The 1153433-nt window shown below is 42.3% G+C and overlaps 12 protein-coding genes and 8 long non-coding RNA genes across 74 annotated transcripts; 12 read left to right on the forward strand and 8 right to left on the reverse strand.

Moving 5' to 3' along the window:
* Positions 1-2982: 2982 nt before the first annotated feature.
* Positions 2983-10468, reverse strand: LOC124214659 (uncharacterized). Of its 2 annotated transcripts, XR_006882177.2 has the most exons (5): positions 10021-10468; positions 7421-7552; positions 6374-6522; positions 4505-5644; positions 2983-3252 (listed from the first exon to the last, which is right to left on the reverse strand). It is a non-coding gene; the product is annotated as an uncharacterized lncRNA (long non-coding RNA). The 2 variants fall into 2 exon arrangements; XR_011176635.1 differs by lacking the exon at positions 7421-7552.
* Positions 9573-32136, forward strand: Sam-S (S-adenosylmethionine Synthetase). 3 transcript variants are annotated; one of them, XM_046617162.2, is made up of 10 exons: positions 9573-9590; positions 15654-15991; positions 17917-17994; positions 18378-18500; positions 22121-22233; positions 23766-23909; positions 24240-24458; positions 24786-24968; positions 25151-25284; positions 26396-32136. In XM_046617162.2, the coding sequence occupies exons 2-10, from the start codon at positions 15877-15879 to the stop codon at positions 26499-26501; spliced, it is 1215 nt and encodes a 404-aa protein (XP_046473118.1). In that variant the 5' UTR covers positions 9573-9590; positions 15654-15876; the 3' UTR covers positions 26502-32136. The 3 variants fall into 3 exon arrangements, with proteins under 3 accessions (XP_046473118.1, XP_046473116.1, XP_046473115.1); XM_046617160.2 differs by lacking the exons at positions 9573-9590; positions 22121-22233 and adding exons at positions 13153-13332; positions 20182-20294; XM_046617159.2 differs by lacking the exon at positions 9573-9590 and adding an exon at positions 13153-13332.
* Positions 30965-165304, reverse strand: LOC124214657 (uncharacterized). Of its 8 annotated transcripts, XM_069134419.1 has the most exons (7): positions 134194-136163; positions 106696-106785; positions 83789-83848; positions 67497-67523; positions 43112-43205; positions 35022-35292; positions 30965-32811 (listed from the first exon to the last, which is right to left on the reverse strand). In XM_069134419.1, the coding sequence occupies exons 2-7, from the start codon at positions 106733-106735 to the stop codon at positions 32644-32646; spliced, it is 660 nt and encodes a 219-aa protein (XP_068990520.1). In that variant the 5' UTR covers positions 106736-106785; positions 134194-136163; the 3' UTR covers positions 30965-32643. The 8 variants fall into 8 exon arrangements, with proteins under 8 accessions (XP_068990520.1, XP_046473119.1, XP_046473121.1 ...); XM_046617163.2 differs by lacking the exons at positions 106696-106785; positions 134194-136163 and adding an exon at positions 163534-165304; XM_046617165.2 differs by lacking the exon at positions 106696-106785.
* LOC124214658 (uncharacterized) lies at positions 143300-152940 on the forward strand. Of its 6 annotated transcripts, XR_006882176.2 has the most exons (5): positions 143300-143420; positions 143752-143809; positions 146020-146160; positions 147966-148167; positions 151879-152940. It is a non-coding gene; the product is annotated as an uncharacterized lncRNA (long non-coding RNA). The 6 variants fall into 6 exon arrangements; XR_006882174.2 differs by lacking the exon at positions 143752-143809; XR_006882172.2 differs by lacking the exons at positions 143752-143809; positions 146020-146160.
* Positions 165305-175411: 10107 nt separating the features above from the next.
* On the forward strand, positions 175412-178371 carry LOC124214661 (uncharacterized). The gene is made up of 3 exons (XR_006882180.2): positions 175412-175575; positions 175724-175966; positions 177123-178371. It is a non-coding gene; the product is annotated as an uncharacterized lncRNA (long non-coding RNA).
* Positions 178372-182588: 4217 nt separating this feature from the next.
* On the reverse strand, positions 182589-194569 carry LOC124214655 (anoctamin-5-like). 6 transcript variants are annotated; one of them, XM_069134418.1, is made up of 14 exons: positions 189072-190813; positions 188820-188915; positions 187457-187580; positions 187047-187229; positions 186575-186789; positions 186157-186295; positions 185846-186047; positions 185421-185764; positions 185090-185329; positions 184684-184901; positions 184371-184588; positions 183955-184196; positions 183559-183846; positions 182589-183225 (listed from the first exon to the last, which is right to left on the reverse strand). In XM_069134418.1, exons 3-14 carry the CDS (start codon positions 187565-187567, stop codon positions 182992-182994), a joined length of 2634 nt encoding a protein of 877 aa, XP_068990519.1. In that variant the 5' UTR covers positions 187568-187580; positions 188820-188915; positions 189072-190813; the 3' UTR covers positions 182589-182991. The 6 variants fall into 6 exon arrangements, 3 of the variants coding, with proteins under 3 accessions (XP_068990519.1, XP_046473114.1, XP_068990518.1); XM_046617158.2 differs by lacking the exon at positions 188820-188915 and having other exon boundaries at positions 189052-190813; XM_069134417.1 differs by lacking the exon at positions 188820-188915 and having other exon boundaries at positions 189072-189804.
* Positions 194570-253076: 58507 nt separating this feature from the next.
* Positions 253077-790150, forward strand: bru3 (bruno 3). 18 transcript variants are annotated; one of them, XM_069134114.1, is made up of 17 exons: positions 253077-254173; positions 296132-296214; positions 400179-400356; positions 417539-417607; positions 473816-473874; positions 515171-515219; positions 720625-720673; positions 731204-731329; positions 759975-760054; positions 770617-770760; positions 771090-771222; positions 772645-772800; positions 773310-773414; positions 776180-776257; positions 780896-781054; positions 783254-783438; positions 784190-790150. In XM_069134114.1, the coding sequence occupies exons 7-16, from the start codon at positions 720625-720627 to the stop codon at positions 783379-783381; spliced, it is 1158 nt and encodes a 385-aa protein (XP_068990215.1). In that variant the 5' UTR covers positions 253077-254173; positions 296132-296214; positions 400179-400356; positions 417539-417607; positions 473816-473874; positions 515171-515219; the 3' UTR covers positions 783382-783438; positions 784190-790150. The 18 variants fall into 18 exon arrangements, with proteins under 18 accessions (XP_068990215.1, XP_068990218.1, XP_046471129.1 ...); XM_069134117.1 differs by lacking the exons at positions 253077-254173; positions 296132-296214; positions 400179-400356; ... (1 more) ...; positions 473816-473874; positions 515171-515219 and adding exons at positions 404637-404778; positions 405087-405318; positions 728095-728166; XM_069134118.1 differs by lacking the exons at positions 253077-254173; positions 296132-296214; positions 400179-400356; ... (1 more) ...; positions 473816-473874; positions 515171-515219 and adding exons at positions 565389-565651; positions 566428-566663; positions 728018-728166.
* On the forward strand, positions 391364-394386 carry LOC124213663 (major royal jelly protein 1). The gene is made up of 3 exons (XM_046615180.2): positions 391364-391884; positions 393028-393434; positions 393628-394386. Exons 1-3 carry the CDS (start codon positions 391525-391527, stop codon positions 394109-394111), a joined length of 1251 nt encoding a protein of 416 aa, XP_046471136.1. The 5' UTR covers positions 391364-391524; the 3' UTR covers positions 394112-394386.
* A 12326-nt stretch (positions 790151-802476) lies between the features above and the next one.
* LOC124213666 (uncharacterized) lies at positions 802477-803817 on the reverse strand. The gene is made up of 2 exons (XR_006881925.2): positions 803672-803817; positions 802477-803568 (listed from the first exon to the last, which is right to left on the reverse strand). It is a non-coding gene; the product is annotated as an uncharacterized lncRNA (long non-coding RNA).
* Positions 803818-803899: 82 nt separating this feature from the next.
* On the reverse strand, positions 803900-805345 carry LOC124214407 (protein lifeguard 2). The gene is made up of 6 exons (XM_046616678.1): positions 805290-805345; positions 805032-805170; positions 804674-804921; positions 804351-804404; positions 804163-804253; positions 803900-804031 (listed from the first exon to the last, which is right to left on the reverse strand). Exons 1-6 carry the CDS (start codon positions 805343-805345, stop codon positions 803900-803902), a joined length of 720 nt encoding a protein of 239 aa, XP_046472634.1.
* Positions 805346-810551: 5206 nt separating this feature from the next.
* On the forward strand, positions 810552-825008 carry LOC124213767 (fatty acid synthase-like). 2 transcript variants are annotated; one of them, XM_046615377.2, is made up of 16 exons: positions 810552-810918; positions 811077-811327; positions 812129-812360; positions 812603-813021; positions 813390-813683; positions 814129-814339; positions 814504-814664; positions 814810-815127; positions 815264-816071; positions 816171-816569; positions 817184-819153; positions 820393-821224; positions 821333-821811; positions 821904-822158; positions 822360-822614; positions 822773-825008. In XM_046615377.2, the coding sequence occupies exons 1-16, from the start codon at positions 810735-810737 to the stop codon at positions 822917-822919; spliced, it is 7215 nt and encodes a 2404-aa protein (XP_046471333.1). In that variant the 5' UTR covers positions 810552-810734; the 3' UTR covers positions 822920-825008. The 2 variants fall into 2 exon arrangements, with proteins under 2 accessions (XP_046471333.1, XP_068990579.1); XM_069134478.1 differs by lacking the exons at positions 810552-810918; positions 811077-811327; positions 812129-812360 and having other exon boundaries at positions 812911-812960.
* Positions 825009-826824: 1816 nt separating this feature from the next.
* On the forward strand, positions 826825-840412 carry LOC124213768 (fatty acid synthase-like). Of its 7 annotated transcripts, none has more exons than XM_046615380.2 (17): positions 826825-827140; positions 827266-827516; positions 827707-827938; positions 828679-829097; positions 829319-829612; positions 830010-830220; positions 830377-830537; positions 830687-831004; positions 831150-831960; positions 832061-832459; positions 832564-834533; positions 835792-836623; positions 836731-837203; positions 837297-837551; positions 837703-837957; positions 838119-838307; positions 840022-840412. In XM_046615380.2, the coding sequence occupies exons 1-16, from the start codon at positions 826957-826959 to the stop codon at positions 838257-838259; spliced, it is 7206 nt and encodes a 2401-aa protein (XP_046471336.1). In that variant the 5' UTR covers positions 826825-826956; the 3' UTR covers positions 838260-838307; positions 840022-840412. The 7 variants fall into 7 exon arrangements, with proteins under 7 accessions (XP_046471336.1, XP_068990361.1, XP_046471337.1 ...); XM_069134260.1 differs by lacking the exon at positions 840022-840412 and adding an exon at positions 839891-839913; XM_046615381.2 differs by lacking the exon at positions 840022-840412 and adding an exon at positions 839250-839879.
* A 131-nt stretch (positions 840413-840543) lies between these two features.
* LOC124213770 (fatty acid synthase-like) lies at positions 840544-852870 on the forward strand. 3 transcript variants are annotated; one of them, XM_046615386.2, is made up of 16 exons: positions 840544-840923; positions 842469-842719; positions 842947-843178; positions 843576-843994; positions 844561-844854; positions 845086-845296; positions 845500-845660; positions 845818-846135; positions 846265-847075; positions 847348-847746; positions 847821-849790; positions 849951-850779; positions 850990-851462; positions 851570-851821; positions 852114-852368; positions 852623-852870. In XM_046615386.2, exons 1-16 carry the CDS (start codon positions 840758-840760, stop codon positions 852746-852748), a joined length of 7167 nt encoding a protein of 2388 aa, XP_046471342.1. In that variant the 5' UTR covers positions 840544-840757; the 3' UTR covers positions 852749-852870. The 3 variants fall into 3 exon arrangements, with proteins under 3 accessions (XP_046471342.1, XP_046471343.1, XP_046471344.1); XM_046615387.2 differs by lacking the exon at positions 840544-840923 and adding an exon at positions 841266-841486; XM_046615388.2 differs by lacking the exon at positions 840544-840923 and adding an exon at positions 841803-842004.
* A 2099-nt stretch (positions 852871-854969) lies between these two features.
* LOC138190639 (uncharacterized) lies at positions 854970-858428 on the forward strand. Of its 2 annotated transcripts, XR_011176637.1 has the most exons (6): positions 854970-855530; positions 855947-856043; positions 856471-856584; positions 856825-856958; positions 857701-857927; positions 858169-858428. It is a non-coding gene; the product is annotated as an uncharacterized lncRNA (long non-coding RNA). The 2 variants fall into 2 exon arrangements; XR_011176638.1 differs by lacking the exon at positions 857701-857927.
* Positions 858429-867432: 9004 nt separating this feature from the next.
* On the reverse strand, positions 867433-870850 carry LOC138190646 (uncharacterized). The gene is made up of 7 exons (XR_011176648.1): positions 870674-870850; positions 870331-870438; positions 869818-869914; positions 869277-869390; positions 868903-869036; positions 867934-868160; positions 867433-867692 (listed from the first exon to the last, which is right to left on the reverse strand). It is a non-coding gene; the product is annotated as an uncharacterized lncRNA (long non-coding RNA).
* A 2911-nt stretch (positions 870851-873761) lies between these two features.
* Positions 873762-874741, forward strand: LOC124214468 (coiled-coil domain-containing protein 86). The gene is made up of 3 exons (XM_046616744.2): positions 873762-874049; positions 874249-874453; positions 874570-874741. Exons 1-3 carry the CDS (start codon positions 873874-873876, stop codon positions 874648-874650), a joined length of 462 nt encoding a protein of 153 aa, XP_046472700.1. The 5' UTR covers positions 873762-873873; the 3' UTR covers positions 874651-874741.
* LOC124214467 (Fanconi anemia group J protein homolog) lies at positions 874333-945621 on the reverse strand. The gene is made up of 16 exons (XM_046616743.2): positions 945420-945621; positions 941675-942506; positions 941403-941514; positions 888482-888559; positions 880027-880119; positions 879637-879784; positions 878993-879085; positions 878712-878805; positions 878398-878622; positions 877672-877905; positions 876991-877305; positions 876604-876885; positions 875967-876299; positions 875644-875840; positions 875485-875536; positions 874333-875405 (listed from the first exon to the last, which is right to left on the reverse strand). The coding sequence occupies exons 1-16, from the start codon at positions 945509-945511 to the stop codon at positions 875286-875288; spliced, it is 3300 nt and encodes a 1099-aa protein (XP_046472699.1). The 5' UTR covers positions 945512-945621; the 3' UTR covers positions 874333-875285.
* Positions 945622-994198: 48577 nt separating this feature from the next.
* bi (T-box transcription factor bifid) lies at positions 994199-1082498 on the reverse strand. Of its 8 annotated transcripts, none has more exons than XM_046616214.2 (8): positions 1080045-1082498; positions 1077443-1077508; positions 1072725-1073055; positions 1044950-1045063; positions 1042588-1042741; positions 1009838-1009984; positions 1007980-1008056; positions 994199-1000021 (listed from the first exon to the last, which is right to left on the reverse strand). In XM_046616214.2, the coding sequence occupies exons 1-8, from the start codon at positions 1080730-1080732 to the stop codon at positions 999214-999216; spliced, it is 2385 nt and encodes a 794-aa protein (XP_046472170.1). In that variant the 5' UTR covers positions 1080733-1082498; the 3' UTR covers positions 994199-999213. The 8 variants fall into 8 exon arrangements, with proteins under 8 accessions (XP_046472170.1, XP_046472169.1, XP_046472168.1 ...); XM_046616213.2 differs by having other exon boundaries at positions 994199-1000018; positions 1042579-1042741; XM_046616212.2 differs by having other exon boundaries at positions 1042579-1042741.
* Positions 1082499-1133350: 50852 nt separating this feature from the next.
* Positions 1133351-1138389, forward strand: LOC124213823 (uncharacterized). Its single transcript, XR_006881990.2, has 3 exons — positions 1133351-1133514; positions 1133816-1134092; positions 1136978-1138389. It is a non-coding gene; the product is annotated as an uncharacterized lncRNA (long non-coding RNA).
* A 1328-nt stretch (positions 1138390-1139717) lies between these two features.
* On the forward strand, positions 1139718-1141190 carry LOC124213822 (uncharacterized). The gene is made up of 4 exons (XR_006881989.2): positions 1139718-1139781; positions 1139930-1140020; positions 1140758-1140964; positions 1141077-1141190. It is a non-coding gene; the product is annotated as an uncharacterized lncRNA (long non-coding RNA).
* Positions 1141191-1153433: the final 12243 nt, after the last annotated feature.

Raw genomic sequence — 1153433 nt, forward strand, 5'->3', positions numbered from 1 at the left:
ATTTCAGATGAAATATGATTACAATTGCCATCAAATATTATAAGAATTTTAATTTATTAATTGATATTATAATAAATTGTATAAGATTATTCATAGTTACTGAATATGTGCTTGCACGAAAAATGAATTGAAATAATTTATTGTAAACGTGACAAGTTTGTAATATTTCAGATGAAATATAATTACAATTGCCATCAAATATTATAAAAGTGTTTTACTCACCCAGCACAAATCCTCGTCATCCTGGTCCTGAATCACCGAGATTACCCGCAACCACCCCTAACTACCTCCAACGAAAACCGCCAACCACCTCGAGTTATACCTCGAATACTAATAAATATTTTCAGCGTGAGAACAAATCAAAAATAATGTGTAAGGTTTGATATAATTTTTTTATCGACATATTTTACCAAAAAGATTATGAGAAGATTATAAAGTTATAGAAATTTTATTAGCGGACTGACAGCTACCGAATTTGGGGTTGCGCGAAAAACGAATTGAAATAATTTATTGTAAACATGAACCAGGAACCACGGAGCGCTTATCCTGGAAGTCGAGAAATTTTATTAGCGTACTGACAGCTACCGAATTTGGGGTTGCGCGAAAAACGAATTGAAATAATTTATTGTAAACATGAACCAGGAACCACGGAGCGCTTATCCTGGAAGTCGAGAAATTTTATTAGCGTACTGACAGCTACCGAATTTGGGGTTGCGCGAAAAACGAATTGAAATAATTTATTGTAAACATGAACCAGGAACCACGGAGCGCTTATCCTGGAAGTCGAGAAATTTTATTAGCGTACTGACAGATACCGAATTTGGGGTTGCGCGAAAAACGAATTGAAATAATTTATTGTAAACATGAACCAGGAACCACGGAGCGCTTATCCTGGAAGTCGAGAAATTTTATTAGCGTACTGACAGCTACCGAATTTGGGGTTGCGCGAAAAACGAATTGAAATAATTTATTGTAAACATGAACCAGGAACCACGGAGCGCTTATCCTGGAAGTCGAGAAATTTTATTAGCGTACTGACAGCTACCGAATTTGGGGTTGCGCGAAAAACGAATTGAAATAATTTATTGTAAACATGAACCAGGAACCACGGAGCGCTTATCCTGGAAGTCGAGAAATTTTATTAGCGTACTGACAGCTACCGAATTTGGGGTTGCGCGAAAAACGAATTGAAATAATTTATTGTAAACATGAACCAGGAACCACGGAGCGCTTATCCTGGAAGTCGAGAAATTTTATTAGCGGACTGACAGCTACCGAATTTGGGGTTGCGCGAAAAACGAATTGAAATAATTTATTGTAAACATGAACCAGGAACCACGGAGCGCTTATCCTGGAAGTCGAGAAATTTTATTAGCGGACTGACAGCTACCGAATTTGGGGTTGCGCGAAAAACGAATTGAAATAATTTATTGTAAACATGAACCAGGAACCACGGAGCGCTTATCCTGGAAGTCGAGAAATTTTATTAGCGTACTGACAGCTACCGAATTTGGGGTTGCGCGAAAAACGAATTGAAATAATTTATTGTAAACATGAACCAGGAACCACGGAGCGCTTATCCTGGAAGTCGAGAAATTTTATTAGCGTACTGACAGCTACCGAATTTGGGGTTGCGCGAAAAACGAATTGAAATAATTTATTGTAAACATGAACCAGGAACCACGGAGCGCTTATCCTGGAAGTCGAGTTTCACCGCGTAGCGGAGCCGGAGCGCGGAATCCGGGAGGTTGAGAACCCGGTACTCGAAATTTGCGGAGCGCGACTCTCATACGTCCGCTCTACTGCGCGGTTGTTTCCCGACTGAGGAATTCGGCTAGCTGATTTTGAATTGGTGACGTCACTTTCTGAACATCCGACATCCAAACTATGGTTTCGAACTTTGATACTATGTATGATGATGTATGATGTATGATGTATGATGTATGATGTATGATGTATGATGTATGATTTCTGATGTATGATGAGTTTAGGTTTCACATTTCACACAAGAAATACGCACTTTATCTCTCCTGCCGATTTCAGACTCAAGCGGCCAGGCCCTTCGATGGTCAGCCGTTGACTGAAGATGTATACTTCAGTGAACGGATCGGCTAATAACGCTGCCGTTCTGCGACAGTTGGATAACGAAAAATTTCGCTCGTATCTTTCAAATGTGTGTTAAAATACACTCGAAGTGTTGAGAAGCGTCGTTCTTTCTCTCCCTATCACCTTTCTAGGTCTTTAAATCACTACGCAGTGTTAAATACTGTCTTATATACGAAGCATCCATTTCATCTCGTTCAGAATTAGCGCATCCGTTATGTGTTGCAGTTACTCTGAATTTTTTTCCATCCGAATACTTTTCGAAAAACAATTCCGCTCCTCCACCCAACGCAGATGCTTTACTTGCGACCAGCTAAAACAGCGTTTCGATTCTATGCCTATGAAAATTCAAGATCGAGAGAGCAAATGAAAAGTTGTTGGAATAATTATGAATACTGATGTTATGGAATACATCGAGCGGGCGTCGAATAGAATCCCATTTCGAAATGAATAATTCTTCTCTTTTCATATCATAGCTAATCTAGTAATATAGGTAAATAGGATGGTTGGAGGTGTTCGGAAATGGTAGGAAATTTCAAAAGTTAAAGTCGACGATGATCCGGTGCATCAATTTTATCGTTACAGATTTTCTTTTCCCATGAGCCATAAAGTATTCAACAAAGATAATGCAGTCCTTAAAATTCATCATTCATCTCTGTCTGGAAAGCTAATTCGCAAGGCGTGGTATTCTATTCTATTTGCATTATTAGAAAAATACCCGTACTCTACATACACTGTTTCTAAACTTTTGCTACAGTTGGTTTAATCCCCATGCTTCCACAGCACGAATAGTCGGAAATGTTTTTGATTATCCATAATAAAATAAAAGAAGTAACAAAGCTTAAATTTATTGTCAAAGCTCTAATGAATACATCAAACTGCGGTCGAATCAATTCATTTATTATTTGCACATGACCTCTGTATATTTGATAAATTATTCCTAAATACATTGAAACATATGTATTTATAATGAAATATCATGCAATGGGCTGTGTAAACTATAAACTATAATTTCTATCGAATAGCTGCCTTTATGTCAACAGGGCTTTCAGACTCAGTTCAGTTCGTCCTCCTCCACGTTCACCTCCGACCACCTCCAACAATCGCCAACCACCTCGAACAACCACCGATAACCACCTCGGGTTGTACCTGGAATAGCGATAAATATTTTCAGTATAAGAACACATCAAAAACATTACGTAAGGATTCATATAATCACAGGTTTTGTTTTTTGGCTGTAACTTTCGATGCGTTGATCGCAGCGTATTGGGACTGCGCCCAATCGATTTCTCTCGCAAAATTACGTCGGAATAGTGAGTGAAAGAATCTATTCCGGCACTTTTCAAAATCGCGAAAATTTTCATCAAAAATGCGAAGGGGTCAGCCTCACCATTGGACGAAGAATATAAAGACAGTTGCCCTCATGGGCTTAGATGTGACAACCGAAAATTGCTCCGTGATATATTTCAATGGTAGAGTCGAGAACTTATCGCAGAACATCAGAGCGTTTCCGATTTCGACATGATGCTAGCTGCATTCGCCTTCTGAGTAACACAGTCTTTGCAATGGTAAGCCCAAGCCAGTACTTGGCCTGAGTGTACTTACCGACTTGACGGCGATACAAGAAATTAATAATGAGAATAAATATCTTTCAAAACTCATAGCAAAACAGTGATTTAATTAAAGTATAGGTACCCGAGAGAAGAATGTATACATAGATCATGAATAAAAATAGACGAGATGTAATAATGATGCAGAGACCAAAAAGTATAAACGTATATGCGGTCCATGTACGACATTGATATATATATGATTCATTTATGATTAATACGTGATGCAAACTATAAATTTTATAATTTTCTAGAAAACATACTAGATTATCCACTATAATCGACGGTAGGGTAGGGTAGGGTAGGGTAGGGTACTAGTGACACAGCAAGAACTAACTCACTGAGGCAAGTAAAGTGGAGGAAAGGGAAAGCTGACCGAGGCGCGACAGTCTGGCCGAGATGGTCAACGCCATGTCGTGGTAAGCGGGAGAGAGAGGCCAAGAGAACGGTCGGCCACAGGGACGAAGTGCAGTAATGCGAGTGCGGGTCCGCTCCGTACTGGCCGAGGAGCGGTGGAGGGGTTTTAGCCGGTAAGAATCCGGCACTATCCGACGACATCCAAGAACATCCGGATGTCTTTCGAAGATTTCCCCTTCACCGCTAAAAAAAAAAAAAAAGATAGGGTAGGGCCTATTCCTATTTCTACTCCTACTCCTACTCCTGATTTTACTCCTACTCCTACTCCTGGTTCTACTCCTACTCCCACTCCTGATTCTACTCCTCATACTACTCCTGATCCTACTCACACTCCAACTCCTACTCTATTCAATACTTTAGAATGACATACTCACAGTGCACAAATCCTCGTCCTCCTCGTCCACCTTGTTCTCCTCGTCTTCCTCGTTATCCTCCTCGTCCACCTCCGAACACCTCCAACCACCGCCAACCACCTCCAACGACCACCGCTAACCACCTCGGGTTATGTCTTGAATACAAATAAATATTTTTAGTATTAGAACACGTCAAAAATATTGTGTAAGTATTAATATAATTTTTTTATCGACACATTTTACCAAGAATTTTATGAGAAAATTATAAGAAATTATAGAAATTTCATTAGCGCATTGATATCTCCTGAATTTGTGCTTGAGTGAAAAATGAATTGAAATAATTTATTATCAACATGACAAGTTTAACCAGAACTACGGAAAATTAGTTCCGACGGTCAAAAGTCACTAGGTCAAGGACCTGGACAGCCAGAACCACTGAGCGCTTGTCCCTGAAGTCGAGTGTCACCAGGTAGCGGACGTGCAGCGCAGGAACCACGGAGTGCTAGTCCTGAAAGTCAAATTTCACCAGGTAGCGGACCTGGAGCATAGAAACTACGGAGCGCTTGTCCCGGAACTCGAGTTTCTCCAGGTAGCGTACCTGCTTCGCACGAACCACGAAGCGCTTGTCCTGATAGATCAGATTCACCAGGTAGCGGACCTTAAGCGCAGGATCCAGGAAGTACAGATCCCGTTACTCAAAATCTGCGGAGCGCGGTTCACATCCGTCCGCTGTACTCCGCGATCGTTTCCAGACTGAGGAATTTGGCTAGCTGATTACTGTAGATCGATGACGTCAAGAGAAAAAAAATTTTGGGTCACGTCATTTTCTGAACACCCAAACTTTGGTTTCGAACTTTAATACTATGTATGATGATGTATGATGTATGATGTATGATATATGGTGATATGATATGATGTGTAATTATTTAGTCTTCAGATTTCAGACAAGAAATACGCAGCATATCTCTCCTGCCGATTGCAGACTGAAGCGGCTCGGCCCTCCGACGGTCAGCCGTTGACCAAAGATATATTCTTCAGTTAACGGGTCAGCTAATAACGCTGCCGTTCTGCGACAGTTGGATGAAAACAATTTTTGCTCGTACCTTTCAAGTTTTAGTTAAAATACACTCGTAGTTTTACGAAGCTGATTTCCATCTCTCCCTGTCAAAAAAAAAATCGCCGACAATCACCTTTTTTGGTCTTTAAATCAGGACATTGTGTTAAATACTGTCTCATATACGGAGCATCCATTTCATCTCGATGAAAATTAGTTCATCCGTGATGTATTACAGTTACTCTGAATTTTTTTTCCATACGAGCACTTTTCGAAAAACAATTCTGCTTCTCTACCCAGCGTAGAAACTTCACTTGCGACCAGCTCAAACAGCGTTTTAATTCCATGACTACGATAATTTCAGTTCGAGAGAGCAAATGAAAAGTTGTTGGAATTATTATGAATATTGAAGTCATAGAATACGTGGACGAGCAGGGGGACATGAGGACGATGGTGGTCGGTGGTGGATGGAGGTATTCGAAAATGGTAGGAGGTGGCAGGAGGCGGTAGAAGGTGGTCGAAGATGGCTGGTGCCAGCAAGGGGTGGTGGGCGGCGGACGGCGGCGCTGGGAGGTGGTTGGAGTGGGTTGGCGGCGATCAGCGGCGGTCGCGGAGGACGCGGACGATGACGTCGACAAGGGTGCGGAGGAGGAGGAGGAAGTAGCGCCGGAGGAGGGGGACGAGGTGGACGAATGTGGTCGTTGGTGGGAGGAGGTGGTTGTGGTTTTTGGCGGTGGACGCGGTTACGCGTCTTCTCACGGAGATGATGGAGCTGTTTTGCATTTCTAAGTCGCAATCGACAAGTAGTTCTACGTACGCATTTTGTACCGACTTACAATTAATCTCAAGCTTCCATACCGACGCTACTTTGGCTGCTACTCCGTGGCGGCTGCATGCTCGTTACGTAGAGTCGATAAAGCAGAACCCTCCTATGCTCCCAGGCCCACCAGAAAAAGGTATCCGTCGTTATATTCTTCAGTCAACGCTACAACGAAAGTAGCAATAATCATTTTGCCAATTTCGCATTCTCAAGAGTTGGTAAACATATGGTAAACGTCAACTAAGATCTAATGTCAAGTTTAAATCATTCGAAGAAATGTACTGCAATATTATGCAGAAATGCAAATCGAGTTTCCTTTACTCGATTACACATACAAAAAGAAAAAGAAAAATACTGATGTGTCCAATATTTCTATTTTACTTCCGGCAGCACTCTATCAAGTGCAGTATACATGCAATATGTGTAATTTTGTCAAAAATTCATCTCAGTCCGTACAATTGTTTAACCCGCTGAAATTATGTTGCATATGAAACGTTACAGATTCGGTTCTAATTATATCTCGGAGCTTGAACTAGAGATAAGGCGGGAAATTCTTAGAATGAAAGTTAAATCTTGTAATCTCTATCTTCTCTTCTTCTCTTTCCAATCCCTGTCTCTTCTTCTTTTCTACGTTATAAAACTCAACGTCTCTTTGTCCGTCTGTTCGTATGTTCGTTTATAATTCCGGAACTACTAAACTGATGTTGATTTTCCTTTTTTTTCAGATACATACAACGTCTGGCCAGGTTTTAGGCTGTTTGTCGTTACAACCAGATCAAAAATTCTGGTAATATAACTATGTTTGTAAGCCAAGTGGGAATGGGACGACAGTTGAAGGATAAAAAGCGCGTGTACGCAATTGCATTAAATTCTTTGCAAGTTTGACATCCGTCTTGAGGTATTTGCAATTTCACTAGTAAATCGACTTAGAAATAACATCTACCACTATGCAAAATGATTATGATTTACCATAAAATGAATAAATAAAAGAGATCATCAAAACAAAGCAGTCGACGAAACGAGTGATCCAAATCGTATTCAATGGAATAACTATCGCATATACCTTTACCATATTGGCCAGAGTAACTGACAATTATAAGTATCATGCACAACTCTGAGCTGGACTCGTGGAAGCATGATGCGAATTGTCCGTGTTTTCTTTCTCCGCCTTTCATCGTTCAGCATCAGCATTTTCCTATAAGCATTTGAGAAAAACTTATCATCCATGAATACAATTTTACGCATATTTGTCTACAATAAATTTTCTGATCCTAGTATTTGAATAACTGGAGTACCGATTTTTGCACATGTGATGTGTCACAGCCTCGGTTTTCACTTACTCTGCGGGGGGGAGGGTTCTCTGCCGAAAATGTTCGTGTGATAAATCATAAGATATCATGACTGAGATCAACATGTAATTTATAACATGATTTATCTTGTAAATTCAAGAAAAATGTATAAAAAATTACGTAATAAATTGGAAAAGAACCGAATCATTAAATATACTGGATCAAAAATCATGTATGTTTGTTGAGCTAGGATATCTGATGATTCGTGTCTTTTTGATTCATTGCGTGACCTTTTAAATGTTTTTCTCAAATTTATAAGGTAAATCATGTTATAAATTGCACGTCGAGATCGGTCATAACATTACATGACTTAGGACGTGGTCATTTTCAGTAGGGTTTGTAGTTGCGAGGAAACACAAGTAAGATAACATCTGTCAAACGGTGGTATCAGGCAAGGATAAAGTGACATTTGACCACGAAAGAAACTTGAGCAATACGTCAATTTAATCGTGATACCGCTGCATGTTTCGCATGTACCAATTGTCAGAAGTCATCGTAAATGTGGGCTTGCCTGTCATTTGACTTTGAATGTTACACAAGATTTGCAAAAGTGGGGAAACTTCGCTACGAAATTCGGCCGATACTTATAATTATAAATAGCTTGCGACGTTATCACGCTAACCTCTGACTTGTTGTTCTATACTCGACCCCACGTTTTCTCGTCAAATATTGTTTTTATTACCCGTCAAATTTTATTTTCTCCGCGTGTTACGTAGGTAGATATTGATTTTCACGTGACATGATGTGTCGCGCATCATTGTCCAAGATAAAATGCAATGTCTCTGCGAAGAGGTAATCGGCCCGATTATTGGGGGTAGACAATTAGGTATTCCTGTAGCTGGCATTCATGCACAAGGTCAAATAACTATCAAGTGAACGTATTTCAGTTCGACAATTGTTATCGGTCTATTCCTTCTTCTAGTGTCGAGTCCTTTTCGCCAATTCATTTACTGGCTCATCAGAAGCTACACCCTCGCCTCGATCGACGAATTCGGAATTAAGAAATTTCCTGCTTCTCGCTATAGACTGTAATGATTACAGCTTGATTAACTGTAGAAGAAGTTATAACGGAAATTGATAAATCTTGAAAACCGAGATTTGACAAGCTTGGGAGCGACGCAACCTTGACCTCCGGGCCCCTTCCATCCAATCTTACGCTGACAAAAAGCTTCATCTCCTAATCGATACATAGAGCCTGCCCCTGGAAATAGAAACCTGGTGGTGCGATACTCGACCTCTTAAAAGCTTTTTACCAACGCCATGTAAAACTACGATCCACACCTAACAGAAGGATTCACCCCTACAGCTATACAACTGATGGTGTGGTGATTTTCTCCTTAGGGTGATTACAACATGGATACAATCGATACTCAAAGCATTTAGGAATGCTAATTTTCTCCCAATGCCGAAGAAACTTAGGTTCGCATCACTTAGGAGGAGGACAGGAAGCTTAAAGAGAAGAGAAGATAAATTATTATACGTGAAGCTGAATGAAGGGGAGGATGAGATGCGTCACGCTATCAAGACGGCACGGCTGCTAATGAAGGAATACGAAAACATCTGCAGTTATTCCATGTTTACGCGTCGGTAGTTGATTACTGGGAAAACTGCAGTTCTGCCAACAAATGTTCGCTGCGTAATTCCAAAGGTTTTCCTTCGCGGTGAGAAATTGTCACTTGAGCATTTTCACAGCTAGTACACAGAAGTAACTGTAAAATGTGATTTCGGTTGACATGTGTAATAAATAACTCGCTGTCAGACGATAATAATAACTATGGAAATGAAAAAATGTAGGAAACGGAAAGCCGGAAGTGAAGAAAATAATTATTGGCATGTAAGAACGAGAGTAACACTGTTACACTTGTAGCCTTCAAATTAATCGCGGTAAGTACATTATATTTCAAACAAGGTAATTCAATTTCCAACAACTTGGCATGTCGTTGAAAAAAAAGGAAGTTTTGATGCTGGCGGCAATTGTATGCATACGTACTATATATGTATATTATAACGACCTTGCTTCACAAATAGTACAACGCGTGTTGTTCGAATCGATGTGTAAACGAATTTCGAAGTGACAAAACGGAAAAAATCCAAATCTCATTATCGTCGAATAAATAACTTTATAGTCGTCGTAATCAGGATAAAAACGAACATAAGAAATTGATTAAAAATAATCAAAATATTGAAAACAAAATATATCAACCGCGTTGCATAATCATCATTAATCTCAGTATTTGGCAATGAACATAATTGGTCATGCAAACTATTCTTGTAAAATATCATACTTGATCTGTATGACGTAATTATAAATTACCTTGAGATTATCTCTACCCCGTGCGAATGCGAATTCGATTCAGCGATTGCGACACGTGATCCACACCAATTGCATAACGTATCGCAGCGATCATGTATATTTTACAACCGACGCTCCTGTGATCCGCAGTTTTTCAAAAACCTTATTTGACCTCTTTCAAGCTTACACACAAGTATCGAAGCGGCGGATTTTTTCGGCTCGAAGAAAGCTTGGTAGTAGTTTGATGTCACGATTTTAAACACAAAACGCGCTTAATCCGTTATAATAATAACACATCCCGACTGTAAAATCTGCAAGCGAGTTCTAGGCGTGATTTTTATCGTCTTTTTTACTACATCTGGACCTTAGCAAATACGACAAACATTGCAAATTACATGGCGTAATGAAGTCTAGGCTTCGTATCATCTTGCAGTCAATTCGATAGTTAAATACTCTCTGTACAGCCGCATTAAGGTCATCGGATCAAAAGTCATTTTAGAACTCATATTATGAATTTTGCGATGAATGCTGGCTACGAGGTGAAATTATGAAATACTATGTTGAGATTGAAAATTTCCGTATCGCGATCATCCGTTGCGCCATACTCAGCATGATGACATAGCCTCGGAATACGGTTGAAATTTTTATCCATATTATCCATTAGCTGTAATCTAATATTAAACAAAACAACACACAAACATTTTTGCAATACACCAATGCCTTGTACAACGGTATAAACGTAAGTTGAGCGCTAAGAACAGCTTTTTTCACTTATCACCATTCATTTAGCCACTTATTTTCGATCGCCGTTTTGCCACGAGTAAAAATACTCTCACACCACTCTCTTATTCCTGTTCAAGTTCAGAAGATCATGCGTCAAAGATCGAGCAAGGCCACCTAAAGAAGGGACACATTTACGTATGTGTACATATTATACATACAAATGGATAACGTTGTCAAAAATAGACTAATGATTGTTGCGGCATGATGTTAGAATCTATTATTCGTATCCGGACTCGGCTTCTGAATAATATATCATAAAGCATTACGTACTTTTTTACAACAAAAAGCGTTATGATAATTTGACCTCAGCATAGACCCGCTGCGGGGGTTATAACAACAACTCGCAAGCACGCGCGAACAACAAAGTCAATTTTTATTCAAACAACTCTCGCGAATAGAGATGATTCTCCTCATTTCTATACATCTACGAATCTGAATATGCCGCTTATCACCGACGACCGTGAACTTCACACGGAATCTGTCTAATTGTAAGTCAAAGAAGAATTTTAGTACACAATTGAAGATCTGTAACCTCATATCCGAAGGTCTATAATGCGCATATAATAAATGGCAAATATCTAATTAAAATTTCATCATCTTTACGCAATTTTGATGAAATATTCGAGCGATGATGAAGCGGTTTCTTTTCAGTACTTATCTCTAGCTCTCGCTCTCTCTGCCTCTCTTTCTCTCTCTTATTTCGCACATTGCAAGAAGAGATTAGAAGAAAAAAAAAAAAAACCAAGAAGTTTGTTGACATCGCGAATTAAAGTCGATAATATGTATATTTATGAAAATATAAGAAAATCACATCAGCTCAAGATTGCTTGAAAGGAAAAAATGTATCGACGTAAATCGTAGCAACGTTTGGGTATTCAATTTATTGTTAGTCAACGTCAAGATAAATCCGACTGTTCGTATTACCCACAATCCAGTATTCTTGCACATCTATCTATGTATATACGCTTATAATTTATGTCCTTAGCAGCTATACGGGGATCTTTGGGTTATGGGTAGACGATCAGATTAATTTTAATCACCTGTAGAGGTCAACACATCCACTTCACGCATATAATTTGATTATGATGTAGCTTACATGCTCGATATATTATTAGATTGCAAATCTAATTTCTAGTGTTGTAACAATTACACAATATTTGTATCCACAGAAATAAGCTGCAGTATCGATTTGACAATTATATCGTAATGAACTGGACAAGCCATTCGCGAGAACTTGAGTGGTTCACCGGTCTCGCTGTTGAAGTAAATAACGAAATGAATATAATCATAGTAAAATGGAAAATATCAAGAAAATACCGAGGGATTTTCCCTCAAGTTTGAGCGTGGCTGGTCTTCGTTTCATTAGTCCACATGGATAATTCCACGGTGTAATTAATACTGGAGACTATAGTATATCATTCGACTCAACGTACTATGCATGCGCTATAAGTATGTGGATGTCGGATTTCGTAAGACTTACGATCATGCAATGTGGTGAGTTATGCTTTTGATGATAATTAATCGGAATCAAAGTATACATAATATGGATTACGTACGTTAGTAAGACCATTGATAAGTTCAGTTTAATGTTATTAGAAAATATGTGAGATTGAGCGAGATATGGGAAATAAAGGGACTCCATTCCCTCCACATTTGCAACAATGCGTTTTGTAGGTCCATGAAAAAGTCGTGTTACAGTTATGGTGAACTGAGTTGACATCACAAACAAACCATACTGCAATTATCTTAAAAATCTAAAGCATATCGTGAAAAAGTTTCTAATTGATATTTTAAACAAAACACGAGGAATATAAATGTCATTTCTTTGTTATAATATCGTATATCATTGATAAAATCTCGTGCTTACATCTCGTGACCAAACGGTATTTACAAAAATACAAACACCCAGCTTTTTCCACCCTAATTATCAAGTGGTCCGATATGCGTGTGTAGCGTAGAATGGATCCATGAATAACATTTAGCTTGAATAACCGAACAGTATCGTAGACAAATGAAGCAAATAAGATTATAGAGTGATGAAACTTTAGTCAAATCTGCATGTGAACAGAAATTGAAAACATCTTATCTCTTTTCATTGGTGATCTAAAATTTTGAACAATCAAATGAATGAAAATTAATTTACTAAATATTTTTATTGTTTCACAAATTTAAAAAAAAAAGCACGATATGTTCTATTCCCATGATATCTTTATGTGATCGAATAAAATATGTGACAAGCAACCCTGGATGTGAATTGTTTCTTATCCCACAATAGCCCTGCTCTTGGTTCTCCCTCTTTCTTTTCCGGTGATGGCTATATGGATTGGGAAAGCATAAAATAGCCGCGCATCGGCACGGGACGCTCAGTATTTATTCAATCGTCAAACTTTTAAAGTGTTGGTGGGGGTTTCAAGCCGGTTCCAAATATCGCAGAAACATTTGATACAACAATTTTTACTCTAAATTCACTAACACCACTCTCGCTTGAAATATATATTGTACACATCGAGAATCAAGGATTAATTAGTGACGGGCTGCAGGTGGAAAGAGGTAAACGAAGCCCAGACAATTTCTTTTCTTTTAACTCTATTAAATCAAATTATGAGTGTCAGCTGTGCAGATTTTGCCCTCTATTTGGCGATGTGCCGAAAAAAATATACAAAAACATGTACAGAGAAATGTAAACCATCCCCCTTTCAAAACCAAAAGGCATATGAAATAAAACTTACGCATGGGGCTTTCCACCCTAACGCAGTAAACAGTTGAACACGGCATATTGTAAATTCATCAAGAATTTTTTTTTTATGTTAGGCGACCGCTGAGCACCTTTCTGAAGTATATGGAATATAATTAATTCGAGTAAAAAAAAAAAATATTATTTTTCATTGCAATTATTTTCAATTCCAATGTTATGTCGTTGCACCGAGATGAGTTTCTTGGTCTCACTTCTGTCACTTACTACTTATACGAATCCCGAATGATGCTCCATTTATCTTGCATTGCATACTTACATTCAACGGTATGCAAAAAGAAACTAATCTAATTGTTCGAATTAAACACAGAGACGTGGTTTGTACGATATTCCTCACCACGAGCATTTATTTATGGATTTTGCTGCATTTATAGGCGTCCAGCAATTTGATCCAATTGATTTTGATCGTCATACGTAAACTTCAAAGTTAGAATCGCCTGCAAGCCCGTAACAATGATTACTCAACTTTCAGGATCGAGACGGTCATGATAAGCAATTAGTTTAAGATATGGCGCAAACAAACGCATCGTTACTCGACACTGTTAACACCGTTTCATTTAACTATAAGTGGTAATGAGTGTAAAGTAGTCCTGATTTTTCAGTATAAATCTATCTTGAATTCATACAATTCATCATCCTGTACGTCCATATTATCTGGACTAAGTTACGTACACTTTACGCACATTGGGTCGCGGAAAATTTATGTTTCACAAGTTGGGAAATACCTATTGAAGCATTATTTACCAGCAATCGCTCATACTTATCATACTACGTAACTTGACAGTTGAAAAATACTGGATTTAATACAATCGAATGCGTTTGTGCAGTGATGTATTTACCCGTTGACACACTATAGTTATTATTGTCATACTCATATTTTTGGTCGTTATCGTTTTGTCCAGAGAAAAAGTTCATAGTTCATTCGAACGATGACGTAAAGATAAACAAAAATAGATTCTTAGAAAGAAAGGAACAAGTGGAAACAGACGTCGTTATTCAAACGTACCAATAGGCTATCACTTATAATGATAAGAATTAACGACGTAGTTCAATATTTTTACGAGAGATATAAAATACCTTGTATATCCTGTGCAAATTATTAAAACGTAACTGAATACATGCTATCTTCTTTTATCGCATAATGTGGACATAACGCTACTTCCCTCGATTATAACATGGAATTTGAATATTTCCTCACTTAATAAAATCTCAAGTATACAGGCGCGAATTCGTAACACGCGATTGCAATATGAACCGCAAACCTGCGCATGCGTATATAAGTTTACTTCTAATGAAGGTTAAGTGCGTCATTCAGCGAGCTTGACATTTACAGGTTTGATACTTGAAAAATTGGATAATTGAAATACTACAAAAAAGCGACGAATTGACGGTATCTTGTAAGGTCATATTTCAATTCAATTACAGGATATACGCAAAGCTTTAAAATTGAAAGAGTATCTCTCGCACGCGTAACTTTCGATTTGATACAGCTACCGAATGCTCAGATCGCGGCATTGATTCTGTAACCACGTGGTCATTCGATCACCAATCAGCGTTGCAAGCTTTCTGTCACATCTCCGCTTTAAGGCCAATACCGAAACAAATGTAATGGAAGGATTCCTTAGGACAAATCTCGCGCCTATTACCGGTGTTGGATGTCCGTCGAACGATCCTGTTCCATTGGTCCATAATCACGGATCATAACCCATCATCGCTGTAATATTCGATACGGTTGGAGCGATGTTCGTAGGTATGTAAGACGAAAGATGCGAGTGATCGCGATCTTGAAATCGATTGCCGAGCGCTCGGCGAACGCACGGAAGTACCGTCTATCGGCAGTGGCCGAGGACCGTGAATAAGTGACGTAAGAGTGAAAAACGCCGGCGTAGTCTGAACAGTCCGGTATTAGATCACGCAATCACGTGACAACTTGGCAGCCAACGAACGCTGCGCGTTTTTCGGCACGTTGCCGCCTGTCAGCCAATAACGAATCGTCGAGAATACGAAGAATCGTTGACCAAATTTCGCGCCGATTATCGGTGTTGGGTGTCCGTCGAACGATCCTGTTCCATTGGTTCAACGAACACTAGGTAATAATAGATCTTGGTTGAATTTTCAGGACGGTCAAAGAGGGACTTGATAAGGTGGAAGGTGCGAGTGAACGCCGTCGTTAAATCGAGCGCTGGCCATCGTCTCCCGTGGCAACGACTAGACCACGTGACCTTACCCGAGGTTACATATAGAAGGCGCCGCGGTGCGGGGAGCCTCTTTTCTTCCACAGTGCGTTGTGGTTGTGTGTAGTGCGATACCGGACCTGGGTTGACGCGGAAAACAGCAGCAAAATGCCCGAAACATCTTACCATATGAACGGCTACGCCAACGGCCACATGCCGCCGGAGCTACAGCAGGGAACCAGCTTCCTTTTCACCTCAGAATCGGTCGGGGAGGGCCATCCAGGTGCGATAATATATTATTTGCCATTTATTCCATCCCACTGGTATTCGCCAGTTATCGGCAGTCCGGTGCCGCCATGGAAAGTCGAGTCTCGACTTGCGCGGCGAGATGCGCGATCTATTCACGTCATTGATCTCATCCTTTTAGGCATGGTTCTTCAAGGAAAACAAAACACGAACGACTATTCGATCGTTTACGAATAATCACCGCATGGAATGACCGACCATTGTTTTACATTCGCTCAGATTTTCGAATCGTCGACGCACTTAACCCCAAGTAACCGACGGCCAGGCAACGTGAGTCAGTGCTGGGCTCTTATTCATCGCCATGTGCTCGGCGTCTCGCAACTTCCACTCATTTTTTTGCAAAAAAATATTCAACGGTGTATAATGTTGGAAAATTAACAAGTTTTCACAAAACTGGGTTAAATTCTCTGCTAACGAAACGTCTTGAGACTGTAAAGTCGGTCTTTTTCAACCTTTTTCCCTCTTTAATTCTCCAAATACTATCATTACTGTTATTATGATTTTCATTTTCATTCCTAAACGTGAAACTACACTTAATCAGTATTAACTTCTTTACTGAATTCTCTGACGAGTAAATTTACAGGAACTCCCAATATCCGTTATTACATACTTTTTTCTACTAAACGAGTAAACGTGTTTTTTTTTTTTATGTTTCTTTCAAAGGCCGCAGCTTGCCAAATTCAGCTCGTGTGTACTACAATGTGTTATTTTTATTGACCATAAACAGCTATTTCGCTTCGAATTGCAATTAAATTTCTCAATTCAATCGTCCAATTCGTTCGTAATCAAACAACAATTTTACAAAACTGTCGTTTGGCATTTCCCACTGGCTCCCACCATGCTACACCGTTGTTCGATTCTGAATTCATCGCCTCAGAGCAATTTCAGGTTATGCAAATGGTATCAGTTTGAACACGTGGTTTCTTGTGTCCAGAAGCTTATTGATTTACCTAATACTGTAACAGCGCGCAGTATCATGTCTGAAGAATTATCGATTCTATGGGATGTATTATAATACAGATGTGGATTATCATTTTGAGTTTCATACGTTGCACAGATCTGAGTAATGTAGTGGGCTAATAGATGTAATTAGAAGTTTCAGATGCAGCGACGATCCGTAGCTTTATCCAAGCGACATATGTTCCACACAGCCACAACTTTGGAATAATCTGAAATTGTATCACAATAATGTAATGATGCAGCTAATTGGAAAACATTATATGTCTAGAGTTTCGATCACTACCACCTAACTCATTGTTAAAAAATAGACTGCTCCCTTGCCTTTGGTTTAAAAGACTTGAATTAACAATTAACAGAGAATTATGCACAGACGGATATTATTATCGTGCAAAGTATACAATTTACCATTGTTCTTCATGTTGCTGTTGTTATTATTATTATTATTAGTATAAAATTTCTGTCTAAACGTATGTGTAACTAATTTTTCACTACCTCGTGACATTTCTATGGTTGGTGTTGAAAGTACCGGAGAGCATAGAATGTTGTTTTGAGCAGCTTGCAATATTTTTATTACTTTTTCTTTCTGTGTTTGTTTCCTCAGTACATCTGTTTCTCTCAAATTCAAGGTCTCTCTTACAGATCTACATGTATATTGTATTTTTGCGATTACTTTAGAGTAACGCTTTGCAACTTCTCGCTAGGGGTAGTAACTTTGAAATCTTAAATGTGTATTTCTTGAGATATTTTGATGTCTCAAGATAAAAAACTCACCCTGTATATTTGATGGAATTATGAGTGTTATTATAAAACTAGGTGTTTGATCTGGAAAACTTGAGAAACGACTACTTTGGTTGAATTCTTAATGTATTTTTTGATATACCATCATTTTATTTAGCCGAACGATTTTCGGTTCCATTGAATTGCATCTGTTTTATTCTCCAGACAAAATGTGCGATCAAATCAGCGATGCCATCTTGGATGCTCATCTGAAACAAGACCCAAATGCTATGGTTGCTTGTGGTTAGTATTCACTGTACTTATTTTCTTTGTAACGCGCTCAAATTTATTTATTTACTATTTATAAACTGTCTAGACTGGCCTTGAGCTAGTTACTGTAGACTCTGATCATTGTATTGAAAAGATTAGAAAGAAAGTGAAGATCTTTTGTATCATTCAACTCGGAAATTATAAGAGAAAAATTGATTCCAATTACTTCTTTCTGTAAATTTTCATTGTTATCGTAAAACTTAGATACAGTTTCGCGATAATCTGAGGAAAAATTTACTCAGCCTGCTGTACCATACAATATTCATATGTAACGAACAGATTTAATATTCTGTCCAATTTGAATAAGCCATTTTACTTTATAATTCATTTGACAAGATGCATTTTTCACCGTTTAGAAACCGTTACAAAGACTGGAATGATTTTACTGTGTGGAGAAATTACCTCTAAGGCAGTCGTGGACTACCAGAAAATCGTCAGGGACACAGTAAAGCACATTGGATACGATGATTCGTCTAAAGGTAAGAATTGAACTTCGTTTCTCAGTTTTAGATGTTTTTCCAACCTAATATTGCCTGGAAGGCAACTGTCTTCGGGCAGTAGTCTGATCTGTATTTTTTTCGTGTATGTATAATTATGAATTGTAGATTCTGTGTGATTATTGATTTCGGAATGTTAAGCTAATGATTTTAGAAAATTAACGTGACGACAACACTCTAATTATTATATCTGAATTATGCAGGTGCGAATTTATGCAAAAAAAAAAAAACAGGTCAATCAACATATCCACCTTTACTACTAATCAGTATTTTGCAATGATTTGCTCATCATATGTAAGATTTTTCGTTTAACAAATTTTTTTACTTAATTGAAGCTCTTGTCGTTTTGGTAAAGGTCAATGTTTCTGATGCTCTTCTTATCGAGTGACATAATTGGGCAAGCAATGTTTACTTCAAACACTTTCAAGTCCCTAATTCTCTTCAACTCTTAACTTTAAGTTCACTCGGGATATGGAAAACTTTCAGGACTTTACGTTTGTAGAGAATAGTGAATATTAGTATAACGAGCCGTAGGTTTCGCATCTTTGACTCTGGGATTCTTGATTTTAAACATTACATATTAACCAATATATGTAATATGTATATACGTCATATACATATAACCATCTGTATATATATGATACACATTACACATACATGCAAATTCATATTGAAGCTAATTCTCACTTATAGCAATGATGATATCTCAGTATAAATGTTATGTAAACCTGATAGCGATTAACGTCATTGTTTTTTGTTACTATTTTTCTATGTTTGCTGATCAAGCTTAATTGTATCAGCCAAGAAACAAATCGTTAGACTTGAAATCTTAACTATTCTTTGAAAGAACAGTACTTATATTTTCTTTGTTGTTAAAAAGCCAGGATTGTTGTTCCTCATAAAAATTTGGAATTATTTATTCTTTGTTATTAAGAAATTTCAATCTAAAAATCCACTGAAATGTTCTACTGTTCAGATAAAAAATAACTGATCCACAAATTTTGTATTTCCATACACATTGTATAACGTTTTACATGTATATTTAAAAATAAATGATTAAGTCTGTCTTCAACTGGCACTCCGGTCCACTGTTTATCATACAAATTTACGGATTCTTTTACAAGCTTATGTAATATTATGATCGTTCACTATCGCAGTAAATTGATCTGATTTTTATTATGCATATATGTGTAGCAGAGACTCGGGCAAAATATGTGCCAAAACGTATCTGAGAGAAAAAAAATTGCCTTTTACTTGTAGTAAAACTAATATCCATTTATAATTAAATTTTATTTGGCCAACGCTTATGTTGTTCTGGTCTCTTCTACAAAAGTTTGGGAAAACGAAATTATTTCTATTATATTGAAAAAGGATTTCAATGTGTAGGTCTATTCATGTGTAAATTCTTATTTCAAGTGGTAAATTTACTCTCATTACACGACGTGTTTATTCGTTTGTTTGACAACTAAAAATGTATGTAATTTTTTTTCTTTTTTTTATATCTTGTCAACATGTGATTGCAAGAATTTCATCTCGATGTAACCATAAAAGCGTGTTTGTACATATTTACTGAAGAAGTTGAATATAATAGAAAGTCGGCATGGAAAATGTAATGAAATAACAATTTATACGTGGGTAACAAGTATTGTAATGGTCGTGGCAGGGTTTGATTGGCGTACGTTGAATCTTTTGGTGGCTATCGAACAACAATCGCCAAATATTGCTGGTGGTGTCCATCTGAACCGTGAAGAGCTGGAGGTGGGCGCAGGCGACCAGGTAGATATAATATTTACAGCCCGTGCCCGCAGAGCAGCCAAACATAGATAAATTGCCACTTTATGTTTCTCTCTATACCTATCTCCTTGCAGGTATTGTATGTGTTGGAAATTACTGCGTGCTAATTGTGTTAATGTGAGAAAAAAAAGAAATGAAAGAAAAATATGTGTCGTTTTCAAAATTTTTATGCTCTCTACAAACTAATCGCATCACCGATTACTTTCTATTATGCCACTGTATGTCAATCAAGTTGTGACAATTTGACAAATGCTAACAACAAATAACCGTCTCCATTGCTCATTGGTTTCTTTCACTATTCTTCAATCCTTAAAATAATGCCCTTACTTTTGTTACACTCTGAACTGTTGACAGTATTGTTTTAGTGAAATTGACAGTCTGTTCTGTGAACAAGAAAACTTGCAGGTTTATTGGAATGTTGTTGGCATTTCGATATTCGCAGTAAATGTAGTTTGACTTTAAAATATCTTTTAAGAAATCTTGTATCATTCAGGTGAATTAGTCTGTATCAGTCCAGGTACATGTACCAGCTGGCCACCTCAAGTGTATCTCACTATAACTTTCGAGAGTTTTTTTTTTACATTAATCAGTCATGAACTTCTGCGTAAGCGGAGTGATTATTTATCGACAGAATGGCCCATTGTCCGCTATGGTTTTTATGTGTGCTACAATCTGACAGAAGTTGTTTGCCAAGGTGACAAACCGTTATGAACGAAACCTCCAAAATTTTGTCACTGGCATATATATATATATCAAGTGTAATCTTCACGTTATTAGAGGTACTTACTACTAATTGTTGGTAAATACTCACCTCGGTTTTGAATGCTGTGCAATGTGCCACGTCTTATACCAGTGTAAGAATTTACTTCATAAACTCTCCCCTTTGAAAACAGGGTGCGTCTTATATTCAGAGGAGTCAGGGGTCGTATTATTGTGTAAATACGGTATATCTTGCATCATCTTCAACACTAAATTTCATGAGTTTCATTCAGTGTCCCAAGTTCCATGTTCTCCTGAAGACATGTCGGTTCATACTCAAATACTAATGTTGTGATGGGTTTCTGAAAGGCAGAAGTCCTTTTACCAGTAATTTTAATTAGAAAAAATAAAACCATTTTATATTGTGTAAAACCTTTAATGGCATAAAGATTTCACTTTTCATTCAAGAACTACATTTTATACATGTTTAAAACCAAGATTTCATTTGCCGTGGATTTTACGGATTAAATTTATAATACTTAGATAGTTCTTTGTTGCATATTAGTATTATGATTAGTAGGTCGACAGAGTTCCTTCAGTAATAGAATAATAATTTGCCACTATGGCTGTTTGCCGGACTCTGATACATACGAAGCGACGATAGATAGTATCTCACCACGATCACATTGCATAAAAAAAAATATCTCTTACAGGGCTGTTAAAAAAATTGTTGAAAGTTATCGAAAGAGAAAAATCAGTAATATTCTATTTAGATTTGAAAGTGCGATGTATCCGTCTGTCAAGACAATTCATATTTAGGTAACGTAAATGAAATGTTATTCATGTGCAGAGTTAAGACATAGTATAAAACAAGGTGTTGACCCTAAAGATTGTCATTTGCAGGACAAAAAGCATTAGATTTAACGTAATTTAGTTATTTTTCGGTATCGTAGGTAAATAATATGGGACGTGTCTTCAGTGTCTCCAAGCAACTGCTCGTTACTCGAATATTTTTTACATATATATAAATTTTTATTTTTTGTTTGTTTTTCATTGCAAGGTCCAAAATCATAGGAAATATCCATAGCTTACTCCTATAATTTCTGCAGGTTTTGACTACAAACTGTGCAATGTGCTATTGGCGCTTGACGCCCAATCGCCAAATATTGCTGCAGGGGTTCACGAGAATCGCACTGACGAGGAGGTCGGCGCCGGCGATCAGGTCACACGACATTCATCAATAAAATTCTTCTGTTCTTCCTTTTTCTTGTCGTCTGTCTAATCAAGCCAAGCCTGTGTTAGCCTAATCACAATTGTTGTAGCCTTCTTCTCTGTTAGCAAATAGAATTTTCAATTCTGTACATAGTTTTCTTCGTTTGTTATAATCTTCCAATAGTTTTCTTATAGAGTTTTTCGTTTAACATTTTCCTTGTTAATGTACGCACTAAGGGTACACAATCACGATTCACTTGAGTTAATCGTAACTGTCATGATGATAATGATTTAAGTGATTACACACCAATCCAAATGACGAAATCTCAAATTATTTGTAAATGATTTTGGTTCTCTTGTTGCAGAAAGATTTCCAGATTTTTCTCTTCGCTCTTCATCTTTATATCCTTGTGCGTTCATTCTGTGTATAACTTTTGTTTGCCGGTGGTGGTTTTATCGTACTTATTATGTCATTGTCTAATTTTTCTACGTATTTCACGAAATTTCAATTTATTCCGTAGTTCAAGGCTGCCTAATCATCAACTTTTATATCTGTAGTTTGGATCATATTTTATTTCTGATTTATTTGAAATATTCTGAATCCCGGAATTAGTTTTTACTCACACTTCCCTTTGCATTATTATGTAAGAACTATCATTTGTTAGATGCACAGCTGTACCCAAAACTATGCTTCCGTATACTTTGATTTCAGCATTCTGATCTATTCTACGACTTCTTCGTTGATACAGAAAAACGAACTTTGGTTCTACTTCATCAACCTCTGTATATATTATACCACAGTCTGCGAAGAATTTAAGCAAAACGCTATCATTGCATCTCATTCAGAAACCTAAAGATGCTCATGTACAGGTATCTCTGAACATGATATTAATAGCCAAAAAACAAAGAGCGATAAACTTCGTATGTATGCTGTTACGGATATGCTGGTCCTATGTTAACCGATTTGTAATTCGATGTAGAAACTTATTTCAGCGTAGCGATGAATCAAATGCTACTGTTCCGTTATTATATTATAGTTTTTAAACACTTTTTATCCAAGTAAACGCAGTTTGACACCATATACCCTGTAATTAATTCCCCAATCACTGCTCTGCTCTGTTAGGCACTTTTCTTTATTATGCATGGTTTTTGGTTTATTTGCTTGTATTTTTCTGCTCATATTTACTGTTACTCGCTTTGATACCGAGGTAATATAATACTTGGATTTATTCAAACACTGACTCATGGAATTGATATTAATTTGAGTTTGACATATCTTTTTTTCTATTTTATCATATTTTCAAATATTTTGTTATGACATTGAACACTTTTTCAATCAATATTCATCTTATCAAAGCATAAAATGTATTTAAATAATAAATTCTTATCACGTCGCGACATCACTTTACTTGCAAAAGTAGAAAAAAATTAGTGCCTCAATTATAATTCATGTAAAGTAAAATAAAATCACAAAGTTTTCAATTTGCTTTGATAGTTTTATTCAATAAATCATTTGGATAATATTTACTCTGCGTTAAATAGGGCTTGATGTTCGGTTATGCCACCGATGAAACAGAGGAATGTATGCCACTTACAGTCGTGCTTGCGCATAGGCTGAACCAGAAAATTGCAGAACTCAGACGCAGCGAAGAACTGTGGTGGGCTCGCCCAGATTCAAAGACACAGGTACAGTTTCCAGATTGTACTTTAACTGTTTCTACTAGAAGAAAGAAAAAAATTATAGTGCAAAAAACATTTATGTATCAAATTGTGTATCGAATGATGTCCAATGATGTTTTTCTTATGTATTTGCTACTCTTGAGTGCCATGATGATAATTGCAATTCTGAGGACCTTCATTCACTTAGTTATTATTTTATTAGTATAATTTAACAATCCAGCCTTTCAACACGAGTAAAAATATCTTCTCTTCTTGGTGAATTGGTTCTTTTGATTCTACGACTTGGATCATGGGTTATGTCAGTAATTATTTCATGTGCGTTTTGATTAATTACAGGTGACCTGTGAATACATAATGGATCATGGAGCCTGCGTGCCTAGTCGAGTGCACACAGTCGTCGTATCTTTACAGCACAGTGAAAAAATTAGCCTGGATGAACTACGAAAGGCAGTGATGGAAAAAGTGATCAAAAATGTTATCCCTGCTAAATACCTTGACGAAAGAACAGTTTTCCACGTCAATCCATGCGGCCTTTTCATTATTGGTGGTCCACAAGTACGTACCAAAAAGACAGCCAGGTCACATTTTTATTCTTATTATATATATGAAAACAAATCTTGAAGTAATATAACACTGTTTCAGGCTGTTCAATGATTTTTTTCTCATACTATTTGCTACTTTTGAGTGCCGTGATACGAAACACGTTTATGAGAACAGCAATATTTCTTTCAATTCTTTTCAATTTTTCAAATTTTATGCATGAAATGCTTCTGACTATAGTAATAATATAGATCAATAATTAAATTTCCAATCTCACTTTAATTGCATTATTGGTTTTTTGAAGAGCCACAATTGTTATTAAATTTTCTTGTGTATCAACAGAGTGACGCCGGTCTCACGGGCCGCAAAATTATCGTAGACACGTACGGTGGTTGGGGGGCGCACGGAGGAGGTGCATTCTCTGGTAAAGACTTTACAAAAGTTGATCGCTCTGCTGCCTATGCTGCAAGATGGGTTGCTAAATCTCTCGTCAAAGCTGGTCTATGCAGGCGCTGCTTAGTACAGGTAAACTTGAGTGGCAGTAAAAGCCAGTATGAATACATACGTTTATGTTAAAAATTGAGAATATTAAAACACTCACCAGTATTGCGATTAATAATTATTATAAGGCACGTAGCAAATGAATTAGAAAACAACAGTTCACTAGATTTGAATAAATTGTCACATTACATTCTCTTTTATCGTAGGTTTCATATGCAATTGGTGTTGCTGAGCCGCTTTCGATCACGGTATTCGACTATGGCACATCCAAGTTATCACAGAGTAAACTGTTAGACATTGTGAACAAAAACTTCGACCTACGCCCTGGTAAAATAGTAAAGTAAGTTTGACCTTATTTTTTTTTATTGATATAGAACTTTCACGTTAAACTGTACACTGGAAGTGTTCCGGACGGTGTAAATAAGGAGCAAGAGGAAGTACGAAAGTTCCGGGCAACTTGTCATTCCGGGTGTTAGTGCTAAACTGATCTCTCGCACCCCAGTTTTCAGCTCGATCGCTTCGATTGCTTGTAGCGCCACCTGCCCGCGAATCAGATTTTCCACGCGCTTACCACATTTGATGGTGTATGTACGCGAGCGTATTATTCCGGCATACCCATGGAAGTAACCTCGAGCTTTGAATGCGAGTACTTGAGTTAGACGGGCTTCTTTGCGCTGTCTTTCAGAAGCACCCGTTACACCTTGCGTTCACTACTTGCGCCGCGCCTTCGGGGTTTTTTACTTGAACCAATCAAATCTTCGGTCCCCCTCCAGAGGGGAGACCCCCGATGTCTCGGGGGTACATTCTTTCCATTTTCCGAGTAATCTTGATTCATAATTAATTCATAATTAAATCGTCTTTATGACCGCTCTCGTACAATGGTGTTAACGATAGTCGCAATATCGACCGAATGGTTTGTGGCAACGCCAAATCGGAGGTGGTAAGATTAAAAAATAAATTGTCTTGTCCTACGGGCTCGGTAACCGAGCATTTGACTATAGGAAGATATATACGATTACCATCATCATCTCGGTCATTATGTTAGTGGTGAAACACCGAAGACGTGTACTTCATAAATATACCTATGTGGTGTAATTTGGCTAACCTTATAATCTAAAGAATCTTTGCTTCAAAAAATTTTGAGTACAACATTAGGAAACAATTAGTATCTTACTGGTAAATTATTCGATCAAATCTTGCAAAACATTTCATTGTTCCGTTTACATTTTTATGTATTCGCAGATCAAAAGACCTTAGTCTTCTAATTGTCAATAAGAGGAAATATTTATCGTAAACTTCTAAAGTAATTGATTTGAAATAAGATTTTTTTGACGGTAGAATGAATCACAAATATAAAATTGTGCGACTGATCTTGATAATAGTTCGTTAACAACTTCAAATTTTTATCCAAAAGTCATTGACAATTCCTTATTATTGAAATCTGTTTACAGGGAGCTAAATCTTCGCAAGCCAATATATCAACAGACAAGTACATACGGACACTTTGGTAGAGACGGATTCAGCTGGGAACAACCAAAGACCCTAATTCTCGATTGAACAGTAATTGATGAAATCGATACAGTTTCTTAACTTAAAACCATTAAACTTAGTAGGTTACGCTATGTCTTCTAGCCCCTGAACATTATTTTCCCCCAATTTGACAAGTGAAATTTATTAACAGGGTTTTATCTTCCTTATTTATTTATTTTAAAGCCCATGTATTGTGTGAGCCAAGTTGCATCGTCCTAATCAAAAATTATACAGACTAGAAAACTCCAGACCCGGGTTTGATCTAAGGTGACAAATACCTAATTTTAATGTCATGGTTGAAAGCCCGTCTGTATTTCCATAGTTTTTTTTTTTTTTTTTCACAATAGTTGACAGCAATCTTCTGTAATTTTTTTTTATCTTGAATGAGATATTAAATACATGTATATATATTTTTTTTTAATTAAAACATGTGCGTCTTGACCATTAAATACGTTACTCTAGTTTTGAAACCTACTTTTATTGAATGGGTTTCAGTACGATTAAAATCAGTAGTTGTTCAGTTCGAAAAAACAAAAAGCAACGCGATGTACACGGAAATTGTAACTTGAAAATTTTACGCAACTGATAATAGCAACAATATAGGTAAAAATTGAGCCCACGCATATATGGTACAAATACAAGGAAGTACAAACTATTCATAATACATAGAAGACAGCAACTTGGCAAAGTTTTTGCCATTGGAGAAGATTCAGTTACATTTTATTTGTAGACATCTACATAAATTGCTTGCAAATCTACGTATTATAGTTTCGTGGTAAGATTAAAATAAATTTTCAAGCTGTGAAGGAACAGAGAAAGATCTTCGAGGCAAGTGAAACCCTATAGTGTAACACATAAAACACAGTACATCTGGAAAATATTCGTGTCATCACCGAAAACAAAACCAAACCTACAAGTAACATTGAAATGAGTAACTATATACATAAGTCTGTATATATTGGCAGTGAAATGTCACATCCCTAGCTCTTAGGTAATACTTAAGGACATGGTATGAGAAGGGGCACCCAAAAAGCAGAATGACATTATTAAGTAGAACGGTAATGATTGCTTTAATCGCGATGCTACACTCAGGTGCTAGAAAATTAATGAAACGGTGGGACAGAGACTGTCTGCTACACGCGATGTCATCTTAACGTCACAATCGATTTTTGGTAAAATAAGACGGTAACTGTAATAAACTAAATTCAAAACAAAACCACCATTTCTTTGATCCGTAAACGGGATATTTCAACTTGAATGGCAGTGAGGAACACAAATAGTACCATACTATACACGATGACTTTTCGACTCAAATTTAGTGTTTTTGGATTTGAAATCATGAATACATAGAAGCAGCGTGATTGAATTATCACGGGTGCAAGATGCATGCCTGGCTACTATTTCTTTAAGTGTTTCTGTTTAGTGATTCTTCGTGATCTAATAGTTTGTAAGTTTACATGAATTTATCCCATAATCATGACCGAAATATTGTATGTGACTTAATGTAGAGGCTCCTAACTCGTCCCCAAGTTAGACACTAAGTGAATCGTTCGTTCGTACCTATTTTATTATTGGATGATACAATAATCTCTTGAATGAGGATTATGCTGGTATCATTCCTCGAGAAGCAGAGAAAAAATTTTAATTCGATTTCTTTAATCATACTTCCTCGTAGATGGAGCTGCATCGTTGTGCCGATTTTACCACTTTATAATTAAGAGCGGCCTCATAAGACACTATTATGTGTAAACACGAATGTGAGGCGAAGTGTATGAATTCAGCATTTTTTGCACAACGACACCCGTCAGAAGGTCTCAATACAAATGATAGTTACTCAGGCACCAAAATTGTACGACAAAGCTTGAAACGTTACTCAGAAAAGAAAGAAGAGTTTATCATTGTCAGGCACTGTGGAACCAATTATAGTCAAAATAATGACAACATTTTTTTTGTCATGATATCTGATTTTTTGTAAGCATGACTAAATTCGTCATCTGAATGCAGAAAATGCATAATAAAAAATAATTTTTTAATGAACAGATTTCTTTTAATTCGTTTTAAAGAATAGCTATTGAAGGTGCATTGAAAAACAATAAAAATCTTCAAAAAATTGATAGTTCTATCGTATATACTCCTGTATTACTAACCAATTTTAATAATATTTTATCATTTCTGGTGCTCACGAAGAAATCAGACACACGATGCTGATGCCTGAATACTTTTTTTTTACAGATACCGTATATGCCTATGCTGTATACTGTAATACTGGCCATCGAATTCTACTGTAGAAAAATTATTCTTTCCTCATCTATTTCCCATGTTTCACCATAGCCGGAGTTTTGAATTACATAGCCTTTAAAAATTTGAAGGTTGAGACGAAGGTAGATCAACATTTTGTTCATCCGGCCTCCTTTGACATTTGAATACAGATTGCAATTGAGTAAACGAATCGAAGCAACAATTCTATCTTCCAGTTAAATATGAAAAGTATTTAACGTGTAATTTCACATTTGACAAGGATGCAGGACACGAGCTGTATCGCTGCGAGGCAGTATCACGAGTAACAACATATAGGTTTGTGTTTGTGGTTAAATGAAAAAGAGCCTACGATCCGCGCTTATCACGTTTACAGTAATGAGATCGCCTTAAGTTTGTTCTGCGTGCCTAGTACAACTTGCCGATCAAACATTCAGTGGCTCTTGACGTCATTTATCCTCTTCACAACTGTGTTATAGATTGAAGTGATTTGAAGTAATTTATAGGAGTAACTAATGGAAACGTATAGTATAAGTAAATAATTGATTCACGGGACTTAAAAGTTGTTTCAGTTATTGTTGTCTCTTTGTTATAACAGATAGTGACCTTATTTAGTAAAAATTGATTATTGTGTCATTTCTAGACTATTCCTAAGAAGAATTATTCGGCACAGCGTATTGTACAAAAGCACAATTGAGAAAAAATTGTAATTTTAAAGTTTTAAAATGCTGCAGTCGTGTTGATGTGATTAGTATTCTATTGTAAGATGTTCTTTATCTTTGGGTTTCTATCTCTTTATATCAAGTGACGATGTGTAAGTGAGAATTCTGTATTTAGAAACTAACTAGTAACATTGTTAAACCCTCGTTATAAATATGATCTATATGCAATAAAGTAATTGGCACTCGTCAGCTAACGAAAGAGAAGACATGCTATAATCGCTTGACCTATACGCCCTAGCATGAAGTTAGTATCGATTTAAATTGAAATGCAATTTAATAAAGCGTAGAAAGTGCACTTTTTATCAATTCCGTACAGCATTTTATACTAATAATATGTAGTCCGGATCGTATACCCTGGAACTGTTCTATGGTTTATGATATTGAACATCTTTATCGCAGATTCAATTAGTGGTAGAATTTCTTGCGTACTTGGTGCCCAGGTACCACGAAATCGTAACAAAAGGATTAATTAGTCGGAAATTTTGGATTCCGCCTGACTCCGATTATTGTAACTGCAATGCGACCCGAGAGATTCGAGAACTCATTTCGTGTAAAACAGAAAAGACAACTTAATTTGTTCTTGGTTAATAAATGTACCAACTGCTTACCTCTATGAATGCATGTACAAGTAGAATCACAGCGCTTCGCATCACAAATTCAAATTCAGGTTTTATCGGTAACTGTAGAAATTGCTTGAACCATTAACAAGGGTAAACAAACTATTACGGTCGAAGATGATCAATTAGTCTTAATTGATGTTTGATGTGTGAACTAACCTGCGAATGGTCACTTCCTGGAGAAAGTGATTGCAGATCGACCAATTTTGTATGCCTGAGGGTCCAATTCGTGGAGAAAGGGATCTACAAATTGATTCTTAGGCTAAAAATTTTTGACTCCACATGGTGGCTACTGGTCAGAGAAAGCAACCGTTTAAAAACAATTTTTCTTGACGCGTTCGGTTCCATGACCATTCAATAGATCATGAAGGCATTTTTGAATACCGATTGATTCGGAGCTTTATTTATTAGATATTCAAATTAGCACTATTCGTTCGAATTTTAGTCAACGAAGAATTATAACTTGATCAGAAATAATTCAGGGAATTTGTTGGATTATTTTTAGTGGCCACCACGCTTCAGACCTTTCATTTTTATGTATTACGTATAATATTCTTCAATTGTATTATTGTTTGTTGTAAAGTTTTCAATACCATATATACGAACTATACATAACTTAGCCGCCTTAGTTGTTACACACTATAATTCTTATTCCAAGAGTCTGCATCAAGTGTGTCACTGTTGCAATTTTCCTATCCGAAATGCAAATTCGCTCAGGCGCTAAGTAGTTTCATGAGTCCATGTGAAATATGTAACCCGGTAAAGCTCCGGTATGAAGTTTCAATTGGTGTTGACCAAGTAGATTTCCCTTTCGCAGTTTCTTGGAGCTGTAGTGAATAAAGTATAGATTAGAAGATTGGTTTCACAGGATGACGAGAAGAAGATTAATAAGTCATTATCTGTTTCGAACATTTTATTTGATATTGTTGTATTCTGATATTCGATAGTTAACAAGCTGCGTAGAATTTCTCTAATACTAGGATTTCCGACAATATAAACAAGTGACTAGGTCATGAGCACGCAGCTCATGCTGTTGTTAGAATTACAAAATTGCCTTATTAAGAAGGTATACACGTCGGGACATTATTGGTTCTGTATGGTCTCTTATGCCTTACTAGCATTATGCGAATTACGAGTTTTAGAGAATTCAAAATAAAGGTTACGTGGAGCGTGCTGGGACGAGGGGACTCGTTTAATAAAATATCGGCAGAGAAGAGAAAAACCAAAAGCCTTGATTGTCAAAACATTCGCTGCATCCGATAAGAAGTTGCTTAATAATGGAGTTAAAATTGAAAAGATCTGCAAGTCGGTTAATGCAGCGAATCGTCTAGCTGCGTGATTTTTTCTCATATGAGCATTTATATCGATGTATATTAGGTATACGCAATAATGCTCGCATTGGATAAGAGTGCTTGTAAATTTGCGTGTATACGTATACAGAAACAAAAATACATTCGAACGATCAACTTATAATAAGTAAAATAGAGATATCAGACAAAACAACAATTTAACTAAAACACCGTGGTAGTTATTCATTCTAAATTATAGGCTCAATATGAGCCGTCGTAATAGTTATAATAGTCTTAAATCGTTCTATGGTACAAATTATATAGTAAAATGCTACACTGTTTAATCCAGGGCAAGGAAGTTCTAAACATGCTACCTAGAGACCGCTTACCCCAAGCAATTCGTTAATTAGTTAATCACTCGAATGATCAATCGAGTAATTAATTAGTTTCGTAATACGTGTACACGCGACATTCTTACACCAATATTGGGAACATCAGCGTTTCATTAAAAACTATAATTATTGCTTTATACATTTATTTACATAAGTAATAGCGCTGCTCGGCCTCAGAACGGCATGGGCAGGTCGCATTCAGAATAATACTATACATACATAGTGATTTCAATTTTTTATTGTGTAAAAACGTACTCAAAAGCTACGGGGTACAACCCTCGTTTTGTCGTCGTACACTTTACGTTTCAGTCTCGTCAAGTCCATCGCGCCATTCTGTCTCCTGAACATCTTTTGTGCTTCTACGAGTGCATATAAAGGTGAAAATTTGTCCGTTTCAAAAAGGCACTTTTATTGATAACTCTATATCTCAAGTTGATTAATAAATAACTCGAATGGAAGTTTTTACACGGATATAGAGTACCGAGATGTTCGCCAATTGCTGCCATCGTTATTCTAGATCTGAGAAATTGTTGTTTTTGTACAAATTCATTTCTTGATCACCTTTCGTTCCAGACTTCAAGTCTCGACTCACTCTAGAACGATGCTAGCTTTGGGCTGGTTACAAGGACATAAGACACTTCGTGGTATGTGTGCTGCTACGTGGGCTTCATTGCCCACATCTCCCATTGACGCCTCTCTTGTCTTTCAAAATACGTACATATTTTTCTTAAATCTTTGTCTTTTGGCCGAGGTTTGACCTGAGCCTCGTTGCGCTTTGTTCCCGGGCATACCGACCCTTCCTTCGTCGAGATGCGGTATGAAGTATGAACTATCTTACGATATGGGAAAGCATTAATTACTGAATGGAAGTAATATCAAGGAAGGTCTCGAGGTCAATAGACGTAGATGGTCTTAAGCTGATCCTTGAGTTCTGGCGGAATGGAGCATGTTTCCATCTCGGGTTTTCTCTTCACTAAGCGTCGCCAGCGACCGCCAAGGTTCTTACGAAAACCTTTCGCAAAGCCGGCCCTCTCCGAAGGTAGTGCGTGTACGAGTGTGTCCTGGAATGAGAAAAAAGAGATTTCGCCGTTAACATACCGCCACTTTCGTCGATCGCGTATTTGGGGAAAAAATTACGAGGGTAAAGGGTTCTTACGCAGTCACCCGATTTCGCAAGCCTCGTGGCAACGCAGCCCGCCGCAACATCCGTTGAAATCAAACGAGCGCGTAAAAGTCTACTAAAATATACCTGTATATTGTTGTAGAAAGAATATCAAGAGAGGAAACATTCCTAGGGATTGTCGACGATGTAATTTTTGTCACTGAATCGTCAGTCCGCGGCGTGTCGCGTTTTGTAACCAGATTTGTACTCCCCCGCGCTATAACCGGAGTCAAGCGTATAGAAATACCAACTCGCGTGCCTAAACATAGCATATGTTGCCTGTTGGTGAAAGAGAACTGGCCGCGTCGACCGGCCAGCCACTCGCCGTTTCATTTTGACGGAGTTTGCAGCCAGGTAGACGAGGTCTAGACTCTCGGACCGTTACGAAACAGCTTATACGTTTCGGATTTATACACGCTACGCGTTTCTCTGACGACTCTCTTACGAACGTAAGTAACGATTCCTCGAAGCTGCCAAGGGAATGCAGGCAGGCAAGCGAACGGATCCGACCGGCGCGGCGGAATCATTTTATATTCTCTCGGTGGGGGTTGACAGCTGCGCGAAGTCTGGCAGAATATCGAATTGCCGCACACACTCTAAATTTAAATTTCAACCGTTGGCCGTCAGCCCGAACAGCCTGGAGAATATTATAAAATGTTGCCCTACAATCGCTATCAAGGAAATTTACCGAGGTGCAGCCGGGTTGGAAAGGGTGACTGAATGAACTCAAGAAATTTTTTCCGTCTCATTTCGTAATACGGTTAGTAGTGAGCGTCTACGAGTAGACTGCTTGGAATTTTTAAAATGACATTCCAGCCACGACCTCTCACGATATCTAAATAACTCGCGCACGCGCCAGCGTCATTGTCCTTGGTGAACAAAGTCGATAGCGCCACCAACTCATTATATTGACCGTTAAATTATAATCTCACTACAGCAGGATAATCAGGCAGCGGTGTGTATTTTTTTTTCTTCTTCGTCTCTCTCTTGCTTTACTTCGTTTCAACTTTATGTCTTCACAAGACACGATATAACGGAGGAAATGAGAAAATGTGTTACGAGCAAATACACCGAGCAATGTTGTAATTCTCGATGATGTTTGAGAACTTTATCGTCGTGATACAAAATTATTCGAGAGTTACTACCACGCGCGTCCAACGTAGATCATTTATTAATATGCGGTAGTGTTATTTCATGAGAAACAGACGTACCTGCGCAACGTGTTATACAAGGTGTACAAGAGACCGTGTGTCTAGACGATACGCATTCTAAGGCTACGTTTCGTATCTTTTTTACCTTTTGAACGATTCGTCACATACAGCTTTCAATGTACGGGCGACAGTCGCATTCTTTGGGAATAACCGGATATCCCCAGTCGTGAAATCAGGCGCTGAAATACTGTTGCGAACGTGAAACCGCGTGCGTCTATACAAGCCACCGAGGAATTTCCGGACCGACGGATTTTAATGTGTAAACACAGCGACTACGATGATTATTTTTTCACCTGATCTCCTTCATCGTTCAAAGATATACATGCCACGTTCTACTTTTGTCCGGCAGGCGGTCTCTGTCTTACTTACTTCTCGTCCACTCTTCCTTTCTTTTTTTTTTTTTTTTTTGTTATAAATTTAAAGACGGCATTATTTTCTATTGTATGAAAACGAGGTCGTCACAGTGGCGCCGGCTCGAGTATTCGGGCATTTCGAACGAAGCTGAGTTGCGCAGATTGCGCAAATAGGGCGCCGCTGTAACGGTGCGCCAATTCAAAAAACGAATCGCGGACGAACAAGATATCGTTATGTGACTGCAAATGTACCCAATTGACAGAGCAAGAAGAGAGAGAGAGAGAGAGAGAAAGAGAGAGAGAGAGAGAGAGAAGCTAGACCACGTCCGGTACGAGTAACGCTACTTCGAAATTCCCCACCTCGTGAAGTCCGAACCGCATTAGAGATAAGTTCGGTAGGGACTTGCGAGCTTTCGTATCAATACAAGTGGATACCAGCACTTTCCATTTTCTGGGGTAATCAGGGAGTTAGGGATGTAGTATTACAGGGCAATAAGGAACTCGGAGGTTTCTCGGGGTAAAATTTGAATCGTTCGAAGGCTTACCTGGTCGTTACTGTACAGCGAGTACTGGGGCGGCGGTGTGTGCGGTGGAGGGTACGGTGGTGGAAATTGCCATACAAATTGACCGGCGTAGGTGAGTTCCGGGTCGGCGGAAGATCCGAGGTCCGTGCAGTGCGGCGGCATTGCGTCGCAGGACTGAAGGGCTCCGTTCGCCGTCGGCGATGCGGATGCAGGAACGGGCGCAGCCGCAGTTTGTACAACGGCTGGTTCGGGATGCACGGTGTTCGAGTGATCCTCTCGTTTCCGCAATTTACTGCGAACAAGACGTATTGCAAGCATCGTCCCGTTGCTCCCTACCATTTTATATTTAAGGTAGAGCTTCGTGAGTTTCTTCGGAATGTTGGAAGGAATTTTTTGGCCGGTATGGCGAACCCTCGAACAAGTCGAGAATTCTTACTTTTAATATAGGAAATGAAACAACAACAGCAACGACGGAGAGAAAATCTTTGATTTTTCCCTAATACTCCCAAACAGTCTTTCGACGATTCGTTTTTTCTTCTTTTACGCAAACTCTTTAGCCGAAGGTTTACGCTTTCTGATTTACTCAACTATGTCTTATGACTTTGGGTTGACGTTTGCACAGTGGTTTACTTCGGACGATGTAACAAGTACAATGTTATAATGTTTTTCTGTTATTGTTTCGATCTTATTCCCGTTTTGCAAAGACTAAATTGCCTTACTCTGTTCACAACACACAATGGCGTAGACGATGATCAAAATCGGGACAACGATTTGAAACGATTTTCAAGCACTGAACTTTCAATTCTTACACACGAAGGAGTATGATCGTAGAACATTGGTCGATTACGGTGGGCGTTAATAAATATACTAAATTAAATACACTCTGTACAACATTCGCTAATATTTCACTTTAAGTTACAATACACACATGTTAATGAATTGACTAGTTTTATATATCCTTGGTTTTTCGGTGTTGTTATTATTATTTGTTGGTTTGTTTTTTTTTCTAAACCTTAGGTTTAAAGTTAACTTTTAGCTGTCGGGCGAGTGATATACTCGAACGAGAACTGCCTCGCCGCGCTCATTTCAAAGCTAGTCTGAGGTCTGAGCGAATTCCCAGCGCGCGCGCGCTTATAAAGCTCAACGTGACGTCACTCCCCACCGATTTCCGATTGGTCCGCATAAGCCTCGGCCCGCCAATCGGAGCGAGCCTGTGCTGATTTAAACAGCATATTATGATTCTACGGTTCTCCCCAGGCCTGCGTGGCCGTCGACAGCCGCAGACAGTCCTCCACTCCGCAAACGCGCAACTACCAACTGTCACCTTTCGGGAATATTTAAACTTTCGTAGAATCGGGTATGACGAAACAATACGAAGAATATGCCTGTATGGAAATCTTAATTTTCTCAACCGGGAAAAATATCATCGCGACATGTATTTCTGTCGCATTAATACGGTTTCTAAGTATGCAACAGCTCAGTTTTCCACACCTTCACACATGGGAGAAATAAAGAGAAATGGACAATTAGTTGTTTAGTTTACCGTTGAGTTTCGCACATATTTGCTGTGCGGCAACCGAACTAAAATTTTCATTCGTGATTCGTGATTCCTCTTTGTTCGTCTTGAGAGTCGACGGATGAACCGCAACGTTGACGGTACCGAGTGACCGCGGTAATAATCTGCGTTAAAGTCGGTGCTCGCCGCGTGGCTTTGATTTTACGATTGGTACACGGAAAATGAATGGAAAGATACGAACGGCTAAAAAATCGAAATTAATGATTTCCATCGCCCGTTTTCGTCTTGCTTATTCTGCGCGTAACGTGGTTGAGCGATTGTCCCCAGTCTATCCATTTCTTGCGAATGTCGAAACTCCCTTGAGAAACACTCCCATGAACGAGGAAAACTGAGCTGTAAGTTTTTGACAAACATGGCCGCAAAGAGCGTATATCGTTAAACACGTGAAATTTATTTATTCTTACACTGTATCATCTTTCTCTTTTTCCCCTCCCATCATGTTAACGGGAAAGCTGTTCTGCCCGTCGGAGACATACGGGTTATATACCTAGTCTATTTTCAATCCTGGGTAATTGAATTCGTCTACTTTTGTGTCTAGCGTGGGTGGCGCCCTGGCCCTGCGTTCTCATGGGCAACCCTTCGTCGTCGGCTTGTACCTGGAAACAGCACGCTCACACGGCCTGTAACCCACCCTCGTTGCCCGTGACCAATCTAGTATTCCATTATTTTCTCTATTTCACTTATGTGTATACCCGTCGCAGCGAAGGTTACCCATTGCTCGGACCCCCATATCTACCTGAGTACAATTTAGGTATGAGCAAACCATAAAGATTAGGCATTATGGTTAGCCACCCGTCCGAGGTTGGACGGAGTGCTCGGTTCGAACCCGAAGTATCCGTATTTGTCTAACATCCACTTTCTAAGAGCCCGTGAGTCAATTGTCTTTAAAACGGTACTTAATTTTCGCAAGGAAAGTAGTGTCTATAGTTAGTGTAACCCAACCACACTCACAAAATTGTACTTAATCTTCGAAAACGATATACCGTTAAGATTAGCAAAATAAGATCATCCGCAGAGTCAACAAAGGTACATATCGAGTACCTGAAACTCGTATCGGACCATTGATCATGAGCTATCGATAATAGTCGTGGAGTAATGACCGAATTAACAGTATCTATAAGCCGGATGACGCAATTTTCGTAAGTCTAGAGATTGATAGTTTATCGTATTAGTGTCTGGACTTGCTGGTTAAAATATTCCTCTCAGTGAAAAGGTATTATTCTTAAAATCTGGCTAACAAGTGCAAACGGTTACGAACAAACGTCCCTCGGATAATGACACGGTGACTGGGAACGCCGGGAGCAATCTAATAGATGAATGTAATTTGGGATCTACGTTCAGGAACTCCGATGTGACAAAATGATTATGCGAAACACTGAAACGAGATTATTTTACAGAGTCGATCAAGCTGAGTAAGTATCGGAAGCCTGACGGTTCGTTTCACTAATTATACAAGAACCGTTCCGAGCGCGACTCTTTGGCAAGCCTGCAGCTTATAGATAACGTTACAACCGAACGTGCCACGTGTTCGATACTCGCTGGGGGTTATTTGGGGTCATTTATAGGGTCGGTCTTCAGTCACCACGCATCGAACGCTGTTCTAACCCCCTTCAATTTGTAGCAACTGCAATGGCGCCTGTAGTATCGTCCAGCTGTACAGTTTGATGCATTATTTTTAGACGCGTAAGTTTTACGCGTGCATCGATTGCACTCGGCGCAGTTTGTTTAATTCCCCAATAACGATGCATAAGCGGCGTTAAACGCGACCAGGTTTTTTCATGTGCCCGATAATAAAGAAGACACAATTTTAAAACCAACGACTTGGCGTACAATTCGTATACGTGTTGTATTTCTACACACCGATATGTATTGATAATTCATTGTTCTTCTAGCTGAGTTTACCTCACACTTGATGAGTGTACCACCCGTGACACGTCAACATGTTATAGCAGCCAGTCGCGACACTTTGACTATCTTTCTATTATTGTTTTGCAGATGGCGACATACGTCAGTGGATAACTTGTATACCCAATGTTTGACGACATTCATTCGGTAGATAAACTCTAAAATCGGTATTATTCCACACTTATCCCCTCCGAATTAATTCCGTTCGCTTCTCCTATATACGGGAAGCCAGTTCGCAAGATAAGCGAACGCGTGTGTCTCGATGGTAATTCGCTATGCCTATCAGATTTAGAAAATAGCATTCAACCTTACTTATGGTATTATAATAATTTCGGTTTTTTAACACTGTATCCGAGTTAGACGATTAAAATGAAATGCAAATTCATAAATTGAACCGCAGAGCAAATATCCCTGAAAAAGTATTCGCACGCGCAGTTTTATCAGAGTTTATGTGATAGGAGGAAAGAAACGGTCTCTATTCGTTACGCGAAGCTTGGATAATTTTGAATGGAATTTTTTTGTAATACCGGAGGAACAACCGTCGCATTGGAAACTATTCAACGATTTAATCTTCATGCGAATTTTTTCAGCATAGTCTCCTGAGCGTCGGGAGCACTTAGTTTCAATGGCAACTGTCGTATTTGCCAGATCTCTCTATAAGGATACTGAATTTGTAATTTCGATGTTTACCGTAAAGAATGAAGTCTCGTCGCTTTCACGTTCTTCTTACATTATTACGAAGTATTGTCATGTGCGGTGTATCGTAGGTGATCTATAATCACAATATCTATAGCCAAATTATTGATTCTATTATTAGGTGCACAGTCATATCGTAAAAACGTGCAGGGTGCTTATTTTATTGACTGGTACCCGCTTCAAGGAATAATGAATTTTTCGCACAATTTCATCTCCGTAAATCGGAGTCAACTGACCAATTAATGAACCCTAAAATATCGCGATAAAAATATTATTAATCAGACATATTTGCGCAATGATCCAGCGTGAGCTACATTGATGAAAAATTTCCGTTTACTCGTTTAGTGTACAAAATTGTTCATGACGTAAATTATCTAAAAACTTATTAATTTCGTTTCATAAGAATGGAAAAAAAATTTTCGACCGAGGTTAATTCGGTGTAGTGGATAATTAATATGATACAAAAATGTATAAGCGAGTAGAATTTCCTGGAATACACTAACGGTGACGTGGTAAAATTCAGCGGGAAGAACTATTTATTATGTTTGTGTTACGAAGGCCTTCGCACGAAGAGTTCCCAGGCTACTAATATAGCTGCTCGCGCCTGCAACTCGTTTGTGGACAACGGTGCGAATCTAGCTGGCAAATTAGCTGCGATATGTGCCAATTGCGAAGTAGCGCAAAATAATTATTCTATACTTTTGAGAGCACTACCGGGCGTTTCGTTCGGCTGGGGTTTGTTTGAGATTGCAATCAACAGCCCGCTCCAATGTCTACTCGCATTAACTTTAATAACGGAGGGATGAGAGAAATGCGCAAAAGCAACCGATTAAATATTACGTGAACATGAAAATGGTTTCAAATGAGCAACGATTATATATATAATAATAATAATACGACTAGAATTTAATACACGCAGGCGGAGTAGACATCACATCGTTCAAAATGCGTCATGGTCTGAAAACTGTTAAACAAACCATCAGAGGTGGATATTCTTTCGATAGATTGTTTTCTTACTTGAATCAGTGCAGTATGAGATTAACGCGATTTTGTTGCAAAAGTTTGATTTATTTTTCTTCCACCCAAAACGTCTGAACCTGGCAGTTTGTGAATTCTTGAAAACTGTCCGAGAAGTTTTTACGAAATATGTTTTATTTCTCCCCATCCTTGCGCAAATTGTTCCAAGACATAGATTTGGCAATTACAGCTGCGAACAACGGAGAAGAAATAAAGTTACACGCAGTTGAAATTTGTGCGTAGATTCAGATAATCAAAATTAGTTTTCTTCTGTTTTTGGACAAAATTTAGAAAGGATTTAACCAGCGCGGACGTAATTACTTACTCCGAGTACATAATCTTAACACTCTGGATCAATTGCGAATCGACATATTTGTTCGCACGCAATCAGTGTATTATATAATATGCTCAATTGGCCAGATGAATTCGCACTTCGCGTATGAACGTATTATACATAGCGAGATATCAGGGACTGTGAATGTGAGCTACGAAAGTTGCGAAAAATAACGATCACCGACATTTTATCTTACGTTTTTCATTTGCTTTTTTTCATGCTTTTGTACAAGCGTGACATGACCTTGCCGTGTTATTGTATTTGCGCAAATATGAACAAATGACGCTGTACAAATATGTTGCAGCAATAAAATGATCATCCAAAATAATGTGAAATTAACCCCGCAACATGCGACTAACTGCAGTAATAGCCGCAGAGATCACGACGCACGAGCCTAAGCAAAAAGTCAAAGAAAAGAAAGAAGCGGTAAACGAGCTTGACGTAAACGATTTTGAAACGCGCTATATTCGCGGAGAGTAAGTCGGGTGCATTCGAATAACGGTTTAACGAAGAAGCGAAATGAATCACGAGTAGTACGTTTACTCATGTTAATTGCACTCGTCGGAATTGACAAATTTTTTAGCTCAAGGTGAGGCCGGTAAATTCCACGAGGATAAATTAATCCAAGATTCATGCGTGTATGCATGATCAATAGCGATTATATCATTCAAACTGGGTGCATATCACTTATCCCGCAGAGCTCGTCACTCGTCACGCGTTCTACGTTATGCGAGGAAAATTTTATTTCAACCGTCTTGCACGTGATGGAGAAACTCCAAGTGAATCCATACGTCGGTTTGCAACCGTGGTCACGCGTATACTTGCGTCTACGTATACGGTAGATGTGTGCACACCGACTACCCAGCAACCCCTGCAGCGAGACGAGTGCGGTGTCCTCTGCATCGACATCGACGCGTTTACTTGTGCAACCGAAACATGTGTCGCAATTAATTGTCAATTTGTGTAGACGCGCGATCTCTCATGCACTGCCCTTAATTGATCTTAACCCACTTATTGACCCACAAACCAATTCAAACCCGTCCGGCGTATTGTTCTCCATTATTGCTATCTAGACGCGAATTATTATTACACATATGAATAGAGAGTCCACTTCTGCGCTGTCATCTTCCTTGATTTGACTATTTGAGTCAACCTACCGCTTCGCATTCGAAAGGAAAGAAAGAAGTGAGTAAATGATATAAGAAAAGAAAAAAGAAACCGACGGTTATCACGTGCGCGTATGAATTTCTTGGGGATATACGAATGCGCGACTCGGTGTCAGGTTTCCGCGTTCAAATGACACGCCTATCGTTAATGCGTCTGGGGTCTACCGCATCTTCTCGGCCATGGCACTGGCAATACGGAGAAATGGGATGGTGATATGGCTATCAGGCTATGCATGTATGTGAAATCAATTCCAGTATGAATTATTATTTTTCTTATCTACCGAGAAGCAGATTAAAGAAAAAGGATGTTTCGATTTCTTCACTCATTGTTAACCGTAAGTATGACATGTTAATTGTGACGTAAGTATTTTTCAGGAAAGTGGGAAAATTTATAAGGGTAGTCAATAAAATCGATAACGTAGTAGTGGGAAATCTACTGCAATATATTGCCGACGAGGTTCGATACGTATATCTCCTCTTTTAGTCAAAGACAAATGATTATCCACGACCGAGGATGCATAGAGTTTGTGAAATGGAGCCGAATTGCAGTGATTTAAGTATATAATACAGCGCTCTTATCAGCTATTAGTAAACCACCATGTGCGCTATTGACGTCAGTACCAGTATCTGTTGATTTACAACTCTCGTTTCACCATATCGATATGAGTAGTTTAGATGCTCGGCTATTTGGGTATTAAGTGTTTTAGAATTTTCGTCTCACGAAGCTCATCGCATGCGTATGATAATACTGTACAACGTGATAGTTTGAGAAAAGTATTATGAAACGTTTGAGATAAGGGTAAGAAGTCGTAGCTACTTTATCATATTTTTGCTCAACTCGTACGAAGCGCGTATATATGTTTCAACTCTCTGGAAGAGAAGGCACTGAATCATGCTCCTCATCTCGTAACATTTCACAAGACTGTTATCGCACAAAATATACGGCCATATCACGAATTGTTTTACTATCAGCTGCAGCTACAATAGCCTGTCGTGTCCTCCTATCTCCCGGTAATACCACGAGCTACTTGCCACGGAGCTTTTTCCGTGAAGTCAATCGTGAATGGACTGGCAACGAGAGGCAGGAAAAAGAATCGAACAATTTTCGAAATAAGAATGTTGCCTACACGCATAACGGCTACTCCATGTTCCTGGAATAACTTGACTTTCAAATATACACAGATAAACCATAAATCTAGATTTGACACGCGAGTAAAATTTTTTACGCACGTATGTACCTATATTCATAACGTGAACCACACATCGTTCACGTATCTCCGCTTTGGTAAACTCGTTTCCTCTTTTCTTTGCTGGCACAGTGCCACCAGGTGTTCGTTGCGTTAGCTGATAGCCAAACAATCATCGTACTTATCGTAGTTAGAAGAGCACATCGTTATTACACCGCGGATGGACTTACCTGATCGTCACGGCGAGCAATACGATGATAGCCCCGACCAGGACCATGGCGATCAGAACTCCGCATATCATGTACACGCTGTCCACCGTTGGATCTGAAACAACCAGAAATATTCCTCAATTAAACACTGCGAATTGTGCACATTTCGATAAATAGTTCTCGTCACCTAGCTGGTGAAATTTGCGCAGGCATTTCACGATCTGGAACAATGCAGCGTTAACCTCGACGAATGTTACAAGTTCGATGCAGTGCGCGAACTGCGTGGTCGTGGAAAGTGGGCTGACTAGATTGAATTCTGCAGAGCTATAAGAACAAGTCACATGTAACGCGCATAGGCTTGCCTAGTTCAACCAGAAGTGTCGAGCCAAACCGTTCTTTGTGAACAATAATTATTACCAACGAATATACACGAGTCGTGACGTTCGTTCAATGCGCGGCAAATATTTAAATAATTAAATATTGACCAAACAGAAATCACAGGAAACGTGCAAGGATAAGTATAACAGGCGGTGAAGGATGCAGTCCATTCTCGACGGTCAAACTCACGATGTTAATCGTGAAGTGTCAAATACGTCTAAAATTCGCTCCCAACATCGTGACTATCAAAGCATTGCGGTATGTTATAATTTCAAGTCAAAGTGAACGAAGAAGAAACGAAACAGATGTACGATCCACGACTATATATAGGATTGATGATGGATAATTCATTTCGAGTGATCGAGATGACGTTGCTTCGAGAATTCCATTGAACGTCGATACGTTTGGATTATTTTCTAACGTCACTGTAGATAAGGAACATTTCTACCAACCGATTTATCTTCCGCGGCAGGATATTTTACATATCTCGACGAACAATCGCACATGTTTCAATCTTGAGTGTCTGTTGGTACACACGTAACCAGGTATTGAAGAATAAGCGAAATATACTAGTAAATGAGTCTTGAATACGTATTAATTATATTTTTAGGACAATATCAGCGAGGCTAGCATTATACCGTATGTGTGTCACACAAACGCATGATCCACGCACACCAGTCGTGATCTCTCGCTTCTAGATGGATTATACCTGACCGGTCGAACGGTTCCAGGATCTCGGATCACGTGCCTGTGGCGTGTAGGCGAAATCTCGATCGTGCCTCGAGATCGCAGAATTCGAGGCTCGCGATCAGCCGGCTCTCTCCGCGTAGCCGAGAGAACCTCACGGATCGGGCACTCGTGCGAATTTTTATCAATTTCCTCTTTCAGTCGCTCTCCGTGAAATCTAGCCGCCTTTTGCGCATCCGCAAGCGCACCGTTCGCGGTGAGACGATCGGCTCACCGTCTGGTCCGATCCAGTCGTCCGTGTCCCACATCGAGTCTCGGCTATTGGCCAGGGTTAGAGAGACGAGGAAAGTTTCGCCGCTATTCTCACCTTTTCTTTTTTTTCGCCTTTCTTCTTTTTTAGCATGACTAGATCGGCCAAGGTTTTGGCCGTCGGCTTTGTGCGAACTGTAATCGATTCGCGGACTTTATTTTCGCCGTTATGTTAGCCTCGACTCGACCGAAATCTCGTTTCGACGCTGAACCACGGTCTCTTCTGAAATTTTCCGTCCCGTATCGCAAAACCGATCCGGGAAGTCGGAGGTCGAAAAAACGTGGTACTTATCAACCCGACGTGTGATCTCCACCCGGCACTCGAGTCTTACGGCGTAATATTCCACGTATGGAAAAGCTGCGGGAAAAGCGACACCCTTTGATATATTCCATGTGACTTTAGCGTGTCGGGCACGCGCTTGCGAGAGAGTGAGAGCAAAATTTACACGTGTAGGTCTCGCTATCCAAACAAAGACCAGATGCCACCGCAGCTCGGCCCATGTGAGTAATGTAAGATCCCCGGTTCCCGGTTCACCGCTGTACGAATAAGCTTTGCGGAAGGAAATTAGAATATAATAGAAGAATTGTATATACACGGCAGACGATCGTTACCATAGCTACAGATCCCGCGAACCGAGGATCTTTGTTGCGCAACAAGAGTAAAATAAAGTTGCAGGAATAGCTTGATCGAGGACGAATTATTACGATCAATCGAGATTTCCTGCAAATCTTCCTTTTAGCCTTAAGCTACAATTAGCACGGGCGAGTATAACTACTCAGCTTCGTTAAAAATTTATTATGCCAAATATCCACGGCCGTTGATTTTTACTCGCGTTAAGTTGTATTTTACATTACACATGCATCTGTATAAAATACTCCTTTCATTGGAAATAACACTTGTGCGATAAAAGTTTTACTACGTCAAGTCATGCATGGGACGGAGGTTTTTTTTTTTTTTTTTCTCTTTTTCGCGACGATAGCTTCCCGTGAACGTTTTAATCAGTTGAATGAATACGATAATTTTTTTTTCATACTACACATATAGGAATCGAGCTTACCAATCTCTACATGTTAGCTGAATTTTTTTCTTCGTTTCTTACGTCGTCGTGATAAAGTATTTAATTCTTCATAATTTTGCTTTATTTTCAATCTTTAACAGTTTGCGAAATTATTTTAATCGCGGCAAGACGCCTCGATTCATAATCATTACGCAAACGACATCATTTTCGGTATTTCTTAATTTTGTTTGCTTGCGTGAAAAAGTAAATTCTGCAACAATGTTTCAATCTTCAATGGAACTAAAAGATGCAGCTTAGCCAAAGGTTGGCAATTTTTTAAAATTAAATTCCAATGCGGCTGCTGATCACTATAAAAGTGTTAAGAAATTTCGGAAATTTCTTATATTGAAAGTATTACATTAACACAGGAAACTGATCGGGATTTTCTCCGACTCTGTTAAAACCGGTTTACATTTCATTGACTTGCAAACGAGTGACTGGTAGTGACATAAAATATGATCATGCCTTGTCACAAACATTGGTCAACAGACACTTTTCCTGAAATTTCGGCATCTCATTTATTTCGGGCTTCCTAGTCTCGACAAAGTATTGCGATGAGTTGAAAAAAAATGTTCCGAGCCAATATCTCTCGAGAAGCGATGCAGGAGTCTTGTGATCTGAAGGACTTGACGCGACTCGTTAAAAGTGAGGCATCTCCTGTGGTCTCGCAGACATTTCTTACTACGTGACTATTTTTACGTAGGTGGGTATACAAGGAGTCCTTCGTAGTCCTAGAAGGGCCCTATTTGAATGTTTTTCCATGTAGCGCTAGCGTGAAATTCTACTTATTTATCGAAAGAGCATTCCAACTGGCTTAATATTTTGTAGAATACAGTATTAACAAAATCTTCAAGCCCCTTGTCATGATAGACTTACGGTAAGTTCACAATCTATATAGATTGCGTAAGATTTTTTTATCTCGTTTTCACCTTTAATTTGCGTCTTATAATCGACGTTCGTAATAACTTGTTCATTTATACCGACGTATATAAACATATTCGCTGTCTATACATTACGATTGTCTTATTACTTCCAAAGTATAGACAAGTGCCAATGAAATGCGTAGTAAAAATTTCTACATACGCAGCGAAGTAACTATGAAGAGAAAGATACAAAAAGCACAGTTAACTTTTTCCTGCACAGCCTCCTTACAGTTTGAGACAGAGACGTGATATCAAGTTTTCAAAATGAAATTCGACGAGGTTGTTTTTTACTTCAAAAATACTCGCCCGGTCAGATTCGCAACGCGCGTACGGCTTATTACGAGTGTAAAGGCGAAGTCTGAAGCAATTCGCAAGATACAAGACCGAGATGTAAACAAGCGCAGGTCGAATCAAGATGTGCAATTATTCGAGCGTTGATAAAAAGGAGCCTGCAACGAAGGATCGGCGTGGGTGGCGCGCTGGAAGTTTCTATATAGTCGAGTCCGCCGCATAAAAGTTTACTTTGACGATATAGCGTAGGTGTGACAAGAGGTGAGATACGAGATCCGACCCTCTTCGCCTCGAGACTCCGGCCAATTCTATCGTCGCGTCGACGTGCAGGGTGCACTGGCCCCAAGTCAAGAGACTTTAAGCCACGTCGACGGCGTTACTCGTCTGCTTATATTCTTATTTCCCTGATACGACGGCGAAGGAACTACGACGCACTTTCGCTAATTATAAACTAGCAGTTCGAATCGCAACCGCAATATCAGTTGCAGTGTCCGTAACGGACGTTTATTCGCACGTTTAGCCGACTGTCCTATCGCCCCTGAGGCGATATAAATAGGCCGATGTACAGAAATTATGAATGAGCCGTGCGAAAGTTTTATGCCTAGGTAACTGGAATCGATTCAATTTCGCGAATAGTACGCGAGTTGATACGCACGTCGGGTCGAGGTCGATACGCGTATTGCTGCATGCATCGGCTACCTGTATACGTATACATGCGCATATATTCACGCATATCCGTACAGGTTGGCGAAATTGTTTACCTGTCCGTAACCCTGACTGCGGAGACAGAGATCGATAGATTTTTAATCAGTCTCGTAGGTAATTGCGAATTGTTCGTTATACGTACACCGTGAGAGACCGGAAGGCATGAATTTGCCTCCACGTATATATAACAATTCTGCTGCTGCTATACTTTGCGAACGGGGTCGTTGAATCCGCAAGGCGTCAAGTATTGTTTGCGGCTAACGAAAGTTGTGTGCGCAGCTTGATTTCCGCCTTTTAAACCGATTAAATTATACCGCAACTTGAGTCATTACTTGTTTCATTTCGCAGGCACGCGTCCTCGGCTCGCTCTCATTACCGGATCTAGATTCGGCTCACGCTATCTAATATCCCCGACTTAAGCCCCGTGCTTTTTTTCCTTGTTCGATTTATACACAGGTACGTGTATAAATAGGCAGGCTATTGTGATAATGGACGAGGAAAAAAAAATAATAATAACAACAAAGGAAACGACCAATCATCAATTTATCTTCATCCACACTAGTCGCGACCGAGTTGATGGATCACCTACGATAATCGTATTGAACGTTGCGCTAAAATACTAATTGCACGGTATCTGTTGACGGACAAAAGAGCCCGCACTATCCCGAAATAAGCGGCCCGAGGATTGAACTTTTTTCCTCCAAATTCCATTTCTGGTATACCCGCAACTGGTTGGGACCAGCTCGCGCCAGCTGCTGCTCTTCGCGATTTCGAGATGCGCGGATCGTCGTTCCTGGTATCGTTTTACAGACAATTTTCCCCTGAGCAACGACGGCGCGGGACAATGCAAGTGAGAAAGTTCAAGAAAAAACTTTCTGTCATGAGAGGATGATATCTTTGTGCTCTGCTCCTTTCGGCACGCTCAACTTCAGTTTGCTTCCGAAAAATTATCCACGTTACGACGGTTGAATGCGCTCTATATCAATTAAGGATATTAGTTGACCAAAAATCAATACCTACTGTTTATTAATTTCATTAATGGATTGTCGCAAATGATGTATTATATTTCTCTTCGAAAATACACAAAAGTATCGGAAATACTGGAATTTTAAACAAAAACTTAGATATCCATGCTGCTTCTGAAATCTCTTCAAAATATTGAAAAATCCGCAGTAAATTTCGTTCGACTTAATTCGACGGTGGCTCATTTTATTCACACGACTGTCTTTCTACTGAAATATTTTTCTTTTATCTTGATTGTATCGTTAAATATTTAATCGAAAAATAATCCAGCAGTATTTCCACAGTACAGGTGTTGATCATGATCGACAATTGGCAGTATCGAATTGATTACTGGAAAGAAATCTATTTCAGTGACTTTGTAGAAAACAATAGTGAACTTGAACAATGCGAGAGCGATTTAAATGTCTAGTCAAGCATTGGACTTCAATGTTCACATGACGAGCCTCGGGGCAATGCAACTGACAGTGCGATGCTCGACGCGCGTTGAAAAATATTTATATATTGTTCTTATTCGTCAGTAGCTTGTAGAAAACGAGTGTATGACTCAGCTACTCTGGAGTTACGTTGCGAAATTTTGGCGTACCTGTAATAAGTATATACACGTATGTGCGAAGTTTGAACCAGCTATTGACTTACGCATCGAACGCAATCGCGTTTGACATTTTATCTTCAATACTTGCTTCAACTCTATTTCCGTCACCAATTTATTGCCCTCCAATCGCATTGCATACAACAGAGAAGATTAGGTAAATGCAACATCCGCACGTGTAGCACGCAGATATTTAGAATATATAGCGTATATATATATACTGCAGTTTACCGGCTACAAAAGTATTCATAAGCCCGCAAGTGTTCGATTTGCGTCACATATTATGACGTTTTGTGTTTGGAAAAGTGAGTTGAAAAATAAGTGATACTATTTTTTGATATGCGTGACCTGAGGCGATGCGCAATTTTTCATTACACAGGTAGGATTGAGAACTGCGAACGATCCTCCGAAACGGTTAAACATCGCACATGGCGTATAAGCAGTTTGTTCCATTCCCGGTATGTTTAACCACTAATTAGTTTCCAGCAGGTACTCATATGCATACGTATTTATCAAGATAAATCTCAGTATTAATAGCTCCGAGGTAACTTCTTGGTACTCTCTTATATTTCCTTCTTGGTTTACGTAGAATAACCACTTGAATTTGTCAAAATAACATCATCGCAAGAAACACGTTGCTCGATGGTGGGTAATTTAATAAATTTTGCTCACCGTGATGTGTAAACATCTAAAATCGCACACGATTGCCGGATAAATTTGTAAAATTTGGCGACAAGGACCGGACACAATATCCCGGAATGCGCAATTGGGATAAAATTGTACAAATCATTATTTACATTAGCCGACTCTTCGATCAATGACTGGAGCGACGAGTGCGTCTTTATTGTTAGCTAATCGCTTTCCGAGCTTTTGGCCTTGGGTTTACAAATTTTACTGCAAACACGTTGAAAATTTTTGTGACGTACAAAAGATTGTTTCAGAGAATCGTTGGTATCGTTTCGCGTCTGTAAACTTGAGCAAGAAAACCTTTATTCTCGCACTTGATCGAGAAAAGCTCAAGAAATATCTCAAGTGTTTAATGAGATACGGAGTATGATTCAGATAGCTATCTTCGTTGATAGCGGTGATTACTTATTATCTATATTATTATTAGAACCTTATGACGATTATCTTGCATGTCCAATCTATTTCCAGCCTAAGTGAACACTTGATAATCATGCAGAGTCTTCGTTCAGCAGCTGCTTCGTATTGGAGAAACTCTTTACTCTGACTCTAATCATTTACACGGTGATATGTACTATCAATCTCTCATTAATCGGGTTCCGCTTAGTCATGCCGAAGTGAAGTTAAATCCCGGTACGCAAAAGTGAATATTTAGTTTTTATACGTCGTGCTTGTAGCTGAGAGCAGAGACGTATAACCGAAGAAGTTTCCGCCTGACCAGGAAAAGTATCGCGCAACTGCGTATTGAAAGGAAATTGGTTTCTGAACCTCTTCGGCGTAAAAAACTTGTATTTATCCTGGTTCTGAACCAATTTGCAAAACACGCAATATCACATTTTAAACTTGGCGTGAAGAATTTATCCCCCAACTTTCTACCACCAACCGTAGTTTGAATTGGACGGTAAGCAGCTAGAAAGTTGAACTGATTCTGCGTATACCGATACAAATAAATTCGAACCGATATTATTATACCGTCGAAATTTCTCGTATACAAATCGCCTACCGCGAATCGACCATCTACCTTAATGTATACGGACGCGTAAGCAGATACGACGAAATGAAAATCAGGCTGGATCGTGCGACATGTAGACACTGCGTGTAAAAATAATCTTCCAAGAAAATCCAGTCGATCTTTATCCGGGTGGGCGATACAGCGGAACGGTCTGGAATTAATCGAAATAGGGTTTATCGTTAAGTTCTTGTTTATGTACTTGAAGATAATTATATTGTGGTTCAGTTCTGTTCGCATTGCCTGGATTGAGTGCCAGGATCCATGTCGAGTCCTGCAACGGGTTCGTTCGACGGTGTTCAGCCATCCGAGTTCAGTAAGCTTTGAATTTTGAATGAGGGGAATAACGAACGAGGGCTATTCTCGCGGCAGACGCAGACATCCCAGCAATTCCGAAACGCTATTTAGATGGGCGGAATAATTTTTTTTTTTTTTTCACTCGTTCGAATATCTCGGCATTCGACTTCAGCTTCACTGCTACAATTAGAACGCGACTTTGAGGTCCGAGGTTGAATCTGTTTTCCTTGGCCCGCAAACCCACCATGCACGTTTCAAATTATCGCTAATCGGCCCATGTTTGTTATACCACGAAATCGCATCTCAGCACATGACGTTATACACAGGCTTAGGTAATCGCTGGAAATAATAGCACAGATGTTTACCGGCGGTCATTAGACCAAATTTAAGATAATCAACGTGACCGGTATATGAGATAACTTTGACAAACCGGAAGAATACAAATTAAGCCACGTAATTAAGATTGTTTTTGAGTTATTATACTTACAAGTTTTTAGACCAAAGTACTACTTTACCTTATTTGATGATCGGAATTTTTATGCATTGTGTATAATTGATGAACATATTATCAATTTTTGCTAAATCGTGTCATCTCCATATCTAGAGTTTATCAGTTTCTGTCTGTTTCTTGGAATTTTTGGAATTCTAAACGTGGCAGTTGAAACTGAAATTTTCGTAAGAAAATCCGTTCGTCCATAAAATTACTAAATCTGATCCCGTTGAAAAATGTCAACGTACGTACTCGATCTACTAATTCCTATCCACTCCGTGTATGGAATTTATCAGTACATAATATCAAAAGGCCTATAACCCCGTTGGTATAATATATGCCACGCGCTGGCCTTCTGATAATTGAGTCTTGAACGATTTGACGGTGATTAGCACAGGCGCCAGAAATCGAAATTTGCATATATTTCGGGTGGTTCGAGGTAATAATTACGGTTTTACGTCACGATTTAAGCGTGGTCGACACACGTACGAGAAAATCTGACTAATACCGGCGTAGGGCAAAGAATTTTCTTGGTCTACTCGAAATAGGTCCATTGGATATATACGTTGTACGACCATATGCACAGCCAAGGTTCGGCTCCGGCTGGCGCTCTTCTAAATCTCATCCTTTTTAGTACAGCTTGTCGTCTGTCGTCCGTCTGAACGTCGGGACGTCGTTTTGTACCCTCTTTTCAACCCGGAGACATCGCCCGAGGGAGAGGAGTTCAACCGAGAACGAACGGGCTCAGGACCGTCTGGTGGTTTACTTTCTCCCGGGCACTTTTACAGTAGGTACCGGAAATGCGTTCGGTTCTTTTGCAATAATTCATTCATTTTCTTAAATTCTCCAATGGAATGATGTATTCTACAATAGATGAAGACTTGAGTATGACGCGCAACTAAAAAATCAGTCGCAGTATTAGTTCACAAGTACAAGGTAATCGGTTCTTTTCTCAGAGCTTGTTGAAACTTGAGTGTGACCAGGAGCCGGAAGACGAATTCATCGTTGGTTGAAAAGCTCTTAAGACCAATTGTAATCGCCATTTCAATTATTGTATAACTCGCCACGTAGAGAAAAATTTTATTCCAAGAATATCCTGCAGGAGTGAAGGGTACCTCATATCTGAAAATCGTTTCCAGCGAGTAACGTGAGTTCCAGGGAAGCTGGAAGCTGCAGCTTGGCACCGAGCAGGTGAAGAGAGTTTAAAAATTGTAAGTGCATTCTATTTGCAGACAAGACTCATTTCGCCTACGGACCTGGCTTCTTCAGCGGCCCTTACCCTGCACCGTCGCTAAGCAACGCCCAAGCCCATTTCCCAGCCCCATAGGCTTTTACAAAGCTGCAACAACTGCACGATGTGAAAAATGTTTGCTCGGAATGGCCGCCGCTCGTCTGTCGCTTGAGATTTACAGTGGTGCCGACGGATTTTCTTAAGAGCCAAGGTAACAGCCAGGTTAGGGCTGTGCAAAGGTGAAGACCTACGAGTTGTGGATACAAAGGATCCTAAAAATTTCACGGTCGGAAGGAAATACCGGTGTTTGAGAATCGGGGATGTATCGGGCGGCGTCGGATGAAATCGTGGAACATCGTTGAACAGGTGAAACAGACTAGAGAGGTTGTTGGCTTGGGCGGAGCGGTTTCGATCCGTCGGTCGTCGGGGTAAAACCAGACTGGGAAGCGGCCACATACCCGACCCTGTCTCTGGCCATTCCCGGTAACCGGGAGATCGATCAGGTCTGCATTACCCCTCGTTGAATTTACTCAGCTGCGGCTAGGTTGGATTTCGAGAGGCCTGCATCGATGCAATTCACCTTGTACGTCAGCCATAGGTCGCCTGACCTTTTCTCTCACCGACAATCGTTCGTCCTGTGATATTGTACCCGTTAAAATCGGATGCCAGACACACTTGACGCCGGTTCATCAATATCCTTTTTAAGCAGTTCAAAGTTATTTCGAAGGACCATGGGCGTGTTCGGAAATTGACTGAAAGTACTGTCAGTACTGAAAATGGTATAGTCCAAGTGACATATACTGTAGATTTTCAGTACTGACAGTACTTTCGGTCAATTTGCGAACACGCCCCATATACAGTGTCGACGGTCTCCGCACACCGTGAATCAGATGTGAATGCCCGGTATCGTGTAAGTCGTATCCTTTGTTGGTAAGAGATCCGATGAATATTGGCTGTCACGATTTCTCGCGTAAGTGTGCACAACGAACGGTGGCAATGTCCCGTGTTGCGGGTGTGCGGCGGATTCTATAAAAATTCCACTCAACGAAACGGACTTGTCGTTGTAGGATAGGGGCCGGATTTTATATACGGTATACCAACGTACCATTACGTTTAATGAGAATAAACGGGACTCGAGAGACCATTTCTTCATTTGCACTGACGTTCGCTGCAGAGAGGATCGAGAAAATATATTCATCCAAGAGAATATTCCACGTCTTACGGAAGAAGTTGGAGTAAATTGACAACAAGCGTATCGTATCGTTTCGATACACTTGTACGACAAAATTCTTAGGATAATTCTGTTTGTACGAAACATTTACCAAGGTCTCCAGACGGACTTCCGTCGATCCTGCGTTCAAGGTCTTAACAGCACCCTATTCCGACGAGGCAAAGAACGAACTGCCCCTTGTCTCTGTCGCTCTCCTCTCTGCAGTCTGCCACGGTTTCCATTGGGCGCCATGTCAGCGGGCCAGGGATGGCTATGGCTATGGCTATGGCTATAGTTAAACGCCGTTCCCCGAGGCTTGGGATCGGTGCAGGGTTCAACCGTCCGACTTTGTCTGACTATGTGCGATCACGTGGGCAACCAGTGGCGCTCGTTACGAAATTTTCTTCCCACGAAGTCTATACACGCAGGTTGGGTTTTTCTCACTGCCTTTACGAGTCTTTATCTAGCCCAGTGCTGGAGCTTTAAATATAACTCAGGGCTTCGCGTTCGGCGTTTCGTCATTTTCAGTTATCACAACCATGATTTTCTCCTCTTACGTTATAAACATACATACATATGTATGTATATATGTATACCACTCGGAGATGTCGTCCTAAGATTACGTGCCTTAGAATTACGGTCAAGGAAATATTTCGCGATTGTCAATACAGTATCTATTTTCCGGGTATAATATTAGACTCCACCTGTCAATTAACGTCAATACACACACGTATGCTATATCACGATCGTGGGCGAAGAGTCGAGTCCGACCAAATTTCGTGTACGCGACCTCGATCTTCCACGTGTAACCGTATTAGTCATAAGTCCATTGTGAAAAAAGCTCGGAAAGTTGTATAATGTAAAACTCGTATAAAGGCTTCGCAAAGCTGGGGTGCAACTTAACGAATCGACGAGAAACTCTTATTACACGGAAGAAAAACCCGAGCGAAAATCAACGGTGTATGCATATATGGAGCTCCGTTGCGTATACAGGCAGTGACGTGTTTTTTCGTTATGATCGTGATTTCTCAAGGACTTCGAGAACGATTACAAGGGTGAGCTCACTTCTTGTCAGCACGTTCGTTCGTACAGTCAGTTATAAACTGGTATCACGTGTTTACTGGAATGAGATATACGAGTATACCACGTTACATGTATAATTTCCAAAAGTAATTGAAACAACCATTCGAGTAATTAAGCCGATTATATTCGCATTACGCGTTTGTGTATTAAGCTCGATAATAATGTATAAAAAAAAAGAACAAAAAAAAAAAAACTGCAGTTACCGTCTAATTACATACATTTTCAGCCAGACGGTAGGACCTTGAAATTTGAAGGTTAAAAGTTCCGTCGAAAAGCGCAGAATGCATGTTGCAAACATTTCATTTGTGACGAAATCTCTACGACGTCGAAAAGTGATGATTTTCACGGTGGTGATTCGCAATCAAAAACCACCGACACGTTTGACATTTGCATCGAAACTGGAACAATTATTAGCTCACTAGATTTTACGATTCGATTCGCCATTATTTTCGACATGTGTGGGCAGTCGAACGATCATACGTATTTCTAACGCGCTTATTGTTACAGTCGCACGTGTAATTTTCTCGTGCCAAACCTGTGTGCAAAATTTACTCAGTCAAGCAGGTCATACATGCCGCTTTAATTCATACTGAAATAAAAGCTTGTAATATTTTGTGGATGTTTATTAATTCCGGGTATATTCAGTTGCAATTACGGATCGTTCGCCGAAAACGCTGGATAACGAGTTCAAACTCGATCGTGAATATACCTCGCAATATAATATTCCTGTCGCAGGAGGTGAATGACGATAATTGATGAAAATAATCAGGCACCGTGATGTTAACGGCGTGAAAACGGCGATAAAAACGTCGAGAGATCACCCCGAATGCGTCAGCCGCTGAGGCTACGTCAGGGGATAAAAATTGTTCGAAAAAGTTCGACGGCCTATTTATAAGCACGTGTTAATGTCCGGAAAACTTTTCGGAACGGATATTTTCCAAGAGTATCAAATAAAGTTTGAGGAATCATGCGTCGTGACATCATCTCAGATACGGAGCACGTACAACACAGTATATTCTAATGGAAGTCTGGGAACCAGTTTTGGATGAATAAATTTTTTTGTTTCTCCACGTACGATTTATACTCCATGTACGATTCTTTCCTGCATCGATCAAAAGATTCAAGGAAAATTGTAATCTCAGTCATTACTTGATAATTGTGAGGAAAAGTTGGACGTTTCTCAAGAAACATAAGCGGAAAATACGTGGGTGAACAGATGACCCGAAGATCAAAGTCGTATTGGGATCGAAAGTGTGTTTTGAATTCGAGTCCGAGCGTGATCGTAATTACTGTCCCGATTAAAATTCGTAATATCGAAGTAGGTCAAATAGAGAATGAAGCGTCCTTTTGTCAGATGAGAAAATCTATTTCCGTTCATCTGCAATAATTTATAGCAATAAAACTTGGCGTGGTGTAGAATTAAAATTGCGATACTCTATTTCTGTGACACGGATTAATATTCTGTAACGATTACGGCCGACCATCCAATGACCTAATTGATCATACATCGAGCTATAATTTGAAAGCTGAACCCAATTCCACCGTCAACATGACGACTATTCCACTTCCGTCTCTGCAGGCGAAAAGTCGAGGTCAACCATTCCGTTGAATAAATACGTTAGGTTCGATTCAAGCCAGCCGAGAATACAGTGTATGATCAATTTTTTATTTTCAATAGTGAATGCGATGCGAATAACCGTGGGCCAGTACCTTTTGGTACGCTGCCATAAGCGATGACTGCGTCCGAACGATTTTTACGATCGTAAAAGCAACGTAACGCAAAGTTCTTCGGAGATTAAAAAGTTGGGGAAATTAAGATCGTCCGGGATTATGTGCGGTAGATATATAAGTATAAATTAGGGCGAGTCGCAGAAGCGGGGAGCTCTGCATTTGAACCGGGTTCATGGCTCTGACTGTACCGGGAGTAACTTATAGGTTTATTTATAGAATGCCATCCGTGGAGGATTGACCGTAATACTGGATCACGTGCGTAGAAATAACCTGCTGCATGAGATGCTGGGAGGAGACTCGACGCCGCCCCCCGATATAATATAATATCTGCTGCAGAAAAGGGGCGAGAGAGTTAATTACCCTACTTGAAGGATGCAAGGTGGTTGAGGGGGAATCCCCGGCCTGGGAAAAACATCGATGGTGAATTGTACGAACGGTTCTGCATAAGGCGTAACCGGTAAATCGTCAGGTGAACTTCCAGACGTGTTTAATTCTTGACCACTTTTTACCCCCGCGTTCCGTTTACGCTCGATCTATTAACGGGCTCTGTATCGGCAAAGCACTCTTGGTACGTTTTATGACAGCTACACCTGAAGACTTGCTTCTGTGTTTTGCTGCAATTTGCAGCACGCAGCTAGCGGAAAATAAAAAAAAAAAAAAACCAATCACTTGGAACATCCCGCGATAGAGTCCATTTATGAAACGTGTTGTATAATGTGTGCAGGTGGATAATTGCTTGGATAAAATCGAAGGTAAATAATTTTAAGCCGTAATTACATGTCCGTGGTGGCAAATGCAGTGTATATTGAAACGGCACGTCGCAATGGACCGTGAAGAAAGTCTCTTTAGATATTTCTCAACGAAGTTATACGAGGAGAAATTCGCGCGTGCGTGTTGTATACACGCAATATACACAAATACAGAGGTACCTATCTACGTTTACTAACCGTGATTCACAATCAGAGAGAAAAAGTTTCGGGCAAATGGTGATCTTAACGTATGGAAGTTAAGCGAAATAACGGTACACTTCACAATGCGCTAATGAGGTATTGCAATTTATCGGCTTGGTTTCCAACCCCAAGGCGGTAACTCGTCTGTAACTATGTACTAGGGATCACCGTATGATGATTTGCGCACATCGGTTCGTAAGAATAGACAAGTATTGGAACGAAATTGAAAATGTTATAACCGATTCTCAAAACGTCAGTCCGAGAATAGACCGAGGCGATGTGACGTAGAAAACGACGACCGTTCACTTTCAACGATTGCGTTTTTATTTTATACTCTTCAACCTCTCATCGTATATATATATATATGCGAACGTCACGGCAGACGGCAGCCTTCTGCCGTGTATAATAATCCTTGCAGGAGTGTTTTTGTTAAATATAGTCGACTCGAGGTTTGGGACTTCCTTGAGCACTCCTTCTGCGTATACAAAAATTCCTCACGTACGAAGATTGTAACCGGTCCAGCAGTTCCCGCATTATTACGTCACGACGGCAATCTCTGATAGAGACATGCGTAACTGATTTGAATATAACGATAATCAATAAATCCATAACAACGTACATATTTTCATTCTGAGGATTACATCTATTTATACATATAGCCTGAAATCCCGACGACGTTTCAACCGGGTAATTCCCATTCCGGACCACGTTTCAGGGTCTATTTCTCGGACCTACTACCAGTATAATATGTGAAATATGTGACTGTGAGGGAAATCCCAAAAATTGTAACAATGTAATTTAGGACACGTGCAAAAATTCGCTTCAATATCGCAAACTTTCATCACGTATAGACACGGTTTGCATAAGTTCCCTTCTTCCGTCGTTGCAACTGCACGTAAGGTTATTTTACAGATTTGACAAACCTCTGGAAGACCTCTGTTAGCACGTTTTTTTTTTTTTGTTACGACGTCTACAAGCCATTTTTCATGATTTTTTGCGCCATGTCTGCTGGCTGTACTCTTTGTATTGACATTAATTCGATTGAAGAAGCGAATACTGTTTGCTTATTAAAGTGTCAAATATTTGTTTCTCACGTATATTTAGTATTATAAATCGTTATGATACCGTGCTCGCCGTGAATAAATTGTAACCGTTGCCACCAAGTCAAAATTACCACTCGATCGGAATTTACCAGGATCTTATTTATTTTCTTAAAAACAAATATTACTGATGTAGAAAAACTGTACAGATTATTTAACGATTTTGAATATTTTTCGAGGAATGTCTAGGTTATTTTTCAAACAACGCTTTTCTCCATGTTATTACAGTAACTTTGCACTAATGGTTTTTATTTACTTCTCCTTGAAAATAATCATATGAAACGCGGTTGGGAATTGTTTACCATTTTATGAAATTTGTTCAGACGGGCATAACATTTCTCTCTTGTATAAAAAAACTTTGAATTTTTACCTGCACTGGCAACGAATCGATGAGAAGAATTGTCTAGAATCGAGTTAAAAGTTCCAAACTGATCGGAGATTCGAAAAAACCAGAAAAATGTTTGCATACAGTATATCGAATACGATATTTGGGGTATGAAGTAGGGTGAGAAGAGAGGTACAAAACACAAAAAAAAAAAAAACAATATAAACTCAACTGGCAAATTATTTAACAAGTCCAGAAAGTTCTTTTCACCATTAGTCATTCGTACAATTCATTGACAAATATTTAACCTATGCGTTTGTTTTTAGGGCTTAGACGCGTCGCACTTTCATGAAAAATTCAGCAATTAGTATACATTATAGAGTAAGCGTAATGTACGTACTATGCAAAGCAATTACACCTGAGACACCTGAGCTCGTGACTCCGACTGTGAGAATTTCGTCTCTTTTTGCGTACAATGAATTCGTGTCCGCCAAGGCCACCGCGAACTAGAAGCACGTATTAGGAAATAAATACCTATAGGTAATATCCACGCTGCTTAAACAGGCAGATGGCAATGTGGATTGATGGACTTCATTGAGAACTATAGAGCAAGAAATCAAGCGGTTCAACAATCAATTGTCATTGCGTGAATTTTACTTATTGTTAGACCTTTTCTCGCGCCGAGGCTTCTACGTCAGATGGTGAATTACTCGTGTGGCTACTTGACTCTTTACAGTGTCAGCTATTTCCAGCCTCTCTTATTGCGAAATTCAATCCAACCTCGATTTGCGCCTACATCGATTAAATCATGCAATTATCTGCGCGGTGATGAGAATCAATATTGTACGGATAATATTGACAGTTATTATTATAAAATCATGCTGATCCGACGGCGGTGCGTCGGACTTTGGAAAAGCTGGTTTATCAATTTTTCTTTCCAGTGTATAATACGGTCGATAGTACGTTGTTGAAATAAGCAGCTTATAATAAACTTTAGAGAGAGAGAGAGAGGGAGCGCGGAGTCTGCTCACGTTCAACATCTTTATACAGGTAAATATTTTGCCAGCAGTTCAAGAAATGGTTGGATATATTATCCGGCAGTTCGGTTAGAATAACGAACGACGATTTTCAGAAATCGGTTAGTTAATTTTCATCAGCACATCGTGGACAAATTTACCTAGTGAAAACCTCTGATCCTGTTTATAGGTATAAGCGGAATGGCGAGTCGGTCGATAAACTGGATGATCTTAGATTTGGGTATCTTGTCCGAGTAACAAAGTGACCAATCGAATTCACGACCTGCCTCTGTTCGGCTGTTTGAAAGGTCAGTAGACACAAGGCGACCGTCAACTCCATACCTACATGCTCTTTTCTCGTCAGCCTCGGACTTTTACTCACAGATTTGCACGATTGGAATTCAGGAACCAGAGAACTGAATGCACGCTCTGCCAGCTGTTAGAAGATCCCTGTATATTTTAATTCTCTGTGAGACGTTTGAATACCACCACACGTGAACGAGCGTGCACACTCAGCGTTGCTTCCAGATATAAATTGTTTCTCATGGGATTTTCGAATAGCAAATTCGCGCTAGGGAATAAATCTTACCAACGCTGCTGAAAATAGGCTACTGGTGACTGTGGCATGGAGCGCAGACGCGCGGCTAGACGTTCGACCGCTGTGTTCTTGGGGACGCCCCCGCGATATAGGGAATAAGAAATCGTCTAGGCGTACAATAAAACCATAGACAATCACACGGGCAACCTTTCGAGGAAAGGCCACTCTGATTAATAATCAACATAACAGCGGGCGTCGAGCTATTACCACATTACCACAATTCGCAACATTTCGTGAGGTATACAGCTTCGACGAGGAGTCTTTCGAGTTGGCGTTGCTACAAGGAAATACCAAATCATGGCCATTGGCATATAGACGAATGAGAGGAGCAGCGATACAGGGAAAGCCAACTTTAGGCGAAGGTTACTGCTGGCTAAAGATAACTTATCTTGACCGGTGTGCATGTGGTCAGCATGTGATTATTTTTAGTGTATGAACAGTAAGAAAGTATCACAAGCTAGTCATATTTTCTTAGCAAACTGTTACGTTTTTTTCCTTGATCCCCCAGTTTCCGACTATTACGCGCTCCAGTTATAAATCGCATCATGAAACAAGGATCAGCGGTATCTCGGTAATTTATTCATAGATTATTCATCCACGGACAGAGAGCCGAGCTGCATATCTGCGAGAGTGTAAGAAGCCGCTGGGACAAAAAAATTGAGAGTCGGAATTCAGTGAATGAAATGCGAAGAGTAAGATGAGTCAAGGTTGTTAACTACGCATGCATTTGCAAAATAGCTTATAATTCTGTTGCATTATTTAAACGAGTGCACGCAACTTTCTACGGCCTGCACAAACAAGTACGTTTGAAAGTCACAATTTCTGAAATATTTCCCGCAAAAGCATGTAAATTCGTTATTCAGACTTAATTCAAGGATATTTTACAGCCGAGCTCGAGATAAATTCGTTTGCAAGACAGGATTTGAGTGTTGAATTATGAAAAAAAAAAAAAAAATGAATGAAAGAAATGTGAAGGAAATGAAGAGAACCACCGGTATATGGCGAACTGTGGTTAAACGCGAATTGAGAACAGTGTCGGATGTACAAAGACGTGCGTGAAAGAAATCAGGCATTATGATGCATGCGAAGCATGAGTGATAGAACGGGTCTCTTTCTGCCACGTTAAAATATTAAGCGATAACCTAAAGCTGATTCGAATATCCACTTGTATGCCGAGATAATTTTATAATCCATTGTTTGCGAATGAAAAAGATATTTCGTCGAAATGCTGCGCAAAATCTTCTGATGTCAGTGAGCGTTAGTTTGATAGCGTAGGCTTAAAACAGACTTGCCGCGATCGGTACCATTTTCCGCTCCCAATGGACTTTGTCGTGAGGCAATTCGTATATTTCTGGATTAGGTATATTCAACTATACTTTAGGGCTCACAAATTGAACGCTCTATGTTTGTGACGGGTATTCAATTATTGGATGAGCCCATAGCATTCCCATAACTTATCGATAACACGAGAATGTTTTTCAAGCTTAAAACAGGAAACGGAACTGTGCATATGCGACGAGTCTACTATGTTAATGTGATCGCTAATAGGAATGTCACGCCATGTGTTTCAGGTGTCACAAGACGACCGGTATCCAGTGTTTCTTTGACCGGAAACCGTGTCCCCGGCATTATTCCAACGGCATTATATCGGAGAGTTCAAGAGCTATTGTTGTTGTTGCTGTTATTTATTTATTTAGTTGTGTTTTTTTTTTTTGTGCATACGGCAGAAAAGTAGAGGTCTCTGTTCAAACTTTTATCGACTCTATTATAATAACTCTCCAAGAACTTTGTTCAATCCTCTGTTTCTTTATTGCCACGATATTAACCGGTGAACATCATGTTATGCCATATACTGTTTTCATTCCGGCCAGAATCAGGAATGATTTACTGAAAATTATGGATATTTACTGTTTTTGTACATTGCTGTGGTACATATTACTCCAAGACCATTTTATACAGGTAATACGTTCGATGATAGGTCGTAGGAGTTCTAAACATCATAATTTACTGGTTGGTGTTCTGGCAATGAAATAGTCTCACGCCTACAAAGAGAAAAGATTCGACGAAACTTGTCGACACACCGGCACCGACCGATAAATATATAAACAAATTCCGGGATATCTGTACGGAAAAATTACGGTTTAGAATATGAACATTCAAGTAAACAGTTCCGTTAAAAAAAAGTACTCAGGTAAAGTAGAAAATACGAGAAGCTAATTAGAATTGAGATGATAATTGCTTCGCCAAGTATCGCCGTAACTCCAGACTTGGTGAATCATCGGAATGAATTATTCTGTTCGAATAAGTAATTCTTGTAAACAATTCATCATGCGGAAACGTTCAAAACATTTCGGGAAACTTTTTAGCGGATTTAACTCGTCGTGACAAATGAAAATTTCATTTACTCAAGAGTAATTCATTTTCTTCTTGCAAACATGAGCCAATGGTACAAAAATCAATTAGTGTAGGATTTTGTAACTGTAATTACAGTTTCATCGTAAAAAGAATACATAATTTTCTTCTTTCAAGCGCGCATGACAGGATCGAGTTTTTTTCCATTTCCGTGACGGAATCACGTGTTACCACCTGACACAATAAGGTCTCCATTGGTGGTTCGGATATCACCGTGGTTTCGAATGCAGTGAATACTTCGCTAACGACCGAGAACAGGCAATTTCCGGTGTAGGTTTTTCCACTAATCATAAGCACGAACGGTTCGCTATGGAATAAAACTTCCCGTCGATTTGTCAGCGATTGTAGAAAATTCATAAATATAGCAGGTGAGTAATTGGGTACGCAATTAAGGCGATCATTCTCAAGTTGTTGTTCACATATTTTCTAGAGGGGAAATATTGGCCCTCTGACAGAATGAGTCAATGCTTACAGTGATTTAGCACTTGAAGCGAGACGCAGTGGCTTATCACTTTTTCAGTAGTCAGGTAATTAATGCACGAAAAAAGACGAGTAGCGTTCTGATACCCTGTAGGATTCAACTTTGATCTTCTCTGGCGATAGTTATAATACGGACAATAGACATTGTTCGGAACACTCTTTGCGGTACGATCGAATTATGTTAATTGATTGCGATAACCAAACAGAGGTCAGTTCCTCTGTTATTTTACAGGAAATATTTTACGTAGACTGACCAAGATCTGTTTGCTGTTATTTCTAAATATATGAGTGTGAATATTGTGAACAACGAAAATCCGACTACAAATTTCATATCTCATCATCATTTTCAATTCCTTATTTTACTTGTTGAAAATATGACAACTTCATCGATTTCTTCGTCGAATGGAAACTGAAAAGAGCGAAATTTTGTGACAGGAAAATATCCTACCGAACGACAGATGTAAACGCAACGAGTTCGCAACCGAGCCGTAGATTATGACAATACGCAAACACACATATGCAGCTACTTAAACTTCAACAAACATTGTATAATTGTTGTTTGCGTCACAGCCGTTTGACACGCTGATCACAATTTGTTCAATTACGTTGTCAGGATGAAAAGAGTAAAATGACTGCAAAAACAAGAGATACTCAAGGGTTCGTAGACAAAAATAAAGTGTGCTTGAATATTTTCATGGTGACATTGACGTTATCGAAGGCTTTTTGAAAAGCTTTAATTAATATTTCAATGCAACGAAATAAGGTTAAACTGCAGGTTGCACAAGACACAAGACTCGCTAGCGTTCGTAAAATATTATACCTAAATCTTTCGTTCAAATTACCAAATGCGCTTTGCTCAGCGGTTTATTCCACGACCTCAAAGGACGGCACGTGTCCGCGCGTGGGCCTTGGGGCCCGATACGCCTAGTACTTCGCAAGCCTGCACAGACAGCAGGTATTCAATTACTTGGCGTGTGCTCATCACGCTGACTTATATGCATAGCAACGGTTATCGGATCTAGGCAAGAGTCAGCGTCTGTAATGCATCTGCGACACATTGCACGTGTTCAGAGCTTGCGGGTAGTTTCAAAGGCGTGGATGATCTACGATGTGAAATTCGAACGAGACGTTTTGCGAGAATAAAGTATTTCGCCAATCACTGCAACGTCCGTAATGTTATTGTCTTTACATTTCACGAAGGTTATTGCACTCTGAAAATTCTGGTTTCAAAGTTCTTCTTCTTGTCTCGCGAGGCACGTTCTCAATTATGATTCTAAATGGCTGGCTCCGCTGCGTTGTAATACCGAGATCGCTATTTTGCTTCGTGTTTTCATCCCCATCGTCCTCACCGTTCCGAGCAGGATGGTGCTTGGCTACATGAATCGCGGGCATATTGTATGCAATCGTGCGTAATACGAGAACGGAAGAAAAAAAATGAGATTACGCTTGTCGAGTGTAATGAACGGTGATTAGCGGTAGAAAGAAAGAACCATATTCTTTGTCCGAAAGCCAACAAACTAGTGTCTTCTTCGAAGCTATTCAACGTCGCGTAATGCACTGTATTGTAATACATGTGTTACCTTTCCGAGGCTTGAATCTGTAAGTACCTGTAACGCAATTGTTTAGTTTAAAAACTTATTCCCATTGATGATTCATGTATTAACGTAAGTGACGAATAGTCTGTTTACCTGTGTGCAAAGTCGAAATTGACGCAGTGGGTAACATAATGCTCCTTAGAGAATAGAACGATGATGAATGGATGTTTGAAACTGGAAGTAGATTGTATACAACTGCAGTGTAACCAAAGGCGTTAGTCATTTTCTAAGGCGTTAATTTGCTTTTTTTCCTTCAATATTTTCATCGTTACATCTCATTATACGTATATTGCAAACTCGAACGACATTTGGCAAAAATAGCGGTCACTTCAGCAAATGAATCACCGACGATTACAGTTAGTTATGTGGCGCATGATAGTAAAAGGTGAAGTGGGTCATGATGCGACAACGAACTGTGAAATCACTGGAATTGAGTCTGAATAATTGCGAAGTGTTTACTGGATGAATCGAAACTTCTGAATGTTTTTTTTTCAGATTTTTCGTCGCCAATATGCAAAAATAAAAGAATCGCGTTGAACGAGTACCAATTTAATTTCATAACAGTTTAAAGCAAAGTTCAGTTAGATATCTACTATTCTATATTGTACACGGGACCTTACAAGAGACTTATCATTTCTCCTATGGCGCTGCATGCCAACATTTTCAAGCACACAAAATGTAGGAATACCGTATAAACATCGTTAGCACTAATTTTGCATCAACGCAACGGTCAAAAGTAGAAATTGCATAAAATATTGGCCACAAACTTTAGTCCAAGTTTCGCTTAGAACAAGCCAAAGACCGAAAGGGTTCAACCGGAAATTGCGTGATGATGACACAGCGAAGAATCAGCGTTGGCTTGCTGCTGCGTCGCAGAATCTATGAATTGAAATCAGACAATTAAATGTTCGGCGGTTGAGAGCACGGACAATACAGATGAGTGTACCAATTTAAAAGGTTCGCTCTCCAACGATGCGACATTTTACTGTCTGAGCGACTGCCGTGTCTGCATGAATAATCGTTGATGCGTGTCCTAGAGATAGGCGTGGTGTGGTGTGTATGTGGTATATATGCATAGCCACGCGTAGATATATATGCAGTACACATACATAATGCATACATGTCACCGTTTGCAGCAGGTAAAATTCTTACCGAGCCGTAAAGGCACCGGGTTCGTTCGTTGGTCGTAACTTATCTGCAATCTACCTGCGTCAGAAACTCGAAGTACATAGGTGACTATACTGACCTGACACGACTAGCTATCAACGAAAGTTTGTTTTGTATTCCGTAATACCTTTCCATATAGGTAGAAAGTTCGCGGGGATTTGAAGGTTAATTCAGCTTGCCTGACAGTCAGTCCGACTACATTCAATCTGCGAAGTCTATTCAACTTTTAACCTTCGGCGACTCTGCGATGGTCATATTACCAGGGAGTTTTCCATCGGTCCGTTGTAATCATTCTTCTGGAACCTTGCAGTGCGCTATGACGTCTATTTCGAATGACATACAAACTTTAATAGATGTCGGATGTATACCTACGTTAGATGAGAATAACACAAAATTACCTTAGGATTTGAGCAAGGGGGATTACGAAATCGGATTAAATGGGATCTCGATATAACTGTCTCGGGTGAAAGTAAGATTTGAGTTGAATTTCAAAGCTGTATTATACGGACAAGGCGCAAAATGTATCCGACTATACCTGTTAACGAAATGTGGCGAGCACTAGATAAGCGTATGAAGATTCTCCTCCGAAATCGTCATCAATGCTCAACGTTTGCCTTGGAAAATGAAAGCCACCGAAGGTTCCAAAACTACATCCTGAATCTGTCGCCTGAGCGAAAAACTTCTTTTGGAACAATATCGACGAACTTACAATCGTGCCAGGGGATTGAATGGCGCGTACCTTACAACATTGTTTAGCGTTCACATCACTGATGCGTAGCTTTGCGTAATGTGACAGGCTGACAACGCACGGGATACACTCCTTAATTTGTCGAGCACCATCACTCACAATAAATACAACGCTTCAGTGCCCATGCCTGTCTAAACAACCCAAATGTTATTGCTTGTACAAGGTTAGAAAACAATAATACACCTTCCATTTTTAGTGACGTTTACTAAGAACGAGTATTAGTACCATCTCCGACCCACGGATATTGTTAAAATTTTGATGGGTCTCGGACCCTCATGCCGTTAAGAAAAACGTGCTGGGTTTTAATAAAGACTCACCGAGTTGTGAAAACAATTGCAAGGAATCTGAAACAAGAAAATGAAATGGTTAAAAATATCGCCGTCGGAAGTCAAACGCACTCTGCACATAGATCGGTATCATCAAATGTTCTCTCTGCCTCGATGCTGCATTTGGTCCTGCCAATTGTACTTGGGGACAATTCGTGCGATGTGTCTAACTTTCGAATAAACGAATACTCACCCCTGCGGCATAGGCGCGCAGACATGTTCGTTAAAAAATTTGAGCATCGATTAAACCAACTTGTCCAAGAAGTCAGCATGGACTCGAAATTACCTGAATAGACGGGGCAACTTTATGAAAAACGCTACAGCCTGACAGTTCTCAGAAGGATTTCGAAACTAGCGTATACGTTCCACTATTTAATGTGTTCGGCAAATTTTTCTGGTTTCTGGAGCAGGTTTAGCATTACAAGATTCTCTTCGCTGCCAATATTGTATTTTATCGTCAGCACCTGGCAGCTATATAAACCGACTATAGATGAGGAACTAACGCCAATCGATATACGTACCTACGTAAACTCTCGGCGACTGTATTTTAACGGTCAGTGGGCTAGCCGGGGATCGGTAAGTTTGAATTATTTACCAACAAATCAAGGAATAACCTGTTCGTTTCATACATTTCTTACAGCCAGAAGTATTGGCGGATAAATTTCTCAGTGGTAATCCGATTGCCTTGAAAATTGTACAAATATACGTCCAAATTATTCCAACATTGGTGAATCATTTACTCGTTTGGCGATACTTACGATTGATTTTGGGTGAACGAAATCGTAGAGACAATTTAGGAATTTACGAAGGAGTATGTTTGAGGGAATACATTCAAGTATTTTGTAACAGCTAAATACTAATGCCTCAATTTTACATTGACGGGAAATATTATTTTGCTAGTTTCACATCCAGTCATTCAAATTTAAGCTATACCAAGTTTGGTCTTTCACTTAAGAGTAGAAATTCGCGAGTCCGTTCCCATTATGAAATTTGACGCGCACACAGCCAAGCTGTTCCGCTTTTCGTATACATATACTTTGATTATTTTCTCGACAGCTCTTAAGAAATCCGCATTACTTCAACTGGTTGGTCGTCTGTACATTATAGTTCCCTTTAATGAAGAGACAAAAAAAAAAAAGGAAGTTGTTAACTCGTGAGATATATTAATTGCAGCTACTTTCACGCCACCTTACAAGCTCAAAGAGCACGAAGTTTCTTTTGATGGCCGTGTGCGGGCGGAAGTGAAGAGATTTGTAAGCAGCGTTGCGCATCACTTTTACACTCAAGAACCCGGAGAAATAGTGAAAGAAAATGAAAGGAAGGCAGAGAAAAAAAAAATACGTGGAATAAACCAGGAATAGTGGATCAGTTTCACATGGATCTTGATCTCCGTATAAGAATTCTCGTGAAACTGGAGTCGATAGACGAATTTACACGCAATTTTATGGTAGACGTTGAAATAATTATTTAACGAAAACATAAACGAGTAATGTTTGCTCAAAGTTAAAAAAGTGACTCGGATCACCGGCTGCTGTTTGTACCAATGCCTGACATTAGAAGAAGAAACAAGAGAGCATTCTCAGTTTGATCGCGGATCACAGCACCGAAATAATACGACCCACCCGATCGTTGTAAATGCGTTCGCACTTTAAGTACCTATTTTTAAAATCACCAACACCATAAACAAGTACCGCTGATCTCACGCTGTTCTTTTAGCAGATCGAACAGATGACAGAGGCATACATTTGACCACGAGGAAAGGAATAAGCATTTTCGAGTAAACGGTTAGGTGGACCGATATAACAATATGGGTATGAGAAAATGCTCCTGCGATGCGAACGATGGTTCGATCGAACGGAAGGGATGTACTCGACTTGATCTGCGTTTCGGCTGCGTTTCTAAACGCGGCGCGTGGCTTCGTGCGTCAGTGCAGCACATATCTTGCAGCCGGAATAGATTACACCTAAATATGCGTGCCGACGCTATTTCCGAACGGCCTGGATCGAGGCTTTCGTGATCTAGCATGGCGCTGATGACACGGCTACACTTCATTATTTTTGGCTTCACTCGACTATTTATACCGCCGGCAGGGTGCGCTATGCGTGCGCACTATCTTATACAATATCAGCAGAGACACTGATGATACCTACGTCGACGCACCGTCTTATTCAACACCAATGGCGTGATTTCGCATAATTCAGGTTCACGGATGTCGCAGGGAACGCAGTACTCCCCTTACCGTCGAAACTGCGAAAGCAAGGATCGAATGCGAACGGTTCGTTAGACTAACGACAGGAGTGCCATGTATTAATGGCCAATAATGATGGTACCGCGTATCAATTAGTGAACTTTCATTTTTCAATGGTGCTTCGCAGCGTGAGCGTGTGCAGGCACCGATCGTTAGTAGACTTTGATCCGTGAATGGTTACTCAAGCAATAGCGGCACTGTCCGCAAATTGATATTGTTTGTTCAAGGATTGTTACTATTGACAAAGAATGGCGACACCCATCGTTGTCAAAAGCAACCGTTTCGAACAGACCGAACTCCTATTCACCAGTTCTGCGAACGTTTTAAGTGGTTTCCAAGTTAATTCCTTACGACAAATTACAATCGTGTCACTCGAAAATAAAAAGACGCCACGTGATTCGACAACCTTTCTGTACAGACACTTATGTTCTTTCCGCTCAAGGATTGCCGAAGCGAGATAACTTCAAGCGAAGTCCAATCAATCGGTAACGTGTTCTGGCCTGTCTAACGATGCCTGACACCAATACCCATCAGCCATTTTATTTCTAGCAATCTTCGATTTGATATCGAGCTGGTTTCATCACGGTTTCAATATGTCGAACTGGCGAGGAGCCCTTGGCCTCTCTATGCGACCGTCGTCCGACAACATACGTGAAATAAATCATCGTTCCGCGATGTTCCGATACGGCTGGATGACTCTCGGGGCGCCAGGCGAAGTGGCAGCATTCCTTGGAGACCTTTAACTTGGTTCGAGTTGCCTCGCTTCCCGTCCCGGTCGATCGAGGTGGTGTCGTCACGTCAGTAATGACCAATTATCGGAGCGATTAACTTTATTGGTTCTGCATAGAAAATCGAGAAGCTGGCCAATCGCCAGCAAATGACTTCAGGCTTCTAACGGTTCGAGCCTCCGGTGCCTCCAGTTTGCAGCTTTGGGTCTCGTTTCAGTGAATCTTTACTCCGACCCGACGGGGTCTCTGTCCGATCGGTCGAACCTTGGTTCATGGCCAGGCGTGTACACCTCGGCGCGTCCGAGGAACGTGAAGAACACGCTTTGCTCGTATTTGGTTCGCCGATCGTCCATTTTGCTGCGAGCATCTGCTACACATATACCCAATCCTACTAGGCATTGTGGTTGAAATATGTGAATTTATCTGACACTTAGATGTGATTTTCAAAATTCATACCAGCTCTTTCATGCCAGCTGTCGACTGGAAGCATAAACTCCTCTTCGCAATTACACTGTATTTCGCTCTGTGGTCAAACCATCATATTCCGAACTTGAAGCGTGTTACAAAGATAAGAGGTTTGAGTTTTGAATCGACCGTGCCTAAGAGGTCTGGAAATTTATGAACTCCACTGACGCAAGCTTATGTGTTGAAGAAAAAATTTCTAACAGATGCAACATTAAGCCGCTCGCATCATTGTAGCTTCACCGACAATTCGTTCAATGGAAAGTGATGAAATCAGTGTGTTTCATGTTTGAACAACTGATGCGGTCATTCTTTTCTTCAATTGATACAATTGCGTGAAAACTTGTTGAGTTTGAACGAAAATAAATCAAACACTTGCAGGACATTTTAGAAATTAGCAGAGCATCGCACTTTTGTTACATGAATTTGTTATACATGTAAAGTTCAGAATATTTGGTAATTTTTTTAAAAAATCCAGAGAATTTCATGAATTTTTGAACAAACGTTTGCATATAATTGCGAAGAAGTCAAAAAATATTTTATGGATTTTTTAAGCCACATTTTTGTTGAATAATGTACGTTATAGGGAAATTTCTTCGATTTCTTTTCGGTTCTTCGAATATCCATAAGAATATATCTAGAAGTGTGTGCGGCGTTCTGTAGAGAAATTTTGTTGACTTGAGCAGAGAAATATTTTATTCCGAGTTCCAAGTGTTATATTTCCCTTTATAAATTAGTTTCCGACCCAGTACCGTACTATAAATACGTAAGCGTTATGGTTTGCAGAAAATACGTATATTTGTTCTGTTTTTGGCGAGTAGTGCTTTACTTTCAAGTCTTCAATGTTTTTAATTTATTCGGCTGCTCTTATTGGCGCAGTACTTGATACGCGTCACTAGTGACAACACTGTAAAAAGAAATTGAACTTTCACTCGCCGCCATTATATAGGAGTAAAAAAAACAATTGTAATGCTTACGAACACAATGAATTTGTTCATGCCGACTAGTTTTTGCACGGACCGAGATCACGCGTCTGTTCGAATATTATTTGCAACGCAATATTTATGAAACAAAAAGGCACACATTTTGTGTGTCCGAAATAGTATATTTCGGAGCAGCATCACTCTGCCGATATGTTTTAATTCAATTCACTGATTGTTTGAATTTGCAAACAATAGTTTAAACTGTCTAAATGCATAGAAGATGGCGGGCAGGCGACATTATATTTACGACTATTTGCATAGTTTTCTTTTCACTTAATGACACAACTGTGCATCTCTCTATCTGAAAGTATGTACAAATCGACATTTCGGTTTCTATATATAATATATCTAGTAGATATGCGTGCGTAGATGCATACAAGTGTGCCACGTAATCGATACCGCGGTTTCTTTGCGAACTTTGCTAAGTATGTGCAATTCTCATTCCGCAATGAATTTTTTCACGATTAGACGTTACACGCTTCGTTAGGTAAGAGCGTTAAATGTCAGTTCTGCAGTTTGCACGAATCAAGGACGCTTCAAACATTGTACCAGATTATATCTACAAATATACAGTGCATGTGAGAAGGTGACGCTGACTAATCGCAATCCTCGAGTTCACTAGTGCCCTCAGACTTACGAACACGTAACGTTTTCGTCCTATTCAGTCGAAATTGATGTTGTGCATGCTCACGTATGTTTTGAGCAGTAAGCTTATGACGACGATGTCTAATCGACAAGCGTAGTTCTGAGATTACTAGGATTTATTTCAACGTCAATTTGAATCGATGAAATCTCCATCTCCCGTCTCAATGGATGAATATCTGAGATCTGACAATCAAAATTTCAGGTGTGTTTAAAAATGAGCGATATGACAGGCAAAAGTCATTCAAAATCTGAATGATACAGGTACATATATGCTTGAATATATGTGAACACAGGGACCGTTCGGATTTGATGTGATTGATTCAATTGATTCAGACCGGGAATGAACCGATTTCATCACTCGATAGGTCTTGAGTTTTGATCGACGAATGATAAAAGTGTACATATGCAGGTTACTTTAACAGAAACATAATCGATCCGCGGTTCATCAGCAAGGAAGTGATTTATACAGCAAAAGTTGTGCATCATTTTTGACATTCCGCGATGATCCTGAACCAATTTGGGAGACACGAGGAAATGTAAGAAGATGCGGTAGAATATTGTGAACAAAATATCGATTGGTCTCGTTCCAAATATAAATGTCAACGAGACAACTGGGTCACGTTTTACAAACCATCATCTATGCGTTGACTGGTATATAGATAGCTGTATAGATATTCGTAGATAACGGTCAATCGTGCGAACAAAGCTGACCCAAAAACTCTGAAGCGCAGGGAATTCTGTATCGTCAAATGCCCAAATGAAGGGATACAGGAATAACCGTAAGCGTAATATTTCTCAATTTATGATCTTCGTTTTCCGGTAGTTACATTTTTCGTTTGTATCGCGGGTCATCCCCTCTCTTTTATTGGCAGAAATAACAGACGATGATACATCGAGTCAAAGTGAGTCTGGCGTAACGTGCTGCACCTACGGACACATAACCATTCATCTACGTCTATTCTGATATAACCATTGGTTTCAATGTCGCATCGTCAATTGGTCTTATCGCATTGATCTCATAGTGTCCAAGTTGTGGATGAATTAAAGATTGATGGTGGTGAACTAGATGAGTGATCCACATTCGTAGGATCTTCCGTAATCTGTACAATGATGTCTAGAAATATTACAAAATTCCAGAGTCTGACTATAAGGGTGTTTCCCAGTCTTACGGTAAACGTTCCAAAAGTTAACGTAAGGTAAAAGAGCATTGCCAACGAGATTGTAATGACGTAACAACCTTGCACATCATAATATTTTTCTGGGAAAAAATTAATTTCCCCAGCTGATCAAGCAACCGGATTTCAGCTCATAGCCGATATTGATCATCGAAGGATTAGCGCGAAGCTGCCCTCTTTGTGTTGCCGTCAATAGTTTAATATTTAAATATTATGATTAAAGTCGCTGAGCCTGCCGTGGCCAGTTTGTTCGCATATATTATTATACCGACGTTCCCGGTATTAACCGCACTTATCTGGCGTTACATTGCCATAATTTGCCGTAAGCTCTACCTGCGCAGTTGCGATATCGCGATGTAATGCAAAATTTCCGACCTCGCGATTTCTAGACAGGGATTTTCATAACGAAAGTTTATGACTGGTAAGCTGTATTGGCGGTGAATAGCAGCTTATTGCTTTGTAATTTTCCCGCGACACAGAATGATTTAGTCCGTACAGATTACATATCGTAAAAATAATTAATTACAATTTCGACAATGATAACCAGGTGAGAAATCGAACTGATATCGATCAACGAGCTACCGCGATATTATTAGTATCACATAAATAATACAAATTTTACAAATCAATGAAATTATTGCGTTCACCTGTTTTTCTATTGGAAGCTGTTTCTGTCATTTTTCAGAGCATGCACCTCAAGTGGCGAATATCAAACCGTGAACTCTGACAATGAACGGCAAATCGAGTCACCTCAGCCGGTTAAAGGGATTCGGGATTTTTATCCGATTGCGATCAGCTCGCGAAGGTCAGGCGGCGACGCAATTATTACAAACCATATCCTGTTTATTCTTAATCCCGGTTCAGCAACGGTTTCTGACAGACAAATCATGCAACCGCAAATCTTTCGAGAGAGAAAGTAAATACAATATAATTCCAGGAAAAATATCTCTGGGAATACTCTGGTGGCGAACGACTCTCACAATTTAGTATTACACAATAACTGACGATACGCCTTCAACTATATATATATATAATGCACGTGGTCGAGTTCTGATTTCGCAAAAGTGTGCAGGCAGGGATAAACGGTCAGATTGTGGAAGCAACACGAAAGCATCCGCATGCTTGGGCATGGATTCTATTCTCTAGTATTTTCCAGAATACATCTAAACGATCTTACGTGATCTCAGAAGGACATTTGGTTCATTGTCACAGAAATACGTCACATTTTATCGCTGCAACGCCTTGACAGCTGGAACAAGGTGCTCTCCAGATCATTCGACGTTTTTGTCTGATCCAGATGCCTTTTTTTCTCAAATCCAACCCAAATGCTTAAACAGCACAGGTACAAGTGTGTAAAAGTCCAAAGAACACTAGTTGAAACATTTGCTTCATCAAGGTCGCAGAACGCGCTGTTCGTACCAGACAGCAATGGCGACTGACTGAGGTGATCACGCCGTTACGTCACAAGCAATCGTGCAAACGGAGGTTATATGCTTCAGAGGATAGATTATCTTTGTATACAGGCAGGTGTCAGACTGCGTGAAATCCTTAAATTCATTTCATATGAGGGGACTCGATCAACGCAGATATCAGTAGGAGCTCTTTTCAATTTCACGCCTAAGAGAAGTCCGTCCTGTTCTGGATTTTGGTCCGAAGTTGAGCAATGTTCAAACATCTAATTTCGTTCAATCGAACCGCACAGTTATCAGGATGCCGCTGATTGACATATCTAGTCGTCGGATCTTATCGAAACCACATTGGAGTACCGGAAGTGTCGATAAAAAACACGAAGGTTGATTTTCAGATGAAACGAAGGAGTAACCCCGGAACTCGGTCTTGGAAGAACCAAATCCTTCCTGAGCGAGCGTCGCGACGCAACAGATCTTGTCGTGTTTCTTCACTGCGTAACTAGCTGAGCAACGGGTCGGATGGGAGTAAGTTTTCTTGCTGGAGTAGCTATTATGTTCGTTGGCTTCGGCATGGTTCGTCCATTATTAATACTTCATTACCTTGGGCGCGAAAAAACCCGGTGCATTCACCTTTGGCGATTGAGGTGAAATCAATGAAGGCTTCGGGAATCCACCGTTCGCTCCTCCTCCTACCGGGAACGGATCCCAAGATTTTTTCTCCGTCTGGTCCAGATGAAACTCGTCGACAGTTGTCTGTCTACTCATTGCCAGGCATGAAATTGGAATAGCGGACAAAGAGTATAACCTTGCTCGTTTCACAACCAGCCGCCGCGCAGCGTGATACTAATAACGCCTGGGATTGTTGGTCATTTTTTACCGAGCAATTGTATTTAGGAATCGTACAGCGCGGCGGGATGAGACAATCATTGAAGCAAGGTATTCTGAAATCACGATGTTGCGATACCTTGGCAATGCGGCAAATTACGTCACTACCAAATAGTGAAATTTCGTTGAATGTTTTCTTTACGACGCGCCCCCACTTTTCACGTGTAAATAATAAAAAAGCCCCCATGCACTAAAAGGTTTAACGATCAACAGAGGTTTCGTTATCTGCGAGAAGCTGGTTCTATGAAATGAGCTCGCATTATCGGAGTTGAAGGACTCTCGCGTTGCACTCGCATATTTCGTCTCGTTTCGTTTATATTTTATGAGGCTGCAGAAAAAGAACGACGTGGCTACAGTCAAAACAAAGTGCCCTGCAACTTGTTGTCTTCTTAATTGCTGCAGTTAAAATAAGACTGTTGACCGGTTGCATGTTGGAATTGCGACTGATTGTTGGCGTTCAAAAGTTACGCGTACGTACGTTTCATACTTAAAAAGGTATATAAGAAAGCGCAGACAATGTTTGCCTAAAATCTGATTCGTCTCCGAATAAGTGAAACCAAGTGAATGAAAAAAAAAAAAAAATAATTACATAATAAAAAAAAGTGAGTAAATCAATAAACAACTTCTCTCGTCTCGCTTTCGTGAGTACCTGATTCAAATTATGAATGTCGAAGGAACCGACAACGAGAATGAATCGCGCGAGTTGTAAAAATTCTACATTACGAAAATGGTTGCAAAGTACGCGCAGAGGCTTACACGCAGGTTTTCTTTTCGTTTTTTTTTTTTTTTTTCAAATGACACTGAGCATACGAAAATTGACAAAAAGAAAAAAAAAAAAAAACTAGAAGAGCAAAACAAAAAATCACATTCTCTAGTATCATTTATGCTGGGTAAATTACCGTAGGAAGACAGTCGGGTATAAAGATCGAGCAACAACGAATTAGCATTCCTTGTAAGCCATGCATATGTTATACCGTATCTCTAGAGCTTGATAAGTACGACCATAGCGGTAGCGTAATGTCGTTGTATTTGTTTTCGTTGGTTATTACCGTACAGTACATGTAATTGCGAACATATTACGTCCTTGGGCCTGCCAGCCTGTCCTCCTCTGTTTCAAATTTCATTCGCTGCCGCGTAATAAAAGGTTCACCAAAATATCCATCTCGTGCAAGCTTCTTCTCCGGAAGCTACAACGACATTCCGCATTACTCTCGAAGGGCTCACGATCTCGGCTAGTAAAGTGCCATACGTGCGTAGCTGTGTACGGTTTTGCTCAATGACGTTTCTAGGCAAGACAATATACGGGGAGTACGTCTGACTTGCTGCGCAATTGTTTAAGACCATTTGCAAATTTCCGACCCTAATTGTTATTGGTGATGTTGGCATGGAATACATGGCACGTAGTAAACGGTTCTTGTGATGCAATTACGAGAGAGGGACCTCCTGATCAACGGGTAAGATAAAATTCGCGTAGGTGGTTGTAAATTTTAATTTGCCCCTCGACATATACGATCGTTAGGCATAATAGCTACTCATATTTTTAACTTTCTAAGCTAACCAGGCCACTTTTTCTACTTCATGGTCACGGATTTTTATGTACAATCCTACGTACCCAACATGAAATTCAAGTATATGTATACACGTAGACACAACGCGTTCGAGAAAACTGATCGTTAGAGATCTGTATACCTAAAATAGTTAACAGGTTCCGCTGGTTGTTCATTTTCGTTCGGTCAAGTAAGTGGAACTGACTTCAGGCGGTTCGTTTTGTAAACAGGATCATATAGTTTCAGGAGTCACGTTCAAGAGAATATGATCCAATTGTTGAAAAAGAGTACGATGCAAATTTGAACTTGAAATTACAATAACCGAAAGATTCCGGACTTGTGAAAACGGAGCCATTCTTACTGTCTGTCACTACTGCCCGTGTGACAATCTCAAATTGGACGCTTAGGTTTCGTTGTGCGATTTTCACCGCGGGAATATTAAACTCTTCGCGTCTCCGGACGGCGTGCAGTTTGGTAAAATACAGACAGACAAGCGGCGTATAAAATATTTCGATTTAATTTTGGCTAGCCGTGAATACGATGATTTTAGATAGCGACAGGCGTCGATCATGCGCGTGTGAGAACGTGTAGGTATCACCTTCCTTGACCGAGCGGCATTCAATGTCAACGTTCAGAGAGGATCGGGGGCATGTAACCATACGTACCACATACACATACATATAGGTACGTACGTTCGCCGTTCGATAACGTCGCAAATACAGATGATTGTCGTTAACTCTTCAGCCTTTGACGATTGTTGTAAGAGCGCGGTTTTCCGGCTCTACTCTTTGTTCTTAAATTACCAACATGTATATGGCGAACACGCAACTCCAATTACCAGGGCAACAGCTACACGTCTGTTTAGAGCATAAATGCGTGCGCCCTCCGTGGTTGTTGCTTGGAGCAATAAGACGGTTGTGTCACCAAATTGAGCGAGAAACATATGGCCTTTGAACAGAAATTTTCATTGGCTTTTGGAATTGCTATTGGGTCATCGTGTTGTACGCCAGTGTAACCTTGGAGGTGAAACTTCAAAATTTCACCTTTATACGTAGGTACATACATAAAGGAAATATTGCAGTCAGGAAAGTAAAACTCTCCTACAGCCTTGGGTTCGATTTGTGCGACTCGGACATTTCTCTTTAGTCTTTACCTGTCGGCTCGTTATCGGACCTCCCGCTATGGAGACGGACGTTATTAAATTCTAGAACCGCACTTAGGTGTGACCTTTAAGAAATCTTGAATGTGGGAATTGTTTGCTCGAACTTTTTAGCCCGTCAAGAGTTGAACAAATGTTGACCAATTAATGCCTTTCGTCCGTTTCCCAATGACAATGAATACGTATGTTCAAATCTCATCCTCGAGTCAAGTTGAGGCGATCTCAGCACTTATTTTCTTTTCGAACAATATAATTGTCGAAAACATAATTTCCTAAAACGGACGAAGCAATCCGTCCGATATTATTAGATGAGAATATTTAGACCCCAGCTATGACCAGTGGTCACAACTGTGTACGAAAATTGTATGTTCCTCGTCTCAAGGTGCGTAACCTGAACCGTCTATTCTAAAAATGACAAGGTCACTGAGTTGAGAGAACTTTAACCGAGAGCCCTTGTGTTTTAAATATCAAGATATCTGAGCGTAGGATCGAGCGTTCCTGCTTGGTTGATAATCATTGGCTTTCACGGAGGTCAACTCTTGTCCAAAGAATGGATAACCGTATAGAAGCTACACCTTTCGGTGGAGGACATTGGCCAGAATCGCCAAACTTGTTGCCAAGCGGTCGAGGCCGCCCGTTATAGTCAAATATCTGTTCTACGTGCCCCATAGGCTGCAGGCTCCTTGTATGCATGCGGCTCTTTGTAAATGCTGGCCGGGCCAAAGCTACTCAAATTTACAACAGGTTATATACCCGATTCTGTCCGCGCTTGCCAAGAGACTGAAAGTTATTGTCGGCAGGTGAGCGCTTAGCCGAAATATCAAACGTAATAAAATTTCGTCCGTTTCTTTTTTCTCTTACGTTTACCCCTGCACTTGAAATAAATAATTATGTCATAAGTTTATAATAGTTTATTTCGGGTATTAGTTTCGGGTACGGGTCTAGAATATATATTCCACTTATAATCGTGTAATCCCGTAGCAATTTTTTTTTTTTTTACTACAGCCGACTAAATTCAGGATCAACATTGATTTGACCGTTCGTTCGTACACGACGAACGCATGTATAATTGACGTATTATGTTCGTTACTAGAATTACAGCGATAATTGTTTGAAGCATATTTCGGGCACTCCGCCGAAACGGAAATGACGCGGACGCGACTTTTCGTTTAATTATTTTAAATTGAGATTAGTCCGCACCGTGGTCGACCATGTGAAAACCCATCGCACTTGCACGTTAATTATGCAACCATAAGTTAGGCTGTATTTTTCAATGTTATCATATTGTCGTTGGTATATAAAGTCGCGACACGTGTGATGATCGTGTTCATTAGGTCGTAACTACGTAATTCTATGACAGAAAAACTATTCCTGCAGACGAAATACTTAACAAATGTATGCTGGAGATAACTTTGCCGTATATTTTCGTGGTTTTGACAGGTGAAAAAGAATGAACAAAAATAAATAAACTAAAAACATTAACGACAGCAGTTAACTCAAAAGCGGTAAACTGTGTTAATTCAACGCCATTGGCAGATCACACTCTGTGTTATTGTTTTGTTCTGTTATCGAAATAGTAAAAAAAAAATAAAAAATCAACAGCACAACTGAAAGATAAGTGTATCGATTTTGAGAAACGACGCGATAAGTTATTTCAAAGAACTAATCTATGTTTAATACAGTGATTAAGATATTGGATTTGATGGTCCCGAACAAAGTAATTAAAAGTCTCGCCTTGCGCTGCAATTTTTCAGCGGTTTATTACACCGCGTGAACATGGCCGGTTTTACGAGAAACGGATTGAATAAAAAAAAAAAAATTGCACACCCGTCGTTGACGGTATCATCGCTAGCCAAAGCTCGTTTAGTGAGCGTGTAAAACCTGTTACGTTAACAGTCGTCACGTAATTCAATTACGCTACTTGTCACACAAAATATATATACGTGTTTACGTTTACACATCGATCAATAGCATTAGGTGACGAAAGAAAAATACATGCAAAGAGCCTGAGGATATACGTATATATTTAATCAGAAAAATAGAGGGAGGTAATAATGGAAAGCTCGGTTTTATCGGCGGTAACAGGATTTGCACGGACATGAAGAATCGTACTTCCTATAGATACATGCCTGCGTACGTACTGCAAAACAGCGAATGATCGGAATCGATAGACGATTTATCGGCGTAAGGACATAAGTCACAAGGCATTCCGTATTTTCGATCAATTATCGTTTTCTCTGGTGCGTATTGTTTTTCAACATCAAACAATCATTCAACCAGGTTGAGTACAGTTGAATATTTTCAATGCACAGGTGTCGTTGGTGATCATTCAGACGAGAATAATGAAAATAATTTCACTTGTTATTCCGCTCATCGTCCGAGCCACGTTGTGTGTTTATAATCGATCATCCGCTAGGTGTGATCAACGCCGCGTTATTTATCGTAATCGAGAGTATGCGAATGTAATTCGTCTGTAGGTGATGCCTAGAAAAATCGAAGCCGGAAATTGTTTGATAATTCTTTGAATTGTTCGTGACGAATGAAGAGCTGTGAAGACTTCCGAGTTATATATCACGCTGCAGGCCCTGATACGCAGACTAAATAATTTGGTTAATATTGATGTACGTTAAACCTGCGAAATTTTGACTAACTCTACCCAAAACCTTGAGCGGACTTGGCTCGTTTCGCAAATAACTATTGTCTCGTACATGGCCACGTGCTTCTCGAATGCCCCTAAGGAGGAAGCAGCTGCCCGTGATGTGACTAAACTAATGTTGATTGCCGTTTCAAAGAAAAGGTCAACTGACACTTGAACTTCTAGCAGTTAATATTGATATTAGAGAACGATAATGTACTCCGAATGGCTGCCGCAGTACAAAGCGTCGATCCGTCCGTCAGCAAGCAGCGTCCATTTGTGATCGACGTATAAAAAGCCGATTAATTCATCACTCGACCGAAATTTCTAAATGTTCTCTAATCGCCACCACAATCGGCAGGCCGCAATTCCGTTCCCAATAATTGAAATCACATCAGTTATCATTTGAGTTGTGAATTCGCGATCTATCGACGCGATAGATCGTTGGATCTCGGCAAATTCGTACAGATTCAGGTACGCCCAGTCGGTATTATCGCACGCGATACGCCGGTAAGTGTGATTTGTCCTGCGAGGCTTGAGCTGCACAGGTTATGAGGCGGCCGAGTGACAGGTGATAAATTAACCTGCATCAACAAATCTAGCGTGTTATCGACGCACGAAGCGTCGTCTCGTCGGTAACAAATCCTGCGACACACACATCCATATACGGTACGGTATTTTTACAGTACTGCAGAGCTCTACTTTACAGACGGCGAGTCATACTCTTGCTAACTGCACAATTTGTACGGCGAGTAAACGAGCGAGTGTAAAGTGTGGTGTTAACACATCATTCTAAGGAATAAAGACCGACTGGAGGTGATTAGTCTGCACCTGTGCATGATGAGTTTTGAAAACAGCGGCTGATAAAGATGTCGAGATTCAAATATGCGAGCACCAAGTTATTCCTTCAATTTTTCGTTTCAATCAATTAATTGACGCGGATAACGGACAACCAGGATTAAGGACTTTGAATTAGTTTTTAACATTTTTTCAGGAATTCGAATGTCCAAAACGCATCTCAATTGAATAACCATTCTTATTGCTTGTGATGTCAGGTTTTACCGAAGAAAATTTTGTAACGATGACTGCGCCTTATTTTTTTCATACTTCGATAGTATGTATAATACAGTCTCTATTAAACAGGATTTACCTTCAAATTTATACGAATGACGTGGTGGATTAATGTCGATTTAAAAGTCTGCAGTGCGTCAGTAAGGATGAACGAGCATGACGACCTCGAAAAATTATCCGAAAATTACCACAAATTATACAAACCGTAAAATAAATTTAAAAAAGTGTGCATCCTAGTATAAAATAAATAACTTTAACATATTTCAAATGTCAACGTATGGCAACGAATAATTTTTCAACAGCGTATGAATCAGAAGGTAATTACGGAGAGCTTGCATAGCATAACGTAATTAAATTACTACGTATATCGTATACGAGGTATTATAATGTCACGCGCACATCCGGACGAACAAGGCTGTCAAACACGCGTGCATCCGGTGTTACGCTGTCTTACGTACGGTCTGCTCTGTGTTTAAATTTTCGCGCCATTTTCATGCCAGAATGCAAACAGCAATGAATGAATCAGTAGAGATCTTGGTGCCGGTGAACTTAATGTTATTCTGATACAGAAGAGTCACTTTATTCACGTATGATATTAAACCTGGACAAAGCGAATTTTCGATACTAACAATAACGATAAGTCCGTTCCGCGGAGGTGAAATTGGTGTACCATCATCGTCGAGGAGGGGAAAAAAAGTATTTTTGGAACGCCTTGTGACAAGTATCTCGCTTTGCATAATAATCGCGTGTTGTATCGACACTGGCCTCTATTTTGCCGTGCGAGCTTCTTATTTCGATAAGAACGACGACATTCCTTATTATACTTGAACAAAACACTTCCTTCGCTCCACGCATACATGTGCGATAAGTATAACGTGTTGAATTCACGTATGAGTATCATCATAAGCGTCCACTAGGCGTTATATTCCATCAAGCTGCTGGACAAGCAATTATTATCAAGAATAAATAACGATTTATTAAAACAGCGACATTTTGCCAGTTCTTCTCATCCGCAGAAGGCACGGATACCTACGGTATAATATTTTGCAAACTATTTGCGATTTTCGCATCAAAGGTTACCGAACAGACGCCAATCAGGTTTTTTTTTCACTTTTCAATTCATTCGTAATATATTAATAAATAATGGTAATGCGGTGGTGATGGGAAGATGGTTTAAAAAGTAAATTCAATCCTTCAATCTACGATAATTTTCGTTATTTGGGACATGTATTTTGCCCCTCGCGATTTAGGGTGTGGAACTGTTACTTTTTTTTGTATTCCGACTTGTATCGATGCATATAATTATACGGTTGTAAATAAATAAATAAATGCTCACCGGTATCGTTATCCCGTCCTTGAGTTCCATCACCACCGTCATCGGCAGCTGTTGATGGTGCTGCAAATGGAACGAACAGGTTAATATATCATAATACCAACGTATACACAACACGTGCAATTATTTATTGAAAATGATTGAGTAAACAAAAAAAAAGGGGGGGAGAAAAAAAATCAGATTGTATATTTGTATTGAATTTATACCACGATACGTTCGCAGAAATGAATATTTACGAGTTTGAGTTTTATATTGACAATGTACTTCCGAGATGTTCATTAGTATTGAATAAACTCCCTCCGCGTAATTCATAAATATTCAGATATTTGTTTTGCTCTCTGAGTATTACATTATATGCGGCTGCACGGTAAGCTTGGTAATAAACGCGAGGTTTTTGATTACGATTAACTTTATACTGTCCATCTCTGTACTATAAAGTGTGCAAATTGTTGGTATCTTTAGCGGTACAAAAATCGAGTCTTGCTGATTTTCGTCCATATAGATCGATGACATCACGAGAAAAAAAATTTTTGGTGACGTCACTTTCTGAATATCCGACATCCGACATCCAAAATTTCGTTTCAAACTTTAATGCTATGTATGATATGATGTATGATATGATGCACTATATGATGTATGGTTTCGGATGTCGAAAAAGTAACTCCTGAATTATTTCCAGATTATTTTTGCCACTGATTAAAAAGTTGTCTTATTCTCGTGCCAATTTACATCCCAACATCCGTCAGTCGTGTGTAAAAAATCATTAATGCGAAAACTCCTCGCGATGACGTGAAATGGACGGATATATTTTTTGCCGAGTTTTTGGCGACTTGGTATATTTTTTTGCAAAAATAGTCTCAAATCGCGATTTTCATGGTGTTGGCTACCTTCGATTTTCGTGAAATTTTTACCATAAATTCCTTGTGAAAATACAAAACTTTTTAGACTGCCGAATACGGAGACATCTTCCGTTTAGAAGTTTTAACAAAATGAATGTCGTACCTAAGCTAAATGTCTGCGGAAATGAGTTAAGCCTTAAAAATGAAATTATAAAAATCAAATTAAATATTCATTTATTTGGTAAAGAAAAAGCCGGGAGGTATACGTATAATAAATTACACCAATATGATGTTCAATCTATCACCTAACGAATATCTCTGATGCGTACGGTAAAACAATTTTTCTGCATTTTTATCATGTACAATTGTTTATAGCCATGTGTAAAATAATATGATTATAGGCGCGATGGTTTTCAAATTGCTGTATTAAATTCGTAGCAATATGCTGCTCTGCAGGGTTTATCCGGAGATTGCGCTACACTTATTCAATCAAACGGGGAAAGTACGTAATGCACGTGCGTATCATACGCGTATCGTACGTAAATAATCTCACATTTATTGTCCTGCAAAATCCCTGTTATACATAGCTAGGTACCTACGTAATTTTTAACACCTTGTATAAAAGTATAAGCGATAAGATATCCTATCGAAGGAAATAAATTACTACTTGAATCCTCCTTGCGACGCTAGTTGACAACGCGGCTTAATTTTATGTCTCCCTCCTGCCGCCTTGCGATACCGAAAACGTGAGGCTTGCGAAAATTTTCGCTAACCAACAATTTGCTCCAAATGGTCAGTGATCGATCAAGATTATTGCTTTTCGCGATGTATAACCTGATCCTTCGATTCGTGCGAGAATCCAGTTACGGAGAGAAGGAATCTGGTTCGAATATCGCGTATAACAGTATCTTCGAAAAACCTGTACTTTCACGCATGATTATTTTTCAAGTTTTTTTTTTTTTTGCTAATCATTTTGAACTCTGACGCGTGTACGATAATCTAAAATTAATTCAGTTAGTCTTGACTGAACGGTGAGCGTGAGAAAATACACGACGTAAATAGTTAGATACGTGTCGAGTTTCAATAAACTAATTCACAGACGTTGTCAATCTTACATTTTGTTATTCATTCGAGAATCAGCGGATAAATTCGTTCTAATCATGTCTCGGAGATCGCATCGTGATTGTCGAATCATTGGTATTTTTCAGTTCTGCCTGAATGAGAAACAACAATGTAAAGCAACACGTGCGTAACAATGCAATATTTTTGAATACGCATTGCCGTCATCGGAATATAATTTAATCGATGTACGTAAAACTTTCCCAAGCAACGTATCTTATCGCTCTCGGGCGCACATTTGTCATTTCAGTTCAAATGCGACATACCTATCTAGATTAAAATGCTTACGATCGAGCATTGAAGAGAGTTAATTAAAGGATCTCAGAAGCATTGGTCAAGTCTATCTGTACCTAATTTAATACGCATATTACGTGAAGTTGAAATTCTGAAACAAGGTGAAGTAATCGAGTAAGATAATCATCCCTAGGTGATTCTTGTACAGAAATTCACTTCCCATTCTCTGTCACGTTTAAGTAAATTCTGCACAAACCTAGAATGAAGCATGTGCTTATCATTGTTTGAGTAGGTATAAGTTATAGCAAGCGTTGAATATAATAGCTCGTGTTGTGAATTTATTGATAATGCTATGCCGTTGTAATATATTGCCTGCAGTATGTTTAAAGTCAGGTTCATTTATCACTGGTCAACGTTGAATAATGTTTAATCACTATGTAGATTAATGCGCAGAGTAATTATGTACCGGCAAATAACAAAGCTTCGCATATTTTCACCTCAATAAGTAAATGTTCAGTCGCGTGATTTCTAAACAAAATGTAATTTAAGTGCTGATATATATTGTGATCGGTATATTCAAGTGTTTTGTCAATAATCTATCCGAAATGATGCCGGACTGGTTCGATCGCATTCAAAGAGACACCTGCAGGGTATCCGTCATATGAATAGTCGGTTAAAGTAAAGAACAAAAAAAAGAACGCACGTGCTGACAATAATAAGGGGCATTAAAAAATGCTGATAAAACGATCATTGTCAAGTGCCTGTACTTGGTATTTCCGAGTCGTCGATATAATATCTAGTCTACAAGATAACCTGCAGTCTGACTAAAATAGTTTCCATAATTGCAAAATTTTGTTGCAAATATGACGAGTACTTAATAATCCGCATAATTCTCACCCGAGACTTTCTCCATATCAACAGAGGGCAATAAATTATCGTTGGATGATCGGTAATCGCGGCGATCGAAAGTAATCCAGGGATTTCGATAAGCAGACTATTATAATTCATATACGCCAGTGTGTATTTCTCTAATCGACAATCTATAATGGGCCATATAATATACATCTCGCGATATCATCGGATGAAAAAAGAAAAATTGCACACCTATTAGCAGTTACAATTACGTTCATTGACTTTTATATTATTTATTTTTCTCCAAAAGAAGGGCCTGAACTCACCGACTTTCTCATGCTGTGCAGGTAGCATCGTGAAGAACCCCGAGGTAAATGCGACTCAAATACAGACCGTTTCAGGAAGAAACAGCGTAGAAATAAACCGCGTACGAGGAAAGATAATTCCAAATTGGCGTGTTATATATTCCTTCTGACATAAGATAAACACCTCTCGCATTAGATCAGAGGGAGGGAAAAAAAAAAAAAAACAACTATCAAACGCGAGTATTTCTACATTATTTGACGCACTGTCCGTAGGGTGGATTCAGATCGTCGAGATGCATTTGACGTTTTATGCACTTACACCCCCGCACTGAACGCAGCAGCATGTACACCCCGCACTTCAGAAGCCGATGGAATTTAAAAACGATCGATCCTGCTCAGCGCGGCTGTAAATTCGCGAGAGGATCGAATCGAATCGGCCCGAAGAAAGATCGTCACCGCACTGCCGCCCAGCCTGAGAACGTACTTCCCTTATAAAGACTTAACGTCCGAGATACAAGCGATAAGATAATTATCGACGAGTAGTCTGCTTCCTCGCGACGATCTTAAATGATAAAGGATTATTTATTTATCTTTTTTTTTTTAAACGCTTCTCGACGCTCTTGGATTATACATCACCATCCACGAACAAAGACGGCGTCAACGATTTTTCACCGCCGTTAAGTCAGCTGTTTTAGATCCTCCGGAGTTTCACTCGCCGTGGTTCAATTTCGCAATAAAACAGCTCGTATTAATATTAGCGTAAATGAACGGACGGATGTATTGTAAACTGCTGTGTTCAAGCGCCTTTCGATTACTACTGGCTCGTTCGAAAACATTCCAAGCAATAATATGTCAAAGCTAAGAATGATAAGAGTACCCTCGTTTCCAAAAGTTTGTAACGGAGCTTCTCATTCGCTTATTGCGCTGACTGTATTCGTGTACGCAACTCAAGAGGCCAGATACTAGCTAATTATTGCATTATTCATTCAGATCTTCATCGCGGGCAGTAATAATCGTGCTCAAAATTGTGGACGGAATGTCTTATTCCGAGGATCGGATTCTTTATTGGACGGTACTCGTCCTGGGTAGACAACATTCTCCACATTCTTTCTTCCTCAACGTTTTGGTTAAATGGTCAATTCATGCGCTCGTGCAATTTGTGACAATGCCCAAATGGTATGTGACATATGTTGAGACAAATAGCGTACAAATTATTCTTTTTTGCGAATAAATGACCGTCATTCAAATTCCATTATGTATATCAGTAAACCAATTGGGCGTTCGCATTTTCACATTTGAATATGAATAGATGTTTTTTTCTTTCTTGAAAAGTACAGAAGTCTTCGAATAATCGGAATCACGCTGATATTTGCGATAGAAAATTTGTTAGATCAGTTTCCGTGTGATTTACGATAGCCTCGGATAACGTAAATCATATAAATCAACACGAACCACTGAGCGTTAAATTTTTGCTACATTCGTATCACTTTATATTACTTGATAAAAAAAGATAAGGAGGCAAAAATATGCATCAACAAGGTAAACTGTATATCACCGTGCCAATTATAAATATTTACACGATAAGCCAGCAAATCGTTGTGTTATACAGTGATTAAATTGCGTATAGTGGAACAGACTACAATTCTGATTGGCACGAGCACGTGACACAATAAAATGTGTATCTAGAGTGCAGTGTAAGGTAATACATAGTCCTGTTACGTTTGACACTGGTGTCGTTGGTGTGCATTGGTGTCTCTTCGTCGTGTAAAATTCACAACATCTAACTAGGTATCGTATATTTTTGCGATTCACTAACAATCACTGCAAGTTTGAATTATTCATTCTCATGCCATCGCGTCTCTAAACAGAGAATTATGATTATTACCGTTGAAAATAGCATATACAGTAACCCGAGTTGAAAATTTCGTGACGAGACTATCGGCGATTCGTGACCGGTGGCTATAGACTGACAGGATAAAGTGTAACCATGAGAGGAGAGAAAAGGTGAGGGCTACGACTGGCCCATCAGATTACGAGGAGTTCTGCAGTCATAAGTTGGTCCCATGGTCGTCTGCTAATTAAGTTCAATTTACGTAACAGAGTGCAGACTTGACTGTTTCTTAAATTTGCGGCATAAAACCGCTTCTCTTAATCTCTGTTGCATATACGCCCTTTTTGTACGCCAGTGAAATCATTAAATGCCGAAAAACGATGGGATCCGCCATTTTTGCTTATTTCGTAGCATAAGAATAACGTAGTATATGCTTATAATAATAGGTCCGGATATGGGATGACTTAAGAGACACGCGATATATCGTAATACTGTACGCGTTTGCCAAATATGTTTGAGTATGCGAAAAATACCGTATGTCGCGCGATCGTTTGAACGTGTTCAAAATCGAAATCGCCCATACCAGTTAATACCAGATCTTATATGCGGCACGTGATCCGTTTATTGCATCAGCAATAATCCGCACGAGATGCTCAAAGCTGGCTAATGCGCTCGCTTGTCTTTCGAATCTTTCGATCTTTCTCAATTCGGCGATAATCACTTTCTGCTTGAACGCTGAATCGCAGGTGTTTGTCACTGTGCATTCGAATCGTTTTGATCACCCTCGTTGCACACAAAAAGTGTAAGAAAGTCGTGAAGTTCGAGTGATTTTATTACAGGCACTTATATCGCGTTAGCCGGATTTAAAGCAGCATACGATGTTATTTCGGCCAGTCACCGCTAGTTGTTTCATGCGATAACGACTCGGCAACCATTATTATATTACGTCGGCAAACCGACCTTTGTTTTGTTTGCTCTTTCGGCCTGCTGTATTCTGTGAAAAAACAGCCCAATGTTCTAAGTTGTGCGTCTTTGCGATGAGATTTCGTGTGACAAGCTATGAACCAGGGTGTAAATGAAAATTGTGACGCACATCGGTATGAAATCATCCAAGCAATTCTTGACACACGTGTATGAAAAATTTCGTAGCAAAAGTTACGCCGATAACCGCGATAATATGCTTCCAAGAAATTCTTTCCAATCGCGTAATTTTTACTCAGGAAATGAGAAAGTAAGTTTTTACTACCGGTTCAAGTTTCCTCAAAGTATACGTTCTGTTAATTGATATCCGAGCAGCTAATACGATGCTATAAATTCACAGACGTCGCTTTCAGGCTTAATCTTCCGTTACAAGTAAGATGGAAAATTTTCCACGGATTAAGTTTCCCAAGGCGAACAAGATAAGAAGCGCAGCTGCATCGCCGTCAAATATCCGAAGAATCACTGGTCAGACCGGTATTCGGTAAGAAAACGACTTGTCTCGTATCTTTCCGAATCATTGATGCCGGATGAATATTGTACATTGATATATTCTGGCTAAAATTGTTCGCCGAATGGAGATTTTTAAACTTCAAGGAAGTGGGAGGAACGAATACTCGTGACCCAGGTGACGTAACGATAAGCTTGGAATTCGCGTGCCTGGTGATCGCAATAGACTCGACGACGAAGATTTCCGTATAATCTTGAGACACTCATCGGCATTACCGAAATAAAAAGTTTGTTAGTAGGTACGTACTGTTGGAGCAAATAAAAAAACCTGCAACGCCCTGAATTTATCAACGGTTCGATTTTTAATCAGCCAGCAGATCGTTGATTCATTAACGGTACCGCCATTCGCGAAAAAGTGTACAAGCTTTAATTACATGTTTACTCTTTCACCGATGAAGATCGAGTCTATTATATGGTCGTGGCGTCATAATTATTTGAATTTTTATATACATTGACTCAGAGTGTAAGGTGGGTATAAAGTATGGGTATACGTTTTTGGCTCGGATTCTCACCGCGTCATTGTATGCTAATTGTAAGTAATCAAAATGTGTACATGTTGTTTCGTTGGATAAAAATTTTCATTCGTTGATATACTCCGACTGAACGAAATTACAGTTGCGGTAGAAATATAATTCGCAAAGAAATGTGTGAGAAAGATACAATCGTCACATGTGAATAACGGTGCAGCAAACTTGTTATTTTCCAGAATTTGAAATGCATATAATTAAGGTAATCGTTTGTAATAATTAGCACCCTATGCCTTGTATGAGAGGGACAAAAGAACGAGAGATATTTTTTTCGCCAAACGAGGTCTAATCGTCTTCGAATTCAAATAATTACCAGCTGTGCATACCACATTATAAGCGGGGAACGTTCTTGGATTATGCGCGTGTACCATAATAAAATATCTGACGATATCTTTCATTGCTTGTACTTCCGATCGTAAGTGTTGGGTTATTATTTACACGTTATGACGACGCGCGACGCCTCAATCGTGAATACCTTCAACATGTGTCATTAAAGTCCTATGATTTATTTGTTTCATATTGAAGAATGAGTAAAAACTACCGTAATTTTCGTCACGTGTACTTTGTATTATATATTTAATTTTTTTTTAATAAAGTGATACCATGTCTGTGATTTTCGGAATATTGCGGTATCTTGTAATAAATTTTATTCGAGCTCAAACTTCTGGAGTAAATGTAGCCGCTTGAAGATATCAAGATGTCATTGGCCCCTTTCAGTCGCTTATTTCTTGGGAATCAAGGTGTAGGTCATGTTTAATCTTTTGCGGTAGACGTTAAAAATTTATAGTCTCAGGGTTAATTGTAATTTTATCTCAAACTTACGACTGCAATGTATACACGTTTCAAAGAAAAACAAAAAATAGAACACTCGCAATTTTAATTTAACCGTAAATATAATCATATATATACATACAATAACGACGAATTCAAAGGTATCTTCCGTACAAAGAATTTCGCCACGCTGCTTCCTTCGCATTATACTTTCGCAAGTTTGAGCTTTCTCTCTATCAACGACGTTGTCTACTTGCACAGCCATGAGTATTGTTAGCCTCTCAGCCCTCGTTTGCATTATCCTATCCGCGAGTGCACTTGACGCAGCAGGAAACGCTTTGACAATTAACGTTGAAGTACAGTCAGACAAGTCATATCCATATACGTAGGTGTTAATGCATGTCGACGAAACAGGAAATTGGAAACCGAAAGTCGATGTAGCTGCGAAGAATTTGTTCCTGTGAGTTACGGAGTCTCGCATCGGTATACTTTTCAAATAATTTCAATTTTATCGTGCCATTCATCTAGATTAGGTATCTGTTTATTTACCGATCATTGTTATATCTTCGCGGATAATGATCATCCTTGTACTAATTGTAAAAGGCGCGTAGTGCAGGTAAATCCCATGACGATCACACTTGTCACGTTTATTAACCATCGGAGAAACAGGGGAACAAGTGGACTGATCCGCGAGTTCAATTTAACCTTATTACGAATATTTTCTTTACAAGTACAACTTGTCGATAATTGATTGAAAAAAGTAGTGCGTAATCAAACTTCGTTAATAAATTGTCCGCCACTTTCATGACTTGTACGTAATTGATTTTGAATTAACCATAGATTGTTTTTTCAATAATTCATGAAATCACAGGTTTAATCTTATAAATCGTAAGAAAAAAAGGAAAAAAAATTATTGAGTAATCCATCGACCAATTGATATCTAAACGTTTTATTGATAACACATTAAGTCGCTTCGAGAATGAGCAAAGTTTACATGTAATATATTCACGCCCGCATGTTTTTCTCATGCTCGTTTCACTTTGTTCCTCCTGCAGCTGTTATCAATTGTACGATGCTTATTTACCACTTAAAGACAAATATTTTTGAACGCGTTAAGCTTTCGAAATAATATTATTTCGTTCTGGTTTTATTTGGAAATTTGAACAGCCTGTTTCCGCCGCAATCGTACAACCGCCATGCTTGCTCTGGCCAAAGTGCTTTGATTTCCAGGCTGTCAGATGAAAAGCATATTACAGTGACGACGTATAGCGTATGCGAGCCTATCTTAGACGGATGAAACGCGAACTTGAAGCGCAGACTGACGACAATTATTTTTTTCTTCTTCTTCATTTTACCAACAAACTCTGTCCTCGTGAATTACGTATCTAACAATAAATTCCGACACTTGACGCATTGTGTTGCAACGTGATTCCTACCACTCGTATAACACGGACAATTGATGTTCTCATTTAGCCGAGGTCATGCTCACTCAGAAGACGAAAAAATGCGTAAGTAGGCGGAGAAGAGACCATCGTCAGACGGAAGATTCGGCGTTAAGGGGTCATGTCGGGTCATGGATCTAAAGAACGGACAAATATTGGGACAAATCCTTTCCTCCGGTTGATTATTTTTTCAAACAATTGAGACTGCGAGTCATATGATTTGTCTGTTTTTTTTCTTTTCAATACTACACATGAGTAAAAAAAATATTTGGCACAATACTGCCAAGTATCAATGAGAGATTATGTTATTAAGTATCAGCGTCTTGATTACGTGTAACATGTCAGCAACGTGACCGATTAATGATCGCTTTGAGACTAACGGTACAGAGCTCACGTTGATTTTTCTGTATTTCTCTCGAGACGTTTCAGATTTTTGAACAGTGTCGACAAACATAATTAAAAACCGGTTGAATAACATGTTTAGACGGCTAGATTCACGTGCGAATAATAAGTCGGGACAAACGACCGTTGTCACTTGTACACAAATTGGTGTGGGATTTTTAAATTTAATAATTAACAACGTCGAGAGCGTTTTAAAATGGAACGTACGACTGACTCTCGGAATATCGCACCGCAGATGTTTGTTGGTTGGCCTATAAAACTTAAGTTTAGACAGGTTATCTTGTCTAGTCTTTCCTTGAAATTCCAACTCCAGATTAAACACATTTTTTCTTTCCATTATTTTTCTCACAATCAAACGCCTCTGGGGTTATCATCGTAGGTAAGCGAGATATCCGAATATCTAATATCTTGTAGTTCTAATCAGGCTTCACCCCAGAATTCCAACTCTCTTTTTGTCTCACCTATTTGCCTCTTCTTATCTCGACATTATTTCCACTAGTGTAGGACCATAAAAAATGACACGATCATAACCAAACGATACGAGCTGATCAGCAGTAAATAACAATCTGCACGTAATACGATGACCTATAAATAAAGCCCGATTGATAATAAGAAATACTCTAAAAAATATGCACATATATTTTCGACCAGATACGTAAGACTGCGCGAAAAGTTGGAAAAAAAAAAAAAAAATAAACTCATACTCAAGACGCAAACGTGTCAGTAAGGTCTTGGAAATCAACACTGGAATTTCGTGTATAATATTTATCAAGCTATTCGGTCTACGAAAATCGTTATCAATTTTCCATCAACCGCTATATATGTGATAAAAAGTAAGGTGTTAGGTAGACGCCGAGATTTTCGTGAGATAATTTCGCAGCTTATTTACGCTGTACGAAAACCCTGGGCGTCGTTTAGATCGGAGATACTACAGTCACGTATCTACGTGTTTATGTAAAAGAATCTGTTTCAGAATCTGTGACCTTATAGAAAAAGCTTCAACCTATTGAAGCGATAAAAATATTAGGATCCTGCCGGGATTTGACCAACTAAAAAAGCGAAAATGACCCGATTTTTAGCCGTTCCAAATTATTTGGTGCATATTTCGGTTTTCAACCATAAATCGTCTCGGGTTCAAGGACAGTACCGAACATGGAGTTCAACGAATTTATGAAGTTATCTGGATCCAGTGTCGCGTGGGCGAAGACGTCTATTTGCTCGATAGACGACGTCGTTGGCATCATTCCCAGCATCATTATTGGGACCCCGCAAGTTCGCGACCTTTGCTCATTTCCACGAAACTGTGCAACGCTTAACACCAAGATGCGCGATTCTCGTGCCAAATGCGCTACAACTTTACACATTTATTTATCTTTCCGATGCCAACATTTTTTTCGTGTTCATGTCATTATGTCACAAGCGGAAGAGAGAATACTCTTCATGGTCTGCAAGCTCTGGTAAGTACGCAAAATTTTTCAATCGAAGCAGCAAAACGATTTTTCGATACTTGGGAGGTTTTTGTCCCATGGTGGACGTTTTACTCACGCATATAATCGATGATCAATATTATCGTTTTCACAGATCAGCGAATCTTTTTTTTTTCACCCGGTAATGTAATACCCGATGCCGTGTTCGAATCGAGCTTATCAATTCGAACCTTGAACACACGACCAATATTCCGTTATTGCAGATGAAATCTGTAAAGTATTTCGCCGCTGCAAGAGATAAATCGCGGTATTGCCGAGATTAAACGTTTTTTAATGAGACAGATAACACCAAATGATTCTCGCGAATATCATTGGAACCGAAACAAAACGAGTTCCGATACAGATTTGGGGTAGAGATTAAGCTCACTGCCAGAAATGGGCGTCTCTCTAAAATCGAGATCTTGAATTAGTGTTCGTTACACTTTCATAGAGTAATGCGACCTACATTATATCTTGATACGTCGTAATTTTCACGCGACGAGGAACTTTGCACGCTATATATTTATAATCGGGTCTGCGATCACCTAACGTCAGCGAATTGTTGTAAAAACATCTCAAACGGTAGAATTTTTGCGAAAACTGTGTCAGTTTTTTGAAAAATATCGTTTCCTTTCCTCGTTTCACTGTTCGTCTGTTATTTTATCATCTCAGACGTTGAGTTTTTCAGAGTTAAATATGCAGTTAATACGTAATACGAGGCCATATTTGCATCATCATTTGTCGAGTGAATTCGTACGATATTTGTCTTAGAGCCCAATGGCGATTTATTATCAGCCGAAAATGAATCGTGGTAATGCAAATTCCCGATGAGCGAATGGAGGAGTTTTGGTCATCCTGACAGAGACGAATCTGATAAGAACTACGCTATCACCTGGTCAGGATCAAACTTGCATACGTGAAAATGAGGTATCCTGGTATATTCTTACACCGAATGGCGATGTAAGATTTGTGAGATGAGTTTATTTGCCGTGTGAACTTCCGCTTTCGAAGTACATAATCATTTTCTGTTAAATAATAAATAATCCAAATATTCAGTTGCGTTTGAACGGACTAAAAACAAACTTTATATTCAACCTTCACGGCGATTGTCGTGATAACGTTTCCATTGTGAATCAACGTTTTTGCATCAGCACAAGAATGCTTATCCTCAAATCCTCCACAGTTCTCAGCCTCAATGACCTTAATTCTCGTCGTATTAGTACAGCTTCGATTTTTAATTAAATTTAATTAACGCCTGAGGCACGAAGTCTTATCTAATTACCAAAACGTTGAATCTTTATACCGCAGCATATTTGTTTTGTCGAGCAAGATTTCAAGCGCCGACTGATGCCTTCGGGAAATAATAAAAATTCCAACAGATCTATTTCTAGATATTTTCATAAAGAGCTCTTGTTCTACCTGCGGCGCCAAAAACCTATCATCGTTGCGGCCGAAAAGAAGACTGTGTGCCGGTTTATGCGAGACACGCGGCTGTGTAACGCGTATAGTTTTAAGTAGTTTTTAGGAAGCGTGTATTTTTTGGCAAGCTTGCGTGAGAAGCTTATAGCTAATGAGTATGCAGAGCAGTCGTTGTTCCATAATTCCAAAATCAATCTTCGCCATCCGTACCGTCGGTTATTTATCGAGGATACGTTATTCGAAAAGAAAAATTCCTCCTGAATTCCATTTTATCTCGTTCAATAACATTGGTCATATTTTATCAGTCTGCAGCGCAGATTTAGTTTTTGAAAACACGATTCCTCGAGATGCGTGATTTGGCATTTACAAAAGCAAACGATTATATCGCGCTAAAATTATAGCAATTTTTTCACCCGCTGCAAGATTTCTACAACATGTTGAGAAGTAGGTGTAATGCTGGATAAATAATTTTCTTCTGTTCTTACTGTATTATATATTTAGTGCAGTTCTGAATTGTACGCCTACTGGGTCTAAAAAGTCGTTATTTGTTCATTGCACATTGTGAAAATGGCTTTGAGCCAAAATTTTCAGATTTACGGTGGCAGACAAAGTCTCATAAATAACAAAACAAAACAGTGCATTTTAGAATATATTTTATACCTAGCTATACACAATTTTTTTCCATTTTTATTTCTAACTACGTATGAACAGAGCACGGGCTTGTAACAAAGTTTAATTACTGGAATTTTCCATTTCTAAAGATCCCCGGTATACAGAAATTCATCTCTCCATTCCCACGCAATTTTACGAATAATGACTACACGCACAAAATAGAGATAGAAATAAAATAACTCAGGAATGATTATAGGTTATAAGATTGGAAAAAAATGCCAGGAACTGGATAATATTTTGTAAATCATGACGAAAATAGAATCGTTATAGTTGACCCACGATTTAAAGTAAAACGCGTTAAGAAATAGAGAAGCTAAATCTGTGAAATTACCGATCACCATCTCATATTGCAATCCCTGAATTTTCAAATCGTTTAAATCATCTCAAATTACTGAAAATCACGAGAATCCAATTAAGTAATTAGAATCATTATGCATCCCCATTAATCGTAAGCTCTAGAATTCTACCGTTTTCAACGTCCTGGTTCTTCAAGTTTACGAATCGTCGCTGGTTTTATCGATTATTTACATGCTCTCTAAATTTGTATCAGTGAAAATTCACTGATTCCCAGTTATAAGTATACGACTGGAAAAAAACAGTGCATACGCACCGACGATGCAGAGACTTTTCACTGATATCTCACTGATTTCCAGTGTATATGTACTGATTTTCTTCAGTGGTATACTTATATAACTGATTCACATTTAGAGAATGGGCTTGATATCGTAAAATATGAGAGTCGCTGCTATCGCCGATCCTAAAAGTTCAGCGGATGCAGTTTCGAAACTTATACTAATGAAAACTGGCTAATATTCGACCATAAAAAAAAGAAACAGACCGTTTACACAGTATCACAAATTTGCTGACCACCGACGCTGATCAGCCCAAAAATAGCAAACGCAGTTGGCAGTTTTTCACGACCAAACTTAATGGCAAAAGTCTCAAGCTCACGCGATGAAACGACACAAAGATGTCACGAATGTGACGCAGTGAAAATTGGAGGAACGTGGAGTTTTTTTTTTTCCGTCGACGTCACCGACGCCCTTTCTTCGTCCGTCGCTGCGACTGCGCATCTTTTAATGTTGACAGAGACGACGTCAAGTCTTTCGGAGGACTTCGAAAATAGCCAATGGCTGTTGGCAACTTACTTGCCTGTACGGATATCGTGCAACGTTCGCTGCCGTCCAAGATTCTTGGCTATTAACTCGCCGCGGACACAAGGTCCGTTTTATAAACAACTCGCGGTGTGCTTTTTCTTTCGCTCGGTTTCGATATCGTCGAATTTTCTCGATCTCGAGACTCGCTCCAACAAATACAAATTTTATTCACCACCCACCTATTGAGAACAGTGTTCTCACAGTTTTACGCAAAACTGCAAGTTTCCATCTACATTCGTGCAAAATCAAGATTATCATCCTTATCGTAACATCTCGTTTCGATCGCCGCCGACTACTTGGTCCTGATTAACATGGTCGAAGCTTGAAATAGTGTTAGAAAATATTTACGAAGAGTCAAATACGGGGTCACTGAACTAGAACAAGAAAAAAAAAACAACATTTCATCGAGTTCCTCACGATTGACATAACGATCAACTACGTAATTATTTTTCCTGTCACACGTGAAATTTTCTTAAAAAACAAAATTCTTATTGGCTCGTAGATTTGACGACTCCCGAAAGCTGTGTTTGCCTATTTTTACCAGCGTTTATGCTTAGCCGATTATTTTCAACAGAAATAGCGAGGACTTCCGTCTTTACTGCGCAGTGTTAAATTTTTTATCTCTATGATGGAAAAATCCAGTCTGCATGACGAGAGTTTGGATATAACAGTTATTTCAATTACGAAAGAATAAAACAAAAACAGCAACAATGAAAGAAGAATCGCATTGCAGATAATAACCACGGGAATTGATTAGAATAATTCAACAGTCATGCGAACGATGCAGGTTAATTCAAGAGAACGAGAAAAAAGGGAAGTATCCAGGATTACCTTAATAACAAATCGCCAATGTACGTATCAATGCCGATGTTCGATAGTATTGCGTCATTATTGTTTTTACGGCCGGATCTATAATATCTCACGCGTGTATCATCGATTATAATAAAATCTTCAGATAATGCTGATCGTTAAATACTGTTCGCGCTTAAATAATTCCGTACGGTCATTATCATTTGTATGACGTCGGTAGGATGGTATTAAACGTGATTTTTTTAATGGAATTATGTATTATATAAAAATTCGATGTATCTAAATTACTCGCACAGACAGGTCTTGCGTGATAAATAAATGATAAAAAAAAAAAAAAAAAAAAAAAAAAAAACGGGAATGAAGTTTATTATATCTATGTTTTTTCATTCATTCTATTAATTCAAATTGAACTGAAAACAAGAATAGGAAAAAAATAAGCATTGCGGTCGGAATGAGGTCCCCGGAAACGCGCTCGTTTTACGGAATAACAATAGGAAACACGATCGGGAGTGCTAATTTGCCGCGAAGGACGATAAGCCTACTGGCACGAAAGACCCACAATTCGTTTGACTGCAGAAACGATCTGATTACGATGCCCTCGATGCACATTTTGTTTCAACGATTTTTATTGGTATAGAATGAATGGAGGTAAAAAATATCAAAATATCAGTAAATAAAAGGGTCACAATATCTGTTTCATAAAAGTTTGAAATGTCTAAATGTAACTTGAAGAAAACCAAAATTAGAAACATCAGAATAAACGAGAACATAATAAGCCAAATATAAAATCGTTAGAATTATAAACTTTTGATTTTCTGTAGCCTACCTTTCTATACTTTAACTTCTGTATGTTTCAACTTTCTACCTTTAAGAATCATCCATTAAACAGATTTACGCACAACGATTTACAGGTATACGCACAACTGATTCATATTTAGAGATTATTTTCTAATCTTTCTACGTTCATAACCCCATCCAAGAGACGAAGTGACCATGTTTTTAGTACTACCGATAACCCCGCGGCATGACGCGACCGAATTTCGCACATGATCCCTGATTATCATTCTTGAGCTCGTATTGAAATTGACCGCTGTCAAAATTGGCGATCAACCAGGTTATTGTACGGGACGTATATCGTGTTTGAAGAGAGTGTGTTCGACTTGACAGGCGACTTTACGGATGGCGGATTAAGTAAGCTGACAGCTCAAGCGCCTATTCGCGAGTGATAGCATATCGCGATATCGCGATGTAGCAGGCACTTCACTTTCGGTAGATTCTCATCTCAAGATACAGTCACTACGAAGTGAAAAGTTCGATGGCCCGGAATATTGGAAAGATTTTAGTATTTCCTTCCATCACAGTGACTCGCGAAGCTGCAAAAAACAAATGCAGTTTGTCCGAGTCTGGGATAACGAAGCCGTGATTTTTATAAATAAATATAATCAGTGAGAGCGTGACACGATTATCACTAAATTGAAAGCTAGTCTCGCGATTTGTCCACTGGAAGCTCGTATCGAAGACCTTCTATAAATCAATAAATCTCAATTGGCACGTATGTATAAACGGCGGTATTATTTCATCCCACAAAACTAACGCGACAGTCGTGCGATAATATTCACTGTCAACAAAAACTTATCTCTCTGCTCGACAATACACGTGACGAGTGAGAATGAAGCTTTACAATACAAGTTGGACCAACTAAGTACCGAGCAGTAAGCTATAAAAGCTGTAAACATTGAACGGCAAACAATTTACTGTACACCTCGTGATTAACTTATATGCATGTATAATACCTGACACCTTTTATTTTCGCAAAATATTTTCACACCCGTGTACAATGGCAAATCTTTACAAGTATAAGACAAGTGCTATCGCATTTTAGACTTATATATAGCATCCAATAAAATGTTATTATCTTAGAAAAAATTACCGAGGCATTCCCCGCATGTAAAAAATTTGCGTATAGGTACATATATACAGTAAAACGATAAGAATTTACGGTGATGGAGTCTATTTTTTACCATCCGTTTAACGTTCGCACTTTTAACTGATGACACGTGACGTAGATTTTTGCGAAGTATAATAGAAACACGTGAGTAGATGTATCGTCTTCGATTGACCAAAACCCGATCACGAAACTTGACCCACAATCAGGGACACGGACTACGACTTTTACTCCGAGTCCGCTAATATAAACGGATGAAAAACACAAAGAAAAGAGAACATGGCGACAACGCGATGTATGTCGACGATGTAGACGGATGTACATTCTGCGCTACTCGTAGGTATTATGCAGGTGGCGAACGGGCGAGAAAGTCTTTCACCGTGAGTCTCGCGTCTAGACATAATTGTGCGTGCAGGTGAGATTATCGTGTAGTTTTCAAAGGTGTGCACCGTGATGACGTATAGATTATACGCGTTATTCTACGCAGTCTGAAATCACTTTCATTTGCGTAGGGTCCGATCGCCAATGACGTTCTTGCAATCGATGTAAAAGAATAACTGTTCACCTTGCTTTTTGGATAGGAAGAAGCGAAGGCGGTTGCGGGACTCGGTCTTTGAAAGAAAAAAAAAATCGATTAATCCTTGCGGGAACGACCGCAGAAGCGTGAATATATAATGCTTGTGGTGAATAATTCCGATAAGGAGACAATTATTGGCAACAAATTGGTTTCATATAAGTATCTGATACAAGAAGGATGCCTAATAAATATTTCCGAGATGAAACCTGTAACACTTTTAACTTCTCAGCGAAAAATTTAATCAGTTCAATGTACAAAAAAATTACTATACTATTTTGCTTTTCGACCAGTGAGAACTGAACAAACAATTGTCTTGGACAATATTTTGTCGAAAAAATTAGAAAAGAAAAAATAAATCTCCAGACTACCAGGTATATTGCTTTTGGCGAAAGGTCGTAGAATTTTGTTAAATTCGCATACCGTGCGAAAAGCAACTGACTGGAAAATCGATAGCATGTATATGTAAGTATTATCATGAAGGTGACTTGGGATGGATTAAGTATAGAAGCACCGGATAGCTTAAGCCACTTAATCTCAAGCAGTCGTGTATTGTCCACAGTGCACAGAAAGCAAAATATTATGGATATTACGTCTCCTATCGTGAATATATGGACGCCACTTTTTTCAACTTAAATATAGAACAATTATGCCAAGATTTAGAAATCCGATAACAAAAGTTACACAACTAAAGAGTTGCATTATGGTTAAATAGATCCACCACGATTGATGTAGATTTGACTCCAACAAAGTGTTATCCATATATCCACCACAAAAGATGCAAAAACTACGCACTTACATTTTTTTCCGTATGACATTCCAGGTTCAATTTGTAAAGAAGCTGTGATAAATTTCCACAGCGATTTTCCAACCTGGACAATAAATTGTTATAAAATGCTGCGTACGTTTTATGAAAAGAAATGTAATCTATCAGTACGACTCCGAGTCGATTGTCATGTGACGTGAGTCAATGCTCGATTTCATTTTCAAAACTTATGTGTTTACCAAGATTTCTTCGCGATAAGCAGAGGAATGCGGCTAACAGACGATAGGAATGAACTGAGATACACAGTGAAGATTCGAATTGCATTCGTAGATTAATCACCACAATGTTTCGTATCGCATTGTCATATTGAATAAAAAGAAAGTTGATTATTCATGCGAATAAAGTTTTATTTTGTGCAATAATGCTTTTTCTTCAAGGTACGCTTTCGTATTGAATTTTACGAATTTGAACGTTTCGATGAAAACTTTCATGATTCGATATAACGTAAGGTTAGAAAAAAACACTGCCAAAACCGAATAAAATCACGACCGACATGGATGAATCTTCGGATTGACGGTGCAAGCATTTCATGTGAAATCATTTCCTTAGCTTCGATTCCGCACGTGTGGCTAAAATAATTATTGCGAGTCCATAATCAAAGCTTATAATATTATATATACAGCTTGAGCCTGTGCATATAGAGTCACGGTTACCGTCTATAGAATTTAAACAGCGGATAATTTGACCATGACAAGCGTTCGCCAATGTCAAGTAGCCAGCCGGTCGAGGCTGACGGATATAATAAGTTTTGGAAATCGGTGGTATGCATATTACATATATGTAATAAGTACATAAACCTCTATGTAAGTGATTTTAAGTGTATACGGAATTTCTTTCGCGATTCGGTAATAAAAATACGAAAGTTTTTACTTCGGTTGAACGAGCTGTCGTTGAAATATATATGTACACGTGCACATTCTATTCACATCACGAGCACCAATTTATCCTGTATTTAAATGCCTTTCAGTCACGTTATACTTTCATCGCTGATCTTGATATTAACGTTGAAATTCTTCTGTTGAAAAATTACGTACTGGCGTTCTTCGATCTTCAATTTCGTTCATCGAGGTTTGGTACGCATTTATATATCCAAAACCAAAAACTCTGACAAACGTATATATACATATATACATGTATACATTGGTGTAATAAATTTGCGGTTAGGCGTTTATACCGTACACATTTAGCATGAGACAAATTACGTGTACGGTTTATTCTCAAACGATGCATATGATTCGTATAACAAAAGACGAAAATAGAGTTCACGTTTGGACGTTAAAAGATGAATAGACCGTCCGACGTTCTAGACCAGGCGGAGAGAAAGGTTGTGAAAAGTAATGTACAGGTGTAACAGCTCAAATCGAACCGCAATAAATTCGCGCGTACGTTTGTATGAACCTGAGAGCCAAATTCGCGCAGCCAAAAAGAACAAGAAAAAAAGAAAACCGCGACGCATGTTTCTTCGATCTAAAATTACAATCGTCTAGCAAGCTGACAGGGTGCTAACTGCTGCCGACCGGCGAGTTGTGGGTGCGGTCTTTTCGCCCTAATTTTAACGATTGCTAACTGACCGTCGCGTCGGAGGAAAAGAGAGAGTGGAATAGGGAACCAGGGGACGGAAAAAAAGTTGCAGACGATTTATTAATTTGCCGTTTTCAAATTGTTCTATGATTGCAATTAGTTGAACGCGAGCGGTGGTTTAACTACTCGTGGATAATTGAGCGTGTCTCCTCAGTCATGACATTGAAAAATTTGTCTACATAAAAGATACATCTGCTTCCTAACCCAAAGAGCTATTTTTCGGCACGGACAGTTTAACGTTATTACACGGGCAAGGTGAGCGAAGCGGTTCGAAGCATATTGCAGCGGTATTTACTTGTATCCGACGTTAACGTAATTAAAAATTCACGCACGCGTGTATATCTGCGATACTTTGACAGGGAAGTTCTCTCTAACAATAAACTCCACGTCTGTGCACCAGCTGGTTTAGACCTGAAAATCATTATAGAATGACGAAAAGCGTTCGAGCGCATCGCGTTCCGGCAAAATGCGAAATTATCTTTCAATCTTTCAACGTATTCTAAAACGTAGCTATTAACCGACCGGTTCACCTTGTCGACTAAAAATCACGTTATGCAACTGGACGTTGGGGAATAAACTAGATACGGCCGGTTGTTTATTTATGCGCTGGAAAATATCAGTGTAGTAGACGAACCTGGGTTAAATAAGGACGTGAATAATCGACAGTGAGAAAAAATATCGTCAAATAGCGCCAGGCGCCTTGGAGACTCGACTTATACACAGATTCGTTGTTCGGAATTTGGTTTACGGCCAAGTCTGCGTCGTCTCGCCGTTTCATCTCAGGCACGTGACTTGAAAAGGTGAAGATACGTCACTGCGTTACACGCAACGTTTACTCTGTCAGCCGCGTTGCGTTACGGTTAATTTGGTATAAAAAAACAACTAAGTCCGTAGCACTTCGTCTGCCATGCCCGCTCACATATTTGCAATTTTTTCAAACATCGCGGATATTAAGTGTCGATGTATAAAACTTTTGTTTCGTCATACGAAACATAGCCACCGAAGGATATGAGGATATCTCAGTTTGGAAATTCCCGAAAATAGCCTTTTTTCGAAATTTCAACGTCGATGAGGTAGCGGTATAAAAAATTTTCAGCCCAGCCCAGCCCTTTTGCGTCAGCTATTTACTAGAGAAAAAGTTCAAGAATTTCGAAGAAGAGCGAAATCTAATAAAAGACCCTCTTCTGAACCGCCCTAATATGCAATATACAAAGTATGTATCAATCAGCCGATAAAATTGTATAAAACAAAACGTTATCACCTGCAATCACATGTAATTTGATTACAAATATACTCACAATCACTTTGAATACGGAACAACAAATATATAATAGCAATAGTAATAATAATAAAAATAATTCTCGAAACGTTATTCCGCGAATCTCAATCGCCTTAGGGTATTTTTATATTTCAATTTATTGTCAGCCATTGCTGCTGCAGGCTAGCTTTGATCACTATTTAGAGACACCGAAGCTGCTCTCGCTTCGTCTACTAAATACGGCTGCAGTGATCACCGCTCATCCGTGAGCTTTTCACTCTCAACTTTTCACCGAAGGCGTTGAAGCCAAGTTTTTTTTTCCCACTAAATTTTCCTTAAGATTGATAAGCTGCGGTTTGTGAAATTCGAAATCTTTAAAGCATCATTTTTTATTTGCAAATGCCAAATCTTTCATACGTAAAAACTAAAGCAGAAAAAACATTTTGTGTTGTCATCAATTATACTGCTAAATTCAACTTGACGCATTGAACGCACGTTTTTTTTTTGGAATATAAATTTGGCGATGGACAAAAAGAAAGGCGAGTTATTCAACTACTGATTAAATTTAGTAAATTCATACGATGGACAAGAGTAATTAGATCCATGTAGGTATGTATAATTCCCCGTTCCTTGGAACGTGCGGTGCGGATAAAATCAGGTCTACCTGACGCAAAGTTTGTGGCAGGGATGAAATTTGAGGCGGAGGATTTCAGTAACGTGGCGCCATCTCTACCAGACTTTGAGGACGGTAAAATTGGATCTAGATTATACCTACCTTTGGGAAATAGGCATAACTCGGCTGAACGAAAATGGAATTTATTTTTTTACCACTTTCCAATTACTATATCATTTATTGGCGTAAATGGCACCTGCGCTTTTTGAGATTCTCATTCAGAATTCAATGCAGTCTATAGTGTACGCACGAATTAGTGAACATGATTGAAAGAAATTCGACTTGCAACTTGAATATTGCTGCATGAAATTGTGTGTGCAGTGTCTCCTTCAATTCGCTTCATTATCGTTTAATGACATTATGCCAGTCGCATTTTATACTGTCGTAAAAATTTCAACTTCAAGTAAGTGTACCATTTATTGACCATGTCCCAAATTATTGACCTTTTTTGGTTTTATCTGTTTCATCCTTAGTTCTAAAATTACCAAAAAAATTAATTTGTATCGTCTAACTCTCTAGCAATTGGTTTTTCGTCGTCAAATAATTCACTATTTGCGATGTAATTTATAATTTTGGAAAATAAAAGGGTGAATAATTGTGACTAAACATGTTGATAGGTGGTATACTCTTGACTTAACAATGACACGTCACAGACGGATATAACCCCAATGCCAATTACCATCGATTTCAGAAGGTCTAATAATTTACCATGAACTTACGTGCGATTGCTTTTACAGACCGTGCTCCCATTTTAGGCATTCAAATCTACCCTCGCGCTCTTGAAAATTTAATAACTGATGATTCCTTACCTGAAACAAAAATGACGAAAAAAAACTCATGAGTACAAAGCGATGGAAAAGAAATCGGTATATCTTCAATGTAGGCAAATAGTTTTGGCGTGAAAAAAGTGCGTTGTTAAACATTCTATTGAACGGTGAATTCTTATCTGATTGGCATAAGACGTACAGAAATTTTTGTCTATGAACTGCCCATGGACTTCTTTAATTGTACAGTGCAAGGCCGCAATTTAGTGTCAATCCGATACGTCGTCGAAACAAAATTTACATGTACGCATAGGCATGTAGTTGCATAACTACCTACAAGGTCGCGGTGGCTTCCAGAGTCGCAAGCAGTTTTTATTACAGATCTTATTCACTCTTTCGGGCTCAATTAATATATGAGGTGAAACTTTTGCACGAGATTTATGAGAGAAAAACAGCGTGGGAAAAAACTACTATAAAATAGAACAATAAACACAATGCAAAACATCTGCTCGATAGTTTCGTGGCGAAATATCGCCCGTACTTCCGAACCCACGAAATTGCTCGATCCCTTTCAAATTTCACGTAAAACACGACCATTGTTGAGTGGAATTCTTTGTGTCCAGACAGGCGCGCTGTCAATTGACGGATAAAGCTCACCTTGCATTCCTGTCACACATCACGCAATTACAAATATCCATTCTTGTACAATTTTTTACCGCGTATCAAATCGAACGAATTAAAAATATGACAAAACCGTCCTTACGTACGTTTTTTACTTGAAATTATCACAAAACAGTAGACAAACGACGATGTCAGAGTCGAGCTATCGAACAAGTTTCACAGTTTATCATATCATTGTAAAAGATGGATTAGCAAACAAATAAATGGTTCTCCTCCGATTTGGAAAGAACAAAAGATCGGAATGAAATTGCGTCACTTAACGTCCTGAGGTTTTTGCTCTCACACATGTAGGCGGATTTGCACAAACACGTACGATACGAGCAAGATCCAGAACCTGGTACAACGTGTTAGCGAGCTTGAGGTATTGAGGTTGTCAGTGTCAGAAGATACGGATCTCCATAAAGATGATATAGATAGATACGGCGATAGCGAAGAGATACGACTTCGCCGACTGAGGCCGCGTATTCTTAACGACACTGCATGTACAACGGCTAATTTCCCGTATCAGATTAAGGTATGTAATCGGAGATATGGGAGTGTCGATAATTCGCAATTCGCCGCGTATGACCGAACACGCGTGAAAGATGAGCAGCAAACTTCTCGCTTCAAAGTCGACCGAGTTATTATTATGCAAGCACTCATCGTCTCGCGAAGGCGTGTAAAGTTATCTTTCCTTATTGACGTTTATCGCCCACGTGCAGCCCATTAAATTTCTCAAGCGGTGGACTTGCTTTTATTTACACCGCGAGGTACCTTCAATGCATCTCATCCAGCTTCTTTCCATAAATTCTCATGACCGTCTCACGCGGTAACGTGATTCGAGACCGAAGTTGTTACAAATCGTTACTCACTTCGGCTTTATATACCGTGCAGAACCGAACGTGTCGTTGATTGAAAATTATTTGACAGGTGCATGTTTCGCGTATAATCCATATTATGCACGATGTTTTTGATAGGCAGAAGTAATTATTATGGGTTGGGTGTAATCAGCGCGACGAGACTCAACCCTGGCACGGAATCCTCGAGTAAATCTATTCGCCACACCTCGTGATTCAACAGCTAATATTTCGGGCAGGAAAACGTGAATCGAATTTTATTGCAAGCATGCTGAGGCGTCACTACAATGTACAACGTAGTAGCTTCGATATTGCCCTGATTCTGCTATGCACCTACCGCCGTTAAAATAACTAGAATAACGCGATAATCGAACAATTTTAAACATCAAATGGTGAAATATGCCATATCTTGGATCAACTTTACGTATCCGCCGATACACCTTTCAATGAAAATCATGTCATGTTTTCTACCTTTTCAATACAATTTACCAAAAAAGGTTGCGAGCCGACGAAGAGAAATCAATTCAACGTTAAGTGCGTATACAGTATGTGTATAATAAATTGATTACCGCAAGAGATCTGTGCCATGCGTGAGAGTTGATGATACAGTTTTGGAAAGTGAAACACAGCTCAGCGTTTGTCGCAACACGTTTCAATTCGTACGGCATAAATCTCCTGGAGCGATAAACGACGCGGCGAGTAAACCGAATGGCCAGCCACATGGTTCAAGATAGATAGGTATACAATTACTTCTACAACGTATATGATGATAATTAGATGCCGAATTTCGATTAGCCGTATGTCAACGGACAGTTGACAGCATCTCCTTCATCGTTCAAGCAATAAATAACCCGACGATGGTTATCTCGAGATTGCGTCCCTTTTGCCGACTTGCCAATGTGACGACGTTTCAAAACATTTTTCACACTGTTCGTTTTGTTGGCTCGTAGTTACGTGGCGTCGCAGCAATAATGCATCAACACTTTCAACGAGGTAGAAGTTTAGTAACGTTATCGTAACGAAACATTGGGGAAAAAAATCATCATTTTCTAAATTTTACAATGATTCGGAAGGAACCAAGATTTGGAAATACGAGTGTGATATGTTCCAAAATCGCTAAATAACGGTTTCTCCTCAGCATGAATCGTTACGATAACGTTACTAACTTCAGTATGATCATTTTCACAGACACTATTCGGCCTATGTTTAAAGTATACGTGTAACCGATGATCAAAGCTTGTCAAGGCTGTAACTCTAAGAGCTTTTCTGTACCAATCTGTGAGAAAAAGCTCACCGCAGGAGGGTAAAGCTATTTACAATCGTAGAGTTATCGATTGAACCAATGTACGACAAGTTATCTATCGTTTCATCAATTTGCTGGTATCGGTCTTCGTCAATAATGTAAAAACGAACTGATTTCCTATTTCCGCTCGGTGTATAACGCGTTATAAATGCCAAATAGCTGTTCGTTGTTAAGATATTCATATTCATGTAATGTTCTGACGCACCTCTGTTGAATGAATAATTATCTGGGAAATCCCGCGGTAATGAAAGGTCATCACAACAAGTTCTGGATGCCGTGAAATTTGTTGATTTTTTTCTCACGAATTATTTTTACCGAGATTAATCGCAGAGAAAATGCCGTTTATTATACGCTGTGCCTCGGTGAGGTCTTGATCGGAACTCAAGATGGGTAGAGCCGTATTTGCGCATCGCAGATGGCCGTGCTAGTCTGCCTGTTGAATAACCAACTAACTAACTAACCATAGTACCTGAAACTAAACGTATTCATAATCGTCTTCTTCAGGCAATGACACCGCGCAAAGTTCAGAATGAAGACTTCGAGGCTGGCGAGAAAAAAAAAAAAAAAAAGAGAAGAGAATCCCCGTCACCATGAGTATACAGGCACATTTTTGCCGTTTCGTACAGACGATGACCACTTGCGAATTGCTCACGGTGTGAAGTCTTAAATCTTACATCGGTGTATATTTATTCAGCAATTAGAATTTTAATACAGGAATATATTTGGTTATTAGAATTTCATTATCCCTCGTCGGTTAAATTTATAAATCTGGTCAAAACAAAACGTGATTATATACCAGTAAGTGATATGCATATGCGAACGCCTGGAGTGACTGTATGCATAAAATTGAAGTATACGGATAAGGTTTAAACGCGCGTATATTCCTCTCTCGAATAGTGCCGAGACAAATATTATTTCATGACTTACGATGGGAATAACCGTAATCCAAGGTTCAAAAGGTCGAGAAAAGCAAATACGTATAGGTATGCAGCCTAGGAACCAACCTCATCGTTATCCTTATATTGATTTACGACATATCCAAACACCCGCGTGTACTAGCTTTAGAATTCACGATGGATTTACCCTCGCCGATCGCTATTGTCTTAAAGGGTATACCTACCTATTAGCTAGAAGCGTTATTCCTTCACATTAGCACGGAATGTAGATGTAGAAATCCGATTGCCGCTGCTAACATGTATTATAAATTTGCACTCCGGAGGATCGGGGACTGACGATGACGCGATTCAATTTATAAAAATGTGTAAGAATAAGTTTCAGCAAAGGACCCAACTTATTTCAATTGTCTGTGAAGTTAGATTGAATTTCACATCGTCGTGATTCTGCTTGGTACAGCTCCAGGTTCAATGATCGATACGCGCTCAATATGTGATTCTCAGTGTTGACCAGACCCGGCAGCCTTCTATTTAAATTCATAAAGATGAATGCCAAGGGTAAAATCACCGCATAGACTGCACGTTCATCCCGCGATCTATAGGGTATCATCAAATCGCTTTCGACCATAAACTGATAATCCGAGTAATGGTCAGCTAACGGGTATTCGCTCTAGTTAATGGGTCGTTTCATTAAGCCACTTAAGGATCCGTCGACTTACATGAGTTGGCGGCGCGTTGTCTGATCCAGTTTTGATACCGAGACTGCTTTGAGTTCACGTGTACGTTGATGCGAATTGGCGATAAAATGAATTGTAATGGTAAAACTGACGGCGACGGTAAACACTAAGAAAAGCTGATCAAAAACGAGCTAAACAAATATCGTGTTCTTCTGGAAATTATTCGTGATTCGTGACAGATTCGTGATTATATCCAGTTTCGATGCGTAGGACAGACGTAACGCGTTGTAATAATCAAACGAACCCTGGAACTGCAAAAGTCCCTGCATTCATCATAAATTCCGCACACGGTTGGTTGTTCCTTGGTTCTATTACTTATCTCCATTATCAACATTAATTGAACTGCAAGCCTTATGGCAAAACTCACGAATCGTGCTTCACCGACCTCTCGGTGTAAATGAAGCGGTATGAAAACTAGTCACGTACGAATATCGTTAACATTGCTAGTCACCCGGGGGTCTAGAGAGGTCGTTAAATCAATCAATCATTTGTTACGAGCTTATAACACAAATTCGTATTTCTCTAACGGTTATAAGACTTATAAGTTTATACGTACTATCGATTACTTACGTTATTTTATCGATATGTCACACCGGTGGAGTTACACGTGAACAATGTAGATTCGCAGGGCGATCGACCCATAAAGTGGCCAGATCCGAACTGTCACCGCATAGTTTGAAAGTCGGATCTGATCGAGTAGGTGATAAATCGACTTTGCACGAATGGAAATGGTGCGATTATCAGTCAGTTCCGCAAATGACAATGGCAATGGCTCTGAAGGGAATTTCGGCAACGCCTAACCTTCGTCGATTCGTGTCCTCGTATGCTGTGTCAAGAGGCGGAGAATTCCGCAGCTGCAGATATGTATGAGTGAATGCAGCGTGTGTGATTGGGGGATGGAGGAAGATGAATATCGTGCTTATTATATACAGCAGACGGACATTACTGTGAGTTTATTTTTATCATTAGCTGCGTTCTTCCTGCGCACATTAATCCTTGACATTATTACAGCGAGATAATTTTGACCATTTCTTGCGTACCCTTTCAATCTCACTGATACGAATCGAAAATTCGTAAAAATCGTTCGATTCTTGACTACATAGACTCAGAAAAGCGAGTAAGTATTCTGTGGCACATTATATATTGCGCAGCACCGCATGTGGCTCTGGGGTTTAGATTTTCCTACTGCACTGACTCACTAGAACATCATTCTAATCTGCAGTTCATTTATTTAAAATGAGTAAGTTGTTATTGCCCACACAGCTCACGATTAGGTTCAAGAACATTCAAATCAGTCAGAATGATAACATTTGTAGTTAAAACGACATTGTATTTTCGGTTAACATTGATAGCATTACAAACACACAATTTTTACTGTTCCATTTTGTATAGATTATATATGAGACATTCCACCTCAAACAGACCTACGTCTGACCCTCACTATCAGCATTATTTTTTTTGGTTAAGTATGGCGTGGAGTGTTTAAAAAAACATGATTCGCCGAGTTTTAGATCTTTCTGATCACAGGTTTGATTTTTAATGAAGGATTATGAAGGATTAGATATCTTGACCATATATCTATTGCAACTAACAATGCATATAAACAATCAAGGGAAAGTTTACCTTGTATAAGAAGAGAATAAACTCTAGTCAGGTATCATAAAATTCAAACAGGAGGGAGATAGTTCTTTGGATTAGGTGACCGAAGACCATTGACAGCTGCTCCAATCGATAAACAATGTAGATATGTAAGATTTTAACACTTAATAAATAAATTAACAGTGTGATATTCCGTGAAGCACAAGTCATAAAGTTAAAAAAGTTAAAAAAGTTAAAAAGACGCCGACCACTATAGTATTGGCATCCTCGTCTCCCAGTTCTCCGTATCAAAAACAATTCAGTCGACCGTTGAACGCAACTAGCAAACAACGACTCCTGGGAAAATCACCAGTAACCCCGAGTGAAGGCAAACAGGGATAGCATGAAGTAGGAACAATAGCAGAGTGGGAAACTCAAATTATGTACCACTTATTGTTAGAGCTAGACAAAGTGTGACATGTGGTCAGTAATAAGGGGTTTGTAGACATTGCTCAGGTGTTCGACATCTTGTCTAAGGTTAACAGAATTTTGAATGTCCTACAATGTTGCACATTTCTAATAATAGGCGTTTGTAGTAATTAGGTTCTTCACAGAGGATGTTTACATTGTCATAATTAAAAGAATGATCATTGTTGATTTTTAATGCTCTCAAAAACAGGAAAACCCGATCGATGGGCTTAAAATTTTTCTCCCTTTTGCGCTTTTGGTTTAGAAGCTACAGGTGAAACAAGTAATTGAAGAGTGAGACAAATATGATTAAACATAAAATTGTATTTTTTAAATGTAAATTTAATTCGATTTTTTCGCCGTTCAATTACTTCTTTCGCCTGTAACTTTTAAATCAAAGCTTGCTCGCTTCGATTTTGGTCTCAAAATTTTTGTTTTTTAACAATGAATTCATAAGAAAAAGTTCTGAATTCAATCGATTGGGTCTATTCATTCGAAAATTGGATTTTCGTGTTTTCGGGAGCAGTAAAAACCAAACCCGTGGTGAAAAAAATCGTAAACTCGGCAACCGATGATTTTTCTTCGCTCTACGCCATACTTAAAAATTAAAAAAATTGTCAGTGGTGAGGTTCGGACGTAGGTTGGTTTGGGACGAAATACCCCATGTATAACATATATACGGTCGGTCGACTGTTAATTACAATTTCATCATACTTGTGGATAAAAATAAATCTCATCCTGATCGTGATTAACGCAATAAATGACGCAGATTTATTTAATGAATCAGTTTCTTTACCACGTGACATGGATACAGACGGCGGCCTGGAAAGCTTAGAGATTCGTGATATACATATCGCAATACTGTCTAGTCCCGCGCTGCAGGCGTGCAATATCACATGATTCGGTTATGTAGCAGAGGACCACGTGCGGCGTTCGAGTCACGTGAAATAAATTATTGCTAAACATTCGACGAGGAGAGATATGGATGGTGTCACCAAAGTTGGCTGACTAACGAGGGGGTCAACGTGCTCGACTACTGATCCCACTTGAGTTGCGTGGGTGGATTAAAAATGTAATTCTCGCTGTGTACGCGAGCCTTTTTCTTTCTTTCCCATTGATTTTTGAAGTAATTATTTTTCAATATCCCTTCCGACAGTCATTTTAATCCATTGATAATTAATCAGCAACTCGAGACGGTTGTATCGCGACGATCGAAAAATGACAATTCTTCAGGTGGAATGAATCTGTTTTTTTTTTTTTTTTTTTTCTCTACAATAATCGAGTCAATAATAAATTAGTAACAAGAGAATATTATCATAAGATACACAAATAAAATTTATCTACCGATTAAACCGGACGCGACGGAAATTTTTTATTCAGTGAAACAAGTTTCTGTTTTTGAAGTGCGGTAATAAAATTTTTTTTTTTATTTGTCCGAAATTCGTCGCGTTTTGCGTCTCCGTGAGATCGAAAGATAAGTTGACATTAGTATTGCAAATGTTGAGACAGTTTTTATACTGGAAGTAAGAGAAAAATATTTCTTTGCAAAACAAATGAACGGATATATAATCAAGGTATTTTGATCCTTGGCAGGGATTGTCTATTCAAAGCACTGCTGTATCGTCTTTTCAATTCATAAAAGAAGCACGTGAAGGTTCCATCATAAATTATTACATACGTCACATGTTACTGGAAAGAATTTGGAGGCTAAATCATAGGTGATGTGACGAATCACATGAAATACCAATGAAATCAAGTATATGCTATGCGTATCCATAAAATCGGCAATATGAAATCGTAACACTCAATTGCCTAAACATAAATGCAAAAAGTGGCTGTGCAGCAACCTAAAAGCTGGAATAAGTCAACATAGGTTTCTGGTAATATACAAGGGAACTCAAAAAAATCGTAAGGGGTGACATTTGGTAAGTTCCGGTCCTTCAAAGGAGGTGCGAGCGTTTGATAATCATTTACGTTGAACAAGTCCGCAAAAATAGAAAAAAAAAAATGTTTGCTCTTCGTTTCTTCTGTACAACTATGTATATATCACGGAGAATCCCTGGAAGTGAATGAGAAATTGAATCGAGATTCGGTAAATTCGAAAGTTGATATGCAATAACGAGTGATATTTTTTGTCTGTCGAAAGAATAAATTATTTTCCAAGAAACGATTATAAAACCCGATTGATTCTGAATTATTCCGCACTTTCTGAAGGCTGACATTATACCTAATATATGTAACGCTCCTCTTCTCAATAGGATCTGTTTACGTATGATTATTAAAAAATATGACGCACTAGATGTACTATAGTTATTATCTCCGTGTACAATTATTGACATAATATTGGATTTTCAACTGGCAATAATTGTTGAAACTCCATAAATTGTTATTTGACAAATAATTGTTTACGACATAGCTTACAGATCAGAATCAGATAGCGTATAACATGTGTGCCAGAACCACACTTGACTCGTGACGATGGTATGCTGACAAACCAGTTTTATTTCAGTAGAAGCAAACTGTTGATACACGTTACATAAAATGCCTTCGTTTCCAACGAATGTTTTCTGCCGCTTCGCAACGCAATGGGCACAATAGCGTGCTGGCCGGGGTTTCTGTATGAATGCTTGTGGTACACATATACACTTACAGAATTTAGAACGAAGTTGAGTGTCTACCTCAAAGGCAAAGGTTTTCGTTTCTTCTTTTTTCACGAAACTTCTTGGGATTGTTTCAAGGTCCAACCGTGACGACTCGGTTTTACGATTTTCATAACGATCAGGTTTTTTTGATTCTTCACCATCAAGGAAGTTGATAAACATCACACCGCGATAAAAGTTCATGCACGCACCTAGTTTTCGTTGAAAATTTTTTTTTCTACATTCGCACCTACGAGTAATATTGGTATATGTTCATAGATTACGACAAAGTGATCGAAACCGTGTGCAGTACGAAATATAGTGAAATTTTCAGAATCAGTGCTTAAGGTATTTACTGCCGATGCAAATGTCTCGTAGTTTCGTCGCCATCTCCGAAAACTCACCATATTTATCGTTTGGAAGCTCAATTAATTTTTCTCGTGCCGTTTCTAACGAATTGAAAGAATAAAAAATTACGTTTCCGCAATCGAAAAATGGAAACAATGTGCGCTTTCTGCAGATGAGAGTTACATTTGAATCGATAAAACAGCTCTCACAAATACAACTCCTGAAAAGAGAAAAATTCCTCTAAAACGTGGGAAATTAAGACTAGCACGAAAAAGAAAGAGAATTATAAAAATTATGGCGCGAGATACCTGCGAAGGATGGTGCGATTTACTGCGGTATTTGCAACAAGACTTCGTTGAAATTTATTACCAGCCGCTGCAGCCATCGCCAATGCGAGGGGAGAGTAAGAGGGAGAAAGAGAAAGAGAGAAGGAGAGGAAGAGAGAGTACGAGGGTCAGTGGACTTGGTCCAGAGCATCCGAGGCACGCACTGTGCAGAAGAGAAAATTGGGATTCAGGGTTTCGGCGCATTGCCAACGGATCGATCTTCGCGAAGACTAATTCGCAAGGTATAACGAGGCGAATTAAACGGAATTTGATTTGGGCGAGTTCGAATAGAGTCCATAATGCGTCAATGTAACTGCATTGATGATCGAAAGAGTTGCACTCCATGAATCAAACCGGAGGTGGCCTTGTTTGTTGCGATTTTATGAGGTTATCGGGTTGGATTTGCCGGCACGAAGTGTCGATACTCGGACCTCGTCCCAATACGAGAATTCCTTAGGCGAAGTGGTATAAGCATCGATCACGCGGCGGATTCGCGTTAAACTGTTAACTGAACTTTACACGACAGACGCAAGAACTTTGCTGATTGGCCTTTTCAAGGTAAGCCATAGGTGACTAGATACGAGAAGTTTAAACTGGAAAAGAAGTATACGGGGAATTCCACGCAAGCCCAACCAACGTCTGCCCATAACCGTTTTTTATTTTGTTAAAATTTTTTTTTTTTTTTTTTTGCATTTGGCCCAACTCTGAAACAGTACCCAGAATTTTTGGAGATTTCTTCAGTCTAGTAGTTAATTATTTATAAAAATTCTCACAGGCTGTATTTTTTTTCAAACATCCGAAGACGACACGGAAAAAAATGTAACGTAGATTTTACACATGATCTGGTGAATATATGGACAGCACTTTTTTGAATTCAAATCTACATCAATTTTGGTAGATCTACCTAATTGTAAGCATATTGTTACTCTTACTATTGGTTTTGTAACTCTTATTATCGGATTTGTAAATCTTGGCACAATTGCTCTACATTGATCTCCAAAAAAGTGATGTCCGTACATTCATCTCAAGAGATGTAAAATCTGTAATATTTTTCTTTCCCTTGATGGGTCGATTGTTTTTTTTTTTTATGGCACATTAAATTTTTTTGATTAACCAAATCATCGTTTAAATGGTTTGAAAATTTCAATAGAAAATACAATTTCTGAGAAGTTTTCAAGACCTATGAAAAAGGTCCTTTTCAGAATCACATTAAATATTTATAAATGATTGAGCAGTTGAATGAAAAATCTGAAAAAATTCAGGGCACTGTTTCTGATTTGGGACAATTGTACGAAAAAATGTTGAAAAAAATCAGAAATGGTGTGGGTCAGACGTTGGTTGGGTTCGCACGGTATTCCCCATATATAGTCGCGAATTCCCCGCATCAGGTTTCGGTCGCTCTAATAGCTGCGCATGGGGAGCGTGCTCCAGTAAAAAATTCGACATAGTTGAGCAATTTGACAAGTGGTGGAGACAGAAAACGAAAAATAACGGTACAAAGAAATGCCGAACTCTCGATATAATACCGCAGACACGGTAACAGAAGACGGTATAAATTCGGGGTTGCTGTTAAATATTTTAAATCGCTAGGGGGTCTGTATAACATTCTTCTCGTCAACTTTTCAATCCAATAATAACATCGTCATTTCTTCGTAATGACTCGAAAGTACGTGTCGTATAATTAAAAAAAAAAATAAAAATTCATTTCTTGTTCAATGTTGAACTACATAAATCGTAGAATTATATCTAAAATCTGCAAACATAAGTAACAATAATTACAACAAACATTTCATTTGAATTCATTATTATTCCATAGTAGATTCTATCGTTGTAGTTGACGACCTGCCTATGCTCTCTGGATATGAATTGTTTAGACCGATTGTATTTCACTTATTTGGAATTAATGTCGTAAATTAATTCTACGTATGCTCGATGTAAGTATTCAAGACTATTGTATTCTCATTTTATTATTCGTCGCGTCAATGTTGAAAATATTTTCGGTAATGTATTCTGACCGTAAATAAATGCATTACAGTTCTCAGGAGGGCCTCCTTCAACGTACCGGAACGTAAACTGAAACTTGTTGTTTCTACATATATACCGACCCTTGGCACCGAAAAAACTCTTTCTGTATATCCCTGGAGGTCAAGAACCCTTTCACACATTATTCCGTAGCGTAAAATCCTTTCGTATGTTTTCACCATGCGCAACTGTAATGATCAATCGTTCATACTTACCTATAATTATCTACACCAACAACTTCGAAATTTATTAATAAAAATTTTTCTTGCGGGATACGAGTCAACGTCTCTATACGGTTATATCAAATGATACCATACATTTTTTTCTTTCGCCCCCCTTTTTTTTTTATCTAATTTTTTTCTTTTTTTTGCGACTGAATAAAAATCTGCGAATGCTTAAACCGCTTACGTTATATGCCTTGGCAAACAAGTTTTCTGTGAAATCAGAGAGGAATAATTTGCAAAACGAAATGTCGATAATTCGTTAAACGAATAGCAGCACGGCTTTCTACTTTGGCTGGATCAGGGATTTCAATATCCGTCTCATGCACAAGCCGGTACGCATAACCGTCTTCCTTGTTCAACCGACACCTTGAGTCGTGGGTTGATTCAAGCTTGAATAAAATCATGGCAATGGGCGGGAAACGTTATACGCGTAAGGCGATGCACTCCGAAACACCTAATCATTTTTCAAGTACGGATTCCTTTTGTGAGAACGGTCTATTCATACGGCATTCATGCGCAGTACGGTGCCGTCGTTAGTACGTGACGTGTTCAACCTACAGAGAAGATCGGCATTTGAATCATGTTATTTTTCGAAATATGCAAATACACTGTACACGTATACCTTACACAAACGGACGACTTCTCGCTGTTTTACATTCAAATTTGACGCGTCTCGTATGCCGTGACAATTCGGTGAGGTGGTTCCCTGACACTTATGGCGGGGGCAAAGCTCCAGAAGTTGGTGCAAAGCATGAAATTTCTGTTGAATCGCCCAAACAGCCCGTTTCACAAAATCCTCAACACAATAAATTTATACAATGGAAGTGAATAACATATTCGTAAGACGGTAGATTATCTTGATCGATACATAATTACCGGGAAGAAATTTTCAGATAAAAGAGAAAAAGTTTATCCGTACAGATGTAATTTACTCTTAGATTTCTTGCAGGATATGGAAGTTTATAAAACGAGGAATAAAAATTATACCGCACATTCACGTGTAGGTGCAGACTTGTTTACTCAAGATCAATTTATTCACAGCATAATATCCACCTAGTTACGGAGAGTGGAATAACATTGTGGAAGAGTGTGATGCATCGGCAGCTGTGCTTGTAAAATATTGTGAGAATAAAAACGTGCAATAAGTAAAGAATAAGTCATTAAGCGGTCAATTAAGGATTCAGAGCAACGAGTACATGTGTATGTATGATATTAGCATGCATTAGCGGCATAATCAAATGAGAGTAATGAATACAAACAATCGCGAATAATACCCCTTCTCTTGTGTCCTGGAAAAGGAGCAAAAGGCCAACGAACGCTATGAAATTTGTATAAAAAATATGAAAAGTATAATGAAAGAAGCTACCTGGCGATTACTGTTTCTCAAGCAAAGTGCGTAACGCGCAATAAAGCTAAGAATAGACAGCTACACGGTCGACTATTCTTCTCTTATCGCTCATGCATGAAAACTAGATTAATCCCGTCAAGTGTTCAAATATTTGTTCTCATAACACGCCCCTTCATTTGAGCCGATTGAAATTCACCTCGGGGCCAGCTTGAATGAAAACAACACTCAGGTAAAACCAAAAGCTGTTCATATATTGTACAAGCAGACGAAAAACTACCAACTTGACTGAAATAGCGTTTTTTACTATCGTAATCAGAAAATTCAGACAGTAGAAAAGGTTGTCTGTTAGGACTTATCTTCTCAGAATATAAAAACCGTTACATTTGAAAATCTGGTATCGTTAATTATTCTGAAATTTGATTTCTCTTTTCTTAATTCATTCTTCTCTTCGAAGATCAGACAGCGGATTACTGTGCTGGCGAAAGGGAAGAAATATCAGTGAAGCACCAGTTAAAAATTTGAAAAGTTTAAATTTTTATAAGCAGCGACAGTTGCGATATCACCGCCACTTCAAATACAAAAAAACAAACAATGTTGTACATTCAGCTGGGGTGATTCGTTTGTATTGTTAATTAGGGTGAATCGAAATTCGTTGAAAAAAATGTCATCTCTCTGTAATCAAACCATTCGTACCGCTTTGTCTTGACAATTATTGCCGGGACTTAATTTATAAGACCGACATGATTTGTAGTCATGAATATTAGATGCAAAGTTAGATGATCTGATGCCTGACTATTAAGGTGTTCTGCAATGTGCAACGGAGTTAAAATTCATGATATTCACAGTCTTCAACGTCATCTCTTGTCGCATATACTGCTTTTTTTATTTTGCGTTGATGCAGGTACGCGCTATTACGCAATTATGCAACTTATAGTTACTTCTCTCTTTCTCACTTCATCGTCACGCCATGCGTGTTCTTTTTATTTGCATTTCATTCGGCATCACCAGTCGATTTATTTTTCAATCAACTGAATATCTCTGTTGCCGATGAATGGAGAAGGAAGACGAGTTGTAAAATATCTTGTAGAATAAAAATAAATAAAATGGAACTCAAAGATTATTTCTGAATTCGTCAAATTAACATAATTTTTACGAAATACTTCTCGGATTATTATTTATTTCATAATTTAATCATACAGGAAGATATAAAAAGTGTTAAAATACTAAAATACGTACAATTCATGCAAATATCGAGATTTTTTTATTCTGACCAGACTAATCAACGTCTGGCTCCCGAATCTGATACAAATGTATGTTCACATGACTTGGTTGAGTACGGTAATACCAAAAAGTCGAAAGCAATTGGATCGTTTGGTTTCTCGTCCCAAAATTTCCCCTACACGGAAAGATAATGGTTCAGCCAATCTCCGAAACAAGCGTACTAGACTGGATATAGTTTCTCAGTTCCTGTCACGCGTCCATTTTAGCATGATCATAAATTCCATAGAAAAATTACGTATCCTCGTGGCTACCGCATGATAATTTTTGATAGCTATTTATATATATATATATATAAACTTACGTTGGAATAAAAAATAATGTAAGCTACCAATTATTCAATCATTTTGCGGATGTGGGCGTTAAAGTAATAAAAGTAACAGTTGCCAAGAATCTATCGTAGACCCCCTCACAGGAAGCTAAAAGCGCGATGGTGACTGATAATTTACGTTGTTATATACGTATATTGTACACACATGCACATAATACAATGTACCTACTCCTTGTCTAAAACGGCTATTCAACAGCTTGTGGAAAAATTGGTCTGGCGGCACGTTATCGTTGTGCCTGTCTCCCCGATCCTGCATAAAATAATTTATACTGGCTATAAAATAAGTTAACACACAAGGTGAATCATGTGACTGTTAATACAAAGAAGAAATTGATTTCTCAACCGTTATCCTTCACTTCAGAACATCACGTCGATCAATTTCACTGAGTGGGGATTTTTCCACTGAATATCCCTGATACCAAAACTGATACCTAAACGTGTTTGACTCCGCGTCAAAGAGAATATAGAGCGGAAAGAACCCGGTCACGTTCGTCAACTTGTACCGTGTTTTCATTTCTACTTTCTTCTTCATTCCTTTCTCCAACCTCTCTTTCGCTCTCTCTCTCTCTCTCTCTCTCTCTCTCTCTCTATGTCTTTTCCAAGATCAAAAATTTTCTACAAACAATTTCAATATTTAGGAATAAACCCTGAGTGCACTTGATTCATGGTTCAATTTTCTCCGAATATTCGCAAAAAAATTCCAAGGGTATTTTCACAGAAAATTGTTAGTCGATAGAAAAACGTCTGGTATATGGATATTACATATTTATGACAATCCGTTATAGCAGTGTAAGCCGTGCGTTAAAAAGAACCGACTTGTGTATAGATAAATTTCTTCCACGGTTCAACAAGCGTACTGAATCGATCTCGCCGTGCAGTTAAACAGAAGGTCTCTCCCGATCACCGGAATAAGTGTAGTACCAACACAGGTAGATGACAATAAAATTAATTCAGCACCTGGAGGAAAGACCTTGCGTGAAATGGAGCGCGCGTTTACAATATCAAAGGAGTTTTAAATGTACAACAAGCCTCCTTCTTGCAGTGTCGGATTTCTGCCCGCGGTGTGATGTTGTATTAAAAGCAGTTTGCAACGGTTGAATGTATCCCTCAGCGAGTACACCTCTACACTTGTTCGGAAAAGTTAAAGTGCCGCAATACAGATGGGAACAAGGGATAAGTGTAGGTACGAGTAATTAGAATGGCTATTTAGTCGATGGCTTAAGGTCGCTGCGGGTAATATGAAAACGAGGGCATAAAGCTCTCACATACAATGCACGATACGATTTTTACAGGTGTTCGGCGTAGGTATGTTAAGGTACTCGAAGTCAACACGACCGCGTTACAGTGCCTATGACAATTAACGACTTAGTAGACCGTTACGTGTCAATGTCTCTAGCGGACCGGTGGAGTGGGTATTTTTACGAAATTACCTCAAGGTTCCCACCTCGAAACATAATTGATTGTCGCTATATTGTCGAGTATAAGCTAGTACAATATCGGCAAACCTGCGGTCGGACAATCAATCCACTATCCTCGAAGGGATCGACGTCCCGACGTTAATTCTAAGTGACATTTCACTGCAGTTACATAGGTGTAATAAATTTCACCGGCTTAAGTTGGGAAAATATTACGTGTGTTTAATTTCCACTCAAATATTTCTACGAAACAACAATTGACGTTACAAATTTTTTATCATGCGAAAATAACCGAGTTCAAAGAAGAAGCAACGTGGTAAACAGGAAAGATGTCTTCCGCCTCCGGTTGCGCGTGTCTACAATACTGACAGGCGTATTATGGTATAACCTTACACGCTCGAAACGGAAACATTATATGTCTTAGAACACAACTGCGTTACACCATGGCTCGGAAGAATTTTGTCGTAAAAATATTTTATTAGGGGAGAATACCAGGCCTTCCGAGTGTGGGTATAAATAAATGATCAGGTGAAAGTAAACATCTTTGGAACGTCGAGTCTCGTAGTTTGTACCTGACGCGGACAAAGTAAAAGTGATTCCGAGTCGTGAGGTCTACGGGACCGCGTATATGTTGCCCGTGGAAGTATTATGGAATTACGTAATTTTTTACTGATTTAACAATGCCGCACCGTGCGTAGGACTCTCGTCGTGTGGTTTTGAAAAAATATCCACGCCATGTTTCAAACCATTCGATACTTGCCGAGAAAGACAGACTCTCAGAAAATTGTCGTGACTATTCACCACCAGGTTTTGTTTCAACGAACGATGAGAACTGCGGAAAACTGCTGTACGATCTGACTGATCGATTGATTTATCTAAAGTTCGATCGGGATAGATCGAAAACTGACGAAATAAGATCTTGAAGACTCAATGACACTTATCCACATTCCTTGATCAGAATTTAGAGAAAGTGAAAATTTGAATTTGCTATAACGTGTGATTGATCGAAACTTCGGACGCTTTTCGCGATTTCCAAAAAATTGAGATCCAACGCTTCGACGACGAGACAAAACAATCAAGACCAAGGTGGCTAACAGCGTAATTCTGAAAATAACACCGTCACTCTCGGAGCGGAGTGGCGTCCTAATAACAAACGACCCGGACCGTATGAGGTCACAATGAAAGGGGAATGAAAGGGGAATGAAAGGAACGCTAACGCGGTTGGAAGCATGAGAACTCGGAGGAGCCGTACTGGCTAGATGCACACAAGAGGGGAAACGTAGACACGCGGTCGGTGTTCAAAGGTAACAGGTGGTCTCACGGCTCGGTTAGAAGAGGCGACGGGACAGGCAGGAGCCAGGTAGCCAGGCGTAAGGTGAGAAGGGAGAAGGAGGAAGGTAGACGCACCGCTGAGCGCAACGACCTTGAACTTGCACCGATGACCGTGGTTACCACTTTGCTAACGGTCGGAGCCATGCTTCCCAGTGCCGATCACGCTCTTGTCGTTGGACCACAATTCGTCAGCGTACAGAGGGAATTTTTGACTGATTACTCTCAAAAAAATTTAGTAAATGTTGCTCTCTTGTGCAGGACGAAGGACTTGTTACGGAAATGTAGGAGAATGTCGAAGGATTCCCATACCCCACACAATGCGGATCGATAAATAAGACATGATTGCTCAGAGATTGTACGAGAGACCATAATTGTCAGCATAGTACGCATTGCCGTGGCATAATGACGTGCGAAGGCAGTATAAGTCGGTTTAACAGTCGACAGCTATCAGGATAATCATAGAGTATCACGTAATCACTCGATCACATGTAGGCTGAAATAGACTAATGAATGAATGCCGCTGTCTCTCCTACACCCCTTTTTGCCGATCGCTATAATAAAATTGTCTATTACAACAAGACTTGAATTTTTAATGTCTGATTACAAGTCTTTTGATTGTTCAATTAAAGGAGTAAGTAAGTTGCTGACGATTGTTCGTAGCGGAGTCGTAAAAAAACCGGTTTATTGTTGAGGAGAATAAAACTTGGCGTGATCAGCAAAAGAAGACGCATCGACCGTAGGCTGAGGTATTTACTGTGCCCAGTAAGTACTTACTGCCTTGGCATAGCAAAGGAAGTGCTTTGGCAGACAGATTTTATCGAAGACCAATTGCTAAGCGACTTTCGCTACCATGGTAGTGGGGGGCTTAGACACAGCCGTACGAGACTGATTCTCATACTGATCAGTAGTAACTGCCAGGTATTTCATAACCATTCTTCAAGAGATGCGAGATAGTTAAAATCTGAATTATTTTAATGATATTCATAACTGATGTACCGCGTAAGCGATCATTTCGTATGTCGAATATGTAAAGTAATATCTTGTTTAGCTTACAATTAGTATAAAATGTCATGAGTCTACGAAACATAAGCGTGTAAAGTCATTTTCTACATAAGTAATAAATATTCCCGTATCTAATGAAAATTTATTCTTGTATCATCATCAGCAATAAATATGTTTATTGCAACATCGCTCATACCTACTTGGAAATAAGTAGATCGTACTATACTACTTTTAACACTGATTGGCATGAAATTAAAGATTTCTCCGCGACGCAGGATCATTCGGCAGTAGTATAGTAAAAAGTTACATTGACCTCGAAAATTTCAGCTTCCTGGACTTCGAACCCCTACAAGAGTTGCTCTATCGGGTGATCAACGAAAGTGGAAAAGTGTCGTTTACATTCCAGCGAAAATACCTCGACACAACTACCATTGCACTAACAATCCGTGATTAGTCATCGTCATTAAAGCGATCGAAGTTGAGCTTCTGGAATAGCGGACTATAGTTGACATGTCTACTCCTTGAATTCAACACGAGGGTGAAGTTCGTGACATTATTGTAATGATGAATTTTTATCAAAACCAAGTCGTTATTTTGCAACTTAACAATTGCCCGAAATTCAGTAAATCGTATAAATAAAGCAGCAAAGAAATTTATATTTTGCCAATACAACTGCTTCAGTTCTATTATATTTTGGAATTAAAGAATAGTGATTTATATTTCAATTTAAATTAACTCACTGTAAAATTAATTCGAGTACAGTCGTTGCCTTGTCATTCTTATGCAACGAAGAAAAAATAACACTCTTTCGTTCATATCAATCTCAACGTAAATTTCAGTGAAATTTCCTACGAAACGAAGGAAAAAAAGATGGTAATGAAAATTTAAGTATAATAATACATATCTTAACGATCTTCATCGGTTTATCGTTATGTCACGAGAATGAGAGAACCAGACGTAACTTGTTTGTCGCGTACTATTACCTATAGTCTTAAGTCCGCGCAGAATTGTCACTCACAACCGAAGAAGTATGATAATGCGTGCGCCATTAAAACCCCGTGTTTACACATACAGCTGAACTAACCGAGCAAAATAACAACCATTACGCCCGTATGACGTATACCCGTAAATTTCAACCATTCGACTGTAAGTTCTAATGTCAGACCAAGGAGATTAGACTGTTTCAAAGGTTACCGCTGCGCGGTTGAGGATGAGATATCCACTTGACTCAAAGATCTCTCTATACTTTACCAACTCTAATGGATTACTGCCCAGACCTACATTTATACAGTATGCTGCTAACAAAGGTATTATTTCTTTCGCAGAAGACCTTTGTTTGATATTTCTAAACCGTACCTAATGTCCAGCAGTAAACACACATAGATCATAATTGTTACAAGTTGAAGGAATGAAGTAAGAAGGTTCAGTGATTCGCGTTGCACGCTGCAGCTGACATAGTTTAGAAAAGAGAAGAAAATAATCGGGTACGTTGTAATTCGCATGGAACGCGGCCACGTGGAGCCAATAATCTCCACCAAGGATATAATTACATACGTTATAATGAAAATGCATTTCTGTTCTTTTTATCCTCGCGCAGCGCAGGATTATTTAATAACTTACAATTAAAACGCCGTGAGAACTTCGTCTGAACTGGCTTGAGAACTTTTCTGTACACGACTTGTAGTCAGAAATCCACGACCGATTGCTTTTCTGATATTTCACCTTTTCTGACCAAGTTTTTATACATATCGTAAAAAAATTCTGAATTTCTCCAATCGAAATTGGAACATACTCACTTATCGCTGAGCCGTGAGACGAATATGAGCAATGAACGAACCACCCTGAAATAAGTGACATATAACTTGGTGTGGTCAGTCCGATTCCATCTGCGGCGATTCATTGTGTAGTTATGTGGACCAGTCATTGCAGTGGCTACAGTTTTCAATTTGAGGTCTGGTTATAAATATCCGATGGCACGCGCAGAGAAATGCGCAGCGTCTTGATCAACGATATCGCAATTTCGCGAAATTCTTGGAGATAAAACTGAGAACGTTCATATAATCCTTTACACACATGTCGCACGTCTCGTTTACGTTTTCACTTGCGTATGAGAATTATGTCTATGGGTGCAAGTAAAAAACTTGAAATATTGCGTAAGATACGTGAAGGTAATTTTTTCTCTACAGGAAACTACGGCGACCACGACCTTCAGTTATAAACCATTATGCTGAAAGATATTTTTGACGCTCACTTGTATGGATTATTTGGTCAGTGACACGGTGAAGTGAATTCCTAACGACTGCATGGTCCGTCGTCTGTTGAAACTTGATGCGCACGCGCTAAAATTCGTGAGCAGCAATTTGCCAGGACGACCAACCCTCAAAAATGTAGATGACAGATTGCCGCGATGTACGCACCTCAAAAATATTGACAGTTGTCGGTAGAGTTGTGCTTAATTCACAAATGTCAAAATTTTGTGGTTAGGGACAGCTGGTCGCTCTGGAAAACAGTTACTCTCGGATTGCAGTCGTTGCGAATTCACTCTGTATATATCCGAAGGTAAGTAAAGATCGGCAGAAGATGAATGAATTTTTAGTTTTTGTTCACCGAGAGAAACCGGTCAGAGCCGATCCGAGGAACGAAGGTCAAGCCGAGCCTTTTCAACAATTACGATATTTTGTTCAAGGCAATTCTCGGCAATATCTGACAATTTGGAGTGTCACGCGTCGGCGTGGCGCCAAAAATAACTGATAGCAATTGGGATAATTGACGGAACGTGTGTTACATATGATATCAAAGGAAGCGCGTTGTCTTAATGCGCGTTCCTTTTGGGACCTCGGAGTGGGTCCGAAGATTTTGTGTATGATATTACGAGATGGAAGAGTGTGATGGCAGAGAGGCAGAGAAGAGGCAAGAGTGATGGTAGACATCCGTTTGCTGTTCGGTTATTTCGATGCTTCTAGAAGTCGGCGGTTCGTTATTTTTTACACGGCGATATGTTGTTTAGTTCGGTTATCGCTGTATGTTCGGCCTATACGTTAATTATTATTAACCATATTACCGCGTTTGGCGAGTCCGCGACGTAATAATAACAAGTATCATAATGCCTAGAGAACGTGGCATCGACTGGGTGAAAAGAAAGAAAAAACAATCGCGTATAATGCCAATCCAAGCATTACGGCTTAAGGCCATAGCTAGCTAATTGTAAGATAAAAATAAACAACGAGTGAGCAGTCGTTCATATGTGCCAGAGTTGAGAGATAATTACGGACAATTCTAATATGAGCTAAATTTATCCGTACTTTACGTATGTATATTTATTAAAAACAGCCTGCAGCTTCCACGATTATCATGTAATCGTGGAAAAATATAGCTGGATATGAAAGTTGCGAAATTGTCAATTGAAATGAAAACTTGTTTACAAATTTTCCACGATGAATTTATATTATGAAAAAATAGGAATGAGTGAAAATCCTAACCGCTGTAGCGTCCTCGCGATCTAACAAAAATTATAGTCGTCTTTGGTAATGGAATATTAACAAAAAGGTGTCATTATGCTGCTATGCACCTAATATAGCTTGAGTAATCGATGCTGTATTTAAAGATGCCTGTAATAAGTCAAATTTGAATTGAAATTGCCTTTTATTCGGATCCATATGTGGCTACAAAGAATCAGTCACGATCGAAGAAGTGATGCTTCCTTCTTCATTTCCTTTTTCAAGTTCAATCCATAAACTTTGTTCTCAAAATTAGTCGATCATCAATCACACTGATATGCAGACAACTTTTTTTTTGTCCTTCTCATTATTATGTGTAGTTATAATGGATATGATGCTCTTAAATCAAGACATAGTAACGAAAAATATCTACCACGTATACTTTCCATGTGATATTTTTTTTATAAAACGCTATTTTTGCTATAAGATTACAATAAAACATTACTGATAGCAACAATATTTATAAAAAAAATATATCTACCAGTATAATTCTAGTTATTTTGTAGTCTTTCTTTTCATATCATCGATCGGAGTTTCACGGCGGTTTCTTCTCTTTCTAATTTTTTCATTTTAATTCCTCCTTTAAATTCTCTTTCTATCAGTTCGAACTGGTTTTATATGTACAGACACTATTTAAATAGATGAAAATTATCTAAACGCAAAAAAAAAATACAACAAATTCTGAATTTTAAAGAATAAGAAAAAAAAAAAAAAATTACATCACGTAATATATACGTGACAACAAACAATGAAAAGCAGATATAGATTTGGCTCAATAAAACCATCACATCTATAATATTTTTTTTGAAAGACGATTCCGTTGCAGCCTGTGTCATTATCTCAAGTATTACATGTGCCATTACATATTACTGATACATTGTATTTCAACAGACAAGTAACAGCATAATTATACTCCAACATTCTTAAACAAATATCGTTCCGAGCTGACAAAAAAAAAACATTAATGATCACAGGTGAGGCTAATTACAACGAAACGAAAAGTAAAGGGAATACAAATTATCTACACGTGTGTAAGAAGTGACAAATGGCGACAAATAACTGGGTGTTATTTGATACAACAGGCCTGCAGAAAAGCAACGCCGCGCAGAAAATTATACACGCATTTATAAACTACAGATATTAAACTTGAGTTTCGGGTTAACGAGCAATTAAAGCTGCAACACCGGAGGCAATTCATTCGACGGCTGCAAATTGCGTTACGCTTGAGTCAAAATACAATTTCAGGTTGATTGCTGTACCTGAAACGGTGGTGAAAAATTTGGGTCAAGTTCACCGCACTCGGCCAACGTCTGCCGATTCCGGGTTTCGCCCGCCGAACCATGAAGACGGTAATTTTGTCGATTATTCAATCGTCTGTGATCTATTACGCATTTGATATATAATAATGATTGCCGGAAATTGAATCTGCGCTTTCGGCTCCGCGTAATATTCGTGCGTATCCATTCGTGTCGGGCTTACATCGCGCACGGAAAAGGCCGATGCATCGGAAGAGTCGACGCGATGCAAAGGACGTGTCTGGATTTCAATTCGAAGAGATCCGCGTCGTCACGGCCATATTTAACCGACTGCATAAGTCAAGTATACATGTATGCGATACGTATAGCTACGCACATTCGAGATGCTTCGCTGTGCAACTTATACCTTAAATGCGCAACGTATAACGCATCAGATTTTAGGTATAGTTCACGGCTGGTCTGCTCTTGCGCACTGTCCAGAATACGCTTAATCTCGAGACACGGTATATTTATTGGCAAATGCACAGCGCCATCTCATCTCAGTACGATGTTCTGGATCTTATTAATTACAACAAAATACTTTGGTTTTCGTTAATGGATTTTCCCCTAAGAACATATTTCATCAATTACAGCTGGAATCCAAATGATTTTTTAAATACCTAGGTGTTTTTTACGAAGTAAAAAATTTGTGTCAACTATGCAAGAAATCGACGGAATCTCAACCGAAGAAAAGAATTCTATAAGGTAACATGATGGTTTTAAATGAGAAGAAATTCTTTAAAAACTGACGATAAGTCTGTTTGCACTGTACACGTGGAAAAGTTTAATTTCTTTGTCTGAAAATAAGAACACCGTAACTAACGTAAGAACTAACGTAAGCGTGATAATATTTGCGAGCGTTATTAGCAGCAGGCTGGAATATTTTGCGATCTGCATGCAGTGAGATAAAATTAATACATAATTGCAAAACAAAACTAATAAAAACTGTGACGTTGATTATTAATGTCAAGTAATTTTTATCCCGTTTCCATCACCCAACGCCGCGATAAGATTGTAGAATATTGTAATGATCGTTTGCGCAGCTTTACGAACGCGATTTGAATACAGAAAAAATCCAGAAGTCAGCTGTTATAACTTCTGTTTTAAAAATTCATTGATGCAAATTTGAGCGGACGGTATTTTTTGAACAATTGGTCATATAATGGTTGGTGAAAACCAAAGACGATTTTTTCATTAATATATGGTGCTTCAATCAACATCGAATTATACCCAGTACAGGTGGATGTACGTTTTTATCGCCATTATCTTTGCACGCTGCTTATATATACTACCAGTGGAATAAACGAATTAGAAGAAAGCGAAAGGTTTCTAATCTCCGAATACAATGCGCAACGCGTATAATAAACACCCTCAGATACACGACGGCCGGATAAGGTATCGTGAGGTTTTCAGGTATCCCGCACCATGTAACCTGTAATGCGAGATTGTCGAAATGAGACCCGAAATTTGCGAGGTATGAATTTTAAAATAATGAAATATCAGCGTAACTTCATCCCTTCGCCCTTCCCTTTTGCCCTTCGTAGTCTTATACATTCTCAAAAAAAAAAAAAAAATGCCGATTGAATTTATTTGTACATATTTGTGTTCCCAATTTTCGTTTTTCTACAAGACAAATTTTCGTATTTACAGTCTGTCTACGTTTTTAACTTCGTCTCGTTGACTTTTTGATCTTTCGCATTTTTTTACCCCACTCTAGAGAACACGTGCGATATAGAACACCAGACAACGGATTATCGCCTTAGCAAAATTACGGACAAAGTGACCTCTGTCCTTCCTAATATGTGTGTTTAAATACTTATAAAGATGCGTCAAATGTCCGCTAAACCTGACAGTTTGCTCAACAATTTGTACCCTGCTTTAATAAGCAGCTCACGAGTTGTATGCTAAGAGACGAAACAGCTGTTCTGCAGGCCGCTTATAATACCGGCTCGGTTCGAGACATCGCTGAACGCTAATGCAGCGCTGACCGTTTTCGAACGTTTATAAAATTGTAAAATACGATCTGCTAAAAATACACCGACTCTCTGTTGAAAATAGCCCTAGGTCTAAACTGAGCGTGAAATTGAACGCGTGGCCCATTTCAAAAATTTTCCCAACATACAATGTTACGCTTGCCCGACTTAGACTTCACAAAGGCTTCCCGCTTTTCGAGGGTTATATATTCCAAATAAAATTTCTGAGCACCAGAGAAAAATTAAATTTTCATTGACAAAACTTTGTCCGGCGTAGGGTACTGAGCTTTGAATATTCTGATGATACGAATGAGCCGATGATAATCGAATCAGTGGTTTTTTTTCCGCATCACCTGTGCAAATGGTTAAACTAAAAATATAACGGACATCTGCAAGTGTTTCATTAAGTTGGTTTAAATTCTTCTTCGCGAAATATACGCAAATTTTGATGAAAACACGTCGATATATTATATGTACTTTGCGCACACATGTGAACATGGCGATATGTGGTAAGGTAAAAATACGCAATAACGCTAAGTTATTGAACAAATTTCAAGCGAAAATATACCGATCGATAACTTGGGTGGAATAAGAAATTCCCGAGGAATTTGGAGAGAGAGAGAGAGCTTGTATTCTGCACTCAGCGACGAAAGTGGTTTAATTAGGAAAGAATGCCAAAATGCATTAGTTAATTGCGATCGCGGTTGGCGACCGGCGAAACGGCGTTTTGGCCTGAAGGCCGGGGAATGCCTCAGGCTAGATTACGAGGTACCTACTGAAGGGTCCGCGTTCGGGTTCGTATAATTTTGGGAGCGGTTTCTGCCGGTCAATTATCAGGCCCTCAACCCCGGCTCGAGACGCGGATCTTAGATCGTTTCGATCTCGGTTTCGCTTTCAAGAAGAGTTTAACCTCCTACCGAGTAACATAGGTATCTTGTTCAAAATTTTTTGGATCGAGAGTAATGATCCTTATTTTGTATAGACTGTATCTTTGAATGCAGTTCAAGTTTCGTAACACAAAGTGGAGTCAAGTTACTTGAACCTGCAGTCTTTCGTAGTACTACAATTATTATAATTACGAATATTTAGATCATTAAAAACTTGGCCTCTGATTATTGCCTCAGGTTAATTCAAGTCGAAGTAAAAGGTCCGATTGGTCGAGGCCGAACCGGATGGATTTATAGTTGAATTTGAACATTTTTTTAGAACCAAAAATTAGTTTTTCGGAAGGGAGCTTTCTTGAGATGTGCGGGACATTAATTTTGTGAACATTTGAAAATAAATCTGGTTATAAAGTTATCTTGGTGCAGAAAATATTGTCATATATCTAAATTCTGTAATTACTTCTACAGCAAGCGAAAATCCTATCGTTAGATTTTATACAAACAAAGTCATTTTCCTCAACGTAAAAAAAGTAAAAGCATTTGTCTAACAACAAAGATGTCTGAATTTTGATAAGTAAAATTTGAAAATGGTTAAAAAGAAAAAGGTGGCTGGTTAAAAATAATTGTATACATAATAAAATCTGTGCAGAATCTTCCCTATTACGCGATACAAGATTTTTGTTCGCTGCAGCCCCATCGATTGAACAAATGATGCTTCAACGTGAACATGGGCAGTAGGATGATCACGTATTCTGGACGATTGCAGATTGACGCGTGTGTCGATCGCTATACGCTAGTGTGGGAGTTACAGTTATAAGGTGTGTCGTGGGCGAGGAGAGAAATGTTTAAATTACTGCATTTCTTTCTTTTATTTTAAAGACGCCAGTGCACTGTATAGTAATGCAATTTTAAGCCGAGACTAAATGCACCGTGGGCCGATAAACGATTACGAGAAAAATAACGTGAAATAATAGTAGCTGCCAAGAAAGATCCACCACGGTAATTGACGGTGGTCATAGTGTCGTTATGGAAATCGGACTTACCCTTGACGACGTAATGATCCTTGGTATCCATGCCCGATATTTCAGTGGCGTCGATGATAATGTGAACATTCATTCTACCCTCACTAGAACAGTCACAATCCGTTTCCCGTTTCCCGATTCCCGTTTGTCGTACAATTGCACTATATCGTTAAAACGGTGGAATTGCCGCGGGTATTAAACCGTAAAAGCCACACCGCACCGCGAGACGGCGAACCACTTCACCACACAGTTACGTCTCGAAAGAAATCCCACCGAGAAACGATTTTATTTATTGCACGTTCAACCTAGTATAATTTACCCGTGTTATATAATTTACACTTTATCACAGCTAATCACTTACGCACACAAAGCAAGAAGCATCAGCCGACGTCTGTTCGAGACGCGTTCTTGATTTATATATTTCTCCACCTAATCACACAACATCACCGACTCTCATCTCTCACCTTGTCCGCAGATACATACACGTCAAAAACACAAACAATTCACTAGACTTTTCGGAAATTATTATCCTGTAGCACCAATTTACTTTCTTTACACCTCAAATATGTACACCTATACAATATATACATGTGTACATATATACGTATATACAAACTTCAAACGGTCACCGTCGCCTTACGTCAGAGGATACGTTACAAGTGCCTGTCGACTAAAGTCACCCAGTAACATTCGCAAGACTGATTTAACACAAGAGTTGAACACCGTCGTCAGAATCAAAAAAATGGATTTCGACGAAAACCAAACGAAAAGGAAAGAAAGGAAAAAAAAAGAAAATTGCACCTTATCACGAGTAACTCAAAGTCACGCTGCGGCGGTCCGTTCGAGCCTCTTCTCACGCCTCCCTCGGAGGCTGAAAGCTGCAGCCTGATCGCGACGTTCAGCCGGTTCAAGTAGTCACGAGGGGTGCTCGACGAATACTGCGTTCATGTTGTCAAATATCATATTTATGCTTCGGTAGAGTGGCGAAGGTACAATATGTTATGGCCCGGCGTCTCACGCCTCGCGAGTAATCGTCGTTCTTCCGCCGTTGGCACTTGTATCGCTTAGCGTAGCACTCGAATTGCCGGGGTGGTGGTGGGCAGCGACGCTCGTCGAGGTAAGAGGTGGGGGTGGGGGTGGGGGTGGGGGGCGAACCCCCGTCGAGTACAGGCAGGAGGTTTCCCGCGGATCACCGACACCGAGGCACCGCGCACTTCTCTCCGTACGTCTACCTTGACTACTTGCCGCTGTCTGATCACAGCCGACCTTTACTACTGCGAATCTTTCGCGCTGCGCGCTGCTCGCTGTTTGGCGGTTACGATTCTATCACAGTATCAGCGTTTCCGAGACAGCTCTCTTCGATTATCAGAGACTACTTGTTCGTGTCTCGTGGTTTGTACGGAAAGACGGGTGTCCGAATAGTCGCAGGTATAATGTTAGGTAGCGCAATTTTTCATAATTCTTTTCGACGCTCGACTCACTTCCGATGTTCATTCGTCTCTTTGTTATTTGAAAATTGGCTTCTCGTTTATTTACTCATGTATACTAGGATCTTTCGATTCACGCCTATCGAATTTATGTTTCGATCGTTGATTTTTCTCCGTTTACCGATTGCGTTCGGTTCTCTCGATCGAACTCAATCGAGCTCTCTCGACCTTTTCGACCGTGGGTTGTATCGTTGGTAGGGGGAGTTGTTGATAAACTTAATCGTAATCGCACCGAAACGCGCGCGCGCGCGTTCCTCTCACTCGCAGTTCGTTCGACGGATTGCACTCCTCCTGGGAATGCGGAGGGTCATCTCCGGCGCTGCCCCTTCCACCGTCGGTTTTCCTACTCGATGAGCAGCGACGCGACGCAGGAATCAAGGAAGCAGGCAGGCCCGAAGAGCGATCGGGGCGAAATCGGACCGCGATCGAGTTGGGCTCCGTTCGGCCCGAGCTCGACGTACGAAACGGGTACGAACCGACACCCGGGAACCTCGGGGAAACCGTCGTAGCAATCCACGACGCGGCGGCCGCCGATCTGAGCCCAACGACAGGTGGGTCGAGGTTGTGCTCGTGGTACGAAAGGCGGCCCGAGATCGTGGTGGGGCGACACGCAGGTAAAAAGCTGCGCAGGTATCGTTCGACAGGCGGTTAGCTCCTCTGCATTCTCTGTATACGTGTGTGTTTGCATAGACGCCTCAAAGTTAGAAGACGTCTCTCCGTTCGTTATCGGATATATTTAGGTACATCGAGTAGGTATGAATACAATTCTGCCGACACCTGTACCTACACTTTTACTACCAAAATTTATTTATATTCTTTCTGTGCTCGTTCTATTAATTTTTATGTATATATTGTGATACGTTAAGATGTGTCGCGGTATTTATTCTCCCGATCGTTCGTCGACGACGAACGACGACAGCTTGTCAGCTTGCGCATGTTACGCCTACCTTGGGTATGTGTTCTGGCTAAGGGCCTGTTAAGAAAGGAACACTCTATCTGGTTGTGACCTTCTAGCGCTTCCTTCGACTTCGTCTCCTATACCATACAGGTACACGGTCGATCGATCTCGCGTTCCTGTGTGGTTTTTGTTTTCTTCCCCAAAGGTACAATTTCCGTCGACGAACTGTAGCTGGTGATTTTTTTCATGGTACCGTTTTTGCAATCTCTAATACATGACAGTTTATCCTTTTTTGATGCAGTGAAAGGATGAAGTGCGTAATATTTATACTCTCACAATTTAGGATATTGTAAGTCTTCCGTTATAAAATTTTTTGAAACCAAGAAAAAGAGAATAAAAAAAAAAGGAAATGGAAAGATGAATTACCCCAAATGGAGAGGTCGAGACACCTTCACATTTTGAGGTCCGGAGAATCGCCCCCCATAATTTTCAGTTTGTGTGCGATCTGTGATAAATTCTTTGCCCGATGATATCCTGAGAACGGGTAAACGCATTTGTATTTTGATCTCATTCGACGGGGCTTTTCTTAGCTTATACCGCTTGAACCTTGGAGTCGATGGGTCCAGTAGTTTTCGTATCGTTTAAATAACTCCATGAAGAAAAACATATTCATTTGTTAAGGATTTATGAGCTCGAAACGCATCTAAGCGAAAAGTTTTTAGGCTCGCCAATGAAGGTCAACCATGTTAACTACTTACTTTGTGTCAAGATCATTCTATTTTTTCTTTTCCACTTTTGCAATACCGTTGTTTCATGCAAGTGAACGCTGACATTTTCGTCTGCAGTTTAATAAATAACACCTACGCTTTAGCAGATTCGTAAAGTTCACTCTTCAGTGAATTTCTACATAAAACTGCGGCCAAAAGAAAAAGCGGCGCATCGTCGAAATCAGCTGAATTTGCTGATAACGGTTGTAACGATTCATTTTTTCTAAATAAATGTGGTTCCAATAAAAATCGGACGGTTATCTTCATTCCCAAAACAATTGTAACGATGAATCTGTAAATCTTTTCTTTTCAACATTTTGACGTAATACAATTACAATGCATATCATAACGTATTATTGAATTGCGTACAGCTCATTTACTGATTACCCAGGTTTAAGTTTGCCAGAAAAAGAATGTCTTAAAAATAATGTCGATATCGTGTTTTAAGTCGATATCAACAAAACGAATTTTTTTTTAAAATTACCTCATTATGAGTGAACGTTAATAAAAATTTTATTACAGAAATCACTGTTACATGATGTAATCATTTATTTTATAAATACCGTGGATAAATGACGACTAGAACGCTCAATAAATTGACATTAGTGGTCAACTGTGTCTAAATCAATTAGAAAATGTTATCGACGTGCTTACCACATTTCCAAAAATTTTTAATTATGATCAAAATAGGTATAATAAGAATATTTTATAATTAATTTTCATTCTATTGTGAGTTTGAAAATCAGATACGATTCAAATTAAGAATCTCATTAATTCCGGGTGCATAAATGGCCATCAAAAATAAAAGTTTCTTCACAGTCCTTGATACGTTTCATCGAAGTCATAACATCCAGAGAATAACAGACTGGTGCTATAATCGTCCGAATATGATAGACAAAACACTCGACGCCCGTAGCAGGTAAATTTCCAAAGAGTATTGATTCCGGAATCGTCATTACTTGTCGTTCGCAGGGAATTGAAACCGCAACGCGTAAATTATCATCACGTCAGTGCTAGATAATTTATAAACTGCACGAATGAACAATACCGAATCAGCTGGAGTGAAAGAAATGGTGAAGAATCGGTCAACAAGTCGAGAATAACTCCGTTCTATTCAAATTCACAGTCATGGTCACGGCCACGATGCAAACGGTTACGTAAAGATCCGTCCTTTTGACGTGACCAACTTACATTTTTCCGCCTCAAAGCCCATGGTTATACTTTGCACGTGTCCTGGTAATTCTAATTTTCTGCAAAACACATTCATACCACCTGCATTTATTTATTTATTTATTTTTTTTACCTTCAACACTGAAGGGAGTACTTTTTTGAATTGTATTTATTGTTTCTTCTTTTGTGAACAAAGAAAACTTACAAACGCCTATAAAACCTAACTAGGATACTCGACAGTTCAAGTCAGTGGAAGATTAGCCTTGATGAGACAACAAATAACGTCACCTAGAAATCATTTTAAGCCTGTCAAGTTATATTTCCTCTAAATTCTAAAGGGACCAGCTCTACCATGAATAATTCAAATCAGATCGTGTCCGATAATCCAACCTAATTATTTCGTATCAAGTTTTTTCTTCTTTCACCTCAAGCTTACGATTAGAGCCCAGTTTTTTTTTTCTTCAGCTTTGAGCGATACTTCCTCATGTCTATTTCGAGAAACTTATGCCAGTAAATTATTATCGCCAAACAGTAGTTTTTGTACATACAGAACAGCTACACCGACACTCTCTAAGCATAGAGGTTCAACTATGATAACTTATATATTTTGAAGTCCTATTACCTGTAGGCATAAACTTGTGGAAAACCCAAATCCATGGGATTTGTTGGGAAGAATTGAATTTATGCAGCTCAACGTACGCGACAAAGTGTCACAATATAGTTACTAATATAATCGATGGGATTCCCCGTGTTTATTAATTAAATTAAAAGATATTTCACAATCTTGTTGATGAAATTCCTGTACCTCGTAAGTTAATTATTGCCTAATATTCTATGCCAGTGTTGATTTCTATAATCGTTTCCCAAGAGAATCGACAATTGAAGATTTCCGTTGACCATAAAACATCCCCGAAAGCTACACAACCGTTTTGCTTGAGTCGGAACGAGCGCAGCAATTTTCGCATCAGAAATCTTTTTGATGATATACAGAGTCCGACTTTATTGCCCAGCCAATGTAGAATGTAGACGGTTGTATAATCTGTGAGTAAAGTAAGCGTAATGTTTTGCGAGATGAAGGGATGAGTGCAAAAAAAACTTTTCACTCCGGAAAAAAATCCTACGGAATTAGTCCGTTTGCCAGATATTTATATATATATATATATTTTTTTGTTTTTATTGTTGTTGTGGCAATGATAGGTTAACAACTTGTTTGGTATTTGCGTTGCTCAATTTCAGCATAAGTCACTCAAATATCCCTATTATCTAGGCTTTTTCCGTACTCCAGGTATTTAAAGTCATGGCAAATACTTGAATATGGAATAATAATTTGCTAATCAACTCGCACGACACGCAGTGCTCTTATCTACAGGAGAATCTTCGTTTGCCCTTCAGAAGCGTTAGACACGCTGCACAGGTAGGTAACATACGTATATTAAACATCTGGAAAGACCTTCTCGCCTGATTTGACCTCTCCGCACCTGTAACCCCTGACCTTTGCTTTGCCGCAGGCAAAATATAGTTTTCGCGTCGATAAATGGGTGTGCCATTTCTCCACCACGAAAAGTTTCGTCGACCACTCGTCCAGACGACACACACACGCACAGTTTGCTTCGGTACATCTAAAAATAACCCCCGGCAGTAATCTCTTATCGTCGAATTAGACGACCCAATTTCATCAAATCTCCACATCCGGATACTGCAGGTTGTAATGAAATTTCAGAAACGGTTGGAGGAAGTTTCACAACTCAACTTTGAAATGATCAGTTCTGCGGTAGAATTCGATTGTGGCAGCAAGATTACACGACCCAAAAATATCAACTTTATACAGTTCACCGCCAATTATTTCCCAACGATTTAAAAAATAAGTGTGTTGATCAACTTATTTTTCCTAGCTTTGTATTGGCTGTAGATGGGTTTACATGTTGCAACCGAATTCACTCTTATGTTAGGCATGAAGAAATCTACACACACACGTACAATCGCATCTCGCCTATATCAATATCTGTAACGTTTATACATTTTACGTCGAGGCTGGAAAACGTTTCTTTATTTTTTTTTGTTTTTTCTTTTCAAGAAATCTCAAGGTAGATCCCGGGATTGTAAATTATCCAAACCCACCGCGAGAGCAATTGCGAATTACGTAGTGTTGCAGTTGGCGTTACATGCCATCAGCATTGCGCAATTCATGTCAGGCGGGGCTAGTCAAAGACTCGATACGCATCTGCATTCAGTGCGACGCTGCAATCCGCTTCCTGCAACATTCCGAATAATCTAATCGGGGGCGAAATAAAGATCGAGGCATACGTAGCTTCATTAGTCTGTGCAACACGTCGCTAATCACGGAAATGCTTTTCAGTTCACCAGGGTACGAAGTGCTCGGATATAAAGAACATTCCGATGAAGCATTCTCTTGATATTTTGCGCTACACCCGCGACTTGACAAAAATCAGACAAAATTGGCAAAACTGATGCCTAAATACTTGAAAATTTTTCCACGTGCGGTGACTTTTTCTTTTTCTTTTTTTTTTCAACGACTTGATTTGATCATTGCTAAGTAAAATTGCTTTGGTCCGGTTGCTGGCAGACGGTTGAAAACAAGTTGCAAAACGTTGCATGCAATTTGTGTCTCGCGGTATAAAAGTTGCGTTAAGTTTACCGTTCTATATATTTCTACAAGCGGTAAAAAGATTAGTTTTGTTTTATGACCAGCAACCTTATCTCTCGACTCTGGCGAAACCTTGGCTGTAATTCTACAAACGATTTGTCTGAGGTTCACGGACAACGAGGCCTGTTATACAAAACATGTACTAGACTCTTTACACTCGATTTTCATTTAGCGCGGAATATTTTCACTTGTCAATTGACATACACGGTAAAGTAACGGGGCGGGTTCGGCCCGTGGAATAATGACAAACTGATCATTACGCAGATCACAGAACGGTAAAAATTTACGGTCGAAAAGATTATTGTATACCAGTCGAGTGGAGTGAGCGAAACAAGTCAATATTCTTGGGGTAGGTTTGATTAATTGCTGATCTAAATTTTGAGTACCCTCGCAATAAACGATTGAAAAATATGAAAGGAACGAAGCATCAAGCTGCTGGTGAGACGTATCACCAGCATTATCAGTCTACGAACGCATCATTCTTTGTTACCAAAATGCAGAATAGTTAAACGAATTGTGACGTGAATCGAATCACTGTTTCGCAGACGATCTGCACGTCCAATTAACGTTAATTCTGACTTTCTAAAATAATTCTTCGTACAACACCGTATGCAAATATACAACCGACTGTATGTACGTCATGACGAACGAATGCAATGTGGAGACGTTACTTGAAATACGAAATGCTTCTCCGTGACGCTTTTGTAACACACACATTCTGGGACGAACGTATCGTTGTACAGCACGAGCAAGTACAATCCATACCTAATAGTAGAGTTTTACAAACACATTCGGTCAAGTCAATCGTGACGTGAAATAAATATTAGGATTCGCGAAGCGCGTTTTCACGCACATACGCACCATACAGACAAAATTGTCCATTAGTCACGAATGTAATTGCAATACTCCATTGCTGCCCGCAGCTTAAACGATGAAATAATGTTATTTTGGAGGTGCGCTGATAACTCGCTGCATCATGTTCGAAAGCACCTTATTGTCAGGGGTAAATGGGATGTCTTTCAGAAACGGGGAAATGACGTAAGAAGGAAAGAGGCGTTCTTACAGCTTGTTTTCCCAAGTGCGAAATGAACGAATCTGCTCAGAAGCAGACCGATCGAAATCGCAATTATGCTGCAATTGACACGCTCTCCGCTACAGCACGACGTATTACATACGCAGGTGGCTATTTACCGATTGAAACAGTTCCTTTGGCAGGGAGTCGGCGAGCGGGTATTTTGAAGAAAAAAATACCTGTCGCCGCACAATGTCAGCGGTATATACAATATAGGTATGTACAGTTATCGCTGGAACTAAACTTAAAATTCGCGACCTTGCCTCCACGTTGCGTTACCTGCACACCCGTGTCTCTGTAAACACCAGCTAGGTACGACAATTTACTCGCATACCATGCGCAATTTACACGTAATATTGTGGCAGCGATCTTTGGACCGATAATAATCGAAGAACAATACTTGCAGAATAAATAATAAATCACATCGGCGCGGTGATATAACAACTTGATTAACTGAAACATTAAAAAAAGGCATGCAACATTCCAATTAAGTCACGATAGCGCATGATTCGTCAGACTCTTGCTTTCCTCGAGTCTCGTTGAAATTCAACAGTCTTATCTGATGAGCACTCAACGTTTCACATCGCATAACGTACAGTCGAAACTACGATATGCTGGATCATTATATTACCATATAAAATGTTCCAAGACGTATTTAAGTTTCAAACTAATCAGCTACGTTCTTCACGTCATGTATTTCGCGAATTTGCATCTTAAAGAAGTGAGCCTTGCAAATTCTATCGCGTGTCGCGCATGCAAATTTTCTGATCTAAAGTTTCTTAGTTGTAAAAATCGTCAATAAAAATTAACAAATTTACGAATCAGCCGAGTTTCAGGTGAACGGGTAACTTTTCCTATGGTCGAGGGTTAATTGGATCCTTCGTGCTGAGTAGATCGGATGCGACTCGTTGTCAAACTAAGAATCTACAACGATCGCTAGGGATAGAATAAGAAAATGAAAAATTACCAGTCCGACAATGGCACACCATCAATCTTCGTCTCTATCATGAACGCGTAATAAACAGCCCACCAATAGACATGGGCATTCATTCCAAGTGCGCACCACGGTTATGAGAATGCGGAGGAGCGACGATCCGGTGTTAAACGTCTTTGGCACTTGGTATGCGTATACAGTAAATTATATTTTGCTCAGTCGCACGGACGGAGACTCGTGGATGTGCATGTTCGTGTGAGTACAAAAATCCAGAGTCAACGCTCCTTCTGTCCCGAGGGTATCCTCTGCCCTATTTTGTTTATTACGTACGTACGAACTTTTACTCGTGGGCCAACTGACAGTGAGTTTTCTCACGCAATTTAAAAACGTCGGTCTTGGAATTGTTACCATTTAATCATCTCATAGCCTGATTGGCTTTAGGTTAATTAATTCTTTCGACTTCGGTTCACTTTGACTTACTACTCGTGCACCGCTTGGCAAGATCTCGCGTTACAACTATATACCTAAGCTTTTGCTGTTGAAGGTGTTTTAAACTAATTCTTTGTTTCTTTCTCTCCACGTTTAGTAAAATATTTGGAGCAATATTGAGAGAATTTCTGCTAAGCAATATGATCCAACGACTGGTAAATATGGACGATTATAAGTGATGCGAATCGTGAGCAGAAAATATTCGCTTAGCGTAGTTACGTTAATGTCACGGTAAATTTGTTTCGTTTGCGGTTTCGGTGTCAGGATTATGTCAATTGCGATTCGGACTGATAATTTACTCCGTATACATGCAAAGATATGCGTAGAATCGCGACGTTTCAAATACACTTTGCAGAAATAGAATTTCACTTACCTTATGCCACGACCCTGCAGCCTACTGTAGCACCGTTCAACGTATTTGCTCCCGTAATTTGGTTCATGGCTTTACTGAATATCAGATGAATATGTCGTTTTCATTTATAATGCCGGGTAGACGACAGAACATCTTACAGCCTCGTCACTCCATCAAATTGCTTCATCCATTTTTAGCGTGGGCCCACAATTCATTGCTCGAGTCTTCTCGATGTGTATGATTCACTTGTTATGCAATTGTCTTTGCCTGATTATAACCCCAGACCTTCTGCACGAAATTGATGATTCGCAATGACCCAAAATCAAACGTGCGAACCCATATAAGGTCTCGTGGTCAACGAGTACGTAATTTATGCTCGGACAAATGATAAATTTATTCATCATCGGGATGAAAATATTCGCGAATCCATGTATCAGATGCTACTCCCTTACTTCAGATGTTTTAACGGCTGTTCTCAAATGCGTGAAGCATAAGTTGCTGAAAATGTCACCGTTGTTTTTTTTTTCATGTGTCCTACGTATAGAGGCTTTTATCATCTTTAACATCTAATTTGCATTTTCATGAAAGGATTGAAATTACATATTTTTTGTTTCTTAAATTGAAATTATGAGTGTGGCAACAAGATTGATGTCAATTTTGCGACACCTCTAAAGTAAAACTTGATCGCAATTCTCGTTTTTATTCTGCACAGTTTGCATAAGCATCGCAAAAGAAATAATCACTGAATGCGCAAAACTGGGTTGAATAAATACGACAGTTGTATTTTTTGTGGAAAATCCAATGAGTTTGATTTCAAACATCATCCCGCATCTTCAAAAGTAGGTATAACGAGATTCATTTATTCCAATAGTCATATCACCCACAGCCGAATTGTTTACATGTCAGGGGCATTAACACCGGGCTTCTGATGAGCCTTAACAATCTCTCTATAACGATGCTGTCTGCGAATCAATTTTACACTCGGCACGGTTCCTAAATCTGAAGGCTAAATTTAATACCTACGGAATAGCGCTGCCATGCCGTCATTAAAATCAGGGTATTCCAAGGGCAAACATATAGGTTGTAAATATGTGAAAACCTGAAGGATATGTCTTTATTGATAAGTTTTGCGACATTGAGTGTGTTCGACGGATATTTCGACATTCATTGTACGTGTAATACGATAACGAACTGGTCATCGCGAGTTATTTTCCAAACGTGTAAAATAATGAAGTTGACTGCGTTTAAACTTGCGAGAATTGCACGTGCTGTTGATCCTGACAGAAAGTCGTTATACATATTCATCTATCGTATCATCAAATGGCAATGGGAAGCAGGCACGAGTGACGCGTAAGCCGGATCGGATCTTAAAAACCTGTTTCAATAGAAAACAAGATGGTTCGTTGATGATGAGAATTAGCCACTCATCCAGTCCGTATAAAATCCCACGCAGTTTCCGCTCGTCATTCAATTCCCATGGGGATCGGTGGATTCGTGTACACGAAACAAAAGCGTAATAAAGTAAGGTCCTCATCGTCTTGCGAATTCTATTATACACAGTGGCGGGTGATTTGGCCAAGGTCACTGGTCATTCCGTGACGAAGGAGAGTTCCGGGTGGGAGGAAAATGGTATGTCGTGCAAATGCTCGATCTCCCGTATCTATAATGCGCATACAGCTCGGTATCACCGCGATCAACGCTGTTTACTGCATCGTAAAGTCAGAGCACAACAGGATTGCCGTTAAAGAGTAGCAGAAGTTGCTCAAGTACACGTGTAGTTACGCTCACACCTTGACGTTTGAGAATAATCAATCAATTCCGCGGAAGATGAAGATAAATTTCTGATACGATGCATACTTTTATCACTGTCTGCGTCCCCGGTTCGCGTCTCTTGCTAGTGGTAAACGATTTTTACACCGGCTAGCCTGGACAGCTTCAATATGTCCTCGCCGCGATTCTTCACGGTCCAAAAAATTTCAAAATGATAATGAGGAATCATCTTTTTTACCGCAGCAAGGTAGCAAGCCAAACAATAAATTGTCCAAATCTGGTGGAGACGATCCTATCCTACATTCAGCCGAATAGATAAGAGAGTCAGACTGGAGAACTTTTTCAGACTCATGGTGAACTTACCACATCGGCAGAAATTATCAGGTGGAGAGAAATCGCAATACGCCTGCATAGGTGGTTAGCTTGATTAGCATTTGTTCGATTGTGACATAGAATCTTTCTTTGATCACGCTGCATAACTGCAGAGGCTTACTTGCACTTGCTTACGTCATCAAACACTAGATTATGTATTTTTACACGTGCTAACACGCGCCACACGGTGAAATAGACTGACAACGAGCCCGCGTGTATGTGCAAAACCGATGACATGTGACAGCGTGGTAGTAGAAGCGGTGCAAACTCGACCTCCACCTTGTAGGTAGACATATACTTACCGAATTCGTCGGACTTGACGGAACGCAAAGTAGCGGAGTCGAATGAATCGACAGTCTAATGAATTGTCGTAACTGACTTCTACTTCCGATAAAGTGTAACAGCTAATTCACGCGTATAGATCATGCATAATAAGTAGAGACACGTGCACCATAGGGTTGCGCGGAAGTGTTAAAAACTGATTAAAACCAGTGGCGATTCAGCCGCAGCGAATGCGATATTAATTCATGTCACCGGATACGGAAGTTCTTGGACTAAGTACGAAGTGTTTTTTTTTTTTTTTTAATATAGTCTAATTGTTTTTCATCTTTTTTCATTCGTCAAGTCCTGAACTGCTCATTATTTAATTCGCCACACCTCATTCCGTCAATGATTTTTAATATAGCGAACATTGCGCGATACGTAAGTACTTAAACAAAACACGGCGTGTTTGGTCTGTTGCTGGTCAAATACAACAAGTCAAGTTGACTTGCGGTACTGTCTCCTGAACTCATTAACAATCATTCCATATCGCTAAAAGCAGCTTCGTTATTGCTTGAAATGGGGCATTTCTCAAACCGCTCGTCAGTCGGGAACTTGTTAGTTTCTTAATTCACTGGCAATCTTTCACTGAAAATAGTTAAAACAGATGAAACTGGAAGACGTTATTCACATTAGCTCATCTAAACGTTCAGCTTTTGTTTCGATTAAGCTCAGGAACTTGCGGAACTTTGTTGGGGAAGAATTTTCCGCTTGGTTTCAGTCACGGAATCTGATTACATAGCCACATCAACTATCAATTTAGCGAAATCCTGATACAACTGGGTATTTTGGGCCGACGTAGAGACTCGAGTAGCGATTTATATCTGCAATATAAGCACTAGGTGTATAGGTATCGGATAATAGCTATTGTGGGAAACGCCAAGGACATTTCGGAGCTGCCACTCGCCGATCGAAGCGCGGAACATATAGCGTGTTAACTCAGGCGTAAAAGTAATTTAGATGCTGCTCCAAGAAGCCGTGCACACGCGTACACATTCGACTGCACGTGATTGTGTACGTGCAGATTTTTCGGTTCGGATGAAATTATTTACGCGATGCAGGTATGTATAGAGAAGAGGCTCGTTACGTAATTTCACGAGCAAATAACTAGACGGACGAGGTATCGTTAGCCGTTTACTGGAAATACAGTCGATGTAAGTGAAACTTGAGATAATCCTGACATTATCAAGTGATTTACGGCAGTCGAAGCAGCCAAACCTCCGCACAAGTTTCTCCACGTTGAAATATGCGGCAATGCGTGTGTTCCAGTGTGTTTTTTTAATTACGCGCAACACCGTCAGGGAGTGGGACGTAATTGATATGCAAAATACTCGCAAGTAGGTATCAGAGAAATGTTTATCTCATATTCTTTCATCGCATTCCAACATCAGGACAGTGCGTTAGAATCCACGGTCGTTATAAATTTACCTACATCATCGTACTTGAATAATCAATTTGCTCCCAGGAATTAATAAAAAGTCAATTTTTACATTCAGGAATGTGCGGCTAACGCGTCACGATGATTTGCAGACTGCGTCAAATCGATCGGAAACACTCAGACCTCGCTGCACGTCAACACGTAATATGCATCACTCGTGCTTGGAAGAGGCTCAACCCAATAAGCGTCACAGTTGCTTCTAAGGGAATGACAGAAAGGGCGACGTACACACGATTCGTATGCAAGTCGCGTGACTCGAGGTACGTTTTCCATTAGAGAATCCCGAAGGTGTACGCACACAAACACTCGACGCCGCGTCGTAGGATCATTCGCGATCAGTCGAGGTTAGCAATTGGCAGTTTGAACGTGAAGCATCTTATCGGTATAAGTGTAGGTACATACGTATATACGGATAGCGTGTCAGGGCCGGTTCTTAACTTTTGCTCACGTGTTTACGATGGACCCGTTCCAAGCCCTCCATCTTGATTGCCGTGTATCGCAAACTTCTCCCTTTTCTTCATTCCTGGTTGCACCGAGCTATTATTCCACTTACCAACTGTATATAATTACGCTCTTAACGCGGCGCAATTAACTGTTGCAGTGCACGAGCTGCTCACCCGCCTGGCCAATGAATGCATTGAAGGTATACGGTTAAATGAGAAATTCTCGTAATAATTCCTGCACGCGTGTACCCGAGCGGCAGAAGTTTTCGATCCGTGAAGCACGGGTATTTGATGTGCTATTGTAGTAACACGCGCCTGAAACTACCTATCAAGTACAAGGTCAGTGTCGTTTCTTACGGCTATTTCTTCTCGTTCACGCGTGTACCGCAGTTGGACAAAAGGATAAGAGCTGGTTAATCTGGGGAAAGTAAGAGCTCCGATCGAGTCTCCACCGTGTCGAATCAGTTCCGTTCCGTGATTTGCAATTCTATCAGAGACGCGAGCACGAGGCTCGCTCAAAAACTATACGCGACAACCAACGATATGGGTTTATCAACGAACCACTTTGACGCACACCGTCCCTGCATCAGCGTGATTGTCTCGATTGGATTCAATGGACAACGGTGCGCCGTCGGTTAAATCGTAGCCCTCGTCAACCTTCCACCGAGGCGACCCGACCTCGACGATAACCCAGCACGGAACAGCCACGTTTTTAATATTTCAATCTAATTATCCCTCCGTTCGTCTTCCTCGTTTCTCGGTGCGTCGGCAGAGTATTCCGATGCCATTAACCCCGGTGCACATTGTGGGCGGCGCGTTAAATGAATACTACAAAATTCGGGGCAAGTTAATGTTCGCCGAGAATTCATCGGCATGGAAAATTCAGCACGCTGCGTTCTATTGACCAAACTTTTCGGCCTTGCACTGAGCGGCGTGTTTCTTCTTCCCTTTGTTTCACCCGGTATATTAATGCCAGTTCAACATTTATGAAGCAAATCATACGGTGCAATTGTGCTGTCTGGTTGAGGGAGCCTTATGGCTACGTGAAGGTTATCAACGTTTGATTGTCTGATTGTGGACATGTCCGTCTCTTCTCTTTGTAGCGTATAGCTCACCTTCGGCGACCGCCGGAAGTGCCGGAGGAACGAGGCGAGGCACTCTGAAATGATATCTTTTCAAACGTCCTGATTATATCTCCGGGCTTCGGGAACAAATTGCTCGAACAACTTCGAGTCACAACTTCGACAAGATCTCGGTCACGTGAAAAGAATTAACACCTGAACGTTCGCGCAAACGATAACCGTATCAAATTCGGCACGGTTCAAGAAGAATGATTCAAGTACGTCTTCGCGAGGAGACTCTTTCGTCCAACTGACTACAAAGAGGAAAATGTATCCCATTTGCGAAATATGCGGTCTGTTTTGTTTGATAACTTCGGAAATTCCGTGCATATGTAAATTCGTATCTTTGTACATTCAGGTGCAGTATAACGTTTGAATACGTTATTCGCACGTGGAGAGTCCCCGATGCTGTATTTCACAACGCTGACTGCAGACGCAATTAGTCTTACATAACAAACCCATTGTAACTCGTCATAATCTCAAGGTTCGCTAATTAACATTGACCCTCAAACGATCCGCTGAGAATCTTTGTTGCGTCATCAATTTATTAGATCAAGTCACAGTGGAATCGTGCCGTAATCCCAGTCAGCCTTTCACTTCTTCCGTTGTTGGCTTTCGAGTGTTCTAGAAACAATCTTCAACTTTCATCTTGAGGTGCCTTTGTACAAAGTCGTGTGGAACATGCAGGGCTTCGACCACGCACAATTCCAAATTAACAAAATACCGAGTGACGATGGCTGGATTTCATCTGTTTTCGGACTCGATGGACAAGCGTAGCTAGCTCGTATGATTCGTTCTGACTATTCATACGCTCACGAGCACCAATCGCCTAGTTTATAGTTATTCTTGTATCACCCGGAAACATTTCTTGCTACGTCTTCTTACATCATTCAAGAAAACACTGCATTAGACCACTTACTGTCAATAAAACGCAAAATTTTGTAACACACGTGAATTGTGCTAACTGGGTCGACACTAACGATGCTAAAGGCAGGGGACTCGTGCTAGAACCATGCTAATACAACGGCCCGAAAAAGGATCACATATTATCACCGTCAAAATCTGTTTATTCCAACTTTTATCGTATCTGTAACCACGCTATGACATACGTGTCTACTTTTGCCCATACAACTGCTGCCTGTGGTGAAAATATATTTCCGTCGGGTACATAGAACGCAGCTACTGGAGCATCTAAACAGAAATGTCAAGAGCTGACATTTTGGAGTCCGTCAGGTGTTATGTGCAACTTTATTTCCTTATGTACACTGTACCGGTACGCCTTTGCCGTGTGATTCTCACCACTAAATCGAAGCGCTAAATCGAAGATCGAGAATTGGAATTATGGAAGGTATTACGCAGGAGTGTCATCGGTATAGTTCTGATAATACTGATCGAACTACATCATTATACAGCTCCCTGGTGCTGTGTTTTGATCAATTAACGATTCTCAAAACTGGATAGAACATGAGTTACCGCTCGAGGAATCTCGTCAACAAGTGGTTAGTGCTGTTACGTCTTGTGTTTACAGATGTAACACGCGTGTAGGATCCGGGTAAATGGCTCGATGTGAATAGGGTCACGTAAATGGCTACAGCCTTGTGATAAAATACGGCCGTGATAAAGGCCGTCGGTCAACAGCGGTCAACAAAACCTGAGATTGGGCCTGTTGTTCAAACGAACGTCGGAGTTTGCAGTCGACGATAATAAAATAACTTACGACAGGAGTGCACATCTTTCTCCAAAATAAAATGAAATTCAACGATCGATATCCCTCCACACGATTCGAGATTCATAATTCAACAACTCACGACTGAAAAAGTGTGCAGGTACCTTTAAACACAGTTTAGGAGCTTCTCGGTTGTTCGAAACACAATAATCGTCTCAATTTCAAGGTCTGTAAACGGTTCCCTATTTCAATGTTCTTTGAAAATCGGAAAAAAATATATTACGCTTATTATTTATAGAAACTTTGAGAATACTGCCGAAAACAATTACTCGGCGTCTAGCCGCATTTGATATGTTTTGTCACCGATTAGGACAGAACCTTAGGCTATGGTTATTGAAGTGATTAGCCATGACTAAAAATTACGACATCTGACGATTGATCGATCTCGAGTGGAAAAATACGTGTCAAGTTTAACAAACGGGAAAAATATATTGCACGATTATTTTCTGAAAAGCAAATTACTCCCGATCAGTAGTGGTTCATTTTCTAGTTTACGGTTTTTCGAATGTCAACTGTCAGGCTGGCTAGTCTCTTCGTAGGTCTGCGTTAAGATTTTCATCCGCCCAGTTATTTCAAACTAAGCATGATTTTGACATCGAATTATATGTTTCATATTGGAATATCTTTGCTAACACAATTTTTCACCTAAATTTTCTCTTTTCACGCAAAATGTGTTTTCAGAAAACAAGTTCTTCAGCTTGTCCGAGTCTCCGTCTTTCCCACTGCTGATCCACTCAACGAAGGGATATCTCCGTCTGCTGACAGGATTACTAATTCATGGTCTTCCCGAAGCACCATAGATTTTTAAAATTACAAGGATAGCAAGTGACAGCGATCGGGTCAGGGCGTAACGATCCTCCCAAAAAGGTGGAGAAACATTGAACAGAAATAGAATAATCGATGGCTTCTGAGAAATGGTGTTACCGCTGCGTCAAATATGGAAGTACACGAGGACACATTTTGCATGAAATTTTCTGCAGACGCTCCACGGTTAAGGAGTTATTTCGGTCATTTGTTGAATCCCTCTGTGCGTGCCGCCCGATGCTCCCACTTTAATTAAGTCTCCTGTGGTTCCTGCGGCTGGCCTGGCATTGAGACGGGAAGAACAAGGCTACGAATCTCTGCCCTCGCATCTGCACTAAGAATCAAGATTCGATCCGTTTTTCCTCACGACCAGCATACCGCTCGGCAACCTCAGTCAGTCCGAAATGTGTCACCTCATTTCGCAGGAGAACGTCATAATATATTATAACAAATGTTATAAAAATACACGGTCTCGCTGGGAATAAATTCCGTCAATTACGAGTGAAAATAAATAATCCCAATATATGAGTAACATAGAAAACTTTTTACTTCGTACCGAAAATAAACCAGGGCGTCCAGCATTACTTGAAGTCTTGAGAGTTCCAGAAACATGTACGGCAAAACTTCGTGTGAAAATTTCATGTTCTACTCATGCCATGAAAAGTTTTTAAATGATTTTGTAATAATTTTTCACCCTTTTACGTACCTACGCATTAAAGGAAGCAAGTATAACTTCTAATTCCAATTACTTAAAACTTGTGAAGAAGAATGATGTAGAATAAAAATCATATTTCGTTAAACAGTATTACTTTAATCATCAAGTATCTATAACTCGGTACCGAAGTCAAGGAAGCTGTGCGATAAAAAAGATTAAAAAAACGTGTTTCTATCAGTATGGTATAGTAAAAATTAGTATAGTATAAAAAAAAGTAATGTAGAGCTTGTAAAATAAATATATAAAAAAAATCTTGTTGTTATAATATAAATAGCCCTGACAACAAACTTCTTCCTAGTATAATCTACGGGGACATCTGCGGAAATTGTACAGCAAGAGAACAATGGATTTAATACCAGGCGTATCAAGGTTATTTATGCACTATGCCTTAGTTCTGATTGTGCACTGCGCAGTGTTATAATCGAATAAAAATTTTCTAATTGCTTCTAGTACATACCCTTGATACTTTTCACATTACGGCAAAGTGCAGAATCAAAGATTCTCTTCTTATCTGCACATTGTCACTTCCTTTGATACGAAAACAATACAATAAGTCCGTTTTAAATACTCGATTCGCGTACTCGTCGCGACGAGCATGTAACGTCACGTCTTCGCGGTTTCGAACGAGTGTCCGTTTGATTGTTTAATGAATTTATCGCGGCAAACCAATCAGTTATGTGCGGCGACTGGTATTATGGCTGAGATATCCTCGACGCATTGTTACAACAAAGCGGAAGTGTTCTACTAACTAACAGGTAGTCGGTGATCCAGTCTGCATACCTTAACGCAAGCTACTTCCTGCAAAATATACCCAACACCGTCTGTTTATCACGTGCAATTACTACTCCAGTTTTGCAATAAATTTGTAACGCGCGCATCCCGTCGATGAAATTCCATTCAAGCGATAAGCCATTGTTTCATTACGCAACTAGTTCGCGTTACAGAGATCGTCATTGTTACCAATTATTTCTAATCCAAGAATAGCCGTACAACACAACTTGCGCTTCGTTCGCACTGGTATAATATCTTACATCGATTGCAAAATAGATATACATCGATCATAATACTACACACATTCCGAGCTATGATTTCAGTCTCGAATGTTTCTGCTGAAAGCTCTCTATTGCGTTCTGCAGCTGACAGCGGTTTTCTATCATCATAGTTTAGAAAGTCTCCACCTGCAGCGGAGACGCGACAATAGCCTCACTTGCAGTTAGGCAGTGCGAAAAAATTCAAGATTACTCACGACTGTAGAGTTTGTTCAATCCTCAGCTTTCCCTGTACTGAAATATATTGCATCGGTATAACGGGGATCGGTTTAGTTTTCTCCTTTCGTTTAATGATTGGCAGACAATATAGATTCCATTCTCACATTCCGTCGAAATGCGGCGTCAAGTGAGTTGACAACCATTCCGAATTTCATTTTTCACAATTGTCAGTCAACTCAATGCGCAGAAGAAACATCTCGCGCTGCATAGCTGCATCATTAGGCTTGCAGACTGATCTCATTTGGTACCAAGATCCACACAACATTAACACGTGACGATGCGATTGCGCAAGAAAACATCTTGTCGCGGTTTGACATGAGTCATCCTAATGTTTTCCCGCCCAGCCTTCGAATACCTGTAATTTACTTAGTAAAGTAACCGGGAAAGACTAATACGCCGTAAGTGCTCGTAAATGACACGAGAAAGTCGTGTGGTGGTTACCATGAACGGAACAGTCCGTAATATGCCGGCAAGTAAACGGGAGAGTCAAGGTTTGAAACCTACAGAGTTTAACCGGAAGTGAAGAGACAAAAATTGTGCGAATCCGCTCGGAGGATTCTACAGACGATGACTACCAACAGTTTCCAACTCTCGAAGCAGACCGGGCACGTGATTGGATAATATTCTTGGCAAGAGATGATTCGGCCAAAGTGGTAGGTGTGTTAATAAAATTGTGGAAGGAAGCGGCGTTTATTGCCATTTGAAGTATAACTGTGCACGGTGTGTGGCGTGTGGGGCGCGAGTTTGATTAAACAGCTTCGCGCAGGGTCGAACATAGTTCTCCAGGGTCAATTCAGTTGAATTCACTTAACCAATACACGTATGTCGTATCTTATTCGTGTGGTATCAATCTTTGTTTTTGAATGAAATTATATCCCGTAGGTACACTCGGCGAGTTTTATTCCGCCTGTCATGATTATGGTTTTACAACGCGGTTAGTTCGCGCGTTTAGGCATACGATCAATGTATCATTAGCGTTATGCAAGCGAGCTACGATCGCGGTTGGCTTAAGCACCTCTAAAATGATGCATCGACCGGTCGTAAGCCACAATCTTATGACGAATCAAGATTTTTCTCAAACACGTGCCGCGTCACGCATCACCGCATAATATACTAACGTGTGTCTGTTCGTGACACGCGGCTGTTGTTATCGGGACACGTAGACACAGCCATCGATGGACAGACGACACTGAACTCTCGTGCCGGTGATACGGAGAGATACGCAAATGCCTGTATTCGAAAAATAAATATGTGGGTATGGACGGGACGCACTATGGCAACAAATATTTGCGGGTTGTCAGCATTCCTATATGCGATGAGAGAAGAATTCGTCTCGAGATCTGACTTTAAATTTATACCAAAGGACAGTCTCGTTAAAGAGCTGCTAAGACAGGAATATGGTATAACGAAGGATCGAACGTGCAACTGAAGTTGATCGAGTTGAATCCAGTTCGAATGATATTCCCTCAAAAGAGAAAAATTTTTAAAATAAGCGAATGAATAAACGAATTTCAGTTACAAAGCATAGTTATTGATGACTCGGAAGAGATCGCATTATTGAATCAGTTCTAGAATAAAAGAGTCGTATCGTTTGGCCAATTTGAATTAACTAGAACTGATTTTGTTATTAAATACAAACAAGGAAAATCATATCTTCTAGCTTGTGCCTCGCAAACAGTCGGTCAAAAACCATGATCAGTGAAATCATTATAAGTCATCAATAGTCAGCCGATGCCTTATTGGAAAATAATCTATCGCTATCCGAAATCTTACTTTACGGATTTGTAAATAATTTGGTTGCAAACAAAATGAATCCTAGCTTATTGAAATTGAACAAGCGATGCGATGTTTTTCGTTGTACAAATAATTCAATAATGTTATCTCTTCAAAGTTTTCAATAATAGTGCTATTGGAGCTCAGAACTTATGTTATTTAATTGTTTTTCCTCTTTGCAGTAAGAAAATATTGTTTCAACTAAATACAACTCAATCAGCTTCATATCAGTTGCACCTTCGAAGCTTTGCTATATTATATTTCTGTTTTCATAGCTCTGTGACTGGACAGTACGCATGGTACATATTTAACAGAAAAATAGACATGTCCAAACGAGTATGTAAAGCGAAGCGCCGCGTATCAACACGAGTTAACGATTATTTACAGTTAACAAAATCCGATAAGAGCCCCTACAGCCAAATTATATTCCCAGAAATCAGCTGAACAGTTACTTCGTCGTTAATTTTTTCGAAATTTCGTAATTTGCAGACTTCACCGACTTCGAAAACAAGTTGTGGTGCATAATAACGATCAGTAATATTTTTCTCATCAAAATTGTCCTCCAAGATTTCCGGTTTTTGTTTCTTTTTTATCGCCAAAAATCAAATAAATTTGCACAATCGCTATAAATTTCAGTTTCTGGGTTTACCGTTCGATTATTCGCAGCTACTCGACGCCATGCTTTGACAGTTCGCAGAAAAATTCTCATCTCATCCATTAGCGCGTTTTTTCGAAAAGAATCATGGAAGAATCAAGAACTTTTGCCATTGCAAAAATTTTTAACAAGCGAATTATCAATCTATTTGCGAGCATCGATCGCGGTACGTTACAGCTGAAATCTATACATTAATAAATAATTAATAAAGGACAATGATTATATACCTGCTATATTAATGACTGTGCACCTGCAAAAAACGTGCAAACATTATTCATCGCCGATCACAAACCCAATTAATTGTCATGACAAATGCGTTGTCTTCGCAAAAGCAGACACGAGATGCGTGTGGTTGGAATAACAAAAAACCAGTCCAGATGTTCATACCTCGCATTACAACAATGTGTGCAATATTTTTCTCGTAATTTCATACTTTGAAATGGTTTGGAATTCTCACAATTTTCCCGGCTCTCTACGATGCTCGGCGAAACAGCAAAGCGAGTTTTTCAATGTTTTTCTTTACTTCGTTCATCTGATAAGTTATTCACCTTGAGAAAGTCTACGGGAGAAATATAATTGCATGTGAATAGAAGATGCATGAGAATAACAACCTGTTGATGAGTCTAACAATCGATATACAAGTCATCCTGCGAAATCTATGGTACACCTCTAGGATCCCCGGCTCTTACAGTAAGCAAAGAAGAAGAAACAACAACAGGCAGTGAAATCGAACAGCGAAAAAGCAGTCGTAGCTATAACTGCCCGAACAATTTTTTCGGTGCGCAAAAAGCAGACGAAAAGCAATTTACAGCATGATCAAACCCATCCACCTCGGATCTCGAGTCAAGGTATTTTTTTCCATCTTTGGTTCTGTTCCTGTCATTCATTTGTATTTTTTATTTTTTTTTTGTAATCATTGAACAAAAGCCGCCATTGAGAAGCGAAGGCGTGCTGGAATTCTTTATTCCGCAAGTCAAGAATGGAATTTAATACGTACTATTGAATAAAGTGTGTGAAATAAGTGGCTGTACGTAAGAAATCACGGTCGATATCGTCGGTGCAATTACAAGGTACCAGTAGGCATCGATAACACACCGTTGTAACAACTGCCTGCATAAAGCGATGTAATTATACCGGTATAATGCTCTTATCGCATGATTGGAACTTTTTTCAATTCAATTTTCGCCAATAAACACCTCGCTCAATAATCGTCAATCATTCCATACGCTGTGTGAATTAGGGCTGAGCGAATAATCGATTAATTGATCGATTGTGGAGTGGATGATGTACACAATCATTATACATACGTGGAAACCGATCGAGGTGTTTGAAGTTTTTTTCACTTCAATCGATGCAAAATGAGCTTTAACGTAGAAATTTAAATGCGCAGGGTGTAAAATTGGCAAAAGTGAAAGCAGGTACATCAACATAAATATCCCACTATCCCAACGTCGCAGATCTCCACAGAGCCATAGAATTAATCACGTAGTTTTCAACCGATTTTAAATCGGAATACGACGCTACAATTACACCAGGACCGAGGGACCGTTTGGTGGGTATTTGATACGTCAATGGCACACTGTGGCCGGACGGTAAATGTTTCTAGGATAATACTAAATTCCATCCACATCCAGCAGTTCGTGGTTATCTATGTCAAGGCCTCAGCTAGATGGGCAGAAAGCCGTATATTTTATAGACGCAGGCATGGACGCATACGGTATATGTACTTGTCTGAAACTTATACCTCTGTATACTCGCGTCTGATGCCTCAGTGAGGAAAAGGTGCCTCCTTTCAAGTCATTGGCATTTCTAGATGCTACGACAATTTGCTTTTGCTGACAGATGGTTGAGGTAAAACCCTAGAGATAATCGTGGGAATTCTTATCAATGCCTACGACCCACAGAGAAGAAATTATCTAACAGACAACTAGCTACACCTGAACGGAAGATTTTTCTTTGCATAAATATAAAAAGACTCGACTGTAGGGAGGAATTTGAAATCGGATTCAGAATGCAAGTTATCGAAGGTAGATAACGAAATACCGCTGATGCTATAAACCAGCGAAATTTAAAAGTTCCAGCTCAACATTTTAAAATGATACTACGTCCTCGGTGTTGGGATCGAAACGGTGATAGCAGATCATTATAAATCTCTTCCTGCAGAGTCTTGACCCGCCCAATTCCGACCCATTTACATATCCGGCAAAGATTTGCTCTCCTTTTCACGGACAGTTTATTGAATAATATGATTGAATAACGACTCGTTAAGTATCCAGTCACGAGTGGCAAGTATCGCTGTCTGATCGGCAACAGGTCGTTTTATCGGGGATTAAAATTGTGTGTAATGATCTTTGACATTTCCATGCTTTCGATAGCTAGTCATGGTGTAAGTTACACATCTACAGATGTAATTATCAGTTTCTAATGCGCAGATCGACAGAGATCTACATTCGGGACATAAGTCTAATGGACACTCCCGATGGCCTACTCCCAAACACCGTACGTATAATAGTATCCATTCAATTGACAAAAAGACACCGCGATTCAAGGTTCTGTGCACAAAATCCGCCCGTTAATAAAATGACGTTGCAACATCGTCTGCGGTGGGCCTGTTGACGAGAGTGAAGCAGATTTACTGTCCGCTGCGCGACAGTGCCGGAGGGTTCAAGTTCTTGGGACGTAATATTTATTAGGTAAGAACAACCGACAGAACTCTGCCAACCGCTATTGTATAAGTTCCCAACTGCTCGGTTCCTCTGAGACAATTAACGCCCATTAAACTTTTGGCATTCGCCGCAAGGGTTCCCGTCTACCCTATGGCAAAATACAGAGCTTCGGGCAAACGGTTTCACCATACCAGGTCACGGCAGGTATTCACATCCTATTAGAAACGAGGCTGGTACACTTGACGACTTTTGTCTTTCAGGATATTTATGAAGTTGTTTCAAAAAGTGGATCGAAATTTAAAGCAACACTTTCAAACATGCAAATACGTCAATGTACGCTTAATTGAAATACTACTGAAACATGGAAGTTAATTTAACAGTAAAAAAAAAAAACTGTTATTCATAGATGAAAATTGTGGTTCTCTGGTATAATAAGCAGTGAAATTCACTACAATGAGATTGTGCGAAACTCTGACGTGTGTTCATTAATAGGCTGGTAATCAAATGTCTCAAGTATCGATGCGAGGCATTAATACTGTCCGATCGGGATTAAACGCGAATTTAAATTTAGGAATAAAATTTTGTTCGTCGACGTATAAAGTACAGGTTGCTATAAATTGGCAAATCAAGCAGCTCACTTCAGTTGCGCGGAGATGTTTGAATTCCAAAACCTGTTTCCATATACCGTCGCGACGAGTGGCAAGTATTTAAATTCGGTGCATGTGACACTTGCCGAATTCTCAACCCCCCCACATATAAAAATACGCATATTTGTATGCAAATTAAATACGTCGCCTTCGCGGATTTTTCGAGAAATGAAAAGATTCAAATTTTAAGCAGCGAGTACGTAGGCAGATATTAAACGTACCCACACCGTCCGACGCGAGTAATCGACAATCTAATAAACCTGCGGACAGATATTATTATGGGCGTAAGGAAATAGGTCAATTTGCAGTATAGATGTAACCGTCAGCGTCTACAAATGTGCGTGCATGCTCACATGCGTGTGTATGTGTGTATACAGCTGCCGAGCGGCAGTGGTAAGGCCTTCTGGAAGGCTGTTTTGAGTGAAATCATTGAGAATTCTGAAAAGCGACCGAGACCAGAGAGCACTGTGCTCGGCCGGCGAATAACCCAATCTTACGCCAAACCGCTGCCCGAGGCGTGAACGACCCGAGCCTATCAGCCCGGATTACCATACTATTACGTGAAATCCACGAGACTGGTATGTAAGAATTACGCCTAGATATACACACGGGATCACGGATACGTTGAGCGAATAATTGGCACCTGGTCCATTGCGAAACGAGCTCTTGACGAAAGACACGTGAGTAAATGGTAAATAAATCATTGCAGGTAATGCAAGGCGGAAAAATAAACACCGGGACGACTGGAGTCAGCGTCTTGAATGACAACCGTGGACGGAAAATCTGTTTTATACTCTCGGAGGTTAAAATTGAATTGCAACTGCTGTGCGAGAATACCACGTGGGCGGCGGCCGGTGTCAGAAGCTTGATACCGCGGTACGTGATCGATGGAATAAGTCGAATCGAAAGCCGATGTCCAGTGATCAGGTAGCATTGGCCTTGGATGGCATTCGACTCCAAGGCGAGAGGCTAATACACGCGGCTGGATGCGACCGAAACTTAAACGAGAATAATAACACGTGCTAGTTTTACTTAGCAAGGAAGCTGTGACCGCGGGTCTGACCCGAAGTGCTTAAAGCGATTTGCAAATCCGAGGACGCGGTCAGAGGAACAATTTATTCGTACAGCGTATCGGGAATATTATATTCGTCCCGCCAGTGACACCGAACGTCGTTGCGTTGACTCAAAGACAATATTAGGTACGCATAATCGTTCCTGGAGACCTGACATCTTTATGGTTAGAACCGATCGAATGGGTTCCGTTGTTTCTACGATCGTTCTGCAGTGGTCGCAGGGTCCTTGGCCGATAATTCAATTGACGACTGTTTCTAGTTGATCAGGTGATCCGCCGCACAGAGAGAGTGTGAGTTCCGACGAAAGCTATCGAGGATCGCTATTTACTCGACTCGTGATGAACACATTTGCAGTAGAAGCGACTGCCCAGTTGGTCTCACATCCGTGAATTAGGATTCGGTTGATTTCGACAACTCGATGTTACCGAATGGAAAAAATTCTATAACGTGTCTTTAGTGTCAGTGATAGGGTCGGAAGATCGATGTACCTACTTCGTAGCTGTGCAAACCATACCGTTGGAAACGTATTAACGAGCTGATCAGTGAAACGCAAGTGAAACTATATCATGCCTGGTTACTGAGAAAAAAGTGAATCGTAAAAGTGAGTGAAGAACGCCGATTTCAAACTCTTTAAAGGTCATACGGGACGACTTTCGATCTATACGATACCAACACTCCATGTCATTGTCGCAATTTCTGAATACAGTGAATTAATTCACCGCTTCCGAACCACGCTGAAATCAAATTCTCCCAAGGTCTTTTTTAAGTTCGGCAATTCATTGTTAAATTATTTTATTACTTCTCCTCGCATGGAACAAAAAAAATGATCGGCGAGTTTCAGAAGTAAGTCAAGTTGAACTGCAATGTCTCATTGTAGAAATTTGCGCAATATGTATGGATGCAGGGATACTCCTGAAACTTCTCGATATTTTTACAGTTACGTGAGCCGGGGTGATCACATTGCAATTATGTGGATTATTACAGTCATCAGGCACCGCAGATGTTGGAGCTAGGATTATTCTCTGTTCGGTTACCGCATGCCTCGTCGTTGGATAAGAAACAAAAGCTTATTAAGTCATTACTCGTGAATGCAGCGGCTATTTAATGCCGCATAAATGATTTCAACGAGTTTTGCGGTTTACTAAAAACGTAGGTATAAGAGTTCTGTGATTGGACATAACCGACCACCGATCACATCGACCACTCTGGCAACACTGAAATTAATGCAAGTATGCTGAAAAAGCCAGCAATCTGATGCAGATCCAGTGCCGTGATTAATGATATTGTAATTATGTATATTTTCCACGTGTCAAATGTCGTAATGACAATTTTTATTCATCCAAGGCTGCTCTGGGCTCGCAGCAAGAAAATGTATTGACACCAATTACGCAATTATAACTACAACAAGGTATGCGGATGAAACGTATTATTACACTTAGAAATTGCTGGGGCATGTGTATTTGCGTTTGGCACATACTCGCGAATTTTTGGCAGATGCGATTTCCAACTTTCAAGATGATATATGTGACTCCTCTCGTGGCCGCGGGGCAATGCCTCGCTGCACGATACGCGAAGTATTATAATAATAAGAATAAGGTGTCCGAAATGATAGCAACCTTCGTGCCTCGTTCGTCACGATTGTATTTGTACAGTGAACCTACACAACCGATCATGGGACCACCAGAGGCCGTCATTGATATAGATGTAATTATCGGTACAACAAGCAATTGACTTCAACCGCACAAAATTGATTCTCGTGCCGTGATCGGCGATCCAGATAAAAATTCCTGAATTGTTTGGATTTAAGCTATCACATGGAGACCGAGTGGAGAACCTTGTCGTCCATATTACATAACGTTTTCGCAAATTAAATTATCACTCGGTTTGTAAGTTGCGAATGAATTCCACATGTCGTGATGGGTGAAATTATTTTAATAACGTAGAACGAGTGGGAAAGCAGGGGTATGATTACAGGTTGCAAATAAGAAGAGACAACTCCAGTTCTGTACACAATGTCGGTTTTTTACATTTACTATTTTCTGCATTTTAATTATGCGAAAAGCAAGTTTGTCAGCAGCGTGAGACTGGCATACGTCAAGCTCTCGTGAAATTGAGCTTGACTACATGCCTACAATAACGTATCGCGAATTTCTCTTCTGAAATGAAACGTGGCCAATTATACACGCGCCGCAGCTGCGAGGCTTCTCGACGAACCTTCGGTTCAAAAGCCAAACGAATATCCTATCCGAATCCGCGATGTTCAGGTTCACCCGCATCGTTCAAAAGGAGTATAACAACCCGAATACATAGCGATGTAAGTAATTTAGCATTACGCACAGTGGTTCGCAATTGTTTAATTGCATTACTTGTCCTTCTATTGAATTGCCAATTACACGCGAGTCGTTGCCAAGATGCCATTGCTGTTCTCAATTCCGCTTTATCTGGCTCAGAGCATAAATTTCCGACCAGGAAATTCATTGCCGTAGTCAATTAACGCTCCTATGCATTATAAATCGATACGCCCGTAAGAGTGTAAAATCCAAACACTGTTCCGTAATATCTCTACATTATCATACAGAGTTGCAAATCCTGATCACGTCTCCGAGACAACAAGGAACGAACATGCCACTGCCACGCGAAGAGAGAGATTCCTCAAATCATTTTCCAAGAGCACAGGAATGGAAACAAAAAATGACAAAGCCGATTCGTAAGTAGGGAATGAAAAGCGGACTCACCATCGTGATCATATTCCGGAGGTAGATGAGGCTGCAGCTGGTGTAAATGTGCGTAGTAGTGGTGATGGTGCAGGATGCACTCGAGGTCCGTACAGTTGAGCATTTTTCCAATATGTGTTTTTGCGGCTGTCCTTCGAAGGTGCGATCAGCAGGATCGCCGGGCGGTCCTTCCTCAAAAAAATTTTCCTTCCTCCTCTTACCGAATCACAGCGCGCGAATAAGCGATCGGTTATACAGCGTCGTATTTGATCAACCGGTTCACCGAATTAAACAGGCTGTATATTATGCGCGCATGTGTTACACGCGTATGTATTATACACACATGAGCATGCACGGTAGGCACGAATACATCGACACACCGAAGCAGGGAAGGAGGAGGCTCGTTTGTCGGACGACGCGTAGTCGGCTTAGCGAGGCGTTGCGAGAAAATGTGCGGACAAGAGAAGAAAAAAGGAAAAGAAAAATGGTTATAAAAAAAGATATAAAACGGAAAACCGGCGCGACAAAGGCGTCGAGCTCTGTATGTATACCATCCGTATCACGCGTGTACGTGCTAAAGGTGTTTCATCTCGCTAATCTCGGATTAAAAATACCGCACGGCCTGTGCTAATTAGCCTTCGTCGTCGAGTTGCGGTGCAGGTGACTGCGATGGTGACGGCGATGGCGATGGTGGGACACGCCGTACTTGTTCCTGCGGATGGAATGTCTCGATTCAAGGGCGCGCAGAGGTGCGAAACGATAGTCAACCCATCTTTGAGACTTTATTTCGGAGCACTGCTGTTCTGCGCTGAGTTAACCAAACGATAACTTCGAAGTTTAGAAAGTAGCTGAATTATACGCGGCGTCCTGGAATTCGCACATCGATCGGGGGAGCCTCGCGGTACGAGCACTCGATCGCTTCCAGAAGCAATCAATACATTAATATTTTAGCGCGCGTGTGTCTGTGTTCGCGCGTAAGTATATCTTCTTGTCTTTCTTTGGTTTTCTTTCTTGAGTTTTATTCTTTGATCTTGTTTAGCGGAAGAGTACGAATCCTGGTCCCCGATCGTCTCAGCTAAGAAAACCAATGTTATACACGTCAACCCGGCAAATATTTGACATTCTGAAATTAGCACCGCACGGTATCAGCATCGAAGTTATACTGAAGGTATCGCGGGGGGGAGTGAATGCAGGTATAGTTTGCGAATGAGAGGGAGGCACGGATGATCCGCGAGGTCCCTCCAGCGATGTGGCCGGTTCGCGGTGTGCTTAGGCTTTCTAAATTGGACCCGTAAAGGTGTCGGTCGCGACGCGGTGTCGAGGATCGGGCGCCCAAGGAACAGCGTAACGTCAGCGGCGAAGAAGAAGAACCGAGTCCATCATATCGATGCGAGAGAGTGAATTCTCATAAATCGGTTGAACACACATCGGGGAGACACGGTTGTTGGTTTCGCTTGTTACCCGAGAGCCGCCCGATGTTTACAGGCAAGTTAAATGTTTCACACTTCGCGAATCGGTCATGCAGGCACGAACTACTTGAAACTGTACGATAAGCTTCGGCGCGAGAGGCTTCGGTTCCTCTCAGGATCAGCTCTCTTATTTATCTCCTCTCTCGTGTCGTCCTCTCCGCTTCTCGGTTCCCCGGGATTTTTCGAATCTTCAACCACGGGGACCAATTTCAACGGGACCGCGGGCTCAGCAGTGGTCACGAGGTCCCGAGCAGCACCACTGAGCAAGCGCACTTTAACACTGCCGGTGATTTAGACTTATCCTACCGTGCTTACCGATTGTAGAGAACGGTATGTGACGTTGACTCTGTGTGTGGGTCACTCAGTCACTAGCGGGCAGTTTACTTTCCCGTCGCCATCTTGCCGCGGACCTCCCTCCCGCCCTCTTTCTCTCTCCCTCTCTCTCTCTCTCTATCTCTCTTTCTTTCTCTCTCTCCGTCCCTCGTGCTATCCTTTTCCATCGCGATCCCGTCTCCCCCTTCCTCTCTCTGTCTCTCGCAATGCAGACACTCCGATCCCCGCGAGCAAAACCTGCGAGAGCACACACGCACGCCTCTGGAATCGACACGTCGATACACGATGGCAAAATACTTTCAGCCGTGTAGGTGCACCATTCACCTCATCGAGGACGACCGAGGCCTTCCACCTTGGCGATCACCCCCTGCATCCGGTCCTCGATCAGCTTATCTACCTACTTCCTCATTCTGGACGCGGTGTTGCATGCATAGATCGAGGAAATGGTCTAATTTTAAGTTTGGCAAATAATGTGTATTAGCCGATGATAATTATGCGACAAGTTCAAAATTTATACGCCGGGCAGTTCTCGAGACGGTCGGAGGGAATAGGAAATGCCACGTTTTGCAGATCGAGCCTTTTCGCCGAGGGCGGGTTTTACCCTTGGGGATGAAACGTCGAGCACACCTGGCACTCCCGTGTCGCTCGACAATGATCGCTGCACCTCGCCGCTCGGACACGCCCGGAAATTAATACATTTTATGGCTCACCTCGACCTTCCTTCGATCCGGATAACGAGACGAGGGCGCGTTTGTTGGTGAAAAAATTTGCAAAAAAATGCGACAAAGCTTGAAAAAAATGATGAAAAAAAAACTGTTGCAAGAGCGATCGCGAAATATCGTACAAATCTACTCACGATATTATACAATACGCAACGGAGAGAGGCGGCATAATAATTTTCGAATCTTATAAATAATGTTGGGCAGGCAGTGATGCGCGCCGGCAATGGCAATGAAACCGAGGAAATTGCTCCTTCTTTTTATGCTTTTTATTAAGGCTCGTACGATCGGAGCGAATCGTGGTGTTCTCGACGTAGGTTACGTACGTACATGTATACTTTACGTCGACATCAAAGAGTTCCGCACAACCGACTGAATTGGCAACTTCCCGCGCAGGAAAGAATCGGTTTCGGACTGCAGACCTCGGAATCGTTCGAATCAAAGCCAGTTTAATTTTATTCGTAGAGTTTGAAACGTGTAGGTATGTATATAAGACAACGTCGGTAATCGAGCGTCGCGCTTTTTGCTGGGTGAAACACGAGTACAAACATCGGTTTTTTACCACCAATCGAAGGTGGTTCGATCGTGAGGATTAATTAATCAAATAGTAATCAGGCCAAGTCATTGTCTAGAAGTAACCGAGCAGTTTGTATAACAAACCTGATCGCGATAGTTTGTCTATAATTATAAGTATATATGTAATATATGTATATGCCTAGGTATAGATCAGAACGTGATCTTGAAATATTCAGTCATCGTACGAAAGTTGGCCAATGAGACCGCGAACAGTAGTTTTAATTTATCGGTTTTTTCGTACCTCACGCCCCAGTAATTTTTAATTATGGTAACGTTCACCACCCACAGGACGGTAACGACCGTGTTCGTTGTTCGTTACGTCTAGACTGCACAACGGCGATATAAGTCTATGGCATGGCAAATGGTAATCTGACCGTTGACGGGGAAACTATCATATTTTCGTAAAACAATTGTGTTCATTTGTTGAAGATCGAGGGTGAATGAGAAATGGAATATCGAGATTGAGTTAAAAAAAAATGCGCCATGATGAAATCGCTTGAATCTAAGAAGTGTATCGATTTAAGTGATGAAAAAATTATCGTTCAAAGTGATAAAAAGTTCGTTGAGAATAATAAAAGTTTCGTGTATAAATGAAACATTTGTCTTTGCAGTTACCTGCGAATAGATATTTCTCCGGTTGGGTCAATATTTCTACCTGTAAGTATAATATGTGCAAATGTATGAAAACAGGAATTCCAATCTGTGAGAAGAATTAGAAATTCCATGAAACGGCCGGTTCGCGACCTTGAGTAGTCTCAAATCAACATAATGTCATTTTGTTAATATCCTGTTGATTTGCTGTTAATTCTGGCATGAGCTCACCGTTTATCTTATCTTCAGCCTTGTAAAAGCTGCACATATAGGGTGTATAAGTATCGCGATGAGTATAATATCGAGTACACGGTGCATAATACGTGCGGAGCGGTTGGTTTTAATTGTATACGAAGGCGTAATCGAGATGTAACCTAGTGAAATTTAATATCCGACTTTCTAGATCCCGTCGCAGCGTATAATAATTCTAAACTGTAACAAGTCGGTCTGCATCAGAGTTTACCACGAGGTGACTGTGGCGAGCCGAAGGTCTCGAGTTATAGAAAAAATGATTTATATAGTGGAACAGGTGCCACTGCAATAATATGGTGCAGGCGACGTGAAAAACCACAGGCCGACTCTGCAGGCATGAGAAACGCCGATAAGGTGCAAAAAAGTCTCATATTTACAATACACCTGTACCTACATGACGCGCGTGTCTCCTTGCACACGCGGTACGTACGCCACTCTTAATTTTCCTGAATATTCACGCCCTTTTGATAAACGGAAACGGAGAAGGGTGACCGAGTATAATCCCAGTTCGATAAGGTGAACAGTGACGCGCAGGTTAATCATGGTATCGTAATCGGAGGCTGCGCTCCTCGTTGAAACGCGAAACTGGACGTCCTCGAAGAGAGAAGTAAACCTGCGTGATTTGCTTCGCTACCTGGCGCAGGAGAGCTGGCTACATCTATACCTTATACCTACTCGCTTTCGTCTCTTCGACCGATGCTGTTGTTGTTATATCGACTCCGATCCTGACGTTGATCGTCGCCCCGCGAATTAGCTTTCAGTAATGTAGGGACTCGAAGTATAATATACCCATCCAACATCGCGGACGTATAACACGGAATTTCCAAAAAAGCAAGGTTAATCGTATACATACGTCTGGTTGCGAAGACTGTTATACCTACTCCTCCGGTTGGGATGATTGATTTCTGACGGCGGGAATGACTGTGCATTATTACAGGCGATAGGTATCGCCGTTATCGGTGTTGCTTCGGAGATCTCTTCGATCTTCAGCCTCTAGATAACTTTATGAATGAGGTAAGAACCGGTGCTATGATGGACAGTACGCGTATGAAATACGAAACTGCAGATCCGTATGGACGAGGTCAAAGATGAGATATTTTACGAGTCAGTCAATATCGTCTCCATGACTGCGGTTGAATTACTCTTAAGAATGCTAAAGGAAGCATCGTATTTTTCGAGTTCTTGTTAGGTGTCGAATGTGAGTTATTCATAATTTTGTCGGGAATTTCATTAGAGTTTTAGAGAATTCATAGAATGCCGGTTTCTGTGAAATATAACTAAATATCAATTAATATTGACTTTACTAGGTTTACCTTGTTAGAGGAAATATAGATAGCCATCCTGTTTCTTGTTGCAAGCTAGTATTTCCTTATAAGTTTGTAACATGTACAAAAATGTAAGAGGGGACTTGAGTTTTAATATTATGTAGTTGTAATTTCTAAGATCCTAATCTTAGCTTAATGGTACTTCTGTAAATTACTAACCCACCATAACAAAATATACTTACGTTATGAAAAAAAAAACTTTCTATTTCCCACTTGAATTCCGCAGCTTACGCAATGTAGGTATAAGATTCCGTGAAAAGTTTGGATAAACCGAGACTCGTAGTTTCAAGAAAAAAGAGTTTACTCGGAATCGAGAATCGAAAGGTTGTGAAACTCCATACGTCAACGTCTCGTTCCAGTAATATAGAAAAGCTACCTGTCGGAAAAAAATGTGATTCTAAAACTTCAATTGTCGTAGTTTCAATCTGAGTCTATAATACGGTTACGGATATGTACAATAAGCGAGAATCGTAATTAGTGAAAATTATTTACACGAAGATTGAAGAACAACACCCGGGTGTGACATAAGACTGGAGAGTTGGGAAACTTACTTTTGGTAAAAATTAATTTCCGAGTAGTCGCGTGAAGTTGGTACCGCGAACTTTGTACCTTTCTCGATTTCGAATCTCATAATCCTTGAAATTTGTCATACGAATCCTGCACAGAACTGTATAAATAAGCTCAAAAATTGTTAATCGAATAAAAAAAACTAAATCCCGGAATTTCCCGCTGAGTAACGTTACGGGGTCAATTCTATCTAACAACGAGAAGAAGAATGACAGATCTAGACTCTCTGCTGGGGCACTTTTCTGTCAAAATAAACGGCTTGAATAAACGGAGACTTCAATTAGGACTGTCCAGGTATTGGAACGAACTCACGTCTGATTGCCGAGGAAAGTGGCCTAATATGGAAACGACTCCTGATGAGAAGAGATCTGACGTCTGGGCGTGGTGCATGACCATGCCGCAGTCAATTAGTACAGCCCTGAGTGTTCACCATGTCAATGGTAGCTACTCGCTAGAAATGTCACGACCAGAAACTATTCTCGACAATGTCTAGGAATACTGTGAACTTGGTATAAATATCTACGACATGCGTTGTTCGTGTGTTTTGTTAATGTTTTTATCCTAAGTGAGAAAGCAAAAGCGAGGTACCAAATACCGGAATCCTACTTCGTACGTTTGGTCGGAAAAAGGAAAAAATTCGAAAAGTCACAGCGACGAGTGATTAAAGTCCCTTAATTTTTCATCACGGATTTTGTTTGCACTTACGCATATAGTAATTAGCATATAGGTGAAAAAATGTGGACCAAAAGGGTCCACGTCGCCAGAGTTATACTTTTCTTCGATTCGTCTATATCTCTGTTCGAAAGTAGACTTCGATTCGGTAGGTTGTAATTTATATTATTTATGCTCTTTAGAGAACAAAAATGTCTCCCCATACAAGGATACTTTCCGCCACGATCATGCAAGTGTGCGTGCGAATAAACAAGCGGAATCAGAAACGTCACGTGTATTAGAAGCGGAGCGTATAATGGGCTGTATGTAAGTTTGCGGCATGCGAGGCACAGTTATTCGTCTGCAGGTTGGATCATTCCTTACTTCGACACTACAGATATGTAGTACATAAGCAGCTTGTGTAGCCAACCAGATAGAGACCTCGAAGATAATTAAGATAATTGCTTTCCATATTGATCCATAGCTGCAGGCGTGCGTATCTAGGCAGGTGAGCTCGCACAAGATGCTATACGTCGATTCTTCGATGTCCACATAATAAAACATCATTCGATCTTCACGTGACACTCTACAGTTTTCGCCTATATGATCTACGAACGACACGGCACAGTGCTTGGAATAGAAAATTGCCTCACTTTAAATTTGCGTCTGTGCACGCTCGAAGGAAGACAGCGATTTGTTGAAACTAATTTCAATAGCGTGTAGATTTCCTGCGATTGGCTCTATTATCCATAGACAATGCGGCATAATCATCTGCCAATTTTTAACAGAATCAAAACTGAGGCGACTTGTTATTACTGCATACGTAAGGACCTGTGGCAATCTATGTGTTGGAGAGATGAATGGCCTCAGGTGCGGTCGCAAAATTCGAAGTAGGCTAGGTAGTGTTTGTCTTATTACGAAGGTGGAACGATGACATCATCGGAGCTTAAAAACCGGTGCGAAAACAATTTATGCCATAGGTTTATGTGCATATTAAAAAAAAGGCAATAATGATGATAAAAAAATTTCGCAATCATTATACAGCAAAGTAACGGTACGCTTGGAAACGGATGACTACATACATGTAGAATGTTAATCTAGGAGAAACAAACATGTTTGCGTTTGTTTAAATATATCCATCTAGGGGTCGTGCCCCCGTTTTTTTCTTTCCGGCTGTAACATGCACATGGAGATATAATATTCGCTCTGAAATATCCGTTTGCTAAATTTTTAATGACACTGTACGATTGATCAAGTGTAAATTTCCGTTCGGTATACACAATGATGTGTGAGCAGCTATTATACGTGTATCACTCCCGAGATGACAGCTTACGATACGGTCGCAGCTGTCTTATTGAAATGCGGCAGCATTAACAACCGTCGGATCATCGTCAAAGGTGAAAAAATTTTGCGCAATATCAATCGGCTTGTAACATGTCTATGTTGGACTGGTCCAGAAAAGACTATTTGTTTTTAGTCACACGTTTAATAGTTCTAGGGAGAGGCAACAAGACGCCTATGAAAATTTGAACCCTTAATGTTGACATTTGGTGGTTCCCGGACGCCATTTTCCATTTTCCATTCGAATAATACGAGAAAATAGTTTTAGTTTTATTCTGAATTTTGTTACTCAGTAATGAGGCAATCTACATGAATGTCCGATACATATTTTTGTAAGGAATTCAACGCTCTACAACAAAGGTCTGTTATAATTTTTTGACAGCTCAACTCTTTCAAAAGTTATTCAAGGTTACAGTTGGAATCATGTAAAAATCCACTTTTTTCGAGATTAATAACGAAAATCCAGACTTATCACAAAAGAGTGTGGGTTTCTTTTGTGAAGTATTTCAACCGCTATAAAATCATAATAATTAGAAAATGAATTTGCTCACGTTGAGCATTAATTGAATGACGTGATTGTAATATTAAGTTTCCAGTTGATGTTTGAGAAGTGGATCCAACGACTTTTGCCATTATTAATTCAATCTCATAAAATAGTTATAATTTAATATGAACTTTTAATTTAGAATAATAAGATTCCCTGTTGATATATTGTTGGGTTATGGATCGTGATATTTGGACTGAATACAAACGTCACGAAGTAAATAATAATTCAAGTGCTACAACGTGTTTTTTTACAAATAAAAAAAAAGCGAACAATCAAATGTGCGCGATCTTCCATATAACGTAGATCGTTCATCTTTTCACGGAATCTTTCTTTTAACCCAAACTAACTTTTTGAGTGATGCCACGGTGGAAAATCGTGAATGATTTTTTTCTGAAACACTTGAATAAATACGTATCATTACTTGAAAGTTTGCAACCGCATGGCCAATCGACCACGCACTAAAGCACGCGTGCCAGACTATTTCGTTATGAAACGTTTAAGGCCATAAACAGTAGGACTTTACTGCTTCACGATACACGTGGTCGCAAAATTTGTGGATTCTCCAGATTGTTCGTCCGAGGATAATTCCAACGAGAGATTATCCATCAGCTCAGTTCAGGCTTGCACACATGTCCGACGGGGCCTAAATCGTAACGCACCTTTCACCACGCCCTGAAAGTCCCTGGGCTGTGTTCTATACGAAATCCCGCTTCGTGACGAAACGAGAAAAATCCGATCCGCATGTTAAGAAGTCCCGTCGTTTCGTCTTACGTAACTATAAAATGACCGTTTATGTAACTCTGGGTCAGTTTCTTCTGCGTCCCTCGGATGATAGCGGCGAAAAGCGTTTGCAACTGCTCAATCACGATATCGGAAAAATTTCATCGACGATATCAGTAGTGTAATTAAGATTGTAAAAAAAATAGTACGTATTTTTGATCGGAGTATGAAGACGTAATGGGAAACGTGTAGCGGCCAATTTCACAGTCAATTATTGAAATTCTTAAAAGTTTTACGGAATTTGGAATAATTTCGACATTGTCGCAGTTTTGAGCTGCGCATTTAGTTACAGAGACATGGACTTGTCATGCAAATCTATGAGTCACCGAAGAACACTTTCTAGGAGAATTGTACGCGTCGTCACAGTCGTTAGGAAAATAACCATACTAATTTAGACTTGGTTTGGTAAGTGGATCGTCGCATACTTGACTAGGCATTCGGCTACCTGGCTTGAATATTTATTTCCCCCACGTGTTACATACGGTGTGTAAAAGAATTCATATTTTTCGAAGTTTACAATAGTAATATTCAGAACGTCACTTTCAAAAGTCGAAAACATGCACGTGAATTTCTTCTATTGCACTAATCCTATCTCCTCACTCGAGTTCATCTTGTTGAATTCTAATTCTGTGTTCTCGAAGTCAATAACAATTAGTTAATTTTATTTAACCATTGAACCTTTACTCGATTTTATGAAGTTTATGTTTCAATTAACGACAAGTAACCAACTGCAGCATCCAGCTCTTTAACCGATAAAAAATTACTCTCTTGACCTTTGTTCAAGTCAAACGCAGAAGCGAATTACAGTTTTAAGCAAAAGTGTTTCGTCAGATCATTCAAGAATTAATCTACGACAATAATCTGAGATTTGCGATATACTGGAATTCATTGAACGATTAATCATATTCTGCTAGGTGACAAAGCCGCCCGATTTATTTTTAGGCAATAAACGAACGATGTTGTAAGGTCTGTATAAATATTAAATAATCGCGGGTTTTGCATTCAAATTTTGCCGAACCGTAAAAACTTCGGACACATTACATGCAAGTGGCGAAACAAATGAGTTTCAATAACTGGTATAATTAATGTCTGCGATAAACACAGCGGGTCGATGGCAGTTAAATTGATGCACCATTGAATTACGGGCGATTTTGAAACAACGACGCGTTATTCGCGAGGTTTAACCAAACGGTGATTTCCGAGGCATGCGATAATCGGTGCCGCGTGCATTTCAGGTTCGAAACGCGATATCGAGCGGCGTAAAATAGTCTGAAAAACAAGGGGCAGTTAGTCAGTCACGTGGGAGTTATTAGCGAAATGCTAATTGATCGAAATATATACGCTGGGTGGGTGGTCGTTTCTTATTTCCGTATACCTATTAGCCGGGGTAAAGCAAACGGAAGGCCTTGCTTTCGACAATGACCCAGTTCTGCAATAAGGTACCTGCGACTGCCCATAAAGATCAGGTGCAAAACGCGGTGCGCAACGACCCGCCTATGTCGTTCCGCACACCGACATCGGATGCTGGTTTGGCCGTCCGCTCTCTCCGGATTTCGATCCCCGACTCTCTCACGCTCTCACTCTCCCGTTCATCTCACGTCTCGATCCGAGCCGGTCCTGGTTCCACCGACGACGCCGAGATCGGTTCCTTTCCAGTCCCCGACGTGCAAGCAGACTCTTCGTCGCCGGTGGACCGGCTAGCTGTCGTCTCATCGCGAGCAGACAGCCCGCAAAGAAATGGTCTTGACGAAGAGTTTCGTTTCCTCCTGTACGTTACAGCCGCCGGTTTGGTACTTCAGAGGGCGTTTCAGGGCAAATATTTGTCATAAACGCAAACTGGCCGGCTAACTAAGTACCATTTTGGTAGCGTTTACAGTAAACAGTTGCCGATTAGCATCGCTACCATAACGATCCGGAGTTGAAACCGTTCAATTTCACAGCGATCAATGGCCGAAGAGATACCGAACAGTTTGTAACACTTGATGAATTAGTTTCTATTCGTTTTTTATTTTCGTTTTATTTTTGGATTTCTTTGCTTTGGAGTTTGGTTATCTGGTCACTTTGCAAGTAAGTGTCGATATGCTGTAATCACATGTAGTGTTTTAGTTTGATTGTATTTAGACGGAGGCGTATTATAGTGGTAGATTTGAGAGGAGCCTTCGCAGCTGTGATGATACAGTGCTTATAACTCGTACCTCGACACAAAGTGGATACATAGAAACGTTACAGTTCTTGCTCGAAAGGAGGTTTCATCGCTTACCACTTTCGTGAGGTATTGAGATGAAAGATTTATAATTTATATACACACGAGTTTAGTGAAATACTAACTTAGGAATCCTTCCACGAAGGATACGAGAAGAAGAAATGAAATGACGGGATATATGTATCAGCTTGGAACATTCTGCAGATATTTTACTATTCAGAATTTACAACAATCTGTGTCTGCATGGTATCAACGAAATAAATACACGTCTGTGTTTGAAAAAAATAATGACTGGTCTTAACTTGTGTAGACTTATACCCAAGTCTGTGAACAATATATCGTATAGGAGTAGTACTGAAGTCAGTCGCTATAATGAAAACGTTCTTCGTGGATGAAAATCTATGCATCTATGCATTTGGAAACCATTTCTTAATCGTTTTTACAAGTAACTACGCCAGTATCGTATAAATAATATAGTTCAATTTATAACCATCGCATCGTCATTATATCCCTGACAAGAAATACAACATTCTTATTTTCAGACTGGATGAAATTCGCCTTCGAGTATTGTTCAGATTCCACGCCCTTAGTCGGTCTATTGACGGTAATATAAATTGTCAAAAGTAAAAGCAGCAACAAAATATTTCCACGCAAGCCTGGTTAACCGAAGTTGTAATATACTACAATACTCATGAACGGATGATCACGTGTGAGTTTCAAAGTTTTCGAACTATGTAACGTATACTTTATATTAACTCGATCGCTTGTTATAACTGCATAAGTGAAATATGAACGCATGCATATGAAGATTGTGCATGATGATGAATTCTTCAGTTAAATTTTTAACCGACTTCCAGACCTGCATTCTGCTGTACTGGCAACATTGTTTACCAACAAATTCCGATAAAATACTTTTCTTCTGACATACTAATGGATTTCTGCGACATGACAAATGCTTCACGATCAGTGTATGTAAAAACTTTGCAGCAGCAAAGAATGGAGTTTCTCCAAGAAATACGTATGCATTCACACGTAAACAACGAGCACATGCGAGGCTGAATCGCCTGACAAGTGATAGCCGACATGTGTGAAGGCATATGGTGAGTAATCTACGAATATGTCACACGTAGTAGAGAGCTTGACAGAAGGTGAGACTTTCTGGCCAGTGAACACTGCGTACGCAGATTGCATGCACGTGACTTAATGCCGAGATCGGTATATTATAATGTGCAAAGTTGAAAATTTTCTCAGAGGAATCACCGCGCCGTGTTTATTAAGCATTAGGTACATATGTATCCGTTAGTTTTTCTTCAGCACGCTGCTTAGCCTGATTACACGACACGTTCATTCTTCGCTCGTCACATGTTATGTCATAAAAGCGATAAACATTTAACATATGCACATACAGATGATAGAACGAATAATGCCGATACCTTGACGATTGGAAACGGCCGTTATGATATCTGGCGACACAGTCGGAGGATTAATGTCTCGATTACTAGCCCAGACAGTCGGTAAAAGATGTACGTAATACGCGGTCGTGAGGAAATTTTTTATAAGCTATCCATGTGTTGCTTTGTCGGTACCTATGAGCATGATGCACGGTGCGTGTTTCTTTTTTTTTCACACTGTAAAACGATGACCCGTAAGTGACACGCGGGTCGCTAAATCATTGTTTGACGGGAGATCGAATAATCGGACCACTTGAAAATGAATTTGAAAATCGGCACTGCGAATCACGAGACAGAGAAAGGAAGACTGAATGTTAATCACATTGACCTGCAAACTTTTAAGCAGTAAAATAACGCGAACCGATTAAAAACGAAGTATTTAAATGCGATTAGAGACATATGAAATCACTCGCTTGCAGGGGTTAAATCATTATGCTACAAATGTGGCTGCGGCTGGTTGGATTCTGCACAGATACAGGTAGGACGTGGGTTGCGGTACGCGCAGGTTAGTGTGCATAATTAAGCTAATGCAACATGTATGCGCCGCTGATTATCAGTGGGCGATCCGAAACCGTTGAAACAAGCCGTGCAGGGTAACCTTTGCCTCGCATGCACGCGTCATATACCGGACTAAAGCTTGTCAGATTTCGCAAGTACCGTTCGACACGAATTTCGCAAGAGTACGCGTAAAAATAAATTGCTTTCTAGATACCGAGAGTATCGTGTAATGATTGACGGTAAACTGGGAGAGAGAGAAAGAGAGAGAGAGGGAACAATGTTTTAAAATGTTTCTATTCTGTTGCAGTGATCCAAAACTGGAACAGGAATTCGGTGATTGGAGTACGAGATACGAGGGCTGCAGGTTAATTGCATGTCTTTTACGACCGCATCCGGAATCTCCGCAGGCTGTTGAAACTGGAGCAATCATCATCAGTTATACTGTTAAGGGCAATGCGGAATATTGGGAACGAATTTCAAATTTGGGGCGTACAAAAGACGGATGTAAAGTTTAGTCGATGGTTTTAGTATCATAGAATTTTGTTGTTACGAAGTTCAGGGTAGGCTGCATTATGCGTTACCTTCGTTGAAATTAAACAAAAATAATTAATAATTCACTCATACATTTAAACTTACGAATTGATAACCAGTTCAGTTTCTAAATTTGCAAACAAGATTGCGATTGTGAAGAAGAGTAATCGAGTACTCGTAACGTTGTTATTACATTTTTGAAAAAAATGAACGCTCATTCGTCAGATCGCCAGTAGTCGTGTCTCATTTCGTTCGTAATTTCATTACACGTCGTCTGAGGTAAATAAGTCTTCGAAATCAAATTTTTTACTTCTGCTGTAAGAGTTCCCATAAATTTCGCGTAGTGTGCATGTTACATAGCGACAATATCCTGCATCTTAAATGCCAAAAGCAGAGCCGTGAAGTTTGTGAAATAGGTTTGTCATTGAAAAATAATAAATTATATATATATATGTTAAGGTTGACATGTGGAGTACGGGTAAAAAAAATTTTTTTCTCCAATTAGACCGTCACTCAATCTAAATTTATGCAAGGTGAATTGGGAATGAAAATATTGGCCCTTGTAGGTAGATGCATACCCTGAATACGAGAGATCTATCTTTGTATAGCAGAATTTGTGTCTACGGAACTCGCCAAGTGGGTTGTGCGTCACGTTTGACCCTCGACAATAGTCGTGCCTTGATCTTTATCTCAAAGTTGACATCTGCGTGAGACACAAGATGCGGTAATTTCTGGCTGTAAGCCCCTTAGGCGCTTGCCCTTAATCTAAATTCTGCGCTCATATCTATTTCTCAAGCAAGTACGTGTCAACATTCAATGCCCTGTGCTACCTTTCTGCATGTTACGTTTTTCCCTTAAGGGAGGGGGAGAGAAGGGGCGTAAGCGTAGTCGATTTCGACGCTGTCGTATATATATCGAATTATCCAAGCCGCGTATCTGAAACATAAATAAGGGCATGACAGTCTCGTTATACGTAGAATTCTGAACAAAACCACTCCAATCTATTTTTATTCAACGCAAATGTAAAGAAATGACGTGATGTTTGCGAAATCGCGATAGTAAATTCGTAAAAATCATGCCATTTCTTCATTTTTACGTTAAATGAAATTACGTTGCAGTGGTTTTGTTCAGAACTGCACGTAGAATGAGGCTGTTGTGCTCTTTTTTGCGTTTCAGATACGTGGACTTGGATAATTCGAGATATATACGACGGCGTTGAAATCGACTAGGGCACCCCCTTAAGTACATCGTAAAAAATCACGCAAATCTTAAGTACACGACTGGTTATACTAACCACGAGTTTCGCAATCAACGGCCTACGAGTCCATGCGAATTCCAGTGGAAAATTTACGAGCCAATAATTTCTACTTTAAATTCGTATAGACAGAGGAAAATATGACATTATTATGCGGGCGACGTTATTTATTCCATGCCTTTGCGGAGTACGGAAACTAGTAGAGGTGTCTTTAAAATTCTGACAAATAATAGAGTTTCAACACTTTGCAGATAAATACCGAACGTTTGGTACGTAAGTTTGCAGCTTGAAATTAAAGTTAATTACACAAACGATAATTACTGATTTATCGCTTCGCTATCAAATATTGTGCGGTAATTGGAGGAATATTGATACATGTACAGTTACGTGTTATCTTTAATGATTTTGCCAACGTCAGAAGAGCAGTGCTTCGGTAAAAAATGATATTATACGCGGGTCAATCCGTTCAAACTCGTGGAATCGCTTTTATCACACGATGAAAATAAATTATGACGATGCTTCCGAATTTTGAAATTAACAGATCAGAGGTTAATTGATAGTACCGAATAAAATGTTTTACATTTCTTCTTCCTCGAAATTCACGTTCTTAATTAGGTACTTCGTAAGTTTCTCTATGACTGATTCTGCTTCACCTAACTTCGCAAATATCATCAAATTACAATAATTCTTCAAGTTCACAGATTAGGGCAAATTGGTCTGGATTGACGTTATGGATCACGATAAGACTCGTCGTCCCAACCTCTCCGCTACTTTATCCTTTCTAACGAGTATTGGATACCGACTGAAAATGTTCAAAAAATTTCAAGTCACACGGAGTAACTAGATGAAACAACGAGAAAAGTCATCCAGTCCCAGTTAAAACTCTGTGTTCATTGTTATTTAGCAAAATCATCTTTGAACTGTTAAAAAAAATTGTAGAAAATGCGTTGTAATATTATTCAACAACTTATCATCACTGTTCACCAAAATAGAGTTTCTATATCATTTCAGACACGTGAATTTTCGACAAAACTAGAATTTCACTACTTGAAAGCATAAAACGCTTCGTCAGTTTGTAATTCCAGCCATTCAACTGCAGATTTTCTCGAAACCTTGAGTTATCGCGGGGCCCATTGTTATACGATAATTAGCAGATATTTTCAATGGTTAAATGTAGAATCTACGAATTGTCTTCGATTTTTTTTTTTTTTTTTTCATATACATTGAATCGAGGTACTCGTTCGTCGTTTCACAAAGCAATCAAAGTAACATTGTTTCAACGCACATATGTCGTGCCGATGACGACAGAGACGAGAAATTTTTGCCGTCAACTAAAGAATAATAAACATATATTTACGAAAAACACAGGTGTGAAATTGTATTTTTAAAACACGTGTATGTATATATTTTTACAGCGAAGAACGCACGTGCTAGCTTCTCAATGTTAAAAGTGAAGGATGTGCTAAAATATCAACAACTATACGATACATACAAATGCGAGATGGATAATTTCAAGAATCACAATTAGCGTCGACGTGTTTTTCATTCATCAGGATCATCAATTATAACGGGCTAAATCCTTGCACAAACTCCGACACACGAATGACCCTATTCGCGTCCGTATCGTCAATTTTTTCTTACTGCAAATTTTCAATCCCCACTTATCAGATCGCGTTGACACTCGAAGTTTATCGAATTCTTCGCCAATGTAAATTGGGCCCGATCCCACGGTACGCAACAAGGATTTACTCCGCAGCGTGGGCCGATTTACGGTTTGACCATGCCCTCCGGTCATTTTCGGTAAAATTATCATACTCGCGATGATCGGTCCAAGGTTGCCGATTCACACCACGACCCGGGTGCCCTTGACCGGGCTGATCCTGTTCTTTGATGATGATACCGCTTTTGTTGTTCTTCGCCCGACAAATATCACCGGTAAGATTGTAATAGGTACACGTGATACGTGTATGTATACCTGTTCTGCATGTATCGTGCGATTCGCCCGCGAAACGCAAAACGAGGCGACCTCCGCGTAAGCTTCTCGTTGCCAATTGTCGACAAAACTCGAATTTTCACTTGCTGGAAATTTAGTTTTGGTGAAATTTTCCGCCACCCGTGTATTGCGGGATATTCATCACTTCAATGACGTCGTAATAAAGATGGAGGTGGAAAAGTAAGTTTTGATAGTGTGCAACAGAAGACTTATATGCGTTTAAACGAGGCGCTAGAAAAAAAACTTCCCAAAACTATGACTCCTTACTTCTTTTAATAGTAAAAAAAACTTTCAGAGCAAATCGGGGTTCACCTATTGAATTATTCAGTTTAAAATATAATTCATTCTGATAGTGCTGAAAATGCAAAAGGTAAGCAACAAAATCGCACTTGTCGTAGTTGATACGAATCTGTAATTAACTCATATCCATAACTTGTGCGTATGTACATCGTACACATAATCGCAGCAGACACATTGACGTGACGCAATACGATGCACATGAAAAATTCTACCTCTAGCTGCGAGTGTCTGGTGTTATTAAGGAATTGATATACCATCTACAAAAGCCTGCATAAGATCTCCGTTTTCATATAAGATTATGTAACACAATCTTGATCTGCTTCAGCTATCCTGACTACGGAAAGTTAAAACGAATCAGGACTCGAGAATTGCGTGCTTGAAACTAATCTCTGCAAGATCAAGGAAGCTTGCGGTTTTACATTGTGAAATACGGAACGGACAGACTTACGAAAATTAAAAACTACAAACAATCGTCACGCCTCAATGTAACATATTACCAATCGCCAATGGTGACGGAGATTCCACACCGTACTGATCCAACGGAGGTGACAGGAGTGAGGCAGGCAACCTCAATATCGGCTCTATTGTGTTCAAAGAGAAACGAGGCAAGGACACGCGGAAGCCCAACTTGTGTATATCAAGATGAAAAAATCTCCACCTCAACGTGCGTCCATTGTTACAATGTACACGATGCATACTGCGAGTAAAAGGCAATTAAAAAATAGTAATTATTCCATTTTTTCTATTCACCCGCGCATGAAAGCATAAATCACTTCATCGAAATCAGGAGACATCGTATCATCGTTTACTCTGAGACGTGTTGTTCGAAACATATGGTGCCCAAGCCAAAGAGGAAGCTCGGATTACTTCTGAACCGATAGCAATTGACGATACTAAGGACATCCAAATGATTGAAACTGTGTCAAAATTAATGATGGACAGGAGCATAACAAATCTAAGAGTTGAAGGTGATCAACAAAAAAAATTTTATCAGTATATTGTGCATTCTTTCGCATTCGTTTAACTTCACCGATTTATCTATAGGTACCTATTTAAACGTCTTTTGCACCCATTTGCTTTTGTCCGGCTGCTTAGCCAAACACGTTTCATGAATATACATGAATTTATGATACACGAACGATAATTTGAGTATATTCACATCAGATGTATTACTGGAATTAAAATTATCTTTATAATAGTTTCAACTCTGAGAACCGGATGTTCTGAAGCTACAAATCTATTTTGTTCATACGAAAGACGATAATTATCGAAAACGAAAAATCGTTTCAGAAGTTAATGATCGCATGTCATCATCACAGTACAGGTTTAAAACATTTTTTTCATTTTATTATTTATAAATAATAACTTGTTCGGGCCACTGAAAAAAATCGCCAACCAATACTTATTACGACCGCGAAGAGAGATTAAGACTGCCGAGATTTACTAAAATATAATATTGGTCAATCAAGAATCTCAAAGTGCATTCGTGAATCTTCCACGACCTTTCAGATTCGGTATGAAAAAAAAAAACCAGTTCAAAGTCTGGTCAATGTATTTCTATTAACACGAATGATATCACAGAATGTTAATTAAAGGCATCGTCCAACCCGCCACTTCAGATCTCGAACCTTTTACGCGGTGCAATTACCACAGATCGAAATTAGTTGGAATTACTAGAGCAATAAAAATACAAGTTCCGTACTTAAAGAGTATTATAAAAATTCAGATCGTACACACGGTATAAGTATAATATAGGTACAAATTTACTAATTTAAGCCTAATTAGTTCGATTAAAAAATTTGTGAAATGTATTTTGAGCACTTCGGCACCAAACTGTAATGACTCGCCAATCATTGCTGAGAAAAAATGTACTAGTATGAATATTTCATTTGTAAATAGTTCGAATATATAGCTTCGCGGGTTCAATACTGTGACCTGTGAAATGTGAAGCTACATGGTAAGTTTGTTGAAAATAAGGTCATTTAATGGAAAGATGTCTATTACTTGCCAAATAAAGAGCCGATTCTGTTGTTCATTCCGAAAAGAGATCAAGTCAAGGTACGGGATCGGGAAATTTGAGTGTGCGAATGGTTACAGTCAGTTTTCTGTTATATACGGCCTTCTTTGAATTGCATTGCTGTTGTTGTCGCCATGCATAGAATCCGATTGATTGAGTTGCTGTCCCTCGAGATAATCCCTCGCACGTGCAGCTTCTCTTTTAATGATTAGCTCCTCCGCCAGAAACGCTTCACGTTTTATACGCGCACGTAATTTTCGGGGTGTGCCAGACAGGCACCATTGCACGGTCATCGTCAGCAAACCGACAACGTTCTATCGCAACACAATAATGAAAAATTGCATGTATTTATAACCCATAATTGGAGGATCACTCTCTGTTCGATGGTAACAAAATAAATGGCATTCAAAGCGGTACGTTTTTTAGTCGATAATTACGACGATTTCATTTGTAAGAATAATAGTTTTCTCGAAATTTTGAAATTACTGTTCAAATTACGAAAGCGAGTCGGTTGAGGTTTGGGGGAAAGAAACGTATGGAATTCTTGCCAAAGGTGAGCTGCTTCGAGAATAAAAAAAAAAAAAAAAGCGGAATTTGCAGTGAGCAAAATGGGCAATTTTTAATGGAGTCGTCTTGTTTATAATTACCTGAAAGACGACGACAAATGCTAATCTTGCAGCCAGAATATGCCAGTAGATTGGAGGCCGTTTGTAGGACAGAACACCGAGCCCGTAAGGATTTCTGTACTCCGCATATCTGCATACAGTGATATTTTCGAACTTGCTTTCCAATGGAGCAGTTTCATTAATAAAATCCGCTGTTCTGAAGTACGCAAGAGTATGGTTCAAGAATCCGTGGTCAGTCTTGTCCTCACTAACAACCATCATGTACACGAATCGCGGTATGTAATTTGACGAAAATGCGATTATAAATGCCTGTAACAATCACCCATAACTGAACAGTATTCGGGATTTATTGTTGAATATAGTTAAATAAAATAGGAACAAGGGATCCAAATATGCAAAAAAAATGATTATACGTACGTTAGTAGTAACTGAAATGCGTGCAAGGGCGTCCAGAATACGAGCCCAAATTCCAATATCACGTACACGTCGAGGTACTGGCCGTCTGTAATGTCGGAGAAATTTTGTTGCGTCTAAACGCATTTCGAGAACGTTATTAGCCAAAGCAAAAAACGGCGCCAGCGGAAACGCTGTGACGAAGATGGTTATGAACCCAAACTGGATTACCATTTCCAAATATTCGTCGTACAGGCCTCTTGAACCTGATAAAAACGAACGGTTAACAGAAATTCGTCAATCAAATAGTGGTTCCAGTCATAATATTATTATTGTTAGTCAAATATATTCTGATTTTCGCTTAATTCCCTACGAGGGTAAATAGTATGTATTTTTTCACAGTCGAAATAATATAAAATATGAATGACTAGGGCACGTACCCCAATTAAGGAGTTTGAAGTCTCGAATCCATTGGTTCTTAGTAGGAATGGGATCCTTTTGTTTCAGACCCGTGTGGATTCGGAATAAGGCCCACGATTTCATTATTACTGGCAAAATCATCTCTATTGCAGTAGACAGCGCCTGTTTTCCAACCATTATAATTGCCAGCTGTATACTGAGCTCCATAAGACATCCTCCCGGGCTGCATTCTTCCTGTCTGATTTAGTATTTGGGTATATACAACTTCACAACGGTATGCAAAATTCAGGGGAATAGGCTGTCTGAATGATATTTAAAAATTCAAACACGTACCTGTATCCTAATATTCGATTATACTTCTTGGGATATCCAACAAACTTGCCTTTCATAAAAGCTATGTAAAATATGGAAGCGTAGTAGTTGACAAATTGAAACAGGTATACTTTCAGTGTTAAGCTATCGTCAAATTCTGCTTGAGTTCGTAAGAATTCCATTTCCGTTAGGTACACTGCTAGCCAATCGTATATGTAATTCAGTGCTAGAATGCACACCTGTAGAATAATATTAAAACTAGATAGATTTGGACCTTCGAAAAAAGTAGGACCATATAATAAAAGGTTTAAATATTATGAATTTTTGCAACAATCTCAGTCACATATAGATAAATAGAACTCCAAACATTTACTTTCGCAATACTGATTTGTATATTTTCTCTCAAGTATGAGAATGAATAAATTACCAAATTGAGAACAGCTGCGACGGCTGGCAGAGCAAGGGTCTTGTAGCTCGCGGAATCTACTTCATGGCCGAAGAGTGAGTTGCTCGTAATCATTGACATGCGGTACAAAACTACTGCGAAAACAGCGGCAACGGCAGTACAAGTCAGCAGAAGAACAACAGAAAAGCTGAAGAAGGTTGCTGGGACTCGTACCTTCCAGTAACTCACATGAGGCTCTATTTGACGCGTAACTGCATTCACCTAAGAAACAATGGAAAGGAAATGTCTGAAATGTGCAATAGGTTTGATAAATTTTGTACATTTCTATGAAGTACTCGAACACTAGAGATACTTTTTGTTTTATTCTGAAGAATGTTGCTTTGGCAAGGAGAGACAGATATCCTGGTCGAGGGTGTTCCGACGATCGATCCCATTCTATTAATCCCCAGCGATGGCTTAGTTCTGCGGATCTTCGCTTCCACAATTCAAGGTACAAGGTAGTCCAAAATGACATAAAAACCGCAAATACTGGAGTAGCCGGATTATCAAACAAGTAAGTTACTTTCGTTAGCAAACACGTCTCGTTCAGTCTCCAATAGTCACATGTTTTGTCACACTGAGGACACATCACAATCTCACTGGCAGTTTTATCACAAGCTTCGTTTGCCAACTGATTCGAATTTAAAGTAATCAATCCTGCATAAATATAACACCGAATTTTAGAACTAAGAATAAACATTGAACTTACAAGAAACTAAGAAAAAGAATTAATCTTACCATAAAAGAAACATAATAATCCTGCTATACTAGCAGGAATAAGCATGTACGTATAAAAGCCGAGCCACGCAAAGTATATCGCGAAATTTACTCCAAAATAATCCGCGATGGCGTCCAGGGGCTGCAGTTTTACCCATTTACGGGTGGAGCCCCATTCCTGGTAGAGCAGTGATCTTTTGGATCCAGATTGCTTATAGGTACCCTGGCGAAACATATTGATAATATTATTAATTGTAATTTATGCAGTTGCAGCAAACTTTATTTCAATAGTTATTATCGACGGTTCGAATTCATTCTGCAATTATACTTACATCATGCAATGGATAAGCTGCTGAGTAAACTCCATCGATCAATAGAGATTCAATACCCTCAGCTTGTCTGGCAAGAATAAAATCAACTACCATACATCGTACGCTCCAAGGAAAAAAGTTTTCGGCATCGACGTCAAATCTTAACAAACAGAAGAAATCATGGAAAGTTAATAATGAAACTCGACTTCTAGACTTCTTTCACCGATGCAGTGATTCTGGTATACCAGACTCAATTTCAATTACTTTAGCTTCACTCGCATAAAGTATCATTGAAATTTTCTCGTGTCGATCATCATTTCGAACAAAGAATCTCCGGGATATGAAAACAGCAGTGATTGACTAGGCACGCTAGTTTCCATAAATATGAAAGTTGCTGAAAGAAATTAATATTAATATTGAACAGGATATAGCTACTTACAGGTAAATTTTATCTTTAGAAAATTCAGTAGACAACTGATACTTCCGGGTAGGGAATTTAGCAGGATCCAATGTTGCGAAATGAAAAACTTGTGCAAACCAAGTACGTGCATCGTCGAATATGTCGGAAGGTTCTTGACTGCAAGCTCTTTCTTCAGGTGATAGTTTTATCGGCATACGGAGTTTCATAATGTCAGCATATCTGCAGAGCACCTCCTGTTACAAGGTTTAGAATATAATTTTTGAACTGTATTTGTTTACTTCACTAATTTACTGCTGTATAACAAATGATGTGGAAATAGAAATAATAGATGCTTGCGTATTAGCAATAGTGACTCACAACTCAAAGCCAGGTGTTAACAACTAGATCCTTGAATTTCTTAAATATAGGTGTAGCAAGTCACGCAAAGTAGTAGCTATACTACATGAGTTAAATTGATATATGTCGTGAATAAATCAGCTTTTGAAAATACCTGAGTAGTAAAAATCTTGATAAAACTTAAATTGTGCTCGTGCTCATATTCTAGGCGTAGACCTTGATCTCGCAAATGCTGCTCAAAGATTTCTCTTCGCTGAGCATGAGATGTGTCCTTATCCACATAAGTGAGCACAAAGTCAGGAACTTCTTTTCTATCATTATTTGGCGAATCAATTTCCTGCAAGCATAATAACGAACTGCGACTCAATCTTACCCTTAATTAGAGCAGTTTTTAAAACCTTTCAATACAAAATGATTTTATTTATAGGTGAAAGTGAACCTTGTGAAACTATGTTGATATTAAACTCTTTTGTAAATATATGGACTCAAAAAAAAGTTTGGCGTGTTTCAGTACTGTAACGTTTTACAAGTTTTCTTATCATTAAAGACGATATTATAACTCACCAATGGTACGGAGCGGTTTTGTTGCTCGAGCGCAATCATTTTTTGGCTCGCATCCCATCCAACTTCATCCATCCCCTGGTATGGGGACTGGCCATTGCGGCATAGGTCCATATTTTTGACAATTCTAGGAAGTGATATATACGGTTGGAAACAAGGAAAAAGAAGAGGGAAACACATGACATGTAACATTAAATTAATGAAATGAACAATAAGAATAATATTTATGGTGATATTCAAGGAAAATTTTGATGGGATAGAAAATATGATACACAATTTTGTTGGCACTGATAATATCTGTATTTCAGTATACAGTTCTTGGACTTTGAATATTGGACCTTCTGCTGGCAAATATGGACTTTGGGTGTGAATAAAAATATTTTAGTATACCGAAGATATCAGATGTTCAATTATTACCAATTAATTTGAAATGACGCTGAAACTAGCAGATAATACTCAGCAGGTAATATACGCCGAAGGGTTCCAGGGTATGATGAAACGAAGAAACTTGTTAGGATTATTCAGGGAACTATTTCGAATATATTCTGTGATATCTTAACGTTTGCTCACTCCCTGAAAGCCTTGCTGTCATATTACCTGCTGAATATTATCTGCTAGTTGCAGTGTCATGGATTTTAAATGTGAATCCAACGTTTCAATATAATTTGATTGAGAATCTGTTCATAATTCTATATGCTAGTTGTCAGGCTAGCGAATATTTACTACGTATATACACTTTATTATATTTTCTCTTTGCTCGTAGAAATTCCAGAATGTTGTGCACATTCAGGATATCTAGTAGAAATTGCGCTCCAATATTTCCAGACAACAGGTTTTGTATATAAGAATTGTGTTTTTTTTTTGATTGCAAGATTTGAATAGCTTTTAGTAATGAAAACCACTTTCTTAGAACAATTGGATACTGTTTTACTGAATGGTACAAATTATTTCCAACTATTTTTTTTTTTTGTTTTTGGAATCTGGCACAAACAAAGCGGTCGAATTGATTTCTGCAGCCAAAACTACACTGCGGCCATGAGACAACAAAAAGCATTATTGATGGAACAAAGCAATGTCACATTGAAGATAAATAAAATGTATGTTAGTTTTGTAATTAGTAAAGCCAAAAATTAAAATACAGCTCATTCAATCCAGCAACTCCCTGGCAATCTTGGTTTCCCAGTTTTGTCTAACAACTAGATATTCCAGCACTAAACTTGATGACAAAAAGTTAAATGTATCGCTTATAACATAATCCCACAGATATTCAGATTGAAAAAAATAAATGTTATGTAATCTACACTAAAATGTATCATAATGTGTGAACAGCAATACCACTGATTAATATAAATGAAATGCGACTAACCATTAAGAAATCTAAATGACTCATGTCAATATCCAGCAAAGCAGCGGCAGCGAATGACATTGAAACAGACGACTGATCCTGTACGTCCTTATATTTCTAGGTTAGAAAGATCAGTCACAGCCCAACCCAGGAAGCGATTTATATGCAATTTAAAAATATTAAAGTTAGAGTTTAGACAGCAAATGAAAGATATAAATATGAAAATACAAACCAGTTTATGCATAAGGCTTACATTAAATCTATTGTACTCACGAATTAATAATTTGGTCGTTTATTAGGTATAACTGGTATTAGTGACTAGACATTTGGTTAAACGTGATTTAATCCACACTATCACATATTTGTCACTTGCTCGTATCACATGTTCGGCTCCTGCCGAATGGGTTTCTGTTCCTTTCTACCCGTCAACGACTCCTTGATAATATATCCACATCCCACGAACACGAGCCCGTCGGCAACTGATTTAAACTAACAGTAATCAAATTTTCCAACCACAACTCGCCGAGTGACTGCGGCCGAGAATGCGTCACCGACAGCTACGGTCGCGACGTGATGACGTCGGTACGATTAATCTGTTCGAAATTGTTGCCGGGCGACTCGAACGAGCATATACCTATATATCCCTGAGGAAGTCCTCCTGAGAGTAGTAATAGTAATTAGACAACATAGCGCGTCATACGGCTGAGTCGTTATCCGATCACATTCATATTTCGCAACGACCCGACCTCCGATCTTGGTGTGATATATCAATTCCTCGTGTATGGACAGAGCAGCGCGGTCACGTGACTCAAAACAGCTGTGGAAGCTGTGGAAGGGGAGCCGTGATTCACAATCGAAATCACTTGAAATCATGATCATCGAGCTTAGATAGATCGTTGACTGAAGACGCTTTTTCCAAAACAGCGTTGTGATTAAGGAGAAATATTTCGAACGATTTCATTTTCATCATTCCTTAAAATTTTCCAGATTAGCTGGTTAATAAATGTTTTGAAACAAAATACGACGCTTTTTTTACGAGTACACCAATGCGCGGGACGAAAGATATTCGAATCTACCGCTAACGAATTTTACGATAAACGTAGGTAAAAATCAAATGGTTATCGGATAATTGATCGGCAATTAGCGTACTTAGATATTTAAATATTCCGAAAAGCTGATTAATGTACAATAATTGTCCCGTATATTCTTATTACAAAGACAAGCCAACCCTTTACACGGAGATATAATTTGGCTTGATGTATTTTCAACGAACGTAGAGATGATTGACTTTATTATCAGTATAGATATAAACTATTTCAAAATAGTTACAATTTCCAATAAAAACATTAGCTTATTGTTAAATGATAAATGTATCATACCATACATATGATACGACAATTATACAATATGTTGTAAATACGTATAAATATAAACTGCATTTGTACTGCAGCTTATGAAGAATCAATAAAATATTGAAAAAATCAAGAACTTACAAGCTATTCTATTGAAAAATGAAATAAAAAGATTGCGCAAGTCGCATTCTTTCCAAGATTTTGATGTTCAAATAGTATCCAGCTAGTTTTAATTAAAAAGAATGTTATCGCTCGATTCATTTCTGTTTACGTTACAAAATTACAATAAACTACGTCCTATAAATATCGGCATTACTCAATCTATCTATTACAATTCATTTCCTAGAGCCAATACAAGATTTGGATCAGAGGTACTTTGATTTACATAGGCGTATAAAATAAAAAATATTTCCTGATTGGCTCTACTGGTTTTAATATTCAAATCAGGTAGCCTCAAACAAACTAATACCACTATTAAGTGTACATGATATTCTAGAGATAATATTACACTATCGAAAATAATCAGTTTATGGAAATACGCGTCTCAGAGTTCGACTTACCGAATAACATATACATATACTATTATGAAACTACCTTCGATTCACGGCAAGCTTAGACAGTAAGAAAATACTCGCAGTCCTTGTTTATTTCCGAGCATCGTTATTGCTGTGCTTGGCCCATTTTATACACATCGTGATAAGCATTACGTATTAACGCATATGGGAAACAGCTCTCCAATAAATCCATGGTTAGAAAGGGTGATTCTTGAACGATCTGATCGAGGAGAAGGTACACAGATTCTCTATTCTTTGTTGCCTCTTTGTCTGCCTCCTGCCCTAATCTCAAAAGACTGGATGATGCCAGTGCCAAGAACTCCTTCATTCTGTCTTCAATGTCGTTTTGACCACATATCGTGAACAGTGCACCGAATATATTGTTTATGGCAGTGGCCATGCAATGTATATTGTTAGAATGCCCCTCCAATGAAGCCCTATAGAACGAGTTTTCGTTGCGAGCTAATTTCGGAATGGAAACAGCGACGAATACCATTAACAAACAGACTAAAAGATGCTCGTCCTCATCTGCTTCAGCTTTTTGACTCCTCAAAGCTGCTGCTAGGGTTGGATCAACTTTGCACGTCAGCCCCGCAGCAGATGTCATTTCGGAAACAATTCTCATCGGATCGCCCGAAGGCAAGTGGTGCCGAAAGTCTAATATAGAGCTGAGCAAAAATGGAATCCGCTCCTCCAAAACGTCGACCAAAGCTGCCTGGGCTAATTGTCTGAAGCTCAAAATCACCCCAACTATTGTAACCCTTTGGAGAACATTGTCGACTTGCTGTAGCCTTTTGAATTGTTCCTTCATCACTTCAGGCTTATCAAAATTCGTTCTCAATGCAACTAAGACGTCCTTATTACCAGCTACTAATTTTTTCAGTTCTTGCACCTGACTCGCGATGTGCCACATCAGTGTTTCGTTCAACATTTTCATTCCGTAAGGTCCAATCAGTTCGGCAAGAGCCCTGAGTTCGTTGATATCAGAAAATTCCTCAGCGTTGAAGGGAATCGCACTCTCGGCTGTGAGGCTGACGAATGCTCTTTGATTTCCTGAATAGCAAATGTTCCCTGCGCTTACTCGTCTCAACAATACTTCGGAGTACCACTGCATGTACAACGAAGCTATAGTTTTGTCCCCGTGGCTATCGAGCTGTTGAGTTTGTTGCAACAAAGCATTATTAAAAACTCTAGTTATATCGATGTGAACGTAGTTTTCAACAGTTTGCAATACATTCATGTAAGCTCTAACGCTGACAAATAACTCTGATGGTTTAGCAATGACGCTAGTATCCGGATTGAACATCACCATACCAACTAAAGCTTTGGCAAATCGTGTTTCCAAGTGTTGATGTAAGTACTCCCTAGGAGCAAATGTATATTCCCACACATTGATGGTGGGGCAAGAATTTATTGCGAAACACAATTCTGTTAGAGCCATGTGAAGTTTGTCCATTGTCGTAAGGTCTTCTCGCGTTTTTCTGTAGCTTTCAATACCGGGTTTATGAATCTCGTACATATTTTTCTTGTTCTTATCTTTTTTCTTGCGATTCACTACTTGAGATATTTGCGCTGCACAGTGCTTAGGCAAAAGCTTATCTGACATTGTACACTGCTCGTCGCAAATTATGGTTATTATATTTTTAGCCTCTTTGGCCATTTCGTCCAAAAACATGTTAACAACAGACAGACTTCTTTCTCTGATATGATGACGTTCTTCGGGGCAAAGTTCATGCGTACAGCTTTGAAAATGGCTACACATCAATGGAAAAGCAACAATGTATCGATTCTGGGCAGGAAATTCTAAACACATGTGAAATTGATCTTCGAATATCTTGCTGTAAAAGCAAAATATCGAGAGATCGGAAGTTTCCACCAACATCTCGTCTAAATTGTCAACCATTTTGGTGTGAAAAATAATACCGTCCATAAACGAAGCCAATTCCCTGTTATCCGCGAGATTCATATTGCACTTTGCAACCGACATATAAGCCTGCAATCTAAACCAGTCAAGCCTGAATGCACGAAAATCAAACAACTCGTTATCCTCGACCTGTTTTACTGTTAAACTCGCAATTGAAGAGCACATGTCGCTCAGAATGGCTCCTTCATCCTCAGGACACACAGGCAAATTTTGTATCATTTGATGCAGAGCTGGTGCGTCAAATCCAGCCAAAAATTGGACGTAATATCGTTGCAGGACTTGGGAATACTTTCTAACAAGAGCGCGCAATTCCTCGCAGTGAAACAAGAGTTCAGGGAGCTGCCTGTCGACGAGGTCATCGCCTCCACGACCCTTTCCTTTTCCCTGAATAGGTGGATTGTCACCGTGTCTCAAGAGCCACAGCACCTCGTCTCGGGCATGAGATAATCCCATGAACACTAGCAGAGCTTTTGGGCCCAAGAGCCCTGGATGATCGGACAATATCAGCCCCAACTCCTTCAGGGCTGTTCTCAAAAATTTTCGCCTTTCTCGATGCCTGTGTCCAGCTTTCTGAATGGCTTGACTGTAGCAGTCCTTCACTTCAGATACTCTCTTGCTGTACCCTTTCATGCTTTCAAAAAACGACTGAATGTATTGGTGAATATATATGACTTCGTCTCTAAACAGAGCTAAAACCCATCCTGATTCGAGGGCGGTGGTCCATAGTTTACTGGGTTGCTCCTGGTTGAGGACCGTGTGACAAAGAGTGAAACCGAGGACAACCCATCTTTCTAATCTATCTAAGCTCAACGTTTCACAGGACATCGTGTCCGTAACGGCAGCTTTAAGCAGCTGCCCTGGACTACCGACGAGGCTAAGTTTCTTGTCGGCTCTCCATGTGTCTGCCGATAAATTTCTTCCAGGGTAAATTGGCCACAGCGACATCAGCGCATTTATCAGTAATTTACCATGCGGCACAAACTCTTCGGACAATTTCTTGAGCGGCGCATCGTAGTCCATGATCATCTGGCCTAGTCTCGGAAAGCTGGGATCTGACTGGCTGTGGACCATTTCGTGGGCCGCGTTGAACAGGCCTAAGACAGCTTTTCGATCCTCGACTCTGGACAGAAGTATCATCAGGCTTACGTAGGTGATTACCAGGTCCAGGTAGCCCTTTGTCACGTCAAAATTTATCGTTATGTCCATGTGAACTCCGCAAGCGTCCATCGTAGTCAGCAGTTCACAGACGTTGTCCTTGAAGTCAAGAAGGTCAACAAAGGTGTAGTAGTAGAGGGACAGAGACTTGATAATCTCGGTGCGAAGGTTCGTTATCGCAGCCAGTCCCTTGATGTCGATATTGGGAAATCTTCGGATTATGTATTTAATCGCAGACTCCAACGTTTTGTCGGACAGAAACGCAGGCTTGGATTTGGCATCGCCGCATGCTTTTTTTATGTTGTAAATACGAGTAAGCATACCGGTGCCTCTGTCGTTCAATATAGCCAGTTTCTCAGCCAGCTTCTGCTGGCTAGGAATAATTGGTCGCGCCATATTCGTGGCCTGCTTGTCAATGAACGGCGGTGAATCAGTAGAATCGCCTCATAATTTATTGAACCAAGTGTCAACTGTGTTTCCGGATGACAGGAGACCCCACCCAGGGGTAGCTTGTAGGCTTGACAGGATTTCCAACGTAATTTCGGCGCACAGCGATTTCTGAAATATAACTGATCGATTATACTAACTCGAGTGAGCTTTTTTGACGGTTGTACAACGAAGTGAAATGTTTTCTTACCAAATTTATCATTTCATTGCAACATTGTCACAAAATTATTAACACCCACTACACATCGATGTGTAAACTTACTCACCACTTTAAGTTATCAGTCCTTAAACTCAGCTGCGGCGCTCTCTTGTTCACTGCATCCAACTGCTGTGTGGGGAAATATTCCTCACTAGGTTCCTCAATCTCGCGCAGGCAGTCGGTATGAATCGCCTTTACCAACCGAGAGAAGGGGCAAACCATATGACCATACCGAATACGTTAATGAGAGTATTTTGAAGACAAAATCCATCACGCGTCAAAAGTGCACAGTGCAATTCCATATTACGGCGTATCACAGAGTATTGTTATGTAACCGTGGATATGCTACATCTTTACGTATTTTTCCGCCTTATGAACTCGCAGTGAAATAGTATCCGCCTGGGCACAGGCAATTCGCATTACTTCCATAAGTTCGCAATCAGAAGTTTGTCCTGTAACTCGATTCGAGTCCATGCGTTCTCAACAAAGCTTGTAATTATTAATTGTTTACTTTCGCACACAAATATTGAGCGGGTTTAAGTTTCCATTGTACACATAGCACTACTGTTGTTCACTGACTCGTTTCTAACTGGTCTTTAAAGCTTGGTCGATGTGGTCAGTTGCCTGTACACAAGAGGATCTTCTATCCCGTTGTTCCGCCACGCCGCACGCTGGCTTTAAGATTTCAGTAGCTGCTGTGAAAAAAGTGAATAATATTTTATGGCAATAATAAAAAAAAAAATCAAAAATTCACCAGAATGTTCATACCAAAATGTGATTGAAATACTCGGACATAAAATAGAAACGAATCGAGGAAAGGGTTTTTAGGAATCACAAAAACATCCATTGAAAAATCTTATTGGCATTGTTATGTAAAAAAATTAGATGAATGAATCTTTATACAAAGATGTGAAGAATGAAAAGCTTGAGAAAAAAATATACGCACTCCATTGAGGTGAAATTATTTTTGCTATTTCCCTAATTGTATTCACAGCATTGTTGCCCACAGACAACAGAAACGTGTCACGAATGTCCCAAAAACGTTACCAATTATGTTTGAAAATGATGATACCAATTATGAACTGTGGACGTAGGTACACTTCACCATCATTTAGATGTTTCCCAAACGTTGCAGGCATGTCGTAAGTCCTGATTTGAAACGTCCATAAAACGCGCTGCCATATACATCCATGATGACTATTCAATATCTCTATTGGAAAATTATTTTAACTGAAACGATGTTTAGCTGAAAAGCTAGTCGTTTATTTACTAGACCTTTACTTTAACATATTACTAACAGAGATACAATGAATTTCGGGAAGAAGACTTTTGATAAATGTGTTTTAAACACATTACATTTTCTTATCACCATTCAGCATGTGTCCAATGGACATTTTTTGGACTTGGTTTTGCCATGATCTGATTGTGACTTTCTCTGTACATTTTGTTCAGACACGAAAAAGATGTTGAAGTAAAACCCTTCTGGCAACGTACAGGTCCGTCATATGTGTTGTGATGGTGCTGAGAGAATACTGGTTGCAGAAATAAATATTATTATTCATGAGCAGCAAGATCGATTTCTAAGCCTACTGCAATAAATCTGAATATAGTTTCCATGCAAGTTCTGCGTTATAGGGATGGGTTCTCAGCTGCCGGGCCTTAGCGTGTTGAAGTTTCAAGCCACAGCTCCATGCACCTTACGCTACGGTATTACCGTACATTAAGAACCTCTACAAAAATTACCTACGTATATCCGTATATAGGCGCTGGCTTCCCTATGGCCTCGTTCATCGAATATCGACGTGCCAGAAACCTATTAAAACCGGCAGAAATATATTACAATCCGTTCACTACTCCCTAACCAACCAGCAATCGAGAGACGTACGAGTACAGTAACAACGATCGCTGCCGCACGTTTAAATCGTTGGAACTATATCGTATGTTCTATACTTGAAATTTTCCGCGCAAGTGTGGACATATGAAATTGCAAGACATATTGCGGTTACTGACTTCGATTTTATTACCAGAAGTACGATTTATGGTAACGATCGAGCGAGATTGATTGGCTGCGGTATTTAAAAATTATTATAGCAATTTTGCTTTCTCGTTAATCAGTTTTTTTTCTTTCCTGACGATGTTTCAATTACTCTAAATTACTTTGCACTACTCATTTTTTCCCATAAGTACACATTCCATCGTACATGTATACTAATTTAGTGTAAATTTTTCCGCATCTCTAGTTTCCTGTTTAATCCATGTTGACGTGACTCGGACAGGTAGATTTTCATTCGGAGCAATCACAAAATTCACGGAGCATTAACCTTGGCTAGGGGGGAAGATAGGAGAATGAGGGGAAAGGGTGAGGGATGTTAAGGGTTCGTAGTTGCCGGCTGGAGGAGGATAGGAAGAGTGGAGGATAGGCGGAGAGGAGGAGAGGTTGCACTATCTGCAGATCCATGCTATTTGCGCAAAGTGGCCTCCACCCTGAAACCACCTACGTTTAGGTGGTTGGGAGGGTAATACATTGTTTGCTCTTCGTTCACTAAACTAAACCGCATTCGGAATTAATTGCACGTTAGGAGGCCGCGGGATAATTAAACCCGTTTGCTTACCCGTTTCCCGGCTGCATCCTATCTGGTTTGTTGCATTTTTCAACCGGACATCTTGTCCCGAAAAATCTGATCCAACACGCTTTACTTCTAATTAGGAGCAACGGCCAGATGCAGTTGTATGCAGCGTAGGATTTCCATAAGTTTTACCGTGTGAAATAGAATTTCATTCTTTGAATCATGCGATGTATCAAATAATTATTTGCTGCATCAGTAATTCCGATAATGAGCGTTCTGTGAAGAAAAAATATACCACGCGGTTCAGGGACATTTATAAAATGTAAAAGTTTTCACCCTTGCAGTTCACTGGACCCTGGATCTTATACAGTATAGAAAACGGTTGAACGGTTTTCGCGTTATAGCGTCGATGACATCGTAGTCGGATAATCTTCGCCCAGAGCGAAGTTGCAGTCTGAAGGGTTGGCTTTCCGACAGCAATGATCGGGGGATTATTACAGAACCCGATGTAGGAAGCTGCGACACAGATTTCGATTTCATGACGTTCCGTCTGGTTGTTAGGGCAGCGGACACAGTCAAAGAGTCGGATATCGATGCATCGATCTTGAACGGTGCGGCTTCGGGATGGCTGGTGCGGACTAGGCAAGAGAGGATCCAAGAGGGTGATGGGGCTCAGGAAGGGGTGGTCCCGACGCGTCAGCACTTTAGTCTCGTTAATGACGTCATTTACCAGTCTCGGGGCGCCGACCGGCGAGCGTAAAGGAGATGTCCAGTGTCGGCTATCTCTTCTCCTATACGGTATACGTATATAGTTATTCGCTGTTTTTTTCAACCCCCGTTCGCAGCTCCTCCTCTTCTTCTTTCTCTTCGCAGGAGAGAATCACCCTTTGGCCATTTGGCCGCTTCGTTCCACGGCACATACGTATTTGTAAAAGCTTCACCCCTACCTTCTTTATGCAGCAGTCCATGGCCCGTACTCGGCCACAGTCCATAGGATATTGCCTGTATATACGCCGTCCGTAGATGGGTGTCATGGTAGTTCGGCTCCGCGACGGACGCCCTTGCAACAGTTACCCGACCATTTCCCATTTGGCAGGCACACCAGACCCAGCACTTTTGGTGCCAACCGATAATTGGACGAATCGTAGACACTCGGCTTGCGCCCGATTACGAGCGAAGGTTTCAACCCCAAAGGCAGATCAGGGTCCTGCTGCGGGTCCCGAGTTGAGGCCGAAGGGTTGTACCTACATCGGCCGATATAACGGCGTCCGGATTAAAGGCTCTCCAAAGTCCCTCATTCCGCCCAAAGGTTACCACCAAATATCCTACCTCGCTATCTCGACTCTACTTACTTCTCGCGGTTATCTGCGAGGCAAGAGATATAGGCGTCGTGGCCAAGGCATTATCCTCTCGCCGACGAGCAAAACTGACCAGCAATTCTGTTTAATTATAATCGTTAATTTACTTTTGCGAACGTATAGTTTGAAAGCCTCATCATAAATGGTTTCAAGTCATTGATCTAACTTTTGTCACCATTTTCAACCATTAATTGCATAGGTCTGTGCTTTTTTTCTCAAAGTTTTTTTACTGGAGTGTGTCAATAATTCGCGAAAGTAGTCCTGACTGTAATATAAAACGACATTCACATGATATACACCACGTCACATTACTTCACGTATATCTGCAGTAGGGTGAATATTGAGTCAGAAGCGTAATAACAGACACTTATTGGGAATAACGTTTGGAAAATAAGAGGCAAATGGATGAAAGTATTCATTGAGCGAATGAAAGAAAAACTGTGAAACGATAATTTATACGTATAATGCTTATGACTTTTTATTAACGTACAGTAAAACACAGGAGTCGAGACTAATATGAGATCGCATTCCACTCGTTCTTGAATCCATGAAATTATGGCATCGGTTACAAAGAACGTGACAAATAGTCTATCGGTAGGATATACCAATACGGCTGGAAATAATCCAGCTGATTACTCATCTCCCAATTTACTTCTATTCCCTGATTACCGATACTTAGGTGAGGCGGCGATTGTTAAAAAAAAAGATTAAAAATCTTCCCAACCGTAACGAAACGAGAATGGTTCATTTTTTGACTCGTGTTTTTGAATCCCGCATTTAAATCACGTAACTCTCTCCGGCTGTAGGATCGTTTGATATTTTTGGCAACAGAATGTGATTTCAGCTATCGCGAAATTGATAATCGTGCAATTGCCGTTAATGCCTCGTCGAGCCAAGTCCAGTAAGAGAATCGCCGGCCGCATCGGCGGGCAGTCTGTAACGCGTTTGGTTCGTACTCAATAATTCTCTCAGAACACGGAGCATCAAATCCTCGGGAACACAGTCGCCAACAAGTACGTGAAGCTATATTAACTCGTGAGCGAGGCTCCACGCATAGGCGCACAGCTACGGGTATGAATATCTGCATACCATCCCACAAATTACGTCCCGTGTGGTATACGGCCGTCTGTAAGTACGGTTGCCGAACATTTCATGCAGTTATGATCACAGGCCTTCCGTATGCACGCAGGTACCGCAGCGATCATTGTTCCGGACAATCGTCATCGCTCCGGCGTTATGCAAAGCTATACGCGTATGCACGTGTGTGTATGCGATGTACGTATGCATACCTGTGTGAATAAAATCCGTCTCCCTGTACCTTCGAGCATCGCGTTTGATCGTCCAGACTCCTCTTTCTTTGATGTTGTTAACCGTTGCTTTTAGCTTCAACTCGCAGAGTGCCCATCTCTCGCTGTTGGTTGCAGGGAAAAACTTGAACCGGTCCAGAAGCCAGAGGCGTACGTCCACAGGCACCTGGATGCTGCAACCAATTACCGCTGAATTCTACGTCGGTTTATTTATTTTTCATTCGTTTCCCCAATTTTGTCCTATGTTTAACTAGCTTGGACTTTTGACGTCGTATACCTCCACTCCGAGGTCGTTTAATTGGCAAAGTGCGTCTGGAACCACCAGCCAACGAGCCGTGCTTTACTAGTTTGATAACGTTGCGAAAGAATGCGGGGGAATAATAAATGAAAAAAATCTCGGTATTGGTAAAAATTCCGAACTATAATCAAGAATTACATCGATCGTTACATCGACTTTCACTAATTCCGAATTCTGGTGGTTACACGTTTAAACAGTAAAAATTTCGAATGATTCTGATTGATTACACAAAATTTGCACAAGGCAATACATGCGACTGGGATCCGTCCCTAAGATTATGCAAATTAGAACGACTGTAAATTCTGACTTTCCAGATATTCTAATATTCGGAGTTTCGACTCTTGAGTTCGATAAGATTTGACTTTTTTTTTCACGTCTATCAATGCAAGACGTGTCGGTGCAGCGAGAAAAGGTCGTTTGACTTCCCTCGAAATTTCCACCCCCCTGCCAGCCAGCTGCCATTGCACCCCTGACTCACCCATAAATACGACAAGACGGTGTGTGCTTTTCTTACCGATGAACGGTCACCGAGCAGAAAGTTGGAACCAAGGAGGGTGGGTGGCGTATATGGGAACGGTTTTAGGGCAGAACGGCGCACGCCATGCTGCGACACACGGTTCCGATAACGTAGCCGTCGCCGTACTACGTACGGTATATACGTATATACGTGGGTGTTTTACGATTCTCCATCGCAATCCGTCTTTTATATCAATTTCATTTCCTTAAAAGTATTTTTATCGGTCGGTGAAGCTGCCGCGTTAGAAACGTATAGCGAACGGGTCCAGTAATCGCGCGTGCAATTCGTAAAGCCCGTTGACTCCGAGCGATATGGCTTATGTGGAGGTCCTAAATATGTCACGAGGGGCGCCTCTATGATTAAGTGAATGGCACGTAAATCAGTTGGCCACTCGTCCCCGATAACTAACCTCTCGGTCGTATCTTTGGAAAGGGATTTTTATCGCCAGTCGCGCCGCAGATGCGAGCTTTGAATTTCTTGTTATTTCGCTACCTGTGAGACGCGTGTGCTCGCCTCGAGAAAATAATCCCGTGATAGGGTGAAAAGGGGGTGGGGAAACCGCGTCTATACCTTCGCAAACACGTACACACAATCTTCCGCAATATCGAAGGAAATTACGTTCCCTGTTTACCGCGAGTCGTTACCCTGCACGACGGCAAGCTATACGTCTTGGGAATGTAGAAAAGGCGGCGTAAGCATTCAGAGCCGGGGGATAGAATCCCGGTCGAGTTTCTGCCCCCGGCTTTCCCTGGGGTGCGAAAAGGCTACGTTGTTCCAGACAGACGAAGCGAAGCAGTCCGGCTTTTCGAATGAAAATTCAATTTTATTTTCACTGTAGCTGAGTACAAAGTGATTTGCGATCGATGAATCGACGGAACACTGCATAGCTCTTTTTCTTCCTCTTTCTCTTATTCTTCCGTTTCTTCTTATAGTACGCGTAAAGTGGAAAATGCGATGAATCGAGATGCCTCAGGCTCAATTTTATCTCTCGACCAATGTCCATGTATAATCCAGCGATGAATTATTTTTCATTACCCAATTGAAATTACCAAGGATTTGAATCACGATCGTAGAATACTCTTGGAATTGAGCAATTTACGAGACCGATGCGGATAGCGTTACGGAATCGTCGGTGATCAAGGCACCCCCGAGTGACGTAGAGCGAGGAGTTTCAGAGCCGACACCGGAGCGCTCAGTGTTTGTGTTTTTAATTTTCCCGAGCCGTTTTGTATGCAGATATCAAGCGTAATTTATCCGGACGGGTGGAGGAAGGAGAAAAGAGATTGGAGGTAGGGGATAAAGCTATACCGTATACGTGTGGCGGGTCGTGTCTCTTTCGCTGTGCGTTTGCACCAGCCATCGCTGTACGCACACTTTCAATTTCAAATGAACAGAGGAACAGAAGGAGCGAGATGAGGAAGGGTAGCGGAAGAAAAAGTAAACGAAGAAGACGAAGAGGGGGGACGCGAATTACCAATTCTATTACCGCGGCTGCAGAGCTTGTTTCGCACAAAAGTCGCGATCTCCTCGACTATTTTGCAGTCCGTTTTATTCTGTTGGTTAATATCGACGCGCGGTGTTGGAAACCCTTAGGTGGATATCAGATCTCGGTGATTGATTTTTCCAGACTTTCGTGAGAGTAACAAATACGGCTTCATAGGTCAGGAGAACTAGAACGATAGTTTTTTGCCATTAGTTACGTTATTCGCATCAGTTGAGTCGTAAATTATTGTTATACGCATAAGGTGGATGCAATTTTTCTTCAAGATGAATTCTGATCAGAGTATATAATGTATACATTATACAAGCTCCTAAATACCTTGGAATATCGTTGAAACTATCCACCTAAGCTATGTAGAAGCCTTACAAAATTAGACGGAATCGGTGACCTTGTCTAGAAAAACAAAAGCAAAAAAATTAAAAATCTCTGTTCAGTGATCGTATTTAGTTCGCGAATTCTATCCTAAACGTACCCGTTTTTTATTTCAAAGTCAACAAGATCAGAGAGTAAGGTATATTATTCTGATTTAATTGGTTCAGAATTACGGATTTCGAACAGTAATAATTTACACTAAATAAAATAGCCAGACGGTTAAAAAAGCTTTGTTCTTTTGCAATAAGAATGACCGTATTATTACGTTTCGAGTTCTCAATAGCTCAGTGCATTTCTAAAGATGATCGAACAGAAAATTCGGGACAAATTGTCGTACACCAAAAAATTGTGAGTGGTAAACGATACCGAAAGAGAAACGGATGTTATGGATTCTTTTGAAGTTTGGATTGCCGTCATTTTGTAACGGGTGGTAGGTAAACCTTCAAAAAAATAGCGTCATATTTCCATTGAATAATTAGTTTTTTCCCAAAACTTCTATAAGTTCATTTGACAGTTTGTTCGAAATATATACGAGTATATTCAGGATACGCGTCACTGAAAGTAGTAGAAGTTTCAAAGTTTTCGTACGGTAACTCTACCGAATACTTGATGTATCCACAAAATTTCGTTCAAATTGATCGAGCCGTTACTTTATAATTTAGGATACACGAAATAAGTATCGAAAAGTTGAAAAATTTGCTATTTCACAACCAAGAATGGTAGAAGATTTTTCCAGAATTCAGGATACATATTTTCTGTGTACACACACACGCAGTCAACAGACATACACAAGTGTTGGAAAATATTATTAATAATAATAAAAAAAAAAAGAATAAATGATTGGGCGAGTGATGAAACGTGTTTCCAAGTGAAAGAGAATTTTCGTTTCGAGGCGACATTTTTTACGCTGACAAATATGGCAGGTATTCCATTTTACGATCGTGCCTTTTGGGAATATGACGCCCTTATTTTGTGTTGGTGTTGGGTCGGATAGATAATTCTTGATTGCGGTCGGTGCGCGATAGTTCAACTATTTATGAAAAAAGTTTCATCCAAGTATTATATATGCAAACAAACATGATATCTTTTCTCATACGGGAGGTTCGTATAATATACTTTGTCTTTTTTACTTTTATTATTTTTGAAAAATACAGTTTGAACAAAATTATCCGGCTGTTTTGTCGCCGGTCAAAAAGTTCCGCTGAAGTATATAAATCGACTAGGTACCTACTTGAGTAGCCTAAGAATCGAAAATCGAAAATAACCGTGCAGCGATTGTACAGGCGTAATAACCGAGTCGAAAAACGAGCCTTTTTATATCTTCCATCAAGATCGATCGTGGGATGTGCTTTGGGGACACGATTAACCGGACTGCAGCAGATTCGTATACCATCGACGAGGAATAGGGATATATACCAATCAGCTAGTACAGAGAGACGGAGAGATATACGGGCGAAATTTTTCTACTTTTATTGGTGGTAAAGAAGCCAGGGGGAGGACAAGGCAACCAGACTCTTCGCCCTTTTTCGTTCCTCTCTTTCGAATGGAGGAAGAGCGGAGAATGGAATCGCGGAAGGGAAAACTGCCTAGCCGAGATTCGACTGAAAGTTGTTTACCACCGCGAAGGAGGTACTTCCGTGGTACAGCTACCTCACCCTCTGCCCTCCGCTATTCCCGGCGTTCTTGGTTCTGCCCCGGCAGGCCGTGAAATCGCAGCGCATCGAGTCGAGTGCGATGCAAATGAAATTGTGAAATTGGTTCGGGAGATTTATCCATTTATCCATTTAGACTCCAGGACGGTGCAGGTTCGCTGCTGGATGCTGTTTAAAGAGCAAAAGGCAACTTTCGAGGAATAAAAAAGCGCAAGCTAAAAAGCACCAAGTATAGAAGTTCGAGCTGGAGTGAGAAGTGCTTACTGCTTCTGCACGAGCTTCTCGTGCTCCGGGCCGTACATATACATATACATATAATACATTATACACAGCCAGCTTTCATAGGAAAATATGATAATACCCCGGCGACGACGGTAAGATTAATTGCCTATCCGCAATTCTAGCCGCTGGTTACACTCGCGGTTTAGTTGCGGATTAATGATTTCCTCATCACGTTCCCCTGCTCTTTGCTTCTACTCTTCTATTATTTTACTCTCAGTTTTTTCACCCTCATGTATTCTTCTTATACTCGTATATCAGTCTGCGGATCCACGGTCTCAAGCTGATCAAAGTTGTTTCATTTACAAGCACTCGAACTACCGAACAATTCTTTCCCTCTCGACGTGTGTAATCGTCGAATTTTCAACAGCATCGCTTCCAGATGAAAGAGATGAAGAAATAAAAAGCAACGCAATTTACGACGAACGGTTCTGCATATACTCGCACGGTACCTGGCTGACCCGTTTTAAAAGGTTTACGGGGTAATCGCCTAACTTAATTTCGTTCATCTGGTATTAGGGTCAATGAAAATATAGCCACACAGGTATACGCACCTACGTTAGCTACATACACATCTCCACAGGGCTATCGATACTCTCTATATTCAAGATCACAACAGTTTGGTCAGAATTATACCCATGCACACGACTTGACATTGCAATCGGATGTGTACTCTGTAAAAATGAATATTACGGTGAGCGGTGAGTTCGAAGGCGGGGAAAAGTCACCGGAAAGTTTTCGGTAACCGTACGGAAGGTTTGGGGAAACGATGGTGTCCGAGGGGGAGGGGGGAGGTATAGGGCCACGATAGTGCACGAAGCTCAGTCGTACGGAAACCGAATTGCTGACCCGACAGCGTCGTCGCGGGGTTTCAATTAGTCTCCCCCTCATCCCCGCCTGACCCAGCCCCCCTTCTTCCTCCGCTCTGCTCCTCGCCCTCCGTACCCCTCGCGACCCCTTATTCACTCATTGCTTTCCCGGCCCGCCCGGCACCGCGCTTACAACCCCTTCATCCAGATTGCCTAAGCTTATAGCGGGGCTCCTCGTCGCCGGATCCAATTATATCGCTGTTAATGACTTTTCCATTTTACCGTTGGACTGTTGGACGGCTTTAGAGGTGGCAGACTTCAAAATAATATTTGACAAATTTCTACCTCCGAACCAGCTCCTTATAAACGATAGAGAGAGAGAGAGAGAGAGAGAGAGAGAGAAAGAGAGAGAGAGAGAGAAAGAGAGAGAGAGAAAGAGAGAGAGAGAGAGAGAGAAAGAGTGAGAGACATTGTTGTGACGCTTCCACTCGAACTGCGAATGCAACGTTTTGTTACACGAGAATTAAAGATAACGTGAATTACAGACATTACAGCCGAGTTGTGCCAGTTTGTGAATATACTCGGTTCACATTCGATAAGGAGAAATTTATGGCGACGGAATTGATTGGAAGAGTTCGAATGATCGAATTAAAAATAAGGGATAACCGATATTGGGCTCAGCGTTTGGAGCTCTTTGCTATGCCTGTTATTGTTCTGTCGAAAAGTTTTATTATCGTATGTAATTCAGGAATGACAGACGAACTTATTGTTTATTTGAAAATGTTGCAGGTGATTTGCTAATTGACCTCAAAGCTGGAAATCAAGTGAAAAGCTGGCTTTTTATTTTCTGGCTGATTTTGATAACCTTCCCTGCTTTCTGAAAATAAAGGTAGTGCACGGAAGTGGGCAAAATGTATCTCAAGATTCAGAAATATTGAAATATACATTACTTGTGATCGGCATTTGTACACTGAGAGAAATTTTTAGTTCCGATTACCACTCAGTCCTTAATTATTTTCATTTTTCACCACAATCGAAAAATACAGTTCTAGGTAGAAAATGAAAATTAATTTTGTAGCTGTTACCAGAAAGTCTAGTATCCGTTACTATTCTTTTTCATTACGATCACTGTTACTATATTTTCTTGTAACCGTTGCGAAAATTCAATGCTTGTGCAACAATAAATTGTCGTTAAGCCTTATTTAACTAAAAAAGTACGGTAAACCGAACAAACTGATTTTGCATTGCAACTACCAAAAAAGGAACGACAATAGCGCAAAATGGTTACGTGTACCTGGTATTTTGCAATTCCAACAATATTCAAACAGTTTTTTTAACGATACCTGCTTTACTGAATTCTTCTAGTTACTATAACAAATGAAATTTTTCTCAGTGTAGGTATAGGTATGGTTTCTAGATACGTTTTGGTGCATGCCCAATACATCTAACAGTATGATTACGTCCCTGATATTCTCATGATAACATCGTTTTCGAAGATTATAAAAGAAGTCATGGGTTCTTTATCTGCGTGAACAATTTTCCTGGAGTCTGCAACACTTATGTGTAGGCCATTTGCACTGCAGGTTTAAATACTGTCGAAATATTGAGTGACATCTGATACCATGTAGATATACTCGTCCAATTTCGGTCTGCGGTTTTGACCATCTGATAAAAACAGCTCCAACTATGATTTCGGCCCGTTTTGCGAGAACTGGTGGCTTTTGTTTTAAATATTGAAAAAATGATAGTGTACGGGCAGAATACCCGTATACATGTTAACGCAGGACTTGTGAACGAAAAATTCCACATCGATGCCCATGCATGTACCGATTTGTGTACCGAAATTACGCAAATCCTGCACTGCGATGTACCTGTAGTTATAAAATGGGTTCGCGTATCGGGCTGTACATGTGTAATGTACTTACCCGCACGCGTATAACACACAAACGATTCTGTGGGCTAGACAATGAACGGTGAACGAAAAACAGGGCGTCGCGGCTGTCCGGAGCTCGTCATTATCCTCGCTTCGTGTAATCGATAGTCGCGATGACCCAATATACGAATTTTCCTCCCTCGAGGTCTGGATCGGTCACAACTGCGATCGAATTAGTCAATCCTGCTGTGCAGGAATAGTTTGAAAATATCTTACGGATCAGTTGTCAGCGGTTCGTAGAATCGAATGTTGAAATTACTTTGATACTAATATGTTGACACAGTTATTGCTTGCGCACTGTTGAACGGCTTGTTAATAGAACTGAATATTTTCTATCATTGATCGGTTTTAAGCTGTTGAGTTACATTAATTGATAAACTCTACCGTGAATTGATTTGCATAATTTTTTGCAAAGAATAGTTCAATTGAAAATGATGCTTGTTCAAAATTCATATATAATTCTACTTAAGGCGTAGATTATGACAATTCGTACGAAAAGAATTTGGCTAAGACCGTTTGGCCGTTTGTGCTGATAGTTTATTACCCAGATGGCTGAGTAATCATTTCACTTTTATGGATCGAAGCGAATGAGTTCTTCTTTCCCAACGGGAAAGGTAATAAAGTGGCTGACCATGCGGAGAAAAAATGAAGTGAAAATGTCATGATTTACCTATACGAATCGTCGAAATGTGATAAATATTCATTCATCCTTCGTTATAACTGAAAATATGGATACCAATAACTGTTTTCGATTCAGCGATCGTTATACGACCAATTCTATATGATTCTAACCGATGTTCAGCATTCAACGGCATTCGGGAGCAAGAACATCCATCTGCAAGACCAGCAAATAGTTTCACAAAGGTCTCTGAATTGCTGTAGACAAAGATAGGTTCGCATCCAAGCCAGAGGCAGTAGAAGGAGATGTTATTATATTCATTAGAGCTCATCCGGCCAGATAAAAGTTACTCGACGCAAAAGGGTTTGAGGTTATTAATGATCCCGGGTAATATCCGTTTTTCCTTGTCTATTCCTACGCCTCCCTCTATCTTCATGCTCACTTTTGCTACCGTTCTACGTAGATGTATATAATACATATAAGTATATCGCGCTCGTATTTTGGCTAGGCCCGAAATACGTTTTACTATGGTAAATCAACCCGACACAACGCACGATTATCCTTCACGAGACTGACGCGATTTGTACATGCTAGTTTTGATCAAACCGAATGATTTTTCTCTGAATACACTTTGTCTCGCATGAATACAGCTTTATCCATGGGAGCTGGATCGATTTGCATAAGATGAACACGCAATGATGCATCGTTGAAAAAGTAAAATACCATTATAAAATACTCTCTTTCAAGTACCATAGGATCAGACAGTTTTCCACGTCCCGCATAAGCATCGATTCCTCAAGTAAAGTAGTTCATCGTGAAGGGTGAATCTTGCTTGAAGTCAGGTGTAAATTGAGCGATAAGTCTTTTCAATCTTAACGTCATTTAAACTTACTTGAAATCAAGGAAACACTGGAGGTCTTTCTTCTATCTTGTTGCTTCTGTATTGCTGGTGGACATTTTGACAAAGCTGAGTTGCGAGTGAGAAATGTAGAAGGTGTAAGCAAGGACCGAGGAAAGAATGAGGAAAAGTAGGAAAAGTGAGGAAAGGAAAACGAAAGATCTGGTCGGCGGAGGGATGACCTTTCTCGCTCAGGCTTCACCTCTCCCCCCCTCATCGCTCGCTCTGTCTTTTTGAGTTCCACGAGCAACGTTGTTAAACTCTTTACGACAGCCATTCGTCGCTACAATGGCCGCCCATATAGGCTCCACTCGGTATGGCGGGTATTCCATTTTCACAGCCTGCAAACTGGGGACTCCAATGCAATCACGCGGACTTTCGGCAGCGAGACCCGATATTGCGAGGTATTCAACTTTTCATTCCTCTGGGGGGCGAAAAATCCATTGCGTAAAAACAGACCTGGGTGGGCCCGATAAGAAAGCGCACCAACTTTCTTCGCTATTTACCAGTCCTACACTTTCTTACTTCCACATACCTAACCACTGTTTCCCGACTTTGCCTTTGCAGCACGAGAACATTCGAAAAAAAGTATATGAATTTTCATTTTATTTAAAAAGCAATGTGAAAAGTTCTATTCGAAAGAGTGAATAACTGGATTAGCGTATCAGATCGATTGATTTTTTCGCTAAGAAATCCGTAATCATTTTCAAACATCAGTAAAGTCGAAGCTTTTTACCGAACAAAAATCACGCTCTCAAATGATTATAACTACCAACGTTTCAGTGTTCAGTTGAGACCCAAAGTATCGTCTCTGTGGTTGGTTCCGTTCATGGGACGACGCGAGTGTCTCGCTCCCGTCGCATACCGGTGACTTCAATTGATCTCTATAAGCTGTAACCTACTTTTTGAAAAAGGAGCTGACAGTGACTGAGTATTAATTGTTAAGATCTCGTATATACCGTAGAGTAACTAGAAATGAAAATTTATCTGGCTTGGCGGACCGTACGTGCAGGTTCGTTTGCCAACCCACCGCCGACCCCAGGTGACCTGCCGCTTCGGCGTGTACCTGTACCAACGGTAAAGCTGTCCCCGTAAGATAACTCTCGAGCCGAGCATGGCACCCCGCAGCACTCGGGAACACAGACACATTCGTATTACTTAACCCGACGATAAACTCCCCTCCTCCTCTTCCCCCGGGGTTCCAGCCTCACGCGCATACACACCCTGCACTCTTTTCGGAAAGTTTGCTGAATTTTCGCCGGTATTAAACTTGATTTGTCGCACGTACAGCTCCTCGTATATGCGGGAAGTTTATCGCCACCTACCCATCACACGTCACAGTCCTGAGACGTAAGGTTATCCGTCCAAACGCAAAGATTCGACCAAAGTGCAGGAGGGTGTGAGTGGCCGGCGTATAGTTTTTCATTTTTGACGAGATCAGAGCCCTGTGTGTAACTCGCGGTTGATCGATATTCCGAGCAAATTGTGGATGGTAACTGTTTTCCAGTGTTAAGGGTACTTAATCGAGGGATTCGAACCGGCGTTTCGTCAATTTACGGGTAAAAACCGACCCGCGGTATGACGGCGGCAACTCGCGTGACGAGCTTTGCCCAACAAGCTCGTCGAATAACCAGTTTTATAGCTGGGCTAGGCTATCGGAGCTGCAGGGACGCTGATGCTCGATTCATGTTTCGGTACACTACCATTACCGGGTTTCAAACTTTTATACCGATTCTCGATCGAGTGGGCAAACTGCGCACACCGGCTATCTTCAAACATTTACGAAACGTGTGCTTTCGTTCCCGACTCGCTTCAGGATAAGACTGCAGGAGTATTTTCACCAGGTGGGTTGGATATTTTGGTCAGGATATTGTTTGGCTTGTACAATAATCATTCACAATAGTCAACTATCACGCTGATTGATAGAAAATATTTCAAAAACCAAACTTGAAAGGTAACAGGATTTAGTGGTATTACGTATTATGAAATGGATGGTCAAGAAAGTTGGAACTGAAGTTGCTGAAGTCATGACCGTTCTCTCAAAAATCCGTTTTCTATCGCTTTTTGGGTAGGGTATTTTCAAAAGGGTTGACGATGAATAACCACCCCTTCACACTCGGTGAAGTGAATTTTCCACATGCCCTGAGTGCATGTGAGAAGACTATCCACGCCTCTCTTCAAAGCTCTCGATTGAGACCATTTTTCCCGTTTTATGGCTCGTAGCTGAGCGCTGATCGAGCTTGCCCTTCGAACCCTGGTTACATTATTTTAAAACTACTTGACAATTGCCCTTATATGCTAAGACGGAGAGAAGGCTTTACTCGGCAAAGGCGTTTGTAAGAGGCAACAGTGTGCAGTATAATTTCGTGCATTCTCGTTACGTGCTCTCCGATGCACCAGACGCATTTGTCGTTGGCTATCAGCCCCGCATAATACTCGCCAAGTTTATCCGAAATGTACGTGCATATAACCGTTCTTTCGTGACGGGGCGAATTGCTCTGTTGATGATTGGTATGTATCATATGTTTGGATGAAGCAAATATTTCTGGCTCGTGAACGTCGGGCTTAGCGATCCGGTGACGAATGGCTTCGTAGGATAAGTGGATTTTTCATGCTACTTTAACACGAACTAGGGAATTTTCAACCTCTCTTCAATGATCGCACGCGGATTAATTCCTCGCTCGGATTAATTCTACTTTACGACCTTGTTTTTACGCCGCTCGTTTATCTTTCTAAAAAGGTGTTTTTCCGGAGATCGGGAATATTTGACGGGAACTTCATATCGTTTCAATACATAATAATTCCTTCGGGTACGAACAGCGGGCAGTTTTCATCGGTGATATATTGCCCATCAAATTTCGGTACAATCATGCTAAAAGCAGCAGCTGCGAATATATAGATTTCCAAGGACTCGCGAATAATGATCTACAGAAACTGTGATATCGATAAAAAGTTCAAGCCCTCCAATTCGTTCGTGATCGAGGATCCACCCCGTCAAGATGTTCGCACCCCCGCGAAACGTGGAAATCGAAAGCGACGCGAGTCGGCGGTGAATTCTCCAATGAGCCAGTTCATTAGATACTAACGCATGTAGGTACCCGATGCTAATGCGACATCAATTATGCACCAATAACATAACAATACCTAACACCGTTGCATTGCTTGCATAACAATGGGAGGTAATATCCTTCCATTACGTGCGCGGCCGACGTCGAGTACATAACTGAATGTAAACCGTAATGCGGGGAGTAATTTCATTACATCATGAAAGAACCCGAGTCCCCGAACCACCTTTCAACCTTTCCATGTCGTTTGTTGCAGTTTCGTACGTCTATATATAGTTATTGCAAGCTCTCCGCTTCCCGCAAATCGATACGGCAATTCAATTAGGTCTCGGTAATTGGACGTTTTCCTTTCGGAACGGTTTACTCTTCGCTTACTCAACCTGTGGACCACTCCCGTGTCTTGGTCAGCTGGGCAAGGGCTTCCAGCTCCTCCTACGCCACACTCAGGTACAAGTGTAGGGAAAATAAAATTCTTTTTACCGGGTATTCGGTATAGCTAAGTCATTGCCTAATGGCATTGCGCCGTTGGCCCGCATTTTCAGCTCCAGTATTGCACATATCACCAATTATTTTCTCGTTGTTCACCGTTTTTAATGTATGCGGAGAGGCGCCGTGAGGTTCTTTTTTCAAAATATATTCTCAACTGGGTCAGCAGCGCGTACTTGAATGCTCAAGGAAATATTCATCTGCAGGTATAAAAATTTAATTGTCCAATCAGAAGGTGCAGTAATATCACAATCGTAAATTGCTGGTTGTAAGAATCGATTTTAATCTGAGGTGGTGCAATTATTAATGAGAGGTGATCACAGCCACCCCTTATACTCCAAAGGGGCTCCGATAATTGCGGAGAATTTTTCATGCCGATTTCGAATTATCGAAGTTCTAGGATAGCTCGTTGAACGTATCGGAATATGGATATTACCTGCTTGAATTCGAATTGCCGTAAGTAGCGTCGGAAGAATTTTTACCCCAACACCTGTTTCTAGAAATATTTTAATATCACCTCGGTAGGATATTTTTCAAAGTAAAAGTACTTAATTGAAAATCGGACGCTGTTATATGCGCGCTGATAAAACTGGTTTTCGTATACGGCATATGTATAGGTAGTAAAATATCGTTTGTTACTGCAAATGTATAACGATTTTACCTCCGTTGGATTATACGTATTGACGTATGCTAAGGTGAAAGTTTTCGTCGTTCGAATCAAATTTCGGTAGAACTAACATGATCTTAGGGTTGACGTTGTATATATGGATGACGAACCGAGCTTTCTGCTGAAACAGCGAAAAACTTTTCCTTCTTGATTTTCTTCCCAAGACAAACAATCCACGTGGGTCGCGTTGTCATCATCGAGATTGTTCGGATCAATTCACTTTTCAGCACACATAGAGACAGGATCAGTTTGCAAAGAATAATGCTGCTGATCTTGAGTTGATGTTGAATAAGTGAGAAGAAGAGGCTGTAATCCACTTTCCAAGGCGCTGATTAGTTTCCGTGAGCATTGCTTTTGAAACGAGTTATCAGCTGAAAGTTTGTTGAAAGCAATTATCTAAGCGATTATCTTGATATTATTATGAATCAAACATGTTTTTTTGCTGTACGTAAGCCGCGCGATGCCGTAATTCAAGTCGATCGAACGCATGATTCATTCATTTTATAAGTGCTTTTTCAAGGACCTCAGGATTTTCACTTGAATCGCATCGTTTTCATGATGTCTTCAACGCATAATCTCGAGAGAAAAAATGATATGAAAAAATAGCCTGATGTTGCGAGTGGCGTAATCTGCGTGAATCCCTAACTGGTATTCCGTGTTGGGCCATATCACTTCGCAACTCTAGTACGGAAGATAACCCTCTTGGCCCCGTGCTCATCCTAGTTTATAAAACTTGCGCGTTCATTCGTCTGGCGGGTGGTAACTTCTTCGAAACTCTCGCCGCTGTGAAATCGTGTAACTTCTTTGGGTTGTTGGGAATGGCAGGGGCTGTAGGTCTGTGGGGTAGGTATAAGGTGAGGCTGGAGGCGGTCGGACGGGCGGTTAGTTGATAAGAAGAAGGGTCGGAGGAAATTTTTCGTTTGTTTTAAATTAGCTCGGTTGTCTTCGCCGCGAGGGGTGACTTGACGTACAGTAAAGTCCGGGGCGAAAGAAGAAGAAGAAAAAGAAACAGAGAGTGAGAGAGAGAGAGAGAGCGCACGAACGCAGAAGTAAAAGAGATGAAAAAGTGAAAATATTGAAAATACGAATATTACTTTTCCCGGGGGATGGGGTGACGTGTTTTCGTATTGGATAAGGGTGCAGTGCTCCCCGTCTCCTCTCCCCCGTCTCTCTTTCCTCCCACCCGCACTACCTACCTACCTACCTACCACTCCGCGTCTATCGATATCTCTCCGGGTAATTCGCCTTTCTGTCGAATTCTATCGTGTGCCTGGCAAAACGAGATAACGGCTGTAACAAAGTACATATCTACGTTATATGTATATACATAACTATACGTGCAAGGTATAAGGTACCCAGAAACGTGTAGGTATATATTTGTTTCACGAGGTCCCATTCATTTACTCCCGGAGTATTTCACACCGTTGGAAATCTCATACTGAGGAATCTCTTCCTTTCAAATATGCACTGCGAATACCTCCCCCACCACCTTGTACATATGAAATTGCGTCAGTTCTTTCCGTCTCTCGATCCTCGAGGTTGTTCTGTCGGGTCAGGCGACTTGACTGTCGGATACCGTAGCGTTCAATGACTCTCTCTCTCTCTCTCTCTCTCTATCTCTCTTTCTCTTTGCGAGGAGGTAGCGCCGCCGCCCTCGTAAACTACCACAAATCGGTAAAATATTCTAGCGATCTCTCAGAGGATAATCTGGCTTAGGCGTGGCCCACGTATAACCCATCGGAGCAGCTAGGGTTGCGGGTTTCAGGGGAGAAACTGAGTAGTATGGAGTGCGGAGGTGATGCTGGCGGCGGTGGTTGCTGGTTCGTGGTGGTTCGTCGTGGTCGGCGGTGGTTGCCGGTGGTGACGCTGCATGCGAGCCGCTGAACTCTGCCTAATGATTATTTGTCGTCGCGGTAAGTGCCGCGCTTAAAATAACATTACTGAGCCGCAAGCCATGCTGGACCGTCCCATCCTCGTCCCTGCATCTCCCATATTTTAAAGGGCAAGATTCTTTTTCATTTATCTCTCGCCGCCTACGCCGCGCGCGTTAACCCTCAACATTATTCATCGCAGGCGTGCGATAAAACAATTTTAAAAAAAAAAAATTTTTAAAGATGCACGAGCAGTTCTCAATCTAATCGCTTTTCTATCTCCTTAAATTTTCGAAATGGTCTCTAAACGATGCCTTACTACTCGCTATTGACGTTTAACAAAATGATCATCGGTCAAAGACATTTTTTTTGCGGTAGAAAAACGAATCACAGAACATCTTTAACACGTTTTATGTTTATTCCACGTCTTGCGGTTTTTATCATGTGATCTTCCGCTTCTCGCCGTTAATTTGCCTCGATTCGTTGGTTAATGACTGATTGAGAACTATAAAGCACGTCGATTGCTTCCGGCAATCCTCGCTAGAACAGCGTGAAAAACTTGCAGCGCTTCATTCGCGGTCCCAATGGTCAATCCCATAAAATATATCGATATTGTTGCGGCAACGAGCTGTAGTTTTGACGATGGTGGATGATGGAGGTAATATCATTTGAAAATTGGTCGAGTAAATCGAAATTCAACAGCGGGGTGTGCAGCAGGCCGGTGCTTCCCTGGATATCATTTCACCGTCGTCGTAACGCCGCGTGTCCTGCGACCGCAGTATAACCGAATTCATAGCGCGGCGCAGTCTGTAATCGGGTATACGTAGGTATACCTTCATATCCGTGCACGGCGAGGCTCCCCTTGGAGCATTCTATCCGGCCCTATTCACTGTTTACGGCTCGGAGCATTAACAGAGAGAATCGTATTATTGTCTCTGCTCCGGCCCCCGCGGCCCATTTCGCCCCTGTTCACCCGCCGTAGCAATATAGGCCATTATTTTTCTCTCGCTTAATCCGGGTATTGCACTCAGCCGCCCCGATTCACCCTGCAGGATAACCTATCCCGACTATCCCGACTATCCCGGAACCTGCAGGACCTGCTACACCATCTACCTTCCTACCTACATGTCTGCACTGAGATACGTACGTGCAGCGCCGAGGTGCAGTTGGTAGAATACCCGGAGTTAATACAGTGTTAATAGTCGACGATAATATATCGGAGCGGAATATTAAGGGATTATTGCCTAGCTTGCGCAAGATGCAAAATGGCGCCAATGGATACCTACGCGTACAATTCCCACGATTCCTTTACGTGTATGTATATGCAGTGCACACACTGTGGAAGGTACGGTCTTTCAGCGTCTAATTGTAAGCGTCAGTCTTCGCATTACTTGTTCGGAACCCTGTCTCTGTGGATCAGAAACGATTACACGGTTTGGAAGTAAGCGCTGTTCCCCAAAAGCTCGTCTGAATTAAGCTGTCAACGAGAGAAGAAGGCAAGGCTTGTACTTTGCAGCAAAAATTCTACGGTGTGGAATTAATAATCTCTAGGGTGAGATCGAGAAAAATATGTTTCGATTATGATTAGTATCGATGACTCCGACCAAAACCCAAGCACCTAACCCTGATGATATTAAGCGCAATATTTGCAATTTCACTTGGAAAATATTGAGCTTTTTCATAGTATATTTATTCACCATGTTACTCGTGAAGCCTGTGCACGCGGATGTAAATTTCGAACCAAGTGAAAACCGTGTGAATAACTTGTAAGTCATGGATTTGCCGTTGAATTGGCGGTACAAAATTGAAGCTATATACCAATTACCAGAAGCTCTCACCGAACGTCGGGTTCCCATTAGTTATTCGATTAATTACAGATGCGTGTGTTTTATATTACGCTTACCGGTCGGCGCTTATACGGCGCAGCGGTTGCACGATTCAATAATCCTATGTGCTCCGCTCCATACGTTTAGTTCCCGGTGTTCTGAACTCGGCTCGAACTCGGTTTTAATGCTACTCGAATGTTGTTTGTCACGAAATACAAGCCAAATCCAGCGGCGGTTTGTTTAGTCTATTAAACAAAACGTAACGACGTCAGCTGGTGTTCATTAACGAACGCTGCACGGACGCTTCATGGCGATTCATTTAACACCCGATCGCATCGTTAGCCAGTAATCGTCCGGCAGCATTTTATGCACTCTCGATACCTATAAGCTGAGTGCAAGCTCGACGCGTTTACTTCACAGTTACTTGTCAGATTTATTCGCAATAAAAATGTTCAAGGAAGCGTCGCACATTCAATTGAATCCTGTAATTATTGTCAACCGATCGCGGATTAGACCCATCGAAATAAATTTTTCAATCAACTCGACTGTGTTGCTTCCATGCTGGCTTGTTTGATGTTGATCGACTAAACGCTTCTCGAGTGAAGGAGTTGCTTTGAATGATTCATTTTGATTAACATGGAAAACGAATCGACAGAATCAAAAGAATATAAAGCACACTCATTCACTGGAGTATATTGTCAGATGGTATGATGATTGTCGGTTTTTAATGCATAATTGAACAAAAATGGCACATGCCGTATTAAAAATTTGTCAATTACTCGTATATTTCAAGTTACACTTTTTTACAGCAGATTTTAATTTCTAGTCAAGTCAGATCATGAGAGAATTGATTCATTTGGCTGATCGAAAACTAGTTCGAGTGCATTTCGATCATCTGAGTTTGGTATTTTGTGATGAACGAATGGGATGAGGTTTGAAAAATTCATCCAACCCTAAAAATTACAAGGCAGATTCAGATAAAATCGTGATAGAAAACTCCACGTATCCTTACGGGGATACAAGCAAAATGCATATAACTGAAAACAAGGATGCAGCCTTACGTATATATTCCAACCATTCGCTCAATTAATTAATTCGTAATTGATAAATCGGTATCACCAACAGACGGCTTCGTTCCAACGTAAATAATATTTGTGTGGATATTTTCATCGCGTATCGTAAGGTTGTTCATGAATAATATTCTCGACAGAGTGTTTGAATTGATATTTTCGAGCAAATGCTGCGGCTCGGCGAGAGGCTCTCGAGGTGCGCATGCAGCCGGGCCTTTCAAAAAGCCAATGCACGTGCCGTATACATATACATATCTCTTGAACAATCTGCGGAAATAAAGTCCGGCTCGATAGACAAATTAATGAAAGCGTATAGATTTTTGTTATTGAGGGCCTCCGCCCACCCTTACCACGGTGCATCCCAATGTTCGGGGATGCAGGTTGCTGGCCGCACTCGTCGCTCGTTGCAGGTCTGATAGGATGCTGCACACCGATGTGGAGAGAATATACCTGCATGCCTACTCCGCCCGCCACGCAATCTGCAATAACAACCCTCGCTCTGCACATTCGCTTCTTCTATCTTCTTCCCTCGTTTTAACCTCTCGCTTTTGATGCCCCGACCTCCAACCCCTCGCCCCTCACCCCTCGACCACTGCCCACCGGTCTATGCAGATTCCACGCCTGTTCGCGTTAAATGTTGTAGGTACGTATTCTGCAGCGCGGACCGACCGACACTGCAACAATATCCAACTATGCTGCAGTCTCTTCGCCCTGGGCTCCGGTGTCGTTCTATTCCGCATATTTAAATGATGACTATTTATATGTATGTACTCGTTCGGCTGCGGTTCCGCAATGGCACCGAAAACTCGCATGAAACTTTGATGGAGGGGTTTGTAGGCACTCTCGGTATCCATCTATGAAATTGTCCCCACTATTGATCATCAACGACTGTGCAGTTGGAATCATTCAACGACTATGCAATTCGCAGGCTTCCAAAGTTGATCCTACCGAGGGGTTTGAATATTGCAGTCGCACTAAGAACAAATTTTAACAGACACCAGGGGGGGGGGGGGGGGGGTCCTCGTTATTCTTTTCTGTTTTATTTGGGTGACATTTATGAGAAATTCGAAAGAAGACACATGCTTCTGCTAATCGTTTAAGAATTTCGTTAAACGACGAAAGCCAAGTGAAAATTGGACCTCGGAATTCAAAACAATCAGTATCATTAATTGACGTCGAAGCGAATCACCCGTTAAGATTTGGACAATCCATAATTAATTAACGATGGTTATTTTAAAGCGTAATGAGAATTCGAAACTATCCGAGACTGTTGGTTATGTTTATATGGTATAAACTCGAATAAATGTTAGCATGGCAAATAGAACGTAGAATGTACGGCGTCCCTGTAGCCAGGTTGAAAAATACTGGTTCATATTTCGGAAGAATAAAATAGAAGAGGAATGAAAATCGTACCGCAAAAAGCGTACACCTCGTTCAACAGTCAACTGCATTGATTATATGTACCTGTATATGACCACACCGAAAGCTGCAGTACGCGGTGAAGAGTTGGTCTTTTCAGTTCGCGGGGAACTGCACCGGCAGCAGCATCGGTAACACCGGCAGGCGAATGCTTGGGTTATTTCCAAAGCAAACCAAAACCGGGCGACTAAATGCCGAATCAATCACAACCCCAGCTTCGGATGTTCGAAATGCTGACCGCAGGTGCAGGGCGCAAATGTAAACGTATAGAAACCGGGCCGAGAGCATCGTTGCGGTTACCGGCATTCCGCGATTCATGCATAATAAAGGACTTTGTTGCACGGAACAGAGAACCAAGCGACATCAAATTTCAGATGATCCCGCATCAATTCTCCGGTCTACCAGCTAAAGCTGTTCCTTTATAAATCGAGTACAATAATGATGATTTTTTTTTTATCTGCAGGGCGCGGAGTGAAATATTTCGCGACGAGCGATTATTGGGGCGGTTGACAAAATATCGATGTCATTTTTACTCGCTAGCAATAAAAGCACGCCTATAACGTATCGTCGATAAGAGTGCAGATCGGATTTAGCAACTCCGATAGTAAAATCAGTAAAATGTAGTTGTGCATGTTACGGGGCTGTCCTCGCGTTCAGCTATCGCCATTAAATGAGCCATACATTGAATATCGAGAAATTTGATTGCCCGCGTGATAACATCCACGGGTAAAAATACCCTTTGATGAAACGCTTGTCATTCGCTGAAGAGAGTTTGCGCGAGGCACGCGGCTCGAAATTATGTCGTTGAATACGGGTAAAAGTTTATCATTTGGTAGAAGCGAAGCGAGATGACGAAGAAAATAATTCAGTTAACGGAGAAAATTGTCGTCGTGATAAAATACGTTTGCTTTAATTAAATTTGAACATTAAGCCGTAATTGAATTCCGTATGTACACAACGTGTGTCAGCCATCTGAAACCCGTATCACGTGATGGCAAAGACCGAACTTGGGTCACCTAAGTAAACCAAAAGTGGCCTAAACTAATAACCCAACCGTCCGAAGCAAGTGGCGGCGAGTATTAAGTTTGAAATAGAGCCGTGCTCCTATTACGTTACTACACTGTCAGTTCACGACCAGCCGAACAAAACCTCAAAGAAACATCTTCGTTTATCTCTCGTTTGGTCTCACGACTGCTTCGTCAATTCGATAAAACTTGTAAGTAACCTCGAGTCCTGCATACGTATGATGGGGTCGGCTTTTCTATTTGGTTACAGAAGAACATGGCAACCAACTAGATTGCACATAACTTTTTATGCAGTAAAAAAAAGAAACTTTGTTTTTGTCATTCGTCTCTGATTCGACGCATGAATGGTCATCTTGGATCGTGGATAGGCTAACCGCTAAAACCTTATTCGTAATTACTGTTGTCTCGTTGTGTAAGGCTGATTCCCTTGAACGGGCATGCAATAGTCGGTACGGTATGCAGCAAACAGTGGAACGGTTGAAAGCTTTTGTGTGGTTGCATTTAACCGTTCATTGCGCGGAGGCTGCAGACCTTCGCGAGGCATTTCGTGAAACACTTGTGCATTTTTAACCACTTGCCTATGGATGACGTCTCGACTTCGTGTCTCACTGACATCGTTGTGTTTCCACAGACGCGTATGTCAACCCGCTCCGGAGAATGGTGAGTGGTCTCGTTAACCTCGAAGTTTTGGATTCATCCCTGGAGCAGAGAAGCTGCAATTATACAACTGCGGTGTATACATTCCTGCGGATACACTGCACTATGCATGAGAGCGAATTTATCCATTCGAAAGTAAGAATTTTTCTTCAACTGATGCGACGACGTATTGTATAAGTTGGGAAAACTAAAAGGCACTGGTCGAGGGAGTCCTTCCCTCAGCTCGCATTTGCATCGCTTATACCTACCTACTGCTGGTGAGAGGGAGGGAGGGAGCACGCTCAAGTTTCTTCTTGGTAAAATTAACCACCAGGGGGTTCGCGTCGAATTCCAGATAAAAGAAAAAGTCAAGGGGGGAGGGCTATTATAAAAGAGAAAAACAACTCGGGAGATAGTTGCGTTACGAGCGACCAGGGACGCGTAACAATCCCTATATACCCACTGACTTCGCTTGAGTTTGTCTTCCATGTCACTTTTTCATTAGCGATTTGAACGCAGGGTTGGTACTCGTTGAATCCCGGACTAAAATTCTAGATCCAAAGTTACATAATAATTAATAAGAAATGTGCACGTTCGTTGTTTATACACGTTTCAAAAAATTTGTACGCTGAGAAAAAATTTTTGCACATAACATCCGTCAGGTTCTGTTTCAGCGCTGTAATCATTGATCACTAAATTTTGACGGAATAAATGTGGTTGATTGTTTTTTAACTAAATGCATCGTTACAGAAAATTTCGCATAATTACGAAATGCTTGGAATTCACTGATGGTGTATCATATAACATACTTCTTCAACAGCCAAGTCAAAGCAGCTACCGAATAGTTCTTCAAAGAATTGAATTATTCATTCCGAAATGAAACGGGCATTTCCTTTTTCTCGAGCCTTCTTTCGTCACAGGTATACATGAGATGGTTTCACGTTTTTAATAACTCGTCGTTATATATCACAAATGTATATCGCATGCATAGTACGGCGAATGAAAAAAAGAAGGAAAAACGAAATTCATCCGCTGTCTCGACGTTATGACGTCACGACGTCGCGTCAGGGCGTCATGGCTGGTGGTGCGGATATTGTTGGACATTCCTCGGGCCACACGAATGCGGTCATCCGAATGCCAAGCGCGTAAGCCACGCCGAATGGTCCCTCCGCCCTTTCGCCCCTTTGCAACCACCCCCGCCGCTGGGGTGGCTGCGCTATCGTAGGGCTCAGCACGCGTGTTCGTGTCACGGGAGCCGCTCCTCTGGCTCGCCCGAGTCGCATAGCTATGCTACCAAATCGCCTTCGCGTTATTTTAATTGATCGACGTGAGAGGACTGCATAAATACTTAAATACATACTTTTAGGGGAAAGCCGGAGTAATTGTTTACCCGACGCGACGGGGTAAAAGGACGGGTGGATCGGTTTACCTTCACTACGGTATCGACTATAGCAAAGGGGTTGCCGCACCGCGAGCCCGGGAAACCCTGGAAATACTGAAAATTTTTAGGAATTCAGAATCTGTTGGTGAGAACGGGAAAATTTCGGGGAATCTTTGTATACTGGAATCTTGTGGTTTCAGCTATTCTGGCTGGTTATTCCACGAATGAACGCCCTGCAACCAACTTTGTTTTACAATTTACGATTTCTGGGTCGATTACTTCCACGTTGTACCACCTGCGGTGAGCAAATATTTTCCTCATCGATAGCGAGGTGCTGGAAGTATACAGAATTATTCGATGAGGCGAGTTATCAACGATTTGCAAACATAGATGGATAAGTTGCAGCGATGTAACGAACGATAGGTTATATTTCGCCACCAACTCCAATGCACGCAACAAACTCATTCCGGAAAGTGTCGACATATTTTGACGCGATGTGTTTGAAACCGGTTTCAGCGATAGTGGCGGAATCTCCGTTATCAATGTGCAAGGTGGGTGTGACTTTTTTTCGAACGATTCGATCCAGATCTTGTCTTGTTAACGAAAAATCATGAAATACGTCGAGTAGCATGAACTGAAATTGGGAGAAAAAGTAACCAGAAACCGATTGATCGACGTAAAAATGAAATAGTTGATAAAATAGAGTTCCTCCGATACTCTGGTATACATCTTAAAAACAAAATCGTATTTTATTCCAGTGTAAAGAAGACTAGTGAATCATTTATTTGAATCACTCGATACAAAGAGTTCTTTTTACTCGATTTTGCTTTTCATGCTGCGTCTTGACTAATCGTGCCTAGCAAATTTCACCCCGTCCATTGACGACTGAACAATATAGAATATATAACATTTCTAAACACATCAATTGCACTCCTCCAGCTTCGGTAATAGCGAACCAAAGGCATTTAAAGTCTATCGATTAATCCCACGAGGCCCGAAACGAGGGGCAAAGAGGCAGAGCAAAAGGATCCGCAGGCTGTATCGCATTGCGGAGCTGTTAACTCGACTATCGCTAGAGCGCGGAAAAGCGACGGACGAAGGGCGTGGGGAGGGTGTAACAGTGGTTGCCGGGTATGACAGGGTACGTTTCGCGAGCGTCAATTGAAAAATACGCGAGGATAAAACACGCGTGCGGGAGCAGTTTGCGGGACGTAAAAAATCCACGGGGGACACAGCACGCGGTGCTGGGACGCAGTAAACGCGGAGTTTGCGCGGAACCGGAGGTCGCGTGTCGAGATACGTGCCCGGACCATCAACCCTCGCAGGCTTCAATCATGCAATTCACCCCCGGCGACTGTTTGCTTCATTCGACGGAGTAGACGCGTAGTTCGCACTTTTATTCCGGTTTAATTGCACGTTCGTAGATATTTTTCTGTTCCGAGAACCGCAGCTTTCACGACGCGGGCACGGCAAGGAGTAAAAGAGAAACCGGAAGTTGAGTCCGACGATTTGGGCTATGTATTCACCGTTGTTGAAAAATTCTTTCTCCCTCGAGACTACCGGAAGTTATCTCTGTTTCCGAATGTATGGAAGAGAGTCCTTCACTTTCCTTCCCCAGAAATTTGTCTCGTATTCCATTCGGCGGACGACCGCCACCGCCACCGCGATTCAAAACCCCGCAGAACCGAGCGACAGGGAATTGTACACCTACGGATCTCTCCCTCGGCTCTGCGTCCCTCTACGCTGTTCTACAGGGTCGGTATGCGTGCGTGAGCCTATGACGCAGGGTTGGGGGTGGCGGGATTCGCGAGGCCCTGCCTCTGGCGGGTCGAAACAACCCTGCAAGTCGTAAACAACGCTGGAGCCGTCTCGCGGTGCAGATATATGACGTAATATTTTTGTGCGTGACAGATCCTGCCGGTCTGTGTACGTTCCCCTCATTGATCGGACACGCATCGCCACATACGCGTTCCGTCTGGTCCGGCATTCTGGCCCGGAACGCTTCATGATTGGCTCCGATTTCACGCGACTTGGGAGTTTTTTTCTTCTGTCTTTTTTATTTACTATATTTCGCAAAACTTGTCGGCTTTTTTCCCGAATATGTTTTTACAAGGTATGGCGGAAGGAACTGGAGACAGTGACAACGATCACTGGGAGTTTCTCCCGAAATGTCCCTGGAAGCATAACGATGACAGTGTGAGAATATACGAACGTGTGAAAATCACTGAACGAAGTTTTGAGGAAGCGCCTGATCCTCAATCAAGTAAAAAAGGAAAAGACTACGCTTTGTCTCGCTCGGGGATAGATTACCCTCTTAATAGGATCCATGTCGAACTTTTTTTGCGTCAGCCTTTTCCCTTCATTTTGACCTTCTCCGATGGACTTTGAGTAACACGGTTAGTTCTATTCTTCTTCTCCTTTTTTGGGACATCAAGCCGAACCTGCCGTTGGCCAAAAGCAAACTGGGACGTATGAAAAACTTCCGGGAAATAGGGACATTCGATCAACGCATTAATTCCATCGGCAGACTTTTGCTGACGTTTGATTTTTTCCAGCAAAATAAAATGCCTCAATGACCAAGTCTTCGTTTTGACAAAATTTTACTTTACGACGAAAATGTGGACAAATTCTAGTCATTTTCAAGCTAGTGTGACAATATCGCACGTACGTTAGATCAATTCTGATTGGATAATGGTTCGTTTCTGTATCGAGAGCAACTTATCTTCGTTGTGGAACGAGCCTCATGTGCTGTGAGGTGCAGGCAAGCAATAGAGAAAGAATGAAACGCGGGGAACGAAAGGGTGCGCAACGGTTCCGAGAGAGTAAATAGGAGATGGCCGGCGCCGCGACGGTATATACGTCGGTAACAAGATATTGACACTGGCCGATAATGGTTCTTGGCCCGCGTCTGACCGCCGATGCCCGAAAAAAGCGACAGCTTGGGAAAATAGAGGTGAAATCGTTGGTCGAGGATCGCTCGCGATGGGGTGGAATTGCGGTGGTAGCCAGCCAAGGCACCCTCTGCACCTCTATATCCGCCGAACGGTTTTAACAGTCCGAAAAATGTTTTCTTCTATTCTTTTACCGCCGCGCGACCTCTGGGACTGCAAGCTCAGTTCTTATTACTGCAGACGTTAAAAGTTGATTCGGTTATCGATATAAACCGCCTCGTGAATATCGTGGCTTCGAGGATCAGCGGCGGTCGGAATGCAACTGTTACCAAGGGGCGATATTCATCTTGGTCTCCACGGTATCCGCGGTGTATGATTTATACTCGGCGATATTGGCTCGAAGATGGCGAAGTAGGTGATGGATCGAAGCATCGGGCCTACGTCGAGTCGTCCATATTCATACGGTGCAGAATCACTCGGTGAACCTCGGTTCTCTCCTTATAATATTATCGGTATGTGTTTGGTATCGAAAATTGAGGGAATGCCAAGATCGAACTGTAACTCGGATAGGTGATGCATCGGGCAGCTTTGTATATCGCCGGCAAAAACGCAGCTGACATGACTCGAGGATCTTGAACGAGCAAACTTAATAATACGCTAGCAGCATTTCGAAACAAATTACAGCGGGGAGATCGTTTGTTATTTTTATCACTACGATTCTTCAGCTGATGATCAAACACCGTTGAGGTGAAGTTTTTATCAGCCCCCCCAGTAGCGTGGATACACCCATAACAGAATCATTCCAGATTTATGGTTGTGCAAAAAGTTGCAATTTATCCTCGGAAATTGGTCCAACTGATGCAATATAAAAGTTTTGGAAACTTGGTACTAGAAAATAATGATTCTTCGTTTCTTTCAGGGATTTGTCAGTGTTCCACGAATCGGTGGCCCCGAATCTTTACCTCGGAGTATCTTTGACTTGAGAATTAATGCTGTCACTGCAGTCACAGTTTCAGGCTCTTTTGCCCGGCTGAAAAATATCATTACATCGGACTATTCCCATATTCTGCGGCGCTAATCATTTTTCATGCTGGCAAAAAATTCCGGGGCCGTTATTTTTGTGTTGTTGACAAAACTCATTTTATATACCGGCATGCCGAGGCTGCTCATTAATATTTGTATGTTCCACATGATGTTCTTTCGTTTATTCCGTACTACCTTCGTCGGGATTTTCGTGCGTCGGATAATGTCTGCTGCCAGCTTATAGCAAGACGAAACCATTAGAATCGCGCGAAGTACGCGAAACAGAACTTCCTCAGGAATTCACTTACATCTAGGAAGACGAACCGACTTAATATTTTTCGCTTTATTTTCCACTTTACTCTGCGTTTGACGGAGACATAAAACATTTTAATGCTCCATCACTTTGGTCAGTTTTTGCTCATTGACCCAATTCAACCACAGGATGGAAGCATAAATTTAATCCCAGTCTCCACGAAAGTACGAAGATTCGTATATGTGATAGAAAGGGCGATATAGTGTGATCGTTTCTGTTGAAGAAAATTTATCAACGCTGACAAGAAAATATGAAGCAACGACAATTCAATTTTGCTTGTAATCAAATGAAGGCAGGTATTTCAAAACAAGTACAATTAGTGTCAAAGTACACGTGATTCGCAAGTTTGCACGGTAAAGAAGAATAATATTTTTCCGTGCGACTTTTCTTTCTCAAAGCTCGTTGTCAGAACTGTCTTGCTTTGTTTTGAGCTATATATCGATCCTTGCAATTATCAAATATCCACCATAAATAGTCATAGTAAGCATTAGGGTGAAAAGTTATACGGTGAACCAAAGTAGAAATGCTGCACCCTGCAGCGCACCGGCTGTATCAGTTTAATGCAACCAAGGCATTAGCATTAATTCGGGTTAATTTGAGTCGCTGTTTATTTATAATACGTTGATATTAATTTACGGATAGACTAGCGCTAGAGCTAGCCTGGCTAAAAGCATTGTTCCGGTCGGTGCTTTGTCGTTGAATTTGCATTTTGGCGTGAATACATTACAGCTGGTTATTATTAATACCGCAAGTCTCGCGCATTTCGGAAGCACGAGAGTAGAATACAAATGAAGAACAAAAATTATTTCTGGAAATAAAATTCCGGCTATCGATAATCCTAAAGACGTCATTTGATTCCAAAACTCTTTTCTGCGGGGAAAAACCGCCGTTGGCAATTTTACGATGGTTTTTTTCTCCGAAAATAAATCAAAAAATTACTTCAAAATACGTGTGACGTATGAATATGTTCGGCCACGTCATGCATTAAATATATTCTCTGATGTCAATTCGTAAGCTAACGTATGAACGTACACATATTTTGTAAGAAAGGAAATTTGTTTCCACTTCGATTCACCCGGTTATTTTTCTTCTTTCCATGCATAAAATGTGATGGGCTCAAGTTTTTTTGGAGGAAGATCTCGTCTCTCTAAATCATGTTAATTTTTTTGCCCATTTCTTTTGTTGTATTCAGCCAAACAGTCTGAACATGATCTACGGGAATCGTATTTCCCGCATCCCAAGCTACCATGCGAACTATAATATTCAAACGAGAATATGCGATGTCGCTATGGTATCCAGATTGAAGCTCGTGACGCATCGGTATCATATGTATAGACTTAGTAGATATATTTTACTCGTCACGAAATGCATATATCGAACGCACAAGACACGTTCATGGAATACAAAGCAGACGCGTAACAACGGTAGCGCAATCAATGTATCGAGTATAGATGCGCGCAAATCAAATAGGTCATATCGCGAATCTGCAAATACTACTTCAGCGTCACGCTTGGAATGAACGCCTATTTCACGGGACTTCGGCGAGATAACGTTTTTAAACAATAAGTTTTCACTCACGTTGGAAATAGCTTAAAGTCTGAAGCGCCGTTGCGTAGAACTCTTGTCGGACATTCGGTGTTGCAAGGCGTATTCCCCGGCCATTTTTCGCTTCGGATATTTTGAGAGCCCCGCGGCAAAACGTGAAGTAGTACCAGTGTTTTCTGCGTATATTTGCGTGGTCACGGGTCCGTTGAGCAACTACGCGAAGCAAGTGCATACATTGAATAAATTAGCACAGGATAAACAAGGGTCTGGGTTCTCTTGCGTACCCCAAGCAGTCCGGAACTGCAACGAGTTTGCTCGATTGCAAGACCCGGCTTTTGTTTCACGGTGTTGTGCCGCTACCGGAAATTATGGGCTTCCTGTTTATTTTACTTGGCGTGAAAAGTAGCTTATATTAATCATTTTAAGTTTCTCGATATGAGCTAAAAAATCCTTTACACTAAAAAAGAATTACGCAGTTTTTGTCAATGAAAATCACTGTCTTGATCAATTTTTTAAGCCATCCACGATCGCTGTTCACTTGTCTATGTATTAATAACGCTCGATCAATCGCAACATCTTTAAACTGGAACAATGACTAAAGTCACAGGAGCAGTTACTTGTCAGTACTGGTATCGCTTAAACGAATTATAGCGAACCATGTATCGGAAACAATCATCGACGAAAAGTGCAATCGTCTGGTACATTGAGCGAGAGATACGTAAAGAGATTACTAATGATTCTTAAGATCATTCCGCTACTCTATACCGACGATCCGAGTGAAGATCTTGATCGGTAAGGGTAGGTCATGACAGTACTTAAAATCGTCGCTTCAATGAATAGGTGTACGTTGACTGGGGTCCGTGATATTTGGAGTGCACACTAACCTGTTTCAGTTTCGCGGGGGCTCGTGGAGCGGGGCAAGAAGGGGAGCAATGTAATTAATAGGGAACACAATGGCTGGCTTGCGGGGGCAAAAGGGGCTGCTGGCGTTGCGGCCGGGTCTGGGATAAAAGCGGGGATGAAAGCGGAGGGAAATCTGCCGGAGGCCATGACTAGAGGCAGCCGAGAGTATCGCAAGAGGGAGGTAATGTGCCCTGACGGATGCCGACTGAGAAAAGCAGTGCCATCGTCTCCGAGATACCCGTCTCCGTACCTCGACTTCTAGGTCACACAATAGCCCCGCTTGTACTTTTTCCTTGGCAGGGGTGCATCTCCCCTGTTTTCAAATTTTCACTACTACTACACCCTTCTTCACCCTAGCCATCGAGCCACGGTCTGATCAAACTTTTTGACGCAACAATTTTGCTTCATTCATGCAAATAACACCGTGAAGGAATACCAAAAAATTGTTCAGAGCCGGTATCCGACAACGAGTATAATTGCCGGATACTAGAACACGTGTGATTCTCAACGCATTCGGAACGCTTTGGCAACGAATTTCTTGGAATGCTGTTCCCTTAACCGTCTTAACTTTTTTTTATAACGTATCGTGGTTTTCCCTTCCTTGAGTTGTGTTCGAAACCATAGGTAACTATGATACGTATCAAGTGGCAAGTTTATAGTGACGTTGGAAAAGGCTGACATAATTGTGTTTACAACGCTAAGATAACGCAGCGTAATAGAATATCTCACTCAAAACTTTGGGTACTTATACTTTGGTCGATTTCAAACATTGATGCTACGATTTTAACCGTGTCCCGAAACGTGCGGTAACAGTTGTGCGAGGAACCCACAAATTAGGGAAGAAGCGAGCAGTTCGGGAGAGTATGGGAAATGGAACCGCGAGGTTTTCGTACAACCGGAGGTGTAATTCTGATGCCGTCAGTGATTATCATCTGCATTAGTGATGCGAGGAGTTAGCAATACGGTGTTCCTCGAAACGCTCTTCGCGTCCCTGGGGATTAGCTCTGGCTCCGGTAGCTCTTGGGCTGTTGGAGAACTTGAAGTTGGGTGGCGAACGACCGACCATCTCACTTTTCGTCTCGACGCTGCTTTTCTACACCGCGGCCTGCGCTTGGCCCTGGCAAAACATGCATGGCTGAGCATGGATAAATGATTCAGAGTTTCGAAAATATGGAAAGTGAAGTAGTATGTGCCCATCGAGAAGGGAGAGCCGGAGCTGAGAGGAGGGAGAATGGAAGTAGGGACGATGGAAGGATCTACACGATTTCAAGAGGGTTCTTCAGGCTTCAAGACACCTTGAGACTACTGTCGTGAATCCGTCCCAAATATATTCGTACGGCATACATATATTGAAAGAAAGACAGTGGTGATCAAACTGGATAGAAATAGACAATGTGGGTTTTTTTTTTTTTTTTAGGGTTGGTGCGTGGGAAGGTTTTTATCAGCCATTTCTATCACTACTTTTCACCTTTTTATTAAGAAAGTCTTGATGTAATGTGACTAAATAATGTCCACAATAATGTAATTTACTGAAATAGCTATCCGGTCAAAAGAATCTAGCCTGAATAGTAAAATTAGGGGCTTGACTATCAATTCTCCTATATCTATATTAGGAAGATTTTTGACACTGTCATTCCCTCGCAGAGATTGAAGATAAAAATAATCGTCATGTGTGAAATTTTAGAATTCTTTGGCTAAGATAACTTTTGTAGTCCTTAGTAATTTTCCGAAGTTATAAAACGTCTACGAGGAATGAAATTTAAATATAGTGCAAGTAGAGAAAAATCGATTTTATTCATATACATACCAACAGTTGTGGGTGTAAGATGGCCGTAAGGTCTGCTACCAGCTTCTGCTCCCATTTCGTTATTGCTACACGCTACGAATGAAAACTTCGGCTCAGCGACCGAGTACAGCCCACGCATTTTGCTAGTTGCATAAACCCGCGAATACATAGTAGATGAATAAGGAAGCTTTCGACGTTAAATGCTCATTGGCACGTTCAGAGTTCACAGCCGGCAGAGTTCGACGACTGCACAAATGCACCACAGGCTTGAACCTCAGCAGCAGCATTATAATCCCGTTGTTCGGCGCGACGGTAACTTGTGAAGAGAATGGGATTGAGAAAAAGCATAATTCGTATAGGAAAATAATTAGGTGTTCCAGAACTTGTGCTATGTTTCAATTCGTAGTTGACGTCCGGCTGGTTAAATTTGGTACAACCGATTTGAACGAGACTCGTCAGGCATTTGAGAAATGTAACACTGTTCGAAGAACCGAGTGTAAGACGTGTGTCGATACGAGTATATTTCTCAATTCATTTACGTTCAAAACTTTTTTCATCGACGCGCTTGTGAGGCTCACCGACCAGCGTATATAGGTTCACCGACGTTTCGCAACAAATGCCGTTGAAATACTTTACCCGTCAAGACGCCAGAGGCAACCGGGAGCGGCAAGGCGCACCCTGATCGTAAAGCACGGTGTGGGTTATACGCTTGCATCCCTATATCGGTTACACGAGTGGGTATGCGATGTAGGAATTGCCCGAGCGCACGAGACTTTGGGATTACAACCAATCAATTACCCCGTTTGGCTGCTGTATTTTTCGCAACGGCGGAAATTATTGTGTGCCGGGAGTAATGAGTATGTTTCTCCCGGCGCCGCCGACGGGAGATAAACATCGCCGAAACACGCACGCTCACTTTTCACCCCGTAACCTGTACGTGCGTACCGAGGGATTCTAGGTGTTTACGCCAGTACATGGAATTCTGCTGTTTCCCTATTCGGATGATGAGGTGGACTCGAAATTCAACCAACACTTCATAAATATGTGGGTACCTGCTACCTACTGCCTACCTGCGCTGAAAGCCACGCCGAATCTCCATAGATCTTACTCTATATTGAATGTCCACGGTACGTGAAGAATTGTTCAACCATTGCTTACGGAAAATATTTTTCCGTATACTTCAAGTCAAACCCACGAGTTATTTTTTCAGATTTGACAAATGATGTTGTTGAATTGAACAGAGAGGTGATGATTCTTTTTCAGTTGATGCAAGGGCTTTGACTTGACCAGAGATATTATCTCGTAGTTTTTCTAGTATGTTTAACAAGAACTTCGAATTCGGTTTCCCGTTACAAGAAAATCGAAGATTCTACGAAAGGAAGGAGCCTAGTAGGTAGTAAAATGTCCACCACTGACTGTAAGCATCAAGTTTCACCCAAGTTTCCGTCATAGAGAATAGATGATTCGCAAATCCCGTGCAGCAACAACCGTATTGTGTTGTTTCGAAATATCGAAATCCAGATGAAAGCGCAAACTGGATCTCGCAAAATTATGCAAACCTGTATATTGTGCACTTGTACGCTATTTTATACTCTCTGTTCGGCGGTGCAGGAGTTGACGTATAATTAACCCTGCAGCCTATTGTCAACGTCACTTACAACGCTGTTTGACTGCGCAAATCCAACCGGTTCGACCAAATTTTGTCGAGTTATACCGTGCTTATTATACTTTCATTACCGGCTGTTGGTGGGTGACCAATGGGCAGTCCGTTGCTCCTCTGAATAATATTTAAACAGGGTTGATATTGGCTTGGGTAATTGATCATGTGTCAATTATCACAGTCAGACCGGCAGACCGTAAAGCGACACCTCTCCGTACTCCACGTTCCGCTTATCGTAAAATGGTGTTTCTAATACGCACAACGGTAAAATATCCGTAAAAATAAAGTCGCGAACGAGTTTCCTCGGAATTGGAAATTAGAGATGAAACATCTCCTCGCCACGATTCGCGCGACGTAGGATTTGCAAAAATCCATCCATGAGCCGTCATTGTTTCACCTGGACTTATCACGTCCGCGTTAACGCTCGCCGTTGTTGGCAGCGAAACATCATTAATCGTGCAGGTATATTTGTGTGCGTGTATGTGTGCCTGGGAGGAGAGGGGAACCAACGCTATGAGTCAAATGTGTGTACGAGCGGGCCCGTTTCTGCGCTCGGAAATGCAGTTTTTGATCTACGACAACATTTTTCTCTGACCTGTCCGCCCAGGGTGTTCGGCTGGTGCAGAACTCGAGTTGCCACGTGACTCTACCGAGTTATATTTAAAACCCGCAGTCTTATCTCACGTGGAACAAACGAAAGCCCTCGCTCCGACTCTCGCTTTCTCCCTCAGAGTTGCGTGACGAATTTCATTATTTTTGGCCAATCTCCTGAACTTTTTGTTTGTTTATTTTTTTTTCTTCACGCTGAGTACGTTGATACGATACACGCTTTTGACAGCTTGAAAAACGCTTCAGTAATTGTTGAAGTGGTCCGGTTATTCACTCGTCAAGTTTTCAGGATTGTTAATTGATCTGTTTAGTAGGTATTCAAGTTAATCAGTGATTGTAAACGGGAAGGCTCTATTACTATACTCACTGCGTGTTCGATTCGGACGGTCTTTCGAATCTCAATTTTTATCTGAAATGCAGGTGACCGTGAGCCGTCGATAGTATGTGCGAAAAACTTCAAATCCATAGTAAAAAATGCGACGTGTAACGGAACGAAAAGAAACTATGTCCCAGTTGGTGTAATAATTTGGAGTAATAGCGAAGCAGGCACGCCGTGGAACAGCGGGTACCGTTGCGACATAAGGTAGGAGGGAGCGGTGGAAAGGAGGCGAGGACGTTTTGAGAGAACGCAAATTTCTCTCCATGAGCTTGCGACGGCGACGTCGGTGGGTAGGATAAGTAACAAATAATTTTGGGTGGGTAGAAGCGTTGAAACGGCGAGCATCTTGCAGCGTTCTGCTAATTCTCGTCGCTAATCCGGGAAATCCCAAGTCGACGAACGTTAAAGTAGTCATTGCCTAACAAGGTAACGCTTGGCGACGCTCTCGCTAATATGCACGCGCGCTTCCCTTGGCCAAAGTTCAACGGCGTTATATTAAGTTGCGCGTTGTCTACCCCTTACACAATACTCGAGGAGTAGCGGAGGCTAGGTGGTGAGTAGCTGGTGTGTGCAGGGTGCGGCTATGGGTCTATACCGTGTCCCAGGCATCCGTGTACGATGCGCATGTATAGGCGGAGGTAACGGTAAAGGGGTAACACATGCTTAATAATTTACGTCGCGCAAGTGGCCTGGAACTTACGATGAGTTATATCGTGCTTCCACACACTTGCGGGACGATACATTCATTCATACGGGGAAGAGGAATCGCTAAGGTAAAAGCATCCTCCCCCATCCCCCCGGTTGAATTATTGCCGGCAACATTTCTGGGGTTGTGTGCAAGATATGAAGTCGCTTTTTTGCCAACGGGGGATGGGGGAGCCTCCGGGAAATGAACCAACGTGAAATCAAGCCTTTCGCCCTCCGAGTATTACGGCACAAGTTTCGAGGGAAAGTTATCCTACCCTTACGGGACGAGAGCGGGGGGACTATACTATATATATATATATATTGTTACAAAGGGTGAAATCACCCGTTTTGCCCCCTCTTTAATGATCTAGTAGTCAGCATAGATAAAAGACGTTTATAAACCTCTTATGTCTTTAAAAAGAATAAGGTTGCTGCGCCAACCGATATTATTGTAAAAACAGTCTTGTTTCAGACTTTAAACAAGAAACACGTATATTGCATTAAAAGCATTTATCACGATATTTTTGTTCACGCCTTTGATTTGATAATAAGTAAACTCGCGGATCCATATTTTATTAACGTAACGCCTAAATCGTTACAATTGGTGTCAGAAGCGGGATCTTGAGTTCTTATTAATTGAGTTAATTCAGTGCGCGAACTTTAATTATGAGTAGCAGTCGTTTGACGCGCTCACGACGAAGAGAAAGTAGCGGAGAAGAACCTTTTGTTATGGAGAATCCGCGGGTCCCTGAAACAATTCCATCACCTTCAGTGGACCCTCTTCCAATTCCTTCGACAATCTCTCAAATTGATCTGCTGAAGATCATGTCTCAACAGCAAGAGGCTGCTGAGCGCCAACAACAGCAACTTCTTCAGCTGCTTCTTGATCAACAAGAGCAGCGAAAAAGAGAACAAGAACAACAGTTGGAACAGCGAAAAAGAGAACAAGAACAACAGTTGGAACAGCGAAGAAGAGAACAGGAACAACAGCTGGAACAGCGCAGGCTTGATAGAGAAGCACAAGAACGATCCGAAACTAGTCTACACGAACTGTTCCGGACGACTGTGGCAGCTCTTCAGGCTGTTCATCAGGTGAATGGCTCAGGAGAACCGGCTGTCACCCCACGAGGTTCCAGAGTCGTTACGCCGCTTCCCTCTCCTGTTTCTTCTCCTGTTCCCGTTCCCGCTGTTCGACAGGTCCAACATCCAGGACAGTTCCAGGATGTACGAGACTGAAGGTCTGTGCCTTTTACTAGGGGAGTAGTTGAATCCCCAATTGGTAGAGTAACGGTTAATAATGAGGTTGGCTTTTCCGAGCCTTTGCCTCAAGCTCGACCTCGATGTTCTCATTTTAATCAATTAAATAATTCAAGATTTCCTGAGGTTGCTTCTCAGATTAATGAGAAACCTCTTTATCCTTTAAAACCGCCAATTTTTGACGGAAAAATACCATGGGCAGATTATGAACGCCAGTTTAATACAATTGCTAAACATAATCAGTGGGACTCCGCCATGAGGGCCCACAGTCTTGCCTCCTGTCTTCGAACGCCGGCTTTGAATGTTTTAACGGCGTTGTCTGAGGAAGAAATCTCTGATTATGAAAAACTTAGTTCTGCATTAAAGTTGAGGTATGGAAATGACCACTTAACGAAACTGTACACGGCACAGTTACAGACAAGAAGACAAGGACGAGACGAAGACCTCGCGTCTCTTAGTCAGGACATTGAACGGCTTTCTCGTATAGCTTTGCCGGATCACGAGCCGTCTCGTAATTTATTAGCAACGCAAGCTTTTTTGAATGCGATTAATGATCCAGAGATTAAAATGGCCGTTGGAACGTCAGGCCTCACTTCTCTGCGGGAGGCAACAGCCAAAGCCCTCGAGGTGGAGGCAATGAGAAAGCAATATTTTGGGCTGAACAAGCTTCGTCGGATTGAGGTGTCCGAAAACACCTCAGAAAGACGAAGCTTTGAACACTCGGAGGAATCAAAACCTCAAAATTATAGAAATAAAAATAATAACAAGTATTATAATCGTGTAAATCGTGGTTCTCTTCAGAATCACAGTAACAAACACGAAATTAGAGGCGCAGTTATGACAGATCAAAATGTAGTAACGTGTTTATTTTGTCATAAAATAGGACATGATGCTAATCATTGCTTTTTACTTAAAAAGAATAGTAGAGAAATGATACAAAACTCGCATTCAGACTCCTATAATTGGCGAAGAAGAGATAAAGAGGTTGGGGAAGAAAATCCTCAATCCTCAAACTAACTCTTCTTCTGAGGCTGGTTTGAGGAACTAGTTTCAGACGTTTTTATATAAAATTATCATTGGAGTTAACCTCTTTCTTTGAATTATTTTGGTTATGCGTGACAGGCATTCCCAACCTATTTTATTGCCTGTCAGGGAAATGATGCTCGTCGAAGGTTAGGTAAATTTTCGCGACTTCAAGTCTCATTTATTGATGAAAAATTTCGATCTTCTCATTCGCTCGTCTGAGCTCAGAGTAGATTTGATTGTTCATTTGCGAGTTTCCCCAGAAACTTCTTCCGTTCTCGTGAGGAGGAATCGAGCATTTCTTTAGAGCTACTCAGAACTATTCATGAGGTTCATGAGGATTGGCTAGTAAATCAAACCTTTTCTTCTTTATCAGCTGCCGTTTTGGTTATAATTGTAGAAACTACAGCCAACCAAGTTTTTCTAAAACCTTTTTCTTCAGAATCGAGTTTTTGTGTCGGATAGGCTTTGGTTTATTAATGTGAAAAGAGCCACGATTATTTTTCGAGGTCGATGAGCGATTGCTTGATTTTCACATTTTATTAACCTTAAGTGTCAGTTTTTGTGAGTACTTTTTCAGGTTACTTGACACAGCCTTTTCCCATCCAATCTTTCCCCGATTCCTGAGGATGACTGGTGGTCTTATTTTGAAGAAGAATGCAGAAATAATTCAGATAAGATCGTTTCTTTTCTTTTGAATACATATTCAATTTATTTTATTCAAGTATTCTCCCAAATTCACTTAGTGAATTTGAATTGTTATACCATCACTCACATTTGTCCTTCCAAAACTCTAGGGTGAACTATTCCTAAAGAAGTCACCCCACGATTTCCTTATTTCATATGAAGAGAAGTCTGTTTTCGTCTTATTTGGCCCTGGAATTGTCGGTTCCCGTTTCGATGTTTTCATCCGAACCTGTTTCGGAGGGATCCTTCATGAAGAAAATCGAATTTCTTCCCGACATCAATCTGGGCCGTTGCGGATAACTTTGAATTCATGAAGCCACATAACACTTAATAACACTAACCTTTATAAAACATGGCACATAAATTTTTGAGATTATTTAACGCTCAACTATCTGCTCAAGGTTTTCTGTGGTTTACCTTGAGACTGTGGGCAAATGCCAGATAGTAAAAAAGGGAGTTCTTAAATTTTAGAGCCACAGCTCCAACTCACCTTTGAGCACTGACTACTAGAATACTTTTATAATTGTTTTATCTTTGCCGAGTCGGGACGACTCTTTTCCTCGGGGGGGAGTAGTGTTACAAAGGGTGAAATCACCCGTTTTGCCCCCTCTTTAATGATCTAGTAGTCAGCATAGATAAAAGACGTTTATAAACCTCTTATGTCTTTAAAAAGAATAAGGTTGCTGCGCCAACCGATATTATTGTAAAAACAGTCTTGTTTCAGACTTTAAACAAGAAACACGTATATTGCATTAAAAGCATTTATCACGATATTTTTGTTCACGCCTTTGATTTGATAATAAGTAAACTCGCGGATCCATATTTTATTAACGTAACGCCTAAATCGTTACAATATATATATATATATATATATATATATATATATATATATAAGGACCGGGGGCTGCCCAAGGAGCGAAATTACTGCAACCCTTCAACGGATTTTGTAATCACCGCGACTTCGCAGTGCTTTGTTACAAGTATGTATACCTTTCATCGATGCCTTGGGTCAGACCTGAAACAGAATCCATTACAGAAACGTGGATTCGATGTAATATACTGTTAAAATGACGGGGAAGAAATACAGCGAGAAGCGATGTAGCGGGTGATCACTTTCAGCGTCACACGTCGTTTTAGTATCACACATCAGTATGGCAAAAGCGGATTCATGCATCAGTCCGACTGTCGGAAAATGTTATCACTCATTCCCCTAATCCTCCCTCTCCAATTAGAGTAAACGCGTGGGTTAATTAAAAACGTAATTGCGAGCAATCGGCGTACAATGGTAAAAAATGAAAATCTCTCAGTGTCAATTATTAACACGCGTTTTAATCCGAGTATCGCGCGCGCGCGCGTGTGTGTGTGCTTCTCTACCTGTACTTCATGCACGTCGTTCAAAATTCCACACGAATGATTTTATCACCACTGAGTGCTAAAATTCAGGGATATTTCAGCGGCTTGGTTACCCTTCGTTTCACACATGTTCGCTTGCTTTTTCCTGAAGTGTGTCAACGATCACCAACTAGCGTCGTTAGACGTGAGTATCAAGTTTCACGAAACGAAGGGTCGCAGAGGTATGGGAATGGGCAATCACGCGGTGTTTAATGACGTGCGCAGGGCTTTAATCTTGGATTCTCAAGGGACAAGCAAGGGTTGGATGGTCGGTCACACCCTTCGTGACAGGGTCAACCGTGACGAGGTCGAGCAGTAATTCCAAGTTCCGAACGATTATTCGTATGGCTGTGCCAGATCGAAGGTTCCAAGTTCCGACGCAGAATCGTAAAATATCAACTTCCGAGGTGGGTTAAATCCTGTTATGAATAATTTATTTAGACATTTTCCCTGGATTCTGAAGCTCATTTAATTTCAGTTTCAGTCAAGCTAGAGTCGGTCGTGTTTACGAAGACGATGAATTGCAGGCTGTCCATTGACTTGGTAATCAAGATAAATGTCTCGATGTTAATCACGGTTCAAAATCAACGTGTCGGAATCGAAACAACACCGAAAATGCTTATGTACAAGAGAGGAAACGGAGAGATAAGGTAAAATGTTCCTAATGGAGCCGAAACGTTATTCATGAGAAAATGCCGAACAGAAGTTATTTATGCAAGGATGTCAGTGTCGTATGATCGACGGGAGTGATCCTCGCACGGACTGGTTTTAGAGAGAAAAGAGAGCACAAGAAATTGACGGTAAGCGATTCTACCGGGAAAGTAAAAAGAAAGGAAATTTTTTAGCAAAACACATTCGGAGACGCACCAATGAAAATGAAACAACAGCAATGATCGTAAAAGCCGTAATATCAATAAAACGGAGTGTAGAGATTAATTCCGTTCCACACGGGAAGACAGAGAGAGAAAGAAACGCAGACACACACTCGCACAGGGTTTTAGACTCTTTAAACGTGTTTAACGGCTTTTGGCCGAGCGTCGCGGATCTTATCTACAGCCGTCGAAGACTCCGCTTGAGGAACTCGGGGTTACCTTTTCCTTTGTTAGTCGGGGCGTGAGAGACGTCACGTGTGCGTGCGAATCACGAAAGAATTTGTACAACCATATCGACCGGAACCAATCACCTTGCTAACATCAAGATTGCATAATCTATTCGAGGGAATTGCAGTGTTTCAGAAATCCATTGCAAGATAAACCTATTTGTGATTGGAAATAAAAAAAATTAAAGAGAGAGGGAAAATTACACTCACGGCAAGTTTGAGGGATTAGGCAACGTTATCTTGGTAGAAGCTGGTTATGCGCATGTTTGATCAGATTAAACACATTATTTCAGTATTGAAATTGGAAAAAAATTTGGTCGTGATGACGAAATTTCAGGGTTAATAGACTAGAATTCGACTAGACATTATTTTCATACTGCCAAAAAGTTAAGTTGATTTTATAGTGCGCGGAAAACAAAACGTTTAAGTTATATCTCAAGAAAAGTTTTGTAGAATTAAGACGTAACGTATTTTTTGATGGCAGTAATCAATTAGTAGCTCTCGTGATTACTCGTGATTTCGTAAATTTTTCTAATCTTTATCCACCCAACCTTTAACAGGCGATACGAAGCGATTTAGTTGAATCTACCACAGCCTATTTAATATTTTGGTAATACCATGAAAAAAGTATTATTTCATTAAATTGACTAACGACAAATTAAAATCGAGGTTTCGTATTTATAAGTATATTTTATTTAATTACATTTTCTGCAAATTTTGAAACAATTGTTTCATTAACTTTGGTATTTACAACAAGATATTGTGTTCCCAAGAGAAAAGTTTCTGCAAAATGTGTCTTCTAATTAATTTTATCAAAAAAGCAAACGGTTTTCTCTGAGTTTACTTTTCAGCTTCTGTCTAATTAATCAACTGGAAAAATTGAACTCGTTTTTGTTTGATGGAATCATCATTGTAAAAATTCGATGACCAATGTCAATACAACAGTCACGTCTTACCTGGAAGCAAAAGGTAATGATACTACCGGTTTTACTGAACTGGCAATATTGATCCACCAAATATTCAGTGAGATCCGCTATTTGAGTCTAACGTCCTAATCGTACGAAAAAATTAAAGTTCAGGCCCTGGATGCAGTGAACGACTCTACCCCGATTAAACCTGGAATTACGAACACTGGAAGTGAATCATAAAAAGAGAAAAAAGGGTTTTACAAAACATTCTATACTATCGTATACCGCATTTCATTAGATTTTGTAGAAGGACACCTCGAAGCTGTGAATTTCGTATAACCTTCGATTCAGCTTATAACTCTATATCTTGCGTCCAGTGCAGCGTTGTCTAGCAATAAAAACGTAAGAGAGAAAATAACGTGCAAGTGAAACAACATTATTAAAGCAAAAGTATATGCGATGTGCTCGCACCCCAAGTTCGCCGTTGCTTTTTCCACCCTTACCTATATCAACGTAGGCTTGCAGGCAGGGAGGCACGAGAAGCTCGTAAGAAGTTGACTGCCGATCGATAGGCATGGAGCCAGACCATATGTTGAAACAAAATTACGGGCTAAATTGCTACATGCCGCGTGTGCATAAGGGGCCGATTAATAATAAACTCTCCAACGTACTACAGCGTCTTTGCACGTAATATCTGCAGGGGTGTGCGTGGCGGTTGCAGTTGCTTGTTGCCGGTCTTACCCTCGAGATTAACCAAGTTTCTGATTCGTAAGGTACGTGTCAGGATATCCGCGGGTTATTCCGTATTCCATGCTACACTGCAATCCTCGCTCGGGGAACTAAATAATTTCTAGGATTCCCCAAAGTTTTTCCATCAATCGACTTATCCTCTCGAAGGATTCTGTATCATCTTGGTCTCTAGACTCAGTTCGGAATTATATATCAAAATTGATTACGGCCGTCGAAACGCCGAGTTAATCTACACGGGCATGTTCCGTTTACACGAAATGTGAATCAGTGGAATTTAAATCTGTAATTAAACCTTGATTCAGTCAAGTAATAACGTTGCGAGGGTCTTTTATAAATTTTCGAATGGTTGTCGAAATTTCAAATCTGCTCTTAAAAATTTGTCACGATATGGCAAAACTTTGGTCTGATTTTCAGCCTGTCTTTAAAAGAACGTTTTACGCTTGCATTTTCGATATCTCTTCTCCAACTTCTCGCTCCTTTTTTCTTGGAGAAAACACAAAGAGGGTGCGTGCGTGTTGTTAATTACAGAATCCCGTAGAACTGTAGAAGTGCTATGTATCATTGCGATTTTACCCCTTAGAACTGTGGGTCATTGGGCCATCCCGTTCTTTCACAAATTCAGGAACTTGGCGTGCCAGACACTTAAAACAAGGTCTTTTTACTTTCAGAACGATACTTTTAATCGGTATCAGGGCCATTCATTCTCAACAATTTATTCAACATTATTTCAAATCAAGATTGTACAAAAGTAGGCACAAAAAATAACAACCGTTGAGTATTTGTTTCCGAGTGTAGGTTACGAATAAAAATCAAATCCATAGAGCAGTATTTTTCAGCAGCATACATACGAGCTAGATTCAAGCTTCGTTTAAAATTTCCGTCATTCGACGTTTGCTACCGACAAAGACTGTTAACGAACGTTGAAAATTGATTTTCGTGCCAACTAAAATTGAATTTGTTAATAGATCAAAAATTTATGTTCGCCCGCTCTCTGCACCCAGATTCGGATGACGCGTCATAAAAGTGGCCAGTATCATATCCGATGATTTTCACTCATCGGCCCGCATTCTCCCGTTGAGTAAGTTGTCGCTATACGCGATGCATTCCGGTTAAATCGGAGCACTCGAAACGACTGTGTTGCATCAGTGGGCGCAGTGGTCGTGGTGCTGACATCGGATAACACTTGCCCTCCTAAAAGGGCTCCGAACCAACACATAATGATCCCTCATCCGGTAGGTAGCTCTATACGCATCGGGCTGTACGCTACAGGCTTTACCTACTGCTGCATGCAGCCTGGCTGAGTCATCGTGTCGTGTGATACTCGATAGCGTCATACCTACCGCACACATGCGCTCTCCTCCTCGAAGTCCCCGTCATCCCCGCGGACCCTTCTTCCCCATTCGGCACCCCTTACGTTCGGAACTCTCTTCACCCTCTTGCAGCCCGTCTAAGCCCCCCACCGTCGAGGCATGAACGTGAGAGCCCTTCAATCTGCAATGCCACCCCCCCACATCCCCACACCCCCACACCCCCGCAGCGCAGCGGGGATCCATTCGCGCACTGCGCACGCTACGTCAGAAGTAATTCTTATTGTTAGGGTAGGTATCAACTTGTTTCCTTTCGGCTACGGGGAACATCTTTTACCTCTTGTTGGTGTTCAATTTTTTGTTTTTTCAACTTGTCCCCCAGAGTGAATTCCGCGGTAATGGGACGGAGGCGCGGTGGCTTGCTTTCCGGGTATTACTCAGGATCGTCCTTCAATCTTACAGTTCGTTGCGAGCTTTAATTTTTTCCTTTGGCATTGAATTACGCCCTCGCAATAGCCGCCGGCTGGCTTTGCGGTCTTTTCTTTGTTTCGAGAATGATTAAACACCGAGAAGGGAACCAACGTATCCCTGTCTCTTTTCCCTCTTGCTTCTAACTCGAAACCTGTTTCAGTTTCTTGTTTTCTTTTTTTTTCGCATTCTTTCCTTAAAATTCCTCCCTCTTCACTTTGCCCGCAAGCTAATTGTACCTCGTTTCGCTTGGAATAATTTCACAAATCCGTCGTTCCGACCTGCGTAAATTAAACCGAACCTATTATCAGGCCAATGGGGTAACTTTGCAAATCGATATCTCTCCTCTTCACCCTTCCCATTAATCCGATCCGAGGAGTCGGCTAATGAATCCGTCGCGGACGCTGATCACTCGTGAACCAAATTATAAGCAACCCAAGACTCCCCGGAGGTGGTTTTTCTAGGTGGATACGAGGAGCCGGCGGATGCTGGGATGAAAGAAAGACACCCCGTGCCCTCGTGTTCGGCCCAGCAGGAGTGCCCGTATATTGAGATGGGGCGACGCTGTGACGGGGTCAGGGAGAGGGTGTAATTTCCCGGTGGGCGGCGGCGTCGGGGCGCGTGGTGCGGATCGGGGCGAGGGTTGATCAACCAGTGTCGTCTCGTCCTCGTGATCGTGAACGTGAACGTGAACGTGTGCTGTATTTGTGGTCGTTAGATTAGTTTTTAACTCGCTCCAGCGCCAAGCCAGAGCCACTTTTCTTTGCGTCAACCTTGTCAATTTTAGTTAAAACATTAAAAGCAGTCCCGCCAAGCTATAAAGCTACGTGACAAACCGTTAACAAAGAACGATCAAGCTTGTAAATAGGATAGCCTGCATCTCGTTTCTCGGCATCACTGTTGAAAATATTCCACTTACTCTAATCGTAATTATTTTTATTCAACGTTACGTCGCACATTGGTGTTCTTCTTGTAGTGACGTGCATGTTAGGAATACCTGTTTTGGAAATAAAAGCACGTGTTTTGTGGGTCTTGAGCGCAGCAGAAATTTGCACGTTTTGTTGAACGTGAATCAACGGTACTTAGATAATAGTGCGAAGTGTGTTTTACGGTGATGTTCTTTTGTAAGAGATAGTTGAGTGAAAGTTGGAAATAAATAGCGTGCGATCAGTGCCTGGGTATAAATTTCAAGTGGACTTCGCGTTGTTTACACCTGCGTAAAACCGACGATTCGGGGAAAAGCCGCGCATCTCAGCAACTGGTGTTCATATCATTGTACCTGAGCGTTGGTTTGTTTTTCAAAGAGAAATATTTATGTTTTGAGACTGTGTTGGATGTGCAATAATTTGTGTTAAGTGAAAAACAGCAGGTTGGCTTAATCACTCGTTTTCAATCAAGGATCGTAGCCTTTTCACGTTGTTGTCGGTGACGCGGTAATATCAGGAAAATTATAAGACTGACAAATACTGTGATGGCTGGAATAATGCAAATCTTATCATAGTGAACGTAACGGATCAATGTGTGAATTCTAGATTTTATTTTTGAGGAGATTTTAAACACGAGCAGAACAGTAAAGTTTCCGAATTTAACTAGTGACGTATATGAATGTGATTTGGAAAAAAGGTGTCCGGCAATCGACTCACGGATAAAAGGACGTGAATTCAGAGCCGGGGTCGTTATCAGACATTTCGTAAATCGGTATTCGAAATATGCTGATTCCCACTTCCGTGTCACCGACCTCGAGTAACGAGGATGGGGTGGTAAAGCTTTTCGTCGGACAAATACCGCGGCATTTGGAAGAGGAAGCTCTGCGTCCCATGTTCGAAGAATTTGGCAAAATCTACGAGTTCACCGTGCTCAAGGATAAGTACACCGGCATGCACAAGGGTGAGTCGAGAAAAATCATTGACGAGAAACTTTCGCTTTTGATACCGAATATCGATCATTCCTCAGCCGCTGCTGCACTGACTAATAAATAGCGAGATAAAAATGGTTCGGAGGGTGAAGAACCGAGCGGAACAAGGGTGGTCGGAGGGGATGATGGGGGGCTGTGGCTGATCGCAGTGGTCCGTGGGGGGCGGAAGGGGGTTCGAGGGTGCGCGCGCACCACGTGCGACGAAACCACACCGGCAATACAACGTGGCTGCCTCCCTCGGCCTGATCGGCGGGCTGAGAGATTAGTCAGGATTTATTCTTTTGTCCTCGGTTAAGCTCGTGAAACAATAAATTTAGCCGGCATTCATGTCCGTCGGAGTCGGATGACCCGATACAGAGCCGTTCAGCCATGATCCCCATAGGCCGGCGTTATCCGGTTTCTTCCTTCTTGGCGGACCGCGGAGCGTTGATCGAAAACTGGTTGAAGAAATACGCCGCAGCGACCTTTTCTAATTCGTTGATAATCTAATCGCTAATCCGAATATACTCAGTTCAATTATTCGCGGTTTTATCGCGTCGCGAAATCCCGGGGCTAACGTGAGTCAGTCGATTTTCCGAGAGGCGAAGAAAAATGTTGAACAATCAATTACGAACATGGGGAAAGATCGTGGGCTCGCTAAGATTGAATTAAGTTGATGGATTTATCTCACCTTCGCGATCTTACGATGCTGTCGATAAGTTATGCTTCATTTCCGGCACGTTGACTTGTATGAATGAACTTTTATTGACGCTTGCTTTCGTTTCGAACCAACCCAGCTCGCCTGACTTTGCCGAGATAATCTGTCGGCCTGCAGGGTGGGCGGATGCAGATATTCTACAATAAATATCCGGCCGATAAGCCGCACGATTTTAATGCGGGGTGACCCGCTGCCTGCCTGATTTTTATTTTGCAGATCCGAAATATTTATTACTAACAAGTCTCCGTTACTCGTTTTCCTGTGTGTGAGTCGAGTTACGTATGTGCATTAATTTAACCTCCGGAAATAGTAAAATATTCAATGAGCAAAATGTAAGCTGCTACTCATTATAGTTTGACGTTATTAATGAACGACGAAGAAAAAAACAAACGGCAATATTGGCGCTCCATTTTTGCAGGTTGGCTACGGAAAATCCGAGGCCAATTTTCAATCCTGCGTTTGTTATTTTCGTACACTTTTACTCAGTATTGATGAATCGTGTTTTTTGACGATGTTCGAATCAATTAAAGGGTATAATTACGAGGTCGCATGAATAAAATGTTGTTAATAGAAGGGCGGCATAACGAAGCTGAATACTCGTTTCGTCGGGACACTTTAAGATTGCTTAAAATTCCGATTCGTTTTGTAATGTAGATCATCCAACGTGGCTCGCGTTTTAGGACAACTTCATAAATCGTGAAGACGATGATCCTGCTAATGAGTTTTTATGAATATTAATACATCGCGAAAGTAAAGGATCGGCTCAAATTTCTCACGCATAATATGTATTCGGATATTCGAGAATTAATGTCGCGGTACAGACTAACTTTTGTCGCTTGAAATATGCGACGGTGGTACAAGGTATAAAGAACAGGCAAAGCGGGATCGGCGGGGCAGGGAGAGACAGAGAAAGAGAGAGAGAGAGAGAGAGAGAGAGAGAAAGAGAGAGAGAGAGACGTGGAGGAGTTACTACTAGCACAGAAATCTCGTAGTTTCGAAACAACTCTTCAATTTTAATGAGACACGGTCTATTCCGCAACTCCGTCTTCCCGTCACAGCCTTTGTGTAATTATATTTTGACTCGACGCGCTGCCTCCGCATCTGCACTTGTACATTATATAATCTACGATCTGAAATCTTCAATCTGGACTTGTACATGCACAGAGACACAACAGGGTAGGTATATCGCACACGTACATGCCGCGTTTATACTTATACGCGACTATAACCCACCCCTCCATCTTTGTCTCTTTATCTCGCCCCGGTTCTCTATATCTACGATGGCGGATGCTTGTTGCGAATGCTAATACCTCCATCCCCCCCCTCCCCCCCCACCCGCCACCCCCCTGGCTTTCCAGCACCCCTTGCAGAAGCGCCGAACGCTCCGGGTAACTCGGCTCCCATCCCAACGGTTCTTGCAGATTGAGTTACAATCCAACACAAATAGAAAACTACCTCAACCTTCTTACTTTGCATTTACATTATTTCAATTTCACCCCATTGACCCCTCCCTCTCCCACCCCCACCCCACCATCGCGCTTACCTTCTACCCGACAATAATTACCAAGTACCGTTGGTTCGCGTGCTTTCACCCAAGTGGCAGACGGGCTTGAGGTACGGAAAACGGTTCGGGGTACGCGGCTCGCCTTGAATAAAAGCGGCGAAACTCGGTCATTACCATTGCATTGCCTCGGAGGTGATAAGTGTCTAATAAGGCGGGCTGTGCAGACACTCGCGGATTTTATCGCGGGCATGAGATTCGCTGATTTCATTCTATACCTGTTCCTTTCAATAATGAAAGTATCGGGACGGGGTCGTCGAGACGAGTTTACCAGGGTATTTTTCATCCCGACTTCTTTCGTGTCTCTTATTTCTTCTTGTTCTTCCTCTCTAATTGCGTTTTTCCGTTCCACGCGACCCCGCGGGTTCGATTATAAGCTCGTGATACTTTTAACGTCACACTCTATAATACTGCTGTTTTGTTATACCGGTTAAAAGAGTGAAGGATCGCGTTTGTTCCTTCAGGCAGGCAGGCTATTCGAGTTCACGCGAGAAAGAGAACGTTTGCCGCGCATGTTTAGATTCTGCTTTCAGGAAACGATTACTTGTTGCACTCAAATCCGCGTACATGCCACACGTTACCGCGAACCGCACTCTCCATTAATTATGTCTGTTATCTCGGTCACGATCCACCGTCTTCTAGCCGTTATCGCGTTTAACGCAACGAATCGGTCAGATTTTGTTTTCAATGGGTAAAAGTGTGGAACTTACGTGAATCGAGAATTTGGCGCACAATTGCAGCCTTTACTCGATTTCTTTCTGCAAATCTGTCAGGTCTCAAACCACTATTCAAACAGTTTCAACTTTGACATGATCCAAAGGGATTGAAAACAAAGGATGGGTGATGATTTTTTTTAAATTTCTGTATGATTTTCGACTAAATAGAAAGTTTTTTATGCTCTAGATTGTTTTGTCGTTCCTCAACAAATCTAGATTAGAATCCTGGGAGTTTTTCTTAGCGGTTTTCGGCCGGCAGTTGGCTCCAAAAAATCCTCCCGACAAGCGGCGAGATAATAACATCTCCCTGCAACACGTTCGTATACGCCGGCTGAATGTCCGTCGGTCGTTTTGCCGAGCATCTTCCACGGAGGATCAATCTATCAAAAACGCCTGGCTGCCGAGTGGCCCATTTTTCAGTTCGTCGCAAAATAAGGGAGGAACTCGCTCGACTCGGCGTAACCGTAGCTTCCGTTTTTTTTCCCTCATCGTTTTTCTCCGTTTCTTCCTTAGTTTTTTCCCTTTCCTTCTTTTTTTCACTTTTCAGTCGTAAAAAATGGCGGCTGGTGGATCCGTCACGTTCGTATACCTGTAGCGATGGGTTCGTAGCTTTTGCTGTAATTTGGCGCAGCTATGTGCCGGCTAAAGGAGGTAGGTATACCGCTCCTAATGGCAGTCGTTGAGTGCTCGTACATTGTCCGCGACAAAGTCTGCGTTTTTATTAATATAACGCTATATTGTCCCGGTAACCGTTACTTTTTTCTATCCTGTTTTCTTCGATATTTTCATCAACAATTGTTTCGTGACCAAATGCAATCACTCCACGCTACGCGTCGCGCTAGTGAATTCTATCTTGTACATCAGCAATGTTTCGCTTAAGCGTAACGCGATTCCGTAACGCAGCGGCAGCTGATTACCCGGCATTAGGAAGGAAATAATTTGTCCTCTTGTCATTACTCGGCTCATTTCCCCCTTTTTTTCAGCATTCAATTTATGGTGCAAACACGTTGTGGCTCTGAGCGCATACTCTTGTCCATTTTGTTACACGTACAGGCAGTACACTTACTTCGAAATACACGCATGACCTCCGCTCCGGCAGCGGGTTATGTCGCATTCGCGTGAATTGTTGCACGTATTACTCGCGTCATAATTTACCATATAAACGCCGTAAGCCCTATACCGGCCACCTTCCTACTCGCCCTCACCCGTTCCCTAGAATAACTCGGATGAAAATTTAATTAAACATGAAAATACAGTGACTATTTGTACGCAAGCTATCGCTGCAGAACTCGCTCGTGATCGCTTCACTGTTGCAGACTGCAGGAGAGCTCGTTGAAAGTATAAAGCAAAAATTACTCTAATGCTATTAAACTACGTTGCCATCATGCGTTGGTGCCCCACTGCAGTAACAACCACCAGCCGATGAAACGCAACGCCGTAATTCGTTTTCAAAAGTTTTCTAGATAATAAATTCACCGCATCGAAGCTGTTTTGTTCGAATCGCGAGTCCACGCTTTGTTCAAGAATAGGTTGAACGAGCAATTGTTCCGACATCACAGACCCAATGAAGTGGTAGGAACACTTCGTTTTGCGCACAGTGTATTATATCTGCTGCGGGACCGCGCGATATATTCAAAGCCGAGGACCCAGTCTCTGCAGCAACGGTAACTCTGCTGCGGTATGCATGGGAAAAATATATTTTCCGTCGAGATGAAAACGGAAGAAAAGAAGCCGAGCATGAGGCAGAAGTATACACGTAGCGGAAGTCACTTGGGAAATATGATAGAAACGAAGAGCTTTGTTTCAGCGTTGAAGAGACCAGAAAATGCTATGGGAAAACGGTATCGTTCTCATTATGCCGTGCTTGAAATAGATTTTCCTCGGGCTGCTTCTAGTACCTGAAGCGGAGCTATCCCATGTTCCAAGTCCGTCGCACTGATATATTCCCCCCGCAGAGTTTCCGCGATTCTTTGCGTCCGTACAGCAAAAGGAGTCGCCTCTGAACGCTGACTTTACCTGCACGGCGGTTAGTTCGTTATCCTGGATATTGGATATTAAGGATATTAACCGGCGTCCGGTTGCTGCCTGCAAAATCGCTCGGTATCTGGCGCACGGAATACGTTAGCATGTTCACCCCTTTCCTCACCCTCGTCCTCGACGCTTCATCGTCGTCCCGGCGGCGTTCCGTTTCGTCGATGGAGGAAGGCTCGTTCTACGGCCTAATGTCTTAATCTACCGAGTGATAAGAGAGAGTTTTGCCGAGGGTTGAGCCGAGTCGTTTGCCTCGGACACAGGGATCGTTATTAACTATTAATATGCGCGGGTTTTTTCACCTCGTAAGACTAACTCACAAGTGTTTGCGCACCATTCGGTCGAAGCGAGTCACTGCAGTTAGAGATAACGGATATTGGGACGATTAGGCGAAGTAATTAAAACTGCTATGCGGATTATGTGGACGTTTCTAAGGCATTCTTAGTTGGTACAATGCTCTTCGAGCGGCTGTGTGTAGAACTTGCTACGCTCATCAACGGGCTGCAGGTCGGTCGAGCAATTTCTACAACGGCGATATTAATTATCATAATAATGGTAGAGTAGAATTCTCTTCGCGGATTCATTCAACGATGAATAGCCCGTGAACTCAGGTCGATTCAAATAACTTTTCGCTTCTTTTTACCCTTATTTTTTTCCTTTACTCGCTCTTTCCCTTTCAAAACTGTCGTTTTAAATGGCTACTCTTGTAATAATTTTATTGCGCACATTTCGCCGAGCCTCTGTTGGGTGATAATTTCTTGATGGTTTCATAGCCTTACCCGGTGATTACTTCTCTTTTTCCATTGTAACTAGAACTTCAATTTTCTTTCTTTTATTCTGGCTCAGAAATTTTCTGCGAACATTCAGGCGCTGATCAAAAGATTTGAGAGTGTTGGGTTCGCCGGAATTAATCAAGGGTGCAGATTCAAGTATTTTGTTTCTTCTACGACATCTCTTTTGGAAAATGTGCTAACAATCTCGGAATCTTTAAAACAGAATCAAACAGTTGTTAGGTATTATGCAACGCTTACGGCTAACAAACTTTAGGCGAAAGAGACATAAAAGATGCGTGAAGAGATATCAGGGCATGCACGTTTATTCATTTATTATATCTTTGAAACTTTATAAAATCATGTTATTTTCCCGGGTTTGGAAAAACAAATTTTCGACAAGGCTCGTTGGAAAAAAGGTTAAGCTGTGTAATCGATCATAAAAAAAATACAAAATTTGCGACGTAACGTAAGCGATTTTTGAGCAATTTTTATCGCTCATGTTTACTGTTCGTTGAATTTTTCATGACATAATAGGGGGCCATTTAATCATACTGAATAATGGCTGAGAATGCCTCTGAGAATTCTTAACACGTGAGATGGTCCATAAACCGTTCTGCCAATTAAGTATACGATCTTCGAGAGGTTGAAGTTCAGCGTAGTCAGGTGGAAGGAGTGTCTAAGCCCATGCATAATACAGGCGTACGTGTCAGAGTGAACCTGTCTACGTAACTCGGATCGCTTTGGCCAGGTCAGGAAGTTCCAGGGTTTCAAGAGGTTCAGAAGCGGCATCGCCGATAAGGCCCTGCTAGATTATCATCGTTAACGAGTATGGAAATTGACGGGTCTATTTATTCATGGCACAGGTAGCCGCCGCGAGTAGGCTATGAAGACATCGGCCCGGCTCAGGTGCGATTTGTGAATGAATTAAAGGAAATTGCACCGATGAGGTAATCGCAGACTGGCAGGAAGGGCGGCAGTGTCACGGAGAGTCTCTGCAAATCACTAAAACGTCGTGACTCGATGGGTCGGGGATGAGCTTTCGGCTGCTGCTGCTGATGATGCTGGTCTGCCATCCTCGCGACACACTAACAAATGGCTGGGTCCTATATCGGCGTGGCTAAATCACCGGTTGCACGATTGAACGCTCGGCGTTAGGCTGACGTTAACAATTGACAGCTCGACGCGATCGATCAGCCCCTTTCACCCCCAGGAGACGTCGTATGTCCGGATGACGTAAGCGAGCGCGAAGACTGGAATGCATGACCGCGGCATGATACGGTGAGCGGAATCGATGATCCGATTCGCTGACGAAAAAGTCACGGTGATACTTTTATGCCCAAGTCGTTCCCCGTCTGTTATAGCTGAATTGGGTTCGAGGGGGTCCCACGATTTTCAAGTTAGCGATTGAGAGCGGCAGTAGGACCGGGCGAACGACACAAACACCTCCTTTCACCGACGCGAAGGGCGGAGGTGATGGTGCGGGGGTGGCGGCGTCGGCTGCGGGGCCGGAGGTGGGGGTGGGGCTGGGGAGTCGTTCTCGCTTGGGAATGAGAGGATGCACGAGAGACTGCTCCAGACCGTGGAGGAGAGTGGCGAGGGGGAGACGCGGGGGAGGTGCTGCCTTGGGGTTCATTATTCAGGGCTATTGATTTCCATCCGACTCCTACCACGCCACTAGCACCGGCACCAGCAACCGGAGAGAGATTGACGGCGGCGAGGTCTCTCCCCGCTTCCTCTCTTCTTCCCCCTTTCGTCATCCACCGCATCAACCCGCATACCACTGGACCCCGGGGTACGCGCACTTATCCGGGGCATGCATGTACCTACCCGTGTTTACAACCACGCGATTTCAGGCCGTGGTCGTCGCACCCATCCGCACATTCCATCCCTCCGATCGGGGGGAGCTGGAGGAAATGCAGCCGAGGTCGAAGAGGATTTCTCGACGCAAGAAAAGCCTCGGGGATGAAGATTAGCCGGCTCTGAGGGGGCGAAGATTTGACCGTGGAAAACACGCTTCACCTTGCTTCGGCTCGATAATTCCAAACGAGCCGAAATGCGCCACACGACGCGTTGTTCGACGGGACGAAATTCAATTTCGTCAGGGAAACGACGGGAGGGAAAAAGGCAAAGGGAGAGGGATGAGGGGTCCGAAAGGGACGATGGAAGCCTCGAGTCGAGGAAGACGGAGGCCGCGGCTGACAAATTCGCAACTTTGGAATACCCGCACTGTCAAATAAATGCGGTTTTCACTTCGACAACTGCAATGTGGCGTCAGTATAACACTATCTGATGTTGAATTTCGGTATCGACTACTAAACTTAGTCTGTCGTCGTCTGATTTTGGTCAATTTTGACAGGACACGCGTTCATACGTACACTGCACCCCGAGATTCGAAGAGCGTGGGTCCATCCGATCCGGTTCAACAGCAGAAAAGGACAAGGGTGTCTGCGAATAAAAGGGATTTTCTGGACTCGGCATGTGCCGGTAAGAGGAAAGGGCCCTCCATCCAAGGTGTTGTACGCAGACCGTTAATATGGGAGTGTAAGTACTATCCTAGGTCTGTAGGTACCGCGCGCGGACGACGGTTCAGCGGTTCGTTGGTTCCGAGGGCGCGTATCGAAGTGAGGACGATAAGCGCCGGCGCGAACAGCCGCGTGGTGGGCTCGTGACGTCAGCTATCCTCAGTGTGCGGAGAACGACCGCAGTGTTCACCAATCTCCGTGTCGTCCGACCTTGCAGTTGTTCTTAGGCGTTCTCGGGTGTTTTTCGAACCTGGGGGAGTTCGCCCTTCCGGTAAATAACTATCCCAATCAACGGCCAATCGGCGTGTGAGCAAGACTGACGGAGGAATTGAGAGGATCAAATTCGAGTATAATCAACCGCAGCTGTAGGGGGTGATTGTGTTTTAGCGAGAACGAGAAACTTCACCAGTGAGAAGCCACGCGGTCGACAGACCTGAATCGGTTTCGGACTCGCACCGACCCTTGATACCAAGGTTATCGTTATAAGTGGCCGAGCGACGATATCACCAAGAAGCGAGGACAATTTTTTCTCACGGTACCTCTCTGATCTCTGCTCGGAGGATCGACGCTGAATACCTGCAAAAGCGAAAGCTCAGACTGCGAGAAGCATACCGATTGAGTTGTACCGGTTTCGTTGACGCACAATGGAGAGATTAACGCCAGGTATCAAGTTGACAGCGGAATTGTTAGTGTGTAAAAAGTATAAGTTGTAGTTGCCTTAAAAAAATAACAAAATTGAAAAGCAAACACCGTATACACAGTTAGCATTAAATAGAAGCAGTACGAAACTTTTCTTCTAAAAAAAATCTCGACGGGTTCAATTTTGTACGAAAATAATTATTCGAGTATAACGGTGTACGACGTGAGCGAGGAGTTGTTAAACGTTAATAATTTCTTATCTTCGAAGTTGTAAACGACGGGTGATGGTTGTCGAAAGTTGGTTTAAAATTTGGTAATAAGAAATTTTGAAATAAAGTGGTAACCTTACGTGTAATTAATAACGTGATACCTGCGTGCCAAGTAATTAGGATTATAAATTATACGAGCGTCGACACAGACGCCTAACTGTAAAGAAACAAAAAAATATGAGAATAGTAGAGTCTCGACGACGACCCAATAATATCGTCAGAAAGTGAGAGTGAGATTAGCGTCCGTCCACCGATAGAGCTCCAAAGGAATTCTTCGAGGGTTCGAAAGATCCGCAGACACGCGGACTAACTCAGGCAGCGTGGAGCGCTCAGGGAGTGCGTGGCCGCGCGCCGCGGAACTTTGCTTCTATCAGCCAGGTTTGCCCCTACCTTTCATCATCTACCGTTTACCATTACCATCGACCATTAACGATCCCATGCCCGACCTCCGGCGCTGCCTGCCTCAAATTATATTTCGAGCCAGTCGATGGTATAGCTAGAGTCCCAGAGGATGTTGCTTGGTACGGTTAAATTGGGCTGGTGCGATGAACGGATACGAAACTTACACCGGCCTAAACTTCTTCCAAATATCTTCACTCCTGAATAATTCCGTTTTCATTTGCGGTTCGCGGCGAGTGCGGAGTTTCCCCGGATCGACCATGTACCTTGCTGCCACGTTACTTTCAAATATGTGGGTTACAAGTGCCAAGGTGAAAGTGTTCGCCGAGAGCTGCGTGAGCCACCCTCACTCCTCCCTCCCTCCGACACTTTAAAGCTTACTTACAAATCGCACTGCGTATATTATACGTGCGTGTATACACTCTGGTTTGTTAGTAGATTTCCGCGCGTACCCACAGGCGTCCGCTTTTTGCACCGAAGCGTTGCCACCAATTTCATTCAGGTTGGTTTTCAGCCCGCGCGCAGATCTTCCATCGTCACGCACACGTCGTTCGAGACGAGGGCCTCGCGAGGAAACTTTACGTATACGTAGTTTCACGTCGTTCCATCTAAATGCTCGGCGAGGTCGAAGTTTCGTAATTGCCAGAGGGGACGAGTTTTTACGGGAATTGAAACGCTTAAGGTCCTGCGGCATTCGACCGAGAGAAGGAGGATCGCCGCTCCGCGCCAGAACGAGGGTGCCGGAGGATCATTCTCCGGAGTGACTCGAGGTTTGCTTTTGGCAGACCTTCTAAGAGTTGTGTTTCTCCGTATTTGTAATCGAAGCAGGGAGCAGCCTGACCCGAATCCTCAAGCACGTTGTCGGCCCGACACGGCACGTATAGTGACCGCCCCACCGACGCAACGCCAGGCGGTGCCAGGACCATCCCCGAGTTTTCGTCCTTTCCATCCTTTCATTCACCCTCGATTGACGCGTCGCACCGTTGTTCTTTCGGCATTGTACCTTTCCTAAGCTCCTCATCGACCAGCTTGCGGTGATAATTCCTACCGCGGGAAATCGGAAGACAAAAGGAACGGAAGCTTGATAAGTCGTTACAGTCCTTACAACGACCTGCGAGCTGGTCGATCACGCGCATACGCATCGTGGTTATGTATGGCAAAACGATTAGCGGACGGTTGAATTGGCTTGAAAGAAATTTATGCCAAAAGTTGGATAGCGAAGATCGTACCGTTCGATATCGGCCGCACGCTGATTCCGGACCGTCGGACCGGGGGAGGCGGCCGCTCGACTCACCGGGGAATAAAACCTGATTTAGGACTGCGGTCCTGGAATTCTCCGGGGGACCGGCCACTGCACACTCTCGTTTGCCGTCGTGGCGTCCGAGCCAAGCCATCCTCTTCCTCCCACTGTCCAGGTCCCCCGACGCCAACAAGTGCGACTCTTTACCAACAGCGTGTTGGAAATGCGAGTAGAATACTAATGCCAAAGGCGGCATGACACCGATGCTTGTAGCCGACGGTTAACCGTGTTCCTATTCGTTTTCGGTACCAGCAATCGTCCCACTAACGCAACCCTTACATGTCGTCGGAAAACTTCTTTGGGCCACCGTTGCGTAATTGAATTATTCTTTTTTCTTTCTCTGAAAAGTACCGCACGTCTCGTATTAAAGCGATGTGTCTACGGTGGAATGACAGATATGACTTTTGCTATCAACTTTCATATGCTTTTTACGAGTTACGTTGAAAGATTTTTCTTTTCGACGAACTTGAACATTACGAATTTATAATGCGTGTAATGTAACAAATATTCTTTAGCCACGATTCTGACAGACTTTCGAAATGGTGAAATTTTAACGAAGTAGATCTTTCTATGACGCGTCGCGTATTTCCAACAAGTGCCCAAGATCTGCTGGCTCCGTTGCCGTTGACACTATCTCAAACATTGCGCGATGAAATGTATGCAACGATTTGCTATCGCCACGCCCATAAACGTAGATCATGGCCAACAATGGTCCACCGGTAAGCGTATTGAGATTTTATACTTCAATTGCTGACTAGCTGCTCGCGGAAAAGCGTTACTCAAACAGCAACAGTCACGGAGCTGGAAGCATGGAAGTAGACAAAAAATAAAAAGCGTCGAAGAGGGACGCGCAGATATACACGGATACGTGAAGTCCTGTGCTTGGCATCGAGTCGTGGTCCACTTATCATGCATATACCAGTTTTGTACTTGATACGAAACCACTGCATCCCAGATGGAACGGTACGGATATTCGTGAAGAGAACGAGCACGAGGAGAGTGCTTGTGCACATCTACAGAATACGTAGATGCGTATACAACAAAGGGAAGAGGAGAGGCTGGGAAGTGATGACAATGGAAAATAAACGTAGCGATGATGCTACGAGTTTGAAACAATTAACATAACAAAGCGAGGGGTTGAGGAAGTAAGAGAAAGCGAAGTACAGTGGGAAGCTGCACGCGATACGGGGAAGGGAAGGGACGCCGGCAGCCAAGAGAACGATGAAGGGTACGTCGCTGAGAGAACTAGAGATGCGGATAACGGGGTTGGATTAGAGGGAGAAGCCCGCTCCTCGAGAGATCTTGGCATCGCTTCTACGTTGCAACGGCCTATTCTTCCGACTTGCGGGATTTCTAAACATTTTGTCTCGCTACGTCATAAGTCATACAGAAAAATCATAAAATCGTCGAAAGTTTCGACGGTACATACATATGCGACAAATCGCCATTCCATTGCTTGCTTTACCCCACCCCGATCCCTTCCCTCATCCCGCTTCGCATCCCGCCTCGTTACCCTTTCCACCCTTTTCACTTGCGCTGCCTTTTTTAATCTCCGGACCGCCCGAGGGCGAGCTTCAACTACCGCAAGTACCTGTACCTACTGCAGAAATTTTCAAAAAATACTTCCACTCAGCGTTCAAACGGTCTCTGTAAGAGGATCGCATTCATTCGTAAATAGACAGTTTCCGCGGTTTTATCTCCGGGTGAAATTACGTTCTTTCCGATCGACTGAGCCGATCGAGTTCACCGAGAATACGTGAAGGAGAGAAAGATAGGGTCAGAGATAATGGATCGTCGTATTTCGGGGTAATTTATACACCGTCCAACATTGGCCTATCATTAGTAAAATTCGGACACGGGCAAAGGGCAAAAAGTCTAAATTAAAGGTTGAAAATGTCGAGGGTAAGAAATTTTTCGTAGGGGTAGGTTTTGAGCGCCCTTTCCGCGCACGGTCAAAGGTAACGATTACGGTGCAGGAATTAACGCGCCCCGGGGAGTACGTGAAGAGTGATGAGGTACCGAGTTTCTGCGTAATTTCCGTTGCCAAGGCTGCACTGCACTCCGCGCGTAACGTGATTTGCGTCGTGACGCAAGGCTCTGCGCTACCGAAACAGGATTTGATTGGCGGCAGACGAATGCGCTCGTTTGAAACAGGTTTTCAAAGACATTAGGACGATACAGCGATTTGTCGGGATTAATTGTCTCGATCGCAATGCGTAGAAACGGAGCAACCGTGTTTAATGGACATTTTCACGTTATGACAACAGTTTTCACGCAGTGAATTATGAAACGAGAGAAAAGTTTGAAAAATATGGAATGCGCAATTGAGGCTATAACTTTTTTTTTTCCTTGCTTGTATAGTTAGAATTGGAGATTGCTCTTTCAAACTTCGTGCAGAGGTACAGGAAATATATTTCTTTTTAGCGGTAACTGCCATGAAGTTCGATGCACATCTTTTCTCTAGTTCAAGCAGAAAACTTTGTTGCCAGTACTTTCGATGTACCTTAATATTTTCTAGTCTATTGGAGACATTTCTCACAACGGTGGTATTACGTTTTTAAAATCAAGCAGGAAACTCCCCCGATTCAAGTGCTCAATCCACGTTCAAATCTCAGCCCGCGGTTTCGAAGCTACGTAGGTGCGCGCGATATACGCATTGAATAAAGTAGCCAATTTGTGTGCGCTGCACCGTGAAAGTATTTTCCTACCACGTTTGCTTTTTAAACTTTTACAATACATCACTTGCCTTGAAACTCGGGGCTATATCCAACTCTATCCATTTATGAACGCGTCAAATTGTTTATCCACTCGTTTATTCATCCACTGTTCTTTTACCGGGTACAAAAATCCCGTAATGAATGAACGGGAGTTTGCCTTTTAATCGTTACCACGTATTCAAAATAAAATGTACGTATCGTGCTAGTTGCGGTAGAACGGTATCTCATTGCGTAATCTAATATCTTCCGTCCATCGGATACGACATTTATTTGTCTCATGAGATGTAGAAATCGAACTATGATCATTGCGATATATCGTGCCGAGTGGTTAATTACTGTACAAGAACTCTGGACAAGCTGTGCTTATACCCGTGACTATGCGATCAATAATTCCTTGAAATTTCAACTAATTGCGAAGGTCGCTTCTCTGGCTGATTCGCAGACTGTGAGAGACGTCACGTTTTCTTTTAACCCTAAGTTGAGACTTACAGTTTTTTTTATATTCTCGATGTCTTATCTGGTTCATTTGTTGAAAATTTAAAAAACTCCTTCGGCGAGATACGTACTTGAGATAAACTATTTACACACTACTTCTTTCTATCTTTCGTTCACGTATATACGAATATAGTAATAACGTGATAGAGGAGGGTGAAAAATCAATCGGGCCATGAATACCTTATCGAGGCACCGTCTGAATTTTTTAGAAACAGCCATCTTTCGGGATAAGACGAACCGCGGGTGTTGTATCTTTTTGAAAACTGTTTCTACAGTTTTCAGATTTTTGCTGCTTCATTTATGTGTGTCGTTATACAGTAGCTGATGACCTCAGATTATCAAGAATATCTTCCGTTGTCGAGAAAAAGCAGTGATAAAGCTTCGTGATGAAGGTATCAGTCACACGACCGAAAAAATGGTGGGTAAATAATTGCAGCTAGCATTCCGAGTTGGAGGTTCAAAGTTGGCTGGAGCTTGCGTGTTCAGGCAGCCACTTTCATTGCCAACACGCCGCAAAAATTAACAGTTAAACAATGGAATCCCGTTATATAGCCATTACTCGCAAGCCGAGGTAGAAATAATTAGGAAGTGAGGCCCTGCGCCTCACTTTTTCAACCCCTTCACCCCCCACTTCACCCTTGCCCTCGTCCCAGACCCAGTGAACATGAAAGGAACGGTTGTGCTTTCCCAGCACTCCATATACTCATACTTCCTCACACTTTGCGCATGGTAACACGGAGGAAGGCTTTCCACTGTTACGGCCAGCCTCTGCTAGTTGCTAGATGCTGCTAGTTTCGCGCTGGTTCTACCAGTGGATACATACACTGTCAGAGACTGACTCTTTATGGTCTTCTAATTAGAACCACTTTGTCGAGTGAGGACGGTAAAGCGGGAGAGGATAGGAAAGGTTAGAGAAGAAATGTTTCAAAAAGTTTTTTAACTCGTTTGTACGGGTATATTCACTTAGACCCGTCAAACACTCGTGAAACGGAACCAACTGCAGGAGTCTCTATGTTCATTGTTTCATTTGAAACCATACTAAATCATCTTGTGTTCGCTATTGTGGCTGTATTTTCAGTTTTGAATTCGCGAATGTGGGTTTGATAGCGTGATAAGTAGTTTTTTGCGACTCGTAGAGTTTCAACGAACTATTTCCTAATGCATCACTTCGCAGTTGGTATTAATGTTAAGTGAAATCTGGTTACGGGTGTTAGGACTGGTAAGAGATTTGTGTACAGTAACTTTTCACCGTTTTAACAGAAAAAAATCCTCTCTATACTGATTAGAAATGAATTTGCTCCACTGAAAATATCATTTATCGTAAGCACCACGGCCAGCTATGGAAACCATAGTTTTATCGGTGTTTGAGTACACGTCCCGTGCAAGGAGAGAAGGTGGGGTGAAAATCAATAATCACCACTGACAGTTGACAGATGTGCCCATTAGTATCCACCGTCGCGATACGAGGACCAAATTTTTGTTTGGCTTAACTCGAAATAATACGCGGACAGCTTGGTCCTCGTGTTTGGCTAATCAGCGGCTGATTACACGTGTACCACGCCACTATGATGGCGGGGCGGAAAGGGTAGCAGACGATGCGTAGGGACCAGGGGGGGGGGGGGGGCGATGATAAAGCCCATGGATCGCCGAGCCAGAATACCAGGGTGGCCTCATGGCCACAGCCTGCCTAGCGTCCCTAATCCGGTGGTCGGTGGTGGCTAGCCAGCCACTCTTCAGCTATTCAAAATCAATAGATAATTCAGCCGGCCTTCGTATATTTATAGACTGCACTCGTGTAACATTCCGAGCAAGCAGTTAAGCCGTGCTTGAGACGTTCGTCGCAGGATCGCACTTCGAAGTGTTTCTAAGTAGGCCCTTCATGATCAGAGGCTGAAGAGTTTGATAACGGCGACCTTCGACTTGGTTACTTCATCCGCGCTGTCAATTTAAGGTAGAATGAATTTAGAACGAGGTATTTTCTCCTCGCGCCCTGGGGAGCTTTGCTAATCCAGCTGCAAACTCCCACCGAATGGCGCAAGCACCCGTTCACAGATCCTCGGGAAATACAATTATGACTCTGTATATGCTTTAACGTAGGAACTTGGATCCTTTTGTGAATACGGGTATATGTTCAGGCAGTTCGTTGATTCTGTAACAAACGTAAGCCTGCTCCTTTGTACGCATTTCATCAAGTTGTTCTAGGTTCAACCAATCTCTTGTGGTTCACCGACGATAATATCCTCCTCATCAGCAGCTTCCTCATCATCAAATAGACATTTCAACTTTTTCATTACCTATCGAAGAGTTTCATAACTGCAATTGATATGTCGGGCCAGTTCAATACTGTTCGAAGATTAATAATGAATGACGATTTTCCTCGTCACGATTTCCGGGGCTCCAACATTGTGTGCTTGAAGTTAAAGCCGTATCAGCAAGGCTATCACTTCAGATTCTTTGTGGGGATCCTATCCGGAAGTAACTAAAGGTGAGATTATTATATCAACTTATCTGAAGTTGACTCTCTAATTTCAGTCGGACCGAAATTTTTAGTTAACTCAGACTTCTCTATTCAATTATGACATCAATTTGCAATCTCTTGCCACGACATGTCTTATAAAATATGGCAGTAAATGTGCGATGTTACATCCAATTACTTTCACGTCTTTCCTCTAGTATTTTATGACAAAATGTGTACATACCGTCGATGGTACAGGCTCATGAGGAGGGTAAATGAAAACTCGTTTTACGAAAACTATCAAAAATTATACCGCTGAGAAACCGGCTCCTTGGTAAGCATAAAAGAGGCGCTGCGCGCAAGCTTTGCATTTCTCGGTCAACACCCTTGGTGTAAATTACATGCTATTGAGCATACAAAACCAATAGAGGGGGCTTTTTTTTAGTGCAGTAATAAAAATGAATCCACCAGCATTTCACACGGCCAAAAAGCATTAATTTGTAATTCCAACTCTTTTTTTTTAAATCTGCTCGTGGCGTTTGGTCGGGTTGACGAAGAAAGACCGGTAATGACCGTTGCGTGTAGTAATAACACCGCTGATGTTGGTCTGCGTCGGCACAAGACTGAAGAGAGTCAACGGCCTGCGCAATCCAGCGGCGACTGACCAGGGATCGATGGTCAGTCCAAAACTCCGCAGCCTTGTGCCATCAGCACTTATCTTCAACGACAACGACTATCGTCGCGATATGGCTGAGATAGAGGTTTTACGTATACCTCAGTATTTTGATAGCATGTCGTAAAATTGTTGGGTCATCTGCGCGACCTGAGAACTAGGGAATAGAGGGAGAAAAATCTCCGACAGCGATCCGGTAATATTTATTGAATCGAGCCGAAGGATGAGTCCAGATTTTCTGTTTATATTTTTTGCCAATGCAGTTCAAATTGCAGTTGAAGAATTCGTGAAAGTTACTCAAGGTGAATTTCAAATTCAGAATATATCAGCCGCAGCTATCGTTTAGTAACGCTTCGATGTCATTGGAAGTGTTCTATGGTTTCGAAATATACGAAAACTCCCCTCGGCCACTTTTTCTCTTCCAAGATTTATGCGTAACAAAATATTCCGTATATTGTTCGCGAGACGTGGCAAGAAGTTTCAGATTCAGCAACGTAAGGAGCAGCTGGCATATAGGGACGAAAAGAGAAAAAGGGAGAAAAAATACACATAAATAACAACAAAACATAAATAAAAATAAATGTGGGTTGTATAAAAGTTAACCGCCTCTTTTCACATCACGTGTGTAACATTGTATACGTTATACATACATTCTCCTAGTGTTCTATTGATTTTGAAACAACGTTGAAGGAGGGTATTTCTCAAATCAGACAGCCCAACATCGCATTGGACGGATAAGAAAACCACCCTCAATCAACTTTGAATAAAAATTTTCATGCGTTCCATTTTTACCTTTTGAGATATGGAACACTAAAAAGTAAACGATTATCCTCTAGCTTTTGTGACACACACATTTCCAAATAAGTGACTGACAGACATTGTTTGCATTGGAAGGATCGCAACGGTGGCTGGTCAACAGTAATTCGTAATATCGTTAACCAGTCGGCAGCGATTTCCTGCATCTGACGTTTTATTCCCTGGTTATTTTCTCTCTCTGGCCTAGAATGTATATATATATATAATATATAATAATAATATATATATATACATATAGGTATAATATACATAAGACTCATAATTCCCTCTTTGTCTTATAAATAAAAGTTCTCTCTCTCTCCTAAGCGTTATTTTATTTCCCCTATTGTTTCCACTGTTCTCGCCCTCAGAGCCTAGTAGGCCTCCAAACCATCCCGCTTTCCCCGGTCCTCCTTTTCACCCCTTCTCTATCTCATTTTCCAGAAACGCGTCTACACTGACACGCACACTGCTCCATTCCTGAGCTTACGTCGCCCGCACTAACACAGAACCACGGGGGGCGGATGCTCGCATATACTGTACTCTCCGGTCCATTCGCTTCCGTATTATTTTGCCCAGTGGTCCCTTTGTTCCGGTTATTTTCTTTTTTTACCTTTCCTTTTCTCTGCGCTCCTTTTTTTTATACTCTTCCCCCCGCCTATTGAACTGCAAGCGAGATAATACGCCCTATAAACTCTTGTCGGCGCGACACCTTTGGCGCGAATCCCTCTTTGTCTTAGTCGGATTATTTATTTCTCATCGCTAGCAGAGCGACCGCACGTGACTGCGCTGTTCTTCGGAATTACACACGAATTGGGAAGGTTCAACAGCGAATAAATGACCAGCCACTGTACCGACTCCCATATTTCACGCCGGGAGATTATCTCGGGGTCCACGTATTCGCCGATAATTTAAAACGCCCCGTCCGACTCTACGGGAATTCCGACTGATCGTGAGAAGGAGGCGGGCGGGTAGGATAATATTGTGCCGAGCTGACATCTTCGGTGTTATCCTACCCACCCGTTACCCTATACCGCTACCAGCTTCTGCACTCCGCTGGTCGAGGGTAAGCAACGTCGATAGTCAGCGGAGATCCTGCGGTCACCCTTCGCAGCAAAGCCCAAAGGCTTTCCCACCCCCTGCCTCCCGGTCCTCTTTGCGCTACCGATCCGTGAGCTGACCCGCCCTCGTCCTCGTCCTCGCCCTCGACCCACCCCCTTCTGTGCCCTTTCCTAGTTCAACCGTACCATTCCCAGGCGTTCTATTAGACTTTGCACTTTACCACTGCGATAGGTCAGCTACTGCGCGCTACGAGAGCTCTCGAACGAATGTGCAGCCCGGTTTTTAGGGTAGAAATGTTCCATTCACTTCCATTGTCCGAGGTGTGATCGAGCCGCAATTCCGTCTTTCGGTTTAGCGGTTTTTTAAGAGGGCTCGAAGGCCTGGGGCTGGTGAAAGAAACATTTTTGGAGTGAAATGTTAGATGTTGGAGCGGTGAAGTGTGCAACGTCGATGAGTTGCATCGTCTTCCTCATCGAGTAACGCCAAAAATTTATTTGGGGTATAAAATTCATTCGTACTTTGACTCCGCTAGCTTATCATTCTGACTCTTTCAATTTGTCGTAATATTTATACCTGTTGTATCAGAAGATGATATCAAAATTTCACTCCCCTTTTTCCTTGCAGTATTTTACTGTCGCTTCGAATCAATTTACAATGTCATTTCTGGTCGACGTAACGCGAGGCGTCGTGAGCGAAAACTCAATCTTTCATATTTGACGACGCTTTACCACGAGTCTTCAGACCTTGACTTATTCTTCGCAAAACTAACGTGCAGCAAGAAATTGTGATCAGAATCAATATAGGATTGAAAATACCCTTGGAAAAATGTCATTACTACTGAAAAATGATCGATAACACCATTTCTGTGCGATGTGTCACGAATCAAGAATTTGGGTATTTTATCATAGGAACGAAATGAACTCGGGCTAAAAGAAGATTGACAAAGCGTTTGCAGTATTCGTAGTACTTGATGCAGAATGGACTATACACAAGTACTTACAAACATCGTGTGTCACAACACACTGCGTTATCTGCATCGCGCATCTCTGGGTAATTCCTTAAGCTCACGAAACGTCATCTCCAGACTGGTAGACAGGCTTCCTTGGCACAAATTTGCTAGACTCGTCGTTATCTCCGGTATAATGTTTGCTCGTCAGCGAGGCGATGCGGCAATGGTTGCCTGTCGGAGAATGTTCAATTCAATGAATTACCAGTGATCGTTGAAATTCCGAGGTCATCACGGAGTCAAGCACCGCAGTAATCCTTGAAGACTTTTCCCAAAGATTCCAAAAATGATTAGAGGTCCGCTCAGGATTTCCGTCTTCCTTTCGCCTTTCTTTGTCACCGCTACGGGCCATCAGGCTACCTTTTCACCGACCAAGGCTCGCCTTCTATTCTCGGTTCCCGGCTTTTTCTCCTCTCCTCAATTCCCGCCACCCCTTCTCCTCCTTTTCCTCGCTACCTCGTATATATTTTAATGCTACTCCCTACCTATCTCCGAGAATGCAGTCAAAACTGTTATTACGGTTTTAATTAAACGAAAATTATATCATTTCTCATACATCCTTGATGCGGGCAGGCGAAAAGCCTAGCGTTGCTCCATGGCTGCAGGGTATAGGTATACATACGTACAGGAGAAACATTGCGGGCGCCACAATTGCACTGTGGCGACTGTTTTAAACGTTTCGCATTGAAGACGGTTCAAACGACGTAAGCCCTTGGTGCTTCCGCTAGTTACATTTTGATAGTAGTCGGTTTTTCTGCAGGCATTTTCCCCCGACACTTTACGTGCTTGCACTTATCCATACACGAGAAACTTTTGTCGTGTGTAAATTTTTCAGTTCAGATATCTGGCTAATCCTTAGCCTGAAGCAGCCACGACTCCGAGACGTTGGTCATTCACCTTTTTCGACGCGCTGCCATATTTCATGAAAAGGTACACGGAGGAGTGACACGTTCCTTCGTACCGGATTTCAGTTTCTAAAGCCTTCCTGAATGTGTGGAGCAATATCTGAGCTACCTGATGATGGCGCCTTGAACGCTCACGGCTTCTAGTGGGCTCTTTAGCCGCTTCACCCCTTTCAGTAAAGCCAGGGCTATGAGCAAGGTGCGCACATCAAAAGCAATTTATGCAATTATATGCATCGCACGCCTTCAATGCACCTTAATCAAATAAGCCAAGCGTTCAATGCCGGCAGACAGTCGTGTTGATGCTACCCGATGTATTTCAAAAATGCAACAGTCCATTGAAATAGGACAACGAGAACACACGGGGGGCACAGAAAGGATATTCTTCCTTGGAGGAAAATAACGATCTCGAGCATTTATTGTAGAAGGGATCCTGTTTAGTGGCCATAATATGAAGGAGATACTCACACTTTATACGTACAAGATACCCAGGAGGGGAATTCGGCATTCAGAGGGAACCTTCATCCTTGTACAATATTGATTTATTTATTTTCTCATCTTCTCCGATCATTCAAAGTCCCTCGATTCGAGGTGTATCGTCTATTCAACCAGCTATTTTCGCTTATACGTGCTCGAAATCGCGTTACCGGCGCAGTAGGCTCGCTACTGAATTACCAAGTTGAAGATTGGCATTCTGGAAACGTTCGATTCCCGTATACTCGGTACGTCTACTAGAAAAGTCTGAGCCGTTCGACAGGGACGGCGCAGGGTACATCAGGGATCCCTGCCTCACTTTGAGCCAGAGAAACTTTGCAATTTCTGAGGCGCGCTTCGTCGTCACAGTTGCCTGTACACGGCCGGTGGCGACTAGCTTTTTTCCGAGAGGGAGGATCTCTCCTATGCCTTACCTGAAAGCGCTGCTTCTCCACGTAACAAATAGCTTCGACGTTCGATCGATTAATTCCCTCTGAAGGCTTCTCGTCATTGAGGTTTCAGGAATCTGGAGAGGGTTTTATTTAATCCTTCTCTTTCCTCCCCTGGATTATTTCGAGGAACGGCAACGCACCCAGCCGCTGCGTTTGGAGCTTCCGCTTCGATGAAGAATCACTCGCGCGTTTTTCTCCCGGTCTGTGGTGCTCCTCGGCCTATGTACTCTAATTCCGGAAGAAAACGGAAGGCTATGTAAAGCAGACAGAGACGAGGCTGAGATCGTATGCGCATTGGTTCGAATCAGAGAAGAATCTGTAGCGAGATGGGAACGAACGGGAATAAAAGGAGAGGAAGGGAAGAAAGGCAAGGAAAGGAAAGGATCATGTTGCGCGTAAGATTGGGAGTGTGCTGCTGCTGCTGCTGCTGTTTCTGCTTCTGCCACTGCTATAGCTAGGGTAGAGTAGGCCGTTCCTGTATTGATCAAGATGCGGGATGGAGTCTCCATCCGCTTGTAGTTTCTCTTTCCAAAAGAGAGAGCTTTAACTTCCAGTCTTAGCGCAACCACCAGGAGAGTGGAAGTCCTACGATTCGTCGAATGGCAACTTTTCATGGTTTTAGTCATTTTCAGCTTTGTTTCGATACAACAAACAGCGTGTGTCACACATCTGCAAGATCGTTACAAGCTCGTCATCATATACGATGAAACACCTGAGACACGGTAGAGGTGAAATTAATAAATGTCAGGATCTTCCGCGCTTTACGCTTTACTGATAATGAGAGTGAGAGAGATTATACTCGTCAACTACAAAGTGAGCATCGATACAGCATTAATTTTCTTGTCTTGGTTTCGCTTGTTTCATACTTAAAATGCAATTCATTCGAGTTTTCGCTATTGTTTTTTTTTATCACAATGCGAACACTCAATTCAACTCGTTTAACGTACATCTGCAACTAGATTAGCTAATTAGGGGACATCAATCCATGAACCTTGTCTGAAATAGTCAATTCACGAGAGAGCGACGAACGAAATATAAGATACTATATTCTTGTTCAAATATGATTATATATATTTTATACCACGCTCTTGTGAGGGGGGGGGGGTACGTTTCACGAGGCAGACCATTAACTTGAAACCCGTTTAATTGCCGACTCGCTATTAAATTCTGACAAGCGAAGTTCCTCACATCTTCCCATATTCACGTCCGCATAATTGTAAAATATGCGCTCTTGGTTAGGGACATACATATATACATTTTATATACGTATATATACATAATATATATTTCGCAGGGCAGATTTTCAGGGGAGAAACGAGAGGTGGAGTAGGATATATAGTCAAAGATTCAGAGAGGGTGGTTTGCGCGGTATAAGGGGGAGGAGCGAAAGATGGTGGAAAAGAGGCTGGGTACAGGGAGAGGATCACCTACCGAGGCTGGAGACCATTTTACGCTCAGCTGCTCTGTCGTATCTCATTTTTCCATGAGCTTCGTCGCTCGTTCGTCGCTTTCCTCGTTTCACGTCCGCTCCTTTAGCCGAGAAATTCCGTGTACCTACCCTCTATATTCGCTTTGCAGGCGTCAAGAACCACACTACAGGTTCAACGCAGTTACTTGAATTCGTATATCGGCGAAGATTTCCCACCGCATGATCGTTATTTGACTTTTACTTTCGTAAAGGATTTCCTATGAATAAATCTGTGTAATGGAGACGCCAAGAGTGCTGAAAACTTGACTTCAAAATTCGTATAACGTCCGAACAGTGAGTAGAACTTCACGCTTTTGCGGATTCGTTAGAAACGAAATCACTGCCGTGTTACAACGGCTACTTCAAAAACGGTCTCCTCGTGAAATTATCGCAACAGAGCTAACTCGCGGGTTCAATCAAACAGCCGCAATGGCGGGAATAGAGTCATTCGGATTTATCAACTTATTCGTGCGTTGGTCGTTGAAGAGGGTGCGTAGTGGGTGGTATATTTATTCGATGCATTACGTATTCGGGTAAATGACACGTGACTTGATTTACTTCGTCTGTCAGCGGAACGAAATGGGAATGGACAGATATATCTGCGCTGTCTATACGAGTGATTCCCAAATTCCGGAAATTTGAGTCGCTACCAGAATTCAGCTGCTATATTATTTCATGTACGAACGTGTTTCTTTCCATCTTCACAAAATCGTGTGCTCTCTGCTGTCCCAAGACAAGACTGATTTATTCAAACTTGTTTCATTCCAACGCGTCCCCGGCCGACGTATTTAAGAACGTGCAGCCTCGGAGGAAAGACAGAGACGTACGAGAATTGAATATATTTCGAATGTCAATTTTCGCAAACCAGTGACAGGGATACGTGCACGGCCAGTAAGTCGATAGCGTAAAACTTCAAGTACGTGACAGGTTAATACTTTCGTTACGATACCAGAGAAATTTTGATCTGTCGAAATCTTGTTTGTGATAATCAATGCCTGCAATGGACAGCACCTAATTGATTGCCAAATCAACTTTCAATTATCACTGAAATGCTAATTAGAGCAGTGAATTGGTTCAATTAACCCTGACCAATACTAGAACACAAACCCCACAGCTATTTTCCATGTCATTATGCAAATTTCAAACGCTTTTAATCGATATGCATCGACTCGTTCGTGTCCATCCTTCGACTTTACGTCAGCTTCGTTTCACCCTTTTCATCCCTTCGCACTCCTTGCGTATCCTTTTCAAGATCAGCTCGGAATTCCTCTCGCCCTCTTTGCCGTAGCCTGCACGTTTGACTTTTCGCCACCCCAGCGTTTAATTGATGCGCTATTTATCGAACTACGCACGCCTCGAGTCTTGGCTGCCTCGTTATTCATTCAAGCACTTTTCCGTACGCAGGCCTTGAAAGAAACCGCATCATTTAAACGAGCCTACCGCCGCTCACACGTACACACAGGTGCACCCTCGCTTCTACCGGGTAACGAGGTATACGCAGGCCGGGACACCAAGCCACCCTGCATACTTAAAGGAATCAATACTGCGTACTAAAGTGGCCGAGTTTAGTGTGAAATATATCGCTTACCTCGTGTGAATACCGCAGTTCACTTTATTTCACTGCAATGATACAGGAAAAGGGTGTGTCTAAAAAACACTGACAAAGATAAAAGAAAAAACAGTCGCCACAGCTGCCCGTTCGGGAAAATGAAAAGTTCAACGAGTTATTGCAGCCACACTCAATGTTAATTGAGTTCCGTTTTGGAGTCAATTCGGAAAATAGAAATATGGTGGTGCGTTTAATTTTTGTTTTGAATTTCAGTTCCGATTACTATAGAATTCAGAATACAAGTACTCGTAAGTTTGCCGGTTGAGGAACAAACTTGAGTGTGAACAGCCAATCAATATTGAGGCGAGAAATGTGCCAGTACAACTGTACAATGTGCATTCTCTGTATTCTCAAGTGTTTCGTCATTGTTCGGCACATGGTGTACCGTATATCTATACGATATTTGGCGCGATGATAGCGAGGCAGATCGAAATCGTCGATACATTCGAGGTAAAATACACAGAGCGAAGGGGATAGAGAGAAAGGGCGGTGGAGGGGGAGGTGGAGGGGGAGGAGGAACATGGGCGAAATGAAGATAGAGGTGAGCTTGGCGACTGTTGCTCGCCAAGACCAAACCAGAGGCCAAAGATAGTAAGATAGAAGCTCCTTGAGTGGAGTGCCAAGCTCCTCGCGGCCTAAGTAAATGCACTCCAGCTGTTTCTCCGGTTTAGTTTAGTCTTTATACGATCCGGTTGGCAAAGTACGAACCGTTCCAGATTCCAAAAATCATCGCGAATAATCAACTGATTGTGAGCATGCGGAAAGAGGGCAGCTTCCATTTTCGCATGTTACGGGTTCCAGATATTCAGTTAGTTGAATATTGCATCGGACCTGAAAAATTCAGATTGGAATACCGGCAACAGTGCAAAGTTCGAGACAATTGAAACAACCTCCGGATTCGTGGTACACGCTGTCAGATTATTTCAATAAATATTGACTAAATGTAATTTTCAAAATGATCGGAATTCCCCTGTGTTACGTTAATACTGTACGATAAATTCCCGTTTCATTACTCATCGATTCGATACACTCTGCTCACCGTGCATTATGAAAGAAAGAACAAGAATTATAGAGGAGTAAAAACATTTTAAGCAATTCCATTTATTTCGCTTTACTCGTTGTGGCTAAGTCAATCATCGTACGACGTTTAATAGCTTCTTCGTTAATAGATGATCAGTACCTTCAAGTGCATTATAATTAATTATCCACGGATCGCATAGATAACTGCGTAAGTACCGTTACGACATGCTATAAATTTGCCCCAAATTATACGTAAGTTGATTGTTTCACGTATGCCAAATTCAAAATTTTAAATATAAAAAATAATATATTGACGCTGTAAACAAAACTGTTTACCTACCTTGGTTGGTAAAATTCTTCATTCTTTCCAATCTGCAGGTGTGTCATGCTACTTTTCTTCAGTTATGGATATTCCATACCTGGCGTACATCAAGTATGGATTGCTCCATACCGATCATACCGAAGTCGCCGGCGATGCGTTACTTGCGCAACGGCAATTCGGCGCAGAAATGACGATGGAGTTGTTCCAGCGATCCGAAGACCTTGTCTCCATAGTCGAGGCGCAGCTGCCGTAGTTTTAATATTGTTCCACCGGAGTTAAAATATGAGGTTGTGCCTCCTCCTAGGTTCGGCTGGCCTCGCCGGTTAGTTTTACGGCCGAACCTTCTTCTTATATAAAGTCGAAAGCTGGCTGTGCCGAAGTTCATAATAGCTCGAAACCACTTTAAAATGCCAGTGGTGGCTTGAATTACAAGCAGGGCAGAAACGTATTCATCATCCGGCCGGGTTGAGCGTTGTTCTTCGGGGCGCTGCGCATGTGATCGCTCAACGGGTCGAAGGACCCGCCACGTCTATTCCCACTACCGGCGTCCATCTTTCAACGAGTTTGACGGATTTCCCTAGCGACGTGGACGGAGTGCCAGCCGAACAGTTAGCGGTCGAGAGGAAGCCCGCATCCTCTCGGGCGGATGTTCCAACACCTGCAAGGATAGATTTATCTCCTTTGTATTTATCGACGATAATAATTTTTAAAGGGAAACGAGAGACGGCGCAGCAACTTCTTCCGCAGCCAATTTTCTTCTCGCCGACATCGAACCTTCGGTACAAAATGTACCACGAATGTAACTGAGATACGATTCATCGATTGCTGCGGCACTCACACCCAGGTCCCCTTGCAGCGAACGTCAAGCAGCTCGATGAATTTGTCCCGAAGCACGTGTTACTTTTGCGCGATACTGAATTTCCCACCGCGGGATGAGAAATATCACCCCGTGTAACACTCTGAATCATTCCAGAGAGACAAGGGAAACTCTCGAGCATTGCGGAGCAAGCCACCCTCTCGCTCTGACCAACCGAGGCTCACTGTTGCCCTGTAAACAGTCGGCTCACGAACGCCCCTCGTTTGTTTCCATACGTCACTGTCGCCATCCTGCACGGGATATCGATATGTTATTTATCCAAATTGCGCCGTTGGACGAGCACACCGGGTACTCGGTCACCGCCACCGCCAACACCGACACCGTGCCTCCCTCGACTTTTCTGCGAGCTACATCACACAGAGAGAGAGAGAGAGAGAGAGAGAGAGAGAAAGAGAGAGAGAGACACCCCGACTACTCTTCGGATTTCCGTTTCGGATTTGTTTGGCTGGAAAGTTTTGTGTACCTTCCACCACTGCGTCAACTAGGCTGGAGCAACCGTTGCGTTTTAGTTATTGCCCACCTACTACCTCTCCCGCCTTCCCAACTTTTTAAACATGCAGTTTTCCAAACAACACCCGAGTATCTGCACCGACAGGATTCGACGCGCGTTCCATTAACGTCTCTACCTTGCCACGCGTTCCGCTGCTGAGAGTAATCCGCAATGCGGAACGAAGAAATTTCTTCTACGCTGAGTTTTACTCCGCGTAGCGACAAACGCATAGACCGTAAACGTTTGCACGTTCACTTCCCTCACGTGAATGATTTTTTTTTTCTTTTTTTTTTCTGAACGTTGCGAGCAATCCCAGTCGTTTTTAAAGAGCCATCAATCACCCGGAACCCAATTATTCTGTCAGCAACGGTGAACGTTCTTCTTCACAAATCGCACGAGCTGAACGGAGCACAGTTTTTCAGACAGTTTGTCGAGTCAGTCAACGCGTTTTGTGGACTTTGCGACAACGTGTATACAGAGACGACATGCAGATTTGAGGATAGCAAAACAGCATCCACTTGCGCGCTTTGCTCTTTTTCTCTCTGTCTCTCTCTCCTCCCTCCCTCCCTCCCTCATCATTTCTGGCTTTGGTTAGCGCACGACACCTCTTGATATACGCCGAAAAGTTGGTGCGATAATTCCAAACTTTAGCCAGAAAATGGGTAGCTGGAGTTTGGTCGGGTCTAGCCCTGCATATGTGGCTCCCGCAGGACCGAGAGTAATATTCGGCAATTTATTAGTAATATTTTATCCGGTATCGTGGAAATAATCGCGGCGGGACAACACGTCGGATTGACCGGCTTCAATGTCAAAATTCAATGAGGCTGTCCGCTCGCGGCGTCATCGGCGCAGCCCGTGTAATACTCGTGGATGCTCGCAGGTATGCACCGCGGTGATGTAGCGCAGGAATTGCTGCAGGACGTCGGGGAGGAGAGAGGACGGCCGTAATAAAATGCGCTATGCAAAATATTTCGCATTTCGTTGACGTACAAACGAAATGCAAATCGGAGCTTGCGCTATGCGCCACAGACGTTTGGCAACACTGTTTGGGTTTCACTCCAGGATTGTGTGGACGGGGTTTCAGCCAGGCGGCAACCCCGGTGGTGTTGGGTCGTTGGCCCCCCGCCCCTCCCGCCGTCAGTCTATCCGTCCGTCCGTCAACACCTCTTCGCCCTCGGACGACCGAAACTATAAAACACACGTGACACCCTCGAGTCCCCTGACTCACCCCTTCGTCTCTCGGTGCATCGCCCTGCCTTCAGGTTAGACCTCGGAGTCCGGGGTCTCAACCTTGGCGAAAGCACAAACCGGAATGCCGGGCAGGATCGCAAGCTCGACCTCTGATCGGATCAGCCTCTAGCGTGTTCTCCTTCCTCCCTTTATTTGATTTCTGCAAAGTTTAACAACGACGAGGTTCGAGCAAATTGGGGTAACTTTGGGCCGCTCCTTTTTGTTTTTGCGTTTATTTTCTCGCCCACTCGACGGATACCGACAATTACCCAAAGATTCTTAGTCACTCTTAGAACGACGTGTGCGGGATGAGTGAACTGTTCTTATCCTCGGGGGATGCATGTTTGTGCGTGTTCGCAGAATCGAGTATAGCAGAGACAGGGTGGCGGAGTCAGGAGGGTGTCGCGAATTCCAGAGGCTCTACGGGGCGAGGGGGGGGGGGGGGGGGAGAGCGTACGACCTTATAAATGATGGGTTCATGGTAATGTGAACGACGCGCGCGGACGAGAGTCCTGGGACAGCGAGAGGAGAAAATGGAGAGAGTGCGGAGCGTGTGTTTTGCGCACTGTGTAAATCCCTGTGTCTCTGCGTATTTGTCGTTTAATTTAGACATTTGCTATACCTTCTTGTACCAACGGCAACGACTTCCTACTCCGCTCTGTAACCCCGTCCATTATAACGTACCGCGTCCATCTGCACCGTGGAGAGTTTTACTTTGCACCTTAAGTTTGGTAAACCGAATCTTGCAGTCATTGTCATATCACCTAGCATTATACGTCGTCCTCGGATGATTCGAAGAGCGATCATGACTCTTGCGTTATCTCAAGTTTCCAAATGTACCTCGTGACTGGTAGTTATGCCGTATTTATTTTCGACTACGACAATTAATGGTCGAACCATTGAACTTATCGTAAAAAATACAATACGGATGTTATCAATACTGTATACAGTTATTCAGGCATACCTATACGTGTCGTTGAATTTTTCGCGATAGCGAATTTCCGGTACCATTTGACTCTTTGAATTCCATATTGCTCCTAGCCTCCACTTGTTGTTCATGTATTAAATACACGTTATTATCGTGGACTTATTATTAGTACAAGATGACGATGAAGTGCATTTCTAACACTTTCTTCACTTGGTCACTTGTACTCACCAACGTGAAGTTATCCAACACTCTTCTTTTCCGATTGTATGGCGCGTCGTGTCGTAACCTCAGCGCCAATTCTTTCGGTTTCAATGTGCAATAAAGCTAATGCAGGTACAACCGATTAACAAGCGACCCTTGCTTGTGTGTCAGCGGTATAGAGACGAACGGTTTCAACCACGCACGTACGTGACGATATAGTAGGTATACGGGGGTTATAGAACGGTGGCACAATCAGGCTTGATGCCAAACAGTCCTCGCCCTTCCTCGTTGGTCTCACCCATGGGATTGGTTGGCAATTACAAGATGCGCGATAATCCGCAGACTTGGCACCCGCCGCTACTTGCGTTAACCCACCAAGATTAACACTTGACTGTACGTAACTCTTGGCCTGGCTTCGGCATCCCCAAAACTTATATCACCTCGATATTATTAAAGTTACCAACTATACCCAGCGAAAAGGCAAATAAGAAAATAAGCCCCCACTTGATCGGTGACAGCAAAATTCATCCTTCGCAACTTTATGGTGAAGTTGTTTGCAAAACTGGGGGAAACAACAAGAAAAAAAAAGATGAAATATCTCAAAGAATACGAAAGTTACGTGTAGCCTCGTGAACTTCGTTTAAAATTTTTTTCAAGCAGCGCCTTTCCTGTTTCTTCAACTAAGTTCCTTTTTCGTCTTTGCCGACAACGTTACTGCTTCGGCATCACCGCACGGTTCATCTCGCTCAATAGACTTTCAGTCGAACGTAATGGCCTTGAGAACATGGCTAAACTACGAGACCGAGAGTGGTTAAAGGACATGAATAATGCAGCCGGCTGCCGTACCGAAACGCATTAAAAATACGATTAAGAGAAAATCGAAACTGGGCGCAAAAGAAGGACTGTGAGCTTTCACTTTCCGTAGCTTGTCCTCAAAACCTCACCTCGAGGAGATCAGATTTTCTCCGCAAAAAAGGTGAATAACGAAATCGACGGTTCGTAATCTCTTTATCCTATTTGAACTGTTTTACTTGCGGCAAAGAACAGTCGAAATTCAAATTCCAGGCAGTTTGAGATTACGACTTTTAAATAGGAAATTCCGTTACGTGCAGCCCTCTTGAAGATCAGCGCGAATCCTGCAGCGGACGCAAGTTGGCGGATAACTTTTCTCGTGTTTGTATACCGCAATCGGTTATTTTCCGCCGCTTCGCCCCGTCCTTCTTGGCATCCTTTACGGCACGGAAGGTGATAGAAACGTAAAAACCGCTTTATCACGGCTGGTAATCAATCGGTTTAGTTAACCAGGGGTGGGAGAAAGGGGCTGCCCGTTGCTTGTTGCATGACTCGTGCTTCGTCACGGCTTCCATGCTTAATCATAATCCATTTCGTATTTTCTCTCTTTTCCTTCTATCTCGCTCTTTCTGGACACGGATGAATGCGTCGAATCCGTTCATTTTTTTTTCTCACTACCCTCGCCGTGGTCTCTCATATTTTTTGCACCGTAAAACATAAAGTAATACAGTCGATTCGGTTAATTAATCAGCACTGCGGGAGAGACGCGAGTAAAACATTACTCTGTTCGTATACTCACATATGAATCCGATTATTAATGCACATACATTTCAAAACTGATTCGGTCCGGGATTATGACGTAAATATTTAATTATTCACCCTCGCCTTCGCGTACGATGACTATAAACTATAAGGTGGTGCAAAGTGGTGAGTAGGACATGAGGATATTATTTTTTACGGTAAATGTAACGATTGATTTCAGCAAGCCGAAATAATCCGAATTGGTTGATTTTGTTGTTATCTAACAGTATCTTTTAAATTTCATAAGGCCTTCACAGCTACCTTACATCATGAAAAATAACCACTAAATAATAAACCTTCGGTTTGTTTGTCTTACGTTTCCTGCCAACAAGGTGATTACTTACCATGCAATCGTTAGCATAACAGTTTTTTACTTGACTTTATGTAATTCTTTTCTGCAGAAATAGATAAAGTTGCACGACGATGACAGTCAAGTAGTCTAGTAGTAGAATAAAGGGAAATACTATTCTATCGTTGGGTTCATCAACCCATTTGTCGAGTAATGAAGAATATCGCCAAACCGGTGTAGACTGGCGTTAGTCTTTTTTTGGGAACATCGCGAGTGCACAGTCGGCCAAAGAACTCCAAGACGGCATTCCGGTCTGAATATTCAACCGTATAGTGCTGCCAAGTAAGGTCTCATTACAGATCCTTTGATTTCAATCTCTCTACCGAATTCATCGTACTTCAATACATTTTTCTTTACAATACATGGTAAAAATCGTGTTTTCCAAAGTAAAAATAGACTATCTACGTGTGTTCGATTTTAGTATTGCGAATAGTTACAACTGCAGACAGCTGAAGAAAATACCGATGGAATAAAAAGCTTGAGGCCCTTTCATACTTATAGCTACAACCTCTTCATTAGATGCGTGGTAGGTCGTTCACCTCACCAAATGCAAGGAATGTATAAACGCTCGTGCTAAATACTTGCGTCCCTCTTTTAAAACCACGTCACGTTTCGCGCACCACGTAGGCAGGTATGTACCGATCAATTACTTCAGCCCTGTTAACATTGCTAATGCGATAATAGCGTTATCTTATCCTGCACCGTCGCATATCTTGACACGAACTGTTTACAGAGCAACGTTTTATCCCAAAGTCATTCTATATTGCAAAACAGAGTTTAATGGTTATATTGAAGTGTTCATCGCAATACAATGCATTTGGCTATTTCGTGAGGTTCGAGTCAAGTTCCGTACTAATCGGCGAGAATTTTTTCAAGTGGTCGTAAATGCGCGTATCTTATTCGATAAATCACTGTCATTTGAACCGGTTTACGATAAATTACGAACGGTATATCCTTCAACGTTGGAAAAATTCCCACGTCACTGATGACATCATTTCGAATTTGGTGCAAATCAAAGTACGTTTAGTATTAAAAATTGACCTAATTCCTCAAAATGTTTTCGATTGCAACAAGGCGCCGTCAAATGTTGTACAAAATTGACATTCGTCGAAATGGCTTGCTGCTCGACAGCTTTCCACTTTCCCAGCTTTTCCCACACCTTCCAACGGTATAAGAGAACCAACTGACAAAATGCAACTGACACAAGTGTGATTTGTAGAATGGCGAAAGCGAAATCTGCCGAGAGAGAGAGAGAGAGAGAGAGAAAGATCAATCAGGATTGCCCGTGCAAACATTAATGAGCTCATGATCACTTACGCGATTGCTTCAACGCACGGTGCGTATACGACGCACGTGCCATCGTAAGACAGCGATGGCCGGTGCAGGGTAATTCCTGATTTAAAGCCAGCTCCGTCGTTCGCCCGATTAAGCTCGTTGACCCTCGAGTCACGTCCGATGCGTACAACTGCGACGGTCCGAAGATCGATACTAGTTCGGAGAAGACACCGTTTCGAGGGATGTGAAATCGATAACCGCGCCGAGATGGAAAATTTTTGCTCTATACACTTATCCAAGGACGCAATCTTCTCGCTGAGGATTATCCGTGCCGAAGGTTTATGCGCGAAGAGCTATTACGGGCGTGAAGTACCGTTTAACCGGGCAGACGGGGCCGTGTTCTATCGCGTACAAGTCTATTGAATTCTTTTTTAATTTTTTTCTATCTTTCCCCATACTCTTCAATTTTCCTATTTTATTTTCACACTACACTCTCACTCGTATACCTTCTCGAGTCTCGGCCGTAAAGTAAATAAGTTTGATAGCTGTATCTCGTCACCGCGTCGCCCGTGCTCTATCTTTCGTCTGGCTCATCCACACCTGCCGCAGGCGTGTCTGTCACATCCCTCGCAGAACGGACGAGGGAGTAATTGTTTTGATTATTAATTTATCGCGGGTGAAGCGATTAAAAAGTTTGAAACGAGGTTATGTTATACCGGTTTTCACAGGTGTGTGAAGATAAGAGTTGAATCAATGAAAGATCGTCGGATGCGCATCTGGAAGCGGTAAGCAGCTTCGGGTATGAAAATTAAGATCAAAAATTCTCGCGTGCGAATCCGACACGATACGTTTCTGGTCATGTATTTATATATAATACGTAAAAGTTTTGTCATCGTGCGGTGTAGCCTAAAGATACGCAGCTGACGTAGACTCTCGGAATGTGTAAGTGTACGCGTGTATTAATTGAGGAAGCGTACGCGGCTTCTGCGAAATTCAGTCGATTGCCGTGAGCCGCTTTCACGCAAGTCACTCGGTTGAAATTTGCGCCATTCGCCTGCGGCCTTTTGGACTCTCAGCCCCTCCGCGATGACAGCCTGACGCTTACGGTTATTAAACTTTCCTCAAGATCCAGCAACGTGAGCCAGGAGCACCAAGTCGCTCGCCCCCCACGTCTGACTGGCGTAGGGAGTTTCGTGTCACCGCGAAATTACCACCGAGGTAAGAGTCTGACGCGAAGGACCGGCGAAGTATCATATTCCATTAAAATGCCATTTTATTAATAATCGAGGAGCCTCCGGGGGATGCGGCACGGTGACAAGTGCCGCAGTAACGTTAGCGCCCAGAGAAACGTTCTACGCAGGCACAACGTGCGTGAGGAATGCCAGTTATAGCGGGTCCCGGGGTTTTTGACGCAGTAAATGTTCGTATACGGGTATAATGTGCGGGTACGTTGAGTGTCGTCGAGCTCAGGAATTTGAAATAACGTATTCAAGTCGTTCACGAGCTTTGATATCGATCAAGTTGGGCAAAGTTTATCCCTCCGATATATATATATATATATATATAGTGACAAAATTACCGCTTATCGTAAACATGCAAAAGTTTTAACCTGAAGTAATTACAGTTGTACGTCAGGTGTGGTGTGCAGACGGGTGTCATTAACGTTTGAAAAATAACTCGACGAAAGTTTTTAAACACTTTGAATTCACTTCTTGTAGATGCATGAGACGTTCAGTCGTTTCATTTCATAACGTCAAAGCTCGAAGTATCGCGGTTTTGAAGCAATGCTGCGACGCAAAATGCCGGGGGTTTGGGCTGTGCCTGTCTGTAATCACGTTGATTCGGTAGGACTGTGATTGATATGTTTGGCCTGCGAGATTTGAGAGATCGAATCACGATTGAGAAAGCGGTAAATTTGAAGAACCTGATTTGGCTACTTAAAGCAACGACTGTCTGGAATATAAGAGTAGGTACGTAACTTGTTGCTGTTCCTCGTACTCCACCGTTGCACAGTACCAGTGGAATTCGATGGTTTATTGGCTTTTCTTGGACGTGGTAGCATAAGGGAACTGCCGGGTCGCGGAGAAGCTAGGAGGAGGACTCTCCCGCGATATAGACCACGGCACCGGCTTGTTTATGGCGGTACGAACGCGCACCATGTGCTGAAAAATACTCGTTTTAAATTTAAACGTCCACGACGAGGACTGCGACAATATCCTGCGCCAGTAGGTACCTCGCGAGTCCTCTGAGCTGGTCACCTCAACCTGTCACCAGGTTCCAGGGGATGTCAAATTCCCCGAAGGAATGTAACCGATCGGTTCTAGCCATAGCGAAGGAACGAATGGATTCTCTTCTGTGACTTTTGGCAAGATTTTTTTGTCGTTAAAAAAACTCAGCGGTGAAGTGAGTAGTGTTCGCACAAGTAAGCTTAGCCGGTGCAGCATAGAGAACAAGTACCCTGTACCGGTAAAAAACTGAGCTCTAGCAATTAAGCGCGTTAACTCGGCGTCGTCACAATGTTGTGCCTCTCAACCCCTTCCGCGCAGCTGGTCTCCTCAAAGGAACTTAACTACACCCAAGAAACTACGGAGCAAGGAGAGCGACTGAAGTGCCACGCGCCCCGAGTCACCCGGAAACAAAGATGTCGCCGGTCACACCAGCCCCAGAAACACACGGACGGCTCGTGCGGAAGGGCCGCGAGGTGCGACTGGAGCCTGGCTGCACAATGCTGCAGTTAGGCTTACAAGCCGCTCTTGTCGAGCTGCCAACTCTCTTTCTCTCCTCGTCTCTCTTGCTCTGCCTCTCGCTCTTTCCTAGTCGCTTTGCTTTGTCCACCGCGTGACAAACGCTGTGACTGACTACAAAGCCCTTGACGAGTCGCGAACGGTTACGTTTTACCCTGAGCTTGCCCCTTTGCCCGTTGACACCCACGTGCAATTGTCGCTGGATGCGAATCTTTGCCAAGAAATTGGTAGGGCTCTTTGAATTCTCTCATCGACCCAGAATCATTTCTCATCTCTTACCGATGAACATTTCCGGGATTAATCGAACACCACCGAATTCCCGGATGTCGTTGACTGTTTCATCCGCAGATTATACAGAAAACCAGCCGGTCAATCGAATTTTTGCCAAGCGATAGGTGCCGCCTACGTGACCTCTGAACCTTCGAGGAGTCGATACAACGTTTCGAGATATTTCTTTGCATCGGTGGGTCTATTAGAGTCCGTTTGGGTCGAGTTGCACAATGTAGGTGAATGAATATGGGTATACCTGTATATGTACGGTCGAGACGGTTAACTCGGATTACACTTGCAGGGAATACGAGTTTTCAGAAAGCAGGGCACGTACGGCAAGGGAATCGAGGCTCTGGGCAGGTTGGCAATGATCGCCAGCCGGTGACTCTGCTGGCCATTAACGAACACATGTCTCTATCTGGACTGTATCCTGGAGAGTGGTGGAAGAGGTCCGGTGAACTCGAGACGCGGGACTTTCGACCCTGTTCGAAGACGAAAAGATTAATCGGTCCTCCCTTCAATATCGCGCGTTCATCCGTCCTCGAAGCGAATACCGATTCGGAACTTCACCAGCGAATTATCAAGCACGAACTTGGAATTGGAATTGTACCAGAAAGACGTGACGTTTGGCAATATGACGTTTGGTCGGTGTAATATATTCGGGTTACGCACAAATCGTGCAACTCGTCTGAGACTTTTGCTGCTGTAGTCAAGATCACCGAAATACTTACTCAGTGACCAGAAGAAGCTTAGTGAAATATTCTAACTGTAAATGTATGAAAATTTATGAATGTTTCATGTATTTCCTGTCACCGCTATAAATTTCTCATCAAAAATACCTGTAGAACTTGCGATTTAATTTTGAGAAATCCCGTGGGGTATTCAGCGTCAAATCGAACGGTCGGTTTCCCTGATCCATCTCAACCTGATTGACCTTTCTTTCACATAATCAAAGTGCATATGAAAGGATGCGCTTTGAATTTTTTCAGAATTTTCTGACACATGGTTTCTTCACAACTCGTTCGATAAATTGATTTCGACAATGTGTTGATTTTTCGCGTCTACGTAGCTTAAAATTGGATGACATATAAAGTTTTTTCACAAAAATTTTAGGTTTTCTTGTAAACTTTTTAAGAGGTTTTTATTTTTTGGATTTTTCATACCTCGTTTCAGTGTAGTTTTGATACAAAATCGCGAAATTTATTCGTAACTGAAAACTGCCGTGATCGAATGGGCTGCAATTTATATACAACGTGCCTTCTTCAATGCGAAAGGTTGCCTGAAAATTTCATAGTGGGTGGTGCAGTGGTTCGGAAGATATATCGACAAATATTCACACAGTGGCGTGAATTCTGTTCAAACTTCGCAGCGCGGCAAGCAAGTTTTTTACTCTGCGCGTGGCGCTGCTGTGCACTCGAGAGCGATCTTCAATTGTTACGCGGGTTGTTTATAACAGTTGACGACTTTTTCTTGCGGAGTTTACTTCAGTCGATCGCTTATCACAATTCCTGACATGATAAGTGAGTTTCGTACTGCCGGACAATATTTGTGAAGCGTATTCATCCAAGGTAAGAATTTAACGAACTGTTGCGTATCGTAATACCGATTGTATAACTTTTACCGTTCATACCGCCGCATTACAGTGCGTATGGATGTCAAATTTCACAGTTCCATGGAAACTATTGTTTGTAACTTTTGAACTACTTTTCCGCCCACTACGAAATATACAATCTTCGGTATTGAAAAAGAATCCCTCGTATACATACGTATAATATGCCATCGACAAAATTATCGTTTAGTTGACGTAACACATTCTGGAAGCAGCACATCTTTATTCGAATAATCGAGCTGCTCAAATCCATCAGTGTTTTGATGGGTTATCACTCTTCACATTTTGGCATTGAATCGATTAATAATTGGATGATGGATTCTCAAAGTTTTCCTGTTGCTGATACACAAAATATTTTTACTTTCAGACTTGTTAGTCACAAGATGACGAGCTTGTCAATTTTTCTTAGCGTCAAGCTCGCCTCTTTTAACCATTTCATGGAAAAATCGTATCAACGTCAGAACGTTAGTAAAACAATAAAAGCGTCAAAGGGTAATTATTTTTAAGCCATTAACCGTCGGAAATTAAAAATTTAGTTTCGAAAAGCTGAAATTCTTGTTAGAAAACAAGGAAACGTTATTTTCGTTATTCGCGTAATCATTCGAACGTTAGCGAGTTTCTTAGAATTAGACGAGTCCGTCATCCAGTCATTAGCCGAGGTCTTTCCTACTGGATTGAAGATGTCAGACGCTAGTCGGCTTAACATTTGGATATAAGTTAATTCGCTAAGCCGATTAGAGGTACGAAACAGTAACTACACGCGGAGGTAAAACATCTCGGATGGATTTACCCCTGCAGCACACGCACTCGGTCTGGTTGATTAACAATGTAATGTTAGCGGTAAGGTAATCCTGTAATGGTTCAGTCATGTTTGCCGGTAAATAATATATCCATGTACAACGCGTATACCCCGGCCTCTGCACCCTTTGCACACGTATGTTCGAAATGATTACCGCGACAACGTGTTCGAGTATTATTCATACTACAAATATGGCTGGGGGTGCCGGTCGATTTTATATATTGGTAAATAATATCGCCGTTTGTTTTAACGTGTACTTGGGGTGCGATACGGTTTGTCAATAGTTTGATAGCGTCGTCGAATCTACCGCGTCTGCTGTTTCGGTAATTAAAACGCGATCGTTTGAAATCCGGAAATGTGTCATTTTACGGTGAATAAACAATCTGCGACTTCGACTTGATAGCTGAATAACCATTATCATCTTGTTGTTCAGCGCGCCGCTGATAATTGGGATCAGCCATTCGAAAACGGATGTTTCAGTTTTTTTTTGCACGTTCGGAATGTCTGTCTCACAATCCTGCGGGACATGCTTTCACCTATGAACGTGAATTAAAGCTTTCCGGCAATATATTTCGTATTGTTATGTAAAAGTTAAAGCTTGCATCCCTCGTCGAGCAATTCAGCACTCAGTTAAACACAATGGGCTTTGGACAGTCGACAATACAAAATATGTAAATGCGATGAACGCTAGTCGTCCGACGAAAACAATGAACGAGACCAGTGCGCACTACGCGTTAGAGTTTTCCAGTTTTCATACGCTTATGAATCTATAAAACTCCCTGGTGGACACTGGCATAAATAGAAAAACTATGTTCCATTATTCTACTACGTTAGTATTCGGCTTAACTTTCTTTCTCGCTTTTTCATCACCGAATACATTTCTTCTTTAAATATGTATACACATGAATGTATTCGGAGCTATTGACGACTTTGCATTCTACCATGACCTTGCGGAAAAAATGCATATCCATGTGCATTTTCTAGTGACTGATTTATTCTTAGTGATTTATTGAGACAAATTTCGATTTTGCTGAATTGCTATCATATTAATCGCAATTGTATACTGTCTACATTTTGAATACAATGTTGATTAACTCTTCTCGCATTGATTTTCGGTTTAGCTAACTTCAATTTCACTGTCAATCGATCAGGTTCTGCCGGGGTATCATATCTATTTTATCAAACAGTTCCTACCGCAGTATGGAGTGAGTTTGAATTAAAATGACGTCAAAGTTTGACTTGATTTTGATTGCCTATCGAGAAGATTTACAAATAGAAATACGAAACGCCGAGAAATATCGTCGTGATTAATAACGGATAACTGACTGCCTGTAGAAGCTATTCCTCATAGCCTAGGGCCCGATTCCATCTGAGGAAGCAAGTGTGAAGAATAGCCCCGCGTCGTTAACCCAGTTCGGCGGGCGAAAACTGTTGCTGAAATATACATACAGAACGCGGTTTTATGCACGCACAGAAACCGCGACAAGGACTCCCGATCATTGTCAGAATCGTGCACCCTGAGTGACACGATTCCCCAAGTGTCTTCACCTGTTTTCCAGTTAGTTGTAAATATGAGCGGTCCGTCATCCAGACAGTGACATATAGCTCCCGTAACTACTTTCCCTCGAATGCCCGTCCACCCTCTGGTTCTTACGGCACGGCACAGTTCCCTGGAGGAGCTTCCATTTCCGTCCAGAGACCCGGAGCATCCCTTCAGCAATCAACATCCGCGGTGTCGAGACGTTGGCTCTGCCACTTTTACGCAATGTCATAAAGGGCTCGTCTTACGAGCAACAATGGATGTAAAACGCCGTAACTTTTCTCCCCCTGAATATTTTCCACACCGTACTCCCGCTATTCATCGGCATATATACGTATACATGTATATATACCATTGTATACGTGTAGACATGTATAACCACTGTGTATTCTTTCCCTCCTCTTTTGGCAAAAATCAGGGGCTCGACTTCTTCGAGGTACCGCGTCGCAAAGTTATCTCTGTAAGAGACAAAGAAAGAGAAACAAAAACGTCAGAAGGCACTACGTACCGCATGGAAACTACTTTTCACCTTTTATTACGTTGACTCAGATTTTTTCTTTTTATGTTCTCGTAAAATTTTCTCAGTAGTTGTGCATTGCTGAAAAAAAAAGTTTTCCATTATACCTCGAATTACTTTGTTACTTGCTCATATACAAATATATTTCGGGCTGCAGCAATATATTTCCCAATTCAGCCTTCTTGAATTTGAAATAAGGAAGCAAGCTTACCCATGGAAAGTACAAACCTGCGGTTTAAAATTTGACAGCAAGTTTATTTTCGTCATCAAAAATGCTGTCATCTGGAACTAACATAAAACAAAGGATAAAACTAGCTTACATGCGGTCAGAAAATTTGGAAAAATCTTCCTGACGTTGTATTCGACGTGTACCGAAAAACACGAATTGAATTTTCCGCGTATTCCCCTGATGAGGTGGTATGGGTGGATGTAATCTGATCGATAGCCCGCCGAAAGCGGAAATACAAAACCTTAAACAGACAGGATGATTGGCGAAATTGACGTGTTTCTTTATTGGAACGTCCAGATACACGGTCGGAATCGGAGAACCGTAGGTGAGGGGTCGAGCTTTTCGTGTTAGTAGGACATTAACGGATTCGAACCGGTCACTTTTGTAGTCCACTCATCCTCTTTCCGGCATAGGTATCTGACACTTCCGTCAACCGTCGCAGACATGCCACCGTATTTAACAAATAATGTACGGAGGTCTTTCGTGGGTCGCACAATAATTTTGTGGTTGGCGACAGTTCGTATATTCACAGGGCCGGGTCTGTCCCGTAGGGAGCTTCCTGCCGCTCTCTGCCGCTCTCCGGCGCTCGCTTCCTCCGAAAGGGTTCGCATCAATTCACTCCTGGGCACCCTTCCACTCGGCCAAGGTTGGGCGCAAATTCGGCGCACTCTCGCCAATTTGCATCCATATGAATACCGACGTGGGAATTACGGGATCGGAATAAATTCAGTCAGTCAAGTTGAGCCTCTGTTGGGACGACGACAAGCCACACAACCCGGCAATCATCGCATTCTAAGCTCTACCTCAGATGTTATAAATTGACTTCGTTTGCCTCTGAAGTTCAACTTGGCTAACCCAAAGGGCCTTGGGTATGTTTCTCTTACATGATTAAAAGATGAACCAATTTGCAAGTCTCGTTTGTCGTGCGAGGTATCATTTCGCGTGTAAAAAACTCCGCTGATCACAAGGCTCTAATCTCAATACTCACCACGGCCAAGTTAGACCAAATTTTGAGGGCTGAAAAGACTCAACTCGCGTAAATGACGTTGAAGGAATCGACTAAAGGTAATTGGCGAGTTCAGGATACTCGAAGGATCTCAGGGCAAGTGTTGCCGCTTTGATACTCTGAGTCTCTAGTCATGTCCCGCCCAGCAGACAGAAGAAACAGATTTCCACCAATTAGAGGCTTAAATTTCTGGTTCTCAATTTGCCTAAATTAAACACCGGAAAATTAACTCGGCAGCTAATTTCGCTGGTGGGAGTAAGAGCCAGTCTGTAGTGCTTATAGAGAAGACCTTTGGGTTGGGGCTATATCTAGGTAGGTACACGAGAAACGGCAGTGAGACGGAGAGACGAAAACGTCTGGGGAAATGAACCCGACCCGCTCCCCCGCATCCACTGCGCCCATACTGCTCCATTGCGTTTCATCTCCGCGCAAATAATTTAATCTAGACTAAGTACATATTTGGGTATAGTTACGTAGTCAGTTGTCGGATTCGGCTTTTGGCGAAATGCCGGCATGACGAAAATTTTGTGTCTCCACCGTTACATCCGACCGGAAAGTGCAGACGGCTGCTGAGAAAAAAATTAAGCTACGTCGAGTAGGCAGTTGCAAATATGATAAATCGCAAAAGATTACCACATGCACATTGACGTATCTTTCAAATTATAATAGTTTACAGATATACATGAATAATGTAAACGGTACATTTAAAAAGAGGAAATGTTCAGGGTTGAAACTTTGTATGTCTCAACAGACCGTATCGTTAGTTTCTTTTTGAATTTCAGATCTTCGCTTTTCGGTACGATTCAAGTCCGAGTTACATGCTAGACCGATTTGACGGTGGCTTCACGTGAGCAATTTCCATTCAACACCACGATTGGTGCAGCTGACACGGAGAAGACGGGGATAAGATTTAAAGTTTCATAAATTGTGCCGGATTTTTATAGTTCTGCTAAAGACACAGCTAAATGGAATAAATTGCGTGCAGAAGGCGCGTTCTTGATGCAATTCTTAACGAATCGTTCCTACACGCGAAGAATCCAACTGTGTAATATCTTTATGTCAGGCAGCACAGATAGTCCGCAACGTGAATCGCAGGGTGAGGATACCACATTTGATCTTGTCACCGTGTTGGTATATTCGAATGCTGCAACGTTGAATGAAAACTTTTTCCGATCGATCACACCCGAGGTTCTTCTCAATACAATATTTGACGTTCGGACGAAGCCTGGGGCACCTGCATCCGGACTAGGATTTGGAGAAAAATACCGTGACGTGACCCTTCCTTCGAAGAAAAGTTGGAAAAGTTATTCCCCTCGGTGAAGGGACCCAGAGGCTCGCGAATAGCTGAGAATGATGAAAACGGGCAGGCTTGCAGAGGAGCCGGGGGAGGAGACGCGGGATATCGCGGCCTTTGCTCCGGTTCACTCAAAGCGTCGAGCTTACGGAAAAGCAGCGCTATATTTATGAAAGCAGATTAGAGCTAGACGAAGCGCCTCGTGGGATCGGGACTAAGATACAAGATACGAGATACAAGGGTGAATTTACGAGAACGCCGTGTCACGCGCGCGTCCCGTGACCTCACCGGTCTTCCGTGAGTCAAGACCCGTCCGTTAAAAGGCAGCTTGGCTTCTTGCAGTCGTAGTCACGGCTCAAAGTTCCCGTGAACAATACGGCTGGGCCAAAAATTTACGGTAATGACGAAAATTTCGTCACTAGTTCCAGCGAGAGGTGAAAACATTGAACTCTGTAACTGCAAACTTACACCCGGTTCGTAATTGATCGACAATCAACCGTCGGAACGATCCCAGTAGAAATCTTCGGTGCATTATAATAATCTATTATTTTCTGAGTCTCGAAGAACAAAAAAACTGATAAATATTTGATGCCGCGATTTCCGATTGAATCGCGGTGGAAGCGAGTGTGACCCGTTCTAATTGACCCCGTTACTGCTATTAATATACCCACCTCATCCCCTGGCTCATTCCCCGCCCGCTTTTACCTCCTTTCGCAAAGCTCCGGTACTAAACTAAAGCGCGCCATTGAGGGTGATTTTTATTCAAGAGACACCGCCCAGCTCGTGCACTCTTGGGGACTCTAAGGGGTGGCCAGCCCCGGCTTTAACTTAGATGTATGTCGAAAGTTTAGCCCAGAATTTTTAATGTCCCCGGGAAGAAATATATAAAAATACTCTTTCCAAACTTTTCCTGTTGACACTCAACTCCAAATTGATGAAGCGTCGTTCCACCATCTTTTTGAAGCCTTGGCTCTGTAATCTCAAGTAAAAGTTACAGTAGTTTGTCGAGCAACGCGCGTGGGTTCAGTTACCTACCGGAGGTGGTGAATTCTTGCGATTCAATTCTGTCAAGCATCTATTAATCCCTTCTCGAAGCATGAACACAAATTTCGGGGTATGACTCGCCATCGAATCGCATCTTCGTAATTTCACACACCATGGTAGACTATGCAAGCCTCCCTTTCGCAGCATGACGTTCCTGTCACTCTTCGTAGCGGCTCCAGCTCGGTTCGGAAATACCAATATAAGCTGCAGCCACAATCCTACCCTTCAAAGTGTCGAGTAACGTGATGTAATTTGAGCTGAATAAGATTCCGACGCAGTAACACCAAGACGTTGTATTAACGCCAGGTGGACTGATGTTGATCGTTAAAAGCCAGAAAAAATTCACGGTGTGCAGGGGTGGATACTTTTTTCCGATTGAACCAGTGATAGAGGATACTCGTATTGCATGCAGTCACCCGACTCAACGTGTCTGTTTAATTTCCGGAGGATGAATTTTTTCCCCTGGTGAAATATAGCCGACAGTGCATTAGCGAATTGCAACGGCGAAGCAAAAGTTGAGCTATGCGGCATACATCTTTCCGTAGAAGAATGCAGTCGCGAAAATATATAATAAAAAGCGTCCGGGGCACATCGCCACCTTTGGCCGCAGAATGGAAAATTTGCATTTCTGTAAGAGCCCGAGTGCCTGCGTCAGTGGAACGCGGAGTACAATGGACGCCAAAAAGTGTCCGCGAAATGGAATTCATAATACGAAGATGGCTTCTCACCGCTCTCCTCCACAAAAGGATACTACGAACGTTGCTAGGCATAAAGACATATAGCGTGGGTACGATATGACTGCATCGCACGGGCGTTACTCAGTCTGCGTATATGCACCTACGTAGACACGGGAACGAGGAATTTGTCGCGGCGATGGCCTGCAAGCCCGGCTGTGGTAGTTGGTGCGAATAAGGCGTTTCTACCTCTTGTGCAAACGTACGCGTCATTGATGCACCCCTACGTAAACAGCGTGTGAGTGTATGTTATACGGCGCAGTGTTACGCGGGGGAAATTGAAATATGCAAACAACACTGCAGTCGCGGCGTCACCTCGCCAGTGACTCGTTTTGAATATATTCCGTTTCCGAAATTTTCGCAGATTAAACTACGAAGGGTAACTGTAGTTGGAAACGGAGGTGAATTTTTCAGAGGACATGTCGGGACCATGATGTGCAACGTTGGACTCGAGAGTCGGGACTTTTGGGATGATTGTACAGACTCACTCTCTGCCTAACGGTACCCTTATAGAATCACCTACGTAGTGGGAAACACCAGAGAACGCACGAAAGCATATACTTTTCATGCTAAGCAAGCATTACCCTGACAACAGCGCCTGTCCTTTGCGTATTATAATGATAAAGACCAGTCACCAATGGCAGGCTTCACAGTGCTCAATAATCAGGTAATTTTATGGGAAATAGGGCAAAGTTTTGTGAAAATAGGGGATTATTACGGTTCCAATATTTTTGATTGTACTTACCAAATAGAGCGAAATTAGATACACACTGGGGTGTCCGTTATGATGGTCGTTTTGGCACCACAAAAATATGTTCATATTACAGAGAAAAAGTTCCCTGTAAATACAAAAATGTTTGGATAACATTAATACGTGCTAGGGGGAGATCGAAATTTTGCATGTAAAATACATTAGCATTTTGAACCGAAAACATCAATTTAATGCTTGAAAACAATGTTTATAGTTCCACCTAAATGTAGAAACGAAATAATTTTGGCTGGGCACACGTGTTCCTTAGAGAACAACACTCAAATAACTAACTTGACTGTCTTACGGGCTTCGCATCAGAAGCGTAAGATTCCAAAATGTAAACACACTTACAGACATTCTTACAGTTGTGCTCTAGAGGAAGAACACTTTATATTCACACATACAACAGTACAAGAAAACAAATTTGAACTAACTCTCCGGCTCCGTCGTTAATTTTTCAAATTTACCAGTTTTTCAAATTTATATCTTCAACACGCAACTAAACCGTAAAAATTAGGGTTCTGTAAAATATCAGAGAGTTTTAAGATTAACCGAATTTTTTTCATTCTTCAGTCAAGTTGGAAGTATAAACATTGATCTCAAGCATCAAATTGATTTTTCCAGTCCATTTTAATTTATGAAACAAAAACAAATTTCTGGTAAAAATATGGGGGGCTTATAGGGGGAAATTGACTGCTTTAGGGTATATATAGGGGAAACCTTCGGCTTGAGAGTTCTTACAGAGGAATAAAAAAATAGGATACTTTTAGGGAAAAAGGGGGCCCACTATCCACGGCCTGCGATGATGTCGAATAACTTATTCAAAAACAAAATGTGAACGTTGTCACGTTTCGAAATACGTACCTCAGCCTGGATATTATATCCCTCGTAGAGTCCCGACTCAAGGTATATTGAAGTGAGGTTAGGCGTTGGCTGGATGTTTCTATCAATAAAGCAGCGTTGATAATCAAGTGACAAACGTGTGATGCTCTGCAGTCGTGGACTCGGCGGCGTATAGGAGTAAATCGGAGCGAGGTGGGTTAAGCCGAGGGAAAAGCGACGGAGGAGAACGGGACGGACAACGACCAGGGACGTTGAAAAGAGGGAGAGATCTCGTTGTATCGATCGCCATCGTAAAATCCGTTTTATGACTTGGACGCTGTCCAGTGACTGGTGTATTAGCCGTCGCATTGCCTCGCAAATAAAACGGTCTTCTCCCCCCTCCGCCCCCACGACGCAGCATCACTTCGATGCTTCGTTCGTTTGTCCATCCGTCTGTACGTACCTCCGTGCCACCCGCATCAACTTTCTCCTCGACGGCATCTCTCGTCGGCGACGGGAAGTTTATAGGCAAAAACCCTTACGAGCCTCCCGTTCCATCGGGCGCCCCCTCGCTACCAAGTATTCTTATACGTCCTCCATCCTCCACTTTATACCCATCGCCGTCCTCGTCGCCCGTCCACCCTCCACCCCTATCTTCGCCCCGCCAACTGCACGGAGAAGAATTACTTTTATAATAGGATTCGAGCCAACCAAGAGTTACGACGATACGACACTGCAATATCGCGTGCAATATCTATTGTTTCGACAGATACGTACGTGGGCACACCGTCCCCCAAGCCCAGCCTAGCCCAGCCCAGCCCAGCCCTCGGATCATCCTTCTCCAGCTCTCGATCCTGCAGGCTTTGGTTATCCCCCGCAGGAATATCTCGTCCTGTGGGATTCTCTACCGCGATTGCCAGATGTCAAAAAATGCGAGATCGCCGCGCCGGTTTCACTCCAATGAATTCTCTCGCTATTTTCGAAAACCCCCGTTTCTCTACCCCAGAAAATCACCCGTACCCGTCTTCCCGGCCCGCCGAAACTACGCGGTCTTCGGGCCGATCGCGTGCCTGGAGAGATTGGGCCTCCGCCTTCGATCGAGCGGGTCCGACTCCTCCTCGGGTGTCCCGGGGGCAGCTATCGCCGGCGGGATCGCCTTATCAATCACCGGCCACCATCGAGGCCCACCGGCTCGCTACTCCCGCGTTAATGTTCTCTCGTTTAGTTTCGCCTCTTATCTGCCTTAGGGACTGTTTCGAAAATTTATAATATTCTCCCGGACTTATCTAGTGTCGGGAGCACCGAGGTTTGGGGGGGGGGGGGGGTTGAGGGGGGGGGGGAGGGGTTCAAGTAAGGGGACTTTAAAGTCTCGAGGAGGCGACGGCGGACGCAAGCGTGCTGCGCCGTGCTTTGCTATCTCGCGGGACGGTCACGCTTTCCTCTTATCACTGGTTGAAGGGCAAGCCCCTAACTTCTCTGGAGCGTCTGGAAGCCGTAGGAGAAACACAAAAAAAAAAGAAGAAAAAAATACCACCGTGTATCGGCTTATACTCTCAACGAGCCAAACGACCTGTAAACACGTACAGTCGACGATGAGACTGGATGCAAACCCATCAGCGATTAGCATCGGTCTTATACCTCACTCGTTTTCTCATCTTCTTTCCCGCTTTATCAAGATCGAGAACCGATACTTTTTACTCACTTTGCTTTGCTTTCGTTGCTTCTTATTCAGAACTCGACTGCAGGTCGGTCTTTGACTCCGATATACTCACTCGCGATATTCGGAAATTACACGTCCCTGTAAACGGATTTAACTTGCGGTTGTTTACGCCAGTACGAAGATTTCTACGTACCGCTGAGTGTACCTTGGTTTAGTCTGATGTTACAGATATCGCATGGAGGAAGAGTGAGAAATTTATGGTCGAATCAAAGTATGAGACCGAAATAAACGAAGGATTGAATGTCGATAAAAGTAACAAGAAATTGATCGAGCTCTACAGGTACACAAAGTGGGATGGAACTACACCTACATTTGTCATCGTTCGTGCAAATCACCACCCAATTCACTTGTTATTAACTTATTATTTATAGTATGATAAAAATGTCCCAGGTTCGTAGCAGTGATCGATTCGGCTTCCCCGCAGACACGTCGCAGGGTGAAACCGGAGGTCAGATTGAATCGGTTTCGTGGATTTTTTTACGTTCCAAGAAAAGGAAGAAAAAGAACAAACGACGTCAACAAATTTGTCACGTTATCGTGTATTTGACCCACGCCATTCGTGTCGCGTGAGATTCTGGATGGGATTTTCCTCCTCCCTGATCTACACGCATTGCATTCATGCTCAGGTAGGCCGATCGCACGCTTCGCGGGGGTTCGTTGTACGTGTATCAAAATTTATAAAAGTCTTTCAGGGGTCGGCGAATGCGGTCGTCGCGTCAGATAATATTAAACACCTACCTGCCAGGCGACAGCGACCTCGAGTTAATTCGGCACCGCAAGTGTCGCACGCAAATCTACTCTTGTCACGCCTTGAATAAAAAATATATCCAAGTCAGTCGCTGTTTGGACAGGTTGGATTTACCGAGAGATCTGGACAGGAAAGTTTCGAGCCGTCCTTTTAAAAGTTTAATTCCGCTTTATAGTAGAGTGAAACTGCACCTGCAGATAAGGGGCGAACTCTTCGGGTAATTTATTGTCCCTGGGTTACACGGGTAGGTAAATTCACTTCAAACTCGTTGTCGTTATCACTTTATATCAATATTCTCGTCCTGGGTTGAAAAAAGTTTTTCACCCAAATCCAAACGTGCCATAAACCTTAAATACGTTTACAATGGCTTTCGATTCCCGAAATATTGATATTCGACGACTGTATTTTTGCGGAACCGATACTCGAAGGATCCCCGAAAGTTCACACAGCCGCCTATCCCTTCGATGTATGGATTCACTAAGCTAGGAATAAATGTTGGATGTCGAGTTGTTACGAAACTGTGTCAGGATCGATGAAACGAACCATCTGTTCAGTATTCCTAACTCTTCGACGGTATATTTTCAGCGCTTTTTCACCTCGGTTGTCATTTTTTATTTCTATTATTTTTATCCGGACTTCGCGCTGATAATTTCTGTCTCGGTATTGTTTTTCTCCCCAAAATCTACGCCAAAATTTGCAAATACCCAATTCGTATGGTCGCAAGAATTTGCATCATGCTCGCCGTCTGCGAAAGCGTGCAATACTACGTCACAAAAATTTATCACGCAGACACTATTGCCAGAGGTTTCCGGTCGATTTCAATCGGTACCTGCACGTACGAACCGACCAGAAGCCTTATGACGTCGTTAAGGTTAGAGCAATGATAATTAACCTCTGAATCTAAGCGGGAGCCAGAGTCTGACCATTATCGGCTGTATTCACTGCGGTCGTTCGATCGCTCCATCCTTGTTCCACTTACGCCCAGCCTCGTCGTCTTCGAGATTTATTTAAAGGGCTCACCTATATCTGATCGCCATTTGGTTATCTTGCCGCAACAAGACGAATGATCCTTGGCACGCGCGCATCTCTTTCGGGTAGGTTCGCAGTCGGAGTTGAACTTTGAAAACGATCTTGTCGTTAGCAGTTGATCACCCGCACTTTGAAGACTTCATTCCGCTTACACTTCTCTTTTACTCGGGACTAGATTTCACTTGGCATTGAACCCAATTTTTTCCCTCATACGACACAAGTAATTGTCAGCTCTGTAATTTCGGAAGCCTTCATTTTTCGGTACTGCCCGATGTGATAAACGGTATTGGCTCAGCTGTTTATCGAATTTCCGGCGAGTTTCATAATTAAAATAGAGAAGAGTGTAAAAAATGCTCTCGTCTTTTCTTTGCTTCCAGCCAGTTCAGCGTACAATCTTCACGCTGATGAGGTTGAATTTATTTTTCCAACGACGTTCCAGACAGAAGCGTACTTCCCGCATGTGTCTACCTGCGTGCAGAGTTTCTGTTTTCTTCTTTTTCCTTTGCTTTTTATCTTAAAAAATTCCCAGACGGCACTTGGGCGACTTTTACGACGGCCAGTGTGCCGTGTAGTTATCGATGAAATTACCAAGGGTTTCAAAGACGCGTCGTCGTGATCGTGCAGGAGGGCGTACTTTGCGCGATGCAACTCTGGTGCTTGTGCGAACGATTAAAGCTTCATGCATAATAATGGCGAGGCCACGCCACCTTTTACTTTCACATACATGTATACATATATGTATATGATGTATGTATATATACATCTATGTATATGTATTTGTTTTATAGAAATGGTGTACGTGTCGTGTGCCGCGAGTTGAACACAAGCGAAATGATTTAAAACTTGATATTAATTTTCAGAAACAAGGCTCATCTATAAAAATATTCAGAGGTCAAATTACTAGGCTTTTGAAAAGAGATTAGCTACACTAGTCAAAATTCAATACAGATCCAATTAAGTTAGAAAACATAATTTCAGACATAAAATGGTGGCGAAACCGTTGGAGACTGTACTCAGCTGTTTGCAATCTTATAAGTGCAGAAGCTCTGATAATTTGCGATAACAGCAGATGTGACGAGTTTGTTCATTCATCTTATTTTTCAGACGCGTATATAGTTTTAGGTACTGCCGATCCATTGTACAAATTTGCTTTTTACGTAGGAAGTTGCCAAAGTGGTCATTTAACTATTTAAGTATAAAAATACAGCACCGGATTTCATTTATCTTCCTATTGAATCTATCATCCGTCATTGTGGATCGTTAACAGCACCTCTTTTGATTCTTCAGAATGTTACTAACAGAATTAGTATGCAAGTAACATTCTTAAGAGTGTGATTTATCGAATGGATAAATCGTTTATTAACAGCGATTTTTCTGTGTTATTACAGGGTGCGCTTTCCTGACCTACTACAGCCGAGACAGCGCGATCAGCGCCCAGGACGCTCTACATGAAAAGCGGACTTTACCAGGGGTGAGTTTTTTATTTCCCCATTTGCTTTATTCTGTGATTTGAAGTGGTCCAATTGAAGATATTATACCGAGTAACCTTGCTACAGTTTAAAGTACCCATCGGTAGTAGCAATGAAAGTTACAACGCAATTATTCAAAAAACATCTTTCCAATCATAAGAAAGGAAGCTGCTGTATATTAAAAAAGTCACTAGCACATATACTGGTTATTATATTGCAGCAATAACAAAAATGATGGAACAAGCTTGATGATTGTTCAAAGTGTAAAGTCAACGCAAAACGTGCATCCTCGGCATTTTTTTTACATCCGGGTTTTAAACCTCACGTGGTATTTTAAACATTGTTTGATCTATTCTTGCGACAAAGTTCGGTTGAGAAACGATGTTATGCCTTTTTTCAGTATTTTAAACTTGAATTGTCATTAAAAAAGCTGACATGTTAGGGATTCCTGACAACCATGTTTCGACCTCGCATTTAAAAATTCGCAAGGTATGCTTGATCTGATAACATGGAACATCATTCAGCAGCTCGTATAACTTAGGTTGAAAATGTGCAGCTACTTACGCTCGTACATTAAAGGTGCAATGCGACGGCTTCGCAATACGTAAATACAATGGCAGGGTAGATAAAGTCCAGAATCTTAACGCAGCATCATTCCTCGTCTCAAGCTATAAGCGTCTAATTTTATTGAATCTCACCGTTGCAATTTTGCTCGTAAGCCGAGGTAGGGTACACGTCTAGTGTGCTAATCTCTTGCTTAATATTTACTAGAAACGCAACGAGCCCCATGTAGTCGGAGTTTAGCCAAGGGCTGCAATGCATCATTGGATAACTACCACTGGAAGTGCCGTGTCTCTCGTCCCGCTTTTAGTGTTGAGGGTTGACGATACAATCGGTACCTATTTATTTTTACCGACATAATACCACCGACTTAGATTCTATCGAGGAATATCACCGAGCGTACCTTTCGTTATGGCAAATGAAATGAAACGAAGTCATAAAATAAGGGATTTATCACAACTTGAGATATTACTGTAAGTTTTCAAAGATCCGTATATCCTGTCAACTTTGCGTTTTACTCAGAGAATCGTCTCGTAAACACACGTTAAGTATACGTTTAAGAAACCTGTCACTGATTGTGAGTATAAGACTGTTAATTTTTTTGCATAAAAAAAAAATTCATTCTAGTTTTGTAAAGCTCGTATTTCTTTATTATTTATCGAAGATCCAAAGCGGGTTTTTAGCCAAAGAAATTGAAATCCCGACAGCCGGTAACAAATTTTCATCGAATTTTCAGCGAGCTAAAAATATTCACTCGGCACTCTGACATCGTTCCCAATTTGCATGCCAGGTTGCGGCATACGTTGGCGTGCCATTCGCATCATAGTCCTGGCACTTCCAACCGTGCACTTCCAGGACTTTCCGTAGGCAGGAACGGGAGTTGCAGTTACGTTTCGTTAATCTATCCCCGAAACAACACCGAAGCGGTCTTGGCACTGTTGCCAGAGGAAATCGTTTTAAATGTTATGCTGAGAGACGGGGTGGAGGCCTCGCTCAGAGTTATGACTTTATGAAGATAGATACACGCACGAGCCTCAGGCGTCGACCAGCAAAGGGAATAAATTACTCTGGAAAAATTAACAAATTGATTTCGAACCGTCCGGAGATCGTGCCTCGTGAATTTTTCAACAGTTTTCAGTTGTTTGTTCGTTCGGATTTGTTCAATTTTCGCTAACTGGTTAGCGTTTCTCAGTTTTTGCAGCCCCGCCATATTTTTTTATTTCTTATCCGTGATACACTACGCCTCGTTTAACGAACGTGAACCACTGAGCGCTACGTTGTTCTGCTTCGTTGATTGAAAGTTTGTTGAAACAAGTAAAGCTGTTCGACAACACGATTCACAATGCGCGTAAATCGAAAGTATTTTATGCGAAAAATTTTCCATCGCGAACCACATGGTATAGAAAACGGAGGATATAACTTTCAGTCGATGTTCGCCTGCAAAGCGCAGCGCGGGAGCAACGAGTACGTTATGTAAAAATGCACTCTGCGAGCAATTGAATCAAATGGATAGTTACGGCGTCGGTGAAAAACATCTGGAAGCTCTTTTGGTCCGAAAAGCAGACGCCTCTGGTTAGAACCAACTTTGCATAATTCAACGTAGCACCGATTATTCAGAAGCGCAGGAAGCTATTGCATAGCTCAGGTGGCGCCAATTTTTCCGACAAAATTTGGCTCCATAACTTGAATTCTCGCAAGCATACTTTTTAGAAATGTAATTTTTTGCGCGACGCTTACGCCAGCAATAACTCAGTCAATAGATATTCATGGTCAGGTAAAATTTGACGGATGAGGACGTTTTAAATTTGAAATGACAATTTCTGCTAAGCCGCTATTAGTCGCAAAAGACAGATACATAATTAAACAACGTCGAAGTTTCTCTTCGCAGTGAAAATGCTTCGAAAAACGTTTTGTCTCTTAAGTAGTAGCCGAAGTTGAGTACCTCCGTTAATCTGATTTAATTCGAAAGTTCTTGTCCAATCTGTCAAGCTCTGCTAAACGTTTGTGAGCATGTTTCGATATCGTGATTTTGGCAAAAACCAAGCTCACCGGTGCTGTAATTTAACAGAGCATGAACGAGGCTGTGATTTACTTGGACGATTGACTAACGAACGCGAAACCTGCTTTGAAACTGAGCGATAGAACCTGGTCTAAAAGGATCGTGCAGGCAGAGCTTCTATACTTAGCTTTCGATTGTTATAAGTTTTTGGTTCCGTCAGTGTGCATGACCCCGGTGAAAGAAAGAGTGTTAAGCGTGAAGAATGGCAAAACAGTGCTGAAGCCTGAGAGCAACGAATTGCTTCCGCTTCCGGTTGGCGAAAGTCGTTCTGGAAAATCGATCTTGCCACTCAGTTTTTAAGCTCACTACAATACATCATTCTTACAGAAATGACAACGCTTAGACATCGATTTTGAGCCACGTTTACATCGTTCCGAGTTCGAAATCGAAACCGATTGTTTGCCCTGTCAAAAATAATCTAACAATAAATTGTAAATTTTAACGATCTTGGAATTAGAGTTGTTTTCCTGTTTCGAATTTAAGGGATCGTCTCAGTGTGACCCTCCGAAAAATCACTGATTTTCGCGAATTTTTTTTTTAATGTTCAAATAAACTAATCGGTCCGGTTTTTTTTTATAAATAAATACGTTTATGAAGAATACAAAATGATTTTTTTAAAGTTTATTTATTGAGTGCATCATTGTTGTATAAATTGTTGTAATTTCACGTGAAAAAAAAAGGTGCTGCACGGTTTCCACGATGACGGCCGCAATTTTGATCTGAAAAAAAAATTTCAAAAAGATTATTGATCTATAGGAAAGTCGCTATCGCGCTATGGAGGGGTTTTTTTTTTTCAAATTTGACAAAATGGCGGCGGTTTGAACAAAAAGTGTCAAAAGTGTCGAATGTGGCCCGTTTTCGACAGTTTTTCGTAAAAAAAAATAGGAAGTTTTCAAAAAAAAAAAAAAGCTTCCATAGCGCGATAAAGAATGACGTTTAAAATGTTCTCCCGAAATTGGAACTAGATATCTTTAAAACTCTTCCTTTGAGAGTGGAAACCGTTTTGAAAAACACCATTCTGAGAAAAACGCGTTTAAAGATTGAAATTGGAAAAGTTTAGATAAATCGTTTACTTACGATCAATCGGCGATGCCAGGTCTTGATTTTTTTCTTGTGGGTTTCTCTCGTACGTCTATCCGTGGTGGATGTCAAAAACGAACTGAAATGCTTGGACAGTTTATTCTGCAAGGTTATAGAACCTAAGCACCTTAGTACACGCGCAGGTAGAAAAACCGTTCCCTTTCTACAAGAAACGCTGTAGCGACCGTAATAATTTGAATTTCGATTTAAAAATTTGAGAGAATGTTTAGAACAGTGTATACTATACGATAATGCAAAAAAAAAAAAAACAATGTTTTGAAAATTTCACACTGAGACGATCCCTTAAGTCGATTCTCTTGAAATACTCCGTCAAACGGTAAATTTTCAATTGAATTAAAGTTACTCACAGTTATCGGAATATTCAAAGATTTTCAATATATTATTTTTAGTTTATAATAAAACAAATAAAACAAAACAAAAAAAAAAAAAAAAACAATCTCGTAGGTTTTCCATAATAATGAAGAGAATCTGACGATACTTATCATAGCGTATTACTCAACACTATACGAAGTGACCATACATTTTTTACGAAGAGGACTCGCAGATTTTCACGTTACGCAGCGTGCGGTTGTTAGAAGTAAAAAGCTGCGATCATTATTTCAAACATGTCTGAGAGATTCTTTCGCAGATTAAAATCCCGCATTCCCGTTTGTCGCCGGAGTGAGGGATTGCACAGGTTGGAAATGCATACACGTCTCACGTAACCGCGGTAAATATGTATCTTTGAATCTGACAGCTGAAACGGTGATATAGGACGTGTTTCGGTAAAGAAACGAACGGAGAGACGTATTTCACCGCCGTTAATCCATGCATGAGAGAATAATTTCTGCAAGTGTAAAATGCGACCGATAGCCGCCCCGAGAAATGCGAAAAGAAACGGACGCGCGGAGATCTCCCCTTCAGGTTGATATCGTCGAGTGCAGGGCTTCGATCCGTCACCGCCATCTCGAATTCTCCGCATTCTTTCCTAACGAATTTTTTGCACCTTCTTCGTGCACCTGCGATTCACCTTCGTCACGTCGTTCGCGACCCGCTTGGATGTTTGGACGTTCATTTCGCAGCTACTCAATTTTACCGGACTTCGTGATTTACCGATGACGTAGCCTGAATACACGCCTTGTGTGAACGAGTATTTCTGGATTTATTATACACATACAATGCTAAGTTTCCTGGAAAATTTTCAGCTCTTCAAATTCGGTTTTGCCCTATTTCTTTTGTGAAAACACTCACGTTACGGAATTAAAGTCGAAACGGATCTAATTTGAGAAAATTGTTCTATTTAAGTCGCTGAGTTAAAGACGAATCATTATTGAATCTTTCCCACTTTCGATATCCGCAAAAATTCTCATACGAGTTGTAGATTTAATCTTGAATTCATCACAGAGGTGGAAATTTTAGAGTTGAGAGCAATTTTATTTCGGACTATAGTGAAATATTCCCAGCTCGTGCGCAAGTCAAATATAGTGTCATGGCTGAGACTATAAACACAGTTACAAATACCTACTAAATTTTGTGAGATATGCAATGGATTATATCCTACAAATTCTCGACGCTGACGGAATTTGAAACAGTTTATTTGCATACGAAATTTCATCTCATCTATTCACGATGGTTTACTGAAAATTTTCTGATGGACTTATTGGTTTTTCATCGTATTCTTCTGCCTTGATTTATATTTTTTCTATTAACGAACTGGATCATAGAAATGTTTAAGGCATCTTTTGAGTCATCCGTCAGCATCTCAGATGCCGTTTCTCAAAATTTAAGGATATTAACAAAACATAATTCTCGACCGCAGGTAATATCAGTCTAGTTTGCTTACGCAGCAAAACTCAGCGCGATGATTTACAGCATCTGCGATACACATACATACGTACGTACACGCCCGGTGTAGCTAATCAAACCTAATTATGTAAATAGTCATAAATTTAGCTTGCTCACCACACGTATACATGAGCGAGCAGTAAACAAGGACGTTCTTCAATTTTGGTTACGAAATGAGCATTGAGTAACGCCGGCTCCTGAATAAATTTAAACATCACCAAATCGCAGTAGCCGGGTATGAAGCTTCTCCCTCTTCGATTCCAAACTTATTCCCCGATTGAAGAAGAGGATCGTAGAGTGGAAGATTCGAGAGCAGTCGATTTTTCGACGTCTATCCACCTCTTCGAGGGCGGCGGCTCCCCTCCTTCCACCATTTTACCGCAGACTTGAGATATTTTCACGTTGATAAACTGTCTACTTTGATCCTGCCTTTTTACCCTTTTTTTCTTAATTATCCACTTTTCGAGCACTCCGCTAATCAATTTTTTCTCCAGTATCCGCAATTACAGCGACATCGTCTCTCATCAGAAGAGTCGACGAGGGATCAAGTTGCGATTCATTATCAAGAGTTCGATAATATGCTTTTTCAACCGGATCAACATCCACAAAATGTGTAAGCGATTCTTTAATCGACCAGAAAATATTCTCGCATAAAAGTTCTGCCGTTTTACCTGCGTATAGTTTTTGTGATTCGAATCAGGGGAATAAACGTGGGTTTTCTATCATGAAAGTTTAAGAGGGGAGGGTCATAATTTAACCGTGTGTAAATACGTAAATCAATCGTCGATGCCAAGGAAGAGAAAAAAAATTGTAACCATCTTTCCTCGCGAATGTTGTAATTCGAGCGGATCCGCTTATGGTCGAATGGGGAGTGTAAAAAAATTGATCCATTTTCTACACCACACGTGAAATTCTGATAAACCGCAGGAACATCTGGCGATCTGTTAATGTTAGGCTACAGTCGGCTACGCCAGACTAACATCGCCGACCAACACAGGAACGAAACCTCCGGGCGGAGGCTTGGCAGACGCGGCAAGGTAAATAAACAGGAATTAAATATGGAAAGCTCTATACGCGAAGTAACGGCTTAAGCCGCGGTCGAAACTTCCGAAATTTCGAACCGGACCTCGCGGCCTGCACGGAATCGTTGTAGAATCGAATTGCCTCAATGGCGGAACTGAGCTACGCGAAATAAATTCGCATTTCTAGAGATCGCAGCTGCTCTTTCGAGTAGGTGCTAAAAGTGATCGACCGTGTGACAAAAGTCCGTAAGACAATGAAGTCCGTTTCGCTCTAACAGCGAGCAAGAGGGCGAAGATTGCGATGGCTATTTTCAGATTTTAGGTACACGGACGACGTGACAGGAGATACGCGATGGGAGATGAACGCGGGGCGGTCATCCCCGAAATTCATCACATCTGAGTAAACTACTTGATCGCGTGATCGCTCGTCGGTTCTTATCGCGATGTCGGATCCACCTAAGATCCACGCTTGTTTGATACAGCATTCGCGTGGTTGATGGTATGCAGCGGCGTCGAAGCTGAAAATTTTTACGAGCCGCACAGAATATTCGGACGGAGCAAGAATTCAAGGGGCAGGCTGACCTGGGTCGGTGAATCGGGGGAACACCGAGTGGCTTAAAGGTTTGGATAAATTACTCAATCGCGTGGGTGTCTCCGTGGGACTAAAAAATCCAGTTGTTCGTGACAAGGGTATCTGTATCTGCCCATCTCCACCGCCCTCTTATTCGTTCACGTGTACCTTTCCCTCCTCCCCATACGATGTTAAGGGAATTTATGGGTGTTGTCCAAATTTCAATTGCGGTTTGGGACGCGAAGTCGCCGAGTCGCGTGAATTTGACGATTACAGGAGGAACCTGCGTTCAGTTTTTAATTAAGGCTGGGCTTCTTAGCCGCCCCACAGCAGCTCGATTCGACGAGGCGCTACGTTCTATTCCAAAGAATATTAACGACGCTGCATAGCCTTAACGGTTCAACGCTAGAACTATAAATAATCCAAGAGAATGCGGCCGTTGCTTCGCAGTCTTTCTGCGTAAGTATAATCAATATCCTTTGTCGCAACAGATACGAGCGGAGCGTTGAGAAGACTCCTTTTTTTTTTCTTAGCACGATGACACGACGAGAGGTTGGGATGCGGTGATTGTCGCATTTTTTTTATACCCGCTTTTCGCTGACGATGAGCGTACTCATTTTGTATTCGCATTTTATGCCCTTGCTTTGAACTAGGTTCTTCAGACTCTCATTTTTTTTTTTTTTTCATCTACGTATATTCACAATGTCAAAATACGGTATACACTTGAGACGTCTGTACTTGAGTGGACTGTATAATCGGCCCAAATTTATGCGGCAAAGTAAAGAAATGACTTATTTATAAATTGATGTATATATACAGACAATCTTAGCTCTCTGCTCCAGGCGAAATACATCACAGTGTACATCGCCTACGAGTATCTAGCCTGAATGCTGAATTTACGTAACATACCTATTTGTATACGCTGGAACATCGGTTTTTTTTCTTCTTTTCACTATATCTCATACAGTAAACGTTCAATGGGATGTTTAATAATTTAGTAGAAGTCTAGAAACAGCGTTTAACGGGAGAACAAGATATTCAGGGAAGATCGGTGAAGGGCCAAGTTACCACGAATTTTTCGGTGGTAAATCTTAAAGTGAAAAATCAGATTTTGACGAAACATCAAAGTTTCGAATGCTCGGAAACCTGACGCTCAAAGTTCCGGAAGGGCGTGACACCGACAACTCAAGGATCCGAAAGTGCGAGAATGAGAAAATTCAGAAATGTGTATCATCGAAATTCTGAATGATCCAAGATTTTCAGTACTGTGAATTTTTATCTTGACGAAATTCATCTCTTTGATCTTTCATTGTTTTGGACTTTCGATACTTTGACGTTCGAAGCCTTGGTCATTCTGATTTTTGCTTTTTCTAATTTCTTACACCCACTCGTTGAGTAAACTAAGCTGTGTGAGCATATTTTAATTTTCGCAATTTTACTCCATAGAAACTTTATTTTTCGGATTTTTGCTCTATCGGAACTTTGTTCTATCGTAACTTGAATTTTCGGAATCTTGCATTTCGGAACTTTGAGCAGTCGGGTTTCCGAAAATTCGAAACTTTGTTGTTTCGTAAGTTTTATTCCTCTACTTGAAATTTCACTACCAATTAATTCTGCATCAGGCACTTTGGGAACTTTTCAAATTTGGAACTTCAGCCCCACCCTGTCGATGATTACAGTCACCCGATGATGAAATTACCTAATTTACAGACTTGTGCGAGGTTAAAATTTTCGATCTTAGATAATCTGGTTTGGTCGCATATCGTTTTCATATGGTGTAAACTAGGAATTATCACTGGTGAGAGGTGATAAGATTCAATTCTCACTTTCGATGTTCCGGTAAACAGCTGTAAGATACTGATCATAATTTTTTCGTAATAACCGTTTTCCTAACGCCGGGAAAATTCATCCGATCTACAACACATTTCTTTTCCCCTAATTTCCAAGCGGTGCTTTCACCTTCGCAATAAGCGGTACAAAAACTGAGAGAATCAGAATTCGCGGAAACAGTCCGATTGCCAGTATAACAACGTTAAAAACCCCGCGGAGGAGCGGCGGATTGATTTCGCGCAGGAATGGAAAGGACCGCATATGTTTCATCGGTACCTTCGTGAGGTAGGCAAGGCGCGACGGGGTTGGGGGATCCTTATCGCCTCGCGTCCGGTTGGCATTATACAGACGTGGCTCTGCTTGGATAATAACGTACGCAGTGCGGGGCGAGGGGCGAGGGACGGCGGGCGTCGCGGCGCGGCCAGAGGCGTGCAGGCGGCGACGCCTGAGTGACCGAGCTCGCTCTCCTGTTCTCCGGTTTCCTCCCTCAGCTCCGCAGCTTCGCCGTGCTTTCGCCCGCCGCCGATAGACGTAGTCAGAGGGCTCCGTGTCCGCTCGCACCCCTCGCGACGCCGCGCGTCGCGGCGCCGCACCGATCAGCACCGAACCCCGACGAGTATCTCCGAACAAGCGCCTCCACCCTCGTGCGCGCCTCGTGGACTCGCGGGCGGCAGCTTCCTTCCACCGTTTCCAACGCTTCCAACGCTTTCCACCGCCTCTCCTCCTCCGCCTCCGTCTCTGCTTCCGCCGCCGCCGCCGCGGAGAAAATCCTGCCTTGGCTCTGGGCTGCGTCGCAGTTTCGCGCGGCCCTTTCTGCCCTTACCCGGCGTTGTCCTTTCGTCGTTAAATCACGAGCTTGCGCGCCCCGCGACTCGCATACTCTGCCATCGCATCTCGCCGCATCCTCCGACTGCATATCACTTTTCATCCGCGGCTATCCTGCACAATACAGCCGACCTTTGGCGATAACTCTTCGTGTATGACGCGGATTTGGTATCGAACGGAGTTTTGCGCGGGAAAAATTAACGGCTCACTATTACGTGCCGGGTTTCGTACTTGAGTTGATTTTTTAACACAAAGAAGAATCTGGAACAGTAGTTCTCTTTTTCTGCTCCAACTAATTCGTGACATTTCGGGTAATTGGTGTTGTTTGGAAAGTTGTCGGGCTGCGGTGATTGTACTCTGCTGAAAAGCTCATCACGTGTCGCGTGTGTACAGTGAGGGTGTGTATTTCTCCGTGTTCCTTGTGCTGTGCAAATTAACGGGGGTCAAATTTCTTGGCATGTAGAAACGTCCGTGTACTTGAAAGTGGCTAAAAAAGAGTTTCACGCTCGTCAATGTTTACTCTGTAAATATAGCCCGAAAGGTTATTTTTTACATCCTTCTCTTCTCTTTCCTTTTTTTTTCCACCCAAAGAATGAGTATTACATAAATGAAATCACCCGTTGCTACCGCGGTTGGCGCGTTTCAATATTAAATTGGTGGTGCTATAAGGTGTCACCAGCTGTTGACTGTACGCGATAAAAATATCATCATCAGTGATAGTCGAAGTAGTGAAATGAAAGTGTCGAAACAGTCACCGGTGGTTCGATCGCTTCAGTCAACGATATATCAATCGGTACGCGAGAATTCGGGAGGAAACGCGTGTCTAACAATTTTCAACCTTCCGAGCGCGAAGTGAACTTGCGCAGAAGCGTACAGCTGATAGCTGCGCAATAAAAGCCACGCTCAATTCGAAGCGCAGTGAGAAAGTGTAACGAGGAACGTGCGGCACGTGGCGTCGCGTTAAATTCAGTACACACACGTACCTAGATTATAGAGTCTCGAGCTCTAATTAACGTTAATCAAATGTTCCTAGTCGATCCGTATTCGTGATACATCGTCAAGTCGTTGCACGAAATTTAATTTTGACTCAAGAAAAAGCTGTTACTAATTGTCTTTGACAAGTGGTGCCTTGTGTTTACGAAGTTGCTCCAATTATACCTGCAGTTGTAACAGAGCAGAGTGGAATTTATTCAGTGAATTGTCTATATTGTGATCAAGAAATAATAACATACGCCAGAAGGCGAAGACGTCATCATGGTTGACTTCATTACTTATCCGGAAATCTCGTACCTTTACGGCGATCTTATGGTGAGAGCAGATTACACTTGGTGATTTTACATCTACTATTCTTGGATTTTGTTTTTTTACTAGAAAACTACAGGTTATATTGAACGTGATTTGATCAGTTATTAGAAATAGTATCGACGCCTGCCAAACTCATCCAGGATAGAACTGAACTATTTTCTATCCATTCGAAAAGAATTTTTAGTTTAATTAAAATTTCACATAATTTAGTTTCACGCGACGCGTGCTTGAATAGAACGCCATCGCCGTTTGTACTCTGTTTTCGATCCGTGTCGGAGATGCTGAATATCGTATCTAAATACAATTTAAAAATAGATGGATTTTTACTCACTTTCTTTGTGAGGGTTGACGTCGATTACTTCACAGCCAGCTGCTACTTCTTCGTTAGATTTAGCCTTGAGATCGAATTGTGCTTGATTAACTTACTTTGATTTTCATAGCATGCTTAGCTCGGAGTATCAAAGTCAAAATTTTCGAAGATCTTGATTGAGAAAATTACGTTTCTCAATCCCCACCGAGGATGCAAAGTTGTCCATTATTACTCCAAATGAAAAAATCGGTCAAGCAACAATTTTAATTAAGTAATTTCGATAGTTTTTAGAATAACTGATATCAGCGTTAATTTATGAAATCGATTCGAAAAAAATATGTAATAAATTATTGCCATAAATCTATTGAAGCTCGCGAAATGCTGGAGTCTGTTTTTATACAGTAATCTGACAAACTTATAAGGTTTCAATTTCAAACTTTGCGAATTTCATTAGTAATTGTTTCTAGAAGTGAATCTGATAGCTCGAAGTTTGTATAACGTAGCGTAAATTTACCTGAGGGTAATTATTATATTTGATCTGTCTTTGAGATGTGGATTTGATTTATCGTTGAACGAGTGATAACAGCTGGAAGGATGTCGCAGTGGTTGATTTACGCGTGATAAATTTTGACTTGAAGTATGGACGAAAAAAGTGCGAAATGGAACGGAAAGGAAGAGCGAAGATGCGGCGAATTGGAACAGAGTCTCTTCAACTTTTCAATCGCTCCGCTTCTTCCTAATTCCCGCTTCGAAGTGCTCTTGCCTCCAATTCACGAGTTAATACCGCAGCTTGATCGGGTTGGCTTTAGGTATGATTTGCATGAGAATCGTCTCGTCGTCCGAAGATTCGGGACGCTCTGCCGTTCTTTGTCCACTCTATACGCGCTTGAGACGAGATTTCTGCGACGCCGAGTAAATTTAAGAAAGCTAATTAAAATCGGTCTAGATTTCCCGACAGACCGTGAGTTCGCCTTTCCCTAGGCGCTGGATCAAAGCGATGCTCACCCGAAGCGCCCCTCGTGTCGTAACTTCCACAAAACTAACCCTCTCAGTATGCCATTATCCCTGCAACCTCGCGCGAACTATCAAAGCTCGGCAGCCGCATGCCGTGATCCCTGCCTTTTGCAGGTATACTGATGCGGAAGAGAAATTTCGTTTTATCAAAAATCATATGGTGAGATTGAACACGGAATTCCTGAGATAAAGATAACTGCAAATTTCATATCAATTTCATTTATTACGGCACTTGTGGCGATGACCGCGCAAACCAATCAGATTTTAGGATAGTGTAGTTTCTTCGTGCTACAACAAAGAAGATGACGCGACGAAAGCTGTACGTATTTTCACGTTATTACCACGCTTTCGAGCACGAATCGTCGATGGCGAAGGGGAAATTGGAGAACCGAGAACCGTACCGTGTTTGCGAGTTTGAGAAAAGCACCGTGAAGGTAGAAAACAGAAATGCTGGAAGAAAATGTAACGGCTGCCAGTCAGAAGAACGGTGAACGGCGAACGGGCTGCGCCCCCAGTGGCTAGTCTAGCAAGAAACTTATTTCCTCTGTGCGAATGGCGGTGGGTTGGGCTGGCAGGCCAGAGCCTTAGTGGGTAGTAAAACGTTTTCGAGAAACAGGGGTGGAGTGAAAAAAGGAGGACATGAATTGCAGGCCAGGTGGTTTCGCCCTCGCAAGATTTAGACAACCTCCGCGGTCCGCAGCCGTTCGGCAGCTGCGGGCGAAGGTAATTTCTCGGTGCAATTCTCGGTGCCCATTGACCCGGAGATTTGTCACTATTTCCGCAAATTGCAGCGTCGTCGATCCGCACGCACGCGCAAAGAATTACACGCACAAATCACGCCCGTGTCTAGAAAGAGATAGGCCGGTCTAAACTTTGCAATTAATTTCCGCGCAATTAGCGGAGAGGTTCTGTGAGCCGAAAATTAATCCTAGGGTCAGAGTTGGCGGGTGTGGCTTTGGACCAGGCAAAGAAGTACATTCGGGCGTCGCGTCGCGTCGGGAGAAACGCGCTATGTACGAAAATCCATCCCTCACGCCTCCATTCTCCGCGTTTTATCTCCCCGTTTCTTTCAACGAATTAACCAGCTGCTCTCACCTTTTTTCCCTTCCTATTCCGAATACATTTTTTACCAACTTTGGCACCGACCCCGCGTTCGCTCTCGCTTCCTTCCTGCCTAATAGATATAGGTACGAGGACAGGGCGATTAAAGCTGAGGGTGAAGCAATGAGCAGCGCCCGAAATGGGGAAAAAATCACATGGAAACATGTTCAGCAGTGTCATTCTGAAGCAGTATAGAGGTTCTTTAAAAGGCACGCGAGTAGAACGAAAGTTCGGCTATTTTCGCTACAACTGTTTTTTCGAAAATCACATATGACAGGGTGAGTAATAAAATGGCACACCTATCTCAAATTTCTGCGCGATGACTCATTGACGTTAGCGCGAAGAACCAGCTAACGTACAAAATATGATATTGCTCATACCGTGACAAAAATTTTCGTTAGTTTTTGACAGGCGGGAAGGAAAGAGGTGCCCCGTCGAGTCAGTGACCTCAATCGTCTTTCGCGCCAGCCCCAGGCGCGTAAATATTTAGATTAGGAATATACAAAGAGGGCTCGGAAAGAAATAATTTGAATAAACGCCCTCCGCTGCCGCTGTCAGAATTCTCTGCATCTTCGTATTTCAAACTCCGCCAAACCGAGAGAGCGCAGAATCTGCCGCGTGACTGGCACAACCAAGATTACGCATCCACCGTGCCTGAACTTTCGAGTGGTAATAGCCGATGATGGTTTATCATGCTTGCGGTGCTCGGTTGGAAAAACAGTGCAACATATGCGGTTGAAGCGTGGTTGTTGAATTTTCGAGTGTCGGCAGCAGCAACCAGCCAGCTCACTAGTCGAGATAGCCCCTCGCGTATTTTTGGTGGCGCACTTGAGATTGGGAATTTAACCATTACACGCATTCCACCGAGTATTTTTAATCATTCATATACTCGCGGCTTTGAGAGGCTGTTTCGGAAGGAAAAATAAAACGCGGAGGGAACTTGTCGAAGTATCCGTACGCTGCACTATTTCGGGAAATAGAGACCCATGCATTGACGACCGGTTTGTGGATCGATAGATTCGGTTGGTTGGAAAAACATATCCTCATGATTTGTGAAACTTCTGAATAACAGAGTTGTAAACTATTTATCAGGAATCACGACCATCTTGCATACGCATAACCGTTCCCCGTATTTTAAGTAAGAAAGCAAACACGAGGGGAAATCGCGGACTGTGTTACATTTTATACTTTAATATCCTCGATATATTTTCTCCACCCGTATATAGGTCGTAATTTTAATTTCTCGCCAAACCCACGTGTGCGGCTGGACAAATTAACACTCAACACACAGTTTAACGTCGGTCGAGATATTATCGCGAAGCTTTACACCCGAGAAATTCACCACCCGACAACTGTACGGGACTGAACAAAGCTTGTAGGATCAAAATAATGTCTCCGGGAGAACGAAAGTACAAATATACCAGGATAACGACGCCTCGATATATTTTCCGATTTTAATGTAGTTGTTGAAATCGAAAGCTCGACTGTGTAAAATCAGAGATACAGCTCCGGTGAGCGGACGAAAGAAATGTAGTTTTTATTCTATTTACTTTCCTGAACGCTCTACTTGACTAAAAATACGAACAGCAAAATTGAATTCGCTGAACTATTCGTTTGTCTTCGGTGAAAAATAAATTTAGTAACGGATTGTTATCGTATTCGATAAAATATTTTCTTCGCTCTGACACCTGTGAACCCAATATTAACATGCAAATTTCAAAATATTTCAAACGTTCTTCAGAAAATATTCACTGTCCCCTTTTGTTTCATCCTTGCTCTGCTAAACTTGTGCATTTCACTCGAGGAGTCTGTGTTCAGATATTCTGTCATGTCGCCGATGTGAAAAAGATCAGTTATTGGAGCTTGAAACAACGACGACCAGTAAAATGACCGAAATTTAAAATCCGTTCGTTAAAACAAAATTGTCACCAAACCATTTTTCCGAGTCACGGTAAAAAACATATTTTTCAGTTTCACGGTATTGTGACATTGATATTGCTGTTTTTGAAAGAAACTTACGTCAACGTCAGCTAGAGCTTTTCCTAAATGAGTGATGGGTATTCGTCTAAGGTGTGTCCGTACAAGGCCTCGGCTGTAACAAACACACGGAACACGTGAAGAGAAATATACCCAACGAGTTCGTGGTTCGGACTGGTGTGTGCACCGCGTGACAGTGACAGACAATCCCACTGAAAATCCTTTCTGATCCGAGAGCATCTAGCGCTTCGATTGTTGCCCTTCCCTCCCGCCCGAATCCCCGGCACTTTAGCACCCCTGGCACACCCTCCAGCCCACCACGCCGACCTACTTCAGCTTGACTGGATGGCTGCAGTAACTTTGAGCCTAAATCTCGTGAAATATTAATGTCCACTGGGTCCGAAGGGTGGTGTGGCAAAAATTCAGGCTCAACGATGCACGTGTGTTGAGCCCGGGGCCGCGGGCTCGCCGGGTCTTCTTCGCGGTTTTACCCGGCCGAGGTTCAGGGCGCCTATAGAACTACGTGCATGCGGGTATTTTTAACCCACGTTACGTTACAACAGAAGGTGTATTGTATCGCGACGCCCTTTGCAAAAGCGGGCTGTCGGCGCGCTCAGAACCCGTATATGCGGTACGTTAACTGGAGGAGAAGCACAAAGCTTGTTTCGGGTTGATCCAGAAGGGGTGGGGGGACCCTGGGGCCCATGGGCCCTGTTCGGGGCAAGGAGATGGGATTACGGAAACTATCGCGCTTTCCCTCGTCGCTAGTTTCGGCTGCTTTGGGAGGGCGCGGGTTGCGGTCTCCTTGTTGATTAAGCCCGCAATTTGCCTTCTTGACAACTGCACACCTTGCCCTGGTGGTACTTTCTTGGATGATACTCTGCGGGGATGAATTTGAACCCGGCCGTTCGGAGTTAACAGTCGGGTCGGAGTAGCTCGTACCAAGGTATATCCTGTAATGGCTGGAGTGCAGAAAACAAAAATGGGACCCGTCCAAAGTTGCTGCAGGCGCTGCAGGTGAAATTATATAATTCTAAGCTGAGAGGCTTGAGCCGCGCGTGATTGCGAGGTTGAAATTATTTGATGCAGTAGTGTTATAACTTGATAAATTTGCAAAATGGAAAACTAGGGCAGAAACTTGAAAGTTTACGCTCGGCAAAGCCTCGCCGAGATAGTGGCAGCGGCATAATTTTAACAGAGGGGCTCTGATGAGCCAAGCTGGCCAACTCCGCTGCAGCACGAGCCTCGGCTGGAGCACGAGACACACCCTCAAAGACACTCTTGCTAATTTAACGATCCTCCGGCACTTTCCGCTCCCAGACTCGCGCTGATTCTCTTCGGTCTACGTTCGCAAGTGGATAATATCCCCAGAAGACGTACCACTCTTTTTTACAGACTCCGAGGGCAGGCAGCCTAGCTATGACAAAAACAACCCGTCTCGACTCTGGGGAGTGACGAATCCGCCCCCGTTTTGATGACGAAGATACTTTCGTGCAGTCCGGCCAGAGGGGACAATTTCTTCTCATTACACTCTGCGCCCCAGACGTGATCCGCAATTTATCATTGACGCACGCTTTCGCGATAATTACTATAAAATCAGCAGTCTTGTTTACCGCAAACACGCGGTCAGTCTCTGTTTAAATCCGGTAAGGTGATGCTGAAACGGTAGACAAATCCTTCACTTACAATCTCCTGAAACTACCTTGAGATCGGACTTTCAACTTGTAGCATACATATAAGCCAACGTAGTATGACTCGTATTAGGTATACGCCGAATGTTTGAGGGTGAACGAGAGGTAATTCTATGAAAAAAATACTTACCGCACGATCACCTTCGTAGACCGACATTCATCTGAACGAATGTCAGGTGAAATAAGGACGTCGACCGCAGTTCGAGCTTTACCGTTGAATTTGGGCAGCTCTGCGTGAGTTATAAAACTTTAGAGCTGTTCACCTTACCGACGTCAGCTCACTTATACGACTTTCAGGGTGCCTATAGAACTGTGCAAAGATCCGCGTATACTTCATAGCTATACCCGCCGGCGTCAAACTCGTTGCACGCACCGTATACCTATGCGGAGCTCGTTCCAACGTCGGTTTAATTTAGGACGCCATTCGTTTTGGGTTCGTACGTGGGGATTACAGGAACGGTGATGAGTTTCTCGAGGGTCACCGGCCAGCGGAAGAGTTGGAACTGGAAGCCTTTAGTGGGATGAAGTTAGCGGACGTCGAGAATTCGGACCGGAGCTGGGTCAGCGTCACCGGAGTGTATAATTGCCTTGATTGCCCGAGTCTAATCTGGTCCTCGTGTTCCCGTCGTACCGTTCCAGCGTGCGCCACGTACGCTCACCCCATCCGCCGAAGAGGACGACCCTCGGCCGAACGAACGAATCTACGGGCGAAGTAGCGAAGACCCGCGAAGAGCGAAGAAAGAAGGGAAGAACCGGCCCGCCCATCGACACGGGGAGCTGCCTTTTGCTTCTCTTAACTAGGCTAATGCGGGACCCCGTATAACGAGACCATTCCCACTTTCCTTCCTCAAAGTCTTCAAACTCTTCATCAAGGAAGTACTTTCACTTAAGCGAGGCATTCTCCGGGATTATGGAATATCTTAACACCTCTATAGTATACCAACATTTACGGTCTAAGGCAAGTAAATTTTCACGAAAATTTTGCACAATGAATTGACGTACCTAGTTAATGGAACTCATTCAAACTCTTGAAATTCTCATGAATGTGCGTGCAAATTAATTGATCTTTTATAGTATATATAAAAGTTGTCAGTTACGAAATGCAACTTTCCATGGTGTCGGTATGATTTTCTAAATCGAGAAATCATTTTCTAAACATATTACATTCGCAATTATGCGATTACAGATATTCGTCATAAAAAAAAATTTCCCTTTAGTTTGAGAATGACGTTATTCGTGTGAACATCATTTCATGTTCATGATTCATTATACATACAATCTTGTGCAGCTGATTCTTACGCGTTATTCCGTAAATTTTTTACGCGATGGCACAACATTTCACGCGGCACGTTCAGAATATTCTCGAGCCCGTAAAACATTCTGCTTTTTGCTTTTTACGAGGGAACGTATAAGAGATGGCCTGTAAAAAAGCAACGTGCTTTTTGACAAGCTGTATACTACCTGACCGCACAAAAGAAAAACAAAGTTCTATTTTCAAACCACCAGGGACTTCTAATGGAAATTGCAGTTTCGCGGATAAAATGACGTGCAATCGTCTAACTACGATTAGTAGTTCTCTGAAATCAACTGCATTCGCAAGTCATTAAATGCACAAAGTTTCAGTTCTATGTGTGCAATGTTTATATTCAAAAAACGGCTGTTTCAATTTTTCTCACGGAATATCAATCATCCATTTTCGTTTATTGAGAGTTCAATGAACAGTGGTGACGGTAGATTTGTTTTTTTTGTGAATTGGTTGTTCGAGGTGTAGTTGCGGATTTGTGCTAACGCGAGCGAATTCTATGTCTCAAGAAGAAGCTGTGGTTTCATCATCGCGCCCCATCGACGATAAATGGTTGCAATAAAAGCACGAGCTGTGCGGATAACAGGGGTTAGTAGTCGGCAGTATAACCTGCGGCTGATATAAATGCTTAGTTGTTACGTTGACGGTGGTATGGATTTTGTAGAGGGGGGGATGCGGGATAACTGACTCAGGCTAAATTACGTGACGTTGGATGTTCGGAGCATCATGCGTCAGTGTAACGACGTGTTTCCGGACAGATTGGTATAATGCAGGACACATCGAGAAACGAGAACACCGGCACAATGGAAAACGTATCACGAAAACCGGTAATCCAAAAATATGGTCTTGCCTAAAAACAATTTTACTGGCAAAATTCCCCTGGCTAAAATTAAATACTGAATCCCAGAAAAATTTGCTGGCAGCTTTTTACCTCAATAGAAGGACAAAGTACCTACGAATAATTGAATTTTAATTGCACGGAAGGAAGCATCAGGAGAAGAGAAAAAGAAAGTTAAAGAGACAGAGAAGGGAAGAACTGGACTTGCGTGGAAAACAACGGGGGACGATTAGACTTGCAAAACGTGGATCTTGTTTTTGACTTTCAGATTGAATTATTTTTCGATTTTCTGTACAATTAACACTCTGAAAGCTGCAACAAGCTCAAGTCGTTATCTTTGACGTTCATCCACTGGTGGAAGAATCGAATAATCCCCGTACCTTATAGCTCCTACTGACGGCTTGAGTTTTCGTTTGAACCAAGCGCCGAGGCTTGAGCGCAGACGTTTCTTTTTTCATTCGCGCAGATTCTTGCTTTCATTTATTCTCTCACAATCGGCTCCGTAACGTTCCAACAACCAAGCCTGGCCTTTGTGTGACCGGAGTCGTCAACAGCGCAGCAATTAATTACATTGAAATCGGAAAATAAATTAAAGACTTAATTGGCCCTCGTGAAGCAGAGTATGGATATTCAAATTGAGGTGTACTACACAAGTATACACCTGGAAGGAGAAATTTTGAAAGAAGAACAAATGCATATCAGGCGTTCCGCTACGTTACAGCGATGGCCGGTTAATCGCGTCATGTGTGCCTGATGGTAGTGACCGATCCATACACGTATGCGCACGTCAAAATATACCGAAGATTAATGCGAGTCATTTAGCATTTGAAACGCACAAAAAGTTTCGGCCAAATGACGACGCGCGACGAGGGCTCAGCAGCGCCGTGAGGTGGCGGCTCATCAATTACATTGTAGTTAGAGCACGAAGGCTACATCGACCTGCACACCTAGTCAAGTATATAGCTACGGATCTGAGGAAAATTAATTTCAATCGCCACTAACGAATCCGCCCCTCACTCCACACCCCCGGTCGTCCCCGATCTTCGTCCCGACGGTCGACGGCTTCAAGAGGCGAATCTCGAGTTTGCCAGGCAGATGTCTATCACCTCGCGAAGAATAATTTTCCTTTCTCTATCCCTGATACCATCCAGGTGAAATCTAATTACCGTCCAAACTCCACAAGTGCATTTGTTTCTATCCTAGGTTCCGCATCCGGAATAATTATAGTTTTTCGGGGCGGATTAGTCTCGAGACGACGAGCGCTTCGTTTGTTATGGCGATTCTTCTTCAACCGGATTAGCAGCCCTCCCAGCTTGAACCGGGTGAAAATGAATTCACTCTTGCAAGTGGATAAGAATATTAACACGGTTTCATGTCTCGTTAATTTCAATTAAAACTATCCAATGCAGTTCTCGATCTTCGTATGAAGGAGGAAATTAGATTTACCGTATAAACGCAAAATTATAACCAGATCTGCCTATCAATTTAACATTTGTCATTGACTCAATTGGACATTCATAATCTGTTCGACTCGTAGTTGTATGCAAGTCCAGCATGCTCATTTCAGAGAGTACCGATCTTCGGCGGAACGTCAGATACTTGCACTCCACGTGTCATGGCTAACTGCATCACATTAGAAAATTAAGCTGGTCCAGGAGTAATATGTGGGTGGCCAATGGCCGTGGATCTTTGGCCAAAGTTAAGGTTCCTGATTGCCCTGAAGACAAGATCTTGGAAAACCGTTCAACGATTTTTAGGCATCGGCGACGGAAGTCTTGGAAAATATAGTCTGAGCTAATCATCGGCACGTGGAGGGGGTTCAACGTTTATCGCGAACGAGCCACGCCTGTCACCATCAACGCCTCGACGATTAAGCATGCCGTAGCTATACGCGGTTTCTTAGATCAATAACGGTGTCTCGGCTATTCTCGTTATCTCAGAGCGCGTTAGAGCCCGGCAGCTTACTGCACTGAGTAAAAACAGGGAACGTCTCGTTGGCCTTTGCACCCGGCGTGCAACGTGGTCGAAATGGAAACGTAGCACCGTACAGGCCGAACGAACGAAGCGCAGGAGTGCGAGGGTGGCAAATAGAAACGCGGTAGAGCATGGAGCGCGGAACGTAGAATACCGAGGGGAAGGAAACAGAGGGAAATAGAGGGGGAGACAGAGAGAGAGGGAGAGGAATGGCGCGGGCGAGGTGAGCGGCGCAGAGAGAGGCATAATGTTCGCGGTACACCGCGCCACTTCCGAATTACTCCGGCAGAATCTCATCCTCTCTTCCTCTTTCCCCCGCATCCCACTATCCCTTCCGTATTTGCAGCCTCCATTGGCGAAGACGGACAGAAATTAATTGTCTACTTGCTCCTCGTGCAGCAAACAACTACAATGAACTGCGATCGTTTCTCTTCTCCGTACAGTTGCATGTTGTCTTCTCCTCGAAGAGATCTCTTCTGTACCGATAATTAACTTAACAGATAAGCCATTCCGTGACGCGGTTCTGCTTCCGGATCTTTTTTTTTTCTTATAACTACTGTTACAAATTATTTCGCCAGTAAAACATCTCACGCAAAATAAAAAGGATCGTCGGTCAAATGACTGGTGTTTATTTTAAAACGTCGCCAACTGTGCAGGCACCGTGAGTAGGAAACTGTTCGACTGATTCCGGAAGAGTGCGTTGCACCGACACATCGTAGGGTTGTTTGTACATACATGCCTATTTACTGTAGCGAGGAGGAAGCCAGACGCCGTGAATCGTTAACACCGGATAACATGGGACTGCAAGTCTTTACGGTTCGTTGTTACTCACTGGCACTTTTGAAAGGAGAAAATAGCTAATATGTTCAAGTTATTACTTGCCTGCGTTTCTGTCGGACCTGCAGCTTACATATGTATATTCTCCACTTATAGCCACAATGTTGTAACAGGATTTGAAGAAAATGTTCTTTTTTCCAAGATTGAACTGGTCGAGTATTTTTTATTCTATATTCGTACAAGCAGAACTTTGATATTGCTAATCAAAGCTAATCGCTAATTGCAACACACTGTAAAAAAACGGAAAAAAATTAACATCGGTATCAGAGTTAGTGGATAAATTTTTGGAGAATGAGTAATTTTATCAACGATTGTTTTTGTGTCAAAGAATTTCACTTGAATACGAACCAATCCAATTTCCGTCTTGCGGATAAATTTTCTACTCGCTATTCATATTCGGGACGCAATTGTTTTTCTTCAAACTGTATGTAGAGGCCTTGGCGTCTAGACTACCACAGTCTGAATACCAGAATAGCGAAGTGCAGCAGCCAAAGCCAAATATCACGAACGGTAACACCGCCGTTTCCATCTGCCGCACCTTGTTCTCCGGCGTGGTAAGAGATATCCTGGATGCATCGTAACGCTGTGGGTAGCAAGTCTAATGATACCCGCAAAAAGTACGTGTGGTGTTGCGACGCTCGGCGTCCTTCGGAGTGGCGAGCTTGCGGGGGGCGCACGTTTCCGGTCTTGCGGCGTCTACTTCCGCCGACGCGAGCGTGCTTCTGGCGCACGTGTGTACCCGGTACTCTGGGTTTCGAGGAACCGCTGTTATCCTCGTCATCGGTTTTTGTTCACGGATGGAGTTGTGACTAGATAGGGCTATGAATAAAGCATCCTAATTTTTACAATGGCATTAAAGTTTGGCAGACGAAGGGAAACGATCATCGTGAATGTGGATGAACGTGGAGGGAGATACGAGAAAAATTTATCGTACTCACGTCGCCTACGATGCGACGGTTATAAAACATCGGTGTAACGTATAACCGTTAATATCATAAATAAATTTTATCTTCCACGATAAAATGACAAATTGAGTTCGTTTTTTTTCTGTTTGTTTTCTTTTTTTTTTTTTTTGTAGCTCATCTCTATATACACGTAGTATCGCGATAGCGTAGCGGACCGGCTTGACGATAGGCTTGGGAACAAACTCCCTCGATGTATTAAACATGCCTCTCTTCTCCTCCATTCCCCATTTCATTCCCTTACTCCCCCCTTCCCCCGGTATGGTTGGTCGGTAGCCCAGGCAGCGTCGTCCTTGTGCCGGAGAACTCCTTCAACTTTACTAATGGGGAATATGGAAATTCACCTCTTTCGAAAGGATTTCCTCTTCTACGTAATTATTTAATTAATGGAGATGACGGATTCATATTTGCAGACTACGATGACGTGGAAATGCACAAGCTGTCGCTATTTGTTACACGTCCAAGTAGATTTTTCATTCCGAACTCTCCATTGGTCTACAAATTTAACGCAATGCTCCATTGAAGTAACGTACCATCATACTTTCGCTCGCATAACGAGACTCCTAACGCTTAAACATTTCAATGACTTGTTCAAGCTTGGCGACACCTTGAAGACAGCCGGTCATTTTCCTGCAGTCAATTCTGAATCGTGGAAAAATCTAACGCATTCCAGAACACATGGTGCTGCATCTAGAAAGTTGGTATGTTCTTCTACGGAGGAAGAAAAAACTCGCCGACCTGATCAAGTGGCGTCTACAGTAAATACGTGAAGAACAGTTGTGTTAATTCAGCCAGGATCTTAAAGTTACGAAAGTGTTTAAAACCAGTCGTAACTCAGCTGTCTTGGAATTCAGAGTGCACCAAAATTTGATACTCAATGTCAATATAAGGCTATCATTCGGGTAGAACCATCAGTAATGGAATGAAATCCAGAGAGACGATGTTACGTTAATTCAGTGTTTCGCTGGTCGTAACATAAACTCGACAAAGGTAGAACACACAACGTCGTACCGAATCGAGGTGTCTGCCACTCTCTGGTTTTGGCTCGGTTCTATCCTCCTGTATAATAAAGCCCTCGGAGCACAGCACGACGTCCTTTTTACTCTCCGTTTCTGTCGGTACAGTATTGTGCCCATGAATCATTGGCGAAGAGGTGAAGGAATCACGTTTTATCCATACGAATGACTGTGATCCAGAATCTGGGACGGGGTGAGTGGTGAAAAGGTTCATTCGACATGGAGTTGTGTTGTTTTTACGTAATTAAATCCGAGGGCCGGACGGATGTCGAGAGTCTGATAAATGAACGGGGACGGCAGTCCTGTGATTGAGAGAGAGCATCGGAGCCCGGGACATATCCGAATATTGAAGCCTGCACCCTCGCTTCTGTCATTCCTCTCCGTCCAACCACGTTGTCAGCCTACGGCTCAACATTTCTGGTAGCGTAAACCCCGATTCCTGCAGCCCCCTGACACCTCGACTGTTTATTTGAACTTCGTTGCTGGAAGCCAACGTGTTTTACGGAGCTAAAAAGTTTGGATAAATTCCTGCGGCCTTCTACCTGCTCGCTCAAAAACTCGGATGATATCAGGAACTTAGAGCCAGACCGCTATAACGCGGCTATCAGATCTGGTGGATTTGTTAGATTGCAGTGGATTCGGTGCAGGGTATCGAATAGTACGGTTGCATTCGAAGCCCAGGGACACACGGTGTAGACACGTGTTTAACAGATCCTTTGGGATTAAAGGACGACCGAGCGAGAGAATCGATGTTGAAATAGGTGAATCCTGATACAGGCATGAGGCGCTCGGGACCTATTGGCAAAGATGAAAGGTTACGCAGGGGCTTGTATACCGAAATTAGTATTGCCGATTCCATCGGAATTGACGAAAAAATTAATGAACCTACAGTTTTGTTCACATCCTCAGCAACGTCGAGTACCGAAACTGGTACTGAAACTACTCGTCGATACACGCTCGCTATATCTTATATCAACTGTAGATTATTTACTCAAAGCTTATGTCATCTACCGTCGACAGCCTCTATTTAATTAGTAGTCAGTTTTCACCGGTGATTAATTGGATTCCCTTCGGTTCATTCCCACTCCTGGTTCTAACACAAACCAACGTGGGACTAGGTATTATGACGTGCCAATGTTGAAGGCACTGCATGTCTCACAGTGTGCGGAGTGGTCCCTATAATTATTTATTGTTGTTATCTTCACATACTGGCGACAAAGTTGACTGTCGTAAAATATTAATTTACAGTCCGATAAATATACCCTGTAATGCAGTGTATGTTTAAAATCTCGAGAGTTGATTAATTTCATTGAAACTTGTCACGTGATGGCTGCATGTACTCGGTTTGCTACCACGGTCTAAAAACAGGGAAACCTTAGTTGTTTCTTTTTATGCTTTGTACACCGTACTTAGACCCACTTACAGTCTGCTGATTAGCAATAATTATTCACTCAATTTACCTGGATTATAATGTTACACAGTGTCGTAATTTTCTTATCAAAATTGTATCGAGCATCTAGAACGTATCGCTGTACGGCGTTTGTATCAACATTTTGCTTTTCTCCTTGATTAATTGATTTCGGGCAGAGTTATAGGTATTAACCGTGTACAAAGGATAGCATGTGCATATATGCATGGGCACATCGAGTAGCATAGCAAGAAGCAATATATTCTCGGCAAGGCGAAGATTTTGCAATCTGGCAGGGAGTAATCTTTGCAGTTGTGTATGGTGAAAGCAATAATAACAGTACAACTCTCGCCACATGACCATACATCATCAGTTTCTCACCCCTCGAGCAGAGCGCAAATCTCTCATTCCTATCGAATCAGCTGCTCCGCTTTGTATTTAGCGCCGATGTTTGGTTTGACGAAACGAAATCGCCTTGCCTCGCTTCGACTCGACTCGAGTCAACTCAACTCGCCTCGCCTCGCCTCGTCAGGGTGACGGTGGAGCTTCGTGTTTGAACTATAGTAATTTGAGGCAAGCTAATGAAAGTGCTGCGCAAACAGCGTCGCGACGGCCGACGTCAAAGCCAAAACCCCCGCCCACTTGCGCTACGTTACGGACCGAACCCGAGACCGTCGCCGTCGACCGAAACTCTTTTGCGGTATTGGATATTTAGGATCGACTCACTAAACAGATATAGGTTACCGTGCCTTTCTATCGTCGAGATTCAGTAACCAGTTTCATTTTCATCAGCATTCAATTTCGTCTTATCTTATTGCGTTGCCTTTGCAAATCACGAATAGAATTCACCTCTTAACTCTCGGAAACGCATTTTGTCTTTTAATTTATTACTTGAAATATTCGAAAATATTTAAATTGCCAGTGATTGAGAGAGTTTTCTTAGGGATAAGTATTATTTAAATAATAAAATAAAATTTTGAAAAATTCAGATGAAACTGCTTACTAACTTTGATTGTTGATGATTTTATGCTGATTTCTTTTACGTGATTTGAATACTTGTAGAGGCTTGATAAAGGAATGAGAAATCTTGGGTGTGAAAATTTTATAATTTTTCCAAGTTATTAACGTTGACGTAAAGAGAAACGTTGAGAGAAAAATTGCTATTCAGCAGCTTTGAAGTAACTGAAGTTGAATTTACAAAATCTGAGTTCGTCAATGTTGTACTACAGTTTACTGAATTTCAGGTAATTCTGAAGTTGCAAATTAACGAATTTTTCTGAAAATTCATTATTATAATAACGTAATAAACTTCAGTGTGATTTCACGATCAAAGGTTATAAATTATGTATATGAATTGCCAAGAATAAAATCGTACCTACCAATGTAGAAAATAAAAAATTACCGTTTATCAAACTTCATTTCTGAAAATTGGAATAATTCGTTGAAAAATGTCTATGATTGGAATGTTTCCTTGAGCCTATTCAGTTCGAGTTATCATGCTGTGTCTTGATACCATTTATTAGTTATCGCTGATATAAGACCATTGATAAATTTTTATTCAATCGTATTATATTCCGTCAGATTTATCTTGAACCTTCAAAATTCGCTCGCGTCATGATGAAATGATCCATAGTCCAATTCTCACTGTGTAGAAAGCGCCAAACAGAACCTTTCTCAACGGTGAGGTCAACGTTCGTTTTCAGACCGCACAAGAGTGCTGTGAGCGCAAGAAAATGGTGAATTTATTTTGACGTGCAAGGTACACAACACAACAGGATGCCGTACACCGGGTAAAATTCAGAGAGTTCGATTTATTATCGTATGTATAGTGAGTTAAATTTAGGCTTCTACTGATGCTGGAGGGGCGGCTACGGCGGGTTATTTGTGCCCAGGGCAGGTTCAATCGGAACAATCTAAACTTCAGAAACACCAACATTATCCGCACTCAACTGCTCACATACCCAACGGCAAACCGCTAAACCAACTTAATCAAAACATAGGTACACCGATATACCAATACGCGTCACGATTGCAGTCTATTTCGAGCTTTCACGAGTCAGTTCCCAGTTCCGATCTCGCGTTCTCGGAAAACTGATTTCAATGGCAACGTAACCTCTTCCACTCTCCGTGAAGTTACAGCTGCATCTTCACGGTGCACACATTCTAGGTACTGTTATACTCATTATATTATCAGCACTACAACTATATTATAAGTTTCCGGATGATCCGAGGTTCGAGTATGAGGATCCGGTTGAGTTTTACTTCGGGTCAGTTACCTTCGGGATGTCACGTATTGTTTGGAGTTTCAATTCTTACACTCTAGTCACAGGGACATTACTAAACGAACGTGCAGGCAATTTCTATGATAGCTGAAATAATTCATACTAGGCACTTAATGCTTCGGTGTACATTAATTCTGGACCTTAACGAATTAGTGTCTATGTGATCTCCAGCATCGGTCTTTGACTAATACCTTGCCACTCACTACGATTTTTTCCGAATTGGCGATAATTTATTGCTGTGACTACCTTTTTTTGTCGAAGGGTAAAGAAAGGAATGATCGATACAAAGTCGATAAAATATAATGAAAAATTGTCACGCATTTTGAAAACGAAAAGAATCGTATTTGTATCGATTCAGGATGTATCCTAATTCTTTCGCATCATCTGACAAAAGGAAATATGGTTGTAAGTTGAGCTTTTCGGTCTGACATGTCAAGTCGCATTAACTGTGTCACCATTTCCTGAAGTGCCAAACATGCAATTGGAGCGTAACTTTTTCACATGCGTTTTCTACCTTAAAACACGAAATACATATTTACTCTGATCTGCGTGCCGTATGTGGAATGGAGTTCCGGTATCATACCCGTGTGAATTTTAGGTGGATTTTAAGGTACTCGAGGTGAATCGGTGAATAAATCGAGGAGAAGCTATTTTTCAGACGAGTAAACGTGGTATACGGTAGAGCGACGGTGTCGGTGGTGGTGGTGGAAGAGCCTGAATTTTCCACCCTTCGGCAGTGGCGTTGGTATCTGATGTATGAAGAGCCCGGATAATCCGTGGATAGTGTGCTAATGCAAGTTTTGGCAGGAACGCAAATACTTCTTCATTTTTCCCGAGGCGTATATAGGAGCCGCCTAGCTCCTTCACCGTATACCGACTTATCGCGGGGACGAGAGAATCCACGAGGCGGGGGCGTTAATCTTAAGAAATATTTTGCCGGGTAACTATAATCTAATAAGAGGGCCTTCTCTGCTTTCCTAGCCTTGCTCCGTCGCGTCGCCTTGCTCTTACCATCCTAAGGGTATACACCCTTCCTTACGCCGTGCCTCTTGCGCTAGTTGCTCGAGTTTGCCAAGTGGTAATTTCAGCTGATGTCGGCAGAGTGTTGAGTATTTCTATTAAACATACATCTATATATATATATATATATATATATATATATGTATATAAACGAGTAGTATTTATTTATTTTAATCTTGTTTATTTTTTGTACTTGTGTTGTATATACATACTAAATATATATATCTCGGGTGGTGCGGAATTTATACATCGCCCTGGTAGCAGCAGCTAGCGTGCGAGGGCGGACTAAACTCCGGCTAAAAGCTTAGAATAATTACGTTATACGAATATTTGCTGCGAGATTTTAACACCGGTACTTCACTCACTTTTCCTACCCGTGATGCGATGCGATGAGATGAGATGCGATGTTATCCCCGACGCTTTCAAACACTCGAGTCTCGATATAGACTCGGTAAACTTGACTCGTCGACGATGCGCTTCATCGTTCGGTCTTCGTTTATCCATCGTTTTTAATGTCCCGGGTGTCTATGTCGACGGATGAAAGGATGTAGGCCAACGAAAGGCATCTCATATCGCAGCATTATCGAGCAGATAAGCCTGACAGAAGCCTGGCATTCGCCATATGGCCGCATATGCTCGCTTTCACTTCACCTCATCGCCACGGGATTGACCTCGTGTGGTGGAAGACGCTGCTACAGAGTATCGAAAGACTTAGTTAAAGTGGTAGATGGTAGTTAAAATTTCACTTTATTTTCTCATCCTACTTAATACAGTGCTATTGGTGAACACATTTCAGAAAATAATCAACTCTCTTAAGTGGTTCAAAAAAGTACACGTATATTTTTGTCGTTAAACCCCACAACACATTTACTCTGAATAAGTCAAGAACGGCGAATTGTCGAAGAAGTTTTAATTGACCTTGATGTGTTTTCTACGACAAAGTAGTAGAGCAGGATCGAAGATTCCACAGCAAAACGGATAATCGAATCACACAATCTTTTTTTCGTATGGTGACACACCACGTATCATAATTAAAGATATAATAAGAGTTTGATTTTCTGTCGAGTGCGTGTACAGGTCAATTACGAAAACTAGGTTTGTGATGGCTGAATCTGATAGTTTTTAAAGACACTTTAAACTGCGGTACTATAATATACGCGAGTCAAGTGAAAAACAAAGGCAGCGTTTCACTCCTGAGACTGAGTAAGAGTGCAGCAAGACCACTCACGAACGAGCGATATCTCACAAAGAAGTAGAGATAATTAAAGAACCAGTCGCGTGCGAGAATAACATTTAACTCAAAGATAAGAAAAATTGAAACACCCCCTGAGGAGTAGTAAGTGTATATTCCGGTACTCAAGGCCTTGCACCAAATCTCGGCGTTTTCTTTTTTTCGGGTTCTTTATTTTTGCATTTTTTGTCCTCTTGTCCATCCATCTCTGCCTCCATATACTCACGAAGAGTATTTTGATAGAATACCATTACTACCTTTACGCTGTATACCAGAGGCGACGATTATAATTTCACGCGATTTCATCGCGGTTTACTCCAGCTTATCTCTTCACTCTTATCCGCGCCGATCCGCAGCTGGGTTTTACCGCTAATACGAGAACTGCGAAACACCCTCGGCACGAAATTCCGATGCGTCACTCGGCCGTGCGAATCCACGTATCAGCCTGTTTTTCTTGATTCTTTTACTATTTTTGTTCCGCACGTCTCGAAATTTATTGCCCGTAATCACAATATTAAACTTTCAGTTTCCCGGAGTAATTGCCGACTCGGGTTGTACACATGAAATAGCACCGATTGCGCCATGAGTGTATTGCGTGACACACGATCCACTGGAACCCGACAAGTTCCATTATACATTCGCCGTTTAACGTCCCGTAGATAGATAGATACACCCTCCATACGGTACGTAACTATAGCGCTAATACAAGTGCGCTCAAACGAACACGTGGACACACTTACCCGTAAACATTTTCCATTGGGAAAACAAGTTTCGATCTACTCGTTGCCGTCACGTTTATTTCATTGTTGGGAGTAGTGCATCTGAATGTTTACGGGCAAGCATGAAAAGAGATGAAAGTATAAACTGTTGAAAATATTGCAATAACGTAAAGCTGTATGAACAAATTCGTGCCTTGTTGCGAGGTCATCGCCCTGTTTCTCGTGTCCCTTGCCTAATTTCGCAACTCAATTTCTCAGATATGTTCCTCAGTTTGGCGAACACTGCAGCATTGCAGTCACGAGGTAATTTGCCAGCAGACCACGTATTACCGAAACGCTCGAGGTTCCAACCATTTTTAGTTGTACTACCCACCCATAAAGATTCCCTCAGCTGATAATCATGCAGGCAAAATTGTGAACCTTTATCAGCGCGAGTTGTGCCGCAGGAAACGCTAAAGGCTATGCTCAAGTTAGTGAACTGATTGTGAGCCGGTTCATGTTTCGCGACAGCCCCAATCACGATCTCATTTCTTTTTGATCGATAAGCTTAAAATCAGCAGAATGTCAGTCAACCTGAATGCTTTTCAATTGAAGAAGCATCGAATTACCCAAACCGCGTTGATTGCAGGCCATCTCTCATCAGATACTACGTTTCACCATTTTTCAGCTCAGGGTTGACCCTAATGATAGAGCGACGGTGAAAGAGCGAGCAAACCTGCGCCATACAGAAGAGTTCTGTCAATTTGATCTACCGGCTTCCAGTTCCAACGTCACCGAGCCTCGGAAACGCGTGTAGCTTATTTGCCATCCAAATTACATCTGCATAATAGGTGCGCTGGCTGGGCGTCCTATCGATCCGAACCGTCCCTTCGTTGGTAAGTTCTGCTCGTATCACAATTCACAAACGTCCAAAGGCGCACTCGATATTAAATCTTCCGTTGTTCTTCCCAACTCTCGGGACCGAGTGAGAATGAGAGAATTCTCGAAAGCGAGAGGGACTTTTCGAGGGTCGCAAGTGGAGTGAAAAGGGAGTGAGAGGTGAGGGAAGGGATTTAATTTGTACAAACCGTCGGTGGGTTCCAATAAGTTTGCGTGCGTGCTAGTTTCGGCTATAGCGAAGATCCTTTGCGTTTCTTAATGATTCGTGGCTCTCATCCTCGCCTCCTTAGACGATATCTAGTGGTGGCCGACGGCGCCGAGTGGCGAACCGGAAATGAATGAGAACCAAACTGACCCAATTTCGATATAAATTCGGAACGGGCCTCCCTCGACGCATCTGGAAGCACGCAACGCCCGACTTACGTTCTCGATTGAGGCTCAACTCCTTCCTTTATCCGGAATAATATTTATTCCCACGAAGCTCGTAGATTTGGTGGTTTCAACCACGAAAAAGGGGTTGTAGGGGGCCGTCGTGGGTAGGTAATACGTTAACAAGCCCTATTTATCAATACGGAGGTGTGGCAGTCTGTCTGTGCACGCAACTCGTCGACACGCATTCCCTGCTCGTGAATTAGCGTTGATATATTTGCGGTATCGTGTAGCACGTGCATTTCTCGATACGGAAGATACGTAATGGTCGTTCACTCCGTTTAATTATAGATTCTACCGAATAAGCTGACTCACGATCGTTGGATGAGGACAATTTAACCAAGATTTTTTTATTCCCAAACACGTAATACTTACAAAATTTAGAATACCTGCACCGATTCGGATAGTAGTGGTGAATTGCATGATTGAAGAGATAAAAAGTTGAATTAAGAAATACAGCATTTCATCAAGTTAGCAACAAATGGCACAGTGACTACAAATGGCGCATTAAGCCTAATGCAAAGGTGAATGAACACGGACTGAAATCTCTAAATCTACAGTGGCACCGAAGAAGCGATAATGCAGGACGAGGCACCTGCCCCACTGATTCACGGGGCACAATCCAATAATCCAGGATCGAACAACGTTATAATTAGATCGTTTCACCCGCGCCTGACATTGATCACGCCCAGCCGTACCTCGGCGGCGGACTGACTGCAGGCTATCAATATCTATCAATTCTGTGTGGCCAGGAGGAAATGTCATTCGCATGACTCACGAACGGTCCGCGCTGACCAACAAATCGACGCGCCCGGAGCAGACGCCTGCAGGAGAGCTAGTTAATATCTCGACGTCGACGAGACCCCAAACGTATATATCGTCATCTCGTCATCCCTTATCTGGAGGCGCAAACGTGTGTCCGCTTCCATCGATTCGCCGTGTAGATGAGACTTTTTATCAACACGCCATTAAATTTTCTGGCGAAATATGAAGTCTGCTTGTTATTCACTCAGATGAAGAATCTGGTCAGATATGCGAAACGGCAACTAATAAAGAAAAAATGACCGCTCCTCTTGTCAGGTCAGAAAGTTTCCTTTTTTGGCTTGATGCAGCCCCGATGTAAATTGTCTTTTTCAACTTGGAGATTGACGAGGCCTCGCGTCGTTTAAAGGTCCAGTTGTAGGTGAGGGGGTTATTTATCGCGAATTGCTGATGTGGGTATACCCTTTGGCCAAGATTCACCCGCTTACATTAGCGTGCCAACGAAGTTGTCGATCTACATTGCCCAACGATACAAGCCCGTTTAAAAAAACACACGCTCATGAAAATTGCGCTTTAGACTCGTCACGTTTCAAAGTTCAACTTTTACTTCTACAGCGGACGAAGTTTGATGACGAAAAGCGGTATGGCGATTGTCACGCGCTAGGTTAGAGAGAGGGTGCACCAGTTGTTCGAGCAATTTTATCCGCAGGTGGTGACGTATACGCTTTCCAAAATACACTGGAAATTCAGCCACTGCGAATCAGTTAGCCAGAACAAGAGAATTGTGTATGAAAATTTTGTTACGAAATCAGAAACTGAAGTTGGTCCGTTGAATTCGCAATCGGTGAAAATTATTGCTTTTCGGGGGGCGAAGCAGCGTTGGACAGGATTCTACGACATAATCATTCATCACGTCGTGATTGTTGTATTCATTGGTGATTAGGCATGACTCGTTCCCGAAACAACCAGGGACTAACGACCCGTGTCGTACCGAATGAACCGGCCGTGTGTGGACGAGGCTCGTCTCGCTTTACCCGTCTCTCCCTGCTTGTTTGATGTTCTATTACACGTGTCTCCATCCAGTTGCCGGTTTGAACAGGACTATGCTATGACGATACATCGTGTGAGTGCTGCCGTATCCGTAAGTAAATGTTATTTCAAAAATCGACGCCGAATATCGTTTTCATTTCACTTTTCACCGATACTGCTGAACATTCTACTGAAATGACTATCATGTAGTCATTTCTTAAAATCAGTAGTCATCTTTGACATGACGCATTCAGTTACCATGGACCATAATAGTCGATATACTCTGCACATTCTTCCCTACCAATTGACAGCGTTATATAATCTCAGTCTTGCGATACCATGACATTCCATTCATTGTGTGTAAGACGGTGAATTTCATGGAGAAATAAGCAAGGTTTGAAATTTTTGCTGATCGGTATGCATGATCTGACGTCTTCACAGCTCTGAGCATGGTTAGATATTTTTGTTGTCTTCCTTCTTTTTTCTCAAGTACTTACAAACTTTATTTTCACGGGTCTCAGGGTGAGTATACACGTATATATATTGCTACCTGCTTTCCACGGGGAATGTCTTCAGACTTACGAGTTCCAAGTATTAGCGTAGAAGTTTCAAGTGTCTCTAGAAAGACGGGACGCAGTGGCGTTCTCTTTTTTCGATGTCCATTTGAGTTGTGGGGAAAATTGTGTTCTTTGCATGAGGTGACAAATGGAAAGTGAACTATAAAACATACCTTCTCCCCCTTTTTGGCAACTACGCTCTATTTGTCACTGTCCACCCTCCAACTAGATTTCAGAATCATTCCTCACCGGCTGTCACCACTCGAGTGCCTCTGCTACTGTAAGACTGCAGTTATGTTGTAATGAGAATAGGTTCGTATCTTTTGTCCAATGCTTTTTGCCATTGCGTTGAGATCACGATTCCTAGAAAGTGAGATAGCATTCCCTCTCGTCTTCAGGTAGGAAACCACAAAACGCTACAATAACGAATACGAGGAATACTTGTAAAGCTTTCTTTTTCGGGGCACGCGTCCTTATTTATTTTATCTCTTTACATTTGAATTCAAAACACGCTTATCCACGTTACTTTTCTTTTTTCATCATGATCAAGTAGAATCAAAAAATGAGAATACGGCTTCTGAGGGTGAAAATAAGTGCATTTTCATGAGCATTAAGCACTTGACGCAAGACTCTGCAAGTTACGAGGCACAGAAAAATGTCGAGTGCCCATCGAATGGCAAGGGAAACACCCGTCAACCCTTTGTTACGTGTATAATTCAGCTTTTGAGATCTACCAACTGATTAGCCAGAAGAGAAGTGTTACAGGCATTTGCAAAGTATAGTCGTGTGCTTTCTGACTTCTCAAGTGCGAATGCCACCAAGCATTATTCGACGCACCCTCCTTTCTGATTGTAAGTAGGGCTTGTAGTGTCGGTAGTGGTATATGACTTCCTGAAGTAATGGGAAGTGATCGGAGAGACTATGACAAGCAACGGAAATTCTGAAAATGAAAAAGGAAACCACGTACAGTTAACGTAGTGGTTGAGCCTGAGTACCCAGTTACATGTCTTGATAAAATCTCCATAATGGCCACGTTCAGAGGAAAATTACTAACGTGCTTTCTATTTTCCGAGAAATCAAGGAGCCAAGTGTGAGGCTGCTGGGAGGACACAAGTGCGCAAAAGAGCAAAGAGGTGGCCATTCCGTAATTATGCCGAGTCCAGCTTGATGCGAGCCAAATGCTCGTGAAAACGCTCGGGGCAGCATGGGGACGGCTGGAGAGGGTAGAGTGTCCAAGAAACGTGCAATATGCTGCGGGGCCGGTATGAGAAATGTGCAGAAGGATCCACGCTCCTAACGAGCGGACCGTTTGGTGAAAGTACGCAATTTGACATCATGACTTTATATTCTCACAGCGTAGGCCCGAGAATCACATGTTCGGGGTTTTGTAAGGATGTTATGCTTCTATGATATATACTTGAATTGATATCGCGTTGGTGTTTAACAAAATAGTCCCTCCGAACTGATTGTTCAGAATATTTCACAAGTGATTGGCCAGTAAGTTTCTGATCTTGTTCAAATCCAGTAGTTCGAGATTTGTCATTTAAGAGTTACTTTGGTGACGTTGACGTAACATCTAGGTATCACAGATGATGTGTTGTATAAATTGGTATCCGTACACAGCCACTGATGTAAAGGGATATTTGGAAAGCTTCGTGAAGCATGAAACGTATACAGTCATCATCCAATACGCAGCCAGTTCTCTTGGTAGGATTAAACCAGCCGGGTGACCGTTTGATGCATGTTAATCTTTGGTATGGGTAGAGAAAGATGACCTTGAACGCACCCTCGAGAGCCAATTCAATGTGGCAAGGTGGCTTATCGATCCTTGTTCACAGGAGAATAGGTGCACGAGGTGGTGAATCCAGAAGTCGAGACAGCAAGAGACTTGAATTTCTGCACACAGACTTTGGGTAACCAGGTAAAGTGTCATTCGCCGGAGCGGTCTGCCAACTGCGATCGACGCCAGGCGTCCCTGGCGTCCAGTTATGAGTTTCGGGGCTGCTGGCGTACCTTATAGCGAGAGCGGTACCGGTTAATTGCTCGTTTATGTTAAGCGTAGTAAAACAACGAGCTCTGCACACTTGATGGAGAGAGAGAAGGAGAGACACACACCGAGTTATCTTGGGTTTTGCTCGAGGCTAGAACCAAATCTAGCCCCCAGGGGAGAGCAGCCGGCGTTTAATAAGCCAGCAGAAATGAAATCCGAACTCAATTAGGTTTTTTCTCGGGGTTGTGAGACCCTTCGAGCCCCACAGAAGCCTGTCGTATACTTTAACCACTGTAAGTTTCGAAGGGACAAATTGCCATGGGGTTACATCGATGGTAATTATTGACCTGAACCTGAATATGTAGATCAAGTGATCTTTGATAATTTTGGGAATAATTGAGCACTTCGGTTGAGAACTTACGTTACATATTCCAGTCGATGTTCCTGGCGTCCGAGTCGGTCATGCCACCATGCAGCACTTGATCGCAGGACCAGTGAGCATGTAGGTGTTCAAGTTCGGGAAACAGAAATTATATTGTGTCGAGATATTGAGCTGGCATTATTTGCAGCGAGTACCTACTTATCACCCGACGTAAGCCGGGGAAGTCTTCATGAAAGAGGTGAACCCTCGGGTCGGCGTAAGCCAAGTAACAAGCCAGTAACTCATTCGCCAATAAATTCTCAAAGAACATCGATCACAATGTTCTATTTTGCTCATTGGTGTTTTTGCCGGCGGCGTTCGATTCAATTCGAGGATGCGGTGAGTCGATATATCTCTCTGGGTGTCATGCGCCGCCAGTAATGGATGGTGGCCGTGCCCTAGGAGAGAGCGTGCCAAGAACTGCCCCCACCATTTCTCCTTCCACCCCTCAGCACCGCGATCCTATAGCCTGCAGCTACAACGTTACCGACTCCAAAATCTTGATCCTCCCCGCTTCTCCCGTCCGCTAAATCGAGCCTGCCAATGGCACGGTCACTTTTTGCAACATTAGACTGCACGTGCACATTGGGAACGATAATGTTGTATTCTCGTTGTACAAATGAACACACACGTTGAACGATGCATCTGAAGCGGAGCATTTTTCACCTCGTAGACTGTGACGTAGTATTTTAACTAAGTATAAGGGTGCATCAGGGTTTCTTGGTTTTGATAATGATCGAATGTCGAACTGAGAAGAAAAGTACTCGAGCTACACCTTACCGATCTTTTTCTTTTGTCATACGTTACAGCATATAGAGAGATATTGGACATATCTCGAAAAATCAATTTTTTGAAAGTTCACGGTAATAACGTGAAATTCTTTTGTTATACCAATTGGATATTATTTACTATCAACACGTCGTGATAAGTGCAGGATTTTCACCTTTAGGGGCTGCAATCCTAATTTTTAGGGTTAAACTTGAGGAACAATTTTTACAGCTTGACAAGCTGAATTAGCCCGTGAAAAAAATACGCCTTCATTTTTGTTTACGCACCATTGCCTATCACAGAATGAAAAAAATCGGTGAGGTACGTCTCGGGTCGGTACTTCCCTTCTGAGTTGTTTTACGAGTATATTACTATTCCTAATGAAATATGTGATGTATAGAAGAGAGTTTTCTGAACAACACTTTAAAGCACATGTTTCTTATCGTACCTACACTTACGATTACAAGAGGTATTTGTCACAATTGATTTTTAATTTTTCATATAATTCATGTGCACGAAAAATGATACACTGAGAGTTCTTGGATCTTGTTTGGGAATACAATGTCATTTTTTAGAACGAAAATGATGTCGTGAGAAATTGAAAATGTATGTGTCACGATTCTGACGATTCAAAGAGTTTAAAAATGATATTTCGATAAACTCACTTGATACGCTAATCAGTGATCATCAAACTTGTAGAAAATCTCTTAGAATTGATACTAAAATATTTGCGGAAAACACGGAAAATCACGAACGGAGAAAGGTGTATCAGTAATGATATATTAGCTTGTACTTAAAAATGACAAGCTGGAGTCTCGCAGTCGTATTATCTTGAACAATAATAAAAATTAGTCATTAAATTCATTAGAAGGAAAAATATCCTTGCGTGGTACATGAAAATCATTAATAAATAACGACTATAATTGTACACGTAATTTGATTATTGTGTAGACCGATTTGTCGAGTGAAGTAAATGCGAGTGAGAAAGGTGATTGGTTTGATGTTACGGTAGACCACCAAGAATATTTTGGCGGTGCGGATTTCGTCGGCTGCTGCCGCTGCATCGCGGTTTCAGTTAATTAATTCTATACCGACGCGTGGGTGGAGACGGGAGGTAGGATGAACGCGTTTATAAATCCGCCGTTTGGTAGGGGAAAGAGGACTGGGTGCGATCTGAATACAAGACAAACGCCCGTGTAGCGGATTTATACCGTGTTGGCCGCGGCACAGAGCCGCTAATACGGCTTCCCGACAACAGACGCTCCCGCACCAAACCCGCGCGGTGGCGAACCAACAGCAACGCTCATCCCGACTCGAACGTTCGCGGGAATGAAACTTTCGCTTGCAATCTAGTTCCGGATAATCCCGATATTACAACGCCCACCCGCACCGTCTCCCGCGAGAGACTTCCGCCAGCGTTCAGACGTCCTTTTGAAGACGCCGCTGCCTCCCGTGTCCCGATCGACGGCGATACAGACCCTCGTACCCTCATAATCCTAGTCTGGGAAAGGATTTGTATGACCGATCACGAGCGAGTTAGCCGAACCGGAAATTGAAGCCCGTAGTATCGCCTCCGCGGATTTTAGGACTGATCGCAACCCCGGGCGCGAAATGACGGAGGATCGCGAAAAGGCGCAACCCTGACGCCTTGTTTGTCTGAAATTACGTTTTGAGAAACACGCCGAGGACTCCTCTCACGTAATTGATACCGAAGCAATCTTATCTCAGTTCGGTGAACGCCACAGCGTCACCTGCAGCCTTGCTCCTCCGTTCTTCCCTCAGCAGGCAGCCTCCGCGATACCGGGGAACAACTATTTCCACGGAGTGAATAGTTAATTTCCTAAAGTTTCAGCCCGGGCGCCTGAATGCGGCATTGATTGGTACTCCAATCAGTTTGAGGGTGAGACCTGCCGGGAGGTGACGGGTGTCGGGTCGCCGCCCCACCGTCGGCTGGATGCACCATCCCGGCAGCCAACCTTCTACGCAAATCTGGCCTACCTCCGACACCGGGGACAAAATTGAGTCGTTCGGAGGTGATTATCATTCGGTGGAAGCGGGGATGGAGGCGGGCGCGGGTAGGACGAGTCGAACTATTCTTTTTCTGCAACGACGGCCCGCCAAGATTGCTTTTATGAAAGCTATTTTTAATAACGCCAGGGTAATCTCGATTCGACCTCGCCGTGTCGCGAGGAAACCGAGCAAGCCTTGCGATTTGTAGACGCGTGTAATGAAATTCTTAAATGCGAACTGCTGATATTCTTCTCAGGGGTTGGTCGGTTCTGGGAGCTTTTGTAGAGTCGTCACGTGACACGCGTGACACGCATGATAAGCTTTCGGCAATATTTGAATATCTTTTTTCTCCGACGGACTGCGAAGCGTAGTAGCCCATTAGTATGCATCTGACGCTTCTTGCATTTTTAACCTCAACATCGTTTGTCTGTCTACGTTCTACAGATGACAATGTCAAACTTTTATTTGAATAGATATCCGTCTCGAGAAAAATTTAACCTATCGTACTTCAAAAAGTTCTACGCTACAGACGAAGGTCCTATATATCGATGCTGAACCTCGTTAATTAACCGTTGCTTCGTCAATTCAACTCCGAAGTTTTGATTATATGCGCACATAGTCAGATGACTGTCAAGAAATTTCGAGTCCTTAATTATAAACGACTCAGTTCTATATCCTTCAGAATCCTCACCTACATCTAATTCTGGCGATCTTCAAATACATCACTGAAGCTATAATAATCGCACGCGTATCGTGAAGGTGCTAGGTTATGCTGAATAAATTACACCGTGATACCAGGCTGCACCCTAATCAATCTTCGCAGCAGTCGTTCCGAAACTTCCATCCGAAAGCGCCTGCGCTCTTAACCGGTACGAAATTAGTGATTCAGGTTTCCTTGCATTAGTTTGATCACGTGCCAAAATTTCGTATCAAACCATCCTAGTTAAGGGTTATCACACGAATACGTGAACGGCGTGGCGTATCGAAACGTCAGTGGTACTTTCATGGAAGAATCGGTTTTGGTCTCGCGAAGAATGTCGGCTCGGCGATAAACCGCTGTTGGCGGCTGACGCTATCCGGTGCTATCTCTTCTCGGCAGTAGGAACAACTCCGCGGAGGAGGCTCAGGGCATTGCGCCAAACCAGTTTTAAATGCACTCTTAAATTTCCCCTGGCTTCAACCCCCGTAAACCATCTCGGTGACTCGACCGCGCATCATCCTCCAATCGATGCCAGGGAGGGATGCATCTCTATCTGGCCCCCAACCGCGAGCCCGAATACTCAGCTAACTGGTACCGAACACGCTCGAATAGACTTCCGCTATTAGAGCACTGGTTTACTTCTTCCCTTATGCCCGGAGATAATGGACATTATTACCTTAACGAGGCCCCAGACTCTTAGTCGGTAATTGCTTAGAGATATCCAGAAGTCGGTGTCTGGTACCCTGCACCCTGCAGACCAGACGACGTTACTACCGACGGGCTAGTTGCTCGTTCCCGACCTGTTATTGTTATGTTTTGCTGCATTAAGATGTACCCTGGATGCTAAACGAATGCGCGCATACGTGCAATATCCATTCGCACACAACCGTGAACCGGTTGGAGAGTGGACGCTGGGCATAGGCGATATTATAGGTCTGCACCATGTCGATGCCTGCACTTCGAACCGTTTTACGATGGGTTTAACTCGAGCGGTGATTCCGTCACTTTGTCGTATAAGGGAAATTCCGTCACCTCGTTGGCGTTCTGCAAGATCAAATCTCAGCGACGAGAATGAGTTCCGGGTCACGGATCATTGAGGCTGAATTATACGACTCCATTATCGACGAATTGTCGTAACCGTCTCGACTCGCCGGATGTAGAACCTTTGCGCGAAGTACATGAGTCACGATCAGGGCCTGAACGATAAGAGAGAATCAGAGTTCAATGGGCTGGACAAAACGAAAGCGTCGTGAAAGGAAACGAAGCCATCTGAAGTAATTATATGAAGAGTTTTATCTGACCCGAAGTAACGCGGCCGGGCAAAACGCGCTGACTTGAGGCCGCGCGTGTAGCGCATTCCTATTTATATATTTATGCATTTATGTAAGTATCGTGGCACTGTCGCTCCGGACTGCATCGAACCCGGCATCACCGGCTCTGTTTCCGCCCCGTCAAAGCAGATTGCCTGCGGTTTCTAGTGATTTGCGTAGGGCACACATCGGATGTGGGGGGCGTGGAGTATTCGTGGTGCACTTTACGAGGTAATCAAATAAGTGGAGTTGAATAGATTATACGAGCGTCTGGAAGTGGAGCAGAAGCCACAACGCCGTGTCAGTCAGACTGCTTCACCGAAGACGAATGACGGGGGGTGGTCGCCAAAACGACGAGCATTAACGCCAAATGCCATCTTGTCTGGCAATTTGACCAAACGGAAGGACCGAGTTCTCCTCGGTACCCGCCTGGATCATCAGGCCGCACTTTTAATCAGCGAAATGACGGTGTGGATGCCATGCAATATCGGGGTCGTCGAAGGCAGTATCGGCGATCGAACCCCAATAGAAGGAGCGAGGGAGAGGAAGGAAGGGAGAAGAGAGCAAGGACTCCCCGGGAGGGCCGCTCTCGGTTGATAGCTGGTGGCTGGCGACTGGCTGTTGCTGTTGCACGACCGCGGCATTACCTCCGCGCCATTAACCCGCGAAACTTTCCGCTTGAATCTTGTTCTCGACTCGACGATCCTTCGCCTCTCTTCATACACGAGCGAGGAGATCCCCATACTTTGCAAGCGGCACCACCGTAGCGGGAGCCAGAATTGAGTACATCGAAGTCCGTTTGGAAGTTATCAGGGTCCATATACGGACACATAGCAGCTTTATAAACGGAACACTGACCGGATGTCCATGACAATCCTTGCCAAGTCCTTTGAGGGTGCCGCTCGGCTCCATCGAACGGCATTTTTTCCGACCCATTCCTCGCCCTTGGTTAGGGTTGGTTAACTGCGGATCGATCGGGTCCGCATCCTCTGCCCTTCTCTCGACTCCCGAGAAGGTCGAAGATCGCGCTGCGGCGATTTACCGCAAAGAAAGGAGGGATCGACGTTTTTGGAGCGGGTGAACAGGGGGACGGGCGAACCTTTTGGGATCGAGGAACTCGAGGAAAAGTTTTCGAAAGTTCCCGCATATCTGCGAGCGCAACTGTGACGCACGCCTATATCTATAAGCAGTGACGGTAATGGTGCTGCAGGCGGCCGACGACGGGCTGTTGGTGAAGTCGGCGTCGCAAATAAACTGCCGTCTCATTTGGCCTGCCGCGCAATCGATAGTGCCTTCGGGTCTCGATGGGGTCCCCCGGGGGCCCTGCGACTCCCTATCGGGAGCTTTTCGTCCCAGGGCTAGGACAGACATTCGGCATGCTTCGAGATACTCCTGCTCCTTCCGTATTTCCCCTTTCTCTCGCCCCTGAGCCAGTCTCTCCGACACTCGCTTATCGAGGTGCCTCTCCACGGTCCTTCTAATCCCTTCTCCCTCCCCCCTGCCCTTGTCCCTTCTCTCTATTCCTCTCATCCCTGCCCTCCCACCCTCACCCGGGGTCTCTGTTTATATCTTATCCCGAGTAGGCCTAAGGCGGGGAATACCGAAGGAGGGCTGCAGCCCGACCAGGGTTAATCAACCATATGGAACCTGATTGCATTAGCGGTATTTTATCGAGTTTTCTTGCTAACAGGGTTACCCACCCTACGGACGAAACTCTAGTCCTTAGACTAGCTATTTTTGCGCACTCTTCAAATCACACGTTTTGCCGTCTTCAATCTTGCCGCTGCCCGATGTGCTCTAGATGATTATTGTTTTACATCGAATGAAAATTGATGTGTAGCCAGAAAAAAGTATTTTTATACTCGAGGCACAGATTCGTGAATCAGACATGTTATCCAAAATATCGTTCTAGTTTTTACAAAATCCAACTTCATCTAATAAAACTATACCTTCTTTTATAAGTTACGTGAAAGAATTCAAAATTTTACATCTACAACCCGGACTCAAATTTCGTGTTGACTGCTGTAATTTATGTGTGACAATATTGTATTTCAGTCTGTAATGAATTCTTATTAAGCTTTACAAGATACATTATACATACAGTATAATGTTTTTCCAAATTTAATTCTTTACTTAGGGTTGAAAAAAAAAACAAACAGTACCAATATATAATTATGCGCATAGCAAATGTAAATATTAATATTCTAAATGTATGAAACCGTTGTCAAACATGGAGGATTCCTAATTTAGGTCTAAGATTCAGCTCAATACATCTATTAAACAGCAACCGTAGATCAAACATAACAATAATTCAGCTATAGTTGAGTTTGTATCGATAACGTAATTTTATAAAACAATGGACGATGTTCTGATTTTAATAACGTAATTTTCCTAAACAAACCGTTATAATTCATTAGAAAATATCCGACTACTCCGCAAAGTGAGAACATTCAATTTCTGATTCAGCCATAATTTTTTAAGTGAAAGCAGTACCATGTAATTCATATTTCACATTGAGCACAGAAGTTGCAGGAAATCAGTCACAATCTTACTTTTTTCCGCGTGCACGTCGTAATTTGGAAACTGTGTGTGACGATGTAGCGAATGAAATTCAATTTCCTGCAAGTATCGAGTGAAATTGTGCAAGCAATCCAGAATGCGGTTACCCGTATCGTTCAATTCGTTTCTTTTCAAAGCGGAGAGAGATGAAAAAGGGGCTGTACCGAACGTACCTGCAGTCGACAAAAAGTAGAGAGAGTGAAAAGATCGTACATTACCGAGGGAACGTCCTTAGTGAAAATGGTCGTCAATCTGGTCGAGATGCTGATAGGGAGTTCGAGGCTCAGACCCTGTAATTTTCAACTCCAATTTGGGCAAAGATTTTCCAATTCGGCAGCAACGCCTCGCCGCATGGATGTAGCGGAAAGGCTGCAGCAGGCCGGGGGTTTCGCAGGTTGGAGAATAAAAATTCGATGGAGTTAGTAGACAGACAAAGCAGCCTTTGACCACGTTTTCCGGTTCGCTTCGCTTCGATCTTTATCTCTTTACTTCTTCATCCGTCTCGGCTCGTCGAGGCATTCAAGAGGAGGAGGGTACAGACGGGATATGCAGGAAACTTGGACGTTTTCATGCGAAGAGTGGCATCGAGTATTATTACTCTGCGTAGGTACAAGCTGACTGTCCGCTTTCGGTGCTTCTTCCTCATTCACGTACATTATGCGATTTCTAATTAATTTACGGACTGAAAATGTTTTGCTCTCGCTGCCGGCAGGCATAAAACGAGCGCACTAGCCAATTAGCGATGCGAACATGATACCGGGCCGAAAACACAAGGCTAGAACCGTCGCTGCGGCGGGGCGAAAGCCTGCGGGGTATTCAAATTCCATTATTCATAATGCATGAAGGCTTTTTATACCGAACTTTCCTCGAAATTAAACAAACGCAGGACGGTGGATTTTCATTCTCTTTTCTTTCATTGTCTGCATTTATTTTTTTTCTTTTTTATCCTCGAGGAACGAGCTTGACTAAAATATTTCCTCCCTGTGTACAGAGGAAACGTCAAAGCTTATCACTGTCAACCCGACGAAGCCACCACGTTATCGTTATAAAATATTAAAATTAGCGACACCAGCTGACTTTATTATTCGTTATGGTTGAGGGTCGAATTGTTTTGAAAATAACGAACCACCTGAAATTGAAATCCCACCACCCCTTCTTCTCTCGCTCCGTTAAGTGTCGGGGCTTTTTTACCGTTAATTGTACGCAATGGTGGAAAAACTTTGCGTTGAGGTACGGTAAAAACAGTCACATTTAACTTGGTGTACTGCTCGATAAAAAGTATATTAAAATCAGTCGACTGACAATTTTTATTTGCAGTGAGAATGTAACTGACAAAACATGATTAAATTCAACATTGACCTGCAGTGTGAGCGGACCAATTCCAACATTTCAGGTTCATTGACGTATATTTAGGTTCAGCTGCGTCGAAATCTGTATCCTATCACTCGAGGGACGCACAACGATTTTATTGCTATTTGAAAATATTGTTCGTTCCGGTGTGGCTATTTAGCTTTGAGAGCAGCTTGTTCTCAGTAGTGATTTTAACGAGTTAATCAAGCGGCGACATTCTGTTTAACGGTTTATTAATTCTGGCTGAAAAAACCTTCTTGCTTTATTTATTCACCGCATCATATAGATTCTTCATCTGAGCTGAGTTCAAGTACAAGTAAAGAAAAATATTGTCACATCAACTCACTATATTCAAATATAGCGAGAGTAATCGATAACGATTTATTGAAGTCTTTCGAACTTTCGAATTTATTGCATCAACGTGTCTGGCAAGTCAGCCTAATTTTTATTTGACAAAACAACACATCACTTCTCCGGAATGGTTGTTCAATTGCTTTTTGACTTACAATTAATCAATTTAGCATTCGAAAATGTGGGGTGATTGTGCAAATGAATGAATGACTCAATGCAATATTAATCATTTGGCAGCTTGCGCAAATTTGTATATTTTGATTAAAATTTCACGAAAACTTGGTTTACAGAACTAATAATTTGGTTGGATTTGAATTTGTTGTAAATCCAACTTACGAAATGTCAGTCGTCAAGATGTTTGACTTTACTTTTGTCAAATTTGAAACCGAACAAATAATTTAACAATAAGCTTCACCACCAGCTACTGTAATAGTAGAAATTTTGATCTTGAATTTGATTTTCCCTGACACTATAAAATAAATGTTTACGATGTTGTAACTCGTTCAATTTTCCAAATGACCAAAGTTGTCATAATTTTGTTAAAATTTTTGTGTTCTAGGTAAGTGATGCGGCGTATCTATGATACTTATATACGTAAAAAATCCATGACCAGAACCACTCCTGACGTAAGTAAATGCGCTTTTAAAATTTAGATAAAGCCATAGACGCTTGTAAAGCTCTCTTGAAATAAAATATACGGTGTAATTGTTATTCCGGTATTTCCGTATAAGAATGTCAAATGTACCGCACACTGCTTGTTCAATCCAGGGAAAATATATGCAAATGGGTGTCCGGAATGGTTGCACCCGAAAGAAAGACGCGGGCATTATGCGGGGGGGGGGGGCGATTATCGCGTCGTTATCTGAATTCTTCAGGAGCAAGAACCGACCTAACTATCGAAATAACATCGGGCCATTACGACCAATGAGAACCCGACGCTATTTATACCCGATATTATTTTGTAAAAGCGAATCACTTCGCTTTCACACCCGATATCTGCCTTTCGTATGGCATCATGTGACGTTCGAGGGGCTGGCCGTGTGAAATATTACGTGATTGCGCAAGGTTTTTCATACAGGGTCGCTGTGATATATCCGTAATGACCGTGAATTAAATCACGTGAATATACGGGCCCTCGGTGTGATATCTTCTCCCCTCCAAATGCTGCACATCTGACCCCAACATAAAAAATAATTTTTACTTCCGTAAGCCATTGGAAAGGTATATTGTTTGCCAGGGGTGAGAGAGGAAGGGTTGGTTCTCCCTGACCCTATAAATTAGCGTTGTCAAGCATGAATTCGAACAAAGCGAAAGCCTCGGAACGTTATTCATTTTCGCTGATGCCCTTTACGTGGATGAAAATTCTAAACATCGTTCGAGTTTGATTTTTATTCATCTTCCTCGTCAGCTTCTTCTCCATCATTTCCGTCGACTGAATAATCACGTAAGTTGGGTAAGTTAGTCCCGCAGGATTCACCTCGCAATCGATACAGAGGGTTGAAAAAATGTTAAACTGATTTAGATTCATATTGGTGGGGGTGACTAAGCAGCCGAGTAAAAGTTTTCGTGTTGCACGGACGGAAAGAAAACTTTCTAAGCCGATTCAGCACGTGCGCAAGTTTTGTTCTCCAATTACGAATTAATAAAGACTAACAGCTTTATTGTTCGACCATATGTATACCTTTATGTACACATAGTCCCATGCAGCGGATAGAATATGGGAAGGAGGTAAATGGATGATACTTCAGAGAAGTTAATTAGCAAAAGCAATTGAAATATCATACACATACGTACGTCTCTTATCCGAACCGCTCACTATTCTTTATTTTTATCCTATGGATGGAGCATTCTACAAATGGATAGAGATATTGCGAATGCGATCGACGTGCAGGTGAGGTATCCCAGCACTTATCGTTGAACCAATATTCCCAACTAATACACAATGCGTCCGTTTTGTCGAATGACATGTGTACGTAGGTGTCCAAAACGCGTTGATTGACAGCCATCCGTATAATGTATACATTCACACGGATAATCGCAATTTCAATTAGACGTACCTTCGGATGATAATACGTCAATTGCGACAGGTCATTTGCAGAGCATTGCCGGTACGGAGTAATTATTTGTACGGCCTTAATTGAACGCTAGAATATCAATTAACCTTCCGAAGTGTGGAATTTTCATACTTTTCGATCTCTTTTTTCACTAGACACATACATCATGGTTATTCAGTTCGTTGGCAGAACTTATGTTTAACCAAATAGATTCACTGGAGTATTTATTCCGCTACGAATAGACAGGCATTCATACCGATGCGGTTATAGAGATCATCCTTTGGGAAGTGAAATCAATGAATACGGGGACCCTGTGACCCGGTGTTAGGTGATTCGGTTATTCCCCCATTAAGTTGACTTTACAGCAGCAAAACTTTTAATTGCGAATTGTGGGGGCGTCGAAGCTCATTTCCCAACGGAGATTTCAGTGTATACACAAATTCAGGGTATTCTGGAAATACAGGAAATCCGCGTCCCACAGCGCAGTCTCTACGCGTAGTACGTACTCATATCACGCCCCCGATCATTTGCGCAGCTGTATTCTGTGTCGAGAAATTTCATCTAATCAACTTTGCTCACCGGCATTTATACCTCAGCGGTGTAATTTGACCAGGAAGCAATTTGCATCGATTTTCCGATAAAACGGAAGAACGGAAGTTATCGGAATCTGGAAACAGCCGCGTTGCACGGAGAAAAGCTGCATCGCTTCGAACGCGGTGAATTCTCGAAGGCAGCCTAGAGCGTGCATCGCGATGGCTGTGCGCCTGCAGCGAGAGGGATTACCGAACAGAACTAGGCGATATGAAACACACCGAATGGGAAAAATATCTCGACTATTTCATACCTGAAGAGCAATCGCAAAAGGTCGAAAAGAAAATAAAATTTCGCAATAACTCCGTTCACGTGTATTATAGAACGGCGGAGAGACCCTCTAGCGAAATTTTCCTGCAAGTAGCTCCGCGCCCCGTGTCACACACAATCGCAATATCACTTGATACACGGCTGCAGCACAATTGGCTAAAGGTAAATAAGACAGTGCCTCGACAAAAGGCCTGTCTGTCTGTCTGTCTGTCTGCCTGCTGGATTGCTTGCCTCTCTTACGTCTGGCTCAGGGTATAGGTACGCGAATTCGCGGGCTGACGGTCTGGTGCGATGCCTCCGGCAACGTCTGTACTGTATCTCGTTCCAAGTTGAACGCACGGATAGCCTCGCAGCTATATATATATGTTGAATAAATATAACTACTGTGTGCACAGATATTCCTCCTGGTCATAGCATGTACATATACGAATATGATAAAAAGGATACGGTTCGTTCGCGAAATTTTGGAAAATTGAAAGTTTTACTAACCCTACTACTCGTTATCGAATGAAATTGAAGGTGATCGTAAAAAGGTTAGTTTGGCTTAAGTTCATTTACGAATCTTCGCAATGGAATATCGCATGCAGTATTGAAAGACAAGGTGATTTATCTGGGTGAAACGGAGAGCGTTTGAAAGAGAACAGAACATCTTCTTCCTGGCAGTGATATTTTATTCTGCGTTTTCTTACGATCTTAGGGTGAACAGGATTTGAGTATTTTCATGCGCTGCGTAATGCGGCGAGTGAAATTCCATCAGTTCTGTAAAATCACGGGGCGGCTTCTCGTCATGTGCGGTGGATTTTAAACCAAACGATATATAGAGCTCTGGAGGCGGAGAAGAAGAAGCTGAGAAGAAATCCTCGATGCCGGAATAATCCGGCTTTGAAAATATTGGGTTACTTGTGAGCCCTCGGTAACGGGCGGGCGGAGAAAAGGAATGGAGAGGATGGAATATTGGTAAACACTGAGCACTCTGCCCCCCTTCCCCATTCTCTTCGTCTCCAACCAGGATGATTCCATAATCCAAATACTATAAATACCTGGTTGGCTTCTGACTGCCTCTTGGCTGAAATACTACGTTCCCGGTTCATCCGCCGAGGTAAGAGGTTTGAATAAATGCAGATTCAAATGCGAACTGAGGGTTGAATTACTTATATCTTGTTCACCATCTCTCTTATGCAAAATATCCATTGGACGTAGTATTATCGTAATTATCTCACGTTTCGAGGCTGGAAAATGGCACGTAAGCTAAGATACGCGCTCAATTATCAACCAGATTGAGAAATCGTTCAAAAAACGGAGTTTGTCAAATTTGCTGAAAGCTTGAATCGACGTAAGAAACGGGTTTTGTGAAAGAATTTTCAATTCGCAGATATTGTTAAGTACGATTCTACAGATACGAAAACGAGGTGCGATTAAAAAGGCATGATTCTTGAGCACAGTCGGGCTGCTGTTATATACGGGATAAAAACTTCCCCGTATACCGAGAATGAAATATACGTATACACCGGTAAAAGTGCGCTTTAAATAATGTCATGCCAGTGTATATAAGGGGGATAGTTGCCAAGAGCTCGGCCGAGTATATATCATGCCGTGCCTATATTACACGTTGGTTCTTGGGAAATAATGATCATAATAACAATAAAAACGATAACATTTCCGCGTGTACCATTGAATGAACCTTACGACATTGAGGAAGAGGTCGGTGGGAAGCGAAAAAGAATACGAAACAGGATCGCAAGTACTGGGTCCTTCAAAATACTCCTGGCTATTTGTCTAAAATATTTATTGCCAGATTTTTTCTCCCCCGTTGGGATTTAACTTGGAGAGTTCGTTCAGGAGGGAGAAATCCCAGAACAGTGAAGCTCGACCGGAATTTCAATGATTCGTGATGCTGCTTGACCAAAGCTAAAACCATCGATAAAACTGAATCGCCCTATCGCTCCGCAGATTTACGTTGATCCGGTAGGTACAAAATCTCGACGCTTCCGTAACAAATAAATAAAATGAACCCTGAAGTTGGCGAAGAATTGTTTAACTTAAGTTGGACTTAAAATGTCAACTTGAAGAAACGATGTCCTATACAATACCGACCTTCCTCTCAATATTGATAAATGATAAGAACGTAGAGCCTGTCATAAATTGAGTCAAAATCTCGCTTCTTTGTATCGTATTAGATCTATTTTAATCCCAGTAACTGAGTGTATCGAATGATACTGACGCTTCGATAAATTCACCTTGTTATTGAGGCTGTCCTCGCCTCAGCAGCTGATCGGTATCCGAGTTCGCGTGTGTTGCCACGAGAAGAAATACCGCAGCTTAAGTAATCGAATGCGAAAAAATGTTGGCGCTACTATTATTGTTATTTTTATGATTATTGTTATTATTATCATTGTTATCGTTATTTTTACTTGGTCGGAACGGTTACGCCGAAGACTAGAAATCGATACAATAAAGACGGAGTATACGATTGTGCGCGCGATATTTCAAGATGAATGGAAGGCTAGAAAAAATACCATTTCTATTCGTACCGGTAAAAGACTTGAGCGGTGGTGGGCACATCTGTCAAACGAAAGATGATGCAGCGATTTTATTTAAAATACTCAAATTTAGTCACCGAGATATCATTTCAGGGCGGGAGAAATAACTACGAGCCAACGTCGAATATGAATGCAATTTTTTTTTTTTTTTCACTTTTCTCTTCCGCGTTTCATCGTGACTCGAAAACCCGATATTTAATGCCCGATAACATCGGGTGATGTGGCGTTGTGGCGTACGAGGAAAGGTGGTTAACGCTAACGAACGCTGCACGAAGGACGAACCTATACGGTGGATAAATGCGGGAGGTGTGACGCAGGGATTTTGAAATGCATTTATGAAATATATGTATATTCTTTCACCACCAATATTGCGTCCGATGCCGCTGGTAGCTTGACGCTGAAATAGTGAAACGGAATGAAACCAAACGACATGTTAACGAGGATGCACGGAGAAAATAAAAGTCTTCTTATCGCCGGGGTGAGTATGTAAAGTTTAATTATAAGTTATCGCCGCTCGTATATTATTCCATGTATCAGAACCCGCAGTGAAATATTTGTTTCGCGGTTTGTCAATACCAACCGTCCCACTTTAATTACCGTGAATTATTATGATCGATGACGTACCGCTGTCATACGTTTCTGTTACCAGTCCGTGTCACGGACCATTGATTCCGCATCGGAGGACTCAAAACGAAACCCATCGATTGAAAGCTCCCGGACACTGCGAGCCCGCCATTCTCTTCGTTTCAATGATTGGCATGCATGCACACTGGCGTACGAAGCTCGTCCATTTCGCGGAAATTCTCTCTGATTGCGTTGATTATACGTTGTACTTTTGTGAAATTCGTTTAAACCAAATTCGAGCCAAGGAAGCAATCTTCATGAACAATGGGGTAGAAAGGACCGTCCACACCGCACGTTTCGGTAATCTAAACACGTCTGGAAGTCCTGAGAGACTTCAGCGATTTCGTTTCACTATTGATACGGAAAATGCATGGATGCAAAATTTCCCGGTGTTTCAGAGTGACAAGTTTGGGGATTTTTGAATCGATCAAGGTTGTAAGGTTTCGGAATGTCACGAGTTGGGCAAATCGTGGAACTCGCGTAACGGATTGACCTCAAGCTTCCGTTCACCGCACTGCAGGCGATGACGGGAATTCAGTAGGGTGGTATGTGCTGCGGACCGGAAATCGAATTCATTCAAATTCAAACGACAAGGTCTTATTTCAGCCCGAAGTAACTCTTTTAGCGGTCCGACTCCGGTAGCCGCATCGCATCGCCTGCGAAGAGCGTCCGATGCGGTATACCTTCCACACCTTCCGCACCATCTAACGGAATACTCCAGCTCGAGTGGAGTGCAGGCAGAGAAAATCCAATTGGCAAATTCCTGGGCGTCACTGGACCGCGAAATGGCTCGTCGAGCAGGCGGCTACTTCCATCCCTTTTCGTGGCGGAGGTGTGAGGCTGGATGAGAGTGGGGCTTGGGGTTGGGGGTGGAGATCGGAGCTTATAAATTGCATACGATAGCACATACTAGCCATGCGCCAGATTAAGATTGCATCTCGGCCGTCCCAATTGATTTCGTTTAATCCCTCCTCGTGGTACAGAGTTTTTCTAATAACTATCTGAAATGGAATTCAATCACTGCCTGAAATCATGGGTAAGAGCTGCGGGTCGTTGTATTGGATTGTGGAAGTCCGTCGAGACCAAACCCCTTCAGTTACGATAAATGAGTTTACGGTACAAAGAGTGTACGCCTAGCCATGTTTGTTTCATTCGATCTTCCGAACTCCCAACAACGTTGTCGCGGTGCCAGTATACACTTAATACCAGACCATAGTTGTTTGTCTTTCCCAACAATAAGCGAAACGGAACGAGGTCAGCCTTCTTCGAACAATCGACAAACTCTCCTGACAGTCCAATGAAAACACCCCTCCTCAACATTTTGTCTCCAGTACCTACGGAACACGACCAAGTACTAAACTTCGTTCAGAGACTCACTGTGGTGGGAGTTATCTGTTGGATCATATAAACTGTTCACGGCTGCTCACTGTGTCTTCGAAACGATTGCTCTTCCAGGTTTCAACCTTTCGTTTCAACGAATGATTACGAAACTGGTAGCAGCAAAACGATTTTTCGCATGCTCACATGGTGATTAATTTGCGAAAATGAAATCGTACCTGCTGATATTGCTTGTACCTTATAAATTTGGAATTTTTTCGCGAATGGTAAGCAGTTTTTAGCGGCGGCTGCGAAAATGGAATCTACACGAACAGGTCAGTTCGCTCTGCATGCGTAAATATATAGCCAGGTGTATCACCAAGTACGAGTGTGTTTGATGACCTGTTTGAGGTTTCATGAAGTGTGCCGCGTAGAGTATGCATATATAATGGTTAATCTAGTCGGTCGGTCGTTACATTTTTAAACTTTTGGTGAGTTGGGAATGCGGGAAAAAAATTGAGGTGAATTTCTGTCGAATCTAGGAAATAAATCATTGTTTCAGGTTCGGAACGAATAATCGACTAGTCGCTGTAGGAGGAGCGAGACAAAGGGGGGCGAGAAATTACTGCGAAAAGGTCGTTCGATGCCAGCAGAAGGCTTGCAGCGGCATGTTACTCGTCCTCCTTTCTTTCTCCTCGTAAAGTCCACTGGATCCGTTCATAATTTGATTCGAGCTCCACCGTAATGGGTTTATGATGTTCTATCAATTTCGCGCGAGCTCCGACCCCTTCTGCTTCAATCTCTCACCCACATACCCATTCCCAAGTCGAAGCTGCCGGTGGAGAACGACTTCAGGGCAAAGAGAAACCGGTCGAGCTTCCCTCGCGAGATATTGCGCTTTCGATTCTCCCCTTTTCGCCCTACTCTTCTTATTACTTTATTTATGAAGCGTTATACCCAACGCTTTCCAAACCCCTGTTTTAACACCGGATTCTTCAACATTAATATGCCCATGATAATATCGTATTAACAGCCCATCTCCAAAACCCGTTCATTCGTCATTGGATATTTGGTGAAACGGTCGAATTCATTCACTCATCAGATATCATGTTTTATACAAAACTCTGTACTGGCTATTGTTTCCAAATATATATTTGGCGTCAGATTCCGTCATGGTTCAGATAACTGTGCGGTGAACTAAACTAGTTTTTGAGCTGATCTATCGTTCATTTTATTATTCGTAAAAGGTGATAAATTTTGAATGCAAGTGGTGAATGGCTAGACGAAGCGGAGAACGATAAACTCATTTTGAATTTAATCCTCACAGGTAATAATTTTAATAACTTATATTTTTCGCTTTCATACACTCGAGGCACGTGGTATATTTTTTTAAGCCACAGAGTAAGAGTACATTTTCTGCGGATTAACTTCACCCCATCCAAATTAATTTTAAGGGTTACATGTTCAACGAAAAAAATAATGATTGTAGGGCTTGTGCAGCGCGTCGTTACGGCCTCGGGTAAAAAAAATTCATCGAATTTAATTCATTCAATAAAAATCTCCGGCGAGAGAAATTGAACTGGAAAATTGTTCCGACAAGCGGGTTTCAGTGTTGCTTGAAATGAAAGCTTGATATCTCGTCACGGCAACCTCACATACCTATAAACAGATATGACGTGTACCATATTTTTACTTTTACGAGATATTACGCCAGATGTTCCCCAAAAGTGTGCATTGAAGTACTGCCGATAAATCTGACGCTGCACGAAGGGTTGGAATAAAAATTTAGAACGATTTTCAGAATTGAGCGTGCAATAATATAACTCAACAAATATCCAATTTGAGTCTAATCGTTTTTCAGGAATTTCAGTCACGCCAATACTTCTACGATACGAGCGGAACGTCATTTTCTTGAAGAATAAAATATTTCCGTCTATCTACGGACGAAGAAAAAGCGCTCCATTGGTTTTTTTTTCGAAACAGAGAGAGATCCGACCTAAATTATTATAGACAATCGCCGAAGTGAGGGACTCAAGTGGCTTCCCAAAACCTTCTACACAAGCGCTTTATGCAGCGTCTTAGGCTTCCTTTCTAGACTCCTCTGTTCGAGCTTCCGAATTTCAAAGGAGAGAGGCTGGTGACGGAGACTGGAAGAATGGGTAACCAGTAATTGTAGGTTGGCAGGGATTCAATGTAGGTAAATACGCGATCCGCCGCCGCAAGGCTTGGCGACACCGGCGTGCGGCGGCCCCTTTCTCTCCTCCACGGACTCTTTCCTGCGCTGAAGACTCTCCTCCCACCGGCCTTCGCTTCTTGATTCTTGGCTCTCGCCTCTCCTCTCAGGCTCTCTTGCTCCTTTGGTAGGAGGCCAAGAAACCCCAATCTGTGCACCGGCTTCTTTTTTTCTGTTCAGGTCTGTTTCGGATGGACCAAACTTGCGCACAATCTTGAGGGAGATGAGATCTAAACTCAACATTTTATTGCTGCGCCTCGTGGCAGGCGAGGCTCCCTTTTCATACAGGCTTATTTCAACTTTTCATCGGCTTTTCCAAACTCCTTACCTAAACCTAAGCTTTCAAGTCTGCGGTAACTTTTCATTTATTTCGGACGAGGAAGATTTCATGTAACAATTTTATAAATTTACACCTATGTAACGTCTTAAAAATCAAATGTCATCCAGGGTTTCGGAAACAAGCACGATAAACGCGAAATAACGATCTGCAGAATTTATATTCAGAAAGGAAATTAGCCGGAAAATCATTATTATCGACTTCCAGGCAGACATTCCGAATCTGATAATGTGTGCTGCTCAAATTAACATGGCTTTAAAGACATTCAAAGAAGCGCAACGAGTTCATGAAATGATTTTGATCTACTTGCCGCTGGCGGCAAATATGTGAGAAATTATAACCGATATACTAGCACGGATTAACCCGTATGTTAATTCTATTTTCTACTTGCTCTTGAAGAGGAAATATATGTAAATCGGCATCGTCGAGTAAATTTATGGATCCTAAAACGGCCGTCATACCTCGAAAACAGATCGTCGATTCTTTATTTTTCGCACGATTTACCGGATTGTTGGTATTTGTCAGCAGCCGCTGAAACGTAACTATGCGTCAGGCCCACCCCTAGTTGAAAGCGGCTTTATGCTAAAAAGCTGGAACAGTTTTGCAGGCGTCTAACGCGAGTGCCTTCAGTGTGAAATGTACTTCTTTGCCGCAAAGAATTTTTCTGGCTTCTTTTCCACTAAATTTATCTTGTTTTTAGCAGTGATAATGTTATTTCGCTCGAAAACCGCGTTAAGAACAGGGAGAAGATGCTCGTTCGTCACGTGAATTTGAATTTTTCAAACTGTAAATCTAAATTTATCGTGCCCTAAAATGTTCAAAAAAATAACTCTGACTCTTGTGACTTACGAAAACAAATAGCATATTATTGTGATATATAGATGAACGATCAAATTGTATGATCAAAAAAGAAAACTGAAGGGAAATGAGATTTGCAGAGAACGCAAAAGTATTCAAACAATCTTCTCAATGGTTATACATATATTGCTAATATTATGCATAATAGATTGTTCATCTTCTGACGCGATAAAATTTGTAATCGAAAAGCTGTCCTACCCATTAGAACAAGGCGAGATGTATAAAGTATCGCTTCTTGATGGCACAAATCCCGGTGGAATGTAAGAAAATCAATTCGACAACGAAGATCGGGCCGTGAGAGAGTTGCTGAAACGAAAATAAAAAGTGTGAATTTCTTTCTCGTGAGCTAGCAATACAACCGTGTGACTATCGGCTAGAATAATATAGTAAGTTTTTACGGAAGTTGTCATTCGGACAAGGCACTAAATGTATAACAATGAATAGCTGACAGTGAATTCATCTGCAGATACCGGTAATTTAGTAAAGTTGTCATGCGTACCGACACGTGTGTAAGCGAAACGTGACAATATTACGAAACTACGAAGCTGCAATCGGTTGACAAGTAGCAAAGTTTTTCAGGTAGGTATATATCTATCAACAAATCGGAAGGAACGATTCAATTTTCCCCGATTCACTTTTGGATATTTATCACCGTAGGTAATAACTTGAACGTCCGCTGGAGATGAAATCTGCCAGACATCCCTCGCAATCAGCTTTCAAGTCGCGCCTTGTTGGTTATTGGTACTTTCAGCCAGACGTCTGGATACATTCCGTCCGGTGACGTCGTCGAGCTGTATCATTATTTACCCACTTCTCGTCCTGTGCTCACAGAATGTTGTTCTTATTCTAACCGTGACGCATCTGAAGCAACAGTTTATAAGTACCGCGCGATAAGAGGACACAATAAGCATCATCAATTCTTGACAGCTTATCCGGAGTGGGGAATTTTCTGCCCATCATCCGCAGGTGGACAAATAAGAAATCACATTCGATATAAAAAATAGAAACGTGCAAGGTATTAATAATTTTTTAAGGGGTGACGGAAAAATGTAAAACTATGGTCACACGATTTGCGTTTCGTTTCAAAAACGCACGCTTCGTTTTATTCTCCGCCGTGCAAAAGCTATAATCTTCCTTCGGTGTATGAAGAAGTTGGCCTGGGCGACCTAGTTCGAGTTTGCAGTCTTTCATGCATGTGTAGTTTGGAGATCGAGGGCAGGATCAGAGGCCTCGCGGTAAGCAAAAGACGCGATTTATTTGGTAAAATCCAGAGCGACGTGTACAAAGCCGAGCTTCGCTTCCGGGGCTTCGCAGGAACAACAAGGCGGCCCTGGGACTTTGTGCCTGACAGACGCAAACAGACGCAAATGGAAGAGGGTGTTCTAGTCGGCGGTCGTATTTATGGGCCGTTTCCGAATTCACCTCGATGTGTGCAAAGCTTCGCCGAGCAAAAGTGTGGATAAAATAAAATATAAATAACAAACGAACGAACGCTAAACCGGCTCGGCTGATACGCGGGCAATAAGGCGAAATCGAAACCCTAAGACTTATTACGTTTTTTGCGACGAAGGGCCGCGGGTGCTAGCGATGGGCGACGAGGGGGGGTCTATTAGAATGTATTATGCATGCGCAATGGCGCGGTCTCCTCCAAATCACTGAAGCCACCGTCCCCGGATGAAGGGGTTTGTGGTGACGATGTGGAAACGTGGAAGTCTGCCAACCTTCGGTTGGTGGTCTTTTGGCGGCTTACGATCCGCTCCAATAGAAGCTTAAATTCAAGAAGATAAATTGCCCTCCTGGGTTTTCACGCGTACGCCTTGCCCGGAATAAGTAAAACCCCGTGTCTCCCGTATACATACATATCTGATCGGCCCCACGACGGCTTGAGAAAAAATTTATCCCTAATTCTGCCATCATTCGTAGAGCGGTAAACCGCCCTGATTATCCAGGATTTACGTTTCGTCAGTTATTATTTCAGATGTCAAAAGCAGGATTTTGATCGTACATAACTGTAACTGTTGATATAAAATCAATAATTCAAAACCACCAGTTTGTTGCACTAACAAAGTCGCTCAGACAAATACTTGAGACAGATTCATGAGTAGGTGAGTTATAAGCCCAATGGAATTGAGCAAAGTCATTCTGTGAGTACATTCTATTTTAATGAACATAATTCATGAAAGATTATGTCGAAATTCACAGGGAATAAACCGACCGCAGACCAGGCGACGTGAGACTAATTGTAACCAGACAGTTCTAACAAATTAAATTTTAAATATCGCCCGTTTTGTTTTAATGGATTAATATGATTTTCGAATTGTCACTCTGTTTAATTGTCGAATCAATGAAGCGTATGATGAATGCGCATAATGAGAAATTGTAATTACAACGTGATTAAAAAAGAGATTTGCTCCAGTGACTACGAAATTTTTTTTACCGTTGAAACTCAGTAATCCTGTTGTAAATTTTAATGGATCCGACAACTGTCCTTGAATATGTCTTTCTGTTTTCTTTTTCTTTTAATTTTCCGACATAGTTGTCACGTATTTCAGAATTTTTATCAAATCACGAGGAGGAAGAGTCCAATTTTTGTTTAATCACGCTTCCAACGTTACGCTTGGCCCATAATGCTGCAAATTAGTTTCACCGTTCCCCAATACAAACGAAGTACGTTCAAATACGTACAGTGCAGAGGTAAATGTATAATATGTATATGCATGTCTCTTTTCGTACGCGGACAGGGATCGTGAGAGCTCCTAGTTGCTCCCAAAGGCAGCTCCCAGCAGCATCCCAAGGTTAATAGCAGGCTTCTCTTAGGCGAATGACCCCACGTGACCCTGAGGCTTGCACCAGAGGAAGAATTTTGCGGGTGTAGTGGTATGGTTGACTTACCCGTTGAACACGCGCGCGTCCCCCGAGGACCGACAGAAATGCGGCCGCAGGGCTGGAGCCGGAGCAGGTATCCCTGGGGAATCCTTGAAATTTAATATAGAGTCAATTGGAGAACCTAATAAAATTGCTTTCGCCGAAGGCGCAGGCGTGCGACAAATGGCGTAAAGCTCTAGCCACAGGCTGGATCATCCTTGAACGAATCTAGAAATCGTCAATCGATCTGCATGGGACGAGAACCGGCGAGCGTTGAATTCCCGGGGCGTGAAAATATTCCGCGAACCACACAGGCCTGCAGGACTAATTATCATTCCGTTCTTCGAACCGTAGTGCACCACTTCAAAACTGGGGTGATGAAGCCAAGGTGAAACGGCCAGGAGGGCCTAATGGAACTCACCCACCGAATAATGAAACTGCTTAGCATTTTTCACGGAGGGGATGAAGATAAAATAATTAAAAACCACCGAACATGCAGAGCCTCCCTCGGAGGGGCGAAGGAACTGTGCCAAGGGGACGAGTAATGGTCGTTTGTAATTGGTAATAGGATGGAAAATATCACGAAGGAGATTGTTCCTCATTTCGAAGACGATGGCTTCTGGCTCCCGGATCGCCTTGGCTTCTTTTATTGCGTTCTCAAACTCTGTATGATTTCCGGAACAAGTTTGAAAAAAGAAGAGAAGCTCAGTCTCTCGTAGAAGTGGATTTCCAGATATTCATTTGCTCCAACGTCCAACGAAGTTGACCACAGTGAACGTCCCGAGTTTTCTTACCAGCGAAACTTGAGTTTAATTTGTATTATTTGCGACAAGAATGATCGTCCTGGAGCAAGGACTTGGCAACCTCCTCCGTACCAAGATCCAAAAAGACACCATGCTGCCCAAGATCCTCGGTACTATATATGACGCACGGGTATGTCTTCTTTACTTCACAGTTGGAGGTATTTGCGATAACTTCCCTAAGCATCGTGCACCTCTTGAGGATTATTTATTTTCCAAGCTTCCGTTGAACTCCTTTTTCCGGTATACTGCCGGAAACAGCTCGCGGTAATGCGCAGCACTGACTGGCGCGTCGACTTCCCTATACGTTAAGAAAAAGAGGCAGGTCCGTCGATAGTAGACAAAAAATAAATCTGCGAAATTTGGAATACAATCGAGTAGTTTGGACGAAAATGTCTTGCTGACCTCACTTATCATTGGCAAAGAAGTAATTGTGCATGAGCGTTTTCAACTTATTTCTTGAAAAACGTGAGGGAACGATATTGGATAAAACATTCAATGATAGATGCATTTTTTCCGCATTATGGTTATCAATGTGATACGAATCAATCAGGTTGAGCATAAATTCAGTTGTTAGTTAGGTCAGTTATCGTCTTCCAACCAGCAACTTTCTTCTTGATTGACATAAACTTTTACGTGTTTTGACCAAAATCGAGACATCCTTGCGGATAAAATTTATGTAAAAATTGCCACTGTTCATCTGGCGAAAACTTCTTTTCTGACTAGTTAGAAACTCCAGTCCTTGGACTCACATAAACTCGAATAAACTGAAACGAGTTTCTCTGTATAGCTTGAACATTCGCGTATGACACAAACTTTTCCTATGTTGTTCGAAAAACTGAGACTTCTTGGAAATATAATTATAACCTGACTGAATCTGTATTCTAGATGGGAACAGAGAACAGGAAAGACTTTTTCAACTTTTAATATAACAGGATAACAGCTGTCATCGCAAGCGAAGGTATATCTATTCTCAAATGTTATTGCATACGGTGCGAAATTTCATATTTCTAGAAGTTTTCATCAAAGTGCGAATTGCAAGTGGAGTATATCTACCTACAGCTGCTTGACCGTGTGAAACGTACATGCACGAAGATGAAGGCTCGACCGAGTGAACGAGTTAAATTTAGAATGTAGCACACGGTACCTACTTTAATTGATTTCGCCTGGCCGACTTCGACGTTGTTACATAAATGTTGAATACTGTCAGTATTCCGCCATCGCGTATCGTAGGTTGTCTATTATTGTATGCATGCGATAACGCGTGTGTTGGTACGCGGGTATCGATAATGTGTGTAACAATTTCCACTCAAATCGTAAATGTAAAGTCTACCTGGACGTGTCATGTAGCATCATGAAATGAATATCACGTTTGCATGTACTTACCCACCTATATCATTCCTCAGCGGAGTATAATATGCAGATCGAGTAATAAATTGCAATACTAGAGCAGCACTGTGTTTAGCTCACAAGTGGCAATATAAATCAATGAGCTGGCCTTTAATTGCTGGCTGAATATTAATCCCGGAATCAATTTGAAATATTTCTATCGCTACATGCCTGTTCTATTAAATACACTAACAATAAAATTAGGTTATTTCACTATCCCGAAAGATTAACCGTTCGTATCTAATTGGTGTCGATGTATTGAATTCAAACGTATAAAACACGCTTGATGCGGTGACCGCGAATTTTTTTTCAACTAGTGTTACTTCTTGAGTCAAAAATCGTTCATTCCAAATGCAATATTTCACCGAATGTCAAAAATCAAAAGCCAGCTGATAGCATCGGCGAGTAACGTATCGATTCTCTTGTCAGTACACGAATGTTTATGAACACATGAATACGGGCTGGCTGGCGAGACGAGATATATTTCGCAATTAAGTCGGGGAATATTGCGGAATATCATGCAGGAGTTTGCGGTGGCGGGCATTGCTCTATTAACAAAAAGCTATATAACAGGTTTTATGTAAACCTGGATAAAATCGCGCTAACATGAATCTATGGTAACGCATTTAATGCATTTTGCCTCGAGTACCGGCGCCCAGTAACATGCACCGATTCCAAATTAGCTTGGGTATGACGCTGCTGCGTTAGCTGCAGTAAGTAAAGGCAATTACACGAGCCAACTACTCCTTGCAAAGGTTCGATCTATCGGAGTAATCGTGAGTCCCGCAGTATCGAAATATACGTGGCTAATTACGGCACCATGCCGCACGTTTACGTGAGTTAGAATTATTCCGCAAGTAAATGCGTAACTTCGAGAGCCATTACTACGCCTGTAGATAAGCCCCCGACAGTTTATGCGAAGAGAATAAAAAACGTAACATACGCAGTCTCAGCCGGGGTTGTTCGTATCGGTACCACGGATGCAAGTAAAACGCGCGAGGCGTGCACGAAGACAGGGGTCGACCGCGACGTTGTATAGCTGCATGATAATTACGTCGATGACCGCGCGATAGGGTGTCTGTTTTGCATAATGGTTAGAAAACGGTAAATAAGCAGGGTATATGGAATCAGGAGAGTGATAAGAATAGAGTGGAAATTCGTAATCTTGGATACCCGTGGAATCGATTGACCTTTACCGTCCTTTTAATTAATCAGCCGTATTAATATTCTGCCCGCGCACAGTATTTTTCTTATTTTCCAACGTTAGAGGGTGTTTCTGAGGGCTTGGTTAGACGCTGACGAAAAAGAGCCGACCTAACTCGGGGAGACGCGTCGTGCACGCAATGCGTCGAGGCGGAATAGACACGCAGAGATTGCTGCATACACGCACCCTGATCGATCAACGCCTCTTGTAATCCGCTAAACTGTTTTCCGGACTGCCGAAGTGATGTCCGTCAATCGAGATCCGGACTCTCGAAAAGTATTCATAGAACTCGGAACAGGTTGGATGTGCTTGCGTGAACAAAAAGAAAAAAAAAAAGAAGAAAAGTATCATGTAAAAATTATGCCGATATCTATCCACTGGTTATTTTTTCACCCATCTCTATACGAATGTTAAGCCAGTATTGAAAAGTTTGCATCACCGCTATAGTTTAGGTGAAATATTGAACTGAAATTTTTAAACATCCGTCAAAATAAATTCACGTAACGTAAACGTATTTGTTATTCTCTTTGCATCAACTCTCCCACTCGCTAGGCGGATGAAAATAAATTTTTAGATCTCGGTTGAGACCGTGCGATTACCACTTTGTAATTCCGAGTCAGGTTTCGGTGCGCGAGAAAAGCCGGTCGATAAGGGTTTCAGTTTCGGGTCCATTTATGGTCTAATCCGATGATAAGTCACCCCGGATAATAGGGATACAGCAGTGTACCAATGACGCGGGGCTCCAGGGGCTTGGTCACGTGGATAAAGCTAAACGAACGTACAGTGTCCAGCGGTTCTCTCTTTTTCCCCGAAAGCTCCACACGTCCGTCTGATTATTTCGCCGAAATTCACGACTCTCGTAGCTTGTAAAACGTTGGCTGGCAAAGGCAGAAAGAAGTGGTAAGTCAAGTGCGGTATAGCAGGATTACTTTTTCTCTTCAACTCGGTTGATTATTGGTTATACGTATAACCATTGGCGAATTGGCACAGGAATGACGTGGCCAGACATGTAATAGTGAATTGCACGAGGGATCCAAGGTGTGTACGTAGATGCAAGGGGTTAATCCTAGATCGTTCAATCATAATTAAAAGCAATCCAAAGAGCATACAGTGTGGTTATATTGCCGGTTACATACGGCAGCTGTGGTTCATTCAAATTACGTGTCAGTATCTAGGCATAACGAATGAATAAAACAGACGTCGATGCGTTTGCATTGCGTGTATTTGGTTGCGTGTGTAGATGGCGTGGCGCCCAGCTGCCGGGATAATGAGTGTAATCACAATCAGCCCACAAACTATACACCTTTGGCTTTGCGCAGTAAGCGGACTGTGTATGCGAGCGTGGAGGATCTTATTTAACACTACGTATGATTAGAAAAGCATGGACTACATTGCGGCTAATTCACGTCCTGCAGAGACTATATTCAGAAGTTACTAGTACTCGCCCTCATGTCGATAAAGCATGCATACAGGAAGTGCATTAATTGCGGGAGAACTAATTGCCGGATTCATTGATTAAATCATTTCCGTTCTCATGCATTGGACTGGTATGTATTTTTTGCCAACTGTTCGAAAGCTTCTGTGATCGATTTAGATGGATCTGAAGGTGACGCTATTTTCTCGGTTTTTTTTCTATTTTTTTTGTTTTTTTTTTTTTTTGCTGACAATGATCGAATGGAAAGCCTGCAATTTATCTTGGGCGCGATAGTAAGTCATTACCATTTTCTTGAAATCCATAGTATATGGAAAATTGTACCCAAGTAGTTTCATCAACGGTATACTCCAGAGATACGGACATATTTGCATGTTGGTTATTAAAATAATTGACTTCTTGTGTACCGATTAGTTACATCAGATCCACAGCACGCAATCTTGTTACGCGGTAAAAGCGATCGAGTGAACAGTATGAGCGACAGTGCCGTTTCTTCTGATCAGTATACAAAAAACTGTGTATATTCTTACGGGTTTCTCAAAGAAATAATCGCAGCATCAGTCAACTTTGTGTAATAATTTGACAAGGTTCTTACCTCACCGCTTGAATAAACGTATTATAGTTAATCGGGGAAACGTGGCCAACGAGCGAGTTTTTTCTTATTTGAATCTTATTTCTTTTCTTTGTACCAATTTCGTAAATTTCTTTTTCACGCTTAGAAGTCTTATCCTAACCCCCTCACTTTCGTACCTTTATTTCCACCTCCTCATTCCCTTTCTTCTTACGGTCTCATCCTGACGCTCCCATTTTCCTTCAACCCTCGTTATCTCAGCCAAGTCGGGCTGATCTTCAGCGTTCACCCCGCCGTCATTGTAGAAAATAAAGTTTCCGTACTGGCTCCGGGTTCTGATTAAAAGTTGGCCGATATTAAGAGATGATGTAGAGACTGAGGCTGCTCACCCGTGCGAGGAAAATGTATAGCTGGGAATATATTTTAGAACATCGGTGCAGACGGCGAAGGGGATAAGTGCTCGCTTTAAATGCATGGCGGCACCAATTCCGAATTTCTAGGATTACCTTCTCGCGATGCAGGGACATGAAAATTTTCTTCCTTCTCGACGCAGTGATGCCTCAGTACCAACCATTTTCAACCATTCATCTGAGACACGTTACAACACGTGATTACAATAAAGTAATTGCATAAATACATGAGCAAACTTGAAACTTTTTATTACTATTCTTCTTCAATACACACGTTTGAGTATGGATCTAGAGTTTTCGAAATTACAGATATCTCTTATTGACAGTGAATAGCGATGGCGTTTATTGGTGTAAGATGATTTTTAGTCATTTGTACGCTCTGAGCTAGATATTCTTACGCTTAGAAAATTTTGAATGGAATTTATTGAGTAAAAAAACATGAGCATTGCTAATAAGTTTCTTTTACTTTTGTTTCAGGTAAGTATTGAATAAAGCCTGTGAGATTTCGAGAGAATTCAGGTTACTAGATCGAGAATTCGTAAGTGAAAGTTAAAATTTTTGATACCTTGTACCGTAGATTGATAAAAACTAAATATCACACATTGGTGTATGTACAGTATACCAACCGGGAAGACTTCCGCTCGTGCATCAGTCTCTGCAGTACAATACGTATTAGACCGGCAATTGAGTCGAACAAAAGGTAAGCAGGTATAACAATGCTTGCAAACAGATAAACGACTGCCATCGACACACACCGTAATCGCTAACTGGCGACAACCGTTATCAACAGCCCATTTTTGAATTTCCCACACCCGTCATCATTCTGTCAACACGTTCTTCATTATTGTGGTAAATTTCTTAAACAGGTGTGTTCGAGAATCGAAAACAATTTAACTTCAAATTCTCAGTGAAAGCTTAATCGACACTGCGGCTAATGTATTTTGAGAATACCCAACGGATAATCGAGCCATCATCCGATAGAAGAACGAATCACGTAATCATTCCGAATTTGCGTCAGGATTGCGGTGCGAATCTGGGCTTGCAATTAAACCCTTCCGTGTCTTACCTTTAAAGGCACGTACGAGTAGGATAGCTTAAGAAGAAAAGAAAAGCGAGGGTGAAAGTACGAATGAAAAAGGGTTGAGAAAATCGACATTTTCGCATCGCGTCCACCGCAGTTCTAACGGGATATTTCCTTTTTACACAAACACGTAACCAGTGTCGTCGTGGTCCAATACCTCGCTGCGTCGCGAACCGCATCTGCATACCGTCTATGTACATTACACCCACCATCGTACGTACATCTAGATACAAACGCATTCCTAGCTGTGTGCAGAGGAGCGAACGAACGGAGGCGAAGCGCTATGCAGAGACTCTAATGCAACGTCGATAGCTGGGCAGGTGGAGCGTAAGTGCGGGCCCACCTACGTAGCCGGGAGAAAGTAAAGTATATTAAGCTCATCGGCATGCGGAGACCGTTCGTTGGGGCAGCTTAATACGGGGCCGGCACCCCCTATCTTGTGCGAATCGCGCACCGGGGCTCCGCGACGGAAGGGCACGCGGCACGACGGGTGCGGCCCGGGATACAATAATTCTCTAGGGAAACCGTATCTCTTTCCGTAACACAACGCCGCGAAAAAGCGCCAGTTTCACCCTGCGAATATTAATGAACCTTGCACACTCGAGTGCAATGCGCCACTCCTCGCCGCTTTGCGCCCTTCGAAACCACGCGGGATCTCTTCCAACGGGAGGCACCATCAACCAGAATCTCTGACTCCGTTCAGAGAAGGACAACATGATGAGGATTGTTGTTTCGAAGATTTCGTGCACGTGGTCATGGCCAGTGGATTTTATTACTTCACAACGATGGATTGATTACTCGTATCGGTTCTTTCCTGGATACCAATTCTGTGAGTAACTGTGACACTGTCTACACCTAGCGTACACGATCATGTACGTGATTCAGTTCACAATTTATTCCCGATCTTTGCGTCTGTCATTCGGTGGGTGAAATGAAGAAAAAATGTATCCTCGATGGTAGTTTGCAGCTCATACTGGGCTCAATGGTTTAATAGAATTTACTTAACCACGATTTACGAGACATAAAGCAACCCTGGGCTCAAGTCTGTCCAGTAGCGAGGTAAGGCACTTCAACAGCTTGGATATCATTTTACTGAGGCTCATTTTCTCCCGTAAAAAACTCTCGTGATTACCAGGGAGCTGGGAAATACGTCGTTAATAAATGACTCGTAACGTGATATGAAATCATTCATGACTCGATGGTTCTTTTTCGTCGTTCCATGAATGATGTTCGATTCTAATTCTTCCAATTTGATCTTAATCGTACAAAATTTCTAAGGCGACAGCCGTCACTTAAGAAAGAATTCTTAAAGAAATCTTTGCTCCTGCCTGACATTCTCTTTCTCGAATTAGTGCCATCACTACATTGGATAATCAATCTCGATCAAGGCAGTAGAAAATAGACATTGGTGTCGTGGAACGTCTTATGATGATTTATAATTGGAGAAAGCAGTATCAGGATCGAAAAGATCAAGACTTCTCATTTCTTGGCGAAGCTCAACGGTTCAGGGAGCCTCTGAGCTCTAGCTCTTACAGTGACTCTCTCGTTCTCTCTCGTCTATTGTCCCTCCTTCGTAAGCTGGGGGCCAGTCCCATTCTTTTTTTCGCGACAGTTGCCGAGTCCTCTTCATAATGTCTCCGGCGTTTCCAACGCCTGGTACGTATAGTCCTCAAGCACGTCCTTCTGGCGGTAGACGCGTATTTTCATTTCTCTTTTTTTACTGTCGTAAATTAATTGCCACTCCATTTTTATCGCCGCTTATTTATGTTGGCAGTTGCCGCCTCGTTCATTGTCTCTCTTGCAGATATTTGCCAAGTTCATGTGCTTGACAGGGGTTAATCCGCGTCTTTTTTTTTAGTATCTCAATATCAAGTCATTTCCCCGAGTCGCAAGAGTCTCGGATTAACGTCATGGTTCTTTCAGTCTGCGGTAAAAGATATAGCGAAGAAAGAAAACGATATGATACGGTTAGTGCGTTGTTTTCACTCCCGATGGCTTGATCATTGTTTTTATTTTAGATTGGAATCTTCGAGACCACCTTATAATCAACACGTTCACGAAAAATCCTGTCTAAAGACTATTTATCATATCGTATGCATGTAAGTTATACGCATCGTCGTATCATGGGGGTCGTCAAACCGCGCGGAGAATTACAAGTCGGCAAAAAAATGCAAGCACGACGAGACGATGTAACAATAAACTTTTGTCGGGATGGAATTTCGATTAAAAAATTCCTGAAATGCATCGAAGCGTAACTCGATCTAGCCACAGACATCTTCAGCCCCGATAGATAACTCTTCCCTATCCATTCTCTATCTAACTTTAGCATTTCTCTTAAAACTTTCCGGGGAAGCGAAACTTTCGGTTCGCCATCTTTCATGGATTGACAGGCAACACATCACATAGGCACAGGGCTAGGTATATTTTGGCTCAGGATTCAGACTTCGCCTATACATATACAACGGTACATTTATATAGGTATCTTGTGGATCTGTGTATGTTTCATGGAAGCCACGTATAGTTCTGGCATCGCGTTACGTCTGCTCTGGTATAAACAGTCTGCGCCGGCGCCATTGTGAGCACCTCGTACCAACGTGACGCTGCTAACTCATGATGCATGCCATAGAACCCTGAGCATTCTGGTTGCCTTCTTATTAACGACAATCCGAACCCTGGCGCTAATTATGCACGCGCGTAAAAAGCCCCGTGAACAGCGCATAAAATTCTGCACACATGTTTCTAAACGGAAATACGTGTGTTGTTAATATTCCGTGCTGTGATAAGCTCTGTCGTATACGAGGAAATAAGTTTGCATGAGTAAATGTATACCAGCTGGTGGCATAGGTATTTTTCTTCGTGAAAAATAAAGAGAGAAATGGACGGTGCATACTGTTCGTCGCAAATTTATGTAAAGCACAAATTAATATTTATCAAATACCGTACGTGTTATTCCGCTCGACTGTTATACATTCATCGCGTTATCACCGATTTTCTTGAAGTCTTAAGAGACTAACATTTCACAGACGATGCCATGCTTTCTAGAATTGTAAATACATTCTTCTAAATCCTACACAATCACGGGGTGGAAAATAAATGCTTAGTTTTGTAAAATAGGTGTACCACCGTGTCATTAAACTAACATTAACTTTCTAAGGTACCACTTGGAAAGTGATTTGAAATTTGTTGCGTAGATTTTGTTGGCCATAGTGTTCCATCAGTCTATTTTTCGAATGTATCAGTCAATTATCGAGGTGGCTAATAACCAGCACTTCTTCAACTATTACAACACCGAGTATTACTGGAAAGTAATTTTTGTATACATAATCGATACGGCAAGTAAGGTAAAGTCGTTTACCCAACGACTTTCCTGCTTTGCTTTGCTTATCTCGTACCCAACCTTTAGTGCCATTAACCACTGCAGCCAGACAGCCAGTCAGTCACTCAGCCATCGGGCGCTGTGTTGCGTGTTCCTTGTTTGCGCATTCATCCCCTTTCGTTTCTTTCTCGCTCTGTTTGGTTTATGATTTCAAGGTTATAGGCTCGGATAACGACTCTCGAATACTGCACTTTCGGGGTCGGTCATTTTCTCTTACTAATACACGCGCGGTTTCACGTCTGGAGGATGAGTCGTAAACAGGTGAATTTTGAAGCTACGGGAAATTGAAGTTCCCCGAGAGTCCCTCAACGTATATCGGAAGTTTCATTCCCAAGGGCTAACGCGGCGGACCCACCATAGCCGCACACTGCTAATATACCCAACGCGGAACACGTACCTGGTGAAATTTACGCAGCAACTGCAGTTACCTGGGTCCAGAAACCGGCCTTGTCCTCAGCTCTCGCACATTGGGCCACGGGACTCGCGCCGCTGGTTGCTGAATATCGTTCTCCGCGTGTACGGCACAACTTTGTGCTTTCATTGCTCCATTAAAACGACAACTTTATGTAAGCACGACGCGGATGTCGCGTTATGACTGTCCCTGCACCGAGCTCGTTCCCGTTTCCCGTTGGCGAGGAAAAACACGATCTTTGTCTTCTGAGAGTTGATTACACACGCGTGCAAATGGATGTGCCTCCGTGCCGAGGAGCCGTGTATACTGGCTGGCCTCCGGCTGCTTTTACCGTCGTTGTCAAGCACGCGTGAATTTTGAAAGTAAGAGTATACGTGTCTGCACAGATCTGGAACGGTGAAACCTTGCAGAGGGAAGACGTCTTCGGCGGTTGTTTACCGGGTCCCACGGATTTGTTCAGAGCTGAACAAAGTGGTCGTAATGGGGCAAAAACAAGCTCTACGTACACTTTTCGCAGTTCGAACTTTCGCAAAAGTTACACCGCCGCGTTGTGCCGAGGAATAGAGGGTGCGGGTGCATCGCAGACATTTGTCACCTTTCTTCGAGGAGTCGTAGATGCGAAGAGACGCCCGAATGCCGCTTCTGCCTCCTCCTTGCTTATGCAAACGTATAGCCTCGACTGATGTTTACTTCTTTGCAAACCTAATTTCACTTCACCGGGATTCGGGAAAGGGATTTCTCATTCTCTCCCTTAGCTCGTGATATGGAGGCGTTGCCCGTTTTTCCTGACAAATACGTTTCGCGGGGTTGAAGGTGCGAATTACCGGAGCGAAGTAATGGGTATGATATTAATGATCGCGTGGGTGTAGTTTTGTCGTTTATCAATAAGCCTGGAGAAATGCCGATAATGAAAAGTACACTGGCACAGCTGTGGTTCGCGTTGTTTTTCCCTTTCGCTCTAATTGCGCTGCACCCTTGCTGCTATGTTCGCCCTATAGATGCTCGAGAAACTTTACCTTCCTCTCAGTTCCATGTTGCCTAAATTATGCATCTCTATATACTACACAGAAAATGCGATGCATCGCTGCATTTCTTACCTTCTCGGTCTTGGAGTTTCATTGTTACGTGCGCGAACTCGTCTCGACTCTATACCTTCTACTCGTCTTTATAATCCGTAAATTCCAACTGTTGGGTCCGAAAAGCACTGCCTCTTTCGTTTTACTACTCCAGGCGCTGCAACCGCTGCAGCCTGCATTTTATTAGCACCCTCCACATTCATTTCACTCTTCGTTTTCGTTTTTCTTATCCGCTCCTCGCCACCCCAGACAAAAAACCCGACTTTTTCTCGTTTCTCGGTCTTCTTGGTACCGTGTCTCGTCACTTCTCAGCACTTCCTCCGCAGCCGCTAAAATTCACTCAACTTAGTTCTTCTCTCGTTTGATAATAATGAAGTAGTGATTAGTTACATTCTAGCGATCTGACAGCGGAAAATCGTCTTTCGGATAATCGCATTGGTACCAACAATCAAGGCCATGACCAAATCAATCACTAACGAGTGCTGTAGTGTTTTCTGCTTACTCGTAAAAATTACAATCAAATGCTGATGTAGAAAAATTCAGGTATTGAGTCGTCAATGAATTGAATTCGATCTGAACTGTAGCTGCAAAGGCCAACTCTTCATCAAATTGCAGCGAGTTTGAAACAGTTGACAAGATTCAAATTTTGACAATTCAACTTGACCTGGATGGAGGACTAGTTCATTCGTCGTACTGTTTGAACAGCCTAATTTCACAAATGACGTCTATGATCTCCCATGATTGGCCCTCTGATGATTAACACAATTTCTGTGTCCTTTGACTGGAGCCCCAGCTACCTGTCGACCCGTACTTTAACCCGTTTAGCCAACCTCTTTGGCACTCATGATGCAGAAGCTTTGAGCCCGGCACCCGTGGCAAGTAGTACTTCTCTCGGTCGTATTGGAGAAAATTTGACTGGGTTACAGGCGAAGAAACAAAATCGAACGCTCGATTTTATACCATCGATTTTCATCGGATGATCTAATGACCGACGAAATGGAATTGAGAATGCCATTTTCCGAAAGTTGGGTAAACATGGCATAGATTTCCAGCGGCGTATGAGGTAGACATTTTATCTGCTCTAGCCAGCCCTCCGTGGTACGGGGTAATGTGCAGACAGAAATACTGGCCAGAGAAATTAAGCGGCGGGAGCTGGATAGCCGCCTCAGAAGTTTTTAACGAATGCTACAATTATTATTCTTCCGACTCGAATCTTGGCGGTGCACCGCGGTGGGTAGTTCCGCATGGCTCAGACACTGCGAGCCGTGTTCGCGGTTGTTCGAGAGTTGTTTCGCGAAATCTGTACTCGCCTGAGTAACCAAGGGTAACTCGGTTCCGTCAGGTATGGTAAATGCGCATGGTAAGCTGTCATTAAAACGTTCCGCAAGATCGACTCCGCAGCAGGCTGCGGTCTGCGCCGATGGTAGTGCTTCACGGATCCGGGGGCGACTGAAAGAGGACGAGGGAGGTTCGGTTGACGGACGTCGCATTGTGCTCGTAATGACGCATTCTACTTTTGTAATTCGCCGGGTTGGGGCGAAGCCGGGGGTGGCCGTGGTTACGCGAGTCTCGGAGAAGGAAAGGCACCTTTACATAAATAAGAACCACACGCCGACTGCATGTATTTCATCGTCATCGGGAAGAATCGCTCGCTGTGAGGGTGAGAATACAGGAGAGAAAAGACCGAGTGAAATCTCCGTCCGTGCAGGTTGACAGCCGATAGCTCACCGCTTGACAGCCGCAATTTCCCGTCTGGTCAACGAAATAAGTAATTTTTCTTCCATTTACTCGCCCTTCTTGCAGCGCTTCCGTCTGTTCCGTTTCCGGGAGTCCCGCGGTTGATTCAACGACCGCTTATCTGTCCCGGTTATAAACTCAGTCGAGGAAACTTATTTCCTTCCTCCTCTACGAGCCGAAGTAAACTTACCAACAGCAATTTGCGGTGAAACAATCGCCTTGACTTATATATATATGTATATATGTATACACATACATACACACTCGTCAAAGAAATCCGATCTAGATATCAAGTTTTCGCGTCGGAATCACCGCTCTTTTTGCTCGCTCACGGAAAAGCGGCAGCCTGGGTTTTCACGACAGGCTCACCCAGGGGGAAACGACCTTTCCTCGACATAAACCGCGGAGGTTGCTGTATAGTCACGGCGAGAGCGGTGCGAATGGGGCAAGGCTCGCCTGGCGAACCGCGTCAGGGGATGGATGGACGTGGGAAAGGAGAAGTGATAAAGGTGGAAGAGCACCGACGGAAACAAGGTCTGGGCACCGGGGGTGGTGGGAGCGACGGTCAAAGCAAGCGAGGTCGTCAAGTGGCTGCCACCACCTTCCGCCCAACGGCCGTCCATTTTATTAGAGCATCTTTCTACCACGGCGAATCTTATATCGCTTGTCCACCAAAGCCATTCAGCCCGCTCGTATTCCCTTCCTCGAACCTGTGCGGTCGGTGCTTGGCTGCTTCCCTCCTCGTTCCCTATTTCTCGTCTTCTTCGTCGCCTCTTTCCGTTCTCTTCGACGACCGTCCTCTCCTCGAGTACGCCAGAAAAGTCTCGCTCTCTCAAGCTTGGACGATGGTTCTCTTGATGCGGCGATTCCGCCACCGAAATGACGTCGACCGTCTAGGTCTGTCCTCGTTCAAGGTATATACGTCAAACTTCGGTATACCCGATCTTGCAGCTACTTTGTTGCTGGTGCGCAGTGCACCGGCCGCTTCGGAATTGCATCGCAATTTTCTGTCCGGAACCCTCCGTTCCGTTACCAAGAAATTGCGTCCGTCGCTACGGATTATCTCACTCCGACAAGATTTCGTTTCAACCCGCGGCGCTTCAAAGTACGAGTATCGTTTCACGGTGCGAACCTGAAAGCCGTGCATTTCGACTTTGGTCGGTCACGTTTCGCGTGTGCGGAAGTCAGGCCGCAGGCCGACGCGTCGACTGACGAAGAATTTACATAGGTACCGCTAAGAAATAGCCGATGTAAACTTGCGTACTTAACTCGACGATTAGAGTCTACAATCTCGTCCGTACCTAAGTATAATCGGTTAGTATACGCGGTGAAAATCCGGTATAATTTTGACGCTGCTAGACCGTGGCGTTTATTGCGAATTTATGCAATGTTTAGCCGCATGACCAATTAGGGCTGGAGCTGCCTCATCCCTGGTCGGCAAGCTCTGGCTATACACCCCATGCTTCTGGTGGAAAAATTATGCTTATGCATAACCGCACCGGGTTTATGGTAATGTTGTGGTCTGTGCTCGAATCTTGCACGCGCTTGCGGCCGGGATACACGCCTATGCGCCAACCGGTGCCTCGTTCCGCGACGCGTTTGCAAATAGGCGTTGCACGAGTGCAGTTATATACCTATGGCGCGGGGTACACAGGCGTATGAATAGCAGTAGCCAACTCGGAAACGGGGATAATGAAACACGTCCGCCGTCCGTCGATACGGTAAAAACTGAATTCAAGAGCTTCTCGGGGCGATGAATATTTCGTCACGATTATACGTAGGTACGTTGCGGTGTAACCGAGAGCCTTGAAATTCGTACGGTCATAGGTTCCATGTGGAAAAAGGAGCACTCGTGACCCAATTGTCGAAAGGAGTGCGTCGTCTAGTTCTTTCAGCCTCGCCGTCAACCCCATGCAGAGTGATTCTATTTACAAGAGATATAAAGTTGCCGCCGACTGGGTCTGTACACTTTGTGAAAAGAAGTGCGCGTCGGGTGAGCGGAGGGTTAACTAATTAAGACACAGACGTTCAACGTTCGGGAGAGCACGAGTGGGATGAACGCCAAAAACAGAAGCGACCCACCGTCAGTCGTTCATGGTTCACGCATACGTTACGCACACGTACGAATCGTAAGCATCATCCGTCACTCAGCGGTTGCTGGGTCGCTTTGTCCGCAACGTTTTTTCCATTCGCTTGTCCGGTACCCGTTTTGAGTCGCGCGGCATTCCGAGGCTGAGTACTCGAAAATAAATGAAATTAAAATTAATTCAAATGGGACGTAAATGTCGCCGGAGGCTCGGGGACTCGAGTACTCCTGGCGACCCGGCCGTCCCATCGTTTTCATACCCCCGTCGGAATTACGAGTGTATCAGGTGGGCGAAACGTGACTGTATGTTTCGGACGTCGGTTTTTCCATTAGTTTCACCTACCCCTGGATTTACTTCTGCTGGGCAGCTGCAGCATGGCTTCCGCAACATTTTTACGCTCGCTTTTACGAAGTAACGAACGGTACGCTTCAACCACGGTATTTTAATTATTCGATCGAAAAAATGTCATGGAATTTTATAACGCTGCCTGGATAGTTGCATAATCTGCGCGTGTGACTATATTTTTTATGCAAAACACAAAAAATGATCGCATTCGGTTAACGCATAACGTATTAAATTCTTCTAACATGGCGAGACTAATTGAATTATGTTACGCTGAAACTCACTTTCAATCGAGTATCAGTATTTATCGATTTTAATATACATTTTGTGAACTTTTTGGTGTCAGTTTTAGCTCAAGTTTTTCCCACGTTATATCTAAATACTTATACGGCATATACGATACTTCTTTCTCGAGCTACATAGGTAATTGTGAGAGCTCGGAATAACAGCTTACTATAGGTTTCATGTTTCTGGAAATAAACCGACGTACGTGGCGTGGAAGCGGGCGAGGGAGGGATGACTCGATAAGAGTGACTACGTGGGAAAAGGCAAACCGTTTGTTCGATTTTCGATGGAAAAAAATCTGCTTCTGCTCAATTCAAACCATTGCATTTTATTTACAAGTTCAAAAATTCACCGCGAAATCTAGAGAGAAAAAACATTTTTCTTCGGTGGCTGCTTTGCTTTGATTTCCATCACTGCGAAACTCACATACCCATAGCAGATGTTACATGGAAATTGGTTATATTAGAATTTGCAATTCTAAAAACGTAAATCAACGATCATCATAAACAAATATCATGTAGAACCGTCCAGCTGGTCTTCTGATTGCGTAAGATATATTAAATCAAGTTTGACAGAAGAAAGACTGGTGTATTTCGACTTGGATTTCCTAGTGCAGCTGTAAGCTTCTTCAAGATCTTCAAACGCAGCCTTGATTCAGAATAACTCGCTGTTAATATATCGTCGACTACCTTGGGCGATCCAAGTCGAATGAATTATTGCTATCGAATTATGAATGACACGGCAGTGTCACCCATTCACAGCGTTGCCGTTAACTAATGGTCTACGGTAGAAAACCAGTGATGGCCATTCAGTTGAATGGTGCGCCTTATACTTGGCCACGTCCATTGGTCATCGGCATTTCGCGTATTGAACGAAATTACTCTTGGTACCGAGGTAAATACGCTATCTGTGAAGCGGTCTTTTTTGGGAAATGCGAGGTTCTTCACCAACTGGTAATAGGCTTTTCCCGTACAAGTAATCTTCAATTATTGCACAAAATGAGATTGGACATATTACAGAAATAGCGCAATTGTAGCACATCAATGTAGCTACTGAAAAGAATGGAATCTAGAAACTGTCCATTTTATTTTTAGATGTCCATGGAGTACAATTTTATTCTTAAAGCAATGTGCCGTGTTTGAATGTCCACGTATAGTGTATTGTTTACTGCTTATTGGCAAATGGATTCGAATCGCGAGTGGTAACTACCGCGCAGCATTCGAATTTGCTTTGGCAATAGAGCATCCATTGCGATTGTTAGTTTGGTGGTAGTGAAGGAATGAAGTATATCAACGGGAATGGAACGGCATTTTTTCTCCTACGGGAGTTGATTTCGTTGACCGACGAGACTCGCCGTGTCGAGGGTTGGAGTCCGAAAATCACTGCTGGTCGAAAACACTCAATTAACAACGAATCTGCCGAGATGGGTTCAATACTCCCCGTACCGAGTGCATTGAGTTCAATAGTGGAACAACTACGCGGCGAAATACTGCACTTGATGTAAAAGCAGCGTCCTGCAGCTGGTACGCGTCGAACATAAAAAAAATATTAACGACCGTGGTAGCGGCAGGTGTATATAACCTATACAGAGTGAGAGAGAGAGAGAGAGGAGGAAAGAGAGAAAGAGAGATCTACGTACGTTGGCGAGGTGCGGCAGAATATCGGATAGTACGCCCCGGTTCGTAACAGAGGAAATGAAATACCCCCGGACGCGGTGGAATTACGCGGAACTTTGTACAGCTGTCACGTGTATCGTACATTTTTGGGGCTGTTATATTTTTTGAATTATTGAGACTCCCCTTGCGGCTCGCGTAAATATCGTACACAGCGAACACTCGCAGCATCGTTAGGCGAGAATGGCAAACGCTGCATGAGAAAGTCTGGGCACAAGATATGGGAAATAGTTTTTGAAAAAGTTTAAAAGAAAGCAATTTTTAGTGCTGTGACACGGTGACTCTTGGTATTCCATTGAATGGCTCGAGTGTGCGGATGCTTTGGTACCTCGTTTATGAGTTGGCGACCTTCCCTCTTGAAAAAACCCAAAGAATATGCCCCTAATTACAGTAAAACAGCACGCTTTCCAAGTGCAGCCTGCATCAACGATACCCTGGAAAATGGGATGGCACCTTCACATTAATCATCCCGTAAAATAAATGTTTCGTGGTTCCGGTGTTGCTCATCGCATACCCGGCACTGCTGTGACTGTTACAGCTTGAAAAAAACGTATTGCAGCCGGACATTTTTCAAACTACTGAATAATTCTTAATCCATTTGAGTTGGTTCTCCTAAATCATGTTTACGTGTATACGGTACAAGCCACCAAAGCAATTTTATTTTTTCGTACGAAACATTTTACCATGCACACTTGCACCGTATAGACTAAAAATTTTTCAGAATATTCATCGCCTCCTCCGCGGGGCAACAATAATGCAAAACAGTTGGAACCCAATGGACACTCACTGATCAACTTCAACGTTGCATGGTTGTTAAACTATGCTGACAAATTGCTAATTCTAGTATGATGAAATGTACACCGGGGTTGTCGTTTTGTGCATTTGTATTTTTAATTTTAATGTGGTTACACAACTGTCTGCGTAAGTATGCAGTAAACTAATTCTATTCCATTTCATATAAAAATATTGGAAATTAGTAATTGATCGAATCGGTTCGCGTTACATATGATTGCTCACTAAAATCGAAGAACTTTAAAATCGGCGGAAGGGTATTTTTCGGATGTGAACCTTTATTATATGAGTTTCAATTTTTTGCCCCATTTTTTCCCCCTCTCTTTTACTCCTCTCGTCCGCAAGCATTCATTAAACGGGCTTTCTTCAGCGATGTCTAACTTTTTTCTCAAGTTCATTAGGTGCTCCATTTTTCTCTGCCCCTCACTCCGTTCCTCCGTTCCATCTCCTTCCTTTTCACTCCGGCTTTCCCGGCGGTCCTTTTCGCCCCTTCGCCACGTTGCCTTACTCGCGTCACTAGTGTCTACTTTTTTCTTTACCGCCAGAGCACGTCGCCCGCATCGTGCTCCTCTGCATCTCTTCGCTCCCTTTTAACCATCTCACTCCTCTATCTTTGTCTCTTTTCGTAAGGGCAACCGAAAACGCGTGTTCTGACGCTGGCCCTTTTTTCAAGCCTTCTTTTCTGTCTTCGATGTCTTATCTTGGCTTGATAGATCTTGCCTAATGGTCACACTGCTATATACGTTATTATATGTATATACACTAGCCACCGACTCCTAACGTCAGGGCAAACAAAACTTTAGGAACTGGACTCCTTCGCCGTTGGCAAATCAACTTTGTTTTCCCTCGAATTCTGTCATCTATTTCAAGTATACTGAAATGTAAGAATAGTACACTATGCAACAAGGGAATAAAGTCAACTTTCATTTGTTTTATAAGGTTTTTTGTTTATTGCGAAAGGTTATATTCTATAATGATATACGTTATATACACAATTGAGAAAAGTAATATAGAATTTATTATAGACAAGAGCTCTCCGAGGTGGAATAATCAATAGAAAATGCGAATGTGTATAAGATTTCTTATTTCCATGGGATCAAGATATTCATTTATGCGCGAACGATGCATTAATATTAAATTATTACAGATAAGATGGATAATTATGTTGCGAAATATTTCAGTATATAACTTGGACAAAAAGAAATAGTGTGAATTTAAAAGTGTATAAAGACGAACAACAATAAGAGAAAATTAACAAAGAAATATGGGATATGATAACAGGTATAGCAGTGCAATCTGACTTATAATTTCGTAGAACATTCGTTCATAATGACTAATAGCAGTAACAAAGAAATAGGCGACACGGTAAAATTTGCATCGACAAAATTTGGTTTACAGCTCCGTAGAAATTTCTTCGCAATAACTTATATAGCTTTAATACACATCGGAAAGAATTTTTTTTAGGTTGCAATAAATAAAAGTTTCTTGAACTCACTTCATAGATCGAATATAAAATATTGTACGACAATATAGTTGAAACATGCGGCAAGCTGCTAGCTGCAATAATCGTCCCACTCCGTGGAACAACGTAAGAGAGCAGATTGCGGTATATAAATCTTCATCCCCAAAATGCCGAATCAAAAGGAGGCAAGATCAGCGAAACGAACAGAACGCTAATTGTAATGAAACAAAAAGAAACAGATGTCAAAAGCAACGCAAATTGTACAGAAGATATACAAAAGTGAACTTACCCCTTTTTGGGCTAGATAAGTGGTGTGAACCAATAATTACGACGTGTGGATTAGAACGATACATGGAAGTATAGATATATAAAGATTAACAAGTTGTATGCTGCGTTATCAAATCACATTTATTATTTTGAAACAGTTGCAATGCGAAAGATTCGAAGAGACCCGGAAGAAAGCATGAAAAATCATTGAATTGAGATTTAGGATTCTGGAAGCTCTCAGTAAATTGGATTTCGCGAATTTTACTGTCAGGTTTTTAGTACCTTGTTGAGTAGGGAATTTTGAATGTTCCTGGGCGATCGGAAAGGCGTAAAAAATGTAGCAAATTATTTAATTTTAGTAACCATGATAATTTCTTCTAACACTGGAAAGTTACATTTGACGGTCGGAACGTGAGGCCCTAGAGGCTTTAATTAACCAGACTTGAAGAAGAATTAACGTCGTTCAGGCCGTAGCACCTAGCCTACTTGACGTCGCAAATTCGCAACGACGTTTCCGGAGTTTTCTTTGATATTTCTTACAAGAAGCCTTATTTCAGTCAGAAGTGGACGTCCTCTTGAATGTATAAAAGAACCACTCAGAACAATTATCTAATTCGTCGAGATCTTTTTGAGCTTGGCTCACCGATACTTCCATCTCATTTCATGCCCACGCTCTATCTTCCTTCCACCGATCTTTCAAAAAACAACGGCTGAAAACAATTAGCTAGTTGAACCTGAGTAACATATTTCTGAGTAGTTCGTAATTGGATTCGAATTGTGTAAAATCAGTTACAGGCGATTGCTCATCAGTCGGTCGGCGAATTCACTTTTCTTCTGTTTTTCAATCTTAATAAGTTAGGTCCAGACTGCAATCAAGTTGAAACAATCGATTTTTTAAGTCAACTTGAAGTAATTGAGCTGTAAAGTTTTCTGGCCAGGCGATCGTGAAACAATGGGTAGAAGTTAAAATTAAAGCGAAAGGGAAGATTATCAAAGAGGTGCTGGATGGATATAAATCATTGTGTCAGAAACGGCAATAAATACGAACTAATTGAATTCGCGTTTGCCTACCGAAACTCGCCCAGCGCCTTTGCAGGCGTTGAATTATTATTCCGCTTTGTACGTACATCCGCGAATATTAATATTCCAACTCTTGAGTTAATTGCACAGAATGGATTTTAGACGCCCCGCGAGTTTCTCTGCAGGAGCTGCAGATTGGGGCCGACGCAAATTTCTTTTGTCCGCAGGGCGTCTTTCTGACAATGCCACCGATTCGCTCAGCGCCTCTAAACCCCTTCGGTATCTCTAGCGCGAACTTTTCGAATTGTGTCAACGAATGAACGAGAATCGAGTATTTGTGCAAACGAGTGCTTCGAAGTTCGAGCCTCATGCTGGAATTACCGCATCACTTACACATACGCTGTAAGATATGAATTTGACCTTGTTTTTTGATCTCGTATCATATTCCAATTTGCAAATTATCATTTTGTCTTACTAGTATCAGCAGCCACGATGAAAATAATATAAGAGCTTCGTGAGTTACACTTTCGGTAGATTTTAGTATGCAAAGTAAAGAGATGTATACCTTATGCTAGAAGGTCTTTGGTCCGAAACGGAATTGGCACGTTAATGCTTGTGAAGTAACTTGCCAAGATTGTCGAATAACTGATATAGAGTTTGATCTGCATAAATTTTGCTTGGTAATAAGTATCCCTGGCATGCATAATCAATCGCCAAATACGTAAGCTATCGCGAGCGAGTTACTCATACCTACCCCAATTCGTTCCATTCCTCCACCGAGAATGTAAAGTACCTCCTGGATTCCAATTTAAATGTCCCAGGGGGCTCGCTCGAGCGTGAGGAAAGGCAGTAATATCGAGGCCCGGGATAGTGTTGTTTGTTCGTCATAATCGCCGTCTAATGTCTTTATTTCGTTCACTGCAGGTAATCATCTCTGTACTTTGAGCACGTGCTAACGGTTAGAGGGGTAATTTCGGTGCGGACGTTCTACCTACAGGTATACGCTCCGGCATAACGGAAAATGAATTCAGAATGTCCCTCAAATGGGATACTTCAGCCTCCGGCCCCCCCCCAACTTGCCTTGTTTGATTCTGCTGTATAAGGGAAGCGGTCTTTCGCGATTCGGCCTGAAGCGCAACATGTTGAGAGACGTACTGGATAACCAAGTGCGACTAAAATTAATCAGATTATACACTCAGTACTCCCCGAGGTGCATGGCAATTGGAGGGAATGGTAATTTCTAGTTCTCTGAATATCACTCCTCACAAGTTCTGAACATAAACTCGTGGCTCTAGTCAAACGAACATCCATCATTCGCCTGAACAGCCGAATGAAAACGTCTTCGAACGTAACAAGATTGCGTAATGGAATGTGAGAAGAGGGCAAAGCTTTCAGCAGGAAATGGAAAAATTGCACACGAATTTGAACAACCCTCGGGAGTAATGGCAAATGACCCCGTGGCCATCGAGCAGTCGTTCTCGGACCGGTCGATACCCAATTTCCTCCTCCAAGGATGTCACAATTTCTCATTATACAAGTTATCCCAAGAGGCATTCGCCGTTTCGAGGTCACGTCAGCAAGTCACCGGGATATACCCACTCTCGCGTATATATTAGGGCGTTAATGCTCGTATTGCAGCTGCACGTATGTTCCATAGATAGTTGGTTCAAGACATTTCCGTAAATTCATCGGCTACTATAGCTTCCATCTGCTGGCAGACTTTTATTGCAGAAATAAAACGTAATGTCGAGCCATCATCTACAGCAGATCACCGTCCGATATACTTTACCGATGGTCTTGGTTGGTTCGACTGCCCGTACCTATAACGGAATTATCTTAATCTGGCAGATCGATTGACAGCTCGCGAATGACGTAACTTTCGACAAGGAGGTGAATCTGCAGAATTTCAACCTCGATTCTACGGATACGTTGTTTTGGAACGGAGGGACTGCTGGGCGCTTGGTAAACCTATTTCTGACCAACGTATTGACTAGAAAAACTACGGTTCTCGGCATCGGAGATGTGGCAGAAATTTCGATAACCAGTGATCCGACGTTCCGAGCATTCCTCTGTAACGTCTTGTGGAAAAATCTTCGAAATGAGTAACTGCTGTCATAAAATAGCGTATTCAATCTTTCAAAGAGACTTGTTCCAACTTTGAAGTGCGCTGCTCAAGTTCAAAAGAAAACGTTTCGCGAAAGAAATATCATTATGGAATTGCCAGTGATTTAAAAATACCGAAATACGGGTGCAGTACTACTCGTAATGGTGGTAGACGGCATTCTTTGAACACGTTTGTTTACGAAACTGCGGACGGACTGTCGAAGCTTCGAAAGCACGAAACTCTCAACTTTCGGTAGAGTCCACTAGAAAACTCTAGTCTTCAGTCGAAGGTTTCTGCAAAGTACTTGAGACTAGCCTAACATAATTAGCAGACCGCTCTCCGACGAAACGCGATACGTACCAACCTTCTCTCGGCAGTTCCCTTTCCGTCACCGCTTTTCTCCTCCACTCTTCAATTAAAGTTTCGGCTCTCTCCCTGTCTTCGGTAAAGTGTTTCTTTTGAGTTCAATATCCAGCGGTAGGAGTTTGTGATATTCGAAACGCCCTGCTACGCCCTTGCCACCTTACCACATCGGTATTGAATTCGCGAGATTAGCTAACGTGCACGCTTTAAAATGAATGCGGGACAAGATGGAAAGCTGAGTTAAGAAGCGTCGTTCTAATTTTAAGATAGTCGAAACTAGTTAGTGAAAGTTCTGCTTATAGACCATCAACGAATTACTCCTGCGTGTCGAGGTGTAAGCGCGTGGCACGAAAGTTCAACACGGAGAGCTTAACTTGCGGCCCGGTAGAGTGAAACCGTAACTAGCATATGGTTGGTTTTAATAAAGTACAAAACGTGGCAGATAACTGCACCAGACTTTACCCTCTCGCAAAATATTCCTTGATATTAAAAATTTCCGTCCGCATGTTCGAATAAGCTGTACCCCTAACGAGGGAAAATCCGCGTCGGCAGGGACGAAATAAGGCTGCGTACCATGTTCTAATATGGATTATACGACCTTATTTCAATGTTAAAAGCGAATAAGCTCCGCGTCTGTTATACAATATGGCTTGTATAGTCAAGTATAAATGTATGAAGCAAGCAGAAGGTAATTCAGTTCACTTCATACGCATATTGCGAGTATAATGTCGTATTGTTTATCGTCTCCTCATCTAACCACAGTCGCTAATCAAATCAGTACAATATCAAACGACGAAGATCAGCCCGGCTCAGAATTATTGATTATTACGAAAGACGTGAAAGTGAATACAGTTATTATGCAATATCGTTTTCATATCCTGCTAATTTATCAGACAGTAAAAGTATTTCAAACGTTTCGTAATGCACGTACACGCGTATCTACGTAACTCCAACTGTGAACTAAAAGAGGGTAAAACTTGAAATACCAAATCCATACTCGTTTTCTCACGTTTCAAGTCTGCAGCTACATACATGCACTAAGCTTTTAAAAGAAAAATGTATAAACTTGAATATGATTGAAGGTGAAAAAGTCTGATATAACCGAATGACATGGCGGCATGATTAAGAGTTAGAGCTGAACCTTACTCAAACTTACCGAGTCTTACAGTCTCGTGTCCACATGTCCATTACTCTTAGACATTTGGGCTGACAATGAGGAGAGTTTTGAGCAAGTATGCAAAATTTTTCACGTCATTGGACGCGGTGAATCTGTGAGAATTATGCGCTGGTTTTATACAACTGCGTAAAGTTCGCCAGTAGAGGCCCTGAAAACACGGCTGATTGTGACTTTTGCTAATTGACTTTACCCCCCAGCTCCATTGTCAGAATCGTATTGTTACTATTGTCCACTAGCACCCTGCATGGTCTGCGAGTGTCAGCACCGTATTCGCAGCCCATGGCTTTACCGTTGATGTATGGGACCGGGTATATATAGGGTGTTGAATAAAAAGAGCAGGGATATTTTTTGCCGTTGTTTTCGTCGGGAGTATATATAATCAGGACGCGTTATATACAGAAAGAGACTCTTTTGTTTCGGGGTACGGCGGTTCCCTTCTCACTGTATTTATCTAATAGAACGCCCTCTCTCCGCACAGGCCGCGACCTTGTACTTCTCCCTTTTCCTCCCTGAGCCGTTGCGCGCACTTTGCGCCACCATTATACGGGCAGTTTCCTCCCCGCCCTAGCATGTCCTCGAAATAATTAAGAGTTCATTAACACAAGATTGATTGCTGTGTTTAGAGCCAGCTACCGCTGCATTCACCCAGCTCCGCAACCACACAACGAGAATCCATGAATAGAGCTCGTTGTTTATCGTTCCTTGCGTATTTTTAGGCGCAAGACATACGAGAACGGGTAATGGCTCTGAGACAATAGTCCGCGATTTATGCTTTGAAAGATAGCACCTCCTTTCCTCACCCTCCACCCCTCCGCCCGCGATAATAACGATCAGGGTTCGCGGCGTGTAAGCGTTTACGTACGACGCGAACACGTGCAAACACGCGGCGCTGTATGGCTCGTGCGAATTTCAAACGGAGAAACTTTTTTCCACTTGCCAACAGACGTAAGAGAAACATATTTTCTCGAGACCGTTCCTGTATCTTTTACGGTCTACTGCAGGCAGTGAATATTTTAGCCTAATCTTTCTTCGTGAATCGGAATTATTCAAGCTAAATTTAACGAATATATTATATCGGAATCGCAAAATCTCCAACGTGAAACCGGCTGTATTTCACGAACAAGATATCCAGCAAGGATCAATGAACTTTACCACACATGGATCTGTTCCTGAATCCCAGTTAAAAAATTCATGGAGCAATATGCCCGAAAATATATATATAATAGATGGGAATGGATGTTCCGGGAATTGCTAATCTACGATGCATTTTCACGCCACGTAGGTTCGAAGCTAAATTGATCGTGCTACCAAAAATTTGAATTGCCTGTTTTAGAACCTGTCTATATTGATCACAAAGTCTGTTTCTATCCTACGAATACCTATTTATAATTATTTAATTTTTTCCCCCTGTTTTTCGGGGAATAGTGATAATAAAAATTCATTTAGTACATACCATAAATTAATATCTTAAGTGTGAATCAATTTTAGTAAACCCGTCACAGTGGTATCACATAGGAGATATTTCAAGTTGTTTCAGAAAAAGTATCTCTCAAATACCTGCATATTTCAACAATTCCAATTATTATTATATGATGACATATTCTGTGTATTTTCAAACATGTATATTAGCTGTATAGACTCGCTGGCCTTGGACTGGAGAATGGCTCGTATGCAAAAGTTCGGAACACCGCATTGGATATAAATTGACTTTCGCCTCCCGCGAATAATGCTCGTTCTGCTGTAGATAAGTATAAAAAACAGGTTGGGTAAATTCATCTGTTATTGTACGAAAGGTGTTATCATCGTGTAGGCTGACTTATGGGGTAAAAAACGGATCTTAGGCGCCTTACCAAGTGTAATTGCACATGAATATTAAGCTCCGCGCCTCACGTTTACGAATATGTACGAGTATATATCCAGGATATCAGGCGCACTAGTGCCGGAGAAATGGCTACCGGGTAGTAAGCAAAACTTTGCATAGCCACGCGAAACTTCGTTCCGTGAACTCGCGTAATAATGGGACATTATTCGCGTGCCTAGATCTCTAACGTAAATAGGAGAAGACGTATGCGCAACGGATATTCTAAAAGCTCCGCAAGTTTGAGAGGTCGCGTATATTTGAATAATGAGGTTTTATCTTCCCGTCTAGCGTGGGGCGTATACATATTATACAATAGTGGATGTATACGTCTCTGTCTATATGCGAGGTTCTATAGGCAGGCTACGTGCGAGCTGATATTCCGCGGACTTACGTAAGCATACACATGTACATATTCACACTGCATACTCCGTGTGTTAGTTTTGAATGCATGGAATATATTGAACAGCTCTGCAGTATTGCATTTTTATTTTTATTCATCGCGAAATCCTTTTTTTTTTACGCTGCGAAACTCATGCCAGACGAGATTAAAGAATTTTTCTTTTATGTATAGACGGAAGCGGTGTAAACACGAAAAAATACATCTTACTAATTGGCGTGAAATTAGAACTCACTGTTACATCATAATTTCACTCTGTAGATCATTTCAACCCTCAGAAATAATGCCAATATTGGCTCTGAAGGTAACGAGGGGTCTTTTACGCTCGAAAAATTACGAATTTACGGAAACAACAGAAGAGGAAATTGTGACGATCATTATTGTTTGCGTATAAAATTTTCTTCGCCAGTTCCTCGAATTGATTATTCGCTGTGCGAGGAGTTAAATAAAGCCGTGGTTCAACTTCTCGAGATTTTATTCGTGGTTGGATTTCCCTCATACTTTTAAGGAGGAGCTGAGCCTGGGGAAGGTGCGAGTTAATTAGGCCAATCCTCTTGAGAAAAAACTTTATCCCTTGTTGGTGTTCTCCGAAAAAGTTAGCTCATTTTCACCGGGACCTGCCGCAGACGTTTTTTTCGGTTTTTTTCTCCTGCCACATCCCAACCTTCTCTTATTTATCATTATATTAAAGTGACTAGAAAAGAAAATCTTTGCGGTGAACTGTAAACGGCTTTTCATACAAGCTGGACAAGTTTAATTGGTTGTGCGAACAAATGTTTCCCAACATATTTTTCACCTCCACGTTTTACCTCAAGACTTCTTGCGATATAATCACATTTACCATCTTCACTCCATATCACATGCAAGGTGAAATGTATATTATATATGCTTCATACATGACATGCACACGCGTAAGAGTTCAGACTACCAGAATCTCCCTAGAGGGATCGAGTTTTATGCCGGAAGCGAGTTTGAGCGCATTTCTAAAGAGTTCCGTAAAGGTTTGATAAAGCAGGCTCATGAAATTTTCCATAATTAACGACGTGGGTAGTCCCCATTCGAATAATCATGCGCATTATCGCTCGATCTTGAGTCGCATTCAAAGTGTCACGCTTGCGTTGTTGAGCGACGGATACGTAGCGACTGGCTTACTAATAGTGATCGCGCGTTGACAATTAGTGCCTTTGCTGAGTATATTCTGAAATGGTGTAATGCAGGTGTAGAAGTAAGAAAAATAAATTGAAAAATTTTCCCGTGGCGGAGCAGGCATAACGACTCTGATAAAGGGTCGCTCGCCCGAGCAAACATTGCAGTAGAAGAAGAGGAAGAAGAAGAAGAAGAAAAAAAGGGGCAGAAAGAAAAGAACAAGAAAAGGAAAACCGCGTACCTTCAGGGGGAAAATGATCCACGAAGGATCGCAGGAGCCCCTCTGTAAGCTTGATCCCATTAAGTTTATTACACGGCATCCTGGAGAGTAACAAGAACTGGTGGATTAGGCCAAATCACCGCGGTGATCCGCCTAGCAATCAAGGAAGCCTTTTTTTCCTATCATTTCTGACGATTCCGTCTATACTCACACACAAGCCTGGGAGTCAAACACGTACACGTCGTTATACATATTATCGGGGTCTGCGACCGAGGAGACGAGGCCATTGATCCCTGTCTGTAAAGAACTTAAAATTGACGATTGGATTGGGGAGGATCGAGATGAAGTGACCGTCTAGACCTACATCCACGTCTTACGATCAGATCTTCTCTGCTATCGCAGGACTCAAGACGATTCGTTATACGATATAGCAGAGTGTGCACAATTGGTGAAAATATCCGCGAGCTCGCAATTACAGATCGACCGATGAATACGAAGCAATCCATTCTTTGAAATGTGTAGAATCTTGTTGAGCGGAAATAGCATCGAATTCCAATTGCTGGATATTAAATGCAAGCAATTTTTCCGCTAATTGTATCGTTGTAACGTCGAATGGATGCCGCAACGGAACTCGGGAAAAAGATGCGTCTCCGATGGTGCGGGGAAGCTCTTAGAAATAAAGTGAGTTTGGTAAACCCGTGGTACAAGTCAAAGTTAGCTGGTGGCGGCAGGGCGACGGAGGCGCCGTAAAAGTTGGAGAAGTCAATTTTGCAGCTGGAGTTGGTAATGCGATTTGTGCGGGAATAAATAGTTCGACAGAGGAGCTCCATGCCCGACTTCTCTATCTTTCTCTCTCTCTCTCTCTTTCTCTCGTCCTTGCTGATGGTTCAAAATCGCAACGCGTCGAGGATCCCGCGGCTGTTTCACGGGTAAAACGTCGCCGGCACGTCTGCCGTCAGAGCTACCGGACGTGACGTCGTTTCTCTCAGATGTTTTAGGCGACTTAAGTCACGCGTCAACTGGAATATAAAGGGGAATTTCACCGTCAGAATCGCCGTCGCGTTGCTCAGTTTTCAGCCAATTCTTAGGCCAAGGGCGCGGAACGGAACGGTGTAAACGCCCGGCGTAGAGCCACCGAAATTGAAAATGTCTGCTCGGAAAGGGACAGATGAAGGAGGTGAAAGCGGAACACAGACGAAGAAGCGGTGGTACGAATTTTAAGTTCAAACCGCTCCAGTCTCTGATAGATCAGGCGTGAGAAACCATTCGGAAATGTGTAATTTTTTTCATTCGATGCGGGAGAACAATATTGCTACAATTGCACGTGCAGTTTTCCATCGAAACACACCTTGCCAACTAGACTCATTTGCGAGTAATTTTCACGGGTTCGCTGAACAGTCCTTGAGTACGTAATAAGCATTGCGTATGTGCGGATATAGCAGGGAGAATAATCTTTTGAATTAAAATTTACGTTATCTAAACCGCTAATGGCAACGGCGTAGAGGTATCCTTAATTATTATTGTGGTTGCCTAATCCAGGGAAAACGTTACGCGCATTTGCCTCCACTAACGACTTTCTTATTTTGCTTGCTGTTTAATACCCAGGAGTTTATGCGACGTATATCCTTTTACACATTTGTGTATAATACGCTAATAAGGACAAGCGCATCCCTGGTGAAGAATTACAGTTTACGTAAATTGAAATCATTCGAAAAAAACAGGGGTCAAATACCACTTGTGTTAAAATTTAAAACAAAATTGTACTTGAAATTCGAAATTTTTGTATAGTTGAATGGATGTTTCGATGTGGTGAAAGTTCAACAAGAGCTTCTTATTTTCTCGCGTCTGTTAGCGCCGTCAATTAGATCTAATACATCAAATGGTCATCGATTCTTCAGCGTTTGAATAGTTCCTTAATGTCTCGTGATTAATACAAGTGTGGAATATCTCGATTTTCAGCTTCTGGCAGAAGAACGAAAATAAAGAAATATGGTTGGATGTAGGAAAACATGAAGGAAGGGAAAAATGAGGGTGAAGTGAGTTAGAGAAAGAGTGATGAGGATTACGATCAACTTGGTCACATGATCTAACATTTACACGATAAGAAAAACCGACACAGCGCTGCAGCGGCCAATTTGAGTGCAGACTCTATAATTCATAGGTGGAGCGGAGATTCTGCGTGGATCGCGAACGTTCGGCATATCGTTTATTCTTCCGTGCCGTTGGTGAAAAAAGCTGAAACATGTGTGGATTTAAATAACGAAACGGATACATGAATTGATAAACGAATCAATAAGCTTGTTCTCGTCAAAAAAAAGGATTTGATTTTCGCGTACCTGAAGTCGACCAAATCAGATAGAGAGAGGAATTTTTCAAACCGTCATTCGATCCATCCGCCGCTCCGAGCAAAACTCCGATGCAAGTTTTGCACGAATATAAAAGAGGACCAACACCCCTACTTTCGGGTGTATTTTTGCACTGTAGGCAAACAAATTTGAATAATGCAATTGAATAAGTTTCGAAAGTGCATTAGAATATGGCATCTGTGCGAGGGTGCGAACAACGCTAGGAAGATAGAAAGAACGAACGAAAAAGTCGGGTGCAATGCTGACAGGCTGCAGGAGACGTGCAAAACGAGATGCAGTGGCTCTGTCAAATAACAGCCCCTCCACCCTGCACTTCCGCAGCGAAACTCCTTCCCGTCAGTACTCCTTGTTCGCTAAAAGAGTGGAAACGTGACCCAACAATACCGCGTTGTCCAGTCGCCGAGTTTTCTCTCTCGACACTGGGCATCGCAGTCGCTACATAAAACCTTTCTCGGTGGAGCCTGCAGTTGTAACACACCCGTGCATCATGCCCTGCACTGCTGCATGCAAACGCGCCTATTTCATCACACACTTGGATGCCGCGGGTGGTCCAGAAGCGGTTCATGACTGCTCAACGTGCAGCTTGTATTGAAAATCGTTATTGCCTGAGAGAGGGTGAGAGATAAAATGGTTGGATGAGAGAGAGGCGGAGGATAAAAAGTAAAATCAGCCTATTGATGCGGCTTCGCCTCTGTCCTGTCCCATTACACCGATCTTGAATACGTCGATGGTGTCGATGCGGTTTCGCGCCATTCGCCAAATAAATTATGCTGTAAGTTATATCAGCTGTGAGAATAAGCAAACATGACAGCCTGTGAGAGTTGCATTTATGTATGCTGTGTGAAAGGCGGCGAATAATTTAATAAACAGAATTCTCCCGCATATTGACAACATATGGGTAAATATGTGAAATATAAACGTGTACATATGCTGCATGTACGTTTTTTCAAGTTATGTAAAGCGATTGACCTAAATACTTATCCCTCCTGGACACTTGGTAAGCCTTTTTTAATCGTAGTTGATATGGTAATTAGTTATAACCGACGAACATTTTTTCGTATATTCCTTTTCTTTCTTTCTCTCTTTCTCTCTCTCTCTCTCTCTCTCTCTCTTGTCAAATTAAATCCTGTATGATTTATTCAACGGTTACACGACCTGGATATAAGTCGTTAATTAGAATGGTCGCATTTAAATCTGCAGTAAGCAAATAAATGAGTGCTTTTATGCCGGTAGATTTATATCCCGCTCATTGAATTCCGTGGAAAATGTAACCCGTTAGTAACGGTGAGGATTTAACTATTTGATGAATAGGTAAAAATACGACCAGAGGCTCACAATCTCCAATAGTTAACCGAAGTTTCAGAACGCTATTTGAATTAGGATAGAAAAAATAAACTCTGAGTGCGGTGAAGCGCGAGAAACAAAGCTCTGTTACTCAGCAAAAATTCTTGCATGCTAGAGAAAATTTCTTTTATAGTTCAGCTCACAGGCTTTTATGTATCAGAAAAGCTTCGCGGTAAAATTATAAAATTTTTGCTAGTCAAAGCTGCTTTTTTAAAAAAGTTGTCGTCTGCGTTTAAATAACGTTCTTTTTTTGCATAGCTTAGAATCTGTTCTTTTAACGAACAAGTAAAGTCAGGCATACCATTTGGCAGGTTTAATGAACAACACTTGTAACTGAAATAAGACCTTGCGGTCACTAATGCAATTACAGTTCAGCGAATTTACCCGTATTTAATACCGATTGATTTTTCATCCTTGATTGAAAGTACGGCTTGCCAAATTTTGTGTCTTTACATGCCGAAAGAAAAGTATCATTATCCAAACGAATAATTATCCTTGACATTATCTTTCCATATCGCTCCGACCTACATCTTGCATTCTACGGTGTGAGTTCGATAACTTAGCTACCATACTCGATCAGAAAGCAGTCAAGCAGGTAATAAATGCGTTCAGGCATCGCACTTTGGCCTATGATACAAACGAGAATAGAACCACATCTAGCCAACTCTTCAACGATTTTCTATGCTGGGGATATTCTTTCCGATTTTGAGTCCATCAATCGACGCTGACACGTGAGATAGATAGAGAGATAGATAGAAAGTCAGCGATACTAGAATTCAGGTAATAGAATTATCTTTAACCATCGAGGTTAATAAAATCAACGTAAGAAAAGCATTAATTACTGGTTGACTATCGTGTTTTTGCGCAAAGATCTGCCCCGATTTGCACCACACGTATTTGCTAGTACCAGAGGGATCTCTCGCTTTATCCCTACGTAACAGTTCATATAGTAAATACTACGTTGAAGAGATTCATTCAGATAGACATTGCCTTGTTTTTCCGAATAAAAAATTTCACTGACGGGTAAGTTCTTCTCAGAGAGTTTCATCTCTATGATAAGATCACGTGTTCGACAAAATTTCAGTTGAACAATCAAAGACCTAGTAGAGCGTGTTAGGAAGATAAACTGATCTTACCACGAATAATCACATGTGCACATCACACGGTAATCAATATTTTATGAAGAGGTGAAAAGCAGTAGTAACCATACCAAGTATTTGCAACTAAAACGCCCGAAGGCAGGCAGCATTGAAGAAAACGTACAGAAAAAGGATAAAAGACAGAGTGACGGTAGTAGTAGCAGCGGGTACTCACACAGCGAGAGAGAGAGAGAGAGACAGAGAGAGAGAGAGAGACATGATTTAATATTACAAAATTTTGTATAATTTTTGAATTTCAAATTACTCTATAAGCTTCCATATTAAGCATTATACAATGGATTGCGATAAGTAACAAATACAATACACTAGTCGAGAGCATGACCGTTTCACAATGTCACTATCAAACGTAGTTAGACAGTAACGAGACACTTGATACACACTTGGATTTATTTAGCCATAATAAAATTTTTCAGACACTAAAATAAACAGCTATGACTAGCGACCTCAGAAATCAATGGAATTAAAATAAAGTATATAGATCAAGATCAAGAGAAACAAAATAATATACCATAGTATCGGTTGACAGGCCTCTGACTTATGGCAATGATCTCAAGTTCCAGTAGATGCGAGTAGCGCCACGCCTAGAAAAGTTTAATGCAGAAAGCTGACACTACTGTCAGGGGAAGAGAGGGTTAGAAGTAGACTGATGATAGAGATACAGAGAGAGAAAGAGATTGAGAGAAGGGCGAAAGAGGGAGAGAGACAGCAATTTCAATATGCACTATCAGCCTGTGGCTAGATTGGAATCTTGGTGCAGGTTCTCGGCCAACAAGACTGACTGACCAAACTTTGATGTTGGGATTAAGCGCGTTGTTGGACCTTGCAGGTGATGAATTCGCCTTCCTGGAAGACAGGTCCAATTAACGCGAAGGTTATTCATGAAATTGTTACCCTTGAGAGCCTTGTGGTAATCGTGGTTCAGTTCGACCGAACATGTAATGGTCAGTTTTGAACCGCGAATTCAATCGATTGCACACCACTGCGCAACAGCGTAGCAGGAAATTTTTGCATTGCTAGTAGTTGCAAGCTCAATGAAACCAAAAACATTTCAAAAGGAATTGAAAACGACGCAGCACTTGCTGATTCTTAGTATGAACCATCTAGTTATTCCAGATCAAGAGAGTTCGAAACATCAAATGTTGACTCAGATTTCGTTTTGAGAAAACGTTGGGACCAAGATGCGCGGTGGTTGAATTATGCCAGATGGGGTTATTTTTCCAAATGATGCACAGCGACTCTGGATTGGATGGTAAAATCTTTCGCAAGTCCCGAGTTTTGTCAGTCTTTCGTACGATTCCTTGACGTTGGCAGTGTTTATGTTTCTGTAGGCGGATATACTTCCTGGAGTAACTCTTCTGGACAGAACTTGAATTCTTAGGTATTCAGCGCTTTATGACATCAGTGGTAGTTTCTACAAAGCAAAAGCGAAACAAACACGAGTGTAGACATTTTATTCAGAAATTACATGTTTCGAGACAACTGATGTCATGCATGGCATTCATTGATTGCTATATTTCTAAACTTTCTCCTGAAATTGCATAGCTTCAAATCTTACTTTCATGATTTTCTTGATTTTCCGTAACTCTGAGCAGAAATTGCCACTAACCATTTAACTGACTGAGTGCCTCACCTACAATTCAGTCGATTTAGGCAATGAATTGTGCCGTAAAAAATACAAACTCTCCTCCATTTTTACGATCCCGTCTAGTTTCGACAAAGCTTTGCTTTTTACGCCAATTGGTTGCGAGTAAATTGAAAATTCATTTCGATTACTGTTGAGTTCATTAGAAGTAGTCTTGCAAAGACAAGAGTCATGTTCAATAGGTAGACTAATGACCAAAGTCAAACGATGTGAGCGACTTTGAAGTGGGGATTACGGCTTACATTGCAGAACACGAGTTTCCAAATTGGAATGAATCGAAGGCTCGAGGCGAATCTTGAATACTGACCGCCACACGATATCCCCACCGCCTTTAGCGACCTCCTGTGCACCTCTCACTTCACACTCGAGTATCCTATCCGGTGATCGAAATGCTTGTGCGTAAGTCTCAGTCCAGTGGTACGCACAACTCGTGTGACAGTCGACGTTAATAGAACGGTAACTGAGTCTTCGATAAATGACACCAAGCTAAAGAATCGCAACACGATAAACGAAAGAGGAACAGCACGCGCAATGGATATCAGTATTTGGTTTGTCTCGGCAGTTGTACTGCTGACATCGGTGGCAGGAAACGCCGGAGCAACGGGGTTGGAAATCGTTTATCAATGGAAATACCTGGACTGGGTACCGCCGAGTGTTCAATTGGTCGGGAATAACTTCACACTTGGAAACGCGTTTACCCAAGATGTCGACATCGATAGGAAGGGTCGTGTGTTTGTGACAAGTCCAAAGTGGCCGGAAGGTGTGCCAATAGTATTGTCAACTATCACCGACGTGAACGGACCAGGAGGTCCTCTGCTGGAACCTTATCCCGATTGGACGTGGCACAGATTCACCGACTGTAACAGTATTGTCACGGCTTACAGAATCGCGGTAAATATCGTAGTCGAAGCGTTCTTAGCGACTCGCTACCGAAGCTCGATAATTTCCACTAATGATGTACTTTTATGCTGGTTCCACGTTAGGATTATTAATCATAGATATGCATCTTCCAGGAGGGCGTATGAACAAGAAATGTTCAAGGCTTTTGCAAATTATTCTAATAGATTTACTGTTAATAATTACCAGAGTAAAAGCCTTGGCTGGTTTTTTTCTCACACTACTCAATGTCTCTCATAGATTTCCGTATTTAAAATTGACGAGGTGTAACTTGTTGATTAATTTGCTCTGAAAGAATTCTTGTGCACGAAACGTAAGCATTAAAAATGATCTTGAATGGATCAATAATTTGACGGAGTATTACAATGCAGTATACATTTGTACACTGTTATTGATAATGCACGAGTATGTCGTTAAAATTTCTACTCATGCTTTCGCGATCAGAAGCGTTGAGAAAAATATTAAATCTCACAGTGACGTAATAACCTCACGGTAGATTTCAAGGTAGTGAGAGGTAGTCCATTCATTTGTGATACTTACGATCTTGACACAGTTTTTTCTTATAAATCACCCACCGCAATTTCTTGTTCATTCGTTATTTACTAGTTACATAATGAAAATACACTTTTAATTGACGCTCCATTATAATCGTTTCACAGCGTATTCCAACTGACATTGGATAACCATTAATATTCATAGAGTTCATTGCAGAAAACTAAAGTATTTTTCATGTTACAAAAGAGAAACAATTTATGCAAATTGCAAAATTATGTTTGTACAATCATAAAAAATTTAAGATTCAAGGATTTCCAATTTGTTTTCACTTTGATTCTGTCTAAAGTTTGTTCTGTTCGTGTTACTTATTTACAATTATAATAATTTCTGATAAAAATCGATATTTCTGGAAGCTCAGAGGACCAAATATCAATAGATAGTGAACCAAAATTTTTTTTCATCACTGATTTTTTCCATGTAAGAACTCAAGTTTGAGAATAGTTTTCATAGAAGAAAAAACACAAACAACCTTCCAATTCGATCGAAGCAGTGCAATTGCACCCTGACGTTGGGCCAGTACAGTTTTCACATCGCATTTGTCAAGTCTCACAAAGAATTACGATTATATACCCTGCAATTCAGATCGATGAGTACAATCGACTGTGGGTGACAGACATCGGTAGAATCGGTGCGGAACGAGTATGCCCAACCAAGATCCTCGTGTTCGATCTGTTTACTGATCAGCTGATACACAAGTACGTGATCCCAGATGAACATACGTTGAATGGAGCTGCAGCTCTTGTGACGCCCATTGTTGACATCGGAGATAGTCCCATCGATACTTTTCTGTACATGGCGGATGTAGATGCAAATGGGATTGTGGTTTATGATTTCAAAAGCGATTATTCCTGGAGAATCAACAACACCCAAAATAATGCATTCGGCCCGGATGACGAGGCTATGGAGATAACTATCGTTGATGATACTTTCAATTTGACTGACGGCACTTTGGGTATGTCACTATCACCTAAGGGATTTTGGAGCACCAGGTATGCCATGTTGAATTCAGTATTTTATCTTCTATTGATGTAATTTTCAAATCGAATATTCAGCTTCAATTTTTAGTTAGTAGTAAAACAAACAAGATCCCATTTTGCTTCCGAGCGGACAGAAAAACTCTACAGTACTAGACTGGTATTATTTACGATGGGAAACAATTGAGACGTGTTTTAAAATTTATAGATACCTTTACTTCAATTCATTGGCAAGCTACTATCAAAAGTTTACGGATACGGATTCATTGAAACGAGCACAATACGAGGAACCTATCATTTTTCAATCGAAGAAACGGCGCCAAAGCCAAGCCGGTCCTCAGGCGACCTCGAGGAGAGGAATTTTATTCTTCCAGCTTGTACAACACACGGCACTCGCCTGCTGGAACATAGAGAAACCGTTCAAACCAGAGAACGTAGTTGTTTTAGCCCAGGACGAAGTGGCCTTGCAGTATATAAGCGGCATCAAGGTTATTGTCAACCACATTGGCGAAGAGGAGGTCTGGTTCAACACGAACAGGCTTCAAAAAACGATAAACAACAATCGTAACCCTGCCGAGACGAATTACAGAATAATAAAAGGAAAAGTTGACGACCTCGTCAGAGGTACGAATTGCGAATCGTCCGGTCCCCACACAAATTACCTGGATATATCATCTTGGCGTCGCATTTAATTCGCGTCCAGTTTATGCCTCGTATTTGTTCACGTCATCTCACAATATTACTATTGCCCATCAAACCCAGTAGAAAGTATTCTCTGACGTAAACTTGGGAGGAAGAATAAGCAGTGTTCAATGTTTGGCTGATTGCGAATTAAATGCCGAATTCCGCCAGTAATAGACGTAAGCTTTTACAATTGTATAAATACGAACGTCGTACATCATTTGACCAACTAAGTCACTATGTTTAATTACATATTTGTGCTACATATTATATTATGTTTATCCAACGCAAACTCATGTGTGCTTCGTAATCCCCATCATTCAGATTGCTCGTCGATCTTAAAGGCGTTGACACGTACCTAAATCCAGTCGGTTTGCGGTACAAGATCGTCGAGAAGTGTAAAACTGAATTGGATGTTTCTCAGAAAGCCTCCTCGAATTGAGATCACTGTCAACTACTGTATTCCTTTTGGTTAGACCCTTGAATTTTCTTACCGTAGACTTGTAGGTCAAGAGTTGCGAGGTATTACGTTGATTGTGGCCCAAAAGGAGACTAATGTAACACAACTCGGCTCAAGGTTTGGCAGATCAATTTTTCCACGCCTAATATGTACGTTCGGACCGTTAAAGGGGTGAAAGAATTATTGGCGAGAGGGCAGCAGAGGCGGGGGAGGGATGCGCGTTAAATAAGCTCTCACGATCGTTCGTGGGTTGCATTTTAAAAAATCATTGTACTCGCAACAAAGAGAAACGAAGAAAAATCCGAGGATAAAGCTGCCTTTGCAGCAGGGTGAAGGGCTGGAACTTGCCTGCCATTTTAACGTTCCTAACGCTGTGCCACTTATTTTTTCAGCCGTGATCAGAGGTGATGATATTTTCCACGTTTTCTCCGTAAGGGGTAAGCGCTGGCAGTGACAGGTAACATGTAGCTAGCAGTTTAGTTAACCGTTTCATTGCAGCCTTTCGAAACGTAACGATGAAGCCTGGAGTTGACAGGCGTATTATGTCGACTGGGAATGTTTTGGCTCTTCTAGATATACACATATACAGTTTCAGAAACTTTGAATCGAGAACAATTTGAGAGTTTCACGAACCTCCTTGTTACGGAGTTATTGAAGTCAGCCAGCCTCTGAAAACAGGTAGGCAGCGATCTCGGGCGTTTATTTCAGCAAAATTATACCGAGCTGTTTCTTATTTCCACCCAATTCCGCGTGTGAGTAACGGCACCGGCACATTCATAGCCGACCCTCCCAAATCTGCCAGTTAACCTTAGCCATCCTTAGGGTCTTGGTGAAATACTACACCCAGCCTTAAATTTGCCCCCCCCCCCCCCCCCCATGTAATATCTAGGAATTGTCGTTAAAATAACTCTAGGCATAAAGTACACCCTAGCACTAATTGTAAGTGATACTGCTAGGTATGGGTTGCCGAGGGACGATGACATCCGAAACCCAGAACTGCGAACTGGCATGTTACATAACGTTTTACTCATCTTCCCCGGGTCAATTGCTTACCCTCGTCGATTCTCCCTATTCTCATTACGTTTTGCGGGACTATAATCCGTCCATGCGGACTACGCAATGGCCTAGGCAGCGGGTATTAGCCCGAAGGTATGTTAATTACATCAGCGTGGATGAAACGGTTCAAGGGCTCACGATGGGTCCACGCTCTCTGTCTTACCCTCCGCCCATTTAGTCCCTTCCCTTTCTTCCTACTCGGCCCTTCGAACCCTTTTGCCGAGTTCAGCCTCGTATGTTATTATTACACTCGCTGTTTTTAATCTGAGTTAATAGAGGGAATTCCGCGGAACGGTCCGGGTGTATTTTATGGGCTGTAGAGGGCTGCCGAGGGGACGAGAAAACCGTAAAGGGTGGAGGGGATCGCTCGTCTGGAATTTAGATTTTTCACTTTACGCAGACGAAACGACTGAGCGTTGGTATATTAATCCCTGACGTATAATCCGAAACATAGATTTTATCCGAAACCTGAGAATAAGGTGTGCTTGCAGAGACTCTTGCTCTTCTTGCGATACGGCGAGCGATGCAACATTGTTCTTAGGCAGTTGCTCCCTTCAAGATTCGAACTGCAGCGCGCACATACTTTATACTAGTGACCATAAAGAAGAGTTCGTATATCTTTTCTTCCGGAAGGCAGTGTATACCAAAATCCCTCTGTACAGCCAGACCGCAGTAGTGACTGTACTACCGGCTGGGTATCAGTGCCAAACACTGGTAGTTATGTATATTAGGGGCAGTAAAACTGATGCAAATTTATTTCAAAATTCCACGCGGTTCTCGTAAAGTTGTTTTAAAACTACCCTCGTAAAACGATTTGAGATCTTTTCATGGGGGCAGCCGCGCAGGACGATACTTGAATTGTATAACCTCATTTTGTTTCCGAACCTGAAAAGGATATCTTACTGCCTGGCAAAAAATTAATGGAATGCAAATTTTGTCCCAAAAAACTCCCAGAATCATCTATTTCTGGTATCTAGAGGTACTAATCTGCGGGAGAATGTTTTGCTCGCAGTCAATATTTGACAAGATAGTCTGAAACTACAAACCTACATAACTGGTGTCAGCAGCAGGTATTGTGAAATAAGAAACTTTCTAACTATCACATGCTCGGAGAAGTATATTTGCCTAATTACCACCACCACAGTATCTTGGTGTTCATAGATCGAGTATCACTTCGGTATTGAAACATGTGTTAACCGGTTGAACTGAAACATTCATGCTATCCATTTAATCGTTCATTCTGATCCCAGTATTCACGGCCGTATGCGGCTTTATACGTTTCTGCTCGTATAGTAAAACTGACTGGCATAATACATCCGTTGTGGCTGGTACTCGAGGCGATTTGAACTGACGATCAGTATAAGCGCTTGTGAGGGTAATTCGGTGGTAAAGCGACACCCGGGTATAGCGAGAGCAGCCTTGCTAATCCAACACAATGCTGGGAAATTGATATTCCGAGGCTGAGGTTCAAGCCCGTCCTCGAAACCGTGACAACTGACCGCTCTTGACCGCTCTCGACCATGCAGTCCCACTCGAAAGTTCTTGATAGATATCTTCCCGCGTCTGTAGTCGTCGGAATTTCACTGTTTCCTCGCCGAGTACCGGTCAGACAAACGGACGTCCGATTGGGTCCAGCATGCAATCGACCTGCACCGAAGATCCCCTACGGATCGGCTGATCTCTGCTGGCTCGATTTTCAGGCATACGCGTACATGCGGCAATGATCGGCCTGGTCGCCACCCTACCATTACCACTGCTGCTGTAACCGCACCACTGGCCCTCTCGCCATCCGCAGCCACTACGCATAGCTAGTGAAATAGCCAGTTGGTTAGACCAGGTAGATTACCCATTGACTCGGCCTGACAACTGCGCTGCGTGCAGTCCTGCAGGTGACAACATACGATTACAGTCGTACCGTATCTGCGTTACGTCTCTCTCTCTCTCTCTCTCTCTCTCTCTCTCTCTCTCTCTCTCTCTCTCTCTCTCTCTCTCTCTCTCTCTCTCTCTCTCTCTGTTACTCTATTTTATTTCCTTCTTTTATAATCGGATGGTTATATCATGGTATCATTGAATATCTGTGGAATGTAACCAATGCTGAGACATTAAATACCGATTTCGTTCGGCTAGGTGATGGAAATTATACCATCACTTGCGATCACGATGTGTAAATTTTACATAAATTTAGCTGGAATCAATGTTATTCTATCCTTTTGAGCTTTCTCCGGATATGGTTCAGACATATTAAAATCATTAGGCATTGACGAGTTTAAAGTAGCCTTGGCCAATACTTGAGTTACATAAAATTCAATATACAGTCTTATACTGCATTTGTTACGAAACGTGTTAAAAATTGGTTTCGAATCTCGCTGTGAAGTTTCAATAAGTACTTTGAGATGCAGATGTGAAAGCAATAAAACAGCGCAAGGCGATTATCGAGAGTGAAAGCAAGCACCTTGTTTACCGATAAGGTTTGTTTAAACGGAACCGCTGACAAACATGGCTTGCGATGTAAGTTGGCGTCTCTGATTCACGGAGGGATTTCGAAATATACCGAAGACTTGGAAATCCCTGGTGAAGTATTAACGACTGGTAATATCAACTGCAATAAAGTTTCCTCGTATAGAAACTCGCTCGATCTTAAACCAAACTAAAAGTTGAATTCTCCGAAAGTCCATACACGTATAGGTATCAATATCAGCGAAAACAAATTTGATATTCATAGATACGATTTCTTACTTGATCCATCGACCTGAATATTATGCGGACTGGTATTAGCGGTTACATCATCGGGCACGTCTAGTTTCCTAGCGGTAGGTCTAATCTAGGCTCTGGTCCCGTCTCACTTTGGTGTTATTAAAATCATCGGTTCTGTTTCTCCATCAGACTTCGTATAGTGAAATGAATAGCGCAGAGTTGTATTACTTCAGAGGCGTGGTGGGAAAATAAGGCTGGACCGGCAAGCAGTAGCTGGCAAATGCATGGAAATGAATAGGCGTAAATATTACGTGTAGGTACCCGGTACGCCGAGTATTATGAAGTTCACTTTGTATGCAGGTCTTGTCGACTGAGCGGGAAAGTTGCAACCGCCTTCCCGCCTTTTCCACCCCTGCTAACACCCACACACGCCCACCGCCTACTTATACCCACTTTACTTTTCTTCCCGAACCGTTAAGCCAACGAAAATTCCAAAAAAATTCCAAATTCCAAGTGCATTTCAAGTGTACGTAATAACTACGAGTTTTGCTTAAAACGATACTCGAATCCCCCATCTTGTGTCTTCGAAATATTTCTGCGATCGCTTAAATTTACTGCCCTTCTGCGGGGGGGCTTTAATTGCTGGAAATCAGAAAATTTTGTTTTAAATCCAAAACCATTTTGGGACGAATAGAAAAAAATGCTGTAATGGCTACTTTACCAATGGTGAATATATACATATATTTGTTTTTTTTCTTTGAAAAGCATAATATGCATTTACAATTAATGGTAAGTATTATGTTAGAATGTAATCGAACCCTGAAAATTATTGCGTGAAATTACATTAATTTTTGTGGCTGGCCTGGTCTGGACGCAGACATGTAGAAATATTTTTCAACCAGAGGGTTCTGCTCAAATATTATCTTCAAGTATTACAGTACGCAATTGGGTGTGTTACAAGTGGTAAAAACATCTGTTTACCCTCTTTGTGTAAACCGATCTGGATTACGCGGTATGTGTGTTCGGGAAGAGTCAGAGGATGGGAAGACACACAAGTAATACCGTTTATCATCACTCTGATTACACTCAACCCTTGCCTTCGAAACCCAACATTCCGTTACAACGGAATTTTTCATTATCTCGACAAAGCATCACTCGAATGAGTTTAACTAAATTTTTCTTGTAACAGTAAGTTATCGTACCAACCATATTGTGAGCTGTAAAGATAAAGAAATGTGACAAATCCGTAACGAAAGAGTAATTGAAGGGTGCAGTGTGACTTCGGCCAATTAACAAAACATGTGACACTTTCGAGGCAAACAGCTGTTGCCTAGCAGAGAAAACAGCTGTTTATATTAGCACGAGGTGGAAAATGCTTTTAGGTTAAACAAACGTTACTTTATCTTTTCCCGGGTAGCACGTGTTGCCTTTCCCAGGCACTTGGCTTTCACGCCGTTCGGATTTCTGCAGGGGGGAATAAATCTAGCCTATGTATATGCCGAGAAGTCGAATGTCGAGTGGGCGCCGGAGGGAGAGAGGGATCACGGGTGGGACGGAGGGTGGTCAGGAGAGCGGGAGAGCGGGAGAGAGGGAGAGAGGGAGACACTAATTCGCTAATTGCACGAGGGACGAAGTAGCTGCGTGCCTCTCGACCCAACGACCCATCGACCCATCGACCGAATTCGCTCGCTCCCTCTCCATGCTCCGTATATCTCACGCTCTCCCCGTCGCCCCCTTCACCCTCTCGCCGAATCTCCTCCCTGCCTCGGGGCTAACTTTCCCTCTTAGATTATTGCAGGGCGTAACTATTGGAGGGCAGCTCAAGATCCCTCTGACGGGAACGGTGTGACGATGTTGTTTTGTTTCAGGGTGTGATGAGCGACCGGCTGGCCGGGGGCGCCGCACACCTCCTCGGTCTGTTCTTCTTCTTGCCGTGTCCGCAACGCGAAATGTAACAACAACCAACTACCAACAACGAACTACCAACTATCTACCATTCTACTACTACCGAATACTACCTACTATCTACTGCTACCACTAAATGTGGTACGTCACTACTCTACCCTCCCTAGTCGGAGTATCTGGCAATGTTCCTTGTTCAATTTTTGTTTATTTACGTTTATTATATTGTTATATACTGTCACGCTGTTCTTAGAGTCATCGTTGTCGATGTTATGTACAGCTGTAACGTCACGATCATACCCACATATACCTGCAAATTGTTTATTTAATTTTCTCTTCTCATCATTTTTCATTTGTTTGTTGGAAAATTCTATACATTGGGCACACGGATCAAATGGCGTATCGAAGTTACGTTGCTTGCTCAGGAAACATTATCTTACATGTATTTACAATCGCTTTATGTTACAAAAATGTTCCATGACATATACTGCAGTCTAGGTATGTGAAGGCAAATTTGGACGCAGTTGTGTTCGAATTCACTGGGCAGGCATCGCATTAAAACTGTTGAAACTTTCCAATGTTTCACTCTCAAGTTCCTTATCCGATTCTGATCTTTTATCATATGTTAACGGTTCACTTTCGCGATCTTGTTCGACACTTTCTGCTAATCATCAATCGCCCGATAAAAATCAGTATTGTATGTACCGTATTTCCGTGTGCTCTCGTAACACGATTACGTATCATTCACGTTTGTATAAATAATTATTTTTATATGTATACGATAATGCAATCTGTACTATATAATCGTTATTGTTATTACTCTTAATATTATTATACTGTTTCAACTATCTACCTCAGTCTTCGCTGACTAAGTTCTGTTGTATATATATATAACAATGTGACGTTTGTCGTTGGTTTAGTACGTTGGTTTATCGGTGTTCGATGTTGGCTGCTGTTGTTGGTTGTTGGGTGTTTAGTGGTCACTCTGTGTTGGTGCAGTTCCTACTTTTGTTTCCCTCCTTGAACCTGGCGGTCCTCTCACACCTCACATCTCATACCTCAGACCTTCTCCGTCTTCAGCACCTATAACAAATGCCTCAGCAACCTCATTTGTGATTGTTATTTATAGAAGTTGTGCGATCAAATATTGTTTCCAATATTACGAACCCATGCATTGACAGACGTCGGAGAATTACTTCGAAATTCCGGCTTCCCACGCTTCGCAAGACTCGAAGCGAATACGCGTAGGTAGGTACACAATTATACATACGCATGAGTTACATGTGCCAATTAAACTCAATACGCGGATTAAATGCAGTGCCTTTTTCAACGTCACACAGCTGTTACGCGCTTGTTAAAATTTCACATTCGAAACGTCACGTAATAACAAACACGTGTACACAGACAACGTTTCGTTGCAGGGTTTAATTAATTAGCAAGTCAACTGATTCCGCTGTTTATGAATCCGTAAAACAGAGCTCCGCCTCGCGAGACTGTATTTAATTATCATGAAATACTCGATAAAACTTGTAATGAAAAAGGTAAAACAAATCCCCCGCCGTTACACTCATTTAGCAGGTATACATGCACAGACAATCGGTGTTAATGAGTTCGCGTTCCGCGGGCGTTGTTGTTGTTGTTCCGGCGCGATGCCAGTTTGCGCTTGAAACTTGGGTGGAAGGAAAAAAATTTTTACTCTCCGAGTATCGATATTGTTATGCAGGGGTCGTTCACACCGCGGTATCTTTGCACGTTCTCTCCCCGGAGAGGCAACATCACGTTTCGGGGTTTTTGGGGCTTAGACCGCCATTTGATTAGAGGGTCGCGCGGCGAATCATTCCCCTGCCAACTTCGTTATATCCCGTCTTTGTTCCCCCTATCTTTTTATCTTTCGTATACATATACATTATGTGTGTGTAAAACGTATATACTATACATACAGAACCGCTTTATACGCCGCGGAAAACGAGTATAATTCCCGAGAGCGAATTGCCGCGAGATAAGATAGTAACTTCCGAAATTCTATCACTCCGAATTCCGGCTCTCATTGTTTTATCACAATGAGAATTTTGAACAAAATTACACAAGGATCATTCAACCGCGCGGACTCGAACTTTTTCACCCTGCTGTCTCTCGCCTCGGACGGCATATACGTACATATATATATATATATATATACCTAAGGTGCAACGTAAGCTGGATATTGGAAATGCTTCTGCTCACCTGAGCTGTATTATTCGTTTCATTAGCATGGTAATGATAATTGCAACGGAAATCGATACCACTTTCCTATCCACCCTGCAATGGCGTGTAACGACACCCACGTGGGATGTTACACCCGAGCGTCGCGACGTCGCGAGCGTCTAAAGATGCGTTCAGAACGTTCGCATTCCAAGACTCCTGTACGTATAGAATAACTGGAATAGAAAGTGAAACAAAAAAGGAGCCGCGAATAAAAATTGATGCTATTGCTATCCTGAACACGTACGCAGCTATTTTTCTCTCTGTCGAATTCCGAGCTTTCGGGATTTTCAGTGTGTTTCCTAAGCTTCGCCGGAGCTTTTTCACCCGATGGTTTTCAAACGGCTGACCTCACCGCGGCAGTCGTAACCGCGACTTTACACGTTCGTTCGTTCATGTTCACGCTTGCCTCCCTCCCTCGATCACCTTCAACAATTTGCTCCTCTCTCACCCCCGCAGTGACGTCCTCTTACCCTTGCATCCACGGCACGACTCACCCCTCCACGAACATTTATACGCACAGCTACTCCGTTTCGCCTCCGAACAATATTAAAAAGTAATTGGATTTCGATCTCGTTGTTGCCGGTTCGGTAAACTGATGGCACATGCTTCGTATGCTTCGTCGCAAACCGGAATAACGGAATGTCGTTAAAGTTAATTGTCACATAATTACCAGGGTGCTGTTGATAAAAAGTATCTCCGCTCCGGCCAATTGCCAATGACTGGTGTACCTACGTATATGTATATATCTATATAAATCCCGTTTCACTTTGATAAGCTTCGATCGTCAAGATATTGTGCAAGTTGAATAAAAAGTTTCGTGTGACAATTATGTAAAAAGAGAAGTCATAAGAATGATTGAGTATTAGATCTGCCAAACTTGGTAAATAACTTACGCGTCCGAATTTTGTATTCATTCAAATCAGACATTTATTCAGATTGTCGGATACACGCGACGATGTCCTCGATCAGCTTTCCGAAAAGCTATACATATAGATCTGTGCGAATCGACATAACCAGTGAATGATAACCGTATAGAAGAGACGGAGGAAGGACGAATGTCATTACGACTATCGTAATGTAAAATCGAGCGATTCACGTGGAGTCTGTGTTAGTTATCGCTATTTAGTCCGTTCCGTTCTCCGTCCTTAATTAATTAACGCCGGCTGAATAATAATTATCGAAATGAAAGATGGTATCTGTAGCTTATTTATTGGATCAGTGATATCGGGTAGGTAGCCTGTTCGAGTTCGCTTCCTCGCTCGTTCGCCGGTTCGTCCGCGTGCCCGAGCAGCGATAGCATATCTAAACGCGACTCCCTAATTGATTCATAAATTAATTTGCTCTACGTTGCGAATATTTACGGGTTTTAATTACACTTTGCCATTATCTGGTTTTATGTCTCCCCCGTGGTGCAAACGCAAATGTGACCCCATGGGCGCGATGGGCGCGGTTCCAGGGCATCGCTGATGTCTTCCTGCTTCACGGCCTGAGCGCATTTTCTAACCGACATCACGCGCGCCGCCATTAGCGATTGACGGCGATCCGACCCTAGGTAGATCCTAATCTCTTCCCTGGACGTCTCTTTCGACTCGGGTTCTACTACAGCGGGCAGTTACGAATTCATTCTTAGTACCTGGTCGAGCGAGCGGAAGTACAGATGATTAAATTCATAAATCTACATGATATAATGCGCTGAATATCGGTGCTTTGAACTGTTGCTACCGAAATTTTGTTTCCACACACTTCAGATTTCGAACCGATCCACAATCTTCGTCAAACTGTTTGACGAAATATTTGTACACGCAATTTTTTTGTAAGAAGCGTCATGTCATGGGGAAACAGAATCTCGATGTCTGTACGTTCCAGAAAAGTCGAATGAATTTTCCAAACGTTAAAATTTTCGGTTTTCGAACTAATTGCGTGTCACGATCTGAACCGAGACCTTCAATGAGACACGAAGGATTAGATTATCTGTATAAAGATTCGTTTATGAAATCTTCATACACTCTGCCATCAATATTGAGCATAAACATACACACTGTAAGTAACTAAGACATCAGGCACACTGAGCCCGTGTTATTCCGCCTTATCGTGGCGAAAATATTTTGATCTTGCGATCGTTACCGGTGAACTCTAGCTGCCTGGATGTCAGTCTGTGTCTGGAAACGGGGCGGGATGCTCTCTGCGAGTGATTTATTATCGCGAAGTATCCGTATAATACGCATATTACGCAGGTGCGATTCGTGAGAATGGTTTATCAGATACAGTGATGCAGTTTCGTGCGTGACAGTGACGTCGTGCTGAGATAGTTAATCAAAATAGGTGTGATCATGTGAATGTGCTAGTCTGAATTACAGAAGCAAATCACTATTTTACGAAGCCGAAGCTAGCAGCAGAGTTAGCAGCCAAACGTGTTAAACTTTTTGGAAATAGAAAAATGCAGTTCAGATTTACTCTCGTAATTCTAGTAATATCACAAAATATTGATTTGTGGACTTCGTTACCTTATTTCGAATGAATGTTAGAACGTTTGGCTGCTAATTCCGGCTGCTACTTTTAGCCTTGTCACTATTTTGCACATCGGATTGTGATTTTGATCAATAATCGATTCAACATTTGTTTATTGATAGTTTCATTGGAATTCTTCTCGCGTACCATATTGTGTCTTTGATTCGAAATTTGAATTTTTTTACTGATTCACTTGATCGTTTCTCAAGATTGTCACGGTATATTTCCAATAAATTGTGATTATTCAAGCCCAGTGATAGTGCATGTGGTTTACAATAGACTGAATGAGATAGATTTCATCGTACGACACTCAACTTCTCACCTACGCTACGATGGAGCACGGATCTTTTCGAGGTAAAATACAACTTGTAATATTTAATTTGTTATTTAATCCTCAATAATTTAGCGGGAATAGATTTATCACAGAAAATGACGCGTCGTTTACTGCATTACTTGTAAATAGTAATGTATCAATATTGTCCGCATTGGAAGCGAGGAGAATTTCAAGCACAAGCGTTTATTTTAGTAACTTTCTGGGCACTTTATTGTTCATTTGTCATTATTTATCCCTGTGATCGGTTTACCTCATGCGGTTGAAATTATTATTAAATGTTTTGGATCCATGTGAAAGATTGCTCGTCAAATACATGGCTGTGTATATTTGTAGATCAATCATTGAGATGATTTATACATACGTACATGTAGTACGAAAAAAACAGCGAACAGGACATTGTTTTTTCGTCAGAGGATGATCGCTGGTTATGTTGTATCTGTTTACCGGTTAGCTGCAATCTGGGTAGGGAGTTTATCCAAAAGTTTACGCGATATTTATTATATCCGAGTTCGTGAGAAGAGTATAAGGGCCACGCATACTGAGTAATTCGGCGCGAAGCCAAGAGAAAAAAAGTACGATAATTTATTAATTTGCCGGGTGCGTTTTTGGGTCAGAATCATATCCAGGCAGAATACTCGCTGGCAAGGTTCCCAAATGAATGGAAAAAAGAGAGGAAAAATGACGGAAGAAAAAAAGAGAATATCATGTTTCTGCAAGCTCAGCAGTTTGAGGAAGCTAGTACCCTTCTAGGGATGATATGACGTAAACAAATAAATAAAACGAGCCATAAGTGAGTCAGACGTATAATATATGTACATGAAACATTCAAGCATCACGTGAAGGGTGAAATATTTTAAGTATATTTTGACCCGCGCATGATGCGGAGGCGAAATGATTCACCGTAACAGACATATAATCCGTGGATAAAAGCTCGCGCTTGTGTAACGTAGGTGTAGAAAAACCGTTGCCCTATCCACCCGCCGCCGTCACAGACTGGGAAACGAGTTTCAGTTGAAAATGCATTATGCTATTGGCAAAGCCGGCCGGCACTTTGGCAAGCCGATCTGTTTAAACATGTATTTCCTCGGATATCTGCGTATATTTTTGACAAAATATTCAGCGTCTATGTAAACGGCTTGTTCGGAGGGATTCGATTTGGGTGTATAAAATTCTGCGCGATTTATTCGACTTCAAAGTCTAGAAACTTGAAAGTTTTATCGCTCCAATCCCGAAGTTCCGTAAAGTTATTCAACGTTTACCATCTAATAAGGTAATGGTTCGCCTAATTCATTGATATCACGGAGCCGAACGTGAGCAAATGGAATTAAAACGTAGCGCACAAACATTCTCGCGCATGCAGCACTGCTGCAGCTTCGACGATTCCGGGGAAAATAAGCTAGTATTCGTTATTTCGATAATCCGATTTTCAAACTTCTGCTCTGCAGCGAAAGTTCGCCGAATTCCTTGAAAAAACACACCTCCGTCTAAACTCTTACGATTTTCAGTCCGAAATGGCACTCAGTAGGGACGCGAATGCAAATCGAATATGACGAATATCTAGGCTGTAACACACGTACCGAGTTGTAGTCGGTACCTGCACAGTAGCTGCTGTAAAATTTAATATACCCCGTATTCAGCTTTCCAGCTATGCACATCTATGCATTCATGTGCCTTTATATATCCGAGCCTTATTGGTTATTGAATTTTCATGCTTCGCCGTCGATGTACATATTCGCATATAATATGTACAGGTATATGCATGCAGTGCGCCGGAGCGTTGGTGCAGGCGAGATATCCGAGGATCTAGGCTATCAACGATATGTTTAAATCATAGGGACACACGTCTGACTATTGTGATTCGGAATACACAATCCTCCTGTTATATCATACCGGCAGAGTACGTTATAACGCAGGGCATCGTATCGTGCGAAAAATGTAAACAAAATTGCGCGTGATCGTATTCATTCAATTATCCGAAATGACCGGGAGCGAAGAAACAACGGTTGTAAAAACGATTATACAGCATCGAACAATGCGTTGGTCGAAGGGACGGGTCAGAAGAAATTTGTACCGGAATTGGAAGGCGTGGGAGAGAACATGAGGGAAGGGAGTGACGGAACGAAACTGAGCGTATAATGTTAGGGAAAAAGTGATTCCTTAACAAATATTGATGAGGGGAAAACTGTTACGATGATTCAATTCCAGCGTGGGAGTCCTTTTCGTTTCGGGTATAAGATTAATGACTCGGGATAAAGGGAATCGAAGGAAAATTTTTCCATCGCGGCCTGTTAAATCGAGCGAAAAAATAAGAATACATTTGATAGAAATCTACCCTGGCTGCCTGCTCGAAGAGGGCGATGTATTATGTATACGGGATGAAATGGAATATAGAGAAGGAAGGAAAGCCTTCGCATATCGGGGCCTCTGAACCAATAGGGCGGCGTAATAGTTTCGTCGAACTCGCCCGATGCTGTCGGACAGTGATCTATGCCTCGAAAAAACCAAAATTCCTCAATTTCTTTCTCCAATTACACGTTATATGTATAATCTCATCAGAGGGTAGTGCATGCGAATATTGCCAATGGCAACAGGAAATAATTAGCTACTCGATGATTATATCCGAAATCGTATCGAATCGCGTACCCGCGCATGATGACGATTCAAAATTCAAATTGTTTTTGCCTGCGGCATCTTTTCGTTTTTAGTTTAATTGTGAATTCGAAATTTTCAAACCTGCATACACTTAACCCCCAGTTTCAACTTCCCATGGTAGTGAATTTCGCCAAGGGGGAATCAGGCAAAATTGTTATCCCTGCCTTCTGGCATTGATTTCGCGGTATCGCCACTTGCACAAAATCCGTAAATTTTGAGTAGGTACGTGCTCACGATAAATGCCAATTCATGCATATAACGGAAACTTATCGCTATTGCGGTGCAACCCGGCTACATACATGCTAATTTGAACTAGCAGAGTTGCACTGCATTGTGAGCATTATAAATTCTACCAGCCTCGGGCCTCTCTAGGCATAATTATTTCGGAAATGAAAATCACTATTGTCTGTGTATGTGTTTGTTAAATATCGTATACTGGATACACATTTCATTTTTTAGGGATCTCGAACATTCGATTTTTACAAAAAAAAAAAATAAATAAAAATATACGATTTATTTGCAATTGTCTTATTTATTGAATAGAATAGAACGAGTTAAAAATCATTGCGTATATAACCACATATAATGCGATATATGTTTACGTCCTCACATACATATGGCCATGTAGCTGCTTGATATCGGATATTTAGACTGATCGAACACGAATGTGAATGAAAATTGACTAAATTCCTGGGGAAATTCTTGATCTCCATAAATGGAATACCGATAATGTATGCGACGGAATATAATCCCATTGAATGCGGTGAAATGCAATGATTCGCCAGTGAAATCACATGACTGCTTTTGCTCCCCGCACACAGACACTTTGTGCAAGGCTATAATTACTTTATACGTTTATGGATCTCTACGTTCTTCGGTCTACACGTTCGCATTCATCTCTGCATTCGTATCCGCCACACCAACGCTTCTTCACCTACACCGCGTTACATTATACATATACGTATATCATATGAATTTGACTACGAATTGTTTGGAAATGGCGGACGTAATTGCAATACGACGCAGCTATGAAGTACGTTTAATTATACCGGAAACTAGCGTCAGACACATTAGGAAGAAGACTGGTTCAATCGCTCATGTACCGAAATATCTATTTCTTATCGTGTTTAAAATAATGAACATACGTTTGTTTGACACAAGCTTTTTTCTGAAATCCGAAAAATTGACTTTGAATTATCTGCAGTGTATATTTCACTGTCACAGTTATAAACCAATTTTACAGTTTTGAACAGTTCTATTGTAGCAGAAAATTTTTGACAGCACTGTCAACTTATTCAATTCCGCACACAACTGCTGACGTTGCAATGAACATAAGTATATCGTAATATTTACTCGTTTCACTGACTAATCAAGTATGCATGGCAATTTGGAGAAACTGCTTTCACTCGGCATGTTCCTTGTCAGATCGACATGGAAGTGGGTCAGCCGCGCAGAGCTTTTTTTCACGTGTGTATGCGAGTGTGTAAGAGCTTCATCCTTGAAGTGGCCAAATGGAATGACAAACGAGCCTGCGCCAAGGGGGGGGCTTCAGGCAATCTCGTATCCTACTTTACAACCCGATGCAATTCCGAAAATAGTGCCGTGGTGGAGATGAGGAAACGCCCGGGCAGAATCTGCGCCGTTTATCGGGGTAACGACGAAAACGAGGCGCGGGTTAACGTGTCGCGAGTTTAGCCGGCAGGACACAAAACGCCGATCCGAGTTCGGTTCGTTCGAGCAAAGCCATTGGCTTAAATCGAATTCTGGGGTATACTGTAGGAGCTGAAACGGCGATGGCGGAAAGATTCGAAGCCAAGTTACACAATAACGCCAATATTTGACACACGTAATGCGAGTGTATATTGAACGGCGATGGCACAAATGCATCGCTCACGCGAGCATCGCGAATTACCGGAAATACGGTTCGTGAATCGATAACGCGATAGGTGGATGGCGTGGCTGCTCTGCTTCTGCATTTCGGTATTGCTGCTGTCTCTCTCTCTCTCTCTCTCTCTCAACTGAACAATGAAATTTAAGTACCTACCACCCAAATTTTGTTGCGCCCGTATGAGAAACGTTGCAAGAGTCAACTCATTATACCCACACTTACCCGAAAAACATCATCTTGCACACAAACCTGCAAAAACAATTTATTCACTGGAAATAACAATTTATTGTGTTGAAATAAATTTTGTTCGAATAACATTTTTTTTTCATCGTTTACACCAATATATTTCGTTTTCTACATAACGATTTAGCACGCATCTTTACGATTCTTAGCGTGTTAACTTCGATGAGGTACGAGGTGGAAGTTAGTCACGTTAATATAAGAATATTATTGGTGAACCGTTACTATTTTCAAAATAATCCATGACTATTAAGGTGAGTCGAATCTGCAAAACGTGCGCATGATTGATTGCTTCGTCACAATGAATCACAGAATCCTAAAGATAATTCTGAAATTTCACAATACGATTTTTGTCCTACATGAATATGATTGAAATGCACGTTCTGAACTTTAACCTCACGATGATTAGCAAGAGATTTTCTTCGTTACATGAATTAATAAGTTATACCCAGTGTACTAATCATGTGAATCCTGTAAATAAAAAATCACTGAGAAGATCATTACAGAGTACGAATTGGAAAGGAACGATGGTTGAAAATTATTCGCGAATGAGGGACGTAGGAAAGGGTAAGAGGAGAAAACAAAGAGGGGAGAAAGGAGGAACGGGGAATGCAGAGGATAGAGGGGTGTAAATGACGTCGACGAGGATATGGATAATTAATTTCCTTTGTCGAGGCAGCCGAGAGATGCGAGATGCGTGCCACTGACAGGACCGACGACCTCGCGACTACTGCACAATAATTTTGCCCGCTGGAGGCGGCGGCGTGGCAGCCGGGAGTATAAAGCAGGACCGTCGCGAACAGAAACGCGTGCTTGCGCAATGAACGAAGAATCGCGTCATCGAAGTTGCGGGGATCTTGTCGATGAGGAGAATCGCGTGAAAATCGCTCCTTGAAACCCCTTTCGTTTTTAAGCCATGCAGCGCCGAGCCGAACTTGATCGGATATAATATAATTGTGCCAAGTTACACGGGATCTTTGGCTCGAGCGCAGCTTTTACTGCGGCAAAACTTTTGAATAACTTTTCTTCAAAATTGACTCTACCTTGCGCTTCGGCAAGAGTTTCTGTACCTGTAAACGCGCGGGGGAAACTTTTCGCCCGGCTTTCAATCTAGACGCTCCAATTCAATGCCCAGCTTTTCTTCAATTCTTTACGTCTTTGTTGATCAGGTTATATTGGTATAATTGGTAATATAATGCTCACTCAGCCCTGTGGAATATGGCTTGAGATCTAAGGCGGATCGCGAAGAATTATAAAGAGATTGGTTTCCGGGAAACGGTCAAGCCACTTATCACCGAATCGTAGAATTTATTGACTTGAAACGTAATTTGCATGTGCATCACGGGTTGATGAACAGTCAAGACGATTCGTTCGCGAATATTCTGATGAAGCATGCGGACACATCGCAAGAAAGTATACCGAGAAATTATATAGCATGGGTACAGTGTGAACGATCAAATTAAAATCAACAAATCATTTAAAGCTACAAATATTTTGCACTTAAAGTAAATTGATTGTAACTGAAATACAGTAAAAATAGAATTTATAATATTTGCCAATAAAGTTCACGTAATGCCACATTGATTTTTATTTGCTAACAATAGTTCTAAGCGTATAGATTTTGCGTGTCATGATCTGGTTTAAAATTTGTTCAACTTATTCCGTTACTTAGTGTAAAATTTTTTCACGAATCGTGTGATTTGCTAATACAAATTTTCTCGAGGACGTTGGCCCTTTTACAAGTATGGCGTATAACTAATGCAATCCAGTGTCTTTTTTCGTTGAAATTTTCCCGTTGAATTCTTTGTCGGGTTGATGACTAAACAACGAAAAGACGGGTAAATGGCTTAGAAGTGGATGTCCTGCAAGATGCAAGAGGATGGGCAATGATCGCCAAGACGATTTTAGTGGGTGGTTTTCGTGTTTTCGGATAAAAAGAAATTTCCTGTTCAAACCGAAGACTGGAATCCTTGATATCAGTTACTGATATCTCAACCAGTTAGGAATAGTTCCGATGAAAAACGAGCATAGACCAAAACTATGTAATCGGGAATCGAACTTGCGTCGTAATTTAGAAAATCAATTACATTCGAGCTTCTGATTCGTACTACCAAACTTTATACATCTAAATGATTTATCCTGGATGCACAAAGCTGCTTCATCTTTGTGAAAAAAAAAAAAAAAAAAAATGGCCGCATAATATGTAAAGCCACAGCGAGAACTGGGTGCGTCGAAAATTTAATTATTATATTTCATTCATCATACGAGTGTGCCTGATAAAAAATGACCTACTCAAATGCATGCAGGGGAATGCGGTACTTTCAAAACATTTTTATACGGAAGTGAAAAACCAGATTTCTGAAATACTTGATCACGTCATTGTTCCAAAATATTTTCGGCGATCCAGTTAGGATGCACATGTTTCTGATATCCATTTAACATTCTAAATTAAGCGAATGTAAAATTTACCGATTCATAGTGAAAATCCGAGATGCAGTTTTCAACGGAAAGATTGCTGGCTCGTACTTCTTTTCATAATACTGACGCGTCTGAATGAGATGTATCGTACTTTTATTTTTCATAATCGTCTTTTTATTCCGTGCACCGTCTGGCAATTTCAATCTACCTTCCGATTATTTTATGCCCTGTGAAAGTTCGGTTTCGCGTAGTTTTCTCAGCGAGTTTGAATGCAACACCGCCGGGAGCTTATTGCGAATCGTATACAGGAACGAGCCTGTGATGAGATTCCACTATACATGTAATCCTCCAGGGTGAGAATAAAGCGGGATACTTGTTGTTTGCTCCGGCAAATTCTTTTGTACGTTGCTGTTGAAACCAATTGAAATATGGTTCAGCTGAGAAAATTAGCAAAGAAAAGAGAGAAGAGAGACGGGTATATGTAAACGAGCGAATAAGAAGCATCGGCGGAATTGTCGTTAACGAAAGTCATTGTGTTAAGAGACTGCTCTGCGCCACAGCAGCGTGTACTTTTCTTTTCCACTTCCGTGCGGCCAATCTCTCGCTTTCTCCTCTCTCCTCTCTCCTCTCTCCTGATAACCTCGATCCCGTTGAATGCGTGTCGCGGTCCAGACGGTAGGGATATGCCACGGAGATGGAGATGGAGATTGGGATGAAGATGGAAGCAGAGTGTAAGAAGCGGTCGAAACGGGAAAAGAATTTCGAAGATGCAGAGAGTTAGGAAGGACGCGGATGGGAAACGAGCGGCCATGTAAACCGGAATGAATCTCACAGCGGCACGTGGCTTGGCCAGGATCCACACCCCCTCCTCACCCCAGTGCAACCCCAACCCCAGGTCGAACCGCCCTCCCTCGCGTTCTGCAAGCTTTTTATGTTGAGAATTTAAATTAGATACAACCACTCTCCATCCACAGCCACTGAAACCCACCGTGCCTACTGAATCAGCCCTGCAGCAGGAATACCTACCTACTTCCTTATTTTACAGAGGTTTACTTAATAGCGTTATTTTCTTTGTCTCCTACCTCGGATAAGAAATTTAATATTTATGCATTATTCAGAGCGTGCCAGCGCCCTTTGGAATATATATTTACGCAAATTTCTTGTTTGGATTGTTCGCGTTAATGACGCTGCGAGCTAGTTATTCTTATATATATATACTATATATATATATATAGGTAAGGCCAATGAGTTGATCCTTGGGAATAACAATTAAGTCGCTTTGAAGATCTGACTTTCTTTCTCTCGTCTGAATAATCCCTAGGGGTGAAACTTGTCGTTACATTGCAGCCTTCGTCCTATTACCGCAAACAATATCAATCCCGCAATGGGTTCTCAGCCACGAGGAGGAAGTTCGTGAAAACAAGTTATTCCCTCATTGTTAGTGATTTGCAATGGCTCATTATCCAGGCAATTAGTAGTTTGTGTAATGAATTTAAGTGTTTCCGCTCGGAATTAGCATGCTAACTGCTCTGTCTCTATCTCTCACTCTCGTCCTCGCTCTCTCACACTACCTCACCCTGTCTCCGCCCCCAAACTCTGCACCCTGCACGGCGTTGGGGAAGCGTTGCAATTCACGCCACGCTAAACTAGGTTCAAGCGTAGCCCGCTTGCATTCAGAGCAGCTCTCAAATAATTGATTTCATACGAGCCTCGTCGTTAGTCAAACGAGAAATCGGGTAGCTAGAGTGGAGAAAGTTATTCATCTTCCACAATCAAGCATACGGTTACCCACACTTTGAAGTCTCGAATCTTTGATTTCACGAGTGGTGAAAAAATAATTTAGCCGAAAGGAAGCTGGGAAATTCGGTGTCTAAAAGACAGAAAAAAGTTCTGTTGATATAACTAATCGTATCTATCAGTTGTGCGAAAAGTGATACATGTAACAGGGCCGAAAGGCGTTGGCTAACACAAATTTGTTACACTCTCGGAGCATTTTTTAATGCATCACAAAACCAGCGAGTTGGAAAACGTTCATACTTCAATTCTGCGATACCTAGCTGCAGGCTAACTTACAAATAATTTTTCAAACATCCGTAAGCCGATCAGTAATAAAGAAGAAGAAAAAAAAAAAAACTGTCAAGGCGAGTTTTATCTCGAGTTGATATTATACAGCGAGTCGCCCAACAGCCGTATAAGAGTTTTGATCTCCTCCGAGATTTATGAGCCTCTATTTGAAAGGTGTTTCCAAAAACGAGACGATAGCACACATTTTCGTGTACATAAAGGATCGAGGGGTAGAGGAGGAGAAGAAGGATAGTAAAAAAATTCTAAATAACGGTAAATTCCAGACGGTACACAATATCTCGCTGATATTCCGATATATTGGTGCCCGTATCGATGTTTGCCAAAGCGAGAGGCAGTCCGGGGTGGGGGTGAGGTGCAAACAAGAAAGGAGAATACCTCGCGCCACGCCATGATTCCATACCATACCATGGCATGCCATGCCCAAGAACCAGGGAGACCCGATTCTCGGATGGAGAGTGGAGGGTGCAGGGTGCTAAGGGTGGAGTGTGCACAGCGGAACATACACACTAGCTAGTCGATGTGATTGGCCTTGTGCCAGAGACCTCTAACGACGCTTTCCGAAGGAGGGGAATCCGACTCCGACTTCGTCGCCCGCCGTCGCCGTTAGACGTCGACCTCGAACAGCCGCCTAGCCGTGGAAGATACGTTGGGACTCCCCGGAACTTCGGGAACCTCCAGCGAGTGACGTGGTGAAGCAATGTTCCCGCTATCACATTTTGGCGCTCCTTCCACCCTTCGCCATCCACTATCGCTATCACTCCTCTCATCGACGTCGCTCTCTGATCTTTGCCTTACTTTACTCGCTTTCGCTAATGAAACGTAATAATAGCTAACAGGACTTACTTGTTGTGACACTGAATGAGCTGAGGCAAAGGTCTTGGATTACGGTGCGAGAATTTTCTTACATGAATTCACGTAGAGCGTGTGATCTATGTGTCGAACAACCTCAATGTAGAATCACTCGGGATTGGTGAATTCTCCAATTTCCTTGCAGTATATTCTACCAATCGACTTTCAGCGATGTACTTCTGTTATCCAAAGGGACCGTGACAGTGTTACATTGTCAAGTGTGTACTACAGGGCTCTGTCCTCTATCCGGCAACCATGATCGAGTACTTTTTATGAACCGTAATTAACATGGAAGATATTTTCTAGCACCACTTGTAAAACACATGAATCCTCAATCCAGATATTTTTGGACTTTTCTCACGTATGTTATACCGGTTTATCTTCTCTTCTGATACACTCACGCCTTAGCACGATGAACTCAAAGATTACACCAAAGAAGAGGTACTGCTGTGTTGTAATGGTACTGGTACAGACTAATGAATTATTCAATCTTGGAAGGTGAGCAATGAATTTTGAGGCGGAATGAAGATGTTTCACAATCGGCAAGAACTCGCTGTGTGTAAAAAGTTTCCAAATTTACTCCTCATTTCGTTGCATTAACCGAGGTGTTTTCTGTACAGCAACCGTTTAGCGTTCGTCTATATCGTTTCAATTCACGGTGTACCTAAAACGGGAAATGCTCTCCCAACTACCAGGAGTAAGCACGTTCGTTTATCCTTGCCAACGTCGGCACCAACTCACCCCAGAAACGGAAAGGCCCTCTTTGCGATGCGTCGAGCGTTTTGGCACATAAAGCTCGTTAAATCCACCAGCCACGTAAAAGGGGGAAATTAGTATTGAGAAGAGCGGATGCTGCCGGATTCGACCGGCGAGTATTTTTGTAATTAATACGACAAAGTTTGAGGGACTTTTTGCGAGGCATGAGTCGTCCCGTTTCCTCACTTCTCACTTCCCTTTCCACCGTAAATAGTCCTCACTTCCTCCCTCTTGTTTTCTCGTATATTCCACTCTCTCTCTCTCTCGCGAGGATACCGCCTTGAATTCTGATGATCAAGATGTTTCTCGATACATTGCATCACGGTAAAAAGTTTTAAAACCAAGGCAAGTCACGCGAGGATATTAATCCGGGAAAGTCTTCACCGTTGCACGTTAATAATACTTATGGGGCGACTGATTGTATTGAAAGGGAGAGAAAAAAAATATTACAACCTCCGTCACGTCTCGATGTTCGGAGATTCCATGATACTGAAGGCGATGCTGCGAATCGACGTGGCTGGGCCAGACATCTTTTATTGGAACTATAACACAGCCCCTCGCGTCTGCCTATTGTTCGAACTCTTTCACCAGCCGGCGCTCTCATTTAATATTTTTTTTCTGCCTCCGTAAATCATCCCCGTATGATATTTGGGGTGGGATAAATTAATCGCCAAAAAGTTATCCAAGCATTGATCTCTGGATGGTTGTCATCTTTTCGGGACAAATCTAATCACAATTATTCGATACCAAAGATCAATTTGTCCAGATTGCAAGTCTGGGATTCAAAATTAACAATTTTTGATCCAATTACAAAAGTGGCAACCGAATGATCGGAAGAAAATCGAAATACGAGAGCCAATCATCTGACTGTCGTCAAATTCTTCTCGCACTTTACAGAAGAATTCAACTTGCCAATAAAAATCATAAATCAGTCTTGCAGATTTGTCTTTATCGACAATCAAAGAACGGAGCGAAATATCATTACTCTGTCGGAGAATAGAGTAAGCGAGAAATGTAGTCAGAGTGAGGAAGAAATACAGAGAGGATGAGAAGAGATTGGTAAATTGCTTGCAAGGGGATGGGAGGGACGATCGTTACTTTTTATGTTGATGTTATACCAAATTTATGTATGATCCAAAAGGACTGTAAATTTTTACGAGAATGTTTTTCCACAAAGAATTATAATCGTTGTCGTTTGCAGCTTGGAGCCCCCCTCCCCCCTCCCCTTCTTCGCCAACCTCTCCTTTCTACTCGTCTCGTCGCTACATGTGTGCTGCAGTTATGTAAATTTCGAACCAGTCGCATCATCATATTCCTATTCGCCCTAACTCTCTTGTGTTTTCTGCTTTCAGGTAAGTCGACCTGAGATTTAACTTGAATTGAGTGTCTCCGAAGCTTCAACAAGGTGTAACCATATGTGTGTAAGTTTTTTTACCTTTAACTACGACGAACAATTACGTTGAGAAATAAGTTCCCCGGTCTGAAAGTGAAACGCGTGCCGTACGGCACGCGATTCGATAAAAGCTAGTCGAGGAATATCTCGGTAACGGGTTCCTAAATGGAGATCAAGAAAATCCGCCCATTAATACCAAAGTCAACGGTCACATTTGCGTCTTTTCCCATAAGAAGAAACGACTTCAGCGTCAACGCGTTCTAACTTGAATCCGTTTAACATCAGCGTCAGCTGTGAGTCGGCACCCCAAATCTCCCCCGGTTTTATTAACTTGATTCGCGGGGCGGTCGGTTTAGCCAAACAGACGATATACGCGGATAAATAGGCACCGGATTGCCAGAAATTGACGCCGTATCCAGCGATCCGCGCTCGCCTGCAGAGGGCTAATGCCGCCCCTGGAAACCCGGTCACGTATTCTGCTGCCGTCGTTCCCTAAGCCCCGACGGACTCCCGATGACCCCCTGACCCCAGGCCCTCTTGGGCCACAGTCAACGTGCATGGCTGATCGCCGCTTTCGCGAACGCACACGTCGAGGGCGCGTGAAAAAGCTCAGCCCTTGTGGCTATCCGTGGCTGTAACCTTGGACCGTGGCGCACGGGACCTCTTAGACTCAATCAACTATTTATCTAGGAGGCGATATCCAGGAGGAAGACGCAGCTGCACCGGATTCCAGTTGAGTGAGAGAATTGCGCTCCGGATCCCCGCACGTACTTACAGCTACCAAAGCTTCTTTTCCATTTTACACCGATGTACGTTTATGTAAAGGCCGTTATATAGGTGGGCGATACGTAAAGGCGATACATGTGCGATACTGCTGAAGGAATCGAGATTATCGACCCGGAGCTTGCTCGCGTATACAAAGCCCACAAAAGCCCTTCGGTGCAAAGGCCATTGTGTCTATTGCTGCATCGACTGTCGGGCCGGAATCAGAAATAAAAACGCGTATCAGATCACAAAATATACCCATAAATTCTACCCGATTTGATATTCCACTTTATTGCTTGGACGATTGAAGCCTCGAAACATATCACCGTGATTTCGTGAGAACAATTTTATATCGTTGAACGGGGTATTGTGAGATCGGTCGAAAAACGTGAGAGAAGAGAATTCTGAGAACAGTCGAAAACGAAATATCCATTGGTTGCGATCCAATAATCAGAAACCGTGGCAATATAATTACGAGAGATCTCGTAACACTTAGAGATCGTGTGCTTGTGTTATAACTCTTGGACCTTGATACTTGGAAGTAGTAATTTTTTTCGTTATAAGACTATGCTAAATGAACGTTATGCAGTACGGAAGCAATTACGTCAAAGAAAGAAACAAAAAGCTTCCTCACCGCAGCTTAGTTGACTAAGCCTCTTCAGTTTTCTGGAATAAAACGAACGTGAATACAATATGAGTTGTAACCAACATGACCTCCGATGGTGTAAATACAAACTATCGAACGATTTGCTGTAATAATGAGATATTGAAAATAAATTATTGAGATGTTCAGCTACTCACGACTAATGTACTGCAGCGAAACATTTTTACGTTTAAACAATTAACACGATTTAGACTTTGAAGCCTTCTTTTCTTTGTTGAACCCTAATGGCGCAAGTACATAAGAGGTGCACCACTTCTCCACTCTGTGAACAAAGAAGAAAGAAAAAGTGTCTGGACGAGAGGAGGAGAATTTTTCGCTTTGTGAAAAGGGAATTTATATAAAGTTAGAGTACACGTTTCCACACTCGCTTACGTATATACATATAAAATGTTACGTGGACGCGTGATGGTATAAATCGCCCTTATAAGGGTCAGACCTATTTGGCAAACCGGTAAAAACCGACGAAAAAGGAAGCGTCTGCTCCTGGAATTTCATCACGGCGTTATTACAAGATATAATTACTTGCTACGTAGGAAATCAAGGATTCTGATAAACCCAATTATCCCACGTACCTCTCTTGAAGCACGCTATTTTCATACAGATAGGAATTCCGGAGATGATGCTAGTTGTTTGAATCTTAGGATTTTTAGGATTCTTCCTGAAATCATCCTTTACAGACTTACAGCACTTCTAGTCTTTTCCTAGTGAAGATAGCAGCCCCAATTATATTATTGATCATTTGACACAGTATACCATACTTCAATATGATAGTGCTCGTCAAAATATTTTAAAACATAGTTTCCAATAATATGCACAATTTTCGTTGCAAAATGTGAGTTAAACAGAATATCAATCTTGTACTCAAAAATTCAATTAATAAAATTCTTGATATTTTTTAATATAAACATTTCAAAGAAAAAACGTCAAACAACGATAATTCTTATTTCATCTCAGAGAATTTTTACGTTTGCTCAACATCTTGCGTACTTCTTAGATTCATGAAGTCATTTCAACTATTCTCAAGCAATCAGGAGTTGGAGTATCCGTATTACGAGCTCATTTTCAGATAAATCAATGAAAGGCGAAAGTAGTATAGGCGTAGATTTAATCCCTATAATGACTAAATAATTGCGAGGGCCCTCTAATTGTTCACCGGCACGACGACGTGTGGATACTTGAAACTGGTACCTCAGCTCGGATGTCCCAATTATGAAAGGTTGAATTAAACCGGGCCGCGGAACGGCAAGGGCCGGGCTACTTGTTACATTACGGTGGCCCTAACGCTTCAGGTTTCCGTTGAAATCCTCAGGGTTTTATATCCGCCAGTTTTTCCACCGAGACTCACTCGAAAGCTGCAATTTTGTAGCAAAATAGTGTTCTAAAAGCGGATTAACGGGGGCATGAATAATGCATTCCCGGCCGTCTTGCTCTTACCGCTGATAATTATGTTTTACACCGGCGTTATACCGTGTTTCGTTAACCAGCTACGAGGGTATGACCGAGTTACGGTCGCCGGTCGTGGTGAATATGGCCTGCAGACCGCCGCACCTTTTCCCCGCCACTTCCCGACTCATGCATTACCGCCGGCATATTCATTACATATCGTTAAGGTATGACTTCAACTGCAAAACTTCATTTTTCAAAGTAGCTCCCGAAATTACCTGTCGTTAAAATAGTTATTCCCGAGCACCGGCTCTCTATCGTTGCTCTGCACATTTATTATTTACTTCGCCCTTGTAAAATCAGATTTCGATCGGTTCTGAATAAGTAAAACAATTGAATCAAAAAAAAAAAAAAAAATAGTATAAGAAGACCAAGAACAATAAGTAGAGGGAAAAAAATTCACTCGTTTCAACTTTCCAGACTTGAAAACTCCTTCGTAGTTTTATTGTTCAGGTATGTATACGTACATACCTACCGGGTGAAGATTACTTTATACATACCAAGTCTTTCAAATCGTTTGAATCGAACGATTTTAAATAAAAATTAAATATGACAAGTACTCCTAATACTCTCAAGGGAAATTATGCAGTCCTCTGAGAAACCACTGCATCCGGTTCAAAAACGGGTAATTAGCGTTCGACTTGAAACATCGGAGCGTTTGATGTAAGCCTGATCGTGGGTCATGTGCGACAAGTGCTGCCGATAATTTCAACTTGGTAGTGTAAACTGCATCTACAGTAGATCAACACTGTGACGAATATGGCTTTCCACCCCTTTCCTCATCGTTTGAGGAAATTAATTGAGACATGAATGTGAAGGATGTGGATGCGAGTATGAAGGGTGAACAGACGGATCGGGGCGGGGGAGAGGCGGTGAGTAAACAAGTCCGAGTATTATGCTATCTAAATCTATCAGACCCGACAGCTTAGTTCATTAGTCTACACCCAACGCTGAGACAACACGAGCTTGCGTACATACTACGTATGGATAGCAAGTATAAACCTCACCGTAATGAAATCATGTTGATGGTAGTTCGATATTTCATTCGTTTGATGTCGCCGAGACTTTTGAACATCTTCTTTTCGAGGCTTGAAAAGAGTTCGAGGCGTGGGTTGGGTCTTTTGATGGATGGGTAAAAGATCAGAGATCGGTTGCACCACCGGCATCATCGCTTCAAAATAGTGACCTAAATCTGATATCAGGCTTTTCGAAGTACTATTCGATGGATTTTCCGTACATCCTTCAATATTTACCTGCAATATTAAACTCGAATTTACAGCTGCTGTATCGAGTTTCGATGGATCAGTTACACGTTTCAGAAGAGATTGGGAATGCCGACCGCGTTAACGCAGTGACCAATGCAAACGGCAGAATGTACCTTGCATCATTTCTCTGATTATCAATATTGATCCCCTTATGGGTATAAATTGATTCCTTAGAAATCTCTGCTCGTCTGCCATAGGCATAGACGTTTAAATGTCTAAAAGTGAAACGGCGAACTAATCGGTGACGTTTGATCAGCCTCTGGGAAAGTCATTCGCCATGCCTCTGGGTATGTACAACTCCTCTCTCTGTTACTCGCCCGAAATTTATCGCTCGTTCAGTTGCTCGTTGACGGACGGGACTCAGCCAATTTCTACACCCCTATTCTCGGAACGAAGAGAGAAAGAGAGATACTTTTCCGGGACCATCTTCACGTAATCGCTTCACTTGGAGTGAGTGGTTTCTTCCCGGATCGCGTCGGCTAACAGACACAGCAGCCGGCACATGCGCTCGTATAAACGGCAAGTACATGTGTGTACGGACGTATCTATTCGTATATATGTGTCATACACGTACGTGTGTATGCACTGTGTATGTATCGTACGATAGCGAGAAGCAACGGGGGCGCGAACGAGTTGTCGTCAAGAGCATTTTCGCATTGTCTGGTAATGAAGAGTGATGACGGAACCTTCGGAGCGGAGGAGTAGGCGTGAACGAACTGTGACAAGAAACTCGGGGCGTTTATTAGGCGTCATTCACGATAAGCCTCACTCTTTGTTTACGCGACAGGTTGCCGTGAATTAATGAACTAACACGCCTGAGGTGGTTTGAGATCGGTGAGAGAATGGACAGGTTAACAAAGTACACCCGATCGTACCCGAGATACACGCGGCTGCAACACCGACGGTATGTCTAGAGCAAACCACGCTAGTTATCTCTCGAGCTAGTCACTCCCTGTCATACTATGGACTCATTAATATCTAGCCCTAACGATGTAAATTAGGGGAATCTCTTTGGCTCACGGCACGCTTAGTTGGTTGAACAAAATGATAGTCAACACTGTTATAGATCTTGTAAAATTTTGTTGCTGCTGAAAATCATTATACCTACAATTTCGTTGAAAATGGTGTCTCAAATATTCTTGCCGTCAGCAATACCAGAAAGTGTGGAATTAATTCAAGATTCAGTAACGTAACGTATTGTTTTCTGATAAGTCATTGACGAAAAGAATCGGTCAGCATTCCATGATTATTGTACCAATACTGATAAGAAATTATTTATTTTGTCCCTGTCCCATTTTTGAAACTTTTTTGGTTGTATCTGTTTGATCCTTAGTTCGTAAATTACAAAGAAATAAATTTGTAGTGTCTCATCCTCTAGCAATTGCTTGTAGGTCATCGAGAAATTCACAATTTGTGCCGCCAATTTGTAATTTTGGATAATAAATGGGTCAATAATTGAGTCTAAGCGTGTCAATAACTGGTACATTTACGTTGTACCTATGATATCGATAGCGACCATGAAGACGTTTTTCGGAGGGAATAGCTAATGCAGATTCTCGTCTCGTTATTTAGTACCGCGAGTCCAACCCTCCAACTTTGAATCGCATATATCTTTTACCTTCCATCTTGTGACGAGCTGGGAGCTGTTCCTGCAGCACGCTTGATGGCTCGCTTTGGCTGGCGTGCGCTCAGCGCGATGGAGAAAATTTATCTTCGTCTTCGGCGAAAACGTGTTTCTCGAACAATAATCCCCATTATCGCGTTCTTCAAGTCGGAGAGCTCCACGGCTCTTCCATTCGCGCAAGGAATTCACATTTTCAGCTTTGAAATAATACGGCTGCAAGAACGGTAGGAAAGAAAACTTTTTCCCAGCTGCGTCGGATTACAAAGAAATAAGTAGAAGAAAAGAAGACTTTTATTCGATTGAAGAAAAAACAACATTTCAACTCCCGTTATGCGTACGCGTTTTTAATTTTCGAAGAAAAACCCTCATCTCGAAAAGTTTGAATGGAATTACGGCGCTTCGTGAGTGGGAGAAAATCGATCAATCTGACCTTATGAAAATTTCTTTTATTCTTTCTCAGAATTTTCTTTATTAAGAAAAAATATACACTCGTTATTTTCCAAATAACGAATATCAAAGCACAGTTCTAATTCGTTCACGCGTATACGAACGTAGTACAAAACGATCGTCGAGAGTGTTTTAAGAATCGTCCTTTCGGACTGGCCGTAAACCAAATACGTACCGCATTTTTTTCTGTGTCTTTTTTTTTCTTAAATTCTCAGTTTTCCTCTTTATATTTCCACTGAGATGCGTCTCGAGACTCGGAGCCTTTTCCAGTTCACAAAACCCCGGATCGAATAGCGTATAACCTAGCAAATAGTACACAGCTTCAGTATTGGCTTTACATTTTACCCCTAAAGCGGCTTTATTGAGCACTGGATGCCTGTACGCGAGACAAAACCTGTCTTTTCTAAAATCACAAGAAATTGTTCTTGAATTCAAATGCAAAAAATTCGCGCATAGTAAAACTCACGAGAATCTATACAGCTTAGAATTTCTACCTCGGCAGGTTTTTTTGCTGTCTTATTTTACGGTTTACGCGGCGCAATGGCCGAGACTTCATTAGCATAAAATTGAAATGGTAGCGAAGTTTTGCGCGTAAATAGTCAGCTGCAGAGTTGCTCAAGTTTCGTCGACTTCGAACGAACTGTTGGTGGCTATGTCAGAAAGTAAAGACAAGTGTATAAAGAAGTGTATCTGCCTTCGTTTAAGCTATGAACCATTTCGTGTCTACACGGCTGAATCTGTATCTGTACAGATCCGAGCTGCAGCACGGTATAGATAAATGGTTCCAGACGCATCGCAAGATCGTAGATTTTCTCCGCAAACCACCTATTTGCATGCGATGCTCCCGGGTACCGGCTGCGAGTATCAAAATTCTATCCACCTAGCTTCCCATGACAGAAACTTTGAGAAATCTGCGATTATCCCAGCACGTGATACGGCGACCATCGCGTGCCTCGTCGCACTACAACCTCCACGGTGTAAGAGTCACATTTATTCTCTTGAATCGTTGGTACATTTTTTTTCTTCGCATTTCTGCGTTTTTCGAAGATTTTATAAGGTGTCTTATTTGTTGTGATAATAATAATAATGCATTGCGGAATACGAAATTTATTAGAGACAAGACTGAACAGGTGTGGGGTAATAGAAAGAGAAGAGGTGAATAGAATAAGATTTCTAATCGAGGTTATTGATTTTACAATAGATTGGAAACATTGATTTATACATTCATCAGGCGATTTGTGTAAAAGAATTCATTCGATTTTTGGATAATATTATCGAAAATGGTTACAAATTCACAATAAGACAACCATAATATTTCGAGATCAAAACAGAATTTAATATTAATTATACGTTTACCATACGGATCATATGCAAGAGTGACGAAAAAGTTTTAAGCTTAACATTGTAGAAATACAGTTTAATCGAGGCAAAAGCAGATATGATTAAAAGACACTTAAAATTGTATAAACACGATACCAGTAAGACTAACATATAACCTTGAGAACGAGGCAAAAGTAATATTTGTTGCAGGTGAAATTGATGTAATAATCACAAAAAAAAGGTGCGGAACAGGTATAATACAAAAGATCCAGCACGTGGTTAATCGGTGCCTTGGCCGTTTCACCTGAAACTAATTTGCTACTTTGATTTCTGAATTATGAATAAAACTCATAACGATGTCTGCTCACCATTTTCCTGTGATGCTGAGTACTCCTGATTTGAATTTTTGTGATTTCTTACTATTTGCAAAACATACCATCTACTGCATGGATTACAATGGGAAATTTGATGGTTGAAAACTTATTTACCGGGAAACAAAACATTTTAATTTTATAAATTTGAAAATATAATTACGAATATACGGTAAATTACGAATTATACGAAAACGTACTCAGTAAAGTATTATTATAACCAGAGAAACGTTCAACTTAGAATCAATATACGACGTTACCGGGGTGTTTCGATAGGAAGAAGCAATATTTTTCCAAATAGTGGTGACCGATAAACTGAAACTTTTGAAAGGCCACATCTTCCATTGATATTGTTAATTGTAATTTCGTTAGTCAAAGAGTACTATTATGCGATTAATCAATTAATCGGTAGCTTCTATCGATCATTTCTCGATTACTCGTTTTTCTGATTAATCGATTAATCGATCAACCGAACCAACGATCAATTGAAACTATACTCAGAAGTCAAATTCTCCAGTAATTCAATTCAATGTACAATTAAATATTCATTGTATCAGAGTTCTGAAATTCGCACGTACCTACCGTAAGGATTGTTGAGCTGCTGGACCATTATTCGTGGATGATGGCACGGCGATAGCTTCGAGCTCGAGCCTTCCGCGAGGTCTATTAATTCTAGAGGGCAGAGACTTCTTCGGGGCAAAGAGAGGAAAACGGGTGATAGAGGTTTGCGAGGCTTCGCCAGTCATCGCTTGGTTATTATTTTCTCGACTCGGGGTTACCGGCGGTTGTATCGCAGCAGGGGATGAGATGTATGCAACCAGCTGTGCGTGGCGCGTACCCCTCTACCAGTTCCCAACCCCTTGCCGCTATCGCTGGCGACGATGCGACCCTGAACTTGCTCCGACGCAAGGATCGATATCAGGTTCACTGTCCTGCCTTCTTGTCTCCGTCTTGCGGACCACGCCATTAAATTCCTCTCCATTATCCTGCAACTCTTTCGCCTTTGGGATACAAAATCATTATTCTCCTCCGAGACTTTTCTTGAAATGTCCTCAAGCATCCAACTGCACCGAGCATAACGTAGGTACGTATAATACTTAAGATGTTTGCTTTTCGCTATGTAGTATTTGCCGTGAGATTCGAAACTCCATGTACGGTCAATATTTTGAATCCTATTTTAACCTCTGATTACCGAAGAAGTCAGATCTTGTGAGAAATCACAAACATTGAATAACAATCTTCTCCAACTTGAGTTTAAAGACCTCAAACCTCACCTGGTTTGCCGGAATTGAGATGTCTGAATAGTTGAAGAAATGATGAAACTTCAACAGCGCTCCGACTTGAACGTTCTCTTATGCAACTTAGGTAACGTTTTCGATAGATGTTCAGTGGCTTAGAAGGTGTAAAGTTTTTAGGCGTCACGTGCCGGTAACTACCGGCGTTTCTTAATCCGGCAATAAATCGGCTTCGGTAATAACGCCTTGTGGAATTAGCGATAACTGCGATCACGCGTTGCCCAAACTCTCAGTTATTTTTTGCCCCGGACGTGCTGGATATCTTAACCCAAAGTTGGCGCACCCTTAGGCTTCGGCGTTCATTTCCCTGAAAGACGTTAGCAGACGGGACGGGGAGTGGGACGATGACAGATGTCGCTAATTGATGGTCTTTGCGAGACCTGCCTCCCGCTAACGTCATTAGATGTCATTAGCCGTCATTATATCACCCTAATGTGTCTCTAACGGAAGCATCTGCACATATCAGGATCGAGTCTTTGTGACATAATATGCCATGACGAAATTGAAAGCAGCCGCCCAACCTTACTTCTTTCGCGCTGATGACGGACTTGCTTTTCACTTGCACGATATTTGTGCACAGCGGTTTACTTGAAGAGTGAATAGAAAAAAACAAATCTACACCTCGAATTGTGGGATGAGTTTGGATAATTAGGCATTTGATTACGCATTTTTCATCAATCCTAACTTGTTCTGAAGTTTTTAAGTGACATTCAGGAAAGGAACAATAATAGCTTACAACAAAGAATGCACACAATTGAATGAAGAAAGGCCCGTTAATGTTGTATTTTTACTATGTTCCGCGCTTTCTCGTACGACTTTAAATTTTTCGAATGTGATATTTCAATCGTTGCATCACCCTCACCCATCGGACCGTTATTGATTGACTGGTTTTGATTGCTTATTCATCTGAACGTTGCGGCGGCAGCCGGTAGGTACATACATTCTGGAAATAAATGTGACTCGTAGCTCTCCAAGCACCAATTAAAAACTGTTAACGTTTAATTAAAACATTTCGGCGCCTCCCCTGGGTCTGCAGAATGGTCCTGCCTTCACATAGACGACCTACATGCGCGGAAGGGTTTGACACATAGGCTGTCCCATTTAAAAGTGCAACTGGCCATGTTTACCTGCCGTTGTTGAATCCCGCCCTGTTTCTAATCCCTTCTTGCTTCAACGCGCCTAATGAACAACTTTCGAGGTATGCGCACACCTGCCTCTGATGTGTTTCAAGCTCTCGAAATGGTGCTTTGGGCAAAAGTTCTCCTTTCGCACTGAGACTGGTGAGCGACTTTTAATATAACTCAATGCGCGATACGGACCAGCGAACGAATTTTCTACTTGTCTCGAGCAATGGAAACTGTGCAAGCATTGTTGGGAACGTTAAAAAATAAAATCGAAAAATCGCACATAGACTATAAGAAGCATAAATCGATACGTGTATAATTGTGGAACCTCTCATCACCATTGATAAACGTCACAATGTCACTAAAATTAACCCTGAATCCTTTTATGAATTGGGTTTTTGATTTGAAAATTTTTTTCGATCAAGTATTGCGAAATTCCATAGTAATTTTATGATTTCGGATAGTCTATCGTGACTGGACGCCTTGTAAGAGCTTTGTGGGACGGCATTAGTGTGTATTATATTCAGCTTCTGGGCTTACGAGTCCGTTCGCGATGACACTAAGCTCCGCGTTGGTGCTTGCGCCGGCTTGAGACCTGGATATATACGTTCTTAGGCCATTACCTGCACCCTAGAAGCCCCAAAAGCACGAAAAGCTCCGCACGAGCTGTGCGACTCAATGGAACTACTTCGTGTGACACGGGTTTTACATTAGTTTTGCGCTAGATTTATCACACGTGCCTGCAAGACTCTCCGTTATTTGTCAACTTTGCTCGACACTCTTCAACACTGTTTTCCGATTCGTAGTCACAACCTTCAATGGTGTTCTTACTCGTTGCGAGCCCTTTATCCTTATCATTCGACAAACATTCTCTTCAAATGTCACCGCAGAATTTGTTTTAAAAGTTATAACACATCGGTATTGTTGGTGAAATTAGTTTAAAATATTTTAATTTCGAAATTGTAGATTATTTCCTATCGCCGCATCGATGTTGGTTTAATCCGGACTGAGAATCACAGTCGTAATTCAACTGCTAGAAAACCATCGTCAACAGAGCTCGAAATAGTTTTAGGAGAGGGATCAGAAAGGATCCGTCTGTATCTGACTGTTTCAAGTGAAAGTGGTGAGATCCTGACTGTATAGTTGCGCAAATTAATAAAGTTTTAGATCCATCTTAATTCGAACAAGGCAGATTTATTTTTAAAACAAATATAAATCACTAATAACTCACGCCATGCTTTTTTTTGGTTAATGCGATCGCATATTCTGGTATTCTGATTTATTAATAAAAAAAAGCAATCGATCGGATTCTTTGAGGGTCTAATAAAACGTGGCTTGAAATAAGAAATGAAATTCACCCTCGAGACGCGGTGGAATGTGAGAATTATAAGCGAATTAAAAAGTCAGCCCAGTATTTTAATTAAAGAAATATCTCCCAGGCTTCCAACTACGTGGACCATCTTCTCCTTTATTTTTCTTTTTCTCCTTCTTCTTCTTCCTCTTCTTCATCTTTCTCTTTTGCAAATGACAATAGCTGACTTCACCTCCATCCTTTATTCGAAATGACGATGACGATAATGGTGATACAAAAAACTTGCGATGCCGTAGATAAAATTGAATTTCACACGTTCCGACAGTGATCTATATCCCGGCTGTTTGTTCCGCAGTACTCATAACATTTGTGCTCGTATATACCCGATGATCGTGTACATGTATGTATAGGCTCTTGATTTTTAAAGCTCACGTAACGAAATTAATTACATGCAAATTATGCGAATTTTCAACGAATTTTCCCTATTACGGGTCCCATGACTGAGGCACGGTGGAGAAATTGCGCATACAGATACACGCGCGTATATATTTCGCGCGAATAATATCGCGAGCGGAACCGCGCAAACAATTTGTGCCCTACGGACAGCCCGGTGGTACACACATATATATTTCAATGTCATTTTAATTTGCACACTCGGAATATTTTACCATCGTATATTTGCATTTGCATTTACATTACAGTGTGCTGCAATGTAATCTCGTCGATATTTTGTTATACGTTATAACTTCTCCCAGCGCAAAGCGTAGGTACGATACATCTCGTTATTTTAATTATTCAAATTTGAATATGGAAATGTGTCCAGGTAAAGTCCTTTTCGAGGATACATTTTTCCACCGAGACTGCTTAATTCTCGCCTTCAATCCCGCGGAGAGTCTCGCCTTTCCTTTACAGTGCAACTGCACCATTTTGCGTCCAAAAGTATAGATGGCTTCGCTCGATTCTATCTTTTGATTGCTCCGTCTTGAGAATTTAGATTAATTACCCTCATCCGGTTCTGCAGCAGATAAGCCGTGGGATTCTACCACGAGGCTGAAAAAGATCCGCATCAATCGCACAATTACAGTCCGACAACGTTCGCATCATCACGGAGATGAGTGAAACCAATCTACTCTACACACGCTGCTGAGTTACGAGATGACCAATCTCTGGCTAATGCATGATACTTTGCATAATGTAGGCCTTCAGAAAAGAGGACGTACGTTCATAGGATGCCGCCAGCTGTGAGGCTCAGAGTTTGCAACTAGTTATAAATTCTCTTTGATACCAGTCGCCTCGATGAAAATAAGGCGAGGGGAGAAAAAATAAAAATACGGAAAGGAGAACATTTTTTTTTTTAACGCGTCCCGCAGCGCGCCTGTGAAATTAGCCGGGGTGTATGGAAAATTATTTTCCAGGCTTAGCTTATGGTTGAGCTTTCCTCACTTTCGCATGAACGTCGCGTGTATAGCTGCAAGCTCCTGCGGTACGGCGCTCGCAACCTGTAATAGTATTACTGTTGGGCAAAGGGTGGAAGGAAGACGGCACGGGTTAGTGTATTTCTCTGGTTTACAGCGCAACTTTGTGACGGTCGCCGCAAACACGCCAGCCAACGGAAGTGGGACTCGCTACCGACATTATACCTAACGATCCTCACCTCATTAAGCCAAGACATGGCCCTATAGTTTTCATTTACACGCACTGCAGAATGACGCACCCTATTAATTTCACACCCAAGCGAATTGCTCGCGAAACTATTTAAATCTGAGCACTAAATATTCTCAAACGTTCGTCGTAAAACGTTAACCATTAATCTCACCGTTGTGTAGGTTGTGTTTTTTCTATTTTCATCGGTCTAGGTTCAATGCTTCACCCAATTACCCCGAATCCCTGTACTCGATCTCCTGAAGTGATCTCGAATATTTATTACCCTTCTTCTATCCGTTCTAGGTCATGCGTAACATGATTCATTTCACGCTCCACGCGCCTACCTGATAATTTTACCATTCATTCAAAAACTCATCATGCTTAATCGGGTGAGCTTTATAGGTAGGGGTTGACGTGATATTGTCTGTTCCATGGTCCATTATAACGTTGGATATGTTTTTCAAAGTCTTCCATTGGATTTACCAGCAGCTTGACTTCTCATTTGGAAACGATGTAAATCTCGGATATCAAGTTCGCATGATCGATATAGTTTCCGAACAAGTGACAATACTCGAGATATCGAAAAGAATTCTTTCAAAGCATAAGTAACGAGGCGTCGTCGGGCGGTTCTTGGGGTGTAAGAATATCTGTCGAGAGCGTTGTTTGCCGGTGAAAGTTACTTATGTTCGGCAAAAGCTTTGACGCGAAGAAGTCAGTTTGAATATTTGCACCAACGTGCCTACGTCTTATACAGAATTTTGCGCCGCTCTCGCCCTCGAGGGAAAGAAGCAGGCTACATAGATGCGGCAACGTTACATACGTAGCTGGTGTGCACGTATAAAGAAGAGGTCGCGATCCAACCGAGGAGTTCAGTTTGCTCTCGAGTCTTCGTAGACCCGAGGGATGGGGTTGGGTTTGGGGGGGGGGGGTAAGGGAGGCAGAGGTGGGCAAAGATTCGCGCGAGTCGACGCGGGCTCACTGACTTCTGATTTGTTGCACAAACATTTCAACTCATCCGCGACAGCGCTATCCGTATCCGTTGGTAACTTTATAGAGAAAATTGCTGTGATCTTTGAGCACTCCCGCGTGTGTGCCGGGACTCGGTTCGTTGCCGCGAAAAGATTTCTAGGCAAACGAGAGACGCCCGGATTACCGAGGGAAAAGCTCCACCGCGATTTAGCTACGTGCCTTCGAGGAGGTGGTTTCCAAACGTTCCTTGGTTAACATTTTCTTTGAACCGTACGATTTTAATTCAAATCTCCTTCACCTTTGCGTCTACACCCTTTACCGCAACTCTCAGCTATTCAGCTACAGCTTCACCGCCATACCTCACCTTATACACCGAGGGGCTCTAAGTGCTTCGTCGCGTCATGCTTAAAGATGTATGTGGGACGGAATTCAATCGGTGCTACCTCGTTGGGTTCTGCCATCTTCGCATTCCTTTTTCACCACTTTCTGAATCTGGAATACTTTCGCTTCCTGGATCACTAGCGTGTTCCAAACTTGATTATGGTCAAGACGAGACTTTACCGAGAGTTTACTATTCGTGACTATTCCTCGTATTACGTGGACGATTCTTCCACGTACGGGGGACTGTAACGAAATGGGTAAAAGGTTTTTGAGCAAAAAGTATTTTGATATTTTTTATCGAAGACGGGGTTTCACCTGAAAAATTGTCCCCAATTTATAATTATCATCGAAAACTCTAGAAATTATTTACGTACCGTAGCTCAATTACTTTTTTTTGTTTTATATTCGTCAAATTATATCTACATCTTCCATATTTATCTCACCATCAATATGTCAATTTTTTTTTTTTTTTGTCAGAGAATACGCAATATTTGATTTTTGCCCCAACTTTGAAAATAGTGCGTCTAGCATATTTGTGCGTTCTATAATATCATGGTGTTGGTGATTTTGTATACGAGAGTAAATCGTACACCGTACACGTCAATCGAAATTTATCTTACACAAATTTTATGCCTCACTCGATATTTTTATCTCGTTCTCTTTGACTTGTTTTCAACCATCGTCTCCTTTGTCGAAACTTACCAGGTACACGATGAGATTACCTGACTCCTCGACGTCTTTCTCTCAAATTACCGAAACGTGATTATCGGAGCAGCCCTGTTGATTACCAATCGCATTCGTGTCTGCACCGATGCAAATTCATTAAAATAACTGACAACGAAAATATTTCGAGTGAAAAACTGGAATATTCTCGAAATTCCATATCATCTAGCTAGATTACGATGCGCCTAAAGTTGAGTATACGTGCTCTACCCGGCGTGGCGCTTCAATTTCACTTTGTATTCGATCCCGTCGTAGTCTGCCGCCTAAAAGGCTAAAGGGTGGAAGGGGGGTGGGGGTGCAAACTGCAACTGCACGGGCCGAACGTTGCACAACGTGTAGGAATAGCTAGATGGCGGGGGAGGGTGGAGATGGGTTGTCATTAATATAACTTGCCGCTGCCACGGCATGGCCCATGAATATGTAAACCTGTTTTGTGACGAGAGGAACTCGAGCCTCTGAGAGGCGGCCTAACGTCATTTGACGGGGGCGCCTAGCTTCGTGCACGTCGTCTTCGCGCATGCGCCTTCCACCTTCCGTGCTTTTCCTTCGCCCTCAGATCCCTCCCGCGGTGCGTCCTTCATGCAGGATACAAGATTACCCATTATCAAGGCCCAAGCAGCACCCGGCATCCTTGCCCTTCCTTCGCTCCGTCGTCCCTCAGCCAACGCCCAACAGGCCGACAACTATGCGCCGCCAAATCTAATCTACTTTTTGTCACGGGGAAACGTGATCCATCTAGTCGGGGCTGCGGGTTTCGCGTTTCCGTCGAAAGGGGGCGAAAAATCCATTCACAGGATCCGCGACTTGTTAAGGCCCAACTTTCGGGACCTCAGGCAGTTATCTCGCGTTTTGCGGCTATCGTTTCCTACTTATCTCACGTCGGATTTGCCCCCATTTCTGCGTAATTACCTAGCAGAGCAGTGTCTGCGGGGTCGAATAACGCTCGGAGCTTATACATCGCGGTCACTGCGCCGCGAAGAGAAAACTGCAGCAGCGCGTTTTGAGCGAGGGGTGAAAAAAAGATCCGCGTCTCGCGGGGCGATGATTGAAACGAAATTGAACCGAGGGAAAGAAACGAGAGCCGGTCTTGCACCGGTGGGGAAAGATTTATGATTCTACCAGCTATATGCGAGCGTCAGACGTATCAGTGTCGGGATACTTGAAATATTGGAAGGAACCGCCGCGGCCATTGCCTTTCTGATCACGTTCCCGCAATATTGAATCACCCAATTAGCCTCGGTATAAAAGCGAAAAATTAGGATGACACACTCGTTAGACGCGGCGCGTGCGGTGGAAACACAGGGTCGAGTTGGAGGACCGGGATAGGGGGATGAATGAAACGCCCCGAAACCGAAATCGTGAACCCTGCATACCCTGATACATCCACGCGTCTTGCTTCACCGCGGCACGAATAACGATGCGGCTGCGGTGGCGGCCAGAATTATGAAAAGTTTTATAAACCGCGGCTCAGAGCTCCTCTATTTTCAACCACGGAAATATTATACAAGGGCTGCTGCCAAAAATTCCGTGCCGCAGTATCGGCGCAGACCACATCGTGTTACGGTTGCATGCGTGCCCAGCCAGGCTTACATTCCCGTCTCCGCAAGATAGCTTTGCTTCAGCGATCGATCGATCGCTTCGCTAATGTATCTTTTTTCAGCCTCTCTTTCTCTTTCTGTTCCATTTCTTTTTTATTCCATCCCTCTCAGCCCCTCCAGCCAGTTTCGTTTTTCTCCTCTTTCTTACGTACCCGCGAGAAAATTTATACAGTTCTAGCCCAGAGACACGTTGTAAAACCTTGGCCTATACGGTGATAATCTATGCCAACATGATGAAATCGTATACCCATTACCGAACACTGCGCACAGGGTGGAAGCGTAATTATACTGAAAACCAGTTTCGATTTTCTTATTCGATCGATCAAGCTGTGTTTCGCAGTGAAAATCACACTCAGGGTCCAAGCTATTAGCTTCCATTTCGTCCGAATGCACTTACGACTGCCACTGTGCCCGGGGCTCAGGATGCCTGGTTTTTACTCCCGACTACTCCATTTGTGAGGCACTGCAATTTTTACGACAATAAAATCCTGTAATCTCACCACTTGATAAAATGGCTTTGAAAGCTTTGAAATAAACGACCAATTGTATTGAATGCCGGTAATCAAATCTATGAAATCGAGTTCAATTCATCGGCTGTATTATATTGACATATAGTGGCTCAAGTCGTGTAGCTGAAAACCTAGAAAGAAATTTGAACCGTATAGAATTCGCTACTTTTTTCATGTTATAATTGTACTCCATTTTTTTGCGTTTATTTCTTCAAGTGTTTTCATCTATAAAGCCACATTGATTGTTAAGAACGTTTAATACGCCATTCGGAGTTTCGTAACTGAATCAAGTTGTTTCAAATCTGGTTCAAGAGAGAGTCTCGAAGAAACTTTGCCATAAATCCGTGACGGCTCCAGCGAATTTTCGCGTCGATTCTCCAACACGAAATACCTATACCCGTGTTTCTTTCGCCTAGGTTCTCGAAGTTGTCAGAATTTTTTCTTATTTATCGGATAGGCTGAAAAACGGAGCACGCATGGGGATGACCGGTCATCAATTATCCCTGTATGAAATGTTGGACGAAGGTGCTTCTGGATGTTCCGTGAAATAAAGGGGTCTCAATACGCGTAGGTATGTATACACATATACCTACACGCGCGCACGTATAATATATTCCGATACAGGAGAATTGGTGAATAAATAACCGTTTGTAATAAATTCGATAGTGGCCGTTTTCCTGCATAAAATATTCGCCAATTTATTTCACGTAGCGCACATAATTAAAGCACCACGTGTGCAGGAGCTCCACCATAAATCTCTGGGATCAGCAATAACGGGCTGTGAGACTCGAAGCCAGGCGGGTGTCGTCTGCGCCTCCAGGTTCTGCCTACAATTCGTCGACCACGTGGTGAGGAACGACCCGGTGTCAAGTCACCCGCGAGAAATTATGCGAACCTTATCTTCCCGCCCGACACCCAGGAATCGTCTTGTCGTGTAACCACGTCGTCGAAGACGAGGAGAGAATCCTTGAGCAACGAGGGAAGAGGAGAAGGAAAGAGAACTGCAGAAGCTCTTATACCCTGACTAGACTCGGTTCGCTTGGCTCGTCGCAACTCTCCTGCATTCGAACCGATTTGCCTGGATTCTCGCTTCGCAAGAAAGTCGCTGTTACGCCAACTGTGGATTTATATCCCTAATCTTCTCAATTGTTTTTATCTCCGGGATAAGAAAATACTCCTCAAGCTATTTGAAGATCATTGGCACGTTAACTTCGTTGTCGGTTTCACTTTGCACCTTTTACAGCTATAGCCATTCAGACTCCGTACTCTTCGTCTAAGTTGTTGAAGGGGTTTGTGGAATTGGCGCTATTTTTGTATCGAGACTTGTGCTTGGCGTACAAAGGGGCCTTTAAAATACATCTTTGAATTCAATTATTTTCGTAGCGTCCATAAGAGAAATTTTTGCTCATTCTAGTTTTCACGCAACCCAAAATTTTCTCAAACCCCAAGACCCTTACATTCGAAATCCTATTTCACGAAATTGTATTTGAAACCCGTCGAAATCGATTCTAAACAAATACCGATAGGAAGCTAAATTTTAATGTGTACTCGCAGATGATGTGCGTTAATTGTAATACACTACGTGTCATTCAATCTTGTGCGCACCTTTACTTTTATAAGTCTCAAGTACGCGAATAGTTGGTGCACAAAGTACGCCGAGATTAATGCAATTGAGAAATGGCGGCGGAGGAAAGATTCCGAGGGAATAAAGGACAGGGGTGTAAAGGGGTTGGGGGAGGGGGTGACGGGGGTTTAGACGATGATTATACAGCAACATTGCGCTCGTTTGTCATTCCGGCTGCGCCAAGTGACAGCGATGCTATCTGTCTTTTCGTGGTAAGTTGCCCAACCCTTATTCGCCAGCATAGCCAGCAACCATGGAGACTCCGGGACTGGCTGCGCCCGCATCTGGACCGCCTCCAAGAGACCAAGACACCCGAGGAACCTGGAATCGCGGAGCGCACCTAGATTATAGGGCCAACTTCATAAATTCCCCAAACCCTCGCTGGCGGAGGCTCGTAACTGTTTCTAACCAATTATTATAAATAAAATGTGGGCAACCGTAATGACAAACGGCAGCGGGGCTCTACGGCTTTGGGTTCTCCGCAGCATTGGGCCTGCAGCCAGTGGCTTTGGGTGCTCATCTCTCCCCGTCCTCTTTTCGTCGAACTGCGCCACTGCCGCACGCATTTCATCTCCCTTTGTGCGTTCAAACACCGTTTTATCTCTTGTTTCCTTCTTTATTCTTCTCCCTCCTCCCCTCCCCGCGTGTAACCGCGGTATCTTGTACGTTCCGTCGTTGTGTACGTTATCGCATAAGAATGACAAATTTTGTAGGTAATGTTATACATACTTTCAAAGTGTGATAAATATGAATTTTCTTCATATTATCATTCGCAACTACGTATACTTTTATCCGTATGTATATACGATTTAGCCGGCTTCATGGTGATGAAGTTCTGCGTATTATACTATCCTTGCTGCACTAATCTTATTAGATCGGTTGCTGCTGCAGCGGCATTACCTTGTGCCAGCGAAGCCTGCCAGAATGAAACATCTGGTAGATCGCATATATAGGTTTGTGTGTGTGTGTGTATATATATATATGGCTATATATGGCGGGTATATATGTACGTACTAAATAATAACGCGTTCTCGCCTTGACAAATGTAATATGGCTTTAATCGAGATATAAGCTGTAAAGCGTAGACGTTTATTTATATCTTGTTTGCTGCCAACTATCACCCGAATCTCATGAGCAATTTCGCGTGTTTTTAACCAGTGGCTTATATACGCCTGTAATATGGATGTAGAGCGATTATTTTCTGCTTTGTAAACACGTGCCGCCGAAAATTATTCCGCAATCGTGTCGATCTGTGTATAACAAAAACATAATTGCTGTTAGTCGGAGATAATATTTGCAGATTATGAATATATCGTCGATAACTTTTTTCCACTCTATTCTCTCTTCAGCAGTATCGAAGTCTGACCTCACTTTTTTCACGGTAGAACTAACAACCCTGTTCTTAACGGACCTAAATCAGGCTGATCATAAATTCTTTTGCAATGGAAGAAAATGAAGTCCTGCGATAAAACGTTATCGCATTGGGAGAGACCACGTGGTATGGCGCATATGTAGTATGGTGTAAAGTGATGCAGATGATTCAAGGTACTGCACAATGGGTGCGTGCCAGATAGAGGCGGTTCTACAGACCCACAAAGAAATCGCGGTTTCTTAATGATTCACCCCCTTCTCTCTCTGAATTACATACGTGACGTTCGCGGATACGCCCACCCTATTGTGGGTATTGTGTGGATGAATTTACTCCGCCACCCGGTGCCGTCGGCCGAAGGCAAAACGGAAGGACGGGAAAGAGAAATGCGGTGGGTATGTATAGGCGAGAGAGGACGTTATATCAACGCGTATTTTTGCGACTCTCGTATGTAATACGTGTATTCGCCGGTAGTACTTCCCCTTTTATTCTGTTTTTTTTTATTTTATTTTTTTCTTCTCTAACCCTGTTTTTTACCCTCCTGCTCTATTCCCCTCGCGAAATTACAGCTGAAAGTACTTCCTTTCAGCTTTAGTTACAGTCAGATCGTTCCAGTTTCTACCGACGCACATACTTTACGCGATTTCAGCGAGGAAATTGACAATGACACTCGTCATAAAAATTCGCGTCGCGCGAAGGACGTACCTACTTGGAAATCTCACTTCTGAAATATACGTTCGGTTCATACGCTTTCCGTATAGTCTGAAGGGCGGGTATAATATAGGAGATTTGTTTTAAGGAAGATCGTGTTGCATTTGCAGGATCTTGCCTCCGAATAAAATAACTAAACGAATCAGCGGGTTGGTTCTTTCTTTTTTTATTCGAAATCCTGAGAGTCTCGAAGGTAACAAGATCCTCGAAAAGATTATAGCCCCGATATCTGGAAAAAAATGTGTACGAAGGCTATGAGCGTAAAATGAAATTCACCCCTGCTGTTTTCACAATTTTCGTCTCAAATTGGAACTCGAGCCTTTCACCGTGCCGTTTGCAAAACTCTCGGGTAGAAAATGAACGCAATTCATTTCTCCCTGAAATTTAAACAAAATTTCCCATCTCGTCACGAATTCTTTCTTTTCTCTCGCTCTATTCGTTTTTTGTTACACAAGTTGGGATTGGCGCCTCGCGAATTTAGACAGTACCTGCACACACATCGCAGCACGTAGAGTTAACAAAGTAACAATAGTTGTGGAAACGAGGGCACGTGCGCCTCGGTTAGCCCGGGTCGCGGTGTACTTTTCCGATACAAAGGAAAACAGTCGGTGGGAGGGGTGTATACAGGGAAAACGCGCCATCGTAAACCCCTTTACTTTATCCCAAAGGACTGGAAGGTGTGCGCGCTCTGATCGTTAATTTCACTTGGGGAGAAATAGCGAGGTCGTTCCTGCAAAAACCACAACGATTCGGTTTCCACTGAGCGCCTGTAGAGCTTTGGGAAACTCGGCCAACTTATTTTCTCCTAGTTTCTGATCTCCCCTCAATTCCAGCAAATGGAAGCTTCAAATCAGATCTTTTTTTACCTCGCAGGCTCGACGATCCGGCGATGGTCTCATCGAAAGTGAAATTTCTGATCCCTCAGGAATGTTCGGTTCACTGAATCGATCGTACGGCGCGGCGTATGGATTGATATGCGTATTTACATTTCCCTTTATACCGCTTTAACGCGACAAAGAGTCAAAATTCGAATGTCGAGAATTTCTGAAACTGTTTTCCATCGATAATTTCTTCGCAACTTTGCGAAGTAATTTACGAATCACTTCGAATCTCTATCGCATTACATTTTTGTAAACACGTTATTCAACTTGGAATTTTCGAAATTGTTTTTACGATTAAAAGACTGGATAGAAAAGTAACTTCAAGGTAGTAGTCCGCGAAGTTGGAGGTGAGCAAAAAATAGTGAAACGAACGGTGGCGGTGTTCGAAAATCTTGCGCGTCGTTTTAATTTCAAATCGACGAACAATTTCAGTTTGCTATTTCCGCTGAACTCTCTCACACTCTTTCCCGGTCTCTTTACACACGATACGTAATGCGCGTTCGTTGTACTGTAGCCGCTTCATTTCATTTAACAAACTGATCGGGCGACCACCGTTTGTTATCCTCCTGGTCGATCGGAGTTTGCTCGTTTTTAGCCGGGTTTATTGCTGATGACTAAAAAATTGATGTTGACTCATTAATGAACTTTCGCCACAACTGCAGTGTCACCTATCAGACGATCAATTTATACAGTGTCAACGAATCAAACAAAATCACACCGTGCGTGATGTTGATTATTTAAAACGAGTTTGTACTTTGTACTGCACCAGTGCGTGCTTGTCCTTGTTAGATGTACCGATTTAACTCTAATTCATAAAATTTTTCAGTAAACGTTTACTCTGCAAGCACTGTTCCAATCGAGGACTAAACGTTACCTACGTAACTCTATCCAATTCAATCACGTATAGTATACATGAGGTGATATAATTTTCTGAAATACAGACACGCGATAATTATCGGTTTCAATCAACGCTCCGATGCGAACAAAGAGGTTAGTGATTCTGTAAGAGTGAAAGTAAAATTTTTTATTCTTCGTGTATGCTGTAGAGTGACCTTAAAAGCCGGGAAATCATCAAATAGAATGGTGCGATTTATTCGAGGTGCATGCAGCGGGTGAGAAATAAAGAATTTTGCAGATTCATGTGGAAGCCACAAATCGACTGTACGAGGTTTGAAAAAGAAACAGTCCACGTAAGTTGGTGTATAAAACTGCAGATTACACACGTTTGACTGCATTGTGATGCCGTCAACCACAATAATGGCACCTCGCCACCGCCGCTGCCACTGCCACTACCGAACCTCGCGATTCAGCGAACCTCGAATTTGCAAGAGCAAACATTTCCCTAATGCACGCTAACCTGACCGCAACCGGTCACCCGTACGAGACCCAGCCACGGAAATAACGAAGTATCTATACCCTGTCTCTCTGCAGGGCGGGCCGTCCGATTCGGAGGGCGCGGGGATTCCCGGTCACGCCGCTCGCAGCCAGGGTGAATATTTCATCCCCCGGAAATGTACCGTAACAACTTCCATACTCCGACGCTGTTCAGAAATTTTAGGGCCACGGGAAACTAACGGCAGGATAAAACGATCGGGGGGGAAGCGATATCATCTTCGTTTCAAATTATACTCAGCTTTAGATTTCATTCCACGCTGCAATAATTGCTTGATCGTATATTCATTGGCGATATGTACGCCTGCGTTTTTATGAAATTCACAGTTTTTCACGACGCATCTGTGCGTGAGCAGGACTCGACTAATTGTTTAACTAACTTTACATTTCAAGATATCTATTATGTTTTGCTGTAAACTTGAAACACAGCATTCTGAATAACGACTATTTGACACATTTCTGATGCTGTATGCTGACTTATACAGAGTAAAGTGGAGACAAGTTTATGGTTTTGTTGAATTTTTACGATTTAATGAATTCTTCTGTAGAGCAAGTATATTGGGTTTATCGAAACATATCTCAGAGAACATAAATTTTTACAAACGAAGTCATAAGAAAAACGCGTGAACATAATTTTAGCTGTTGATTGATAATTTTTTATTTTAAATCACGACGTCTAATATTTTGTAAAAATATTCAAAGGATTTGTATAAACTCCATGGGCGAGACCGGGCACGTTTCCAAGATAACAATAACCCGTGAAACGCGATAAGTTAACTAAACAATTCGCGCGTCGTAGCCGGAGACAGTATATTTCTCTTGATTTGAAATCCGTCGGTAAATTTCTACTCAGAAATTCCGCGTGTTTGCCGGAGGGCACAAATCAGGGTTGTCTAATAAGGTCGTCGGGGTGTAAGCCTGAGCGATGAGCTTTTGGGGAAGGTTGGGCAACTGGATATAGCCTCGTCGTCCTGGCGCTTGTGACTGAGGGATGGGAGCCGGGAAAGAGCTTTCGGAGGACGGAAAAAGGGGGGGACGAAGCTCTGGGGACGTCGCAGAGTGCAGAACACGCGGGAGTCAATCCACTTATTGGAATGTCCTCCCGTCTCGTTTTCGCGTTGCTATCGCCTTCCAAGTTCGGAGCTTATTCCGTTCGATTTGTATTGTCGTCGAGAGTATCGCGCTGCCCTGCTACCGAGATTTTCCTGCCATGAGAAGCTGAACGGGCCGCCGCGTCTCTGCATTCTTGGCTTGGCCAATTCATTCTTGCTGCACTGTCCAATTTACAAACGCGCATTACCTGGCCCCTCGACCATTGTCAAGTGAGACTAGTTACCTCCGGTCTCGCAGGTATCTTATTCGATCGCCGACGCGAAGATCCACGGACTGCACGGTACGTTTGCGGACGTGGATTTGACCTTTTCGCTTAACTCCTCTTCTTTCATTTTCTTTTATTTTCAGTTTTATCGGTTATCGTATTTCTTTTTCCTCCACCCTGCTGCTTTCCAGTTCTGCAGAGCGTCCTGCGTTGATCTCACTTGAACGAACTTGAAAGCTCCAGATCGCAGTTCCTTTGGGTCGAGAAAAACTTTGCCGAGTATCGGGGAAAGCTGCCGGATAGTGGCGGGAAAGTTTCAAGTGAGATAGGTGAAAATCAATGGATGTGAAATATTTCTGACACTGCCCGTGCCACTTCAATCTCACGTAAAAAGAATCGTGACGTCCCGTTCGACCCACTGACAATAAATGGTAAATGGGTAATTTTATTTTTTCACCTGAACCGAAACTGAACCCACCCACTGTGTATAGGTATACAGAAAGAACCGTGCTAACGTATTGCGTAAATTCCCTGTCCCTACGGCATCGATTGGGTCTCATAAATTTCATGTATCGCGTAAATATTTGCTCATAATCTCTACTATGCACGTAACTTTTACGTCAGCCGCTTATGGATGTAGATACGGACAGCGGGGCGTCACGTGAACGATGAAACAGTTGCGTCAATATTCCTTCAAGAAAACTCTACATAAAAGCACACCAACGATGAGAAATGAAACGGAGGTATGCGTGGTGTGCGCGTCGTTTTCAATCATTTCAAAGTGATCACGTGTTTCCGCATTCTGAGCTTTCCAACGAAGACAATTGTGCCGCAGTTATCGGTAACCATAAAACGGCGCCATGTTATTGTGAAGGATAAATACGTTAGAATCGTGGGAGTTGGTTGAAGAGAAAACGCCGCCTGCCGGGCTTATTTTCATAGTTCCGTATTATTATATTTCACTTTGGAAGAATTACGACCGTGGCATCTAGGCGCAGTAGAGACTTTGTGTTCCCCATGGTATCTCTCGGAGAGGTACTCGAAGAACCTAGGCGAATTAAAAAATATCGCGAGAGCTCTTAAAGTGAGTGACGATAAAAAGTAATGAAAGTAGTAAAAGCTCCGCTAGGCTCCGGGGGACACTTTAACGCTTCTATAGAGGGAACGTCACCCCGGGGCTTGACCAGGGAGATTGAACCCTCTTTTCTCGGCAGGCGTTCGTTCCCTATGTGACGATAGTACAGTGGCCAGCGGTATAGACGTGGCACCGGCGACAGTAGCAGTTTCCTACCTTGTAGACACAACCACCAACGACTTTATCTCGCGCACAATGTAATAACCATTTCTGAGAAAAGCAAAGAAATCACCGGGGACAAACGATTGCAACGACGACTCCACCGGCGTTCCCGGTAAAATAAAATCCTTCTGGGGCTCTTTCTTTTTTACAGTGTAATCTACGCCTGAACGAGTCTTGAGTGGTTCAGGATATATCATTCTGAATTTTCGATCTGGCTGTGATATTTTTCCGGGAACATGTAGAGTTCAGCCGGAAGACAAGTCAATATATTATCGATATTACGTTTCGTTACTCGGTTATACGTACAAACCTGTGGCCTGCGATGGAAGTCCATCTGCCTAACCAATATCAAAGCCTGTGATGCATCCATTTTACTAATTTTCAATACAGGATATGCCAAATTTCGTGAAAATAATGGTGAGCTCTGTAGGACCAATCATTAAGACCATTAGAAAAATGAAATCGTTACTCGGAATTGACATCGCTGTACCTCCTCTGTTTGTACAATTTAACCGTGTAGTGAAAAAGGGGATTTGAATAAACTTTTTATTCGTTCGGGGTGCGATAAGTACCTTGCTCAACGTTCGGCCAACTGCAGAGCTTCGTTGATAATTCTTCGACTAATTTAACTGGCGTGTGTAGTGCGGCGGTGCCGAGAGTGAGGAAAAAAAAAGTAACAAAGCGACGGCTCGCTCGCACATATATTCCCGGTAAAAACTATCGCAGCATAAAGCGGATGCGGACGCGGATACGGAGGCGGAGGCCGAGAGACCACCAGGGGTGGTAATCTTCCGGCTGGTATTTTATGTGTGTCCTGTGACCGAGGATCCCTCCGTGTCACAGGAGTATCTACCAGGATTTCACGCAGCCCTCTGCAGACTAGACAAAAAGAACCGGACCTTTACTTGCTTTCGCGTTTTCATGCGAATAACTTTTGTCGTCCATTCGTTTCACTTCGCTAAGGTTAAGGTTAATTACTATTCCCCATCAACGGATACGTGGCAGCACGATGAGATGGATGAATAAGTAATTGAAGATTACATAGAACTTCCGCAGCATCGAATTACTTACCAACCTCACTGCAGAACAGTTTTTGATTTTTTTGTAAATTGTAGAATGTTAAATTGATTTTGATAAATTGATTTAATCAATTTAAATTGATGATGAACGAAGGTTGTTTGAGGTATGAATGGTGCGAGATTGCCGGGTTCATTTTTCGTTACTTCTCGAAACTCATTATCAGCTCAGCCGATCGGATGATTCAAACTGTTACTATCCTCTCCAGTATACTTCTTTAGTCCTCAATAAATACAATTTGGCACCACCAATAATAAGAATGATCGAAGCTAACGTTAAAGATATCAACTCTCAGGAAATTCCAAATAGTTTCAATATAACAGGTATGAGCTATCGTTGCGTTTAGCGTCGACGCCCGAGGCTCGCGTTGAGTTATGTACGTCTTTGCGTTCGCAACCTGGTGTTCTATGGCACTGCTCACCGCTGCAGGCTCGAACCCTCCAGCTTTCCGTTTATCTATTCAAATAATTACACTCCGTATTAGCACTAATAAACTAGCTATTCGCATATACATGCTTACGCGTATAGTTGTATAGGTACGTGCGCATATTTAGCACAATCCTGCTGCACCTGGGTAGGTACATAACTATACTGGTGTTTAGCGATAAATTAACGTTTGCTCACGTGCAAGTAGCCGAAGATGCGCGGGCAATGTACATATGTTATAGGGAAAACAGACTAGCGCGTATTACATATCGTCATGATGCCGAGATGCATAATACTTTACGTGGAATTGCGTGACTCGTTATCATTTCACCAGCATTTGTCGTTAAGTTTTTAGATTTAATTTGTTTATTTATTTTTATTGTGCGAAGAGTGGATCAATATCTGACCATCGGATGATATCTAACTTTTGTTTCAATATGTACTTGCTTATTACGCGTGCATGTACATACTTACGTGAAGTAATACTCTTTTTCGCAATTTGCATTCGTGACCTCGCGTGGCGCTTCATGAAACGAACCTCGAACAATATTTGCAAACGGATGGTAAACATGTTGAAACAAACGACGAAAGATCGATATCTTCAACTGGGGCAGATTTCGTTGTATCAGATCAATCGATAGGGTGAAATATTTACACTGACAGAACACAACTCGTTATCGGTAAATCTCTACTGTAAAAAAAAAAAAAAAGAAATCTGAACAGCACGAAGGATAATATTCTTGAAAAGCTCATCACGAAAGTTGATATCGATCAAATCTACCTGTATGCCGTGGGAAAAAATGAATATATCAAAAGCTTTTTAATAATTTAACTTGGGAATTTTTAAACTTATCATTAACCTGCAGGACAGCCATGCTGCCTTTAGTTGTGACTCTGTGACGTTTCATCACGCTTAGCTTCTTCCAATTCTTCGTGGCGGAAGTGTAGGTACACGTAAAAACCAAGCAGATGCACGTATAAATTGTATGGGTGGGTTTGGAGTCCAGATAGTGACTAACGTTTCAACGAAGCAATTGGAAATGTTTGCTGTTTTTAGGGTGGGCAGGGTGCATGTAACTCGTTTCTCCGTGCCAAGCATACAAAGTTATCGAATTTTATATCAAACGAACGGTGGGATGCGGGATCGCCGTTGCGTTGAGCATTTGCTGCGTGATATGCCAAATTTATGTCCATTGCGATACATGAACGTTTTATTAGCTTCTTACACGTGGATTGGTTATGTCTTGCGCCACCTCTTCTCGTTAATCTTTCGAGTATCGTGAGGATAGAGTTTGTAGTTGCTAGACGAGCAGAGGTGAGCCTGCAGTGTATACAACGTTGGCACGCGACGGCCTATCTACCCCATGTTTTAGCTTTCAGCCTTCAGGCCTGACACTTTCTTTCTTTCTTGCCTTTCTTTCCACTTTCCATCCTTGACTCATTCTTGCGAACGTTTCTCCCATTATTCGCGTGTCCCCCGAGTCTTGCGCCTTTTACTCTCTCATCCTTCTCTTTCTTCGTCACGTTTTTTGTCTCTCAAACATCTTGGAAAAAAATGAAGAACCAGTAAAGAATTTAAGCTCGAATAAATGGTAAAAGTCGCCTCTAGACAGTCGCCACTGACTCTCATTTTGACACCTTTACCAATTCGTAATAAAGGTCATATTAAGGGGTCACTGCGGTTTGTCTACTGGTGTTACCTCTTTGCATTTCCACGCATCTATTCTAGTCTATTCTTTATACCTATAGTTTTTCGAAAATCTCTAAATATTTGCTTTTGAAATCCTAGAACCATTCGAGAATCGAACATTTTGGGCAATGCTAGCGACGAAATGGCTAGTCTGCGAAGAGGTTTGATGATATTTTCACATAACTCCATCTTGGAAAGGTGAAGATCGCTCGGTGCTTGCACCATCAATTTATTTTTTCATAACTTCCCTGGAACGTGGAAAAACGTGACGGAACTTCTTCGCTCGATTTACCTTGTTTTTGTTGTCTTGGAAATTCGTTCGGCGTTTCCCTTCTCAGCGATCCTCTTTGGGCTGCTGGCATCAAGTTCTCAAGCAATTCCGAGCTCCGATAATCCCCGTCAGCATTCCGCAGTTCCAAACTCCATGGGTCGTAGATAGTTATTTGCTTATTTATGCGCTGTGCACTGGCTATTCCCTTTGCACAACGACGCTTATAACTTGTTTGTTTACACGTTTTCGTGTCTAGCTTTCACCGTGAAATATGTAGGTGACAAAGTGATGAAAGTTCTAATACTCGTTGGCTTTCCTCTGGTATCGTGAAAATGAGTGGCTTGTGTGCCTAGATATTCTCTCTTACTCGTGGTTTCGACCGTACGCGTAGAAGCGTCACTTCGGATGTATGCACAGATTCGGACTGCTTTATTCAGTGAGTTCTTTATATTGATCTTGCTTGTTATGATATACCTATGCAGATAGTGGGAACTTTTTGTAATCCAACCGTTGAATATTCAATATTTCTTGCGGTCACTTTTTGATATTTCACGGTGATTTGTCGTCGGTACATTCTCTGGGCACACGATTATCTCGGATATATTTGCTCGTATCGTGTCAGGTGCCGGTCAAAGTTCCGAATGTTCAAAGTTCAGACAGACTATTAAACCAAATAATCAAAACTCTGAACGTTACCGACCTCCGCATATGCCATGAAACATTTATCGTATTTGCCGTGAAGCTTTCACCGCGTGCGTGTGTGAGAATGTTGTTAGCGTTCCGAGTTTTGGCTATTTAAAATTTTTACCCTTCGGAATTTTAAGCCTTCGTTGTTTTGACCATTTGGAATTTTGATCATTTCGGGCTTTGACCATTCGGGACTTTGATCTGCACCCTTAGATATCATATGTGTGCAATGTTATGCTTCTATGAAATGGTAATCACGATCATTTATTCTTCATAAATTTCTTTTTATTTAATATCTCAAAGCATTTTCACGATATTAACCTTCCACGCCTTACAATTATATGTCTACCTTACACTGAATATACGCATCAAGGTAGGGTGGTGGGCGTATATTATGTCATATCGCAGGCCTCGAACTATTTCGCGCGCTGCTCTCGACAAGATGGCACGATACGTTAGTGCTTAGCCAGCAACAAAGGGAGAGCTTTGATATCTGTATGCCATTTCACTCCGTTATAATGAATTTATGTGCTCTGTTCGAGAGTTGCAGGATTTCTGAACCATCTCGTGGGACAACAACGTCTATAGTATGCATGGTATACTCTCGAATACATAAATTCAGTGCGAATGGTGCGTCTCAATCTATTGATTTTTTTTCTCTTCGGTCATACGTGGTTTCACTGTATAGAGAGACTCAGTTGGGACCGGGTGACTGGATCGAGTTACGTTCAAAAACCGGAAGCGGGAGAAGAAGAAAAAAAAACGCAAATGGCGTGAATCGAATGGAATCGAGGGAGCAGACTAGACGATGCGTTTACGCGAACACGGACCGAATGTTGGGCACTGTGAGTGTGGAAGCTCGTATCGATCTAAACCTACTTTAAACTGGATTTCGGAAAGCCATCAGCGAGACGACAGCGCTATGATGGATTTAGTCGACCTTCTACCCGCCGTGAGCCATGCTGCTGTACCAAGCCCCAGTATCTATAACAGCCGAATCCATTTTAGTATTAGATTTCTTTGCATTGCGTTGGGCCACGCCACTGGCGGCCTTACGTCCATGATACATCTAGGGATGAGAATTGGATGAGAAGACGAGGTGCTCTGTTTATTTTTTAAATCATACCTGTCCTGACATAAAAATACTTCAGGACACTGAGTTCTAACTATCGACTGCGGAGTCCAAAAAATTTTCTCAAGCGACAACACGACTCGTATAAACACGAGCAGCTGTGCTGCAGAAGAGGGTGAAAGGTACTGCCGTCAAAAAAAGAAATGTTGCCGACGATGAGTCCACGCGAAGCGGAATGGAGGAAATCGCTGAACGATCAATCAACGCTGGGCATTAGATGATGCGGAATGAACGTAGTGTGAGGGATTTTAGCAAGATGACTGACTTCTTTGTGCTCCACTCAGACACAGATATAAAACCTTTACCGAACCGAGGATCGACCCTGATTGAATTCTCTTGACAATCACCGATGACCAACACACGTGTAATCTTCTGACGGTGTGGAAATGAGGAAACGTCTCTTCACGTTCGGTTGCGAGATATTTATCGTCCCGTATGACAGTCGACTTGTCTAGTAACAAGGGAAAACTCCCTCGAGAGCTGAAAAATCAAGGAGAATCGTGACGAGTGTAGCGTAAAATATTTACACGCCGACGACAATCCATCAGCCACCTCCCCCAACGTATCCGAGAACTACCCGACCTACCCAACCTCCGCTCGCTTCACGCCTCTGCAACCTTCACACCTCGTAGAACAGAGTGGAGTGCTCTTCATTTCTTGCCACCCACCACAAACATGTACCACCTACGGCTGAGTCTCTGGTATAACGCCGTCAAACAGTCGTCGTGGATTACAGATGTTGATGCACTGCCGTGTGAATGAGCTTGTGTCGAGAGTATTCCATGATGCATCATCAGCTAAATTTTCTATACCTTCTGCTTTCGAAGCCGGGTCAACGCGGCAGAAACGTAGTCTCGAAACTTTTTCTTTTTTCTTAAAAAAAGCTCGAGCATACAGAAAACTCCTTAATCCCCGTGGAGTGTTTCCTGTTCCCTTTTTTCCTTTTTTTGTTTTTGCTTTTCGTCGAATCGTCGTCGTTCTGACTTCTGCACCTGACGAAAAAGCGTCGTGTAGTTGTCTCTGGATTATTTAAAATATTTAGGCTCCTACTGCAACGTGATATTTCAGCCCCAGGCTAGAAACTAGCGTTGGATGGCACTGCAGGCTCCCCTAGGAGTTGAACAACTTCCTACTCATGTCTACCTTTAGTCGTTCATAATTCCTATCTGGACATGGATCTCCGGTATTAGATACGTGCAGCTGATTTTAATCGAAGCGTTCTAATAATCCATGATCGCGGGCACCGTGTTCCGCTTTAACTGCAGCGGTGATCGGAATCTAAGTAATCCGGACAGGTGAACCTGCAGCTCAACTGAATGAAGCCGTTCGTTCTAGGCGCTCACCAATCCGACAATGCTTAATTGCGAAAGTACACGTAGAACGCAGAACGTTATACCGGCGGTGCACGATGAACGCAGCGCTTTATATCCTGCTGTATCAAGTTGCGCAGTCTTCCACATTCATTTCTCGTCACAACCGATAAGCCGCAGCAGGCACCTTCATGTCGTAATATACCCGTAAACGTGTTCAACGTGAGATGTGAAAACGCGATGGTGTGTTCAGTAATGAGAAGTGTAGTTGAAGTCCTGACGGAGTAATTTTCGGCACTAACCAGACGGATTTGATATCGAGAACATCTTCAGCACTCACGCGCGACTTCCAAAATCACGTATTTCTTCGGAATACCTTTTATCGTAAGACTCACCATGTCACCGTTTCGCAAAAAATCGCTATAACGTTCTTCTACCGGTCCTGCATGGTTCCGTTACTGTCGGGTTCAATCACCTTTGAATGGTAGGTTTGTACATGGTCCATGGTGTATACGCTGCTTTTAGGGCCTCGTGGCGCTACCTGTTGGCCCGTCGGAACGTTGTCGATTGATTTATGATGGCCAAGCTACGTCTAGACGTCAGAAACGCCCTCGACGCCTGGTCCTGTCAGACTGTGTCACGGATATTGGTGGTACAATACCGCTTTGCATATTATGCGAAACCCAGTATGTACAGCTAATTCCCATCTCGCGCTAATTCCGCCGCACGGTACTGAAAAAGTATTTCTGTACCCGGGGTCACCGAAAGCTGACATTTTTCAAGGGAGAGGTAATTACGCAGGGGAAATGTTTACGCCTACAGACCACAGGGTAACAATGGTAATTTCGTATGATGGGTGTCGTAAATTTTGATCCCCTTTCACAGTCCGACCAAGTCCACGTGGCTTGATCGTTATGATTACATCCAGCAATTACTATTGTAACCAATGTTTCGATGGAATAATTTGAATTTATATGTAAATTGAATATAATGGCCGGCGCGCAGAAGTACAGATAGCTCTGTGACCAGCCGGTACCCGGATCCCTCTCTCCGACAACATGATTAACGAGCATCCCCGGTAATAATTTCAAGTTCCCACGAAGTGCAGGCCGCGGGGAAGCTTTCGAATCGGACGCTGTAATCGCCGCAGTCTCGCCTTCATGGTTCAACTCACTGACGAGCCGCAGTACGAAAAGCGCAGAGCTTCAATAGCGCCCCTTTGGAGTGCTGCAATCGATCGCTGCATTTTTTACTGACGTGATTTAAACTGACGAAAATATGACGTTATGCATGCACACGCAACTCATCCGACCGGCTTCCACAATGAGGTTTAAAATCATAAATGGAAACGAATTTATCGAGACTTTGTGTATTCGTGGTTGTACTCTGGTATGCACGCTTTTGTCGAACATCACTGAACCATCTATAGTTTCGTTACATTATACGAGTATACGCGGTGATACGTGAAAGTATAAATTAGTGATATTGCAGGGATGGTAACATCAGAATCTCGAATTTTGTGAAGGGTCTTAATTTTCATGGATTTATAATTTTTTCTTTACTCGTGGACAGTACATGATATACCTATTCCTAAACTACTCAGAGTTGGGTACACCGCATCACAGTCTTACCTAGAAGTATTAATTTCACGTTAGTTTTGACGTCACTCGAAGATTCTATTACACCGGGTAAACATTAGCTGCTAAAAATTTCGTGTCAAATTTGTAACTGAGACCTTCGATCCACATTTTGTGTCCACGTCATGAAAATTGTAATTCGCGAAGGGATATAACTATGTGAAATTGTATAACCGCGATGTGATACTAGGACCTGAGAAAATGATTAATTGAATTCTGAACCCATTAAGTTCGTTCCTTTGAAATAAACATCGCCATTCATGACTTGGAGTGACATTTGGTCTATCTCTGTAACTGGACGTGACCTGCTTCCCCCACTGAATTCAGCAAAGCCGAGACTGTGCTGCGCTGCCCGTTGGTCAGGGATCTATCTTGTTTCGTCGCCCGTCTGAATTCATCTCGGTGAGGTTGAGCAACGGCAAAGCCAGGGGAGCAAAGTCCTGCCCAGATGGTGATGGGTTGTCAACCCGAACGAGCTGCACCACGTTAGGCTCAACGCTCTCGGATGTGGGTGTATTCGTGGCGATGCCACGAGCTAGACGTAGGTGGGTACCGACTACGTGCGGGCACTAGAGGGCATGTGGAAGGGGGTTGCCGCGGCCTGGTTAATTACTCACTCCCGTCCAGCTTCTGTCCTATCCCGGTTGCCCTCGGGCCTCTCCCGTCCGAGCCTGATGGATCACCCGGTTCACCCGCCACCCACAGAATGGCCAACAATAGGTTTTTGTTTCTTTTTTACTCCGCCTTTTTTTATTGGGAATAGTCGGGCCGCCGGATAGGAGGTCGGCCAGAACAGAACGTTTGGCGCTACAGCGGAGCGCGCGGGGCGCAGAAGCACCTTGAACCGCTTCCCTCGAAGCGTCCTTTCTTCTCCCTCATTTCGTTTGATTTCATTCGTCCCATTGTCATCCGGTTGTTCTTCACCTGTCAGGTTCTCTAACCCACTGTATAAAAAGAATGGGAACGTCAAGTTGGAGTGGTGCGTGTTCATGACGATTTTGACAATTACTTGCGCTGCGGTATCGTCGCTGATTCCATCCCCTTGGGGCATTGACTTCATATGCTTATGTCAACACCCGATTTCTCTATCGTGGAACATCATTTTTTTTTTGGTCCGTTGATACATAGAACAAGAAGTATCGGCGGGAACGGGGTGAGAGAGAGAGAGAGAGAGAGAGAGAGAGAGAGAGAGAGAGAGAGAGAGAGAGAGAGAGAGAGAGAGAGAGAGAGAGAGAGAGAGAGAGAGAGAGAGAGAGAGAGAGAGAGAGAGAGAGAGAGAGAGAGAGAGAGAGAGAGAGATAAAGAGAAAAACTTTTGAAACCGTTCCCTGAGGAAATCAATATGGTAATGCGCAGCCTTAAGTAATGAGAGCCCTTCTAAGCAAAGATGCCATTGCCGGATAAAGAGAGAATCGGCGTTAGAGACAACGAACAAGACAGCAGGAGCTGGTTGTGATGGAGGCCGAGGGTGATCAATCTTAGACACGAAGCGCTCGGGTCCCGGTGTTCGGCCCATTGTACGCCTTACCTATCCTCCCCCGACCCGAGACCCATCCACCGCATCATTCTTCGCCCCTGTATATAGTGACAAGATCACCGGTTCAACTCCTCCAGGCTCAAGCGGAAGAGTGTCGCTTCGTCTTGGGAATTCTGGAAACTCGATCTTATTGATCTTCAGCACGGCGCCACCGTGAAGACTCTTCGAGGAGGCTATCAACCGTAACCGTAAAAATCGTCAGGAATGAAGCAGAGTAGACAGAAGAGTTCATCGTGGTCGGGCCTCGGATCTTCTGTGAAACAAATGGCGGCGATTTGGTAAATCACGTTCCAATTGGTACCAACTTTAGACCTCCGCTGTAGTGGGATACAGCAGCAAACTTGTCGCTTAAATCATAATTGAATTTATCTCTTGGACTTGGATGGTTACTGCTAGACGTGAGTTGCTAATAGTACGCAGGGTACCTTGTTGCCGTGATGGCGAGCTCGCGGTAGTTTCGGGCTGTCTCGTAAGACCAAGGGGTCTCGCTTATTATAATGGGCACAAAATTTACATAATGAATACATATGCAAGCAACTAGCAAGCAAGAGGCTGCTCGACCTGGCCGTACTCTTGAGAGTTAGTTTCTGAACTCCCGGGCATCTTCGTTGTTAGTTGTTCCATGCTTGCAGGATCTAAGCCAGTGTCGCGGTATAACTGGACTTGAAATTATTCTCTGCTGCATGTTCTTCAGTGTCCACGTCTCCACCAGTTGACTGTAGGGCAAGAAACCACCGGCGAAGTGTATTTTCCCGTATTCTAGAATGTCAGTCAGCTGCAGTTTTTCGTGAAAAATTCATTCACAGGTACTACTGAAACATGTCTACCAGTTCCGACTATAGCCGTCATCAAATTCGCAGTATCACCAAGAAATTTTGAGGTGGTGCCATACGTTTTTTGAATGAATCGAGACGTTTTTTTTTATACTATATAAACGAAAAAAAAAATTGTTCGATTTACATGTACGAGTTTTCTCGCGGTATAATTACCTCGATGGTAATCATTGAAAAGCTCAAAGAATATTCACAAATTTAATCTCAACATGATGATAAATAATTCTCACTGTAATGTAAATATTTGCAAATGTTATAAACGCTAGCTTTATAACTATCAGCGACAATTATAAGCTTGCTACTTGTGGTCAGAGTGATGAATTCTCTGAGAAACAATACAAACACACCATTAATCGTACAAAGATTCGGACTGTTCTGCCTTTGTTAACGGCATAATTATTGCTAAGAAATTAATGTGAACAGTCAAGTTGCATTAAAAATACTTTGTTTATCATGCTTAAAGTTGTAAAATCGATATTCTTTGAGGACTTCATCAACAGCGTCAAGTTATCATCACGGAAATGGTTCAAACGGTGTTTTAGTCGATTCACGAGTTTGTTCCTCAAGTTTTTCGCCCAACAAAATCCCATTTCTTATGTTCACAGGGAAAAGGGAATCCGTTGAGCGTGATACTCACTTGAAACGCTTCAAGGATAGAGTGACGTGGCCTCGGAAAAGTTAGGGCGTATAAAATGAAAATGGCTTTAACGAAGCGGTGTTAGTTTAATTGTCAGAATTTCTTTCTTTGCACTAAGTTCATTATAGCGTGACTACACTGAATGCTAATCGGCGAAAGGTGAGTTCTATTGTAAAAATTGCGTGTTCGATGAAGATCTTAATTTCAAAGTTAACGATGTCTAGCAATGCTTTTGAATTAATACGAGCTTCTAAGAACGGAGAATATCAGATTTTATCGAGGCTAGATTGGTTTTTTTTGTTCGTTCTTGTCTTTTCAAACTCTGCTGTAGATTTTTATGATACTCTTTGGTTGTACCGACATATTCCATTTGTCCACAAATCTTGCTCACCTCGTCCACTTCTAAGAGCTGAAATCTCTATGCTCCGGCTTTCCAATTATCACGTGTACTCGTTCAAAGCTACGCGAATGGCCTTCATTTACTTGCGTTTGGTTGAGTTGACAAAGTGAGGGCTTAACGAGCAGAATGAATGAGGGGCTGAGAGTTAACGAATTGAATAAGAGTCAAGGCAGATTTTCACCATTTCGTTAAAATCGCTTTCGAAATCCTTTGATACTCTCGGCACCATTTACCTTCGATTCTAAAATACGATCCTTTGACGAGGGGTGTATTTACAATCGGTGAAATTATCGTTTCATGTACCACCTCTCAAATTATCTACTCTCACGACGCTTCGCGAGGGCTATAACTATTCGTGAAGTAGAATGACAGTGTACATTGCCGTTTCAGTCGAAAGTGTCTCCATTTCTAATCGAACGAACCCTTGCATACGCACTTTATTTCACAATATTAGTAAAAGTGACACAGTAGATTGTCGAAAGGCAGCAAAAATACTGTGCTTGGGTTGAAAATACTGTGCTCGGGTTGAATCTTCTGCTCGTGGGTCCAACAAGGCCTGATTCGTTTCATTTACAAAAGTATACGAAACGATGTTGCCTAAAGAAGAAAAGTTTGTCACAATGCGAGCTGATGTTACTCGAGTTCGAGGCTTACATTAACGACATTGTGGTTTTAACGGAAACTCTGAGGTGTCTTTCCCGCGAAACTATCCCCAGAGAAATGGCAGTCGTCTCGTTGGTGTAATCGTGCTCCGGAGCAAATACGAGAAAGTTTTCGTCCCAGAAAGTGAGTAAGTTAGTAACCATTTGGGATAAACTTTGCAGGCACGTACACCATTGCGAAATAGTAAATTACTCGTGTCACATACTCGGTTCCCGTTCATTACGTCCAATCCAGCGAGAAGGAAGAAAGGATACTATCCGCTTCATGTGTCACCGGTTTCGTACTCACCTTGTTTTATCCCTATTAGACCAGTGGCATTCGCACCTGTGTATTTTATCAGTAAAGATACGCTAAACTCGGAAGACACGGTACCATGTGCACTATTGTTTCACTATCTCGCTCATCTTATCCTGTAAAGTTTTGAACCACAACATTTTAGGAGGGCTTAGAAGATACTGCCCAACAACAGGCTCGCATTGCCGAGCGTAAGCAGAGGCTCCATTCTGGCGCAACACAGTGTGACGTCCATTGTGCCGAAGTTAGCATTGGTGGATTGTTCGGTGTGGCATTTCCATGCAAAGCCATTCTGCGGACGGAGGAACCTGCAGACGGAGAAACGAACCCACTAGCGTTATCCCGCAGGCCACAAGGCTCGTTCTGTGTCCTGATCGCTTGTAACTGCTCCATTTTACGTCTCATTCCTTCCGCATCCGCAAGCGCATAGCGTGCCCGCGAGATTCATGCACTTGTATGCAAACCCACTTGTCTACATCTGTACAAGGAAATAGCCGCGAGTATTATAGCCTGCACATCCTCTGTAGTCTTCGCTGTTGCGACGTTGTTTCCAGTATGCGTCATAGCATTAATGCGGTATTTTAATAATCTTGGAATGGATAAATGGATTTATGACATCTATCATTCTGAAGACATCGACCTTTGTTGGCGCTGGTGAAGTACAGAGTGCAGAAAGACAAACGAGTTATCGTAAATCTGTGGTTAAGCACCGGGGGAAAAATGATGGGAAGATCGGTGTATCGTCTTGGCTTTTTCTGGTTTATTAAAATATCGGTGCCGATGGGAAAATTGCACCTCACCAGTGGGAGTACCATGTCGCATAACGTATAACTTCATGTGCCATATCTCTTTCGAGGACCGTGTACGCGTGCTGGTATAGGTAATGCATGGCATTGTATTTTGCGATTGCATTTTCAGGAACGCTCGGCTGCGCTTTGAATATAAAGTGCTTCTGGTCTGTCGGGTCTTCAGGACTCTCCGGGAGTTCCTCTGCACTCCGAACGAGCCACCCCCGATTACGCTAGGCAATAGAACCGATGACAGACTGCTGCTGCGGCTACCTGCAGCGTAGGTACTTGCCACGTACGAAAACGACCCTGTGAAGCCAGGAACCACTTTGTCGCATCCATCGCATGTTCGAACTCCTGGTTTTATTGGAATGCCAACTTGAAATTGCAGCAGGAGTCGAACAGTAGAAAAAAAACCTCTTTCGTATGAGAAGAATTATTTTCTACTCAGAATCAGATAGTGAAGTCACGCTGACAATTATGATAGAAGAAATTCCGTTTTATTATATTATAGTCACTAGGGTATTGTAGTAAAATGAATATCATGTGACATCAACGCTTAGGTCGTGTATTACTAAAAATAGTAGTGCACGTATAAACTATTTGTCGTGTGATTATATGTAGTTGTCAATACTACAATTGAGGTTTTGATCATATTATTGAATACCTCGCGTTTTATCTAGCTCAAATTTTTTTATATTCTCAACAGTTCCGCCTCAATTCGATCTCTTGAACTTTTAATGCGAAATAACTGCATATGCTGCTTGAATGCGATCACGAGTGTGATAACTACTTGACAATTAGTGTTCGGTGAATTACTTATGGAGATGCGACGACAACGCGCCAGAATCGTCCGGAGTGCATGTCCACTGTATTGTTGGTAACTACAACGTTGGCAACAGCGAAGTAGAGCTGAGATTGCACGTCGGCGTGGATTGCCATGTGGAAAATGATCCAGTGCATGCGTGAATGCGGTAGTTTTCCGTACGGAGTCGATCAGAGGGGGAAATAAGTACTTTGATTTCCAACAAATCACTCTGGCAAGTGAACTTTCATCGTCTCATATTTTTTTATTATTATTCCTCTCTTTCTCGTTTTTCAAGCCGATTCTCCTGGCTCTCGCTACACACAGTGATAAATTAATCGCCGATTTCCGACTATTACAATTTGGTATGCTTCCAAATCGTCGGGACACTTTTTGCGGCTGTGAATTTTAGCCAGGCGCATTTTTCATCCGTGCACCGTTGCCATGCCCCTCAAAAAGAGAATATTCATCTTCCCTGGAGGCGCTCGGTCCCCGCGATTGGCTCGCTTCCAAAAATATTATAAAATTCCCAATTACGCGGCATGGATTGCCCAGGCAAATTGCTCTCGTAGGCGCGGCCTCTGCTGCCTTCACGCTACTACTCTTGCGCTGCAAGGTCCCCGTTTCATGCTTTCGAGTTCGAGACCAACGCAACGAAACGCTACGCGACGCGGCCGTCTCGTGCGGGCAGGACGCAACGCGTCGATCCCAGAGAGTTTCTCCGGTAATCCATTAGCGGAATGCTATTGGGTAATTGCAGGTGAGGGGGCTATCTAGAGACGTCGACCACCTAGAGACCCTGCGCCCTTTAACCCTCTCGCCCTTTCGCCCTCTCGTTCGCAGTCTCGAGCCAGCTAACGGGTCGATATCCCCTCTAATTAAGCACTGGGGGTACAATGACAAACCTATCTTGTAGCCGTGGGGAGGCAGGAGAGAGTAATTCGGTTAATCTAAGGCGGTCGTTGCGGCGTGACGCTCCACTAAATCACTCATTCGTGAATCGAGCTAGAAAGGCTGAAGGCCTGTCTGCCTGCCTGCCGCCTGGAAGTTCCGAGTTCGCTCAAGATTATACGGCCTCCCGTCATCCCGAGTGCTGTAAAAGTTGGGCGAAAACCGTCCTCATGGATACGACACTCGGAGTACGCGCCAAGAAGCATAGCATTTCATGACCGCGATATATTTGAAGGATAATTCGGAGGGTAACAGCGTCGGATGTTGTCGGACTACAATACGGGATAAAAAGGATTCCCCCGCAATTTCGGTGTGAATAATATCGTTTTTTACATATGTACCTACTCATTTTCTTTCAATCATTCAAAAGCACGATTATCAGTGTGGCGACGTACGAAGAATGGGAAAGAGTGAAAACGTGAAAAGACGTATGAAGCATATATCCATAAAAATATACGTAGAAAAGGTGTATAGCCACCTGGAAAAGTATATATGTGCAAAAAATATACAAGCATATGTATTTTTTTTTTTTTTTTATTCTTCATAAATGTTATGTATACAGCATATACTTTTCCATGCGGGATACAATGAATACCAGAATACAATCGATAATTGTGATATGAAAACGTATAAATTTCATGGATATAATACAGAACATTAAAATTGATCCTTAACGAGCGAATTAATTAAATGCAAACTTTTTCGGATTACTCATCGACTTTGTTAGATGATTGAAATATTTTTAATTGAGACGTCGATCGGTAACTTGAATAATTGCACCTTGATACAGTGTCTAATGGTTAATTTATGAGGTATTAATAACCAGTATATCTGAAAAGTGATTAATGACGTAAAGTTTATTCTGACCCGGACAAATGTAGGCTTTATTTGATGTGTAACAAAGGATGAATTAACATCTGCGTCACGGAAGTAGAATGAGTTTTGAACGCCGTACAAAAATCAATAGCTCCATCTTTTCGGAGTTACTGATGAGAACGAACACGGTGAGAATTCCCACGGTGTTGGGAAAAAAATATTTTAATTACATTTAAACCGATAACAAGTGGTGTATTTGTGTGAATAAAGTGTTCGTTGAGTGGCATCATTAAAAAGACATTTCCAAAATATATTGATTTTTTGTCTTTATGATTTATGCCGGACTTGTCTTGTGGCTAATTAATAACCAGAACGTCTAGTTGGCATTCCTATGTGAATAAGCATTCTGCAAGTGCGACTCTGTTATTGGTTGGAAGATACGCATGCAGCGGTGAAATTTCCGTTGCTAATCTCGCTAAGACAACAAAGCGTGACGCGGTTCGTTTAGTTGCCCGAAATATTGAACCGGATTTGCGCTGTTTCGCATCTAAGCTCGGCCGCCATTGTACGGTATCATTACTCCGTAGACGGCTGACAACCGGTACAAGGCTCGAGGGGGTGTCAGGCACGTGTTGTAGATACATTACCGCATGCCTAGCATTGTGGGCATTGATGAATCTCCGGGTAATCAAGGACTGCTGTACGTCGTCTCCTCCTTCTCGGTCTCAGATGGGCTTATCATTGTGACCACCTACATCCGCGCACTTAATTAGTGGTAGTATCTATCGATGACAGGATGATCACTCTACAAATTGCTTCTCGCATCTGTGTCACTGCACGCTTATACAAGATTTGTGTCACATGTATGATTTATCTATGTATAATACGAGAGGATACTTATCAGTGTCGTAATCTTTGTAATTTCCTGCACATCTACAAGTTAATGTTTAACAGTTTTAAGCGATTCTGTAAAGAAGGAACTATTTTATACGTGCAAAGTAGAGTAAAATAATTTCTAAATTGAGGGGGTATCTAAGCCAAATATACGGACGACGAAAGGTGAAACATAGTCTTCGCTGTTAATGTTTTATTATACTGTACATGCAAATTTAACGAATGACGTATTGGCATTCATGTGCCGTTCAGTTTATTGAAGAATTCTGTGTTCGAGCCTTGAAAATATAAGAATGGAAGTGTTGAATGGGTAAAGATACAGGTGAAGAGATTTTGAACTGACGCCAAGCTGTACAGCCATACGTTCCGCATCTCGAACAATTGGCAATTTTTTTTTTCTTTTCTTTCCTCATCCTCTTCCACCTCTTTTTCCTTTCCGACACCGTACGATTCAAAGCCTATTCCCGTCCCCTGAAATCTACGGTTGAAGTAACTTGATAACGGCGCGTCGCTTATAAAGAATTAAGGTGACCGTTCGAGCGAGTAGGACGATTGAATCCTCGAACGCGAGCGGTGCAGGCCTCACGTGACACAAGGAGGCCCCTTCTGCTGTCCTTTCGTCCGCCTCAGTGAACTGAGAAATAGAAGGAGAGCGGAGGAACGGTGAAAAAGGAGGGAAAAAGAAAAATGGGAAAAGAGAAAGAGAAAAAGAGAAAGGGTGGGGTTGGGGTGGAAAGGGGTAGAGAAAATGGTCAGCGCCTCTGTATTGACCCTGCCATGTCGGGGGGTCGCGCACGAATGCTCTGCTCGTCCGGTCGGATCGAAGGGGCCGATTAAGGCTAGAAGATACCTTGGGTGGAAGTGTTATAAACGATTCTCATCAACCTTTTCATAGGCCTCGCTTATTGAAATTTGCCTCTTACTCGGTGGATTTCTTTTTTTTTCTTCTTTTCGCCTCCATTTCTCTTTCTTCCAATAAAACCATGCTCAGCCTTGAGTGCCCAAGCGATTAGTTCTGAACTTCCACTCAGCCTCCAGTCCCTTTGAAGTCTACGTTTTTCACGTGAATTTTTCACAATCACCTGTGTGCATAATGCATGTATAATTCAGACGGAGATTCATTTGCCATTTCCAAAGAACAATCTCTGCACGTCGTCGTATAAAAACCTTCGAAAACTAAAACATCTGCGAATCTCATATAGCTGTGCACATCTGCAATATACTTACCTGGGTATCAAAGAGCCGCGTTTCCAGATGTAGAAATATCGGCGAGGGAGCTGAGGGATAACAAGCAGCAGGAAGGAAAACAGGAAGGCACCAGGCGCCGCTTTTACTTCAATATATTATGGATATTCGTAAATCTTTAAACGATCTCGAGACCTCGAGTCACGTCCCTCCCCACGTGGCATTTGCCGTAGTGACTATTTTGGCCTCTTTAGTTCCTGAAAATTTGAACAACCATCATTGATTTTTTCACAGGCGTGTATATGTGCTCTTGCCTCACTTCTGACCTACGATTATGTGCTAGCTGATCGAAGGTAGTCGAATAACGTTGCCTAATGCAGCGAATAGACTGATGGTACCGACATACGATTTTTTATCAAGATAAGGTATTCTTCACAATATAACAACGCGCAACGTCCGTTACACCTGCAACGGAAAGATACATACGTGAGACTCCCATAAAAGGAATCTGCACGGTTATTTTTTACACAGCGAAATGAATCCTCCTCTAAACCCGGTGCAAATACGAACTAGCTTCTAGGAAAGCCAGAGCAAGATAGATACTCTCTACAAAATTTGCATCGAAGTACCATTTGCCACCTCAGCCGAGCCCTCGAAGACGAGGATGTACAGCACGTTGTCGTTTTCGCGTCTAGGTGAATTTCCGCGACTGAATCTATTCGTCAGTAGCCGTTTCGCGGGATTGAAATATGCCGTGGACAAATTTTGTGGCTGAAAACCTTGCATATTTCATAGTCTATACCCACCATCGATGAAAAATTTGGGGGTTTTCCAAACAGCGGCATGCAAGCGGCGTTATCTCGCGTCGTATAACGTTAAAGATGTCTGGGATTCCCTGGATACTTTCTACGTGTTTACGAGTTCCAGAACAATAGCCGAACTTCGGTTTCGTTTTGGAACTTTGAAGGTTATGGGATGCTGAATACATATCGCGAATGCATCCGCTGCACGCGGCTTTTCGCGTGTGTTTTCTCAAAAAGTCGATAGACTTTAGGCTGCTGATACGAGCAAGCTTTATGCGCGGTTTTTGTACGTTTAGGATGCGTGTTGCGTAATACTGAAAGTCCTTTGGCTTCATATTCTGCGGTTAAATATTCAGTAAGTTTGCTTTGTAAATTCTCATTGGTTCGGGAATATGTGCAACTTCGTTATTCGCACGATTGCTGCTAATACTGTAATGGCTGCTGGTTAAAGGTGGTAGAAATTATCGCAACCCGGCGATCCGACCGGCATCGCGGCACCTAGTATTCACGCCATGCGAATGGGGGTGAGAAGAACGTTAATATAATCTCAAAAAACTACCCTGTAATTTTTTTTATCCGTAACCCTTTATTATTTTCATAGATTTTTTCCGCCATTCACCCTTATTTGTTTGGCTATATATGAATCGCCTCGGATTTTCTCATCCCCCTGAATTACACCCACACGAAATTATTTACTCCGGATTGGCCGAATAAGTCGGTGTCACGCTTCACGATCGTATATCCGTAGCGTGTCTTTTTCTCGTTTGGAATTTTCTGCAATAAAATGGAACAGGAAAATAAATAAAAAAATAAATGAATGACAGAACATGGTGGGAACTTTCTTCGTTCACAGGCAAAGATAGGCCAATATTCATTTGAGAAAAACTTCCTTGATCATCGAATATACTGTATAATTATAGGCTTAATTAAGATTAAGAAAATACTGTTCACAGTAGGGAAAGGTAATGCACCTAGAGTTACGGTCTGAAAGAATTTACATTTCATGAGCTAAATTGAAAAACGTCAATTACTCCCGGTAAGTAATTCATAGAATGCAGCGAATGATAATCCCGAAATATCAAGCAGGTTGAGCCCATGTATCACCTTTTGAAAGCACAAAAAAAGTGCCGACATGTTCAATGCAGTCCTCAACTGTCAAAAAAGAGAAGAAAAAAAGACATGAAAATAACGATATTAAGATAAAACGGGGTCAATTGAATTATTCATTAAAACGGGATGAGGTAAAAGTTGACCGAAGTGGAGGATAATAAAAATTAAAAGGTGTTGGTATATCGAGCGCCAAGCGCTTCTCTGCTAACATGCATTAACGTCACTTGCCCGACGAAAAATATATTCGCGCTTAGGTAACCGCGTATTGTTTTACCGTAGCGGAATTTAAATTTCACTGTAAATGAAATTTTAGCTCGTAAAAATTGCCAAAGAGTTCTTTAAACCGCATTTAGATTATGATATCAAGTATGAATCTACTGTTATTCTTCTGCCAAATGACTAAATTCCTAATTGCCAAAGTTATTTTATTCGATGAAACGCATTCAATATGATAGGAAAAATCCACCCGGAAAAGAGAGCGTTCTGTTGAACCGTTTTTCTCGAACTGCACGTAGCTGTGTATAATCGTAAAATTCCTTCAAGTTCGCGTGGCGGCGATTCATTGCCAGTCATTTTTAGGCATGAAATCTTGAGCGGTGCATCGCTGCAAGCTTAGCAATATCTACACACCGTATTTCCGCGTGCTGTTAAATACTTTCTATAGGACTAAATAGCCATTGTGCTACTCCGGAAATACCATTGTCGAAGCAACAGGTGCTGCGGGGGGGTAATTATGAGACAGTGTGGGCACATAATGATCTTTCTATAAGTTTAAACCCTGAGGGTAGCCCTGGTTGTACAACTTTTGAATGGCCAGGCGTATTTCCGTAGAAAAACGCTCGCCTGCGTCGCAGCTGCGGCAAATAAAAAACCAGTTTATTCGGTAATAATGAGAAATTATTGCGACAATCTAATCTTGCATTTTTTGCTACCAACCAACCCCGGTGACGAATAAAAAGGCTTGTGTGGTATATTTTTACTCGTGAATCAGTACCTGCACCCCGTGACGGTCGTGTTCGTATGGAGAGTGAAAGAAGAAAATAAGGTGATAATAAAAAGTGGAAATTCGCATACTTTGAACAAATGCACTACCTCATTTCTTTCCTTCAACGGTGAAAGGTTCCAATCTTCGAGAGTGAAGAGTGCTCAATCCAGCTGAGAAAGCTGAAGAAAAATGTCAAGACACCTTAGGAAAGGAAGCTACGCTATCTTTTAAACACAGACTTCATATAAATATTTTACGACTAGCCGTAAAGATAGGAGAGCAGCCATGGTTTTTCGTGCAGCTGCAGAGAGTGGCTGTAATAATGTACGAGTATATCGCTCCTGAGATACTACGATGCTTTTATAAAGATTTTTCCCTACCGAAAATATTGTAAATTTTCCTGGGTGCAGCGGCTGGCTGGCTCTGTACAGCAGAGCCACCCCTCGAGGTATATGACCTACCCCTCGACGTTATTATCATACGCGCTATGAGGCGTCGTACGAATTTTCATATTATACCTCCGCGATCGTGAATTTTTTTGTTGCGAACTGAGTTCCTCGGACGATCAGCATCCAAATGTTAACTTCGTCGAGGTCGTCAGCCGCGTGGAAAGCTTCGTCTAGCCGTGTATCAGGCGAAACTGCAGGTCTCTGCGAATGCCATTCTCCCTCTATCGATCCGCAAGCTTTACGCGATTGGTGCCTCCCTCTGAAAGTTTCGGCAGAAACCAACGTTGCCAGAGGTGCCCATCCAAAGCTTGATACTTTGATATAAAATTCCGGATTGTAAATTGCAGATCACAAAGCTCCGTTTCTTTCGGTCCCGTAACTCGACATTAATTAACCGAGCCTTTTCTTGATTACAACAATTACGTTCTAGTGAAAAAGAACCGATAGGTGAGATCTATAACAAACTGTAGTCATGAATCACTTTATATTGAAAATTTACAAATTCAATCGCATGGCCATTTAAAATAAAAGCATATTCACAGCATTAAAGAATTTTGCAATAATTTTTACTGTGGTAAGAATTGGCAAGTTCATGCAAAAAAGTAATACTGAAACGGACATATAATGCAGCAGGGTGGGTGGAAGCGAGGGGAGGTATTTTTGATAGCGATCCGCAAGTTGGGAATCCCTGGGTAATGCAAGTTGAGAGCTTTTCTGTCGGATGGCGCCAGTGACAAGCCCGAAAGCTTGAACCGACCGTCGAGGGATGCTGCCGTCTGTCGGATACCCGCAACCCCCTTCGAGGTTATACCAACCCGGCGGAGGAGCGTTGGTTAACAATCACCAATGTTTCCGGGTCGATGATAGACGTTACCTACAGACAAATAAATCAACCCTGGTAAGCGCTGTTGATGCGTATAGCATGAAATTTATGTGCCAGTTATTTAATATGGCGGCGAATCGCATAAGAAGAGAATTATCTCTATTAAACTATTTTACATAAGCCGTGCATATAGAATATATTATACAATAATTCAACCCATCGGTAGATGATTCTTATTTCTATCGTCATTTCAATCAGCTGCTTATTCTTATGCTGATACGTCACCTGATGCCGTTCCTGGCAAATAATCTACTGACAAATTATACCAGAATAATAATCATACGAAGTGACATGGCTTTGGTGATGGCTTGTTCAAATAAACTGTAAAATCATCTTCACTGATAAATGCACGGTGGTATCCAGACTAGCTTCTATTTTTCTGTTGAACGCTTCCAGTTCGTAATGTAAAGCATAATTCAAGGCACCTACGGGGGTAGAAAAGCAGCGTTTCGGGTGACAGTGGAGAGGGCTGGGCGGAAGTATTGAAATTTTTGTCCAATTAATAATTGAATGAATCAATTTGCCCGCCTCTTCTTGCTCGAGCTCCAATAAACCAGAGGCATGCTTCTCAGACCTCCCATTGGTCTTGAGAAGAGCGTTGCAGTCGTTGCCGCTACGCATTCAACGGAAGGATAAGCGTCAAAGGGTTCGGCAAGACGCCCTTGTCAATCCAAGGCCCACAGATGGCGAGAGTCGTTCGAACGGGAGGGCAAAGATTTATTCGCATTTATTCCCTGTACGATCGCACTGATCTCACGCTTCAGAAGTCTCCGGCCTCCGCAGCGGACGCTTTGCAATTATAAAAAGGGGGGAGGTTTTTGCGCCCTGGGAATGAAAACCGGGAACGTGAACCAGGGAGGCAATGAATCGAGGAGAGATGTATAGCGAGAGAGTGGGGACGGCGAGTGGCGAGCAAAATGAGGTGGAGGGGAAAATGGCGAGTGAAAGAGTGAGGGCGAAAACCTGGGGAAAGAGAGGCCCAGCTAGGAAACCGGAGAAAGAAGAGACGACTAAGGTGTCCGCCATTTCAGCATCCACCTTATCTGTTTGGCCTGTTGCGCAAGGTTTTTAATTACACGGCCGACTAATGAGTTAAATTCTGCCGTCTTGCGAAGAACCTCGAAACAGAGTGCAGAATTTTCAGAGGCCGGGATATTCGGATAAATGTGGAGACGTCTTGTGGCTGGGAACCCTTTAGAGCTGTTTAAACCGTGACTTATTGTGCCTGCATCAGCTGGCAAACTCGCTCCGCAATTACTCGTTTTTATTGTTTTTTTTTTCTCCTGGCTTCGCCTATGCACATACCCTAATACATTTATTGTGCCCACCTCAGGTAAATTAACAGTTGTTGTTAGAGGTCAAGAAAACGAACGACGTGACAACGATGACAATGCAGAGCTCTCAACTCGTTTTCGGAAGTCCTCACGCAATGTTGCACATGTTAGTATGCATCTGGCACAGAGATTCATGGTCGGTCTAACTTTGTCGTGATAATCATCCACCTACAACAAAACTAGCGGGCAGCACTGACAGCTTGAAAAAATGTTTGCACAAACGTGTTTACTTGCATGTATGCAAATTTTTTTTTATTTCATTGTTTGCCCACTGATGTACCTACCTTGATGAAACAATGTTCATGGAAAGCTTTACGGAGTATTGAACTGGTACGAAAATGGAAAAAACCGTTACGAATAAATAGCTAGTGCTCTATATAAGGTTTCAATTAACGCCTTTCACCAAGTCCATCGTGTTGTGTACAGATACAATTAAAATTCCAACCGCTAATGGTGTTAAATACAATCCACGCAATGTTGTGGAAAAGTATCAAATTGTGGCGTCAAATTTACAACTCGATTTAATCTGTATTTCACGTCAGTGTTAATGTTGATGGAAATAGAAAATGATCTGCAGACGATCGAAGTAACATCGTTTCATCGTTTTAAATTAATACGCAGACACCACCTTGTGTACTTTGAAGGTTAGTTTGTCGTCGATGTTACGGAACACCATCGCAGTCATCACACACCGACCGCGTCACGGATAAAATACTTGACCGGTGAAGTTCAGAGGTCCGTATAAACTCTAATAGAAAGTGGAAACTTAATTAATTACATCCCTAGTCTGACTCTACTCTCTTCGTTTTTCGTTGACTCGTACAAACTGAAAGCATCCCTTCCCTCACTCCCTTTCCTTTTTTCCGTTCCTCCTTGTCGATCGTAAGAGAGTGGAAATTCCAATATAGCGCAAAGCTGATCCTTCGTCTTATATAAGCTCTTTAGGGCAGCGAACACGTATTTGAAATCGAACTTTTCTCCTTCATAAGGTAGGAAGTTGATCCACCATGAAATTCACCGTGTTGTTTTTACATAGAAAAATTGATTCGGATTCTATCTTAGGTATCGAGACCCAAAGCGAATTGCGTTTCGCGGTGAGTCGAGCTCCGTTACCTGAAAATCTATGTGGAAATAGAACTCAACGTAATACGATTTCCGTTGGTCGTTCCTCATAATACGCATATCAATGAAAATTTCTGAACTCGCAGCGATTTGTGGTCGCCATGTGATCGCCCACGGAAAAGGCGACCGGGTCTTAGGGCAAACGACGCATTCAATTGCTCGCGATCAAAGTACCCGCGTCACGTGGGCCACAGGTTCGGCGGTGGGGTGGATGGTTGGCGCGGGGCGGGGAGGAGGGCCGTTCAAAGCATAAAACGAACGCCACTAATTCCGCTGCAATCCGCTTACACCCCCGAACGAACGAGCGTGGGCCTCCACGCTATGATGGCTGACTGCGAACCAAAGGGAGGTCGTCGGCAAAGACTCGGGGCAAGGGGCGGGGGGCAGTGGACCCGTGTCCGATCACTTGATTGGCTACCTTCCTCAAAAGCTCTCCCAAAGCTCTCCCGGGTCCTTGACGACGGGTAATAATGCCGGCTAGGCTCTGTATCGTCACTGAAGTAGTTTCGCAGTTTTGATGGTCACGTGTTCTCTCATTCGCTGACGTCGTTGGCATGTTACTGTGCCTTCGCAGAGAACCGGCGTGAATGCGCTATGCCGTCGCCGGTACCCCGAGCTTTTGACACTCGGCAACCGTTCTTTGTCGTGGATTTCTTAGCAGGTATCGCGAGTTTCGTATTCGCGGTAACATAGAGTCGAAGTAAAAGCTCTCGAAACTCAATGCGGATGCACGTGCATGGTAAAGGGGTTCGAATGACATCGCGCGAACTTCCTGGTCACCATCTATTCTCCTTTGATGCATGCGCCACTTCCTCGTTCCAATACCATATTCCTCGACGTATTTCTTCCAAGTTTTATGAGGACATGGATGCGGCAGAGAGATGTGCTACGTGCAGAGGTTTTACGGTATGTAAATCCAAGCGCTCCCTGCAGTTATATGTTGGGTTTATTCACCTTCTTTTTTTACTTTTTTTTTTTTTTTGTACACATCTACTTTTCCACTAGTATGGTTTTGATCATTCGATTGCGGCTCGTCGAGGAGACTCACGTCTCTCCACCCTCCTATCAAATCGCGGGAAATCAGATTATTCCGCAGACGCGCAATGGCTGATGTATCGCAATATCTAGCCTCGGTAATCAAAAACCGTATATCTTTATCGCATCGACAATTTCGTGTCTTAGGTACTCTGAGATACGTCAAAAGTCTAGGGACTTTTCAGCCTCTTTTATAATTGTTGAATTTTTCGCTAGTTGTTCCTCGTAAATTACATACGTTTTGATCCGATCGTTTGTATTAGCTGCCTCAGGTGTCTCAACATAAATTATTCCAGGTTACGTGATAACCCTGGGTCATTTTTATAGATGACAGGGTTAAAGGGCCGTTCATACTTGTACACGTATCGGCCGTTACCCCGGTTTGAAATTAACCTTGATAATAGTTACCCTTGCAACTAATTGCCAGTAGGTACGTAATTCGTTGAAGTAAAATGGCATAGGTAGGTATTATACTATGCTGCTACACCGTCGGAGAAATTAATTGTACGAAATCTAAGATTAAAGAGGAATGTTCCAAAGGTAGATTACTTAATTAAAAAGCACTTTCCGTACCGAAAATTACTAAATTTATCCAAACTTTTCGCAGGACGAGAGCGGACACATACCACTAACCGTTCCGTTAACTGTATTTCATCACTGTAGCCTTACAACTTCCGTTTTGTAAATTCAGGCCGTTTGATATTACCCTTGGAACTCTGTAACGAGTAAAGCGTAATCTGATCTTGAATTCATTCCAGCAGGGATATCTTGTTGTTATATATAACTGTACAGCAAATCCCCCTTTTTGATTCAACGGAATTTCTCATCTTCCCAAATCTACAATTACTGTCAAAAGTTTCGTAAGCAAATCCTTTTCGTTCCACTAATCGTTGGAGAGTATTATTTTCAAGAACTTCTGATAAAAACGCGGGCTCCGGTCGACCCGAAGGATCCCCAGCTTCCGTTTTCCAATGGCTGCGGCACCTTCACTTCGTTGCATAAGGCTCTTTATATTTGCATTGTTTTAACCCAGCTTAGCGTAACTCAAGGGCTGAACGAAGGCGTGAGCGACGCGGAGGGTCGAGCCGGCGGAGGCGGGTCGAGGATTCGGGACGCGGAGGAAAATATCTAAGCGCTTCGGCGGTTGCGAGTCCGCGTCCGGGCTAAATGCCATTTTGAAAAGGGAAGTGTGAGACGAGTCGGAGAGAGGCAAAGGCGGGTGGGGGATGAACGTAGAGAAAGTGGTGCGAGGGATACAGACGGAGTGAAAACAGCGAGAATACCCAGAGTATTTTAACAAATTTCTCAGAATCTATAGCCTTGCTCGTGATCAGCATACGACAGATTCCGCTCGAGTATTTAATTAATTATTAATAATTGAAACGACGGTAACCAGCGAAGGTGTGGGTGTGGGTGGGGGGGGGGGGGGGTGAAAACCGCAACGTTTGAATGCTCGGAGAACCAAGTAACTTCGCTAATTACCTAGCTCGGTGTAACGTAGACACGGGGAGAGAAACCCCCACACATCTACAGGGCGGGGGGTTGAAAGGAGGGCGGCGAGTCTTACGCAACCGCAAATCAGCGTCTATGTACGCAATAATAATACCATACGTAAACACGTACGTGCCCACGTGGACAGGTACGCAAGGTTGACAAAAAGCGATTCGCACACATATATACGCCAGGCATAACGAAGCGCCGATTCTGTGCGGGTGCGCGTTTCGGCGAAAGCTCGACACTTGCAGCGCCCGATGTGTGCGTGACGGGTTACAGGTGTGTATGGTGACGTGCACACAACAGCTGCCGGTAGATGATCGATAGATCTGTTGGTGTGTTATCGTCTCCCGCCTGTTCCCACCTTGGCCGTCCCGTGCAGGACGTCCTCCCGGCAAGCCGAACAACCGAGAGAGCGGTGGCTTCGTTCGGCCTCGAGCGCCAACCCCGCGTTTCCATAGCGATAGGTAAATGGAATCCGTAGCGAAGCCGTTGCCATGGCTACTCACTTCCCAGCCTCACCTCGCTCACCGCTCGCGTCTCACCTGCTTCGGGACTGATCAAAACGCCATCCACCTCCATCCGGCTTCATCCAGATTCATCGCGGTTCACCCCCTGGATTCACTCCGCAACGATTTACCCTCGCCCCCATTCCCCCGACCCTAGTCACCAATCCGCGATGATTAGTGTATTCGTATCTTTCATTGTTTTCACCTTGACATCCTGCTCATTTCTTACCACTGCCGTTGTTCTTACGCGAATCACGACGCTCTCCCACATGGCACATCTCCTTTAAACGTCGAGCTTGAACAACCCTTTGGAAGAGTGGGACTTTCGTTTTCTATTTTGTCGAGGTGTTTTTTTTTCTTCCTTTTTTTTTCATTCTCCTTATTTTCTCTACTCCTATTTTCACTTTCTTTTCTTCTTAGACATCCTGGATACGTTTGACAGCTCGACACGTACGGCACACAAAGGAAAAAAAGATGTTACGAGACATATTTGTATGGAAATCGCACGCCTATATTGCCGTACGGAGTCTTTTGAAAATTTGAACGTTGAAAGTGAAAAATAAAGATCAATGCTGCGCGAACGCGTATTATGTATATAGCTTCTTTGTCCCGGGGTAGTACCTGTCTCGATTGAATTTTACCTACCCTGCTTCGGATATTTCTATGACGTTGAAATTATTTCCATTAAAATCTAATCCTAGCTGCCACAATGGCGAAACTGTGCAAATTTACACTCTGTGGTAATTTACAACAGGATCCACTTGACTAACGGTTGAGGTGGGGCTCCTGCCAACTTTACTCATTATCCATAATTCGATTTGGAACTCAATTAACCATTAAACAATGTCTACATGATAGAGCGAATAGACAATTATAATCAATTTTACAACCATATTCCGTGGAATTGAACCGTCCGCGTCCCGCTGAAATTCCGAATTCTCATGCATTTCTATTTTGACTTTATGTAATCGCGTACCGCCATCTCCTCGTTTATCCAGATAGTTGGAATATTTTCAGCGTCGTTAAGACGAGCGAATATCACGACGTTCGTATTCTCTCGAGGTCTGTATTCTAAATTTATGATGTGTAATCACAGCTGCTTATCCATATCCATACTTACCCTAGTCGTCATATCGTAAGGCATCACCGTTCAGCATTTTTCCTCGCTGAGTTCAAACTCTAATGCAGTCATCTTCTCGAGTCTAGTGCCTAGATTTTACATCCGTGTACCTTGCATGTAAGCGGTTACCTGTCGAAGTTAGTCTCAGGTTCATTACAATGCTTTGATTAACGTCTGCCCTTGAGCACGGCACAGCTTCGAGTCTGTGAGAACGATCAAAGGGAACTCGGTCTCATGCTCCGGGTATGTCGAGTCCTTGCCACGTCTACCCGAAGTACAGCCGCTTATCCTCATTATCCATTATCAATATAGAATAATGATTAATAGCTCTCTGAGGAGTGGAACCGTACGCTCGAACGCCCCAGCGATCGTAACAGCCGAGGGCTTAAATTTATCCCAATGTCTAGGCTCCGGATGACGAGTGCCCTGGATTTTACATGATAGACATGGCCAAATCTTTTTACGATCAAAAAACACGGCTCCTTTCCATTTAAAAAGCTTTCGGTCCGTTGGAGAATCTTTCACTGTTTTTTATTTCGGTATCAAATGATTTGCTTCGCATTATGTAACTCGTAGATCGGTTTTTTGTTTCCAACGAAAACCGGTATTTCACGTGATAAATGACACTCAAAAAAGGCAAATACTGTGTCTCAGAGTAATTTGGGAAGTTGAAAACTTTTTTTTCCCCCTCATTTTCAATTCTGTTTCCACTCAAACTGACTGAACTTCTAGCTATTGCTGGGTGAAATAATCATTCGAAAAGTGGAAGCGGGTCGTTCCGTTGATTCGAAGCTCAACATGTACTTGGATTATTATACCTGGGTGAAAACTCAGAGACTCGATGCCGGGACTTTGATCGTCGTCGGGCGGCAAGACCCGCTGAGCCGAGAACGAACGGGGCGAACGAGCGAGCTTCGGAGTGGCATGGCTGTACGAAGAGGGGCTACGTGCTAATCAAAGCGTTAATGAGCTGCCGAGGCGTGATTAACATCTCACCTTTCTGCCTTCCATTTTCTACGTTCGAACGCCCCGCCTCGCCCGTTTTATACGCGACAATGGATATTAATGAACTTTATATTAAAGATTTTTACTATCCAAGGTTCTCGGGTGCACCGCTTCTCCGCGCATATACCTGCACACACCCACATTCGTATTTCGTTAGAAGCCCTGCAGAAGGTACCTAAAACTTTTCACCCTTATTTTCAACGAACGGTATAGTATCTTGATTACAATATTTCTCTTAAACGTTACGACAAAATTTCATCCAACTATGTTACCTGTTGTATCTGATTCCTTTCTTCTCGATTGTTTCAGGTGAGTGTTTTTAACCTGTGAGGATTGCCTGCTAGTGAAAAATAATCCTACCTGCGTTTGTGAGTATTCGTATGACGTGTGTTCGCCAATTACCGACTTGCGAGTGTTTTACTGTTTTTTTTTATTTACCTCACGTTGATTCAGTTATTAAGTTATGGAACTAGGGATTACAACCCGAGTGGACTATACCTTTTTCAACGTTTTACCTCAATTTCTGAAGCAGAAGATGCACTTTCATTACGTCTCTGTTTTTCTTCAGTTTCCATACCATGTTTCATCTCGTATCATGAGATCAAGAATGTGCAATTTAGGCACTCCTAAGCTTCTACCAACTATTTTTATCTAATGAATAAGTAACTAGGATAACTGTAATACTACGTATGAGTAAACTCAAAATTAGCGGCTATGTGTAACGTATTCGACAACGCGAAAGCTCTCGTGCTGCTGTTTCTCTTGAGTGAAATTAAAATGAAATTAAATTTTGATCATAAGTAAGCTTTAGAGTTGTTTTATACTCTCCGTAGAATTGATATCTTCCTCTTACAAAAGGAGCGTGAAGAAATGATAAGAACGATGACGAAACATGTACTACAGAAATTTCTTTTTACAACCAACAGATCCTTACGACGGATTCCACATTGAATTCAGTCAAGTCAATCAGTGTTTTATAATTTTTCACGCTTTCTCTGTCATGATCGTAATCTTTTTCTTCTACGCAACAACTCACCATCTATACGACGTCAGTTCACAGGACTGTGTGTCTTTTCAATTGAGTCGCATTATATGTCACAGATAGTGACATTAGATGGAAAATAAATTCACACCCAAAATTTAGGACTTGCTGCTTATGCGAGTGTACATCAATGATCAATTTACTCAATGTTTTCAGCATAATATTGTAAATTTCAATTTACTCAGGAATGATACTGACCGTAACTTGTGCGACCTAACCGAACAGAAAAATTTGTACAATGTGGAGGTGTGATAAAATTTCTGAGGAAATCATTTTCCCTGATTGAAACGAAGTTCTTTCAACCGTCCGATGCAATTTGGTTAATTTCCAATTCACGATTAGATTCGAGAGTGTCATGTAATCGTCAGCCCGTGAGCAATTTGATAATAAGTATATACGATTGTTCGGAATTTGAAGAGCTAAATTTACCTAACAAATGAAATTCGGAGACGTAGTTTCCATGTTAAAATCAACGGAATGTCCAACTGAAATTGATGCTCAATCCCATCATCGTGAATAGATATATTTTTCGAATGACCGACCTGTCGCAAGAAAATTTGTCATTCTTATGCAATTGATAGCTTCATTAAAACTCAGAGTCAAAGTAGGGCATTGTAAGTTTATCAATTCGCCGACAAATGTTGTTATTCTCACAATTATTCACCTTATCAAACTTCAAAGGTTGTAGGTATCTCATACTACAGCCACTCGGCTTGAACGGTATTTTAAATTGTGAAAGACAATCTTTCGCAGAGCTTGGCTTTTGATAAATTATAACCCAGAGAACCATCGGCTGATGTAGACAAATCTTGTTACCGAAAATTCATTTTCGGAGCCATCAGTATCCCAGGATATCCCTTTGATGTGACGATTTTAAGCCGTTACAGTGTACTTTCATCAATTTTTCATTCAATGTTATCAGTATAATGTGGCTGCTCATTCACCGGACATAAACCGTTCTTGCATAAGGCGGCCTGGCGAAAGCACGCTCTCAGGGGGCTGCTGATTTATACACATTACTTTGAAAGACGGGTTCAATATAACGCTTCCGATATCTCGCTGCTGCACTCTTCTCAACGGTGAATATAACCGCGAGCTTATGCCTCAGATTAATTGACCTAATCGTACGATATATGTATTTTTTTACATACAAAGCCACTCCGGCCATTTTTTTTCGATAGAGCAGTGTCGAGTAAGTGTGAGTTGGTAGACGTGTATCTGTTTACCTATTACAAGTAGCCGAGCACGTCTGCTCTCTTTTGCACTTATTCGTATCGCGGAGAGCAGAATAAGACGTGACCTTTGCGGGACAAGTCTGACAACTTTCGAGGAAATCCCAATTTCCAGCGTTACCGTAGACTTTGGTTGCAATCCGGGCAAGGATCGACGGTGGCTTCTGCACTAAGACTACCCTCAGCGACTAACTTTATAAAGTGCCGTGAAACTTGTAATGCTGTAATCTGAAACTGTCATTATATTAGAGCGTTCGCCGAGCTGCTCGACAAGTTGTATCGTTTCCTCTACGTGGGGTCAGATCGTCACCAGGACCGTAAAACATGGCGTACGAACAACCGTGAATCCAATGGCTTGTTCAACCACTGTTATTGATGCTCGATTTATTTTCAGCGTTGAAAATCGTTAAAAAAAAAGGAAAAACGTATCGAATAAAGGTCAGCATCACAAACTCATCCCGCGTTATTTGCACGCGTGTACTCGTGGGCAGTTATTCGCAAGGTAATCTTCGCTCACGGACACCGAATTTTCCTATACCAGTGCACGGTCACGCGTACGCATGAAAGAGTCGAGAATATATCGATTTCACGATGTCCGAGTTATCTTGCGGAGTTGGGGGGCTGGAACCAGGGATGGTGATGGAGCTGGGGAGGGTGGAAACGGAGGCGAGCGAAGGGCGTCGGACGGCACCCCAGGTTAACGTGTCACCACTTTAATTACGTTCATCCTGTATCCTGGCTGCTCTACAAACATCCCTATCCGAGGATCGACTATACGCTGTACTTTCATGGCAAGCCGACGCGACGGTTCGGCTTGTGAAATTTAATAACCTTAAAACCATATTATGATATTAATAAAGCGGACAAATGCATGGAAAAGAATACCCATGCTCGGAGTAACGCGGAAAGGCGATGTATCTACGTATGAAGTATAAATTATCAGGATGTACGCGAAGTCATTGAATGCGCATCGGATTGGAAGATTGGTATTCTGTCGGGTATGTTGATAAATATGTGGAAATATACTACGCATAAGACTTTTACCCGGCTTTATTGTCCGGAGGGTAAAAATATGTGAAATTAAATTAACGGAACCAGACCATTCGTCGAGGGTTGCACGGATTGCATATTGTTTATACCGATTGTGAGCAAATAATGGATGACCCAAATGACCAATCAGGTGGCTGATGGAAATAACACGTCTAAATGAGATTGACGACAAACGAATTGATTGAGATTATACCTGGTCGTATACTGTGCTTGTTCCTGTGGAAAACGGGTTAGGTAAATAATTCAAATGTTGCAAATGGATCACGTGAGGTCACTTGCTTTGGATATTGCACATGCACACGAGGCCAACAGTTCCGATTCTCTCTTTCCACAGTACGTATTATTTACGAACAATTTGAAATTGGAGGCCGATGTTTTCCACGTATACGTGAATCTACGTTGCGTGATTTCCCTGCTTACACAAAATTCAACTAATAGGCTATAAAAGTAAAGATCGACCTGTACGCACAGCTGGCAAAAAAAAAAAAATAACTTGAAATTCAATTCGCTACACGGACCTTAGGCTTACACATTTCCCGAGCGCTGCTATGTACACGAAACCACTGCGTCAGATAGAAGCTAGTGAAACTGAATTATCGTTGAAGCCCTTCGATGCGATCGAATCTCGAAACATCGACTTTTACGCGATATGCGACTGCGAAATTGCCCTCGCAGCGACCAGCTATCCACCGACGAGAATGGCGTCCATTTCTGTACTGCTGTCTATCAGAGCCAATCAACGTAAAAATTTAAAAAATTCAAGGACACTGAAAACACCGTGGCTTACCCGTGTTCATAGCTACCCCGTCGCCGAAATGTCACATATGTATGCGCTGCTCAACAGGATTATGGCAATTCATATGAACTGTTCGGAGAAATAGGAAAAATACAGTTCTGATGCGTACTTACGGTCATTTTACGGACAAAAAACTTCACCGGCTAACCGAGAAAGTTGGTCCTTGCAAATTAAGGTTCAGGTTTTTTCGAAACTCATTTTATAGTTTGAATGATCATCGTCAATTGATGCAGATAGCTGTATATATGAAGTACCTAATACAAATGAATCTTCATTTCTCCGCAAACTGCAAAATCTCTATATTAGAATTTCCGCGATCCTATCACAAAGCATTTTTTCGACAAGTTGTGTTCGGTACTGCGTTCCCAAATATTCTATTTTATAGTTTTATTCCATAGGTTGAAATAATTTCCGACGAAATGACTAGGCTGGCAAATGGGAATTTCTACACAACTGTAAGGGAGGAAAGGTCCAGGCGTGAATTTTGACACTGCTTTCTCGGACAGGCAATCGCACCACATTTGGCCAGACAATAACCGCGCTTTCTAGCAATAATACAACAGTCGAAGAGTAGCCCCCGAACGCTGATGCGGGTTTTTACCCAGGACATTTTGAAATACATTCAAATTACATCTTATTTCGGTTCACCCATTAGAAACTATCTGCTGCTAATTGTAAAGCTTAAGCTAGTTTCAGAATGTCTGAACCTTCTTTCACACTACTGAATGTTCGTCAATAATCTAACAAACTTAATAGCTTCAAGAATGATCAGAATTAAATTGAAACGTAGTTGACTCATCAAGATTTCTTGCGTACTTAAGATGCAATCTTTGGATATTCCGTATTCAAATACCTGTTAGAAGTCTGAATTCGCGTGAGAATCCGAAGCTGCGTATCTTCGATACAGTTCCAGATGTTACAACCCGTTGAACAACTCACGGTTCTTCTCTCAGAAGTTCAGACGTTGTCGGACTGATCGAACGGCAAATTAACACGACTTGGGACGTTGTTAGTGAAACTTAGATGCAGGTAATCAGTATTACGTCGGTCGGTCCATACAACTGTCGCTTTGAATTCATCTGCATCGCATGGAATGACCGTCTTGTCCTAGCTTGGATTCAAACATGGCCACACGCGCATAACGGGTAACCCTTTTCATGACATAATTGAGTGTCACTTGGAGTCGTAACAAATGAAGGTGTGCGTACCTCGGTGGGTAGCCAGGGCTGAGCAGTCTGGCTGAAGGTACTCATATAGCTTGCAGCGTCGCCTGGTTCCGACCCCCGGCCTCGAGCGCTTGGGGTCAAGTTACCAGTGACGTCACTGATTAATGGTTCGACTTGTTTAACAAGAGAGGTCGCACGGGTGACCGTGTCCATGCTTCGTCCGCTAAATACTTGTGCTAATGCTTGAACCGAAGCATCAGTCACACCGACCCCAGCCACCCCGGCGGGACTCCCTCTTCTCCTTGGGGACCATTCACACGCCATCGACCGAAGGAACACGAGCTACAACTTGGCAGGAGCTGACGCGCTACCACCCGCAGTTTGTACCATGACTCCTGTATGGGTCTCAAACAAACGCGCAATCAAGATTCAACTCCTTAATCGTGCACGTTGGATCCCGTGACCACCGTTGCTTTATCGCAAGGATTCGCGTCACCATCTAATCATTCACCTCGTCTTTTTCGCGTGGTATAACTTAAGACCAGCCCAAAGTCAATGGTTGCTTGGCACGAAAAATGTCATTCGACGACGCGATGAAGTCTGAAAATACAATCTTCAACCGTCACAGTATAAGTTAGTAAGAACAGTAATCGCGGTGCTTGTTAATGTGTACAGGTTTTAACAACCTTGAAATCGGTATTTTTTATCGAAAAAATTTCCAGAGAGTTGGTTACTCTCGGAGCCGCATACCCGCATGTGAAATCTTAACAATTTTGCGAAGCGATGAAGAAACGCATTCATCGGTAAGTACAGGGTGAGAGGTTGAGGCTACGGGTGAGAAGCCTTTATTGTTTGCAACGGCAAATCTCGTAGTCCAAAGGTTCGCGTGTCTCCCATCTACTTAAATAAACTTTTAAAGATTCTCCGAGGCATCGACCCATGAAAGATGTTAATAAGGCAAGTTTTAACGAGCGACAGCCTGCTTTGCGGACCGAAGGCAATATTCCTCTACCCGCTTGGCACCGCCGCGCCGACCACCTCGCTCTGACGGATCTTTATTAATTGAGCGAGTTGCTCCCGAGGTGTCCCAGCTCCTTGCAGACCGGATTCCTTTTCCTCCATACCTACCAGGAACGCACAGCCCGCCAATTACGAAAGTTTAATTATGCACTGTGACTGGTGAACAAGCTACAGAACTTTCCACAACTCACTCGTATGACGCAACGCAATGTGCAGTCAGCGTGTGTTTCCATAAACAAATTAGAATCACTCGCTCGCCGTAGCGGGTTATTTTCTCTCCCTCAGGGTTATAAGTACTGTCACGATTATGCCAATCCCCATTGCGCGTTAGAGCTTTGTTGCAAACGTAACGCGAGACTCGAGCCGTGACTTGGAAGAAGTCCTATAGGTACGTTCCACCATTCCATTGGCTATCTTCGTCAAAGGAAGGATATTATCGCATTATCCGTTCAAACAAGCTGCCGCGGAGTTGAGAAGGTTGGAGGTGAACCGACTTCGTTGCAGTCGAAGTCGATAATAGTTGGCAAAGGGGTGCGGAGTGTGGGGTGTGGGGTGTGGGGAATGGGGGTGATAAAGTCGTTATACGGGCGACACCTGCCTACCCTCACCAGTCTCATTCCCTGTTTTCTCCCCTCCAGAATCTTCTTCTTTCTCATCTCTTCATCCTCCCTATTACGCGCACAATGTTAAAGGGACTCCTGCGAGATTGAATTTGCTAACGGAAAACGCGAGTGAGTGAAACGTATTTGCTTTTTGTCCCTCACTACATTGAGAATTTCTTCGGCTCCCCACTCTGTCGATCTGGAACCCCTTCACCGCTCCTGCGTGACTACCCTTCCGTCCCAGATTTCATCCTTGCAAATCGACTCCGCCGCACGAACCGGCACCACGGTCTACATACATTCGAAGTATACGACGTTGAGAAGATTTTCATTTGGAAAGCCAGAGGGTAAGGTCAATGTTACGCCTGCAATAAGATTACTGTTAGGATTCATTGGTATAGATCATTTGAAGGTGAAATTCATCCCTTTTGGTGATGGGGACTTTGAAAAATGACGGAGCATTGATTGATTCCAGTGCGAGTACCACATACGCCACCTAGAACCCTTGTTTCCTCTTTCGCTCACGACCAAATCGAATCAATTTCCGTTTTCCCGAGTTGTTTTGGATGCAAGAAACTTTTCCAAGACGTGCAAATCTCTCGAACATGCTGCAGCGACGTACTTCCTCAATGACCGGACATTAAACTTACTCCAGATGATGGCTCAAGCAGCGTAAACAGACGGATGCACAACGCGTGCTTGCCTGCAGTTACACCCATCCTGTTCCCTGCTCCAGTGTATAGTCTGAGATCGTGAAACTAAATTACTCTCTTCGTACATGCGTCATGCCGGTTTCATGAAACCTGGAGTTTACGGCCTTCCGTACACGCTGTGAAGTGCGTAACATGGGTACTTCCATGTAGTCACTCCACGCCTCGTTTATGCGGCCACATCAAGTCGCGATACACGCGTCTCGAACGAGCCTTTTGCAGTGGTATTTTAATCTGTCCAAGCCTCTTAAGGTCATCCTCGAGTGGAAAACATCGCTCAGATGAGACACAGTAATTATTTCATTTAATACGCCTTTCGTTGGCGTACTCGAAAGCATCAACCTCTATCTCAGAGGAGAATAAGAAAAAGGTGCCAACTGATATCAGGTTGTGGAATTGCTGTCTGTATACCGTGAATTGAAACAACCTCGAGCATGAAAAACTTATACGAGACAGTATAAAGTAACGCGTGATTGATTGCATTGTGAATATAACGTGGCAGTCGAATAACGCTTTCTTCTGCTAGCTTTTGCAGCACCCGAGATGACAGCGGAATCGAACTGCGAATTGATTTCCAAAGCCGGGCTCAGTTACACCGTGAAATCTCCTCGAGCTGAAATGTATATATATCAAATTTTACTAAGGGCTCCATCTGAAGACTCTATACTTACGATATGTTCGCGTCATCGTACTGTAGTTTGTCAGGAGAACGTTTCGAGATCTCCTGAAACTGTTAGTTCCAAGTGAATTGCAGTCAGCTTCAATATTTGTAATTTTTACTATCCGCGTTCATCTTCCTCAAGCTTTACGCAATTTCAACAACTGACATTTTCTTTTTTTCGTACTGACGTGTCTGAATGAACGACTAATCATCCGATGGAGTTTGCTCATCACAGTGATTTGATAGACCTATAAGTGATTTGATTAACCCAAGCGGTAAGTGACTATTTAATGATTCCCCGTACAGAGAATACCCGTCTGAATTCTGCATAAGTGCTTTCGAAATTCATCCTCCATGGGTCAACACTGCAACTTCGTCGACACGCTGCGCAGCAAGTGACGTGCGAACACGCCCGATGCTGTCCTCGTGCCGGTGCATTCTCTTAAGGCTTCGCATGCGTCAAGGGACACCCCTTGCCTTCGCACCCCGTCGAGAGGACCGTATCGCCAACAAGTCGATAACAAACTGGGTCAGCCGACGGCCTCACGGTACCTATACCTACCTTTCATATTAATGCAACGTATTTATAGAGGATATCGCGTATCGCGTCTCCCTCGGGGAAAGGGAGACGCGAAGCAAAAGTATTTGCAACGGCGAAAAGAGAAAAAAGGAATGCGAAATTTTTGCGACAATAACGATAAAGTGAGTGAAAGCGGTTCGGTTTATTGAAGAAAAGTTCGTCCAACGCGGATGCAGGTTGGCTCCGCCCAATATGCACTCATTGGCGACCGTTCGCGTCGGCCTAGTACCCTGGCCTATGCCCGACCGGGTTACATCGGAGCTTGCGACCCGCCGCGATGACTGGTTCTGGCATCCTGCCGCGTCGTCGCATTCATTCCAGCTTATTACGGGAACAGTTATTTGTTGCGGCGGGACGAATCTGACGATCCCAGGAGGACGGAGAAACGGGCGCCCACCCGACGACGTAACCTTGACAACCCTCTTCTCTCACCTTTCGATATACGTCACGCGTCTCAGCCCCCGTCCACTTTTCGTCTTAATCGCGAACTTCCCTCGCTAAAAATATCGTTACACTTTGTGCATGCGAGGTGTGGGCGCAGTCAGCTTCCAAGCTCACGTGCCCCTATAAACTTCAGCTTATAAAACGGTTACCCGATCATGCGTCGGTCGTGCCAACTACGTGCCTTTGCATCTAATGCACGAGCTTGAAAGCTCGAACGACGCATCACGCCTGCATGCAGGGCGGTATTTCGCCCGCCTCTATTACCGTCGATTTGTCAGCTGGCTGCAGACGATAACGCATTTCCTCCCACAGCTCCCTACCAGAGCTGCTTCCAGTTTCGACCCTCTACCTCCTATCCCTCACAAATCTGCTGCTGCTCTATACGTCCGGTTCTCTTCTGTCTCTTTCTTTTTTTTTCTGTTTGGTTGTTTCTTTTTTTACATTCACCCCTTAAGAATTTTATTACCAGGCCTTTTATGGATTCTATACTGTTTTCAGGAACGCATCAACCTGTGCTGGTGAAAAAAAATATGTCCCCTGAATTTACGTCCGATATTCGTTTCTTCAATAATTAATTTTACCATAGCATTCAAACGAATATTAAAAGTTGCGGTACTTGAGAGATTTTTATCTTCGTTACGCATAACTTTGACTTCAGAGTTTTTCCTTTTTTTTTTTTTCTTACTAGAAATCGGAGATATAATCGTCTATACTTAAAAGAAAATAATATATTACGTGGAAAATGAGGAAAGTAAAAATGAAATGGTGTCAAAAATACTAAGGTGATGAAGAAACTGTCGCTCAAGACTATACGTCTTATATTGTAGTAAAGTGACACTACTAGAATCGGTGGCTCTGTAGCTGATTTCTCTTTTTCATTTCTATGCATAACATGGTGTCAAGTGAAAATTGAAGTAAAATGAGGTATCTCTATAATAAAATATGAATAGACACAAAGCTGGACCTGTGCATCGAATATCGGTATATCGTACGCATCGCCAATAATAATCAAGCAGAGCAAAATTGTCTGGCAGCTACATGCAGGCAACGGCTACCGGTATCGTCCGGATAGAGGAACACCCCCGTTTAATTACGGAGCGAATAGTCACCCGGATGATTTTCAATACGTTACGAAATGAAGGCGTCGGTTTTTTGAACTCTCACTATACGCGGAATTCAATGGACCTCTATCAGGAAGCCCTGTGCCGTGAATTCGCAACCAGAACGTGCGTATACGTCGAATAGATCGCGTCACCGCGGATGTTGCCAAGGGTTCATAATTGAAACGAGCGAATGGAAGACAGGGGGTGCATTCGTGCAACGCGTATCGTGTTTCATCGCCGTCGCGATTTATTTGACGTTGCACGAAAAACATGAAATCGTAAAACTTGCCTACGCCTCCGTTGTTGCTCCAAGATGAGACGCGAGGTTTCGATAACTTTGGCCCCCTCTTAACGTCATACTGCAGTGTTGAATTGGAGCGAGGGCACGGAGTGGTTCTGAAGATGACAACGGCTGTCTCCGGACGTTTGCTAAGCTTTAATAAGCCGCGTATGCCGCGTGAAATAGATTCTTCGGCGCAGAGTCTTGTCGCCGGTGCTACCGAGCTCTATTCCCCGTTAGGTACACATAAAGCGCCCTAAAGACGAGGGCGCAGTAAATCAGTTTATACTACTTCCTCTGGAAACTACACCGATTTCCCCGGCATTGTTTGGCAAACAGTAATTCATTATACGATATGACTCCATGAGACTTGAAACCCTCCAGCTCCACTCCGTGCCCTGCACTTCGTTTTATTCCTTCTTCGTCCCGTGGTAGGTACCCGATACTTCAACTGCAAAATCTCCGGGTGCGTCATGAAAATCTTTGCCCTCTGTAAAAAGTGGGTTGATTCTACTCAATGGAAGCCCTAATGACTTGATAAGAAAGTTTAAAGGTCATAGATTGTACTCCGAAGCTGAACAACACGGAGGCTGCGTTCTATAAGTTTCGCGCGCAACACAGAATTGATGGATCAGACAGCTCGTCAGTTTCAAAGAGTGCATGCAAAAGAGTCGATTTGAAACTTCGATGAATTCAGAGATAATTAGACCCTATCAAACAATTTACTCTTTAAGAATCTTGCAAAAATTCGTCTTAAGCCAGTGAAAGTATGATGGGTCTTTTATTAAAAAAAATGTTTCGTACCGTAACTTTGACTCAGATCGTAGATTTTCAATTAACATACAATTACATGAAGTTTGCGAACTCAATAACGGTCCAAAATTGAAATCAAAGACGTCAATCTCTTTGAAAGATTTGAATTGGATAATGAATCTTCATTAGATGGCGTTGGCACCAGGCAGCCTGTCCTGGTCCAATTACATCTGGTACAATGAGTACCTATTCGCTCGCTTCTCTCCGCGCTTTCTTTTTCTTTGTCTCTATCTCTCCGAGTATCTCCCTCGTGCGACCCTTACTGCCTTCTCTTCTATTTCCCTTCGGTCGTCTGATACTCTTCGCGCTTGACTACGAGAGATGATTGTGCCCCGAGCAATATGTTTTATTTATGCCACATCTCGTTGTCTCACGCCCGTCTGCCCTCGAGGAGTCTCTTTTGGTTAGTAATCAAAGGGACGATATAACCACGCTACATCACTTCTGATAGTCAAAGTGAAAGACGAGTGGAAAAAGGAGAAGAAATCAATCGCAAATTTATTGAAATATGTATCTTGAAATTACCATCTAACCATTATATTCTTACAATTACTATTTCAGCCTGCGCATGTGGATAGGTAAGAATAGAAAATACTAGAAAATTCAGTAAGATACCAAAGTAATTATCACTACGTGACACTTTCGAAATCATTTTCGATCGTTTTTCACTCAACGTCGCAGAGGTTAGCACGAAAAATTGAAACGCAGCCACGCTAATCGCTGGTGCGAGGTCATGGTGAACCGAATCTGATCCGCATTAACAATAAGCGGCCATCCGCGTGGCTAGACGAGTAACGAAAGTTTCTAACGAACCCGGCTCTTCCAAAGTGAAAAAGCCTGTAAGCGCGCCCTTCTACTTCACCTTGCCCTACCCCCTACCCCTCCCCCCCCCCCCCCCCCCCAGCTCCATGAACGTCGGCGTTCTTCCTTCGCCTCCGCCTTTTTCGTCTTCTTCTTCAAAGATATTACGTGCCCGCGATTCGCGCGGATTCAACTTTCTTCGGTTATTTATTAGAGCGTCGGAAAGGAAGTTAATATTCATTACATCAAGGCGATGGTAGCGCGGGTGTGTTGTTCGTGGCTTGTTTCTACCTACCCCTTACCCCTTACCTCTTAGCCCTTATCCTCTGCTCCGCCCGATGACGTATTATTTATTTGCATCCATTACTCAGTACTTGGCCCTGATTATACCTGGCTCTCAGTGGTCCATGTGGGTGATCGCGTCTTAAGGCGAGCCAGAATACCGCGAACGACCCGAGAGGTCGGCAAACACAATTAAAACCTAAGCACAATACGGATTGGACTTGGCGATTAGGTACGCCGCTGTAATCTCTGATGACTAATGCGCGAGAAGAGCAATCTGTAATGCCTGTAAAAGGGATGAAATCGAGACACTCGCACGAGTGAGTAAAGCTTTTGTACGCTTCTTATGTATTAGCAGGGAGAAATGCACTCTTGCGAAAAAAAAATCCCGTCAACTTTTGTTTCGCAAAATTCTTAGTGTCCCGTTCATAGGAATAGCGATTGCTTGAACGGTTGAACTCGTTGCGTCGGACATCCGTTAGGAAGGGAGGAATTTGCTTCTTATTAGAATCGCATCATATTTCTCGGATTTTCATTTCTCCGCGCCAAGCCTTCTTCTTTCTTTTATCTCCCTTATATACCTAGAACTCTGGCATCTATGGTATCCGGAAACAAAGTACTCGTAGGTATAAATGGCCTTCTTATTTTCGAGTGTGCTCAAAGCCGTAATTATGAACTACCACCTCAAGCGTAAGGCTGGCGAAGGCGAGAATTCTAAGACGTCGCAGCAGCGCTTGTGCTATAAAGCAGCTGAAAGCAACTTCCCTCGAGAGGAGGAGGGTAGGTAGGTAGGAATAAGATGGGTAGGCAGGCAGGTTCTGCGCTATAGCGTTCAGGTCTAGTTAGACAGGGACGGGGAAAATCTGTGCATGGTAAAGTGCAACGAGGTAGCAACGGATGGTAATGGCAAAGTGGGGCTGCAGGAGGAGGAGGAAGGGGGGGGGGGGGGGGGGGGGCAGGATGGCCCGGGATGCGCCAGGGAGTTTGTAGGAAGTTGTTGAAAAGATTATATTCGCATCGCTCATCGGGTGGATGCTGATGGGCGTATTTATCGCCTGCACCCTTTTTCCAACTTTTTTCCCTTCCACTTTCCAATGCAGCCAGTCGTATGCATATGAAAACGCTTTGGTGATGATGTTGGGCTATGATCAAGCGAGGATCACAAATTTCATCGTCCTCAATCACCCTAATGACGTCACGTTAGACCACCGTAAATTTTCTCAACTTGGAACAATTTATCATTCATAGACAGAATTAATTTTTTCCAACCGTAATTTATCGTGCTTTCAAAGCTTCTGTGTGTAAAAGGGCTTTACATTTACAGTATGTTTTTCAAGCGAGCCCTACGAGTGAAGCAGTCGCTGCCGTTACCGAGATAATCCGAACTGTATATATGTATATGTATCTCTATTTAGAAAATTGAAAAACTTGGAGTGTTACGTTGGAAAATGAGTGCAGCGAGAAAGACTGAATAAAGCGTGGGGGGATAAAGAGGATGAGCTGGTAAGCGCGTGATCATCGAGGAGAGGGATAATGCAAAATATGCAAATGAAAATGAGACGCGATGCTTTGTTAGATAATATTGTGATTGTCCACGTAGCCATGGCGAGGAAGAGCCGGTTTTCGGTACCTTGGGTAGTTGGAGAACATTTCTATGCACCTGCTGTACAGCCTTAGGTGGTTCACACTCTCTCAATTTGCCTCTTAGCGCACTCCTGCTAAATTTTTTTTCGTCTACGTAGACATCTGCTTCGCGTTAGTTCTACGCAAACGGGATTCGTGAATCTCCGTACCGGATTGGTCAGCATGAGTCATACCAGGTGCGTCAATGGACGTATAGATTGAGTCGTAATTTTGATGTGAAATCAATGTCGCTCTCGAGCGCATCTCGGACGGTCGCGTGTACGACTAGGGTGCCGCTAACCAGCTCGATCGAAGACGAACAAAGAGAGGCGAACGCCGGAGCAAGGGCTAAGGTAAAGGTAAAGGGTATGAGCTATTTTGAGATCAGGGGCGAGTGACGCGTCGGAAAGACTTGCTTTAATGCTGAAAGTTTAACGGAACATCACGTCACCGAGTTCCTACATCCTCTTCCGCGATACAGGCCCTTGACAAGTGGGGCCCTTTGCAGCCGCTTTGACTTCAATCATGTCAAGACACCCTTATCGGAAGTGGTCAGAGCGTAATCAGTTCTGAAGAGCTAAACAAAGACCCCGAGTACCCGAGTTTCCTAATTATAATCATTTCACTTACAGCAACATATAGTATATACGGTTATCTGGCGGAAAAGTGCTCTAAGATATTGACGGTGAAAAAGTGTTTACATCATTTTTTTTTTTAGCTACATGGAAGACGTCCTAAGACACCTTTGAGAAATATTGAACAAAATTTTGCTGGTGAAGGTAATGCTGGGACGCAATATTTTTCGTCGATGGGATATATTGTCGGTGGAAAATTATTAGTTTGGGCAAAATGCCAAGGTAAAGGGTTTCGGAGCTATAACCTTTAGTTGTTTGTCCTTTCCTGATTCATCGAGAGTCGCGAAATTTTATCGTAAATAGTTGACCCAACTATTTTGCGTGAGCATCCCTTTCTGCCGTTGGCTGTTCTACTTAATTCTCCCTGGTGTGACGTCAATAAACATGCTAATCAGAAATGCTGAATTCTTCGTCCCCTACAAATTCTTTCTCTCTTTCACTCTCTCATACACTCTCACTCACCACCCCGACTGCCCATTATGCATATACGGCGAAACATTCTGAGCCACACTCACCCCAACCATCTATGTAGCCCTTTATCGTTCCACCCTTTCTGGCATTCCAAAATTAATTATGTTATAAATGAATCCTAGCGATTTGATCGCAAAAATTTCACACATCGAAGTAATATTCACGCTTTTCCAAAGCCGCGCAACAACGTCATCGCCTTGCAAATCTGTAATAATGTACAATAATGCTAAGAGTGGAAAAGCGCAGTGAATGTACACAAACCCTTCGAAGATGGTAACCGCAGCTTTGATGGTGATTGATAGGAGGTACCAATTTGCCTACCTTTGACAGGACTTACATCCATGCTAAATATACGTGAAGCAATATTTTGTACCTATTCGCGTAAACTCATATACGGTAAACTCCTTGGTTGGCGGCTACCCTTATAACCTACTAACTATATCCCAAGAGTTATCTGAAAATTTCCTTTACGATGGGAGAGTTAATAAAGGTAAATATTAGCTGTGGGAGTGGTTTGACGGAAACTAGCAGGGAGCCTGGTTGAAGCCGACTTGTAACGGCGGAGCCACGAGAAAGGGAAGCAGGATGCCCGCAACTTTTCGTTCGTTATATCTGGTGCCAATGGAGTCTCGAGGTGGATTGTGAGAAACTAACTTCACAAACAACATACCCTTCGAGTTTTAGTACTACCCGCAGTCGATTCAACCATCCTGAGAACCTGCACTGCTGGAAAAAACATGCCTGGGAAATTCAACACCTACACAAATTGACTACATTTTTATCTTCGTTATAGTTAATGGATTTACTTTCGTAAATTCACTACTTAAACGATCTACTTGCCAGCCACAAGCGTAATCCTTTGTCTTTCATCCCGATCGATAGGTCAGCATCCTGGAATGCGGGGTACATCTAGTATTACGTAATTATGAAACATTGGTCGTCTGGGGCCATGTGCCAAACAAGTATCTCGAATATTTCATGCATCTAACCAGAGTAGAAGACAAACCGTGTGCTGAAGCCGTCCCCAGTTATAAATTAAATGTAAATACGCACGAGACGGAAAATGGATAGCAAATACCAGTCTGCCGTCCCGAAACAACAATGCGGCTTAGAGGATAGGCTCTCTGTGAAAAGGAGGTAAACGGAACGAACCTATATGTAGGTGGGCATGGGACAGGAAGGCACGTAGAACGGAAAGAAATCGGATGACGCCCTACATAAAACGAGATAAAATCAATATATACGTAGCCCAACCCATTTTCTGAACAAACACATATACATGCATGCCCATCAAGCACACAAATAATACGTATGTACTGCGAATGACGATAAATGAATTGATCTTGCAAAAGCGAGGAAACTTGTCACTGAATTCGCAAACACGACAGCATTAACTAATCATCGTTTAAAAAATTTTAACGCACAAATGTCCAATCCAGAATCTTGGACAATCAGACAACTCGAAGTGGCTATTTCTTTCGCGTTTCGATTTTAAATGACTTGGCTGCCAATCGCTTATTTCGATCGAGTTTTATAGGTAGGTGGTTAAGTTTGTAGGCGTGGGTCTAGATGCAGGGTGACAAGAGCAGCTGACCGAGTTACCCACCTGGAAATGACCCGTCATCCGCAGCCTTGAGCTCCTGAATTAGATATCCCGAATCCTGAAACCCGAATCTCAAACGCCGAAAGTATTTTCCAATGGCCATTTTCCCAACGCTATAATCAAACTTGGCAAGTTATTTCCGTGAATAGACATGCTTTGGTGGGATTATTACACCGCGAAAGGTGATTTGATGAAAAATTCAAAGTGCTACTTGTAGGATCCGAAAAGGCTCGATCGTCCAGCCTTCGTGAATATTAATGGAGGTGAATTGTAACGAAAATGTTTCGATTCAGTATGTAATCGATTTCTACCGAAAACTCTCCCGATCTTGAATGACCTCTTAATTTCTTCAAAGTGTAGATAATTATCGAAATTTTCCAACCTTCTGCCTACATTTACCACTACCGCTCCGCAATTATTTTCACAGTGAGTGAACTTGCACGACGAATAGAAGCTCTGGAACTAGCTTTCGATTAAAAGAGAATCTTGTATCAAAATGGACCGCTGTCCATGCTAGTGTGAATTCGACAGACCTGTAATGTAAACGTGTTTTTGTAGTCCTTGAACTATTTGCAGAAGCGAAAAAGTAAATTGACTTCACATCATATACCGACGGCGAGGAGCATGAAACGACAAGCGCGCGTGAGCTCACTTCGTGACATTGCAGCGAATCATTCGAGTGCAACGCGTCGCATGGCCGCAATCTCGTGACTGCAGGTGCAAATATAAGCTCGAATTTTTCCTATCCAGCGTCAACTAAGAGCGTGTGAGCGTATGTTACCGTAGCGACCCGTAATTGGGGATGCGCTCCACACCAAATTGAACTTTTTCATCAACGACATGTTATTCCAGTCAACTGACAATGCGACCTCGTATATCCATGGAAACTTAGTCGAACGGCTTATCATAATTTTATCAAATTGTGTATCTGAAACGAGATAAAGTTAGATATATTCGAACGCCGACGGCATTTTTTCATTACAATTTTGTTTCCTCGACCGTGGCCCTTCGCGTTGAAGGATATGGAGCGGCACGAGCCGTTGAACCTCCCAAATGGAAAACCATTGAAAAACAACGGTGTGCCATCCCTGGGATCGAGGTGCGGATACGCCGGGCTGCTCGTGGGTAAAGGTGGCTGGGTTTAGAGCGCGGGTGGAAAACAGTTTACCGCTCACGGTCCATTAGTCAAAAATGTCCACTGACACTACTTGCTGTCGATGCAGTGCAGCGCAACGACCGAATAAGAGAGATTCGCCGAGTTTTATAAAGTTACCTACTGTGTTTCAATGTACGCGATAATATGCAAAAATACAATGTTGCGAGGGTGGCGTCGGTGCGCGTATCCGATGGACTCGTTGCCTTACACACGTGTGGCAAATGTATATCACTGATACATGGGCAAAGATATACCCGGTTGATAACGCTTCCATGGCTTAGACGGCGAGCCGTTTACTTGTGTTCTCTTGATAGCTGATAGCTACAGCTTCTGATCTGGCAAAGCTTTTTGGCAGATTGAGCTTTTGTTCTATTGAGTAGGACCTGAAATACCGGTTCACGAAGGCGTTACTTCAGCGCGTTTCTTCTCCCCCTTTCCTCATTCATCTACGGAGACGTTAAATTCTTTCCTGAGTGATTTGTTTATTAACGTTTGCATCCTCTTCTTGACAACGGCTATCCAATACTGTTCGATCAAATCGACGCTTCCAAAGAAGGTCGCAAATATCACAATGGGTTATGCTTTATAGATATTTATCGCAACATCGTCACGAAGGTTGATCAGTGTGGGGATTTTAAAAGCAATGAGATTATTCTCGTAGTATAAATACCTCGCGAACGGCGATTATCAATCGAAAAGAAAACATTCACCCTAAAATTTTCGCCTCCTACCGATCAGCGCCTGAAGAAATTATTCATATTTCTCAGCAAATTTTTTATGTTCCATCTCACCCTTCGACATTCTTGACACGGAAATACTTTCGAAACCAGGTCAACCAACCGTCCAATACTAAACTTCGATCAGTACTTTTCCGTTGTTTTTCATTCGCAGAATTTTCATCATAGCATCGCAAGGGTGGAGTAAAAATATAAGAAACTTTTTTTAGTGACTTAGAAGTAAGACGGTCGGAGGTTGAAAGCGTATCGGTAACACAGAGTATACTATATATGATCGCTCCGACAGTAAAGTCCATTTTGCAAGGGTGGTTGGCGACTAGATGCGGTGAGACCGGAGGAAGAGGTTCTCCTCTCATTGTAGATTCCGGAGTAACAAATGTTTGCCGTCATCCGTCGGCCACCCCACCCTTCCTCCGTCGCATCCCCGATCTGCTCTCTCTTTCTCTTTCCCACTAGCGTCAAGTGCTTCATCCCTCTCGGAGATATGCCGTCTGTCTCCTTTCCTCTAATTATCCCTTATCTATATCTCGGCCCATTTAGTTTGCAATGACGTTATCTCGCTCCTTCGGACGAAGTAGACGCCTTGGCTATCTTATTACTCAAAGTGTCGGGTGTACTGCTGACGCTGTACAGCCTAGCCCTCTGTGCTGGGAATCTGTCAAAGGACGCTGCAGTGTTGCCACCACCCCCTCTGATCCCCCTAACCCCTTCTCTTGAGCCTGTATAAGTATACCCATGTCGTGTTTTTACCACTCTCTCGTGATTCGGCGGCGTAAAACAAAAGAGTTTGAACCGGTGCTCGTTTGAACTCTGGCAGCTTTTCACGTAGCTGAGAAAGGAACTTTGGTAGAACTGCGCTTTCCTCCCGATGGATGAACGTTAAGAATGAAGGAAGTTCGAAAAGAAAAATAAAGAAAAAAATGAGAACAGGTGGAGGAAAAGGGATACAAGGGTGGATGTAAAAATTGAGCATATAAACTACGAAGACGCGGCGGGCCACCTTGGCTCTCGTACTCCTCGCTGTCGCCCTCGTAAGGGTATAGCCTCCGGGGAGAGACCCGTGCAGCTAATGGTCTCGGAGCGACTATCCGAGACTATACGGAAACTCCGTTATTTGCGGTGAGCTTTCCTCCCGCCGTAGCTTACTACCACACTATACTAGGCCCACGTGTCGAATAAATAAAACTTGCATTAAGTATTCGAGAATCCTGGAGGACTTCGCAACGATTTGGGACGGTCTGTGACTAGCTGTCGACGACTTTCCTTCGAACCCCACGGAGCGATTCAAAATTTGTCTTCCACTCTATCCCTCTTCTCTTTCGTTGTCGTTGTCATAGTTTTCAACTACACGTCGACGGCGTTGTATCGTGCGTTGGTAAACTACTCGGGATGCTTGCGTGATTTCTCAGTGTCTGAACAAGGAAAACCTCCGCCAGGGGTGAGCATATTTTGTACCTTGGCGTTAGTCCTAGGGAAGAGAACAGTTTGCATTCCATTCCTCTGACGTCTGACGGGGTATGTTTCTGGTATGCCTATTACGTTTTTACCCTCCGAATTCTATTATCTTTCACTGGAATGAACGGCTTGCTAGATCGAAAAATTTTAGTCAAATTAATGGGACGCTAATGCTGGACATAGTTCAGGGGTAACGGAGCACGACGGAATAGTAGGGTCCTATTTTTCAACCGCGTTCTCATCTCACGCTGTACGAACTTGCCCGCCTTCTCTCGCGAAGATTGACTCTTTTTCGTCAAACTGAACCTGAGGTTTACCCGGAGATTTGACCTCGGTGTCACACGACGAACGGAGATTTACCCGCTTATTTCATCGAGTACCTTAATTAAATCTGTGAAAACGTTCAAACGCCAAACGGTAGTATGGATCGAAAAATTTACTCGCCGATTTTCCACTTTCCGTGAATTAACAAATGATGGAAGACACCTTGCGATTCCTTCCACCTCTCGGGTGACTTTCTATGGCGGAAAGGTTCCACGACGAGTTATGAATCGCTTATACGTGGTCTATTAATATAGCTGGGAACGGGGGCGTTGAAATCATGTGAGGCCAAACAAGGAGTGAAGCATGTGGTGAAAGGGTACAATAGCAGCGCTGCCCTCTTCGAAGGCATGACAGTCCCGTATAAACAGCCACGTACGTATCGCGTGACCCTGCATCTCATTGTCACAGAAGTTCCGAGAAAGAGTTCAGGAGGAATTACACCGCGCACACGCACGCGCGATTTGCGTTTTCCGTCTCAACGCGCTTTTGCAGACCCGTATTACAGATCGCTCGGTGCCTGTTGGTGTTGGTATCGCCCATGGTGGATAAGCACGCCCAAGTGTGTCAAAGATACTTGTTTATCTTTCACCCCTTGCCATCGCGACATTGGGGCGCACGTCTTCCTCGCATAGGAGTAAGCGTAACGTCAAGATGCGGCGGGGATATGCAGCGCAGTTTTCAACGCTGACTGCGTCATGCGCCAGGTCGTCGCCATGTCCTTCCACCGATCGTATCTCTTGCTGTTCATCCGCGTACCGATCTTAGGTAAGTGCTAGGAGCGGTGCGTCCTGAATGTTGTGTACTGCAATATCGATATGTCAATACACCGTTCGAGGAAAGCCAGGGTGTATGGAGAGAGTGGAATCCGGGATAGGGGAGGATCACGGGTGCACCCGGGCTCCCGGAGATATGAACTTTCTCGGATGCAATAAAGTGACAATCATTGCGTGGCGTTGGTTGTACGGTTGACGTTCCTCTCCCCGTTATCGTTCTCTCACCTATATCTGTATATCTGCCGCTTGTTTTATAGTTTCTTGCATCGGTTTTCGCCTCGGCGCCTCGCCTCGTTTCATTCGATGAAATTCAATTCCTTCGATTTTGTTTCACCCACGACTGCAGGGCGCGCCTTGACGGGATGAGGGAGCCGGCTATTCGTCCTTGCGGGGATTCAACCCCGTGGCCAAAGGCACATTGTAGATTATCCCAATGTGGTGGTAGAAGGACCTGGAGACCAACTTGACGCGAAGTGGAAGCGGTTGAACGTGCGCCCAGCTAGCGAGTACACATATCTCCGAAGTTACTTGCAACCAGCCAGGAATTAACTTAACGTAATAAAATCGAACTGTTGGCTGATTAGTAGGAAGGAGGCTGCTGCGATGGCACACGGTGTTTGGAAACGTTATCATCGCCACTTGCTCTCCATTTAATTTTGTTTCTACAATATTCGGGGGAGAAAAACTCTCGTCCTACGCCCCCGTCCTCCATCCTTACGAGAACTTCGGTTAAACTTCCTTCTCGGTAACCTCCTCTTCGGTCGCACACAATATTACACCCTGTACCATCAGTGTTGTACGCGTGTAAATATATATTATATATACGTAGGCGAATTCTCGCGTTAACGTGTCGTGCCGGCTTCTATCTCCCATCCACCTTTAGGATCGAGGCACGCCCCTTGTATTTTTCAGGAATTTTATATCGCCTTCTATATCGCCGGCAAGTCAAATTGGATAGAACTAAGCTCAGCGTTCTTTCTTTATGGCACGTTGCTGTCTTTCCGTGTGTGTATGTGTGTCGGCGCAAACGACGTTTGCCGCTTAGCGCACGCTTCGCGATATCCGCGCAAATACGACTTTGGCGAATAGATACACAGGTACTATTTTCCGTAGGATTTCTAATCTATACAACCCTTCTCCCGACGGATAAGCCAACCGCACACGTGGCGTAAGCAGTCCAGTTTTTACTGTTCTTTGGGTAGGTAGCGCTATCCGTGGCGTAAGTGATACGGCTTTTTTTGCTTCACTCGTATACATCAGGTACTGTGGTACTGACTATCTTGGCACCGGATTCAGTAATACAAGCAAACATGCGACAAGAACGGCACGGAGACGACGAACACGAACCGCGTGCGATAGACTAACAAAAGTCAGGAAGTCACGACTGCGATATCTTGAAGTCGGGGAATTAGGTATCGGAACGCATTCAATGCATGCGGTGATTAGAGCGCAATTGGAAAACCGAAATCTCATTATTGCTTTTCAAAAAATTATTTTATTACCTACACATGAGACAAATGAACGTGTATAACTCAATACGGAATCTCAATATTTGCAAATATCACGATTACGAACTTTGCATACCATGGAGTAAAGCGGCACCAGACATAAGCGGCGGCCCTTTGATTGGAGTTTGAACGTAGATCGTTCAAGTACGGATTTCCTTTAAACTTTGAACGAGAGATCAAGTACTGCAGTTTTATTCTATTTCTACTCTTTGCTATATTGTACCTTATACCCTGTACGCTGTACCCATTTGTCTGTATAAAACGCCACGCCGATTTGTTCTTGTTGGTAGAAAGTTTTCTCTTGTTGTAGTTGATCGAGCCTGAGAAGCGGTCTATGCATGAATATTTATGGTAATTGCCTCGGAGAGTAATATCGGAGCCGTTCATCCGTATATTACTTACATAATTTTAATATTCGCATTTCGTTATCGATCAAGCTTATGCTTGTCGTGAATACCTGTAAAATGGTTAAGAGATAAGGTATTTCATTTATTTATGATATAAAACCAGTTTATTCCAGCGTCTCCGTTAAAAAAAGGCATGTTTTTTCTTCATCTCATAAATACATGCATGTGTATATATACAGCAAACACAGTGTATCTAACAGAAACCCTGAGTTATAAAGCTAGTTTCGTTAGATATCGTCAAAGTAACTGTGTTATTTATTTTATTCAAAGGTATGGAAAAATGTATCCGCGGTCGGTCCTCAAACAGCTATCAAATGGTGTGAGTGAATACAGATACAACAAATTTTGTGGAATTAAATGTATAAGGAAAGATGTCAAATACAACGAAATATGCTTTGATGCAAATTTTTAATGCCTGCATTTTTTAACCATAGTCCTATGTCTCTAAAAAATCAGTTCATCACCTGTTATATAATGCACAAGAGTAACGACCATCGAAATAATCGATGTTTATCGCGGCTGGTTGAATAGCGGTTTCGATGATGCGCAAAAATAAAATATCAAAGCCTTGGCGAATATCTGTACCAGTATACCTGTATGTAACCCTGCACCCTTGTAACTCTCGTACATAGACACATGCGAATTCGAGCACTCTGCGGAATAGACAGCGAGTGCACTGGTTGACCGCAAAACCGCGTTCATTCACCCGGAGGAAAACTAATATTCGATGATTATCAATTCAAAACTCAGCCTGCGGCACGGATTTGCGTTGGTTCCTACTGGTTGCGTATCAAGTTTTCTTTTTTACAATCCCCTTTTGGAATATAATATTCGTCCATTTTACATTTTTCTCGTCAAATGTGGAGTAAACGGCCTTTGAAGAGGTAGAGATACATGAAACCTGATACCGTATAGAACAGACCCGCGTATCGGTAACGCCATGGCTAACAGCCGTGAGATCAAATAACGTTCAAGTAGGTTTAAAGGATCCTGGCCAGGTTTTCAATCCCATTGTGCTGATAATATACACATGTTGTCACTGTGCGCTGAAGTTCACGTTTCAAAAAAATTACAAACATCGGGATAAGCTTCGAGTAATGAACCACTGTAATGTACCACGGAGATACTTTTTCCATATCCACATTATGTGTCCGTCGCATATGTTGATGCACAAACACTGAGCATTGCGTGGTGATCCATAAATCACGGCTGCACTGACAGACTATAACTCTGTAATATAGTTTGCGAACGCATACTTGAAGCTTACAAGGCTTTTCGTTAAACAATAAGAGAAAACGGAATTGTCTGTCGTTGAAATATAGTCCAGGATTCCGGAGAGACCCTGGTAAAACAGTGATACAACCCCTGGGAGCGAACTTTCCGAAACTGTTTCATGCCTTCGTCTTATATTAGACAAACGATCTACGTAATACCCGTTCGCGACAATTTTGAAACTTTGTCTCCGGTGTCAGTTCAGTACTCAGAGGCTTTCAATAACTTACACGGAGAAATATGATACCGATGGAAGAAATTACTCATCCAAAAATAATACTCGCGCTTACGGTGGAATACTGATAAAACAGAGATTATGATTATTGTTGGCCGACGAAGATTTATGCATATTACGATGAAACGAAGAGTTTAATACTCCGGGAAAGGATGTCGGAATGTGATAATTTCAACATCTAGTAAATAAATAAAGCTTACTCCAGCTCCAAATACATTCATATACGCAAATATAATTTTCATTCCCCCCGAACCGTCTGCTTAAACTTGAAGACGCGGAAAGAAATCGTTTCGTAATTGCAAACTCGAATTTGACGAGGCAATATAAAGACTTTTAATTAGCGCGAACCCCTGCTCACGAACCAACCCACCTCAATCTTGAGGGTGAAATTCGTTGCCGGGAATTTCAACTGGTTTTTCACCGTGCTGAAACCGGAGTGGCAATTTGAATTACTCTCGCTTTACGAAAAATTTAGACGGTATCTCAAACGAACTGTAATCAGAGGTTCTTGATGAGTGACCAGTGGAACGGTTCTGATAATTGTGCGAACGTGAGATCTAGAGAATGTTCCATTCGTTATTGGAACAACAATGAACAGATAACAGAATAGAAAGTGAGTTTTGATCAAATTTCACTCCGTATTAGGTTGATTTTTTCTATATACCGATATGAAAAGAATATGTGTTTCATTGCGCATTTAGTACACATATTATTGAGCTTTAAGGACCTACGTGTGAACATCTGAGGCCACTTGTTTTCTGTCATATGAAAAATCTTCAGTTTTCGACTTATCGTTCATGATATTGGCTTAAAATTAGCTAGTTTAGCAAGGACCGCAGAGTCTTTTTTCCCCAAAAATCATAAATTGACCATACATGGTTCCCTGCTCTTTCTCCAATCATTCGTTGCCTTTGCCACTCGGAATGTCAAAACCGTTGTTACCTTTCCCTTAGCTTAATCCTTTAACCTGTTACATAGATCACAAACAATTCGTTGTTATTTTTCAATCCGTATTTTATCGATCGAGGTACAATTTGCAGTACTTACACGTGAATAATTATATATGTTTGCATGGTAAAAAAGGAAATTGGTGAATAACATAATTATTAGACTGAAAATTGCATGCTGGAAATGATTTCAAACTCACCTTTACGTTTCATTCTCATTTTGTTTATTGCATCAAGGGCAATTAAAAACTAATGGGTGCTCCGATATATCCAGATCAGTTTATGCCAGCTAACTAAATTTTAATTCGGTAAACAGAATATACGAATGTATGTATTTGTAAATCCACGTACAGTTCTGATCGCAAAATATAAGCTCGATTCAATGAATTTCAGCAGGCATGCCGGAACAAACAAATAACGCACAAGCCGTCTGACTCTGTCCCTCGATATTTTCAAATAATAAATATCCGGGTAATTGAAACTATATAAACACTGATATAAAAACCATTTTCCTCGTTGATAACCATTCCCCCCTTCCATCATATGTATGTATGATGTACATCATAAATTATTATACATGGACGAAACAGCAAATACTGCGATATTCCGAAGTTTTGAAAAAAACTTGCCTGATAATTCAAAATAGAAATTAGTGGAGCTTTTTTCACCAATCTGATTTCACGTAAGGAACTTTTATCAACAAGCATTGTATGAAAAATTCTTTCAAAATGAATTCTCTTAGTTTTGAAAATTCAGATTGAAACCACCCCTTAGCACAAAGCGATACTGATCAGCTCTGCATTTTAATTCTTCAAGTTGTTACGCTGTCACTGCATTGTGATTAGCTGTGATTCTTCTGTACAACATACCACAAAACGACTCGCTGACCTTTGCACGCTTTCTGCATGTGCCTTACCATTTTCGTTTAAGCATTGTAACATTCAAAACGAATTAGTTGTTTACATATTTATCTCGAATTTCTGCCATACTTAAAGTTTACTTCAAGTGACAAAAGATTGATCCAAGCTTAGTAGTTTGTCAGATGTGTGAGATGTTCCGTATGTTTACGTGCAAGCGTATATTTTGTGCTCAATACGGTGAAATACCAACTAATCTTGAGATTGGATGATTTCTGTCTCGGGAAATATATGTATATCAGGTGCGTGATAGGCGATAATTTCTGTGTTGAAGATAAGGACGCACATGAGATGTTTTCGAAGGAGCATAACATTACGGGCAGTCGGGGTTTCGGTGTCGGTGGCGTTGCTGCTAGATATCGAAACTTAATTAGAGAGATCTCGGTTTATTAGTCGAAGTATGCGACTAGGGAGTAGTTATGGCGGAGGTGGGTTTGGCCCAGGATGAGTCGAGGGTGAACCGTGGGTGAACTCGAGCCAAAGTGGATGGGGGCAAAAAGGAGGGGAGATGCGGGGGTTGAAAAGGGAATTCGAAATTCTAACTAGAGACACTTGGTGGAGAGAAGTTTGCCAAGGAGGTGTTTACGTGAAGTTGCCCTACCAGCCTCTCAGCCACCGGGAGCATCGAGGCGCTAGGCCTCAGGGCGCTGTTAAACAACCCCTAAATGTTGTCACTGTATTAAAATAGTGAGTAGCTGATTGTAACTACCAGCCCAAGTTTCCGCGGATTATAGATGTGGGCCCAAACTCTGAAAGAATGTACATTTTCCTGACGTTTCAATCAGGAAACACACGAGTTTGGTTGCTCGTTGAAGGCAGACGGTGAATCGTACTCCGTTAGACGTTAAGAAATATACGAATCTTAAATTCTAATTGGAATGAATCCCGCAGAAGCGACGTTCCCTTTACTGCCGATCGATTCCAGTAATTAATTATCAAAAGTAATAAATTCCTGGAAGGGCAGCGGGGCTTGAGATAATAGTGGGTATAAGGCACTGCTACTGCTACCTTTCTCCATCTATTTATATCTTTCTCTCTCTCTCTCTCTCTCTCTTTCTCTCTCTCTCTCTATCTCCTCCTTGAATAATCTGCATGCTTTTCTTCCCCTTGGCTATGTCGCGGTAAGGAATCCTCTTATTAAATCGTTATTTATTGCTGTAAATTCGTAATTTCTCTCGGTGCGAATAATTGAATCGAATTGCGAACTGGTATAAATGGAAATTAGTCGAATGCATACAACTATACAACTCAACAAATTCATCAAAAATTCCTAATCAAAGAAATGGGTATCGATCCAACCGAATGAAAGTGCATCGTGGGACTCTCGGATAACCGTCAGAGGCGAGGATAGGACGTTGAATGCCACGATCAAAATAAAAACCACCCCCTCATCCCCGATTGCATCGAATACGTCGAGGGAGATCAAGGGGTGGAATATACAGACCAACGGCCACGTTCACGTCGTCCCGTTCTTCGCATGTAGCATACATTTATCTTACTTGAAAGGCGTCTGGTTCAATCCACGATTTCAAGAAGAGGTTCCGGTATCCAGTGTGAAAAACTTACCCAGTGATTTTAATACGTCAGGAGCATGGATAAGATTTTCCTGAATAGTATAGAAAGAAAAGTAAGGGATGTGCGAAGAAGCGACATAAAATCAAGAGGATCGTACCTCAAATTGAATACACGCTTATCGATGCTCCCTCTATGTCTATTAGGATCTGAATCAAAGACGTTACGCGTATCCAGAGGAAGAACGGTATTCTTGAGAGAGAATAAAGCCGACTGGCAGCAAAAGGGGATTGGATCGCTGTGAGCTGTATCTCGCAGAATCTCGCCGGAAATTGTGAGCAGAATGATAGTTCAGCGATCGGATATTCTTCAATGTTTTTGTAACCATCCAGCTTCCGTAGCTTACAGCAAAAAATTTAAACAATAACTCGCTCAATGCGTTGTTTGGTTTACCCTGAGGAGATCACTTTTGCATACCGCTGGAAACATTTGTGCGAGTATGATTGCTCTCACATCCGGTACGAATATCGGATTACGGTAATAAGAAAGAGATACATGATTCAACTGTTCAACTAAAATCATCCACTTCTTCGGACTTCATATAAAACGAGTTCGCATGGAATAAATGATGAGCTGAGCGTCAAAGACGTCGGAATCGGAACGTCGATTTTGTATCGAAATTTTTTTATTTTAATTTTTTTGCCAAGTCTCCGAATCTCACCCTCACCGGGAGCTTCCATCGATTTTCCCAGCAATAACTCAATCCCCTTTTGGAGAAATGTTAACGCTAATTGCCCCCTTTAATCTTCCCGCTAACACCGAGGTAAAAGTGGAGGATTATAAGCGAGTGTTGAGCGTCATTTGACGCTATCCCTGACCCCAGAGTCCACTTGTTTCGTCAAAACACCCTTTTACAACTTGCCGCGAGGTTTTGATGAAACACTTCTTTTCACAGGAGATAACCGCTCGCTTTTCACTGATGGCAGGTATACAACGTCTATTACTGTTATATGCTATGTGGGAATATCATACTCAGGCCAAAATTCGTCCATTTGATTTGACGTCTTCCCGTCTTCAACAGTCGTCACTTTGTCAACTGTATTATAGGTGGCATATCAAAGAAAGTATTACGAGTTCTATTCATGCTCTTTATAGAAGCGATAGAGTCTGGTCTAGTTCGTGAAATCCGTGGTGGCACAGTTCAACGTTCGTACTCACTTTCTTCGTCGAAAAGGATCATTGGAGATGGTAGACGCAAGTCTACGCCGTGACACTGTGCATTAATGAATCGGCTTTTGCCGGAAATTGTTCTGATCCGTCACAGAAAGGAACAGAGGGTGGAGAGGGATGGGCACGAGAGGAACGAAACTACCGATTGGAGAAGATAGTGAATGTTGTAACTCAGGTAGTGGACGACCGGCAGAGAGAAGGACACAAAAAAATACTTCGTGCATAATGATAAAGATCCTGCGTAGTGTGTACATCGTGGAAAAGTTTGGTATAATGGAAACTTGACATCATGATGCTGCAGAGTATAAATTTACATTAGGTACGTCGTACACGAAGAGGTATTTTTCACTTAACTCAGAAATGGAATAATATCCCACATGCGAACTTACTAAAGTATGGAGGTCGCTGGCATAATGCAAATCGTATTACCCCCTTTCATATGTGTTGAAAATATCATGTACGAGAATATAAATCAACATCTGCTCTCCTTTTGGGAAGGAGTTCGGGTAAAACGGAAGCATTCACTCGTTTGAATTGAAGACATCTATATTGGCGTAACTGCGAAGAGCGTGGAAAATCCGAACGAGACGAGTCCAATTGAAAAGTTGTAACTACACCGTACTCTATTCTACTTCTCGACATGCTCGCTTGCAGTTGAAAATCTTTTGAATAAGTGCTTCCTGATTTTACCCTTTTATTGTTACTTTCTTTTTCCTTGCAGTAAAAACCATGCCATGAATAGAGCAAAGTTCTTCTACGCCGATGCGAGAACGATATTCGAAGGACTGACTGAAACGTGACGAACACATTCAAAATTCACTGTACGCTGACTCGATACAAGAACCGCGAAAAAATGTCAACTCCAAAGCTAGTCCGGTGTGCGCATACAGTATCGATATGTATGCCCATAGTTTGGAGGACATCAAAGCGACTGTCAAATCCCCATTGCAATTTCGATTTGGTGGGTTCTGTGTGTACCAGTCGGCGGTTCCTTTGTTACCTGCAGCCCATTGACGCCACGCTCCTGCGAACCCTCGGCTTGACCATCTGAGGTCCAGTGGTCCGAGTTACTCGAAAGAGGTGAAAGTAAGACTCGTCGATTCTGCGGGAAGTGGAGAGTTCGGCCAAGTCTCTCGAGCAGAGGTTGCAGGCGCGGTTAGTCTCGGTAGTCTGGTTCTGGTTCGCACTGGCTCTGACCACATCAAAGTAGGTGTTGGCCTTGCTTTGAGCACAAAACGCTCGGTGCCCTGCCTAGCTTTGTGACACCGCAGCCAATATACTCCATCCGTTATTACCTAGCCCCCATTCAATATCCTTAATTAAATTCGGAAGCTTATTCACTGAGGTTAATTAGAGTTTCGTTCTGCTGCCGGACCGCGTCTCATTGATGTCACTAAATAAGCTCGCGAGCTCTGGATTACTTAGTGGATGATTGCTACTCCCGGTGCGAAACGTAGGCTTTCAGATTATCCAAAGCCATAATCATTTTTCCTCTCGTGGTAACATGTATAAAGTGAAAGTACATTCATAGCAACTATAACGAAACGACTTATTGATATTTTATGAAAAAGCAAATAAATAAAAAAAAAAACAACACGTCAGCACCAATGAACGGTGAGTTTGATCCAAGCTTTCGGCATTCAAACAAATGTTTCCGGTCGTCTCCTGATTTTGATTTACTCTAAAGCGTGAGACGAACTGGGTTGCATGATTACGGCTGATTGTGGAATTGATTGAGAAATGATGAAAGTTCGTCTATTATTGGAGAGCAAATTGTAACATCGATCCGTCCAGCTAATCCAAAACGAAAAGTCTCGAGGCGTTACCATATTCACTTTCTGCGCAGCATGAGAACGAGCTGAAGACTGGATTCCTTAATCGAACAGATGAGATCTGGTCGTTGAGTAATTTCCTTTCCCCTGCACAGTTTTGCACTCGTTTTTCTCAAAATCCCAATTACCTATACCCGCCGGTGGGGAATAGATGAAAGACGAGAGGGAGGTTGAAGTGAGGGGGGATAGTGATGGCGAGAGAAGGAACAGAGGCTGCGTTACATTTCCTCCTAGGATTACCGGATGCCTGCTCGTCGCTTTGTCTCTGGTTCCTGCTTCCTAGGACGAGGAGTGTTCGCCTGAGATTTGAAGGAGGAAATGAACTGGCGGTATCAACAACCTTCCTAATGACGGGGCCGTCGCGTCTGACTCTATCTTCGAAGCTCATTCCTTCTGCCGTTCTCAAACAATAGTCTTACTTGAAGCCGCGAGAGCCCGTCGCATCTAATGATAGTTTGGACAGGTTGCTAAATGAGATGCTTTACGTTTCAAAAATTCTACATTCGCTCTTGATCCCTGATGCGAAAACGTACAATTACAGTTCTGCTGGTTGTTCAAAGACTCATTTGTAGATTTTCACCCAGTACCTTATTGCTAGGCACCGAGCGTTGGTACGCTACAGCTTATCTTCAGAAAACTTTCGATACTACGTGAATTCAAAAGTGCAATATCATAGAATGGCTAGGGGACAAACAAGGCAATCGCGTGAATAGTAATCGCCTTTGAGTGGGACTTAACCTTCTTCGTTGAATCGTAGATGCAGTTGCTAACACGTAGAAAAACGTACGCGATGGTTCGCTACTAAGCCGTTTAACAAAACTCGGTCTACATTTGCGAGAACATCTACAGCCAGTTTTCCGCCAGGCATTATAAGTGCACTTGAAAATAAAGCTTCGCATTAGGTTCCATTTCGATGGAACCGAGATGATACTCCTGTCAGGAAACGTGCACCTGTACGTGCCCTCTTGTTCGTGTAAGGCAAGCCGCTTAAATTCACGGTGGCTCAGCAAGCTCCTGCAGTCGAATACAGCAGTTTAGAGCTCGACCATCCTGATAATCTGTAATCCCATGATTGTTCCTGGGTGGAAATCACACACAAAGAAAGACTTGTTGTACTACGGCTTCCAGCTAAATAATTGCTTGGCTGAAGACATATGGTTTGGCATGGCAGACTACGAATTCGACAACGTTGATGATAACGCCGACTAACGTCCGAGTCGACGACGGCGGCATACTGGGTATAATAATAAATGTGCGAAGGAGTTTGGTCTTTAGTACCTATATGAATTTTCTCTCGTTTGTTCAGCGAGATTCACCGAGCGTGTATACCTATAGTAACGTGCCAAACTTTGTTCGTTTCCGAGGCAAAGCTCCGAGCACGAAAACCTCATTTCATTTTCATACGCCGGTTGACACTTTTGTGTACACCGAGTTTTACCCTCCCACACGGCACGTTGTATATCTGCACACATATCACGCAGAACCGAATGCCATTCGATTCGACTAAAAGCAGGATCAAAATACCGAGCTGTGTCAGCTGGGTTTCCTATTACGCGACATTGCCAATTAGTCGAATGTTATACGAAACTTTCGGCAATGTTTGTATGGTATACCTTTCTGCGCGGCGAAGCAATCGATTATTATTGTACAACGGTAGCGTAACGAAGGTGGAAAGGTGAATTGCAGCGGCTCAGTCGTGTTCAACCCGAGGGAAAAATCAGGTAAAAAAAAAATCCCATTGTTTCTCTGATGAAAGTAGTGAGGTTTTTTATAAAATAACTAATACACCGCGGTATATAACCTGCATCAGATGATCAAAATTCCAGGAATTTTTGCGAAGTAACAGATTGAACGAAGTTTCCGAGAGGGAGATATGCTCAAATAGAAAAATAATCTCAACAGTGAGATAAAAGAAAATGAAAAAAACCTCAGTATGGTACAGCAGACGTAAAACAGGGGCTGCTTTGAATGGCGGGTACTTACTTAGGCAAATGTCTGCAATTCGGATTAAGTATTTGTTCTAAAAGCTAGGGGGGGAAAGCAGTAAAGGCCACCTCTCTCCGGGAGGCGATAGGGTAGAGCTCGTCAGAATTTTGTTACCTTCGCCCTAGCGGAGCGACGGAAATGCCGGTGGACCGCGCGCTTCCGAGTCTAATAGAATACGTACCTGGGATAAGAGATTATTGCTAAAGACACAGGGTAAGTGGGTGGCCTTCAAATACAATGGTTCGAATGTTTTCAGGCAAGCTAATCAGACTTGAACGACCGTTTTACCACAGAGCTTTCGTCGATTCGTAAGAACATTAGCGAGAATATTGTGAACACTATACTACTCAGCTTATCGAGTTTCCGCTTCCACGCATGTGCTGGGAAGGCTTATTATATTTATTCGATAGCCGATATAGTGCTCGCGGGCCATTGCAGTTTACGAACTGAGAATAAACTTGGCAGTAGTGCCTATAACTATCCCGCATCGATGGATATACCGAATAATAGAATTACCTTGTGCTTTCAACGAGATTAACAATCGATGCTTCACTCTTTGTACTTCCTGGCGCAAGACGTTCGCGCAAACAACGCCAGCCAGGCCTCCACCTTAACGTTTTCCAAGTGGGACCAGTACATTTGTCAATTAAGAATCGTTCCAGCACGGTTTTGACGAAAAGAGAACAAAGTTCGTTTTGGGAAAGAATTTGAGGAAGTGAACGGTATTAAATACATCCGAATATAGATCATCCGATGATCGGGGTAGCAGACGACCTACGGCAATACAAAAGCAATACGGCGAAAATCTCATATAAAGCACTCTGACGAAACTCAGATTGCAAGATCGTAAGTCTGTACCCACTCCTTGCCTTTTATTAGATCATACATCGCTTCCAATTTGATTGCTTGAAATCTGATCTCAGCCGGTGGCCGCGGGTGGGGGTGGACGGATATATACGGCGCAGTAGAATCAAGCGCGTAGAGGGTCGCTGAAGGAAAGGCACGAGCTATCAGTGCTCTCGTCTCTTCCTCGAGTTCTTTTCAAACTACGCAATTTCTCGAGGTTTTTCTTTGCCGACAACTTGACGAGAACATGAGAATTCGTGTTCGAAGTTTTGAGCGAAACTTTACGAATTCTGATCATTCTCCTGCCAATGAGAAATGAGCCCAAAAAAATAGAGTAAATAAAGAAGAACGAGAACGAGTAACGGAGAAAAAAAGTAAGAAGAAAAAAGTCGAACCATCATGTTCGCGAAGCGAAGTATGACTTTGATTAGCTTGGCCGAATCGTTATCAAAGCATCCGCATCCGTGTATACTAAGAATCCATTTTTACGATGATAGGGAAAGTTTGTCGAAAATCAAGTTGATTGCATGCATCTTGAGTAGACTATACATATATAATATAATGTATCAAAGTATACGCAGACCCCCTTTCGACGCCGGAATAACTTACCTCCCTTTCGTGGAATTAAATGTAACTCGAACATGAGATAAGAATCTGTCAGATTTTCACGAGGAGACATCAATGAGAAGGATCGGCAAATCACGAAGCAAGTTGTTGCTTCTCCCTGACGGTCGTGTTTCACCCGTTTCGAGGCACAGAATTTCCTCCAGTCATCACCCTGCTCGCGGTAAGCTTGAGCCGTGGTTAGAAAAGTGCTGAAATAGGCGTCACTCCCTTCAGTCCCTCTTCTCCTTGGTCCCCTTTTCGCCCTTTCGTACCTTCTCGCAGCCGGCCAGCGAGGGGAAATAAAATTTTTCTCTTTGAAAGTGACCGCACCGGAATAGCGGTTCCAGTTACCGCAAACACTTTCGCCCGCTATCAATCGGCTTTTCCCCCTTCACTCCTCTCGGCTCAATCGTCGGCCGTCGTCGTCCCGTCTCGGTGCCATCAGGTCCAAGTAAGCCTTTCATACGAAACCGCTTTTACTGCCGCGGGAGCCCACAAAAGTGGGCGGGTATTCCAAATGAAGGCATTTGTAGGGACTTTATGAGATTTCAATGGGTCCTTAATCTAAAAGTGCTGACAAACCCCGCACAAAAGTTTCCTGCGGTGAACAAACACGAAAATAAATTGATGCCCCGGCGAAGCTGATCGAAGTCACGTTCAACCTTACCGTACTTATTAAACCTGCACCAAATTATTGCTGCGTGATGCACTTTTCAATTTTTACCGTACGAGCAGGCGATAACGCATATTTTCCGCATGCGGAGCGCCGCGGTTCTCTGCATATCGTGTTTGACGTGGTTTCCATCAATGCACGGTATTTCATGCCTCTCGCCCGGCAAATTAACGGAAGTATGTCGAGTAGCGTAGCAAAGTAACTTCGGTATCAAATAGCTAACAATTTGGATCCTCAGCGTACCCGCTCCGGGAGTTTGGTCATGATAAAACAAATTAAAAAAAAATGTCTGTATTAATCAAAGGCCGCGGTAATACGAGAGGAGAAATTCCAGGGTGAGTGCGGGACGGGGGATCGTGTGTTCCAGCAATAACGGCAAATTTCATTAATTGGACCTAATTGTCGGCATATTTCGCGCGCATATTGTTTCCATCCACGTATCCTGCGCCACGCCGAGGGCTCCGCACGTTCCAAAGCTCGGTTAATTCAGTCTAATTTATTCGCAGTTAGATTGGAGTGCGGCTACGAATTATTCAGAGGTTCAAATTGTTCGCGGTTTCGGTACGGAGTCCGCGAAACGGAGGCACACACGCTCGCCGGCAACAACAGGTACACGATTTCCGGCATTTCCGTACATCGGTGCACCAGCGCGGCATACAGCCACCAAACTCAATTCACACGTAACCGTATTATTATATCCTAAACAGCCAAACTATGAGATTGCGGGGGCGGGCAGGGGGGCAGAAGTGCGGAAGAGCGAAGGTCGCGGGTCTCACGCGGTTAATTTCTAGCATAAAGCTGCATGCTGAATTATTTCCGACCGCAGATTTTACCCTCAGCTCGTGATTAAATCGGCCTCAACAGCCTCGGAAAATTCTAGCTACGCCGGCAACGGCGGCGATTCATAGAAGGCACGCTAATTGATCACCACTTATTTTCAACGCCCTCCGATCGATACTTCAAAGAGCCATTCTGTACGGAGGATTTTAAATTGGCGCGCACCTACGTCCAGGACAAACTGTCTCGCCAAGAGTTGCAACGAACTTACGAATGACACTTGCATTTATCGGAGGCGCGAGGCAGATGCGCCGATAAGAGTTAAACCGTGAAACTAGCCGTTCGACCCAGGCGGTATTTCTTCCTCTCCGACTCCACTGCGGGCAATGGCACGCGGTTATTTGAAAGCGAGTGAACCACGTCGTATCGGATCGATTTTCGACACAGGTTCCAGGATCCTGCAGGGCGTACTTTCGCGTTCCGGTTGGGAACTGCAGCCTTCCTCAAGGCACGTGCTCCGAGGCGCTATTTCAACGCTCCCTTTTCACACCTCCGCATATCTGTGAACAGTGAAATACCCGCGATGCACTATTTCGCACACTCGTGGATCCTCGAAGCTTTCGAGCCTGCGATTTCTCCGCATCTTGAGAGCCGCGTCGCTCGTTTCAATACTCCGCGAAAGCCTCTCCAAGTCAGCCCGGCATGACGCTTCTTGCAAATGTTCGGAGGCCTGGCAGCCTCGATTCCAACCCCCGTAACCAATCATAGCCGGGCGGCAAGGTGCTTCTCCTCTCCTGGTGGATCCGAACTGCACGGAACAACTAAGCGTACTCCGTTAGATTTCCCGGAATTCGGCTTCTGCGGGTTTGCTTCTGAACTTCCTCCACTTTGACTGCAAGGACCGAGCTTGCGAAGCTCCGTACTTCGTCTACTCGCAAAACTGCGAGTACGTATGCACGCTGCAGCCAGCTTCTCTGACTGCTGCACACATGCAGTGTGCCCCGTTTTACTCGACACCTACATCGCGTACCCTCTGGTACGTTTTCCATCAAGTGTATGTATATAACAGTCTGGAGTACCTGAGCTACCGGCGATGTTTCGTAATTAATATAATTATGGAAGATTCCCGCTACACCCGGGCCATGATTCACCGGGTGATGAGTCGGAAAGTATATATACGCAATCAATTTGAGGTGAAACTTTTGTTCGCGAAGCGTAGGATAACCAATTATTCTCTTTCTCTCTCACACCCATCGTCTACGGTATCTAAATATATCTAGTTTCCAATTTCTTCGATGCGCTCTTTAATCTAGATTGTTTTTCAATAACTGAAATTCAAGGAAACGATGGCAAGAGATGATCAATCGATTTCACGAGGTTCGCGTTGCCCGAGATGGAACTCATAAGCAGCTGCGATGTGTAAGGTACCCGAAGTAGATTTTCCGACGCTACCGGCATCAATCAATCTTAAGACGTGCTTTTTCACGTTCTAGTGCGCTCTCTTTGCCGTTGAAAGTTAATCAACGATCGCCCATAATTATAATCTACGCGGATTCAAATTACATCGTAGAAACAAATAGACGAAGAGAGCAGCTAAACAGACACGGTTAAAATTGAGCGGGAGTTCATCTTTAATACCAGGATAAAATTACACTCGCTCCGTGTCCAGCCTTATATTACGAAGTTCATAGTTTCTACTCATATTAAATATTTCGCAGTCCGATCGATTTTTCCCTCTCACTCGCAATAAGTGTCTCTGTACTCTGTATATGGAAGACCTTCTTCCTCGCGCCACCCTTCATCCCTCCGACCATTTCCACACCCCGTCCAACGAGACACGCGAAGGGCGACCTCAGACTTCACTCCCTGCTCCAGCACCCCTGGCAAACGGCCGACCTAGACACGCGACAGGCGCGCCGTCCTCTGTGATGAATGCCGGCAAACTTTGCGCGAAAAGTCGTTTATAACGCGGCGCTATGCTGTTGCCTGTACGACGAACCCACTGTATGGGCTATACGCGAAGGATATACCCAGGGCTCATAACTCCCCCGTGACTCCCGCCCCTCGGCTCCTGCACCGCGAGCATCGTGCCTCTCGGTCTCTGTCTCGTTCGCAGAATGCTGGGTGAAAGTTCCCGGAGATCGGTGGATCTCGGTTCGTTGTTTGTTGCCTGTTGTGAAATTCATCCCCGGAATGAATTTGTCACTTTCGTCGTCGGATGAAAAGTGAGGAGACATTAGGACTCTGCAGACATTTGAAAAACACTCTACCTCCAATTATTGCTGGATCCGAGTGCTGATTTTTTACTGTCTCTGGAAACAAATTAGCCTTTACCATTTCGCATTAAAGGACATGCAAACCTGCGAGTAACTTTTTACCGTCATTTCGAGGGTATCCTCATGTACTCTTGTTCCGGGTTTATCGAGTAAAATTAACTTGCAATCATGCGAAACGATAATTCAACGTAACAGCCGTCAACTTTGCAACTTCAACTTTGTTTCATTTCATTATACATCTGAATTAGGATTTTCTAATTGAATTCCTGCAAGCATTCGATCAGAAATTATTTCGTACCGACACGAAGTACCAAAGCCAGGAGCGCCTGGATAAGTAGAATAGAAATACTGTGATGGTTACTAAAATTCCAAAATATTTCATTACAAACTAGACACCGATCTGACAACGAATTGACAACTTGGTAATATAAAAGTCCACCGCTGGAAGCCAATCACGTAGTTGAACTTGAATATCGTTTTCATCACCCTAATCATCGGAGTTCAAACGTGTCTTTCATATTTGCCGGAGGCCCTTGCTGGCACAGATCAGGTCCAAGAAGACCCGAAGAGTGAACGTAGGCAACAATAGAAACCCATAGCAGACAGCCATTTGAAAGGCAGCGTGTGAAAGATTAAGAGTCAAACCGAGGAAATCCTTTGTCGTCATCTGCCGTTTTCGGTGGCTAGGTTCGTTGGTCCAGAAGACCAAAGCTGCAAAACGGTCAGAAGGTTGGAAAGCTGAAGGTGACAACGAGTGCTGCAAAACCGTCGTACGGGTTTCCAGGGCAGCTTTCCTCTGTGGGCGGAAAAAAAGGGTCCCACGCCCCACGCTGCACCAACTTTCTTCTTCGCCACGTCTCGGTCGACCCCTTTTCCAGCCTGTCATCGTAAACTATGGGGCTGATAAGAAAAGCGGCTTACCGTATTTCTAATTTTCCCGCTCGTTCGGCAAATATTATGCATACACCGTGAATCTATGTCTCCGTGCGTTGTGAAATATTGCCGACCTCGACCGCTGCTCAAACTTCAACTGAGCTGCGGAGAGGAGGAAGAAGCTGAAGCTGATGCTGAAGAAGAGGAACACGAAGGAAAAGAGGAAGGCGAAGAGGAAGAGGAAGAGTGGAGGGCGCGAGGGCCGTATCCGGTGGTGCAGGAGAAAACGGCGAATTTTCTCCTCCCCCCTCCTCCTCCTACTCCTCCTCCGCTCGTATCTTTCGAGAGTGCTGACGCAAGGAAAATCCGGCTATACACTTATCTCGAGATCGTCCCGGAATGGAAAAAGTGTACCGCTCGTAATTGCCCCGCAGTATATATAGCAGCTGTGTAATAACATTCCCGCCTATAGCTGTCCCAGTTTCGCGTCTCGCGTTCTTATCTCGTCCGGTATATAGCGAAATCAATCATTACAGCACGAGAGAAGCAGATCTGACCCTGCTAGTAAGAAAATACAAAAACAAACAACCCAGCAAACCCGCAAGATATATCACTACGGGTGGAGGTGACTCGATTGCAATATTTTTCGATTCGCGGAGGATTGCCGAATTGCAGGGGAGAGGGTGACGGAAGCGGGGATGCCGCGAATACTGGCATCGGACAAACCCCCCTCCCCCTTGTAATTATGAAATGATATGCCCGGAGGGAAAGGCTCCGTGTATCGACGCCAAACGTCGACACGCCGATCGGCCTGCAGCAGGTCCTGTCCGCGGGGGTTGCGGCGACGGCGAACCGACCACAACAACACAAATGCAAATTTACAGTTATTCAATTACTCAATTTCTATCCGCTCTATCAGCCCCGACATTAATCCGATATGGCAATGTCGCAGTTTGCACTGCGTCCCGCGACCCGGTGGTCATCTCTCGAGCTCTGAGGCCGCCCACGGTGCTCCGGAATCGAAACTTGTAATTATCCCATGCGGCCAGGTGTGACGATCGCGGGAGAGGGCCTTGACTCTTCTTCCGACGTGGCGTACGGGCCACCTAATTAGTAAGCCAAACTCAATTACAAAAGCAACGCTCGGCGCGGGAGTCTCCATATTTGATCTATTCCGGCTTGCATGGAGCTCGTTAACTGCTAACAAACATGTACACCGCTAGATATTACTTGTTTTCTAATTAAATTTTACCCGTTGAATTTTCCTCTCTCTCGCTCTCTGTTTTTCAGTTTTTCAGTTTTAGTTTTAGTTCTATTAATTTATGCATAAGCGCGATCTACATTGTCAAAATTTTTATAATTTGTTACGTTATTTTTATTTACTACTTCCGTCTTGTTAACTATTTGCCCCATAGTTAAACTAGGGCATTAATAAATACCAATCAATCAATCAATATCTCTCTTTCTCTCCTACTCTCCCAATCTCATCCTCCACGATCTCGTTTCCGTTTCTTACTCTCACGCGCGCGCACATTTCATGAAACTCGCGTATTACGTGTATATTCCTAGTTCATATCTTATTCTCGTGTAGCAAAGTGCCCACGGTCCTACGCGCACCGTGGCTGATATATATTTTCCAAAACAATATCATTCTACTCATGGCTTATTCCTGCTCATTCAAATATTATATCTTATTTTTGCCAAGGAACAAGCAGTCCAATTTCACACCGGTGTACGTACACTTTTCTTATTTTTTGACATCATCAATTCTTCTTACTTTGTCGCAGTGGCGGGCGAGTTCCTCGACTCGCGGAGCTGGGATGGCTTCATTTATAATCATTTCCTGGGGATATATCTCCCATTTCATACCCGGCTACGGGGACGAGGGGCGAGCGCCCGAACCGTCAGTCCGTCAGTGTCACCCCCTTTTACCCTCTTCTACCCCCCCGCCCCCGCCCCCGTTCCTCTGTGGCAGTCATGCCTGTCAATCTTATACATATATCATTCATTGGCCTCCAGCTATAATTTTTTTATTTTACACGAGCTGCTTGCTGCAGTCAAGTATCTTTTTTTTTTTGAATCAATAATTCAAGGGAAGACGAGCGTAATTGTTTTTCAGCGTTCGTCCGAAATGATTAATGGCATTGAGAATTTCAGGAGCGGAAATTAGGTACACGAAGAGAGAAAAAAAAAAATTATCATTAAATCCATACGCACATTATAATTTTTATTCAAGGAGAAATTTCTTCTTTATTGTGAAAAGCTTGTATTTTTATAATCACACGAATATCCTGTATATGTAACCATCTGCTTTTCATCGCATGTGACAAGATTGAACGAATTTCATAATCGATTCATTGAATTGAATTTACACTGTTCTAATTATTGTGCTCGTTTTCTTTTTCCAGGTAAGTTGCAGCACTGACGAGTACCTTATGTATCACCTTCAGAAATTGGGTATGTAGCTATGATCTCCATTTGACCAGAACTTATAAGGTCATATAGATCATTTCTACCGAAGTTGATAAATCGAGGATGTATCTGTGTAGATCGTACTATAAATTCGAGAGAGAAAAAAATTGGCGGTCATAATCAACAGATCAAACGAACATATCCTAATTTTAAATGAAGTTCGATCTTAATCGTATGAACCGAGTAGTTTAAGAACCAAAGCACAGCAGGATTTGGATCGATTGCCTATCCGAACAACAGCTTCGAGTAGCCGTCGCAGCATATGATAAATTATTATACTAATTCGTTTACATGCATTTATTAACAGGCCGCCAACCGTGACAAGATCTGGATTTTTACTTGACTCTCGATTCACATCATCTCTCGTAAAGACGCACAGTTAGCTTATCTTGTTCCAAATTTGGTCCGAGATTCGGAGCATCCGCATGTTCACCTGTGCAGCGAGCATAAACGAAGAGAAATTTGGGTGTGCCCAAAGCGGTCCGCAGCCCGTGGAACAGTAGCATTCGTTAAATGCACGAGGCTGTTGAGTATCGCGTTGACTTGGAAATCAGCCCCCGGAGACTCGTACCTTGTCACTGTGCTCGAACGCGATTTCCTGTAATCCTTGATGCAGGCACAAATGCGTGCACATTCGCTTTGTGTTCCCGAATCGATTCACTCAAGTGTGTTTGGTGGAGCGAACCGGAGCTAAACGAGCTTGCGGAATTTCGTCCGGGAAATATTATCGAAAAGCCAGCTACTCGGAGATGAAAAATTCGAAGTCTTGATCGTTAAGCCGTGTAGACGAACTTTCGTGCGATTGCACGCGCTGATAAGGTTTTTAGACGCTAATTTAACACCTCGTGGCACTTCTACGATCTGCGATAACGGCTGGCAGGCTTTGAATTTCGAATAACAGGGCGTGCTCGATTTCGGTCCAATTAAAACGGGCGTATAGGCATTTTATCGAATTATTCGTGGATTCTGTTAAGCTCGCAGCAGCGCGTCGAAGCATCGATAATCTTCTTAGCCGGCCGCCCGTGTTCCATCGAATGCGCTATCATTTGGTTCGTAAAATCCCGGGCCAAAGCTCCAAATACAACAGCTTCGCGTCATAAGCACGCAAAATGTGTCTGACTTTGCTTCTGCCAACAAGCGGATTTTGTTCATCGATTTATTAACGAGTGCGGAAAGGCAACTGTTCACCGCAGCTGCCTGCTGCTGATACACTTCACATAGTTACCGATGCTCTTTATTTTTCCAAATAATATCGTAATTTCCAATGTCAATTTAACTGTGTAACACTTCGTATACCTACCGTAGATTCTTATGTTTCAAACGTCGATGAAACACTCTGCAATGAGTCATACATCTCCTGCGTTTCCATATCATTTTTAATACCTCACTTGATGTCTGGACCAGCTTCATCAACTGCCTTGATGAGTAAGTTCTCACCTTTCGACAGTAAAAATGACTAGCCCAAAAATTTGTCCCAAATCGGACCAAATGTTGCAAAACTATTTTCTTGTATACTAAAGTATCATCTTGTACAGAATCAAATCAATTATCAAGCAAGTTTTGGAGCAGTATCGAAACTGATATACTTGAGAAAAATAGCTGAAATTTTATATTTTAATTGAGGTTTTGGTGCAGGCCCAAGTCGATTTATTAAGTCGTCTACCTACCTCTTGCCTTGGTAAATCGTTTTTATTAACTGTTTTTCCGACCTTTTCGAGTCACTCGAATGCGAAAATACCACATGACATGTTATTGTCTCTTGAAAACGATCCATTTCTCGAGATACGCTTATGAGCGTAACTAACAGTTGGTTTCATTTTACGGTTTATAGGCATCGAGCGTATGATTAAAAAATACAGGTAAGTCAAACTCGACGGTTAAATGGAATATGAGCTCAAGAGCTAGTTGTAGAATAGTTTTGAAACACGCAAGGGCTTTGTGGCTAGCAGCTGGGTAGTCATTACCTTCAGTCTCTCGCGGCCCCTTCCGTCAAGGTGCAAACGACCAGCTGCAACGTTCGGACAAAGTCAGAACAAAAAAATACCACCCCCATACGTCTATGAAAATGCGCAGAGTAGAATCGCATAGCGTTGGATGAAATTACTCTTTTCCAAGAAGGTGTATAAACCAGGGACCGCCTCGCGGTGCTTAATTTGACGAGGAGAGAGAGCTAGCCGCGATGTAATATAACTTTTCGTTCTCGGATCGGAACGAGTATTTTTTTTTTTTTTTATGAAGTTCTTGATTGACACCGCTGAAATTCTGCTACCGAGAAAGTTACGCGAGAGAGTAAAGAGCGAGACGGAGCTGTAGGACAGAGTGAGAGAACGATGTGACGTAATCGTGGAATTCACAGCTCCTGAAACATGGTTCAAAGTAAATATATCGGAATGTTTGACACGTGTCGTCCACCGCCAAGGGTCACGCTACGTTACTACAAGGTTGAAGAATTTCCAGTCTTCAAATGTCCTTTGCAGTCGAAGGTATCCATTCCGCCGAATCAATCAATATATGAACTTCCAACATATTTTCGGCGGAAACTCACCTTCCGTTTGATTGAACTTTTTCCACATGTTATTCGCTGGTGAACCGTCTGATCAATCTGTGGATCCTGCGAGACTAACATGGCATATCAGGACACTGTCTATAATTTGGCATTTTTCCCTTAATTTCATGGTCGAGGGCTTCTCTTTCACCGCAAGTCAGCCGAACTTGCGTTCCTCAAACTTGTGATCTTTGGATCCAAGATACCTTATTACCTATGCGAGTCCCTTCGACTACAGGACAGGCGAAGTGGAACTTGGCCCTTGACGTCCTCGTCCCTCGTACCCGATCCTTCGGTTCGCCGACGTCGCTGTCGAGCTCGGGGCTCCTCTCTGTTCTTCTTGTTCTACTTTGCTGTCGAATTTCGTAATGCATGCATGATTGGGCAACTCTCCTAGCGAGTGAGATACCAGCGTGACCAGTCGGCCGTCGGCCAGCGCGTGCTTCTGAGAGTGCATTGCCAGAAATGCTTTAGTTCGGGACTCGAGGGAAATCATGTATGAAGTCCTGCGCTGTACCTTTTGCTCGACCCATCTCCCTTCCATCTCTTTCGCTCTGTTTTATTTTCTACAACCACCGTTGTCACACCCTTGTACGACTTAAGAGTAATTTTATCTCGTCTTTACTTTATTCCAAGTAATACGTCGGTTATCCTCGGAGTGTGAATTATCAAAAGGTTAGGAGTTACATAGGAGAAATAGCCTCGATTACCCGATTGAGACAATGGAAAAATGGTAATTGCATCAAGTTGTATTTGCTCATGGTAAACGACAAGCTTTCTTTTTAGGCTGGAAAAAAAAGTCAATGATGTTTTGACGTCATTTAGATCATTAGCAATGAATGACAGCTATCCGTATAAAATTAAACAGGCAGTCATTTTTTCGCGAAGAAACTCTGTTGCCTGTAGCGTATTGAGTTTCCGTCGGATTACGATGATCGGAATCTTGTTTGCGGATACGAAGCTACGGTCACAATTTTGCTGATGCATTCTGAAATCACAACTCCAAAATTTGCGCTTTTTCACAATTATTTTATGAAAATAATATTTAAAAAAAGTTGAGGAATATTTCGGCAGTTCTCAAGTAATTCCCTTTAAATTCTGTTGACGAGCATCCGAAACTAAACTTCAGAAATAAGTTTGTACCATCCTGCACGCCTGACATTTGTGACTTTCAAAAAAAATGATATTGCCAAGTTTATTAGCGGTTTATTCGGATCTATATTTCTCCGACACGTTAAATTGAACTCATATCAATTTCCCTGAAACTGATTAACAATAAATCTACTCGCTCGTTCTTCTGAAATTCTGTTGAATATGTTGAACCAAGAACCGGCTCGAGCTCATATTCATGATATGAGGAACCGATGAAAATATAAAGTTGAGTAATACGTTTTAAACCCTGAAATCACCGATTCGACAGCAGCTTAGCCAAGTTGTTTTCCTCGACGTTCATTGTCATATTTTTCCTTCCTTCATCGTGGAAGCAGAGAAACGGTTCGTACGGAAAATGATGATTCGAGAAAACGAGCAGAATTTGCGACCCTCTGCCTAGGCGAGGAAGTGAAATTACAACTTTGTTACGGGCTGTAAAGGCTGTGGAGAGGTATTCGAAATTGTTTTAATTTATTCCCAACTAAATGCGAACGTAATAAAACTCGTAGTTTTAACACGCTGAGTGGATTACGGTGGTTACTCCTTGTAACTCGTATCAAATTACCCTGCATCAACCGGCCCGGCAATCTGTGCTTAATGCTTCGCGTTCGATTACCCGGTACGGCGTAAGCTCGAAAATCCACCGCGTTGAGCCATCGTTTAGTTTATGATCTTAAAACGTATCAAGTTACAACAAGCTGATCCGGCAGTGAAAATTGTCCGCATTACATTCTCCCACAATTTTCGAATAGCAGCAAGAAAAGCCGTTCATTTCACACGCGATGCAAGCGGAACTTGAATATTGAGCCTTCTCCGAGCAGGATCGAAAGACGGATAATTTTCCGAAAAAATTTCTATTATTCTCAATCGAGTAAATCATTCATCTGGGATCACTGATTACGATTAGCCTGCACCTGAATCACGTTGTTTGACTAGCCGGGTATAAGATGACGTCTAGCTGGCTGTGAGACGAGTAGGAGGCATTGTCCGTGTTTGTCAAGATGATCGGACGGACCCTGGTGTCCATCTTTCATTGTTATCGCTAATGGAGGAACTTTTGCCTCTTCCTCTCTATTCTACCGGCACTCACTCGTGGTTCTCTCTTCCGTAAGAGAGGGACGCGACTTTTCCAAGAGTTTGGAATCAGAAGATGTGGATTCAGCTACTGCCTATCTTTCATCTAAACCACATTTTTAAACTGGAAACTTTGACGATCCGCACTAGCCAGACTTTTCACCTATCGGATATTTGCTGATAGTGATTTTCAACGCGACTGATTCGTGCACCAAGCTTTTTCAGGCTTTGCGTTCAATTCCATTTCTCTCGATATTATTCCTCTCATCAGTGTGTCTCACTGTACATTCCCGCCCGAATAACGGTGAAATATAAGGGTGAAAGACACTTAAGATTTTCAAATTTATTTCGGTGCTCTGGTCATCTCGTGCACGATTCCCTGACAGAACTTTGAGAAAAACGTGATAAGGTCTAACTCAGGTTCTTTTATTCGACTCTCTTCCGAGGGATTGAACGAGACAGGAAATTAACAGTGAACACAGCTCGTCAACGTAGTTCAGCGTTTAAATAGAACAACGAATATTTCTACAGTTTCTTTATCTTTTTCTTTTCTGTGAGTGGTCAACTGGATCCATCGATTTTCGCACTCGGAATCATATGTGACTTACTGCCTCGATCTGCCTAAAATCAGACTACTCAAAAGCGCTTTATTTTGTCATGATCAGTCGCATGGTTCGTATTTGGTGGTTTTTAGCCTGTTCACTGGACTAAGAAAACGAGACGGGATCCGCTGTACAGCGAGGGGAGTCATTGTTGTTCTTATTTTTATTAGCGTTCGAGTCGAGCCGCGGAAACAGTTTGAATGTACCTTCGGCTTAACGGAATTCGCTCGTGCTTTCACCCTAATTGACGAACGAATCGACGCGAATCCCAATTCCGATTCGGATTCAGCGTTGAAATCTCTCGCTACGGTTGCTCTCGCCTGCTATATAACCCCTCCACTACCGTTTCGGATGAATAAAACCGGCCCTCTCATTTAAGTATGACTGAAACATCCCTCAATAAAATGGCCAATTTGTAGAGGCGCCCGGAGGGCTTCGATCCTCAGGCAGCTCGTTAAAATAGGCTCACGAATTCGTAAGCCTGTCGTGGATGGCTGGATTTCGGCTGGGTTCACAAGAATGTTTCGAAGTTGACTTTTCCACTATTTCGCCCTCACGGTCTTCCGGCCCGTCGAATATAAAATCAGTTTCCGTTGACGCGTGTGTTTTTATACGGTTGTTAATCCGTATTTGGGCGGAAAAAGAGTTGAAAAAAAAAACACAACAACACAGCTTATACCTTACTGTCGTTAAATTCAGTACTTCACATTGAATTGAATTGCAATTATTTTAAGACCCTCGCTCATTGCCAGTGTAGACGGCGGTCTTAAGTCTTATGTCCCGGGAATAAAGGCTTCAATCACTTTCTCGTGCTTAGTTACGCAACGACAGTATCAAACCCGGCAATTAAACTTTTGAAAATTTGATGGTCCTATTTCGACATCGGTGCGCAGGATGCTTCTCAATATATTACTTCTGTAAGGATTGTTATTGAGGGTGCCGTTAAATATTATACGTCCGACATGTTGTAGGACCATTTGCTTAGCGTGAAATTCTTAGTTGACTCTTCGAGTAAGGAAGGGTCGTTACTCTTTATAGATCTTCGACAGAGGAACCCTTAGGGCGTAATATCTTTTATTAAACTCTCAATGAAATGTTCAAATTTAAAACCAATTCCGTCTCGCAAAGACGAGGGTGAGGAATACAGAGCTGCTGCTCTTCCGCTGCACACTTGCACAAGCCTGGATCTCACTTTTGACTGCTACAATAAAGGCCCCGATTCAAACAGACGGTCAAACTTACGCTGCGGGAAAAACTTTGAATCTGTAGGGTGGATCTGATATTTTTTTAACGACGCGAAGTGTTTTAAAAATTGACGTAGAGTTCGGCTCAAAATACATAAACTGAATTACTCATTCTTTTTCATTCGGTCAGCTTCGCCAAACTTTTTTTACTCAGCGTGTTTCTCTCAGTCTTCGTAGCTGACTAATTCAGACCACGTCATTGGTATAATTTCAAAATCTATGTCCAGATGATTCTTCAATATTGTTACAAAAAGTATCAAATTAATTCTGTCGGCCAGGAAATGTATGAAGTGTAAAGCTCGTATCAGTTTTCATGTGATAGGGACACTTTGTGTCTTGGTAATACCTTGTGGGCGGTGATTTACAGAAATTCTTCAAGTGTAGGTTTCCCACACGAGGTATGTAATATTATTCAGACCATATACCAAGAATCCACCCTGAGGTGCTTTCAAGTTTTGATTCCGAGATAAGAGGAGGTATTTAATCATTCAAAAAAACGCTGTACACATTCATTCCCGAGTATTTCGATACCGCAATAATTTAGGACTGGTAAATTTCCATCAGTTTGACGAGACCGTAAATCAAACGCATCAGAATAATTAAGCCTTAGTTTATATCTGCGAGACATTCGGGCACATAGGCATTGACATGCACACATACACGGGCGTGCGGACGTATATGTTGCTAACGTAAGACAGAGCGGCACGGAGAAGGACTGATAAATAGAGGATGAGAAACGTCAGGTGAATCGAGGGGGGGTAGTAATAACGGTAATACCTCCACAGCAACTTAGGACGTTGCCGAAGTCTGTGTACTGCAGGGTCGGAGGGTGGGTGGTAAGCTCCACCTTGCCGGCTCCGAACCATCCTTCATCTTTCGTTCGAAACCTTCGACTACTCAACCACATCCTTAGCACGTAAACATATCAGAGACATGTCTGTATTATTAATCTGCCTCCGGCGGTCTCGACGGCGCCCGCCGCCCATACAATGCCATTGGCAACACTCCACCGATTCTGAGAGCCCACCTGAAAGAATATTATACCAATTAACGTAATTAGTTAGATTACGGGTTTGAGGTTGCCTCTTCAAGAGATGGCTTAAACTCGTACTTGATAAGAAAAATCTTACTTTTCAATCGCTTATTGCGCTCTACTAATACTCGAAGTTTCACTGATTGTGAATCAGAATTAGGATCAGCGTTACAGTTTTTGCCGAGGCTTGGAAGCAGGCCCAACTCCTTGGCCGAAATGCCCCGGTAATGAGAAGTGTTTGAAGATGGGTCTTGAGCTGGACAATGACTGACCTCCAGACGCGACCATTTCACCTTGATATTTGAAGAAGAGTCTCGCGGATTGAGAATCAGTGTGTATACCTCACCGTGAGCGTAGGAGGCTCACCTATCTCCTTGGCTTGACTTAGCTGCTAGCAGAGAGGAGTGGAGAGGAGAGTGGAGGACCGAAGGTACCTCTCTGTCTGTCATTCTCTCTCTCTCTCTCTCTCTCTCTCTCTCTCTCTCTCTCTCTCTCTGCTCATAGGGTACTCAAGATGCTAGGGCACGTCGAGCCCCTTCATATAGCTTCCATAATCAACTGCATACCACAGTGTTACCAAGCAGGCACGCTGCTACGGTCGCCTCCGGCATATGAATGCCGTTTGCAGACTCGAGTCGTGCCCGATATTACCAACGTCCTGCCGCGAATGGTCACTTTTTTTTATTCTTCCTCTTCTCCTCTCAACCTGATCAGACAGCCACGGACGCCTCTCTAAGATGATTTCCCCGGGGGTCAAATTTCACTACCGTCACTTGGCACCGCGGCCCGCGTCGCGGATCGTCGCAACCCGCTGCGCCGGGCGGAATCGACGTTGACTCCTACTCCTCAGCCTGAATTTACTTCGATGCACTGTCATCGGCAGTGAAGCGAGTTCGTGGGGGCGCGACGGAAAATGACACCGATATACTGTCAACTCATTTTCGCGAACACCCGCAATTCCTATACGGGCTATTCCGCGTCAACCGGATCAGTCATCTCTCAGATATTTTTTTAATTTGGCATGTGGATTGTGTGGGACGAGTTAGATTTTTGTGTCAAAGCGCGAATCTCATAATGCAAAATTCGATTTTTTATTAACAATAACAAATTAGACTCCCATTTTTTTCAAAAATTCATAACTTCGGCAAAAAATTAGATACAATATATTTTTTTTTTTCAAATTACGCGGAAAGCTCCATAGAATTTAAAAAAAAATACGAAATGGTAAAAACAAGTTGTTATCAATTGTTTATTTAACAATTAATTTTTCAAAGATTTTCAAAACAGTGACTGACACGATCAAAAAATTTTTTTAAAATTCTGACATGTTCCTTGAACTGTACTACAACCTGTGAATTAATTCCAGAGGGGTGTTTTTCTTCGTTTTCGAGTAAAAAATCATTAAAGGTGTCGATGCGCATGAAATTGCGGCCCGCCGAGTCTCTACGTAATGGCGGGCGGCCGGTTGCCGTCCACCGCTACACCGCGGTGGCGTCGCAGCGTTATTTTAGAGTCATTTTCACGATGTAGGACATGATTGAAGAATCTGAAAAAAATACTGTACCTTCACAAGGCCTGCTCAAAGCGATAAGTGAAGTTTCAAGAATGTGTTTTTATTTTAAAATAAGTAGCAAGTTATGTAATTATTATCATTTATGTGCACTCTCATGGTGTGTAACCGTTATTTTGAATCTCTGTAATAAAAAAACGGTGAAAAACACATTCCTGAAACTTCACTTATCGCTTTGAGCAGGCCTTGTGAAGGTACAGTATTTTTTTCAGATTCTTCAATCATGTCCTACATCGTGAAAATGACTCTAAAATAACGCTGCGACGCCACCGCGGTGTAGCGGTGGACGGCAACCGGCCGCCCGCCATTACGTAGAGACTCGGCGGGCCGCAATTTCATGCGCATCGACACCTTTAATGATTTTTTACTCGAAAACGAAGAAAAACACCCCTCTGGAATTAATTCACAGGTTGTAGTACAGTTCAAGGAACATGTCAGAATTTTAAAAAAATTTTTTGATCGTGTCAGTCACTGTTTTGAAAATCTTTGAAAAATTAATTGTTAAATAAACAATTGATAACAACTTGTTTTTACCATTTCGTATTTTTTTTTAAATTCTATGGAGCTTTCCGCGTAATTTGAAAAAAAAAAATATATTGTATCTAATTTTTTGCCGAAGTTATGAATTTTTGAAAAAAATGGGAGTCTAATTTGTTATTGTTAATAAAAAATCGAATTTTGCATTATGAGATTCGCGCTTTGGCACAAAAATCTAACTCGTCCCACACAATCCACATGCCAAATTAAAAAAATATCTGAGAGATGACTGATCCGGTTGACGCGGAATAGCCCATACCTATGTTCACAATGCTTGAACGCAAAAGGGTCGGCCACCCGCAAGTAGTTGTCAGTTGAAGCTCGAATCTTACCCTCAGGACTGAATTGAATCGAGATGTCGTCGAATTGGTGAAAACATTTTGTCACATTCTCCCGGAATATTGGTTCCTACCCGTTATTGACGCGGGACGACGTTTCTTTTCTACACGCGACGTATGTCAGTTTGAAATTTTTTCTATACCGCGAAACTTATCCTTACGGTTCAACCTATCGAGTATATAGTTTAAAATATGCATTGGATTCAATTTGAGGAAAAAATTTCCGTATATGTGACAATGCATTTTATAAAATTACGCTAAAGCTACAGCTCGCGTTTCTTGTTGCAACTTCAAAGTGATCCTCGTTTACTCAGATATTCTAACGACTCATAATCAGCAATTTGACAAGCGAATCAGCACGCTCTTATAAGAGTACCCAAGTTTCAAATACTTGAAAGGCAGCCAGTCGCAAATTCGGTCCCACTTCGGAGATAATAAATGAATTCTGAACCAGAAATTATTACCAACGTTTCTCTGAATAAGCACTCGCTAAATGGATCAACGAAGTGCAGAAGGAGTGCGACACGTAAATCCACAAGACTTTGAGTGTCGACAAGATATATCCGTACTTTGAGACAAGAGGTTCCCAACCGTCTCCAACATCTTCCCTGTCCTGCCAACATTTCAATGTCCTCGGGAATTCGTGCCTTGATTCGATCAGCACTGAAAGCGTAATCAATCTGTTCAAACGGTTGCCGATTCGTTGCCTTCGCGATCAACATAATTATTCAGAATCTTTACGGAGTAGGAGTAACGGGAATCCCTGGGGTCTCTCTTGCGTTCACGTGTATCCATGTGCATGTATTTTTGCATTAGTATTGCTCGCGCCTGTGTAGTTCGCTGTGCGGAATGAGTTTATTTTGTAGCTGACGGATCCACGCCAGCAGCCTCCGAAGCCCTCGCTCTCCACTCTCCCGAGAGGTTCCATCGAATGACGCTTTTGCTTTGAGATTATTCCGCCACGAGTACATGGTAGGTACATACGGTCGCAGCGCCGCACTCTTTGCACGGTGGTTTCGCGGCGTTTCAGATCTTATCCAATCTATATTCCGACAAATTGACGTACCTGTACACATCTCGTGAACACGTGGCTATACATATATGCTACTCTCATTTCCTCAAAAAGTGGATTGCGATCATTGGTTACAAGCACAAGTTGTGAATAGGACATATTTACCGCATAATTCCCATAAAAATGGATACCTTGCATACAACACCACGTGTCAGAATTATTCAAATTTTCTCACAATAATCTCGAATCGTATTTATTACAGATAGAGAATACATAATTTAGCTATCGAATGAAATAGTTTATGATACATTTCCGTTATTCCAACACCCGTATGTGTGCACGCGGACAGAACAGAATCAGAGATACCTTTCGAAGATATCTTGCGTTTAAACATAAATTTGAAAGCCGTTACTTGCCGCAGAAACACGCATCACGCTACACTGCAAATAATGTTTTAATAACATCTCTGCAAAATGAAAAACTTTCAAGCGAATTACATCGTGGCTTTTATCTCATTTAATATCGTGCGTCATATTATAATTATAGAAGTTAAGAAAATGCGCGAGTAAGTTATAACAATGTGTCGTTTGGACACCGCCTCTAACAGTTAGTATTATTGGAGCCAATTTTTTCTGGTCAAAAGGTGAATTATATTCGTCGACGATTATTTTGCGACAGAGAAAATTCATTATTTGAAATCGAACACCTTCCGCTGAATTATTGTGTTGAACCAAATTGTAAATTTAGATCGCTGTCTCTCTGATTTCCCGGCAGAAACGACGATTGCACGGTAGATATAGTTTCAGCAATGGCGGTAGACGCTGACGGCGATTGGAACCACGGATCCCCCTTTTTGAGTATACAATTTCACTTATCTCCGTCACAGGGTCTCGGATCGTCGTGAGAATTGTTTTAGGGTCGGATCCGTATAATGTGTGGGCGAGTCGCGGTCCTGCCACCTGGCGGCGCTAATTAGTGTAGTGGGTCTATGTTCTACGAGAGGACAAGCGAACAAATGACTGCGGTTACCCGGGTGTCCCTTCCGGTCATTATCATTCGTCACCTCCGTGCCCCGCCGCCACGAGAATGATGTCGCGTAAGAGAGAGGGTTAATGATTAATAAGAGGTGATCTTTCGAGGAGGGCCGGGTATCCCGCCGGAGACTTGCAATATTCATGCTTACGTAAGCAGCCCGGTCTCTAATTGTATTACAGGTAATTTACAGACGGTACCGAAGTCACCGGATATGCGGAGCGCGTTGACGTCGTTTAGAAATGTGATCCTACCTTCGAGGAAAGGGGAGGATGAACAAAAAAGTATCGATCTCCACGCGATCCTGCGGGCTCATTCAGATTTTCTCTGACCTCTGATTCGGTAATAGCACGCGCTCACTGACAGGGTAGCAGACATTCCGAAAACTCAGAGGGGATACAATTCTTCCGGCTAAACATTATTTCTTGTGTTTGTACGATGAAAAACAAAATTTCTCGTTCACATTCTAAGCGAATGATTTCGACCAATTGAAGCTTATTTAAAAATACACAGTCAATAGCTTACCTTCATCAGGGTTTTGATGGGACCTCTGAAGTATAATCAATTTGAGCGAAAGCATGAGTTTTTATTTAAGAAATATGATGATTTGAACGAACAATTTGCAACCAAAACCGTAAAAGTCCAACAAGAAAAGTATCGGACCTCCGTATCACGGATTCTGTTGAGTCTTGTAGAGATGTTTTTTTTTTGCCTAAAATATGGATCTTCTGAATAGATAGTTCCATCTATTGTAAGGAATAATTATTCTGATTTCGTAATGCCATTAAAGGTGGAATATTCATTGGTCGCAACTTCTAATCACGCAATTGGAATTTCAAAAGAGCAAAAATTTGCGAACGAAAAATTTTCTTCAAATACCACTACACGTGTACCTGACACTGATTGTCGTCGTAGTACGGATTTCCATTATTTCCGTCCGAATCGATGCGATTACCTCAAACATACAACGAAGTTGATCTTGATTGTAATTGATCAAGCTATTCCTGAATCATTTGCAGAAATGAATATTGTTTCATTCCATATTATACGCACCCAAAAACAGATAGATTAGTACTTCAATTTGGTCCGTCGGATTATCCTGACTCAACTTCGAATTGATTTTGAGCCAAATTTACCCAGTAATCTGTGAATTATTGGTGAACATAACGGGAATATCGGCACGTACTAAGATAGGATGGCTTCTTTCAAGCCGATCGATAAATCCTTATTTAACTTGTATGAAAAACAACTGCCTCGGTCTGAAAATTATGAACCATTCGAGCATGAATGAAAGAGTACTGTTGAAATATTCGCAGCGAGCATATGGGTTATGAATTTAGGCTTAGGTACGCGTACTGGGTAGTGAACGAGCGGAAGCGTCAAATTATTTGTCCGGAGTCCAATTAGGCAAATTGAGTCTTAAAGCTTCTTAAATTTCGCAGCGGACCGAGCCCTCAGTTTTTAGCGAATCAATACGCGGGGAACTCGCTCGAGCTTCTCATAAGCACGACACGAGGACTTCGGCTCCATTATATTCTGCTAGGCAAGCGAGCGCGGAGCTTTAGCGCAAGACGTGATTGGTAATTGATTTTCAGGCTTCGATACGGAGCTTACTTGGCCCTGCTCCGCTATTATACGCCGTCGCGACGTTGAAATACATGTATATAACATGTACCGCCGGCGGAATTGTAAATATGTATAATAATACTTTAATAATAAGCCCATGCGGCGATTCAAACGACTTTCTATATCACTCCTGTTTGCTAAGCTTCCACTAACGATTGGGAGCTCGTGGAAATTCTCGGCTTAAGCTTCGAGTTTAATTAGTTATTAACCAAATCCTTGAACCGCTTGTGCCATGTTTGGTTCGCCTCTCTGACTTGATGCGATTTAATCTCACTTAGAAATCAGGATCGATATAACGAGGCGAGTATATGTATATTGCATGATTTGCCATCAGGGGATAATAATTACAAATCAGCTACTCACTATTCACGTAACGGGAATTCTTACTTTTCTTTGATAATTGTGATTTTTTTTCACCTTTGATTGGAATATCTGCAGATCTATGCTGTTGAATCTATCGACTGACAGTGATTATTTGACGATCAACAGTAACGAGTTTTTAATATGATTTGTAAATTTTTGTGAGAATGGTATTTTCGCCATCGAGTATCAAGCCGTGGGTCCATTTCGACAGCTTTATCGTGAATTCCATTTTTTATATTTTTTCATTAGAATAAACAAAATTTTCAGCTTACGTAATAAGCGCTGAATAGGAATCCTAGCCAATATTGGAGTAAAATCCAATTTCGCGGCATGCGTAAACACAGGATGTAGACTCGGTTCGCTTGATTTTCGGTAAAAAAAAAAAGCTACCTCCCAATATTGATAGAGAATACCATCCGCAACACACACGAGCTGCCGGATGCGCCCACCATCTTGTTTCCGATCCCACCACACCCTGGGTACGAGTAATGTTGGCAGAGACCTAACTAAATTTTCCGGAGGATGCTGTTGTGAAATTAAGTTGATCATTTCGGATGTTTGCTCTAACGATTATGCACGTTACACACTCGTTTATTGTTCCGTCCCGTGCACCCATGAAAATCGCGGCTGATATATGACGGTGAGTGGAAATACGCAGCAAAAAAAAAAAAATCGCACCCAGGCCATAAAGAAGAGGCGGCTAATATTTCAAACTTCGTGTCAATGACTTCAAAGAGCAATCATTCTATTCAACGTACAGAAAAGCCCCGTTTCGCAACCCTTTGCATTCCATGCAGTGGAATCACGGGAGTCGAGAGTGACCTACTTGTTCCTCAATTCGATTCACGATATTACGTTTCACTCGCCGTCAAGCAATGATTGACTTACTTACTCGGTGTCCTCCGCTATCCCGACTTCACAGGGGCGGAGTGGAATTCGAAGCGAAGGTACGTCTCGCCAATTTTCGGTTTTTTCACTGTGTATTTCACGACTTGGTCGGTGGCCGCTATTTGCGTTAGTGAATCGGATTACTTTCGGAGCTGCGATACGCGACACGTGATGCATTATTCAGAAGATCGGCAAACCTTCGTTTTGCCGAGTAACGGAAACAAAAAATTGTCCCGTAAAACCTACGAACTTCCGTAGTAAAATCTATCAAATATAATAGTTCAATTATAACCGCTTAGTTGTATTAAATCGAAACCCCGTATTGAGTAAAGGTCGGTCGTGAATGTCTCAGTGCGCCAGATTAAATTGATCGAAGCTTATCCATTGAATCTGGAATCGAGTTCAAATAATAGGGACCGTCAATTTGGCTTCTGCCTTAAAAGCCGTACTATTTTATGAATGTCACGATCAAGTTTAACACACAGTTTCCACCTCTAAATTCAGAGTAGTCCGTCTTTTATCAGCGTCGTATGAGGAATAAATTGGAATTGATTTAAACCCATAAAAGGTTTGATTCAATCGCTCATGTCGATCTGTTGAATGACACTTGCACGGTAAAGACAATTGAAAATAATTCGACGCCGTATTGCGGTAATTTAAGAACTGATAAATTTAAAAAATTTGAAATTTATCTAGATTATCATCGACTGATACTGGCGTGCGTGAAAACGCTTTTTCCGTGTATCATGGACACGTAGATGCCCATAATTATCCAGTGGTAAACATGCGGACGGCGCGTATATTCACACCGACTAATGCCAAGTCGGTAAACAGCCGGTGCAGAGGCGATTAAATGTTCGATCTATATCAATATTTGCTCGCACTATCGCACCGCGTCTTTCAAGATGGAGGCTAGACTTCATCCGACGTGTTTGCCCTCGCTTCCGTCGATGTAGGCGGGCGGAATTCTCCTGGGACGAGGCGACGTGCTGCAGGCTCGCTTAGCAGGCTTACCACCCAAATATCTTCTAACTCCCGGATAGTTTTGCCGACTAAAACGGTCAGGCACATTAAACGACCGTCGAATTACGATAACCGGATTTTCTCGTTTTCGTTCGCGAACAGAAAAGGCGCTTACACGCGAGGCTGCAGAATTGTGTATACCTGATGTAATGAAAGGTGAAAGAGATTTCAGAGGAGTTTTGCCTGGCGTGTAATGTCACGGATTGTAAAATGTACGTGGAATTACGCGAAACTCGGTATAACTTTAAGGTACAGGTATACATTTCAAAGCGACATCGTGCAACCAATGTGGAACGAGGTGAAGCTAATGGGAACGAGAACGCACCTATGCAGGGAAGCGAGGAGGAAAGCTGACGAAAAAACGACAACTCCGAAACTCGGTTAACACTGAGAGAAAGAGAGAATGAGAGAGAGAGAGAGAGAGAGTGGGCAGTTTTTCAATGGCTCCGCCCGAGCCTGAATTCTCGTTAATTTTTACTTTCTCTCGCCATCCGCTACGGGGTTCACCATTGTCCACGGTTTCGCCTCGAGCCCCTACAACGATAACACAGAAAACGCAGCGAACCGAGTATACGCCCAACAGCGGGGCTGTCGATAGCAACACTCTCCAATAAAGCGGCTTCACCAACAACGAGCCGCTCTTGTTCTCTATAGTTCCTCTTTCCTCTATACGTCGTTCTCTGTACGTCCCCCGTTAACGCAATTTCGACTTTCTATAGTATCCTATTTTTTGTTTCATATTTCCTCACGTCTGCAACACGCCACTTCTACCCCTTCCCACCCTTTCCTCCTACAAGGACGCGAGCGGCGAACGCACTGCGATGGCTCGGATCACTTCACCGAATCTGGTGAATGGACCATCATGTCGGTATATCTTCAAAATTTTCCAGAAAATCGTACAATTTCACATCCCTCGTATAATGCTTCTGAAGTTCCGATTAGTCTCACTGCTATCAGGATTTTTGCTGTAACCAAGCGGAATTCTTCGGTATAATATGACCTTAAACTTTCAAGCTTGATTTACATTGTTCTAAAACTTCTTTATGGCCAATAGTCTCAACAGAGGGAGGATTTTTTTAACTATCATGATAGCTGGCTCGGATGAACGGAATAAAATTTAATCTTTACTGAACGTTTAATTGCACAGTTTTGACAGGATTTCGAATGCCCAACTCCGTTCTATGTTCGTCTGATTGTGAGTTATGGGACCAGACACTCGAGGCTTATACTAAAAACTTTGATCCATCCCAAACGCGAAGCACCACCGTAAAACGGCATCGCGAATACGTACCTGCGATTTGATTATTGCGACGGTGAATTTCCCAGGCCACAAATTTTGTGAGAAATCTGAATATCCCGAGAAAAACGCAGGAGGTCGGAACGTGTCCTTAATTATCCGAAAAGAAGAAAAGAAATTGACTGAAGTAAGCTCAAGTAAGTTTTACCTAAGCAATCTAGTCATGGATGAATTTTACGTAAAGCATTGCAGGTTCTATAATTCTCGTATTAATGTTCGACGAGTACATCAATCACATTGTAATGAATAATGCGATCATCTGCGGGTACTTTTTACGTAACAAATTATAATTTGTCCCCGAACGCAGAGCTACTGTCGATTTTTTTAATGGCAAAAGTGAGTGATTGACGTTAGTGTGCAGGAAAGTGGGAAACTGCGAAAACAGAACTTGACTAAGCTTGACCGAACAAAATGTTCGCAGTGGGTGAAGTCACGAGGAACACGGCGTGCTATCGGGTTCGCTGCCTGTCGCATGCACAGGCATTGATTGCTGGTGCTGACCACACCATCACACCCTTTTCTCATCCCCGTTTGCCGCATCGACCCTTTCCCATTACTCTCCGACAGCCTTTGGCAGGCTATCTGACGATAGAACGAAGAACAATCCCCCAGCTAAACTCCCTGATCGTTACAACATTTTCAATCCTTGGTTTTCAAACTTGTACACCCAAGGTGGGAAAATTGACAACCAAGAGCTTTCGGTTTTTTCGCGCGTATTATCGTCGTCACATGATTTTCGAGCACTGGAGTTTGGCTGAGCTCTGAAAAAAGTGTTCGTCGAAATTCGCTGATTTTGCAACCTGTGAAACAGAAATAATATTAAAAAATCGTGCCCGCAGCATTTCAACGTTTTCGCAAAAGTATTGAAACTTCTGCTCCGCTCTGACAGCAGAAATAGTGTATACATTTATCTATGAACATTTTTTTCGAATCTTTGAATGAAATATTTATTTCATGAAGAATTCAGATACTCGTTGAATCTTTCGTCGTCTATGTAAAACGTAGCAGCCGACCACATTTATTCACTGTTCAATACGACCGGTGAATTACAATATTAATCTGTATAATATTTATTTGAATAGGAGTACGTTGTTCTAGGGTATATAATAATGTATGACGATCACACGCCTTTGTGTAATTGCTGCGTATAAAAAATGAACTAATTGGCCTGTCAGTTTCCTGCTTTTTTATAGCCATATTATTTCGCTCGAGGACCGGTGTTACGAGAGAATAGTAATATTAGAGGTTCACAGAAATATTTTGCAACGTATTTTCATTAATTCTTCTGACAGGTTTCTATTTCAAAATTGATAAATTTATACAAGAATAAGCCCAGTAGCGAAAGAATTTTTTCCCGTTCAGTTACGATGCACATTTTAGAATAACCACCACGTACGCACAATGTACCTGCACACGAATGTGTTTCTGATGCCTAACTAAAATACAACGTGTGCTTTATAAGCTGCGAACGGTACAAACTTTTGTTCAAAATTATCACGGGTCATATAAGCGAATATCGTAGGTACTCGCGCCTTCGTGAGACATTCGACGTGTACGTATTAAAAGTTTGTACATGGTTATATATTATATACCCTCACGTTATACATAACGTTATACGGGAGGATCGGCAAAGTTGGGGGTGATTAAACACATGCGCGGACAACCTTTTTCAAACAAATCACCCTTTTGATACGTGATTTCGTTAAATTTCAAACCGAAGGACAGATCAAGGACAGATTGCCGGATTGTTTTTTTGTCATTCTCTCTCTCTCTCTCTCTCTCTCTCTCTCTCTCTCTCTTTATCATCCTCAATCAGTATTTCTCCTTTCTTCTGCGATAACTTGCTAAGCAATGGGAGGCGAAACTACGTTGAGTAATCGTTGACGATTTTGAAAGCAATGTAGATATGTTAATGAATTCTTTTCAACCTTGCACTGCGTGGGTACCGATATTAAGGGTACGCAGCAGCCGAGGAGAAAGAGCAAGAGAGAGAGACAGAGAATGGAAAAAACTGTATGCAAGCGATATCGTTGCTTTGGCAGAGAAGATATTAGAGGCCGTATAAGACACATGTATGGGAATTTATGAGACTATTTCGTATGTAGGCGTACTAAGCAGGTGTGGCTACACATAAATTTCGCATCCTCGGGCATATTTCAGTGGTACGCTTCTCCTTCGTTTTCTGGCTGCTGGTGTGAGGTAACTTACCAGAAGTTACCTGTCTGCCTGCCTGTTCCTAGCCCCTTTTGCTCTCGCTCTCCCTTGCTCTTCCGCGCCTCTATCCCTTTTTCCCGCTCGCCGAGTCTCCGCTGTTAACCACCCTCCTGCACCTCGACCTCTGTCTCTCCCTCTCTTTCCATCCCACGGATAAATTCTTCCCCAGAAACTGTATTCCTAAATCACCCCGACCTCTACGTAGCTCTTCTAATTGCTCTACGCTACGTTTAAATTACTTAACCCCAAATTTGTTTCGGATACTTGAAAAGAATGACGCATTATCCAATGAATGTAAAGAACACAGTAGGAGTATTATCCTGCATCTCCACGGAGGGTAGAGAGGAAGAGTTGCTAGCTTGCTCCCACCAAGGGAATACTAATTTACTAATTCGTTAATTTACGGCGAATTCATTTGGCTCGAAGCTCGAGTAAGAATTTATCCTAAACCGGCAAAGGTCTCGGTCTACGCGCAATTTAAAGTCGTTATCATGGACTCGATACCCTTCGCCACCTTCGAGGCTTTCGTATCACGATCAGCAGCTAGCGTGCGCGCATCGTGTTAGCCGATTTTCTCATCCCGTTTTCCCCCCCGCCTCTCGTGCTTCCTCATCTTAGGCTTTTTCCGTGAGGAGTAGAAACTTTCCGGCTGTAGCCGAGGTGAAATAATGCGACACCTCAACGCTGGACAGGGGAGACTAAAGACGCTGGAAAACCTGCGGCCACTACGTGTGGTGTTTGAATTTTGCAAATTAACAGACTTGCCAACTAGCCCGGGCATCAATCATACAAACGGAGGGTGCTCCGTGTCCAATGGAGAACTTCCAGACGAAGGGTGGCTCAAGGGCTCACGGTCATTAATTTTATTTTCATCAGACTTCCAGTCTCTGTTAACAAGTTAGCCACGTCAAGGGTGGAATATTAGATGACCAAACGGAGTCAACTCTTCAACCTATCCCGGAAACCGTATCAGCTTTGCCAAACCGAAGCCTGGGATAACTGGAAATTCGAGTTACATGCGCTCTCTGCGAATATCAGAATAGTTATTCGCTCTCTTCAATTAGTGAAAGGCATGCGGCTTTTTGCATTGCCGAATCACGCTCAAACGCCAGATCGTGGTTGATTACTCGTCAAATAATGAAGAGTAAAATATACCCGGTAAAATATTCAACAGTTGGACAGAAGCTTAGGCTGGTTAACAATTTTGAAATATAACTCGTCTAATCTTCGAGTAATGAATCGAATACTGAAAAAATCTCAAAGAAATTATTACTGTCCATTGAAAACATATTTATCTAATACACAGAGACCGTGTGTGCTTTATTCTGAAAATTAGTACGATATGATGGATTTCGTCCTACGCTCTAAAAATCCATTACAATTTCCGAAGCTTATCGCAGTAACCGGTTGACTGTCATTTGGTTGAGTGAAACAGGTTTTACCGTACAATTCTAGTCACAATGGTATTACATTTTACCACTCACATATTCTCATTCAATTTTGTTATTGCTGCTCCAACATTTAAACTAAGCTTTGCCTTCTGAGGTACGAGTCTTATACGCTTTCGATAACTAGTTAAATGGCTCCAGTGGATGGCAGGTGCACAGTCACACACGAAGTAAAACTACAAAACGTGTTACAAACTCATTCTCGTGGTCGGAGAGGAATTTGGCGATGGAAGTCGGGACATACTCCATGATTTTTAGGAGGGGTATCGCGGAGAGAGGGTGGAGGAGGGGGGGGGGGGGGTATAAAACTCAAGGTAGGCACTCCTCTGGGAAAGGGGTAGCGGGATCCGGAAACGTGGATCCGCAGTGAATCTTCGCCCATGGTATTTCAACGAGGACCGCAACGGTGGACCGCGTCCGGCTTTCCACCGCAAGTTTAGTTAATAATTTCTCGCGGTACTTTGAACCTCGCCTACCTATGACTCTGCAAGAGGTACTCTATAGGTCTGAGAGCTGATGTGAAATGACGTGGATTTACCGTGGAAGGCCTTGGCGATGTGCGTTTCTTCCGATATCATAAGATACACCTGTAGGTGTGTACTGTAAATGGAGCCCAGATCAAGACAATAGCTTATTCAGATAGTTGATGTGCAAAAGGCCAAAGTACATGTACTATGGACTGCGGTATGAAAGATCGTGGTGACGAAATCGAGCCGGGACAAAGCAAAAGCCCTACCTACTGAAGTGAGTCTGCGACGAGGCGTCATCCAGCGTTTTTGGGCTACTTTTGTCTCCCCTGATTGTACTAGAGGTCGCCCTTATGTGTGCGAAGCTATTCCTGTCAAATAGTTAATGATTGGTTTGGTATTTTGAAAAATTGACTATTGCTAGATCGGATCGTTACTTCAATTACACAAGCTCTTGTTATTGTTGAAGAAAATCAAGATGTACTTTTAACTACTCGAACTTAAATAATTGCATCATGAAAACCACACGGTATAAAATAATCCGCTGGAAATCAGTATTTTTTGCAGAAGAAAAATTTGCACTTGTAAGGGTTTCAACTACCCAGAACTCCCAGCAACCGGAGGAAAAGAAAAGTGAAACCAGGAGCATAGTTCTGGCTCCGTAGAAGTGACATTGTACTCCCGGAAATCAAACGTTCCATTTCCAACGAACAGCTACCAGCGGGTCTTCGTGTTTCATAAGTCGACCATAACGCAACCATGTACCGAACCTCAGACCACAGAATCCCAACTGGTACGAATAACGTCCCTGCCACCCTCGGGACTTAAGGGCTCGGGGGTGTTGTATTATGATTCACACTTCAGCATGGGTCAGACCACGTCAGTCCCGCAGAATTAGTGGAAAATTAAGGAGTTTTGCGTGGACGTGGGAAAATGTGGTTTTAGGCACTGACGATTCGCGCCGGTAAATGCTGTTGCTCTACGCAGCAGTAATAGTCCGTCTAATGAAACCGGAGAGGTTGTTATTTCATTTTGCTTGACTACCCAAGCATTTTCCATTCGTACAGTAGCTTGGAATACCCTTTTAGCCACCATTGTTTTCAACATGCGATGCTCCGATCAGGATATTTAAATTGAATCCTCTGCAACAGGCATAATGTATCATTCAACGATCAATACTTAATGTAAAGCTCTCTTTATGAAGCTCTGTCTGTAACAAAGTTTACTGATTTTTTTCCGTGAGAAAATAATTTGCGTATAATGTACGTGACTGAGAGGTAAGATGTTGTTCGTAGCTTGATGAATTGAGTAATAACCGTCCACGTACGTCAGTTAGTTCACGGACGAGTCAGGCGAAGGTTTTGGATAGTTCAACACATAGAAAACGTACAGCCGGCAAAACATGTATGAATCCTCGTTAAAAACGATAGGGGTGAATTATTTCTCGATGCGTAGAAAATATCTTATTTAGCAAATAGAACGTTGCTTCCAGTGCAGACGATATTTAATCCCGTTATGAGGATAAGTAAGGCCTCATCGGAGCATTTTAACCGATGCACGTAGGCAGCCGACCGCTTCGTTGAGTTTCCTTTACATATTCATACCGACCTTCAAATTTGCATCCATGGTAGAAGTGACAGACGGACGATTTGGGAAGGGTTCGCTAGTGTCTTCATCTATTTCCGTCACCCGTTCATCTCTGCCCCTCATCCCAAACCCCGGTCTCCTCGCTCACTTTCTCCTTCGCCATGTTTAGCCTGCTCTCCCGGGACACTTCTGATGGCATAATCGAGTTCTGGCTGGCGAGAAACGCGCCATCTCACAAGCGCGGTATTCTAAGTTAAATGGGAAACGGGTACACCACAAGTGTCGCAATCGTAACCGCAATTATATTTTCTCTTTACCGAGGCTACATCCGTGGGGATTAATTTCGCCGTTTCATGACCTACCCTTCTCACATTATGCGAACTGGATAAAAAAAAAACTGTCAATATGGTGAAATTTCACTTTTCTTTATGTATTACAGATCCTTGATCTTGAAATTGCATCTGAAAGCTTTTTTCGACGTTAGCTTTTACTATTCTGAAACGTTTCAGCTACACTACCATCCAACTCATTATCAAATGAACAGTATTTTCCATATGATAGTCGCTACGATCCTCCACAGTCTAGGTCTGTGTTTAAGTTCACCACTGTCGCTACTTCTCTCTTCTAGACAACCCGCAACAAGAAATGTCACGAACAGGGCCTAACATCCCGTGGGTTATTAGATTTTATGGAGGAATTCTCATCACTCGATAATCACGTCAAAGTGGCAGTAGTTGCATTTCGGTACAAGAATTTATTTTATTTATTAGACGTCTGTCCTGCGCCGTCGTTCCTCCGTTTCGGGTCCCTGACATGCCGGATGCTCGAGGCGCCAAAGAGGAACGGGCAGGAAGGTCGCTCCCTCTCGTGGGACCTTGGCGTCTCATTAGACGCGATTCAGTGCCACGCTGGCAGATCCCTGCCTTCCAAATTGTTCCATTTTCCTTCATACATATTTAAATTATTGAAATTGCAGCATTACCATATTCCATTGATTTATCGATGCTTTCTCTCGAGCGACTCACACCCAAAGTGTTTGCTCGAGTGTAAGTAAGAAAGTGAGGGGCGGGACCAACCTTTTGTCAAAAATACACTGATCACGTTTTGAATAAGTCCTAAAATACATGCATCGCGAACGCGGTTACGTAGTCTGCCACTGATCATCGATGAGATTAGCCTCGGCATGGATTGTGTAAGCGATTATGAAAACCGGAGACACCTTTCCAGCTGGTGCAAGTGCGATCACTATTCTACAACGCAATTCAGTCTTCACTGCTGACTATTACTGCAGAGGACGATAATAACTGTAAGCAGTAACTGAAGCATACCACCTGCTTCGTGCAATGTTCCAAACCAAAGTGACTTCAGATGAAAATTGAGCTCGGCTCTTAGCACCAAATCAGATGTGTTCACATAAATCAACCAATCGACTTCGCGTGATGTATTTCCAATACTAATTGATCATTGTGAACGATATTCAGCTGGGATACGCCGAGGCCATGCAATCTTCTTGTTATGATCCAACCCCTAGCCTAGTATAGGTATTCCACGGTACGGAATTTGCAGTTTTATTGCCAGCTTAAGCCCCAGCGTGTAGAAGAGAAGCTATAGCCAATTTGACGGCTTTACATTTGTACGATCACTCATTATAAAACATCCGTGGAAACGTGAATTCGAACCGCAAGGATTAGTCGATCAAACAGAGTTACACTTGTTTCATGAAGTTCTATATTGTAACTAGACGCGTGATAGGGGATGTCGTTATACGGTTGAAATACCGCAGGGAAACGTGTCGTCCCTTTTTAAGACGTGCCATTCGCAGTGGCATATGTGTACATGTATTCACGCGTATGCTTGAGTGCCTGGCGAAATACTTTGAAGCCCCTGAAGAGTGAGGGTCTAGTTTTTGTTTTACTTTTCTCATCTTTTCCTCTCTTTCTTTTCACGGCTCATACACCGCCCCGCAAATTTCAATGGTGAAAACTCAAGTCAACTTTTTTGTGGATGAAAGTTTTCTCGACGAAAGTCATGCGCACACCTGTGTAATGCAGGTCCTAGTCTGTGGTATCTAGTATCGCCGGCTTTATTCGTGATAAAAGCTTTCTCCTATCGACTCAGAATGTACAGCCCCTGAACGTGTATTTAACTGCTTCGGCAGACGTGCCCCAGGTGCCTGGCGCGCACCATCATCGTCCAGTGGTAGAGACTTTACTACCAATAAACCCAATGACAGGATTCGTGTGCAGTCCCATGCGTAAATTGTACATTTACTGCGCTATTCCTGCAGTGCAGTGGCCTTGCGATCAACACAGCAAATGTTATGTGGTCAATCGTACACACGTGAACGTTTGTCTCCGGCAAATACTAATCTGAGTTTTAGAAATGGCGAATCGATGATTTGAACGTCGTTCACGAAAACTCTGATTATTTTAATTCCTTAAAGCATCGCCAATTGCTAACATACTTTTGAAACGAGTTTCGGATAACACCAGCCCTCCAAATTTGCAAATTCGTTGAGATTGCGTAGGTTATTTGTTTTCGGTTGGCACGGCAGCCCCAGGCTGTGGAATTGAATCTAGAATTCGTGTTTAGAAGTCAGCCAGAACGTTGCAGATATTTGGGAACACATCTCCCGCCTCAGACCGCACAGCTCGCAATTAAATCCTGAAGTAAGTAACCGTGGCAAGTCGTGCCGAGGCAAACCAAACATTTACACTAAATTTGAACGGATTGAATGCCACCACATCTAAGTGTGTATCACTGAACAGAACTAACCCGTATGCAACGCGGAATTCGGACTCGTGATATCGAAGATTAACCGATGTAAACAGTGCGCTCAAAGCTCAATCCATTTTCTGGTAAATATCCCCTGAATTCAAAGATATCAATATCGATAATGCACTATGCACTCCACTCATCCGCAAGCTGGTAGTAAAAGCACAGTTTTTCTAGTCAGACTTTTATATCCGCGCACTGACCTTTTATAGCTCTTGCAATAAAACGAAAGTGCTAACATGTGGTACTTGAAGTGATAAACTATCAGATGAGAAAAGGAAGAATGGGTTTTAATATGTGAAACTGATCGTGTACCTATATTATTCAGTAAACAATTCATCGATGTGAACGAGATCGAGCTTTCATCGATTTTCCTTCACTACGCATGTACGCTACGATTGCACACATTGGTTAGAAATCTACTTCGTATCTTACGTTCACATAATTATCTATATCTGTCTGTCGCTGTTCAATGGAGCTACTCAATTGACTTTTTTCCGGGTTTGTGTACCTGCGGCAAGTTGCAACTGGTTCAAACAGCAATCATGCGGAGCAAAGGATTATTCATTTGAAAACTCCGTGTCTAAGGTTCAATATGGCACATTTTTTATCCTTGTGCATTCATGGAGTGTACCTGTTGAAGCAAGATAAATGTCACTGGTACCAATCTATAGCCATATGTGGATAGAATAAGATATATATCCTAAGGGTCTGCGCAGTTTCAAAGACCGTTTGCCTCAAACCGTTCAAAGCGATGAAAGTTATTTCCAATTGAACAAAGGAAACACGTTACCACCAAACAGTGCCAATTTATGGGTGAATAATTCTATTCTGATACGAAGTGGAGAGAGTGGTGGAGCAACGGTTTGGCTTCTCACTCCACTCGCCCGCGAACCTGACTCGGTATATACGAAAGCTGGAAAAATTCTACTCGAAGCACGTGCGTATATTGCTCTGAGTGTGAGTCTGGGGCCGGTAGATATACAGAGTGAAAAATGTGAATTACTGCCCCTACATATCGCCCCCGCTTGACGTCCGGCACACTACATTTCTCTCATTCTACACCCTCCCTTTGTTGTCCGGTTTTCTTCTTTCCCAACGAACTGTCCAATCGAATAAAAGTTTCAGTAGAAAGTTTATTCCGTTATTAACATTTCTCATTACCCGTCTGTCATTATGAGCCTTGATATCCTTTTGACAATCTTTCAAATATTTGTCCATCAGGGTCAAGAAAAGATCGACCTAATTTTCCAACTACTGTTGTCGTAGGTATTGAGATAGGAACGAATTGTATATATATTCAACAAGTAACGGGAACCTTGATTACAAATTTTCATTTCACATCAAAGTGTTGTAGAAACATCAATAATAATCAATTGTCCGTGTTGAGGGTCCGAAAAGCTATATTTACATGATCTGGTTTATTAGAAGCGAACAAAAAAATATAGGAATGGAAAATCGATTTAAAAAACGAGATAAAACAGAAAAAAGGGGCAAAAACTGAAACCAATTCACCGGGCACACGTCGACCAGGCAGTCATATATACCGCATTTGCGTTTGCCGTACCGTACAACACGTAGAAAGCTGGACATGACGGCCCACTAGAACCACCACGAGTCTGCAGGGTGTAGCGGTGCTGTACTCCGGGTCGTAAAATGCATCTGCTCTGGCGCTTCACCAGCGATGCTTTTTATTGTGTTGCATCCCATCTCTGCTCCGCTTCGTTCCGGTTCCACCCCCTACAGCCACCCCCACTTACGACTCGATTCCCGCTTTCTCATTCCCTGCATCCTGCACCGCGATCCTGCGTTAGCGCAATGAAAACCGAAAAAATAAACGAATTAAAAAACAGCAACTGATTTATTAGCTCTGTACTTTTTCACCCGCAGCCCGTTTCACCCTACGCTCGTTAAACTGATTCGATAGATTTTATTATGCCTACAGATAGGTAAATTATTTCACCTCTATGTGTGTTTGAACCTTTGTCACGCGGCGGTTACTCTTTACTCAGAAAATCTTTCTGCGACTTTTCAGCACCACGTGCATTTGACATGCAACCCCCAGCTGCACGAGACCGTGGTCCGCCTGGTCGTTGCGAAATAATCAGCAAATTGGTAACACGTGCGCTTTTCTTGTGGCCAATGGCACCGAGTAACAATAATGGCTTCTCGTAGCGTTTGAGAATTATTTTCACAAGTATGAAAGTAGAAGGACTTATTAGTACCCATTATGCTAACGAGTTTGGATATTTGTGCTGCACAATTATCTTCGTATTGTGCACGAATCCTCCGGAATTAAGGTTCCTGTAAATCATTGGTTGAGCACGTTACCCGTAAGAATAATTTTTTTTTAATTTTCGAAAATCCGCAGCAATATATCCACAATTTACCTGAATACGACAGGAAGAGATTTTCCAAGCTTTTCCACAACAATCTTTGTTACACTGAGAAAAAGGCCAGTCGATTTATACTGATATTATAAAAACCTTATGGCGGTGTATTAATTTTTTAGTGTAAAGAAAAATTACTGTTCCGAATGCAAGATGCAAACAAGTTTTGTGGTTGTAACTGAAAAATCCAGTATCCATATGTGACTATCAGTTCTGGGAACGGTAACGCCTCCTCGTCACTGTTACCATAATTAAATGTTAGTACAACAGTGAAGTGATGTTAAAATGTCATCGAAATAACATGAACGTAGTAGACTGAAAAATCGACTCACGAAAATCGTTACGTTGATAGCTATAATCACACACAAGAGTTACTTGTATCTTATTTTCTTGTCATCCTAACAATATTTCAACGTTATTTTCCCACTTTACGTGCAAAGCGTTTACAGTTTCGTATGTTCAATCGTGACGAATGAATGTCGTGTCTTTAAACCAGCTTAGCATTGAAAATTCTCATATATATGACGTGATATACTCGTACTGAAAATTCAACATCGCTGAAGGTGTTTTGTCGGTTTCAATTCAATTTGAGACGATGCTTTACGTTCCCGATAGTATCACTGGACTATTTGGACAAATCTGTGTCCGTCGACGTAACTTGATGGTTCTTGCACGCTATTGGTCAAGAGAAGACGATTGGGATTACGACTTGGAAATGGTTGCCAATCGTGACCCAATGGGACGTGTTATCGAGAGCTGTAGGGACAGCTCATATTAGAATTTAATTGCTTGCGTAACGATTCGAATTAACTGATCCCGCCGTTGAAGCACGGAGCAATGCATATAACTTGACGTTACGCGACCAGGTGAAGGGTAAAGCGATGCCGAAAGGCTCGGATCTCGGCATAACTCGACAAACTGAGAGGGTTAGGTAAGAGTTTTTTATAGTACAAACGTGGAGCGATTAGGTTCGACAATCGTATATCTCCTCGGTGATGCGACGAAAGTGGTATAACGTTACACCGCCGCACCCGCGTCGCAGCCTTTGTGCCCCCTCCGCAGGTACATCCTTTGTATCTCTTAGCCGGCGGCCTTTCGTCGCCGTATCCCTTTTTCCCATCGAAGAGGCTAAAGGCACGCACTTGCCTTGTTTTGTTATTCATTATACCCAAGAGGGTTATCAGCGGTAACGCTGCGCCCCTTTCCGCGCAAAATAAAAGGCGTTGAAGCCACGTTGAAGGGCATACGAGAGTGCTTCACGTTAGAGAGAACAATAAGAGCATGTCTGCTGCTATGAAGGCTCCCTCGCGTGCGCCCCGCTTCGGCCACTTTTCCTGCCTCGAGCTGTTCGAGCCCATCTCCACCCCCCACATCTTCACCCCCTCTCACATCATTTCGATAAAGTAACCGCAAAGCGCGGCTTTCTTGCGCCCTCTCGCTCCTCAATACCGTCCCTTAACCTCCGTAGTCACGCCGCTACGAGAGGAAAATCGATCTTCGATAATTGTGAAAATTTGTGTAGAAAACAGTTCGTGATCTCGTTGGCGCTCTGGAATGCGTTGCAAGGTTCAGGTGAACGGAATTAAATATAATTCACGACTTGTAAGAATTAAGTTGCGCGTTAAGTTGCCTCGGGAGAGAAAAGTTTGGAACTAAATTGCCGTTCTACGGCACTGAGAACTTGTTGCAGAAATTAGAATTACGAAAATTATAACGGATGTATTTGTACGTGTTGTGTGTAAGCTTCTGGCGAAGCTGTGATACGTGCCGGAAATGTTAGGTAATCAAGCAGAAAATTGCATTATTTTCATGCTAAGGGTGCGAGTAGAGCTGGTGGGGATCTTACTATTTTTTAAATTAGGACTCACGTTTGCCTTGCTCTACTTACGAATCTCCTGAGTTCAGCGTCTCCACCGTCATGGTTATCTCTCGGCGAAGAGTGTCGTAAACCGTAGCGCATAAAATGCAGAGCTGTTATAATACAATTTCAGGAATATGAAAGAAATAACCTGGAATTTGATGCTCCAGAAATTACAGAACCTCATTGCCTCATCTTCGCCGCAAAATTTCAACCGTTGGAATTATTATTATTAATATTATGTATTTACTATTTCCGAAATGAAAATACCTTTCAACTAATGACTAGGATCTTCCATTTCGCTGTCTGTAACTTCAAAACAAGCAACCACTCGAATACCTTGCCAAAAATACACATTCCTAATTCAAACTAAGTTTTACCATGGAAACCAATAGCTATGCAAGTTTAACTAACAGAGTGACTCTATATCCTCTACATTGAATTAGGCAATTCTTTTATGAGTTGGGTGCTCTGATTGAAATCAATCAAAACTGAACGTGTTATGGGCACAATAGAAATACGACGATTTAATTGTATTCCGCTATATTGCATGTTTGATAATGTACGTAAAAAAAATATATATAATTTAATCTTTATTTTTCTCACTTTCAGGTAAGTGGATTCGAATACATCGATATAACACCATTGCATGTCGTAAGTTACAATCTAAATGATTTTCAATACTCATGTTTTCACACGGGAATTCCAAGTTACAAAATTTCCATGCCGTCAGTAATGTAAGACTTATAAATATAAAACCTTGTCTTACAAGGTGAGTATCAGATCTCCACATCACGATTCTGCTAAAACTTCTAAGGCTATTTCTTTGGCCGAATATATGAAACCTGTGATGTATAGTTCCATCGATTGGGCATCTCTTCACTTCGATCAAAATTTATCATATCAGCAGTCGATTGAGTAAAATGCTGTAGTAAAGAAAACCCATTGTGTATTTCTACCTCAAATATTAATTCTCATCATACTCTCATGAAGTTTCCATGGTAAGCTCTCGTATAGATTCAAGTGTAAACTGATGAATTATTATTTCTGAGCCATAATGCGAGACAAAGTACAAATTTTTAACAACCCGATTTACTGTGAATTGAGGAAAGAAAGGCCCATGGAATGAAACTACGCGCAAAAAGCTTCATATTTTGGGCCAAAGAAGCACCCTCAGAGGTTTTGACAGAATCCATTATCTGTAGTCTGTTACTTTCCTTGTTAGTAATGTAATATTTCCGCGTGACCAATGTACGTTTCAAGTTACAAACTACTGACGGACATTTAATGTGTATAAGTAATTGTTGGACGATGATCTAACCGTGAAATGCTTCATCTGCAAAACTGCCCTCGACCTCAGGCATTTGTTTTAACGTGATATTATTGTCAGGTAGACATTTGTAAAGAAAGAACGACCCAAGTCGTATTACATCTGTAACTATGAGTTAATTACGGACTACTCCATGTAACTTTAGCAGCATTAGTTAGTTACCGTCCTACCAAGAGCGTCTAACTGCATCACGGATGGCATAGTACAGCATAAATATTTGAAAGAGTATAAAATGGTGGCAACCTGCATGAAACGCGACGGTGATCTAATTGATAAATGATGAATCGAATCCACTGCAACATTATACAACTCCTTTCGGGGATGATAATTATCGGGGAGAAATGTAATGCGACGTACCTACGCTTCGACAAATTATCCCAGCTGAAATAAAAGGAACCTTGGAGCGCCTCGATTTCGCATTAATGTCATTGAAGAGTTATACGGTCCTTGGGTCAATGTGGTCATAAATTCGTGGGGCTGATTTGGAGTGGGTAAGAGGACGAGAGTTTGGTAAGGAAAGGCTAACTATAGGGGAGGTTTTGAAAAGAAGGAGGTAGAAGAAAGAGCTATAACTGATTTGTAGAGAAACTGGCAGCGAGTATCGCTATCGGCAATATACATCAGATGACAAGTTCGTTGAAGTAAACTGTGGTTACAGTCGGTGGTTATGACGACTAAGCAGCATATATACCCCCGTGTAAGTTATCACACTCTGTCATTTTCATGTGAAACTGAAGGCAGCTGAGGTACTCGATACAGTAGATTCAAAGTAATTGCATCGCCATAAATGCAGAATAGAAAGTCCATAGTATCGATTCGGAATAGTTATGAGAAATCTCTTGGGCGTTTGAAAGATGGTGAAAATTTCAATTTTCTAGATATTCAACAAGGCCGAGAAATTTTAACGCTGATCATTGGTTGGTCGTGTCCCGGTCGTGAACCTAGCGATTAACAATAAATCAAACAGACGGATTATAAACAAGTGTGGTAAATATAACGACTACTGAATGTCTGGATGTCAACGACAGGACGTACTTTGGCTCAGAGAAATTATTTTCATTAATTGCTCTCGGCAATTTACGGTAAAATTCCAATACTCACATGGCTTTTAAATCCCTGTCACATTGGACTCGACACTTTCGCAGAAACACGCGGTCCAATTGCGTACCCCATAATTCCCCATTTTCTTTCGCTCCTCGCCACTGCCTTGCTCAGGCATGCCAACGAAATGTCAAAAGCAAAAATCTCTCCTGCCAGTTCGTTTATTTTTCACTGTTTTTCACTCAGCGTCATACATCTACATCCAAAAGCGGACTGGTATCTGTTGTAACACTTTACGCCGAAAACGTTCAATCTTAACGCTTCGACTCTGCAGCTGCACAAAATTTATGTTCAACTTCACTCTGGATACTCAATATTCAATAGATTCTATCGAAAGCGGTTTCAATTTCGTTCCACCGCCACTGCCTTTGGTCTCCGCGGCTTCAAGTCGATCGAGGTATTTGTGATTGCCAGCAATTTGAATATTTCGGCGACAAAATATAAGGAAAAAGTTTCTTTTATCGAAAGTTACGACGACGAGTGATATCGAGCTCTGATGTGCCGTCTCGAAGTAGAGTTTTTTAGACCTTCAAGTCAACCCGAATCCATCGATATATTGAGAACTTACGAACCACGCTACAATTTTTTATTCATGATTAGTTTTTGCGTCATGATTCAATTTGCTAAAATTCACAAAAAATATCATCTTAACCGTGCACATAGCGCTTCTGACAATTTATCCTCCTTGTATGCCTGAGACGTTTCAATTTGTTGCGGCCTTAAAATGCATCGCTATCTTTGCAGACGGCTCACAGCCTGTAAATATATCGCGTGTGGGATGGGCGATGAATAATGAAACGAGGAAGCGTTTCGAATTAATTAGTGCAACATTACTCTTGCACCCCGGAACTTTAAATCACAATGTATTATAGGTAAAATACATTAATTATGAACGTTGATTTTCCAGAACGGTTCATAATGCAACTACAGGGTACTGAACTAATCTGATAATTTCATCATATTTTATCCATCAACCATGGTCCATGTTTAACATCAAACCTTGACGGGTAGCTCGTGGTTTGATAATTGCTTTACAAGGCGGCGTATTAAAGAGCCCCTTCTTTTTATAACAGCTATTTTCGATGCGGCGGTAATCAAAAATTGTTAATTTAATCACTGCAGATTCGGCTATTTTGACCCTATAGATCCTTCCGATAGAGTTGTAACTTACAAGCTGTAAATTTAAATACAAAAATTAGTTTTCCAACCTCTGTCTTACGGTCTTTGATTACAGGGACCAGACACTCACTTCCGTTCTCTTGTTCCGTGTCAATCTTGATTAACTTCCCACAGCAGTTTGACGGGTAGTGTGAAATTTTCGAATGATGTCACCCGCGCATATCGCACACTTCCTCGCGTTCAAGATTCGGTTTTTCAACGCGTTCCGTCAACGGACATTGAACCAATTTTCATATTGCGACACGGTGATCGCGTGCTTCTTCGACGATACCCGGGGTAGAACGGTGACGGTCGAGGGGTGAGAAGCGGCGGATCTCTGTGTTGGGGTTCTGGGATTCCAGGAGGTGCAGAATGTCGACGGTGTCGCGTGAGCGCGTCCCGCGCTTGGATGGTATGTCACCCCTGATCAATACATTCTTGTACGCCTCGCCGACTTCGTCCGTTTTCCGTAGGTAGCAGGTCTCAACCTCGTAGGCCCTTTCTACACCTCTAGGCTTGATTCAACTAAGGAATAGCCAACCGGTGACTAACGTCATGGAAAACGGTGGCTGGTATCGAGGCTTGCCTATCTGATTGCGAATAGAGACAATCAGGACCGGTTTATACCGCAAGCGAAATACCGTATCTACTCGACGCTGCGGGGGTTTTGTTGCATGCTCTTGGCGGAAGCAAATCCGACCTGGGACATTGATTACACAGGTCTGCAAAGGTATCCTCCTTCAGAAAAATAAATAAATAAAAATATATATATGTATATATTATAGATATGAAGGTTTTAATGTACCAAATCTATATCCGCTTTCCATTTTTTATTGTCACGTACATATATATGATTTTTTTTACTGTCCAAAATTCAGAACTTGTGTTTCCTTTTTGCATTTACACCACTTTAATCTTTTTAAATTGTATCTGTACATACAAAACCAATTTGAACCGATAAAAAGAGAATATGAAGGAGAAATTAGAAAGATAGGAGATCCGCCGTGAAACTCCAATCGATGGTATTGAAAGAACGAAAACTACAAAAATAACTGTAATTATACTGGTATATAGATTTTCTGACGATTTGATTGCTTAAACTTGTTAATTTTATAACTTTTTTTTTATAAATATTGTTGCTATCATCAGTGTTTGCTTATAATTTGTGAGCAAAAATAGCGTTTTATTTGAAAAAAAAAACGTTACACGAAAAGTGTACGTGGTACATGTTTTTTATTATTATATTTCGATTCAAAAGCATCGTGAAATCTATTATAATTACAAATAATAATAACAAGGAGAAAAAAAAACTTTCTTTGCAGGCCAGTGTTATTGAGCCTTGAGATAGAATAGCAGCTCTGCTGCCACGATCTGTAACATTTCTGATTAACTGAGATGAGAAATGTTGAAATTTTTCGAAACAAAGTGCTTTGCCCTATTGGGTTGATAATTTCACCTACATCATCATCTTGTCATCTTATGATCCATTGATCATATACTCATAGTTGGATTATGCGTGTAGGAAAGATGCGTACGAAAAAGCAGTGCGTAACGCCACTGCTTGAGGAGGAATCATTAGTAAAACTCAACAAACAAAGCACCGCACTGGACCAACCGTGGGAGAACGTGTGCTTGACGGGCATTAGCGGTCCGTGACCACACATACGTAACCTACCCGTCTATTGAAAGCATATCCATTGAAAAATGCTCGACGGGAGATTTTTAACATAATGAATCATGAGCTGTGTACTGTCATGTGAGAGCTGCGGCTTAAGAGATTAGCACGCTGTACAGAATTACATCTCTGCCCCTTCGAACTCTTGCAGTCATTTTGAATATCGTTACAAAAAGATAGATCGATTCGCGACTTTCGGATTAAAACCAATCGAACGAGTGAATGAACCGGTATCGAACTTCCTGTCGAGGTACTGATACATCCTGATATTGTTATAAAAACAATGTATTATGTTGTGAGTTTTAGAATTCGTTATTCCTGCCGTATAGTAAGCATATCAATCAGGCAGTCGAAATCATGCTAATGTTGTTGAGGGTAATATCTGACATGGGATTTTGAAAATCATGAATTGCCGCGGGATTGTGATTTGGGTTCTTGCCTAAGAGTGGTCAAGCAAAACAAAACGCCGATAACTCGCACTTGTGCGTGAACGTGACCCGAAAAAGGAATCAATGTCAGCCCATGACTAGACGAGAGGTGGAAATAACCGGTTCGCGAAGGCACGTTCGTTTCGCCCCATAAAGATTCATGAATTTCATAAATTTTGACAAAGCGAGTCAAGCACCCCCCGCCCCTCACCCCTCGGTGTGATGAACTTGGTGCGCGTTAGAAATTGGCCCAGATTACACTAAATCCAAAGGGCGGAGACGAAAGTCGACCACGGTTGGAGCGACTAGAGCCGAGCGCAGGGGTTGACGGATGGGGAGACCGCGAACCGTTAAATTAGTCACTACATCCTACACTTCGAAACCGAGTCTTGAACGTACCTCGAACATCTCGCGCGAAACAACGCAGATGGCGAATCTGGATGTTCGGCGAAACTGCGAGATATTAACCAGTGGAGAAGAAAGGAACGACGAAGGCGGAAAGTGAAATGTGGGGAAAAAAAAGAGCAATTGTGCAATTGATAATATTCTGTGGGAGAATACTTTTGGGTATTGTGTGGTAGGCAAGGGTTCATATTATTATGCGTATGCAAATGTGCATAACGCATTTTTACTCTGAACATCGCATTCGACATCCATCATCGACGTCATGTTCGAACGCATTGAACCACAAGTATATATGAATTTAGTCATGAACATAATTAAATACACAGGATATCAATTTCTCTGCTGACGGTCGGTTAATTGAATTTACCGATTAAACCCCAGCTTTCATGCAACGATATTCTGTTTGTCAGTATAATTGCAAAATTTCGGATCTCGTGACAGTCTATTAACGTACCTTTTTGTATTTTAATTTAAAACCATCGTTACATTTAATAAAAGTTGAAAACCACTGGTAATTTTTTAATTTCTTATTTTTTTTTTGATTGCTTTGTTTCGAAATTTACTAATTTCATGAGAATATAAACAATTTGTAAAGTCATGCTATCAAAACTCAAGCTGCAGAATGCAGATCACCGTCAAAGTCACCCTCTCAAACCTTCTGTTGTTGTTGGCTCCTACACTAGCGCTTTTTTCTTGGAATATTTTATACGTACTTTAAATTACTAAACGATTATTGTCGATATTTCCGATTCGAGCAAAACTTTCGCCCTTGTTTTACATTCAATAAAGTCGGCGAATAACTGCAGTAGCGTGAAATAGCTTCGTGGGTGATGTTTGCGAGATTTTGCAAGCGTGATTGAAGACATGGATGCAAAGTTGCGGATAGGAAAAGTCGTCGGAGATCGGTCGGCACATATTGCACGTGTGTGTTCTTCCAGCAAGCTTATAGCGTGTTTGTGCGTAAGCTTAGGGCTAAGTCCCCCGATGTAATAACATGCATGCACGTCCCTAGCTAAACTTTGTAACGAGCGCTTTATACAGGCCGTTTTCCTTTCCCTTATACCTTCCCCCCCGCCAACTCGCACCCTTGGTGTTATCCGCTGCCGCTACTCCTGTCGGCAGAATCCAGCCATGGCAGGACCAAGCCTAACCCACCGTCCCCCGACGAGGCGAGAAAACTTCGCGCCTGCACCTTAACTCAGCATCCATGGTGTTGTACCATGTACATATACCGAGAACGGTGCAGACGAAAAGTGTCCGAAATGTTAGTGCTATCACTTTTCACCACCGACTCAAAGAACGGATGGCAACTTTTATCCAAATCAATTACGCGTCCTTGGAAATGATCTTCTCGAATTTTACGGGAGTGTGCCAAAAATGGAGCGACGCGATCCCACTGCGTCTATGTACTGGCGTGACGTGGAGGAAAATAAAAGATTTGAGTAAAAACACACTGAGGATCATGACGACGAGGAGTAGCGGATTGACGGATAGACGATTGGTGGGTCGGATCGACGGACGGATTCGGGTGAGGCGAGAGTGGAGGAGGACGAGAGAACGTGCCGGGAGTGACAGGTCATTTTCCGGAGCAACGCACCGCCATCCCTATACATACTCTTCGGTCCTCCTCCGCCTACCGGGCCCTCTCGCCCCCTCGGCCCCTCACCCTCGCCCTCCTCTTTGCTGGATCACGGATAGTCCACCCTCCCCTGAAGCAATGCTCAATACTCCGAGACCGATTTCACGCCGTAATAATGCGCCCATTCCGATACCTTATTCGATCTCTCTAACGCCCCTGTAGATCCTAGGGATCTGTTTTAGGAATCACGTTAGCCAAACTTCGGCTGCAACACGTGAGGGAATTGATTAGGTGCTTATAGTTTTCGTTGAATGTACTTTTCTGCTGATAAACTTTCATAAGGATAAAACGCAGTCAGTAATTTTACTGCCATTGGCACGATTGAGTTACAAACTTTATTTCGTGCCGATCGAATTGATTTATTTTTTTAGATCAGTGTATGCGTGTGTAAGTCCATCGCGGACAGCAGTTACGTTAACACGAATACCAGCTTGGTGGTATGAGTCAGGTTTATACAGATCGAGATACACCATGATTGCTGGATTTAGCAGAAACTTCCGAAAATCCCTGGGCTCTAGGCGTCACGGTTCCTCGCATAGTGAAACTGCGTTTCACTCACGGGGGGAACAAGGAAACATGGCGGAGGCGCGTTTGAGGGATGAGCGAAATTCATCAACCTTCATCGGGGAATGAAAGCTTATACTCCTTACTTTTTTCCTCCATCTTAGTCCTCGCTCCGTTCACCTACTCCCCGGCTTCCCTGCCGTATGAATATTACCAATAATGTTCTATTCACTTCGCAATTTCGACCCCCTCATTCCGCGCATGATTGACAAAATATCACCAGAATACCTATCCGCCCGGCTTGGAGGGGTTATAGTACACCGATGTCTAAGCTTAGGAGATGCGCTCGAGTTCCGTCTAAGCGGAAATAGCTGTTCATCAATTTTACGCGAAATAACGCGCACTGCAGGATCAGACAAGGAGATCCTCTCCACATTCGTATATACCTTTACGGCTGTACCCACCTGAAGTAACGAAATCGCAAAGGATCCGCTAACGCAACCCGCCAATATTATATATGAAGGTTAGATAATCCGTTAAAGGAACCACTCCTGAGCCTAACCACTCGTGATACGTTCTCTCGTTTCTTACAAGTTCCACAGCAATATCCGTACTTTGACGAAATCTTCGGAGTCGTAATAAAAGTACCCTCAGATTTTCCGCATCAAATCTCTCAGATCAGTTCAAAAGATTTTCGAAAAACCTGCACGTGTACGATATCAAATCTGATTCGTCAACGTCAAATTCTAGCTGTTTTCTGGAACAACCTAAGTTCAAGTCTTCCGGGCATCGAATTGCGCAACCACCGATGCTGACTAAACTGCGATACCTATCCTATGGTTGCCTGTCACACATACCCATCGAGCTCGAAACAATATTCGTATCATTTCCAGTCCATCCTTGGTTATTAGTTTTAATTCACCCCAAGATTTAGCGTGCCTCGATCGCTTCCCCGCAAGTGTTGTAGAAACTCGACAGTTCTGCGCACGTCTTTCGCAAGATACTGGGATGGACCACCATCATCGGCAGAGAGCACAACCTTGCCGTGTTTATGGCTCTGTTTACTCGCATTGATGCTGTCCAAACAGTGGCCAGACACGTACGGGGCTCCTTTGGATCCTCTCACGGTAAACAAAATATCGTTTTCAACGAACTACACCTCTTGTACCAGGCTGATTTCCCCGCCGTCTCCTGCAAAGCTAACCGTGTGACCGCGGTTGCAGCTACAGCTCGGAATACATGTTTCGTAGCCTGCATTTTATACTCGTTCACCCAAAGAATGGTGTTAAAAAATTCAATACTCCATCCGACGTTCGTTTACCACTCATTACTTCGTGGCATGAACCACTGCACTCTTCGTTCGAGGAATATCAGTCAATCGTAACGTATGGTAAGTGGGCAATGAAAAAACCGATACACACTTGCTTCGAGCCACGTATCAAAGGATACCTCCGATCGATGTAATTGGCGACTCGTACGGTGCATGCATCACCGTCAGGCAAAAGCAATACTGCATGATAAAATTACTGCGCGTATGTGAGTGTTTTTCCCCGCAAGCCTCAGAGGGTAAACATCTCACCTTGACCCCCGCTCCTCCCGTTATTGCCGTGTTGCGAGGTGTACACGTTGTATCGGTCTTTGCGGGATAATAACGTTATAATGGGGTCAATATATTAGTCTTCGTTCCGCGACGGGAATGAAACGAACTAAGCGAGAACCTGTGCCGAAGCGCCGGGGTGAACGACGGAAGGGATGAGGAAAATTATAAGATGCGGCGGCATGCCGGCATCACTCACTCCGACAAGCGAGACCCGGCCCGAGTAAACATCTTTCGCGGGAATACGCCGAGTAAAAAACGTGTCACTGATTCTCCTCCCTCTCTTCTCCCGCTTCTCCCGTCCCGCTTTTCCTCTTACTCTTTTTAGAAGGGAGGATTTTCGCCTGAGCTAGGAGACTCTGACTCAATTGGGATTTCATTGCATCGGATCCGTAAATTTTTCGAATAGATTTCCTCACGTACCGAAGTGTAATCCTTCCCCAGAATATTCTCGCGGCGGGAGGTCCGTAAAAATCATGTGATCGATGGGGGAGGACGTGATGTATACAGTTACTAACTTCGCATTACTCGCTACCGAATCACGAATTACCTGAGCCTGCAGTCGTAAGGAAGCAATCCTTAGTTAAAAATGATATTATTATACCCGATAGTATTGTGCTTGCAGAAATATAGTAGAATATATTTCAGCATCTAATGCAGGCGTGTAAAGATCCTGAGACTTACTTGGTTTCCGATTTTCCCTGCTAGCATGGCTTGTAAATTTACGAGACATTCAATTCTTGTTATTGTAAATATCTTGTACAGTGAGCGTAAAGATTTTCGACGAGCAAATTTACATGAAGATGCATGCGGACGAGCTGAGCAGTTGAATGCAGCTTCCGCCGTCTGAGGTATGTCAGGATGGGTATACACTGCTAAAGTTGTGCGAAAACTTGTGTATCTAACGGCAGCCAATATGTATACGCATACATGGATATATTGTACATGTATTACATAGGTGTATGTACACATTGGTTCCCATTAGATCAGCCCTCACTTATCACGTCTAATATTTCCTCGAGAGCAATAAAAACTTGAGGTTATATACAGGTACAGTGTAACTTGTCCAGGGGATCATAATTTGTCACTTTCTCTCCATCCTCGAAACTTTTCTCGTCCATGACAGCTCTACGTGACGGACAGACGCAGTTATAACGCTCGGTAGAGGGCCGATGTAATTTGCGAGCGAAGTTTCAACAGCCCTAATATTACATATCTCGTGTGGAATTAATTTCACCATTATTTGTTGAAATGCGTTGGGAGCATCCCTTGCACAGACGGATCCATTTCGCTCAATCTCCTCTCATATATTTCGTATAAAAACAGATTTGCTCTTGCGGTGGGACCGGAGTTGCGGGTTGAGGAGGGGGGATTATACGTGACACACACATGCGCGTCCACGTTCCACCTTACGTTTCCACACACGTGAGCGTACGCACACGTGGAGATCCCTTCTCTCGTATCCGAACTCCGGCTGTATCTCCGAGACACGTTATTCAATTAGAGACTAAGAGGTTCAGCGCTGACGGTGGGCGGAAGGCGGAAGGCAAAGGAACTCACCCTGCTCCTTCGCCCTCTCGGCAGCGCTCCGAGATGGAGTCATAGAAAGACAAAACCTCCCTCTGGATCGGGATTCTATACGGAGGGTGGCGGACGCGTGGCCGAGGTTCGAGCCGGGGGATGGGATGGGGGTTCGGTGTATTGAATTATAGACTGCGTGGATCTGATTGAGAGCGACTTCGGGCCACGGATTACGCGGTAACTACCGCTAAAAGGATCCTCCGCCTTGCCAAACTTGAGACTGAGGAATCCACGCTTTGTTTATTCTCATGCAACAGCACCGACCAAAGTCCCGTGACGCACTGATCTGTGGCGCCAAATTTGGAGGAGAAGATTCACGAGTTAGTGATTCCCGAGCATTTCTGCAGCAGCGCCTCATGTCGAACGCTTGGATTACCGTTCCGGTCAGGATACGGATACCCCTTTTCTCGTTTCAATTAGGAAAATTTCCACTAGCGTGCACAAGTTAAGAGGTCTGACCTGCACCGACGGAAAGAATTCCGGCAACGGAAAGGAAGGCGAGAAATGAAAAACAGGGAAGCTTGCATTTTACGACCCCCTTTGAATTTGAGGTAACTGTGTTATTTTCTTAGTTTTATTTACATTCTGCATAGATAAACAGATACTTTTGAACCATTCGAATTTCCCTTGAGGCTCGAGAAAAGCGGGACTCGACATCAAGCACCACCTTCGCCTCATCCGCCGCATTTGGATTTCTGAATTAACGCCAATGTCACTTCGCTGACTCTGTATTCACGTATTTATGGGGTAACACAGTTGATAAGGACCTCGAGCTGCTGATGCGACTGTTACGCTGTGATCGATATACTCTGAGAATGCGAGTATAAACATCGAACCCATTGAGTTTGGGTGGAAAAAATCATCCGATTCGTTCGATCACATACCCTTGTGGAGTATATCGATACTTGCACACCTTTCCAAAGGAAGATGTGTGAAAATAAAGCTGCATCGACCTGCCAAGAGTTTTGAGTGGCAAGTTTCAAGATCACCCGATCGGACGAGTCCACCGTTATTACATTCACACCTTGATTCCAGTCTCTACACAGATATATGTATATGTGTATGTACAGCATGATGTGGAATGGCTCCTCCCTCTCTGGTTTTACTGGCCATACCGCTATTCCATCGGCTCGTTGAGCGTGAGTGGCTAAAATGACGAAGTTTCCTCGACGGAAGAGATACTACCGTCACTTATCCATCTACTCACTCTGGAATATACTTACATACTTTTTTCACTTTTATTTTCACCACCTCTGGTTCATACCTCATCTTTCTTCGACTTGATCACCGTAACTGGTCATTCCAAGATGTTTACCTAACGACGTTACGTAACGAGAGCCTGTCTCGCCCTCAAACATTAATCGAGTAGACACGACGACATGTGGAATTATATGATATAACTGCATAATTAACGTCCCTGTGCTATGCGCGTGCCGTGCTTTCGGAACGCGATTCGTTTCAATTTGCTCTTCCCCGAGAGATCCTGTCTAGGAACTTCGAAGTGAAACTAAACAAAATAAATGAAGAAATAATAATAGCAGGATCAACTGGGATTTTAAGAATGCGACAAGTGCGAGGCGCCATTCGAATAATACCACTTCGAGCCCGTGCTTTCTCGGGCACTGCAGGGCGTGGAATTATCTCGTCATTGTATAAATGCATAACAACAGGTTGGGCACTTTGTTGGTTGACGTCCTTACCTTGAATATGGGGGTTTCACTAACTGCTCCTGGAGTAAGGAGTGAAGGGGGCATCAGGAGCGTCTTGCATATTGTGAAGGTATTGCATAAATGCATATATATTCATGTACCACTACTCGAGGCTTTCGGGCGCGAAATTTTCACCCGCCCCTGCAAACCAGTTATGTAAACCACGATGCAAAATTTATTAGTTGTGTAACACGCAAGTGTTTATTGCTCCCCAGTTTATGGAATTCGTTTCGTAAGCTCTCTGCCGACCTGCACGGTTCGATCGTTGCGTAACTGCTTGGATGTATCCATTGAATTTCATACACAATCACTGTGGTAGACTGTACAACAAAAGCTCCGTAAATGCAATTCACAAACCCATAGCCTGGTGACGTAACGCGTATACGGAGACATGGAACCGAAAACGCGGTGAAGACAACCAACGGCAATAAGTGAATGGTATTTTTCGAACGAATATAATTTAAAAGAAAAACAAAGTGAATCCAGGAAATTGCTAAAAATGAAACAGTTTTCAAATATAGGCGCTGGTTGATACATATGCGTTTGCAAATCTTTCGTTACAAAGTTTTTCGCAATTTCTACGGATTGTAGCTGGGCACCCTATCGTCAAGTTAGCTTGTCTTTGGCACCTTATTACGATCGATCATAACTCGATTCCAATCTATCGACCCAGCGAGAACAGGAGAGTTTTCTGCTCCAATAATTAGACTGTGCAATGATAATGAGAAAAAGTTCATACAGAGTATATAGATGTATAGCACAAGTTATCATCATTAAAATGGAATTGAAAGTGTTAAGTGACGCTTCACTTATCTCTTCGGCGAGAGGTAAAACGGAGGCTTCTTTTCTTGAAATAAGGTTTAGTTCTTGAATACAACGCTTCAATCTTCGATCCATCTACGAAGTTGCAGCCAGAAATAAAATAGGTAGGATAGGACTTGCAGGGAGTGGGCAAGAAAACGAAGTAGAAATGGTATAGTCTGGAAACTTTATCCACTTTGCATGCTGATGGTCGGCGATTCGGAAGACAAAATGGCGCGTGGAGCATCAATGCGGATCGCGATTCCCTCGAATCGATTCCCTTTGTGCCTGGGCGTTCGAAACTTTGTAGCCGATTTACGAGCGTTGAAGTCACCGACCTCTACAGAGTCCACGGTAATCCAACTGCGTTGAAAGATTATAAGGGACTCGTTAGGCGACATCCTGGAGTCTTGATACCAACAATGCCAAGGTCAGTGCAAAAGTCATGTGAATTTTATTCCACCGTCAGCATTCGAAGAAATCGCAGCAACCCAGCAGGGCCGGTCTATATTTAGGATTCGTCTTAAAACGATGTTATTCACTTGAAAAACATCACGGTCTAGCGCAGCACGCCCCGGGTTCACGGGGGTTCTCGGTGTGTCGATGCCGAACGAGGGTAGAGAGGTAGCTTGGGAATCGTTAGGGAGACTGGTTGAAAGGGGTAAGAAGCCAAATGCTCATAAAGAAGGTCAAATGGGTCGTAAACGCCTAGGAAATACCGAAAGCCCGGAAGACCGACGGCCCATAGGACCTGCGGTAAAGCCAGTCTGGAACGAAAACCCGGATGAATATCCCCCGCGACTTTTCGCCTCCAGGTTGTACCAGCTGCATGAGAAAGCTCTTCTACATCCCATGCATAGCTGTGGATAATGTTAAATGTACCCCGCGGATCAGTGTTCTGTAATGAACTGCACAATGGTACCTTCTAGTTGTCATACTTGTGGTGGTTGATGCGATTTAGGATTCATCTTGATAAGTTTTACCCACGAAATCCAACACGTTGATAATTTTGTCACACGAGAACCTTATTTTCCTGCCATGATATGCTGTCTTTTAGTCATAAATTTATTTATTTTTTTTACAGAACAAAACTACTTTTAAGATAACCTCTCAAGTAGCGTTCATAACGAAGAATAAGACAGGAAATGTGCTGGTACCTTGGGGAGTGTATTTGTAGAACGCGGTAGATAAAGGCCATGGACAAGTTACGCAGCGGCTTACCGTGAGTAATATGCATGCTGTGGGGGGAAGTGGGACAAATACTTCCCGTCAGTCGAACTACGTGTAAGGAAGATGAGCGACCTGTTATGCGTACAGCTAATTGTAAGACATTCGGCGCTTGGGTTTCTAGCTCAGCTCGAAACTAACCCGACCGATGCGAGCTAGATTAGTAAATACTAATTACATTAATTAAATTTCTCCAAGCCGTCGGCAGCTTCTTATTCTACGCCACTTGTACAGGGAGTATCGCAACCAATTTCGCGTCGCACCGCACCAGGTGGATGATTCTCAGCTGTTTCATAATTTTCGAAATCAAATATTTCATGTGTAATTCTCCAAGCCCATGTTGAATTACTTTACCCAAACTCCACGTCACAATGGATGAGAAAAACATTTATCAATCACCCGAATCAATACTGGATTTTTCATGTCATTTAAGTCAAAAAATTAAGGTCTTTCAATTATTAACGGTAACTAAGGTGTATTTAAATACTTTGATTTTGTCATATTAATATACACCTCGATGATCTCCGGCAGTTCATCGATTCAACGAGCACGTATTTGGATGCTTTGGGCCGATGGTTTTGTCCAGCGATAGATGAAAACCGAAATTGTTACTGAGAAGTTCGACAAAAGCACGGACTAATGCCGGGTTCTAGGAAAATTCCTCGGACATATAACGCTCAACCAGCGACATCTGCCCCGCGGCTGCACGCGTGTACGCATGAAGGTTTTCGCAAATCGTATCAGCCTAATTCATATTCAAAGAACAGATCGTATTTGCGAATGAAGAAACGAGAGAGCGAATAACGGTTTAGGTGAATGGAGTCGAATGGAGGCAAGCCTCTCTCTGATTTCGTCTCATTACGTAACACACTGGGCTGAATTTTCCATAATCTACATCAAAGATATTAGAATTGAATTTGGCATAGCGTATTGCATCGCTTTTCTTCATAAGTATATGTATTTCAAAATGATTTTTAGTCGAGTTCGGCCAAGAGAAAAGACTTATCTCCATAACCCAGCCATTACTTACTCTGTACCTTTTTTGCTAAAATCATTGATCCACTTTATACTTCTGCTCCATAAATCTTGTCAGAGTATAATGAAAAATCTAATCCAGTCCGATTTCTCAGATGAGCTATAAACGAACGAGTTTGCCATTCGCACGAACTCCAATGCGTCCATCTCTGGTGATAAGTTCTCTACTTGAGAACGTTTACTGATGACAATGATTTTTCTACTCTTCCACTCCACTTGGAATTGAAAATCGGACCCTCATTGTTTCTTCTTTGCACATTCGTAATAACGACTGCGTGTAAAACAATGGAAATGCTTGTAGCGTAATACGTGCATCAATGCAGAAACTTTGTGACAGTAAACGTTAAAAAACAAACGTGGTAAAGTAGGTACTCGAAGTCTCGTGTTCAAGTATTGTGTACAGGAATACGTACTAGGCACACTTGAGGGTTTTGTTAACTTAGAGAAAATCTCCGGCAATTGCGGTAAATATTCATTTGGCGTCCCGCACCTTACTTCGACGGAATGAAAGGCCTGAAATAATCGGCTCAAGTGTACCGCAGGGTTGGGGTGAAGGACTACTTTTGTTGGTACACGTGCCTCTTGAACTTTGCAAGCCGCCGTTTTCCCCGCTCCCACGATCCCCGTCCTCGCTGCTGGTATTTCAGCCTTTGAGGCAAGCAGATCAGTTTCTATGGAAGCAAATAGCGAGCCGCTTGCCTCGATGTCTATGTCCATACCTACACAGGTACGCGATTCATCGCGGTGTCTAAGGGGGCGATATTCCATCCTTAATTGGTGCGTATCAAGACGCCGACGAATCGTAAGACGAGCCAGCTATTTTGGACTCTGGACCTCGTTCTCGTACCGAGTCTTACTTCTGTCCCCCTACCCCAGCTCCGTTGCGCCGCCACTCGTCTCCGGATCTATCCAACCTCCTGGAGAATGCTGGGTAACGAAGGTACGCGACGTAAACATAATTAGGTCGAGTATTCCCATTGGATTCTGCAAAATATTCCCCACTTGTCACAAGAGGCGGAAGATTAAGTTTCAGATCCCCGAATTGAAGTGGTACTCATTCAATCTGTACGTTGGTTGTTGCTCAGTTGTTAAGAGTATTTTGTTATCGTTTTTTTTTTTTTTTAATTCCTTGGTTTTTTTTTCTCTTATTTTGTACATTTCACAACCGATCAGCCAAGTAATTGCACGGTTGGTACGAAAAACACGCGCGCGAGAAATATTCGACGAATAAATAAATTGGGCAGTTTGTTTGCCCGTTTCTCTACTGCAGTGTTATTGGTTGATTGATCGCTGTTGCTTCGCGTCAATTATCGAATCAAACTGATAAACGAACGCTCGATATATCAGCATCATTTTTCAAACGCACAGCCACTCATATAATCGTGAAATATCACAAGTGATAGAAAATCGTATTAATTAGAGAAGGTAGGCATTTCGCAAAATTATGGCGGTACTCAAAAGTAACGCGATGTGTTGCAATATTTCCACGAATTATCTAAATGGCGATATTCAAATATCGATGACGCTTCAAAACGGCGTTTTCAATCGCTTTATTGAATCGGTATTATTTCGAAACAGTAGCTGGTTTTGCAATGAGTGAAAATAATTCATGTTCTCTGTGATAACCAGCGTCAGCCTGCATTATTTCAAATGCGTACTTGAAGTAAGGTACCTACGACGATAGTATGCGATTTTACGCTGCCGCTTTTATTACGTTCAAGAGCAGACATTCGACTTTGATGATTTATTTCATAAAGGTTTTGTGCAATCAAATTTATGCAATGATTTTTAGACCACTAGATACTCAGATTAATTGTTTGCCGGTCTATGATTTTAAAACCTTTTTTCAAATAACATTTCCTTCACATCCGTATCGACAAATCATTGAGAAGTCATGAATCTCATTCTGCCAGTAAGACAAATAGGTATTTCCGTACTTAAATGTCTTTCTCAGTACTAACCTAATATTACGATTAACAAAATGTAAAATAATCACATCAAATAGTACTTAGACTAAAACAGTATAAATTCATGGGATTAAAGAAAATTCTTCTTGTATAGCCTAAAGATGGCCGGCAGGCGCCGGCAGAAACGTAGTTTTGTTAATAAAACACACAAATACCAACTGATTTTTCGCAAAAAAATGTCCTCTCGACTTTGTAATAACGAAAATTGAAGCGTGAAATAATAATTTTAACGGGATTTCCAATCATTGGGACAAATAATTATTTTTAGAGTCAAGATTTTCGGTGCGTACGCGATTCGATCTTCATTAATTGATTAATCCGATCGCTATAAAAGTACCACAACAAGAAAAATAAGATCATCGAGAACATGACAGTAGTATAAGTATAATAGTAGATATTTATCCAAATCGCAATTATTCGAAATTTGGGCGGTGCTACGTGGTCTGTCACAGAGCTCGGTAACAGAAACCCGTCATTATTACGTCAAGGGTGTTGTGCAGCATTATCCAAAGTGGCGAATGCTGATCACGAAGTGCGATGGGCGGGGATTGCGGCTTTGGGGAACACGTAACACGCGAAAAATTCGTAACAGGGTTCGTGTGATTTTGTTGCGGTTAACTCAACCCTTCGAATACCTACCACGAGTCACCGACACGCGAATCACACTATAACAAAATAACTTTACGTCAGCATTGTTTCCGGATTTTGCCGGGATACCATAAATGCTTGTCAAAGCCCGCATTTTCATCCACTCGACGCATTATCCACGCGTCATTTTTATTCACGTAACACGGGAAGATTGACGCTACTGTTTTAAAGAGTAGGTTTCACAACTTTTACTGGTGTGTCTTTACAAACGATCCGGTAGTAAGAAAATTCTGTCTATACAGATGTTCGACGAATCCTGGAAGAGACTACGATAGGCTCTGATGGGTGTATTGATTTTCGCGAACATGATCCGCAGCTTATGCGCGCTAATTAGTTACAATATCAAGCCTGTAAAGAAGTTTTAATTGCCTGCAACTTGATCCTGGAAAGCACTCGGTTGTTTTGGCGCTCTTCTAGAATATCACAAAACAAGTTCGTTTCCTATCCCTGTAAGGGCTGAGCGTGGGATGGAGGTGAAATCTCGGAATCATGTTTCACCGGGTTTCTAATCGATTTCAACTCAAACATGCGATAAAATTGAAACGCAGTATGACCCGTAGCAGTCAACATGGTGTCACACGATCGCAGCTTGAACACACGTATACAATATTATATCTCCGACATCGTCGTATCTTTCGCTGATCGGGAACCATTCGGGTTGTCATTGCACAATCGAAACGGATACCTGCCGAGAAACCGTTGGAGAAGGCTTGTTTTTGAGCGCGGTTACCCCGGCAACGCGTTTTGCTGCTCCGCGTGGCTTCGCGTCCGTCCTCCACCCCCGCGGCCCCTTCGGCTGCAGAGAGATCCCTCATCCCCGGTGGCCGTAGAGAGCGATCGAGAGAGGGAGAGGGAGAGGGAGAGAGAACGAGAGTATAAGCGAGGTGGGGTGTTACGCGTGGGTTAGCGAAGTCGCGGCCGTCGAAAGAGGCAGGGGGGGTGGAGGCAGGGGTAGGTTTCGCGAACAGTCACTATGACGACGGTGACAAGCGAGGTGTTAGTGCGCATCCGTGACCACGCCTACGTCACGCAAAGTGACGTCAGTCCGGCGACGGTGGCTCCGGGGCGAACGCTAACGTGGGGCGGCCGCCCCCGGAACTAAACGACGGCGGCGGTGGCGGCGGCGGCCGCCTGTTGCTGAACTCCGAGTAGTCCCGAGTTTCCGAGGCGCGCCACCCCCGGCCCCCAGCCTCGCTTTGCCGCCCCCGAAGCCCCGACAGCCCCGCGCCGTCAAGCGCCGAGCGGGAGTCGTCCACCCGCCGCCAGTCAGCCAGCCGACTCGCCGCAACGCCGCGCGCCTGTTTCTACCGCAGCGCATCGCAACGCTATTCCGTTTCGTATATTAAATAGGACACGTGTGAAACGGTGAACGCGAGATATCGACAGTATAACAAGCACGTTCAGGGAGAGTTTCTCCGTGTACCTTTATCTGCAGTACGGCTAGAAGCATTTCCCAAGTTTTTTTTTCCCTCGCGTCAACGAATCAACGGCACGCGTTCCGTCTCCACGTTGGAAACGCTCCTTCCATGGATCATAGGTTAGCATCAGGTGCCCACGTATGTCTTTCCGTACGCACGCATACGCCTCCCTGCGGCTGTATGTGTGCATACGTGAATCTATGTTTTGAAAAAACCGAAAAACGGAGTAACATAACAAACAAACCAAAAAAAAAAAAACTCGTTTTTCCCCCCTGACGAAGTGACACGCGTTCCTTTCGCGCGTTTAATAACGCCCCATTCAGGGATGAACGATGCGAAATTACAGAGCCGCAGATATCACCCCCCGGAAATTCGCTTGTGCCGTGCGGATTGCTCCGTGAGCGTATCAGTGAACCTTACTCCCCTGATCACGTCCCCTTTATACGTGCGTGTTGTTATCCTCGTTCTTCCTCGTTCCTGTCAGCCTTCCACCCTTTTCCTCCCCACGCCCTCCCCTTCGTACGAGTTCGTTCGCAGAGGGTGGCGTTACTCAATTGCCAATTTCTGGATGACGGTATTTTTTTCTCTTTCTCTCTCTCTCTCTCTTTCTCTCTGGATAATCGGCCATCAGGTTGAAAATCAACGAACTCATTTTCCGAGTGAATTACATTCTATGTATGAAAATTGCTGAAATACTTTCCTTCGCGCAATCACCCCGTGCTTGTGGAACGCGTGCAATTCGCGTATACAGCACGCATAACGAGTGCGCGCGCAAATTCGCGACGTGTCCATTTGGAACAGCTTGTCACTTTGATTATAGGGGTTAGCCTCATGCTTGAACTTGAAAACGTAACGTAATCGGCAGAATGAACATATTTATCGATCATTCGATCAGCTGTTGACCGCACCGACCCTCGTTTTTGGAGCCAACCACGGTTAGAGAAGGTTGGGGGTGGCGGAATCGTCGGAAGGAGGAGAAAACGCCATTTGGCGCCCACTGTCGTAGCGGTTCTTCGTCAGTACTCTACGATCTACACCTGGGCAGGCTAGCCGCAGTCGATCTCACCCTCAGTCCGATCAACTCAGCATCGAAGCCGTCCGAACCACTTCTATGACAGCCGCACCTTGCAGGTAAAAGTCACAGCCAGTTTTATTTCATTTTCCGAAAATCATTTCCGGTCCAATCTTCCATGCCGAATCACCGTCTCGCGCCAAATTTTTACATTTCCTGCACCGCGGTGCATACCGTGATTTCAGCTTCCGACTCTAAAAAAAAATTCATGCTTATCTTCTTTTTTATGTTGCATTTTTAGTCTCCATTCCCCGACAAATATTTACATTCGTTGTACCTAGAGGATGTAAAATTTTGTCCCGATCGATCAGGTGCGATGAAAGAAAAAGGAAAAAAGACACAAAAAATTCTCTCCGCTGAAACGTGATACATGGTTCGTCACGTTTGACAATTACCCACACGTATATGGTATTTTTCATTGTTCTTTGACGTTTCATTTGTGCGAAGGGCTGACTGCCGGTGGGCGATGGGTTATACAATCAAACTCCCCAGTTTGTTTCCGTAACCTAGTTAAGAATTCGTCTTGCTCAAGCAATTTTCCCAGAAGAGTTGAAGGTCGCGAAGAGTAGGTATGGTCGCAAGCTGTGTCACCTAACTACGTCACACCGGTCGTTCGAGCCAGGCACTGTCATTTGCATATCATCGGATTCATTCATTCGATAAATGTGCTGAATACATTGATAATGAATTTAATAAGCAAAACTAAATTCATGATTATTCATGAGGCAATTATTATCCCTTACTTGAGCAGTCGGTGTAGTCGCGTTCGGTTCCAAGGCTAGCTGAAATACAAAATGAACAAAAGTTAGTACGTTCGTTATGCAAGAAACGGCAAGGATTAAAAGGGGATGGATTTCGAGGGACGATTGCACCTCATATAGGTTAAACAATGCTGTATAGCGTTCATGGTGTAATGAATATGAAATAGTTGTCCAATTTACATGCTGATTATGGAATTTGAATAAGAATTCAAGGAAAATATTTGGACGGGTTGATTTTGTCGCTTAGAGGGCACACGGCAAATAGAATTTCCAACATCTGCAGTGCGTGAGGATAAATTATAGCTGAGGAAATTTTTCCACGAGACAAATCGATACTGTTTCAAATCAAATTTCAAGGAATAAGAAAACTCAAAACTTAATTGAAAAGATTTGTAACGAAATGCCTTACATTTATACCCTAGTATAATGCATGGCTACGTTCATTTCTCTGTGATCTAACGAAAGCTGCCTTCTCAGAAAACAACGATGTATGTAAAATAAGGCCACGCTGCGAAATAATACCTCCCCGCCCCTACTAAATATGCGCATTTCGTAAAGGCGTGTTCTTTGAAAACAAACCGCTTTCAAAGCTCGATAGTGATCTCCGGTTCGCCCGTGCTTTCAATGGTTACACCGGCATATAAATCCAAATTTTGCCTAAAATTATATCTCTTGCTCAGGTTGAAATATCAAACATTGCGGCTGCGCCCATTCAACGTAAGATTAATATTATTCCTGATAACCATTTGAATACTTTTCAAATCTTCAGGGTTCAAAAATTCATATTCAATTCCATATTCATTTTTTTCAGTGACGAGCCGCAGTTAGAGTCCATTATTAGACAGCTATCGTGAACGAATGTGATTGAAATTCAGAGATTGTTTGTAATTACAGCGACAAGGTGTGAGGATTATATTGTGATAGATCTTGAACTTGATCATTCGATCTAATCATTCTACTAGCTAATCCTTGGATAGCAGCGAAACCGGCAGAGGCCATTCTCGTGCATGATCTCAACAATAATCCTTATTTGAATTGCATTTTCTTTGTTTCGTTATATTCTTTCGATCATTTTTTAAGACGAACAACGCACACGGTGAATGTATAAAGTAACTAATTACAATTCTAGACTCACATGAATAGTTTAGAACAACCTGCATTTCCTTACGTGTTACAGATTTTGTATTTTCCATTTTTTTTAGCAGATGGTAGGGTAAGGAGAATGCTTTTCACTGAGTTAAATGACGAGTAAATCGGATTCAACTGACGATTGAAGATTACTTGCAGATTTGTTGACGATCCTGAAATTCACACGGAATGATCTTAGACCGAGTTTTAGAAATTATTCGATGTTCCTTATTTTTTATAGCCATGTCGTGAAAAATATAATCGCATATGCTCTGTTCAAAATGATGCCGGGCCTAGATTGTTCCGAGTCCGTCATAAAAGCTCTGAGGGTGAGTTCCAGCTGTTCGTTCTATTGTTTTGTTCCGGTCGTTAAACGAATTAACGATAGTTACAGAAAAAGGTTGCATTATGAGTTTTCTTTTCTGTCGCTAGCAAGAAACTACAACAAGAATTCATAGAATTTTTTATTTCCACACCGCTATACAACTTTTACGACTACTTGCGAACAACTGCGCTCGTCGTAAATGACCACTCAGGATCACAACTTTCTATTCCCAACCACCAAAACATCGAACACACTCCGGCGTGTCTTAGAATTCCTTGTCGATCTTCCCAGATCCGGAGCGAGAATTTTCAATCGGAATACTCGTGGCAGGTTCGGTATAGTCACGCGACTCATGGCTCGGTTAGGCAGACCAGAACTAAACTCCCGTGAAGCAATTTGACGGGGCTATAATGTACTCCCGGCTGGTTTACCGGCTGTATGCCTATGTCATGCAGAGAGGCGAGAAGGCCCATCAACCTAATACCACAGCTAAGAATAATTAATCATTCCGCTCTCGGCAACGCTGACTACTAAACGTCATCGCTCTCGGTGGTTTACTCCCGTTCCACAGCGACGATGTGGCACAGGGGTGGCAGACTCGCAATGAGCTGCATGGTGGCGACTCCACCTTATCGCCTAGTGTTTGGCGTTTCACGAACACGCGTAGCTACACGCTTAATCCGCGGCGTTGGACCTCGCGACACGACTCGGTCATCCCTGGAACTCCCGTGTACGGCCGCGTTAATGCCCGGCGTGATATTTCAAGCTCCTCGTAAAGTGTCGTCGGGCAAGTGGGGGGAAATTATTATGACTTTTCCGCCCGTTTTACAACCTCCGAAATATTATCGCTTTCACGAACCGAGATGAGGAACGTCGAGTCAAAAATGGCGCTCACCTTCGTACCGGATGGCCACAAATTCAATATTGTCAAGAGTTGTTAACTCGATTGGCAATGAGGGCAGTGGTTAAAAGCCAATTCGTTCAACCCCTAGTTCGGGGTTGACAAGCCGCACTGTAACACCGTTAAAGTACCTATATTAGACGCAAATCAATACTAATCTGTAGGACGAGAAAAACAGGTAAGAAATATAACCCGAAATCTTTTCGATTCGAGTCAACCGCCGTGGCAAAGATATATCGTATTCCACGTCGTGACACCGCCTATAATACCTACCCTTCTCAGCAGTTCTCACCACGTATACCACTTTCCATTGTAATTCCGTGCTCCACCATCCACTTGTCCTGGTCTCCGTCTAATATTGCCGCTAAGCTAAAACTAATGTACTTATACTTTCACTAGAGGTACAAGTAAACTCGCTCAAAATATCCGACTCAATTTATACTAGCTCGATGACTGCTTTCTTCTTTTGATATTCAAATAAGCATGTTTTGTCCGTGAATATTTTTCGTTGTTGTGTGAGGTGAGATTTGAAAGTATCTGTCTATTCGTACTTCATTTCCCCGAAGTTTAATCAAATCGGAAATTATCTCAGACGTAGTGGACGATTTTCATAAAAGTTCTTGCTGTTGTCTCGTTTGAGATCACCATCGGTTCAAGTTTGTACTGCGACATTTTCGAACGATCGACCTGGAAGCAGAAGGAATACGTTGACCCTAGGATTTTTGCCGCGTTGAGAGTGTGGAGGGTACGAATAAAATAGAAGGTGAGACGAACACAAGTTTATACCTGGTTAGAGGGGCTAAATCTTCCCTACAAAACCTGAGTCGCCCGCGATGCTCGCGGCGTTGGTGAAGGCGTCGATGAAACACGAGATGGCATCCGGAGGTATAGAACACAATGGATGGAATTACTTGAACTTGAGACACGGGCTGCAGCTCAGCTCTAAAGTTTATATAGCAAAAAATAATTAATGACTCAACGCGTTTGCGAGGATTTTATTTCACTGTAAGATGCAATGCGTAACTGGTAATTCCTCGATCTATTTTCCGTCCAAAAGATTCCACACCCTCAGGAATTTCATGCCCATTCAAAAGTCAACTCGAAGCATTTTGGAAACCAATCTAGCCTAGTGGCGTTAGTCATTTCAGGCAAATAGATGCGCAGTGATCAGGTAAAGGTAGGCAATCAGGCATCTATTGGCCCGTCAATTCCAACATCCTGCTGGTCTCTCATGTATTATACTGTACGATAGCAAGCTGCATATCTGAACGGTTCACCTTTATAAAACAAAGTGGACAAGTACAAAGTTCACATGCCCAAAATGTAGCTGATACATTGAATTCTATAGACCAAACGGCCGATGGCTTCTCTGGCGGTATTGAAGGTAAATTATGAGGTACTGAGCATCGATGTGGCCCAAAATCAAAGTCCTTTTCTGTCGTCTTTACGTCGAGTTCAGCTTTTTTCACTATTTAGCTTACGGATGTGTCATGGAGTGACTGGTTTACTGGGATGTCTGGATTTCTCGAACGTGTTACAGTCACCGACATTAAAATGTTTCCTTACCTGTCCAATTGATTCGTTTCTTACGTAGAAGTGCTACCGACTATGAAGTGGACCCAGAACGTTCAAATGTTCATTGATTATTTGTTTTCCAGTTCGATCACCTTTCTAAGTGAAAAGTTGAATGTGCCAAAAACTTTACTGTATTGTTACTCAGATATGTTTTATCAAAGTAACGTAGACTTTGACGTATTTCCAGGACGAGGTTTAAAAAGCTTGTGCTTTTGTTTTTCCAATGTAGAAATTGCAGAACCGCCTGTACTAGACTCAGTACTGAGACTGTTCAAGATTTAGAATCTGCACAAACTGATATTTCACGCATCTTCACGACCAGACTTTCCTTCGGTGAATATTTTTCATGGTATCGGTAATTGAGGTTCACGAGCAGAGCGAAGTGGCTGGGCAGGAACCACGGGTACCCTATACTGTTGTGAATAAATTTTGAACCGCTCCTCTATGAATCTTCTCCGCATCGTTTACCACTATATATAGGCTGAATCGGTATCGCAATATTGAAATCCGCATATGTCGGTCCTCTTCACGCTGTGCGGAGCCGTGAAATCTTTAGAAAGTCACAAGTGAGTTACTGACGACGTCAGGTTACAGTGATTATATGGAACTTTGATGTAATCGTTTACGACACAAGTTATTTTATACATGATTTACTAAACGTATTACTTCACTGTGTATTCTCGTATCGATTCGATATCGATTGAACGATGAGTAACAAACTATATAACATGCAACTTCCAATACTTCAATGCCATAAGCAAAGTTCGCAGTAAAACTTCATCAAAGTTAACAAAAGAATTACAGAAGCGCCGGCGCGATGGATCTGGTTTGGTTACAAAGGGAATTGAAACGAGATATCCGGTTGTATGATTGGAACACGTTTCGAATTTCTCATTTCGTGACACCAGCGCAGTCGTTGAATTGAACGTGGCAATATACCCGGAATAGGGAATTTACTGCAATCCCTAAAATAGTTTTTTCTTTCTCTCTCTGTCTCAGGTAAGTGTTTTCAAATGGATCCGAGCAGCCGTATAAAGTATGTGATCCCGGTAACGAACTATACGTAAGTAATAAAGAATTCCCTGAAAATGTATTTTCGTCCCATGCGAGCTGTTTCCCGCGGACCAAATCCTGGTCCAATTTGTAATAAAAATGGAAATTAGCGCGCGCTACGTGAACTGAATACTCGGGGACTTCCGCAGCGTCGAATGACGAGATGTTGAATAAGGAAGACGACCGTCCTCTGCCATTCGCCGTCTCCATCGGTTGTGCGAAGCCAAAGGGCACTGTTATGATTGCTAATGGAAAACTATCCAATTCAAAGAACAAAGAGAAGTAATGAGTTGCCGTTCTTCTTGCGGGGAGAGACGGGTAACACAGTGGTAGCGATACCGGGAGGATTGTAGCCCACGGATGGAAAAGGTTGTTAACATTAGGGTCAGAGGGAAAGGTAACCGTCGGGAAGCGAACGGCCATCTTTAACAAGAGCTGAAAATCAGCTATGAGAAGATGATGCCGATGAGAAATTTCATTACTCTTTGCCTCTGATTCTTAAATCTAACTACATAATTACTCTTACTTATCCTTAACTTCAAAGCACTGAATCAGCTGCTCTGCCAATTACTTGACAAGAAATAATGACGCGTTTCAGAGTTTTCCTGAATCAAGAGGGCCAATCGCGGCTCATGAGATATTATACGTCGTGTCCCAACTTCGCGGATTAGATTTGCAATTATCCCACGGTTAGTGGTTCCAGCTGTCTGACCCGCGTACACAGGTTTTTCGCCTGTTTCTTCCGCCTGGAGGCTGGCACCTTTTTGCCATCATGTCCGGGGTTAATTTAAAATTCAAAATTTCAATCTGGCTTGCAAATCTCCGGTCCGCCACCTGGTCGTCTCAGGCGCTTGTAGATTGATCTGATACCGCGTCGCGAGTCTTTGAGGTTGCAACGGTTTGTTCCTTTTCACAATCGTCTTGAATAATACTCGAAGAACATTCGGCATCACACCTGTGAAATGTACGATGTAATTTCAGTCTGAAATTTTAAATGATCATTGCCATTCCAGATGCACGAATGATCGTTCCATCACCGATTTGACAGAGCGAATTATCGATAGATTTAAGTGTGCCATTATCGTAGCCATTCTGCAGAGCGCAAAATTCGTCGTCGCGTGTTACGGTTACGAGTATGACTCACAAAGACGCTCGTGACAAATAAGTCAACTTTTCCGGCGTCTTTTTCCAAGTTTCCTGCCAGACGTCACTATAATTATTTTATGCGGACATCAGAGGTCTGCGACGACGAGTTGCGCGGCCCTGGAAACTTTTAATTCTTTTCGTCAAAAAACTTTAGCTACTCGTTACGGTATCCCAAGTGCATCTGCAGGAACTTCACGGCCTGGAGCTGTGAGACAAATTAAAATTCATGTCGCGTGCCTTTTCTCGGCCTTAGTCCCACGGGACCTCCCGAATGTCCTCCTCGACAGCGTCGTTCAGGATGGCTACACTCGACCAGACGAGGGTGGCTCCCGTTTCGCCTTTGCGTCTTGCGTTCACATTGCGTCTAACCGAATTTGCAAATCAAATTCGAATCCTGGTCTATGTGCGCAGTTGCGCTTATGCGGTGCCATTTCGGGATCAAATCTCACTTTCTTGACTGTAAGCACAGCTCTAGTTTGGTGCCTAGCAATATTAATCATTCGCTTAATAAAACGATGACAATTTTTCATTCGCATATCAACGATTGTGTATAGCGTAAACGCTGGAGCAAAAATTGTGTAGAAAATTACTATCGAAGGGTACGAATATAGCGGGTCATTTGGACGTATCATCATACGCCGAGCAGACATCACCATATCACTCGATATTCCATCGTGCAGCTTGTGTTTATTTTGTGAGTAAAATTTGTGAATACCCCTGGGACGAGCGGAACGAATCAGACCGTTGATATCGCCCATGCGTGAAGCTCTCGGCATGCTTATACAGTGGATATTAATAAAGCTACGCGAAACTTGGGAATTGAAAGTTTTTAACTTCTACTTATTCGATCCTTATCTTAGCGTATATCTCAGTCTCTTTCTCTCTTCTTCCGCTCTAAGGGATTCAAAAACCGCCCCTGGATCAAGTATCTGGCGACAGAACAGTGCGGCTTGTTATTTCGCGAGGCAAGACAGCAAACTGCGACCCCACGCAGGGTTGTAGTTTTGTCCCCGCGTATTTGTCGCCTACGTCAACATCCCTGTAAATCCCACGGGACTTCAGTTGTCTCATAGCATGATCTTGACCGATGCAAATGCCGCGGGACTTACGCCTCTCGAATATCGATCTCAAGCACAGATTTTTGATCCAGGTACTTGCTTGAGACGCTATATTCTCCTTGATCTGAACTCCAAGGCCTGCGGTGCTGCTTTCTGTCGCGTATAGATATACGGATCTTATACCGGTGTCGTGAAATTATTCTATATACTGCGGTAGTGCTGCCAGTAATTTCCGCCTCGAGATTAGCTTCCGGTAAAATTGTCAGGATCACACAGGTATCACGAGCTCCCCTCTGTTCAGTTCACCATAACAGATTTGTGTAATGACCGAAATCCCGGTAATAAACGGGTTTTGTGATTATACACGTAAGCCTTGTCTGTACATAACAGCCAGAAACGTAAAAATCAGATCCTTGTGTTCTTCTGCTTTTTCGAGGAAAGTTCTGAAACTCTCGTTACCCAACATCGCAAATCTTGCCTGTATTGATGTGATCTATAGCCTTCTAAAAGTCTTACTGTAATGGTAGGAATTTTCATTTGACACCAAATCTTGTAGGTGTTAGGTTCAATGATTTTGACAGTTTTATCATCGGTTTATTTCTATTCGCGAAATTTAAATTTGAACAAAAACATTTGTCCCAACAAGTCGTGATGAGGAACGATTTCAAAAGATAGAGATTCACGAAAGTCTTGCCAGATCTTCTTAGGATGGATTATTATTTCAACGAAATAATTATTAAAAATGATTTTTTTCTAGTTTAACCGGTTTTTTAAGAATTACACAGAGATAATTGGTGGATTTGATAAACTTTATTTTACGAATTTAGAATCCAAATACTTCTGTACTTGTTTGAAACTCCTTTTTATCTAACCTCTATTTTCTAAACAGTAAAAAAAAAAGCATTCAAACATCACTAAATTGTCTTTTTAGAGAAATTTTGAAACGTTAAATTAATTGCATAATCTGTCGCTTCGGTCGGTAAATATAATGTAATCTATAAAGCTCTAAATCGAACGTCACTCCTTTGGTCGTGAAGAAATCTTTACTTTGAGAAACAAACATTCGTCCGAGAAATAATAATAAGAAATTGCCAAGAATCAAATCAAGAAACAGTAAGAAATAGAAATCAAGAAAACCGAATTCATAAAATTACTCTATCCCCCACGTTATGAAATCACATTACAAATAAGTCACTATAAATATAACGTATTACATACTTTTCCAACCACTTGTTATTTCATGAAATTGCGCACCGAAATTTTTCCTCACTACAAGTATAAATAAATACTTATTGACGCACGGGCGACGAGACGAGGTTTGTACTCACCGGAATGCCACGAAGACGACGGTTGTGCCCGTCCTGCGTCCGCCCTGTCCTACCTCGGTCAGTATTAAGTTGGTTGGATTAGGCCAAGCAGAGGATAAACTTGCCCCGCAAGATTAACCTATTCTAGGGCTTTATAGAAACTCCGCAAACCGGGATTACTCTTCACCTAATCCCTTTGGTCGCTGTAACTCGCCGCAGACATATAGAATCCCAAACAGATGTTTCTGTTTACACCGTTGCTCGACTCTTGCGCCATGGCCGTCCTTCCCTGCCTTATTTAATTCTTTCTTGCTTTTTCCACTTATCCTCAGCGCAGTTTTCTCTTCGTCGGCCTGTAGTCATCGAGGCTCTTGGCCGACCGCCGCATGTCCCACGTGCTCTCGATACTTTCATTATTTCAACGATGATTGATTGACGTTTGCGTGAGTCAGCAAAAGCTCCGGAACTACCTGTGGTGTTGAGGGGATCCCAGTCAGTGAGGGCAGTGAACCGTTTGAAAAACGATCAGTATCCGATATCTCTCAGGATCGTTTGTTAGACAATATTGCTCACGGATGATGTTTTATTACATCGGTTATTTCTTGCTGATTGACCTTATTCTTAGTTGAAAAGAAGCATGAGAATGGCATTCGTTTAAAAAGTTCCTTTTCGCTTCGTCTCTAAAAAGTTTACAAATTGTTCTGTGATTGTGGAAGAGAATTTTTCTGATAGCTTCAAGTGATCAACAAACGTGTCCGCTTCTGTAAACTTATATTCTTATTCACTGTTGATTAAAATGTATACTTGTAAGTAGTTAAAAAAAATACATCGCGACCTGCAACGTGTTGTCAAGCAGATTACGCGGGACAGTTTCTCAGGAGCGGTGTAAGGTACAAGGATTCGTATATAAATTCATATTGAATTTCCTCAAGTTGAAAATATTTAACTGCATATCTGAGAAAATTTGTGAATTCTTCTTGTCCAACGGGTGGGCGAGGAATTTTCGTATAATTTTCGTACGGCGAGCGTGAAAGGCTGACGGGAGATTGACGAGCCGCCAGAGAGAGGCGGGTGGTGCGCTCCCCTGGAAACGAGATTGGCTCGCAAAGCCAGGCGGCGCTTGTCCATCTGTTGCCAAGTTAAAGAAAATTGACAAAATTAGATCAGAAATTACGTGGGCCAGCTAATATTACTAAAGTCGGCATGTACATGAGGACTGGTTGCAATTTTTCTGAAAAAAAAAATCCGACAATTGATGCCGCGAAACTTACAAAGGTTGAGTTGAGTGAAATTTTAAATTCCTGATGCCTCAGAGGTACTTGAAAACATTTCGTGAATGTGCAGTATCAAATACGGAAAAATTATCATAGTTACCCGTATAAGTCGATTATATCTCATCTTCCGAATAGTAAAAGAATTGAACAGAACCTGATGTCATGATCGGAAATTTGGACAGCTACCGTGTAACGCGCGTGTTTTAGGTTAGAGAGAGAAGTGCCTCGCTGTTCACTTTCCAATTCTACCATCGTACTGCAAAAGCGAGCCCGGAAACCCTCTTATTTAACTTCCAAGAGGCGCGAGGGCGAGGGCGAAGCTCTGCATAGATAAACTCGCGGCCCGAAAAAGACACTGGGACGTCAGAGCTAAGTGACGTTATTGAGATATAAATTGAGATATAGGAAGGGGTGGAGGATCAGCCGAGACTGTTAGTCTTGATTACACGGACAACCGGCTGCGGGTCTCGAAAAGAACGCTGTGCCGAGCTGATATCCCTTCGCGGGGTGCAGCACCATGCCAATATTAACATCACGAAAAGACGCATCGCCCGATCCTCACCCTTTAGTAGCGCATCCGTTGCCGAGTATTGAGACGCTCGAACGTTTCTCGTTTCCACTAATACTCGAACTCTCATTCGTTTCGAATGTCGTCTGAAGTGGCGCCTCGCGTTTACTTTTCTTGCGTCGAAAAACGTGGTCAAACTTCGGTTGCGGAAAAGCTGGGCCGGACGAATAGATCGGTGAATGAGGCGATGACTGTGCGAAGAGACGGAGAGGAGCGAAGAGGAGGAGGCGGGAATGGGAATGCCTAGAGGTGGCGCAGACCACCTTTATATAAACTCGAGAGACAAATGGTGCGAGGTCGCTCGAGGGCGAAGCTGGAGACGGTGGAAAGACGCCGAGGAGACGCGGTCGGAGACGCCGGGCGTCCTGACGCCGTAGGGGGCGGGAGCAGGTGTATCGCCGAATACATACTGCGAGCGAATGGGCGACCGGTAATTAAAATGTCTCCTTCAGGAGAAACTTAACTCCGCGTAGAAGCCCCGACCTCCTGTTTTACAGTCTCGCCCCCGCTTCTCGCTAACTGTAAAGCTCCGCAAAGTATGATAAATTGTCGGCTGCAGCACCCTCTGCAGATTTGTTTACACTTAATCGAAACTGTTCGAGACGAATATGAAACCGGATCATCCCAAACCTGATACTCCATCTATCCGGACTTGTTGCAACTGATATTTTGTTGTTGAAGCTTACGCGGAGTATAAATGTTGGTGAAAATTGAGTGGCAGTTATAGGTACGTATTCTATCAGAGTCCGAGAAAGTGGTGGAAGTTTTTTCCTATAACTTTTCTTCGAACGCTACTGAGTTTTATTCTTATCAGTCGAACCTCGGATAAAACGAAGTTTCAATGAATATCAGATTTTTCCGATCGAACGGATTTCTGCAAGAAGTTTCCTACGATTCTCCCACTCATCGAACCTCCAAGGATTAGACGTTATACCTGGCATGGATAAAACCTCGGGAAAGAGAAGCGATGGAAAATGCGGGGAGAGAAAGCTGATTCGCGAGCAGTCGTGAGGTGAGTTTCTACCCTGGGCTCGCAGGGAATCGATCACGACTTTCAGCAGTTAATTAAACTCAAAGTTATTAAATCCGCAAAAACTGAACGATCGATGCTATATACGTACAATATCTATATATCCGCACGTTCGCCGCTCCGTACTTCTGCACCCCATCCTCACCAATCCCCGTTCCTTCATCTCCTTTGCCTACCTCTCATTTTCTACTCAACGTTCATCTTGTGCGAATTGCTCGAGGCTTCAGACGCAAGCGTTGCCTCGTCTCCGCCCTAAGTATAGCTACATGTGAAAATAATCCGCGCCAGGTAAAGGTGTCTTCAAAGATCTCAAACCCAACTCCGAAACAAAGGGTCACGGAATTTACCAAGCTTACGTAGGTACATTAATGCGTTCAGCCTACGAAACCCTGGTAACTGATGTACACGATTCTGTTTCATTATGATTGCGAATAGGGAAGACCGAGTCGCAATTAGATATAATAATTCGTATGGGTGAGTAATTTGGGCCCGTTCAATATCTCTAAATCTCATTGTAGAAGGATGACAATACACCTGAATTTCGGTACATACGATTACTCTCGGAGCAATTACATGCCACCGATTCACAATGCTTTCCGGTCCAACTAAACTATGAATGACTATTACGCGATGAAAGGTGAATATTCTTTTGTCAACTAGATTGGCGTGTCGTGCGATTTTACATGCGTGTGATATAATGTATTTCTCATATCTTCAATAGTGCAATGCTATCCTCGAATGTGAAAGAAAAGGTTATTCCGATGTTTTCTATGTGAAATGTGGAAGCGTGTAAAGTGTCCGAACAACGTCGCCTTCGGGAGATTTACATCCCACGCGATTTGTGAGTCAAATAACTATATAAACAGAATCGGAAAATTTTGAAGATACTTTACTGTTCTTCTGTTCCAAACTACTTTCAAGATTAATAAAATATACGAACATTCGTCATTTCTATTGCCACGATAAGTCTTCGGATAATCGTAATTATTGGTCGTCTACCAACTTGAACCTTAATTCAATAAAGTCGGATACGTATAATACATAGATATATTTCCAAATGTAAATAAATTTGTTCAACTTTCCATCCGCGGACTGTATTAAAAAATACAGAATAAGTCTTCAGAGTTTGTACGAGTAGACAGAGATTTCACCATAGTTATAATTCCTTCGAATTAAATCTTGCAAAAAGTGTATCAGCGTAAAGATATGATTGAATTAGAAACATTCTTCCAGTATACAGTTTTGACCCCGATTTTGAACACTTGTTCATGGACGAAACAAATCGAATGAGCGAATCTTTTAAACTAGACACACGCAAGATACTTGTAATCAGAGACGCTGCAATTTGAAATATATTCAGCTGAAATTGTCAGGTCAACACCTCAATGAGGTTGAATAGTTGCAATTGGTAAATTAAAACGATTAGGAGTTCCCGACGTGTTGGGGGCAGCGTCAAGTGTCGCAACGAAACGAAGCAGAACTCATCCTTAATGTATTTAAGGATACAAGTTTCGTATTGCATTGGGCGTTTTACGAACGGTGATACATAAGGTGGGGGAGGAAGAGCGATAGTGTGCAAAAAAAAAAAAGAAAAAAAAAAACGGTAACATTTCTTTTATGATTGTGAATCTCGTGTATTTTACACCGCATCGTAAACTCCCTCGCGCGATGCTTAATAATGGATTTTTCCCTGAGCGAGGTACCCGGCGATGCTCGGTTCTCTCTCGACGAGAAGCCTAGGGCCTGATCTCCCTGTACCAGCAACCCCCGGTGGATGTACCCACCTCGCGAAAAGAGCAGACGAAGGCGAGAAGAGCGGAGGGGTGTGTGAGTTCAAAAATGTATTTTGCATGTGCAACGTATGCGGCACGGAACCGCGTACACACACCTTGTACATACCTACATAGGCGAGGGTGGAGGTGTTTTTACACGGAGAAGCTCCGGCTTACGTTCAGAAAAGCTACAAATATGTTGAGCGCTAGGTACGAGGGGCGGGGGGCGAGGGTGTCCGACGTCGCGGAGCTCATAAACGTGGGCGCTTGTGGGTGCGGTGCATGCATCGCGTCGGCGAGTGTACGTTGGATAAACTGCTGAGCGAAGCTGTTTGACTTGCACATTTCTGCCGGAGGAGTTGGCCACCCTCGGACGCCCGCCGCGCCATGGGCGTTATAAACGGGGTGGTTTAAAGCTCCCTTGAAATTGGACTGCTGGGAATGAGAGGTCCTGGTGCCATCGCCAGTTCTTCCATGGTGACGAAATTTTCCGGAACGAATAAGATAAGCTTGCCAATCTCGTTCTACATTATCTTTATATGCATCACTTCGGCACCGCGCGCCGACTCAACGGCATAGGTGTACCTCTAATGACGTCGACTCTGTGTTATCTAGAAATCGATTATTGGCAGCCAATTTAAATATTCTTTCATAGATCTCGGGTGTTTTATTCGTAAATCTGACGCGAATAAGCGAAAACTGCTCACGATGCCAATTTAATTCTGATCCAAATACTGGCGATATTTAGATGCTTCATTTTTCCAATGATAAAAACATTTCTCTATAGCTGCTTCGACGTTTTACTATTTTGGAAGAAAAATATTAATCTTCAGGTACGAATGAACAAATTTGATCTTTTGTTCATCTATATCAATTTTAAACTCCTCTTTACATTTACTGTTCGGTACATTTATACAAGAAAATATTCAATACTGAATATTGTGAGAATCTGGATGTGCAAAATTTGACCAAAGATTTCAGATTACGAAAAATAAAACCTTAGACGTACCTATATGCCGTAAAATTTTTGCAAGTCAACGTTTCGGATACTGTGCACAATTTTTCATAGCAAAGAAATTGCTGCAGGTGAATCCGCAGCGTGCACGGAAAAGCAATGCATGCGAGATTGGAGCAGCTGGGAGCTCGATCGAAAATGCATGGAAAGAATGAAGGGCAGCGAATCGGAAGGTGAAACATGGTAACGTGATTTCATTGATTGGCTCGAGCCACGAAATCGTAGCGAAAGTTATTACCCACGAGCCCCAAAGAGTTATATCTCATTGTCAGTCAGCCACTAGAGACCAGAGGGTCGAGGGTGCCGGTCAAATATAGCGCTGAGCTCTCAGATCCCAATTAGCCGGATTGAACTGAAATAGTCTGATCGGATTGGGTAATAATTCGGCAAGGCCAAAAGCCACGAAACACGAATCGACGAGCCGAGGATGCAGAACCCGTTTAGACCTGATATTCTGGCAATCAATAAATCTTCCAATCATTTCTTCGCGGTATGAAGAACTTTCATAAAAACAGAAAAGCTTGCACCTTCTAAAAAAAAGTACTCTACGTTTACTTTGTCAGTTTTGATTATTTTGTGATACGTTCTGATACAAATTGCTAAATGGATGGTCAAGGATGTAAAAACTACCCTCAAACGTTACGCCCCCTCAAAGAAAGGAGATCAAACCCTTAGTTTAAAAACACTGTGATTATCGTCTTTGATACTAATTAATGCCCAATTGGTTGTAACAAAAACATTTGTATGTCATTGTCAAGAAACTCTAAAAAATCCATTTGCGGTGTTAAACCTTAGCGATGGTTTTGATCCTTTGAACGGCCAAATTGGCACGTGAGAAGAATACGTGACCAATGTTTTCTCATGCACTACAACATTTCACAGAATGAAGAAAATCAGCGAAGTTGTACCTCGGGTATTTTTCTATTGTAAGTTGATAATCCCGAGCCGCGATGGAGGAGGACTGCGGTATAGTCGAGGCGCGAGAAACGCAGCAGCGGGAAAAGAAATCTCAGACAATGGAGCGGGGGTGCCGTCGGCGGGATTCTCGAGCTTACACACCCCTGCAGCTGCTGGAACCTTAATTTTCAAATTAATTATGAAACGCAGCTGGTGCGGAAGTTTTCATTTTTCAGAGCGTCCCTGGAATCGACGTTTTCGGACAAACTGTATAAAGCTTACGCCAGAGTAAAACACACACACACACACACACACACAATACATACACAAAGAAGCACGCGAAAAGAGAGGGAGAAAGGGAAGGTGGATGGCGTGAAGCGGGACCGCAGCGCGGGGGTAAAATAATGGGACAGGAAAGTGCTATTGTACACGCATAAATACAATTCTTGGATTAAAAAAAAAAGTATCGCCCCCTTTCTCGGCAGCGCTGGAGAGGATCGAGGTGGAGACCCGTTACCGCAATACTCGTAAAGAAGCGGTGGCTTCCTGCGAGAGATACAGCGGCAGTCTCGACCGGATCGAGAGTAGACTCGGTGAATTCAACCCCATACCACTAAGAAATGGCCCCTGGCAATGGGACTGACTGTGTTAAAAAACCGCGACTCAAACACACCCATTCTACACTCAAATACGTCCTCTCATTACTCTTGGATTACTCTTGCATTTTTCACATACCTTTCAAATTCCACGTGTTCGTCCAACTCACAAGACGTAACGTACCATGTTTTCATATTGTTGAAACAGGTGATGGATTTTTATGCCCAGACACGAGGCGATCAACCCCTAGCTTTTTGGGGCGGGTGAAATTTTTTTCTCTCATCCTTCGCCTGGTTCGCAGCGACGTATGTTTCGCTTTTTGAACGGGGCGCATAGACGAGGCGTATGAACTTGAGGCGCCCGTTGAGATTTTCCGGTCAGGTCCTGGGGCAACGGGGAGAATGGATGACCGGTTTTTCGCATCTTCCCCCTCGCCCCGCCCAGAGAGAATATACTATTTTACGAACCATAAAATAATATCGGTCTGTACCCGGGTCCGGAATTGATATCGGACTTTTGCGTGCAAAGTGTCCGATATCAGGGCAAGCGACCGCACGCGCGCGAGGAAGAATTCGTAACGAGCCAATCTCCCCCGGAGACGTATTTTTTCCTTGCCTTTTTCGTTTACTTTACCGCGCGCGGCTTCTCGTTGCAGGGAAGGGGGGAAAACGAGGCTCGGTCCAACTCAACCGAACTGTAAGACAACTTCTCGAAAGCAACCAGCCGTCCAAAGCTCGGCAGGGATGTACGGACAAGTCGGACGTATCCGGCTCAGTTTTATCATTTCAAAATCCTCCAATTCTCCTTTTATATACCTTACCTTTCCAAGAAACACATACCGCTGATACTCGCAGTGAATGCTTTTCTCCGAAAGTCATGTTCCACCCTCCATATTTACCCAAAAAGGATGTGGACAACCGTATCGCGAGCACGACATGTCGACCATTATTTTCTTTGAGAATCTCTTCGGTCCTTTATGCCAATGGTTTACAGTTTTTGAACGACCCTGTATTCAAAGCTCACCGTTTGCTGTACGTGGCATTTTGCGTGATTAAAGTTTCAAGAGCGGTCCGCGCGAGTCTACGAAAACATCTGACTTTGTTAATTTACAAAGAGAATGGGCAAAGAGAGTAAAGTCAAAAAGAAAAAATTAAAACTTTATACCTGCTCTGACGTTGCCGTACCGCCTTGCGTTTTAACCTCCAGCGTTCACGGCTATAAAGAGATTGCACTGCATAGGTTCAAGCGCAAAGCTTGAGAACCTCGCTCTTTTCACCGTAACGATCATTATCATTGTTATTTCGAGAAAAGGCATCAACCACGCAGTCGCCAACGCGTTATCTCTCTATGCTAATGTCACCGTCTTTCTCCTCCATTTTCCTCCCTCTCAGTCTATCTTTTTCTCTCTTCCTCTCGCCGCCACCCTTTTCATCCCAGCCTTCCACACGCATTATAAAGCCGTTGAGTCTCATCGTCCCTATATTTGCATTGTCTCTGCCGCTAATTCTATTTCCCCGTTGGTTGTTGGAAAGCGTGCGCGTGTGTTTTTGTCTGTGCACGCGAGCGTGAAGACACAACGAAGTTGTAACTACGCTGTGTCTCACCGATCAATTTTAAAATAATTTACGTCAGATGAAATTTTTTTCCCAACGTGGTTTCGTCTTAAATCGATCGTAATGGCTTTTTTACCGACTATAAGACAGGTTGTTTTCCGCACCTAAATCGTTTCACTTTCATCTTGCTTGCTCCGTCTTTAATTTCCGTCTTCTTCGCGCAGGTTTTGGTACCGTGCCATCGAACACCTCCCCATATGTTTCAGAACTGGCTTTTCTCCCGAGCGAAAGTAAGTTTGCGCTCAAATTGTATTTCAGGGTAGAAAATTGACAGTTATATTCTTTAAAAAAAAGTATGCTGCAACGGCTTAAGAGCTCGTCTGAACCAAGGGCGGCTCTCGCGACAAAAAAAAAAAAAAAAAAAAAGAAAAAAAAGAAAAAAAAATGGGTCGAGGAGGGGGGAGGGGGGAGGGAAGCAAAATTAAGGGGGACTGGATAAAGACGAAAATTCTCGCTGCGTAAAACGCGGATGAGGAATACACTCTTTCAAATATTTACCCCGCTAATGCACCAGGCAACTTTTAGTTTTTAATCCAGTAGCCGAGCAGCACGGGGTGGTCCGTATTCAATCGAACATCCCCCGAAAAAGTCTGGCGAGACGGGGAGCCGTGGGGAAAGTTTATGCGGCCTAAATTGCTTTTTAAATCCTACCTCGAGCCTGGCTCGCCCGGAGAACTCGGCGAGCATGGACGATGCGGAGTTTTACATTTCGCCTTGAGCCTTAGGCTCTGAGCGCAGCCTGAATTCGGGATCGAAAAAAAATGTCCGGAATATATGACGTGCTTTTTAGAGCGAGTCTCGCTTTGTTTCTTTTCGCCATCGTTCCAGCCCCAGATCTCGCCCTGTGCTGACCGAATGGGATAGGCTCAGTTAATCAAACCTGGAACAGGTCCCAGGTTCCTCTGGGAAGCAAAGGCTTTGCTGCACACGCGAGGGCGATAGGATACGTGAGTCGCCGACTGCCCCCGGGCTGTCATTAACCGGGTGTTACCCGCCCCTGCTCTCCCGGCCCTCCTCCTACACCCTACGTGTCATTCGTCTGCCCAGCAGACCGTATGAAAACAACGTTAATGTCATGCCACAGGGATCGAACCTCAAATTGCTCCTGCTTGATCATCCGCTACGGGAAATCGGGGCGAAGAATCCTTTAACGTGATTTACCTTTTCTCTAGTCCTTGTTGATCGACCGATTGTACAGACGATTTTCGATGGGAAGAATTAGTTTTTTTCAGTATCCATGCAACCACGAAGGTCTGCGAAATAAAGAAGGCAGGAAAATATATGATCTCGTAGATTAATTTAAAGTGACGAGTATGTGTGGTTTAAAGTACGTTGACGAGCCGTGACTGTGATGACTATAAATCGTAATATTTTTATTTCGAAATCGATGACAATTGCCATCAAGGTCGACCAATTACGTCAAGGGCCTTGATCTTAATTACCAATTCAAGGTATCAACTTGATATCTTCAGACAGACTAGGCCATTCTCCAGAATACTCATTTTTTCATTTCTTCGTATAACACCTATCAATCGCTACAGCTTATTGGAAAGTTGTGATATGATTTTTAGAAATCTTCAATCCACGGATCTTCTATGATCAATTCTATTGTTGGTCTGAAAAAAATAACAGGTTTCAAAACACACTTTCGACATGATTGAATTTGCACTTTCTCCAATTTGGCAAAGTTACTCGAATACCGCCTTGACGTCTTTCAAATGCAGCCAGACGTCGGGAGAAGGATGCCGACGATTTTCGCGAGCCTTTTCCACCTCTGTCGAAGCCTCTTTTTATACGGTTCGCCTGGGATACCTCAGAGCTAGCTCTGCCTTTGCAAACGTTTGCACAGTTGTCGTGCGTATTATTGTATGGGTTGTTGCCTGAAGCCTTTGCAATTTTGAGCAATAAAATAGCATCTTTACACGACGATGCCGGTGTTTTGCTTCGTCTTTGAAGTTCCACGGGATTCTGGACTCTTGGATGTTGCGACTGCCGAGGCAGACGTGTGTGGGAATATCTAAGGAGTTGCCTCTGCGAAACCGTGCAAGCAGAAAACGCCAACTGTGCACCGATGTAGGGCTCCAAAGCCTTCCCCGCTTCAAAGGAGACGCGCTTCTTGCTGTGGTTGCATTATCGTTGCTACACTGCAGCGTACTGGGATATACACATAATGTATAATAGGGTTATATATCTACCGTGTACGAGTTCAAACAGCATTGTATTTTTGTATCTTCGCTTCCACCTAAAGTGTACAAATGTTCTCGACAATCTTGCTTCAAACCATCGTTTGAAATCTTACTCCCTCTCGGAAGCAAATTCCAAATCTTATCCTCCTCAGATTGAGTTCAGGTATATTTGTACTCTTCCCCAAAGTCTCGTGTAACATTTTCAATAATTCGTATAGAATCAGAATTCGACAAAAACTTATCACCATAACAGATCATACTAGTTGTCTGCCAATGGAGTAAGATTTCACAAATTATCTTTCAATTTTTAAACTGATAACTCAATGTATTCTCTCTCTATGATAATATGTAGCGATTCTACAATACAGGTACGATATCAAATTAATACAAGCAATAAATTGTAATAATAAATCGCGGATGTAATTTTTTCCCATGGTTTGGGTATGATCGTACGTTAATTCCAAATATATGCAGCCTGCGCAAATTAGTACAACGCATAAATTATACGAGTAGGCAAATTATGCCGATCCTAACGGATATATATATATATATTTTCATTCATATTATTGGTCCAAATTGTCCTCGTCTGTTCCAAGGATTGGTTAATGGGTCGTTAATGTAACGAAACGCATCCCTTCGTAATGGAGTAATGAATTATTTAATGCGGCGGAATTACAAATTGATTAATTAAGAATCGAGGGACGTAGCTCCATGTGACATCAAAATTGGAAACCTGGAAATTTCGTCCACTATTTCAACTTCCTACTGTTTACTTGGAATACGTAGGTGATTCTTTTATGCGGGCCATTATTATTGTTTTCATTGTTTTTGGAGACCGTTGATACTTTGTTCAAACGGAAGAGCGACAAAGAAAAATCCAAGTCGTCGTATGAGTTTCCCCCTCTTTTCCTTTATTTTTACTTCGCTCTTTTTCCCCACCTTTTCCTACATAAAAGCTGAAACCCAAACGCTATTGTCCCAGCTTAAAAGAACACGGGTGAAGGGCGCGTACTTCTACAAACAGATTTCGGAATGAAAAGAATTAGTTGAGTGATGAGCTGCTCCACAAAAGGAAACTGCGCCAAGTATATTATCGTATAGGCCAGAGCTATGAGAGTAATTAGAAATACTTTGTTTGGCTCATAAGTAGACCAGAATTATTTCAGTTTGAATTTAAACCAGAGAATAATAATTACTGTCTCCGTATAACATTCCTCAACTGCGCTGCAATCCTCTTAATTGTAGGTATTTAGCTTTATACCAGTCGACGTAGGGAGTGGTGTGTCGACATAGTTGAGTCGGAGTTTCCGCACGCGTAAGAGCCAGACAGTAATTGTACTTTCCATTCTCGATAGCTGATTGTTCCGACTGAGAAATATCTCTCCACACTGCCACTTTGTTCTTATCCTCAATGGAACCTAAGATATCTTTGAAAACTGGCAAACTCTGAAGAGCCAGACGATCTTGCAATCAGTAAGCTTTGCTATACAGCATAACATAATTAGTCGGGGAAGTGTACCAGCTCACCAAACTTCCCGATTCCAACGCCACCCTCTGCGAAAATTGTGCGTCAAGCACATATTTTTCAATTGGAGGAAGCAGTGCAAAAGGTAAATCAGAGATAAGGTGAATTGATCCTGGAACTTGAGAGTCTGAGACTCGGTACTGGTCTGAACCCGAATTGATATACACATAACAATAAATCGCAACAATTGGTGAAGTGCGATGATAATTATCCCGCTGAAGTAATCGGGTTTAATCAAAATATCACATAATCACATGATTGATTGATCAATGGCTTATAAGATGACATATCAACTTCAAGGCGTTATATTTATTAATGCAATTTAGCGGTAGCTCGATGATATTTTTAACCATGTTGACTGAATTTATCAGTGGCCATCGAAATTCTGAGGTTCGTTAATTTGAATAGAATTACAAATTAGCAGACAATGTGGTTTAATTTATTTGTACTGCGCAGAGTAATTTGTCACAATGGTTCTTCGAATATCTAATATCGGGAATGAGGCGAAGTGAATCAATTAAAATCGTGCCTAGCTATCGCGCCGTGTGGCTGGTCACGCCTTTATTGCCGGTTGGTTAGATCCGCGCATAATTTTCAACGCAATTCTTATTGTTCCGTCTAACATTCGTAATTTACGCAAATTCGTAACAACTGCAGGATTGCTGCCATTTCTCCATTCGAAAGATTAAAATTAAGGTAGGTGAAACCTGAATATGGTTCGGTCCCAGCGTGGCCTAGTGTAATTACAAGTAATGTATTCAAAACTGTGTTACGGCATAGCACCGGGTAACGTATATAACACGAGGTACGTATTACGCTTCGATTACACGGCGAAGGCGGAATTTATTCTCAACCTTACGCTATGCACACATCCTCGAAGCTCAACGAGCCATGCTAAATATATGCAATGTATCGTATCCCGAGCGCACCGAGATGGTATTACTATCCGGATCCGACCTGATGCCTGCTGGTGAACGTCTAGAAGATACTCTCGTGAAAATCGGATCGTGATGGTAACTTTAATAGCTTGTGATTTCGTAGATTTTCAACGTATGCGAACCACGATACCTGTGGTTCTATGTTTCCAGAGAGTTGAAGGGACGCGGGTGGCGGCACCCGCTGCCACAAGTCATTAATATTCTCGCTTCTTCCAGTTTTCGTAAGGCACCACTCAAAGCATCCCGGGGTATTTACTCACTCGAATCAAGATGAATAAATATTATTTCATGAGTGTAAGTAAGCAAGCCACCTGCAATTTCACCTCCGGGAACTCTCAACGTTGAACGATAATTAATTCGCTCGGCAAGTACAAGCTGGATGCGTGTACATTGTACACACACGTATGCATGTATACGCGTATATAGACGTGTGCGCGTGTGTGCGCTTGGCATCTCTGATAAGTGACTCCCCGAGAACACGTGATAAACAAGAACGATATCGCGGTATAAGTGAACAGCGAAACGTGCAACGAGGTGGAGCCGCCGGCACTCCTGCCCCTCCAGAGATACGTCCCACACAGCCTCAATGCCATATCAATTTGTCATAACTCTCTCCTAATGAGATACTTACCATTAGGGGCACCTTGAATGTCTCTTCAAATTGCTGTACATTGTGTCGGCGTCTCGTCCTTATCAGATACTCTGTATAGACAGGGATCGCACGAGATGGGGGTGACAGTCTTGAATTATTCACGGCGTGCCGGCGGGGTCTGCGCAAGGTGGTCCTCGGAGCATGGTCACTGCCATTGGCCGGTGTACATGGTCCCGCAACGTACATACATATACCCTCTGAATGGTCTGTAATTAAGTCACAACATTGACGTACGGAGCACCGAGATGCCAGGAACAAACGCGCCAAATGAACACCCTCCGTGTGTCTTGACGCCGCGACGACCCTTCGAGAACGTTTTCACCTACGGGCGACTTTTATCACTGAAACCAGCCGGCAGCGAACCGGCCAGGCTGGTGTAAGCTGAGAAAGGTGCCTTTAATGATTTTCATTCCTTCATCTCGAAATTTCCTAGTGCTAAATGTAGTGCTCGTGATATCAAAGATGGCATGAAATGGAAATATATGTCTTTATACGCTGAGTCACCACGTAGGTAATTACGAAATCATGGTCACCGATGTTTCGAACTTACACTCTAGTTTTCCCCATTTCACATCGAGCCATTTTTCGGTGCACGTCATTTTTCTACATTGATTCTAAATTAAATCCGGGGAGTCTGAGCATGGTCTGAAACATTTCGCCGGGTGATTTTCCATGGCTCTAATATGGTTCTTCCAAACTTCTGATCTGCATGCCTAGGGTCACGACTTTGATTAATACTCTTCATCGTCGGGGACAAGCCAAGGGATGTGTAACCGGTTTTGGACGTGGAGTGAAGTGAACCGGCGTCGCGTGCGGTCGTATCCACTGCGTCCAGTGCTCGCTGATTTTCAAAAGGTCAATAAAGCTGCACTTTGTATACCGTAATTAAAGACCCGTGGAACTAATGGAGCACTCCCCCCCCCATCCATCCCTCGACCCCCCGTACCCGCGCATTAGTAATAACGCTGTTATCTGACTCTAGTACTACTTCCATTCCACTCTTTCTGTCTCACTCTGGCTTTGTGCCCGGCTTTTCATCGTCTATAATTACACTTTGTTCGCTCATTCATTTCGTGGTTGAGTTTCGAATTCGCCTGGGTATAGTGCTGCGAAATTAAATTGGACAATTCGGGCGTGTTGCTCGTACGTAAGTTTGTAGCGACGATGCTGCTTCTCTATTGATTATAAACTGGTGCATCGATCACGTTCATTTTAATTATTCTAACTGTGATTATTGTTACCTTCGTGAGGTAAAAGTTGGCAGGTTTGAAGGTTCGGCTCTTGAAGCACAAGCTTTGGCCAAAACGATCCTATTGGGCAAGTTTTTTCTCGAAAGTGTTATTCGCTCGCGACACAGCTGGTCAAAGAATAGACTCTCATCAATTTCCATTCATCCTTCATTCTTTCCCTTTTACAGTAATAAATTACTCAATCTGTAGTTCCGCCACTTTTCCTCCTCTTCCATCTTCACTACCTTTATTCTATTTCTACCCGTTTCCACTGATTCGCACGAACAATTTAACCCGGACCTATTTTCACGTTGCCGCGTCCCTCTTTTTTTGATACAAGCTTTTGAAATAAGATCCTTACACCGGTAAATCGCTTTTCTGCTTTCCCTCCGTGCAGCTTCCTTTTTCTCATACCTTGCGTATGCTGATTCCTGTTTCGTCTTCCGGAGAACTGATATCGTTGCCAACCCCGTCGGACCCAGCAGCACCGTATCACCTTGTCACCAGCAAGATTTTACGAGCGTCGCTAGCCCCGGATCCGTGTCATCAACCTTGTTATTGTGGTATGAATATCCTCCTGAAATTCCAATTACGCAAACTTCCGACACGAGGCAGACGTAGAATCCAATATAACGATCGGGACTGCGAAGAAGCTAGGCGATGCGGAAAAGAGACACAGGGTCGTAGGCGTGTATCGAATTTCTCAACCTGATCGCGGCATTTTCGATGTATATGTATGAAAAACAATTTTCAAAACTTTTTCACGTTGCGGGATACTTGCTTTGTTTACTGTCTGGCAGTTAAATATGAGAAATTGTCCATAACATGCATTACCTCCTGTCTTGATTTGGTACTATCTGAATGTTTTATTTTTTTAACACTTGCGCTCCTTTTAACATTTCACCGTGAATCGTGGTGAAAATCACACTCGACGCAAAATTTTATCGTCGATCCAAGAATATGATAGTGCTCATTGGAATGTAGATCAATGTTCACGGAAATTATGCTAACGCAGTTGAGGGGGTAAATTCGTAAATGCTTAACGAGTTCTGAGTGATACGAATCATGATTCCCTGACAAGTTACGGCGATCGAAGAAACGAGTTAGTATACTGAGAGTGTATCATTTATTCAAAGAATTTTTTTATGTCGTCAAATGAATTCTCTTTCTGCTGCATTCTCGATAAATCCACGTTTCCATAATTTCCACGTATTTAAATACAGTTGGTCTGATAATTTCGATATACAAAACCAGATCAGTTTTTTTCCGTGCAATTTTATGTTTGATTTATAGGGATTTAAGTATGAAGCACACCTCTGGGGAATACAATATTTCGCAAATAGTACTACCTTCCACCTGATTATCCTTCTTAGAATTAGTACAAAAAGTGCTGCGGCGAGATAGAGAGAGAGAGAGAGTTGAATTAAAAAATTCCCATGGGAGACATGGGACCTCGAAAAATACAGCATTACTTTTAACGCGTGAGCTGCACACGTCCCTCTTAAAACTTGCATCTCATGTAAAATGTATTCTGAAACAATCTGCGTTTATATTTTGAACCGTAATAACGTTGTTTTTATATTCTATGTTCCAGGTAAGTTCCAGCACTGATTACATTCCCCTCGAGGTACTATAGTTTTCTACACTATGCTGATAAAGCAAGAGGTGAGTGCCTATTTTTCCAGCACGTGAGTGCGCCGGGCATCGTACTCGGGACCCCATTTTCTTGAACTAATTTTCCACTCTCTCCCCCATGAAATAATTGTCCCCCTTCAGCTTTTAACCAGAAGAATATATATACACGTAACACTTAGTCGCAACTGTGACGGAGATTTTCTAGATTTTTTGTCGTCGAAATTACTTCAGTTGCCACCCCTGTAGCGACGGTCGTTGTTGTAATCAAAAAACTTGCGCTGTAAAATGACGCCGACCAAAATAATTCAAGAAATATACCTCGCCTGCAGCGAGGAAATCTAATGTCAAATAATACGCCCCTGGCTGCGCGCCTCCTGCGGCAATACGGATTCAACTTGCGAACGTTATTCTTACCGTACCATGAACTATTTTATCAAGATTTCGCAAAACACTCCGCGTATCCGAGTTTCACCCTGATCGTTCGATCTGTCATATCAAATCCTTTAGATATGAGAGGTCTATTATTTCCCTTATACTTAAAAAAAAAAAAAAATTTTATCACGTAAATCGTCGCGTAATTGTAGATCATTCTGCTCTGCTTATTCCAGTTAAAGCATCTACGCCTAGAGGGTCACGCGTGATTATTAATTTTAAAGAGGTGCAGAAAATTACTGTCGCAAGACCAATTTCTCGATCAATATCGATCGCGACCATTATTTTATCATACATCGGTAGCAGAACTTGAAATACATCGTACAATATATATATATATGCGTGTGTGTGTGTATGTGTGGTAAAAAAAATAGCACCGAATTTTAATTTACTAATTCCTGGCTAATAAAATAGTACCAGGTCATTCTCAATCACCTCCGACAATATTCACCTCTCCGCACGTCGAAGTTACACCTCTATTGATATGTGACCGGGAAACGGACGTGGAAAATATTTCATTGACGAGTGGTGAAAAATCTTGCTGCTGATATATTTGGTTGAAAATTCAGTGAGAGAGATCATAGATAACTGGTATCTGTGTTCCTGTCAGGCATTTCACGCGTCGGTGAAAATGCAAATTCGCGAAAAATAAACCGCAGTTATAGCTGCGCGGTTAATGTTTCTACGTATATCTGCATCATTGTTCAAAGCTGCGAAATCTAAATTCAAATATTGTGTGTTATCCGAACACGTAAGGGAATACGATATCCACACACGGCTACTGCACCACTTCAGCACATTGTAATTTATATACCACTTAGACACTCGCTTAATTAGCACTAGAGTTATCATCTATTCGTTAACACGATAGCGCGAATGTGCAGTAATTACCTAGGGAGCGTAATACTGTGGGATCGTGTAATCGCCCATTTACGTTCCTCGCCGAAACGCCTTTAGCGATACTTTAAATCAGATCTTGGAACAATATTAACATTTACTCTAAACATTCAATGATTTTCCTTATAATGGTACATTTTTAACCATATTTTACGACGGTTGAAATCGTGTTTCCTTCGATACGACGGCTACCTCTTGATAAGTTATGAAAAATCACACAACCACTACTTCGAGTTGCGTCTTTTCACTTTGAAATAGAAGCTAATGAAAGATTGGATTCTAACAATGTCCTCATCCTGAATTATAGGGTCGTGCCAGTCTTTTTATCACGTTTCAAATAAAGCATCGTATGGTAGAAATACGTGGCATGCACGGTTGTATTAGCAGGCATGCAGTCACGTCTGAATAATACGTGTCTGTGCTGTTGAAGGAATTTTTTCAGAAATGTATTGCATTGGCACGTGTGCACAAGGAGCTTTCTCCGGGAAAAATGAAGTATAGCTTGCAGCACCATCGCGAGATCGACGCAGTTTGCGTTTTAAATATCCAACACGTATGTGAGTTTAAAACAAAGGCCAGAGGCGTCGCGACGCGCAAGTCTGCCTTAATGCGAATTCATGAACGGTTTAATTTGGAACTCCGATAACAGAATGGAACCTTCGCACTTCGAAATGATCGCGGGTCGACAAGCACGGCTCTCAATTTCTCTCCAACACCCACTCGACACAGTCCCCGCAGATGCTCGAAGCCTCTTCTCGTTCCTGAGAATGATTCTCGCGGTATCAGTTTCATTCCCAAAGAAGTTTCGATCGGCCCGTTTTCCTCGGCGTGCAAACACTCGCTGACCCAATCCTTTGAGTGAATCCACGATTGGTCAGCCGGCCGCGGCCGAACCTGGTAGCTGGGCTCGGCTGGGGAAGAATGGTAGATTCTCTGGTGACCTTCCTTGAATCCTCGGATTCCCTCCCGACCGCGAACCCGGTCCCTCGATCGCACGCGTTACTCCCAATGTTCCAACTATGAACGGACACAATGGATCCATCTGCCCGACCATCAATTCACTCGCTCGCCTACCTCTCGTCGTCCCTCCGTCGTGGTACACTTGAGCCGCAGAAATGTTTGCATTTACGCGGGGGCCGAGCAGGCAGCCCCGTGAAAGCTTTAGAACGAAGCGACAACCCAAGTACGCCCTACGCCACCCCCTTCGCCTCGCCTTACTTTGGGCTTTCGTACGCGCTACCCGCGTACACGTGATACGAAACTGCGACGCGACGACGCCGCGACGCCGAGGGACGAATGACGCGACATCGAAAGCTGGGAAGATTGAAAGAGCGTTCAAGTGACAAGGAGCAAAGTGCCGTGACCCGGTAAATAATTTAAAGAATGTAAAGCTGGGGGAATAACAGTATTACGTATTGACGGCATATATTATACGTATATGTTATGCATATTTGCTATGTCAACTTTGAACCAGAATATCGAAATTTTACTTTTTTTCTTTTCATACGTGTGTACAATAGCGCTGCAGGTCAACACGATTTTTGCGTCTGACCAATGAATGGATTTATCTGATTTCTTTCACCTTGATCAAATCGTTATTATGCTCCGAAAACTTTGTTCACGTGAGCAGAAGAATTATATTTTAGAGTTCAACGAGGATTAATTGGATCTAAATTATACCAACCGTCGGTGATCGGTTCGATCAGGTAATATCAAACTTTTCAACTGTAAGACAGGTTCACGCAGCAAAAAACAGTTGATAAATTAACCGTAATTGATCGGTGTGAACCATTATAAATTAACCTTTACAGTCAGTTCAGAAATTTAACATGAGATAAAATATTAAATTTACACCATCTTACAGTCTATAAAAGTCTAGATTGAATTTTTCCAACAATGCATTTTTGAAAAATTTATTCAAAATTAGCTTCCTTAAATTGGCAGTTAAAAGTAGACAAAGTTTCTTTCCTGAGGTTCTGATTACAGTAACAAATTTTGATCAATTGGTACGGACATCTATTTTCGTTCTTCTAGGCAAAAGCATCAAACGTGAAATTGAAAGACATCATTTTAATTTTTTGAGTGGTGTAACCGATTTTCTTACGTTTCACGCGAAGCAGAACTACTGCCAACCGTTAATATCAAAACCGTAAAATAAAAAGTTTGCACAAATAGTTGGTAATGTCACCAGGCGGAGTCCATCGACCCACGGTCTCGAATGAAATTATTACCGATCCGCGTTATGTCTGACTCTAGCAGAAAGATGAAGGAAAAGCTTCGATCGGGGTTTAGCAAACCACGCTGCCCCGTCTCCGACCCATTACTATTATGCTTAAACCTACCCATTATTTTTCTCGTTCGTGTTTCAATTAGGAATTTAATAACCTTCATTACTGCTGGCGAATTAGCATAATCCCCTCCAGCTCCGCCAATTAACAACTGAAAAAGCGCCCGGGTTTTCAGAGTAAACGACCGCTTTGTATTGGCGAACGAATAAAACGATTCGAGATCAAAGCGTCGCGTCCTCCCGTTTCCGACTCGCGCCGCTGCTCATCCGCTCGATTCTTATAACTGATTCTCGCAGAGTCAATCCGAGGCTGTCTAAAGTACACGGTTTTTTCATATTTTTTCCTTCGTTTCTCATTCTCATTCTCATTCTCGTTTGTTGCCTCAATCCGTCGCTGAAGGCTGTCGATTGCCTTTTATGTAGCTAATTGGAAAATTAACTCATTCGAAGCGAGAGAAGTTTTTGCGAGACAAGATATATGTTACGTAATACGTATACAGGTATACGCGATCTAAATTCTCGGGTATCTCGGCGAAGGTTTCCGATGTAACTAACAATATTTCCTGCCAGCGATATTAGTGGCATACCAGGTACTCGGTCGACGTTCGGGTTGAATTCAGAGTCCAGCGCACATTAACGGAGATAGCGAGTCCGCTCAAACGTATAATTGCAGGACGAGGCAATTGAGATACTCCCTTGGGAGCGGCCTTGCGCCACATGCCTCCTACCCTTCCTACGGTTCTCTCGATAAGATGCCATCCCTGTTCCTCTTCCTCAATGCTCTCCTTCTACGAGCCTCCAAACTGATAACCGAATTCGCAACGGTATCGTACAGCGATCAGCCCGCGATATATTCGCCACCTCCAAACGCTTCGAAGTTCGGTGAAAGTTTCAATGACCGTTGATAGCATCAATTGTTACCTGCATCTGCTTTCTTTGATCCTCGCATACGCGTGTTTTTATTGATTTTACGAATGCGGAACGCTACTGATACGATGTGTTTACTTATTTTTGCGTCTATGAATTCGGGCAAGTAGAAAGAAATTTTTTCGGAGGAAATTGACAAAAGCAAGAAACACCATTGCGGGTCAAAATTTCTCATCATCATTTCCGTAAAGTCATATCTTCTGAAACTAATCGCACGATTACAGTCTGAAACAATATGCAAACTCCAGAAAAATCTAATATCCGCGAAATCATTTAATACCTGTACATACGATATTATTAAAGTTGCCACACGTATCCTCAATGCGGTGATTTTGTCAAGGAATTAATAAAACGAGGCAAGTGATACCAACACTGGGTAGAATGGCAGCTTGCCGAATGAATTGCAAACGGCGACATTTCTCACAAGTTGGGAATTTGCAAAGCGAACATACATGTGCACGCAGAGAGAGAGAGAGAGATAGAGAGAGAAAGAGATGCACGTAGGTGTAACACGAGCGAATGTACCCCACCATCGATATACATATATGGAGGAGCCAGGGAAGTTGGCTGTACCCGCAACTAATTATACACTATTCCGCACTTGATTTCCCCGAGGGCAAAAAATAGAGGAAATACATCAGAGGGCCCCGACGAGAGTAATAAGCGCCATTAAGATCCGCCACCCACCAGCCCACTTTTACCTTCTTGTTCTCTCCCACCCCGAGAGCGGCTGCACCGGCCTTCGTTCGCGTCGCGGATTGCTTATTAATGGGCGCACTTTATCCAATTAGAATAAATTACCCCTATTCGTTCTTTGCCTTACCTTGCACAGCGGAGCTGCTCGTTCACGAATTTGGAAAAATTTTTCAACCGGGGAATATATTATGTGCTGATTTTTCACTCGTTATTCAACTATCGCAATTGCGAGCTTGCAGAAAACCGTCCGCCCTGCACTTATATTGCGCGAACATAGGTATGTCACTGATCTGTGAGCAGCCTTATAATATGTCTCGAAAATTCGAGGACGTTTATTTCAGACCATTTTTCTGCTAGCTTACGAAAATATCTAACGACGTCCGACTTTGCGGTGAAGAAATTTTCTTTACAGCTATAACAATCAGCGAATTATGTAAGCGGTGAAAATAAAGGTTTCAATTAGCGGCGGAGGAAAAAAAAAACGCGAAAAAGACCTCCAATAATCGTGTCTGAGGAGTCGCGGTAGGAATGATGGGTGGGATGGGACGAGGGAGGGCCAAAGGCCAAAGGAATTTACTGGATATTCTTCGTGTCAGCAGTCTGTAGGCCGTACCTTCGAAGCGCTTAATTCGGTTCGACGGAATCGCGCTGCGCAAGCTTTGAGCAAACGAACTTCGATACGCGGGGTGGATCGGTGGGGTCCTTGAACCGTGAAGGATTCGATAGAATTTTTCATATTCAACTGCACGCGCATATCGAACTCCGCGCGTTGTACGTTTCAGTATACGGTTGCTGGGGGGAAGCAAGGTCAGTAAGTCTGAAGACGTCTCGTAGGTGCGTATGGGAAGGTGAAAAGCTGAGGGTACAGTTTCACTTAGCCTTAATCAGAAGATATTGCCAAGAGTACCAAAGGCACTTTGCCGACCGGCGGAGAAAGCCTCGGGCCGCCGCCGCCGCCGCGCTGTTATTAAAAGGCGGGGTGGTTGGTCCCTTCCTCTCTTTATTTTCCGGGCATGCAATAGGCTAGGACTTAAGAGTGTTCCTATGTCAACCTTTGTACTTTTTAGCGGGAATCCACAGCCACCATACATTTCCCATGTGATGCAATAAGACGACTTCCCTCCTCCTCCCGAGCTTCCATATACGCGGGGAGAAAGGGGAGGTTATGAGAGTGTATGCGGAAAGAAGAAACGGGCAATGGGGGAGGAGACGTGGTATTTCTTAATTTCTTTTTCAAACCATTATCGTGAAATAAGACAGCGTGAAAAATGGAGATGTCTTACATATTTTCGTAATGAAAAAAGAACGAACCCTCGACTCCGCTTTGCTGTTCCCTTTTTCATATCTATTTTCTTCTCCGTCTGCATATCTTATACGCTTTGCTCTCGTCTCTTTTGCGCGTGGCATCGACGTTATACGTGCCAGAGTTTTCCTTGATCGATGCCAATAGATCATTATTTTTCACGATATTTCTCGAAGCTCCTTCGGCCTGAAAAGTTCAACCCTCTATCGAAAAATTTTCACGAATTCATCAACTAGACCGAATGTTTTTAAACCATTTAAAATCTCAGTCTTTACACAGACAGTTTTAATTAAAAATTTCAGCCTACGTTACAAGTGCGTATTAATTTGACGAAATATATCATTTTTCCTCGTTTCTAGCGAATCGTTATATTGTCAAAAAAGCGAGCTTGCAAAAATAGACTGCAAGTATTTCACAAATATCCAGCTTCACTTCACTTTGACGTACGTAAACTACACGGACGTATCGGCGATATGATTGATAATAATAAACGTGCTTTCGTCACTGTCACTACGTGCAGCGGCTAGCATCGCTGAAAAAAATCAAAATAATAAAAATCGCGCCACGTCAAAAGAGAGGAGAAAAATAATTTACAGCAGGTAAATAAAATTCGCGGAAGCTCGGAGATGGAATGGGCGTTGATGCAGGGGTTCGACTGGCTTTCGGAGGACGAAAGTGGAAACATCGAGAATTGGATATTCGTGGTCGAGGTGCTTTATACTTGCCGATTGGAATCACCACGAGCCGAATTTCACGCAGAGTGGCTCAGACTCCGTCGAACTTGGCTTTACCGGCCGAATATACATACGGTATGTAATACGCATCGTGTCGTCGGTGCGCTAATTAGTGCAATCTCCGTATCTGATTGAGACAAATTTTACGAATTTCAATTAATGAGCACAGCGTTTGTCTAGTCGGACAATCCCTGCCAATCCTATCGATCTAAACCATGAAATAATAATATACACAGCTGTGCGAACGATGATAAATTCACAATAACAAACGTAAATAGCCGTTCAAGTCGAGAAGACTTTTTTTTTATCGAAGGCGCAACAAGGCTAGAAAAGTAGAGGTATTTTTCTCCACGACGTGTTAACAAACGACTGACAATGAGCTCAGGAGAAAATTTCATCAATCACTGTGAGCACCCTGCAGGGCGCGAGGCAGAATGTGGAAGGGAGGTAGATGCGCGTACGTACACGTAAAGTCGAACCGATATTCTACGTCTGCTTCTGGACTCTGATTTAACATCCAATATTTGAGTGCGAAGGTTTTCAATCAAGACCGGAGTTTACACAACAGCCCGCGGCGGTAGGACCCAACTCGATTTCAGAATTCGAAGGCTTGTAGAAGCTCTGAAGAAGCGATAACGACGAAGATTCCAGAGACGTCAAGCAAGCCCAACTACTTTCCTCAGTCTCTTCACCTCTCCGATAATTTCTCTACAGCGTTTTTCGTTTCCCAGCTCAGTAAAAAAATCTTTCTTTGATTTTTTCACTTGTTCTATTCGTCATCACCTTCCAGAGAAAACGCTGCGTGTCTACTTTCATTTCGCTCGACTTCTTTCAACGGCTTCATTATATCTGTATCACTCAACGGGAGAATGCCGTGTGCATACAGGAAGTGCCAAGATGGGATACGAATCCACGCGACGAGCGTGTATATTATTAGTTACGCCTGCCTCCGCGATCTCGTCTGTCTACACGGAAGGCAGCCGTACTTAATACTCGTTCTGCAAAGTCAGCACACAATTCATATTTAGTTTCTTCGGTGCCTGTCGGGGGTGCGAGAACCGTGGGGTTGATGCTAGGCTCTGAGCCGACCTGCAGAGGGGTCAGAATTCCGAGGGGGCGAGAAAATGTCGGGGAAGTTGAAACTTCCGAGTTTAGTTTACTTAGGAAAGAATGCTTCATTAGTCCTACAGGGAGCAGGGGCCGCGGGACGAGATTTTGAAAACCAAACTTTTTCCTAAACTCCCGTTTCTACCCGCTGGAAGAAAATCGTATCGGGCGTAAGCTTTTTAAAGCACACGCAGCTTGTGAAAAATATAAGAAAAAAATCTGCGCAGGAATGATATACCTACACTATATTTGTCATTAATCTCATCATTTCAATCCATTCTTCTTACCGTCCGTTCACATCGATTTTCTTCTCAGCAGAAAAATATTTTTGGAATATCAATTTTTTCAATCCTATTTCGACGATACAATTGCGCGGCACAACTTCCTCACAGCTATGAGCTTCCGAGGTTTCATTTCCCATTGCCGTGATAGATTGAAGCACTAATTGAGTTAATTTGAGAACAAACGATCTCGGAGGTAAATTCGATGCCGTAAAGTACGAAAGGAAGAGTTTTTTTTTTTTTTTTACACATATTCATATACCAGACAGGTAAAACAATCACACCCCGTAAATAATTTACGAATTTTATTCTACGAACGACAATCACATATCTACGGAGAAGAAGTAACGTCGCGACGGTGACGTTCTTTCGGCGATATATCGGTATTCCAACGCCTCGGCGTTAACGACGCAGGAGGCTGGGTTTGGTCGCATGCGTGCATACGTATATCCGTACGTTGTATACACGTCACTTGCGTACATATAGACGTCAGTGGAGAGAAGGAGGTGGAGGAGGTGGGAGTTTGCCGGGATCCTGGCTGCTCACGGGCCACCGGGGAATAGGGACGTCAAAATATACGGCACGGCATGACAGCGCAACAAAAAATAAGAGGGAAATATGATAGTTGTGTAGCCAGCTATTTCACGAGGGCGTTGCAGAGGAGGCGGTGGAGGAGGAGGAGGAGGAGGGTAGGATTCCGTCGCGTAACACCGTCTGCGTATGCATGTTTATGTACGTATGATATACCTATGTATCCGCAGACGTATACATACACACATATGTACGTACACATCGCGTACGCACGTGCAGCACATTGGTTGGCTGGTTGGTTGGACGGTGTACCTTTGAAAGCACCAAAGCCGCGATGAGGTGCAACCGGGGTAGTCGGTTGACGCAGTAGGTATCTGTTGCTGTTCGCCCTATTACGTGCGCTGCACATCTGGGTACATATAACCTTTGTGCGTCAGCATCTGCACAGTAGCATTGCAGAAGCCTTTGCGCGTGGAGTCTGGATGCTGCAGGGGTGGAGTTACCGGGCGCAATTAGAACATGCGATTAGATACGTGTTTATAGTTGGCTCGAGATGTTTTCGGACATTCGCGCACCGCGCGTGCAAAGATGTTTAATTGACAGCAACCGATGAACACCTCGTCGAATTATCGTGCAAGAGATGGATGGGTCGAAAGGTATAATGGTTATTATTGAATGTTAAGAAATTTCAATGGGCTTGAGCTGCTAATTGTGTATGCTTTACATCATCCTATCACTTTCATTCATCGCTTGATTGATCGGTGATAAATTTTAAGTACCGTAGTTTATAAGTATATGGCTTGATGCTTGGGGAGATTTTTAATTGACAATGAATCGGTGTAGCTTTCGTTAAAATTGACAAAGGTCGATATGTGGTTATAGTAATTAAATCACTTACCCGTTTCATCTCACAACGAAATTATAATATAGTCATCGCGTGATAATTAATTTCCTGCTTTTATAGGTAAAGAATTCAAAGAAAACAACAGAAAAGTGTAAACTATGTAATTTAAGTACAACCTTTCCTACCGAATATTCCTTATGTGTTGGTGAATTTGATACATATTAAGACTAACTACAAAGATGAGAAATAAGCAGAAAAGGGGTCGAGAGAAGGAAAGGCATGAAAAAAGGTGCAGAGTCGGAACAAAAACTGAACCTTTCGCAGAGCGAGGTCTTTCGCTCTGTGATTCTAATTCTTTTCTTGTCCTCTTTTCTTGTACACCCTCTGTAATAATTTCCTCGGGCCAAACTTTATTTTTAATGCTTTATATTCAATTTTTTTTTTTTTTTTTTTCTTTGCTGAAAGATCAACGAAAATTCCTAAGGAAACTGGAGCCGAGCGACTGCCTATAAATACATTGCATTATATGTGCACATACATACCGGGTACACAACATATTATATTACGGTTCATATACTGGACGTGGAGAGAAAGGGAATAAAGTTGGGACGGTGCTGCCTGAAGAGAGCGTAATAGCCGTCAACAGCTCATTTGAAATCGTTTTTGGGCTTCTTGACGTCGTTCCGGATAGTCGTCTATATTCCAGGAAGACACGAACGGTATATCGGCACACATCGCATGTAAATCGAACGACAATGACACTAAAGTGACGACGGCCATTCACACGTCTCTGCGTATAGCTACATACATGTAGCAAACTACCCTGCCTATAACCCTTCATCCGAAAAATTCGCCGCTCATCTACTCAGACTCCCGTCCTCAAGCTTATACTTTGAACCGTCACAGATTTTGCGATGCAACACGTGTAATATGAATCAGATATTTTTTCCTCCCCTTCGTACAAAATGATTGATTATTTTACTTTCACACTACTCTGTTGATCCTTGACATTGAAACCCGATTCTCGTATTAACCCTTGTCTAATTTTACCTCATTCATCTCATTGTCGTATCGATGGTATTGGGGTAGAGTCCCATTTTGCGTACTTCAATTCATCAACGTAAGTTTCATTGAGCGTGAAAATCTATCAAAGGTCTTTGCATTGAGAGAGCTGCGGCTTATCAGCGTTTTTGCTCTCAATCGTACAATGAAACACAATTATAATGCATAGTTGAATTAATGAATATATTATTATTGAATAATGAATTAATTTTCGATTTTGGGAACCCCGTGACGCGTAAGTCCCCCACTTATGCAAGAGACAGGTTACAAGAAAAGGGCTGAGGGACGAATGGATCGACTGACTGACTGAGTGACACCCTGGCATGCCGCATACATTCATTTCACGGTCTGTAATGCGGTACAGTGTGGAATGTATGCGATGTGTGCTGATGTGCCTGACACTGACATATTAGCGGGACGAGCAGAAAAGGTGGCGCCTTTTCTCTTTCCCTCCTCATCCCTTTTTCCTTCATTCACATCTCACACTCGAGAGTTGAGGAAAAAGTTGATCTCTTCCTTTTCGTTGGAAAGTCACGGAAATTATGTCGTCTCTCTTATTCCCACACTTTCTTCGCGGAGAAAATAAAAGAGTAGATTTTACCCAAAACTGCAAAAAAAGAAGTACGGATCTAGTTTTTTTTACATAATATACTTCATAAAATGCTGAATTTTTCCTAAAAACAAAAAAAATCACTGTTGGCAGAGTAGAATCTGCTATATTCACAGTAAAAAATATAATTGATGTTGGTATTTTTCACCAAAAGCCTTGACGTGTTCCTCTTTTCCTGCAGTTTTGACTGAAATCTTCTCGTTTTCCTCTCTCCGTGTTCAAATCCCATCAAGCATAAAGGCAGCTCGTATAATTCACATCGGCTATAGGTACAACGCGAAAAGTGACAGCATTTGGCGTGTGTCGCCATCATTAAAATCCACTAGTCAAACGTTTCCCTATAGATATCAGACAGAGTTTACTTTATAGATACAAGCAATATCAATATTTTCACGGTACTTTAGCGTACCTCGTAGTTCACCGCCGGTGTAGACAAATAATATGTTTCCTGGTTGCATAGCGTGCGTTCTATGAAAAACGCCAGATAAAACGCCTCGCCGCAAATGACACCTCAATTGAGTCAATCCATCGGCACGTGAATTCGCCATGCATGAATTAGATCCATCAAACATATGATTGTATACAGTGTGTCTAGCACTCGTTCGCGAGCTAGGCGATTACGACGTGTTATTGGGGATTCGAAAGAACGGAAGGAGAAAGAAAGCGGAGAAAATGAGTGAGGGCAAGGGGGAAGAAACGCGGAGTGCGGGGATCGGAGACGGAGGGAAAAGGAAAGAAATCGATTTAGGGGTCGGTGTGGAACTGTACGGCATGAATATTAGGTAGATCTCGGTAAAAGGTTTGATGATAAGAAAAGACAGAGCCTGGCCTCCGGGCGGTGGATTGTTTGCTACCTACCTACGATACCTGTATATTATTACTGGGCGTATTTAACAGACCTCCGAAGAATGTAGCACGCTGCATAGCATAATGAAATGAAATACGCTGGAAATATTTAATAAGTTTCCGCGCGGAGAGCCGCCTCGGGACATCTTGAGGCATTCCCGCTCAAATTACGAAGACGCCCCGACTGATAGGATGTCTTCTCTTTGAGAGGAAGGTAGAGATAATCAAAAGAAAAATTACACGAAAAAATGAAAATAATAATAAAGCAAAAGGTAAATAAATGATAACGAAAAATGAAAACATACTGCATACACGTGTACTTAGCGAGTGGTTCTTGTTCTTCCATCATACCATCGGCAGAGCTTATATCCTCCCCGTCACGCGGCGAGCAAATTGAAAATCTCCGGGCCTCTCGGATCACGTTTACAGCTGTGCAGGGAATCTCCTTCTTCTCTAGGAAGCGAATTTAATTTTCAAACGAACCCGCGACGACGCTTCCTTCAATCTCCTGGTTCTGCAGAACGAATAATGTTCAAGTGCCCTTTCATTCTTTACTAACTTTCAACCCGGTTCTCCGTGTTCCATTGGTGAACCCAGAAGCCCGGTGGGCAACAACAAGGGGGAATAAGGCGAAAAGTATCGCAATTTTGTTACATTTCGTGCGCGTGAGGTTCAAGCGGATCTCTCATAACGCTCGGTTAACGATGCTATATGGACTCATAAGTTCGCGCGTACCCGGCCTCGAACCTAGGACCTCAAACCTCGAGCTTCAAGCTTCAAGCTTCAAGCTCGAACCTTGGAGCTCCGAGTTCGTAGACGTGCCCTCCCACACCCGCATGCCCGCATACACGGCGATTATGAAAATACGAGCAGCTAACTGCTGGGTAAATAAGAAAGTTTACTCGCGTGAAATTTCATTCCAACCTAAACTCGCGTAAGCGGTTTCACAGTCGTGTTCAAGGAGGCTGCTTATATTGTTCATTCGCACTTTCCGACGCTCGTACCTACTGCCAAATTGTTCCTTTCATCATTCGGCTCTAATACGCCTAAGCATCACTCGACTAGCTAATGAATCAGCTACGGTACACGGAAGAAATGTTTTGAGATCTACTCGATCTATCTCAATCTCGTTCACAGGTTGGAAAAGTACCGTACCATGAAAATGCCATGCACTTGACTGCATCAGATATATTAATCAGCGTTGAGGATCAGGCAATCGAATCGCATTATAAAGCGCGTGTATATTTATTTTTGATAGCAAACAATTTTGTGAACGGTTACAAAATATTCAGAGGTGGAGTAAAACTGGTGGGTAAAGCTGTTTCCGGTCGGTGAATAACCAAACTGTCACCGCGTGGTGAAGTGCCTGCTCACGTTGGACACGTGAAGCATACCCTGGTGTGACGGAAGGCACGAGTTGGTGTGAAGCATTTGCATATGAAAACCTGGAAGTCTCAAGGCATCCCTTACCTAGTAAAACGAAGGGGGTAAGGTTGGAAACTCGGGGTTGTTGAGAGGGACTCAGCCGAGGTCTGACGGCGAGGATGTGACGCTCACCCCTCGAGCGAGGAACGTCTTAAATATTCAATGGCGTCACGTTCTCAACTCGGAATGCAGATTAGCGTTGGCGAATCACATCACATGGTTCTCAGCTTGATTTTGTATCCAGTTCCATACCCACGTGCCATTCCTCAGAATATCCCGGACTGCACCACGAGGCGTGCCCATTGTGTACTCTACTTACTTGAGAAAATTCGTGACAAGGGCTCTCTCTCCACTTTTGAGTTCACCGTGTTTCCTTGAATCCGACGCAATTATCGGCAGAGTTTCGTGTTCTTGTAATACCGTTCCTCAAAATATCCTCAAATTACAGAATGTTCGCCGGCAGGTTGTAAAACGTTTAACCTTAATCAACAAGCCTCTGGATGATCCTCATCTTCGCGGAATACAGACTAATTTCCTGCGGGTAAATTCTACTCGCGTTTATCTCCGTCTTCACCGGTGCGTTTGCGGCCCTCGGATGATTCTTAAGTTTCCTTTTAGTAACTGCTAACCAGGTTCTACGCCGAGGATCACTGTCGTCTGCTGCTCGTGACGTTGTGTGAATAAATACAAAGCCACTTCCCACCCTTTCATGTTGATGATGCGTACCTTCTTGGAGAGCTCGACTCTGGATCCGCCAAGAACGCGAGTTGACTGAATCTAAAAATAAATTGAAGTCGATGAGCGGATAGCTCGGTCTTGTTACTTTTCAAACATGGTTCATATCGCCTTAAAAGCCCGGTTCCAGAGTCGCTGCGCTTGCAAGAGTAATCTTGTTTTCAGCTTTGTTCCTCACAGCAAAGAAGTTCTGAGGCCAATTAGTCTAACGGCGCATAATGGAAAATGGTCGACAACTCGTACTTGTTATTCAACTCCGTAGCTACTTCGTTTTATTCTTAAAGTATTGTGCAGTAGCGAGACAATTCATAAATAACCAAAGGCTTCCGCAGGTTCGTCCATCTTGTACAAAATCCGCGAACTACGCATCACCGTCTAAAGATTACCCGAGTTTATCCGAATATAATTAGGTTCTACGAAGTTGCGTAATTTGCTACCGTGAAATCCGTGGTCCGCGATTCTGTTACAAATAGACGTGGCGTATCCTCTTTCCCAGCGTTCATTAGCGAATGTCAATAAGGTATGAGGTGATCGGGCACTAATCAGGTATCAATTAGGGAACATGAAACGCACCCGTTGTTTCAAAGAAGTTACCCACACTGCGAATGGTTTCGCGAATTTAAATATGCGGTAGTCCCTGAAAATTAAATACAGTCGCGGAAGTACGAGTAGAATCCATTAAAAGCTGCCCACCCCTGATCGCGATATCTGATCAGGCCCACATCTGTTATACATACCTTATGTACCGTCAAAGCTAATTAATTTCTGATTTGATTAAAGCCAGTCGGAAGCTGGTTCTTGAGAGATGCCGGAGCAAAAAAAAATAAAAATTAACAATTTCGCTCTAGCCCTCGACCCGCCACTCGGGCGAACGAAGCTTCTTAACCTCCCTCCCTTCCCTCGCCTCCAGCCCATCCGCCGTTTCGCCACCCCCCGTTGCTGCCTGTTGTTTTTCGCTTTCGCTACCCGCGCCTCGGATCTTTAGTTTTAATTACCAAGGAGCGCTGACGTTTATTGCCGGTTCTTGCTGCGCTGGCGAGGCGAAGCTGAGGAGGATCTCTGGAGTCTGCCGAGGGGAGAAAGAGACGACGCAAGGAGCGCGGACGACGCGAAGGGCGAGGAAGGGGGGGGGGGAGAGAAGGAGGCCTTGCGAGGCCGGATATGAATTCCCGAAACGAGACGCCCGGCCAACTGAACTTCCGCCGAGGCGTCCGATACCTCGTTAAAGACGATGCAGGCATTTTTCAACGCGAACCTGCCTCGCTACTTCGCCGTTATACCACTTACGGGGTGACCCGTAGGTCGATTGTTCTCGTTATCGCTCCGCCGGTCTTGTTACAGCTACCATTACCCTCCGCGTTGTTACCCTGCAGATGCGATAACGACGCCACATATGTGCGATGAATCACATCGCCGACGAAGAGAAGCTACCACGCATAAACTGCAGCCCCCACTACGCTTTTCTTTTCTTCAATGGTATAAATATTTCGCAGCACTCTTTGTAAGGTCTTCACTATTCGTAATCACGCGATGACGATTTTTTGCTGTGCGAACTATAACCGTGATACATGAAACTGCGTGCTGCACTGCACGGTTTATTAAACGAATGGTCTAATTTGTCGGTGTCTTCACACACGCTTGGGAGGCACGTGCCGCGGTGGTTCAAAGCTACTGAACCAGGTTTCGTGTTAGAAATGTTTGCTTTATTTTTCAGCGCAACAAGTTGCCGTAATTAGAACTCTGTTTGACCCCTGATTCCGAGATCTTGTGCGGGGTTTTATTGTTGTTCAACTTGCGGAGGCGCGCTCGCGTTAGTTTAGCGTTTCGGCCGGTAAAATTACACGTTTTAATTGTTGTACTTTCAACTAATTAGTTGAACAACCGGTTCGTCGCGCTGTACATAATACTCACCCCACAATTTATACAAAATTACGGTAGCTGCACGCGAAGCTGTGGTTATAGCTTCCGCAAACCATTCGTACGACACGCGATCGGTGACTCGTACAGAATTTTCAACATTCGGCGGAGATACTGCTCTCCGCGAAATGAAACACCTTTAAATCAATCTCAAGCACGAATAGTACTCTCTTTCCTCGTCTCTGATCTGTTTTTTTACGAATCAATCCATCGAGCAATCCACCTCTCGCCTCGATTCATTGCGAGCAGTAAAGATGTTCGTCATTCTCGTCTGCATCGGCTGTCGATCGGTTGGATCTGATTCGGTTAGATTTCCGAGAGTTCGCACAAGGCTGGGTCTTAGCTCCACAATCGGTGATGCATCACTGATCGATATAGAATATCCCACTTTTGTATCAAAGATCAGTGAGAGAAGAACGGTGGAAAAGGGGAAGAAATATCGAATATCTGTGGTGATTTGATTGACTTCTCGATTGAGTTTTAGACCCAGCGAGAAGCCTCTGCCAAGGAGGTAAGATAAGTACCGCGGACGAGTTTTAACTTGCCAAACTTTTTCGAATCCGAGCTGTTAGCCGGTGATGCTTGTCATGATCCGAAAACTAAATTGGATAGAAGAAAGGATAAGGGTCGCGATGGAGTATAAATAAAGAAGTGAATGCAATATACGAGAGTAAAGTATAAAATTGGAAATCCGCTTATGAATATTATACGATCGTTATTCTGGATATAAGTATCGTGGTAAAGCGGATCTTGCCGCAATATGGATGGACTTTAAAGCAAAGCCGAAACTACGGTTGTACCGCGATACCTCGGTTTTACAACAAGACGTTCTTTTATATACGATATGATCCAATTGAAAACCGTGATCCCCGAAAGCTGCCTGCACTGGATCTCGGAAAATAGCAGGGAAGCGCGATGACTGAAGGTCAAAGAAGGAACGGTTTTATCGAAGTAAATTCGTACGCATTCGTGTATGGTGACTGGGTACGACGACGAGTGCCTGTGTACGTGAGCGGAAATTTAACGTAACTTGACGATTTGTCGTTTGAGTATACCGAAGGTATTTTCCCGAGGCAATTACGAGGAGTGGCATTTACGGTTTGACATTACATGTAAGGTGCGCGTGTGTGCTTTGATGTAATTTAACGAGAAAGTCAACTCTTGTGAACAAGTTTTGGCTTAACGAATATCGCGTCGCGGAGTGAAAGCGGGATCTGATTGGATCGCGTTCGCTCCTGCGTAGAACCGTTTTGCTGCGACTAATCACTTTGTATAAGGGAAAGATGCTTTGGCGCGGTGAGAACGGCGAGTAGCGATGATGAATGGGGGATCATTACGGGTTGGGCGAAAGCTCCGTATAAAACTTTGTAATAAATTTTAAACTTTCTTGAAACAATAAGCTGCAGCTTGAAAGTTGATACTAGAACCGTCATCCTTCATAATCGATTATTAAAGAACCTCGCTGCCCGTCGAACAAAGAGAAACTTTACGACGAGTGTATCGCCGCCTACACCTCGAAGATCTCACTGTACGGCCGAAGAAACGATGCGGAGGCGCGTCACGTGCCAAAATATAACCGTAGAAAATTATTCTCTTCTCGTTTGAGTCTCGTTATTTTTTATACACAGTGCAGTGCGCGCGAAATGAATGAGGTCGCACCTCGACGCCGGGCGTCCGCAGCCGGTGATCTGATATTTCGATTTCATCGGCCGTTGTCACGGAACATAAAGGGAGCTTCGTACGTGTGCACGGACCGCGTAACGGGCTCCTATATACTTCTTTTCCATCGATCGCGTCATGCCTGGTTCGTTCCGATTTCAATTCCCCGACCGTTAAATAAACAGGAAATCCTAAATCCCCCAGAGATTGCATAGTAATCTTCGGGTACAACGACAACAACAATAATTACGCTCAGTCCGCCAATGCAATTGATAGAAAACCAACGAGGGGTGATGGAATGGAATTGAATACGGAGAACACCTCTGCAATCGGAGTTGTAACTGAACCAATTGTTGTTTCTAACCGCACGGAGTCTCGTTTCACGACCTTGGATAGTGGTGAACGGAGTTGGTCGCGGTCACAGTGTTCGGATACACTTCAGACTTAGGTTCTCACCCCTGTGTACACCTAGCCAACAACCACGATTCTGCCTGAGAGTCGAGTATACTGTGTCGTCAACACTTCGATTACAGAAACTATCTGTTCTAGAATCATCTCAACACCACACAGCATAGAGTCCAACTAAGGCCGTGAAACGTCAACCAAAAACTGGCCATAAAAAATTTCCAATCCGATGTATCAACACGGAATACAGAAGTTTTCTCACTATCCAGCGGCTAATGCAAATAAATGATATTCCGTAAGAAGAATATGGTCCGTTTGCTATGTCAACGTGCATGTCACCCTGACCACCGAACAGAGCTTGCGGTATTACTTGGAATTGGTGGTGTCAGGTCTTCCGACTAGACTAAACCGCAGTTTAATTGCTACATATGACACGCTCTCAATTTAGCAAGCTCTCGATCAGTCGCACCTACGCGTAGCTACGGTACAAAGGTCCATTCTTCAGTAGTGCCTCTGGTGCTTTCTTTCCAGCATGAATTGATGGTTTGACAACGGGGCAATGAATCGGTCCTGGACTACTCGACGTAGCCGAACACCGGAAGGCTCCTGAAATGGTAGGCGTTAGGTGCGAGTGGCTCACCTCGCGTAAACAAAGCGACCGGGGCTGCTCGTTATTATGTAACCAGAGCCTCGTTATACCGACGGAGACAAATTCTCAAGCTACCCGCCCGAGCGCGGTCTCCTTACCGCCCTCGACTCCGTTGGGATTCGACCGGGTCCAACGGGGTACGTTCTACGGTTCCGCAGTCCGGTAGCTACCGGAGGCGATGGCATTCCACGGCCATGACCCTCGTCCGCAACGAAATTCTGCTCCCTTAAGCCGGATCGTTAATTGAAAATACATCAGTCGTTGTCGATAGTTACCCACTTGGAAGGCCTCGCTTTGAGTTCTGTACTCTATAAGCTGGGTCCCATTTGATGTGGAGTGTCTCGCGTCGGTGGGTTCGCATGTATGTATAAGGTTATGTGGAAACGCTGACGTACTTTGTCGAAGGCGGAATTTGACTTAATTGAAAGCAGTTGCGTGTTTATTCACAGTTTTACTAATAATATTTTGATTTATGGTCGGAAACAGAATTTCGACAGAAACTGAATGATTGAAATACCAATAACTCGAAAGCTTTTGGTTTATTCAACGGGTCTTGGTAAGTCCAATTAGTGTCAATTTGGCCATTTATTTGCTGAGCATTTTTGTACCATGAATATCAGAGTCAAACTTGCGAAGATACGTGACGTAATCAGAGCTCTAGAATGGAAAGATGAAAAACGGAAGTATTTTTCGGTATCTTTCAGAATGATTTCATTCAGGGAAAATTCGATTCGGGGGGTGGCCTTTGCGAAAAGATCGTCTCATATCTAATTTATAAAGTAGCGGTCGTTTGTTATTGTTAGCCGAAACAGTTGGGAGCCGGGCGTTGCTGTGTTCGAGGATAACGCGATCCCCCGGCCACCATAAATAACTAATATGGAAGGGTATAGGCGGAAAGGTCGTTGATAGATAACGAAGAGTGCCGTCGCGGGACAATGTCGATAAAAATTAATATATATCATGGTGTCAAGTTCCTCACTCGTGATTGGCGCTGACTTTCAGTTCAGCAAAATGATCGCGCATTAGGTATAACAATACGACTCGCGTGACAATGTCGAGTTAATAATCCGCTCCTTCACTTCTGTCGGCAGAGATATTGATGACGGAGACACGAGCCGAGATCGAAATCGGCTTAATTTGCGAACTATACCTCCGCGCTTCTCGTGACATTACGTTTACAGAAACGACCTTTGTCTGCTGCGCCTCTCCCAAACCTCTGGCCACGTCCCATCCTACCCTCGCTTCGTTCTCCCTTAGGCCTTGCTTCTACCCTTTCCCTAATTAACAGTAATCTCCCGATTATCTGGGTGTCCTAATGCCTCGCTCGGCATTTAGTATGACCTTTATTTCAGCGTCTTCCTTTCCTCTATTGCGACTCTACATATTGGCACTCGTTGCGCAATCTTGATAGCGTTACGTGCGCCCGAAGAGGCTTGTCGTGAATCGAGGGAGCTTGTGATCCGCGGTACTCGAATTTGCAATTTACCAAAAACATGGTTCAAAATTTATTCGGATCGATATTCGATAGCTGAGTGTGGGTGGGTACCCAATAAAAATTTAATTTTACTCAAGAGCCGGAGTAAGATACCATTTTTTGGCCACATGAATGAAGGAATATCAATTTGAATTTTTCTGGGTTTTTTTCCTCCAAGCTCCAAGCAGCATTCTTGCCCACACTTCGTGACCGAGTTATACACGCGAGACCCTGCAGCATCGTACGATTGGTAAAAAAGGGTTGGTATACCGTTATTGTGGCCGACCCTCCGATTCCGGTTTATCCCTGAAAACTTGCGGTCTTATTTTCCAACCAAGTGCTCTGAGAACAAATTAACTTGATCAAGTTAGGTGTAATATAGGTATATATTATATATTCAGTTCCTCCATTTCCCTGTACAACTACATCTGCAGAACGGTGTCGTTACTTTTCTGTATCCGACATTCTTTTTTATTTCATTTAAGAGTAATTGCCAATCAGAAATTTTTTATTAACGGTGACGAGGAATAAAAAGTTTTAACGAGTGGGTTGTCAGAAGGCGTCTCTTTCTCCTCGGTCTCAGTCTTCCAAGTCAAACCCCCGAGAGTACGCCTGAAGGCAGTGAATTACCTTGAAAACTCAAGCCACACCGTCTGTTTGAAGTGCAGCCTTATCTGACGGTCGATAAATTTTCGCATCAAGTATACGAACCGCCGGAGATGAAAGATTTTTCACTACTCGCTTCTCGCATAACATACGAAAATCGTAGGCAATTTTCCACCGCGCGTTGAACTCTCCCAATACTCTGGGTAAGCTCGGTTTTTCGCGAATTTCAACTTAGGTACTACTAAGGCATCGAACAGCCTCCTTTCCGGAGAATCATGCAAGAAAGTCGAGTGTAGAAAGTAGCTCACATGAAAGGAACAAACAACCGCCAAAGTTAGTTAAAAACTTTGTAGTCAGCTCGGAATTCACCACTCGTCGTTCCTTAAAGTTGAAGAAGCGAAACCCTATCGTGAACCTTGGCCCAGGAACGAAACTATTTGCAAGTCTTCGTGCACTTTTCGACTTTCACCGCTCGCAGCCAGGCTGATAAAAGCACAAAGGATTAGTTCCTTAAAAACCGCTGTCGAACCAAGCTTCGAGAAACTATTCATAAAACCTGGTTTACTGTTTCATCGCAAGCTCCCCTTGGTGGCACAGTGATAAAAAAATGCTGTTACTAATCATTTGGCACATTGTTGTACTGAACATCGGTGATTCAACTGCTACTTGTTTATTTGAAACTTGTGTTCGAACAGTTATGTCAGTTACTGGTTGATTAGAAATAGGATACTTTTACCAGTCTAAGTTTTGCGTCAACCGGGTGTTGACTTCATTTCTCCGGCTGATTGTAAGGTAACTTGACGTTCGGAAAAAAGTACACGCCATTAGTCTGAATGTTCAATCAGACATCAATCAAGAGATAATGGTTATTCGTTTCCGCACAATATTGCTCTTCGTAAGCCAGCCCATTCAGCCCACGATAATAGTGATTATTGATCGACTATTTTGACGCATCGATACGATTACATATCCTAAGTATAGAATAACACTGAACTGACAGTAAGTGTTTATGGAATTGGATGTTACTCTTTATTGCAGACACATTGAACATATCAAAGTCATAGTTTTCGGCTGACGATGAATGCTAATTTTCGATGTGTAATGAGACTCGTTAAAAATCGTGCATACGCATGTATAATGCATTTGGTTCTTCGGCACTGACTATCCTTCAGGTAACGGTATAGACTGACGGTATCGAAGATTTCATTTGCTTATTTGTGGCCCACTGACGTGACAAAGTGATTATTCGAAGCGAAGCAAGCAGTAGCCTCACGGCCGTCGTCAAACAAGGTCAAGAGGGCTTGCGTCCTGTTAGACTTTTGGAATGCTGCGACATTAATTAGTTCCGACAGTTTGATATCACCTGGCGCAACAGCCGTATTTGAGCTTCTATCGTTAATTAAGTGCGGTCCTGAAAACAGTTTCAAAGGGTCGCCGGGACGGGTCCAACAGTCAAGTGGAGCGAAACACAATGCGACTCCGAGATCAAGCTCATTGAAGATCACGGTACATGCAGCTCCGCATTATTTGATGCGAAACGTCGCTGCGCTACCTTATACATCAATCGCCGGTTGAATGAAAGGCTGAAGACGAAAGGGACCTGGCTGCCGGGAATTATGGGATTCTCGGATGGAAAAGGGGAGAATCGCAACCTGCTATTGTCTAGTTTTCACGAAAGTCTTATTAAACCCTAGAGATTATATTGCCAGCGCGATGCTAATATCGCATTATGCTAGTCGTCTAATGGAGATGCTAATTCCGCTCTCCTGCAGTCAGTGTACCTACGACCAGCCGAGGGTGAAGAGGTTGGTTGTCCTTTCCTCTCCACCGCCGCCACCGCCGTCCCCCGCTCTCCGCGGCAGTTCAACTCACCTCAATTGCCAGCAATCGTGCGGAATATCATGAATGTTGAGTATATTTGGACAAATGGCCAAGATTTTCAGCTGTATAACGCTCGCTTTATATCGAATCTTTGTGGAACGGTAGGTATGCCGATCGTATCGGTGTAAGGACGAAAAATTTCACGTCGATTCTCGGTTGCCTGGACAGGCTCGTTTCCTTTCAATTAGGCGAGCAATGGTTAGAATCGGTAAATCCTTTCAAGTTCTCCGCTTGCATTATAGATGACATGAAATTTCCGTGCGTTTGTGTGTTTTTTTCAGCTCTCTTTCCAAAGGAGAATGCCGTCTGTGACGCGATCAACCTGCTCATGTAAATTTGTACCGAGCGCTTTAGTCCGCAGACACATGTAAAATTCAACGAGGTGAATTCAGGCGATCGTGGCGCGTTGTGTATTCGGCAAAGCCTATTCAGTGTCCCTCTATTCCTTCTCTGATCGCTATTTCCTATTCCACTATTTCTACCCACCCTTCTGGTTCTACTTCGGCTTCTCCGTTTTCCCTCTTCGCACTCTCTCCTCTTCACCCTCGCTCCGACCATTCCTTCGATCCAACATTATTTCGCAAATAGCCTGCCTACTCGACCGATTGGAGGGTCCAGCTGACGTCCTCCAGCCTTTCAACGCGCCCGCTAATCGATATTTGTGTTCCCTGTTCTATACCGTCAAGTTTAGCTTGTTGCTCGGGCGTGAAGACTCACGCACACATGATTCTAGACCGCGTATAGAAAGACCATCACTTAAACTGGGGTTTTCATCAGATGATTATATGTCGCGTAGTCTAGTCGCCGATTTGCCAGTCATTCAAACATTTTTACCGAAAGAAATTATTTCCCACTAACTGCAGTGAATACTGCGAAACGCGAAGCTGAGCGTCCGACTTCTGACTGTATGTAATCGCGAAAACTTGTTCTCAAACTCCATCATGCCTATATTCGCTATATTAATGATGTAGTCAGAAGCTTTGCGACGGCTGGAACAGCAGAATGCACTCTCGAGCTGACCACCGCCGTTACCCAAGTCCCCCAGAACTCGGGACTCCGTATTACCAGCTATACCACCACCCGACTGAACTGGACTTCGAAAACTTTGTTATCGAAACCCAATGTCTTATTACTGAGGTGGGTTTCTACCTTCAGCACAGATCACGGAACAAGACTGATTCGAATCCTAGCCTGCTTCATGATGGTATCGACGACATGTAACGACGTCATTCAATATTTTGCCATCAATATCAGTTTCTTTGAGTCGAACCATACGTAGCGAAATGTAAACTATGTGCAGTGCGCTTTATGCAGTGTGTTTAAACTAGTCCATCTTTGCCCTCCAAGCGAACGTCCTGTGATTTGGAGTTAGCTTTGCTCAAGTGATGACGTGTCGCATTTGGAAGAAATTCGAATAGCTCGTATCTCATACCCTTGCGTGGTGAAAGACGATGGCTTACGTCCTGGGAATATTCATTTGAAAATGTAATCTGCTCTGTCGAAGCAAAGAGGGTAACGCGAACTTTTGGGTGCTTCGTGCCTACCTGGATGGAAATTTGATCGATAGTCGCATTTTCATCACACTTACCCCACATCTCTGGTAATTACTCAACGTCTTGGGGAAAGTAAGGCAAATATAATTACTCGTTCTCCTCGTTGTTGAGTCCGTGGCTAGCGAGCAGCGCGGCATTACCCCCAGTGGACGCTCGCCAAAGCGCGCGTATATTGCGTAATTAGAATTTAATTTCCTTCTTGGCGTTGAAAATGGGGGTACACCATAGCCAGGTTGCTGAAAATTCCATTTTACTTTCACGCCTCGTGTGTCATTTCTTTGATTCCTCCTCTATGATATTCGTGCTCTTTCGTATTCTATCAATCTTCTTCCAGCAGGAAATAATGAGTGTAATCTCCTCGACGAACTATGAACATATCCCGGATTAAATTCAAAATTGTTACATAGCGAGCAGAGATGGGGGTACATCCGAGAAACTTGACACGCGCGGGAAGTGAAACGGAACAAGTGAAACACGTGATGAGTTGTTGAGAAGCTGACGAAGTTGCCAAGAGAAGACCGTGAAACGAACACACACACCTCAAGGGCTCTCGGTTGAATATTATACGCGTTTTGAAACGCTACTTTCCTAACTGGCAGTCGACAAGAAGGCAACGAAACACAAGCTCTTCTGCACGATATCGTTTTTCCTCTCGACTATTGCAAATCTTATATAACTGTTGAACGCCGTCGTACCAGGCGGAGCAAATTACTCCTGAACGCTCATTGGTCGTCCCGTTTAGCACCAGTTTGGCCTGAATATTCATACAGCCATTCCCCGCTCCGCAAGCTCTGCACCCACGCCGAGTAAATATCACTCGAAAAGTTCAGTAAGCCAACGTCTTTGCTAACCCAACAAATTACTCACGCCATAGCGAGTGGTGAATGTTGACTTGGTCGACACGACGAATCACTCCACCTTTCGCCAAGAGCCAAGAACCTTTCGTCCACGCAGCTTTTCCTACCCTGTTTCTTCCTTTTTCTCCCTCCGCCCCTGATGGGTCCCCAGGATCGGGATGCGGCAGCCATCGGATACGGCGACTGGAGCCTCGCCTCGTCCCGTAACGTCGCTTGAGATGCACTACCGCAACCTTAAGGAGTGGCACGTGCGTTACCAATGCGAATCCAATATTGGAAAACAATTTTTCTTCCCAGTGAAATTTAGCACGCTTTCCAGGCGCTCGGACCTCCGCCGATCATCCGTTTCTACCCTGTGCAGCCACCACTTACGCGCCGGGATACCTGACCATGAAAGGAGGTCTCAGCCACGGGCATCGATAAATTCTCATATTGACAAATATATTCGTAGAGAGCGGATATCTTCAACCAGAGAATATTTCCTCACGGGACGCGAGGCGAATCTCTGCCACGTTTGCCACTAGAAATTCGGAGATTGCTTTTTACTCTCTGAGCAAAATTCTGACGAGACCTCGTAGATTCGCTGGATTGCTGGTTGCAAAAATTCCGGCAACACCTTGAATTCAATTTCATATTCATATTTAGTGAAAATTAAAATATCCTGAGCTAAACTTCAGCAAACGGGGTCTTCTTAAAAGCGAGAATTCATTCGCGTTGAAATGCCTGTTGTTGTTTAAAGGTTCGTCTCTAGGGTTTAATCTTTCTTTCCTTTCTTTTATTCTCACTCTGAATCATTCTTCAGTCGGATTAGGCGAACTGGATTCCGAACGAAGTGTATTTTTCAGGAAATCTCGACTAGCGGCCTTCATTTTGCGGTATACGATAGGAGGTCGACGCAAGTCCGCTCTTCCGTATCCATCCTCCCGTTCTCGACGGACACAAACCAGGTCTCATACTCCACTAAAATCCAATCGCCCGAACATTTTATGGGTGAACGTGACAGCCTCGCCTCTCGCGCTGCGCGTAATGTCGCGTAATACCAGTAAGTAATCGTAGTTAAGCGTCGTATAGCGAAGCGCCGTTGTAACCCGAGGCCAAGACGCCTGCGCCTGCCGCGTATCGGGCAACTTTACGAGCTCCAAATCCCGCTCTATACGCGAACTTCGGGGCAAGTCGAGCCTGCAGTACAAGTACTCCTCAAGTTGTCGTTCCCCGAACTCTCTCCTAGTCCTCCTGAATACATACATAGGTATACACTCGGCGCGTTGACGAGGGGGAAAATGGCGGTGGAAGTTGCGGCGGATGCGCGGAAGATGCGAAGGTAAGGACCGAGGCAGGCAAGTACTTTCCGTACCTTCGGGTACATCTACGGCAAAGATTCGCCGACCTTATACCGACCGGATTATTGCGCCAGTCTAACTCCAGATTTTATTGTTAGCACCGCGTAGTCCTTGCATTACGCGTCGACAAACACAGCCACTGCTTTGCGCACCGTGAATATTTATAGGAGAAGTATTTTTCCTTTCAGTTTCTCTAGTTCAAAGTCAAACCTGTCACGGCACTTGGGCTGAATACAGCGTCCGAGTTTCAAGCCGCAAGCTTTCATCCCTCTTTTGATGGGAGCACTGAACCAACTGAAATACTCTTCTCGCGGTACCTCAAATTTGATCAGAGTATACTTCTGAGTTACTGTCCTACGTCGACAGAGCCATGATAAAGTGTCGAGAGAAAAGAAGTGCGCCTTGCGGAAAGAGGAAGAGGATAAGGAAAGGGAAAAGCAAAGCGCGACAGGAACATTAATACCGATTTTATAGCGACTCTCTGAAACGTTACGCGGATGTTACATTTATTGAGAAGACTGAAACCGAACGTACGGTAGCGGCGAGGGCGTGGCTGGCTGAAGGATACGAAATGGGAAATGGAAGAAGGAAAACTTGGGGACATGCTTGCGTTGGCAAAATTATATTTTCAGCCTTTGCGCAAAGTGTGTTTTCGGATCTAACGGTCTTGCAAGGACCGTATTCCGAGAAAGGAAGAGAAAATTTTACAGTGCACGAAAACTCGTCAGACTTTCGGTCAATGATGTAAAAAATCTGGGTCACGTTTACCGTGCAGGGACTGAACCACGGATGATAAGATATGAGGAATATCCATTCAAGTTACATGGCGCAGGAATACACTCCGTTATTTTTTACCTAGGTACTGAAATTCGTCTTTTACGAGATCTCATTTGTCCTCGCGCGATCCGTACGTTGCGTTACGTGGCGGTCTTTTCGACCATGAACAAGGCCATCAAACCTTGCCTCAGGGTCAGAACCCCAAGAATATTCATCATTTCTTCGTCTCTGCGATATCGCGTGGTCGGTAAAATAGATTTCTCCCCAACATTATGTAATATTCTCAGATATGGAATTTATCGATGCGGTTCCGAAGGCAACGGCCGTGGCCGAATATTTGAGAGCATCGAAGCAGCCAACTGTTGCAATGGTTGTAGAAAAAAAAATAATGATAATAATAATAATGAAAAAAAAAAAAAGAATACTTGGCCGCCGTGAGGGACTTGGCCATAAGCAGTCGAAGGCGTGCCTCCAGTCCCTTCCCACTATTTTCCTCCTTCGGCACTCCCGAAACCGTTTACGCTTCGACGCCGATCAACAATGCCCTTCGTCCCGATAGAGAGGGATACATTATGCATAATTTATGAACAAAACCCTGTTGCGCCTGGCGGTTGTCACGCGGAGTGAGGGATGGAAGTGGCTGGATCCTCGACTCGGCCTTCAGCCGTGCGGCACAGGAACTTGGCGAGAAGCCATTCCCCTAATTCTTATGTAGCTCCGCGTCAATCACGGCTGTCAATCCGGCGAGTGAAAGAGTGAATTAACGTTCAACCGATTACGATTCGAGCGAACATCTGTTTGGCTAATAGTGCCGGAATAAAAACCGATAAATCCTCGCGGGAATGGCAGGTGCCTGGGAATATCTGTCGCAAAGTTTTCCCAATTCCGCGCCTTGTTCCGTCGTGCATTTTCCACGCGTACCACACGACGGTGTTTCGTCGTCACCGTAAGCAGTATTTGCAATACACGAAAACGGAGAAGAGAAAAGGAGGAATCAAAGAAGCGAGCCGCTGATCCGACCGATGAAATGATTTCGGCAAAGTGACTTAGGCGCTGCTCCTCCTTCTCAGCGTATCTCGTCTTTCTTCCTCTCCGTCTTCCTTCCGCATCGGAATCTCGCGAGGATCACTGCATACAAAGGTATTTCGCTACAAGGCCTCAGATGGTGAGGCAAGACTCTCCTGCGCCCCTTTGCCCGGGTATAACCACAATGGCTCCCTGTTTTATATTTATTTGGGTCTCTGGGTTTTTCTCTTTTCCAATGCCGCCACGGAAGAGCTTCGCATGCGAACGATGCTCGCATTGGCGTGGTGGTCACGTCCGCGTATTTTGGGATACGTGATGTTTGCGCTCGCACGCGCAGAGGGCCGCTTCTCAATGATTAAACTCCGCCCTCCCTGCCCCTTTTTCCTCGTCCCTTGAACGCGGCCAGGGCGAGCGAATTCTCAAATAGAAAAGGTGCGAATTTCTAGGATTTCATCAACTTATACGAAACTCTCGTCTGAATTTTATCCTCGATTAGGCACGAGTTCGCAAATTCACGCTGGAGAAATTTACCGTCCGTAAGCATAAGAACTGATTCCTGGTGGAAAAAGAAATCCCGCCCTCGTGTATAAAAAGTTCTGAGGCAAAAAATTTGATCAGTGGAATGTGAGACACCCTGCAGCAGACCGTTGAAGTATCGTAGATTGTTAGATTGGAGGCGAGAGAAACGTCCCTCAACGATAGCAACGGGTCTGCATCGTATTTCAATTAAACTCAACAGTTTAAACTGGCAGGTATAAGCTGGAGAGTCGCTTCAATTTCAAACATCCGTCCAACTGTGGGCAGCGTACCGTTTAAATTTAGGACCTGACCGAGATTTAATTGAAAACTGGGATATAAAAGTGGAGGAGGCAAAAAAGGGGAAGGAAAAACGTGCGTGGGATATGTGTGCGCGAAGTTATGAACATATAATACATCGCGTACAAATGACAGGCAAAATTGAATTACGCAGAGAATAAACTCCTTCGCAATCCGAACTGAGAGCTCGCGCCCATATATTTAAAGCCGCGCAGACGTGATCGCGAGCGATTAATCCCGCGTCCCTGGGTTCCCAAAGGTGTCTTATATATCTTTCTGACGCGCGGAAGGTATAAATATATTTTAATTTTGAATAATACAGTGTACAGCTCAAAGGGTAGGAAATTGCAAAATAATTATACACCTCCTCGAAGCTACTACAGGTGTATTATACGTGTAGTACCCACCATCCAACACTCGCCTTCGTTGAACCATTGCGAAACGTTCAAAGGTTATAGCGAGCAACCCGCCGCCCCAAGCCCCGATGTATACATCCAGAAAACACATAGAAAACCGCGGCTCTCCGTTCTGAGCTGCGCCGATTCGCTGCCGGCTCCCCAGGGCGAGATAACGCTCCATTCTGTAAAACAATCTAATAGTCCTCGCACCCCTCTCTCACCCTCGGATCACGAATGGTCCTCGCGTGTTATTTCCAGGACTCCTCTTCGCAACGCGTTCTCTCTGTTTACCGGCGAGGACGACCACGGGTCGGACTTATCGGTGAAATTTAACGCTCGAACCTGCCGCAGGTGGGTTCCTCTTATCGATCCCAACTCGACCATCACCGCGTCGCGTCGCTCTCTTCATTCCACGGTGTGCAATCTTGCGCCAAGCTCTTCCGCACTCGCTGCCAGCTCTTTCCTGTCCGACTCTGTATCCCGGTTTTCGGGGCTCTCACCTCGATCGGCGATTATCGTCGGCAGGCGTTATTCGCTCCCTTGTCTAACGGAGCGATTTAGAGTCCTGCAGGGGCGGTTTTCGACCGACGATGGGCCTCGGCTCTCCGCCTGACGGATGGTCCGGCGGCACGCATACGTCTCTCTCGGCTTAGTTGTTAATTTTTAGCTCCAATTTATACCAGATAGGAGTACCGGTTGCCCATTGGACGCGGCTATTACGCGAGCGGCTCGGAGCACTGGATAGTCGCGGCAGCGGGGGTGGCCGAGGGGTTTAATGCCTGTTCCCGTACGCCGCGAATTACCCCACGGAGATTTATTAAAACCGTAAAGCGGCGAAGAAACGACTCCGCCTGGCTGCTGCTACTGCTGCTGCTGCCGCCGCAGACTTACAGGGCTCATTCGGCGGCGTAAGGGTGGCGGAGGGATCGCTGCACCGCCCCGGCGTCGAGGGGGGTGGACTGCTGCCGTTAGCGACCGTCGACGGGGCAATCGCCGAAGCAGTAACACGCGGAATGCTTAGCCACGCTCAGCGGCCCACTCCGGATTAGCCGCAGACTCCGGCTCTATGCCTTACTCGCAGTTTTCCACCCGTGTGTCCGTTTGCTCAGCCAAAACAAAAAAAGAAGGTTGAAAACTCTATAACGCTCGCAAGATTTAAAAAAAAAAATTTTTACGCCGTACGTATGTATGTGTTTTTCGTTTTTATCGATTTGTGGGTGCGATTTTTTTTCTTTTACCAAAAATTCCTTTTATTTTATGGGGAAAAAAGGACGGGATTTTAGCTGGGAGAACACGAGACGCGGCACTGTACGAAGAAATCTGCAACACGTATAGGTGGAGAATATACATACGTGTATGTACACACGTATATATACGTATATGTGTAGACCTTGGATTCGATTTTGTCGCTTTATGGAGGGTCGGGAGGTACGCCACGATGCGGGCGCTTTTCACGAAAATTTGATTTCCCACCCTCTTTCCCTTTCTCCGTACCTACCGCGCCTTTTTAGCGAACGTCCACCACCGCTATATACATGTATCTATGTGGTGAACAGATTGAATACCTTTCGGCCAGCCAGGGATCACGGACGCGTCTTCTCGTTCTTTCAGATTTCAGCTTCCTGCACCGGCTACTTCCGCCTCGGAAGACCCGGTCTCTTCTTTCTCTTCCCCCTTTTTCCGCTCCCTCGGTCACTTCTATGCCTTCATCTCTCTCTCTCTCTCTTTCTTTTTCTCCTTCTCTTTTTTCTACGACAGCACCTATCCGTGTTTCTAAAGAATCGAACGCGTTCGAAGTCCCAGATTGAATCCCTCGGCATCCCGGATAATTACTCGCCCCTTCGAAGAAACCCGTGTCTAGCTTCCCTCGTGGCAATGCTCCAGTATGTGGGATATAAATGGGTAACCAGAACCGCGACGAAGGCCCGAATAAGGAAAGTTGGGTCGAACGGAGGGACGAGGGTTAGGCACTAGAGACGATTTGGCGTGTGCAATGGGTTGTAACGTACACGTACCTTCGGTCGGCGGAATTTGGGCTTGGATTCTGGCCAAGCTTTACTTTCCTTTACTTTTCTTTCCTTTCCTCTGGTTTGCTTTGCTCTGCTTTGCTTTGCTTTACTTTACTTTACTTTACTCGACTTCACTAACAGTAAAGTACACGCGGTACGGGGATAAAGGGAGCGAAGATATATCTATACATGTATATCGACAATCTCGAAAAAGTTGTCGCCGTCACAGAATATCCAGTTTCACTCAAGCTGCAACCGGTTCCGTGTAAGTTTTCCGCTGCAGTTTGCTGACTGCGGCACTATGCACCGCATAAACGTAACCTGCCGGGCAGAAGCGGATTTTTCACGGTAATACAAGCAGCCCGAAAGTTTGTTGGGAGAAAACGTTGACACGCCTTTTACCCTCGCTCTTACTCGGCGTTCTTTGGGAATTTTTTTCACTAAAAACAGTCGTTTCTTACTCTTACTCAAGTAATATGAAAAAGTAAAACCCCTCTGTAGACTATGCGAACACCACTGATGTGTAGAAATTGAGAAGTCACGGAGTGACTATAGACAATGGTGATATCATTTTTTCATCAAACAGTTATGTATGTATTGAACGGAGGGATGGCTCTGATGTAGAATTATCCGAGTAAGGGGGGACGTAGAGTAATACGTAAAAAAAAGCATTGGATAAAAGCGAAAGAGTGAAAGAGAGATGAGAGGAGAGTAGTGAAAATAAGGCAGCGTAAATTTACATCGCATTATTTACCAATTGCAAACCTTTCGGTAATTTTGTTTGAGTTTAATTTTTTATTTCCGTCGGCACGGGCGCGCCCTCGGGGGAAGTCGGTACACAAGATTCGTGGGAGCGATCGGCAGATTCATTAAAGCTCGACGGGTCTCGTTTAATCTCCACAAACGTCCCGAAACCATGTTCAATAAACGCTACCACAACGCCGCGATCCTGTCGGGGAATGAATCAGGATCAAGGGGATTTGCTCTAAAAACATCCAATTTAAGTAGATTGCCAACCGCCTCCTCGTAATAAGGACTCCGCGGCCCCGCAGCCACTGCACGAAGAAGACGAAATCTCCGAGGCCTCGTATAAACCGCGGTATAAGCTCCGGAGTATTGAGATACGTGCGCCACGCCACGCCACACTATAGGATCACCCGGAGGAAACTTATCCGAGCAGAACTTGCGTTTTATTGATACCGCCATGTTTATATTCTCCTTGGAAAGTTTACGCTCGTAAACGGCACGACAAACAATTCTGACTGTGCCACGTTCGACGGTAAACAGTGGACCTGGATCGCTGCCGCCGAGCTTAGCCGTGGTTTTGATCAGGGCACGTACATATACCTATCTACCTACCTACCTACCACACTAGCGCTGATACCTCGTGGCTGGGCTTTTTTATTCGGACAGTAAATTCGGTGAATTACGCCTTGGGTAATGGTCCGCGTCTGCCGGTCCGGCCGTGTTCCTGCTTCAATTGGCCCTTCGGTGAGCGAGTACTTGTGCAAATACATTTTTTTTTTTTTTTCAACCCGCGCTGACTTTTTTCCAACTGCAGCTTTTTCACAAACATCTATTCCAGTGCTACGGATGGTCAAACCCTTTGATCCCTTTTAATCACTCGTATTTTTATCATTCGAATGCCTCTCACTGTTTACCGTTATTTGTTTACGCAAATTCGTATCTTTACGCTCTCGGTTTGTGTAGTTTTTAAACAACGTTTCTCGTCCGTAAATTTCGCAAAGTTGATCTCGCAGTCGAAAGTTAAATTCACCCTCGATCAGAACTGACTTAGTTTACTAGTCTGACTCGTAAAAACCTACTATATTCCCTTGTGCGGATCTTGTTACCCTGTCAATTTAAACGAAAAAGTTTTTCAAACGTCGAGTACAATTCCCTGCCATTCTTTCCAGGGACATAAGACCGGATCAGTCCCCCTTTAGAACCTTGTCACCTTAACTTTTAATTCTTCAAGTTTATCCGCCCTATTGATATGTATTTCTTATCCTTCTTTGCCCCTGTGACTCCTTCGAAATCGTTAATGTGACATAGTTCAAAAGTACTTCCAATCCACCGAAATGTCTGTGTTTCTCAAGTACAACAATTTTTAACACCCTCTCCGGGAGCGAAGCAAGATTTACCATGATCCGAGGACCGCATTTCTACTGAATGCAGCACATCTTGTTACTTGTCAATTTACCCATGTAGGAAATCTTTAAAACGTCTGGTGTGATTTCCTTTCCTTTTTTCGGGTTAAATAATGCACACAATATCTGGAATGACGTGCATGAAAAGTAAACGGGGTAAATATCGTGAATAATGAAGGGTGTCACGGCTTCTTAGGCACCGTTGCAACGCGGCACGCCAAGACTGGAGATAGCTAGGATCCTCTGCAGGACCTCCTCTAGCTTTTCCGTCTCTCCCTCTCTCTCACTCTCTCCCTCTATGCCCTTTGGGCTCGACGAGTAGAGATACAAACTATTTCGTTTCGCGTCGCCCTCGTCCAAGCCTTGCCTGGGGACGTCCGATCGAGTTAGCGTGTCCCTCGCCTCTCCGCCTCTCCGCCTCTCCGCCTCTCCGCCTCTCCGCTTCTCCGCCTCTCCTTCGTCCCAGCGCCCTCGTATAACCGAATAGGGTGCCAGCCGGGGGCTACGATCCACCAGCACCGCTATCAGAATAATTCGCATTTACTTGTTACGTGCCGAGCTGGCAGATACGCAGGTATCCACGTCGGAGACGACGCCATAATGAAATGTCGTCGGATGCAATAAGAATAATATGCGTTCTTATATTTCTAAAGCATCTTTTATTGCGCTCTGTCGTGAGTTTCTTTTTTCCATACCCTCAATCAACCTTTTTTTTCTCTTCTTATTCTTGCTCCGCATTGAATCGCTGATATTATTTAATATCACGGTACCCCAGCAGGAACGTCGAATATTCTCATCCTTAATACGTAATAAACGTTGGTTCGAATTTTATATCAACGATATAGATATTGCAGATTGATATAATACGTTGATTCCACGGATGAATCTCCGTCATCTCATGGCGCTGCAGCGATTACCAACGATTCTCAAGTACCTTTAATATCTTCGTTGGCATTTCGTAGCATTTCGTTCAAACACAATCCGTGTAACGAGTTGAACGATCTTTTTATTCTCTGCTATTATCTTCTTCTATGTTTGTTTTTTTTTTTTTTTATTCTCTCTTCTTTTTTGCGACGGGTATAGGTATATCTATTTCATCATAGTACATAGATCTCCGGCTATCAACTCACCAGAGCGAACTGCGCTTCATGAGTCGACTTGATCTGAAGATCAAGGGATTTGGCTGCTCAACTGTAAGGACGTTATTACCCACGGAGCTCAGCCACACAAAAGTTGAAAAGTGGAAAATTGACGACATCTAGGTACCCGATTCACGGTGGGCGATTGGACTAGAAAAGTTTTCGTCAAAAAATGCAGGCTGTGTGTAAACCTACAGAAAGATGACTCCGGCGGATGATGGCTCTCCGTCCTCTAGCCTCCTTCCCCGGCAACCCTTGGCTCGGCAGAACTTAAGAATGAATTATGTAAGGCAAAGTACTTCATTCGTCTTGCTCTTGTTATTTGGTGGGTGTAGTTAAACTCCGCGTATTACAGGCTCTGAAATATCGTCGGCAATTTTTAAAGTGAACGTGCCGTGAGTATTCTCCTTCTTTCTCTCACTCTTTCGACCGCTTTTTCGCCCACTCTTGCTCTCCTGCCAACTCTTGGCAACTTTCAAGGAGCAGTTGGCGCCGCCTCACGCCTGCTTGCAAGTTGTGGGAAATTTTATAGACTCGGGTATTGGCTCCTAGACCTTCCAGAAATGACAGAGAAAATATTCAATTTTCCTTGCGAGAAACAGCTGAACACCGTTTTCAAAATTTGATGGCCACTTCTATTTTACGCCCCGTGCGGCCCCTGCGCCAATATTTGTTATCAAGTCCCTTTTGTATTCCGGATCCATTTCCAGTCGGAATATTCTTGCACACGTGCATCTTATCTTAAAATTGCATGCAAATACTGAAAAAACATCGATTGAAGTGCGAGGACTGAAGCAAGCGAAAAGAAGTAAGTTTATCCTTTCGGCGATATTTTGGGAATTCTTAAGCTACTCAAAAATCCATTCCGAATTGAAATGTGAAATAAATTCACCTCGCAAAATGAGAACAAATGTCTTTTATCCCGGTGAGATTCAAGACGAATATCGAATCGCAATTCCTCCTGCAAGACAAGAGCTTAGAAGCAAGGACTGGTTGAATAGAGTTAACGGATCCGTGGAAGTGTATGTGCGCGTATGTTTGTGTACAAAGTCTTGGGTGCTTGAGTGGGTGACGGTCTCGTGGTGGTAAACCTGTGTAATGTTTGCCGGATGAACGGTTTCCACCGGCATCTGTTTACCGGACCAACGGGTCCGCCTTCCTACTGACTCTCAGTTCAATGCTTTTCCGTGCTGAAGCTCCGCACCTCGTTTATCTTTGCTCCTCTTTGCTCCTCTTCTTCGCCGTTACCCTTCTCCTCCCTCCTGTCTTTCCTAGGAAGCCGCTCGTGCCAGAACCGCTCCCGGTTTTTGATCCGCGGCGCTGAACTACCGGATCTGAGCTCACCTCTGTGCCCAGTAGCGGGTATTCTTTCGGAACCCGCGTTTAAGCGCGACGATTAGCCCCGCTCGACCTGCTGCAGCTCTTTCGAGAAATTAATGGAAAGAGAACCACGCAATCTTTTCACTCTGGCATACGGCTGTGGAATTCTTCCACCCGGTGTTGGAGCGATTCCTTTGCCTGATCAGGGCTCGGAGCTAGTCTTTTGCTTTTTACTCCTTTCGACCGGCTTGTTTCTCTCGCATCCCTGACGCCCGTTCTGGCTGCACTGAATTTAATTAAAACTGGTTGCCCCGAGCCGAAGTATTTTCCGGACATACGCGCAACCCTTTCTCTAGGTTTGAACCGTAGCTGCGATCCGGAAAAGCCGAGCGCGGAAAAGTGAAACGATTTGAACAGCCCCCGGGCCTCTGTACTAGCTCAGATACTGTATCTTTGTTACATCAAACTCCCCGAGTTTCAAACATAATAAATGCGTGACCGAGCTCTGGATCGTCAAGGAGTCTAGCCGTGTGCCTCATGCCGCTGTTAAGCTCACCCCGGAATATGTAGTAGCCATTGGGGAAATTTACAAGTTTCGCCTTCCGTGAACTTGCTCGGGCATCGAGACGGGACGATCTGCAGGAAAGAAAACCCATCTGGGGAGCAGGTGGCGTGATTTTTCCAGACTCTTCGTCTTCTCTCCCATTTTCTTGTTGAGAGTACACGTAGCGAATGTATCTCTGACCCGAATGTATCGCCTTCAAGATGACGCATAGTTGGGGAAAAAAAAAAAAAACATTCACAGCCCCTGAAACAATTGAAATAATGGCATGGAACCGTTTCTTGTACAGTTATTGACTTATTCCGGGGAACGAAGATTCGGACAATCAGGGCTACTCGACGCGTTACTAAATTGTGGAATACATCGTCCTGCAAAACCCTGGGCCCGTTCTTCATCGCAAATGGCGTCTCACCCCTAATGTCGAACAAACCCTGAGACGTTGCTCGGAACCCGAGCAGTCTGACAATGAGAGCGGCGCCGAAGAGTCAGGAAATGTGGATTCGATCGGATGTCCTGAATTTGTCCGCGGCTGCCGCCTCGGCCACACGGTGCCGTGTTCTGCGGTGACCTCTTCCTCCGCCGTTCCAACATTCGACGATCGCGGGCAGCAGCCACCCCTCGGGTCCTGTGCGGTTGAACCACTCTCTGCTAGCCTTCGTCGTGTTTTCCGAGTCCCCGCGGACGGCGGAGGCACGTCTGTTTGTCCACGTCGAGCGGTGCAGAGATCCCTTTCCTCCGCCCCCTCCCCCAGCCACCCCCCGTTTGACGGTGCGCGTGTACGCCGTGTATCCTGTGTATCCTGACGCGCCTCTATGTGTCCCTCCAGTGTCAGTTGCGCGTGTTTGCCGTGCCCGCCGAGCCGTGTTTCCAACTAAACTAACCTCCCCACGCTTGGCTGCATTGACGGGAACCTAGTGCAGAGCCAAACGGACCCGAAGGCACATCAGACTCGTTGCCTGCACGGGCGCCTAGTGACGTGAGGCGAACCCCCTGCGATTCGGAGCATCCCTCTGCAGACAACCGCAGACCGCGACGGAACGACAAAACCGAATGCGAGAGCCGTCGTCAACCGCGTTCAACCTGCATTCGTTGTCTTAATAGCTACCTGGAACCAATTGCCTGCGAGCGCACTGCTCGCCTTGACGATTCTCCTGGCATACTGAGTCGGCGGTGGTGAAGAGTGATGAGTGGTACGCGGTGATACATGACAGTAATTAAAACTGTAAGAGCCAATCATCTAAAATCGGATAGAGGAACGCATTTATTATCGAAATGGGAAAGAACGATGGAGCAGAAAAATTTGGAATTGCAGTGGCTGTGGTATTATTGCAGTACAGTTATGCGTGAGCAAAAATCGCAGTACGATAGACAAACGAATATTTTTGAAGCGGAAACGACGCTGCGGATAGTAACCATTCATCTCGCTCATCGATATCAATAGATCTGCTTAAAGTTCTCCCTAATAAACTTGCAATTTAAACGAGAATTAAATCTGAAAGTAAAATTGTAGATGCATGAAGGATATTGAACCGATGGCAGCGGTGGGATAAAACTCACGATTAGTCAACTCCGAATCATTGTCCCTCTTGATCAAACACTTTTGTTAAGAAAACACGGTATGATATGCATCCATTTGAGCTTGCACATTCGACACGAAGAATCCTGAAGTAAAATGTCTATCAACCGGTTAACGAATAAATTGGCTCAAGCGGACGTAACAACGTCTCTTCAAATCGGGTGAGCGGTACTTTTGCTGTCAGTGTGCAGCCAATTACCGTTACCAGGGCATGAAATAACTGCATTATCTCGCAGCAGCGGCTGCTACCTCCACCCCCAACGAGGCCTCCACCCGGTCCAGGTCCCCTCGTCGCTTTCAGGAACGTCGTCGTTGTCGTCGTCGTCGTCATCGTGGCTCGTCGATCGTCGTTTCTCGTTCCTCGTTCCGCAAAATTATACCGCCTGAAATTTCGATAAAATGGATTCAGTTCGCCCGGCATTGGATTCAATTTGCCGAGTCACCGGCTGCTCAAACAAACTTTCTATCCCAGACGCGGTGGTACCTAGGCAGGCAAAGCTCGAGGTCGGTTCGGAGTTGTGGACTCCCAAAGAGTCACTCGGAGTCGCTTTCCTCTCGGGGGACGTCCTTCCGTGTCGCTCCGTCCATGCGTCCCCGAGAAACGGGTTTGGGAATAGAGTTGACCAAAAAAAGAAGGAATAAAATATGCCGGGACGGATACAGCGGGTGGAGACAGATACATCCGAGACTCTGGAACCTCCTCGGTATTACTTCTGTCGAACAGTAAACGCGTTCTTTAATCACCAGAGATGAGTGATGAGCCAAATTTTCTTTTGTCTGAATATTTTCACCTGAATAATTTACATCTCAAGAATATATAATACCCTAAATACTCCTCTCCGGTCCGTGGGGCAGGGTAAATTTGAATTTTCATTTCCAACACAATGGAGAGGCAAAGGGTGATTTAACATCGACGTAAAACAAAGAAACGACAAAATTGATCGTACTCCTGCGTCTACATCGAAGTTTTCTTGTTCGTTTTTAACGCATTTCGGTGGCTTGTTCTTTATTTTATTTTTCTACCTTCACCCCGACAGTGAACAGCGCAGAAACCACCCACACACGCACATTCCGTAAGGACGTGCGGGACGTCACATAACTTTCGAGCGAACGGAGGAGCGGCGTCGAAAAGAACGGGCGTAGCCAGAGTCAAGCAAAGTAAATAAAAGGCCATTCCAATTGGGCGATCAATTACATCGAGCCTGCATTATTCATAGGGAACCGGCGCGGGCCGCAGAGAAACCTCTGCCTCAACCCATTTCATCTCGTCTCAGAGTAACTCTGTTTCACTAAAGGAGGCGTATTTGCATCGGCGATCATTGACAATTCTTTGCCGCAGTACTCCAAACGAAACTAATTCAGAAACTAAATTGAATATCGTTCTATCGTCTCTTTTCGATTACTTTCGTAGCTTTGGTGACCTTGAATACCTCAAATTTGGAATGTCTCTATTTCGCAGCAAAACCTTTTTCAAAAAAAGTAATTTCGAACCGCTTCACAAGGGTTGACCATCGTTTCTAATCAGGTTCACGGTTAATTGAACAATGCTGATAAGACAGTGAAGAACATGCCATAAAATCAGAGTTAAGACGACGTGGGGAAGAGAACCTTTTAGACGTGAGTCTGGAAACGAGGATTCTGTGTAAGACTTTCCCGCTTTCAGCACTTGAGTCCAGACGGTGACGCGGGGTGCTTATATACAACGGATCGCAAATCTGAGCTTGCTTAAATACTTAATATTTCAATTAGAGAATCAATTCTGAAACCGAATAAAGTAGTAGCTACACGAGTGTGACTTGCCGGCGGACTGGCGAACCGAGATGTTAAATTCACTTCGAGCTTGTGATTCATCTCCAGTCGATTATAGTTTCTTGCACACGTCGAAATTCACTTTTTCATTCACCGGAACTGATAATGGGGCGGAATGGACTTGCGGGAACCTGACAAAAAGGTGATACTTTCCTGAGTTATATGGCAGTTCAGTGAAAAAGGTCGCCAATCACGTGACGAGCGAACCGAGGTGGAGAGATAGGTTGTAGAAATAGCGCGGCAATTTATCATTTACTTAAATTTTCTCGACGATTCTAAACCTCGACTTCCCCTCCGTTGAATGAGAGAGCTTTACGACGGGAGGTCCAAAGCATTGAGCATTCTCGCTCCAAGTAACTTGCTTTGTTGACAATGACGTTGACTCGATACACCCAACCCTCCTCTCTGGAATTGTCGGTCCGCTAGCCACCGAACAATGCCATCCATATAATATGGCTGTCCGTTTTGCTCTCACCGTTCGCTGGCTAGGCAGCTAATGCAGGATGACAGTTCCTTTGATGAAGGGAGAAAATCTGTATTAGCTCCGACGGTCTTCTGTATCAAATTTATCACCGACGGCCAGTACTTTTCGATATTCATTCGTTTGTTCCCAATCCTCCCTTCATTCCGTCATTTTGCTAATTTTCGCATCGCGCAAGTCTCGCCGCATTACCGGATATCCCGACCCAGTTACGTCACGTAATAATTTGACGGGATCCGACGCCGGTTTTCATTACGATTACAAGTGCTGTTGCGAAATTTCTCAGGCTACCAGCCACGAGTTCGCTTATCTGGCACACTGGATCTCACAAATCTGGTCGTAGATTCGCGTGTGACAAGGACACCGAGTCTCCGGGTCACGGTTGTAAGTCGCATTAAAGAAAGCCGCGGCTGACCGCCATTTCTCCGGCTATCATCCCAGGCCTCGGCTTATCCATTGAGTGCGTTATGGTCCGATTTCGAGGTCGGCGGTCTCAGGGGCGGCCGGTAAAGAACCTTTCCGTTCCCCATTACGGTTCTCCGAACCTCGCTCCCTTTTCTTTTCGCTGGAGTAAAGCGGAGGGAACCGGAGCGAGGATCATTTGACCGGGTATCGCTGATTTACATTCCACATCAGAAGCAGACAAGCCTCCACTCCCACTCGTATGCACTCTTCTCCCCCTTCAGTTTCAGCCGCAGTGTTTACCTTCAAGTACCGTCTCGAATCTCGGCGACTGCGTACCCACTTCACTCGATCACCGACCGCGGCTCGTTTTCGAATCCGATTCACCGCTCCGGGAAAATAATCTTCAAAGATTGAGGGGAAAATTCCACCTCGTTGATTGATATCCACGACAGTATACTATTTTGAATCGTCTTAGCAGCTATTCCACGAGCAAACGAATGATTTCTACTCCGTTAATTCCTGACCGAGTTTCTGAAGTCAGGATATGATCGAAGCCTGATAATCAATTATTGCATTTTATGCCCAGAGCCCAAGCTGATCGCTCTGATTATGTACTGACTGTACCCGAAGAATTTTTTCCAAGTAACTCGCATTAATCAAATCTCTGAACGTTATGATAATTCATTCAGCGAACTCTCTACAATGGTCCCTGCGAAGTCGAATACACCCAAACTCCAGTCTTTATTCGGTTTTCAGCGCACAGGGACCCGAGAAAATATATTCACCAGGCATTTCCTGCCTCCATAATTTCCGATCTCATGCTCAAGATATTCCCGAGCATATATGTATTTTTCTATGTATGCATACAGCAATGACTGAAAATAACGCGAGAAAGTTGGTCACCTCAATTTAACGTATGTCAATATATTATAGACCGCCAGGATGGGGATCTTCGGTAATCTCTGCGAGTCCTGCACCCTTGGAAGAACGGACATATACACACATGCGTAAGCATGTATACATTGGTATACGGATCAGGGGTCGGGTAGGCTCTTGGCGAGCCTATAAACCGTATCGAATGGACGGCACGTTTCGTTGCGTTTAAAATAACATCAAGTCAAACGTTTCGAGGTATAAGGGTAGGATACGAATTATATTCCACTAGCATTTGCCGCGTTTTTTCCGACCCCACATGCTATTTCCTTAAACGTTTCAATCTCTTTTTCTAAACACGCGTGTCGTATCGCCGTAAATGATTTGGTGCTTAGACGATCCACCGTGCATTTCGTTTCATCTCCTTCGGTTTTTCTCCGGACTTTGTACTACGAACTGACTCGTCTTGCTGCTCGGATTCACGCTCGAGTAGCGCTCTCGTGCATTAATTTAAAAATGTTGTAAGTCAGGACTGGTTTGATCGATTTTCAAGGAAGGTACTTGGTTCAAAATGCAAATTTGATGCGACGACTGTCAGTGACGTGAAAATGTGGGTCGACGTTTCCGAATTACGTCGGTCTTTGTTAATCGCATCGCGGCATGGCGAATCAATTGAAAGTGTCCACGTCATGGAAATAAACTAGGTAACGAATGGAGGGGACGTGATACCCACGGACTTTAGTCGAACCCCTCGAGTTCTCAAACCTCGCTTATAAGATATCGGTGTATAAAATAATGGGGTTTAAAGGAGGCGGCTCCATTATCCAGCAGTTTCCCGTTCCGACAATTTTTCCTTTGTTCCATTCCACCCTTGGCCGAATCAAATGGCAATTGACAAACGGGGTGCTGCAATAATAATTAAGGGGTGATCGTCACGTGGCCGATAAAGATAGGTGCCCATCGCTGAAACACGTGAAAATATCCCCACCCGTTAGCCAGATGTGGAAAATTTCTGAAACGTTCGCCGGGTTCCCGAGACAGACCACATCGTGCACCACGCGGGAACCGAGACGCGGCCCATCCTTTTCATCCCCCCGTTTTATCCCCCTGGAACCTGCCCGGATACACGTACGCTTAAGTAATTTAATTAGAGCAACTCCGGTGCCTGTAAACGTGACTTCGTCTCTTTGGGATGGGCTAGGCTAGCTGGCTGGCTGCAGGCTGGGCGTCCACCCCCTCTCTCTCTCTCTCTCTCTCTCTCTCTTTCTCTCTCTCTCTCTCTCTCTCTCTCTTTCCCCAATAGTGCTCTCGACGAGAGTGTATCTCGACGAGAGAGAGTTGGTCCCCGGTTCGTGCCCTCGGAATTTCCCTTCGGCCGTCGTCTGAACGTCTACAGAATGGGTTTGGCTAGCGAGATAGAGGCCTCTGTGTCGCGACGAGCGTAGAATACGCTAAAATATTGACGAAAGAAGTTGCATAGCTTCTGTCGAACCCCGATCGTGTCAATCGCGGCTAATACTCAACTACCGAAAGTGAGCCCTCAACGTCAAATATTGCAGTCATCGGCAAACAGATACAGCCGCCTTCCCCATCTGCAGCCACCTTCTCTTCTCTTCACCAATCCCTCGGCACTTTTACAGTCCTTAACAGCTGGGTGAAAAATTTGGATCACTCAATTACGCAATACAATTTCTATGGTTAAAATAACCTGAAATTTAATTAGGTTATTATACTGTAATTGCTGAGATGTTTTTGACCGCCAAGTTTAACCGAATATTTCGGTTTATTGAGACGCAATTGAATTTTCACTGAATCGAAACTCCGTAACAGCGTTTACGTAACCGCCAGAATATTCATTAGTAATGTACTCCTGAAAGAAATTATTTATAATCAACGTATGTTTAGAATCTCTTGTCGTTTGAAATAATTACTATAAATGATTTTACTGATTGCCGACCAATTGAGGATGATTACGGAACCGTAATTTAGATATTTATAATTTCAGAGCGAATCAAGTCTACGAAAAAGTCCTAAATATGACGCTAGCCATTCTTCAGCTGAATCTTGTCCCGACTATCTTGAGTTTGAAATAATTACAAAGTTTTCACAATGTCCAAGGATTCCATTCTGTCTGCTAACTGAAATATTCATGAAAAATAGTCAACTTATACTTAATTTATCGATACTGAAAAGGTTACTTCGTAAAAAAATAAGAGACTTCTTTTAAACGTAAAGTTTCCAATCTAAGCGCAAGTTTTGATGGATCGGCGTAGCAAAACTATATGCTATCAATATGCATGGTATTATATTTTGTCGGAATAGAGGCTGTGCTATGGGGCTCTCAAAGTGAGTGAGAAAAATAGGGTAGTGATTTTGATTTGTTGGATAGTTGTAAGAGTTATCTCGAGGTTATGCGCGGGTGTAAAACAGTTTCTTCAACTTCTCCTATTTCCCCTCTGCTTTCTTCAACCGCCAACAACTCTTACTTTACCGCCAGCTCGATAATCTTATGAATCCCGAACGAAAACTGCTCCCCACTGTATATATACATTCAGGAATGAAATATCCGGACCAGGTTTTTAATGGCAATTGTAAATAAGCGGAAAAACTGAGCTCTTCCAACTGCGAACGAGAAGAAACAGAAAGAAAAAACAAAATGAAAAAAAGAAAAAAAAAGACAGAAAGGTGATAAACAGGGGTAAAAAAAAAAAGGAACGATTTTGAACGTGGCGTAAACAACGTCGTTGAAAGACCTCTGCAGTGTGAGTTTAGCGAGATAAATCTTGTCCCTGACGCGCGAGCACAGATGTCACCCCCGCGAAATTGTGGCATGCAGCGTTCAGAGTTTGCCAAAAAAGTATAGGAAAATGTCCTCCCCGCGTATTTATGTTTCGCCGGTTTACTCTAAATATTGTATTAAGCCCGCTCGGTATTCGCCACCCCGCGAAAACCCGCGTTATACCTTCGTCGCCCACCCCCGATCCCATCCTGGCTATCACCCCCGCTGCCACACGTGTGTGCCCAACTTGCGCTTCGGTGGAAAAGAGGGGTGGAAGGCAGCCCTCCTCGCCAGCCGCCGCGCAATATGTCAAATTCGTGTGCAATCGACTTACCGTATCGATTTGTATTGTTCGACTCGCCACCTCTCGACAGAAACCCGATAATCTGCTCGGTTCGGCGGGACGCCCTTCGCAGTCCGGGATTCCTTGGCCCTGCGTGCTATTGTCGAAGCGTCTAACGGGCCGCCCTTTGAGGATCGGGCAGTCGATTAACCGGCGCTGATCTGCGCGTCGTGTACTCAGAGAAGACTTGTTGATTCTTTTAAAAAGTCAATGTCTGGACCGATTTCTTAGAAATTTTTTTTTTTTAAGTACGAAAAATTAATGAAATATAATTACTTTGAGATTGCGCGAAATTTTTGTTCAATTCAGTGGCTTCGCTGAAAGAATTTTTTTGATAAAGAAAGGACCGGCCATTTTGCAGGACCTACTTTTTCCGATTTTTTTCAGCCTCGTCGATGCCCGCAGAACTTTTATTCTTCGCGTGGATTCCGCGTCGAGAACCGCGATACTCGAGTTTCCTCCAAAAACTCACTCGTGGCTCGATCAATCATATTCGATACGTTATTTAAGGGGTGTTCCGCACGGCATTCGGCACTATGCTGGCTTCAGGGTGTATACGAGGCCACTCAAATCGAAATAAAAATACAAGACTGATCGTGCCGTTCGGTGATACAGAACCATTACTTGTTACCAACGAAAATCGCTACCGCGGTAGAAATATGCAAAAGTGTTGCAATCTGTCAGCCTCCCGCCGCCCTTCGATGAGTCATCCTTAGTCGAGGGCATTTTCCGACGACAAGCATTTCCGAAATGATTATTATTACCAGCCATTACCGTATATCTGACATTACGTATCGTCGAATCCAAAACCCTTTCTACCTCGCTGAATAATTCTTTCGCCGGTAAATCTTACCGAGAAATTTCTCCATGCACGTTACTCCGTAGCTGCTTGACCGAATACGTTTCGCATTTTGTGCGTCATTTTTCACACAAAAGTCACGGAAATCGTTTTGTTATCCTCACATACACCGAGATGAGAGTTTACTTACTGTTAACGAACCTTCGGATACGGCGGGATAAGTGTTTCGCTACTGTTGTCAAGTTGCAATTGAGCTAAATATGATTTGCTAATTATCGACAAATTTCTGTCGATCATTATTTGGTTAAAATAAAATTTGATAAAAACAACAACAGATTTATTTCGCCATATCGAAATAAACCCTGTTCTACGTGTGGGATTTGTCGGATTCGGAAAAACTGTAACGCGTGCCAATCGTACTCACTAATTCGATCAAAGCATACCCGACGGTTTTCGATTACGCCCGGAAAGCTCCACTAATGATTATCTCACATCTCTGTCACTCCTATAACGCTATAAAATGTTGCACACCTACATGTCTACATCAGATTTTCCGGATTCTCGCATCGCCAATCCATCCGTATACAGAATCTTCTTTACGTATTTGTTATTGGATAGGAATGGGTTATGTATACACACACACACACACACACACATACGCGCGCGCACACATAGAGTTTTAATCTCTATGGACGAGAACGAAAGCCTACCCTGCAGAGACAATAAAGTCTATCTATTTTATTATATGATATAATCCGTTCAGCTGCCTCGGTCAGAGAAAAATAAATCCATAACTCGTTTGTTCGTTTTACTATATTTTTCTTCCGCTTCTTTACGTCATTTTCTGTTGCATTTTTATTTATTTTTATCTATTTTGTATTTTTTGTTTGTTTTTTTTGTGTTTTTTTCATTTTTTTGCGCATCTCTACTCTCCTCTCCTTACACTCTTTCCCGTTGGTTTATTTTTCTCCGATACGCGTTATATCTTTCTTTTTTCCCCGGGGTATTACGGGTATGTATAGTCTGATCGTTCCCAAGACACGTCAGCCAGGATTTCTCGCCTGCTGCACCGGGTGGCGAACCGACAGATACATATTTGTATACAAAGCGCAGTTTACTCGAGCTGCCGGAGAAATACTATCTTCGTTGTCCAAATGGCCGCCGATAAAGCTGGCAAGTTTACTGCGCATGAGATTGTATTTATCATCGGCAACTCGACGGCCGCGGCAGTGGCTCGGCGAAAGTCTCTCGCCTCTCTCTCTCTCTCATAATACGTCCATCTTGCCTCGACGTGACGCCATATAACGACGCGACTTACGTGACAAAAGCTACCCGCAACCGCGAGGCGACGTCAACAAACGCGAGTGCTCCTCTTATCTCTGATTATCTTTCTGCGATGAAAGGGATTTGCCTATCGCGGAATCCTGAAGGAACTCTCCAGGGAATATCTAGCGCAGCGCCAGATCCAATCGGACAAATGAAGGTCTGACTTGTCTCGGTAAAGTTCTGCCGAATGAACGATCTGTGCCTTGGATGGATCGACGAGTGTGTTAACAACCAATTAGAGAAAAGTTTCCTTTCAACTTGCTTCGGAAAAGCGAGTCTTTGGCAGCGAGGGGTAAGTCATTAATCACTCACTCGCTTCAATTCCCTTTCTCATAGGCTGTGGACATCTCTGCTCTTCCAGCGACCCTCTGCTTTATGATCATCGAAAAAGATCATTTTCTCAAATTGTTATACGTTTCCCAAGCTTTTTTTTTTCACCGCGATCGTGATGCAGACTGTATGAAAATTGTAAATATCATGGTGCAGAAGGCTCTGAAAGGGTTTTTCCATTGGTAAACTGATCAATCTTCGTAAGAACTCGTGATTAGATTGCAATTAAGCAACGAAAGTTGTCGCTGTGTGGTAGAAGAAACTTTCGACTGTATTCAATTTTTCATCAGAATTTCATATTAACGAGCCTCGTTTCGCGTTTCGCTGATTGAAATTAGTGAACTTGAAGTTACGATATTAATTGAACCTCTCTCTTAACTTCCAAGAGGGCTTTCACGGGTCAAATTTTACGATCTCTCATACACGGCTATAACCTACTGGCGGGGTAAAATATGACTCCGCAAGTAATGTATATTATGTATATTTATATTCCTGAATTTTATGCTTGCCTTAAAATTTTCCAACGGCAAATTTTACCCGCAATCTGCCAGTAAGTGGCGTTGGATCAAATTTCACGTTTACTTAACCTTCTTGTGTCAAGCGGGAGATTGCCTTTTAACATTTATGATCACGAGGTTGGTATGCAGTCGAAAATTGACTGAAAATCTTCACCCCCGTGTAGGCTTATACAACTTCCTTTGGAATATTCGAAACACAGCCAAGACTGCCCCGAGGAATTTATTATGGCTACATCGTTATATCTTTATGGCTATTATGAAAGATACTCCGAATATTTCCGATAAAATTTTCCCTCCAGGCAACGGACACAGGTTACTTTTTTTCAACTCTTGTTACTTCCTTTATCATTATTTTCATCTTTATCGTTACCTTTATTGCTACCTTTATTATTATTGTAAAGTCCCCGACGAAACACGCAATGTTGATCGAACCACGACGATTATGTGATTATCGGCTTGTTACTCATTGTCAGCTAGATTTGTATGTGCCAATGGACGGCCATTGAACGAGGTCTTGCATTTCATTGCGTTGTCGCTCACAGAATTCGTATTTGTCTTGATGGTAAACTTTGAGTTCGATTGCAATCTATTCACTTCACTCTTGACCGAGCATCCAGGAAATTACGGAGGTTCAATGCGTTACAGAGATAGTTGACTTGGTGCATACGAATAGATGTAGAATGATACTGGCGACAAATTTATTTACCGTTTTTAATCCAACCTCAGCCTTGCTCCAAGTGTCAAAGATACTGTTCCAGTCCGAGTTTTCAAGTACTCGTAACAAGAATGCGACAAGAATTCCACAATGACGGTAAATAAATGAACTGATCTGTCGGAGATGAATATTATAGACATTCTGCACCGCTTTTCAGTCAAATTGTTACCGACAGCGGAAACTGATACACGGTACTGCGATTTCATTCCAATTTATTCCCAATTAACATTGATATAACGTGACTAAGTGATGAAACTTTACTCAAAGTTGTGTTCAATAACAAAAAACCGATAATCCTGAAAGAGCGATTTTTATCACTGTTATTATCGAATTGTCTTGTCGCACGAAGACGCGATTAAAGTTCGGAATGAATCTTCTCAACTTTCAAGCAACGAAGGTGATGCTTATTAACAGTTAAAATATCCAATATCCTTCGTTGTGTATTATTACAAAGCTTTTGTCCGAGGGAAGCGTCTTCATGTCCTGAGCGCAGAGTCGGTAAAGGAACAAACAACCAAGCACGTAATCATGTTATACCTACCTTGTTTTACCGTTCACATTTAGTTAAACTTCTGACTACCCAGATTCCTTGACAACAGAATACGATAATATTTTCTGAAAACATACTTTCAATAAATTCAATTATTGTCTCACCTGGTTGAAAATATTCGTCATCAGAGTCACAAGCCGAGACGGGACTGACAAAACTTTGATATCCTTAGACCTGCCGTGTACGCAGATTTATCTCTATATTGCGGCGGTCACCTTATCGTAAATTTTTCGTGGCTAAACGAGAAGTTTAAAAATCTTACAATTCCATGTAACTTGAGCATGGAAAGAATAATTGTATGCAATTATAAGCGAGGTTCTGTGAACTAAATTCTATGAATAGGGTGAATCGAATAAGATTTTCAAGTTTCAATATCTTTTAATGTGATATCTTCGTAATTGCTCAATTTATTGTACTTAACATATTATCTAAATACATAAAACGGTAAAAACGCAGATTTAAATAGAATTGAGAAATGTCAAGCGTCTCGGTAATTTCTGTTCATCTTGTGTTCGATACGAAAGCTTAGACATGAGTGCTTTGAATAAATGAAAGAAGATGCTTAAATACACGTTTGTATCGAATACATGATGAAAATTTGAGTGTGTAGTACTCTTAACCTGTTTTATAGAAAATTATTATATCTACAAAATAAAATCAAAAATACCTTCTTAGCTTGTACAGATTTCGAGATATTTCGGTTAGAATGTTTGAAAAATTCAAACCGGATGAGTTACCTTTTAGAATTCTGCTACCGAGTTCCGGTTTCGCGAGGGTACGTTGAAGGCTAAAAACTAACATTTCAAAAGTTACATAAGAAGGAAAAAAAAAAAAAGTAAAAAAACAGCCACCTTAGTATCATACAGTCTAACTAAAATCGTAAATGTTGTAAAATTGACAGTCATTAAAATGATTTTTTTCCGAAATAGAGCAACCTTGATTTTATTCTCACAGAGATACTCTATTTTCCCACGTCAAAAGCGATAAATTAGTGCCATTTCGTTCATTTCCCAATCAAGGTATCCGGTGTAACGTCTAATTTCCCTACAATTACACGGTGAAATTGATAGCGGTGTGGCAGGCGAGGTAATTAGATACAGAACTATCATTACGTCGGTGTATAGATGTAATGCAACTACACGTTGTTGAGTGCCTGTACACAGTGCCATGCCAATGTTCACTTTTGCTGCACTTCCCAGTGCCTCGTGTCTCGGTTGCCTTGGCTTGCAAAGTTTGATATCATCAATAATTCGAACTTTGTTAATTAGGGGAATGCTGTTGGTAATGTTGATAACAAATTGGCACCTGTGGCCGCACCCAAGTGACAAGCTTCGCTCCAAACTCTGATGGTTATTACGCCAGTACGTATCTTGGAACGTTGTTAGCGGCAGTGTTTGGTCACGTTATACAAAGATACGTCATTGCAATTGCGAACTTTTTTTACTCGACATCAAAGCACGAAATTATTCAAAATAATGTCAGTATTTATTGAAAAAAGTGGTTTCCATCCCACTCTGATCAGTCCTCCTGTACATCCGAAGAAAGATACATGAAAAAATCCCGCGTGCTTACACAAAAACATTTCCAATAGTTATTGTAATTTTACCCCACATGTTTTTATGTTTAAATTTCACGAAAAGTTTGTGATTTTGGTTGTGGGGACTCCATCTCACTATCTCTGCTAGCGGAGCCTTCGTCTTATTACGGCGGAAATATCTCCAACCCCCGTTGGACTTTTCTCGTCGCTACTAAAGGGGTCGCATCAATCTCAGGGTTTAAAATTTATTGATGCCATTTCCCATTACAAATGCGAAGAGAAATTAATCAATACTCTCAAACGCTTTCATCGTAGAAATTTATTCGACGTTTCGGATTCATTCAGATTGTTTCCAAAATGCTCGAAGTATGTATTTAAAGTCAGGTGGTCAATATTTCCAATTAAATTATGAGATTCCGTGTAAAACAACACATCCGTTTTCTCTGTTTTGACAGAGAAACTAAACATAACACTTGCAGAAGCTTTTGTTGCTACACAAAGTAATCTAATTTTTCAAAAGACAATTGCGTCGTTAATTTTCAGTAAAAACTTCAACAGGCTGTGACTTAAATAGGTTTTAGAACTTTTCTTACGACTTAAATATTACTGTAGACGATGCCACAGTGGCCGAAAGTCAAGAGACATACTCTGCATGAAAACGTGGAGACGATGCTCTGAAAATCTTTAAATTACAATGAAAAACAAGTCCGGGAGTGTTGATTCATTTCCGTTCTCGAAATAAGGGGGGAAATGGTTTAAATTTTTCACGTTTACGAGTGATGAATGCGTCACCTTGAGGGGATGCCGTAAGCTGAATTTCTTTTTTCATATACAACACGAGACATTTATCAGGATTATTCGTATCATCGCCAGCAAATCTCGGGCACGAACATTTTTTCGAACCTTTCAAAGTCGCGTGCAGTTCGCAAGCCGATAATCGTAATGACAAACGTGTGTAATTTTCACGGGGATGATTGTATAGCGGAGCGTGAAACTTGACTTAAATTTGTAACGACAAAGAGGGTCGGGCGCGTGTGAGGGAGGGATCGGGGACCGGGGAGAAGCCTTGATAACTAAAATGCGGCGTCCCTATCGCTCGGAGTGAAGCGTCGGTGACAATTAGGCTGAAAACAGTTGCCGCACTCGGAGGAGGCAAGGGTTGACTGAAGCGAAGCGTCGTGCGGCTTTCGGAACGAAATTATGGCGGGGAGAACCCTTGTCACGTGAAATTAAGCAGCACCTTAGTTCACATTATCAAGATTTAAACAAATCCCGGGCTCAAGTGGCTGATCGTTAGCAACAGGTGGGGAATGGGGTGTGCTCTAGTTATAGTCTGCAGGTGCGCCAGAGTCCTAGTGCGAGAAGCGATGAAGCCTGAGCTCTGGATGGCGTGCCAAGAACCGCCCTTTCGTCCGCGGACTTAAACTACCCCCGGAGCAAGCCGATATTGTAATTGCAAGCGCTATCCAAGTACCCCAAGATTGATGAGGTGGAAGGCTGAGTTCCACCAACCGTTGCAAATCGCGCTTGTACCACCTCCGCGTTTTACCCGCTGTGACTTACCCGCCAACCCTTAACTTTCACTTCTCTACGTTTAACATATTTCCTGATTCTCTAGCCCCGCGCTGACACCTAACCTTGACACGTTTTAAACTTTATTCTCAATTTTCCAGAACCTTCACTCGCTGACTTTTTCATATTTCATGCAAACTTAGACACAAGGCGTCACATGTGAGAATGTTTTTATTTTCACGGTGGAAAGGTAGAGTCACATATGGGCTTTGACATGATTTATTTAAATAAAATTCAGGCGGTTTCCTCAAACGTAGCGATGATGTGAGAGTACGAGATGATTCGAATAACTCATATCTAATTATAATCCCACTTCCTGATAACCCTTATTTCTTTTTTTCACTTGATCGCCGGAGTAGCAACTGCGCAGCGAATATCCGGGATATTCGCAAGAACACGAAGGATCGCTGGAGGGAAATATTTTGGTATACATCGACTAAGGATTTGCATAATATTCAAAGTTCGGTACATTTTTTGAGTACGGTTAGCGTCAGGAAGGATCTGCCGGGGTTCTTGTCACCCTGCGGGATACACCGGCTCGAGTTTTTGGGTCAATGCAAGAACGTAGTTTCTAAGTATTATTGGACGTTCAAAGTCCTACCGTGGCACTGGAGATGGTTGCTTATTGCCTCCGAGAGAATTGTTGACAACAAACTACGTCGACCGCCAGTGCAAGCGAAATATGATGTTGACGTTCTCGGCAACTGTCTTGGTGAAAATGTTTTTCTCCGCCAAGCTATTCCTCCTTTCGCGTATCCCTAAAATACAGCTATTCTCCAAGTTGCCGATTGCCGTAGAATCAATACAAAAATAACAATATCGGTCAGAGAAAAGCAAGGTTATTATCATCATCGCCGAAACGACAGTAAAAAATTGTTACAGAATTTGTATTAGGTGTTGGTAAAATTTTGTCAGGTTTAATGAGAAAACGTTTTTTTTCTGTTTCAGGTAAGTGCGTATATGGATTTCCACTCGTAAGTAAAAAATATGTTATACTCGTCACGAGACATTCCACAATATTTTTTATCCCCGTGGTTATAAAATGGCAAATGTAGGCGAACGGTATCAGCGCGGATGCACAATTGTACGAATGTGTATATATCGATAATCGCGAGGGGGGTTGATACATCAAATACGCCTGTGGAGGAAAGAGAAATTTGGGAGATTGTCTCCGTCTCTGCGTCGAAACCCCCTCTCCGAATCACCTTTTATATTTCCCTGGATAAGCAAGTCGTTGTAACGCGAAATGTTTTGCCGGAGGTAACGGAGGGAATGGTATCCCGGAAAGTTTGGGAGCGGTGGAAATGCGTGTATGTAGGTATACGTATACCATGTGCGTATACGTGTATGTATATACAGCGGAGGAATAACCAGCAGCCATAAACAAACTTTTAGGTTTATCGAGCGAAGTATTGTGGGTTAGAAACGCTGCAAATATTTGATAGCGGCTGCTACCTCCTCCCAACAGAAACACTGGAGCGCTAACCCTCTGCCAACGCCATACCCTCGAGGACCAGCGACCACCCGCACCCAGAAACAACAACGCCAAGAACAACATTGCGAAAAGAATTTCAACGCTTAACTTGCGCTCACCGATAAATTTACGTTTAAAAAAAGAGAGGAGGAACGAAAAATTGAACGAAAATGAAATGTATAAGAAAACACAAAAGTGGTGGAACCCCAATTGACAGCGACGCCGAGCGTCTATGAGGGAATCATTCGTTCCGACGAAAGGCGGGGTAACGAGGATGGCATCGGTGATATTTTTCGTAATAAATTTTGCCGCGCGATTCCTCGTGTCGGACAATCAACCATGCCAATCGAATATCAGGGAATTTCCATTTTAAGCTAGTTAACGTAGTTGAACTAATTATTCCTATTATCTTATATAGATTGAAGAAATAACCACTGGCTATTTCTCAACATTTCAGCTCTTTGAAGAAGGCCCTTTTTAGTAGCTATAATTTATTAAATTTTCACAATCGGAATTACATAAAATCACAATCAACCAGAATTTTTGAAATACACTTCTAGCACGCATGACACTTTCAAAATTTAGTAAACTAAATGATAAGAAATAACCAATTGTTGTTTTTTCAATTTATCTGAGACTCCAAAAACTCTTCAATTGTTACTTCGGATGAGGTCGAGAAAATTTATCAAATACAAGGAAGTTGAACCACCGACGCGTGTGGAAAATCCTGGTGCAATTACGTCTTCTGAATGATTGTCGTTTATAGCACCGAGTTGGAATGAAGAAGAGGTAAAAAAATTTCGTTAAGAACGGTTGAGCAGCTACGGGTGAAGGGTGATATGCAGGAAATGAAAAGCGGGAACTCACAACAAAGAAATGAGTTTTGACCTTTCTATATAACTTGTGCGCGGTCTTTATCGCGGCTTCCCCCGACAGAGTCGGCGACAAATTGAGAGGTCCTCGGATTTTAATTGCTTACAGGTGGAGAAAAGGTGTTCGATCTCGTCTCCCGTTCCCCGGCAAATAAATTAATACTCCTTTGAATCGGAACTCCGGGAGCTTTTCCTCGGAGAGAGAGAGAGAAAGAGAGGGAAACCTCTCGGGTTATGGACTTGTAAGCGTGGGTTGGGGCATGGCGTTTAACTTGAATTGCGTTCCTTTTCACGAAACCCTAGAAATTCTGCGCCACCTGGGGTGAGAACCTCCCTCACTTCCTTTCGATTCCTGTAGCGCTTTTCCTCTATACAGTAACTATGCAATAACTTATGCAGTTACGAATTTTCCACGGTGCGCCTTCGAAGATTCTGCGGCATCAAATTAGACGACGGTTGAAAAGTGACAAGTGGTTCTCAACTCCTTAAGGACTCTCTGACGTTTCGTTTGCGTGTTTCTCAATTAAGAATCAAATCCACAGCCTCTAATCTCACGGGGAGAATTGAAATTTGTGAAAATATAATTTAATTGGACATTCAACATTTTTTACGGTAAAATTATAATCGGAATACGCGGTTAGGGATACATTGGGAAATAGATGGGAGAGCAATTTACAAGAGAATATTCGCAGGCAGGTGCGAGAATATAAACAAGGATGTATCGTTATTCGGGATTTACAAACTCCGAAAAAACCGGGGTATAATTATCACCGCCGGTAAAGTTAATAATATACACACGGTTTTACTTTCACCTAACATATGTATAATAATAAACAGACAGTCCATGCTTTGTACCAAGTGGGAACAAAGAACGTTGTAAACATAATATAAATCTGACTTTAAAATGGCGAAAATCTCTGAAAAATGAATTACAATTTGATATGAAACGTAAAAAGATTCTTTGCGAGATAATTAATTTGATGTTGTGCGTAGCCTGCAGACACAACTCGTTGGGAATTTTTGCGGTGAAATAAATATCGCAGAGGAATGCGTAGAAATATACCGTCTCTTTTTTTCTACACATCTCCCGCGAGGCTTTCCGTCATATAAGAGAAAAAAAAAAAAAGAAAACCTCTCGGTTTCCGAGAGATGTCCGTATTCGAATTACCTGCCTGAAATATAAAATAAAAGTGATTGCAGAAGGATCCGAAGCTGCGGAAAGAGGAAAAAAAAGAACGGAAAGCAAAAATAAAAAGGGGAATAAGTCTCGACTAAAGCGTGCTACAAATAATGTATTCTTACCCGAGGGAGTTCGTTCGGAGATTCAATTTGCATCCATCGCTTGGTCCATTCCAACCACTTCCAGGAAATTAAATAGAATTTGCCGCGCATACGCGTTCCGATTCTGCAGTCGCACGGTGCCGTCATTACCGATGAGATTTCACATTTCTAAAAGACAATTGACAAGTCCTCAAGCCTTATATTCGATATTACATTATCAGTATTGTAATCCCGGTGAAATTCATTCCCGGCTATCGCTTCAGCACTCAGAAATTTAGATTTGCGCAGCTAGTTTAACACGTTCGTCGAGATGAAATCGGATATCGCATCATTTTCAAGGCTCGCATGAATATCCAGAGATCCGCTCGGCGTTAACGACACTTTTTACGTTCTTTTAGGCTCGTATAACGTTGCGTCGCCGCGTCGTGAAATTTTTAAAATCGCTGTATATATCGCAAAAGTGTCTCGTAGAAGTCGCTGGGACCCTTGGGATGGCGTGTATAAGTAAGCCTACCGCGAAAAATGACAGTCAAAGAATGTGAGAGATGCGTTCATAACGTATGCAGCGGGATTATACAATGAGCGATGATAACGATAAGACAGGAAAAAGAGTGAACAATAAAATGATCGAGAAAATACGGGGGAAACAAGAGACTGCGCTTCTCAACACTGCTTTTTCGACTCCGGTGATACTTGGGTATGTAATATATATATATATATGTATATATATATGTAATGTATAATATGTATATGTATATGTATACGTATATACGTATACCTATACGCCTTTGCCTTTTGCTTGTTCTTCCCTTTTGCCTTCATTCAATCAAAACTCTCGCCTCAAAGGAAAGATGAGACCGGAAGCCTGAAACCATGCGCCGCGTAATGAGGAAAGCTCCTCTCCCTCTTTTTCTCCCCTAGCTCCTAACGCTTCTCGCACATCTCTCTCCTAAATAGGGTCGAAGGAAAAACTGATAAAAGGGGTGGCGGGGGTATAATAAGGGGCGGGTAGGCAAGTCGGCACCTAGCCCCAGAGCGCCAAGGTTGAGCGGGATGGAAAATGGATAACCTTTGTTGGATAACTAACCTCCAGAGGAAATGACACAGAGAGGTGCCCAACCTTTTCGTTCGCAATCGATTACCCTCGCCTCGTCTCGCGTCGCGAGGGTGCCTCGTGTAAAAACACAATTTATTATTCCTCCTGAAAGCCCGTGCTCTCCTAAGAACGGCACGATCTCGAGGAATGAAGAGTGAAAGAAGAAGAAGAAAATTACTTAAAGGGTGGCTCGATGCTAACTCGATATTAAAAAGATCGTCAACCTACAACAGCCATACTTTTAAATTATGAATTCTTTTCCGCGGACGGAACAATTAACTGTAAGCTCTCAATACGCAAATTTTTTAACATTTTAATACCGGGAGGCCCTTCACTGTGAAAACAAATGAATGATTCAAAGTCATCAACACTGATTTCCAGATCAGCTTGAATCACAGGAATCGACGACAAAAGATCAGTGGGAGTCACATAGAATCCTGAGAATTTATGAAACATCAATGAAAATCACTTGCTTTGAAGTGTTGATGAGTTGAAACCATTCAAAGTTCACCTCTAAACTTACAATTTCTATGATTTATAACGCTTGCCAAGCGATTTCGTCGTCATTGCGTAATTTAAGTGAATTCCTCGTTATTTCAAAGAATATTTCAGTCATACAAATTTCTCCGACTTACGGTCTGATTTCAAACGGTTAAATTTATAACCCCCTTGAGCGAAGAGTCCCTGACAATTCCATGGATTATTTGGCATTAAAAATCGCATAATTGAACTCATTGATCAATTGAAAGAAAGGTTCAAAGATTTCCTACGCGTTCTTAATTTATCATATTTCTATGACAGAACGTACCGGAGGTATAGAGATGACCAGCTGCTGTGGCGTTGTTGGAATCGATTTCGATGTCGGTCTCTAGAGTATATCCAGTGACCGGCGTCAAGCTCCTTTGTCACTGCGGAGAGTGTAGAAAATCTGACCCTCGTTCTGACCAGAAGTGTCATCTTCAACATTGCTGCTTGAACCACTTTCTGTGTGGGGTGCGACGAGAACCAAGCCGACTTATTTTATTTCTCCGTTTCTTGCCTCGCATTTCGGAGTCGATTCACGTCAAGCTGTTATAAATCGAGGAGGCGTTCAGAATTAGCATTTCGACCGGCCGTCGTTCGTCCGCTCTGGGAATTCCGGCGTATTCGTGCAAGGCGTCCCGTCCCTTTCGACGAATCGAGACTAATGTCTTTTCTGGACCATGCCGGATAATGGTTGAAATAATTGCTTCAGTTCTATAAATCCTGTGTTCGGGTTAACAATTTCCAAGAGTGTTTTGTAGTGTTTTATCGTTGAAAACAAAAATATCTGATTTTTAAGATCCAAGAGATTTCGACTTCGACAACAATTTCGAGAACATAATTTAAGTTCTGAAGATTTATTAAGATAAAATAAAATATAAGTTAGTACTGGTACTACAGGCAGCGACTATTGACATCGCCGAAAGCTCATTAATCTCGCGATAACGGTAATCGAAGGCTGTAATAACGGCTAATGGTTCAAGTTTTCAGAATACGTTCCAATTTTATTCACCATCCGTCGTAACTAAAGTGTGTAAAGAAAATCGAAAAAGGAATGATTGAAACGTCCAAGCAGCTTTGTGACAAATGCCTCGCGATTTCAGCGCAAGTTCCTTGCTTCGACCAACTTTCATCCCGCAACCAAACCTATAATAACATACGTTTTTGCGTGGCTCCTCTACGATTGGAAACATGTAAAAATTGGTCGAAATCAACAAATTTCTTGAACAATGTAGGTATGCAGTGTGCGGGGCGCACAGAAGCTCGCGTGTAACCGGTGATCACTGCTCGTGGCTGAGGGTAAGAGTAAGGGTGGCATGAAAATGAGGAGGAGGAGGAGGATTCGCCCGGAGCCAGAGGTAGGTAGGCTCGCGTGACGCTGGTTGGCGGGCAACGTCTCATCTTGTTTGTTCCGGAGCGGTGGCAGGACGCGTTACCCTCCCGACAACCGTTCCTCTCTTCGCCCCGAGGTGAACGGCGGTGGAGGAGAAGCGGCGGTTTGTCAATATTCATTATACGCGAGGTAAAAGGAAAAAGAAAAATGCGCGTAAAAAATGTGCGTAGAGCTTTTTGCTTGTAAGTAGCCCCGAGATCGCGACGAGGCGCGAAAAACGCACGAAGAGAAAATAGCTGGGAGGGATGGGCGAAGAAATTTAGCATGAGAGAGTAATTTGAACGCCGTTTGTCAAAGCCGAAATAAGATGACGAAGATCCGTTTGAATTTACGTGTATACTTTACACGCGTACACGGAGACGAAATTTCGCGAGGCAAGCAACGTGTATCATACACGTCATAGCTCCCGTGCATGTTGCCTTTTTATTTCCCAGTTGTAGAATATACCATTCTTAATTTAACATCAAAAGGACCCCTCCCTTCAAATTACAACTGCTTTACGCGACCTGTAGTATATTATACCTACCCTAGCCCCGGCTTGTACGCCTCAAATTAAATCCCACCACGTTATTATGTCAATATACCAGCTACAACGGGAGAGTTGAGTTTGCAGGGTGCCTTTACACCGGGATTTTTATTTAATATCTCCCTCCGGCGTTGTACTCTTGCAGCGTTATATACAACACATTCAGGTACGCCGGATGAAAGAGCCTCGAACTGATATTTCAATTTCGACAAAATACGAACCATCGACCATTCCGATACACGGTAAACACAACCCGAATGAATAAATACGATCCTGCAGATTCAAAACTGAATCATTGTCTTCGCCCACTCGATAGTACGTCAGACATTTTTTTGGCGAAGGAGAGTGTTCAAATCGAAAGGTTCAAAGACACGTGTTATATAGTGATAAAACTCACCATATTGCTTCCGGTATATTGAATTGTAAAAACTCCAGTTATTAGGGTGATTTTTATTCTGTAATTTTTCAAATTTTTAAACTCTCGTGCAAGCTCTGTGAAGTTTGACATTTCAAATACACACATTTTTGCTACAGTATTAGAATATATTTAATCACAGGACTAATTGTGTGCAAAAAAATTTGGCACTGTGAGAAATCAGTGAGCAATGATTCGAATATTTAATAGAAATATCAGCACAATCTAAATAGCATTCTATCAGTCAGCTGTACCCAATTACAATTTGAGTTTTTTGTGAATTTGAAGTGAACAATTGACCTAAAGTGCTCCATTGACGAGACTGATATTTTTAGAGTTGAGACAAAGACCTGCGCTTTTGAGATTTCTGTTTATTTCTATTTATTCATCTGGAACTAATTTGGGGGGCGTAAAAAAGATACTGGCAAAAATGCTGAAATTTCGTAAAAGCTTGAAATAAGGATCACTCTAATAGTTAGATCAATCTCGTTACTCACTACCAGCAGTGATTTTGTACAAGAAAACCCAGGTCAAGGTTTCGCAATACTGTAAATTTTGCACAATCCAACTGACGCAATTGACGAACACACTCAACGTGGACTGATGGATCCTGATCATTCTTTGTCTTTCGATGGGTTAAAATCGAGTTTGCAGGTTCTGTGTGACTAAGCTGTGTGAGTTAGAACTTGAATTGCGGGGAATATTGGCAGAGAGGTAACCGGTGCCGTGGAGAGGCAAAAGGGTTTTTCAGGTTATCTCGAATTCGTATCTGCCGGTTTTGGAAGAGCGTTCACAACGGTATAGGCCGGGCAAAACACACCCACCCACGCACACAACTCAGGAGCTTTAAGCCGATAAGATCTTTAATATTTTAATTCCGAAACGAGGGACGACGACGCCCCGGAGCCATAATACGCGGAGGACTAAAAAGGGTCCGAGGATGAGGGCAGTCTGAAACGGGGGCCTGAAGTGTGGTCATAACGAAGCTGTCGGCGTGATGGATGAGAGGCGAGAGGCGAAAGCTCGCCGGCTCTCCGAGTGGGCCGGCATGCCGGGGTGAACGGACAAACGGACCGACGGAGGCTGCCCGTGCCGTCCGTCGGCCGCGATACACGCAGCCCGCTATCGCGCCCGCACACGCTGTCTGTCATCAGCATGCTCGGTCACCTCAAACACACGTGGCGCGCGGGTCCTGCCGTGATGGAATATGTTGTATTATATAATTATACTTCGGAGCTATCTGTATTATCGCAGCCCTATAATAACCCTGCGATGTACATGCGCGATAGACGGGGAGAAAGAAACACGCCCACCCTTATTACGATTCAAATTTCACACGGGTTGCGAACTTTTCTTACTTATCGCCGGGATCGAAATTACCACACTACCTCCCTCGCGCGGATGTTGAACTTTTCAAAATCCCTTCACGCACGATCAACCGCTTTAAAAATGAGGATCATCCGTGCAGTTTTGAGAAAATCGTACTTTATTGAATGTTCTTTACAAATTTTTGTTGAATTTCGTACGTGACCTGGGTATGAGACCGTATAAATTTCACGTATTTTTCCAGGATTTTACTACCTCGGAATTCGGAACGACTTGGCGGAACTGGACAGCCATTTACATGAATGTCGAATGAGAAATCACATGTCTATTAGGTAAACTAGTTACGATAGCTCAAAACTCCGGATACAAATGTTATCGTACACCGTACATCCTACATCATACATCATACGTAGTATTAAAGTTCGAAACCAAATTTTGAATATTCGGATGTTCAGAAAGTGACGTCACCCAAATTTTTTTCTCTCTGACGTCATCGATCTATAGTAACCGTCGACGACGAAAATCAGCTAGCCGAATTTCTCAGTCTTGAAACAACCGCGCAGTAGAGCGGACGGATGAGAATCGCGCTCCGCAGATTTCGAGTCCCGGGTTCTTTACCTCCGGGATCTTGCGCTCCAGGTCCGCAACCTGGTGAAACTCGTCTTCCAGAACGAGCGCTCCGTAGTTCCTGCACTCCAGGTATGCTACCTGACGAAACCTCACTTCAAAAACAAGCGCTCCGTAGTTCCTGCGCTCCAGGTCCGCTACCTGGTGAAACTCGACTTCCAGGACAAACGCTCCGTAGTTCCTGCACTCCAGGTATGCTACCTGACGAAACCTCACTTCAAAAACAAGCGCTCCGTAGTTTCTACGCTCCAGGTCCAATACCTGGTGAAGCTCGACTTCCAGGACAAACGCTCCGTAGTTCCTGCGCTCCAGGTCCGCTACCTGGTGAAACTCGACCTCCAGGACAAGCGCTCCGTAGTTCCTGCGCTCCAGGTCCGCTACCTGGTGAAACTCGACCTCCAGGACAAGCGCTCCGTAGTTCCTGCGCTCCAGGTCCGCTACCTGGTGAAACTCGACCTCCAGGACAAGCGCTCCGTAGTTTTGGCTGTCAGGCCAGTCCAGGCTTGGACCTCCAGGAGTAGCGCTTCCTAGTTAGTGCACTCGAGGTCCGCTACTTGATGAAACTCGACTTCACGGACTAGCGGACTAACATTTATTACCCATTGAACAATCCTCAAGCATCGAGGGCGTGAGGTATCTGGTAAATCTAGTATCGTCTGGTAAAACACTGACAACCAGTAAGCGAGCGTAACGAGCGCACGAGCACGAAAACCAGTTACACTAGGTATCCGACTCCGAGTGAGCTTTAACGAGCGAGTGTTTGGAAACTAGTATACTTTTAATATCAAAATTGTTTTCGTTTTCGGACTTTGAGAAATTGCCGATTGTTTTTGATATTCAAAAAAACCACCTGACAAAATCGTGATGATGCTTCATAAGAACAAAGCATACAGTTCCCGTGAAAAAGCTTCCGGATTGCAGGCGAAGTACTTTATACCATGACAATGACAAACTCAACTTGTTTCGGAATTCGAGTTATAATTATCAATCTGTGTTATCGGTAATTTTCATTACTATTTTACGTTGACGCGATGCACTCGTCACCACTATCTTGTTTTGTTCCGAAGCATCATGTAATTTGACAAACCTACCGCAATGTGTAAACGTAAAACCAAGTTTGCATTGATGATCTTTAACAATAAGTAACAATAAAAACGAAAAACTTTCAAACGCTCTAATGCAGCCGTAATGTGTGAACAAATTATGAGTTGAAAATCATTTCTCTGCGACCAGACAACGGTGCGAATTTTTTGCTAATGAACGCTTTACATGGTAACCGGAAAAGGTCATCATTGATAATGTTCATTTGCGTCAAAATCTGGTGTACTAAAAAAAAATTTTTTCCAAATTCTTCTTTGAATTTGGCAAAGGGACATCTTTCCTTCAAGAAACGCTTCAGTTGGTCACGAATGGACGGACTAGCCACATGAATTTTAAATCATTGTCAGATAACTCAGAACTTCGAATCATTTAATCTGACAAACTGTTCGAGAATATTGTAACACAACGAACTTATTCGCATCAATTGAACTTGAACCTTGCAATTTAGCGAACTTATCGATTGAACCGTATCGTCAACCCTTTAATAACAAACCTACTTCAAAATAGGCACAATCTACATATACCGTTAGAATTTTGAAATTTCTAAAACTTTGACGGCCATAAATTTTATGGTGGCAACAGTGCTTGCAGCGGGTATAAGGTATGCGGATCTCATCTCATTTCGTCTCTCGTACGTCTTGTTTCACCGCGTCGCGGTGCAACTTTGAATTGTGCTTGGCGAAACGAGTAATTACATCGTTAGCTCGGAACCATTTCATTGTCTCGGATGAACGCGCGTAACGCGAAACAAAGGAACTTTGGATCAAAGCTTGCGCGTCGCTCGAAACGCAAGATACTTCGTTTTGGGTATGGGACGTTCCGTAGCGTCTTCAAAACAAAATCGAACCCACCACCCCGAAGCGCAGAAGAGCTGGAGGGAAGAGAAGACTTCTGCCTTCGAGTTCAACGCCGGGACCTGTTCTCCGGTACTACGGCGAAAGCTCCGAGGCCTTGCGGCTTGCTTACCCGCCCCCGGCTTCCGCCCTTGCCACTCCACTGTCTTCAACTATAACTGCATTTAGCGGGCGGTCGTGGTTCGCCGCTGCGTGTTCCTCCGCGCCTCGGCGAGATCGCACGAAATCCCAAAACGCGGAATGAAAGGGGCTAACGAAGACCTGCCTCTCCTCCCCTCTACTCTCCTCTCCTCTCCTTTCCGCTCCTTTGGTGGCGACTAGTCGCGCTCAGCTGCTTTCGTCGGTAGGAGCCGAGGCGTGTGGTGAATTTCGTTCCCCGCCTTCCGCCTTTCGCCTTTCGCCTTTCCCCGTTCTTCATTCCAGAGTTCAGAGTTACACTTTCATCCCCTATTTCACCCCCGTATATACCGGGCTGGGCAGCGAGGGGGATGAGTGTGAGAAAGTGTTAGTGTCCCCCGCTAAGGCGCGAACTGCATACCAATGCGGTTGCCAATTTATCGCGTGTCCTAAGGCGGCGAAAAGCATCTAAAAAAGAAAAATGAATATAAAAGAATGATGGAGGAGAGGAAAAAAAAATAGCTTTCAAAGTCGGCTGGAAAGCTGTAACACTACGGCGAATAGAAATCCGCCGGACATTTTGCATGGCCGCAAGAAGCGGGTGTAGGTAGATACCAACGTGCTGTTTGTACCGATTCTTTTAAGAATTCTCTCATTTCGTCTGACCTCCAGAATCGCCGCACGCGGTTCATCGCGACGATAACGGAATACTCGAGGGACGGAAATGTAGGGGAAAAAAACCTGATGCATTTCGAGGATTGCTCTTATTTTCCCACAGGAGGGGTTGAATATGCTCCTGAAAATTTATCCCAACCAGCAACGGGAGGATGCTGGTGCGTCGCGAATATGGGGCGAAGAACAAGGGATGCCGGAGAGGGAGGGGCGACGTCAGGAAATGAAAAAGGCTGAAAAGATGCCCAGGGAGCTGAAAACGTTTCTTCAATAGATGTTTGCGGGGGTGGAGTTGACGTTTGTCGTATCCCGGCATTCGACGTTCCGCTCGGTATGCGTCTCCCGTGTTGGACTCACTTTTCTTCGGGCCTTCGCCTCGCCTCGCCCACGGATGACGTAAGGAATCGTCTTATTCAGTATTATTTACGAAGAAACTTTTCACCTACGCATCTACACCACTATATTTCTCGAGACGACAATATAAGGGCTTCCTTTACTGAATTATATACACACATGCACACACACACACACACACACACACACACACACACACACACACACACACACACACACACATGTTTATATATATATATACCATCGCTCTCTTTTCAGTTTCGCCCTGCGGGGTGGCCGTGACGTGGCCCGAGTGTTTACCCAACTTTCTCAAGATTTCGATTCACTCGATGATTCCCCAACGATCGATTTCTCTCTTCCTTCGCTCTCGTTTTCTTTCCATGTTCCCCCTACTACGGAAATCTCCTTTCACAGTAAGAGAATATTCGAAATCTTCCGACAGCAATTATTTTTTTTTTGTGTTCAAGCAAACAAGCTACCTGCTTTTTTAATTCCAACTTTTGAATTATCCGTACAATCATCTTCTCGTTCTTCGTAGCTCCAAATGATAAACATTGTTCTCAAACATCAATGTATGTGAAACAATTTTGCATGGCGAGCCTTACGCTGTACAACCGTATGGAAATGAATGTAAAAAATGAACTGTAAGCTCCATACCACCGCAAGTAGACCGACGTTAAGTGGGGGTGGTGGAACTGGTGAACCCTTCTACGCTGCATCCACCGAAGTAAAATCATTTTACGGCGTCTAGCGTTCACCGCGTAGGATCTTCGCTCCTCATGGACGAGTTCGGATGAACTTAGTTCTTTATTCTTATGCCATCGGTGCTGCGGCTCGTGCACGGCTGTGTGCGTCGCATGTTTATATCCTTTCATAAAAGTGGCACCACAATGCACGTGCATCGAGTAGAGTTTGAACCTTACTCCCTTCCTCCGGCTCTTGTCTTCGTAGCTGTAATACTCCGATAAAACGGGAGGCTCGGATACCGCTGCAGTGGGTCGTTCGTGAAACTTTGTCGTTTGCATAAAATTTTCATAACAAATAAGCACCGCTAAGTCCGAGGTATCGGCAACGAGGCCCTGCGCTTCAACTCCCCGATAACACGTACCAGTTATACGCAGTCGTTCACCTCAGCATCCAACCAACCGTAACACACTCGTCGCGGGTCACTCGTGGAGAACAGTCGCAGTCTACTTGACGCACGAAAAACCCCTGCAGTTACGAAAGAGAAATTTAATTTATCAAAGTCGAAGAGTCGGGGTTTGACGTGCATGACGGATGTGCAGGTAGGTGGAATCGCCTTTGATTAGCCAGCTTCTGTCTCCGTATATACATATAATGTGCAGGTAGAGGGATATTTGTAGATATTCCAGCCCTCTCCGTTGCCGCGAATCTCACATACGCCGATCTCCTCCGTCCTCTCCTCTCCGCGATTTAATCAATGCCCGGTAATCACCGTGCCCTGTGAACCGTAGTCTCGAATCGCAACGCGATTACAACGCGCCCTGGGTAGTCGGGCACCCGTCCGTCGGGGGTTGACATTCGCCCGGTGGCGCTGCACGCCCGATCGGTCGTATAGCTGTACCCTTCCTTTTCGGTGGCGTGGGCGGGATGAGCCGATGTTACACGTGTGTTTACAATGGCTGAGCCTCTCATGCGATTCATATCCCCGGACGAGGCTCCGCGCCGCGCTCTGATCTGGCGAAAGTAATTAAACCTACCATCGCCGTCCTAAGCCTAATTAATGTGTGCTGACGCGCCGCCACTCCCACCACCACCACCGGGATGCCGCCTCCCCGATTCACCCCTCAGGTCCGCTCCCGGTGGCGGGGATAATGCAAAACGTCCGGCTTGGGTGGAGGGGGGGGGGAGGGTACAGCGGAGCTTTTGCGAGCATATCAAATAGGATTCAAACGAAAACTTACCCACCCTGCACCCACCTTTCCACCGATTTATATACCACCGAGGCAAAGGTGAGTTAATATCGAATGCCGCGTCACTGTTGCTCCAGAACTGTTATTTACACGTCCATATACGCGTACACATGTATATATATATATATATGTATGTATATCGCGGTAATCTAATCCTTAATTACGCTTGGCAAATGTTCAAAAACGCGGGTCGGTTGCATGTCAAAAGGATCAAATTTTGCCCAAAAATGTCACACGGACCCTTTGATCCACATTTAATATCGTTCGACGTTATTACTTACTTCTGGCAAAGTAATATATTGGTGATATATGAAGTCGAAAATATGACAGACGATTCGATATACTCTGATGAAAATGTTTACGAGTTGTGTATCTTGAGGGGCTATCGTATAGATATACATATTATAGCCTAACAAGCATTACCTGTGTTATCCGAATATGACATAGATTTAGAATTATACTGCACACGCAATCAAAGTTGAAATACAAAATACGATGATTAAATAAAAACGGGAATGTGAACGAACTGAAGTTGATTGTTGAATCTATACTTGCGCTTAATTGCATGACTTCGAATCATACGATAAGAGGCGTTTAAACTCAACATAAGATCCAAGTTCTTTCGGTGCATAAGCCGATATCTTCTCAGACTGTTTACAACTGAATTGTGCCGAATATTGAAAGAGAAGATTACAGTAACTATACATAAAAATTCAGTGAGAAATGTAGTTTGCCATAATTCTCCCGATGCCAATCGACTCGCCGTTCTAAGAATGACCATTTTCACCGACTACATTTCACAAGTCGGTACAACGCGTGCGGTTCGGCAGCCGACAATTTTAATGGAATATTTCCGTGAGGCGGAAGGAAGCCTCTGCTCATTTCAGAGGAAGCCTTTGTAGCCGGAACGCCAATTAGTTCGCTAATTAAAATGGACCAGGGATACGCACTGGAGTGATAGATTAGGCGCAGCTACTGCACGCAAGATCTGCAGGATCATACTGACGATGAGCTGTGCACTCTTCGATATTCAAGCTCTCTGATAGCTGCAGCCTGCATCCAATGCATGCAGCGTGCAAATGCGGTGCGGAATTAAACGCGATCCCGTGAATCATGTTACGGGGATTTTGAAATGTTTGCGGGCGTGAGAATAAAAATCAGACATGTACACTCTGCAAATGATCGTCTGCGATAATTATACACCACTATCCTAATTTGGTAATTTGTGTCGCATGGCAGTTTTAATGGGCTATAATTTTGTTTACCGTACTCTTTTTTTATTAGTTTAACTCAGTTTTGCTCTGCTTCGTTTTGTTGTTGTTTTAATTTGAACACTGGTACCTACAGAAAATTGATTTTACCTCGTGCAATTAATTGCGCAAACACAGGGAGGTTCGAATTTCGTTCAGGTTAAATAACTGTTTTCGTTATACAACGAGAACGCTCGGCAACAGGCAATAAGCCCCCAGAGTGGGAAGCCAGAGGATGTTATTATATACGGGTATTGCGATTCAACTGTAATAATAAATTATTCCCAGAAAAATAATAAGCTCTTGTTTATTTTCCATCTAACGAGCGGAGCTTACGCGCCGGCCGAATATTTTACGACAATTGGACAATTCGTTCGGCTTGTCGGTGGTTCCAAAATGGCTTATATACCATATCTCGAACGATTATATCTTCGCGTAATCCTATTTGTTGAAAAAATATACAAAAACTCTAAACTTCTTCTGCGCTGCTATAAGCTTCGCGCCCTGAAACGGCCGCGGAAAATTTCCTCGTTGTTTACTCAATAAAGTGGCAGACGTTGGTTGTAATAATAATATTCCCTTGCATCACCGCAATATCAAACATTTCTTTTTTCTTTCTGATTGGCAGAAAAATTAAAGCTTGTACAGATACTCTATAAACGTTGGCTGGATAATTTTTACATGCGAATCAGCTCCGCGGAGCGGAAAGGAGAAAGAAATGAAATAATATCGAATGAAATCGAATCCAGGCTCGCGATAACTAATGAACTCGTCGAATCGACCCATTTCCTCAGATATCCAAGGGAGTGATAATGAAGCACCGACACCGGTATGAATTAGGAAGAAAGTCGTTCTCTCAGAGCCTGCAAAGCTTCAAGGCCAAAGTACCCGGCTGAATAAAATGGTTGTCTGAACGTGCAAGCTTCGAGATCGGTTGCACAGCTTTAACTAGGAGCGGAACGACCGCGTATCTCAAACTGCAGCGGTAGGAACGCGCACTGCATCCAATCGTGTCAGAATGTCCACTATTCCAGAGACCATTGGACATATTATTATTTTGTTTCTCCACGGATTTTTCCCACTTTTGTGATGGTATCACCGGGAAGCGTTGAGAATCGCGCTCGGCGAAATCACGAAAAAATTCAGAGTGCTTGTGCTTTTGTAGAGAGAAGATTTGGTACTGTAGCTACACTATCCTCACAGCCTAAAAACTCAGGGACCATACTGAGGTTCTCAATAACACGTACACGTAAGTTTCGGGTGACGTGAAGAATTGATCCGCATCTGCAGTAATGCGTTTAAAAAAATTTGCACGAATTGATCTTTAATGAATAGGCACACTTTTAGTATGGGCAAAAAAAAAAAAAAGAAGTACAGCTTAGAATACGTTAATATCAAGCCGACGGGCGTCCCTTAGCGTTTGACACGAAGCGAGCTCCTCGAGAACACAGCTCAAGCTCATTTTTTCCCCCGGCTAATTTAAATTACACGAAATTTGTCTTACTTTTGACGGAGTTTGCGTCTGCACTGTCTCACTCGATTCTAATTTCAAGCCAGCCACCTTCCGTTCCTTTTATCCTCGAGTCTCACCTCGGCCAAACGGGAGAATTTTTTCTTTTTTTTTCATTCTTTCTCACCTCCTCTTCCATCTTCCTTTCCGTTCCTTTTTTTCACTTCTTTGTTCTTTCATCTCGGCAGTCGTTTTCTTACGCGCTTTTATTACACTATTACCATCATCAGCGGGCCTCTGACCGTAAAGTATGGTTTGCGGGAGAGGCTGCCAAGCGGCGAGATGACTAAGGCATGCTAGTGGAAGAAAGACAGAGTACTTCTTCTCCGGAATCAAAAGAAAAAGAAAAAGAAAAAAAATACTCGCCGCCACCTTTGCTCCCCAGGTCGCGACCACAATCCCTATAATGGACTTGCTAAAGTGTACGTATATACAATGTACATACACCTAGAATCCGGATTCCACAGAATTTCACGCTCGCGGTTTTGCCACGGCTGTCTCGGCTCTGCGACAGCAAATTTTCCTCATCAAGGCGACCCATTCATTTCGTCGTTGAAAACTCGAATTCATTTCACCCAGACGCAAACACCCACTTCTGCAGATTGTATTTTCATGACAATTCGAGTGGAGTCCATTGGAAGTTGGTTCGAAACGTGGGTATCGATTCACTCCCCTTGCACAAATGACGAGGAATGGTAACAATTTTGAACGATGAAGATGGATGTGCGCTATTAGTGCAAACCAAACCCTCGGCTCGAATATTTATTGGTTATTCCGTATTACTCCAATGACTGTCTGCTCGTCACCGACCAAGTGAGCTTGCCGATGACGGGATACATTTCGTGGCCATCAGAGGCAAGGGTTTCACTGTACCCCGTCTTCGTCGCGTTATTCCCACTGTTTTAGGACCTGGCTTCAATCCGCGCGCAGTATTTTCACGCTGTCAATTGGCAAAAAGATGGATGGCCTAACCACGGACGCGGCAGCGCGCGATCGAAGTAGCGAAACGAAAACTTCTCCCATGACAACCGGATCTCCAAATGTGCCGCTAAGTGATTGATAAGTGTACGGGCCACCGCACCTGACCATACGTTGTGCGGTTTCCGCATCACGCATGTTCCTCTTGCCTTTTCAGATGCCCCTACGAATGTGAGGCCCTCCCTTCGGTCGCGTTCCTACAACTATCGGACGTCCAAGATGGATGTTGCGCCGTTTTCCTCCGTCATAACTTTTGCTACTTCCAACAAAACATAACAGAAACAAGAATTCGTGGTTTGGGGTCCAATCGAGTTCTACAAGATCACTTAACGCTTTACAGGGGATGAAAATCTGGAGGATTATCAATATTGGGATGATATGAGAACTAATTTGATAGCGATGATTTCAAGGTAATTTGGCCCAGTGTGTGATTCGTCAAGAATTGATCCATCTCGTCCAGTACTATAATAAAAAAAGCATTGGGGTGAAGGAAAGGGATACGCCGCCGATGAAGTGGCGACGAAGTCAGCCACAAAGTCCCCCGAGTAAATCGGACCGATTGGAAAGCCTTTTAAATAGATTGTAAATTTGTTTTCTTCTCACCATCTCGCCGCTTTTCCGCTGCGGGAATGAAGCTGGCCCAGTTCTTGGTGGTTTGGGAATGTCACTTGATTAATGGCCGCGAGTCAGAGGGTAAGCCAGGACGCGCCTACGTCTCGAGGGCCGCCCTGCAGGCTTCCTTCCCTCTTTTCCTCCCTCGCGCGTTCCTTTCGGCGTTACGCTCGCCCCTCGCAAAGCCGTCCCGGCCCTCCGTTTCTCGCGTTCCCGCTGTCGGTAACAGGTAGGGAAAAGTGAGAAAAAAAAGGGATTGCGATGAAAAAAATGAATGTTCCACTTTTCACTTGCTAGTGGGTATAATATACCGGAGATTGGGGTAAAGGAGGCAAATTGCCCAACGGAAGAAATCAATTCAACGCACTGCGATCCGTTTCGTCAACCCGGTAGAAATCCCTTTTAACTCGTAATTACAAAAGGACGAACTAAACGCTGAAAGAGGCTGAAAACTTATGAACCATCCTCTGCAGCCGGGGAAGAAAGCTCATCTACTTCGTTCGATCAGCGCGCGCGAGACACTTGAAGAAGTAATAAATCGTGAAATAAGAAATATCTGAAACTCGATCTTCCGTCAACTCAATCTATCGATTTCAATATTTTAAACTCTTCTCTTAGTCGAGCAAACTCCATTCACGCACGACTGACGGCTTAAAAAATTTACGCCCTCGCTCGAACGCGAGAGGCGCCCTGCACCTTCTTTCGTTTATCCCGTCATCGGCAGTTTCCTCAACAGTTAATCGCTGAGATAATCAAACCTTTCTCTCACTACATCCCGAAAAAAGTGTCGCTCACTCGTTATAATCCTATAACAGCGATAATAAGATCCCGGTATATTTTTGGAGTCTGAGTTCATCAGATACCCGAATAACGGCCCGCCCACCCTTAATTCGCGTCTCCAGCTCTGGGCGAGTTGGACGCAGATAACCAGAGGCAGACATTCAATTCCGGTTTGGTATTCCGTCCGCTGTTCTTCTCCGCTCTAAGATTCGACGGAAATATAAACGCGGCTCACATGAAAACTGGGCTTTTTCGGGGTCGGATTGCGCAGGGCTTTACTCTTCAATTTGACGCAGCCACTTTTAGGGCGTTTAATACTTAACCCGTGCTTACCCTGCAGGGTCTAAAGTTGAGTCGACAGGGGCTTGAGGCGAAGCGACGCCACCGCCGCGACGCCTCCCTGCCTGCCAGACTGATCTGCATTCTACGCGGTGAGCGCTAACGTCACCCTTAACGACTCTCCGTGAGCGTTCTGACGCGCACCCAGCCGTACCTGGTCCCCTGGCGAGGTTCCCTGCCTATTGCCCGGGGCTATATCTTTTAAATTCCGAAGAAGTCAATGCGCTAAAAAGAATCCCCCGATCTCTCTTTCTTTCTCTTTTCCTCTCTCTCCGTTCATCTCCCATCTTCCCCTTTTTCTCTCTTGCTCCTGTACATCCGCCAGGTCCTCGTTTCCTAAACTCTTGGCACGCCTCGAATCACCTCGACAGCTTATAGCTCGGGTACTCGATTTACAGCGTTGGGGAGTCACGGAGTCAGGGAAGTGAAAGGTTCTATCAATGATGAGCTAACCGCCTCGAATTTATCCACCCTTTGTCGCTGGGTGGAGATTCTTGACAATTTCTCGTCTGCAGCTGGATTAGCCCCGAAACTAACGGCCCAGAATCACCATTATTTTCCGATCTTATTCCTGTGCCAATCACTGTTCAAAAACTTGAAAGACGAGACAATTTCGACAATGAAAAACTTGCGGATCAATTCGGGCTCTCGACTGATTAAGAAAATCTTACCGACACGCGTACACTCGAGAATTGCGTAGAGCGGCAAAAATCACCTCAAAGATCTAATCTCTGTGATAAGAAAAATGAGCAACAAGAGAGAGGGAAAAAAGGAATAGCAGAAAGAAAGAAAAGACACGTTCTTTCAAGAGTGCACGCTATTCCGAGGATATTTCACTCGGATGGCGACAGAAGGACACCCTCTCTACGGTGCCACCCGAGATAAAACAAACAGATGAAAATAATCAAATGCATTTAGGAGAGACGACGTCCCATTCATCGACGAGACCCCCTGGAGGAGGGATTCGAAGGTAACGACGCGGACGTTTTCATTTCGCGAGGGCGTTAAAACACTACGCGGAATCCGTGATCCGGTCGACCCGCTGCGAGCTGCATGTATGCGTTTACGCAAACGCACCCACCTTGTGCCTTGAGGGTACGCAACCACCATAGCCGCGATTCTAGGCCTACTCTTCTAGCACGCCTCTTAAGCTTCGACAGTCGTATTTTCATTAACGCTCTCACTTCCGCAACGCCGAGTGCCGTGGAGGGTAGACTGAGAGCGTCTCGCGTTACGTTCAAACTGACAAACGAGTCAGGCGACAAAAACGCCGGTGAAATATGACGCTTCACGCTCATGGGACGTACTTCCACCTTCGAACCGCGTCGAGATAATACTGAAATCTTCTTACAGATATTCGAACTCCGTTCGTCTTATTACTCAACTCCACTGTTCGCAAGATCGAAGTGTTTTGAATTCAGTGTCAGGATCGATTCATAGTCATAGTTTAATACTTGTACTTGGATCTAACAAGTGAAAGTGCAGATACTGCAGTTTCTCATCTCTGCTATTATACTGTATTGATAGTAGGAAATTGTTAGAAATTAATTGGCTATCGGTAACATCATTCGAGGGGAAAAAATGATGAACTGTGAAGAGCACACATAATTACTATCCACGTTTCAAGAGAGAAATTTCAGTATCGATGCACGATCACTGATGTACATGAGCCATTTTCAGAGCCACGTTTCATGGTCTTTAATAATATACAACCATGGTGAAAATACAGGAAAATTTCTTCCGCAGACTCGGGTCGAATAAACGATACTTTTATATAATCCTGGTGAAAAGATATGCGTATTATATACACGTTCTAGAAAGAAGGGCCAGCGTTCTAGGGCGGCGAAGTCGATGGCAGTTTAGGCTGTTTTCTTGGCAGAAACGGCCGGAGCGGGTGGCTGTATGGCGGCCTAAACAGCTAATAAATAAAGGGAGGCTAGAGTCGCGGACAGTCTCGGTGTTAGCAGGCATTTCGATGCCTCTGTCCAGCTCGCCTGTGAGGAGAAAGATCCCGGTTTCATACATTTTCCATGAGGAGCCCCGTCGCCCATCCTCGCCCGCGCAATCTACACTTTCATCTTGCATTATCGCCCTGATGTCGGGCTACTTATATTCTATTTCTTGTACGCCAACCACCTCTAAACGGACTTGCTTTATTCGGAGTCTCGACGCGCCCCGCCGATATAAATAACCTGAATTTATTTCACTCTTCTGCCTTTCCCGCCGCAGCTCCGGTCCGAAAGTTACAGATAACCTAATAGTCGAGTCGTTGACAACCGACGAAGCTGAGTACGAGGATAAGGGATAGTCTGCGAGGGAGACTTATTAGCATTATACTGATCTGTATCAAGCGCAAGGAGGTACCTTCGAAATTACTTTTATATCGAGCCGTCGCTTGTATTCAGAGCCTGCAACTTGCGAAGCGATTGAGTTTTAGAATCTTGCCTGCAGCTTATCACCTGCATCTTGCTACGGACTTGGTTGAGAGACGGGAAAATTGGCCCTCAACTATTCTTTCGAACAATTGACATCTTTCCAACTTTCTTACCACTGTCAAGATTCTCAGTGCCCTTCTTCACCGATGATTGTTTCCAATTGCACCGAGGTACCTGGAACAACCCGCTATTTCGATTCTCTTTGGGAATATCGGGGCTCCGAAGGCCGCACGTATAACTCGATCTTCCCAACTCATTATTTCTATGCAACGAGACCTAGAGCATCGGGTCTAATTTTATATACGCAAACACGTCGCTATCGCGAGAAGCGGTCTGCTGTAGCCCCAGGAGAAGGCGGCCGTCGCACGGTCGAGCAAATCAAATCTATGCAAAAGTAACGAGTTTGATTAATCCCCTCAGGTCTCGCTGCTCGGAGAAAATATCGGCTGAAAGTCGGTATATTTGAACTCAACTCTGAAATACATCCACTATTTTTCCTTAATGTCATCAAACCCTCGCGTAAGAATTCATAACAGTGACTCGCATGGTTCGCCGTCATTTTGAGAATACATTGACTCGAATGTCGGAACAGAAGTCGTTTTCCAACTCGACCAAATCACTACTGATCGTTTGATGAGCCGCAAGACATTTACTCGCGACGTGTCAGATGATCAGTTATACAAATCACTGCGTCACCAGCAATCTGGTGAAAAAGAAAAAAAAAAAAAAAAATTATGACGGTGCGTTAATTAGGCGAGCATACCTTTCCTGGACACATGAAGCAGATTAACCTCCGGATTATTTCTGAGATGTAATTTTTTTTCACGTTATTCGGCCATCCCCGCGGTCGAAACCAGCGACAGGCTTCTTCATGCTTCGGCTGGATAATATCCATGAGAATAGATGATATTGTACGTATACGAGGTGGGGATTTTCGCCGCGAGACAAGGGTTTCGCTAAAGAATGGGGAATCGCGAGGATCCGTTGTAGGTGGCAATGGGCGCGTTGGATGTCCGGTGACTGCCCGCAGCGATATCATCGCTGAATAAACATGACATTATCAAGCGGACTGGCGTGCCTCTCCCTTTCTCCCTCCCTCCGCCCGGCGAACACTCGCAAATTAACATACAAATTGAGCGGCGACAGCCCTCGGTCCTGCATGTCGGTGGACAAAAAAGTTTCCAGCTCACCCACGCACATAGGTTATACAGCATGCATATACCGGCCAGGATTCAGCTGCCAGGATATACGCGCGTCTTCATCTTTTTGGCGGGGACGCCGCAATTTTTCTCTCATTAATCCGCCTGCACCCGCAGCTCGCGGAGTATCGTGCGATTCTTTCTTCAGTCGGTGGACATTTTTCTAGCAACGAAATAGCACAAGGGTCTTTGCCAGCGAAGGTACGAGGGGCGGTCCGCATTCAACGGATTGCATAAACGACGAGAAGCCATCAGTTCCGGATTGGCGAGCTGATAGGCACGGAGCCGGCATCGCGCGCACGGCAGAACGAATCTCCGGCAGCCTGTCGGATAATTCTACTTATTCGCGAGTACCTCAGTTCGAAAGAGTGAGCCTGATATACTCATACGCTCCGCTGGGTAAAGGGAATGCTGCTTTGATAGCCGCCGGGGATATGGACCGGGTAGATTGGTAGGACCGATGCGCCGGACGGAGTTCATTGGCTTCGCCGCTCGAAGGGCTTGCAGCTCTGTATTACATAGGTAGCTGTACTAAAACGGAAAAACCAAGCGGCAGCGAACGTCGAACGTCGAACGTAAAACAAATCATTTGCCCGAGCTTTGAGAGATTTCGAATTACTTTCTACCCCTAATTTTACATTATGGCTAGCGCAGTTGGTAAGATATTATTCGGTTCATTTCTCTCTCTCTCTCTCTCTCTGTCTCATTCTCTCTTTTTTTAATTTTATTTATTTATCTACTTATTTATTTATCTATACTTGTTTTACTTTATTCTATTCGTACTTGTCATCTTCCCGTGTGTCATCATTCTATTTTTTTGTTTATGTATTCATACTTCTACATTTAGTTTTCACTTCTTTTCATTCCATGTTACTGCTTTACTTGTGTCTATGATTTTTTATCCAACATTACCAAGGGCATAATAAACCTTATCTATCTATCTTTCCATCTATCTCTTTTTTTCGGTCATCCACATCAAGCAGAGTTTATAACTATCACGTCCGTTTCAAAATAACAGCAGAAGATTAACGACAGTAACTGCAGGACCGATGAATAATTTGAAATAGAGAACGGTTGGCATTGAGAGAGGAAGACGGAGTGAGACCCCTTGGTTATAATTACAGCTTTGCAGCTCAGACGGAAAATAAGTCCATTAGAATATATTCGTTGCTGTAAGAAAAGCGCGACTATAGCGACGCCCCGCCATAACGACGTTAACCGTCGTTATGAGTTTGAAAAGTGCGTCAAGTTAATTAGCGAAGATGTTGTCAGCGAGGAGGGAGAAAGAGAGAGAGAGAGAGAGAGAGGGATGATCGTCTCTTCTGCAAGGCAACGGGGGTCGTCAAGTCGGAGGAGCTGGGTCGGGTGAAGCAGGAAGAGCGGCGACTTTGTCTTCGGGTAGCCTCCTCAAAGCAGTTTATCACTCCTTCTTTTTTTATCTCGCCTTTTCTCGTTATATGAAATTAAGCCGGAAAGTTATACATGCATTAACGTTTTTCATTAGTTTTATTATTATTTTCTCTTTCTTCCTTCTCCTTTTTTTCTTCAACCGTCGCAGCCACCCTTCGTCGCGGCAGGAGTCCTCGAGCTCCGCAACGGTCGTTGGCAGCGGTTTACGTCCTTGTGCGATATTAAAGCTCTTCATTAGCAAAAGCCAGCCGGACCCGGGCAACTCATCATCAGTTCGGGTAACTTGGCAACATTTTTCGTCCAGGAAACACACCCACGAGCTGGAGATACATTTTTTGAATGGATCAATCGCGGGGGAGGATCAGGATAACTATATCGAATTCGTTGCATGACATACTTTCAGAAAAGAAGAAGGAAAAGAAGAAGAAAAAAAAAATATAACTATCCGCCGCTTCGAAATATCTCTATAAAAACTAATTGGGTAGTAAAAATATTCGTTTTCGAGTAGTAAAAGTCCCGACGTAAGAATATGAATCATAATAAACCCGGGGCATCTGAAGAGCGGCACGAGGGTCGAGAGACTCGGGAAGCGAAGGGAGAGTGCTGATGGATCGGCAAATCCTGCAGCCGACGCGAAGATGATATTAAAACGAATTGAATTTCATCTCGGATTAGACGAAACGGCTAACTAGATTTCATTGGTGGGAGGAAAGTGTGAAAGTCGAGGCTGCCGCTGGCTCCTCACCCCCTGCATCATATCGCCCAGCTGCTGTACCAGCTCCGGTCCTTTTACAGAGAAAAAGTACGGGGTGGTTTTCGCACTCGCAGACAGGAATATGAGATGAAATTGGCTTCCTTAGCCATTGACAGCGCGTACAATTCGACATTATCGTCGTCGTTCCTTAATTTCACGTCATTTCAAAGGCATCCCCGCGGTGAGGGCGACGCGGAATGGAGAAAGCGGGAGAGCATTATACGTGTTCTCGTACGCCTCTCGTACCCGGGGCTTCGGAAGCGACAACTTTTAGTTGTTCGGTTCAAGTTAGCCGCTCGACAACACGGCGTAACAGGCACTTGATTAAAGTCCCCACAAAGCCAACCTTATTTTTGTGTAACTCGTCCGGATGCCCGTCCACGTTTATATGAAATTTTCTTTGGTAGTACTCAACAAACTGAAGGGGGGGGGGGGGGGGGGGGGTAATACAGGTGTCGGCGCAAAATAGGACAACCGGGAATCGAGTCAACGGGAGTACAAGAAAATCTGGAGGACCGGTGTATATAGGAACTCGCGAAGTCTAAAGGGGCCATTGTGAGAGGCGAGGCGACGTTCACGGCGCTCAGCGGGTGAGGGTCGGGTATGCCGGATGTATTGTAAGGAAGAAAAGCATATCCCCGGATCGGAACCCGGCGCACCGTACACGTTTCCCGGCGAACAAGGACTCGCCAGCATCCAAGCGCAATTTTGGCCAGGTCTCATCCCCGATGACCGAGCCGAATCCTTTGACTCCAGACTACATCTTTGTCCCGGGCGACAGTTGCGGTCTCTAGGAATGAGCCTCACGATTATCTCCGAGTAAATGTCACCGCCAGACGTTGGATCCAGGCGACGTCGGTACTCCAGTCAATCTCTCGACGCGTGATTCCGTATTGATTTACGGGCTCTGAAACTCTCTCCCTCCCACTCTACCTGTGTCCGCGAAGAAACGCCCATCGGTGTGAGCTGTGCGCTCACTAGCACCGAGGCATCGCGCTTGTTACGAGAGTAGTTTAGGCTTAGGGGTAATAGAGTGCGCAGTCTAGAGGGCTCGATGGAAGAGGACGAGGCCACTACCCTATAAATGGTAACATCTCACCGTTGCAGCGCCAACTTTGCCTTATGCCAAAGCTTCGCAGCCGTGCTCGGTAGAACTTTCACGGCAAGTGTGCACACTTGGCGCGAATTAACTTCCTTACTTGAGCTTGATTGCGTAGGTCGAACCCTCCTCCGGATCCTCCGTGCACTCCAGCCAATAATCTCCTTACTTCGTATCTTACCCCTCTGATTGATTAATCAGTTAATTATTTGTAATCATTCGGGAAACTGATTTTTCATTTTATGGTAATTTTAGTCATCATTTTCATTCCTGGTGCTTTGGAAATGCGAATATTGTTAGAGTCCTCCAATATCTTTCTCTATTTCAAACTTTTCGACTTTTTACAATACACTAACGAGTCGATGACGTTAAGGGTATCTTACGTTTTAATTATAGCTCGGAATCGCGCAGTGATTCAGGTTCACCGGGACCAGAATGGAACCCGTAGAAGAATGGACGAATCCTGTAGGGGAAAAGAGACTCGTGTGCACTGCCACGTGCCACTGCACGTGACTTTCGCATCCTTTCAAGACTCAAGTTACATATTCCATGCCTTCTATAACTTCCGTATTATACGGAATACCAACACAGTTGCCGGCAGATCAGCGTTGGTTACATAATCGAAGCATTCGTATATACTCACTCGATATTTGCACGTTTGAAAACAATTGACTGCTCGAACGGGAATAATTTGAACCAGCGACTCATTCTACTTTCAAAACCTTCCATAGTTCAGATGACGTAAATTCATGAATTATAGGATTAGGACTAGAGACATTAGACCAATTTCATGCTTTATGTTTATTGAGCTACCCTTGGAACAGAATCGTAGACAAGTAGTGTTCCATATGATCAAATTTATATCAGGTAAACTCTGAGATAGGTTTTTTCGTTGGTGTGTGCATCGCGCACGAAAGTGTACGAAAGTTCAGATACTTTCCTCCCATCGATCATTATAAAAGCCTGTTCGTGAATTTTGTAACGTGATTGATCCCAAGCAAGTAATCCTTCGTCCTATCAACCGCGGTGAGAATTTTATTTCAGGGTAAAGTGACGTTCACTTGATCTTAGTCAGAGTTTATCCACATAATGAGGGGCTTTAATGATATCCTTGGAAATGGCAACTCCTACGACTCCATTAGTAATCCGATAAAAAACGCCGATAAATTTGATCCGTCTTTCGAAGGACACTCGATACCGTACAGCCTTTGGCTCCACAGCAGCTTCGAATCATTGTAACGAGTGGAGCGTGTCTTGCGTGTGTGTATTTGCAAGAATATTTGAACAGGCTGAGCTCGAAAGCTTGGTGAGTGAGAGGACTGTGTGCTCAGCACTTGTCGTCGAGCAAGTCTCTGCTAGTTCTCGGTTTATATTATGTCACGTGAAACACTATTTCACCGACACGCAACGCCTCATTGTGAGTCGACGCACAAGACCAAACAATAACCATTCCACCCTGTTTGTCACACTTCAGTACTATGCATTCTTCATCCGTGTAATGTGCTGCGGCGTCTGTGACAAAATTACATCGTTGAAGGGATTGGATCATTCATTCGTTGCGAATGATTTACAGTGGAATGTCCCGTCGGGTATAATCCTTAAGCTGAATTCCCACTGCTACGGAATGTAAAGCGTAAACTCTCTCCACCCGAATACTTGTTCGCACTCAAGGTACATGTGATAAAGTGAATTTTTTATTTCTTTTTCAGGTGAGTACTTTCAATCTTGAGACGTAACGCACCTGCAACCAAGGATGCTGTTTTGAGGAAAGGTTTGTGGTAGTGAGAAAAATTTAAAGATCATCGCGCACCTTTTTCCGACGTGTTAATCGTGACGCATGACGTTTCTATCTAAAACTGAGATAGATCGAACACGATCTGTCGAACGATGGACATCCCCAGGCGGCTTAGTTTCGCTCCGATCCAAGTCTTGGATGATTGATCGTATAATCGACTCCCGATTCTCATCCCCCGAAAAATTTTCAGCATTCCTGATCCCCTGTAACGTAATTGTGCCCAAGGAGAGAAAAGGAAATGGGGGAAGAAGAAGTAATGAAAAACGAAGATAATTAGCGAAGCACCTGCGGTATTCGCTTTGAAAACAATGGCCAAGGCGCGTGCCATTAATTAAGGGACAGGGAGACCGTCGTCGGCAAAGCAGCCCCGATGTTCTTCGGATACACTCTCCGTGACCAACCGCTTCATCCATTATCCCCAGACAAATTTGTTTTCCGATACAAACACAGATAGGAGACGAAATGAAGTACCAACGGGTGTACACGCGGCTCAAACTTTTCGCGATCGTAAAACTGTCGGGGAATGCCTCTCTCTCGAATATTAATGAGTTCATGTGTATATACCGTTCCTCCCTCTCGCGGAATTGGAGTCTCGAGCCCTGCAGCGCCTCGCCACCAGCCCTTCTGGATAATTCTTGTCATTTACGTTTACTCAGTTGAGACTGTCCGAGACTCGAAATAGACGTACAAACTATATTCTCAAATGTTCGGCTTAGCACAAAGCTGCAGAATCCAACGGTCTTTGCAAGGTCTTCGCTATCGCAGCAGCATGAATAGGCTTCATTAGGACATGCCCTAAGGCCCTCGGGTTTTTACGGTTATCGTACAATCGGCAAGACTCTGACAATCTCAAAATTTCAACACGTTCATTCATAGGGTTACTCCAACTGAGAGAATATTGGGCGCCCGGAATATCCGTCTAACTTACCTCCTATACAAGTGTCAGAAATATTGCTGTATTAAATGTTCTTGCTTATAATCAGTCAAAGTGAGTTGTGGTGGAAAGAGACCCTTAAAAAAATTTGTAATTTGAGAGTCATGTAATTTTCTAAGGATGGTTTACACGAAAAACACTTTATCAACTATTTTGACGAACCAGACGAAGACGAAGATTTTTAGCGAACCACTTAGATTACAACGCGGGGATATAATTATGCCAACGTCACAGAAATGGTAGAAACGCTCAAAGCTGTCTCTTTTCAAAGTCGGAAAACATTCGTGATTCTGTTTTTCACGTGAAAAATATTTTTTCCACATACCCCGCGGTGGTAGGTTAGGAAAAAAATATTACAGTGAATGAAAAAAAAACTCGGAAAAAAACGAGATCACTCTCGGCACGAATCGCTCTTTGATCTCGACGTCAACCTTGATATTAGCCGAGGTGCGATGAGACGTCGAGCCTCAAGTCCCGACAACCGCACAAGAGACTCAATCCACGCTCTAAGGAGTTCTTCGCAACCGGGCAAAGTGCCAAGTGTTCATCCTCGCCTCGACGACCTCGACGACCAAAGAGCGGCACTATACACGGTGCGGATATAGAAGAAGTACTGGAACTGCGAAGCTTCAGGTGGCTTGGTCGCGGGCGGCGATGCCAAGGGTGCAAATGTGCGGTGCACTACCCATTCCATTTCCATTCCTCTTTCCTTCTCACACGTGACTCGGTCTCTTTCCGTTTCACCCTCTCGCGGTGCGCACACGAAGAGCCAGGAAAACGGCGAGATCATGGACCGCTTACGGATAGTAAGAGGCAATCACAGGCCTCGCACAAGACCCGGCCGCAGTCGTGGGCTCGTGAGTATTTTAGAGGGCATCACTTATGCAACGCGAGCGGCCCGCGCTTTGCAAAGCGATCCCAGGAGGGCCACACCAAACGGTGAGAGCAGCAACGGAGAACTCTGCCAGCCGTTACGCCGCTGACGGGTTTCAGAGGCACCGCTCCTCGGTGCCGATGGGTTCGTAACGGCTCGGATCAAGGAACACCGACATCCGTGAACCCCGTCCCTGAATACCGAATTCCGAAAACTCAACTTCTGAATATACAATGACTTACTCCCGCTTACTCACGTATGCATAATTAGATAACCGTGTACTCGCGTAATTGCACCTGTTGAATATCGCCTAATATTCCTCTGCGTAGACCTGGTACACAAGTCTAATCTGATGACTAGATTCAAATCACTGTCCTTTCACGTTGATAGCTTCGTCGACACTTTATTTTTTCGATCGGAGTGTCTTCGTAAATTTTTTCAAAATCTGAGAATTTTGATGTGTTGGTTAAACAGGCAAATATTACTTATATTACAAGTCTCGTTTTCGAGATTACATCGCAGTACCGGCTACTTTCACACGCCAGTGTCACGAATATTCAGAGCTTAACAAAAAAGCACCGCCGGGTCCCCATGGCGAAGCGGTACATAATCATGATACTTGTGTGCAGTCATTGCTTATAGGAACTAGAGTTAAGATGCAAATATTACTGTAAAATGTTCGCAACTTTCCTACGGTCATTTGTTATTTCGTGAAAATGAGCAAGGCATACGTGTCAAGTTCAATAGCCGTTTTTAAAAACTCTTCGCTTCGATTTTGAAAAATATAGTTATAAATGTAAGCTACTATCTACTCCTAGTATCATACCTCAGAGTATTGGTAAACTAGAAACGTATTGTCAATTAAAAATCCTGCATGTCGTTCTCGAATATAGGTCGATTCGCAAGGAAATATACTCCAACGATGTAAAAGCGACTATAGATGTGACGCAAAACACTTTGGCGTGTGTTTATTGCATCTAATCAAGATTGGTCTAAAAATTTCATTTCTAGTGGAGCAGGTTAGCTAAATATTTGGCAAATTCCGGATCCGAATGAGCATTACCGGGGAAACTATCGGAGCTGAAAAAAACCGTGAGTATAGGGAGTCTTGCTCGACGTTTGCGGTGGGTACGGACGAAGCCGATGTGTGCCTGTTTCCTCTCACCGTAATATATTAAAGAGACCAACGTGAAGCGATACTGCGGGAGAAAATGTGTTTGTGACGTGATACTAGGTTGACCCATTTTTCCCTCCGACATGCGCGACCTGTAAGACAGGCAAAACAGCGTACTTTTCACTCAGCGGACTCGGGAGACACATCTCACCGCCCGCCTTCGCGAAGGATGATGTTCTCCGACGACGTACAACGTAAACGTGATGTACATATTATACCTGTACGGAGAAACGGAACATATGATAACGGCTAGAAGTGGAAAAGAGCAAACATAGTCAGGTATCTGCATTCACTATAGATCAGTAGGTGTGAGAAACTTGAGGCCCGTGATCGTTAAGTGATATAATGCGGTCGATGACGTCAGTATCGCAGTGATAAGCTGTACCCAGATTGAAATTGCCGCGAACAGAAGGTTGTCAACGGGATTAGGGATTCTGGCGAGTGAGTCATTTTCATTAAACTACTCTGAAATTGAAGTCAAAGTCGAACACGGAGCAGCATCAGCTCGAGAACGAAGAACGGGAAACTCGAAACTGAGCTAAACTACTTCCACTACTACTTTAGACTCGTGGTTTACCGTGATTTCAGCTTGTTCCAAGCGGTTTAGGAAGTTCCATCGTAGACCATCGTTACTTCCATCGCACCATCTATCTCTACCGAACGTGTTCCTCTTTCGGGAAAGATAGCTTGCCGAAGGGTTTTAAGGGGCAAAGGTCCCGGGGTGGGCCGGGTTTCCCGGGATTAGGAAGAGTGTGCTGACCAGGATGACAAACATTGAAACGAGTCTTCCGTGGCTGCCGTGATCCCCGGTCGAAATGACCATTGTAACTAATCCACTGAGTTTGGTGGAATCATTCGAAGGTCCGGATCGTCTTCCACGTTTCTGCCTATAATTCCTCGAACAGCTCTGGTAATATCCGTAATCATTCTTCGTGTCTTATAAGCCATGTCTTCTTGCGACGTAACCACGTCTTCGTCTTCGTGCAAACAGATCGAATTCCAAAGGATATCGAATACTGTTCTCCAGTTTCACCTTCGCGTCTGCATGCATATTTCATTCGATTGAACCCTGATGAGGACGAGGTATAACAACAGCATGATGGGAATGTGACGGATATTTTGGTAGTAACAAGAGTGTTTTATATTAAAGGAAAAAAATTGTATTGGAATTCTCGAGAAATTGCCCTCGAGGCAAATATCTTCGAAATTGAACCCGTATGAACTTGAAGTACGTTCAAGTGGTGATATATTGGTTCTTGCTAGTCCCCCGCCGGCTCCACTCACTCGGATGATTCGCCCCTGTATGGATGCCTCGTATAATTAAATGGGAACAATTTACCTCACTGGCTCCGCGGGGAGTCGACGAGAAACGAACGGCCCTGCAGCGTGCTGCTGCCATTCGAGGGCTAATAAATGCCGAATAGCTTCGCATTTAGCGGTTAGACTCTGAAATACCGGCAGACTCTGAACATGTTAGCCTTCTTTAACTCTCCGTTTCTCCCGCCGGTGCTTGCGGCGTGTCTCAGTTCCACTTTCCTCCAAAATTCCACCGAGTTATAACACAAGCAAGGGGTTGCCCAGGAGTAATTACGAATCGGGGGCTCGTTGAGGAGTTTCCGCTTATTGCTACCGGATTATAACTGGAGCAGCGCTTTACACGTGTTCCGTATAACGAGCGAACGGCGCGGCGCGATTCTTCGCACCTTTGTCGTTAACGAACAGTTAACCCTCGAAGTCGTTTTCCCGCAATGATTTTCCACCCCGCGTTGTGTCGTTCGCGGGGAAAGAACGCACTGTTCCTGAATCCCCGGATTCGAGGAAACGCGATAAAAATTCTCTACCCTTTGCTCCTACCCTTGTATAAATACACTCGGATGCCGGGTCGGGGGGCCGAAGACGACATCGTTTTGTTTTACATTCACGATGCCGCGTTTCCACGTACACGACGTTTCTTATCGGTTAATAGTTACTACGGAAAATAACTACCTGGCCACATGCTTCTCGAGATGCTGCGGCACACGCTCCTCGGTTATATGGAACTACCCATCCCTGCATCGCCGAGTTCTCGCATTCGCTAACGAGTGAATGTTGCGGAGAAGTAACGCAAGGAAGCCGAAGAGGAACAGTCGGAGATACAAAAGCAATTTTATTATGCCACCGGCGAGTTGATGTACCTGCAGACGTATGAAGCAGCCGAGCTTCACCCCCGCCTTGTGAAGCCGTACCACATAAAAGAAGGAACGGCATGATTGAACTATAATGACGGCAGCCTTGACGGTTTTCAGCCGAGTATAATGACAGCTACGATCGCATATTATATGTGTACAGACAAAAGGAAAGTGGAATAAGAAAAAACGGAAAATGGAGAGGAGGAGATAAAAAACGAGAGTGAAAAATACATATACTGACAAGAACCCGGCTGTACAAAAATTATTGGTGCCACTCAAACGATCTCTTCAAACGTGAACGACGAGAAAATAAAGCTGTTTGAATTTCTCATGTCTGTATTTTCTGCCCTTTGAATAGTAGGCACATACATACAACATGCTGAGTATCGCCGGTACAGAGACGGAAGAAAGAACGTGTTTTCCGAACGGTTGTGCCATGTAGAAAGCAGCCCAAGAAATCATAGAGCGAGATATTTTTTACTTTCTCGTATAGAGAAACGTGAGTTCTTTATCGTTCAAACCAGAAAACTCACCGAGCTCTTTCGATGGATACGTAACGACAAAGTACGTTGTACAAATTGGCATCAAAGCTCGTTAACTCACCTACGAACGTTTCTTCTACTCCGTACGTCGTGCAGCTTGTTCATTATACATTTCACCCATACGGTACCTTTACGGTGAACGCTATCGAACGACCTCGTAGACGTGTTGCCGACTCGTGTACGTTTTTAAAAAATTCCTGTAGAGAGCGTACTTCGAAAGTAATTTAAAAAAAATTCGATTCGGTCTCCATTAAATTGATTTATGTAAATGTTATTCGGGATCGAAGACGTCAATGTTTTCATCGTGTCTACGATTATGTGGTACTTTTTTGACAGATCCTATAACTTTAATTATAGATAATTCAAGTGGATTATTGTTTCTTTAAAATCGTTTTCTAAAAATTGTTTAGCGAGTTTCTTCTTCGTTTGCTTTTTTTCCAGGTAAAAAACAATAAATCCTATTATAGGTTGATTATGAATAAAGAATCCGAGGATGGTATTTGACTGTCAGATTGTGAAATTCCATTTTAATTTGTGATTTCCTTAATTTATTACAATAACGGAACGATAACAATTGAATTGTTCACCGCTTCACAAGTGCTTCGCTGTTAAGAAATCTGGTAAAAATTTTTAAAATTAATGATTCCTTATTGTTGTTTGGACACTTTTGACGAATGGGTCAAGCCCCATTTTAATTTCTTAATCTAATAAATACGCTACGAGTCTTGATTTTTCTTCCATCAGCCTGCGATTATACGACTATCGACGAAAAGCAGCCCTCGTACTTCTCACATGTCAGTGTTTAAAATATTGTCACATCGGGCTGTCTCGTATTATTCCCCAGATCAAATAAAGTGCCAGTGTTATCATCGTACAGACACTGAGCACTCGGTAGCTGCACATATTTCAGTCGATCCTTATCGAGAGGGTGTTTACATGGCGTAAACTGCCATCGGAAACATGCCGTCCACGCGGATTGCAGCTCGATTAATTCCCAATAACCGGCCGTTGTAATGACCGGTGGACAGTACAACTTTATACCAGCAATCACAGATCAATTTTACAAAAAATCCCTGCCGGGGAAAAAATATCACACACTGTATCAAGTACCGGAAAGTTGTTTTTTTTTTTTTTTCGTTTCTCAATTTCGTAGCGAACGCGACGAGCGCCGTGCATAAAACGCGTGGAGATTTTCGGCATAGATTTAAGCTGTAATCGAAAGCAAACCCTGCGTCGTGACCTGCAGTGCCGCTCTTTGTATACATTTCACTTATCTCATCCCAGCTCTCACGGGGGAGGCAAGCTTCGACCCTGCTTTGGACTTAGGACCAGTGAAATTCTCTGTAAGAAATCCCACAAATCCCTTAGCTGATCTCCGATCGATACCGCAGTGAGCTCTCTTCGCGATGGTCGATGTGTCGCGTGTAAGGGGTGGATAGGTGCTCTGCCGGGTTTGGGCCTGCTCGAAGTGCAGGTATGGGAAGATATAGGAAGCGGAAAATGGCAAATGGAAAATAGAATGTTTTATTTAAGAATCGAGTAAACTACTTTCGCTCTCGACGGTTCGCTGGTGCTACAGGATACTTCTTCCTCCAAGGCACGTAGAGGTCGATTTTCGTCCGCCATTGACGCCCCCCGCTTTTCCTTCAACGACCACACCTACTTCCTTTGACGATTTCTATATGTGTGCGCGTTACACACTCGAAGTATGAAAAGATCTTGTGTATTTTATAAAAACGTCGCTTTCACTTTTCCCTGCTATTTCCCCCACTCGACCTCTTTACGCCACACCCTCCACACCCCTGTGTTTCGATCTTTGCAAATTTCTCGAAAGTACCGTAATTCCGCTCAAGTCAGGCAAGCCGCACTCTTTTTAAGTTGGCGGTCTTCCATAGCAACCTGTAGCTCGATGAAACTGGAGGAACGACGGAAGAGGATTGTTGGCGTGTTACGCGGCCTTCGTCCCGCTTATACCCGACCACTCGGGAACGGCGAGTGCCCCTCGAGCCTCCTCGCAACACGCAACACTCAACTTAATGAGCGAGCGATACAGATCCACCCCCTGAAACCGTCGCGGGGTGAACGAAAGGCACGCGGGTCTGGCATCACCTTTATCCGCTGTACGTTTGTGTTATCAGGTACACCAACGTAACGTATGCATCAGGGTGGTCCTCGATGAGATAATTTTTGAATTGCGACTGTTCCACCCCCCAAATCGACACCAAATAATTCAGCAATGGTTCTCTCATCTTCTCATATTTTTATGTCAACTCTAATCCGTCCCGCCAAAGAGTTGGTTTCCCCATTTATCTCTTTTCAAAGAAACAGTCAATCGGCCTAACGGATTTCGATGAATTTTCTAGGAGAGTTTGGAATTTTGAAATGACGATTCCAACATGGTGGAAAAACATCCCAAAAGACACTTGATATTGCCAAATTAAGTCCGTTATTTTCAATTTCAATCATTTGAGTCTAGATTCATAATTAGCGATCCAAGAAACCCCCCTACATCAAATTTCATCAAAATCCATTTGACAAATTTACTGTTTTCTTGAAAAGGGTTAAATGAAAAAATCAACTTTCTGGTGGCACGCGTTGAAGTTAAGATAAGAATCTGAAAAAATGATGGAATTATTTTTGAATTATGTGGAATCGATTTAGGGAGGGGGGGGTAAGATATTCGAAATGCAAACTCACTTTTTTAAGAATCACCTTAGTATACATGTATACCTAATAATACACACATTACACCCACCCCAAACAAAGCCTCGATTGCGCATCGCGAGAGTAGGTAAGTAATTTCATCAATCAGGGATTATATTTGGTCTGATGGCTACCATGAATTTCAAATAAGATATTGATATTTGTTCGTATCAAGTCCTTGACACGTCGGTATTCGATTATTCAGATATTTGGATCCAAATAAAATTGCGGAATAAACATTCCAATGCTGCAGATGAATTTAATCGAATTGAATTTAATTGGAATACTGTCACAATGATGCGGGAAAGAATGCAGCCCCCAATGCATTCCATTTTCAAAGGCCTGCGGTCATTTATTATAATTAACAACTTGAGAGAGGTAGATTTGAAGGTATTGTACAATATTTATGATTGTATCTGTTTCATTTTTCAATGCCAGAAGCATATCACTCAATTAATTCCATGCGTTACATGTGTCATGTAACCACTACAAGTAGAAGAATACAAGAATGTGCTCTCGCAAACGGATGAGATCAGGAGATTAGGGTGGAAAATTCAATAACGAGCAAAATAATCCAGGTTTAATTAATGAAAATTAAACGGCGCCGGCTTAATTGCAAGGCAAATGACGATAAGGCAGTGAGATTAACTCGTCGCCGAGGATTGATCCAGCTTGTACGAGATCACGTAATCGAGTGTCATATGAATAGCGCGTATAACTGACGTGCACGGCGCGGTTCCCTCGACGTTAATTAGCCAAGAGTGTGGAATCGAAATGGCTGCGACACGGGTAGTCTTCGCAATGTATCGAGTCGTAATCCAGCATTCAATTTCAGTTACAAGACTTCGTATACGTCGATATCCTTGAGCACATAAGTATATATTATACGTGACATAACTTAAGCGAGTGCATACAACGTGGGGTAACATTGATTAGTAATTACCGCACGTACGATCGCGATGTAGTCGCGGGATATAGGCGTGGATGCCTCGGTTGGTATATGGACCACTTGTTGGCTCGCCGGCGTCGTGCTTCGAATGCGAATCCGATGTCTTTCGACGACAGGCTGCCGTTCGCACGAGCTGCGTAATTCCACCAAGACCTAGAATTTTTTTCATTCAAATTCCAGCCACAGTCAAGGTTCGTCAACCTCGACCTTAGCGGCTGTCTTCACGAGGTACCTTGTATTAGACTCTGTCTTATCCGTTGATACACGAATTATTGGGATAGCAAAAAAGCGGAAGCTTGAGAAAAAGGTAGAACCGAATATCAGACCTCGAATGACCTTTCGGTCAAAGTGGCGGATGCGTGATCTATGAAAAGGAAGGAGGAGGCTCCTCGAACCCCATCCTAACTCGCTCATTCAACGATATCCGGGGTCGAGGTGGGAAAGGAAGGAAGGAAGGAAGGAATGAAGGACGGAAGGGGTGCGAGGCTGGTCGTTTAAATCCCTTACATATAAAGGTAAATTCGAGAAGGTGAGGTTATCATGCGTATAGAGAAGACGAGAAGAAGGGAAACGATGACTCATTCCGTCCTACGGAAGCAATTTATCAGCGCTAGAGCGTCGGGCGGCGGGGCCGGGCGTCGCGACGCCTCGCGTCGGTCGAACTTGCGGATGGCATCGCAGTGCCGGGCTGTAGAGCCGCGCCTCGACGCCTCCTAAAGAAACACTTTACGAATGCAACAGGCGATATGAAACTAACTACGGTAGGCCTATACGATGTAGCAACTGGTGGTTGCACCGCGGTAAACGGGCACTGAGAACCGCCTTGCATCGGTTAGAAACGTTCGTTCTCAAACAGGTTGAGGGAAAAGCCAAGGATAACCGAGAGCCGCCTTGGCCCGAAGCCAAGGCGACCCCAGCCGCTCATCGTGTCAAACGAAACCACAGTGACTCGGCTTTTACCCACGGTCAAAACGAAACCATTTCACATCTCATCGTCAGGTGAAATCCAAAGAGTAACAAAATTTCGAAAGAATCTCGCCGTGATTTCGATACTTAGATATAGACTTAGATATCGTTGTTACATTAAAGAACAAATTTTACGTGGAGCTTTTTGCCAGAAGCTTTGAAGATGTCTCAAGAAAATCAGTGTATGATCTCTTAAAAGTTGTCTCGAGTGAAAATAGTGAGGGGAATTTTTAAGGAGGTTAACGAACGATGAGCATGACGGAACGTGTTTCGTTTCGAAACGTTAAATACAACGGTGACTCGACGGAATTGTCAATTATTTTTTTAACTGAATAACCTCCGGCTATGACTAACTAAATAGTTACTTTATTATACGTACATGGCAATATTGGGAAAGTTGAGTGATGCATAGAGGCACATAGTGATGTAAAGAGCGAGAGAGAGAGGGAGAAATGACTTTATTTCGAGTTCTAGGACACTTCGATGCCCTAAGGACTATGCAACCTATACGCAGCTGAAATAGGTACACAAAAAAAAATAACAACATAAAAAGAAACTATAAAATATGTAAGAATAAAAATGAAAGATAAGAATAAGATGAGAGAGGGAGATGTATATGTGTTTGAGGCGAGAACGAGAGATGTTTGAGAGGCGAATATCTGGGCAGGTTATACCTCCGACGAAAAAGACATCGAGAATAAAGCAGAGTAAACGGACCATAACCCTGCAGAGGAGTCCCAAGCCGGTTTTTACTACGAAAGCTTTCCGTCGTGCATCCATAAATGATGCAGCCGTCCGGTCGCCGGTCCTTCCGCCAACTCACTACTCGGGCTCTGCACACCCGGTAGTGGGACATCCTGCGGCCAGTGTCAAGGTGACTGAATAATGCAAGTCCGTAAGGACATCTTGAACATCCAATCCACCGTTATCTGTATACCTGGTCTTCCGCGAATAGCGAATCACTATGCGCGTGGTTTACTGATTTCGCATCTCGGACCCGGGGGAGCAGCTTATAGCAGGGAAAATGCCACATTAAAGCGTCATATATCCGTGTCCTATTCTCTTTGGGCTAATTCGACAGGAAAGTTAAAAGTGTAGAAAAGTTTTTCAAATATCAATGCTTTTAGTCGAGAATAACATACTGTTTAGAACGCAATAAATTAAACATCGGTGGTCCGTGCAATTGTTGAGTAGAAATATCGATGCACTTTTGTTGCACAGTTTATTTTCTTTTGCGTACTTATTTATTATTTTTGTATTGTTCTATCGCAGAAACGTATTTTTCTAAATTGCAATCTAGACTGAAAGTGGCTGGCTATCGATCTGGTCCAAGTAGTTTGAATTAATAAAGATGTAGTCTAACCGAAACTGCAGAAAAGTGTTATTTATTGCTTAAGATCTTCGCGGAAAATTTTCATTCCGTTTGGAATTACAAAGAAAATACGTGTGCTTCAGTTATACGCATATTTACACGATGTGTATATTTTCGACAGGATATTGTAAGTAATATACTCATGCGAAATATGCTACATAAAAACTTGTTTCATTTTCATTTCGTGAACGGTGGTTAAACACCCGAAGGCTATGAAATCTTTCCTGCACGCTCCTGGAATCCCGAAAATATTGTATCTTGCTGTCGAGGCGAGCGAAGATGCGGAGAGAGCGAGAGGGAGAGAAAAAAAAATTCACCCGCCCACGCTCTGTGTGTCCGCGCGTTATTCTATCTACTCGATATCCTACGACCTCGTTCCGAATTTTTTTTATTATTGTATAAATTCGATTTTTTACCTCGCCGCGAAGCCCCGGGCGACGCACGGGGTATCGGGAAACCGGATGCGCTTCTTCGCGGTCCAAACCAATAAAGAGGAAAATGAAGCAATGAAATTTCATGAAATACAGTCCGACCTGCAGGCGTGCTTTGATGCCCAAGAAGAACGCGTCACGCGCACTTTCGCAGATTATACCTACGTCGATTCGCGTCGGTTTTAATACGACTGTGCACTTCCGCCGCCGCCACCGCCTTTCTGGGAGAGAATCCTCTATTCCCGCAAGTAAGCTTCAGCCCTCGAGATTCGATCAAAACTCTCTTCATCCCCCCAACCTTCTTCCCCTCGGTCTTCGGGTAACAATGCGCGACGGGCGAACGCGGATGCGCGAAACTGGCGAGAGCCGCATGGATCGGGTGAATGTGGAGGCGACGGCGGAGGCGGAGGTGTTGAAAAGCCGTATGTGTGCCGCTTGAAGTAATTTGCGGGTAGAGCGATGCGTGAGTTTGACAGCTGTCGGGCGTCACAAAAGTAGTTAGAGTTAGCAGCCATGTTTTTCGCACTGAAAACCCAGCGCTGCCTGAGCCGTTTCTCGCCTACAATCCAAGCGCGGGAATCCCCGACGTTTGTAATCGGTGCCACTTGATTTTTAATCAAATTAGTTGTAACGCCACGTCGCAGTGCGTGGCAGCTTTCCGTCCGCCCGCGCTCGACATTCGAAATTCCTCGACAGCCGCGTCCAAATTCATCACCCTGCACGGAAGGGTTTGCTTTTTCAATTTTCACCCCTTTTTACCCTCGCGTGTATAAAATTTTCGTTTTATTTCCATTTCTCACGTTTCTTTCGCCTTCTTTTTCATCAACGCAACCCTCCCACACCGCGCGAGACGTACGGAAATCCAAAAGACGGATTCCGAGAGCACCGCATTTGTACACATACGAACGATTCAAGAAGTATTAATAGCCGCGCCAGCGCTGCTTCGGGATCCCTGCCAGCGACCGGGTTGACCGGGGGCGACGATGGTGGCGAGGGCGAACCCATCCCCGGGCCCCGTGGGTGTTCTATACCTAAAATATTCAGCGAATGTATCGATTCCTGAGTAGGTATTCGCGATAGGAACCCAAGGAATTTAATAATCCAACATCGGAAACTTTCTACGGGCCCTTCTTTACCCGCCCATCCATATACCTGCTCCGCTAAGTCGTCTGCCTATCGATGGATAATCTAATCGAACGTAAGAAATTGGATACTGCCTGAGCGCCCGGTGCCACTGCCGTTTTCTTGTCTCGATTAACTTTTGTCCAACGTTCTTGGATGAAATTAAACTAATGATCATCGTCTGCAGGCTTCGATCCACCGCCGCGTCTTCTTTCCTCTTTACTCCGTCTAATGTTCGCCAAAAAATGTTCTCACACTGTTCGCGCTTCGACACTTATTCAAGAAAATTATTAGTATTTCTTGATTACAGTAAAAGAGCGAGGAAATGGAATTTCTATAGAAGGAAGGATGAAATCTGTGGCAAGCATAGGTTATACTTACATTCAGTAATAATTCGAGGCTGATTACATTTTCTTATTGTAACATAGACAACATCGGAAAATAAAGATGAATAGGAGAGATTTTAGCTTTCACATCGATATCTCGAATATTAAATGGCGGAATCACGCAATCCTTAAATTTTTACCGGCTGTATTCGCTTGTGCAGTTAAAAGCGGAAATTTTTTTATCAACGAACACTTTTTGATTGCTTGATTTATCTGACAAATAGTAATGTCCTCATAAAATTGAAGCAGGTCACTGTTTTCGCTATTAAAGCCTCCCAACGTTTTATATGTGTATACATCGAATATTAGTTTTATAATGTGGAGGATACATTTTACGGCAGCAAGCCATACGGTGATAAAATTTTATTGCTCTTCGTTGCAATTAATAAGAAAAATAAGGAATGTGTACCTGGATATGAAAAAAGTAAACACAAATATTGGCGATCATTCTCCGCATTGTTATTACACGTGAATCCGTTCATTGCGTCGTTTTTCTTGAGTGATTCCTTTGCAGATCACCGCACAATGGAAAGTTCTTACACGCTAATATTTGTCAATTAGAACTTGGAATAGCCGCCATAGTTACCTACCAAAGAAAGTTTGAATCCGTACTTATCGTCAAATTGGATGTTATGAAGCAATAAAGGAATATTGGTACTTCAGGTGGATTGGTCGGTCAGCTTGAGCTTACTTCTGATCTTGAGAAGGGCATCCTCCACTTGTCCCTTCAAATCAATCCGTCCCTCGCCCTGATATCGTGTTTGCAAGAGATCGGAATCGGCAACTAGTCAGTAGCTCCAACTCTATGGATTGTGTGTATATTCCACTTTACAGTCTCTGTTTCAAGTCGTTCTGCAGAGACTACTTGACAAGTCCTCGAGCTGTGGGGTACCTGCTTATACCTATATTCCCTCCGCAACTGCCTTCGAAGCTGGTGCTACGACTAAAGCCGTTGCCAACCAACAGATGACCTCAACCTGTTTCCACGCACACATGTGTAATATACATATATGCCTGTATATGCAGACGGCGGCCGCCCGCGAACGCAATGAAAATGCCTATACATTTTGTGCGAAGCCCCGGGGTGACGGTTAATCCATACAACGCACGTTTTGGAATTCGATGTTGAAACCAGAAGACGTGGAAGCCTTGCTGATTTGAACTGAATGAGGTAAACTGAAAAGTTTCTTCGAAAGTGAATTCCAATGTGAGCCAATTTCGTAGTTCCATAATGTTCTGGGTTCACCGAGGGGTTGACCATGGCGTAATGGAGCGTGCACTTCATCTCAGGAATTCGGACTCCAAATGTCCTCGCGGCGAAGCCTCACTTAACTTCGGTTACGCCAATCTCCGAAAGACTTTGAAGGGTTCAGTTCAAAGTTTCGTTTACGTAGAATCTCATCAGTACGCGAACGGTTCGTGAATTTATTAACGATTCTAGTTTTTGAAGGCTTCCCAGATAAATTTTCCCATTGCCTAAGAAAATTTTTATCGTAATTACTTACAACGTATAGAATCCATTCGGAGGTTCGACCTTTTGGATTGACGAGATTCGATACACCGATCAACCTGAACTCTTCAAATGACTCGACCTGATTTCAGGTGAAGTGACTCGAAATGCTTCTGCTCGCCTTGAATTTTTCTTGTTTTTTCGTAATTACTCACACTATATAGGATCCATTCAAAGTTTTAACCCTTCGGATTGACGAGATTCCTTACACTGGTCAACCCGAACCCTTCCAATGGCTTGACCTAATTTCACATGACGTGACTTGAAATGCCGCCACATAAGTTAAGGCGAACTGAAAGAAAAAAGAAAAAACTTTTCACCGACTGTACGCTCGACTTGAAAAGCTGTTAACCCTTTGGGGATCACGTACAATTATTTCGAGGTTCAGAGCAAGGGAATCGATGGTGAAACTCTCGGGTTTACCCCCGCAGGCGAATTGTGAACGTGCGTCTTACTCCTTACGCAAGATTTTCACGTAGTGGTCCAATATAACGCCGATTCCTTGGCCACTGCGTATCCGACTTTAGCTTTGTCACGACGCAACGCGTACTGCGGTGCCCTGCAAGGCACAGTCACGACTATAACTAACGGTTAGGGTTGTTAGGAGGCCGAAACTCGTGAAAATCGTACGGAAAAGGGCGAAATAGTCGGGACACAGACTCGCTGCCAGTTTGGATTAAAGTGTAATTTTGGCGTCGGCTTACGTGTCGCGTAATTGCGTTGTTACCCACCCTCAACACGCGCATGTGAGCGCAGACTAAGGGTTTTAGAGAGAATTTGTGTAGTTGGATTGAAGGCAAAGTTAGTGCTAGGTGTTTCCACTCCCGTGTCATCACCTACCTCCCGCCAAAATTAATTTCAACTCCTACGCGTAACGGCCTGCATCCGACATCTTGCACCGAGCACCTACAAATCGGCTCAGGATGATCGGGACCGGGTGCGAACGTGCGTCTACACCATTTCGTTTTTCGTGAATAATTTTACCCTGATATTCTGAGCAAACTTTGACACGATGCCTCGAGCAGAGGGGACGTATAGACCGAGCCCAATCCTGGACGCCGCTGTGGTCGTGTGTCGTTCATTTTGGCACCCCGCGGGGCACTGCGCCCCAGCCGAAAGGCTGGGGTGTGTTATGGGAAGGATTTCGCGGAGGCTGGTACAGGCTACAGATCTCCCGGTTCGAGCCTCGAAGCACGTATCACATTATTGCTGAGCGGATATACTCCGGTACCAGCTCTTTCCACCCTCTTGAACCGTCAGCCGATACTGTCCTCATCTGACCTCGATCTCCATGATCCAAGTTTCTAGACGTCTCACCAGAGTAATTAATTCTCTCGACGAAATCGCTCTTTGCAGACGATCGTCAAATCTCGGAACGGCGGTTTGGATCATCGGCGCCATCGACGATTATGCCGGGTCTCATGAAGGGCACACGGCTTGCCGGAGGAGGAAAGGGGTATCAGCGGACAATACTCGGTGATAAACTTTATAGAACAAAGTTGACTGTTATGGCTTGCTATTAGGAGAGTCTCGGTAAAACGGGCCGATGAATAATTGGCAGGGCGTGCGATGGCTCGACTCCCCCGCAATACGTTATGCTTCAGACAAATTGCTAGATAATCCACGTTGTATACGGACCACAACCACGGGAGTGGTTTCCCGTTATCTCGGTATCGAACACAGTCTGCTGTTTCAATCCAGCTCGTTTTCATCTCCGCGTTGCATTCGGTGTATAGACTGGTGATTCTCTCACAGCTCTTTAAAACGGTTTATTACTCATATCCGAGTTCCACTACAGCCTTGCTCTCAAGGAAAATACCAGGATTCAATGCCATCAGGGACTCGACATATTCTCCATGCATGTTAGGCGAAACGTTCTCCACTTCCGCACCTCGTTCAATGAAATCCCAATGCTATTACTCTCACTTTTCACAACCCTTTGTCTGATAACTACCAAATTGTTCACTGAGGTGATGAGTATCTGTTACACTTTCTTTCATCTGTCAAATAGATGAATATACCAACCAACGCACCGACGTAATTTGAACATGGAAAAGCAGTACGCAGTAGCAATCGCGCACTGAAGTCTTTCGGTTGGTCTAAATCCAGACAATCTATACCCAAAGTGCGGTGAAAGGGTGATTCCCATTCGATGGATCTAATATATCTCGAGAATCACTCACAGTCTTGAACCGGCGGTAGCGGAAGCGGTGGTCGTAGGTTCCCAACGCTGGTCTCGTAACCGTGGTGCCGGCGATGGTGATGGCTGGTGAGGTATTAAGGAATTGAATTCAGAGGCGTTGAGGCTATCGTTCGACTCGGTAGGCTATCGCTCATGGCATGGCTCGGTGAGCGGCCCCCTGCCGCCGCTGTAACCCGCCCCACGCCGGCCACAGGAGCATCACAGCGTGGCCGGACTCTCTGCGAGCCTCTTGCGCGAACCGGCCATCCATCACATCGTCATTACGGCCCCTATACGCCCGGCATCCTGTTCCAGGTTTCGCGTGCTCAGTGAGCCGAGGAAAGCTAGTTAGCGAGCGCCTTCCTACTGCCTGGAATGAGTTTGCAACTTGTTGACGAGGAGAAGTAGGTACATATCTGTACCCATACCCAACGAAGGAATTATGCCGCCGAGCTGCTGCGAAAACGCGTCGCCGCGACGCATCTCGGACACATTGCACGGGGGAAATACACCGAGCGGAGGAGATAAATTGGAGTATCACCGGGGCTGCCGCCTAATGCGATCTTTCATCTCAACTTAAGTCGAACGCACGTTATAACGAACCGGGTCACAAAAAAATGGAATATAAGATTCCGAGATTACATTCTACCCAGACGAATTGTACACCGCGCCGTGGAGCGAAATTACCTGCACCCTTGGGGGCTGTAGATTATATTATAACGTGGACTTTTACTTAACAAAATCACGATTGCAGTAGTCTCAAGAGCCCCAGGGTATCCGTTACGATAGTCCATGGTTATATTTTCATCCCGCGACGTGGTAACTGGTCCTCGTGGTGTAGAGACGCCCGAACGGCTAGCTGGTCCTCGGCAGTTTGCAGGAAAGGTTTAGGAACCCCCGTGAAAGAGAGAAGTATTATTATCGGGGGAAATCTGGGGCTATCCAGAGCCGTACAGACGAGCCATCTAGGGCTATCCGAAGGTCTCCCCGGAGACAACAGATCGGTCACGTCCGGCTAAAAAGAGTCCGGGGAAAGTTTTCTACGCGCGTTACTTCAGCAGAGTCGGAGCCGTGTGTTCGGTAAAGGAGTCTTGACGAAACACGATATGAAGCACCGAAGGATCCTCTTCATCGATGGGGTGTAAATCACTGATCGGTGCTCCCGAAAATACTCCCCGCTTTTCTCCGCAAACTATATATTTTCTTGTTGTCTCTGGTTACGACATGGTCGGGCGATATGGCAAAAAATCGAAACCTGCATGAGTCAAAGAAGAAAAGGACTACGCACTGTGAGAAGTTCACAACTAGTGAATTCCCGTGCTTCTTCGCCACATCGAGAAGAACGGTGTCAAGGGGGTACAAGGAAACCGAAGGTCTGGTCATTCCGACTTGCGCCAAGCCTACTGCCCGCTATCATTCTTCATCCCCGAGAAGATAACCGCCCAGAACTAAAGGTACTCGTGATGTATGGCCCTGCAGCTTTCCTACCAGAAGAAAAAGCACGAGTGTCGCGGTGTGTGTAATACATAGACCGAATAGATGTTGGAACAAAGATGCTCACTGCGTTTCCGGTGGAACAATCGGGAAGCGGGGAAATATGCAATAAAACGGGTATCGGAGCGAGGCTGGAACGCGAAAACAGAGCTTGAAACGAAGTGATGTTCTGACTTATGCAAATTGTTCGAACCTGGTATGGATTTTGACGTCATGGGCTGTATTGCAGGGGCAAAAGGTAGAACGCCTTGAACTTCGACTCGTGCCACAGGGGTTGAGAATCTTACACGAGCCGAGTTGAACGTGTATTTTTGTAAATGCCGCGTGTGTTCACCTGTCCCTTAATCCGACACAATTTCACGTCGAATACCAATAATATTCAGTTTCAACGCGTCGAGAAAGACTCCCTCGCGAGCAGCAAATCGGTATATCATATAACGTAATACATGTAAGAGGTATCGGATTGATTGTTACGGTTGAGTTGTTAATTTGCGAAACAAAGCGTATTTTTTTTGGTATTGGGTATCTTTTTCGTTGGATTTCCACGATACACAGTGCCTGTTACAACGTCTGCACGTGATCCCCTTCTATCGTGCCGCGAAATGTATAGCCTAAATAATAAGCGTTGTACAATATGTATGTAGCGTGTGAGTTTAATGCACGGACGGCCGTCATCGAGCCTGGACTGGAGAGAAGGTTTTTGTAATTAAATTACGGTGTAGAAACGGACACGGCAAGTGATACGTGACTTACAGTAATTGAAACAAATGAGCAGAAACCCTGTCATGCGTGCGGGCATTTTACCGTAAACGTTGTGTGAGAGCCGACTGTTTGCTATATGTATATCAACTACCAATAATTGCCGCAACCTTCCTTCCTCTGCATTCAGAGATAAAATTAGTTGTCATTGGTGGCTTTTGTGTCTCACAAATAACCAGCATGATAGAGTACTTCTACTTTTGTTTTTCGTATAGTTGCAGATACGCCGGATCTTATATGCCAATAAAATCGACACGCTTTATTAAGAATTCTCTCAATTTTACGATTCCTCATTTTTGTCACGTAACCCCCGTTCATTCCGTAATGCGGTTGCTTGGCGCGAATTTACATTCATATATAAATTACGTGGCAGCGTTCTTTGGTGCTTCATCCTTGTCGTGAGATTTCATTTTCTTGAAATTCAGTAAAAGAAAGGGCATGGTACGAGTATGTCGGTTCGGGGTAATGAACTTTACCTGATAATTATCACGAGGTGGTATGCATCGCCTGATAAACATACTGGATATATTATTAACAAGATTATATTAACCTTCAATTTCCTTCGTAACAATGTTAAGCGTACCGTGCTTCAGGTTTGACCATCAAGATATTTTTATCATATTTCTGGTGTTTATTCGCCGGAAGCTGAACGACCCTTGTGTGAGGAAGTTTTGATGCCATCGTGTGAAAACAAGCGGGTAGCTCTGAGGCAGCTACATACCACGCATCACCTTCGCTATCTGGGTCAAATCAATGAAAAAGTCGGGAACAGACGTGATGAGAGGGAAGATAAAACTGGATGTTTTCCCGAAACGCAGTCAAGCCTCGAAATTTTTAGGAAAATATCTTCGATCAAAGAACCGTGCGTTTTGAAACTATGAGTAACGATCACACACCGCGATATCGAACTTCCATTTTCGTGTTAAAGGTGAATATTTCTCTGGTCTTCCAGCGCATGGAGCATAAGGCAAAGGTTATACCGTGGAAGCGGTATCTTCAAACTGACACCTCCGGTCGTCCAAAATTAGTCTACACCTTACGACGCTTGCGTGCACCTCATATTGTTGAATCGGCACAGCGATATCAAAAGTTTAGCGATAACCTTTGTAAAAATCGCCCAACTTCGTTTCGCGTCGAACCGCAGTCGTCCTCGTCCTCGTCCTCGTCCTCGTCGTCACGCCACGAACCGACAGCCGCAGTCTGGCTGCGGTTGATGACGTCACGTGCCGCCCTGGCAGGCGTCGCTACCGCCTCGCGGGAGGCCAGCATGCTGCGGTTTGCGGGCACGTCCGACTTTAATATTGTAACCGCAAGCCCTCGTTCCAAAATTACACCCGCACCCAACCCCTCTTCCTCCGCGAGCAGGCGACCCCGGCGAAGCAGAGGTGGAGGTGAGTGATACCTGGGGCAGGGTGGATCAACGTCCCGGTTGATACCTGAGCCCGCGGAATAAAACCGTGATAATTAGTGGTGGGACGATGAGAATTCCTCCCCTTGCGTGCAGGTAATTCTCCGAAAATTCAACGGTGATACGAGATGCTGGATTAGAGCGGTTGCACGGTAACGATAGGGTGTTTTACCTGCAGGCAACAACAGACACACCAAATTCGGGGAAGTTTGGGCGATGCGGGGGTTGGCTGCTCTGCATAAACCCATAGGTAAGCCGAGGCGGTAAACCAGACTCGAAAATTCGAGTCGGCGTTACTGCCGTTGGGAAAAGTTTTCATCGTTTTAATTTTTCTTTTTGTTTATTATTATTCCACTTCTTATTTTTGTTATTATTTTTTTCTCCGGCACGTCGGCAAAAGTTCTCGATTTACCTCTCCCCCACCGAGCAATCCGCGCGGCGGAAGGCACAGGCGGCAGAAGAGACACGGCGCTCGTGTAGTAGGCGCAAAGGCGAAGGGGTGTAGCAAAGTGCAAAGATAACGACGATGCCAGCGCCGGTGCCTCAACGGCGTTATCATAACTAACGACTTCATCTGCATAATTATCCCAGAAAATACGTTACTTAACCGGAGATCGGGGTGCAGGGCACGCCGGCTCAGCGACGTCGGACCCGGGCGCTGCGGGCGGGGAGAACGACGGCGCCGCGTGGCGCTTCGCGATGCCCAACCGGACCCACATAGCCGAGCCTGTCTCCACGGGAATGAAACCAATTACTCGGTGACCCCCCTCCGGGCAGCTCGCTTCAGAGAGTTTCCCCTCGCTTTGCCAGAGGTAAGCGAGAAAGGACTCGGAGCAGGGATGTAACGACGACGACGATCCGGGTCGGGATCGCTGACGGGGGAGAAGGGTTCCGACGACATCTAGCTCGAGGACAAACACACACTACGCACAACTTGCCGTCTCACGATCGAACTTGTTGCAGCTCTGCATGACGAAAGCGCCGAAAGTGCATTAGTTAATTAGAGGAACTTTATTAACGATAACCGAGTTATTCCGCATTCGGACATCGATGTAGAGGAAACAAAGCCCGATTGACTGCGTCTCTCATTGACAATCGTTCAAATGAACGTTGCATCCTCATACTTATTACACGTACCGCGCAAGTACAGAGTTGCGTACGTATGATATTTGAAACAAAATTTTTATCGGATTGTGTGTAAAAATACCATTCGAAATTGGCGAATCACCGAAATCAAATAGTTCACGTCAAACTTACGTGTGCAGGTCGCGAATCATTTTGGTCTATTTGGAAAAAATTCCTTACCATTCGCTTCCCTGGTAGGCGAAACGGAAAGTCGTCAGCTCAGCGTGGAACGATGCTCCGGCCGACGTTCGATAATGGTGAAAAATGCTGTCTAACGAAGCGTGGATGCAATATACGAAAGCGCAGTAACGACGCTTATTGTTACGTCGGGGAGCGGAAAGTGCAAAAAAGACAGTGCGTGAACATCTCGTGAAATACGTGCGAATGCCAAACTAGAATAGAAAGCACTTGGCAATTGTTTCGCGTCTAATCCCGCCCGGATTAGGCAAACCCAACACGCACTGCTCAAGGTATTCTTGCGTATATTTTTTCCCTTAGCTACGATAGGGAGAAGCAGTTGTCTGCCAAAATCGCGGCCCTTTTGCAGTCGGAGAGCCATAAAAGCTGAAGTAATCTCCCCTTGAACCCGGTGCTTAGAACGATCGTTACTGAATTTTGGGATCCAAAGCAAATACCTGAGGTAAACTCCCAGCGAGATGAAATTAAGGAACGCCCATCTCGTTTCAACCGACTCTCGGCGAAGGTTCGATCGATCAACAATTTCCCCGCGAATGATCAGGTGAAAATTTCACTAGGAATAATTCGGTGTAGTCGGTGTAACGCATTGAAGGCAGATACATTACAGAGTAATTCGAGCGCCGAGTAATTCTCGATCGTCAGTGTGTGTAAGCTATACTCACTCGAGAAACATCTCCCGGTTAAAATGCCAAGATCGAAATATCGAGGAAAGGTTGATTCGCCGATAGCTGAGTAAATTCGTGAGATTTTGCGGAAAGAGTAATTCCGATTAGCAACATGAAGTATCGCGAGACGATGTCCTCAGCTTCTCCGCGTTACGCATACAGCGGACATAAAATCGAAGGGACCGCTCCTATCGGAATATATTCAAGCATTTCCTACCGCGACTCGTCGGCGTCTTCTGGCTGTATTATTAGAGTCGTTATTTCTCGGATTCCGTTGTTCAGCGTCTCGGTAATGGGTTCGTCGGCCGGAATGCAGGGTGCGCCCTAAACACGAGGCGAAGGAAGAACAGAGGAGATAATCGAGGAGGAACGAAAAGTGGCGGAGGTATGAGAAGCTGCACGCCAAGCGTGAAGGGAATAGAGGCTAGAGGCTACGGTTTCAGCGCGTGAGAATCGGCGGAGAATTCACGCGGAGAGTGGATAGAGAAGAGGGCGGATGAAAAGAACGAGGGATAAGGGAACGGAGGGAAGATGAAATAGGAGGAGAGTAATCTGGTCTCCGCGAGAGGGCCTACTACTCTGCTCTCGGGGTCTTTCTGGAAAAAGCGTGCGCCTGCTTCCCGGCGATAAGCCATCCCAAAGAGCTGGCTTCTGTCGTTCTCAACTGCCTCCGCAGCTTTCCTGCCTTCGGCCAAGCCGCTGGGATCGTCGCTAAGTCTTTACGAGTCTCAACAAGGAATCGGCTGTGTCGTCGGCATGTGTCCGCCACCGTCTGTGCGCCCCTGGCTTCTACCCCACATCCGCAGCTCGGCCAATTCCGACTGATCTCCAGAGACTTCAATATGAATTGCGCACTGATAACGTTGCTTGAGTAGCCGTAATATATCCCCCAGAGACTTGCGTCGACGTATCGATACCTACTTCGACGTTATATCTATGCATACATACATGTCATACATATATCATATTATCGCACGTACGTACGTGTGTTACACCCTGCGCGGCTTACCATACACCACCGTCAGACACACGACACGTGCACGACTTCGACCGTGCAGAAAAAGACGTTTTTTTACACCGAGCCGCCAATACCCATAAACGCCTTCATACTCTCACAACTCCTCTAGGTCAGCCTTCCATTCCCATGCAACTTGGCCTGGATACTCCCATACGATGGGTCAATGAACTTGATCGAGATTAATGCAATTATCGTCGTCTGACCTTCACCGGTCAGTAACGGAACTTTCAGTCGTCTGGACGATACAGGCGATTGTTATAGCAAAGACAAGGTACAGCCTTTGTTCGGGTCAAAGACGCTCAGCGACGAGCGCTAGTGTTGAAGGTTTGACCCGTAGACCAGCCTCGCTCCATCTACCGACATCGATATTTACAAGGCCATTTGCATATTGCCAAACATATTGAAATCTCGCGATGCACCTGGGGTTGCGTCAACACTCTTGAATATTCAAGAAGGTAACGAAGCAAACCTTGCCCTCCTGCTAGGACTGCTATGCGTCATCACGGTATTCAGACTTTGTAGTACGGATCATCCGCGACGATGCAGAACGTGGAGTAGGACGGCGTTATCATAATTGTGAACTGTCAAGTAATCTGAGTAGCACAGTAACTATGTCGCAGGGCAGAAAGCTCGAGCTTGTCGTATCTTGGAAAGAAAATAAGGGAAAGTTTCATAGCAGTAGCAACGGTTCAGATGAGTGATCTTAAGAATTAAATTTCGAAAGAACGAAGGCAGTGAGTATACGAAAAATCTATATGCATTTCAAATGCACTGTGATTATATTAGTGCTTATTTGCTTCGCACAAGGAGTTCATCATTATCAATGTAGAATTGTAGCAGTGTCACATCTGGTGAAATATCGAGTTCTTCATATCGGGTATAAAGGAGGTTAGCATTCTCAATACACAATAACGATACCATTATACTCCTTTATGCTTTTGTTCATTTTATAGAGGACGAATAATTTCGGGGCGAGAAATTTCTTAGCGACATCTGGCGAGAGATATGTACTCGAGTTTGGGTGGCGCGGAGAAGAAAAGTGACCGAACCATAGTCGCATTATCTGATAACGACTCGCCTCCAAGTATCCGTGAACATATAAGCGTCTCGAATCGATAACTTGACCCTCAAAATAACGCGATAAAAGTTCATGCCTTCGCTTTCTGGTGATACCGCTTTAAGACTCGTGAGCAGAACCCTCTACTATGTTCTTGCCATTCAACGACTACCATGGTGGTAAACGCTAAAGTGAAGAAAACCTTACAGAGACTTTCACACATGTTGTTAATTCGGTCAAATTTTCTCAAAGTTGTTATTACCTGCTTTCTTCGAATACCGCGGTGAATTTGTTAGCAAAGAATAGAGTAAAACCACCGAAGACTTAAGACTCCAAGAGCCTGTTACATTTGATTAGAAAGCTGGTTTGCCATCGTATCGACTCAACGTAGCTAAGTAAAAGACTGTGCAGGTTGCACGATTTTTCCTATGCCTTTGTGTTCGCGCGATCTGACTGATTGCTTTTCCGGCGCCATATTGTCCAGCCACGCCCAAGGCGTGTTGGCCACCAATTTCTAGCATTGGAACGTGGCGATTGACAGGTACGCCGAGAACGCCGATTGTCTCGGATTTATTGTCAGTTTTTCCAGTGATCCGAAAAGTCTTCTACACTGCAGGTGCGCATGGAATACTTAGCGGTGGAAGTCTTCCGTGCGGGATGGGAATTGTCAAGAGGTTTTAGTCCATTCGGGCGTAATTCAGATAAAAGGCTTTATATTCGATGCCTTCGTTCGTTCGGCCGGACGGTATTTGGTCGGTGAAAGCCGATTACCGCATTCCAGTGTTTAGGCGTACATACATATACGCGGGTACATCGATGGCCGCTACGTGTACACGTGTAGGTACACACGATGAGCCGGGTAAACCTTATTAGGTACTTGATTGCAAGTTGACGTCTGTCCCTGGGAAAAGTCAGACGAGGGTTAATTCGCTCCCGCGTCGACCCCTGATCTATGTACCTATCATAACTGTCCACCCTCACACTGTTACATCTATCGTGTAGTGGGGCCGAAAAATTTTTCTCGTATTTTTCACCCTTCCGCGTGAGCTGTATTTTGGATAAAATATACACACGTTTGTTAGGTGCAGGGGTTGAAATTGTGGATTCACGAGAAAATTACAGTGCCAATATCTAAGTGTTCACCGCATTGCATGATTGACGGGTTCTCGAGTCGCGGTCGGATCTGTAGCGAGCCCGGTAAATGTGGAAACATTTTTACCGCCGCACAATTCCTAAATATTGGCCATCATCCATCTCGAACCCTCATCAAAAGGGTGACCCTCTACCCGGGCGTCCGTCGACTCCAGCAGCAACCCATCGGATTCTGGGTTCTCGCAAAGGTCAATGGCACCCGATTGGGGTCTGGTTATTATTATCGGTCAGACTCGTCAGGCTAGCCGGTCAATAAGCTGGTTTGCTTTTCAGACTAATGGCAGATTTTTCGATCAAGATCCCTAACTTCATTTCTCTCCGATTTTCCTCTCCGCCCAATTGCTTATGGGCTAGCGATACTACAGGGGCAAAAATAATCCCGTCGGGCAGAACGATCACGTCACAGTCGGAGATGATTGGCGATGACTCGTGATTGAAATTGTGCGTGATATGCGGTCCGTGAACGATACAACTACATTTAGTCTGAAACAAAGCGTCTGTTCGGTCTAATAGGAGATGAAATCTTATTTCCTGACGTTGAAATCTGGATTAACGATCTCGTTGCTCGTGTTGAACAAATTCTCACCCTGTTTGGTTCGATGCAGCCGACATGCCGCAACGATGAATTATTTGCATCTGGCGTCAAGTCCGCGTATAAACTTCCTGCTATTATTTTAAATCCAATAATATACACAATGGATGGTATAATTAATGCATAATTGATGTGACGTACTCTAGTATTTTTAAAAGAGCAGAAATGATTGTGCACACGCTTTTCTCTCAGAGCGATTATTTTTCTCTGCAGGTTTCCCCAAGCGCACGTATTACCGGGAACCAGTTCAGATATGTGCATATTTATAACGGTATAATACTCAATTTTTCGAATATTCAAGGAATACAGCGAAAAAGAAAACCACTGCCTAACGGACTTTCGGTCACGTAGCGTAATTCCCATTCGATTATTTGTATATTCGTATAACGCGTCGCGCACGCTAAAACTGTTTTTCAAAATCGATTCATTATAATAATCACATCAGCTGATTGTAGCAGTTAATCGGGTTTAATTCCCTGTCCGATCAGTCGAACCACCTACGTACATCCTGTTAAGCACAAAACGTTTGGACCACTGTTCGTTGAATTCATCACGATGGATTTGCAACAAAATTTAATGCAGCCGAAAAAAAAAAAAAAAAACTAACGTATCATTCTGACGCGTGAAGGACTTGGTTACAGCGGGGCTGCTGGGCTGACCATCTAGTGCCACTTGGGTCATAGCAATCGAATAAACCTGCATGCTACATGTTGTCCAACTCCGATTCACCCTTCTCATACATGCCCGACGCTCCTTCAGCAACAGATCTATGTTTAATGTTTATACATATACCGCCTGGCCTGGGGTGTAGCTACACCCTGTCACTCAATCGAACCGCATGCCAAATGAGCATGTGGGTCTGAGCATTGATATGAAAGTATGCGCCGTCAGACTTCGGGGGTACACATAGCTGGGTATAGACTCGTTAAAAAAGTGAGTACGTAGCGGAGTTTCACCGTGGAATCGAATAAAAACGGAGGATTTACGCTCGATTACGTGGCGTACGCGACGGCGACAAACAAAGTTGGTATACCGAAACTGAAACGGTGAAAAACACACAAAGGTATAGAGCACGTAACACGGGTATATTCTTCTGAAAATAAAACACATGCGACGAAACGTGTGTACGGATGGATCTAGATTATACATATGGAGATTACACGTGTACGTGTATGGATCTGGATTCCAATTTTGCACGCGTGGCAAAGAGAGAGATTGAATACAGTTCCGAAGCATGTAAGAAAGGAAGGGAGTAAAAGAATATTCGGGGAAAAGCACAAGCGAGAAGAGCGGTACCTACGAGGTGAAGGGTGAACGGGAAGAAGGGAAAGGGAAAGGGAAAGGGAGGACGAGGAGGAGGAGGGGGAGGGAAGGTATCGAGGGCAGCTGATATCGACTGGTGAGACTCATCCTCATCCTGTGCTCAACTTTGCAGGCAAAGAGAAAACGGCGAAACGCTATCTTCTGCGATATTCTCCGCTCTTTCAGGGCGTCGCGACGCAGCCATCGTCGCGTCACCTGACCTCCTATCAGCATCTAGCGTCTCGGTCTACGAGGTTCCTTTGTTTACGCCATCGGAGCAGCGATAACAGTAATAATCGATCGTGGTCGAGTGGAAGAATTCTCTTCGAGGTAGTACGACATCGCCCCTGCAGCGAGTTGAGAAAACAATTTCTTGCTTTTTCTCACTCCCTTTTGAGCAATTATCACCCGATATGGATAAGTGCGCGGATATAGGTGCACAGAACCGAGTCGAAGCCGCGAGGATAACGAAGAGTGAAAAAAATTTACGACAAGTGCGGTATGTCGAACGAAGAAACCGTGAACGTCCAACTTGGGCATTCGTGTATGGCTTTGGTCTTGCGGGAGCTTGAGTAAGTAAGAATATTATTCTTTGGAAGGGAAAGTTTTATCGTTTTATCCTCGGAGGGAAAATGAAATACGAGAAACTATAGAAACCATTGAAAGTTCGATCTTACTATATATATATATATTATATGTATATACAGTATATACACGCCTCTTGCGAGTTTTGTAATTATCCGTGGTGAGGACGAAAGCAAGACAGACTAACAATTTTAATTGCTCCCAATGGTGCGTGGTACGCTTTTATAGATATTGATGGAGAAAACATTTCCGAGCATTACAGTAATAACGATTGCGCTATTTTATTTCACTGCGAGTTCACGGCTTCAATGAATTGATAAATTACTATTCAACATTTTCATGCGATTCGTAGATACGAATATTGTTCCTGTTACATACAATATCTTCAATATTTACTCTATAAATTTACGCACGAATTTTGTATAAAAACCGTTATCTTTTTCGTCGGGTATAATGTGAAAGCTGCAAATTGTTCCTCACTAACTATTCCCAGTAGATTATTGACAACAGCTATTTTCAAACATCTCTGCTGTGTGGAGTCACGAACTATAATCAGCTGGTTTTTGTTTCTTTTTTTTTTCACTAATTTTAGTACCTAACGTAAAGCTTTTTCAGATCGGAACGAGGCTTGCAAACGTAAGAATAACGTGCCAGACTGATAACTTTTTGTCTAGTTTTAGAGCTTTCGCGTCTCCCTCGACCGCAGACAAAACACAGGTATATTCGTATAAGTACGTAAGCGTTCCGTCGATACTTTCCAGTCCCGTCATAAAGCTCACCCCCGACAGACAATTACTGTAATAATAATACGTAAAAGTTTTCGCGAAACTTTTAGGCCACGTGGTAAACTCCCTGACTGGGAGGGTAAAACGGGCGATTTGCTGAATACGTTCGACCACGTACATTTGCAATATATCTAACGTTGCCACCGAGATAATAATCTGAACCGGCTTAAGCGATGCCGAGCCGAAACTCGCAGGAAAGTATAAAGGGTACAAGCTGGACTTATAAGCATATTACTCGCAAATATCGTATAACAAGCTTACCCGGGATTGTAAGTTGGACAAGAATCGGTATTATCAATCGCATCCGTACATGAGAGATCGAAATATAAATTGATAGAAATCTCTGGCGCTTGAACGAACGCTACGCGATTCGCGTGACTCGGGAAGACCGTTAATTTTCACCTTATGCCCTTTTCACAAGGCTTCTTCAGCTTCAGCTTTTGCCGTGGTTGCAGAGCTGCGCACCTAGCAGATGGGTACAAGTGTAATATAAGATACCAATCCGGCCACTTCACAATATGCGCCTAGCCACCGAGCAACCCCCGACCACCCGCACCGCGTGCATAATGGATAGCAGCCGCGAAATGCCCCCTCATTTCAGTCGCTTTGCCGTTTTCCTTTTGTAACATCGATCTGCCGGCGTCTCAATAATTCAACGCGGGAACGGAGCAAGGCGTCCCCCTCCTTGCCCCGACCCCCCGTCCACCCTTCTTCTCCACCTTTCTCCCTGCTCCCTCTTTGCTGCGCCGCCACTCGCCCTAGTCGCCGACGTCGACGTCGACGACAACGCCTAGCGTCCACGCTTTGACCTCCCCGCCTCCCCGCCCCTCATACCTCATCCGGCAATCCTCATCCTCCTCCCGTCCCCCGTTCCGTTTCACCTTCCCTTGCTCCGCGGCATCGAGAATACCGCCTGTCCAGGTGTCACTGCCAGATATACCGTGATAACAATTAAACCTCCGCTTGTTGCAAGATGAAAAAAATAAGTAATGTAAAGAAAAAGAGGGGGAAGAAATATGGATATATGAGTGCGTGTGTATGTAATGTGTATTAATATATATTACGAAATGCAATTGCCGAGAGTAGGGGCAGGGGGGGGGGGGGGAGAGGAGGTTCCGTATAACAACGATGTACAAATATATGAGTGAAATGGGGAAGGGAAAAGAATTCCGACGTAATTTCATCCCTTCAGAATACTGCAAATCGTACCTTCAAATTTATATCAAGTTAAATTCTGAAAGGCGTAATAACAGTATAATAATAGTCATAATAATGATAATAATAGTAATAATGAATGAGGTGTAATGAAAGAAGGTTAAAAGTGAACTCGGTACCGTTACAAGTTGAAAAACGGGAATTTGCTTCGTGAACGAGATTCGGTTTCGTAATTTCTGAAAGTGTAGCAACTACCTTGGGGCTAAATGGGTTGGCGTGGTTTGATTCGACGTTACGTAATTAGACTGTATAGCCGTACGAAGAAATGAAAAATGTCGAGGCGGAAAAAAAGGAAAAAAAGAATCGGATAACGAATCAAATACAAGACGGGAAAATATGAATATAAATAAAATCAACTTTGCTCTGATGTATATTTTTATAATCAAAGTTTTCAAATGCAGACGTTACCTTCTACTCGCGGGAAAATAATGCGAGAGAAAAATAAAATGGAGAACATTGTTTCTCACTTTTTTTTCTCACAAGTCATGTAAATTAAATCCCACTGAATTGAAAAGTGTCAGTTCTCTCTCATTTTCCTCTCTGTTTAAAAATATATTCAGCTTTGGTGAGCTAATTATTTAAAACAGCAGCACGCTTCCACCAACAAATTAATCAGCGACAAGCCTTGCACTAGGAGGAAAAAAGAGAGAGAGAAAAAAACCACAAAGAAATTACGATCGACAACGAAAGGAACTGGAGAGAAGATGTTGACAAAAAAAATAGCCATTTTCAATCAATCGCATCACCGGTGCGAATCTATTCGGAAAAGGAAAGAGTTTGTAAATTAATTAGGTTAAGCTCTCGTCTCCTCTCTTCCCTTCCATCCCTTAGTCGGTTGGATATTGGCTATAAATAATGGAATTATGTAACTACGTTGGAACCGGGGGAGGACAAAGACCGTTTCGCTTCGTCCCCGCGCCTTATCCCCTTGTTCACGAGGCGCCCACCCTCAATTTCTATCCCTCTCGTACACTACTAGGCACTACTTACCGCGTCCGCCTGTCCTGCCCTATATGCCAATACATTATAGGTACCCTCGCATGGAAATGTGCGTATGCATACACGCGCACATACTGTATATTTTACACGTATACTCGCATGCTTTATAAATATACATGTATAGGCATTGTGCGAAAGGGGTTACTAGATCCTGCATCTGACAAAGACCGGGAATAAAGCAGCGTTACGTTCACCGATTGCTCGCGATTAAAAATTTATTCAACTCGGAGGAAAAAAACTGATTTACCAAAGACCGACAACTGCCACTCATACGCGTCAACGCAAGGTCTTTACCCTTGAATAAATATTCCCTTCCCCGAGTGCGTTTATCGTTTAGCTTGTTGTTAGTAGTATTGGAAATAACGTGTAGATGAAATTTTTAAATGAAACTTTTGCGTCAGAATTATCTGCAGACACAAAATTACGTATTTGTGATTTTTGTGATTATCGTATTCACGCTCAAGCTTTTTAGCCATCGCAACTTGATGACATTGTACCGACGATACACCATCGAAATTTTCAAGCGCTGGCTGATTTGTCGTGATTGTAAGAAAAAAATAACAATTTGGTGAATTTACGTAAAGATTTTTTTAGCACATCCGTGTCTCGAATCAGTTTTTTAATTTAATATGTTACTTTTGGGACATTGGAAAGGATTTTTAAAATCAAAATGACGGATAGGAAGCCATCTCAATTTTACCGAAAGTTCAAGTTAAAATTAGATCACTCTGTCATCGGTTAAATGCTACTTACAAAGTTAGGTAAGAGGCTTACCTCTTAACAAAGCACGTTAGTGAAGTATCGACGTTATGTACTGCCTTATAAGAAGGACTCTCGAACGTCGATGTGAAAATAAACTTTGCCAATTGAATATTTTTAAACGGATCATCAGTCTACCGTGAGCTTGTCTTTCACGTTTCCGTTCGATTCCCCAAGAACGTATTCTTCCATAAATGAGCGTAAGTAGACTAATAACCGGTTCGACAGAACGGTTTTACAGGCCGTTGCCTCAGTCTTTTTTGATTGACCTGAAGCATGCGCGATACATTTCTTTGAACCTCTTCCGTACGTCGTCGTTAAATTTAAGTCACTTATCGTGCTCGCACAATAATTACCGTGCATTATTTGGATCTGGTTGGTAAAATATCGATAAAGACTGAAAGTGAAATTTAGTCACTGGTATTCGTTTTTAAATTGTTTCGAAAAATTGTTAAAAAAAACTTCCTTTGTGTCTATCACATGAAAATTGAAGGAAAATAATTTCAGTTTAAAGCGGTATCACCTCTTTGTTTCACGCATCTTTGAACTATACCGAAAAATAAAAATCCTAACTCGGGGAAACATCTTTTGTTAATTAAAACACGGTGACGATTTTTGAGTTGCATACGTGGACGGTTTCGCATGATTTTCTCGTTGGTTTGATATTTTCGTGATACCGAGGGTCGTTGAACTCTCCCTGGGAGCCCGCTGCCTAACTCAACCTTTTAACACACCTGGTGCAATCTAATCGAGTCCCCTTCCCAGTTTACCTTTTGCCCTCAACGCTCGCGAGTCTCGTGCACCCTTCAGACGTATGTTATTCTTTTGTTCATATAACCAGCACTGTACCCACTCGCCATATTTCAACTATATGTACACGAAATGTTCATGACGAATTCTCCGGTCTTGACCCAACGAACTAACGAACCTAGGGAAATTTTTGCTGTCTAATTAACATTGAATTCTGAAAGCCGAACCGACCAGGCGGCACATCATGAAATATGAAGAAATTAACCAGCGGTAATTGATCGGTGAAAATTCATAATGCGTTGGTGGACAACGAACGTGAATCAGATCGATAATTCCACGAAATCGTGTGCTAGTGAATCCCGTCTGATAGGAAGCCCTGCAGCTGGTAACGGACTGGGTATTGAAATAACCAACTGATTGCGTGTGGATGCCTGATGACCGATGCGTAGAGGGTGAGCTAGAGTATGCGATGTCAGGGCGTGGAAGAAAGAATGTTATAAAAGAAGGGATGGAGAGAAAGAAAAAGAAACGTGAACGAGAGACGGGCTGACCGTTCGTTCTCTTCGTTGATTCAAGCTCTCGAAGCTTATATCCGGAAATATCGGAACGTACTTCTACTCCGTTTCCAAAGGGTGAGTATTTCTGAAATCTGAAACTGATCCTCGGCCCTAGGTGCTTCAATTACAGCGTTTACGAGCTCGAGAGAGCGTAGCGCCGCGTACGGCTGTGAAAAATGACGAAGAAGAAACTCGGCGATATTGAGAGGAAGGAGCGGAGTCGCAAAGGTGATATGATATGCTCGGTGCAAGGACGGTCGGGGAAAGTGGAGGAACGAAGGGACGGAGCGGGGAGAGATCCCGGAGTGTAAGAGGGTCGTGTACGTGGCACCCGAGGGCTGCTAATCGCGGACCTAGAGACCGGGGCGACCAGGGCGTCCAGGGGTTGCCATGGAGGGTTGCTGCGCACCCACTGTTACATCCGTAGCTTCTCTCGCCGCTCCGTGCTTTCCTAGATACGGGGGTGAAACAAGTCGATATCCCAGGACCAACCACGGCGTTGATCAACAGCTGATGACAAGCCAGCGGTCGCGTGTTCACCGCCGACTAGTTTACTTCGGATCCAGCATCGCATGCTGCAATCGAATCCACCTACGTACGATTAAACCAACTTCCTCGTTAAACTCCGCCTACAGACCAGAGACTCGGATCGGACTGTTCAAAGATCGCCACGGTGGTGTTGGAGTGGTTTTATACACTTCGCCGTCAGAAATTATTCGTGCAGTTGCGAGTACTGAGAAATCAGACTTCTGATGCTCAGCATGAAAGCCTTAACAACGTTGGAGATATAATTTCATTTAGAGAATTTGGAACGTTGTTGCTTTATACTTTTCAGAAAATTTGTTATTTGCAATCTCTGTGACTTGGTTGTGGATCTCATTCGTTTAACGATGACGATCGATTGGTTCTACGCGCGCGCCTTGAGGAGAATGAATTCTTTCAACAAGGGAAAGGCCGACTTTTTAGGAACTTTGATGATGTAACGTTCTCACACAGGTGTAGAATGCAGCTCGTTAAGCTCATCGTTGCATATTATGTCATTGTGCCAAAGGATTCCAATAGCTGGCGACAAAACCCGTTCGACTACCCAGTGAGTTTGATAAAAGGATGGCACATTGGGTAGGTATACCCGTTTAAAAACACCAATCAACCTGCATGATGCAGTGTTCTGCTTCTGTTCCTCGTCAAATGATGAACAAAGGGAATTCTCTCGGTCCCTTCGCCCCTCGTCGAATTTAGCAGATTCTGTATATCTGGCACGAAAGAAAGCTTCTTCTGTGTCAAGGGGAACGAGGACGCGAATGGAGTAGAAGAAAATTCTTAGTGTATAAAGAAAGCGGACCCCTGATCCTCGGCAAAGGCCCGATAAGCTCCGCGTCAGGCCCCGTTTCCTCTTCGCTTTCCCAGCAGCACCGCCGACCGCGAAGCAGCGAGCTAGCATTTCGCGCGTTTGATTGGTCGGTACGAGCTCCGGTCTATCAATACGGGGAGCGCGCGAGGGTGCGTGGGCTTCCTCGCAGGGTGCGTAGCAAAGAGGGGAAATTCGTAGGGGATAAGAGAGGAGAGAGAGAGGGAGAGAGAGTGAGAGCGGGGTTTCGAGGGAGAGCCTGGGGGAGCGTGGAAAGAAGGGTGAGGGGTGCGCGCGGCATGGGCGGCGAGGGAAGCGAGCGGGGGGAGGGGGGATGAGGGGATGATGGGCAGGGGGAAGGGGGAAGGGAGCGAGAACTAGAGGGTGCGTATAAAGCTCGGGCAGCAGTCGCGGACGAACTGCGTTGGGGGTTTTGTCTATAGCTCTCGGAGCTCTGTTCAATTTCATTCGGTAAACAGTAGCAGCGTTGGCTGGGACAGTCTCTCGCCTCGGTTATACAGCGTCGCGGATTTCTCCATCTCTACAAATACGTTTCGCCAAAACCCGAACCGAACCATACCGAATCACCCCCTCACCACCCCACCCCGACATCCCTCACCCAATAGTTAAACCCGTATACACTGAAACACACGTATGTATTGTATGCGTGCGTACACCTCAATGTAGGTACACGATACAACGACTTGACGCGACTCTATCAAAAGTAAACCGAATTTTTACCGAACTCGTAATCTACGCACCCCGCAGATACTCGTCATTCGTTTCTCCACCAGTTTCGTCCTCTCAGTCCCGCGTTAAACGGGAACGCGTTGATAATACTCGCGGTTGATGTTATTGTTTTTATTAATAAAATACTTAAATAAAAAGAAATTGTTGACATGGATTGATAGTTTGACTATTGCAAGAAGAGGAAAAAAGGAGCTGAAGAATTAAATATCCGACTTAAACATTCCAACTTATTTTTAATAAAGTTTACGACCTACATATCTCTGTGAAACTGTACTATGTATGGTACATACACATGTATATAAATAGATAAAAAAAGAAAGTATATTATCTCGGATGTTCAATGAAATATGGTATTGAAGTGTAAAAAATAAGGTTGTTTTACGTCGGTACGTTTTGCCACGGAAGTTTAAAAAATTTTTTAGATACGAAGTTGTATTGAATATAATCTTTCTCGACGGTACCAATGGTTCATATTATGGAGGTGGTGCCGTCGCACCGAAACGACTTTCACATGGTGAGTGTGCACACAGTTTACCATCATCATCGCAATTTTTACTACCTCCAATTATCTTCGATGTATCACACACTGGATTCCGAATCCACTTCGACCAACCAGAAAGTAGGAGATTTGGTTAAAAACGATCAATTTAATTTTCCTGGGAGAATCAAAGGACAATATCATTTCTGATAGGCGGGAGACCGAATCGCGGGTGCAAATAATTTTCGTGATCCTGCTTAAATTAACGCGGGTACGCATCTGGAATCTGTAAAGGGTGTTTTAGTCGGACGGAGCGACGACGGGACGGTGTATACGGTTTATTCTCGTAACAAGTTTGTGTTTATAATGCATACACGGTGACGTGCCGTTCACGCATGCATCGCGCATTCGAGTGCAGGAGTCGAGCTGGCTCACCATGACGCGCCCCGGTCGTCGCACCCCGTTGCACCCGCTCTCGATGGGAAAAACAGCTGCTTTAATGCGCCCGTGGTTTTTATGTTAGTCAGCGCTTGGCGTTTGGGGGAGACGCAAACTTCCCACCCCATGATCCACGATTGGATGATGACAGGATTGGCGAAACAATTGACAAAATTGCCCCAAGATCCCGACATCGCGATATCCCCGCGTATTTTCGAAAACTGAAATTGTTTGTTCGGTAAAAACTATTTGTTTCTCTCTTTTTCTTGTTTTTTTTTTTTTTTTTTTTTTTTTTTTTTTTTAGGACTGTAAGACTGGACCGAATCATATGATTCGAGTCTTTTTAATACCGATATGAGAGACATGCTAATACGGTTAACAGAGCCGCAGCCCGTTGCGAAACATATTTTATCCTCCCTCTGTTATTCGTCCCCCGGTATAAAATTTATATTCCATGAGCATTAATCTTTCAGTTTCACCGTGTTTAAATTTATTCACTTGGCCTAAATTTTGCTCGCATTTCTCGCTCGCGGTCGGTGTATAATATCTCGGAGAGTGAGGTAGAGTGAGAGGAGTGGCTGATTTCGTCTCTGGGAAACTCGCGTGCATAATATAATGTCCCCGAACTTTCGGGCAATACAATTATACAAAATAGGCGTACGGTGGTGAAACAGCTTGCGCGTACCAAAAGTGAACTCCGCGGCGCGTCTTTCTCCCTCTCTCTAAATCTATTATCTATCCACGAAGGAACCGGGATACGCCATGCCTGCCTCCGAGAATACATCCGGCGTCTGCAAGAGGCTCCGCATGCAGAGGGCAGTCGGGCATGCACTCGATCCGGGATCAATTGGGGTCCGCTTTTTTCGCCCGGAGATTCATGGTGCCGGGTCGGGGAAGATTGTCCATAAATCTTATCCCAGTTGAGAACGCGCGGGTTCCGTATTTCGCAAAATAAAGCTCGAAAGTTTTTTTTTTTTTTTTTTTTTTTTTTTTTCAGGGAAATTCTTGAGCCGCGGAGCGACTTTAAGCGAGCGAAATTTTTAAGGGTGGATTTAAATAACGGCTGCAAGCAACAACGTTACAAGGTATACGCCTATATTCTCGCAACAGCGATCATTCTGCCATCCGGCACAACGTCCAAGGCCATTTCAAACACGTGACGGGTTCTCACATGGCGGCCGGCGGTGAGCCGTGTGTTGATGTAGAGCAGTGCATCAATTAATGCAGCGACAGACGCGCGAATGTGTCTCCGCATAACGGCGCCAGGTCTGGTCACTCGCCCCCGCACCTGCAATCCGGGCCCCTCTGTATATGTGTATAATACCGTATTCGCCACATACGCCACAGATGGCATTTACATCCTGGGACCATCAATTCGCCGGTCCTGTCTCTCTCTCTCTCTCTCTCTCTCTGACGTCCAAGTCTCGCCTCGACGCCGCGTACGTTGCCCCCGCTGCTATTACCCGCGAAACTTCCACCTCAACGCGAGTTATTTCGACTTTACGAGCTCGAGATATCCGCCATCGCGTAATTCCCGCCACTTGCCCGACACCCTCTGCCTCACCCTCAAACCTACGACGTATACCTACGAATCGCGTGCCTACTCCTTATACGCAGGTGAGAAATAGAAAATTATCACCCCCGCGCTGAAGTCGAATAATTGGATCCGTTTTAGAGGGTTACTCGAGGACTGCTTCCAGGGTTGGGGGAAAATCGGTAATCGCGAATCACGCGATACGGAAAAATGCTTGTGACAAACAAATATGGCAGAGATTGAAACTGCAGTTCTGTGAACTTTTAGCGCAACGTGTAATGCACATCAATATTTTATGACAATGAAGAATCTGATAATACAGAAATTGATCTAAAAGATTCAAGTAACCTTTCTCCGCACTGAATCATCTTTTAATAAACATGCATGTTTGCACATTTCTGCACGAGGCATGACCGAACTTGCAGGGAATTGAATAGCAGTTATTATTTTTCAAAAACCAGGAGAGTAGCGATTTTCAAATCGAAAGTAACAAAGTTTTAAAAAGTTTCCACTTGAATAGGTTACCTTACACGATTTCTCATACTAAATCACAATTCAGTTCGAAGTCCTGACAAAATGTAGTGATTTATAGTTTTTTATGCTACAATAACGAACGCGCGGCTGTTGCAACACAAGAATGAAATGTAAGACACTCTGCTTTGCGGTGGTGCCAAAATGAAACAGTCAGCGTAGTCAAAGCCACATAATTTAAGAAAGATCTGACTGAGAGATACACGCTTTTCGGATGTTATCGCGATGCCGGAACAACTCGATCTCAACAACTGCGAACAATTATTCAACAAATTTGTAATGCAGCGATTTAGGGATTGTGAAGAACGAAATTACGCAGGCGAAGGGCCGGGCCGAATCCCCTGGAAGCTCAAAGCAAAGCGAAGTTCCAAACCCCACTGGCGTTATATTTACGGAACACGCCTGCCAACAACACGTGTGCTGTGGGCTTTCAAATTACACCTTTGCCACCAGTTTATTCGTTTACAAAATGATCAGATAACACGTGCCCAATAAATAGAAAACGCCGCTTTGAACGGGCGAGAATACCTGGTAGGGTGAAAAATACCAGAGAGAAATTCTCAACGATTTATTCTCTTCCATGTCCTTCAAGTTATTCGTTACATCGTGCATTTCGAATTACTGAAAGAGATCAATTGACGTATCTTACTCTCCTATCAGCGCGAAGGAGGAAATGATTTTTTTTTAATTGTGCCATTATCCCCCGTTTCGCACCCTCTGCACAAAGAATATGTTTGGCTCGATGTGTCTGGTTATCCAATTCAATTTCGCAAAGGAAACAGCCTCGGCGATGAAATATTGCTGCAAGATTATACAAGTCACGCGTGATAGATTATAAACGTCTGTGAGTTTATCGGTGCGACTCTGCTCGATGAAATCAGAGTTCGAGCATCGGCATAACTTGTGTGTGGTTTTTACCACTCTGATCAGGGTGTGCAATGCCGGCGAAATACTTGATTCCGCCCGTTATCGGGAGAAAAGGCAAGTGTACACAGCCCCTGCATTCCGGCGAATTTTATGCCCTTCGTAAAACATCGAGTCGTTACGTATCCTTAATAAAAATAAAAGTAACAGAAATACAGCGTGACAAGTTATTTTCGAACGATCTTCCGAGGGTTCGATATCATACCTTCCCTCTCCGATCTTATATACATATATTACACGCCACTTGAAAAGTATCGTAAAATTGGACGCCTACCCGGGAGCTTAAAGTTCGGAGCAGCTAGTTGAGCTTTGGACACGCAATTACCCGCCGTTAATTATACTCCGTCGAAGGGGGCTTATACCAGCCCTGACAGTAATTCAAACGAAGTTTGACTCCACCGATTCCTCCGAACCGATGAGACGATGTCCCCTGTATATACGTACACCCGGATTGAGATCAACGTCAAATTTTCTTCTTTTCCAATTAACTTTTCCAAGAATACTGGAAATCCCAAAGTCAGCTCAACGCGAGTCAGCGTAATACAACGCAAGGCGGTCTTTGGGTTAACCTCTGGCGTTTTTAATTCCCGGCGTCCTTCGTGAATATCTACCGCTCGAATCACCGATGAAGCGCTCAACGCTCGGCCGTCATTGGCACCCCTTGCAGGAGGATGATATTACGGGTTAATCAAGTAACGAAATGCGTCGGCACCGGATACCGTCGCCGCCTCCATAAATCATGGTGGTCGCCGTGGACGAGCGGAGAGTGTTGGGGCCAACCCTCATCTCCAATCAGTACATTGATTGCAGTTGGGTACAGTCAGGCAACGGCGAGCAGGTCAAATACCGAGGCCCCACTCACCGCTCGACCCAGGCATGATAGCTTATTCAATTTCCGAAGCGACATTCGCCATTCAATTTGGCGGTTATCAACGCGCGCGGAGTCTGTATCTGGATTTTGCACCGTATTCAGAGGGCAGCGAGCACCCCCCGCCACCCTCGAGGCACCATCGCGTTAAGAACCTAAGAGCCAGTCAACCGTGCTCCCCATTTTTTCTACTTTCATCCCCCTCGGCGTTCCGCTGGTAACGGTCGGCGGAGCGATCTTTTCTGAAAAATTGGCACAAATTTTCGGCAGCCGGAGCGGAATCGTTTCGCACAGTTTCCGTTGCGCGCACCGTCGAAGGGCTAAACGAGGATCGGATTTTGGTGTTTCTTCCAGCCTGCTGCGGGTTCGTGGAACGTTCAATGCAACTGCACGACCAACTCATCTGCAGCAGCGATATAACTACGAGCGAGGAGAGCGACGCGCAGACGTTGGCTATCATTTCGCATCTCCCCTTGGTGGCATGCTTTCCCGCAGTGTACATAGATAATCGAGCTTAATTAATTGCTCGGGATATGCGCTCGGGGCTTGGCAAACACATTTACTTATTACCATCCATCTTGAGTGGTGTCTCTCCGAGGAATCGATTTTCTAAGTGCATGTACTCCCCGACGACGACCGAGGCCAACGTATGATTATAATTATCTTTGGATTGCACGTGGCATATTCCTCTAATCTCGTGTATACCTACAACTACCTTAGGTATACTCCAGTCTCGGTATATTATATTATTTGCCAGGTTATTGCGATAGACCGTTCGATTTTGAGGGTCCGCGCACCTTTGACGGGGGAAAACTTTTGGGAAGAAAACGAATCCTCGTACGTTTCAACAGAATTTTATTACAATTCGATCTTTGAATGGAAGAAAATTTATTCGAGTTTGATTTAACAGAAAAACCGAAATCAATTGTGTCATTTTTTGTTTTCATTGTGGCTTGAAAACTAAAACAATGTAACGTCATCTATTAGGTATATTCCAACATCGGTGAAATTCGATTGCCCGTAACATCCGCGATTACCTTTTTTTTTTAAATGAAAAACGAAAAATGCTACATGATTATTTCGTGTTTAAAGACTCAAATACACTTATCATATATTACTCGTTGCAATTAGTTCATCGAATTTAATCTGTATCCTGCAGAGAAAAAATATCTCATCCTTGTGATTTTATCCAATTTCAAGACTATCGATATGCAAAACTTCGCGACCATCTCAAGGTTACCACAATAGGCATGAAGAATGGTTAACACTGTCTAACGAGTATCCGTTACCTGATTCTCTCAAATTTGTTTCTCATTCTCGTTTATAATGTTCGATACGAACATGCTGTACAGTTGCACTTTAAATATTTCAAACAAAATTGTAAAATTTCGTTTAAAAGTAATCAAACTTTTATAACGCTCAACGTGTACTCAGAAAGAGAATCTTCTTTGACCTTGTCGCAATGAGTTTTAAATTCCATTTGTTTTTAAGTACGAGCCTCCTAAGACCCACTCAATTTCAACAGTGTAAGCTATCCTTGTCACTGATATCGCTGGACAGATATTTATTTCATCCTTCGATACCGTTCTTGGCACTTCCTTAAAACGTACCCATATTTACTCTTACTCAGCCCAGGACTTAGGGCGGAAATAAAAATCTTAATCTGGATTGTCGCGCAACTGTAATTTGGAAAAGTCTCACGGAGTCAAAAAAATAGACAGAACGGACGTCATTGCAGGGTGATGCATTCGTCGCTGACCCGAGGAACGAGGAGGCCAGAGGGCGGCGATATCTCACTTCCTGTATCTATACGGACAGCCGAGTTGCCTTGACGACGTGACAACAACACGCGACTAATGGCCAGTAATCGAGTCAAAGTTTAATTTCCTGAAGCGACAAGGGTAACCTGTGTTTGAAGTCGCCTCCTCCGTTAGGACTGACTAGCGTCTGCAGATGACAGTGTGCGTTCGAAGCAAAGTCATTACACACTCCTCGGAGAATTAACCGTCCACTCGACCAACGTTCCGAGCGCTTGGAAATTGTCTGAAAAACGTTCAGTTTATTAACAAACACTCCGACGTCTCTTTTGATTCCCCGACATTTCGGGTGTTCGCTTCAGGTGCTTAGACATACGTGTAGGTATAACTGGCACAGAAGCCCGGAAGATATCCGGCAGCGGAGAAGAGTTGGGAAAGTTAGTTGTCCCTTGTCAAGCCGACAGGGATGTTCGAAAAGTTGGCCCACCTCCTGCATCGTTAGGCGTCTGCGTCGTATTTCACGAACTGTCTATCGGGGGACGGACTGTAAAAACAAACGCTGTATAAAGTGCCGAGGGGTTCTGCAAAACTCGGTCGAGTCATAAAATGGCACAAAAATAACGCCGTTTGGTCGAATTTTTTTTTCCCCCTTTCACTCCCATTCTCCTCGTCCCCGCGCCACGTGTATATATTTTTTCCCCGTTTCTATTTTCTCGCTTTATCAGACGACCACTCAACTTCCGTTACTCAACTCGCCATTAGGCATCGATCTGTCCGGAGTTTGAGGGACAGCAAAACGAGGTCTGCTTATTATTTTTCCCCCTCGATTACTCAATCCCTAGGACACAGGTACGTACGTAAAAACTCGTTCCGCGCCCGGCACACCTGCAGATGTAATCCGTTCGTCGCAATTAATTTCAACGCTTAATCTGTCGGTCGAGGTCTCGCGTACGTCCGCAAAAATCGGTGAAATACCAACCCTCTCGTTTTACCACCAATATCGGAGTCGGGTCGGGGATGATAAGAAAAACGAGCCCGAAAGAGATAAAGAGCAAGAGGGAGAGAGGCAAGGATGGAAGGGGAGGGAGAGCGAGGATTCGGAGGAAGAATAAGAGAGCCGAGGGTGAAACACGGCGGGCCAAGAAACAGCGCGGTGCGGTGGGTGGGCCTCGAACCTAAAAGGATATCGCGGCGAGGCGGTGTCCCTAGCGTCATGAATCATGCATCGACGCCCCTCGGAGGCCCCGCGGCCGAACCGGAACAGCTCGCGAATAACGCATCCCGCTCCCCGTATCTCAAATAAACAATGTTATTTGTACACGTCCCGCTTCCGCGTCCCGCCCCGTTCCGTTCCGTTCCGTTCCGTTTGGTCTCGCTCCAGCGAGTCGTCGTTCAGCCGCGAGGGACTCGGGGACGAGAAACCGGCGTCGAAGGGTTCGAGGCGGCACGGCAGCGCCGAAAGAGAGTTCCTGGCCCAAGGCTCGACCATCCTCGGGGATCTGGCTCGAAAGCCTTGTCAGCGACAGAAACCTCCTCCTTCTCCTCCTCGGGGGTAGCGCGGTGCCGACGTGTTTGAGTAGGAGCGAAATGACGAGGGTGGACACCCTGAAGCAGGACTCTGTAAACTGAACAAATAATGAAAACTTTCTCATTCGCTGGCACGCCATCGACGTACACGCCCGGCTTTCTAAAGACGCGCGGCTCCAGTGCCCCCGGGATGTTCTTTAACTCTTTATTTCCGCGGCTTCCGAACCGCGATGGATGTTTCGAGCCGAAATTACGAATAATTCAAAACCACGCTGCTCCTGAAGCCGAATTTCACCAGTTCAAGGAGTCAAACGCTTAGGGGACATGTAAGTGAAACTCGAAACTTTTTTTTATGGATATGAAATTTTAACCATGGTGTTTTTCTGTCCGTTTGGATTATTCATATTAGTTCAAAACCTGCCGAAAATTTCTGATCTTGAAAATACTTTTTGCCTGTACGCACTTCTTCTTAAAAAAATCGAAATAATTCCACATCAGAATTCTTCTATAGCAGCTTGTATAAAGAACAATTGTCGGCATCCAATATCCAATCTGATAATTAACTGTATGAAACTATGCCACTGGCTTAACCCCTTACCGTGCTTTAACGAGTCTGACTCGTGATGAAGATTTTGACCCAAACATTAATATGACGTGCCAGGCTCGTGAACAGAAAGTCGGGCCAAACATAAACATCACGAGCCAGGCTCGTGAACGTAAACATCGTAATATAAAGGTCGTAATTGAATGTTAGTTTCTATCAGTACGCCACGAGAGTTGGTCACGAGTCTCATAATTGCTGTGACAGAGCAGATTAGTTATTGAAATTTAACAAACCACTACAGAATGCAAAATACAAAAGTTTTAAATGAAATCAATGATAACGAATCCCGTGATAGTGATGTGTTTGCGCCAACCAGAAAGCGTCGAAGGTGTATAATTATAGGTGAGAATAGTGAAAAGGAAGGTACGAAGCTCTAATCATGGATTTGATAGAAGGTAAAAAACACACCAATAGTTTGAAAGTATTCTGAATTTTTTGTCATGAAAGCGTCTGTTTTAAATAATTTATGATTGGCTAAATCACAGGCATTTACATTTCGGCTCGTATTGTGATTGTTCTCGAGCATCAGTCTGGTTTCTTTACGACGCGTTGACGCCTGCTACTTGTTTGAAACCGAGTTTCGTCGATCTAAATGGTACGGGAAGGGGTTAAAGTGGTTGAAATAAAAGAAATATATATATATATATATATATATATATATATATATATATTAAAAAAATACGCTGCAACGAGCTTTTTAAAAGTCATCAATATTTGGCAATATTTGAGCCAATGTCTAGAAACTTGTTGAATACAATCAATCCAAACAAGCGGCAAAGCTGTGCAGCATTTGCTGCATCAAGCTCCACTGATATCATTCAAATACAATGTGCATCAAAAGAGTTTGAAGTTTTACTGACGTGTCCCCTTAAAACTGAAAATGGTTCCATATTCCGAAATCTTCCCAACTGAATTATCCGATATTTTTAACTTCGACTCTCACTGATCCGTAATAACCTCTATTCGTATTTCATTCGCACAGGAGAGAGACGCGTCAATTACGTGACTTCTACAGCAATCTAAACCGCGATAACTCAGCGTCTCTATATTCAACTCTCACCCTTCTTCACCAGTCACTTCGATCAACCTTCTTGGCTGCTGAAAATCCCTTATTCAAGTTTGATTATTGACTCGGCAGCTCCAAGAGCCGCGGCAACGGAAGGCGAACTTCTATATTTGCAAGCCTCCGTCATACGTTTCTGACGGGGAGTTCGAGGTGTACCAATTTTTCTTCTACCTTCCAATCTCTCCTCTCAGCTGCCACGTCTTCCTCCATGCGGAGGTTTGTAACAGGTAGAGAGAAGGAAGGAGAGAGAGAGAGAGAGAGAAAACGACGTCCGGAAATAGATTTTAGACCCTTGTAATGTTTTTTCCGTTATTCTCCGTCCACTTGCTCTTATTTTTTTTCCTGCCTGCAGAGAGCGATGATAATCGATAAAAATATATTACTTGGTTAGACTCGGGATACTTGTTTATGTGCCTGCCACGATGAGATTGAGTCGTCTTTCACGTATTTCCTCTTGCCACCGACGTACGTATGCAATCAAATCTTTTTGTGCCTGGAGTAGGCAGGCACACGTTCAAAGCTACTAGCTGTTACTAAGCAAAGAGAACTTTGCGACAGAACTTTGAAAGGGCTGTTTTACTCAGCGATGTACATCATACTGCCGCTGACGTCTCGTTAAAGAAAATTTCGTCATGTCTGGTCGGTGAAATTCAATGACTAATTCCAGTTAATTTTCTGTTTCAGATGAACCGTGCTATTCAAGTGAAACCGGCGGACAGTGAAAACCGCGGAGGTGAGAAAAGCAGGATAATTAATTACCAATGTGACAATTGTAATTTAAATTTACCGCATTAATTACTGCTGTAATTCATGGTTATCGACCCTTCGGTAACTCAAGCGTTTTTCGAAAGTAATCGAATTTTACTTTCCGAAGAGCTCAAAGGGTTTCAATTTTTTCAAATTTTTTTTTCCCCTGCTTATAGGTAATAACGCGAACACGACGACTTTCCGAGAACGTTCTTAAACCACCCTCCCTCTAAATTTAATTATAACAGTATATATATATATATATATATATATATATATATATATATATATATATATATGTGTATACCGAATATTTTAGCTCTTGAAACATGATTATCTGCACGTGTCACGTCGACCCGCTTATTACAGGCTAAATTTCCATCTATACAAGATTAGTCGTTCGCAGAGTGCAGAAAAGTAAATCATTTGACGGAATGAATTTGCTGCTTCTATATTCACATGAGCATAAGTCTTTGACTTGAATTACGTTGCGCAAATTGACTTCAGTAATATTCTCGTCATTAGCCTAGCGTTGAATTTCCCGCATTCGTAACGTTACGACTTACTTTCGATGAGAACACTTTGAGCAAATATACACCTGTGCCTATATTTTCGGAGGCTTTGAATCGTACCATGACAATATTATTACTCATACATGTCACTCTCCTTCACAAGACAAATTGGTTTCTAGACAGTTCCTCCCTCTTTTTCTCTCTCCAAGCGCGTTACGGCATGTACTTGACACGGGACATAATGTAAAAATGGACCGTGACTAATGGAATATTTAGCAAAAACAGCTCAATAATTGAAACCGTAATACAGGTTTTCCATAAGCTTACGGGGATCGAGCCGCGGGTATATCGATCGACGAGTTGCCACCTTTCCAACCACAAATGCCATCGCACGCATGCCGCTATCACTCTTTCGACTGCCTAATTCGCGCGACGCCGAAAGCATGAAAAACTAAAAAAACGATAAAAAAAATTGACACCTGACAAGACACGTCGCACGGACGAGAATGCATGAATTTTAGTGTAGTGCGGAGACCTTCGTTGGCCGGGGATACGCGGCGCAATAAGCCTATCGATGCTAAAGAGATAAGACGCACGCCAGCTGTTAGCGATGTTATCTACCCACGTTTCCAGAATACCCTCCAACGCTCGCTTTTTGTAACGACATCATTTGCGCCCACGCGCCCAAAGAATCGGCGTTGTTCGCCGGCTGTGCTACCGTCTTACCGGGTGACGAGTGCTACGGGAAAACGGCATTAGGTGCAGGGTGGCTGGCTAGACACTGACGGGGTTGTAGAAGTTCGATCCACCGCACGAGTCGCGTATACGGCAATGCCAGGAGTTGTTATCGCTGCTTGAGCCGGTCCTTCCTTTCGCATCGTTATTTTCAACCTGTCGGCAATTAGCGACGTTTTCTACGTCTTCTTTATACTCCGACAAACAAGGAACGACTCCTCTAGGCTTTTCGGTATTCTTCTGATCCTGACGGGTCACTTACGACTCGATTCATCCAACAACGTCGGTAGCTCGTTTCCCCTCTACTCGAGCTCACCGAACCACTTCAACCAGTAAACAAACGGCGGTAAAATGTTTAGAAAACCCAACAACCTTCAGCGAGGAGGATTCTTTTCACGTTTTCATTAAAAATCAATTACGTCCAATCAAATATTTAGTTGACACTGGATCAGGATATCGTTCCTTTTTCTCCCCGCCAAGAGTGCAATGGTGAAATCACTTTCGGATTTCCAGGTCTTATTTTCATCATGCAAAGTGAGCAGTCAATTCAACTTGAAGCGTGTTAACGTTCCTTAAACCGCTGTAAATTTGACATCCGGAAAGTGTCATCGCCATTTCCAATGTAGTCTACGACGAATGTTCCGTCGGGCCTCTTCTATTTTGCACTCTGTACACTCGGCGGTGTCGTACCGGTATCCATCCGAAGCACTTTCCGGATCTTAAGCAGGTGGCCCGAGTACGCTTTGCCCGCATGACTTCGCGGCCTGCATCCGTATTGTCGCACTTCTCTCCGTCCCGGATAACCGCAGCCGAGATGGAAAGGGGTTGTAATTCATATGCTAATCTCGAGGAGATGCCATTGTAATCTCCGGCCGCTCGCAATGCCGGCACCCCTCTACAAAATCTCTCCCCCGGACCCCGTTCGCTGCTACCGAGTAGTCAACGTCACCGAGCAGGTTTCTATGCCATACCTCCGTCCTATGCAGCCGAGCATACGTAACTATACTCGCGGTATAGATACAGTCGGGCTACACGCGGAGACCATGAAGACGGTATTGACCGTCTTCCCCTAAGTTCCGAGTATCAATTGCGGTTTAGTGAGTTTTCATCGTGGGCGCTGTACCAGCGTAACAAATTTTGTCAGCCTTCAATCTTCTCGAGCGTTATCTTATAGGTATATATACCCGTACATTCGAGGGGATTGCAATCTGTTTGAAATTTATCCTTCTTTTTATTCTGAAGAATCGTTTTCGGCGTGATGCGAGTGCAGAAAAATGGGGCAACTTCTCCGTCTCGAGCTTTCAATTTTTTTTCTCCCTCGCTTGCGAGTTTGGATGAAAATTTGAAAAATTTACATACATATTTTATAACACTTTGCACTGTCGATTGATAGTTACGATTTCGTCGTTGTTGGCAGTTGGTTTCATCATCGCAGAATCAATCACTGTGTTTTGTGAATTGACACCGATTTCAGTGAATTGAAAATTGATTGGGGTAAAAACAAATAATTGTGTCAACTACTGGCTCCGATTTTAATCCTGTAAGAGTGGGTCGCGCAGGAAGGCAAGCTATCGTGTGTTATACGGGGACCTAATTCCAGCAGCGTCGATATCTCCGAAAAGTCCGCTTGGAAAGACCCTTGAACCCGAGCGTTGAGAAAAAGGAAAAAAGAAAAAAAAAAAAAGAAAGTGGACGGAAGAGAGAAATTTCGGTGAACCCTTTTTCGACGAGCTTACTGGAAAACGTGTTTTATTCTATTCTTCCCTTCGGATGGCTTCATTGTTTCCCGAGTCGGAGGCTGTAGGCTTTTTCCCCAATAAAGGTTGCCCTCTACGGACCATCTTGGACCCTCGTGCCACTTAATTACGTCATTTATAGATCCCACTCGCCGCGGAGACACTTTAAGGCAACTTAACTCCCCGGAGTAATGGCCTATTAGTAATACAAAGGCTAGATCAAATTTTAATTGCAACGCGTTAAGGGGTCTCTACGTTATCTTTAATGTCTGTCGGGATGGGGTGGAGCTGTTACTGATGGTCGAGGCTGCACCTTGCCGCGCTGTTTCCCCGACTTGACACTTTTTTCTTCCAGCCAAATTTCTTGCCACTATCTGTCTGATAGCTCGAGGGGGAAACTCGAGAGATATAGAGAGAGAGAGCAGAGCTGTAGAATTGTTTTAGAATAGCTGCCAGGTTAATGTATACAAATATATTTCATTGCGCGCCCTAAGGCTTCACATCCAAACCCAACATTCGGGGAACTTTCCACCTTTGTCTTGCCCCTGGTGACGTCACGGTTCGGTTGAGGAAACCCGGCTCGCCCTTCACCCCCGGGTTCGCTGCTTCTGCTGCTGGGCGCTTCCATTCGAACGGTGCTAAAGCCCACGAAAAGTATCAGCTCGCGGTCTTATCTTCGCTGCGCAGCCTCTTCTGCGTCAGGGGCTGCGGCCATACCGTGGTTATCACAGATATACTCAACCGCCACGCGTCAGTCGGTCGGTGGTTCCCTCCGCCGAGTCGGACAATGAAGAGAAAAAGAAAAAAAAGATGAAAAAGAAACAGGTGAAGTTCTCCCTGTTTCCTTTTTTTCCCGATCACGGGAATACGCTCGCTCCTTTATCTCTTTTTCGTGTTTCATACCTTCCCACTTACTTTTCTTGTTCTTTCCCGCGGGATTTCGAACGAGCCACGAAGGCGAGGTTCTTTGCTCGGAGTTAATTGTGCATTGATAAAACCCCCGCGGATTCAAGAAATGCGTATCTCGCCAAGTTTCGGACTAACTCACGGCTCTCGCGCCGCTATGGCAATTCGCGTTCAATCGGACGAGGAGAGCGAGAGAAAGAGAGAGAGGGAGAGAGAGAGAGAGATCGAGAGTTTGAGAGGCCGACGATGTAGCGGCACCAGTTGAGCAAGTAGATAAGTTTCGATCCCTCGGCGAAACCACCTTGGCTCCACCTTGCTCCTACCTCCCTTCGGGCCCCGACTCCGCGTCCCCTCCACCCCCTCGCAGCCGTTCGCCTGCTCCAGATAAACGCGTATCCCACGGTATCGCACTATCACATCGCCCTACCTTCGCCCACCTCCGCCAGGGCCAACTTCACTATCGGGATAACGTTTGGATCGAGTTACAAAGATTTTTCCCGGAAAATGCATAAATCGAATATCTTCGGGGTCTCGCCCTCAATTACATGTCTCGATAGGCTCGGCTGACGTCGAAGAATTACGATCGCGAGCCCTTGACTATATATCTATAACGCTGCATATGTGGGGATGGAAAATGTATACCGCTTCGCGAAAAGATCGGAAGTGAAAAAAAGAGAAGCCGGGAGAGGAGGGTTTCGAAAGGAAAGTCTTGGCGGTGACGGTGATTTTGATCGTGAAATTCGAGCCTCTTTCGCTTCCTCGTCGGCTATACACGCGTACACCCTTCTTTCCCGCATCTCCCCGACCGAATTCGAGTTTTCACCGGCCGCACGAACGGGAAAGTGCTGACTTAAATATTAAATGCGTTTCTCTGTAAATTGCTTGCCGTTAACCGACCGGCTCTTCTTCGTTTCGCCCAGCTCCACCCTTGCGGTCTATTCGACATGCGTTAACTCGCTTAAAAGTTTCCTCAAACTGAGAGGTAGTGGGAGAGAGAGAAAGAGAGAAAGAGAGAGAGAGAGAATGAACAAGGGAACAACCACGCAACTCGAGGCGCTCGTGCAGGACGAGATAATTTCCCGGGGGTTAATTTTTCATCACCGCTACTTCGATAAACAAAGTATTATTATTCGGCGTGATTAAGTAAGTGGTTTGAAGACGCTTTGTTCCTTGGGCCGGGCGCTGCTCTTAAAAGTTCGGCACGGTCCGTCGACATAGTTTTTATTCACTCTTTTCAAATTCCTCATTGTACACCTTGTACACATACACCTCGTAAAGCGTTCCATATAACGCTGCTCATCAAAACTTTGTTCACAAGTCATCATTTACCATGATTAAGAACCTATTTGCTTCCCCTCTACAGTTATTTATTCATTCATACGTCGGGGCTGTGTTTAGCAAAGATAAAATTGGCAACTAAAATATTTTACTCGTCCTTTTTAACGGAGACGGAAATTTCCAACGAGTGATTCTAAAAATTACACGCAAGAGTATTAGAATATTCCAATAATTATTTAACTATAGAAGTCTGATTATTTTCAGTGAAGATTTTTTTCGAACATGATATTCAGTCGTACAGTCTTACTGAATCTGTTATGGTAAATTTGTTTTATTAAGATAAGAAATTCATGCATTAATCACAAATTATTTGACGCAATATATGATCGTCCTTCTGGCTGAACAGATTAATTTATCACGAGGACGAAAATCTAATTCGGTGAAAAACGGATTATCTGTCAGGTTCGTAAGTGTAAAGAAAAAGTCATTGATTCTGCAGAAGAAGAATTTTTTTATCTAATCGGGCCATCAAATCACGTCGATATTAATAATAATAGTATTGATCGGTGAACTTCCAGATAATCACTGGCATGATAACAGAATTGAAAAAAAAAAAATCACTAAAATAATGGAAGCCCCGAATCTGACGACGCGAATTAGTTCCGGAAGTAAATTACACGGTAATTCGGGTTAAGGATGGCAAAACACCGTCGTCGGAAGTTTGTGCCTCGTGAAGCGAGTCGCGGGGGAACGTTTGCCACCATCTCGCGGAATAGAAACCGAAAAGTTCGTTTCAAGACGGGGACCGAGGCATGAGAGTCGTTATAATTCCGGCGCGCTGGGGGTTAATTTTTGTCGAACCTGGGGGGTGGAGGCCTGTTAGCGCTCCACCGCGAGGCGGAAGTCGAATTCCTCGTCTCGGCGGGACAATAGGCGACGAAAACCGAGGTCCGTGCCCCGGATCCTGGGGCCGTGCGCAAGTGGGCCAAGAATCTAATTTCCCGAGACAAATCCTTAAATGCGCCCCAGAGCCCGGAGCTGCCCTGACGACGTCGACGGCGCCCCTCGTCGCGTCACCTACATACGGGCTCTCCGCCTCGCCTCGGCCACTTCTCCTTAAATGCCTTATTACACGCGCGTTGAACCAGCCCGCCGGGAGTGCTGGAAACAGAACCAACCCCGTGTTTCGAGACGTCAATTCTGCAGAGAGAGAGAGAGAAAGAGAGGGAGGTTCGGTCTGCTTTTGCCTGAAATTGAAACGGCTGAAATTTAGCCCACTTTTTAACCCTTCTCGCTATTTCTCGCTCGATTTAAAAATCGCGAGTAAGCGCGTCGCGGCTCGCGTCTTACCACGACGGCTGCCGTCACTTCGAATCAGGTGCTGGAAGCGATCTGCCTGCGGTGAAAAATACTTACGAATCTAGTTGCCAATTGTAGCGTTGTTATCTGATTATTTTAATCCCCTTTGTATTTTGCAAGGATAGCCCCAAGATTGGGAGGTTTCCCGTATTTCGCAGAGTCAACGCGCCCACGATATTAGCGAAAAGTTGCACTTGTTGTCCAGGTACCTTACCTCCCTTACTCGGACGAATTTCCTCTATCCGAGATTTCTACACTGAGAGAAAAGAATTGTTGGTGAATCAAAATAATTCATTATGGATAGCGAAACAATGTATATTGTTACCGCCGTGATAATTTTTCGTCGAGATAACGATATATTTGGTAAAATTAAATAAAATTTAGCTCCTGATGGAAACTATATTTTTGATTCGAACGATCCTTTTTTTTCTAGTGATTCAATTAAAGAACATGAACTGCATTACAACGATCGTTAGATTACAATAATATATTACCTATACCCGATGAACGAATGGAATACTCGAAGAAATATCTCGCACTGTACATTAAAATGAAAGTATAAAAGTACCAGAGAAATATTGATTACAGTCAGAAATTCATACCATTTACGAATGTGAATTAAACGAGAGGTGATCCTTGACGATTCTGACGAGGCATACTTCTGTAGATTGTTCATATAACATACCGCTAATTTTGAGTGATCTGCATCGATATACTATACATGCTATGTTAATTTATTTATTTATTCGTTTCTGTTTCTCTCATTTCTGTGAAATTAATTATTTTCTTTTTTATCACCGACAGACACCCACACCGTACGTTGATGATGATGACCTGGTTTATGGGCACAATGCCATCTTTGTTTCTGTTCTGTATTACAGAGTGCATGATGGACGACGGGAGCGCCAGTGCAATCTTCTGGAAGTAGGAGGCACCAGTGGCGGCTGCTGAAGGTAACTTCGACTTCCAGGAGATAGCTAGCTTCCTTCCAGACTTCTATTCTACTTCTCTACAAAATGAAAAAAGAACTTTCTTCCCTCATCACGCCATCACCGGTGACTCGGCCAGCACAGTTTGCTGCAGAGTTTCATTCGCTAATCGCTAATTTCCCACCTCAACTCTCCAAATCCCGGGACCCTCTCCCCCCCCCCCCCCCCTCCCTCCCCCTCATAACGATTCCCCCCATCAACGACGTTGCTGATATCGCGGATTCGAAAGTTCACATCTAAAACTCTCTTCACCGTGATTTTTACATCACGCGAAGAGAAGTGAAAAATTTCTCATTTTCGTCATTTGCTTTTCTCGCCGCGATGAAAGAAGAAAAGTGAAGGAAAATAACTTCATTCAATTCCGTTGTACACAGTCAAGATCGATGGGCGACGCGCGTTACCAACCGATGACTACCACTTGCTTGCAGCTCGTCAGAAACGTTCAATCATCATCTCGTCAACGTATAATAACTCACTCGTGTTAATCGGTGGTGTTGGATCTAATATCTACATACCGCGTGTGTATCATCATCATCATCATCATCATCATCATCATCATCCCCTTCTTCCCCCCACCCCATCATCCCACTCCAATCACCGATCGTCCATTTCTATATTTCTATATACTGTCACGTCCGTGTGCCAATCATATTAGAAGTGTTGTACGTGCCACGTGCGTGACTGACTCGTGTAGCTGTAAAACTGTCGTTCGTGTTTTTACCCTGTTTATTAAATTATTGTTATTTCGTTATAATTATATATGCCTCGTAACGCTCCGATGTAAGTAGACGCTCTTATGTGTACATATAGGTTCATGCAAATTAATTACAAAAAAAAAACTTTTCACTTTTCAAGATTCAGAAATAAATCAGCGAGTCCGATTCGGGACGAAGCGAGCCCAATACAGGCTTTCTACGAAGTAAAGCTCTTTCCTGACGTCTTCTTTTTCACCTCTCCATTCCATTCTGACCATATTCTCCGTATTTTTTGTTCTTCTCATATTCCTTCGTTAAGAGCGTCTACTCAACGTCACGACTCACGCAACGAATATATCCCACCCCACAAATATCAAATATTTTGCTACTGTTTCTCTTTTTCACCTCCACCCCCCCCCCCCCCCCCCCCCCCACAGCCCTTTCACATTGGTTATTTCACGTTTAATTGCTATATTGATGATGGTTGCTACTTAATCATTTATTTACATAGTCCCTTTTTGCAGATGTGACCATATACATACCACATATTATATAGTCGCTCGATCGTTCAATGTGTTGTACCGTTGTCGATGTTTTTTTTTATATATTTATATATATTCGTATAAATACGTGTGTATATATATACATATATACATGCATCTGTAAATATTTTTCTGATTATGGTGTGAGTTCAATTTCTTATTGTATTACCTAGACGTGATTTTGTGATACTTCCCCCAGTCCCCTCAACCTTGTTAGTCGTAATAACGTAACCCAGTGCAGATATTTCTAAGCTTCGGTGAAAAGCGGTTATATAACATGAATTTACACACATCATTAATATCATCATTGTTATTATCGGTAACGCCCGGTGATCATGAGTCATTTATTCGTATATTTGAATTCGTATATTATTTTTCACACACACGTGACTTGCGTGTGCATATGCATACTTGCTATGTATATTTATGCACACACGCATACAGAAAACGTTGTTATACGTACAGCAACCAACAATCAGGCCCAAATTATGCTTAGCGAAATGGCAGATGATAAATTTCAAGTATATCTTTACCTGGTAACGTAACATAATTTGAAACATTATCGCCTCGAAACCGTGACGTGTTATAATAACGCAACGTCAAGAATTAATATGAATAATGTGAATTTTCACTGTATTTCAGTCAATCTTATATTATCTACTTATTATACTATTGCTCTGTGCACAAGTTAGAAATAGCTGCAGTGCGCTGATTGTAAGCATTTATTGTGATGATGCTGTTTTAAATATTTAAATGGCGTGTAACCCCAACAAATATGTGGCTTGTGCACCGTGTTTGGAATTCTCGTTCAAGGTATATTCGTCGTAACGCGGGGGCGAGGAGCATCGCTTTTTCTTTCTCACACATTGTCACATTACTGCAGATAATATTGTAGAAAATTTCGCGAATCACAGTATACAATATTTAAGCTGTTTGCCATTGATTTTTCATTCCGATCGAAAACAAACTACATGTAAAGTGGCGAGAAAAAATTGGTAACGGGAGAAAAGTTTCGTTTGAAATAATTTTTTTCAATGCTCCTTTTATTTTTTATTTCTCTGTTGATTTATTTATTTATTTATTTATTTATTTTCTTGCCAAGCATAAAAACTCGACCCCGCTCCAAAAGTAACGCGACGCCTTGGGCTAACGGACGGATCAACCCTTTGTGTTCCCATGTTTTTTCACTTTGTCAACTCGCTTGAATTTTGTAATTATTGTTATTCGTGCAGCGTGCTGGTATCACTTTGCAATTCTTTCGTCCAAACTACTCTACACTTTATCGCAGCGTAGGTATGTTAAACATCGATATATGCGCGATCCGCCGTTTCAATTTCACAACCATGTCCAAACGGTTCAGCATGCCAAACGTCGACCCCAGCCTCGCGTTGCACAATCGGACACCTTGAACGTATCGAGTCCCCTGTACGAATGTCTCAGCCCAGCGTTAGCACAGACGTAATATGTACATATATGCATAAATATGATTTGATGCTACGTATATACATATATATATATATATTTATATATATATATATATATATATATATACACATTTATTATATATATGTATATTAGGATGGTGGATGCTGATGTAAAACGTGTAACTTTGTTGTTGTCGGTGTTAGCCGCAAGGTTTTTCTTAATGGATGATAATTGGTTTCCCGACGTACTATACGTGACTAAAGTATTTCTCTTTTCTTTTCTTTTCCTTAAAAAACACCACCACTACCCACCCCCATTCGACACGGCTACGGGATGCAGACAGAAAGCTGTTCGTGGGAATGCTAAGCAAGCAACAGACAGAAGAGGATATCAGACAGTTGTTCGCGGCATTTGGTACAATAGAAGAGTGCACGATTCTCCGAGGACCAGACGGCACCAGCAAAGGTGAGTACCTCAACATTTCTCCTCCTCGAGTTAAATCAACCGCTATAATCGTTCGGCGAACATCAAAGGAACCGATTCGATTGCCTGCGTGTGATTGAAAATCAATTGAAAACAGTAATAAAAATAATAATAAGAATGAAAACAACAAGCTTCCTCATTTTACATTCGCCGAGGGCTCGATAATCCAAATCCATGTACAAAGATACCTGATACGATACGATACGTGACGCGATGCAATGCTTCTTACAGACCTTCGTTCCAAACGCGGCGTACATGCCTAGGTATATATTTACTCGACATGTGTACAACCCCGGGGCGAGCCGATGAGGAGGGTGCAGCGTGTATGTGGGGCAACTCCAGGCAGGCAGGCAGCACGGCGGCGGTGCGGGGGTCAGATTCGGCGGGCCTGAGTCACAAGTAATTTTGGAGCGCGGTCCGTAATCCCTCCGAGGCCTCCTTCGAGTCTCAATCCCACCCCCAACGAAGTCCCGGCGAAGTCCCCTACACCCTAGGGCGCTGCCTGCCTGCCTGCGAACCCCGGCGAGTTTCACTAGTTATTTGTGTATCCATTAGGGCCCCCACGTCGCTAGCACCTTGCAGGATTAATAATGATACCCTGGACTGGATTTTCAATACAACCGATTCGGTATTCCGCGGTGCCAACGTGTCTCCGAAATTCTCTGGCGCTGCACCGAGATGCCGAATTGTTTCACGTGATAAGTAATGGAAAGGAGCAATGGGCTACAGTATTTACGAGGAAACCGACGCAACGAAACGCTTTGGATAAGAATCTTTGCCGGAGAGAATGCGAATTCTCATTCACTTTCACTGTTTAGATTTAATTACCCTTAGTTTCTTTTTGGGTATACCACGACGACGGAAAACCAATTTTGTATTTTTACTTTATAGGAAATGGTTTGGAAGTTTCACGGAGAAAATGTTTACTTTCCGTAAAGCTGCAGTCTTGTTGCGAATAATTTATTTGAAACGTCAAATTTGTGTCATCCATCGATCGGTGAATACTTCGTTTTCGTAGTTTTGTGGCAATCATTGAAACAATTCGTACGTGCGAAACCACGGGAGAATGAGAACATAGTGTACTGAAACATGTTTAGAAATAGATAGAGTACATAATCTCGCTGGTCAGAAAAGAAAATCACCTTCGAAAAAAGTAGGAGAAGCAATCTATACACCAAAAGCTTTGGAGCGTCATAAACTTGGATGAATGAGAGGAGTAATACCGGCGCGATAGTGCAAACCGCACATAAGACGGATATACGATAGATACGTATTCAAACATTGGGGTGTTTCAGAAAAAAATAATTTGCGATTTTCCACAATGGCTCTCCGTAAAAAATTTTGTTTTTTAGATAAAAAGAGATAGGTTTGTCTAAAGAAGAGCGTTCCACTAAATGTCAGGAAAGAAATAATGATTGAAGTGCTACAACGTGTTGATTCGCAATTCAAAAAAATGTGCAAAAAAGTGAAAAAAACAAACTCTGTAAGGGGTGCCACGGTGGAAAATTGTGAATTATTCTTTTCTGAAACACCCTGATGTACGTACACGCACCTAAAAGAGAGAGAGAGAGAGAGAGAGATAGAGAGACAAAGATGGGGTAAATAACATGAAGTATCGGCGTGAAAGCGAAATAATTTCGACCTTACGGGTTGCCCCGAGGGTGAAAAGCGGAGATTGGTAGAGACGGAGGCTCAATAATTTTCGCCGGCCAAAGCAGTAATTTGAATATTTTTATTCAGAAATGAGGCCTGCGAGTAACAGAAGGGTGGAAATTGGGTGGACTACTGAAAGTAACGATCGGAGGTGGGGAGAAAATGGGAGGGTCGCGGGGGGGTGGGGAGGGAGTGAGGCGCGAATGTAATTAAATTCCACTTTCAAGCGAAACTCACTTTCAACAGTTAATAAGATTTTGATTCGGAGCCGTAGATGGCAACGTGGCGGGCGATCCATTGGGCAGAAAGACGCATCTTGTCGTTTCAGCCAAGAACGTCGCCCTGCCGCCTGAAACCCTCAAAGAGTGTTTCGCTTGCCTTTCGGCTCTTTGATTAAAATCGCGCGAACAAAGTGAACTAGTACAGAGAAACGAAGGGGCTGATCTCGCACTGTCATCTGAATGCCGTATAGATGGAATATACACTGCGCAACTCGTAAAAAGGTACCGAGGTATCTCGTTGCACGTCCACGAGGAATTTCAATTTTCCAATTATCCCCAATGGCAAAAAATTCCCACGTATATTTCTCAAGATGTTTCTTGTATCGCGTAGAAACTATCGAGCATCCCTATTGTCTTCCAATTTTTTTATACCTCAGAGAACTTTTGCTATTCGAAATTTCGCCATAAATCAATATCTAAAACAATATATGCAGTTTACGCATATTTAATTTGGGTCCGTTCATTTTTTTACAAACCTTTCGTCGACACGTTCGTCAAAAGATCTGTTGTACGAACGTCTCTTATTGGGAATAAAATTTACGCAAATTCGAATCAACTTGATATTACACAAACAAGATAGGTACTCGAATACTTTCAACAATGTACGTTGAGGTGTCTTCGTCAGCCTTAAAATCAAGAATCCAGCATTCATTCCGTATTAATGTTTTACAATCCCGTTGCTGTTACTCGTTTGTGATTATATTTGAATCCTTACAGACTAGACTCCACACTCCAATAAACACATCGCATAAAATCAGTGCAAATTACAATCTCACAATGCATAATTGTTGAACAAATTTCGGCGAGATGTTTTGACATCAGACTAAGTAGAATTCAACCCCGTCGTCGTAACAGCGGCTCGAGGCACGGAGGTCGCCGGTTTCCTTGACGCGTAGGCGAAACTTTCTGGATAGAGTTCATCAGGGCGCCAGTTTTCGCTCTACGTATACAGCGAGTGAGTGAGCCGTCTGCGGCAAGTTTCATAACCAGCTAATCCAGCCTGTAATAGAGAGATCACTTCTAGGGTCAGGATCAGGAGCCATATTGCCGAGGTGTGGAGGACGAGCCGGAACAGACGCGACCTACGAATGACGCAGGCTTAGCGATATGCGAACGAGCACTCCGCATCCTCATTTATCCGCTCATGTGCGTTTCCTCGATGACTCGAAGCCACTCGACACGCCTTGGCAGATTTTCATTTAGTTTCGTCAGGGAACCATCACCGAATGTGGTTCCGCAGGACTTTTCCAGTATTGTGCTTCATCGTGCTCCTGAGAATATCAAACGAGTCGGAATTTCTTGTGGTAAGGCTTTGTACAGGCATTTACTTAACCCAAACGGCATCGTGGTTCGTTTCGTCTTTTCTTATCGCATGGAGCAGCGCGACTAGAACCGCGTTATATAACGATATGAGTTGCACATTTTGAAAAATTCACGGGAGACGAAAAAAGGCAAAGAAAAATGTGTTTCATTGCAGAAAAATTTATAAAAATTTTACATCCTGTCAAACTTGTACAAATCAATTACAAAAATCTCTTGCTATGGTGAAAAAGACAGCAAAACCGGATATGAAACTCAGATTATTTATTTGAGAAGTAAAGATTTTTGAAAATTCTTTCGAATTTCTGTAATTTTGTGTATCTATTCCGTGTGTACGGAATGGGTGTTTGAAAAAGTCTGAATTCTGGTGTCAGCTGAATACCGAGTAAAACGATCGTATATCACAGAAACGACTATGCAAAGTTCATGGACTTGGGTTTCTCTGAAATGACGGTAAGTTATTTCAAGACTGGATGAAAAAAAAGGTACACCGTGAATATACAACGCTTTCATGAAATCGAATAAAAATACAGTAAAGCCGCAGTCATTGTTATACTTTGCAACTTGTAGGCAAGCTTACAGAGTTCAAGTTTGTGCGTGCATGCACAAGTTATGACTGTGATTTTTTTCTGCGTACGTTCAACAGAAGCAGTGACATTCGATTACACCGATGCGTGTCAATCAGTTAATTACTCAACTTTTGCGCGTACGATGGATTTCAATATGCATTTCATTTATTTATGGTCTGATATCTTCATCCCAACGTAGATCCTGTAAGACAATTACGACTAACCAATTCGTCAGAGAATTCCGTGCGATACAAAGTTCATTGATACAAGAGCCGATAAAGTGGATAAACACGCCTCGGGTAAAATCGATATCAATGTTCTTTACGGCCTCGCGAGAAATGAGCGCAGAGAAGCGTGTGAAGAGAAGAGGATATACCCACGTGAAATCACGTTTCGCGGCCGAGCAATTATTATTTTCCTTCCCTCCGGCACGGTCCGACGACGGGAGGGGAGGGAAGTATAAACCCTTCCGAGCTGTGAGTGGAACCTTAGTATCTTGAAAGGTTTCGGAAAAGTGGACGTGACTTATTTCCCGCGCGGCGAATTGGACGGCGAAGGAATGCGATAGACAATGAATCACGTACATAAGGGTGCAGCGAATTATTGTGACCTAGTTATCTCCGTTATCCTGACACAGCGACTCGAGGAGGTTCAAAGCGCTGGAATCCTCGCCGGGAAAGATCGTCCAATTTTTGCGCGCAAGTATTGCTCCTCATAATACAATATAATTTCCTAGATGAGGTGAACTGCAATTCCTCAAGCTAAGGAGATTACGAAATGTTTATGAATAATGGAACGAAACGTTATTCGAAATAAGTCCCGAGTGTTTCTCGCCATCGTTCGCAATGTGCTGCACGGGTGCAGCTTCTCCGGGAGTTAAAGGTGTACCGGAAAAGAGGGTGGAGAGAGGAGGATATAGCTGCCGGCCAGATAGCGGGGGCGGCGCGCGGTATAAATGGTCGCGGAAAAGCTTGCCGGAACAATGCTGAATTCTCCCTACCTCTTACTGCGACCGACTTTCAAAGCAATCCACCCCTAAAGTATAATATTAACGCGCCTCTGTCGGACCGGCGCGAATATACCTACGGACACTCCATTATTCGCGACCACGTGTCACAAGTTGCCCGGAATCATCGGCGCAGCTATCGCGTTGCATGCTTTCGAAAAATGAACGAGGTGAATAATAAAAACGACGAGAGAATAATACTTGAGCGAATAAATGAAAATAAATTTTTATCGCATTGCGAACGGTGTAAGGTGGCCGATGGCACGAGGCTGTCACTAAGCCGCACCTATCGGTAATAAAGGATGATGGATATTTATGATCGGTACGTATCAATGCGGGTCACGTGTGCAGGAAAGACACCCGTGCCGAGAAATATGACAAATCGATTATTTCTCCCCGTGGACATGATCCGGTGAAAGGATTTTCTTCTACGCTAGAAAAAAACTAAAGTAAAATATTTGCTTCACCCGTTTTTTAGACAAACAAATACTGTATTTCAGATAAAGACAATATGCTTTTTTTTGGCGGAACAGGGTCTAAACATTATTTTTATCGTAGAAAAAATTCTATCAAAGTATATTAGAATCTTTTTTCCTAATTGGAAACAAAAAATGTTATTATTTACATCAAAGTGAAACCAAGTTGAACTGTCGAAAGTCTATTTTTCATAAAGAAAAACCTTTCAGACTTGAGGAAAAAAATCTTAGCAAAAACTAACGTTTAGACTTTGTCTTGAGCACAAAAGTTTAAATCCATAAAAAAAAAACACCCTTGCTATTCATACCCTACTGTGAATATACATCATCCGCGCTGTAATGATAAGTTATCATTCAATCAGTTTCAAACTCATCCTGAACCTGAACTAAGTAACAAATGATTCACCGCAGCGTATCCCAATGAGCCACATCGCGAATTCTTCTGTCGTACAGTAAAAAGGTGCGTAGCGCTTGTTAATTCTTTGCAGTATTTTTAGTGTAGCAGGTAGGTGCGGTCGCCGCCACACCGCAGTGATATCGAAACGTAGCAGAACGTTTGCCGGAGGGTGGTGGGGTGGGGATGGGGAGGGAATATGTTTTGCACTCGAAGGGGATGCACACCCTACCCGTCAAGCCTTTGTGTGCGTTGGCGCACCCCGAGGACTCGCAGAGACCAGCGCACGTAGATATAAACCACTGTCCATGGGGGGTAAGGGTGTGTAGTTCGCCGGTAGGTACCGGTCCACACTCCGCAGTACGGTCCGCTTAACAGAGGGTGCTTCTGGTAGAAGCTCTCAATATGTCGGTCCTAATCCTCTCCCCGAGGACCCGTCGTCCCGCGCCCGTTGTCCATCCTCGTTTCCTCGTTTCCCCCGTTTCCTTGCCCCCCCCCCTCTCCCTCCCTCAACCCACCAGTTTCTCTCGTTCGACTCGTATTACTCTCCGATATACAATATGTATATACGTTTTTAGGTATATGCCGTGTGCGTGTATATGGACGGAAACATTTCGAGACCAGCTGCGTGAGGGATTTAGGAGCTAAGCGATTAATGAATACGTCATATAGGACGTACGAGGATGACAGGACGCTCTCGTTTTCATCCTACAACCTCGGGGAAACATGATTTATACCTTGATATATTTTGGCCTTTGGATTTTCGATAGCAGCCCCCCCCCCTGCAACCCCGTTCGATACCCTTCTCGTCTGCTCAACCTGATTTAGTATTGCGGCATCCAAAATATGGACGCAATAGATTCCCCGAGCCCTTAACGCCGCCATCGAAACCGTGCGCAATGCTTCCCCCCGAATGCTTTTGCCTCCATTTATTACTCCAACTTTCGGATTAACGGCACGCGTTTTAAGGATTTATTACACGTACCCTTCGTCAGTGCAAACGATATTCTATCTAACTCTAATTATTGTAACGAGAATAAAAAAATGCTCTCCGACTTAAACCGTGTTGAATCAACCTAAGATGTAAGAAATGATCAAATGAAAAAAAAAAAAAAACAACAAACATTTTTCTTGCGTTAAATACGACGCGATGGATTTACGTGTGTAAAAGGGTAATGATATACCCACGTATATAGAATCCCGGAGATGGGCCGTTCCGATAGTGAGTAATGGGCACCTTACGCGACCTCGTGTTATTCCATTACGAGCTTATCTGCTCTTGGAAGAAACTATACAACTATATACGAATTACTGGATATGTTTACGATTTTCCTGCAAATATATGTATATGAATTCTGAGGCATGACGTTGCTATTGTCTTGAATCAATTTATTTTTAGGTATACACACATACCTGTAGATGGTTTTAATGACCCAAGTGACGATGCATTAGTTATTTCAGAATTTTTGTATCGTATAATTGGATTCTTATCAACGTGAGAAAAAATGACTCATACTATCATTACTGTCGAACATCCATTTCATCTTGATCGATACCGTTTGATGGTTATTATTTTTATCAATCAAATGAATCTATGGAGATAAGTTTACCATATTCGAAGCGAAATTCAGTGGCATCAGTCGTTATTATTATTATTATCATTATTATTATTGTCATCATTATTTGATACTGTCATTATGTGTACTTTTTTTCAATCTAAATCCATCGGTTAGATAATTTTTAATTGATTATTCAGAAGCAGCGGCAAGACTGGGAATTTTCTGATTGGAAGCAATCAAGGCTTCCAAAGTTCTGCATCATATCGACTATAAATTAACATCATTATAAGTGATCTCTTGTGGCAAATATATTCATACAAGCTGGCTGAACCACGTTCTGTCGTTATCGAATTCAGAAAGTGAAAAAATTTGGAAGAATCTTTGGAGGACGTAAATTTATAGGATGACAAAGAAAAAAAAAGAATCAACCGTTCGCGTCTAGAGAGGTAAGGTCTAATCCCTGAGACTCTGTCGAATTTTTCTACAACGCATAGCTTATCAGAGAAATCCACAGCGTTCCAGAGTAGGTAATGGCCTTGGGCGTTGAATCGGTAACTCGATATTAAGCTGGGAGTATAACGTTACTTGGTAATATATGTAGGGGGTAAAATAATCGGGTGTATTTTGGAGCGCCCCGGTTTCGGAGACAACGGGGCAAGGATGGCCGCCTCCTTTCTTCGCGACGTCGTACGTTGCACTTAATATTAGGCTCCCCGGAAGTTACGTCATCTCCCGGGGAGAAAAGCCTCCCCATTCCGGTATGAGGGGCATTGTGGCCGGTGGTAGAGATTTACGAGTCCAATATATTAATACGATTACCGTCGTCGTCGACGTCGTCTCTATACGCCGTGCCAGGTTCGATGGCTCAGCTTTCAGCGAATGGCTTGAACCGAATAGAAGCGTTACGTAGCCGACATCCAAATCCGTCGGGCAGTCATCGCGCCAGATCGCAAAAATACGCAGTTTATATCCACCGACGCACATCTCGCTGGCTTTCGGCCCCTTCTGCTCCTGTCGCATCAACCATAAATACGCGGTATTGCCCATAAACCTTTGCATTCGCGCATTACCCATTCCGCGTCCGCATCGTCGCGACTGCCGCACGTTATCAAATGCCGCTGCGGTTGCCCCTCTCAACGGGTTATACTCGCCGTCGGCTTGGGGGACCAAAAGCACATCCTGTACGTGGATGTGCGCATGGATGTCGGGATCATTCAAACTCGAGGGAATTTCACTACATTGAAATCAGTCCGCGTCAAATGACACTCAATATATAATATATGCTCATGGTTTTCGATCACTCGCAGTATAACGGAAGAATTTGTCTGCAATTTTCGAACGATGCGTGACATCGTCTGCTTCGTACAAGTTCGAGTTAATAAATTGATTCTTTGACCTGTTTTTCAGGCCGGGAATAATAGAGTCAGGATATTAATAATGCGAAAATTCAGAATTCAATTTTGATATTTATTTGTTTTTTTTTTTTTAAATCGGTCACATATTTAGGACACAGATAAGTTTCAATTTCTTATTTATTTTACGGTTGGTAAGTAAGGCGTGACAATTTTCTGACCCCAAAGATGTGAAAAACAACCTGTGGGAACACTCCCGATCCATTTGACTGGATTGCGTAAGCCTCTTTTCTTCTGTAAATGGGTACTGAAAACTGTCTTGAAAGCCTTTGTATAGCTTCAAAGTTGTTACTCCCTGATTCACGGGTTCAAATTGAATCCAACTGTTTCAGTACGAAGTCTTATTCCGTTTGTTAAACTTTCTATGTATTCGAGAATTGAACTAGGGTCTGATTTTTTTCCGTTAGTACTTCATCCGATTTGTCAGAATACGTGATTAATTTGATACAAGTACGTAATGACGTGATAAAACAGAATCCGAAATTACAAATCACAATTTTACGAATGATAAGGTTAAAAAGCAAATACATCATTTAATGCATACTACAGAACAACAACGTTAAAGTTCTTTGTAAATATTCAGTCATTGACAAATTTCCTCTCCACAAAAACTGTTGATAAAAATCGACAACGTGCAAATAACATGACAACGTTAAATGAACAATGACTGAGCAATTTAATAACAGTGGAAGGGGATGATTCGTCGGGGTGAATACGTGTATCACATCAGCGAATCGGTAATTTTCCAGTACCGGTGATTATCGAAATAATCGATGACATCCCGCCACGAGTCTCGTGCATGTGTAATCGAAGATAGTGGAAAGCGGTGTCGTTTAGCAGGCAAACAACGCGTCGCGCCAAGACTGATTATTCACGAAAGTGGATAATTTTGTCAATCAAAAAAGTTTGCAATCAACCCGTCAAAGTCAAGAGTAAATCGCTAGATGAGGTGAAAGGTGGATGAAATTAACGACCCGAAGTTCGTTCCACGGTTCAGATTAAATTCATTGATATTCGTCAGCTAGATCATTATTTTTCGTAATTGCCGATGGCGTTCATCCATTCGAGTATCCGGTGACAGCAACAAAAAAAAAAAAAAACAAATTCTTCGGAACATTACGCGAAACAAGTACCTAATTTGCTGCATTACGTGACCAAGCGGTTATGCCCATCGTATGACGCATAAGCTGAAGAGCGAACAACGGGATGTTAAAACTGCCTCCCCACCCTCCCAGAAGTATAGTATATAACGCGTGTGTGCGGATGAACCCCCGGCAGGGCTAAAAGGTAATGGAGGCATTTACCAGTCCTTGGACGTTTCGTTTAAAGGACGTTTTTTACCCCGTCGACGGCGCCCTAACGGCCGCTGAAAAACCCCCGTCACCCTTCTATAAAACTTGCACGAGCTGCTAGCTTGCGTGCTTAACTGAATCTGTCGTGTCCATGATCCCCGTAGGGCGAAGCTCACGATATCCAACCGACAATTCTTCCCTCCAATTTTATCTCAAGCAAAAATTTCCGCAAAAATATTTCTAAAATTTTGTGATCAATGTGGTAATTTCGAAACATGCTGTGAAAAATTAATTTTTTTCACCGTTTACAGAATTTTCTCGAGTAATGTCGTGTTTCTTGAAGAATCATTACTTTTGCTACTTGCTTTCCAAAAATTCCCATGAATTGATTGGAGTGAAGAAAAAAAAAAAAAAAAAATTGTCTGCAGTAATTTTCTTTCACAAATCCACTCGAAAGTTATGCGAAAATTTCTTAAAACTTTGCAGAGTTTTGTAAACAAAAACCATAAAAATATCTTTCAAGCCGAAAATGCTGGAGCAAAATTTTTCAATTTCCTTTAATATTACCTCCAAGTTGATTCCGAACCGTTTCTTGTACCGGATCAAATGGTCGTCTCTGGATTTTGGGCGATGAAATGCGGCAATGGATTTTACAGTTGTACCCACAGAGATTTAGGCGCCGTTCGACCGACGTAAACTCCCAATTACTGACCATCGAAACGGTTTTAATTGGCCCGAGTAGGTGGTGGAGGGTGTGGAGGGCGGGCGTTACGAGATGCAAATCGCAGGACACGGCTGATTGGATTATCGTGTACGAAAGGGGTTTGATTGTCAAAGTCGGGACGGATGTGCGTATCTACGGTGCAGACGTGTGCGGGTATGACGTTTCTACCCACGCAGACCTCGGTGTTCGAGGACGAACCGCGCAGGGTTGAAACACATGAATTTCACCCCTTGGAGCATCGCGCGAACAAGGATAACGCGGCTGGGGGGCGCTGCCAGTGTCGTTGAAACAAATGTCCGAATTTTATCCACATTTGTCTCTTCCAAGGCTTGTTGGGGCGCAACGGATTAACGAGTCTCTCTTTTCTCCCCCTCCCTTGCTCCCTTTATTTTCTTCCCCTTTTCCGCGAGGCGAGGACTTAACATCCCTCGATACCCTGATCTGCAGAGGTGGAAGGACCAGGCGACGATAATTTGCTCGTGTTTATTTCGCCCGGGTAAAGAAGGGTGGGAAAGAGTGTCAATAATAAACCCGGAAACGACATCGACTCGGACGTAATGCGTGCAATAACATGAGACGAACTTGTTTCCTTGATTGACGCGACGGAGATGCTGCATTCGGGATTTTGGGACTTAGCCTTTCTTAGTCCCTTTATTATGGCGTACGCATATAAGAAAGGAGAACAAGCTGAGTGCGTGGTCGGATTTTCTTCCCCCCTCTGCCCGTGGGGATGAAAGCTCGGAGCCTACATCCCGACGGGGTCTCATCTCCATGGAAAATTCCACCTCAAAAGAAAACCCGGCCGTATTAGCATGCACCCCGGTTTTTCAAGTACGTTAGATGAGAGAAGGGTAGAGGGGGGGGGGGGGGGGGGGGGGGGGAGAAAGGAAAGATTGAGAAAAAAACAAGGGGAAAATGAAAAAATAGAGAGCAGAGACAGGAGAGAAAAAATAGGTAGAAAAATTCCCCGCGCTTCATGATTCTTCGCTTTCTGCACAATTCTACTATCACTTTTTTACTTCATTCGCATTTATCGACGGCTCATACGTTTCCAGTCAAGTCATTCTACCCGTATGAACAAAAAAACAAGGAGAATTCAATTAATATTTGTAACGTTACTTCGGCGTTTGCCGCATTGATTTCCAATTTGATGAACGCCGTCGCGCCAATGCGAAAATGATTTCAATCGCTGGTATCCTTTCTTTGTTCATTGCATCGCTCCGTTTTCATCGATTATTTGAAAAGCTTTTTATAACGTGCGACGCATAATTGTAATTCCAGTCGGGAAATCACCACATCGTCTTACTTTTTTTTTTGAATCTTTTGTTTAATCGGTTTCAATCCATCGAGGAGAGTGATCAAATTCATCCAAAAAGTTAGCTGAAAAAGTAGCTGATAGCTACACATTCAAAGTTCAAATATATATGGGGCATTCCATGACATCGCGATCAAGATTCTATGCCGATGTCTCAGATTGGCTTTATAATTTTTTGTATGAAAGTGCATGACAAAAAACGCATTCGCAAGTTTATTCAAAATTTTCCGACCAGGCCTATCCGAAATATGATAAAAAAACTGGAAGATAAAACTTACTTTCTAAAATCTGAAAAAAAATCAGAAAAATCATATGTCATAATCACATGTCATAATTAATAAACAAATAAAATCATAATTATCGTAAAGGAAGAAATGTCTCAAATCTCGCCGCGTGATAAAATAATTATGATGTCAAATGCTGTGGCTTCAATCTTAGGTCTGAGATGATTTCCCGCTTTAAGCATCGGTGGAGAAAAACTCTCGTTATGTTTCACTTAATTAAAAATAAACGAACCAAACTACACAGCGTAAAATTTTTGTAATTCCGCTCGATGATGCTGTGCAATAAGCGCTTATATACGCGGTTAAGCCCGCTAGTATTCAAGTTGTTGGTTATCAATTACGCGAGCTGGTTTTTTTTAATGCAAATTACATAAATCAAATGATAAAAATTTCATCGCTCTTGCTTTTCGAGCTTGCATTTTCAGGTCGAGCAAAAACGCATGAATAGAATTATTTTTTATTACGTTAAAACTCGATCACTTCACTTCGTATACAATATAGTGATAACCGCTTGAAAAAAATAAGTTCGCACGATAATACCTGTGGGAATTATTACATGTTGAAAAAACATAGTGAGTGCAGATTTTAGCTGAACATTAAAATCGCATGCGCCTCGTCATAAACAGCTGTGACAAGGTCCTACCAAATTTTTTTACATTGATGCAATTATTTCAAGAACGTTCCTCGAGTATCAATGGTTGTTCGTTTAATTTCTGCGGAAAGTGTAAACGCAGCTCGGCGAGGATGAATAATGGAAAAAAAAGAATAAAAAATCAGCAAGTTGAAAAAAAGGGGAAAAATAAAAATTATGAATTTACGCCGTCGCGTCGAAGCGGGGTAGACGGGACCGCCGGGCCGGCAGCCACCGTGATTGCGCGATAATTCTATTAGGCACGTTCCAGCGCGTAAAATGCGGCTGGCGAGCACCGGGAAGCGAGGCCGGAAATTGTGTTTTTAATTCCCGGTGCTAAATCAGGCGGCCCTAAACAAGCATTAACGTTAGAACGCGAAAAGGCGACGACAAGTGACCCAGGAATACCTGTGACGCTTCCCTTCCAAACTCTTAAAATTTTAGGAACTTGGAGAAATTTCAACTCGAAATTGAAGTATCTGGTTACAACAACGTCGTAATCATACGTTTTTTTTACATTGGGGCGAATACTTTCGGTTTAGTTTTTTTTTTCAAAGTTCGATCACAATGTTTCGTAGACTTTCGCCAAATCACTGCACGTGTTATTATTGCGCGCTAGTTTCATCTCGCCGATATTTTTGGGAGAATGGGACCGTGCTGTTCGAGAATAAATCAGTTGTAAGTTTGGGACCAACCGTGTGACGGGCACGCATAAAACAGTCGCACTACGTCGGTATATAAGCTATACGTTAAGCTACCTGCCGGCAGCGGCGGGAGCTATCTTGTTAAAATTCGCTGCCAGGGAGGGAAAAAAGGAGCATTGAGGAAATGCCCCAATTCGTTCCCGCGTCACGTAGCCACGTTTAGTACAGGCCTCGCTTAATATAAAATAACTATGGTCGTATCGTTAGAATGACGCATTTTATCGCCGCCATTTTAATAAACAATAAAGCGAGGGTCTATCTCTGGGCAGCCCCGGCACCCTGCCACCCCGTCGAACCTCCGCAGCCATCGCCGTCGCCATCGCCATCGCCATTCAACGCCACTGCCATTAGAACTACGCGACGACCCAGTTTGTGAAGTCATTAAATATTTAACCGAACGACAACTCCGCCCACTTCTTTCTTCCACACTTTTGACCACTTCGTATAGTTTCGATAATTTCAATGCTTTCTAAATCCTATATTATTACACCAAATGCCGCTTGTATATAATATTGCTTTTATCTGCCGCGCGTGCAATATGCAAACCTATTTATAAATATTCGTTCAGGCAGCTAGTTCGTAGGTAAAAGGGTCACGATGTCTTAGAATCGAAAACTTCGTTTTTACACTATCAATATGTATAGGTTTTAGACACCCATTAAAAATTTGCCAAATGAGATTTTGTTTTGTCATTTTTTAGAAGGGATCCATCGTGCTTCGGACATTTTTTTTTTTTTTTTGTCAATTACTGCAAAATAATGATGAATTTTTTCGAGATATATCAAGGCAACGCGTACCTGGTGCTCAAAAGGTACAAAAAATAATTAGCGACTTAGGGGGGGCCATCGTGCCCCGGTCTCCCCTACTTATAATTCTAACTACTAACGATGAGAAAATATATGTTTCCTCCAATTTGTACCCTCATGGAAAAAAACACCAACCTAGGTATGGATTCGCAACCCCAACTCATCCTATAATGCTGAATTTCCATATGGAAAAAATTTAAAGTGCTAATTTATACCGAAATTAAGGTCTCTTTTCCGTGAAGGTACTTTGATGGACACAAATACTAACTACAATTGGTTATTCTATTTACATCTGATTAAATACAGTTTAGTCAAATCAAGTTATTTGCAATCTAATCAACCTCAAAGTAGACGCGATCTTCCAATCAACTCTAATTTCCATCGATACTAATCTAATCAGCGAAATCAAAAACAACAAGAAAAGGAGGTTCGAATGATTCTGTTGTCAAATTTTTTCGTAGAATATAAGATTCAAGTGGGTAGGATGAAAATTCATCGATCGAAATAAACTTACTTGCCTCGATGAAAATCAAGCATTTTTTTCTGTGATATTGCGATCGTTTTTAACTTTTTATTATTCTCTTATCACGTGCATTTCTTTTGCGTTACTTTTATCTATCGTTCCCAACTCAACTTTATTGCAGTCTTAAATAAATTAACATTTTCTGCTCAAAATCAATCTTCAACGGCAGATTACATCCTGTTATTTTACATATTTCGGATCTGCGATGTACAGAGAAAGTTAATCCCGGTTTGTTTTTCTTCTGCGCCTGAGTTCAGACCACAACATCGTAATGAAATCGTTTTTTATATTCACGTATAAGGCAAAAAATATATGAAAACCCTGACGGTTGACGAAATGTCGCCTGCAGTATTTGATGAAACGTTTTGCTCTTTGCTTGTTCACCTTTCATAAACAGTACTTGAAGTGAAAAAAATTGACCAAATGCAGAAGATATTTGAATAAAAATCAAGTCTCTATAAAAAACGAGAGAAAATCGTCTTACGAATGTTCACATCCATATAATTTAATAATCAGCATCATCAGCGAGGATTTTTATTTCTTCTTCTTTTTCTCGAGTGTAATTTTCGTCCCCGTTGTATAATATAGAGGAAACTTGGTTCGGTGGAATTGAAGGGAGTCCAATGTGGGTGTGCGAAATGAAACCGCGCTTTGAGAGAAGGGCAGCGTAACGTAACGGCCGAAACTGGAGTTTGAGAATTGCAAATCCTTCGAATTACCGGGAGTGACTTTTGCGACAGGATAATCAAGGAGTTGGGCAATTTGCCTGAGAGTAGGAGGAGGAGGTGGAGGAGGAGGAGGAGGAGGAGGAGGAGGATTCGGTTTACGATAATATCGCCCGACGCCGAAAGTGCTGCAATGGTCGTCGCGCGATTCGCACTCCGAAACCAATTACCTCCATAATAGCGCCTATTTATCGACGTCATTCGCGTTACTGATTCCTGCGGATCCCGTCCGCCCTTCGATCCGTATCCGAATACGAGATATTCGTGACGTGCCTGCCGCAATGGCGCCCTGCAAAACCCTGTCCGCAATTCACCCTCGGCTTGCAGCCTCCCCGAATCTTTCCCATATCTCGCAGTGACAGTGCAGGGTTCCGATAGTATGTGACAGGCGCCCATTCACCGCATTGATTTCCCTTTTCGCCGCGTTATCCCCCGCCGCGCCGTGCGGCTGCTGGTTAGGTAGGTATATGTGTCTGTTCGTTCGCCACCCCCCAAAACTGAGGACTTTTTCCTTAGGTATTTTCTGAGTTCTCTTTTTCTTTCATCCCTTACCTCTATCCTGCGGAGCAACGAACTGATTAAATTCCTGTCGATTGAAAATCGAGCTCCCGAAGTATAAACTCTCGACGTATAGGAACTGCCTCAGATTCCTTTGGTTTCGTACCTTCTCCCCCTTTGTTTCGACGAGTTTTCCTTTGCTGGATTTCCCGGGGAAAAACGGGATGGCTAGTGAGCGGAGCAGCGGGGAAAGAAGGGACTGAAAAATCGAAAAGTAAAAAACCAAAAGGTAAAACGGAAAAATTCAAACGTCAGGCTCGTTAGTTTAAAAAGGCTTCGCATTTTAAGCGGATTAGCGTATTTCGGTTCAACTTTTTTTTTTCACTTTATCCACCACCCGCCGATTAAATAAAGAATAACGCTTTGAATGAAATTATCACTTTTCGAGAATTTGACCGACGCGCAACCCTCGTTTGCGCCGCTGTACCAAAACCAACCGACCCCGCATACATCCGGCCTGTACGCCGGTTATATATACCTATCAGGAAAATTGCTCAGCCCGCTAAGTCAGCTTAATTTCTTCATCGCGGCTCTCGCTTATAGTTTTCCCGTCTCCGTCCTTCGCAGTTCCTGCGAGATCGGAGAGGGTAAACGGCTCAAAAGTTTCGCCCGATCGGAACAAAGTTTGATTCGGGATCGAAACTTGGCTCAGGTATCTCAGAACTATGGCGGTGATGCGGTTGATTTTTGGATTAACTATTATCCTCCGGCCTTTCGATTCGCGAGTCCTGCGTGCGGCCCGCGATGCAGAGAGCAAATCGACGCCGTCGTGTGGATGAAAAATTCCGGGATTAAACTAACTGGATTATCAGGTTGCGTCATCAGGGGTGAAAGTTTCACCGACCACGAATGCAGCTAAACGCGACTAATTCATCCCCTTTACTTACCCTGCGACGAAAAGAGGGTCACGCGACCCCTTACCGAACAAATTTCTAATAAATCATTCGCGCGCGGCCCGAAGTCCTACGGGCGCATCAAGGAACAAAAACTATCAGGTACGTGAGAAAGCCCGCATCCGGTTAACGGGCATTGAGCTGATATTACATGAAAACTTCCGAGTTACGCATTTCCAAACACGAACATCTCGCATTAGCGGCTCGCCTTTTGTACCGAACGTGCAACACTTGCCCTGACACTTTCTATTTACCGACCAAACCTTCCCGTCAGTGGTAATTATGTCACGCGTCAAATTGGCAGCAGCTGGGAACTGGACTTCACTTTATCAACTCGTCTGTGCAATCGCAAACATGTTAAAGGACGAGGCATTGTTCGCTTGGCCAGGAACTTGCGAAGGGCCGAGTTTACCGGCCGATCAACTAATGACCGCAATTCAACTAATATAAGCAAATCGTGAGAGTGAACATTACGGCTTTACCCTCACGGAAAAAAATCCCCAACTTGGGTGTAAATTCGTACCCCCAACTCATAGATAATGCTAATTTCCCATAAGAAGAAAGTTAGGGGTACAAATTTACACCCAAGTTGGGGGTTCTTTTCCGCGAGGGTAATGCCTCTCGTAAGGTTGCCATATTTTAATGATACGATAAAATTAGGTACCTGCACACAAGCATTTTCAGCCATTTTCGACTGTCAAAAGTTTAATTCGTGATCAAGAATTCGCTAGTTTCAATATAGCAATTTCGTTACTTCAAAGATTTTCTCTTCGTTGTAAAGCGATTGTAAACTGGTACAAATCGACGACCGCGCAAAAGCACTTGGACCTATGTTCATTTGATAATCGAAAGTCTTCGACTATAATGCGTAGTTTGCAGCCGGCTTGAGAGTCGCATTTGGTGGGATCATTCCCGCATAAGTCCACGTCGCGTTGACATCGTAAAACCGTGCCAAGCCTCGGCTTCTGGGGAAGAAAAAGTAATTACTGAGGATTAGAATCCCGGAATTGGATAGACCCGGTACAACCACTAAAAAGACTGAAGCTTGGTAATTTCTTCGTAACACGTTGCAGCTCGGTTGAAAAGGTTTGAAAATCAATCTGAAACCACCATCTTTCATGAAGTGTTCTCGTTTTTCGGACGAGCTAATGCAGACCGAGAAAATCTGAAATGACGAAATAAGCCCTCCGAACTTTACTAATTGCAATCCAAATAACTCGGCATTATTATTCCCGTCTATCTTTGCCACAACCAACAAACATCGGTCGTAAAATAATACCTACAAATCATTTGACCGTATGACAATGGACATTTTTTAAGCACCAAGAAGTTGCCGCGAGTTTCCTCGAGGAGCTGGTAACATCCTGCGTTCAGCTCCCTTCGGTAGCGTATCTCATTCCCACGAACGAATAACAGACATACGAGCAGTTTACCCACCCTTATACCCGGTATAGGTATTCCTGGTGAATATGGCAGGCCGCCAAGTGTGCTAACGCGACGGTTGCAAGCGTGGTGCAAGCTCAGCGCAGCCCCGCGGACACGATCCGCGCACGAACAGCCCCTCGGTCCAAACGCAGTAGACACACAATGCAGGCAAACACTTTGCATTCGTAAACACGCGTAAACATCCGAGCCGCTTCACACCTTCGCCTCTTGTTTGGAGAAACCCGCCCCTGCACCACAATACCCAGCCGGTGCGCAGGCGAGATGGAGAGAGGGAGAGAGAGGGAGTGATCACTTGCGATTAGTTGCAGGTGAAGCGATTGACAGTCGAAAGATTTGGATGCAAGCTATATGCAAAGAAGTAGAGTAAAGTCGGTAATGGTTTTAATTTTTGAAGGTGTATATGTAGGGGCAACGAAAAGCTTGAGTGGAGTTACCGACCATCGAACAGAACTTCATCGACATATAAATTCTCGTTCGTTTTTGTATGCTGAAGTGATTAAATTCTTGTGTATTCTTCTCTCGATATTCCTTTGTTTGTACGCGTAACATACACCTCGATAGAATTGTTTCTGCTTTCACACGACTAAGCGATTGAAAGGGCAAGTCCGGCCCTTATCAAACCCGTTTCAGATTCGAACGAGGCTTTAGCCGACGCGTATCCTCTGTATAATTTCATTAAACCTACCCGCGTCCCTTTGTTCGGGTCTCGTATACCGTTTTCCAAAATTGTCATGTATATATTTTGTTACAAGTACACGGCAATCGTGATCTGAATTTCCGACCACTAATTACGTATGTTACACATTATTTTTTCATACATCCAAACAGGTTTCTATATTCGAACATTTTATTAACGAATTAATTTTCGAGCACAGGTACGTACAAAAGACGAACGTGATGGCCTCTCGAATTCGAGTCCAACCCTTTCAGACTGTTGAGGGTTGGGGGAGAAGATCGCAGGGTGCGAGGCGAACAAGAGGGGTTGCGGGTAATATGGCGGCAGCTTTTACAGCTTTTACAGCTTTTAAAAACAAACGACAGACATCGGCTCCCGGTTCTCTTCACTCTGGTTCAGCATCGGAATCAGCCAGGCAGTGTCGGTTAGGTCGATTTACGCGAATGGAGGCGTTGTTTATGTAAAAGTTGCCGTGAACTTTTAAAAAAACTTGCATTTTCTACTGGTTCACGGTAAAACGCATCGCAGATTTCTCCCCGAGTCGAACAAACATTCCCTCGCTCCACTCTGTACGTCGCTTTCATGTGTGCACACTGTACGTGCGGTACGCGTGTGTGCTTGTGTTTGTACCTTTGAGGTTCTCATTGATACTACACCAACCATACTTTCTATCTGCCCAAGTTATACGAACCCGTCGCTTCTGCCTTTGGCACTTGCAAAGCTTGAAGCTCCGCCGAAAATTTTAATTGGATTTTGTACCAACCGACATACACACAGACCCACAGGACCTCTGGTCGGCACTTTTGCACTGCTGAAGGATTCGGAGCCGTTATCCGATGGGAAGTTTGTTTCTTGTTTTTCTTTTTTTCGTTCTCTCTCTTTCTCCCTCTCACTCTCTTTTCTCGTTTCACACACATTCACTTGTTTATTACTATTCTTCAGACTTATTTCAGAACCTGAAATTGACAGCTATTTGAAACATGTCGGGAATTTGAAAAAGATTTTTTCTCAAATTCGTTGAAAATCGAGGTCATTTTCTGCATACAGTATAAACGTTCATAAACCGATTTCTCTGATATTTGCTAATCATTTCTCTCTTTCGGTATCTTCTTCGCAACGTCATCCGGCGAATTTTGCCCGAGGAGTGATAAAGGCATCCTAATGCACACGCCTTAATACGGTAGAGTTGGAAACGGCGAAACACCAAGTCGGCAAAGCCACGATAACATCATGGACTGCCGGCGCAAGAGGATCTCTCGACTAATTAAATAACTAGCAAGTCACCTCGCGACTTGTCACCGCCACTCCGGTGACTTCACAGTCGCCAGGGTGTCGGGGCATCCGTCGTCTTACCACCCTTTCTTCGTTCCCCTTTCTCTCCCCACGATCTCTATCTCCCTATCTCTATCTCTATCTTTCTTATGCCACCAGCTCTCCGGTTTCTCTGCGTTCTCCTTGTCCCCGTTATTTAATTAAAGTTTAAAGAAGAATCTACGCGAGAACTGGATACCAAAGTATGTAACTTGTCACCACTCCTTCTTGTTCTTCACACCCCGGAGTGGAGGGTGGATTCTCAGTCGTTCGCTTCTCCCGGCGCAGGATGACGTTTTTCTTTTCTTTATTTTTGTTTGTCTTTTCTTTCAAGTGATTTCGGGTTTCGCGACACTTTAGCCGTCTCCTTCAGGACACTAATGGTCCTGCTGTTAACGCTGCCGAGAACTCAATATATCGGCTCGCGTAAAACTTGCAGCGAAAACTTGAAGACACTCGAGTGTTTCTTTTTCCCCCAATTTTGTTATTTCACTTGCAAACGCTCACACCAAATTATTTCCGAAGAAATATCGAATTTCGAAATTAAAGCCACGTTGAGATATGATCAAAATTCTACGTGATAGCAACCGGTATATATGTACTCGTATATGCATGGCTATGTACCAATGGTGGTGAAACCTAAACTCATCGTAATTTTCCACCGTGAAAATAAAGCTCGGTGAGACCGCCTCAAAGAAACTCAATCAAGCTCTCCTGGCTCCTCATCCTCTTCCTTCTTCTCCTCATCCTGCTCCTCATCATCCCTCGGCATGGATCGTGCAGCAACAAACTTAAATTTCGTGTCCGTATCACCCCTTCGGGTCGACATCATCTCGTCTCGCTCCATCCCCGATAACTTTCCTCTTCAAAGTATTGCCGAGGACAGAAATAAATTTGGGAACTGGGAAATTGGGGTGTAATGACGCCGCGGGGAATTCAAATATTAATTACACCAACCTGCAGCTCCGCTCATTTATTCAACTCAGACAATATTATTGCCGGATGAAACTTGTCCCGCAGGAGACGACGAATCGCCGTATCTCCTCGCTCCTTTTTCTTTGTTCGGTATAAATGCTCGGGATTACCGTTCAAACCTTGAGATGGCAGTGGTGGGTTCGAATTTTGCGTAATGCAAACAACTCGTAACGAAGACAGAGTCCAGTTACGGTTATGTTATACAGAAGCGAGGACAAAACGGAAAAACTGGGGCCAAGTGCAAAGGGGATATATATATATATATAGACCGAAGGACGATGGGGAGAAAAACTGCTCATAATTGTCGACTGTGTAAATATTTGCTCTGGCATTTATTGAGGAACGACTAGCTCAGCTAGCTCCTCCCCCTATCGGACAGAGACGTGTAGAACCGCGGTGCTTTAACCTGCCACCGTAATTAATTCCAACCTCCGACCATTTTTTCCAACCCCGGATTCCCCAATTTTACTTTTCGTTCAACGGTACAAAAATAGACGCAATTCTCCCTCTAAAATCTAGCCCCTAAATTTTCGCAGCTCAGTACTTTGTTCAAATTTTATTTTCGTCGTTGTACAAAAACAAAATCCTGAAATTCAGTAACTGTATAGATTTCATTCTTACACTAAGCGACGGCCTTACGTGAGTACAAGAGTAATGATTATTACAATAAACTAAATACTGCAGAAACAATGATTGCTGAATTCGCTGAGATAGAACGCTTTAATACGATCCACATACAGTGATCATCGCTTTGAGCAGTCATGTATCGAGCTTAACAAGTGCTGTGTGTCGATGTGAGTGAAAGTTGGGAACCGAGGCTCACGATATAATCCAGGGAATTCTCGAACAAGTTCGAGATGATTAGGCTGCAAAGAAATTCTTCAGTAGAATCGGAAAGTCGAGTGTCATTAGCGACCTTTTCTCGAGCTTGTATTGATTCGTTGCTCAACAAAGAGGAGAAACTCAACGTCTTCCTTTTCATTCGTCAGACTCTTCTGTGCGGGCTGAACCTGCTACGCCTGCATCTCGCGGATGCTTAGCAACCATTTTGTGGAAACGACGTTCCGCCCGTCTGCCGTTCGCGCAACTTGCATCTTGAAGAATATTACGTTGCCTGATACGACTTTACCGCGCAATCTGCGGATTCCCCAAGGGACGTTTCTCCTTCTTAAGGTTTCCTCCGAAACGCCGCAGGACCCGACTTACGGGAGCTTAACTGGACAACGCGAAGATTACTGTAACGGTGAGATTGGAATTGTTTCGGGATCGATTTTCATCCCGCAAATTTCGCCCCCGTAATTCGGTTGCCATTTCTGCACATCCTGAATCGGTGTGTCATGACGGGATTCCGGGAAGAGATATTTTTTTACGAATTCAAATTTCTCTTTTCGTATTTTCTTCAACGGCCAAAAATATAAGCCCACTTATGCCAAGGACTTTATTCTTCTCCGCAATTGGCTGCACTTCAGGGTACACTTTCTTACTTCAAAGAAAAGTCTAACCCAGACCCATCAGAGACTTGGAGTTGAACACGAAGTTGTAACTATAGTACAGCGTTGGCATATTCATAAAACATTGAAGCCAAAAATATAACTGTTATACAATTTTTTAACGATACTGAAGGAATTGAATTTGAAACACCAGTTACTTTTGTTTGATTACAGATTATTGAATTCCATACAATCTTAAGGTTTAGAAATAACGGTTTTTGTACTAAAAATACATCGTTAGAAACTTCAATTCCATCGTTGAATTGCAGGTTAGAATAGATTAGGCAGATTACTAGAAATTCTTGATTGTTTTTTTCTGGGCGATGAATATTTTGACATTGAGCTGTACATTTGAGCAAAACAAAAACGAAAAACCGGAGGATGTTACTCCTCTCCCTAAAATAATTCCAGCAGTTAATTTTCAATTACCACACGGTGTAACGCTGCAGGTTATCGCGGTAATAAATCAAAAATCCTTAGAAATTTCATCCGCGGGTATATTTGAGCGGTTATAATTAGCGGATGATGAATCGTCGGCTTATAACCACAGCGTGGCGGATAGTTATAGGAGCATCTGAGACCTTCTCTGACTCGGCGAGGCTCTCTCCCGTCGTACCTCGGCAAGGCATCCTGCTCGTCCTCGTTCGCTCACGTCCTGGCGCGACACGTCCGGTTTCTACCCTACCGGAGAGACGTCGAGGTTCGCCCGCTTCGCCCTCGTGACTGCGCAATAATGACGTTACGTGGCGCGATATAGCGATCCATCTCTCGCCTCCCGTTTCCCGTTTCCCGTTTCCCGTTTCCCATCCTGGAGCTCCTGCCGTGTCTCTCGTCAGTCATCTCTCGACCGGGCGGAGATCTATCACCAAAAACCGAGCCAACTTAGACGCCGGTTTTCCCTTCCGGCGGAAAAGACGCCGGCACCCTTTTCTCACTCCACACGATGATCCCGAAAAGTATTTAAATCCAGGGTCCCACCTCGAGAGACCAAGCGAACCGACGACCATTGAACTCCGGGAACCGCGCTGCGGTCCTGCTTTTGAATTCTGACCGTATCCTCAATTCTGCCTCCATTTTGTTACCGTTTTGCCAACCCCTGTCGCGTAGCCTTTATTTCTGAGCTTTCTGACTCTTTGGTTCTCCTCTCATACCTCGATCCTCCTCCCTCTACCTTTCCGGATATAAAAAGGCTGAGCGCGAGTGTTTTGTAACTTTGTCAGCGTTTTAAGCTCTCTCCCCCCCCTCCCCTCCCCACCCCCCTTTCTCGCTATTTCTATCTCTCTCACTCTACGCGCCGAGCTTGGGGCCGCAGTTACTCCCGCCCCCACCGGTACCCGTTTGTCGTTCCCGTACCACTTTATAAAACGTGCCTCGTACCAATTAGGGGAGTTCGTACGGTGCTCGCTCGGATTTAGTGGCCTAATTAATGAAATTGATCCGCCCGGGATGTTACCGTTAGCAGCAGCCTACAGGACTCTCTCTCTCTCTCTCTTCCCCGCCGTCTCCCTTCACCTTTCCCGTCTCACTTCCGTCCGCGAATCGGCGGCTGCCGCCTTCGTACACGTGAGCATATCCCGCCCACCCCCTATTCCAGCCCCCGAGCTTCCACCCCCTCGGCTCGAGGCGGTGTGGCATCATCGTGCCCGGCGTGGCCCTTAAGCCGTTTCCCTAATTTGCGGCACAGTTTAGAGATTATATAAGCTCATTACACCAAATACCTTGTAATTAAAATTACACGTATAACATAAATCGCGATATCAAAACCTATTACCCTCTGCTACTGTACAGCCACCCCACGCACGTATATTACAGCTCACGTCTGCCTACACCCGGTGATTGTTCCAGCTTCTAGTACATCCGGATGTACACGTATACCCACCTAACGCCTGCATTATCCTCGCGCTCCGACCTCACCATTTTCCCTTTCGAGGATGCTCTCCTAAGCAAGGGCAATACTGCAGGAATGTTATTGTACCGCGCGCAGAGGTTACATCGTGGAAATATAAATCTCAGGAAGGGTTGAATTACCCGGCTAGGAGTAAAGATTTTCGTGAAAGTATATTTCTGAGAGCTGAATCTGAAAAATTTATTGATTCTAGACGCGGTAAGCGAAGGTATGAACAAATTTTTAAAAGACGTAAAACTAGGTCTTATTCAGAAGCATCACACGCGCTTTTGGTGGATACATTTATAATGCAAGCGAGAAGGTATTAATAAGTTTGGTGAAAGTACAGGGAGACAATTGGAAAGGCAAAGTCGTGAATAATGTAATGGACTGTTTTCCTTGCCACCTCGTGAGAAGAGTACGGAGTTTGCTTTCCTGGGCGCCGCACGCTAACTGAAGCACCAAACACCATTAACAAAATACGAAACCCAACCCAAGAGGGGCGCCTGGGCTGGTAACGGTGTTTGTGTTCCATACCCTGCGAACGCGCGTTGCCAACAAACCCATTTCTTTCCTATTTCGCATACAATAGGCCGCCCAGTGCCTCAGCGTAAGTGTGTGTAAATGTTTGCAATAACGCCTGGTCGCCGACAAACAAATGTCGCGTGTATTTCCGTGTCCGTATAATGACGTAATCCCGGGAAAAAGTGTCAAATTACTACACAGCGAACAAGGTTATACCCGATCCTGGATCAGCCAGCCCCGCCCGCCTCGCTCTCGACCCTTTAACCCTAAGCCTTGGGGTTACATAAGCAACGAACCGGCAGCCGAAGTTCTCTTATACACCCGTCGTATGGGGGGGGGGGAGATCGATGGCTTGAGCAAGCAGTTTTAATGCAAGAAGCAAACGTAAAAGTCTGTAAGAAGCTTGAGCGAGGTAGGCACCCTATAAACTTCCTCGTGTTTGTCGAGCAATCAAATATACGAGTGGAAAGTCTCACGGGGTTATTGATTGCCGGTCGAGATGGATAGAGACGACCGACCTACCGACAAAATATAACCGGCCATTCGATGAAGAAGAACAGTTTGAGCGAGTGGTTTGCCCCGTTGTTTGTTGTTCATTTCTCTCTGTTCTTCAACGTGCAAACACAGTTTTCGACTCTTCCTATATACACAGCCAAACTTTCCTACCATCCCACTGACATACCTACCCTGCTGTTTCATTCTACAGACTTTTACCCAACGATTCCGTTGCATAGTGGAAGAAGAAGCACGAAAGCGAACGATCCACTTTTTTCACCCTGCAACCACGCCCACCGCATTTCACCCCTTGGATATTCCAACTTGAGCAGTTTCAAATTAATTTCTGACTTCTTTGCTCTTCTGTACGTTCTTTTTTTTTTTCTTCCTATCCGTTCAGTCGCGTTTTGTCCCATAGATTGCCTTTGCCAATTGTGAACGGTTTTTCATGTAATCTTTTTTCTTCCTTCGAAATACGTATACAGCTACGTCAAATACACCAAGAATAACGTCGCATGCGCGAAAAAAGCAGGTGTAGTCTTCGTTCCGGTGATTCTTCGAATCGTTTTACGTCGCCGGGACAAAGATCATGTTTTCCTAGAGTGACGCGGCATCGTTGCGAATTCTCCCAGGAGAGGGAGGCCTCGGTTTTACCGAAGAGGTGGAGACGTGATTAATGTGCCAACCACCGAGTTGACACCTCCGACCTTGTTACCGGCACAATAGAGAAGACGACGTTTTATATTAGCCGGCTACCAGGCATCTTTTGAATCATCAACCGGAGCTAGACAATGCTCTTAATGAGGACAACTTTCCGCTGATTAACCAGCGAGCGCTTTATCCCGGCTCATTTGCATCCAAGACGCGCAAATACCGTGACTCGAAATCCCCGTGAAATGAAACAGTTCGCTGTCACCTTCTTTGACGTTTCCTCGATTTCTGTTAAAATTTCACTCTGTCCTTATCTTTTTCTTCATTGTGCATGCATCAATTCGAAATTTACACCTTCAGCAACACCCTCGACAATCGTCGATTATTACTTCCAGCTTTGGATCGCGGTATTTTTCGCGGGGCTTACCGAAGCGGTGAATTGGCGAAACCCGACTTGGAGAAATAACGCCACTGCATTTTTTAGCGTCCGTAGCCCATATCGATCGAACGACTCGCAGAGTCGAGTGACAGAGTGACTGTACACCCATGAGCGATTCCACGATGGAGGGCAGGCCACGCAACGCAGGGTAGAGCGTTATCATGTCATACTTGAGCAGACGTGGCACCCTCCCTCTTTTCGCCCTAATTCCCTTTAAACATAACCCAACCCCGGTTCTCCACTCCCGAAACATATCGTAATCAAACTTCATTTATTTTTCACGACCAGTTATATCTGATGCGCCCCGTTAGACGGGGGCCCCGGCCGCGTGCTCGAATCGCATACATTATATACAGAAATGTATCTACGCACGACGGTAAGCCGACACACCGCCATGCCTTGCACTAACTAGAGCGTGTATCTGTCAAAGGCGGGCACATTCGTGCGGCTGCCTCGATCAAACGACTCATCTCTCGTCTGCCAGCACGGCCCACGTTATTATACCCGTAACGCGCGGTGCTTGTACGCTCAGCGGTAAATTTTTGTTTTCGTTTTTTTCAAAAAATCAATTCGAAGACGCGTTTGGTTGAAAATTTTCTTGTTGGAACACAATATTTTGTTACGGATAGCAAAATTAAACCTAGAACGGTAATGTTATTGTTTTAAGCTATTCCGGTAACGGGAGGTGAAAAAACAACCCAATGTTTTAAATTCCATCTCTCGGGTGAAAGGTATTGTTGAGGGTCCTATAGGGACTCCTTTTTTCTTCGTTTTCTGCGTAAGTTTGAAAAAAATGATCAAAAACTAGTAAGCGAAACACGAAAAAGTAGGCTGTTCCTTTTCGGTGGTAAATTTAAATAAGTGTGGAGCATTTTTTCGACCCCCATTACCGTTCTAGGCTTGCAATTGAACAAATAATTGTTTAAAATTGGAAAAAAAAATTCGTCGAATGAAATGTAATTATGAATACTAAATCTCGATTTTAATGTAACAAATTTGATGAAATAATACCTTTTTCATGATATTATCAAAATATTAAAGCACCCTCTAGTTGATTCAATTAAATTGTTCCATAGGGTTTGATAAATCTGTTTGGTGGATAGAGATTAGTCAAATTTAGAAAATCATAAGAGCTACTAATTGACTGCCGCGATCGAATAATATGCTACATTGTGAATCTAAAAAATGTTATGTTAAACTGGAAAATTACTCCATGTGACGCCTCTAAAGTACTTTCTCGCAGGATAAGTAAGATGAGCAGTTATTAGGAGTGGTTCCAGGCATCTGTCCAATGAAATCAACAGAACTAGTGTAACAGCTTCAAGTTACGTGTTGAAATGGATCTACCAACAACCAAGAGTCAGGTAAATGTTGTTTAGGCTCAAATATATAGAGTCAAAATCGCGTTTTAATATTGTTTCCCGATTCTTATATTATTCGCAAATATTTCAACCAGATAAACGGGGACAAAGTTGAGGAAGCTTGTTGTTTTCTTTTTCCAAACTGTACTTCTTTTCTTCATCGTCGGACTCGCGGTGCAATTATTTTCATCGCCTGTATTTTTTGCGAAATAATTTTTATAACCGTTGTTTGTTTTTCTCTGTTTCAGGCTGTGCATTTATCAAATTTTCGTCGCATCAAGAAGCACAAGCGGCGATCAACACTCTACACGGTAGCCAAACTATGCCGGTAAGTAATGTGAGCTATGAATTTATAGCCTTTCATAAAATTAGTACGTCTTACACCACAACCATCTTCGACCTGATACACGGATAAGGTTGGGTGAACCGCAAATCGGGAATAAATGTTTTTTGCGAAACACTGATAGATCATTAGAAAAATATGGAATTCCATTAACTAGAAACAAAATTCCGTGTCGCACACGGCACATCGCTAATTTTGTAATCCCCGCGTATCGATTTTGGATAAAACAACTATTCGAGCTGACGTGCGGATCGTCGAATGGCCACTTGATCTCTTGTCAATTATATCAACGTACGAATTCTATTCCCGGTATGTGCGCGATATTCACCCAGGCTGAACCAAAGGTAAAAATCCATGAAATCCTGTCGATACTCCGGATCTCCTCCAGTTTCGGGGGGTGTAATAAAATGAAAATATTATGGATTAGCCCTGCGTAACGATCCATCAAGTGTTATTGGGCCGCGATAATAGATAATCCAGGAAGGGTTGATTCGCTATCAAACATCTAACGCTTCTCCGGGAATCCGCACAGCACAGAGAACAATAACGAGATCTTCTTTAGAGATTGTACCAATCACAACGCACCGTTCGTTTTCCCCTCAAAGATCGCAAACTTCCTGGATAAATACTAAAATACAAGGGATGAACACCCCGGAGTAAATTTTCCCTGGAACGTTGTATCGCGGACAGCGGGTTCTATACCCACACAGAATGAATAGAGGCGGCGAACACGACGCGAGTCGAGTGGTTCTATTAAGCGAGGTCGGCCAATGAAGCGGTTATGGTTACCGGTGGCGAACCATCCCTACAACCTGCACCCTGCACCCTGCACCCACCCTGTCCTCGGTGACAGAACAAGGGTCAGGTTGGACAGGGTTTCTCGGCTCAAGTTGTATAAGCAGTGACTGTACCGCGCCTCACCGCGCCTGGCAAACACCCCAGTAATGACTGGCCAAACACAAATCTGCATAACACTTTGCGGGGGCGAAGGGTGGTCTTCGCCTGTATCCGACGACCAAACTCCTGCCTGAATTCTCAGAACTTTCCCAGCCTGGATTAGACCGGGTTAGACTGAGAATTTGTAGTTATAATTGAATTGTCAACGTTACTGAAGGGGGGAAACCAGCTAGGCTTTGGTTCCTCCGGGAACATTCCACGCTGCTTAACCGCATTGCGTGCCCCGATTCTACGTCGGGGTTTTTATTTTTCACTCCTGGAACTCGGAGACCTGGGCGATTCACGTGCCCTTTGTTACATGTCACTTCGCGATAACAAATGTACCCCGAATTATAATTCCCATTGCTTATAACAATACGTACCTACTTTGGGGCAAGATAGGTACCCCAATTTGGTAGAATAATTGCCAATGATACATTGCATCGTAGTGGTTTTTGGATGGATTGATGACCGAGTCGAATAACGTACCTCAGAAATTTAATCTTATCTTCTGAATTGGCAATTGAACTGATTCTAAGTCCATGACTTTCAACCGATATAGAAACATAATGCAGGATAGCTGTCTTTGAACGGGGTTAAGCTGCAAATCTTCCAAAACTTAAACAATTAAAATGAAGTCTTCGATAAACTTAAATAGAAATTCTCCGGGCAGTTTGAAGTTCCAACACCCAGGATGAACCCATCCTGTGTGGAAAGCTCGGTGAATGGTGAGAGAAGGGTGAGAGAGAGAGAAAGAAAGAGATAGAGAGAGAGCGGTCCATTGTCCAACCATGCATAGGAGCGACGAAAGCGGGAAACCGTAACCTAATATTACGTGTAGCCACTCAAAACCCACAAACAGCGTTCAGCCAAAATGGTCGGCTACCTAGCCAACCTGTGGAGGGGACGCAGCGCGACTAGTCCTTTGCAATAATATGTAGATCAGTTAATTGTTTCATGGAATTATGCAAATCTGTATCCGACGAAGGGAAAATTCCCCCCGAGGAGAAGGAAAGGGTTAAGACGTGATTCCTCTCTTGACAGCTAGTCGATCCGGGCAGCGTCATTTTCCCGAAATATTGAACAGTTACGACGATCCGAAATGCAGCAGCCAAACCTCCGCAACTTCTTGCTCCAGCTGAGTCTTGCGGATTTATTATTTATGAATACAGTAACGAAGTAATTGCGTCTCCTCTTCGTTTATCTGATGCAGCGGGCACGGTTGAGCAGAAATTCTTCGGTGTCGAATATCGTCTCCTAGTTTTTATTATTTCACATTCTGTTCTTTCAACGATATTGGCATAACGAATGATGCTTTGTGGAACCTGGCGAGTAAAATCCAAAATGGCAGACCTGAGAGCGAGGAATTGATTCGGAGATATAATGAAATCAATTTATGCAATATTTGGTAAACTTTTTCGAATCTACTGTTTCGAATTGTGCAATATCGACCTAAAAATTCAGGGCTGAATTAATTACGCCAGCGTTTATTATCACTCTATTAGCAGCGCATGACCAAAGTAGAATTAAAAATTGTCTATTTGAAATACAGCGGCTTGACCGCAGCCTTGTTCCATTCAGTTTTATGTCAGTGATAATTTTGAGAGAGAGAGAAAATTTTTCATCCATCACTTGGGCGAAAGAGAAAAGCTGGACAGCCCGAAGAAGATGAGCGCGTAACCTTTCGTCGTAAAACTCATTTCAGCGCAGGTACACCGAAGGAATAAATTTCGTAAACGCGAGGTATGTATCACGTGTGTGTATAATTTGAGTAAGCACACCATTGCAGCAGCGCCGTAAACGCAAGCGTAACTCCGGTAAAACGTTATACGCAAAGCTCGTCGTAGCGCGGGGAGCATGGCTTGGGATTCAGGGAAAGTCTGAGGGTGGAGGATACGAGGGGACGAGGCAGCGAGGCCCTTGTCGCGATTAAAGCCTGTTAGAGGAAGGGATGCGCGCATTGTGTTTCGTGCCCTCAGATATGAGGGCCGCGATCTTCCGAGTACATCTCGAGGGTCCTCGAAAGCTCGACTCCCGTGATCCCGTGACTCGAGACTCGGTTCGATGGCGGTGGCTTCGCGAATAAGAAGAAGAGGCCTCGGTCGAGTGGCCGTTTCCCCAAGAGCGAATACCGGAAGGCACTCGAGACTCACAAAAACACGATTAAAATTTCGCGAAAATATTCCAAACACTTGAAAACTGTAAAGCTCCTTGCTCCCTCCCCCCCCCCCCCTCCCCCCCCCCCCCTCTCTAAACGCTATTGCTTTATCGTCGTTACGCAGGATGCCGGTGTAAAGAGCACGGTGAAATTCATCCTCGAGAGACCGACCGCCTCGCGCTGCAAACGAGCGGCAATCAATAGGCTCTCTACTTAGGTACCGGGGATAAGGAAGCGGAATAAAGAGTCCCATTCGCCGGATGAAATTCTGTAGAAAAATTAACGAAAGCGATCCTTTTACCTCTAGCTCGAAGCTGTAGAGAACGTCCGTCGTGTCTTCAACAACCCGTCTTCCTTCCTTGGAACAATATCTCGAGTAGAATTACGCTGTCCGTCTCTTCGTCTCGGGGGCAAAAATAATAATGATGATAAAAATAAAATATCCGTAGGTACAAGTCGGGAGATCCGCAGTCTCCCGATTCGACTCCTTTTAGAGATACGAGACGTCGTGGGTGAGGACGAGGGGTAGCTGGATGGTTTCTCATCGTGCTTGACCAATCTCGGGAAAAAGGATTCGATGCCTCGATGGTCACCCGCCGACTCTCCTCGCAACTCGTCGAATATCTATTCGTTTGACGCGTCTAGTTATCCGGTGAGATGGGTCACGCATTCGGGTGACGCGATACCCGAACTGTTGTCCCGCCCCGAGTTGCCCCCAAAGGTTTCCGGGCATTCGCGTGCATCCCGAATCACGGATAACCGGCATAATTTCCCCTCTCGAGTCGCGCACTCGGAGATACCATCGTTTGTTAACACCTTCGTTCCCTCTTCGTCTTCGTCACGTCGGAGGGGATGGCTGCCATCTTGATCCCGGCTGAGCCGGAAGGTCGCATGACACAAAGGCGAGTGTCAGGTGAAAGGAAACGGGCGAAGCGACGTTTTCCTCGTCCTTCGGGGAGTAAAATGGAGCGACTTTATTGTTCCACGCCGGGGATCTTAAATGGGAGGATATTTTATCGAGCGGGTATTTTGCACTCGATCGCGGGTTGACTGCTGGCGAAACACGCATACGATTACTCCGCTGGCATGCACGTGGAGACTTATCTTCATGGAAAGTTGGGGTCGTAAAATGAGGATGCACGGTACGGTCTGCGTTCCATTACCAGGGGGCGTAGTGTATAGACCCGGACATATAGAGGAGTTAAATGCGCGCCGGTTTTGCAGGGGACCGGAGAACCGCCTGGCAAACGAACCATCCGCCGCTAACGGCGCCTCGTAAAGCTACAAAGAATAGCGGTCGGCACCGCAAGCCGCAAGCCGCTTTATGCAATATCGCACCGCGCCGATGCAAAACACGAAGACAGTTAAAAAATGGAAGGAGTTAAGTATTACCTGTTGGGAGCAATGTCAGCACCGTTTCTATACTCGAATTTTCCTAATACCCTACCGTTTGTCTCTGTCCCATGTTATAAGAGTTGAGGAAAAAAGCTTGTGGTCTGTTAAGCTTTTACGACTTGAATACTAACTTCATAATTCAACAAAAAACTCTTGCGGACAGTAATTACTTCACACGTTTGACTCTCAAAGACAGAACAACTCGCCCTACGTATACAATTAGCTCAGCTCTGATGATTCAAATGATAACGTATGTTTCACACTTAATAAAATGTAACTTCGTCAAGTGTCACGAAACTTCGAGGAAATCGCCTGGGTTGTGTCAGCATTTCTTGTCGATACGTCTTTTTCTCGGTAAATGGCCAATATATCCCGATTGCGGACTGCAGATTTCAACAAGCCGCGTTCAAAGGCGAGGCTTAGATCGCATGGAAACTAGCACCTAGTACCTAGAAACTATTAACGGTACGAAACCACGGTATAGATTGAGCCCGTGCATCGAGTGAGTACAGAGAACGTGAAAACGAAGCAATTATACGTGCTGATTGGAGGCTGTGCCGTTAGCCGCACCATCATCACACTCGCCGATTTATTGGTTGACCGTAATTTCAATAGATATACAACAACGCCCGCAAGTCCCAGTGTCACGTCGATTGCCACCCAGCTCGGTACATGTCTGTTCCTGGCTCGTGGAACTGACGAAATTAGTTGTTAATTACAAATCACTGGTGCGAATTACTTATACGAGAATTATCCACCGGCGAAAATGGACCTTGTCCAGTGATTGGATGTTCATTTCTAAATGAAAGAATTTCCCTGTTACCACTTGAAAAGTTCGACTGACGAACGTCATAACTGTGGAACCAAGCCCGCTATGCCGTGCTGGTTATTTTTAATCGTGCGTTATTCGAAGTGATTCACGTGGCATGGGAATCGGGTCGGTCGTGTAATAGGGACTGCAGCCGGGTAACAGTTGTAGAAGCAAGACAACGCAATTACAACTTGCCAGAGAATTACTCAGGGAATGTCTTTAATTAAACGTTAGAGGCAGTTTCCAAGCCTCTGCTGATGGAAGGACAATTTCCTTCCATCCACTTCCTCCGCTCAACGAAGAACGCGGCGAGCTTTGGGTGGCAGCAGTTGTATACACCAACACCGAGACGACGCACACCCGCCGGTAACAAACTTTTACACTTTAAACAAGTCATTACTAGTGCCGCTTTTCCCCCAAACCTAGGATATTCTTGTCGTAAAAATGAGTATTCGGGAAACGCTTATCGGTGCCTGAAGCAATCACCATGAGTGGTTGGGTCAAATAGTGCACGAATGCAGGTACTTTACGACATTTCAGTTTTTCTATGCAATATTACGTGCTCACCGACCCTTGAAATTTCTTATTGTCCCAGCCTGTTTTTTTCTTTCTTCCTCTTATAGATGCGTGATATGTTTCTAGTTTTTGATCGCGAAAAAATGTTCACTAATTTTTTAGGTTTTATCTCAATTTAACGAATGTTCATTAATTCAAAAATTTCAAAAAAACACTCACGTAAATTTGAGTATAAATTTTCAAACAGTTGACGAATCAATTGTGTACTGATCGTGAAACTGTGGCAAAACACACAGGCTCCGAAAGTCAAAATTTCGCGGATCAACGACCAGGTCAGTTGTCATGGGAATGACCCGTATTGTACCTGATTCCGAAAATGACTATCCAGCCTGAATTTTGGGATGTGTGAAGTGAAATGCGAAGCACCCTGAAAAGGTGTAACCGGTGGATGGAGGGTGCCATGAGGGTGAAATAAAGAGAGACACGGGAGAGCGCATATACCCAGATGCCTGGCAGGTAACGCGCCCCACAAACAAGCGAAGTATCGAGCTGTGTCAACGTGGGGACGCTCGTGCTGACGGTCCTGCAGAATGAGAGAGAGAAGGAGAAGAGAGAGAGAGAGAGAGAGAGAGAGAGAGAGAGAGAGAGAGAGAGAGAGAGAGCATACGTTGGAACGGGACCGCTTCGCCTTTTTTCATTTCAAACAAAATGGTGCTGCGAGCCGTATCGCCGTTGAGCCGAGTTGAGCAGCCATGCGCAAATTGAAAGAAGGACCGAGCGAATAGGCTGCAGCCTCAGCGACCCACCGCCCATCTTTTCTTGGACCCATAATCTTGGCCCACCGGCCCATTTTGCTCGTCGTTTGGAGCACCGGATCGAGACTAATGAACTGTAATCCCCCAATAACGAGGCTTCCAGCTTCACTGACGCTGATATAACCCCCGCCAACAGGCCTACCAATACTAACCCGCCACGCATGCGTGTAAGGTTGTATTGTATAATATGTAATTGGACAGGCCTGCATATCTCCGCCGCTCCTATTGTGCACGGATATGGAGACCAACTCGGCATAAAAATCCGCACGCATGACGAATTTCACCATGAGCAGATAACTATCGCATTCACTACTATATATGGACGCACTTTCGTTGGCGTTAAACTTTCGCGGACAAAACGTTATCTCAGGTTCATTTTTACGACCACGGTGCAAAGGTACACCCCGTGAATATCGGTGAGATCTTTTCGTCCTTATCAGTACCATTGGTCCGCGTGTGGAATTAGGGTGCATGGGGCACAAAGCGAGGCTGTGATTATTGTTCTATTAATTATGAAGCCGGCCACTGAGTGGGAGGTGTTTTATTAGCACAAGCCTCAGGTGGCTTATCCTTCGATAAATTTCGTTTGCACGACTCTGTTCGGTTCCTCCTCTCCGCTATATAAACGGCAAGAAGCAATCGACTAACAGCCTTCGATGCTGCGTACCGGGAACGATGGTCCACGAAGACTTTTTCACGTATGCATAATGTATAATATACCTATTTCCCGATCGAAACTATAACGATGAGTTTTAATCAAACACCTCCGCAAGACCGGCGTCCATGCTGAAAGCTCGAGTCTCTTCATCTCCGGTTCTCCTCTTGCAGCACCGCGGGGGGTTAAGAAGGAAGGCAATATCAGCTAGGATATTATGTTACCCGTCCGCCTGACACTCCTTCATCACTTATAGGGATGCGGTAGAACCATCGATTCTAACAATCGGGATTCTGCGGCTGAAGGGCACAGCGAGGAAGACGGAATCCTGCATTAAACGGAAATCGTCGTACATCGAGCGACAGGAATTATGAAAATCACGTGTAGATGCGTGGACGGGTGCGTAGTCGTGAGGCAATCTCAGTTGCGGGAACATCAGCTTTCACCCAGATAAGGTGGTCTCGATGGTAACTTCCGCAGTAATTTTATGTCGTGCCTTCCAACACGATTTCCGGGCAATCGTCAAATTTATCTTCTCCTCAGGCAAAGGAGGAAAAGACAGCACTCATCTTCCTCGGTTTTACGAGTCTGTCATGCCTAAGACGTATTTTGCGGTCCGAGAAAGATGTGCGGTCGAGTCCACTCGTCGTAGATCTGAGTGAGTCGCCGAATTACTTCCCGAAGGTCACGGCTTCATCTTGAGAAAGTATTTCTTCAACCACGGATGGTTGACGGTGTAAATCGTCGAAAAATTTTGCGCCACACTCGTTGCTGTATTTTTTGTTAATTTTTTATTTTTGCTTTCATTTCTTTCTACCGAAACGTAGATTCATGTTACAGACACCACCGCTATCAGTTTTCTCTTCGCATTTCTATACGAGAGACTAAATTACTTATGCAACATTGCCTGCCTGCACCGTTCGAATAACCGAAGCGAACAGAGCTCCGACACGTGAACTATTCAGTATATATTCATTTGATCGCCGGTTTAATAGCTCCTTTCAAGCGTAAAGTAGTAATAAAATAATGATAGGTTGTCGGAAAATACGAAGCGCGTTAGTAAGTTATTCATGCCGTCGTTTCCAACAGTCCATCACAGCCCGGAAGGGCGGTTCTCGGCAAATATCAGCCCCGCGTATTTCAAACCTTCGGCGTGCGCCATTCAGCTGAAATGGTATAATAACGTAGTACCGTACACGTCAGTACCCGCGGCGTGTATTATGATTTGATCATTATAAAGAGAGCCACTAACTACTTACGCGGGAAAACATATTCTAAACTAATTATTGTACCCGGTTTACAAGTCGTCCATTACTGGTCGTACGTCAAGACCGGACAAATTTTTTATCAGTAATATCTCATATCAGAATTCATTTCTGCGGCAAAGTTTTACGTTGTTCAATTTCTACCCATACACAACAATTCTTTCCCTTTATCTATACACGGAGCAAAAAAATTTATTGCATATTTAACGGAAAATTTGGTAACGCATTCGTCATTTTCTTAATGCAATTTTTTAATTCACATATGTATCCACATGAATGGTAAATGGAAAGGGAGTGCGTTTGGAGGATTGAATTACCACAGTTGATGATCAATCTACTGTTCGTAGGAACATGGTTACAAGTTACTTTACCACGAAGAATCCATTTTAAGCAAGTCAATACACCATTCAAACTAAAATAATCACAAGACTTTGCGAATTTCTCATTCGAAGTTGAATCGACGAAGAAATTGTATAAACTAGACCGCCGACATAAGTGAACTTTCGAAAGTATCTTTCTTCTCTTCTCTGTGACACCAATTTACTAAATTTGCAGTACCTATAAGGTACCGCAAAGTTTACACGTGGCGCAAAACTGTTTCATCATCCCATAAGATCTGAAAACACGTTCGTAACTTGTTTGGTGAGTAGATGCTGATAGAGATCGTCTGAGAATTATCAATTTACCGCGAGAGTGCGAGAGCATGTCCCAGAAGGACTAAAATATAAATGGAAAAGCAGGCAACAGGTGGTCAGTAGCGTGGGTTCTGTTGTGCTGTAAGAGAAATGCGTGACTGGAGACTGGCTTGTGCGGGACGCGCGAAACGTTAGCGATATATTATATTCGTATCATCAATGCAAATGCCGGGCGTGCCTGAGTTCATAACGGCTATAGCATTACTATATCAGAGAAGATGGTTCTCGTCCTGTCTCCAGTACACCAGAGCAGTCACGTGATTCGCGTAAAACTAACGCTGTCTTTCTCTCTCCCTCTCTTTCTCATTCACCAGACATCGTCACGTCCACTTTATATCACTTGAAATTCTGGGCATAAACCGTCTTACGACCGGATTTTTATACTCACGTCAGCCTCCTTTAACCCCACGTTTCCCGATCCCACCCTGCACGCTGTACTCCACAGATATAAAAGGGTGCAAAAATACTCTCCTAAGTAAATATTCACTCCCTTATGTCGATCGGTATAAGTACGGAATCAGTTTTCTCCACGTATTGCGGATGATATTGTACCTTCTTCGAACAGAGTTGAGTGATGAAACAACAAACAAGTATATCGCTCACTGCGGTCAATACCTACTCCATCCGAAATCGCAAACGGCAATTGGAAAATGATATGTTACCGGAATGACAGAGTCCTTGTATCCTGGTCTTCGTCAGTAATTACAAGTAGTATAACGAATTGCACGTGTAATTTCAGTCCCAAATGTCGCATCCGTGATAGTGTTCGAGATATATTTCCAATCTTTGAATGAGAACACGTTTCACGTGGACCAAATAAAAACCTAGCTTGCTGCGTCGTCCTCACACGGTGTAAACGGTTGTCCTCTTTACATATAATTATTTACCGTCCGATGTCAGCATAGACGTAGGTACCACAAAATTTACGGGGGTTGTCTAGGACCGCATAGCCCCTGCGCTCGAAGGTACGAGGTAAATGTTAAGCGACAAGGTAGTTTACCTTAGACAGGTCGGATGTAACGCGTCGCGTCTTGGCCTCCATATTCCATTATGATCTTCGACTGTGCGGAGTCTCGTGTACTATATTAAACCATATAACCTCTCGTCTATGGCCCAACGTCGCGTCTACCGCGCGTATATACGTACCACCTGCGGGCACTTCTACAGCGGTGTAGCTGCCTGATTATTTAACCCCACCCCCGCACCTCGTCGCGCCGCCCGGCCTCTTCCCAGCCCCATAAACCTGCCCTCGCTAATCCCGTGGTCCGTGTATACGAAGATATTAACGAGACGTGTTGCAGGGTGCGTCATCCAGCTTAGTGGTAAAGTACGCCGACACAGAGAAAGAGAGACAATTGAGACGCATGCAGCAAATGGCTGGAAACATGAGCCTCCTCAACCCGTTCGTCTTCAACCAGTTTGGCGCCTATGGCGCGTATGCTCAGGTGAGTTTGCTTCACGTCTCCAAGCACATTTCATTCTCCTCCCGATCACGTTCGTACATCATCTTCACGACATTGCACAGCTGACTTCGGGCATCATTTTGTTCTCATCTAACCGCATTTATCCCAAATGGGCGAAAATTCGAAAATCAAGGCTTGTTAACGATTTTGTGTTGAATTTTAAAGATCTTCAAATATTTTTTTCAAAGATTCAGGAGCTTGGCTGATCAAAAATCGGCGAATAGAATGTGAATAAGATGATCCCAAGTGCGGATTTCCTCAAGATATCCTGTAAAAATGACAAGTAACGTAGTGTTTTTGGATTCTTACAGCAGCAGGCAGTTCTTATGGCAGCAGCCACCGCACAGGGTACTTATATCAACCCGGCAATGGCCGCCCTCGCTGCTGGTCAACTGCCTCACACACTGAACGGCATGCCCAACTCCGTAGTACCGCCAACTTCAGGTAATTTCTTCCCATAAATATGTATATATACCTATTGGGGACGAAGAGAAAGATTCGAGGGAAATAAAGGGCGTGCGGCAAGGTTCATCATCGCTGCGCTGCAGCGCGCCGAGGTTTAATTAATTATGTGTCTTTTAACGAGAAACGAGCAGCTCCGAACGAACGTTGAACAGAAATCGTAGCCTGAATTAATGAAATTGTTATGTCGCGACTGGTTGGGTAATACGCTGCCGGTAAAGCACCGCGAATAGTCCGCAATGAGGGACGAATGGCTGACCTTTTCAGTAGCGATTTCGGTGATGTAATAACGTTTATATGCAGCTTTCCGGTTGGGACGAAAAGGATGGCTAATGTTGGCACATAGTAATCGCAATTTAATTAAACCCTCGACGTAGCGGCGCAATATAACGTTGATTGTTAGCGGCCATATTTTCTATAGAGCTATATCGACGTTACAGACAATTGCTCGTTAATTTGTTTATGAAGGCAGGGGAGCTTACATGATCGAACGATTACGCTCTCGCGGATGTTGCAAATCGGTTCGCATCCGTCCGCAGGGTAAATAATGAGGAAGAGGCTTAAATTGAAACGGGTTTCGAATTTGCATAACGTTTGTTATTGCACGCTTTTCGCGTTTATTTATTATAAATAACCCCTCGAAGTAATCGGATTCAGCGGTAATAACGGCGTGACGATTTTCACCGGGGCAAAACGAGAAACGAAAAGAGGACAGCCACCCAACTTCGCTCGTAAACGATATTATATTATCAAAGTCGCAAAGTTTACGTTCGAAGGACATTCGCGAGAGACCGATACAAGTAAAATAAATGATAGAACTGGTTCGCCTGCCGTGCTTTCGACTACAGCTATACCTATAAATCGCGAACGGGGTGGTTCATCGACTGGAAGGTAATGCCGTTTGATAGGGAAATAATATTTTACTCCACTCTTAGATTACTAGCTATATACCGTGGTTTCATGCCTCGATGGAATGCCGCTGGTATTCCCTGTGACTTCAAGCACTCAAGCACCATTTTAAACTCTCACAAGTTTAACTTTATTATCGACTCCTGAGAGTCTTCGGATAACCCAGATATACACCCTCGGAAACTTAACTCTTAAGCGTCCGACTGTCTCGACGCTTTTTTCCTTTCCTGTTCTCTGACAAAACCACCACGTTTTACTTTCTGAAATTCATCGTACATTGGAAACCTCCTCGTGTTCTACCGTTGCAATTGATCAAATCAACCGATGGAGTGAAGATGATCTATTTTGACCAATCTGGCGGTGAAGAAACCTTACACCTGTTACCCTGCTTGCGAAAATCATTCCGAAGGTCAAGATCATTCCCCTGCGATCCACTTCTCGCCAGATCGTCCGATTGCGGCCAAGTTGAACATACCTGACGGATATTTGTCGCAGGTGCAGGTGCGGGGCAACCGGTTAACGGGGCGATACCTTCGCTACCTTCACCCACGATGCCGAACTTCAACATGGCAGCGCAGACGCCGAACGGCCAACCCGCTGGCTCGGACCCAGGAGTCTACACCAACGGGATACCCCAGACATACGCGGGACGTGAGTATCAACTCCGGCGCATCTCACCGCCCCTGCGCGCCTCTTGACCAACCGTGGCTGAAATTTTTATGCACAAATAAAGAGGGATGCCTTTTATACCCGGCTTGCGGAGTGAAATCGCGTCTCGCGTAAGAGTTTGAAACTTGGACGCAAATTACGTAACGTGAAAAAAAAAGAAGCTTTGATACCTACCCATTTATAACAAAAGTTGATCGACTTTCTCACGACTCGCATTTCGTCCCATCACTGAAAATGTTCTTGTCACGTAACCTCTATATAATAATCTGTTTTTCCCTGCCGAAGGAACGCGGTGCGTAGTCGCGACAATCGATCAGTTTTGGTTATACACGCTCCGATCTGGAGCTCTGGATGTTTTCCGGGGTATGATCATAGCGAGGGTAGATAATAATCTGAATAACCGATATGTGAACGGAGCTAGCGCCAAGGGGTGCAGCGGGGCCCTTAGCATAGAACCACCCCTGATAAGAGCTGAGCTTACTGAAGTGTAGATGCCCTTCATTTGTCCATTCCAGCCCAGGGACTGCCCAACGGGGACGCGGCGCTGCAGGCGCACGCTGCCGCATATCCGACCATGCAGCCCTACGCCGGAGTCGGTGAGTCCGCATATGCTTCTTTCATCTTTTTCATTTCCGCCTTCTTTTACATTTTTGCTTTCATCTTTTTTCGGGGGCTTGAGGGTCGAGCTGAGTCGGCACTCAGCCTCGGTCGATTCCACTTCTTTTCTTTTTTCTCGCCAAGTTTCTGCAGTTGTAGGTCAAACGGTACCGTTCGTTACTGCGTCAGTAGGTTCATGCATTATACAGGAACATATAGGTCTCAGGGTGTATTAATAATTGCAAATTCTATGCTGGTTCAAAGATATCGTAATAGCATCGATTGCAGCTTATGACTCGGAATCTGAGGATTCAGTTGAAGCAAATAATAAAAAAATTTAATTTTTTTGAAAAATACGTATATCAATGATCCATAAGTTTCTGTATCGTAGATCGAAACATGAATAAACATTTCATATATTTACATCGAGAATTATATGTTTCTGAATTGAATATCGTGGTCTTTATCAGCGTGAAAAAATAAAGAAAACTTTTCCGTCGACCGCGTATTTGTTATTTCAGAACCACATTTGCATATCTTCGATGATCATTAGGAAAAGAAAGAATATCGTGTTACGTTTTCAACTCGGCGTTTGTTCTAAATCTTCTTAGTTTTACTGAAAACGTTCAGTGACTGGCATGAAGCGAAGAAGATACTGCAAACATGCGTGGAACAGTGCAAATGGCGCAAGTCTGGTGTGAACCCGCATCGCTATCTTGTTAAACTTCATGCCATCCCCAGTTTCCATATTTAGTATACACAGAAATTGTACTTTTCCTTCCGTACGGCTGGCTGATGCTGAGCAAACAATGCTTTCACCACTGCGTCGTGCCTCGGATATTGAGATTCGCAGTGACAGTAGTTCGACCAATGTTTGGTCAGCCGCAGCTACTCCACAAACGGCTAGGAAGATCGTGTCTTTTATAAATCAGGTATTCCGCGACATATTTCTATCCAATTTTGGATATGCTCAGCGTGTGGTTCACGGTTCTAATCGACGTTAAGTAATTTTTATATTTTTAAATACTAAACGTGAGAACAAATATAATTCCTCGAAATTTGTCAAAACCGCTTTGAAAATAAAACTTACGCAATCTTGTATCGATTTCGGTGGGAGTATTGAGAAATATAATTTGTCGATTTCACATTTTGCCACGATCGAACGGTTTGCTTCGTGTCACCTCGCTTTGAATATTCCGTTTGTATTGCACTCAACTTGATATACAAGACAACGTTAATTGTTTATGCATGATACGAGAATAGCACGAGCCATATAAATATTGTACACATATAAACGTTACGTGTTTGTTACATTATCACATTATTACATGGCGTAAAGCTTTTCTGTAATGCTGTAATGTGATTGAGTGTTGGATGCTATTATGAAAACACAAGTTTATTCCCGTTAACCTACGTCGTATCTTCAAATCTTTGCTTTGCAGTGATATTTGTTCGCGGAAATATTGGCGCGTGTGTAATAATCGTTCGTCAGCTATTTTTTCCAACCGACAAGATAACGACCAAAACCAAGAATTGCACCTACGATGAATTTTCACCAATCGACTTCTGTACCAAATAAAACTAGCATTCACATATATTTACATCATAGCGATCTGTCGCAGTGCGTGGAAGCTCGCCATCAATAGGAATATATTAAATTCATGTTTACACTGAAATAATTAATTCCGAAGTGAAATTCTCCTCGCGTATGTATACCTTTCAGACCCAAAACCCTAAAGCAAACAGATATCAATCATCCGTATTTTAAATATTTACCACCACATAATTAATAGTGTTGTATAATTCCAGAATGCAATATTCTGTAGTATATACACATTGTACGTATAATACACCCGTGAGAAATTTTCTTTTCTGCGTTTTACATACTAGACAGAGATATTGTTATTTTCAAAATCCAGGAACACTGCGCGGGGCAAAAAGGGAGATTAATAACTATGCCCGAGTTCAATAACTACCAGCTCGAGTAATTAAAATCTCGAATTGCCACTGGTATTGAAAACGTATTATATCTCTGAAATAATAAATCGGGCTAAACTGCGATATGAGGGCCCGCGAAATGTTGCTGGAAGCGATACTCCCATGGCTTCGTTTCACAGAGAAACACAGTACCTGTAGGTTCGGCATTCAATTCACGTACCCATCAAACATATACACGGCTGATTTACAGCCGGGTTCGCCGTTATTTCGTGAATTTAATAAAAATTTTATGGCGATATTATAAACAGCAATTAAAATTTTCATTGTTCACTAGGGCCGCGAGCTGTTGAAAGAAAAGCTGATATTCTCTGGGGAAATTAGCGATGGCACCAAGTTGCTATCGATTGAAACTTGGTTAAATATACATTTTATTCACTGCGGTAATAGAATTCGTTGATAGAAATTACGTGTCAGTGAGAACAGAATTTTTTCCCTTTCCCGCGTGATCAATGGGATTATCGGCGCTTGTTTAATTACTCGCAGATTGGTCGTTGTGTCAATATTAACCGGAGGTTTCGCGAAACGTCTTTATTCGCGAACCCGAAGCTTTTTTTTAAGCAACGCTCGCATCGTAAGCGCGCGACGATGAAAAATATTGAAAGATGAAACAGAACGTGGAAAAATTTCGTATCTGCGCGTTGTTCACCTACTCGTGGTTGAAAAATGACACAGGATAGAAAAAAGAAAAACAAAAAAACAATCAAACGAAAAAATACACCCATATGCAAAAACTATTTGTTATTCGTTATCTGTATTACTGTCGCAGCTTACCCAGCCGTCTATGGACAGTTTCCACAAGCGATTCCGCAGCCGATGACCGCGGTACCTCCAACGCAGAGAGAAGGTAAGTGGCAAGCGTTCTTCGAACGTAAATAAATCTTAAAATTTTTATTAAACTCATACTTAGTCGTAAATACTCCTAATTTTCACCCGCTTGATTTCTTCATTTTTTTCATCCTTTCCCAATATCCTCAAATAATTATGAAACGCTGAATTTACCCCCTAATTAATTTAAAATTCCCTTGACGATTTGAATTACATTTTGCTAACTTCTCGACATTCTTGTTTCCGAATAACATCTTGTTCATCGAATTTCCCCCTTCGAATCGTTATTCCACAAAAGTCTGCGAGATTAACTTTTCACTCTTCCGAAAATTGTATTATATCTTTCGTTGGTCACTATAACGAAGGCTGTGCTAAAGAGTCCACGCAAACCGGAGACCTTCGAAGACACTCGTAAATTGTTTTTATACCTTTTTACATACATACTCGTGCATATGTATATACGTACGTATATATAAGTATGTATGTACATTCCTCGGGCGGGTTTCGCTTTTCCGAATGGTTGAACGGAGGTCGAAAAAGAGATAGGTATATATAGAGAGCGTTCGAAAGTCCTGAAACTGCGTGCCTTCGGCTATTTAAAATTGGGTAATGAATTGAAGGGGGTTCTCGCAAAACACCGCTTAATTAAAACTGCCAAAGGCCAATCGAAAAGACAACCAACGAAGAAACGAACGAACAGAATGACAGAGTGTATATATCGAGTCTACTCTCTCTTGTCTCACTGTACCTCATCTCCCGCTGCCTCTCTCATGCTCTCCTCGAACGAGCGCCTAATTGCAATTAACAACTCGCCATTATTAGAATATACGATGCCTTACAATGAGGTAATGCAAATAAAACGAAAGTTTTAATTACTTTCCTGCTACGCCCTACGGCGGCCCGCGTTACATCGTCGGATAATAGAAAGTTTACCGCGACAGAAATTCACCCCCCAACCCACCTCCCTCTCTCTCGCTCTCTCTCTCTCTCTCTCTCCCGTTTTCTCTCCCTTGTACCATCACACCCACCCACACATACACGCGTGCCATTGGTCTCTCTCTGTTTTCCTGCCACGGTCCATTCTTCGGATTCGCTTGTCCTGAGCACCCCAAGCCACCCACATACCCCGAACACTGCACCCCGGACCAGGTTCTGTTGTTACAACAGTTTGTTTCATTAATTTGCTTCACGTCGGACCGAGAGAGAATCTGCACAATCATTTGCAGTATTTCCATACTAATCAATTTCCGTGCAATTGCAGTATGCATTTGGCTCGAGATGCGATCAGGGAACGGTAAAATATATCGTTTTCAAGTTGGGTAAATACCGTCAATGCATTATAGAGATTCAGTTGGATTGATGTCGTTTTTCGCTAACTTTGCCACAAGGTTAACATGCTCTTGAAACTAGCTTTCGGTTATTGATCATCGATCTTCGATGACAGTCACGCATGCTGTAGAAGCGAAAAGATGACGAATATGTCAGGCGAAATCAATCGGCTGCACGGTGTTGAGAAGTGTTCTGTTTTCAGCAGAATCTCAAATACACCTAATTGTCTTTGTCACGTTATCGCAATGTTGCGAATAAATGGATTCTTGGATATGTAGGTCAGTAAAACGACAGGGTTGACGTTTCTTTATCGCAATGTTGTCCAATGTTATTCGACTGCGCTAATGCAGGCATTGCACTATCAGTCAGTGTTGTTGTCCTCCGAGTCCGAGATCAGCGGCAACGAGCCTGAAACGACGCAATCTTCGCAGTATCATCTTGCATGATGCTGTGCACATCGAACTCTTTGTTGCTTTAAAAGTATCACATCAATGTCTGACGTTGTTTGGTGTTTCCTTTGTACCTATATCGGTGTCTGCACCTACCTTCATCACTGTTCAATTCTTTACGTTCATTTCCACTTTATATTCGTCAAGTTTATGGCCGTTTCGCGTTATATACCGCGCAACCATGCGGACAGCGAACATCTCTGTATGTACATATAATACATGGGTATTGTATATTATATTGTAGAAAAATCCATCCGACGGCCGCTGTGTATATTTGTTGCAAGTCGTGCAATTGATGTCGTATCTGCTGTGTCGGTGTTGAAACGATGTACGTTTCGGTGTTAGGAAACCACTAAATTTTCCATCAATACTTGAACACCGCGGATCCGCAATCGCTTCGCAAACTGCGAACCGGATTTTTTGGCACTTCGATTACGGGTAAAAATGCGTCTTCTCACTCTATATACCCGTATAACACTTGTCCAATCGGGCTGTAATGTGTCGCTCGCATATGAAAGCACGCCGAGTAGAAAGCTCCCGGCATTTCATGCGAGACACTTTGGCTACACTCTGGTACATACGCGTCAAAGGCACAATTCGTCGATATCGGGGTTCCACTCTAAAATTAACACGGACATACTTCGGCAATTACAAAGTGATCGAACACGCTCGATCGCAATATCGCGAAACGTTTATTCGAAAGCGTATTAAATGCTCAAAGCGTAAATAGCAGCGAGATACTGATATTAACGCGTTGTTACAGGTAAACTGAAACTTCGTTCTGAATAAATTCATACTCCTATATGACTATCGCAATACTTGGCACGCTAGGGAATCAGTTTATTGTTAGTGGAAAAAAGTTACGAAAGTTACGAGTTTGCTGATTCTATTAGTTCATATATCAACGGCGGTTTGAACAAGCTTTTTAAAACTTTTTTTCATTCTCCCCCTACTTTTTTGGGCTTGAAAATGTTTCTTTTTTTACTCCTGTTTTGTTGTGCTGCAATTGTATAATCCTTCCCGAGAGAACGATCCAAATCTCGCTTCTTTATTCCTGAAACTAATTTTAGAATTAACAATTGTAATGCCGCTGGAGGCGAAAATTTATGACTCATTTTTCGTTACTCTGCAGGCTTTGCTCCCCTCGGGTCCCACTCTACACACCCTTACAACCTCCCCACGGTCTGCAGGATCGCCATCCCTTCGTACCTTCACCCGCTAATTTGGCTCCCACGTGATAACTTTGTTTGCTAAATTATTAGGGGACAAGGTTCTGCTCTACTTTTTAGCTAAACGGGCTATTGAAAAAATATCAATATGTGAAGAAAAAAAAACAGAATGGGGGTTAAACTATAGAAAGATCAGAAAACTAAAAGGTCGCAACATCGGATTTTTGCCTCTTTATACAACATATGGTCGAGAAATTCTCAGGCAGTTGTTTGTTGATACGTAGAAAATAGCAGAAATATGATGAAAAAACTTTCTAGATCAAAAATAGAAGTTTGGCATAGTCAGTGGTGAAAACAGGTTACAGAAAATTTCAGATCGTAGACACGTCTAAGTTACATAAATCTTCACCGCGTACTGATGTGTCTGTTTTCGATCTGTACAGCGTTATTTCAGCGAAAAAAAATTTGAAATGATTTCCGAATGGGCGGAGTGTTTTATATGAAAATAACGACGGAAGGCGCAGCTCGCGTGCTTAGTAATTAGATTCCCATTGCCCCCATCCCATTATACTTGAATGTCTCTATTAGTTGAAGAGCTAGACCGAAGTACAACTTTCCGACTCATAATCGCTGCTAAATTACGGACATGGTATAAAGTTTAGTGAATTTAACTGAATCCTTCCTTCATGCTTTTCATTAATTCTGAGTCCTGTTCTTCACTTCATTGTACAACTGAATTCGAAAACGTGTTCATGACGCGTTGTCCGCTCTCTCCTCTCCCTCCCCCCCCCCCCCCCCCCCCCACACTCTAAAATTTCTTATACGAACCATATATGATGAATTCTACCTATCGTATTTTTCCGACAGCGTAAAATTTCACTTTATTTCATGCCCGGTTTAAGCTCGTGGTAATTCTGTGCTGGGAAATTCGCCGAAAGTCGATTGAACGCGTTGCGGTCTTTTTGTTTCTCTTTCTCCCCTTTTCGCTCTTGTTTTTGTTTCAAATTGAAAGTTGGTCAGCCAACTTGAAAATTGCTCAAAAATCAATCAACGTGCTATGACTCATCTCATCCAGCCCATTTTCCATTCAATAAATCTCCCATTGTTGTACTGTGAATCCTGGTGTTGTGTGTTTGTGTATTTGGAAGTATAAATACTCAACGTTAACCGGAATAAAAAGTCATCGAATCAGCAATTGAATAACGAATAATTTCTGTCTTTGTTTGTTGTCAAATTTTTTACCTCAATTCAATTTCTCCGTATTCATTATATGATTGTAATCGCCATACATTCATCAAATCATGCAATGTCGCATCATTTTTAACATATTGTTTCATCCATCATTTCACAGATTTGAGAACAAAAGTAATTATCACCACTTTGGTAATAAAACACATCATCAATTTATGTCAGGTAGAATATAAGCTCTAAAAAAATTTCACCGATTAATAATTATCGGTTGATTAATTGATTCTTGCTCCGCGTTATTGCTGCAATATTTTCTAACCCGATAATAAAATATGTAGAGTTCATAGATCAGTTATATATATATATATATATTATATATATTATATATATATATATATTATATATATACATTATTAAGTATCACGAATCACGCAAAGAACAAACTCATCCAAAACTAACATTCTAACTTGAGTATTATACTTCAAGTTTAGATGTTTAGATGTGCTCTGATTTATATGGTAGGATGCTCTATCTCAGGACCCGAGGGCTGCAACCTGTTTATCTACCACCTGCCCCAAGAGTTCGGCGATCCGGAGCTTATGCAGATGTTCATGCCGTTCGGGAACGTCATTTCATCAAAGGTCTTCATCGATCGCGCCACCAACCAAAGCAAATGCTTCGGTAAGTACTCGTTCCGACAAATTCATATTCCCTTTTTCTTCAATTAATTATAATATCCGGCATACATGAAGATGCGAAAAAAATGTCCCCCAATTCGTTTGGAGGTATATCTTTATTCTATACTTCTTACTCTCTCTTCCCCCCCCCCCTCTCTCTCTCTCTCTCTCTCTCTGCGTATTTCAATAGGTGCACGAACGTTCAGAACTTTTCTAATTTTCATTTTCCACGTACTTCGTCCGGACGGCCGCCGGGGCTTCGACCCCCGTTCTTCAGATATGATCGTGTACCTACTCCAAACGTAATTATACTCCGTCGGGAGAATTAAAAAGGACAGTGAAAAAAAGGAGGGCAGGGGTAAAAGAAGAGAGAAAAAAAAATCAGAGGGAAGAGGGAAAAAGAAATGACGAATTTCCGACACCCTTGTACGGCTGTTGTGTGCGGATGTGCGTATATAAGCGGACCGACTCTGCACCCCTCGTAATATAACTGGCTTCAATGCTATCGCGGCCCTTTTGTACACGAACATGCGCACGGTGGGGAAAATATTAAAAGAGCGACGCACCCCTTTGATTAATCATGTCCACTCGGATTCACAGATGGATGAACGCACAAGCGGATGAACGGGCGAATGGACCCCACGCCCTTCCGAATGCCATTCAATTCAATTATATTTTTGTCGGATTTCTGTACAATTCGTTCAAGATTAAAGAGCTATGGTTCCATTCGCGTGTTGTACACGCGCCTAATTGTTCCTCCTCGTTAATAACCGATGATTAACCCTCGCGTATCCATATTTTTCGTCATATCCGGACTAGATTTCGGGAAGTTCAAAACGGGCGGGGAGGGAAATCCGGGCTGCGACAAGCATCTAGGAGAGGGGGCAACGCACGGTTCAAAGTCCATTCGGGGGCGGTTCGCCAACTCTGCAAGGATGTTTCCGGCCGATCTTATCTTTATGAGCTCACCGATTCGTGCGCTATCTGGAGCCATCTAACTTCAAATATCTCCTTCTTTCATCCCCTCATACTTTTCGGTTCTATTATCACCAAACGGTTAAAGAAGCACGACGGAGAAGAAGAAGAAGAAGAAGAAGAAGAAGAAGAAGAAGAAGGGAACGAAAGGCTGCACCGACGGCCACTGCATGGAAACTCACCCTCAAAGAAAAATATGCTACTTTTGCGAGCTTCGATCCTTGGTTCCTTTATGCTTCGCGATGACGTATATATACTTTATATAATATTATATATGTACCGTACCGAAGGCCTATCGCCGAAGCCCCGAACTAGGCACTACGAACCATGTTGATAACCAGGACAAAGGTTCAATCTGCGTAGAGATCTTCTGCGCGAATTAATCCATATGTATATTACGTATATAATATGTTATATACGCTACCTTTGCATGCGAAGCGTATTCGTGATTATAATTTGGTTATATCGTATCGCGTAATTCCCATATCTTTTCACAAGAATAGCCATTGTTGTTGGCTGTTCAAGATAGATGATACCGATTTTACAAGCTCGGCATAATCGGGCATGTGATCTCTTAACACAAATCATTTGAAGATACACTGCGAATCATTACGTATCGACAATTACCAATACGAAAAACTTTTTTTTTTCTTTTGCAATTCACGAATAACGATTGTCATTAGGTTATCTGTATCGAACTTCGAATTTACGGATTGCTTCGAGTTGAGTTTCAGTGGATAGAGCTGAGATTGGCGGAAAGGTTGTTATATTCAGTTGAATAGAGATTTGAGGATCGTAAACGGTCGTTCGGAATTGGCATTCACGTAAAGCAGGAACGACGAGCCTCACCCAGAAGAGATGAGCATCGTTTCATTATCGCTTTCACGGTGAACTTAGATAATACCATTCATTAAAACTTTTTACTCTTGACTCGAAATTCGTCATTATTCCTAAGTGACCATTTAGATTGGAAACGTTCAATTACGATATCGCCCTGCAGAAAAGTCGAAATTTCATAATGAAACTTTACCTGATAAAGGAACTCGTTTCGAAAGATTGCCGCGCAGGGCAATCAGCTCGCGGATAACAAAGCAGACCAATGTCCTTCCATAATATGATTCCCCTGAAGGGATAAATTTGCGAGCCCATTCATTGCTTCCATATCTTTTCCAACACCCAACTTCGAACTCGTACACGTATTTAACACGTGACTCTGCTCCTTCCGCAGGCTTTGTCTCATTCGACAATCCGGCGAGTGCACAGGCGGCGATCCAGTCGATGAACGGCTTCCAGATTGGGATGAAGCGGCTGAAGGTCCAACTGAAAAGGCCCAAGGATGCCAACCGGCCGTACTAACCCACGTCCTAGCCTAGACAATCTGGCCGGGTCGCGCCCTACGTCATAAGCTACAGGGTAAGTTAATCCAACCCTGCAAGCCGATTTATAATAATATATAATATATATAATATAAGATATATAATAAGTTTTTGAGCCGATGACCTCGCGTTCCAATCGTAAAAGATATCGAAATCACTCTCGAATGCATGTCAGAGGGGATGAATGGAGTAGAGGCATGAATTGTAACAGAATGTATTAGAGTGAAGAAGAAGTAAAAGTGCTGTTTTCAATATTTGCAAGATCCGTTATACGTAACGGAGTCATTCAGTTTTCGTAACCAAATACAGCAAGAGGAATAGAATTGTGTCCAAGCTACTTCTTTTTATTATGGATATTTATTTATTTATTTTACTTCCGGTATATATTCTATAGAGGTGCAAGAGCACCTGTGCATAGACACCAGAATTGGTATAATACATACATGTACAGTTTATACAGGTATTATTAGCTATGTAGTGTATTATTAGCTATGTAGTGTACTGTTCAAAACATTGAGACTTGCGCTTGGGTGAAATTGATCCTCAATGCTCGGTGATAAATTTGCCACGATGCATTGAAGCAATTACAGATTCGTAGAGGATTGACGAATCAACTGATAGGGTTTTCTTTCGAGGTGAAGGTTTTAAAAGTAAATAGTATAAGTCGACGTGGTCACCTTGTTTCCCATCCAACCGCTTAGAGAATTAATGTTTGGTCGTTCGGACGTGGTATCGATAACGGAGTGTGACTGGATCGGATTCGAGATAGAGTTTTCTCATTTTTCCAGATGCTGCACGATAGAGCGAGCCCTACGGACGCTCGACGATCAGATGTGATGAGTTTGAATCATCGCTACGATGTTCCCCACCGTAACAACCTAGTATACTAGTTAGTTAATTCTTAGAGGTTAGTAGAAAGCTTAATTATTACCTACCCAAGGATGACACAAGGGTCGAGGAGGAATGTGGAATTAGGATATGGGAAGATTATTTATATCACATATACCACTAACATATTAATAAATAATTATACTCTCATACTAATAACTTATTATACCAATTATTATGATATAAGTGACGCAAGGAGCATATACAGGTGCTGCGCTTTCGCGCAGGTGACAGCTAGTCATTACATTGTACGATAAGCCGATCAATTTTTTTTCTCATAACATGACATTATAAGGTATAGTAGATTTTATATACCGTTGCAAGGATTTAAAAGAAAAAAAAATTAACAAAAAAACAAAAAAAAAGAACAAAAAAAAACGATAAGAATTAAAAATCAAACTGAACGGTCCTGAACGACTGCAGTTTTTCATGTTACAAATGGCAGGCAACTTTTTCGAGAACAGAATCAGCCTCAGCGCGATACGCGTCCTTTTGAACACTATACATACATACATACATATAGACTGATGTGACGAAAATTGATCGCTAATGTTTTTTTGGTATGTTGTGAGAACCCAACTGAATATTGAATTGATTCGATTCAATGCAAACGTGTACGATATGTATATTGACAAAACTGCAGAGTTGTATAGACCATTTTTGCCAATCAGTACGGTACAGTATAGCAAATAGGCAGACAATTGACAATGCGTAAATAACGTTGACGAAGAAGTATTAAAGGATAAATGGAGAAGGAGCGAGATACAGGGAAGACAATATTCCACGAGATTTTTGTTGAAGTATGGAGGTTGAAGATGCCGCGGACCGCAGGGTGAAAATTATATTATATATTATCATTTTGTTCCGACCGGTTGCATAGCCCGAGAAATTCCAACTAGGCTGTGATTGAAAAGAACAAATCAATGTTTTTTCTTGCAAACGGAAGTTTTCGTCTTTATTCGTGGAAAGTTTGACCGTATTGAACAATGAAAAATCAATGTCGTGGTGTCTCGATGATGCAAATATAAATATAACATAACGTGTATCAAGTTCTAAAATGCATATACATGTGGAACGTACATAATTTCGGTCTATTTATTGTGTTTCTAAGGGATAACTTCGCTTATTATCAATTTAAATCAATGATGTTTGTAAATTTGGGAAAAACAGGTGAAAAATAGAACATCACAACATTATTAATAATGATAATACAAACATATGGATATTGTTCGCGCCCGGTCACCCCACAAAACGCGGAATCTTCGTCTACGAACTTCAAGATCGTTTACTGGTAAGATCAAATCGTTAGTATCTCGAAAGTTGAAAATTGGCATAGGACAAGAAAAGGTGAAGTGGAAAAAAAAATCAGTGAATTTCGAATGAAACCACGGGCAGAAAATTTTTCTTGCACGATACAATCGAGAGGAGGGAAAAAAATTGTTAATAATAACTATAACAATAACAATAATAACAATAACAATAACAATAAATAATAATAATAATAATAATAATAATAATAATAATAATAATAATAATAATAATAATAATAATAATAATAAAATAACAGTAATAATAATAATAAAATAACAGTAATAATAATAATAAAATAACAGTAATAATAATAATGATAATAACAATGATGATGATGATGATGATGACGATGCAACAACAAAATAGCATATAAAAATGGGAAAGAAAAAAAAATCTAATCTAGCGGAATAATCAACCAAAGTACCAACTACTAATTTAACTCAAAAAGAAAAAAAAGAAAAAAATTATTATACATACATCATAAATATAACGTACGTTTAAAAAAAAAAAACAAAAAAAAAAAAACAAAACAAAACTAGAGACTAGTAAATTATTATATAGTTTTAGCCAATTCACGCGAATGAAAATAAACAAAGGCAAAAAATAAAAAAATGGAATAAAATGAAACAAAACTTTGTTAGCAAAAAAGCGAGTAAGCTATATATTATGCAACTTGCATTCATATATTATGTATACATATATATATATATGATGTATAAGGCTAGTTGCCCACTAACATGACTACGACTATACCTATCTAATAATAAGAATAATAACAATAACAATAATAATATTACTAATAATATTACTAATAACAATAACAGTAATAGTAGTAGTAGTAGTAGTAGTAGTAGCAGTAGTAGCAGTAGTAGCAGTAGTAGTAATAATAATAATAATAATAATAACAATAATAATAACAATAGTAATAATAATAATAATAATAATAGTAATAGTAATAATAGTAATAATAATAATAATAATAATATATTAATAATATAATATAATATTAATAATATAACAATAATAATAAAATGTTAATAATCATGATAACGATAACGATAATAATAATGATGACGATGATGATGATGATGGTAAAAAAAGATGCATACGGTATCTATGTATACGTATATATACATATGTCAACTGTATACGTATATATGTGTGTATGTGTAAATGTATATATAGATTATCTGTATGTATATATTTGAATATTGACTAGGATATATACAGATACATAATATTGTACGTATATACAATGCATATATACACTATTATACATATATATATATATATACGAAACGGAAGGGGAGAGTGGCACCTTTTATTTGCGCCTCGTTATTCTGAGCTCTGGCACATTCCGAGCGACACAAGCTCAGGGTTAGGCCTAGCCGATGACCCCAATCTACGTGTAACCGGCACTCGCCTGAGCATGTATACATAATTTCAATTATTTATGGAAATGAAAACTGAACTTCAAGATTCACAAGGGTGAACGTATTAAACACGGGCATAACGTATGAACAAAAATGAGAATTTGCAGACGCAATTACGGAATTTATTGTGGTTATCGATTGGTTTCATTATGTTACATAATATATTCATACATATTTATACATAACTCATACACAACACACGCATACCACACACACGCACACACACATGTTCTTGTCACTTTTGGTAAGTTAAATACACAATAACAATAACAGTAATGATAATAATAATAATAATAATGATGATGACGATGATGATGATGATGATGATTATGATGATGATGATGATGATAATGATAATAACAACAATAATAACAACAATAATAAAATAATATTAACAACAATAATGAAAACGGTTAGTATACCAAAGAATTAGCGAAGACTTCGCCACATTACACGATAAGTCATCTACATATGATATAGACCGTATTATATATCCCTATTGTATAATTGAAGACATATATGTCCGTGTGCATCTATGCGATATATAGGTAACAAAAGTTAAGAAAATAAGTAAACAAAATGTGTATAAATATATGCGTACCTACTTATATATATATACATATATAAAATTTCAGCACCTAATTTCCCATATGATATTGAATGAGTAAAGCAACATATAATAATGGGCTTATACACTGTAGGAGATAATAATGTAACTATCAATTATATAACATAAGATCGGGAAAGTGGAAAAATGAATAAAAATAATAATAAATAAACAAATAAACGAATACCTATCGTATAGGATTTTGAATAAAACCACATAGAGCCATTTAGCGTAGCCAGGTTTCTTGGAGTAAACAGTCGAGTTACAACAGACGGGTATAAATGACTCATACATATAGACAGACACTGAGAAAACGCGATATTGGTGCGTATAAGGATTATATATGAGGTATTCCACACCATTTCACCTAATCGGTGAAGGTCACCGACGCTGATCTTGGTGTCAATTTTTTTCTCAATTCGTCTATCGAAAAAAAACACGTGTTCGGCCGTTTTTCGATTAGGCAACCTGTGTCGATTTTATGAATTTTCAGATTTTTCAACTTTTTCTAACAAACAGACTTTTTTCAACTGGCTCTATCTTCAAGAGCTTTCATTCTTTTCAAAAACTGATACAAGTATAAAATGTGTCAATAGGTCCGAGCTTTCTGAAAAAAATTTTTGAAAATTTTTTGAATTCCGACACCTTCGATTTTCCTGAAACTTTTTACTTGCATTCGACCAGTTACAATCAAGTTTTCCTCCGAAGGAAATTATGGACTTCCGATTCGTTCGGGAGTTACACCATCATAAGTGCCGAAAAATTGGAAATATCTTACGGAAATCAATCTTAACTTCAATCAGACAAGTTTTTATGTTATAAAAATACATGTTTGCTGAGAAAAAAAACTTTTCGGAATATCCCAAACAATATAAATAAAAACGAGATCACGATTTTTCTTTTCTATGCCAAATATATTTTCAGGTAGAAAATTTCTAAATATGGGTGTTTCTTTTTGTTTTGCTTCCTCATAGAGGAAGCTTTGTTTCCGTGAAAATTTTTTTTTTTTTTTTTGAGATTTTCATGCCAATGTTTTCAAAATGTCTTAAGACGTTGAAAAATACATTTTTATTTTGATTTTCCGTAAGTATGTGTGTGTGTGTGTGTGTGACAAAAATGGTTGTACGCTCTCTAACTTTCGTAAATTTCAAGCTATGGTTATAATTTTTTTTTCACAAATTGGGTAGCGTACGAGATCGATCGATATTGAATTTGACAGGAATCCCTCAAGGTGTTTAGATTTTACAAAATTTTGAAAAATCGAGTTAATCGCTCTAAATTACGTAAATTTGAGGCTATCGAGCTGAATTTATTTACACAAATAGATTAGAGGACAAGGATGATTGAGATTGAATTTCACAAGAATCCCTCAAGGGATGTTCTTTTTTTTCGATAGACGAATTGAGAAAAAAATTGACACCAAGATCGGCGTCGATGACCTTCACCGATTAGGTGAAATTGTGTGGAATACCTCATATATATATATATAATTAGTTCTTACCAGAGCAGCTTTCAAATTAACTCAGACGCACGGGGCTTCAGCTTGCTGAATAGCGATACCTATAATTATTACATATACATACTACTAGAGACGTGGTTTCTCTCGATGGATTTTATCGATTTAGTTGGTTTCGACACGTTACATGAATCGTAAGTGTCGCCTCTGTAGCCGCAGCATAATTACGCGATTAGTTCAACGTTTATTGTACCGCAACGAATATTATCGAATATTTATCGACCGGATTTCAAATCTTCACGTAGCTCGAATACATTGAATCTATGAGTAATAGACAACTTCTCCGTTGAACAATATATTTAAATAAAAAGACAGCCGCGATCGATTCCGGCACTGCATATCGTGTGTGTCAAGAAATTTCTCGCTTTTATAAATCGCCACTTGATCGTTCGTAATGAAGTTCTACGATGCGGTCGTATCTCCATCCTACAGAAACCATGAAACACGTTGTCTGTTCGGAGAAACAAAAACAAAAATGTGTGAAACGAAAAAAAAAAAATACGCTCGCCCCTCACCCTAAACAAAATACCTGGTCAAAAATGCAAAGTCAAAAACAAACAGACACAGGTATAATGCTTCGACGCAAGCACCAAATGATAATATCACTACAATATAAGCTTTTAAAGTAATACAAGTTTAATCGTATGTAAACAAAATTAAAAAAATAACTATAAGGGTAATAATAAAAATAAGAATATTAATAATAATAATAATAATAATAATAATAATAAAATGAATACGAAAATAATATTAATTATTACATAAACACAATAATAATAATTAATACGAAGAATAATAATAATAGCAGCAACAACAACAACAACAATACTAATAATAATAATACTAATAATAATAATAATAATATAATAGTAATAATAATGATACAACCGATAATACTGATAACCTACAATAATGTAAATCCAAGATATTTGATGATATAAAAAGAAAAAAAAAAAAAAACTATTTTATCCAGAAAGAAGTTTTTGCTACAACCGAGTAGTGTGCATACTGCTAATATACATACATGTGTGAAATAATCGATGTAAAGAGAAATATTACTTACCATTCCAATATATGAGAATAATAATGATTATAAATATGGGCAACAGGTGATCAGTGAGGAATCAACTTTGAATTTATTTTTACATGATACACACATAGCGAAAATATAGAATTTCGCATTCGTCTTACTGAATTTATACGGTTATACGGATCTCGATGAAACGACACGTTCGCGAATCAAGGTCAACTTTGACTCACCCACCTGACTACCTAACCTATATATATATATGTATATGTATATATATATATATATATGTATACACGTGCCCACACTCTCGCATATATATATATATTCATGATATAACGTAATACACGATACAGTCGAAACGTCGTCGATGCTCGAAGCGGGCACCGGCATCGAGTAATTAATATTCGCTGTCGCGAAGCCGCAAGTAATTCGTGCGGGAAGATTCCATAACATATAATATCCTTAACGTTTAGCCGGAAGATAAAGAAAAATATGATTTGCCAGTTACGTCAAAGCACAACTTTGCTCTGCGAGTCATTAATATTATTATACATATGAATGAATATTTCAGAATCACGTGAGCAGAGAGTTAAACTAATTTTCCGACATCCACTCTCGTATATACATATGATGACCGCCACGTAGGGCAGACTTATAAACGGTTAGCAGGAAAAATAATAATAATAATAATAACAAAGTAAAATCACATAAACCAAAATCCGCGCTGTCATAGCGACGCGCACACATATTGACTGTTTCTGTAATAATAATTTATTGTACATGACTTTTGACATGCCGACTCTGCAGGCTGCAGTATTTATGCCGGATTTCAGTGGCAGCTAGCGAACAAAAAAAAAAAAAAACGCAGAACGAAGAATATGAGGAACACAGGGGAGGGATGGTTGAACAAAAAATAAAAAATAAAGATAAAGATAAGGAATTAAAAATATTCAAATCCCTTGTATACACTACTACTGTACTGTTTTGTAACGCGTAATTATTATATTACTGTTACAGTCCCAATTTAAATGGAATTAAATTGGACTCATAATAAGTCACAACACAGTCGACGCAAGTCCCGACCGTGTCTGTGATTCTAGGAAACAGGGTATGTTTTTTGCAATTATTTGCGCAACTTATAAAATCGCGTGACAAAGAAAAAAAAAAAAGAATATTTAAATGACGAGGTATAAAAAAAATAAAATAAAATAAAATAAAACGGCAAAAAAAAAAAAAAAAAAGTAATGATGAGAAACAAAAACGACGCGTCTTTTCCTTACTAAAGTCATTGCCACTGTATCTACTACTATACTGCTATACTATTTTTCATTGGACATTGCTACACAGGTTGCGAGTGTACAAAATTCGAGAATAGATGGAACTTAAGGGAGTGTCATGGTCGATTTTAACGTTGACGTACATATATCTCAATATCGAAGTCCACGTACCTCAAACGCGAAGAAGAGGTTAACGGTTTCATTCTATACGCAATTCCGAACAAAAACACTCCAATGCATTGTTATTCAACGCAGAAATAAAGAAATAGCATGGATTCTACGAATTTACAATATTACGGTTTTGTTAAAACCATGGCATTTCTTTATTTCTGCGTCAAATGAAAATGCATCAAAGTGCTTTTGTACAGAATTGTGTACAAAATGGGGCTGTACAACCCTTTTTTGCGTTTGAAATACGCGGACTTTGGTATTTGGAGATGTATACGACAACGTCGAAATCCACCAGGGCGCCCCCTTAATTGACCAATATACGACGCCAATCAGCCTGCTATTTTCGGAATTTGTACCGACTCGCCCCATGTACGGATAAGCTTAACGCTTGCAAATATATCTGATCATTGCATCAATTACGCGAAACTTATATATGTATATTGTATATCATCTTCACAGCTGAAGTCGAATATGGAGAGGATCAAGTGCGCGTTTTTCTTTTTATCATAAATTTAAGACGATTCCTGGTTTATCGAAAGGTCCGTAGTTTCGTCCCTCTTTGTGCACTTGGCTCCTGTCAATTCGAGAGCACTCTTCATAGTAAGTCGAACCTCGCTCTCTCGTCAATCCGGTGTACAGAAGAGTTCTGCTTCATACGATATCTATAATGTCCAACATACAGTGTAGAAGATTATGAGTGAAAAGATTTATTTTATCCTCTGTCATATATTTACAATTTTTCATTTTTTTATTTTATTCTCTTGTAGCTGAAATTTTCGACAAGTATTTTCCACTCATTCTAAACCATACTCGGGTACTTGTAATTTCACAAACACATGGTGTATATAATATATTATATTATACACATATGCCGGACACATAGATGTGTTTGAGCTATCGCTCAAGACCTTAAATATGCGATCAGCTCATCCCACGCGGCATCCGTACATCTACAAGTCCGTATACTTATTACACGTACATACATACATACATACATCTGATACATCTAGTAATTGCAGGCATCGATTTTATTAATTTTTGCATAAATTTTAATCAATGCGAGTCACGTACTAAAAATCCGCATACACAAAACGCACACAACGTACGCGTTCATTATTCCAACGCGTCGTTGCATTGTATTGTCTGTTACACATTGTATGCTCCTTATGATAGCGCGGAAACGATTACGTAAAGTAAAAGGAGAAAAAAGATTAATTTTAAAATTGACAGACCCACACACACACACACACACACACGCGGAGAGAGAAACATACAAATAAAAGTAGAAGTAATTGAATATCAAAATGAGAAAAGAGAATAATAAAAAGAGGAAAAAACGAAAAATCGCGCGAGCGCCAATGTAAATAGAAAATATGCGGTCCATTATTCATGTACAATAATAGATGCGATTGCTCTAGGCTCCTATAGTTTACGTAAATTATCATAGGCTGGTAGTTTACAGTGTATATCACCCCTATATAATCGTCCGAAAGTTTCACCCTCTACACCTGCAGGCCGATCGCGTCCGTGAAATTATTTCAAAGTCTCTTCTGAGGTACTTACGGCTGTACGACTACCTATGATAGAAAATGGCGAGCCAAGAAGTGAGAAACGTAGATATGGGTTATGTACGTATATACCTACACGTAGGCCTGGACTTACGGGTGTGGAAATTGGCAACTTTGCTGAAATGCCCCGTTACGCGGAATTTGGAAACCCTGTCACGCTTCTGACCAATTCCGTCCCGCGAATTAGGGGGAATTATGGAAGCCGCGGATGTGCAGTCCTTTGCGTAACTAATCAGCTCGTGATTTACCCCGAAACCCGTGAACACCCGACCCCCGGTAACCGACCATCTAACCTCTCATGGACCAATCACGTTCCTTTCCAACGTCCCTGCGGTGTAAACAGCGTGCTCGCCTTCAATCTTCCTTCAATATTTCATCACGGAATTTTTTTACCGAGACTCGATATCGTCTCGCCTCATCATCTTGCGCATTATAATAGCTCGACTTTTATTCGTATAAAAAAAAAAAAAAAAAAGAAAAAAAATGGAATATTTTATTCAACAGAGAGATAGATAGAGAGAGAGATACATAATGTAATCATATATATATATGCGGCATTTTATTTTCTTGCGTGTATCCTGCGCACAAGTTCGCAGTTACCGGTAACATTGCCAAATTTTATGCAGTCATTGATGAATTTCTCGAATGAATTTCAACGTCAGATCTGTTACATATTGTACATAAATACCTATATGCGACTTGCAAATGGAACGGATTCACAGTAGTTTTGAGCTATTCAATCAATGCATCACAATTATTACGATTAGTGCAGGCGGAACTCATTCGATCGAATTGATATATTTGACATTTTTTTTTTTTTTTTTTGTAAACCCTTTAAAGCATGCCGTCTACCGGATACATAAAAGATATTTCACCGTGTCCGCCGAATCCTCCAAATTCAACAAAATCAATGACATAAGGATTTGCTTATTTCTGGAAGTTCATCCGCGAGTACGACGACGAGTCAAATTTTCCTTCGACTCGCCGCAATTTACCGACAGCGATCGGAAAAAGGCTGAGTACGAGCACGAGTATCGACGAGTGTCGAAACTCTCCGAGTACTCGCTCCCACACTACTCGCCAACACTCGCGATGCGTCTAGGAGCAGCTTACTAACTTATTTAACTTATTTGCCTTATCTGTCCATCAAGAACCATAGAGTATCGACGAATATCGGCGAATACCGACGAGTTTTTGGATATGTAAGGTAAGTAAGTTGAACAAGGTAGTTCAGAAGCGAGTATAGTCAAGAGTGACCAGCCCCTCGACTGTCAGTTACGGAAATTGAAAGAGAATTTCGCGTATGAAAAATCTGTGTAAATGTAATTTTCGATTACGTTTTCCGAATAATTTTATGCATACGTAGGGGAGAAAATCGTTGATAACGATCATTTTTGACATCATGTAGTAATGAACACGCGATGGCCTCTCGATGAAAGGGGAATTTGTCCAAAGTCTTGCAGACAGCGAAGTCCTTCCGTACCTTATACTCTCATAATCACTCAACTCTGACACAATCCACGCGGCACTAAGCGATTATTCAAATTTCACTTGGGATATGTAAATTTACACATTAGATCGCAGCGAGTAGACGGGACCACCAGTGATCACGGTAGAGAAATCGACACGAGCAGGTCCGTGGCGGGGGAGAATTGCATGTATAATCCGCGTATGTTTATAAATATATGAAATTGATAGCTCGGATCTTTCGTCAAGTTTCCTTTAGTCGCCAGCTGTGCGTTTAACGAATAGATCGTAGAAGGACCGTTTAGGGATGTAGAGGGTAGATAGTACAACAAGCGTAAGGTTAAGATTAATCGTGTCGGACGTTGTAGAGGAAGTTGCGTATAGCATAGTTTTATATAGCAGGCCACTTGAGTAAACCATAAAGCGAAAAATAAGTGAAAAAAAAATAATAATAATAACAATTACACACATATACATATATATAAATATATAAATAAAAATATAAATATAAATATAAATATATGAACAAATATTAAATCATATTATAAATAATGACTACTATTATGTATAATTATTGAAAACTTATATAAATAATCTTGACACACCTGAATATATAATATACACACACATACACACTATACATAACATTATATACATTATATATATTATAATAATACATAATTATTAGCGAGTAAATAAACGGTTATTATAATTATAATAGCTGACAAGGAATAACAAACAAAACATATTTTAAATAATTAATTGCCAAAGGTTTTTAAATTATAATTAAATATGTGTGTACATGTATGTACGTATGTATTATTTACATACAGGTACATATATTTATACACATATCTATATAGATTATATGAATAAATAAGCGTATAAGATTGATAATTTACACAATGATTGAAAGTTGACTCTAAAATTAAATATAAATCAAGCATAATATATATATATACAGCTAAATACGAACGTAGCCAAATCGTAATGCAAGTTATAACAGATTATATCAAGTTTGTAACAGTGTATTCGGAATTGACAATTATCGTTGACGAAAGTCTGATACGGGGATTGAATTTTTAGCTACACGTCTTTCAGGTACAATAGTTGGTCATATTTTACGACCGCTTATTCTACAATTCACGATTTACGTATCAAATTACTTTGATCATCATCATCGTCATCGTCATCATTATTATTATTATTATTATTATTATAGATTTTCACGACTGTCATTACTATTATTATACCTATTATCAATACCACCGTTACCAAAATCATCATCATCGTCACAACCATTATTATTACTGTCATTATTATTATAACTACTATTATTATTATCAATAGTAGTTTTATTATTGTTATTACGTATTTGTTCAACTTCACCTTTCACCTCGAGCATGGCTGAGGGAGATCTCCTTGGAATTTCTTATCTGTACCTACTGCAGGAGTAAATACGAGAATAGCGTAATGAGAATCTGCAATAAAAAAAGGTTTTCTTAAGACGGTGCTTACAGTCAGTCTTCACCGACCGAGTAAAATATCACCAATTTTGACTACTATCAATGCCTACGCAGCACAGATGCGAACGGGGTACAGTCAGCGCACTTCTATTTGCAATACCGAATAAAATGAAGAAAAACTTTATTTTGTTTCGTGCAAAGTAACACCAGGAATACATTTCTCAGCGTAATTGATACCTAAGATGAAACTTTTTTTCGATATGTTCTGTGCGGTAATGCATGTAGAATTGCGCTGCTGGGCCACTTTCACATCTGTGCTGTGCAGAGTTTTGTTTACTAGTCGAAACCAGTGATATTTTAATACGGTCGGTAAGGACTAACCACACCATACTTTCAATAGTACTGAATCGTGACAGCCACTTAGACACGTACAATTGATTGCAAAATCAGGGGAAAATTGTATATTTTTGACCAACATAACGTAAATCGTGATGTATCTCGTACAGTCAAGAGGGCCCGTCCAACATGACGAATTTAATACGAACATGGCTCGGCAACATATTTAGATGTTGATAAATATAAATGCATATGCAATTATCCGTGCAAAAATGCCACCAACGCCAAGATGTCGCCGTGAATATGCCGGTTTACTGGGCAATGGGAGCCAATGAAACACGATTATTATACATCCACATACCATTTAGAATGGTGCACAACGCACGGGTTACTTGAGAACACAAACTCGTGACGAGTCGACATTCGAATTTACTTTATTCTCTACCAGGACCGTTTTGGTTCTGCAATTGGCGGTAAGCGTATTTGAGTTGCAATTGTCGGTGAGATGTTTCTGGCATGATACTCCGGGGCTGGAAGATAATACTGGTGAATAAATTCGACCACGCTTCCGCTCCGTTGCGGGACGGTTTCGTTTGCCAAATGCAACAGTTGGCTAACAAGTGGCTCTTTTGCTTTGAACCACTTTGAAATACAATACACACTACCCGGGCGTATAAGTATTATACGTATACTTGTGTCTATGTGTGCACGCACGGTTTCGACTAACGGGGAAATACCGGGCGAATATCAGTTTCCGAGCGTCGTGTGCACTTGGTCAAAATAATAGAGCTAACGTTTGCACATGGTTTACAAATTACCCGGCCACTGGATTCGAACTGCGTTCACCTGCAAGTTCCATCGTTCGTTATACGCAAGAGCTGACTCTCGATTTCGAAAGTAGTTTTCGAACGAATCTGTGGATATTCCGTGCGCTCATTCGCCTGTGAGAATGAAAAAAGATCAGATGATTGATTCCGATCGTGAGCGGCTTTATTGACAAGCTCATTCTTCGCCGGGCGTTGAAACCTTTGCGGTGCGGTGCGTATGGTCGATAGTTGAACCTGTTTCGGAAACACGTGGAGGAGCTCGTATAATTTTCAATTTGAGATTTGGGAATATTCGCATTAAGTATTATTTTCGACATACGAAGTACTGGTTATCGTTGTCCTGTAGGCGCGTTCAGAATTTACTCTTTAACTGTAATATTAGTCAAAGGGGTGGCGGAGACAAGTGGCAGCTCGGTCAGACTCGTGTACGGTTGAACAAACGGGTGAGGTGACGTGATAAATTCGCAAGGTGTAAATCAATCCGACAAACAACCAAAGATATATAAATGGATAACATTTGTATTATATACCGATTCGTTCGTTTTATGAATAACTGCAATGGAACCGATTACATGAAAAAAAAAACATGTGGTCGGATATGCATGGCATCAGTCAAAGCCCGTTCATTTGTTACAGTGCTATCATCAATTCTATAATCATAGCTATATTATAACGCTAAAGTTCTGTGATTCTGCATTTAACAGATGGGTTAAATGATTTAAAACTGATTTTTGAAGCTTGCTAAGAACTGTATTTATATATCGCATATCGATCTTATTAAGTCTAGTCAAATTACCGTGTATAGTAAAACCGTACCAATGAAATGATTTTTTTTCATAGTACTATATACATACACTTAACGCTACTCCTTGAGTACTTAGGTATACATTTTGAGGGCTTATAGTGCTTACATACTATATGTACAATTACGATAAGGTTGTAATTTACAATTCGATCCAGTTTTACGATTATCTATAATTAATATATACTTCTCGTATTGTCGACGACGTTAATTTATTATAATGTATTGCAAGTGGGTGCGACAAATATTGTTCAATTTTGAATGCCTCAAACTCACTTACGAATTCACGAAGGAAGTAAGGAAGGAAAAAAAAGAAAAGAAAAGGAAACAGTGCAATTTAGAAGTAAGTCGTTATAGTTCTAGTCAAACGAGTCTAGTATAGTGAATTGAAGTTTCTGAAAATATTACTAGTCGAGATATTCGTAGTACCTGCTTGCAAGACCGAAGCGTAACATATTTTTTAAGCAACCTTAATATTCCTATAAGTATTGTTTTACCAAGTGTGAGTAAACATTCTGTTGATGAGTATCTGATAATATTATATTGCGACATGAATTTCTTTCTGTTTCTTTCTCTCTTTCTATTTGTTAGAAGATTTCCTCCACCCGCTGTAACATGATACTGACAATTGAATATTATAGAAAATATACGATTATAACAATAAATGTAGGATCTTTCGAGCATCATTTGAACGACTATAACTTAACGTAACCAGCTGTATGTTTTAACATGCCGTATTTAGGCAGCATTTTCGAATATCCTTGAGCCTTGCGAGAGTACGATTATAATAATAGTAATAATAATAATAATGATAATAATAATACTAATACTAATAATAACAATAAAAACAATAATCATAATACCACTAATAATAATAATAATAATAATAATAATATCAATAACAATGATGATAACAATAATTATAATATTAATAATAATCAGGAAATCAGTTTTCAAAATTGATTCCGCAAGTGGCAAACAATAAATTTTGTAATTTTCACAGCCTCGGGCGTTGTTTGGGTGCCCGCAGGCTTAAGATATGTTGCGTAGTATAATCAAACACTTGATCAAGTGCATAATTTCTCGTTATTTGGGTGAACCTTATGAAATATATTTGTTCACTAAAGAATTTTGCTTGGCATATAATTGCGAATGCTGAGAACTTTTCTTTTGTAGGGATTATGGGCGAAATAACCGGACGAAGTTTCCATGAGAATCGCGGAATCCTTGTATCACTCGTTGTAAAATTCTAAAAGCCATCCATTGTTACGCGTAAAAAGAATCGCTAACGTCCTGCATTATTGAGTTGACTTGTGGGCTGAGATTGTATCCATTGTGAAGTAAATTATCAAAAAACACATCCAAAATCCAAGTAATTTCTTACGTACGCGCGTCAATGCGAAGCATAAACGTTTTAAAATCTTTATTGTATGCAGAACATTACGATAAATGCCAGTATACAAATATTACAGAGCAAGCTTGAATTTCCTTATATACTCAATGAAACATACTACATACATACATATGTATATATGTATACTGAACATTAAACTGTATACATATATGTTTAACACATAGTAATCGTGACGCATATAATTTCAATGATTATGATTTCATCTTGATAGAGAAATAATTGACACAAACGCACACCATAATCGAACAGTCCCGTTTAATAAACAAGTTGTAGAGATGTCGATGCGAGGCGGTGTATAGGCATTGTAAATTCAACCTTCAAACATACCTTATATCGATCATACCCGTAATAACTTTGGCATGTCGAAGTCCTAATTTAAATAATAAAGTTATTCGATGGAATTCAACCACATATTTATTGTAAGTAAAGCAGTATTATTCCTTGATAACGAGTATATAACATCTAACTCGAAGTATAAAAATTGATTTCTAATAGAATTATTATTATTATTGTTGTTGTTGTGACTGAATTTAATGGTTGCAATTGCACATTTATATCAGTCAGTAATATTATTGACGTTATTGCAATGTTTCTAATTTCGTATCGTTTACTTTTAAAAACTCTCTGTTGATGTTATTGCATTCACACATAATTGTTACATCATTCATAGAAATTGATCTCCATTATTTATTGATTATTTATGTTGATTTTTTCATTTCCTATTGCTTGTTCTAGTATTTTTATATTCGTATTATATACATCTATAACGTGTATGATAAATATTATTATCACCTAAATTGTAAGAAGCGAAGGAAGGAGCTGAAAAAGAATTAAATGAATTGCAATCTTTTATGATGGATCGATTTATAAGTGAGGTAAAGAAAAAATTGAAGAAGAAAAAGAAATACAAAGTACAGGCGAGGCAAAGAGCGAAGGTTTTAGCATATCAGTGTGTCGAGCTTAGTGAGGCACACACGGAATAAGTTATATAAAATAAATATGCATTTATAAATACACAACCCGCTTGCAAGATTTTCGCGGTGAATCTTAACTCGTTATTATGTATGCATATGCACACATATCTACATACACATGTATACATGTGTGTATTTTGTGTGTGTAATGTAACAAATCGACACCGCGACACGAATATTTCATTGCCGGAATTTTTGATCGCAGTGAATATGAATGAATGTGCGGAGTTTTTAATAATGTACTTGACGGTGATGCATATCGAACGAGGATAACTTCCCCCTCCCCCCTGCCCAAAAAAATAAAAATAAAAAGTAAAAAATAATAATAAAATAATTATTATAAAGTAGAAGAAAATCAAGCAAGGTATAACAGATTTTTTTTCCACCAGAAAAGACATCAGATAGAAAAAAAAAACCGGGAACATTCAATATGTGTATGGAGTTGGAATTTCTTCTCGAAAGTCTTGCTGGTGTGGCTATGAAAATCATATAACGTATGCGCAGCAACGGAAAACCTCGAAACGCTGGCGTGGTTGAACTTAAATAAAATACAATGATATAGGAATGAAACGTAACATCCGTTGGTATTAGAAATGACAAATTAATTGATTAGTGCGTGTGTATATAATACGTGTCTACATATATACAGAGTGAATTGCTAACGATTGGATGTTTGTCAGAACGACAAACCGTCGTAAATTTTGTCGAGAGTTCGGCGCGATATACATATTTAATCTCAAAAACTTTGACAGCTGTTGGTGGCAGTTGTTGTGTTCAAATCGCAGCTGTCAAAAATGCCGAGATTACATACATCGCGCACGATTGGTGCCCCTGGCAGACCAACTGCTCTCAAATTGTAGAGCGTGCGCATTAAATGTTAGCAGACGACGGCCCATGCAACCGCTAGAAAACCTATATATATATATATGTATAGTGGTTTTCTATATATATAATATATATACAATCACACATCGGAATTGACATCCCACCCGACTTACGTCTCTGTTCACATCACGCGTAAATATACAATTATCAATATGTATGTAACACGTGTCACGGATTGTAAAATAATTTTTAATCACGCCTCGCGTTCCGGTGGCGAATCATAATTGAATACGTATAGAGTGAAATATATATATATATATATATTTAACCCCACCAGCGAAACAAAATGGACGCGAGACATGCTATTTCGCATTATTATTTTCATATGAAGTATATTGAATACTACATATTATACTATAAAATGAACAACAATATAATACGTTATTATTTACGTTTATCATTATTATTCGGATCATTATTGCTATTACTACTATAATTATGATTATGATTATTATTATTATTATTATTATTATTATAAATAATATAACATTATTGTTATTATTACTATTATTATAAATCGATATAATTATACAAAATGATATTAATCACCGACAGTTACGTTAGCAGACTAGATACATACAATTGCGTAATGCTACGAAAATTTCAGAGATGTCCGAAGTGGTTTAAGTCCTCATTGTGCTATAGGATCATGTTACGGAAAAGTTGTAAGAACAAAAATATTATCCCTAAATAATGCTACAACTCGTATTGGCACACAATATAACAGGTACAGCCGGTATATTATTAATTCTTGCCACGATGGTTTTAATATGCACATATTCTGTGTATTTTTTACATTTTTTTTTTTCCATCCAGACTTAATTGATAAGCCAACATTTGGGTAAAATCAATTTTCACCTCCGTGCTATACAAAAAAAAAAAAAAAAAAACAAAAACTAAGATCGCTCGTTCGTTCCTTAGTAGTAATATGCTTCTTATACCACGAGAACCTCGTTTAAAAAGAAAAGATAAGAAAAACAACCACGAAAAAATGAACACGTAAATGAATACTGTGTACTAAAATACTTCATACTACTGTGTACCATGAATGAGCATGGCACTAGGAAAATCATTCAGATAGTTTTATCATAAAAATGAAACGGTAATCATGATATAGATAATATTATTAACAACATTATTTATATTATTACGCATACATTATTATATATATATATATATGAATATCGATAACAAAACTAACCCTAGGGTGAAATATATTATATGGACACTTTTGAAATCTGGTGAGCCACCTGAGAGATGACCGGTGAATCACGAGATAAAAAAAAATTGAAAAAACAATGGAAAAAACAAAAAAATCAATTACGATTAACAAAAAAAAATAAATAAATAAAAACAACCGCCAATTACTTTAATTACGTCGACAGTACTACGTATATTATTTGTATGCCGAGCGATTTCATGCAGTTTTCAGTGCGACGCATTTTGACGATTCTTTAAAGGATTATCACGTGAACGACATATTTCGGAGAAGAAGTTCTTGCTTTTAACGAAGATTGTTATAGTCTAAACGCACATTGATGAAAGCATTCGTCGTTCGGCAAAGGCATATAATATATAATTATTAAGGTAAAATTTATAACAGAAGTCAAATAAATGAAGTTAATTACAAATGTAAACTGTATAATAAACATTATTTCCTATTAATAAATCTCGGCGTGTTATTAATTTCACGTCCTATAATTCGACACGCGTATAAAAAATTCTGTCTACCGCATATACCGTGACTATATTCTTATATACGGTCTTGATACGAATAAATATAACGCTCGATATATCTTGTACGTGTCCGAACTTGAGGTACATATATTTACAACGAAAGTAAATCGCAGTTGACAGTAAACTCACGACGGTATACATTGTAGTAAACAAACTGATTTCTACGGACAGTGCTTGGATTCTTACAACATTTTGATATGATTATTCCAAGGAACCGGAAAACTCGGAATTAATATTCGTAGTTAAATGTAATCCGTGAAAACGTCGTACATCTACCGCGATAGCCCCCCTTGGTTAATGGCTTCCTACGAATCCCCCATGCAACCCAGGCACATCAATATGTACCTGAATATCAGAATGATGTCAACGTATATTTGCACCGCAGCGTAAACATATTCATCCGGATTGAGTTCGATGCTACGTCCGCCCATGAGAAGTTGAGTATCATAGAACAGGTACTGGAAACAATGTTATTCAACTGTGTCGATATTCGTAGCTGTTATATACATATATATTATAATTCAAAATGAAACTGTAATAGTTTACAGTATTGATACGTACCACGGATAACAGAAGTGTCATTAACGCAGCAAATATGACCCACAAGGTTTTGATTTGCGTGAGGATCGCCACTATCGCCAGTACCAAAGTACTGACAAGTATGACAACCGTGATGATTAATATCATTCCCGTGTAGTTTGTGAAATCAAACTGAAACAGATCGCGGTGTGTAATACGGTGCGATAAACTTTTTTCCTGCATAAAGATAAATATTCCTCCTAACTTGTATTATACCTTGGCGCACATTGCGACGAACGTTACAACCACGGTCACAAGGGCGGTCATTCCTAATGCTAGAAGTACCAACTCGATGTTATAGTGCGCTGACGCGTACGCGACGCTGTATGACTGGCAAAGCGTCTGTAAAAAATTTTTTAAAGTTCGGACGAATTACACGTCGCGTGAAAAATTTATTGCGCATTTGGCAAAGTTTTGTTGGTGAATCTTTTATCTGCACTCAATTGAATGCAGACTTCTTCCACATGACGTACCAATAAGCACATCAATATCCAGTTGCAAGGCGATTGTCTCCTCACTCGTTCGACGCAGGTAATTGCGATGTATGTAATTAAGTAGACGACTCTGGTAATAACGAGAGGACAATGATTCGGTTTGTCTATTGTTTATACAGCTTTTTACCAGCGCAAGCATATAAATTTGAAAAAAATTATATACGCACGTTGCAGCGATAGCCAAGCCCCAGTGTCTCAGTACCCATAATTTAACTTGCTCTCTGAAATAAAAATGTAATATTACAATTTGAGAAACGTTATCTTATAAGTACAATAATCCAAGGAAGAGTGAATCGAAACTGTAATACGTCTACGAATTTGTAAGAGAGGCTTGGAAATTAGAAAAATTGATGATAATCAATTGATCATTTTCATTATTGTGAAAAATCGATTCCTGTCACGATTTACGTGAAAAAGTTTCTAGCCGGGAGCCGAATGAATGTACTGCTAAATTTTGAGTTCTCATGTAAAGACCCGCTCGAATACTTACACATACATTACAAGAGCTATAAAAGCAGCCGTGAAGGCCAATTCCACAGTTATGATACAATATACTTTTTTTATGAAGAGTCGTCTTATTTTCGCAGCCCTAAACTGCATCGCGTATTGCTCGTATTCCCTCTCGGCGTCGGACATGTTTCTCAGTTCCTGCTCTGCCAGCCATTGTCTGTACAATTCTCGATTTTCCCTTTCACGTTCCGCGACCATTTCGTCAGTGACCGTAACCGTGAATGGACCCTGTTACGGTGCGATCGGAGAGTGATCATTGTATACATCGGGGAAACACTCAAAGTATTGAAATATATTGCTGCGTATAGCAATCTTTGATCACAGAACTCAAAACTTACACTTCTCACTTTTTGACCTCTATACAGAGGTGGCAGTTGCGGAGGATACTCAACTTGGACGGCCTGCATTTGGTGTCCTCCTGGTTGGTTTTGGAGCGAATATGCGTACGGAGGTGGCGGATAAGGTGGGACGTTTTCGCTGTATGTGATAGTCGTTATTTAGCATTCAATATGTTTATTTAACCTATATAGACATTGCGAATATTCCCTGTACGACTTGGATTAGCTGGTGTATACAATGTAAAGTTTAATAATCACTTCACAGCTCGGGTACGTTCTCCAGGAGGCAGACTTCGATTTCCTGGAGGGTTCATGGTCGAAATTTTCCACACGCTACAAATCTGAGTGATCTATACCGTTTTCAACTACAAAACTACCATGACGCTGAAATAAAACAGTCGAACGTTAGAAAATAATTGAGTAGAGTGTTACAAGGAGAGCAGTGGAATTACCGTGAATTACTTGACGGCGTTTTTCTCATTTTCCGCTCTAGGTGTACACTCAGCTAAATTCTTCTAGTTTAACAGATTTCCTGTTGGCTGAGAAGCGGGGAAATTGTACGTAGACGAAACTGAGTGCTACCTGCGGCTGATAAAACGTCCTGAAACATGGAGTTGAATTCTATACTGCCGATATTAATCAATGGTAGGTCTCAAAGCAAGTTTTATACCTGATCCAGCATGTGTGAAATTGAATATATATATATATATATATATAGATCCTTACACGATACGACAAATGAAATAGAAAATCAACATTAACTATTTACTCTTATTCTTGATTACAGTGACAGAGGATTGCTCAAGACTTTTGAAGCAAGCAAAAGGACACCGTGGGCGTGGAGAGGCAATTGCAGTGACCTGCATTGATGGACTGACTTACAGAGCTTTTATAAATTTCTGTACAAAATTTCCCCTGACCGTCCCTCGCCGAGTTGCACCGAGCTTTAAAATGTTCAAAATGCCCTATTGAGCTGGCTGCCTTTAGCTACCTTCAGTCAACGCCGATTACTAACCCAAGCTAATACCCAATGTCACCCATTGTAAGTATCTATCCTATTGACAATCGTTCTTACCTTATAGATGAAACATGGTGGCGGTTTCGATGACCAAATGTTCGATAGATAATTCTGTGATTCCTGAATTGATCAATTTTCACATTTTGATAGTGTCAATATTTGCATTCTGAAGGATACAAAAACACTCTATTCACTGTTGATGCAGTAATTACACTTCTTTTGTCATCGTCGACAAACTATTCTAGAATTCTGAAAAAATTTCACATTCGTTTGTAAGTCCGTTATTTGTATTAAATGGAATACAGAGAGACACTCGATACAATTATGATAGAACTTCAGTCGTTAAATTCGTTGAATAATTTCATTGTATTTTGCGACTCTTCCTCGAGATCAACTCGTAGATGTTTGAAGTTCTTATTTACGGCAATAATTAATTAAGTTATTTTGGGTATTCAAATTTCGATCGCGTGTTCAGACTCCTGAATGATTTTTATGTTTATAAGCGCATACGCTTGCATATGATAGCCCGTGATGAGAGATAACGACGTCGCAAGTTTCAACGTCAACTCTCTAAGAGTTTGTTCTTTGTTTGATAGTCTCGCTCTTGTGTATTCCAGTATAATTCTGGTGTCTCTAGTATAATCATTCTTCGGTCTCGACGGTCTCAGGGTGAGGATCCCTTTCAAAAATCTTCTAGTCCTGCTGTCCTGTCGAACTTCCGGCCCGACAGTAAAAGATATTGCGAACCTAAACACGTCTAGACAACCATGAAACGCATCGGTTGCTTATTCTTCAGTGAGGCATTCGAGAATATTTAAGCTAGATGCGTGGTATGGTAATATCCAATTTCTGGGGCAAAATAACCACTAGCATTTTAATTTTTTGCCAAATGGGATGAGTTTTCGTGTTATGAGAAATTAACAAATTGACTGTGAAATGAGCATCGATTGAAAAACTGGGTACCAAGGTTGTGCTGGCCACTCCGGAATCACTATTGTTCCGTGTGCTTTCTCTTGCTTAATTTTTCGCAAGGTTTTCAAAATTAGTGAGAAAGGTAGAAAAGAGTTGAAAAATAGGGCGCGCATGTACTGTAAACGGGTCGACGTTAAATGAATCCGGGTCCCTGCTCCACGAAAGGTATTTGTTGCACTCCGCGTTTTCCCTATCAAGTTTATATAGGGTTCTGTAACACTATCTACGTTTTCGTAAAACGCAAAGTCGGCTGACACGAACTTGGTTTCTGGTTCCATTCATCGCGACTCTCCATCAACTTCAAAGTTCATTTTTGAGCTTACATACGATGCAACTAACATTATATGACTGGTCTTACACTGTTTCCAAATTTCTCTCGCTAAACTATTCAGACGCTTATACCGCATGCGCCCTTTGGATTTTTATCACTGGTATGACCATAAACCCATCATAATTCGCTCCGTTTCCTTTGAGAGCTATGAATTTTTGTGATTCGGAGGCTTTTGTAAAGGCCCAACCATATTCTACAACGAAGCAATAGGAATCGAAAATATCGTTCCTACAAATTTCGCAAAATCACGAATTTTGCATATTTCGCTTCTATTCAACTGTATGACTTTGTCCTTGACGATTTCTTTTTCACCGTGTGCTTATGAAGCGAACAAAATGCAGCAACAACAAAAGGCAGCAAAATTAAAAGGTGAGGAAAACTGCTTTAATGTCAAGCATGTTTACAGCTTACAGTCTGAATCAGGATTGTTTTTGCAATAATACTGTTTGACGCAGCAACCTTATTCATGTCTTTTATCTACGACGACTACTATATCAGAAAGGGGAGCAGAACGGGTGATTGTACCCTTCGTAACATTATGACAAACAATGATGAAACATACTTTAAAGTAAACTAAAAACCAATACTATCCGCGTCTTGCCTATAGCAGGAGTGCTATTGATAGCTACTGTACATCCCAGCAAACACAAACTGTAACGGTTTCTGAAAATGTATATAGTTAGTAGTGTAACAAAATGCACTTTACTATTGTATATCAGACAATATTATTCTTCGCGTGGGTAATAAGAACTAACCGTTATGTTTGCGTTGTGCTGCTGTGTCGCAACTATGCCTTTTTACTGATATGCATTATTGAGTGACACTCTGACATCGAGACAATAAGAATCCAGCATATTTCAGCATGCTTAATATGCAAAGTTAGATAGCTAGGAAGAAAAAAAGACAATGTATTTGGTATTCATCGACAAGGACAACAATTCGGTTCTTTAGCTAAACAATAGAAGAATGTCAATTTCTTCTAGCTCAAGAACCGTAACATGTAGAATTTCATTAGCGTTTGCATTTTGACGAAACACCACTATTGTTCTTTTGGTAATTATTCTGCAATGTGACCTCTGGTTTACCAGCTTTCGTTCACTGACTGTTGAAAAGTATCCGTTGAGAGAGGTTTCATTGTAATATTAAGATGAAAAATATCGGAGTGCATGAAACATGAACAAAACATTCTACTTTGCCGTAAAGACTGACAAAAGCATCCTCTTGGGAACCTAAAACGTCGAATTTGGTCAACTTTTTCCAATTTCAAATAATTTTGTCGTTGGATTAATTAGTAAAGTTGAGTGCATCTTGTTTAAAATAATGGGACATTTTCTTTCCAAGCGTAGTTTGAATTTGTCAAACAAGTATACAAGAATTTTTAAATACGATGAATATGAAATTGATCGTCACGTACCGAGCTTACAAGGTACGAAATACCAGCTTCCCAGTGAACACATGACCTCCATATGACGTCATAGATAGGTCACATAGAGATCATCGACTTTTTACATAGATATGACATAAAAATGACTTTATTGATGACTCTGATATGATGTCATGTAGTTTGACATCATTATGCCATAGTGCTGACATAAAATTTGACTTTTATATGACGTCATGATTGTGACTTAAATATTACGTAAATATTATGTCTTATCCCTATCATATGTGTGACGTCACATCAAAGTCATAAATTTATATATTATTTACGTAAGAAATAAATCATACAATTACATAAATTACAAGTCATATTCTGACGTCAAAAGGATATCATAATACCGTCATATTCTTACGTAAGAAACAACTCATACTTTTACGTAAAATTGATGTACGATGAACGTCATACTTAAGCATCAGCTTCCGGTCATTCTTTTACATACGAGTGACATAATACTAAGGTCACGACGGTATAAAAAAAAACGATCAACGATACTTTTCTATTTATGTTCTATGTTGTATCATGTATTGATTTAATAATTCATAAGTGGAATTTCATATGACATTTCTTAATTTTTACTTTTATATTTAGTGTCCAAATTTAACTTACCGCAAATTCTCTTTAAATGCAAACATTAAATATATTTTTAACATTGAAAATATTAGGATATTGTCATAAATAAAATATATAAACTAATTTCAAAATTAATTATTATATTGTAATAGAGGTACAGTAACAAAATAATCACTATTTATAAATGAAAAATATAAACATTTTGACTTTACAAGTTCTGTTGTAACAGTTATATTATTATAAGCATTCTTAAATACTTTTTATCACTATGACATCAGAGTTATGTCATCGAGACGTCAGGTAAGTTATAATCATGTCAGCCAGACGTCACAATTTTGTAAGCAACTTTACATCACTATTTTACCTCAAATTTAAGTCATCTTGACGTCAGCTAAATAACAAGTACGTCAGCTGGACGTCATATTTTTGTAAGCTTCCGGTACCGACTTTACTTCTCTATGACATCAGAGTTATGTCATTTTGACGTCAGTTAAGTCATAATGATGTCAATTGGAGGTCATATTTACGTCATTTATCTTACGTAAGAATCTTACGTCAGGAAGTGGGAAATTATGAGTCATATGTGACTCATATATGACTCACATCTTACGTAAATCATGACGTGACATGACGTCATTCTGACATCAGTTTGACATAATTGTGTTCACTGGGTTATATTTAGGTTTCAAAAATTTTTTAATTCTTGAAATACGATTTAAGTATCGATGGTGCAGGACCATAATCAACAGCAAGGTGAGCACACGCTGAAAACTTCATGATTCTCATTTATAGCCCAATCGAAGTACCGTGTCTGTGATAGGATATTGTAGGCGGATAGTTTGATGCTATGTGTGATTGCATTAACTTGCCTCAAGAGACATGATTTACGACAAGATAAAGATACCATTCCATTTTTCAGATGATCGTTGACATGAATGTATTTTTTGTCTGATTTCCCGTCCTAAATTACAAAATCTATTTATATTTATTACGTGCATTGCACAATGGAAACTTCTTTCATTTCGTCTTGAGATAATGCACGTTAAAAGAACCCAAGAGCCGCAGGGAAATATTTATTAAAAACTGTGCAGTGGATTTAAGTTGATTTTAAATATATTTAAAATAAGTTGATAGTAAAATTTGTTGTTAATCCTTCTATTAGACGGAAACGCAGGAATTCGCAAGCAACGCGCTTTCAGTACAGCCAGTTCTAAATACAATTATCATCACAATGAATTAATGCATGGCACGTAATGAAGGCTGGTGGGGCGCACTGTTATAAAAACGTAGCCAACTCCAAAGGGGTAACCATTATTCTCAAGTTTCTAAGACTCTTAATAAAAGCACTTTACATCGTACAGGACCACTAACATGTCAAGTAATAATTTGAACGGTGTTTGGAATGAAGAATTGGCATTCCCGAAACCGGGTGAAGACGTGGTGATTTCTGGAATTGCCGGAAGATTCCCAGAGTCGAATAACTTGACGAGTCTCGGAGAAAATCTTCTCAACAAGGTAGACGTCATCACCGACGATGATCGCCGCTGGAAACTGGGTAGATTAAAATAATTCAAGTGAAAGTATTTAATCGCAAAGTGAATAAATTTCGTATGCCTGTTTAGTACGGAGTTTCATAATTTTACTGATGTGTAACTCTTGAGGTTTCCATTCAATAACCTGAACTCAACTAATCAAATTTGCGATCATCCTCAGAAAATCCGGATATTCCCCAACGAGCTGGGAAAGTTAACAACATTGAAAAATTCGATGCGGAATTTTTTGAAATGCACTTCAAAGAAGCTCACACTATGGATCCTGCAGCAAGAATGATACTAGAACATACTTACGAAGCTATTATTGACGCTGGTGTGAATCCTCGCCAACTTCGCGGAACTAACACCGGAGTCTTCGTCGGCGCCTGCTACAGCGAATCGGAAAAAACATGGTTGTATACAGAATTTCAGGTGAGAGTTAGATTCACTAGTCGATCACCACCTTAATAAGAATACCGCTATCGTCGACTCATACTCGACACGTATCGTCGTCACTCATAGTAAATTTGTGCGATAAATTTCACAGTTTCATATCGTTCGTACATGCAATTTTCCACGAGTCATTTTGTTATTTTTCATTGCAATCGCTCTTAAAACGTCTAAATCGTATGAAAAACTTAAAGCTGACATGAACTTATATAATAGGATGTCAATTTTATGACCAAATCGTCAATTATGGGAATATTAGAACAACAATAATAACTATTAGCGGCTACAACCTTATCAGCATCAGGACTGCAAGGTCGTATCTATAAGCGTATTCGACCTTCTGATATTAGTTGATAAATTTATACTCGAGACCAAGAAAAGTGAAAATAATAATTCTTCCTAGACAGGACTTTATGCAATTAGTCAACATAGGCTTTTATGGTTGAGTTGGTAGCGGAGCGTCGTATCTATCAGTAAATACGATCTTCTTAATTAAACTGTTATTGGATTTCAACGTTTCCGACCATATTGTCATGTCTTGAGCCTAGATACGATTAAAAAAATATGATCTTTTGCATTTATTAACAACAAAAGAACGTATGATAGCGCTTACAACCCGATGCCATTAGACACGTATCATTTTATTGTCTATCAAGTCCCCAAGCAATTTCAGTGATGTGTAAACCAGGTGCTCATTATGAAGAGTGAGATTTTCTTCGTCAAATTTTACTTCAAACCCAATGAGTTGCAACGCTTATTTAGAAGATCTCTGTTTTTGTCCAGGCCAACGGATTAGGCGTACTCGGCTGCTGTCGTGCCATGATGGCCAATCGAATCTCCAATTGGCTGGGTTGTACAGGACCCAGTTACACCATGGACACTGCGTGCAGTTCAAGTTTGTTTGCCATGGATCACGCGTACAGAGCGATTCGAGCTGGCGAATGTGAAGACGCCATTGTTGTGGGATGTAATTTATGCCTTCATCCACATCTATCTCAGCAGTTCTTTCTTCTTGGTATGTTATTTTCTTCTTGGATTTGAGTCTTACTTTTACGTGTCTGTGGATCTAGTCATTAACGAAAAATGTATTAAAAAAAAACGTCGTTATTGGAGTTCGTGTAATGAACAATTCTTGAGAAACATGAGATAAGGACAAAGACGTTCTTGTACATCAGGCTACACGTCAAGAATCTGCGATACTTGTGTCGTCTTGATAATCAATAAAGAATTTCTCTAGTTCAATCATTTTTCCATCAGGCGTACTTTCGGCCGATGGACGCTGCAAATCATTCGACGCTAAGGGGGACGGCTACTGTCGCAGTGAGGCGCTATGTGCAATCTATATGCAAAAATCAAAGAATGCTAAACGCTCGTATGCTCATGTTGTTCATACAAAAACAAATTGCGACGGCTTCAAACAAGAAGGAATCACTTTTCCATCAAGTACAATGCAACGTGTTCTGTTCGAACAATTCTACGACGAGTGCAAAGTTTCACCGTCCGAATTAGCTTTCTTAGAGGCGCACGGTACTGGAACCAAAGTAGGTGATCCTGCCGAAGTTAACGCAGTGGAGGAAGTATTCTGCCCTGGACGAACCACTCCGCTTCAAATTGGGTCAGTCAAGTCGAATTTGGGTCATACCGAACCAGCAAGTGGCCTTTGTTCCGTCGCCAAGGTAAAAGGGTAACTCATGACATGTCAAAACTCATAAATTTCTAAAATTTACAATGTATTTCGAGGAGTTTTATGAAAACCAATGCGACGCTATATCAACCAGACGAGATGGTAATTGGGGGATTACTGAGATACGATGTAGTTGAACCAAATCCATGTATACGATGTTATTCTGCTCGGCCGTCCGTATTTTTTATTTCGATGACTTCTGTTTGATTGAAAAACAAGATAGAAAATCGAAATTTTTTCTTGATAATTCTTTACGTGATTGTCAATTTCGTTCCACGAGGTCATAGTTGAGAAATGACGACGTATTGTTTTACTTGAAACTATAATTATATAGTGTATATAGTGTCTATTCCATAAAAGGTGATACTTGCGATGGAGAGTGGAATCATCTTGCCAAATGTAAATTATAACCAGCCCCGCGAAGAAATCGAAGCATTGATGACTGGCCGCATTCAAGTAATAACCGAACCGACGCCATGGAAGGGCGGTTACGTTGGTATAAACTCTTTTGGCTTTGGTGGTGGAAACGCACACGTTTTGCTGAAATCAAATCCGAAAGAGAAGGTCAATAATGGTGCACCTAATGACGACATGCCGAGACTCGTTGCCGTATCTGGACGGACGGAAGAAGCGGTGACAACTTTATTGAATGACGTAGGTTATACAGTTGAACTGATTTCCAGTACCGAAAATATTTCTAATGCGTCTGATGAATGGCGCACCATTATCTATCATCTATCTATATGTCACTATCATCATTTGCAAGTGAATTACAATTTCGATAAATACCCATTTACCTTTACAAAACTACACGGAAGAAACTTTACAATTATTTTGACGAAAGCACATGTTTTTTTCAGCTTACCTGTGTATATTATTGAAATTTCCAGCAAGACCGATTCCGACTACCGTTTCAAGCACTCATATTCGCCAGTAACACACATCATTTTGTACTTGCAGCATTACTTTGTTCACAGTCGCTGTCTTTTCAGTAAACCATCGCACTTTGAACTCAAAATTGTATGTTTCGATAATCGTAGATATTAAATGCAGTCGAGGTCTGTATAGTAACTGTAATTATGCCTTCCCGTGACTACAGCTTGAAAGCAGACCCGCGGATGTCGAATACATCAGCCTTTTTCACGAGATACATGCTGAAGAGATTGCTGGTCATAAATATCGTGGATATACCATATTGCCAGCCCGAGGCGTGGCGGAGAACAACATACGAGACGTACGATATTATTCTGGTAAGAAGCGACCGATATGGTTCGTTTTCTCTGGAATGGGATATCAGTGGCCTGGGATCGGTGAGTACCACTGTCATAAACGATTCATTTGCAAATTATAAACTCAGCCCATCAAACGAAATGCTTATGATTCAAGGGCACCAGTTTTTCATCAATAACTTTAGTGCCAGAAGAACGAAATGCATAGCAACGGACGCCAATCAATTTATACTTGCATTCAACAGGTAGAAGCCTGTTGCAAATTCCAGTGTTTGCTGAGGCCGTTCGGAAGTGCGAAACCGCTCTGAAGCCACACGGTATAGATATCGTTCAAGTTTTGACTGATAAAAATCCGAAGACGTTCGACGATATTATCAAGTTTCGTGTTGGCACAACAGCAATCCAGGTACAGTACTTGCTTCGTATTGATAATGACGAGGTGTACAGGTCGTGACACTTGTAGGACACTTCGTCATAACTTTTCTACTTTCATTTCAATACTATATAATGGCTTGCTCTATTCATGATGACATACTTTCATGCATTCACAGATTGGTTTAGTGGATTTACTGTCATCGATAGGAATTATACCGGATAAGGTCACTGACTATTTAGCAGGAGCGTTAGGCTGTGCCTACGCTGATGGATGCTTGACCGCGGAACAGACGGTCTTAGCAGCATACTACCACGGTCTAGTATTAACAGAATCTGGAGCAGTTTGTGGGAATGTGGCAGTTGTGGAGCTGAACACCATCGAACTAACGAGTTTGTGTCCGCATGACATACGTATAGATTGCTCGAATGGTCCTCAATGCTCAGTAATCAGCGGACCTGCAGATTCTATGACTAAATTTGTTGCGAAGTTACAGGTAGCTGTTAGAAAATGAGGATCTTTCATAATTTTATCGAAACAAATTTCCTACTTGCATTCTTACTGGCAAAGTCATATAATCAGTTGAATAATGATTGTTAATTTATTATTGAAGTATGATCGATTTCTTACAGGCTAATAATATTCCTGTCAGAGCCGAAGCTCGCGGTAGCGTCGTCTACAAAAGTGGTGAAGTACGGACAGTGACACAAAAACTATTGGCTCATTTGCACAAGGTTATTCCTAATCCAAAACCCTGCAGCCAAAAATGGCTGAACTCAGTATCTCATGAAAACTGGAATAATAACTCGGCTCGTTCATGTTCAGCTGAATACTGTTCGAGAAATCTGATCGCTTCAGTCTCGTTCGAAAAAATATCTCATCTTCTGCCAAACGATGCAGTAATTATTGAACTGGCACCACATAATTTGCTTCCGTTCGCTTTGCGAGGATCGTCAAAAGACGAAGTGACCAATATTGGTCTAACAAGATACTTGAATTGTGACAATGTCGACGTCTTACTTGACGCTGTTGGAAAAATGTACGAAATTGGATTATGTCCCAAATTAAGTAAATTATATCCCGATGTTCAATATCCAGTTAGTCGAGGAACTCCTATGATTTCTCCACTGTTGCGATGGGAACACTCAGAAGACTGGTTTGTCGCTCGTTTGCGAAAGCAAGATAAACTAGATAAAGGAGAAATTATTATAAACTTCGGCCTTCTCGACGAAGAGTTTGAATGGATGTCAGGGCACATCATTGATGGAAGAAATTTGGTTCCTGCGACCGGTTACTTGGCGTTAGTCTGGCAAACTGTGGAAATGATGCAAGGGGATCGAATCCTGAAAGTTTCGGTGGTATTTGAAAATGTGAAATTTCACCGAGCTACCACGATTCCTAAGACAGGTAGCGTTGCACTGCAGCTGATGATTCACAAAGGTAAGATCACATGTCACGCAACGGTAATCGTTGTACGGAGAAATTAATTTAATTGACAAATATTTGAGCATGTAGTAACTAATATTTATTCCTACTCAGGGTCGGGCAGGTTTGAAGTTACTGAAGGTGATGTCAGCATCGTTACGGGTGTCATCCGTGTCGCTTCAAACCCAGCTCTGGAACGTGTCAAAACTGATGTACTACACATCGAAGAAGAGGAACTTGCCTTAACGAGCAGAGATATTTACAAAGAGTTACGTCTTAGGGGCTACCAATATACAGGCTTGTGCCGGGGTCTCACAGCAGCGTCCTTAAAAGGAACCAGAGGCCGCATATCTTGGCAAAAAAATTGGGCAGCCTTTATGGATAACATGCTACAACTACAAATCCTTGGAATCGACACTCGAGGACTATTTGTTCCTACGGCTATACGGAAGCTGGTGATCGATACAAAGATGCACATACATTATCTTAATTTGATGCCTGGCGACAAAAAAGGTTCAAATTGTTTTTATCTGTTACACCCTCGAATTCTTAAGCGTGCGTTAAACGTCTGACGGGCGTAACATATAAGGGCCTGTTATAATATAATGTTTTTCTCGTGGTTGCCTGTCCAATTTATGCTGCTTATAAGTTTCCTAAGATGAAAAACAATAAAAACAGAAGATTATAACGGACCGTTATATATTAAGTTCTTTAAACGTTTGAAGGACGTTCATGAATTCGGGGGTAGGTGTATCATATAATACATGTGCGTGCTTCACACAATGATGGTAATGTTTTTTCGTGTTATAATTACCAATGACTAATCATGCATCTATTATCTACACTTGAATAGTACCAGGTGAAAAAAATACGGGGGACCATTTCTGAATTTCAAGATAAGCTCCTGAATCTCGATGAATTTCGAGGTGAATCGTCCATAGAGCAGTACGAGAAATCACTCCTTTGAAACGGGGCTTAATTTCAATGGAAATTTAAGGACATATTCCACAAGTTTACCCCTGAGAATGGTCTCGGTGAAAAAATCACTTGTCTAGAAATTGATTGCCTTTTTGCAATAAATTTTCGCTAAATCACTATATAATTGCAGTTTCATCACTATTTTCTAGAATTTGCTGTACAAGTTTACAAAGATTTGGATATCATCGTATCTGGTGGAATAGAAATTCGAGGACTCAGAGCCAATGCGATAGCGCGAAAAAAACCGGCTGCAGATCCCGTTCTGGAAAAATATGAATTTATAGCTCATCACGATCAAGCCCACGCTGAATTGAAAGTGATAACTTGCATCGCTGTACAGATAGCTCTAGAAAACCATGTTGGTATCAGAGTAAAAACAGTTGAACTGATAGACGACGAAGATGATGCATGTGTTGAAAATTTGACGTCTCCTTTGATTCAAGAAGTGTTGAGCAATTTGCCGTCACTCCAAGCTGATTTGAATATCTTTGCACCCCTGACCAAGTTTCCGGAAAATGCTTTACCACCCAGTATCAAAATATCCCAGCCAAAAAACTTGTCCGGTGAACTCGATGCTGTCCTTATCGTCACTCGTGGCCTCTTCTCAAGCAAGAATGGAGAAATATTGAAACACGTGGAAAAAGCTATGAACGGCGGTAGTTTTATGCTGGCCAGAGAACCGCTAGATAATGATCTTGAAATAATACGGAAATCAATGGACAAAAAATTTAACATCGTCCTCGAAAAACGTACACCCAACGAGTTTATAATTCTGCTGCGTAAGAAGGAACAGCTGCCTGGGCTGACGACTGTTATAAAAATTGACAATCATAAATTCACCTGGCTTGACAATTTACAGATTGCCTTGAAGGCGGAAAATGAAAAGGCTGGTCGTACCACTAATCGAGTACTTCTTCTTAGCGAGGAAGATTTACAAAGTGGACTCATGGGATTCGTAAATTGTTTGCGCAGAGAACCTGTTGGTAAAGTGATCCAAGGTTTGTTGATTCAAGATTCCAAAGCTCCAAAGTTCTCGCTGCAAAATCCATTATACGCCAAACAGTTGAAATTGGGTTTGGCGTTGAATGTTCTACGTCCCGGAAGAGTGTGGGGGTCCTATCGGTTTTTACCACTGAAACCGTTGGCTCCCGAACCAGTCTACCATACTAGACTGAGTCAGGGTATACGTGGTGATTTAAGTTCTGTTCAATGGTTCGAAGGTATAATTCAGCCCAACGACCAGAACAAGGACATCATCCAAGTGCATTATTCCTCGATAAACTTCCGAGATATTATGCTACTCACTGGAAAACTAGCACCGGAGGTTATCACTAAAAACAGACTGGTACAAGGTCACGTGTATGGGATCGAATTCTCCGGAAGAGATGTAAATGGTCGCGCCGTTATGGGGATAATTGAGGCCGGAGCGTTTACGAATCTATGTTTTGGTGAGAAATATCTTACTTGGCCGATACCGGATTGTTGGACTCTAGAAGATGCAGCTACGGTTCCAGTTGTTTATGGAACAGCATACTTGGCGCTCATGTGGATCGGTAAGATGAAAAAAGAAGACAAAGTTTTGATTCATGCTGGAAGCGGAGGCGTAGGGCAGGCAGCTATAACTTTAGCACTTTACGAAGGCTGTGAAGTTTTTACAACGGTCGGCACACCACAGAAACGAGAATTCATTAAAAAACAATTTCCACAAATCGATGACGATCATATCGGAAATTCTCGCGATACGAGTTTCGAGCAACTGATTCTTCGGAAAACGCAAGGACTAGGAGTGGACATCGTACTAAATTCTTTGGCAGAGGAAAAGTTACAGGCATCGGTTCGGTGTTTAGCAACTGGTGGACGATTTCTGGAGATTGGGAAATTCGATCTCGCCGCTGACAATCCTCTGGGCATGGAAGCCTTTTTGAAGGGCATCAGTTTTCATGCAATCATGTTGGATAATTTATTTATTGGCTTTCCGGAAGTGAAAAAATTACTATGGAAAATGCTGACCGAAGGCCTACAGAGTGGTGCTGTCAAACCACTCGTTCGGACTGTATTTCCAATGGACAAGGCTCAAGCGGCTTTCAGATACATGGCAGGCGGGAAACACATTGGAAAGGTTTGATACATTTGATATATCATATCACATCAATGATTAAATCAACGTAAAGATGATCAATAACCCATAGCTTCTGAAAAACAACGTGACATTATGACGATATACATATCGCGTAGTATTTCCTGTTGGGGTGCGGAAAAAACGTTATTCAACTTGCAACTACACGAGTGCTAATTTTGTCCCTGCGTTGCATGGAAAATTCCATAGAAGCATAAGTTCGTATCACTGGAAAATTAAAGTTTTATGACTTAATAACTTATTTACGTATGACAATATTTTCATCGAACTTTTCACACACTTTCATTCAAGGTGAGCGCGATAACTTTTTTATAATCAGTACGAAGAAATCAATTGCTCCAGCTTGATTTTTATAACAAAACGTTTCACCTTCGGATAGCTTTATTCTTCATTCAAACTGAATCCAACCCTCCTTGTTATATCATAGAAAATTCAAAGTACCGTATTGGAAACTTTTGATTCTTCTTTGACAATTATATTAAAAGGATTTACTTCTCCTTCAATCGAATCAGCATTGCGGTGAATCTCTGAAGTGTTTGGTGCAGCAGGGATAAATAAGTCCGTAGGTCAGCATAAAATTATCAGCTATCGAAAAATTGGGGCGGTAATGAAGTTCCGTATTTGAAAACTTCCGAAAGCGCGTAATGCGAATTATTTGATGGCGAAACTCAAAGTAAGGAAATGAAACTTTTGAGAAACAGCAAAGTTTCGAGTGGTCGGAAGCAAGACGGATCTAAGTTCCGATATGCATAATTCCGTACATTGAAGTTACGACAGAGCAAAGTTCCGAAAAATAGAGTTTCGATAGAGTCAACTGCTGAAAATTGAAATATATCCACACAGCGTAGTTTCCTCAACGAGTGGGTGTACAGAATCAGAAAAATCGAAAAATGAAATGACTAGGATTCCGAACGCAAGAATATCGAAAATCTGAAACAACGAAAGATGAAAATGCTGAAATTTCAGCAAGTGATAAATTCAGAGAACTGAAAATCTTCGACCTTTCGGAATTTTGATGTTTCGGATTTTTAAATATTTTCACTTCCACACCTGCTGTCTCTTTTGCCTCGTGTATTTGTAATATTCGTTTTCGGCTCACGCTCGCCTACGACTCGTACTGCAAATTTACGGAAAAATTACTGCAACCTTAGCACAAAACAAAAATCAATTTGTCGGTTGCTGTTACATTCCGGAGCTTAATTATTCAACACACACTTTCAGGTCCTGATCAAAATTCGTGACCAAGATGCAGCGTGTCAGTCTCTTCTGCCTTCCGCATTACCCCGTTATCACTGTTCAGAGGATGGCAGTTATCTCATTCTTGGTGGCCTGGGTGGCTTTGGTCTTGAGCTGGCCGATTGGCTCGTATTGCGCGGAGCGAAAAAATTAGCCCTCACGTCCCGTAAAGGAGTCAGTTCTGGATATCAACGTATGAGAATCAGTACTTGGCAAAGTTACGGAGTGAAGGTCATCATAACAGTGGGGAAAGATGCCTCGACGAGAGAGGGATGCGAGGCTATACTCCAAGAAGCAGCGTCACTTGGACCGATTCACGCAATTTTTAACTTGGCTGTTGTACTCAAGGATGCCCTTTACGAAAACCAAACTGAGGAATCATTCGAAGAGTCTTTCAGAGTGAAGGCTTGGGCCACGAAGCAGATGGATCAATTATCGAGAACGCTGTGCCCGCAACTCAGGCAATTCGTGGTATTTTCATCGGTATCTTGTGGCAGAGGTAATGCGGGTCAAACAAACTACGGAATGGCTAATTCCGTCATGGAAAGAATATGCGAAAATCGAGTAGCAGAAAAGTTGCCCGGCTTAGCCATACAATGGGGAGCCGTCGGCGATGTCGGACTTGTTGCTGAAATGCAGGAAGATAACAAGGAAATTATTATCGGCGGTACCCTGCAACAAAGAATATTGTCTTGTCTGCAAGAACTCGATGGTTTTTTGAATCAAGATTCTCCAGTAGTGTCGAGTATGGTAGTTGCTGAGAAAAAGTCTGGTGGCGCCAAAGGGAACATTCTCGACACAGTCGTCGATATAATGGGTATGACATTTACTTATGCTATTTTTGATAGGTTGCTTACGAATGCTGAAAATTTTCTCATTGAATTCCAAGTATGCGAAGAAATTTGTGACGCATAGTTTTTCATAGGACTCAAAGACCTTAAAACGGTTAGTTTGCAAACACCGTTGTCAGAGCTTGGAATGGATTCAATGATGGCAGTTGAAATCAAACAGACGTTGGAACGTGAATTTGAAGTGTTTCTAACAGCAGCGGACATTCGTGGTCTCAATTTTGCAAAGTTGCAGGAAATGGCAATGAAACAGGCGACAGAAAGCGAAACAAGGAAAGAGCTGAAGCCTAATACTGATGAAAACTTGGCGGGCATGAAACTGCTTCTAAGAGTTCTGGGCACTAATTATCAACAGGACAAAAACGTTTGTGTCCCTCTATCGACTGGCGCAAACAATGAAAGAGAAGAAATATTCATAGTACCCGGAATCGAAGGAACATACTCTGTATTCCAGCCTTTGACCGGTAAATTGAAATCACCAACAACGTGTTTGCAGCTCGGAATAGCTTCTTCAAATATCAAATCAATTGAGAAGTTGGCTGACTATCTCATCCCAGTAAGCGGTTTTCGTAATACGGGATACTGATTTTCAGTGTAGTGTATTCGAAGAAGTTCCACCGTCTATCAATCATCTTTCAAAATTTGCAGCATGTCGAAGCCAGATATAAAGGATGTCGCAACTTTGTGATCGCTGGGTATTCCTTTGGATCTTTGGTCGCCATTGAGATTGTAAGACACTTGGAGTCCAAAGGTTTCAGCGGTCGACTAGTGTTGATCGATGGTTCACCTGATTACATGAAGGCTCTGTGCAGCGAACACATCATCGTTGACGACGACGCGCAGATGCAATCTCTGTTATTACTGGAATTCATGGATGCGGTTGACCCATCGAAGAGGGCAGAGGTAACGACTTGACCCATAAATATTGCACAGGCATTCATCATTTTCAACTGCACAGTTGTCGTTCCATGTTGTATGACAATTGTAATAATGACGAATACCTTATACTGTGATTTCGAGAGTTCCGTCTCTGTTGTGTTCTATCATTAAAAATAATTTCGTAAAATTATGTATTTCGAGACAATTGTATTTTTCTGTTTGAAGCTGGCCGTAGAGTTAAAAAAGTGTTCCACCTGGGAGGAGAAGTTGACAGTTTTTACCAACAATGTACCTGCGGATAGAAATTTGAATTTCACTGTAGAAGACCAACAAGCCATGTGTTCATCATTTTACAATCGAGTCAAAGCTGTCCTGAGTTATAACTTTTCCGCACCGTCACGCCTCAACACACCAATAACCTTAATCAAACCAACGATTCAAGCCGTACGCACAATATCAGAAGACTACGGTCTGGGATTGGTGAGAGTCCATTTAATAATCGCACTGTCGCACGAGTGTGAATCTTGACAACTGTAATAATATGTGGGTTACCACACACGATCTCTAATATGTTTGAACACGCTATTGGAATTATAGCATAAGAATGTTTATAAACATTATTGATATCGTATTCACAGATCACTTGCAAGAAAGTAGAAATATACTACGCGGAAGGTAACCATGTTACGATGTTGGACGATGACATGTGTGCAGCAGCTATCGATGGAAATTCCCTCGAAGATGTGGAAATATGCGAGCCAAATGGAGCATCGTCCCAGAACTGAGAACTCTGCACACGCCTATATATTCTCCTACAGCAGCGGGCGGAACGGTGCTACACGGATCAGTTCTGCAAGTTCATTTCTACAATTGGCAGTTTTACACGTTATGTTAGTTTCTCCCGATTCACTGAAGGTCGATTGATTTTACAGAAATCAGTTCTACAGGGAAAATATTCTTCGGAATATGTTCTGCAGGCTCGTTTCTACAGAAATATTTTTCTAAAGAAAATTTCCCTACAGCAAGGAATTCAAAATTCACTTTAGAAATAATCCGTAGAATTGTTCTACAGAATAGTTTTCTAGTTTCATACATCCAACATAATACACATTTGACACAACACACATTCAATTCATACATAAATTCAACGCTAATAATTTGAATTAAATTAGATTAAATCCAATTGTACGAAATTGACGATTAAATAAAAATATTCTGTAGGAAAACATTTCTGTAGAGACGAGTCTGCAGAATATATTCTGTAGAATATTTGCTCTGTAGAAATGATTTCTGTAGAATCGATCGTCCTCCTTCGGAACGAATCTGGAGAATCGAACTTGTAGGACCGTGACTTGTAAAAACGAACTTGTACGACCGCCGCTGTAGGAATGTACTCATAAAATTATTCACCTGTAGGATTGATCCGCGTGATGCCGATACCCTCTTGTTTCGACAAACAGTGCACTTACATACCTGTATATGTATAGTGAAAATGATGCTATTTTCCATTGTGAAAGCTCCCTTACTTTCATGGGCTGTAACTCCCCTGTAACTCCCCCTCCCGTCTCCTTACCGCTATAGCGTGCATCTGCTTCGCTACTTATTTTCATTAATAACTAATCATCTATGGGTCAGATGCGAATATGGCAGAGGACTTTTCGTCTCAGAATTTTATTTCCTATCAAAAGCAAAAAGTCGGGCCATTTCTTTATAGAGACCCTGTATATATAATATAAATAATAAAAATATAAAAAAAGATATAAATTTCAACGCACACACTTGTGCGTGAAATGTTTTTTGTTGTAGCGATTTCATCTCAGTTGGCAGACTTGTCGAAATGCCAACTGTTCGTGACAAATTAAAACCGTCGTACTATTAACAAATGAAAAATTTTTACTCAGAGCAGGTAGAAAATCGACAAGACGATGACGGTGACGGTGACGGTCTGATCGTACAGCATGTGATAATGAATGTTGATAAGTGAAAAGTCGAAGCTGGGCAAACCATGTGTCGACGCATGCCTTCAAAAACTTTAAGTTGAAGACAAAGCCGTAACTAAAATTGGAAATTGTGTAGAACTTGGCACAGTGAAGGTAACAGGATGAAAAGAATTCTGTAATTATTACAATTCCTAAGTTTACAGACGACTTTTACATTGTTGACTATAAGTTGATAACCTAACGGCCATTTGTAGACGTACAGTTGACATTTAGTAAGCTGTTGGGTTCAAATACGCCTTATTCATGAGTCTCCAATTAATTGGCTTCATTTTCCTGCTGGCAATAATTCAGACGTGCGTCAATCGAGTGCCACTTAGGCAGCCGTGACAGATGATTACTTGTATTCAAGTAGAGAGACCTGACTCAATTGACACTGCCATTTCCTGTGGCTTTAATATGTACAACGCGAGTATTGCATCCATCGTACGTTGTTGGATGGCTTTCGATTTCGGACGCTATATAACAAACAATAGCTAACTTAATAGAGACACAACGGATAATTTAGCAAAAATAAACGAATTAAGAATTTAAGCTCTCTTAATGATTTCTTTCACCACAATGGACAAAATCGTAATCATAAAACATCTTTATTCATTCAGTAATCGGTCTTAGTCAGAAGCCTCTCTCCACAGAAAAAGGAATCGAGCAAAATAAGCACGCTCTTTCAAGAATGGATACTAAATATAACAATCGAGTATTGAATTTTTGATTTACTGCTTTGTTGATATTATTAGAAGAGCTATGCTAGCTCATAGTGTCACTATTCTCGCTGATAATGATCATTCATATACTACATTTTCTATTAAGTAACCATAATTTAATGCCAGTGCAACTTAATGTTCCAACAATCAGTAAACGTATAGTAATATTGAAAGTTGTGGTCATACTTCGTGTTACTCGTACCACATTTTTTGTAATTCCAACAGTACGTGAATCGTTATATTACTGATGCTCATTTTACGAGAATCCTCCGGTACCGGTACCGGTACCGGTAGCGAATGAAATTTTTGTCAGTGCACCAACAGTACCGTTGGAAAGTTTCAAGGATCTCCTGTAATTGAATCTCCATCTCAGTGGATAACTGATGTAACCTCAACGTAATCACAACAAATTTCCTGAGTTACAAAAATGTAACCTGTAATACGTAACGCGTTATGTGACCAACTTTTTTGGTAAGTCACACGGATGCGAAGGTTATTGTACGACATCTTTTATGTTGGAGCTTCGCGTAATTTTGCTAACGAAAAAATTTTGGTCCAAAGATTACGTTCCAGTAATGTTATCGTTTCGTTGCACAGTATTTTGCACACGCTATAAATCGATGGATATTCAACATAATTCTCGACACGTCATTCTTTCTGTGAGCACAGTACATAGAAATATCGGTAAATTATTGCAACAATAACATTTTTCAAGTGGAAAATAGGAACTCACGATTATATTCGCGTTACATCGCTGTAACACAACTGTGTTTATCAGCATGCGTGAGTCCATGACATCGACACAACATTAAGGATGTGGCAGGAATCAGCGTATTTGATGTGTAGACTCCGCGGACTGATTACCACTTTAGATCGGGCTCGAGCCGAACGTTGGCAGTAAAAAAAAAAGGAAAGAAAATAACACGTTGGTTATTCATCGAAAATTATGCTGTGCAGCTAGACACCAGAAAAATATCAACCCGCCGTTTCAGCCGACGAACAATAACACGTACAATTTCACTGACGTTTGCATTCTGACGAAAGTCCACTGTTGTTCGTTTCGTCATTTCTGCAATGTGCCCTCTGAATTAATGGCTTTCGGTCACCGATCCGTGGCTAATACGAATTTTATATTCAGTCGGTGCCATGTAAACAACATTCATTTAATTGAATGGCACTGCTTGAATTTCACCTAACTCGACAATAATTGATATTGTGCTTACTTATACGACTGATCGGAAAGTTATCGTGAACATAAAATCAAATTGACTGTTCACATGATCTGAAAAGTATATAATCACTTATATCGAGATCTCAGAAACGTTTTACTGATATGTACAGCGAATGACGTCGTACACGGGTCACGACTTACAACGAGGTCAAGGCTCTACGAAATTTTATCAGCTGATTTTCGATACAAATGTGGTCGTTTCCTAACTTCCCTTCCTGAATTATAAATATAGTTAGTTCTATTGCGTGCCATATCACACCGGTTAACACGAATTTCGAGTCTGGGCTCAAGATGTAAAATTTCGATTTCTTCCACGCAATTAATAAAGGAAAAAATTGATTTATTAGATAAAGTAGCTTTTATAGAAACAAGACTCAAAATTCGTGTTGACAGGTGATTATTTATCATCGTGAAAAAGACAAAAGCAAACTTTATGGGTAATAAATGAAGATTTTGGTTATTATTCTATGTATAGAATCAGAATTTATTTATTTAAATATGTACTCAAAAAAAATAGTTTCTATTTCGTGAATAGATAATGAGAAATGAAAAAAGTCGAGAGGCAAAAGAATCAAAATGCGTTGAAAGTTTTCGGTAGACTTAAAGCGTTTTCAACTGACCACACTTGATGCACAATGACTCCAATTTCTTTAATTTATCAGGATTTGCTATCGTCAAAAGGCAGGAAATCGCACGCAGTGCGCAACAAGTGCATCCAGTCGTAAACATGATTAATATTACATTAAATTCACGCATCACAAGTCATTGAAGTTGGTGGGGTGCACCATTTTTCGTTATAAAAACACATGCGTCGCCGGGCTGGCCATCATTGTATTTAAGTTTCTGAGACACCCTTGACAAAGGCACTTCTCGCCGTACAGGAGCCTAACATGTCAGAAAAAAATACACACGTCACCTGTGGTGAAGGATTGGCATTCCCAAAACCGGGTGACGAGGTGGTGATATCTGGAATTGCCGGGAGATTTCCAGAGTCGGATAACTTGACAATTTTTCGAGAAAATCTTCTCAACAAGGTAGACCTTATCACCGATGATGATCGTCGTTGGAAATCGGGTAGGTGAATCCAATATGGAGCTTGACAATGCAATCGATAAGTCAATTTTCGGGTTCTTATTCGACATACGATAGTTTATATTGATGACTGAAACTCATATCATTAATTGTACGGACGGCTGCAGATAATCCAGATATTCCTCAACGAACTGGGAAAGTGAACAATATTGAACAGTTCGATGCCGAATTTTTTGAAGTGCACTTCAAAGAAGCTCACACTATGGATCCTGCAGCAAGAATGATATTAGAACATACTTACGAAGCTATCATCGATGCTGGTGTCAATCCTGGCCAACTTCGGGGAACTAATACGGGAGTCTTCGTCGGTGCCTGCTACAGCGAATCAGAAAAATCATGGCTGTATACAGATTTGCAGGTCAGAGCATTATTCAATGTTCGATTATAAAGTTCATGAAAATTAATGTCTTCCTGGAGCCCCATTGATACTAGTTGAATAGACGTACTCCACAGGATTCCTATTCCCCTACCCTCATATATAACATTAAATGTTGTATGCCCAATGAGTTACTTATACTCTTGCTTAGAAGATCTCTGCGACTGTTTAGGCAAACGGATTGGGTATACCGGGTTGCTGTCGTGCCATGATGGCGAATCGAATCTCTCATTGGTTGGGATGTACAGGGCCGAGCTACACTGTGGACACCGCGTGCAGTTCTAGTTTGTTTGCCATGGATCATGCGTACAGAGCAATTAGAACTGGAGAATGTCAAGATGCCATTGTTGTTGGATGTCATTTGTGCCTACATCCACATTTATCACAGCAGTTTTTTCTCCTTGGTATGAATTTGTGGTTAATATGAATGACATGTATTCATGCGTCTTTCCATTCAAAAATATAAATCAAGACGGTCACATAAAAAATATGAAAATCAAATTTCATCAATGGAATCTGTCCAGTGAAAATTATTCTGGAATTCGAAAAAAAGAGCAGACTACAAATATATCAATACAAATTGACAACGTTTGTAATTGTCGATCCACAACAAGATTGCTACGGGTGAAAATATCAGAAATGAGGCAGTTGCCAAAAAATAAACCCAGATATATTACAAATATACACGTGACAAATGTTAATGAACATAAGATGAAATGTTTTCAAGCATTATAGTCATACCGATAATGAATGCACAAGATTGTAAATCTTCATATTTCTTCTCTGAGGAATTATACCGTACTCGCGCATTCTTAGACAAAATAAGACCGTCAGACACTTTGGGGCCTTTTTGCACAAATTTCTAACAAGAAGCAATCATAAATACATTTTCTTGTAGTTACTGTTTGAACGGTTTGATTCCTTATAGCCGAATCAGAAAGAGAGAGAGAAATCTTACTGCCTGATGAAATATTTTTCCTTTGTATTTGTGACTATGTATATAATACAATCCTGCGGTCAAACTGTTCTTGGCACAGTAGAGACGCAGATTAATTATTTTTAGCTATTCGTCAGGATTGCGAAGTAACGATACTTCATCGATGATAAAATACGTATTCTTCAACTACGTACATTTCTTTATCAGGCGTACTTTCCGCCGATGGCAGGTGCAAGTCATTCGATAATGAGGGAAACGGCTACTGTCGTAGTGAAGCGGTATGTACAATTTATCTTCAGAAATCGAAGGACGCAAGACGAATTTATGCACATGTTGTTTATACAAAAACAAATTGTGACGGTTACAAGGAAGAAGGAATTACTTTTCCGTCAAGCAGAATGCAGCGTGTTCTTCTCGAACAATTTTATGAAGAATGCAAGATTTCACCATCCAATTTGGCTTTCTTAGAAGCGCACGGTACTGGAACCAAAGTAGGAGACCCTGCCGAAGTAAACGCTATTGAGAAGGTATTCTGCCCTGGACGGACCACTCCACTTCAAATTGGTTCTATCAAGTCTAATGTGGGGCACTCCGAACCAGCAAGTGGCCTTTGTTCTGTCGCCAAGGTATATGGTACTCAAAGGATGAATCGTTCACTAATGTGTTTCTATGTAAAATTTGAAAATTCCAAGATGTCCAGTATGTTAAACATACATCGATCCATTTCAAGATACACTAAAGTATCATCGTTTTTCACCAGATAAATCAATACACTTTCAAAACTTTTATTATCAGCTACTACGTATTGCTCAATGTCTAATAATAAGAGATAAATTCTTATTAAAAGGTTATCCTTGCGATGGAGAGTGGAATCATCCCGCCAAATATAAATTATAATCGTCCCCGCGAAGAAATCGAAGCATTGATGACTGGTCGCATCCAAGTTATAACCGAACCGACGCCATGGAAGGGCGGTTACGTTGGTATAAACTCTTTTGGCTTTGGTGGTGGAAACGCACACGTTTTGCTGAAATCAAATCCGAAAGAGAAGGTCAATAATGGTGCACCCAATGACGACATGCCGAGACTCGTTGTTGTATCTGGACGGACGGAAAAAGCTGTTACAACTTTGTTGAATGATGTATGTACTAATGAAACTATCTATATCCTATAGAACATTGCTGATTGAGGTGATACATAGATTTATACCGCATATTGAACCGTATTTACTTGCGAGTACATCATATTTTCATTCTTTTTCCATCTTTTATCGTAATACTGCGTCTAGAAGAATTCATGGGCCACATGAACCAACGTTTTATCAAGATATGCGATTCGGAACACCGTTCTAAGTATTCTTATTCGTCGATACTATACATTATTTCGTAACTATAATATTAATTTGATTATAAAAGACTCCGGCATTTCAGTTAGCAGTTTCAATTTATACTAGTAAATTTATCCTTCCGCAAAGGGAATATTTAAAAGCAGTTCAGCCTTGCACAGTGACTACAAATGCCTAGCGTGAATGATTATAGCTTGAAAGCAGATCAGTGGATGTGGAATATATCGGTCTCTTTCACAACATACATGCCGAAAAGATTTCTGGTCATTTATACCGAGGTCATACTATACTGCCAGCCCGTGGCATAGCACAGAACAACATGCGAGATGTGCGATATTACTCTGGTGAAAAGTCACCGATATGGTTCGTGTTCTCTGGAATGGGATGTGAATGGGTTGGGATCGGTAAGTGCAATATTTTTTTGTGATTCTCGCGTAACCGACAGATCAATCAATTAGCCGACATGCTTCTCGTTCAGGGATTCAAATTTATGATAATTTTAGTACCAGAACAAATTATATAAGAATGCATGCTGATTTATTTATGGTTGCATTGAACAGGTGAAAGTTGGATGAAAATTCCGGTATTTGCGGCGGCCATCCGAAAGTGTGACGCCACTCTCAAGCCTCATGGTGTTGATATTATGCGGATTTTGACCAACAAAGATCCAAAAACGTTTGATAATATTATTAACTCGCGTGTTGGCACTGCAGCAATCCAGGTATAGTAGTTTTGATGAGCCATGTTTAAATCGACAAAGCAGAAAGATCGTGACACCTTCAGTAATATTCAATCATGACATTGTTACGTTGATTGCAATATTTAATCACTTGGCTTTGTTTATGAGTGTGTGCTTCCATTCATTTATAGATTGGTCTATTAGACGTACTGTCATCGATAGGAGTTATACCAGATCATCTTACTAGCCACCTAGCGGGAGAGTTAGGCTGTGCGTACGCTGATGGTTGTCTGACCGCGGAACAGACAATCTTAGCAGCATACTTTGGTGGTTTGGTCTTGGCAGAATCTGGAGCAGTTTGTCAAAGCCTGGCAGTTGTGAAACTGAATGCCATAAAACTGCGGAATATTTGTCCACCTGATGTACATATCGATTGCTCTAATGGTTCAAAAAATTCTATAATCAGTGGACCCAACGACTCGGTGACGAAATTCATTGCGAAATTACGGGTAAATTACAATATCTTGTGAAACTCTAAAATTATCCACATCACAGACTAAGACTCTCATTCTCAGTGAATAGTATCTGTTAATCAGTGAAATAATTAAAGACATAAGGAAGATGGTTATTTTAGTAATCGTCATTTCGTTACAGGCTGATAACATTTGTGTCAGAGGCGAAGCTCGCAGCAGCACGATATACCAAACTAGTGAAGTGGAAGCAGTGCGCCGAAAATTATTAGCTCATTTGAGAAAGATCATTCCGGACCCAAAACCTCGTAGCCAGAAATGGCTGATTAACACCATCGCACAGAGTAACCCGAAAGACAGTTCAAACTGCTTATTTTCGGCTGAGTTCTACACAAGCAATTTGTTTACTCGTACTTCGATTGAAGGAATATCCCATATCTTACCGAAGAATGCGGTAACCATTGACATAGCACCACATAATCTGCTTCAAGCCGCTTTACTTGGATCCTCAAGTGACAAATTGACGCATATCGCTTTAACGAACCGTGAAAATGTTGATAACGTTGACGTCTTACTTGATGCTATTGGAAAAATGTACGAAATTGGATTATCTCCCAAATTGAGTGAATTATATCCCGATGTTCAATATCCAGTTAGTCGAGGAACTCCCATGATTTCTCCACTGATACGTTGGCAACACTCGGAAGACTGGTACGTAGTTCGTTTGCAGAAACAAGACAGACTCAAAACTGGGAACAGAATTATTGACGTCAACCTGGCTGATGAGGAGTTTGAGTGGATGTCAGGACACGTTATCGATGGAAGAAACTTGGTTCCTGCAACTGGCTACCTAGCACTAATTTGGCAAACTGTGGCAATGATGCAAGGAGATCAGTATATGAAAGTCTCGGTAGTTTTTGAAAACGTAAGATTTCACCGAGCTACTACAATCCCAAAAGATAGTGCCATTAGGCTGCAACTGATGATTCACAAAGGTCAGATTGATTCTTGCGTAGCAGTAGTCGTTGCATGTAAAAAATAGATGTCATTCACAAATATCGAAACATGTAATAACACAGGTTTATCTACACATAGGGTCAGGCAGATTTGAAGTTTCCGAAGGTGATACCAGTGTTGTGACTGGCTTTATTCGAGTAGTTTCAAACCCACATCAAGAATGCGTCAAAACTGATGTTCTTGTGATGAAAGAGGAAAAGTTTCATCTAACTAGTAGAGATATCTACAAGGAGTTGCGCCTCAGAGGCTATCAGTATTCAGGAATGTGTCGGAGTCTCACTGGAGCATCCTTAAAAGAAAACAGGGGTCGGATAGCCTGGCACAAGAACTGGGCAGCTTTTATGGACAACATGCTCCAAATGCAAATCCTTTCAATTGACACCCGAGGACTAGTCGTTCCTACGGGTATTCAAAAACTAGTAATAGACACAAAGATGCATATACAACATCTGAATTCAATGCCTGAAGACAACAAAGGTAGGACTTATACTTCCGATAAGAAGCGTGTTGAGAATATTTTTCGCAATCATTTTATCGAATTATTATCCCCAAATGACGATTTTTGTTTACTTTTTTCTTAGAATTCACAGTAGAGGCTTACAAAGATTTGGACATCATTGTATCTGGTGGAATAGAAATACGAGGACTAAGGGCCAGTGCCATAGCTCGCAGAAGGCCAGCCGCAGATCCTGTTGTCGAAAAACATGCGTTTGTAGCGCATCGCGACCGAGCTAAGACGGAAATGGAAGTGATTACTTGCATCGCTACACAGATAGCTCTTGAAAACCATTTTGGTATCAAAATAAAAACAGTCGAACTGATAGATGACGTTTATAACGTATCTGCTGAAAATTTGATATCGCCTTTGATACAAAAAGTTTTAAATAACTTACCTTTACTTCAAGCGGACTTGAACGTCTTCGCACCACTGCACAAGTTTTCTGATGATGCCTTAACTTCGGATATCAAAATTTCTTGCCCAAAAAAATTGTCCACTGAACTAAATGCTGCTCTCATTGTCACCCACGGACTTCTTTCAGGTAGAAGTCCAAAAATGCTGAAACAAATTCATACAGCAATGAGAGATGGAAGCTTTATGCTGGCTAGAGAGTCGCTAGACAGTAATATTGGCGTTATTCGAAATACGGTGCATGAACACTTCCACGTCATTCTAGAGAAATGTACATCAAGTAAACTGATGATTTTACTTCGTAAAAAAGAACAGCGGACAGGATTCACTACCGTTGTCAGAGTCAGCAGTGATGAATTCACCTGGCTTGAAAAGCTACAGGCTGCGTTGAAGGTAGAAAACAAAAGGGCTGGTCGTACCTCTGAACGAATACTACTTGTCAGCGAGGGAGATTTGCAGAGTGGACTTATGGGATTAGTCAATTGTTTGCGAAGAGAACCAGGTGGTAAAATCATTCAAGGTTTGTTAATTCAAGACTTGGAAGCTCCGGAATTCTCTCTAGAAAATTCATTCTATTCCGAACAATTGGATTTGGGTTTAGCCCTGAATGTTCTGCGCCCTGGGGAACTGTGGGGGTCTTATCGGTTTTTCCCCATGGAACCGTTGATATCAAAACCCGTCTATCACGCCAGCCTCAGCCAGACTACGCGTGGCGATTTACGCTCAGTCCAATGGATCGAAGGTATGATTCAGCCCAGTAACCAAAACACGGACATCGTCCAAGTGCATTATTCGTCGATAAACTTTCGCGATGTTATGCTACTCACTGGGAAACTAGCACCTGAGGTTCTCACTAGCGAAAGGATGTTACAAGACCACGTATATGGATTGGAATTTTCCGGAAGAGATATAAACGGTCGCGCCGTTATGGGATTGACTGAAGCTGGAGCTTTCGCAAATCTGTGTGTGTGCGACAAAGACCTTCTTTGGCCCATTCCAGATAACTGGAGTTTGGAAGATGCAGCTACGGTTCCAGTTGTTTATGCAACAGCCTACCATGCGCTCATGTTAAGCGGTAAGATGGAAAAGACGGATAAGGTGTTGATACACGCCGGAAGTGGTGGGGTCGGACAGGCAGCCATAGCGCTGGCACTTCACAAGGGCTGTGAAGTTTTCACAACTGTCGGTACGCCAAGAAAACGAGAATTTATCAAAAACCAGTTCCCGCAAATCGATGACGAACATATTGGGAATTCACGAGACACAAGTTTCGAGCAATTGGTTTTGCGGAAAACGCAAGGACAAGGAGTGGATATCGTACTAAATTCTTTAGCAGAGGAAAAGTTACAAGCGTCCGTTCGTTGTTTAGCAACAGGCGGAAGATTTCTGGAAATCGGAAAATTTGATCTTGCGGCCAACAATCCTCTTGGCATGGAAGCTTTTCTAAAGGGTATTAGTTTTCATGGAATCCTCTTGGATAATTTATTTAATGGTTGTCCCGATGAGAAAAAGATAATATGGGCCATGCTGACTGAGGGCATGAAGGATGGCGCTGTAAAACCACTCGTCCGGACCGTGTTTCCAATGAACCAGGTTGAGACAGCGCTTAGATATATGGCAGGCGGAAAACATATTGGCAAGGTCTGTTAATTACTTTTTTATATTAGTTCAAAGAATCTAGTGCCATTAGAAATGATCAGTTTTTGCTTTAAACAATCAAGCCTCACTAAAACACAATTATGTGCATAATATCATATCATACATCATACATTATATCATATCATACATTATACATCATATCATATCATTCATCGTACATCATACAGCATCATACATAGTATCAAAGTTCGAAACCATAGTTTGGATGTCGGATGTTCAGAAAGTGACGTCACCAATTCAAAATCAGCTAGCCGAATTCCTCAGTCGGGAAACAACCGCGCAGTAGAGCGGACGGATGAGAGTCGCGCTCCGCAAATTTCGAGTACCGGGTTTTCAACCTCCCGGATCCCGCGCTTCGGGTCCGCTACCTGGTGAAACTCGTCTTCCAGGACGAGCGCTCCGTAGTTCCTACGCTTCAGGTCCACTACCTGGTGAAACTCGACCTCCAGGACAAGCGCTCCGTAGTTTTGGCTGTCCAGGTCCTTTACCTTGTGGATTTCGACCTCCAGGACTAGCGTTCCGTAGTTACGGCACTTGAGGTCCGCTACTTGATGAAACTCGACTTCGATTGAATTAAGCAACGGTTCACTGAAATTCATACGACTTAAATCAAATTTCACACGGTGACATACAATTTTGAGATTACGCAATAAGATTGCGTTGTTTGCACCAAGTCATTCGAAATTTAAGGAAAAATTATCCGAGACTTCTAACATAGTTCGACAGATTTTAGTCATGAATGGTGATTACTTCTAAAACCTGAATCTGAAAAATGTAGTTCAATTTTATATGTACCGTTCAATAAGCTTCGTTGTCTTAATTTTGATAAAAAAAAAGTCTGTACTGAAACACTTATTTCACTTACCTGATTAAAATTTTCGTGTAGAGTTCGCGGATTTCAAAGTCCGTATGAACTTATGCAAATTTTGCTCAATCGCATACGATTCTACTCGAGCTCGTAATAATTAACACTAATTTCACTTTGAATGAGATAATTTGCACGACCTCCGCACGCTTTAGTGATAATTTTTCATAAATGGATCTGGATTCGAATTGGATGAAAAAAGTTGCGGATTTACCATAAAAAAGTGTAAAATCGTATAAGAATTATTGATGATCTGGAGAGTGTGTAGGATACTGTTCTAGAATTTATATAAAAGTCTTATGGCGCTTTCAAAATCTTCAATGTAATTGTAATTACGAAGCAAGATAGGAAGTTCACCATTAGATATTCTTCTAGGTGATAATCAAAATTCGTGACCAAGACGAAGGATCTCAGTCTCTTCTACCTCTGGCTCTTCCTCGTTACTACTGCTCGGATGATGGCAGTTATCTGATTCTTGGTGGTCTGGGTGGTTTCGGCCTTGAGCTAGCCGATTGGCTCGTACTTCGTGGAGCAAAGAAACTCGTCTTCACATCTCGAAAAGGAGTCAGTTCTGGATATCAACGTATGAGAATTAACCTTTGGCAAAAGTACGGAGTAAAGGTCGTCATCTTAGTGGGAAAAGATGCCTCGACACACGAGGGATGCGAAGCTATTTTGAAAGAAGCAGCGTCACTTGGACCGGTTCACGCAATTTTCAACTTGGCTGTTGTACTTAAAGACGCCCTTTACGAAAATCAGACAGTGGAATCATTCGAAGAATCTTTCAGAGTCAAGGCTTGGGCTACAAGGCAGATGGATCAATTATCGAGAACTTTGTGCCCGCAACTCAGGCAATTCGTGGTATTTTCATCGGTATCTTGCGGCAGAGGTAATGCGGGTCAAACGAACTACGGAATGGCCAACTCCATTATGGAAAGAATATGCGAAAACCGAGTAGCAGAGAAGTTGCCTGGCTTGGCCGTACAATGGGGAGCCGTCGGTGATGTCGGACTCGTTGCTGAAATGCAGGAAGATAACAAGGAAATTATTATCAGCGGTACCCTGCAACAAAGAATATTGTCTTGTCTGCAAGAACTCGATGGTTTTTTGAATCAAGATTCTCCAGTAGTGTCGAGTATGGTAGTTGCTGAGAAAAAGTCTGGTGGCGCTAAGGCAGACATTCTTGCCACAGTCGTAGAAATAATGGGTATGAGATTTTTTTCTTAGCTATGATATTGTGCCTTCGATTATAAAAAACTTTTTCCGTCAACAACCAAATACACGGTCAAATTTTTGACCAATCATTTTTTACAGGACTCAAAGACCTCAAAACAGTTAGTCTGCAAACACCGTTGGCTGAACTTGGGATGGATTCAATGATGGCAGTTGAAATTAAACAGACGTTAGAACGTGAATTTGAAGTATTTCTGAACGCGGCGGACATTCGTGGTCTCAATTTTGCAAAATTGCAGGAAATGTCTTTGAAAAAGGTGAAGGGAAGCGAGGAAGATAAAGGGTCAGAGTCCAAAACCGATGAGATCTTGACAGGCATGCAAATACTTATCCAAAATCTGGGCACCGTTGAACTGAACAGAAATGTCTGTGTGCCACTAGTAACAAACGGAAAAGAAGGAGAAGAAGTCTTCATCATACCAGGAATTGAAGGAACGTACCCTGTACTACAATCGTTGGCTGTTAAATTAAAATCACGAACAACATGTTTGCAGCTCGGATTGAATTCTTCGAATTTGACGTCTATTGAGAGCTTGGCGGACTATTTAATGCCTGTAAGTGACCTCCGTAAGATTTCACACAAATGAATCAGCGTATGGAGTTTGAACAAGTGTCACCCTGTATTAAATACCTATGAAAACTTTCAGCATTTTCAAGCAAGGTATAAGGGTAGCCACAACTTTGTGATCGCTGGATACTCTTTTGGAACATTAGTGGCCATTGAGCTTGCTAGACGTTTGGAGTCCGAAGGCCTCAGCGGTCGTCTCGTATTGATCGATGGTTCACCTGACCACATGAAGGCACTGTGTAATCAACACCTAATCTTAGATAATGAGGCGGAGTTACAATCTATTTTGTTACTGGAATTGATGGATGCGATCAGTCCATCCATTAGGGCAAAGGTATCGCCAAGGTTTTACTATTAATCGACTTTATTGCTTCGTAAGCGAATCGTTATATGCAACTGTTTGATTTTCGATGAAAATAATAATAAACATCGCTGCCGTCTGGCAAGATATATCGCATATTGCAATCATAATTTTCTATTTACAGCTAGCGGTAGATTTACAAAAGTGCATTACCTGGGAAGAAAAGTTGACAGCGTTCACAAATAATGTACCTGCGGATAAAAATTTGAAATTCACGGTAGAAGAGCAACAGGCCATGTGCTCATCTTTCTACAATCGTATCAAAGCTATCTTGAATTACAACTTTTCAGTATTGCCATGCCTTAATATACCAATAACCTTAATCAGACCTCAGATTCAGTCCGTTCGTACAATATCCGAAGATTACGGGCTGGGATCGGTGAGTTTATTTCACAACTGTGTTCTCGTAAGTTGTACAATTTTGGCAAGAGTACCAGTGCAGTGTATTTAACTTATCGTTGAACCATTTCTGTGATGAAATGTGCAGATTTACCAATAGCGGGAGAAACTTCTAAAAACTTATCGTTGTCCTACTTGCAGATCACTTGCAAGAAAGTTGAAGTATGCTATGCGGCTGGTGACCATGTCACGATGTTGAACGATGACATTTGTGCACACGCTATTGATGTAAATTGCTTCAAAGATAACGCCATATGCGAGTCAAATGAGGCTCTACAATAGAATCAAGACTTCGTTCGCTTGGAACACATGTCTATGAATACAGTGGTTGTAAGTTTGACGCCATGATTACGAATTCTGTAACATACTTGAGCATCTGAATTGTACGTGAATAATGACCAATACGTTACATAGTGATTTCCAAACAATAGTGGTCTCGTTAAATATGCGAAACAAATCGAGTACCGAACGCAACCAAGCAATGAACCTTTCTCATTGAGATATCTGGCGCAATTAATTTGTTTGAATGTAAACTAATAGCTGTAGTCTTTAAGACCAATAAAACAGATCTCTTTTCAATTTTATTAGATTCATTTGTGGAAAACTCATCCGAATTAATACAGAACAAAATGTGCATGGTATTTTCTAATTTCAAAGCAGTGGAACAAAAAGTCGTTAAACGGATACGTATGATAATTACTTACACGTTTTATTCCCAATCAACAACCGCAGAGAAACAAATTAGTTCACTACACATTGTGCTCGAGTTGTACAGCATAGTATGAGCAACTTAACAGGAATAATATCATGACGCATTCGGGCATCGAATGATTCCCGAATTCTACGATCAGTAAGTTTCTACCATGTCAAAAGTATTGATTCATAATGAGCTTAACAACGATGTTAGAATCACAAGAATAATTTATGAGAAGGTAAGGATGGTCGTAACAAACTATCCAAATATTTTGATAAAATTGTCTCTCCGATATTATTGTTAAATTCGTATGTCATGTATTCTGTTTGTTACGTTGTTTCATATATTCGTTAAGCTTGTCTTTTCTCTGCATGGTCTATATTTTTTCAAGGACTTTTATATTGATTTCTTCAACGTCCGTGTTGCTTAAGAATATAATCAAACAATTCGATATTTTTAAATCTCTTTTGGTTGACTTGGTATTTAGAAAATTGCGAATTGCATTGCATTTTTTTGAATATTGCATATATATTCACAAAATACATTTATTAGAATATTTACTTGTAATTTTTAATCAGGCATGGAACACCTCAACCCAATGGCAAAATTCGTATGCAATCAAAGAAAATAAAGAAAATAGAAATATGTTTGAAAAAACCTGCGAAAAGTAAAGAAGACCTCCACATGCAATAAGACTCGGAGAACGTCACACAATTTGTTACACACGTGGAAATTGCTCTTTAATTTGTAGGAAGAGAATTGTTCTAACCTTTTGAGAAAATGTCCCACGCAACACAGTACTGAATGTAATCAAATAAAGTATTCCATCGCGTGAATGCTGTGCTTAATGAGAGAAGAATACGCATCCATAAGTTACATAGCTTGTTGCATGAAAAAATACGGTTTCAAGCGAGCAGGAATAGATAGATCCATGCATAAATGTATTTTCCTCAAACTAGTCAGTTTCAAACAATTCGAGGTAAAGATTTCCCTTAAATAAAGGTTGACTAAACAATCTATGGAATTTTACCACAAAGTACGAATAAGACTACGAAGGGTGAGTACTTAAGAGACCGAGTGCTGTGAGTTATAAGGATAGATGCTGGAAAAATCAATATTTTCCCCTTATTTTCCTCATTTGATATTTTCATATTACTATAACGATGAATTTGATATCACTGATTTCGTTTCTTTCTCTCGTCATCGTCTGCAATTTCAGATAATGGCGGGTTAACGGTTCTTCAGAACATACGTGGGTATTAAGACCGAACACTGTTTCTATCGGGGAATTGCAAAATAATAACTAACCTCAATTGAACGAGGCTAACAAGATTTAATTTTCTTGTTTAGACTGTGGATTTTCGATACACGTGCTGTAGTCTTCAGGTGCAAATGACGTAGCAATACACTAAAGAAGAATACAAACAACCTTCCGGCCTGGAAGATCCTCGCCACGTGCGCGGAAATACAAAAAAAAAAGGAATATAGAATTTCCAGAAGTCTAATATTCGAATCTAGAATCTAGTATCCCATATTCTACCTGACGAAGGATAAATGTGGAAAAAATTTCATTCATTGTACTTTGTCATCACCAATTTTCCGTCATTGTTGTCATACAAATGTGTTTGTTGAGCGTGAAAAACGACGTGGTATCCATATTTCAAAGAGTATTCATAGTATAATCGTATCCCAGAGGTCAGGTAGCGCAATAAAATAAAACTTCTATTCATTTTATTTCTAATCCGTGTTGAAGCCGCAGTCGAGTGACCTTAACACCTTTGCATTAATTCTGCTCTATTTCTGCATCCAGACAATGCCATAAACAAGAATATTTCCATACAAATGAGAATCAGCTGTATGCGCCGGTTAATGACAATTTTCCTTGACAGTGATGAATTCACCTGCATTCAGGAAAAGCAGCTTAATTTAACTAACATTTTTTTCTAACATTCGTGTGGTGCACATTATGTAACGCACCACGGTCTCTCGCTGTTAATATAAAAAGACAACTGTGTCCAGTTGAGAGTAGTCGAATCGCAGTCTCCGAAACATTTGTGACAATAACGCAAGTAGTTTACTGTATTATATGCGCAGTAATATGCCAAGGAAAATGGAAAACGAGCAAGGTGACGCGGTGGTGATATCGGGAATTGCTGGCAGATTTCCAAAGTCCAATAATTTAACGCAATTTCGAGAAAATCTTATGAACAAGGTGGACCTTATCACCGATGATGATCGCCGTTGGAATACAGGTTAATGATCAAAATTCATCACACACGAAGTGTGGTTGCTTAGTGGCATCTGAAACAGTATCATAAAATTAAGCAGCGGGTTAATATCTTCATCTTTGACGCAATCAATGTACTAGTTTGGTGAATTCATAAGACTTTCATAAAATTCTGATCATAAGATTGATGCGTTCTTGTTATTCCACTCACCCATCTACTGTAAGCAATCGTACAGGGGAAGGGAGGGCTAGATGGAAGGTCTAACTTTATGATGTAAAGAAAATAGAACAACATAAGATTGATCTTTATTTTAATCAGCTTGAGAGGGACACACCTACATAATCATATAATTAATAATAATTAATATAAAGTGTAAAATCTTTTACGACTTATGAAGCGAAGACATGAAGAATTCCATCCTGCCCTCAACTTGCAAAATGGAAAGCTTGTACGGGTAAGATGGAATGTATAGGATCACTCTACATTTTGTAATTGGCACAAACGAAACAACCGTCTTCTGTATCGGCACACAGCACATGTCCCTAACGACAACACAATGAACACTGTACCCAGCCCATACCCAGTCTGTAAGTGATTTCACATGTTGTTCGCCGTAAAATAGACAAAACACGTCATCCTGCGAGTGCTGCTCCGGATGTTGCAACACGTCATCGTCTTATCAGTATATTGTTGTGATTTTAGCTTTATCCATCGCCCTTTACATTGTTTCTTCAGTTCAAGAACCTATAATACGATTTCATCTTGCCCTAAAATTCAATTTTCCATCTTGCCGACATGCCCATTGCCAATAATAATATCGACGCTTCAAACATAGTTTAATTTTTTTGGTTATATATCAATTCATACTATGTATCCTTAGGAGGTACTTACTCTAGAAAAAAAACAGTAACATTACTTACCTCGTACAAACAATGACATTGCAAAAATTCAATGTTTTCGAAAAATCCACCGCAAAAAGACTAAACACATGCAAACTTCGCTAATGACGTCAGCCGAATTGAACTTCGTTCATAAATAAAAGATATTCGCGTGCATCTATGTGCGTAGCGACTCAAGCGTCATGTCACGTGGTTTCGTTTTACAGGTAATTTCCATCTTGCCCTCCCTTCCCCTACAGTAATACCGCGATTTACTCCAACTTGCAGTTACGTCATTGGGCACCCCCCCCCCCCTCCCGCCGCCCACTACCTCCCACACTTCTCCTATGTCCATAATTTACGTATTATTTTGTATTAAAAAAATAAACAGTATTTACTATAGCTTCTTCCTTAGAGTTTTTCTGTGAGGTATATAATTATCTCTGGTGAGTATTTATTACACATGTGCCTTATGCAGATGTATAAAACGTGCTTCCCGATTAATGTTTTTTTCAACTTACACGGTCAATGTCGGAACGACCCGTGACGTAACTTCGAGGTATTACTTTATCCAATTCATAATTCAACATTCTAGAGCAAATTATGAACGAAACACCGATATAATCTTGCTAGTAGTAATGTCATCGCTTAACTCGACTGGAACTCATCTAAATGATTTTATGGTATTCAGATCATCCAGATATCCCACGACGAGCTGGGAAGATAAACAATATTGAAAAATTTGATGCTCGATTCTTCGGCGTGCACTTTAAAGAAGCCCATTCTATGGATCCTATGGCGAGAATGTTATTGGAACATACTTACGAAGCTATTATTGATGCTGGCGTTCATCCTGGGAAACTTCGTGGCACTAACACCGGAGTCTTCATTGGTAGCTGCTACAGTGATACAGAGATAACATGGGTCTACTCGGATTCACCGGTAAGAATAATAAATAATACTTGCAGATTATCAACGTGACCAAAATTCACATGAATATATTTTAAACAAACTACAATCGAAATATACTAGAAAATATTTCCAACTATCGGGTTAGCATTTTTTATTAAAGTTCAATAAAGTATGAGCAATAACATTTCCTTACAACTAGAATTACTATTGTTCAATGAGTTATGACCACTACTTAGAAGAGCTCTGTCTCTACCTAGGTAAATGGGTTAGGTCTACTGGGTTGCAGTCGCTCCATGATGGCCAATCGGATCTCTCTTTGGTTTGGATTTAAAGGACCTAGCTATGCCGTAGACAGTGCGTGCAGTTCTAGTCTTTTCGCTTTAGACCATGCGTATAAAGCAATTAGAACTGGACAATGTGATGCTGCGATCGTTGGAGGATGTCATTTGTGTCTTCATCCATTTGTGACTCAACAGTATTTTCTTCTTGGTACAAATGATTATTCCTAGACGTTAAAATAGTTAATATACACATATAACTGTATAAGCTATTGTGAAAATAGAAGCCAGTTGTTGTAGTAAAGGGACTGGTTCTTTAATTGAAAGAAGTTTTAAACGTGACACTTCAGTAAAAGTTCACGCCTTCTCGGTTAACATGATATTTCAATTTTCAACAAAGTTGCGTGAAACGAATATGTTCCTGCATGTTCGAATTGATTTTATTCGGTATGACACAACATATTTATTCAAATCATGTTGATTTGTAACGTACACGTAAATATTTTCTATTGCAATACACTGAGAAGTCTCCTCAACACATACTAATGTTGGCGTGTTACTAGTGATCGCAGAAACAACTTTTCTTATTTCCCATAATCCCTCGTCAGGAACGCTTTCCCCTGATGGAAGGTGCAAAGTATTCGACGCTGAGGGAAACGGATACTGTCGTAGTGAAGCGGTGTCCACGATTTATCTTCAGAAATCGAAGGATGCCAAACGTATCTACGCGCAGGTTGTTCACGTAAAAACAAATTGCGACGGTTACAAGGAAGAGGGCATTACCTATCCGTCGATTAGAATGCAACGTATCTTATTGGAACAATGTTACGAAGAGTGCAAAGTTTCGCCATCTGATCTGGCTTTCTTAGAGGCACATGGTACTGGAACCAAAGTAGGTGATCCTGTGGAAGTTAGTGCAGTGGAGAAGGTATTCTGCCCAGGACGAAACACCCCGCTTAGAATTGGCTCAGTTAAATCAAACTTGGGTCATTCAGAACCAGACAGTGGTCTTTGTTCCATCGCTAAGGTATGTCGTAGTCAGAGATTCTCCTACTAGATGAAGTATTCAAAGATCTGTAGACGATGTTTTAGATTATTTCCGTTATTTCATTAATGCTATGCCAATCATTACTTGAGAACATATTGACGGGAGATTGAATTAACAATAATTAAATGTAACTCTTGTCTCTGTTCGAGGCGGCATGTGTTAAAAATAAATGTTTATCCCGTTAAGTTTGAGTCGTCAGTCCTTATGGATCTCGTTCAATGTTATAACTGGCGTTAGAGGATTGATGAACTTTCCTAACAGGGTTCGTAGATATAATAAACAGAAACGAATAATTGAAACTCTATATCGATGGCTACGTGTTAATTTTGAGTCGTCACTCCGATAATTGATGTTACTTGCAAAACGGATACTGAACTACTGAAAGTTTTTGCAGCCGCACGCGTCACTAACACCACACGTATATGTGTGAATTTATATATAAGACGTCCAGATTCTAACACGTAACTAATTTCATTAGTGACCCTCATAGCTCCTTATTTATCATTAAAGAAATGATCGTTATTAACGAAATTTAATTTAATAAGGTTATAATTGCAATGGAGAGTGGAATCATTCCACCAAATATACATTATAATCGTCCTCGTGAAGATATCAAAGCTTTAACAACTGGTCGCATCCAAGTAATTACCGAACCAACGCCATGGAACGGTGGTTACGTTGGTGTAAGCTCTTTTGGTTTTGGAGGTTGTAACGCACACGTTTTGCTGAAATCAAATCCGGAAGAGAAGGTCAATAATGGTGTACCTAATGACGATATGCCAAGACTCGTTGTCGTATCTGGATGCACCGAGGAAGCTGTTACAACTTTGTTGGACGACGTATGTACGGTTGCAACTATTCATACGATACCTGATCATTACAAATTCTTGACCTTGAGTTCTCTTGACAAGCAAGATTCCGTCAGAAGTGAATCTGTGAAAAAATATCACTGGAACTAAAATGACCATTATAATTATCGACGAGGTTATTACCATAATTGGAAAAAATCTTGACTTATTCTAAGTACGTTAGATCACTGGATTCAATGCACAAACATGGCATTATTATAGCTTGGAATCAGACCAGTGGACGTGGAGTACGTTAACCTATTTCATAATATATTCACTGAAGAGATTCCAGGACATTTTTACCGTGGATATACCGTATTGCCACCACGAGGTATATCGGAAAACATCAAACGAAGTGTGCAGTATTACTCAAGTGAGAAACGGCCGATATGGTTTGTATTCTCTGGAATGGGATCTCAGTGGATTGGGATCGGTAAGTATGAACAGACCACTGACTAAATTTGATAAATGTGATAAATACGCTGATAGCAAATCACTTGATAGATTAATCAAAAGCACAATTGTCCTGGGATGACTCATTATTTTCACAATTTTACCATTGTTCACAAATACTTTTGGTACTAAAAAAAACAGTAATACGAGCAGATTTTCTTAGAATTTTTTTACGTTCGACAGGTGAAAATTTGCTGATGATCCCAGCATTTGCCAAGACAGTTCGAAAGTGTGACAAAGTTCTCAAACCTCATGGTGTGGACATTGTCAGTATTTTGACTAACAAGGATCCGAAATCATTCGATAACATTATCAGGTCACGTGTTGGTATTACTACAATACAGGTAAAATGATTAATGAACGTTTGTGAATAAACTAACGGTGGAACAGTGGTACTACTTGCTACTACTCATCAATAGATTTTACTTGCAATCTCGTTGTCAAGCATTTATATATATATTATTTATATATATATATATATATGTCTTTGTTGATTCACAGATTGGCTTCGTAGACGTATTGTCATCTATCGGTATCGTACCAGACAAAGTTACTGGATATCTATTTGGAGAGTTAGGCTGCGCCTACGCTGATGGCTGCTTGACCGCGGAACAGGCGGTCTTAGCAGCATATTTTGAAGGTTTAATTATGGCGGAAAATTATACGGTTTATGGAACCACGGCAGTTGTAGGGATTGATACCGTGAAATTGTCGAGCTTGTGTCCACCTGATATAAACATCGTTTGCCGTAATGGTCCTGAAAGCTCAATAATTAGCGGGCCAGAGGACTCTATGAGAAAATTTGCAGAAAAATTACAGGTGAGCTACGGAAGCCTGGATAACTTATACGTTGATACAGATCTGATTGTGAATTTGTACTTCAGATTTTTATTATGGTAAAACAATCACATACGTTTACATAGTTGAAAATCACTTTCATTTTTCCAGGCTGGGAATATCTTGGTTGGAAACCTACTTCGCAGCAACATTTTCTCTCAAAGCTGTACTACGGAAAGAGCAGGCCTGCAATTGTTAGATTATGTTCAAAAAGTAATTCCAGACCCGAAACCTCGCAGGCAGAAATGGTTGTCTGCCCCTGATGCAAGTAGAAAATCAAAAAGTACTTCAGTTTGGCATTTCACAGACATATACCATACAAGTAAACTTCTCGAGCCCGCTACCGTTGAAGATGTATCCTGTTTCTTGCCGAATAATGCAATCACCATTGAAATAGCACCGGTTAATTTTCTGGAAGTCTCTTTGCGAGATTGTGGGAATCAGCTTGTTACCAACATTAGTTTACTTAAATACGAAAATGGTATCGACGTGAAAGATTTTCTTAGCGCTATCGGAAGAATGTATGAAATCGGATTATCTCCTCAGTTATCCAATTTGTACCCCGATATTCAGTATCCAGTCAGTCGGGGAACTCCGATGATTTCTCCATTGATACGTTGGGAGCACTCAGAAGACTGGTATGTCGCTCGTGTGCCGAAAGAAGAAAAACTTAAAACAGGACGAAGAGTTATTGACATCGACTTCGGCAGTGAGGAATTTGGATGGCTGTTAGGGCACGTCGTTGATGGAAGACACTTGATACCAGGAACTGGCTACTTAATATTAATTTGGCAAACTCTGGCGATGATGGAAGCAAAGAAATACACGGAAATCTCGGTAGTTTTTGAAAATGTGAAGTTCCACCGAGCGACTACGATTTCAAAAGAACATGGCGTTAAGCTGGAAATCATGATCCAAAGAGGTAAGATTATTGAAACATGTTTCATAGCGTCGTTGAATCGATGACAAAATATCATATCTCCCAATTCTAATTCATTAACCAAGTCAAATTAATCAGGATATTTCTAGGTGGCAGCTCAGATGCAGCCAAATAGTCTTGATTAATTTTATTATGGTAAGCTTCGTCGCACGCAGTCCCTGCTGGTCATGTACAATTTGCCCCCAATGTTAAAAGAAAAGACCGAGTTTGCCTCTTTGTTACACAATATACTATTACGGCTTGTCTCGTCTTAGGATCGAACGCGTTTGAAGTTACCGAAGGTGGTACTAACGTCACAACCGGATTCATTCGTGTCGTTCCACACCCGGCTCAAGAACGCATCAAGACTAATTTGTTACCCAATATCGCAGAGGAACTATGTCTAACGAGCAAAGATATTTACAAGGAGTTTAACCTTAGAGGTTACGAGCAAACAGGATTGTTCCAGGGCTTAAAAGAAGCATCTCTGGGAGGAACCAAAGGCCGTATAACGTGGGCAAATAATTGGGTAGCTTTTCTGGATAACATGATGCAACTAAAATTTATTGGAGTCAACAACCGGAGATTCGTTCTTCCAATCAGCATTCGGAAATTAGTGATTGACTGTAAAACACATTTACGTCACCTTGATACAATGCCGGATGCTAATAAAGGTAGGAATCACACTTGAAAAGAATTTTCTAAAGCGTTTCTAAATAATTAGAGATCTAACGTTTCTTTTTTCTAGAATTCTTGGTGCAGTACTACAAGGATTTGGACGCTATTGTGTCTGGTGGAATTGAAATACGCGGCATAGGATCCACCAGCATACCTCGCAGAAAACCAGTTGGGGACCCCGTTATAGAAGAACATACGTTTATAGCGTACCGCGATGGAGCCAAGATGGAACTGACAGTTTTAATAAAAATCGCTCTGCAAATAGCAATTGAAAATAACTTCAGTAACAAAGTGAAAACAGTTGAACTGATAAATAATGTGGATAATATATCCCATGGGGACTTAGCATCTCCTGTGATTCAAGAAGTTTTACGCGATATGCCCTTTATACAAATGGATTTAAATATCATTACGCCCCTCAATAAATTTTCAGATGACGCCTCACTCTCCGGTATTAAAATCATCGAGTCACAGAAATTATCAACTGAATTCGATGCTCTTTTAATTATCATCAATGGACTGTTCACAAGCAAGAGAGCCGAAATGGTGGAAAAAATACAAACAGCCACGAGACCTGGAGGCTTCATTCTGGTTAGAGAGCCACTGAAAACAAACGTTGATAGTATTCGAAATACAATGAGCGAAATCACTGACGTCATTCTCGAGAAACGCACCTCTGACGAACTTGTAATTTTGTTGCGTAAAAGAGTACAAACATTTGAATTAACTACCGTTATCAAGATCAGGAATGATGAATTCACATGGCTCACTACGCTGCAGGCTGCTCTGAAGGTAGCAAGCGAAACGAAACAACGTACCCAAAAGCAAATACTTATTTTAAGCGAAGGCGATTTTGAGAGTGGTCTCATGGGATTGCTAACTTGTCTGCTAAGAGAACCTGGTGGTGAAGTTATAAGAGGGCTATTGATCCAGGATCTGCGGGCTCCCAAATTCTCTTTGGATAATCCATTGTACTCACAGCAACTGAAATTGGGATTGACATTCAACGTTCTACGCCCTGGAAACCTGTGGGGATCTTATCGGTTTCTGTCGCTGAAACCATTGGCGTTGAAACCCGTTTACCATGCTGAAGTAAACCAACATACACATGGTAATTTGAGCACAATTAAATGGATTGAAGGTAGAATTCAACCCAATGCACAACACAGGGACATCGTCAAGATACATTATTCGTCGATAAACTTCCGTGACATTATGCTGGTTACCGGAAAATTAGCCGTCGAAGTGGCCGAAAAAACGAGACAATCGCAAGAATCTGCAATTGGATTCGAATTCTCCGGACGAGATTTAAACGGTCGCGCAGTTATGGGAATGATCGAGACTGGGGCTATGTCAAATTTGTGTGTCTGTGACCGGGATCTTCTTTGGTCGGTACCGGATAGCTGGACGTTAGAAGACGCAGCTACAGTGCCTGTTGCTTATGGAACGGCCTATTACGCGCTCATGTTGAGTGGTAAGATGAAGAAAGGAGACAAAGTGTTGATACACGCCGGAACCGGTGGCGTTGGACAGGCAGCGATAACTTTAGCGCTTCATGAAGGTTGCGAAGTCTTCACAACCGTGGGCACACCAGAAAAACGAGTGTTCATCAGAAAACAATTCCCACAAATCGACGACGATCACGTTGGGAATTCTCGAGATACAAGTTTCGAGCAACTGATTCTTCGTAAAACTCGTGGAGGAGGCGTGGACATTGTATTAAATTCCTTGGCTGAGGAAAAGTTACAAGCATCTGTTCGTTGCTTGGCACCGGGCGGACGATTTTTGGAGATTGGAAAATTTGACCTTGCAGCAAACAATCCGCTTGGCATGGAAGCTTTTCTAAAGGGCATCAGTTTTCATGGAATTCTTCTCGATAAAATATTCACTGCCTCCTCTGAAACGAAAAAGAAACTTGTGGCAATGGTTGATGACGGAATCAAAACTGGTGCCGTTAAGCCGCTTGTTCGTACTGTATTTCTGATGGACCAAATTGAAGCAGCATTCCGGTATATGTCAGCTGGAAAATACATTGGCAAGGTTGATAGTTAACTATACCTACCGTTACAGTTACTCTGGTAAAATGTGCTTTTTAATATGCACCGCCGATCGTTTTGGAAGTAATTTCTCGTACGCGGCTATCAATAAATAACATCGTAGGCATAATTACAATATACTATAGATAGAATTTCGTTTTCAGGTAGTTGTCAAAACTGGTGATGATGATGATGGAACACGTCTTCCTCTTGCACTTCCCCGATACAACTGTTCCGAAAATGGCAGCTATCTTATTCTTGGTGGCCTTGGTTGCTTTGGTCTAGAGCTTGCAGATTGGCTCGTACTTCGTGGAGCCAAAAAATTAGTCCTCACGTCCCGAAAAGGAATCGGTACTGGGTATCAACGAATGCGCTTTCACATTTGGAAAAACTACGGAGTCAAAATTGTCGTTGTAGTAGGAAAGGATGCCTCAATTCCCGAGGATTGTGAGGCCATTTTAAAAAAAGCGACAGCACTTGGACCAGTTCACGCTATCTTCAACTTGGCTGTAGTATTGAAGGATGCTCTTTTCGAAAATCAAACGGTGGAGTCATTCAAGGAACCTTTCGTAGCTAAAGCTAGGGCCACAGAGCAGTTGGATAAATTATCAAGGACGTTATGCCCGCAACTGAAACAATTTGTAGTGTTTTCATCGGTTTCTTGTGGCAGAGGTACTGCAGGACAAACGAACTACGCAATGGCCAATTCGATCATGGAAAGAATATGCGAGAGAAGATCAGCAGAGAACTTACCAGGATTAGCCATTCAATGGGGAGCGATCGGTGACGTCGGAATAGCCGCAGAAATGGGTGAAAATTATAAAGAATTAGTTACTGGCGGTACTCTACCACAGAGAATTGATTCTTGTCTGCAAGAGCTTGACGGCTTCTTACAACAAAAGAGCCCAATAGTATCCAGTATGGTGGTTGCTAAGAAAACGGCTCTTACTAACGGAGCTGAACATATTGTCGATGCGATCGCAAATATAATGGGTACAGAAACAGGATTTCAATTTCGTAGTTTGACTTTCAGTAAAAGCTACAAAAAAAATTCATTTGCAATAACTACTCATACGTTCAATTTGTTGGAAAATTTTTCTGCACGTTTAATGCGAATCATCCTAAACTTGAAAACGTGTGTTCGTTATCAAAGTTGACAGTATTCTTCCTTCCTAAAGTGTACATAATTCTTTATCTATATAGGACTCAAGAACATGAATAGCATGTGTGTACATACACCATTGCCAGAACTAGGAATGGACTCTATAATGGCAGTTGAAATCAAATATACATTGGAGCATGAATTCAATATTTTCTTGACCACATCGGAAATCCGTCATCTGAATTTTGCGAAACTCCAAGATATGTCTCAGCGAGACAGCAAAAAATATGGAAATCGGAAAAAGTCACCGCAGCAACTAGACGATTCTGCCAGCATATTCCAACTCCTTAATATTTTAACAGTTGAGGGGATGTCGAAAAATGTTTGTGTGCCTCTGATGACTACAGCTGAGGATGCAAGACAAGTCTTCATATTACCAGGAATCGAAGGTGCATGTACGATATTTAAGGCAATAGCTGGCAAACTGAAATCGGCAAACACCGCCTGTTTACAATACGGACCATCTTCCCTGAACACAACATCGATAGATGAGATGGCCGACTATTTGATTCCCGTAAGAGCAATTCACGTAATCTTTCAATCTTTTAACAAATTACGGCTATAATACTGTTAACTAATTGTATCATGCACTTAAAAATTATATCTCATAATCCACTGTAGTATGTCAAAGCACGAAGCATGGACCGCAAGAAGTTTCTATTAGTTGGGTATTCCTATGGAAGTATAGTGTCTATCGAGCTTGCAAGACGTTTGGAAAATGAGGGTTTCACTGGTCGCCTTGTGATGCTCGACGGCTCACCTGACTACGTCAAAACATTCTTGTCATCCTTGACGACAAAGTCTGAAGACGAGCTGCAAACTTTCGTGTTTTTGAAGATTATGGATGCGGTGGCATCATTCGCAGTTTCAAAGGTGAACGGGCTTCGTTATGATAATTATTGCCAATCAATTTCTATAAAGTTAATGAATATCTCAAACGAGACGTCAACAAAGATGAATTGTTCCTGAATAATATTAATTACTCGCAGTACTTGTACTACGCACATACATTCATTTACACGTTGCCATATGTTGATATGCATCAATTGATTGCCATATTTTGGGGTCAGTCGCTCATATCTTTATACGTGAATTTTAGGATAAATTGAAAATTTTGTCTACGGATTTGTGCGCAACAATAAGAATTAACATTTCGCTGTTTCAGCTTACCACTGAGTTATTTAGCTGCCGTGACTGGGAGGAGAAAATAGCAGCGTTCACAAGAAATATGCCAAAAAATAATTTATTGAATTTTACACCGGAGGATCAAAACACCTTGTGCTTAGGTATTTATCGTCGCATAAAGGCCCTCCTGGACTATGACTGTTCAAACCTACTACCAATCAAGTCTCCGGTAACCTTAGTCAGAACTAGAGCTTCAAGCATTTTGTTCGATACAGAAGACTATGGTCTGAAACGCGTAAGTTTTCGTTTCAATACTTGGGAATAATTAACGCAAATGCTATACGAGCCGAGGTACGATATTGTTGTACCTTGAGCACCAATTATAAGTAAAAATCACATTCATCAGTACAAATTAAAAACCGTACGGATAGTGATTGGTGTGAATTGGCTTCGGAAGTTTATTTCTCAGAATAGCATGATTGCATCAAATCACAATATAAATAATTACGCTGGAAGGTTCTTTAAAATTGAATTACCTCTGTTTCGCAGCTTACGCAAAATAAGATGAAAATATACTATGCGGAAGGAGATCACATCACGATGCTGAATGACGATATTTGTGCGGCGGCAATTAACGAGGAACTCGCCCTAAATGTTATACCTGGTTCAAAGTGAGGGGTATAAAAAACTGCGTATATCTCGAAAACCATCTCTACATAACAGCACGACATGTAACTTTGCGCACTATGAAAAAGTCAGGATAATTTAATCGAATAAAAGAGTTTATCTAAGTCTAAGAGTTACATTGACTATTTGCATCTACAACCTTGTATCAATTGAATGTATGAATATGGTATAAATGTATGTGTTATGAGCTGGATTGACTCTGACTAATATTTATTCGCGGAAGAATCGACTTGCCACAATAATTTGACGCTCGTACTGAGGCAAAGTTCTTGAACACGGCTTACCTGATATGAACGCGAAGTTTTCTTCTTCTTGGTAGAACATGTATTGAGAGAAGATGAGGTTTTGAAACAAAAGTTGTCACTTACTGTTAGTTGATCTTGACGATTCAGGTTATAGGTGGCTCTGCGTGCTCGATGATGACAGTTTATGGTATAAATTGATGCTATTTTCAAGCGATTGCTCTGGTTACAGCAACTGAGGGTTTTTGCGGGAGGATTTTCAAAAGAGAGAAGGATAATGTACCAATGCCAAACAGGCGTCGGTCAATTAAGCAAAGAGATTTAGATAAACAACTCAACGCCTCTAGTACAATCGAAATTCACCAATCCCAAATGAGCGCGAGTAAATATACTAAAATGGATGCGGAGACAGTTTAATAAATTTGCCACGTTGATCCACTCACGTTGAAGCTTGTTAATTAGGTTAGCTGACAATATAAACTAAACACAATTATTAGATTTGTTCAAGTTTGACTAAATTGAAATTGTAATGTTTGGATATTGTTATGAACAATAACACTATTCGATAGTACATATTAGAGGTATGGAATTTATTTGGAGTTAATTGATTCGTCAAGATTTTGAAAGATTTTGTAAAGTACTCTGGTCGAAGGTTGACGACGAACTGCTCCGTTCAAGAAAAGATTTCAAACCAGTTTATTAGAGATTTTTGAAGAACTACTCCAGTTAGGACATGTTTACAAACTGCGCTGGTTCTGCATACCGCAACGCTTTTTAAGGATTTATTCGTTAGCGTACAGATTTCAAATGTGCTTCCTGATTGACTGCCTGCATTTTCACCGCGTGTGCACGCCAGATGTGTTGTCCGCGAAAATGCATTCCGGGATTGTCGGGCATTTATTAAATCCACAGCAAATGGTTAAAAAATCCCTCTGACTCACGCATGCGGATGCTCTACCTAATTGACTGTTGATATTATTTTGTCTTACTATAAGAGAAGGAAAAAAAGAACAAACCGCGCAAGCGATTGACGAAAATAGAGAACAATTGTATGGTATAAAGAAAACGTATGAAACATGTAGAATGTACCTGATATATCGGCGCAGAGAGCGTCGAGGATGCGATACATGTCAACATGTACTCGCGCTTAGTTTAGGAAACGTATTTTGATTACCTGAACTGGTGAATAACGTGATGGAATGTTGAATCCATTTACGATTAATACGTGATGCACACTAGGAATTTTATGATTTTCCGGGAAACAAACTAGATTATCTACAATAATACGGCTGTAATATGAAAATAGAAAGATTATTTATATCGAAATGGGATTCCATTCGACACGCGCTCGATGTATTCCATAACGTTAATGATCATAATTATTCCAGCAAGTTTTCATTTGCTCTCTCGATCTTGAATTTTCATAGGCATAGAATCGAAACGTTGATTCAGCTAGTCGCAAGTGAAGTATCTACGTTGGGTATAGAAGCGGAATTGTTTTTCGAAAAGTGTTCGTACGAAAGTAAATTCAGAGTAACTGCAATACATCACGGATGGGAAAATTTTTATGGAGATGTAATAATTCTCCGTATATGAGACAGTATTTAACGTAGTGTCCCGATTTAAAGACCTAAAACGGTGATTGTCGGCGATTTTTTTTTTTGATAAAGGGATAAAAGAACGAACCTTCTTCAAACTTCCAGTGTATTTTAACACACCTTTGAAATGTACGAGCAAACATTTTTATCATCCAACTGTCGCAGAACGGCAGCGTTATTAGCTGACCCGTTAACTGAAGAATGAATCTTTAGTCCACGCCTGACGGGCGAAGGGCCAAACCGCTTCAGTCTGCAATCGGCAGGAATGATAAAGTGCGTATTTCTTGTCTGGAATGTGAGAACTGAAATCATTATACATCATACATCATACACCGTACATAGTATTACTGTTCGAAACCAAAGTTTGAATGTTCGGATGTTTGGATGTTCAGATGTTCAGAAAGTGACGTGACGCAAAATTTTTTTTCTCTCGACGTCATCGATCTATATAGACGGAAATCAGCTAACCGAATTCCTCAGTCTGGAAACAACCGCGCAGTAGAGCGGACGGATGAGAGTCGCGCTCCGCAAATTTCGAGTACCGGGTTCTCAACCTCCCGGATCCCGCGCTTCGGGTCCGCTACGCGGTGAAACTCGACTTCCAGGATAAGCGCTCCGTGGTTCCTGGTTCATGTTTACAATAAATTATTTCAATTCGTTTTTCGCGCAAGCCCAAATTCAGTAGCTGTCAGTGCGCTAATGAAATTTCTATAACTTTACAATCTTCTCATAATCTTTTCGGTGAAATATATCGATGAAAAAAATTATATTAAACCTCACACAGTATTTTTGATTTGTTCTCATGCTGAGAATATTTATTAGCATTCGAGGTATAACTCGAGGTGGTTGGCGGTGGTCGTTGGGGGTGGTTAGGGGTGGTTGCGGGTAATCTCTATGATTCAGGAGGAGGGGGACGAGGATTTGTGCTCGGTGAGTGAAACACTTTTATAATATTTCATGGCAATTGTGATTATATTTTATCTAAAATATTTCAAACTTGTCATGCTTACATTAAATTATTTCAATTCATTTTTCGCGCCAGCACAAATTCAGTAGCAATGAATAAGCTCATACAATTTATTATATTATTAATTAATTAATTAATATTCTTATAATATTTAATGGCAATTGTAATTATGTTGTATTTAAAATTTTTCAAACTTGTTATGCTTACAATAAATTATTTCAATTCGTTTTTCGCGTAAGCACAAATTCAGAAGCTATGAATAAGTTTATACAATTTACTCTATTATTAATTAATTAATTAATCAATTACTCAATTATATTAATCCTTACACGATATTTTCGATGTGTTCTTATACTGAAAATATTTATTACTATTCAAGGTATAACCTGAGGTGGTTATCGGTGGTTGTTCGAGGTGGTTGAAGGTGGTCGGAGGTGGACGAGGAGGAGGACAAGGAGGACGAGGATTTGTGCTCGGTGAGTAAAACACTCTTATAATATTTCATGGCAATTGTAATTATATTTTATCTAAAATATTTCAAACTAGTCATGCTTACATTAAATTATTTCAATTCATTTTTCGCGCCAGCACAAATTCAGTAGCAATGAATAAGCTCATACAATTTATTATATTATTAATTAATTAATTAATATTCTTATAATATTTCATGGCGCTTGTTATTATATTTTATCTTGAATTTTCCAACTTGTCACGTTTACAATAAATTATTTCAATTCATTTTTCACGCAAGCCCAAATTCAGTAGCTATCCATGCGCTAATGAAATTCCAATAATTTTTTATAATTTTCTCATGAACTTCTTGGTAAAATGTGACGATCAAAAACTTATACTAATCCTTACACAAGATTCCTGATGAGTACTAATACTTGAAATATTTATTAGTATTCGAGGTATAACGGGCGGTGGTTAGCGATGGTCGTTGAAGGTGGTTGGGGGTGGTTGCGGGTGATCGAGGTGGACGAGGAGGAGGAGGAGGAGGACGAGAACTTCTGCACAGTGAGTGTAACAGTTTTATAAAATTTAATAGCAGTTGTAATTACATTGTATCTAAAATTTTTCGAACTTGTCATGTTTACAATAAATGATTTCAATTTATTTTTCGCGCAAGCATAAATTCAATAGCTATAAATACGCTGATAGAATTTATTATTTTATTAATTCGTTAATTATTTATATAAATCCACACACAATATTTTTGATGTGTTCTTATACTAAGAATATTCATTACTATTCAAGGTATAACCGGAGACGGTTATCGGTGGTTGTTGGAGGTGGTTGGCGGTGGTTGGAGGTGTTCGGACGTAAACGAGAAGAAGAACGAGGGAGACGAGGAGAACAAGGTGGACGAGGAGGACGAGGATTTGTGCACTGTGAGTATAACACTATAAAGTATTGAATAAAGTAGGAGTAGGAGTAGAAGTAGGAATAGGATCAGGAGTAGGAGTAGAATTAGGAGTAGGATCAGGAATAGGAGTAGGATCAAGAGTGGGAGTAGGAGTAGAATCAGGAGTAGGAGTAGAAGTAGGAGAAGGAGTCTAGCCTACCCTACCCTACCCCCCACCCTACCCTACCCTTCCCGCCCCTACCCACCTCCTATACTCCTACTTCTACTCCTACTCCTATTTCTACTTCAATCTTACTCCTACTTCTACTACAACCTTACTCCAACTCCTGATCCTACTCCTATTCCTACTCTCACTCTTGAACCTACTCCTGATCTCACTCCTATTCCTACTGCTAATTCTGGATATTAATGTTACGGAATATATAGATTGCGTATCGAATTGAATCCCATATCAAAACGAACAATTCTTTTATTGTCATATTATAGCCGATTATAGTGGATTATCTAGTATGTTTCCTAGAAAATTATAAAATTTATAATTTGCATCACATGTCAATCATAAATGAATCATATATGTCAGTGTCGAACATGGACCGCATATACTGACATTTATACTTTTTGGTCTCTGCATCATTATTACATCTGATCTACTTTTATTCATGATCTATGTATGCATCATTCTTCTCTCGGGTACCTATACTTTAATTGAATCACTGTTTTGCTACGAATTTTGAAAGATATTTATTCTCATTATCAATTTCTTGGAGGCCGACAAGTCGGTGAGTACACTCAGGCCAAGTACTGGCTTGGACTTACCATTGCGAAGACTGTGTTACTCAGAAGTTGAATGCAGCCAGCATCATGTCGAAATCGGAAACTCTCTGATGTTCTGCAATAACTTCTCAACTCTACCGTTGGAATACCTCACAGAGCAGTTTTCGGTTGTCACGTTAAAGCCCATGAGGGCGACTGTGTTTATATTCTTCATCCAATGGTGAGGCTAACCCCTTTGTATTTTTGGCGAAAATTTCCGCGATTTTGAAAAGTGCCGGAATAAATTCTTTCATGCACTATTCCGTCGTGATTTTGCGAGAGAAATCGATTGAGCGCAGTCCCAATACGCTGCGATCAACGCATCGAAAGTTACAGCCAAAAAACAAAACCTGTGATTATATGAATCCTTACGTAATGTTTTCGATGTGTTCTTATACTGAAAATATTTATTGCTATTCCAGGTACAACCCGATGTGGTTATCGGTGGTTGTTCGAGGTGGTTGGCAATTGTTGGAGGTGGTCGGAGGTGGACGAGGAGGAGGACGAACGGAACTGAGTCTCAAAGCCCTGTTGACATAAAAGCAGCTATTCGATAGAAATTATAGTTTATAGTTTACACAGCCCATTGCATGATATTTCATTATAAATACGTATGTTTCAATGTATTTAGGAATAATTTATCAAATATACAGAGGTCATGTGCAAATAATAAATGAATTGATTCGACCGCAGTTTGATGTATTCATTAGAGCCTTAACAATAAATTTAATCTTTGTTACTTCTTTTATTTTATTATGGATAATCAAAAAAATTTCCGACTATTCGTGCTGTGGAAGCATGGGGATTAAACCAAATGTAGCAAAAGTTTAGAAACAGTGTATGTAGAGTACGGGTATTTTTCTAATAATGCAAATAGAATAGAATACCACGCCTTGCGAATTAGCTTTCCAGACAGAGATGAATGACGAATTTTAAGGACTGCATTATCGTTGTTGAATACTCTATGCCTCATGGAAAAAGAAAATCTGTAACGATAAAATTGATGCACCGGATCATCGTCGACTTTAACTTTTGAAATGTCCTACCATTTCGAACACCTCCTACCTCCCCCTGCCACCTCCGACCGTCAATGGCCACTTTCGACCACCCCCTATCACCTTCTGCCAGCGCCGACCACCTCCTACCATTTCCGAACACCTCCAACCATCCTATTTGCCTATATTACTAGATTAGCTATGATATGAAAAGAGAGGAATGATTCATTTCGAAATGGGATTCTATTCGACGCGCGCTCGATGTATTCCATAACATGAGTATTCATAATTATTCCAACAACTTTTCATTTGCTCTCTCGATCTTGAATTTTCATAGGCATAGAATCGAAACGTTGTTTTAGCTGGTCGCAAGTGAAGTATCTGCGTTGGGTGGAGGAGCAGAATTGTTTATCGAAAAGTATTCGGATGGAAAAAAATTCAGAGTAACTGCAATACATAACGGATGCGCTAATTCTGAACGAGATGAAATGGATGCTTCGTATATGAAACAGTATTTAACGCTGCGTAGTGATTTAAAGACCTAGAAAGGTGATAGGGAGAGAAAGAACGACGCTTCTTAACACTTAAAGTGTATTTTAACACACATTTGAAAGATACGTGCGAAATTTTTCATCATCCAACTGTCGCAGAACGGCAGCGTTATTAGCCGACCCGTTTACTGAAGAATATATCTTCAGTCAACGGCTGACCATCGAAGGGCCTGGCCGCTTGAGTCTGGAATCGGCAGGAGAGATAAAGTGTGTATTTCTTGTATGAAGTGTGAAAGCTAAAATCATTATACATCATATCATATCATCATACATCATACATCGTACATCATACATCGTACATCATACATCGTACATCATACATCATCATACATAGTATTAAAGGTCGAAACCAAAGTTTGGATGTCGGATGTCCAGAAAGTAACGTCACCAATTCAAAATCAGCTAGCCGAATTCCTCAGTCTGGGAACAACCGCGCAGTAGAGCGGACGGATTAGAGTTGCGCTCCGCAAATTTCGAGTACCGGGTTCTCAACCTCCCGGATCCCGCGCTTCGGGTCCGCTACGTATTTCGAGTACCGGGTTCTCAACCTTCCGGATCCCGCGCTTCGGGTCCGCTACGCGGTGAAACTCGACTTCCAGGATAAGCGCTCCGTGGTTCCTGGTTCATGTTTACAATAAATTATTTCAATTCGTTTTTCGCGCGAGCCCAAATTCAGTAGCTGTCAGTCCGCTAATAAAATATCTCGACTTCCAGGATAAGCGCTCCGTGGTTCCTGGTTCATTTTTACAATAAATTATTTCAATTCGTTTTTCGCGCGAGCCCAAATTCAGTAGCTGTCAGTCCGCTAATAAAATATCTCGACTTCCAGGATAAGCGCTCCGTGGTTCCTGGTTCATGTTTACAATAAATTATTTCAATTCGTTTTTCGCGCGAGCCCAAATTCAGTAGCTGTCAGTCCGCTAATAAAATATCTCGACTTCCAGGATAAGCGCTCCGTGGTTCCTGGTTCATGTTTACAATAAATTATTTCAATTCGTTTTTCGCGCGAGCCCAAATTCAGTAGCTGTCAGTCCGCTAATAAAATATCTCGACTTCCAGGATAAGCGCTCCGTGGTTCCTGGTTCATGTTTACAATAAATTATTTCAATTCGTTTTTCGCGCGAGCCCAAATTCAGTAGCTGTCAGTCCGCTAATAAAATATCTCGACTTCCAGGATAAGCGCTCCGTGGTTCCTGGTTCATGTTTACAATAAATTATTTCAATTCGTTTTTCGCGCGAGCCCAAATTCAGTAGCTGTCAGTCCGCTAATAAAATATCTCGACTTCCAGGATAACTCCGTGGTTCCTGGTTCATGTTTACAATAAATTATTTCAATTCGTTTTTCGCGCGAGCCCAAATTCAGTAGCTGTCAGTCCGCTAATAAAATATCTCGACTTCCAGGATAAGCGCTCCGTGGTTCCTGGTTCATGTTTACAATAAATTATTTCAATTCGTTTTTCGCGCGAGCCCAAATTCAGTAGCTGTCAATCCGCTAATAAAATATCTCGACTTCCAGGATAAGCGCTCCGTGGTTCCTGGTTCATGTTTACAATAAATTATTTCAATTCGTTTTTCGCGCGAGCCCAAATTCAGTAGCTGTCAGTCCGCTAATAAAATATCTCGACTTCCAGGATAACTCCGTGGTTTCTGGTTCATGTTTACAATAAATTATTTCAATTCGTTTTTCGCGCGAGCCCAAATTCAGTAGCTGTCAGTCCGTTAATAAAATATCTCGACTTCCAGGATAACTCCGTGGTTTCTGGTTCATGTTTACAATAAATTATTTCAATTCGTTTTTCGCGCGAGCCCAAATTCAGTAGCTGTCAGTCCGCTAATAAAATATCTCGACTTCCAGGATAAGCGCTCCGTGGTTCCTGGTTCATGTTTACAATAAATTATTTCAATTCGTTTTTCGCGCGAGCCCAAATTCAGTAGCTGTCAATCCGCTAATAAAATATCTCGACTTCCAGGATAAGCGCTCCGTGGTTCCTGGTTCATGTTTACAATAAATTATTTCAATTCGTTTTTCGCGCGAGCCCAAATTCAGTAGCTGTCAGTCCGCTAATAAAATATCTCGACTTCCAGGATAACTCCGTGGTTCCTGGTTCATGTTTACAATAAATTATTTCAATTCGTTTTTCGCGCGAGCCCAAATTCAGTAGCTGTCAGTCCGCTAATAAAATATCTCGACTTCCAGGATAACTCCGTGGTTCCTGGTTCATGTTTACAATAAATTATTTCAATTCGGTTTTCGCGCAAGCCCAAATTCAGTAGCTGTCAGTGCGCTAATGAAATTTCTATAACTTTACAATCTTCTCATAATCTTTTCGGTGAAATACATCGATGAAAAAAATTATATTAAACCTCACACAGTATTTTTGATTTGTTCTCATGCTGAGAATATTTATTAGCATTCGAGGTATAACTCGAGGTGGTTGGCGGTGGTCGTTGGGGGTGGTTAGGGGTGGTTGCGGGTAATCGCGGTGATTCAGGAGGAGAGGGACGAGGATTTGTGCTCGGTGAGTAAAACACTTTTATAATATTTGCTGGCAATTGTAATTATATTTTGTCCAAAATATTTCAAACTAGTCATGTTTACATTAAATTATTTCAATTCATTTTTCGAGCAAGCACATGTTCAGTAGCTATGAATAACCTTACACAATTTATCATGTTATTAATTAATAAATTAATCAATTACTCAATTACTCAAGTATATTAATCCTTACACAATATTTTCGATGTGTTCTTATACTGAAAATATTTATTACTATTCAAGGTATAACCTGAGGTGGTTGAAGGTGGTCGGAGGTGGACGAGGAGGAGGACGAGGAGGACGAGGATTTGTGCTGGGTGAGTAAAACACTTTTATAATATTTGATGGCAATTGTAATTATATTTCATCTGAAATATTACAAACTTGTCAAGTTTACAATAAATTATTTCAATTCACTTTTCGTGCAAGCACATATTCAGTAGCTATGAATAATCTTATACAATTCATTATATTAATAATTAATTAATTAATATTCTTATAATATTTGATGGCAATTGTAATTATATTTCATCTGAAATATTACAAACTTGTCACGTTTAGAATAAATTATTTCAATTCATTTTTCGTGCAAGCACATATTCAGTAGCTATGAATAATCTTATACAATTGATTATATTATTAATTTATTAATTAATATTCTTATAATATTTGATGGCAATTCTAATTATATTTCATCTGAAATATTACAAGCTTGTCACGTTTACAATAAATTATTTCAATTCATTTTTCGTGCAAGCACATATTCAGTAGCTATGAATAATCTTGTACAATTCATTATATTATTAATTAATTGATTAATTACATTAATCCTTACACAATATTTTTGATGTGTTCCTATACTAAAAATATTCATTACTATTCCAGGTATTACCCGGGGTGGTCGGAGGTGGACGAGGAGGAGGACGAGCTGGACGAGGAGGAGGACCAGGAGGACGAGGAGGAGGCGGGGTGGGTCGCGGGAGAGGACCTCTCCTCTCCTCAGAGGAGAGGAGGAGGCGGGGTGGGTCGTGGGAGAGGACCTCTCCTCTCCTCAGAGGCGGGGAGGGGGAGGGGCTGGGAAGGGGGAGGGGAGGGGGAGGGGAGGGGAGGAGGAGGGGGAGGAGGAGGGGGGAGGAGGAGGGGGGGTGGGGGAGGGGGGAGGGGGGAGGGAGGGCGGGAGGGAGGGCGGGAGGGAGGGAGGGAGGGCGGGAGGGAGGGCGGGCGGGCGGGCGGGGGGGTATTCTGCTCTATTAACTCGCACCGACATCCGTCCTCCCTCCCTCCCTCCCGCCCGCCCTCCCGCCCTCCCTCCCACCCTCCCTCCCTCCCTCCCTCCCTCCCTCCCGCACTCCCTCCCCCTCCCCCTCGCCCCCCTCCCCCTCCCCCACCCCTCCCCCACCCCCCCTCCTCCTCCCCCCTCCTCCTCCCCCCCTCCTCCTCCCCTCCCCTCCCCCTCCCCTCCCCCTTCCCAGCCCCTCCCCCTCCCCGCCTCTGAGGAGAGGAGAGGTCCTCTCCCACGACCCACCCCGCCTCCTCCTCTCCTCTGAGGAGAGGAGAGGTCCTCTCCCGCGACCCACCCCGCCTCCTCCTCGTCCTCCTGGTCCTCCTCCTCGTCCAGCTCGTCCTCCTCCTCGTCCACCTCCGACCACCCTGGGTAATACCTGGAATAGTAATGAATATTTTTAGTATAGGAACACATCAAAAATATTGTGTAAGGATTAATGTAATTAATCAATTAATTAATAATATAATGAATTGTACAAGATTATTCATAGCTACTGAATATGTGCTTGCACGAAAAATGAATTGAAATAATTTATTGTAAACGTGACAAGTTTGTAATATTTCAGATGAAATATAATTAGAATTGCCATCAAATATTATAAGAATATTAATTAATAAATTAATAATATAATCAATTGTATAAGATTATTCATAGCTACTGAATATGTGCTTGCACGAAAAATGAATTGAAATAATTTATTCTAAACGTGACAAGTTTGTAATATTTCAGATGAAATATAATTACAATTGCCATCAAATATTATAAGAATATTAATTAATTAATTATTAATATAATGAATTGTATAAGATTATTCATAGCTACTGAATATGTGCTTGCACGAAAAGTGAATTGAAATAATTTATTGTAAACTTGACAAGTTTGTAATATTTCAGATGAAATATAATTACAATTGCCATCAAATATTATAAAAGTGTTTTACTCACCCAGCACAAATCCTCGTCCTCCTCGTCCTCCTCCTCGTCCACCTCCGACCACCTTCAACCACCTCAGGTTATACCTTGAATAGTAATAAATATTTTCAGTATAAGAACACATCGAAAATATTGTGTAAGGATTAATATACTTGAGTAATTGAGTAATTGATTAATTTATTAATTAATAACATGATAAATTGTGTAAGGTTATTCATAGCTACTGAACATGTGCTTGCTCGAAAAATGAATTGAAATAATTTAATGTAAACATGACTAGTTTGAAATATTTTGGACAAAATATAATTACAATTGCCAGCAAATATTATAAAAGTGTTTTACTCACCGAGCACAAATCCTCGTCCCTCTCCTCCTGAATCACCGCGATTACCCGCAACCACCCCTAACCACCCCCAACGACCACCGCCAACCACCTCGAGTTATACCTCGAATGCTAATAAATATTCTCAGCATGAGAACAAATCAAAAATACTGTGTGAGGTTTAATATAATTTTTTTCATCGATGTATTTCACCGAAAAGATTATGAGAAGATTGTAAAGTTATAGAAATTTCATTAGCGCACTGACAGCTACTGAATTTGGGCTTGCGCGAAAACCGAATTGAAATAATTTATTGTAAACATGAACCAGGAACCACGGAGTTATCCTGGAAGTCGAGATATTTTATTAGCGGACTGACAGCTACTGAATTTGGGCTCGCGCGAAAAACGAATTGAAATAATTTATTGTAAACATGAACCAGGAACCACGGAGTTATCCTGGAAGTCGAGATATTTTATTAGCGGACTGACAGCTACTGAATTTGGGCTCGCGCGAAAAACGAATTGAAATAATTTATTGTAAACATGAACCAGGAACCACGGAGCGCTTATCCTGGAAGTCGAGATATTTTATTAGCGGATTGACAGCTACTGAATTTGGGCTCGCGCGAAAAACGAATTGAAATAATTTATTGTAAACATGAACCAGGAACCACGGAGCGCTTATCCTGGAAGTCGAGATATTTTATTAGCGGACTGACAGCTACTGAATTTGGGCTCGCGCGAAAAACGAATTGAAATAATTTATTGTAAACATGAATCAGGAACCACGGAGTTATCCTGGAAGTCGAGATATTTTATTAGCGGACTGACAGCTACTGAATTTGGGCTCGCGCGAAAAACGAATTGAAATAATTTATTGTAAACATGAACCAGGAACCACGGAGCGCTTATCCTGGAAGTCGAGATATTTTATTAGCGGACTGACAGCTACTGAATTTGGGCTCGCGCGAAAAACGAATTGAAATAATTTATTGTAAACATGAACCAGGAACCACGGAGCGCTTATCCTGGAAGTCGAGATATTTTATTAGCGGACTGACAGCTACTGAATTTGGGCTCGCGCGAAAAACGAATTGAAATAATTTATTGTAAACATGAACCAGGAACCACGGAGCGCTTATCCTGGAAGTCGAGATATTTTATTAGCGGACTGACAGCTACTGAATTTGGGCTCGCGCGAAAAACGAATTGAAATAATTTATTGTAAACATGAACCAGGAACCACGGAGCGCTTATCCTGGAAGTCGAGATATTTTATTAGCGGACTGACAGCTACTGAATTTGGGCTCGCGCGAAAAACGAATTGAAATAATTTATTGTAAACATGAACCAGGAACCACGGAGCGCTTATCCTGGAAGTCGAGATATTTTATTAGCGGACTGACAGCTACTGAATTTGGGCTCGCGCGAAAAACGAATTGAAATTATTTATTGTAAACATGAACCAGGAACCACGGAGTTATCCTGGAAGTCGAGATATTTTATTAGCGGACTGACAGCTACTGAATTTGGGCTCGCGCGAAAAACGAATTGAAATAATTTATTGTAAACATGAACCAGGAACCACGGAGCGCTTATCCTGGAAGTCGAGTTTCACCGCGTAGCGGACCCGAAGCGCGGGATCCGGAAGGTTGAGAACCCGGTACTCGAAATACGTAGCGGACCCGAAGCGCGGGATCCGGGAGGTTGAGAACCCGGTACTCGAAATTTGCGGAGCGCAACTCTAATCCGTCCGCTCTACTGCGCGGTTGTTCCCAGACTGAGGAATTCGGCTAGCTGATTTTGAATTGGTGACGTTACTTTCTGGACATCCGACATCCAAACTTTGGTTTCGACCTTTAATACTATGTATGATGATGTATGATGTACGATGTATGATGTACGATGTATGATGTACGATGTATGATGTATGATGATATGATATGATGTATAATGATTTTAGCTTTCACACTTCATACAAGAAATACACACTTTATCTCTCCTGCCGATTCCAGACTCAAGCGGCCAGGCCCTTCGATGGTCAGCCGTTGACTGAAGATATATTCTTCAGTAAACGGGTCGGCTAATAACGCTGCCGTTCTGCGACAGTTGGATGATGAAAAATTTCGCACGTATCTTTCAAATGTGTGTTAAAATACACTTTAAGTGTTAAGAAGCGTCGTTCTTTCTCTCCCTATCACCTTTCTAGGTCTTTAAATCACTACGCAGCGTTAAATACTGTTTCATATACGAAGCATCCATTTCATCTCGTTCAGAATTAGCGCATCCGTTATGTATTGCAGTTACTCTGAATTTTTTTCCATCCGAATACTTTTCGATAAACAATTCTGCTCCTCCACCCAACGCAGATACTTCACTTGCGACCAGCTAAAACAACGTTTCGATTCTATGCCTATGAAAATTCAAGATCGAGAGAGCAAATGAAAAGTTGTTGGAATAATTATGAATACTCATGTTATGGAATACATCGAGCGCGCGTCGAATAGAATCCCATTTCGAAATGAATCATTCCTCTCTTTTCATATCATAGCTAATCTAGTAATATAGGCAAATAGGATGGTTGGAGGTGTTCGGAAATGGTAGGAGGTGGTCGGCGCTGGCAGAAGGTGATAGGGGGTGGTCGAAAGTGGCCATTGACGGTCGGAGGTGGCAGGGGGAGGTAGGAGGTGTTCGAAATGGTAGGACATTTCAAAAGTTAAAGTCGACGATGATCCGGTGCATCAATTTTATCGTTACAGATTTTCTTTTTCCATGAGGCATAGAGTATTCAACAACGATAATGCAGTCCTTAAAATTCGTCATTCATCTCTGTCTGGAAAGCTAATTCGCAAGGCGTGGTATTCTATTCTATTTGCATTATTAGAAAAATACCCGTACTCTACATACACTGTTTCTAAACTTTTGCTACATTTGGTTTAATCCCCATGCTTCCACAGCACGAATAGTCGGAAATTTTTTTGATTATCCATAATAAAATAAAAGAAGTAACAAAGATTAAATTTATTGTTAAGGCTCTAATGAATACATCAAACTGCGGTCGAATCAATTCATTTATTATTTGCACATGACCTCTGTATATTTGATAAATTATTCCTAAATACATTGAAACATACGTATTTATAATGAAATATCATGCAATGGGCTGTGTAAACTATAAACTATAATTTCTATCGAATAGCTGCTTTTATGTCAACAGGGCTTTGAGACTCAGTTCCGTTCGTCCTCCTCCTCGTCCACCTCCGACCACCTCCAACAATTGCCAACCACCTCGAACAACCACCGATAACCACATCGGGTTGTACCTGGAATAGCAATAAATATTTTCAGTATAAGAACACATCGAAAACATTACGTAAGGATTCATATAATCACAGGTTTTGTTTTTTGGCTGTAACTTTCGATGCGTTGATCGCAGCGTATTGGGACTGCGCTCAATCGATTTCTCTCGCAAAATCACGACGGAATAGTGCATGAAAGAATTTATTCCGGCACTTTTCAAAATCGCGGAAATTTTCGCCAAAAATACAAAGGGGTTAGCCTCACCATTGGATGAAGAATATAAACACAGTCGCCCTCATGGGCTTTAACGTGACAACCGAAAACTGCTCTGTGAGGTATTCCAACGGTAGAGTTGAGAAGTTATTGCAGAACATCAGAGAGTTTCCGATTTCGACATGATGCTGGCTGCATTCAACTTCTGAGTAACACAGTCTTCGCAATGGTAAGTCCAAGCCAGTACTTGGCCTGAGTGTACTCACCGACTTGTCGGCCTCCAAGAAATTGATAATGAGAATAAATATCTTTCAAAATTCGTAGCAAAACAGTGATTCAATTAAAGTATAGGTACCCGAGAGAAGAATGATGCATACATAGATCATGAATAAAAGTAGATCAGATGTAATAATGATGCAGAGACCAAAAAGTATAAATGTCAGTATATGCGGTCCATGTTCGACACTGACATATATGATTCATTTATGATTGACATGTGATGCAAATTATAAATTTTATAATTTTCTAGGAAACATACTAGATAATCCACTATAATCGGCTATAATATGACAATAAAAGAATTGTTCGTTTTGATATGGGATTCAATTCGATACGCAATCTATATATTCCGTAACATTAATATCCAGAATTAGCAGTAGGAATAGGAGTGAGATCAGGAGTAGGTTCAAGAGTGAGAGTAGGAATAGGAGTAGGATCAGGAGTTGGAGTAAGGTTGTAGTAGAAGTAGGAGTAAGATTGAAGTAGAAATAGGAGTAGGAGTAGAAGTAGGAGTATAGGAGGTGGGTAGGGGCGGGAAGGGTAGGGTAGGGTGGGGGGTAGGGTAGGGTAGGCTAGACTCCTTCTCCTACTTCTACTCCTACTCCTGATTCTACTCCTACTCCCACTCTTGATCCTACTCCTATTCCTGATCCTACTCCTAATTCTACTCCTACTCCTGATCCTATTCCTACTTCTACTCCTACTCCTACTTTATTCAATACTTTATAGTGTTATACTCACAGTGCACAAATCCTCGTCCTCCTCGTCCACCTTGTTCTCCTCGTCTCCCTCGTTCTTCTTCTCGTTTACGTCCGAACACCTCCAACCACCGCCAACCACCTCCAACAACCACCGATAACCGTCTCCGGTTATACCTTGAATAGTAATGAATATTCTTAGTATAAGAACACATCAAAAATATTGTGTGTGGATTTATATAAATAATTAACGAATTAATAAAATAATAAATTCTATCAGCGTATTTATAGCTATTGAATTTATGCTTGCGCGAAAAATAAATTGAAATCATTTATTGTAAACATGACAAGTTCGAAAAATTTTAGATACAATGTAATTACAACTGCTATTAAATTTTATAAAACTGTTACACTCACTGTGCAGAAGTTCTCGTCCTCCTCCTCCTCCTCCTCGTCCACCTCGATCACCCGCAACCACCCCCAACCACCTTCAACGACCATCGCTAACCACCGCCCGTTATACCTCGAATACTAATAAATATTTCAAGTATTAGTACTCATCAGGAATCTTGTGTAAGGATTAGTATAAGTTTTTGATCGTCACATTTTACCAAGAAGTTCATGAGAAAATTATAAAAAATTATTGGAATTTCATTAGCGCATGGATAGCTACTGAATTTGGGCTTGCGTGAAAAATGAATTGAAATAATTTATTGTAAACGTGACAAGTTGGAAAATTCAAGATAAAATATAATAACAAGCGCCATGAAATATTATAAGAATATTAATTAATTAATTAATAATATAATAAATTGTATGAGCTTATTCATTGCTACTGAATTTGTGCTGGCGCGAAAAATGAATTGAAATAATTTAATGTAAGCATGACTAGTTTGAAATATTTTAGATAAAATATAATTACAATTGCCATGAAATATTATAAGAGTGTTTTACTCACCGAGCACAAATCCTCGTCCTCCTTGTCCTCCTCCTCGTCCACCTCCGACCACCTTCAACCACCTCGAACAACCACCGATAACCACCTCAGGTTATACCTTGAATAGTAATAAATATTTTCAGTATAAGAACACATCGAAAATATCGTGTAAGGATTAATATAATTGAGTAATTGATTAATTAATTAATTAATAATAGAGTAAATTGTATAAACTTATTCATAGCTTCTGAATTTGTGCTTACGCGAAAAACGAATTGAAATAATTTATTGTAAGCATAACAAGTTTGAAAAATTTTAAATACAACATAATTACAATTGCCATTAAATATTATAAGAATATTAATTAATTAATTAATAATATAATAAATTGTATGAGCTTATTCATTGCTACTGAATTTGTGCTGGCGCGAAAAATGAATTGAAATAATTTAATGTAAGCATGACAAGTTTGAAATATTTTAGATAAAATATAATCACAATTGCCATGAAATATTATAAAAGTGTTTCACTCACCGAGCACAAATCCTCGTCCCCCTCCTCCTGAATCATAGAGATTACCCGCAACCACCCCTAACCACCCCCAACGACCACCGCCAACCACCTCGAGTTATACCTCGAATGCTAATAAATATTCTCAGCATGAGAACAAATCAAAAATACTGTGTGAGGTTTAATATAATTTTTTTCATCGATATATTTCACCGAAAAGATTATGAGAAGATTGTAAAGTTATAGAAATTTCATTAGCGCACTGACAGCTACTGAATTTGGGCTTGCGCGAAAAACGAATTGAAATAATTTATTGTAAACATGAACCAGGAACCACGGAGCGCTTATCCTGGAAGTCGAGTTTCACCGCGTAGCGGACCCGAAGCGCGGGATCCGGGAGGTTGAGAACCCGGTACTCGAAATTTGCGGAGCGCGACTCTCATCCGTCCGCTCTACTGCGCGGTTGTTTCCAGACTGAGGAATTCGGCTAGCTGATTTTGAATTGGTGACGTCACTTTCTGGACATCCGACATCCAAACTTTGGTTTCGACCTTTAATACTATGTATGATGATGTATGATGTACGATGTATGATGTACGATGTATCATGTATGATGTATGATGATATGATATGATGTATAATGATTTTAGCTTTCACACTTCATACAAGAAATACACACTTTATCTCTCCTGCCGATTCCAGACTCAAGCGGCCAGGCCCTTCGATGGTCAGCCGTTGACTGAAGATATATTCTTCAGTAAACGGGTCGGCTAATAACGCTGCCGTTCTGCGACAGTTGGATGATGAAAAATTTCGCACGTATCTTTCAAATGTGTGTTAAAATACACTTTAAGTGTTAAGAAGCGTCGTTCTCTCTCTCCCTATCACCTTTCTAGGTCTTTAAATCACTACGCAGCGTTAAATACTGTCTCATATACGAAGCATCCGTTTCATCTCGTTCAGAATTAGCGCATCCGTTATGTATTGCAGTTACTCTGAATTTTTTTCCATCCGAATACTTTTCGATAAACAATTCTGCTCCTCCACCCAACGCAGATACTTCACTTGCGACCAGCTAAAACAACGTTTCGATTCTAAGCCTCAGCTAACGAGTCGAAATGTTCTTTGCTCTGAAAATCACGAAAGAAATTCAACTTAACCACCTTAGACTTCTGACGGAAATTTCAACGATTTAAAAAAATGCTGGAATCAATTCTTTGTGCACTGTTCCGAGGTCATTCAGCGAGAGAAATCGATTACCTGCAACCCGAATATGCTGCAAGTGACGGATCAAGAGTTACAGCCGGAAAACGAAAGATTTTCTGCGTCATTTCTCTAATGCTTGTGTTTTGCTTTTTCTCACGTCTTTTTTACGTTTCCAATAATCCGATCAGTCTGGAAAGCGTTGTACTAATGTATTTTGGAGACGAAAAATCATTTGCTTCTAAAATCATGCGAAAAAAGGAAGGTAGAACACTTACCGTTTTTACTACGAATTTCCACAATTTTGAAAAATACTGCAATAGATTCTCCGATGACGAGTACCTGGCTATTTGACGAAGCTGGCCAAAGCAATCGCGGTTGTATTAACTGAATTGAAATAAATGGTCACTACAAAAATCGGAATAGAATCTAAGAATTCAATGTTCAAAGAATTATTCTCTGATAAAATGTGTGCAGAAACTGAATAAACTTTTGAATATACACTGAATGTATGAACGCTTACTTCTCTCATCCTCTTACATGTTATTATACTTTCCTTAAACCATGCATGAATTGAGTCGTTCTCTCACACACTCCGAAAAGGCAATTCATTACACGTGACGACATGCCGGTGGCCTATGAGCTGGAGCACAGGCGCTTCCGTTCCTTCTATTGGAGCGCCTGGCAATTTTTTCGAATTAGTTTCGCTGATATAATTAGCAAAAACGGCAAAAATCTTTCGCCAAGTACATCAAAAAATATGGTCATTACCCACAAAAATACGTCCTCTGATCAAAAACGTATGCATTTAATCACTTCATATAAAAAAGATTCAAATATATACTTACTACTTTTAAATACATGTGTATTAATTCACAATGAAACCATGATTGAAACTTCACCCCTGCCATGCTGGGATTAGACTGAGCTCAAGCTCATCCCACTACAAATGATAATTAAGTATGAATAAAAAATAAAATGACTCATACATTGAAAAAAATTCAGAGAAAAATAATATAATTCTTGGAAATAATTTACACCTGAATCAATCAGACGACGAGAAGAAAGTTTTTGTTACACCTATTAGCTCTCGAAATATACCGATTTATCACTTTGACGAATTTTTTTGGTATCTTGGGAGTGGCCCCTCGTGTCCAAATTATTTCACATAAGAGGTCTTTTGGCAATAAATACCCGTAATTGTTTTTCATAAGGATCCGTTAATCAAGTCTTGAAATAAAAAATCAACAGCATAAAATGCCAATTTTCACGTCCCGTCGAAGATGGAGTGGATTATTGAGTTATCAGCCGCTGGGCACATGTTTTTCTGACCTCAGAAACATTTGTGATCGAATAATTTGAAAATCCCGAGACAGAGGTATTTGGCCCATTCTATCCAGGGATACCCTTTAGGAGGGTGACTTTTGTCATTGATCCAACCGAATGTTATCTCAACGAACAAGCTCCTTCATTGTTGCTTAGAAAAAGCTTTGTAATAATAAATAAGATGACCTGAAGCAAAATAGTATCAATTTGATGGGAACTTAATTACATGTGCGTAAGCGTAGTTCCACCCCCCATGTGACATTACTTCGAAAAACACAAAAACAAGTATCCTCTACTTTTTCTGCTCTTTCAAATGCAATTAATTGCATCCAGATATGAGCAATAGGTTTTTAGTTACAAATAACTCGTAACTTTCAACCCCCATAATTATTGACAATTTAACCCCATCGTAATCGGACAAAATGCATTTTTCATTATTCGCCATGAGAATTATCCTCCAATTAGGTTCGTTCTAATATCTCAACTGGAAGCCTGCGAAACTGCGAAGCTACCGCTGGGATGCCTGACTTTGGGGGTTGATTTCACCTCTTTAGAACCGTTTGTCGGGAGAAAAAAAAATACCCGGCTCTTAGATTTCGATTAATAACATACCACAAAATAAGCGAAACCGGGGAGGGACTCCTCGGGCCTTACCTTGGTAGTCGATATTTGGCGAGCCAAGTTACTGATTGTGCGTCTCAGTACAATTTTGCCATAGAATTCAAAGTCTAACTTCTAAATTGTCCAAAAATGTCCGTTGGACGTCAGAATTCCGACAAATCCCGATGTATGTACCGGAAGAGGCTCGCGTCACTCGTCGGTAACAGATTCGTAAACGAGTGATGCTAGTTACAGTTACCTTGATTACCGACGCGTTCCCTTGCCGTCAGGGGTGCTCATGGCATTCATCAGCATGTCTTCATTCTTTCGATGCCTGACCCATGATTTGCGGGTGTTGTTCAGCGCGTAGTAACCTCAAATAGTAGTTGTGCTATCGTAAAGAATAAATATAGGGTATTATAGAAAACTGATACCAAGATGACTGAAGTCAAAGAAAACGTGATTCGTATGGAAGATATATTGGGTGAGAAGGCAAAACCAGATGTGAGTGATCCATTGAAGAAAGTAAACAAGCTGGAAAAACACGTGGAGAAGCTCACTATACCAAAAGGCAAACCAAAGTCTGGAAGAGTTTGGAAGGAACAAAAAACCAGGTGAAAAATAACAACTCTTTTATATTCAACACAATTCTCAAGTGACATATTTACCGCTGAATATTTCTCAAATAAATATCGGTTATTCTATTCAGTAGACAAAATATGTTGATTGAATAGCGTGAAATATGTTTCTTTGATAACTACTGACGAACTAAAGTTAACTAAACAAAACTGTTTCTTTACAAATTTTTATTAGATTTTCATCAATAATTAAAACTCGTGGTACTCGTCTCTCCTTTGAAAAGAAGCAGAAATTGAGGAATGACATGAAGCGTATCAAAGAATTATCACGATCGGTAATTGCGCGACGCCATGCAGAAAGAGAGGCTAAAAAACAACGAAGGATTGATAACTTGAAACGAGCTGAGGAAAACAGAAAGAAAAGTGAAATTGTACAAGTTGTAAGTTCACTGGATTTGACCATATATAATTCTTTGTGAAATTTTTATTTGTTCTCAGTATACGCGTAGTATGAATATTTTTTGTCAAGTGACAAAATGAAATTTTGTAATTTCAGATAAAAAATACATCAAAGATAAAGAAGATGAAGAAAAAAAACTTAAGGAAATTGGAGAAACGTGATACAACGAATATGTAATTTATATCTAACTTAACATTTAATAACGTACTAGAACCTTATCTTGTACAAACGATTGATATTTTCATTATAAAATGACTTCTTCACGCAATTTGACATGTATATCAACTTTCAATTTACACGATCGGTACATCTCAACGCAACAAAATTATTCCAACACTTCAAAATATTAAATTTTTCAACAAAATGTTCCTGCAACAAGGTTCTAAAATACAAGAAAAATAATATTCAAAAAGAAATCTCACATACGCGGATCAAGCGAGTATATACGGACGGATTTATCTGGTATTCCAAAATTGGGAATGTGATTTCTGACATCAGTTAATATTATCTGGTAGTTGCAGCACCTGACGGAGGCTACAGTTTCTTGAGATTCACAAGGTACAATTATCGAATTCCTGAATCGGACAAGAATTAATTAGCATAATAGTAGAATTACAAGTCACCAAAATCGTAAATGCGGAAAAGTGTTATGATCTTCCGTTACTGCTTGTTAATATTTTGCAGAGTTGCAGAGAGTAATGATTATAAACTATTTCTTATTCGTAAAATAAGACGAATATAACATAGTCATCGGAAGTAATAACAGTTATTAAGGCTTAACTCGATGATTTTTTAAAGTCTATATGCATGTGTTACGGAGCCAAAACTTTTTGGTCAACAGAATCAGATTTTTCATTTTTTGTCCGTTCCACATGTCTGGCAACAAACTGCTCTAATTCCCAGGTGAGATTATACCGCGCAGAATCTCTCCACTGAAAGTAAAAAATTCAGGATAAATAGATTGCGGTGCAAAGACAAAAATCGATTTAGTCAGCAGAGCCGTTCGCTTACCATTGTCTTTACCCATTTCGGTAAATAGTTGTAACTGGATTTTTCCGTAAATCTGTAACCACAATATTTCAGAATTTCAGTAATTGAATTAACAAGTGTTTGAAGATGTTCGATAGGTGGGGAAAAAAATGAACATGCACCGTCGGTGCTCGAGCTTACCGTTGGTCAATAAGAAGTACGGCTCCCCAATCGTTTCGATGTCTGACACAACGTCCAAGGGCCTGATTCAAAGCCCTAAAGGCCTGCACAGCGTACCACTCGCCACCCTTGAGCAAACCTTTCAGCTGATTCATGTCATTGTACGTGAATTTCGTATCTACCGACGGATCTTTTCTGACGGCGTAGGGTATCCCAACCTGCGTTGTTCAATCGCCATTTAGAATTGAGAATCAAACAGTTTTTCGTTCGATTTTTGGCGTTTAACAATGATACGTAAAATGCATTCGCTCAAATGGCACACACGAAAAAATCATCAGACGTACCGCCATGACACAGCGTGCCTCATTATCGCTGAAATCAATTCCTTCGGCGACTTTTCCCCTAAAAACTGCGAGCAACAGAGCTCCGGTAATGCCGTCTTGCGGCCCTTCCGATGTCGATTTGATGATTTCTCTGTATTTCTGCATCACCGGTTCGAGGTTACTGGAACCTCGCGGCTCCTGGAGGACGTGTTTCATACCTTCCAGTCGTGCCCAGGTAGAATTTAGCTTCCATCTGTCTATCTGCTTTTGCATCATACTGTACGACGAGAAAAAGCAGAGAATCCCGTGAGGCACAACCTTGCAAACATCGAGAACCAGTCTTCCTAATTCATCCTGGAAACATATTCGGGTTGATTGAGCGATTCGCTATTCGACGGAGATTTATCACATTTTTTTATCACCAATATCTGGCAGCCGGGTTTGGTTGTGAAACGTCAACGACCCCACTATTCAAAAAATTTTATCAACTGGAAATTGTGTGTCAATAAATTCAATTCTTAACGTCTAATTAACTAAACAGAGTGAGTCATTTTTATTCATACGATAAGTTTAGAGATACTATCGTCCTGCTTCAAATTATAATTTGCCGGATCTTTATCGAATACATAGCGCAAAAATGAATAATTTAGCTTCTCACTTGAAAACTCAAGGAGTTCACATTGGCGTAGTTCGCCTTGAGCTGAACTCCGGTGGGGCCGCATCCAATCCCTCTAATGTAGACATTTTCTTTCGGCACAACGTGATTTGCGTCTAGCTTGTGCGGAAAGACAGTTCCCAATTCACTTTGAAACGAGCTCGTTGGAGACAGAGTGCCGGATGCGAGAACGACGGACCTTGCAGCGTTCGCTAATGGCGCAAAAATTACTGCTGGATTCATGCAGAGCATCTGAAGAGTGCGCAAACGCTTTTCGGCATATCCCTAAATTGAAGAAGAATTATGTTTAGAATTCTACGACCAGGACGACCTTTTAAAGAGAGTGAAATATTTGGGGAAATGATTGATTGTATTAACTATTTCACTTACTTGGGAAAAATCTTTGACGTAAGCTTCTACAATGCAAGCCCTGTAATCGTTGGCGAGTTTCTCCGAAGCCATAACTTGAAGAGCAAGCGTGAAATCTTCCAAAAACCTTTTCGTCAATGGTGTTATTACGGGAAATGGTTCGATATCCTGGTTTCTGGACATCTCCTCTTTTGCTTTATTGAAATCCATTATTGCCTCAGATGCAGCTTTTTCGAATGTTTTCGCAGTTCCCTTTCCCAACGAGTGAATATTGAACAATTCGCAAAGCTGAACACCCGTCCAAAAATCGCTGCTACACGTTTCGCTGAATTTGTCCTACAGTTTATTATATAATAATAATTTTATGAAACATATCGTATAGTACGGGTTAGAAGCGAAAGTTATCGGAGCTTTTGTGCAGGTATCCGCTGCAGAATTGAATGGTAGAAGTTTAGAATAGATGAAATTTTGGCTTGATTGAGCATACGGGGCAATGATATGGGAGATCTTGGATGAGAAATTTTTTCCAAGATAGTATATATAACCAGGGAAATGTTTAAGAATCTAAAATTGAAACCTTGTTCATATTTCAGCGATAGAATCGCTCTGAGTTCGGTTCGAAAGTTGACAGAAACTTCTATAGAGTATTTCAAACAGATTAATTGTGAAAAAATATAATTTCTACAAATATAATTCACCTACCACCGTATTAAGGTTATTGACTTGAATGAATTCCACAAGACTCTCAAGATACGTTTGAATTATTTTATACGTAGCATTATCCTCCTTTCGTCTTATACAAAGCAGCTTGGACTCGGCTATAACTTCTAAAATTTTGTCCACCCGAAAGTACAAGCTTCCCACATCCCTGCTCATCTCTTCGATATTGTGAGCTTCGTCAAGAATTACGATATCACCTTGAAGATTTATTTGCATCTGTAATTGCGGATAGAAAAAAGATAAATACACTTATACATATTTGTACATGCATATGTACCTGTATTGTGTATTGGTAGGATCATCACTACACGATCAATGAAGTTTGTAAATATAACCCTACTTAAAATTTTCATGCGATAGATCATAAAATGTTATGAACGAATTCAGCGCGTAATTTATTACATAATTTACCTTGTAAATTCGATAAAATATATAAGAAATCACATAATAAATTACAAACGCACAAATGATCAGATATCATGTATACCGGACATACATCAGATCAAAAATCATACAGTCATTCATACCTATAGTTGATATATGATTTTTGATCTAGTATATCTGAGGATTCATAATTTTGTAATTTATTCTGAGAATATATGTTTTATCGAATTTACAGAATAAATCATGTAATAAATTACACGCTGCATTATTCCATAACATTTTATGATTTATAATACGAACGTTTCTAGTAGAAAAGAGACTCACACTTTCGCGTATATTTCGATCAACTAAATAATTATAAGGACAGAAAATAATTTCGGCTTCCATCATAAGATCTCTCGCTGCGAAATAGGGGCAGGCTGCTTCTTGTTTCCCAACTTTCACCAAATCTTCGATATCCCAAGGTCCGTTGATTCCTAATCCGTGTAGAGCCCAGTTTGTCGATATTCTAGTTCTAGTTTTTTCGTTGAAATACCTGCAACCTTGACCCTGCAATTCAAATGCAACGTTACACTGCATCGTGTCGTGGGTGTCTGCTTTTGAACATTCAGAACAAATAACAGTAACATTTTACGCACCTTGGTTGGGTCGAGAAGCTTTGTGCATAACTCGGTTTTATTCTGATCACCTCCCTGTATGCAAGTGAACTCCCTGCTGCTCAATATCGTCATTCTGTTGAAGTTTATCGTAAATCACACGATGATTAGAAATAATATCGATGGTAAAAGACTTGTTGTTGATATCATTTAAGAAAACGAAAAGTAACGTTTGGTTCGTCTCCCTGAATCTTTAACATTGTAAAATTTCGCAAGAAACAATGCAATAAGAAATTGTCTTATTCACGAAGTTATTCACTTACTTTTTATAGGCGTACGCAGTTTTCTTCAATTCCCTTACTACTTGCTCTATTTGCTTGTGCGTCCGCGATCCGTAATATATTTTTGGTACCTTTCTGAAATGTACAATGACGGTTTTACGAAAGTAAGCAAACGGACAAGAACCGAATATACCTAGAATATACCAAGAACTTCATCAAAATTTCGAAAAAATTTACGTGAGAGTTAAATTTTGTTACACCGTGACGAAAGTCTAGTTCTAGTTACTATACAATCCTCAACTATATTTTAACCTAACTATATTTAGTTTTTACCATAACGGTAAAATATACTGCTGGGTACAAAATGAAACTAAGTTTTGCAGCTGTAACAAGAAAATCCAGTTTGTATCACCGTACTTTTTGATTGTAGTCGCTCGGACTATATTTCCTCGTAATTGTTGCAATAATTTGATGCTGGTGCAATAATAAATTTTTTAATTTTGCAATTTTTAAATTTAACTGAAAAGATTTAATAAACTAAATATATTTAATGTTGCAAGAACAACTATAATTACACTAAATAGTGATTCGTAGCACATTTACTTGTAATTCCGAAGAAATTCAAATTGGTACGACTTCAGAAATTGAATTGATATTGCTGACGGAATCTTGGATTCTAACCCTACCTTTTTACTTTCTGGACTTCAAAGACTGCATCGGGGCTGACATCTATTACGATTTCCGTGGACGTCTTCTCGGCTTGGCACGCGGAATTTGGCGATTGCGAATGACAGATTTTTTTACACGGTTGAAATTCATTGTCATCGGAAATGTCTACAAAATTTTGCAACGGAGTAAAAGTAGCGTTATTTTTGTATTCATCGAAATTTTACGTAACACAATTTTAACATTACTATCAACTGAATATCTGTCATCAATATATACTCTATAGATCTATAATATTTAGTGTTGACAAGTATCTCATTTACAAATTTAAGCGTCCGTAAATTATTTTTTTCTTTAAACATCGTTTATTTATTATATAATTCTGTATGTTTACCATTTATAACACGTACCAATAACATTGTTCCAGTTCTCCGCGCAGCTCGGTTCAGGTTTAGCATTTTGCGCTTTCGCAGTCGATGGAGCGCATTCCTCAGCGCCTTTATCTACAACAATAAATTTAAAAATCGGATGCGCACTTATGCTTACACCAATTTTATAATGATTTTATACTCCAAAGACTGTAGCGCAGTGACACAGTTTCTACACTGTACGAAGAATCGAAGAACCGATTTGATTCGAAAAAATTTCGTCAATAACGAGCAAGAAGAAAAGTGATCTGCAGAATAACCTTCTATTCGCTTATAATTCAATCGAACACATCTTTCCGTGAGAAGAATCCTACAATTGAATGTTTTCAGGCTATGCCATTTTTACTCGCGATCTACTGAATCAATTTTTTCCTATTTATACACACGAACGCCGTAAACAGATTTCTGAGCCGAGAAAGAATAGAATTTAAGTTCTTTATCGGAATTTCAGGTAATCCCAGAAATTGCGAAATGTGAGTTTGTCGAAGAGTTGAAAGCGAAGGTGCGCGCACGAGTGCCGGTACAGTCAAAACACGGCAATGCAGAGAATTGAAAAGAAGACGTGTCCCATTCAAAGAATGGCCCGAAGAATGGCCTAATCCGAGAAGAAACTCGCCGACGCGACTTAAGCCCTTTTGACCGTTTAAAGAGCCGCCAGTCGAAGTCGTTCGCTTGAGCCATTTGTTCAATTCTAAAATCGCGGGAACAATTGGAATCTCGTATAGACTCTCTTCGTTCAAATCCTATTTATTTATTTCATCTCTTTTCTTCGGATCTAATCGTCTTTCAAATTCAAAGAGTTAAAAGCGACGCGCATCGAAGCTAAATTTTCGATTTAAGCCGATTCTGCTGCACCTTATACACGCGCACAAATCTCTTCTCAAAATATCTGTAACGAGATTATAATCACAATGTATAGTGCAATCTGTATGCGATTATACTTATATGTCCCAGTCTCATACATACTTACAACGAATGCATTACCTGCCAATGAACAATGAACAAGTTTTCGGCAAGTTTTTTCTATTCCAAAATACCTATCTGCACTACAAGTGTTTATAGACACATTTCACAAATATTCATATCAGTCACAGTCATTGCATGTAGGATTGCTGCGCAGGTTTCAATGATAGTAAAAAAGAGCGAAATGTTGCTCGGTTGGTAAAGACCGACAACAGTATCCTCTTAACAGTAATCTCAAATCTTACCGCATTTATATACTAGAGATTTTCCTCGCTATCTACTATATACCTACTTCACAACCTACAACTGTAATATAGTGCAAAGCTGAGTACGAAAGGAAGTCAGTCTTTCGTTACCGCATCAGCGTGCACTTTTTGTGCGCAACTACTCTCTGCCACATTTTTACATCCAATACGCCACTCTACACAGCACGAAAGCATTATTAACGTTAGAACGTCCAAAACATAGTTGCATATTTCCGCTACACGGCACGCATCGCTTTTGTCGTCCAGGGCATTGCGTAATATGGTCTGTAACTGATCGATACAAGGGTATACCGAACATCGCACGCTTGGAAAACGATACATGATATCTAATACTGGACGTATCTTTGCACTTGGCAGAATCCGTTCAGCCGGCGACGATCGACGCGGCATACGTCGAATACTCGAAGTTTACATAACCCCTGTATGCCCGCGATGTGTACGTATAATACATCTTCTCATCATCCCCGCAAGGTCCTCCGAGATCCAAAAAAGCTCAACAGCGTGATTAAAGCTCGGCACGTCTCTGCTTCGCTTTCAATTAGATTTCACCCGGATTAGGATCGCGTTACGCTCGGATCACCCGGGTTTCGCAATCAAATCCTTAGACGGTGAAGAGGACCAACCGCACCAAGTCTGACCGCGCACGGGTTTCCGGGACTTGGTAAATTAATCCCATCCCATCCCATCCCGTCGTATCCCGTCCCCTCGTTCTCTACCTCGACTCGTCAAGGATCCGAATGGCGAGGAGAGGCGAAGCCTTCTAAGGATCTTTATCTCCAGGTACAATAACAACAACGGCGATGATGACGATAACGATGCAGTGAAGGAGAACGGAAGGGGCGCAAATGAAACAGGAGGAGGATATGCGCCGTCTTGTTTCCTCGAAAGAATATTTTTCGCACGATGTGTATTTTGCACCCACAACTTACCTCTACCTACCCCATCTGAGTTGCAGCGCCTGCGGATGACGAGGACGAGTTAGCGCCAGTTTGGGCACTGGAGGATCCTCCAAGGACAGACGCGTGTGTATAGGGGTAACTGAGGGTGACCCGAGCCGGGAGGAGAGCCGAATGGAGGCGCCGGAGGAGCGAGGGGGAGAGTCAGCCGAGGGTTAAGATAGGGGATCGGAGGCGCGGGATGGGCGACAGAATTGGAGAGGGGCCAATCAGAGCGCGGACCTCGAGGGTGCCGTTGCCAGGCAACGAACGGTGCGCAGCCAACACCCAAGGGGAGAAAAATCCCTACAGGCTTTCACCCTCGGATACAGTCCGGGGTAAAATTTCTACCCGATTTTCCTCGCCGGCATGAATTTAATCGTAAGCTGGATTCGTTGGATTGATTGCGACTCCGTCCGTAGGTTGGGTCCAACATTTGTCTCTCCTCGAAGGTTCTGAGAAATTTCTTAAAATTCGGATCCAATTTATTAAACTTCATCACCATGGAAATCGAATGAATTTCAACAAATTATAACAATGAGGTTGAAGATTCAAAATAATATACAGTATGGTTTCATTGCACAAACATCACTGACAATATTTTTACAGGATTTGCAATATACCGGAAGTATAATTTAAAGAATCAACACCATTTATTCACAACCACATAAATAAAGGTCATATGCAATGTATCCTTGTTGTGTTTAGGCCTTGTATATTTGTATATTTCTGGTTATAACCAAGTGAAAATGTCATCGATTACGACGCTTTGTGCCAAACGAGTGCGTCATATTCGACTCTCACTATCATCAATTATAATTCGGGTTATTTGACGAACGCGTGTATCACACGACTGCATCAGTATTTTTTAAACTTCAGTGATCCCGGCATACGTGTGTAAGTACGAAATGCGAATGAATACCACGCGCAATGCACTCGATAAACTCTAATTAACGTATCTTTATCTCTTTCCGATTCTTCTGGTCGTTTTTTTCATCTCGACGTCGAGACCTACAATAACCGATATATTATAATCACTCCTGTGTACGCTGAATGATTTGTTGTCTTCGATGACAGCCGTCGCGATGCTCGAATACAAACGATAGCGTAAATCATTCGTGATTCATAGGCTATACCTTTGTCAGAAGTCTCCTCCTGGACTCTGCTGCAGTCGGACAAATGATTGAATTCAGATTCCAGCCATTACCAGACAGTGATAACGCGGATTAATTATTCGCGTCTGTTTCTTCCTTGGCATGGTATACGCAGCGCAGCTGTGCTCTGAATTCATTATTTTCCGTAAAAGCACGGGGGGGGGGGGGGGGGGGGGGACAATTTACCAATGTCAATTCAGTGAATGCGGCGAAGAATTAGAGCAAGATGCAGCAAGAGCGAGAAGAAGAGAGACGGGAAAACACAGGCACACTGCTGCCTCTTTGATAATTATAGGAATTTGCACTCTTTAACGACTAGCAATGTTTATTCAAGCCAGCTACGGTGCGTGTCATACATGTCCGAATTAAAATCTGGTGTGGATCAGATAACGTGATAGGATCCTTATCAGAAGCGTTATGACGCGTATGAACAGGTCTCACTGTCAGGCTCTGAACAAGCAAGTCAATTCGGCCTTGATCGGGTGCAGACAACTTTTGTCTGAAAATTTGATCAAGTATTAGGCAATATGGTAGGCAACATAATTGGATCAATTTTTTTACTAATCTATTTTATCGTTTCTCTAGTCTTATCTTTATTTCATCAATATTCATCTATGTTTTACTCAGATTGTATCTATATTCGATCTGTTTTATTCATTTAGACTATCGCTACCTGTTTAAACCTATCGTTTCGTCTCATTTATTTATTCATCTGTCTATCCTACCTCACTGCCTATTTATTTTATTCGCTTATATTACCTTATATTATAGGCTAACATTTCATGTTTGTCATCTATTCCTTGTTACATATTTTCATCGTATTTTCAGTTGTCCTTTCTAGATTCATGCATTTCTGTCTGTCCTGTATGTAGTATATTAATTCGGACGGTACTCTTGGGGGGCATTGTCCCAAAGTACGAAATAAACATGGCTTTCTCTCTGTCTCTCTCTCAATATGTAGGCCCTATCAAACTAATACCCCGGGCCCTGAAACTGTACCAGTAACGTATCCTAAGCAAGCGTTAGTATTAGGCTCTGAAAAGGCACTTATTTCAGATGTTTACCAGTCAAGTTGAACGGACACCAGAGAAATTTGAATTCAGCCGTCATGAGATCCTAATCCAATTTACCTGACTGTCTAATCTGCACTGCTGATTAATCAATTAGAATAATAAAAAAAAAAACATTTTTATGCGGCGCTCCCGTTCATCGCAAAGAACGAAGCCACGGACAATAAGCTCATCGCATATGAAAAAGCCCCTAGGGTCACTTGGAGTAATAGCAAGCGCCGTCACGCACTGTAATCGTAAAGTTGACCGAGGGATATTTCCAAGAGAGCCTAAGAATTTTTTCCGTGAGGTTCCTTGCGATGGCCTTTTAGTCAACGCGTCGACAGCAACAAGAGGCATTCGCTCTTAACATTAAGAAAACAGTTTTTTCTTTTTAGGTTACAATATATCTGAATTGATGATCCTGGAATTAGAAACGATCAGTAAAGCGTCAGTTTACAATAACGTTTTAAGCAGAAAAATTATAGCTACAACAATTGGTGTACACAAGTAAAAGTATTCAAATGAAAAAATCATCGAATTAAAGTAACGTGAAATAATTACGTTGGCTTCTTCGCTCAGATCTGAATCGTTTAACTGACATGATTCAGGAATTACTGCGCTATCGTTGTGTTCGCGGATATAACGTTTGCACACCCGTGGCACAGAAATTATAATAAAATCCACCATCTGTGTACATAATTCGTACGTAGATAAATATGTATATTCCTGTGAAGTTGGTATGCGTGCAGACTCAATACCTTGGATTTGGTAGCTGCGACTGAGCGGAGTAGTCCTTTCAGTTTAAGGGCTTGATGTCCCGTTATGATTTGTCAAGAGGTCGGCGGGGATACCGTCGAGTTCGCCATTAAGCCGCGGTGGGTGCAAAAAATCAAGTACCAATTAATTCGCAACCGATGAATTCCGGCTCTGGAAATCGTCGCTAATTGGTTTCACCGCAAGCTTGACTTCTCCTGGTCCACGGAAGTTTGTATACACCATAGCTGAAAGTTTTTATCCCCAACACTGGGGACACACCAGCAACCACCCTCTGATTTAGAAGGCGAATTTCAATACAGGGATATTCGCGACCGCAAAACTCAGCAACTGTTGCGCTGCCTTGTCGTACGGTTAACGATAATATTGTTGACCAAGTTGAACCGCGACGTTCTCTAATTGCTCGCACTTGCGTTGGCTTCTGAAAGATTCAGAACGTCACGTCGTTACCTTGATTCCGCAAACAAATTGGGGATTAATATTGTAATAATGTGTCTGCCATTTTGAGGATCTTGTCAATTTTGAATTCGTCGATCGTTGAATATCGTCGACAGTTCAATCCGTGGATCACATATCGTTCGGGTTATTTATCATCGATATTTGCCAGTTTATATGATGCGACTTCGACAGTTTCTGCGTTACGTAAACACTATTGAAAATACATTCCGTGTGTAGAACGAAAGTTGAACATTGTTTAACGTTAATATTTCTATTGAATAGGTATATTGTCGTAAAATTTTGTGTCTTCAAGGTGTGCACACGCGACGTGTAAAAAAAACGTATATAAATATATATATATATGTATATACGTATGTATATTGAAGTACGATACCCTGGGAGATTATAATTTCGGCAGGATCGTGTATATAGGTAGATAGACATAAGGTCGTCGCTGAATGCGGATTATTAAAGATAGGTATTCTCGTGGCGTAGCACACGTGTGCTCTTCGCATTAATTATAGGCGATGCCTACTAAAAGCGTGGCAGATGCATTAGACACGAAGACGGTCCTGAATTCGAGGGGGGCAAGGAATGGGGCTCGACGTGCCAGTCGAAGGCAGAGAGGAGATCGGGGCCTCGCAGAGTGTTATTGACATGGTGGTGTCGCACGGCGGCCATCTTGGCCCGGTGGCACCCCTCGCCGTGTGACAGTCAGCCACCCTTTCAACCCTCCAACGACCCTCCCTCCCGACCGGGACAGGCTCAGAGGGTCCCGGGGCTCCTGTCGCTATGGCGACCACCGGCACACACCCCCGAATCCTGAATCCTGAGACCTGAATCCTGAATTTCAAGTTCTAACGCCAATGGAAGACGGAAAAATCGACTCCGTCACATCGCGTCGGTCGTAACAGTTTTTAATGTCGACAGATATATCACGCCTGATCATTTCATCCTCCCGATAGCTAGGTCAGGTAATGACTTCATACACGATTATATACGACCGACAATCTTGTGTCAATATAAGTTATGTCTTGAAATTATTTTTTGCAATATTTAAATATTCACGGCTTTTTGTATAGAGCAGTAAGTAGACGCGAATTTCCTGGGGCTAAAAAATGTTTATGAAAATTGAAAATTTATGCATTTCACACAGGTGAAATATTTATACGGTATGTTGCGTTGGAATTCGCTACACATGATCGTCACGCCTTCTCCTTGATTGGCCCAATGATAAATCGGACGATTCGATACCGCGGTAGAAAATAAAGATCGGCATAATTGTAGAATAGTCAACCGCGATTGCTGTGATAAAGAATTAAATATTATTATTTATCACTAATGCTCATTACAATTAAAACATTAAATTTGTCGTATCACTTGTGATTCTTTCGCATACCTGAATAATAAACTAACTTTACGATCGAATACTACAACATTCGTATACCTCATAATGGGCTGATTATCATCACATTATTATTAAGTACACTCTGCAGTTACCTAATGCAACCATGAATTAATATGATGTAGTCAGATGCAGACATGATAATTACCTTATACCGAGATCTGACACACTGACCAAGAGCATATCAGAAGATTGAAAGACTGTTACTCAGACGGAAGTAGATGCCTTAGTGCAGGAAACTGATTTATCGAGATAACAGGAATTGTTTTACACCATTCTTCGCCACACCACAAAAAAAAAGAAAAAAAAAATCGCAGTCGCGGCAAGTTCTGTACAAAGTTTAATGCAGAATATATATCAAGATTGTCGGATAGCCAAGAATTCTCAAACGCATACCCAAGAGTAGAATTGTCGGACTCGTTTGCCTGGATGATAGTTTCATCATACTTTACAAACGCCGATACAATATCATCCCAGTGACTGGCGATAGATGTACGTCCTTTGTACCTGGCGTATGCCTCAAGCAAGCAAGTGAACACCAAATAGGAAATGACATGTAATAATATAACACGGGATATAGTAAAATAGAACAAAGAAAAATCACGAAACACCAAAATCAGTGAAAGCATACAAAATACTGAGTCGCCTATTTTGTGGTTGGGTATAGATGCCTAATTAAATGTTTTACGATATAAAAATTCAATCTCGACCCAATTTCAATTGCGTTTGGGCAGCATTGTAGTAACAGAAACTGGAACAAATGCGAAACTTTAGATCCATTAGCCGATTTACTGGCATAAAACAATTCCAACTTTGATATTCATCAAAATGTACAGTTCTGGCAACTGTCATCTGCAGAAGCGTCGAACTGTGGCGACGTTCAGCAAACCCTCTTGCTTTAAAATTTTCTGTTCATAACAGAGCAGATGCCTGAAAGTTCTTTGAAGATCCATCAGACACGCTTACCTTGTGCATAAACCAATTCAAATACATTTCGTACGCGATATATTTACGATATTTCTCCGAGGCTTTGTCCAAGTTCCTCACATTGCGTATAATTTCGCGAAAATATTTCAGAATGTAATGCATATCGTGCGTCGCGTATTATACGCATGAATTTCCGTCGAAGATGAATTAATTCACGGTCCTTTATTATAATAAACAAATTTTTAAAAAAGGGTGAAAAACTGTGCAAGCTTGAAATAATAATAACAACTTAATGAAAATAAAGCGATGCGAAATGTCTCGTGATCATAAAATTTTATGAAGACGTGCGAAGCCGTGCAGATCAAAATTTCGTCGAAAGATTACCGTCGTATCCGTCCGCGCAAACCGCGAGATTAGGATTCGATTCTCGAGTTGCAAAACCATATTCACAAAAAATTTCAAAAATGGCTAATTTTTTTTCCTTCCCTCATTTTAAAGTATAGTAATTTGCCGTGATACTCACTGTCAGATTCGGATTCCGTTTCGTACAATGCTGCATTCGCATTCTCAAAAATTTCTTCAACCTGCTGTCGAAATTCCTCTGAAACAAAAATTTGAAGAAGATTTAAAATTTCTTTCGTCATATCCAATCACCGGATGCACATTCGATACCTACCGATAATATATAAGGTCGACAAATCAGATGGGAATAAATTGTAAATGGAATTGAACCAGTGATTTGGCCCGTCGTATCGCATGATGCACGCTTTAGAGCACGGACAATCAGTTATATACATGGGAGAGTAAAAGGATCACCGGGTTCCCGGAGGCTGAATACGAGCTTTCGCTAATGGGCATTATATTTCGAATTTGTATTATACGAGAGTTCGGATTATGGGCCCGGCCGTCACGGGCCTAATAACTAGTCTGAGGCTCTCCGCCCATCTGATATACGAAAAAGGGAGCTCGCGTATAATGTGCGGAATAAATAATAATCATCATAATGATGTTAGGAGAGTACGAAAGCTGCTGAACTAATGCAATGCTTATAGGTACGTATAATGGTAACCGCTAGGCGCGGTACGCGGGACATCAAACATACCGCCGAACCTCCCAGGCGTCCCTCCCCCCCCCCCCCCCCCCCCCAGCCACCCTGCGCCCTTTCCACCCTATCGTCCTCCCATACGCGATACTTCGACCAACCGAGCGACTGGCTCAGGTATATCTACGTACCTACTCATGCCTTGAACGAAAGTAACTACATAACGAGAACTAATCCTAAGGAGACTGAACAAGCGGTAAGATATGACTAACGATAAGCTGGTTGGACTTTGCAATAAAGGCCAAGTCTGACGAACGAAATGAAGCTTGACGCTTGCGCGATGCGAGTTCTAGAAGCTGTGTCCTTTTCTTGCTCACAGAAAGCGTAAGCACGGGATTTCTGGCGTCACGATGTCACGGCATAACTGAATCGGTGAGGTTAGCGTGATTTTTTTATGAAATTCGCGGGAGTGTTTCAAAAATTCACCGATCAGGAAAAAATTGAGATGGAAATTTGAGAAATCTCATCCATGCTCCTTTTGATTAGCAGAATGAAATGAAATGAAGTAAAGAATATCAGAAATTCGAATCTAAAATAATAATTATTCGATTTGAAAAATAAAGCCCTTGCACTTGGGTGATAACCGTTTAAATCTCACAGTTCGTACGTTTACCGGTTGTATAAGGATAAATAAATTATATACCACAACCTCACTGACTTACTTGCAGTTGTTACTGTTTCTGTGAGGAAGAAGATGACACGCCTAGAACGTGTGTCTACTGCACGAACGAAAAACTGTATTATTCCGTTCGGCGGACTCGGCCTTCAATGCACAGAAATCGCTTTCTACTTAGAGAGTTTCGGTAAAGTTCGGCCTATACCGACTGCGTTAAATGTTACTTATTTTCACTAATATCAAAGCCTACGCATCACTGATGTGAAAATACCACAGCCAGTGCAATTTTACATGCATTGCAGAATACAAATATCTATAAATAAGTTTTGTTTTACGCAACAATCAGGCCAAATTTTGTATCAGTATAATTGGGGTAAGGGTCAAAACTTGACTGGCCGAGATATCGAAATTTCAAACATGCGGGAATAAAATAACGACAGATGAACTGTTCGAAATCTTGATTTTTCAAAATGACACTTTGTAACAGTCAAGTCTAATCAGTTTATTTTGTATGGGCGTTTCTTAGTAATTTGAAAATAATTTCAAAAACATATATCCTAGTCGGACATTGAGAATCCTGTTAAAAATGTTTTACAATCTGCCGGAACATCATCTACTTTGTTGATAAGTTCTTAACTCTGTCATCTATTTTAGTCTCTGCCTCAGCAATATCGCAGAGCCTTTGATACTCGGCATCTTGATTATGCGGATAATCCGGAAGTCCTTTAATGGGATTGATTAAACGTCTGTCTGAGTTATTTCTTATTATACATAGCCCTAGATACTGTCCACAGTAAATTATCCGGATTGTGTTTGATGTGGTATCGTGTTGATGAAATGGTAATATTGAATATCTTTCTAAACCGAACAAATCCATGACACGTATTTCAATTTCATATACATGTACTTGAAAATATATTTTGGTGGTTATCGTAGGATTTCTAAAAGTCACTTTTAAAATCGGTAGTCTGTTGGGCGGTAGCCCTGGCCACCCTCCTGTACAAGTTAATTTTCAAATCGATTCAAGTTACAGGTTAAAAGAAATTCAATCCGCTGCGATAAACTTCATTTTGACTATATTTATGCCAAGATATATTTTGCTCTAAAGAAGCAACGTAACACATTTGTTCTATAATAAATTTCGAATTTGATATAGATACCTCCTAGGTACACGTTGGGTCAATTGTCATGGAAGGCCATTTTTAGCTAAACAAAAGGGGTGTGTACGTCTGCGTGACAGAAAACAAGTTCGCAAAGAAGTAATTGAACACGAATAAAACTCAGCGTACGTATGAATGCTCCATACACGTTGGATATTTCACAAGTTGACGCGTTGTTATGTGGTATGAAAACATATCGGCCGACCTTTTCAAAGGTGTTCTTAACATAACTAAAACTACTAGTCATTAATTTCGGAGGTCAACTGTTCCACTCATGCATTCAATGGTATTTAATTATCCGTGTCAGCGATGCATTGTAGAGAGTTGAAGTGCATAAATACTTGGATAAACACGCGTAGCACACACTAATGAACATAATAGAATTGGAAATGCTGGTATATATTAGACGGATATGTTGAAACCGCAACAGTCATTGGAATAAAAAAACTGAATTGCCCCAATGATCAACAAGAGTATTCTGTCAAAAATGACTTGAACATAAATTTGCCTGGATTATTCAAAAAGAATCTGTTCACTGGTTATATAAAGTGTCCCATGACTTGATACCCAAGCTTTGATAGTATGAGTCAATCAATAATTCTTTAAAAAGGAATTTCGAGGAAATTCAATTACTCTCGGAGCAGTTAGCATCTACCATTTGTGTGTATTTGTGTGTGGGTGCGTGTAAGATACGCCCAAATTTCGAATTTCTCAATAATTGTTTTATGTATCGCAAATTTCAGAAGAATGGCTCGGCTGATTTGGACGAAGTTTTAGTGATACATCAAGTATTCGGCAATCGGGAGAAACGAATTTGTAGAAACGATACCTTGTCACCACATTTCAGATCGGTGTCTACTTCTTCACTGCGTACAGTCACTGCGTTCGGGAATCCATCGGTGAGGAGATGTACCCCTCGCCCGTGAGTTACGACGAAATAAATCAGCTCATTAAAAATACCAAGGAAAATAATTATTCCGAAAACACACTGAAAGTGCCAGTTTTTTGTCTAACACCGTTGTTTAGAGAGAAGGCAAAAAGATATGGATCATCGACGTGGGATCCGCGAATTAGTGATGAGAACGAGTGTGAATGAAACGAAAGTGATGTTGAGATGGAGAGAGATAATGAATGCCGATAAACGAGATTTTTATTGGTTTCAATGAGGCGATACAAACCGTATCGCAAGAGAACGTTACGGAGACTGATGATTTTACAGAGCAAGAGAACACATAGATTATACACATACATGATTTCGAGACAGTAGACAATACATGAGATATAGCTGATAGGTTTTGAGTCGCGACACGGGCAAGAGGCGAGATTTGACGCAGAGACGGCAAGTAAACATTGCACGCGAGTGTGCGTACATGTGTGAGGACGATTTTGAGTGTCGCGAGACACACATTTAACTATTCGATACTTTGCCGAAACAACCGTGTAACATAATTGAATCTTGAATATACAGAATATTAAACTGTGATCGCAATATTTGCTTACAGTTTTACGGAGGAATGGCCAAACTCATATAAATTCAGTAAACCCATCGCCGAGGGCTTCGTCGCCAAGTTTGCTAAGGATCTACCGTTCGTAATTTTTTACCATCAATCGGTAATTTTTGCCATGTCAATTGTTTACATTGACTTTTGGATTTTAGTATGTGTGTGCAAAAATATTTTTTCGTCACTACGCACGTACCTGTTGCAACTGGGTATTGAAAGTTTTTATAAACCACCATTGAAATACGCCCTAAGAGTTATAAAATGTGAATCGTCATTTGCCGTGATGTAACTTGGTGACTTTATGCAAAATCATCAATTCGTACGGTGTGTAGTATTTAAATTTGAATTTTCCCTCGCCTCAAATTAAAAATTCCCTGTTTCACAGTGACGGCTGCGTATGAGAAGCCTACGCCAGGATGGGTGTCTCGTGTGATAGGATTACCAACGCTAGTATGTGCAATTACAATGGTTGATGACTGTAAAACATTTGACATTGTGCCGCTAGATTATGCGTTCAATGGTCTTACTTCTGCTGCTTTTGAAACTACAACTTCGTCGAAACGGTAGAGTGCATCAACTATGACGAGTCTTAGGTGACTACGTATTTACAAGTATATCAGTCAACCGCTGAAAAATCATCATGATTATTTGTCATTCGCCAAGTACTGATTCCAGGTAGTAACTAGAAAGCCAACCGCAGCTGCCTGCGCAGCGCTATATCGTACAGTTGGTTCATGTATTTCTTACATGACAAATTTTTATACTCCGTAAAAGTTAGTAACGAAACTAAGACTGGCGTATGGAACCTTATGTAACTCATTTCGCAGATCTGGAATTACCTATATAAATTTCCCCAGGCATGGTGGAAATGTTTCAGTGTATAATTATATTTGTGGAAATGAACAACGTTCTGCGACAAACTCTACGCGTGTGGAAGGATTTATCCATCAGAAGAGTCATCTACTTCCTGCACTGGTGGCTGATAATGTTGCGAGATAAACCGGACGAAAACCACAGTAAGTTGGAAATGAATGCAGTATTTAGATGTTGCTTTGTCGCGGTAACGCGGTGAAAACTATAAATGGCTAAGGTAGGTATGCTTGGTAACAGATACAGGTAGGCATCCTACACTGCAAATCCATTATAGTTCATTTCAGAATTTACAAAGTTGCACTTAAGCTTGGAGAGACATGGCGCGCCGCGCCGTCCAAAACGGACTAGACGACGACACTTTTGATCAGATAAATCCGTATTTCTACATTACACCTTTGAAAGTACCGAAAGGTTTATTGATTTTTCATGCTTTATATACTTTCGTATATTTCAGCCTTTACCTTATCCATGTAACTCTGGGCCTGGTATTCTCCATCTTAGTTCTTTGGGTAATATGGAAGGTATGTCATGGATTTGCAGCCCAAATACTTCCTGTTCAACAATTCTAATTGACCTCCACACCACAGCACAGACAGATCGTAGTTGACAACTGGAATTCGGTTCCATGCGATCTAAATCCATGACCTCGAAAGCATCTCAAAAGAGTTCTTCAAAATAGGTACTGTCACGAAAAGAAATGTAATTTGCTTCAATCTTCGTTTTGCAAGTTTCTGTATACCTGCACCTCGCCTCCATTCGAACTGTATATTATCACGTACTATTCCATAGTATTTCACACTTCCACTGTTGAAAAATTTATCACCTTTCATACCATTTCTTGACTTTTCGATCCACGAAATGGACACGTACAGATGAAATAACTGTAATCATGAAATTTTTTCCACCATATTTAAACAATGTGTAAAGACAAGAGCAGAGTTCACACATGCCCGATTCATCATCTCTTGTCTTTTGAGCAATGGTTTTAATCAAATATGTGCAATCGAAACGCAGATTGAGTCAACATAAGTGTAGAAGAATTTCTAGTTTTCTAGAGCTGGCCAAGCTAGAAGATCTTTTTCTAGACATTAATATGGCACAAACAACCGTATAATTGATTAATGTGGTACCTTTGGCTTTAATGAACGTATTTTACCACTGAAATTTTGAAATGACTTCGATCGGCTTATGAGCACCCGTTTGTTGAACTATAAGTATCGCACAATAAGTCACCTTTTTTCCATATTACTGACATTAGAAATAAGTTGCAGGGATGCTGCTCCGAGTTGTCTCGAATAGACCGTTGAGTATCGATTCATTGGGAGCACACGTGGTGAAAATATGTAAATTCAACTATAATTTGAACTTGCGTATTTTATTTATAAGAGGAATAAGAAAAAATCCTTGAACACAAATCACCCTCAATGTAAGTTTCAATAGCTGATGTCTTTTCATATTATATAAGAATACATCGGCCAAACGCTCGAGGAAGTTCAATGAACGTTCAGAAATGCTAATCACAATTTTCAGTGAGAAAGAAAAATGAAACCTTGAAGTGATTTCGAGTCGACTGCTTCGGATTCTTGAATCCATTCGTCAGTTTTATCGCATTCACCATGCATCATTCAGTTGTATTGAATCAGTATTTCGATACTTAGAACACAAAAGAACATCCACAAGTAAACCTGGAATCAGGGCAAGAATAAATCGTGAACAGTTCAGCTAGCATCTATAAAAATCATAGCAAAAATTCAACGATCTATTTTCTGTTTTTCTCCAAAAAAAAAAACAAAAAAAAAAAAAACCAGTCCTTCGCCTACCTTACAGTCAGATTCAATACGTCACAGCGATAATCGTACGAAGCCAAGTGACCTGGTCGCTTGGCCGAGTTACTACGCGTAGACTGAGCCGCTAACAGCGATATGTATTATGCAAATAAATGAGGGGTATGTCTCGAGTCGCGTAACACAGCCTTACAGCGTACAAGCGTCGCAATGACGAAGTAGTCACCTGGTCGTAACTTTTCATTATTCAGAGAGGAGTTCGCTGCCGCCGTAACAAACGGCGAAGGTCTTGTCCCTAGTTTGGCCAAGGCGAATGCGTGCCGCGCCTATAAGGGTGGTCGGAGTACCCCGGGTGAGTTTCGCGGGTTCAGAATTCTGTACGCCCTGCAGAATCCTCTCTGATCTCCGGCGATCTGGGGACCCAGGATACGACCCGAGGGAATCAAGAGACGGACAGAGACGACAAGCGAGAGCCAGCGAGGGAGGGAGGGCGAGAGAGATATTCGCTCATCCCTATCCCTTATCCCTTTTCGTGGCTCTCCCCCTGGCTCCGCGCGGCTCGCAAAGCCCCGTAATGAAACCGTTTTACCTTCACCCTTCGCAGTGGTCCTGCACCACAGAATGCCTCGGCGGGCTTAACTATATTATTCCACTACACGTACACGGCTACACGCACGCATGCGGCACAAATACGCGATGAACTTGTATCCGAGGTCTGTCTATACACTCCGTTGTAGGTACGAGAAACTCGGCTCGAATCCTCCAGGTCTTCTGAGAGATTACTACTTGTAATTACTTCAGCCCTGGGGATCGCTTCTCAGCCGTCAGAGGGTCTGAATTTCCTTTACAAAGTGTTTTGATCATCGTCGCGGACGAGACCCTAATTTTCAATCGACTCGTCGATGTACGAGTTCTATCCTCAATGGATGAAAATTGTCGGTTTACTGTGAAAAAAAGAATGAATCAAAAGTTCGGCTGGGTTGTAATTCACCATTGACGAATCTGCGATATAACCTATGGTAAATCATATACAATTTGAATGGTTGTTAATACCATTCCTTGGAGTAAATTATAGTGTATAAAAATGATTGTTCAACATGCTGCGTTTCAGAACTACAGCAGCTCTCCAATTTCTAAAGCTTCTAATGCACCAGAATTGTTAATATTCCTAGTTGTAATAATTAGTAACATCTTTTTTTTCGTATAAGTGTAAGAGAAGATGCTCCTTTTCATTCCAAATATAAATTTGAAACATCCTGATTATATTTTAGTACGTAGTTACATTGGGCGAGCTATTGTTTCAAATATATTAGGGCCTAATGCCAATACCAGAGCAACTAATCATTTTCCTGCCGAGAGACGAATGATGTCTGTAAAAATCGGAGGGTTAACAAACATAAGAGCCAAAACCTCGATCAAATGATGACCGCTAGCAATGGATTGGTGGATTAGAAATCGATACTCCGTTCGTGAATTCAGTTGTAATAAAAATAAAGGAGAAGAAGTGAAAGAAGGGGAGAAAATCATGCTTTTCGAAACGGTATTCATAATACACACACTTCAACTTCCACCTGCGTCACAGACGACGAGTATTATTGTTTCATATTTTTTGTTTTTTTTTTCCATTTTAATTTCCTATTTCCGATCCCGCCAATTAATGCCAACCGAATCCCGTTCGCCATCCATTTAGGCATAACCAAACTCCAAAGGGCCCCGACTGGTAGCGGTGGCACGTGTACGCGGCAAAAGGTTCCGCTCGGAACATTTTGACGGCTCCGAACTTGAAAGGCGGAACGGAACAGCTTGTCGAGATACGGATCTGACCAATCATAATACCGCATAATGGCCACTCGTCCGTCCGTCCGTCCATCATGAGCGCCAACAAAAGCGGAAATTAGTCGGCTCGGTTATGATTCTTTATTAATTGACTGACATTTCCGTCATATTATATTGTATACCGCGTACCCTTGCCAGTCCCTCAAGCCGAGCTTCGGGGCACAGATTTAGAGATTCTTTATAGTGGAAGTTAAAAGCAGAAGGGATTTTGTTAGCTGTGATCAGCTTGCTTGAGGCAATCCTTTGCTTTTTCTCCTTCGAAAAGGTACCACTGCCAGAAATTACCGGCTTATTGAGGAAGCGTACCCAATTCGAAGTAAAACTATAATAATCGATATCACGAAGTTTCGCAAAGAAATTAAACTGTCTAAAAACTATCAAACTCGAAGCAATCAGTGTGGTACATATACATGGATTTCACTGCGTAACGATTTTCACCGGAATTACACGGTTTTTGTGTGGCTTCGGGGTCGTTCAATAGCCAATAATCAGGAAATTCAGACTATTTTATCAATGATTACAACGATGCAGGTAGATATAACTGAAGAATTACTGTTTTAAACGTTACGGTATACTAGTGGGAATCTCATTGAATGCAAAAGTTATGTAATCGAGAACATACCTCGGCTATGGGAAGTGAATTGAAATTTCTCCCATACCGTCGACATCGATTTATCGAGTTTAAATATGCCTGCATACGACGGTGAGATTGAAAGTGGTAAATTAGGTATTACGAATTTTCGGCTAACATTTATCGATGGTTTTATAGATCAGAGTTCTGCGTAATGTCAGAGTGTAGAAATACCCGTGGGCAAAAAAACTCGCGTAGTCGAGTTCGGACGGCTTTTTTCATTTATAACGTTGTGACGTGCGACGAATGAAACGGCTGGCTGCTTCTCTAAAACTGCAGCATGTCTCGAGGGTCCTTTTCCGCCACCCTGTTTCCACCTTCCATCACGGCAAACCCTCTCTCGCAACCTATCCCGAGGTTTGCTCGTAATAATTACGCGAAACCACTAATTACTGCCTGGCAGTAATCTCGGCCCCTGCACATTCGCATCGCCCACGCATATAAGGGTGTAGGAAAGAATGCGGGGGGAACTGGGTATATACGTACGAAATCCGAATTGAAAGCGTGCGCGGATGTAGAAATTATACCGAGGATCCGCGGTATCGGGCTTTTATATTCCCGCGTTCTTTGCAAAATCAAGTCACGTGTACCGAACTGCGTGCTGCAAAACAAGAATCATTAAGTACCGTCCTCGAATATGAATTGAAAAGATCCTTTTCCGACCATTGTGAGAAAGTTGAAGAAGCCAATGGCGTAAAAGAGAAAAGAAAAATTCACCGAACAAGAAAGAAGAAGAAGAAGACGAAGAAAAAATCGATAGATGTCGGCAATTCTCACTTTCTGCAATCCGCCCCTATTGTGATGTACTTGAAGACCGAACTTCGCCTGAGATTACGCCAGGATCCTCCATTGTTTCTTCCACTCGATGAGTTCAAGAACCCGGACAAGGAGAAGCGGATCCTCATCTCGACAATTGTCATCGCTACATAAGCCGCGTGTATAGCTGAAGACGTGGAGAAAACTCGACTCGAATTCACCGAGTTCGCAACGCGATGAGGGAGAGCGATGTAAATACCACCGTGCAGGGCAGGTTGATTAATTTTTTAGTCACAAAGTGCACCAAGCGCCGCATGCCGTATGCTGCAGGATTCGCGCACCGGAAGCGATGGCGGCGACTCTATAAGGGCACGCCAGAGGCAGCCGGGAGAAGTTTGCGATTGGTTGCCAGCGAACGTTCGCATATTAACCCCCTTACCTCACCCGGCAGTACCTTCCTACCCTCATTGACATTCCAACTTGAACCCCAAGGGCTCGACGTGAATCGTATATTGTGCGGTAAAACCGGCGTCGCGACGCGACGCGTCCCCTCGGGCGAAACGGACATGGCGGACGTCGCGTTGCATTGCCATTTCTAAACCCGTATATATCGCACGTGTATCCAACAGGTATCGGTGCGAGTCGATATTACGCGGGCAAACTTTCGATTCCGCAAGGAAGCGGTTGACTTTCGCCCTTTGTACCTCCTCGTACCACTGCCAAGTTTTTCGACGGCGAAGCGGTCCTTGTATCTCTTCGACGTCGAGCTTCCACAGTTTTTCCTCCGAAGGCTTTAAAGTTTTGAAGTTGGGTTAGGTTAGGTTCAGTCTATCAGCCGGTGCGGCGCTGGGCAATTTATTCATCGCGGAAAGCGGCGCGCACCCCATTTGCCGCTCACGTGACAGCCATTTTAATTTTGACCCCCCGAGGGCCTTTGAGTCTCGTCCCCCGCGGTAGCGCGTCAGCCTTCAACGACCCTCTCATTCCCCGTTCCCCGTTCCCCATATCCCATTCTCCGTTCTCCGTTCTCCGTTCTCCGTTCTTCACCCTTCGCCCTCGAGGCTCGCCCTCTCTCATCATCGCTGCCCCGTCTATCTCTCAATCTCAAATCGAATGAAAGCCCGGGATAACCGCCAGCGTTTAATTTCAGGATAAGCCAGGGATAAGTTCAGGCCCCAACCCACTTCTCAGCCGGTGAACGCCGAGCGTTGCTGCACCGATGTGCACGCTGCACACACCCAGCGGGACAAGAGAAAGATCTGCATGTGCTCCAATATGCCCGGCCATACGTTTGATTGCGAGTGACGCCTCTCCACGCACGTGACGTCGACCCGCCATTGTTTACTAATATTGTTTGTTTGCAGCTTCTCTATACTATACGCTACCTCTATGGAACCGATAGAGCGTCATATCGCGATTTTGGGGGTGATTGAACAATAGTTTCGAGATATGCATATACACATATATATATATATATATATATATTTATATGCATATATACGTGTATACGTACGTAGGTTCAATATTTGCTGATTGGAACGCACACGTGTGTTCTATGGGCGAGATACGACCGCCCACGCGATCACAGTTCCTATTGTAAGGTTTTCTGGACTTCTCTTCGTCCGATCACCGATAGACAGTTTTCAAAAACAAAAACAAACACCCAAATAAAATGAATTGGTCACTCAGCTCAAAACCTCTGCCGTTTTATGTTTTGATTTTAAAAAATTTCAGCTCTGATACATCGTTGATACGAAACTTTATTATTTAGCAATTTAATATGAAATCGTAATATATCTCTCGTTCTCATTCAACTTACGTTATAAGTGTTACAACCATTTTCGTAGCTTTTTTTTTTTGTTTGTTTATTCGAAACAGTGATACACACGAATTTGTGTTTATAAGAGAAGCAAAAATCGAGCTATGAATGTTTCAATACCACTGCTTTTTCTTCGATTCGCCACTTGAATCGCAAAAATTAATACGATTACTCGACAAATTTTACAATTTTACTTATATCTGAACGGTACGTTTCGTGTACTATGCAGACTCTTATTCACACTCAACTATTTATATTTATACAACTTACTTGAAAAGCTGCTAAAATCACGCCTGTCCGTAAATCACATTACAATACCTAAGACACAAGTCTTGTAGAATGAAAATGTTTTCTCTCGTTGCACATCCCTTTGCGATAAGAATATTGAATTTGGAATATTATTTCAGTGATTAAAGGTTCAGGTAAAGGTTTAAGAATAGTTGGTAACAAAGGCAAGAAGACAAAAAGAATAACGAAACAAACATACCTAACCGCGCGCATCGGCTGTTTGACAGAAATTCCGGAGCTTGAGGAATCGGCATTACGGTGAAATGAAAAAAAAAAGAAAAAGTAAAAAAAAAAAAAAAAAAAACCAGAAAGAATGAGAAAGAAAAAAGGTGGAATAAAAGGGTGGGTTTTTCAACGGTACTCGTGCCTCCGCCTCATCTGCAGCCCCATCTTTTCTACTAATTACTACGAAACCAACCCCTTCTCGAGGATCACCCTGAAACGTAGCTCTCGTCGTCCAACCAGCCCTCCTCCACCCCACTCCTTATTCGCCTCTATTCGTCTTGCGGAGGTGAGCGAGTGTCCGTACACGGAGGCTGCACACGGAGAAATACGAAGCGAAGCCGTACCTACAACAGGACACCCACTCACCGGGGGCGTCTAATAATGTCGCCATCCAGGCGTTCCGTCCTACGCTCTCTCGACTCGACGTTCCTCGCTGCTTCCCGCCGTGGCGACGTGCAGGGTATCTATTTTCCTCATTCGCTGCCGCGTGTAATTCTCCCTCATCGTGTCCTACCCTCTTCCTCTCGCTTCGCTCCCCCGCTTTCTTCCTCTTACACTCCGGCTTTGCCTCACCCTGTCTCTCTCGCTCTTCCGCCCCCGAGCCAGGACGACGCCACCCCGGGACTCTTCTCCTCCATCCGTTGCCGACAAAATGAGCTTCGCTTCGCCAGCTACCGCCGCCGTCGCCGCCACCCCCGCAACTCAACCTCGTTTTCCCGCCCCCAGCCCCCAAACCCGGTCGCCAACCCGCCTTCACTCGGGGATTTGTGTTGGGGGGCAGAAAACGACGACGTAGGAGAGAAAAAAGATGAGGAGGGAAGGGAACGAAACGAGGTAAAGTAAAAATATCTGGTTGGTTGACCGAGAACGAAAACCGACGATTCTCCTTTTCGTTATACACGTAGGTACGTGTCTTTAATTATTATTCCGGGCTACGTGCTCCTATATATCATTTTATATATACCTTTATTGTAATGCGTACCTACCTTTTGTCCACGCTGGTCAAAAAGTGTATTAATCAGTCGTTAAATTAAGTTCTAAGATGGAACGTTACGAGTAACAATATCTGACAATAAGCGGCCATTTCTGTGACGCGGCGGGTATTATATGATACTTTTATTGATCACTAAATCAATATTCGAAACAGTGATAATATGTAGTAGAATCTTGAATTCGACTGACTTTGTAACTCGATTTGACGATATTCGCGGATTTACAATACGTTACGTAATATTTATTCGTTTTGCGCCGGTCGTAAGAATAGTTTTATCAAGTATAACGCTGATCGGATGTACGCAGGTCAGATCAAGTCGACCGGAATATTGAACACACGAGGACGAAGTGGAAAAATGAAAGAAGAACCGATAAGTGACCGCAAGAATTCCGCAGTCTTCACATAAATACAGTATTCAATATAACCGTGATCTACGACATAGAAGACTGAATTATTGCTAATCCTCAGACAATCGATTTCAAAATGAACCAATCAAAATTACGTAAACTTTGACGATGTAATTGTACAAAGGAGTAAAATGATGATTGGATTTCTAATTTCGATGAAAAATAAAAATATGTTTCAATTGCTTATCAAGTTCTACGTAGTTGTTTTAAAATTCAGCAGTCCGCGAAGCTAATGCGTAGATCGTGCAACGGGGTTGACTTGAATAGTTTTTTAGAAATATTTACATACCGAACATTAAGCGTATAAAAGATGTAGATTTGCAATAATTCGCGTGACTGCGAGATTGAAAACACAATCTATCGGCGAGCATCCTTGGAAACGCGCGAGAGGAAGTTTTTAATAAATTTTGCATTTTTAAAAGTACACCCTGCAGACGCTTTCCTCAAACCGCAGGTTAGAGCGTTGAAAAGTAGCAAAAGAACGTCAGAAATAAAGCGAAACGAGGCAAAATAGATTCCGGTATGAGAAAAAAGAAACCGAATCAGATAAAAAGAAGTTTTTGCGATATCGACATACATTCTCTACCGTCAGCAGACGACTCGCTGTCTCTCGGTGAAGCGCACGTTGGCTTGTCTGCTCTGGTAATACACTATACATTCTGCGGGAGTACATAAGCGGCTAAAAGGTGGTTACAACGGCATAAAGGTACACGCGATAGACGGCGCAAAGAACGTAAATCGCCTTGCCTTTAACCCCGTGGTGGTGAACCAGGTATTTCCTTTTCATTCGTAACATGTAGGTAAGAAAAGTAATTAAAAAGAAGAGATCCAGAGATGTTCAAAGGCCTACACATAAAAGATATTCAAGTTCGATGGAAATGAGAGAAATCACTGACAATGAACTGTTCGTCATCTATTTCATAGAGGAATTTGTTTTAACAGAGTCGAACCCTTCAGCCATTCATAAACACCTCTATATCAATTTCAGATGTTTCATCGCAATATACCACTTTCATTATCCCATCCCTCAGCATCGCAAATCTCTTTTGCACGAACGTCACAATTGCATACAACGTTCATCAAGTTCATTTTTAATATTACAAGTGGATCCGCTCGCGATTTTGTGCAGAACGGTATATAAATCATTCAATTATTGGAAACTTCGTTTGATTTTCTCTTCAATTTCGCAAACTGCATACAATGTGTCCTGGGTTTGAGCCGTTGCATTTTTAGAGGCAAGATAACCTGACGAGTTGAAAATAAATACGATATACCTATACGTAACAGCCTTGACGAGCTTGGGGTGAAAAAATTGTATTTGACACGCAAAGCTGTTAATATGGGAAAGTAAAAAGGGCAACAAACAAGAAATGGAACAAGAAAAAAAAGAGAAAAAAATACCCCGGCACGTTGGAAAGTTCCGCGTTCCACCCGGTACGTTATTTGGCTTAACGGTGTGGGGAATATACTATGCCAATATGACGTGGAGAGCTTGTTCACAGCGAGGGTGGTGGTAGCCATGGCAACGCCGGCACCCGCGAGTGTCGGCTCCAACGCCACCCGAATCCATCGTCTCCCGCCGCCGCGACCCTCCCCCCCCCCCCCCGCCCTTCGTTGCCGACTCCTCGCGCCCCAAGGGGTGAAACCACCCCCAAAGCCATCCCGTAATAGATATAGGTAGACTGCCTACGCCTCCGCGATCAATATGGTGGACAGACGCGACGACAACGAGCGCAAAACACCATTCAACATTTTTACACGCGATGCGGAATAAGATGAAGAAAACACAGAAGAAGGAGGAAAGAAAACAGCAACAACAACCACAGCAACTTACGGGCGTAATAATGGTTGACGGAATATTTGACAAATTTAGGGTGATTCAAGACTCGGCTTTGGTGACGAGTATTGAATAATTTATCACAACGCAACTCTGTGTTTGAAACCTTCGTTGGTTTATTTTTATTGAAAATTAAATACTTCAAAGAGTGTAAAGAGTTAGAACGTGGATTTAAATCACATTGAAGCGCATGATGAATCCAGTTCGAAGCGAAACGTATTTTTGTGGTTTAGTAGAATTTATTTGACAATTGTATGGTACTGAAAACGTGGAAGAGTGCTTGGCGTCGATTATAGATGCCGAATAAAATTCGTAACTATTTTAATTGATGAGCAATTGATTTTATTACGGAAATATCGAGCGCTCAGTGATTGTGTGGTATGACAATCAAATAGCAGAAATTCGGTGTTTTTCAAATAAACCTAAACCGTACAAAAATCTGTCGTATACTAAGATTATGTGAAGATTTATGCGTTTCTGTTTAATTCGCTATTCATGACACTCAAGGTGTGATTTATATCGCATAAATTAATGTAGGATTCTAAAACCGTACTAAATTTGTGGAAAATATCTTGACACATGAGTTAAAACCAATGACAAATCTATATTCAAATTGTTCCCAGAGGTGGGATAAAAACATGTCCACATGACTTTTCTCTTGAAATTTTTATGGATAGAAAAGAAAAATTGCTTTAGCGTACCATGTTCATCATAGTGCGCTGAGGGCTGAAACAGACTCAATTTATACGTTAAAGCCGTGAAAATAGAAAAAGGTAAAAACGAATCCAGAGGCGAAGCATTAATCAGGGTGATTATTTCTTGAAATTTGTTGAAAAGTCGGTACTTCGTCAATTTCGCAGGGGTATTATAACCCGATAGATATGCGGCAGCAAATTGCAATTTCTGCAATGGTGCAGCTTGCGAAGCGACGATTGAATGGGATTTTCCGGGTTATAATCTATACGTAGTTGGGCGTCCGTGAAGTGAAGAGGGAAATTGCCCGCTACCGTATCGCGCTGCGTTTTTCTCAGGTGTGCAAACACGCCCCGGGTGTTATTGCTAAAATCTCAGTTCCCTGCCAAGGTTTAATCTTTAGCCGCCGGCGAGCGTTTTTATTCTATCTACGAACAGGGAAGGACGTCTATACACTCGCAAATCTGCGAGCGACGTCGTAAAAAGAGAAATGGGAAAACTGAAAAGGAAGCAAAGCGGAATTTATTCGTTCCAATCGCTTACGCTCCGTAGATATCACACCTTGTTTTTATCTATTTTTCAAAGATTCCCGCTGAAAGGGGTTATGGAAGTACCTAAGTGCGAGATTTCTCTTTTTTATGAGGTACTGTAACAACATTTTAGTTACAACACTATTGACATATGTATATAATTAATGTAAAAATCAAACTTAATTCCATAACACTTCCACGTATTCCAGAATTAAAATTCATCTTCTAACCTATAAAAACGTACGTCAACTTTTCAATGTGATCAACGTATTGATGGGGAAGTATCGTCTAGTTTCGTTTCTATCGTATATTACTATTTTCAACATAAAAATGGAACGTTCGGAACTTTATTGTGAGAGATCATGAGATTTTTATTATCGTTTCATCGAAAAATCCTTTGCTACTTCTAGGTTGCAAACTTTTACCAACATACTTACATTCTATCATCATTCCGTTTCAATGAATATTATAAATGACTGAGATGAAGTGGAGGCAATGTTTAAAAAAGTTCGAACATGCATGGCGGGGATGAAAACATTCCTGGAGCCGTGCGTCATGAAGTTTACTCGTCAATTTAGGACCGTGTTATGAATTCATTGATTCAAAATGCGAGTTAATTCAGGCTCATCACTGGTGGCTTCGAGAACTCGATCAGTAAATTAAGGATTGGGGAGTGCTACATTGCTCTTACCGTTTGACTGCGCAACAACCTTCCGTAATTACTTCCCCTTGGAAGTTGAATTCTCACGAAGCTTCAGGCCTGTTTACACGATTTAAATCCGTTAAAGTGTCCCCTGATATCCGGCGATACGCAATAATTTTAGAGGACGGGGCGTACTCCTGACCAGGAGTGAGAATTATGACCGAGCTCGGAACGTTGTACCTCCTTTCCTGCGCAAATAACGTACCCACATATGACGTAACGCAGGAAGCTCATTCCAATAGATATCCGTGATATCCTTCTTTTTTTTTTTTGTACAAGTTACGAAGGCGTGTGACGGTTGAACGTTGAGGACAAAATCAGACTGAAATATTTTAAACAGCGGCTAGAAATTTCCTGTCCGTTTTCTAGGCCAGAAACACGGACATAGACGGCCGCAAGTTTGGCGAAGTTTATACATCAGCCCGGTGGAGCGCCGGTTTGCCTTTTGAATCTCAAATTGTTCCGCAGCCACGAAAGGGCCATCGCATCGCTTTGCCGCGGCGGCAGCTCGGGTTTCAACACTCTACACCGCCTTCAACTTTCAACACACTTTAGCCGGTCGAAGCCACGCGAAGGGCTCTGTGCAAGAAGACCGCGGCGGTCTTTTCAAACTCTTCATCATCCGACGAGAAAGCGTTCTCGCTTGCCTCTTTTTTTTATTTTTAATTTACCCTATTTTTTGTCCTTCCGCGTCGTCAAGATACGCAGCGATTCATCATCTGAGACCTCGAGGCCGCTTGTGTGATAGATTTTTAAGGGCAGGCTTCCATTTAAGGGGATTTTCCAGCTCGACAACACGGCCGAAGTAAATCTTCATAATCAATTACACCGCCATGAGACTTCACTCGCGATTGTGTTAGAAAATTGGAAAACAATTCGCGCGACGATCGCAACTCGGCTTCGTCGGTTCGGTTATCGCTTGCGACTCGATCCAGTTTGAGAAATGATGTCCTGGGATCCGAACAGTCTGCCCGTACAGAACTGACGGGTACAAAGACGGCTGTCTCTCAGGCATTACGCATTACCAATGCATTATATAATGTCCGTGTGTTTTGCGTACTCTCACTGTGCTACACACCCGAGCACCAAAGCCAGCTGCAAGCTGGTTTATGCATGAATGATCGATACGTGCTCATAGGTATCATCTACCTACCTATGCATACTACAATAGACCCCGAGTGCATATCACTACGAATATTGCAGTGGATCGTCGCAAGAAGTGAATACTCGAGAAAAAATGTTACTGCTGCAACAACAAAGAAGAAAAAAGAAGACACTTCGTCAATTGATTTACATCAATGAATCATATGGAACTTGACTTGTCTTCTACCTAGTTTCACGTACCAGACATTCCACGGTTTATGTCAATCTGAAACACATCCGAAGTGATTAAAGAGTATTGGAATCGATGACACATCTGAAATTGATTCTAAGCGATATAGTAGCTAATCAATTTGGTATCGACGTAATACCGGCAGTACCGCTTTTCCGACTTTGTCTGTGAAGCGTTGATTCGAAGTTGGGTAACGTCGGATCCGCAGGCTGAGGAGGTTCTACGAAGTATGTACAATAACTGGTTACTCAAGTATCGATGTAATTATAGCTGTATCGCTTTTCTGTCCTCCGGTGTGGGATGGTGGTTCAAGGCTTGTGAATTTCGGATCAGCGGAACGAAGAGGTTCGAAGAAACCTGTACAGTTCCATAGCGAAGTCGACAATTACATCCGCGAGAGTTAATTACGCCTCGAGTAACACAGGCATCTTTGATGGCGACGATTGGCTCCGGGCGATGTCAAACTAAGGGAGAGAATTCGAGCCAACCGAGTGCTGGAGCAACGCGGGGGAATTTCGAAGGGACTCATATGTACCAAGGCACGGAGGCAGGCGGGCTGTTCTCGTGGAATCGTGAAGAGCGAACTCGAGCTCAAGTACAATTCCGTTAATTATTTGTTGGGCTAGCTGAAGCAGCGTCTAGCGACTGTTTCCGCCCTCGTCTCTCTGCAGCCATTGTCCAGAAGTCGTCTTGGGAACAAAGACACGAGCCCTCCAACGCCCCGCACACGAAACACACTCTGCTTCCAAGCTGGCGCACGTAGATCAAGGCGCACATACGACCCGAAGCCACTCCGCTTTTATCTTAAAAGCTTTCCTCCCTTTGAGACTCTGATATTTCTCTTGGAGCTCGAAACTTCAGGCTTTAGCCTCTGCCTCCACACTCGAGTGTCTTCTTCTTGGTTCTCGGACTGCTTAACGAGTTGCGCTTAGCTTCGTGTTTGTTACATCTCCTGAAACTCTCGCCGTCCATTCTCGTGATGATGCCAGTTCTGTTACAATCGTGGAGCATCTTCAGGGTGGCATTGATTCGAATGCATTCCGCATTTGCGAAATAGCTTAAACAAGGTCGTATGTTTAACGTGCCAATTCAGACGTGTCGCAGATCTTCGGAAGTATTAAAAAAGCATTACAGGTACCTTTGTAAAAAACCAGGACAGTTTGCTGCTGATGTGTTCTTCATCGCGCAGAGAAGACTATGAGCATTAAAAAGACGTTCTTCTCTTGTTACACATCATCAGGTGACATTTAGAAATCCTTGTTTTCATTCGCAAAATAGTATCGCTGTAGGCCCTGTGAGGCATGCGTTTTCTCTGTCCGTAGTATAATATGAATGCGGATACGAATTGGATTAATATTGTAGGTCGAACATGTACGAGGTTCATAAATTTTACTTTGCCGTCGGCCATGAACCGACGTAAATGTAAAAGCAGAAAGAAAATAAGGGCGGGGAAAAAAAGTATAAGCAAAAGGAAAAGCAACGCAACGCGTGTTGGGACTCGGTCAAATGAACAAGAAAAATGGTCAAATAGAATCCGGAGTCTAATTCGAAGTAGCAATTCATTGGGCTGCGAGATCATAGTGGCCGCCACCCACTCCAAGCCCGTAGGGATTCCAAGCGGCAGTTATGTATAGTGTATACTACATTTACACACGGTACGTTCTTTCTGCGTGTACATGTACACGGTAAATGAATTGAAAATTCATAGATGCGTTTTCGCAAAGTTGATTAGTCAAAATTCAAATTTCGGATTCTATAGAGTGAAGGTTCGCATCATAGCGCCTTGTAATTACAACTGTCCATTTGTATGTTTCTTCAGATACGGTTTCTGGTTGGACTGTAACGGAGTCAAGTACATCAACGGAACCGACGAAAAATTCACATTTCATATCATATGTTGGACGATAAGTAGACCGGAAAATTTCGGTATAAAAACAACAATTCCGCAGTCAAAAGTTTCCCTACGTTACAATAATTTCAAGTTCACGAACATAAAGATTTAAATTACTGGATAGTTATTTCTCAGTGCGCATAACTTTGACGGTATATTCTTTGACAAATACAATCTTACTGTTATAAATATATCAGCTTATCAACCATTACGGAAGAACAATTCTGACGGCCTTTTTTTGTCAAAGCGAAATTCCGGTTGGTCGCGACGCGTCTAGGGCCGAAAATACCCGCATGGCAAGAGAGGACGTAGCAATTTTGATAAATTGAAGGGAAGAAGCGCCTCCCCTGTCGCAGCAAAGCCAAGAGGGAAAATTGTAATACACTGCAGGGTGGCCGGCGGTGAGTGAAAATCCCCCCCTAGGGAAGAGGATGGAGAGGAAATGGGCGTTCTCGATTGAATTTTGCTACCGACTGTATACGGACGATAGCCCCACTTGCGTTGAGCGTTGCACGGCGTACTGCAGGGGTGCCGTTCGCGTCCCTCGGGACCCCGGGAGTCCCAAGGGAGATGCGCCAAGGGTGGTAAATATGGCCACCTATAGTAGCGCATGATGGCGTCTAAGCAATGGTCTCGAAACTTCTCAGTGTGATTACACATCGTGCGATGGTATCGCGATGAAAACTGTACCCTGGTAGAATAATTTGTTGCGTGCATGATTCTGCGGGGCTTCAACCTTGACTTACCGTTTAACTTACCCAGAAGCAAGTATTTTGGACCACTTTCACGGCCACGATGGCGCTTTGATACCGTAAATGAAGGTTGAGGACAATTTTCATCCTATGAGAAATTTTTATCTTGGTATCCAAGGTCAATGATAAGAATCATGCATAGATTTTGACGATTCAGTTCCACTTTGGTGGAGGCCTTCCTCAGGGATTGACAGTTCTAACCTTCTTACAGACGACGACCTAGGATTACACACAGTATACGATGTTGCATAAGAGATGTTGGTTTTATTTACGTTTAAAATGCATGAGTAGGTTCAGCGACTGACCTTAAGTGGTCCTTTTATGTCAAATTTGTGAGTGTATCATTGGTTTTCCAACTATTTATTTTATTTTCACCGCCTATTGGTTGCTGGATAATCGGTGTGTCAGATGACGAAAGTGATGCTTCGTTTTTGCTTTGGTTGTTGTCGAATGGATTATGTATAGCTCAAGTTATTTTCGCTAAATATTATAGTTCTGAGGGGAGCCCCCACCGACGGTCTGAAACGTGAACGTCTACGAATGTGTTTTATCATTGACCTTGGATACCGAGATAAAAATCTCGCACCCGAATCAATAAGGTCGATTAATTCATCCACAATTTTCATGACATTGCGTACGAAGACGGATAGAGAAAAGAGACGCGGTGGTATCTCGCCGAGATTCGGAAGATTCTGGGATTGAAGCCTTTACGAAGAACTTGAGAGGTGCTCTGGTGGAGACTCGTTTCCACGACAAGAGGAGGACTCGAAATACTGGTGGAATATGTAAAGGACAAAGCAATGGTAAGAGGCCGCCGCGTTCATCGTTCATAATGGTGCACAAAAGTTGAACTACCGAATCCTTGCACGGGCGTATCCCGAGCAATACCTCGTTCCTCTTTTCGCTCGCCCGCTCGTTCTTCACGTTCTTCGTCCGCTCTTGTTAGCTAGGAGAAGGCGAAGGCCCACGGTTTCAGGATCTATTCGGCAAACAGACGGATGCGAACGGCCGACAGACAATGCTGCTCATCGCTCCGGGACAAAGCCTCTATTGCGTAAACACTCGAGCGGTTTAACAATGGGACGGGAGGGAGGGAGGAATTGGGGGGGGGGGGGGGGGGGGGGGGGGGGGGGGGAGGGAAAAAATATAATGCAACCATTCGTCTAGATTACCCTCCCGATATCCGCGGGGGCTTCGCTTTATTTCCGTTAGATTTTCCCATTGTTACACCCCGAACGCAAACTCCTCGATTGATAGAAATCGACCACTTTTGTTGCCGCACAAGTTTTCCTTTACGTATACATAATATATATATATGTATGCTATATGTATATGTATGTGTGCGTATACTTCACTCTTTCTCCCTGAAATGTTATTTCCTCCGACTTGAGTTTTTCTTTATTTCATCTCTTCTTACATTTCCTAGTTCACCCTCGTTTTTCTCTTTCTCTACGCATTGTTATTCTTTCATTCAACCATTGCTGCCTTTCACTGTGTGCGTCTGTGTATTTGTGGGTGTGCACCGCAAAATTCGCAAAAGAAAGAAAGAGAGAGAGAGAGAGACAGAGAGGAAAGAAATAAAAGAAAATTGCAGAGAACTCGAGGACACTTGATATCGTTCGTACATATTACGCACATACCTATACGTTCAACTTATACGCGTACGTGTACAAGCATGTATTTACGTCAATGTATGTGCACACATTTGGGGGCACGTTGAGGAATATCTTCCGCGGCTTAAGGATCTTCAACGACGGCGGTGTTCTTTTGAAATCTAGCCGCGCATTCGCGGTGTCGAGTTCCACTGATCGTAGTGTTTCAAAAAAACTGTATTTCTCATTTCTCTCTCTATCTCCCTGTCTCTCTCTCTCTCTTATTGCCCCCCCTCCCCGAATAATTCGCATCGACACAGTTTCAGCGAATTTATCGCCCGCGTAGGTATTCTTACTCTCCTACTACTCACCGCCCAGCAAATAATTTTGCAGAGACTCTATCTAACAAGGTTAGGATCTCTCGACAAGCCAAGGGAATAAAGCTAAGCCTAGTCTTCTCCCCTCGTGCTGAGAACGACGGTTTCCCGATTATAACGCTGTCCCAGGGGAGATCCGTCATCTGATACATGACCATGTGAATCCATCGTTACGAGGCACGGATACGTTTTCCTCTCATGGGTATATAAATTAAAAGGCCCTGTTAAGTACCGAGGGATTGTTTTAGGCACCTCCCTCTTTCCCTGTCAGCTTCAACGTTGCATCTACGGCTATGATATACGGGCGATGTGTGGATTACCTGGTAATTGCAATTCATATAACACATGTACCAAGCGTCCCAATCAAATATTATACTGTTATATGACGATGTCGATATCCGATGAAAAACTGATCATTTTCGATCAAAGATAAAAAATCGATCATCTTTAGCTGTTTTTTCAGTTTGCTATACTTATTCGGTTGAATAAAGCCGTACTATCAATTTATTATTGCAACAACATCAAATAATGTAAATTGTAAAAATCAAGGTAAATTATAATATCACATTCTAGATTTTCTGGTTACAATTGGTGGACTCATTTTTATTTTGTACCGGGAACTATATTTTTCAATTGGGTCAAAAAAAAAGAAACATCCAAGGAATGCATAGTAACTACAACTAATTCGAAATGTCAGGGTAAAACTTATTCGGTAAAAATGCAATATACGTGTCAGACGAGAAGGAATTCCGATTCTGCAAAAAACGTAAATTTCCTCTCAGCTTTGTTTCCTCATAAAAAATTACATCACACCTTGCAACTCGCGCATAAAATCCGTTCTAAAGCCTGTTATAATTTAGCGTAAAAACTTGATTACTTTTTTCTTACAATTTCGAAGAAAAATCGGTGGGCAAAAATTGCGACCGAAAAAACCAGCATCACCCACGGGTTTGAAAGTTCAAACAGCAAAACGTCTCCCACTCCCAGTTTTCCACGCAGTTTCCATTCTCGGAGGCTTCTCGACTCAATATGCATCGTTCGTCCTCGAGTCTGGCCCTCGAAAAACTCATCAGTGTGAGCTCAGATTCTCCCATGTCCTTCGTATACACTTAGATGTACATAACAACGTACCATGTATATGTATAAGTAACATACTAGTGATGGGTTAAAAAATCTCACCGGTACGGTGGATTGAAAAAGAAAAAAAAAAACGACTTGCAACGCTCTTTTTCATCCATATTTTTCGCCGTGAAACCCATTGCACGCCCAGAAAAACGATTTATCTGAATCTAAACTGCTAAAAACTTAATTTGTTACAAGTAAATTTTTATTCGTGACAATGAATAAAATATTTCGCTTACGTCGTAAAGAAAAGAAAATAAATTCATTACTAATCGAACGGCTTTAATCATCGGCGCAAGTTTGATTTTAACCATTTTTACCTGTCTGGTAATATATTTGAAAATTCAATTAAAACTCGCACGAAACTTTTCTATCAAAACAAGTTGGATGTCCGAGAAAATTCTTTGAATTTCACGGATCTTCCAGGATCGAGAATGAACGCCCTCGGACAGTAATATCACGTACAATGCTCAAATTTTTCGTTATATTATATACAAATATAATACGGTCCAACCAGATGTTCATTTTCAACGTGTCTGCTGCCCCACTGTGAGAAGCGAATTCATCATAGAATACTGGGAAATACCCTGAAAGAACCAAAGTATTGCAGCACACCGCTGCGGGATCCTTTCTCTTAGAATGAAGAAGTAAAATTTCGTAGCTGGGTATCTGCGTGTCTCACAAAAAATCTGTTAGGATGGTCAAGATTGGTGTTGGATTTTCTTTTGAATGAAAAGAATGCAGAGTATTAAATTTCAGGCAAAAGAAATCTTCTCAAGAGTCATGTCCGTGCACACAGGTAGATACATATAACTGAATTTACTGCTTTGTTCACTTTTGGCACGAAATTTGACGCAGTATCTATAACATATATCTATTTCTATTATACAATATGTACACCAAGTGTGGTACAACGATATTACGAAATAAATGTAGAGCTTTTCGTATTCTTTGGAATTGACCGTAACGCGTCGTGTTTCCAATCATCCCCTGTGCAGAGTTTTTGTCCAATCTGATAATCTCGACGAAGTGGTCAGTAATCGTTTCTCGAATGAATTCTTTGTTCTAGCCAGTTTTTTGTTGAATGAAATAAAATTTTTTTTGTACCCAAGGTTGAAAAAAGTATGAATAAACGTGATCACTCACGTATAGTGAATAATAGAGTTCTTTACCGTTACAATCTTTTCTAAACACATATAAAAACATTGTTTCCATCTATTCCCACTAATCGTAATCGTAACAGAACGAAATACAATCCGCAGACAATGCGTCGGTTTCCCGAACTCTCGCGGAAAAAAATCTTCAACTTGCGTGTAAGTTCGTACCCTCAACTTTTTTTTTTTTTTTTTTATGGGAATTTAGCATTATCTATGAACCGGGGGTACGAATTTACACCCGAGTTGAGGATTTCTTTTTTTCGCGAGGGACGTGCACGGGGCAAAGCCGAGGAAAATAAGGAAAGAGGGCGGCGGCGAGGCGAGGCGAGGGTGTCCTGCACCCCGTGCACCATACGACGCGTGTATAGAATTTGCGCAGTAGTAGGTACGCGGGTGTTTCGTGACTCTCTAGCCGTCGTACGGGGCGTGGCAACGCTCGGCGACCAATCGAAATTCAGAATTCCCCCTGCAGAGACGAAGGACAATAAACCCGGCGAGAGACAGGAGTCGAATGAACAGGATCGCCTGCATCCGCGGCGGGAACTCTTCTTGCTCGCTACGCAGGACAAAGGCGTAACGTAGGTACCTACGGGATACGCGTTATATCCTCCGATCTGTCCCGATCGGGATGATCGGCCGCATGCCGAGCCGATCGACAGCTGATAGATCGAAGACGGATGGGACCTGCCACCGTCTGATAAACCACCAATAAAACCGCGATGCTCTCGCCAGTAGCCAGGTTTGCATCGGACAATACCTAGGTATATACATATGCACATATGTACACATATACATATATAAAATATATAACCGAATTAGGTATGCCACGCGTGCTCCCGCAATGCACCGAATACCTGCATATTAGAAGCATCATCATCGTGCCCGCATGCTGATCGGATTCGATTTAATTAGCGCGAATTCCTATGCGAGAATTCCTTTTCGCATGCCCCGTGATTCATTTGATTTTTTATAATTTTTATTCTTACAGGTACTTAATAGACTTCGATTTTCGACTTGATATTTATTTTTGACTCGCGCGTACATAAGAACTGTAGTTTTTTTGTTTTTTTTTTTACATTATTCTAAGGACGCTGACGGCAGTTTTCATTAAATAGGTATGGTATGCGAACGGTGGACAGATTGAAAAATAGCTCTCGAAGATATTTTAATGTAGTAGGTGGGCGCGTATCAAACTATATTAAGAAATATCAAGCTGGAATAATCGTAATTTGGTATACGTGCATTGAAAAAATTTTTCGTTGAGTTAGTTCGTGTTAAATATACGCAAATTCGTTTACACCTACATGTAAGAGCATAATTCAACTGCTCGAATGTTAGAATAAAACAATATCAGAAGATTGAGAACTTTGTTGTGTCATGTGCATGTAAAGATCGCAGAAAAGTGACATTTCTCAATTTAAATTCGTGATTATTTTACTTGTTTAATGTCAAGTTTTTCACAAACTCGTAATACATTCGACGATATTTTAATTTTTTTTTATTTCTGTGATAGCATAAATAAAGTTCGTAAGATAATGCATTTTTAAATATAAATCGTCATTTCCAACTTACCGAATAGTTTGAATTTCATTAAACCATAAGAGTATATTTCAAAAATCCAACTCCGTCAAAGTAATTCTAGAATTACAAAATAGTGATGAGTTTTGCTCTAATAGTACACGTTCATTTTGTTAACGTCACCGATAATTTCAAAATCCCGTGCGGTATCTATTTCACATCTTCGTTTCAAAAATCGGTTACATGAAATATGCGTCTTCTGACTACACCGCATAATTAGAAATGAAAGAAAAGAAAAATAATAATATGAACTCTTACGAGTTCATCGCGACGATGTTCGCGAAGCCCGTGTGTATATACACATATTGTTACAAAGGGTAAAATCAGCCGTTGTGCTCTCCTTTCTAATCCAGTAGTCATCATAGTCAAAAGACGTAAAAGAGCTTTCATATAAGTATCACAAAATGAGCAAGCTTACTGCGTCAACCAGTATTATTGTAAAAACAATATTGTTTTTGACTTCCATCTAGAAACACGTATCGCCAATAAAAGCATTTGTCATTGCTTAATTTACTTGTCCCTGTTCATTCCGTAATATATATATATATACAATATTGTATATAACACAAGTGCACCCTCCTCATCTCTCCGCATTGCACGGCATATATGATACATGAGGTATACCTACAAGATAAAGAGTAAATTTATCTATCGAAAGGATGGGCGCATATAGGGAGAGCTGACTGGGTGGAACGAGACGCGGTTAATTGCCGGAAACGCGGCGTCGCGACGCATCTGAGACTGAAAGCTAGGGGCCGCGGTAATTCTCGTCGTGGGCGGGATCGCAGGCGTTGACTTCTGCACGAACAATGGAAATTAAAAACGTGCCCCGCAGCCAGCGAGGCCGGGAGAGCCGGATGCAAAAATCTCGGAGAAGGGCGAAGGGAGGATCGAGGGCCTGGCAGCGATTCGACGGCGAAACGCAAGACAATGCAATGCGCCAGCTCGTCGACGGACTCGCGTAATGCGTCTCGTCCGCGTCGCCGCAGCTACGTTTGTTCGACGTCTCGTATCCACGTTTCCGCGATATTTCAAGAGGACCTCAACCGTGGAGAGACGAGGCCTTTTTCCCCAAGCTTCGACGTCGACGACGAGTACCAACCCCCTCGTTTCAAACCCTTCATGGCCGCCGATAGTAGCGTGCAGAGCTTTGCCAAAATAGCGGATTCAAGTGCCTGATTCGCTGGCCTGGTTCCCGTATATCTTCACGAGGAGATGTAATAATTTTAACGTTCTTTTTATGACGGTATGTATGTGCTAAGGACGCAGTGTGGTGGCAAGATTTTTAGGTTTAAATTTAGGAAATTACGATGAATAGGTTTTATCGTTAAAAAAAGTGGCGAATCAAAAAAATCTATTTTCCAGAAAAGCGTAGTAAAATATGTTATGTTACTTTTATGTTCGTGGAACGTGTATCTATTCTTCGTTACGATGGATGATAAAAGAACGTAGGTATCGAAACGCTGCGAAAATTGTATAACTAGTCAAAGTAAAAGTGCTGCATACGTCTGGCATAAAAATAGGAAGAGACGAACAAGGCGGATGATTTGACGAAAATTTGTGAGAGAGGAATGAGCTACGAGCGTAGAAATGAAATTGAGGAATTTGAAGGATAGAAAGTTGGGAGTTGGGAGGGAAAAGGGGGACGAGAAGGTACGGAAAGAACAAAGCAAGAAAAACACGAGGAACGGAAAACGAGATAAAAGACAGAAATGTAATTTTCTTTTCGAAGATCGCGGGCCTCCGGTGGTGCGTCACAAAGCAAACTAAACTGAACAATTCTAGAGAGGTATAAACGGCATGCTGCAGGACTCGCCTGTCTCTCTGATTGTGAGCTTATGCGGCGGAAAGAAAGAGATCGAAGCTAACAGAACCGATTGAGATTGGCTCTGCCCTTTCTTTCCTTACCTTCGAACCCGAGAATATATTATCTTACGGATGGCAGGGAGGTAAAAGTGTGGCGAGATATGAATACGGACGTTACATGTGTGCCAGCTCACATGTCTGAAGCCGCTTCGACGTTCATTCAAGTCCGTGTAAATTCATCTCTCGACGATGAGGCGAGAAACGTAATTTTCGGTTATTGCCTTTTTATCTTATTTTTTTCACGATACTAATTGTAAGTCTTTCGTTGTAGGCTAATTGGCGTGAAAGAAGACGGGACGAGGTGAATGCGTGACCCAACGCAATGTTGTAATTGAATTCAAGTTCTATAACGGGATTTTCAGTATCACAGAGAAGGTTTCAACCAGCTCTGTTGAGAGAAAAGTAAATTTATTGCCCACTTTTACACCCGATCGTGTCGAACAGTTTTGTAAAATTATCTAAATTCACGAAAGCGACTAAGCTTCAATTTTTTACGATATTAGAGGCTGGCGATTTTTTTATTTTTTATTTTTTTTTAGAAAAATTGATCATATCTACGATCTTTAATGAATCATCACGCATGAGATTCGTCGGATCATATATCTTTCACCATTTTTCCACATTCTTCAACGTCACGATCGAGGATTGCAGATCGAAAATTACGAGCAATGCGTTGCAATTTTGAAAAATTATAATACTTCAAGTATAATTAACGCCATAATTGATAACTTAACTATAATACTAGAAAAATAGAAAGGCCAGATGCAAGAATATTTTCTCATCCATGCATCCGTAACTCAAATAAAGCGTTTCAGTACGTATAAAGGCATTTCAAATAAATAAAAAAATCTATTGTGCAAGTAACCCTGTAGCAATAGCGATCGCGTTAAATTTTGATCATTTTGTAAGAAAAAATCATTCGTAATTAATTCAATGCAAAATGAATACAGAATAATAGAGAATAATTTTAGCGACTCTGCGATAATTTTGGAGATTCTTCTTCTTACGTTGGCTCGATATGAATCAACCAGTTCAACCAGTTGCTGAATAAAAATTATCCAACGTCGAAAACGAAATGCGGAAAAGTTAACAACCACGAATATTTGTCATCCGTTAACCAAGGTCCGGTTCCACGCAGCTCTCTGCCGTATCATCGTCGATTCTGAGTCGAGCTGTTTCACAGTTTCGGCGAGCGATGGCGCCACGAGTACATAACGTTCGAAATTCAAAGTTCAGGGTATCCCGCACCTATTCGTTTCGCCAAAGAATTCTCTCACGGGTTTATTACCAAATCTCGCGAGCTGCAGCGAGGAAAAGAAAATGATTTTAATAACCGTGAAGAAAGAAATAAAGAAGAACAAAACGAAGCGTAGTAACGAGTAAAACGCAGCCAACTAACCGCCGTGATTCGTTGTATTAATTAACGAATGTATAGAGTTACTTCATTCATTAAAGCAAGACTGATGTATACATGTGCACATACATACATACATACATATATATATATATATAAATATACATAAATATATAAATATATATGCATATATATACATAATACCATTATACCTGTATATAAGAGTCTGCGGGTTCTCTGTGCTCGCCCACGTTTGCCCCCGGCAATCAGCGCATTTTTAAGTGCAATTAAGAATATCAAGAGCCATTAATTAACATTCGGCTTCCTCTCACGGAGACTTTTCTCCTCTGCCATTACAGCCGTGGTGCAGCAATCAAGGGGCGAATACCAAGGGTTGCAGAATTAAAGGCGAATTTTTACACGCCAAATATTTTCAATACACTTGTGTTGTATTTAAAAAAATTACAAACGTATTCAACAGTGTTGAATAAGAATGCGATTCTTACTTTTCTCCTTGCATATTTTTTCCGAGTTTATCTGTCCAGCCACCCTAAATCTGCGTTTCACGATCGAACCGTCGGATTCCATACAATTTCACGATGATATTCGATCGGAAAGACTTTAGTCATATTTCACAATTTTTATGCGAGCAATATATAAGATGTTGGCGGAATTAAAGATACGCTGTAAAAAAGAAAACGAAAATATCGGCTTTTATTTGATGCGTAGGTATATGGAAAGGAACAATCCGAAGACCGTGAGAATATTCGTATGGTTATCTCATCTGGGAACAAATCAAAGGTCAAAAACTGACGCGTACACAGAAAGACGAGAGGCGGAATTAACGTTGAAACGATAAACCTTATTCATGCATCGTGCCTGATTGCGAGAAGAGATGAGCATAAAACTTAGATCCAGGCTTCAAATTTTATTATGTATTCACCGATGATCATTCTCTTCCAGTTTTTTCATTTTTTCCTCATCGTTTTGTTTCATTCCCTTTTCGGCCCGTTCAGATTATTTTTACGGCCAATTTGACCGAGTACTTGACTCGGAATATGATTCGAGGAATAGTGAAACGAAAGAAGCTAATTGACTTTTAGCGGCAACGTCGCGAGTCCATCGCACTTAAGGTTTTAGGGAATGAGCTGGCTGCCTGAATTCAGAATTAAGAGAGAAAACGTTGCAGCGATAGTGCAGTCGTTGTACGGCTCGAGGTGAAGAGGTGAACGTCATTTTTTCGTCCTAAAGAAATTGATTCTTGATACTCTTCGTCAAGTCTGCAAGAATATCGGTGTGTAAAAATTCAGAAATTGAACGAAAAAACCTTTCATCGCGTGAGTAATAAAGTACAGATGAAAAAATCAATTTTTCCCTCACGATATATTGGCACGCTTCAATATTTCGAAACAGTAATTTGATCAATCGTCTAATCGGCTTGTAAAAAAAACATCCGGTGTCGCGGCGATAATGCGATACACGGAACAAAACAATTCTTCGTTTATCAAACTTCACTTGGACATGAAAAAGTGCAACTTTCAAGAGTTTCAAACCTTCGGTATAACGTGCAAATGCATTGATCTAATTTTCATCGCCGATCTATTTCAACAAAAAAAAATTACAAACGTGGTTAGGTTCCTTTTAATTTGGGCGTCGACACGAAGTGTTATAATAAGTTAATTAGGGTAATTTGGGAACGTGCGTTGTAAAGGATATCTCCGCGTATACTATACGCAACATAAAAGCGCCAACGCACGTAGCGCCGTGGATTTAAATTAAAAAAGCACGCAACACACAGGCGTACGTGCAGCACCGAAAACTCGTACCGCACGCGTAGTCGCTCTGGGCGCGACACGACACCAAAAAACAGACACGCAACAACGCGTTTGAAGTTTTTTTACCTGCCGGTGAACGGAGTACGAGCTGTTGAGAAAAATATAGGTACGTCAGAGTGATGGAATTACCTTTTAGATTACAAAAAACGAAGAGAATTTGAACGAAAAATCAAAACCAAAGTTTTACCTGACACACATGCCTATGATTTGGTTTCGTACAAAATTCTCTGATAAATTTTCTCCTAAATTTTTAAATTGAAAAAACCATTCGAAAATTTAGTCAATTTCTTGTGTGCAATATAGACGCGATGATTGTAAGTATACTGATTTTACAGACAGCCATTCGCTAGTTATTACTCGTTACAGTAAAGATACCGATAATTTATTTAATTTCTTGTGCCGAATCGAGAAATCTGGTGAACCACGCGTTCGATAAAGTACACTATTTCACTCCAGATCTGATATAATGTCTCATTATATATACATCGATATCAGTTAGCGTGAAATCAATATCTTTTCGATCCAGAGTAAAAAATAAATGTTCAAATTTCCATTGTGCTAATATCCGTTTTAGATTTTCGGCGATTGCGTGCACTCAGAAAATTTCATTTGTTACAGTATCTAGAAAAATTCAGTAAAACAGGTATCGTTAAAAAATCTGTTTGGATATTGTTGGGATTACGAAAAACGAGGTACGCGTAACCATTTTCCGGTATTGTCAATACTGTTTTGCTAATTGCGACGCAAAATCAGTTTTTAAGGTTTACTCTACTTTTTTAGTTAAATAAGGCTTTAACGTCAATTTATCGTTGCACGAGCATTAAATTTTCGCAACATTTACAAGAAAATATAGCAACAGTGATCATAATGAGAAAGAGTAGTAACGGATACTGGACTTTCCGGTAACAGCTATAAAACTAATTTTCATCTTGTACCTACAATTATATTTTTCGATCGTAGTAAAAAATGAAGATATTTAAGGACTGAGCGGTAACCGAAACAAAAAATTTCCCTCAACGTAAGACGAATTTATTTATATATCTCAGGAAAAAGCATAAAAATAGGATAAATTCACCATTCGCACGGATTACTTCCAGCGTTATACACAGGTGGGTACAACATGTGTAGGTACGTTACACGTGTGCTCGATCCTCTTGCGAGAAACGGGCTCTGCAATAGCTGCATCGCGAGAGTAAAGTGCACGAGTATAATGTGTACGCGCACAAGCGGACCTATACAAACGCAGAAGGCCGAGCCATAGTCGCACATAATGCGTGTAGGTACATGGGCGGTCCCTTTGATCACGAATCCCACACCGTCGCGACCGGATCCGTGGCACACCGTGCACACACGGTTTTTCCGAATATATAAGACTCTCCCGTGTCTTTAAGGGGGTGCAACCATTGCAGTCGTCGTCGCCGACGTCGCCGGTGTGCGAGGCAGCCACTCTTTGTCCTTCGCGGCTCGTCAAAGTGCAGTGTGTTCTACCTACTGCTCGCATTGTGCGTTTTCCGTGCGTAGGTGGATTGCACACGCTTTCCTCTCTCTCTGGACGTTGAAACTGACGGATTCAAAGCTTCCTTGCTTGCGGAAAATTAGGGTGGCTGCTTCGCTGAAAATCTATACTTTTTAGTGACTTCGTTACGCGAGGAAATCGTACGATGAGTATTTGTCGGATTGTTACGATTGCAAGTTACGAAGATCGCTTTGGTAATTCAGTGAAAATGGATAACGGTGGATTTATAAAGAAAAACTTAAATATACCGAATTGTTGAATATCGAATTTAATAGCACCGAAGTTGTGACCAAGAATTGTTGGTGATTGTAAAGGAATGGCATGAAATCTATCAAGTCGTGCCAAATCGCAAGAAGAATGCGGCTCTCGCGAACCTTTTTGGCGTTCGAAATCCATGGGATTGGATATTTGGAGATATCTGACTGAAAATCCACATCGAAATAGACTATAGCATCCCCTCAAGAGAAAAGAAAATTTGTAAGGATGTATGAAACGACATTGATAGCAAAAGTTCTCGCAATTTTCTCCATGTCGATTGAACTGCTTTATTTCTGTGTGAAAAATATGAAACCACCAAGAAAGTGTACATTGAAATATCGCGGTAACGGAGAGTGTGAATTTCCAGCTCCTCATTTTTTTAATTATTCTGCTCTACCTATTTTCAAACGATTATTCAGATAAATGAGAGCTACGCGATCACATTTTCAATACTGCCTGATTAGTGAACAACTGTGAATTGCAATTAACGCGTATTACGAAGGTATATTCCGGAAAATCAACATTCCATTGTTGGGTGAGTGGAAACGTTTGTCCATGTACCGACAGGTGGCGCCACGTTTCCAAACAGTTACGCGTTGACCAAGCTACGAGAAAAACAAGTAATCCACTTGCATGATTCGAATACACCAAGGCATTCTACTACCTAAGACTACAATTTTTTGTAAGAATTTAAAAAATGTATTCACGAAAAAATCAATAGGTTCTTAAATTTAATTATAATCAAGTGAAACGCACAAATTTTTGAACAATACGAACGTACCGATTGGTTTTCACACGTATGAGAAAACGAATTTTCGACACTAGTGCAAGAAAGAAAAAAATATTTTCCAGCAAGGATTAATTTTGCTTAGCACCGACATTACAACATATTTTAATCAGGTATGAACAACAAACAAAAAAAAACAATATTTGGAATAGAATGGTCAGTGCAATTATACTTTAAAGACACTACGGAAATATTGAGAAGAAAACTCCATCACTTGTTACCGTTCAAGTTAAGAAACTCATCGTCAGCAAGGACACATATCATTCATGCCAGTTGTGTTAAAGTTTCAAGTTTTCTAATCTGTATAACATGTACCTTACACGGCGGATATAAGCTCGACACAGTGCGCTAGCGCGAAGGAAGTCGTTTGGAAGTTCTGTGAATTAGGGGTGATTAGCCGAGGCGTAATTAAGAGCGTTATTATAAAGGGGAAAGTCGAAACGTGGCGGGGCGCGCGTGGTACACGAAGACCTATATAAAGGTGGGCTCCAGGGTAATATAAACCCCGGAGGAAGGAAAAAATACCGAGCGACAGATCGCAGGTAAGATTATACCGGCTCTATTGGGTTAAAGCATATCAACGCCGGGATATCCGAGGACCACCGAGTCCTCCACCACGAGGCAAGGGACACGAACACGAGCACAAACCTAGTTAACACGATCTGATAGCCATCTACACGTACCGGCACCGCTAAATACCTGACCTATATCATCTTATACCGAACTCGAGAGACACGCCAATCCGAGTAATTGGACTCAACGGATTCCACACAGCTTTTGTACAGACTTTTCATCTTCAAACTTCATGCCTGGGCTGTATATTCGCAGGGCCAAAACATCGTCGGCGGTTTCTCTCGTTCGAAAGGCTTCGAGGTCGCGAAATTTTTCATCGTTTGTCAAAATTTAAAGGTCGTTATTCCTGTTGGTCGGGTATTCAAATATGGTACATAGATCTCTGCAATTCTCATTCAAGCTGACTGTTTGCAGACTTGAAAATTAGTATTTTGGACAGGTGAGGAATCCAGAAATGCGTACAATGGAACAGTGATATCAAAATTCGTCGGACTACCGGAATACCAAATTTCAAACGCTCCGTACATTTCGAATTAGACAGGCCGATCGAGTTCGTCCTTTTCCTAACCGAATTGGAAAAACAAATTGAGGAAACTCACGATACCGTTAACGATAAGATTATAACATTCACATTGGACGGTTGCCAAGCAAAGTGTGAAAAGAAACTACACGGGCGTTCCTTGGATAGTCGTAGTAAAATTATCCTGCAGGGACACCGAGGAAAAGTATCCTATCAAAATCCCAAACAGTAAAAAAAAATATATAAATAAAAATTGACAAGAATGCATATCTCGTCAATCAGCACTGTTGAAGCTCATGCTTAAGAGCTTCGATATCGTACGAACTTCTTTTCCTTTTTTGAAAGCGACGGGCTCTTCCGACTGCGGACTTGGCACATGACGTTCCGGTTCATTTTACACGAGCTCTTAACGATCTGCAATTGATACTCATTTAGACCGAATCGAATGGTTAACAACCGTCATCGTGCGGTCTGTCAGAACCAAATCACCACGGATACGGTCCGTAGATTGCTGTCAATATTGTAACTTTGTAAAGGTATTAAATCATTCGTAATTTATGCCTTCTAGATTTATGCCTGCGCTCCGTGCGGCTTTACAGGATGCAAAGAACCCTGAAACATTACAGCCACCGCGATTCAAGTTTTTTGCATAGTTGTTCGAACGAAGAAAAAATCCTCGACAGAGGATCGAGTCAGCGATACGCGTGCACGAGTTTGTTGGTACATGGAATTTCACTGCAGGCTATAAAGTAAAATACGAAATCATTCCTCGTTAAAGGCGATTTCTCCATACATTTTTATCACGTCGAAAGTCACGGACTTCGTCAGATTTTTGAGTTGGTAGGTAGGTACTTCGTAAAATGTAGATGTACAGGTGGCAAACGAGAAGCAAGATTAATTCCGCTATCGACAAGTTGCTCGTTTCTAAAATTTGAAGAATCTGGAAGATACGATCTGCGGCTGGTCAGCGTTCTCCAAATTCCACAGACCTCAGGAATCGAACTCACGAGGCGCCAGCAAATCGGAAATATGCATCATCGGCAGGCAGAGTTATAATCCCGACCGCATTCTGAAGTACGATTTACTGTTCTAACGTCAATATCTATCGACTTGGACTTTCACAGACTCTCTCGTAATTTTTATAGGTATGGGTTCTTGTTGCGGAATTATCGGAAAGGATGCTTTTTGATACCACAAAGAAAAACTATGCGAGCTATGAATTTCAACTTCAGGTACTAGTTAAGGAAGCTGGTTGGCCAAATATTGATACTCTTTCTATTGATTATATCACGCGATAGTCGTACTCCGATAAATTATCAAATTATTTTATTGGTGATTGGACATTTATTTAAAATACCTTCCAAACGATTGATAATATATCCCACACGTTCTACATATTTGATTCTACGATGGCTCATTTTATCTATAAAGCTATTTTCCACAGGCTCACAACTTTGAACGATAAGAAATAAAGTATCGATATATTCTTCATTTTCCTTTTTAGTTTCTTCAATTTTCCAAGACATCTTCGGGCTTCACCCAACTTCCAAAATCTGCTAAATACCCAACGTACAACCATATCTCGTAACAGAACTGATACCAAGTACCAATTTCTGGCCAACCCACCTCATTAAACCGATGATTCCGGACAGCATACCAATTTCTAATTCCTCATGGTCAGCGGCGTCTATAAGTCGCGAATTGGGGACCGCAAATCTGAAAATAACCCAACGATTTGAAAAGGGCACGATGAGCGCCGAGATTGAGCCGAATTATGCAAGCCGTTTGAATAAAAGCTGGAAGAACGCGGCGTTTTTTGAATCCAAACCCGTTCCTGGAAGATCCGGCCGTCGCGACGCGCGGTCCTGTCTTCAAGGAAGACGGGCGTCGCGTCGCGTCGCGTTGCAAAGACCGCGGTTCTGATGGGGGGTGGGAGGGGGGAGTTGAGACACGGCGGAGCCAGGGAGGGAAACGGCGAATGAGAGGGACAGAGGCAAGGAGAGGGGGGGGGGGGAGGATCGCGCGCGGACCACCGGAGCGCGATTTTTGGGGCCCGGGGCTGGCGCCCGCCGACCCGCTGGGAGGTCCCAGTCTTATCTTCCCCCACCTTTGGCTTTGGGCCTCAGTGCTGCCTCTGTACTCGGCAGATTATACGTGGTCACGGCTTAAGCACTGACGCAGGTGTACCTACACACTTGCCGGAATGCCCCCATCCCAACGATACGCATTATTATAACTACGTGTAATAGTACTGAGGAGGTTCCACCACCTTTGGTGATGCCCAAATTTCCGTAACACGGGAACACTATCGATGATTAGATGTAATAGAAAGAAGTTTATACTATACGTTAATGTTTCACGAATCTTTGGGAGTTCGATGGCGAGTAAAGCTAATTGAAAACTCGTTGTATCCCAGTCGAGGAAACTCCTCCCTCACTCATTAATTATACACGGAGTATTTTGAAAGTTTCACAACGTTGACGCAGGTTTTCTTGAAATTAGTTGAAATTTTTTTAATGATTTTACGATACGTTTAGCATGTATAGAAATTGACTGCTACTTTGAAACGTAAACTTATTTCTTTTACATCGAATTCGATATTTGTTTGTGATAAAAAAACAATACTGCAAACAGGTGGATAACGGAATATCTCTAGAGCACACGACCAGTGAATTCTTCGTACTGTGTGTGTTACAGTGTTTTACAAGCACGTGGCATACTCTGGTCGAATCTATTAATATCCGGACGCGAAGTGAATCGTTACCAATTTATGAGGAGCCATGGATTGACACGAAAGTAATGAAAATTCGTCCATTCAATCGCAACATATAATAATCGGAAAAAAATTGATCAGACATGCACTCAGCGTAGGTCTATCTGAGAATGGTCGAAGCTGATTGTCTATACCTGAAAACCTCTAGAAATCTCGTGAAAAGTGAAAATTTCACTTTAGGGTCGATTACCGGGATTCTCCTCTTTCTCAATTTTCTCTTTAACCGTCTAAGCCGGAAGTTAAATAGGAAGAAAAAAATGAGAACCACGTTAGCCAGCCGCAGAGGAGCGGCGTAAGGCCCGGCAGCGGTATAACAACCGGGAGCCGAAGACGTCCTGAAATGGGTTCGAGGCCCGCATGCGGACCCCGTATTGTCCTGACGTAGCTGGCAAGCAATAGGACCCCACCTTAACCTCTCCGGTCGGCAGGATGAAAGCGAGCAGGTCCTTTGTCTTTCGATTGTCGTTGGAGTTGGAGGCGCGGAGCTACCGGGGTTCCTTCCAGGGCATCTACGAGCAACGAGGAGTGCGGAAGGACCCTGCGGGTAGCCGCTCTCCTCCTGCAAGGCAATGCTCCTGTAGGTACGCGCGATGCTTACATCGTTATATCACGTACACGTGTACCTCCGCATACCTGCACCGATAGCTCCAAACACATGCCTTCTACACCTACGTACGCTTGCGTACCTATACTTTGGTAGAAACGGAGAACGGAGCATGCACGGGACTGCGGGACGCAATTCCCGATGAGAATCGCGGGTTCAGATTGGAGACCCCGGATTTCAGATTTCACATTTGAGATGCCGCGGTGCGCGGTGCGGCTTTGCGAAATGCGGGATCAAGTTCAACCAGCTTGGTCTTGAATAGTTGCAGGCAATGTTAAAGCAGCAAGCGTCCTTTTACACTGTACGTGAATCTGAGTGCGGAATGGATTTGGTCCTACGTGAGTTGTGTGATACTACAAACGGCCTCTAACCGCATTAACGCTTTCAGAGATATTTTAACGAACTGGACGGATAAAAACGCAGTCTTTCCACGAACGAAACCACCGCCAAAACGTCACGTCTCGCATCAACGTGGTGTTTCTTCTTTATACAAATAATGTTTTTCAAGTCAATAGAAGTTCCGCTTGTTCATACCGACGAACTACATTGACCTCAACGGCTAAGAAAGTTCTCTGTCACTTTCCCGATGTTCCTTGATAATTTCTCAAGTGTCTGATTTCTTCCTCATTCTTGGCTTTTACGGAACTGCAGCAGTCCTTTTGATTTATGTGCAAACGGTTCCATCCCAGTACACCAAAGTACACCGTACAAACGAAAAACAGTGATCAATACAAACTTGAATAATTTTGGTATCCTAGTCAATTCATCGTACAACAAGCGAACGGTATTTTTATACGAATGCCTGTTCCTAACTTCCAATGACTCCATTTTCCCGATGTGCATCCTCGGTGATTGACAAACTCGGATATTAAACGAATCGATTTTTTTCGGTCACCATGCAACTATCCCGCAACCCTATCCCGACGAGAAAGAATTTCAATTGACATGACGGTCCGTTACATATATGAGCGTTTAGTTCCCGTAGCAGGTGCGCGGTATTAAACACTATTTTATAGTTTTACAGCCTTTGATGGCTTGGTTTATGGCTTTTCTCGATCCTCGTATAAATGGATCCTCGTACAGGTAACACGGACGATGCTTTATAAATATTACGATGTAATTGTAACTGCAGCACATGCAGTCGCATGTGTATAATAAATTATTTTACGGCCGTCTCGTGTATACATACCGATAATCACTAGCGAGAGGGGACTTGCCACGGCAATTGATTAATTGGGCAGTATTTCCTTTCTCTGCAGACGAATCATCGTTCCCTGTGTATATATATATATATACCTACTTCGGACTTGCACTCTAATTGTAAGTAACACGAGATATCTGCACACTCCAAATGCGAGCACTGGAATATTTTCCATTTCGTTATAGGTACATTTTACGTATGACAATTAGCTAACTCATTCGGGGAACTTTTTTTTCGCCCTGTCTCATACATTCCACGCCATATATCGAAATAATTAAAACATTACTTTAGTTTTTTTTTTCAACCAAGAGTTAAACAAACTACCCGAACCTTTGCGCTTGTCATAACGACGTGAAAAATGTGCACTTTATCATTTCTGCTTGAATCGCTATCATAACGCGTTTCACGGTTAATGCTTTCCGCGATGCACCGTTCAAGTGTGATTACAATTGCAAAAATCGCTGCAACTTTTTTATTTAGAAACATTTATGCACCTCTGTACTCCGCATTGAAATATATGACTACTTATATGAACACTTGGCACTATTTGCATCACATCGCGGACGAAGACAGACTACAGATGAGTAAAATAAGTAGAAACGAAAGAGAGATGGAGAGGTAGAGTTGAACAGGATACCTGCTGCAAAGCGTAAGAGAAGCCTCTCGGTATAAACGGTTACAGGGATTGCCGGGGAATGAAGGTTGCAATTTACCGTCAACCTCAACAACTCTAATGTGTTATAATATACCTACCGCATAACCATCGGCGACATTTCTAGTTTAGTGGTAAATTGCTCACTACGGATCGTGCAATCTCACGATTAGCCTTGTGCCAAATATTGCTAAGCGATTTTGCAGAAAGAAAGGGCGTGTAATAGTTTTGCGAAAACAAAGAAACTTGCAGTTCGCAACGTTCGTGGTAAAGACGCGGTTATATTTGAAGCACAAGTTACGCATTTTGAGCTGATTGTTGGTATGAAGATATTTATGAAGAAAAGCACGTCGACCTCGTAATGGTGCATAAAACGAGAGCCACTCTTCCGCTAACTCGACAGACGGGCTCATAGTCGATTCGATCATTCAGCGTCAACCTATGAATGCTGGAATTATTTATCAGCACAGAATTGCCCATATCTATTCAATGAATTCTCGTTGTGTACGTGCGTTCTCGTTCAGCGTATCGTTATGCATTATATACAAACCACGATACTATATAAGCACTTTGCGCATGGCTTGTAGACTTTGGTATTGGTAAAATTATATTTTCCGAGATTAAAAGATAAAGGAAGAATATATTCATAGATATTTTTAGAAAAAAAAAAAAAAACAGTTTCGACGTAAACTTGTAGATACTATATTTTCCTATAACTATTGTAATAATTTAACGTTGGGGGACCAACAATAAATCGATGTTCATCTGAAGCAATGTAGTAAAGTAAAAGCTCAGAATTAACATTGCAATAACTGGAAACTCTAGCATTGCCATTTACAATCACACTAAATAATTACTTGTACCACATTATCATGTAATCCCAACAATATTAAAACGATTACAGTGTAACGATACCCATTCCACTACAATTCTCTGTAATAACAATAAAAGAAAAGTGAAATTTTTCCGTCATTTTCAGTGTACAAACCGCGGTTGGCACATTCGTTACGATTACATTAATTATATGCAGTGACAACTGCGGAATAAATGTACAAAACACGTACGACCCGTCCCGCCTCTTACTTCGTACCTGCCGTGATGTACGAACAATTGCGTGCACTCTACATAATAAACACTTGTAGAAGTCAACGAAGATAAGCAGACATGCACAGCAAGGATGTACGAATGCAGCGTTGCAACGTCCGATTCCACGAGTATGGTATACCCGATGTTTTAAACTCGATAAATCGTCGTTCGAGGGTGGATTTGTGGGAGAGGGTAGGGGGGGGGGGGGGGAGCAGGGTTTGGAGTGAAATTCGGTAGTACTTACGGCACGACAGGGACACCCCGCGACGCCGACAGCACACATACCTCGTGTGTGCGTGTGTGTGTGTGTGTGTGTGTCAGGTGTAGAGGTATAAGAGCCGAGACTACACCGATCCGCCTATCTAGCCGGGAGGTGCACGCCATCTTTTCCGGTCTCGTATAATTTATTTTATACTTTAAAACCAGAACTGTCACGCGTTCCGAGGTATAAGGTTGAGTGGTACCACTCCGCGACCAGCTCTTTAACCTCGGTTGAATAAGGGCCTCGACCACGGCATAAATTAAGACCCCCGCGAGTGGGGGGATGAAAAACAAAATAAGACGACGAGGACAAGAGACAATAAGGAGTAGGGCACGTACAGCCACGCTTTGTTGCGTCGTGCGGGGTTTAATCGATACCATCCAACGAAACGATTCGGTAATTTCAACGATTTGTTGATGATTTGGGAAAGAAGCCTCGTCGGAGGACGTTCTTCGTGTCACCCTTACCCCCCCGTCGGTGGTTGGAGCACCTTTTCGTGTGAAAAAGTTTTCCTAGAAAGTTCGGGAATACCTTGTCAGTTCTCTGTATTATACCGTACTTGGAAGAAAGATTTCATTCGTTATTACAGTTTGTAACTACTGGAAGATTTTAGCACTTTATAGATATGTACATTAGTGTGGTCGTTAAAAATTAAAATCTTTGCGGCGCCCGAAAAAATCCTTCCTTCTGTTGAGAAACTACGGGGAAAATTTTGCTTTTGCGATTTAAACAAAAATAACACGTGCCGACGGCCAATTGAAGTTAATTTTTCGATAAAATTATGGTTTTTTTTTAATTTGTCTCAGTAGTTAAGTTTGGGTAAAAATCATCAAAAACGGCTTGTAGAAAATTAAATTCTCTACAAAATTTTTTTTTTATCACCATATTTAGAGCTAAAAATTCTGTTTTAGCTGTTTAGCTCTAAATATGGTGATAAAAAAAAATTCTGTTTTAGCTGTTTAGCTCTAAATATGGTGATAAAAAAAAAATTTTGTAGAGAATTTAATTTTCTACAAGCCGTTTTTGATGATTTTTACCCAAACTTAACTACTGAGACAAATTAAAAAAAAACCATAATTTTATCGAAAAATTAACTTCAATTGGCCGTCGGCACGTGTTATTTTTGTTTAAATCGCAAAAGCAAAATTTTCCCCGTAGTTTCTCATCAGAAGGAAGGATTTTTTCGGGCGCCGCAAAGATTTTAATTTTTAACGACCACACTAATGTACATAGTAATCATTTAAATTATGCTGAAATTGTCAATACTACATTTCGAGGCTGTTGGAGCATGAAATCCGTTGTACGGTTTAATAGCATATTTTCTTATTTAAGCAGGACCTCAGTTTCGAAAATTTATTTTTGCACCAATATGAAAAATCGTCGCAACGGTTGCGAAAATATATATAACGAGTTTCTAGAATCGAAAATAATGGGAACGTATAAGAGACTTTTCCGGATTATACATGCTGCACAACTAATTTTCGTTATCTGTTCAGAATGATGCTTTTCGGTTATACCAAGTAAGAAATGAAAATAATTTAGGACTGTACGGTAACAAAAAGAATAGACATTTATCTCCTTGAGTGGTTCTGTTGACAATATATTCTATTCTGTGAATAAATAATTGCACAAGTATCCCGGACTTTTCAAAGCAACAGGAAGACGGGATCTATTTCTTTACGAATGGGGCGAGAATCTTCCTTCGCGTTTTTGAGCACAGGAAGGGGACGAACAATAAAAATTAATACGGCCAGTGGGTAGCCGTTTCGCGGCGAAGAGAAGGGGGTGAAATGAATTTGAAAAGTTTATCGCGACATTGCATGCCGGATAATGTCACTTTATTACACCGAAACGACGACAACGAGGCCTGCAGAAGCAGGTCTCGTACACGGCGGCCAGAATTATGTATCGAAACAGAACCTGAAACTCATGATAATTACACCGAACAGGGAATTATACATTGCACTGCGGTATAACGCGCATGCAACTTTGAAATATGCAACTTTCCGACGTCCCGACGACGACGAGGTTAATAATGTCCTCCTCCTTCCCGTCGCCGTGAAACGGTAGCACCCAGAACCCGGGTACGGACCACTCCCACAGCTTAATATCATCGGAACTCTATCTATGCACCTTACTATATGACTGAATAATACCTTCGATCGATTGAACATGGGGAAACTTTCAAGTATTCGCCTGTCCCCGAAGTTTTGTTTAAGAGTGTACCTAATAGATTTTACCGGATTAATTCTATCTGTATAAACTCTACTGTTTTAAACTTCTGCAGGAATTTGATCAGCAGCTAGATCCCCCTTGTCGACTTTATAATGATTGTTTCATGACCTGGGATACCTGCAAATTGCCTAGAAGATGTACAATACATGAAAGTTTGTGTATATCGCGAGAAGAAAAAAGTTTCTGCACGTGTACAACGAAATCTAAATTGAAGCAGCAATTTCGAACTAAAGTGTCTAGGCTGATTTTGGAAACTGACGTTATGAAAATACAAGACTTTAGTACGTGGTTTTGTTTTATTTCAATTTAGGAATTTGACCGAATTGTCGAGAAAATGCAACGCACGAATTGTGGAGAAAATCGTGGAATAATGCACTTCTCACGCAGTTAGAAATGAGGCGTGAACCGAGTTAAGAATTATGGCATATAGGCTTACGTTTACAAGTCTTACGTTGTAACGAATTCAGCAAAGTCATAAATGATGAAAAATAATGATATACATGATTTATGATACAAAATTTATTTTACTTTCCTATGGATACAAAAATTTTTTTTCCGTCATGTTCCGGCTGAAGAATTGAATATTTTTCACCGACTGCAGGCAGTGTTTAAACATAAAAAATACGGGAAAAGGTAAAAGTAGGTACACAAAGGTGTACAATGCGTATTATAACGGTTTGATTACGCGCCTATAATATATAATTGTTTCTGCGAGTTGTTTCGTGAATGAAAATGGTGGGTTTAGAAACCGGAAAACGGAGGCGTCTAGCGGTTCGGGCAATCGCGTGACGGGTGTATAATTAGATTTCAATAACAGATTGTACGTATTTACTCCCAATTTTATTATTTATACAACTGTAACGGTCGTATTAATCTCTTTCCAATAAAACGATGGATCAAACATCGTCGGAACCGGCCAGATGTCGGTGACACTTTTACAGGGGTACTTTCTAACAGGTATAATATTATAACACAAATATACATTATGCACGTAGACACGAATTCGCGAATGACAATCAATTTTCTTAAATCCGAAACGCGATCGTCTACACATACATCGTACACATTACATACAATTTATAGTATGTATTACATACAATACAATAAATAAGGCGTACAAGGAAGTTACCTGCACGAAACACGGAACAGAATGTCATTTTAACTACGTAGGTATTATTACTTGTAAAATATCGGAGAAAATACGACATTTCAGAATTCAAAAGTTGTTAGTCGAACGGTTATCCTGAAAGAAGAGGAAGAAAAACAACAAAGGAAATGCAATTTGAACTGCACTGCAGTAGGTATACGTAATAAGACGGTGCATGATTCTATTACAGAGCGACGAGTAGCGTGTCACCGACGTCGGGCGTCGCGACGTCCGCAATGACACTCGTCCTTTTTGGACAGGGGAAAGAAGAACAAATAGTTAGGAAACGGCACGAGACCAGCTGCAAACTCTCGTCTCGTTGACAACTGACAACGAGCTTCTGGAAGCTAATCCACAAACATTTCTCCGTGTACGTATAAGTATTATTTTACATCCATGCACAGCGAGGGAAGAATGACACACAATTTTTTACAAGTATAAAAACGTAGCGCAAAATAAAAGTTCCGCAATCAACGTTTCACTCAAATTCATCCGTGCCGTACAGCAGTTCTATTAAAATCGGAGTATTTTTCCTACGTCAAAACAAAATTTGACGAATTTACCAAATAGAGAAATGTTTTCGTTTTATTAATTTTATTTATTAAATGACATTTCTTTCAATAAATAAACCGTTATTCACGCCATATTTGGCAAAATTTGGCAAATCCTTTCTCCTTGTACAATGAAAAAAGAAAAACTGTGGCAGTATAAGTAATTTAATCCGAATTCAAATTCTAAATTTTCACGATACGTGCGATTTATATCTTCGTGAATCTTTTCGAACATCTGCGTCGTCAAGATTAAAAATTTTATCACAAGATCACGATGCAAGCGTTAAAACTGACCAATCTGTTTTGTTTCAGAAACCATATATGTTTACTTCTGCAATTTTTAAGCCAGCTTACTCATTATTCCTGATAATTTTAACTGTTTCAGGAAAAGTGAGTGTTATCCAAGTTGCGTTTGACTTTCGGGGAATCTTTGTAAGATTATGCGAGAGTATCGAAGTGCTTTTCCCGGAGATAAGTAACACCCTGAACGTAAGTTGGACTTGGAGTGACTCACCACTATCGGCACGTTGTCCTTCGTTATTAGCAAATCTATCCCCGTGCAGCTATACATCGTCCTCCGATAACATTCACGGGGTGAAACCCATCAAGGGAGAATGGCACGTGTATTTATACCACGAAACAGGAAACAGAGGCGGTTAAAATTGTCATGACGGAAAGTTTGTAACTAGCTGACGCGATTGCTGAGCAACAGTATACATGTACATATAATACATCGGGGCAATATATCGGAGATGACAGATTAGATAAACCGACATGGAAGAAGCCGCTTAATTGCAGAGCCAACGGAAAATTAACTATGACAATAAATTGATGCTATTGCGAGGAGCCTATGGGGGTGGGATCCAGAGTTGTGGAATTGAAGCAGGGAAAGACCGACGAACTAAGAGCTATAGCGAAGCTTGCACGCGAGCTGATCGCCTAGCTTCGGGAGAGAATCAGAAATTAAAGGGGCGAACCGCTTCTGGTGTAAATTGGATGTTGTTCTTTGACGGTTAGTTAGAAATGAGCAATTAACAGAGAACGTATGCGGTTTGACTCGAGTCAGACATAATTAGGACCCAACCGGTAGCCGCGCGGCGAAGGTTATTATACAGTAAATAAACTAACGATGGAATTGGTAAGCCTTGAAACCGAAATATTTGAATGTCACATCTATATATGTATAAGTTTTTCTTTTTTCTTTTTTTTTTCTTTTTACTCCTCCATCTTTTTATTCCGAAAAAGGCCTTGGGCGGGACGAGCGGCAGGATGGCCAAGGCGAGGCGTAGTGTAGAAATAATTTATATATGGTCTCAGCCGAAAATTCATTCGCTGCCAGTCATGTAAAATGCGTGAGTGACGGGCATAAAGTCGAACCTCACCGCAGCTGACGTGCTAAGAGTTGTTTGAAATTTTATACGTCCCGTACTATGTGTAATGTGTATAGATACAATGTTAATGATAACACAACAACAACAACAACAATAATAATAGTAACAATAATTGCAGACATGGAAAAGAAAAAGGGAATATAAACCGAGATTTCAGACACAGCATGCAGGACTTCATCCTGCGATTACAAAGATCCTTGTGGCTCACAATATACAACACAAACCCCACATCGTCGCGTGTGTTAATTAAGTCACTGCACGATACGACATACCAACGCCGACTCGACTATCGTTTTGATATCGTGCGTATCATATGTATATACGTATACATGGAGTATACATTTTTGGATCCTCGATATCGTTTGGTAAATTGTTGTAACGGGTGTATAGGTTTGTACGCTCGTATCGTTATTGTGTATACCTTTATACCTTATACAGCCTGCGCGTTTCAAGTTCGTCGAAATAGAATCACCCACTCAACAGACACATTCGCAAATGGTGTATCGTATTTTTCATTTTTCGTCAGTAGCTGCGATATGTGAGACAAGGGAGCGAGTCTCTCTTTTTCCTTCATCTTACTTTTATTTCACCACAATATTAGAGGTCTACATGAAACGTGAATAGCTATTATAAGCAAGACAATCGTATAATTTTATGAAAATATATAAAGTGTTGGGATTCTTGACGAAAATGCAATTGAAAAATCATTGTGAACATCATCTTATTCACAAAATAATTACACATTACGCGTAAAATGAATATTTCGAACGCTAATGAAAGTGAGTAGCCCGAATTTAAGATCGCGATAATAGGATACTCGAGATTTGTATTGTATGCAATTTTAGAAATTGGGGTAACATTCAATGGTGCGGAATGCAACTTTTGCTGCTGTGTTTACAAGCAGCTTGAATTCACCAAAATGTAAGATTAATAAATAATCACAGATCCCAAAAAATCTCATCAAATTTTCACTAGCAAGTATAGTAACAACAAAATATTTCAGACATATGTATTTCAACAGGAAATAACGACGCTACGTTGCGAATCAATTAACCTACGACAAAACATAACTTTTGTTCAAAATTTGCTCGCAAACTTATCGATACTTCTAAATGACTGTTGAGAAAAAAATCACAGAACCATAATAATTTTTTGAACCCCTATTATTATCGCTAAATTACTCTGAAAAAGTTCTTGTTTTTTTTTAAGAGCATTTACAACATCGATGTATGTAATAAAGCAGAAGATTCGTTGATCGTCGTCGAAATTACATCGACACGTACATACCTTATTTCCATTTATACCCGGTTATTTGGCAGCAGGGAGGAAGTTATCAAGGTGATATATTCAGGGTAGTCAACCGCGACGTAGTTGCGTAGTTCAAGCCTGGCGGTACCTGGATGCTTAGCCAATGCTTGGGGGTAAATATTGCAACTCGATCCACGTTATAGTTTAGAAACACGTTGGCTAGGACTAATTAGCGACATGCAAGTTGTAAAGAAACGTCGACGAAGAAACTAGCAACTATTAAACGAGAAATTAAACGTTTGGATAATTAAAATACTTATACGACAGCTATTAACGGCATAACGGCGCTCGAATAATAACGATGCTATACTTGACGAATAATCGCTCTTTTGTAAAGTCGTGCGCGAGTTTTTGTTTTTTTTTTCTTTGTTTTTGTTTAAATTATTTTTCTTAAAATTTTGTTTATCATGGTCAAATTAATATTTACCTAGATGTAATAAAAAGAGAAAAGCGTGCAGTAAAAAGATGTAACAGTATTTTATCACGTTTTTATGGTAACGCTTTTGAATTAATACGCGCAATTATTATGGAGCCATACATACTCGTAAGTTCTATCGATTATTTTCACACGATGAGAGTAAGTCAAAATTAGTTCTGTGCTCGGTAATAAGTAGGGTTTTATGACAAACTTAAATTTAATAGCGAATAATACAGTTTGTCGCGTACTAGAAATGAATCCTTTCGTATCTAATGTAACTACAAATATATACGTATATATACACACGGACCAATAACTGCATGATACGATAAAACAATACGAATACGCACGTAAAATTGCGTAAAATCAAGTAATGAATTTCAGAATAAATTTTACAATGAGAACGAGTAACAGAACTTTTAACCGGATTGAACTACAGAAGATCACATGGAGTGAAATAGATTTGTGGATGAAATCAGCCGTGAAATGACATACCTAACACCAAATTGCTCATAAAATCATGAGAAGTCAATAAAACAACTTGTAATCTGCACTTCGACATCCCATTATTAGTATAGATGTAATAGACTAGTTGCACCGAGAAAAAAGTCTCATCATCTTGACTATACGGTCTTTAACTATTTTCGTTATGTTTCGAAAAATGTAGTTCTGGATACAAAATGACTATAAGTTATGTATCTGTGACCAGAAAATCTGGTACGTTTTACCATTTTATTCGATTACGCAGTCACTCCTACTAGGTTTTCTGGTAACTGTATAATCACGATAAAATTACGGAATAATAAAAAATTAACAAATATCTCGAATAGACATTTGTATTAGGTATACCGAGTAAACAAAAGAAAGCAAATTTATATTCGGAATAGTTTTAAAACACTCGCTCATTATTGTCATGTATTCCTATGTATACTACGCCAACCACTCACCAATTGCAATTTGGTGATCCTGGTCGTTCGCTTTTTTTTCCAATTCACAATGTTATTTGAAGCATGCACATTGGTTAGATAGTAAACATGACGTTTTCAATACTCAAACTTGTAAACTTAAAAATTAGTCAGGAAGGTCACAAGTCATCAGGTCAACCTGGACAACCAGAACTACGAAACATCAGTCCTGAAGGTCAAAAGTCACCAGGTCAAGGACCTGGATAGCCAGAACTACGGCGCGCTTGTCCTGGAAGTCGAGTTTCACCAGGTAGCGGACCTGGAGCATGAAAACTACGGAGCGCTTGTTGTGGAACTCGAGTTTCACCAGGTAGCGGACCTGGAGCATGGAAACTACGGAGCGCTTGTCGTGGAACTCGAGTTGCACCAGGAAGCGGACCCGGAGCGCAGGATCCAGAAGGTTGAGAACCCGGTACTCGAAATCTGCGGAGCGCGACTCTCATCCGTCCGCTCTACTGCGCGGTTGTTTCCAGACTGAGGAATTCGGCTAGCTGATTTTCGTCTATATAGATCGATGACGTCAAGAGAAAAAAAATTTTGGGTCACTTCACTTTCTGAATATCCGAACATCCAAACTTTGGTTTCGAACTTTAATACTATGTATGATGTTATGTATGATGTATGATGTATGATGTATGATGTATGATGTATGATGTATGATGTATGATGTATGATGTATGATTTATGATGTATGATGTATGATATCACGTCACAAAACCACGATTACAAGGTAAATGTTGCAGAGGATGAAATCACCTGTTTGCCCCCTTTTTCTGACACAGTAATCGTCATAGATTGAAGACATAGAAAAGTTTTCATGTGTCACAAAATGAATAAGATTGCTGCGTCAACCAGCATTGTTGTAAAAAAAAGTCTTGTTTTTGACTTACACCAAGAAACATCATGTATCGCTAATAAAGCATATTTCTCATCTTTTAATTTCTGCCTATTTTTCGTTCAAAAAAATACAAGTATAGTAATTTAAAAAAAAAAATCAATAAATGCTTCGTTTCACTGTGAAACCTGACGCGATGTGACAATTTTATTTAAAAACCTCAATAAACTCTAAAGTGAGGAATCATAATTACATACTGTAAACCCGGTGAAAAAAGAAAAGTCTTTAATTTGTTGCATAGTGTAATTTCGAGCTGGTCATAGAACAATAAATTCGCGTTACAGCCATGCTTAAATGTAATAAAATGTAGTAAGCTAATCACACGGATTCGACGATATTTCATTTGCCCAATTCTCTCGAATTTTCTACGTAAACCAAGCACGAGAAACGAAGCTTTTTCCAATGCAGCTCGGTTCAAAAAATCCGTGAACACCGCGAGCGCGGTATACAACGCAGCATCCGAAGTAGGATCCGCGGCGTAAAGAGATGATAAGATTGTCTATGAGGGTATAAAACTAGTCGTGTGCAGGCGAGGAGGGTGCGTGTTCGACAGTGGTTCGGCAGCCATATTCATTTAATACCTGGAGCCACTTTCAGCGCGGGGGCGGCTCCGCCGGGGTGATATCGCGGTACTTATACGGCAGGCACCGTCAAATTGCGACGGGGCCGCAAAATGGCGTGTCACACGGCTGTTAATCCTTCTATGTGTAAACGCGCTCGGAAGAAAATCCCGTCATTCGAAGTTTAATCCACGCCGGTTATAAGACACCCGAGAATCGTCGGTGCAGGTTATTCGACTCGAGAATTGACGACCCCGAAAGCGGAAAACGGCACCGGAAGTCAGCCTGTGTCCTTTTAATGGCGGTCTGACACAGCCGCTGCAGGTCGCGCTATTGGCTGCAAGTTTTTTTCGTGTTCGAGGCGTCGCGAGTTCGTTAGTGAAACTACTTTTCCTTTCCTTTCCTTACATTACCTTACGGTTTGTATTTTTTTTTCCCCTTCTTCCTCCTCTGATTGTCTCGTGTTTCGAACCCGTTACTTTCATCGCCCCACGCGACGACACACGGGCCATTATGATTCGTGGCCTGCAATGGGAATCGGGCAACCGTTGCACGATATATGCCACGTCGTGTCAAAGATGAGGCGCGATATTAATTTTCGGTGAAATTTCGTCAGCTGTGTACACAGCGCAAACATAACTACAACACATGGTATTAAAGATTTTGGGAACATCTTTGGAGTTTATAAATCATTTTCCAACTAATTATGGATGTAAAAGGAAATCTAGCATCGATGTGATGAAAGACTGCTTGGTTTTCCTAATCAAGCAATCGATGCTTCGATTATTATACACGGACCTTTTCCTATATTTCGTCATTCGGCAGACACGCATTGCAGCTGCAGCAGATCGAGGGATAAAATTTGTATTCACTGTCTGAATAATTCGTTCTGAACAAAACGAAGGGGCCGCAAGAAGCAAGGTTTGTTAGTTTTAAAATTGTATTCCAGGATCGTTTTATTTATGAGTCACTTGCAGTTGAGCAAATAACCCATTTCGACGAAATCATGCCGTGATCAAAGAACCATCTCTCCGATTATTATTTCAATCGTGTTGATATTTGGAACATCGACAAATTTCGCAAATCTTTTTTAGTTTCCAATGAAAACCAGAAAATTAATTCTACTCACCATTCTCCTTCTCCTGCCAAGCCAAAACTCCGCAGAGCAGAGCCAGGGTCTTCCCGCTTCCCGTAGGACTCTCCAGTAAGCAATGTTCCGATTTTTTGCATCCTTGAATCAGCTGAAATTGCAGAGAATAGATGAAACAAAGTCCATGACAACTGACAATTTTTACAAAACAATGCGGTACATTTAAGGTGCTGCTATTGAACGGTTGGAAAAAAGGAATCACAACATACATTGCGCGTGAAATGATGGAATACAGCCAATGTCGATTTTACCTTGTTCATAACGGCGATCTGCGACGGATAAGGTTTGACCGGAAACTTGACGTTGACACCGGCGATGTACAGTTCTTCATGGTGTACCTCCTTCGGGGTGGGAACCTCCTTTCCCTCCAGAGCAATGGTGATGTGCTTGAATATTTTCTTGTGGCATTCGTCCGGGGCATTCGCAGGAGTAGCGGGACCTGCCGAGTAGCAACCACCGGAAAAACCATCGCCGAGTATCGCCTTCGCCGCGTCTATCCTCGTCATTTTCTTCCTCGTCGTCTCGTCCCGCTTTTCACGCCAATTGAGAATCGACCATCTTTCCAACGTCGCGGAGCTGGATTCCGGAAGATTTTTGCGCTTTCGCGACTTGCGGGGCTTGCGGGGCTGACGACCCCTTCGCGAACTCGAACTGGAGCTTGAGCTTTCGCTCCAATCGCTGGAAGCGTCGTAGACGTTGGCGTTGATCACTGATACCCGTTTCTTGGTCTCTTTTAGCTGAAAAATGCCGTCCTCTTCGTCTTCGTCTTTCTTTTCCTCGACTTGTTTCTCCTCGGCGTTTTCATCGTCCTCCTCTTCCTTCTCCTCCTCGTTTTCAGACGGCTTTGACTGCTTGGAGTTCTTTTTAAACGCAAGACTGGGGTTCAGGTACTGAGAATTGAAAAAGCTCGGCGGTTCTTCGATCTGCATCTCCGTGTACTGTAGCTCTTCACTTTTCTCCCCGTCATCGTCATCGCCGCTCAAATTTGAGGCGGAGCTCTGCTCGGTCAACAAGTCACTGTCTTCATCATTCGTTATATTTAAGGCATCCTGCGCGATGCGTGGATTGAATTTTCCAGCCATTCTGAAACCGATTTCTTATCAATTACCGAATCGTTGAATACGACTCTTCTATTTTAATCAAATCATTCAACAACCAACCAATTGATAAAGAAAAACTCTGTACCGAAGGTAGCGGAATCGAAACAAACAAGAATATGTAAAAGGGTTTCGCGAGGGAGTAGAAACTTCTAGAGTTCTGGAAACTTTGGAAGAAAGTCGAGTAACAGGTGCGCAAGTACAGAACTTAGACTCGACTCTAAAATTTTTAATGACACAAGCTCCGCGTCAAGCACGCCGGCGGATTCATTGAGCATTTTCAAAGCTGTAAGTTTTCTCCAAGAACAAAACTCCGCAGTATCTTCATAAATAAAATTCTAGGTTATTTCTTTCCCACCTTCAACTTGGATTGAAATCTTCATTCATAGGTACAGTAAAAAGAGTGCACAATATATAAGATGTCTCGTGTGGTGTCGCAATAAAAGTCCTGCACCTGAAAACGAGCGATGCTTTATAATAACAGCGGAAAGCCTTTTCTACATGAATTAGGGTAAGTACTTGACAAATGTCGCGTACGTACACGGGAAGCGGAGGTAAGGAAAATGAAAAAATTAGGAAGATGTACAAGAAGACACTCCAAGACGACGATAATCGAGACGAACGTTTCGGCGTTTCGCGCTGCACATGGCATTTCTCGACACGCTACATCCTCTGTCAGCTGTGTCGCGGGCTCATTTTTCTTTACAACGTCGTTGAATGGACTGCACCGCGTGTCGTATATTTCACTGTGCACTCGCAAGACGACAAGTTCCGATGGAATATAGGTGCATAAAGTGATCGTTATATTTCTACACCGCAATTCCATCGCATGCAGTTGTCCCTTTCACACATGCTCGATACTGCTGAATTCGAGTTGTAGGATACATTTGACACCGGAGTAGCTTGCCATATGTCGATCTGAGGCAATACGGAGTGAAAAAAGGGTTGACAAGGAAAAACTGGGGCTTTAACTTGTCAGAAGTTGGTTCAATTTCATTTCGGAATTCCCCAAGCAATGGAAGTTCGTTTCGTTGTTCTTCTTACGCGACTAATTGCGGCAACTAATTTCGTTCCAGTAGTCACGAAGTGATAATGGAATCGCGTATTATTCCTCACTTGTTTTCCACATTTTTCTATCATTTATAAATAAATTTATTCGTTTTTCAACTACGAATTCTTTACAAAGTCTGTATTTTTCACCCAAAAACGCTCTTTCGCTGCGTGAAAAAAATATACTGAGAAACCGGATTCATCTCAAATTACTGACCGCTGAAATTTTTTCAAACAATATTGTTCCTCTCAATTAATGTGTTTAAATATCCAAATATTACGGCATCTTGATCCAGAAACGCATTTGAATTTATCTCAATAAAATGAGTTAAAAAGTAGGGGTGGTCAGAGATATTAAATCAAAATTACAGTCTTTTTGGATCAAAAATATTTTTGAAGGTGTTTCATGATTTGAAAATAATTCTCATAAGTCAGTCTAATTCGTAATTCCTTTTTTTGACGCCATTGAAGTTCGTAACGTTGATGGCACAATTTATTTTTAGGAAGAATTGTCATTCCATCAGAAAAGTATCAGCTGACTACAAAAACCGTAATAAAAGATTGCATAATTCTATTTTGAAAACACATCTCCTGAATTAATTACTCTAAAATAGCGAAATATTAAATAAATGTTACAATTTGAATATATTCTTTCAAGTGAACCTTACTGACTCCAACCTTATTTTTTTTTCCTTTGTTTTTTTCTTTGAATGATTGAATTACGCGTTAACGACTTTTTTAATTTTTCAAATCATTTTATTTTGGTTTCTCCTCAATAACTGTGTGTAATTTCACGGTGAATGAATACAGGAAAAATATTGTCAACAATTCTAACGATGCGTTGGACTGGAAATCGACCATAACATAACATTTAATTACTCATAATTGGTAAATTGAAGCGTAAAATGCTTCTAAAAATGTCGTTTAAACGGACAAATAGATATGTTTACTTCAATTCTAGCTTAAAATGAAATTTGTAAAATAGGTATGCGAAATGAATTATCAAATGTCGAATGGTATTGTATACTGTAAATATTATTATCAGGGTTTTTCTACTACTAACCAACCAGGACTCTGCGGCTTTCAAATTATTCATATTTAATTCAGCGCTTAACAAATACTGTCGGTGGTATGTGCATGAAATTTCTTACGCTACGCTCCAGATAGGATACAAGCAAACATTACATTACAGGTTCAGAGCTCGTTACAATCAACGAAGATTTTGCAATTCCAACATAATTTAGTCGAATCAGAGGGAATCGTTCTTTTTGGAAAATTTTTGTAAAATTGTACGATCTATTTTAACAGAGATATTCGACACGTGACCGACGCTGAATGCAGTACCTAAATCTTACACAATATCGAATAAAAAAAAATTGAAAATGCACGTACAAATCTGATCTAAATGGCGAATGCAAAACAGCAAATACACAATGAATTTGAATTAACGATTTCAAGCGTTACTCCGCCCTCGTTCAAAAATGTTCCACGAATGCGCGGTTAAACGTAAGCACCAATAGGTGGACGTTGCCATGACACACGCCACGACCTCGTGTACAGGAGAAATCCGTGGCGTACACATATGAAGCAGAATAAAGCTACGCATGCGTCTCTCTGACTCCGCGCGACCACGCGACTCGATGTGTCGTTGACTGATGCACGCGGATAAGGCCAAACGAGAGGAACGGAGTGACACGGGCTGATAATGCGAGCAGCAAGCTCGCCGTAAGGCCACGAGTGGCGACGATGACGATGAGAGATGGAGCGATAATATCCACCGATAAGATAGGGGGGAGCGATACGGGGTGCGAATCTAACCTCAAACGTCAAGATTTTAGCGAATACTCACGGTGACGGAGGATCGAGGCGCCGTCTTACGAAGGCGAGGGATGCTGAGTAGACACAGACGATGATGAATATCGCTGCCAGAACGATGATCATCGCCCGGTGATGACCTATCTGCTGGTTTGTCGGCGAACGCCGAAGGCAAACATTGAGGTTAGAGGACACAAATAGCCGGAGCTTAGCGGGGCCGACTTTCGCCCGGCACTCGACGCTTCGACGTTCGACCGCCGTTCGGGAGAATCGATTCCTCGACACTCGGCGCGGGACACACGACAAGTTTCGAATTTCGAACGCCACGCAACGGAAAGAGAGTAGCACAGGCACGCGAATAACGCGACTTGTTCGGCGGACTAGACGATCGTACTTGTGTAAACATGAGGAATACGAATCTGGGGTCAGAATTGTTTCGTTACACACAGATTTTGAGTCGTGTATGGGGTATTCCACTATAATTTGAACACCGAAGTATTTGGGGTGACGGAGCGATTCTGACTACGGATTCGGGTTCAGTATTTGCAACGATATATCGAGACGTGATCTAATCCACGGGACAAGTGTTTTTCGTGATTTCTTTATTGTGTTATTACCCGCAACTCAAAATTTAGGGGCGATAGGACGATTCAATTGAACCTATTTTTAACCTATGAATTAATCCCAAGACATGCCTTGATGGATTACGAATCTAATAGCATTCGTCGTTAAGTTGAAACTTGGAATTTTTGTTTAAAAATAATAAAGAAATTTATTATATCATTCATGTGTTTATATATTTTATGAACTGAGAAACAATTCTCGAAAATAATAGGTATCACTGGATTCTAATATTTCATCGAATGAAGCTACCGCGGTGGTACGACATTTTTTCGAGGATTAACATGATCTGAGTATAATCTAATACGGATTTAAAAGAAAAAATCAAAATATCAAATTCTCGTGCCAGAAAATATGTTTCACGATTACGTTAATCGATCCATTCTAGCCTTCAATCGTATACTCAAGTTTAAATTGAAAATAGATTTTTTCATTCAAGATTCCCAAGCTAATATTACGTTTAATAGAATTATTAAATGCGAGTCATCTCACAACATTGTTCGCTTTTTTTACTTTAATACGTGTGAGATCAACTATATAATATTTATTATATGTATAATAGCTCTGCAAAAAGAGACAATTTAATTTCAAATTATAGTTGTAAGATTTAATACTTGCAATATTGCAACGTCAACATCATTTTTGTGCACAAAAATGTTTTAGAATCGGCTAAAAATAAATATGTACAGGTATTATACAGATGGTTTTGAACCTCCCTTAAAAGCAAAATAAGATCGTGTAGAAGCGATAGTTGTTTATAAGAATTGACACACCTTTCGTTCATTTCAGATACAGATATATGATTCTAAAATTCTATTAATAACAAAATCTGACTTTTAAATAAAAATACATTAACTATTTCAAAATTGAAGTTTTTTCCAGACATTAGAAAGATTTATATTTTTCTTTTATTACGTCTAAATTCGAAAGAGCAGAATTTCAAAACCTGAAATATCCTAAATTCGGAGATGTAAAAATCTGTAGTATGACATCAGCAAGAAGAAAAACCATTCGGACGACAAGAAATTGTGTTTCCAAAGGGTTGTGGCAATAATTGTTGAAATTCTCCGTATTACGTCTTTACTGGAATATTACCGAAGCACAAACGTAATATTCATACGTAATATGAATATCATAATATATGTATATATGCCTGTTGTATAACGCAGTGTAATTCGAAGTTTCTCCACGAAGTGCTCGATGTTTTCGATACTGTACAATGACACTTTGTATTCAAGGGGCAAAACAATCTTTAAATTTAGGTAACGGGGCGTAAGTTATGTATATCCTTCTATAGATATACGCCTATGTACATCTATCGCCATGGATTACAAGTACGAACTATAGACTGCGGGCCGGGCGTTCTATCCCATAAAATGTATCCAGTCTACGATTGTATTTAGGGTATAATAGGGGGTTCGGTTTCATTATTGTGAAATGCGTCAAATTGCTCGTGTTACACCCTCCCGGAAGAAAGTGCTCGATTATAAATCACATGCACCGAGTTTATGGTCCACATGATTCAGTTTGTCAAATTATTCTCTTCTTCTTTTCAACAGCGAACCATCCGGCCACCCAATTCTCACTTCATTCCTCCCCACCCAATCATCGTCCAAATATAATACCAACGATTTCGGTACGCGATTTGTTAATCGACTGTCAACACTTTTAAAGAATGGAAAATACTAGCTTTCAATCTATGGAAATATTGGGACACAATCGGGCAAACAGATTTCATGGGGAGCTATGTTCTCCTCAACCGACCTCAGGACAGGCAAGTCTCTTGTCCGTCATCTTGGTTCAATAAAAAAAATATATATATATATATATATATTCAAGACCATTGTTACAGTTTGACATTATACTTCACACGCGAATTAATGGTAGGTAATTGGTGTGGTTCGCTTTTCTTCATTCGAAAAATGTTTAGTAGGGAAATATTTTGCCCAGTATAAATAAAGGAGAATCCGAACAACGGAGCACCCTAGAAAAGAAAAATTCCTATATATGTATGTTCACAACGGGTACCGTGAATTTGGAATCGCCACGGTGGGCAGGACGGACATCCCTCTTATCTTAACCACACATACGGAATATGAAATATAAATAAAACATATTCTTACTCCAGCGTGCAATAAAAATGTGGGGAGATAAAGGGAGTGCGCGACGCATACGAAATTTTCTTTCAACTCTCCCCGCGGTTTCAGGTTCAGGACACGAAGGTCCTGCAGGAACGTCCGGAGAAACGAGAGCCCGTCTCTCTTCCCCGTCAGTGATTGCCGGCCCCCGGTCAGAAGGCGGCCACCAACAGAAATATTTTTATTTCCGGGGGGTTACGCTTTATATTTACGGCCGCACAACAATAGCCCCGATTTCTCATGCTTTCGTTTCGCGGGGTTTTCCAGGAGGTATTTTCATAATATCAGCGATTTGTCATTCCCCGCTTATAGAACCGGACCACTGCGACTGATGAAATCGGACATTTCGGGGTGACCTTTCGCTCCATCCTTATCCACGCTCCTGCGACTACCTACGGAATAACGAATGAGAAGAAGAAGGTAAAGAAACAGAAAAAAAAGAACCCAAAAAGAGTTTCTCCGCAAGGTCCGCCGCTTATGATTGATGCGCCGCCAGATGCAGCGTCACCTGGACCATGCACTTCGTACTTTGCTACGTAATCCCGATACTCGGTACCGAAACTGATTCCAGCTCATTTGACTGGATCCAACTCAACATCGCGGAACGCTTCGGAGTTATCAAACCGAATTACTTCCGCTTCGAAGGCGCGTTTCAACCTCATTTTCATTCCTTGTCAAAAATGATCGTTAGCTACCACCGTCGTGCCGCCTTGTTACAGCGATAAGAAGCTCGTAGATTACTAGCTTAGATTGATACTATTTTCATTACAAGAATTATAGGGGCACCCGTAGTAGCAGGTAATTAGAACAACGCGTAAATTATGTTTCTTCAAACATTGGCATAAAGCTCGACTTATACAGGCCATCGTCGTCCACCGAATGATTTTTTTCCAACAACACTTTACACTCACTTTTTTGAAATTTTCTCAATTTCTTTGGCCAAATCGAAAAGTGAATTCTACCTACTTTTCCATAATTTCAAATCGAAAATATTAAACATTTTTCTGCTTTCTGTACAATCACAGACATGGACAAGGATTCTTTCCTTTCCTCTCCATCAGATTTAATTACAAATTTTTTGAATTCCGTCAATTAAAATCGTTGAACGCGGGGATGCCAGGGCGTTTTTCTGGAGAACCGATGCCTGCTGCGAATCGAAATATGACTAATCGTCGACCATACGCTGACGTTACGCGAAGGCCATAAAGCCTATCGTCTAATTTCCGCGCGCGGATGCACTTAATTAAGAGCTATCTGCGCGCCATCCGTTTATCCACGGAGCTCGAAAAATAATTGTCTCACAGGGGAACATCGACATCCATTGACTCCGTGATAAGATAAGACGAGGGTGGACTCCGGTGTATATACCGTCCACCCTGCAGATAGACGATCTACACAATACGACACCGCGGTCAGATGAGTGCGTGCGCCAGACGCGCCCCGACGGACACGTTGAACCGTGTGCGAATCCAACAGAGTGCTCGAAGCTGGAGGGTGGCTTGAATTAATCGCACCGATGTCCGCGAGACTCTTGCGAGAAGTAAAACAAAACTATCATGCTGGCTGGGGATAAAACGCGGCCGAGAGAAATCCTCGCTCGTGAAAACTGCCTCCGTGGTTTTCTATTGTCCATCTTCCTCTGTCCCGTCACACACGGTGCATGACGAGGTGAACTTCATCGTCCGCGTCATGCCACCTTCAACGGGTGATGTGAAATTCTAATTCTCGACCGAGGACGAGAAGATCGTTCACTGCAGGGGATGAAAACAAGGATTGCGAGAAGCTGGACTCTCCTCAGAGGCAATCTTGTGTGGGGTATTTTCTTGGACAATAACTTTGCGGCGAGAGGGCAAAAGTGGTAGTGGATGTAGAAGGACATCGATCAGATGTGATCACGCTGGAATTAGCCGTCCCTCGCAGGAGCCGGGATCGGCCTTCCACCCCCTCGGTCTGCAGTCCCTTTTTCCTTCGGCCCCGGAAAAAAGGAGGTCGGACAAACAAAGAATCGAAGTCGTTGGGACGACTACCCCTATGCTTCGTTGAAACCTGTATATGCAGGCCAGGGTGGTTCGACTGTTTTAGACCTAGGTTGAAAATCGTCGGTCCACTTCTTTTTTCATCCTTTTCATCTTCTCCCCCTTTTCTTCTACCTCTTCTAGATTTGCCTCGAGATTACTTTCTCGAAGATCTTAACCGGATCTCGTAACATTTTAAGCCTACGTTGCAAGTCGTTTAAAAAATATGAATTTTACCAATATCTGCGGGGCAGTTTTTAATCCAGTTGGCAGTTTAATATCATTCCTTTCCTCTTGTCGCCAAGTGCGATCCAGCTACTTAAAAATAGCTAGGTGGACGCAAAAATATTTCAGAATTGATGATCCAATTTTGTTTTGTGCGAATTGGCAAAATTTTATATTTGTTCGTATTAGATGGCGCGGATACAACTGGCGGTTAAACCATTTGAAATTTCATAAGAATTCAACATTTTCGAACTTTTCGAATAATGAATAATTTTTTTTACGGTACAACTATTTACATCTGGAGATTCAGATGAGTGGAAGACACCGGAACGTTAGCTCAAGTGTAAAAAAAAAAAAAGAAACTGATTATAATCGAAGCATGCAGGAAGTCTTGAGCGCTCACTTTGCATTTGCAAATTGAAACAAGAAGAAATCCCAATAGTTACCGAAATTCAAAATGGAAATGAGCCAGTCGTTTCCGCGTAATACGAGCTTGCGGGCGGATTGATCGATGAGTAATAGCTGCGGGTGAATATTTCATCAGGTTTCGGCTAAACCTCGTGAAAGCATGTAAGCTGAGTCGCCTCGGCGATGAAATTGACTGGCTCGGATCTCGCAATATCCCCGTAAAACAGTGTCGTGGTGAATAAATAGGGCGACAACTCAGGGACATGGGATTTAATGACAAAAAGCTCTCGGTCCTCCGGGTAGCAGGGCGGAGAAGGGTCGCCGGTCGCGAGGAGAACGACGCGGACCTCCCGCTGGGTAATAAGTTTAGCTTCCTCGGGGAGGATCATAAACCAGGGGCCCACGATTTTCGCGCAGCGTGATACTGTGTTCGTAGTCCTCTGTCCTCTGCCGCCGGCGCGTTGCCATAGTTCACCCGTTTCGGTGCTCACTATCCACAAATTGAAGATGTTCCACCATCCGTTCGTGTCGTTATGGTATCACCTTACTGATTTATCGTAGCGATGCTACCGCGCGATATAACCGCGCATGAATACACTTGCGCGACCCTAGAAACCTCAAAGAAAAACGACTCGGTCCTCGTATTAATTAGTAATAACTAATTCTATATCTCACGACGAAATCCCGCGTTAGATAAGATTATATAGGCGTCACGAGGCGGCACGAAGCTATTAATACTAACGTCTTAAACGCTTGATAACGTCTCGTACGCTCACTTTTTCAACATGGTAGCTGCTACGAATACCAGAGTATCTGCTGAGACATTAGCCTCGTACGAGCAATTCCTTTTTTCTTTTTCAAAACGCCTAATGAATCTACACAACCAAACTTTTAAATGTTCGTTTTTAATAGACAAACACTGAGATAAGAAGGCAACAAATTTCGCTTACAGGCTACTATTTACATGCGGTAAAACGTTCAGCTGCACTCACTGTGAATCCCGATCGATTTGCAGTTATTAACAACAGTGTGGACTGTGATATACCGTGTTGCCAAGATCGAGCATCTCCCAAAAACCGGAAACCTTTTCACAAATGTTTCAAACGCAATTTCACTCAGCAGACGGAGTGAACTTCCGGAGAGAAATATGCGCCCAGCCTTCGCGTACCCTGAATGCAGGGGTGAAAGAGGAAGAGGACAATGTGGCCCTTCGTGGAAGTTATTAGGGTGTGATTTCATTTCCGAATTTGTCGCGAAACCGCCGTGACCCCCTGCGCCCGGGTTATTTCCTGGCAGGTTAAATGGCCGGTGCAAAAAAGTCATAAAATAAGTTATAATTTGGCGCACACGGCGTCGAACGGCGTCGGTCGGCGTCGGTCGGCGTCGAGCGGTGCTCAATGTCCCGTGTGATCACTGCATCTCACTTCGCTGAACTTCGCCCTCGACTTCGTCCCTCCACACCCCCGTGGCGACCCTCTTCGAGGATGGAATTAGGATGGCCGGCAGCATCGGCTTCTTCCAAACTAGGCGAGGCTGTCCTCCAGACAGTAAAACGTTCTACGCTGCATCGTCTGCTCCTGCAGGAAATACGCGGCCATCGTAACTAAATTAATTAGAAGCAACAATAAAGACGTGGAAATACCTACATCCGAGGAATGAACTTGGAATTGCGTCATCCTGCTAGGGGTTCTTTTTTACTCCAGCTAAAATATAACGCATCTTACTATCTCGTGTTCGAATCCAAGAAGATGCTCACCTTCTTCCGCAAGACTACAGACTTGGAGGTCCGGATGCTCTGTCGAGAGTCCGGTCTGTTCTAAACTCGTAAGCCATCTCGTTACGTCTAATTTCAGCCACCCTCTACACTGAGACTAACACTGACCGATCACGGGTAATCGAATATACGCTGATTATGGAACTGGCAAGGCACGAAACGATGCGTTTCAAGCTGTCAACTGTCATTATCACTTGAACGAGGATCAGAATACAAGCAAGAGCACACAAGCCTTCCGGAGTCGAAAGTTTGAGAAACGGTCGCGGATCAACGGCTTCGATCGGAAGCCAGAGAGGGAAACCGGGATATGCAAACGTGTCTAACCATCGGAACCAATACATTTCATCGAATCCCATTAACGACAGCAGGAGTGAGTACCGAGAACCCGTGTTAAGTGCATCAGCTCGAAGAAAGGACGCCCCGTCAATTGGTGCAGGGTTCTATAAGCTGCACACGTCGTGCTCATGCAGGGAATAAATGTCATCGGAAGAAAAATGTCACGCAGGGGGTTGTCTGTCTGGTACATACGAATGTCAGTGCAGCGTTACCTTCCGTGAACCACAGGTTAAAGGTCAGCAATCTTGTCGCGGGGTGAGAAGAAAGAACCAGCGGATGGCACCGTCGGGAATCGTTACGCGTTACTACGTGATAGAAATGAAAGCCCAGTCGACGCGCGCCGCTATAAAGTTTAAGGCTAAAGACTAAGGCAGTTTTTCCTTGATCAGACAGGGCAGTCAGGTAGACCGACTCGCCGTGTTGCCGACGTGCTGCTGCAGGCGGCTTCGGACTCACGGATGTCAAAGTGGTTTATAGGTGGTAATGGAGACCTATAAACGCCGGAAAGAAGTAATAATTTGTAAGGGCATCCCGTTCTTCACGCTGGACGACCACATATGTCGTTACGTCTGACTCAACCACGCGGTTTAAAACGGGGAACCAAATCGGCGGCGCGGCCACGGCATCGTTCATCGGAACGATACCGGCCACGTCGAAACGGAACACCGGGGACATAAATAACGAGTCCGGCTCTGCAAGTTTGCCACCGTGCAATGCAGCTAGGCATCTGTAACACCGTGTAGCTACATCCACTGTGCAGTGACGACACACTCGGAATTGTTCTCCGGCACTGCCGGAGCTGAGTATGCGCTACTAGTTCAGGGTATCCAGTTACAATTGACATATGGAACGGCTTCTCTATTGTGTCTTCCCTGCTGCATGCAGGCCGCTCGATTTTACGTCACCGTTAGCCGCGTGGACGCCAATCGACGTTTACGGGGTCATCGTCGACGGCTCGACTTCCTTCACAAATGACTCACCGATCCTTATTATTACTCCTATCTACACCTCCTATGTTGTGACAGTTTAAACGACCCGGATTATATGCCAGATTATTCCAAAGATTAGCTCATTAGGTTTATCAAATACAATTATCGTTAAATACGTATTTGGGTTAGAGTTACCGGAAATTGAAAGTCGTAGGTTAATTACTCTATCGATTTAGCACAGGTGCGAACGCGATTCCATGAATTTTAAACTCTAAAACACTTCGCTATAATTCCAAGGAATTTTGGGATCTTTGGACAACTTCAAACGATTTAATGCGGTTTCACGCATATTACTAATTTGCCTGTATAAGTGACGTCAAAACTATTTCGACAAGAACGGAGTATACAGTAAAGATCTGACACTGCCGATTGGCTTGAAATTCAAAACACTTCGCGCGATCTCAGTAGACAAAACGAATGAACAAGCTTCTCAGCCAAACCTAAGATGCTGCGTTCAGGGACGTTTCGATCAGGGCAATAACGGTGCGAATGTAGCTACAGCATGCTGATTGGAATTGGTAGGTACGTACTACGAGTGCACGCGTAACGCGTATAGAATTCCCGAAGGCAATAAATCTTTGCTAGGTCGAGGGTGTGGTCAAACACACGAGAAGCTGGACTGCGTGGTGGCGCTGGTCTCACCCCAGTAACCCCCGTCACGACCCCCATGGTCGATCCATAAGACTTCTCATCCCCTCAGCGTCCTTGACGGCGCGCTGGACGCAGCAGGACAAACGACTACTGGTCAAACACGAGTAAGCCATACACAGACTCACGGTTTACTCACGTGTGGGACGCGATACGTCGACACTTGCATTGCCACTGCCATGCGCCGGCGACGTTGCACCCCGACAGTTTCCTTCAATGGGGAATTACTAATCCGCTGATTTATTTGTGAGAATGATCGTTCGAGCAGAAAGGGGTCGGATGTGTCGGTGAACCAAACGGCCAGACGACTGGCGGGTAAAATTGGAGTAATTGAATATAAGTTTCTTAAGTAGCTTACGGTGGAAGACGGTCGCCCGGTGTGGACAGGTTTCCTAATTTGTGGTCGTGCAATACCTGTGTCCTATTGTCAATTGGTGTAACTTCACGTCAACTTGATGCAAATTGGCTAATCGTGTTGACGGCGGCTGTCTAATTAAACGATCATTGACAAACGCGTGTTGACATTTTCAGCCATACTGAAATATTTGTACCTATCTCACATTTGAAACAGGTAGCACGAAAATTATTTCATTTGTACGTATTTTCATAAAGCATGCAATAATTTCTTATTCTCCGATTAAGATGTACGTAAACATGACATGTATGTATACTATATTCTCTGTGTTACTTCAATCGAGAATTCTGCATCCCGTCTAGCGTGATTAAAAACTGCAAGTGATAAGTGGTAAGTCATTATTCTTATCCCTGTTCACATCTACCCCATTATAAATTCACGTGATTACTTTCATTGAATTAAATATTGTCGTCAATGATCCTATTGCTCCACCTCTTTATCAAATTTTGGCATCGCGTCTCTCAAAATTTTTAACCAACTAGCAGTAGCCGGTCACCGAAAGCATTAGCTATTCTCATTTCTCGTATTATCGGTAGAAACAAAATTCTTCACATTAGACTATTTGTTATTTCATTCTGAAAAACAGTGATACAGATTCAAAGAACCGGACGTGACTCGCCACGAAGATTGCCAAGGTCATCTGCCACACCTTTTTTGTAGGTACGGTACAACGGAGGTTTGTCGGGCAGAAATTAGCGGGGACTGAAGGAGGTGCGTGGGCCTCACCAGGTATTCCATGCGGATCGGGGAGCTTCAACCGGCCATTAGAGTGACAGAAATTAGGTGGATCTATTTCCATATTGTATAATGTCTCGCTTCCGGTTGATATTAAGCTGCAACGGTGCATTGATGCCGCATTTATACCATTGAGACCAGTTAGCCCCATTTAGGAGAGTTGGGCCAGGTGTTAAATTGTCTGTGACGAGGCACTTCCACTTCCAGTTTCGGTTCTACCGTCGCGTCACCGCGGAGCCAAAGTGGCGAGTGTGAAACGTATGGGGGAAAAATAGAAAAGAAAAAGGAAAAGGGGTAATCGTTCTAAATTGGGCAGAAAAACGAGCCTCGAACTTCGACACGTTAAGCCGAGTTTGAGAGATCTTCCTTGTAACTTGTATGGGGTGGATATAAATAAAACACCTTTATTACCGGTCAAAACTGTCGAGTCACTATAGGGTCTTCCAGTTTCACACTTTTCTACAAAGGTTTGAGAAATGAGTCGTTATCTTCTTACTTGGCAGGCTTAATTTTCATCTAAGGTGCGTTTTCCTGATCCTCTTAAACCTGATCGACAAGTAATTCAGTCACGAATCCACTATTTTCTTTCAGCACTCCTTTCGAGGCTCGTAATTTTTCTCTCTAAAACAAGCCTTACTTGAATAATACTAAATTCGCATCTCCAGAGCACAGCAAGTTTTTCAATTACTTATAAGCAAGTTAATTTTTTATTCTTTACCAAGAATAAGGAGAAGCGACGATGAGTAAAAGTACGTCATACTATCAATCGGAACGACGGTGAATCATCAATAGTAAATAATCGAATTCGTTCACGGTAAAGTTCGAATCATTTTCGTGAGTGTGAGTGCCGCACGCAGTTACTTAAATGAGGTGGAGACGGAGTCGGTAACGGCTACCGTCGAAGCTCCACAAATATACGGAAGCGGGGATGTTAATGTTTTAAACGTGTATCGCGGTTTAGCCGCAGTAATGAGACGAGATAAGGCCCTCCATTTTCACCCCACTCCAAGCTTCTGACACGGCGATACTCAGACGTAACAAGGGCCTTTTACCAGGCCTACTGGCCCACACACGTAACTCGGACCCGCATTCACAACTATTTCCACTATTTCACGTTGAACGCGGAATTATTCCTGTATACGAGGTGTGCTTGGCCACTGTGACTAAGAGTTCGTGTAGCGACGGATCCAAGTAGTTCTTGAATTGGATCAAAGATCTTTGATGAAAAAAATTATCAAATTATTCCAACGATAGCTAGAGTTTCAGAGTAAATTTCACGGATGCAATATCACAGCCAGTATAAGTACGAATCGTCCTGATCTGAAGGCCTAAAATGATTTTTCCACACCGATGAAATATTTTTGAAACGGGTGTCGAAATATTGGCCATACAGCAGCGTATATCAGAAACAAAAAGTGTGCGAATCACTGGATACCTGAATCCAAACGAGCTCGCACGAAACCAACATGGCTACGGTCGGCACGCTTGCGATCATATTTCACCCGTACGATGATACTTGAGGCACGCCATTCACCGAGCGCTTCTTCACGCCCAACAAAATGATAGCAACAATAGGCTGGTCACGGTTTGACTTTTGAACAACGTTTTCGAAAAATGTTTAACACAGAAAAGCGATTCGATCAAAGTGAAACCGCGGCAGTTCGATTCTGTCGCTAGATAGCGCGATGTGTGCCGCTCTGCTAATATGCATAGCCCGACGACGTTTGTGGCGGATGGAATTATGGGTGGAAAGGCGTAAATTGGGCATACGTTAGACAGGCAGCAGCTGCCGTATACAAAAAGGGCAGTCACACATGAGCCGAAGCACGTAGTTTTAATACGCGTCCGTCTTCGAGATAAGGATCACTCCTCACTTCGTCCGGTTTCAAAGCGTCCGCGACGAGGATGCCGCGCGAGAGTCGTATTCCTGAATGTTCTCGGGCAAAATATATCCCCCCAAACGGTGACCGGGGTGTGTGTATCCATACACGCGAGATACACGCACACGCCGGCGAGGCGCTCACGTAACGTAATTTGGACTCCTAGCTATGGGCATTACCTCGGGGCGTATATAACAATAAAGGTGAGGTTAGCGGAAGCTTCGTACAAATTAATACGCACGCCATCATTTTCGGGACTGACGTGAATTTGCCGGTGTAGCCGCGGCCCGCGGTAGAGAAAAATGAAAGAAGAGAGGAAGAGACGAGAGAGACGGAGGGATTGAGTCGGGTACCGGGAGTAATTTTACACGTATGTAACATGCCATGTACCGCGGTATTAACGTAGGTGTGCCTATTCAGCGTTAACATTGCGTGCACGCGTGTTACACGGACAAAATCTGTACGTATCTAGGAAAGGTTCGCTGCAATTTCTCCCGGTGACACGTAAGATATGATTGTTCCTCGATCTCGGAATTGGGCGTGTATGACTACCGTTCGAGTTGTAGTCGCAAGAGAGTTAGGAAAAGATATAATCAAAACGCGTGACGTTTCGGTAAGATTTATAACCATGCATGCGTACAATGATATCGTAATAGCATTACAGATATGCGACGGTGAAAGTTATACAGCGACGTTGACAAAAGACTTTTTCCTCAAACAGGAAAATAGTCACTTCGATCTAGGCGCTAGTTAATTGATGGCCTGTTTGTTAGCCGCTCCAAAATTAAATCACATAATACGGCTGTAAGGTCACGCTCGGCGTGTGAGCACCAGACGTGAAAGAGAGAAAAAAAAGGAAACTGAATTATAAAAATTATACGTACATGACATTAAGAGATTACACCGTTCCACGTTTAGCCCATACCGCTGATGGAACAGCAACAAAAAACAAAAAAAAATCAGTCTACATTCGTTGAATTTATAAATGCCATCGCCACGCACTCTTTTCCGCCGGTCTTTTTTCTAAGCCGTATAATGCATCAGTTGATTAATCTTTGTCACAGACGTCGCGTCGATCTCAGACAAGAAATAGAAACCACCGAGTCTGATGAAAACGAACAAGGCATGGAGGCGAAGGTATTTAGCTAAGATTCTCAGGAAGGAATCATTCCGTTTTCTCTTATCCTTTTAATTCGATCTGAAGTTGTTAATGCTCGGTGAATATAGGACAAGCTGAAAAAATAATAGAGAATATAATGCTTTAATTTCACACGGTATTTCCAAGAACAACATTGGACGCAAACAAGAACGAAAGAGAATTATTGGCGCAGCGGTAACCTTTACTTTTCCCGGAAAAAAATTTGATCACTTAGAACAATCGAACCCAGCCCCAACAGCTGACCACCTGACTGTTACCAGGTTCCCTTTTCCGAGTACTTCGAGGTGGAGAACACTGCACGCCTAGACGTTCACCGCGGTATCTTCCGCAGAGATCGATCATAATTACGTCACCAGTAAAAGGGGGATGGGCGAGAGGTAAGGAGTTGGATCGGTTAATTTATTATCAGGGGATCTTGAAGACAAACGAACGATAAGGCACGAGGAAGAAAGGACATCGTCGCTCGACTCATCGAATGGGCCGCCGATGTCGCCGGGGATGTTTCCCGGCGTGGTACCAGCTGTCACCGGCACCCAGTGTCGTATCGCGGTCGGATTTCGACCCTCCTCCCCTAGCGGCCGGGCCGGCCGAAGAGACAACGGGGACGACCGTTTAACCAGACATTGACGAAGCAATTACACCCCAATGAGGCCTCATAATTTAATTTAATAGCAATCGCCGAGGCCTGGTTGGCCGCTCGACGGCCGCCGTTCGTTCCTCGCCCGTACCGCTTCGATATTTCGAGATATTTTTCCCGGTCCGAAGGGCTGATTTATCCGCTAATGGACTGGAGCCCGCAATTTAACCGATCGAACGACGCGGTGCGTGCACCGCAGTTTTTAATTCTATATTCGTTCCAATTCGATCGATCTTTTCGCCTCGTTCTTGGAGCCCTGAGTTCAGATTGGGCGTTGAATCAATGAGGATGCCAAATTAAATTTTTTATCGAGGAACCGTTTTTCATCCGCTCACGATTATTTATAAACGTCTCTTGGTTCGAGTCGAAATGGAGACTAAAATTGGGATGGACGCTTGTACTCTAGCGTCAAAGGACGATACGCCTTATCCTCATGGGATTAGAACCAACTGCAAACTACCAAGTCTTTGACGCGTTTCCAGGTACGGCATACATCCGTTTGGACTTGACGCAACACGCAAACAGTTTTAAGTGGCTTCCCGCATGCCCTGTAACGACGGTGACGACTTTTTCAGGTGCCGTACACACAAGCGGTCATGAGGAAGTCGTGAGATACCTTCAGCCCTAAACGCGGAGAGGAAATCAACTTTTCGCTCCAACGTTCAATGATATCCTTGAATAATTTCATGTTTGAATTAAGACACGTAATGGCTAAAAGGGTCTCTGCAATCGCACCTGGCGCACAATTTGCTCAACATCTTCTATCGAGTCACGACGGCCTTGCGGAATCACTCAAGCAAGAAAAATTATATAAGCATCGTTTTCAATTTGTTTAAATAACTTTTCTCTTGTCGTGTCGTAAGAAAATGTACACGGAGAAAAAAATAATGTAGATTTTACATCTCCTATGCTATGTATATGGACAGCGTGTTTTTAGAGTTACGTCTGCAGTAATTGCGGCAGGATTTACAAATCCGATAGTAAGAGTTACAAAGCCAAAAGTAAGAATCACAACATGCTTGGATGAACCTATCACAATTGACGGAGATTTGACTCCAAAAAAGTGCTGTCCATATATTCACCACGGCAGATGTAAAGTCTACATTACATTTTTTTTTGTTTATCAGCTGTAGTAATCCCCTTTTTGGATGTGTTTGGTTACAGATCACTGCAACCGGTTTACTTTTGAAACCCCGGAATATTAGATCCTCTTTCGAAAAAACTGATTGATTTAGTGCAAGATCAATGCAAAGATTTCCAAGTATTTGTGGAATCTTTATAATCGATAAAATTAGCACAAATGATCGGTAGGATGAATTGTCAAAAAGGTGTGAGAGATCATCATACTTACTTAGCTAAGGGTGAAATAGAGGAGGCAGCAGCTCTGCAGAATCTGAGTAATTGAAATTATGATTCAGGCAGTCGAGAAATTTGATAGACAATTTTTGAACTTTGACATTGGTGGCGATTTCATCCATGGACCCGAAACAGTCGTACCATGTACACTTTTTACCTTATCTCTTGTCGCAGCACAAAACTCATTTCAATATCTGACTTGGCAGAGACCCCAAAGCGTTGTGGGTGCAGCCTTAAGCAGCCCTGGATCAAAGTGCTTGGCCAACGGGCAATGCGAAGGTGAATGTCGCTCGACCGGACATCTGGGCGCCAATTACGTTAAACAGTGTGCGCGATGCGAGGTGCTAGGCGACTCGCTACAACATAAACGCACTTATAAGTTTGTGGCATCACGTGTATGTCGACGAAGCGTCATTACCCGGCTGTACTGTGGTTATTTATTACGCCTTTTACCTCCAGGTCAACAGCTGTGTGTTTCACAGCTCTGCACGAATACTGATGCAACACGCAATGGGGCTCTGATGCGGGGCCGTCAAGAGAACCGTCAAGACATCTTTTGAGGTGGGTCTACTTAACCGCGCCACGTATTTCATCGCCTGAGAACATTGGGCGGTTTATATACATATCATCTGTATATATAATATATATACATATATACATATTCTCCCTGATGTAATATTGAATTAGTCGACGGTTCATGTTTTCGGATCAATTTTATGACCATTTTCATTATGGTCAGCTCTTGTGAATCGCCAACCGGACCACACTGATCCCTGATTTCCACTTTTATCACCATGTGTGAATCTAAATATCGGTAACTATCAGTTGATTGATTCTAGATCGCGAGATGGAATACTGTCCGTAATTTCGAGTAGGAATCTATTAGTTTAAATAAAAGAACGTCAATTCGGTATATTGTGTTTCAGAAGCGCTTCGACGCTAAAAACTATCACTACGAAATGTTCGAACTCAATTCAATGCCCATCAAAATGACCTTCCAAAGTTCGTCTTTAATACAGTGCTTGCTACTGAAAAGAAGATGATTTTGTGATGGTGAAGAAAGAAAAATTGCCTTCACTGTGCTAACTAACTTATTCTGATTGAAAGAACAGAACTAAACGCACCTGACGGTATCAGATATGTCAAGAAACAGCAAATCGAAAGAAAAGCCAAGCTGCAACTTCTAAATATTTCGAGGTCGAAAATAAGGGGACAGTAACTTGAACAAAGACGACGCGTAAGAATCCGTGGTAGGTAAGTGAAAGAATCCTAAGAACCAGATTCCTGTGAAGATGCTGCAACGACTTCTCACGAGATCGCAAGTTCGCAGGTAACAATTTGCGGGGTTTCTTCTCGAATGACGCCTGGCGCGGTCTGAAGCAGTAGTCCTAAAGGGTCGCGGATTCAGTGTGAAGCGGCGTGACGGAGAGAAGAATCTCGTACTACGGGGGCACACTTACGTTAGGGACACCCGCGATTCTCGTGGCAACGAGAGAAGAAGGCTGAATAAAAGATGAGCTTCACACCGCGACTTGTCCGCGCAAACGGGTAGCGTTTTTACGTCTCTTGGCCGTCACTCTCAGCCCATCGTTTCGCGCAATATACGCCGCCTTAATAAAGTCCCTTCTCACCGGAGAGGAAGGAGGCTACTGGGATTCGAGCTCGCTTTCGGATAAATCCAACCGGCGACCATCGGCCAGAAGAAATTCTAAAGGTCCTTGTTCCATGTTAAGAAGCCGCGCGAGCTGCCGACCCAGAGGACACACGTACCCCGAAACTTTCAAGACTCGTCTCAGGCTCGGTCTTTGAGTTACCGAAGCTGCTGCTCTGCAAACGTCACAAGGGACTCGGTATCGCATTCGTGAGAGAACGAGTCAAGTTTATGTGAAACTTCTCACCTCCCGATCCATTTTATATCGGTAAAGAAAATACGAGAGCGTTACTTAATGTGAAAGTATTAAGTGTTTCGATGTTGCTACACTTGGTTACGACGATATTTCTCTGTACGTTGTACGTGCATGATTTTACTGCATTATTCCTACGTTTCAATGACACGATGTAGGCGTCTAGCTCCACGAAACTGCAGTACCCTCAACCTCGAAATCAATGCCGAACGAAGTAGAGCTTCGGATTTGGCATCCCAATTAATGAAGAGCGTTCTTCATGAAACAGGGATAGTTTGCCTACACTGGTTCGTTAGTTCTGGTGTCGTAATGACTCGGCATGAGGTGGGAAAAATTAATTGACCAGACTGAAATACAGCCGTCATCCGAGAGGTCATCACCAGGATCGTAAACGGATTTGAGGTTTCAAAGGAGTTTGGCGTTATAAACCGATCCTTCTAATCCCCGCGCCGTAAACCTTCGTTATAAGGCCCAATTAACACGAGGCGTGTGACTTCGGTATTGTAAACTCCCACCGATCCTTCGCCCTTCTAGAAATCCAACGACCTATAAAAGCGAGCGCGTAAGCTCGTATTTCAATTCCTACGTTGAAGACATTTTCGCGTTGAGCGATCTGCAGGTATCCTGTCTCGCATACGCAATAAAAAAATAAAACCAAACACGCGAAGCAAATACACCAAGGACATGAATTTTCCCAGCCTCCATCCGCCGCCTAGGTTAGAGTCATGATTGGTATGTACGCTGCAAGCGATCGTGAACATGTACGAGAACGTTGGTTTGAGTTAGGGTCGTACTGTTTTAATAGGCAAAGGGTGTCCAAGATCCCTGAGATCAGACGACTCGCGTTATTTAAGGGTCTCTGTACAGTTATTTCTTCGCACGACCTAGGAATTATAATGACAATGCGTATAGGACGGGTGTTGAATCGGATGGTACCTACGTGGCCCGAGGAGACGCGCAACATTCCAGTACACGTAGTGAGACTCGAAGGTCCCGAAACACGGCCGTAAACACCTTCGTAGATAAATTATATCGTAGTCATGACGTCTTGTCGTTCATCAGGGATGGCGGGCAGAATTAAAATGAATCGTAACAGCAGTACAGTGTCATATTACCCGGTGAATAGCCGGCCAGACGTCGTAAAGCATCAGGGTCAAAATGGCGATTGAAATTAAATCGTAAGGTCATCGTCGACTACTATTATACTACCGTCGTTCTTGTACATATACATCAAGGAAAACGATCCTGATCACCCGGTTCGAATTAGTCAAGATGTCACGCATGCATTCACATGCTTTAATTGAATTCCATAGAACCATTGAACTCCTTCCGTCATCGGCATTTATTGCTAAAATTTATAAGAAAAAATGCAAATTTTCCTGAAACTAGAAAAACTTCTGCTCTTAGTCGTGTCTGAAATTTTATGACGTACCCACTTAATGGATTCACAAAACCAATCTTAGGCGATGATGTATCGGGTCATCGAGTTTACCTCATGTGCACAGGGTTCCACCTGTTCCCGCACATTCGAAGGACTGGATCCGATCGCGTCGACAGGTGTCTCCGGGATTCGAATAATTCGAAAAATGATCCTACGACGAGGACCGCGTTCTCGAACGCTTGTGGAAGCCTAACCGCGGCGGCGAGATAGAATGCTGCCGCTTCCTCCTTTCGGCTGGAGGAATTGAGGCTGCCGCAAAGGAATGAAGGATGCGGAGGTGCAGGGGGTGAGAGGGATGAGACGGGAGTATAGCCGGGACGAGAAGACGGGACGGACCAGTCGCTGATGGATGGAGCCGGGCATCGGCAAAGGCGTAGGTGTCGCCAACGGTCCTCGGCGAGTACCCGGGAGGCCGGGGTTCGCGGTCGCCGATCCCGGTGACTTCCGCCAATGCAGACCTGCCCGGACGGACGGCCATCCAGTTTTTCACGGCGAGACAAGTGTCGCCCGACACCATCTCCGCTTCGCGAAAACTCACCTCTCCGCCGCGATGCCTGCCTGGAGGTAGTTGTGCCGCGGCGTTATGTGCCTGCAATGGTCCCCGATTCCGAGGACGTGTATCCACGCCCTACGCATTTGAGAGAGGCCTTCTTCCACCCGGAGGAATTTTGCGAATCGACAAAATCCCGTACGTGCAATCACCCGCAACTCCGCCACGTCCAGTCTTGGTCACATTACACTCGGGATGCTCGAGCATTCGTCGCGGCGATCCGTGATGATCGTGCAGGATTACACGTAATTGCTGTTGTCTCGTAACGCGAGAAAGTGCCAGTGGAGACCGTTGCGCCTCTTCTGTTTAAACCGACCTGTGATTGATGGCAAACCTTAGTCCAAAAAACTCCACCAGTCCCACCGTTACTTCGACAAGTATCAGGTGGCATCTTCAAAGTTTTAATAGCCGTCTGCCGCGATGTTCATTTGGTGTTCGTCGGGATTTTGATGATTGGTCAAGGTAAGGTCTGCTCGGAATGAACCTTACTCTTCTTTGCTATAATCTCAGATTGACCATACGTGTATTTAAAATATCACATGCTGCTCGTTTATTAAATCAGACCTACTCAGTACCTACATGAAGTTGTGAGTCTCGACAAATAGTTATCATGAATCCATTTCCTTAGTTTCTCATTCCGGGGTGGATTGTAGCCATTGCATTAATTTGGCTAAAAATCGCATTACCTGCCTCGTGCTTAGTCAGACCATAGAATAATCTTTGAAGAAAAATAAATAATAGGTCATTTTTGACGAGTTAAAATTATGAAGAGGGTATTATATGACGTATACATGTATGTATCAGGCTAGAATGGCATAACATGAGAGATTTTACTTGCTCAGCCAATCGAAAGTGCAAGACCCCCAAGTAGTCCGAAAGGTCCTGTACCTGTTAATCTCCAACCAAGAAGCAGTGTCTTCATCTGTAACGGAGTACAAGTTAATTTCATAACGAGCAACGAGACTACAGGCAAAATGTTTCCCTCCATGGTTCAGCAACGGAAAGATCGGGATCTCATCTTCCTGCGCAAGGGCAGGCTGAAAGGGCTGGGAATACGCTGACGTTGAGATCGCCGGCAATTGTCCGCTGGAAAGAGCGTATCTCACCATAAATATCGGAGACTACCAACGCGGCTGAGATGTATTGCAAGTCCTGCATCCTACCGCTGGCCGGTCCCGGTCTGCACCCGGAGTAGGACTCGATCGGCCAGGAGAGCTCAGACTCCGCGGGTTCCTGCAGGGCCTTCGCTTCCTGCTGAGATAACGACTGCAGCTACTCCTCTGAGAACTCTTACCAGTCTGTTCTAGCCTAGTGGTTTGGCTCTAGCCTGCACGGAGCCGATAAAATCCAAACCGCATAATTTCTCCTGCTTACGGTGAGGAGCCGATTTATGCAGCGCGGGAGGAGTTGTCGCTGGGTCTTCCAACTCCGTTTTAAAATATCTGAGGAACAACGGATGTTATCGCTCCATCCCGAGAAACGATCGTCGGAGGCTTGATTCGACTGATTTTCCACGATTCGTTAGACAGCTCGTCTTGGTTTTGATGGGAGATGGTCGGGCACGTGATAAAGCCGAATTACGGCAAATTTTGTATACCGCGTTATCCTGCGCACACGGAAGAGAAAAAAATTTACGACCTATTTGTTTCCTGCTGCAGGTCCGATCCACGTAACGTTCCCAAGAAACCGGTACCCGGCAACGCTTCGGCCACTTTCGCTGCTGCGGCCTAATAGACTTTATTGTTTTACAGCCCAATTATAGATTACGTTTACGACGCGATCGTCTCTGAGTGCGTACGCCTCTATTACCTTCCATCTCCTAATGAATCTTACAAAAAATTCAGAGATCCAATTTGAGCCGCATGCGCGCTCGTCGAGTTTACGCTGATGGTGGCATTCGGCGTTTAACCGCGATTCATTTTTCTTTTCCTTTTTGACGCTTATGGTACAGATTAGCCAGCTCTAATTCCGAGGATAGTAACTTCGAATTCTCTATTCGCGGTGAGGCTGACTGTTCGGTAATTTCTTGAATTTCACATTTTAATGGTTACGATTACTTACAACATTTCTGGGATTTCTGACTCTCCCTTACGGAGATCCGTACCCTCAACTTATAGATAATGCTGATTTCCCATAAGAAAATAAGTTGGCTTATTTCCGTAAAGACTGACAGCGTTGTAAAGATATACAAATAGCCATTTTCAGAGGACTTTTAGAATTCCGAAATTGCGCTGAGGACACACTGCGAGACGTTTGGAACAATCTGTTAAGGAAGCTGGTTCGGGAGTACCTAAGTTCAAATTCAAAACTCGCGGTGTAACTTAAAAACAAGCTGTTGAACTCTGATCCGAAAATGCAGTTATGAAAATATCAAAAACGTACCCGATACCTGCAGCGGTGGGTGCGCAGGGAAGTTTCGAGCCAAGGTTGACGGGCAGCCGGTTCTGGACAAAGTAGATGGTATCAGCGAGCAGGAGATAGAGAGAGAGAAAGAGTTATAAAATTGTTATTTTTCCCACGTATTAAGTTTTCGTCAGCGAAGTCCTAGGCCGAAAGGAGAGTAGGATGTATCCGTATGCGAGGTGTGCCCGAAGAGTGGTACTCGCCGGAAGCCATAGGGCACCGCTATCTGCGCCGCATCTCGCACCCCCAGCCCCCTGGACCCGTGGAGTCGCGGGTTTCGTGAGGACGTGAAGAGGACGTGAGGAGGACCCGGGAACCGGGGAACTGCAGCCACACGCACATAAGCGGGCGCGAGTGCTCCTTCTTTCGGAACGGTGGAAAAGTTGAAAGGGATTACACCGTGAAATTGGAGCCCCTCCAAACGTACCCGGGGCAATTCGTAGTGGCTCGAAGGGTCGGCCGCCGCCGGAAGCGGACTTTCTTTTATTTTTTATTCCTCTTCTTATGTTCCCCCTCGCCTCGGTGTAGACGGGCCATACCGCGATCACGCTGCAGAACCCGCAGCCACCGTTTCGTCTGCCGGATTCTCGGACTCTTCTGACATTACCTGGAATCGAAAAAACCCACTGCCTTTAGGTAATTTTGAACATGGTGTCACGTGACCGATTGAAAAGCACTTTTGATAATCAGGATAATTTCACTGGTGAACAAAATTTTGTAACAAGGAGGGTGCTTACCAATTTTTAAATAGCTGTCTATCCACATTATAATACTATGTTTGTTATAATTCGATCGAGTCTAGTTTCTGTGTTACCAGACCAGTGTTTCATTTGAAAATTTTGAATCAATTTGGAGTTTTTCGTCAAGTGATTATGCTATTGTCAAAAAATGTGCACTGACCAGCTATCACCGAATAAAGCTTGCATTAATTTCGAATTGCGGGAAAAAATATAATGATCATGTAGAAAAACTGCCAATGCTGGGTGAAAAAAACGATAGAAACATTGCTCGATCATGTATGCATCACACGTGTGACGTGCTTGAAAGAAAAAGTTAAAATACATGCTTCGCTGGCAGAAAACTTTGAATAGCGAAATGGGTTTGCTACTGTAGCAAGCCTGTTGCTGAGCTGGCAAAGAACTCGGTTGTACTTAGAAAACAAATTTGTTATACACGGAGTGAAATCCTGTTGATCGAATATTCCGTTACATACTGCAAGCGTTTATGCTGTCGGAATGCTTCAAACAATTTTATTTTCTTTATGCTGAACTTTTATACTTTATTAGTCTCTGCGATTCATACGCGGTTACAATTACAATTGTATGCATCGATGCTTGAGTTGTATAACTCGAATACTTTTCCTGCTCGATATTTTAAATGTTGCGAAACATATATATCCGTGTTCCTTGATCAATTGTAATCGTAACTTTACGAGTTTAAGAGTAAGAAAAAAAAACAGGTTTAATATAATACAGTTCAAAAACCGACTAGCGCTTGAACGAACTGTGAAATAAAAGTGACAGCATCTCGTAAGGCATTCCGCGATGAGCTTCGAGGATTTGAATCACCGAACGAGAACAAAGACAAAGGTATTGGTCGAGCTTAACAGATATCCAAGGTGCTGATGCGAAGATTTTTCAATCGCTTCCTAATTGGTTAGCGAAATTACGTTACGAGGAATTGATCCTGCTCCGCAGCAAGAATTTAAAGTCAAAATGATTGAACGCCACGTCTGCAGAATCCAACACCAGCTGATCTCTAGCATAGCGACGCAAATTATTTTTACATCTGAAAAAGATACCCGGTTCGCAAGCCAGAAACCGATTATTTCTAATTAAGAACAAAAATTCCTATTGACTGAGATAACGTTTTGAATAATTTTAAACATAACATTTGTTGCAAATAGTTCCTGCAAAACAAATTACAGATAAAGAAAAAAAAAATTTCAAAATTTGCAAAAAACAATTTTACATGTTTTATTTTCAGAACTCTTTATTCCGAATATTCCGACTTCAAATTGTAAAGTAAAGTGATTTAGTCCCGTGATTTCCAAACACATAGACAAAGAAACAGTATTGTAAACGACGACAAGGAAATTTTCTAAAACAGTCCAAAAAAATTTAAACTTCAAAATTTTCCAAGAAAGTACCTGTCATTGAAAAACGCTCATTCTCCGGAAACAGAGAGTGAAGGTGTGCGTGCAAGTGGTTTCGAACACTTTCGTAGTGGCCGAGTGGTAATGAGACAAGTTGTTATTTGCACGTGATGTCGATTTAAATGCTGGATATTTTGTGGCACGTATAATATAAGTAGGCTGCGCGATTATATTCGCATTAGCCGAGGTGTATTGCAGTGCAAAATTGCGCCCGAGACTTGAATCACGCGGTGTAAAACGCCACACACGATGCATTCCACCATATTGTTGTCGTGAAAAGAGCGTAACAATTTCTGCCCTGTCGGCGAACAGTGGAGAAAACTTTCATTTCTTGAGTTCTACCGATTTCACAATCCGCGCTGATTTACGCGCGTTGGTTTGATTCGATTCCCTCGTGACAACTGGTTATGGAACAAAACGTATTACAACATTTAGACACGGTACACCTTATTGCGGTCTTCCTGATTTATTGCTTGCATTCCAGGACTCAAATACTCGCACATACTCCGATATTCCCGCAGTCCAATACCTCATTGGTCTCACCCCGTGCACATTGCACGATTATGCCGCAGCTTTGACCGCTCATACTTATAGCTGTGTGTATAGAATGTGTATCTAAAATTATGCACTCACGTGCTCTAATATGCAGACTTTGTCAAAAAAGTAAGATAGCTTTTTGGTTCGAATACAGTCGTCAATTCTCTCATGAGTTACGAAATGTCACGGAGCCTGCTGACTAGTCCAAAAATTACATCAAGTAGTTGTGTTTTGGAGTTCGTGTTTATTTCTGTTTATATTTTATATATGAGAGTATGAAAAGAGTAGATTCGATACGATGTATAACTGAAATCACCTTATTTAACTTGACGCTGAATAAACGACGTATAATTTTTCGTTGGTGACAGAAATTTGGATTCAGGAATTAAACTTGGATCGTCTAACACAACAATTGTTTCACAGAATATCTATTCTAACGTTACTCTTTGAATGTTTCATTATATTATCTTTCCATAAGAATAGTATTTTCAATTTGGACTGAGGTGTATAATTGCCCAAAAAATAACGCTTTCGAATTGACTTATGGTGTTTCTGCCTAAAAATTCAGTATTATTTCTCTAATACAATTTTATTCTGACTTGATAATCACCGCAAGCTTACTCCGAGCTATAGAATTTCGAAAAGTTTGAGTTACATATTATCAAATATCATATCACGATTTGTCTACTTCAATCCAAATTTCACTTGAATTGAAATTTCGAACTGCGATTGAAAAATATTTGAAAAATTTTTCTTTTATTTAAATGTGGAACCATAAAATCATCAAATCCGAAATAGTTGTGCATCTACAATCGGTATATATCAGATAATCAGCGTCAAAATAACATTGCACAAGTCGGATTTTCAGGTGCTCCAACTTCATGACCATATACATTACATCAAACCACAACGAAATAACGTCCAGCTATGAAGCAGCGTTATTATTAATACCGCGTGAACATTGACGGATTCGCGAAACGATTCGAAGAGTCCGATCTACGTGTCACGCTTCCATAATGAAACTTTGTGATAAATATGCGATCGACGTGAAACGCAAGTGCCCCCCGCACCCTGTCCGAAAAGTTTGCAGGGGGGTCGCGACACGCGACGAATAATCGGAGCTCGGTGTATCGGAGCCACGGCTGGTTATGAATGGCCGAAGGTGGTGGTGTCGGTGTAGGCCGCGTATCGAACAAGCATCTGCGTGTCGCTTGTTGGGCCCCGGGGCCCCGGGGCCACCTCGAGCTGGCCGAGCCGCGACGTTAAGGAAGCCGCAGCACACGCAGTCCTCTCCGCCGGGTGTCGAAACACCTCGACCAATTATTGAGAAACTGGAATCCCTGACCACCCAGCCTCCTCTCGCCGGACCACCGCATCTACCGAAAGGAAATCGGTGCAGAGATGAGACCGCACCTCGCCGCTTAATTAGGCCGGGTGTATTCCGAGTCGGCCAGCGAGTAGTCACCGAATGATGTGTGTCCCTGTTTTCTATTTCAGCTTTTAATGCTCGTAACACCGAGCCTTGACGGACTCACTCGCTCCGAATCGTATAAACACCTAATTTCGACGAGACGAGCTGCATACGAATTTCGCCTCCGGTTGTATTCGTTCGAGTATTAAGAAAAAAACCAGAACCGTGAACCTAATGGACGCGAGGTTTTCCGCTGATTCTTAATTATCACGCCACTGCTGCGTATTCCGGATCACGTCGCAAGAAGCGCAAAATCCATTCTTCGAATTCCAGCCGTACGTTGGTGACCGTTGAAGCGAGGCTCATGCACGCTTAGCATATTTGCACATCACGCCTGCATCTCGTTCCCTCACGGTGACGGAAGATCAAAGATTGCCCGACCCTGGCGAAAATACAGTCGGAGTGATCTCAAGGATCGCGATGAAATGCCGATGTGGCGGGCAGAGGGTTTATCGGGAGGATCGGTAGTTCACGAAGGATACGACCGCCGAACCGAGCAATTGGTTGGTATACGTCTGTCCGTGCGTGGAAGAAGGCGCTCTTTTAATTGCGTTGTTAAAAGTTGATCCCGCTGCGCGAAGACGACATTCTGCACCGCGTTTATCTCCCTCGATCTTCGATCGTTCGGTAACCGATCTGTATTAGACTCTCCCCGGAGATCGTATCGCCTGGGGAGTGCGGTCAGCCCGACCCCGTCGCCCGATCTTTATCTCCGGAACACCCTTGCCAATGGACCTTCCGTCCGTCGATCGGTGGATACCGCTGGTTGCCGTACACGGGTGTACACTCACAGTCGCACGAATGGTGTCCCGTCCTCCGCAGCGGCACCCAGATATCATTTCGTCGATCCATCTAATGGGAATCGCATTGGTCACGTATTCCTCACCCAACATCTGTGACACCGCAGGTAAGTAGTGGAGGGTTCGAGGAGACGGAGCACCGTGCAAAAAGGCAAACGAGATCGGTCTTTCTCGACGCGGGATTTTTTTCTTCCGAAAGAACAAAAATGCAAGAAAGCCGCCATTGGGTCTAAGCCTTTGCATCACTTAACCAAATTTCCCCGATCCATCGACGCCCGATGCTTGTCCATGTTCAGCTGACGAGAGTTTCCTCGAACGCACATTCACCACGAAATCACTCGCATATGCGAAATTGCACCCTATTTTCAGCTATCAGTGTCGGTGCCAGGGGTGCGGGGGTCGGAACCCACGCATTAGAGGGCTGACTCATCTCCGCGGATCCGTCCGATGGGGTGTATCGGTATCACCCTTCGCCCCATCAGCCGCCAATCCAACCTAACCCGGGTGCCAGTCTCGCCCCGTTCAATCCGTCCCGATTCTTCCCCTTCCAGGATAAAGTTGGGATATGTAACATATTTGTGACGGTTCGATAGGCCGCACCCCGGCTACAGACGCGTCTGTTCGTTTGTGAAATTAGTGCTGGTTTTGTCGTGCTTAAGAGTCGGGGTGATTTCAACCAGGGGCCACTGCATGGGATTGGCAGTATAGGAGGAACCGTGGAAGGACGACTGTGCTTGTGTACACGGTGTTTGTTCTAGCGGGCACTTAAGATCCGTGGTTAATCGCTCCCGCGCATATTAGTCATCGGATCGTAAATTTATCCCAGCATTTTATCTTCGGATCGATTTTTAGTCCAGGATTGGATTCCGCTTCCGAAACTACTTGCAGGTCTGCAGGACTCGGTGAAACGCTTAAAAATCACACGAAGAAGTTTGAAAATTTCAGTTGTTCAAGGGATACGTGGCCAGAGAATTTTAATGACAAAACACTGAGTTATCATGATTTTCAATTACCCTAGATGAACATATTAGGAATCTACGAAACAGATCTCGTTGTAGTTCAGTTACTGCGCGGTTTGTTGGTCAACTTCACGTTGAAGCTCCCACACAATCCGACCGTTTTCGAATAATTCATGACCGATAAATAAAATCGTTGAACGAGAGTTAATGAGACAAACGCAAGACTATGTTACGTGGATGTGACCAAGCCTCAAGAGCAGTCGTAAGCCGGACCTACACTTAGCACCTATCGGTGTTCGAAGTTGAAACTGCATCCGGTGAACGAATGGTGTTGATTCGACGTTAGCCTTTAAGCCCCAGGTCTGTCAGGATTAATTACACCGCGGCTGAGTACATATATTCCTGGGATGAGCGGCTCCTCTGACAGTGACTTCCTTTATCGAAAAATCGTTACGAATGAAAGAAGAGATCGCACCTTGGGTCTGGAATTATGGAAACGGCTGCGTCGCATGTATATTAATTCGTTAATAAAACGGGGGTCTCGTCCTGCAACGCAGCTGCCCGGGGCACGCAGGGCTGATCCGTTTCAGAGAAGGGGGCTTTTAAGCCCACTAATTACGTAAGCAAATTAACACTCGTTCGGCATTCCCTCCGCGTCGCGATACCGGGGCTTCGCTAAATTCGCGGCAACTCATCAAACCGCGCCAACTGTCGTCGCTCTCTCCTGCGTCGCTGCGAGGACGTGTCATCAAAAAGTGCGAAAGCTTAATTGAAGGAATTGAATCTTCCGCCTGGTCAACTCGCAATCAGAGCTCCCAGCTCGCCGAGCCTTCGAGCCGGAATCGCAGTCGGTTACGCTGTCTCGAGGGGTGAGAGGAGGACCGACAAACGGCAGGGAGGCGGCTGGACCAGAGGATCAACCGACAGGCTCCTCCACCAGCCTGGTGGATACCTCGCGCGCTTTCCTCCTCGCCTCTATAAGGATCTCGCGTTGATTCTAGCGTCTAGACAACTTTATACCGCCAAGTGTCACGCATTGCTAAGGCTCTATTCACACCGGGACACCTTTATTCGATACGCGTCTTCGACGAATATATCATCGAAACTGTGAGAAGTCGGTTGAAATTGACACACAATAGCGACGTCATCACTTGTACCGCTGATGCAATGAGTTTATACAGGTACTGTGGTGACAACACGAGTCCGAAGATTACCATATTTTCGATTTGTTTTAGTCTATAGAGGGCTAGAATTAAAAATACCAACACGGTTGACCAATTTTGCATGGTGACTAGGCGGAAAACAAGTTGCTCAATCAAATCCATCCTGTTTAGCGTAATAGATTTTCTACCACCAGGTGGCATCTACTCGATACACACTGGATCCCAATAACTTCATTGTCTTGTGGACTGAACGAATGAACCTGCACCTGTATCACTTAAAAAAAAGTTCCAATTCGCCGATAACTTAATGGGCATCTTTTCGATCGCTCTTCGCGAACGTTGCGATAATTAACGTGGCCCTCTACTGGGCGTTGATTAATGGTTTCGTCGCACGACGGACATCGGAAGACGTATAGAGCTTCTTCATTCTATGTATATTAAGAAGACGTTTGATGTCCAGCTGTGTGGATGGAGCTTACATTAGGTTCCCTCAACTGGCAATCGTCGGTCGCCGAGGAAGGCGCAGGATCGGTACAATAAGCGTCTGCTGCGAACCAAGAGCTGGATATACTCTCGGTCAGCGGCTTTGATGACGCGACACTTTTTACATCGTTGTGCCGTATCGTCGGGACAATTCACTCATCCGCTTTTTAACTCGTCACGCGTTACTTATTAACCATATTGCATCTCTTATGCCGCAAGAAAATTTGCCCCGCCATTATTTTTCTATTAAAAATTGGCAAAATTTGGGAAAAATTTATGCGCATGCTTTTACACTTGATTTCACAATTTCTGCGGTTTGATTAATTGCGAGTAAAAGAAACGAGTCCAGCTCTACTTTGATCTTAGGTTAAATGTGTTCGGGATTTCAACAATGAAAGACTATATAGACCCTGTGTTTTTATCGTTAACTCGAGTATTGTTATATGCTTTGCAAGTTTACCCCGGTTTCCGAGCTGCATCGAATAACGATAAATTTTTCAACTTTTTAACCCATCAAGATCGATAATCCACTCATAACTCTGTGTTTGAAAAAGGTGTTTGCCGTTCGCTCTGCAGCGGATTACATGCCCCTTAACGAGCACCAGAGCAAGGCGCGCGTTCCTTTCTTCACGCGATTCCGCAGAGGAAAGCGTCCGTCTATTTCCATCTCTACTTCTCGAGAATAGAGCGCAAGAAAAGGACAACAGGAAGAAGAATAAGGCGAGGAGTTTGCCGTTTCCTTTTTCCATCGGGAATCGTTGATCGTCGTTGAGGTAAAAGCGTGGACCGGTATAATAAGCTTCTGTAACGACAAGTGGGAGAGGTAGGTAGCTTCCCCGCAGGGCCTGAGGGCATGGCTTTTTGCATCGGCCATTGTCGAAGGCGTCGGGACAATTCACTTAGCGATTCTTTGGTACTTCGATCAAAGACGAAGAGAAGCTGCAGTGTGATTTTCTCTTTCTTTCTTCTCCTTCGTCTTCTCTTAAATCGTCGCTTTGCCGAGGCTCGAGCTCCCTCTCGATTTCAGCCAGCTTCAATATTTCGCCCTCAAGACGTGCCCGAATCACAGCGCCCGATGCAGTAAGCGATGGATGCCACTCAATTAATCTAATGAATCATAAATCCGTTCGCATCTCCTCCTCGTCTCCTCGACTCCTCCCGTCAGGCCGATACCTCGAGATGCAGCTCGAGCCAAACACCGAGACTCGAAGACAGCGGCTGGGGCAGCTGCTCGCTTTTCAGTCCCACCTGCAGTTTGTCGCAAGCCTAATTACGCGTACGAGGTAATATGGCGCCGGATTCACGCTGCAGACGCCGAACGACGAATGCAACGGATCCTTGATACGATTCATCGGGAACCACACAGGATATTATTTCTACTGCAGGACGCAAGAAATTCTGTATCAGACATATTCTGCTTCGGTTGTAGCATCTTAGTAAATACTTTTTTTCAAACTTTCATACTCGACCACTTTGTGGATACTCTTTTTTCGATACCGATGATACACCGTATCAAGTAAAAGTTATGCTAGGAACGAAAAATAATATTAACATCATCGAAAAAATTCAGTCGTCAGTGACTGTGTAATTTAGAGCAATTCCAGGAGCAGATGTGTGATTTTACTAGACTATTCAGGCTACGTTCAGTCAAAAATTGTTTTAAAATGTTTCTAAAATTTTTTCGTGTCATCTCTTTAAATTCTCTGTAATATACATGGACCACATTTCTTAGAATAGTGCCACGCTGCATTCACATTTTCGAACAAGTACTAAGTTTGAAACATAGCCATTTGAAAGTGAATAAGATACTATATCGTTATTTGAAAGTTCATGTACTCGATAGCCCGCGTTACACAGTCATGAAATGAGCCTTCAATCGTTACGAAAACTTTTTTAAAATTTACCAGTGATGACAACCGTTAAGAGTGGCTGCAGGGATTGAAAAGTAAAAATAATCAAGAAGCGAGCAAAACAATGTGGTAATGACCTAAATCATTCGAAAACGAGGAGGACTTTGTGATTTCAATACGAATCCCACAAGTTATAACAAACACCTTTTAAGATCCATGAAGAAATTGGCCCTATTACAGCAAAAAGAAAGCCATACGGATCAAAGTTACGATACCAAAGTTGTAACGCAATAACTTTCGATAATTGGTTGATTCGTTATGCCTCCGTGCAGCTGATGGGAAGAAATTCCTTTCAATAATTGCGTCGCACGTATAATACGCGGTTCATATTGACGTTATATTTAGCATAAGTGAAATCTTTTAATTTCACGTACGCAATCTGCAGGCAGCGCTGCCTTCACATCGTATCGACGCGTTTGATTGCATCTACGAATCGCACTGCTGCAGGTTCAGGCTGCTGTTCGCGTCACCTGCTGCAGGCGTTTCTCTCGTTTTGATTTCGAGGCGATTCGATCACCTGGAGGAGATATTACAGTAACGTGACGAAATACCGGCATCGGAGGACCGCGAGTGTATTTTACGAGTCGGGTTTCATGCGCCTGCAGCAGCAGAGCTGAGTAACCTGATTACTTATTTGGTGTGTGACGTTTTTAGTACGAGTAAATTAAACTTCCTCAATATCGCGGTGGGTATTCACTGATAGCATAGAACGTCTTTCGCTGTGATGACCCACGGAAACTCCACACGTTTAAACTTTTAAATTACTCCTGCACCCGGTAAGCACTCGCTGGTTATGGGTAGGCAAGCCTGTAGAACAAATTAAGAATCTCCACAGTAGCTTCGAACGGCTGGCAATAAGTTTCCTCCACGTATACGTGGCCTATTACCTGTATATATGATTTCCTGCAGGTCCCACGTCGCGCCGAAAGCTCGCAGGCCACGGCCGATGAGAAAGACTCGTTTTGTTTTCTCTCTTTCCATTTCTCTCTTTCTTCTATCCATTTTAATTTTTTCATCAATGTAGGTATAAATTAGCCGTGGCTATCAGGAAGTTCGTCTACTTTCGATCATTCAACAATTGTACAGATGTAACGTGTACGTATACGTTTCCTTTCTTCTGTTAACGCAGGTGGCCTGTTTCTGTTCTGTGGAAACTTATTCACCGTGAACTTTATCCTCTCAGTGCACACGTCGGCACAGTCGAAACAGTGAGAATTTAGGCGCAGGTGATTTCAACTTATATTTTCACTCAACACGATCGTATAGTAAATGGCAAAGACAGATTGATGAAAATTAGATTTGCTCACTTGGTTCTGAATACATGTATTTTTTTCTATTGCAATATTCAAATCACAATTGATTGAAACTCGATGATTTATCTGAAAATTTTTTAAGTTTCCAAATCAAAGATAATGCATTTCAGCAATACCTTCATCCCAAAGCATGTTATAAAATGCTTCCACTCTTGATGCGATAAAAGCGTCTACACCAAAAAACAAAAGGTCTAACAGCTGGAAGCCGCCAACAATCGAGATAGAATGTTACAACATTTATATTGTCATAAACTGGAAGATGCAGTAAGTTCTTGATATTAATAAAGAAACAATCGTCATTAACTCTTGATGATCGGTAAATTAAAATAAGTGGCGGAATGCCTGAACTATTATTCTCATTTCAGGACTCATTTGTTCGTCGAAAACATCAAATATTTTCGAAACATGTAATATCAACTGAATTTTGGTTTCCAATCAACTGAAACCAAAATCCATTTGATATCACGCGAATAAGCCAGAATCATTGTTGTCTCGAGAATCAGTGGTTAAAGAGCCAACGAGGTGATTCGTAACGTGGCATTCTCTGACTCCGACTACCCTTTTCCCTTTTCAATCCGAGTCTTGAAAGAATTCTTAATAAAGTATAAGCTCGATTAGCCAATTAAAACGTTGTGCAAATAAAGGAATATCAAAGTGAATCATGGAAATAAATGGATCGAGATACAGGTATGTGTGTATATAATTAATGATTCAGCCACGTTACAGAAAGTGGAGCATTGCGGAGAGCAAGGTGAAAAACAAATAAGCCAGCAAATAAACATGCAGAACGAGAGGAGGAGAAAAAAAAGTCCCCGAGAAAACGGAGAAAAAGATAAATAGAAAAAAAAAAAAAAGTAACAAACAACCAGGGAAACACGAAGAAAAATGCCTGTCCCTGTAAGCCGTACTCGATATTATACTCGACAAGCGCAGGTTGAGAATGTGTGTCAATATAATAGGGGAGCCAGTCGAGAGATCGTAAAATATCGCGAGACAAGTTGAAATCTAGTTGTCTATCTGGCAGATGACCTCATCGCGGTAATTATCTCCGTGGTGAAAAAGCTGTCCAGCCTTTCATGGCTTCCATCGCGGTTTCTGCTGCTGCGGCTCGTACGACTCATGTCTCATGTCTCATGTCGCGCGTCGACGTGCCCCGTGTCCTTAAGGAGCCCGTCACTTAATTACTTATTTTCCAGGATCTTTGCGCGGATCGTTGGACCGGAGGCAATTAAAAGGGGGTCAGAACCGCGCGCGTATTGGCCCGCATTTTTCCGTAGAGCGTCCGATTGCTAGCCGACGATATTCACGTGCTGCGTTGTGTCTGCGGACAGGGTGCGGCGAGAGAAACACGCCGTCTCGCTCCGCACATCACACGCGCGAAGCGCAGGAGCCAAGTCGGAGTCGAGTGTTTGCTAATCGCCGTTAAACGTTCCTAAACACACGTAGTTAGCACCGTTTATCCTTCTGCCTCCTCAGACAGTCCAACGCCTTCCGGGGTTTGACTCGACGAGCCAATTTCGGCGCCTCCTCCCATCCCTCGCAACTCCTCTTCGCGTCGATAATAATTAATACCCATCACACGGAATTGCACCCTCGAATCCGGATCGTCGAGACTTGAGCGGATGATATAACTGCGGGAAATGCTACGAAATAATTATTCTTCAGAAATAAACCGTATCCTGCACATCGATGAAAGTCTCGAGACCTAAGGAATTGGTTGCTCAGTGTTCCTATATTTACTCCATTGCTTCGTTTCATATTGGAAATAGGTATAGTTTCAAATATTGTAATCTTCTCGCTGGTATAATTTCCAACTTCAGGACTGCGCTTCTGGAATTTTTCACGCTCGAACATAGTCAAATTTTGCTCCTCCGGAATATATTCAGCAATATTGTACACGTATAATGCTGCAGTTGAACTCAATGAGCTTGAATCATTTTTTATGTTTTTAAAAATTTTAAAGCAATAACAAAAATTGCGACGTAACGTTACCCTGAATTACAACAATTGTGCAATAAATATCGTTTTGTTGTTTTCATTCCTAACGACAGTTAAACTTTTCCCAATTTGTCCAATAATTTTTCAATCTTTCAAACATATCGTCAAATTTCACAAAATTTGATTAAAGAAAATATTGAACACAACCTGCAACGAAAAATCCGAAGATTTATCGAAACCCTGAAAAATATGACCCGAAAGGCTTGCAAACAATCGCCAAATGATAATCTGATCAATTCTATGGAACTGTAATCGGCACTTTCAGGTGATCAACGAACAAAAATGAGTTTCATTAGGATCGAACCGTTTTCCACGAAACCGAATACCGGTTACGATCGAAGGTCCGAAATTCTCGCAGATCAAGAGAAACGCAATCGTTGATATTTTCCCAATTAGTCAGCGTCCCGCATCAAACTCAGCGAATAGGTCCCCAAGGCCCGAGGAACGATCACTCGAAGGAATTAAGTCATACATCAAGACGCCCGACGGTGACACCGGGGGCATGCGTCGGGGGTAGCGGACGTGTCTCAAACGGCCTTTCTAACGGCTCTAGGCCTGCGCGTAAGTCGACGTCGAGGGCCGCTGGAGGGTCCGGAGAAGCGGAAGGGGACTCGGAGACGCAGGTGCGACGATAACTGCTAACTGATACGAATTACACGAGCCGGATACCCGCGTCCTCGGTTCGTCGAGGCTGCTTTTTCCTCACGTGCAGCGGATGCTGCTGCTGCCACGGCGTCGCGTCGACGGCCGCTTTTGAGACGGCGGCGTATATCGTGATTAAAAGACGTTAGGCCCGACGTGGGGCCCGGCCGTCGGCCGGCTCCGTCGTATTTTAATGTTTAATCGCTCTCACCTCGCGGTCTTATCTCTTTGCCTTTTTATTCCCGTCCTCGTTTTTGCCACCCCGAAAACCCGCGGGGATCCGACTCGGTCAAACTCATCCCGCCCTTCGAACGATCCTCCAATTAACGCGGCCCTGTCAACCGGGTGAATCACGTCGAGTCGCGGTTTAAGCTATTATTGTTTATCCTTTCGGACCGATTAATTGAAAAAACCCGGAGGAACGGAAGCTATCTCTAATCCTCTCATGAGCATTTATATGGAGTGTCCCATTTTAACTTACACAGCTGAATAACAAAAAATTGGAAGCCAGTTAAAAAATATTTCGAACAAAAGTTGTTGGGTATCGAAGGACTAACCCGACTATGATCTTCGCTTTGGCGTTGACCTTCATTTTTAAGGATATTTAAAGGTCATCATGTGTTTCTCAAAATAAAACATCGGCTTCCAATTCTTTGCGTTATTCAGCTGTGTAAGTTAAAACGGGACACTCTGTATCAGCTTTTTTATTTTTCCCTAATTTATTTCACAGCCGCGCGCTGCACTGACCATCGCAATAAACTCCACTATACAGCAAGCGTCGGAGAATTTAATTAACGCTCTTGTACACGATGACCTATCGGCTGCATTGCGATATAATTAGAAATCCAGTTATACGCTGCCGATTATCATTCTAATTAAAATCGTCATCAAGCCCTCGGAACTAGTCGTCGTCGAGGTTTTCGATCCTCATCCTCTTTCGGCTGTGTTACGGTTCCTGTTTATTAAATGAAAATACAGACGAACCGCGAATATCTTTCCTCGTTTGCTTTACGTCTTTCACGAATTTCATCAGAATTCTTGAAAATTTTGTACAAAATTACAACGCTCGGCAAAACTACATAACTCAATATTACAGTTGCGTCAGTGTCTGTCCGTTGTTTTTGCGTCCGATGCAGAAAGTTACGAAAAATAAATAAAGAAATATCCGACAAATGCATACAATTTCATGAATACGAATTGCAAAATATGCGAGTACATTATAACACGATCGCGTGATCAAAGAAGGAATTTGAGGACAGGGAGAAATAATATCAGTGAATACAACTGGAATGAAAAAATCTTGAACATCGTCTTCCGCAAGTATTGTCAGTCACCGCTGACCATGCAAACGAACATAAAAGCACGTTGTTATCGCGAAGGGGAGACGAGAGTTGATTTTTCGCGAAAAATTTTCGCCTCGTAGCGTGAGCCGAGACACGAGACGTCCTGCAGCTTCTCTTTCAAGACGAGTCGAAAACAATCCAGCTGAGATCTCGGGGCCCGACTAGAGAGCGGGTTTGGCACCGCGGGGGGCCTCACGGATGCCGCGCGCACGCGGTCCCAAAACCAACATCGGCGCCGACAAATAACTACCCGCATTATCCGATCTCCCAGGCTACCATCTCCGCCATCTACCTTACACTCCTCGGCGTGGCGTCCGGGCGTCGTCGCCTGTGTGTTGCGTACCTGTATTTCCCGAGACAAGCAGCGCAGCTTGTGTCGAAAGGACACGGTAATAAATACCGGACGAGAACGATTAACGAATTTTAACCGCAAGGCATTCAATCCGGACACTCGGTGCTGGTACTGTCGGATTGTAGACGGGCACCTTAAAATCGAGTCAATGCGGATGCGTCGAGTCGCGGATCACCTTTGCCATCGTACAATTCTGTACGATGCCTTTATGGTCAACGATATAATGCAAATGGTCGGCACCGATAACGAAAAGAGGATTTTTTTTTGTTTCAGCGTTTTATGTCTGCGAAAATTTCTAGAATTTTCGATATTTCGGAAGCTATGATGGTAATGTCATTATTCGAGAGATGTTCGTCCCTTCGGGTTATTGCAGTTTATGGTCTTTCCCACCAATTGAAAGATGGAATGAACGAATGTGTGTGGTTACAGAAAAAGTCGCCTGCGAGCCTCAAGGAAATTGACGATAGTTGTATAAATTATAGGTGAAAACTGATTGATTGAACTTGGCTGAATTGTATCGTCTTCGAAAGCTGTTCCATACATATCAAATTGACTACAATTGCAACTCTTGAACGGTTGAAGTTTCATCAGCATAATTTCAGAAACAACGTCATTCAAATGATTCAATTTCATCGCTTTTGTGGAATGATTTCCAACATATGTCGCAGGTGACTTTGACCCTGAAAGGAGAGCGTCTTTGTACGGTTATTGGAAAGAAATTTCAACGTTACGTACAAGGAAACGCAATACCTCCGTATATAAGAGACAGACGAAAAACGGTTATGAGGTTAACGTACCGATAAGGAGAGAACGGCCGATACTGCATATAATCGCGAAGCGCGGAGGACGTATGGTCCTTTGGTCGCGGGAGCGAAGATCGTCCGTCGCGATTGTAAATCAGAGCAAATTGATCGCAAATCAGGCTCGCCTCCGCCCACGCCGCGCCGGACTGCGGTGTGCGGCTGGCCTCGCACGAACGGGTTGGCGACGACTCGGCACCGAGCAGGCCCAAAGCTTGGGGATCAAGCCTACACCTTCAGGCGGCATCGGTCCCACAAACGCGCCGACAAACGCTGTCTCACTAGAAGGCCCCTCTTCCGCCGCCCGGCTCTCGCCCCGCACGCCTCTTATAAAGAGTCCAACGAGCCCGCGTGTGCATACAGGCACTTTATTACGCAGACTCGCGCACTCGGCGTCGGCGCTTGTGTCCCGTGCGTGAATGTGTGCCTACTTAAGTGTATTAACGACGGTTTTAAGGGCGGGGGCGGGGGCCGCGGGGCCCAGGTGCAAATCAGGATCCAGTCTTCACCCCTCTCCCCACTCCCCACTCTCCATTGCTCACTACCTCCGGCTATCGCTGAGTTAAGAAGTAGTGCCACGACGACGGAACAATGGACGTGGCTTAACCCCGATAATGCCTGTTCCATATATACCCAGCGATCATTCGACGGGCGGAAGAGACGCCCGAACTGCGGCAGCGACCCCCAAGCGTCTGCTGACGGGGACGCCGACCCAATTGCTACGTGGGCCCTATGGACCCAGATGCCCGTCTTGGAGTTGTAATCACGTGGGCTCTACTGCTGCCTTGGTACCTATTGAGTGATTTCATGGATCCCCGTTTGGAAAGTTAGAACTGATTACCTTGCGCGGAAGTATCCAATTTTCAGAAATTATATTGATTACGAGCGTTGATGGGAGGTTATTCGCAGAGGATGAAGCCCTTTTCCAACCTCGGAAATGGTCGGGAAATAAAATAGTTGGCATAAGGATGATAAATCGGTATACGCATTCTTAGAACTTCTGCAAGAACATTTTTTCTTCTGCAATAAAAATTAATATGCAAGTATTATAATGCCCGAATTTGACGTTTCTTGAGTCATTCTGAATGAAAAGAACACCCTGAAACACGTACCAATTTTGGATTGTGTAGAGTCAGTGAGAATTTAGTTATACTTAAAATTACTGAATAGGATCAAGAAATTACAATAAATAGGAAAAAATTTTCAATTTCCTTATGAATATTTCACGTGACCCATCACACGTAAAGAACCTCTTCAATGATAACGTAAAATTCTCAAAAAAATTAATTTCTTTCACCATAGCCATATCGGATAATTAATTATCATTCTCATTAGCAGTAGCGGGGTAAATAAAACACAAAACTTTTTGCGGCGACAGAAAGAACCCGCAATAACTACCGCGCGGTTACCTTCAATGAGAAGATTAGCCCAGTTTACGACCGTTGAACGACACCTCGAGGCCCTGAAGATCGGCAAATTCGCGCAAGAAGCGGCCTGCATCCTGGCCTTAGCGGCCGCTGGAGTCCCGCAGGAATCCGCCGAGGCTGAAACTGCAACAGGGATTCGGCTCCCTACAATGGGGCTCTACTTATACGTTACCGACGTTAAATAAACCCGCACCATCGGGATATCTATAGCCTGGACAGCGAAAGGGAACACGAGCCGAAGAGTCGGCCGCGGATGGACAGGGACAGGTCCGCATTGTTTCCCTTGGCCAGTAAATTCTCCTCGGCAAGGAGTGTAAATGAGAACCAACTAGGCATCCGCGGCAGGAGGGAAGCTGCCGCCTCCTTAGGCCACCTCCGCACATCCCCTTGGTCCATCGGCTACCCGGCCTGCACAGCACCGGCAGCAGGACCGGGCGAATCCTGGTGAGAGAGATTTATTTCACGGCGACGATGCAGCGTATACCTAAGCCCTTTGTCGCCCACCGCGCGGTGAGAAGTCCGCATTTTTCACAATTTTTTTCCAATCCTCCGCATACTCTTTTTTTTTTCATTTTTATTTTTTACATCTCATATGTATACCCGTACATACCTTCGATCCTCCGCAACGGGCCTTGACCTGATCTTCCTCTCGGCTACTGGAATTGAGCCTGCAATCTGCCCCTCTTTCTCTGACCCCGAAACGCGTTCCAAACCGAACAGTCTGAGGGTATTGAAGACGTGTTTCTCCTCGGTTCATCATGATGATGTTCCGTCTCATCCTGCAAAGTGAAATCGTTGGTATCGTTAAAGCGGCTGCCCGTACTCGTGAATTCTTTTCAAATCGTGTAAACTCTGTAACAGAAATAATGTCCAGCGTTAACTTAGACCGCACTGGTAGTGAAACTTGGTAAAATATATCCTCAACCAGTTTGATTCAATGTTGAAACAAACGATTACCAAAATATCGTAAAACTTACACTCGAACCCAAGAATTATAGTGCAATGTAATATATTTCTTCGGTTCAACAAACCACAAATCACTAGGTCAAGACAGTTAAGTATACAAATTTTCCTTTTTTGAATGTTTACTATGCAACCTGACCTCAACCCCGATATGTTATACTGATTGTGGAGAAGTGTGCTTTCGAGGCTAACGAACTGCGTTAGAGTGATGAAAATCCGCAGTTCAAATAAGACGGAAAAACAATCGGTTGTTAGGACGAATAAGGAAACATTAGACAAAGTCAATACTATTCCGTTTTATCGTCTCAAAGAATCCTTACCCTCGTATAGACTCCTGAGAAGCAAAGTCACATGGAATAGTAAACAGTTCTACAAATACCGTCCACGGAAAGAATTCACTCCAACCCGCCGGTAGTCCAAAAATGTCCCTTTCCAAGGTGTGTACCTTGCCTTAGGGCCCGATAAAAAGCGTTAACGTCACTCCGGCTCCGCCTGTACCCACCTTAAGCAAGGCATAGGGACTTCTGCAGTCTGTAGCCTGTCCCAAGGTGCAGCTTACGTAGTAACGTAACTCAATCGTGGAAGACAAATTGCGGGTTCCGAGTATATCCAGATGCATTGTGTGGAATAATAAAGATGCATTTTGCACGCGGTGTTTCAAACACATCGAAGAAGACTGTGTTGAAATATTTCAAAGTGTTACTGCATCATCGTACAGTAAACGAGGCGAATGCGGAAAAGTGCTTTTGTCTTAACGCGATGTCACGTTGAGAGACGTGAGCATTGACGAATTGGTTTCGTGAACACCGATGATAAACTAAACTCACGGTTTAAAATAAAATGACAAGGCGGTCGTCTGTGTTTTTACCGACAGCCTTACGACGCTGTAAAACGCCAGCGATGCTGTATGAGATATCTGGCTATCAGTGAAGCTTCGAACGCTTCAGACTGCCGCAAAACTTCGTGACGCTTGTATTCGCAACGTCTAATCACTCGCGTCACCCAATCCAAAAATCGTGCAAAGATCACGAGAGCGGTACAGATCGTCCGATGTGTGATTCATACCTGTCACTGCACGCCATACAGCATAGCTCAGCCACCACGCGGTGCAGCGGTAGTTAGCGACAGGGCTTCGTTAAGAAAACGACTTCAAACTCCAATGTCCGATCGCACCCATCCTCGAACTTCCGAACGACGTTTTCACGGTGGGCTGTAACTACATACGTACAAGAGCACGCTGACGCGAGATGTATAGAATGCCCGTCAGTGCAGTATTTCGAGCAGTTGAAAATCACCTGGAGAGAGTGGAATTTGAAAGGAGAAGAGAGGCGGATAGACGGTCCGGTAAAGTACGTCAGATACGAGTCTAGAAGTCCACTATAGACGAGGAATCTCTTACTGATTAGGAAGGTATCGGAATGCTCCGCGCGTCTCAGGCGTCTTTGATCGGGCGCGTCTCGAGTCTCTTCGAGTCCCGCACTTGTCCCTGAAATTAGAGTCCGCTCGCTCCAAGACCGGTATCCGGTTCTTCAATCGGCGCGCGGCGATAGCGCCGTTGAATTAATTGACACTGGAGGTGTCGCCGCACAAAACTATGCAAAGTGGTCCTCCGGCCGGCCTGCCGAAGGACGATGCGGCCCGTTGACTTGATCCTGCGTCGCCGGCAGGATGACCGAGAAGAAGATGCGGGTCTCTGTATTGGTGTCGGGATGCTGCGGCTTCTGGACCAACTCGGAGCTGCCGGCGTCGCGCGTTACTCTCCGCGGCTACCGTTCCGATTGCCACGATTGTCCGGCGGCGTCGGCAACTCCAAAGGAGACGCCTTCGCCCGAGTGAGCGCGTATAGCCGCGTGTGCTGACGTCCCTGTAATATAGACGCCAGGTTTTCAATATAAGGTGAGAATCTCTTTAAGTGCTGTATACATTATTCGGACGTTTCAAGTGAAAAACACACCTGTTTTATTTCCAGCTTTAACCGTCCGATTTCTAGTACATAGCTACGCTCTAGATACCGCCTTACTGAATATGCTCGTTCGATTTGTCGCCGCGTGGTTTGAACATGTGCCTGGAGCAAATTATCCTTTTTCTCAATCAAATCATGCCGCCTATATGACGAACGGTGTCAAAAGTTTTTATCTTTTTCCCCCCTGTTTTTTCAGCATGCCAACATCGCGTTGATTCAAGAGTGAAAGAAAATCGAATACGTTAAATTTTGATTAAAACTTCTCTGGCAAAAAATTCTGTGGATATATTTGTGCTACGACTGATCGATGAAGTCAACATTTCTTCGAATTAGTAGGTCAGTAACTTTGCAGCCACAATGAAGTCCTTTTGACGAATAAAAATTAAGATCCTAATGCATCTGAAAACACGTTTCAACAAAGATGAATTTTTTGTTTTGCTCAGAAAATCGATATTTCCAACACCGCATATACGTGAATGGTGCGATATTTTTCTATTCTCTTTTCCTGTAGACTGCAGAGAAATATGTATAACCAACCTAATATGTGTCAACGACTTTGTGAAACGTATATATTACTGTCCAGATGCGCATACAATTTTATCGAGTGTACGTACCAATATTGATAATGTCTACTTTTCATAGACTCATTTTTCTCGTTCTTACAAGATGGCAAATAGAGATATTACAGGTTCCTGCGACACGTCGCGCATACCAACCAATACATTGTGCACGTAACGTACACCGTGGATACCAGCCTCTGTGCGTAAATATTGGTCACAGACTCAGCTGTAGTGAGGCTACCAACGGGATGCAGGATATAATTAATCCCGCGCATCCTGGACTTGCGAGCTCTAAATATCCCGTCTGTTTCGGATTTCTGTTACACATTCTCCGTAGGCATAACGTTGTAATTTGTGAAAGCGGTGAAGCCTGCACATCGACTTCTGTGTGCGTGCAGTATCCGTTGAATTGAGCGCAGGAAAGAGGACAGAAATATAAATATCCGACAACGTGTAATAGAGGGTAAGTCAGGCGTGATTTGAGGTGGGATTTCCTGCGTTGCACCTGACAATAAAAATTCGCGACGTTGTAACTCTCCGTGCGTTTTCCGCCATCGGAATCAGCCCGGGAGGAAGAGGGGCGTAGGAAACGTTGAAATAGAAGAGGAAAGGGGGTGTTGCTCGAGTTTCCGTTAGCGCGGGTCGCACGCTACCGTAATTACGGGTGTTCCTTGCCTCTGCCCCCCGTCAAACCGTAACTACCGACCAAGACCGAGTTCGACCGCTAACCGGCAGCGCTACCGTGTCGACCGATTCTTCTTCTTCGTCTTCTTCTTCGACCGCGAAACGCCCGCAAGACGAGGACGCCGAGTATTGAAGCCCGAGTCCTCATCCCCGACAACCTGCCATTCATCGTAATGCCACGGTGCTTGCGGAAAACGTTAATGCCAGTCTTAACTCTTACGTATCCCATGTTATAACCTATTCGTAGGCTTACACCTACCGCAGTGAACCACCTACAGAAACCGATCCTACGCCTCGCCACCCTGGGAGTCCAGCGTAATCGACCAGTTGAGAAATTACCGCCGAAATGGGAATTCAATGATGGAGGATGAAAATGATCCTGTTGTGTGTCTGAGTTCTGACATTACAGAGAACGGTGATTATTTCGACCCAACTTTTCCTTTCTACGTCGATGTCGTTTTGATCTTTAAATCAAAGCACCCCTACAGAGAAATTGCATCGTGTGTACACGCCGAATAAGTAAATTTCATTGGTTGATTAATGCGAAGTTTGTCACCTAATTTTTTGGCACAGATCTGGGAGTACATAATATTTAAGATGACGGTAGTCGCTAATGTCTGGAAGTTATGTTGACGACAGTTTGATACAATTCACGAGAATTTATCTAATAGCCATTTCATTGATTACCAAATATATAGTAATTGTGCATGAAAATACGTGGTAATTGGGTGAAAACAGAATCGTGAATACCTACAGTTCAAGAACGTACCTAATAAATAGAAATATACAGATGAAAATGAGTAATACGTTCGTTGTTACGAAAAGCTCAATCAATGAGAGACGCTAATGATCGGTATTGGTATACCAAAACCGTATAGCTTTGATGTACCGCCGGTACAAAAGCGATTCTTCTTCTTTTTTTTTCTTTATTTTTGAGTACGGATCGTAAATCCTATTATTCATTTACCTGCAGCACAGTCAAGATGCGGGTAGCGTAACGCATCCGAAGACAGTTTATTGGAAGTTTGACGATATAGAAGCAGCTTCGTCTACTTTTCGACGCAAGTTCCACTGTGGTAGTGAGATACTGCTAGAACGAATCATCCCACGATTGTTCTGAAAAGTGAGTAGCATATATGAATATACAGTACGTGCAATAAAGTCATGAATTACGAATGTGTTCGTTGAATTCTGTTAATTACATTTTGTTACTACTCATTTTTTGTTTACGATCGGGACTAACAATAGTTTTCTACTCGAATCATATGTATAAGTTACCCTCGGAGATTAATTAGCTTTAATTTTAGTTAACCCTGAGTATGATTCGAATTTCGAAGAGTATAAATGACTCGGCAATAGCAACGTTAAACGGAGAACAATAAATCCCAACGACTTTATACGTTTACATAATATATACACAGGTGCCTTATACTTAGGCGAAAGGATCAGGGCCCCGATCTATAACCTAGGCAAGGAAGCGGGGCCGAAACAAAAAGTGTAAAACCTACAAGTTTGTTGAATCAATGCTCGGAATCACCATAAAATAGTAATAATAAGCTGCCTAACATCCAAGAGACGCAAGGACTCGAGTATAGAAGCGAACTGCACCTCGCGTCTATACCGATCACGTAATACGTATCAGAAGCACGTCGCTGTCTCAGATTTAGCACAGAGGATGTGCTGGTATAGGAATGAATAATTTTTTACAGAATGATTCGGTAATACGCGTGACTTCGTTACCTGCATAAATTTTCTTCCATCGTTTCAACGAGATTTTCAAGATCATATCGTCGACCCGGGTATTCATGATTCGTTGCATGAAAAGGTCGGCGAATTTATGAAACCGAAAGTCTACGATGATTTTGAAAATTTGTAAATTGGCGAAAAAGGCATAATAAATCGCGCTACGACATAAGCCTATCTGTTCCTCCGAGGCATTGTCATCCTCTTACGAGGGTTTCAATGGATCGAAGAAACTGGCTCAAGTCCCTCGGTTCCTCGGGGTGAGTCGGGGCCGTACAGTTGGTAGAAATGCGGTTTGGGATATAGGAACCAATTTGTATGCTGATAGCTATCTCCGAGGAATAATTTATAAACGATATTAAAGCGCGCTCTTTCAGGCTGCCCCGGCACGCTAGACGGTACCGCCAACCTGTTCATCCCCCTTTTATAGAGTTTGGCGTCGCTCATGCGGCCGCAAAGAGTAAAACCCGCAGTTAGCGGTTAGCTGGCTACGATTTTCACCGCTGCGGAGTTGGTCTAGATTTAAACTTAGCACCGGCGATACAGCCGATCGGGGGTTACCCGTTTTGCCGGGTGATCTATAGATCGACTGCTGGATAAACCCTCGCATCAACCGAATAACTAGTCCGTTTTCTAAGAACGCGGATTTGCTGCTCGGATCGGGATCGGTGCTCGAGCCTCACTCCTCGCCAATCGAAGTAGACATTCGACAAAAACGACCAACTACAGGATTTCGCGTGCCTTCGGCTATTCGGAGACGTGCACGAATTAATTTGCCGCAACGAAGGGGCGGTTTTATAGCTTTTTCATTTCGCATCACACTTTTGGGCCTGAAAAGGAGACAGCGGTGGCATAGAGTTTATCGAGAATAGTTGTAGTGGGCTTGGTTAACATTCTTATCCTCCATTTCTAAATCCATTATAACTTCGATAATTTTCTTGATATTTATGCAAATGCTGTTTAGAACATCGAATATCGAGAGCTGCATTTAAATGAAAACCTAAAATTTTCAATCCATGGATTGACCTTTACACTTTGTTTCCTACTAATAGATACGCCAGAAAAAATCGATTAATCATACGAAGCATGCAGCTATACCACGAAAAAATGTTACACCTGCAGAGCCCATTTTTTAAAGACTTTATTCTGACAGCATAAATTCAAACAGCAGCACAGAGACGTCTTGCTTCGCAATTTTGTGGCATTAGTGTTGAAAAAATGGAGTATTTTAGAATTCTGAGCTAAGCACAACATTCTCAAAAAGGATCTCGACCGGTTTTCTTTGGCTCATCTGATAAATTTAGCCGCATAGAACCGTTAGAATCCTCAAAACAGATGGCCAAAAAGCATAATAATTGATTTCGAATGAGCATATTTGCAAGAAAAAAAACCTTTTGGCATCGATAAAATATGTTTCTGCAGAATTAATGCTCTCTTAAATTGGGATATAATAAAGAAATTGAAAAGACATCATCGACAAGCTATTAAAATATTCTAACGAAAGTCCTGTTTTTAGAATTTAATCAAGCGTAATCGCTGTAAAAACACGCTAGCTTTAATTATAATGGATAAAATTTGTACAGACACCTTTATGAGATACTTTCTTTGAAATACCTCTTGTGTAAAACTTTTCGTCACAAACTTGTATGAGGATTGAAAATAATCGCGTTGCAACTTCACGACGTTTACGTGGGAAAGAAGGAAGAATTGTTTGAAAAAATAATGACACGGTTTCTTTTCGACTCAAATAACGGAATATATATATATATGTAGGTACTAATTTTCGTCTGCTCAATTCGTTGAATTGTCAAATTTGTTTTACTCCCGGTCCTTGTAATCGCTGCAGCGAGAATGAATGAGGATATTATATTTTCTGTCGGAGCTGGTGGGGGAGGGGGGGGGGGGGGGGGGGGGGGGGTACTGAGAGTCGTTAATTGCTTCCGCCATAACGCATCATTACGCGGCAATCTACCGTCGTAAAAGATGGTCATTTTTTCCGTAAAAGACGAATGAAAATTGATTTCTTACTTTTGAATCGGTTTGACATTTTACGACAGCTCTAACGTTCTTATAAACAAGAATATCCCGATTATTTTTCCGTACTCCGATCTGTCTAATCGTAAATGGGAATGAAATGGAATATGCAAATAAATAGCCAGATTTATACGTATTTTGTGTTTATTCCGACCTAACGAATGCATGGCCTTCATCGAAAAGTACAATTTGCATTTAAACTTACGAGATCTCATATGCGACGCGATGCTACATATAATATTATGTCTATAATCTGTGGAATCTCGCGAGTTTGTCACTGCAGGCTACGAATGAAGCCAAGTGTTTGATAAATTTGTCCGATCGGTCGAGTATAATTTATACATACACATCGCAAAATGTCTATGCAACAGTACGTGAAATATGTATAATCAACGGAAGCGTATAAGATCTCTGACTCGCGTTTATCTTATACTTGGTCGGCGAAACTTCACACGAAGCCGTCAATTTACGAGGAGATATATCCACGCTACACGTATCATGCACACAAATCGTAATCGGCAATAAATATCCATCGAACTCCTCGGAGCGAGATGAATACATTTTTCTCAGCGTCAACGATCTCGTAACGATCGGTCATGTGATTCTAATCATAGCAGGGCTCGGATATTCAGTATTAATTGAACATAAATTTGTACAGACCATCACACGCACCTGACGTCATGCGTCAGTGGAACCGGTTTCATCACGGACTTTTCCGACGATGAACTATTTGAAGAAATTCGTAAAAGGCAAACCGTTGATCTTTTACACAGGCTGTGTGCAGATGCCGCAACTAAACGTCATGTTTACTCTTCTAATTTCACTGTAATTCCTTTGATTTCCATTTTTTTTTTCTCTCTTGCATTTTTCATAGAGTCGAATATTCAAAGCACGTACCTTACATCATCCGCGGCTGCTGCACCAAAACTACACTTCAAATTCGCGGCAAAAGCTCGTTTCAGCCATCCAAGCGCATAAATTTCAAGACATAATAAAGCGACCGAATCGCTTCAAGGGACTTTGTTTAAAATAATTTTTCAGCGCACTGGCCAACACAATCAGAGAGGGTTCACAAGCGAACGTGTATGTTTACGAACAAGAGGTAAAAAGTATGCTACCAGAATTTTGAGCAATTTTGAATACAATTCGGTGTAGAATCGAGTTTCATGCGGTACTTTATCTGTTGTGCAAATTAAAGCATTCTTCGACTCAATTGTTATGTCAACTGGATTAAATGTGGATTTATACATGGGCATGGAAGTGAGGAACGGATTATCAAACTTCTACCCCGACTTTGCTGTCGTAAACATGACATAATCTGGCCCTGACCGCACGCCAAGTATCGTTACAGTCCGACCGTCGCGGCTGATTTGGATCTAGCCGGTGTCTCACACTGATCCTCAGCTCGTCGAATTTAACTCGCTTGCGAGTCTGCGCACTGCGCGCAACGCTGAGTCGGATTGTGGCCACCGTAAAATGTATACACTTTGCAGATACGGAAGAGACAAGTTCCGTCTGCTCTTTCTCGCCCAAGATTGCGATAGAAAAAATGTATATCAGTGAATTTTCCGTTAAGACTGTATACCTGGATATACGTGAAAATTTCTTTGATGAAAATACTGCCGGTTGACCGTAGATTGACTGGAGGTCTCGAATTTAAATGGCAAATAATCTTGGATGAAAAGTTGAGTTTGAATGTAAAAGCCGTATTTCTAAAAATCATTTGAATCTCTTTCATATCGAATATCTGTGCATTCCGAAATTTCGTTCGCTTCGATTTTCATCTTTCTCATCTACTGTAGAATGTTTGATAACGAATACGTAATTTATGCTACTTTCAATGGCGGATAGAAAATAAATTCTTCTCGTTCTACAATAATTTTGTTTCAAGTTGGAATTATATTTCAACAAAAGTATACGAATAGTTGTCATATAATTACGTGCACTCTGGGACGTGCCAGAAGTTAAATTACCGCTTTATTCACAATCAGTTCATTTCAATATGGATATTCACTCGCAGCTTCGGCACATCCATCGACATATATGATAATGTCATCAACATTATTGCAGTATAGGAAACGGGTTCAAGATTATGAAATAGCAACAAGCAATGGATGAAATACAAGAACAAGTGGTACAAGAGACGTTTGACAATTGATGAAAATGCCGAGAGGTAAATCACATTCACGGAGTGATAAATGAAGAAGAGACAGCGTTATTTTTAAATTAATATATAATTTCACTCATGTGAGGTTTGGAGTTTCGGCTGGGTCAAAGGGTCTTCGATATACAATACAAGCCATAGGAATACGAATCGGGGTTATCACGGCCACGCAGGACCGAGTTATTATTGCTTTATTTGAGGGTCGTGTTTGAATATCAGGGCAGTGGCTCAGGAAGAAAGTAACTTGTTGAGCAAATTTGCAAAAATTTTACAATACAGGAAACTGTTTACAGAGGCTTCGTTCCATCCCCACAAACGGGTGAGGGACACGACCCCGAGTATCACCCTTGAATATAATAGTTAACAATTTCTTATTTTCTTATCTCGTTTTGTGCATTTTACATAACGTGTCGAACAAACGAACGTCGATTCGTCCCTTGCGCATTTTTAATCAGAAGCACGGTTCTGCCGGAACGTCAAGCTTTCTTCCATCTTCATATACACGTCTATAACATATTACGATTCATCGACTCTCAAAAGCCGGCTAAAAACTTCAACTCGAGTGCAAGAGCAGCGATTCTGCGTTGACATCGTTGCGTGGTGGATACAAGTTTGGACCCTAGGAGAAAAAAATAAAACGAAAACAAGAAAATATTCAATGGATCCAGAACCGTGACTGATCTCGGTAGGATTGCGATTTTGTTGAAAATGTTGCCAACATTTTTACCGTTCGTTAATTACAGTTATGCGTAAAAAATTCATTTGAGATAGCGAAGCGCGTAATTAATCGTAAGCTTGTGGTTCAACCCGGTAATTTTAGACTGGCCTGCGAGGAAAAGAAATTTATCGACTTACCGTCGAATTTTGAGTAAATCTAAGCCTTGGTTTCGTATTTTCATATTTTTGGTTCGTATACGGTTGAAATAAATATAAATAAGGAGATATAATCGATTTGAAAAGTATAATTTTCTGCGGTGCTGTTACGTAGCCTAATACAATTCCTACTAATTGATCGCGTTTTCCAAATTTTTCTGCTATATAATATCATTTCTCTGTTACTCTCGAATTTATTATACACTTTAATCGCTATGTATAATATTCTCTAAAATTTAATCGTAATTTAGTTTAATAACTCCCTCGGTTGATACAAACGATATAATATAAGACTTTTCTTTTTTGTTTGTTATACGTTCCGTTTTTTATGATTGTAGTGGTTCTTTAAAATTCATCTTTTTGTTCTTGTTTACATTTCGTTTTCTACAATAAGAAGACTCTCACGCACGGATTGATTCTGATTCACCGACACGTTCTATTTATGTATTTATAATCAATAATCGTTATCTACAATTTCTAAAATTTATACAGGTTGCATCAAAGATAGATAGGTTGACGGAGAGAAACAGAAACGGTCAGAAAAAACGAGATAAAAACAATTATCAAGCAAGAGATCGAAAGTAATAATAGAAAAAAGCGGGAAGAAACGGAGCCGTGATGAAAAACATTAATAATAATAACAACAACAATAATAATAATAACAACGATAATAATAACAACAACGCATCATGTACCGAATGAGCCACTTTTAGTAGGTAAGTTTGATAAGCGAGAATATTATTTTGGTCTTTGAGCCAAACTCCACTTTTCGTTGGTTTGTGGATCCTTGTAAATTTTGAAGACTTCAGATCAAGAAAAAATCCAATAATTTCGAGGTAAGATCGATTCGATATTGTTTTGAGAGTTGAAAATCTTAAAAATGTGAATTTGATTAATTTGTACCACATTTCTTGTATTGGATATGAACGAAAAAGCTCCAACATGTGCATAACAATTGCATAATTTAATCGAATCACGATGTTTTAAAAACAATGAACTTATGCGTCCCGGATAAAATATAAATCACCCAATTCACGGCTCATTGTTTCTTCGAGTAGAAATATGATAAAAAAAATTAGGAGAATCCGTCGAGTGGTGGTCAAAAAATATATTTTACAAAAACGAAAAACGACGTTTCGGCCGGACCCTGACGACTATCTTCAGGAATTATTTGACAACCTTCATAGCCTAGATGTTGTTATAACGCCATTTTGGAAGGAAGTCTCGGTATAATAAAAAGACGTACATAAATTGAAAATTTACCAAAATCGCGAACTCGAACTTGACGATTACGAAAGAGTTGGAAGTAAAAACAAATGGTCTCAATTACGAGTTTGAAGAAGGTTTCATCTGTTTTTCGTCCATAATTTTCATAATTCGATTATAACCTTATCACAAGGCAACGGTAATTTCGATAAATACCTAATTGATAAGTTGTATTATTTTTTAAATCTATTTTGTATTTTTCGTTAGTTTTCTGTTCCTCTCTTTCCTCTCGATTTTACGTACTGTATATATAATAATTATCTGCACGCGATCTGTGAGTCATATAGAACTTGTTTCTGCATTTATGACTGAGTCTGTGTGAAACTTTACAAAATAGAATATACATATACTTTTCCGTCGAGTCAAATTACGTAATATTATTCCATCTAGATAAAGGTATTCATATGTGTATATATATACACACACCTAAATACGGCATGTATGGATAATATTAGTATGAAAAACGTAACTCTACTACTTCTGTCTCGATGCGAAAAAATCATTATGTCGATGGGGCAGCGTGCGTAGTACATGCGTTGATTATTATCACTATTATCATGATTATTATTCTTATAATATGATTCTAATTAATATAATATTTATATACTATAATAATTAATAATATAGAGGATAATGTTTATGTGTTTGTTTTTATGTGTGTGTGTATATATTATATATGTATATAAATATAATATATATGCATGTGCATGTACATATATATATATATATATACACATATATATATATATATATATATATAATATAATATCACTAGGGTACATATTTACAAGGTCGGAAATAATATCTAGAGGTGCTTTATATTGCGTTATCATTATTGTTATTATTATTGTTTTTCTTCATCTTCTTCTTCTTATTCTTATTATTATTATTAATAATATTACTATTATTATATATTCTTATTATTTAATATCTGCAGGTAGTAATTAGGTTTTTTTTTTATTTCGACCTTTTTTTTTAAATATTCATCTCCACATTACTTCAATTATTTTACTTTAGTGTTTTTCATTCTCTTTTCTTTCCCTTGCATTCTTGAATTTTTAATAATATATAACTGTAATTTACATCGTCGCTCGGCAACTTTTCTTACACGATCTAACGAACACCGTATAATATGTATGCATTTATGAATATATATATATATATATATAAATAGTAACGAGACATCGTTTGACGCTCCTCGATTCCGTCAATTACAGTACCTACAATGCACGGACGTTATATTTATATCCCCAATTTTTAATCTCTTTCTCGTAATATTTTTACATGTGTATAGATCGCATATTATAGATCGTTTTAAATTGCTCTCGGCCAAGTACCTTAATCGTCTAATATTTGTAAAAATCATAATTGTGCTTATTCGTTTATTTTTTCTTAGTTTCTTCCTGACTGATTTCACTTTGTCTTGTTTTTCATTCTGTTATATTATTTCCTTTCCTTTCATTGAAATCTCATCCATGATCGCTTATATTTATATATACATATATATATTTTATACATGCTTCAAGCTTGTGTTTATGCCATGTATGAAATATATACTTGTATATTTAATATTGCAATGCATGAATATATTCTCAACGTTTTACATGTCGTTAGTTTTTTTATCCTCTCCTCCTCCTCGTTTTCTTCTTCTTCCTCTTTAATATTATCATATGAATATTATCGTTATTACTATTAATATTTATTATTATTAATATTATATTTTCTATCAATTAAAGATGTATATTTACACACAGAGAGACACACCGTTGAGCCACAGTTCGTTTTGTTCGTTACGTTTTTCTGAAAAACGTCATTCAAAATTCGTCCAACAATTGTACATACACGTCGTAACTTCGCGGGTATTGCATTACATAGATAGCTACAATGATATCGGTAAACCGCGAGACTCGCTCGTCGATCACGAAAGACAGTCATACCGATATAATACCTCGTTCAGCAACAAGCGTTCAGTTATGTGTATCATGTACCTACATCACGAACGCTGTTGTTGCAATTGAAATCGTTCATTCGTTACGCGAGAGTTGTGAGAAAGAAAGAAAAAAACAAAGTTCACTCAAAAAAACCTCCACTTTCCTGCAGACTTTGAAAAGCCTATGTTGTTCTTTTTCTTCCCCTGCAGTAAATAAATGTTAAACGAGGCTAGCCATACGGTTATTAAAACATTTATACAACAGTTATATTATATATATATAATGTACGAAAAGATTGTATACTTCTTTATTTCGTTTTCCCTTTTTTCACGTATTTCACTCTTTTTCTTTTTCTATATTATAATTGTCAGGACTCTTCGCGGTTCTGTATTATAAATTGCACTTTGTATCGTCGGGGGAGGGTTTCCCTCCCTCTTTCCTCCTGTCCCTCCCTCCTTCCTCCTCCTCATCCGCGACGTCGTCCGCCGGTTACCCAAGCCCCTGATGAGGCCGAACCGCGTTCGGCTACGACGGCGGTGAAGTGGAATCGGGCTCGAGTTCGCCACCCTCCTCGGCATCGTCCTCCTCCCGACTAAATTCCTCCAGATCCCCGTCCTCCGGATCCGGTAGCGTGCTGGTAACACGTATCTCGGTCTCCTGTCACGGACTCGCACCGCCCCCGGTTTCCGTATCACCCATTCGACTCCCAGACACGGGTCCGGGGCTCGTCGTTCTCCGTTTCCGTTGCAAACCGTTCACCATATTCTCTATCGACTTGAGCTCCCCCGTCGAGGATGGCGTTCCGGTCAACGCGCCGCCGGGGGAGGGCGATCCCGTGGGAGGACGCGGGGGCGGCGAACGAGGACTGAGGGTCCGACTGCCCGGCGTCACCGTCTCGAAGGCCGAGCCGTGCGAGGGCGCCGGGAGACCGTAGGGGGAGAATCGGTGCCCCTTAAGCTGGTGAAGCGGGCTCGCCAGCGGGTGGGGATAGTGCGCGAAGAGCGCCGGGTGCTGGGAAGCCGCCAAGGCGAGTTGCGCGTTGAAGAGCATCCCCGGCGTCACGCCGGCGTGCAGGCCCAGAGGACTCGGGGGCAGCAGCGGACCGGGGCCCGGGTAGAGGCCCGGTACCGGAGGGTAGAGGCAGGGTAGGAGTGGGGGGTGGAGCGGTGGGCCCACCGAGACGTCGGGCCTCGGGCCCTCCGAACTCGCCGTCGCCGTGCCGCCGCTCTCCGAACCAGAGGAGTCGCTCCCCTCGCCTCGGTCGCTCGCCCGGTCATCCCGGTCCCTTGAGTGGTCCCGTTCCCGGTGATGGTGCGCGGGGTGCGGCGTGTCCGGGCCCACTACGTCAAGCAGTTTGTCGTCGTCGTCCAGGTCCGTCGCCGACGTCGAGGAGCGTCGCTTCTTCGGCGTCGGATCGCCGCCTGAGAGCCGGGAACCACCGCCTGACACGGTCAACAGCGCCTGTCTTCTGCAACAACGGCTCAGAGTTAGCAATCGCGAAATTACGACGCAGTGGATTTTTTTCGTTGGTTAAACGATTTCGGACTTGCAGTATGAGCGTAAAGCAGAACGTGTTTCAAACCGATCATTGTAGCCGCGTGTTTTTTCATTACCGTCAAGAATTGTATAATTGCAAAAGTTCCGAACGATTGAATCGCCCTAATTGAGATGTAGGTGCACGGATATACTTTAGAATGCGGGGTACATTTTTTTAACCTGTTGTATCCGTTCAATTTTTCTTTCAAATAGGAAAACGAAAAGAATAATCGGAAAATTATTCTTTCCTGCGCACATATGAAACGCGATATCAAAAAAAAAAAAATCATAAAAATTCCTCATTGTAAATAGTTAATTTACGCAGTTTTCGTACCATAATAATTAGATCGAATCGAATCGGAAATGTATTTGAAGCTAACGGTCAGTGTGCAGTCAAACATGCCGACGGTGATTATAGAACAGGATACTGAAGTTTGCTGACCGTAAATTTTCAATAAAATTTTACGGAAAATAGATCCTTTTATTTTACTAAAGATCCTTTGAAATTTGCTGAGATCGATTGTGCAGAAATCAGTTGAAAAAGTTACACGAAACTTGCAATCACTCTTACGTCTATAATATGACAAGGGAATAACATTTCGCATCAAGTTACTTCGCAAAAAGTTTAAGCAAATTTCGCTTAAAGTTCTTTCGATTTTGAATTTTGCAGTTATAAGTCTTTACGTATCTTAAAATTGGAAAAAAAATTTCAAACAAAAATCATGACAATTTACCTACAGCTGAAAATTTGTAAACGTTAACCGTGTATATCTGAAACAAAGTATGCGAAAGTATTGTTGACCGGATGTCTGATGGAAAAAAATGAAAAAAGAAAATCATAGATAGTACGAGAAAATGGAATATAATTTTAAGTCATTGTTAATTTTCATCCAAAGACTGTGACGTCGTAAGATTAACTCATTCTTTCGAATCTTTTCAATTGCACGTGCAATCGCAAATCTGAGAGTATGGACCAACTGCCCAATTCGCGTGGATATAATTACGTCGTTTATTAAGTGACAGATTATAAGGACATCCCGAGAGCGATTTGATTTAAAAATAAAAAATTCAATTCACGGTAATTCGTTCGCATTATGGAAATACTTGTACCCCAGGAAGAGCGGTGAGTGCAACGGACATGCCTCAAGACGCATGAAAAAGCTGATCGGATAATGCGTTCGAAACGTATTCAAGATACGCGCGTGCAGGCGTTTCACTGCTGTGATTAATATTATTATTATTATTGTTGTTGTTGTTGTTGTTGTTGTGGTTGTTGTTATTATTATTTTTATTATTGTTGTTATTATTATTAACGGCGAGGCAATAAATGAGTCGTAATTCAGAGATTTATCCAGGACAGAAGTTATTGCTTATGACAGACGTGGGATATAATTAATTATCTTAATTACACCGCCGGCGCGGTTTGCATGCACGAGTGCGCCAGTACTTAACCCAAGTTAGTAACCCCCATTCCCTCGGCCCACGTCTGCACCTGGGTCTTGGGTACGCCGGTATAACAAGCCAACCATCTTCCATGTTCCTTACCGTCAACGTTTAGTGCCGATGTCTGCGAACCCGGGTCGCTTTTGAATAATTTTGCGAATTTTAATTAAGAAAAACTCTCATAATTGACATTCCATAATGCGTTGTAAATGTTTTTGGGAAGTTATATACCTACTACAGATACTTGTGATTTCATAATTATCAATCATGACTCACATGAATTTTTACTGTTACCTGCAGCAGAATATTGTTTCGCGTATGGGTGCAGTACGAAAAAAAATCGACTTTGGTAATTATTACCAGAAAATTTGCCGTGTTGATTAATTCAGGAGAAACTTCGAGTTGTGGTTACTGTATTTCCTCCTTACTTGTTATCATTTTTTACGGTAAACGATAAATGTAGTACCAGGTACAGGGTGAAAGCGAGTTTTGATATAGCTCTAACCAGAAAATTTATTAAATGTGTGTTACTATTTTTTGTGCCTATGATCACTCGTACTATATTATCTTGTGACCACTCGGGTAACTTGCTGTTGGTGCAATAACGAATTAATGTTACGGACTTGTTCAGCTGAAAAAAGGTAGTAAACTAAACAAATAGATTCAATGCTACAATAACAAGAAAATCGAGTATTATATAACAACTATAAAATTACACTAAATTGACATTTGAACGACATTTTTTTGTAATTCAAACAACATTTAAACCGTTATTCTAATGCTACCCATTTTACTAGAATTTTATAATAACTGTACCGAATGAAACTTTTTTTTCATTGGACTATTGTTACATTAAATAATCACTTTCGCAACATTACGTTAGAATTCTAATAATATTCACTCGTTATTTTAACGCTATTCATTCCGTACCTACTACAACTTTCTATACGTAGCAAAATGAACAACATAAAATTTTGCGTAATACTTGAACATGAAAAGTAGTGAATTGAAATCACGTAACGATATATCGTACAGAAGTTGGCAAAAAATTACATAAAGTGGCTCACAAGAACGCTACAGAGCAGAAGGCGAGAAAAACACGGAGTTTCTCTTCCCTTCGTGTATCGTTACAGTGACGCACCCTTTAATAACAGGAATATTTCACACCTCTGACCTCTTACAAATTACAGCAGCGGTGGTTCAAGGACAATTACCGCGGCAAACTCTTTCACGTGTGGATGAGCTCTAACCGTTCGCGCTTTGTTCATCCCAAGGACAATGAGGAACCGAAAGAGACAGAGATAGGGAAAGGAACTCAAATGGAGAGGGAGAGAGAGAGGGAAACGTGGACTCGGCGCGAGAGAAGCGATTAGCTTCGTTGGCGAACAATTTTTCCACGCTTATATATGACGGTGAGCTTAAACAGCTGTTAAAGGCAAAAATAATGCGAAAATTTCGAAAGAATAAACCGCGTGCCAAGTGTTGAAATTCATGAGGGTCGTTGTAAGTATTGTGCTGGTGAACCCAAAGTTGAATGGTTTCAATTCGTTAAAGTTCCACTGACCTCCAACTTATCGTATAATGTTTTCGTCAATTTTCAGTTGACCAAGTAAATTCCAATAATTTTCCAGCATTCTGGCTGATTTCTAGTGATCTTTATGTTTTCCTGTGATTCACTCCAATCCATAAACCACTGAAAATCGCTTATCGTAGTGTTGAGATTATGCGAAGCGTTTGAGCCTAATTAAGTGGTTCAAGTACCGATGACCAATCTTCATAAGTAGCTACTATTTAGAACAAAAAGAAGCCTAGGAAGTCATTGAAAAACAATGGCAGTCACTAATCGGTGTTCCGGACATCGCCGGAAATCTCAAGTGAAGATAGACACCACACGAAATCAACGCCAATGAAACGACGGAATCATTCGTTCCATGTTGAAGGGTAAAAAATGAGCGGCAGACAGGGCAGCGCACGTAGGGTTGGACTGGGTCATGAACGTAGGGTTGTGTCGCGTCGTGCGGGGGTAGGTGAGCTCTCGTCCGATAACTCGGCGGTGTAAGCTGGATGTAAGTCCCAGGCAGAAGCAGCAATGCATCGGCACACAGTACGAGGCTTAGGAGTCCGGTAATTCCCCGTAATGCGATCAGCGCGGCGCACACAGAGAGATGACAGCAATGCCGTGCCGACGAGCAGAGTGGCGTCGACGATCACTCGGCGTCGCTTCTTCGCACACACTCTTCGTCCATAGATCAATAGTACATTGAGTAAGGTTCTCGCGTACATGAACCCAGTCCGCATGTCGGCACGTCGATAAGTAGGTCTTACATTTTTTTCAATAGCTTTAAAATCCAGTCGCAGTATCTAGTCGAGAAGATTTTTGGTATTTTGTTTTTGAAGTTATTTGGTTTTTTTTTTTTTTTTTGACCTACGGTTTCTGGGTCGGGTTGAAATTCCGAATTTGAAAAGTACCGAAAGCGCTAAATTCCGAATTTTTTGATGGCGAAACTTAACGAAAAGAAATTAATTTTTGACGAAACATCAAAGTGTCGTATGGTCCGAAACCCGACACTCAAAGTTACGAAAGTGCGAAGTTCCGAAAGGATAAAATGCCGAAAGGGCACAACTCTCACCAGGTGAAGTTCCGAAAGTGTGAAAGTGAGAAAATTAAAAAATCTGAAACATCGAAATTCTGAGTGATCGAAGGTTTTCAGTTTCGTGAATTTCTGGCTTGGTAAAATTTCACCGCTTTGATATTTCTTTGTTTTGGATTTTCGATACTTTTACGTTCGAAATCCTGGTCATTTCGAGTTTCGGTTTTTCTGATTTTGTTATACCCACTCGTTGAGTAAACTACGCTGTGTGAGTATATGTTAAGTTTCGCAATTTTAATCTGTCGAAACTTTATTCTTCGGAATTTTCGGAATTTTACATTTCGGAACTTTGAGCCGTCGGCTTTCCGAACATTTGAAACTTTGTTCTTTCGTAAAAGCTTGATTTTTTTACTTCAATTTTTTCCACTAAATAATATTCGGAATTAGGCGCTTTCGGAACTTTTCAAATTCGGAATTCCAGCTCCGCCTCACCGTTTTTGAAGTATCGTTCGTTTCTTTGAAACTCTGACCACGAAGAGCTGTTTACACGTGAACCTGAATGTTCGAAAAATATTTATTCCATCCAATTCGGCAACTCCGATTCACTTTATACTTGGTGTTTTTTCCGTACGCGTAAATTTCTATACAATAACATTTTCCACGGGAATCTCTGCGCAGAATTCGTGGAAAGTTTCGTAATCGTTAATTTTTAGTATACAATACGATATAATACGTTTGCTAAAAACATACGTGATGTAAGCGAAGAGTTCTAGTTCTTGTTAAAATAGCGAAATCTCCGCGTTCTGCGTCGCGTTACATTGAACGACAGTAACAGTCGCAGCAAGCGTGAATTCCAGTATTCACCTCGAGGCGAGTGGCACTGCGCAGTGGTTAGGAATGAAATATGATTGAATTTATGGCTTGAATCATAATTGACGTTGCTAATGCGGATGGCATATTAATTGAGCCGGTTGTTCGAGTCAATTTACATTCGTATGACAAGTTGCAGTGTTACCACAGCCTATACTGTACGTTCTGTAACATTGCGGTACGGAGACAAGACCATCAATAACAAAGCTTGACCGCTTATATGCATCACACGCGACTGCAGTTCGAAAGGATTTATACCCGAGAGTTGACGAACCGTTTCAATTCCCACCTTTCCCCGTATAATTTTCGACAATTTTCACGAAAATCAGCGAACTCTATTCCCAATCGAACTCGAAAAACTCGACGCAGCCCCTGTTTTATAATCGACTCTTGATCCTCGGCGACCCCAACGATCCCGGTTTCAGCCAACAGAAACTGCGTCCGTGCGTTTTAGCCTCCTACGAAAGGCAAAGATCAAACCGTTCAAAGCGATACGAAGGGGTGAAACGGGGTGGTTATGGGGATGGGGGTGGGAGTGGAGGTGTGGGGCTACCCTTGTCGCCGTTCCTTTGCGCCTCGCGCGAGGTGAACGCACACCGTCATGCCTGGATTATATTAGGTAGTGTCGCCGCGACGATGTGCAGGGGTGACGCAGGGTGCGAATTCGCCGCCCTGATCTCTCCTCTGCATTTTAAATTTCTACCCCCTCCGCTTTCCCTTCCTTCTGCAGAAGGGACGCCAAAGGGAATCTTTGTGCATACGATACGCGTATATATATATATACACCATATGTGTGTGTGTATCGTATATGTGGTGTATAGATGAACGAAATAGATGCGAAGCTTTTAACGCTGTGAAGAGGTTAAAAGAGACGGGAAATTTTTTTTTTTTTTTCGGAATAATCTGATTTCCTTTTTTTGTTTCTCAGTTTTTATTTCCCGGTTGGCTATTCTTCAAAATACAATCATCGATGTAGTAGTATCGTTAATAATGTTTAATTGAGAGAAGCGATAAAAAGCGAATTTCGGAAACGGAAAATTGAGATGCAGATTTGACTACTGAAATAATACAGTAGACTTGATTTTTCAGGCTAACTAACTAACGATGAGTAAAAAGTGATTTTCGATGTATAATAAATTCAATTTCAATTGTAATATGAAACCGAACATTTTTATAATCCAGCATAAAGCTCGACGAGCCTTTTTCAACATCACATAGGTACGACTGAAACAATGAATTGCATGCATGCGCATACATACTGCGACACGAAGAGGAGCTATATGGCGAAAAAGTTTTCGCGACAAAGGGATAGCCCCTATAACCCTTTGTGAAGCGACAGCCCGGAGGCCGGAGGAAGAAACGAGGAGGGAAGAGGGAAAAAGATAAGGAAAAAAACAAATTTCAATAGGGAAAAAAAGGATGTACAGAATATAATGTACAGAAAAAAGAGTTCACACACGTCAAGTGGTTCGTATAAGGGATGAAAACCCCCTGGCGAGTATCGCGAATCTCGCGTACATATATAGTAACTATGCACGCGAACGAGAGCTCCGCCCTTCAGCATCACTATGCTAATCCGATGATTGGCTCCAGGTCTGTTTAATCTCTCTTTCCCCGGGCCACCCTCAACCACCGTTAAGCGAAACCATGAGCCAAAACTAACCCTTATTCTAATTAGTCAACCATGCTTTATCCTGCACCTTCGACCTCGCGATGACTCGATTTGCATATTCGCTCGATTACACCTTTCTCGATGCAACGCCGCATGCCTCTTTCTCTCTCTCTCTCTCTCTCTCTCCCCCCCCTATCTCTTCCTCTCTGTGGCACTTTTGACGAGGCGGAGGAGCAATTTCGCTATCGCATTCTTTATCGACTGTAAATCGGAAGTCACGGACGAAAATGGACTTGCCGCTGTTCAAGTTGAAGTGAGAATTTATTCAACCAATATTTTCCACACGAGGACAGGTATATCCACATTATTTTGAACCACCTTAGCGAAGGCTGCGCGGTATAAAAGAGCACAAGTGTTAGCCGCGTCCGCGCGCGATAAAGAATTGATGCAATAAGTGTAGCATAATGGTCCGAAAGCCCGGATGGCTCGGGGGTTTTGCGGGATATCAGAATAGGTAGATATAACGCGGTGGGAACCTATGCATACTAAGGTAACGTCATCAAAATCCACTTGAATCTTCACCCCGAGCTGAATGAAAACGAAATGGCTTTGAACGCGGCGCTCGGTGGCTGCGGCGTTAACAATACCCCGGGGGTGGTCTTCCCGCGCATAAGCTCATAAACTTTCAATATTGAATACAAATGGATATCTCTGTCTACTTTTGAGGGGTGCAAATGAGCCGAGCCTTACCGACGAGTTCGCCACCCTCCCATCCGGAATGGGGCTTGTCCCCCGTTAAGGTTAGGCTTATGGTTACTACACTGATACTGTCGAGGGACGAGAAAGTTTCTACTAAAAATAAATTAGCACGGCTTTAAAAATTTCTCCGGAATACTTGGACGCTTTTAGTTATCCTTGTTCCTTGCGTGGCTGCACGCTTTGTGAATTAAGTTCCCTAACTTGTTTCAAGGCAGTGTTATGCGTACGGAAGAATCTGCTACGGCTTAAGGTACTTGATAAGGTACCCTCAACGCAACTTGTGGACGTATTCGTTACGCGTGATCTGAGATTATGAACAGGAATGGCACGTAGCTGCTTTGATCTACTTAAAACACCAATTTTCAAACACTCGAGTGTAACGAGTATCAAAAACTTGCGTCAAAACGTGCTCGAAGTTGGTTTTCACTCGTGAATCGAGTAATTGAAGGGATTAAAATTCAAATGAATAAATACAGAATAATGTAAGGTTCTTCACAAATCATGCAAACCTATCTTATTATTGCAGGTAAAGATTTGAGTGGTAATATAACCGAAGGAAGGAACTTGATTTCCGAAATTCACGGTGCAAATAAAAATTTTGAAAGCGATACTCACTTTTTCTCTCTCTTTCCGGCCCCCGTATCCCTGAAACCTTTTGCAAACGGGTTGTTATCGATTTTCAACTGCGTGATCTGAAACAACGAAAAGACACTAATAAAATAAAAGATCAGATAAAAATTTACATCCTCGATTTATCATGACATAATTAATCGAAACTTTGAATATTTTCCAAACATGCTACTTTTGCCTGAACAACTTGCAATTCGCAATATTAACGATAAGAATGAATTTCAGTATCACAAAAATCGAGATATGATAACGAAAATATTTCCAGATAACAGCTGTACGCTTTACTCTAAAAAATGTACGTTATTTTATCTATGCATTCTGTAAATAAGGTATGACGGCGAACCATCGGAAATGAAGCAGCCTTCGACGAAGGACATTGTACGTACGATAACAAGACGAACAAGGTATGGCGATTATTGCATTGCTTCTGCCCCGGGTGCTGGACCGGAAGTCCACATTTACTTTGCTTATTCGGTGCTGTTTCAATAGACTGACCGTGAATCATTCGAGAGAACGAACTCGGATCCATTCTGTTCAACGGCACGGTTCACGTTGCTTTCCGTACGATACGAATCACAGCAGTTTCAGACAAGTTTGCCTTGTCGGGGAAAAGAAAATGGAAGTTCCCAATCTTCCACTTTCTTATACTTCGTTCGAAGTAGCCACAGATAGTTATAGCGACTTGTTTGAGTATGAGAAAATGAACCGTATTGGATCACAGATTGATTTTCATTTACCGGTAGTAAAATTTCTCTCTAACACTAACAGAACGAGACTGATAACCGTAACACTTTTTAAAACAAAGAAACTTTTCATTTGTAATAAATTCATTCGACCCATTTATTCACTGCTTTAACAGTGAAAGAAGCGCAGGTTCTAGTCGAAAATAAAATACGCAATGCTGGATGTATCTCTCGCAGATAAAATGGTTTCTTGGAAGAGCAGATATTACAGTACGTTATACGGATATTGGCGCGTGAAGAGTCAAAGCTTTCTTTGGTAACGCGACGACGAGGTTTACCGAGAAAAAGTTGATGCTTCGAAGAGTTTCGGATATACTTGACATACTTTCAACGTGACTGATTCCGTCTTGCCGATGTTCGAGAGAATTTTCTCGTATAACATGGATATATAACGTACGAAGAAGAGCAGGTAGTGAAGAGATTGAGAATTGGCGATTAGATGCAAAGTTTCGTTTTGTAAAGAAGCGGGGAATAGGATGAAAAAACCAGCGATACCTCGAATTAAGTGTTTTCAAAAAGAACAAACAAGACCGCTTCCTGTCCAATAATTGCATGCACTCTATGGTATGGGTTTACACGTTTTACGATATCCGCCCCTCTTCCGATGATGGGCATCGGCCAATTGTACGTCCAGCAGATAAGCTTAATGGATTGCAGTGCCCGGCGTAGGCATAATGGTTAAGAGAGAGGCGGGGAGTAGTTTTTTTTTTCTTCTTCTTCCATCCTCGACGTACGTACGTCTATGGCGCGTAAACGCGTGTATGTGGAGGTACACGCCTGTGTATACGTGTACATAGTAAACGATTCCTAAAACGGGGGCTTAAAAGGTTTATAGGTTTCTACCAAAGTACAAAGGCAGAAAATCAAACACAGATGACGCGAGGGAATGTCATCCGACACGTGGGAAAGGACCGAGCTGGGTATGGACACGTGAGATCGACGCTACGCGACCGGAAACGGAATTGTAAACGGTCAAGTTGTGTCACGGTTTGTCACGCGGTTTGACCGATGCCGCAATTTCCGATCCGGCAGCAATTGCGATATTGTCGGGCGAAAAAGCACGCGCCGAGATGTAAAAATTTGATTCTGTGCAAACCAACCTTTTCGTTTTGGTATGCAGTTACGGCGATGAACTCGGTTTCCTTGAACACGTAACTTCTGAAGGTCGAGTAGGGCAGTTTCAGGATGTCGTTAGCTCTGACGAGATGAAACCTCGGCTGATACTTGTGCATCGAGTTCAGTATCGTCTGTAACAAAAAATTACACCATACATTGGGACAGACTATTTTATCCAAGTTATTTGTATCCGAGAGGTTTAACCACCCCTATAAAATCTCGTGTACAACAGACTGCAGCGATGCTTATTGAATACGCGTGAAATCGGGGTCAGTCTCGTCGTAATCGCTCTCGCAACAAGACAATATATTTACAATAGAAATGAACTTGCAAGAACGGAGAATTGTTAAAATCTGGTGTACACAAGAAAATTGGTGAGAAGTTATACCCTCGAACGGTACTCAAACTTTTACGAAGTTGAATCCAGAATTGTTTTCGAACATTGACTATAGTTTTTTAGTCCATAAAACTCCGTGCGCGAAGACAGTAAAAGTGCAGAGCGTCTGCATTATTGCGTGCGAAATGAAGGAGAAGAAGAAAAAGGAAATATCTTTAGACCGTTGTTACACGCACTGGCTACCACCGAACCTTTGAGAAGAGGGGGCGGAAGAAAAGAAGAAACATTATTCGTGCAACTATTACAGGAGCAAATAACAGAGCACAGGCAATACATGCGGTGCATGCGGTATGCATTGGAGGAGCACCCCTAGCCGCATGGTGCAACCACACGGCGTGAACAAACCCACCGCCTAGGCTACGATCGGCCGCGATTATATCGCCTGTTATTTATTCACGGGGTAGCTCGTGTGCTTCGTCCCGACGCTCCAGCTTTGTAATATAAAAGTGCACGATCCACGTAGGAGCCCGGTGAGTCAATCCGATACCTATCCGTGGACCTGCGATCGGTGTGGTATCGATTTTTAGAAATTACTTGCTGGATATTTTGACGGAATTTTGAAATTTTTTAATTTTTCCCATGCACGCTCACCGTTTTTATACCCAGCATATGATACTGTCACTCTGTTCGAATAGTAGAGTATCTTCGAAATCACTTTCAACTCGTCACGCGCGAGTTCGTGGAAATTTCAGTTGAAATATCGAGTGAAATCTTCACGAACTTTGTATGAACATGTGGTTGAGGAATGAAGTAATTATAACTGAAAAGTTTGATAAATTCTTTCTACGATATTAGAAATTGTGCTACAAGTGAAAACGTGTCTGCGCCAATGTTTGACACTTTTTTGCTTTCTTCAATTTTCAGTGTACGAAATATGAGTCAATTTTTCAAGTAGCAAAAAATTCGAGTTATAAATCGATCCCGGTAAGCTGTCGTATCACCTGTCGAACAATAAAATTTCAGCAAATCTTTTTCAACATAGCTAATTAATTAGAGTTCGCAAACGCGTGACTTACCAGCACCAGGATAGCAAAGTCATTATTCAACTTGAGTATATGTGTAAGAATGTAGCGAGTAGGCGCTCACTGTTAAAATTTTGAATACAATGGAGTGATTGGTTACAAGATCAATCCTTAATGATCGATTAAACCCATCAATTGTACAAATTTACCTATAACTTTTCAATTGTAAACAACAGGTATGTTTTAAAATGCAAGAAAAGAGTAAGAAAATAGAGCTAATTAAAATGAGAGCCGTAATTGAAAGGAGATTTGCCAGGCCAAATTTGGTATAACCGTATAGAAATTGAAAAGTGAGCTCGGGTATCGAGTGGATCGCGCGGTGCAGATTATAAAAAGCGCGAGAACCGAAAACATCAATGCTACAAGCGTCATTACGATCGCAATTAGTTTGCGCCAGGGCTTAATTGTCGTTGTACCGGATTAGGTCGGGACGGCGGGTAAACAGGGGCGAACAAGGGCGCGATGTGTTATTCAAATCGACGCCCAGCGATTCCTGCAAGCTCCGGCTGCCGCGCAAGCTGAACCCTGCGGAAATGTACGTACCAAACTCGAACGAGCACGGCCACGCGAGATTTATCGCGAACACGGGTTGGACGGCCTTTGTAACGAGACCAGCTCGCGTGCGGACGCACGCACGTAGGAAAGAGAAGAGGAGAAGAGAGGAGAGAAGGACGACGGGACGGAGGCACGCAGGATGCAGGAATTGACGCTGCCCGCAAATCGAAGACATAAAATCTCTAAACGATTACTGCGGAGGTGGTTTGGATGGAATAAGGCGATTTCCGCTTCGGAACGGCGGCGCCCGATTCTTCGCGAGAAGAAACGCTTAGCCGCGAATGCCGGACGATCTTCGCCTCCGGGATTCCCCCGTCCCTATGCAGATGCCGTTCTTCTACCGCGCCGCTTTGTGCGATTCCAGCTCCCGCTCCATCGGCTAACAAGATTGTCCCCGACATTCTCGAGGAGATGCGGGAATCGAAACCGGCATTGCGATAAATAAATTGCCGCAGTGCTTCGAACGGTTTTTTCATTCTTCCTTTGTTTTTTATGGTTTTTTATAATTTTTTTTTTTTTTTTTTTGTATTATTTCGAATGCTTTTGAATCGAACTTTTCGAGGCACGCAAAGATCGTTCGTTGGCTAATGTGCGTAAATCGTGTTATATAGTTGCAGTGGGGATTATCTTCTGCAATACCGAAACAGCGAGAGGGATCTGGGATATTCTGGTACGGCGAAAGAGAATTCAAAACAAATAAACTTTCAATTTGAAATACGTGCTCTGCGCAGTTCAGTTGTATAACACTTATGCCGATAAAAATGGCGAATTGAAAAACTGGCTTCATACTGCCAAAGTAGCACTACGGCGATCAGAGTGCTAGGTTTGTGGCAAGCGATCGATCTTCGGGTATTGCATAATTAAAGAGACGCATTCTACGTTTTGATTGATTTTCAACCATTCAATCGTAATTAAAAATAACCGATGTATTCTGTTTTTCAATATTCGTTTTATTTCTCGTTTAACTAAAAACTCAATAATGATGCAAGATAAATACTCAATTGGCATTTCGGTAAATTAATGATTGATCACTCAGAGTACGTCACAGCTAATTATTGAATTCGATTTAATCGCTTGCGGTGTGAGTTTCATTTCAGATTTAGTTTCTTATTATTTTTTTCCAACGTTCGAGATTCTACTGGTTTAACGTCATCTCCATATGTAACTTAATTAATGTCAAGAATATCCGTCCCAAACGATTCGAAGTATAACGTAGGTACCTGTGCGCACGGACGTCAATCATTAACTTTACTTAACATAAAACTGTGATCAAAAAAATTCATCTCTTCCCAAAGTTTCATTGGCAATAGCATTGAACGCGAAATAGTCTTGCAGTAATAGTCTTGTTCCTATAGTGCAGTACAGTTCTCGCGAAAAAATGCGCATCTCTCTCTCTCTCTCTCTAACTCTCCTCTGAAAATACTCGACTATCCTAAAGACGCAATCAATCCGTCACGCGGTATACGATCAGCGACAAAGGTCGATATTAGCTAGGCGAGTAACGTGGAATCGTGAAGTCGAGGCCATTACGATTTACGATATTCAGCAAGAGTGTGGGGGGGGGGAAGCTGTCGGCAAAACGTAAGGGGAAATAATTAGCGGTGTATATGCCTACAGACATATATATTAAAGCCGGAAAGATTGCATTATCAGGTCGTTTGTCATTAGCCTATCAAAGTCGGCGAGCAGCTCCGAGTCTCCGCGATTTCTCGGTCGAATGAATAACTGCGCAGGGTCCGGGGATCGAAAACGGTATGTGCGAACACGGCCAGCAATTAGTATTTCTCAGGAACCAATATCTCCAGAAGCCTGCCAGCAGCACCGATTCCCCCGCTGCTAATGCATCGACGAATGGCCGCGCCAAAACCGCCGCAGCGTATTTTAAAGCGAGAAACTGGAGGAGAACCGAGTTTCCCGCGGATTCTCGCCCGCGCACCGAACTGCGGCCTCAATTGAGAACCAGAGATAAGCTCTCGTCCCTCCGGAGGGGGACGGGACGAGTCGCGTACAGAAGCCGCGGCGGCTAATGACTCTGTCCTCCGTAATCTTTAGGCGCTATCTGTCGCCTCGGCTACCTGAGGCCCACCCTGAGACGCTGCGGGGCCCAACCGAGACGTGGGAGGGCCCACCTACCACGATTCAGAGGGAGCACCGCCTCCGGAGTGCGGGAATATCGGCTCGTTTGAGACTGTGGAAAGTTGATAAAAATTTCAACGGGTTGACGGTGACTTCGGAGAGCCGAGATGAGAGAAGGATTAATTCGGGGCTTTGATAATAGCCGCGTAACAGTCGTCGTCCTCCTCCTCGAAGGAATTGGAATTTCCTGATTTATTGGATACGGCAGTGCGAGGGAAACGGCCGCTGCGATATTTTCACAAATTGCACACCGACAAGCATCTTGACACCGTACTGTAAATTAGCCGCCTTTGAGTCAGGCGAGACGGCTGTTTAAAGCATAGCTACGTAAGCAAGTCTTGAGAAATGAGGGCGTGGTATCATATTCTCTCGAAAGTTTTCTTTCGTCGTGTTTATGATGCTTTTACAAGATTTTAAAATTCTGAGACTGATCGACACTCGAATCTACCGCGTATTACATATATTATAGGTACCGTTTCGGCACTGACCGCACCTTCCATTTTCCGTACGACGAATGCGAAGTGGTTGTTTGCTAATTTTGGGGTCAAGATTGATCCGAGCTAACCGCAGAACTGTTCTCTGAAGTTTTGGAGATATTTTGTACATTGGGCAATTCTGAGCGTTATAGAATTTACCCTCTATCGCTAAAAAAAAAAAAAAAACAACGGAACGGATCGTGTGAAGGGTGATGTTTTTCATCGGTATCATACTGTGCTGGCAGAAGTCTGTTTGATCAAAATTCATCACTGTGGAAAGCTATAGGTATAAAGTTTTCGCAAAATATGACAAGAAATTGCGGAGTTAGCAACAAAAAAAGGAACAACAACGTTTCACCTTGCTCTCAATGCTCCATCCAATAACTAATTACCTTAGAATGAGAAGTGTTTGGGTTTCAATGTCTCACCTGACTGACGAATTTTACAATAATAAATAAAAATTAGGTTATGTATCTACGTAGATGTAATCATCGTTTTCTCAACCAACGTCTAAGCCCAGTAGACAGATTTCTAACACCAGGTTTTAACGAAAACTGTGTGTAACGGAATCGCAACCGAAGTGGGATGCAGAAGCGAATTGATTCAGAGGTGTGGGCGAGGCAAAGCTCCAAAGAATCGTCTAGACGCGCGGATAGTGCTGTGTAAAATTGCACAAATTGCACAAATTGCACACTTCAGTGGCGCCACCTTGGCAGTAAGCGGTAGAGCATAGAAATAGGGAAACTGCATCGCCCCGGCAATAAAGGTGGAGAGAAAGTGGACGAGACAAAGAGAGGCGGCTAGACCGGAGCGTAGAATCGTTCGGTAGCCTAGAGGCTCTTTTACGACCGCCGCATGTACGTACAGTCCATCTATCGACCCGGGAGTAAAAAAGGGGTGGTTTTTCGTTGAGGGATACGAGAGTCCTGTCTCCACCCCTACCTTCTCCTCTCAGCGCGGTCCTAAATCGCGTAACTGCCTGCACCCTTCTTTCTTCCGCGAGAAAACATGGCTGTTGACGACATTTCTTCCCGCAGGGTCAGGATCGCTTAAAAACGGCAAATTCATTTCGGGATTATCACTGTGAAGATTGGCGGTTTAAAAAAATTGACGGAAATTTGCCAGTGTAAGGATCACTACACTCGGAGGAAAATTTTGCTTTTTTAGAAAAATCAATTTTTAGACGCAACTTGTAGAAAATTTTCAAAAACTGCGAAAAATACATTGACTGAATAAAATATACTTGTAAATACAAAATCTCGATTTTAATTTATTGAATACGCTCTTGTAGAATCAATTAAATCGCTTCGTACGGTTCACTAAATCTGTTCGGTGGATAAAGATTAGTTAAATCTGCAAGATCATGAGAACTAGTAATTAATTACTGCTATCAAATAATATGTTACATCCTGGATATAAAATTTTTTCTTGAAGTGGCGAAATACTCTCTGCAGCGCGTTAAAAATCCTTTTCCGAAAGAGAAGTAAGATGAGCACTCGTTAGCAAGGTCTCCAGGCATCTGTCAAGTATAATCAGCAGAACTAAATTACTCGTAGTCTAGTACCATTGAATCAGCCAGTGAATCCACAATGGCAGATTTCTTTGTCACCGTTCGATGATGCGGCACGTGGCATAATTTGATCAGTTATAAAAATTAAACAATCATTTCGAAATGGCAACAAAGTCTGTGGAATCGTGGTGCCAAACCTTTCCTTAGACATTACTAAAACACTTTATTTTCTGCGCACTATCAAATCAACTAAACTTTTTGTTTGTGTAGAAATAATATTTGTTCTGATGTATATTAATTCTGAAATTTCGTAGCCGTGACCAAATTTTGGTCATTACGACGAAGTTTTTTTTCTGATTGTGTTAGGAATCTATTTTTGTACTAAATTTGAAACTTCAATATGAGTTAGTGTTAGACCGACAGCAAATTATAGTCGATAGAGGTCTACACCGCATTTTTTCACAGCATACTCTCTTCCTCTCTCTCTCTCTCTCTCTCTCTGAATCTTTTTCATTCTCTTCCTTTTAAGTGACGCGTACTGCTTGGGTACTTAAGCGAGAATAACCCAGTGACTGGGGGTAGTAAATTAACCTTGAGGTGCTTCGGCCTTGACTCTATTGTAAGACGGGCGTACTTTCGTTAGCTTCCTCGGGTGACCCCAGACGACGGGGGTATCGGAATAAGTAACAGCGCCCAACTCCACCGTAAGAAGCGGGGGAGCCTCTGAATAAGGGACGTAGAAGCGACTCCGCAGGGGCGGATATCAGGAGAATGTTAAACGGAAATCACCTTGCTTATACTGCAGAGTACAAAGCGTGTCTCTCCCACGAGACTCGCCTCGCTTTGAGGTGTTTCGAGTCGACATCAAGGGGGATGCTCGGCTCTTGTAGGGGTCGTGAAATACGGGAAATATCATATAGACCGATGCAAGGCGTGGGAAAGAAGTGTGAAATTGATGCAAACTTCAATATTGCCTCGCGAAGCACCGAATCTACGGCGAAAATATGGATATAGGTATAAAAAATCGAAGAGTGTGAGGACAGGGAAGGAAGGGACTTTGTTTCCAGATTTCGCCCTCGCAAAATAAGGAATCAAACTCTACATCCTCCATCTCCTTCGCCTTCTCCTCGTCTCGAACCCCAGAGTTTGCTAATCGAGAGGATCGACCAGCCGACATGAGAGGAATTTTTTTTAGAACAAGAGACTTATATTCCTTTCAAATCCCCCCCCCCCTTCTCTTCTTGACGCAGAATTGCAGCCTGGCGATGATAGAAGCCGCGCACAGACAATGGCACACTGATTGTCCACAATTGTCCAATTCGTTTTTCCTCTCTCTCTCTATCTCTCTCTGCCTTTTTTATCAAGTCTTTCCCCCGGGACATTAGTATTGGCAAGAGCACGCTCTGCGGCGGTGACGGTCGCAACACCCTGACGTTTCTTTCCGCGCGAGGTGAAGCGACCCTGTAATTTCGTCGACGTGGGTCAACCTAAAAAAGGCGAAAGGGCTGCGCTCCTGCGAGACGAACGAGCCTGACCCGCCTGCCCGTCGCGCTTGTGGAAAGAAACCGACAACCCCACCCGGATATCTTATTGTCCTCCTCCCCAGGGATGAATGGACCGAATAACCGACCCGTAATCGCGAACGATTGATCGCTGCGTTTTATCTCGATATGGGCAAAGTTTTGGAAAACCAGTAACGCGTTTCGGGAGAGCGTAAACTCCGATCCATAAATATGTTTCACAAAACAAAAAAAAAAAAAAACGACCCTTTTATACATGACATATCAGTACGAAGCTCATCTACTTCTGAATACGAATTAACCGTATTTAATGATGCAAAGAGTTTTCAGTTCATTCGGTTTAACAACCTTTGAATAAATTTGTGAATTTCCATTGAACAGAATTATTAATTTCCGATCGTTGGGTGTTGAATTATAACGCTAACATTCACGAATTGTGGAAAAACGATGAATGACATCGTGCCTACTTCGAGGCGTGAGGTCAAATATAGTTCAAATCACCCCAGAGCACATACGTATGTGTGCGTAAAAGTGTCTGCGGGTAAAGCCGTATCGAACCCATAAAGAGTGTTGATTTTTCACGACGAAACAACCTTAGCGATTGAACTCAAGTCTCAAACGACAAGTTGACGAGCGGGAAAAAAAAGCGATAAGCCCAAGATTCTAATCACGCTTGTCAGTCATCACATTCTTAAACAGTCCACTCATGAGAAGCCCAGCCGATAAAAAGAGTCTCATCAGTAGAAGCCGGAGGTACAGGGTGGGAAATTTCTATGGTGGGATTTGAATTTGAAAATTAACCTCACATTAACCCCGACGCAGAGTTTACAGCTCGAAACCTTTAGTCTTTAGCCGTTGTCGCCTATGCTTTTTTCCCTTCTCAATTCTGTTTCGAACTTTTTATTCCGGTCACACTCGTCTCCATTTTTCATGGTATATCTATCTGGTAGACTATCGTTTTAACCCGAGGCGAAGTGTGGATAACCTTTGCTTCAGAGCCTCGCATATCATGTCAAGTGGTTCTTTTTCGTTCATGATTATTCCGCCGCTTACACCGTGCGATACGTCTGAAACTCGATGCTATCTGTGTGCATCACACAAAAGTAATAATTATGGCCCTCATAATCCCTAAATTTCACAGATAACGCGAGATACAAATATGAAAGCAGCCGCTCTGGACTTGGACGTTAATAATTTTCCGAACTGACCGGAACTACTAATTCGTTGGGAAAAAGCTTCATGCTGTTGAATTCACATGCACCGAGGTACATCAAGTGCAAAATTTGTGTATCATGTCACACTGGAAATACATATACTGATGTATATTTGAATTCGTTCGAACATCGCTCGGTCGGTTTTACCAATTCCACTGTTAAAAGACGGTATAACATTCCCGGTTTCCATTCATTCAAGACGCGTTGCGTAGGCTGTGTGCTATTCGGTTTTTTGGGGTACTAAATCGGTGAGTAATCCCGGATCAAATGTCTTCGCGGTTACGGCTATTATATTTTCCGTCAAGAGTTGGAATGATCGAACGTGATCCGATGCTCGACGCGCCTCGGGAATACAAATACGGACCGTCAACTTACATCGGTATAATAATTAGCATGTACGGGAGGGTTTGTCCAGTTTGAGATTATCTAGTGTCGACTCGGACGCGATGACAGCGTCGTGATCGTGTCTTAAGAGGGTGCCCTGGTAGATTTCGACGTCGACGTGTATAGCTCCGAATATCGAAGTCCACGTACGTCAAACGGGGAAAAGAGCTTCGTAGCTAGACAAAAAAAAAACAAACAAACTCCAATCCGTTTTCACTTGACGCAGAAATAAAGAAATGGCACGGATTCTACGAAATCGCAATAGTAAATTCGTAGAAGCTAGAGATTCCTTTGCTTTTGCGTAAATTGAAACTGGATTGAAGTCTTGTTCAGAATTGTGTACAGAACGGAGCTTTCAAGCCCATTTTCGCGTTTGAGATGAGCGAACTTCGATATCGGTAGACATATACGTCAACGCCGAAATCTGCCAGGGCATCCCCTCATCGTTTATAATAATACACCTAAGGGTTATCGAATCGCAGCACGCGCAACGATCATCGGGCGAGCAAGTCAGCTCAATGAGAAAGGCAAAAGGTGCAGAGGTGCCGGCGTGCGGTACGAACTCGAGTCGGTGGGAAAGAGGGGCGTGAAAAAAATGTTCAAAAGCCCCGAAAGAATCGAAGGGTTTTAAACTCTCTTCTCTGCTCTCCTCTCCAGGAGGCTGCCGATAGCCACCGCCGCGACCTTATGCTTCTCAAATAACCGGCGCGGCGACACGTTCGGAATAGGGAAGGAGGCGTACAAATACCATCGGTTGTCTCCTACAGAGGCAGTAAGTAAGTTGGTTAAACACAGCGACTAAAACATTCAAACGACAAACAGCCCCGGGGCGGAGAGACGCGGGGACGGGAAACAGCTCGGTGTGTCTGTCCATTAGTGAGTTTGCGTGGCGGCGCCTCTGATCTCCTGCAGATAAAGCAAACAAGAGACAGTCGATTTTTCTTCCTCCTCGGGAAGCTTCGGCTCCAGAAGCCGAAACCGCCGCCCTCTGATATCCCCTCGAGCGATTTCTCCTTTTCCTTCCCTCTCGCTAATATTATTCTTACTTGATTTTCCAACTAGGGGATTTTATTTCAGACCACGCTTAACAAATTTTGATGGTTTTTTTTTTTTTTTTTTTTTTTTTTTTTGTTTCGTTTATTCAATTCAAGTCACCGGCGAACAACCGATTTTTTCGTACACGAATTACACCCGTCAACACGAATTTTGAGTCTGGGTTCTAGATGTGAAATTTTGATTTCTTCCACGTAACTGATAAAAGAAAAACTAGTTTTATTAAATAAAGTTTTCTTTTGTAGAATCCAAAACGATATTTCGAATTTTAAGAAAAATTACCTATTTTTCAAATATTCATCATTAATAACAAATAAACAAACTACAGTTTCGCATTTAAATCATTTATATTCACAAATAATATTGTTTGGATTTTTTATTAGCTAAATAATTAAAATCATAGATTTTCTTCAATTTTGTAATGGCACTTTCCTGACTGTAAAGTCGAACTTTTTCGAAAAGTAGTCATTAATTTTTTTTCTATTTGAGCGATGCTAGCTACACGATATGAAAATACGAGATTTTTTTGCACAGAATATAACTACGCCACGCACTTAGACCTCCAAATACATATATGCAATGCGGTTCTTTGGCGCTTAATCGTCCGTTCGACGGCTAAAAATAGGCGATTTTTTTGGCAGCATAATTTTGAGCAGATGTGACGAGTGGTTCTTTAACGGTGCATACCGCGTGGCGCCTCCTCTATATACAGCATAGACGTCACGAGCCCCAAAGTTGTCGGCAAACAGAGACGAGCCACCTTGGCTACAATCCGCGGCTTGATATTGGTACACGCATCGACGACAAGCAGGCGAACAGCGACGAAAAAATATTGAAAAAAAAAGACTTTCTTCTGGTTGAATCGCGGTATCGCAATTTCCGTCGATCTCTTGGATATTATTCCAATAATTTGCCGGTTTACTTGATTACGCACGATTTTATTCCGTTTTATCACACTTGTCATCATTTGATAATGACTAATTTTTTTTGCAGCTGCGACGTTTTCATTTAAGAACTGCTATGTGCGCAACAAGATTTTCTCTATAAATGAGTTTCGCGTGATTATTTTGAAATTCGGCAGACGTGCAAAAAATAATCAAGTAGGTCAACTTGGAGATTTTATGATTTTTTGTCAGCTGCCTTCTCGGCTAGAAACAGCCTGCAAATCGTCAACAAAATCAAGGCTACGGACTCGCAATCAGACGTTGACATAAAACTAGAAATTTATTTGTACACGTACGAATTCTTCCGCATGATTCACGTGTTTTCGACGATATACAGGGTCACTCGAGAAAGAACGGTCTGAAATTGGTCGCGCTGAAAAATGTGTAGAAAATAAATGCCCGGGTCGTATAGCCAAGCCCCGAATGAATCTCATAATTAATCGTAATCCCAAACCGTTACTCGCTCGAAATCCAGAATCGCGATGAAAGATTGTATACGCGAGGCATTGCGATGCACTTCTTGGCGCCCCGACGCGAGATGAGTGCTTTGAACAGCCCCGACAAAGGAGGAGTCAACCGATAGAGGAGCTGATTTAATTAATTCCGTACGAGGTAACACGACGGAGGAAAGTGGCTCTCCTCGAAGAGTGTTCGTCAAATTGTTGAATCTTGACCGTCGGAAAGATGAGAGAAAAAGCTCGTTGAAGGAAGAGGACTGAGCATGCAAAAAAGCACAAGGGCGGCCAAACTGACGAAAATCGAGAAATTCGAGGAATTCTTATTACACCGCTTCGAGTCGTGGCGCCAGAATTGCGAGCGCATCCGACAAACAGAAAAGCATTTTTCGCCGTACGTGAAAGTTCTTTTCGTCGGTGTGGTGGAATCGGGGCGGCGCCAGGCGACTGGAAATCATGTAAGAAGCACCACGTTATGTTTCGGTAATTAGCCGAATCCAACGGGTGTTTTCAATTTGCTCAAAGACACCGCGCGCTGCTGACGATCCCCTCTTCGCAAACGGGGGGATAGAAAAACGCGCGGGGGCGTCTTTACGGGGAAACCTGGGGATCTCTGACGCTCCGGAAGACGCCACGCTGTCGCCTCCGATGTAACCGCGAATGCGACCCGCGGTTTTCTTCGCCGTTGGAAATCAACGAGCAGAATTAATCTTTTCACCGCGGGGAAATGCAAGTTAAAATCAAATTTCTACTGGACGTGAAATTCATCAATAAATTCAATGAATTTCTCATGTTGAGTCCCCAACCTCACTGTTGGTCGATATATCATTTCAATGCGACGTCTCTCTTTTTTTTTTTGTTTCAATTTTCTCAAAAGTATAATTTATCGCGACTACACACTAATACGCAGGGACTGGAATTTGAGACTGTCAAGTAAAGAATAGATTAGAATCTAACTAATGATGAGCATCGACGAAAGCTTAATTAGTTTGGAGGAATATAATATTCGACATTTGAAATTATATTACCGTTATATTTCTACACTCGCAATGAATAATCGCGGCCATTGGGACTTGACTAGTGGAAATGGAAAATAAAAACTCATTATGGTTCATCGATGATTGGCGGTTGGTGATATTCATGTGAAAATTATCAAATTCCCGTGTTCCATTAGAATTACCTATTTGAGGCTGTCGAAAATTTTTTTAGGATCTGCAACTCTTCAAGAGCGTGACATCTGTTGAAAAAACCGAGTGATTTCACAATTAGATCGGGGATTTTTGGGTAAAGATATGACAATATAAAAATTCTTGTCGATGTTCATAACCTTTGGCGATATAAGAAAAATATTGGTTCCGGTCAAAAATCACTTTCCAACTTTACGTTTTCGAACCTCTAGAATCTAAAAAAAAAGGTCTGTCGGTCTAGATGAAAAAAATTGAAACATATAGGATTTTACAATCAAATGATGGGCGTGAAAAATTATCACGTCGCGTTTAATTTAAACTTCCGGTTCTAGTGGAAATAAATCGATTTTCAATGTGTGACCGACAAACCTATACTATTTCCACTTTATTACTTTTTTCGAATAAACGATTATGCTTTTCCCAGTTTATGTGTTTATTTTGAAAAAATTCATAAATTATTTGATTTTCAGAATTTTTTCATTCCCAATTCTTCTTTCAAATCTTTTTTCTTTCGTTGCCAAGTCCCATCAGTTTCAGATTTTTCACTCGGCCGTTTTCGCGATCATAGCAAAAGTTTGTCAGACAGACTGACAGGCTCTTCCGGAACTGTTTTTCCGGCTTGTTTTGGGGATAATTCTCTCTAGTGACATGAAATTTTTGATTGAAAAGCTATAAATTCTAATACATACGCATTCGCATTGGTTCATGGTCGTAACTGCGGTGGCTGAATATATCGTACCGATTAAAAATGAAAAGTACTATTTCAAGACATGTAGTCGAAATAAAATCAGACCATTTGCACGGTGTTCAACATTCGGGTGAAATTGTGTGTAACTTAGAATGTATATTCGAAATATACAACTCACGTTAACTGGTGTATAAACCGCGTAAGAGACCGCGTGGTAGCGATTAGCGGGAGAATGGATTAGGCAGAAACCGCAACTACGACAAGGAGTCCAAAAGGGGAGCGCAAGTTAACTCCATAAAGCGCACCGGCGCTGGGCAATCATGCAGCAGGGGCTGTTGGCTGTCCCCTTCGGTTAATCGTCGTCACCCGGAGGTGGCTCTGATGGACATTATGATTGGAGGATTGGCGGATAGAAGAGACCAAGAACGAAGAACGGTGAACGGTCCGTGGTGAGCGGACGTCGCGAGTGGCTCGGCGTTAAGCAGGAAGCGGACCAATCAACGACTCCCCCACCGGCGTATGTGTCGTTCAATTCTATTATTTCAATTCATTTTTCAATATGGCTGACGCGGCTGCAGTCAATCTATAAAAATTTCATAGCCTCCTCTGCCTCTGCAAGCGGTCGTAATATATGCGTGAAGCTGGACTATAACCGCTGTAACCAGTCACTCTGATAATCGGATCGACGTCAATTCTCTGACTTGGGTTGGAAAATTCCGCATACGCATCGGTAAAATTCGATGGGAAAACTCTGAATCCGATCGGCGTGTTTTGGTCTGTGCCGAAGCCTCCCACTCGCCTTGGGTACCTATAACGTGAGAACTCGACGAGAGTATACGAATTGAAGAATAATATTCCCAAGAGACACTTCCTCTTTCTTCTTCTGCAGTCCTCTATTCTCTTGAACACTTGAGATTTATCAACGAGTGACAAATTACGATGTGGGTATTGTAGCGAGTATACGTTGTACGTACTTGACGTGACAATGGTTACACGCTCTCGGAGGGGCTGCGGAACAAAGTTGAATTCAAATTAAACGGATTATAAAACGGCACGACGTCACGGCTGACACCCTACAGCCTCACGATCATGAAGCAGTCGAAGTCGCGAAAGAGTAAATTCTTGATAAGATATGGAAATGAGCGGTACCTGCTCCGGTCGACATTAAATCAGCTTAGACGACATGCGAACCGTTCGGTCTCACGACTAGCACTCGTGATAACTTTGAAACTGAGAAAGGTGACCGACTTGATGGAACGAGGCGCAGTCTAGAGACAACGAAAACAACAATAATGAAAATTCTAAGCGAGGACGTGCATCTTGCTCAACGACACTACCGGCTCGGAGTGACGGACTTGTGCTGGAAGCACTGCATACAAGAACGACGTCTGTTTGACTGACTAGTTGCCGACACGGTGACTCGACGACTATGGACACTCACCGCGCGTCACTGATCCCGGCCTTTTCGAGTCTTGAAACCCTGCGTGCGTCTATGATACGCGCTTTGGAAAACAGAAGGAGCATCGATTGACGCGAAAAATAAAATAAATAAATAATCAACGAAAGACGTGCGCATGTAGGTAGATGCCAACTTGTCATTACTGTACGAGCGACGCGGTGACACATGCCGGTGTCCGTAAAATATGTGACGAACACGTGTCCCTGCATGCGAAAGCTTTTTGTTCTCTTTTCTGTGAAACAAATGTAAATGATTAGGTAATTGATCGCAATTTCAGCGGAAAAGGCAAAAGGCCATCCAAGATTGAAGGTGGATAAAGGGGCGGTTGTGGAGTAGCCGGTGTCATGTGACGCCTGCTATCGGACCCACTCGCAGTTAAGCTTTATTTCACACCTCCGTGGTAGAATAAGAAGATTTTCAAATATAGTTTGAAAGTTTACTCGATTTCGGAGAATATGTAACCATGACGTATTTCAGCTCTATAATTATTTATTGATGTTAATAATTGATTTGGCAAGTCATGTGCGTGTAATATTCATATGAGAAACGAATGAATATTGAATTATTCGCGAACGTTCTGCTGTACGAAAAAGAGTAGCGCGTGTCAAGTCGCGTTTCCAAAAATGATTAAAAATATCTGCAAGTTCGATGGTAATTTGACGTTATAAAAAAAGGATATGATAGAATCGGTACAATACTTGCAAATTTGAGTTTCTTGACCAACTTTTTCCTTGAGAAAATCTATGAAAAGCCATTGATGATAATAATCATATCAGAATGACAAACGATGTGACCGAAATTTTCGAAGATGTATTTGGTTGGACCGAAAAACTTGGTTAGACAAAAGATAGAATTGACACATGTTCAACGGTTCCACTCGCTATAAGAATTTATTATACCGTATGGCAATACTGCTGCACGAATGCAAGTTGGTAAAATAAGAAAATCGACATCACCTGCATCATCAGCTAATCAGCTCTAGTAAAACAGACAAAAAAAAAATAAGAAAAAATGAAAATAAAAATATTATCCGTATAAAAGCATCAAGGTTCTACCCGTTAAACGAATTTTCGAACTGCTTGTAACAATTTGAAAGAGAGAAATTAAAACATCATTTCTTCCCAGCGAGAAAACTCCTGTCAGAAGATCCTCCACGACTTGAGCACCTCTACAGTCTCGCTGGACGTGAGGAATAAGATACGGGCAAGAGGCGAACGAAGATAGCCGGAGGCAGGACGAAGAGGACGAACGAAGAGGCGAGGGAAGGAAAGGGAAGGGAAGGGGGCAGGGAGGAAGGGAGGAAGAAGGGAGGAAGGCTCAGCGAAGCTAACCGGGAGATGTAGACGGGGCAGAAACCCAGCTGTAGAGGCCGGTGGTAATCATATGTTTGTTTAACCTCGGTGGCCCCTCCGAGGCAGACTACCTCCGGGCCGTTCGCGGCCACCCCGAGCCCACAAAACGAGGATTTTTCACCACGCGAAGGCAGCGGGGGCCGGGGTGTGGGCTCGGTTTTACACCGAAGAAGTGATGGATGACCAGCCGCCGTCACGGCTACTCCCCCAGCTGCGCGGTGCGGAGGACCGCCGGAGATATTAATGGAGGAAGATTTAACGCGGTTTTAACTAACGCCAGCCCCGGAGGGTCTACGTAATATCCGCGCGTTATGCGCACCTCGGAAACTCTCGCCATCATGTTTTTACCGCTGACCCCGGGAGATCCGGGGAACGGAAGTCCGGAAGGAATCCATCCGTCGTTGCGCACCTTCCTAACTCCGGATATTATTTCATCGGGACACTTGTCGCGCCTCAAATATTTCACCTTTATTACACGCGTGGAAAATTCCCGCACGCCGTTTCGACCAGCGCTCGACCCTCACCCCTTTCGATTTCAACCTTGATTTTTCATGCTGTAGTTTCATACGAATCACTCGGAATAAGAAGTTGCGATCTGTTGTTTGTTCGTTTTTGTCGGAACGATTCTTCGGAACCTGTAGTTCATACCGTTTTCGCCATTTTGGACAATCGTTCGACGAAGTATTCAATCTATAGGTATTCACCGATTGTAGAGGATGAAAAATAAATATTTTTAAAAAATTGAAAAATAAAAAGCAAAAAACAAAACCACTTACCGCATGCTCAGTGATATCAGCAAGAAAGGTTTGTCTTGAGAAGCGCAGGCACAACGCGCCGTTACAAAGCCGAGGAAGATCTTCACACATTATATAAACACATCACGGAAATCTAAACGGCTGTAGTATACAGTTTGCCCGGTCGGGATCTTATCTCAATCTTGTTTGGAACGATCTCGCCGCGTCATTGCAGCCAAGCAGCCAGAACATCGCGCCATTCACCACCCAAAGAGAGGTATAAGATATTTTCCAGCACCGTGCGGAAAAAAAAAAAAAAAAAAAAAACTAAGAATAAGCACAGGGGGATAGACGGCAAAACCTGTTCATTTTAAACGATCATACGTAGAAAGGGTTGAGAGGCAGGCGGGAAAACAAATATTATCGGAAGATAGGTAAGGTCGAGAAGGACGAGGCGACCCGGTTACCGCAGGTTTCGTCCTTCGGCCGTCCTCAGTGGGCGATGGGGCGGAGCACCCTGGCGCCATGTCGCGGGGGGTCCGGCGTCCTGCAGGAACGATCTCACGGACGCGGATGACCGCCGGGGTGGCTCGTCACGCACACACAGCCAGAGGAGACGAGCTCTCCGTGCGCCGTCGTGGTATACTTGTAAGGTGGGTACATACGCGTCGGGTTATTAACATGGTCGCTATCGCGGAGGTGTGCTGATGGAGGTTTCCGAGAGATTTGTGATTTAGATGAGCCCGCTCCGAGCTCTCCGTGCTCGCCGCGCGAGTGTCCGTACACACGCAGACACGGACTAGCGCTGGACACGAACGCACCTGAGGACGACTCGCGGCTCTTCGCATGCCTGCAGCAGCAGCTCCTTTGTTTTAACTTTTAAAACGTTCCTTCTCGAGCGCCGACAGCTGCGCCGAGGAAAGAGAAAGAGGAGGATTCCTCCGTCGTTAACTAGTCGCGATCAGGTATAAGAACGGCTCGGGCTTCTCACCAATAACCACCCGAGAATATGTGTAATAAAGATACGTGTGGAGAGGAACCTCGGAGAATATTAGGAGTGCGAGCGTGTGTGACGCTGCGCGTGTGTAGCCACCTCGCGCGTTTCTAACCGACGATGATATAATACCTCCGCCATCCTGCTTCGGATTATAAGTTCACCCAGACATCTCCTGAACCGCTGTACAGCACGCTCGCGGAGAATGTCTATCGCTGGATGTTACGCCCGGCCGAAATTACATCGAGGGGCAAAAGCCGTATGAATATCGTCCCGGAGTGGAGCTAAACATTTCTCAAAAGTCGCTGTGAAAAGGCCCTCGTTTAATTTATAGATTACCCAGTTTTTTCACTTTTTATCTAACACAGGACTTTTTATCTATAACGCTCTGTTCGACCGAAGAATGGACGGCTGAAATCTGATTGATCCAATCGATGCTGTTCGTACGCACGACAACATGATATGAATCCACCAAATTCATACGGTTCAACTTGAGTTGACTGATTGAGAAAAAATTCTGTGACAATAATGCATTCCGGCAGGTGCCAACTGTCAAAATAAAATGTCCTAATTTTCTGTGATCCTCGAAATGGTTGTGAAAGAACCACTGACCGATGTAGCTTTCGAGTTTACGATACTCAACACCTCAAACCACCGGAGTGACTGGCCTGTAACCTCGTCCTAGAGACTTGAGAATATTTCAGGTATAATACAAGACTTTCAAACCCTGCTGCCGAATTTGCAACACTACCATTAATGCCGGAATCCGTACAGTACGGGAGATTTTTCTAGTTATACCAATCGAGCGAGGGGAGCTCGTTGGCTCGTCACGACTAGCGAGAAGCAGTTTGGAAATCAAGGTTCATTCATAACTCATGGAAAGCAGTGGGCAGCCCCTCGGCGCTGACTGCACTTCGGACCCCGCGGGACGGCGAGGAGAGCCTCCTTCTTCTTCCTCTTCTTCTGGCTGGCGCCAACCGAGAGTCATCAATTCACCGAGGTTCGAGGGAAAAATTCGTATTTTGACTGGGTGCCCCACGCTGTGACGCGGGGCCCGAACGGGGCCTTATTCGGAGACCGGACGATCCTGACGCGTTGTTTGTTTAGATGATTACGGGTTCGGTAGGAAAGGACGCTAATCTGGTGGACGGAATGAGACAGAGAAAAATTACCGTAGCTCCATATCACGATGCTGACGACCCGACTCAACGTCTAACTAGGCATCGCTAATTTAGAAACATCTGCTCGGCGGTACACGGACGGAGAACGGTACACCTATACGCTCTGTATAAGTGCACGCCGGAGGAGACGAAAATTGGGGGGCCATTTTTCGTAATTTTCTGTAATTTATAGGGTGTACTTTTGGGCGTATTTTAGGGCGGGCAGCGGGAGATAAGTAAATTTCGAAACAGGAAGAACACCGAATCAGCCAACCACCGTGCGTGGCATATGGCGTGTGCACCCCGACCGATCGAGGCGAACGATAAAGTTGTATAACCATGTAATACCCGTCGTCCGTGTCCTTGTGCGGCAAGTCGTGTATACTTATATGCCTACCCACACCCTCGCAAACATCCATCTCTCTATACCTATCCCGGCGCAGGATGAATGCAGCAGCGGCAGTTTATTCGGGGGTGCCGACGGCAGCCAAAGGGGCTGACGGAGAGGGAGGATCAACTTTGATGAACGATATCGCGCCGCCGATCGAAGATATATTCACCGCCACAATAGCCGGCTCGTGCGTATACGAGACGCGGGAGCCGTCGGCCATCGCTGTGAGCTCGGTCACTCGGAGAATTGAGATTTTTCTACTCACTTCCAGCACCACCAATCGGAGGCGTTGCTCTCGAGGATCCCGAGATCGACTTGTCGCCGTTTCATCATCCACGGTTCGAACGTCGAACCTTCGGTATCCCCGATATTATTCTTCCGAAGCTATTCCGTAAGTTACGACTCGAGAGAAGCGTCGTCGTACGTGAAAATGAATGAGCAGTTGGCATACCTTCACGCGATCGGACGGTACCGGCAACGTCGAAGAGAGCGAGCGGGACATCTCAATCGAAGCCGTCTCGACGGTTGACGTGAAACTATACGATCAGGGAACACGTTCCCGATCCTCCTCCTTCGCCTAGGCAAGCACGTGTCGCCTCGCGTGTCCCGTGTTAACGCGTCGGTCTTGTCGTGTCGTGGGTGGAAAGAGACGCGCGGTGATAGTCGGGGTCGCGACTGTCGTGACTGGAAGTCCTAACCGATTCCCGATCGCGGTCGAACCGAAGGCGAGAAGATTCCTTTCAAACGCGGTAGCCACCGGATCGCCGGTCACCTTCGGGATGCTGCTGAAAGATCACACCGCGGGATGTGTGTGCGGACCCCTTTTCTCTCCCCACTTCGCCATCCGTTCTACACGCATACGTACGAAACGTTAGGGACAAAATACTTTATCGTTATACTCTTCGCGGCTCGATGAAAGGGACCCTCTTATCTCCGAGGTGTCTCCGGGAGTAGAGGCTTCCCGTGTTTCCGAGATAGTCCTTATTAATGCCGCAGCCGTATAATACCCACCCACCCGCTCACCCATCGCCTCTTAGCCAGCTACCGATCAAACGGATGCCTCCGATCCTACCGGCCCTAAAAACACTCTCAACTATCGGTGTCCTACGGATTCTTCCCCCGCGATCACTGTATACACTTTTCTTTCGGCGCGTTATACGGGGTGCCATTTATATACTCTCGAGGCTGGGTGCAGTCCAGATATTTCTGTTTAAATGAAAACGAATGACTATCATTGAATTTCATTCAATTTCACATGAGACGAAAATGTGTCACGGATTGTGTACGTCATTATTGTCGGTTATGAAGGATTTTTATTGAACAATACAAGCTGAATCGCAAAGTATAAAAATGTGTTCAACCACTGGAAATGTTCCTGAAAAATCCCGAATCTTTTACGATAGGACTTGGTAGTAAAAGTGATTGAACAGGTGCAGCGAAACCGCTGAAGATTGCGTCGGAGTTATCGATCCATTATAGAGGGATCGGCACTTGAAAAATATCCCGTCGCGTAACAATCCTTACCCTTATGCATGCGCGATCGACAATTGTACGGAGTGTAGAGTGTCGACGTTGTATGTAGTCGTACGAGTGGAAGCTAGATGTTTTTTCCAAAGCTCGTAAGCAAAAATCGTTTCGTGGAAGTAACTAGTGCCTGCACGGTGGTGTATTTTAGCCTCTAACGAGGAGGGACACGCGTTTCGTCGTAAACCTCCAGAAGTTTCCGAGAGACGGAAGAACGAGGTATTTTATCGTGACGAATTGCGAGGGTGGAGAAAAGCCGTGTGTAGCATAGGGCGGGTATGGCTGTAGAGGATCGAAAAGTGGAGGGAGTTCGGAGTTTGGGGTAGTGGAAATTGTTTCGCTAGAGTCGGGAAGATGTCGAATCGTTCGCCCGCGTAGTTCGTGAAGGGTATACCTCTCCCCGTAGCGAAATTCTTCGTATAATACCGTGTCGTGACGATGCCTCGCAAAGTCGTGCCTCTCCTTTTCACAAAATACTTATCATGTACGTTATTACGCTTGTCATGCAGCCACGGTTCCATCTAGGCACCAATTGATATCACCGGAAACACAGGTATACCTTGGTATATCCAACTTCTTGACGAGCGGAATGGATCACATTTCGTTTCCCAGTTTTTTATCGTCCACTTTACGAAATTAAAGTTACGATCATTGAGGAAATAAGAAAAGTCAAGAACACCCGAACGGAATTGGTACCCGATCAACCGCGGCTATTCAAACCGTTGCCAATTTTCTACTTACGTAAAATACTCGTCAGCGTTTCTGTCGCAAAGAACCCGCCACGGACATTAAAGTAGCGAGAGAAAAGAAGGAATTTGAGAAATGGTCGCGTGACCAAAGCTGCAGAATGCGGTAAAAGTGCATGGCACGGATGTCGATGGGCTGCGATAGGTCGCCCAGCGGGTTCGATTGGAGAATCCCAAAGGACCCGAGCTCCCAAGGACCATAATTTTTGGCCTGTCAGCGGATCCTCGAGTCTTAATAGTATCCTTAGTGCCCATCCTGGGCTATGCGGTCCACCGGCGCGGAGGAGAAGCCAGGATGTGGGCAATTTTCACGCTGATAAAAAAATCGACACCATCAACCCGCGACTGCATGCTACACAGACGCGTATCGCCACTCTCTGTTCAAGCATATACACTCAGGTGCTCACAAACGAAGAAAAGATGCCTATCCCTCTTGCGGGGATTCCCAGAAGAAGATGCTCGTGGAACCATTAGACAGGACCCGAGGCAGAGATACCACCCTCCTCGCTGTATTGTCACGTGACCGTTCAACGCGCTTTTCAACTTTCCAACGTTACTATTCGTCAGATTTCTTTAGTGATAAAGAATTGCAACAGAACAACGAAAATTACGAGTTTAAAAGCCACTTTGCTGTTTCCATAACACAGGTAATGACAGATTGATTTTCCTTCAAAATAAAGTCTAGAGCGTGTGTTCAAAAATCGACGACTCCCAATATAGTGAAATATTTCCTTATGCTATACAAGAATACATTTGAGTAATTAGCAAATTTTTATTTTTAGGAATTCAAATTGCACCACAGGTTTGGAAACACTCGTTTCCCAAGAATCTTTTTTCAAAGGTTCGATAGAAAAAAAATTCGCTAAAATAAACCATTGATTCTCGAGTGGCACGTTTTTCTTACAGATCGCTCTCGGCTGCAACCGCAAGTCCATTAAGACATCCTTGCGGATATTTCGGAATTGACGTGTTGAGAATTTCTGAAACTTACGCTGTCTTCTCAAACATCAAGTGGTATTACCTCATTGATCGAGGAAAACACTTCACCAGGAGCACATCCTGCACCCACAACGCGCTACACCTCGAATACGCCTTCCATACAACCTGCTTGAAGTGAAAGCTCGGCTTCGAGTGCAGGTGGTGTTTAAGTAAGACGAATCAGTTGAAAGGACTAAAAAGAATTCGATGATGCAGGCGCAGGCAATCCGGTGAGACGGATGGACGGTGGTTTGGATGAACGAGACGCGTCCGTGGCTCGGGAGAAGTGTCGGGTCAACTTAAAGCGAGCAAGACACGCTGAGGCGCCGCGGCTCTGTCGTCCTCACGGTCGAACGGAGAGCGCCAAAGCTGGGCCGATTTTTTTTCCCTCCTTTTTTCCGTGCCCCTCTCGGTTCTTCTTCTCGCTGACATCTCTCGCGCCTCTCGAAGGAGTTCGCTTCGTCAAAATAAAATCGAAGGCAAAGATACAAAAGGTCCTTCAAAGCCCGCAGCGATCCTTGTAGCGATAAAATTAATTCCCAAAATGGACTTTGAGCCACGCTACGCGTTGGTGGCCACATGACCGGCCGAGGAGATACAGAGAGAGAGCACCGTGAAAAGGAGAGTAGAAAATACGTCTGGCGCCTAGGTACGCTAGTCGAGAAATTCAACCTTAATCCGCGAAGGTGTGACTAGACTCTGCAAAATGTGTTTGAATTGCGATTAACACCGTAGGTGCGAGCCAGTGTGAACCCAAAGTGGCAGCCAGCCGACAAGCCAAGGATCGTGTTGGTGGTCCAACGGTGCAACGGTGCAGCAGTGCACCACTGCAGGCAGCAACGCGTTGCACGATCGAGCGCCAGACGTGCCGCTGCACCTCGAATGAAATGAACACAGCGAACTCTGCTAATTAATATTTACCCTCCGACAACATCACGCCCACACAACGTTACCTCGGCTCGCTGTTAACAAACTACCACCACCGATATAACTAGACTCTATGCTCGCCGCAAAGTACACAACTAAACGTACGCTAGCCTGCATATATCCACACGTCATCGCTCGACTCTCGCGAATTCGCATTAAAGCGAGTGTTACGACGGCCCCAAACCGTGTCCCTGTAGTAGGTACGCAAAGCGGATCAAGGCTAGTCGGCGCGTTTTTCAGGAACCAACTTTTCGATCGATTCCATGCGGCGGATAATCGAAGTGACGATTTTCACCATGAGAATCGAACGTTACATTAACGTGCACTTTTCGAATCTTCGATTGTAGACGTTGAAACTATCCTGACGGACGGTTTCGGTTAACTTGAATGTTACAATGTTACATACCTGTGTCAAAGGAACATCGCTGGATCAAGACGGAAGGCACAGATGGAACAAGCATTCGTTTCTCGCTTTCCACACTCGTGCCCGTCAAATCGAAGTCGCTTTAATTCAAACAGGGTAGTTATAATAAAATCCGGAACTGATATCCCCTGACATTGCTAGATTATTCACGAACTCGGAGATTTTCCAACACTGGATCCAATCTCGGTCAAGTACTGATTATCGATCATCCAATGTCAAAGACGACCGAGATCGTGGCATGTAAATGATAATGCGAAGTGGAACCACGAATAGAATCTTTAAACTAAGCTATGTTCATGCAGCGAGAAACTCGTACGATCGAAGGTAGAGGACCACACGCGAGTTGCGTAGCTATAAAACGAAGCGGAAGCTTGAAAGAGAGGCTGCAGGGTCCAAGTGCCGAGGTCTGATCACACGAGCGAGCCTCGTTTAATTATTATTCCCTCGGTTGATATCTCAACTAGCCATTCGCCGCGAAGGGTTCGACCATTTTTTCCAGATCCAGTTCGAGTTCAAGTTCCAACAGCGTCGCCGCCTCTGTCCCGCAAGCCGCGTCCGTTCGCCTTCGTCAACGAATTCCACGAATTCCTCCTTTGTCTCCGGATCCTCGAGGTGGATCTCGTCCTCGAGGTGACCAGGGTACGCGGTCATTTGTTAACAGTGACCGCGGCTTGCTGTGATTTCCAAAATTTTCCAACCCCGAATCGAATCAGCCGCAAGCTAGTTATTGCCCGTTAGTGCAACTTGACGAATGTTGTTCTAGAATGTCAACGACAGTCACGTCGTGGTAACGATTCCCTTCTGGGTTAGGAAATTCGTAGTCTTTGAATGACTCTGATTCTGAAGTTCTGACAGTGTTATTAGGAAATTTTTCCACTTTCTGATTATTAAACACCACCGTGAAGAAACCTTCTTCCTCGAAGATTAAAAATTGGCTGCACGTCCTCGAGTACCAAAGTCATAACACATCTCTATTAGAGGATAGCCTGCAGTTTGGTTGTACCCATATTTTTTATAAGTAATAAAAACACTTCTTCATATTAGGGCTAACCTTCCTCTACAGACCTCGTCATCGCACTTACAATTTATGGTCTGTACTCTCGGTAATCCGATTTCCAAGTGTCGCTATGTGCACACATCTTCATTCCTCATATTCTACAGTCGATATAGGAAAGACACCGTCAACTCTTTTTATGATATGAAGTGGCCGCACTTTAGGATAACGCAGCAAGAGATTCTTGTCTAAATACTAGAATCAAGTATCACGTGTGGGATTCCACGTCATTCAGGGTTCCGTTCACGTGGTTATGCTCGAATTTTGACAGTCTCCCAAGGCGGCAAAGTCACTCAAAGCCATTTCCACTTTTCACCAGGTATATATAACGATCGTGTAATTGTCGAGATTAAATTGAAATAAAAAGAATCCTGCGATTCCTTTCGCTGACCGTTAAAAGTATTGTTAAAATTTCATCCCAATCCTTGAGATCGTCCAATTTCGAACAATTCGTTGAACCCGTGTAAATTCCAGTTGAGTGTGAATAAAACAAGGCACATGCAGCAATGCGGGATGCGAGATGACCAAAGGTGATATCGAAAGCGCGACAAAGCGAGCGCTGCATATTACAGCGCGGGTTTATAATTCGAACCCGATTCTCACCCTCGATCCTCACCCTGGCTCTCAACTCCCCTCCACGTTACTTTTATACACCAACTCCCGACCGTGAATAGTAGAGGGGATGACGACCGCCTCCAGAAACGCCCTTCGCACTTCCCCGTGGCAAGGCTCACGTGTGTAACTTTTACGTGGTTTACTACCGCACGTGAGTTCTGCACGGTATGCATGTATCACATATATGTATATAGGCGTGCACGCATCACGGCCTGCATTTCCTCCCGTTGTCTCTTTTGTGCATTCGGATGCGGTGCGCAAGTTTCTGCTCAGCTTGCACCGGTTATAACAGCTCCGTGGAATAACTCGGAGAAGTACAATACCGTGTTTGTACGTAGGGTACAGTTGAATTTATACAGCGGATGATGGCTATAACTTTGTAAATACCGCGTGAGAAATACTAAAAAAACTGTCGTTAAAATAAGGAATATTTTGTGAATTTATAGAGCGGATGATAGCTATAATTTTGTAGATAACACGTGAGAAATATTAGAAAAATGTCATTGTAATACAGAAAACGTTGTTAACACTCTGACAGTTGAAACAATACCAATTTTTATGTCGAATTAATACTGTGCTCATTTTGCGTTATGCCTATAGGCGATGACGAATACCAGATGTGCATATGTTGAAAATTGTTACAGCCGAGTTTCGAGGACTTGAAATATTCACGAGTTTCTTCGGTAGAAACGAATTAAATAGAATCGATTGTTCTACTGGTTATTCGACCAACGAATTTATATAAATAAATTGCTAAAAGTAACAGTATCTATCCGCATTACTCTAATCAACGATGAATCAGATTCAATTCGAACAACAATACTAATTTAAATTATTTACTTCGTATTAATCGACAGTTTTTCAAATTTATACGCAAGCAGACACGTACCAACCGTCATTGCGCCTCTTTCACGTTATATAAACACGAGTGCGCAGCAACAGTGAACAAACAGTCCGGTAGCAATAAATTCCGCGTGCGGTTCCCGAAGCGGTGTATTTTTAATGGAATATTCACAGCAGCAAACGCGTATGCGGATAGATCGAGCGGCGGACCGGCGGATTCTTCGAAGACGTTTATCTTCCAGGCATCGCTCCTTCTCAGGACTTCACAGCCTGCGGTCGCATTACACGTACGTGTATGCCTAACTGTATGCGCCTACGTACAACACTCGCCGTATGCTGATGCACGGTGCGAATCCGCATAACACAACCTCTGCAAGTGCGGATATTCTTCTTGCAGGTACGCAACTGCGTCCGCGTGTGAGGCAGGCATATTGTGCATTGCCTGCATCAGGTGGGTGTCACGCGAATGTTTCGCAAAGACGAATTGCGTTACGCGGGTGGCGGTGCGGAGAGAAGCCTTCCGCTTTGAACATTATGCACGAATCTCCGTGTTCGATGGATCCGATTCTGCGCTAAGGTCCTCGGAGATAATTATCCGTTTCTCTTGTTCTTGGAATCGTTCGATTTTGCAGATTCCACGAACGCTTTTGCAACAACGTGAAACCGAGTTTTAAAGAGTATAACCACCTCGATAATTTCCGTTGAATTTATGTTTCGCCTTGTTATACCTGCGTTAAAAGTGAGAGGTTTTCTTTCAATTCTTTTCTTCGCGTTTCTCCATCGGACTACTCTTGAACGAGTGGTTGGTTGCCTCTGCTGTTACCGTTTACACACGATCACTGTAATTGCATCTGTAAATCATTCTTTCCAGATCCTTCGAACCGAATTTTCAGGCGTACAGTGTGCGCTCAATGATCGTAAGGTTAGGTATATAAAATCTCGGAGAACTAGATCGAGCAATTTCCTGTCACGATCACTGACTGTGTCACCGAACTAAGAACTTTCCCAATTTCCTGAATATTTTCCCAGATCTTATTTATAGCATACGCGTAATTGCCCGAGAAAACGGCCATCATTCGGACCAATATTTATACTTATAGGCATAACCGAACTTTCTCGCGTACTTATTATTATACATATTTTTGTACAGGTGAGCTGTTTAGCTTTATATGCTGGTATAACAAAAGTTTCTGGCAAATTCATAGATCGAGAGTGAAGTAAGTTTGTACAGTATTGCTGCACTTGACAGAAAATCAAACAACTATTGGTACATTCCAGTTTATGCAATTTGTTTTGTAATAATCGTCTTGTGTAAATCGTTCATTTTTCTTCATTTTTCAACAAAAAAAGGAACAAATTTTTATTGCTTTTAACAAATTCTCAGACACTTGTTGTATGGAAAAAACATTGTTAACAAGTGCAATTCGTTGATTCGGATTAAACCGTTTTTGAAACTTTCTTTGAATTCCAAATGTGAATTAGGTGGATCAAATTGCGCTACCTACACAGAACGACGAGTCGATGAAATTGCGAGCGGCAGAAATATATATTCTTCTCTCATCCTCGTGGCTATCGCGTTCCCGGCGCTAGGCGTAGACTCCTCGGTGTTTATAGACGACCGTGAGGGTCGGGGGGAGCAAACGGGGCTAAAGACGGATCGCCGGGATCGCCTTACAGGCTGTTCGATTCTATTAAGGCGACTCTCCCCTGATCTCATGATCCCCTATTTCCCTCCTTCTAGTCCCGGCTGATGCTCCGCGCCCCCAAAACCCGAACCCCGACCCCTCTTCGGTCACAAACATCCCCAAAGAATTACCCGAGTCGAAATCCATCCTGAAACGCTCAACGAGCCCGCGTACCGCGTCGTTTGCCGCGCCCTTTTCGCCCTGCTGTTACCGTCGTCAGTCGTAATACGGGGGCGGGGTTGAAATTCCGAAAACGCCAAATTCCGAATTTTTTTTATGGGAATACTAAAAATGGAGAAATCAAACTTTGACGAAATATCGAAACTCGACGCTCAAAGTAGAAGTTTCCAACGTGCGAAAATGAGAAAATTAAAAAATCTGAATCTTCGAAATTTTGATTAATCGAAGAATTTCAGTTTTACGAATTTCTGGCTTGGTGAAATTTCACTACTTTGATCTATCTTCGTTTTGGATTTCAGACGTTTTTACGTTCGGAATCCTGTTCATTCCGATTTTCGGTGTTTCGCATTTTTTACACCCACTCGTTGAGTAAACCACGCCGTGTGATTATATTTTAAGTTTCGGCATTTCACTCTATCGAAACTGTATATTTTGGAATTTTGTTCTAACGGAACTTTAATTTTCGGAATCTTGCATTTGCGAACTTTGAACCGTACAGTTTCCGAGCATTCGACACTCTGTTGTTTGATAATAATTTAATTTTTTTACTTGAATTTTCGCCACCGAGTAATTCGTAATTAGACGCTTTCGGATCTTTTCAAATTGGGAACTTCGACCCCACCCCGTAATACGCCGCAAGAAATTCCGAGCAAAGTGCGGCGAAACTTGAAAAAAAATTGCCGCAAATCTTAGGCGAGTCAACCCAGCTTGTGGTTTTGATCAATTAATCTACTGATTCTAGATTTTGTGTACCTCATACTTGGAGAAACCTTCAAATATGAGACGAAGTTTTTCCGTGTGATCGGCTGCTTTAAACATATTATCGCTTTTATTTTAGTTCACCGTTAAGTTTATAAATTACAATAGTGTTCATTGGTAGAACATCATGCAAGAATAATTGAGTCAGGGAAAGATTTATAGTCGCCGTATGTTGCATATAATGTTGACTGTAATAAACTAAATCTCTCCAGATTGAACCGTATACTTCTGAGAGCTTAAATACGACCAGGTAAGAAATAATCACTGTTAAAAACAGAAACCACATCAATTTCAATAAACTACGTAAACTGCTCAAACTGTGAATATTACGTACCGTAAGCAAGTACATTGTACCCAAGCAGCGCAATTTTTCACGTGAAAATCAAAAACTTTTACACAGAATAGTGAGAAATAAACGATCCAAATGAGCAGCCAAGAAAAAATGTGTACTCCGTGTTGGAACAAGTAATTGAATGAAACTATTGTCAAAGCGATTATATAGATGTCTCACTTTAAGTAGCCGCACAACCATTCGTGGCCACTCTCATAAAATTCCTCATTAATTAATGTAACTTCTAATCTAATCGATCACACAACTCATTACCAAAATCTGATTTTAATCAATTTCGTGATCTTGCTTACAGTTTTCTGTTTGAAAATTAACGTTTAAAACGTGTAGGTATACGTCTAGTCTGCTTCCTTAAAATTTTCGAAAAAAAGGCCCTTAAGCGTCGAGATTTTGGAACAGGTACTCGAATCTGACCGAAGATCGAGGGGCGAATGATATCGCGGATCGCAAGTCGATTGATGAGTCGGCGACCGATGAACTAGCACCTACTCGTAGGTGCTATACCTAGAACTCGGCCTCCAAGAAGGACGACGCAGGACGCGTCGCGGACAGCAAAATGGCTACCGCGCGGCTCGCCGGAGTCCCGGATGGTCAGTGCGCAGCGCGCCCTCGACACGCGATTCCACAATAAGCTGCTCAGCCCCGGTTACAGCCGCCTTCTTGATCGCCGTGTTACTTGTGTAGGTGGGTGGACGGGCGAAGCTTTTTCAGGCAGGCGTCTCGGCGCGCCGCCGCCGGCCACGAACCTCCGGGAGAAAAATTGCTCTTCGATTTATTACAACTAATATGGCCGTGGAACAAAATATAAGGTTTTGCAGGGACGGTTTATACGAGTTACCAAATGCAAGGGTGATTTCACTTTCTTTTTTTTTTGCCATGTGTAACAGATCCGTTTTCAATAACCGTTTAAAGTGTAATAGTGTAATATTCAGGGAAGATGTCTCATTTAAATTCAATGTGATAATGGATTATAATCGATTCTTAACCTCGAGTCAATTTGTAGTGTATCATAAAAACACTATGTAAGTAGGCTTATTCGACTTTTATACGGAAAACTGTTATGAGAGGAGTAAACGATGACGATAAAACATTTGCAACCTTAATTATGTCGAATTCGACGCGTCGTCATTAATTCGTCGGAGCTTTAATGGGTTTCTGGTTCCCGCCGAACCCGGTGGCGCCTGCAGACGTCCGGGAAGACGCACCTAGCAGTGATCCGAAGTTCATATGGAACGGCAGCAGCTGCCTCGCGTGTTTGACTGTCCTGAGAGGTTCTCGTCCGTTTGTCCGGTCGTCCGTTTGTGTCTCTTGTGTACTTTGCGGCTTACACCACTCTCCGCCGGCCGCATAAGCCAAAGATTCTAATAGACCTGTTTTATATTTTTGTTTGCCCTTTCAATCTTTCTCCTTTTATTTCTACCTTTTCTTGTTTTTCTTTCTCAATTTTCCTGCCCCGACAAAAGAAACTTCCGAGGACGAAGAATTACTGTCAAGTGGCTTACTCTTTTTACCCCCTTTCTCATGCCTCGGCATGTGTTTACACTAATTTTATTTTCTCGGTCACCTCAAGCTCTCGATAAACAATGATTCCCGAAAATTGTACGAAAATTATACTCGGTACGTATAATGAGGATATGAAAAACGGTAGCCTCGCAGACTTGTAATTGATTATTTTTTGTTCCAGATTTTTCACAGCTTACGAACAGAGTAGAAAATCTTCACCGTCACACGGTCGTTTTCGGTTTTTCCCTCGTTCGACGGCAGGTGAAGATATAGAGAGAGAGAGAGCGGTTTTATAGCTACCGCAACACGCCTATTAGCCAAAAAGGGTTTTCATGGCCTCTCGGGATATTTTCTGGCTTTTTGCACAAACTGGATCGGCCGGTATACACACGGGGCGGTATACACATCCTTTATGTAAGAGAATTGAGGGAAGAGCCATCGGGCGGCCAAGGAGCCCTTAAAGGCTTCTGTCCGATGTAACAGAGCCATTTTGACCCGAAGAAAGGTGGCTATCCACGCTGGGTATTGAGCGGGCCTTCAAACGGGGGCCTTGGAGCTGGAAGGACTGGCTTTCACGATCGACTGCTCGCTGACAGATCGCCCGCCGGAGGTTCAGAATCCCGAAAAATTCCCAAATTATGCCTCAAAGAAGGCCGACGTGAGTCCTCCGTGCTACCGCAAAGGGGATTCGCGTAGGATAAAAAAAAAAAAAAAAAAAGATACAGATTTCCACGCTGATCTGGCGGGTCAACACGCTGCGATGTCGGGTTGGGCCTGTAAGATCGGACAGTGGGCCCTGCAGAAACCAAGCACGATGATAGTTTCGGTTTAGGTCTGGAAGGGTGCACTTCTTCTTTCTCTCTATGCGTATACAACATAAGTACCAAAAGCAACGAAACCACTTGACGACAAAATCTCTTCTCTGATCCTAGATTAACCCAAACGTCAAGCCCTCTTTTACCTTATATAGTACAATTTTACCATCGCGGATCGATCTTACGCTTCTTGACTCGCTTCGACAACGGAACTGTGGGCGTAAAACCAACCGTCTTTGGAGAAAAAATTTTTTTCTTACATCACACGTGTGAAGCTTAAAACTAAATTTTTTTATACACTTTTCTGATCTATTTTTGTTCAGCGCGTCACTCGCCGTATTTAGAATCCCTTGGATCACACGCGGAATTGCAATCACTTCGCTGTGTTTGTACACTATCGAGAGATACTTTTTATCGAAAACGCAACGTGGAGTAAGTTTCTCACTTAACCAAAAATACCTCAATTGCGTTTCACGTTTCTGAATTTTCACCCTGAATATTGTATCATAAAACAACGTCACCCAATCAATACCGGAGGGCTCGAGTCAAGCCAGGGCAAGCACTTATCGTTACAGTGTTGCTTAGGAATCAAGGTGTGCGTTAAATTAGAAGAATTAGGTGATAAAAAATACTGCTTCAAACTACACTTAATGTCTAGTAAGTAAGTAAATTGTTTGGTTTGCGTTACGTACAGTACTTACAAAGCCGTGCTTGTCGCTGATGTTGTTCGTCAGTTTAAGCTTGTGAAAGCTCACCACCTTCTGCATCCACTGTTCACCGTTGCTCGGAGAGTCCGGATGAATGTACATCCTCTTCGGCATTTCCGGATCCGCTTTACCAGCGACCATCCATCTGCTACTCGATCACGAAACAAAACGAAATTCACTTTGTTAAAAAAATCATGAATTGCGGGTAAAATTGGTGAGATAATTGTGAACTGGGTTTGCGAAATCGGAAGGATTCACAACCAAGGAAAATTTATTCGCGTCATGCAAGTTTCATAATCATGCTCAGATCACAGGGTCGCAAAAAATCGATTCGAATTATATTCCCCGAAAACTTTTTCCGACACATACTTTGGTTTCTTCAAATTTTCGTTGCCGAAGCTTGCAAATAAAAACCGATCACAAAGTTGTATTTTTCCCGTGGATCAGGATCATGACTTTCCGACTATGTTCGGTATCACGATTTATCGCCACCCCGTTACCTGCTATTATTCATTCACTATCGATCGAGTCATCGTTTCCATTCATCCCCACGTATTCACTTCCTCTTTCGCAACTGCCTCGCATTCGTTCGGCACGTATGTTTTTCATGCGAAAAGCTCTAGCCGCACAGTTCGATACTTGTATAATCCGCGATTCAGATAGAAATTGAACTGTTTATACACTGTACTACAATGAGGAGAATCGAATGAAATGTCGAAAATGACGGTGGTTCGGCACGTGTCCACCACTTTGCGCACCTATTACGAAACAAAGTCGAACCCCCCTTTGACATTCGAACCCTATTAATCGACCGCGGAACTAATTTCAAAGCGATTTGATATTTCGGCATAATAGCTCTCCTCTCTCGTCGACGCGCGGTTTGTTCCAGCGAGTCACGAGTCGTATAGTCCGCGATAACTCGTAAGTCGAGTTTAAACTCGTATACCTAACCGCAAAAGTTAGACCCCGAAGCAAGTAGGCGGGCAGGTATAATGGGGGGAAGAAAAGCACGAAGCCCGGCGTTGTTGCGGTTCGCGGATGATCAGCCTCAGCTCCTCCACATCTCGACTCGGTCATGAATGTCCTGCAGCATCTCTTGTTGTCAGTCTCCGTAATTCGCTGCGGTCGCTATTCGATTCTCTCTCTTACTGTCATTGCGTATCAAAATGACAGAGACGGAGAGATCCTCGACTTGTTGGCAGTGTAAAGATATTCTATCACAAATGGGTATAAGGAACGGTAGGGTATAAACTAACAATTTAAGCTTTCGCATGAAAAACATCGTGTACCAACCGTACACCGCACAGAAACCGTGTAACCTCCAGACTGCGGGAAAGACGCAGCGGAATTTCAGACTTCGTCTTTACCAGTCTCTTTCACCGAATTCACACGCACTTTCATTACTGTACATTCAATCTCCGTATCACTTTTGCAGATTATAATATTTAGAAACCGTTGTGAAGAATCTCTGCTGCAGCCGGATGCGAATGCATGCGCCATCCCCATACACGTCGAATATAAACTCTGCGAGAATTGATCAGAAATTTTCAAATTTATCTATACGTTATTATGTCTATATATAAATAAGTGTATAATAAAAGACTCAAACATATCCCGCATATTTCTAACCAAGGCGGATCAACCAACCGATGCTTTGCAGAAAGACTAAAGTTTATCGATCACAGGTTGTTTTTTTTTCTTTTTTTTTTTTTTCTCTCACACGCTTTACTCTTGTACATCGCACTTGATATTTGATAATTGCGGATAAGTAAGTAAATTCTGATCGCGCATTCCTGTAAAACGATCATCATGTTCAGTCTAACAATTGACAGTGGTCAACGAACCAATTATATCGTGCTAAAATATGACAGTAAATATTATTTTTCTTTGTTTATTTTCATTGCGGTTACGACGAGTATGGGGAATTGTTCGCAGCGCAAGGTCCACACGTATATATATTTATATATAATATGTATACCTGAAGTAACGATCGTGAACAACGTGCTGTATTAGGTACATACGAAGAAACGATCAACGAACCGAGGACAAGCATATTCATTCGATGAAGGAAAGATTGTTTGGAATTGGTTTTTCTCTTTTTCTTTCTTTTAAAAGCACATTAAAATTAACCGAAGTCTCCGTATGAGCCCAAAGTACGTGAAGAGCGTCGAGTCCATTTCCTCAAGAATGCACATACATCATGCACATACGTATATGTATAATATATGCGCTCTGCTATTCGACACACATGCAACGCGGACAACTAGCGCGATTATATATAATAATAGGTTGATTATATGATTTCGGACCCGACGCGCCACTTTCTTCGCCGTGAATAAATAGACGTGATAGTCACCTGTTATGAAACTTATAACGGCACTCGTCGGATGCCACGATGTCCATAAGAAGGATGTAGCTAGCCTGTCTGTCTAATCCGGATATCCTCACTTTATACGCGGGGAACATGCGTCTGCGAACAATTTGCAATCGCAAAAGCAACACTCCATTAGCTTTTGGCTGTCCACCGCAGGGTCATCGATGTTTCATGTGTATACATAGATACATGTCATCATTATCATTATCATTATCATTATCATATTACAAGTATAATATGTTGGATATGGTGAAACGTATTTTGCCGGATGTTTTTCCGATCGTTTTAGTTTTTCCTTTCATCCTCACAAGAAACAGCAAACCACGCGAAACAATGATAGCTGCGGGATGGTTTCGCCGTCTGCCGCAACCCGCCAAAAGTCGCGTTGCTTCAAAAAAATTCCGTTTGGGGAACTCGGCAGTCAGTCAGTCAGTCAGTCAGTCAGTCAGTCAGTCAGTCAGTCAGTCAGTCAGTCAGTCAGACAGGCAGGCAGGCAGGCAGAGGGTTCAATCGGAATCCCGTTATATCCCCGAGATTGGGAATTTATACCTGTTGTGGAATTTGTATCTGTAGTCGTCGGCAGCAACGATGTCCAGTAAGAGGATGTACTTCGCCTTGGCGTCGAGGCCGGACACCCGGAACTTCATTTGCGGGAACATCTGCCTGGACCCGCCAGTATACAACAGTTGCATTCGAATTAGATCCTCGAGAATTCGTTTGATCCTCGGAAAATTAATCAAGGTTGTGGGGTGATTAATTATCGGGAGTGCCTCCAATTACTTCGTCAAATTCTGTACCCACGTCGAGAGGAAATCACGAGTACCAACTTTCGTCTTAGGTACGTATATAATGTATATAACGGACGACAATCTCTACTCGAGAAAGCGAAGGATACTTCGCGTAAATAATCAACTAACCGCCGAAACTTGGCTGATCCTATGTACTTCGGAATGTATTTATACATAAATACATACGCATAGTCCGTCTGCTCGTTAGGTACAGAATTAGACCCGGTTAAAATCGGAATTAATTGCGAGGGTGAAATAAGGGCGGGCGTCGATTCCGGGGGAGGAGCTGATGAAAATTGTATTTAAGCGTGAAGAAGGGGAAGAAAAAATAAGATACAAGAAAAATCAACACCGGAGAAGGAATGAATATAATATTATGTTTCAACGATGGGCGACGATGAGCGATCGTGAAATTTTTCCCAGCGGTCTGCGATCCTCGCCCCTCGCATGCGCCATCCATTCGGCTCCTCGATCCGAATACATTTTTATAAGCTGGAAAGACTGCGGTTCTCGTTGCTTATATATAAGAAACAAAAATTACAACATGGTAACACAAAATGATCGGATACATAATGATACTGTATTTATATGCATACACGGGGCTGAGAATAATTAAAATAACATCATAATAAACAAATCATGTAAATGTGTATAAAGTAAGATTTCGAACGCCATGAATTTAGTTTATACGAGTTTCTACAGACGATATCGTCTGCCGGTGAATTAATGGTCAGTTTCTTAACGAATCATTATTTTGATGTACAAGCATACCTTTCACTTTTTCTTCGATCGGTTAATAACAATTGCTGGTAGAAACCATGATTATAAATACACACTTGTTACACTCTGAGCCGGTGAAAAAAAGAAATTACGAAACGCAGGCCTCGTTGATTCGGACGATAGACTCTACATAACAAGATAATAATATTGGCCGAGGGATTGTTGTATGGGTCAATAAAATTGACACTGATTTCGACTGTCAACGAGCGAGACCACCTTCTGTCGCAAATCGATAACTTTTTCAACAACAAACGTTTTATTTCCTGCTACTACGTATGCGCAAATTACAGCGCTGCTCACTGTACAAAGCAAAAACTTGGTATTGCTATTTGCTGACGCGTTAATCGTTTCAACAAAATTTACATCAGTGCCAATCTTTGTGGCTCACTGAAGTAAAAAGAAAAAAATTGACGACTCTGTTATATTCAACCGAGGTAAGTCAATAATTGTGCAAAGTATTTTTCAGTTCAATATGCAGAAAAGTAATAGAAGAAAGTTGATAATACCTCATGAATCACGGTTTTGCACTTGCGTAACACAAACACTATATGATATGCGTGCCTATTTGCCTAGGAAATATACGGGAGAATTTCAATTTCCAGCCAGCCTATAAGAGCATAGCGAATAGCGCTACCAGATACGTGCATGAGCGCATTTAAGGCCACCCTGGGAGCCAGAGGCTGCGCCGATTACCGCGCAGGACCGATTCTGCTTCTCACAATCGGCTGTATGCAGAGCTGCGCGAAGCGAGCGGCTTATTAGCGGACGCGCACGCGCACACCAAGAAGATGCGGAAGCCCCGCAGTGGCGGGGGAGGGAGGGGAGAAAATAATGGAAGAGGGAGCTGCTGCAGTCTAGCCTAATAAGGCAGCCGAGCATCACCGTCGCACGTTAATGGCATGCATAAGTAGACACTCCGATGTGCGGAATCGCGGTGAAGAAATGCGTTGACGCATTTGCGAGGAAATCAAACTTTTCGAACTACGGTTATGATCGATATGAGATGAGCAAACTGTCCCGCAAAATACCGGAACAAAATCTTCTATGTGCCGAAGTATACTGAATTTTTTTAGAAATTTTTTTCGTATTGATAGGGTTAATTAACATTTAAGATTTGGATGAATTAATCGGATAACAGGAGAAACTCTGAGCGTTTCAAATAACAAATGAAATATTTGTGTACATTTTTGGTAGTTATAAACTTCATGCGGACTGAACTTTTGCAAATTTCACTTGAGCTCGTAAAATAACGAAGTTCAGACAGATCATAATGGATATGAAATAATTTCTACAAACTTTGCACGAGTTGAACAACTTGACTTGAATCGAAACGTGAAAGTCTTGCATAGCAAAAGTGCTCGATATTTTTCAACGGTGTGGAAATTTTCTGAAGCCAATTTCACCCTGATTTTTTCCTTCTATATCAGTAAATTTGTAAATCTCAAAAATTTTGTTGAAACGTAGCAAAAAGTAAACCAGAATATTTGAAAGAAATCACGAAGCTGAAGCTAGCAGCCACAGTTAGCAGCTGAACATGTTAAAGTTTTCGGAAATAAAAAAATGCTGTTCAATTTTATCCTGATGATTTTAAAAAATTATTAAGGATTCAAAGTAATTTAACAATATTTTGATTTTCAGGCTTCATTACCTTATTCGAATGACCATTCGAACGTTTGGCTGCCAACTTCAGCCTCGTCAGAAATCAACGGTTGTACAACATAATTTAAAATTCCATGTTTTTTTTAATAGAAAATAGTTGAAATTCCTCCTGACTTTGCCGTAGCGAAAAATTCTAAATTTCATAATCGCAATGTGCAGTTTATAATACCTCGCGGAGGGCAGATATAAACGCGCATGCAAGAGAACGGGACGCCATGAATCGCACTAGAGGGTTGAGGGTCGTCATTAGAAGCTCGCCATGCGATATTTTCCCTCGAATAATTAATCCGAGAGGGGTTAAACTGGTCTGCGGCAACGGCGATGAAGGTACGCGACGCTTCGCTGCGAAGGAACGCTCTTCACGAATAAGCGATGAGGGGATAACTGACCGCGCGCCATCCGAAAATCGTTATTCCACGGAAACTCGGTTCGAATTTATGCAAACAACTTCAATATCGGTATCGGTGTACCGATGCGGTCTATTAGCATAATTAGGTGTCATAAACATGTCGTCTGGCTCGGGGGCGTGGGACAATGGAGCCGGAGACGAAGCGGTAAACCGAGGGACCCCTGCCCTCCTTACCTATGGTCACCTTTACCTGCATGGGGCTCGACTCCTCGGCTCGACCACGACCACGCTACTTCACATTCTCCAGATCCTAATGGGCCACTTTCTGTTTCGTTTATTCGAGTCTGACGGTCGCTTCGCGGTCGGAATCTGCCGATTTTTTGGCGACACTTTGATTCTTTCATAAATACTGATTTTTTCTTTATTTATCAATTTTACTTGGGCTTTTTGTTTAGTCACTTCTCAGGTACTTGTATCATTCCGGAACGACTGTAAATTTAGCCGATTTTTTTTATTTTACGTGAGCAAAAAGAAAACGAAGGAGTTTTACTGGTGCAAAAACTGGCATAACGAATATCAAAACCATTTACTCGTATAGTGTGGTTGATATATTATTGTTCGAAATTTATTTTATCTTGACGAATTTAAAACCTCGATTAACAGTCGATTATTAATCGAAGTGTGCCTAATTTTTATGTACAATGAAACGGCAAGATGCACGAAAATCGAGAAAGCAGCAATTGTAAGTTGTCAAATAAGTCAATGTATATATATATATAATTAAAAAATACCAGTCACGCAGTACGGAACAGCTTCTGCGTGTAAACGGCCGTTGCGAGTTACGCACTCGAATCGTCTCTGAATAAATAAATCCACACGCCTGCCTAGGTCGGACCTGAAGAGCAAGGCCCGAATTTAATTCTATTACAATAGGTAATAGGATTAAAGGAAGAGAAGTAAGGAAGCGGCTACTGGGCGTGACCCTTGCTACGCGTGTCTAATTGCCTGCCGGTTTCTCGGAGTATGTTTACCAACCCCCGGCGGCGCCACTGTCGCCGCTTTCTTTGTCCGCTTCTAAATGTGGAACTAGTATTGTCTTGGAATCGGTAATACAACGAGAGATAATTGCAGCCGTGTAATAAATGAGTTTAATTCAAAGCTGTGATGTAATAATTCTGATCTCCGAGCTTCCGATAGGTACAATTAGAAATTCAATGTCTATAAAGTATGTACACACAACTGAATATTCACAGAACTGAAATTCCTCGATCATTCAGAATTCCGACGTTTCAGATTTTTCAACCTTTTCATTTTCGCACTTTTGGAACTTTGATTTGTCGGAGTTACCCCCTTTCGGAATTTTGCCCTTAGGGGCCATTCGAAACTTTGATGTTTTAGACAAAATTTAATTTCTTCAAGTTTTGCCACCAAAAATTTTCAAGTTCGGAATTTCAGCCCCGCCTCTACCCACCGCGTTAGTGATTGTAATTTATCGATGAGTTCTGCAAACTTGAGCCTCCCCGGTCTAAGCTTTGAAATTAGCCAGATAACGCTTACAAATCTAGATCTTCGATCTGTCTGAAAAACTGTGAACAATTCACTATCCGGTCCTCGTGAAATGCTCGACGATTGATCCTAACAATCCCGAATTCCATGAAATCCTAAAGGAGTAATTTAGATCTCTCCTTAGCTCGATGGTACAATTTCTAAATTAGCCAATGGTTGCCATAAAAAAGAAAAAAAAACCAACAAAAACGAGCTCGCATTTGTCCCGCGGGATTTGACAGGTATCATCGCGTGTGATACGAGTAGGTATAAACGTCGCGTAGCGAGTAAGCTGACGGAAGGAGATCGGTGCAGGTATATTATAAGGTAGAAAATAGTAGTCTCCGTTCTTTGTGAAGCATCTCGTACAAGGAAGCATCTGCTTAGTGTTCGCCGCGGACGCTTTGAATCGAGGAATAGCTAAACTAGCGCCTATGCGGTGTGCTTTAGCGGCAGACACGCGGCGTGTATCGGGAGGAGCAGCACTCAAAACTGAAAACCACACATTCACGCCGGCCCTCAAAGCTGTAAGCCGGATTATCCCCGCTGTGAGAGGCAAAACATGTCACGTGATCCCAGAGAACAGCTCCCGGATTCTACAGCAAGAAATATAACGTCTTCTTTTCAAATACCCGCGTTATACGGTATACGCGTGTTATTCCATGGGTGACCATACCTCGGCAGTCTCACGTAAATACACACGTTGGCCAATCAAAAACCCAGTCATATCTCCTTTTTTCTTGTTTTTTTCTCACTTGCAGGCACTCCAGAGAGTGATTTTTAAGCCGCCTCTTCAATTATGACTCGAATAGCGTCGCGAAAACGTGTTTAGAAAATGACCAATTCACGTCACGAACGTTTTCATGCGCCTAGAGTGTATCAAATTTTGCATTAGCAAATTATACGCACAATAAAATCCAATTAGACGTATATAGAAGTGAAATCCCATGAGTCGAATCAACTTGGGATGATGCGTCGCACGTGACTTACAAGAGTCGGATGGCGGTTAACGGCACCTCGGTAGACAATGTAGTCATAAAATTGAATCTAAATCTCTCATGGTTAAAATCGTGTTTCCACTGCCGAGACTGATTTCATAAGAATTTAAAACAAGCCGGCTAGTCGGCTGCATGTATACGTGCAAGTTTACACGATGGCATCGAGTGATTTAACATGATTTCACGTAGCTTTAAATGAATTCTAGTGACTCCGTACGTGTGCGGACGTCGGGTGAATTTGAAATCACTCCTCATGCGCTCGTGTCAATGCGTACAAGCGCGTTTACGTATCTACACACGTATACGTATGTAATATACCTGATCTTGACTATTTATGAATGGTTAACTACTCGAGATGTATTGACACTGTATTCAACTCACGCTTGCCGAGACTAATTGCTCAGAGATCATTAGCGTAAAACAATCTTGTCGAGTTAAAACAACCACACCCAAATAACCGGATGGAACCGATTCGTGAATTTCGTTAAAAATCATGCGATAAAAACTACGTAAGCCTATAGAAAAAAATATTACAATATTCAACTATACGTCCTTGTACATATCTACATATGCTGTACTAACTGCACAGTTGGGCCGGTTAAATTAGCCTTCGTTGATGGAAAGGCGCGTGTTAAACTACACGGTGAAATGACGAAAGGAGTGAAAATGAATAAAAAATTAATAAAATTCGTTCACATCCTAACGCGGTCGTTTCGTAGAGGGTAAAACGATCGGTCACGTTTAGGAAATGTATAACAGTACGCATCTGGAAAAGTTGGGCCTTTCAACGAAATCACCTGATCCGAACATGCGACGATGTACGAAAATATATAACGTATAAGGGCGAAAAAGGGGGAAAAAGAAAAGGAGAAGAGATCCATTAGGTTTCTTTCGCCGTGTCACAGGGCACGAGCAAAAGAAACGCGGTCATGCGAAGCTTCTGCAACTTGATGGATGGATATTGTCTCGACCGTTTGAAGCTAGGGTTAGATAAGGTCTTTACCAGGTCGGTACTAAAATAGGTAAAATAAGCATGAAGAAACACAGAACCTGCAGCCGTCAGAAATGTCAGAATGTCGTTGTTCTTTTCCTCCATTTCTATCCTAAATATGTGAAAGAAACGAGAGTTCGACGTCTATAAGGGCGGAGGAAGATTATTGCCGGTACATATATACGCGTATAGAAACGTCCGAGTGACTTATACCCCTGGTTTACGACCGCGTCTTCTTTCCTCTTCCGGGGATAGGCATCGCATTTTCAGAGACCAACCCGGTCCTCAACCTGCGACCCTGCCCTACGTTATCCGCGTTCCTTTCCACCAGACATACCAGACCTCGGAAAGTTCCCCAAGAATCGAACAGATTTTGGATTTAATGGATTTTAGTTGGATAGTTAAGGCAACTATCACAACTCTCAGATTATGGTCACGAACGATTTTGCCCCAAGTTCATTCGAACGTTGTTCCACGTTCGAAAACCGTTCCGGCAAGCACGTTGCATCATCCCGGTGTCAGTAGTCGGGATTTGGGTTTGTTAAAATCAGGGGGCTGCGGGTTCGAATTGACATACTGTCAAAATGTTTGTTTAGATCGTTCAAAGAATGACGGAAGCTGTTATTTCTACGGCATAAACATTCGATAAAACGGAACACGAATGCCAAACTTTTGCCAAGTAATAAAATTTATCTGTTACTGCCGCAAGTTTGCGGATTGACTAATCTTAATTGTAGGGTATAAAAGCAATTCTGGTCATATCATTGTAATTATCGACACTTTTTTTTTGCTCGGATCGCAATACACTGGACGCAAAATATAACCCGAGTCTACTAAAAGTGTTGAGACAATCGTCAAATTTTCGGTTCATTAATTCGCACGAAATCATGATTTGCCGTAAGCTGCACGAGCTACTGCATATTAAACCTCTCGAAAGGCGTGAAACGAGTCAGGATTGTGACTGTATTCGTATCTCTTGCATAAAAACAAACAGCGGATATTTCCTGCAATAATTCATCTGGAGATGATGATGCAGATAGTGTGATTAGTCTGCGACAAATGACTGTATTAACCTCGGCTATTAACCTCCCGGGTATTGTATCATTATAGTTATTAAAATAACAAGATACTAATTAAAATTTGTAGCGCTGTTAAAACTGAATAGGCACAACACGTATAAAATTGTACACACACATTTCAGCGGAGAAAACATTTGTAAAACATGAATACGCCGAGGTAGAAGCAACGTTTGCAAAAACATCTGTTTTTATTACACCAAGTAAATCCTCCCAACTCTTTTCTCTTGACGAATCAACCTTCGAAATATTGAAATAAACAGAGATTTGATCAATTGGCTCGTGAAAGAACATGGCTCAAGACTATCTATCAGCAGAGTTAAGAACGTATTGTTATATAATAATTGATATCGGATGTACCGTAAAAGTGATTCGAAATGACTTGGAAATTTCTCAAGCTTTTTCTAATTTCGGAGGTTCTGCTCCAGTTTCAAACAACAGTTCATATCGAGATCTTAGTTCGCGTCGAACCTGATCCCAGTATCGGCCTAAAATCCCGTACCACATTCAGACCAAACCGACCAGCTCTTAAATATTATATTCCCTCGGTTCCTCCGAGAGGCGGTCCGAACTTTTCGACGACGGTAGAAGAAGCAATAAGCGGGCACACAGCGAGTGAGATGGCTATACGCATATGTATATATATAGGTTGTCAGGAGGTGGCGACAGGTGAGCCTGGTTAATTGATCAACGGAATGACGTCGGTTGAAAGGAGCTTAGCTTGATATAACGGTGGGAAAAGCGAACGGACAATTGCCGGAGTTCTAAGAGAGCCGCTCTCTCGGCGAATGCAGTGCGCTTGCTTCACACACCACATCCATCCGTAGGACTTGCACGCGTGAAATGATACACGGCAAAGCGCAATAGTCACGAATCGAAGTTGGTTCGGCGGGTATGAACTCGTGTAGAGCAACCTGCGGGTATAAATCGAAGGGAATGATAATTTATCGCCCGTCGTTAGCACTCGCGAAGCAGTTGTTCGCAGGTTCCTGCACTGATATACAGGCGAAAAGGATATGGCGTACATATATATCGGAGAACTCCGGTAGCCTCGAGTTAATTTATTTTATCGCGCAACGCCGAGCAATGATTTGTTTACATCCTTCTCTCACCGAGTCGAGCATGCATTTATTGCACTTATATAGCTCCGGCTGTACGCGTAAGTCTGTTGCATTTTGCGGATTAACGATTGAACGAAAACTTCGATACGTTTATTGTACACTCAATTTCTACTTAGACTACAATGCTGTTTTATTAGTATATTTACAATCGCAGTTCACCGCCTGCAAGGAAAGAAAATATACGATATATGCACAATTGTTAACTAATTCAGGCGGATAATTGTAAATTTATGGACACAGTTTCGGGAAAACAATTGTTTGACATGCGGTAAATTTTTATTCATCTTTTCATCTCTCTTGATTATAATTTTCGAGTAACGGTTCACAATTTCGATAGTCCTTCAAAATACCATCGATCTAGCAATCTTTTTCAGCCTTTACAGAATTGTAAATTGTACGAATAACAAACCTATCTACAAACTATAGTTATAGCAACGTATTAGGAAACTTCTGCTTATACACTCGGTCAAAAATCCAAGAAAACCAATGACGGTCAAAGTCCGAACGATTTACTAAAAATTGTTGTTCCTTCCGATTGAACATACCGCCAAAAATGGGCGAATCACACGTATCGCGGGTGAAAAATCGGATCAACGTATAAGAATATGCGAGAAACACGCGAACCGCTGTAGAGGCTGATTATCAGATAAGAAAACGGCCTGTACCTCCAGAGAGACAGTGCATTGGCTGTACGTAGAGGGGAGTTGCGAGGGGGATATAACAGTTCGAGGTTCTCCCTTGTCGAACAAATCGGTATACAAACGATCCTCGTAAAGCAGTTAAGAAGGTTGGGTTTATATCTGTTGCAGGAGCGTTTCGCCTTTGAGTGCCGGAGCAGCAGCCTCTCGAGGAGCCGTGAGGAAGGAGATGAGCGCGCTGATAGGGATGCGCCGATAGCCGAGGGTCCAGGGCCCGCAGCCTCCTCCTCGGGGACCCCTGCGGCGCGTTGCGTCGAGTCGCCTCGTCGCGTCTCTCGTAGACGTCGCCGCGCGCGGTCGACACAGAAATTTCAGAGTTGCGTCCCCCGGTCGTCCTTTTCTCATTCTTTCTCTTTGCTTTTTATTTTCTCTTCCCCTCCACCTATTTCATTTTTTTTTTTTTTTTTTTTCTTTTTACTATTTCTATTCATTTTTCATAGTGCGTGTCCCTCGTCCTCTCGTCTTATTGTCTCTATGTCTCTTTGTCCCCGAAAAACCGACCGCCCTTTGTTTTAAGTCGGGGAAGGAACGGAAGCGCGGCGAGGGGGGCGAGAGGGGGGGTTGGGGGGGGAGGGGGTGAGGGGCGGGGGGGGGGGGGGGCTCGCTTAAACCGAAATTACACGATTGGCTGCACTCTCGCGGTCGAGAGAAAGATGGAGGATAAAAAAAAAAGATGGCAAATTCGTACGGAGAAAGAAGACGAAGAAAGGGATAGAGAAGGAAAAAAGAACAGAAAAAAACTCCGGACCACCGTCAAACGCGACGCGATGACCAACGGCTGTACGGACAAGGAAAAGTCAGGAACGCGATATATATTTAAAAAAAAAAGAAGGTTCCGTACGTATGTGTATTGTGTACAAAAAAAATATATATTTTCCAAATCTTTCATATCAAATGTAAAACCTGAAATGGACAAAGCATCACGCAAACCAAAAAGTGTAATAGATCCAGGTACACACTAAACACACACACACACACAGCCACGACTTTGTACGCATATGTAAATGTTATGCGTGTGTGTGTGTGTAAGATAGGTGGGTAGGATAATTACGGTAGAAGATTCAATGTAGCTGTTGACCTTTGTGGGAATTACAGCCAACCGGAGGCTACGCTATTTAAGGTTATACTATCGTAACGCGCGTGTATATGTTACATCCATATGTGTGTGGATTGCGTATATAATATAGACGGCAATTACGTTCCCTCACCTTACATACCTAGGATACAACGTCTGGATGTGTATAATATCGAGCTACAGACTCGAGGGAGATATATTCTCACACCTGAGATGCTGCCTAACAAGTACGTCACTGTATAGACACGTATGACCACGTATGTGTGTAACGTGTGTGTGTGTGTCCGTGGACACAAAGAAATTTATCGTAAAACAAAATACAGAAGAAAAACTATCAATTGGGTTAAAGGCTAGAATTCCAACTACGCGTTTGGACAGTTTGAAAAAACTTTATTTGTGCAGGTAATTCATCTCGAATGTAAAACATTATTACACTGTACTAATGTTATTAATTCGTTTCGCTAATCACCCGTAAAATAGGTAATTTCCGTCAAATTGTCGAGTGGGATGAGATACAAAAAAAAAAAAAGGTGTTCGCTTGAAATTTATTTTTACCGATTTCGAAACGGAATAGACGGAGCTTCTGCTATATATATGTATAATAGGTAGCGTACCTAAGTTTGGCTGGCGCCACTCGTTATTTATACGAGGATAGGAAGGAGAGCCGAGAGGTAAGCGAGGGCTGAAGGGGGTCGACGGGCCTTAGGGCCCCGTACCCGAGGTCTCTCGAAGGCGGGAGCCGCCCACTAAATTATTATTTGTTTCTCGAAGGACTATAAACGCCGGGCTGCAGGCTTGCCTCTCCTGCAGGACAGAGCTGCGGTCTTCTCGTCGTGCCTCATCTCTCTGTCTGCGTCCTCTGTCCGAGAGTGCCATACCTTATATCTCGCGTTTATGTGTGCAGCTAAGGTAGAAATTTCTGTCCCGAGGCTCAGGGAGAATGGAACATGTATACGTGTAGTATACACGGTAGTATACATATACAGGTAGAGGAGACGAGAGCCAGGTGATATAATGACCGTCCTTCGTTTTTCCATACGCCAACTTTCAACGATATTTCACCTGGGATATAATCTACATCTGGAGGTTACAACTTCTTTCGAAAGAATTTATACACTGTTTTCCCATTTGTTTTTTTTTCACTCAGAAAATTATTTGGGCCTGATGAGCAAAATTTGGTCCTGGCTACGAGATTTCAGGGTTCATACACATCCGACCAAACATTATTTCCACACAACCGAAAAGTTTGGTTGATTTTATAGAGCGCGGATAAGGAAACGTTTTAGTAATGTCTGAGAAAAGGTTTGGTACCACAATTCCATAAATTCTGTTGCGATTGAGAAATCAGATCTACAAAGTAAAATCATCTTGTAAAGACTAAAAAATGATCGATTAGTTGTAATTTATGCTATACATGAGTTATGTGCCACATCAAACGATGAAAAAGAAATATACCGTTGTGAATTGACATGCTTATTCAATGGTATTAGACCACGAATGATTTAATTATGCTGATTATAGTAGACAGATACCTGGAGCCCCTCCTAATGACTGCTCATCTCCCTTCTCTTACGAGAAAGGATTTTTAACGCGCTACATAGAATACTTTGCCACCTGAACAAAAAATTCTGTAGATTTACGATGCAACATATTATTTAATAGCGGTAATCAAACAGTAACTCTCATGATTTCGTGAACTTGATCAATCTTCATCCACCGAATAAACTCAGTAGAGTAGGTGTCCGAAGCGATTTAGTTGAATCTACTAGAGATTTGATAATACCATGAGAACAGTATTATTACATTAAATTAAAATCGAGATTTCGTATCCATAAGTATTATTTCATTCAATTACATTTTTTTTTGCGATTTCCAAACAATTATTTCATCAATTTTGGTACTGACAACAAAATTCTGCGTTCCGAAGATAAAGTTTTCTACAATATGCTTCAACAAATCGATTATCTTAAAATGGCAAAAAGTTTTCTCTGAGTGTACGATATCGTAAAAATTTTCTTATTCGTCATACCAACACTCCTAACAGCATGAATAAAAAAAAACTTCATTAACTGAACGGAATAGTATTACAATTCGACTTAATTTTACGAAAATTATAAATTCCAGTATACCGAACGCTTGTGTACCTAATTTAATTTCACGTTCAGATGTATCGACTAGACTATATATTTTCGGAACGAAACATGGAATAAATGGAATCCGGTGACAGGTCACGAGACAGTTATTTCTGATTAAGTCGAATCGACAGATTTGTTTTTTCTGTTTTATTTGCAATCTCGAATATTATCACGTAATTACTGCTTATGCCGTGCGAAAGCTCAAATATATGATTTGAATTATTAATGCGGGGTTTTTGTTTTATTTGTTTGGGCATGTATATGAAAGTTGGAGAAAATGAAAGTTTTCCTCATTAATCTACCGCGAAACTTTTGAGGGACGAGTGTTTGTAGTTTGAAATTCTTGAACGTACTGCACTTTCACTGCAACGATGCTAACCAATAATAATAAAACCTAGTTATATCAATAAATGAGAACTTTCTGTCGATAAAATTATTTTAACCTGTTCCTCAGCATGTGCAAACGATTCTTCAAGAGATTTAAAAAAAAAAAAAACAATCACTTAGAATCTCCACTAATCCATACGATATCGTTACGTAAAATTGTAATTTTCCATCAAGCAAGAATGAATTGGAAACAATCATAACGCAGCAGCTGATGAACTTGACGCGAATTTTCTTCTTCGGAAGTGCAAAATCACAGAATTGAACATACCGATGACCACGCGTCGACACTTTAAGAAATGGAGTGCAGACGTTAAAGTTCGAAAGCCTGCACGGAGAAGGAGACGTGGAGAGATGGGGTCCGAGAAAAGGAGGCCATACAGAAACCGAGGTTGAAATTCGTATCAAAAAATGGATCTCGGGATGTTAAAAAGGGAGAGTAGTTTTAGCGCCTCGACTCGCGAATGCAGCCGAGGAGCGTCCTAAGCCGAACTCCTGAGGGCTAAGCTCTGCACGGTCGCATACATAACGAAAGGTAAATCCACAGGCCGTCTCTATTCCGCGGTGAAAACGCCGCTGCGATGAATGAACCCACGCGGTATAATGAATGAACTGGTAAAGAATGTACCGCGAGCCGCGTTGGTGTCGAGGTTTCGCGTACATACGTTAGGGGTACGATGCACAATTTCACCGTGTGCTGTCCCTCCGCCTCACAGGCGCCTGTTTCACCGTTGGAAATGAAAACTCGAGCGGAACAGTCAATTCGCAATATATGTATATATATAATATATACGTATATGTATATGTATGAAACTATCACGCGGGTGTGAGAAGGTGCGATTTGCACCGCATGCTGCGCCCTATTCAACAGGGACGAGTCGCCTCTGCATGGCCCATGGGTTATAACGACGACGATGGAGAAGGAAAACAGACTATATAAGAGGCTGCTGCACTTTCTATTTGCACGCCCCCGACACCCTTTTCTATTTGCATTCAGAAATTGGCTGCTTCCACCAGCTCGCTCGCCTCGACACTCCTCGAATTCGTCAACGTTTAAGGGGAACCCGATGCTCCGTGCACCCGCGTCATTGCCCGAAAATTTTTAGCCCCGTCTTTTTTTAATCCAAAATTTGTATTGAAATGACAAGTGGATGGGCGAAGAGCAATTTCCTCGTCTTCACCATTTTCGCAGTGATTCGGTTATACTGTATAATGAGAGAAACTCGCGAGACGTCGTCAAGAAATCAAAACTTGAACCATAAAAAAATTCAATTTCATTCAAGTAAAAGAGTATACCTTTTATACCTAATTCCAAAAATTGTACACTTTTTATTGCGGGTTGTCGAAATTTCGTAATACTTTTCACAAAATAAACTCAGAGACGGAATCGTCGGCGAAAAATTGCAATCAACACACCTTTGGAAGCCTGTATTTGCGAATACGTGTGATGTATTTATTCTGATGGTTTAATACGCTATGTAGGCTACAAAAACTGCCAGACCTTGGTTCTCAAGTGACAGTGGTTAAAGGGGAGCCCCCTGGCAACGATATCTTCAAGAGGCCATTACTCCGCCATTATAGACACGACTTGATTGGCTTTCACACGAAACTACAGGTCGCGGATTATTACTACAAACGTCCTACTCGCTTCAGTATCGTTTGTGGTTGTTTGTAGTACCATTTTTCTTCGTTTGTAGTTCCTGCAAAATTCACTACAAACGTCCGACGAGCTTCAGAATCGTTTGTAGTGGTTTTGGACGGTATTAGTAGGATTATATTGTATACGCCGTTAAAAAACTGTATTTGAAACGAGTGATTGGCTACTTTACTATTATCCAGTAATTCGCGTATTGTAATGAGATAAATCAGATTTAATTCAAATAAATTCATTGCGATCAAAGATGATTTATTTCGGCAAAATAGATCAAATCTGATTTATTTCGCGCTAATACGCGGATTACTGGATATACTCGAGTAACCAAATACTTGTTTCAAATACATTATTTCAACGGCGTATACAATATAAACCTACTAATACTGTGCAAGGGCTACCTACTGATTCAAGACTATTAGAAACAAATTCCATTATAAACAGCTACAAAAGGGAACCAACACTACCACAAATGACGACAAACGAAACGAAGTTACTACAATCGAAAAAAACAAAACAAAGTTATTCAGAGCAAAAAAAATTGTTCTACAATCAACTACAAGCGATTCTGAAGCGAGACGGATGTTTGTAGTAAATTTGGAGGAACTACAAACGAAAAAAATGGTACTACAAACAACTTCAAACGTTTCCGAAGCAAGTTGGACGTTTGTAGTAAATTTTGGAGGAATTTTAAACGAAAGAAATTGTACCACAAACAACTACAAAAGATTCCGAAACATTAGTTGACAGCAGGGCCACAGAAATTCTGGCTAAAAAAAAAAAGAAAAAAAAAACGTATCTTTTTTTCCTTTTTACTACAAACGAAAATGTCTTCACTACAATCAACTACAAACGATTCTGTACGGAAATCTACCGATAAATTCGATTTTTTTCAAAATGGGGTGCTCACATTTTTTCAACCCCTTATATTTTTTTTTTTTTTGCACTACTGCAAACGAAATCATTGTTACTAGAAACAACTACCTACAAAAAACCTACAAGAATCAACAAAAAATAGTTAGGTTTTTTCAAGTCGGGTGCTAGGTTCACATAGGTCAAAAACTATCATGTTTTATTAATTCACATTATACCTGTGCGGAAATAAAGGAGATAAAATACGATAAAATGACCTGGATAAAACCGCACAACTCGGTCTTCGAAATATGGAAAATGAAGCTTAGGACTATTTGTAGAATATTTTCAGGTTGATCGTCCAGAAGCAAAATTTTTTTTCAATAATTTAGCCAGAGTCTGCAATTATGTTTTCAGTTTCAAAAGTCGGTTTTTTCTATTCATATTTATAATCATACCGTACTATAAGTTATATAAATGACGTAAAGAAAAATCAGTCGTGATAATTGGAGGGTAATTAAATCTACTGCACAAATTTGACGTTACAAGCCACAGATTCATTTAGACACCCATATACATATATATATAATATATATATATATATATATATATATATATATATATATATATATATATATATATATATATTGTATATGTACCTACATAACGTGAATATATGTATCAGACATTGGAAACGTGGAGGCCATACATAGTGCATACACAGGCAGAGGTATAACCGCTAATTTCGCGTATCGGAGTTGATTATTTGCCCGGAGGCGGCGATGCCACACCGCGTGGTTGACACGCTAAAGAGCCAAGATGCTGTTATACCCTACAAGGTATAATCCACAAGTATAAGGTATAAGGTATTCCAACTCGATTCGATCGTAATTTTTTTTCTGCTATTTGTCGAATAATTTTTCTTCGTTTTAAATTATTAATTATTTCCAAGAAATTGGAGAGAAAAAGAAAAAAACTCGTCGATAAGTATCATGTTATATATTTTCGCAGTTGAGAAAAATATTCTAACAATTGGTTATGCATTTTTTCAGCTTACATAAATCGATTTGTTGCACACGAAATTTCAATGGCATCTGGAGTGCGTAAATTCTGAATTATTATACCTTGAAGAATTTTTTTCGTATAGAACATGAGAAATACTGAAATTATTAAAACCAAGAGAAGTGTGCGTGTGAAAAATTCTTAAACGAATAAAAAAAGAAAATTTGGCGTAACAGTCGAATTGTAATATCACCCGATTTATACACGAATACTCCAGTACTTGCATATTGCGGTGAAATGACATGAATAGTGTTGAAAATATACAGAGAAAGAAAAAAAATTTACTGAAAAAAAAAACGGTTGGAGGGAAACTATTTGTACGAAAAAAAAGGACAGACCAAAAAAATGGTGATAAATAATGAAATAAAAATAAAACAATAAAAAAAAAGTAAAAAAACCAGTAAATACAAAATCGAAACGATGGATTTAGTTCCAAGCGAAATACTGACTCAAGAACTTCGAGCATGTTTAATATTAAGAATTTCGAAAAGTCAAGCTAATAGACGCCAGAAAAAATAGGGAATACACTGGGATACGGAGTGTTTCAAGTACGTACGTGCGTGCGTGCGTGTGTGTGTGTGTGTGTGGGGGTACGATATGAGAAATATTTAAAATAATGTATTCCGAATGGAGCTAAGGTGGATAGGTAGGTGGTACATGCATATGCCAGGAGTGTGCGAGAGGGTCGAGAGAGCCGGCAAATGGGTGCGATGAAGACGTGACGTGACGGGTATGAGTGAGATAATGAAAGGGTTGGCGGTATGTGCATCTGGGTCCTGCTCACTCTCGCGAGAAGAATCCCAAGATGCCCCGGAGCCACGTTTACCCGCCACATGTTCGCGACCTCGTCTTCTTCTCGCTCTGATCCTCGCTGTTCGCTTTTCGCTTTTCGCTTTTCGCTTTTCGCTTTTCTGCCACGAGTTGCGAGCCTATTCAAGACTTTGTCTTCTCCTTATACTTATATACACGTGCATGTAAATGTAACGTTATGCGTAACATGTGTACAATCTTTGTTCGTATTTTAAGTGAAAAAAAGTCCAAATAAAACTGTGCGTGAAAGTAAGAACATAAAAAAATAAGGTACAAAAACGAAGGAGCGAACACTTTTATTCGGCTCCCCACAAGGTGCGGCACTCATGCTTGTGATATGTGACTATCTGAGGCTATATAAGCTTCTGCTGAATCCGCCATGTTGCGTGATTATTAATATCCTATCAAACAGAGATTTAGAGATTCATGCGTCATTGGTCGGTTCTTTTTTATAATACCACAATACGTGGGGAAGGAAATTATATCTGAGTCTCGTTACGTGCGTGTGTGGAAATCGAATGTTACGCGACGTATCGTTGCGATGGAATTAATTAAAATTGTAAAAATGATAGGAAATACGTATTTATATTCTGTCTCTAATTAACAAATTATCACTATCATAATTTATGATTATTTCATAATATGTTGTACCGATAGCTGTATGTATACGCGAATAACGAGAGATAATCTTTTGCACACTTCAAATATATGTATATATATATATATATAATAATATATATATGTATATAACTTATTGGTATCGAAAAACATAAATTTACACATCTATTTGCTATCACCAAAAATTTGTTCTTCAACGAATGCCGATTACTATGCTCATACCACCTAAATACTTGTCCGCAAATTTTGAATCGATCGGTAAATAATTTCACACCGCGATACCAAAAGACGTCTTCGATTGTAATACATATCTGTACACTTGTTTAAGGATGATATAATTATTATCGATATTAGGTACCCAAATGAGAACCTTGCCTTACATTATTCAATTGATCGGTCGATTGGTTGATTGATTGACTGATTGCCGACAGAAGCTGACAGAAAATATCGGTAACGAATAACAATTGACGAGAAGAAATTTGCAGAGTTTTCGCACCCTGCATGACTGTAATGATATCTCCGGATAATTCGTAATGATACAGGTTCGCATACGTTTACACACGCCTGTACGAAGCGAACTTGTATTACAGGGTTTTTCCCTCCGTTTCATTCCATTATACCTTTTTCCCCCTGTCGGTTTTATTAAAACCCGATTAGCACCGGCTCGCCACCAATTGTTATCTCTACGCATACCCGAGCTACAGCCGAGGCAGACTGATATGCCACTTTGCATAGGTATTGTTTTCCGGAGCGCGCCTCGCGTCAAGCACGCGAATTCGCGATTGTACATCGCGCGGGGTTTCAGTCGTTTCAGACCACCCGAGCTGCACGCGAACACCCTGGGAACTCGGTTGCCTCATCGCTCTACCTACTTATAAGGTACGCACAACGGCAGGGGTATAATAATAACAATAATAACAATAACGGTAATAACAATAATACGCCTGAAGCGTACGGAGGTTTACACCAATTTTCGATGTTTGCCATTGTCATTTGGGAGCTTATCGGGCCCCAAAGTCACGCGATTTCTTTTAACGGAGGCCAGTTTTCGTCTAAAACGATACCAGAAGATCGGGCAGCTGTAACAGCATCAAATTTTTTGAATACGAAACACGGCGCACACAGAATTTAGAGATTATACCTAATAGGTGATTTTTTCAGTCATGTTTAATGCATGAAAAACAGCGTATAATTTGCTGGTATATAAATTTATACACTGGGTGAAAACGATTTAGGGTAACTATTATACGACGCAGTGTTCATAATGAAAAATGTTCCACTTACAATTAGCTGAGTGAGAGGCTTGAATTCCGGCACGAATCAGCTGTTGCAACCTGTTGTACTTTGCAATTACACAATCCAACACGGAGACATATAGTTACGTGTTTCAGGGTGTTTCGTCCGGAAGCAAAGATTGTTTCTCTTCATTCTGCGTAGAAAACTTATTTTACGTAGTGGAAAATAAATCCTCACTGTCTGATATGTAGCTGAAATCCGATTTCAGTCAAACGGTTCGAAGATTGCAATGATCGGAAAGCCTCGGTCAAAGATAATTTTTAAATGTCTTCAGTTGCTAAATTAATGACTCAACATTAAAGAAAATCGTACAACACCTTTCCAGAGAATTTGATTTTCCGTAAATTGCTTCCCGGATTAAATCGTCCGTATCATTAAAAGCAACTCAATGGTAAAATAAATTCCAAACTTGCCGGTGAGACAGAAAGAAAAAAAAAACGCATCTTCTACGTAGTAACTCATCGTGAAATAATTCAAGTTCTGTTACACTATTTTGATATTTCACGAAGTAGTTTGACTGCAAGCCAATATTCAGTGATAGTTTAATCAGCAAACAGCATCCGAAGAGACTCGATAACCGTTTGCTTCTACTCGCAAATTCGGTGCTCAAAAATCGACTCTACCTTAATACATTTCGGAAAAATATTGGCGCGCGCGAGACGTCGACGAATGATTCGAAATTCGGCAGCGAAAGATCGACGAGCCGAGGCAAGGGGGTCGGCAAGACTGGCGGGGTGCTGCGGCAAGGGGGAGGGGACCGCCAAGAGGGAGGGGAGAATTTGGGCCCGAGGCCCAGTGGAGCGGAGTCGGGGATACGACTAGACGAGGCTGCGGCGCGAGGACTCGTCCTCGTCCTGCTACAGCTCGGCCCGGATACGGTGTCGTATAGGGTTTCGCATCGGGGCCGCTCGGGTAATATCTCGTTTAGAAAGATTACAGGTTCGAAGAGGCTGCCAATGTATAAAACAAACATCGTTAAAACCAACCCTATACTTAGGTGGCCCTTGCGTTATTTACTCCCGGGTTATGTGCCGGGTTATTTACCCAGTTATTTACCTCGTCGAGCTGCAAGGGCGAGGCGATGCACGTACGTATATTTCGACGCGAGACGATTTAACCTCTCCCTCCCTTCGCCCGGCAGAGCGCGCCATAAAGCGATATGTACAGCGATTCGTCTGCTCGCTGTAACGTCGCGAGCGCGCAGGCGCGCAAGCGTTACGAGCGATTCGCTCCTGCGTCTGTGTGCGCGCGCGCTTCTCTCCCTCCCTCCCGCCCTCCACACCCTTTGCGATACGACGGATGATGATATTGAGATGTAGACCACACCGGTCACCGCCGCGCCGGAGCAGATGCTGAATGCCGAGATACGGAATATGTAATTATCGGTTATTATTATGCTCCCTTCATGATGGATATACGTGTGCCCGAGACTCGACTCGACTCGACTCGAATCCGCTCGACGCGACTATTGATTTATAGATACAAATTGATTTATACCGGAGCCCGGGTTTGCATATTAAGCGGTATCCCGTACGCGGTTACGCGCCAAGCACAGGTGCACGTATACGAGATACAACTCTATATCAGGTACACGTGTAAGTATGCGTTAGGTTAGATATGAAGCTCCGCATTATTATTACAGCATTGCTTTACCTACTACTAGATGCACCGGAGATACTTTTGCGCTGTTGAAAATTTTTAGAGGAAAGAAATCTCGATCCGGTTTATTATCTTCTTTCTGCGATATCGTTTACGATGAAAAAGAAATAAATAAATAAATACATTTCGGTTAAACGAAACAGAAAGTATAATACCACGTTGCGCCGGCAGATGGCGCCGTCTGTCAATGCGTCCGCTATCTTTCTCGCGAGAAGAACAACTACAAAATATAAACCCCCGTTGTCTCGGTACACAATTCAAATGATTCAGAAGCTATCGGACAAATATTGAAAATTGAAAATATTCGTTCGAATTTGAATAAAATTTCTCGTTCAATTCAACCAAATAGTCACTCAACAATTATTATGCTGCAGCAGGAATTAATAGTACACCGCAGGCTAATTGTTATAAATGTAAATTATATCATCTTGTGGTATGGAAATTTCAATTCGAACTTCAACGATAAATCCTCATCTCGAGCAAACACGTAACGTCGTTACATTTCCTAATATAAATCGCATATAATTAGGTACATTTTTACGAGAGGCAGATATTTCGTTGCATATTTGCGGCAAAATTCTAACTTGTCGAATTATGGGCGCTAAGTACATGTCTGGTTACAGTAGATCATTATTAGAGATATTAACGTTACTCCAGCTGATTTCACTACCGTCAGCTACACACTGAAATGACCAAACAAAGCCTTGTAATCAGGTACAAGAAAACCTGCAGGATTGCACGGAGACTTATGTGGAACGAGAAATAAACAAGACGAAAGAAAAACAGATCGTCAAATATTTGCCTTGTTATTAATTATCTTTTCTTTTAATTCGAAACATTATTTCAAGTGTATAATCTGAATAAAATTATATTTCCAGGATTTCCTCGTATCACTGTAAAAAACATGCGGTGTGGACTTGTCCAGAATATTTTTTACGTCAATTTAATACTACTTATCGTCAATCTAAAAATACCTTACGTTCAAGTTCCGAATTGACCAGGAAAATTTTTCAACAGCAGTCCACACCGTTCATATTTTTGGTCAATTTTAACACCGTCAATATTTTACAGTGATGAGCTGAAACAACGACACTAACGAACGCAAGTGTTTGGACAATTAGAAACAAGCAATAAGTATACCTACGCGGGTATACGTATAAGATAATTGTATAATTAGAAATAAAGTTACGGGTGCCACGAGGCTAACACCAGCGCCACACTACCGCAAGAGTAGGAGAGCGACGTAACCGCGGAAGAAGAAACGTCAATAGAAAATTGTACGAGGTATAGAAATGTGGGTAGGCGGCAAGTACACGGACACGCAGCCGGGGCTTTTACACCACCGTCCGCGACGCGAATCCTGCACCAGGGTCGAAGCTTTGCACACTGCACGCGTGACGCGGCGCGGGGCTACTAGGGCTAATTACCATAGGCGGTCGGAGGTGGATTCGCGACCCTTGGGACGCGGGGGAGAGCGACGGAGATGAGGCGACGGCATTTTGCCCTCGCCAACAGCCCGAGAAGGGAAGGACGGAGAATCGGGCCCCCGAGCAACGTCGCGAGGAGTGAAAAGCGCGAGGAAAAGCTGCGGGGGGCGAGAGAGAGAGAGAGAGCGAGAAGGGAGGAACAGGGGGCGAGGCTCGATAGGGGGGTGAGAAAGAGAGGAGAGGACGGGTCGAGACGATTCTTTCAACGCGTGCTCATGACGCGGGCATATATATATAACGTGTGAATGTGTGACGTTCGATCAGGGTGAACTAAATCCCGCGCTGCTGCATCATGCTCAGGTCGCTGCACATCGCTCCTGTACGTTTCAGGATTATTGGGGATAAGGTATGTGGAATTACAGGCGGAAATTTTTGTACGGATAATAATACTGTATTGATAAAATTAATACACGCACGATTATATTTAACCTTTCGTCTGCACACCCCCCGATACGACCCGTTGACTGGAAATGGGGTCAATCCGACCTGAGATAATATTCGGCCTTGAATATCTCAGCAGCTATAAACTTTTCGGAAAAAAATGTAGAGACACTTTTTGTAATGAATTGATTAAAATTTGGGCCTGTGCGGTCAGATTTGCAAAGATGAATAATGTAACCGACGGAAAACATGATTGAAAGTTTAGCGTAATGCTCAGCGCTGTTTAAGTACAAAGAAAAATTTCGGACAAAATGACCGTACGTGAACGTGAGACGAAGGGTTAAACGTGAAGTAGAAAAACCTTTGGATTAAAACAAAAAAAACTGTACCGTTTGTATATTTTCTAGAAAAAAACAACATAATTCTTCACAATTTTTTGTACGCGATTAAAGTGGAAACGATTTTTAGTCAACCCTGAAATTTTGGCAGTTGAGTGTTTGCTGAAGCCGTAAAGTTGTCAGTTGCCGTGACAATTAAATTAGCGCAATGCAACTTGAAATTTTTAGTGTCATTTGGCTATAGGTGGCAATCGTCACCGTCCACTATTGTCATACCTACACAAAGTGTTGATTAGAGTATATAGAACATCGGTGCATTATGCTTGCAATAATCAAGATGGACTCTCTTCAAGTAGAGAGCTAATTATATAACCTAGATATATTGCTAATAAATATGTTCCACAAGATTCATCCGATAACTTGAAAAATTAAATTCTTAACTCATTGCACTTTGAATATTTAAAAACTGATTTTCAGGATTCATTTTACGTATTCAAAGACGATAAAGTCCCGATTACTCTGTGCCGAGATTTTAAGGCAAAATATGATTATAGATGAGCATTAAGTGCAATTCTCGTTGTTTCAGATGCTGGATTATTAACTTGAAAATTTTCCTTCTATATCCACGCGTCAAACGTTCTTAATTGGCTTTTATATACCTGTTCAAAACGGCGAAACCCGAGAATACGTAGAACGAATGTAGGTAATCCGTCAGCTGGTTATGGTTTCACGGCTCTTAATTCTACTGATTTGTAAACCGAATCAACGCTTCGAAGAACGCGTGGAGAACACGGAATTGGATGAATTAAAAAGAATTGACTTGATTGAGTTAAAAGTAAAAATTTGGAACGGGAACGCGGAAATTTTGTACAATGCATCACGCGTCAAACGGCAGTAAAAAGACACGATCATCGAGCCCAAAGTCTCCAAAGAGTAGAACTCGCTTCTACTTACTTGGCCGTAAAGACGTTGTATGCGGCATGTACGAGTACATTGTAGACGTAGGCGGTTCACGCACATAACACACGAAGAGTGAGCCGGGTGGGCGTAGACAGGTATTAATTAATCGTCTGACACGTTGTACAGCAGAGTGTGTTGTGTAAGAATAATTGATTGCCGCTATACCTCACATAATGGGATTTATGCAAGAGAGTTATTTGCCGGTAAACAGTAAAATTGCACCGTAAGGTGATTTTTCAATTTCCGCAAAGAGCCAATGGCCAGCCAAATTCACACGATTGGTTATATTTAAAATCACGGTAAAACTGACAGATTACTTTCGTCAAGTGAGTGAATCTGCAAACTCAAACATTGTGCAATTTTGGGGGGTTAACATATCGTGTTGTATTATATTCCGTTTGCTGCTGGAGGCGATGACAATTCGGTATTACTTTTCTAAACTTTCAGCAAAAATCGATGGTTTGTCACAAGTTGATATAGCGTGATTATTTTGTCAAACAAGTAGTGTAACATACAGCTGGTATCGTGTTTGCAAACTCCGCGCAACTCGCGATGTATATTTCCGTTCCACGTGCAGGAGAGGTTGAAGCTTGAGTGTTAAAAGAAAGAGGTAAAAACAAAAAAGTTTATCTTCCTCGCGAACGTCCGCAGAGCCTGAAGCGGGTCTCGAGTGTTGGGTGAATAAAAGTTGAGTACCTACGTAAATTTTGAAAATTTCGACTGTCGATATAGAGGAGAATACAAAGTCTATCGACTGCTGCAGCTGGTGGGCAAAAAATTGTTTTTCAACAAAAATTCAGCTGCTATCGCAGAGTGTTTTCACGTATGACAACGACTTGTACAAAATTCGATGATGCATTTTATGTATGCAGGGAACTCGTGAGGTGACGCAACGATAATATTTAGCAACAATATTTTTGCCTGGCAAAGCTGAAAAAATAGAAACGACGACGCGTAGTATATAATATATATGTATGAGTTTGAGGCACCTGATAAAATCGAACGAGGTATGATTCAGGCGTTATATTTCCATGTATATCGTGCGAAATACACTAAAGTATATTTACGGTACATAACACTGTCGGTATATAAAATTATAAATATATAATTTATAATAAATATATACCATATAAGCTTTGAAATATAGAACGCGAAGGAACGGAGAATGTAGTCAAGGCTTGCGTAATCCGTAATGTAGGTATGTGTGAAACTCTGCGTGTAATTTGATAGATTCAGATCGCAACACGTGATATTCTACAATTGATTTTGTAGGATCTCTCATATATACTGTATAAAACATGTATGTACAATGTACATACATACCGATAATTACTATACGGATTCCTCATTTTCTTCGTTTGATTTTTTGTTTCCTTTACTTTCTTTTCAATGTGGATTTATTCTAAAAGTTATACTGGCACGAGTTTATTCTCGCTGATAAATACCTTGAGTGTGAACAAAATGAAGGGTGCAAAAAATGCTCGAGTATGAAATGTAATGGCGTTCGAAATCTTCAGAGGCATGATAATTCCCTAGTAACGATAAATTAAGAAGGTAGGGTATGAACACATGGAAAAGAAACTTTTAATTGTTGTTACTGCAGCCGTCAAAACTTGTTTCGCAATATATGTATTAGGGTGGTCCTTACTTGGGGGTAGGAAAAATTTTCATTGAGACACCCCCCAGATCTGTTTGAAATCATTTAAAAAAATCTTCGTAAAATATTAAGCCTCTACGTCAACTGGAACACGTACCTCTAAGCACCGAAAGTTTTAAGTGTAAAATACATTTAGTTTTGACAACCAGCTATTTCGAATTGGATGACTTGGTATAAAATAAGGGACCGGTTTGAAACTTGGTAGAATTATTGCTTATACAATGATATGAACAATCCCAGAAAATTTCAAAAATTTTCAATTTTTATTTCCATATAGAAGCCTAATAAAAGTGAGGCTTTTAATCTTATATAAAAAGAAATATATTATAAAATTATGGTACAATTTTAACATTTTCACGGTTTGTTCCTGTCATTATAAGCAACAACTATGTCAAGTTTAAAATCGGTCCCTCAATTTAGGTATACCTAAGACATACAAAACGAAATAATCGCCTATAAAAACTACATGTATTTTACATTTGAAACTTTCAGAACTTAGAGGCACATGTTCCAGTTAACGTAGAGGCTTGAAACTTGACATGGATTTGTTTTTTTTTTTTTTGAATCGCTTGGAACAGATCTGGGGGGGGCGTCCTAATGAAAATTTTTCTAACTAAGGACCACCCTAAATTATGTATATACGTTGCAAGATAAGCAGGCAATTAGAGATATATAACAATTAAATTTACTCTAGAAATAATTTGTAATGAGAGTAATATTTGCTGTAACAATTAAATGAACTGTGATAATAATATTCACAGTATTGTTAGAGAATTTCTTTTGACAAACAATTTTTGACGTCAGCTACACATCCAGAAACAACAGATGCATGTGAATACGGATCACCGGTTGTAAAAAAATTTCTGATTCGAAACAAAATTATCGAGTTAGAATAAATTTTAATCGCATAGAATTAAACTTTTTTTTCCATTTTCACCAAGTAAATTATAATAATGCCTACAAGGTTAATATGCAATTAGAATCTATTTATGTCAAACGAATCAGAAAGAAATATTTTCTGATTATTTATATTACGTGCAAGGCTAGAGTGGATGTAAAAATTTATTCCCTGGATGAAGTAACAGAAGCGTCATATAACCTAGATCGGAAGACGATTAAGGGTGAAGTTAGTAACGATAAAGTGACGACAGACCGAAGTAGATTGCTCGCCGACGTGAGTTGCGGTTTCAAAAATATTGCAAAACATATTTGAGTTTAGTAAAATACGATGAGCCCCAAATCTTGAACTTAGAAAGTAACGATTTTTCACAATTAAACTAGCACATCGTCGTTGCGAATTAACGTTACGAACCTCAGCCTAAGCTATGGTAGGGGATTATAACTGGGCGATATTAAAATAAAAGAAAACAATAAATGGTCCTCTTACCGGCCGCTTTTCGTGATGACCATCTCCGTCCCGAGTTTGTAAAACCTTTCCCAAAGCTCCTTACCCTCCAAGGTGACCTTGGGGTCGTCAACGACACCGTCTTCCTCGGGGTGGTGGGGCGGTACGAGGGGGTGGTGGGGACCCGTAAGGGGGTGGTGAGGCGGGAGCGGCAGAGACGGACCCAGCATCCCCGGGGGCAGAGGATGCCTCAGGGGCCTCATCCCACCACCGGGCCCGCCCTGGTGGTGGTGGTGGTGGTGCAAGGCCGCCGCGGCCGCGGCCAACACCGCGGCGTGGGCCTCTTCGGGGGTATGGGGCCCAAGGCCCAGTCCTGAAACAAGCAGCGAAGAACGTTCTCGTCATGTCGATAGAAATTTAAAAAAGTACTTCCAGAGACCCCGTATTATACCGGGAGAATTTTCAGTTTACGTTATAACGTGATGCACAGTCCTTGAATAAGTGTGCTCATTTTTTAACTTGACCAGAAAATTTAATAGGTGCGTAACTGTTGCGAGATAATTTGACGCTGGTGCGACGATAAGTTGATGTTAGTTACACGAGGACTCATTTGAATATAAAAATACAGATTTTGTGCGACAATATTCAGAAAATATAGTTATTGGCGCCTGTAAAGTTGTTATATTGTAGCGATGGACGATTAACTAAAATTTTCTGTAACAACTAACCGCATGAGAAATGAAATTTTGCACGGTGTAATAAACCTGACGTTCCACTACCTGCAATTAGTGTCCTAATGAGTTTATGGCGCCTCAATGTCATTTTCAACGTAACAAGCTTCTCGTTAAATTGACCGCCTTGAAATATCGTGCTCATGTTGAAACATTCCTATAAATAATCTTCAACATTCGAATATAAGGTACTGAATTGATTTGTTACGGAATATGTGGTATGTCGATTTAAATTTCGTGGGTCGCGAAAAGTTCGTGAATTTGAGAATGCTAATTACTAATAGCACGTAAAGACCAGCCAATACCCAATAACGAATCCCCGCTTCACTGTTCGTGCAGCAAATCAATCAAGGCATAGGTAGGCGAAGAAACGTCTAAGCGTGCAAACTCGATGCGCAACGCAGCGAATTTAAAAATTTGAAATTGAAGATCGCGATTCGATGCGACGGCACTGGTAATACGCGGATACAATTTATAATTCGACATTAAATTTACTTTCAACGTCTGAGCACCTTTTTTAAAATAATGGCTTGTCAAAAAAAAGGGCGAATGATTAGATACGCAAACTTGAGTGAAAAAATTCGTCGGTTGGATGACAAATTCGCGAAATCAATTGCGAACATAGGCGCAAAATAGGTTTAATGTATAAAAAAATCAACAATCAATGCCTTGGGCATATGAACGCGATGTCAGACGCCATCGCAAACAAGAATTGCAAATGGTGTCTAAATACTGTCTCTGAATGTATACAGACACATGCACTTGTTCGGTACCTAAACTTTTATACTCATACCTAACGTAATTTCAATAAATGCATATTTAATTGGTTTTCCTTCCTCAATTGCGTGCCATGGTAACGAGAAGGGTCGAGAAATTCGAGGCGTGTCCGCGTGTCCCCCGCTTTTACAATATCGACGTACGATTGAAGTGCCTATGTTGTTGTCTAATAATACTCGAAAAAATAAATATGGATAAAAAAACAATTTGTGCAGTACGCACTTAAACGTTTAATTAAAAATTTACATAACTTCTAAAGACGCAGTATTAATAACTTAATCGTCAGCTTAATTAATGTGACTTGGTATATTTATATGTATATAAAACATGATGCATAAAACAACGAATATTTTTAGATTGGCAAATTATCAAGTGGGTGTATAATTTTTTAACCGTTTTCCTGCTCACGATAAAGTTGGAACATATATAATGCACATTGTGCAAAATTATCGTTGAATCATGGAATTATTACTTCGCTAAGAAAAAACTGTAGCAAATGACCACTGTCATTTGTTTTTCTCTTCAAAAGGCGTGTAACACGTTATATACTATGCATAGCAATTCAGAGCCAGTGCAAAGATTATTTCGTAATAAAAATTGAACGTCGAATTCATATCATGCAGTTAATATGATATCCCAGATTGTGAATTCGCCGAATTTATAAGTGAGAAAACAAAATTTTGTTCAATGCAGTACAATCAACAACGCAATAATATTTTGACTCGAGAACAATTTCATGTGTTTGTATAAAATGGAATTCGCGTGGGACTTTTTATAAGTTATATACCCATACTATGAATATATAAAGTATTTATTAAATAATAATGAATAAATGTTCCATTGCGATAAAAATTTTCTCTGTAAATTTACTCCACACATAGTTAATAAAACCTGCAGCATTTATAATTCAATATCTTCTTGGCGATAGTTGCTTTTTTTTTATCTGCAGAAAGTTACGTTGATATTACAAAATTATTAACCGCGTAATTATATAGTTATAAGTCAGAATGTAATCGTACTTTAATAGTCACAAACACGTTCGGTGTTAACAAACGCAAGTTAAAGCCGAAATTGACAATTCCCGCGTACCTACGCACATGTATTTATATAATAAATGTAATATATGATGTAAAATAAGGACGAAAATAATAGTTTTTTCATGATAAATATACCATGATTGCTAAGAGATTTTAATTAAAATCAATTCTGATCGCGAGTTTTTGGATTTCTAGTCAGGTAATATAATCGGGCACTTAAAAATGAGCCGCGTCATGTTGTTTATGACGCGTATAATATTCACAGCTGCGGATAATATTATACAAGAGTTGATACGAACAGCTGATCTGACGACTGAATTGCAGGTTCATAATTTATTCGCATATTACAATATGAGAGGATGAAAAAAAAATTATAATTATAATTAAAAAACCTATATGCGAATTATGATTTTAGAATCAATCTAAACCTAGAAAGCAAGAAGTTATCTCACCAGAAACAAAACGAATCACCAGTACTTTGCACTCTTGAGATATAATTTGACAGTGTTTTACTAATTACAGTGAAAATCTTGAGTATACAGCTAAGAGGTTCGTATACTCGCCATTGAGTTACACGAAATTTAAACGTACATAAACGACAGTTGGTATTCAAGAAATGTAAAAGATGTCTCGTTTCGATTATTTAAACTTGAGTAAATCTATCTATTCAGACGTGCACGTAACGTCGGACCGTGATAATAGCACGAGATGAAAAAATAGAATAAATACAAAAAGCATATGAATCAAGCACTGCACGTAAATAAAAAGGACGTGGAGCTAAAGTCGGATGATAACGAAATATTTACCCACATTTAAGCCTAATACAGGTATAATATCTACGTCGATAATCATGCAGACGACTCATGCGTATAAATAAATACATACATATACAATATATATATATATATATTTCTTTTTAGTCGCCAAATTATACGCGCTGCAGCATAAATCTGGAGATTCATACATTTGATTGCGGTTAATTTTTATCAGATCGATTTCACTTTATCAAGGTATTCAAACATTGAGCTTGACTTTTTTGCAAAATACGTCGGCATTACGGATAACCACGCATTACAGACGTTCGATTATAGGCGTATTATATAGCCGCTGCAGCACGAGGCGCGGAGGAGCCCGAATATGTAAATAAGTTGAAAAAAATCTAATTACAGGAGCAGGTTTTATCATATCGTTATAGCGTTCATTCGGTGGATTGGCAAAAATATTTTTACGTTTAAAAGATAATGTGCATGACGAGCATTTAGATCCAGCTCTTTAAAATATAATATACGCGCATATCCCCCATTTCACTTGTTGATCGTTTCTTTTTCACCTTTCTTTTTCTCGTTTCTTTCTCAAGAGCTTTGCTCCAATGTTTCAGTGTATGTGTACGTTGCACGAGCATATTGCACACCTATGCTACTGAATTTCAGGGTAAGTAAATTAAGAATCATTCGCGAGTGCGATATCAGACAGACATATGATACGCGAATAACATTAAGAAACCGGTTTTAGCGGATGATTGTTTACATTGACCGTTGTGTATATTTTTACTCACGTTATATTTTCAAATTTTTCAAATCAACTATGTATTATGATGCCGCATGGCGTATACGTTATAAGATGCTGGTGAAAATTCTCTGATCCAATCTAATGTCAATACATACAATATATAATACGAACTCTACACGTCCAGTTTAATGCCACACGGACAGTCGTAATGTAATTAACACAAATCAGCAGGGACTGCAAAAGGATCGGGTATATTTATGTATAAGTGTCGCGGTACCGTGGACGATGTAATATAATTCACGAATTGCGGTGCAGAAATGGCCGTCGCGAGGCTAAGTAACAGCGAAAAACGTTCAAGCAGTTATTTTAATGAAATAAATTGAGCGCTCGCAAACAGAAACTAAATCAGAAGCACAATTACACGCTTTTTTAATAACAGTTATTACAATTATGTATCTAGGTATTAATCTCAGTCCATTGACACGTTGGCTAAAAATATACGCGACACCTAGTCGTAATGAATCTTGTGTAATAACTAGCTGTCCAGGTTCAATTGATTCAAAATTGTGTTTAAATTCAGTGTATATATACAGATGTGTGAATAATTACAGACTATGAGTAGAAAGCGGGAGATTCGGCTGATTTAAATCGCGCCAAGTATAAGAATGGTGATAATGTGTGAAAAAATAATTGATGCATTTCTTACTCTTCCAATTTTGAGTTATAGCTGCAGCGGGCGACATCCAATCCTGATCAGAAAGCAGCCAAGAAGCTGCGTAAGGACGAGAAAAAAAAAATATCGTTTCAAAAATAATCCTATAGTAATAAGAAAAAACTATTTGAAATGTAAAAAATACACACGATATGAAAAACGCGTATACATGCAGCGTAATTCTGCAATTTTTACGAATGGTACGATCATAGAATTGTATAATTGAAGAGACGATCGTCTTTTACACAGCTGACCAGGATTTCAAAAAACGCTAATTTTCTTCCCTAATAATCTTCTGTATCTAATCGTTATTTTCCAACGTCGTAATTGCAAATCTGATGAAATTAAGCTTCTAAAAAATACTGTTAAAATTCAACTGTCACAAAAGCACACCTGCGTTATTACTTCCAAATTACTACACTGAAAGTCTGTATAATTGTTTTATAACGGTGATAAAAAACTCGAAATTTCTGTCCTTCTTTATTTGTATTAATTTCCTTGACTTTTTTTTCGTACGATCGAATTCTGTCCATATTTTTCATTGAAAATGCCTGTCACGCTCCAAGTGCAAAAAATTGCACGTTCACAACTATAATTATATTCGATGTAATATATATCTTTGCGATGCGCGATTAGGTAGAAAACGCTGCTTACGCATTACTTTATAACTATATTTTAGGAGAATTTGTACGACATACGTGTTTCTTGTCGGATTACATTTGAACGGCCGTTACCGTCGAGGTTTTGTGCCGCTAAACCGAGAACAATATGCAGAGTTATCGGTACTTTGGGCATCAATTACGCTATCTGTAAATCTATCGATGCCTTCAGCGAAGAACGAACCTGCAGGTTTGCAGGTTTCGAATATTGGACGAGAATTTTAAGAATAACGACATAATTGACTGTACTTGACATCCACATTCGTTATAATATATTCGTTTACACACCAATTCGCGTATGCGGTAGTTTTACTGACGATTGTCCAATATTATATTATACATGTATGCAAGCTATCTATTGTGACAGGTATGAATGATTAAAAATGCACACACAACGTAAATCATTGCAACAACACGTATGCGCGGAAAATTGTCTCTGTGTGTAATTAAATAGTATAACGTAAACTATTCGTAACCAAAATATGCTATAAATATTGTGAAATAATATTAAACATTCCAAATACTTGTCCCTCATTTGCCGAAGAAGAGAATTGAACGCTGCAGTTCGTGATTTATCCCCCTCGTGAACTGGACCGGAGATCTCAATAGGGCTTGAAATTCCTTCCACGCGACGAATTTTTTCACGCTTTGTCGTTTCGATGCCTGCAGCAGCGAATCGAGACAATTGCTTGTATGCGAGCGAGTGTTCTAATGATTCGGCCAAAACCTAAGACTGATAAAGTGCATTCCGAGTTTCCCGCGCGAATAATAATCGTGGGTTCGACGGATAATCTCTTGAACAGTTTCACGAAATGCATCATCAATTATCCTATTGCCCGCAAGTGAAAAGATCAGGTACGAGTCATTTCGACAATTTTACGTTTTAATTGAACTAGGTCCTATTTTACTTGATACTTGTTATTTCCATTTTTCATCCCTCATTTTCCCTACGGAACTAAGGGAAACTATTGCACAAGCTATACGTATACAAACAATTTATACAATTCCAGAAAATTGTATACCTACGAATTACGATGAATTTTTCTAGCTTCGTTAAGCAGTTTGTTTAATTCTTTTTAAATTTGTCATCTAAATCCCTTTTATGTATCTACAGCGCTTTTTTTAAGGTTAGGCCGTTTCGCGAGTCTCGTATAATATACGCGCATTTCTTCTACTAATTCTCGCAATATTGCTAAAACCGGATAACATGTATGCAGGTACATAAGATTATCAAGTATCTACTCAGTTTAAATTTTTCCTGTTCTTGAATTATCGTACGCGTTGCGCGTATAAAATAAGGACGTCGGTCTGCCTTTTATACCACAATATGCTTGACATGACAATACTTATATTGTTCCAAATTTGGCATTTTTCTATCGTTACTCGTGATTGTTTCCATTGTCTATGCATAATGTGATCGATGTCCAAGCTTTTTTCTCAACTTTAGTAACGCAACTCGCAGATTAATGGTCCAACGCACGTACCGTGAGATGCTATTCGCAATTTTTTTACCTTTCTGTATTAAATGGCGTGTGAATATTTCGCACAATACAATCAAAGAGTACCTAATTCACCGACCCTTATTGCTGTTATACCGCGCTGAGCAGTTAAAGAGAGTTATATCCGTAAAGCTGTACATTTTGTCCGAAAGAATATCGAACCGTGTTCAAAGTTGCCGGCCATAAGTAACAACTGCGTGAAAATACCTCTGAAGAATTGAAAGAATTCCCTGATTTCAACCGCACCAAACCGATTGTGAAACTTTGTACGATCCTACATTATATAGCAAGTCCTACGACTAGCGCATATTTTCGCAACAATGTACAACCGCCGCGGACCGCACGACTCGAATATCGAAAGGCCGATGAAATATCGCAAAGATTTCCCGCTTCCCCGCAATTCGTATATCCGGCACTCGGACGAAAATATGAACTTACCGGACGGAGTGAGTCCGTGGGGATTGAGATGGGGGTGATGATGGGGGCTGGAAAGAATGCTCTTTCCCTGAAGATGATGCCCGCCGTTGGGTCCGGGCGAGCTGGTGGGAGGGAGATGGGCCGCCGGATTGTAAAAACCAGCGGCGGCGAGCGCCGCGGCGCTAAAGTAGCTCGCGACCGCCGACGAGGGGTGAGAAGTTTCCCGATGACTCGGAAGCGGCGGCGGTGTTTCCGGGGCGGCAGCGGGACTTCCGGGTCCGCCGGGTGGCGGCGAGGCGCTTCCCTGAGACGAGGAGCCCCCCTGGAGGTGGGTCGGGTGGCTGGAGGCGGCGGTGAGGAGCGACGAGACGCTGAAGTCCGTTGGCCTGGGGGCCGCCGGGGCCGGCAGATGGCTTCCCAAGTGACTCGAGCTCGTCGCGGATCCGGGAATCGTCGGGAATGGCGCGTGTTGATTGAGAGCCGCGGCCGGTGCGGGGTACGCCATCCCAGGCCCCCCCACCGCCCCCCTGACACCCGTCCTGGCAGCCTCGGCCACGTTCGTCTCCAACTCTTTGCCGTCTTCTCGCGGGCCGATGTTCTCGCTTCCGGAGTCGGCCTTCTTACCCGAGATTAACCTGGGCCGAAGTAGGAGCGGAATGCTGGCGCAGTGGGTACCCCTGCTGCACGCCGAATCTTGTTCGAATCTCATTTAGGCTGGCGAGTCGCGCCGACAGCGAGATTCTTGCGCTCCTTACCTCCTTCCTTCTTTCCTTCTTCCGTCTTTCCTTCCCTTAAGCACTGCTGGCAGCTTGTCGCCTCGATGCCGATATTAAATCAACACCGCGATGATCGCGTCGCGAGTCGCGCTTCCGATGTTCCTTTCCTGCCGATGCGATATTGCGCGAATATCTCCGAATCCTTGCTGCTGCTGCTGCTGCTGCTGGTGATGATGACGACGATGATGATGACGATGACGATGATGACGATGACTGCAATTTTTCTCGATTGTAGTAACGCGACACCGTTTTTGGATTTTTATACCGATCTTTCCGAAGCTCTCCTTCATCATTTTCACACCTTTGTATAATCCTCGTCCCCCTTTTACTCTTTACAATATCCTCGGCTTTTACAGCCGGAACAATATTCATCGGTATGATGTTGTAGTAATACCATCAACACCTCACTATTTATTTATTATGCATGCGCAACGATGTATCAATACATATGAAAATCTCGGAGAACCGGGATCGGTGCACCGGCCGTTCGCTTCCGGCTCCAATCACAAACACGCGCGCACTCACAGTATTGGATTTAAAATATATGCATTATACACATATGTATAAATATGTGCATACACACACGTATATATGGATCAGTAACCCTGTCACGTAGCGACGAGCAACTCGAGGTGATAGCGCTCGTTACGACACGACGATTTTGACGATTCTATTCACTCGGCATAGACTATCTGGCACGATAGATCGTTCTCCCTCATCTATCAACCTCGCCCGTTCTTTTATCGTACACGGCACACACGAGGAGAAGGATACACGCAGGCTTCGGGGTCACCTAGCTCGTTCTTTGGAAGTATTCTTGTTCGTGGTGCGGTTTCGATTTTCGCGGGGCTACGCGACTCGAGTGCGTGGAGTTGCTACTGTCTTTGAACCAGCGTTTATTCCGACCGTGATCAGGCCTGCGAATAGTCGACGCTACGACCGCGTGACTTCGTCAGGCTCATGTAAATCTTGAGTATCAGAGTCAGTGGCATCGCGACGGATTAATACCACGTGTCGTTGCTTGAGAAAACACACACTTTTGCACTTCGACGGGTGGCCGGAAAAACAAGCCTCCTCTGTATCGGTAGGCGTACAATTTATTGCGTATAACGATCGAATCAAACACCACTGGTCGTTTTTATTACTCTTCTTCGCCAAGGTATATACTTATAATACGAAACTTGATCACACTGTATACCATAATCACCGACGTACACGACGACTGTTTCTACGCGTCTGTTTATTCACAACGATTCATCGGCGCACCAAAACTCGATTAGCCGCATATCGCGTTGGCGAAGTTTCTGCGCCGGCGATACAATATCGCGGCTTACACAGCGTCTTCGACGAACAACATCTCGACTACAGCGTATAATAAAAATCACACAAGTAAAAACACGCGCGAGATTTTTAGTCAGGTTCCGACGGCCGGCGAACCTCGGGTATTGAAAATATCGTCTCAACACGGTTGCCGAACAAAACCCGTCTCCCGAATGCAGCTGCGGGCAGCAGGAAGGGTTTCGGCTGCAGTCGCGGGTTTAAGGCTAAGGTGTTACTTGGGTGGCGCCGCGACGGTCACTGAGCAGCGCTAGGATTGACACCTCCTCTGGGGCTCACCCCCACACCTATCGAGGTGTTGGTGTGCTAAAGTCCCGGGACTATAACGTGCAAGGTATACACCGGACGCTGGTAGGCGTGAATGCTGGAGGGCAGCGACGCGCCGACTGAAACCGTCGGGGCTCCTCCTCCCCTCCCCTCGCCGCGCCGACGCCCGCAAGCTCAACGGACCAGGGCTGGAGGGGAGGACGAGTTGGCGGTGGTGGGAGGCGAGAGCCGAGCCGCCCCTCCGCCCGACTGGCGATAATGAGAAGCCGTCCTCGGGATTGGCGCGCCCCAGCCAATCCGGGGGGCGTTGAACATGACGCCTTTTCCGACGCTCCGCTGTCTTCCCCTCCCGCCCCGACGCCGCCGCCACAGCGTCGTCGTCCTCCCTCTGCCCCCACCCGGGCTACGGCAAGGGTGTTAACCACGAGTACGCCCATTAGCACTACCCCTCAACTTCTACGCCGCGCTTTTCTGCGGAGACTGATTCTGGCTACGAATTATTCCCGAAAGGCCGTGGGAGGGGGTGAGAAAATTAACTCGCTATCCTCGTTTTTTCTTTTCTCCTCCTCCTACGCCTCCTCTTAAGCGCGGGCGGCGATATACAGCGACGAAAGCGCAAATGTTTGTCCAAGACGCGTTATTAATCCCGCGTTTGATCACCGGTACTGCGGGTCGTATTTTTTCCATAACGGGTAGAATAATGGATTAGCAACCTCACCTCGCCTCTGCTTTTTCTCCTCATCGATCTTTTCCCCTGGCCGCAAATCTCGCACGCCGTCTATTTTCACTTTTGCAGAACGATCGTGTACTTTCGATTTTTCGCTCTCTCGTCCCATCGACTCGAACGAATCATGGCCTGCGGAATTAGAGAACGAATCGACGCTGCGCGGAAAAGTCGCAGGATCGTCAACCGCACAGTTTCGTTCGACGATCGGGTCGCGATTATCGTTATACCTACCTACGCGCAAACATACATGCGAAGGACTAATTCCAAGTAAGTACCCATCCTGTAACCTACCAAATATCAGCACGACTGCGAAATACCGAAAGGCGTGAGCAAGGGAAATTCCGGAAATAACTCGGATGCATCCATAAATATAGTTGTTTCAGCAAAAACGGCGTAACCTGAGGTTGGTATACTGCACGGATATACTTATACGGAGAAAGTTCCAGCAAACTGTGCCAAAATTCTCGCGCCGGGCTGCAAACGCCGTCGCGGATCCGAGAGCGTGGCTCGGAGTCTCGGTTGCGCTTTAACCCGCGCCGCCCGCGGGGCTGGAGGGGAAGTCAGACCACGCCCACCTTCCCCCTCCCTCCCGCCTCCCTCTCCGCCCCCAACGGCGATGTCGCGAACCCCTCCCGCGCCACGTTCGCGCTTAGGGTGTTGCAGCGACGCCTACCGCGTTCGTGAGTTTACTCAGGGTTCGCCTGTGTCTGTGCGACACGGTTATTACGAACTGGACTGGACTCGACTCGACTCGACTCGACTCCGTTCTCTCTCCTGCGTGCGCGATGGATCCGGCAAAGTCGGAGGCTGGTTTTGCTTTATAATTACACAAAATGACGGACGAGGCGGTAAGGCTTGTTGACCGTACCAACACCGTACAAATGTACGACACGTTGACGCGGACGCCGCGTGCGCTTTGAAAACGCATCATCGGCTTAATATTAAGCTGCATTATACGCGTCACGCACGTATAATCGACGTGTGTAATCGAATCAACGGATATATATCCTCACGCCCGCGTGCGGGGTTCTCACTACGGATGATCTCCATATCCGACTGGCGAGCTGTCACATCGCACGGTCTATTTCACTCTATTCGAATAAACCTTCGTATTCATATATCGCTCTGCTGATGCGCAATTGACGTAAGTATATATACAGACTGTATGACAATTATTACATAAATCATATCGAGACTACTATAGGTACCTGTACATTGATATGGTTATAAATTTATAACTTATTAAGCACCTCGTTAAATACGTAACACTTTATTCCAACCGCCATTATTGTGATTCAGTCTTGGTTTTAATTCCCTTTACTTTAAACTATTTATGCATTCGGTTGGACGCACGTTTAAAATTTGGCCTATTTTCATGCCTCGCGGTCATTGTTCCATTTATTAATCTTTTTGCACAAGACTTGCCGTTGTCAATGCATGAATCGCGAATGCTCTTTGTCGACTATTTTTTATTTTTCTAAATTCATTGTAAACGTTGTTTGAACACTGAAGAGAATTCGAAGTGACGTATCGAATCAGTCTGCGGTGCGTAAAATACGGCAACGAGGATTAGTCTATACCGTGGGTACCTGTAATATATCGCTCCGCAAACGCAAACCGTAGATTAATGCTCAACTAATTACTGGACGTGTTAATTGAAGGAAGAAGTAGAAGCTAGAAGAAGGTAAAGAATACTAATTCCTCACGGCACCATTGCGGCATGCGATGACTATTTACACTATTGCGCGTGTACGTCAGGGTTTATGTACTTAACAAATTACACCCCCAAGTACATATATAATGAGACTTATACCTACACTCTGCGCAGTAATGATATATTAGCGTTGGACCGACGACGTGATGAGTGTATAAATTGTCTGGCTAAATATTAATTCATGTGATTTTCTTGAATTACAATTCGAAAAGAATGAAACTGCAATACAATGATGAAAAAATTCCGTGACAGGGTTGCGCTTAGATTGCGTAATATCCGTTTCGAGACATCCTGCAGATTATTATAGCTGCGACGTGACGAAGCGATTCTGCGAGCGATAATACCAACGCAGCCGCTGGTATAAATATTCGTTGAAATACAGAATCGAATTGCTAACTCTCGGCATATCAAGCCGCTGAGAATACCTACGTATCCGAGACTTGAGAAGCTGCCGCGCTATAAACTTCGACTGCGATAATAATAAAACCCAAGCGAAGCCACCACATCGGTGATATTCTTCGATCGATCCCGGGTCCAGCATCGCGAGGAGCTTCAACAAGGTCAAAACAGGGTACGAGCATAGCATGGCGAGGACTAGGATGAGAGAGCGAGAGAGAAAGGGAGCAAAAACGTAGAGATGAAAAGAAAAAAAAAAAAAAAAAAAACGAGAGAAAAACGGCTATCTTCTCCTCCAGACGTCGACGAACGGCGTTGCGCAGGGGTCGAGAAAAGTGGGGGGCGAGAGGGAGGGGGATCCACCGCGGCAAAGCGAGCAAACAGAAGATCGAGAGAGCGATGCGTATACCTATAGTATATATAAGAGTATCACATACGTATAGGTATAGAAGATCATACCTACAAAGGTGCGGAGATAAGAGAGAGTGAGCGAGTGAGCTAGCGAGAGAGAGAGAGAGAGAGAGAGAGAGAGAGAGACTGTGGAAAAAAAAAGAAAAATACGAAACGTTAAAGAAGGAAAGAAAAAAGAAAAACAAAACTAAAGAAAGTTGAATGAATAAAAAAAGAAAAAAGATCAACCCCTCGCCGCGCGAAGTGCGCGGTGCTCATAATCGCGCAGATCGCGTTATAATCCGCGGCGAAAAACATTTGACGAGCTACGGTACCGTGGGATGGTATACATGTACATATATACGTACGTATATACCGTGTATAAGGTACACCCGAGGAGAGCTGGGAAAAAGGCAACGTGCCGCTGCCGCTGCTGCTGCTCGCGGCTTTTGCCTACCCGGCGGTTCGAGGCGGAGCCGTCGGAGCCTCCGCCCACCAACCACCCCTCGGCAACTCCCCCACACCCCACCGACGACCCGACGCTTTACTACCCCCCCCCCCCCCCCCCCCCCCGCCATAGCCCTTCCACCACCGTTCCCCTCCCCTCGCTGCCGCCCTTCACACATCGGCGACAAACTTTTACGGAACCCCCGCTGGTTCTACATCGTGCCACAAGCATCGTCGCCGCGGCCTTCGTCGTGGGGGGATCGAGCGTTACGGGATGGACTTTGGGGTGGTGGGGGTGGGAGGCATCGGCGAAAGAGCGAGACAGACGCGCGGGCACGGCTGTGGTCGTCAATTGTTTTATTACCAAACCCGCGTCGAACGCGGCAGATATTCTACCCGAGATATTCGCGTTTTCTCGTCTAATAGCGTCTAAATAAGGTTCGCGCGGTCGGAAACGGTTTTATCCTGCACGATGCGAGAGGAAGAGGGAGAGGGAAAGAAACAGGCTTATTCCGCCATACGTTGCACTGTATCTCGCTCCGTCTCTTCAGTTCGCTCGCTCGCTCTCAGCACGTATCACTGTATACTTATACGTACATACGTATGCATTTACATTGTATGCACGTGATTCCATCCCTTGCAAACTTTTCGTCTCATGCGCACGGATTGTCCGCAGAGCTGAACTATACGTGTACCCACTTATGGGCTGATGCAGCTCGGATGTATATACTTGATATTAACCTATCAGGCTGCGGCGAAACTTTGTGTGCTCTTCGTTGCTGCTTCAGATTTTCATTACATTACGTTACGTCTTGGCACTTTAAATATTTATACTTTGGGTACGTTAGATTTTATGTACAACTTTAATATATCTATTCGCGTTTCACATCGGCAAGTGTTTGAATTGTGATATGAGGAAAATCGTTGATTGTCTTTTATCTTTCACTTACCTAGTCGATTTCAAGTCAGTATAACTTATACAAAATGCAGATTCATATCGTGACGTAGATAGAGACAATTATCGATGAATGCGAATTTAATGTGTGAAAGTTTCATGTACCGTATTTTTGATGATTCCGTGCGTTTGAACGCAACAAAATTTTGGCCACATCTTCCAGCTGTTGTAGAGATCATCGCAGCAGGAATTTCAAAAGCGTTTCAGTATTCATGTGTATAATTGTCAAAAGATTTATTGCCTGTTAGTTACAACTGTACTTCGGTGTATGAAAAAATTTGACCGACAGGTTAGTGAAACGTCACGTATATTTTGTATTAAAAATGTGTTTGGAATTCTTCTGAAAAGTTTGTCTGAGAAAAATATATGCTAACGTGTCACACCTTATTTACACGTACGTCCATGAATTGGAATTGTAAGAATTAATCACAGATTCGAGGTGAGTATCCAAAAAAGTTTCTAAAAAGTTATTGCACAGTGCAAATACCGCAGGTGTAATTACATACTATTACTCCTCTATCATACTTCCAACATATATAAGAATATCTAGAAAGCGTTGAAAAATTATCATAAATTTTCATCCAAACTGGAAAGTTTTATTTACAGGACAGTAGGTATAAAAACCTCCCAAAATCAGGGTGGAAAATATCCCCGTGCCTACGTTACACTTCACTGCGTGACAAGTTTTGAAAACAAGCAAAACCAAGTTGTAACTCACGTATCTAATAATTCTTAGCCGACAGCAACGGCAGAGTGGAACATATCTCTGACTCTGGATAAGGGTGAAGGAGGAGGAGGGCATGTTCCGCAGACTCGCGGATTCGGGATGAACGTCGAGCGTCACTCCTCGAGCCGAGCAATGCGCCGCCGTGGTGAAAGCTCTATATCGGTCCTACGGGGGCCTATAAATCTTCTTGGCTCATAAACGGGGCGTTTGAAGCAAAACTCGAGGCCTCGTTCCGCAGCCGCTGCAGCATGTGCGTGACGACCGGTCCGTCGGCAGGCTCGGCCAGCTCGACAGCTTCGCGTAACGCGAATATCGCACGTACAATTCCGCGTTACATGCACGCCGCATCGCCGCTGAGAACTCGACGACCGAATTTAACGCCAGACTTGCGTACACGCGGTACTTACCGTCATCTCTGTACCGCAAGTCGCCTACCTACCTAATTTTTTCCCTCGGGTCTGAACGACTCCGAAACATCACTCCCCATAGCTCACGTCCGCACCCGCTTTCAGATTCGTCCCGTATCCCTGGTGAAAATGATTTCTACGATTTTCGACGAATTCTTAAGGAAATCCGGACAACTCGTAGAATTTTGTACAAAATTGTAAACGTGCATAATTTGTCACGAAAACTTGTAGATTTTCAAGAAGATATGTATTTTTTCAGAAAATTAACAATTGTTTATGAAAAACTATACATATTTAGAATTTTTTACGAAATAATACGAGATGTACCAATTTCCTTAAAAATTTGTAGTAGTAGAAATTTTCACCAGGGATTAACCCTTTCGGTGATACATTTTTCAACTCAATGTTTTTACCTGAATTTTGTAACACGAGGGTTTTTGGGGTCGCTGATCAGGTATCTGAAATCAGAATTTGACAATTTCTAAATCCAAGATGGCGGACCCAATATGGCGTATGTAAAATCGAAAAAAAATTTCAAAATTCGACGATTTTGGCCGAAATTCGTTACCCGAGGGTATTTGGGGTTACGCGAAGTCACAAAGATCAATTGAAGTTGTAAATAAACTGTGCTAAGACTAGAAAATGGAAATTTTTGAGGTGGGACGCTGAGCATCCCACCGTGAGTAAAAGTATTAACCTTCTTCCGTGTCCTGAAGGAAGAGTTGGAGAACTTTCGATTGGCCGGTGAAATTTGAAAATAGAGCATAAAGTACGGTTGTGGAACCTTAATAAGCAGACTTAGCACAGTTTTTCTCATCTATTCGATAGAGCGCCTATTTCTATAATATATCTCTCTGTTATACCTATCTAACACAAGCTTTATATTCTCCCTCACGCGTCATCCAGCGAATGGGGTGAAAGAACTGCACTGAATCATCGGTTGAAGAAGGACAAATAAAAAAAAAAAAACAACTGAATCGCCACGAGAATGCCATAATAATTGGTGTGAATTGAATTCATCATTTACTGGCCGGTGGTTATTTTCCGGTGCGTTTACTCTAGGTACATCAATGTAATATTCATCGCGTATCGTGAACAAACATTATACCGTATATCTAAGCAATCGCATACATGTATAATGTATGAAAATGGTGAATATTCAATCTAGCGGAGAACCTGCTGCAGCTTGAAAATGCGCTGAATTTCGATCGAAACAATTTGTAGCAATACTGCCTAATAGAATAATTGTTCGTATAGTACGTCACTGTTATATTATCACGTAATTAATGCGCGTGAAAACTGCATGATTGGAGATAATTAGCAAATTGTCTACCTCTAAAATTCCAGCTCAGGGAATTGGAGGAAAACCGTGAAAATTTTCACCGTTGGAATACGTTGCATACCCGCCGCTATTTTACCGATATTGTACTGATTGAACAAAAAGTATTATACGCCCCAGCTTGAATTACTCGTTGTAGAAATTATTCAGAAAACTGAAAATCGTAGGAATATTAATAATAGTGCAGTGAAAAAACAAAGCAGCAAAACTTCAGTCAAAGCATATGTTCGTATTATAGGTATATAATTAATCCTGCGGAAACTATGCAAGCTGCAATACAAGAATAGTGCAAAATTGATTGATTATACATAAATTCTATTCATAACACATGTGTGCAATTTTTTCTATGCTATGTAAACACTCGCTCAACAGGTGAAGATTATACGTTCAGATTTGACGGTACACATATTTGACGAGAATCTTTTCAGCTGTTCAAACGAAGTCATAAAATTCTGCACAGCCTATATTCTCAAGCGAATAGATTTTCGGTACAGGCATACAACCGCTATGATTAAATCGTGGCAAATCATTCTTCCGGGTTCAACTATCATAATTGCTACAGAACGTAAGTATAACAACGACGCCTTATTACTTAGGCTGCGGTAGTCTCATGCTAATTATGCACCATGCCGTCCCGATGAAGTGCCGTTTTACGTCATGCCGGACCATGTGCTTGCGGCGAAAGCGCCTAGTTATACATAAGACATCGCCGTGCATACGTGCGGATGCGATATATGCTGGTACCCATATGAATTGCGTCCGTGCACCGCAGGCTTTGTACGCGGTGCATTCGTATACAGCGACGTACCGTTGCAACGAGGTGAAATATATTGGGTTACCAATTTAACCTCATCGGTATAAACTGCGGGGATCATCGGGATCCACGATCCCTTCGAATCATCAACTTTCAGAGCCGCGATTCATGTAAACCGAAACCCGTCGTATAACGTTTTCAGCCCTGCAGCTGTGATCGAGACGCGGGAAAAGGACGCAGAGAATATAACGGAGGCTCTGTTTGCCTCTAACAAAAATTCTTTTTACATCTCGTCGATCTTTCCAATATGGATACAATCGTTGAATTCGGGGTTTACAGATCATGTGGTATAACAGTTTATCACAAATTCATTTTCTCAATTTCATCCACTCGAATGATCTGTTATAAGCGTGTGACTCCATAATCCACGAAACAATTAATTGCCTACTGCAATATGTGTACGTATACGAAGATACATTTTTTTTCTTCACACGGTTAAAACTTGATACAGAGCTGTCAGTTTTCGCATCGCGAATCGGAGTACATGCATAATAACGTACAGCGAATCTGCTGCCGCTACTGTCGCATGGTTGCAGTCGGCGCTTTGGTGAGAAGCAGAAGTGGATGTGGAAAACGAGCGGCGAATATCGGCTGGTAAAAAAGGGTTGAAACTGCGAAAACAACAACAAACCAATTAGGGAGTTTAATGGGCGACGCTCGAACCGCTGTAGCAATCGGATAACACAATCGAGTGGATCCAACGAGGCTTGCGCCAACCCACCGCGACTCGAGTCGAGCTGGGGGTGGAAAAGGGGGCTGGGGATTTGGGGTGGACCGGCTCGACGGGGATCGAGGAGGTCTGGGCTGAAAACCTGGGCGAAAATTCGCAACGTCATTCTCCCGAAGGCGCGCAAATCCGTGCGGATCGATCCTGGACAAACAAACAAAACGCCGCGACGCCCGCCTCTTCGGCGCCTCGACGCCCTCTTCCACCCCTTTTCGCCCCCTCGCGCCTTATCTCTCTCTCTTTCTCTTTCTCACATCCTCGCGTATTCTATCCTACGAGGGTCTACGACTATATCCGCGCAGCGTCGCCCCTGGAGAACTCTCGACTTAACCAGTTACCCTCAGCTAGCCTGCAGTTCATTCACCGAATTGAGACGCGAAAAGCAATAAGGATCTTCTTCGCATCGGCCCCTCATCGCTCTCTCTTCCCCAGCACCAACCGGGATACAATTATCCATGTACACCTACGACACGCTCGCATTCTGCATCCTGCACATATATCCGCAATTTTTAACACCTGCAGGCATTATAAAGATCTATCGCTGCGATTTTTTCACGGATCGTTAAGCGCTCCTAATAATTCGCCGTACTCACGACATACGGCGAAAGAATTGTTCGGTATAAAAAATGTCAGACATAGATATGTTTCACGTTTGTATTCAATGTGTAAACCTATACGTAACCTTCTACTCAAGGGAACAAAGAATTTAGTGCTTGAAGGTAGAGGAGATTTTCACCGCTTATGTGTAACGTATGATTTATACGAGTATAAGTGAGTGGCTTTGCCAGGGCATGATAAACCTTTTACTTAACCAATACTATCTGCTGTTGTATAATGTAGTATTAGGCACCTACGTTGTTACCTCAAGTACTGCCTACGGATATATATATATATATATATATAAATCAGTACGACGCTCGAAGCGGTGGTAAGGATTTCCCTGACTGCTACAGAGCTACGCTTCTTACACTTTTCTGTTTTTGCAGTAATCCGATGTAATATTAACCTATCGGTAATTGGACTGTCCAGGTTAAAATCCAGGAACAATTATAATCTGAATTCAGTCTCCGAGTATTCTTGTTTTTCCGTTCATCTGGAAAATACACCGAAGAAGCTGGTATAACATTTATACAACATTACGCTACTTAAAATAATTTTCAGCGATTAGGAAATGTATCGGCTGCACTCGGAACTTTTATGATGTCCGATGAATTTTTGGTATCGATTACGTATTTCCATATCCTCGTATATTGTTATAGAAATGAGTGACATCGCTATGCGCTGAACATGCTCATATATATATGTATATATATGCGACGCTCGTGCAAAAACACATCGCGCCGAAACTCGCACGGTACTTTCGCATTATACGTAGTATAACATGGGACTTATTCGGCGTTCGCGATAAATGCGTATGCGAAGAGAGCTGCAGCGTTTGGTGTTCGGCGTTGGAACAGCTCACCGCGGCGCTCATGCATACACGGAGGATATAATGGCAATGGCGGCGGCATCGGTCCCGGCACAAGGCCCAAAGGAACCGTAGATATCGCATTGCGCGTGGGACTGACGGGACAAAACCCAGTCGGTACAAAAGATCCTGGAAGAGAGTCGCCCGACGTGGTTAAACGGCGAGGCTTCCGCATCCCTCCGAGGAGTGAGACCTGCTGATTCTCTTCGAGTGTCTCGCGTGCCGATACCATTAATTACCCCTCGCCATTTCTTCTTCAACGACGAGAGACTCACGCTATGCAACAAAGGGTCAGATGAAATGGGCCGACCTGAGGGATCGCTGTGGGTACTCTTTGTATCCTAGATGAAACGACTTACTTCGATATCATAATGCGCTGAGGAATCTATCCAACAATTGTAATATAATATTTTTCACAAAATAATTTTTTATAATTTTATAACAGGACGTGAGTAAAAAAAAGAAGAGGCGTTGAAAAAAACTTCGCTTTCGATCATTTAACGTATATCACTTGACTGCGTATAATTTACATGGAAGTTGTAGTCCTGATTCTTCGAGAATAGGAAGCCACGGAAAGGTCATGTATTACTATCTTTTAAAATGCGCGCTACCCTTTCATTTATAAGAAAAATCTCGTCAATATTCCGGCTATACTCAATCTTCAAAATCAACCGAGTTAATTTTACCGTCCGTTGGGATATTTAAGTTTAACCCGAGGATAAACACGTTACGTAGATTTCAATGTCGAAGAGGAAGATTCACGTCGACTCGAATCAATTTCCGCGGGCGTACAATCCACATGTTTTTTAAATTTATACCGTATCGATCGGGCCAGAGTTTAAAGCGTATAAGCCGATAATTGCCATGCAGATACCTAATTTACAGTTTCTGATAAGAATTGCAAATCACGTTGTACATGCTCGTATAATAAGGTCCGCTTCTCAGAATTCTCGGCGCCGATCTATGCGTGTAACGTATTGCAATACATCAAAAATTCACGAAGCTTCATTTCCATGCATACGATGGGGAAATTAAATGTAATATCCGTGACAATTCCGCGGCCGCAGCATAAAACGGTGCAGATGGAACAACGACCGGAAGTGGTGAGGAAGGTGGTCTGCAGGTTGATTTTAAAACAGCGGTCTAGTTGCGAACGGTCGAACATAGAATAGATGTACGTATAAGCGTATAATAAAACTCGTGAAATGCATGGATGTATGGTACATGGCATATACACGCGTTTATATATCTATACGCGGAGAGAAAGGAATTGTTGAAACAACAAAATAGATTTTGTTCCAGTCCATTCGCTTCAACCTAGTATCCCTTATTTGTTCCAAATACAATGACTTCGATTCAAAAATTTCGATTCAGTTAGTTTGTCAAAATGATTTAGTCAAGCGAATTCCTTGATACAACAAAAGCCTTTCTTGTCGCAGTCGAGTGAAGTATTGATTGAAGCTTTCATGTTTTTCCGAAATTGAGTAAATTGAATATCATTTCATTTGAAGTTTCGGTGTTGTTCCTCCAAGTCGCATGTTCGTTGGCCGAAACAATTCGTTACTTCACGTAAAATAAGTTCATGAATTTTGCCGACGTAAAATTTACATCGATCGAATGCCATAGTTTGTTGATCTGACCGGAGCTTGTTTGGCGCAACTGCTTAAATCGGTTACACTAATTTGTTTACCAGGTAAAAGGAACACCACATGCCTTGAAACAAGTAGAGAATATGTTCATCGTAATTATCAATATACTAAGCATTATGAACAGCCATTAGGTGGTGAACTTTCTCGCTACGGAAGTAGCTTCAAAAATAGTTTTAAAACCGGGTAGTCGGTTAGAAAGCTGGATATGGATAACGTAAGATAAATTTGTCATCATACTTATTACAAACGAAGAAAGCATAATACCACGTTTCGAGTCATCGAAATTGACGTTGAAGACGAATAAACAAAAACTATCGACACAAGTTCAATTTATACTTCTACACATACCTACAAAAATAAGTTTTCAGGTTTTACCCATTAAATATCAAATATATCCCACCAAATTTTGAGTCAGCAGAATTATAAATGATATCATTCGAAGAATACGTTTTGTGCGTTTGAATAACTTAATGTTCAGTCAATGCAAAAGATTTTTGCAACAAAAATTTCATTACCTGCTTCGACCATTGAGCTCTTGACTATATACATGAATTAAAACAAGGTTAATTCGTCATCATACAAAAATTTCATATTTGTATGTTCATAGTAGCATAGTAGCATAGTAGTATGTTCAATCGAATTTTTAATATTTTCAATCACACATTTTCTGGATACAAAATTCACGTTGTCGCAAAGAACTCGCACAGAGTTATCTTGAATGAATTTATAGTCAACACGATCATTCAAAGACTAGATACAATTCTACATGAAGTTGTCACAAGTATTTTGTTGGATTAAGTAAGTATTGTGTTCGCCGCATTTTACCGTATAGCATTTAGTCGAATCAAACGAATATAACTTGAATCATTGTCAAATAATCCTTTCCCTCCGTGTGTGTGACGTTGGATCGTTCGAGCTAAGGCATCGGCGAAGGGCTCGCAACGACCTAAATGTACGATACACAACCCGATGACAAATTACGAATGCATTAGGCGACGCTTGCCGTCTTGCTGCCATTGCCATATATACGAGTATATACATGTATACGTTCCACCGTGAACACCCTGTCATTATATTTACTAATAATTAATTAAGCTATAGTTCGGTACGTTTCACTCGGAGCGAACTATGATAGACGTGGATAAATATCTGCTCACTTTTTAGCTTATAGCACGTGGCCCTATATATGTCGCGATATTTTGATCTTTCAATCCGGATTTTTGACAAGTATGCAATTGTAGAATTTCCTTTTTTTCTACGAAACTTGAATTCCAAGTTCAATTTTTTACGAACATGCGCGTAATTGTACATGAAAAACCAAATAAGTATATTGTCCGTGATTACTGCGCGGTGCAATATTCAACCAAATGAGAATTATATCAGCTGTTCGAGGTAACCAAACACGCATCGAAGTCCTCGCTTCAGTCGCGTGTCAGATAATGAATTTGATGAGGCACATATTGAATGGCCAACCTAGACATAATTGATAGATACATAATCACGCTTCAACTGAGCCCGGTAAATCAATACCAATTGACCGATTCCGAATTTGAAAGATTTGATATTGAAACTATTTTTAGCTGAAAAGTATTGAGTTTTCACAAAATTAATAAACGCTAGGTAATAAGCAGAATTTTGAAAAATTCTTACGGATCAGCTATTCACTCATTGGCAAGACAGATTAGGGAACAGATCGTAAGAATAAATCACGGATTGTGATCATGAATTCATTATTTCCTTTCTTTGCTTTACGGTAATTGATACATATATATATAGATCGCCATGCCTAGGTGCAACTTTCATCAAAACAGAAGTAGCCGGAGATTAATTTACGACGGTAAATCGTCTCTAAAAATCCACAGGTGTAATATTTCCAGTACACATCCATGGAAAGTAGGCGTAATTAAACGATAGAAAATGAATTATCTCGGCGTGCTTCAGCACCGACAGACGTGACGCGATTTCGCCCAAGTTCACGCGAAGTCGAAAATTATTCGAGCAGAATAATTGAGTTCACTGAAAAATCGATTCCCCGTGCCTGTAATAGCGTCGCCGAGGGGAATCGCGTATGTCCGAAGATCTCGATACACGTTAAGCACAAGCATCAGTCGGACAGGCGAGACAAACTGCACGCGAGCAAAGTAGGACAGGTTATACATACGGTACACAAGGTGCGTTTAAGTAATTGACCGCGTGTCGTTGCAGACACTTGATTACCTGCATCCTTTAGGGGGGGGAGGGGGGGGGGGGGTGGGCACGCGGTGCGGTTCACCCCTAGAGCGAGAAAGTCGTTGTTTGCCTAAAATATCAAGCGACACCCGCGCCGCCGACCTGAGGTCGGTGGAAATTGCAGCTGGCAAGAGGAAGGCGCGTGGTTAAGGTATATGTAAGCTGACAAGCCAGCCGCATTGCGATTCTAACCGCGACCGAACGATCCGTGTGGGTACATCTGTCTCGTTGTAAGGGAACACCGCCTAATAGAATTAGAAATACATATCCCGGCGGTTCCCCCGATCATCGGATCGGGACCGATCGCCCCTGCCGCATGTGCCTGCCTGCTTCACGAGTGGCTGCAGAAGCTGCTGCAGCACGGGCGCCCTTCGTCGAGGGCAGTTAGAGCTCTACCCTCGCGGCTTTGAAATCTACCGGGGATTACGTTTCCGACCTCCGAATGACAAACACCAATCCCAACGAACAAACCCCGCGAGTCTGTATTATACCTGAACGTGTTGTAGTCCTCCTCGAGTGCCGATTTTATTATTTCTATTATCGAGCAGAATCAAAGCGCTCGCTTTCTACTGATCGTTCAACCCCCGGAGAAAATCGCTTTCAGATATTCGCGTGTACCAAGAAACTTCTGCAGGGTTGCAACGGTGTCTCCTGCCTAGAGCGTCGCCTGGGACTTTAACCGAATGCTTGATAAGGTATGCTTTCGCAAAAGTATCACCGGCGACAAACATTTGTTATGACTGGGTGAATTTTTCCTCTCCGTCCATTTGCGTAGGTAGCTTCTGTCACGGTTTATTTACGGTAGTTCCTTCAATCAAACCTGCAACTGACAATGAAACACGTGGCTTGTACTCACAGTCGTTCATTGAGAATTTATTATACGCTGTGCGACCCGCGGTGAGCGTTGCAGCTTTGACGGTACCTTGACATGTGTCCGATTTTAAAGTTTCACTTGACAAATGATATTCGGACGGAACCCGATTCGCTCCTAATCTCTTCTCTCATCGCCGCGCATTTTGACGCACAACGCAACGTCAAATCGTCTCGAAAGTCGTCTTTCCGCTGAGAGAAAGGCTGAGAGCAACGCTTCGTGAGCCGTATCTGGTACCGAAGATCGTGTGAAGTTTGCTTCGCAGTCAATGCGATAGGTACCATACTCGTATCTACCCAGAAGCCGAACACTTTTGCAATAACATTTGTCAAAACACCGTACTCCGCGTACCTGTCAGCCCTCCAAAACATTCAAATACATCGTGCGCTTCACGATCACGGGGTCAAAGCGAAAAAGAACTACTCGCACGAAGTAGCGGTTCAGAAGTTTTCCTTCTAACATGCGAAGGTAGATACGCGAAAACATATACGGTACGATGTTGGACTCGGTCAAGTGATTACTTGCCACCTACTTAGTCCGCCAAGTTGCCGATACACACGTGTACTTGAACCGCACTTGGCCGGACGTACGAGGCAAAAAAGTATTTACAAGACAGAGGCGAAGGCTGAAGCGGCACGTATGGAAGCCGAGTGGCGTACGATAAGATATTTAGACATTTTTACTGATTCTACGCTCGTCACACGCGAGGCTCGCCATTCGGTTACACGGAGGACTGCAACGGTATAGCGGGTGGCGTATATCCCTCCGCAGCTGAGACCAATTCATTAATTTTTCAGGAAGACTCGCGTCATTAGGAGGCAGGTTTGCCCGGAGTTGGCCTGGGCTGGGCCGAGTGTCTATACCGTGCACCGTTGCCTCGAGAACCCGTACCGTAGTAGGTACATTGAATTATCAATGGCTGTCACATATTCATGCGTTGCCGCCATCGCTGGCTTCGAGTGGCTCGTCGCTCGGCTTCTCTACACGCCTGTAGCTTTCCGCCCGGTTTCTTAAGCTCTGTGTCTGCTTGGCACCTGCTTGCTTATCGGCTCACACTGTACTTTCCGAGACGCCACTTTTTACACCCCGCTCTGGTCAGTCGCTCGTTATCCTCACTTTCTCTACTGACGCCTGGTCTAAGTTTGTTAGGAGAAATCCGCGAAGGTCACTTGTCTCTGGGGACCCAGTGAGTATAGGTATAATTGGTGAGGCTGTCAAGTTAGGTAACAATCGCAGAGGTTTGTATCAGCTTGTATGACATGCGATTAGGACGAATTCGACTTGCGACTTTAGGAAATATTTTTGTGAAAATTCTCACACGAAACTCTACCGCATGATCTATAAATATGTTTGAAGGATTGTTTCAGAGAGCTGCGAAAGGAACGGGAAAGTCTGCCTTCCTAGATGCTCAACACTCCGGAAGATAAAATCTTCCAGATCAGTATAGCCGAGTTACTGGGGGAAATAATTGATTAAAAAAATTACCTTACTGACTCTCGAACGATATTATTCAATTTGTTGTACCCGTTTGGCATCCGATATAAGTACGCCAATTGTCTAACTTTCATCTCTCACAGGTTCCAATATACAGAGATTTCTAGAAACGTTATTTCTGAACCAAGCTTATGTGTTTTAGTATTTTTTTTTCTTTTTTAACTACGGTACAAACTATTGATTTACTGGTAAAAATCGCTGATGCACGATTACATTTCTGGGAACCATAACGGATCGTTAAGGGCACTTATTATTTACAGGCGACGCAATTTTGAAACTTGATCACGGTATATCACGTATTTCTGAAAGTTGAAAGCAGACCCTAAAAGCTGCTGCAGATTTATCGTGGACAATGGCTGATTCAACCATGTTTGGAAGATCCCCCCACCACCTTTACCTCTTGCAAGTGAGTTTTTCTACGAAGCGCCCGCAGGTTTCCTAGAGGATCAACAATCGTACGAGCCGAAACGATCATCCGCAGATGCCGACGGGCGTGTTTTGTCGATATTCATTCATTCTTGCACCCTCTTCGAGAATGAATGTAGGTAGAATTGTTGTCCGAGTGAAAACCACCCCTGAGTTACACCGGGACCAATCGAGACCCGTTGGCACACCGTTGAGACGCCCACCAGCACAACCCTGCTCACGGCCAACGCACATGCAGGCACCTAACACCAGCCACCTATGAACGTTAAGATATATCGGCCGACGTGCACGCCATGTGCTCAACCTAATGCTCGCAAAGCTGTGCAGTACACTGGATATGTGATTGGAGGTCTGTGGGTCGGTATAACCTCGTACCCATAATCTTCCGCCACAATCGGGGCGAGTCTCAAAGTGTGCGGAACCGGGAGTCCTCCAGGGTGACAGTCAGGTGAGCTTTCACAAATATCACTCCGCTCGATCGCGTCTGCAAACCCGTTACAATGCACAGCCAACCTTATCCGATGGGGTGTGTTTTTTTTTTTTTTTTTAAATACCGAAATCGTGTCCTCTATCGCCAATTTGTTGATTCATTTTGTTACATTGTGAGGTTTACCCCGATGGATCACCTTACATGGCCTCCTCTTTCTCATCCTCCTTCTTATGCTCCCTGCGCAGTGGTCGAATTTACTCGGGACTGTAAGCGAGACGTGCTTTTGTGTCGATACAAAAATTTCGTTCACTTGCACGCAGTGTATTATAGATTTATCAATGAGTTTATTGTGAGCGATGCACGTGCGTTGAAAGAGCTTTGGAGCAGAGGACGTTTAATTTCGTAATCGATCGCGGAATGGCAAGAGGATGAAAACCGCAGTTGTCACTAACACGGTACTGCTAATAATTTAACATAACTTTCACCTTGTTCTACCGAGCTTCTGACGGTACGAGGAAAAAAAAACCAAGCCTCGAGGCCGGTACAAGTCAGATAGGAGCAAAACGTGTACAGGTACGGATGAGTGGCATGCCGCTAAGCTATTTTTAATGTCTTCATCGCAATGAATAACACTTTAAACGTAATCCTTACGCGTTGACGCCTATTTCCGCTTCATCCTGAGGGTAATCTCGCTTCGAGTAATTAATTCCCATCAACGCAATTATCGAGTGTCAATCCTTCCGAACAACAATTATCACGTGCAAAGAAGTGATGAGAAAAATTTTCAAAAACTCACATTCTCATAGACTCGGAGAAAGATTTGGTCCGGACAACGAAATTTTAGGGTTAATATACATCCGACCAAACATTATTTTCATACAACCAAAAAGCTTAATTGATTTTATGGCGCGCAGAATACGAAACGCTTTAGTTATTTCTGATCAAAGTTTTGGCATCACGATCCCATAGATTCCGTCACGGTTGAAAAAGTTACACTTAGAGTGTAATTCATGCTAGATGAATTAAGTGCCACATCAAACAAGGACAAAGAAATACACCATTGTGAATTGACAGGCTGATTCAATGGTATTAGACCACGAATGATTTAGTTATGCTGATTATCGTAGACATATGCCTGGAGCCTGTCCTAATAACCGCTCATCTTACTCCTCTTGCGAGAAAGAATTTTTAACGCGTTGCCGAAAGTATTTTACCACTTGAACAAAAAATGTTGTAGATTTACCAAGTAACATATTATTTGATAGCGATAAACGCTAGTAGCTCTCATGATTTCGTAAATTTGACGACTCCTTATCCACAGAATAAATTTAGTGGACTGTGTGAAGAGATTAAGTCGAATCTACCAGAGCGTCTTCGATATTTCGTCAATACCGTGAAAAAAGTATTGTTTGATCAAATTGACTAAATTAAAATCGAGATTTCGTATATCTTGTACGATAAATTTTTTTCGCAATTTTGAAACAATGGTTCAAATAATTTTGGTATTTACAAAAAACCGTTGCGTTCCCAGGATAAAATTTTCTACGAAATGTGTCTAAAAATTGATTTAAAAAAAGTCAGCAAAAAGTTTTCTCCAACTGTATCGACTTGTCAATCAGTCGATCGTAGATAAAAGCCCATGGGGAAGAATTATCGAATACACAAGAAAAAGCTTACACTGCATGACACGGAATTCATCCGCTTAACGAAATTAAGCGACACCGCGTGTTCCCTACACCCTGTGAAAACACAACGGCGATCCGAGTTCGCGGTGTAAATCGGGAGCTTTGAGCTAAATATTGGATTCCTTAAGTACACAGAGGGCATGGATTTGCCGACCCGCTATCACGGTGTGAGCTGCGGCCCTCGGCGACAACCTTGCGTCAGGCTGTTGTACGGGTTTAGCTTGCGCGCTGAATTTAAAGAGGACACATCCAGCTACTGGGAAACGGCAACCTTTCATTACCGCAGACAGTCGATCCGTGAGTTCCCGATAACGCCTTGCACGCATTCATGGAACTTCGCAGGAGGTAGAGCCTGTCTTCAATTATCGCAGTCCACGTGCCCCATCGACGCGTGTAATTACCCTGGCGACATCTTCGCGTGATTGTGTACACTGTGTGTGCACGCTGCATGTACTCGTACCTACATGTACACCTATTGCAGCACCGGGTACTCGGAGCGGAGGAGGAATTACTGCGACATGACATAATGAGACACTTAACAGTCTGTTATCATCCCTTGCGGACAACTGCAGTTACAGTGGTCTGTACGTAGGTACTGGATGATGAGACGGTCAGGTGCATAAGGAATGGGACGATGGGCGGTGCCCGGTTATGGAAAATTAGACCATTGCTGGTTTTGAATATATAAACGAGTCCGCGCCGAGGGGTGATAAAATGGCGACGGATGGTTGGGCCGGGAATGTTATGTGAAAAAGGAGAGACGAACCGCGGCTGTTGGAACAACGAAAACGTGGACCCAGAAAATTGGCCACATCCGTGATCAGGCCTCTTCGTCTCATCCTCGTCCTCCTCGTCGCGACTCGTTGTTTCTATTGTCGCTGTCTTCTGGCCTGTGAAACTTGGGCTGGTATTTTCTCGAGGGGTTCTTCAAAAAGATAATGCTCCCCGAGGCATATCTGTGTTGGGTTTGGACTGCGAATGTATGCATGTTATATCTACGCCGTGTGAATCAACAACTCGGCGCTTATCCCCCGAGAACAATTACGCATGTGATATACCTGTAGTCAAATGGATTATTATTTATTGTGGACGTAGAGGGAGGACAGTTGTTATTGAATTTCAAAAGAGAAACACTCTTGCAGCAATACTTTTTCACTTTGGTCTTTGGATTATTTCACCATGAAAACTGTGCAACTATCATTTCGCACAAGGTCGGACTAATTTTTTTCACTTTACTCGCGTGAATAACTTTTTGATCCATCCGTCGAACCGCATTAGAAAAGGGATGACGTATTTTTACCATGTTTTCTCAGTTTTAGGATAGTACAAGGGTGCATATTCATCACATATTTATTCTAAACATATCATTTCATTATCACCTAATTATCGTTGTATACCTATCTACTCAACGTTTGTCAGATTTATTTCATGCTCGATCTTTGACCAGAGAATATTATATTGGCCAAGCAACTAAATGCCGTGTTTTGCGATACTCATCCTCTTGCGCTACTCTTGAAAATCGCAGATATCTCGAGGAATATACTTGAAGCTGGTAATCGGCTTACCGAAATTCCACTTGGCCACGAGAATAAACGCGATTCCCCTTCGTGATATTTTTTCAACTTGAAAGATAAAGGGTAGAGCGAAGCGGGTTGTTCGCACGGAAAGAAAGAAATCGTTATCTCCGCAAACACCGTTTGAAGATGTTTTCCACACGCACGGCACCGAACCTACATTCCATTTTTATTGTATACCAACCATCGGAGGCACGGACTGACGTATTTATAGTAACAAAAGGATATTATTATACACACGTCGACGTTTCTAGTTCAAAAATATATTATCCATGTTGAGCGTCGACTAATCTTATCGCGTTTACTTGCCAAAACTTAGCCATGCGAACAATTCCAGCGGCACTGTCGCACAGTTCTTGGCGCAAAACTTGAGTCACATCATTTTGCTCTTCCTCGGCCAAGTGACACGGAAATGAAAGCCAGTTTTTTGATTATTTACCAAATTCAAAAGTGTACCTACACGGTTGCATCAAGCTGTATAATATTACTCAAGGTACTGAAAAATTGGCTGTGTTCGATGTTTGTTGCAAACGGTTCTTCGCAACGAAAGGATATAATGGTTTCATGCTACCCTAGAGAAATTCTTCACCGTCATTACCATCGTGACGAAAAAACCAACACGAAGACAGTCGAGACCATATTCGAATTCAAACCTACCGCACCATGTAATTGCACTGAGAAACAAATCCGTCCGAAACATCCTAGCAAGCGCAATTCGCGGCGGCCTCGACGAAAGGTTTCCGCATCAACGAATAGTATACGAGCCTTCATCCACCGCCGTATCCATTACACTTGACCCGTTTTGTTTGCCCGAATCCTGTACCTTTGTTCCGGCAGCGTTACCGTCGCCAGGGCTACTTAATCCTAGAAGAGGAAAGAGCGAGTCTCGTCCTGGTCCACAGCAGGTATAAACAGCGCTCATAGCGACGCGCAGGAAATAGACTCGACGGCTCGCACTCACGCATCCCGGCGAGTGCAGGGCGAAACGTAGGTACCCAGACGGGGTAAGAACCGACGAAGACGGTCCTCCCCAAGCCGGCGGTGGTTTTCACGCACGAACTCCACTTACGTGGGTGGGTGGATTGGCGGCCGGATGGGGAGGGGGGCGGGGGCGATGGAGGCATCGATCCCCGTTGAGCAAAAGCCGGAATAAGGCGCAAAACGCGGAAGCCGGCGCAAGCAGCCTCGATCTTGGCCCTTCGCCCCTCCGCGCACATCTCGAATCTCACCCTCGTGTGCCGCCGCCTTCCTTGATAGGGGAGGATTACGGGGCCGCTAGCCTTTGTGCCGAGCATTCTGCGGGTTCTCATATCTGCTCTTATCATCGGGGAAAAGTTCTTTTACTTCGATTGGGTCGGTCATCCGTCCCTCGCGCCTCACTTCTCTACGTGTGTCCATCAGCCGGCCCTTCCCTCTTTTATGTCCTTCTACGGCGTTGTGGCGAGGTTAAAGGTACCTTGCCTAGTCTCGTTTTGCCTTTGGAAACAGTTTTCTCTCCTGCATCGTCATTTCGGGTTGTATCCTAGGTTCGAGGGCGACGGGTTGACGAGAATCCTTCCTTTCGTATTCCAAGGTAAAACACGACTGTCAATATCCCGACTAATTTGGAGCACATAATGTGAACGGATGAAAAGTTTGACGTCGAATTGGACGAACGTCGGCAGGATCGATGCTGACCATTCATATGAGATCCGGTAATGAGTGTACGTAAGCCTCGAGTCAGAGAGCGGCTGTCAACCCAACATGGATTCGAAAATGTCGAGATCGAAACAAAGTGAATAGAAAAACTAGATATCATGAAGAACTCGCCGTGGTGGGTGTAACTATTAGGTACATGATCAACAAAATCAGGTAGTCATCGAATTTCAAAATTTTACTTGGATATTTTTTAATAACGACAAGTCAGTGTACGGTAAACTTGTACCCTATTAACTAAAAACTGACAACTTTCGGGAGGAAATTTTTTACCGTCTATCTGGCTGACGTGTAAGTCAATTATATTGGCATTTTTTACCGGCCATAAGTCAAATATGAGTCGACTGTTCGTTACTCGGGAATTATCCAGGCAACCCACGACCTATCGATGCTAAAGTGAAGAATCGAGGGTTTGCTCGGTGTCTCGTTCGAATTATGAGGCAATTAGCGAAAAGGCGTGCACGCATGTTTATAATGTAGGACTGCAGGCCGCGGGAAGTTGAGCGTTGGCAGGCGTCGTGCTGATATCACTAGCAACGGGGATTATTAATTTTCATAACGGTGATTAGGGACTCGACCAATATCATTATAGGTTTCGAGGAGGTTCCGGAGCCCGCCTACGTGGGCAACTCAGTCAGTTCGCTCCGAAGTTGCAGCGATCTCATCCGTGGGAGTTTGACCCTCTTTTATTTTTCGATCCTTTATGTATATACCTTTTAATTTTCTATCCTTTTCTCTCTCCCCACGGCCGACACCGTGTCTGAGCATTGGCGCCGTCGAACGCGTAACAAGGATACGCCTCCCCTGTCTCTACTTCTGGACATTACGACTCCTATGTATATTTGCTTCTCAAAAAAACCTCTACCGCATTTTTATTGCCACGGATATATAGAGGGGCGTGTTTTATAGGCGGTAGTATAAAAATCCTTGCGTCAATGTCTGCGGAAAAAAATCTCTACGGTGTATTAATTTAACTAATTAAATTTTCTACGAATCACTTTTTCACCGTGCCTCGATGTTGTTGGACAAGTGTTTCAATCAACGAACTCAAAAAAATTTTGAAATCCCGTGATATGTGAGCCTGATCGATTCAATTCTTGAAGCGTAATATGCGATTGAAATCCACGCTGAATATTTGTGAGTTTTGGTCGAAATCAAATCTGGATTACGTATGTAAAACAAGACACAGATCTACATACTAATCTGCAGCAAGAGCTTTTGAAAATGTCAGCACAATTCGTTCGCCTTTTCTTCGTAATCCAGGTCCAGTCAAACATTTATTGAATGCAACTGTTCAAACAGTTTTAAGCTCTGTTTGTTTACCTCCGAACAAATTACGTACCTAATCTTGTAACGAAGCGTGCCGTCAAGTTTTGTCCGCATAATCGGGGCCGCCTTACGACTTTCGTGTATGGACCAGCCTACCGGTAGGTTTACTCTAAAGTGTCGAGGACTGTCAGGGGTGATTAGTCGGTGCCGAAGGAAAGCAGGCTAATCCCGTATCATCGGAGATAATCGTCGAAGAGGATAAAAGGATACGAGAGGATAGAAAGGACTACGCGTAGAGCTGCATGGGTGAATCGACGATGAAATACCTATAACGTGTAGGGCAAAACGTTGATCTGACAAAAATTTGGTGAAGACGGACGAGTGCCGGGGAGATTCTTGGCGAGGCTTCGGAGACAGGGAGCAAGATCGGAACAACCCGGACAGTGCTCGGCGGATTCTGGGTCTTATAAAGGGCCCGAGATGCGCGGGTCCCAGGACCTAGCGGGCAGCTCTTCGTCCGATGGGAGCGCGCCGAGATTCTTTCTTTCTATTTTCTTAATTTTATTTCTTCCTGCACTCCCTTACGGCTGTCAGAGATGCCGGCCATGGCGCCACCATACGCATAGCGGAGCTGCCCCTCCTGCAGCGGCGGACAAACCGGCAGACGGACGGACAGTCGGCGTTCCTTTTTTAAAAATAAAATGGCGGCAGGCAGGGCACGTCGGGCGGGAAAGAGAGCCGGGGAGAGAGAGTAAAAGAGAGAGAGAGAGAGAGAGAGCGCGGAGAGACTCGGCAGCGAGAGAAGACCACCGTGCCGCGGCGTTCCGCGATTAGACTCACAAAACAAACGGTCCCGGACTTTCTGCTGAATGCCACCAGGGCACCACCGGACCCCCTTTGGCGTTCGGGGCCCGAGGATCGCGTCGGATAATTGGGACTCTCTCTTTGCGTCATCGGATCCCATTATTATCCCTCGATGCATGATCGGCGCAAAGCGCTCGTCCGGGCTGCAGGTCGAGAAATTACCCAGCCTCTCTTCCGACGCGTGATATCCGCCTTATCTTAACAAGCTGCGAGACTAGTGAACAGGTACGATCTGTGTTGGCGCTGATCTTCGCGTCGTTTAGAACTCATCGTGTAAAAGTCACCGTTCGCTTCGTGTTTCGAATTTCAGAGATTCTTCCTCGCGTTGTGATTCGAAAGAACTCTTATTTTGTCGAAAATACGTTTTTCGGTCTTTCAAATTCGCTGTACAAGTTTGGTCGCACGAACAGATCTCTCGGTTTATTTAATTTTTTTTCAGACTTTTCACAGTCTGCGTACTAATTTCCTTTGTCGAAATCAACGTGTTCAATACAGTTCAAATAATGGAAATTTATTTTCAAACCAATTTCAGCTTGAAGGATCTAAAATCGACGCAGCTGCATATAATAGTTGATCGATTCGTTGCGACAACTGCCTTCGCTTATTGACTCGAGGGGCTATTCACTCCGGAATACGAAGTATTAAACCGTTTGAAATTACAACGCGTGAGATCGGCTGAAAATCAAACTTTAAATCTATAGATCCGCAAGGCCGTTGGAAATTATAAGACGTGAAGTCAATCCTGATTCACCACAATCGGAGAGCTGCTTTTGAAAATATACGAGTTATGAGCACCGTATAAAATCGATTGCGATCGACTCAAATTTCACCCGTGAATTTCTGCCTCTCACACGGCATTGCCGGTATTTCTACTTGAGCAAATATCGAGGCAATTTAATGCTACACACGATTAAACGAACGAGTATACAGTCGGAAAAAAATTCTTCATGGATTTGTTTGATGAAAAATTATTTTATTTGAATATGAACTGACTGAATTATTCACTTGTCGTGAGCGAGAAAATATAATTTTATTCGATCGAAATTGATTCCGAACCAATAAACTTTTGTTTCAAGCGGGTAAATTTTTTAAAAGGTTTCATATTCAAATAGATCATTTTTCTCGATGTAGATAACGGATTCAAGTTTTTTGTGTAGCGTTGCATTATTCAGATCCCGTCACCTCCGTCCGGAACATGGAGAAAAATGAAGCGATAAAAGCAGCAAAATTTTAGTTACGCATAGATACGAATCTACCAGAAGGTTTATCTGCTATGCCTACACAAATGTTTGCTTAAATCCATGAAGTCTTCTTAATTCTTACAAATTTATATTTAATTTAAAAAAAATTCAGTATAACACGTCTGAAACAAAATGTTTTTTCGCTTTCAAATTAAATTGGGACTTGTTAAATTTCCGCGGTCACTAAACGTTTCGGTCCGTTCGTACGTATCTCTCTCTACCTGTTTAACGATAAGTACAAGAAATCGCGTTGCCTCCAGCACTGGATCGCTCCACGCACAGAGAATATCGGGACGTCAACTCGCGCTGAGGCCATCCGTCCGTCCGTCCGTCCGTTCGTTCGTCCAGCTAATTCATACGTAGGGATACATCCGCTCCTGTTCGAACCGCGATGCCGGGTGTCGGTCGTTCGAGTAACAGCCACACGTAGCCGGGGAGCCACGACATGGACATAAATATAGCCTCGGGCTAACTCCTAGAGGCACGGGTTCTACGTTTCTACCCTCTATTGATCGACCCACGGTCCCTCCTCTCGGCTTCCAGCGAACCGGTGAACTGGACACACACCCTGGACGACGCACACGAACGCGCCGAACCTCCGACACACGTAGGGGAGGCGTGCAAAACGTCTCTACCCGCTTCGCCAAGAATCGTTTATACACCCCGCCAGATATACGTGTATATACCTATATACGTATAGAAAAGCACGCATCTGTATGCCTGCGAGGGCCGCTATCTAGCAGGGGTTGCGACCTGATCCTCGTCCTCGCCGATTTGAACACGGGCTCAAGCCTTTTTATCATCAGCTTTTACAGAGTTTTTCTTTCTCATCCCGCTTTTTCTTACCCTGCATGTGATCCGCCCTTATTTTACCTCCCTCGCCGCAGAGCTCCGCGGAAAATCGACGATTTCATTTTATATATTCTCCTGGCGTAAAGCAACATTTTCTTAACGGTATTTCGTGATCGAGGACCCTGTAATTATCTAATGTAGACGAGAATTGTCGATGCGCGTATCGTATATAACAGCGGTTCGATTTTCATCCTATATGAAATTACCGCGGAGTAGGTACGGCTGTTGAGGGTGGGGGGGAAGAGCGGCGAGTTCCGAAGGCCGTCTTCGTTCCACCAAAGTGACCATACTATCAATTTTTATTGCGCCTTTTACGAGGCCCCTCCGTTTTATTAATTAATCGATTTTCTGCGGAAAGGATATATCGCGGCTCCGAGTGTATCAACCGCGTCTCTCAAGAGCCGGTCTTCGGTTTACTCGGCTCTATGGTCAACGATGGTCAACGACGTCGAGTTCGAGGAGTGCGGCGGTCTGTTCGGTTTCGATGCTCGAGGCTAGAGGCCCGTATCGGGCAATAGAATCATCCTATATCGAATCCTCGAATTAGGGTACGGTTAGTTTCGTAAGGTTTATCATCCATCCGCTGTAATGTGGCTGGTCAGCAGACGCGGCCGTCGTGCGGTAACAAAAAATATTCTACGGATGGGCAATAACAGTGTTAATATGCGGTATTGTACGGAGAACAAATAAGTTTTTACCGATACTTAGTTGCCAAACTTTTGCTATAAGGATTGAGCTGGGATGATCCTATTTATTTTCAACGACTGCCGATTGTATCCGAAATGTGTGAAAATGATGCTCTCGTACAAAATCCTGTCTCATGAATTTAAGCAATTACCTATTTATAAGCTCTGTGATACAGGCACACGAGAAAAAATGTTTAATGCGTCAAATATGGCGAAAGAAATTTTTTGTTAATTGAAGTAAATGTGGTTAAGAGTCGACAACCGAAGTTATTGTTTTCGTCACTCTCGTTTTGAATCAAATGACATTTGTTTGAAAACATCTCTGTCGACATATTTTCGGAATTGAACAAATCCTTTTTCCGTAGGTATGTAGATAATTTAAGTATCGAATAATTCGCAAAGTTGTAAACTGCAATGGCAACAGAAGTTCATCAGCTAAATTTCGCGAATTTCATATACATGCAGTGAAAATCGTGAGGAAAGGATCGATCTTTCAAAAGCTTAAGTGACCGCCGATTCGTGCGATCGGAAGTTTAGAAAACTAAGTTTCACGACATTGCACGTGTCCATGGAATACACTTAACACATCTGAGGCCAAACATCACCTGCGAATCGATGATAAGTCTTTTCACCTATACAAAATAAATATATAACATACCTACATGGTTTTAAATGCGAAAACAATTCGGTATCTGAGAAGATAATTTTTCTCTATTACTCTCTCGGTCATTCAGAAATGTCGAAGTACAATAATTTCGTGATCGATACAGCAAGATTACGTATCATTGGTGAACAAATATCGAGTCCTATCCGCATCCAGGAAAGAAAAAAAGGTAAAAAGAGAACTAGTTATTAAATTTTTGCGAAAAGTGGGAATAAACTGCATCATCCCGTAGTTCGGCTGGAACGAGATTAGAGAAAGATTTCACCAACGAAATTCCAGAAAAGTAGGTTGAGTTCCATGCTCCCGCATCGCATGTGCGCGTGTATATGCGGCGGGAAAGAAAATACCTTATATACACCAGAGGCGGGGTATTGCGGCACGGCACCAGGAGTCGGCAGCTACGCCGCATAACATAGCTTTGTCCTGCGGACGACACCCGGGCGTTATTGAATCGGCAGAGTTATGTGTGTTCGTGGGTCCCCCCCCCCCCCCCCCCCCCCCGACACACGCCTCTGCACGCCGAGGCTAAGGGATGGCGTCGCGACGCACGCCGTCGCGGACCCTTAAGGCTCGCTTCGCCTGCGAGAAGAAGACGCGAGAGGCAGCAAGGCGTCCCTCCGAGGCGCCGCGACGCGTCATCCATCAGGCACCGCACAACCCTCGGAGCCACCCTCTCGTGGCACCGCGACGGGAACCCGGGAAGGAAATTTCTGCGTGCGGCGGTCGTGAGCAAACGGGATTCCTCATCACGGAGGCTTCCCTTTGTCTCTTCCATTATCTCTTCTTTATGCCGGAGCTGCTTTAACTTACAGCTCCGACAATGAGATAGCGCGCGGACCGGTCCCTGCGGAACTTTCGCCAAAGGGTTCGATCTTGAAATTGAACGAGGTTAAGTGCTCTGTATACATATATAATGTACGTGGCATATACCTGTGTACATACTTTCGGTACAAATGACCCTCGCGAACGCGACTCGACTCGAGGTTTATCTTTTCCTTCTTCACGCTGCAAATCGATCGCTACTGAAGACATAGGATTCGAGATCATTTTTAAAATGTATAATTGACGTTCTCATGCGTGTCTGCAGGGTGAAAAACGTCAAATAATTTTCAAACCGGATACGACATTTGAGTGATTAATCGACTTTTCAAATACAGTCGCTGTCCGTTTACTTTATACACATCACTTTTCGTATACCCCAAGCTACAAGCTACCCAGAGTTTATCGCACTATAAAAAGTGGTCTTTATCCAACGCTTTGTTAAAATCTTAAAACGATGAGAAAACGCGACTCGGATGAGAGAGGAAAATAATTTTCTTAGAGGATAGGATGTCAGAGTGGAATGGGTTGGATAAAAGGGGAAGGGAAAGGAAGAAGGGGATGGGCCGACACTTGGCTTCTGCAGCTACTTCGCAACGGCGCTGAGAATATTTCAAGATGTTTCCGCGGGGTTGTGTGTATAACGGCGAAGAGCATTCCGCTAAGAAATATCTCTGAAATAAAAAGAAGCTCGGAGCCACTTGAGCCCGTATTATATACACCGAGGCGCCGTTCTCCAGCGGTTAAATAAATCCGTCCCGATTAGCTTAGACCTGGTTCCACGGGGCTAATTGACGCTGTTTACTTTTATCAAGAATTATACCGCGATTATGCGAACCCGGCAACCATCCGCAGGTATACTAGGGTGTCCCTTATTTCGGATGTTGACACATTTTTTCGATATACCCTCCCCCCCCCCAAGCCAGCTTCAAATAATTTAAAAACAACTGCCTAATTTTTTTAAATATTTACCTCAACTAGGTTTCCCCGTTCGAAACACACGTGTTTCGGACACATTCTCAGTGTATATTTTATTGTAAGAGTGAAAATGTTTTAAAAAATCCGTAACTGCGAGGTTTCAGTGAGGATTAGTTCTACTATCTGAGAAAAAATTCACATCATCGTATCAGGGAATATAGACGAATTGCACTTCTGTATAAATGAAAATTTTTGTAAAATGAGCTTTCGAGGGTGTGCAATTCGTCTAGATTGCTCGGAATGATGATATGAATTTTTTGTGAGATACTAGCACTAACGCCCACTAAAACTTTGCAGCTGCACATTTCTTTGAACATTATTGCTCTTAAAATAAAATGTATACTGAGAATCTGTCCGAAACACGTGTGTTTTTAATGGAGAAATCCGTCCTGTCGGTGGCACATGTTCAAGTTGAGGGAAAAATCTGAAAAAATTAGGCAATTGTTTCTAAATCATTTGAAATTGATTTAGGGGGGGGGGGGGGGGGGGGGGGGTGGAAAAAATTCGTCAACACCCTAAATGCGGGATACCCTATGGTACACCTATGAATAACAGTCATGTACGAGTGATTCTTAAAATTTCAATTCAATATATCTATGCCTTAGAAAAAAGATGCAAGCTACACAGTTCTAGCCAACGTCCATAAACCCTATGCACCGTACAATTATTAGAGTAGGTACAATGATTTTTTTTATACCTATACATATTGTGTATATGGCGCAGCAAGCTTCTCCTTGGGAATAGCTTCCAAAGTTGGGTTAATTGTCAGCGTTCCATGTAATTATTTACAAAGTAGGTTTTTGCTGTATGCAAGCGTATATATCCGTCCGCAGAAGTCGTGCAAATATATCTCGTTGTGTATACAGCGAACACAAATCTACCTACTATAAATCGATGTATACCTGAGGATATGTATAATGTATTTTGGAACAGACCGAGATGGTCTGAGGCATGTAGAAAGACTGGAGAAACAAGAATATATATAATGTATATAAAGCGACTGACCGATGGAATCAAATTTACAAGGAACTATGCGCTATATAATACCTATTTATATATATATACGTCGAACGAGACTATGCTGTAACTGCCTAGGGATGCTGTAGCATATAATAGGCACGTATATACACATACATATATACAATATATGTCCTGTATATATATATATATATATATATATATTCAGGAAGCAACAGATATGCGAAACATTTTAACTGCCTCGATCTAAAAAGAATTATTGTGATTCCGAGAAATATGTGGCGCGGCATGGCTTTCGGACGAAGGGATATAGCAGTAATTCGTTGCGAAACCGTTCTAGTGTTAAAATTTAAATCGATCGGACGCAAACTCTCATGAATAATGAACGGCTGTGTTGAAAAAAAAAAACAAAAAACTTCTCACCATCCGCATTCATTTACACTATCTGGCTAGGTGTATAAAATTCCGATCAGCCATGGACCACATTTCATTTTATCACGTATACCGAGACCGGTATTCAAATTTTATATCGTTATTATACCCTCTGTGCGTGGATTTCGCGGCATCGCCGCAAGCTCGGAGAAAATAAACGCACCGCTTTAAACTTGAAAAATTCACATTTCCGTGGACTGTAAAAGATTTTTCTCGAACAAGATGGCAAGATGACTTCGCGGTCGGTAGAAAATTTCAAACAAAACGAGCAATTATCTTAAGAGGATCTCGGATCTTTGTTCCGTTTTGTTTCGGCGCTGTTGTTCCCGGTTAAGGTTCCTCCTCGAGTACATAAGCATGCTTCCTTTGGTATAGCCAAGACGTCGGCATCGGTTTGTAAAAACGACCAGACACGCATTTCGATTGTTGCTTCTGTTCTGTTTGCTTGCGCCGAGCGAGACCTAAGCTCTCCTTTTCTTCGTCTCTTTGTCTTCCTTCTCGTGTTCTTTATGTCCTTCGACCTCTTTCGATGGCATTCGTCGCATCGATGCGTTACGTGGAAAGACGAAAACACGCGTGTATGATGCAAAAAAATACCGCACGCAATTATACGGCTATATAACTTGACTGCCAATCTCGATACGAGCTTCGATCCCCAACTGTCACACCTATCAATAAGGGTTCATATTATAATTGGCGTGAAAGAAAAGTTGAGTCTACGAAACTTCGCGACAGGTACATCGATGCACTTATCCTACTCCTCCTCCGCAGAGTCGGAGGTATTTTTTTTACTCTCCGAAAGATGGTCCCTTCCAGAGAGTTGAAGGGTACTCACGGAACCCTCGACCATGTTACATTGGTTTGTTTTGAAAACGTTAGTCAAGATGACACACAGTCGAGTGATCTAATCCCTCGGTTCGTTGCGGAGCGAGTTATACGGCGAATAACGAAATCCATCACAAGTGTCCACGTATCGAGCTTTGTGGCCATTCGGGAGGATGAGGAGGCGCATCCGTGTTATTCCCAGGGAGTTTGCTCGAGAAAGAGAAATATAAGTTTAAAGAAAAGCTGCAGAATGAACCTGGCGCTGGGGATGTATAACGTGGCGTACGAACCGTGGAAAAACTTGACCGACTGTGCAATTCTAGAAACTATTTCAATTGTCCGGGAAGACAGCTGATCAAAGGAAAATAATACGGTACACATGGCCTGTTTAACAGGATGATCCCGCGAGAGAGAAGAGTCCCTGGATTATTTTCCGGGCATTTTCGGACTATTTCAGGGCTAATTTCCCCCGCACAAAGACTTTGGGTGCCTGGCTTAACCATTGTTGGCTCTTTCGCCTACTTGCTCTCGGTCTTCGTTCTCAGCTTTTATTCGGTAGTCTCTCGTTCTTTAGCTCGCTCGAATATCTTCTCGAGCAGAAACTCCGAGTGCGTTGTATCCTTCGTTCTGAAATTCCAGAAACGGCGGATACACGCGATCGATTCGTACACGGAACCTGTTGGACGTTGTTTATCGCGGTTGGTTGGGGTGAAGCTGGACTCGGAGCTTCTGAGATGCTTCATGATCGAATCGAAAGGGTTATTGTGCGATAACGCAATTTTTTGAAAAAGTTACGTCCCCGGATGTGAAGAACTTTTTCGTCTTTAACGTAACTTCGAGTCGTTTCTAATTTATACTCAAGTGTAGTGCCAATGGCATGGCGAAACATTCGGCGTTGAGTGCGGAGCACGGTGATGTCGTCCGACCCCAAACCGAGGATTCTCCCCAGATAAGTTGGGTGACTTCCCTCTTCTACGATATGAAAAAATTCTCTACAGATGTGAAATTCCTCGAAACTCTCCCCTTTTGAATCGCATTCACCCCTGATGGAAACGTCGCGCGTGAAAGTACAGTACAGACCGGACAGAGTAGTGACGTTCTGTAAGACGTAAAAAAGCATCGATGACAGATTTATTAGCATCGCAACGCGAATATCCTTCTAGACCGGAAACGGTGGAGGATAACCGTGAGTGCGGGCCAAAAAACATCCGGTGGTTGTAAAAAAAAATTCCGAGGCATTTTTCGACCCGTCCATAGCGCCGCAGGGTATTAACAAACCATTAGTGAAAGCCCACAGGGCCAATAAACGTTCAGAACTAATTCCCTTTCAAGTGTTATTCGAGCTGGCATCAGAGCCGCTTTGAATCTCGCGAGTAACGTCTCAAGTGCCTGCCGTCGGTACAAGGTAGAGGATACAAGGTTAGGCAGAGGTATTCAAGGGCGGGCAAGGTACGACAAGGTCCATCGATAATCCGCAACAATTCGCTTGTCCAAATATGAATACATATTTCTCCGTCCGTCATTCGACGCATTATAGATCGGTAGACTCGAGGGGATGATCATCCCGACAAACGAGCGTGCCGCTGCAGTTACTAACTTACAAAAGTAACAGATACGTTTAATCCAATTGGCATTGGCCGGTCCTCGCTTCGCCGAGGACAAGCCTCCGTCCGTCTTTCTGTCATCGGTGACAGAGGTATTACAAGCGAGTACCTGAGCACGCACAATTCGCGCACAAAGCGTCGGCGCATTGGATAGACGTTCGAGCATGAATGACGGGCGCGTCGTTATGCAGACTCAGGTACAAGTGCTTCGGTGGCCGAAGGGAACACGTTCAGCCAATTTCGTTGGAAAAGGGACGAAATTCGCTTTAAAATTAGATCTCGTTGCGGCATGGCGGAAGAAGAGGCCACTCGGGGGTTGTTTGCCCGCCGGCGAAACTCCCTCCTCCGGATCATCCCCGCGGGCTGGAGGACATTCCCCGGCTCTTTTTTTCTAATCGTGGTCCGGAGTACCGCCGGGCGAACAAATTCGCGTGGCTGTTCGTACCTCAGGTACGTAACGTGTGACGTGTCAAATTTCTCCGGGTCAACGCGCGACTCGCTCCCCTTCCCCCCCCCCCCCCCCCCCCCCAGACACGGCAGCTAACGAGAGGAGATTCACCACCATTCACCTGTCAGCGCAGGTAGGGCAACGGTTATAGTTTATTTATCGTTTCCAGGCCGCGGCGGCGGCGGCGGCGGCTGCGGCGATCCCAGAGCCCCGCGTGCTGGTGTTTGAAATACGTTTACACGAATCGTATGTTCGCCCTTACCCCGTGGGTTTGGCGCCGGCGTGTGTGGTCCGGCGCATACCTTCAACGCCGGGCAATTATTGCCCGCGTTCCTTTCCGAAACGGCCATTGTTCGAGGTGCCAGTACTTCTACCACCGGCGATAGATGTCTTAACCAGATTGGTGGCTGCGGTACAGACGCAACTCGCGCTCGACTCCGATGTAGGTGGGTATTACATGTACCTACACTACACCGCGTCATTGTACAAAGGATGTTTGCCAGTTAACGCGGAATTAACGTAAGCGTAATAATTGTTAAGATGAAAACTTCAATTGCAAAAGTGATTGTAAGCCCGCAGCGTGGAATTTTATTAAGGAAAAACCGATATCGGGATCAAAGTTCACGAATACTTTCATTGGGAAAATATTCTCCGTGCTTATGAATCATTGCCATTGCCGCGGTTCGCTGTCTTTTTTAATCAGACAGCGACAGCTCGGTTATATTTGAATGTCAAGACGAATAGCCTTCGGCAAATAAGTCGGTAATCGGAACAGCAGCTGGTGATGTCAAGATCTAAAATTGCGATTTCAATGTATAAGTTAAACATTATTTGGTAACTCTTTGCTCTTGGATTAGATGAAATGCTATGTGCGTAAGAACGTACCACGATTAACGTGAAACTGTGAAGAAAATTACAAAGAGATTAAAACACTTGACCGGTAACTCGCATGCCTCTTGGACATGTGATAAACGTTGAATTTGAATTTGATGTTAAAATGGAACCAAAATTGGTACGTGCGGACTACTATGTATGATAGACCAATTTTTATGATCGATTCGGAAATTCAGCAACAGGTAGCGTTATGCAATTAATTGACGCCGATCAATTATAGTCTACAGAAGGTTACCTGAAAGTGTGCGTGTATGTTCGAATGATTCGAATGAGGCGTTTGACCATGCATTAGACGTTTACCTGATCGTAGCTGAGTTTATTTAGTTGGTTAGTATTTCACCGAAATTATTACTTTTGCCGTTCACTGGTGATAGCATTCATTGACACTACTTTTATTATGTCCAGTACATCACGGACAACATCGTAAAGGGAATCAAGATAGCCCGTCACAGCGAAAAGTATTGATAAAATGATCATTTGCGTGTGTGTCGTGTAATAATTGTGATTTCGACAACGACCTGTTGCTGAATATTTGTAAGTACAAAGTAGGTATACGTTATGCGGGATTGATAATAGTTAAAACCGTGACAATTTGTCCAATTTACCGTAGAACGTCAACATCAAAGCTCATTTCGCGTCACATCTATCCACATATTTTGTCTCCGGTAAACGTTGCCAAGCGGGTACGAGTGTGCAAAACTCGATGAGTGAGAGAGAGAGTGAGAGAGAGAAAAAAAAAGAAAGAAACAAGTAGCGATCTTGAAGAGTTGGCCTGCAGCAAAATATCACAACGTGTTCCGATTTCGCGGAGAACACGAAGCGACGTTACAGCGTTCTAAAGCGAGCAAAGCGAGCGCGGCACAGTGAATGCCCTGGAATTCTTGCGGCGACGCGTAGATTCGCGGTGGGAATATTGGTATCGATAATGCGTGCACGCCGATCCTGAGGTAACGCGGTTATTCGATCGGCGGGGTTTCGGCGGCGGGGTGTCGAAGGGGTCGAAGTCACGTCGAGGAAGGGCCCCTGAGATGGTTCGGAAAATCTCTTTGGGTCCCTTTGGGAAAAATCTACCTGGATATCATAGCTGACCGTTTGACACGTGATGACAGCCGGTGGCGCCACCCACCCCCTGCGGTTTCGAGACCCAGCAGGGGGTCCCGGCCGGCCTCAAAGATTCTTTTGTTTCAGCCTCATTAACGTGTTACCGAACCCCCGAAACGCCCTCTTCGTCCCTCGACGCCCGGCCAGCCCTTCACCCCGGTTATTTACAGACACGAATCCACGGAGATGAAATTAAGAACTCTACTTGGCTTGGCGTTTTTTTCTTATCAATCGAGAAACAAACGTTCACCCGCCAACACACGCGAGTCGCTCACTTTACGTTATGTGATTTATACAATATTCAATCCATCGATCCACTCCTAAGTAACCTCGTCGTATACGACGTAACGAATTATTCAATAATAAATCGTTCAGGAGCGGTTCGATCCGGAATGAATTTCGAAATGTTACCGATGTTGCGTGAATTTATGCCGAGGATCATCAGGGTCGCAAGTCACAAGTCCCGCAATGAAGAACTTTGTCAATTTCGAAATATTGCCGCTTGGTCTAGTGGAAGTTTGTTTAACGTCGAGTTTAGCATAGTCGGTCAAGATTACTCTACAAAATTTTTTTTCTCAAACGTCACGTACTACAAATGATTCTTGTTTCACCCGACACATTATACTAAATATTTCTATTTCAGAATACTAAAGTTCCCTTGTCGAAGCACATTTGGATTTTAACCGAATACGAATGAACGAATTATCGCCGATACCTTTCGGCATGCACACACCGATATAATCCCATAGCTGTCCAACGACTATAGCAACGGAGCGAAGGGCTTAGTAGGGGCGTATAGTGGAAGGCGGGAGAATCTGGGAGCGAGGATCCCTTAAACGGCAGACGCGGTACACGCAGAAGGAGCTTACAGATTTTTTCGAATGAGTGGAACTCGCGCGCGCTCATCAGCCGCCTCATCAGCGTAACTTCAGCTGTCAGGTCGGACATCTTCGAGTTGAAGTGTTTATTGGCGAGTCCCGCTCCAGCATGTACCTACTTCGCGTTGCACCAGCAAATCACGGGTACCCTGATCCCCCCCCCCCCCCCCCCCCCCAACGGAATTCGGGGCATTCCCTGTTGGTATTCGAAGATTTCGGCGTGTACTCGACTTTGAAACTAACCGCCGAGATATCGCGATCTGGATCCGGGAATACCGAGCGAAAGATTTCCTGCCTCGAAACAATATGCTCGAAGTACGTTCGTTGTTTTATATTTCGACCTCGATAAATTCGGGCCAAGACGTAATCTCCGAATTACCTGCTGCAGGAGTCCTCGTACGAATAGTTTTTCATTTTTCAAGAGGCACGCGAGTTACTAGTCAAACGGTTCAATCTCTTTGCAATATTCTTCACAGTTTCACGTTAATCGTGTTATTTTCTCACGCACACCGATTCTTGGAGCATTTCTTCTAATCCAAGAGCAAAGAGCTACCAAATAATGTTTAACTTATACATTGAAACTGCCAGCTGCTGTTACCAACTTATTTGCCGAAAGCTACGCGACCCTGACATTCAAATATAACCGAGCCTTCGCTGCCTGATTAAAAAATACAGCAAACTGCGAAATGATTCAACAGCACGGAGAATATTCCCCCAATGAAGTTATTCGTGAACCTTGATCACGCTATTGTTATTTCCTGCACACACAGAAATGGACAGTTTCGGTAATGAAAATTCCACGTAGAGCTTCGTTAAATTCGATTCAAAATAAGGGCTTATCGTCACTTTCACAATTGATTCAGATATTGGCACGCTTATTTCGCAGTCGCAACGAAGCGATGGAAACGGTTCCGAGCATCGCTTATGCCGATCTGTCGTAGCGCCGTGTACGTACTTTTGAGACACCCTGTACCTGGGTGTTCCTGGAGTGGCGCCAGCACCTTTCTCCCCGATGTCTCCCCGTCGCTCGTTTCGTGCGTCCCAGTCGCTCCCCCGAAAATACGAAGCCTGGACCAGATTTTCATCTCGCTCTGCCGCGGGACCAGAAATTAATAATCTAGAAATGAATAGTTTAGCCGTACTTCCCCGACGCATTCTTTCCCTCGGTCTTCGGCCCGATGGCGCGATGGCCTCTTCGCGAGAAGCGTCACGGCAATGTGCGAGGTTCCCGTCGGAATGTCTGTCTCTCAGTTTCTCCGTTTCTCCGTTTCTCCGTCGATCCTCGGGCTCGCCTTAAGGACGCGGCTAATTAAAGGAAAAGTTTTGCTCCGTTTCATTCGTCAAGTCCGCGCAACGATAAATCCCCTCCTGATCGGGAATTAGCCTCTGTAGCTCTTATAAGAGGCGAGACGGCGCGCAGCGACGCCGTTCTCATTTACTTATATATATATATATATATATATATATATATATATATATATACATACGTATGATACAAAGAGAGATAAAAGAGACAGGGTATAAAGAAATTAAGTAGCTACGTTACGGAAAAAAATGGAAACAGAAAATGACAAGGGCCGTTGAGGAGTTCGCGAAAAGCTCAACGAAAAACGAGCTTTTCCCGATTTCAAGTACAAATTAGATGTGAATCAATCGTCCGAATTATCGCTATTATGTACAGTTCGTATCGCACTTCAGTGAAGGACAGTTTGCAGGTACGTATACTATAATGAGAATGACGAGAAATTAAAAACAATACGAAGTTTTTAAATCAAAGTCGTATAATATAATTCTTCACTTTTTGCACCTTTAGTGCAATATGCACACCGCGAATAATCCGCGTTCTCCATTAATTTGTCATTCGACAGCCGTTTCGTGTGGTAGCTGAAAGCCAAAAATATATGTAGTCGGCTAGATGAGATGCAAATATGTCTATAGCCTGACTAACACGTGTGTATGTTTGAAGCGCGTGCAGGTATATTAAACACACGTAACTGCGGCGGAATGTTCGAATGGTGAAATTTATATTTTATAAACTTGCAATTAGCGGTGGAATTTACGCGGCTAATTAGTAACACTTATCTGATATTTATTGTTGGACGGAACGATCTGCGGGCGAATGCTTCGTTTACCCGCCGAGTTTATATACCAGACACGGATACCTACTTAGGTAAGTACGGCAATAGATTTTCATGAACTTTTATCATTTCACTCGCGCTGCATAGGCGCAGAGATCGCCAGGTATTTACTTGCACCGAGGTTCGTCAGCTGCATTCACACGACCTGCGAATCGGAGGCGGCGTCTCTGATGATACGGAAAACTTCCTGCATGAGCTGGTTTGGTTTGGGAGATTTTTTGGTCGAGAATCGATACTTGTTTGTAAATTTATTACGAGATAGTCGGAACACTGAGTGGTTGTCAAATAGTCACGTTCGTAAGCTGCGAAGATCTGTTTAAAAAATAGACAATGTAAAAAATACTGGAAGTATAAACGAGAACTTCAAATCTCTTCAAAATTTATTAAAATTTAAGAGATTCTTTCAATTTTAATCTGCGATGGCTGATTTTATTCAAATAATTATTTTCTATGAAGTCGATGAAACGAATTCTTCTTTTTTTTTAGTAGGCAATTAAATATTATCACTTGTTAAGTAAAACCGATATCGTTGCAATGCTGTAAAATTAAATATTTAATGATGCACCAACATAATACAAAGAAAATTTTTAGAGAACTCCTAGAAAATAGTTTTGTTAGTCGAATGAGCCATGATAGAGTGAAATCGAACGAATCTGCGAGACTTTGAACCATTCTAATCACATCAAAACTTGTTTATACGTTTCCATTATTTTCTATCATTCTTCTTCTTAAGAGACATTTGTTTAAGCTCTCGGCTATAACATTAATATCGTGACAAAGTTAATGAAAAGTATTCATTTTTGGCCAATTGTGGCAGCCTTGTTAAGTGAATTAAAAAATAAGTGTGGTTGAAAAACAAAAATAATCAAGGGGAAAATATCGAAGGCGGTATAATAAATTCCTCGAGCCGAGGACAGCGTATAATAATATCAAGCAATTAATGGCCCCGATAATTATTATTACCTAACCAGAAAATATACAACGCCGGTCGAATTTTCGTTTCTTGTAATAAACGATGCGATAAAACGCGCAGCGGCTTGACTCCGGGCACAAAAAATACCCCGACGAATATTCGAGGAGACATTTCGGGCATCTTCGGTGAGACACGCAGGAACGCGTGTTCTATTAGCTAAAACAAAAGAGCGGCGCCTAGACGGACCCGCCGAGGCCCAAAACTGTCGGACCGCGTTTATTTATGTCCCGAACGACGGAAAAAGATGTAAGTATTCTGGCCCTCTACATTCCACAGGCCGATTCAGCACGTCTTAAGACCAAAGAAGATAAGACGTATGCTTTTAATTCACCGTTCAATTTTTGCCGCTTTATACACCAGCCGCCAACTTCACGGCAGTCTTCGGCTTCGGGATAAACATGCCGCGCAAACTTTCTCGAGGAATCAATCGAACTCTCAAATTCCCCGGATGATCTTCTTTGTTTATTTTTAATGATTTTAACGCGCTAATACAAAGTCGCCGAAAGTCGACAATTTATCACCGAAATTATAAACTATATCTTGTCATTGCAGTATCGGAAAAGTCCTTGTTAAAATTATCCTTTGATTGTTTCAAATAATTGCCCGAACTTTTATAGGCGCGAACAAAGACATCAATTAATTTTACGTGAAAATCTTCACAGCATTCGCTTATGTAATACATCCAGTACGTGTATTAATTTATATAATTCGAGGCAGAACTTAGCCTTTGTCAATGTATTTCCTCGGTTTCGATTATAGGATCGATAGACGGTAATAGCCCGGGGGGATTGAGACGATATCATTCTCTACAAGTATATTAACAGCCGCTGCCTGTTATTTCGGCTAAGGTTCATTTTATTTCATTCGTTTGATTTTCTTTTTGTTTTTATTATTTTAACCAAGCGTGCCTAATTTGGTCCTGAAAATCGTGGCCTTATCGCGCTGTCATCTGGATCGCGGTGTCCCGAGTAAATATTTTGAGCGAGACTTTACGCTCCTTTCTTTTCATTTTCGTTTTTTTTTTTTCAATTTGTTACATTTGTTTCTTTGCTTGATTTGTTTTACGCGCACACGGTGTAACGTTATTAATGACGACGTATCTAGAAGTTGTCTTTCAGCTCCGACGTTTCTGTTACCAGAGAAGAACTGATGTAGGTTTAAACGGTCAGGCATCGCTCAAACCGAAAACCATTCCCGGTGTTCAACCCTCGGGAACTCTTCCCCGGGGCTGATGTATCGACGTAATTCAGATCTCGCAGATGGCGCGACTCTTGGGTACGACCCGGTATACCTCCACGCACACCACACACATACACGTGTACGTATACATCTCTCCTTCTGTCCCGAGGTGGATTAATTTATCAACTCACGGTTAGACCGGCGGAGCCAATACATACATACACATAAATAACGTTAAGTGGCGTAACAAACAGCCGGCGAATAAATTATCGTGTTTCGAGTTAAAAAAATATAAGGTAGGTAATTTTCACAAGGTTTCAGAAAGCTTGGTTTAATTTACTTTTTTTCTTTTTCAGAAAAATAATGTCGCGTCAATCGGAGTGAAAATGTACGCGTTAGACAATTTTCCGGGCGATTTGACGTAAGCGATAAATAACTCCGACTCGGTGGTGATTATAAATTCATACGTATATTGGATCGTCGTACCGCAGTTTGTAACGAAAAATTAATAGACTGGATTTCGTCGCACGTGCGTCGAGTGGCGTAGCTTTTCACGATAATTTATCATGGGATTGCGCCGCAAATACACATTGGCATCCCCAAGGGGATCTCGCCAAACCTCCTCCTCTTTCGACTGGCTGCAGGGGTCTAGTGGCTGCCTAGCCACACGATTTGCTCAATACTCGCATGCCTGGGAGGTGTGTATGTTTGTATGTTTACACTGCAGTCAAGGGGATTCCATTACGAGTATATTAATGCGATAAGCCATTTGACAGCTTGTATCGACGATAAATTACGCGGTATGAAAATTATATCGGACGTTTAATACGCTTATGCAGCCGGATTAAGCGAAACGATACTCGAGTTAAGAGTGTTTCACGTCTCTTAACCGACTGCAATTGAAACATGTTCACATGGAATTCAATCTGAACTTGATGTAAATTTTTTTAAATGGAGAGAAACACAAGTTTCTTAGATTTTTCCTTTAAGGTACAAAAGAATTTTCCACTGTCAAATATTTTACACAGGATAGCTGTTATTTTTTTGCACAACGATATCATCCCTACTGCAAATAGAAACAAATGGCGAGAATAACACTGAGGAAAAAGAATAAAGAAAAAAAAAAATATGGAAACGAGCGAACACAAGGAGAAAGTGAATCGTCTTATTAACTGGAAACAATCGAGATGTGAATGAACTAGAAGTTCACGGTTGTAAAAATGCGAGGGCATAATTCAGCTCGGACGAGACTGCCACTGGGGTAATTTTATTTAATGACGGTTTCGGATCTTCGCCGTTGATCTTTCGTCGTGTTATACCATCGCGGCTCGAAATTGCGAGAAGGTGACGGCGCCGATGTGGAGCTTATATCGCCGGTCGCGTGCGTCCCACCTTCTTTATTCCACGCTTCTATTATTCCTGTCGGCATTACAATGACAATGACAATCATCGCGGCTAGATCGGCTCGACTAGCCGACCGTCGACCGACACGCGACTGGTTGGAAAATTGCAACAAATAACGCCGTGGGGTGCCGGAGAGAAGTGCAGGGCTATTTGTAGCTCGAAGCTTCCCTGCCAAAAGAATCGGGGTGAGAAGGGAGATCAGAAACGGAAACTGGGAATGAGAGACAAAATTCACGGGACACAGCGTGACACGTTGCGAGTATCCATTAGCATGGTACGTTGTAATCAGCATGATCGTTCCGATAGTGACTTTCGGTGTAATAATTGAGGTGGAATTAACTGTAAATAATATAAAAAACAAAATTTCGACCGAATTTATATTTCGTTGGACGGAGCTGCGATTGGAATTTTCAAATTCACCACTGGAATGGAATGCGCGTTATTTATTTTATTTATTTTTTCCCAAAACTGAGAATGAATTGAATCCCCGAGTGTGCTGATCACTTGTTGACATGTGTAATGAAGGATACTCGTTTCATCGTTTGAGTTTTTTGCACTTTGAAAATGATCCGTAATCGTAGAACTAAATTTATTTTACCGTTAACTAACGCTTTCGACACTTTTCAAAGAAGAACTTCAAAAAATTTCATGTACATTCTGTTCTGATATACTTAAATTTCTATGGAACAAGAACGATTCCTAACCGAACTGGAACCTGTCAGTTGTAAATTGAACACGTGTTGAAATTCGTATTTTATCCTAATGTGTTAAATTCTAGCACATCTTTAATTATTCACAAATCAACAGCAGACACAAATTTCATCAAAATCGGACAAACAATTTGGATAAGTTATCGCGTGTAAAAAGGAGTAGAAAAACGTCGTTTTTCGAGAAGAATGAAAGCAATTGAAAAACAATTAGGTAGAAACATTCCGTTTTCTAAATTTTAAACACCAAGAATACAACATAGAGAAAACTAATTGCTTTCAGCCGTACAATCGCTCGTTATTGCTGCAAGCCTTCTCGATATCGTCAGCAGCTGTACAAAATTGACTCGAAAATCAAATGTCAGATGGTAACTAACCCCGTGAAGTGCAAAGACGTAACATACGAATTAAAAAAAAAAAATAAAAAATTTTCAAACGGCGGTAAAGAAGCAGCGATTTTAACGGGCGGTTCGCCTGAGATCGTGATAATGGAAAACAACCCTCATAAGAGAGCTAATGCGAAACACAATGGATCCAGGAATCGGCGTGGCTGCAGTAGCCCTGCATCAGAGCGGGACCAGCGGCTGATCCGTCACCAAGGCATAAATCAATGTTCCGCGTTCCGCCCCCCAAAGAGACTGCATAGCCGTATAAGGCGGCGTTTCTGGATGGCGTAACGGCTGCCGAATGTTTCTATAGACGCGAGTCGAGCGACGTCGTATTATCCGCGACAGACACAATTGCGTGTTGCTTAAGCCACGCGACCGGCTACTTCCGGTCTTCTCCCCGCTCTTGGGTTCCGCTCCGTGATGTCACGTCCCCCGTGACCAACCCTCCCCTGCTTGCACCCTAAACGCCGTCAGGATGTACGGGGACCACCATAAAACCGAGTCTCATCCCCGAATCATTTAATCTTCCGCCGACCCTCCACCCTGCAACTCTATCGGGGCAATTTAGTTTCGCTAAGAGTCATTGTCACAACATGCCGATTGCCTGTGAGAACCGTTCGAATCTCGAAGAACTGATTTTCCTCGGGACACGATTTTCAGTTCTTCAAAAATACCCCTTTTTGCTGTTATCGCAAGCCGCCAAAACTTCCTGCCGAAACAAAAAAAACACGGCGAAGGCAATTGCTTACGAATATCTGACCACAAATCCGTCGAATGAAATATTGTGAAAAAACTATCTTTACGGTAAATTTTCTTCTCCGCAAATCCGGAGGCAAAAAACGGACGTTGACGTTTGAGTCACGAAGAATCTGTGAACCCTTAGTATAAGACTGCATGGAAAACTCAAAGGTGAGGCAATTCGCAGAGCCAACGCTCTCGTAACCAGAGTAAATACTGCCCGTAAGGTTCGCCATAAAAAACGGAATAAAAAGAGAAGGGAAAAAGAAAAAACAGGCGTAATAGACCGATCAGAGGGTTGGTGTGTCCGATTCGTTAGTCACGGAGTTCTTATGTTAATTCTGGCGTAGAATCCCGATTCTACGGGTCGACCAGTCACCCTTGACGCTAGCTCTATACCAGCGTGGCGAATTTACAGCACGTCTCCGAGTTCATCGCGGGGGTGTCCACCCTCCGTGACCACTAGGCAAAGCTCCGCCATCGCCGGTTAATTTTAACAGGGATTCGTAGTGCGGTTATAACTCGCGTCATGGGAACCAGCGTGGATCTTACAGTACCGCGACTTCATTAATTATACGTTCTGCTATGGCGATACTGCTGCTGGAGCAATAGCGGGGAGAGCTGTGCTTTTTTTCACGTTAATCAATATTGTGAAATAGATTCATTTTCTATAATTACCAGACAAATCTGTAGCGAGACGAAGAGTATCGTTACAACGACGGTTTTAATAGTGTTCGAACTGCGAGAAAATGCGGTACAACTAATTATTCAGTGTAAATGTACTTTTCGATACTAAAGTTTTTCAGGCGTTGCAAGAATATAACTTTGTTACATTTTTCAGTCGAATAAGCCTTTAGCGTCAATTTATTTCGAGACGAACATTAAATTATCACAATAGTCACAGGAGAATAGAATAGTTAACGCGTGGCCATGCTCGGAAAGAATTGTAAATGCACGTCATAGATTTTCCGGATTATACAGCTACAAAGCTCATTTTCATTTTACACCTACAACTATATTTTTCAGTTATGGTAAAATATGGGATCCGAATTATCCGATATTGATATCCGAATTTCAAAAAGAAGAAAAGAAGAATTGCAAATTTTTAAGGTCTTATTATGGTGCCAAATCGGATTTCACAAGTTTGATGACGTCTAGCGTCTGGTCAACAAACCACATCATTTTGAAGGATTTCCGATCTGACGTCCGAGAGCAAATGGCTGACCTGTTAGTATAGCATTCTGCCTAACAAGCGGCTAACTCGATCTCTGTAAGGCCCCGAATACCTTTCCTTCGCAGGCTCTGAGTCCCAGACGCGTCGTGCGGCGTCGAGCAAGGTGGTCCAGCCAGTCCCCCCCTGAAACTCAAGGGATTTATAAACGATCATTGAAACACATACCCGAAAAACGACTCCATATTTATCAATAGGCCCGTGGATATCGTGCGAAGATGATTTTTTATTTTTTTTTTGTCGTATCCAGCAAAAAACGCCTTTACGATTATTTATGTGTAAAAGGCCAGAAGGGCAATATACAAATTTTGATGAAACTAAATATCTTCCTGTTATTTCGATGCCACAAAATTTATTACGACCCTTGTCAAATCGCAGAATATATATTTATATAAATTCTGCAATTCAACAGCGCGTAACTTCCTCAATAAATTTTTGGGGAGTACGTAAAGAAAAGCTTAATTCAAAAACGAAATCTTATAGACCTTCTAATGCTTCCGATTGTAAGTTTTAGATGGAATTTCCCCTACGCCGTTACGCGCATATAGAATGGGCAATAAGTGCTGGAACGGGAAAACGATCAATTGAATCGGACAGTTGACAGAATTTTCTTCAAGGACCCAGATATCGGAAGGGTTAATTGAATAAGCTATAAATTGAAACAGATTACTGGGGTGAAAAGTGAAAAAAAAATCTTGTTTTTTTCCTAACCTGCAAATTATAGGACCTGAAATCTTGCAGTTTTACAGCAAGCACTGAAACCCAACTTTGTCAAAAACTTTTTTCAATCAAAATGTCTGTTCCAATTTTAACCATCATGAATTCCTAGTGTCCAATAGGCTAAAATCTAATTCAGAAGTCATGAAACTGCATTAGGTATTTAATATTAAGCTTGCCCAAAAAATGATTAAAAAATGATCGATCGTAAACGATTTTCTTAATGCGTCAAAGCTAACCGATCACATTGTCCCCTCCGAACGAATTAGGTCTCCGTCCAGGGTTCGAGAACCCAAATGACTTCAAATTTATAGGAAAAGCCTCCCGCCGTGCAGATAAGCTCGGCATAACAATATCAATAAAATCGAACGATGTTGTGACACTTGAATTGTCTCACAGAGAGCATCCATAATACGGTATTAGGCGCAGAAGCAATCTTATAGAAACGAAGTACCACTCGATTGACCGTACCGAAAATTCCCTCATCACCGGCTTAGTTACAGTTTTTTTCAAATAAGAGAAAAGTATTGCCTCGTAAAAGTCCGAAGAACCTTCCAAGAGACACAGGAACCGGCGGGAAGTCGGGCTAACGAACAAGGTCGTTGAAGTGCGGACAAGTCCGAGTCTTCAACGGTGTAATTAGCGGTCAACGCCCGGCGTCTCGTGAGCCTTGCGCCGCTCGGAAAGCCCGAAAAGCTCGAAAAAGATTCATAAGTCGGCCACACACGACGGGCCCCTCGGTGGACCGGCAGCAGCTGTCTCGCGACGCTGACTCGCTGACGCTCATTAGCTATTCATACGTATTATATGCCCGCCATATACCTACCCACCTATCTCGAGACGGGGCCTTCTTGCCTAGGCAGACTCGATGCGCGCGAGGCACGCCATGCCTGCACGATGGGCATTGGGCCCGTTCCCGCCGTCCTTCCTTCGCCTGACCCCAAAACCAATTCTAGTTTATGTGCGCGAGGCTAACGAGACGTCTATATTATTATGCCCCGAGAGGAGCTGGCGCGCAAGCGCTCGGCGAGGCGAAATAAGGGAAGGTTACTTCGGCCCTAGCCCGGGGCTGAGGGGCCCGTCGAAGATAAAGACGAGCAGCGAACGCGGAGACCACCGAAGGAGGCTCTTCACCTCTTCGCCGAACGCCTGTATTCGCTCTTTTCGCCCTCAGATTTCGTCGACGCGGGATTTAAATTTTCCGCCAACCTTACAAGGCCCGGAGGTGTCCTTGACCACAATTTTTATCGTACTAATAAGTGTGCAAGGTTGAGATACCCTGCAGACGGTATAAAAAACGAAACTTTTCAATAGCCGATTGCTTAAAAAATCAATTCAAATTTTATATTACGATTAAACCTGATGAAACAGTTTTGTATCGTTTGTGACAGAGCCGTCATTTGTATGAATGCGATGATATGACCGTAAATGATCGATGCTACTTGTATGTGGTATCGAATGATTCCAACTCAATCCCACCTATCAATTGCCCGATTCTGGTTTGGATCGGTCACAACGTCTTTCAAACAAAAGCTTCTGGCGAGTTGTACACCGTAATATGACAGTGGACATCGTTGAACTTGATTCCACAGTCATCGAGCTGCGCAGCGATGAGACTTTAAACCTCTCCAAATCTCGCGAAAGTCGTACTCGGATTTCAACTTTCACTGTCGAATGTACTTGAAGAATAAAAAAAAATCACGCGATATCCGCTACGTACAGAGAAAAAAAAATACTACAAACCACTTGGACAGATCGAAAGTAAATTGACGAAAATTGTCGATCCTTTTCGACTCTCTGAACCGATGAAACTAAGTCTGCGAAGTAAATTATTCGACCTCAATTCGAGACAGCGTAAGCTTGTCTACGATACATCCCAAGTCCCTTTACCGACGCGTAACAGGATACTTCCGCGTCACAGAGATTGAACGATGTTCCAGCTTTTGAAATTAAATTTCCTTTGTTCATTGTATTATGTAAAATTGATACGATTCCGTATCTACTCACCGATTACACATTCGAAGATACAGGTAACGCATAAAAGAGCCACTCCGAGAGGCTTTGATGTGAAAGGGTGGTCCGGCTTGCTCGACAGTCGATTCCGATCACCTTCCGACGACCTTGTCTTTGTCTAATCTATAAAAGCGAACGAGTAGATTTATGAATGAGGCAGGTACGTCGAGACGTCGAAACGTCGGTCGTCGGGAGGCGATATACGCGCACCTTTGGCCTCGGAGGTTTCATTCAAGTGCTTTCGTCGCCGCGTTCGTTTTTCATACGAACAAGTCGTCCCGAGGGAATTCGCATTGGCGATAGAAGGAGCTGACAACCCGGAGAAAAAGATCCGTTTAAAAAGCGAAGCAGTGTCGTCCTCGTCGGGCAAAAAATCGCCGAGCAGTTTGCCTCGACGTCGTTCCCTATACACTGACGTGTCGCGATGCGTTACAGCCGGGGTTCGCGGTTTGTAATTAAAAGAGGCGAGACCGAGTCTCGAAAATTTTGTCCCGTTCATCGGCGCGAATTCGCCTCGAGTTTCGAGTCGAGCGTTGTTGAGGGCGGGAAAAATAATTCGGCAAAAGAGGGCACGTGTATCCCCGCAAACGTCACGTGGCCTCGGTAACTCCTTCGACGAAACGTTACCCTCCGGAATTCCCTGGGGCCGTTCACGATTCGGTCAATAACTTCGCGAGCCTCGCGACGATTGTCTCTCCGGCTACTGTCTTATGTTTTAATTGTTCTCTGCTGCCGCGTAAATCCTAATTAAGACTGAATTATTTTACCGCCAGTAGGTACCTTATACCCGTCGTGTTGCCGCCGCCAACGCGCGCCTACGCCTTCCATCCAGAAGGGCCCAGGACGTATGGGAATCCTAAGGGAGGTGGGCCTACGCCTCGCCGAACTCTCCAGCCTCGAGAAAATCAATGATGCTGAAAAGGCGCGGGGTCTCTGTCTATAAATACGAGCCCACTCCATATTCCGTCTGCGAAAGGATTATAATTCAGCCCTAAACAGCACCGCTCGAAATAGATGCTTAGTAATGAGCGTATACCGATATATTGAAGACAAAAAGCAAAACCGCATCTCGCCTAGTTTCTCCGCAAATCTCTGTCGCGTACATTGCGGAATAATCTGGTCCAAAGTTTAAACTAACGGTGAGTCATCTCTGAGATATCGCAGTTGCGTGTTTTAAGGAAAACGTAAAAAAAAAAAAAAAAAAAATATGGATGTCTTTTTGTACGCAACGACCCAGTTGCGATACAAATGATTAAATATTAACGAATTTGCATCGAAGTAGAACAGATTTCGGAGTCTGCTGAGACAGTCCTGAGGGCTCGATAATTCGGCAGCGCGAAAATTGATTCCGTCTAAAAAGAGGCGGTGATGAAACTTTTCCTCGTTAGACACCATGGGAGGTCGTCGGGTAATTGAGGCGCGTCATTTACGGGCAATCCGATCTAGAATTAGGCGCAATACATATAGCGGTGAAACCCATACCCGAGGGTTGAGTAAGGACGGCGAGAAGGGGAGCGAAGGAGGGGGGGAGGAACGTGTATGTATATAGAGAGAGAGTGAGAGAGAGGGGGGGAGGGAGAGAGAGGTTAAACCGCGTCCGCGAGTTAATCTATGCTAAGTCGGGAGGGCCGGACATGAAAATCCCGTGGCCGGGATGAAATCAACTCCAGAGGGTCCCGGCCGCCGCAGACGCCACCGCGGATTGCCGCGTCATCCTTATCCGAGTCGCCGGGTCAACCGACTAAACGGTATTCTCTTTTCCTAATCGTAAAGGATATTAGAATAGGTTTTATACAGAGTCTCGCCACCGAGACGCCCACCGCCCAAATCTTGCCGATTTATTATGCACTGTAATCTACGTACAGATATTAATTTATATATACAATCCAAGAGTGCTGCACACGTCTTTGAGGAAATCGATAGGTACCCTATGCTAACTGTAATTACCATGCATGCTCCTAAAAATTACGCATGCTAATCGAACACGTAACGTGTCCATTGTTTTCCCGTATAGAGAGGAAATCAATTCTCAAATAATCAAGAGCGTTGGATTCCTGTAGCCCGAATAACGAAGCTTGATATTTCTTGTGTTTCGTAATTTGATAATTTGGAAAAGCAGGTGCGTACCGTACCTATACCTAACTGTAGCCTGTTTACACTCACAGGCCGAAGTTACCTAAGTTTTTAATTAGCAGTTATCACGATCCTTATTATACGTTCGTATCTCCTAATTATTTTACTGTTTATGGTTATTCAAAACGGTAGAACATCATCAGAAACTTTACTGTCTTACTTTATTTTCAGTAGCGGATCAATGCCATTTTTGTTTTTGACTTGCAGCGCATATATAATAACAATTGTGAATGATAAGGTGCCTGAATCAAAAACGAGACGTTTTATTTCATCGCAGATTCACCGACAGTGATGATAATTGCGCATCATAGTCCCAATAAAAATGGATTAAATTTCGCATTATATTACACCTCCACTTCCAAACGTATTAACGGTAATTTTCCGTCGATCCCGCATGGAATGAAAATAACCACGTGTCTTATCTTCGTCCCGATGAATTTCACGGTTATCCGTCAAAACACCGGATATGGGGTATAGAGATCCGACCGAAGGAGAGACGAGTGAGGGACCGTTGGAGAGCTATGACGTCCCAGGCGTGTCTCATTGTCCCGGCAAGTCTTTGTCGGCCCCGTTCCATGAGGCCCAGCGACGATGGGGACCGAGAAGGTGTCACGCCAACGCAGCAGCAGTAACTTTCTTCGGGGCGGTAAGAACGCCGACGAAGAGAGGAGGACGCGTTCGCATGGCGGAAAGGGAGTGGAAGGGGGAGAGGGAGAAAAGGAGTTAGGAAAAACGGACGAGGCTCTACAACTTCGCTAATTGCCGCATCACTCAGCGATTCTTTATTTCTCGTAATTTCAACCTTTTTTATCCACCTTTGATTTTTTGTTTTTCGCTCGCCTGGTCGTTTTGTCGTTTATTTTTCGCTCACTTTTTCTCACGTATATAGGTATAACGGAAGATCGATAATTCTCTGAAATCACGTTTAAACGGCTATAATATTTTCCACGATCTATTTTTAAAATATGCTTTTTGTTACATTTGAAGAGATTTCAACGCAGGTTCAGGAATTTCATGACATATGACTTCTCGGATTTGAAAATTTTTCTGAAATTCTGGAATTCTTACTACTCTAATGTGATATGCTTTCAGGTAAATTGCGCTCCTCAACGCAAAGGCATTGAAGAATTGAGCAACTGATGGTTTGGAGAAACTTCCCTGCAAGGAAAACAATTCACAATGATTCGGGTTGATGCCGGTTATAAATCGAAGATGAAGAACCGATAGATCAAGATCGTGGAACATCGCATAAATAATCAATTGGCAATTGGAACGCTAGTCAAAATCCTGTAACTTAAACATGCTACAGGTGTAGATACACTGGAAGCTTGGAAAGCCGACGAGATGAAATTCTTGCTTGCTGATCAGTGTAGGTACCAAAGTTGAAATTTAGAGCCTCGTGTACGCCTGAAAGTCCTGCATTTGGCAGGACGCGGTAGGACCTGTGAAGGATTAACTTTGTATTGAAAAGAAAACCTATTCTAGACCTAAACTTGGCCAATATTTCCGTTTCTTCGACGGTTAGGTTCAAAATAGGACATCTTTAAAACCTCTACGGGTCATAGGTTATAATAGGACGTTAAGGTCCACAAGGGGTCGGACTATGAAAAAGATAGTACTCTCAAGGTTCTGAATCGGGGGATGAGAACCAAAAAGTTCGAAATAACGCTCTGCTTAGTATCCGCAGACTTATGGTGGGTCTAAGAAAGAAATGCAGAAAACATGTTTAATCGAGTAAAAAGATCTCGATCCTTTCGTTGAAATCGGAGAAGTATAACAACGGTATTCCGTGAAATTAAGTAGCGATAGTCAAGGTACAACATCGGATGGTGCAGAGTGCATAAATCCAAGTGGGAGGGGAATGACGCACCATTTTTTTGTCAGTTTCGATTGGAAAGGCGTCCGCGGTGAACAAACGCTGTGTCGGCGATGCGCGCGTTGAGGATCGTAGCTGAAGCGAAGCTCGCCTCGTTCTGGAGGGAAAGACCACCAACGGGAGAAACCTTGCGGGACCTCCGCGCCCCCGGCCGGGTAGCGAAATTAAATTCAAATATAATCAAATAAAATTTAAATTTTAAATCCTCCTTCGGTGCTGCTCGGATATATCCCAGCAGCTAGCAGCGAGCGAAATTTAGTGACTCTGCCACCGCGGCACCACGCAGCACGCGCCGTCCTCGAGATTCTCGTTACATTTTCCACCCCCGGGATCGAACTCGGATTTAAGGGGTCAAACGGCGCTGGTGCCATGCCCCCCTCAGCCCCCGGGGCCCGGAGTTAAATCGCGGCATCGGGCGGGGGTGGAGGGGGCGGCGGGAGCGGCTGATTGAGACAGTGTTTTGTTTGCTCGGAATGAACTGGGTGGAGGACGGAGTGCCTCGACTCGACTCGACTCGACTTTGCGCCGGGGGTGGAATGGGATGGGGTGTCGTTGTGTCAACCGCAGCGCCCCCTGACGATGACACTAGCGAACGCGAAAGGGGACGGAAAGTCTTTGCGTATAACTCGCCCGAGCAACCGCGCCGGGGTTTATTTTATTCCCGCAACGCCCGCCGCGCGGGGTGCAGGAGAAGATTCCCGTTTCTCTAAACCGAGGGGTTGGCTCACCGGCTTACTCGATGGCCTTATTTTCCTCCAAAGTGGATTAGCCCGACGTAGCCTACGTCGCGTATATACAGCCGCGTTTACATATCCACAGCTATAGCTGTTATTGCTATGTGCCGCGATCCACGTTTTCTTATCTTCGTTCTATTGTTCGTCTATCAATTTCAGCCACCCTTGCGGAGCACGGTTCTAGCTTTCATATTTTTCATGGCAGCGAACGTTTTCGCTGAGACAAATTTCATTCGTTATGGTTACTTGGAAATTCTGATAAAATCAATATCGTTATAATGACCGTTTGAATATCGTTCGAATTAGAACAAAAAAAATGATCAGTTATCAATATACTTTATTTTCTGGTTATTGCAATATTAAATCTGTTTTTTACTTTAATACCTATGTTTATTATCGAGTGAGGTGAAAAATGAAAACAATTAAGGACTGTACGGTAACGGCGACTCGAAATTTCTCTAAATGTTCATACAGAATTATTGCAGAAACCACTTTTCGATACCTCCAATCGTTATCAAAATTTTCTGCAGTATTCTTTTTCATAATTCTAATGAGCAAAGCAGCTTTGTAGATTTGTACATGAATGTTGGACGAAAAATCATGATTATGTAGCTAGTCTCGGAACGAAAATTTTCAATCATATCAGTGTAAGGCTATAATTACATGCATCGCATTCATTCTACACAGTGATTCGTGACATGTAGAAACGACACGGTGAAATGATAAACCATTGAAGAATTTCAAAATTCTACATCAGTTCTTGTATTCACAATTCATCCATAATTGTAAAATATACAATAACAGAGCTTACCGAACGACGATTAATATTCTGCGCCAACTTGTAATGAAGAATGTTTTCTAAACATCAATTTATTACAAAGATTTTACAACTGCAGAAGTTGGAGAGTGAAACTGAGAGCGCGATAACCTGACGGTCACGTGGGTGAGTGAGAAAGAATGAAAACGAACGATTCGTTATTACCGATTTGTCATCCAATAACTGTTCCTAAAAATGTTCGTCAACAAACAACAACGCGCATTGCCAGCAACGACACCCGTCGTGGCTCAGAATATCAGAACGATTCCTTTTCCCGCGTCTGCACCACTCCGATCGCATTTCAATTTTCCTTCCGGAGTGCAGTCTTCTTCCGATTCTTGCCGACACGCGTTATCCAAACTCACGTATCCGCGAAGAACACGGCCGCCATTTTACCCCGTTATACGTATACCTACTATACCTACCTACACCGTAATGCGAGGGAGTTTCCACCGCGTTCCTTTACGCGGTATGTACGTACAACGTAGATACGTAGAAGGTAGGTATATAAGGTACGGGTAGGTAGGATATACATGGATATGACGTAGGTTATGCATGTACATGTGCCACAGTCTGCGCCGCCACTTCCTTTGAACTCTTTTTCGGTAACGCAGAGGAAGCTAATTAATTTCTCTCTCTCTCCGCAGCTTCTTTGTCTCCCACCCTCCTCCCCCTTCCTCCGTTTCTGTACCCCGTGTCCCTGCAGCGTGTTCTCCGTTTGTATTCCCCTTCTCGCTTTCTTTCCCTCTCTTTCCCCCCTCCGAATTTTCACCGTACACACAGACATAACTCTCCCACTCTCGCCCTACAGTCTCTTCATCTTCCAGCAGCGGCGTTTATTTTCTCCAACGCACCAAGCACACGAACACGTGATGATGGCAGAGGCGAAACCGCGGCGTACGACAGACGGGGAGAAAGCTTGGATCGTCGGGGGCCGTTTCATTAGTGTCAACCCCTGGAGTCGCGCATGTTTCAACCGAAATTACAGCGGCCACACCACGTGACGACATTGCAGGCATCGGCTGCCATGGGGAACTTTCCGTTTGACTTCTTAGACCCGTTTTACTTCTCGTTGTTGTACCTTACTGCCTGTTTCTCTTCTTGCAGACGAAACGCCCGCGGCCGATTCACCCGTCACTTTCGGCCCGCGATCGCGTCGCGGCCAAAACGTCACTCTCGATCGAGAGGGTTGATCAAGGATTTATACCAATTATCTTCAAAGTCATGAAATTTCACGTCCAATAAAAATCAGCCGTTAATGCACCATCGAGTCATTCGGACCTTGGAGATGACACGATGAACATTGCAGTGTCCTGAAATGTATCAGGGCGAACCGTCGGACATTTATATTACATGCCATTTTGAATGTCCCGCCAACACTGACAACAGCTTTGCAGCTGCTCTGCATCACCTGCACTTGCAGGTTAAGGGACTTCGTCAAATCATCGAAACTTCATCCCCTCAATCGGGTGTACAGTAATTGTGAAATTCATTCACATCCTTTACAGTAATGCGAATAAGAATTCACTGGTCTGTCCGTGATTGTATAATTTATTGAAGCGATAATGTATTTCCTTGTTTCCTACTCTATTGTAGGTGTTTGCAAGCAAAAGTCCGTCACTGGGTGGTCTTAGACTACTTTTATCACCACAGCCTTACGCCGCGTGGACTTCATAAATTATGACGGTGACTTATGCAATTCAATGCTAGCAATCTCTCTTACTTATGTACGTAAATGGAGTAACTCATGACTTGACAAATATACTGTCCTTCGATCAGATGACTGTATTTCCGTCAGGCCAAACAAATACATCTATCCTCTTGCAATTTAATCTTTTAGCATAAAAAAATAGAAAAAAAAATCTGCAAAGTTTGTGAAACCCAATTTTAATAGAAGCCTTATTAAATTTTCGTAAATAATAATCATTTTCAGGTAAAAGATAGTCATTGTAAAAATTTTCTGCATCATTTTATCATACAAGACGACATTATGCCTCTAAAATACACGCATGTCATACCCAATGGTAATTGTTGCGTCAGAGCTATTAAATTCATTCGTTCGTTCGTTCGTAATCTACACATTCCAACAAGTGCTTATGCAGATCTATCGACGCGATAAATATCTAAGTAAGAGTGATGGACGTCACTCACGCCTGCTAATGGTGTCGACTGTAACTCACAACAGTGTAGAAAGCGCGAAATTAGCTATTGTGTAAGTGTCAAGTTCACTCAATTTTGAATGTATCTCTGACATTAATGTTTACGTAATTATTGAAATAAATTAAAATATACGCTATTATACTGTTTGAATGGAATAATCATGTGAGTGGGTTCTTTGGTGATTCGTTTCCGTCATTTTCACACTAGCATCGCCTCTAAGCTTGCAGAGCTGTATTTTACTGAGCTATAAATTACAAAGTCACCGCTGGTCGTTTCAAGTACCTACACCAGAGTAGATATAACGATTGAATATGATGAATATTAATTTTTAAATGCACCTTGAACGAAGAAGTTCGTGCAGCGGGTATTATTGCCGAAACCATAATTCTCGATAAATGCATGTCGTGGCCGGTCAACAGGAACAGCCACACTTTAGATTCTCTATCATACAACGGCTTCCACGACAATTGAGCATATCGAATTTCGACTCTTGGCTCAATGGCCATCGCCCATAGATCGGGCTTAAATTAACACGCCTTCCGGGTACAAGGAAGCTTAGCACGATTATCAAGATTCCTAATTATTTTAACCGCGCGGTGTCGAGCGGTCTGTGCTTCAACCGGCACACGTTACACGTTACCCAACAAGTCATTATACCGTGCAGGTGAATCTGACGCGATATGCGTATATGGTTTCGGGCAATCATTAAGATATCCCGAGATCTACAGCGCGTGTAAACAGAGATAATCGATTCCCTGTTAGTACGGTACGTACAATCTGGATTTCATCACTTGATAATTGTACACGTCGGTCAATTAGCACGTTCAAAATTAATATCACAGCATTAGCGCGTAACACGCGAAGTACCTTTTCGTCGCCGAATGGTAAGCCGGCCTGCATCCCGGCACAATGCAAGAAAAACGTTCCTTCCTCCACGCCAGGCGGATATTGGTCAGCCAATAAAGCCTCGTCTTAAGGCCGGTAAAAATTCCCGATCCAGCTCCGCCATGGCTTCGGCGGAAAATCAGATACGCGCGACTCCTTCGCCCCGGCATCTCCAGAGGGCTCCAGCTCTCGCGGCGTTTGACGCTGCGGAAAAAATCCGGCGGCTGAGAGACGCTGGAACCGGGGAGTGGCTTCGGCCTCCGACTCGCTGGTTGGCTCCGAGTCGATGGGCCTGACCGAGCGGCCGATGGGCCCCCCCGACGCCGAGCCGGGAGAAGCGACGGGCCCAAACCGAGGGGCCCGATCGCGTAGGTGTCACAGATCCGGCCGCTCGGCCCCCACGCAACGTGGAATTACTTCGCTATTGAGATGAGGAGATAGCGGAACAAATCATAGCGGCCACCCACGGCAAGCCGTGCTGCACCGAAGACGACCCGACCCGCCTTATTGCTCTGGAGCTATCCGCGGTGCTACCACGTATATATTATCCCAGACTGCCGGGGCCAGTCGGGCCCAGACTCCGCAGGTAAGATACGTACGCCGGGCGCTATTCGTCTTTTGGGAATTATCGTTATCCACGGAGATCTGCAGGCGCCTTAGGGAGACTCGGGAATCTCAATTTGATCGATAGTCGCCCTGCCAATTATGCGTCCTTCTTTATTTTCTATTATAAGGAACACCGCGGTCAGTCGGCGATGACGGCGCGACGAGTTGGGAATAAAGAAAGCTTTCCAAATTCCGGCCACTGCGTCGACGGTGTCGAAGGTACTTATGCAACAGGGATTCAAATTTGAAAATTTCTTTTTTTTCCACGTATAGGTAATTTGTGGTATTGCATGTCCGGAGGCAAGGCCAGAACCATATCCGGTGAAAATGTTACTCGGCCATAAACAATTATTAGTGATTCGTACACATAAAAATAATTACGGTCCTATCCTTACGTGCATGTAATTGTAGAGAAGAATTTTCGGAGGTTGGTATTTGAAAGCAGTATTCTTCTGTCTCATGGTTACCTCGTGTAAAAAATAATTTTATATTTTTCACTGTATTACTTTGTAATTTTCTTACGAAATTTTATTTCATGACGCTCCACATTCAGCAACGTCTTATATAAAATCCGACGATTAACTTCCTCGTTAAATTTAAACACGCGATCAATTCGTTAATGACAAATTGTGAGTAGATGAGTAAAAAGGGAATTTATCTCGTTTTTACGCTGTAACGCTATTTTTACGTTATAGAGTCAAATTAAATTCTTTTTTCTTTTTTTTTTTTTAGACTTTGATTCGTACGTGGTACTAAAACTTTGTCTACAATAATTGATAACCACTCGGTATAATCACGTGTACGTGTAATTTTGTGACGACAGCGATTGAGCTCTAGTAATATCGAGAAACTAATTCAGTTCAATTTATACTTTGGGCTCAATCCGCAAATTATGACCAACGATGATGTTTCAGCTGCAATAAAGTCAAGCTTTTCCTTCTCTTTTTTTTACGCAGTGTGGTAAGTCGCAACTTCCGTCGCTCTGAGTATTTCGAGTCAAGGCGGGGATCGATTTGGCAAGATGATCCAGTTCCAGTCCATGACCGCAGTTTTATAACTCTCGTCTTCAGAAAATATTATACGAGGGAGATCGCTTCGTTTCATTCGCAAACAATGGGACAGTTGCACGAGGAATTTCCCAGTCGCGTTGATTGCACACCAAGGTAAATATTCAAATAATTTTCACTAGCAACCTGCATTCAACCTGCATAATACCTGCATTCTTGACCCAATTTATTCGAGATGCTTACGTGTTATTACGTTTCACACTTACAGAGCCCAACAGAATTCGTAAGCCTGACGGACAAAGTAAAAACTTGGCGTGAATTGTTCTGGTTAACCAGTAAAGTTCAATTATTCAACGCATATCACGAAGACACTTGATCGAAGTGCATCATTTTCTTGTGATAGTCACAATAATTTTGTATATTGATTTATATCCGATAGTGTTGATAATATTGTTTCATGTGTTATATTTCGGTTTATACTCAAATGATCGAATTGACGATGTCTCTGGATTATAATGACGACACAATTTTACTCCGTATATATTTTTATTGCAGTGCCTTCCAACCTGGGACTTGGGTACAGACGTGTACTACCAACGTAACAACTAGATGTTACTAACATCACACACATATAAAGGATCTGATATCAGTTTGTACCGGAGTTGATTTAAATCGCGTTTTTCAGTAAATAACATTTTCCACTAAATTTTATTCAAACGTCCATTATTTGTGTCGTCCAAACAAGTCCAAAGTTTTTTTGCCACATGAGCAACTTCAGACTGATCAATTGTTACGAAAGGTCAAGTTCACTTTCAAATCATAATTTATTGTTCTTCTATTGTTGTACTATAAATTATTGGTCCAAATCTTCTTATACAAGACGATCAAAAATTCTCTACACGAATCTTAATTAGCCAAAGAGTATTCTTTTTTCTGATTTTCAAAATCAAAGTTATTGGAAACGTTCTAACGGAAAAACATAATTCGCTACACCATCAAATTGCATTGTTAATATGGAGACAACACGAATTTTTACTAACAATGAAATAGCAATAGTATTGAAAGAATAGTGAAGTGAGACTTAGAAAATTTTAGCTGTTGTAACAAATTTTCTTGCCGTCTCTGTATTTCCACTAGAAATTGCTGGTCCATCGAATTATTTTTTTTCCGTGTTTATTATACTACAGCGCTTGCCTTGATACACCAATTCGGCATTATCTCAAAAATTGGAATAGATCCTTAAACCTTCGTTTGCACTCGAGAAAGTCAAATAATTTATACAGAATAAATCCTCGCCTGTGATTTTATTCTCGCATTCACCGCCTATACTTATACAATGTTCAAGTCTTGTGATTGGCTACGAAGCAAGATTCGAGGTGAGTGGCAATTCAAAAGTACAGTAAAAGCACGTTTATCCGAAGTAATGTGGGGAGAAGGTACCTCGGATAAACGAAAACGCGAATAGCACAGTAGAAATAAAAAATTCAAAAATTTTATAACCACTCTTTATGAATTCGAAATGGTAGAACGAAATTTAATCGCAAAAGTACATAAAAGTGAAAATCTAACAAACGTAGATTAATCTTTGGGGTACAAAGCATTGTTACATACAAGCAACAAAGCAGCAATCGCATAATACTTCGCCCGTACAGCATAGGCATAACGGCTCCATTCGTTTTATCCGAGTTTTCCCGTATTATCCGAGCATACACCTCGATTAATGTGGAGTGCTCGGATAATTCTGTTGCTTCGGATAACACGGAGACTCGGTTGATCAAAAGCCGGATAAACGAGATTTTCCACTATTGCCTTTTTTAATCGTTGTGGGCAGGAGGGGAGCTCGATGTAATGTAAATCCGGAATTTGGACTAAATTCTGCAGTAGGTTCTGCCACCATCCTGAAAGTATGGGGTAATTTGTTTTCGTCAAACAACTCGCCCATTGCCAATTTTTTACTCAAAAATGCTATCTAGATACTAAACTTGGAAGAAATTTTATTCTCCACAATTTTGGTCTAACAATTTGTCGTCTACGATCGACGTTTTCCGACCTAAACCACAATTTCAAGATGGCGGCTGAAGCTACCGGAGAATCTGGTCTGAATTCTGGATTTAGACTAGCAATAATCCAACTACTAAGTAAAGAACACAGTAGTATCGAAAATTAGCGATTTCAAGTGTTTCATTTTTGTACAGTAAATGCACAAATGCCTTAACCTGCCGGCTAACTTGTTTTCGATCCGAAACAAAACGTGATTTCGATTCAATACGAATCGTGCGACACTGACCTCTGATCTCTTACGTCGGTTGCATCGCCAGTCATTGTCACATAATTCTTATAGAATCCAAGAGGTCGCATTTTCATTCGTAAATGAATATTACCGAAGATAGCGTCGGTGCTTCTCGCACAAACGATTTAAACATTGTTCCGGTGCATTTGAGGATAAACCGTCGGTTCGTATGTCTCGCGCATCGAGTGCCGAGTCCGTGCCCCGCAGGCGTTTCACACCGTTGCGGTGCGGCGATTCCGCGGGCAAAGAGCCGCAATACCGCGTCGTCCGTCGAATTCCCGGCGCAATTCCGCGAGCCTGGAAAGTCACGCGAAGGCGGCGAGTCGCGCGCGGCTGCGTTCAAATTGACCGAAATTATCGGACTCTTTTGTTTCCCAGTCATACTCGGTGCTTTCCCCGTTCCACGTACCGCCTCCCATGTCATTTCGTACGCGTTCCGTTCGGTCGCGGTGCGTAGCCCGGTAACCACCATTTTGTGCGTTCCGTCCGTCTGGGGCTATTATCTCGACGTGTCATTATGAAATAATGTCACACAGAGCCCGCTCTCCTCCTCCACGCTTCTATAACCGCCAACACTGCAAGCCACCCTGCCGCTGCGTATTTCGTGCAGCGTAAGTACGAGCATCGCACAGCTCGACGCGGTGAGAATTTAATTCTCCGTCATCCAACCGCGGCGTGCTGCAATGTTTTCTGCACTGCACGGTAGCTGCGACATTCCCGGCGCTCGACGTGTGCAATTGCACGTTGTTACATGCACCTCCGCCGAGTATAATAATTCACTCTGCAATTTTCATTGCGTTGCATATTTTTCCTTGTTTTATTTTTTTATTTACTCTTAGACAAGAATAATTTCTTACGCGTTGCACACGGAGGAAAAAAAAAGCAGGCACGTTGAATACCTTCATTTTTGTACGTACGTTTCGATACGCGATCTTCTACAGCTACAAGAAATGCACTGTTAAAAATTTCTGTACAAAACCTCCTACACTGCATTGGAAGTTTTATTAGGAATTCACCATACATTTACTGTTTATTCAATTTACAAATACAGTAAGTATACTACACGATTTAGCAATTTCAAATTACTTTTTTGTGTTTTACCTATAAATTTTAGTAATATCAAAAATTTTCATTCTAAATTTAAGACAAATACGTTGTAATTTACGTCGCTGCACCGAGTTTGTAAATTTGTAACCTGATTTCGTAAATCTACATTTGCTTTGTACAGTAAATGTGTAGTAAATTCAGAATCATATTTAACAGTGTAACGTACGTATCTATTACGTATCTGTCATAAATATATATCGTGTAGGTACTACTCGACGCGAGTTTAAACTCGCAAGTTTTGAAACTTCGGGTCCATGTTAAAGTATGAGACACATTTTCGCACAAAGTTTCATCCGCGTTCACTTTCAATCGACGTGCAGGCTTCGCGAGTATAACAACGGAATACAGCTTTAACTTCGGTTCAACAAGAGTCAAACTAACCCAGGATACTTTCGTTTATACTTGAAACTCCGCATCGGTTCTTGAACAAAACCTTCGGCGAAGATCCACGACGTATACTTGCCAAAAATGAATTCTAATTAGAGGTAAGCAGCCTCTATACGTGTGGAGGTGTTTTCGTAATCAATTTGAAATTATACGTATGAATGAAAAATTATCTGTGCAAGGAAAAAAGCGGAACTTTGTACACTGTGAAGACGTGTTAATAAAGAATCTAGCACTTCTCGCGATGATATAATTTTTTTTGATTATCAGAGTGTACCTGAATTTTTTAGGTGTTAGATATCGATAGATATGATCTATGAATGAGGATCAGTGAATATTCACCAAAGTACACAGATTTGTAACTGAGATCGGCTTCATTTACTTCGAAGAAATGAACGTTCCAAGTCGAGAATCAATATTCGTACACAAGATCATATTTTTTACTCTAAATGCAGGTCCAATTGCTTTATTGCAACCTATACACACAGGCTATCATTTGTTTATAGATAATGTTTTTTTATTCGTGCTGCAATTTTTGATCTCACGATGAGCCCTCCTAGTTTCCGGTTGCACGATGAATTTAAAACCGTAATTTCAGTCTTCGTAAACTCGCAATCTCGTCATGTGCATCAAAGACATATAACTGTAGAATAAATTAATTTCATAATTTTAAAACATAGCTTAAAAAATTAATAAATTCATCTACATGACGGGATTACGAGTTTACGAAAACAGGAAATGCAGTTTCAAATTCATCGCGCAGCCCGAAATTCGGACGACTCATCGTGAGATCATAGATTGAAGCACGAAGAATAACATTTGCATCTGTATAACGTCATTGGGCTTTTTCAAAGAGAATAATTATGACGTGAAATGTTTGTACTGCAAACTGCATTGTGCATTCTCTTCAAATTCAACCCTTCAAGAATTCGTTCAATTAAACATATATAAAAGTGTTTCGACAACTTATACGATTTATATAGCTATACGAGCGGTATATTTGTCGAGGAAAAAATATTATGAAAATTGATTCACGTTGTGGAAAAATTTTACTGTATTTTGATCCTTTGCGTACAAATTTCCGCGTAACAGTGCAGTTTTGTACAAACGTTCAGTGGACAAAACTCAATCATTGCGTTGGTTATAAGAATTTAGGTAAAGTTTGATTTACGCGTTGTTGAAATCTCGGCGTAACTTGAGTGCCAAAACAAAATTTCGATTAAGATCATTCTCACTTGGAAGGGAATCCATTTAAGTAGACGTTAAATTCTTACAATTAATCGGATGTGACTCGAGATAGCCTAAGTAAAATTACAACATCAGATGATCCATTGAATGTTATACATTCTCGAATATTCTTCATGGATCGTATTCGAAGAGTACCAGAAATTTACGGCGTTTCAATTTCGGTGTAATTCGAATATTTCTAAGTTTTTCCACCCGCACTACGGACAAGCTATGGAGAAATATTAGGCCAGAAAATAACGCCGGGTACATAAAAAAGCATGGTAAATTTTATTTAGCGTTTAGCAGCAACAGCTGAACACCGCGTTTGACCGTTTGACCCAGTACCTATGGTATTGTGGCGGCAAGAGTGCAATCTGCTGTTGCTAGATTGTGGTGCGTGTCTTCCCGCACGCAGGGCAGATGGCTCCTGAGATACACGAAGGGAATTTGACGAAGCCTCGCCTGCAGTGGCAATCATCGTCACGATCAATTGCAACGATGTTGTACCCACCCACACGGTTAAGCAACGCACGCTCAAACTTTCGTCACGGTTGAATTCGTTTTCAAATACATATGGGGCATTCCACGTCAAACCAACGGGTCATGGACCTCGTCCCCTCGAATTTAGATTTCCAATGGATTTTCGATTTCTTTCGATCAAAAATAATACCTCTAATTTTTCGAATTTTTTCCGCAATTTTGGAAAAGTGCGACCCGAAATATTCTTGACATGAAGATGAACAGGTTTAAAATCGATGAAACTTTTTCGTAAAATCAGGGACTAGGAAACACATCTTTTCGTCATGATTAGAAAATAGGATGCGAATGCGAAATATTTTTTTGTTTTTCAATTTTTCTTCTTGATAAAGACAAAAATTGAAAAAAAAATCACCATTCTCATCCCATTTTCGAATCATGATGGAATGAAGATAGATGTTTTAGAATACCTACCTGATTTTACAGAAAAATTTCATCGATTTTAAAAATGTCGATCTTCATATAAACAATATTTCGGATCGTCACACTTTTCCAAACTGGTGGAAAAAATTTGAAAAATTAGAGACGTCATTTTTAATCGAAACAAACCAAACAATTCACATTGAGAAAAGAGTCTTGTTACAGCGAACAGGATTTATTTACTGTTAACGAATCGTATATTTGAATATGGCGAAATAAGTATTTAGTTACAAATAAGAAATCCCGGATTTGTAGATACTTCTTTGTGTGACATGAAGATTTGTTAATAGTTAATAAGACGTCTATTTCTTCGGAAACAGTATCCTGTTGTGTAAAACAATCGGGCACGATGTTCAACTGCTCAAGTATCGGTACCGAACGAATGTTTATTAACAGTCAATCGATTATCTGTTTTATTGAAAATCATATTTAGCGATGTCAAACTTACATTCTCGTACTGCGGATACAGCCGCTGTCACTTTTTCCAAACCCACTCACTCCGAAACTGTCGAAAAACGCACGTCGTTCTTCTGGCACGAACATCGCGGACCCTGACTTTGAATCGAATCGGCGAGACGAACGTCCGAATGTCCCGTGTGAGTCGGAAATAAATCTCACATCGCGCGTACCCAACCTCAAACGTAACTTCGCACATCCCGATCAAGAATTTACGAACACAAACACATCGCACTACATCCGAATGTCGGAAGAAACTCGGATAAGCCCCGAGATCGCAATATCAGCTCCGTAACATTACCGCCGCACTTTTGCACCGTCGCACTGGCTTATATTACGAATCAACCGATCGGCCTAAGAACTGCGTGCAAAATGTAAACAACGTGCTTGGAACGTGCGATTGGTGTATTTACAAACTTCGATTCCTCAAGTAAGATTTCTTCACTGTTGGTAAACCTTCGTTCGGGGTAACATGGTGTGAAATTTCTTACAATTGGTGCTGATTATTTGCTAGGTGAAAACAAAATTTTAATCAATTTTCGCTTTACCTGCCACAATTTTAGAACATGTATTCAATAATTAATAGATGTATTTTAGTGAGAGGTTGATATTCTATTTGCTTCGAATACTACAAAATTTCGATCGTACCTAGTTGTAACAGCACTCGTATTTATTACACGTTAATAAGTTTTTTAGCAGTTAAAAAATGGTTCTTGAAAATAATCAGTGAAATATATTTATTTATTGTAACAAGACTCTTTTCTTTCAGTGCATTGGGCATCAAAATCCGAGGGGGTGAAGTCCACGACCCGTTTATATACCTACATGATTGTGTACAATGGGTAAGTCTGGGAAAAATTCACCGCTTAAGCGAAAGATGTTATAAAAAATCGTTCGATCACAAAATAGAAATTTCAACTGCACGACCTTTTCACAGATATATACTATATAATTTTCATTTGATTTTTCCGAAAACAATTTTCAATTCTGATATATAGAAATATCAAGTTGACCAGGTTTGGAAAGAATTGCAAGAAAATATCTCTAAGATGTATATCAGAATTGAAACACATATACAATTGAAACGAAGTGCAACTTAATTCCGTTCAGGAGTAAAACACTAAGCGTACGATTGAATTTTATGACATACCTACAACGTAATTAGCGAGATACAGTCACAGCGGCGGTTCGACGGTCGGACTGAAGTTAATTCGACGCACATGACACGTCGAGATGACAATTCATTCGAGGACCACATGACGCGATCCCGAGATTAAGCTCCGCAGGTTTCGAAACAGGGGATTGCCTCTTAGCCGGCGGCGGTGAGTGACTGCGGACCGTTTTCATAATCAGATAACAGGCTCTTCGCACGCACCCGCGACTCACGAGCGTCGATGCAGACCCCGACCTATGCTGCAGATTAATGCAAGCCAAATGACTCGGCATATTCACGTCTCTGTGGATCTTAAGACTAAACGGAAGCATGCTCAATATTTATTTCATCAGCCACGTTCTCGCTACTCGGTATATTTCAATTAATCGTATTCTTTTTTTTTTGAAGTTTATCCTTGGTAAGAATTAAAAAATTTGAGTTATTAATAGTTTGGAATCATTACAGAATTTGACGGAAAATATGCTTATTAAATTAACATATTTTTGAAACAAGATCGCAGTTGCGATGCTTCGCATATTTGGATGAAATTCCTAAAAATAACTTGGCGTGATTTTTTGTGCCGCGTTAAAGTACAGTTTTGATGAAAAATCTTCGAAAAGCTTCGGTAACAAAATCGTATCCTAATCGAATTGTCTAAAATTTTTACACAGCATGTCTTTTTCAATACCAAAGATTGTTTGTAAGTTTTCTAGTGGGCGAAAACGTAATTCAAACGTTACACGTAATAGTTGACGTGGAACTGTGAAATTTCTCTGTGGCGGTATGAATGGTAAAAGTTATACACATCGTTGAATTCTTACCTTGCATGAATATGCTTCAAAAATATTGTCCGGCAGTACGAAACTCACATATCATGTCAGGGATTGTAATAAACGATCGACTGAAGTAAACTCCGCAAGAAAAAGTCGTCAACTGTTATAAACAACACGCGTAACAATTGAAGATCGCACTCGAGTGCGCAGTAGCGCCACGCGCAGGGTGAGGAAATTGCTTGCCGCGTCGCGAATTTTGAACCGAATTCACGCCACTGTGTGAATATTTGTCGATATTTCTTCCGAACCACTGCACCGCCCGCTACGAAATTTTCAGACAACCTTTCGCATTGAAGAAGGCACGCTGTGTACAAATTGTAGCCCACTCGATTACAGGCACTTTTCAGTTACGAATAACTTGCGCGCATTTTGTATCAAAACTACACTGAAATGGGGTATGAAAAATTGGAAAAAAATCGTCTCGAGAAGTTCACGAGAGAACATAAAAATTAACCGAACGCGATCGTCCTCATAGCATAAAATGCTGGTGTTTTGACAAAATCTTTCTGTTAACCTAAACAAACTTGTTACGCGGTTGCCATGGTCGAAAATCGCAAATGATTTTTTTCTGAAACAGCCTAACGTACCAACTCGAAACTCTTCGCAGCCCTCACGGAAAAAACCTTCAATTTGGGGGTGAATTCGTACCCGCAATTTTTTTCTTATGGGAATTTAGCATTACCTATGAATTAGGGGTAGGAATTGAGACCCAAATTGAGGGTTTTTTCCGTGAGGGAGCAGACATACCAAACAAATTCCCGTGTATTTGAAAATACGGCATTGCGATCTTCCTTCCGATTTCCGATATTCCTACATTTTCACCCCCTACCCCGTGAATTACAAACTCCGGATCGCGATGCACGCACCGCAGATTCACGAAGCGAGCCGATGCAGTTACGCGGAGCAGCGGCTATCTGTGCGGGCCCTGCGTAGCATCAATTAGACAGTTCAGAGCACGTAATATATATAGCGAGATCGCCATCGTCCATTGTCTGGACCAGAAGATCCAAGATGGCCGTCTTTGGCGAGGCCGTCGCACAGCAGCGCAGCGCGAGATACAGAATCGCAAAAACCGGGCGGAGATCGGGCGCGGATCGAGAGGACCGACGGAGGTGGTCCGGGCCCCTCGGGGCCTTATAATCGCCACGCGAGTCGGGCCCAAATATTTTTATGTTTTCATTTCGCGGGGCGAGTTTTTCGCCGATGTTATACGAGCGAGGAGGAGAGCCGCACGCTGCACTCTTTACGAAGTTTCGCTGCTGCACCTCGCTCGTTAACGCTTTCGCTGGGGATTACATTAAATTGGCTCATTTTTGCACCGCTCGACGCCCAGACGACGTCACTACGCACCTTTTTGCCCGCCACGCGTCTCTAAGTCGCGGATAATCAACGCCCGTGACGTGACAACGCAGCGCTTCTTCTTCTTCGAGTATATTTAAGTGAACCACTGTTTCGAGACACTTTCGTATTGTGTACGGGCCGAAGTCACGGCTCAACGAACGTTTCGATACGATTGTTATTGCGAATGAATATAAAGCAGTTTACGCGCTCATTCATTGCGGTTTTTAACGTTACCTATAATACGGCGAGCTTGAATCGATATACCCATTTTTTTATAAAACATTTCTCTTAAGAAGCTGCAAGCGTTTATATTGTTCTCGAACAAAGATTTTTAAAATAAAAACTAGCCAGCTGTTGTATATTTTATTCACGTTATTTCATCGCTGCAACATACTCGCGTCATATGATCAAGGTGAAAATTTTTGAAAAGAAAATTTCAATAACACCGGAACTGTTGCATATTTCAAATTTACTTACATCGCGCTGGAAGTCGTCTGAAATCTTTTTAAGCATGCCGCGCGTTTTATCAGTCAAACAGATTGTTAATACAATCTTACAAAAAGACTTGTGAAAACAACCTTATACATCAAGATTTGAGCAAGTATAAGGGTTCAAAAAAAATGTTCTACCAATTTTATTTTTGGAAACAACTCTTACATAAACTTTTATGCGTCTTTCGGCAATATCCATGAAATTGGTACCACATCGGATGGCGTATTTTTCCGAAATCCGACCGAATGCCTTTACACCCCGCGCTTTCCGAGTAGCTGTTTCACATGTGAGTCAAGTATCTGCAGACATTCGCTCGTCTCGGATATATCAAGATCAGAGTCAGTCCCTCGATTTATAACCAGCTAGATAGGAATGCACTTACACCACGCCAGCCGCATGTTACACGTGACATTGCAGGTAGAGAGCATGGCAGCAACGAGGTTCGCTGTATACTTGCTCCCAAGTTACGTGCCTCTATAGTTATATTGCTCTCGCTAGGATCAAGACAGATGCAAATGTCCTGCACGCTTTGCAGACTTACGAGTATATAAGTGTACGATGGAATATAACGCGCTTATGTGTTTGTGAATTGTGAAGAGGGGTTGCCTCGGTTGGCTCGTAGATAGCCGGGGTTCCATCGCTCGTTTCTTTCTTTTACTTTATTTCCACCCTCAAGCCGCGGCACCGCGACGCTTCCGCAGAAAGGCGCCGTCGCCTCGCCTCGAATCGCTTCTCGATGACTACAATCCCGTCCGGAAGTACCTTGATGAAATTATATCGCACAGTAGGCGCTCTGCCCGCGATGTCATTATCTCGTTTGATAAATCTTCGAACCTCCTCCGCCGCTCGACGTTTGTCTTCATTCTTTTTTAGCGATTAATAATTTTTTCCGAGATGCAGCATGCGAAATATAAGCTTCGAAGATCGTTGATCCCTGATCTGTCGGATATTACAATGTTCCGTTGAACGGCGATGCGAGGGCAATTGAAACCTCTGAATGTCAAGTCGCATCATATTTTTTCAATTTTCTTTCAATGTTCAAAATTTACACTTGATTATTTTACTCGACGTATAAACGAAAATACCTTCTTTTACCAATTTAGACTTCAAACTATAGAGAAACAACGATACTCTTACTTTTATTAGATCTAAAACTTTTTATAGCAACTGGTAGAAGCTCTTTGAATTCTCAGACACTGTCAATTGGCATGAAATTTGAAAATTGAAGATATACTGGATTCAAAAAATTGTGTGATTTGCGATAAGTATTACGAAGTCTCGACGATACAGTGAATAAAGCAATTTGCGTATATGATCATTTCACTTGAAGCGTCCCTGTGAACATACGATTAAAGATAAACCGAATAAAACCTCCGGGAGACTGGAGATGAAGATAAGTAAATTAAATTGAAAAATTGAAACAATTTTAAATTATAATTTTCCACTCCTTCGCTCTACCCTGATTCAAATAATACCTGAAAATGTGCGTTACATACACTGTCAGAAAATTCTCGGTGTCAATGAAAATACACACCGATTAGTGTAAAATTAAACGTGATCGGTGTAAATCGTTCGATACTTGATACGTGAGTGGTCTCAAAATGAGCACCAAAATGGTGTCGACTTCTGCAGAATATTTTCGGTGCTACAGTCAGCACCGTATTTCTAACGGTGTAGGTACGATGACGGAGTCCGAAAATGTCGCCAAAATACATGGTTAGTTAGCCACGATCGTGACGATTGTCGGAAACGGCGTGCACACACACGATCTCACGTACACGTTTCGTACGTCGCGACGCAAAAACAGAGGCGCCGGCGCTACAGCGACGCCGCCAAAGAGGACTTCCTCGTAGGCGCCCCCGATCCACCCTCGGCCTCGAAGAAGCGTCCCATCTCCATACCGCCGAAAGCCAACTTATAGAGCCGTGCCCGGTTCGCAAAGCGAGCGAAGCCTGGTAGCAAAAACGAGAGAAGGACCGCCGCAACCGTCATGTCACAAAGGATGCGACATCGCCCGGCCCCTCGACTTCCCCGACGAGCATCCCGCGCATCGTTCGCCCACGCGACTCGAGAGTTTTCTTGCCAAAATTAATCGTGTGACCTGCAGCGAATTCGCGGCAGCGCATGTGGACCAGTACCTACCAGTCTTATGGCTAAAGCATGAAAAGCTCGGGTCGCCTTTCAATGCCGCATCGTGATTCGGCTTGCTTGCCGAATTCAACGATTTGTGAAAGGTGTAGCACTTCTACATATGTACAATGGGAAAAGAGACTTACTTATTTACTGTTAACGAATCGTATATTTGAATATGGCGAAATAAGTATTTAGTTACAAATAAGAAATCCCGGATTTGTAGATACTTCTTTGTGTGACATGAAGATTTGT

The sequence above is a fragment of the Neodiprion pinetum genome, chromosome 3, assembly GCF_021155775.2.
Source record: "Neodiprion pinetum isolate iyNeoPine1 chromosome 3, iyNeoPine1.2, whole genome shotgun sequence".
Classification (NCBI taxonomy): Eukaryota; Metazoa; Arthropoda; class Insecta; order Hymenoptera; family Diprionidae; genus Neodiprion; species Neodiprion pinetum.

Coding starts and splice junctions, on each gene's coding strand:
- LOC124214655 (XM_069134418.1), bottom strand. CDS start 187,567: ATGGACCTATGCCGCAATGGCCAGTCCCCATACCAGGGGATGGATGAA. Junction 186,048..186,156: donor CAGCTTATCCATTGCATGAT/GTAAGTATAATT, acceptor ATGTTTCGCCAG/GGTACCTATAAGCAATCTGG. Junction 185,330..185,420: donor TCTTCAGAATAAAACAAAAA/GTATCTCTAGTG, acceptor ATTGTTTCTTAG/GTGAATGCAGTTACGCGTCA.
- bru3 (XM_046615168.2), top strand. CDS start 710,677: ATGGTTCATATTATGGAGGTGGTGCCGTCGCACCGAAACGACTTTCAC. Junction 760,055..770,616: donor ACGGTAGCCAAACTATGCCG/GTAAGTAATGTG, acceptor GACGTGTTGCAG/GGTGCGTCATCCAGCTTAGT. Junction 776,258..780,895: donor ACCTCCAACGCAGAGAGAAG/GTAAGTGGCAAG, acceptor TTTATATGGTAG/GATGCTCTATCTCAGGACCC.
- Sam-S (XM_046617162.2), top strand. CDS start 15,877: ATGCCCGAAACATCTTACCATATGAACGGCTACGCCAACGGCCACATG. Junction 23,910..24,239: donor GCCCAGATTCAAAGACACAG/GTACAGTTTCCA, acceptor GATTAATTACAG/GTGACCTGTGAATACATAAT. Junction 24,969..25,150: donor GCAGGCGCTGCTTAGTACAG/GTAAACTTGAGT, acceptor CTTTTATCGTAG/GTTTCATATGCAATTGGTGT.
- LOC124214468 (XM_046616744.2), top strand. CDS start 873,874: ATGACTGAAGTCAAAGAAAACGTGATTCGTATGGAAGATATATTGGGT. Junction 874,050..874,248: donor TGGAAGGAACAAAAAACCAG/GTGAAAAATAAC, acceptor AATTTTTATTAG/ATTTTCATCAATAATTAAAA. Junction 874,454..874,569: donor AAAGTGAAATTGTACAAGTT/GTAAGTTCACTG, acceptor TTGTAATTTCAG/ATAAAAAATACATCAAAGAT.
- LOC124214467 (XM_046616743.2), bottom strand. CDS start 945,511: ATGATCATCGTTCTGGCAGCGATATTCATCATCGTCTGTGTCTACTCA. Junction 942,507..945,419: donor CGCCTCGATCCTCCGTCACC/GTGAGTATTCGC, acceptor AATCGGTTTCAG/AATGGCTGGAAAATTCAATC. Junction 877,306..877,671: donor TCAATAACCTTAATACGGTG/GTAGGTGAATTA, acceptor AATAAACTGTAG/GACAAATTCAGCGAAACGTG.
- LOC124214407 (XM_046616678.1), bottom strand. CDS start 805,345: ATGAACCCTCCAGGAAATCGAAGTCTGCCTCCTGGAGAACGTACCCGA. Junction 804,405..804,673: donor ATAGCTCTTGTAATGTATGT/GTAAGTATTCGA, acceptor TTTTTATTTCAG/AGAGCAAGTTAAATTATGGG. Junction 804,254..804,350: donor GGCTTGGCTATCGCTGCAAC/GTGCGTATATAA, acceptor CGTTATTACCAG/AGTCGTCTACTTAATTACAT.
- bi (XM_046616212.2), bottom strand. CDS start 1,080,732: ATGAGATTCGAACAAGATTCGGCGTGCAGCAGGGGTACCCACTGCGCC. Junction 1,073,056..1,077,442: donor TATAACTCAAAATTGGAAGA/GTAAGAAATGCA, acceptor TGCTTGTTTCAG/GACTGGGCCTTGGGCCCCAT. Junction 1,008,057..1,009,837: donor CTGCATACCAAAACGAAAAG/GTTGGTTTGCAC, acceptor TCGTTGTTTCAG/ATCACGCAGTTGAAAATCGA.
- LOC124213767 (XM_046615377.2), top strand. CDS start 810,735: ATGTCAAGTAATAATTTGAACGGTGTTTGGAATGAAGAATTGGCATTC. Junction 816,570..817,183: donor GATGCCTGGCGACAAAAAAG/GTTCAAATTGTT, acceptor ACTATTTTCTAG/AATTTGCTGTACAAGTTTAC. Junction 822,615..822,772: donor AAGACTACGGTCTGGGATTG/GTGAGAGTCCAT, acceptor TCGTATTCACAG/ATCACTTGCAAGAAAGTAGA.
- LOC124214657 (XM_046617163.2), bottom strand. CDS start 163,636: ATGCTCAACTGTACGGACCTCGAGTGCATCCTGCACCATCACCACTAC. Junction 83,849..163,533: donor TCCGGAATATGATCACGATG/GTGAGTCCGCTT, acceptor TTCCATTTGCAG/CACCATCAACAGCTGCCGAT. Junction 43,206..67,496: donor GCAATTGTTTTCACAACTCG/GTGAGTCTTTAT, acceptor TGGTTGTTTCAG/ATCCAACGGTGGACAGCGTG.
- LOC124213768 (XM_046615380.2), top strand. CDS start 826,957: ATGTCAGAAAAAAATACACACGTCACCTGTGGTGAAGGATTGGCATTC. Junction 831,005..831,149: donor AATTCATTGCGAAATTACGG/GTAAATTACAAT, acceptor ATTTCGTTACAG/GCTGATAACATTTGTGTCAG. Junction 836,624..836,730: donor CACAGTCGTAGAAATAATGG/GTATGAGATTTT, acceptor CATTTTTTACAG/GACTCAAAGACCTCAAAACA.
- LOC124213770 (XM_046615386.2), top strand. CDS start 840,758: ATGCGCAGTAATATGCCAAGGAAAATGGAAAACGAGCAAGGTGACGCG. Junction 843,179..843,575: donor TCAACAGTATTTTCTTCTTG/GTACAAATGATT, acceptor ATCCCTCGTCAG/GAACGCTTTCCCCTGATGGA. Junction 845,297..845,499: donor ATCTCAGTGGATTGGGATCG/GTAAGTATGAAC, acceptor TACGTTCGACAG/GTGAAAATTTGCTGATGATC.
- LOC124213663 (XM_046615180.2), top strand. CDS start 391,525: ATGGATATCAGTATTTGGTTTGTCTCGGCAGTTGTACTGCTGACATCG. Junction 391,885..393,027: donor TCACGGCTTACAGAATCGCG/GTAAATATCGTA, acceptor CCTGCAATTCAG/ATCGATGAGTACAATCGACT. Junction 393,435..393,627: donor AAGGGATTTTGGAGCACCAG/GTATGCCATGTT, acceptor TAAAATTTATAG/ATACCTTTACTTCAATTCAT.